The sequence below is a fragment of the Mesocricetus auratus genome, unplaced genomic scaffold, assembly GCF_017639785.1.
Source record: "Mesocricetus auratus isolate SY011 unplaced genomic scaffold, BCM_Maur_2.0 Super-Scaffold_100006, whole genome shotgun sequence".
NCBI classification, from domain to species: Eukaryota; Metazoa; Chordata; class Mammalia; order Rodentia; family Cricetidae; genus Mesocricetus; species Mesocricetus auratus.
Window position 1 is genome coordinate 73090036 of NW_024429190.1, and position 1110727 is coordinate 74200762.

The following is a 1110727-nucleotide window of genomic DNA, read 5'->3' on the forward strand; positions in this document are numbered from 1 at the left end:
ACAAAGGAGACCAGAACTTTAGAGAAATTAAGACATCATGAGAAAAACCAGTATGTTTTTTCTATTGTGTCCTGCAGATGACCTGTGTGCAGGAAAGACAATTCAGAAATCACTTTTTATTTAAAATTAATGTTTGATCCTTATGAAAATTCAATTCTTTTCTTTTTCCAGTCAGTCTCATAGTGAGACAACTAAGAGGAATCAAGCAAGGTAGGAATCTGGCTCATACTGAAGTGAGGAGAGCCCAGAGCAGGGCAAAAGTATTGTATGGCATGGTATAACAGATCCCAAGCAGGGTGAATAGATTGGAATTGTTACAGTTAATTATAATTGTCACGTTGAGAAATTTTTAAAACACCTAGGAAACAAACCTCAGGAATGCATCCACTGGCATGTCCAGAGAGGTCTGTCTGATGAGGAAGTAGCGGGCCCAAGTATATAGGTGGTACCATTCTGTGGTGGGCCGATACCCACCACAAACACACACCAATTGACAGGTGAACTCTATCTGCCTCCCGACTGCAAATGCAATGCAACCTGTTACATCATATACCTGCCACAGTGACTTCTCTTCCAGATAAAGCTCAAACTGTGAGCTGAAATAAACCTTCTGTCCTGAAGGTGCTTTAGTCTATAATTTCATCACAACAGTAAGTACCTAGTATGAGTACTAAATTGGAATTGGATGTGTCCGTGCAATCTCAGATTTCAATGTATGCACCATACACAGAAGACCTAAGACACAGTTTGTACACATACGTGCACATGAGTCTAGCCACTTAGGCAACCTGGAAGCTGCCGCAGTCTAAGTTCCTCAGCAGAATTTTTCACCAAAACAAGCAAGGATCCCCAAGCAGCAAATGACTCTAACAATGAGGCAGAGAGAATACAAGTCGAAACAGGCTTTTCCAGAGAGCAGTTAGTGAGCAAGATTGACTAAAAGGACACACAGATTCCCAAGTGAAGGAATTTCCACTGGGAAAAACGTGAGAGAGCTGAGTGTTTAAATAACAACATCAGTAGGACCAAGTGGGAACCCTAGTGTAAAGCAACCACAGAGGGATGAATTAGAAGTCTGATTAGGAAAAGTGTAGTTGCAGAGGACCCATCCAACGAATACATATGAATTGTTAAAGGGAATAATGGAAACAGGTGACTGATATCAGTTTCAGCCAGTAAGCAAAGAGCATATTATCAATGTATGGGCAAATTCAATTTATCCTCCACTAGCTACGACTTATGTCTGAACCAGTCAGTCAACAGTCACATTTTCAGGTGGATAGTAAGACTGAGATGATGTAATGGAAAGACTGGGCCTACACCCACTTCTAACAGTTCTGCCAACAGGGCATAAACTCAGTCTAATCCGGGCAAAACTTAGAAGGACCAAATCCTGGAAATGTACACAAAAATAACTGCTTATACTATTCAGACATTAAGACCACACGATAAATAAAGTTGAAGCCATCCTTAGCTGCAGGAGACTTGAGACACATCATGTAAATACACTGTAATTCTGGGTTGGATTCTTAGCCTATAAAGGAAGTTGGGGGACAACTGGTGAAAACTGAATGGTTTATACTGAATAAATGGTAGTAAAGTAAAAATGTTTATCTACCGTTTGGGGCCATTATTCATTTATTTATTTCTTTAAACTAAAAACAATTTTATTTTACATACCCATCCCAGTTTCTTTTCCCTCTAGTCCTTCCACTCCCCCCCACCATCTCCCCATCCCACCCCCCATCCACTCCACAGAGAAGATAAGGCCTCCCATGAGGGATTGTCAAAGTCTGTCACATCATTTGGGGAAGAACTGAGGCCCTCCCCCCTTGTATCTAGGCTGAGAGAGTATCCTTCCATAGGGAATGGGCTCCAAAAAGCCAGTTCATGCACTAGGGATAAATACTGGTTCCACTGCCAGAGGCCCCATAGACTGCCCAGCCCCCCCAACTGATACCCAAGTTCAGGGGACTAGTTCAGCCTTACGTAAGTTTTACAGCTGTCAGTCTAGAGTCCGTGAGCTCCCACTTGCTCAGGTCAACTGTCTCTGTGTGTTTCCCCAACATGGTCTTGACATCTTTGCTCATCACTCCTCCCTTTCTACAGCTAGATTTCAGGAGTTAGGCTCAGTGCTTAGCTGTGAATCTCTACTTCTGCTTCCATCAGTTACTGAATGAAGGCTCTATGATGGTATTTAAGGTAGTCATCAATCTCATTATAGGGGAAGGGCATTTAAGGTAGCCTTTCCACTATTGTTTGATTCTCAGTTGGGGTCATCCTTGTAGACTCCTGGGAATCTATTGCCAGGTTTCTAGTTAAGTCCATAATGGCTCCCTCTATCAAGGTATCTCTTTCTTTGCTGTCTTCTGTCCTTCACCCAACTCAGCCTTCTTTTGTGGTTTCATGATACAATACCCTTAATTGTAGGCAATGACACTAAAATATTTATGAGAAACAGGACATTGTGGCAGCTGCTTATTTATAAATAATGCAGAGGAGAGTGTGCTATTCTGGAAACTTCTCTGAGACTGTTTTCTTCCTAAATTCTTTTATTACATTAGTTAACTAATTCTGATGGGACATGTATACCAGAGTATGCTTACACATATCACAGGAAAGTCTGTGGGAACAGTTCTCTCTTTCTACCTCATAGGTTCTACAGACCAAATTTGGACCCTCATACTTGGAAACAAGTGGTTGTAGCTGCTGAACCATTTTTCTGGCCCCTGAAACTCTTCTAAAAAAGTAAGTATTTGATGTATCACATTTACAAATTCAAAACTTATACTTTAATCACAATATATAAATTTATTCTAATTTATTTTATGTATAGATTTGGCTAAGTTTTATAAAACGTTCTATAAAATGTTTAAATTTAATTCCTAAAATTTCATGATATTTGATTTTCTAAGAATTTCAAATCTTTAACAAATGATTCTTCCCATGAAACTAAACAAATATTGCAAATCTCAAAAATCAAAATATATAATAGCTTTCATGCTTTCTCAAATGTTCCAATATATTATCTCATGTCTACCCTGGTGCCACAGACAGACCTGACTGGGGCCCGGAGAAAATTAAGAATCCACAGGCATACAAACAGGAAAGCTGGATTCAGGTGTGTGAACTGAACCTCTGGGCTGGGGTCTCTGGTGGAGAAACCACAGCATCCCTAGAGCCTCATCTTGTCTATCATGTAGAGTTGAACAGAAAGGCAGAGTTATTGCACATCGCTGAACCAGGAGGTATGTGTGTGTAGTGGGGGTGGTTCTTGCATAGGGATAAACAAGGAGGCAAGGTTTGTGTTATACAGCTGCAACAAGAATATAGGCTTAGTTAATCTCAGTAGAAGCAGTCTTGGTAGGGAAAAAGTCTTCAGGTTCTAAACATCCAGGGGAAGAGAACTGTGATATGCGTATTCCATGCTTACTGTCAACACTCACACTAGGTTCCCCAAGGAAGTTTTGCCATGCCTCGCCCCAGGGGATGAAGGCTTCCACAATGTCTTATAGAACTACAAGCTTCTAATTTAAAATTATATGTGCATTCATTATCCAAACATCACATTTTAACAGAAATAGCAAAAGTTTATTGTTGAAATACTCGTCTAATATGCAGGTTTCTTGTAGTTAAAATTACTTCAATGTTTAATGCTATTATTTTAAGATGGTTCCTATGTTTAATTCCAGTGTTTAAAACACTAGAAAAACAATTCTATCATCACCAGTAATTTTCCCATTAATTTCAGAGCTGATCTTACTAAGAATAAATGCTCTCCAGAGGTCTGAGTTGGAGTAAAGGTTGCCATAACAAAGTACTATAAGCTGGGTGACTGAGACAACAGTCTCTTTTCTCACCGTTATGGAAGCCAAGCTCTACCAAGGTGTAAGCTTGCTTGCTTTTCCCGAGGCAGGCCTCACTCTCTGCCTTGCCATCATCACCTGTGCCCTCAATATTCCTCTGGGTGTGCCACATCTGTTACCTCTGGGTGTCCCAGTTGTCTTGTCTATGAGGGCACTGGTCTTATGGAATGAGGATCCACCATAATAGAGCAACACTAATTTCCCTTTTAGAACTCCTATCATCACCATCCATGAGCTTAACAGTTTTCAGTATACAAATTTTTGTAGACACAGTTCATTCCATAACACAGAATGTGAACAAGTTTCCAAGACATTATCTTGAGATTATAGGTTCTTATGTAATGTTAATCCAAGTATAGATCTCTGACAGCATCAAATAATGCCTTGAAAATAGGAATTGTCATGGTTTAAGGGCCCTGCATTCAAGTTCATATTATCTAATTTCCTTGTTACTGCAGAATGACTGATGTTCAGTGAATCTATGTACGGCCTCATTTTATTTCTGAGGTGCTTTGCTATTCTTTATATTTGTAGGTCTGTGCTCATAAATTCTTAATTGTCACCTCATTTTTTTCACAATTCTAAGGTCCTACTATTGGAATCATTGGGACTTAGCAAGTCTCTGTGTGAAAGCCTGTTAAGATGGCTACCACATAAGTTGGGGAGAAAGAAGCTGTTAGGCTTTAGCCCAGTGCAAACTAGAAGGTGAGTTTTAATGAAACTTGTGCTTGGCCCAGGAAACAAGGTAAGAAAACAAGGTATGTGACTTGTAAAAGAAGATCAGGACACAGGATAGCAGGCCAAAGACACAGAACCAAAAGTGAGCTAGCCAACTGAAGGGAAATTAAACAAGAAACTGGGCAGTGCAATAAAGAATAAAGAGAATTAGAAACCAGACTGTTTGGCAAGCTTAAGTTGGTAATTGGCCAAATCACTTTATCTCTCCAGACTTTGGCTCTTGAAGGTGCCTTCAAAATCCAAAACATCCATGGTTTATCCCTGCTGTTTCTCTAGTCTATTTATAGACCAAGCTGAAGGGAAGAGTAACACAAGTTAAGTGTAATTTTCTCCAAGAGATGGTTTAGATGTATTATTGTATATTCTGGATGGATATGTTAGTTCAATTCATATGATAAAAAGATACAAGCATCAGTATCACTTAGTACTAAAATAAAATAAAAAGAAATGTATCTGAACCCAGGAACAGTAATCATCAAACATGAACATGATAAAACATCAAGCTCCACTACCAACTCAACACTGTATCTTTCTGCGTTTTTTTTTTTCAACAGAAAAAGCCTTATGTTCCTCCACACATTTTGCCATGAGAGGCAATGTGCCTTCCATGGTCCTAGAGGAGTCACCTTCTGTTAGTCTGGGTCTCTGTCTTCCTCCCTCTTTCTTCTCTTTCTCTCTTCCTCTCTCCCATTTCTTTCCTCAGAAACCCTGAGAACAGACATTTAATTCAGCACAGTTAGGTTTACAGCCCCCCAAGCCAAATTTAAAACCCAAAAAAATTCCCACCAGATAGAATTTTTATTCCTGTAACTACAGAAACTCTGATAACCTAAGAATCTTCAGAACAGTGAGGAATTCTGGGAGATGAGAGCATATGTGGTTTAGCAGAGTGGGAAGCTGTCCAGGTGACAACAGTGGAATTGTACTGTGTGTAGATTCTGGGGCAGCACAGGAACACAGCCTCTGCATGCTCCGTGAGGCAGACAACTAAGGGACTGGCACTATGAAGCTTCTCCTTCTGTTTCTCATCCCCTAATACAACTGATGAGGACAAGCGTGTGTGTAGTAAACCCTTCCCCAACAAGTGAATGGCTTTTCTATGCTAGTGTGCCTCACAGAATAATATGGATTGGAGCAGTGCATAGCGACTGCTGATCACTTTTGTCTCACTACAAGGGAATATCTACATGATGCACACATACACTTCTCCGACACAAGAAGGGAGAGTGTTCCTCTCAACGAATTCACCAGCTTGGAATAAAATAGCATCTAAGGAATCTTGTTTTTATTGCTCTTGGCTATTGCTGCCACTATTGTGAGTGAATTTTATCCCTCGTCTCAATACATTTGCCAAATGAGTATAGAAAAGCAGGAATACAAGGAGGTTTGAATACTCCTATCAACTTTGTGCTCATTAAGGAAATTTTGATATAAGGCTTTCAGTTGACATCCTGATTTTACAAATACGCAATGTATGCAAACAATACAATCTAGGCTCTTCCTTTCCTCTGGTGCTGCAATTTATACATGATTTTGTTAGTCAAGTCCTTTTTAGACCCGCCTTGAATCGTGGTGATGATGATGGTATAGTGATGAGACCTCTAGGGAAACATCCTCCCAAGGGTAGTTTGTAGAATGCTAGTCTTTTTCCCCCCTAAATCTTAGAATTAAATAAAGATATGAAATCAAATACTGCACTTTATCTGTGATACACAGATTGTTACACATTGGTGGTCTTGGGAAGTTTTGAGTAGGATTCTATAGATCCATTTAATCTTAGTTCCCAAGTTGTCTACCAGTTAACAACCCGTACTCCCTGTTTTCACCTTAAACTACTTTTCTTCAGAATTTTAGTTTCTTTAAAAGCCACATAAAACCTCAAGTCTCATAGAATTAGTCAAAAAAGGGAACGTACACAACACACTTGGGAAGGAAAATTCAGGGGAGCTTATAATTGTATGTGAAGTAACTCCCAACCCAAAGGCTCACATGTTGAAGGCTTTGCTCAGAAGTGGCATTTTGGGGTGCAGATTGTATCATTAGGGCTCTAACCTAGTCTATGGGTTAACTGACTGATGCATTCATAATTTGATTGTATTCTTAGTAGGAGTTTATCACTAGGATATGAACTTGTCCCTTCTCTAATCTTTCTCGGCTTCCTAGCTTCTATGAGGTAAGGAGCCTCCTATCACACATTCCTGCCACCATGATGATATTCCAAACCCCATGTATGTTTAGCAGCAGAACCATACAGCATAGACCCAAACACACCTTCCCCGTTCAGTTAAAACATAGTGATAGGAAGTTGGTTGAAACACAGGAAGGATGGAAGCCTCTCCATCAAACACTGCTGGGGTAAGGCTAAGCTCCACCCCTTTTGCAATTTTTGCCAATCACATATTTTAAATTCTGGAAGATTAATCTGATTGCCCACATGAGGTTCAAGTGTGCATTCATCTTCTGTGCACAGTGGTTAGGATCAGAGGGCAGACAAAGTTCCTACGGATCATCCTTGTTCCTCCTAGATTTCTACTGGCATCTTCAAGTGATTCTTTTGACTTAGAGAGACGTAGAGAGAAGACTTTTCCTTGCCAGCTGCTTTGGTTTTTTTCCCCACAAGTTGCCTGGTCTCTGCCGTGTTGTAGTCCCCAAATAACACACAAGACGCTATATTAATTATGAAGCTGTTGGCCTTGCTTGTTTCTTACTGGCTAGCTCTGACTTAAGTATTTATCCCATAATTGTTAATCTAAGTATTTCTCTTACCGGAAAAGTTTCCAGGCTTCTTACCCCTATGGGGGTCACATCTTGACTCCCTGTGTTTCTCCTTCCCAGAGTCCTCCTTGACTCCTAGTCCCACCTATCTTGCTTCCCTATTGGCCAACAGTGCTTTATTGACATGTACATAGGACTTCCCCATCAGAGAGAGATGCCAAAGATAACAATAATAAAATATCTTTCCATCAGTACACATTTTGTTAAAGTTCAAGGATGATACTGTGCCTCATTTTAATATGAATATTTTAGCTTTATTGGGAAGTATACTGTTCTATTTTTTTTCACACATCAGTGAGATTCTCTGACAGTGTCTTCTTCCAAAAGCAGTTCATTCAAAGAACTGGAATTATTATAAATAAAATTAAGTTCTGCAAAATACTGTTTGAAGGCTGAAAATTACTCCAGGTAAACAAGCTTTAAAACTTAAAAAAATATGTTTCTTAGGATATTTGAGTTTTTTTTTTCAATTTTACGTATGAAAACACTTTATAGACAGAAAGTTTTTCCTCTTTGCCAATAAAAATTTACTTATGAGCCCTAAGTATTGGGTTTGGGCTTTCAATTAATAAAGTAATTTTCAATTAATATTAATCAACTTCACTTAATTTTTAGAGCAATATTGGATTTACAGAAAAAAATAACACCAAGTAAAGGCAACATTCAAATACCTCTTCCTCACTTCTATACATGGATTCCTCTATTGCTAACATCTGATATAAATGTGGCATATTATTTAAAGCTGATAAAAAATATTAAGAAATTATTAACTGATGTTCATAGTTGACAATTGAGACCACTCTGTATATTATTCATTTCTACATGTTTAAGTTAATTCATATCTTGTATTCACAAACATAAACAGCAGTCCATTTCTTTATAATTACTAAGTAATATTTTCTTGAAGAGTATCTTGATGGTTTTCAAGTCTGACAGCTGTGAATAAAACTGATACAAGTATTTGTGTGCAGTGAATTATATGCATAGAAGTTTTCATCTCATCTGGGTAATATCAAGAGGCATGATTTCTGGATAATATGGTACAATTGTGTTTAGTTTTATAAAAGAATGAGAAAGAAAACCATTTCCCAATTCACACCTATAACAGTGAGAGATCCAGTTGCTCATCAACCTGATCAGACCTTGATGTCTGTACTTTAAAATTCAGCCTTTCTAGTAATGGTGTAGTGAAATCCCCCTTTTTGTTCCATTTCAATTCTATGCTAGAAAGTCACTCCCCCTTTTTCAGCTTATTTCTGATATATGTATATTATTTATTTCTGGATCAACACCACGTGTTTTCACTTTTTTTCTTCTTACCACAATTTTTAAAAACATTTTTAATTAAGTTTTTTATTCATTTTGCCTACTAGCCACAGTTCTCTGACCCTCTCCTCCTCCCTTTCCCCCTACCTCTCCACAACCACCCTATCACTCCTCAGAAAGGATAAGGCATCACAAAGCCTGGGACTTCAATTTGAGGCAGGACCAAGACACACACCATCCTCCCCATCACCCCCATGAAGGCTGAACAAGGCATCCCACCACATGGAACAGGCTCATAAAACACCAACTCATGCACCAGGAATAGATCCCAGTCTCACTTTCAGGGGTCCAACAAACAGACAAAGCTATCCAACTGTCACCCACATTCAGAGGGCCTAGTTCCATCCCATGCAGGTTCCCCAGCTGCTGGTCCAGAGTCAGTGAGCTCCCAGGGTTCAGGCCAGCAGTCTCTGTGGACTTGCCACCATCATGCTCCTGACCCCCCCATAATGATTTTTATAATATCCTTAATATCACTTCTTAAATTATGGAATAATATGTGAGGATTAAATAAGAACCAAGAATAATACCTACCTTGTAAGTATTTGATACATTTCTGTTTCCTATATAAAATAGATTTCAAATTAGGTAAAACACCAACATCATGTATACTACTGGGGAATCTGATATGCTTTCTCTTCTCCTTCAATTTCTTTAATTATTTTCTTGAATTATCCACTCAGATAATTATCCACTCAAATATTTTCTTGAATTAGCCACTCAGATTTGTTTCTCAGTTACTGAAAACTGTATGAGCCTCCTCAGGAATCCTAGCAGAGCTCCCTCTACCAAAGAGGACTTAAACTCTGTACATAATGTCAAACACTAAGGAATATCATGAAAATAGTGTTACATTGTGCTTTTATCTAATTTCTTCCTGCCTCTACCTCAGTATTTTGCCCAGAGAATACATAAAATTATAAGAGCCTCTCTTATTGTATAGTTATTATTCTATACCTGTCAGAGAGCAGTACTTCTAAAATATGTGGTACTAATTCTTTGAGAATTCCATATAGTTATCAGTAGCTCCTTGGCTAGGGATGAGGCCAGGAAGCCTTCCCGTCATGCTAAAATGTTAACTGTCCTGACCTTGTGTAGATCTTATACGGGAACCATGATTCTATGCACACATGAAAGTAGAGGTTCTGTCAGGTACAGAAGACACTGTTTTGCACACGTCCTCGCTAGGTTCTACCCTTTCCATCTTTCTTACTGCCTCTTCAGCAATGATGCCCCAGTCTTGAAGAGAGGAGGGTTGACACCAAAGTCCCATTCGTGGCTGAACACTCCACGGGCACACATTCCCTGCTCTTTGTCCAGTAGTTAGTTTCTGTGTTCACCACTGTCCAGAGAACAGTGCTCCTTAAATTGCATTCTTTGAACCCTAGATATGAAGTTATCTCCAAGAGCAATGTCAAGCAGAACTCCAGATGGTCTCACAATCCACAGCAGGTCTTCATTATGTTTCACTTGGATAATTTATGACATTATTATTTTTTTAATTAAAGACCGAGGAGTGGAAAACAAGGCAAAAGTAAGACTCCTGTCTAGCTCTCCAGTTAGCACAGGCTGAGATTCATCAAAGGAAGGAGTGCCGATATTTGGGGCTGGACAATACTTTTGTTAGAGGAGAAAACCATGCATTGCAGACTATTTTCAGTGTTCCCTGTTCCCAGAGAATCACAGCTACTCCTAGCTGCTGACATTGTCACCAGTTGAGAGGAACTAGTATAGCTTGGGTTTCCATATGATGAGACTACAACAGCAGGTCCATTGGGCATTGAGCAGCTCCATGTCCTTTTTCTTGTTGACAAGTTTGCTTCTGATACAAAAACAAATGATGTTTCTCATTAAGTTTTGCCAGACTTGGGAAACTTCTGAAGACTTTTGTTTAGTTTTTTTTTCTTGTTTAAAGAAGTGAGACAAGCTTTGTCAGATCTTCTAATGTGATCACATTTAAAGACTTTGGATTATAAGGTAAGAGAATTAAAATAAAAAATGATAAAAAAAACGAGAAAACAAAAAAAAGATTTTAGTTATTAGTTCAGGATGTCCACAAAATGAGCAAAAAAAGCAAGCAACGCCTCATTGGTGTGTTTTCTCTGTAACAGACCTAACATAAGAAGGAGGTACTGTCAGCTGATGTTACCAAACTTTACACACTTTTACTTAGCTCTATTTGGTCAACCTGGACCCATGATTTTGCCAATATTTTGTTTTCTCTAGTTTTACATTTGGCAAAGGGATCGCTAAATTACACCTGCTTCAGATTTCCCTTTTCCTCTCCCCATTGGTGAGTCTTATTTTAATAGAATCTAATTTTAAAGATAAAACTGTGTATTTCCAAGAAACACTAGTGTTAATTTTAAATGATTCATAATCATAAAAGACAAATATTAGAAAAATTTACATTAAGAAATAATAAAATTGTCAATATGTGGTTCTGACTTCTCTCAGGAAGTAAATATTTGTTGATTGGTTAAGGAATAAGTAATAATTAAAATTAAAAACGAATGCTGATTTTTTTCTTTTCCATTTATTTATTCTATTGCTAACATCAAATCATGCAAAAGCCATGCATTTATTGTGTTATTTATAATTGCTTGTCAATGATTAAAAATGAGTGAATTTTTAAAATTGTGAACCTAATTTTTAGTTTAAATATGTCAATTGTTTTGAAGAATGGCATTTATTTCTACTTGTCCTTTTAAGAAGGATTTTTTAAAAAAATTTTTAGAGAGCTTCATACATGAGTGTCATACTTACATAATCTCTACCTTTTTACTCTCTCCTACCAACTCCTCCCAGGTTCCCTCACTCCCTCTCAAACTCACAACATCTTCTTCTTTAATTATTATAGTTACATGTAGAAGGGAGTTACATAAAAGCTGATAAAAAGCTTCTAAGGTAATATACCTGATAAAACTAGCAATTTTGAATTCACACACCTAAAGGTGCATTGGTCAAATTCCTCTGCAACTCTTAACTGCTCATTGTGACCTCAGTATAATGCAAAGGACTGCACAAGGTAGAATACCATGGTACACTAGGACTTAGTTTTCCACATCATCTCAGAGCCCTCTATCAACTTGAGATCTGATGTGGGAACATGATAGGAGGCAGAATAATTAAATTATCTTACTAAGTGAGGTATTATGGCAGAGCTGTGACATTATTTGAGCACATAGGTAGGTCATGTGTACAGTGATAGTTTGTGTTATGAGGGACTTAGCTCTTCCCTCTTTGGTGAAGTAGTAATCCACTTAATATAATGATGTTATAGTTGGAAGTGTCGCATGTAGATATTTGATGGCCATATTCTAAAAAGTTTGCTTTCTAATCTCTTGTGGCAAGAATAACCTTACATAGTGTTTTTAATCTTATTTGATTATTTCATGTATGATTTTCTGAGCCATGTATGATGCTTTTGCCAATAGAAAACAAAAAAGGCAATTTGGCTGAATTTGCCAGCCAATTTATCCAAAGACTTCTACCAAGTCAATCACATTTTCTTTGATGGAAACAATATACATAATAAATCGACTCCAGGGGACTGAAGGCTGAGTTCAGTTTTGTTATAATGAAATTAAGAATGTGAACACATTCAAATAATGTCAGTCCCAGCAGGGATTGTGAGTCTCATTATTTCTGAGGCATCCATATCTGATGAACACATTCAGAATTGGTTGCGTCTGGATGTGAGTATGTTTTCACTGGCCCCCAAATTGGATAAACCACGGAATATTTATAATACAGTTCTGTTTGTGGACGCATAGTGTGAGAAAGGAATTTGGGAGAGAAGGAGGAAGAACAGATTTAGTACAAGAACAAAAAGGGAAGATGCTATGCTGAAGAGGGAGAAAGGTATCATTTGATTAACTCTATGTAACTCTATATGTGGAAAACACTAACACCTCCTATATCCCAAAGAATAAGTATATTCATTGGGTCATCTCATTGGGTATTTTTATTTCCTTTTTGCTTGTTTTTTCTTTGCTTTGAGATATTTGATACAATTTAGACCCAGATTTTGTAGAAATTGCTGAAGATAATTCAACTGGTTCCTTAGAGGTTAACATGGGGTTACTGCTAAGAAACATTTCTCGCTTCCTCAAGCTCTTGGAGATATACTTATACAAGATATAGTATAAATCAGTGCTGAAGAATAAATCACTAAATGATTGAAAGTATCTACATATCACAAAATAAAGATCTTGGGCATTTCCAAGGACAATGGCACAAAAGGTCAATAAGAGAAGGCAATAGGAATTAAATACAATGAAAAAAGCTAATGGAAGTTGATCCCTTGAGACAACTAACAACACAGATGTGTGCTCAAACCAGAAGGGAATTATCCCAACATCTTTATAAAACAAGTGGTATTTTTAATGCAGCAGGAAAATATACTGTAAAACTATACCATCAGGCAAACTTTGTTGCTCATGAGAAAAGTGTACAGTATGTGTACAGTGCCATCCTCTGCCTTATCTCCATCATCTGCCTTACCTCATGATTGCTAAGTTTAGCTTAGATGGCTAGAATCTATTTAAGATTATGAAATCCTAGATCAAGGTTATTTTTTCAAACTGAAAAGAAACTTCAGAAAGCAAATGTGTTTTACAGGTTCTCAGTCCATTGCACCATTACAATGGAACATTGAGGACAGTTATGTCTTCTATAACTGATTGTCAGTTTCTGAACCAACTGTCATTGTAACCATGATGCTTAATCAAACAACATATATGAAGCAATAATTTTTGAAAAATAAGAGAGCTACATCATCACTATGTGTGCTGCTATTTGAAGTTTTGCTATAGTCTCTGTGGTGGTTTGAATGAGAATGCCCCCATAGACTTACATATTTGAACATTTAGTCACCACGGCATGGAACTTGTTGGGTAGGATTAGTGGGTGTGGTTTTATTGGAGGAGGTGTGGCCTTGTTGGATGAGGTGTGTCACTAGGAGTGGGCTGTAAGATTTCAAAAGCCCACAGAAGGCTTTGTCTTTATCCTTACCCCTTCCTACAGATCAGAATGTAAAGTTCTTAGCAACTTCTCAAAAACCATGCCTGCCTGCCCACTATGATAATAATGGGCTAGCCTTTTAAAACTGTAAGACAGCCCACAATCAAATGCTTTCTTTTATAAGAGTTGCCTTGTTCATGGTGACTCTTCACAGCAGCAGTGCAGTAACTAAGACAGTTTCTAAGAAGCTTGCATAGTGTATTAAATAGCTTATTATTTCTGAGAGACAACAATAAGGATATGGGCAGTTGACCACAGGGTGATGTTCACAGAATTCATTACCTAAATGTCCAGGATATCACAAATGTTTAGTGTAAGAGTAATGTAACTGGGAATTTATTTTTAAAATGCACATTCCCTATAAATGGTCCCAATTCTTCCATCAAAAGACACAGAGTATCAGACCAGATTAAAAGGCATCTATTCATCATCTCCAAAAAGTGTGCTTCACTGCAAAAGACAGGTCTTCTCTCAGGATGAAAACATAGAAAGAAGAATTCTAATCAAAAAGAACTTAGAAGCAAGCAAGAGTCACTGTTTTATTGTGTGATGAAATCAAATTTAAAGTACAGCAAGGTGGAAGAGATAGAAGTCACTTCACATTTATTAAGGGAACAATCCACTCAGAGGATATTAGAATTCTTAGCATCTATTCACCAAGCACAGGTGTACTCAATTTTGTACAACAAATGCTGCCAGATGTAGAGTTCACTGCCCCACTATTGCCAACTGACTCATCAGTCCAGCAAAAGGAGAAAAAAATAATCTGAATTAAATGATACTTTACATCAAATGTACTTAAGAGATACCTGCAGAACATTACATTCAAATGATGCAGATTGTAGTCTTCTCAGTAGTAGATAGGATTTTCTCTAATCAATGACATACTATGACACAAACTAATTCCCAACAAATAAGGAAAGCTGAAACAATCCTTTGTATTATACATGATCACAGTGAAATAAAACATCAGGAACTACAGAGCATTCACAAGTTCATGGATATTAAAGAACAGACTATTGAATGATGAACGAATCATTGAAGCAATCAAGAAGGAAGTTTAAAAGTTCCTAGAATTGAATAAAAGTGGAATCATAGCATACCAAAACGTATACAATACAAAGAAGTAAATCCTAAGAGGGAATTTTATATCTCTAAGTGCATGTATTAAGAAATCAGAGAGGGCCAAGCTCTTGGAGTACAATCAAAATGAGGGAGGATCAATTAATATGAACAAAGGAGTCAAGACCAAGATGGGGAAACCAACAGAATCACCTGACTGGAGCTAGTAAGAGATCACTGACTCTGGTCTGACGAACGAGTAACCTGCATAAGACCAACTAGACTCCCTTAATATATGTGACAATGGTGCTACTGGGACAATATTTGAGGCCACTGGCAGTAGGTTCAAGATCTAACCCTAATGCACATAGTGACTTAGTGGAGCCCATTCTATATGGAGAGATACCTTGCCCAGCCTAGGCACAGGGTGGGGGAGAAGGTGCCTTGGTCCTGCCTCAATTAGATGATTGAAGAGACTTAGTAAACTTCCTAGGGGAGGCCTTACCCTCTCTGAGGAGCAAATGGGAGATGAGGGAGGGAGCAGGAAGAGAGAAGAGGGGGAAGAACTGGGATTGGAATGTAAAATATAAATTAATAAAAAATATTGAAAAAGAAGAATAAAAACGATATAGAGAGATCTCAAATAAATAAATCAGCCATATATCCCAGAGCCTCAGAAAAGCCAGGTCAGGAACTCAAGGCAGGAACGTGGAGGCAGGAAGTGAAGTAGACACCATGGAGAAATACAACTTACTGGCTTGCTCTTCTACTGCTTGCTAAGCCTGCTTTCCTATACAACCTAAGAACACCTGCCCAGGGATGGTACCACTGACCATGATCTTGGTCTTCCCATATTAGTCAAGACAATGCTCTACAGGCTAATCTTAGGTAAGCATTGTCTCAATTAAAGTCCCCTCTTTACAGATATATCTATTTGTGTCAAGTTGACAAAAGCCAACCGGCACACACAAACACATCACTTGATAATCCATAACTTTTTTTGTTGTTCATCCCCCAGTCAATATTACAATATAAAACATTCCAATTTCTAAAAGTCCCAATCCTGAAAATTTTACTTTAAAAGCATCCATAGTCATTTTTGAAGCTCAAAGTCTTTCTAAAATATCTAAATCATCTCTAAAATTCCAAACTCTTTCAAAAACTCCAAAGATTAAACACCAAAGTTTGAAACTCCAAAGTCTCTCAGAAACTGTACATTCTCTTTAAAAGTTCAAGTCTCTAAACTGTGGGCTCCTGTAAAATCAAAATGACAAATTAGATACTTTCCTATTCAAAGATGGGAGAATCAAGACATAGTCATTATCAAAGCAAAGTAAAACCCAAACCCAACAATGTAAAAAGTTCAGTGCTTGATGTCTGGACCCCAATCCAACCCTCTTGGTTCAAAAGGAACATGGGGTAGAAATGAATGAAACAGAGTGGGATCTTTGAAAAAAAACAGTAATATTGACAATCCAGTAGTCAAACCAGCAAAAAAGAATATCCAAGTCACCAAAATTAGTGATTAAAGTAACATTATAGCAAATAAGAATAAAATTTATAAAATCATTTAGGGTGTGCCTTAAATATATATATCCCATTAAAGTGGAAATTTTAAAAGAAATAGATACATTTCTAGATGCAGATGACCCGACAAATTTCAACTCCATCCAAGACACCAGAAAGATAACATATAAATTATAGAATTGGCAGAGCCATCTTGCTGCCTGAACAGTCACCCAAACTTCCTCCGTAATGTTGGGGCATCCATCTTCAGCCTATAGGCTCAGAATGTCTAGCAGATTTTTTGATGAATCAGGAAGCTTGAAGGACCATCCTGCTCTTTGGCAAGTTCACCAGTCACTATTCTTTGTAATCTACTGGTCCAATTTGGACAGCATGCTGTCAAGTAGTGCAGGCAACAGCAGTTTCTTGTCCAAATAACTATCCCTGTCATGTTGAAGGAAAACACCATAACAAGTTTCTTTGATGCCCATCTTCCTCTCTGACATAATTGGTATTACCAGGAGCAGTTGTATCTCACTGTCATGAAAAACCCTAATAAACAATTTTAAATACCATATTCTGTAGATTTTAAAGGTTTTGAAAAATACCTATCCATTTGAGATATACCTCTGCATATTATGGCTATTATAGGTGACTATCTATAATCTGTATTTAATTACACATTACATTTTTTAAAAAGCTGTATAAACACAATACCTAAGCAATAATAGAAATATTCATATAACAAAATTTACCTTAAATTTTGTATCAAAAAATCAAAATCCATCCGTATTAAAGAAAGACACACTGGAACAAGCCATATTGCTTCAAAAATCTTGTTTTCTCTTCACAAGTTGCAGGTCCTACCTCAGTCCCTGTGTGGATGGTTTTGTGTTGACTCCCCTAATCAGAATATACCACTAATAAGTGTTCTAACTAATCACACAAATATCAATGAGTAGACTACACACACACACACACACACACACACACACACACACACACACACACACGGTAGAAACATTTCTAAACAATCCAGCATGTGAAATAAAATTGGTGTCATATGAACTCAAAACTTTTAAGGGGACTCTGAACTCTGGAAAAACAAAACATTTATATGAATTTGATATCTATGCTCTGGTCTGTATAATTTAGTTGTGGAAGAATGTATAAAATTGGTTGAATGCTGCATTTATGATTTTCTGTGCTCTGAAATCACATGGACAGTTTGTAGTTGCAAAGAGGCTTAAGTGGAAATGGAAGGGAGACACTTCAACTTTTTTTCTATGAAGTTCATGCATTTCTTCTGTAAAGAAACCAGTTTTGTCTCTAGGGAACTTTTTTCTTCTCCATTCTCTTATTTAATTACCTAAGGTTTTAATAGAGGCGCTCTTAAAAGCCAGGAAGTGAAATAAGATAGAAATGATGTATCAAGGCTCTTGAGGTACAAATGACCTGAGGCATGATCAAAAACATCAGAACCATTATCATCGTAACAGACTGACACAAGGCTTCTTAATTAGATTAGGGAAGAAGAAATAAACTTTGCACTGCCAAGCACACTCAGTATTATGATATGAAATCACTTTCTAATATGAGTATATCATGAATCATATCTAGTTATATAATTTCAAAGCCCTAGCATAAATAGAGAACAGTCAATAATCATTCCAAAAATAATTCAAATCTCAATAGAGAGGAGCATGTCCTCTATATTGTGTTTGCTATTGTTTCCAGTGAATTTTGTTAGTGAAGTTTCTATGTCCAGCCACTAAAAGAGTTTAATGTGCGTTGCATTTTGGAATGGAGCAAATATAGCTCAGACTAAGACTCCTTAAAGATTTTATTCCTTTTCTGGCAAAATCATTTTGCTTTAAGAGATTCTGTAACTATTGAACACATGTAGACAAAAATCTAGTGATATCCAATCACTCTGAGGCATTATCTTACTCCATAGTTATTTTTGTGTTCAAAACACTAGATTTGTGGGTGCGAAAGATAACCCTGTTCTTGTGGAGAATGCTCATCAACAGGGAATGTTGAATTAACTAAACATAATCTGTACAACTTCAGAAAGGGAAGTACAGAACTGAAGCCACTAACTGTGTCATGGTACCTGAGTACAGACAGGATTCCACAGAACTGATCTTCAGCTTGATATAGGGATCTGTTTCCCCAGCTCAGCAAATTTCTTTCCTCTGTTTTTCCCTCTGGTTCTTATATTCTAGATATTTTTCTATCTATGGTGCCTACTGTCAGTTCCTTTACTACTTTTGCAACTAGAAGCTACACAGAACTTGAGAACAGTCCTCTTTGCAGCTAAGATTCATTTGAACCATGGCCACAGTTGGTTTCTTAAGGCTCATGGGACCCTATTGCACATGGACTGTGTATTGACCTTATAGACATAGATAATAATAATGACTCTAACAATGGTTGTGTTGCTAAGGATTTATGGATGTCACCTATGATGCAAAAATATGTTGTGAGTCTTTCAACAAGATTGCATCTTTACTACAGGATGGGGTCATTCCTCCATGCTTGGAGTCCCTGGGTCATGGATAGGTATGCTCAATCAGGTTCCCATATTATGTAGCCAACATTGTGTTCGAGCCTGGGAGAGGATTTGCCGCCTTGCGGTAAAATTGAGCTTAAAAAGATAAAGAAGTCTATTGTCTGTTATGAAAACTTGGCTAGCTTAAAATTTAATGAAAATATAATTACACCATTTTCCCCTTCCTCTCCTTCATCCTACCCTTTCCATGTTCATGGTCTCCCTCCCAAATTCACCATCCTGCCTTCTTTAACTGGTGTCCATCTACACACACACACACACACACACACACACACACACAAATTATTTTTGTCATTTCCACTTCAATGATGAGGGCAAGGACATTTTCAAAAAGATGCTTTATCAAACATAAGTAAACAGAAGTTTTGGAGACAAGAAATCCCTCTGACTCTTCCTTGAGGAAAGGAAAAAACTGTGCCCCTCAGTCTAAAGCTACTTCCACCTTGTGGAAGGGACCCAGTACTCTGAATTCAACTCAGTGATACAAACTTGAGCCATGAAGTGACACATTGAGGAAGAGTCGGTGAAACCAGAATTTATGGGATTATACAATGCTAAAAATTCTCTGCTCCTTTGTTTTCCTGGCTTCCTAAAAATGGTATGGGCAAACATTTTACCTTTTGACACTGCATCCTTTTCTCTTAGCTAATACAGATCTCAGTATTTCTTACCAAGTGACAAATGCCATGTGTTTTGGAACTATCAGAAGCACACTGCAGTGAGTCAAAATTCCTCGGCATCTGAAAACATGTGAGACTTTAATTAGGTGACCAGGCACTGAGCAGATCGTTTCCAAGTCTAGTGCAGGTATATATATTTTTACTTTCTTAATTTGCCACTGAAGGTTCACAGCAGTGAGGTTTTGTTCTGGAGTGGGAATTCACTGAGTCTCCGGTTCTCAGATAAAGGCACAGAGTCAGCTCCCATGACTGTCTGTGAGGCAGATGGGGGCTCCTCATGCATACCAAGCAACAGTGCTTCAGGAAAGAAAACAAAAATCCAGGTGCAGAATGTATTGGGAAAGTGCAGATGGGCCTTTAAGAGCGTCCACTGTTTACAATAAATAGGGATGGAGGTCTCATCACTAAGTGCGCTCTCTTCCTGGAAATCCCCTTCCCCCCAGCTGGTCTCAAAAAGAGTGCCACCCCAAAGGCACAAACAGCATCTGTGAATGACCTCTGCCCCTTCCCAGGGTGAGGCTGGGTGTGCTCTCACCCCATCAAGATGTGGTCATTACTAATCTCTGCAGCAGTGTTTCCATAGCCTGGCCACCTCCTGGCCACCCTTCCCATCTCTCCCTGAAGCTCTTTCTCAGAAAAAAAGAACTGTTTCCAGCTGCTTCTTTTCAGTTTTCAGATGCTTTCTCCACCCAGTGTTACAGGATCAGCTCCTAGGTGTGTCTGAGGCATTGTGGGAAGGAAAGTCCATCCCAGAAAGAGACTGGGCATAAGCAGAGGCCAATGGAGATCTGTCTGTGCTTGGGTGAGATTACTGCTTCATGGTTCATCTGACCATAGTCATAACTGATTCACTACTGGCAGATGGGGAAACTGAGGTCCAGGAAGGCTATGCTCTTTAAGATTATCTGGGTGGGGTGGGGGCATGGGAAATGATTGGGGGTGAGTATGGGGGTGTATGGTGGCCCAGGCCTTTAATCTGAGCACTCAAGGGAGCAGAGACAGGAGGATCTCTGTTAGAGGTCACCCAAGGCTACATAGCAAGTCTCTGTCCTCAAAACAAAATAACGACTAAACCAAAACCAAATTACTCTCCAATTCCTCCTCGCCCCAAATCAGCTTTTATACTCTTCAACTAATCTTCATAAAATATGACTCTGATTATTCCATACTCCAGCACCCATCCCTTGCCTCATAAATAAAGCACAAACTGTCTCTGTAGATGTGGCCTCAGCTGGACCAGCCAACTCTGCCTCAGGTACTCCGCTGATGTGTTTCTCTCCAGCAAAATCCCAGGTGTCATGCTTTCCTTAATAAAATAAGTCTTTAATGATATATCTATCCTGTTTCTTCTTATCCTTTTCACAGGGTATCCAACCACACTTCACAGGTGAGCACAATGATCATTTCCATCATAAAATCCTTTTTAAACCAAGTAACAATGTAGTAAACTCACTGTAACTCATTAAACTTCTAATACTTACCTATGTGCAGTAAGATAACAAACTGTGTGTTTTCAAATTTAAAATCAGCACCTGTAGTCTCCAAGACAATAGGATCCAAAATTCCAGAACACATAGCAAGACCCTGTTTCAAAACAACAGCACACTCATAATAATAGCCTCCACAGGATGCTGTATTAGATACCATTTAATGGAGAATTCAAGAAACTGCCCTATAGAGGGAAAAACAGAAAAGGCTTGAAGAGCATAGGGAGCTCTTTAAATAAATGGATAAAAAATTAACTGGTTCTAATTTAGAAGCATATATATATATATGAAAATTATAATATGGAACTGAGTTTGTAAGAAAAAATTCTCTTTCATCAAGTAGCATGAGAGTCAAACATTTTCATCAATAAATACTCTGTAGAGATGGCTGAGGTGAGTGAAAAATTAACACTGCTTCCCTACAATTAATCATATATATATAATTTCATTTATATTATATATGAAATAAACTCATAAATGACTAACAATATCTCTCTGAAAAGACTCTGATGTGTAGCATTTGCCAATATACTGTAAATAGTTTCACTACTAAGATTTCAATTTCCAGCTACTCTTGTAGCATCTCTAATAAAAAGTTAGAGGAGATATCCAGTCCTGGCTCCCAATGGCTGGTGACACAACCTTCAAGCACACTATGGTGGAAACCAACTGTTATCCTCTTTAAGTCAATAAGGAGAGTGAGAGCCAGAGCATGGACCAGATCACTCAGGAGACTTGTGGGAAAAGTGTGCTTTCTAGACTGATACCCCACAGAAACTTCATCTCGCAGGAGGTCACTGACTAGACTGTATCAGTAAAGTACTGAAAGGAGGAACACACATATAGGCAACCTCCAATTTTTTGTTTCCACCAGGAGAGAGGGGGAAGCACAAAGGGTTCTATGGGAACCAGGTTCTCAGCACTGAGCCTCACAAGGGGGAAGCCCAGGCAGCACACGCAGTGATGTTCAGAAGCACAAGTGGGAACTGAGCTGACGCCCTTGAGCTTTTACGCACATCTGCCTGAGCCTTTCCCATGAAGAGAAACATTTTGTCTCCTCATCTGTACATAGCGAATTTCTCTCTGCCCCCTCAGTCTACCGTACATTTTTCTTCCTTTTCACCCTGCTATGTTTTACCTTCCTTTCCTTCATGCTTGCTTCTTTCTCTCTGCTAGTGGTACCTTATTATTGTCTTTACTTACCAAGAGTCTAAAGCAATGAGCATATGGTTTCCCAACATTATTCCTTACATGTAATTCAGATTGAATTGTTAGGAAGGCATATCAAAAGGTAACCCCCGAGATTAGGAATGGTGGCACATGCTTTTAATTTTACTTCTCAGGAAGCAGAGGCAAGTAGGTCTCTGGCAGTTTGAGGCCAGCCTGGGCTACACAGTAAGACCCTGTCTTAAGGAAGAAAGAAAGGAAGGGAGAGAGAGGGGGGAAGGGGGAAGTAGGAAGGAAAAGAAAAAGAATAAGAGAAAGAAAAAAGGAAAAAAAGAAAAAGCAAAAGAAATGAGTCCCTAACCAGGATCTATTAATGGACAGTAAAGGAGTCTGTCTTAGATCCCAGAGCATAGAAGTCACATTTGCTGTTTGGAATACAATATCAGTTTCTAAGACATCAAGTGATATTTTAGTTCTTGTAAGTGTACACAGATCAGGGATTCACGTGCTACATAACCATTGTAACATGGAGATGCCTCCCAAGCCCAACGTGCAATTTTGCATGTATACAGCTCTCACATTCCAACATCTTTCTAAACCTCATCATTAGTGTATGACTACGAGTGTGCATGGCACGAGGGTAGGGGTTGGGAACATGCCATGCCATGCCACAGCACATGTGTGGAAGTCAGAAGAGAACTTTGTGGAGTTGCTTGTTCCTTCCTCTTTTATGTGGCTGCCAGCAATCAAATCCAGGTCTCCATGCTTGTCTGGCAAGTACAATGCCCACTAAGCCTCTTGCTGGCCCTTCAGACCCCAGTGTCTTAAAGGAGAAAAGTAAGTGTAATGCGAAATAAACCAAGTACATCTCCTCTTGTTTCCATAAGGAATTCTCCGAGTGTATCATTTAACACTTAATTTCTAACCCAGCTTCAGGCTTCATAACTGAAATGGTTGATGGTTGACCTGCAAATCAAGTGAGATAGAAGGCAGCTCATGACAAAGAAAGAAAAGAGAAGGCTCTTTGCAGAGAAATCCAGTGGGCCTGCTTTTTTAAGTTATATGCTCAAGAGTCCCTTTGCGTGCTCAGCTTTTTGTCTTTTGTATTCCCAAGGGAAGGGCTGGCCCCCTTCCCATCCACCAGCGCCCTCTTCCCCTCTTGGTGTGCCCCATTTGTCAAGCCATTTGTCAGCACACAGCCGCATCCAGCAGGCCTGGACTCTGTCAGGTTCTCATCTGGAAAGGAAAGCAAAGCTGTCTATGGCCACAGCTGTCCCCACACACTGAACAGGACCCAACCTCCACCAACCTGCCACTGCTGAACTGAGCTGCCCTGCAGCCTGCCTCTGAGTAGCTGCAGATCTGCATCCTCAGCACCATTTATAAAACAGTGACAGGGGAGTCAAGAAGCAGGATGGACACCTGGCCCTGAGTGTCTCCAGGGTGGTTTCTTCATTTTCACCCCAGACGAGATCTGAGCCAGATGGTGCTAAGGTCATTTCCAGGTCAAAATCTCTATTGTGCCTTGCCATCTTAACTCTGCACAGTCAGAGATTCAACAAGTGTGGTAACTTTGGGGTCATTTATCCTAAACAAGAGAAAGCGTTGGGATTTCACTTAGTTTAGAGATTCTTAGAGAGAGGGATTATGCAACAGAGATCTTCAAAATGCATGGTGGCTGTTTGTGCAACAGAAAAGGGAGTTGACCTACACCAAGAATGAACTGTGTAGACACAGCAGATAAAATCCCAGAAGGCAGCACCTCCTATGATTGAAGCATGGTGATAAAGCTGGACCTCAAAAATGTTGGCAAAGTTCTATAACACCATATAATTTGGAGACTGGGATTGGTTTTAAACCTTGGTCTGTCAAGTTATAAAGATATTTTTTCATGATAACTAGTGCTTAGTATAGTCCCAGGACTACCTATGAGAGAATCCCCAAGGGTACATGCTTATGTTCATTCTTGGACTTCAGGCATCTCTTTCCCCCCTCTATCTATCTTTCTATCTATCTATCTGTCTATCTATCTATCTATCTATCTATCTATCTGTGTGTGTGTGTGTGTCTGTGTGTGTGTGTCTGTGTGTCTGTGTGTGTATATGTATGTGTCATGGGAGGAAGGGGGAAAACAATGCAAATTTTTAAAGGCTTGGCTGATTGTTGTATATATTCTAATTAGAGGTTCTGCACAATAGCCTTTTTTACCTTTCTAAGTAAAACTGAGGAGTGCTTGGCATGATCCCAACATTCATATAGGAAAAAATTTTCTAAAACATGTAGATACTAGGAACATTGTAACACTCTGTTAGGATGGCCAGTCTTTCACTGCCAACATTGCTTCTCAGTAGGGGCCTAGAGAGTGAAAGAGCAGGTGGAAAGGGCTTTGAATTTACTAAAGAATCCTCCAAACCCATAGGCTGACCTGACAAGGGAACTAGCTTACCCGGAAGACTGTAAGTTGGCCAGGTGTAAGTTAGAGCTGGTAAATATTTTCTCTTTGCTCTGGTTGACCCAAATTATCCACAGGTACACTGTAATCAGTCACAGGGCAGAGTAACATCAACTAGGCTATGGGTCATGTTTCACAATCTGAAGAAACAGCCTTAATGAGTCTGCTTACTTGAAGACCATTGTATTTTGTTTGTAGGTGATATAAATAGCTTAGAGATGCCATGTCCCAGGTGCTCTCCTAAGAGCCTGGCTTGTATTGTCTGTGTGAAATTTACAGCAATGCAGGGAGCACAAAATCACTCTCTTCCCTCACTTCACCGGTGCTGAAATGGAGACCCTGAGAAGTTAGGGAAGTGGGGTTGGGATATGAATACATACAGGTGAGCCTCAGGCCATGCTCTTCCCAGCTCTGCCACAGTGCTTCTAAAACTGTTCCATATGCTTATTTTTGCTGCTTTTAGTCTTTGGTAATGACAAGTCTACCTCTATGTTCAAGTGACATTTTAAAGAATGACTTTGAATTTAACAATTAAAGATCAGCTGGACTCACGGATGTTTTTATTGTATACACCAGACGATGACATTGAAAAACTAAATTGCTTTTACGTATCTGCTTGTCATAGTCCCATCAGCGTACTATCCATTCTAATCCAGTAATGACTATAAAATGACATAATACAAATCCTAAACACTGATGTGACTTGGGAATACTAAATCAACTGAATGAATATAAGATGCAAGCATAGCATTTCTCCCTTGTTGCTTCAACCCCAAGTGACATTTGCCTGTATTTTGTATAATAAATAACTTACAAACCTAAGTTAGCCTTGCTATTTAGTGATACTCCCTTTGCTACATTGCTGCTGAGACTAGAGATGACTTCCAAATAACTTACACATTTCTTTTGTTGTTGTTCTGCTGTCTTATTTGTTGGTCCTTATTGACAAATGAAATATGTACATACTTGTGGCACATGATGTCATGCAAAACTAATTATACTTGCAATATTATCCTTGCTTTTCAAAACTCTATATCAATATAATTATGCCACAGAGATACACTTGTGTTCGTTTATGGAATGCAACTACATTTAACTTATCTTATAAAAAAATCTCTACCAGAATCAGTACACATATCAGTACTTTCAAAAAAAGCAGCAAATGTATACAAGATCCTGCCTCAAATGCTGCTAAAGAAGACAAAAGAAAGCCCTTGAAAAATCTACCTTTGATTTGCCTCAGAAAAATCACACATTGCAATGTAAGCGTTTATAAAGTTGGTGCAGGAAAACCCTGTTACAATGTTCATTTACAAAACTCAGTAACCAATAAGTGAGGAAGAAGGACAGAGGGAGTCAACTTTTAATGTGGAACTGTGAAAGCTACATGAGTTAGGTTGCATGTAGCTTGTGAATCAGCACAAACTAAGATTCAAATCATCTCCTAAATGTGAGATAACGCTCTGATTTCATTTCATCTGCTGAAGTCAGCAAGGAAACTCTGAGGGTCTGATTTTTGCAAAGAAGAAAACTTGGCTTCTGTCAAAACTTTTCAATCTAATGGTATACAGACCAGGTATTCTACTGTAGACTCTCATTGCCTGGTGTGCAATGAGTGTTAATTTGCATAAATAACCACGTATAAAACAATCCTCAGAATTAAGGACCGAATTAAGTACCACTGGTCCTAGAAAGGGCTCTAAAAACTAAAAGGGCTACCCACTGGAAATAGTTTCTTTGGCTTTTTTTTTTGTTTTGGTTTGGTTGTTTTTGTCATATCCTGATTTCTTTAGTTTTTATTTATTTTTATCTTATTATTATTCCTTTGATGCCTGTTTGTTTTCTAAAAGGTGAAAGAAATGGTATGTATCAGATGGGAGAGGAGATGAACAGTAACTGAGAGAAACATGGGGAGAGGAAACTGTAATCAGAATGTATTATATGAAAATAAATCCATTTCAACAAAAGAAAAGAATAAGATTTCCTTTGGAAAAAATAAATAAAATGAACACTAAAACACCCTCTTGGAAGACTGGAGCAAAATATTCACCTATAGATTTGTTTTGTATTCAGCTCCTCATGATTTATTCCTCAATGAAAAAGTAAAACATAGCCTCCAAATAGTAAATAGTTCCAATGCAAATGGAAGAATCTATAACTGAAAATACCTTAGATAACAGTGTGGATAGAGAGTCAAAAGACAAGAGATACTTTTACTTAAGAGTATCTAGGATTAGGCTTGAAATGTATCTACCATTTCAAGTTTGTCACTGTGTACTACATTTTATTTTTAAACCATTCCCTTGATGGTCTACTGAATCTGAAGGTGAGATCTGCAAGCATGACAACAGACCCAATATTAGCTCTGTCTCTCAAGTCAAGTCGTCTTTTGTAATATGACTTCACACTCCAGCCTGAGCTTTCCACACTCTGTGCTCCCTGGTGTTACCCTGGGTGCCTGTGCATCACAGAAACAATGTGATTTGGATTTTCCTAGGCAGTAATTTAGGTTGCTGTGACCTCAGTTAGCATTAGGAACTGGACAGTGTTTCCTTTTGAAATGTTTGCCTTGGTTTAATAAACAAACTAAAGGTGCAAGAACTTCTCTCTTTCCCACCCTCCTATCCCCTGGTGATTTGACTCTGTGTTTGGTTTGTAAATGACAATCCAGGCTATAACATCCCCCCTTTAGGCAAACCTAAACAACTTATGCTAACTGAAAAAGCAAAATGTGCTATAATGTTGCCTCAAGCCTAAGTTAAAGTTGATTGTCCATAAAATGAAAATAATTTTAGACTTTCTCCTCAACCAGATAAACCAGGCAGCTTGTGCATTATCAGAAAATGAGATATTACAGGAAAGAAAAGCAAATGAGAAAAGATTCCATTGTGAGTGAATGACTAGCTGGACACTAACATCCCTTGAAAGAACAAGATTTCCTCCCAGCAGAGTTTCTTGCTCCATGCCACTGTAACGAACTGCTTCAGAGTGGGTAGTTTGTAGATAATAAAACTGATTTCTCATAGGTCTGGAAGCCAAGAGTGCAAGGGTAAAGTGCCAGCAGGTCCAGCGTCTGATGAGGACTCACTCTGCTTCATAAACAGAGCATTCCCTCTTCATATCCTCACAGCCAATGACGTTAGGAAGCTTCCTCCTTTATTAGGAGAACAATGGCACTGGCCACCTTCAGCAGAGTAGACCCCTCATCACTCAGTCACTTCCCCAAAGCCCAGTCTCTTATTACTATTGTATTGGCATTGGATTCTAAAGAAAGCAAATGATATTCAAAATATTCTATTCTGTTCATGACATGAAATTACTCATTGTCTTTCTGTGTTGCTATCAAACTGTATTTTGTTTGGAGAAATATGGTTAGAATAGGATTAATCTATTATTTTTACCATTAGTCAGCCTTCTGAAAATACAGCCTTTCAAAATAATCTGTCATAATTTGTGTTTAAAGCAATTAATCCATGATTCTGAAACATGATTGTTTTCAATCTTACTAGCTATTTGAGTTAGCTAGTAATATATAATTTAATTCAAATTGAAATTATTATTATTATTGAATAGTTTCTACTCCCTTGATCAATAATATATTAATTAATATTATATAAAATAAAATATCATATAAAAATATCATATAATTACTTAATATATACTATTTTTTCAATAGAAAACTTTAAACTATTATATTTAAGCAAAATATTAGGCAGTTTAATAAGCATTAGATGAGTTTTATAAAGAGATATTATCATTTTACTTCAAAAGTGGCTCTCGGGACTTAGGGTATAGTTCTGGCAGACTGTGTGCTTAGCACGTACAAGGTTCTTGTTTCTGTCTCAAATATCAATAAACAGTGGCTCTTTACAATAGAAATATATGTAGTTTGTACTAAAGTTGTGGATTTGTGGATATAATTTAACAAATCCTCAGATTTTTATCCTGTTTCTAGCTTATAATGTATTACTAACATGGTGTTGTATAATGAACTGTGTCATAACATTAAAAAACATATTCTTGGGATTGGAGAGATGGCTCAAAGGTTAAGAGCACCGACTACTCTTCCAGAGGTCCTGAGTTGAATTCCCAGCAACCACATGGTGGCTTACAACCATCTGAATGATATCTGGTGCCCTCTTCTGGAGTGCAGGCAGAACACTGTGTATACAATATATAAATAAACCTTTAAAAAAATCCCTTCTGTGTTCTAGAAAATAATGATACTTTCTTGTCTCAGTAGCTCACTGAAGGAAAATTCTCACATCTTCATCACTATCTCTCTCCACACAAAGTCCAATAAATAGAACTGCCATTTACAACAGGACTGAATAGTTCAAGTGCTTTTCTTGTTTATCTACTATACAACCTAGTACGTTATCTTTTAAATTCATATCTTTATATCTAATAAAAGAGCAGTGAAGTGTCTTGGCATGATTTTTATTGCTATAGATTGTACCTTCTGCCCTTCTATAAACAATCAAAATATATAAAATAATATAAAAACACATTAACAGGAGGGTGTGAGACCAACACATAAAAGTTCATTATATCTTGAAAAATTATATTAGAAAATACAATATTTATAAGGCTCCAGTTCTCACAGAAGCCAGTTTGCATGAGTCCATGAGGGGAAGAGATGATTTACCACGTAAGAACCAACTGTGCAGAGCCAAAGTCCTGTCAACCTGTTAGGAGGGTGGGGACAAAAAGGGTTTGTAAGACATTGCTTGAACAACTTTAAGTCGTATCATCTAACACAGCACAGCCCAGAGAGGCAGTCAATACTAAGCCTTGCTCATAGCTAGAGTTCTGGGTATGACTTCTAGATGAATGAACACATGAGTGAACTAGATTGTGTTCTGTAAGCAGACAAAAACAGCAGAATAACTTGTATGGTATGTGTTTTGTTTATTAGAATGACAACTTTTCTGAACTTCAACTTCTTCATTAGAAAACTCGTTATCAAAATAAAATAATTCTGATTCTTCCTATTCCAAAGTGTTCTGAGATTTTTTCAAAGGAGTTCTCTGAAATACACAAACATACATTATTTTATTTCACTTCCTCAAAAAAAAGACCACTGCTATTTTGCCCATTGTCTCCCATTAAGTCTTCTTGCACATGTCCCCAGATGTGGAATAAGGTTAAGGGTAGAATGGGAAAGGGAGTCGTGGACTCTGGCACACAGGAAGAAGTTGGAGAGTTTTCACTCATTGTTCTCTGAGGTGGCTGAAACTTTCTAGAACAGGTGTGGAGTCAGAAGGAGTCACCATTTCCTTCTGTGGGTCAAGCACTGGATGGCTCACATGGAACAAGGTGTGGGAGAGCAGCTGTCACCCTAAGCTGAAGTACAGTCATCACAAGGTCAAAGTGCATGAAGGGTGCGCACCCTGTTAGGCAGAACTGTTTCCACCTTCACTTGCCCTCATAGCTGGACTGGCCAGGTCTGAAAAACACTGACTTTTTCTGAAAGTAGAGGGATTCTCAGGGGTGGAAAGACATGGAGCAGAACCAGAATTTCCTAAGTTAATTATTCATTACATGTGGATAGCATTTTCTAAACATACCCAGGACTTGCTATTGAAATGCAGATGTGTGTTTTGTGTCACAATTGGATCTTCTTTTTAGAAAGAAAGAAAGAGAGGAAGGAAGGAAGGAAGGAAGAAAGAGAGAGAGAAAGAAAGAAGGAAAGAAGGAAAGAAGGAAAGAAGGAAAGAAAAAGGAAAAAGGAAGAAAGAAAGGATAGCAAGAAAATAGACAATACCAAGAGCTGGAAATTGCCCCCTAGGCCAATGGCAGATGTGAGGCAAGACCACAAACATGAAGGGAAGACATGAAGAAGAGAAGAAAAGGAATAAAAGGACCAAAAAGAAATAGAAAAGGCCAGCAAGCTAATCCCAGGAGACCTAATTAAAAAGTCACAGCTGAGCCTAGCCTTTTCAGTATCCAAGAAAAATTTCTCAAGATACAATGGGCAAAGTGGTTAACAGTGGAGGACTGGGGGGGGGGTCCCTCCTGACAGACAAAAGTGACAGAGCTGATCCTCTGTGAGCCTGGGAAGAGAAAGGTCAGATACTTCCTCATTACATGACACAGTCTTTAAGAAGCTATGTATAGAGAAGAGCAGCATCACTAGGGATACAACAGAAGAGAAATGACTGACTGAGGCAATCCACAGTAGAGGTTGCATACTAACCTTCTCTACCAACTGAATGAGGACAGATGAAGCTGACTAGTAACATGTCTGAAAATAAATGGAGAGAGGGAAATACAGTAGCAACACTGCCCATCCTTCCATCATTTCCACACCCCAGACTTTCTGAAATCTGAGTAAAAACAGCAGTCAAGCAAGTTCATAAATGCAGAAGCATTAATCAACAGGCAACATTGCTGTTTCCTGAAATTCAATATGTAAAGGCAAAATGTTAAAGAATAGATAGATTATAGCTAATAGATGATAGAAGATGATGACGGCAAAGATAGATGATAGATAAATGATATATAGGTATAGAGATGACAGATAATTATGATGATGATGACAAAGATAGATGATAGATAGATGATAGAATGATAGATAGATAGATAGATGATAGATTGGTATATAGATATTATATAGATAGATGACAGATAGATAGATGATAGATTGGTATATAGATATTATATAGATAGATGACACATAGATGATGACAAAGATAGATAGATAAATAGATAGATAGATAAATGATAGATGATAGATAGATAGATAGATAGGTAATGGGTAGGAAACAAAGTGAGAACTAAATGTATGTTATTCTTCCCTGTAGGTACAGTGTCCATGTGAGTCCACATATATTAATATGAAAAATCAGGAAACTAGGTGTTTTACTTATGGATTAAATCTAAGTCAAATAGAAATTTTATAAGTTTTAATCTTTTAAATTGATTTGTTCAACCAAACATCATGCATAACCAATTACTAATGTGTTGTAGGTCAGGTTGAATCCTGAGCTCAGAGCAGTGAGCAAAGATGGACACAGTATCCACTTTGCCACTAGGGCAGAAGAACATGAGTGCTTATGCCCTAACAGGCTGGGTTCCTTTTTCCTTACGGAGATGGACAGTGAAAAACGCTAAATATGACTTTTTCTCAGAGCAGAGTCAGAATCGATTTATATCAGAAAATGATGACTGCATTATCTGCTTATAGCCTGGATGAATGGGAGGGAGGACTGAGAAACTCAAGAGGTTTAGGGACTGTCGTTTAAGGTTGCTGAATTAACCTGGCTTTGGGGACGAAGGAATGGGAACTAGAGTTGTGTTGATGAGTAAATACACCAATAATAATAATAAATACTAATAAGAGGACCAGGTTTTTGTCAAACTGACAAGATTTACAAGCAGCTGGAGCATGGGACAAAACAAAAATGATAGTACAAAATGGAGAGAAAAATTTAGCAGACGTGTCTACATTTTAGGAAATAATTTCTTAGTTTAAATGAACTAACAATTCTATGAAACAGAGAAAGCCAAGAGAGTACATTCATTCGGTCTTTCTATAAACAGTGACTAAAAAGTAGGCTAGGAGGGTCACGGCTCTCCAGCCCCTGAGGCCAAGGGTGGGGTTGGCTCACTACCTGTCTTTGACTACCTGTAAGAGTCTCTCTGTTAACACAGCCTCATTAGCTAAGGTTGTTTCACAGGCAATGCTCCCCTTCATCTTGCCAAAATTATGAGTGAGAAGAAGAAAACACCTCCAAGACCAGTTCCTTATTTATCCCTCAGAACATTCTTCTACAGAGCTCATCTCTTTTTCTAACTTTAGGTATCCAAAATTTGACTTCAGAAGACAAAAAGAAATAGTGAAGCTTAAGGAATGTTAGATTAGGGGGAAAAAAGTGATTATCCCTAAGCCTGCTCTGCTGCCTACTAGTTACATGATGTAAGGAAGAGAGGTACATTGTAGTTAAGTATTCATACTAAGCTGAGACCTCAAACTCATTCATTCTTTCATTCATTCAACTAGAAACTCATAAGCTTCCTGTTTGGGCTAATCAATGTTCACGAACCTGTTGACTCATAATTTATTGTAAGTCAATAACAATGGAACACAATACTCTTAGGCATGTAGACAGCATTACCAGAGAAAGCCAGAAATCTCTTCTGGGCTGTGGAAACTTTCTAGAGAAGGTCAGATCCAATCTTAGGCTCTAGAGTTGTTCAGGAGTCTGTTGTGTTGATATGTTGAGGTTTCCTTTCCCCAGTATAGTGAAAGAACTTGTAACCAGCGAGACCAGTGAAATCTAGGCCGGGATGCTGGAGAGGCGGCACAGTACTTAGGGGAATATGCCTGCTAAATCCTTGCTGTACAGGGAGCTTCTGACCATAATATTTTCACCAAGTAACTTGAGTTTACATGTTTTTCTATAGAAAACCACATAAGACCTTACCTTCTTATCTACCATACACTGTTGATTCAGTACCACTCAACTCAGTCAGCAGCACTGCCTCTCACACTTGAATGTAGTGTATCTGATGCCTTTTTCTGTGTAAGATGCACTGCAGCCGTCTCATGCTCAAAAACATGAGCCAACACTTCAGTATTGTGCCTGGGATCTGTTCTAAACTGCAAAGTACTAGCAAAAGTAACAAAAGAAGAGCATGTTAAAAAGGTCAGCTATTTATAAGACCAGAAGTGAAAAGGAATACAGGGTTGCCTTGGTCATGTTTATGTTGGACAACTCAGTTCTCACTCCCATGTGTGTGCTCAAATGAGTGACTTCAGAAGTGCACCCCCCCATTGATTGAGTGAACACAATTAATTTCAGCCAAGTCAGTAAATTCACAAACATGGAATCTGTGAAAGATTAATATTGTGATTGTAATTATTGTTACTATTTCTGAAGAAATAGAGATTTAGAGAGCATGTGTAGTTTACTTAAGAACGCCCAACTAGGAAGTAATCAATATTAACTCACACTTTGCCTCATCGAAGGTCTTTAACTTTAATCCTCTTGAAAATTGTGTGCTAAAGGACTCACAGCATAGGTTTTGGAATGTGAGTGGCCTTAAAATATCAACTGACTCCTCCAGGCCTGATTATCTCACTGGTAATATGTGGACTCTGAGACTTAGGACATGACTGGCAGGAATGACGTTGAAATAAATAATGCTCTTAGCTACTCAAAGCAATTGTTTGCAAACACAAGTGTTTCCATGAATTTCTCTATAGCCACCATATGTCAAATGATGACTGCTACACAAAGCAGGATCGTAGGATTCTACTTACTTCCTATCAGATTCAGGACAAGGTACAGAGATGGGAGAACCAAGGAAGGTGCTGATCAGAGTACAATGGTACAAGATAAATCTATAGATAAAATACAGTCTATACACAGTGAATAAATCTGAAAGATAACTATATATAAAGATGTGTTGATAACATACTGTGCTTAATACTTAAAGTGACAGAGGATTGATCGGTTCTTAAATATTCTTTTCAAAAGAGAGATGAACTGAGGAAACTTCAAGAGGCAATGATTAAGTCATAGAATATAGGTAGAATATACCCTGGGAAATACCTTCATAGGTGTGTCTTTATCTCAAATTCCTCAGTATAAATAGATCCAATACACGTAGCTTTTTCATGTTGGTGGTAGCATGTACATTTTTGCGTGTACAGATTACATGCATGTATGTAGAAGCCAGAAGTCATCATCAGGTGTCTTCCTTGAGAACTCTCCACCTTTGTTTTAAGACAGGGGCTCTCATTGAAACCAGTGCCCACTGATTGACTAGGCTGGGTGACCTGCAAACTCCTGACACCCTCTTGCCTCCACCTCTCCAGTACTGCGATCACAGGCACTTACTGCTTTGTCTTGCTTTGACATAGTAGCTCATATTCTCACGTTGACACAGTAAGTGCCATACTGACTGAACCAGTTATATCTCTTTCTGTCTTAGTTACAATTTTAAAAAGAATTTGACTAGAGACTGAATGTCAATACCTTTTGTTAATAGAGTCTTTCAAATCACTCTGGGTAGTTCAATGATTTTACATATATATGTATGCATATAGATCCTAGAATATTTATGTATCAATATATATGCATATCCTAGACATTTCAGTCTTACCCAGATTGTCTAAGATGTAGTACCATAATAAGAACTTGAATTAAACTCTTTGACTCCATCAACTTTGTTCTTAATTGCCTCTCTACTCTAACCATTTTTTGGTTTGTCATTTAAGATCCAATATAGAAGATAATTATTTTACATTGATGATATATACAACAAACAAAAAGGCAACTTTCTCCATCTGCCTTGTGCTTTTATACACAGTTTCATGTGAACCAGGCATCATCTAATTGGAAGGCAGCTATTTCAGAACCTGGAATTCACAATTTTAAGTCAAATTTATGAATGCCTCATCTTCATATGTAGTATGCTGAGAGGGACATGGTACATACCTACAGTTTTGTCCGTTTTCTTCTTGAACTATCCTGTTTCCATCATTTTTCTCATGATCATGGTATTGGAGACACCACAAGCTGCAAGAGGCACTAAAGAAATGACTCTGTATAGGTTAATTTTATAACAGATTCTCTAGGTCCTGTTGCCTAATTGTTTTATCAAACTCAAATCTAAACATTGCTATGTTACTTATGTCTGGTAAATAAGATCCACATGTAGACTCAATCGTCTTTCAATAGAGCAGATTACCCTGGAGTCCTAGGTGGATCCCATCTAATCAGTGGTATTATTAGGAGGAAGAGCTGGGGTTTTCTCAGGAAGGAAAGATTTTGTCTCAAACCACAACATACCACTCCTTTTCTAGCTTCTACGCTGCTGGGCTGCTTGCCCCACCAATTTGAGACTTGTCAACCCTACAGAAACATGAGCCAAGTCCTTATAAAAGAGAGAGGAATAGCAAAAAGGAGAGCTAGAGAGAGTGTATTCAAGAGAGAGAACTGTGTGTGTGTAGGTAGACTTGGATTACAGGTGTCCGTATATGAAATACTTGTGAGTAGAGTTTTCTGGGGTTTTGGATTTTGGAGTATTTGTATAGATATCACCAGTTGATTATCCCTAATCCAAAACTGAAACTATAAGAAAGGCAAGATCTGAAAGGTTTTTAAACATCTGTTGGTACTTAAAAAAGTTTTGGATTTTGGAGAATCTTCATATTTTCAAATTAAATATGCTCAGCCCCCCACCTCCATGTGTGCATGTCCCTTTATTTTTTTTCTAATTCTCTAGAAAAACCCTAAAAGCTAACTAATACAGTGAACAACCATCCCAGGTTGTATAAGGCATAGGTTATATGAGACATACCCAGACCAGAATAGTTTGGGCAAACTGGCCATGATCTTCTAATGTAGCGCAATCTGCAGCACATTGCCTAGGGAAAAGGAATAATAATATTATGTAGATTTCCAGATTTCTTCAGATGATCTCTGATACAAGTTATCCAGATAATTACAATTCAAACAATACTAACTTTGGACTACACTAGGGTGTGTGTGTGTGTGTGTGTGTGTGTGTGTGTGTGTGTGTGTGTGTGTGTGCGTGTGTTACACAGAGGACCCATACCTTAGGGTTCTCTGTGTAATTAGAAATAAGTACTCTCTCATTAATCAAGAGATAGTTAATAAGATCACATTTAGACTGGAAGAAATATAAGGCCCAAATCTGATATCTAAGTTTGTTTTCTCATATATAAAACATGCGTACATTAAACCACAAATGCTCATTTCTTTAAAGTGGCAAATTAGAAGGATTAAATAAAATGATGAGTACAAATATGTGAGCTCTGTCATAGAGAGCCAAGGATTAAGTACACAATATGTACCCAGTGATGTATCACACTAAATCAGAAAAATGTCTGAGGAATCAAGTTCTGAAACTGGAGGAATACAAAATAGAGAAAAGAAAGGGGGAATGGATTCAGGTTTTGAAAATATTTATCCATGTATTAAATGACCCTGCTGAACAGCTACTATGTATCAAATGCTTTTCAAAGTTCTGAGACTGCCCTCAGAGTCATAGGGCTTCCACCAGAGGTAAGACTATTCCTAACAAATAGGTTAAATGGACTGAATTTATGGGAAAGTAGAAATGAAAATGAAGCTGACAGAGTGGACTGATAAATGTTCTTGAACTTTGGAATGAGAAGGTTCAAATGTCAGATGTTGGTCCCTGGGGAATCACTATGGATTCTTGAATAAATGTGGAGTGAAAAGTCATCTTAGCTTTTCTAGTTCTATTTTTATGTGCAAAGAGCAAAACAAGCAGTAACTCCAAACCAGCTCAAATATCAGTATGTCACTGTGTTGAAAATTGAGAGAAGTGATAACTATAGAGAAAGAAAAGACAGACTTCTTACTTGTTCACAGAATTGAAAAATAAAAATCCCTACTCAGCCTGACTTTGAGCTGGGCTAGGCTCTGCATTCGGATATTACTCATAGATAAGGAATGCCATAAAACACCTGTGCTGGGTAATAAAAACCCAACCGCATTGCCTTTACACGCGGACCTAATCTATACCCATCAATATTTAGTAGGACTTCTACCATGGCCTCCTAAGAGATACAACTAGACCCACCCCTCTGCAGAGTACAGATAAAATAATTTCACTAAATATCAGCATTCCAGTGCTACCTAATGCTGTTTACAGACCCGTCATAAAGCCAGTAATAATACTTTGTACTTGTGAACAGCCTCACATTGAAAATCTCCAATGTTTTATAGGTCATAAATTCTCCCAACACCCTTCATGAGATAAAAAATAATTATGCCCTCCAATTAACAGGTAAACTAGAAACTAGCTTAGCTGAAGAGCTCACTTGTCCAAGGCCATTGGGGTAAGACAGAGTCCACTTGTTCTGAGACCTTAAGCAAGGCCGATCCTGACTTGACAGCAAGGAGGGCAGCAACCCTTCAAACTGAGCACTGTTCCTACTTCCCCTTTCTTTCTATGCCAACTTTTGGCAGCTCTCCCAAGTTTCCTTTAAGGTGTTAACTGGTACCAGCTGATAATACTCAAGGTGTTAGCCTTCCCCAGGAATATCTCTGTTTTATTAGGGGACTTTTGAAGATTGGATGGATGACAAGAGCCAAAGAAAGGAACTCTTTGGGTCTCTGATGCAAAGATTGACCCTTTCCCTAATGCACAATGTATCCACCAAGGGTCCCTGCAACCCTGCACCTTCCCTTCCTGGAGACCTTCTTCTTTGAGAAACTCCCTCCTGTGTTACAAAGTCTTACCTTATGTTAAGGAAAAGGAGATGCTCTCCTGTGATATTTGGATAATATGATCCTGTCTGTGCCCTCCTTGGAGGGAGGGAAGTTTTCTGACATTTTGTAGATCTGTTCTTTGTACCCTCCTCTTATATGCAAGTGAGTTGTTCCCTGGCATTGCCTGGAAACACAAGACAAATCCTGCTACTGGTGAGATTTCTTTCACCATGCTGCACAGATATTTTTCCATGGTAATTCCAAGCCACCAGGAAAATTCTTAGTTGCCTCGGTCCTTTTATTGTGACTTGTATCTGACATCCTGGAATAATTTCAAATAGGAACTCTCTTACATGTGATTCAAGAGAAAGGGTGGAGCTAAGAACTTCTGGACTGAAGATCGCTTCCATAACTTTGGACCTACATCATGTTGATGATTTAAAGAAGAGTTTTGCATTATAAACAGCCACTTAATTTAGAGAGACAGAAAATGCTGAATGCCGTACTAATTATCATGTCCTTGAAAGGGAAGTTGATTTCTTCTGAAGGAGACATCAAAGGGAATTCATTTCTGCTAAAAGAGAACCAATGTCTACCATCGATATGAGGCACAAAGTTACAACCAGGAGCAAACAGGGAGAAAGACAAGGAAGTTCTCTCTTTTCATCTTCCCTTCCCTTGACATAACAGGAGGAAGTATCACCGACTTTGCCTTGGTGGCCTTTCAGCCACCCTTCAGTAGTGATTTACCAAGCAGTCAAAAAGCTTTCCTGGCACAGGGAGTGACTCGTCCCCTCAGGAAGCTGGTTCCAAGGAGGGATGTGAGTGTGCTCAGATGCCCATTCATGTTTCTGCCCCACGTCCTAACAGTCTGGAGTTGTACAGAAGACCTGCATGAATCAAGGGAAAGCTGAAGTTGTCTGACCAGGACAGGGTTGACAGTTCAGGTTGGATTCTATTCCTGGATCTCCTTCCAGGGAGATTTGCATGAGGGTAGTTAAGACAAGAACAACCAAGACAGGACAGACATTTGTTGGAGTTAATGCTTGCCAGTAAATTTGAAATGACAAATCTGGAGTGTTAAAATTCAAAAATATATAGTGAACTAACGACAAGGGTCAGTAAAGTTCCCTTTATCTGCACTACTTTCAAAACATATAATTCAATAAAAAATGCATTACATGTTGAACTTGGAGAGTGGGGTTATGGAACAGAAGAACAGTCGCCCTTGCTCCTGTGACCTGTGGCGTGCAGAACTTATCAGCTTCTGTTCCGTTGTAATTCCTCTCTGCTCACGGCCCATGGAGCTCCTCCAGCACTGTTCAGAGCTTCTGGCCTGTTTACAGCAATAGTTACCAGGACTGACAACACAGGTACTTGAAATATTTATATAGCGTTTATGCAATCACTCTTCATTGCCCAGTAAAAGAACGTGTTTGCAGGGGCTGGCTCCTTGCCAGAGCTATCTTGATCTTAATTTTACAAGACAAGAATTAACCTCAGAGTTCAAAAATTGAAAAACAGGGTGGAGGAGTTGTTGGTAGATGATCATTTGTGGTCAAGGAAAGCTGTTTGCTTTCCTGTGGGCAGATATCCAGGGCCAGTTTAAAATGACTTCCCTCAAGAAAGAAATGCCAAAGAACACCTGGAAACTCGGAAGCAAAAGTAAAGAATAAAACAGTGTGTAGTGATGGTTTTTATCATTTCAACACTCCCGTCCACCCATGTATCAAAAACCATTGTCATCAGACCTCAGCAATTTTAACTGATCTTCTTAAGGTTTTACATGGGTCATCCCTGAAGTCTAGAGGGTGAAAAGGCAGAGTCCTCTGTGCCAATGAGATCACCTCTCCCAGTGACTCAGCTGCAGTTCTGGAGGGTCAGTACCTTCCTCCATCCACGGCCCCACTGCATTTATAGATGGTGTCGGTAAGGTGAAGAGGAGGAAAACAATAACAACGTGGAGAAGGGTAAAGCTAGGAGCCTAAACATGAGAGCAGGGAGACAGTGAAGGAGAGAGCACCGCGGGACTCATTCCTGCCCGAGTCTTCCAAACACTCCCACCTGAGAGAAACCCCCGTGCAAATAAGACTGGGAATGGGCAGTAAATGATGTGTGTCGCAGTTGCCAGATATAAAGGATGGGTTATGATATTCCTGCTTTGAAACGCGTTTCAGGAAATTATCGCCAAAGGACTGGATGAAAGCAGAGAGAAAGGCTCTAAAAAGGAAGCCATTTTTAAAGAAACTGTTTCTAAAGGTCAACGATCATACTAAAAGAACTACTGTGCAGACAGTGATGTAAAGACAGGGAGAGACAGAGACAGAGACAGACAGAACCACTGCTGAAGGAAGGCCTTTTAGAGACCTTTAAGAATTCAAGGAGAGAGCAGGACTCTTTGGGGGGTACCTGGACCCTGCCCTGAGTGAAATGACAGATTCTAGATATCCCCTATGTGGAAGGAAGTGGCGATAGGGTGGGAGGCTGGGGGGGGTACGGGAAGAGGAGAGGGAGACGGAACTGGGACTGACATGTGAAGCAAGCTATTTAAAATCAAAATAATAAAAAAAAGAAAAAATCTTAAAAAAAAAAAAAAGAATTCAAGGAGAAGCCGGGCAGTGGTGGTGCACGCCTTTAACCCCAGAACTTGGTTGGCAGAAGCAGGCTAATCTCTCTGAGTTCAAGGCCAGCCTAGTCTACAGAGCTACATGGAGAAATTTTAGGAAAAAAAAATGAAGCACCTGAAGAGTCTTCTTGTAGACATTGATGGGGGCCAGTGAGCAGATCCTCAGTGCAGAGCCCACAGACAGAATGGGGAAACTGTGCAAACATCTCCTGAGTTAACCCATCCAGACTCCTCAGTTAATGGAACACCCAAGGAAAGCATTCGAGGTAGGTTCAAGTTATGTGTCTCTCTTAATATTGAGTCAGGCTTGACTGGAAACATTCCACTGATGGGAACAAACAATTAGTGGAAGTCAACTTTTACCTTGTTTTTGATGGATGTTGTGAAAAAATTCTGATAGCACTACTATTAGGAGTAAGACTTAGAAAATGTGGAATTCGGTTACATAAAGAAAAGTACAGTCAAGTATGCTGTTCAGTTATAGAACTTTAGTGTGCATGTTGTTCCAATTTGTTAATTGAGAAGAATAATGAAATAGCATAGAAAGAGGTTTGTTGCCCTCATAATTTCTATTTTTAATTAACTAGAAAAATCAAAATACTATGTGATTATAAAGATATAATCAACATACAGAAATATTCTACACCCTAGGCAAAGAAAAAGTGTGAGTGGAAAGTATGTTCTAAAATGCTAATTTTGGTTTTGTTTGAGTCCTGTGACTATGGGTGATGCAAAAATATATAAAACACAGTTTATGCCCTCAAGGAACTGACTAATTCTTCTTTCTTATTATATTTGTTTAGTCATCTTTAATTTTCATATCATTAAAACTTTAGGGAATGCCTTAATTGAAAACAAGTTGAGTGAATTTTATGAAAGGAGAAAGTAAACAAATGACAAATAATATTATTTTGTTCTATGAAAATATAAAAATTATTTTAACTCAATGGATTTTCTAAGATAAACAAATGTGTTTGGCAGATTTAATGTGACATCCATTCCATATTCAATTGAATTCAGCTCAGCAAATATCCCTGCAGAATTTATAAGTATTACTATAGAAGGCAACTCTATAGAAGGAACCCTATAGAAGGTGACAAGAAGAAAATCTAGATAAATAATCCCTGCCTCTAAAGATCTGGGATTAACAGGAGTAAATGGAAGTGAAGATAAAACCAGTTCTCCCCACACCCAAGGTTGCCTTCCATTTTCCTTGGATGTTTTTCAGAGATTAGATACAAGATGTCTCATTTTTATGCAAATTTTCCAGAAAGCAGGAGATTGTCACTAAATGGTACTTAGCAGGCAATAGTGTAGAATGGTCACTAGAAGATGCCTATCGGGCCATCCTTGGCAATTGCTATGCTTGTTTGGAACACTTTTCTTCCAGAGACTTTTATACCTGCCTTTCAAATCATTCATGTTTTCCTTCCAATGCTGTTCTCAGGAGGCCTTTCTTGACCTCAGTGTCACAGAAATGTGCTCTCCTCCCACACGTGAAGTTCTTTCTTTTTTTTTAATTTGTTAAAACTTCTCCCCATTTTAGGACTCCAGGATCGATATATCTAGAACTGTGTGTGTGTGCTTCATCCATAAGAGGTGCTCAATGAAGGTTTATGAACACATCGAGAGGAATGCCTGCCTCTGCCTCACTGTCTTCCTGTCTTGATTCTCAACTTAAAAACACAGTTTGCTGCCAGCAGCATCACCAGCAGGTAGTGGTGTGTGGTATCTAGTGATACTGCAAAAATGATGAGAAGTCAGATACTGCAAAGAAGGACACGCAAAAGACAGAAAGCCAGATCTGTAGAGATAAATAAGAACATTTGACATTCTTCCAGAAGATCCAAACCCAAGGGAAAATGGATGCTCTCTTATGGCCCTCTCAGGCACCCACACACATGGCACACATTCCCACACACACACCTAAGTCGTATTTTTAAAAGACAGACACCAAGAGGAAAAATGTCCTATAAGACAGATTATATAGTTGCATGTTCCTATCTGGTATGCATGTTAGTTGGTGTTTCTAATTATGTGAAAAGACACCATAAGCACAACAACTTTTATAAAGAAAAGCATTTAATTGGGGCTCACATACAGTTCAGAGATTCAGTTCATCACCATCATGGCGGGACACGCGCTGTGCAGGTAGACATGGTGCTGGAGAGGTCGTTGATAGTTCTATATCTTGCATGGGCAAAGGAAGTGGTCTGAGACACCGGTGACTTGAGTATATATAAAGATCTCAAAGCCTGCCTGCACAGTTACTCACCTCCTCTAGTAAGACCATATCTACTCCAAAATAGCCACACCTCCTAATAGTGCCTCTCCCTTTGGGGGCCATTGTTTCTTCAAACCACCACAATATGTTTATTTCCATGATCCTTTAGCAAATTGTGGTGGCAAGTTCCAATGTCAATGCTGTGACTGAGAGAGGGATGAAGTTCATGTTAAGCTTGGGCCAGAATGAGAGAGAAGAACATAGCATGATACCTCCCCACATTTCTGTGGATAGAGGAGCCAACCAGAAAACAATGGAGCAGATGTAAAGGCAGCCAGCAGTAAGATCCTGATATACCTCACCAGTAGGGAACACGGTATGTTTTATATTACTATTATTATTATTATTATCATCATTATTATTAAAGAAATGGATCTTGCTTTATAAAAGCAAACTAGCAGTGTAAAGAAAGCCTCCTGGGTGCTATAAGACAAGTAATAAGTGCTGTGAAGATGGAAAGGAGTTAAGAAGAGACAGCATGTTGAAATATCCATGGAACAGATTGCAGTTTCAGATGGATGACCTGCCATAGACAAATCAGGGAAAGGAAACCAGCAAGTGGAAAGAGCTGGATGGAACCATCTACTGTGGCTGCTGTGTTGGAAGTGTGTGAGAAAACAGGGAGAAACGCTCAGAAATTGGGTGGAGGGAAAATCTGAAAATTTAGAGTAAAAGCTTAGGTGCTTGATTTATTAATTTTCTTTAATGTAGTTGGTTATGTGCAGCTCCACGTTGCCTTTGGAAGAAAGCTTATAGCAGGAACAGACTGTTTGGAGAGCAAAAACCTACTAGTTAGCTACTTGGATACCACAGTAGTCAGTATTCTAAAATGGCTCCTAGTGACCTTGGGCCTTTAAAGAAGCCCTCCACTTGAATGGGAAGAGGCCACAGGTCTGAGAGTATTTCACTGAAACGGTTAGCTTATAGCATATGCCAAAGTTGACATTAAAAGATGGAGATTATCATTGGAGGGCCTGGCCTCAGGAAAGCTCTTTCAAAGAATAGAGTTTGGGGGGTTTTGGTTTTATGTTTTGTTTTGGGTTTTGTTGTTGTGGGGTTTGATATTTTTGTTTTTATTTTTCTCTTTAGAAAGAGATCAGAAGCACCACAGTAAACACACAGGAAATTCTTCATTGCTAGACAAGCATAGAGGGAGCACATAGCAGAAACACCCAGTGGCTTCCAGGAGCAGACACAAGCCCTGACAAACAGCTAGCTAGATGAGGCCTTAATCCCACACAACTAGTAGAAATGGATGTGCTTGCAAGATGATTTTTTTCTGGAGCCCTCAAATAAAAACACCAAACAGGCCTCAATTTGACTGTGAGACCCTGGGCAGAGAACTCAGCTGAGCCCACCTGTACTTCAGACCTAGGAGATATTAAATGGGCATGGTTTAAGCCTCTAAATTTATAGTGATTGCTTACACAGTAGCAGACATCAAGCAAGGTTACAGAGAAAAGAAAGCTAAGGGCCAAATCAGAGATTATAAAACCAATCTATTTAAAAATAAATCAATAGCTCAATGAAAGAGGTTGCAATTAGAATAAATAAGATGGATGGGAGGGGTAGAACAAAGTGGGTGCACACTAAAGATTCCACGTGATGATCTGAGAAAAATCAAATAAGGACCATGACGTAGGACCTGGGTGACTGAAAGTAATGCGGTCAGTCATAAAAGTTTGCAGGCAAGAATACACTTGGAGGGTGTAACTGATGAGTTTCATTTTCCCACATGCTAAGCTCATGATAGCAACAGTTTATCCAAACTTTTTTTTTTTTTTTTTTTGGTTTTTCAAGACAGGGTTTCTCTGTGGCTTTGGAGGCTCTCCTGGTAGATCTGCCTGCCTCTGCCTCCCGAGTGCTGGGATGAAAGGGGTGTGCCACCAACGCACAGCCATCCACACACTTACTAAAAGCAGATGTTGAAACCCCATAGAGAAGTCAGAGTCAGCCATATCAGTTGTGGATACCGTGACAGCTAAATAGAAGCACACAATAAATGTGACTTAAGTGAGGAAGCAAGTGGTGAGGACACTGAGCACGGGGCAAAGACCTGACTGTAGAAATGGCCTCTCCCACCGCAATGTAGAAATGCTATTCTGAGCATTGACTGCACATTGTGGGGGTAATGTTCCTCTTATGGCTTGAACATGCTGTCTAAAAATCTCCTAGAAAGTCTCCTGCTTAACGTATAAACCATTCAAATGTCACGCCTTCCATGCAGTGTGTCTTCTGTGGTTCACGAAAAAAAAATTACCATCAAAATTACATTAGTATTTCCAAAGTTAATTAATAAGCTATCCCTTGTCCCAAGTAGACTATGTTTGCCTGGGAAGAGACCATATGTTATCAATTTCAAACGCTTGACACTAAATTAAATGTCACAGTTAAAACAGATACAAAATATTGACTGGAGAGATGAAATAAAGATGGAAGAAATAAAAAAAGATGGGAACCGGAACAACAGCTACAAACACAGCATTGCATGACATTAACTTTACATTAATTTTTCCTGGGGCTGTTGGTGCAAGTGTGTATTCATTCACTCCAAGGGACCAATGACAGACCAAAAACAAAACAAAACAAAAACACCATCCAAGTCCAGGTTTATAAACCAAAATGTTTAATTGTGGTTACTTATAGGAGCATGGGTAAGGGACTACCTACAAGAACATGAGCAAATTACCAGTGGCTTCACCACTAAAGAAAATCCTGATGAGCGATGTCATTCTGTAAATATGTCTCTCTCATTGGTTGATGAATAAAACACTGTTGGCCAACAGGGAAGCAAGATAGGCAATATTAGGAGAGAAGAAAGATTCTGGGAAATGTAGTATAGAGTCGCCATATGGTCCCCGGAGGAGACGACACGAGTCTGGCATTCTCTGTAAGATAAGACCTTGTAGAAATACATATTAGTAGTTATGGGTTAATACTTAAGACAGAGCTAGCCAATAAGAAGTCCTAGACATTGGCCAAGAGCATTGTATCTAATAGAGTCTCTGTGTGTTATTTGGGGCCTCTGAAGCAACCACGGGATCCAGGCAGGAATCCCGCAACATTATAACACTGGCAATGAGGGTACTAAGAACTTCCACATAAAAATGTCATGAAAACTTAAAAAGAGATTTTAGAAACAAAAAGAACAGAGGCAAGCACAGCTTCTTGGTAGCAGCATTTTTTTTATGAGTTCTGTTTCCCAGGTGTGGAGAGACATGCCTCGACTCCTTTTAAGAGGAACTTCCTGATTTGTATAAGCCGCCAAAACCTCGGCTGATAGCACATAAGACTCATGTGATTGGAAAAAGAAACAGATTTACAGTAAAGAAAAATATACATAGGTTTGGGAGAGAAAAGAAAAAATAATGAGTAGCTGGGTATATTGACACATGCCTTTAATCCCAGCACTCAAGAGGCAGAGGCAGGTGGATTTCCACAGAGAAACAAACCCTGTATCAGAAGAAAAAAAAGTAAAAGAAATAGAATAATAAGAAGCCAGGTAAGGATGGAAAATACTCAGAGAGTCTGGAAACTATATGCTATAGTATTGTCTTTAAATTGTTTGATTGCCGAGGAAAGAGGTACAGCTGCTAAAATACATTTGATTTTTGGTGGTGCTAAATTAATCCAACTTATATATTTTTAAAATGTTTTGACTTCTAAATTTAAATATAAGGACATGTTACTTGGGAAAAGAGTCACAGAAAATATAAAGCTATGGATTCCTTCTAGACTAATATGGTTTGATGAAGCAAGACCCCCCTGAAACAGTGTCTCGGGTGATCCAACATCTAAAACAGCTGAGACGATGCAGCCTTGCAGACTACACAAACAAGGACCTGGCCAGGTTTCTGTGTTTTGTCATGATCCCCATGGTATGGACAGTGCCCCCCAACCAGCAGGAAGCAATTTGGAATGAACAATGCCCAAATTCCCAAATAATGGTTATAAATTTTTGTTTTCACTTAAATGGTGTTGGTTAAAAGGTTAATGATCACAACCGACCTTTTTTTAAGGTAATAAGGAAGTTATGGTATAGAATGAATACTTTGTATTGGAATTGATGCAAATTTAAGGTCAATTTTGATATATATATATATATACATATATATATACACACACACATATATTTCCTCTTGTTTAGGTATTGTGTTTGTGTAACTCATTTACAAATGTAATGTATAATGCAATACAGATTATAGATTGTTACCTATAATAACCAAAACTTATAGTTAGGTTACTTAGGTTTTCTAGATATATAGAGATATATTTCAATTGGATAGGCATTCTTCAAACCTTTCAAAGACCTACATAATATGGCATTTAAAGTGATTTAGGGTTTTTTTTTTGACACTGAGACAACTGCTCTTGGTACACCAATTGTATCTGAAAGGAGGATGGGCATTGAAGAAACTCAATATGGAGTTTGTCTTCAACATGGCAAGATTAGACATTTGGGCAAGATACTCCTCTTGCCTGGACAGTTTGATAGAGTGGACTTACAAAACCCACAGGAAAGTGACTGCTAACTTTGTCAAAGCAGGACAGTACTGAAGGGTTCCTGATTCATAGAAGAGTTTCCCAGACATGCTACAGGAAATAGAGAAAAATAACTGTCAACCTGCCAATACAGGCAGACAGTTTGAAGTTTCCTAATTTGCCGAGGAGTCTGCCAGACACACTACGGTCTATGGGCTGAAGAAGAAACATTACAGAAGAACTTCTGGTGAGTGGCCAGGAAGTGAGTTGTCTCTGTCAATTCCAGAGTGGTTTTTGAAGGAGTTGAAGACAGATAGTTATGGCTATAGTTTTCCTTAGTTATTATGAAAGATAAGTTACATAGAAGACTTTAGACTCACAAAGATAGGAAAGATGATAGCATATTTTCTTTAAATCTTGCTAAATGTTAATGGACTAAATATTGTAACTATAGTACTTACTTCATAACTGTTTTGTTATATATATAATCTGACTTTTTTAAAGTTAAGCCTTTCTTTTTATTTAGGCAGGAAAGAGGAGATGATGGCAGATGTCATTCTGTAAATGTCTCTCTTATTGATTGATGAATAAAACACTGTTGGTCAATAGGGAAGCAAGATAAGCGATACTATGAGAGAAGGAGGATTCTGGGAAATGTAGTATGGAGTTGCCATGTGGTCCTGGGGGGAGGAGAGGACACATGAGTCTGGCGTTCTCTGTAAGATAAGACCTTGTAGAAGTATATATTGGTAGTTATGGGTTAATATTTAAGACAGAGCTAGCCAATAAGAAGCCCTAGATATTGGCCAGCAACATTGTAACTAATAGAGTCTCTCTGTGTCATTTGGGGGCTCTGAAGCGACCACGGGGATCCATGCTGGAATTTCACAACAAGACCCCTTGCCCAAAAATCATTAACCACTTATGTATCCTCAGGGAGGGCTATGGGATCTCCTGTGCTTCCAAAACTCCTCAAAAGCACTCCTTCCCACCAACAGAGAAGTGTTAGTGGGCCCAGTCTTGTGAAAATCTGTGTAGATTATCACAACTGGACTCATTTTAAAAACACCTGTGATCATGCCATAGTCAATGCATAGTGTTCCACATATGTGAGCATTTCATAAGGAATTTTGATGTGTAAAGAGAAGCCTTCCCACCAGCCTGGTTCCAGAGCCACATCAGTCCCAAATAAACACACAGGAGGCTATATTAATTATGAAGCTGTTGGCCTTGCTTGTTTCTTACTGGCTAGCTCTGACTTAAGTATTTATCCCATAATTATTAATCTAAGTATTTTACTTACCAGAGAAGTTTCCGGGCTTCTTATCCCTATGGCAGTTACATCTTGACTCCCTGTGTTTCTCCTACCCAGAGTCCTCCTGGACTCCTAGTCCCACCTATCTTGTTTCCCTATTGGTCAACAGTGCTTTATTGACATATACATAGGACTTCCCCAAAATTAATGTGACGATTTTATCACATGAATGTACATAGTGCCCAAGAATGCTAAAAGAAAAGTTATACATAGTGCACATACACACATAGAGATCTAGGTTTTTGCAGCCAAAAGTAAAGTTCAACTCAACAGACTCCACTAAAATTCAAATTGTGTTTTGCTGTGGTTTGCAACTTACTAGAAACCCTTTCTTGCATTTAGGAAAGAGAGGAGAACGTGTCCCTGGCTCAGAGGTTGGCTGTAACAGTAACACTAGTACATGTGGAATGTCCTACTATTGAAAATTAAAACAGCTCAATTAATCTGACACAATAGAGAAATCAGACACAAGACATTTGTACCAGTGATGTATTTAGTTCTGAAGTTACTCTTTGTGAGAAGCTGTGAAACCTCCGTAAATCAAGAAATCCTAAATTGGAGGCTAGCCAGAATGAGCAAGCCTATGATCTGCTTATTTATTGTTTGGGGAGAGCAGGCATCAAAAGATACCAACATTCTGAAACAATTTAGATGACCAGATCTGAGATTCTGCGGCCCTGACAACTGAAAACATTGCCCCATTTCTTGAAGTATCCCAGTGGCAACTGCAGGAGTGCTGATGGAGGAACAATTTGCTTTCAAATCAGCTCCTAAGAATTGCTTAGAAGATGGGGACAGGTGTCTGTTTTCTTTGCTAGACACGCTGCTCTTGAATTTCCCGTTTTCCACATTGGGATCCTATGCTAGTCTTGGAGTTACAGCTGAAAGCCACTAACCAGGATCATTTCAGACATTTAACACCATACCTTGTTTTGAATCTAATAAGTGATCACTAAAATACAAGGATGGTTGTGGTCTGATGACTGCTTGCAACAAAAACTGACAGGCAATTCTCCTAGGTATTAGCCAACTCGTCCTAAGCATTTAGTGTGTGCTGGACACCATGCTACTATTTTCTCCTCACCCCCACTCCCCTCCCCATCCCAAATCACCATCATTCATAGCCACTCCCTTCCTTCCTGGTCCCCTCCTTCCCCCCTACTCTGGCAGGGTCTTTCTTAGTCTTGTGATGATGTAGACCAGGGTGGCTTTGAACTCATATATAGCTTTTGCTGGCTTCCAATGTACAATTCCCCCAAGTATTCAGTCTTCTGGGTCCTAGGATTATAGCAGTGTGCTGTTAGGCCCAAAGGAGAAATGCAAGCACAGAGAAATGAAGGCTCATAAAGCGAGGAAGAAGCAAGGGAATGGAAGGTGTGCAGTCATTTCCATAAATTATAAGAAGTGTATAAATTACACAGCAACAAACTGCCGTGGAAATCTGCACCATGCCCTGGAGTTAAAGGCATGAGGGAGCCAGGTCCTTGGAGATACTAAGTGAAAGAGGATGGGCTTCTCACACTGAGGGCTCTGGCTGGATGAGACAGGACCTTAAGTTGCTGACAGGTCAATGACCACCTTAAGGAGGAAGAATCAAGAATTTTCTTCTCAGTTTGGCATTGCTTCAAGGCAGAGCATGAAGACATGAGAACATTTCATACAACTGAAACAGAGCAGGAAGGGGAGGGAATGCAAAGATTCACAGGGGAAATCAAAGAGTAAGTTTCCAGTGCCTATTGAATTTTGCAATTAGGTTTTCATTATTAATCACAAAAGCTATTATGTTTTCAGTGCTGGGCGAAGATCACCCACATGATCTCATTGATGCCTCTCGACTACTCTTGAAGTATGTGTTATTATCTACAGGGTTGTTCCTGGGGTGGCTAAGGGCAAAATCCATACAACAGAACAGTAGATTGAGAAATGGCAGAATGAGGAGAATACAGTCTGCCTTTGGGATAAAGTTTTGATAATTTGGGATGAAAGGGAATAAGTCTCTACTAAAGATTAGTCATATAGGAATTGTTTTTCTACCAAAGACTAGTCGTGTGTCAGTCTCTGAGTAGGAATTGGATCTCTAGTAAAGACAAGTCATGTGACAGTCATTGAGTACTGCTTTCTAACGTTATTCCAACAAAACTCTAAGATGAATTTATTATTACTCACCAATAAAGGAGAAACTGGAATTTGAAGGCTCAGTATGACTTATGAACCTGTTTCGTTTCCAACAAGTCCATGCTCCAGAGACAGGACAGCTATCTGTCAGGGTTACTGAATCATAGTTCTGCTGTTGCCAGGAACTGTGGCAAGGACATTCCCAGGGATTGTTGGTTCAAACCAGTTTAAATGTCGTTTTCATCCTTTAAGCCTGTGGGGACCACAGCCTGTAAGCCAGTCAGGCTCCCTGGGTTTGGAGTTCAGTTCTGGCACCTATTCGGCATCACCTTTCCTTCCAGCCTCATCATCTGCAAAGTGGGCTTTGTGTTGATGACTCTCTGAAAGGAGTACCTACAGCCCACGATGGGGAGTACACACCTGTAATCCAATGCCATGGAGGCCGAAGCAGTAAGAGTGGAATGTAAGTTCAAGGCCAACCGTGACTACACAGTGAAACCCTGTCTGGGGTGGAGGAAGACAGAAACTGCCTCGTATACAGTATCTGCAGCCAGAACTACCAGCCAACAGTTTAATCTCTGTTTTACAAGGGCAGATATGGGAATAGCTGGGACATCAGAACTAGTTACATTCAAGTCAACTCTGCACACCAGGTTCTTTTAGAATCTGGTGACTCGCTCTCACATCAGTATTCCTCAGGGAAACACATCAAGAGAGAGTCTGGTAGGGTGAGAATAGACTTGGACTTTTTTTTTACCTTGGGGTACAATTTCACTTCGTTTTTCTCCTCAGAAGAAGATGAGGATGTGTGTGAAAAAGAAGAGCAGTGATAGGCTAAGGTCCAGGTTGATGGGCAGGTGTCTGAGTCCACAGTCCTCCTAAGGGATCCAGGAGAGGAGCCAAGTGTGCTGTTCACGTACTGGCATTTTATTTTAAATCAGAATACACACAAAACTACAGTAGCAAACACCTCCACAACGAACAGCAGAAAAGGAGGAAACTCTCCTATTTGTTCCTGCCTTTTTGTTAGCAGGAATGTAGCCACCATGTTCAAACGGATTTTTTTTTAAAGTCCCTCCTACTCTTCCTCCAGCTTCCCCTTGCCAGAGCCACCTGCCCCTCCCTGTGCTCCCTTCCCCTTTCTCTCCAGCCTTCTGGTTCTGGTTCCCTTGTTACTTCCCTCCCGGCATCTCTTCTGGAGAGAGTCGTGTCCCAGCTGCCTTGGGAGGGAGAGCTAGAAGCTAGAGGGAGAAAATTGACCATAGGCGGACTGGACAGATTAGATCAGGGGAAGAAGGAACAGAACTAGTCTTTCTCTGTGGCTCTGTCTCTGTGTCTTTCTGTGTCTGCTTCTCTCTGTCTCTGTCTGTCTCTGTGTCTAACACTAACACACACACACACACACACACACACACACACACACACACACACACACACACACACACCACGTCCTCTCTGAGAACTCAGCTGGCTGGGAGCGCCCACACCCCGCCCCAGCGTGCGTCCAGGCCGGTGGAGCGCAGATCCAGATCCCGCTTGGCCGGGTGTTCCCGAGCCTCAGGTGGCGCAGGAGGGAGAGCCCGCGCGTGACAACCCGGCTGTGCACACCGAGACTTTTTTTCAGCCCTCCCGTGCTCGAGGGGAGCGGAGTGGGTGCGTCTGCCACTCAGAGTTCACCTGCCGGTCCTCCAGGGCCGCGCTCCAGCTGTGCCCCGCTCCAGGCGCCTGTTCCGCAGCTGGAGCACCACCGGGGCTCTGCCTACGTCCCTTGCGCCTCTCGAGTGCCCCAGGCGACCCGAAGAATCGTTGCGCGACAGCGGGAGCTAGCAATGGCCAGAGCGTGCCGGTTGCTATGTCTGTGGCTAGGTTGCTTCTACCTGAACCTGGCACAGGGACAGGGTTCGAGCCTTCATCTACCTGAGCTCCGGAGGGCTGGGGCAGGCGACCATGAGACAGGTGGTGACCTGAGCCCGGACCTGCGGCCGCATGACAAGGTGTCCCAGCATATGCTGTGGCTCTACGACAGGTACAGCGGCAGCAGCAGAATTCAGGACACCCGGACACCAGGCTCGCAGCCCCTGGGTCCCCAGCCCCTGCGCGGTGGCAACACAGTCCGCAGCTTCCGAGCCGCAGCCGCAGGTGAGTGTGGGGGTGCCCTTCCCGCCCTGGAGTGCAGAGGGCAGCCCCTCCCGCAGTGACACCCTGCTGTTTCCCAGCCCCAGGAGGTGCTGTCCTGGGACCTTTCTGTCCCCACTGCCCTTTCTGAATTCTCCAGCTGAGTTCGGGATGAGCCTAGTTTGAGCCGGACTGAGACTGGGAAAGTGTGCGAAGATCTGGGAAGGTGGTTGGGGGGTTTTCGAGGTGCAGCCTAGGGACAACACCAAAGCAGACTAGTACTCTCCCGGGCACCCCTACGGAGATCTTAGGCTGGTGATTTAAAAACTGCTCAACGGAAATTCCCTCCGGCAGGCTTTGGCTGCGTTTATACTGAAACGGATGCCATTTTATGCCAACCTAGGGCCCGGGAGAGAAAAGTGCACTCAACAAGCACAGCCACCAGACACAGCACTCTTAACTCCGCGACCTTTGTGTTGCTGTATCTGACACTTCTTGATAGTCCCCTAGTGGCAAACACACAAACAAAACCAGTTGTGTTTAGATTATTTCTAACCCATCTGGGCAAATAAGTCTTGCCTGCTTCAAGCTGGGAAGACCTGGGGATGGAAAGAGGCCGCCCGGAGAATAAAGCTTTTAGTACCAGGGAGGAAAACCTCATCTTCCCGTTTTTTTTTTTTTAACAAAGATCTTTGAGACTGAAATTCAAGGCTTAACGCCGCCACCCCTACCCTAAGCCCAGCAGTCCTAGTGCCGAAGTGAATTATTTACTCCAACAGCTTGAGGGCAAATTTCCTGGACACTCATTGTTTATCTGCTCTGAGGACACATTAGGGGTTGTGTACACTGCCTTCACGATTAAGGAATAGGTGATTGCAAAGTCTGCCTGTCAGGCTGGTGTTGAACAGGCAAGAATGTTCAAGAAAAGAAACTGTGTCTCAATTACTCTGTCAATTCTGTCCAAATTACTGAATGGATTTCTCCCCTACTTCATTAGTTGGGGCTCCTGGCAAAAAGGGGGGTTATCCATCAAGGAAAGCTCTTCTTGTCACTGTGAATTTCGCTCTGCACCTCAGAGGAATGATGGCATCTACAGTAAGTGTGAGTTATGCTTTTAATACAGAGAAGTCTTTAGCTGCCCGCTGAGCTAAGTCAGACTTCACTCTCTTCCCAGACACATGGGCAGAACCTGTAGAGAGCTGTCCTCCACTGAGCACACAGAAACCTATCTTGCCTGGTGCATAGCATCCCAGCCACTTAAAGAGGCTACCCTGACAGCTGAACACAACAGGGACCCCTCTGTTTACATTAATGCATCATGGAGGCCAGAGCTCAGCAAAAAGGTAGTGTGGGGCTACAGCGGTCTGGAAGGAGGCTGGTGGGGGGGCAAAGCAGGTGGCAATAAGGAAGACACCCAGATCTCTCCCACTATGACACTTTTCATTTGAGTCTACTCCCAGAGAAGGGTTGAGATGTCAACAAGTTTTATTTTTAGTGTGTGTCAGCAATGTTTGAAGGTAAAACTTGATTTTTGTCTCATTCACACACATTGTTTAGCTACTGATTTTAGACTGAGTAAATCAGGGGTAAGAACTTAATCACATCTCTGGCTTTCATTCTTTCCACCCATTATAATTCCAGTGTCCATTATCAGCCTCACCATAGTCTTATACCATCAAATAATAAACAACTCCTTTACAGAGGCCAGACACTCCCTTGAAGTGATGGATGGAAGCCTGAAACATGTATACAAGACTGTGTGCCCTGATAAGAAAGTAATCCCTTTACCATCCTACAAACTGTTATAATGACTTAATCATCAAATGTAGACACTGTGTGTGTGTGAGTGTGTGTGTGTGTGTGTGTGTGTGTGTGAGAGAGAGAGAGAGAGAGAGAGAGAGAGAGAGAGAGAGAGAGAGAGAGAGAGAGAGAGAGAGTTTAAATGTCATGTTACCTCTCCTTGGAGACTCCTGGAGAGGTGGTTCATACTGGACTCCTTCCAGGATGTTTGGTTACTCCCATAGTGAAAAGATTTTGTTATAAGACTTCTCTGGCTGTATTGAAGTGGGACTCCAGAAAGGAAGATGCTAAAGTTTTCATAAGTTGCTCTCCCTTCATCAATACCAGTAACCCAACACACCCTTCACTTGGAGACCTGTGTTGATGTAGGCAAAAGACACTGTGTTAATAAATTATATTTGTTTTTCCAGCTCAACATGCTTAAGTTTCACAGCATATGTGCCTCTCTCTCCCTAAGATGTTATAGACCTTATGGACGGCTGGGTGTCTGTGCTCTGTATCTACCAGGCTCTGAAAGTGTTTGCTCAGGCTCAGCCATAGAGAGCCACTTGCTCCTTGGAACATACCTGATTAAAATTATTTATTGTTCTAAACCTGGAATAACTGAAATGTAGCTGCTGCGGTCTCTTCTTGATTACTTCCTACTTAAACTACTACTTGATGGTGGGTGGCATGAATCCTAAACACACTTTGTGCTAACCCCCTTTCTCCTCTCTCAGCTCCAGGCAGTTGGTATGCCAAAACCATGAGCTTGCTGTCTTGTAAGCTTTTCTTTTGATATGTAAAGACAGTTTTTTATCGTTTCCTTTGTAAAATGTGATTCACAAAATTGTGACTCACACAGAAATCCAATCTGCTAAGAAACGCATCATCTGCAGGGATGTGAGATCGGCTTTTATCTTAATCTTGATTTAAGTTTGTCCTCGGCTACTATGGGATAACACAACGCATAATTTTCTCCTGTCCTGATCTGTCACAGGACATAATTTATGCCCTTTATTTCCATAATCACTTGCTCTTATTTGTCTCAGAAATAACTTCTCTAGGAAAATCAATGGAAGCTTAGTTTTCTTATTAAAAAAAATCACTACTTATGACAATCAACTATAAAAAGGTCACATTCCAGTGGATGTGTGTTGCCTTTAAGAAAATTATACTTGCCTTCCTGAATAAAATAAGGAAATGTTGAAGTATTGCAGATTCATAAGTGAATGTTTTGGCTCAGTGAAGAAGGACAGGGAGATTCCTACCTAATATGAACCAAAACCTTTCAATATAAAGAACTGTGATTGTGGCATTTTTCTGAAGTGCAATCCTAACCATAAGGCGGTAGGAAGGTGGATATATGATCCAGATTTGAATAATCATTACTTGACTAGAAACCAGTGCCCTGAAGGACAGATGGATCAGTGGGGAAGGGCCATTTTTTCTGTGTTCCAAAGCAAAAGAATATAATGACGTTATTAAGATACAGTAATCAAGATTCCAGACACCCAGAAACAAGGGTTGAAACTATAGAGTCCTTGGATCATATGATGTTTTTATTTAAGGGACAATAGCACATCTGGAGAAGAAGGCGCTGGGATGCACAGCTGCTTTGAATTATACGAGACTTTGAATACATGATAGCCTCTAATGAAGTTTTACTGTAATAGGCAAGACAGCTTTACAATTCCTGACATTTAAAAATCCATAATACCATGAATTCTTGATTATCCATGCTGGGTGGAAAGAAAAAAAAGAATGAATTACATTTTTTTAAAAAAATTCAAATGTGGTGTAGTTCCACTCACTCAAAGACCCTGAGAGACCACGAAGGTCAATGTGAAAAACTCCTAAGCAGATAATTCACCCAAGAAGAGAATTTACTCAATTTTAGGCTCTAAAAGTACATACATAACAAGGAATTGAGAGGGCTACATACATTACCTGAGCCATGGAAACTCATAAGTGCTTGTTTGATTGGTTCAATATTTTAATTAGATAGAAATATAACAGTCAAATATACTTTTTATTTTGCATTATAAACTTTTGTATATTGGGAAGATAAATTGAAGAAAACAGGTCCTTTAATGGAAACAGAAATGGGCTTCATAATATATTTGCTGGACGAATTTTCAGCATAGTTTCAAACCCCATTCTTTCTAGTAGCCTGATCTTATTTTATGAAGGGAAATTTCACAGAAAGAGGTCACTGGAAGGTTTTACATAAAATGGGGTGTCAAGGTCAAACAAGTTGGAAGGAATGGTGAGTGTGGAACAGCCCTTTAGTTGAAGTGTCCTCTCCGAGGAGCAAATTTTCTCCTTTGTCCGCAAGAGAACTTTCTGAGAGTTGTGGTCCTAGGGCATCTAGTTGGAAAACCATTGGTTCCAAAGCATCCATAAAAGATATGGATAATTCAGCAACTGTCTCACTGCAAATGAGCTGGGCTCTCACTTCTCAGTGGTACACTCTTAGGACATATGATTATACTGTCACTTTGGGGACTTAGGTCCATTTGGCACTGTCCTGTCTTCTTTCCAGGTTGTAAACTTCTCTGAATATCACCATAAAGTCTCTCTGTATTTTATTTTCTCTATTTCTGTAGGATTTGTCTTTAATTGTCTTCTTCCCTGAGTTGATATTTATTGTTTTACAGTAGGCTTAATAGCAGAAAAAGAAAAGTTAATGTTGTTTGTGGGAAAATTCAGTAGTGGAAGTACACACCACTTCACTGGGTCAGCATTCATACCTTGATGAAAGAAACATTTACTCAAGATTTCTATTAGGCCTTGCGTTTATCTCCAGCATTTGCTGTGTTTAACACATATACTGAAGCCATACCTACCAGGAATCCCTGTAACAATTGTTGAGCAGTCTGACAGTCATTGTCTATGATCTAATCAGGTTTCTGAGATGTGTTGTGGGGAAGAACTTTTATTCCCAAATTTTGATGATTTTTCCCATTTGTTGATTTTGCAAATCCTGAAAATTAGTCTCTTCATTATTTTATTGTGGTCATAGTAGAAGAAAGTTTTAGTTCTTACTATTAAGAAGAATGAGGGAGGAGAGAGAGAGAGAGAGAGAGAGAGAGAGAGAGAGAGAGAGAGAGAGAGAGAGAGAGAGAGAGAGAGAGAATGGCATGCGTACCTGGGGGCAGGGGGCCTTAGAAGTCAGATGAGAATGTCAAATCCCTTAGAGCTGGGTTCTGGGAAGACAGACAGCCAACTGCCCTCCAAAGCTGACTGGCCGGTGCTCTCTCTCTCTCTCTCTCTCTCTCTCTCTCTCTCTCTCTCTCTCTCTCTCTCTCTCTCTCTCTCTCTCTCTCTCTCTCTCTCTCTCTCTCTCTCTCCCCTTTTAATAAGCCCATCAGGCCACAAACACTTTTAGGTAAAAAGGACATGAAAATTTCATAAGCTTCCTTTGAGGCCTCCACCATGAAAACAACACCAAATGAGACAAGAAATGGGAAAATACCCACAATTCAGTGAGCCTTTGTCATATTGGGGTCCTGAACACTCTGGGGACACCCTCAGGGCTCACAAGGGCCCACATACCAGGTGAAAGCACAAACTGGAGCCCCATTCCCACAGCTTGCTTCAGAATGTCCCGCGTGTGTCCCTAACAAGCGCTTTGGTGACCTCCATGCCCCACAACATAGACTAACAAGCTTCAAGAAATCTATTAAGAAATTTTGCAACCCTGTTTCACTCAGCCAGCAAGGACAGGGCAGAACTAGTCACCTGTTGAAAGTGGGGTTGGAATAGCATGAATTGTACTGTAAGATGAGTTTTCTATGTTAGTATCAGACATCATTCTGTGATACCCTGTGATTCGCAAACATATGCTTACTCCCAACATTTGAGATGCATTTATGTTTTACGTGAAACCAGAGGGGAAAATGTTTCTGAAAAGTGCTAAGTATAACCCACGTTTCTAAGTTTATATTGTGTTTTACATTGACTTTTTCAATTGAGTTTCACTCTTTGTTCTGTGAGGCAGACTCGAGTTTGGTTTAACCAGTTTCATAGATGATCAATGAAGACTAGCAGTATTAGATGAACTAGCTATATGGCCAAGATTGGAATTTAAATCTAACTCATAGGCTAAGCCAACAGAAAAATAAAACTTCTAACTCTCTCTCTCTCTCTCTCTCTCTCTCTCTCTCTCTCTCTCTCTGAAAATCATTTAGCTTACTGGATAGTGCTGGTGCATGCCTTTAACACAACATGAAGGAGGCAGAAGTAAATGGATCTTTGAGTTCACAGTCAGCCTGATCTACAAAGCAAGGCATCCAGGATTATACACAGAAACACTGTCAGGACAAAAACAAAAACAAAGAAAGAAAGAAAGGAAGGAAATTATAATCATTTAGCTCAATTAATCGCCGAGTTCAGCAGCTACACTCCGTTCAGTCTCCACATTAACTCATGAAACTACGCTAAAAGTTGCTGTGAAAGAAAAACAAACATTATACCACACTGTAGCTGCTTAAAATAAGAGGGATGAACAAAAAGAAAATATTGAAATACTAAATTACTGGCTGCAATTAGTATGTAAAGGAACATTTGCCAGCACCTTTCTTAGTAAAATAAAAAGAAATCGCTGGGACTACTAATACAGTGAGATAATTGTGCCCAACCACTGTAAGTGATAGCATGCCCACTCTAGCCAAGACACTGTGGCTACATAGTAGTGATGATGGCTACTCTTGACAGGTGATGACATACCTGAAAATGAGATAGGTGGCAGGAGGATTCAACAAACGGACCATGGCCCTTCCACTCATGCCCCATATGATGCTGTCTTAGATAAATGAAAAAGAAATCTCTGCCTTTAAAAAGAACCATTTTTGCCCCTGTAGAGCCTTTGAAAGAAGTAGTGTATCAAAATTGTAGGCCCTTTCTCACACTTGGCAAGAGTTTTCAGCATAACGGGTTTGCTCAATTGAGAGAGAAGAGCCCTGGGGTTTCCCTGGCTAGGATTTGGAAGGCAGGGTTTCTCTCACTATGCCCTGACAATCTGGGGGACCTGCCACAGTTGGTCATATGGTTTGAACTCAGCAAAGCTATCGACCTGTCTTTAAACACTATCTTCAAAAATAAATTGGCTTAAAACTAATTTCCAGTTCAGTATGCTATCATCAACATTTCTACTTGACAAAAATAACTGCTTTAATAATTCCTCTTTTCAAATTCACAAGAAGGGAACTGTAGAGGGCCTTCATGTTCCAGAATGGTTTCATTTGGGGAATTTGAAGTTACTTGACACACTTTCCACCTTGGTGTTAAGTAGGAAACACTCTTGAACTTGGTAAATATAATGGTTGCTTATCTAACAAATTGAACAAATGATATTCAGTATGTAGGAGTTCCAGGTTGTAAAATTAAGCATCGGGCATCCAAAGAGTCCCAGCACCTGTCTGTCCCCTGGGAGTTCACAGTCTAGGGATGTCCTTGGGTGGAGGCTCTGTGCACATAAACCATGAGCGAACATTTTCTATTCTAGAAAATCATGCATTATCTCATCCTTGGCTAGTGTTTTGCTCTGGACATAGTGGATAACTGCCTGGGGAACCCACAAAGCTTGATCTTTAGACCAAACAACACAAAATGCGGTGACTTGTGTTCGATCTCAGAGCCTCTGTCTGAAAGTAGAAAGCAGTCTGGAAAAGGGCCACCAGCTAGTGACTTCTGTGTACCACCCCGACCTCCATCGCCACCCCCAGGAACTGGGCCTTTCTAGCAACTCAGCTTCCTCTGGAGAAAGAGACAGAGAGTGGGTGTGGAAACCTGCGCTTAATTACATATTTTCAGTATGATTGAAATATTCCCCCTGCTATCGAGGGATTTAACTAATCATCAGGATTTCATTTAGTCTATTTGCTTTAGAATCAGACTCTGCATAGAAAGATGCCCATTGTGTCTGCTAATTCCCTTTGAAAATGTTCTGTGTGGGTCAGCATGAAGGTGAACTGCCTTTGTCTCGCCCATGTTACCATCTCAGCTAGTCACCGTAGACGGATAAACAGATCAAAGCCAAAATGGTACTGAGACCCCTAAGTTGGAACCTAATAACAAGCCTCCAAACTCGAGTCCACTCCCTAAGCTCAATTTTTGGTTTTGTTTTTCAGATAAAAGCAGGAACACATCTTCCATTTTTATTGAATGATCAAACCCCTTAGAAAGATCAATACAGTTAACAGGTAACCCGTGTTCTCCTCCAAACAGTTGCTGACTAGCCAACTAATTTCTGTGTCCTTTTACTTTGTGATAAGTGAACAAAACTGGTGTATTCATTTGACAAAACAAATTAAAAAGCACTTACTGAGTTCGGCTGGAGGGTCAGGAAAATACAGTGCAAGACAAGGCACTGTCATCAAGAAGCTTGTGGTGTTAGGAAAGAACCATCCTGCAAGGAAGTGATCACAGAGGCAGGGGCCTAGCCAAGGGAGTGAGTGGTCAGAGCAAGCTTACCTCCCAGCCAGAGCTGTTGCTTTCAAGGAAAAAAAATACTGTCAGCACCAAGGAACTAGCTTAGCGGGAGAACTCGCCTAGCTTGCTCAAGACCCTTCAGTCTCCAGCATAGAAAGCCACCTTCCAAAGCACCCTCCAGTTCTCAGATGTGGAGACCTCACAAAGAAGTCAGAACACAAAGTTGCAACTGGAAGCACTGACTCAAGTGCAGCAGACACAGTCTGCAGCAAGGAAAACTGAACTTTTGCCGAGTTGCCACCAAACAGTATGAAAATAGCACCACCTATTGGTAGCTGTAGTTTTCTCATTAAAAAAAAAAGCCACCACTTCCCACTTTGAGAAAAGTTAGAAACAAACCTGCTGTATTTTGCAAGATTTCTAGGAAATATTTGGTTCCTGCATAACTTATGTTACAGTGTGGGGACCCTCCTATAGTGGTATTGACTTACAGCTGCCTCCCTGGGAGCCCCATACATGTTTCTCAGTTAAGTCCTTGTCGTGACTTATATCACCCTGAATCCAGCCCCTTCATCAATGACTTTTAGATTCTAGTATCGTCTTCAGCACTGAAAGGCACACCATGATTGTTCTGAAGCCTTTCACATATGCAAACACAATTCTTGGGGCTGGAGAAATGGCTCAGAGACTAAAAGTGCATCCTGCTCTTGGATGGGATAGGCATTTGCTTCCTAGCACCTGTCCTGCATTAGGGACCTCACAGACACCTGTAGTTATAGGTCCAGGGAGATCTGATGCCTCTTAAAGAAAATGGTCATGACTCCTCACCAAAGAAACGTCTCTACAGCAAGTGGAGACCATTACTGAACCATAACTAGACACAATGCGGAGAACAATGGGGTCATGGAGACTCCAGCCCCACTGGATTCATCTTAGGGCAGCTCCTGCGTCTATTGCTCAGGGAACATTGGGAAAAAGGAGGAAGAAATCTCATATGAGTCAGAATGCCAGGAAGTCTTCTGTAAGGCTGCTCCAATTAGAAGTAGACCACACAAGCAAGATCTAATAACAACAGTATCAATGTATATGTTAACACTGAAGGAGGAACATCCCACAGGGTCCACCCCTAGACAAAGCTATAGGTAACTAACAACTGTGGAAAGAGAGGATTAACATCTACCCTGGACTCAGCAGGTTGTGTGTGTGTGTGTGTGTGTGTGTGTGTGTGTGTGTGTGTGTGTGATCGTGGTCAAAGATTGTCTATCAGTTTGAGAGTTGGTGGTATTTTAGTTTGGGTTACTTCAACAAGGTCACAGGTTCCATTAGGACAACTCCTTTTGGGGACCATTTCCTTTCAAACCACCACATTCCACTCCCTGGCCCTCAAAGATTTTAACCATATCATAATGCAAAGAATGCATTTAGTCCAACTTCAAAAGTCCCTATAGTCTATCACAGTCTCAACAGTGTTGAAGTCCGAAGTTCAAAGTCTCTTCTGATGTTCATGCAATCTCTTAACTGTAAACCCCTATAAAATCAAAATTAAAAAGCAGATCACATACGTCCAATATATAATGGCACAGGATATTCATTACCATTTCAAAGCACAGGGAAGGTAATATGGTGAGGAAATACTGGGCCAAAGCAAGACTGAAATCCAGCTGGGCAAACTCCAAACTCTGCATCTCCATGTCTGATGTCAAAACACACTTCAGATCTCCAATTCCTTTCAGCTTTGTTGAATGCAAAGTGCTTCTTTCTCATGAGCTGGTTCCACTCCTTGATAGCAGGTCTCCCTGTCAGGTATCCCACGACTCTGGCATCTCTAACATCTTGGGGTGTCCAAGGAAATCCAGGCTTCACTTCACAGCTTCACACAATGGTCATCCCTAGGCCTCTTATTCAGGAGCACACCTGACACATGCCTGGCCTCAGTGACTTTCCTTAGACACAAAGGAAAATTGCATTAGGCCCTTCCTTCTATCCTTAACTCCAGAACCACGTGGCCAAAGCTTCCAAGGTCTGCTACTTGCTGTTCAATTACACCTTCATCCATTTTCTGTTTTTGATGGTTAGACCAGGCTGCCCTCATACTCAGACATCTGCCAGCCTCAGCCTCCCCAGTGCTGGTATTAAAGGTGCACCTGGTTTTAAACTTTCCTTTAATTCCTTTTCACATATTGGAAATTTAGCTCCCTGAGGTCACCATTCCCTTTAATTCACTTCTTAATACGTTTATCTCCTTGAACACAGGATTTAGCTCTGTTCCACTTCATGGTGTCCCTTTTCTCAGTCTGTATATTTTGTATTTTTATTTGCTCAGCTGTCTCATTTTCACTATAAATCAGAATCAGATCTAACGCTAATAATCACAGACAGAGTCTACCCTAGGCTGTTTTGAGATTTTTTTCTCTGCCAACAGAATTAATCCAAAACTCTTCACGTGAGCCTCAGGCAGACTACTCAGACAAAGGCAAAAAGTGGCCACATGCTTCACCAAAATATCACATGACCAGTCTCTAGGCCGTATGCTAACATTCTTCTTCTCTCATTCTCAGCACCATTGTCTTCCATGCTCCCACTAGCATGACCCTTTAACCAGTGCTCAACGCATTCCACCGCTTTCCTAACCCAAAGTACCAAAGCCCAAATCCCACCAAACAAAACCATAGTCGGGCCTATCACAGCAGTACCCCAGATCCTGGTACTTAGTTGGTACTTAGTTGGGGTTTCTATTGCTGTGAAAAGACGCCATGACCACAGTAACTTTTGGAAAAGAAAACATTTAATTAGGGTGGCTTGCTTACAGTTTCATAGGTTTTCTTCATTATCTTGGTGAGGATCATGATGACATACAGGCAGACATGGAGCTGGAGAAGGAGCTACTACATGCTGATGTGCAGACAGTAGGAAATAGACTGACTGTCACACTGAGGGAAGCTTGAGCTAAAGAGACCTCAAAGCCCACCCCAATAGTAACACACTTCCTCCTACAAGGCCACACCTACTTCAACAAGGCCATACCTCCTAATACTACCTTTCACAGCACTATTCATCATCAAGGAAGTCAGGACAGGAACTCAAATGGCAGGAAGCTGGAGGCAGAAACTGATGCAGAGGCTATGGACAGGTGCTGCTTACTGGCTTGCTCACCCTGCTTTAGTTTGGAACCCAGGACCGCCAGCCCACCACTGTGGGTGTTGTCAACTCCGCATCAATCACTAAGAAAATTTCCTACAAGCTTACATGCAGCCCGATTTTATGGAGATACTTTCTTAATTAATGTTCCTTCCTTTCAGGTAACACTAGCTTGTTTAAAGTGGACAAAAACTATGTAACACAAGAGGACATTAAAAGAGTTAGAAGGAGGGACACTGAAGGGATTGGAGGAAGGAGGGGAAAGGGGAAGTGATATGACATAATTATATTTTAATATAGCAGGTATTTTAATGGAGAGATGCCTCTGTGGAGGACCTGAGTTGGATTCCCAGCACCCACATGGCAGCTCATAACTGTCTGTAACTTCAGTTTCAGAATATCTGATGCTTTCTTCTGGACTCATGGGTACAAGGCAGGCTCATGGTACATAGGCATACATTAAGACAAAGTATTCATACATATAAAACAAAATTAAATGAATGTTAACCTTTAAAAATTAAAGGAAAGAAAACAATTCTTGTGTAAGTATCAATCCATTTGTTCTTTCTCCAGGTCAAATATTGGACTCAAAGTTATGAAGTAGTTCCCAAACCCTGTCATCCTGGTTACTTTCTTAGTTACTCTTTTCCAAATCAGTAATTAAGATGAGAGTATTGTAATTAAGCACCCTGCTGTATATGTATTTGATGGGCACAGTATGCAGTTAGGTTGGATACTATGCTCACATTCAAATCCATATGTGTCTGCATTCTTCAGAATATAAACAGTGGATATGAAAGCTCTTTTCTCTTGCTTGCCGATATTTAAACTTAGATACCTAAGTATGCAAGCAAAGTTGTACAAAGACTTGTGGATAAAGAGAAACACATGCAAAATTCCCATTTCATTTTCATTATATGAGAAGAATTATTTGAAGGTTAGACAGGGTTGTTTATGCCTGTAACCCTAACATTTCAGAGGCTGATTCAGGATGACTGCTGTGAGTTCAGTGCAAAACTGGCTTAAAGAGAGTTGCAGGCTAAACTGAGATATAACTTGAGAGCCTATTGCAAATAAACTAAAAGAAGAAGAAATTATTTGGAAAGTTAAATTACTTTAAGATCTCAAAGTAGAAAAGGTCTGAAAGTAAATGCTGACAATTGGCATTTATCACACTCTAAAAATCTACTCTTACAGTGTCAAAAATATACAATGAATGTTAGTTATTTTACCCTAAATTACTTGTGTCATCCTCCTTCCTCCTACTGAACCCCTTCTTCTCCCCAGCAAGTCCCCCCTCCCCACTGGTTTCATGTCTTGCTTAGTCTGTTCATGAATTAGAGTTTCTTTCATGACCATGTTGGGAACTTTCTTACCAGTAGTTAGACCACTCTTTTAATTATTGCTCTATACTCATTTGTTCAACTCCACGAAAGGCTTTAGTATATGCATGTAATAAGTTGCATTCTTGTTTATATGATATCTTTGAAAGTCATGAAGTATTATATATTTTCAGTAGGTCTTAGTTAGACACTACCATCCCAGGCAGTGAGCTTCTAGTTAGCTGATGGTTAGTGGGTCTACATGCTGTGTGTTTTACTGGAATTCTTTCAATGAATCCTCACAATAGTTCTGTAGTTGATACCACCAAGTGTGCTTTACAGATGTGGGAACCAGCACTTTGAGAGCTTAGCTATTGTCTACAGTACATATGAGTCTTGGTAATAGGGCTTTAACTTCAAGATGAGAGAAAAAGGAGGAGAAGGCAATGTGAGAGAATTCCCAGTTAATTAACATTGAAGATTGGAGCCGGGGAAGAGGCTAAATGATAGACAGTTGCAAGGCAAGAAGAAATGTGCTTGAAAGAATGAAATATTCAGAGATGAGATGTAGAAGAAAGAATTAAGATGAGTTTACCAAGTGAGACAGTGGCACTCCATCCTTTGTAGATGATCAATTCACCACCAGTGTGTTTGTGGGCAGCCTTTGAATGCCATGGACTTGAAATGGGGTGCCTTCTCTTCCTTGCATTTTAAAATGCCCCCAGTTATGTGGAGGTTGGGTAAAAGTATATGTTGTGGTGACTGGGCTGAATTAAGGGCAGAGCCCCTGAACAGCCCTGATGCCATGGCTCTGTTATAAAGGTCTGTAAGATGTTATCCCAGTGTCATGGATTATATAAATGTGCACAAATGGCAGTTTCCTCCTTTTGCTTCACACAATGTTAAAAATGAGTAAAATATGTTTCCCATTGCACTTACCCCCTTGCTTGGGGATTTGATGAACTCATTTTAAGTTTCCACGTCTTTATAAAAATGTTTTGTTTTTACTGAAACATGTTTTTGATCAAGAACATAATTTCACGATTGCGTGTGCGTATGGAACAAGTGCATGGAGAGGGGCTCACTGGGACAAATTCCAGGATCTGGGTTCTTCAGGTTCAACCTTAGTCTAGCTGGAACTCAGTAGATGATCCTGAGAGAAATGGCTTTTTCCTTTTCTAATCAGTTTCCTGCTCTTTCTATTGCTAATTTCTCAATTAGAAGAGCTAGTAATATGACTTAAAGTTTCAATCATTTTTCTTGAACTATGTAAGTTTAGATTTTGAATTTGTGGAATGCTGAACTTCAGACAAGCTGAACAACAATACCGTGATTTTACATTTTTAAAGGTGTGGTTCATTTATTCAGACACAGTATCCAAATACCAAGATCTTACTTGCAAAGTAGGTAGAAGGAGCCATAATCCTTATAGTAAAGTAAATTCAGGCTCAGATCAGAGCAGTAATTTGCATTTACATTTAAGGAACACTAGAAGTTTTATAAATATTACACATATTTTATTCATTCTGATGATGCAAGAGATAGACATTGTACTCATTTAACCAAGGTGGCAATAACAGAAAGGCGACTGAGATAAGTGAGATGTCTCAGCTCATCTTGAGGGTACTTATGTGAGCTTCAAGTTTACACAGAGGAAGAACTGGGACAGGATACTAAGGGCAGGTCTCATTAAGCAGTCCCAGGCAAATTGTGGTCTGACTGCTCTTTGTCTCAGGTCTGATTCTTCCAGTGACTCCTTATCACTTGAAGGGACAACATAGTCCCCAAGATGATGTTTCCTATTGGGGTATAGTGGCAGCTTCAAATTCTATGGTGACGTAATCATTCCCTTTTAGTGATTACCCCGTCATAAAGTCGACTTTGCCTATAAAGTTTCCCCGTGCCTGGAATTCAAAGCGGCTGAAGACCTGGGATACTGACTGGAGACCTGAAAGCCCTCCTCGGAGGAGGGGTACAGAATGAAGCACTGTAAAAGCTGACTGAAATACCTTATTTGCTCTTGTCTCTGTGCCTTCATCCTAGAAGGGAGACATGACTAGGTACTTTGGGGGCTTAGTCATCCTGCACCACCAGATTTCAGGCAGACATTCCTTTAGCCAGTTACAAGTCTGGTCCAGCTGGGCAGGAATCTGATCCAGAGTGATACGAAATGAATGCAAAGATGCCAGGCTTTCACACTGCTTTTGGTGGCCTTGTGACCCAATGGGGAGGCCATGTTCTTTGTTTTAAAGCAGTTTGGGAGTGCATGTTGTAAGAGTCTTTCTATTTTATGAATGAGAGCATTAGCTCTCCCAGAGTTACAAAGTTAATAAGTGACTGAGTCTGTAATTAAATCCAGGTCAAATTCTCAACTCTCTGCTTGCACCAGAAGGATGGATAAACATTTCACAGGAGCAGCTGTGGTGTGGTGCAGAGTTTGTAGACACGGGGTCTTGGAATTCTCCAGAACTCACACATCACCTGCACTAAGTGTGTTATACACACACTAAATGCACTAGTGTGCTATAATTCCCACAGGTTAATGGTGCTTCAACAAAGAGAAAACTAGTGAAGCTGTAGCCTTCCTTTAAAATTCACTCTGCACAATTTTTATTGTGTTGTTTTCCTCTTTTAAAAAGTTATTTCTTTTGAGACTATAATATAATGACATAATTTGTCTCTTCTCTTTAACTCCCTCCAAACACTCCCACATACCCCTCCTTGCTCTTTTTTCATGAAAGTGAAATTCACATAACATGAAATGAACCATTTTAAAGTGAATGGATGATACAATGACAGTCATATCGTCAGAATGCAGCACTACTGCAAACTCTGACTTGCTTGGCAATATTTCCATCAACTGGAAGTAAAGACCCAGAACTGTTATGGAGTTTCTTCTCATTGCAAGCTGCCTCTAACCCCCAGGGAACCTCTCTGCTCCTATCTCTGGATTTAACTAGTTTAGATAGCCTAATGCAAATGAGATTAAACAGCAAGTGAGCTTTTATATGTGGTTTCTTTGTCTTGTGTAACTTTCCAAGGTTCATTCATGTTTTAACCCAATAGCAGTATTCTGTCTTGTAGATACACTACAAGCTGTTTATCTGTTCACTGGCAGACGATCAACTGGACTATTAATTACTACCTTTGGTTACTGTGAATACACTTGCTTGCCTGTCTTCAGTTTCTGAGAAATTGCTTTATCATATGTTAATTTCCTGGTTCGATTTTTTTTTTAGTAAATGCCAATTATTTTTCCACAGCAACTGAACCTATACATATCTACCCTAATAAACTGAAGGAGTTCCAGTTTCTTCCTGCAAACTTTCTGGTATTTGAGACTTTTTGTTGCTGTTGTCTTTGATAACCACACTACTATAGTATGTGTCACAACATTGAGGTTTTGATTTTTACTTCCCTAGCAACTGACGATTTTCAGCATCTTTTCAGGTCTTATCAGCCTCTTACATATCTTCTTTGGAGATAGATCTGCTCAAGTCCTTTGCTCATATCGGCATCTCTGCTGCTGAACTAAAGCTGTCACTTATATGTTGTGTTCTGTAGATCATCTTTTCATTTTCTTGGTATTTACCTTTGATGCACAAACATTTAACTCTGGTAAAGTCCATTTTGTTTAGAACTTTTATTTATTGATGTATTTTTCCTTTCACTGAATTCGTGTGGTGGCATATGCATGGAGCTGTTACCAACTCTAAAACCACGAGGATTTATCCCTATATTTTCTTCTTCTAAGGATTTTAAGGCTTTGGCTGTTATATTTAGAGCCCTGATTTATTTTAGTCGACTATTGAATAGTGTATAAAATAATGGTAGTTCCTGTTTACTTCAGTTTCTCTTTTTTGTTTTTCTTTCCTAGGAAGTCTTCAAAGACAGGGGTTGCACACTTTTAATCTGACTTCTTTAACTAAGTCTGAGAACATTTTGTCAGCCACACTGTATTTCTGTATTGGAGAATTAGTGAACATCAGCTTGAACTGTCCAGGTTCCCAAAGATGCTCCCATCACACACAGAGACAACACATCCAGATAGACCTCTCTGCATGGATCCTCCAATCCAATCAAAGTCAGCCCCTGGGTCACCTCTCAGTAGATGTGGTCAAATCTTATCGAGACAGCATGTCCTGGCTGTCAAAAGACATCACTCAGCTTTTAAGGAAGGCCAAGCAAAATGAGGAGTTCCTCATAGGATTTAACATCACTTCTAGAGCACATGAGCTGCCCGAGAGGGTACTGCTTTTCCCGGAGCCTTATATCTTGGTATATGCCAACGACGACGCCATTTCTGAGCCAGAAAGTGTGGTATCTAGTTTACAGAGACACAGAGATATCCCGGAAGGAACTGTGCCCAAACTGGATAGTCACATCAGAGCTGCCCTTTCTGTTGAAAGGAGGAAGAAGCGTTCTACTGGAATCTTGTTGCCTCTGCAGAACAACGAGCTACCTGGGGCAGAGTATCAATACAAGGAGGATGGAGTGTGGGAACAGAGAAAGCCTTACAAGACCCTTCAGACTCAGCCCCCCGAAAAGAGCAAAAACAAAAAGAAACAGAGGAAAGGACCTCATCAGAAAGGCCAGACACTGCAGTTTGATGAACAGACCCTGAAGAAGGCAAGGCGAAAGCAATGGATCGAACCTCGAAATTGTGCCAGGAGGTACCTCAAAGTGGACTTTGCTGATATTGGCTGGAGTGAATGGATTATCTCCCCCAAGTCATTTGATGCTTATTATTGCTCCGGAGCCTGCCAGTTCCCCATGCCAAAGGTAGCCACTCTTCTTTACCTTGTGCTTGCTTTGCTTTAGCATGGGGTAGAATAGCACGCTGAGTGTGTGTTTCCATTTAAGAAACTCTATTCAGAACCTTATTTATAACATTCTAAAGTACAGCATAATGGGCAATGTGGTTATGCTTGGGTTTTCTTTGATGCTTTTTAAAAGTAATATGAGGTATGAAGTTTATGAAAACCACATGTACAAAATATGCAATTTTTTTTTGTTTCTAAACATGGTGCATATCCAGCCATGTGGTCACTTGTGAATATACACCTGTCCACAGTCAGCCAGCCCCAGATGGCAGAAGCTGATCTCTGAGTGGTATTAAAGGGATGAATGAATACTGTGGAAGCAAAAAGAAGGAACAACGGGTCTGGTGCCCTGATGTGGATAAAGTTTCTCATGAGGTGAATTGTCCCCATGCTGGTCAAGATCAGGGTTTGGCTAGGTAGGCTGGCCTGAAGCCCAACACGTTTGTTTCATTTGCTTGACTGCTAAACATGAGAGACAGGGTGTGGGGGGCAGCAAAGCAAAACAGGGTGCAATGACAGCGACTTCTCCCAAGGTCCATCTTACCATGTCAGAAATTACCTTTGTTTATTCCCAGAACATTAGCGACTGGGTTTTATCATATAACCGTGCTTTTAGAAGGTTTTCCAACTCCAGTGTCTGTCTCTCCAAGAAGTCCAAATGGCTGTTCTCTTTGCTTTGCACTGGAGTATAAACAGTCTGCGGTGAACATTAGCCATACCCCCAGCATCAGGTTTAGCTTAAGGTGTCACTTCCAGTGTCAGCTCACACAGCTTAAATCTCTGTCACACACTTGAAGGTGACTAAATGGGCAGAGTTCAGAAGAGGAATCGAAACGGATTTTTAATAAAATCTGAAGCATTTGGGGGAGTTGTTTTTTTTTTGTTTCTGGGATTTGGATTTGTTTTGTTTTGTTTGCTCCTGCCTGAAAATAGAGAAAAGTCTTCCTTTGCCTCTTAGCTACACAATTGCAGCTTATGGGTCTCTATATTGCTGTTCTATGTTCTGTAGTCACTGACTGGCCTACCCATCAGAAGGACTGAAGACACAAGATCAGGTCAGCCTCAGGGCCAGCAAGCTATCTGAAATCTTGCTTTTCTTGTTAGTTATTTTAGAAAGATGAACTTGGTACATTTTCCACGAAATTATCTTTCCAGAGGATTTTTGTAAGGGTTATGAATTCGGGGCTGTATCAAGAGCCCTGTCTTATCTTGTGATTCACAAAGGACTTTCACTGCTCGCTCAAGCAAAATGTGTCCATCTGGGGTGACGTTTAGCACCTGGGTGTAGTAAAGATGGTAAATGGAAAAAGCAGAGAAGTGCCCTATTTTACAGTGTGCCTTGCCTTATGACACTGAGAAATGGGGATGTAATTCAAAGTTGATTTTAAGATCAGAGTTACTGATTTTAGGTAGGTCTTAGGGTTTACCCAAATAACCCCTCTCACTCCCATTATCGATAGTTTTTTCTGGGTAGCTTGGAGAAATTTTTCTTCTGATCTTTCATCACTCCAACATTCAGTCTCCAGAAAACATACAAATGTAGATGCTCAATCCATTTGCTTCTCATTCCTGAACTCTAGAGGACTCAGTTTCTACCTCTTCATAGATTTCCCCCACTTGTGCCTCTCAACTTCCTCCTTCTTCCTGTTGCCATTTATAAATCCGGTTTCTTTAAAAGATGTTAGAAGAAACTGAAAATAATCCTACTTTGAAAGTTGCCATGGGATAAGTTAGTGACCACAGAGATAAATTTCAGGAGAAGCATCTACACAATTAAACCACCATATTGGTCATGGCAGGAATTTTAAAGCCTTGGCTTGCCTTTAAACTGCTTGGAATCCTATGCGTACATGGGATCTGATTCAGTGCACACTCGGTGGAGGCCACAGGGGACGATGAGCATCTAACAAGGCCTCCACTGCCGCTGAAGCCGCTGATTCACAAAACGCTTTTTGTGACAGCCGACTTGACAGTTTCCTTGGGCTTGAATTTTGGTCCCACCCACTAAGCAATAATGGCCTTTTGGATAAATCAATAAGGCATTCTATATGCCACCCTTCTTTTTGAAATAGATAAAGTAGAAAATAATAAAAACAACCGGGCCTGCACAACCAACACAATGACAAAACGAAATAGCAGAGCAACCTACATGGAGCAGTGGGTACTCAGTGACTATTTGCTGTCCACCCGACGAGTGACTTTTGAGGAGACTGAACGGAACAGAAGAGGTGTCTAAGGAAATGCTGTGTAGGGGGAGCAAGCATACAAAGGAACGCCACGAGACAGGAAAGGTTCTGTAAATGTTTTGAGTCCTTTTTCAAGCATCACAAAACTGAAAATGGGATCCTCCCTGTGGGTTCAGCAGCTGTGAGCTCTTAACAGTGAGGTTCTTTTCGGGGGAGAATGGAATGAAGAGAGGATCTGTGGCAGTAACTGGACTCATCATAATATTTGTTGAAACTTGTAATGGCCACAGAGCTCCAGGGACACGTAACAGACATCCATGTGGAGGTCTTTTCTCTAGGCTTACTATACCCTTTCGCCAAGTCCAGTGGAAGTTTAGCATCACCTTGCACGGAACTGCTTAACTTTTAACGTGTGGTAGGGTTTCCCTTTAAGTCCTCATGACTGTGTCTTTCAGTCAGCATAGTAAGAAAGGAGGATTGGAAATCCCTGTAAAGAGAAAGGGTCGTTAACATGCACGGCTGTTAGCACAGTGTCTGGCGTGGCATCCAGAATGAGATATTTAAATAAGAATACAGTCCGACCAGCAGAGGAAAATGAAGGTCTCTCATCAAATCAGAACAGCACATGTGGGCCAACTGAAGTGCCAAAGAACTTTCAGACTTTAGATATAGATTTTGCCTCAGAGGAAAGCTCTCCCAGGCCAGACTCCTCTGTTGGGCCTCCTGGTTTTGGCCTCCTGGGTGAAAGCCTGGCCTATATGGCCGAGCTTCGTCTGCAAAAGTTGACAACCTGCTCTCTAATTCAGAACAGCTGTGCTCTGCCTTTCCTGAATTCCAGGGTTTGCCCTTTCACTGATTCCAATTAGATACTTTCTGGGCCATCACACCCATGTGGGCTGGACTGGGAGAGCATGGAGCAAAACCTCATGGCCCAGGTCAGGAATGAAGGTTCTCAGCTGATGACACACTCGCCCCTTCCAATGTGTCTGTAATCAAATTTAACCAGAGGACCTCGTCCCCAGCTTGGCAGGTGCGAGCCTGACCACTGAAGGTTTCATTCACAGACACAACAGTTTGGGTTCTTTTTCTTTTCTTTTTTTAATTCTGATTCCTGGCTCTTTCAGCCAATCTGTTCTCCCAGAGCGAGACTCTTGGAATGGTGCCATATGATGAAAAATACCCAGATAGTCAGAGCCAAGTTCCTGTGCCTCTGCCTCCCTCACCACCTCAGCTGCGATGGAAAACAGAAATCTCCAATGAAAATGATTGAGCCATGGTTCCTGACAGAGATCCAAGAAACCAACAAAGATTAGAGGAATGAAGTTATTTCTGCAAGGAATTGTGCAAAAGCTAGGAATAGCAGAGAGATAGAGTTAGGCAACAAATAATTGAAATACTTTGAATGGAGTGTTACATATAAAGAGATTCACATTTAATTAATCCAAAATGATAGACTTTTAAAGAACTCTCTAGATCTTCTAGCTCTAATCTCAGTCATGAAGATGAACACTATAAACATGAAACCTCGACAAAACTCGGCCGATTCACACCTGAATCGATGTGGAAGGTGCACACCATCATTAAAGAGAGTGATGGATGGGGATGGAACACAGATTCACACTTGTGATTGGCACCAGCTCTAAGCTCAGAAGAGAGTCATGAGAAACATGACCCTAGTTCGAAAACAAAATGTCTTGCTGGCAGCATGCTTCACAGCAGCAAATGACAGCATGGATTATTTGTGCATGATGTGACCATTTCTGGTAATGGTAGCTCCATCAGAGGATTCCATAGCTAGGAAAAATGGGATACTCCCTAGTCATCTGAGAGGTCTGTGATACAAAACATCACCCCAGAATCAAGGGCTTGGGCCTGGTTCTGGCGAGCCCACTGGAGACTACTCATATACTCAGTTTCTGAATGCATCAGTTCTGACTTGGATTAAAAAAAAAAAGACAGGAATTTTCCCTAGGAAACACCCACAAATATTTTCCATATCTACACTAAGTTACTTCTTGCACAGAATTTTTTTTTGTTGATAGCAGTAATTTCTCATAAATGGGTAAAACAAAGGGTATGCTATTTCTTCTAAGTATTTCAGCTATTTAGCAACATTGCTCTAGTGTCTAGATATACATTCTAGGGGCTGGGGGAATCAGTGCATAGCCATGGTAATTGTTCAAGTGTTCTAATTAAGGCCATCCACACTACGAGACATCTGGGCATTAAATATTAACCATAGAGAATGACATCAGAAAACCTGGTTTTAACTGCCTCTGAAGCTTTAACAACAAGCTGTTCGACAGGCTGAGTGTTCCACACAGCTTTCAGTCAATAATAGAAAAAGTGGATTGTGGCAAAGGTTGCCTGTAAAAATCAGTAACAGTAATGCAGGAGTTGTTTACTGCTGTGTTACAACATTGATGGCAGTTCCAATAAACTTCACAGACTTGTGGAGGTCTTTTGTTTCTATTTGCAAATATTAATTATATAGACTCATGGCAGCCATTGTGCCATTTCCATATACACTTGCATCCTCTTTTGATCACTATAGTTTTCTAATAATTTTCATTCAGTAAACACATTTTAATATAGAGCTAACAACATGTAAATTATCAGCACTGGGACTTTTTAAAACTTATAGTGAGAATACCTTGTTCTGTAATCAATCAGAGCTTATTGACCATTTAATTAACTAATTAAAACTATATTTTTAAAAATATTCTTCAAATCAGTAGGAAGCAAGAGTAAACACAGTACTGTGTTATTGATAGTAGTTTTTTAAAATATTTTTTCACAAAAATTGGAGTGTAGTGTATGAATTACTCTTGTTGAAATGAAAAGATGGAATGATTCAGATAACATCTCCTTTCCTCTGCCAGCACACATCTTTCTTTGACTTGTTTTAATCTTTCTTACAGTACATCCGCTTTCTGCATTACTTCTCCTCTGCCCTGGGTGCGTCTTTGGCCTTCTAACTGTTCATGCTTTTCCATTGTGGTGTTCTTAACAGGTCAGGAAGCCTCTGAGTGGAAAGAAATATGGGGTTTTAGTTGAAATAATATTGTTCATCTTCTGGAAATGATCCTCCTTTTTGTTGTTGTTGTTTGCTTTGCTTTTGGTTTGGTTTTCGCTTGCCGTTGATATGGTGTCTCAGGTGACCCTGGGGTGACCTTCAGCTGCCTGTGTAGTTGAGGCTGTCCTCGAACTGAACTCCTTATCTCTCTGCCTTCAACAGTCAGGGCTGCAAGTATGCAGCACCATGCTCAGTTGTTTGTTTGTTGTCTCTGTCTTATTGAGGGGTAGCTGAGGATCAAGCCATCACATGGTGGGCAGATAGTCTATTGAGCCACAACCTGAGTTCTCAGATTTCTGTTTGTAAATGTGTTTAAAGCAAAATTAATTTCATCCACCTAAGAAAAAACACTAGGAGAGTCGAAAAGTCACCAGGCACTGTGGCTTATCTTTTGGCATCTTTCTGACCATTCTGAGCTTGAGATTGTGACTCGTTTCCACACGTCCATGTACAGTGGAGCTGTATGCAGCTTTCTAAGAAAAATGCCTTCTGTTTTCTCAGGGAAGAGATTTAACCAAGGCTTTCTTGATCAAACTCCTGACACCCATGTGAAAACCTTAGACCCCATACCTTACTCCCAGAGGACATGGTCCACCTTAGACCACCAAGTCACCCAGTTTATGCTGCCTATGGAGCAACAGTGACCCCCAGTGGTCAACCCCAACCTCTAGTCTGAACTGAATAATTGTGTAATATAAATGTAATAGTAACCAAAGACTCATCCTTTTGCTGCCTACAAAATAAATAAGTAGCCTTCTATCCCACCTAGCTTCATTTTAATAAGTGAATAAACTTTGCTTTATAGTTGGCGATATTTATCTCTGTTGATGTGTTTATTAGAGTTCTTTAAAGGCTCATAGAGGGTCAGGGACAAATTTTTGTCATTGTAATAAAAAAAACATGAAGAATATATTAATCCCATGGTTTGGGGTTAAGTTGTTTCTAATTAAATGATTCCTGCTAACAGAACCGAGTTCAAAGTTTCACTCTACCATTCGCCAGCTGTTTGGCTTCAGACATGTCATTTAACTTCCTGAGTCTCTGCAAAAATGTAGCCAATTTGTTGTGAAGATTAAAGGCACCACCTACAAAATTCCTGGAGCATAGCAGGCACTTTATAGATGATCCATCCTTGGAGGTAGAGGAGTTTAGGCTGAATACTCAATGATGGAGGGCTTTTTTAGATCTGTTCAAGCAAATCCATTTTATGTGATGAGGTCTGGGGGAAAAGCAATTTCACCTAACATGTTGCTCTTATTTCTCGTTCCAGTCTTTGAAGCCATCAAATCATGCGACCATTCAGAGTATAGTGAGAGCAGTGGGGGTCGTCTCTGGAATTCCTGAGCCTTGCTGTGTGCCAGAAAAGATGTCCTCACTCAGCATCTTATTCTTTGATGAAAACAAGAATGTAGTGCTTAAGGTGTACCCCAACATGACAGTGGACTCCTGTGCTTGTAGATAACCCAGCAGAGAACAAACTCAAATGCTCGACCCAATCATTAGTTGGGTTTTATGGACTATTTTTTCTTCCTTTCTTTCATTTTTATTTTTATTTTTTGCAGTGCCAATTCATTTTGCCCCAAAGGAACAAATAGAGTGAATATTTCCACCAAGCAAAACTGAACTATATTTTCTTCTAAATGTAACTGAAAGTAAGATTTTAGTATATGTGGACATGTATTTCTTTTTTTATCGCACAAGGAAAACTATTACTCAATCTGTTTCTAGGAGTGTTGGAGAACACGTTGACTTATTTTTGTATTGGGCTTTAAAGCTCAATGGGAAATAACAGCAATAACATCATTTGTCTCTACTTATCTAGTGACTAAAGGGACCTAGATAGGAATCTTGTGGTTTTATTAGATTTCTTGCCTTAGATTCTCAAGCAACCCAGCCTACTAAACATCCAGCTGGACTTGATGTGCATCGAAAACGTTCCCGAGACCTGTTTACCTTGATTTTTCTTCACAATTATGGTATGAGTTGAGTTAGTGTATGCTAAGTGCTAGTGTGTGTATACGTGTGCCAGGTACCTGTACCTTTGTTAATTTTTTTCTTAATGTGGTTCTATGGCTCTATATTCATGGGATTCTTTTTTTAATATCATATTCTGATGAGACCCATCCACTGATGATCCAACAGTATGTCAAGAGCAATGCTTCATCCAGCCATCTGATTGGATGCTCTTATTTCATTGAATTCCAGAAAAAGAGAATCAGGAATTCCATTTTTGAAAGCCCGGAGTGCTCTTGTACCTCATTTTCAAACATGTATTTTTATCTGCTCTAAGTGAATTTTGCAAGTACTTCCTGAAGTTATTAGCTCTCTAGTCCTCTTGCTATTATAATCTTCAAGTGATGTTGTCCATAAATTGACTAATTAGTATTTCATTTTTAATTAGTAGCTTCCATTGAGCTTTGACATTTTCTTAGCAATGGGAATGGAGGTCTGAACAGCTGCTAGCCATCATGGCAACATGCACTAAGTTGGGAGTACACTATGGTATACATGGAAAAAACTGCTAAAATATTTTAGTAGTGGGGGTTAAAGTAAATTGACACTTTAATTAATAAAGCCTCATTTAATGGAATATTTAAAAAGTGTCTATTTTGCAATGAGTTAGGTATAAGTTACCTTACAGTGCCCCATAAGATTTTAAGAACTCTCCTATACAATATTGGGATTGATGGGGAAAGCATTGCGATTTAAAATGCTATTTCCCAGATAAAACCTGCTTGTCCCATCTCTATTCTCTCTCCCTTCTCAACCTCATTCTTCCTCTCTTCCTTCTCAAAAACTGCCCCAGCCAGTCTTACACACATACACACAGAGAAAGAGAGCAGCAGAGACAGACAGAGAGAGAGAGAGAGATTAAAAAAAAGAAAGCAATTGTTTCTTTTAAACAAAATGTCTACAAAAATACGCAGGGTTATTCTTGTGTTGACCATTTATTCCTGGGCTCAGGGCCTACCTTGGAGAGTGGTTAATATACCCAGTGACACCCCATTGGAGAAAACTAATTTTCTCTTTTCAAGAGAGCATCATTTGCAGACAGTTTCTTAGTTAGGGGTAGAAACCTATTTCTACCACCCCCTCTTAGAGCTGGGATCCCATCTGGCTTGAATCTATGCATTCTTTTCTGATAACTGTTTTCTGGAATTCCAGTTAAGAGATTACCTATATCCATCCAGTATTTTAAGATTTCTTCTTTGTAACCTGTGTAAATATTATGTAATTCTCAGAATCTGATGCTATAGAAGGAGACTGGAAGATTGAATCTCTTAGACCTCAGGATTGCAGTGTTCCAGATTAGATTTTACACACACCTAGCTCTGTATGAACTCACGATCATTTATTCATTAATATAGTATTCTACTATTTCTGTATAAAAGTCTTATTACCCATTTAATATTTCATATACAGCTATGAGTAATACTATCATCAGTCTGACTTATACAATGTTTATGTAACTACGTTATTCAGTTAATCTCGAAGCTTTAAATTTTCTCTGTGCTACCAAGTAACAAATGTCTGGACATGTTGAATCAAGGTTGGGTTAGAGAATAGCTACGCATACCTGATATGTAAGATGAATAAGCAGCTAAGTAAGAAATATTGGGTAAGTCTGATTTCTCAGTATTTTAATGTATCTTACAAGGGATAAAATTATCCCCCTTTTCTAAAAATGAAGCTTTCTCTTCAACTCTTCACACTAATTTCTGTAAATGTTTTAGTTGAAAGTTTAATGCTTGTACAGTCAATAGCAATTTAAATATATATTATATGTATATGGAAAAAGTTTAAAGATGCTTTTAATTTATTTAATGACTGTTGCCTTTCTATATTAGTAATTATTTTCTTCCTTACAAGGTGAGAAAAACATCTTTAAAAAAATAAAACTATAGTTCCTAGATGGGACATGACATTTGGTTCTTGTCAAGTCCATTTCAAGGGTGTCGCAGTGTAACTGTGAAGGACACTTCACTACTGATGTATTAAGCTTTGCTGATCTTGTATCATCTTTCTCCAGTAACGAAGAACTTTTATTCTTTATTAAAAAATAAAAACAGCTTAATTGAACATGTCCCCATTCTATTCTCTTTCCTGGTGAGGGTGCTCTTTCAAAAACATTTCTCACTATGCTACATCTGAAAAGAGCAAAGAGGCTGAGACAAAAAGTTAAATCTTTCAAAACAATGCAAGTTTTCACAATGAACAGATCATCCCAAACTTCTGATCAACAAAATACCATCCACCTCTTAGATCATCACAGAAGCTCACGCAGAGGGTGTACCTCCAGCCTTTGCAAGTAGCAACCCTTTCCTTGACTCATTTAATGTTTTCTTCCCTCTATAAACCGCAAACTCTACATTTTGTGATGGAGAGATTTAGGTTTTAATTTTTTCCCCTATATGTCTGGCTTCCTAACTCAATGATAACTTCACTTCAGCAGCCAAGATTACCACATAGTGTCCATGTTAGAGTGTTAAGATCTAAATGTAATTATTTTTATCTTTGAGATGATGTTTGAATTGCAAATTTTTCTTCAAGGGGAAAAAAAGACCCAAGGTTGTGAAATAAAATACACTCTCCTGCTCTTCCCACCTGTTGCAGCCATCTGTAGCAGCCCCATGTTGTGGACCAATCTGTATTAACCTGTGTTCATGCCTGAGAGGGGAAGTGTGGATTGAGAAAGGGCAGGTAAAGACGCTAAGAAAAAGACAAAGACACAGGATAAAATCGGGAGGACAATCCAGTGAATACTGGACACCCAAAGTTTATTCTTCAACATTCTTAAGTACCCCAATCAAAAAGGGGACATGGCAAAATATGTCTTTATCATGTATAAGGAACAAGCAGACTTTCTTTCCTTAATCCTCCAAACATTTGGTCACCACACCTTAGACTCAATTTCCCCTTATTTGGTGTTGAGGGTCAAGACCATGTCTGTTGTTGTTTAGATAAGACATCCTCTACCAAGATCAAAACATCCTACAGTAGCCATACCTTAGACCTCTAGGTCTTACGACTTACTAAGGACAGTTTTGAACTCTTTGACCTTGAGCCATGTTTGTGGGCCCAGAGACCCACCCTTCAGTCTGAGCCTATTCAACTGTGGTGGAGTGAAAGCCAGGGCAGCTGAAACTAGAGGTATTGACTGATCATCCTGGGCATGTTCCTTGACCTTACACAGTCTCATTGATCTTACGTATAAATGAGTTACTGAAACTCCTGCCTCTTCACCAGCCATACTTATGGTGGAAGGTTATTACCAAGATTGTCCAAAGTACTTGAAAAATGAAACACCGAGGGAAAAAAACAATTAAGAAACAGAATAAAGAATTAAACAGAGAGTTCTCAAAGGATGAAATACAAATGGCTGAGCAATATTTTTTCAAAGTTTTATTGAAGTTACACTATCAGAGAAATGCAAATTAAAACTACCTTAACCAGAATAGAAATAACTTTTTAAAAAAGGACAAAAAATAGCAGTGTAAAGGTAGAGTAAGAGGAAACCCAATTCTCTGCTGGTGGTATTGCAAACTGGTGAAGTCACTATGAAAATCAGTGTGTAGGTTCCTCAGATGGCTAGAAATGGGTATACCACAGGATCTAACTGTAACTCTGTTGGGCATACACCCAAGGGACACTATATCCTTCTTGAATACTTGCTCATCCATGTTCATTGCTGCTCTGTTAACAGTATGCATAATGGAAACACTCTAGATGTCCATCAACTGATTAATAGATAATGAAAACACGATATACCCTCACAAGAAAATATTATTCATCTGTTAGGAAAATTAATTTTTAAGGCAAATGGATGGAGCTGGAAACAGTCTTCCTGAGTAAAGTAACTCAGATACACAAAGACAAATCGTGTTGTCTTTCATATGTGGATGCTAGCTTTGAATCTTTAGACAGGTGTCTTTTTATTTGAAAAACCCATAAATGTCAGCAAACTAGGAAGATAATATTAGAAAGGAAGATAGAATGCATGGATATAAAGGGAGAAAGTGGAACATTAGAACACAAAACATTAAATGGAATGGGAAATGAGAGGCCAGAGTAGAAGAGGGAGTATGCAGAAAGGAAACTAACTCTAAATATCCTTTTAAAAAATTCACATGAAAGTCTACTACTGTAGAAGCATACTAAATTATAAAATAGACAATAAAAAGAGTTTAAATAGAGTTACACAATAACAGGGGCATGATTCCCCCACCAGAAACCCTCGCTAGCAAGTAGAAAGCCTGGTGACAAAAATACATTACCTCTTTTGGTAACAAATGTTAGCCACTGGGGACTGATATGTGCCCCTAAATTACATTGCCACTGCTCTTGGTTGCCCTCCAGAACTTGATGGTAAGATTCTGTCACTGAGGACACCAAATACTTGAGTATTTGGAGCAATCAGGCTGGTACTAAGCGGGAAGGTTTGTCCCAAGTGAGTAGCTTTCATAGTGCTGGGAGGCACTATACATTCATCTAGGAGAAAACAAGTACTCATCAGTCTTATCCATCTCTGTACCCTGTGAAGTACAACAATAATGATTAGCCAGGCAAAATACATCACTTTCGCAATAGTGGCATGAATATTCTGGAAGTAACCAAACACTTTATGATTAGATTGGAGGCCTGACCCACAAGGGAGAATATTTACAGGGCACCATTATTGGGCCAAGAACCTGAGGCAAGATAGATTATGGGTTCTAGGGAAGAAGCTAATACTATTATTCTGCTAAATGAACATACTATGAACCCAACATCCTCGTAACTTATTGCTATACACATAAAACAGTGCCTCTCTCAAACCTCAGCAAAAAAGTCAGAGAAGTTTCATTTTGCAGCAGTTAGCGATTAACACAAGAGACCCATAGCTGTGCACAGAGTAAGATGATTTAGTGTGCTCGGCCCTAAATGGGACATCTGTATCTACCCTTTCTATCAGGGATCAGCACAGAAGATGGGGAAGAAAGATTATAAGAGAGAGCAGCAGTGGGTGACTACGGTGAAACTGTTTTCAGGACATAACACGGCAACTGTAATATAGCATGTTCAAGACCCATAAAACCTAGAGTCAGAACAAACCCCAGCATGAACTTGGGGCAGAGTAAGCATGAAGTTCCATCCCTAGCTGAGGAGCTATTGGCAACTGATAGCTTCTGGAAGAGACAGTTAAGTGTGGCTCCTGTTTGGTTGATCATGCATCGGTGACTGAAGTGAGTAGGTAAGAAGGTGTGGGTCAATCTGTGAGGAGATGATGGGAGATAGAAAGTGACTGTGATCAAATATATTGTATTAAATTCTCAAAGAATTAAGTAAAATGTTATTTTAAATTCCCACCTCATGTTTTTAATGAGATTTAATGTGATAATGTGTATAAATGACTTAATCAGCTATCTAAGACAGAATAAAGAATTGGTTAACATCAGTTTTCATTATTATTTATCTTATCCAAATCCTTCTTGCATGAGCTTTTGAACATTTGGTTTGACTTACATTGCTTCTACTGTGGTTTTTGCTGCATCTATGGACTCAAGCCCTGGCAATACTGTGTTCTGGCCTTGCGCATCTTGCTGGGCTCCTTCAGCTCCAAATCCTCACTTGGATGACATTCAAATTCCTTTCTTGTTCTGGTATACCTGATTCTCACTCAAACTTCTAATTTATGCCACAACTAAGAAGCATTTTCTTCCTAACCATGTTTTAGAGGAAAAACAACAGTAACACAAGCCATGATGAAGAGAAAAAATGAATGAGGATAGGGAGAATGGATGACCCTCCCCTCACCTGAGGTCAGGGTCATTTTCATTGCTACTGTATGGTGAGGTCTGTGAGACTCTCTACCTTGTATGTCTATGCTTAACTTTAATCTTTCATCCTGTCATCTTAATAGTAAAATCTAGTTTTTCAAAACATAAATTTCACATATTATTAATTAGAAAGAGAATATATTATGGTAGTTGGGCTCTCAGGCATGGATCCAAATAATTTGTTCTGGAATTCCAATTATGTCACTTAATAGATGCGTGACCTTGAAAAATCATTAACCCTGTCTCCTTCCCCTTCCTATTGTGTAAAATGAGAACAAAACACATTATCTACTCAACAGTGTTGTAAGGATTACCTGAGTCACTACACATGGAGCACATTAGTTCAGCACAAAGTAAATGTGTACAACTAGCTTTTTGATCCATCAACTGTGTTTATATTTTTGAAGTTGTGTCTTCATTCAGTCTGGAGGAATGAACACATGTGAACACATGAACATACACAGTTTTTAAATGAGTTAAGTCTTTGTGATTTCATTAAGCTATCTTATTGTTACAAATGAAAGAAGTTAATGGCACATTATCCACATGCTGGCAATTGTGACAGTCATGTAGACTGAGGATGGGAAGGCACTGGAACCCATATGCTGCTGTCACAGTTGTGTGGAGGAAAGTGTAGAACTGTTGCAGTCTTTTGTGTGGATGCAGAGGCAGATGGCATCCCTGGGTAGGGCTTACTAAGTGTGTCTGCATCAAGGCACGAGGCAGCCCTCCAAGCTGTGTCCTACACTTTGGTCTGAAGCTCAGCTTCTAAGATACTGAGGCCATGTGCACAGGCAGGATGCAGGCCTCAGGCTGGGTCGAGAGCTCCTTGTGGTTTCTGTTTCCCCTAATGTCACCATCAGCTCTCATTTCCTTCAGCAGAATGTAAGAGCTTTCTTTAAGTCTATTCCACTCCAGTAGAATCTAGCTGGAGATCTAAAACGGATATGGAGAATACATCCTCACATGAGACATTTTTGTCATGTGGCAGAAAGGTGTTTCTTTTGAACAACATAACATACACATTGGAAGATTATTTTCTGCTAGAGAACAAAGGAAGATAATTTAAACATAAGTGTATGCATTGATTTAAATCTAAATTAATATTTCAATATAAAATCTTAGAGGAATTTTGTCTTTGTTATTCTTTCTCTTATAAATTTATGGAATGAGTTAGAGATAAGACTCCACTGGTCACGAATACAATTAAATGCTCTGTTGTAGGAGTGGATGGTGGAATAAACCACTCATTTCATGAGCAGGAGGCAGAAGCCACAGACAGAATAGAACCAGGTCGTTTTGAAGGCCAGCCCTCAATGATCTAAGAACTTACCGTTAAACACTTTCTGGGATTTTCACTTTCTTCCTACAGCAGCACTATGTAGACTAATTCTTTAATACATTTATCTTTGAGGACCACTCATCACTCATGCAAACCACAGTACCACTGAAGATTCAGTTATGGAAAGGAACTTTCAGTGAATTGAGTTTATGGGAAAGTGACATAAGCACACCCCAAACTTTCATAATCAATTAAAACAAATACTTTTGGCTGTGAAGTTTCTTAATCAAAGAAAGAAAATAGAAATATCTGCTTTGAGTCACTGAGCATTTGAAGAGGGTTACCATGATAGCCACCAGAGATCGGGAGAGTGATTCATTCAAAACTGGACAGAACAGCAGTGGCTGAGAGGGAAGGATGCAAACAAGTGGCCCACTGGTTTAAGGTACAGTCTACTATTAGTTCTGATGGAGGCACACAAGTGGCCCATTGTGTGACCCACTGGTTTAAGGTACAGTATACTATTAGTTCTAATGGAGGGGGTAGACATCAGGCATCTGGAGATGTCAACTCAGGAAAACTCTCATTAGACCAAACAGTCTGTATCATAGCCATTTAAATTTAAGATGGAATAAAATAAAGTTTCAGTTCCTCAGTTCAACTAGCCATATCCGAGTTCTTCCTAGCTCCATGTTACTAACAGCTTCCTTTTGCCTTGCACAAACTATCTCAATTTCCATGGAGTCTGTGATAGTACTGATCTAAGGGATAAGCCAAAAGTAGCCTTTCTTCAGCTGTAAGAACAGAGGTCTTTTGTCTAATCAAAGCCTTTGAAAAATGATTAAAGTCATAGCATCGAAAGACAGTTACAAAAGAATAAGCCACACAGTTTTAAGATCATGTGTTATCACTCTGATGGATATGCTGTCTTGGATAATTTCTCCTGGTTCTGTTTAATTGCAGTGCTTAACGCAGGTGTTAATTGACACAGACAGCTGTGCTATGCGTTCTAACATTATATGAGCAAGAAAGTTCCCAACAAGGCTTTACTCTGATTCTAATAGCTTCTTAAATGGCATTGGATCTGGCAGAAGTCATTCCTAACTTAATTAGTCACATCTGCTTAGGCAAGAAGCTGTTCTTTACACCTTAGGAAAGTTCAGAACATTGGTAGGTTGCAGGCATGTCTTCACATACCTGTGATCTCAGGGTTAGGGGGCTGAGGCCAGCAGAGTGCTATGAGTTCAAGGCCAGCCTTGTCTACAATCCAAGCCACAATATATGGCCTGTGTCGAAACAGCAACAACAATAAATGTAACAATAGCAAAGTAATATGCATAACTTAGTTGTGGTGGCCAGACTCTGTAACCTTAGCTCTCTATAGGTAGAAATAGACAGTTCTAGATCATACTTCACTATAGAGTATGAGGCTGCCTGGGCTGCATAAAATGCTTTCTTTAAAATGATATTTGCAGATAAAGATTGTTAAGTAAACCTCATTAAATTGCTTTTCTATGATGTTCATCAGCAGTGATTTCAATTCAGTTTTGATACTATCTCAGCTTAATTAGTTGTCCACACAAATGACTGGATGAATCAAAGGTGTTAGTCACAACCATGTAAAATGTTGTGTGAGAAAACCATTTTATATACATATGTGTGTGTGTAAAATATTACATAAAGCACATTTTCAGTAAATATTTTACAAAACTGAGAACTCTTCCCCAAATTTTCATCAATTCTACTTCTTTGGAGATATCAAAACATGTAATAAACATTTAGAAATAGTTTGGTCAGGAAGGTAGCTATTTTCAAGGCTGAAATAGAACATCGTGGGTCTAAACTAAACTAAGACAGTTCATTTTAGACTCCCCAGCTGGTTCTCCATGCGAGGCTGAATGTTTGCTCAGAAAACCACAGACTTACAAGGGAAGTCTTCAGCTCCAGGTACCCAGAAAGAGTTGCTTTGTGATTTTTTGAAGACTTGTGTTCCTCTATAACCTTAAAAACAAACAAACAAACAAACAAACAAACAAACATAAAAACAAACAAGCCCCTCCCTTTTGTTTAACCTGTTTAAGGAACAAAAATCCAAGACAGCTCACTGGAATTGTTAGTGCATCCTACACTTATAATGAAACTCACAGGGACTAGTAGACCATGGCATAGTTCTTAGTTGTTTTTCACAGTATGTAGAATACAGAAGGATTTATTTATCAGTATTCCCTGTAGAGTTTTGAGTGGAATTTTAGTAACAGAAATAAGATGTTTAAAAATGGAAATCTTGAGCAAGGAATGTAACTCTATAGATTTATAAAATGTCATAGTTTAGAAGTGTTCATAAAGTGTGCTTGAGAAGGCAGGGGAGGTGCTGGAAAGGCATTGCTGCTGCTTGTTTGACTCTTTGTCATTCTGATTGGTCAGTTAATCAGTCTCTCCTCCATCTCCTGGTGGTGTTGGATGTTTCCTGGTTTGCTGTGCTGGGCCTGATTGGATTTTCTTCCCTGTTCTCCTTTATTTGTCCATGGCTCTAGTGAAGTGTGTTCTCCTGTCTTCTTGTGTGTTGGACTGTCATACTTCTTTCGTGTGGGTAGGGTTTCTCCTATGCATTTTCTGAGATCATGGCTCAGTTATCATGAATTTCCTCAACTGTGTGTTCGTCTTGAAACATTCTAATGTCTCCATCTATTTTAATAGGTAACTTAGTTGGGTACATTAGTCTTAGTTGACAATTTCAAATCTTTAAATATATCATTCCTGGCCTTCAGTGGTTGTTTTTGTTTTTTTGTTTTTCGAAATAGGGTTTCTCTGTGGCTTTGGAGGCTGTCCTGTCCTGGAACTTGCTCTGTTGATCAGACTAGCCTCAAACTCACAGAGAACCACCTGCCTCTGCCTCCCGAGTGCTGGGATTAAAGGCGTGCATCACCAATGCCCGGCTTTCCTGGCCTTCAGTGTTGCTCATGACAACTTAGTATTATTTTGGAATTTATGATACTGTTGGTTTTTTTGTGTTTTGTTTTTAGCTTATAGCTTTAAATATTTAGACTTCTCTATTATGGTATGATATAGGGATATTTTCAAGTCATATTTATTTGGCATCTAAAGGCTTCCCGTGTTTAAGTATCTATTTCTTTCTCTATGTTTAGTTAGGTTGTTTAAGACTTTTGATTTTTATCTCAGCTCACTCTTATATCCCATGGATTCTGAGGTTTGTTCTCAAACTATCCTACAGAGCCAAAGTGACAAACTGTACTGACACAGAAAGAGATGTGTACAACAACAGAATACTGTAGAAAACCCAAACATAATCCAACATATCTATGGACGCTCTTGTTTCTAGACCTGAATGAAAATAAATTTTGAGTAATTAAAAGATCCCTTAATTTGAGACCTATAATGGTGAAAGTACTGAAGCCCCAGAAATTGACAAATGGTATTATATGATATTTAAAAACTTTCTGGACAGCAAAAGAGACTATCAACAAATTAGCAAGCCTACAGAGTGAGAGACGCTCTTTCCAAGCTGTATAACCACGATTTAACATCTAGAATATGTAAGGAACTGGAAAAATTAAACAGAAAAGAAACTGCCAATAAATAAATTCACTGGTGAACTTATTTCAAAAGAATAACTACAAATAACCACAAGTACTTTTAATTATTTAAATTCCCTAGCAGTTGGAGAAATTTGAATTGAAACTATTCCAGGACTTCAACTTACTCCCATCAAAATGAATATCATTAAGAAAATAAATTACCTGTGCTGGCTGGGATGTGGGGCACACTTATTCACAGTAGGCTAGAGCTGGAGTATACGCTGGTATGACTGAACTTTTACCTCCTGAAAAGGCCAATTTGGATGCCAAAATTTTGGTGCAATTATTGTTTTATGTATCCCTGTGTCTGCCAAACTCTCAATTCCAATGCCATCTATCCATATTTTTAATGTTGGTCTTTGATTATTTATAGAAATTTTCTAAAATATTTGCTTTGTTGTTTCTCCTGAAATTTTTTTTCATCTTTTAAAGATGTTCTGTCATCCATAGTAGTATGGTTTTCAAAAGAAGCATTAGATTTTTTAATTGCTCTTTGGAGGAGTTGTGCTGTCACCCAGTGCTGACAGGGAATGACTGAACCAAATTTAACACAGAGGCCTGTGAGACACCCAAGGTTTATCCCTTGTTGATCTGCATTCATTAGTCCAGTGTTGGATTTTGCCACACCTTCTACATACTCCAGAAGACTGGGGCCTTCTGTTTGGATTATCTCTAAAAAATATTTCTAGGAACACCTTGCCTACAATACCTTTTTATACAACCTTATTTACCAGAATTAAAGCAGCTGACATTTTAATTTTCTTATAGTTTTTGGAAATTAACTCTCCTATCCAAGTATAATCAGGAGTATGTGATTCAGAATCGACTATATTTTGGATCCATTCATCTATAAGTGCTGATCTTGCCTTTAAAGGCCTTAATACCCTTTTGCTTTGTGAATTAGCATTTTCAAAAGTCAAAGATTCAATTAATATTTGTGTAATTTCTGGATCTGATATCAGTCTATTCACAGCTAAAGTCAATCTTTGTAAAAAAATTCACTGAAGGCTTCTTTTGGGCCTTGACCTGCCAGGGTCTGGCCTCTATCAGAACCATGCTGCAGGGGCCATCTATTCTGGACTGATGTCTTTGGGGCTGAGATTGAAACCAGCCAAACAGTCCTAGGTCAGACCCTGAGTCGGGGAGTGTGGATGAAGGAAGGTCTAGCTATCCAATAACATTAAAGACGAGACAGAGGCATCTGGTCATAAGCAGGAGGACTCCCAGTCAATACTGAAGGCCACAGTTTATTGAAGCATCTTCTAAAATAACTATTAAAAATGGGGGTAATGGCAGAAGACATCTATTATTCTGTATAAAGGGCTGAATAGGAAATATTTCATCTAATCTTAGAGACACTCTTAAGCAGTAGGTAATCAAGTCCTAAGCAGCAGCACTCAAGTCCTCAGACACTCCATAGTAGCACATCTCACTAGCTTTCAGGGTGGGTGTAGACTTGTCCAGGCCCAGGCATTTTGTTATACAAAATAGGACCCATTCCCCACTGAGGCCAGACCATCAGGAGGTAATCAGCCCATATCTAAAAGACAATACAAGTTCTGAGCTCTTAGAATTTGTGGCTGGACAGAGCATCTTTCTCAAATTTTACACATGGGCCCCAGCACTACAATTTTACTAAATGACCCAGTCCTCTTTCTGGCTTCTTCAATCCTGTCCCAAGCATTCAATGCATATAACCAAGGTGTGTTCATCATATATAGACTGTCTTTGTACATCAGCACAATTGTCCTCACTGAGAAATTGATGCTGGGAAATTTCAATACCTCTAGCCCTACTTTATTGTTCAATGACCCTAGCCTAATCTTTCCACAAAGTCTTCCATTGTAACTGAGGACCAGCTTCTAATACTGCTGTAACCAAATATTTGCAGTCTTGTGGAATAATCCTGTTACTAGTTGCCCATGAATTTAACATGTACCTCACAAAAGGTGAATGCATACCTTTATTGCTATCTTAAAACTCCTCAAATCTAACATTTCAACAGGATTCCAGTAAGCACTTCTATAACCTTGGGGATGCTTGCCATTTGGTGGTTGTTCTTGTATGGTGGGTGACTTGCCAGATTAAAGTTGGTTTTCTGATAACCTTGGACCACTCCTCTTCATTTTCATAATGTAACAGTGGGGGTATGTTCTGTTCTAAATTCCTCTGTCTACGTCTGAATATTTTTATTAGTAAGTTTTTCCAAGGCTTGCATTTTATCAGTCAAATTTTTATTATTTTCATTAGTAAGTATTTGTAAGGGTTGTATGTCATCAGTAGTAACCTTTTCTAAGGCTGATGTTTTGTGAGTAGTAAATTCTTCTAAAGTTTGTATTTTATCAGTCAATTTTTCATACTTGGTACAGTTATCAAACCATTCTTTAAGGGTAAAATATGAATTGTCAAACTGATAATAATTATGACTGACATTTACTCGATCTCAGACAAGTTGTTTATCCACTCATTTATCTTTTCTATTTATATCCCACCCATAGTAGCCATAAACAGGGCCCTAATTCCCTGCATTGGGATGTTTCCAATTTTTAACATGAGAAATATTTTAAGATTGTCCTTACCCCTTCTTCTTTTTATTTTATTTAATTCATTTATATTTAATTAATTTATTATTATTTAATAGCCTAGATTGCTGTTTAAAAATTCCCAATTGTCTTACTAGTTCTGACACCAATGCTGGAAGGATTGAGTTACAAAAAGATATTCAGATGTAGTGACCGAGCTAGACCAGCAGGCAATAAGGCAGGCAGGAGAGGCCAGCTAGGAACAAATGCACTCAGGCCCAAGCATTGACAGCAAGGGGGAAGAGTGGCCAGGAAGCCAGACTAGTTTCTGCACTGCCACTTGTGAGCACCAGGAAGAATTGGCTTGAGAGGGGCGCTGGGCTCCTGCTGTGTTCAACTGGGTGGCTGTGGTTTAATAACACCCATATGGGTGCCAGATATTGTGATATCTTTTTACCGTTTATTAAACAATAAAAATCGTAGACAAATATTAAAGATAAAAGCCTGAGATGTTCACAACTGACCATGAAACACACCACTACTACTGCTTGTCTTCCCCACTGGAAAGGGCCAGTGCAACCCTCCAGCCCTGCCTCCTCTCCCTAGGGCCTTCTTTCTCTCCTTCCAAGTCTGCCAATGGTCCAGTCAGCTGAATGTGAACCACACCTCTGGAACCAAACACTGTCTTCAATTGGACATCAAACCACAGCATAAACAAAATTCCTGTAACGGTGATATGGACACTTACTCTATTATCAATGCATATGTCTTGCAATGATGACCTACATGCAGGAAAATGTTTTATTACTTGTCTTCCTCATATTGCTATGAGATTGAGACCCAAAGGAGAGTGAATTTTCTAAATTTGTGTGCCAAACTACAACGTGCCTCCAATTTCATGACTGCTTATTTTAAAATTCTTTCATTTTCACTATTTTTTAATCTTGCCAGTGTTTATTGAGCTCTGTGCTGTGCGCTTTCAGATGGCTGGGGTTATAAACACAAAGGAGATGCTCCTGATGCTTGCCCTAAAGTGGCTCAGAGTTTAGTATATTCAACGTGTGACTCAATAGGCAAATAGAGTCTGCAGAATGCCAAGAAAGCCAAGTGTTTTTCTCTGACTTCGTCAGAAGGTAGAAAATAGCAATCAGCAACTTCTTTTCTTGATATCTTGACAGTAGAGATGATCGGTGCTGTCTTAGAGTAACTATTCAAGTACACTTGCCTCCTTGATTTCCTGACAGCTGAGACTGATAGTTTGGTGACATCTGGACATGAATTCACTAAACATTTATTGAGCATGTACAATATTGTAGGCACCAGGGATATAAATGACATTCCATGTAGGGATGTCTTTACACAAACAATAATGATGTGGTCTGACAAACACACACTCAGAGAATCATCAGGGTCTCCCAATCCATTGTCCCTGAGTAAACTATCCACATTCAACACTGACCTTAAAGCACCAGCCATTGCAAATATATTACAATTGGAGGTATTATATTAATAATCTTCTGACCATCAAGACTATCTTAGCTTTCCCAAAGCCTGTTCCAGATTCCATTTGTGCCTTGGCATAACTAAAGCAACATGCTTTCACTGTCAAAAATGATCTCATTTGTTTAATAAATTATGCAGCCAGCCAACTTCTGATTTATAGAGGCTAATTCCTGCTTTGCTTTAATACAGAGAATGGTTTAGTTTTCATTTCTGAACCACTAGCTGTGTGCTAGGTATTACACATCAGTCCCCGTGTCCTTCACAAGCATAACATGTTCTATAGAAATTTAAAGAGTTCACTTATTTCTTAAGTAAAATGACATAATACCATAATGCTAATTAGATTTGAAAGCAATTCTGCCTAGGTCCATTACAGTAATAGAGTAGCTTTAGTCACAATATTGAGACCAGAGAAGTCTATCCTTAGAGACACTGAGGTTTAGTATGATAATTGGGCAGGCAGAATGTAAGGATGTAATCTGTCGTAGTTAGAGTTTCTATTCCTATAAAGAAAGACCAGGACCATGATCTTTTTTTTTCCTTTGGTTTTTGGAGACAAGGTTTCTCTGTGGTTTGGAGCCTGTCCTGAAACTCACTCTGTAGACCAGGTTGGCCTCGAACTCACAGATATCCCCTTGCATCTGCCTCTCTAGTGCTGGATTAAAGGCTTTTGCCACCAACGTCCAGTGACCACAGTAAATCTTATAAAGGGAAACATTAAATTGAGGTGGTGGCTTACACTTTCAGAAGTTTAGTCTGTTATCATCAAGATGAGAAGCATGGTGGCTAGAAATACGGCAGCATGCAGGCAGACATGGTGCTGGAGAATTCTACATCTTGATCCAAAGGCAATAGGAAGTGGCCTGTCTCATTGGGTGTGGCTTGAGCATATATGAGACCTCAAAGCCAGCCTGCACAGTGACACACTTCCTCCAAAAAGACCACACCTACTCCAATAATGCCATACCTCCTGATAGTGCCACTTCCTTTGAGGTCATTTTTTTTCAAACCACTGCATAATCAGAAAGACTACAAGTGTGGAGACAGGAGGTCCATGGATTTCTTGGCCATCTCCACCTTCAGCTTGTGTGGGGGCAATCCTTAGCCATTTTCCCAGCTTTTGCACTTGAATCTGAGTAGCACCAGGCCCTAGGGATCCTATAAATACATGTTTAGAATGTAGACAGTGGGCATATGATGTCAACATGGGAGATGTGTTGGTATGCTCTTTCTGAGTGAGACTTTGTATCCTTGCATGTTTTACCTCATAAGGTATGGAGCCTTACTGTAGTGCCTAGGGGATCTTAAAAGATAATTTTTCACTAGTAAACTATATCTTTTGTGGTCTGAAAATACTGAACCCCTTTCTTACTTCCTTTTATTTACCTCAGCATTATGATAAAGTGAAGCAGGAAATTACACATGTGGGTTAGGAAGCCTCATGGAAAATGTAGTTAGAGATTTCTATGGGATTTCTACCAATCACTTAGGCTTTCTCACCCTCCATAAAAATTGCTTAATTGGTTTATATGCTAATAAAAGTGATTTGTCATAACTGTGGGGGACTATATACAACAGAGAGAAGTAAAAATGAAAGCAAAAGCTTCTGTAATCTCAGTCCTACTGGAAATGCTCCCAGGCTAATTTGTATGAGCATACAGTCTATTCTCTGAATAGAATTATCATATATTGTAATATTCTTTTGTAAGTTATTTTGCCTTTGAAATTAATATTCTTTATGGTAATTTTATAAATGTAGACCATATGGAATTTCTTCCAGTGCAATGCTCTGTGTTTGTCTCCAATCATTTTGGCCACTACAACATGACAACACACTTAGGACTGGTTGGTTTTGCTGCTTTGTCTGTGACACCAAATGGTACCTTGGAGATTAGTATACAAACAGTTTATATAATCACTAATCCCATTGTTTCTTGTTTCCCAGATTAAAAAGTATTGTTTTTCTAAATTTCATACACAATTACACTATATTTACATCATTTCCATCACTCTCTTTTGCCCCTCAACCTTTTTCCTCATTTCTTCCCCAACTGTTTCTCAAGTTCATGACGTCTACCTCTATAATTATAATTGTTTCATACATGTCTACACTTATCTACAACCTATTGAGTCTAATCATTGCTTTCCTTATGTTATTAATGTTTGGGACTGACTGAGAAAATTGTTTCTCTCTCCTTTATCAGCCAATACCTGCCTGCAGCTCTTCATCTAGGGGCGGGGCCTTGTGAGTATCTCCTGGTTCACATTAGCATGTCACCTGGTGTGGTCATTGTTCAGCCAACCCAATTGCCATGATTTCATGAGTGCAACATCCCTGTCAAGTCTAAAACGTGCCACTTTGCATCAGGTAGCAGCTTGTTTCTTTCAAATTCCAAAACTTTCAAGTCTTTCTTATTCTGACTCATATCATTTGGCTTTCTTCCAAGCATACCCTCCCAATCATCCATGTGGTATAATTACCAGTGAGTCTTGATCTTTTTAAATTTTGCTGATTGAACATCATCATTATCAACAGCAGTTAGATTTAGTTAAGTGGATAGTTAAAAAGTAACTAAAGATAGTTTATCTAAGTAATAGTTGATTTCTGTGATTTCCAGTAAACCAACATGCATTTGCTATATATTATTCATTCTTTTGTTCCTCTGTTGTCAGTAAGGAATTGGCATCTTTTTGTTTTCATACAGAATAATTTTTATTCATTAGACCTATGAAATATTTAATGGTTGTTCATGTTACAACTATCATTTTTCCCAAGTGGCCAGATTTTTTATAGACATTGGCTCTTCTTTTATTGACTATATGTGTATACGGATATATGTGTGTACACAGATAAATGTATAAACACAGAGAATGCTACGAATAGACAGATTACAACTGCAGATCAATATGTGTGATACCTCCTCATCCTACCACCCACAAGTAGTTACTTCATCCTCAGTGCTCTCGATGTAACTCTCTTGTGGCCTTCTGCCTACAAAATTAAGCACTTCCTTTAATGTATTTTAGATATTTACATTGAAATTTTATCTCTTCCCTCGAATTAGAACCCTCCCTGGTGCCTCACAACAACCCATAACAGCCCTTGGCAGTTATTAAGTGATGGAGAGGAAGAAAGCTTTGTGCTTTCCCTGCTCAGTTCGGACAGCAGGGACCTGTCCCACACAGTCGACATTCCATGGACCTGCCTGGAGTCAAATAGTAGGCATTTCTCCCGAAATTCAGCTGTACTCATTCTTTTATTCTTTCTGGATTCAAACAATAAAGTCCCCTCACAACAATCGTCCCTATGGGACAGGCTTACGGGTGCAAAACCAGTCCAATTCATCAGGTCCTCAGCTACGTCCTTCCTTACAAAGAGAACCGTCAGAGAACCTCATATATATGGACGTTCAAAATTCTGTTGTTTTATTTTATCTTTCTCAGACCCCACAACATCAGCAAAAGCCACCTCTTAAAAACCAACCATTCTGTTTCCTTTGGTCTAAAGTCTCTGAATCCAAGCAGCCAGACCTTAGCTTCTTATTCCTACCACTAGAGGGAGTCCACTTATTAGACTCGAGAGACAAGACCATGGGCTTATTGCATCCTAGCTTTTGCATGAAGCAGTAAGTAGTGCCAGATCTGGTTCAGCTGAAATGTGACCCTACTGCTTGGAGGCACAGTGGTCAGGAAGACCTGGGGTTACAGGGTTGGCTCTCTGTGTCTCTCTTCATTGTGAGATAATTAATCTATGGTGAAGGTCTTCAGTAGAGTTTTGAAGCTAGACTCAGACGCTGACAAAATAAGTTCCTCTCTGCTTTTATTTTGTGTTGACTGTTCTCAGAAAACTCATGCAACAAACCTAATCACAAGTGAAATGAGACAGTAGGACAGAGAGAACAAAAACATCACTTCCGACTCTGAGCAGTCACTTCTACAAAAGTGAATTGCTTAGGCTTCAAGAGCTTTACTATAGGTCAAGTTACCCCAGTTCTCCTATTTATGACTTACAATTGAAGAAAATACTATTTTTACAGATTAGGTTTCAAATACTATGTCTAAATGGTACTTGAGCCAAATAACTCAACTTCAAAACGAGTGTTACAGGGACCTCTGATTTCATGTTTACATGAATTACTTTTAGAATAATTAAGAGATTAAAGAAAGGCTTGGCAAGGAACCAAGTCATTTAATACATTAATAGCACAGTAGCTTATGGGTGGCCTTCGAAATAGAGTCAGCTCCAGGGTGGAATTCCTCTGGGATATTTTAAAGTGTGTAACAATTCTGACAACTTCTATAAGTTTCTTTCACAGGGCTCACATGGAAGTCATGTAGTATCATTGCCTTTTCCCTCCCATCTATTCTCTTCAAGGCTGCTGATATGTATATATCCATTGGCAGTCAGATATGATGCAGGGTGTTAAGTTATTTTTTTGTATCTGTTGACACTTGCTTTGTGTACAAGAATGTGGTCAATTTTATTCAGCATTTGTCTGTTTAGTTTTTGTTTGGTTGGCCTGTTTATTGGCAAAAGTGGGGTATCGAAGTCAACCATATCACTGTGTGAGGGCCAATATGTGCTTTTAGCTGTAGTAGTGCTTCTTTTATAAACTTGGGTGCCCTTGTGCTTTGGGCACAGATGTTAAGAATTGCTTGAAATATTTTCTTGATGAATTTTCCTTTGATGAGAAAGAATGTTAGTGTCCTTCCCCATTTCTTCTGATTAGTTTGGTTTTGAAATGCATTAGCCAGACATTTAAATGGATACACTGGCTTCCTTTGGGGTTCATTTGCTTGGAAAATCTTTTTCCATTCTTTTGCCTTAAGTTGTAGGTGGACTTATCTGTTCTGCCAGCCCCTCCCTAATAACCACACTGAGACTTAGTGTTAATTGTAAATGCCCAGATGTTAGCTTAAGATTGTCTCCAGCCAGCTCTTATAACTTAAATTAACCCATTTCTATTAACCTGAGTGCTGCCTCGAGGCTCATTTACCTCATCTATGAGTTTCCCATGTTATTTCTTCCACATCTGGCTCATGATCCTCAGACTTCACTTGTCTTCCTCCCAGCATTCTCTCTGCCCAGAAAATCCTGCCTAACTATTGAACAATCAGCTTTTTTTAGGTTATATTTTCCATTTATTTACTTCTATTTCTTTTTTTTTATTTTATTTTCCAGTTTAAATTTAGATAAGAAACGAGGTTGCTTCACAAGTCAGTTCCAGGTCCCTCTCCCATTTCTTCCCCTCCTCCCGTGCCCTTCCCCCAACCCCCCCCCGTTATCCCCTCATTCCCCCAGGGAGGGTGAGACCCTCCATGGGGGTGTCCATAGTCTGTCATTTCATATAGGGCAGGGCCTAGACCCTTCCCCAAGAGTTCAGGGTGAGAGTGCACCTCACATTGTTCTATGGAAGTCCAAAGTCCGTGTGTATACTTGGGATGGGTACTGATCTGCTGCCCAAGGCTCAATAGATTCCCTAGGAACAATCAGCTTTTTATTAACAATAAGAACAACACATTTTCACAGTGTGCAGAAGGGTTATTCCACAGCATTAAAGCATTGTCAATACTTGATGTTGAGGTGTGTTTCTTGGATTTAGGGAAAGAATGATTCTTGTTTTTTTAATCCTATCTGGTAGCATTTGTTTTTTTTTTTTTAATTGGGGAATTAGGAGCACTGATAGTATAAAATCTCAATGAGCAGTGTTTGTTGATTACTGTTATTTTGTTGTTCTGGCATGGGTTCCTCCCCCTTTTGATTTGTTCTTTGTGATTAACCTCTTCGGGTTGAGGTTTTCCTTCTAGTGCATTGTATAGAGCTAGCTTTATAGATATATACTAATTGTGTTTGGCTTTATCATGAAATGTTTTTATGTGTGGTTATTGAAATTTTTATTGGATATAGCAGTCTGGGCTGGCATCTGTGGTCTTTTAGAATTTGCAGAACATGAGTTCAGGCCCTTTTGGCTTTTAAAATCTCCATTGAGAAAGTGGTTACTATTCTAATGGGTTTACTTATATACGTTATATGGTCTTATTCCCTTGAAGTTATTAATATTCTTTCTTTGTTCTCTGTGTGTAATGTTTTGATTGTTATATGCCAAGGGAATTTCTTTACTGATCCAGTGTTTTCGTTTTTCTGTATGCTTCTTGTACTATAGTAGACACCTCCTTCTTTAGATTAGGGACTTTTCTATTATTTTACTGAAAATATTTCTGTACTTTTGATGTTGGTTTCTTCTCTTTCCTTTATTTCTATTATTTGTAGGTTTGGCCTTTTTATAGTGTGCCAGACTTCCTGAATGTTTTGTACTTGGATTTTTTTTTTAGATTTAACACTTTCTTTGACTGAGGTATTCATTTCTTCTATCTTGTCTCCTATTGGTGAGGCTTGCCTCTGAGATGTTTCTTTGGCTTCCTAAATTCTTCATTTCTGATTTCATCTGAGTTTGGGTTTTCCTTAGCTATTCTGTTTCTGCTCTCATGTTCTGAAGTGTTTTCATCATTTCATCCCACTATTTGTTTGTGTTTTCACAGACATTATTAATGGATTTATTTACAACCTCTGAGATTCTTAAGTGCATTCATTATATGTAATTTGTAGTCCTCATCTTGTGCTTCAGCTATATCGTATTTCTCAGGGCCTACTGAGTTCTGATAGTGGCATAATGTCTTGGATGTTAACAACTGCATTTTTAAGCTAGTGTCTAGACATCTGGGTTTGGGATGATTATGATTCTAGGTAATGATAGCTGGTCTTGTCTTCATTTGATTCCTTGGTTTATGTTGCATTTTCTGGATCTTAGGAACATGTGATGGGTGTGAGTTTCCTGTTAGGGAGTATATCTGAGTCATTGCTGGGTGTTTCTAGGTATTGGGATCTGACACAAAAGAATGGGGTTACACTAGAATTGAGGTGTGTGTGAAAGGGTTCACAGGAAGGAGGAGAGCCAGGTCTGCCATGAGGTTTGGCAGTATCCGCAGGGAGTGGAGTCAGAGAGGGAGGACAATCTCCTGCAAGTGCTCGGCTACAGGGCTGGGCATGAGACTGGGGTATTCGAAATGGAGGGCTGGACAGATAATAAAGATTGACTATGCAGCAATGACTTTAATGCCATGATTGTATAACTAGAATCTTCATTGAATGTGCTTGTTAGTTACACATCAGTCCTTGCTTGATGCTACAAAGGGTTTTCTGAATACACAGTCATGTCATCTGCACAGGTAAACAACTTTACTTCTTTTCTAATTTGGATGTCTTCTTTGTCTTTTCCTGCCTAATAGCTGTGGCTAAGGCTTCCACTAATATTGGAATTAGAAGTGGCATGCCAAATAAGAATTTTCACCTAGTCCCTGGTCTTAGAGAAAAACCTTCTAGGCTTTGCCATTGAGTCTGATGGGCTGCATGCCCATCATATGTAGCTTTTTTGATGCCAGTTCCGGCTATCATTATTATTTTTTCTTTTTTGTTTATAGTGAAGAAATCACAGGCTGTAAAGCCTTTACCGCATTTATTGAGATAATCATGTGGCTTTTAGCCTTCATTCTGTTGACATGGTCATTCATATTAACTGATTTACATATGTTGAATCTGGATTTGGTTTGCTAAATTTGCAATGGATTTTTCAATCTGTATTCATCAAGGATATTGGCCTCTAGCTGTCTTTTCTTGTGTGGTTGGCTATGTTATTACGGTAATACTTGACTTATGACATGATTTTGGAAGCATTCTTTGTCTTTATTATCAATTTTTTGGAACAATCTCAATAAAGATTCATCTTAAGTATTTTTTAAATGCCTGGTAGAATCACTAGAAATCTATTTGATTCTTGGCTTTCCTTATTGAAAGGCTTTTATTATTAATTCAATCTCCCTGTATTAGTTTGCTTTCTGTTTGCTGTGATAAAAACACCTACCAAAAACAACTTGGGGAAGAAAGGGTTTATTTTAGCTTGTGGATTATACTCAACATTTGAAGGCAGACAAGGCAGAATCTTGAGGCAGAAACCAATAGAAGAATGCTCATTACTGGCTTGCTTCCTCTGAACTAGCCAGCTATGTTTCCTGCACATCCCAGACCAACTTGCCCAGGGATTGCACTACCCACAAAGTGGCAGACCCTCCTGCACTAATCAGCAACCAATTAAATGCCCCACAGACAGATCCGCAGGTCAATCTGATAGACCATTCCTCAATAGAGTTCCTCTTCCCACACATGAATAAGTTTGTGTTGAGCTGATGAAAACTAACACTCCCTTCAATTTTTATTTGTTCAGATTTTCTTTTCTTTCATGATTCAGTCTAGAACAGATACATGGCTCTAGGAATCATCTGTTTCTTCTGTGATATCCAGATTGCTGGTACAGAATTGTTCATAATTGGCACAGTTCTGTGGCATCAGTTCCAGTGTCTCTGCTTTCACTTCTGAATTTGAATATTTGAGTCATGTCACTTAGTAGAAAAGAACAAAACAAACAAACAAAAATCAGGGACCCAATTAAAAAGTGGACAAAAGGAATTAAATAGATGATTTCTCCCAAAGAGAACTAAGATATGGTTACAGGTGAGTAAAAGGATGTTCAAATTTACAGGTCGTGAGGGTTGTGCTCATCATACCACAGTGAGATAGCCCCTAAGATGAGTTAGAAAGTTAGATTGATGGTTACCAATAAAATGGAATGGAACAAGGCTCAACGAGAATAACTTTTATTTTTCTTTCTCCAAGAGTTATATAATGATTGCTTTTACATTATATTTAAAGTTCCTACATAATATAAAAAGTATACCCAGCTGGGTGTTGGTGGCACTTGCCTTTAATTTCAGCACTTGGGAGGCAGAGGCAGACAGATCTCTGTGAGTTTGAGACCAGCCTGGTCTACAAGAGCTAGTTCCAGGACAGCCTCCAAAGCCACAGAGAAACCCTGTCTCAAACCCCCCCCCAAAAGTATACTGAATTAAGGCCAATTTATCAGGATTCAGTACAAAATATTAGATCTCGGGGGGGGGGGGCAATTCAACATGTAAACAATCTGTGGAGTTCAATCTCAATTGCTGTGTGAATCGTTGTGTGTTTAACACTCAAAACTGATAAAGAATGCCAATAAATGTTGGATTTCAGTGCCAGAAATTTTTATTATGGTAGAATTTAAAACTGGCACTGTCATTTGTAAGTTAAATGCCCTCAGCCCTGTTTTGTACCAATGAAGACTTAAAAGGTAGTAGAAATTGAATATGCCATATAGAGAATTACATGAGTTTAAGACACTCCCATGCTTGTAGGTTTGGAAACTTGGTCTTCAGCTGGTGAACCTGTCCAGGAGGCCGATGGAATCCTTAGAAGGTAGAGTCTTGCTAAAGAAAGTCTGTCCCTAGGCATGGGCTTTGCAGCTTGGACCATATCTTCTGTTCTCTTTTGTTTGCTTCCTGTTGGAAGAGGCACTGTGCTCAGCCAGCCTCCTGCTTCTGCTGCCTTCTGTAAAGCTGACAAACCCTCTCTCCTGCCAGAAAGGCCTCCCTGCCTGTGGATTGGTCCCATGAGTTCAACGTCTGAGGACATGTTTACCCCAAAGTGCAGAACTTTGTTTAAACTGAAGAGGGGGAGAATATTCCCTCGAAGACCCTTGAACCCCAGCCTTCAAGTAGAGGCCAAGCTTCAGCTTCCCAAGCGCCAGAGGTTTTGTTTTTCCCCTATGCCTTGGAGTGTGTGTATTTCCTCCCCCCAACAAAAATCTTTCTTTACTGGCTAATGCTACTGGCTTCTGTATGCTATGTCTGAGACAACTCCCGTCCCCCCATCACTCCATCCCCACTGACATCTCTGAACAAGAATTCCTGGATAGAAGCTGTGTCTGCAAACACTGATTAGAACTATAATACTGAGAAGAGATTGGAATGTTGTGGGTCTAGAGGCTAATGACTTTATCTTGGACTAGTTTTAAGAGGCTCCTCCCACAGCCATTCCTTACCTACCTTTGTGTCAGAACTAACATCTAGTGACTAATAGATTAAACACTTTTTGAAATCTATTAACTTAATGAGGTACTAACTACCACTGACTCCACAGCTTAGACTGTCATCAGATAGCATCTTAAGCCTATAAAAAAGTTGTACCCATGTTACTGTAACCATAGCTCTGATGTACCTCCCAATGTATTTTGAAGTTGCCTTGACTTATGGCATTCTTTGTTCTGTGAGACAGTGGAACTGTTTCAGTGTTGGAACATAGAATTTGGGGTAATCTAAATCTGTGTTCCTGGACCCTGATCACTCAAAGTATTTCCAAGAATAAACTATCTTTTGCTCCCTTTAAGATGAGATCTGTTTTTCCCCCATTGGCATGCCTGTTATGTTCAAGAATTTTTCTACCTTTTAAAATCAAGAAACAAAATCAAGACCCCTAGATAGTAACATCACTTACACAGTAATATAAAAGTAACTGACACAGAAATGGGTACCAGGGAAGTGGAGTTGTCGCTGTGATGAACTTGATCGTATTGGTTTTTGGAGGATGTGGAAGGCTTTGGGACTTTGGGTAGGAAAGCCATTGAACCCAATGGGTAGAGCTAGAAAGGCTGCTCTTGTGGGAGCTTGTAAGACAGGAGTGCTGAGATTAATGAAGAAAGTGGAAGCTCATTGCAGGAGATATGGAAGAACAGGGAAATCTACCAGCAATGTGTGAGACCAATTATGTGATAATGTAATAGAGAACCTGCATTCTGACCTTGTTCTTGGGATTTGAATGTGGCTGAATTTTAAAAAGAAACAGATGAGCTTCTGTGGGGAAGAAAATTTCAAGACCTCATAACATTAAACCTGTGACATGGTTATCACGAAGTTATCACCTCCCATGTAGGTCTACAGGAAAACATAGCAACAGATGTAATGTTAAATGCTTTTTATTCTTTTTGTTCTTTTGTCTTTTTTGGTGGGGCACTACCCAGCTCCCAAGTAAATCATACACAGATATTTATTCTTAGTTATGAATGCCTGGCATTAGCTTGGCTTGTTTCTAGACAACTTTTCTTTATTTAGAAGCAAACATTTTACATATCAATACCCCCTTTCCTCTCCCTTCCATCCTCCCATGGCCCCTACCAACACCACCAACCCACCCCCACCTGCTCCCCAAGGATAGTGAGGCCCTCCATGGGGGATCATCAAATTCTATCACATCACTTGGGGGAGAGACTAGGCCCTCCTCCATGTATCTGGGGTGAAATAGTATCCCTCCATAAGGAATGGGCTCCCAAGATTCATTTGTGTGCTAGGATAAATACTGGTACCACTGTTACAGGTTCCATAGCCTGTCCAGGTCTCCTAACTGACACCCACATTCAAAGGCCTTGGTTCAGTCCAATGATGGCTCCCTAGCTTTTCGACTCTCATTAGGTCATGTCAGCTGTTTCTGTAAGTTTCTCCAGCATGGTCTTGACTCCTTTGCTTGCCCATCCTCCCTCTCTACAACTGGATTCCAGGAGTATGGCTCAGTGCTTAGCTGTGCGTGCCGGCTTCTGCTTCCATCAGCTACTGGATGGAGGCCCTAGGATGGCAATTAAGGTCGTCATCTGCTACACCCACAGCGGTGACCCCTGTGTAACTGTAGCAGAATGCCGCTCTACTGGGGGGAACTGCCTGAAGGGATGGGGTCAGAGCTTCTCGAAGCGGAGCCCCAGGCAGTCTCCTGGAGAGAAGCCCGATCCATGAGAGCCTCCAGAAGATCCCTGCGCTGGCGAGCAATATGTTCTGTTTTCTTTATGCTTTTCTGCGTAATCTGTTTAATCACTTTGCTATCTGTTTCCCAAGCACAGGCTAACCCAGATTCTAAAAAGGAAGCTGGCAATGCCACCAGCCCTGAGATGAATAACCCACTGCTCGAGGCACCTCCATTTATCCAGGCTGTTTATACAGAAGCTGGATACAATAAGACTAGTAATCAAACTCTGGGAGATTTTCTTAATGTTGTGAAACGAAGGGAACTCCTTATAGAACACTTCCCGGAGGATATACTCAGTATCTGATTAAGGGGAGATGGTGGACGGCGCCACGATGGGTGCCGGAGCAAGGAAACTATTTAGAGCCCCTATTATATACGGGAGGCTATGATGAGCGGGGTTACAGATGGGTCAACCATAAAGGCAAGAGAGTTCTTTGGAATTCATTAAACTTCATGGAATGGTTACGTAGAAGCAGGAGACCATGGTGTATTTATAATGAAAAGGAGAGACGAGCCATTTTAGAAAATATGATGACAGTCTTAAGATACTGGCATGCTTGCTTATGCAAGCAGTTGTGGGAAGCCTTGTATCGCAGATATGATTCCTTTAAAGAACACATTGCTAAGTACATCAGAGGGGAGCTAAAACTATCCATGTAGAAAGAGGAAGTTGACACTTGTCTCTAAAGATATGCTAGACATGATTCATCGAGCAGCCAGTTCATGACCAACCGCAAAGCCACAAATAATTGTATTAATAGATAAACTTATGCTATGTCTGTGTATTAATAGATAAACTTATGCTATGTCTGATTTGGGGCTGGAAACTTTTCGCTGAGATGTTCAAATTCTAAAAAATCATGATTCAGCTGTAACATGAATTGTATTTTTTCTATCCTTGTTCCTTGTTTCTATCACTATATAAGAGAAGTTTAAACTTCAGTAAAATTACAGCAGTTCACTAAGACTCTTGGTGTCTGTCTGTCATTTCCTGCGCCGTATCCTGACCTCTCCTGATACCTTCGACCCTGAGCTCCCGCGGTCTGATACTCTCCGCCAGAGCGGTCCGCGGCAGCTGGCGCCCGAACAGGGACTTGAAGGACAGGTAATCTTTCTTTTCTTTCCTTTTTAGTGGTCAAGGAACGGATCTCACCAGGGAGCTGCAGTCCCGCCGGTAAAGGCTGACCGGTTAAGCGTGAGTAATCTTGAAAAACAGGAAATAATCATGGGGCATACGCTGACTAAAAATGAGAGCATGCTGGTTACCATGTTACATAGAATGTTGCTCAATTCAGGACTTCATACTTCTAAGAAAGATTTAGAGCACTTTGCTATGTTTATTCAAAAGATAAGCCCTTGGTTCTTGAATGAGGGGTCCTTGACCTTAGGAGAATGGAAAAAACTTGGTCGAGAAATGCGAAAATATGTACAGGAAAATGGAGAAAAGACCCTGCCTCCTCAAGCCTTCCCTTTATGGTTGCATATTAGAGAAATATTGACTGAAGGCACCCCTTTTCAGGGCCTTTGTCGAGAAACAGCTTCTGAGACTGAGGAACCGGTATATGCTGAGGTGGCTTTCGAGGAAGGTACCTCGGAAGAATTAAAACCATTACAAACGGGAAAACACTGCAGACGTAAAGAATCGTCTCCTGAGAATGATGATGATGATGTCTATTTAGATGATGAGATGGCAAAGGAGGATTGGGAAGATGATTTTAGAGATCATACTGACCCTCCTCCCTCCTATATTACAATGGTAAAAGAGAAAAAACCAGTCCCAAAGCCTCGAAAATACCCTCCCTTGGTCCCTATGGGATTTCAAGGGGCTATGGCTGAAGCAAGGAGAACCGGAGATACTACCTTTGGTATATTCCCGGTCACAGAAGTTTGGGACGAGGAACCTATGTGGGAACCTTTGCCCCTTAAAACTCTTAAAGAGCTGCAACAGGCTGTAAAGATGTCTGGACCATCTGCACCTTTTACCTTGCAGATCGTAGAAATGGTGGCCAGTTCTTGGCTAACTCCCTATGACTGGCTACAGACTGCTAAGGCCACACTCTCTCCTGGAGATTATATTCTCTGGAGAACTGAATATGAGGACAGATGCAAAGAGACCATTGTAGACTCCATCAAAAAACGAGGCCCCAAGCCCACAATGGCCATGCTTATGGGCACAGGAGAATATGCCACCCCTCAGTCTCAGACTAAAATACCTCGAGATATTTTGCAAATAATAACTACTAATGCTGTTCAAGCATGGAGGCGGATTCCTCCTTCAGGAACCAAGGGAGGAGCATTGGCTAATATAAAGCAGGGAACAGAAGAAACTTATCAGGAGTTTATAGCCCGGTTAGAGGAGGCTATTAATAGAATGATGCCTCCTTCTGAGGGCACTGATATTCTCCTCAAACAATTAGCTTGGGAAAATGCCAATGCTCTATGTCAGGATTTAATTAGACCAATCAGAAAAACTGGTAACCTGCAAGATTATATAAAAGCATGTCAGGACGCCTCACCAGCAGTAGTGCAAGGAATGGCCTATGCTGCAGCCATGAAAGGACAAAAGTTCAGCTCATATGTGAAACAGACATATGGAGGGGGTAAAAGACCTTCCTCCCCACTTACTTGCTTTTCCTGTGGAATGGAAGGACATATCCAGAAAAATTGTCCAAAGAATGATAGGCATAAAGGACAAAAAGGAACCCCAGGTTTGTGTCCTAGATGTAGGAAAGGAAAACATTGGAAAAGTGAGTGCAAATCTAAGTTCCGGAAAGATGGAACCCCTCTTAGCGAGGAAGAAGAAAAAGAGACAAAAAACTGGTAGAGGGGCGATCTCCTAGCCCCACAGCAAAGGGAGAGGAGGAATTTAAAGAAAGCTCTCTTAACCCTGATGCTCCAGAATTTACAATACATGATTTGCCTAGAGCTACTCCAGGAAGTGCAGGGCTGGACCTCATCTGTAAGGAAGATATAATTCTGTCCAGATGGGATGGAGTTTCTATAATAAATACCCATACTAAAGGGACTCTACTGCCTCAAACGACAGGATTAATACTGGGTAGAAGTTCTAACATCAAGAAAAACTTTGAAGTAATTCCTGGAGTAATAGACTCTGACACAGAGAATACTATTAAGGTGATGGTGAAACCATTGTCTGAAACAATTCAGTTGCATAAAGGACAGAGAATAGCTCAGTTATTATTGATACCTTATATTCATTTACCAAATCCGGTCCTCCAGGAAGGGAGAGGACAAGGACAGTTTGGTTCCAGTGAGGGAGCATTCATGATTCAAGACCTAAGTCAAAGACCCTTTAAGACGATTACTATAGAAGGGAAAGCCTTCAGGGGTCTTATGGACACTGGGGCAGACAGAACATGTATCTGTGCCTCAGATTGGCCTAATGCTTGGCCAATCAAGAAAACAGGTTCATCCCTTTTAGGATTAGGATCTGCCTCTGGTGTAATGCAAAGCACTAGACAATTGAAATGGACTCATGAAGGAAAGAAGGGGATAATTCAGCCCTATGTTTTGCCCTCACTCCCATTTACGTTGTGGGGAAGAGATTTATTAGATTCTATGGATCTAAAATTGGTATCTGCAGAGGAATTAAGGTACCAGCATTTTTCATAGGGGTCACTGAAGAAAATCTTTGTGCAGATAAAATACAATGGCTGACTCAAGACCCCCTATGGGTAAGTCAGTGGCCCCTAACAGAAGAAAAAGTGCAAGCTCTTGAGCAGCTAGTTCAGGATCAATTAGAAAAAGGGCACTTAGTGGAGTCCAATAGCCCTTGGAACACACCAGTGTTTGTTATAAAAAAGAAATCAGGGAAATGGAGGCTATTGCAGGACCTTAGAGCAGTAAATGCTGTTATGAAGGATATGGGAGCACTGCAACCAGGATTGCCATCTCCAGTTGCAGTACCTAATGGCTGGCCTACTTATGTGATAGATCTACAAGATTGTTTCTTCACTATAAAGTTGCACCCAGAAGATAGTGAATATTTTGCTTTTAGTGTGCCATCAGTAAATTTTAAAAGGCCTTTTAAAAGATATCAATGGGTCACTTTGCCTCAAGGAATGAAAAATTCTCCTACCTTATGTCAAAAATTTGTAGCAAGAGCCTTAGAAACAGTTAGAAAAGTATATAAGGAGGCATATATTATACATTATATGGATGATATTCTGTTGGCTTATCCAAAAGGGGAAGTTTTGGAATTCTTATTAAAAGATATGATCCAAGCATTAACTAGTAATGGACTTGTAATTGCTCCTGATAAAATACAGAAAAATAAACCACTCAATTACCTGGGACAGGTAATTCATGAAGATTTTATAGTTTCACAAAAAATATCCCTAAGGAAAGATAGGCTAAAAACTCTAAATGATTTCCAAAAATTATTAGGGGACATTAATTGGCTACGCCCTTATTTAAAAATAACCACAGGAACCTTGAGTCCGTTATATTCTATTTTGCATGGGGATTCTAATCCGAAATCAATACGAACATTAACTCCTGAAGCTCTTGCAGCTTTACAAATTGTTGAACAGGCCTTGTCTAATGCAAGAGTTAAACAGCTAGATTATAATAAAATCTGGAAATTATTGATCTTTTCCACTAGTTATACACCCACCGCTTGCTTATGGCAAGATGGGATATTAGAATGGTTGCATTTACCGCATACACAAACAAAGATGGTTGCTGATTATCCATATATGTGCTCTTTATTAATCATTAAAGGTAGGAATAGATCCAAAGAATTGTTTGGGTCAGAACCTATGGAAATTGTTACTCCTTATAACAAAGGACAAGTAGATTTCTTAATACAAAATAATGAGGATTGGGTTTTGGCTCTTCAAGGATATATTGGACAAATAAAATATCATTACCCCAGGCATCCTCTCATTGAATTTTCAAAAAATGTGGAATTTATTTTCCCCACTTGTTTTTCTCATGAGCCTCTGATTACGGCCCCAAATGTTTTTACAGATGGTTCCTCCACGGGAAGGGCTGCGGTCTATGCCCCAGATTATGGTTATTGGGTGCAAGACGGGCTACGCGGTTCTGCACAGCAGGCAGAAATTAGGGCAGTAATTTTAGCTCTGACTAAGATTTCCCAATCTTTTAATTTATACTCAGATTCCAAATATGTGGTTAATCTCTTTCCTGCTATAGAGACTGCCACCTTGTCCGGGAAATCCCCCATTTTAATTTTATTGCAAAATTTGCAAGAACTTCTTCAAAAAAGAATGCATAAAATATTTGTGGGACATATAAGAGGACATACTAAGCTGCCTGGTCCCTTGTCACATGGGAATCATATGGCAGATTTATTGACTATGACCTTAACACCTCAGGTCTGGAACATTACTGAAGCACAAGAAAATCATGCTCTTCATCATCAGAATGCTAACGCACTTAGAAAAATGTTTCATTTAAGTAGAGAACAGGCCAGACAAATAGTGAAATCTTGCGGCCAATGTCCTGCACCCCATTCAGTACCAAAAATGGGGGTAAACCCCCGGGGACTTAAGCCAAATGTAATATGGCAGATGGATGTAACTCATGTAACCTCTTTTGGAAAATTGTCCTTTCTTCATGTAACTGTAGATACCTTTTCTCACTTTACTCATGCCTCAGCTAGAACTGGGGAAGCAGTTAAAGATGTTGTGCAACATTTGTCTCAATGTTTTCATATAATGGGATTTCCTTCACAAGTTAAAACGGACAACGGCCCTGCATACACCTCTAAGGCTTTTGCTTCCTTTTGCCAACAATGGGGCATTAAACATGTTACAGGAATTCCCTACAATCCTCAAGGACAGGCAATTATAGAAAGGACTCATCAGGTTCTTAAAATTCAAATAGAAAGGTTGCAGAGATCCAGCAATGTGTATTTTACTCCTCATCATGTTTTGTCACATTCCCTGTTTGTCATTAATCATTTGAATTTAAATAGCCAAGGAATTTCTGCTGCCCTATCCCATTGGGATAGAGAAATTATTAAAAGCCCATTGCCCAAAGTATTATGGAAAGATCTTTTAACCGGGACCTGGAAAGGGCCAGATATACTCATAACGGCGGGACGAGGGTATGCTTGTATCTTTCCCCAGGATGCCGAGTCCCCCATTTGGGTTCCGGACCGACTCATCAGACCTGCCCCGAAAGAAAAGGAAGCAGAAGCGGAGGCAACGGAAGCAGCAGAAGCAGCTGATTCTGCAAATGAAGAGACTGAGAGTCAGCCGGGGAAAGCCAATGACCTGGACTCAAGTTCGCTCGCTGACGCGACATGCTAAAGAACTTTTAATTGAATTGGGGAAACCCCCGACGCCTGCATGTTATTTCTTGGCCTTTCTTTCTCTCCTCTCTGCTACCCCTCTACCCACAGAGGGGGTTTCCTATTGGGCTTATGTTCCAGATCCTCCCATCATCCAGCCCGTAGGCTGGATGGACCCACAACACATTAAAGTGTTAACAAATGATTCACTAAGAATAGGCGGTGCTCAGAATTCAGAGCTCCGCCCCAGCACATCCTCCTTTATAAATTTTGAGGGCAGAGCAGATTCGTTACCGGTCTGCCTGACTCTTCAGGGAAAGGCTCCTCATGGCTGCTTTACTACGCGCTATAGGACCTTTCTTACAGATTCTCCTGATAGGGCACAACTCGGTGATTCCTCAGGTAAAAGATGGATATGGGAGGTTCAGATGCAGACTTTGGGTGATCCTTTATATAAAGAAGTCTTTGTAAATAGGCAAACAAGTCCTGAAGTACAGTGTATTGAAAAATACAGGGATAAGGATAAGTTTTGGGATGCAGCATTAACCAATAATCCAACATGGTTACAATGTGCCTTTCCTCATGCGGCTACTTGGTATGCTCCAGTTAATTTGACTGATGAAAATTTATTAGTATGGGATTATTCTAATTCTAATAATGGCTCCAATAAGATTTATGAAAATTATATTACACAAAATAAGGAAAAATTTCATAATTATACTTATGATGGCCTTGGAGAGCCTCTTAGAAGTTGGTTTTCACCTGGGATAGTAGAACCTACCTGGTTCATCGAACAAGGAAATATCACAAGGCGGCAGTCTGACCTATTTCGGTTAGTGGCCGCAGCCAATATGTTCTTGGAAAAGAAACCTGGTGAAAAGAAGTCTTTAGCTTATGGTTTGCGTGCATGTTTATCCTATCCCTATGCCATGCTTCTTGCGCAGCAGGCTTCTGTTAATATTTCCCAAGAGCCCGGAAATTCTTACTCGGTTACTTGCCATTCCTGTAAATTGACTAATTGCATTTCTTCAGCGGAATCAAAGGATTTGGATACAGTTATAATCGTTCGACGCCCTTCTTATGTTTTGTTGCCAGTAGAGCTTGGTGAAGAGCCTTGGTATGATAATGCTGCTTTACAAGTTTTAGAGGACTTTAATGCCCTTATTAGGCCAAAACGTTTTGTTGCTGCTCTTGTTCTTGGCATTGCTGCTTTAATATCAATTTTAACTACTTTTACTGTTGCCACCACGGCATTGGTTGAGACAATTCAAACTGCACAGTTTGTTAATAACCTCAATCGCAATGTTTCTCTTGCTTTAATTCAGCAGGAATTAATTGATAAGAAATTGGAATCAAAATTAAATGCTTTGGAGGAAGTGGTGGTTGCACTTGGTCAGGAAATGAGCAATCTTAAAAATACGCTTTCAGTTCGCTGTCATGGCAATTTTAAGTCTATTTGTGTCACACCTCTGCCTTACAATACCTCTGAACCTTGGGAAAAAGTGAAAGCACATCTGCAGGGAGTTTGGACAAGCAGTAGCATTTCCCATGATATTGACTCATTACAAAAGGATATCTCAGCCATGAGTCAGTCGCATCTACAGTTAGGGGGGCTTCAACAACTAGCCTCCAGCCTACAGTCTAATGTAAAGGCTCTTAATCCTTTAGATTGGCTACAATACTTTATATTTCTTGGCATCCTTGTCTTGCTTTTCCTTATAGTAATTTTTCTGTTTCCTCCTCTTATCTCATGTCTTTTCAAGTCGCTCAAAACAGTGCAACAGGATATCTTCGAGCTCCGTTTTAAAAATAAAAAAGGAGGAACTGCTACACCCACAGCGGTGACCCCTGTGTAACTGTAGCAGAATGCCGCTCTACTGGGGGGAACTGCCTGAAGGGATGGGGTCAGAGCTTCTCGAAGCGGAGCCCCAGGCAGTCTCCTGGAGAGAAGCCCGATCCATGAGAGCCTCCAGAAGATCCCTGCGCTGGCGAGCAATATGTTCTGTTTTCTTTATGCTTTTCTGCGTAATCTGTTTAATCACTTTGCTATCTGTTTCCCAAGCACAGGCTAACCCAGATTCTAAAAAGGAAGCTGGCAATGCCACCAGCCCTGAGATGAATAACCCACTGCTCGAGGCACCTCCATTTATCCAGGCTGTTTATACAGAAGCTGGATACAATAAGACTAGTAATCAAACTCTGGGAGATTTTCTTAATGTTGTGAAACGAAGGGAACTCCTTATAGAACACTTCCCGGAGGATATACTCAGTATCTGATTAAGGGGAGATGGTGGACGGCGCCACGATGGGTGCCGGAGCAAGGAAACTATTTAGAGCCCCTATTATATACGGGAGGCTATGATGAGCGGGGTTACAGATGGGTCAACCATAAAGGCAAGAGAGTTCTTTGGAATTCATTAAACTTCATGGAATGGTTACGTAGAAGCAGGAGACCATGGTGTATTTATAATGAAAAGGAGAGACGAGCCATTTTAGAAAATATGATGACAGTCTTAAGATACTGGCATGCTTGCTTATGCAAGCAGTTGTGGGAAGCCTTGTATCGCAGATATGATTCCTTTAAAGAACACATTGCTAAGTACATCAGAGGGGAGCTAAAACTATCCATGTAGAAAGAGGAAGTTGACACTTGTCTCTAAAGATATGCTAGACATGATTCATCGAGCAGCCAGTTCATGACCAACCGCAAAGCCACAAATAATTGTATTAATAGATAAACTTATGCTATGTCTGTGTATTAATAGATAAACTTATGCTATGTCTGATTTGGGGCTGGAAACTTTTCGCTGAGATGTTCAAATTCTAAAAAATCATGATTCAGCTGTAACATGAATTGTATTTTTTCTATCCTTGTTCCTTGTTTCTATCACTATATAAGAGAAGTTTAAACTTCAGTAAAATTACAGCAGTTCACTAAGACTCTTGGTGTCTGTCTGTCATTTCCTGCGCCGTATCCTGACCTCTCCTGATACCTTCGACCCTGAGCTCCCGCGGTCTGATACTCTCCGCCAGAGCGGTCCGCGGCAGTCATCAATCTCTTTAATGGGGAAGGGCATCAATGGTGCCTGTCCACTACTGCCTAGATTCTTAGTTGGGATCATCTTTGTGGATCTCTGAACATTTCCATAGTGCCAGATTTCTCTTTAAACCTATAGTGGCTCCCTCTACCAACGTATCTCTTCTCTTATTCTCCTCTATTCATCCCCTGACTCAGTCTTCCTGACCCCTCTTGTTCTTCCCCCTCCTCTTCTTCCCTTCTTTTTTTCCTACCTCCCTCTTTTCTCCCCTCATGCTCCCAATTTGCTCAGGAGTTCTTGTCCCTTTTCCCGTTTTGGGGGGGACCATGTATTTCTCTTGTAGGATCCTTCTTGTTTTCTAGTTTACCTGGTGGTGTGGATTTTATGCTGGCATTCCTAATATCCATATGTGAGTGATTACATAGTTATGCCTTCAGTCTTTTGCCTCTGGACTTTTCTTGTTCATTTACTTCTATAAATCTTACTCATTCTCCATGGATTGCTGTGTGGCTGGCTGGATGACTGATTGGCTGGCTGGATAACTGGCTGGCTGGCCCCTGATGTCCTCCTCTCCTTGTTCTCTTGCTGCTCTTCCTCTTTGTGTCTCATTTTTATTTATACACCCTGCCTGCCAGCCCCACCTATCCTTGCTCCTGCCTCACTATTGGCTGCTCAGATCTTTATTAGGGCCACCAGGTATTTTAGATAGGCACAGTAACACAGCTTCACAGAGTTAAACAAATGCTGCATAAACAAAAGTCACACATGTTAAAATAATATTCTACCACAAACAGGTGAAAGAGAACTAAAAAGAAATGACAAATATGCAATTTGGAGAGGTTTTCCAAAAGACAGTAAGAAGCTTAAGGTTACAGTTAAGTCATGTGCTGAAAAAGAGGCTGCAAGATTATCATCACTATAGGGAAACTCCCTGTTCTGCACTGAAAGAAGTGAATGCCCTTGAGGAAACACACACACACACACACACACACACACACACACACACACACACACACACACACAAATTCATGCTCCATGACAGTCTGAGGATCTTCTTGAATTTTAATAGTAGGTGTGCAGTTGTTTCCCAGTCAATGGGTGTTCTTGAAGGCTCAATTTTCTTCCATTCACCTACAGAGGAAGCCCCATCAAACTGCAGGACTGGAGACCAGCCAGTGTTCTTCCTTAACCACAACACGCTTCCTTCTGATTTTAACTCCTATTTAGGGTTGTCTATTTCCACTCCCCACCAAAGAGGTTTACACATTTCATATTACTTTCCTTTGTATAATTTTAAATTAGTCAAACAACAATTAAATAAAAGATCTTGATTTTTTTGCCTACTAAAATTTAAAATGCCATAGCTGAAATTCAATTCTGGGTTTGTATGACAGTCACCTGAGTCAAACTATTATTGTTGTTTCATACTGAAATGTGAGACCCATGTCCCGAACACATGTTGATGAATATTAAATAGAAAGAAAAAAAGGAGAAACTTCATTAGCTAAAAATGCAAACTAAACAAGCTATATAAGGACAATCATATATTATGTATTTTATTAATTTCAAAAATAAGCTACTGTGCCCTCTGTCAACTAAGACAGACAGAAGTGTGTTCCTGGACAGCCTTTCTCAATTTTGCTCTGATCTGGATCTTTCTATATGGTAATTTTGCATGAGAATGTTGATCTGTAAAGCAGATGTGGGACCCAGGCCAACAGGTACTCTTGGAGTGTGCTTAAGTGCAACAATGCTGCAGAGCCTGCACACTGCCTGTGACCAGAGGACTCACCTTGGGAGAAGCAGCAGCCAGAACTGGGGTTTCTCTGGTCCAGACAGATTGCTTCCTCAGTGTCTTTAAATCCCAGACAAGGAAGATGTGAAGGGTTTGAGGGTAAGCTGCAGTTTGCCTAACATGACAAGACTGGTCTTCGTGAAAGCCAGATGCAGGCTCCAGTGGTCATAGCTTGTGTTCTGCCTTAACAAATGTCAGCTTTCCCTCAAAGATTCAATGTCCTTGCTTTGCTTCTGCTTGATTATTGTTTCTGCTGTCTGGTTATTAGTAGGAAGTTGTCAGTTTTGAGCAACTCTACAGAAGAGGGAATTTTTAGTTGGTGGTTTGTTTTAGTTCCAGATTTTGAGACAAAGTATCATGAAACCTTGGTTGATCTTGAACTCGTGATGTAGCCAAGGGTGATCTTGAACTCCTGATCCTCTTATATCCACCTCTCCAGTGTTGGAATTCCAGGGGTGTGTACTATCACATGTCTTCAAGAGGAGAGGATCACAAAAGGCAGTCATAAAAGAAGCAGCTCTGAGGGTGTTTCTAAAGCTGCTTGCTACAGTCTTGAAAGTAGACTTTTAAAATGCCTCACATGTGTGAGATTCAGTCCTTCTTGACAACAGCCTGTGTCTAATAGAGTAGGCTGTCAATTCACGCATGGCAAGTAACTGAAGAACCATTCCCATGCAGCCACATCAATGCCAGAGCAGAGAATAGTACCACAAGCCAGGCCCAGATTTCAGGGTTAGTGTATTCAGGAGTATCCCACCTTTTGACACCGGGTGACGACATTGTTCTGTACAAGTGAGTTGGGCCAGATTCACAGCTGTCCTGAGATGCATGCAGCCCACGGGCCACAGGCTGGATATACCTCTTAGAGTCTATCTGTGCCTACACTGTCCCCCATCACCTAAAGCAAATATTTGTTGCAGTTACCCATCGATCGTTTCACCATTCAATGCTATGGTGAATGATGACTTATTTAGTTTTCTCAGAGGCTTTCAGACCTGAAAGAATATTCTCAAGGACTGAGGACTGCCCCCAGGGGCTCCATCTGCACCTGAGTAGGATTTAGATGACAACATCCCAGATGCTAGGCCTGAGCCTGATGATATTTTTATGGAAGCTCTTGGGAGGGAATGAATTTGTTTTGCATATGGGAATAATGCAGTATGTGACCAGAAAGTGAACTGTGACAGTTTTAAGACTTACTGCATAAGTTTTGAAACTTTCTTCATTAAGAAGTCACATCTATGTACCCTTTCTTCATATCTGGGCAGGCTTACGTTTCCATCAATGAAATATATCACAAGGGATGTTAGGTCACTTCCAGGAATAACTCATATGAAGTACACTGCTTCCTCATTGGCGCGCTCTCTCTCTCTCTCTCTCTCTCTCTCTCTCTCTCTCTCTCTCTCTCTCTCTCTCTCTCTCTCTCTCTCTCTCTCTCTCTCTCAGAGTCCAGTGCTGCTGTCAAGGTATCTGGCCAGTTTAAGGACACCACAGTGTAAAGATTCCAAACTGTTGAAACAACAAGCATAGGTTAACTGGTGAAATTTTAGCCACTAAACAGTCCCAGCTCAGGCACCAAATATGTGTGAGAGAGAGAGACTCCTGACCATTCTAGCTCTCAGCCTTGGTGTTGTGGGCAGACAGATCATCTTGGCCACCTGTCTAGATTTCTGGTCTGTAGGATCTGAGGATGACAAAATGGTGATTCTCGGTGAGTGTTCTAAGTTTAGAGATAACTTACTGGACATGTACAACAATGGGCACCAGTCCAGGCAAAACATTACAACTAAATTGGGAATGAAATATGGATGTAAGGCCAATATGGGACTTCGGGAACAGTCAACAGTTGGTGCTCAATATAAGTTTAGAGTCTTATGTGAAGGAAATAGCGGATGTTAGTGCTCCTACCATGATGTCTGGAAGTAAAGAACAGGATGTATTATTATTTTTTTTTGGTTCTTACGAGACAGGGTTTCTCTGTATTGTTTCGGAGGCTATCGGTCCTGCCCGGCCTCGAACTCACAGAGATCCGCCTGCCTCTGTCTCCCGAGTGCTGGGATTAAAGGCGTGCGCCACCACCGCCCGGCCAGGGTGTATTATTATGTCAAAAGAAACACATGCACATATTTCTAAGTGATTATTCTTTGTGATCTTCTAGTGCCAATATTTAGGTCCACCGTTTCAAAACTGTAAACATCTATTTTGAAATTACAGAGGAAAAAGGATCTGATTTATTGTTAAAGTCATGCAAATCCAGAACCTCATTCCTTTCTTTTCTACAAACTTCATTTTCCATCCTCCAAGACATTTTAATACTTACATAAAAATTAATAAACTATAATGATGAAAATTTGACCTCATATGGAAAAACCTAATGAATGAAAAATTAGTATTATATCATATAAAAGAGAAGTTAGAAATGATTTAATGGTTTAAAATATGATAGTTTTTCACATAGAGGAATGTTTTCATTTGTGTGTGTGTGTGTGTGCATGTATGCATATCCATGTATCTTTAGTTCATAAAATTTGAATTTGGTTAGTCCCATAGAGCATTTCATTTTGGTGATGGTTAACATTTCTTGTAATCTGAAGTTTGATCAAATGTACTTACTGCAGAGACTTGATTTAACTCAATTCTGCATACAGACACCACTGACACACGATTCAGAACTAATTGTTTAATAAGGCCTCTTTAATTTCAACAGAGATAGTAACAGTACCTCCCATCTATGCATCAAGGATCATTTAATAGAAACCAGGCAAGGATCTGTCTATAGATATCACCTTACCTCACCTCTGTTCTACAAGTGAGACTGGTTCCAAAAGGCAAATCATTTTCTCAAGATCACTGAGTTAGAAATCAGGCTGAGATTAAGTGATAATTCAGTCTTACATATCTTCATTTTATAAAGGAAACACAAGAAACTCATATGTGAGAATTACATATGATATGACCACTGACAGGAAAATTAACCTCTAGATTAGGTTTTAACTCTATACATTTAGTATTACTCTTTTCAATTATAATAATGGAACACTTTTGAGAATACCATTGTTATCATAACTGTACAGTCCTAATGTCCATTCAATATATCCATTTTCTACCTGTATATGTTGGTAATTATAAAATATATACATGGAAAAACATATAGTACATACAAACCAAAGGCAAATAAAATATTTTTAAACTTTAGAAATTCTTAAAGCATATTATATCAATCCTATTAAAAACAGCTTTTCTATATACAATACATAATCTTTAAAAATCTCCCCGAAGAAACAAAACTCTTTGGTTCAGTAAAAGGACTCTATGTAAATATAATTTATTAATGATGCACTTTCTTATTCTGGGCTCTTGACTCTTCAGGAAATAGATTGACAACTTTCTCTCAAGAATGAAAATATATGTGTGGAGATTGGTGAACTTTGCTTTTCACAGAGAATATTATCATATGAAAATACAATCAGCAGCTTGAATGATAAAGGAATTAGGAATGATACAAGCTGTTGTTTCTACCCTGCCAGATTAAAACGATAGTGAAAAATCTCATCATTTTGGGAGGAAGGCAGGAAGCGATTGTGGTCAATACCTACAAACACTCACTGGTAAAATTCTCAGGGACTGGTGTCCAGTGCATTGAAACTCTCCGATTCATTATTTGGAAGACCGACAAGAGAAAAGAGAAAGAGACCAGATTCTGAATGTTCCTTTGTTTCTAAAATTCTATCACATCCCCAATAGCTTGTGTTAAAATTATAAATGACTCAAATGATTTTCAGCAAAGTCACTAACTCTACAGAGATTACATATACCAACATCTGCCAATGGGCTTCTCAAAAAAATAAAGGTGGTCATTCTATTCTTTGTGTTTATTAATAGCAGGAATAATAGGATTGAAGAATATATCTTAAATCTTGAAAGAATCAGCAATTTTAGCTATCAGAGTTCATGAGCTTTGTCTCTGTTAAGAAGGAAATATCCTATTTATTCCACCATGTTTTCTACTTTGATAGTGGAAATATTTTTTAATATAAGGTGAAACATTCCCAAAAGGCCCAATAATTAACCATAGTTTCTAAATGATTTAATGAAGTTTTTAAAAGTTCTCTGAAGTATCACAACCAGGCAAAGGAAAAATAAAATTTTTGTTTATTTTTTTCTAAGTTATTAAAAATAATGTAATTATCTGCTTTGATTAACTGACCTCCTTTAGTAATTGGTATCACTAGCTAATTTTCAAATGTTTTCTTTTTCCTACATGGCATCAGAAAAATATTTTAGTGTATATTTAGGTTAGAAGAAAATGAAACCCTTCATTTTCTTGACTACCTAAGACGTCTGGAAACCATCATTTGAAGACATCACAATATATCCTTGGTGTCTGTTGAGCTCTGGAGAGATTCTTCTAAAGTTGTTCATCCTCGTATTCTTCCTTCTATCTGCACGACTTAGGTGCTCAAGAAGAAAATGTTCATTTTTTCCCCTTAGGATTCTAGGCAGGAGAGTATGAGCTGGAGGTAGCAGCAGATTTCAGAGAAAACTATGCTATGCCAACAAAACTAGGTGTGATGGTATAAAGGGAAGGGTACAGCCTTTGACATCTGGGACAAGTACAATGGAATACAGGAATAATCCACAGCATCTAAAGGAGACACTCTCATTCAGAACCACATCAAGCCACTCTCCTTCTGTGATCCAGCCAGGGTTTTCTTCTCCCTAGCGATCTTCCAAGAGATCTTCCAATGCTCTGAAGAAAGGAATAGTCAGCACTGTATCATTGACCCTCACAGTCCTCTTCTGTGATGTGCCATCACTTTTCTTGTGTCAGAAGTCTTTATCCCAGCCTGACATCTCATCCGGAGGCACCCCCCTTTCAGGAGGGTACTTGTCAAAGTAGCTGTGATCTATCGGGCCACTGAGCTAATGGAAAAAGGATAGAGCAAAGGTGAGGACAAGGGTGACCAGTACATCCAGATTGCTTGCTGTACCTGAGTGCTGACATCACACCAGAGCCTCCTATATATTACATGTGAGAACAGATGGCCAATTGATTGTCTTACCTCACAATCTCAGCCCCACGAGATCGCCCAGTTTAAAGCAAATGATTTTGTTGTTGGGTACATTCATCAGGAGCTACCAAACATGAGGAAATATTTTCTAAAGAAAAGTTGAAATAAGTACTATCTGCCTTCTTTTATCAGACAATATTTCCAAAATAAATATTTTTTAAAAAATCAAAATTTATCAAGAGTTCCTCTTACATTTAGGTTTCTCACCAATATTGAACAATCAATTAATCCCTATAAAGTATGCAAAATAGTAAGCAAATGGACAATCCAAAATCTTAGTGACACTGAAATGTCACTAAGAAAATAAAGGATTCTGGTTAAGTCTTTACTGAAAACAAATTACATAGTACCTACCTAATTAAACCATTAAATGATACTATTGTGGTTTTTTGTGGTGTGTTGGGGACTTGGGGGCCACTCCTGGGATTGTCACCACTATGCATAGTGACTATCATACAGGACAGGGTATGTTAAGAGAAAGTGAAACATCACATGACTTGGGAGAAATGTGTCAAGAACAATAGGTCAACGTTCTACCAAATTTATGTGAGTGATATCTGAAAGAATCATGGAATCTGTGTTTTCTATTGCACACCCCTTCATCAATAGCTCTGAGTGCTCACAAAAGTTAATAGCAGTAGAGAACAAAACTTACATTATGACACATTCACATAATATAAAATGTGATCTTACCTAATTTCTTGGACTACACTTACTATAATTTAAATACTGTAGGAGGAGATTTGATCATTTAAAGCATACTTACACCAACATTACAACACTCCCTAGTCTTCCTTTTTCATTCTGTTCTACCTAGAAAACTCTTCTTTAAAAAAGCAGGAAGGTAAGTGCTAATCTTATTGCATGAAATTGAATTTTGACCTTAAAATTTTAATAAGTTTTATATTATGCTCAACTTAGTTATTAAATTTTTATTGTTAAGATAAAATTTAGAAAGTTAAAATTCTCCTTTTAATGGAAGATAGTTTTATGATGGACCATCATTCTTGCTCATTCTTTATATACCTTATATTTTAGGTTTTTTCCTATTTTATATAATGATATAACTATTTGTTTTAGATATAGTTATAACTGCATTTTAGTAGCATGTGTTATCAAAGGACAAATAAATAAAATTCTTACTGTAACTAATAATAAACTACTTTTTACCTATGTATCTGAGCAACTCTGATGACTTTGAGATTTAAGAGACACTGGCATGAAATTAATTTCTGAGAGGTGACCTTAGTGCTCACCAAATAGGCAATACTATTATTCTTACATGTAAGTATTCATGGAGCATGCCTATGCTTGTTTGGTATGTGTGTAGGGGTATTGCACATTACACATGGTGTACATGCCTGTGCATGTCAGAGACTGAGGCTAATTACTTTCTACTTTATGTTTTGAGACTGTGTCTCTTTCTGGACCTGGAACTCATCAACTTTGTAAGAATAGCTCACTGGTGAGTTCCAAGGATCCTCCTACCTCTGCCTCCCCAACCTCAGTGTGTGTAGGATGCACTATAATGCACAGCTTCTCATGCAGGTATGGGGGCTTCACAAACTGAGTCTGATCTCTAACCCCAGAAATACAATTCTAGTTCCTATATCACAATTACTAGGAGAATCACCTAATAAGAAATAGTTTTTAAAAAGCACCTAAATTCTCTTGTGTATGTGCTACCTCTCTCCTGCTCCCTTCCCTTTCTCTCCTTCTCCCTCTCTCAAAATCTACTTTTAAAAACGAGTTTCTAGACACTGATCAAGGGAGTGTCATAGCAAAGACCATACCTCTCTTCGTAAAGGTGATGGAAGGTTCCGTGCTTTCAGCCCCTCCCAGTTAAAACCATTTAACCACCTAAAATGAGAAAAATATGGAGGATATTACTTTCATAATAAATGAACAGCATCACTTAATAAATGACTAGCATGTCAGAGTATATCTATTAATCCATTTGTCACTCCCTATCTCCAGAAGTGCTGTTGCAGGCAGCTGGAAGTTAACGGGGAAGGAGTTGGTTTGATAAATTTCATGTTAAACCCATGCTCACAGGGCCCAGCAATCATCCTAGGTATTTCCCTGTCATACTTAGATTCACAACTTATAGTTTATACCCTCTCTAGACTTTCAGAACTTTACTCTCATCTTTATGATATCCTCATTTCTTTTTGCTATTTTTATTTTTAGATTTACTTGTTTTATTTTATGTATACAAGTTTTTTTGTCTGCATGCATGTATGTGCATATCTAGAGGTCATAAGAGGGTGTCAAATTTCCTTGAACTGGGCTTATATATAGTGGTGAGCTGCCATGTAGTGTAAGCCCCTTGGGTCAAACATACTCCAGCCTGCTTCTACAAAGAGTAGTTCGGAAGCACAAATTGGTGTTGAAGGGTTTAAAAGAACGAAGAAGAAAACTCAAAGCTGGGTGGGTAGAGTTGAGAGTGGAGAGGGGGGGTTTGATAGCAGTGAAGCAGTGAATATGATCAAAATTCATTGTATGAAGTTCTCAAAGAATTAATAAAAACATGGTTAAAAATAAAAAGTAAATCTTAAAAACAAAAATGACTGAAGATGTCGAAGAAACCACAAAATGCCAGCTCAGATCACTGCCAGATCACACTCAGGCGCTTTGTTGGAATTTAGGGCACCGTAATTTTGGATTACATTACATTACAAAATGTAGAGGAAACAACACAATCTGGTTCTCAAAAGGTAACTGTGGTCATCTAGAGAATGACCACAGGGGCCCAGCGGTGCAGTGGTGGCGACTAAAGATAGGAGACCTTTAAGCATCTGTCACTGTCCCCTTTTAGCCACACCAGAAGTTAAGCCTTCCCTCCTTTCACGGGCTCACCTCACTTCTGAGTTTTAGTTTAGTCCTTGACTGGATTTCCCAATACAAAGCTGAGTTTGGCAATGGATTGGGAACTAGTGTGTTCCACCTTAGCTGTCATTTTGGTAGAAGCTCCTCCAACTCTAGTGAAAAAGCAGGAGGTAGACAACAATGTTAGCTCATGTCTGCTTATCCTCTGTCCCTGCGTGAAGCTGTACGATTTTCCCCAGGACACACCTATCAGTCTAGGCACTGTGTTGGGCTCCCGCTTCAGACATTGCTGGGCACACGTTTCTGCAGGATCTTCTTTTGTCACCAAATACAGGAACTACTCCTAGCATATCTTACAAAGCTCTTTATCCAAGGAACCCCAGAAATATTAATGCAAGCCATCACTGTTGTTCCACTGAAGAAAATAGCCTTACATTTCTTAGTCTACTTGCTGCAATTTGGCCAATGAGGACAATTACTTAGCATAAGTGGCCTTTCGTTTAATCCTGGCCTTTGAGATTGGCTGCATTTTATGCAATGCAAGTGTAAGCACACATCCATATGTGAGTAACATTCAGCAAAGAAACACTGACAGCAACGGCAGAGAAACTGCTTGTTTCCAGGAGATATGTAGAAGCTATTCTCAAAAGTAATGGTAAAGTACGTGACATCTCTTCCTGCCAGGAAATGTGTAATTATATGCAGCCAGCTTTACTTATCTCCCTTCAAAATGGGTGTTGGGAGTAAAAAAATAATGCCTCATTTCTAGATTAGCTAATAAGCAAGGGGGCAAAGATGATTTAATAAAGAATGCATAGATTGTACAAATCCCTATAATAGGTTCCATGCTTTGGGATACTTTTTTAAAAATACAAAACTAGAATGAAAACTTTTCTTTTAAAAATTAATTTTGGACAGAGCACAGAAATCTAATACAACCATTAAAAAGAATTTTTAAGCCGGGGCAGTGGTGGCGCATGTCTTCAATTCCAGCATTAGGGAGGCAGAGGTAGGAAAATCTCTGTGAGTTCGAGACTATCCTGGTCTACAAGAGCTAGTTCCAGGCCAGCCTCCAAAAAAAAAAAAAAAAAAAAGTAAAAGTCATAGAGAAACCCTGTCTCGAAAAACAAAAACAAAACAAAAAGAACTTTTAAAGATGTACTTTACTATTTTTAATAAAAGATTGTGTATTCATGTGTGCCCCACATGCGTGTGTACATAGACTTCAATACACATGTCCAATGAGGAAGCAAGAAAAGGGTGTCAGATCTCCTGGGGCAGAACTTAGAGGAAGTTGTAGGCTGCTGGCAAAGGTGTTGAGAACTGAACACATGTGCTCTTCAAGAACAGTATTCATTCTTTACCACCGAGCCATCCCTCTAGCCTCTACAAGAATGTTGCTATTGCTGAATTTTAAGAATATCCTGGATAGTAAAAAAAGATGTAGACTTGGGGGATTTGTATGAAGTTTAAAGACCCCCTTATCTAGAGAGATACACATAGACTTCCCCACAGACACCCTGAATGTATCCCCTAGCTTGATAGCTTAGAAAAAGAGACAGAAGAATAGAATGAAATTCTGATTTTTAGTCCAGAGAGCAGCACACAATCTGTTGTCTCTTGTCAACTGTCCCCTGAATTCTGACTCTGAAGCTCTATCTGTGTGGCAGCAATTCTGCCAGTTACAGAGAATGTACAAATCAAGCCTCACAGGGAAGAAAAATCAAATAACAACATCCATTTGCAAGCACACCCTGCCACAATCTGACTGCTACACATGAATGAACCTCAGGTAAATAAGAACTATCTAAAGCAGAGCTTCTCCACAATTAGATCCCTTCTGTTTTCCAACCACCCCAAAGCAAAGCATGATGACTCCTTAATGAGAAAGAGGGGGCATGATGGTAAGAATCACTTTAATTGGTGGGACACCTGTCATTATGAATGGTGTGTTTGTATGTCATTGTATAATAAGAAAAGAAGCTGTGGTAACAATATGAGGTGCAAAGAGAAGATGAATTGGATTTTCAGGCCAACAGTGAGCTTTGCAGTTGAAGGCCATCCAGAGAATGACACAGAATAAAGTATTGCAAGCAAGTTAATGTCTGCAGAGTTCCAGATGAGTCGGTCTTATGTCTCCCTCTCTCCCCTTCCTCTCCCTCCCTCCTTTTCTTTCTAATTCATCCTGTGTGGAGCTTGGTTTCACAATGGTAAACACGTGGCTTGATGGCAAAAGAGGGAATTATGACTTCAGACAGCAGGACTGGCTGCTTAGGATCTATTTAGTTATTTATTGATTTGCTCATTTTGCACCTACTGTTAAGGAAAACAAACAGCAGCCACAAGCCCCTTTTTGTGCTCATGCTGCTAAAGTCCCCCTGCTTTATCAGTGAAAAATACCACTGGAGGGAGGGTGTGTGTGTGCACGTGTCCGTGTGTGTGGCTTGGGAATTCATGTGCTTAGCATACATGGGACACTAGATTTCATCCTAATCCCCAGCACACACACACACACACACACACACACACACACACACACACACACACACACATACACACACACACATGCACGCATGCACACAGAAATACCACCCCTCAATCTGAGAGGAAGAAAGGATTGCAGTTGTTTTTATTTTGGAAAGTGAACAACATATCAGCATAGTCAAAGGCTTGCAATAATGAAATCTCCACTTACTTACATGTGGGACAATTAAAGTAGAGTTACAAAGGAGAGTTTCTGTCTGCAAAGTATAAGCAAAACTGAAAGCATCCTGAAAATTCCTGGTCTTGCCAAGGATTGTTTAAAAAGCATAAATCTTAAAGACTCAAAGTGCCACATTTGAATATTTACTGAAATTAGAGGGGATGTCATGGAAGTTATGGGGGGGAGTGTCTAGTAGCCATTAAAGGGAAGTGCGAGATCACCCAAGAGAACAACTCATTATTGTGGGTCAGTTCAAATCAATGGACATTTGTAAATGAGGTTACAGAACTTAAAGAAACATTCAAAGGACATTATATTTTAAATGAATATGCAATATTAGTTAAAACAGAAATAGAATACAGGTGACTTATGATAAGTCATGTACTGACAAAAATTAATGTCATTTGAAAATATATAAAAAAGTTTTAACAACCTGAACTACGGGACATTGTAACGTAGTCACCTACTCTCCCGGCCGTGGATGCTGTGGTTCACAGTCACAGCCTGACATCGTAAGAGAGGACATCACTCATAACTCGCTGCAGAAAGGATTCTAAGATGTCAGGATATGGTTCCTGTAGGGAGCTATTTAGTCAAGCCAAGGACTGGAGATGCAGGACTTCAGTTATTTTTAAATGGCCTGAGTCATTTCTCTGGCCCTGGAGATGTGACCTCCTGAACTGCTCAGAAAGCCATTAATATTATCTACAACAGGATGCAAAACCCCAAACCTTGTAAGACTGCAGTCTAGCAGAAGCTTTGAAAAATCATTGCCCCTCCTGTAAGAGTGAACCCCAAGCAAGGTTGTCAATGTGCGCAGGAAATCGGCCCTCGGGAAAGGTGTCTGTTCCCGGGCTAATGGATAATTGTAAAACCTAACTAAACATATGAGCCAAAACAATGGTCCTGCTGGCCTTGTCTACTGTCACCATGGCATGAGAGGGCTCTGCTCTGCAATGGTCCCTTTGGCCACTGCACACCCTTATCCTATACAAACCCACGTTATTCTGTAATAAAATTTCCCCTGTCCTTTATGCTACACTTGTCTCTTATGAATTCATTTAATGGAGTTGTGATGGTTGAAGACATAGATGAGGTCAGAGAAAAATCCCACCATACTTCCTACTAAATGCATTGCTTTCACAATACCATAAAGCAAAAGTTCACTAGTTGGTGTTGTTTAGCAGTGGGTCAAGCTATATCATTATCTTCTGCATCTCTTTGAGAATTATAGCCTACTTTATTTTACAAATTCATTGCCAAAATTTAGATTTAATTCCTTTACACAAGCTGGCTAATAATAATAAAAATGCCAGTGGATAAAAACGGTTTCTATGGACCACCCCGAATGCCCATTCCTGATAATGAACTTGATGTCTATAAACATCCTGGAGCCTTCATCCAGTGACTGATAGAAGCAGAGACAAACACCCACAGTTAAACACTGAACTGAACCCAAGGAACCCAGTGACAGAGAGAGAGGAGCAATGAGCAAATTGGCAAAGAATGGGCTGGCAAAACCAGCAGAGACAGCTGATCCGAACAGGGGGAGAACTCTTGGACCCCAGACTGACAGCTGGGAGGCCAGCATGGGACTGATCCAGACCCCCTGAATGTGAAGGTCAGTGAGGAGGCCTGAGCAACCTATGGGGTCCTGAGCAGTGGATCAGTGTTTATCCCTCGAATACTAACAGACATCGTGTGTCCATAACACAAAGAGGGATGCTCTCTCAGCCTAGACTCTTAGGGGAGTGCCTGGACCCTACCCTGAGTGAAATGACAGACTCTAGATATCCCCTATGTGGAAGGAATTGGCAATAGGGTGGGAGGAGGGGGGATGGCGGGGGGGGGGTGTGGGAGAAGGGGAGGGAGAGGGAACTGGGATTGACATGTAAAACAAGCTATTTAAAATTAAATAATAAAAAAGAGAAAAAACACACAAATAAAAAACGGTTTCTATGACCGAAAGTTGTGATTTTATAACTTTTAAAATAACTTCACTCATTCTTGATATGAATGTCCAACATTAGAGAAATCATATTGAGACTGATTTGGGTAACTACAACTAGCTAACAACAAAGTAAAACTGAATGCTAAAACATCCAAAGGTTGAAAGCCTGCAGAGACCTCTCATGATCACCTCATGTGAGTTTGATACTGGATAGGGTCATTTGGGAAGAGGGACCCTCAACTGAGAAAATGCTTCTAGCAGAATGGCCTGCGGGCAAGTCAGTAAGCAACACCCCTCTATGGCCTCTTCATCAGTTCTTGCCTTGACTTCCCTGGATAATGGTCTACAAGCTGTCAGATGAAATAAGCCCTTTCCTCCCCAGGTAACTTTTGGCCATGGTATTCATCACAGCAATAGAAACCTTAAGACACCTGGGAATTCTATATATTTCTGTGTTTATCTTGGCAACAAAGGAAGTCAGTACCTGTGTTTCTTAATGTCGTTGATCCCATTCTTCAAATTCCCCAGCCTTTCTGTTGGGTTTTGCCTGAAATAATTTACGAAAGAAGTTTATAATAACAATATTTGAGTGGTTTTATACAGGGGAGCAACATTTGTTTTTAAATTTCTTCACTCAATAACTTTCATCAGACCCTACAGTGTGGGTCAGTCACTTGAATACAGGAAGAGAACAAAGTCCCGGCCCTTCCACAGAGGAGCTGCAGCTGCCTGTTGGTGTATCTATCAGTTCATTATGTTGATGATGCTGAATAAATACTATCTTTCAATCTCGGCTAAGAGAATTCTGGGAGATGCTTTAGAGTTTCATCTACATCCACGCTGCAATCTTAGCAGTCTGTTCAACACTAGGCTTGATGATTTTACTAACTTTTAAATCCTTCAATTTTTTTTCAAAGATGGAGCAGGGGGCACCACAGTACATTGCAGTTTAAGCAAAACAGAAAGCTCTGGAAGTCTCTAATAATTTTTTTCTGGAAAAAAATGGTAGTTTCTGTAGTAAGTACAAGACTGGAATATTTTAAAAGAAAATTGCAGAAATGCAATTTTTTAAAGACTACTGGGGGATGGAGAGAGCACTCACTGGCTGTTCTTCCAGAGGACATTCGAGTCCTAGCCCCCACCTGGCAGCTCATAAGCTGTTACTCTAGCCCCATGAGGCACAACACCTTCTTCTTACCTCTGTGGCCCCCAGACATGCACGTGGTACACAGACTTGCATGCAAGTAAAATACCCATACACATAAAATAAAAATAAATAAATCTTTCATAAAAGTTATTTTTAAAAAACAGAAAGAAAATGAATATTAGGGAGCTGGAGAGATGGCACAGTGGTTAAGAAAATTTGCGCTCTTCCAGAGGACCTGGGTTTGGTCCTCAGCACCCATGCAACAGCTCACAACAGTCTGTAACTCCAGTTCCAGATCTGAGGACACCTTCTAGCATCTGAGGGCACCAGGTATGCACCTGTTTCTCTGTGCCTTTGGAGGCTGTCCTGGAACTCACTTGGTAGTCCAGGCTGGTCTCGAACTCACAGAGATCCGCCTGCCTCTGCCTCCCAAGTGCTGGGATTAAAGGTGTGCACCACCAATGCCAGGCTAGGAGCTTGGATCTTGGTATACATGGTGTGTCAATTTGAAGTATGGGCTTCAACTGGAGTCTAATGAAGGAGGTTTGAATACTTACTCTGTTACACAAATATGGTGGCAATAGATATGGATCCTGTATGTTTGGGTATCTTTAGGATGCATAATCTCAAGTGTGAAAAAGGATAAAGATTGGTTCATATGTTCATTCTAGAGGACGAGGGAAAAGGCTCACGAGTTTGAGGCTAGCCCAGAACACTGTAAGTCAAGACTAGCCTAGACTAGGTAAATCGTAAGTTGATGACTCAACAAAATAAAACTAAAGCTTTGATTGAAGGAGGACTTCCATTTTGGCAATTAGGAGACTTTACCTGTTAACACCATGATTACTGCTAGGTTAATATCTATGGAAAGATTTTATATTTGTACCATGATAAGCCAATACCTATTTGACTAGTTTAAGTAAAATAAAACACCAACTTTAAAAAAAAAACATATGCTTAGTCAACCCGCATACAAAATTTTCAATTTTTTTAATTTAAAAAGTTCCTTCAGTTATAGCATCAGCATATAAAGTTCAAGCAGTGAACACAGAAACCTAACTGTGAAGCATCTATACACTCCACAGTAGGTGAGTGAAAGCCTTCACACGTCCTCCAATGCTAGGTCATTCTCACCTGCAAAGCCTCCGGATCAAATCCTCAGGTCGCCTTGTTATCTTCCTAGGGAAGTCCATTTTTTCAATTCCTTTGAGAATCAAATTGTAGGTCATCATTTGGTCTATCCCAGAAAAGGGTGGGCTGGAGAAGATGCAAATGAAGACACACTTCAATGAGTGTCTGAGGGAACTTGCCTTTTCTTACTTCTCTTCCTACTTCTTCCTGACGCTCTAATACCCTCCTCCCTTGTTAGCTACTTTACAACAGGTATGGATATATTCTGGAAAAGCCTTTCACATCACTTAAATGACACACACAGTTAACAAGTCAAGTGGTGATAATGACTAAAAAGAAAGTCATGGAGACAGAGAGGGAGGGGGGGTGTGACTTTTTTTTTTTTAAAGACAATGATGGAGACCAGGGACCAGCTGTTCCAGCAGGACCAGGTAAAACAGGTCCTGCATCCAGGCCTGTGTCCCAGTGCCTGGGGATTGCCTGCGAAGTGCACAGAGCTTCCAATCCCGGCCGGAGCCAAGCACCTCAGATTCCAGGTCTTCTCTCCCACAAACAAGACCTGGAAACTAGCAGATCCAGCAGATCCAGGGAGGCCAGGTGACAGCTGTTCTGGCAGGACCAGGTACAACAGGCCCTGAATCCAGGCCTGTGTTCCAGTGCCTGGGGATCTGGGAACTGCATGGAGCTTCCAATCCCGGCATGAGCCAAGCACCTCAGATTCCAGGTCTTTTCTCCCACCAATGAGACCAGGAAACCAGCAGATCCAGCAAAGGGACCAGGGGACCAGGTGGGAGGCTAAGCACCCCAGATTCCTGGTTTTCTTCTTCACCCACGGGAACAGACCGAGGACGAGGAATAGAAGAACTACCACATTATTGGACTTGCTAGCACCCACCAGAAGGGAACTCTGGTCCCATAACCACCATACCAGTAAGGGGCTCTCTCTGCACCTACCAGAAGAAGAGATGGGAAAGAGACAATACAAAAACACACTCAGCAACAGAAAAACAAATATGATACCACCAGATTCTAGAGACTCCACACCAGCAAGACTCCAACATTTGAATGCAAATGAAGCAAAAGAGAATGACCTTAAAACCATCTTCATGAAAATGATAGAGGCCCTAAAAGAGGATATAGGAAAATCCCTCAAAGAAATGGATGAAAAAAAACAAAAAATGCAAGACATGAAAGAAAAAACAAGCCAAAAAATGCAAGAAATGGAAGAAGAAACAAACCAAAAAAGGCAGGAAATGGAAGAAGAAACAAAGAAAAAATGCAAGAAATGGAAGAAGAAACAAACCCAAAAAGGTAGGAAATGGAAGCAGAAACAAACAAAAAAATGCAAGAAATGGAAGAAGAAATGAAACAAAAAAGGCAGGAAATGGAAGAAAAAACAACCAAAAAAATACAAGAACTGGAAGAAAAAGCAAATGAAAAAAATGCAAGAAATGGAAGAAAAAGCAAAACAAAAAAATGCAAGAAATGGAAGAAAAAACAAACCCAAAAATGCAAGAAATGGAGAACAAACCAAAAAAATCATAAAATGCAACAAGTGGATGAAGAGATAAACTGCAAGAAACAATGCCAACAGTGCAAGGGTTGAAAACTGAAATAGAGACAATAAAAAGACACGATCTGATGAAAGGCTGGAAATAGAAAAGCTGGGCAAATGATCAGGTACTACAGATACAAGCATTACCAACAGAATAGAATAGATGGAAGAGAGAATTTCAAATGTTGAAGATACACTAGGAGAAATGGATTCATCAACCAAAGAAAACCTTAAGTCCAACAAATCCTTAACACAAAACATTCAGGAAATATGGCACACCATGAAAAGACCAAACCTAAGAATAATAGGTATAGAAGAAGGAGAAGAAAACCACCTCAAAGGGGCAGAAAACATATTCAACAAAATCATAGAAGAAACTTTCCCAACCTTAAGAAAGACATGCCAATGAAGGTATAAGAAGCTTACAGAACACCAAATAGAGTGGACCACAAAAAAGTCCCCTTGCCACATAATAATCAAGACCCCAAATATACAGAATAAAGAAAGACTATTAAAAGCAGCTAAGGAAAAAGGTCAAGTAACATATAAAGGCAGACCTATCAGAATTACACCTGAATTCTCCATGGAAACTCTGAAAGCCAGAAGGTCCTGCATAGATATTCTACCAACACTAAGAGACCATAGATACCAGCCCAGACTACTATACCCAGCAAAGCTCTCAATCACTATAGATGGAGAAAACAAGATATTCCATGACAAAACTAGATTCAAGCAATACATATCCACTAACCCAGCCCTACATAAAATTTTGGAAGGAAAACTCCAACCCAAGGAAGCTAACTACAACCAGAAAAACATAGGCATTAGAGAATCCCTCTCTACCAACAGCCAAAAGAACAAAGGGGTGAAATTCCACACATAATCCCACCAACAACAACCATTGCAAATCGAAGAAGGATGAGCAATCAATGGTCATTAATATCACTCAACATTAATGCCCTTAATTACCCATAAAAAGACACAGGCTAGCAGAATGGATTCAAAGACAGAACCTTTCCTTCTGCTGCATACAAGAAACACACCTCACCCTCAAAGATAGAGATTACTTGAGAGTTAAAGGTTGGGAAAATTTTTTTCAATCAAATGGACCCAAGAAACAAGCAGGGGTAGCAATCCTAATATCTAACAAACTAGACTTTAAAATAAAATCAATCAAAAGAGATGAAGAAGGTCATTACATACTCATCACAGGTGAAATCCATCAAGATGAAGTGTCTATCCTGAACATCTATGCCCCAAATACAAAGGCATCCACATTCGTAAAAGAAACATTATTAGAACTTAAATCACATCTAAGGCCCCACACAGTTATAGTGGGAGATTTCAACATACCACTCTCACCACCAGACAGGAATACCAGACAGAAACTCAACAAAGAAGCAAAGGGTCTAATAGAAGTAATGACCCAACTGGGATTAACAGACATCTATAGAACATTTCAACCACATAAAAAAGAATATACCTTCTTCTCACCACCACATGGAACCTTCTCAAAAATCGACCACATACTTGGCAACATATCAAATCTCAGCAGCTACAAAAAAAATTGGAATAACTACTTGCATCTTATCAGACCACCATGCTTTAAAATTAGAATTCAACAACAACACAAATTGCAGAAAACCTACAAACTCATGGAAATTGAATAATGCTCAACTGCACCATTCCTGGGTCAAAGAAAAAATAAAAAAGAAATTAAAGACTTCATCGAATTTAATGTGAATGAAGACACAACATACACAATCCTATGGGACACTTTGAAAGCAGTGCTATGGGGGAAGTTCATAGCTCTAAGTGCCCACATGAAGAAACTGGAGAACAGTTATACTAGAGAATTAACAGCACTGCTGAAAGCTCTAGAACACAAAGAAGCAAACTCCCCCAGGAGGAGTAGATGCCAGGAAATAATCAAGTTGAAGGCTGAAATCAATAAAGTAGAAACTAGGAAAATAATACAAAGAATCAATACAACGAAGAGTTGGTTCTTTGAGAAAATCAACAAGATAGACAAACCTTTGTCCAAACTTACCAAACAGCAGAAAGTGAACAAATTAACAAAATCAGAAATGAAAAGGGGGACATAAAAACGGACTCTGAGGAAATCCAGAGAATCATCAGGTCATACTTTGAAAATCTGTACTCCACAAAATTCAAAAATTTAAAGGAAATGGACGACTTCCTGGATAGGTATCACTTGCCAAAACTAAATCAAGAACAGATAAGCAATTTAAATAGACCTATAACCCCTATGGAAATAGAAGCAGTTATCAAAAGTCTCCCAACCAAAAAAAAGTTCAGGTCCAGATGGCCTCAGTGCAGAATTCTACCAGAAATTCAAAGAACAGCTTATACCAATTCTTCTCAAAGTATTCCGCACAATAGAAGCAGAAGGGTCTTTGCCAAACTCTTTCTATGAGGCTTCAATAACCTTGATCCCCAAGCCACACAAAGATACAACTAAGAAAGAGAACTTCAGACCAATATCCCTCATGAACATTGATGCAAAAATACTCAATAAAATACTGGCAAATCGAATCCAAGAATACATCAAAACAATCATCCACCACGATCAAGTAGGTTTCATCCCAGGGATGCAGGGATGTTTCAACATATGAAAATCCATCAACGTAATCCACCATATAAACAAGCTGAAAAACAAAAATCACATGATCATCTCACTAGATGCTGAAAAAGCCTTTGACAAAATCCAACACCCCTTCATGATAAAGGTCTTGGAGAGATCTGGGATAACAGGGACATACTTAAACATAATAAAAGCTATATACAGTAAACCAACAGCCAACATCAAACTAAATGGACAGAAACTCAACGCAATTCCTCTAAAATCAGGAACAAAACGAGGCTGTCCGCTCTCTCCATACCTTTTCAACATGGTACTTGAAGTTCTAGCCATTGCCATATGACAACAAAGGGGGATCAAGGGGATACAAGTTGGGAAGGAAGAGGTCAAACTTTCACTATTTGCAGATGATATGATAGTTTACATCAATGACCCAAAGAACCCTACCAGGGAACTCTTACAGCTGATTAACACCTTCAGCAAAGTGGCAGGCTACAAGATCAACTCAAGAAAATCAGTATCCCTACTATATAAAGATGATAAAAGGGCTGAAAAAGAAATCAGAGAAACATCACCCTTTACAATTGCCACAAACAACATAAAATACCTTGGGGTAACACTAAACCAAACAAGTGAAAGACCTGTATTGCAAGAAGTTTGAATCTTTAAAGAAAGAAATTAAAGAAGCCCTCAGAAAATGGAAAGATCTCCCATGCTCTTGGATAGGTAGGATCAATGTAGTAAAAATGGCAATCCTGCCAAAAGCAATCTACAGATTCAATACAATCCCCATTAAAATCCCAGCACAATTCTTCACAGACCTTGAAAGAACAATAATCAATTTTGTATGGAGAAACAAAAGACCCAGGATAGCCAAAACAACCCTGTTCAACAAGGCAACGTCCGGAGGCATTACCATCCCTGACCTCAAGCTCTATTATAGAGCTATAGTCCTGAGAACAGCTTGGTATTGGCACAAAAATAGACAGGTAGACCAATGGAATCTAATTGAAAACCCGGATATTAATCCACACACGTTTGAACATCTGATCTTTGACAAAGAAGCTAAAAATATACAATGGAATAAAGAAAGCATCTTCAACAAATGGTGCTGGCATAACTGGAGGCTGGCATGTAGAAGAATGCAGATCCATCCATGTCTATGGCCTTGCACAAAACTGAAGTCCAAATGGATCAAAGACCTCAACATAAATCCAGCCACACTGAACCTCTTAGAAGAGAAAGTGGGTGGTAACCTTGAACGAATTGGTACAGAAGACAGCTTCCTGAACATAACACCAGTAGCACAGACAGTGAGATCAACAATTAATAAATGGGACCTCCTGAAACTGAGAAGCTTCTGTAAGGCAAAGGACACAGTCAGCAAGACAAAAAGGCAGCCCACAGAATGGGAAAAAATATTCACTAATCCCACATCTGACAGAGGGTTGATCTCCAAAATTTACAAAGAACTCAAGAAGCAAGTCTCCAAAACACCAAAGGACCCAATTAAAAAGTGGGCTGCAGAACTAAATAGAGAATTTTCAATAGAGGAGTCTAAAATGGCTGAGAGGCACTTGAGAAAGTGCTCAACATCCTTAGCCATCTGGGAAATGCAAATCAAAACAACTCTGAGATACCATCTCACTCCCATCAGAATGGCTAAAATCAAAAACACCAATGACAATTTATGCTGGAGAGGATGTGGTGAAAGGGAGACACCCCTCCATTGCTGGTGGGAGTACCAACTGGTTGAGCCACTTTGGAAATCAGTGTGGAGATTCCTCAGAAAAATGGGAATATACCTACCACAAGATCCAGCAACTCCACTCTTAGGCATATATCCAAAAGATGCCCATTCATACAACAAGGATGTCTGTTCCACTATGTTCATAGCAGCATTATTTGTAATAGCCAGAACTTGGAAGCAACCTAGATGTCCCTCAGCCAAAGAGTTGATAGAGAAAATGTGGTACATTTACACAATGTAGTACTATTCAGCAGAAAAAAACAATGGAATCCTGAGATTTGCAGGCAAATGGATGACACTAGAAGAAACCATCCTGAGTGAGGTAATCCAGTCACAAAAAGAGAAACATGACATGTACTCTCTCATATATGGATTTTAGACATAGATCTGGGGAGTGCCAGCCTACAATCCCATGGCCAGAGAGTCTGGGAAACAGAAACTTCATTCAGTGGCTGATGGAAGAAGAGGCAGACTCCCTCGGTTAAGTACTGAGCTGAACTCAAGAAAGCCAGTAACAGAAAGGGAGGATTGATGACCAAAGGCATTAAGACTGGGCTGGTTTAACCCCCAGAAACAGCTGACCTGACAAAGGTTAACTCTTGAATCCCAGGCATCAGCCTGGGAATCCAACATGGGACTGATCAAGACCCCCTGAATGTGGATGTCAGTGAGGAGGCCTAGGTAATCTATTGAGCCTTGGGCAGCAGATCAGTGCCCATCCCGAGTATACACACGGACTTTAGACTCCCATCCAACAATGTGAGGTGCACTCTCACCCAGAACTCTTGGGGGAGGGTCTAGGCCCTGCCCTGTATGAAATGACAGACTATGGACACCCGCATGGAGGGCCTCACCCTCCCTGGGGGAATGAGGGGATAAAGGAGGGGTTGGGGGGAAGTCATGGGAAGAGGCGATGGAAAGGGAGAGGGACCTGGAACTGACTTGTGAAGCAACCTTGTTTCTTATCTAAATTTAAACTGAAAAATAAATTTAAAAAAATTAAAAATAATTTTTTTAATAAAAAATGACAATGAGTAGGAAAAGCCTCTTCTTTGAGTTGACAAAAGAGAAGAAGCCTGACTAAACTTGTTTGTGGGCACTGAGTTCTGAGACAGGAAGTGCGAAGAATGTGTTGTAGTGGGCAGCAGTGGGCAGCATAGATGGTGGAGTGAGTAAGCTATGAAGGGTGTGAGAAATTATAACAGCATCATATGTATTTAGTGGGCTACAGTAAGAACCTGGGTATGGATTCTGAGTCAGCAATATTACTTATAGAAACTCCAGTCATCTGTTTTAAAACAAGAAATAAAGTACCGTGTGGGGTGGAGAGCCTGGTAGGCTGGCTGTGGGAAGTAGTGTTGAAGGTGGTGAAATAGTCATGGCTCTATCTAGACTGGGAAATGTACTAGCTATGTCCATTTGTTAAACTGAACATTGAAATCATAATCTTGAAAGGATGGTACCTGGGAGCTAAGGAAGCTAATTAGGTTCAGACTGGGTCATCAATGTATAGGTTTAGTGACCTGAGACAGAATGCTGGCTTTCCATTTTGTTCCCAGTAAGGATCCTGTAAGAAATCAGAGGTCTACAACCACAAGAGAGGCATCACTATTACTCAGCTCTTTGCTGAGGCTTCCATCTTCCCAAATTTCAAGAATTAAAATGACTAAAGAAAAGTCACTCAGCTTACTGTATTTTGTTCTAGAGCCTGAGCTAAGGTTGATGATAGAGCTAATAGGATTTGCTAATGTAGTAGATGCAAAGTGAAAGTCAGAAAAGCAATTCAAGAACAATGTTTGGCAGGAGTGCCCACAGAACAGAATTACTGTCACTAAGGGAAGCAAACTAGAATAGATGCAAAATGTGTCATTGGGAGGTGGGCTATCTCCAGAGGCCTGGTCCCCAAGCTGTCTCACAGTGGGAAAGCGATGGGACCTTTGAGAATGAGGCATACTTGAAGAAAGTTATACCACTAGGGAGATGACCTTGATTGGGATATTGGGATGCTCATCCCCTCCTCAATATGTTCTGGCCCCCACACAGTAAACAGAACCCCTTTGCCCCATCCTCCAAATCTACAGACTCAACAAGACATAGAATTATACTAAGAACTAGAATAAATCTTTTCTTACTCATAAATGATATCGGGTGTTTGGCAGGAGCAATGGAAAGTCAACTGACCCAACAGTGGTGCAGCAAGTTAACAGGGGAAGTGAATCAGGATTGTTTTCCAGAACCGCATGGAACTGCTGGGCAGGCAGCTAGATTTATGAGCCTAGAACTGAGGAAAGTCACTAAGGAATTATGACTTGGGTCATCTCATATGGTTTATGGCCATAGGACTTGAGGATATTACCCTATGAGTGTTAGATGGAAACGAGTTCACGGACTGACTGGCCCAATGCTAATCTATCAGGAAAATGAGAAAATTCTGGAATGGAGACAATGTAGGAGCTATCAGTGTAGGTTAAGGAGGCTTGGGAAACCAAAAGGGAGAGTATTTCAAGGAATGCTGGGTAAAACTTGTTGAGATGTAGCCACCAAAGTTGGGTAAAATTTCATTCACATACCACGTTGATTTATAAAACACTTTCTTGTCTGGTCTAGCATGCCAATTAAATTTTGAAAATTGAAGATGATCTAACTAATCTGTTTATCTTAACCATGCTTGCACCCTATGGAAACCAATAGTATTCACCCTTGATACAAAAAAGCAAAGGCAAAGAATCAATTTTACAATAACCTATGCTTCATGTGTGAAGAAAATGGAGGAAACAAAACTATTGATATGACATCTTCAGTACACACAGATAGATACATGCACATGCATATTGATAACTGTGTTACTTCCTTTCTTTAGTTTTTTGTTTCTTCATTTTCTCTTACCTCCTTAAACACCAGATCAAGCAATTAAAAATGGACTTTCTGCCCTATACTTAAAATGTTTGGCAAAATATCTTTCTAACTCCTTTATGACAGTTCAAGGCCACCTTAGCAATTCCAGGCTACAGTGCTTTCCCTCCTTTATTTCCCCAATTACTTTGCTACTCTACATGACACATTTCCAGCTGACAAGGACTGGCAAGTATATTCTCCAGCAGCTCCAAGAGCCACTATGCCACTACCTCTCCCCTAGAAGTTTCTAAGATGAGGAAGAAAAATATTGAAAACAACCCAGGGTTAGCCACACCTTAACAAACTTATCTTTCTCTATAACTACCTGGAAATTTTCCATTCTTCCATTCACATCTTAAATGATGAATATTTAAACATGGTTATAGACAAAGACTAGTGATAAAATGCAGATTTTCATTTCCCCAGTGTAGGTGGACAAAGATGTGAACCATGGTGTAGGTAATTTAACACCAAGTTAAATACTTAAGTTTAAGAAGATCATAGCTCAGTGGTAGAATATTTCTTTAGAGTGTGTAATGCCCTGTTTAGGTCCTTACTGTTGCAAAAAGAAGAAAGTTAGAGAAGAGTCTATGAAATTCTGTTTTGTTGTGCATGTTGATATTTACACTAACAGATGCATTTCAGTATTTCTTAGAAAATTCCAAGTGCAAGTCTCTCTGCAACTAATGTTGAGCACAATTGCCTATAAAGGTCATAAAGCATGTGTGTGTCATGGAAAGTACGTCACAGAGAGGGACAGAAGACCAGATTACTATAGCAGGCAGATAGCTTTGTGGCCTAGTTGTCTAAGTTATATAATTTAAACCATAAAATAATCACAAACATGTGAATCATAAAATAATAAAATTCCTACCTTATCTAATTCACACAAGTGTATGAAAACTAAAGTAGATTCTATGCATATGTGCTTCATAAACAGTGAAGTATTTTACACATGTGGAGAAGGCTGTGTTGTCTGTGCACGTGTGTGTACATGTGCATGCATTTGTGGTTGAACATGCACACACTGCAATGTGTTAAATATTTAGAACCACAGCAGATTCATTAATCCCATCTTTTCATCTGTTTGGGAATGACAATCTACTCTTAACTACTAAAACCCATGCTGTGTCTTGACTGTTCATTAGCACCTTGGAAAGGAGTTGGCAGGGTATTTAAAATTTAAATTCAGCATTGTAGCTTTCGGTTAGCATTTCTGGTTAATGACATGTGGAGAAGAATATGGCTAAATTTAGTTTGATTGATCAATGAATTTTACTGAACTAGGAAAACAGCTTTCATCATTAATTTAAAAAGAAGGAAATTCTACCAAATCCAAAACTTCCATTGTTTCTGTTCCTGGATTATAAAACCTTCACCAAGTGAATGCCTCATCTGTGACAATGCAACTTGCCATTTTAGGTAAACTGTAACAATTCTATACACCTTTGCTTTAGCTTTCTGAATCCTTTATCTATATTTTAAACTCCTTATCCAGGCTCGTGTTTGAAGACATGTACAGAGAAGAAAAGCAAAATCTTTAAAAACCATTTTCAGATAGTTAAATTTTGAATTTTACATTTTTATCATTAGTGAATTATTTTGTGCTGCTCTGAAGACAAGGCTGGGCAAGATTGAACACAGTGCATGCTCCCACTTACTTGCCGGTTAGAAGCTCATATACTAGAATCCCCAGGGACCAGAAGTCCACACTGAAGTCATGTCCTTTGTTGAGAATGACCTCAGGGGCCACATACTCTGGAGTCCCACAGAATGTCCATGTTTTCTGCCCAGAGCCAATCTTCTTAGCAAATCCAAAGTCAACCTGGGACAGGATGCCAAATAAAAATATAAAGCATATTCTGATTTTAAGTTTTCTGCTAACTCTGAGTTTTCATACAACCCAAACTTTCCTTCAAAACACACACACACACACACACACACACACAGAGAGAGAGAGAGACAGAGACAGAGACAGAGACAGAGAGACAGAGAGATAGATAGAGACAGAGAGAGATTCCTTTGTAAGTCATATGTCAATCAAGTTGCTAAGAGAAAGTTTCATTACATATACCTCATTACCCTTGAAGACAATTCAAATTCATTCTTATGCTCCCAGAAAACAAGTCTAAAGTTTATTTTAATGTGCTGTTTATCCAATGGGTTGAATACAGAAGGGGAAAATGACAGAAACATGTGCCTTTACCCCACCAGGGATTAAAATAATTGCAAAGTTGAGAGTTTGGGAAAGAGTCTACTGCTAGGAAGGGAACTGTAAACCTCTACCTAGCACTGTTCACAATGTATATCCTCTGTATATCTCTCAGGTCTGAAGCAAAGTCAACAGCATCTTTCCGAGTTTGCTCTGAGCTCCAAACACTTCTGGTCCCCATTAGCGAGGTGGGCGGTAGCTAGTACCAACATTAACTTGCTTATTCTGGAAATGTAGGGTCAGCGCCCACTCTGACTTAGACTTTCTTCTATGCTTATCATACTGAGTTAACCATGAGAAGCCGGGTGCTGGGGAAATTTATGCACACATGGTTAACACAGCACTTTATGATACACAACAGGGAAGAAGGCATTAAACTCAGAGTGAAGAGGTAAAAAAAGAACTAACATCCAGAACTTTAGGAAGATAGGGCTAAAAGAGGGTGGGTGTCATCAAGAGGTGATACCTTTGGCTGTCCCTGACTAGGGATCACGAACTCTCCCCTGGTAAGGAGTCCCCACTCCCCTCCTCTGCCTTGTGGAATATATCTCTCACTTCTCCAAGCTTTTACCCAATGAACTCTGCAGAACAAATAAGAAAGGAGGCCAGAGCTTCAGCAGCTCCTTCCTGAAGGAAGCAGTGTGTCTGAGAGCCAGCCCTGCAAAACAACAATGGGCTTCTACACAGGGGAGATGAACAGTACTCACTCATCTCTAGTGTGCACTGATTCTGCCTCAACTTACTTCTACCTCCCTCGGGTAACAGGCATAGAAAGTGTTTCTAGGCTCACTGTGCCCTTTTTATTGGCTTCTTTGCAAGTGGTTAATTCCAATAACATGACAATAATTCATGCTTAAAAATGGAGAAAGTTAACATCGGAATCAGTCCTCACTTTGAAAATCGGGGTCCAGAAACAAAAGCATCTAACACCTTAGTTTGTTCAAATGTTCGTGTTTAAAGCTTTTGTTTTTCCTTAAAGAGGTCCCATAGAAACTCTCTCCTTTCTGAGATTATTCATACCTGTCACGTAGTAGCAAAGATTTCTTTATTAAAAAAAAAGAATTCAAACAACCTACTCCAAAGTGGGCTTCTCCTGTTTGCCTTCAACAACTACACAGCATGACTCACAAAGATTAAATCTGAGGGATGGCTTGGAATATTATAAGATAAAACTGTGTAACCAGCTGAAATGAGGACATCTACATAGTCCTCAGAAAAGAAAAAAAAACAATAATGAAAGCCCTACCTCATTATATAAAGCCTGAAATTTAAGAGGTGAAAACAAGGCACTTATAGAAATAGGGCATTTTGTTGGTTTACAACAGCCTCTAGACTGTTTCCTAATTGTATTTAATTTCCCTTTTAAGAATTACTAGAAGTTCATTGGCTATTTAGGAGAACTATTTTAATTTTTAAAATAATATATTTTAACTTGAATTGCCGGCATGCTCCCACAATATTTGCATATTGGCTCAATGTGGTGGTAATAATTATATTAGCATTCCAAAATTTGCAAAATTGTATCACTTTCTTTGGCTACTTGGGTCATGCCAACTTTGATCAAATACATTTGGCCAGAATAAATTGGCATTCAGAGCTATCCAAAGCTGTGTCACTAATGTAGAAGATGCCAGATCTCCTATGCCAAGTTCTGTGTATTTTCTGTAAGGATCAAGCTCCCCTATCTCATCTCAGCACCATGGCTACACCATGGAGCCTGCTCTTTGTCCTCTAGGCAGCAGAAAGCTAAGTTCCTCTTTCCTTTATTCTGTGACACCCAGTGAGCCTCATCCTATGGCAAGGACCGGGACACACACAAAGATCTAGTTCTCAAGAAGCTTATACCAGAAAGAGGAGAAAAATAATGAGCATGGAAATGTACCATAAAAATGATACGATAAGGCATGCATTCAGAAGACTTAGACACAGAGAAAAAGACAAACTGCTCTTGAAATAAGGGGGCAAGGAAAACACACTTCAATAAGGTAGCATTTGAGCAGTTTTGAGCAGAAATATGAATGAAATCAGAGAGACTTCTGTAAATATCTGAGGAACAGGGTCCTTCCAGGAAGAAGAGACAGCACAGAGGCCTAAGAAGCAGATGCTGGTGTTCAGTTCAAGGCCTGTCAAAGTCAATGTGACTGTGCCATGGTTCTTAGAGACAGAAAGGGCATGAGGATCCAACATGGATTTGTAAACCACTGGAAGACCTTGGGAAGAAAGCATATGGCGATTCATGTCCTCAAGGGATCATGAAGAAAAGAAAGCTGACACCCTCTCCCTTTATTTTCAAATTATGCTTGAAGGATAAAAAAGAAACAGGCTGTGGAGATCTCAAGAAAAGCTATACACCGGTTTTTAAGTCAACATTAAATTTCCACTACTAAGGATGGTTTACATTGAGCCAAGAGCTTTCAAACATGTTTCTAATGGCTAAAATAAACTAGAAGGATTTGAGATACTTCCAAACCTGGAGCTGTGGCTGCATCATTCAGAAACAGAAAGCTCAGCACGTGGCTTCTTAAAGCTGTGTCCAGCAGCAATGATCTTTGTCTTTATTCAGAAGTTTTTCTCTGGGGTAGCAAATTTCTTAGCTATTGGTTCATTCGCATAAGAAATGGGCACAAAATGACTAGTCTAATTAAAGCATATGACTCATGGAGTCATAACATTCCAAAAAAGTACTTTTGTGGTATTTCTAGGGCACCTTCTCTACCTCAGGCTAGACAGGGGAAAATGGAATCTCTGTCTTTCTGGCAACTCCCACTGTTGATTAACATCCTTCTCTAGTGGACAGCAATGGCCATTTTCCCTCAGTGGCAGGGGGACAGGCAGAGGAGCCTCTTATGAAATAGCCCCTTCTAGATGGGATGGAGTGATTCCCTGGAATACTTGGAGCACTGAGCTGGGTAGGACAAAGTGAAGAATACTATTCACAAAGGCAAACTAGGGAAATCCTTCGAGGCTCCTCTCACCATCTCCTTGAAGGCTTCCCCAAATCACAGAACCTATTCCTCTCTCCTTCCGGGGTCCTTACCACCATTTCACATGCCTTTGGGTAGCAGGTTCTAACTAGATCACCAAACCTAGCCCATTGAGAAGAGTTCTCACATATCCATTTTGTAGTCAACTGTTTTTGGAATGTGGTGGGTACTCAACCTGTGATTGTTATATGGGAAAAAGTGATTAAGTGTTAAAGTCCATTTAAATAAGATATACTGTAGCCAGAAAAGCCACCATGCACACTTGCATGATGCAAGACCCCATCCAGCATTCAAAGATAAGTTTCTTGTATCAGGTGCATTGAGGCGGAAGATATTTAAAGGAGAAGCAGCCTCATGTGGCAGACGCAATGATGGCACAAGGTCAACTCTCACCTAGTAAGTGAGTAGCAACGCTGCATCTATAGAAAATAGTTGAGGCCAGGGGTTATTTTCATGTTTCACATTAGGACATTCCTGATACATTAAAGAAATGCGGCACAAATGCATGAGAAGCAGAAGGTCTGGTGCCGCACCAGCTCAGGCACTAGAGAACTGAGATGTAAGTCCCGCCCTGTGTGTTCTGGCCCATGGCCAAGCCACCACCCACACTCTAATGCATACATTTATCAAATCTTTCCATTCATTTCTAACTTTACCACACACCCACTATCACAAATACGATACAACTTCTAGTTTTTAATCTTTAGATCAATCTTATTATACCAATTTTGGGCAACTTGATTTTTCTCACTGAAACCCAAACCCACTGAATTTGCCAAACAATGAAATCTACTTATGATGAATTGTACCACCATTTAATTAACACCCTTTTACTATCTGTAAGGATAAAACCACTACACCTCCAAATTGCCCTTCTTCTGCTGGTGAGCAGTTGAGCTATAATCAGCTCACAAAACTGAGGAGACACTTTCTTTCTACCTGGGTTTCCTTATTTGGCCTCACAAACACCTTGGCTATTCTGGACACTTGGGTATTTGAACCTAAATTCCTAGCATCAAATTTAGGTATTTGAACCTAAATTCCATGAACAGCGCTATGGAAATTTCATTAGAAGCATATCAGAACTGCAGATCAGCTTATTGAGTACTTCTTCGAGGATGAGGACTGACTCTTCCTGTTTTTAAACACGATGTTTCGGTCTGAGTTGGGATAAGTAATGCTAGCTACTACAAAAATAGAACCAGGAGGATATTAAAGTCTTAACTGTACATTAATTAATTCTTACTGATGGATTTCCCTGGATGTAAGTGGCTCTTGAAGCAATGATTCAGGAGGACAAACTTCAAATTTGATAGTTCTGCCAACTCAAATGTCTGTGTTTGTTGACAACAAGCTAGAAAGCATACAGAGACCCACTTCACAAAGCATTTGTAGGCCAGACTTCTGAGGGGTGAGCCGCTTTGCTATCATTTCATGAGCTACAACTATGTTACTTGGTCACAATAACCAAGAACGAGGGCTACGATAAGTTGTCTAGCTCCACTGAGAAGACAGAATGAGCCACATCATCTATTAATTAATTTAGATCTCTTGATAGCTTTCTATAAAACTTTGCAAGTGTCACAATAAAGCTGTTAAACATTTTATTATATTTGGCCCTAGATACATTATATTTTCACATTTTATAAATGAATTTGTATCCCTATTTACTCTGTTTCTGGTTACCTGAAAAAATATTATGTATCGAGACTCTTACATCCTATGACCACACTGGAAATTCTCCCTTTAGCTGTAAAGTCTGATTTTATAAAATTTGCATTTTTTATACAATGAATCATCCCACCTGGTAAGTTCTTTTTCTTTAAAATGCATCTTTTTAATACATTTGCATCTTATTGCATTGGGTAGAACATACAGTAAAATAACAAGTAGAAGTGTGCACAGTAATGCTCTTAAAGTTTTTTTAAAAAGTTTTCTTCACATGACATACTTTGATTACATCCTTTCCACTCCCCCAATTCTTCCCAGATGCCCCCACCTCCCCACCATTCAACCTATTCTCTCTCTCCAAAACAAAACAAAGTAGAAAGAAAGAAAACAGAAAAGATAAAAAAATAAAAATCTGAATCATGCACAAATAAATAAGATGTCTGTTTTGAAGTAGCCAAGTACTCCTGACACAGGGCCCTGGAGTGTGCCTGGTGACGCTGTGGTATCCCATTGGAGAAAACCGGGGAATCACTTGCAAATGACTTTTAGGTTAGGGGTGGGACTTTGTGTTCACTTCACCTTCTTAGTGCTGGGATTTTGTCTGGTTTGAACATGTGTGGGTTTTGTGTGTGCTGACACAGTCTCTGTGAGTTCACAAGTTATAAGTTCCTAAGATAATACTGTTAGTGCTTTATCAATTATATATAATTTTCTCTAGGTTATGTTAGGTGCCTTTTACTAGATTGAAAATGAATTTTTTTTCTAGTTTCCCAGGAGATTTTTAGCACAAGTGTTAAAAATGGAGAAATCTATTTATGTAGTCTGTTTCTGCTGGAACTTCTGAGTTCATTATAGAATAGTTTCTATCTAAAATTGCTGAGTATGATTTTTAATATGTATTTTCCTTTATTTTAAGCCATTATTGTCTTGTGGATCAGCCAGTGAGACTGAAAGGGATGCCACCGAGTTTTCTTATCCACTTCCTGTTGCAGTCACACTCAGCCCCTCACTGTCAACTTCCCACACCAGAACAGGGCACTTTTTACAACTGATGAACCCATATGGACACACCAACCTCCCCAAGTGTCACTACTTTGCATTAAGACTCACAATCGTTGTACAATTTATAATCTTGGAAAATTAAATAATTCCATGTTTCTACCATATGCAATACCGGGTAATTTTACTGTCCTAAAACTAGCCATCTGCACACCTCTCCCACATCCTGCCTCTTAACAATTACTAATGCTTTTCACTGTCTCCAGCAGTTTTTCCCTTTACAAAATGTCTTACAGCCTGCAACATCTCTAGAATGGCTTTATTCTGTTTACCAACAGCATTTAAAGTTTCTACCAGGTTCTTTCATGATTTGAGAACTCACTTGTTTTTAGCACTGAATAATTTTCCATTACACATTTACCACAGTTTATCCACTGTTCAGTTCTGTGATAAACCCATAAACGCACTGAACAACATTTTGGTTGCCTCCAAGATTTACCGATTATGGTAAAGCTATGAACATGTATGTCCAGGTCTCTAAGTAATGGTAGCTCCCAGCTCTTTTCAGTAAGCTCAAAGGATATAATTGCGTGGTTGGTCAATGTATGCTCAGTTGGTTAAGAAACTAGCACACTGCCTTCCAAAGCAGCCGGGCCACTCGCATTATCCCAGGCTAAATGGGAACTCCTGACAACCCACATTCTTCAGCACTTGGTGCTGTCCACGTTCCAGACTTTAACCACTCTAACATGCATGTGGTGGTGGAGTGCTGTTTTAGTGTTTAGCCCTGCAATGATCTATGGTTTTGTATTTCTCACAGGCCTCTTTCCCATCCTTAAATTGCCTGCAATAAGCCATCCATAGATGTCATTAGTCTGTGTTTAATCAAGCTGCTTATTGTTTTGATTTAAATATTTTGCACATCTTTTTTCAATTGTCCATTATCAGATATGTCTCTTAAAAAATGTTTTTCTCTGGACTTTTGGCCTGTCTTTAGCAGATGGGTTCCTTTCAATTTCAATGAAGTCTAGCTAGTCTATTATCTTTCCCATATGTATCTAAAAAGTCATCACCATTCTCGAGGTCATCCAGGTGCTCCCCTGTATTATTTTCTAGGAGTCCTAGGAGCTATTATGTAATATTTACGCTGTGATTCATTTTGACCTAGTTTTATGTAAGTTCTCTGTGTGGGTTCTTTGGGGTGGGTCATTGATGCCATTATCCTAGTACCAGGCTCTACTTTTTTGGTGCTGTTGTTGATTGGTTTGTTGGGCTTAAGATTATCTTTGCCAGATAGATCACCTTTGATCCTTTATCAGATGTGAGCTTATTTATGTTTTATTTCTTCCCGTGTAACATTTGGAAGATAATGCCTTTCAGAGAATTTGCCCATTTCATCTCAGTTATTGGCCCTGTGGGCTATTCACAGTTACTCTATCAGCATCTCAGTGTTCATAACACATATAGTGACATCTTCTCCCACGTTTATAATACTAATAATCTGTGAGCCCTCTCTTCTTTTCTTACTAAGCTTGGTTTTTATCGATTGTAATGATCATTCCAAAGCATCAGTTTTTTTTAACTGATTTTCTCTACGGATTTTTTTTCAATTGTAATGATTTCTGTACTGATAAGTTTTGATTATATTAAGTCACTTTGAATGTAATGTTTTGCTTGAGTTTTTGTTTGGTATTCCCTTAGTCAGAAATACATATGTTTGGATTGTTTTTCCGCCATTTCTTGCAATTCTTGTATTTTTTGGTTTTTTTTCTTCCATGTCTTTAAAGGATTTTCTCATATCTTCTTTGAGGTCCTCTATCATTTTCATGAAGTGGTTTTTAAGGCCTTTCTCATCTGCTTCTTCTGCAATGGACTGTTCAGGTCTTGCGGATGAAAGAGTCTCTAGTTTCTGGTAGTGTTATATTGGGTTTTCGGTTGGTGGGTGTGTTTTTGTATTGTCTCCTTCCCATCATTTCTTACTTTGGGTGCAGAAGGAGTCTCTTCCTCCCCTGGTGGGTATGTGACCTCTTTCCAGTGGGTGAGAGCAGGTCCAATACCCTGGTGGCTTTATGGAAGGTTCTCTCAGCCGGGACTCTTGGGGGAGGGCCTAGGCCCTGCCCAGGATGAAATGACAGTTACTGGAGATCCACCATGGTGTGCCTTACCCTCCTTGGTGATCAGAGTGGAGATTGGGTCAGGGACTGGGGGACCTGGTGAGGAGGGTGGGGGAGGAGGGGACTAGGAGAGGGAGCTGGGATTGACATGTGAAACAAGATTGTTTCTAACCTAAATAAAAAATAATAATAAAAAAGAAGGGAAACAAAAAAAGAAATACATATGTTTTATTTTTTTATACTTCTTTTATAATATGAGTGTTCAATGCTTTATGCTTCTCTATAAACACTGCTTTGGGGAACATTACATAATTACAATATGCTGGGCTTTTATTTTTATTTGAATCGAAGTATTTAAAAATATATTGTGAGACCTCTTTATTGACCCATTGTGATGGTTAGTTTTCTTAGCTTGATGTGATTTCAAATCACTTGGGATATGGGCCGCTGGGTATGCCCGTGGGGATGATCTTGGCTGCAGACATGACTGTGGAAAGATTTGTCTCTTGCGGGTGGCATCATTCCCTAGTAGAGAACCTGGACTGTACAAGTGGAGAAAGGAACTCAGTGCCGACATGTGTTTTTGGCCTCTACTTCCCAGTTGTGGATATGATGTGGTCTTCTTTTTCAAGTTGTTTATCTTTACTTCCCCAACATGATCAACTACAGCCTAAAGACTGTGAAGTTGTTTTTGTCAGAGTATTTTATCACAGCAACAAGGAAAAAACAAACATGGATAACCAAATATTATATATAAGTATGTTGTTTACACTGAATGAGTTGTCTTTCTGCTGCTGACTTCTAGTTTAATTCCATGTGGTCTGAGAGCAGGCACTATAATGCCTTCATGCAAACACTCAAATGGCACAGTGCCATCCACAAATATAACAAGATAGTTCCAAAAGTGACATCATTATTGTCATTCCATTTTACTCATGTGCACACACTGACCGCTCCAGGCTTTCTGAATCTGTGAGTTTGTAGCTGACAGAAATCTGGAGAGATTCTTTGCCATTGCAGCCTCCAGCGTTGCTTCTATCCCCTTTGATCCTCCTCATCCCATGCTACTCTGCTTATGTTAGGTACATCTTTCATAACAATTCCACGGTCTGTTTTTGGTTTGGTTTGCTTGTTTTTCAGTCTTTAGTCTCTTTCCTAATGAGTACTCCCTGTTATGCAGGTTTATAATGAAAAAGGGTAAGTAAGGAGAAAAGAAATACAAACTGTACTATTTGAAGCCTCATATGAAGTAGAATAAAGTGTGTGTGTGTGTGTGTGTGTGTGTGTGAGTGAGAAAGACAGAGAGAGAGACAGGAAGAGACAGAGAGACAGAGAGAGAGAAGTGGGGGGGGGCAGGGTCTTCAGTCAAGGCCCCCATCAGCTAAGATTTCACTTGTAAAGTAACAGTGAAGGAAAACTTCTGCGAGTGTGCTTCCATGGAGCCAGGCTCCACTGCAACTGGGTACCCAAATTTAGAAGTGCTGTCTGTGTAGTTCCAGCTTTAGGGTCATGAAAGATACACAAGTAAAGGGGGTGTAGAAGCTTCCTCTGTGGTTACAGAGAGACACTGAGGACAGGTGTGTGGCAGAGGAATCCCTGCACGGAGGCCCTGAGCAGTCATAGTGTAAAGCTGTGAAAGTGAAGCCTAGATTGCATTGGAGACTCCAAGATGTTGGAGATGCCAGAGCCATTTGCCCAGGAAGTGGAACCAGCTCAAGACAGTGGAGGATATCACGGTTGGCAAAGCTGAAATGGAAGAGGCATCTCAGCCCTCTGACGCTGTTACAGACTTGCTTTGGTTCAGTATTTCTTCACTTAGCCCCCATTCTTCTCTTTTATAATGGTAATGTATATTCTGTGCCATTGTATGTGTATGTAATTTCCTTTTTTTATATTTCAGGGGTCTACAGTTGAGAAATTGCCTTGAGTCTCAGAAGAGACTTTGGACTTTTAAACTGTGATGACATTGAAAGACTATGTAGACTTTGGAAGTTAGACTAAATGCATTTTGTGTTATCATATGGCTACAAGCCTATGGGTTTGAATAAGAATGGCTTTCTTAGACTCATATATTTAATGCTTGGTCCCCCAGCTGATAGAGCTGTTTGAGAAGGATGAAGGAGATGGCCTTGTTGGAGGAGGTGAATCTCTGAACTGAAGTTTCAAAAGATTCACACCACTCTCCGTCTCTCTTCTCTCTGCCTCCACCTTGTAAATCAACATGGAAGTTCTCCACTGTTCTTGCCACCATGCCTCTGTTCTGCATTCATGGACTCTAACCCTCTGAAACTGTAAGCCTCCAAATTAAATGCTTTCTTTTGTAAGTTACCTTGGATACAGTGTTTTATAACATCAATAGAAAATTACATGACAACAGTAGTAGTACAGATCTGTTAATTTTATCAACATGTTCAAATAATGAACTTTAGCTATGTATATCCTTTTATTCAATAAAAATTTATGCACATTCCCCCTTTTAATTTCATTGTATTTTTTGAAGTTGCTTTCCATCATTTAAACTTCTAAAGTTGGATGCTGATTCACTGGTACTTTTTTATTTTCTTATTTACTTTTTAGTCCTTCTAGTTATTTCTCATTTTTTCTTCACATGTACTGTTTGTAGTATATTCTCTCTCCTGCTTTCAAGCATTAACAATTTTTCTCCACTGACTGATAAGTTAGTTTAGCATCTTTAAAATCCCACTCAGATGACTTGTTGATTTCTACTTTAAATATGTCAGGGTTGATGAACAAAAACAGTATATTGAGTTTGAGAAAGAAGTTGCTGTATTAGCCTTGTAGTTGTTTGTTGTTCAGGTATTTTGAGACAAGCCTGGAAATCTCTACATGGAAAAAGTTGGCCTAGGCCTTAGGAAAAGTCTAACAATACTATATCTGTTTCTTTCATCCATCCATCCATCCATCTATCCATCCATCTATCCATCCATCCATTCATTTTAAACACCATACTGGGTGTAACAGTGAATACACTGGTATGCTTGTTATTACAAGCTGCCTCAGAGTAAAAAAAGCTTATGGATAAAAAAACAGCAACAATGTCAACATTGAGCACATTTTGCATTTTCTTATGTAAGACTCTTAAAGTAAAATTAAGCTACTCTTTTGACACAATGGTGCAAAATCCAGGCTGACAGAATGTTTGGCTCAGGTGTACTTCTCAGGTGTTAACTCCATAAGTCATACAGAATACTTACTGATGAGTGACAGCTGAGAGCTACTGGATCACAACTACATTTCTCCTGAGCAGTCTCAAGCAGAGAGCTATCAGATGACCTCTGTTTACTCTAAGAACAGTTTTTCTTAAACTGTACATAGCACACAACACATTTCAAAACTTGTTTGAGTTATTCATCCATGAGAACCAGACAAGAGTTTCTTAGCACTGTTGCTTTCATTGGCTAGGAAGGTGCCACAATATTTAAGAAATTACGGCATGGTCAGGGGAGAGATATGGGTGAGAATATTAATGATCCTTTGGCTCTTCAATTTGTACTCAGAGTGTTTCCTGGTGAAGACAACTTGGACCCAGGTAGAATCCGACTTGGAACAAATCAATAAAACAAACAAAACCGAGAAGACTGAAAGGTCCTTTCACTCATGGCTGAAGAAGAAGAACAGAATGAGGTCTTCATTCTTCACCATAGACACAAGATCTGTAGTTACCAGCCAGGGGCACATTTTCATGACCCTCTAAGATACACAGCCCAAAATCTAAACTTAGCTATTACTTAGATTAATTTTCCCCAGAATTTCTGTATTATTTCCTAATGAAAACTTTTTTCCTACTTGCCTTCATTAGATGTCTAACTTCCCATGACCATTTCAGGGGATGAAGGAAAACTACATGCATACATACATACATAACACACAATACACATACATAAATACACATACACACATACATACACACACATACATACATACATACATACATACATACATACATACATACATGTTACAGGGCCCTTGTGATCCCTGCTGTGCTGCTACCAGGTACTCCCACCCTTTCTGGTCCTTCCAACCATCCCAGGATCCCTCAGTCAAAGTAATTTTGGGGGGCTTCCTGCCAACAGCCCAAACCCTAAATTCTTCTCTGCTAAAGCTTGCTTACTAAAATTTTGCTCATGGACTTTATACGCCTTTTGGGAACAATGTTCCACAAGCCTATTAGATCAAGTTTATTAACTGTGTTGTACACATCTTCTAATGCTTTAGCAATCTGTGATCCAAATGTTTTATCAATTTCTGAGTGATGTATTAAAATGTCTGTAACTATTCATGCCTCCCAATTTCCAGCCTGTGGCTTATTTTTGAAGCATCTTAGAAGGAATTTTTTAAAAGGCTTTTCCTATGACCTTGAGGAACTGTGCACCTTCTCATCATATGGTCTGTCCTTATCTTCAGGAATACTTCTCTGATAGTAACACGGAGAACCCTGCTTTTGAACTGACTCAATATTTCCCAGACATATCCCTTTTCTTCCTTAGTTTCAGCTTCCTGCACCCTATAGTTTAAGTCTTTCTGTTGCAAACACCGTGTAGCTGGTTTTTATTTTATACGTTTATTTGACAATACTTTTTTCTCAATGTGGAGACTTAAATTCAATTACCTATCTTGGATCTCTGTCTATGTTCTTAGTTCATGCTCTTTCCCCACCCTCTGGCTTTCCTACTTCTTCCTGCTGCCTTCTTTGAAGATTTCATCCCCCATTTCTATTTACTGGCTCCTACTTTAAGTGTCTATGCCGCTGCTGCTGAGTTAGTTAGCAATTCTCATTTTAATGTGATGTGTTACAGTGACGTCTTATTTACACTGTAATTTTTAATGAGTTGGCAGATTTACCACTATCCTGTGGTCACCATTCCTTGCAGTTTCCCACTCTCTGGAGGGCAGGAGTTCATTTTTTTTTTCACTTTCCACAGTCGTAGCCTTTTTGTGTAAGAAGCAACTCTCATCTTTGTCTAAGTATGTCATTGCACCCTTCCTGGAAGCTAGTTTCACTTATTCCTGCTCAGCGTTTTTAGCATGATATTCCACTGCAGTCTGGCTTCTTTTGTAGCTGGTAAGATATAAACTAAAAATCCCGTCCTCCTTGACATTTACTCCCTTTATATCTTTCCATTTACACCTACCTGCCTTTTTTTCTTTTCAGGTTTTCTTTGTTTGAATTCTTAATTCCCTACAACAAAAGCCAACATCCAAGGAGCTCTGATGATCCACTTGCCCTGGAATTTAGAGGTTCCCCTCCCACAGACTACCGGGGCTGGGTCCGTGTGATCAAATAAATACAGTGTAGTGCTCACTAGTGGCATCAAGGAGCAGGTCTTACAAGGTCAAGTAGCTTGTCCAAAGCTACCTGGATGACACACTGTTGGAAACTGTATACCATGTCACAGAGACATTCAATCAGTCCTCTGAATTGATTCATGTGGAGAAAGAAGACCTCCAACAACCAACACCAATTTGTGAGCCATGATAGATCAGATCCTCTACACTATCCAGTCTGCAACTCTTTAAGTGACCATTGCCTCAGCTAACGTCTGACTAGAACTGCACGAGTGATACTGAATCATGTCATGGTTACTACTGATTGTCAGCCTGATGAGACAGAGTTACCCAGGAGGCAGGCCTCTGAGCACTCCTGTCAGGGATTATTTAGGTTGGGTTAGCATCTGAACAGGTTTGTGAGGTTTACCTTGATTGGGTTAACTAATATGGGAAAATCCATCATAAATGGTGGAGACAGGGAGCTGGTCAAGAGTGGTCACTGTTCTTTGCTTCCTAACTGTGGTGTAACGTGACCAGATGCCTCACGCCCCCACTTCCAGAGTTTCCCATCGTGGTAGATGGTTCCCTCTAACTGTGCGTGGAAATAATCTTTTCCCCCTCCCATTGCTTTTGTCAGATGCTTGTTACTACAAAAATGAAAACAGCTAATACTCTAACAAATCCACTTCCAAACACAGAGCCTCTGAGGTCACAAATAATTATTATTATTTTAAACTCATTTTCGATTGACATGCAAAAAATAGGAGATCAAACAAGTACAATTTGTCCTAGCATAGTTAGTTGGTGTTTCTTTACCTCATAATCAGTTTGCATGTATGTGCATGTGTGTGATACAGTTATTTGTGTATGTTATATATGTGTATGAATATGTGGGTGGAATTTTTTCACCTATTATTTCTTTAAAAGAATTTAAAAATTACATTTATTTATTCTCTGTGTCTCTTTGTCATTTCTCTCTGCTCCTGCACACGTGTGTGTGTGTGTGTGTATGTATGTATATGCATACATGTATGTGTACAACTATACACATGTGTATCATGGTATGCATGTAAATGTCAGAGGGTAGCTTGCAGGAGTCAGTTCTCTCATTTCACGGTGTGAGTCCTGGAGATCAGACTCAGGTCTGTCACCAGGCTTGGCACCAGCAGCCTTTTACCCAGTCGTTAGTGTTTGGTTTGGTGTCTTTATTGTTTGTTTGTTTGCTTGTATAATCCTTCTTTTAGCACCACTCTCTATATTATATTTGTATTGAACACTAACCAAACACTTTTCTTGCTGTATTCTCTAAATTTCTCCATTTTTATTTTTTTGTTCCAGTTTTCAAGTCTCTTCCATTCTCTGTAATTAGCCAATTTTCTTTAAGTTCCTGATTTCTCTTTTGTTGACAATTTTCTATTTAGCATTCCAAATAAGTTTTCTAGCAGACAAATAATTTACAGGTGATAAAACACACACTGCTCTTTGGTGTGCAATTCACTGGATTTGATGTAGATTAAACTACTACACCAGAAATGTGTAGGAATGTCCTCACCAACACTTGAATTTTTATTTTTTGTCAATGTATCAATTGTAGTGACTATGGAATGGCATTTCTTTGTGGCTTTACATTGAATTTTCTCTTGATGACTGAATAGAACAAAATCATCCTTCCCATGCCTGCGTCAATAATGTATTTTCAAGGTTTTTGACTATTTAAAAAGTAGTTGCTATTATTATTATTATTATTATTATTATTATTATTATTTTGGTTTTTTGGGACAGGGTTTCTCTGTATTGTTTTGGAGGCTGCCCTGAAACTCGCTCTGTAGACCAGGCTGGCCTCAAACTCACAGGGATCCTCCTCTGCCTCCCAAGTGCTGGGATTAAAGGCGTATGCCACCAATGCCCGGCTGCTCTTTTTTATTATTGATGAGTTGTGGGAGTTTTTTTCTGTTTTGTATATTCTAGACACAAGCTCACTGTTATACCAATAAAGTATAAATATTTTTCCTGTTTTACATCATGCCTATGTGCTTTCTTGGCAGACTATACCAATAATATTTATGACATGTATAAGTCTAATGAAGCCTTTTCCCTTTTCATATTAATACTATTTGCTTTCTAAAAAGTCTGTGCCTATCTCAGCCACAGTTGAATACAGTATGAGGTAGGAATCAGGTTTTTAATTTTTTCACAGGTGGCTATTCTCCAGGTGTTCCATTGGTGTCTTTAGGAAAGGACAGCCTTATTCTCTCACTAATGTGCATGTCTGTCTGTGAACTTAAGGTCATGAGTCTGTCCTTACACCAATGTCACATCACTATGATGACTGTAGCTCTGTAATAAGGCTTTGACACTGGAAAGTGTAATGTTTCGTGTGTTGCTCTTCTTTTACAAAGTAGTTACTAATTCTTTTTAACATGCATATAAACATTAGAAAACCATTCTCCATTTCTAAAACGTGTCTGCTCAGATTTTGAATGCACTGAAAATGAATCTATAAACCAACTTGGAAAATATAGACATCTTTAGACAATTTTGCTTTATAAGCTATTACTTTCTACAAATCATGAGCATAGTATACAGTGCCATATAATTATTTGTATTCTATGATTTTCAGCGAATAGCTATTATACATCTTTATACAATTTATTTCATTATTTATTCACAATGGTGATACTATTTTAACATGATATTTTATAATTTCAATGTTGTTATTTTATTTCATTTATGAGTTTTTATCATTACTCCATGAAAAAGAGAATTATACTTATTTATTAATTTATTTTTTTTTGCCCTCAGTGGCTAACTCACCTATTCTAAGTACTTCTTTGATGGATTCTTTAGACTTCTCTAAGTAAGATGAAAGAAATAATAAAAATAAAATAATAAATAAAATTTCACAATGTATTCAAATAAAAAGAAGAGACTCATTTGATTTTCTGATTGGGTCCTTTCTTGGTTTATTTCATTTCCTGAAACCTATTACAAGGCTAATATTCTAAGATGGGATCATCTCCTCTTGCTCTCCATCTAATGTCCAGTACCAGTCATTAGGTGTGATGTTAACGAAAGGTTTAATCCTAACTCCCTATCCACTAAGGCATGTCCTCAGTAAACACCTATGCAGAAGTTTTCAAATGTGGGTCTCACCTAGCAGGATGCCCTTTATCAAGGCTTAGATATTGATTTATTTGTATTGCTCCCCAGTGCCTTCAGGCTTTATACATAAATTAACTACATCAGGATGGACCAATACAAGCCACTCTGTCATTAATTTAAAACGTCCATTGGATATTTAATTATTACAGTCTTATTTTCTCAGTAGATGCCTCATCTGTTAGGTATTTCTCCAGACATCTTAGATCTCTTTTTGAAAGCCCCATGGCACTTATACATCTACTTTGCCTCTATTCTTTTGGCAATGAGTGCCCATGGTAGTTAGTATGTTTTGTTCCCATACATTTATTATTAATATATTTTTAACATTAGCTTGTCTTTCCTGGAATTTCACCTCCAGAAGTTCTTTGTGTCCTGACTTGACAGCCTATTATTTTAAAAAGTATATGTAGTGATGCTTAGGAACATGGGCGTAGTTCCAGCATGGATCCATTTTCATTTCAATTTTTGCTTCAATTTTTCCAGTAAGAGCAGCTTGTGGCCAAGAATTCTTAGAGGAGGCTTCTTCCATCCCTCTGCCATGAGCTAGCGATGAGAGAAGCATATCTGCTTGCATATACCATCTTTGTAAGTCTGAAATTTATTTAACCTATGTGGTCTCTGCCACAATAGGGAGTTCTCTAGCTTCCTTTCCCACAATGTCCAGATCTGAGTTATGTCTCCTATTCCTCAATGACACAGCTACTAAATGAAACTTCTAGGTCATTTAGAGTTGCTGGTCCATGCCAGTCAGCAGCTTCAATGTTGGCGCTGAAGACTTAACCTGGGGCTTTGCCCATGTGCGGCAACTGTTGTACATCTTGAGCCCTTCAGTATTCGGTCAGCATCCACCACTGAGCATCATCTGCACAGGCCCACGGAAACTCCTGTGTTGTCTAATGAACACATTTACACATCACTAACACTTTCTCATGTCTCATCTGGCATTTTTGAACATTTTGCAGCAACAGTAATTTCACGATATCTCAGTCTTAAATGTAATTGGCAATTGAAAATTCAACATTGACATTTTAAGCAACTAAAATCACTAGATGCTTGTTTTGTTGGCTGATAAATAAATGAGGAGGCTAGATAATTATGGCAAATATGGGAGTCTCTGCCATCTATCCCTATAAATATTAGATATACTATCTGAGGTTTTAGAAAAAACAGCTATGAAATGTAAGAGATAAATTTAATAAACAGTATGCAGCCCTCACAAGAGATTTTCTTCCTTCTAGAGTGTTCCAGAGTGTTTCCCTGAAGGGCTGTGGGAGGCACAATCAATGTAGGAATTGTGAGAATTGTGAGTAAGAGAAGTGATTGAAGCCTGGTGTTCACACCGCACCAGTTCTGAAAGCTGTCTTTCATGGACAAAATAAAGCTTGAATGGACCAAAATGTTTCTTGGAAATGAGCCAGGCTTCACATGAAAAGGTTCTTATTTTACTTCATAGGAAAAGATCCCTTAGAAATTAAACCTAACAAATGTAATCACTTGGGCTAAATTTCACGATTATGCCAATTAAATCTATCTTATTCACTATTGAATAGAGTCACTGTGAAAGTTTTAACAAAGCATTTGCATATGGTAATTGACCAGTAAATAATGGAATTTTCTTACATCCTAACACTGAGGTAACAATGTCTTTGTAAGTGTCAAATTCAGATATAGCCTGATAACTCTTCAAGGAGGTATGCAAATGGACCTTGGGAAGCCACCTTGCTTCCCAACCTGTAAATTTCCCCCTGAGGTCCAAAGTGCCTTGATTTTCCCTCAGGATGAGAATCAAGTTCTACTAGTTTCCCACTGGAAGAAGTTTATGTGGTATCTTTTGATGTTTTTGTGTGATGTCCAATGGATTCCTATTGGGAATTAATGGACTCCAGACACAGATATGAAGGAAATCTGATCCTCATTGAGTCTATAGTCTCATAGATTCGCTGCCTGTTAGAACAACTAGAAAGATTTCTCAAATGCTACAAATGGTCCCATGTTTCCTTCTCTCCCTACTTAGAAAGTGGATACCTGGAGACAGAGATCACACTAACTTCTTTATTCTTCACAAGGCAGTTAAAATGATTAAACAATACTAACAAATCTAAAGGCATTTTATGCTTTGACTCTTCAGCTACTGGAGAAACTGCTCAAAGGTTAAGAGCACTGGCTGATATTGCTGAAGATCTGGGTCAGCTCCAAGCACCTACATGGTAGCTCACACCTATAACTGCACGTCCAGCGTATTCGATGCCCTCTTCTGGCTCTGCAGGCACAAGGTGTGAAGGCAGTGTGCGCACGAGCACACACACACACACACACACACACACACACACACACACACACATGCAGGCACTCCACCCATACACATAAATGCACCAAAATAAGAAGAGATTGCAATTATAGCACAACTTTGTTGTGGAAATATTCCACATGATACTTCGAGTAAGAAAACTTGCCTTACCAACTTAAGGTAGCCGTCGGCATCCAGAATTAAGTTTTCTGGCTTCAGGTCTCTGTAGATAATGCCTAGTCGATGCAGATAATCAAACGCTTCTGTCACACAGGCGACACAGAATTTGGAGGTGGGTTCATCAAAGCTGCCTCTGCAATGACATTGCTTCTTAATACTCTGAATGTGTCTTTGGTGCTTTTCTAGGCATCTATACTGCTTTATAACATTTATATGGTATGTGCATGTGCATGTGTCAGTGTCGGTGCATGTGCATCATGGTGCACTTGTGGAAATCAGGCGTCAATGCTTGACATACCGCTTATTGGATTAAGGGTTTTGTTTTGTTTATTGATACTGTATACATCATGCTAGCCACCAAGCTTCCAGGAATTACCCACCAGAATCTCACAGGAGGAACACTAGGGTTACAGATGCATGTTACATGCTCAGCTTTACATGGTTATGGGGACTCAAATTCCTGTCCTGATTCATGTGTAGTAGTAGTTTGCCTCCTGAGTCATCTCCCAGCCTATATAGCAATGTTTTTTTTATATCATCAACATTAATAATATTTTATTTGTTGATGTCTATGTACAAATCATAAAGAAATTCATGGGAACACTTTATAAAAACTACAACAATTTCACTAAAACAAGTCTATATTTATGCAATTCTTTCTGGTTATCACACGTGAACATACAACACAGGAAGACTTAGACACCTGTGGCATATCCTAGAGATATGCAACTATTTCGATGAAAATATTGACCAAATCTTATATAATTTATCACTTGACTAAAAGTAGTTCCAGTGGATCTTGTCTATGTAGCATAAACCAATAACCCAAGAGAAAGTCAGCCATAGCACTTCCCTATTGGGCTCTACTTGAACTTTTATTAGAGTTACTATATATAAAGTTACTATCTAATTTTATACACTGATATTTTTAAAATGTGGAAGTGATTCCTCATGTTCCATAATCAAAAGGTGTGATTTTGGAGAGAAAACTCAGTTTGATTCCTGAAAACTCAGCATCCTTCACTCTCCGTATCCTATGGTAAGTTTTCCAAGCTTCCAAAGCCTGGAGAGTCATGGCTCAAAGATGGGTGTGCTACTACTTACCAGGGATGCCCTTTTGATAAGCACAGTGCCTACCAGGCGGCACAAACACTCTTTTCTAAGGATACAGATTTCTAAGCAGAATTAGCTACTAAAGCAAAGATGCACTGTGTTAACAATTCTTCGGAAATCCTGAATGTCTCCTTCATTTTCATGGTTCTTCCCATTCGAATCCCATACACTCTTAACACAACATTCATTTACATACATGCCTACCTCAGTGGGTCTCAGTCATAAGTGCACTGAGAAGTATTTGAACAACTTATTTACTGGACCCCACTGCAATGAAATGAATCACAAGTGGTGTCAGAACACAACACTTTTGGTTTGCAAAAGCTCCCCATGTAGTTGTGTCATGCAGCCAAGGTTGAGGGCCACGGTGTCAAAGAACAATGTCCAAAGGCTTGCCTGTCACTAACTCCCTTGCTCTAGCATGGTATGCCCTCCCGTTCCTCGTTTGGTGCCTTGGTCTTCTGCCTTCCTGCTGTTCTTGGTCCACAGCTGTCTTTCCTCACCTCTTTGCCCTTCCCAGTCTTTGTCATTATAGAGTGTCCCCCCAATTCACCACTTCCTTACAAATATGCAGCTTCTCTGTAATTACTTAGTTTTCATATTAGTGGAATATTTTAACATCATCCATCTTCTTCAGATAAACTCTAAACATGTGTTTCTAAAGTTTATACTTTTATTACCTTTTACATAGAAAATTCTATATCATTTATGAAACATCTGAACTTACACCATTGTGCCTTCTACATAAAAACTGCTTAGTGGCCATCTGTGCTTATGACTATATCAACACCATTTCTTTAACAACAGCAAACATCTGTGGACATCCAACTCTGCTCTGTTTGAGGGAGGACCCAGTCACTCTCCATCAAGGTCTATTTTAGGATCTTGAATCTGAGTTACACACAGGGTCTGCTTTCTACAATACATGCTGTACACCTGAAACCTTCAGCCCATATACTAGAAAGGTAGTAGACTTTATAAGTCCTCTATGATAGTTCTGTAGCATTAGCTAGCAAAATACACCCATAATCATGCCCTAGAACCATCCTCATAGCCCAGCATAGACGTGAGTTGATAAGAGCTGTTGCTTACAGATATCTTTTCATTACCTGTCCCTTAATATGCTCCACAGCTCCCCACCTAAGCAGGCCTCCAGAAGCATGTATACATATTTATTGTCCTTGAAAGTGCGATATAATCTGTGGAGACAGACAAAAACATATGATTAGGCATGTAGGTTCTAACCTCTTTAAGTTGGTTAAGTTACTTAAGCAACATTTGAAAAAAAAATGCCTCCCATTTCCATACAGATATCCAACAGCTGCACAGAGCTTCTCCCAAACCCTCTTTGATCATTCCCATTGCCTTGGGTCTCCGGTCTTATCCTGTACTTAGCACAGACTGGACATCTGTGTCTCCATTTCACTGTCAAAGTGTTGCGATCCTTGAAAGCACCAAAGCCATCTTCTTCATAAAGTGGTTCATTATCCCATTACCAAATAGGGCCTCTCCTTCCTCCCCAAAGCCACAGGCCTGTGAATGTATCACTTTAATACATTCCTTACATAACAGTTTGTTATAGTCATGTTGTATGTCCTCTGACTGATTAGCTAGTCTTGGAAATAGACTCAGGGACAAAGACCTGTAAGTAGTCATCCTGGTGGGGGATGACTTGGCAAGGACACCTAGAGGTGGGGAATAGCCTGGGTGAGGGGGCTAGATGCTGTATGATCTAGTGTCAACAAAGGTCCACATCTAAGGAGTTCTGCTGCCCTGGGTGACCCTGGAAAGTAGATGGGGAGTAAAGTGGTTCAGATCATTAAAAATGATGCCTGAGAAGGACAGAGTTATTGTGCTTTACAGGCCTCCATACTCAAAGCTGGGGTAAGAGAGCCCCAGACCTCAAGGAATATGCTTGAGCAGTGTACCACATTCAACACTTGGGTGAAAACATTTTCTGGTACTTCAAATTCAAGAAGAACCTGTGTGTGGGGGCATGGAGAGATGGCTCGGCAATTGCAGCACTTACTGCTCTCACAGAAGACCTAGGTTCGGTTCCCATCACCCACATGGCAGCTCATAGTCATTTACACTGCCAGCTCCAGGGTACCCATCACTCTTTTTGGCCTTCATGGCCATCCCTTATGCACGTGGTATACATCCATACATGCTGGCAAACACTCACACGAATAGAATAAAAATAAGTAAGAAGAATAAGAGGAGAGAGAAATGGGGAAGGAATGAGAGGAGGGGGAGGGGGAAAACAAGAAGTAATGGTTCCCTTACTACTGACACCATACCCATATGGAAGCAGCCAGGAGAGCTACCAGATAACCCACAAGAACAGAAACTCCAGGAAGGGGTCCCTCTAGAAGTTGAGCATAGTGGCAACATTTATAATCCTAGCTCTCAGGAGCAGGAAGATGTCCGTGAGTTCAGAGTTATCCTGGACCACATAGCTAGCTCCAGGTCAATAAGAAAATAAAAGAGTTTGAGAGTGTAGGCTCCATAGCTATAGCCAGGGCTGAATGTCACGCGGGACACCTATTTTCCCAACAGTTATACAACTGCACCTTCTCATTTTACATATAAATTAATCAGATTATATATTGATTATACGTTATTTATATATTACTGTTGATAAGCACTTACTGGAAAATACACATGTACATTTCTGACTTGCTTCCTCATAAAGGACCAGTGATGTAAACATGGTCATCTCACCACCATCCCTGTCTAAATCTGTATATCTCACAGCATAGTAAATGTCTCCCTTGACTGCTATCCTGTATGTCAGGAACTTTGCAAAGAGCTGGTGTTGTGAAAACGAATACAACCCTTAAGCTGCCCATCACAGTTCATTAGTGGCTATTAATTTTACAAGGTAATTCTGTAAAAATATAAACATAATTGAATGAATACTATCATCATTGCCTGGCATCAGTCTTATTTTTTTAACCATGAAAACTGAGCCTGAGAGTATGGATATGTAGGAAGATTTTCTCAAGGCATCTGGTATTTCCTGTAGGCTGCACATCACCAGACATCACTGAAACTGCACTTAGGAATCATTAAAAAGGAAATGAAAAATTGAAACTGGCTTATATCAGTAGCTCGGGATACACAAGGGAAGAGGGTGATAGTCTAGACAGTATCTCTTCCACACTGATAACAAGTACAGAGTAAAAAACTAATAACTATCAGGAGATGGGCACTTTGTAACTTTGCACTCTGGCAACTGTGTGTACCCAAATGCCCCTCCCTGAAGGAGTTTAACATCCACCCACACTGAGCAGCAGCTTGTGGGCTCCGGCCTTCCTTCTTCCCTAATTCTACATCAGCTTTGGATGAAATAATTAGTACCAACTATTCCATGATAGGCCCCTATGCATGCATGTGTACTTGTGCCAGCACACACACACACACACACACACACACACACACACACACACCACATTAGCATGGTTTCCCTAGAATAAAAGCAATTGGAAACTCCTGCCCAAGATCTCATAGGAGAATTCAGAGTAATGCTTCCTGGAATGCCAACTGCTCACTTACTTCACGATGAATGGGGAACACAGCTCCTCCAGGATCCTCTTCTCTGAGTAGACATGTTCCTGCTGCTTAGTGTCGACAATGTGCTTTTTCCTTATACACTTCATCGCAAAAGCGACATTCTCATTTTTAACTTTAACCTAGGTGAGAAATGAAAGACTCATAATTAATGCATTACAACCATTTGCAATATGGACTACAACATGTTAAGTAATGAGAGTTAAAGTGTTTTGTATTTAAAGATTCTATAAGCTTTTAACCGCTTATCCCTCTAGAACTGATTTCTATAGAAGTTTATACACTGACAATCATTTTCACAATGCTTCATGCAACTTGTTTCTAAAATCTTTGCACTGAAGTAAGAAAAATATCTGGTTAAATTTCACTGAGAGAAATTTTTAGTTTTGATTGTGCAACATGGACAGCATTAATAAGAATTGCCAATGTCTCTTATTTCTTGATGTTTGCCTCTAATTTTCAAAGAAACTCATATCAAATTCTGTATCTGTGAGCAGCCTACTAATCACATAGGTCATTTAAATTTAATGATTAAAAGTAGAAATTTATCTCTTTGATTGTATCAGGCATATTTCCAAAGCTCAAAGGGCACATCGGGTAATAGAAGCTTAGTGATATATGTCCATCATGGTAGAAATTGCTCTGGGACACTAAAAGGGTGCTCCTCTGTGTGCAAAAGTCACAACTTCTTCTCAAAAGAAAATCAAGGTTGAACCAACTAGACTTTTTCTGACAGTTATAAAAGTGCATAAGCAGACAATACTGGTTAGTAAATGGAGATGACTGCATCCCATATTTTGTTCATGTTTACCATTGGTGTTGTCTATAGATTTTATTTAAGTGCAGAAATTACTGCTTCAGTATTTAGTATCTAGGAAAGATCTTAGTATTGTTAATTCAATCTATTAGCTGTGCTTGTGGTAGAAAACACCAGTACAGAGCAATGTCTACATTGAACATAGAACATTGCAAACATTTTTTCACTCTGTTAGAAAGTGTTTTCCCTTCACCCATCAGACATGAAGTCTAGAATTTGTTTGAACTATCCTTGCGGGGCCCGTGGTAGCATTTCACAGCTGTTCATGCCCAGCCTTCCTACAAACAAACAAAGGCATCAACATAGCTCCTGGAGGTCATTGTACAGTGAATTATTAAAAATTGGCTAGGTCAAGAAGGGCTTGGTAATTGCCACGGGCTCAGAGCCATCTGCACCCAGCAAAAGCACAGATTTCTAGTGAGCACTTTCCTCAGAACACTTGATCTGACGCAGGACTTCTGCGATGTCTTGGGAGCTGATTATTAAGCACAAACAGGTGATGCGGAAGATAACTGAAATCAGGCTGCAGCTCCCAGCTGTCTTGTTGAGTGCTACAGACGGCCACTCTTCAAGCATCCTTCTTTCCTTTGTCTCTGATGGAAAGTTTTACACAACCCAAAAATAGGGTAATGGAGACAAACACAGACAGACAGGTGGGGTTGCTTAAGGAATATGACTAGAAAATTGAGGATTCCATCTACGGTATTTCTGGGGCCATGTTCTCCTTTTCTTTAATCTAGAGAGATAATGTGTTATAATTGCACACATCTACGTACATGTAATTTGTCGCTAGGAAATACATCTTTTACATTTCATAATCTTTCAGAATGTTCTCTTGGTAAATTCTCCAATAATTACTATCAAAATACATTCATCACAGGATGCAATGTCTGAAGTCTGGCAGAGCATCTAATTACTATTTGCAAGCACAACCAGACTGAAACATTTACTTCCTTCAGTTCAGAACTCTTTAACGGAGCAATGATAACTCATATATTCTTCCAACATAAGCTGAGTACAAAATAAAACAACAAAAAATCAGAATGCTTCACTCAGATGCTTGAAACGTAAACCCCTTACAAGCTCCACTCGTCCGAACCCACCAACGCCCAGTGTTGCGATAATCTCAAGGTTCTGGAATGGGGAGGTTGAAGAGAATCTGGCCACCTTCTCTTTCAGTTGAATCATCTCCAGAGAAAGGGCTTTGGATAACTTCCAGTTAGACATAGAGCGCCTGAAGAGAGAGGTGAGATGTCACACACACACTGAATCATACCGCCACCCTGCCATTCACAAATTCTATTCTCCCAGGGCACATTTCTGCCCAGAACACTGTCTGCCAGTGCAAGGAGACTGTCCTAACCTTGACAGAGATGTTTTGTCCACATCTGGGACGAAAAGCAATGGGATCAAGGATGCATCACACATAAGGACTAGACAAAATTCAAACACATTCAATGGGAAGTAAAATGGGGGAAATTTGTAGCATTTGAAACACATCTCAAAAGAGCTGTTAACAAATAACCCAGAAAGGGAGGCAGTGGAGGAGAATGAAACCAGTCACTTTCTTTGTCATTCATGGAAGGCCACACTAAGAATTGATGCTGCTTGTCAACAAGGCTATTCATTTCTCATGCAGAATAACTGCTTTATGAAATATGAGCATACACTTTACATCTAAGTATTGCTGTTTATAAAACACATATTTTGTCTTTGAATTAAAACTTACTTACATATGGATAAACTACTACTATAAGAAGCCACAGGTACAAAAAATTATGAATGGATATATTGAAGAAAAATATTGATTGGACACTAACTCAAAATTTAGTCTTTCTAGAAATTTATAGTGTAACTCTCTAGAAGCCCGTTTCATGAACATAAACTTCAGCTTTCGCTTGTGAGGTCTTACGGTCTGGGTTTAGCAGAGTGGAGAATATTCACCAGTCTCAGCACAGAAATACTACCAATAAAATTTACATGTTTTTTCAAGTAATTGTAATTTAACAAAAGTTCTCTGTTAAATTACTAGATTTGGAGTGATCTACTCAACCACCTCCTACTCACAAACACATTCTTGGAAATTTTCAAAAACTTCAAGCTTCTCTTCATCTGTAACCATGTACTTTTGAAGGAAGTCAGTACTCAACAGTATTCCCTTTACCAGGAAAATTGTCCCTCAAATTCATACACAACACTCAATGTTTTTACTTATAGCCTTAAAAACTCTCCACTCTTGAGTTGAACTGGTGTCCCTAGAATGCTCTAGCCAGGGCTCACTGAAAGCCACTCTTCAGGGGATCACAACCTATAGTTGTTGCTGTTGACAGAGAAAACCAGCTCACTTACTTTGCATGTCTCTTTTCATCATCACGGGTCAGGTTGGCCACATACCCCTCAAGGTATTTTTGGAGTTCTTCAAAGGTCCCAACAGTTTGGTTGAATGTTCTAAATAAAATAAAATGAATGCTCGGTTGTGAAGTTATCAAGGCAGTTTAACACTCTTTGCTCCCGTTTCTCTGTTTCTATGTCTACACAGGGGAATATACATGTGTGTGTGGTGGCCATTGCCTTGAGTGTTTTTACTCAGGAGATGTCCATCCACCATTTCTTAGGGCAAGGTCTCACATGGGCTTGGAGCCTGCCAATTAGACTAGGGTATCTGGCTAGCAAGCCCCAGACACATGACTCTCTCTCTACTTCCCTCCCTCCTTTATTAATTACCTAATAGTCATTTCACATGTTTCCTCAAAATTTCAAAGTAAGAAACATAACAACTATGCTCTTCCTGCACTATAATCAAAAGAGTTTGTTTAAGATTATGAAATAGGGAGGAAGAAATAAGAATCTATAGATTTTTCTGTCACTCTATTTTAGTGTAAGTACAGTAACCTTTGTCAAGCTACCATCTGGTGAGTGTTTCTCATTTGCCAAGGACTATGCCAGATGCTGGCTCTGCAGTCACAATGTACAAATGATATGTTTATGTGTCCCTGAGGCTAATAGTAGGTTGATAGGACAGGTGCTAAATAAAATAAACTGTAAGTATCAATTTAATCATACAGTGTCATGAATTGCTGTAGGATCTTAAGCTGTTCTATAAGTTATAATTGCAGTCATCATTTCATTTATAATTAATACTGGAATAATTTCCAGAGTGAAATGAGATGTTGGTCACAGATACATAGCCCAGTGGTCCCAGAAATCTAGGTCATAGGCCAACCTACTTGAACCTGATAGGACATTTTTCTCACCCCAATTCATATAATGTTTCATCTTTCATTGTGGCAGATAGATATTCTCAACCCAATATGCATGTAAATTAAAATTCTGAAATTATAAACCTATACATTGTAAAGTACATAAAATTATTGTATTTTTTTCATGGATTCTGAGTGACGTTATCTGATCTATGCGATTATGGGTGAAGCCCATTCTTCTCTTCTCATATATTTTCTCCTGGCTTCTGGAACAATTATACCACAGCTGTTACTCAGAACACACATATATTTTTAAGAAACTCACAAAAAATAAGATTTACTCATGGGACTCTATTGAACTACTATGTTTTCCATCCAACAGCCATCACCAAGGATGCCTTTTTCTAAACACATTTTGCATTTCCTCAGCCCTGGGCCCTTGCAGTTTTACTTCCCCTAGAGTGACTTCTACAGTTTATCCTTGCTTAGAAAAGCCCAATTTTAGGAACATTCCATCAATTAGAAATAAAAAGAAGCCTTTTTCCACCTCACAGAACCACGGTTGCTTCTTTCTGAACATGTGCTGTGGGAGCCTGGTGGCAGGGTTGGCAGAATGAGTCGGGAAACCTGGGCAGTAGGCCCTGTCCCTTCACAGATGCCATTGCTGGGAGGAGATATTTAAACCACCTGGGTTCACTTGTTTTATCTGTGGGAAAGAATTAGAATAGCTTGGAGGGATATTAAAATTACCTTCTAGATATGTTAATTTTTAGATATGCTAACATTAGGATTGTGTGGTTTACACATTGTACTTGGCTTTTGGAGAAATTATAGAAATCTATAGACAAAATAATTGTGTATTTTAAATTTCCATGAAAGTACTATAAATATGGCATGGGTCCATGGAGCGGGTTGGAGATTAGAAATGCATTGATGACTAATGAACATGCATTGTGAAGTTTACGATGTTGTTCTATTTTTCAGTGTTTGAAAATTTCCATGACAAAAATTCTTTTTGCAGTATTCTAATATTCTTTCCAATGTTTCACATCTATGATTCAGTCAATACTACAATCATCCACTGACTATATTCCACTGTTATACTATCCTGCATTTTACTGATTTTGTTAATATTTCATAGGAGCGTGTCTTGTTTCTTTGGTGGCACCATCACTTCACATAGGCAATGTCTCAGTTTTGGTTTACGTGAATCGTATTCCTTAGACTGATTACACAACCAGTGAATATTTAACTGATTAATGAAGGGTTGAAGGACCCAGGTTAAAATGGGCTTTGAAATAATGAGGGAAAACAAAGTGAGTCTTATTTTTTAAAGTATCGTAAGAATGATATCAATATTGATGCATATCATTAAAAATTACTACAGATGGTCATGCCTTCTAGAATGATAACCAGTTAACATCTTCACAGGAAGATTCTGGGCTGGGAATATGGCTCAACAGTTAGCAGCACTTGCTGCTCTTGAAGAGGACCCATATTGGGTGCCCAGAACCTATGTCCAGTGGATCACAACATCCCCTAACCCCAGCTCCAGGGGTCTGGAGCTCTCTTATGGTCTCCTTGGATACTCACACTCATAGCATAACCACAAACACATAAATAAACCCACAGAAGCACTAACAAACTGATTTCCCTGAAAGACACAGAATTTGAAGCAGCCGATCACTGAAAATTACTATCAACTTTTGCACACAAAATATTTAGCCTGCCTGCATCTGCCACAGTGGAGACAGAGTCTGATCAGGAGGCCCAGATCCTGCTCATGAATTTTAATAGGATGCACTTGCAGCTGAGCATGACCAGCATTTCCAAGTGGTGATGAACAGAGAGAGATCTGAGTCATAGAAGCCAAGTCTTCCAAGTAGCAGGTGCCTGCGTTCTCCAACACCAGGATACTCACTCTCTGTCTATCACGAGGCACGCAACATCATTTTCTTCAGCAATTATATTAGCTGATCTGACGTCATCACTGTAGAAGAAAGAGAGAAGTCATCTTTCACCACAATTAGAAACTAGAAATCTGTTTTGTTAGGGAACCCAGGACTTTATGTGAATTCATACCCACACCTAAGCCATCCAAAGACTACAGTGTCTTTAAATTATGTCCTACTTTGTATTTAATCCTTTAGAAATGGACTTGAAATGTGTCCCAATTAAGGTTATGTGCACAAAGAATTCAGGGGAGGGAACTGTGCTTGGAGCACAGAAGAATCACCAACTTCCATGTGGAATCTCATTGTGTGTTTTGTCACAGCCAGAATAGAATAGTTCCCTCCCATCAAAGGAAAATTACTAATAAACAAGGAGCCAGTGCAGAAACCAAATGACCAGAGAAATGTGCTGGGAAATGACCAAGTGAGTATCATACAGTGATGAGGGAAGTCCTGTGTATATGTCAATAAAGCACTGTTGGCCAATAGGGAAGCAAGATAGGTGGGACTAGGAGTCAAAGAGGACTCTGGGAAGGACAAACATAGGGAGTCAAGACGTAACTGCCATAGGGGTAAGAAGCCCGGAAACTTTTCTCTGGTAAGAGAAATACTTAGATTAACAATTATGGGATAAATACTTAAGTCAGAGCTAGCCAGTAAGAAACAAGCAAGGCCAACAGCTTCATAATTAATACAGCGTCTTGTGTGTTATTTGGGGACTACAACGCGGCAGAGCCCAGGCGACTGGTAGGGAAAAACCAAGTGGCTGGCAAGGAAAAGGCTTCACTCTATAATACAGGAAATCAGTTTAAATGGAATCCAGGCATGTGTTTACAGGGCCATATCAATGAATTAACTGACTATTGAAACACTTTCATGGTCATGTAAATTGGATATTTTTTCTCAGTAAAATCTCTGAAATTAGTATCTGTGTTACAGTTGATGATGAATCATAGCATATCATTGTAAACTTCCTTATACATAAAGGAGTAGATACTCTTACTATGGATGTCTGAGATACAATGAATCATTATGCTTGAGTTGAAGGCTGTGTAATTGTCAATAGAGATGGGTGAAGCATCAGGCATTTCCTCAGAGCCCTTGACTTACACGTTAGTTTTTTCTCTCTAGTAGTTATACATGAGACACTAAACAAGGATGCATACATATAGCATCCAGGACTCAGAGATTCACTTAGAGTAATCCAGGAGTACCAACAAAATGCAGTCATCACGATGACAGCTCTGGACAATTTCATCAGCAATAGTGATCATGTAGGTTCCTTCACATTTCCTTAGTGCTAGGAGGGTCCATCTCTTGCCTGCCCTAGAAACCCCCTTTCTTTCTAAATAATGTCCAAAGACCATCTTATGCAGTTTACAGTCTGTCCTTAGCTTATAGGATTCCTGTGAGGGGTGTCAGTGAAAATAACCAAACCTTGGGGTCTTTTAGTCAGAGGTGGGAGAGCTTTGGATCAGTTTACACATGCAAGAGATCCAGAACATAAAAAACAGAGCCATCAGTGGGGGTGAAGGTGTGGGCAGATGTGGGGGTGGAGGTATGGAGGTATGAGCAAAGGCAAAAATTGGGGAGAAAGCCAAACATAGACATAGACACGGACACGACCTTGGGTTGTAAGTTCAGAGCAAAGGAATAGTTAAGGTTTTCACCTTACATGTCCACCTTACGATTTTCATGAAGACCATTTTCTGCACACCCCATAACAACCTCAGTTTGCCACGTGTGCTTTCAGAGTAACTGTGCATTAAGTGCCATGGATTTATCTTCATAAATAAAATTCTGAAAGAACCCCTGAGACTATTTAATGTTATTTTGAAAACATGTAAAAGAAGTAAGACTGAGCTACAGTCAGCAGCCCTAAAAATTAGAATCATAAAAATGTGCAAAAAAATATAGAAACATTTGTATCAACAGTCCCTTCCAATTCGTTTTAGCTTTGTGCGTTCAGATGCTTTGGGGAGCTGATTGTCTATGTTAGACATAAATTTTCATATTTCCTTTAGGAAAAAAATTATACTTGGCTAACTGCAACAGACAACACAGATTACTTCAGGTCCAGCAAAACCAGATTGCAGCTCTCAAGAGCTGCTTAATATCTACACAGTATTATAGAGTCCTGTGAATCTTCAAGGTTTGTCTGTTTTGCTTGAAAGTGAGTAGAAAATAACCTGGAAATATTAAGAACAAATACGTTGAAGCCTTGGATAATTATAATAGTGTTAAAAAGATAATTTCATCATTATCAAAGTGAGTTCATTACCAGCTAGGCAATAAAAAAGAAAAACTCAGCTTGTCTTTAAATTCTACTTTGAAATTTCTTACATAATAGCTAGAGCCCAATGTATTATGTTTTAGTACTTGTGCATTCTTTGAAAATAAAAGATGATGAATTTTAGATAATCTAATATGTCTGGGTAATTTTGGAGCACTTTCTCTTTGTGCTGTAATTATGTAGCCTGTCATACAGGAGCTTCATACGTAAGTTAAGAAAATGATAAAATAGCTTTTTCTTTCCCCTCTTTTTCTTTCTTTCTTTCTTTTTTTATTTTTTTGGTTTTGGTTTTTCGAGACAAGATTTCTCTGTATAGTTTTGTAGACCAGGCTGTTCTGGAACTCATAGAGATCCACCTGCCTCTGCCTCCAAAGTGCTGAGATTAAAGGCATTCGCCACCACTGCCCAGCAGAAATAGCTTTTTCTTCATGAACTGTTTTCTTCAAACATAAACTTGACATAAAACCATTTGATAGTAATATAAAATCCAAGTGATTTCCTAAATAACTCCAAATTATTCACTTGAAAACATATGTAACTCCAAAAATGTATCTCTTTCTGAACTAAATTTGCTGTTTTATGAAACTATTTCTATTTAGGAAAATGTATTTCTTTGGATATGGGGTTTGTTTGTTTGTTTGTTTGTTTAAGGAAGTACAAAGTATTCCTTAAGCCACTTATCAGCTTTTAAAATTATATTTCTATGACTCAAGTCAATATTAAACCAACTTACACATCAAAAGATAGAAGGGTCACATAGAAATTTCAAATGCATTATTTTGAGCCGTTCCTAAAACTTGTAAATTGAGCTCACAATTTTTTTGTTTGTTTTCTGAGACAAGGTTTCTCTGTGTACTTTGTAGATCAGGCTGGCCTCGAACTCATAGAGATCTGCCTGTCTGTCTCTGCCTCCCGAGAGCTGGGATGAAAGGCGTATGCCACCACTGCCCAACAAAAATTTCTTAAAAATAGATTATTTTTGACGTGTTTTAAAGATACACGGAGTATGAAAAGTTGTGTGATTTCTAAATTTTATTACAGTTATTTATTTATTCTGTTTATGTATGGTGTGTGTGTGTGTGTGTGTGTGTATGTATGTGTGTGTGTGTGTTCGCATGTCCTGATGCACATGTGGAGGCCAGAGGACAATCTGGGGGAGTCTATTCTCTCCCTCTACCATGTGAGTCCTGGGGATCAAACTCAGGTTATTGGATTTGGTTCCAGGTGCCTCCACCTACTGACACATCTTGCCAGCACTCTTCACATTTTAATTACAAAGAAAAATTTTGAGTAGGATAATGTTGCAAACTACAGCAACATAAAACCTTGCCCCAATTTAATAATTTCTTCATGCTATGTTCTTTTGCTAACATTTTAAGCTAAAATCCAATCTTGTTTTTACTGACAGAAGACTTTCCCATTATTTCCTGGGCTAAATTAGTGTTTGGCTCATGAGTAGTCTTGAGATAGAAAACAGTCCAAGCCTGTTTTCTGAGCACCGTGCGATCCATGGACTCACCTGATCAGAGCTTTTTCTCCAAAGTACTCCCCTTTCTGCAGGATTTTGATCAACTGTGGCTGCTCGTGGTCTTCTGTGCTCTGTGTGACTTTCACCTAAACAAAGTGAAGAAATTCAAAAGAGAGATCAGAGTAAACGAGGGATCTGAACACACACCCTTCTAACTCAGCACACCCATCTGAAGGAGGGAGAAAAGGAGGCTGCATAACCATTATAGTCATTACACTGTTAGAGTCCTTATACCTCTATAGTCCTTACACCGTTACAGTTACAGTCCTTCCACTGTTCCAGTCATCACACTGTTACATTCATTCATCATTATAATTATTACACTGTTACAGTCCTTATACCTCTACAGTCCTTACACCATTACAGTTACAGTCCTTACCCTGTTACAGCCATCACACTGTTACAGCCATCACACTACTACAGAGTCCTTACACAATTATAGTCATTACACTGTTACAGTCCTTATACCTCTACAGTCCTTACACCGTTACAGTTACAGTCCTTCCACTGCTACAGTCGTCACACTGTTACAGCCATCACACTGTTACAGCCATCACACTGTTACAGCCATCACACTACTACAGAGTCCTTACACAATTATAGTCATTACACTGTTACATTCATTGCATCATTATAGTCATTACACTGTTAGAGTCCTTATACCTCTACAGTCCTTACACCATTACAGTTACAGTCCTTCCACTGTTACAGTCATCACACTGTTACATTCATTCATCATTATAATTATTACACTGTTACAGTCCTTACACCATTACAGTTACAGTCCTTAAACTGGTACAGTCACTACATGGTTATAGTCCTTACACTGTTAGTCATTTTATTGTTATATTCACTACACCACTACAGTCCTTACACTGCACAATCATCACACTGTTACAGTCATCACACCATTAGAGTCATTATACCATTACAGTAGTCACACCCTTACAGCCTTACCCTGTTAGTGCTCACACTGTTACACTCCTTACACTGTTACTGTAATACACTGCTGCACCACACTGCTCTTGTAATCCACTACACTTTTGCTCATGTTAAGGCAGGTATTAGACAACCCTCTGGAACAGGAGAATTCTCCATCAAATCACCTCCCAAAGGTCAGGGTTTTTTTTTTTTTGTTGTTGTTGTTTTGTTTTGTTTTTGATGGTTTCCTGGAGTGTCCTTGGCTGTCCTGGAACTTGCTCTTTAGACCAGGCTGGCCCCAAACTAGAGATCTGCTTCTGTCTCCTAAGTGCTGGAATTAAAGGGGTGCACTACCACATCTGGCTCCAATGTCAGTTTTTAAAATGTAAATCCAGAGTTTCCTTTTGAGAGATCCTCAAAGCAGGTAATATGAGTCCCATGGAGACCTACCTCTGTTGCTTCAAAAAGTCAAGAATAATTTGAGTATCAGTTTGAAGTCTCTCCATAGGTAGACTACATCTCATGCACCTCCAAAACAATTCATAATGGTGTCTGCGAAAGGACTTACTTGGTGACCATTTCAAAGTGAAGCACAGGTTAGAAGGATACAGCATAGAAACTGAAACTTACAATATTACCTATTTCAGCTAGAATTATTATAGCTAAATATGTTAATGGGTGCTGGTTCACAATGGCTAGAGTTTTTTATTGATATTTATGAATGTCACAATGAGTTAATATTTTCAAATGATGATACAAATGCAATTTCTTTATTAGCCAGAATTCTTTCAAAGAATGGAATTTTATTTGCTAAATTCATTCTTCTGCTGGTCATACCTGTTATATCAAAACATTATTCCATATCAAGACTGAGCAAGACATCCCACCATATGGAATGGGCTCCAAAAAGCCAGCTCTCAACTTAATATGCCAGGCTTTGTTGACTCACCATGAGAAACCTTACCCTTTCTGAGAAATGGTTGGGGGGGGGTTGGAAGAGGCGGAGGAGAGGAGGAAAGGGAGGCAGAACTGTGGTTGGTATGTAAAATTAATTAAAGAAACATTATTCCAGCCCTGTTCTTGAACCATTGAGCTGATAGAAATCATATACTCATTCCTTAAAAGGGTCTTTAGAAATAAATCAGCCATTACAGACATCACACACAGAAAGACTTCCACAAAAGGCAAAGGAACCTGTGTGCAGTTACTGACAAGGTTCTATGTCTGCTATGGTCCATCAGATGTGTTCTGTGCCCTCATCCCCAAACCCAGTCATCTTCATAGAGAACCCCAGAGACTGTCAGAGATACTTTATCACTCTTTCAGCCAGGCATCTTCTTCCATGGCAATGCAGGACACTGTTACACTGATCACAGCTAAAGTCTTCATGGGGTAAGGAAGCTTTACTTAGCACTTACCTTTCCTTTTGCCAAAATGAAAAAGGTGCTTCCTTCTTCTCCTTCTCTGATGATGTAATCGCCTTTGTCGTAGTATTCCTATTGGGATGAGAAACAAGCAGAACACCAAGGAGAGGTGTATGACGGGAGAAATAGAACATTTTGTGTCTTTAAATGGGCATGGATTGCATGTAAGCTGTCTTTTCCTGCCATTAATACTGTGGTAAAAGTAAAGAGAGTTGCTTTATTGATCAGTAAAATTTGTGTTTGTTCTGTTCACTGAGAAACTTCAATTATTCAATATTCAATTTCAGTTATGGAGGGCAGAGATTTACATGATGACTTGAAAATAGTCCCAATGGGTAATGGGAGGACAGCATCCTCCATTTCTAACTCTTTGTGGAACAACAACACCTACAGGAGTCTGCACACAGAGCAGGCAGCTCTGGCTGGTGTGTTACTTTTAAAGAAACCTCAACACAAAAGGCCCCAGAGACATCAGACCTACATGTGCAAATTCTGGGCTTAGTGTTGACTTATCCTTATGAAACTGAAAATGATCATTGGGTTTCTTTCTTGGATTAATTTTTCTGTCTCTCATACCTAGTTGTGTGATCTGATAATCCCTGAACAGGCAGAAGTAATATATCCACTCATCAGAGCCAAGGAGCAAGCCGGTACTTTAGAACACCCAGACAGATATTACCCTGTATCACCTTAATTTGTTGTTGTCTCAAGTCAGAGAACTAAAACGATTTTCTTAGTTATTTATGCTAGTAAAATGGGTTTGTTTAATTTCTTAAAATGGCAAAATTGACAACATAATTTCACACATTTGTTTCTCTTAGACTGGAAAATCAACGTAAACTAAACTACTTTAATTTGCCTTTCAATACCTTCCTCATCATTTAGGCAAAATGAGCAAAGATAATAGAATAAATATTTAGGGACTGAATATTACTACTCATATCAATGAATACTCATTATATCTTCCTAATATTGTATATGCTTAATGAGACATTTCAATGTCTCTTAGAAAGAAACATGAAACCAAAAGAGCCAGGTTCAAAGTCTAGCTCCACATGGAATTTCTCTGTGAATACATCAACTAAGAAAGTTGACCCTCAAAGCCAGAGAAATTTATTAGTTTTCTGTAGATACTAAAACAAACAAGCACAAATCTAGTGGCTTTAAGCAACACCCTTTGACTAGCTTCCTGTTTCTATGAATGAAAGCTCAAGGACAGAATAGTCAGGTTTTCTCTACTTGAGATCTTTTCAAGACAGAGTTTGAGGCATTAGAGGGAGCTGTATTCCATTCTGAAACCTCAAGATAGGGGAATCTGCTTCAAGTTCATTGTGCTGACTAGCTGAATTCCTTTATGGAACAAGATGTCATTTCCATTTTGACTGTCAGTGGAGAGTCAGCTGGGGTTTCTCTGAGCTTTTGAAGGCCTCTGCCTGCTGCAGTACCCCTGACATCTTAGAATCAGCCATGGCATGTAGGATTCCTATGCATGGAGTCTCATTGGCTTCCACTTCCAATACCACATAGAATAGTTCGCTCCTATCAAAGGCTTCTCTGTAAGTGCATTTGGCCCATCTAACCAGTCAGTTGTTGGGGTATGGGCATTCGGAGGTACAATTCTGTATGTCTCCATAAGACAATGTTTTCTGACAAACTGGGAAACACCTTAAGCATAGCAAATGTTTAGTTAATTATTGATACATTAAGGAAAAGGACCGTGGTATGTTTCATTGTCACATCTCTGACCCTCAATTGCCTCTTCATCAAAGTAAGGCTGTACATCTACTTCACCAATTAATCAGTGTCTGAGGATGAAGCAGAAGTGCTCGTGAAACACATAGTAGAACTTCTGGTACACAACAGGCACCTGGTGACTGTTAATTCCTATGAAGAGACTACAAAATGGCTCTCAGAGTCTTCCACAGGCATATTTGGCTACCCAAGGAAGTGATACTTGATACTTCTGCAGTTGGTTTCAGCCATATAGTTAGTTCATATCCTAAAGAACCAGGCAAAGGTAGTTCATCGCACTTCTGAGCCAGGCCCACAAACCATTTCATGTGTGTATCCCATCCTTAATTGCATTGCCTAGAGGCAGCTTGAAAAACATTTGCTAAATGAAAATAACAAAGCAGCCATCAGTTGAATTATATTCCTGAATGACTGGGTGCATCTAACTGAGAACACTGCCCTTGGACTACCTTGTTAGCAAGAGACAATTGTATTTTATATACATAATAAGGTTTACAATCACTTCACTTAGCCCAGCTCTTCATTTTTCTCACTTCATGTTTTTCAGAAGTCTTCACTGTAGTGAAACTCTTTTATACAATGGCAATGACTGTCCGTGACCCTTAACGATGGCCATAACCCTACAACCCAAGATGTCTTCCTTCTGTACAACACCAATCTCTTCATTAAAGTTACAGTGATCTTTCAGATAGCCCAAGACTGAGTATCTGTTCTCTGGGTCTCTTGTCCCCACTCCAATCTCAGCAGCCATCACCCACATGGAGCAGAAATGACACGGAAAGTTTCTTAAGTGCTATCAGACTGTTCTTCAACTATTACAGAACCTCTTATATTTGTGCAGAGGTGTGGCTTTAATTCCTGCCAACCAGTTAAGTTCAAAGGGGACAAATTTTAAAAGGGAACATTGAAAAAGAGCCTTACTATTTCTTAAAGGGTGGCTTCCCAGTGAAACCATCCCAGGGGTGATTCTTTGTCACCCAAAACCATGGAAGGAAGGCAAACAATACCTCCCAGTGTGTCCACAGTAACTCATAGATGAGGAAAAGCTGTGGAAATAGGTCAGACCAAAAATACATGGTGGTGAGTACTGGCTATGATGCTAGACTGCCCGGTATTTGTCAACTGGGGAATGCAGGCAGTCAGGCCAGGGCAGCCACCGCAACCAAAAAGAGAAGTGCAAACAGTGCGGGGACTGTTCTGTGGTTACATTGCCATGGGGTCCCTCAGAAGATGAAGAAGCCATAGACTATATCCTGTAGAGAGATGGTTCACTTTACATGTATACTTGACATACCCATAAAGATATACACACATAGATACTTATATAAAATTGAAACAGTCTTTGAAATCATGCCTACACTTTGATTTTAACTGATTCACTAGATTGGTTTCATGAACTACTAATGACCTACTACTACCCATGGCCCAAAAAGGAATTTTTAAAGGATGACATCTGGAAGCCTGGAGAAAGATATAGTATATGTGAAAAAATACATAAATAAACTAAGGAAATCATTTCAGAACAGAATAAGAAAGATCAGCAAATGGACAGCAGCCCCTAAAGATATTTTTTCACTGTTAGGAAGATATTCCCTTTGTGCTGATGAAGCAAAAGCCAATAAATTGAGTTCCTACACAGAAAACACAAGAACCAGGAAGAAACTCCAGAGTGACAGAGCAAAATCAAAGATAATCCCAGTCTTTCTCACAACCCAGAAATTGTGCTACATATTTTCATTGCAAAAGAAGTGTTGATGACTGACAAAACATAGCACATACACATGCACATACATCCATATACGAACACATGTATAGCTCATCTGCAACTACAGATGCCAGCTTATTGTTTAAAAACATGTTCCTAGAGCTGGGGAGGTAGTGCAGTCTGTAAGGTGATTTTCTTACAGCCAGGAGTCCCGGAGTTTGATCCTAGAGTCTGTATTTTTGAGAGCACTTGCTTGTAATTCTAGCACCAGGGAGGCAGAGATGAGTGGATTGGTAGGGCCCAGGGGCCAGCCAGCTTAGTCTAATCAGTAAATTCTGAGACTATGTTTGAAAGAAAAGGGGATGGTGCCTGAGGAATGACACCAACCAATTGCCCTCTGATCCATACATATCTACAACTCACCTGAACTACATATTACATGCATAGAGAGACCAGATTTTTCAAGTCATGATTTAAAGTGGCATTCTGTGGAGTGAAGAGGCAGACCATGACATACTCTACAAAACAGTCTTTCAGGCCCTTTACACACACACACACACAACACACACACACACACACACACACACACACATACCCCAGAACTTCTCAAACTGCACAGAGCTTAAGAATCCCATTGGTGACATCTTAAGACTGTGGAACTGGGGTTTTCTACCAGTTTCTAATTCAGTGAGCAGGGGACAGGACCTGGGACTCTGCCTTTCTATTGGTACCCAGATCTGAAGAAGGAAAAAGACATTCACATCACCGTGCCTCTCACAGCCCCACCATGACTGAAGCTCTGTGAAAGGTGCAAGCATGGACATCAGGGTGGAAGTACTGAGAAACACTGGGCCAGGTTGCAGAGCTCTGCCCCAACCAGGTAACTTCCTGCTTAATCTCTGTGTTTGCAACCAAGAACACAAATTCCACGCTTTCTACTCTTGCCTGCGTGGAAACAGACACTCTTGTGTCACCTGTCTTCTCCCTTCATGATTGCCCAGGGCCACGTTAGAATTTTCATTATCATCCATTGTTGCCACCACTCCAAACCTGCATCCTGCCCTATGGCTGTCATTATTAGCTAAATCCTAAAACATGGCAGTGACTGTGTGCTATCACCACCACTCATGTTCTGGTCAGAGCATGAGCAGAGGCTTCCAGAAGATGCTGCCTTGCAAACTGAATACTCTGGGAGACTTGCGTTCAAGAAATGGATGGAAAACTGAACTGTCAGAGACACATTCTCGGTAGAGGAATTCAGCAGTCTGTGCCTTAAACACACAGGATCTGACTGAAAAAGAAGGGCATGACTACTCCATGGTGTGCAGGCTGAGGAGAAGGGTTTTATTGTAGATGTGCGGGAGAGAACAGTCAGGCATTTGTAGAGTCCAGAGCAGGGAGAGAAAGAAGTAGACTAAACCTGAACAGCAGACTGGACAGGCCCATGAGGAGTGACAGGAAGAGAAGATAGAGGGGCAAGGGGGAGTGCGGGTCAGGAGCCAAGAGCAGAGGAGAAGGAGAGAGAGAAGAGAAAGAGAGTGAACACCAAGCCAGCCAGTTGCTGAAATGCCAGGGTTATACAGCAACAGGAAGCTGGGGGAAGGGAAGCCCAGCCTCTGGGCTACAGAGTTTAGTGTAGGGAGCAGGGTGAGAAGAGCAGGGAGGAGCCTTAGCGTGGTGGCCAGTGCGCTTTGGTATGCTTAACAGGCAGCATAGTTAGCTGTTTGTCTTGAGTTTCTTTGGAACCTGACCGGATCCACTGCCTAGAGTGTGTGTGGGAGTGGTGGTGATGGACTGACAGACAGACAGACACGATGACGATTAACCCTTCTCCCCATACACAAAAGAAAGCAGGCGTCTACCCGCCTCTGAGCTTCATTTCAGACACCTTCAGCTTTCTCAAAGATGGTGGGTCTCCTGGGGACAACATGCTCTGTCATACCTCCCTGCACTGGCCTGGGGCCGACTGTGGTGAGGACCCCATTGATGGGTCAGGAGTCAGCATGGGTAAATTATAAGCTTTTCTTAGAATTAAACAGATCCCATGACTCCATTGCTAATCACTTCCACATCCGGGAATTTTTACACATTACAGAGACATGTTTGTTTGCCAGGTAGGATAAAGAGCCCTTTGTAGATGGTGCCGCTGTCTGCAGATGCTGAGATGTAGTCATGCTCTCCCAGGGAATCTTAAAAGACGAAGCTTACAAACTTGAATTGTGTGCTAATTAATAACCCAGTTAATAATTCGAGAGATCATCTATGTATTGGGCAGCTGTTGCCTATGGCCACTATAAATGTGTCTAAGTGGCCATTTGTTTTTAACATCAAGACCACATATTTGCTGTCAGCAGGTGATTTCCTTCTGATGAATCCCGTCTATTAACAGCCTATTAGGAACAGATTTCTCTGGTTAACAAGACCAAAATATGCATATATAGGGCTTCCCTGTCCTGAAAAGAGAAACACCCTGAGAAATTGGGATGAATTTTTAATTTGTAACATCTGTGATTGGCTTATGTTACATTGGGAAAATCCCAAAGGGATACAGACCATGACACGGGCTTGTTGAAGCAGACTTCATATCCAAAGTCCCCAGGGGACAGGAGGCAAGGCATGGTGTCCCCATAGCCTGTCTTTGATAAACTACTGGATGTTCTATGACTATTTAAACATGTCACTTAGGTTTAGGAAAAAATGGCTGCTGTTTCCTTCTCAGGAAACAGGAGTTTGCATTGGTTGTCATGATTGGCAGAACATGAATCTATCCACAATCAGACGATCAGGGCTTTTACTTTGTTCCCCCTGGGAGCAGCTCTATACAAAGCACCACATCCAGTTATGATGTTGTCACCAACCCCTACCTCCTCTTAACTTCAGTAAAGTCATTTTGGCTTCAGAGAAACAGACCCCCAGGAAAGGGGGAAAGGCTATTTGCTCTGAATTGTAATTTCCAGATCTGAAGAGGTTTTCATAAACCGAGGACCATTGAGAGCAAGGTACGTTATAAAAGCATTATCCCCAATAAAGCTTGACAAGTCTTAAACTAAAACCAGCCATCTGGGGATGCCAGGAATAAGCTTTTGAACACTTTCCAATCTGCCACTTGCCTCTAGATATTGAAATAGGTAAAGTGCTCCCGTGCAATCTCTTCAAATGTGTTTCCATGGCTGAATATAGAAGGCTGCATGGTCTGGCTCCAGACACCTCCCCCACAGCCCCAGCATACCCTTTCTGTACCCTGTTTCCTAATTATGCCTCACTGATTCCTTTATATTGTGAAAACTCTGCAAGGGATTGTGATGTTAATTGGAGAAAATCAAATGCCTCTTGAGTAAGGCAGATTAGTTGTATAAAATGTACTAAAAAGATTAAAATATGTAAATCAAATTTCACTTTACACATGCAAATCCAATTTCTTTTTGCAAGTTCCAAAGCTATCTAACCCTGTCTGGTCCCTTAATTCGGTGTGAGTTGACCTAAAATCTCGCACAAACACAGCTCTTGGTCTCTGCAGTTTAGCATCCTACCATCTTTTCCTCTTCATTTATTTACAGTACTAATATGACTAGATTCTAAAATCTTCTAAGGATATTTATTTTTTACTTCAAAATTTCTTACCACTTCCAAACAGTCAATGATCTTCGTTAGCTTATCTTCAGGTAAGTTCTTCAGCAAGGAAACACTTCAAAATTAAAAAGACATCTTAAATTAATTAAATAATTAAATTAATAAAATAATTTTAATTAAAAATTATTTTGAGACACAGTCTCACTATGTAGGCCAGGTTATCCCCAAACTCATGAGCCTCCTGCCTTAGCCTTCAAAGCCCTGGGATTATAGACATGCAACACCACAAGCAGCTTTTACTTAATTATATTTTGAAAAAAAAACATATTCCACACAGACACTAAAGTCTTAGGTTCACTTACTATTATAATGCAGTGAACTTCAGTTTTTCCAAAGTAAGCATTTAAAAGACTGAGAACACAAAAATAACAGAATTTCTTGACAACTGGAAATCGTACATATGTACTATACTATCCCAGGCGTTTGTCACACGTGCAAAAACGAGGTACCAAGATCCTCGAAAGGGGGCAGTCCCATCCTGTCTGCTTGAGGGGGCACCCACTGCACATTGCGGTTGGATTTGGAAGTGTTCTCTCCACTTCTCAATGTCTCTTATAGCCTGGGTGAGTTGCTCTATTCAAAGTGAACGATCAGATTTTCATCTAAATCCTTGTAATTAAGTAATGATTGAACCTATGGGGACATGGAAACTACCAGTGGCATACTCTTTGATTATCAATCTTACTGTACTGTCTTTTTAAATCAGTGTTTTAGAGGTAGGTCATGGAAACATTTCTGCTGAGAGTGAAATAGAATACTGAAACCCATTATTTAACAAAATCAGAAGTTTCTCTCAGTGTGATTAGCTAATCAATATGACTAAATTGTTTCATTAAAGCAATTTCTATTTTATACATCTTTGAGATTATTGATATAATTTCTATAAAAGAAATATTTCTTCTTTACCATCTATCATTTGACACCCTTACAGGAAAAATTATGCCATTCCCAAATGCATGACTAGATCTTGTGAAGGCAGGAAGCTCCAGGCAGATTCCTACACACAGGTAGCCTGCAGTACAAGTCTGGGAGACAGCTGTAAGAATGACTGCACAGGGGCATTGAATTGCAAAATAACAAAATGAGCCCCAGCTGTAGAACAGTTGAATGCAGGGTGACAGGCAAAGAACTAATGGGCTGCAAAAATAATACCATTCTTATCAAGTTCAAAATGAGGTAAGTCAAGTCATAAGCAAAATTACAAAGAATACCAAAGGACTAATTAATCACTGCACCTGAAAGGAGGAGGGACAGAAGTTGTGATGATGTCAGAGACCACAGGTATTTTGGGGACATCCCTAACTTCATGGATACCTATTATTATTTGTTAGTTTAAATTTATTTTAACTGTAATATGTACATAAATTGGTACTTTATGATGTTTCTATGCATGTATATATTTTGCAATGTTTAAATGTGTTAAACACACATATCTCAGAAAATTTATCGTAAAACATTCATGATTCTTCCTCTAAGCTTTCAAAAATATATATTACATTGTTATTATGTATAATCACCTTACAGTGCAATATCATGACTTCTTACTCCTGTCCACCTCTAATTTAGAACCAACTGGTCAACCTTTATTCATCCCTTCCTCCTTACTGTCTTAGGCATCTTGGAAGTACCATTCTACTGTCAACTTTTATGCAATGGACTTTCTCAGAGTCTACATATGAGTGAGATTACACAGTATTTGTCTGTCTACGCCTACCCTGTTTCACTAAACACAATAGTTTCCGCTTTGAGTCAGGTCACCCCAAATTACAAGTTTTAACCTTTTCTGTGTTTAAATGTTGTTCCATCATACATGTACCAAATTTTTCTTATCCATTCATGAGTTGATGGTCAATTAGATTGTATCCATTTCCTGGCAATTCTGGATGGTGCTGCAAAGAACATGGAGACACAGATGTCTCACCCAACATGCTGATCTCATTTATTTTTAATGTATTCCTAGTAATGGGGTTGTTGACGCTATAAGGTTTTGTGATTTACACATATGCTACATGCCGTATTTAAAAACTGTAGATATAAGAAGAGTTTATTATATACGATGACACAAAGCAAACTGCATTTCTCTAGAGTAGTACCTCCCTGTTGAGAAGGCAAAGGCAACTAGAACTCAGTTTCCATATACTTATGAAAATTTTCCTTCTGGTCCAAACTGGAAGCTATGAATAGAAAGCCTACCACCTTTGGAATTGGTGGGTAAACAGATGAGGAGAAATTTTAGTTCATCTCTGCTCTGTGAGGAGAGTGGTCAGGTTTATCTTGTTCACCACTGAATCCACAATGTTTGGTGTCTAGAAGTAAATATTTGTTGAACAAATGAATGAATGAAATAACAAAAAGAAGTATGGGGAAAAAGAGTATTTCCTAGTAGATTGCCTGGGCTCCTTCAACTCCAGCAGAGGAGAGTGAGCTGGGTGCAAATTATTGCTCTACAGAGTGATTCACAATCAGCTACATCCTGTAGCCACTGGTTTATTCATGTGTCCCTTTTCTAAAAGCTCCTGCATAAGCATGGCTTATTTACTTCAAATTCTGACCTGTGACAATCAGCTGTACAACTTTAAAATCATCTATATTTAGGTAGATCCTACCACATGAGAGCTAAGATACATGCTACTAGAGATAAGACAACTACTTGTTATTATGACTCATTGTCAGGAGTCATAGGAGTCTAGGAGGGTGTGGCAGAGAGATGTTCTATAAGAACCTGCATGTTGACTGTGTCCTGTTGATTTTCTATGTGCTCCTGCAGTACTTCCGAGACCCTACTAAACACTAAGTCATGGACAGCCCTAACATAGCTGGATGTCCAGGTTGGCTATGGAAGGTCAGATTACTAGAGTATACTTAAAAAGTTGAAGTTTACTTTTGTAAGTCACAGGATACATAATTATTGTTATCACTTATCCTAAGTACATTTCATCACATGATGTGTTCAAATTCAGAGGCTATCAAAACTCTCACATATGATACAAAACTAGTATACATGAAGAATGGGCATTCTCAAAAAGAAACATCTCTTCCAGCTCTCTTTTGAAGTTATGCAGACATTTGGTTCCCTATAAATGTACTCACTCATGATGTCGAGGTACAGAACATTTTTCAAAAATGATCTGTCCTGGTATCCATGTCATTATGACAAGTATAGTAACGTTTTCTGTCAAGTTAAGCTGCTACAAATAATGGTTACTTGGAAGGCAGTGTGGTTATGCAAATGAGAAAAGAAATGTCACCCATAAAGCAAGGATAGTAAAATGAATTCATCTTAATGTCCCAGTGGGCCTCATGAGATGGCTCAGGGTGAAAAGAATGCTTGAACCAGGGCTGGCCACCTGAGCTTGATCTCCTGGAAGCAACTCCAAGAATTTGTCCTCTGACTTCTACACATGTGATGTGGCTCACCTGTGAGCCTGTGTGTGCTTACATGCACACAAGCACATGAACACACACACACACACACACACACAAATAAATAAAAATCAATAATAATAACTAAAATTAATATTACAAGATCACCTTTCTGCTGTACTTTCTAAGATCACAAATGTTATTCGAAGCCCAGTGATCAAAATCAGGAAATTTTTTCAGGTGTTTTGCATATTTTTATGCTATAGCACCTTCAATAGAAGTAAAAGGAATAGCAAAAGAGATAGTCCAGCACATAATCTAATAGGAAGCAAATATAATTTTTGGCAACTGCTGCCACTTACGGCAAGGGAATTGTTTTGCTCTTTGCTTTCATAATATAGGAACTGCTTGGATTGGGGACACTGTTAGAGAAATCACTACTCTGTCCACACAATGGTTGAACTACCCCCATATGGTTACTCTTACCTTCTGAGGAAGTTTCTGTACTGCTCATCCCTGGCTTGGGCTGTTCTCCTCATAATGTTCTGGAAAACTTCTCTGTCCAGTGCCCAAGTTTTAACATTGGTAATAGCTTTAGAAAATTTGAGAAAATAATACAACAGTGTTTAGCACTAGAAAAAGAAAACACTCCAAAAATGTTAGCCAGCGACTACACGTTTATGGGAATGTATTATTTAAACCTGTGAATGAAAGGAAATAATGGAAGAGTGGGTAATTTTTAACATCACTTCAGCTTTGAAATCTACCAGGATTTGAAAGAGGGAACCTGGATTATGTTTTGGGTAGGACGATATTCAAATAGTTTGCAATTTCCAGTTATACACCTCATCCACAGGGAATGTCCCCAAGTCATGAGCCAATCCAGACACTAAAGGATTTGTAATTGGAAGTTAAAAGTGCTGTGTGCACAAGGATGCAGATGTACATCTTTTGATGATGTTTAGACACTGCTAACCCAGTGCCAGATCCCAGCCTAGAGAAAGTTCATCTTAATTTTAATTATTCCTGTCAAAGCTCACATACAAATCTTTGTATCGCAATTGCATTCTTATGAACAAGAGTGTATGGGGCAAAATGGCACTAGCTTTGCTAAGGAGCCAACCTTAGATGCAGTAGAGATTGGGAGCAGTTTTTCTCATCTTACCTTTCACAGAAGCGGTCCGTGTACAGTTGTACAAAATGGCTAGTTCCCCAAATGTGGTCCACATCGGGATGGGTGATAGCATTTTCTCTCCTTGGAACACCTCTAGTCTACCCTCTGTGAAGCAGAATTTAAGAAAAACACAAATCATCAGAATCTACCTGTTTTCCATAGAGAAAAAAAAACCAGAAATCATACAAACGATTCAGTTAGGCTACTTAGGAATCTGATTTTATTGGGGTGGTTAAAAGACCCAGCCTGAAACCAGACCTGCGATTTACTCGTGTCATGGATGATGGGAAGAATCACCTATATTTCATGCACTTATCATGAGAATTAAATGTCAATTCAGGTAGGGAATATAAAACATTAGACAGCACAGGCTAAATGCTATATGAATATTAACAATATTCATTCTGCCTACAAAAAAAATGTAACCATTTCCCTCTTACAAGGAGCCCAATAATCACTGTGTCTTGAAAACACTGCACAGCTGTTGCAGTGGGGGAAGGAAAACCTAGCAGAGCCTTGATACCATGGCTATCAAGTCAAGCTACCTAGTTCTACATGTGGGTTGCACTGTGTAGTTATTGACTGTGTAACCTTGGATACGTTACTGTATGGTCCTCTTCTGCTTGCTGAACCTCCTATTCTGGCTCATGTTTATAGCTACACAAAGCTGGAGCAGAGAAAACAGAGCATTGAACAAGCTTCCTACAGTTGCTTTGCCCTGGAAACACTCTTCTCTTTCCTCTTCCATCAGAACTTTGTCTTAAAAAATTGTAAGCAAAATTATCTAAACTGTTTTAAGGAAGAAAAATGGGGAAGTAATGTCAGTCTTTCTTTCTCCTGTTCCCAAACAGCTTGGGTCACTATGTCATCCACTCAATTCAGCAAATCTGATATGAGAATTGACATTGTTCCAGGAGCCATTATAAGTGCCAGGCAAGAGAAACAAAGATGTTTACTAGGATAGAACTATATTTTAGCAAGAAAAAATCTTTTCTTTTGGTTCTAAATTCCACAGATTAAATATGCAGTTTAGTAATTTTTTATTACAGCTAATTCTAACTGCATCAAAAACCACTTAGTGGTGCTATCTCGTTGATATCCTGAATCTTAGTGCATGTCAAGGTTCTTTTCTTAATTGGTTATGGCTCATAGGATTTGAGTAATACTGAAGAATCATATGGAATATCAATGGTTTAAGCGAACTATGCTGTACTATTTAATATTCATGCTATATTTTATAAAGGAGAGAATTTTAATTATCAAATTAATTTGCTCAGGCAGATAATTAAGCCCGGCAATTCAGTCCTTAGATGCTACCATAATTAATTGAAATAAGAAGTCATCCAATTTTCACTTCCATGTGGGTTGGATGCCTGATATCAATGGCTGCAGCAATGTTTCTCCCAAGCCTTACATCAGAATTACTGGAAAAGAACAAGATGGGATGGCGTGAGATTCTTGTCCTCTCTTAGCAGGTTCCATAAATATTTGTTGACTTAATGACTTATCTTCTCCTGTCAGAATGCTCTTGAGTTGCTAAAACAGATGTGAAGCAGCCAAGAAAAAAATTGTAAGAAGAAATGATCATTGTGGATCACCTATCCCTGTAAAAATCGAAGGCTGTCTAGATTAAGACTATACCTCACTACAAGAATAGTATAATTGCTTGGGAATGACAGACTCATTTTTAAGTTGCCTTTAAAGATTATATGACACATAATACATAAATAATTACAAAAACTTATGGACTTCTAACTTCTAGAACAAAATACAAAGGAACAATCTTCGGTTTATTACAAACAGGAAAAAGCAAGTCCTTTAACTTTCTTATATAATCAAGCAATGTTGCTTGATTGCTTCATGATGGGGAAGCCTCTGATATGTAGAAGGTCACAGTATCTATCAGGCTGCCACACCACCTGGGTAAGGAAGTGTAATTTTCTTTCCAAACCAAAACATTGAGGCAATTCAGAATTTTACACGAAATTCAATAATTTCAAACCCTATGCAAGTAATTCTTGCTTCTTTATATTTAAAAATTAGCAACTATTTTAAAATCCCTAGAAAAGTCTGCTACTGTCTCCCAACCATGATTGTTTAAATGATTATAGAGGATGGAAACTAACTGGCTCTAAAAACACCTGTTTAATTAACATGGCATTTCCTTTGATTTGTTTGTTAGAGAGAACCCTAAATTATCCTTTGAAATCACTGGTCTACAATCAAGGTGCTTTTAAAAACCACAAAAACAAATTCTCTTTGTACCAATGTCAGAAGTGTCAACATAAGCAGTCACACTTGGAACAAAACTTTTTAGTTACCAGCATTGTGACTAAAAGCATGGAGTTGGGTTTCCTGTCTGTGCTTTACATTCACCACTTGTGAGTAGTGAGACCTCAGATACACGATTTAACCTCTGTGAGGCATTGATAACATTGAGAGATCTGTGCTAGTTCTGATTAGATAGGTGAGAAATGAAATGAGATCTCTCTGTCAAGTGCTCAATAGGATATTGATACATACACCATACTACATAAACATCAACTGCTGTCATGATCACATTACCAATGTCCTCAATGCATGAAGTCAGTGTGATTATTTTATACAAACAGAGCAACTTTGTTTGGGGTTTATAATGTTTGCAAAAATGCCAAAATAGAACATTGATGCAAAATACTCAATAAAATACTGCCAAACCAAATCCAAGTATCATTATCAAAAAGATCATCCACCATGATCAAGTGGGCTGCATGCCAGAGATGCAGGGATGGTTCAACATACGAAAATCTCTCAATGTGATCCACTATGAAAACAAATTGAAAGAAAAACAAACTCATGATAATCTCATTAGATGTTGTAAAACCTTCAGCAAATCCAACACCCCTTCATGATAAACATATTGGAAAAATCAAAGATACAAGGAACATACCTAAATGTAATAAAATCAATATACAGCAAGCCAACATCAAATTAAGTGGAGAGAAACTCAAAGAGATTCCACTAAAAACAAGAAAAACCAGGCTGTCCACTTTCTCCATATCTATTCAATAAAGTACTCAAAGTTCTAGCTAGAGCAATAAAACAACAAAAGGAGATCAAGGGGATACAAATTGGAAAAAAATCCAAAGTGTTACTATTTGCAGATGATATGATAGTATACATAAGTAACCTGAAAAATTTTACAATACAACTCCTACAGCTGATAAACACCTTTAGCAAAGTGGCTGGCTACAAGATAAATCCCACCTACCCCCCAAATTCAGGGAAACTAAGAAAGAAATCAGGGAAACAACATCCTTTATAATAGCCACAATCAATATAAGATATCTTGAGGTAACTCTAACCAACCAAGTAAGAGACCTGTATGACAAGAATATGAAGTCTGTGAAGAAAGAAATTTTAGAATATATCAGAAGATGGAAAGATCTCACATGCTAATGGATCAGTTGGGTTAATATAAAATAGTAAAAACTGCCATTATACCAAAAGCAATCTACCAATTGAATGCAATCCCCATCAAAATCCCAACACAATTATTTACAGACATTGAAAGAACAATACCTAACTTCATATCGAAAAACAAACAAGGAAACAAACAAACAAAAAACCCAGGCTAGCTAAAATAATCCTGTACAATAAAAGAACTGCTGGAGGTATCACCATCCCTGATCTCAAGCTCTACTAAAGAGTTATAGTAATAAAAACAACATGGCATTGACATAAAAACAAATATATTGATCAATGAAATTGAATGATATACCCTGACATAAATACACACACCTATCTATGGACACTTGATTTTTCACAAAGAAGCCAAAATCATATATTTCAACAAATGGTACTGGTATAACTGGATGTCAACATATAGAAGAATGCAAATACTACAAGATCAGCAATTCCATTTTTAGGCATATACCCAAAAGATGCACATTCATACAACAAGGACATCTGTTCAACTATGTTCATAGCAGCATTATTTGTAATATCCAGAACCTGAAAACAACCTAGACGCCCCTCAGCTGAAGAGTGGAAAGAGAAAATGTGGTACATTTACACAATAGAGTACTACTCAGTGGAAAACAAAACAAAACAGTGAAATCTTGAAATTTGCAGGCAAATGGATGACACTAGAAGAAACCATCCTGAGTGAGGTAGCCTAGTCACAAAAAGAAAAAATTGGTATATACTCACTCATATATGGATTTTAGACAAGGCGCCGGGGATTGACAGCCTACAATCCACACCACAAGAGGGGCTAGGAAACAGTGAGGACCCTAAGAGAGACATGCATGGTACCCTGGAGAAGGAGTAGGGGACAGGATCTTCTGAGTGGATTGAGAGCATGGGTGGTGGGGAGAGGGAGCTGGGAGAAAGAGAGGGATAGAAGAGGAGGGGAAAGAAGGAAATGGGGGAGCAGGAAGTTTGAGTATGGGCAAGAATACAGAGAACAGGATGAAAGATACCATAATTGAGGGAGCCATTATAGGTATGAAGAGAGATCTGGAACTAGGGAAATTTCCAGAGAGCTACAATGATGTCATCAACCTGTAATCTAAGCAATAGTGGAGAGGCTACTTTAAATGCCCTTTCTCTATAATGAGATTGATGACTACCTTATATGCCATCCTAGAGCCTTCATCCAGTAACTGTTGGTAGCAGAGACAGACACCCACAGCTAAACAGTGAACTGAACTCCTGGAACCCAGTTGCAGATAGGGAGGAGTGATGAGCATAGGGATCAAGACAGAGCTGGTGAAGCCCACAGAAACAATTGACCTGAACAAGGTGGAGCTCATGGACCCCAGACTGATGGCAGGGAGGCCAGCATGGAATTGATCCAGACCCCCTGAAAGTGGATGTCAATGAGGAGGCCTCAGCAATCTTTGGGGCTTCTGGTAGTAGGTCAGTATTTATCCCTGGTGTACAAATGGACTTTGGAAGCCCATTCTATGTGGAGGGATGCTCTCTCAGCCTGGATACATGGGGGAAGGCCGAGGCCCTGCCCTGGATGATATGACAGACTTTGGGGATCCCCCATGGAGGGCCTCACCCTCCCTGGAGAGCAGAGGGGAGATGGGGTGGGAGGGTGTGGGGGAAAGAAGGGGAGGGAGAAGGAGCTGAGATTGACATATGAAGCAGGTTTGTTTCTAATTTAAATTTTTTTTAAAAAATGGGAAAAAAGAAGAATGCAAACAGATCCATATCTGTCACCCTGAACAAAACTCAAGTCCAAATGGATAAAAGACCTCAACATAAATACAGTTATACTGAACCTGTTGGAAGAGAAAGTAGGGAATAGCCTTCAACACATTGGCACAGGAGACCACTTCCTGAGTAGAGCACCACTAGGACAGACACTAAGATTAATTAATAAATGGGACCTCCTGAAACTGAAAAGCTTCTGTAAGGCAAAGGATACTGTCAATAGGACAATGCAGCAGCCTATAGAATGAGAAAAGACCTTCACCAACCCTACATCTGACAGAGGGCTGATCTCCAAGATATATAAAGAACTCAAGAAATTAGATAGCAAAACCCCCAAAATATCCAATTAAAAAATGGGGTGCAGACCTAAAAAGAGAATGCTCAACTGAAGAATCTCAAATGGGAAAGAAACACATAAATAAATGTTCACCATTCTTAGCCATCAGGGAAATGCAAATCAAATGTACCCTGAGATTCCATCTTACACCTTTCAGAATGGCTAAGATTAAAAACACCAATGACAGCTTATACTGGAGAGGATGTGGAGCAAAGGGAACACTCCTCCACTGCTGGTGGGACTGAAAACTTGTACAGCCACTTTGAAAATCAATATGGTAATTTCTCAGAAAATTGAAAATCAGTCTATCTCAAGACCCTGTGATATCACTCTTGAGCATATAGCTAAAGGATGCTCAATCATACCACAAGGACATTTGCTCAACTATGTTCATAGCAGCTTTATTTGTAATATCCAGAACCTGGAAGCAACCCAGATGCCCCTCAACTGAAGAATGGATAAAGAAAATATGCTACAGTTACACAATGAAATATTGCTCAGCTGTCAAACATAATGACATCAGAAAATTTGAAAGCAAATGAATGAAAACATAAAAAAGATCATCCTGAGTGAGATAACCCAGACCCAGAAAGACTTGCCCAGCCTTAATACAAGGGGAGGTGCGTAGTCCTTCCTCAACTTGATATGCCATGCTTTGTTAATACCCATGGGAGGCCTGCCCCTTTCTGAACAAAAACGGGGAGGAGTGGATTGAGGGGTGGGAGGTGAGAGGGCAGCAGCAGAGAGAATGGGAGTCGAGGAGGGAGTGGAAACTGCTGTCAGCATGTAAAATAAATATATTAATTAAATTTTTAAAAAAGCCAAAATAGGCAAAATCATTTCATAAGAGAACTCAAAAAATGTGTGAAACTCACCTGCCAGCACAAAGATATGGTTGCCTGGTTCTCCTTGCTTAATGATGTAACTTCCCTGTGGATAGTTTCTCCCATACATGCATTCCACCATGTCTTTGATCTGCTGTGGGTCCAACCTCTTCAGAAACTGGTTCTTATTGAGGGCATCTGTGATGAGCTTTTTCTCACTTTATGGAATAACAGAAAATAAATGGTCATTACAACTAATGAAAAGCATGAATGATTCGCTTCTTTCTGGGTTTTGACATTATGATCTACATGCTCATATTTTACTTTATTTTTTGCAGAGACATATGTGTTCCCTGGTCTCATCAAAAACTGCACCTATAGAATTACCATATATTATGTGTCAAACCCTTACAAAATATCTCGAATATTTTTCTGGTAGTTATTATGATATCAATTTAATCATCATGCATAATCCCATCTCTCAGTGGAAAATTCCCATGCCATGCAGTTGTCACATGGAAGCAGATCTGGAAAATGGGAAGACATTGCATTTCTGAGATTAAAGGCGATATCCCTTCATGGGTGCACTTACACATCCCTTTTTGATGCACACATACATGTACAGTGCCAGTGGGAGTGTACTTCCACATCTTATTTAATCCTATATCCTACACAATAGTTACTATTCCCGTGTTTTATGAAGGAGTAGAATGAGAGATAGAAAGAAATTTACTCCTCGGAGTCTTCAAGTCCGAGCCTGTGAATCCGCCATCCATGACACTTCCATCCCACTACCTCTTCCAAGGGCAAAGGCAACCGCCTTAGGTTTGATTGACGTGGGGTGGGGTGAAAGTCTGGGCTTGCTTGAATTTTTTTTCCTAGGCATGTCTAGTCTGGACAGAAACTATGCTTCCAGTGCCACACCCCTATTCACTGCTCAAATGCAAGTCTTACTTATTGACAGTCTTAGAATCCTCTGCCTTCTGTTGGAAAAGCAGCTGCTCAAAATAGTTACTCAATTTTGTTTCAAATGATTTAATTAGCTTACTTGGTCTAAGAGGATGTGAAGTTTGAGCTAGAGGAAAAGATGCTCCATGAGCTGCCAAAATTTTTACATAATCCATTTACTGTCAGTGTGGTTTTTTTAACAGCTTTTTTCTGCATCATTCATTCAAATGCCCTTTACCAGTAGTTCAGTTTTGTTTTGTCTTCCTATTTGGAAACAAGTAAACCCCTCCTATACAAATGGTTTCCAAACACAAGCTAAGTCTTTCTGAAATTAGTAACTTCTCTCATGACTCCATCAAATCATTAGTCCATTGTAAGAAAGCAGATGAACTCCTATGGAGGAATCCCCACTTTTAGAGCATCTCCCCCATCCTCAGAGTCATCCAAACCCAGAAGCCATCCTGACAACAACCTGCTCTTTCATCTCAACCATCATAGCTTGTATTTGTCACAAATAAAAGTATCCTGAAGCTACAGTTAGATCTTATCTACAGTTAGAAGGTCCTTGCTGAGGACCAGGATCTTCACTTACAGTTCCACTCCTTCAGTATAAATTACATTTTTATGCATTTATTCACCATGAAAACCATGTTAGAATTGAAACTAGAAAAACAATTAGCTCTATAACCTCTTCCTTAGGTCATGTGTCCTTTATAGGCATCCCCTTCTTCCTCGTCACCTAGTACAACCCTTTCTAGTTCTTCTCTTTTAAGTGCCTCATTGTAGCCACACATAGTTTGTTTACATTTATACAAGCATACATTATAGGCTGATCCATGAATGAGGGAGAATATGCAAGTTATTTTTCTTTGGGTGATAGGGTGAACTTGCCTAATATTATATATCATGTTCTTCCATTTCCTGTAAATTTGTGATTTCATCTTTCTTTAAGGCTGAAGAATAATCTAATAGATATAATCATTATATATTTTAACATAATTCTCATTATCCATTCATCTATTGATGGGCATCTAGATATGTTGATTCCTGTCAAAAGAACCACTGTTGTCCTTTTTATTTTCAATTGGCAATGATGTCACCAGAGTCTGAGAACAAATTACAGCTATGGACAAAGTTACCAGCTTCTCTTCTGAGATTTCAGCTTCTTGGGACCTTTCCTTGCAGCTCATCATGTACTACATTATGAAACCAATCTTTCTAGAAAAGAAAAATGACTGACTGTTTCACTCTGGTCTGAACTCTTCTTTGTCCACTAAAATACAAATTCTCTCAGCTGATATATGCTGCAGCACACTTTTTCTAGGCATCCTTTTCAGCTCAAGTACTAGATATGAACAATATCCAAAGGGCACAAGCATCAGTGAACTTTCAATGCTCATGTAGTAATCCCACTGTTGTTCCCTCAGTGCCCACATACCCAAGTTTCCAAAGATATATTCTTCAAACAACACGTGTAAAAGCTCACCAAGTTCAGGAAAATTTGGAAGCTCACAAACCAAACCTTAAACGTTCATGAAAGCCTAGTGGTAAGCAAATGTGTTTAAACCAGTATTTCAATTTTTTTATTTATATGTCTGTATATTTATTTCTGTTTACATCTATAGAAGTGCTATGAAATGCCCTTTGTCTATAGGGGAAATCAATATTCTAAAATGTACTATTCATTGTTTTTTACAACATAGGTCTTTTCTTGAACAAATCCTTTAATGAAATGGGCCACTATTATAATCTTCTACTATTGTCAACTTTACCTTAAAGAGAGGAATATGTTTTCTCCTCCAGCATAGCTTACTTTCTTCTCACCTCAAGCTACTCACATCATATTCATCAACCAAAAAACAAACAAACAAAACCCCGCAGGGTTCACACAAAGCTTCCTTTCTACTCTCAGGATACTTGGATTCATGCCAATTGCACTGGACAATATCTTTTTCACACACTTCTACAGGACACATATAACAGCCATCAAGAATATAAACATAATGGAGAGGTAGCTCAGTTGGTAAATGGTTTACCATGCAAAGCATACAGACTTGAGTTCAGATCCTACCAACCAGGTAAAAACCAGCTGGGGTAGCATGAGTTCTTAACCACAGTGCTGGAGTTGGGGGAGATAGTAGATCCCTGTAGCTCAATGGTCAGCCAACCTAGATAATTTGATAAGCCCCAGGTTCAGAATAGAACCCATCTCTAAATAAATAAAATAATAAAAGTGGAGAGTAACTAAGGAAGATACCTAATACTAACTTTTGACCTCTACTTGTATATGTGCACACAAATACAAACATCACATACACTCATGAATATGAACTTTTCACTTCAATGTACAAATATGATAGACCAGCTAAATATCAGCACAACTTTCTCTGGTCCCACAAAGCAACAACAAAAGATGATAGGTAATTAGTAGACAGACATACAAATAGACAAATAGATGACAGAAGATAGACTCAGCTGTTGAGAATAGTAGAGACATGTTAATGTAACAGTGAATCTACAGGAAGAGTCTTTCTGAACTATGCTCTATGCTTCCTGTTTACCAAGAGATGGAAAAACTTTTTACCCCAGGTAGTTTTGTCATAGACATGAAAACTCAATATATTCTTTAGAGTTTCTATTGGTGTCATAAAACACCATGACCAAACTCAACTTGGAAAGGGAAGGACTTATTTTATCTTTAGCTTGTAGCCCGCTATACAAGGAAGTCAGGGCAGGAACTCAAGGCAGGAACCTGAAGGCAGAAACTGTTGCACTGAATATGGAAGAATGCTGCTTATAGGCTTTTCTGCTCCACCTGCTTTCTCATACAACCCAGGACTACCCACCCAGTGCTGACACTGTTCGCAGTGAGATAGGACCTCCAGTACCCAGTCACTAATCAAGAAAACACACCACAAGCTTACCTACAACTAATCCGGTGGGAGCATTTTCTCAATTGAGGTTCCCTCTTCCCAATGACTTTAGCATGTGTCTAAGCAACATAAAACCAGCCAGCATACTCAACTACAACAATCATATTTAATACTGTCATTAAATCAATTAAAAGACATCAAGCCACAGAAAAGATGCACTATAAACTACAGACCAAATACAATTAACATTGTGTCTAGGGTATTAGATGGATGGTTCAGTATATAAAATTACTGAGTCTAATTCCAGAAACCCAAGGTGGAAACTGAGCCCTGAGCCCTGAAAGTTGTCTTCTGACCTTTATACCCATGCTACACCCACATTCACAGACATCACAGACACACACACAATCACATCTCACACATACACACTGAGGGATCACAGGACACACACACACACACATCTCTCTCACACACCAACATCACACACATATACATATACACACAATACCAATAATAATAACTAAAATTTTAAAAATGAAATTATATCTAAGAGCACCAAAGTTAAAATGCTGAAAACAAAATGCAAACAGAAGAATGAATAAAGCAGCAAGACATGAGACACATAACCTTCAAATGACCAAGAACATGACTAATTTACTCTTCAGCAGAAATAATGGAAGCCAGAGCACAATAGGAAATCTCCAAAGTGCTCCACAGAGCCCACTTCAATATCTTTACCCTGAAAACAGCCTACAAAAGCTAAATGAACACATTTTCAAAATATTTTTCCATTGGCAACAGACTCATAATAGCTGGTAGCTCCAAACACAAAGGATGTGGTCCCAGATGAGAACCAGCAAATATTAGAAGAAAAAAAAGAGCCACAGAGGAAGCAAATGTGTGGGTGACTAAAGTAAGGGTATCTTTTTAAAAGAGTGGTACCTTGTGGAGCTTAAAATACATAATAAATAAATAAATATGTGAAACAGGCAAGACATGAAGGAGACGGGGAACAAATGGAGTTAACATAAAAAGAGGTCCAGAAATTGGTAAAAGTCTAATGTGAAACATTCATAAGTTAATGAGGTGTAATATAATTTAGAGCACTTCCTACAAGATTAAGCAAGAGTGTTTAAATAAAATACTAAAATAATACAATAAAATATATGCTTAATTAGTGCAAGACAATGACAAAATGAGATAGCAAGTTAGTTAATATATTAGGTTTAAAGCAACTCCTGTATATTGACATTATGTACCAGTGTAGCAAAAATTCCATTGAGAAGCCAAGATTGTCAAACTGATACCAAAGCAAAAACATCAGGCATGCCATGCATAAAACAAATGCTTAAAGACAGTGGGATAAGAAATAGAAAAGTGGGTGATGTGTCAGTACTAGTTAAAGAGAACTGGTGCTGATTCCTGATGATCAGGAAACAGTCAACATGCTAACGAGGCATGCACTAGGAAGACTCTATCAAAGTCTATAAAATGACACCAAAATTCAGAACAGAAGTTGACAAAACTTCCGTGATAACATTAAGATATTTTAACACATCTCTCTACATAACAAAGCAAGTAGCCACAGTAGTTACAAGCCATGTCTAAACTACTGATCCCCAAAGCTTACTTAAGCTCTAGATTCAAGTGATACTTAAAATTCTTCACTCAGTAAGTTCAAAATACACACTCTTTTAAGTGTACACCAACCTTCCTGAAAACTGATCACATACCAAACTATGGAAAAACCTCTGAGCTTCAAAAAAAACGGATACCTCAGTCTAAGAAAATGTTAAATCTAAAAAAACATCCTAACACAAAACATTCAGGAAATATGGAACGCTATGGGAAGACCAAATCTATATATAATAGGAAAAGAGGATGGAGAAGAAACCCAGGTCAAAGGCCTAGAAAATATTTTTTAACAAAATCACAGAAGAAAACTTTCTCAACTTAAAGAAGGAGATGACTATCAATGTACAAGAAGTATACAGGCACCAAAGAGACTGGACCAGAATAGAAATTCCCTTGCACATAATTATCAAAATGTTACCCATACATAACAAATAAAGAAACTGAAGATATCAAAAGATGGAAATATCTCCAGTCCTCATGAATCAGTAAGATCAATATAGTAAAAATGGCCATCCTACCAAAAGCAATCTACAGATTCACTGCAATCCCTATCAAAATTCTAAAACACACACTACACATATCTTGAAAGGACAATTTTCAGCTTCATATAGAGACACAAAACCACACAATAGCTAAAATAATCCTGAATAATAAAGGAGCTTCTGGCGATGTCCTCATTCCTGACCTCAAGTTGTACTACAGAGAAATAACAAAAAAAACCCATCATGATATTGTCAAAAAAACAGATGCATTTATCAATGGAATCTAATTGAAGACCTAGACATAAATCCACACACCTGTGGACGCTTGTTTTCATACACACACACACACACACACACATCAGAAGTGCACAATGGAAAAAAGAGAGAATCTTCAGCAAATGGTGCTGGTCAAAATGGATGGCTGCATGTAGAAGAATCCAAATAGATCCCCTTGCATAAAACTCAGTTCCAAATAGATCAAAGCCTCAATATAAGTCCAGATACACTGAACCTGATAGACAAAGAAGTGGGGAAGAGTCTTGAACCACTGACACAAGACAAGACTTTCTGAACAGAACATGGTTAGCACAAGCTCTAAGATCAACCATGAAGAAATGGGTCCTCATGTCCTTACATTAACAAAAGAAATGGGCCCTCATGAAACTGAGAAGCTTCTGAACAGCAAAGGACACCGTCATGCAGACAAAGCAGCAGCCTGAAGAGTGAGAAAAGATTTTTACCAGCTACACATCCAATAGAGAGTTAATATCCAAAATATATGAAGAACTCAAAAATGGTTATAAAAATCCAAATAACCCTATTAAAATATGGATATGAATATAAAAAGAGAAACCTCAAAGGAGGAAACTCAAAGGCTGAGAAACACATAAAGAAATGATCTGCATCCTTAGTCATCAGGTAAATGCAAATCAAAACTGATTTGAGGTTTCATCTTATACCACTCATAACCTCTAAGACTAATAACACAATGACAGCTCATGGTAGCAAGGAAGAGGACCTAGGGGAGCACTCCTGCATCTCTTGTGGAAAAACAGGTACAGCCACTAGATGGAAAACGGTCTACCTTAAGATGCAACCATACTACTCCTGGGCATATACCCAAAGGACACTTCATCCTGCCACAAAGGCTTTGCTCAACCATGTTCATTGCTGTTCGATTCATTATAGCCAGAAATTGGAAACAACCTAGATGTCCCTCAGCAGAGCAACATGGATAAAAAATGTACATTTACACAATGGAGTATTATTCAGCAATTAAAAACAAAAATGGCATCATGAAATTTGCCAACAAATGGATGGAACTAGAAAAAAAATCCCGAGTGAGGTATCCCAGACCTAGAAAGACAAAAATGGCATGTATTTGCTTACATGTGGATATTAGCTGTTAAAGCAATAATAAACAAGCTATAATACATAGAGCGACAAAGGGTAGGTGTAAATAAGTACGTTAGACAAGTAGATATCCCTAGGGAAGGGAAAGGGATTCGATAACTATGGAGGATGGGGGCCAGGAGGACTGGAATGGAAGAATTCAGTGGAGGGGGGAAGAGAGAAGGGATTATGGAAAGAGACAACTAAATTTAAGGGCCATTTGAGGAGTAGTATATAAATCTAATATAGTAGCAGTTTCCTAAATGTACACATATATGAAATCAGTCTAAATGAAATCACCAAATAATGAGGGGGACAGAGCCCAACTGGATATTTCTTACCACAAAATGAAGCTTCCAGTACTAGAAATAGGTTACATATAATTTTTTGGCCAAAGGGGTCCTATAGGGACCTCCAAACAACCCAGGCTATAGAGGGAGTAGAAGGAGGAGAAATCATAATTAGTATCTATTATATGAGAAAAAAATCTATTTTTAATAAAGGAAAAACATAAAAAGTAACTATCAGTGAGACTGAAATTGAAATTATAAAACTACAAATTATATATATGTGTGTGTGTATTTGTGTGCATGTATATATATACATATACACAAAACATACAGCATTTATTACATTATGCAATGTAAGATATGTACACGATAAAGGAAAATGATATCTAATGGTTTTATTCTACTCCCTCTGAGAGGGTTTTGGGCTTGAAAGTTAAGAAAGTAAATAAAGACCTGATTTAAAAACTTTTTTAAAAAATTAGAATTTACCATTGGAATTGAGGACTGCCTGGTGGGTCCTAGAAGTGGGGGGAAGCAATATTTCCCATGGCCTGGAGAAGCACTCTTAATATTTGTCTTGCATGCTGATTTTGATGCATGTTATCAAAGATTTCATAATGTTCGTAAACACAAAGTCTGTTATAATTTCTTGCTTTTTCCAATAAACTCCAGAGAAGATGCTGCTCTTTCAAATAAAGAGAAACAAGTGAGGGAGGGAGGAGGGAGAGAAAATATAATAACAGGAACATACTGTGGTAATTGATTTAGAAATTGAATTTTAAATGTTATTTTATCTAGTGTATATGTGTGCATGATGTCTATGGTGTAAATGCACACATATGTCCCCGTATCACTCATGTGGAGGTCAGAGGACAGTTCTATAGAATTGGTTCTCTCCTACCTTTATGTGGGTTTCAGGGGTCAAATTCAAGCCACCAGGCATTAGAGCAAGTGTGTTTATTTTCTAATGATGTCAAGTATACTCTAATTGATAAAATTCTAATCAAAATGTTTTATGTTAGCTGACCAGTGGTGGCACACGCCTTAATCCCAGCACTCAGAGGCAGAGGCAGAGGCAGTCAGATCTCTGTGACTTCCAGGCCAGCCTGATCTACAAAGCTACACAGAGAAACCCTGTCTCAAAAAACAAACAAACAAAAAAGTTTTATGTTTGAAAACCGAGAAGCTGATTCTAAAATTCATATAAAAAGACCAAACAATAGTATCAGAAAATTCAAGAAAAATGAACATTATATTAAGAATTACTGAAGTCAAGATAACGAATAATATGTTAGTGCTGTGAGGATGGACAAAAAGAACTTTAGTATAGAATTCGAAGTTCAGAAACCAACCTAGATGTGTGGACACACAAGACAAAGACAGTAGTTGTGATTCAGTGCTATGGTGGGCAGAAACAGACACTAGTGGAAAGTGTTTAAGAAAATGCTCACCGGTTTCAATTGAGAATGAGCAGCACACTAAAGCCACAATGGAACATTATGACATATTCACCAGCATGGGTAAGATGAAAACTGCTAATGTTACCAAATACTTTGGAGAACTTGAAGAAGGGCAATACACTTACATTGCTGGGGGAATATCAGTTTGTTCAGCCACTTTGGAAAATCAGCAGTCTATGCTAAATTTCAATTTAGAAATATTGTACTTCCATGCTATTCATTTCTCAGTTCATATCTATCAGATGTCACACATACATGCACCAAAAGACGTAGCATATTAATTAAAACCAGAAAAACCCAAACATGCAGTATAGAGGTGGTCAGTTATATAGGGCACTGCAATAAACATCACTTAACAATGATAATTCTTATGTCACCACTACATATAACATAAATGAGTTTTGCTATATATAGAAAAAAGTGAGAACCTGTACAGTTGTGATCTATAGCTTCATTAAATTAAGTTATTAAATATGTGAAAATCAATTTGTGGTAATAGTAGTACAGAGAATAACTTTGAAGTGGATAATGGATAAAAATTGGGAGATGCAAAGGGAGCTTCGAGGTAATGTTCTATTCTGAAGCCATGGTTGATGATTATATGGATGTATTCACTTTAGTATTTGTGTGCTTCAGTGAGAAACCAGTCTGTGTATATGGTGAGTATGCACACACATGTGGAGGCCAGGGATAAACTTTGAATGTCTTCTTTCACCATTTGCCACACTATTTTGTTCTGAGGCAAAGTCTCTCACTAAACCTAGAGCCCCCCAGTTAGCGAAACTGCCTGGCAGGGAAGATCCTGGGGGGTCTTCCAGTCTCCACCTCCCAGTATTGGGACTAGGGGTGCACATTACCACACCTGGCTTATCATGTGGGTACTAGGGATCTCAACTTGGGGCCCCATGCTTGCCTGGAAAGACCTTAAACCATTGACCAGTCTCTCCGGAACCACAACTGATCCCAATTTGTTTTAAAAGGTATATGGCCCAGGAACTAGAAAATTCTAGCTTCAAATCTCAGCTCTGCGAAGTCCTAGCTTCACAACCCTGGGCCAGTTACTTGGCCTTCTGAATTGTGGGTATCTCAGCTGTGATTAGGGCATGGCACCCACACCTGCCCCATAGGCATCCACTGAATACTAACTCTGATAGCATGACAGCAAATCCTACATGCATGGCCACATCAGCAGTTGGCAATACGAGTAATTAGAGCATGCTTTTCTGGAGACCAATGGAAAACAGAGGTCCTGGAAACCACAGAGCAACAAAGGCTTTTCCAAGACAACTCTGCTCCATTCAAAGTTCCTCTCGTGGGCAGGATCTCAAATTCATCCCCTTCTGAGGCAACAACACAACCTCTCATAGTCCTTTTATAGTACCAATCTGTATAATCAACATTCTTCAAAGCAATAAATTCCCATCTTCCAAGCTGGCTCAGGAAATTCCATTTGTCAAAGTTCACCTACATTCTTCACTGCTGGGCTCTCAGTCCAACTTCTGGGTCCTGGAGAGCGACACCTGGTCTCATGCTTGGTCATAGTCCCCTGTCACCATGCTATCTGGTAAGCTTCTTCACCCAAGGTTTGGCCAATCTTTGCCTTCTCTTACTACCAAGGCTTTCTAACAAATATCTCTTCTATGCCCGCATCATATGTTATATGGCATTTTATTTCAAAGATTAATTATATAGTAGGATAAGAACATATAGGACACTCTTGCTGTGAACACATGACCTTGACCTGGGATGTCAGAGTTTAATTCTCAGGTCTCCCATTTGCTACCTATGTAACCCTGGACATGTCACCTAACTTCTCAGATTTGCCAAGCTGTAAAACAACAATAACACAGTCCACAGGTCATAAGATTTCTATGAGAACTAAATTAGTTAACAGCATAATGTACTTAGGACAATACCTGGGACATAAAATATACTGCTCCAGAGTGAGCTATTACCATGATGAGTCAGTCACTCACCACCAATTTACAAACTGAGAACCTGAAAACTATACTTTTTGTATGTTCCATACGTTGGTAAAACTTCTCATGGTTTAACCCCGCTGCCTGTCAAGTCTCCTCACATTTCAGGGTCTCCACACCCACTGAACTACCTACTGAACCCAAATGTGCCACTCCACTTTGTCTCCCAACAGTCCATGTCTCCCTCAATACCCAACTTGAGATTTCCTAAGACTGGGCGTGGTGGGACACACCTTTCATTCCAGCACTCTGGAAGTAGAAACAGAATTACCCAGTTCAAGGTCACCCTGTTCTGTATAGTAAGTCCCAGGCCAGCCAGGGCAACATAGTGAGACAGTTTTTTAAAAAATAAACAAAATACCTAACTAGGTAAAAAAAATTCCTTATTTCCTTACACCCATTTCTTACAGAAAAGCATTCATCATCCATGACAGAAATCATTTTAATTTCCCTACAGAGACCAAGAGCATCAAGACCAAGGTTATGCTTCCTTCCCCAACCCATTACTTAGCCTCTCAAACCATACGTGGCACGTAGGAGGAATTTAATGAAATTGAGAAATCTGGAAAGCATTCAAAGTCCTTCTCTTTGTTTAAACATTATGGACATGGGGGTAAGAGTGTGTGTAAGTAATATCAGTCACCTGATAGATAGACAGAACTGATAAACAGAATACATACGTATCTCTTTGTTTCCTATCCCCACACCCTAAATTTTGATAGAAAAAATAGCAGAAAGACACCTAGTAAGTTCATGGATTTATAAACTGACAAAACAGCGTGGACAGGGATGCTGTCATTCTGTGGTAATCAGAGAACAGGCATGGCTTTCTCCTGTCTATTCTCATACCTGCTGTCCATGTAATCAAGCATGGTTCTAATTTAATCATGTTGCTGTTACTTCCTGCTTACAGCAGACACTTCTTAGTCTGTTTCTCGGGTTTCAGCAGATGGTTGCTTCCCCATGAGCTTTAAGGAACAGAGATTAATAACGAAATGCTGAAAATAACCCAAATGTACAAGGTGGTTAGCCTGACACACTTGATGATATGCACGCACTTGATGGTATGGCATGGTAATTCGGTATAAATGGTAAACAGTTCTAAGTATCTAATTAGCACCGATCTTCGATCAGTCAACTGATTATTTTGGAAGTCTTAGTGTAGAGAGGGGCACACACCCTTATAACACAAGGGTTCTAAGTGCCAGCAATGAGCAGTGTTTATAAATGTATATGATAAGCCTGGGCTCTCACCTCAAACCAATTTAAGCAGCCTCTCCCAGGACTGGAACCAGATACCTTTAAAAAAATCACCCAGAAGACTACAGAATATACTTAAGATTAATAATTATAGCTGTGGGACAATGGCATGGCTCAGTGGATTGCATATATGTGTGTATACATACATCAAATGAATAAAAAAATGTAAAACTCATCTACTGAAGTACTGTAGTTGTAAGAAGGGGATGCCATCATTCTCTCTATAGTCCTGCAACACTGGAAGGAATGGAAAGATAGATAAAACAACAAAAATGTATCTAATAAATGCATGTGTTTTCAAGCAATCAACTAACAGTGAGTAATTAATAGCTGATTAATAATCAATGTTTACTATAGCAATTTGATATAGCATATTCTCTTTCACAGTGTAACAAATGGATTCAAAAATGAGAACAGCATTATTCCCTTCTCCCCTTCTCCTTCCTCTCAGCCCTCACATCTGGAACTTGAAGCATGGCCTGGCATTTGGGAGCACATTGCCAATCAGTCCTAGGACTCTGATGTTTTTAGGCTGTGATTAAATATGTGTTATATAAAATGTGCCATTTAACTACCTTTGAATACATTGTTCAGTAATATTAGGAATATTCCCATTGTCTGGAACCATCACTCACCTGCTTCCAGCTCCGCCCCAGTCCCACAATCTATCTCTCTGTCCATCTGTCCAGGCCACCTCCACTCTGCTTTATGCCTCTATGTGTTTGACTACGTTGGATATCTCATATAAGTGGAACGATACAACATTTTTCCTGTTTGAGCCTGGTCTATTTCACTTCATATGATGTCTTAATAGTTCATTTATACTGTAGCATGAGATGTAACATCTTGTTAAGGTTGCATAATATCCTAGAGGTGTGCATTCTACATACTGCATTCTGTTTCTATATTCATTCACTGGAAAACACTGGGTGGTTCACATCATTTGCCTTTGATGATTAATATCGCCAAGAACATAGAAGTATGACTCTGAACATTTTACATGTGTGCCTTACATGCCCACTCGGTCATTTTTCATCAGAGAGACTCACCTCAAAAAAAGAAAAGAGTTTGGTATGGCTTCTACTTTACATCCTTATGTAACACATTGCCATAGAGTGTGGACAGATCCATATCTAAGCCAACTATAAAGAGAGTCCCCAACTGCCACAAAGAAGTGCCCTGTGGTAAGGAGGCCTGAGAGAGGCACACACAGCAGGGGATTCTCAGGAGGTCTAAGATGGCTGAGGTCAGCCTTCAGCTGAAACCAGGAGGAAATATCAGGACTCACTCCTGAACCCACAATGCACTTCATTCTATGAATAGTTACGTGACTAGGTAGAGAACCTTCCTATAGAAGGTACTAGAAAAGAGCAAAGCCAGCTGATCTCTTCATTGCAGCCTTGTGACCTACCTACATAAACGTCACTGGCCTCCAAATGGGAACACTCTGAGGTAGCACAAACAAGATGTTCACACTGCTAATCGAGCAACAAGTTATTACTGGTTTTCTCTGAGTTCTTAGTCTCAAGACATTTCCAACAGTGACCATCTCTAGTCTTTCCTTATCTCCCCATTCCTCTTCTCATGGTGAGGGGGTGGGGTATTGGGAGCTCCAGAGATTTCTTTCCTTCCTACTCCCAGAGCTTCTGAAAAAACTGTAAAAACTGCTGCTACACACACACCTGAGCTGGTGCAGCAAAACATAACCCTGGGATGCTTAAATGGACATAGAGTTCCCTGATCACTCATACTTTGATATAAATTATATATATGTAAGATATCCTCCAGCTATTGCTAGTTATAGCTTTAAAGAAAAAAAGACACCTGTCAGTTAAGATAGCACTGGAAGATTTACAACTAAAAAATACTTCGAAGATAGATTATTTTATGAGAGTTGTTGTCACAGTACCTTGCTGAAGTACCTTGCAAAGAAGGTACTTCTATAAAATCTAGACACCGGAGAGGTTGACCTTGTCTCTGCTCTTCTTGCCTGGGCACTGTATTGCTATTTAAATCTTAGGAGTCAGGCAGGGAGCAGTGTTGGCTTACAGAGACTCGGGTGTTTGTGAGACCGAAATTTGGGTAATGCTACTTTCTGACCTAACAAGTATAGAAAGCAAGATACTGTCTTTTCAACTGCATCTACTGCTGTCTTCTGTGGGTATATAGCAAGGAAAACACACAGTGTCTGCAATATAATGATTATAAGTAAGAGAGAAACTGTATCAGTAAGGCACACCCTCTTTCAGAGGACACTGAGAGGATGTCAATAAGGGAAGCTAGAAGCTCTCACTTCAGGCCTCCAAGACAGGTTCAAAGCTAGCCCAAACAATTCCAAACCCATATGACCAAGGAGCTACAAATTCCTGAGTAGCCAGAAAGCAAAATAAAATCCATGTCAAAGTTGCTGGGATTAAGTTCAGATGTCTTACCATCTAGATGTGGTGACACATACTTTGGATTCTGGAAGGTGCTGTGCAGGTTACTGAGGGAAAATAAGTTAAGTCTTACCCAGCTGTGAATCCCCTGTACTGTAATAGTGACCCATGTGTCAAGATATGCCCGTGGGTGCAATAGTGTCATGAACGTTATAGAGTTACCCAACTGCTTTTCAGTTGGATTTAAAGTCCACTCCACAGGAGGAAACACATACCTAGTATTGCAAATCTAGCCAAGAAACCATGGTTGGGGAGCTCACAAGCCCCAGTGGTGACTGTACTGTTATTTTACTAAATGTACATAGAACCAAACTGCTTTCTAATTGTGTGCCGCTCTACCCATGGAATTGTGCAAGTCTCAGACATGATCAGTTTAATTACCTTACGCAATGATAGTGGTTAATGTAGAAGCTCACAACTGTTCAAGTCTCAGAGAATAAGCTTCAGTGGAGTGCTCCTTCGCAAATGGAACCTCTATAATACACCATGCCCCCAACGCTCAGGGGCCATCTCAAAAGGGAGGAAGATTCTAAGAGCCAGAGACTGAGGAAAATCACAGCAAAACCTTGTCTTCTGGACATAATGGGACTGCTGTGCTCTTGAACTCACCTAAGATATGGTTGCCTGCCTGCACAAGACCAAGGCAGCCAATATTCTTGCATGGAGTGGGAATGATTCATGAACCCCACTCCCAGCTGAGGCATTAAGGACAGCTGATGGCTTCTGGAGGACAGAGGAGTCTGATTTCTTTAGGAATGTGACTCTTGGTAAGCTGGAAACACTACAGTGATGGCCCCATACTCATGAGTATATGGACAGACAAACTGGAGTCTTTGAGTTATTGAAAGACAGTAAAAAATGGCACACATTTTGAAGGATACGGATGTAGGGGGTATATAGAGGTAGTTCTGGGGGGAATGGGAGATAGATCTGGGAGGGAAGAAGGGAGAGGTGGACCTGGGAGGGGAAGGTGGATCTGGGAGGTATTGAAGAGAATATGTTCAAACTACATTATGTGAAATTCTCAAAGAATAGCAATGTTTTTTAAAAAAGCTGCAGATGATGATTATGAACTAGGCAGCTTGCTAAGCCTCAGGTACTAGCACTATGTGGGTTTACAATGACTACAGTGGCTTAACTATATTTAAAAATTGAACATCATTGATTGCCTATTCAGTAAATAAGCATTGATTTCAATTTGTTATTGTGCAGGGCCATCCACTGCTTGCTTATAACCTGAAGCTATTGGTTAGAATCGATATTCTGTGAAGCATGAAAATATCACAGCTTCCTCCTGAGAATGTAGTCCAGGGGGTAGCGTCCTTGGGTTGGTATCACAGCATTTAGAGGAAGTACTTGAACTTAAGACTACTAGAAATAGCCAGACTTTAATTCCTGAGTATTTTCTGAAGCTTCATTAAACCTTTTCCTAAAATCTGGCTGATGATAGCTGGAAGTCGGGGTTGCATTAGGAAGGGATAAAAGGTAGAAAAGAATGAAGCAGAGAATTCGAGAGTTGAGAGAGAGAGCAAGCAAGAGAGAGACAGAGAGGCAGAGAGACAGAAAGACAGAGAAAGAGACAGAAAAGCTGAGTGTATAGAGCTCAGAACTCTGTATTCCTAGAGAGAGGAAAGAGGCAGAGGCCAGAAGTGAGAGGGGACAAATGCCAACACTAAGGAGGACATTAATTCATTTAACTGCTTCTGGATGACAAGACAGCTGCACTTAATTCTAGACACTTTTAAATCTCCCCCGATTTAACCTCTCTTTTTCTTTAAAGCCTAAGTGTATCCCTCACCCACCCAGGCCCCCTAAAATTTCCTAAGCCTGCTTATACAACCTTAAGGGAAGCCATTCATATACATTAGACATCAGATGGACTCAAGCTGCTTCAACAATCTATCAACACGACAAGCCTGAGTCACGCGATCAATTACCCTGAGCTTTAATTTCACCTTTGGTACAATGGAGAAATGGCACAGATCTGATTAGGCAGGTCCAACACGTCCAAGAGATAATGTATGGAAAACCACCAGCAGCTAATAGTTAAATGATAACTGTGTTTCCTCACCCCATCCCTCAGCAGCTAGCTTGGATCTGGGTGTCGGTGTGAGCATTACTATTATACATCATAACCTTTGTTTCCAAACACCGTGACAACTTCCTGAACACATGGCACTTGGCAAGCATCACCCATAGCTTCTAGCACTCCAATCAAGCAGTTGAATTTCTGTTTTCCCAGGCCTTCATTGGACTGAGTGCTTTAGGGTTTGCTTTTATGAATAGGGAGGTTAAGCTAGCAGATTTTTAACCACATGCACCAACTTTTTAACTACCAGACTTGATAAGTAAAGTCTACAGCTCGTTCTGAACATTTTTAATTGTCTATTAAAAGCTCTCAGACAGCCATATACAAGTCACTAACTTGGCCCCTGTGCCCCATCCCCCATGCAACTCCCTGGTACTACCAATTCACTTCAGAGAAGCCCTTTCTGAACGTTTAAGTTTTCATGGAGAATCAACAAAAGCAGAGAGGGATTTTCTTGTGGTGTTGTATTTGTTTGTTTTGCTAATGGTAGCATTTCAATTATCTAGTTATAATTATCTAACAGTTTACCACAAGGTTTTTCAACCAAAATAAGAGAAATACTATTCTAATTCCTGTTAGGGAGGAAAAAAATCATGGATATCAGAGGTTAGAACTGCATCTATGTCTTTGAATTCTGGTTCAGAAATGAAGAGCTTTGCGCCCTTAAATAAGTGATGTCATCCCTCAGGTCCCAGTTTTCTCATATGGAAAATGGGATATGATGATCTGATGTAAGCATTATACCTCTCCACATCTATGCAGTATTTAGAACCGGTGACTAGCATACACACAGTTGCTGGTGTGTGTGTGTGTGTGTGTGTGTGTGTGTGTGTGTGTGTGTGTGTGTAATATAGTGGGGAGGGAGGATCTACAGAATGGCTGGATTACATATCTCCATGTTTGTGAAGCTTCAGACTGATGACTAGCACACATCTACTAATACATCAACATTATTTCTTCCCACAGGAAGTTTCCTTTGAGTAAAGGAACCATGGGTTTCTGATGCACACTTACTGCTCCATCCCGCTTCAGAGAGGAGGCACAAGTAATAACAGCATACCCTTCCTCACTCCTTCCCCACATCTCGTTTCAGTGTGTGACTCACCGACATGTTTCCACGTTCACCTATCCAGCTCCTGGGGTGGGAGTGACAAATAAAACTAATTGCCCTTCCTAAAACTGGAGTCAACATCTGAAGTCTATGGCAAGTCTTTGTTTTATCGTTCCTTTTCACAGAGGAACAATAGTTTCAAATGATAGTTTAGGCGTCTTAGCACAAGGCGCTCGTACCAGCCACTTACCAGATGTCTCTGATAAATTTGCCTGTGTTTCCACCAGACATTTAGCATGAGCTTGTTAGTTTGCTCTGTCAGTGCTTGGAGTTTGGTAAACAATGTCTATAGAAACAGAACACTTGATTCCAGTAACTGGTCTGATCTTTGGAGGCATGGCAAACTTAGTGCTCAAGCCAAATCTGATATGGACAGAAATATGAACCCTTTCCATGTTACAGCCTTGAGAGGTATGGGATTCATTCAGATAACCGTATTTGATCTGTCATGAGCAGCACAGCTTGGGCCGAATCCATTCTGCATACCCTTTACTCAGAGGCCTTGGCATAGGACTCAGCTCATGCTAGCCATCAGTGTAACATGCAGCTCCTACTCAGCTCCACGTGGAAGAAGAAGGAAGCACCAGCAACCCTAACCCACAGACTATGTTATTATAAAACTTCTTGGGAGTTGAACTGAGGTCTGTGGGCAGATCTACAATATCAGAGGTCTCTAAATCAAATCTTAAGTGGTATATTTTGTAATGGCCATGTGTGCCTTTCCACACTCTGGCAGAAGAGAGTAGCATGAAATTATCCCTAAGCTTCATCTAGCTCTGAGATCTTCTGATATTATTCATCTATATTACATTTAAATCAGAGATCAAAACACTTAATAGAGCATAGTGACTCTCCCGTGAGCTAGAGCACTCCGATAAACCTGGTGCTTGTCATAGAAGCAGATTGCATGCCTACTCAGCTGTCTTCTTTTGAAGATCTAAACTGGTCCATAGGCTCAATGCCAAGTGACTACAAAGAGACATGAAAGTCCAGGGCCACTTCGCTGCAATCTGCTTTGTGCCCACCCCACTCTGTTAGGATCGTCTATATTTTCTGTGTCTCTACCTATACTGGCGTTACTTTGTCTATAAAGTGTTCCCAAAGGACCCACAGAGATCACAGTTTTATCATTGGCAGTAGTAGATACAGGAGACACATATTCTAGAATAGTAATAACAAATAGTATTTAGACATATAACCATAATTAACTGAATTTGAAAATTCATTTACTTACAGACACCACCCACATTTCAACCACTCAATGGCCACATTTGACTACTAGCTACCACAGTGGACAGCATGGGTTACAGAGCTTTTTAGTCATTGCACAAAGTTCTACTAGACAAAACTGAACTATTCCTGAGCCTAATCCTTAAGAGAAAACCCTTGAACTGTATCAGAAGCAATGTCTAGACCTCCACAGTCCCCTGCCATGCCATTACAAGTTACCTTACTTCAAACACACAGGTGCAGTGGTGCAGATTGCCTCTTCAGACTCTAAAATTACACTTGTGGAGTCCAGGTCAACAAAGCTGACATGAGCTGAAGCTGCTTAAGATAAATGAGGGGCAATCAGAAGTCACAGCATATCTAAGGGAAGGTCTCAAAAGTCACTGGCAAGGGTGCTGTGAATGACAGTTCCTCATAGATTATTAAAACAGAACTTTGATGTTCTTGATTTGTCATCTCATCAAATTTTATCCTCTTATTTCTCCTAATGGTTCATAGCTCCCTAAGACTGTTGATTTTAAGAGAGCTGTGAACCTTTACAAAAAAAATGTATCACAGTGATAATCAGTGGCTTTCTGAATAGGCGTGGAGAGCAGAAGTTATCCAAAGTGTATCCGGTACATATATATTAGGTATAAATTTAGATTTCAGTTCATTCAGGAAACATTACAGAAGCTCCATGAATAAATTATGAGAACTTAGGAGTCAACAGAACAGCCATTTTCACTCAGTGCATTCTTACATCTCTATCAGGTTCTGCTTGGAAAGTGGCCAAATCAATGGGCAGTGTCTATCCAGCCTAACTCGGGACCAGCACCCCGTATTCCTAATGCTCTGACTTCCGGAACATCATTTAATATAAAAAAATTTCATAAACTTCATTAGAAATAGTCAAGATTTATTTGGTCTTTTTCTCCAAAACTAGAAGTGTTTAGAAAGAGGAAAATGAATTGTTAATGGTAACTACTTCTAAAACTCTGAAAAAAAATATATCTTTGTTAGCTGTGGTCAACCAGTTATTTCAGACTGAAGGAGAAATGTATTTGTATTTTATCAAGGGAAGTTGAAGCTCAAGCCAGTCAATGAGTGGGCAATGGGTTCATGTTCTACTTAAACATTTCTCCCATGACCTCAAGGCTCTGCAAAAGCAGATGAGAATTATTAGGGCATGAATGATCGGCTGCCCTGTTTAGGACCAATCATTAAAAAAAATCACTTTTCTTTTGATCTCCAGTACTGTAAAAAAATCAATTTGTTCCTTTCTTCCTCCTGACCTACACATACACATGAGGATGTCTGATTTGTCGTGGGGGTGAGGGGGCTCACTGCTAATCCTTGCTCAGAGGCGCACTGCCTGTCCAGCCATACCTTCACAGAAGAACAATGATGGGGGTTAAGTATATACACAATAATTTTCTTTGCCACATAAATAACTAAGCCAACCAACCAATTCAAAGGGATGTGTTTGTCTCATATTATTTAGCTCTGGGAGAGCAGTGTTTTGACTGGAGATGAGTGAAGGCATTTGGACAAAGCAACTGAACAAATCCTTGGTTTCAAGAGGATGGAGAGTGGCTTATGTGGCTAGAAAGTCAAAGTTGGTAGTACTTAGTTTCCTCATACACTGTCCCATATATACAACCAGATTCAATTTGGGAAGATTTGGGGATGACAGTAAACAATCTACTACATATGCTCACATATGTACGTATTTGGGTATGTATAATGACATAATGCATGATATATAACTATACATCCATATATCAAAATATATAGCCTATCAAAAAGAACAGGGGATAATTTTAAGTTCTGAAAGAGATGCATGCTTATAATGTCTATAATTTATAAATCCATACCACTAAAATAATTATTATTTTGAAAGAAATAAATACAAAAGACTTTTCTAAACCAACTAATAAAAATATTCTGGGCCTCAAAAAAACACACTGTCTAATACTAATCAGAGTTATCTCACCTACAGAATAGTGTGATTAATAACCCAGTGTGCTGATTTTTCCTTTCAATTATTTATTGATCATTCACTATTTCAACTGCTGTCAACAAAGTGAAGAATTAGACTCCCTTCATAATTTTGTTGTCAAGATTAATCAGCTATTTGTTTAAGTTGGATGTTTTGTCGTGATTTATGTTCCATGTGCCTGTGAGTAAATTAAAATCTGATTTAATTTCATAGAGCTTGCACAGAGATGCAGACTCAGCCAAGACATTACCAAGGCGAAGACCTCACATCAATTAAAAACACTTACTCATTGAAAGACAATGCAGAAAGGAGACCGTAACTCATCTTTCTAATCACTCTCTCCTAACCAGGAAATCAAACTTTAGTCAGAAGTATATGCACATATACACACTGACATACACTTAAGAAACAAACAGAGGTAATATTTTCTTTCAAAAATTCAAAATTTTATCTCCAACATGGACACATGATAAGAACACAGGAACCCTAAATTCCCCCATTTGATCAGTGCACTTTGTATACTATGTTTAAATACCACACTGCACGTATAAATGTGTACAGTTACCACATGTTAATTTGCAACATTTAAATGGAAATCAATCAAATTTTAAACATTAATTATAACTTTTAATTTGTTCCCTCTGCCTGAAATGCTCTTTTCCCCTAATTTCCGCTCGGGGTTTGTCCTTCACGTCTGTGCTGAAAGGTCACCTCATCCATCAGCCAGGCCTTCATGACAATTGCCTTCTTTCACTTTTCCCTACCACTCCCTGGACACTACCTATCACACTGCTTCTAGTCACTCTGTCATTTATCCCAATTAATAATTGCACATTCCTCATTTGTCTCTCTGTGTGTGCTGTCTCCCCACACAAGAAGGTGAGATCTGTGTCTGTTTAGTTTAAGCAGTGAATGGATGCTGTCATCCTCCTTTGCATCTCCATTATGGTCCTTTCTCAGAACTCTTGCAGACCAGCGGCTAGGAAGCTTGCTTTGCTGTGCATGGTCAATCCCACCGTGCTTTGAGTACATTGTTAAGTCTGCTTACTTTGGAAGACAAGTGCACACTGTCTGAATGGTCTTCCCTCCTCTGGGAGTGACAACCGAACAGAGATGGTGTCTACTAAATCTGGCCCCTCGGTTGTACCCGTCTCTGAAACTAGACACCTCAACATCCAGGTAAAGCACAATTTCAGATTTGAAAGAGCTGGATGCTAAGAGACACATTTCCCAGACAAACCCATTCTACAAAGTTCTCCATACCCACAGCCGAGGTTCCCATGCTCTTGACCTTTGAGAAGCTGCATGATTACCTCTGGTCCTTCCTATTGTGAAGGTCACTTTAATGAACGAAGCACAGAAGCCACTTACCTGGAGTCCTTCCTGACTCTTGCTTTCTCAAAGGAAAACTCAGGGGGTTTGTTGAGGTCATAGGTGCGGGTTGTGGGCTCTGCAGACACTCCAGCCTTCGCCCCCCTCCTGCTGTGGAGAGACACCAGCCCTGATGTCTTGCGGTGAACCTCCAGAGGCACTTTGTCCGGAGAGGCCTGCGGTGGGCTTCCTCCCTGCACGTGAACCACGTCCTGCAGCTTGTTGAGTTGGATACACTTGCTCTGCAGCTCCTCCGTGAGCTCCGCGATGGCCACGGTCTGCTTGGACAGCTGCTCCCGCAGCTCCTTCAGGTGGTACTCCCGTTCCTGGAGCTCTGCATCCTTCCTCCTCAACTCCCTCTCCAGCTCTGCCACCTTGCTCCGCAGAGCATCCGTGCTGAGGTTCCCTGACTGGCCATCTGGGTGCTTCGCGTGTTTGGGTTTCACCGAACCATTTCCCATGTTGCTTGGGAATCTAAGGGCGGGAGCATAACTGGGAATGAGTAAGTGGAGGTCCACCTTCTAACAGCCCTCCCCTTTGCAGTCCGCTTCATAAACAGACACACAGCAGTCATCACCCTTTGATGAGAAATGAATTCCTCCATCGGCACAGAGGACACTCATGATGGAGTCCTTTATCCCTCCATATAGAGCAGTTGGCATTTGGGTTCCTTCTTCCCTGTTCTTTCACCAATACAAAGCATCACACCTGAGCCTTTTCTACAACTGCCCTGAGTCACCTGCTGTTCTCTTTGGTTGTTCTCTCTGGACAATTGTCAAAAGCATCCAAAAGACTGTGGTTTGGATGTCAGAACAGCGGAGATTAGATGCAAGGGAGCAGGCACAGCGACAGAGGCTTGGAAATGTCACAACTCCCTCCCACCACTCCCAGCAGCTCTAGGAAAGAGCACCCCTTAGTTTAGAAATAACACGCCTGCATTTCTCAGAGGGTTAGAGGCAGATTTGGTACCACATTGTTAGCAGTTTGTTCCTGCCTGGCACCCTCGTAAGTGTTGCCTCTCTAACAATGCTGGTTGTTCAAAACTTTTAAACTGTGACCCAGGAGAAGAAAACCCCTGTATGAAGCTTCTTGTATATCCTTCACTTTAGGTCCCAGAGTCAAGTTGCAGAAAAAGTGATGGTTCATGCTTTGAGAGACTATTCTTTTAAAAGAAAATCTTCAGGGCCTGGAAGATAGCTCAGTGGGTCAAGCACTTGTCACACAAGTGTGATGAACTTTGTTAGCACCCACATGAATGCTGGGCAGGCCTATCAGCCTTCCTGCATTCCTAGTGCCCAGAAGAAAGAGACGAGAGTCACCTGAAACAAGTTGTGTAACTGGACCAGCCAAACTGGTGAGCTCTAGGTTCTGGCAAGAGACCATGCTTCAATATACAAGGTAGAAATAAATTTACAATTACACCTAACTTCAACTTCTGGCCTGCACAGATACATGAGCACACACACACACACACACACACACACAGAGAGAGAGAGAGAGAGAGAGAGAGAGAGAGAGAGAGAGAGAACATGCATAAATGGGTGAAAACTACATACATTTGCAAAAAGGGGAGTCTCTTCACAGGGGGGCTGTGGGGATAGTTCAGTTGGTAAAATGCTGGGCAAACAAGCATGAATGATAGAAGTCTATCCCCAGTCAGGCTTATAATCAATCCTGGGATACAGATAGGAAGATCCCTGGTGTTGGGTGGCCAGCCAGTCTAGCCTAATTCGACAGTCCTGGATCCCAGTGAGAGACTCTGTCTCAGAAACACAAGGTGGGTGGCTGCTTAAGAATGATCCCTGTGACCGTTATCTTCCAAGCGCATTCTGAAGAGGGTTACACACACACATGTAGTCTCACGGAGACCCCCAAAGTTATCACTAATCCAATGGGTCTCATGTTGCTAGAAGAAGATTAGAGATTAGAAGGGATCATTTTAGTTGAATTGTCTTTGTTTTTAAGTCCAAAGCTATGTGTTTATGTTAACATTTATTACAAATTCAAAAGGCTGGCACCAAAATATTTTGTTTCATTGATATTACTACTTCAATGGAAATTAAGTTGCATGTTCAGGTTTACTGAAACAATTCCACATAAATAATAGTAAATTCTTAAAACTTAAGTGGGGGCTGGAGAGATGGCTTAGCATGTAATAGTGTCAACTGCCTACAACCTTCTGTAACTCCAGCTCTCAGGCATCTAATTCTTCCTTCTAGTCACCATAAGCATTGCACTCACAGGCACCTATGCATAATTAAAACTTTAAAAAAACTTTTTTTAAGTAAATCACCTGCAGGTCATGAGCTTCTTGAGTAAACTTGCACCGCTGAAGTACAGCAGGTGCTGCCCTAGCTGCTCTTCACACACCACATATGGCAGTAGTGGATGGCATAGTCTGGGATCAACTGCAAAAAATCATCTGAAATACCCCTGATTTCATAAAATCAGAACAGAGCATCTAAACAGGTTTATAAACACGCATTTCCCCACCCCATCCTCCTCCAGGTTTCAAACTCAGGGAGAAACAAAGATCCTGACGTGATTTCCTTGCTTCTATCAGATTAACTGTGGCCTCCACAAAGACTGGCTATATGCAAAAATGTAACAACATACTCTCCAGATTTTAAACAGATGCTACCAGCCAATGGAGGCTGCCCAAGACCAAGGCAGAAACAAGAAAGGGATATTTTTCAACACTGAGCCACTCCTCCCAGGATTCTCCCTGGGAGCTGCAATTAATAAACATAAGCCCATGTAGAGATGCCTTCACAGGCTGCAGACGTAGAGCAAGCATAACCTTTCCTTTAAGCTGCCATCCAGCCAGAAGCATTTATTATTCTCACGCATCAGCATCACACAGAAAGACGGAGGACAGTAGAATTTAAAGAAGTGAGCCTAGACAGACTTGTATCCAGAATAAGCCATTCTGAAGACATTAGATGGAGACTTGGGAATTCACTGGAATGCTATTCTGGAAGGCACTCCCAAAGGTCTCTGAAATGAACAGGTGCACACCTTTCTATCATGCAGCCCTAAGCCACCTTCTAGACAGACTTTGTTTGTGAACCAGGAGAGACAAGGAGGAAAAGGGTTTGTCTTACAGAGAACTCAACAAGCAAAATCCGATTTAAATGTAACATTAAACTAATGACTCATTCTGCAGAAAGAAAACAATTGCTTACTAAGCTCCAAGTGCCATGTACTCTATCAAGGCACAGCATCTCACGGATTAGAAGTTGGATTTGACAGAGAAGAGCTCTAACATCCTAAATATGAAAAGGTCTAGAATCAGTTCTGCTCTTTGGATAGAGCAAAATCAACCTAATCGTCTTACAAACCTAAAGCACAATTAAGTAGAGAGTGTCAAATCACCCCAAACACCACCCTCTTTTCCTGAAGTTGCCTTAGAAGCTGGATGAATCTTTCGAGCTATTTAGAATTCCTAGAATGGGAAGAAATGAGAGCAGTGAACTTACCTTTCAAGTCACGGAATGACAGAAGTTTCTAAATCGTGCAAGACGAATGTGAGCTCTTAACCTCACCTTGTTAAGCACTGCTGCCCCCAGAAAGGTTTCAAGTTTCTGGCCACCTAAAACCTGATTGGATTCATGTTGCATGCTTCTTTGCTGTCACTAAGGCAAGTGATTTCTCACATATGGATTGCTTGCCACAAGAGAACTGAGCTGCAGGATGTTGCTTCATCAATCCAGCAGCTACAGGTTATTAAAATCATTTGTACATTAAAAGGACAGTGCATGATGTAATAAATTACTTTAGAGATTAAAAACCCAATTTAACAGGAGCAATAGATTCAGGCTACGCAAGGGAAGGAGTAGCCTGCTCTCTCAACCTCCTATAAGTCACATGGCATCTCCGATTTCAGGTTTGTATCTATAAAATGGAGTATTTATCTCCATGACATAAGGTTATGACAGAGATTGTAAAGCACCCTGTTCAATGCATAACATGTAGGAGTCATCAGGTACATAGGGGTCTCTTTTAGCAATATGGGACTAGAGATGGGTTCATATATCTCAGTAGGGGAAAACACAGTTTCATTTCTACATGAGGTAGAAGTCTGAGCAATTGGACACCTTGAAAACAAGAGGTCTTTAAAGATACAAATATTCCCTTGTGGGTCGGAGACCTTACTCTTTCTGGATCTTATATTGTATTGAGAAAAGAAACCATTGTGAAATATATATACATATATATATACACAAAAATAAATAAATAAATAAAACAAAACAAGGAAACAAGCCCCACCAAAAAACTGGAGGTGAGAAAACAGTTTGAATGATGACATAAAATCATAAACAGAATTTCCAGGTCTCCTTAAGTTTGGTAGCTTCTTAGTATAGTTTCTATTATCCTCACATGCTGAAGTGAAATTCTTAAATCAAAAAGGCTCACTGAGTTATCTCTAAAGGTACAACATTACTCATTGGAGAAGGGATACACTTCACAGTCAGGGAGGAGAGAGAGGTGATTGAATCATGGCATTTAGCAAGAGAAGAAGGTAATATCATAGTTTCCTTTATTATATTAACTCTCTTTGTGCAGAAGAAGCTACTCACAGAAGGGCAAAGAAACTGAGAAGAAATTGCAGGCTGGCTCACACCTTGCAGTCAGAACAGCAAACATACAAACAATAAAAGCTGGTTTTTCCTTCAGCCATAGAATAGTTTTAAAATAAAATATTGGCTCTGATATAGATACTATTTGTTGTGCTCCTTACCCACTTAGAGTCTAATAGAAATGCATCCTCATGAACAGACACCAAAAACACAGACACACACAGAAAGACAGAGGGAGGGAGGGAAGATTGGGTAGTTGCAAGCATATCTTGCATGGAGATATGTTGCGAGATGGTGATACAGTGCTGACTGAGGCTGCAGAGCCACAGTTCCCGTCCCAGTGCTTTTGATCAGTTTTTCTGTGTCCCCAGAACAACTAGTAGGCTTCAGTGATAAGAACAGAAAAGACAGCTTGCCACACAATTAGAAAGACAAGCAGATGAAACTACTTGCATATTATTTAGTATTCTTGAAGGTCATAAGGCATAGACAATGATAGGAATTTAGCACTGTTCCTTGTGCATAACATTATGACTGAATAAATACTAAATAGCTACTGTTAATGTGATTTACCCAAGGAAATGACTTATCCCAATCAAAACAATGTACTGATCAAAACTTATATCAAATTAAGCAAACTGTTGAAGGAGAGCAGTCAGAGCCCTGACTCTACCCCACATTGTGCTCACTACAAAGCTACAAACACTGCAAGTGTATGAAGAGGTAAGTAGCAGCTATGAGGGCCCTAGCAAAATCATAGTTATGCCCCTGTGCAGGGAAAGAATGAAATCACCTGAGCGTAGACTTCACAGTGTTTACAAAATTTAACTCCAGGGTAGATCACAGGCCTAAACATAAGACACAAAACTATAAAACACAGAAGAAAGTCTAGATGATCTTGGATTTGGTGGTAACTTTTAAAATAAAGGACTACAAAGGAGAAATTGTTAAGTTTATTCTTTGCAGCCAGGCGTTGGTGGCGCACGCCTTTAATCCCAGCACTCGGGAGGCAGAGGCAGGCGGATCTCTGTGAGTTCAAGGCCAGCCTGGTCTACAAAGTGAGTTCCAGGACAGCCTCCAAAGCTACAGAGAAACCCTGTCTCGAAAAAACCAAAAAAAAAAGTTTATTCTTTGCTAAAACCCTGCCAAAGAAGAGAGTGAAATTGTCTGGGAGAAGGCAAATAAAGGAGGTGTTCTCCACATACAACATTTTAAACAAACCTCGAAAATGGGTAAAAGACCTAAAAGGATACCTCACCCAAGCTTTACAGATGGCAAAGAAGACAGTCGTCTGTGGGTAGACAACTTCAAACTAATCCAACAGGGAGATACCAAGACAGTGATGACAATTCACAGCAAAGAGAGCACAAGAGCTCACAGGATAGAGACTGACAGGAAGGTTGGTGTCACCAGAGGACATGTAAGGTGATACAGAGCCTCAGAAGACAGAGTGGGTGTTTGTCACTAAGTTAATCATGCTTCCCTTGTTTAATCAATGATTCACATGGTTTCCTCAGAATCTTTGGCATTATTCATAAAGGCTGCAACTTTGAGGCAACCATGTCCTTCTGCTGGTTAACAAAGAAACTGCAGTTCATCTATTTAACAGAATATTGTTCAAGAATAAGACGTAGGATTAACCAATGAGAAGACATAGAGGAACTCTAAATACATATTACTACATGAAGAAGTCAACTGGAAGAACCTACATACTGTACGAGTCCAACTGTACAGTATAATGGGAAATAGGAGAAGTATAGGCAGTGAAGATAAGTGTCTGCCAAGAGTTTTGGAGAGCAGGGGAGAAAGGAATAAATGAGTGAAACACAGAGAGTGTTGGTGACATTGAGACCATTCTGTATGATAGTACAATAAAAGATTTATGTTATTGTACTTGTCCCAACCCATGGGATATACATTACAAAGGAGAAACCCATCTTTAACTGATAGGCTTTAATTAGTCACATGTCGATATGAACTCATCAAGCAGCTAGCATATCACTCTGCTGCAGGCCCCTAAGAACACATACTAGAGAGCTGGCTCAGACATTGACAGACCTGGCTACAAATCCTAAAGACCAGACTTCAGTTCCCACCACCCACATAGGGCAACTCACAACTGGCTGTGACTCAAAGTCCAGAGGCTCGGATGCCCTCTTCTGGCCTGTGTGGGCACCACACACATATGACACATGCACTCAGATATATACACACATAAATAAAAATAAATGTTAAAAATAAAAAGAAACCTGTTTTAGAAGTTGTTAGGAACAAAGGAAACCGATGGGGGTGGTGCATAATTAACTATACTTTTCTATGAACCTAAATCTGCTGCTGGAAAGTAGAGAGCCTATTAATTAGAAAACAGAGCACTTACTATGAAGTAGATGCAAGAAAACCTAAAGCCTATCTCACCAAAGAAATGGGCTCTATGTATGAAGGGTGGAAAGAAAGTAATGAGTAATAAGGTTTAAAAATGTAATATACTGGAGTAAGAACCCAAAAACACACATGCCTTATTATGGTATCTGGGTTTTAATGCAAGCCAAGTTCTTTTTCAAGCTGCATAGTCATATCTGTCCTTTAGAAGATAATGCTCCTGGAATAACTATGAAACCAAATGAAGAAATCTTAGGGGAAGTAAAACAAAGACAATTGCACCAATCCAAGTAAGATGTGCTTATGAGATTAAAGTCAGCCTGGAGTCTCAAACCTATTCTAATGACTCAAACTTCTTGAACTAGAGAAAATACAGACTATCTCCATGGTAACTAGAGGAGGAAAACATTACTATAGAGGATTTCACAGAAGTGATGGCTACAGGTAACTGCAATTTCTTTTCCTTCGATAAATCATGAAAATCAGAGAAGGGCTTTTATTTTTTTATCATCTTGGCTGTTTAGCTTGAAATTGGAGGAAGGGATTGTACTGGCTTCCTTGGATAAAATTTTAAGATTATATGAAACTTGCGCATGTCTGTATGGCTACCATTTACTGGTCTCTCCAGAGCTCTTTTAGAAAATAATTAACCATCACTAAATACCTAAATCCCTGCTTCATCTTCCTGAAGCAACCCAAACAGAACTGACCCTGTGAGAAACAGCTAAATCTCCTGTCAGTGACACAATTAAAAGTCCATTTCCGCCCACCCTGTGACAGTGGACAACAGGCTCAGTTTAGAATCTGCTGCTGTTTTATCTATCCACAGCATCTTGATTTTGAGAATGATTTCCTCTCAACTTACAACCTTATGAACTTGTCATACCAAACTTCCAGTCACTACCAGCTTTCTGTGGATGAACCCACCCCCAGTAGAATTCACACCATGAATTTTTTGACTAATATGGTTTCTAGATTCTAAAAGGTTCATTCCATTCAGCTCTCTTGGTGGGGTAGGCATGCTACCCAAGCATATAAAAAGCAAACACAGAAATGCGAGCTGGTATGCCTAGGTCAGAACATTGTAGCCAATGGAATTTGAGTGATGGAAATAGAATCATACTTCATGTTCACCTTGTGGCAACTGGATGAGAGCTGGTGCTGTTAGTCAAAATGAGGAGCAGATTTGGGAGACACCAGTACCAGTGTAAGTTTGGACACACTTAAGATGAGAGACTTGTGTAAATTTCAAGCCCAAGAGTGTAGTAAGCAGCAATAAGCAAGGGACTAGAAAACCAAATGAAAGGGAGAAACAAAGATCTGTAGCTGGCGTTGACATTAAATGGAAACTGAAAAAGTTCCTAGGGATGTGTGGTCACATAAGGAACAGCAGCATTGAAATCTAAGTATTAGACTGGAAAGAAAAGCAGGGCTATGTGTTAAAGTGATGAGGGACACGCACACAGAAAACTACAGGCAACTGAGGAGAGCTGGGAGATGGAGAGGTGGCCCTCCGCAGGGAAGAGCACACCAATTCGTTGTCCACTGTCAAGTGGCCAGCCCTGAAAACATGCATACAAGTAAACACACACACGGGCAACATTATATGGACTGAACAAGACATATATCCATCTATCTCTACCTATCTATATGTATATCATATAATAACAATGAAAAATGAGGTCATAAATTTGAAGGAGAGCAAGAGGGATACGTGGAAGATTTTGGAGAAAGGGAAGGGAAGGAAGAAATGTGATGACCTCAGAAAAAGTAGAGGTGATTGAAAGTCAGATTTGGGGTAGAATCTCTAATTGCACAGGAGACAATGGGGCAAGTCAGTTCCTTCCAATGTTTTCACCTTGGACATGTTGGAGAAAAGTGGTCCTTCCATTCTGTGTCACTCATTCACCCATGGAGCACCATCGACAGTGATCCCCTTGACTCAGACAGGAGAGAGAAGTCATGCAGAAGGAGTCTTATGGAGACAGAAGATGTACTAGATGCCCATGGACCAGCAAGATAGGAATGCCTAAGCAAGATGCAAAGAAGGAAGAACTCAGGTCAGTTCTACAGAGGTAAGACTTAAGTTCACATGAGGAGATGAGATCACTGACAAAGAGAAGAAAGAAATACCTACACTGTCGAGTGCAGACATACATCATACCCACGAAAATATAATTTGTGGGAGAAGAGAAAGAGAAGCAACACCTTTCGGGTTTGATAAGGAAAACTTGTAGGAATATGAAGTCTGATAGACACCATGGAGATAAAAATTTCAAGTGGCAAGCAGGCAGCAGCTCAGCTCCCAGAAGCATCAAAAGAAATGAGATGAGAGAGGAAAGCACAGCCGTTAGCCATTTCAGAAGAGCGACGCTAGAACCTCATTTAAATGGTCCCAGGGAAGAGCTGGTGCCAAGAGTTGGGACTTCAGGATGCTATTATTGGAGCATGCTAAGAATTTTTACAATAGTAGAATAAGAGTTCTCATAAGCCCAGAATAATGAGAGAGAAAACGCAAACAAGGGGAGAGAGTGGATAACTGGAAAATAGCACGGAGGAATGAGACAATACGAGAAGACGGGGCTTGGGCAACAGTCGGGCAGCACATGTCTTCTTTCCCTGTGCGGTGAATTCTCATCTGTCTCCTGTGAATTTGGAGGCCCGGAGTCAAGCACTGCTACTAAAGGTGGGTTCACAGGCATCATCTTTGCAAGTTGTTTATTCTTAGTTATGCTGTGGTGTTGCAAGGAGGAGAACAATCTAATTCCCTAAAGAGATTCCTCACCCCATCACCTCATTACCCTGGTGTGAGAAACACAACAGGAGCATGAGCAACAGCTGTTGTATATTCCGTGGGATGATCGCCTTCTCCATGAGCTAAATAGAAACTTGCAGAGATGAGGAATGGTTTCTAAGGCTTTTTTGTGTGTATGGGGGTGTGGCAGGGAGCAGGTGGATGCTGCACTCTCTTTAAGAAAAATTGTTCCTGTCCTACAGTACTTTGGAAATAAGATGAAGACGCAGAAAGCAGAGGCGACATCCTTTCTAAGGTGGAGCTGCTTCTGTTCTCGGCCCCTACCTGCTCTGCCTATGAGCTCAATTCTCACCCTTGAGCTAGAACCCATTTCTTTTTCTCTCATCTCCAAAGTGGCTGATTTCTTGGCATTTGTTTGTTCACTTCCCTTCTTCACCAGGATATGCAAAACAGTGAAAGCGCCTCAGGGTGCTGAGTGACAGGACAGGACAGCCAAACAAGTTTGTAAAAAGTCCTTGCTGGAGTCTTGTGTGCCCAATTAGCTATCCAGACCTTGGAGAACAAAGCCTGGATGACACACCATGACAGCAACCTTGAGCCCCCAGCCCCAGCAGAACTCAAGGATGTTGCAGTCCCACTGCGTCCTGAAGGCAACCGCTGAATGGACCCACCGGCACCACAGGGAGAGAAAGCAAGGTGTCTACATGTCCACATGCAAACAGCAAACAGCATGAGAGACCCGCTGGGTGTGGAGAAGTGCACGCCGCGCAATACACGCCCAGCAGCACCCTCGTGTCGCCATGCCATCCCTCTCGGGGCGTCCCCCGGGTCCCCGAGCCCCCAGCCTCACCAGGCCGCCGCGTAACTTTCCAGGTGCGCAACTCGTCCCCTCTGAGCGGTCACAGAGTCTCGGCGTCCTCGGCCACACCGTCCTCCTGCGGCCCCAGCCGGGCTCAGCTCAGCTCTGCCCCTCCGCACCGTGCGCACCGAGCGGGGTCCGGGCTGCCGGAGGCGCCGCTCGTGCTGAGTGGGAGCCGGGGACGCGGCGGGCGCGCTGCGGGCAGGAGCTGCGGCGACGTGGGTGCTGCCGCCTCGCTGGTCTGCGGGGGCCGCTGCGAGAAGGAGGCGCGCCGGAGGGAGGAGGGAGCTCGGTGGAGAGGAGGGACGGAGGAGGGCGGGGGTCAGCTCGGCGTGGCGTGGGAGAGCCCGGAGCCCGCTTCCTTGAAGGTGGGGTCACCGGCGCCGGCGCGAACCTGTACTCCGGAGCCAGCCTGCAGCAAAGGCGACAGTCTGCACTTTATACCCCGAACCTCCGGAGTGAGGCAACTTAAGTAGGGCGATAACATCGTGGATGCGAGCGGGTGGTTGGTTGTGTTATTATTTCTATTTCAAGTGTGTGGGCCGAGGGAGAGGAAAGTTGGGGGGGGGGTTCATCATCACCTTCCTCTCCACTGCCTCTAGCCCGCTTCACTGCAGGCTCTTAGTCTTGTTCACTGGCTCTCTCTAGTCTGCCTTCCATTCCAGAGCGCAAATCTGCGCGCATACAGCCTGGACATGGTCCCTGGTGTCACAGTGGTGCCCTTCTAGAAGACACGTGACCCGGGGGTTGCTTGGCCGCTCTCTCTTCCAGAACTCTGGAGCCTTAACTCGCTTCTAGTCTGCCCATTGCCACGTGATGCATGCCGGAGACTGACTGAACCGAGTTTCAAGGGACAGAGATTTGAGCTCCTAAAATCCATAAGGCTTTATTAGCGCGGAGCTTTCTTGGTTATTCAAGCAAGTAATTTAATACTGTCCTGTGGTCTTTTCGGACAGTATCCTGAGGCGTGCATTCTGGTTTTCTAAATATAAAAGGACATACTCACCCACCACAGTAGTCTGTGTTCTGTTGTTGTGAGATCCCACCATAGCGAGTCCCCCTTCCTTCCTTCTCCCAGAGAAATGTCCTGGCAGATTCACAAGGACAAGAGCGATCTCTCTGTGGAGAGGACAGTACAATGAGAGTCTAGTATTCGATTTGTATCTAGAGAACATTGGAATCCTGCTCCCTGGGGCTGTCAACCACCCGGAGGCTGAGTTTCCTGTAACTCCAGCATGCACTATTGCATACATAAATCCACATAGAATGAGGCCCGTGTACTTGTTGAATGGGGCCATTGAGTTTCAGGGGATGAAGTACAGTTGTTTGTTTTTTCTGCTAACTGGGGAAAAACTAAGCCCAGATATTTTTTTCACATGTCTGTACATTTTATGCTGGCCTCCAATGCCGCCTATCCAGAAAAGATGGGGGTGAAGAATTCCAAAGGAAAGGGGAAATCCATCGAAAAAAATAAAGTCATGAGTAAGCTTATGGTAAGAAAGGATTTTAAGTCAGACTTGACACATTGGGCCAAAATTATCATATTTAAAGAATGCAAAAAGCACAGTTTCATGAAATCTCTTGATCCAGTATATGTGCACTAGGTCATCTATGTAGCAGGTATGTTCTGTTCATTGAGGTAAAAGCTTGAAAACCAGCATTGGGGTCCAGAGAGGGGCATAAAACTAGAAATAAAGAGGAACTTGGGTGCCCTCCTAGGAAGCAGGTAGCATTCTTTCAGGTCAGCTTCACTGACAGCAGAGAAACAGGAGAAAAGCAAACAATTCAGGAGAAGGGGGGAGGGGAGCAAGAAACATCCAGCAATGAAGAAGAGGAGGAAGGGATGAAGGACAGAAGTGCACTATAGTTTAGGAATGTGAGGCTTTCACACAGCCTTTCTTGGAGAATTCAAGTTGACCCTGACTCACTCTCACTGTTTACTCCTGGAAATTCAATGATGAACAAGATTCAACTATCCTGTCAACTTAGAGTCTACAATCCAGTGGGAGACACAATCATTAAACAAGTAAATATACACGTGATAAATAGTGAGAAAGAACAGGATGGGAATATGAGACCGTCATGGGAATCTGCCACTATTAATAAATAACCCAAGTAAAATGTCTGAAATGATAAGGGCATTTATTGTTTCATGCAGCAAGAAGTCCCAAGGTCAAGAGTGTCTAGTTAGTCAATTCACCCACTGAGTAATTCCAGAGAGGATTGTGAACCATTTCCGTTATGCTGTCTGCTATCCCTAGCATGCCAGCTTTATCCCCAGAACTGCCCCACCCAGTCTTCTGGACTGGAGACTCTCTAGTTATGCAATTCTGGCCCTTCCAGAAGTCAACACAGTGTCTCTTTCAAGAACAGGACAGTCTCTCTCAGAAACTTCCAATGAGACTACTCATCTTCCGCTTCTCAAAACAGGGTTATGTGCGCAGCTCCAGAAACAGGGAATAGTGGCGTGTTCCTCTAGTTGTTTGACTTGGGCTCTTCAGGATTAGCCCATGAAATCTTCAGGACTGCAGTCTCCAACTGGAAGACTGAACAAAAGAGGACAAGGTGACAATGATTGTGAGTAGGCAGTGTCAGGTCTGAAAGAGGGACCCAGAGACATTTCACTCAGGAAAAACAATGTCATTCAAACTGAATGTGAGTAAGAATCAATTGGAGGTGGGGGGCACCTACCAGCAGAGGAACATGTAAAGTCTGTCCTTAGGGGTGCAGTAACAGCTTGATTTTTTTGCACTCACACCATTGACCTCACTAGGAAAGAGGTCCTCAAGAAGCAGCTCAATGAGTTGAATAACTCTTTTCACTGAGTTGACAAAGCTAATAATCTTGATTTCTTCAGTCTCATCACAGAATGAATGTCATTATCTACACTGCCTTTTCTCTGCCTTTGTCAGAGGAACGCACCTTACCTCTAAGTTCCTTCTGAGGTGTTTCTTTGGTCTTTGGGAACAAAAAAAAAAAAAAGAAATAGCTGTTAATGCATAAACCTCTTCCCCTTGGATGTGATTCTGCTACTCTTGACTGCTCATAAATATTGTCACAAGAGAAAGGTATTGTCATGATATCAAAACTCAAGTGTAGGAACAAAAGGAACCCCTTCTCCTCACTTTACACACAATTATAGAAGTTCCAGTGCAGCCACCGAGCCTTACAAAAGTCTCAGTGTATCATGCTACAGAGAACCATATCAGAAGCTGATCTGGGAACAGGCTCTAGAAGTGCTTTCAGACTCCCAAGCACCTAGATGACTAAATTCCTGTACAATGTCTTTCCACTGGAGTTCTTTTCCTGGAGGGGCATCTGAGACATTACACACAGACTTGCTACTCTCCTTCCCCCTCCACAAGAACAATCAGAAGAGGTCTGTGCTGCCATCATCAAAGTCCACCTTAGAGCCCTCAACACTCGGGCTAAGCCCTATTGTAGGTGTCAGTAGATATGGTACTTGAAAAGAACAAAACTAGTATCCTGGTGGTTCACATTGTGTCCTCTCACTTGCCAAATTTCTCTCCATCTCCTGTGATGGCTTCCTTTCCTACTTTCTTCATTCACTTGTTTCCAAATGAGTTTGAAACTTGACCTCTGGAACAGCCATTCCAACTGTTTTGACCACTGTGTCTTCCTGCCTTTGGCTTTGCCAAATCCTAATTTAGGACTGTTTCCAATGTCATGCAATCTTCCAAGCCCAACACTGGGATCATTGCTTCTTTACAGCCTAACATTACCAAGGGTCAGTTACTTCTCACTTGCTTAGTTTTCCTCTCTGATCCCAGGGAGAAGAGGATGAGCTTCAGGGGCATGAATGACAGACACATTTGGTCGTTTTTACTGCCTCTCTAGGCAGCAGCTGGACCTCCCTGCGTCCCCTGCCTTAATTGACCTTTGTCTCGACCATGTTCATCTCCTCCTTTTGCTACCTCAACTTCTATCCCATCTGAAAGATCCCAGGACTCTGTTCCTAACCCTGCCCCCTTCCTGTCATCAATTGTTGCCTATAGACATCTGGTCCCCTGTTAGAAGCCCCAACACCATATTTCATCTCAGCCCTTTTCATGCCATTTATCATTTTCTGCTTTCTAATGCCACTGTCAATCCATGTTTGTACTTCTCCCATAGAATGTAAGCACCTAAGGACATGACTACCATTTGCTTCACTCTCCTAACACATGCAGTCATGAATCACACAGGACAGTTGGACTAATGCTTCAGAGGGTCTATAGAATGTGAGGAATGATCTTGATTCTCCTTATGAAGCAACGACAATGTATTGGAATGATAATTACTTCCTTTAAAAAGTTAGCACTCTGCCCAACCAGGAAGCAAGAGATAGTGAGTTCTCCTACAACGTACCAAAATATGAATTAATCTAGGTGTCTGGTTTTGTCTGCATTGATTTTTATTAAAGAATGATTTTTTTCTTAATTGTGAGTGCTCATTAAATAATACAGCTGTTTGGATATGATTGGCTGTAGACTAATGGCGCTATTTGGAGAGGTTTTAGGAACTTCAGAAGATCGAACCTAAATTGAAAAAGTAGATGGCTGAAGGTGGGTCCTTGGGGGTTGGGTACCTTGTCCCTGGATCCTTCTTACCGGTCCTTAATACCCATTCAGGAAGTGAAGAACCGACTTCACCATGGCTTCCCACCACAGTGATTTCTAACCATGCACATGGAGCACCCAAACAACTCCACCCAAGCTGAGCCAAAAGAAATCATTCCCCTAGTTCAAGCAGTTTCCTTCAGATATTTTAGACACAGCAACCAAAAAGTAGCTAACATGCCCATGCTTACCCTCTGCACCAGGCCCATAGTGTTTGATGACCCACCAGTCTGCATTGTTTCAGGAGGCAACACATTGGACTCTAAACTCTTCAGTTTACTCATAACTGACCTCATACCTAATATCCATTTCACTCAGCTTCAGTCATCACTTCTGCAGCCATACTTGGTTTATTTCTGTAATGACTGGTTCTGATAGCATATATGCACCCCATAGCTGCATGGACCCACCTCCCTCCAGGATCATGACCTTTGGCTCTGCTTCTCAGCCACAAGAGCACTAGCTGTGGCTCATGCTATCTTCACAGTTATAATGCTGAGGCTAATGTCGCCATTTAATTCAACCTCCCTGGGACTGCGGAGCTCACTAACACAGCTTCTGTAACACTCATTGTTGAGGAATCCTCAGTAACTCCAGCCCCATGGACTGACCTGTCTGAACTCACAGTTGACTGCCCTCAATACTAGCTGGAGGGGACCAGAATACAGCCTAGGAATACAGTGGAGTCCATGCCTTGTGGAGTTGACCTTGACCACCGAGAGGAAGGAGACAGGATGAAGACAACACATAAATTGTTAGCCTGTCTGCCCACCCAAGAGCTGTGCTAAGACCTCTGACAAGTCTTCGGTGACTCAGCAACCAACTTTGTTGCAGAGAGTCTGCACTGTGGTCAAACTGGTAATTACTACCCTGTGTCTGCTTTTTACCTTCTCACTTCCAATTTCTCATCTCTCCTGCTGCCCTGGAGTAATCCCCTAAATAAAGTCTCAGCAGAAAATATGGACTCTACAGTTCTACTTTATAAGGAACACAAACCAAGGGACTATTCCATTCCATAACTACAACCTTTCATCTGCCACGCCTATTCACTCAGTTACTTTCTCTCTGTATATTCCTTGAACCCATACTTGCTTTCTGTACCTATTCAGTTTCTAAACAGTGAACAAGCAGTACATTATTTGGACTCTTGATAATTAGCCACAACCTTATTCATCCTGGAGGAAGTCTACTTCTCGCATTCTCTTTATTTTTAAACAATAGAGGACTAGCCAAAGAATGTAGATATAGAACCCTTCTTACATCCCTAAATTCCTAGCTGGTGAGAGATTAGACTGGTGAAAACCATTTTAGAGAGCTAGAATTCACTCAAATTAGAATGTGCACAGTCTGTTGCCAGTTCTTCTTCTAGATATTCTGTGTATCCTAGGGAACATCTCACGTGGGCCCACCAGGGGTCAACACAGAGTTGTCCGCTATTACAACTTCTTTCGTTGTTTCTGTTAGAAGAATAGGGAGTCTCAGTGTCTACCTCCAGGAAGATAAGTATGTACACCCTTCATAAATATATGCCACTTATAAATAACAGAAAAGGCAAAGATGGTTGAAAATTGGAACCATGAGATGTGTGTATGTTTGCGTGTTTTTTGTGTGTGATGAGGTATGTATACAAAGCCCAATAGCTTTTATATGACATAAAGTAACTGTGCACAAAATACTCATTTTGCAAAACCATATACAAACAAAAGGCACAAAATACTCGAATAAGAATGTTCAACTAGCCGGGCGGTGGTGGCGCACACCTTTAATCCCAGCATTCGGGAGGCAGAGGCAGGCGGATCTCTGTGAGTTTGAGGCCGGGCTGGACCGATAACCTCCGAAACAATACAGAGAAACCCTGTCTCGTAAAAACCAAAAAAAGAAAAAAAGAAAAAAAAGAATGTTCAACTATGCAGGAGACAGAATGCGAGTGATGTGTTGGAAGAAAAGAAACAGTAGTGGAGATAGAACACAGATATGCAAATATGAGACACGTTTTCTAATTTGAATGAGTGTTATGAAGACTGTAGGTGAGAGTGGTGTAGGGTGCATGTGAAGGGCTGCTCCCAGCTCTCAGAGGGCCTCTCTGAAGGGGCAGCATTTGACTGAGACAGAGTGTTGAAGCAAAACCATCACAGTGTGACCTGGTGGGGATTGCTGAGCAAAAGATAAAGAAAAGAATGAGTGCAGTAGCCAGAGGGAGCTTGGTGAGTTCCAGGAACAGCAAGAAGTCCATGGATGCCGCAGATGGGAGTGAGTGTGGTACAAGCTGCTGAGAAATGGGAGGCTTGGAGCAGGACTGCAGTTCCAGTAGGTAAAATTCTTGTACCACTCTCATTTAGGTACTAAATATTCCATGACAACCCTACTGAATTTACTGGTCAGGTTTCTTTCTCTCAACTATAAAGGAAACAGCTCAACTTTTTTCATCTTTTCATTTTCAAATATTGTTTCATCATATGGCAATTGGCTTCTTTAAATTTTCACAGTGAAAATTACAGTAACTATTATGGCTTGAATTATTCTCCCAAAATTAATATGAATTATGCCAACTAGAAATTCAAATGCATGTTATTACATACATAGGTACGTGCATAAGTAAATACATGTGTTTATACATATGTGTGTATAATTGTATACACACAAACATGGGTAATCAATTTTAGATCAGGAATTAAAAGGAATATTTTAGCCATATCAAAAACTGTTCTTTCATTATAAATGCATTCCATTTTTTTCTATAAAGAAATACATGACTATTTTGACTGGACTACCAATATATGTTAATGTGTTTCACATGTTATAGAGATGAAACCTCTGCAAGTTAGAATGCATAAGGCCCAGAATGTTCTTTTTAAGTTTTATGTGTATAGGTGTTCTGTAGACATGTATGTCTGTGCGTCATGTGCATGTCTGGTGTCCACATAGGCCAGAAGAGGGTGTCAGGCCCCTGGAACTGGAGTTACAGACAGTTGTGGGTCACCATGTGGCTCTGGGAATCCAACACCAGTCCGCTGGAAGAGCTGGCAGTGCTGTTAACCACTGAGCCATCTCTCCAAGCTCCCCCACCCCCCCAAAAGCTCTTAAAATAGTTCTGCCACCATCTGCTTCATGGCATCAATGTTTCAATAGCAAATCTTTGACAGGGCTTTCTAGCATGTGAGAGCTGCAAGTGTAACTTGCCTAGGAAAGTCTGCATATGAGAGGAACACACTAGTGCCCTAGGAGGACTCAGACCAAAGTTTCTGACTTTCATATGAATGTGCTTCCCAGGGAGGGTGTGAAAATGCAGTTCCGGTCCATCAAGGTCCTGTCTGAGATCCTGTATAGCACTGTTTACAGGCTCCCTACTCCACTGTGGCTGGTCCAGGGACCACATTTTTGTGTGACAAGCCCCTTCATCCTGTTTCTGGTGGGCATCCCAGTAATAAGACCTCCGTGGGATCTAATTTGGCCTCGATATTCAGGGACTGGGAGATGATAATAACCTTGTAGTACGTTTATCTGAAGAGATGACTGAGGATTAGAAGCTAGAGGTCATGACCTCTCTGCATGCAGGATTAAAGTCAAACATTAGTGGTGAGTAGCAGAAGAAACAAATATACACTTACGCCAGACACTTTTCTCACAGAATCAGGCATGCCTCAGAGCCTGTTTTAATGATGTTCGACCCTGGCAGAGTCTTTGCCTTTATGACAGCTTCCATCAAAGCTTTTGTAATCCAGATGCTCATGGACCTGGTAGGATTATGGTAAACTCCTAAGAGGCCAATCCAACCTTCCCTTTCATGGAAATCAGAGAAGTTCTGTGGGAAAAAATAGTATTAAAACTCTATTCAGTCATGACTTCCATTCAGAATGCAACATGGTTTGAGAATGTATACCCTTGGGAGCAGTGACGAGATGAGCTAGCTGTTTGGAATCCCAGCTGCCATGCGCTCCAACACATAGGAATGGCATATCTCTCCTCCGAGCTATAAATAGCACTCCCAACTGTCAATTTTAAAAGAACACCCATCCCTACCTGAAAATCAGTAGGGCAACATGGTTTATATTTACTACTGACTAGGTTTTGGATTTTTATTTGTTTCATATGCTGTTTATGTTGTCATTACACACTAATTTGCATTATCAGCAATGCCAATTTAATGCCAAAATAAGGTAGATAAAATAATTTAAATGTTATTATTTGGTTTTCATTGGCTTTTCTTCAGTATAATACTACATGGAAATTGACTGTTATTTTCCTGTCTTGGTAGTCAAATAGCAGAACTGTAGCGTAAAAATGCAGTATATGTGTCTCTTCATATAACCATCCAAGAGAAGCTAAATCCATTAAGACCTTGTTGGAGATATAAAGTAGTCTCATTTCCCAAATTCAAAATGTCTGTAAATGATCTTTCCAGAAAACCCTTGAAGACACCGAAAGTTTCATTTAATCAGTAAGCAATAATATTTCCCTGAAATAAGGATACTTGAGGATCTTGCTTAGAGGCAGTCCTTCATTTGGTCAATTTGTTTTTCAGGTCTTTCTCAGTCTATGTAAACAGTGCACCATTAAATGAACTCATTTGATGCCATAATGCCAGGCAGAACCATCTGCTTAGAGACAGCAAATCATGAATAAACTCCAGACCTTGGGTGTAGCCAGCATGGTGCACTGGAAGGCTCTAAGATGCAACCCAGCTTCTTCCTTGACACATTGTCAAATGCCACTAATTCCAGTTCATGGCTTTGGGTCATCAGCAAACATTCTTGAGTGGGTATGTGAATATAGCTAGGGTTGTTAGCTGTAAGATCCACAGTGAATGACTTTTTTTCCTTCTACTTTTGTTTAAATTTAATAAAAATGAAAGAGGCATGCATTGATTTTTTTAATTGTAGCTTTTTATGGTTAACAGTTGTCCCACTTCCCTCCATGACTGATGGCTTCTTTACTGAGAGGACATTTCAAAAATGGCATCATTAGTTAGTATCCCTCCTGCAAGAGTGGATTGCAGTGGTGTGCCCTGAGATTTTGTGTCGGAACTCAAGTTCATCAGCATCAAGGGAGGAACAGTTCAGAAGGTCTGCAGCAGGGATAATGGACACAAAAATTTAGCATGGGGCCAGAGGTAAAATATTATTTGGTTCTGGATGCAGGTTCCTGGGAAGGACAGGAACTGCTTTGTGGAGGGAGTGGGTTAGAGAAATATAGTGGCAGATGAGGCAAATGCAGGTTCCTGTCAGCTTTGCACCCAACTTCTGCACCAGCAGGAACAAGGCCGCCTGGACGCAATGCTCTCTGGGTGGACAGTGGGTTCGGAAACTTCTTGTGAGTCCATATTTATCTAGCTCAGAGGTTGTGAATATTTGGTCTTAGGAGACTTTTATAGTCTCAAAATTATTAAGGACTCTCACATATTTTTGTTTATGTGGGTTATGTCTATCAATATTTATCATATTCAAAATTAAAGCTAAGAAATTTTATAAACATTTGTTCATTTTTAGATAACTATTATTAATAACTGTTACCTGTGGACTTAAAAATAGCTGTTTTCCAAAAAAATAATGGATGAAAAGAAGAACTTTTTTCTTTAATTCTGGCCTGATAGAAGAGGCCAAAGTCTAGATTTGTATATTGATATCTATATTCGATGTAGTGTTTATTTTCTTTCACAAGGTGTGTGAGAAACCCCACTAAGAATGAAAGAAGTAAGTTCTCAGTGCTGTCCAGATAGCCATTCTGACCCAGGATCCTGTCTTCGTGACTTCTTTCAATGCTATGACCTGGTGGAAGGTGAACAGGCTGATTTGGACTCACCATTTGAGAGAATGCAGTCCAGTGTTGTGGGGGGAACATGACAGCAGATGTGTGAGGGAACTTGTCTTCCATCAGGAATCAGAAAGATGAAGGCTGCTGCTTGCTAAGCCCCCCACCACGATCCAGTCCGACTTCAGCCACAGATGATACTACCAGCACTAAAGGTAGAAATATCCTCACAGATGAGCACAGAGTATCTCCTGGAGAGTCTGTAACCTAGTTGAGTTGACAATGAAGGTTATCCATCACAGATGCCTTGATGCCAAGGTCTCAGGGGCCCGCATGGTTCCTAGGCCACACCACACTCTGAGAATCTGAGAAGAGATCCATACTATGAGTCCACATTACTCCTGTGTCACAAATGTTCCTTAAGCTAATTACCACCCCGGTTGTCTCTGAACTTCAGCCAGTGGCAGAATTAGCTTGTCCAAGCTCCACCTTCTGACAGGTAATAACATAAAATAAGATAAAATAAAGAAAGTGTGTGAGAATCACTCGGCTATGGGAAGCATTCTCAATTCCCAAGAGCAAGTGAGTAAGACAACATAATAAAGAAATAAAATGTATTTCCTTAGTTGTGATACTTACATCTTCTTGATTTTAGAATTAGATTATAATCCTTATTATGAAGTTGAATGGGCTTCACTCTGAAAAGCAATGAAGCCAATTGCAGGCCCCTTTGTATTATCACTAAAATCCTAGAAAATACAGGGGAAAATTTAACCAGCTTTTAACAGCTGAAACTGTCCATTCATGTATTGACCATACCATTAATTCAACAACCAGAACTGTAATATAAGGAGTCAAAATAGAAAAAAAAACAAAACAAAGCAAAAACAACAACAAAGAAGAGTTCCTTGTTTTCTAGGAGTTTAGAGTAAAACAGAAAATCCTGATGTTGCCTTATGCCAATCCTCTCAGAAAGATTAGTTCCATGCATGGACCTTTACTGAAACACAGACAACAAAGAAATATTTATCTTGGAACTCCACTTAGTGGGTTACAAACTCAGATAAATAATTAAAACAAAGCATGCTAAATAAAATTAAAATTAAGTGCAAAGCTCATAGGAACTTTGAAAAGAAAAAGTATTTAGTGAAGGTTGAAAGTTAAGTTTTTTTGTCTTGGCAAGATGTCAAGAGATGGGGGCCATTGATTCTGTCATCAGGAAGAGTAGGGTTCCAATGCCACTGCCACCACTTTCTAACCTTACTAAGCCTACTTGTGGAGACAAATGAAACCATCTCTATATGACCGCTAGCACATGTTATCTGTCAAATTAAATAATCTGTAGCATTTTACTGATGGAGATGAATGGATTGGCATTCAAGGTAAAGGAAACTGTACTTGTGATATCGAGGACATCTAAAATAATACAGAATTCAAGAAATAAACTTGATAAATACAGTCAAACACCATACAGTAGTTATTGAGATAAAGTCAGAATTTCATAACTTATGTACAAGAATCTTTTCCTTACAATGCCTACAGAGTAAATTAAAATAAAATATAAAGCCTTTGATAGAACACATTACAGGTCTGGGAAATAAAAGACAAAGAGGTTCAGTGTGCAAGCATAGATTAGGTAGCACCTCACAGCCTTTATCAATAGTGATGTTGCACAGAAATGGACTTTGTGATGAGCTGGAAGCCTACATGATTCAGCTACTTGAGCGTGTGATGGACTTTCACTCCTTCATGAACTGGCTTGGTCAACAATGAATCTCCGAGAAGCATAGTGCTTGTAAATATTCTCCTCAAAAGCCCCTAGATTGTAAATTCTTCAAGGATGCTGCAGTAAACTCACACATTAAAACACACACACACACACACACACACACACACACAGAGAGAGAGAGAGAGAGAGAGAGAGAGAGAGAGAGAGAGAGAGAGAGAGAGAGAGAGACAGGCAGGTGGCCCTGGGAGAAGTCTATATCCTGCTTACTATACTGTTTACTATCCCAAGAAATGTGCTTTCTGAATTAATTTTCTAGGACTACTGTAACATCATGCTATACTCTGATAGCATAAAACAGTAAGCATATGTTGCCTCACATCTAAAAACTAGATGTCTAAAAATGTTAGCAATTCACCCTCCCTCTGGCTGGAACCTATAAAAAATTGACCTCATCTGAGTTTCCAGTGGTAGTGACCCTTATCTTCTCTCTATAGAATTTCAGCCTCTGCCTCTGTCATCCTACAACAGTCTCCTTATGTTAAATATTCCCTTTTCCTTAACAATAGCTGTACTGGATTAGGACCACCTTACAGGTTCCTCTTATGATGTCTTCAAAAACTCATTTTCAAATAAGAACACATCTACAAGAACCAGGGGTCAGAGCTTCAGCCCACCTTTTGGGGTGACACAGTCCACCCATACCAGTGTCCTTAGTTAGTTTTGAACTAAATCTGTGTACAATGATGGGGGAAGTCCAAAGTAGTTCAAAGACCCTCTCTCTACTCACCAGAGACTGCTTGAAATAATGCATTCTGAGAAGTCTGGGTCTGAGTATCTTTGCGTCATTCAAGAATGACACAGCAGGTATCTGTGCTAGAGAGAGGAACTGAAACAAACCTGAAAACGAAGGGGTCTTTACACAACGGTTTTAGCACCGAGGGTCTACTGATGTTTCCTAGTGACAAAGCGATGTGATCAGCTGTGTTTCACAAGTAGGATGCTCCAGTGGTAGTCTGAATGATAAAGATGAAGGGGAAAGATTAGAGATAGCAATTAAACAAACTGATGAGAAATGCTTGAGAAACTCTGTGGAAGTCTGAGGGTATGGGGGTAGGGGACTTACTGGGTCAAGCTGTGACCATAACAGGAGAGGAATGAAAGGGGTGAACAAGATTCTGGGACACTGGTAAGAAAGGAGGCCTAATCTTGACTTGGAAGCGATGAACTCAATTAAGTAGGTGGGGATGTGTTAGCATACATTGGGTTAGAAACCACAGCAGGAAATACAGGGTCTCCAAGGGATAGAGAGAAGACATTTTGTTAAGATTCCTAACATGGGCCCCAAAGGATTGAGGTTTATTGAAACCACTTTTGGGAAACCCCTGCACCCAGGGAATTTTATAGGTACACTGTTCCATGGCTTTTTTTTTTCTCGAAAAGTATGCAGTCACTCCACACTCAAAGTGCCTCCAAGAGCTGTTTCTCTCTCTCTCTGCCGTCAGTCTGCTCCATTGCCCCACAGCAGTCCTGTATCTTCTCTCATGGTAACACTATCATTTTCCTGTCTCATAAGCCATAAATCTCAAACCTTCTACAAGGCCCACCACTTAACACACTCTCTCATCTAGTCATCAAGTCTTAAACTTTCCAGTGTTTGAGTCCCTTAAATTGGCCCAGTCACTCTCTTTTTGGCTTCTGCTTTACTTGGGGTCCTAAATGTCTCTGCTCCGTCATGTTACAGGGAGGGCTAAACAAGGCTACCCTCAGGTGTGTTAGACCTCACTCTCACAGATCAGACAAGTTACTCTTTGCAGAATGTGAAGTCTGACCATGTTGACTTCTGATAAGATCTTTCCCTACCTGCCCCCATCCCACTGCACACAAAATAAAGTCCAAACTCCATGCTGGCAGCCTTGTAGGATTCTGTTTCTGCTCACCTTTGGGCCCCATCTCTTCCTCAATACATCGAGCAGAGCTGAGGACTGGAAACTAAATGCCCAGAATAAATCTTGCTTCCCCCTCCCAGTGTTTCCTCTACCTCACCTCACCTTCTCCGTCTTCTCTCCGAAATCGCCCGCTTTTGTCATCTAACTAGGCTTCATTCCCTCTCCTACATCTATATTGGCATGCTTCTGCCTTACCCTTAAACACTGGGTGTCATTTTTAATGCAGTTTACCGCCCCCCACCAAGTTTCCTGCAACCTTCCTTAGGACATGCCCATGATAGGAAGATGAATGGGTTACTCATCTCAGGTTTATAAAACTCACAGAATAGAGGATTGGTCAGTTCAGATACAGGAAGAGAGCTTACAGCTAATAAGAAAGTCAGGAAAAATGGGGATATAAAAAGAAAAAAATAAGTTGGTATAATCAAAACTGAATTATTGTAGGCAATATCAGAATTTAATGTGTTTGGTTAAAAGCTTTTATAAGGCCAGAGTTTCTGCTATATTATCTCTACAGCAAACCACATAGATCAAGTCAGAACAAAGTGAGAATTTCCAAATATAAAAATGATGTCATTTTTGTAGGTCTTTCAAAAAAGGAGCCAGCAGACCGATATATTGCTTTTGACATTTTATTCACACCAGACAAAGTAACTCTCCACGCTACCTCTCTCCAGTCAAACTAGAGACACGGTATAAAAATACATTTATTTGGGGGGGAAAAAAGAGTAGAGAAGCTATTCATTTTTTTGATTAGAATTGACCCCCAATGATATCTGACCTGGCTTCTGACTACAAACGTGCCTGCCTTGCCCTAATGCTTCTCTCCCATACACCCAGACCTTGAACGTGGCTACAGCATTCTGGTCTAAGCAGGCGCCCTGCTCTCCTCTTGCTCTCTGCTACACCACCACCGTTCTTTCTTGGCTCCTAAGATACTGTCTAATCCTTACCTTACTTTGCAGATTGGTGTGTAAGTCTCCCTAGACTACTACCCCTGGTCTGGGATGCAGCCTGATTTCTATTTGAAACACTCCACTTACCTTTGAAGGGGCGTTGCTAAAGTGCATTTGAACAATCAACAGCACATCTTGAAATAATTTCACAATTCACAGGTAAAATCATGTAGAGTCGTAAGGCAGGAAATGGAATCCTGGGAACTTTTTTCTCTATTTGGCTGTTGAGAACTACTTCATGTTGAGGTATCTGGGGGAAGTGACACAATGGCCTCTTCAGAACTTGCTTAAATCTTAGCTCAGCCTTCCTTTTGCAGTTGAATGAAAGCGTCCTGCTTGACTGCTGTCCTCACTTGAAGCCGAACTTCTTATCCTACAGCATGGTTTCCACCTCTGTTGTCCTCTGCCCAGGGGCCCTGCTCTAGGCTACCATCTCTTTGTAAGTGGACTACGGCAGCAACTTCACACTTGCTTTCCTCGTCACCATCCCTCATCTTCTCAGTCTATTCTGCACATACTCTATAATAGGCCATGTCACTTTCTACTTGAAATCACTTAGGGCTTCCCATTCGTCAGAATGAATCCAGTCCTCAGCGTGCCCAGCTTGGTCTGGCTCATGCTCTACCCAGTTCATGCCCTACAGCAGTAACTAGCCACTGGCCTCCCATTAAAAAACTCTTGCTCCATCACTTATGAGTTTACACTCACTGAGGCTTTGCTCTTCCTGTCTACCTCTCCTTGCAATGATAATTTGTTTCATCTTTAGTTCTTGGCTCAGTGTTACCTTCACTGGGCCCTGTCAGATCCCTGCCAGTAAAGACTTTGTCCTGTTTCATGTCCATATACTTCCTTCATAGGAATATGTGTACTTACCACAAGAACCAATGGTCATCATGCTTTCTTCTTAATTAACTTATTAGTCCTTTTATCTGTCTCCTATGCTACAATGGGGGAGAGCTAATGTTTTCAGCTACTAATGAATCACTCAGTGTTTGCTTATTGAGCAAATAATCTTTTATTGTATGTCTGATGGTAAGTTTAAAGGAACTTCTTTTTTTTTACGAGACAGGGTTTCTCTGTATTGTTTTGGAGGCTATCGGTCCAGCCCGGCCTCGAACTCACAGAGATCCGCCTGCCTCTGCCTCCGGAGTGCTGGGATTAAAGGTGTGCGCCACCACCGCCTGGCCGTGGTCATTGCTTTATTCTGGGAATTTTGCAAGTGATAAGGCCCTTCCTTGTCCTATATTTTTATTCAATTTTTGTTGGGGGAAGTCCTGTGTATATGTCAATAAATTACTGCTGGCCAATAGAAATCTAGATAGGTGGGGCTAGGAGTCCAGGAGGATTCTGGGAAGGAGAAAGACAAGAGAGTCAACATGTGCCGCCATGGGAGTAGGACGCCGGGAACTATTCTCCGGTAAGAAACATACTTAGATTAACAATTATGGGGTAATTACTTAAGGCAGAGCTAGCCAGTAAGAGACGAACAAGGCCAACAGCTTCATAATTAATATAGCCTCCTGTGTGTTTATTTGGGACTCATGCGGATCTAGAACCAGGCTGGCGCGGCAGAGCCCAGGCGACTGGCGGGGGATATACCAAATCGGCAAGCAAGGAAAAAGCTTCTCTTAACAAAATGGTGTCAGAAGTGAAGTCATTACCTCATTTAGCCTGTTTCTGTGGCCACTAGCCTCAAGTGGCCAAGGTTTTACTGACTGTGATACCTCTAAGACACAATCCAAGAGTCATAGTGACCTACTCTTCACATAGCTCTAGCTGTCCATCCATTTACTAAACAGTACGCAGCTCACCTGTATCTGCAGTGAGGATGAATGACACAGATTCCAGTGAAAGATCTCTGTCACCTGCCCACCTGAAGGAGGTGGGTCTGCTGGGGAAATTACATAACCCTGTCTCCTGGCCCAGAAGTGCTCTAGCTGATGGTGGATGCTGAGTTTTTCCATACGATTCATCAGATTGAAGTTATGCTGTTCTGTGCTCCCGGAACTCAAGGTAGCTGTGTGCTAAGAAATCATGAAGTTGGAGGCATGAGTAGTAATGCTTTCCAAGTCGTTTCAGCAAGGGACCATAGAGCTGTGGAAGAAGGGTTGACAGTTCCCTGTAGAGGGAGTTTCTCTAATGCTGGAAGTTTTAGACTGCTCATCATTACTGCCACTCTTCAGTCAGCCATTTCAGACCTACTTGCTAGATGAGTCATAAATACTGCACCAGAAGTAGGTTCATGCCCAGTATGACTGAGAAAGCACATTTTAAAAAAATTTAATGTGGATAAGCATTTTCCCTGTATGTGTGTATTTGCACCAACTGTATGCAATATGCTTGGAGGCCAGAACCAGAGTTATTGGAATTGCTGCTGATGCAAGTTACCATGTGGATATTAGGAACTGAACCCAGGTCTTCTTCAAAAGCAGCAAGTGTTCTTATAAGCTGAGTTATCTCTCTAGCCCTGCAAAACATTATTTTAATTAAGAATTGATATACTTAAGATCACCCATGATGTTCAACAGCCTAGTCCTAAATGTTGGAGAGTAACTTGTGTGTATTTTTGACTCAAAATATTTTCAGAATTTATGTTGGAGTAAAAATCTCATCACACATTCCTCTTCTAGGGAACATGTACAGTGAGGTAATGTCAAATAGTCATTGGGCAAGAGGATAGGAGCCATAATAGCCCATGTCTCCTCTTTGTTATAGGTAGAGTCTATTTGCTATTGTATCTAACTGGTCCAAGGACTTGTTCTTATCAGTAAAATCCAGCGATGTATTTTAATTTAATAATACTATCACAGCTCTGAGTCTTCCAAGATCTTAGAGTACTTGTTCTTGTTTTCAGTGCCATGTGAACGAGCATGGCTGGAAGGGCCAAACATGCAGAAAGAGGCCCCAAGTCCTCCACACATCTCAACTGAAGTCTAACAACCAGCAGGCTGGCCAAACACCAGCTGCCTGAAGAGTCATGAGAGAACTATGTTACTCATGTGCCGATGCCCCCATGACAGACACTGTAGAATCATGGACTGGATTAAGTAAAGTTCGTTTTATTACTCTGTGGGGGACTAGAAGACCAAAACAAAGGTGTTAGCCAAGTTTACTTTTTTTTCTGTTTTCTTTTTATTCTTTTCAAGACAAGATCTCAAAATGTAGTTTGGATTGTCCTGAAACTTGAAATGCAGATCAGGTTGGCTTTGAACTCATAGAAACGCGCCTCCAAGTGCTAGCTTTTAAAGACCTATGCCATCACACCCATCTGGTTGGTTCTTTCTGTGGTGTAAGCGAGAAAGGTTTACCCCAGGCATATTCCCTTGACTTATAGACTGTGCCTCTCGTTCACAGGGTGTCTTGTCTGTGTCTCCATATTATCTTTCTCTGTTCAAATCTATGTCCCACTTTCTACTTCTTGTAGACACTAGCCCGTACGGGAAAAGGTGCTATCCCAGTGACTTTATTTTAACTAAGTTGCTCATGAAAACACCTTGCCCCCAAATGCCTCAATCCGAGGTCCTAGGGTTTAGAAGTTAAACCTAATTGTTGTGATTGTGGGTGGGGCATAATCCAGCCTATAACACTGCTAAAGACCAGCAAAGATAAGAGAACTGATTAGCCTAACCCCAACTTCTGACCTATGAAATCATGAGTCAGACAACCAGCTGTTGTTCTGAGTTACTAAAACATGCCACTACCCTGCTGAAGAGCTGTAATTAATTGAACTTTGGCATGCCTGCTGCTTGGTTTTCAGAGGGCACACTTGTAGATAAGCACTGAGTTCCAAGAACTGTTCTCGCTATACAGAAACCTGCTGAGACCAGCATCCCCTGAAAACATACTGACACCCTAAGATAGGCTGTCTGTGACTAAGCACAACTGTTTTATTACTTCCTTCAGGTTTTCATTATGAAGTCAGAAGCCTTGTCTCCGTCGTCACTTCAAACAGGCCTTCTTTTTCAATCGGTGTGGCGGCCTAAAGTATATGTCTCAAAATTTATTCTTGTCCAAGTTTAACATGACCTATTTTATAGTAATGCTAGAATGATCAACGTTACCTCCTAACATCCTCACGTCAACAGAAAACATAGTTTATTTATTTTTATGCCAATGCTACATTTCCAAGTTCGAGTATTTTCGCCAGAATACACTTAGTCCTGTGAAGTTACATTCCATGGATGTCAGAGGTGTTTCCCCAACTGGGTAAATATTGAAAGGGCCAATTCAACTTTTGACAGAAAGTGCTAAATGTGTTTGGTTGTCAGGTTTGACTGAATATTCCAAAGGGTATCCAGATGTTTCTGGCAGTGTCTCAAAGCCCCAGTGAGTCTCCAGCAGGCTGTGACTTTGATGAGCAGTCTCTTCTCCTGAAAAGATTTTCTAGTTAATTCACCTTTATTTACAGTTGCACATTCTCTGCTTTCATTGTGTGTGTGTGTGGGGGGGAGAGTAATGTGTAAGCACAGTTAACAATTATGACCAAGAAATGCTTTACAGACTTCTAACTGGTTAAGTAACCTTACTGATCTCATACTGGGAAATAAGTTTGTGATTCTAGTTCTAAGTGGATTAAGCTCCTTCAAAAGTCTACCATGTATCTCATTGCCCATCTTCATAGAGAATTTAACACATGTTAGTGAAAGCCACTTTACTTCTAAAGGAGTGTTACTAATATGCTAAAAATATATTTTATATATCAATGTTTTATGTAATTCACTTTTCTCCTTGGAGGGAAAAATGGTACGAAAATTGAGGTTTGTCAGGATGCTCCAGAAAAACTCTTGGATATTTCTTACTCTCAAAGATGTCTTGACAGTTGGGCATGTAAATCAGTGGTGGAATACTTGCCTAGCGTGTAATAGACCCTTGTTCCATGCCAAGAATAGGAAAAATAAAAACCTAACCATGTCTCTCTCACTACCACACCACCACCATTTGTAACTGTGCTGAGGGCCTGCTGCTGTGTGCTTCACGGTATCAGCAGTTTCCCCTTGTGGTTGTCTGAGGAGATGGACAGGTTTGCCTTATTTGATCTTCACACTGCCTTCTTTGTGTTGGCTTTAACTGAGTTTCTGCCATCTTTCTATGTTCCAGGAAGTCTTCAGGGTTTACATGACTCCAATTTAGTTCACAAATATACAGAGTTTATCTGGTTTAGAAACACAGATTAAGCCCTAGATAATTTCATCTATGTTTGCAAATTGGCCATCCCAGATAACAACCTTACTCTCAACTTTAAGTCATTTAGATTTTTCTTTGTGCTTTTATCTCTTATTCTAACACTCCCTAGCTGGAGAAAGTTCAGTCCACAAATACTCATCACTTCTCTGGCTGGGGACCTTTTTCTTTCTTTAATCTTTAGCAGTAAAACAGTACCTCTTCACTTTTCTTTCTTGTTTTAAATTCTACTTTTATCTTTGCAGGTTGGATAGCTTGAGAATTCTCTAATTTTGCTTTGGATTCCTCCTGACCCTGGCAAAGCTCTTCTCCTGCAGGATCTGTTTCATAATCTAATTTCTTTGATTTTTCCAGAATCAACAAGGAAGTGAATTCTCGTTATAGTCTCTCTAAATAGAGTCAGTGTGACAGGAAGTATTAGATAGCTTTCTCCCCAAACTTTCAAAATTGAAAAGCCCTTTATGAAAAGTCTTGCAAAAATCACCTTTGGAGTCTGGCTTCTTGAGTCCCCCTCAGCCTTCTCTCTTTAAGAAACTATACTCACACTCAACAGAATTTTCTGCAGGACTGGACATAATGTTTCCTTGGAAATGAATGAAAAGAAGCATCCAATAAAAGCAGCCAGAAAATTTCCTTTACATGCCCTGGCTTTTATATTTGGGGGGGCTGACTTGGCAATCACTGTGACTCCAGCAAAGCAGGGCATAGACCATTAATCCAAATAAAGTATCTTAACAGTTTTAATGACAAATGTAACTCATGTCAGCTAAAGTAGTCCATTATTGAAATGGTCAAAGTAATCTTAAGATAGGTTATCGTGAAGCCAGACTTTGAGCCATGAAACCATATCTATACACCACCTGTATAGTAGGTCATCATGTACAGATGACAATCTACATGTCCTGAAAAACCTTTATGGACTTAATATAGTCCAAGAAATTAGGATGAATTGATGTTTTAGGGTTTTTTATTTTTAGTGTATTGTTTGAGTGATTAGCTGGCTAGAATGCATCCCAATGGAAGACAAAATGGAAGGAGTTGATGTTCATTAGACCTCTACTGTAAGGAAGATACTATCAATAATCATCTCATTATTTTTCACAATAACCCTCTAAGTAAGTACTCTATATCTAAATTATAAGTGAGAAAGCTAGAATTAAAGACATATATTAACAACAGCCCTATGCTCTGGCTACCACAATGGTTGAAGAAAAGTCCTCTACAAAGGCCATGACCATTCCCCTCTACTCACCCGTATTCCTAAACAAGCTGAAATAGTGAGAAAATACAAGGATATGGAATTCATTCATCTTCATGGCATTCCATACATGAAGTATTCTGAGGGTTTAGACAAGATGATGCAGAGGTTGTGTGAGATGCATATTATGCACATGGAGACAACATGTAAACTCTTTCTACTGAGGATTGGTAAGTATTAACATATATTGTCTAGACTGAAGTACTTTGTGGATGTGTTTTCACAAACCAAGAAGGACAGTGCTGTGGGCCTCTTGGAATAGAACATACATATCAGTTCCTCTTACTCCCTCCCAAGCTGCATACTGCGACAATTTACTCAGTTTTTTATTTTATGCAACTGTTTCTTTGTTTGTGAGATAAGGATGGTTTTAAAGTACACCTTACTTTCATGGATGAAAACAATTAACTGGAAAGCATACAAGAGTAAATGAAAGCTACATAACATACAATAAGCAGGTAAAGGGTGCTTCCTATCATTATGTTATACTCAGACTCTTGAAACTTCCATAAATCTCTGTTGCAAACATAAGCCATCAGAAGAAATGGTAATATCACTACCATGTCTTGGATGTTCCAAAGAAAAATTGTGGAATTTGGGAAAACATAATCTCTTTTGTAGATAAATAAATGTGAAGGTCCATCACAGAGTGATGCTTTAGATTAGGATGTGACTCTTAATTCTACTGTCTTCTAGAAGTATAGGCAAGACCAGCTGGCTGAACATTTTTACCTTCTGAAATGGAAAAACAATAGTGAATTCCCAAGAGCACAGTGGGGATCAGTCAAGTTGTATTTGACAGAGCACATAAGGGAAATGAGGAAGTTATATGTAGGTATCCAAAACTTGGGAATCCCAGAACCAGAAATTCATGTGCTAAATGTTTTTGTTTTCTTGAGTCATCTAACCCCAGTGTTATGACAGTGGTCTGTTAAATCCTTGTGGCATGCTAAAGCTTATCTGATGTCTGGAACCTCTTATCTCAGTCACTCCACAAAATAGCTTTGTAAGATAGGTTTAATTGTGTTTAAGCTACAGGAAAAGGCAGAAAGATTTACCCAAGAGCATACAATTGACACATGATGAGAACTAGAATTTGAGTTAGGACTTTTGAACTGGGTTCCCCTGTCTTCCTGCTTCTGAATGCCCTCAGGAAAACTATTAGAGATGACAGGAGGATGGGCATGCTACAGGTCCCTATCATACATTTTACCCTGAAACAGAAAGGGCTGGAGGAACCTTTTTTAAAAGTAAGAATATAATTTCAAAGCACAAAAAATAATTTTAAAAAATGAGTGGAAGTTCATCTTTTGTATATGTCTTTCATTTGCCGTTCTAAAGTCATGAAAATCATTCTACTGAGGAGGGGACAGAGTTCCTATTGAGATTTGGGAATTCAAGGAGGTGGGAGAACAGGCAAGAAAACAAACTAAGCAGGAACACAACCAAAGTTTTTATGTTTCATGGCTTCATTTTCTAATGTTCCCTTTTCACACTCACAAATAGTATTGAAACCCCATTTAGAGGCTAGTGGGAATATTATTAAATTATGAGGAAAATATTGTTGATAGGAATGTGTAGATAATTACTATGATTTTTTTCTCTAATCCACTGTCAATAACTTACTCTTGTGGTGTAAGCTGACATTTACTTTCTTACTTTTTTTAAACTCGTAGGTTTCGGCTGAAGTTCAGTTTCCAGGAACTCTCTCCCTTTGGGGTCACCATGCACCACAGCCTCAAGTTCCTCTCACATCCCTTGCCCATGTACACAGTCATACAACTCATTGCCTGTTCAAGCTGGCTTGGTAGACAGTGCCCATGTGACAAAATTATATCCCTTGGAAAGGACCTGGAAAGAGAGAGAACAGATATTGCCCTCTCATGGATCCGACTTGGTGTGGGAGGCCATGGAGCCTGCTACCACAAGTGTATGCTTTGCCTTCGGGCTGGGATTTCTCCCCTTTGGTGACTGGAGTCTGTCACACTCCTTAAAAAAAGAGTGCTGAGATGTGAAAAATATAAAACTTAGCCCTTTCACAGAGCAAGGCAGCCCGGCTTATTTCACACAGAGGTATGCAGTCAGGATATTATGATAAGTGCTTTGTGGTAAGGGCAGAGAGGGAGCTATAGGTCAAGTATAAATATCTTGGCAAGCCTAAAAGGAATGGGGTTGTGAACAAAACTATACTAAGAATGACTTTGGGGTAACAAAGCTAACACGATTCGTTACACTTTTCCTCCCAGTCATTCATTTACGTGCCTGACCATTTCCCAGCTCATCCAGTAGCATCCGCCACCCTGAGATTGCCCTGTAACACGGAAGATCACTGAAACACCAAAATCACTAAGACAGTTTTGTTTGTTTGTCAGCTATACACTGCAATGCCTTAGGTGGGCTGGGACCACAAGTGAGTATGTGGTGTAGAGAGGACTCACCATGCAATTTAACAGATCCCAAAAAAGGAACAAAAATCCTGAGAGAAGACATTCATGACAGTAAAAATTATGGTTGGTGAAAGTTGGCTGAATTAGCTGGGGAATTCATGTGTCTGAAAGGATTTGCCTAATATATTGGGGTTAAATTCAGTCATGAAAGGACCTATTTGAAATCATGTTGTTCTTGCAGCTGGGTGAGGGCATACCACCCCAAATTAACCAGACACAAATGCTATTTTTAATCTTTCACCATTTGATTAAGTCAAGGGTTCACATCCTTCAAGCCGAGTGCTTTATAATCACAGTATAGACCGTAAAAATTAGGATGCTTATGATATTCTGATTAATGAGGTGAATTTTCTACTTATGCAAGATGTTCTCCTTAATCAGGGTTTACTTCAATTCTTATTAAGTCATGGCATTATGTATTGGACTCCTTTTCTGCTGTGAAAGCCGGTGTGCTGCATATACACAAATTACTTATTTTTGTTTTGTTTGGTTTCGTTTGGTTGATTTTTTGAGATAGGGTCTCTCTGTGTAGCTCTGGCTGGCCTACAACTCACTCTGTAGACTAGGTTGGCCACAAACTCACAGAAATTCATCTGCCTCTACCTCCCAAGTGCTGGGATTAAAGGAGTAAGCCACCACCACCCGTCTACTTTTTGAGTGTGGCAAGATCCTAGATACCTTTAAAAAATTGGATCCTGGTCTTAAGCACTGTGATTCCAAGGCCCGGGGGACAGATTATAATAAAATACAGAGCTATCTCAAAATGGACTCTTGCCTCCAAATACATCTGCTTGACTATTTTTAACATGTTGATCTTTTCAGATTAACATCATAACTATTAAATCTCCATCTTACTTAGTTTACTTTCATGGTATACTGTTCCAAATAGCTAGGAGATGGTAGCAACTCAGGAATTCATTGATGGAGGAGAGGATAAATGACATTCTCAGACCTCCTGGATCCGTTAATCTGATTCTGTCTCACTCAACCTTATCATTTCTAGTACTCTAGGGCTTTATATATACAACTGGGACTTTGTTCATACGTAGAACTAACTTTAGGAAGCTGATTTTAAGGGTGGCGGGAAATTCAAAATGCTAGGTAAGAGGTCTGAACTAAGTCAAGACTTAAGAGTCAGCCTGACCATATCAACTGAGAAGTGACCGAGAAATGGCAAAGTCATTTCTCATGACTTAAGAGGCCAGCACACCAAATACAAAACAAGGTTTTCAGCTAAAGGCACGAAGAAACTCAGTGCTGGACCAGGAGTGGAGACAAAATAGGATCACAAGCACATATACTCCCAACTATTATGTCTGTTCTCAGGGTGGGGCCTTAAAATAGAAAGTTCCCATGGAATAACTGCTATTTTTAGATTCTACAGTCAATAGTTCCAAAACATTTCTCAACTTTATCGCAGTCTGTGTTCCTGCCATCCATCTTTGTTATGACCCTGTGTCTTCAGGTATCTATGATTTTTATTTATATTACTGTCAGGTTAGATACAGGTCTATTGTTTGGAAGCTGGTCTGTGGATGAACATGTTCTCTGAATAGCCCAGGAAATACTAGCCACTAGCGGGTGGAATTACCTATAAGATTTTGCTTCTAATTGTTCCTGTCTTTAACTACAGGGGACTCTCCTGAAACTCCTGGAACAATTGTAAAAGCAGGGCCAGAGCTTGGAGGGCCTGGGAGTTCATGGCTTGCCTGACCCCAGCCCAGTGTCAGGACAACCCTTAAATCTTGCTTTATGAGTATGAGTATCCAGCTCTCCTGGCACAGGCCAGCTTTGATAGATGCCAAATTCCAGGTTCCCATACAGCATACAACTGAAGCTACCCTCTGCCTAGTGTTGCCTGGGCCCTCATTCTGTACTTGCTTTCATTTGAGTTGGCCTGTGTTTTTCCCCTCCCTGTTTCCCTACCTCCTCACTAGTTTCTCCCTAGAGCACTTCCTTAGTAAAGCTTGCGCAGATAAAATCTCATGTCAAAATCCGTGTCTAGGGGTTTTCAGGGCAAACTAAAATACTGGTTCCACTGTGACACTTTACCCAGACCTAGTCAGATTTTATCCCAAATTGATCTAAGCAACAATGGTATTTTATTTATATCTTTATTGCAGCACCAATTAAATAAATAGGTCCTTATATTAGAGATTTGGTCCCCGCCTTACCAAATTCCATTTTAGTGCTCCAATGTGTCTGTATTTGAAGATAGCATCAGAAGGAGGCAACTTAAATTCATTGGGGTTAAAAAAAATGGTTCCTAAGCCAATAATACTAACGACCTTCCACCTCAAGGAAAAGATTTCAGGGATCCCTTTCCCAGAATGCACAGAGCAAAGGTCTTTTAAGGACACAATAAGAGGGCAGTCATCTACAAGTTAGGAGGTCTTTGGGGAAGCTGAGTCTGCAGGCAGCGTGAAGAAATCATTTCTTCCTTTATGCCCAGACCATGCTGCTACAGCAGCCCTGACCATCACGCACAGCTCCCAGGTGGGACATGGGTGCATCTAACTAGGAATCATTTCATGCTCCTTTTGTTTGGATCTGTACATCTTAATTCTGTCAAGTAATATGTTAAAACAGATTTCTTTGGTGGTGCTCCATGTTGGTCTATAGTAAACATACACAATTTTGGCAGGGGAGGGGTTTTCTATGTCCATCTTACCAGCTCCATGTATCCTAACAGTCAACAGGACTCATCAAGCAACTAGGCTTATGGGCAGAGAAATAACAATGGAGTCAGACAGTTTGCTCATTCTGCTGTCAAGTTCCACTCAGTCATCTTAAAATCTAGCTAAGAGGAAGAGCTCTCTCCAGGCCACATTGCTGCAGGCATGGGCATAGTGCCTGAGGATGCTTTGCATGTTACAATTAAGAGGAAACTGTCTCTAACTCAATGTGTAACAGAGAAATTGACTCCTGTAACTTACGTCTATGAGGCAGGCACATCTAAGCAATGGATTAGGGTAACGATGTAATCAAGTACAGTCTTCATGTTTGATCCAATTCTTTCTTACATACTCTCACCAAAACCATGCCCTTATAACAAAATGTATTAATTTGATCACTCACTATCAATTCAAGTTCATCCTCATGACCTTGATTGGCGACATGAGAAGTTTTCAAAAGGACTGGGGTATTATGCTTGATTCCATTGTGTAATTGTTTTTAAATGGACTAAAATGAAATCACTTAGGACATCCTTACTTTCCAAACTTCTTGGATATTTCAAGAAAATGCCCAAGCATTGCTTGTTTGAAACTTGGTTTTAGTTAAGCTGCATAGTAGACCCTTGTGTGATTTCCTTCATGATAAATAAAAACGTAAGAACAATTTAAAAACTGTGCTTGATTAAAGTATGGCAGAAATGCATTTCAGAGTCTTCATCTCACTTCCATGTATTAATATGCATGTACACTAGCATAAGAAAATGTTCAGACACACATGAGCTTTTATTTATTGACAATCTAAAGCTATACTCAGGCCTCACCAAGGCAAGCTATAAGAAGAAGAGAATTATCCAGCTTGGCCCATTCATATAAGTATAAGTTTAAGTGCCTGATGGATGGTTTGCACACAAGAAATCAAGAGGAAGAATATTTTTCTCCTACCTGGAAAAAGTGTTGAGTGCCCTGATAACTTGAGAATCCCTCCCATCCCCACACTCCATCCCATGGATGGCAGGTTCACTTCATCCCATGTGTAGTATGTGAGTGACAAGAAGCTGCTCACATTGCCACTCAGATTGCTCTGGCCTCATCCATCCATCTGGGTGGTCTTCAGAGAAAACCCACAGAGGAACACAGATTAAAAGCAGACTCACGATGCTACCCACATCATTTCCAGGGTTAGAACCCAGACAGCCAAAGCGTATTGGTTATCCTAAAATAATAAAAACAAATTAATGGAATTTCCCCAAGGGAAATCAAGTTCCACTTACAGGCAGAGTGGCAGAAACAGCTGTTAAAACTCAGTTGAAATCCCATAGTAGCTTCTTGAGGATGTTTTTCAAAGGCTTTGAGTCTCTATTATGAAAAACTCAATTAAATATTAGTCACTAGAACAAATTTCAGTGGAGGACAGGGGGAGCATGTGAAATCTGTATAACAGGTAAAATTGTGGCTGGACCATTTGCAACATTTATCCAGTGGACTTTGATAGACAGGCCAAGTTCCATTTTAGTTTTAAATTTTAAGAGAAGGGAATTATTGAAACCCTAAGAAACCTTTCCCTTGACAACTCAAAACCCCAAAGCCTTTCCATTTAGAATTTAAAACCCCAGGAGCTTTTTAAATAGATTCCTAGGTGACTTCTAAGTGTTTTTCTATCTGGCTACAATTCCTATAATAAAAGTCCTACCCAACAATGACAGGAATAACTTAAAACCTATGCTACTGGTGATAGAGAGGACTTGGTATCTTGCTGCCAATCCTCGTGACCTAAGTTAAATTCCTACATGTTAGGAGGAGATAAGTGACTCCTGAAAACTGTTCTCCAACCTCTATGTGCACACCATGACACAAGCACACACAAATAACTCGATTGCAAAAGTCGTGACACAAACACACACAAATAATTCGTTTGCAAAAGTAAGCTTTTGAAACTATATTACCTTAAATTTTAAAATAAAATCAATTGTCTCCATTCTTTTCTCCAAGAATTTTTCTATTTTGTTGAAGGCTTTTACAGTTATATAAATGTTTCTAGAAGAATCCCTGTAATGTTAGTAACACAGGAGTGCCTCTGATGAGAAGAGAAATGACCGTAGAGACTGTTTCACATTTTTCACTCTTTTTTAAAAAAAGGTTAACTTGCCTTAGATGTTGCCTGAGGCCTCCTTTGCCTTTTGAGCTCTAAAACCTAAAATATTAACAGTTACTCACATTGGTAAACAGCAGAGTTAGTGCTTTTGAAGCAGGTAGGATGCTGACAGAAAGAGCAGAAAGCCTGGTTGAGAGGGCCTCTTCAGCAGCAGAACTCAGTTCTCCTACCTGCAGGTAAATAAGATGTCCTTATAAAGCTACGATGGGGCTCGCAGACCCAAAGGGAGACCTACAGAATCTGAGACGATAAGCAACAGGAATTAGCACTCTGGGGGATGCAAGAGGCCAGTCTTCAAGACATTGTTTTGGAACCAACTGATTTTACCCATTTTTCTTCTACCCATCAGACTTAAGATTCAAAGCCTAGGGGAGCATTCCATTACTCACATGATAGATTGATGATCAATTCTCATTCTGCCCCCATGTCAGTATCCCTTCAACCATTGTGAAGAATAAAATATCTAAAAATTATATTCCTACAAATTCTAAAATTTATTTCTTGTAAATGATAAAAATTACAGCTCAGTCTTCTTTAAAAATCAGCATTCCAGAACACACCTAATCTTTAGCTAACCCCATGTGTCTGTGTGAAAAGTTGGCATGGAGTGGAGGCATGTTTGTGCTTCTTCTGCAATGTCCCATCACTTAACAGGTATTGAGAGCATTAACGGCAGGGATCACTCATATCCTATGCACCTTTCATGGCTCTGGAGCCAATGATTCTGGCTATGGTTTCTGATCTCCTAGTAACAGCCTAGGCAGCACATTCTCAGAACCAATGACTGCAAGAAGAATTAGAAGTTGGCATTGTAGTTCCCAACTCCTCCTCTTCCTGGCCATTAACTCCTGAAACTCCAGGTGTCTATTAATAAAACCTATTCTGCTTAAATATAGAGTTGAAGTTCCATGTCAGCCAATATACCCTTGTTTATGTACCTCAACTAATGGGAGAGAATACATGCTAATTGGGAACCCTACCACAAACCACATGCCCAGAGATGATAATGCTATGAGAAAATGATGTGCAGGAGGGAGCTGTACTGTGCCTTAAACAATCAGCCAGGACACATCCTGTCAAGGAACACAAAGGTAAACAAATCAAAGCCAATTCAAGAGGGGTTTGCACAGGCTTCAGTTTCTGAAGTCCTGAACTAATCTGAAAGTTTCACTACTCTCTGGGAGGAGCTTAACTACCCACTGATAGGAGCTCAACCACCCCCTGGGAGGAGCTTAATAATTGCCTGGGAGGAGTCAGAAGTTTCCAAGAATAACATTCAATTCAGTACTTTTAACTCAAGTAAATATGAAGAATTTTCTGTGGAATGAGACATCAGTGACTGAATCTACACTCCATCTGTGTGCTTGTACCCATGTAAAGTATTTGAGTACACTGAGAAGTCAAAGAGAAGTTTAATTTTGAACTTCTCCTAAATGGAGTAAATTTCATATCTACAAGAAAACACTGCAGAGAAATGCAAATACTCAACACCCTATAGACTCGTATTCATTAGCTGGAGAGTTTGGACCTCTGCACTTTTGATCCTTGCCCAGAGTGCAACAGAAACAGCCACCTTCCCAAGTCCTGTTAGTTGCATTCTGCGCATCCTGACCTCCTCAGATAGAACTGAATTTAATTCCTGAACACATTCCAAATGCTAAAGCTCATTATCCCTGGATTCCCACAGCACCTACTTGTTTTTATGACATCTCAGCATTCTTCCCCAGGCTTAATTTGCCTCTCCTGGTCATGCTCACTAGCTCAGGGATTGGTCCCTTAGGATACCAACTTAGGGCTGACAGTTGCTCTTGCTTTCCCAAATGCTAGACTGCTATTATTTCCTTTTCCAGTCCAAGCAAGAGCTGTGGTTTTTATTTCTATCCTGACCTGTGACTCTGCTGTTTTTCTCACTTAGTCGTTTCACACATTGAGTTCATCTTTTACCCACATTGGAAGTGCTACTGGGACAATACTGTCACGATGATGCTTTGACCCAGGCTTGCTTTATGTGTTTTATGTGCCACCTGGTAGTACCATCAGGAGCAGGAAGGGAAGGAAAGCAAACACTAACTGAATTCCCATTATGTGTCAGGTATACCTAAAGACCCGCACCATGTGTTACTCAGCTCATATCATTAACTCGGGGTTTGCTTCCCAGAGCCACATCCTTCAGAATCTGTCAGTACTTTGCAGGACTACACTAAGTGTGGCTCAATTAGCCACCTCTCTCCCAGATGAGCCCTTCATCTCACTTCCCCTTGTTTTCAATCACTTCCATCCTAAGAACCCACCTCAGGTCAACCTCCCAGCTTTCACATTCTTTCTATGGGGAAGCTCTGACCAAATCCCAGCTAATTCTAAGGGAAATGAATGCACATATATCTCTCAGATGCTAAAGCTGACCTCACAGAGGAAAATACTACAATAGCAAGCAGCTTTATAGCATACCTCCTATTTCTCTGAAGATGGGCCCACCCATTTTGAATCAGGTGCACACTGGAAGTGAATGGAATTCTCCCAACCGGACAAAAGTGAATGGATGTTACTTAAACACACAATATGATATCTCAAAGCTTTTCTGCTCTTCTTGGCCTTCCATGTGCCCTTTTTGAGCTACTAGAGGATTACTAAAAGATAAGCTTCCAAGATATGATGAAGTGTTCCTCAAGAGATAATGGGATAACTGTGAGACAAGTGAAAAGTAGCATCAGCAGCTCAAAGGAGATCTCCCTGATCAGCTAAGCAGAGTCTGGGTCTCTGTGCGCATGATTTCACACACACAAACTCACAGAAGAGTTCTCCTCACACGCCACTGTAAAATTTCAATGTCTACGGTGCTGCACTGCCTTCCCCCTCTCTGAATCCTGAAGCATAAAAACTGTTAAAGAAAAAAAAAGAAATAAATCTATTTTTGCAACAGGACTCCTAGTATTAAGTGCTTTGTAAAAACAGGTTTGGCCCTGGCTAAGAAAATAAAAGTGTTAAGTTCCTAAAAGAACTGTGAGAATTTGGATTCAGAACACCTCTCTGGGGCTTGAGGTGTTAGTACAAGGCATTTCTATGCTCCCTCTTTTCAACCACCCCAACACTTAAAATGAGAAACAAGAACTAGAAAACACTCATCTTTCAGGGAAGTGCTGGACTCTTGCTTTTAATAAAAACCATACTGCTCTCTGGAGCGCCTCCTGCTGGAAAGATGAACATTTCTTCCCTGAATCCCAAAGAGGACAGCTGTACAGAAACTGTGGTTTAAGACTCGACAACCCAGTCAGTGTAAGAAAACAAAGGGGCAGGCAACGCAACACTTGCAATTTGCAAAGGTACAGTGGACTCATGAGGTAGGTTGATGTTTCAATTCTTTGTTATATATCCACCACAGAGCCTGGATGAATGATCTTCTCATTGCTTCTCAAGAGAGAAACAAAAGACACTAGGGTAAACCAGTGCAGTGAAGAAGCCTTGCAGAGATAGCCAGGGCACTTCATATACCTATCTACCAGAACCAAGCCCCTAAGAGGTAAATGATGGTAGGATTCAGAAAAGGCAAGCCTGAGCCTGTAGCCATGCATTGCACCACGACAACATGGGGAAATGGTGAACTCAACACAGAAATGACTAGACTATGTCACCAACTAGATACCATATGACAAGTGTGAAGATGGTTTAACATATATGTCTTAGTATGTATTCAGGCTGTAAATACCTGGGTGCAAGACTTAAAAACTGGGTGCAAGAAGAGACTTCAAAACTGACTTGAATGGTGACAACTAACAGTAACAACTGCATCATTTTCCAAATTTAAAAAAGACACACACACACACTTTAATATACCTTCTTCATTGTAGCTGTTCAGAGGAATCTCTCCCAGCACTTCTGGACAGTCTACCCAGATCATCACCTAACTGATGGGAGCAGGATCCTCAGCCATGATGATTTTCAATGGCAGATTCTCATGATTAACTTTCCCCTATTTTTTAACTGACAGCAGTCACATGGTGACAACAATTTAACAACAGAGTCTCCTGAGAGGAATAACACACCTGTTTTGTGTGCTTGCCAGCGTCTATGCTGTAAACACTAACTATGGCTAATCTCAAGCTACCAATATGATACCAAAAAAAGTGGAATTAGCAAAAGACTGGTACAATTGCTTCCCAGGAACCACAGCAAGTCATCTGTAACAGCTCACTGAATGGAAATGTGATGCGAAAATCTTAACCATTGCTTAACTTTATGAGGTTGTTAGATTATATCTTTGTCATGTGTGTTGTGTGTCCTCTTCAAAAAATTCCAAATGGTAGGAATAGATCAAGCAGAGAATGCTCATGAGAATCAGAATGGGGAGGACATAAAATGAAAGGAGTCCATTTCATCAAGAGAAGTCTTGATGGAAGAAATTAATTATGCATAGTATAGCAGGTAATTAGCACATTTTTTTTTTTCCTTTGGGATGAGTGAATATTTTTTTTATTATATTAATATTTTTTTTATTTTCCATTTTAAATTTAGATAAGAAACAAGGTTGCTTCACAAGTCAGTACGAGGTCCCTCTCCCTTTCCCTCCCCTCCTCCTGTGCCCTCCCCCCATCCCCCCCCCGTTATCCCCTCATTCCCCCAGGGAGGGTGAGGCCCTCCATGGGGGTGTCCATAGTCTGTCATTTCATATAGGGCAGGGCCTAGACCCTTCCCCAAGAGTTCAGGGTGAGAGTGCACCTCACATTGTTCTATGGGAGTCCAGAGACCGTGTGTATACTTGGGATGGGTACTGATCTGCTGTCCAAGGCTCAATAGATTACCTAGGCCTCCTCACTGACACCCAGATTCAGGGGGTCTTGATCAGTCCCATGCTGGATTCCCAGGCTGATGCCTGGGATTCAAGAGTTAACCTTTGTCTGGTCAGCTGTTGGAGATAAAACAATGGTCCCACTAGCTTTAGATATCCCTACTGCAACACATCTTAAACCCAAGGACTTTGGAGTAGATTTACTGGTGGTGACTTGCAAAGAAACTTGAAGGACAATAGGCAACAGTGCTAGTCATGTAACTCTGAAAACCTGAGTTCAAGCCCCGGAACTCACTGTGAAAGGAGAGAACTGACTCCTGAAATTTGTTCTCTCTCTCTCTCTCTCTCTCTCTCTCTCTCTCTCTCTCTCTCTCTCTCTCTCTCTCTCTCTCTCTCTCTCTCTCATTCTCACATACACACACACACACACCCTAATTAAAAGGAAAAGAAAGTACCTTTATTGCATAGGGTAACAATTGGACATTCTCTGCCTCTGAACTAAATGGCCTTATCAGTTGCTTATGGGAGTACAGTTGTTTACAGCACAACACTGAAAATTAGATAAAACCAGAATAACAACAAAAGATGATAGAGCTCTTATACTAAAGAAAAGGTGCCATGTTCCCCAAGATAGTGCAGGGTATATTTGTGACAAATCTCGGATGCGCAGAGATCTAGTAGTAGCTGTTTCCAAACTAAATTCATATGGCAGTCTCTGTGTACATTCGGGTCTTCGATAGTAGTCCAAGAGGAGAGGAAAATGACCAGAGTGCAATTAAGGTGCTTTGTCGGGGAATGTAATAAAAAGATTGTATCTATCACTGCTATTTCTTGGAGGAAACTACCAGAAAGTCATACTGTTTTCAATCAAAAGCAACAACAGAGAAGGATTCGACAGCATGACCTCAATTTCACATCTATATTAACAATTCAAGAAGAACAATTTTGAAATCATTTCTGAGTAGAAGAGTCTATCACTGGTCCAATTCAATTACATGTTGAACTAAGGCCAAGTCAATTTAAAAAAGCCCAGCAAAGACTGTATTTTTGCACAGAACTTAAATAGAAGTCTACTTTGCTTTTGATGTGCTATGTGTACGCAGTGATTATGTCCTTATGAAGTTCAGTGAACAGCATGAGGTCCAGCCAATTAAATGAAAACATGAAGTCCTTTCTGCACTGGCTAATCCGCTTCTCTCTAGCTGCAAACTTCCTATTCCATGATGACCAGAACCACAGTTTGGTGCGAAGATTTAAAAGTCTCACTCCGTTATACTAAAAAGAAGAGTTTGTTGCCAAGGTTTCACTTCAAGTCCTTTATAGGTACATGTAATATGATCTCACATCTCTAAAATGAAAAGTCAGAGTTATGTTATTATAGTTACTCACAATTGTTCTTTGGTCATAATTCAATCTTCTCTTCTTCATAGACAAACAGGCAGATGATGAATGGCTAGAGAGTGACAAGTAATAGGTAACAAGTAATAGGTAGATGGGATCAAAATATACTAAGTTTCTCCACAGGACTCTGCCCACATTTAAAGACTTTCTTCTGTAACCAAGAGATAGAAATTATCTTGGTTAAATTTTTTTCAACCCAATATTTCCCAGATTTTCAGGGGAGAAAGCCTAACCAGGAAAATTAGCTTTGTGAGATAACATAGGCAGAATGTAGACTCAAAGCTTAATGCCCAACTCTGACTATGTCATGAGTTTGTACCTACCACAGAATTCACAGCTAGCTCAAGTAGTTCCAGCAATGTTCCCTGTAAACTTATTAAACAGGATAGGGCCAACAAGGGACTCCAACAGTAAAGTGACATTCATCTTGGCATGGCTTTATGGATATGGTCCCATTTGGGAAACAGATGACCACCAGGTACTCAAGGAACTTTCATAATTGTGACTAAAAGTAGGGCAGCTGCAGGCAGGATGGAGCAAGAGGACTATTTTAAGGATCCCCTGAAGCTCGGCTTCAGATGAGAAGACCCAGCTTTGTCACACTGGCCTGATGGGGGTGTGCTTTTAAAGACCTTAGGTTAACTCACGATCTCAGGGCAGCAAAAGTCTTGTATTCTGCAAATAGCAGCTGAAACCATGCTTGCGCGAGCAGCAGAATGGGTCCTTCTAGCCACACTTATTTAAACTATGAGGCTCTGTCACTGTCATCTTAGAGTTGGAAGTCAACACTGCTGACCTAGATAAATAAATCCATTTGGAACATATGTAGCAGGTGACAAGTCAGTACCAGAAGAACTGTTACAGATTTGAAATGCAGAACTACAGTAGTTGAAAAACATATAAAAAAGAAGTCAACTCAAATGTAACAAAAGACATCAGGTATCAATTTTATCTATTTGATACTCGTTCAATGCTAATATCCAATGTTCAGAGAATAACATGGAAACAGAAACACAAAATATATATATATATATTTGTTTATTAAGTATGCATCTAATAGATGCCATACACTGAACATAAATAAATGTTAGAAATGTGGTAATGAAACATCTTTGTTGATGTATGAACAGATGATTGCTAGATAGACAGACAGATAGATAGATGATAAGTAAATAAGTAGATAGGATCAAACTAAAAAAACAACTTTGCTTCATCAGTCTTATACTTTTAAGAGGAATTAATAAATGATTAAAACAATGTTATGCATTCATGTTCCTATATAAAGTCCAATGGGCATCTTCATAAGCAATGACAGAGGAAATGTCCATATCAGGTAAGTGGAGCAAGACCTCTCAAAGACATGATATTTGAGAGGTGATGGCAGTGTGAGAGCATTTCTGGTTTCAAAAATGTGCAAAGGGAATGATATGTCTAAAAGTATTCCACTGTGGAGTTGACTGCACTCTATCTTATAATCATAGGAAATTAGAAACAGCATAAAAGGTTATTCTTTGCTTGGATCAATTTCTTTGCAGGAAACAGCTGCCATGTTGTGAGTAGTCCTATGTAGAGGCCCAAATGGTAAACAGTGGAGATGCCATATGAATCCACTTGGAAGGCATCCTTGAGTATGGTCAGGCCTTCTGATATTGGTAGTGACCTTTATCCACCTACATACATAAGCTTTGCTAAAGTTCTTGAGTTACAGAAAACTATAGCTCATAAGCACTTGTCTAATCTGTCCCAAATGTTCTTTGACATTTGAAACTATGTGTTTTAGACTTGGAAGACAGTCTCTCAGTTTTCTACTGACCCCACTGCTCCCAGATATCTCATGCCCATCTCTGACTTCCAACAGTGACATCTGTGAAGATAATAGCTTTGTATAATAAAAGTTGTGTAATTTAAACACTTGTACAAAGCCAAATGTTTTCATAGTGTGTTACGGGATTCCTGCCTGGGTCCCGTCACTCTTTGTTCCCCAAACTACACGCGAGACACTATATTAATTTTAATCTGTTGGCCAGTGACTAGGATTTCTTATTGGCTATCTCTGTCTTAAGTATTAACCCATAACTACTAATATATGTATTTCTACAAGGTCTTATCTTACTAAGAATGCCAGACTCATGTGTCCTCTCCTCCCAGAATCACATGGTGACTTTATATTACATTTCCCAGAATCCTCCTTCACTCCTAGTCCCATATATCTTGCTTCCGTATTGGTCAACAGTATTTTATTCATCAACCAATAAGAGAAACATATTTACAGAATGACATCTCCCATTAATATTGCAAAACCAAAAATGCACACTTACATGTATGAGGTTTTATAATTAAAAACTATTTGAGAAGGGCATGTGATGTCCAAGTTTCACTTGAGGACTCATTGTGAATTGGCATCTTGAAGACTTTAGGACATCCTTCAGGAAGGAATTTTGTTGACTTTAATGTTTTCCAAAATTAGCCAGTTATCTGTTCTATTTTCTATAATTTTATTATTTAGAACATGCACAGCAGATATGGCTGTACTATGCTAATTTCAGTTAAAACAACAACTGAAATTGTGAGGTTTATGATATCACCATCACTGTTGAACTAACAGACAGATGAGTTGGAACCACAAGCATTCTATACATTTCAATAAAGAGAGCCTTGCCTCACCTGATGTCTTAGAAATTTTCTTTTCTCAGAATCAATATTGTAAAAACAGTTTACCAAAAAGTGTCCTACAAATCGAACGCAATCCCCATTAATATTACAATGGTATTATTCACAGAACTGGAAAAATATTCTAAACATTTACATGAAAACATAAAATACCCTGAAAAGTCAGATCAGTCATAAGCAGAAGGAACAATTTTGGTGATAGCATGCCACAGATTATCCCAGCCAGGTAGGGGAGTCCCTGGGATTGGGGTTCTTGAAGACTAGGTGAGTAAGGATTCGGTGGTGACAGAGACACAGAGGCAATTTGAATCTGTGTGTATTTGGCAGCTTTCAAGCAGGGCCTTTTATAATAAAACAAATATCTTCTCAGAGTTTATGTTCAGCGAAGCAGGCAAATGACATCATCGTTACTACGCATAGTAACACACAACTTATACAAGGTTAATCAAAACAATAAACCAAAAATCATTCAAAGCTAACCACAGCTAACTGCCTATTTCTAAGATCAGGTTAATAAATTTTTATGGTCAGTTATTGGTTCACATAAGTTACCTAGTTCACAATTGTTTGATACCTGTTGTCTAGTTTTTGTCGTCTTTAAAATATTGAACTATTTTGACTTTCTTATCAAAAGGCTTTCTTATGAAAAAATTTTTTACCAATCATTTAAACCCACTCTTGATTACACATGTACAGCCATGTGATTTTTTTGTTGTTGGGAAAGGTTTTATTAATACTTATTTGTACTTATGTGAAATGATGTGAACGATTTGAAAAGGGCTGGTTTCCTGGAGACAAGGTCATGGTCAATGATCACATCTCATGGGAGGGGTTAGTTTCTCATTTATGGAGCAGGAGACTGAGTAAGGGGAAGAATAGAGGAGAGAAAGAGAAGAGATACCATAACAGAGGGGACTATTATAGATTTAAAGAGAAATCTGGCACTAGGGAAATGTTCAGAGATCTATAAGGATGACCCCAACTAACAATCTAAGCAATAGTGGAGAGGCTGCCTTAAATACCCTTCTCCTATAATGAGATTGATGGCTACCTTATATGCCATTCTATAGCCTTCATCCAGTAGCTGACGGAAGCAGAAGCAGACACCCACAGCTAAACACTAAGCTGAACTCCTGGAATCTAGATGCAGAGAGGGAGGAGTGATGAGCAAAGGCTGGAGAAACCCACAGAGACAGCTGACCTGAACAAGGGGGAGCTCATGGATCCCAGACTGATTGCTGGGAAACCAGCATAGGACTGATTTAGACCTCTGGAACATGGTTGTCAGTTAGGAGGACTGGGCAATCTATGGGCCTCTGGTAGTGGATCAGTATTTATCCCTAGTGCACAAATGGACTTTGGGAGCCCATTCCACATAGAGGGATGCTCTCTCAGTCTAGACACATGGGGGAGGGCCTATGCCCTGCTCCAAATGATATGACAGACTTTGAAGATGCCCCATGGAAGGCCTCACCCTCCCTGGGGATCAGAAAGGGGATAGGATAGGTAGGGTGCTAGTGGGGGACAGGGGAGGAGTATAGGGACAGGGAACTGGGATTGACATGTAAAACAAGCTTGTTTCTAATTTAAATAAAAAAATCACACACACAAAAAACAAGAATAATAAAAATCAGTGTAGGCTTTCAGGAACATTTCATTAATATGAGAAAAGAATAGAAGAACAAAGATTGCCATGAGAACTATGGCTCAATCTTTTTCTGGCTGAGAGTTCCACAACCACTTCCCTCTTTTGAAGTTATCACCTCAGTCTGTGGAACTTATCACACAAAATCTACTGGATTTGCTGTGGCAATAGCACAATACCAGGGCTTAAATTATACTATAAAGCTACAGTAACATAAGCAGCATGGCATTGGTTCAAAAGCAGACATGTATACTGATGAATAGAGGATGGAGAATAAACTCACGAGCTATAGCCACTTCATTTTTTTTTTTGACAAAGATGTCTGATTATGAAAAAAATCTTCAACAAGTGGTTTTGGGAGAATCAGATATCCATATCTTTCATCCTGCACAAAAATCAGTTTGAAGTGTGTCAAGGGCCTGAATGTCTGAACCACTAGTGGGAAACAAAGGCAAAATACTTAAGAATAGCAAAGATGTTTTGTCAAGAATTCTAGTAGTAGAAGGAATGATTCCAAGTATTCACACTAGATTACATAAAATTAAGAAGTTTCTGCATGGCAAGAAAAAAATCTTTCCTAGCTATCAACAGACTGGGGGTTAATATCTAGAACATAAAGAACTGCAAACTATATCAACAAGTAAAACCAAATTTTCCAATCTATTAAAGGGATGGGCATATTTTAGGTGGGCTATTGAAATTCATAGAACATGAAAGCAGAAAAAGGACTCTTGCAAGGAGGAGGGGCTGCTGAAGTGGAGCCCTGAGTCAATAAAGAGCAGTAGGGAAGGGGTCAAAAAGAACAAAGTGCATGTGAAAATGCCGCAATAAACCCAAGGCTTTGTATGCTGTCTAGACGCTAACTAGAAATGAAAAGGATATTTGCCTTTCTTCCTTCTGTTTTATAATCCATTGCCAAACACGGGTGTTTAGGGAAGTCAGTCATCAGTAGCAACTGCTACCACAACTTTAAGTGTTTGCCAAGCTTCCCCCTGCTATCTAGCTAGCCTCCAAATCAAAAAGTGTGACTATTTAGATATTAACTTCTAGAAAGCAGAAAAAAATCAGAACAAGAATAAGAAGTGGACATACACTTAACATTGTGATTGTTAACTCCTTAGATATTAAAAACCCAGTTCTTGTTGGAATAAAGACTATCACAAATTTTCTGAAAGTAGTTGGTTGGGAGGAGACTGTTAGAATTACCAAGAATCTAACAAATGTGAATGTCACTTTCTATATTAAATAAACCCCATCTATTAGAATCTACTGGCCACAGTTTAGAGTTCTTAAGTGTTGGCCTGGCATTGGGTTGAAGAAACCAGGACAGGTAAACCTGGAGGAGGGGAACCCTGCAAAGCCACCTGGTAATACGGCTGGCTCTTGGTTAGAGAGGATTCTGTTCAAAGAGTAAACCCCGAAATGCATATGTGAAGCAGGACTAATTATCCCCACATACCATGACCTAAGGTATGTATATGGAACTCCAACCAAGCAGCCGGCATTTAAAGCAATGGAGCTTAGTGTTTTGCTGTTCAAACTGTGGCCTCTAGATTGGCCTGACAGCACCAACACCTCCAGGGAATTTGTTTAAAAAATCAGAATTTTGAACCATTTGTAGATGCTATGTGAGCTAGCCTGCTTAAAAAGAAAAAGAAAATATTGTAATCTGTAAAGATCACTAAATTAGGAAATATTTAAACACATGCCTGTAATAAGCTAGCTATAACTAACTACCCAAAGTGATTGACAGGTTCTTTGCAATCAAAGTCTAGCATGGTTCCATTGGAATTTTCCACTGAAACAAAAGAAAAAAAAACCCTCTAAAATTCATATGGAGTCATGAGAGATCAGAGGAGATAAAACATTATTTCAAAAAAGGAGCAAATATAGATGCATGGAATTTCTGGTTCAGTAGAGTAAAACTAGATACGAGACCAACAAGCAGACCGGTGCATCCAGAAGCAAATTTGTATGTGATGGAACAATCTTCACAAATCAATTTTGTTGGAAAACACAGAAACAGACAAAATTGGATCCTTATCTTACACTACACACAGAAAACTGAAAATGAATGAATGACAAGTGTGAAATCTGAAACCATAAAAGCACACATTGGGAAAAATCTCCTTGACATCAATTGGCTCCAGCAACATGGCTTTGAATTTGACCCCGAAAGCACAGACAACAAAAGGAAAAAAGTAATTGGGACAGGATCAGACCAGAAAACTTCTGTAGGACAACCAAAGTAAAGTAAAAAGTAAAAAACTTCCCATTGCCATGGCAATCCCTGAGCTAAATCGGCTTAAGTGGATTCTCAGATCACAGGAGCAGTTTCAAGCCATAGTTTCTTGGGCCTTTTGGGCCTATGGAGAGGCAGAATGCTACTATAGTGGAAATGTCTCGTAGAGGAAACCTACCGGTTCATGGCTGGTGTTACAAAGGGCAGCCTCTACCCTTCCTTTTAACCCCATCAGTGTGAGCCAGTGACCCTTTAATACAGTTCCTCATGTTGTGGTGACCTCCCAGTTATAAAGTTATTTTTGTTTCTACTTCATGACTATAATTGGTTATTGTTACAGATCATATTGTAAATATCTGTATTTTCAGATGGTCTTGGATGACCCCTGTGACAGGGTTATTAGACATCTTAAAGGGGCTGCGACCCCCAGGTTGAGAATCACTGTACAAAGGTTTCACCCCTCATCTCTGCAGCCAAACAAATGGACATATAGGCCTGGTTAGTCCCTTTGCTATCCCCATGGTAATTTCAGAGAAATATTAACCAATGGAAAGAAACCAAAAGGCTTCAGGTGATTTATTGCTTTATTCCACTGGCTCATTTAAGAAAGAGGGAAGAAAGAAAAAACAATGGAAAAAACCCAACTCCTGCGTTACTCCCGCACTTAATGAAGCAGCCTCAGAGACCTGAAAACAGGTGCTTTTGCACAATTGCTTAGATCTGTCTGGAAATGTTTGTGGCTGTTTTCTGTATTTAAGAGTATTTGTTTCAAAAAAAATCTTGAAAAGTAAGCTCCCCGAGTGCCTTATTTGCATCTTAAAATAAAAACATTTAAAAAGATTTAGAACAGTTACTCATGATGTACATCAATTAGGAAAAAAAAATCTCATCACAATGTAGCATAATGATCTAAATGCTGCCTCTGAAGGGACCTGCCAGCCCCAAGAGCAGTTTGCATGAGGAGACAAACTCACAGACTGCAGAACACAAATGCAGTTGTCGTCATGCGGGCTAGGCTGGGAGGAAGGAATCACATAGACGTCAGGAAATGAAAACTCCAACAAATGATGTTACCTCGTTTATCCCTCCATCATTAGATTTGGAAAGTGATTCAACTCTTACCTCCTTCAAACAAGCAGGAAGCCTTGACTAAATGACTGGTCCAGTGGGGTCTATTAAGCTTGCTCACATTCCTGGAGTTTTTTTTTTTTGAAATTGCGAGTAGTGTGTTTAATCAATGTGGTATTTCTCACTCTGCTTCTCAGAGCTTAAAAGTCAGAAAATACACAGTTATTGGAAATAGCATAAAAAATGCCTTCTGTCCTCACCCATCCTTAGCTCCCCTCTGACACTTTCTGGTTCAGGCCAAGCTGGTTTGAACCTTGTTGCCTACATGAAGCAGGGCAGGGTACCTTACTCGAGTCTTGTGACTGACTGCGTACGATGGTGAGTTTAACTGTTGGCTTAATACATTTAAAATCTCCATGGAAGGGATTTCTCATGAGGAATTGTCTATGTTAGGCTGGTCTGTGTGACACTGCCTTGATTATGTTGCTTGATGTTAGAAGGCCCAACCTAAGAGTGACACCCTTCCCTGGGCATAGAGCTTAGTGAGCTGGGTACAAGCGTGCTTGCTCTTTGCTATTGACGGTGGACATAGTATGATTACGTGCTCCAGGCTCCTGGCGCTTTGACCTCCCCTGGGTGGTGGTATATAACCTGCAACTATGATATAAAATAGAGCCCTCCTTCCCAACGTTCCTTTGATCACTGCAACAGAAATGAAAAAGGAAACCAGCTCACACACAATCATTTCCTCAGACATCAGTAAGGAGGTGGGACAGGAATGAGATCCTTCCAGTCTGGTTCCAGAGCTTTAGCTGGGACATCCTAAGGGCTCTGCTTAGCTGAACCCATCAGCAACCCTTGAGATCTCTGGTTAGGGAAGCAAACCACACTTGGCTTTGCTTGCTCTGGGTGATGGTTTTGCCTAGTGTTTGTGGACACTGACTTCAGAGCTCTCTTCTGCTCTCAAGTCCCCTGACTCTGATCACCCTCTGACCAATGCTGTTGAAATGTCAAATGCTTACCTCCCCTACTCTTTCTCCTTTTATTGCTATCATAGAATTTTAGTGTCCTTATTTCAACATACTAGGTTATACATAGTTATACATGAATATTAATTTATGTGATGGTTATATATATATATGAGTCTATATATTTTATTTATAAACATTTACATTTCTGTTATTAACATAATCTTTATTGACTCTTTTGGAATTTCACATCATGCACCCCAACCCCACTCATTTTCCAATCCTTCCCTGTCCACCTTCCACCCTGTAACCTCCCCGAAAAAAATAGAAATAATAAAAAAAAACCACACCACTTGTTCATCTTTTCCACCTCCCCATCACGCACTCATTTGTCATAGTGGCCTTGAGAGTTGTGGTGTGTCACGCAGCACACCCTTTTGCACAAATAGTTTATTTGCAAATGTTCATTGCAGTGAGTTATTTGTCTGATTCAAGGTCTCTGGCTTCTGGTACACCATCAACCCTGGGCCCTCTCTGAGACTCCTCCCAGATGTCCTACTGTTGCCCTGAGTCACGGAGATCCTGCAGCTATGGTTCCACAGCTCCTGTCTCTTCACATGCCCTAGCAGGTCACAGATGTCGGGGTGGGCAAATGCAAAGTCCTGGATGTGGGCCCAGGTAGTAGCTGAGTTGCTCAGTCCAGGCCTCCATCAGACTGCCCTCCTCAGGCTAGGATCAGGGTCATTTCTCTGGAGTCTACACCGTCTGGGTCATCTCAGTTGTGCATGGTGTGGGGGGAGGCAGTTCTCCCATGTGCAGGGCCAGCTATCCCATTACCATGGCTGGCAAGGGGGAGGGGCAGTTCTCCCAGGGCCATTGAAGGACAGGGCCAGCTTTATGGTGCCCAGGCCACCAGGGCCAGCTCTCCCATGGTTCACATGCAGCACAGACGTCAGCACAGACCCCAGCATGGGTAAGACCACACGGCAGTTCAGTCCAGATATCACCATGGCCCTGGGTGGCAGGCCACTCAGATCAGTATGGCCCCAGTGACAGTGTGGCCCTTGAACACCAACATGGCCTCAGGTGCAGCCCAGACCCCAGCATCTGGATGGCCTTTGGTGGTAACACAGGCCATGAACATAATCACAGACCCTGGCTTCAGTAGAGTCACAGACCCAGACAATGGCTCTTGGCTGTAGTTCAGGACCAGATGTCACCATGTCCTCAGGTAGCAGCAAAGGCCACTTAGAACATTTACATTTTAATTCAACGCAATAGCACAGTGCTTTAAGTTTACTATTCTAGGTAAGAAGATCCAGTCATCTATAACTGTGGAGACTCCAGGGGACTGAACCCGGCCCTCTGTATGTGAGAGACAGTAGTGAAGCATGGACCAGCTGAGGGGCCCTTGGCGGTAGGATCACAATACAATCCCCGTACATGAGCTGGCTTGGTGGAGCCCACTCCCCATGGTGGGGTACCACGCTCAACCTTAAAGCATGGGAGAGGGTCCTGACCCTGCTCTACCTATTGTGCCAGACTATGTTGACTCCCCATAGGAGCCCTAACCTGTGAGGAGTGGACTGGGGATGGGCTAAGGGGGAAGGGAGGGAGTGGAAGGTGGTGAGAGAGGGCAGAAGGAGGGGAGGGAGAACTGTGGTTGAAATGTAAAATAAAATAAAAATAAATAAAAAATAATGGAGAAAAAAGAAAATCCAGTAATTTCTCATGTTCAAATTTGACCACACAGCCACAGAAATATAACAATGCTCTCAACATATCACATATCAAAAAGCATTCAAAGTCTCCTAAGTCCTCATGCTGTTTATCATACCAAACATGAGATGCCTTTCATGTGCACGTGTTTTCTAATATATCTATCCTACTTGGGGAACATTTAGCTGTCTCACATCATATGCCACTTAGAAGTAGAAAATTATTACATACGACTTTTAAAGTATATGTAAGTATATTTTATTTCTATATCCTTCAGAAACAAATGGTAATGGTAGCGATACTGGCTAAAGACCCATGCATGCTACATGCATGGATTTCTAACACGCACTAACCATAGTGCCTGGCCAACAGGAGGGGACTGTTTAGAGCTTGAGGAAAGAAGGAAGTGTAGCTTCCTTAATCAAGAGAGGAATGTCAGGGGAAACAGTTGAGATGGAAGAATGGATCTCATTATGAAAACTTAACATACTCCTGCAGGAAAATTCTTTCATCTTAAAATACATGCATCATTTTGTGACTACAAATTTCTAGGGGAAAAATGTACAATAGCCATTCTAGGTGCCATGCTCATGTGGTCTGTAGGATCTCACAGAGCTATGTCTCAGTCTTTTACAAGCAAATATTTCCATGGATTTGAAAAGCTTTTGTCAAAACAAGTCCATGACCTCACCTGGTTAGCAATGGCTTGTGGTAAAGAAAACATGGTGGTGTAATTTGGAAACCACCCAAACTGAAAATGCAATGATGTCAGCATGAAGATTCAATCGAAGACCTCAATCCAGATTCTGGTTCTGAATCTACTGGCCCACTGTTATTTCCTTCCCTTTAATTACAGAGATGTTGTAAATTAGCTTGGAGCATCATTGGACAACATGTGTTCAATAAAATAAATTAGAATGCCCGATACTGGCACTCTCTCCTGTATAGCTTTAGCAGTCGGATGGATTTGTCTCATCAGTTAAGAACTTTCTCAGTTGTTAACAGATTTCCTGGTGGTACAAAGACAATAGCAGTCCTTCTCCCAAAGCTAGTTTTAAACATCTGTTTTCACCATTAAAATTATCGTTCATTTCATCTTAAAATAGAAATAACATAGCACTAAGCTATTCCAGAAATAATAGACCTATCACTCCTAAATAATTACTAGTAAGAACATCATTCCACAGATAAATTAAATTTATATTCAATAATTTAATAAATAGATCTTAGTCATAAGACAAATCACAAAATAGACTAGGATGTGGCATTATTCCCCATCCTGCCCCCCAAATCACTTCATAGGCTGAAGCCCGACTGTGGCTGCTGGATTTGGATAGGGAATCTTTATTTAAAAATTTCAGAATAAATGAAGTCATAGAGTAATTTCTGAGCCCATGATGTGGGTGCAGAGCTGATAGGCTTGGCATAATTCATATGAGGAAGAAATGAGACTAGAAGATGTGTGATTGTGGTGGCATGTTATTTATTATTGATTAAAGCTTGCCTGAGGATTCAGAAAGTAAAGTCAGACTCAAAATATAGAGATCAGGCAGCGGTGGACACACCTTTAATCCCAGGACTCAGGATTAAGAGGCAGACAGATCTCTGTTAGTTTAGGCCACCATGGCCTATACAGGAGTGAAGAGTAACAGAGTTCATGCCTTTTATCTCAGCACTTAGAATCACATGCCTTTAATCTCAGAATTATGGAGGTATATAAGACAGGTCTCAGAGCTGGCCTTCTGTTTCAGGGTTCTCCAGCAATGTTGAAGAGAGCATAGCAGTCTGGAATTGCAGTCTGAGGTTTGGTGGAACCAGGATCACCTTTCAGTCTGAGCTACAGGTAAGACCTAGTGGCCGGCTGCTTTGCTTTTCAGATCTTCAGCTTGAAACTTGAATCCAAATATCTGTCTCTGGGTCTTTTAGTTTTCATGCAATGCATGCTCCTTTATCCTCACTCTGCTTCCCCTATGCCCCACCCCAACTCTTTCCTTAAACACACACAGGAAGCAAGAGCCATCGCATGCCATGAAGAGGGCCTACACCCGTGAGCAAACTGACCAGTAGTACCTGGTTTATGGGATTCATACCTCCAAAAGTTTAAGTAATGCATTTCTGTTGGCTAAACAACCCAGCCAATGGTATTCCACTGTGTAGGACTGAGTAGAGCTCTATAGATTCTGTGTATGGGGAAGAAATGGAGGAAATAATAGGAAAAGGAAGATGTGGTATTTAGTAATGAATGTAGATACCCTACAGCATCTTCTTGAAATCGTTGTTCACTGGTTTGTCTCTCAGATTTGTAGATCTCTATTATACTCCATAAGTAAGTAAATATTTAATCAAAGGCAACATGCTAAAGGGTAGCTGGCATACAGTACTTGACAAGATTTTTGTAGTTTTCAGGAACTTGCCCTGAGTATCTGACCCCTAGATTAGTAGGAAGTCTATGCCTCACGGTTCCAGCTTTGATTACTGTCCACATTTGCTTGTTATAGTTAGAAGTGCCGCACAATCTGACTGCTCCATTAGACTCCGTGAAGGAGTTAAGAATGCTACAAATGCGCAGGTAACATGAGATTTGCAAAGAGAGCAAAAATATGTCCACGAGAACAGATATTGGCTGAGGCCTCTGATGTCAGATTCATTTTTATCTGACAATGTGGGAGTACAATAAAAATGTTCTAGGAAAAAAAATAGTGTTTGTTTCTTCTCATAGGAGTCATAGCAGACGAAATAGCTCAGGGGGTGAGCGCTGAAAGAGTCATTGCAGAATTACAAAGACAGAAATAGATTAAGTAACAAATGTGTACTGGGAGCACTCAGGGGAAGTAGAGCCTGATTCCAACATCATGTACAGTGATCTCAAGAAAGCACACAGCATGTTGATCAAGTCATGTTTAGTCCTGTCCAGCTATGCTCAGTATATCATACTTGGTGCATACATGTATATCTCCCTTTATGGATTTATTGAGCTTCAAGTCAGATTCAGTCCTGTCCAACTATGCTCAGTACATCATACTTGGAGCATACATGCATATATCCCTTTATGGATTATTGAGCTTCACTGATACTTCAGGTTCTACTGATTTCAGATTTCTGACAATCCTTCTGCATCACACAAGCCTATACCAGTTCATTTGCTGTGTGTCTCTGCATCATGTTTTTGCAGTTGGTACAATATTTCAAACTTTTTCATCATTATTATGTCTTTTTGTCTTTTTGACAATTTTCTGACCAATGATTTCTTTTCAGTGATTTTTCATGTTACTATAGTAAATTTTTGGTGGCTGTCATGAGCCATTCTCATAGACGATGATGAATTTAATTGATAACTGCCAATTATGCTTCAAATTCCCTACCACTGACTGTTTCTTTGACTCTGCCTCTCCTCGGAATTCTACATTCCCTAAAACACAACAATAATGAAACTAAACTAATTAGTATCATAGGTTCTAAGAGTTAAGTGGAAACAAAAGTCACACATCCCTCATTTTAAATTACAAGTAAAGGATTATAAATGTTACTGAAGTATTCGTGCCAGATGCCATGATGGGCATGGGGAGAGAGTTCAGATGGTAAAATGCAGTACAACGACCTGAGTTCAAGCCACTGGGGCCACATGAGAAGCTGTGTGTGTTGACACATGCTTGTAATCCCAGCACTGGAAGACACAGAAAGGCACATCCTTAGGGCTTTCTAGACAGTCAGATTAGCTTACTTGGCAAACTCTAGGCCAGTGAGAGATCCTATGTCAAAAATGAAATGTGGACAGTGCATGAGGAATGAAACCCAAGATTGTTCCTCACCTTCACAAGTGTGTACCCACACTTGCCTCCACGTACATGCACCAACAAAGTCATAACACACAAAAATATTTTTAAAAAGACATGGTAGGCTGAAAACAGGACCTCTTGGTCCTGGCAGTCAACTTGTGAGCACAAAGAATAATAAGGTCATGAAATAAACTCTAAGTGTTACTTCAGAGAACACATGAAAACATATGAAGGATTTTAAATCGCTGATTTGCCTTGTTTCCTGATGAGGAGAAAACTTGAGAAGTCTTGATGAACTATCAAGCCAGATATAGCATAACCTTAAACCAAAGATGAATCTGGAGCAAACCCCAAATTCTACTTACACCTACAAATGTTGGGAGGAGGAAACTGTAAAAGACAAGCTTGATGCTACAATAGGTTGATTCTTGAGGCTGAGAGCAAGATGTAATTTTTATGGGATGGTAAAACAGTAAATGCTGGCTCAGATGCTGCAACAAGCAGACCTAGCCAAGATCATTGGTGAAGCTGGACACACACACCAGGTTTTCAGTGTAGACAAACAGCCTTAAATTGGGGAAAATGCCATCTAGCACTTCCATAGATAGAAAGAAGTCAAGGGCAGGCTTGCTTGCCAGGGAACAATAGATCTTGCAAATTTAAGTAAAAACCATTGCACATTTAACATCCTGAAAATTATGGGATTATGAGAATGCTTCTTCTGCTATGCTTGCATTCTGTAAATGGAATACCCAAGTCTGAATACAAACACAGGTTTACATAGTTCACTGATTCTTTTGCTTCTGTTTTTGTTTTCGAGACAGGGTTTCTCTGTGTAGCCTTGGCTGTCCTGGAACTCATTCTGCAGACTAGACTGGCCTTGAATTCACAGGGATCTGCCTGCCTCTGCCTCCTGAGTGCTGGGGTTAAAGGCATGCACCACCACCACCCAGCCGTTCACTGATTCTTTTAAGACACATATGAAGACCCACTTCTCAGGAACAAAGAGACCCTTTTAAAATACTTTTGCTTGCACTCCCACCAGCAATGCACGAGTGTTCCCCCTTTCTCCAATCCTCTCCAGCATAAACTGTCTTTGTAACTTGTACAGCCACTTTGAAAATCAGTATGGAGATTCCTCAGGAAAATGGGAATCAGTCTATCACAAGACCCAGCAATTCTACTCTTATGCATATACCCAATAGATGCACATTCTCACGACAAGGATGTCTGTTCCACTATGTTCTTAGCAGCATTATATGGAATAGCTAGATCCTGGAAGCAACCTAGATGCCCCACAACTGAAGAGTGGATAGAGAAAATGTGGTACATTTACACAATGGAGTACTACTCAGCAGAAAAAAAAACAATGGAATCTTGAAATTTGCAGACAAATGGATGGCACTAGAAGAAACCATCCTGAGTGAGGTAACCCAGCCACAAAAAGACAAACATTGTATGTACTCACTCATATATGGATTTTAGACATAGATTAGGGGAGTGTCAGCCTACAATCCTACTGCCAGTGAGTCTGGGAAACAGGGAGGTTCCCAAGAGATATATGCATGATACCCCAGAGAAGTGGAATGAGCCAAGATCTCCTGAGCAGATTGGGAACAATGAGGAAGGAGAGAGGGAATCAAGAAAAAGAGAGGGGGTTAAGAGGAGGGCAGAAGAAGACATGGGGAGCAGGAAGTTTGAGTCAAGGTAAGAATAGAGAATAGAATGAGAGACACCATTATAGATGGAGTCATTAAAGGTTTGAGGAGAGAGCTGACAGTAGTGAGATTTCCAGAGATCAACAAGGATAACACCAACTGGCAAACTAGGCAATAGTGGAGAGACTACATTAATAGCCTCTCCTTGATAAGGTTGATGACTACCTCATATGCTATCCTAGAACCTTCATCTAGTGACTGATGGAAGCAGAGACAGATACCCACAGCTAAACACTGAACTGAACTCCTGGAAACCAGTGACAGAGGTGGAGGAGTGATGAGCAAAGGGGTCAAGACCATGCTGGTGAAACCCTCAAAGATAGCTGACCGGACAAGGGCTGAAAGGCCAACAGGGGACTGATCCAGATACCATGAATGTAGTGTCAGTGAAATGGCCTCAGAAATCTCTGGGGCCTTGGGTAGTACATCAGTGTTCACCATGCCATACGAATGAACTTTGGGAGCTCATTCCACATAGAGGGATGCTCTCTCAGCCTGGACACATGGGAAAGGGCCTAGACCCTGCCCTGGATGAAATGACAGACTCTGGAGATCCCCCCAAGGAGGGCCTCACCCTCCCTGGGGAATGATATGGGGATTGGGTGGGGGACTGAAAGGGGGCTGGTGGAGGGACAAGGGAGGAAGGGTGGGAGAAGGAGCTGGGATTGACATGTGAAGCATTCATGTTTCTAATTTAAATATAAATATATATTGAGGAAAAAATAAAAAATATTGTTGCTTATAAACAATGTACCTTGTCATCCGGAGCTCTGATAGAAATGCACAGAGAGCAATGGTGTCTTCATTCTTCATGCCTTTTAAGTTGACTTCCCCTCCTGCAGTCTGGGGATTGATGAAAGATTTTTAACCCAGTGACAGTTTAACATCCCAGAGATGAGTTACTGTACCATGAACATGAAAGACAAGTAATTGTTAGCCTCCTGGAAAGGACTCCTCCATCTAGAAGTCATTAAGAACATTTATGAGCCATGGAAGGAGATCAAAATAGCAACCTTAACAGGTATTGGAACAAGTTGATTCCAAACCTCAAGACTTTGAAGAGCTCAAGACTTGAGTGGAGGAAGTAACTGCAGCTGTGGTAGAAGCAGGAGAACTAGAATTAGAAGCGGAGTCTGCGGGTACAGCTGAATTGCTGCAATCTTGCCAGAAAAACTGGAATAGCTGAGGAATCACTTCTGGATGGACAGGGAAAGTCATTTCTTGAGGTGAAATATACTCCCAGTGATGATGCTGTGGGTCTTGAAATGACAGCAGAGAATTTTAGAATGTTACATAAACTTAGTTAATAAAGCAGTATCAGGTTTAAGATAACTCCGATTGCCAACAAAATTGCTTTGACAGTAAAATGTACCCATCAGCATGGTATTCCCCAAAGAAGTCTTGTGAAAAATGGGGTCAATTGATGAGGTGAATGTCACTGTTGTCTTGTCTCAGGGAATTATCACAGTTAACCAAACCATCATCAACCGGCAATGAGAGCAGTCTGCAGTTGTCTATACCAAGACGAGGTGCTCCACTGGCAAAAATATTATAATGTGCTAAGGGCTCAGGTGGTTGTTAGCATCCATTGAATTAAGTTACATATATACATGTGTGTATGTTAGATATGATATTGTTTCACACTTAATAGAAAACAATATAGCATAAATATAACTTTTGTGTGTGCTGGAAAGCCTGCCAATTATGTGATTCTTTTTACTGTGACATTTGCCTTATTTCAATGACCTAGTGCTGTGCCCACACTATCTCCTGGGAATACCTACACTCTGTTACCCTATATACAAGGAAATAATCCAGGCAAAGAGAGTCTATGTATGCATGGATGGGTGGTATTAGAAAACAATAGGTGAATGTCTGACATATCACCAGTTTAATGTGCATAAAGTACAGCTCTGTTAGTTTGTTGGGTGAATATCCATTGCCAGCGATTGCTTTGTAGTTCTTTGAAGTCCTGGTTGTAACACAAAGATGGTAGTTGGCATGGGAACAACAAAGAGGGGAGGGTTCTACAGGTTTCACCAATGATCAACTTGAAGCAGTTTGGGATAGAGTGGCTCCATCCCAGTGGTCAACCTGGGGCTGAGAACTGGCTTTCTATGTACGTGGCTTCAAGAAGGATCATCTAGCAATTATTTCCAACAATAAACCTGAGGGTATGACAAAGTACATGGTGGAGTGCTCATCTCTGCATATACAATTTCCAGAAGAGACAAATTCACAGAGGAATACCACATTTGCCAAGTGCCACACAAGCAGAGTTCATGAAGTCAACACATCCATCACTATTATGTGTGTCAGTAGGCATCTTTTTCAGGAAACCCTTGAGCACTGAGGGCATTTCTTTCCTTTGGTAGCCTTCCCCCAACTTCCAACGCTTTTGTCATGATCATGCATTCCCTTCAGGCTGCAGCAGCAAAATCCCTCCCAATCCTTCCCCAGACACATTTGCTTATCACTTCCAACTTTATCTAAAATGTGGAATGTATTTTCTTCTTACAAGATGAGGCCCTCTTCTCTGCAACCTGTTTCAGTGAACCACAGAGGAAAATTGTTTCCCTTCACACTACCAGATGTGAATGAGGTTTTTGTTTTCTTCAGGAATTGACCGACATATCCCCCCTCTGATTTTGCTTTGTCTTCTTCAAATTTCTTACAGTGAGACAAAATGTCAAGAGCAAAGTAAATACCTAGGACTTGGTAATTGAATTTACTTGAAACCAGCATCTTTAAACTGTAATACACATTTTCATTTAAAATAAACAGTACTGAAGTCCATTCCATTTTCCTTTATTTGGGGAGTTTTTCTCCCTTTACTTAAACACAGCCAAGTTATCCATTTCCTTTCCTGCACTTTGTACTAGGAATAACATAGGTGTAAATGGAGAGAGTGTCTTAAGCGGAGGCCAACTCTGAAAGAGGGAAGCTTAAGAGTGAGTTACACACAAAACAGTAATAATAAAGCATGTTGGGATAGTGTCTTCCCTGCTAACAGTGTTCTGACTTACTATTCCTTTACCTCTCACCTAACATCGTCTGCTGGTTTTGTTATTTTGCAACAATGCTGCAGCATGGTCCCTTACACCAAAAATAAAAACCTGTGACCCTCTTTTGGAGTCAGTGTCAAAGAGGATAACTTCATTTGGAAAGAAAGGATTGTTACCCATCTTCAAACACCCAGAAAATTCCCAAACCACCCCAACTTTTGAAGTAGACAGCACACTAATAACAACAAATGAAAACATCAGAAAGAACAAGTTGGCTGTCAAATGGGGCACTAGGCCATGTCTTGAGCACTTAGGGATGGAAGAGCCAGGAAAAGGGCAAAGTATGCAGCAGCAGCAGCAGCAAGCCCCATGGATGTGAGAGACACAGAGGCTCCAGTTAGCTGAGGTCGCAGTAATGAGTATGTGTGTGCTTTACATATATACTGTGTTGAAACAAGGTCTCACCATGCTGGCTGGCTTTGCACACTCAACTCTCCTGACTCAGCCTTCTGGGTAGCTGAAATCACAAGCTGACTCCTACCAACCTCTGAGATGCAACTACTAAAGGCCCTTCTTTGATGCTAAAGACGAAACAATGAGGTTGATCTTTCAGGATTCAGCTTAGGAAATTTCTCTCAATAAGACATGAGTGTGTATGTATGGGGCGGGGGGGTAGTGAGTTTTCATTTGACTTTGAGAGTAACTTGGGTCAGTTTATCTTTAAAAGTCTCTCGGTTCTTGACTTAGCCTCACACATTTCCTAATGTCTTGCGAGTTCTGCACATCTTCAAGCTGATGGATGAACACACAAATAAGCCCTGCGATCTCTCTCCCACCCCTGCGATGCTTGCTTTCAGAGGTGGTATTCAGAATGATCCTTGTCACTGGGTTAGTATTATTGGCAGAGAAACAAAATCACTGTTCCATGCAGTACAGCACTGATGCAGACTTGGCTTTAGTTCAAGGACAAATGCCGCAGGAAGGTACATGAAGTTATATGCTGGGATCCTTTAAGAATCAGAAGCACTAAACAAGCGCCACTGTGGCATTCTGGATCCTCAGGCCCTCTGCTGTTGCTTTACCAAACTTCTGTCTTTAAAACGCAGTGATTTCCCACCTTCTTCAGTCTCTTCTCCGGTACATTAAGAAATGCCCAGAGGTCTCCAGAGACAAAGACGTTACCCAACTAGCTAGATTTCTATCCCTAGAACTCTGCCCCTACCCAGTACTACAGCACAGAATCTTCCAGCACTCCCTGGCTTTGTGTTTTGGTTGCATCCTATGTAGACATTACATTAGGTGGTGAGGCTGAGGCTTGTCTAAAGGGAGAGCAGACCTAGCCTTATGTTGGTTCTTTCCTTCTTCCTTTCCCACTCCTCCCAGCACTTTAGCCTGTGTAGATTTTGAGTGAATTGCTCAAAAATTGTTTTATGGCTAGAGCTAGCTTCCTTTGTAGATAAAAATGCCTTCAGGCAAACTGGTTCTCTAACTTTATAAGCTTGTATTTTAACTTCCTGGGCAAATTAACGAGAAAAGGCATCACATAACCAACATTTCTCCCAGGGAGCAATTTAAAAACAAATCTGAGTGGGTAGGACTCCTTCTAGTAAGCTGCAGGAAATGTCATCATCGGGACGCTTCTCATAACGCACTGCTAAGAATCAGTAGCTCATTTTCCACTTCAAGTTACTTAGTACCCAGACCTATCATTGAGAAAACACCGTTTTAAATTAACCAGTAACCATTCATTGTAAAAGCTGTAGAGTGACTCAATTCTTTGTAAAAATCGGTACGTAAGACACAAGAAGGAGATGTCGTGAATGTCTTCCTGAGATTGTCCTCAGTACAAGAGAACAGCCTGGGACTTGTCCTGACATTGCAAACCCTTTGTCTCCTCATCTGACACTTACAAGTCAAGTTGAGAGACCTGCAGCATGAAAAGGCACAACCTGTGGGTGGCTGGCCCTTATCACAACTAGGCTCTCTTGGGCTAGGGAAGTGTTTCATCTTTCCATCCCTCAAGAAAGCCAGTGTTCTGCCTCAGGAACAAGCTTGCTGTGAGGCATTTGGAGAGGCAAGAAAGTAGAGCCACCCTGTGCTTTTCAGAAGTCCTGACCAGGCTCCAAAGTCCACCTTTCTGAGATTAGATGGAGATAAATTCCGATCCGCTGTCACAAACATTCGGGCAGTCAGGAAGTAGAAATATCTACTGATAATAAGCTTGATGCAGTTTCAAGCAAGGCCCCACACTGCCAACAGCCACTCAGACTCAGACCAATCATGCTCTTGTGGTCACTACTGTGCTCTTTCTCTGATTGTACCCATAGTTAGAAGCCTTTGGCATCAGAGTGCTGAGAAATTCTCAAAGCCCTTCTCCACTCCATACACACAGTCTTTTCTATCACCTACCACACACACCCTCTACACTTCCCCTTCTCTTAGAAGGCAGTCTTGGAACTAATATTTTGAAGCACATCTTTACTTTATGAAGAACATTTTTTGTTGCATTGATGATTATCCTATAATATGTCGCTCTAGATGCCTCAGTGTTTTGTTGATATAATTATATGCAGCAAATGCAATATCCAAAAGAAGTGTAAAACATTGATTAAAATCCCTGGTGATAAGTTGCACCCCATGAAAGTTTCTCCAACAGACATAAGAAGCTTCACTGACTGAATAACGTGCATTGATCCTTGACTCGAGCACACTGCTATATGAGCTGACCTTGAGTAAACATCAATCCTTGGCTCAAGCACCTGGCCATATGGGCTAGCCTCAGGTAAGCACACGCCATACAGCTGATACTGTGCCAGCAGAGTTCTATTTTATTTAACTCAGCCAGCAGTCTTAGGATTTATGCATGACTCTCACTTATTTTCCAACGAAGAGTAGAATTTCAAAAACACTATGCAAGCCACCGATAACAACACGGATACAGTCTCCAGTCTCCTGAATCCAATTCTAGAACTCTCTCCCCCCATATCAAAATGCTTCTGTGCCTTTTAATTTCCTGAGTTTGTTTTAAAACTACTGACAGCTTCTAGTGTTACTAGGAGATCCAAATGTGAGCTGAACAAGGATATGGTAGCAATGGACATGCCAACCTGCATGGGGAAAACCCCAAGAGTCCTCAACCCTACACAGAGAACTACAGGCAACCAAGTAAAGCTAGGAGCAGGAGAGGTGGCGTTCCCCGGGGAAGAACAGAATCATTGGTTGTCCAGTGCTAACCCATCAGTCTGAAAACATACAAACAAGAAAGATTATACTGACTGAGCAGGCTATGTTTAGGAATATATATGCAGATACATATATACATACAATAAGAATGTGGGCTTGAAAGAGAATGGGCAGGAGTGTATGGGAGAGTTTGGAAGGAGGAAAGGGTTGGGAGAAATTTTGTAACTATATTTATAAATCAAACACACACGCATGCACACGCACGCTCGCGTGCACACACACACTCTATCAGCGATTTCAAAGTTAGAAACCACTCACAAAAGGAAGAGTCTTATTAGAGAAAATAAAATAGATTTGCTTCATCAGTTTAAATCCCACTGTGTGGGTCTGGGAAGGCTGCTTAGCTGGGAAAGTACTGGTAGCATAAAATGTTCTCCACAAACTGAAAGCATGGTTAGGGGTGGAGTTTTCTGTCTTAAGCCGTGAGTTCAAAGTTCAGTGACAGGTTCTGTCTCAAAAAGCACTGTGGAGAGTGACTGAAAAGATGCCCCACATTGACCTCTGACCTCCCTAGACACATATACACACAGGCACAAGTGCACACACAAGAACAAACACAGACACATAAACACCACATACGATACATCAGTAAGTCTCCCTATGATCTCTTTGCTCAGAGCTACAGTTTGTTGCAGCATATTCAAGCTGTACACTTAAAATACAACAGTGTTCACTGTGCATCAAGTGTGTACTTTATCCTCTCAGAGATCCGCAGAGGGCATCAGATTCCCTAGAACTGGAGTTGCATATAGTTGTGAGCCAACATGTGGGTGCTGAGAATCAAACAAATGCTCTTTGTGGCTAAGCTGTCTCTCCAATCTGACCTTTGATGGTTCTTAAGAAGTAAATTAATAAAGTAATTTCACTTTGAGGGCAGCAGGAGATGCTCTGCTCATTTCCTGCCCCTGCTTCTAGGCTGTTTCCTGTGACTGACAGGGAGGTCAGGAAAGAAGGGAATTGCTTGCATCCTACACAAATATCAAGGTCAGATGAAGGATCCAGGAGCCGCTAAGTCAGAAGCCTGAAACTGAGAACCCAAAGGAAAGAATTAGGGTCCCGTGCAGTTCTCCCAGAAAGCCCCAATCCCTCTGCCTCTGGAGGGCAAGGGTTACTTATTAAGTCATTTGCTTTATTCTCAGGCTTTAATCTTTTACTAATAAGAGCACTGGACAAAGTTCATCAAGATTTATTGCCATGTTAAAATGCTTAGCTAACAGGTCATATGACGTTAGAGCCTTCCCCTGTAGTCTGTTTCCACAGATAAAGATAATGAAAATGTATGACTCTGCATGTTTTTAGCAAAGGGAAATTGAGTTGCATCTTCATATCTAAACAAAACCACTGCTACATAATTAAATAAAGTAACGTGACAGTTAATTATTTTGTTATGACTATTTATTGTTACTTAAGTATCATCTTCTTAGAGTTATTTGTTTTATTGAAACAGATCAGCTTATCTTACTTATAGATTCAATTTCTGGAAAGTCTGATTTCCCCATATCCTCTGAAAGCCAGACTCCAGATACCAGCATTTGATCCAAGAAAACACATGAGGTTGCTAAGAAGTGATCAGTGTGTGTTCAAAAGGAAACCAAAAGGAGATAAACAGCCTCAATGAACAGCAAACTCCATAAGGCTTGCTGAGCAATAGTCTCCTGCTTTGGGGATAATGGTAAAGTGCAGAAAACTCCATTTATATCTGTGATGGCAAACTTTGACACCTACACTGACCCCTTAGAGCAGTGGTTCTCAACCTTTCTAATTCTTTGACCCTTTAATACAGTTCTTCATGCTGCAGTGACCCCCCCCAGCCATAAAATGATTTTTTGTTTCTATTTCATAACTGTCATTTTGTGACTGTTATGAATTATAAAACAAATATTTGATATGCAGGATATCTGATATGTGACCCCCTATGAAAGGGTCATTTAACTACCAAAGGGGTCATGATCCACAGGTTGAGAACCACTCTGAGGGTTTGTTTGTAGCTTGTCTATCTTGTCTTCACACCCTTGGCTGTTCAGACTCAGTAGAAAACCTACAGTCTTGGTTTTTATTTCTGACACTCTTTGTGCCCTTCCTGGTTCTTTTATTAACCTGTAACACCATCGAAGATACAGACTAAGTAAGTTGTAAAATATGCTTTGTCTCTGTCAGTATCCTCCCATCAGCGTTCCTTACCTGTCAAAGACGGAAGGTAGTCATGGTGACTGGCTCCTTCAGTCTATTTAGAACCAAAGGGTGCTCCCACTAATTATAATAAACTGTTTTCCAAGCCTGTCTCAGGCTATTGATGATCAAATTGGCACACACATAATTACCATTTAGTGCCCTGCTGACTTCCCTGATCCACCTCCTTAACCAACCAGAGCATATCCAGTGTCAGTCAGAGCAAGAAAGACAGTGAGAACTTTGTCAAAAGCTGAGATGTGTTGTGTGCTTCCATCTACCCATAAAGGGAGGGGAAAATAAGACATGAACAATGATGGAATTTTCTAGATCAGTCATGTAGTGAAACTTTCTGGAGAGTGACAAGTGTCAATGAACTTTCCTGTTTAAAAAGTATAATAAATCCTATAGCAATACAAGTTTGGATCTGCTAAAAGTCAGATCAGATTTGTGGTATATCTCTGCTTTCTAAACAGCTGGACTTGCAAACCTGATTCATCACTTTGCAGCATTTCTATAATTTGAATATACTAAATGTGAGTTACTTGGTTATCATAGTCAATGCTAGAATATAGTAAAATACTTCAGAAATATTTCATGTTGACTTTTGTTTTAGCAAAGGTCTTGGAGGCTTGTGTAGTTTAATCTTTAAATGGCTATGTTTAAAACATAAAATTTCAGGAAATCAGCAATCATTGCTCTCAGGTCATAGATGAGTCAGAGCTTCGATGCATGACTGACAACTGACATCAACATGCCTGACACATACATGTGAAGGGGGTAAATAATGGATGGAAGAATGCCTGGACTGGGAGGAGCAGAGAAAGCCTTGAGTGAATGTGTAAAGAGCAGAGGAAATCCTGAGTGGACATGCATTGGTTGACATGGGCACAGCCATTCAAGGACCAAGGTCTCAGACACATGGGAAACTGGCAAACCCTTTCTCCTGGAGCAAGCTCAGAATGGCAAGCTCTTCCTCTGGTCCCACCATGAGTGTTTACAGATGTTTGACTAGTGTGTGCAAAAATAGTAACTGCAGCTATCTCCTCAGGGATACTTAGAGCTTGAAACTGCTTACCTACAGACACTGCCTACCAAGACTAGCTAAGGAGCACACTGAGGTTTCAGGGTATACAGTAGTTGGTGTGTCCCCAGATGAGCATACACAGGCCATATATCCCCAGTTATTCTGTATGTGTCTGTCCTTTCTTTGTTCCCTCACTATCCCAGTCAGTTTCCAAAGACTAAGCCATGCTGGAAAGATTAATGGACGGTTAATTGTAACTAAAGGGGAATAGTTACAATTCTTACGTCTAAGCATCTTCCTCTGAGATTAGTAATTAGAAATTTAGGTTTGTGGGGAGGTTTGTTATTGTACAGTTGGTTGGTTTTTGTTTTTATGGTGTTGCTATTGCCTTTAAACATTTCATTATGAAGTGTGGGATGACTTCAAATTCACTATGTAGTTCAGGCTTGCTTTGAATTCTTAGTGATCCTCCTGCCTCAGGCTCCAGAGTTCTGGGGTTACAGATGTGTATCACCATGCTTGGCTCAACGCTGAAATCTGAAGACAGTATGCCTGATATTTGACTATTGCTGTATATCTGAACATGCAGGACCCGCAGGAAAGTGACTGCTAAACTTGATGGGACAGTCCTAAAGGGATCTGCCAGACATCTACAAAACACAAAAAAAGAAAATAAAATACTTTCTTTAAATCTTACTAATGCTAATGAAATAAATATTGTAACTATAGTTCTTACTTGATAACTGTTCTGTTATGTATAATTTAACTATGTTAAAGTTAAAACATTTCTTTTTATTTAGGCAGAAAAGAGGAGATGATGGGGGAAGTCTTCTGTGTATATGTGGTCCTACTGGTTGATTAATAAAGCACTGTTGACCAATAGGGAAGCAAGATAGGTGGAACTAGGTGTTGAAGAGGATTCTGGGAAATGTAGTCAAGAGTAGAGAGTCGCCATGTGATCACAGGAAGAGAGGGTACATGAGGCTGCATCCTCGGTAAGATAAGACCTTACAAAAATATATATTAGTAATAATTGGTTAATAATTAAGTCAGAGACAGCCATTAAGAAACCATTGCAAACAGCCAGCCATTTCATAATTAATATAGCATCCTGTGTGTTCATTTGGGACTGACATCACTCTGGGACCAGCCTGGTGGGAAGAATACATGTTGCAGTATGCCCACAATGACAATCATTCTGTGTAATGGCTATAGTCAAAAGCCAGTGTGTGACCCTTTTTAAAAGTCACCAGTGTTTGTTGCTGCTGTTATGATTGTTGTTTTCATGATGGTTTTGAACACACAAAAGCACTTATTGGAATGTTTTATAAAGTAACATCATTTTCCAATCTAAAGAAATCACCAATAACTTTTAGTGCCCATAAATCCAACCCTAAGGTTGTATTTACATAATTGTCTGCTGAGGTTCTTCTGGAAGAACTAAGTTCTTCAATCAAATTGTTAGTATTTGAAGGCAGATAATGTGGCCAGCTTTTCCCCTTTTTTCTTTTTGTTGTGTATTACTGTGTATTGTGTGTGTGTATGTGTGTGTGTGTGTGTTGTAGATGTGTAGTACATGCATAAGACTACATGCATGCACAACCCTGTAGAGCAAAGGACAGAACATGGCCTTTCTTCTTTAGCTGCTCCTCAGATTATAGCCTTGAGGCAGGGTCCCTCAAGGAACTTGTTGTTTGGTTTAGACTGGCTGACCAGTGAGTTCTTGGGATCTGCCTGTCTCCACCACTCAATGAGTGGGTTTCAGGCACAAGCAGCCTTGACTGACATTTTCCAGGAGATGCTAGGGATTTGAACTGAGGGCTTCTAGTTTGTAGAGAAAAAGCTTCTACTGGACTATCTCTACAGTCCCCATTTTATTATTTTCTAATCTTCATAACTTTGCCAACCACCCATGTTTTCCCCTCTAATGAACTGTGTTCCCCTTGAATGTAAAGTTCCATCTTGTCCACATTTTATGCCAGTGTCTGCTTCCTATTAACCCTTTACTTAACATTAGCCCACTTAGAGTGAAGCACTATCTGATGCACATTTATTGAATTAAATTAATTAGATTGAATCTGAATTTAATTTGATGTCGTGGTAGGCAAACTCCTAAGACAGCTATCAAATGTGCAAAACTTTGGATCATTAGGCAATATAATGTCCACAAGCTGGGTTCAAATGTCGGCTGCCTCTCTCTTAGGAGTTCTGGAACTTCACTAAGAAAATAATCTCCATGCATCTTGGTTTTCCTATCATAAGAAGCAAATGATATACAGTAGTTGGTAGTAATAAATCCATATGAAGTATTTAGCATAATACCTGCTCTGTAAGTTCTTACCATATAAATTATTGCCCTTTATGTTATAGGGAAATCTGAGTTGCAGTTACTGTTAGGATCAACCTGAAGGGACATTTAAGTCTACAAAACAATGAAACATTTTCCTATCAGTCACATGCTTTTCACAGAACCAGACTTTACAGTAGCTTCAGATTGCCATAGCATCCCCTTTACAGGTAAACTGTGACTGTTGAATGTTGGTCTCTGTCTTACCTGACCTGCCTTGCTGATTTGGTATGTCAGAAAAGCAATATGTTATTCTTCACATTCTCTCCTTGGATCTTCCTGCCAACCATTAAGTTGACAAATTTCATTTGTTCCTCAAAGGAAAAATGATTCATGAGGTGAAAATCTCAAGCATAAGAAGCAGTACATTAACTCTTTACTCATTTACCATGCAAAACCTTTCCAATTGCCAAGAGTGGCCTCTTTCAGGTCCATTGAACTCTCATCTCACTTCTTTTGATCAGGATTTCTTTCTTGAGGGGTGATGCCTAGGAAAAAACATCTTCACGTCTGCATTCTTGACCTTTACTTGATAAGGTATATTTGTACAGTAAGAACATTATTAAATGCCTTTCATTTGGGGTGTATGTCCTCTTTTCCTAGAGAATCAATGATCTTATAGCTTCTTCAATTCATAGAATATGATGAAAACCACTGGCCCTTCTGTGGCTATCATTAATGCCCTCCTCCATTCATTGTAGCACTCTCTATTATGAATTAAAATATCAGGAGAAAACCTTGGCCATGCAACATCACATAGACTCACTGGTCAACAGTTCCAACTGAAGCCAAACTTGACTCATCATAGCCCATATGTGAGTGGAGGATACTCCATAGGATACAATGTGCAACTCAAGAGCCCAATACCATCCAAAAGGAGTTGCTTCAAACTTAAAAACACAGCACGTATAAAAGATGCCTGGGTTGATTTTTTAATGCATTTGATTCTAACCAAAGGATAAAAATTACCAGTCAACCAAGAAATACCCAATACCCCAAAACAGATTTCTCATGAAAACTTGACAGAGTGAGGGTGTTCTATACAACAAAATTATTTAGATCTCACTTTGTTTTGTGAGAATGTCATTTTATTATAGTGTCTTAAAGAAACCTTTTCAAAGCCCATTAAATAGACAACATTCCATCTAGGTGGAACAATCTTTGAACACAGCAACATCTTTGAATACACTGACATGGTAGAGGAACACATACATCTTAATGACTTTGTCCAGTTGTTGTCAGCTCAGGCTTTCCAGAAAGCAGCTTGGGCTTCTGGTCATAAACATCCATGATTTCACCAGAAAAGGAGTAGGAGAGCCTTGACTTCAAAGAAGGTAAGTCCTGATTCTACACCCAGGGCTCAAGAGCAGAACAGAACAGTGCAACCATGCAGAATATTGCACATGAATTACAGGGAAAGGGAAATCAGAACCTTCTGAGGCTAAGCAAGAATTTCTAGCTATTGGTCACCCTTACTGGGTCCCATAGATTCTTCCCCAAAGCTATGGGTGTCCTATCTTTTAACTGCCTGGTATTTCATGAAGATGCTCCCAGTAGTCCTTACTGCTAAAGCATTCGTCAGAACAGGAGATGGAATTTGGCTGTCTTTTTAGTACTGGAAAATGTTGTCACTTTCTTCCTAATTCTCTACTTCTGTGGTTTTTGTCTGTTCTCTCAAGCTATGCTCAGCACCCCCAAAATATAGACTCCAGCAATTTCCGTGATTAACTGTATGTGAGATACAGCTGTGTACAGGAATAAATGTTTTCAAATCTAAAAAGCAAAAAATCACTCCTACTGGGCAAGGAAGAAAAAGATGGTTTTGGAAGATTTGGGGGGGGAGGAGGGCACAATGAAATCAAGTGTTAATTGAGTACCTGTTATATGATAAATACTATTCATCATACTTGGGACACATTGGAGAATAAAACATGGAGCCCTGCCCTAGTGGAATACACAGTCTATAATGTATTCCCAATTCACCTATGGACTCCCTGTGACCTTGGGCAAGTCAATGCACTTCTCTGCCCAATGGAGGAACAAGAAGGCTGGGCTCAGTGGACACTGAGCCTGTTATAGTGTAGATGATAAACATCAGCCCTAACTCACCACAAAGACAGCAGAGGGGGCTCAAGACTGGTATTTATTTATTTTTAATTAATTTGTATTTAAATTAAAAACAATCTTATTTTACATAGCAATCCCAATTCCCTATCCCTCCCATCCTCCTATTCCCCCTCCCACCATCTCCCCATCCTACCCCCATCCACTCCTCAGGGAGGGTGAGGCCTCCCGTGGGGGATCATCAAAATCTGTCACATCATTTGGGGAAGGACCTAGGCCCTCCCCCATGTATCTAAGCTGAGAGAGTATCCCTCTACAGAGAATATAGTCCCAAAGCCAAGACTGGTTTTTAATAAGTACAGTGGAGAGAAGGAGGAGGAAGCTGAGCCACACTGGCTAGCTGGCTCCATGACCTTCTGCTGATATTGCTTGGTGGCGACCTTGCTGACCAGGCCTTTGCCCTTTAACATCTATGGATGTCTCAACAAGTGCTTTGGAAGAGGCCTCATCTTGTAGTTTGGCCAAGATGTATTTGAAGCCCTTCATTGTCTTGGTCACATTGCTTCTGAAGCAGGCAAGACAAAATTCCTGGGCACCTATGGAGATGCTAAATAAGTTAAAGGAGACCCAGGCTTGCTGACAGACTTCGGCAGCAGCTGTTGTCAGAGTTCACATAGTAAATACATTGTTCCTCTTCGACAATCAGAGGGGTGTGTTTGCTGTTGCAGATGAAGATGGTCATGGTCTGAGACTATGAGTCTTCAATAGAGTCTTCCACGATGTGGTCCAAGTGAGCAACGTTGACAGAAAACAGTCTCTGTGTCCAACATGGCATCTATGGTGGTCTTGTTGGTCTTGGTCAGAAGTCTCTGGAACAGAGGTTTCTGGTCAGTTGGCTTCACTTAATACATGTTTGCTATAGTGAATCAGGTACCATTGCCAGAAGGCATCAAAGAGATGGTTCCAGGAATTTCGGAGTATTCTGTGGCCCAGGAAATACTTCATCATAATTTAGGCCAGGTGGGTTCGATGTTCACACAGCTTCTGGGTACAAAGCCTGGAGGGTATGTGGCTCACTAGACTCACAGCTTAGTCACCAATATGCCCTGCCAAGGTGACTATTGCCACCATGAGGGGCTATTAATCTTTTTCCCCAAAGATTATTTAACACTATTTTTAACTAAACTATGAGATATGGAAGAATAAGAAAAATCAAAAACTATAAATATCAGACATAAAGATACCATTTTAATTCATATCATCCAAATTGTATGATCCCTACAATTTCTTTGACATTTGCTAGTGGTGCTGCTATCTCCTATCTGACACAAATTATGGGATAAAATATTAAGACTTGGCTACATGACATACTTCATATTCATAACACTCCAACTAATGCCATCAATTAAAAAGTAAGATCTCATCATTCATGGCTTTGAAATAAATGGCTCACACAAATGTAAATGCAAAAACAATGAACACATTTCAGTGAAAAAGAAAGGTCACTGGGAAAGGTCTTCATAATGACCCATAGTTGTTCAGAGGTGTTATTTGATGTTGATATTTAACATGATGATGAAACAGTTGTAATTCTGTAATAAAAGAATGTTCACTCATTGGAGACCTACAGGAATTTTGCAAATTTCATACATTTCATGATTTTGCTGGCAAAGAAGTAAATAGACTGAATGATACCTTACTGGTGAAAACCAGAGTGAAACAGAGGATCATAACATGACCAGAGTATGTATGACAGGGTGACAGATGACAATTGGTCATCCTTCCACATGGCCTCACTGAATCCTGAAAACAAATTTGTCAGCCAGCCTATTTTTTTAAATAAATGATCACCAGCTCATAGTAGCTGAACAAACTTACCCAAGAAAAGACTCTGAAATACTCCCACCTATCACAACTTCACCATAAATGACTTGTAAATCTGGGAGAAAGATGAAGAAAGCATCACTTGGGAACACATTTAAGAAAAAAGATAAGATTTTTCTTTCTTAAGAACAACAGGAAAGTAAAATATACAAATATATTTGGGTAGCAAAGTGAACATCTGTTCAGAACAAGGAAATTAGCATAAATTACAAACACACACAGGCCAAAAAAATAAAAATTCTAACATTACAAAGTTATAGAAAGTTTTTTTAAAAGTATCTTAGGGTTGATGAGATGGCTTGGTAGTTAGAGACTCTTGCTATCAAACCCAAAGATTGTTATTGTTTTATCTATACGTTGAATTGCATATTTCTTTATTTTATTTTCAAATGAGAAAGCTTTTTATACTATAGAACATTCCAAGAAGGCATTTTTATAGCAACTTGATAAAAGCTACAGTCATCTAGAAAGTAAGAACTTTCGTCAAGAAAATGATTCCCTAAGATTGGCCTATAAGCAAATCAAAAGGACATTTTCTTGATTGATGATTGATGTGGGAAGGTCCAACACTTTGCAGATGTGCCCCTGCCACTCCTGGACAGTAGCCCCGGATGCTATAAGAAAGCAGGCTGAACGAGTCATGAAGAGCAAGTCAGTAAGCAGCACCCTCTACAGCCCCTACTTCAGTTCCTGTCTCCACATCCCTGCCTGGAGTCCCTGCCCTCACTTCCCACAGTAAAGGAGCATGGCCTGAAATTGCAAGCTGAAATTAACCCTGCCCTCCCAAAGCTGCTTTTGGGCATGGTGTTTAATAACAGTAATATAAATCCCTACTAAGACAATAAGTGACTAAATCTGACTTATCTGTTTCTTTCCATAACTGGAAAGATTTAAACATAATGCCTCACACAGACATCTTGTTTCTGCTTTTAAAACTTATAAAAATTTTTCTCCTACCACATATAGCCCTGATAACTAAATCTTGACAGCTCCTATCAACTGTAGAGTGAGATGATTTGTACATATGCTCCATTACTGAGTGTTCCCAATATGAAATAAATAAACTGAATAGGAACCAACAGGATCTAAATTCTCTACTTGTGGTTGTACACTTTCAATGTTTGAATTTGTTTTCACAAGCAAAAATGGAGAAACAAGGTCATGTATTTCACCATGATACAATCAACTAACAATGGATCAAATATTTAAATATAAACCTAAAACTCAGAAACTGCTAGAAGAAAACAGACAAAACATGTCAGGAGATTGGCAAAAGGGTTTTGGGTTTTTTTTCATAATTCCCCTAAAACACAGGCAATAAAATCAAAAATAGACAAAGGGGATTATTGGCAAACTAAAAACTTTCTTCTCAGCAAAGGAAATATCAATAGCATGAAAAGGTAACCTACAAAATAAGAATAAACATTTGGAATTATTCATATGAAGAGAACAAATGCCCAGAATCACTACAGAACAACGATTCTAATAGCTAAAACAAAAAGAAGAAAAGATAATGTGGTTTTAAAGTAGACTATTGATATCAATAATCATTTATCAAAAGAAATTAAACAAATGACCAAGGTATACATGGAAAATTGTTCAACACTAATATTCATGGAGTGAACAGTACCGAAAACCACCATGAGATATCATCTCTGGCTACTATCAAGACAGCACACAAAGCCCACCACATTCTGCTGAGGATGTGAAAATGTGGAGAAAGGGAGCCCTCATGTACTGCTGGTAGCAAAATAATCCACACAGCCATTATGGGCATCCCTCAAACTGAAGAACTATAAACAGAATTACCTATGGTCCCGTGGTTTGGCCATGAGCATATGCACAAAAGAAATAGCATATTGAAGAGATACCTACATTCCATGTCCACTGAAGCATTATTACCAACTGTGTGGCATCAGAGCGTGTTTCCATCAAAAGATTAATGGATAAAGAAGATAGGAAATATTTGATACATTCATGAAAAAGACTGAAGTTTTTCATCTTGCAGCAACATAGACCAGTTCATGTTGGTAAAATAAGTCATGGAGAGAAAGGCAGGTCCAACATGTTCTCAACTCTGTGGGCAAACTACCAGGCTTCATACAAATCCAGAATAATAGCTACTAAAGGATGGAAAAGATGAAGAGACACGGTCAATGGGCACAAAGATACTGCTGAATAGGAGGAATAGCACCGAATGCCTTATAACAGGAAAAGACAATTATAGGTGAAGCAATTCACTCTGTGTGTCAAAATAGCCAGCATAGATGATTTTGGATGTTCCTCATGTGGAAAAAAATGACAAGTGTTTGAGGTTTTGGACATGCCAATGACCTGATCTTGTCATTGTGAGTTGTATGTGTGTCTGTGAGTGTCATACTATATCCTCCATATATCTATGATTGTGGGCCAGTTAAATTTTGATATAATGTTTTAGTTATTAGGAATTCAAAACCTTCCATTATTTCCTTGACTTAAATTTGAACACTTAATACCATATCAAAATCCCAATTATCCAAGGATCCTGTCAAGTACCACTTCTGTACTAATGAGCTTTATGCTGGGCTTTAAAGGAGCAAAAGGAGGCTCTGGGAGTTTTCAAATAAGTTAAGATTCAAAGGCACTTCATCTAGATCAATTAAAACACACTGTTGGCTAGCTTCATTTGCATATTTCTATTAGCTCTCCACCTCACCAACGACTGCATTCAATTACAGCACATGGCCTCATCTATCAGTCATAAGTGATGCTGACAGCAAACAAGCATTAATTGCCTGTGGTACAAAGTGCACAGACATTCAGAAAGAGGATGAGCCGCAGGGGCAGGAGGTCCAGGATCCCAGACAGCAGTGCAAGCAGTGCTTTCTGGGTGCTGGAGGATTTGCAAATACAAACCCTGCTCACTTTTGTAATTTTTGCATAATTGCATGAAGCAGCATGGACGTTGACAGTCTAGAAGTGGAAATGCTATCTATTCCAAAAAGGAGAAAAATTATTTAAAAAAAAAATATATATATAAAATCAAAGACCTCAGCAACAACTTTTAATAAGATGTTAACGGAGATTATTATTTTATCAAGTAAGAATTCCACAGTTGCCAACTCGGTATAATCATGTTTGGTTTCTGGATACTAAACACAATTCCACCTGACAAAGAAAAGTTTTCTCTAGGCCTGCAGAGACGGCTCAGTAGGTAAATTGCTGTCTGTGTAAGCACCATGAGGACCAGAGTTCAATCCCCAGTGCAGCCTGGGGACAGGGCAGAGATGAGATGATTTCAGGAGTTTGCTGGCCAGCCATTCTAGGTAATCAGTGAGCTATCAGTTCATTCCAAGTTCATTCAACATTCCTTCACAGTCCTGCCTCAAAAGAAAAGATGGAGAGCAACTGAAGAAAACCCCAATATCAAACTCTGGCTCATGAGCATACAAAAGCAGCCTACTCATTCCTGAATGCATTGCTATTAATTCAGAATCTTTTTTTATTGCTGGGTTTGTAACTCAGGAAGACTTTCAAATCTTCTCTCGGGGTTCTCCCTATTCTGCTGTCATTACCCACCGACCCCTGACAAGACCACAATGCCCGTGGATGGTAAAGGACATGGAGATGAAGCCACTCGGTAGACAGTTTCAGGGAACATCATTGCTTTATTGCATGTGAACAACAGCTTATACAGTGGCAGCCTATCAACTGTGATTGGTTAGCACATTACCTGGGATTGAACAGTGAGTGCTCACACCACTGGGGTCTCTAGGTAGAAGAAGCACAGAAAAAGTGATGTGGAGAGTTAAGTCTCCTCAGCAGGCCAGCTACCAGCTACTCAAGCTACTTCAGAATTCAGTGTTCTGACTTCTGGGAATTCTCAGCAGCATGGTGTGCCATGATTCTTACTTAGAAGTACAGTGTGCCTGCATTTACCCCACCCACACTCTTCCTTTGTCCTGTGGCTGATTCTAAGCTCTGAGAGGGAGGTGGGCAGCTTTTGAGTTTGCTATGCCTATACCTCTTACAAGCTGCCCATCCCCTCAGCTACAGAGAATCTTCCAAATGGATACAGGACACTGCCTCTCCTCCAAAGGCAACCTCGGTGACCTCCATGAGCTATATGGAGTGGTAGTACTGTCTCTGGAGTCCAGGAGACGCCTACACCAACCTCAGTTGCAAGGGGCCCACGGTCCAGAGAGACAGCACCAATTGCTAACTCAATTACTTCAGCATTACATGCTTTCTTTCAGTTTGTGTTTGCAACTAGTCATCAAAACAAATTATGTTGCTCCTAGGAATTATGATTAGTCCTCTATTCCTAGAGGTAAAAACTTGGGTATTAGGAAGGAAGGAGAAACATCCAAACATAAGAAACTACAGACTCTAACAGAGATGGTCCTGTCTCTTCATCTTCCTCTCTCCTTCCTTCCCTCTCTTCCTCCCTTCCTCTTCTCATTACTTCCTCTCTCCCACTTCTTCTAGCCTCCTCTCCTAATATCCCTCCCCCTTCCTCCTTCTTTATTTCCCTTCTGCTTATTTTGATTGCATAGAATGAGAATTCGAGATAAAATAAAGCTTAATTTTAAAATAATAGCATCCTGTTTGACTCTACTAAGCTATAGGCTGGCCTATAAAATTCATTACCTAATAAGCACACTAGTGTCTCTAAGGTTTTTAGTAAAGGTAATGTTTGCTATCAGAAGCCCACATGAATTTACAAACAATAAGTTCTATTAAACTAACGAATACTTTCTTAGAAAAAAAGATCTGGGAAATTTTGAGAAAAAGAAGAAACATGAAATCTTGGAAAACTATAGACAAACACCTAAATTAAAGAAAATCGCATGTTTTACATAACAGTTCAGAACCAGAATGATACAGAAGAAGGACAACTTCAAATTCCATCCATTCAAGTGTGGAAATGAGGTTGAGGGTTCAAGTAGCATCCTCAAGGACAAACTGTCAAGCAGTCTCAACAACTGAACTTGAGGTCTGGACTCTTGTCTCTTGAGCTTCTCTCCAGATGTGATGCTGCAGTAGAAACCAAGGGCTGGAAAGCCATGATGACAGTCCTGGCTTTGGGCAACACTAAAAGCTAAATTGGGGCCATAAGATGATCCCGGGCTAGCTCTACCCTCTAAGCCTGTGGGAGTTCTTGTCACTTTTCCTCATCTAGGTGTGCAAGAGCAGGCTCTTGGTCAGCTCACAGGGCCATTGTTCCATCCTTGAAGTTTCGTTCCAGGGGCATCATGTTAATGTCATGAATTTGCCAATGGTAGGAATATCCACAGGAGTAATTCTGCAAGCACTGTGAAATAGGGCTTTCCCCAACTCTAAACACATTTTATACACATAACTACACATCACTGCTGAGGGACAGTCTTGCTTTCTGCTCTTCTTTTTGCTGCTACCATCTTCTCTAGTCCTACAAGACTAGAGTACAAAGGTCTTTAGAGTACAAAGGGTCTTCTTAAATTTTTCTATGATACATGATGCCTATAAGTATGTCCATATCATTTTAAAGAAACTGAGACCACTATGATGGTAAATAAGACTCAGTTCAGGACAGCAGAAAGTTAAAAAGACTCCTGGGGCTTCCCCTGTCTTTTTCACCTTGACCTTGCCCTTTCTCCTAGCTCCCTAAGTTCATGAATACACAGGATGCATATATCCTATACTTCTTGACACACATGATGGCATGCAGTAAGACTTCACTGACTGTGGAACTAATGAATGCAGGCACTGTTGGTATTATGTCTTGAGCCATTATGATCTGGGGCTGGGATATAGGCTTGAGTATCCTATGCTAAATACTCCAAATCTGATACTTTGGGAGAAATAGTGTGTGACATAGGATGAAACTTAGTTTCACATACAAATTTATTAAAATGTAATATAACCATCTTTAGTAAGGATGTGAAGGAAAACCAGTTCATGTGAATTGCAAAGAATGGGAAATTGGAAGGAAATTAGTGTAACAATTATATAAGTCAGTATGAAGTTTCCATAAAACAATGGGAACAAAGGAAGCATGTGGTAGGCAATCCCCTTCTGTATATACTAGAAATGAAATCAAAGAGTCAATGAGATATCTGTACTTCATTCTCCATGCAGCAAAGCCACAACTAAAATTTACAAACCTGAGGTTCCACTGATAGATGAGTGGGTAAAGGAAAGCAGTGTGTATACCAAGAATAATCCTGTCAGATAGACAGAGAATTTGGGGTTTTGGAATTTTGGATTAGTGATACTCAACCTGTATTCCAGCACCTTCTCAATAAGGATTGATTATCTTTTACATACATGTATATGTAGTTTATCATGATATATACCTCAAAGCACACAACAAAATAAAATAAAAATTTTAATGAAGTAAGAATACTATACAGGTTAGGATATGGGCAGTGGTGATGGAGGAGAAACTGAAGCTGTCAAATTCTTATGCCTGCTAGTGCTAGAGGCTGGACCCCTCTTGAAATTACAGTTTCATAAGCCTTCCATTGTTTAGGCTTAGGCAATTCCTCAAGCCTTTTCCTTTCACAGGTTTAATTCCTTTCATAGGATTAATATGGATTTCATAGGGTGTTGTCTTGGCCTAAGATTACCACTCTCTTTATTCAATTTAGCATCAGTCTTTTCTTTAAACCTCTCATCACCTTGAACACAGGACTTGCCCCTAGCATTACATTTCCTGGCACTCCTTTTCTCCTAAAACTTTACATTTTGTATTTCTCCTTGCCCTTTTTTATTGCTCCTTTTGATTGTAGACCTACATAAGAGTGACCACTAGTAATCATATGACACAGTCAATACTGGGTTTTCTTGAAATCTCCTCTGCCAATGATAGTAGTCAAAGCTCTTCAATTTAGTCTCCAGCAGATTTTCTGAACAAGAACAGAAAGAAACCACATTCCTTTCCAAAATATCTCAAAACTAGCCTCCAAAACACTTAGTAATATTCTTCCCCTCTGAAACCTCTTGAGTAGGGTCTATATAGTCCATATCACCTTCAACACGACTGTCTTCCATGCTCCTAGTAGGATGGCCCAGTACACCCTCCTTAAAGCATTCAACTACGTTCCTAGTCCAGTCTCAAAGTCTTCCATATTCCTCCAAACAACAGCACAGTCAGTCCTGTCACAGCAATACTTCAATCCCTGGTACTGACTTCTGTCTTCGTCACTGTTCTATTACTGTGCAAAGACTTCATAACCTAGGCAACTCACTTAAAAATGTATTTAATTGAGGGATTGCTTGCAGTTTTAGAGAGTTAGTTCATGATCATTAAAGCAGGAAAAAACAGATACAGTACTGAAGCAGTAGCTGAGAGCTTTACATCATGATCTCCAGATAGCAGTCAGAGAGAGCGAGAGACGGGGCCTAGCATGGGCTTTTGAAACCCCAAAGCCCATCCCCTAGTGACACATCTCCTCCAAGAAGGCCACACTTCCTTCAAGGGTCCACACTTAATGCTTCGCAAACAGTCCCACTAACTGGAAACTAGGCATTCACTCTATGAGCCTGTGGGTGCCAGTCCCACTAACTGGAAACTAGGCATTCACTCTATGAGCCTGTGGGTGCCATTCTCATTTGAACCACCAGGGGGACCTTGCAGGAAATGCTGTGCCGTGTGGAAATGGCCCCCAAGAACCCAGTACCAGGGGAAAGTCTCTCTGCCTGTTCACCTACCTGGGACCACAGCTAAATGGACATGTAAAACTTTCCTGGCTTTTAGTTCATTCTTTTGCAAGTTGTAAGACACAGTGGATACAGCAGAGCCGACTGAGAATTTCCTTTTCTCTGGCCTTGGTCAAAAATGACCTTCATAACAAATGCATACACACATGTACACACAAATAAATGAGTATACCACACATACATAAAGAGAAGAAAATATATCCATTCAATAGAATAAAAATATCAAAGTTAATTTTTAAGTATACTATTTTTGTTAAATCAGAAGAAGATTTTAAAAATGGTACCTCTTGAAACTGAGAAGCTTCTGCAGGACAAAGGACACAGTCAACAAGACAAAACAACAGCCCACAGAATGGGAAAAGATATTCACCAACCCCACATCTAACAGAGGGCTGGTCTCCAAAATTTACAAAGAACTCAAGAAGCAAGTCTCCAGAACACCAAAGGATCCAATTAAAAAGTGGGGTACAGAACTAAATAGAGAATTCTCAATAGAGGAGTCTAAAATGGTCAAGAGACACTTGAGAAAGCGCTCAACATCCTTAGTCATCAGGGAAATGCAAATTAAAACAACTCTGAGATACCATCTCACTCCCGTCAGAATGGCTAAAATCAAAAGCACTAATGACAGTTTATGCTGGAGAGGATGTAGGAAAAGGGAAACACTCCTCCATTGCTGGTGGGAGTGCCAACTTGTGCAGCCACTTTGGGAATTGGTATGGATTCCTCAGGAAAATGGAAATCAGTCTACCACAAGATCCAGAAAGTCCAAAAGATGTACCCTCATACAATAAGGACATCTGCTCAACTATGTTCATAGCAGCATTATTTGTAATATCCAGAACCTGGAAGCAACTTAGATGTCCCTCAACTGAAGACTGGATAGAGAAAATGTGGCACATTTACACAATGGAGTACTATTCAGCAGAAAAAAGAAAATGGAATCATGAAATTTTCAGGCAAATGGATGGCACTAGAAGAAACCATCCTGAGTGAGGTAACCCAGTCACAAAAAGACAAAAATGGTATGTACTCACTCATATATGGATTTTATACATAGAGCAGGGCATTGCCAGCCTACAATCCCGCCTCCAGAGTCTGGGGTGCAGGGAGGACCCTAAGAGAGATATGCATGGTAACCCAGAGAAGGATTATGGGACAAGATCTCCTAATTGGATTGGGGTAGGGAAGAAGGGGGAGGGCAGAGGAGATGGGAAAAAGATAGGGGTAAAGATGAGGGGAGAGGAGGACATGGGAGAGCAGGAAGGTTGAGCCAGGGTAAGAATAGGGTAGAGAAGGATGGGAGATACCATAAAAGAGGGAGCCATTATAAGTTGGAGGAGAGATCTGGCACTAGTGAGATTGCGGTGCCACCCTTCTTTATATATAAATTATCACCTATCTCAGGTGACAAAGTTGACCTTAAATTTGTGTCAACCCTGTATAGACGCAAACAAACATTTATAAACAATATTTGGGAGTTTGGGTGTTGTTCTTTCCAAACTACTTCCTGCTGTTAAGAGGCGCTGAAATACCAGGGGATCATGACAAAAAACAGAACCCTTGTTTTTGTATTCTGTAAGGCTGCATCATTTCAGCTGTTTTAAATGTTGGATCATCTTGGCCACTGCTTCAGGTAGTCTTGCTTTATCAAACCATACTAGTCTGGAAGAAACCCACAGCTTTTTATTTTCTGTGGAAACAAAAATAGAAATTCTTTTCCCAAGTAACCTGTCCTTATATTTAAATTTAGAAGTCAAGGCATTTTCAAAATATATTAGTTGGATTAATTTAGCAGCATTGATAATCAAATGTCTTTTAGCAGTTTTTGTTCCTTTCTTAGCAATTAAACAATTCAAACACAACACAACAGCACACAGTATCCAGAATCTCCATGTATTTTCCATTCCATATACTTTTATCTTTTCCTTTTCTTTCACTTAATAGGAGTATCTCGTTTACTAAGTGTTGCCAATTTTCAATTCACCCATTTTCAATCCATCCTCCAACCAATAACAATCCCTCAGGCAAAAGCCTGAAGATTTACTCAATCCACCATCCAACTGAGGGGGATCCCTCAGGTTCCCCTTTCTTTCCCAACCTTGGTGTCAGGCGAAGGCCTGGAGATTTAATCTGGTACCCCTAACTTGGCACCCCTTTCCAATACACCCTCATAGCCTTACTTGCTGGCCAGCCTTTGAGGGCAATCTCTCAGTTCCCCTTTACTTTCCTGACCTCAGTGGATCAGGCAAAAGGCTGGAGATTAATTCAATACACATTCTCCTTAGAAGGTGATCTCTCAGGCAAAAGTCTGGAGATTTGACCATTCAATTTTATTGTTAAAAATTGAGGTACCCATTTTCAAATCTTTGCTTTCTCAAGTCTCTCCTCTCCTGAGTCTTCTTTCTTTCCAAGTCTCTCTGGATCTCTGTGGGACCTCCAATTGCAGTGCCCGTGCCACAAGCAAGTCCAAGGAAAAGAAAGACAAGCTGTTTGTACTAAGAGAATACATGTGCTGCCTTTATTGCCAGGAGAGAGAGAGAGAGAGAGAGAGAGAGAGAGAGAGAGAGAGAGAGAGAGAGAATGTGTGTGTGTTTGTTTGTGTGTGTGTGTGTGTGTTTATTGCAAGTGCTAAGAGGTCCCTTTCTTGTAAGAGGGAGCAGCTTGATATACAGGCTTACAGCACAGTGGGAAAACCTCCAAGTGGAAGAGAACATGTTTTCCTCCTGCTGGATGTTGATGTCAGAGGGTCAAGGCCAGGGAAGGAAGCCAGGACTAGAAAACAGGATGCACTTAGACTAGAAAACAGGATGCACTTAGACTGGAAAACAGGATGGACTTAGACTGGAAAACAGGATGGACTTGTTGACTGACCAGTGACTAACAGAGACCCGTGGGGGCTAGGGGTCCAACATGAGTTCTTCACAGATCTAGAAGAATGACACCAACTGGCACTAAGCCTACCTTAAATGCCCTCCCATGATAATGAGAATGATAGCTACTTTATATTCCATCCTAGAACTCTCATCCAGTGGCTGATAGAGCCAGAGGCAGGCCCCAAAGCTGGGAACTGAATTGAACTCCTGGAACCCAGTTGCAAAGATGAGCAAAGGAATCAAGATCAGGCTGGAGAAACCCATAGAGGCAGCTGACCTAAACAAGGGGCAACACATGGACCTCAGACTGATGACTGGGGGGCCAGCATGGGACTGATTCAGACACACACACACACACACACACACACACACCTAACCTGGGTGTCAGAGAGGAGGCCTTGGCAATCTGTGATAGACTCTGGGAACCCATACCACATAGAGGGATGCTCTGTTAGCCTGGACAGATGAGAGAGGACCTAGGCTCTGCCTGGGGTGATGTGACAGACTCTGAAAATCCATCATGGAAGCCCTTGCTCTCCCTGGGGAGCAGAGGGGAGATGGAGTGGGGGTGAGGGGTTTGGAGGATTGGGGGTCAGGGAGGAGGAAAGGGAGAGGGAACTGAGAGTGACATGTATAAAAAGTTAAATAAAAATAAATAAATAAATTTAATATTTCAAAAACAAGAAGATTAAAATGAATGCATGTACATTGCAATGCCTTCTCTAGGAACAAAACAGTAAGTTGTTCCATTTATACTGTTCCCAAATAGGCAGCTGAGGGAAACTACAATTTTTAACACAGACAAATGTCTGAGAGTTACTCTCACAGATGCTCAGCTCATCCGAAGCAGACCTGACCTTTGAACTATCCAGTGGCTTCTCTAACAGTTGTAATAGCAGGCTTTGATCATTCCTGGGGTCTAAGAACACTTCCTTCTTAGGCCAAGGTCACTGGTCACTTGCCCATGATGCGACTGGTGAAGTTCCCCTGTGTGTACTTGAGAATGAAAGAAGGGAATGTCTTTAAACTGAATACAGAGACCTTTCCCTTTCTTCAGGGTACATAGCACTGCTATTCCAATGGATATCTTAAATCTTAGTTAGTACAAAGCTCTACTCATGCATGTTTTCCTGTGTATATATGATAAAGTTTAAGCTATAAGTAAGTACAATGAGATATAAACAATAACAGAATAAGGCACAACTCTAACAATATACTGAAATAAAAGTAACATGAATACGGGCTCTCTTCCCTCTCTCTCCCTCTCAATATCTTACTGTACACTCACCATTTCATTTACAGAAGCCAATTCATGGCTTCCCTTCAACATGACTGACATTCTCATCTGAGTTGCCAACATCACTGTACTTATACTTCAGGCTATTCATTAAAATAATGGTTGCTCAAAGGCAAACACAGTGACAGCAGTACAGTTATTATGACAACCAAGATGTCTAGGAAGAAATGCCCATCAAGCAATGTGTGCAATGTGAATGCTCTGGGTAGAGGGATGAACCAGGTTCCAGGCAGTCTGTTTCTAAGTCGGACTTATCAGGACACTCATACTAGAAATTCTACTTAGAAGTTGTGAATTGTTTCTTTCTGAAATTTTCCATCTACTGTTCTTAGATCATGGTTAACTGTAGGTACCTGAAACTCTAGAAAGCAAAACTGTAAACCAGGAAAACCATCACATTTATTTACAGCACCGGCATTGACCTTGACACTGTGTGGTAGCCATTGCTTCCAGAGAAGAGAATGAAGAAAGAACCTCCATAAAATATTCTGGGGGAAAATAATTCCCACTGAAAAGGTGGAATCTACTTGTATATTGAACCTAAGGATTTGAAGGCAAGAAGGAGAAAGATTGGCACCTGGCCATATTAAGAGTACAATGAGAGAAACTGAAGGGACTAGTAGCTTGATGAGGCTACTAGCAAGGAAGAGCATCAGAGATTCTGTGTAGTTCAAGGGAAATCAGTTTTGGAACCTTTATTCTCTAGAAAGCCTTGGGAACTGGGGTTCCTTCACTGGGTGTTCCTAAAGCCAGATTATCTGTGTAACTTAATCCAGTGGCTGTGCTTCAAGTGGTAGCTACTGTACAAGGGTGAATTGTTTCTTCTGAGGTGAGCATTGGCCTATGACTCTATCCAGAGGACATCAGTGAGTCCCGGACAGCCAGCCTTTCACCAGCCCACAGCAGTGTGAGGTTGCCCCAGCCGCATAGCATGCATCTCCTCAGATGTCCTCCTCTATATTATTTATATCCAAAGCTAATCACATCCCCTTTCAAGCCCCATGGTTGTTGCACAACTGACATGAAGGTAAAGATATTAGCAGATGGACGAGGGGACCCTCATTCAAAAGGACAGAGTTCTCTGAAGTTACTTGTAAAAACGCAAGAGGCACAACCATAGATAACTTCAGATTTGTGGTACAAGTAGGAAGAGTTACTCAGTCTCAGAAGTTACACAGCAATCATAGTGAGAGTTGGCCAGCCAGCCCTAAATTTCAGTTAAAGCCAGGAATAAATGAAGGGAGATGATTCACAAAGCTCATTAATCCAGCTCTGTTAGAAACAAGCAGGCAGAGTGTATAGCACTGCAAGTGTTAATTCAAGTATCCTGTTCTAAGGTCCAAAGTACCTTTCCACCAGCATCAAAAGCATGAGGAAGCATCTCAGAGAAGACAGTATCTAGCAATACTATTATCCGGTGGCTAAGAATCACTCAAATTGGTGATTACTAAAATTATAAACATATTGTGCACTTATTTCTCTGATAAAAATCTTGTAAAACTGCCACGAAATACAATATTCAACAATCTTGAGTTGTTTTTTTTAAGTCTTCCAGTTTGTGCCAAAAGTGAAAGAAGTAAATGAAAACTTCATCTCCCATTATTTTGTATTTATGTATTCATCTATTCTTTCTGTGATTTTTGTTGCTCACTTAACGCACCAGCCACATCATGGTTATTTGCTATGCCCTAGAAATGCAACAACATGAAAAACATGTCCCTAATCTCTACAGATGAACATTTACAGCAGAGCAAGGGACAGACACATGATATATGACAGGGTGCTAAAGATCATATGGCACAGTGGACCAGTGTTTCCTGGAGCCTAGGGAGCAGATAGAGGGAGGAACTGGCGGCTGGGGTGGCCCGGGTTATCAGGCTTGGCACTCACATATCACAGTGCAATTGACCTCATTTCTGGGGGAAGGTGGCAGTTTTCAACCTCACATTCCCAGACTCAGGTCAAGAGCCAGTCAACCTGGTAAACAGAAGAGTGTCCAGGCCTGTTGTTGTGTTAACTCTTCTGTTACACATACACCAATTAAACAACCTGTGGTTCAATGGCTGCAGCATGACATACGCAGGCTTTGAGTTGTTCTGCGTGCCCTGTGGCTGCCCTGGTTTTAATCACTGCCCTGCCAGTTTTCAGTTCAGACACCAGCTCTCAGTTCAGCAGAGTGAGGTTCCTATCCTGAGCTCTCACAAGTAGCTGGCCTTTGACTGGTCTGCCCAGCCCTAAGAAGAATTCAGTCATGGATATAAATCAGCCGTAAGTGATTTGTCCCGAATATGCAAGGCCCTGGCATTCATCCTTGGTACCAAAAATAAATGAGAGATCAGTTAATTAAACACAATAATGACTCCGGTTTCTTTGGTTGGGTTAATTGCGCACTGGCTAAACTGATGTCTCTTTTTCAATAACCTCCACACGGAAGTTCTGAGCTCAGTTCAATCCCAAACCAACTATGTGTTGCCTTCGCCTGGTCTTGGTGTCTGTCAGTGTGTGGCATACCTCCTGTCTTGACTTCAGTCCCCTCCTTATGCTGACTGCTTCAACTGCCGGGTCTCCCACTCTTGTGCCTTGCTGACTGGCTGCTTGGGCTGACTTCCTGCCGTCCCACCTGCTTCCCATCACAGAAAGGTCTTCTTCCGCGCACACCTGCTGCGGGTGCTGGGAAGAGCATGCTCTCACTCCTGTCTCCCCATCTCCGAAGGCATGTTATCTCTGTTCAAACACACTTCAGACTTTCAGACGTGGGGGCCCCGTACCTTGCCAGTGGATTGGGTGTTTACAACCGTGAACTTTGTCCTAACTTCATTCTTCATCCCTCAGTCCTCCGGAGAGGGGTAATCTTGGAGTCTTGGAGTGAAGCCAGGGTCCACAGTCGTATTCTGTTGGGCTGCTTCCATGCTCTGGGAGGGTTGGGGGAGGGGTGGCAGCCGGATCTCAGGCAGCTGCTGTATGGCAAACTGATGAGGCAAGCTGATGCGGATAATCGCAAACTGGGAGGGAAGAGGAAATGCATTAAGGATTCTCTGTAGTGCATCTCCAAGAACGCAAAAAAAAAAAAAAAACTGATGCAATTAGGAAACTCTGGCTGACAAGCAGCTATCAGGGCCTCAGCTTCCCTGCATAGACTCAGGCATTGAACTAACTAGGAAATGGTGGCATGGACCAAAATGCCCATTGGGTAGCTGTGACCAGCAGTAATTAAGCACATTTCCTATATGCCCAATTTAGCAAGGACTATCAGGTCATTGAGAGTATTTTGGGCTACATGTTTATCTAGGTTTCAATGTGTCTTTTAACCAGGGATGTTGTCTGTATCTTCCCCCAAGCCCCCCTTTTTAGGATATACGTAAGTAGAGCCATCAGGCATTCTTAACCCCGATTAAAAGGACTTCAGCAACCACAAGAAACATCAGTAAGCCGGACTGTTTGTTGAGTTACAGAGCAGAGGGTAAACAGGATAACAGTTAGGAGTTCGGTACAGTGTGACTAAAAAAGATCTAGGCTTAGATTCAAACCTGAAGTCATATGAGAATTTGTTTTCGGGTCTATAAAATGGAGAGGAAGTACCTCACACATTCTTTCAAAATTACATGAAATAACAGCCTTCTCGTTATAGACAGTCTAAATGCAACCCATTCCCTACTCTGCCTTTGATATCCTGAGGGAAAACCGACAGATGCAGCGGGGAGGAGTGGGGAGGGGCTCAGCCTTGCCTTCCACTGGGCACTCGGGCCTTGCTTTCTAGCTAATGACTTGCCCGTGATGTGTTCTATACGGATTTTATACTTTAGCTTATAAGGAGAACTTATAGAATGTTCACATTTGTGGCGTACTTTTTTTTAGAACAACGAATTTCATGTCATATTTCCCAAGCTTGTATCAGAGAGGAGCGCCCACAGGCAAGGCTCCACAGGCTTCCTCTATGGCAGCGGCCTTAAACTGGAACACTTTAAACACTTGTCTTCCATAAGGTTTTTCAAAACATAAGGGAATTTTTTTCAACCTATTCTGTGGTTTGGATTTATAGCTCAAAAACCATTTTTCTATCTTATTGTTGTTCAGAGAATGTTTGGGCAAAAAGCAACAGTATCTGTACATGCTGGTCCTATTAACACAGCTAGCTCTCGGGCTTAGTCAGTGGGGAATTAGAAATTCGTATACAATGTAAGAACAGTGCCCTGTCCATATCAGAACTAGTTTCTGAAAATAGCACAGGGAATAGGAAACATTTTGAAGATGATGGTTTAGGTGCTCCCCAGACAATCTTGGGTTCAATGGCTCCCTTAGAGAATTATTATAGCCAAAAATACAGAGAAAAATCAATGCAGCAAATCTGTTGTGGTTTGAAAGAAAATGGCAAACAAAAGGCTCGTAGGGAGTCATACTGTTATTAGGTGTGGCCTTGTTGGAGTAGGTGTGGCATTGTGAGGATGTGTGTCTAGGTTGCTTTCTTTTGCCTAGTGAACAAGATGTAGAACTCTCAGTTCCTTTTCTAGTATCATGTCAACCTGTATGCTGCCATGACAATAATGGACTAAGCTTCTGAAATTGTAAGCTAGCCCCTGTTCGGGGGAAGTCCTGTGCATTTGTCAATAAAGCACTGCTGGCCAATAGGAATCTAGATAGGTGGGACTAGGAGTCCAGGAGGACTCTGGGAAGGAGAAACACAGAGAGTCGAGATGTAACACCATGGAGTAGGAAGCCCGGAAACTTCTCCGGTAAGAGACATATTTAGATTAACAATTATGGGGTAATTACTTAAGTCAGAGCTAGCCAGTAAGAAACAAGCAAGGCCAACAGCTTCATAATTAATATAGCCTCCTGTGTGTTTATTTGGGACTGATGTGGCACTAGAACCAGGCTAGCGGGAAGGCTTCTCTTAAAGAAAAAGCTTCTCTTAACAAGCCCCAATTAAATGTTTTCCTTTATAACAGCTGCCTGGTCATGGTGTCTCTTCACAGCAATAGAAACCCTAACTAAGACAACTGTTCATGGGGCAAAGTATAGAAGAATATGCAGCAGGCTACCCATAATTTCAGCCCAGTGGAGACACACAAGACATTCTTAATTTTTTCAGCAAGGATTTATGTTAGTGAACATAAAACACTGTCTACCAGAAATGCTCGCTGAGACTAGAGGTCCAGAATTATTATGTTTTTAAAGAACAGTCACACTGCTTCCTTTCCCTGGACCTTACTAACCTGCTAGGATTCCAGAATGAAGGAAGGCCTTTAGAGTAGGCAAAATAATTTGCACAAGATACCTAAGAGCCACTTTTATCAGTTAGAACAACACAGATTTTCTCAAAATATGAGTGTCTAGAATCTACCTATGGGCCACCTCTGCACACAAGACAACAGTTGGGCCTTCTGTGTCAACTCCTCTCTAATAAAATACCCTTAAAACAACTTGAAAGTCAATGATATAAGTACCATGAAAATATCAGGGCATGAATGAGTTGTAATCTTTTGTTTTACAAAATCCATCTGCAATAATCTATGCAACTATGGTCACTTTTCTAAGAGAAAAGACTCAAGGCAAGGGATTCTAACCAAGTGAAATACTACAAAGTGGTAATAGCTGATGCTATTGAATGTGAACCTTGTAAGTGACAATGGCTAGCAGTCTCTTAAAATAAACAGGAAGTTCAGGACCATTGTATGGACTGAGTATAATCATGACTCTAAGGTTGTAGTTTACCACCCTATTCTACAAGTAAGGAAATGGAAACTGTGAAGTATGATTTGACCACTCCAAGATCACACTGCTGGTGATGGACCCAATAGGGAATATGCTATAATGTGAATAAGGTTTCTCCCTCTCAAAGTCATACAGGGACAAGGGCTTCATCCTTAATGTGACAGATGACAAAGTAGGGAGGCTGTGCTTTTAAATGGCAATTAGACCAGTGAGGGAGCTTAACACTTATTGTTCAAAATTGCTAAGAAACCAGAGCAGGTTGAAACCATACACGCTTGGATTCCTTGATTCAACTTTGACCTATCTATCTTCATGTTATATCTTTTGTACAAGAGGTTGGCTGCTCTCACAGACATCCCTACTACCTGATGCCATCTGCCATCGTTATGCAGACAGAAAACCCTCACCAGACAGAAGACACTGCTGAGAGGAATCTTTCAACCTCCCAAACTAGGCTACATGAACTTCCTTTCTTCATAGAATACTCAACCCCAGGCATTTGGTTACAACAATACAAAACAACTAAGATATAGTGGAACCTGGTTGTCCTGCTTGCAGCAGCATGCTTTCTTCCTTCATTCCATCACCATGCTTTGAAGTCTGCATGGAAAGCAATCCCTACATTTGTCTTAGAGGGTCTTAGAAGGTGTTAGATCATTTAGATCATAGAAGAAGCAATAATGATAGCCATAATATTAATGAACCATAAACCCAAAATATTAAAAAGTTATGCTAAAGATATTAAATAATAAGCTCCGATGCCACCTTCAGACATAGAATGTGAGTGTCGTTATGACAATGATGCTGAAAGGACAGCTGGGCACAAGACTGGTAACAACATGTTAGATGGATCTCTCATATTTTTCTCCATATATTAATAAACTCTGACTATAGACTAATCTATATGATTTTCTGCAATCCCACATTCTATACCAATGTTCACAGAGTTATTAGTGGATTTCAGTCTCTCATCTATGAATTGACTAATCAACTAGTCAATGCAGAATGTCACTAAAAGTTAGCTGAGGGACAAAGCAGGAGGTCTATAGTGGAGGAGTTAGAGCCAGCTTGGGGCGGGCCTCTAGATAAACCCTGTACTTGCTCTTTGCATTCTTTGGTTTAGCAACCAGGCCACATGATAGGGTTTGAAGAGATAGTACCTAAACTCTTCATCTGCTCCTTGCTCTCCTCTCAAAAGCTCCAACTCCCATGGGAGCAGGAATGGGAGAATTGTGCAGCAGGCAACTTCTGTGTAAGAAGTTAAGAGCTATAAAAATTCCAATTAAACTTGGGGAGAGGAGCTCTAAAGATGGCCCTGATGGTCTACTGCTCTTGCTGAGGATGTAAGTTTGGTCCCCAGCACCCAGTGACAGCTCGCAGCCCTCTGTACACCAGCTCCAGGAATCAATGTCTTCTTCTGCATGCCTTAGAGTCATGCACTCACATATGCGTATGTAGTCATTCAGACATACATTTACATAAAATTAATAGAAAACAAATCTTAAAAGGAAATCAAAACTCAGGAGAGAAAACAAGACCTTGTCAGGAACAGGACTCCTGGCCTTGGGTTGGATGATACATTCCCCTCAAGTTTCTCTGTCAAAAAAAATGGTGATTCCTAGAGAAAGACCAAATGTGAGCGTGGAAAGAATCAGAGTCTGGGATAGAGGAAAGAATAAACTGGAATTCCCCCCTTCATCCACCATGCATTATTTTATCCCCCTGCTTGACATGACCATGCAATATCAATGGGGTGGGGTGGGGGTAGCAGGGAGAGGTTTAGACATGGGTGAAAGTCTTCTTTTCCCAAAAATAGAGGCGGTAGATACTGCAAAGCATTTGTCTTGAAATTTAATCTTAGAGAAAATAGTCGTGGAAACTTGTGCTATCAGCCTTCTGGGGTCAGCTACTCTTATGCCTCTGGTGACCCTCTGAGATAGTGCTCACATGTGACTCCTGTGAGATCTCATCTCTTTTGAATGGGCTCAAGACTTTGTTTCAAGAGCACATGTCTCTGTTATAGGGAATTCTGGTCAGGGCATGTCCCCACCACCACAGAGCAGAGTGAACGTGGAGAGAAATATGCTTCCCTCTAAATGTTGGAAATGTTACTGAAACCTTCCTCTATGCTCTGAGTATGGTCCATTCTCTGAGAGGTAAACATAAATCAGATCAAGTTCCCAACTTTGGACAATTGATGTCTCAGCCAGTCCCTCCCTGTCTTCACTTATGAGACCTAGAGGGTGAGACTGGCCTCCACTACTCACAGAAGTTACTAGCTTTTCCTCCAACCCAAGCCTAGGGATCAGACATTCCACATCTTTAAATGTCAACAAAGGGTGATTCCAATTCCAGGACTTATCTGTGAGAAACTGTGTAGATCTCTGTTTATTCTGAACACCAGATTACTGAATTCACCCTCTTCCTCTGGGCCCACATCATTCCCAGTTCAGCACTGCACCTTTGTAAGAATATTTTATCTTTATTTTTCATTGGAGGATGCGCCTGAGTGAAGTATCCTGGAGGCCAGAGAAGAGCATCAGACCCCCATGGAGCTGGAGTTACAGGCATCGTGAGCCACATGATATGAGCACTTAGGTCTATTCCTGAGTAAAACAAGGTTTGTGTGAGAACTCTTGGTAGCTAGATCTGTTCCCCACATAAGCCTTTGCTTTTCATTGTCATTTGCAATTCTGATAGCCCAGCTCCATTCTCTCAGTCACATGCTGGTTACAACATTCTATGGACACAACTAGAGACACAAACCTCCCCTTCGTGAACAGTTCTGTATCCTGCACCACCAAAGACATTGTTGATCAGATTTTGGACTAGAACAGCCCTTGTCCCTTTGTTCCCTTCCTATCTGTAATCTGGTATGGGTAACAAACTAGACTAGGGTCTTTGTACTTTCTTCTCCCTCCCTCTGTCTCTCCCTCTCCCTCTTTCTGTCTCTCTCTAGCTGAACGAGACTTGCAAAACTAGGCAGATGGCAAAATTTTTTATTTTAGTGTAATTAATCACTTTGTGTGGGGGATTTACTTGATTTAACATTTTAATCTATAAATACGGAAGAGCAAGGAAGTAGGTGGGTCTCTGTGTAAATGGATCTATGTATAAGCATGAAAGAACAGGAGATAGGAGAGTGAGAAAAGCATTTCTCTGGTTTCGCTCAGCTGGAAATGATGCTATTTTAGTAGTTATCATATATGAATATTAAAAGGACTGATTAAAAGGCATGCTGAAAACACAACTGACTTGGTGGTGGTTTGGTTCCTTTAAGGAAAGAACAAGATATTAATCAGAGTCAGGCTCAGGAGTTTAACAGAACTAACTTTCAATGCTGACTCCCGTGCCTGCCCTTCATGTGACTTCATAACTTTAACCTTTGGCGAATACACGTGACAGTACTCTCTTAGAAAAGGAGGGACCGTTCTAGTATTGACTAGTTTTCTTTTTGTTCTTTACCTAAGCTCCCATCATTTAAGTTCTATCTCATTTGCTCTCTCACATGTCAATCCTCTCTGGAAACGCCCCTGCAGATATACACAGAACTGTGTCCTGGGCACATGACAATACAATCCAGTTAACAACTGAGACTCCCTTCTTTTTGGTGCTGCCTCTTGGAAGCCACGTCCTCACTTTATTCTTTGCCTCATGAGGAAGGCTGAGGGTAAACATTAAATAAGGAAAAAAAACTGATGTTGTTCCATAACTGCGTGATTGTAAACTCACATCCTAAATCTATTGTCAATGTACTGGATCAGGCCCATTTGGGCATGTCCAGACTGAGGACAGAGATGGTCCACTGCCAACTTTGTTACTCCCTTTCTTTGCTCTTGGGAGAATGAAAGAAGCCAATATTAACTCTACCATTGTAACTCTAATTACCTTGTTAAATTAGTATTCAAACTACCTTTACAAGTGCCATGATTTTCTGCAGTGATGGGTATGATTGTGCCTCATTTGGGCAAGGTCTCCAACCAGTCTGGTGGTACAGGGATAACCACTGCAGTTAGCAAAGGGTTGAGTTGTCTCATGGCCTTGTGTCACAGACAGGACATCTACATGACTTATAGGGTTCTGTGCAAAGGAAAATGCAGGCCCCTTGTTCAAAAGCTATTCCAAATCGCTGACTGTGACAGTGGAGCATTAAGCCAAGCTTAGGACCTTTATGAGCACAGGGCTGTGAGCATCTGGAAATCTCACACATGAAGGCATCTGGCTATGAAACCAATGCAGGAGAGAGAATGACAAGACTTCCAGAAATAAACTGAGCTTCTGACTGCAGGAAACAGTGGGGACAGTGAAGTCCAGAGCCAGGAAGATGAAAAGAGACCATCAGATGTGAGAGGCTGGAGGATTCCCAGAATCAAACTTCAGGAATACATATATTTGAACAATTAGTCACCAGTGAGAGGAATTCTGAAGGGATTAGAAAGCTTAAGAGGTTTGGTGTTGCTGAAGGAGTTATGGTCCCATCACTGGGGGTCCAAGCCAGTCCCAGTCTCTCTCTGTCTACTACCTGCAGATCAGGATGCAGCTTCCAGCTACGACTCCAGCACCTGCCTGCATGCTGACATGATCCCCGCCACAATGATAATGGGCTAAGCCTTCAAAGTTGTAACCAAGTGTCCAGTCGTTTTCTTTTATCAGAGTTGCCATGGTCATGGACTAAGACATACTATCACCAGAGAAGCCTCTTCTTGCAGTAAATAGGAACTAACACTGAGAACCACAACAAGACAATGTGCAGAGGGGGGGACTTGGAGCACTGAATACTAATGGGGTGTCTTCATCAAACTTCTCCCCTTAAGAATCAGAGATCTGTGTGGAAGAGAAGGAGGAAAGATTTTAAGAGCCAGGGGTGGTGGATGACTCCAAGGAGACTGACACAACAGGGCTGACGCACATGAACTCACAGAGGCTGTAACAGCAAGCACAAGACTGGGCAAGTTCAAGCAAGACAAAATCCCAGCATGGAGAAAGAAAAGCAGGCAGGATGTCCCATCCCTAGCCGAGAAGCTAGCCACAGCTGACAGTTACTGAAACAGGGTGGTGGTGGGGGATCAGTTTCAAGAAATTGAAGCTAACTGGAAAAGGTTATCATAACCTGCCCTTGGTTTATTTCAAAGTTACCCTTGAGCTTTGTTCTTAAATACAGCATTTGTCTATTTACATTTAACTCATTTGAAGGAGATCGTTTCCCAAAAATAAGAGTTGAGCCTTCGATTAAGAGCTTAGGACTGTTTGCATTCCGTAACCACCCTCAGACTTCACATGAACAGACCACCAATACTTCGACATTTAATTCTGATGAGTAAATACAGCTGTACCTACATATAAACCTAAGTACTGAGCAGCCATAAACATCAAATGGCATAAATACGTATGCACACAAAGGCCAGTGTTTATCCTCTCACTTTTCCTTCCAGTATTGAAGTGAAGGGGGCTCGTTTTCCTTTGCTGTACCTACCATTTTCCTTGATGGATGAGTTACATGATTAGAAAGTGTTCAGAGTGTATGAAGAAGCGCTATGGAAGGAAAATCATTTCCTAATAAAATCAGCACAATTTCTTATAGCACATTACTGACTATGGCAAATGTTACTCATAAAATACCTGTCAACGGACTAGGAAGGAAATCTAATTGTGTAATAGGTAGAAGCATCATGCATCTTGTTTTGTTTACAGAAACTATGTTATGTTCAGTGGAATTTTAAAGCTTCCATATAAATCAGAGTGCTATTGTATATGGATTATGCAGAAAATATTTAAAATGAGGCGCTGTCTCTTATACAAATCTATAGGCAACTTTTTGTACTCTATTGGTTTTTTTAAAAGTACATAATATTATCATGGTCTTTTCATTTCTAAACAACAAATAGGAAAGGACCTAAAATATAGTCTTCAATGGAAACTCTTTGCTGATACATAGACAGACAGACTCTATCATGAACATATATCTTGGAATATACATAAATCACATATATTTGCAACAAAGAAACAATAAACACTGCTGGTCACAAGATTGTTGAAATTTTTAATTCGTTTCTGTGTTTATGTCCTTGTTAGCCTTTTCTATCCTTCTTTACTGTTTCTACTTTTCTTATGTCTGTCACACACATGTGCATTCTATCACTATGTGAAGCCCCTGGTGCTGAAGCCTCTGGAGCTGTTATTTCTCTTGTACTTTATACCAAAGTGAAAGTGAGTGTCAGTCAGGTTTTCTCCTCCTCTAAAAGGATACATCATTAGCAAAAGCAAAAGCAATGAGTATCATAAATTGAATCTCACAGAAATATACAGCTTTCATATTGCAGAGGATAACATCGAGGGTATAAAAATAAGGACATACAGGGTGAGAGAAAGGTTTTTCAAATTGTGTGTCTGATGAGAGACTCATACCTTGAATACATAAGGAATACTTAGAACTCAATAACAAAAAGACAACATAATCTTAAAATTGACTAAGAGTTTAAACAGACATTGCTCTAAGAAAACATACAAATGATGCCAAATAAGTCTATAAAAATATGATCAACATTTTTAGTTGTCTGGGAAGCATAAACAAATCCTAAGGTAAAACTTTATACCCACCAAGATAACTGTGGATAAAATGTGGAGAAACTGGTACTCACACATGGTTGGTGGGAATATAAAATTAAGTATGATTGTCCCAAAGTGCCTGGGAACTCCTCAGAAGGCCAAAAAAAGACAAGTTTTAGTAATTCTACACACACACACACACACAAAAGTACGTGTTCACATAAGCACTTGTATGTGAGTGTTCATAGCAGCACTAATCACAAAATGTTTAAAAAGTGGAAATTGCACTGGAGATGTGGCTCAATAGTTACGAGTAAACACTGCTGTCCTAGCCCACCCAAGTTCAATTCTTGGCACCCACACTGAGGGTAATTCCAGCTACAGGGAAACCAAGACACTCTTCTGGACTCCATGGGCACATGCTCTTATGCATGCATGGGTACACACATACATACATTTAAAAATTTTAAATACCTAAATGCGGTATATCTGTACAGTGGAATATTACTTGGCAATGAAGAGGCAGTAAGTACTCACATATGATACATGAATAAACCTTGGGACCATTTTATTTCAACAAAGAACTTGGTGTTTCATTTAAATGGAACATCAAGAATAAGCAAATCTATAGTGTCAGAAAGTAGGTAAGTGGTTATTTAGGTACTTGGGAGGTTGGAGTGATGTTGAAATAATCTGAAAGAATCCTCTCCCATCCCATCCCCATGACAGTGATAAAGCACACATTGATAAACTCAGCCTCATGGAAGCCTGCATGTTTACCTATTCCTTCATAGTGGAGAAACCCTGAGTTTTATCTCCATTTTTAGTTGTATGACTTTAAGAAATTTATTTCACGTTTCAGAGTCTCATAAGATAGAGATCATAAAACCTACCTCACAGATACTGTGAGAACCAAATAGTGTGGCACAGCTAAGAATGGTTGGAGGCTGTCAATGAATACACATGTTAGTGGTAACTGATATCAGTTCTATAGACCCAGGACCTGGAAAATCATGCCTCAAAAACTTGATCTGCAAGACCCAAGTTCCCCAAATGCAAATACTGAGATCTGAACTTTCCCTGAAGAAATCTCACCACCAAGCAGGTGGGAGAGATACGTCACCCTGTCCATTCATCTCCTTTCCAAGACAGGAGTCTACTGGTGAAACTCAATTGTCACTTGCAAGTTGCAAAGAGAATCTGTATGAGGGGTAGGAGAAGACTTGACTGTCTTGGAAGCATTACCATGATGACACGGCAATCCAATAACCACCATCCTTCTAGGATTTGCCAAGCAAACTGAAAGCCATCCTCTTCAGCCAAAGGCTGTGCACAGGTACATGTTTACACTGCTGTTTTTCCAGGCTCCCATCTGGACATTTAGAACTGCCTCAGGATCATCACTCCTTTGTTTTTCACACATTGCTGTTCCCATCTCTGTGACAGAAGGACAAATGAACGAGAAGGAGAGGTCCGCTTGGACTCAGTGTCATAGGACACAATCCACCCTGGTGGAGAGGGATGGAAGTTGAGCGATCCACCTGTAGCAGCAGGAGGGTGAGGCAATGGCTTTTGCATATACTAGACCAAAACCGCAGGCAGCTGTAACATTCAGTCCTTGTCTTACTTCCTCCAGCTAGCCCCACTCCCTAACAGCTCTATAGCCTCCAGAAACGCACTCAAGCACATTAGCCAGTAAGGAACCTTCAGACACAAGCTGAAACATAAAACAACCACGAAGAAATCGAAACTCATCTCCATGGAATGGCTTCTTTTCTGGTACAGCTGTCTTCCAGACAATTTATCTGTGACCACAGGCACTGTACAAATATGAGCTATTATGATCACTGCAAAGATGATCATAATATCTTGTCTATATCAACCTATAGACAAGGCAAGATCAGAGGCCTTGTCTATAGGTTGTCTATAGCAGCATGAATTGTCCTCCTCAGAAACAGAGCCCTAGCCTCTAACTCACCCACCTTCCTAGCATATGCACATGCCTACTTTTCAAAATATTAGCCCTTCCCTAAACAATTTCTACAGTAGAAAAATGAAAACCATCAAGCCTCATGACCACAGCATTTGTTTTTGCTCTCATGGAGAGGCTTTTACCGCAGAATAAATGAAAACATAATGGTTAGCCAGTGTGTGGGTCTTCCCAGAAATACAGCCATAGTTAGGAACACTCTACGGCACAACAGTGGAGAGAATATGGATTTTCAAGTCGAAAAGTTTGTTCAGTGTTCTAGTGTGACCTCATCTGAGTAGTACATCTTGCTCTGGGTACTTAAGAACTTTGAACTGGCTGTTATCCGTTACAATTGTCTTTACTAAGTTTGGCCTACATGTTGGCTACTTGTCTCATTGTGAGCAAACACCTACAGAATTGCCTTAAGGTCATAGGGTTTGGTTTGGCTCACTGTTTCAGAGCATACAGTCACTTGTGACAGGGAACTTCTGGTGGCTAGGGTAGGGTGGCTTTGTCTTGGAGCCTTGAGTGCAGCCTCTTTATGTCTGGCTGGATCAGGAAGCAGAAATTATCAAGGCTTGTCTGTTAGCCTACATTGTCAGCTCCTGTCACTTCCATAAAGTTCCATAATCTCCCCAAACAGTGCCACCGGGTAGGGAACAAGTCTGCAAACACACAAGTCTTTAGAGGACTTCTCACACTGGCTGCTTAACATCTTGTAACAGTGAAAAGCCGTAGGAAACTACATGCTTCAGGCATACCATAAAGGAGAACTACAGTTACTAGGACCTTCACATTCTTTAACAAGACCTCTGCCATCCTAAGTTTAAATTCAGCATAGGCCTTGGCCTGCTATGATGTGTCCTTCCAAAAATATGGCTTTCTAGTCATTATTTCTAAAGCGAAGGGTCAATGTCAGTTTCCATGTTTGACAGGAATAACAGCGTGTCTTAATTTTTTTCTCAGCACACTGAATTTTTTTTGCCTATGTATTCTCAGAAATGGGCTTGGTGCAGTATAGAAGCTGAGTCAGGTTTATGGGGCAAGCTCTTGAGAAATTACCTCCTATGTAGGGAACACAAACAGTATCTGTACAAATCCTCTTGTCTGATCTCATATGCTATTTTAGGAGGGTGAGAGAGGGAGAGAAACAGATCACAGCATCCCAGGCATCTGACTTCAAAGCCTCTTCAATTCAAACTGCTGTTTGACTTGGAAAAACCATGGTCAGATGTCTGGGCTTTAAAAAAAAATCAAACAGCACGTAAAGCCCCAGAAACTGCATACCCTGGGTTTTCAAACCACGTCTTTTCCAGAAAGGAAAGGACGAGCAATCAGAGGAGTACTGTGTATGGGACATTTATAGCAAGTCAAGTTCTTTGCTATGTCAGGATGTCTCAGTGCTAATGAAATTGGCACCCCTCCTTTCTCCTAAATAAACAGATGCAGGAAACGGGAACCCCAAAATGAAAGATGTGTGGTAGTAACATCAAATATCATGCAGTGTTAAAGAGACTTGGGATCAAGCTTCCCTGTTCTTCTCCCTAAGGGCATGTGTTCTGGATCCTTTTTCTCTTGGGGTAGACTCCAGATTTCAGGAACCTGTGTTGCCTCTGACACTCAAGGAAGTTGAGCTCTTACTTCCCATGGACCTCTTAAACTAGTTGTTTGTGACTGCCATAACAAAATATCATTATCTGGGTGACTTGATTAAAAGAATTTTTTCACAGTTCTGAAGGCAAGCAGTCATCGTTATTGTACCAGTGCAGACTTCTGGTAAGAGTCCTCTTCCCATAAGGCAGAAGGACTTTAAAAACCATTGGAGATGGAAGGAGGACACCATGGAGACAAGGCCTTCTAGACAGGAGTGATGCATATATGAACTCACAGATATTGGCAGCATGCCCAGGACCTTTCATGATGCAGACCAGATCCCAAGAGTTGTAGAGAGAAGCCGTTTTTTTGTTGTTGTTGTTGTTGTTTTTTGTTTTTTTTTTTGGCCTGCCGCTTAAGTTTCTTCCCTACCAGTCACCTGGGCTCTGCCACGTTGTAGTCCCCAAATAACACACAAGACACTGTATTAATTATGAAGCTGTTGGCCTTGCTTGTTTCTTACTGGCTAGTTCTGACTTAAGTATTTATCCCATAATTGTTAATCTAAGTATTTCTCTTATTGGCGAAAAGTTCTGGACATCTTACTTCTATGAAGCTACATTGTCACTCCCTGTGTTTCTCCTTCCCAGAGTACTCCTCGACTCCTAGTCCCACCTATCTTGCTTCCCTATTGGCCAACAGTGCTTTATTAACATATACATGAGACTTCCCCATCATCTCCTCTTTTCTGTCTAAACAAAAAGAAAGGTCTTAACTTTAACATAGTCAAATTATATATAAAAGAACAGTTATCAAGTAAGAACACAGTTACAATATTTTGTCTATCAACATTTAGCAAGATTTAAAGAAAATATCATCCATCCCATCCTTGTGAGTCCAAAGTTCTGTATGTAGCTTATCTTTTATCATAAATGAGGAAAACTGTAATTATAACTCTCTGCCTTCAACTCTATCAAAGACCACAGAAGGACACTATATAAACACTAGGATTGACAGAGACATCTCGCTTCCTGGGCAGTCACCCAAAGTTTCTCAGTAATGTTGGGGCATCCATCTTCAGCCCATAGGCCACAGTGTATCTGGAAGACTTTTCAGCAAAGCAAGAAATTTCAAACTGTCCGTCTGCATTGGCAGTCCATCAGTCATTTTCTGTGTCCTGCAGGAAAGTCTTGTAGACTCTTCCATGAATCAGGAACCCTGAAGGACAGTTTGAGTTCAGTTGTCACTTTCCTGTGGGTACTGCATATCCAGATTATACAGCAACAGTCAAACAGTGTAGGCAAGAGCAGTTTCTTGCCCAAATGGCTAATCTTGCCATGTTGAAAGCAAACTCCATAAGGAGTTTCTTCGATGCACATCTTCCTCTCAGACATAATTGGTGCTGCCAAGAGCAGACATTTCTCATTGTCAAGAAAAACCCTAAGCCATTTTAAATACCATTTTCTGAAGGTCTTTGAAAGGTTTGAAGACTATCTATATATCTCAAATATATCTGTGTATATCTAGAAAACCTCCTAACTTACCTAACTATAAGTTCTGACTATTATAAGTAACTATCTAAAATCTGTATTTAATTATGCATTGTCTTAAAAGATTAGTATAAACACAATACTTAATCAAGAGGAGAAATATACACATCACAAAATTGACCTTGAATTTGTATCAATAAATGAAAAACCATACCAATACAAAGTACTCATTTCCATACCATAATTCCATTTTTCCTTTAAAATGAGATTGGTTGTGATCATTAACCAATTATAAGCAACCCAATTCAAATGAAAACAAAGATTTATAAACAATATGGGAATTTGGACGTCGCTCATTCCAACCTGCTTCATGCTGGAAGGGGACGCTGTTCATACCATGGGGATCATGACAGAAACTCAGAAACCTGTTTAAGTCCTTAGTTTCAGGGTCTGTAAGACTGCATCATCTTAGCTGCTTTAGATGTTGAATCACTTGGGCCATTGCTTCCGGGGGTCTTGGTTCATCAAACCACAGAAGCCTGAAAGGAATCCTCAGCTTTTCATTTTCTGTGGAAACATAAACAAAAACTCTTTTCCAAAGTTACATATCCTTATACTTAAATTTTGAAGTCAAGGCATTTTTAAAAGATATAAGTTGAATTAATTCAGCAGCATTTATAATCAAATGTACTTTAGCAGTGTTCCTTCCTTAGCAATGAAAAAACAGAAAAACACAATAGCATACAGTATCCAGACTTTCTGTGTATTTTCCATCTTTACGTAGCTTATTTATCTATTATTATTACTCTATTTTTTTACTTTTATTTATTTTTCTCTGAGACAGGGTTTCTCTTTGGAAATCTGCCTGCCTCTGCAGCAAATCCTACCAGAGTACGCCTACATATATTTTTAACACACTGTAAACCTTTGGAGGTTTTTCTTCATCCAAGTCCAACTTTACTATGAATCTTTATGTTTTTCTGGCCACGTGTCTTATCTGTTAAACCCGTGGCTGTTTAAACTGCAGTTTTTCCAAGATGGCGGGCATAAGTGTGATTCCAGCTCACTATCTCAGTCTGTGCTGACATCCAGCAAAAGCTGCCGGCTTGGAGATGTGGTCACTGCCACTTCCACCTGTACGTACACACCTTTAAATTGTTAGCAGAGCCCCTTAAAATACCTTGCTTTTTTTTTTTTATTCTGTGTCAGGAAGACTCCCTTAAGTGAGCCGTGTGAGTCTCTGCTTGTCGCTAGCAAAACAGAGCCCACCTGAGAAAAATGCTGCTACCAAGAACCCATGCTTTTCTCCATTCTATTGTTTCTAAAATTCCTTTAAAACTTTTGTCATTCTCTGTGGAAATTCATGATCCACTCCTGATCACCATTTGTAGAGAGAAGCCTTTTTTTTTATCTGCTGCTTAAGTTTTTTTCCCCACCAGTCACCTGGGCTCTGCCGCATTGTAGTCCCCAAATAACACACAAGACACTGTATTAATTATGAAGCTGTTAACCTTGCTTGTTTCTTACTGGCTAGTTCTGACTTAAGTATTTATCCCATAATTGTTAATCTAAGTATTTATCTTACCGGTGAAAAGTTCCGGACATCTTACTTCTATGGCAGCTACATCATGACTCCCTGTGTTTCTCCTTCCCAGAGTACTACTCGACTCTTAGTCCCACCTACCTTGCTTCCCTATTGGCCAACAGTGCTTTGTTGACATAGACACAGAACTTCCCCGTCAAAGGGTCCCCAAGAAGAGAAGGAAACTGTACACAAGTCTCCATCTCTAACCCAGAAGTTACCTCCAATTAGCCACTAACAAAAGAAAATTTAGTTTTTCCTTATGGGGTCTCATGGGGTATGCAAACCACACTTAGGGGAGGCCCCACACTCAGCAGTAGATAGTCAACAACAACTACAAAAAAAAAGAACTCCATGGTAATTTTGGAGATTTTTTTCAAGTTCAAATGGGTCAAAGACCCCAACATAAAAGGAAATATGCTGAACTGAGAAAGTGGAGAATAACCTTGGATATATTGGCACAGGAAAAGATTTTCTGAACAGACCACTGATAGCACAGGCATGAAAACCAACATTTAATAAATGGGACATCATGAAACTGTAAAGTTTCTGCACAGAAAAGGACATCATCATTCAGATGAAGCAGCAGCCAACCAAATGGGAAAAGATTTTTACTAGCTCTACATTCAATAGAAGACTGATATCTATAATAAATAAAGAACCCAAAAAAACCTTGGTTATCAAGAAAACAAATAACTCAATTAAAAATGGTATACTGATCTAAACAGAGAATTCTCAAAAGAGGAAAATGAAAGGACTGAGAAACATTTAAGGAAATGTTTGACATTGTTATTCAACAGAGAAATGCAAATCAAAACTACACCAGTCAGAATGGCTAAGATCAATAAAACAAGAGATAACTCATTGACGAGGATTTGGAATAAGAACACTTCTCTACTGCTGGTGGAAGTAAAAACTTGTACAACCACTATAGAAGTCAGTGTGGCACTTCCTCAGGAAGATGGAAATCAAACTACCTTAATATCCAACTATACCACTCTTTGCAATTTATCCAAAGGATTCTTCATTCTACCACAAAGACCATGTGCAACCAAGTTCATTGCTGCTCTATTCATAATAGCCAGAAATTGGAAACAACACAGGAACATGAATAAAGAAAATGTGATGCACAATGGAATATTATACACCTGTAAAAGAAAAAAATGGCATCATGAAATGCACAAGTAAATGGATGGAACAAAAGAAAAATAATTCTGAGTGAGGCAACCCAGACCCAGACAGAAAACTATGATATGTATTCACTCATATGTGGATGCTGGCTGCTTAGTCAATGTTAACCCTGCTACAATCCCTAGAACAGAGGCTAGGTATAGAGTAAGAGATGGGGGTGAGGACACGGGGAGGACAGTCGGGTAGATCTCCCTAGGAAAGGGAAATACAATATATTTATATGAGCTAGACAGTGGTGGTACACACCTTTGATTCCAGCATTTGGGAGGCAGAGATGGGTGTATTTTTGAGTTAGAGATCAGCCTGTTCTACAGAGTGAGTTTCAGGACAGCCAGGGTTACACTGAGAAACCATGTCTCAAAAAAAAAGAATATATAGTTATGGATAGATGGGGGAGCTGGACAAGGGAGACCAAGCAGCAAGGAGGGAAGAAAAAGAAAGCTCCATGTAAGCAAGAATCCAAACAACAGATTATTTGCACAATTAAAATATTCATTGTCACATGTAAAAAAAAAGCCTGATATATCCAGCCTCACTGTGAAAATGGCAAAAACCAAAGAGACCCAGAGAATCAAGTTTTACTGGGAAGACTTCATCTTTCCCAGCATAGACCTGCTCAGTGTTTCTGATTCCTATACTCAGGTGGTGACTAATACCATAGACACTGGAACTCTCCTGTGGTGCTCTAGCTAGAAGCTATGGCACCTCTTTAGTGGAGACATTTCAAGGTGATGTCAGAGCCAGCTTCCAGGGTCAGGTGGTCTGATTAAGTTCTCTGACTTCTGTTTCTTGATTTGTGATCTTGAGGACTTCACAAAAGATGCCCTAAGCATTCTTTCTCTTCAATGTAATAGGTGGGTAATAAGCCCATGTTGTCTGTACAAATGTTGTGTGGATTATGTAGGTCACACTGTTAACACATTAGCCTCTGCAAATACCAACCAAATCTTATGGGCTGTTCTGCAAGAATTTCCAGAGTTCTGCTTAATCCAACCTAATGTTAGCTCAACTCTCATTTGTGGTATTTCCTGCAACTGCAGCTTTGTCTCATACTCCTGGGACAGGGCCCCACTGTACTAATGGTAGGGACAAATGATTTAACTCTTCTAGAGTGACTTCTGGTTCTTTTGTCCACCAAGAGAGGACTTCTGAAGATAACATACTGACTGATTGGGGTGTCCTTCTGCATATATGTTTCTCTTATTGGTTGATGAATAAAACCAATAAAGGCAGGAAGATAAGCCAGCCTAGAAGACAAGGAGAATTCTGGGAAAGGTAGGCAGAGGGGTGCTATGTAGCCAAGGAAGGAGTAACAGGTCCAGGTATTCTCTGGTAAGCCAAGATCACGGGGAAATATATAGATTTATAGAAATGGCTTAATAATTAAGACAGAGTTAGCCAATAAGAAGCCCAGTCATTGAGTAATAGTTTTATAACTAATATAGCATCTGTGTGTTTATTTTGGGGCAAGGTGACAGGTCCTGGCAGGCAGAAACCCACCAGCAACAACTGACCACTTCTGTAAGCCAAGAGTTGGACATTCAGACCATAAGAGACAGCATCAGGGAAGACAGTTTATACAAAAGCTTAAAGATCACAGAGAACACAGCTGAGGGAAAGCCAAGACTGTACTGCTACATATGACCATGTGAATTTACCAAAACAACTGTGACTGCTTTTCCTTTATCTTGTACTTCATTGTACAAGTTAATATATTATGTACTTAAGGAAACTCTGCTGGCTTGTTCAGTAATGTTTGCTTGCTTTTATTTATAATTTAGTACCTAAATATTGATCTCTAATTACTTCCACCTGCACTTGACTCTTACATGGATAAGACAGATTACTTAACTTCATCTTCATTTAGTCTTTAACTTTGGTATCTGTCAATTCTTGTCCACATTCAGGCATTTTTTTTGTTATTTCACTCTATGCAATATCTTTTTCCATTCCACTTTTGATAATTTTTATTGTTCCAAGATTGTCCATTTTAAATAATGCTTCCAGGACTTGAGAGATAGATAAGCAGTTAAAAGTATTGGCTGTTCTTCCAGAGGACCTAGGTTCAATTCCCAGCACCTATATATTGGCTCACTATTATCTGAATTCCACTTATAGGGGATCTGATGCCCTCTTCTGGGATTTTCAGACACCAAGCATGCACATGTTACACAAACAAGAAAAATGGTCATACATAAAACAAATTAAAATTTCCAGCCTGGTGTGGTTGAACATGCCTTTAACCATAGCACTTGGGAGGCAGAGGCAAGTGGATCCCTGCGTGTTTGAGGCTAGCCTGATCTACATAGAGAGCCCTATCTCAAAATAACAAAATTTCTTTGAAAGTTCTTGTCTATATATTTGGGTAAAAAGGGATACTCAAATAAGCATTCTGAAATTGAAAAAACTCACACATGTCCTTGGTTTAATTACAAATGGGCACAATAAGAGACAATACTCATTAACCAAAAGACAGGTAAGTACGAGGGATTCAGCTGAAGCCCAGAGAGAAAAGACTGGGAAGTTACATGAATAAACAGGTTGGCAGAGCTCCAGTGTTAGTTTCTTCCACCTCATCCAACCCTAGCTTGGAGGATGCTAACAGTTGCTTAGTCCCAGGGAGGATGATAGCTGTTGCTTAGTCCCAGGGATTCAGATCAGGGCAATTAGTGCTGACCTTAGAGCCGGGACTTAGACCACCTGTAAGAGAAGCTGCCCTACCTCCTGGCCTGAACCCATCCAGGAAGGTTAACCTAAAGCTTCTGAGTCAAGTAGCACCAAGAGAAGAGAATAGCAGAGTCTTGAGTCTCTGCAAAAAGCAACAATATCCCTGTCCTGGACTGCTCAGTTGTTTGATAGATATTTCTCCTCTGGCTTTAGAGGGTTTCAAAGTAGCTGCTTTGTTTACTCACTTGCAATGGGAACCCTAACTATAAATACTCCAAATACTCCTTTACCCTTACGTCCTTCCCAAATGCCTTAATTGCCTTTCAAAAGAAAAAAAGTCTATCTCAACATCGGTGTCTATCTCAACATTCGTGTGCATGTGTGTGTGTATGTGTGTGTGTGTAAAACAAGGAAGGAGACAGACAGAGAGAGAGAGAGAGAGAGAGAGAGAGAGAGAGAGAGAGAGAGAGAGAGAGAGAGAGAGAGGGTGCCATTTTGGGACTTTCCCCAGAAAAGCCTAAGGCATAGAAGTGGGATCCTGGCTGGGAGCTCACAGGACATCTGGGCTGCACTCCTCTGCATCAGATCCCAACTGACCCATATTCATTTAGCAAGCCTCTGCATTCCTCTGTCCTTGGCTCGTTTCATGGGCTCCTAAGTTTAATATATGGTTTTAATTAACACTAAAAGCTCAACTCTTGGAGAACAGTGACTTTTTCTGAGTGAAAGGGTCTGTGATTCCTTGAGGAATGGTATCATATTCAAAGGGAAGGGAAGCCCTGTTGACTTCGACACTTCTGCTTTGGAGCTGAGAAAGAAGCTGATGTTCATTGCTGCCATCCAGACAGGCAGAAAGCCTGCTTGCTCACCTCCCTGTAACGTGCCAGACTGCGTTTCTCAGTGTCATCTCCTGTTGAGTTCTTCCTTCCCTTGCCTTTTCACCTCTGGTGCTCCCAGCCCTCAGTGCCGAGCTGTGCAGTGTTTATTGAATGCTGGTTGTTGCACACAAAGAAATGGTCTTCATTCGAAGCTCTTTCTTCAACGTCAGTACTGTTCCTAATCTGTGCTTCTTTACTGAGATTGTGGTTTTTAAGGGTGATAATATGGCTTTTTATCCTTTGTTCCGATTTACTGTGTGTGTGTCCCTTTCCTGCATAATCGACACATACATAAATCTGAAGTCTAACAGGCAGAATGTCTGGTCCAAGGATATGCTCAATTTTGCTTTTGCAATACGTCTTTAAATAATGCCTTTGCTGCTTGCAGTTGATACCAAGGGTTGTTACATGACAACTCTCACTCCAATTCTCTCGAAAACACAGATTATCTGTCACTCGTGGCAACAGTTAGGTAAAGCAAGGGAATCACTGTTGCTTTCCATAAGCCTGGTCCACATCACTCATTTCCTCATCTCCTCTTACACTGTGAGTTCCAGGAAGATAGTGCCATACAGAGTACAAAGAGACTCCAGGTACAACAAAGAGCCTTCAACAGCCTATGGCATCTTGCTGTGTTGTCTTAAGCACAGCCAGAAGTATTTCAAAATACCAGACTTAAAGGGGTCTAGAACTCCTATACAGTAGTCTACGGATGAGCATGCAACCAAGGAAACTTCAGTACCAGCCACCAGGTAAACTGAGGAAGGACAGTGATCACAAACCCCTGGTCCTCAGCACTCAAAGAAATGGAATCCTAGAGAAAAAAGAGGAGCTGTGATATCAGGGTTGTAGGTTAATTCTCCTCCGGAGCTGGTTACGTGGCGTGAAGAGCACCCTCTCTGCATTGCCAAGGTTGTTCACCAGTCCCCCAGTAAATCAGGATGGTCATCTTTTATAGGTTATTGATGGAAGCCTCATAATAAAATAATATTCCTCTGCATCTTGTTGTAGGCCATGTTATTTTATTAGGTGTTTTTTAACTCTCAAAAACTTTTGCATAATCTCCTGACATATCTGATTACCAGAGTATTTGTCAAAATGTATAGCCATATATTTAATGACCTTGACAGGTTGTCTTGTTTATTATTGATATCAACAAATAACTAATAAAACAGCAACTGCCATTCCTAGGGGACACTTAAGATCCAAACTTTGGCTATACTTATTGAAAGCAGAAAAATTGGGGTTTCATCATATATCTTAGTATTTCCAAAGCATTGTGGTGAGAGTCTACTCTTAGTGTACACCCCCACCTCCATTTTTCTAAGGTAGAGCAAAATTTGATTTTCATGCTGTAACGTTTAGTCTTCCTGCCTGCTGCCTGGTTCCTGTTGCTTCTTTCAGCCCCCAAATAACACAGAGGACACTAATAATTATGAAGCTGTTGGACGTTTGCTTGGTTTCTTATTGGCTAGAACTTACCTTTTTGAGGACGTACTCCTGAGCACCCGTTGCTCCCGGATATCACGTGGCGAGAGCTCTCCTCACTACAATTCCTAGAATCCTTCTAGACTCCTAGTCCCACCTATCTTGTTTCCCTATTGACCAACCATGCTTTGTTCAAACCAATCAGACACATATTTACAGAATGGCGTATCCCAACAGCGTGCCACCTCAACATTCTGTGTTATCATAAATGCCTCCCCTGTAGTTCCTCATCCAAGAGCACTGTGTGGTACCCACAATCACCTGTTCATTTGATGGCGAGGAAAGGGCTAAACAATTCATGCTGAACTTGAATTTCTCCTACACCACAGAGCAAAGTGAAAGACATGTGGAAGGTGTGGTTTGGGGTCTAATCCGCCAATCATAGTGGATATGCATCCTGCACTGGACATGTCTCATAGGCAATGGCACCTAGTCTTTGTGCAGGACTTCTCTGGTGTGCTTCACTTCCCCACACATGTTCAGCTTGGGAATTTATTTCAGTGGGAATATGCATTAGTTGAGTTTCTCCAGAAGCAGACCCTGAGATGAATATTGAGCACTTGCAGTTAATTCCAGAAGTTGGGGTGGAGGGAGGTGGATGAGAATATTAAGGGCAGTCAGTAGGGTTAGGATGTTGAGCCTGCTGTCTCTGTGGGGAACTGGAACTTCCTCTGAGTGGGAAACTCTGGAAAAGGCATGAAGAGCACATCAGAGCTATTCTGCCACTGTGTACTGGGCTGGGGTGTTTATACTCTCACCCTCCTGAAATATAAGGTTGCTCCAGGAAGGAAGTATTTAATTTGTTCAGTATTCAATAGCTGAGACGCAGGTGTTGTCCATTGTTAATAGGAACCAAATACAGAAGAGTGGTTCTAGATTTTTAAAGACACTAGAACAGACCTGCAATGTGTCATAACTCCCACCATGCTCTAGCTTCATCTAGACTTCCAAACTGGCTCCTTCCAAACCCTTTGTGCTGTTGTTTTAGATCACACACAGAACCTCCTTTCTCTTGCAGGTGGAGGCTGACTGAGAAATGCATTCCCTTTTATCTTTCATTGATGAAAACAGCTTCTTATTGACGGAGGAATTGACTTGTGAAGCATCTGTGATGTAATATCCAGATGTGAGCCATACAGAACACACCACACCACTGTAAGAGAGCAAAGATGCAAAAACTGGGGAGACACCTTTGCTCCCATGAAAGACCATGACTTTGTGGATTGTTTTGATGTCAACTCTCCTGGCTTTATTGCATGATATTTTAGTTTACAAGCAAGGGAAACATCTGGGCAATTTCTTTCTGCTGGCTGCTCTCTTTGCATTTGGGATTGTTTTTTGGAAAAGGCCAGTATTCAACTTTGCCAGTGGTAACACATGCTCTGGCTTTATTTCCTAATGTCCTTAACATTGCCTCAACAAGTATCCAAGCCAGGCTGGTGCTGACCAGATGACCCTTGGCTACTAGCTTTCATATTTACTCTCATCAGAAGGCTAGGAAATTGCAAGACAGCTAATGAGCTTACTTGGATGACAGTGTTCTGTGTCTAATCATTACCCAAGCAGGACAGGGCCGTTGGGGAGGGAGTTAGTCCGGTTAGTTTTCTTTGATCTGTAAATCTGTCCTGCTTACTAAGTGCATAGCATTTTCCTCTACAACTGAGACCTACTTTGGTTTTTAGGTTGTTGCTATTTAAGGCTATGGTGTAGAGATTTGTATCTGGAAAGATCTTTGATACAACAGCAGGCATGGGGTGAGACTCCTTGTGTAGGCTTCACACGGGACACTGCGCATGCCCATTAATTTGCTTGTCTATTATCTGTTCTTCCTTAGTTTACCTTGGTTGCCTTGCCCTGTGAATTAAAGCCCTTTAGGTTCACTAGGCACTCAACAGGTAAAAGATGCTTTGGAGTATATTTTCATGGATAAAGATTGTCACATTAAACTTTATTGTCACAAACCAGAAGATAGAAACTGGATTGTCATGTCAAATCAACATTACGCTAAATCAGAAGATGAAAACTAGATTTTACTGAATTTTATTACTCTAAATAAGAAGAAAGTAGAAACTTGTTGACCAAATTTAGTATATGTACAAATTTAAATCTATAGACATAGACCAATATAAAAATATATTCAAGATTTTAATATATAACCAGGATATACAATATAGATATAAATGCTTTGATTCTGAAAAATCTGAAGTATCTACTAGATATCAAAACTCTTTATTAATATTAAATATACTGACTTGGGGGGTGTGCAGTTGCATGTATGTATGGGGCTTGGTGTGCATGAACTTTTGTGTGTACATACATGTAGAATCACAGGTCAGCCTCAAATGTCCTATCTCACAAGCAATCCATCTCTTCCAATACAGGTTCTGCCACCAGTACCTCAGACTTGTTTACTAGGTCCAGCTAGTTGGCCAGCAAGGTGGTAACCTTAGTCCTAGGATTATAAACACCTGCCACTCACCCAACTTTTTAGGTGGGTACCAGGGATCAATCTCAGGTCTTTCACAGCAAGTACGTTACCAAACAAGCTATCTCCTCAGCCCCTAAACTAATTCTTTAAAGACAGTGTTTGGATAAAGTTACTTCTCATTTACTCCCCATGGAAACATTAAACATTTGACCTGTTTTAAAATGCCATATCTCATTTGCCAATATAGTTTTCTTTCCCTACTTCTTTCGAAAAGTTAAACATTCGGCATCCCAGACCCTCATCATGCCCAGTGACCGTGTGCTACAGCAAGAAAGCACTGCCCCTGCAGGAGGGAAAAAGCCTGTCCACTTCACTTCAGACCTTGCCACTTGCTGTTGGCTGTCTCTATGGAGACCCAATGCCTGCTACCAATGTTTCTGAGAAACACTGCTCTAAGTTTTTGTATGGGATTTGAGACTGCAGTTCTGGAGAAATGGAAAGTGAACTCACTTACCATTGTTCTTGAGTACTCACAATCTTCATGAATGAGTGCAGGCTTATGGGTAAAGGAAAGTGTGTTCCTATCTTAGTTTTCATCATGGAAGACATTTGGCTATAAGAACAGTAGAACATTCTTCAGTACCTTTGCATAAGCTGTATGGGCATGTGACTTGGACCAGAGTCAACAGCACAGGGAGAAGTCAGAGCTGGAGTGATCAAAATGACGAAAGTTCATTGACAGAGACTCTGGCACTTTCCTCTACCAGGTCACAAAATACTTAAGAGGAGTAAGGGACCTACTGACTCTCATTTTACAAAATGCAGCCGCCTGAGATAACAGTGTATCATTTGATGCCCACATGTTAGAAAAGTGGAATTTCTCCCCTCTACTCTTCTCATGACCTTTTGCTATTAATGCTGTCCATAATGGTGACTATTTGGTTCAATTTAGCTTTGTATAAATAAATACCACTGATATTGTGAAATGTCTTGATTTATCCAGAGGTGTTTGCTTTAACTTATTTTCTTGTGCTTGAAAGAAACCACAGGAGTATACCATAATCAGATAAATCCATTAATCAGGGCTTCCACCTGACCCAGATGCATTTAGAGTGTTCCTACCCCAATGACCAACTGAGGGACAGAGAAGACACCCATCCATGCCAGACTCCTGTCTCCCTCGAGTGTCAATTGTGGCAAGGAAAAACAGGAGTCTAATTCATAACAGAGTAGAAGCATAAGCTGTGAACCAGAAAGAAAGCACTCAGGATACCATCTATGATGTTGTATGAAAAAAACAATTTCCAGAGTGAAAAAATGTGCTTATTCTTCTGTTTCTTTAGCAACAGATTCATTCTTTTCCCCAAGTTGATGAGCCAGTTTTCTTCCTGTGGGCTTTGGCTCTGCTCTGCAAGGGCTAAGAACCTTTTTCACTAGCCTGGAATGCTGTGATCGGCACTCAGATGGCTTACAGTCACCCTGCAATCTTGACTCTAACAACCTCCCCAGAGATGCCTCCCTCCACCACCCCATCTTAAAGTACCCCAACTCCCATCTTTTCTCACAAGTTGACACTATCAGACGTTATCTAATTTATTCCCTCATACGTTGTCCATTTTCTCTACTTGGCAATGTGTTTCAGGTCCTGACTTCCATGCATCGTTGGGTTCCAAATACATGCCACAGCAGCAAGCTGTTGGATGGAGGGATATATAAAAGAGACGCTTACAGGCTTGTACGTTGAGAAGCAGGGTTTTAAATCCAGGAGGCAGCTCTCCTGGGCTGCCTGCTCCCTGTGGATGCAGCTTCCATCTCAGCCCAGCACTTGAAAGGGAAAGGGAGACACAGGAACCAGCTGCTACTGTTCCCTTGAGCCTCACTGTACACCTCTACACCACTCTCTCATCCTGTCTTTTGTGTGTGAGGAGCCAGGCCGGCATAGCCCACCAGCTGGAACAGCCTTTGTCTTGCCTGCGAGGTCACCTTGTTTCAGCCCCAGGGGAGGGAGGACAGCATGTTAGCCACAGTACATAGTACATAGTCATTTCCCACTTCCTCCTCTTTCTCCAGCTGGGACCATTGATTCCTTGTACCCATCTCTCGATTGGGAGTTTGACTCTAGGAATTAAAAGGCTTTGAAGGCAAGGTTTATCCCCAATGCTGAGCCCTATGGTTAAACTCACATTTACTGAGGTACTGAGCAACTGAGGCCAAGTTCCAAGATACCTCATCTTTTTGTAACCTCACACTATCTTGATGGCACTGATCATTGCCACATATCTTAGATCACAAACCAGAGTTCAGAGACTTAACACTGCTGGTGCCACAAAGCAGTGTGGACCAAAAGTGATATATAAGTCTAGGTCAGACTAGTTCTAACTGCTTCTCAGGGTTCATTACCACCAAATATACACCTAGTTTTATTTTGGTCTTTGGCACTTGCTCCCACTTTAACTGACTAACTGGTTCCTGTTCTCTTTCATTAGTGTATGGAAGATAAATATCTAAGTATATTAATTTAATTTTCTGCAGCTAGTCACCATGAAATCCAAGATAACAAGGTGATCTCTGTGCATGTTTAACTTTTATCAAGGGAATTAGGAAAATGAATACATTTTTGCCTGTCTGCTTTGTAAAACTCTCTCCTTGCCTGCTCCAGGCCCCCCACCCCACCATCCAATCAAACAAAGGCCTTTCTAGACCCTGTAAAGCAAGAAGTGCTGCTAGCTTGTCTACACTTTCTATACTGTGCTGCTCCCTAGTGGTGAATGTAAACTCGGCCTCCCCTTGTATATTCCAAAACTGCAGCTGTTGAAAGGATCCAGATACATTAATTGGCTACTTTAAAATAATTAACCTGCACTTACTGAAGGACACAGATTCTCTCTGCCCAACAATTCAGGACTGCGATGTGATTCAAAACTACTCTGAGGTATTTCCAAATGGAGCAGGCGTCATTCCACCTGCCATTGTCTTCTCATAGACCAGAAATAAAGCAATGACCGCAAAGTGTGAAGAAAGGCTGAGACCATGGCATGTGCTGTGTGGGCCACAGGCAGTGGCCACAGGCAGAGCCTACCATCTCCCATATCACAGGGAGTGAACCACACTCTTGCTGCTGCAGAGTTAGAACTGCACCGCAATCCCTTCTTAGGAATCCTAGACTTTTTTTTGTATTTGTTTTAATTCAAAGGAGAAGGTAGGGACTTCAGAGGAAAAGGGGAGAGGCTAGCAATGACTCTCTGGAAAGCGTCTTGGCTACAAGTATAGGTCACACAGTTGTGAGGGGTCACATGTTTATTGTAGCTCATTTTGGAACTTGTTTGTGAGGAAGCCTGCAAGCTCAGAAGTCTTTTTTTTTCTGCTTTTGAGGAATTTGTATTATATATATATATACATATATATATAACATAAATTTAAATTAGAAACAAGGTTGCTTCACAAATCAATTCCTGGTCCCTCTCCATTTCCCTCCCTTCCTCCCGTGCCCTCCCACCAACCCCCCCAATATCCCCTCATTTCCCCAGGAAGGGTGAGGCCCTCCATGGGGGTGTCCATAGTCTGTCAATTCATCCAGGGCAGGGCCTAGACCCTCCCCCAAGAGTTCAGGGTGAGAGTACATCTCTCACTGTTGGATGGGCACCCAAAGTCCATTTGTATACCTGGGATAAATACTGATCTGCTACCCAAGGCTCAATAGAGTACCTAGGCCTCCTCACTGACACCCAGATTCAGGGGGTCTTGATCAGTCCCATGCTGGATTCCCAGGCATCAGTCTGGGATTCAAGAGCTAACCCTTTTCAAGTCAGCTGTTTCTGGGGATTAAACCATCCCAGTCTTAATGCCTTTGGTCATCAGTCCTCCCTCTCTGTTACTGGATTTCTTGAGTTCAGCCCAGTGCTTAGCCGTGAGAGTCTGCCTCTTCTTCCATCAGCCACTGAATGAAGGTTCTGTTTCCCAGACTCTCTGACCATGGGATTGTAGGCTGGCACTCTTCAGATCTATGTCTAAAATCCATATATGAGAGAGTATGTGCCATGTTTCTCTTTTTATGACTGGGTTACCTTTCTCAGGATGGTTTCTTCTAGTGCCATCCATTTGCCTGTGAATCTCATGATTCCATTATTTTTTTCTGCTGAATAGTACTCCATTGTATAAATGTACCACATTTTCTCTATCCAGTCTTCAGTTGAGGGGCATCTAGGTTGCTTCCAAGTTCTGGCTATTACAAATAATGCTGCTATGAACATAGTGGAACAGACATCCTTGTTGTATGAATGGGCATCTTTTGGATATATGCCTAAGAGTGGAGTTGCTGGGTCTTGTGGTAGGTTTATTCCCATTTTTCTGAGGAATCTCCATACTGATTTCCAAAGTGGCTGAACAAGTTGGCACTCTCATCAGCAATGGAGGAGTGTCCCCCTTTTACCACATCCTCTCCAGCATAAATTGTCATTGGTGTTTTTGATTTTAGCCATTCTGACAGGAGTGAGATGGTATCTCAGAGTTGTTTTGATTTGCATTTCCCGGATGGCTAAGGATGTTGAGCACTTTCTCAATGCCCTAACTTTGTCTTGGTACCCAGACTTCTTGCCACAGCATTCAGTTCTCAGGGCATCATCTGAGGAATGATAAAGGCCATTGTGAAGCCATCAGTCTACCCTACCAATAGCACCTCATCTCAGGTTTGGACATAAGCTCTTAAAGAGATGGTTCAAGGTGAACATTTGAAAGAACAGCACAGCAACAGAGCAGTACAGTACAGGCTGGGTTTGTGTTATTTCAGCAAGAAAGTGTCTGGGTGACGTGGAAAGCAAGCTACTCCCGTCATAAAACACACATAACTGTATGCAGCACCTACAATCACAACTACAGGCCATAATTGTGTCTTTCATCATTGTGGGTTTTTATTTTCTGTTCCATGGTTATTTCTACTACATAAAGCAAAAACAGTTGTAAAAAGCACTGTATAGTCCCCTATCACATCCACAAAATCGCACAGGGCTCACTAAGCCCAAAACCAAAGGTTTTATGTACCATGGGAAGTTGGTTCCTTAGTCTGTGACTTAACACCTTCCTGCCCTTATATTTGAGAGGCTGATGGAGTTGAATCCAAGGTAAAGAAGGTGCTTAATTATTGAGGGAAAGTATGTAACCTCAGCATCAGAAACAAAAATCTAAGCACAGGGAGAGACTGCTTAAGACTGACACTTAGGAACCTTGCTTTCTTTCTAGAAAGCTGTTTGTTTGTTTGTTTGTTTGTTTTTAGAGGCAGGGTTTCTCTGTGTAGCCCTGAATATCCTAGAACTCACTCTGTTAACTAGGCTGGCCTCAAATTCACATAGATTCACCTGTCTCTGCCTCCTGAGTACTGGGACTAACGGCATGTGCCATGTGAAAACATTTCTCATGGTGTGTTGGAGAAATGATTAAGTCAAAAAGTGTCACACAAGTATGCTGAATGACTGTTTCCATTTGAGGTCTGTGCTTGGGAAACACAGGGTAAACAGCCACATGCTTTGGACAATGCCAGTGAGCCTTGGGGCTTACACAGTTTGGTGGGCTGAGTGGCCTCATCCTCCCTCTTACCTCCCTCTTACCTTCTCTTCATAGGAATTAGGGCAATTCCCTAATCAAGTCTCCTACAACTGTGTATTCCATGGTCACAAGTAAAACTTTGTCACAAAAAAAAATCTCAAAGGAATTTCATATTCACAATTAAGAATAAAGACCAATCTATGAATTACATTTTTACATCTATGTTTATTTTAATAAAAATATTTTAAGAGAAATATGTGAAGTCAAAGATGTAGATATTTGAGAAATTCATTTCTGTTAAAAATATCATCTTTGTCTATCCAAATCTTCTCTAATTAAGTCAAATTCACTGGGGTCCATGTGCCCCTGGTGTACAGTTTCAATGTGTTTTCTTCACCTGCCCTGAGGATCGCCACACTGGGGAAGTGTTGAGGTTATATTTTTTTATTCCATGCCTGGGAATCACATTGTACTAAACACTCTAGAGAAATAAATCTGTAATTTATTCTTGTTCAGATACCACCTGCAAAATGAAAAACAGCACAGTCCCACAGCCCCGTCCATGGCTCCTTCCTGGGTTTTAGCACAGTCAATGACTTGGGGGCCCAAGGAGCCCTGATTTGTGGCATATAAACATGTGACCTAATCACAGTAACCAAAGGAACTCTTAACACATGTAATGATCAGAAGGGTTATAAGGTATCCCGGTTACGCTTCACATGAAGTAATACATTTATTTGTGAGTCCCAAAGTACAACTTCAGACATCAGTCCTGTGCCCTGTTTCCTCTTTACACTTACAAAGCCATCACATTTGACCCTGAATATAAGTGTAAATGTTTGTTCATATGCAGCCAAGGGTTGTTATATGGCATCAGAGATGTATGCTTAAGTAATTGCCAGAGATGTGTGTTTAACGCTAACCAGTAGCTATAGGCCCATAGAAAACTAGTGTAGCCATGGACTAGCCAATATCTCTCCAAGTGAATTCCATCCCCCTCAGAGCAAGTAAACAAGGTCCTGTGCCTTTGCAGGCAGGGCATCTTCACCAAGAAGTAGCTCCCTAAATTATTCTTACCTATACCATGGTTTGTGAGTAATGAGGTGTGATCATCTCTTCACTCACTCATTCATTTGTCCAGAAAACATTTCCTTAGCTTCTGTTAGATGCTGGATGGCACAAAACAACGTGATAATTATAGTCCTTGTCTTCAGAAAACTTAGAAGCCCCACCTTTGCTGAACTGTGTTGTGTTGTGTCCTCTGTGTCCTCTGAGACCTTACAAAATGTTGAACAACTCATTCTGCTGAATAAAAGGAAAGCCATCAATAACCTGAAAGCTAAGGAATTTAGACAAGAGGAGCAACTGGAGACCGGGTTTTCATGATCTCTAGGGCTTGGTAAGTGAAAGTCAAACCATCACCTCTACCAAGACTAACTCTATTTTCCCCGCAGAACAAGAAAGGGTGGGACAGGAGAAGGAGGAGCCATACATTGAAATCTTTGACCGGAAGTGGATAGGGCAATATCTCAGGGCTCCTGGTGAATAGAAAGGTGGCTTGTGCACCACAAATATGAAGTCAGAAAAAGGTATTAGTTGTGACTCTTAGAAAAGGCATGGCTAAGGCTGGGGAGATGGCCCAGCAGATAAAATGCAAGAGTGGGGACTTGGACAAAAAGACAGTATGGTATAGTGGCAAGAGGTTAGACTCCCATGTGAAACTTTACAGGTTCAAATCCTACCTATGTAAAATGTACCAGCTGATTAAAAAGTGGGGACTTGGATTTGGATCCCCAGAACCCACAGAAGTTTGTGTCTCTGACTTCACACCTTAGGCCTTGGGAAACAGGTGGGTCCTGGGAGGTCACTGACCAGCCTCCTACTGAGTCAGTGAGCCACAAGTTGTGCTCCTATCATGTCTTGAAAATAAGGTGAAGAGAAAGACATCAGTCTTAACTTCTGTCCTAGATACATATACACACAGAGATGTGTGTGCACACATGCACATAATACAGCCAGACACACAGGCACACTGGCATGCCTTAAGAGGGAGATTTAATTCTTTAATGCCTTCTTTCCCCTTTCCTTCCTCCTTCTCCTTTCTCTTCTCTTATTTTTCCTTCTCCTGTCCTCCTCCTCCTTCGCTCCTCCTCCCCTCATCTTTTGGAAGGTAGGAGCAATTTTGAAATCAGGTCTCACTATGTAGCCCAGGCTGGCCTAGTGCTCAGAATGCTTCTTCTGCCTCGGCCTGTCAAGTGCTAGACTACAGATGTGAGATACCACACCCACCTTACTTCCCATTTCATGTGCCTGTTCCTACAAGGGGCTTACTGGTCTACCAGGCCTAAGAGAGCTAGCAGGGGTAAAGAGGAGAGGAGTGACAGCTGGTACTACACACAGTGGCTGATGTATTTGAGACATTGTAACAGTCTCAGAAAAAGGAGGCTAAGAACAGCTAACCCTGGAGTCCCCAGAGATAAGGGGCTGGAATTTATCACGATGCAGAAACTGAAAAAATTTAGACAAGGCCAGCTTAGAAGCTCAGTGAGGCATGGTGGGGTGAAGATCTGTCATCCAGGAAAAATGAATGAGGGCTCGATGAGAGCCTTGGCCTCCAGATGACTGTTTCGATGGATCACAGGTGAGCCTCCCCAGCAGACAAGTAGCTCCCCTAAACCACATACAACACACAATAGCTATTTGCATTCCCATTAATTCTCTAAAGGAGGGTATTTGGTCTTTGTGAAATGGAGTCTACAAGTAGAAAGAGATGAAAAGAGAAGGGTTAAGGCCCCCTCTCTCCTTTGAACATCTGTCCTGGGGGGTGGCAGTAGTATATCATACTACATTTGAAAAGAAAGCTACTTTTTAACTGGATTTGACCACACTTGAGTGATTAAAAAACTACAGTATGTAGTTTTCATACCCTTATGAAAAAAGTGTGTGACTAAAGGTAGGGACTGACACAAATTAAACATGTCATGATTATCCTAAACTAACTTCACCACACACACAGGTAGTCTGCGATTAAATTGTGTTCTTTCCTTGAATAAGATTGGTATTCAAGTGAACTACACACAACACGCCGTTATGTTGAAAAGACAGTGACAAGCAATATACTGAAGACTGGGGAGTTCTGTGGGAAGGGCTTGTATGCTGTATTCAACTTGGCAATTCTTTATCCTGTTGTGTATGTGTTGTGTGTGAGTGTGTGTGTGTGTGTGTGTGTGTGTGTGTGTGCCTTTGTGTCTGTGTGTTTGTGGTGTGGGTGTCTTGTTATCTCTTGCAGGATACTAACATTCCACAGAAAAGTAAGTGCTAGGAAAAATGCTACTTTGCATATTATAAGATAGAGTTCCATGAGGTCATAGATCAGAAAGATTACCTGTAATATTAGACCTTAATATTTTATTATATTATCATTGTAGTCAGTAAAAGTAACTTTGAAAGGATGTCATTCATAAAGAAACAGTGACAAATCTTTTTTATGTTACTATATGTCTTCTGGAGACTTCTATAAGAGTTTCGCAGATCTTAACACATTTAATCTTCCATGGAGCCTTCCAGAGCAGGTACCGTTTATCTTCCCATATCACAGCTGAAAAGATAGAAGCCTGGATCACTAGTGAAGACCCTTAAGCCCATGACTGTCAGAGTCCAGCTCTGCCCTGGGCCACTGGGATATGTTGTTCTGTGTTCACATTTTTCTCTGAGCTCATATGGGAAATTAGCCAGACTGTGATTCTAATGTTACCCATGGCCACACTGGGTAATCAGTCATAGTTGTGAGTCTCATAGCAATTAAAATGACCATGCTTTCTCTAACCTGCTTTTGCAGGTTAAATAACAATGTAAGCATCTGGGGGCAATGAGGGTCCTAATGACTTGAAATCGATATGAACTATGAGAGAAAGGCCACAGGGAGGGTGAGCAGCTGGAGGCTGTGGAAATGTTAAGGTTCCTCTGGGTGGCATTTTAGATGAGTCTCTAGAGTGTTTGTGGGGTTGCAGGGGCGGGGGTAGGGACAGGAGAATACTTATCTTCACTATACCCCGAGTATGAGAAAATTGGTCGCAGATGGCTCACAGCTGTAAGGAATATGTTTGTTTCATTTGAAACTTGGTATAAATCTCTTCTTTAAACTACCTGCTCCAATGACTTGTAATTTAGAGGCTGTTGGATAAGTCCCCATATATGACCCCCATATATCATCATAAAAGTGGTGGGGTGGCTTGGGCCCCAAACCCCTGGCAAGTCCCTAGATTTATTGAAAGGCAGGGTTGCTTCAGGTAATTTGGGACGCTTGAGTAAAGGATTTTATTGATTATCAACATTGTAAGAAGAAATCAATTTTTACAAGCAGATGGTTTAAGAGAAACAAACCCCCTTTGGCTTACTTTTTATCTAAAGAGTGCTATGTTAGAATTAGTGGGTTCTATTTTGTCAATGTTTTGGGGAAATGGAAATATTACTCTTTAAGTTGGGCTTAAATTAAAAAGTCAGTTCAAATTAAGGCATGTCATCTTCAGAAAGAAACATTTTCTGTAACTGTGTATTTGTTCTGTGCAACTTTTCACTAATTTCTACAAAGTAACTTTATATTATTTAAAGAACTGTTCTTAAACATTGAAAGTTACACCAACTTCAGTCTCACTGTTTTTCTTTCTCATTATTGAAGGCTAAAACTTCACCTAACTCAGGTCTCTGAAAGGTGAGTGCTCAGTACTTGGCACTGTCCCCTCTAACTCCCTGGAAGTCCCGAAGGACATTTGTGGGTAGACATGCTGCATAGATACGCTTTAGGGAATGTTCAGTTGTACTAGGCCAGGTTGCTGACAGAGCCTGCTCTGACATCACTGCGGGTTCCAGGAGCCCTCTGCAGGTCTGCAAGACACAGCGGATGAAGAGCTAAGGAAGACCCAAGGGGAAGTGGTTAGTTGTCTTAGTTAGGGTTTCTATTGCTGTGAAGAGACACCATGACCGCAGCAACTCTTATAAACATTTAACTGAGGGGGCTCGCTTACTCTTTCAGAGGATGAGTCCATTATGGTCACGATGGGGAGCATGGCAGTGTGTAGGCAGATGTGGCACTGGAGCTGAGAGTGCTGTATCTTGTAGGCAACAGGAAGTCAACTGCCTGTCACACTGAGGGAAGCTTGAGAAAACTAAGCCTCAAGGCCCACCCCACATAACACTCTTCCCCCAAAATGGCAACGCCTCCTAACAGTGCCACTCCTTTCAAACCACCACACTAGTTAAATGTGAAGGGGGGGAGGGCTTGTATGCCTTTAGGATTCAACTATTCGTGTGTGTGTGTGTGTGTGTGTGTGTGTGTGTATTAGCTTTTGCTAGACAGCTGATATTCCACAAGATGCTAGGCATATGATCTCAATAAGTTCTCATCAAAAGTCTCCCAACCAAAAAAAGTCCAGGTCCAGATGGCCTCAGTGCAGAATTCTACCAGAAATTCAAAGAACAGCTTATACCAATTCTTCTCAAAGTGTTCCACACAATAGAAGCAGAAGGGTCTTTGCCAAACTCTTTCTATGAGGCTTCAATAACCTTGATCCCCAAGCCACACAAAGATACAACTAAGAAAGAGAACTTCAGACCAATATCCCTCATGAACATTGATGCAAAAATACTCATTAAAATACTGGCAAATCGGATCCAAGAACACATCAAAACAATCATTCGCCACGATCAAGTAGGTTTCATCCCAGGGATGCAGGGATGGTTCAACATATGAAAATCCATCAACGTAATCCACCATATAAACAAGCTGAAAAACAAAAATCACATGATCATCTCACTAGATGCTGAAAAAGCCTTTGACAAAATCCAACACCCCTTCATGATAAAGGTCTTGGAGAGATCTGGGATAACAGGGACATACTTAAACATAATAAAAGCTATATACAGTAAACCAACAGGCAACATCAAACTAAATGGACAGAAACTCAACGCAATTCCTCTAAAATCAGGAACAAAACAAGGCTGTCCACTCTCTCCATACCTTTTCAACATGGTACTTGAAGTTCGAGCTATTGCCATATGACAACAAAGGGGGATCAAGGGGATACAAATTGGGAAGGAAGAGGTCAAACTTTCACTGTTTGCAGACGATATGATAGTTTACATCAATGACCCAAAGAACTCTACCAGGGAACTCTTACAGCTGATTAACACCTTCAGCAAAGTGGCAGGCTACAAGATCAACTCAAGAAAATCAGTAGCCCTACTATATACAGATGATAAAAGGGCTGAAAGAGAAATCAGAGAAACATCACCCTTTACAATTGCCACAAACAACATAAAATACCTTGGGGTAACGCTAACCAAACAAGTGAAAGACCTGTATCGTAAGAACTTTGAATCTTTAAAGAAAGAAATTAAAGAAGCCCTCAGAAAATGGAAAGATCTCCCATGCTCTTGGATAGGTAGGATCAATGTAGTAAAAATGGCAATCCTGCCAAAAGCAATCTACAGATTCAATGCAATCCCCATTAAAATCCCAGGACAATTCTTCACAGACCTTGAAAGAACAATAATCAATTTTGTATGGAAAAACAAAAGACCCAGGATAGCCAAAACAACCCTGTTCAACAAGGCAACGTCCGGAGGCATCACCATCCCTGACCTCAAGCTCTATTACAGAGCTATAGTCCTGAAAACAGCTTGGTATTGGCACAAAAATAGACAGGTAGACCAATGGAATCGAATTGAAAACCCGGGTATTAACCCACACACGTACGAACATCTGATCTTTGACAAAGAAGCTAAAAATATACAATGGAATAAAGAAAGCATCTTCAACAAATGGTGCTGGCATAATTGGAGACTGGCATGTAGAAGAATGCGGATCGATCCATGTTTATCACCATGCACAAAACTTAAGTCCAAATGGATCAAAGACCTCAACATAAATCCAGCCACACTGAACCTCTTAGAAGAGAAAGTGGGTGGTACCCTTGAACGAATTGGTACAGGAGCCAGCTTCCTGAACATAACACCAGTAGCACAGACAGTGAGATCAACAATTAATAAATGGGACCTACTGAAACTGAGAAGCTTCTGTAAGGCAAAGGACACAGTCAGCAAGACAAAAAGGCAGCCCACAGAATGGGAAAAAATATTCACTAATCCCACATCTGACAGAGGGTTGATCTCCAAAATTTACAAAGAACTCAAGAAGCAAGTCTCCAAAACACCAAAGGACCCTATTAAAAAGTGGGCTGCAGAACTAAATAGAGAGTTTTCAATAGAGGAGTCTAAAATGGCTGAGAGGCACTTGAGAAAGTGCACAACATCCTTAGCCATCCAGGAAATGCAAATCAAAACAACTCTGAGATACTATCTCACTCCTGTCAGAATGGCTAAAATCATAAACACCAATGACAATTTATGCTGGAGAGGATGTGGCGAAAGGGGGACACTCCTCCATTGCTGGTGGGAGTGCCAACTGGTTCAGCCACTTTGGAAATCAGTATGGAGATTCCTCAGAAAAATGGGAATAAACCTACCACAAGACCCAGCAACTCCACTCTTAGGCATATATCCAAAAGATGCCCATTCATACAACAAAGATGTCTGTTCCACTATGTTCATAGCAGCTCTATTTGTAATAGCCAGAACTTGGAAGCAACCTAGATGTCCCTCACCCGAAGAGTGGATAGAGAAAATGTGGTACATCTACACAATGGAGTACTATTCAGCAGAAAAAAATAATGGAATCATGAGATTCGCAGGCAAATGGATGACACTAGAAGAAACCATCCTGAGTGAGGTAACCCAGTCACAAAAAGAGAAACATGGCATGTACTCTCTCATATATGGATTTTAGACATAGATCTGGGGAGTGCCAGCCTACAATCCTATGGCCAGAGAGTCTGGGAAACAGAAACTTCATTTAGTGGCTGATCGAAGAAGAGGCAGACTCCCTTGGTTAAGTACTGAGCTGAACTCAAGAAAGCCAGTAACAGAGAGGGAGGACTGATGATCAAAGGGATTAAGACTGGGCTGATTTAACCCCAGAAACAGCTGACCAGACAAAGGTTAACTCTTGAATCCCAGGCATCAGCCTGGGAATCCAGCATGGGACTGATCAAGACCCCCTGAATCTGGGTGTCAGTGAGGAGGCCTAGGGAATCTATTGAGCCTTGGGCAGCAGATCAGTACCCATCGCAAGTTTACACATGGACTTTGGACTCCCATAGAACAATGTGAGGTGCACTCTCACCCTGAACTCTTGGGCAAGGGTCTAGGCCCTGCCCTATATGAAATGACAGACTATGGACACCCCCATGGAGGGCCTCACCCTCCCTGGGGGAATGAGGGGATAACGGGGGGGGGGGTTGGGGGGAGGGCACGGGAGGAGGGGAGGGAATGGGAGAGGGACCTGGAACTGACTTGTGAAGCAACCTCGTTTCTTATCTAAATTTAAACTGGAAAATAAAATATATAAAAAAAAATGAGCCACACCACCTGAAGACCTGCAACTTCCTTTCAGCAGTTGACCTCTGTTGCTCTTTGTTGTTGGGCTTGGGATGGGTGTTTTGCATTATTGTTTTGCTTTTCTTGACTCCTGGGCCTTCCACTCACTAAGGGGACAATGAAGATGCTTAACTAATAGGTGCCAGTTGAGAACTCCCAGATCACACAGCTGGAATCTGCACTTTGTAGAAACTCTGTGCCTGATTTGCTGCCTACTTGGTTTATGGGGTTGATGAGGGGTCTGGAGAACCAAATGCCAAGGTGTCAGAGGAAGACTCATCAATATAAATGTAGAGACACCTCAGGACAGGCTAGGAACTTAGTCGGGCCCTATAGAAACTTGTCCAACAACACCAGCACACTCACAAACAGCTTTATGCAAACTCCAATTAAATGAGCACAAATGATGACCACGTGTAATCTTTACAATGAAGCTAACACATTTGTTACAAGGGATGGAGATGAAAACATTGAAAAGATAAAACTAGAACTTGGGATACAGATTGCCTATGAGGCAAGAGGAAAAAATAGTTGCAAGGTCCCTCTATGAAAAATTTAGTAAATAAGAGGGAACATGTGTCACATAAGGAGGTCTTTGTTACTGGAGTACCAAAAACCTACTGATAACTCCTGTTTATGTGAAAGACAGAAAAACCTTGGGGGGATGTGATCCCTAGTTGAGGCCATATGCATTTCTGTTATTCTGTTTGGGCTTTAGGGGGACTGAAATGTGTGCACACTACCAAGATAATCTCAGGAGATGCTTCACTCTGTTAGGTAACACAGAGCAGTTCTGTATCCTCTAGGGATAAAGTTGTATTTTGTTGTTAAACTTAGACAAGGAAAAGCCTGGACTGACATCATATCATTGACTCTGCATGTGTGTTCACAGGTACAGTTGCACACTCAGGTTGAGTCAGTCTCTTAGAACACACAATGGATACTCCAGGAGTATTTCCCATTCTGTGAAACAGGGACTCTGCCCCCACCCTGGAGACAAATCCCAAGGAAGCATTCTTCTGCCTTCCTCTGATTCCTAATAAGGAATAGCAATCCTTCCATTGAGACTCCCTGAATACCACACAAGTACTCCACCTCCTTTGCCCATGCCTACCTGTAGCATGCTTCTAGAGCAAATTGTGTCTTCGAATGAGGAGAGCTGGGTAACAGGTCTCAGGCTTCAGCATCTGAGTGACCCATCTTGATGTCATGGCTTTGTGATCTACTGGAAGTCATTCTAAACCAAAATGCTAAACACTAGTTCTGTGGAGTGAAGTGTGGATGTAATTCCTGCCCCACAGGTTTGACAACACACTAAATGTCTTAAATGTAACAGTTCCTGCACCACCCTGACCTTTTTATCTACACAGAAGAACAAACAGAATTAAAGTCAACACCACAATTGTACTGTGTGACATTAGCCCCATGTCCCACTCTGGACAGAAAGTCCCTGATCTAAGGAAGTCTTTCCACAATCTTGGCTGAGACCTCAGAAATAGCAATTAGTCAAGGCTAGTTGATGAACTATTTGATGAAGAATGTTAGTAGTGATCTAGGGGCATGACTCAGTTGATAGAGAGCTGACCTAACACGTAAAAGCCTTGGGGTTCAACTGCAAGCACCCTCAGGCCTGTCATCCCAGAACTTGGACAATGGAGGTAGGAGACCAGAAGTTCAAGGTCACCTTTAGTTGTATAACAAGTGGAAGCCAGACTGCTAGGGTAGAGGAGAGCCTATCTCAAAGAGAAATAAAAGGAAAAACAAAACAAAACACCACAATATGGGTATTTGAATGGGGTCTGCATGCCAAGAAGCTAACAGTTACCTAAGGGTGAAGGAAAGGAGCAGAGATAGGCACCACATAGTTCCTCCTCCTCATGTTATTTAACTAACCCCTCTAGTTCACTAACCTTACACAAAATTCAACATATGCATGAGCTAGTTGGAAATGAATATTTTTCTGCTAAGTAAAACCATGTCCTACTGTCCTAGAGATAGATCATACTAAACTGATAGGAAGAAGCCCTTCATAGCATTTAATGAATTGTAACGTCACTGGACATTTTTGAAAGAAGACTCCTAAGAAATTCTAAGGAACAGATTTGTCATTTTTATATGTACCAGACAGGCCTGTCAAAGCAACTGATGGAGCTATTTCTTTCAGGTGATAAAAATAAATAAGATAATAAAAGCAAACTTACAATAGATGTTGACTCACCTAACTTGGGATTTAGCCCCATTTTGTACTTCAGATTCATAGTTAGTTTAGCCTAACAGTGTGATAACAAATGAAGACAAAGTCATATGAAGAAAAATTATTATTTGAGATGGGATCTCTCTGGATAGGCCTGAACTGACCTAGAACTCATTGTGTACATACAACAAGCTAGCCTTGAACTCAAAGGGGTCTGCCTGCCTTTGCCTCCAAAGTGCTTGGACCAAAGACACCCACACCCAGTCCGAAATAATTTTTCATCTATGCATTATAAGCACTTTTCAAAGTGCAGGTGATTATGAGACATTTACAAACACATGCATGTTCTACTCAAACACACTAGCTATTACCTAAATCTGTGGAAGAGTTCTACAAGCAATGTAAGAAGAGAACTTAGTAGGTGATGAGGAAGGAATGGAAAGCAGATCAGGTGGACAGTATGGCTCACTTGACTGAGTCGTGGAGTGCCCAAACTGGACATTATTTCTAGTGTATTTCAGCAAGGGAGTTTCAAGTGAGGTTAGCATCGAATCACTGAACTTCGGAAACGAGATTGCCCTCTTGGATGAGTATAGACATCATTCATTCTGCTGAGGTCTTGGACTGGCCAAGGAAGGAGAGATGTGTTCCTTCTAACTTACTGTTAGAGCTGGGACATCTCACCACATCTTTTCTCCAAAAATGGAGTTTGTATTCATAGCTCTATTGATTCTCAAGGCTTCAGAATCATACTGAATGATGTCATTGACTCCTCTGGGTCCTATGCCTTCAGATAGCAGATCATAGAACTTCTCAGTCTCTGATGATCATACAAGACAGTCCCACTAGGCTAGATAGTTATGTAAATTTGACACAGATGTAGCCATCTGAGAGAAGGAGAACTCAGTTAAGAAAATGACTCCATAAGATCTGGCTGTAGGCAAGATTGATGGAAGAGTGTCTAGCCCATTGTGGGTGGTACCATCCATGGACTGGGGTCTTAGGTTCTATAAAGAAGCAGGATGAGCAAGCCCGTAAGAAGCACTCCTCCTTGGCCTCTGCATCATCAGCTCCTGTCTCCAAGTTCCTGCCCTGCTTGGGTTCCTGTCCTGACTGCCTTCAATGATGGACTATTATGTGCAAGTGTAAGCCAAATAACCCCTGCTTTTTGGTCATGGTGTTTCATCACAGCAACATTAACCCTAAGACAACTTCATTGCAAATATGTCACTTGAGTGAGTATAAGAAAAGATACCCAAGTCTTCACCCTCAAAGTTATTATAAGTTAATGGGAGTAATAATATGAGAAAACAAATAAACTATGTCTGGAATGTTTATGAAATTATAATGTGAGAGACATGCCAAGGTCTACAGTAGAAGATGGCAGAAGGCTGTGATATTTGATTGAGGGTACAAGGAAATTTAAAGCCAAACAGCATTTTAGAGCAGTGGTTCTCAACCTGTGGGTCATCACCCCTCTGGGGGTTGAATATCAGATATCTAGCATATCAGATATTTACATTAAGATTCAAAACAGTGGCAAAATTACAGCTATGAAGTAGCAATGAAAATAACTTTATTTTTGGGGATCACCACAATATGAGTATTAAAGTGTCGAAGAGTTAGGAAGGTTGAGAATCACTGGATAAGAGGACCGAACAAGAGAAGTGGGCTTTGCTTGGGATGCCTGTCTCCTTTTCTGAAATGCCCTAGTCCAGCCCTTTCCATTTCACCAGCTTCCATTTTAAGACTTGCCTCCTGTGTCTCTTTCCTTCCATTCCATTTGAGATCAATCACCTCTGCTGGGTACAGTTGCTAGTGTTGACTATGTGTTGTTTCTTTAAAAAGACTCCATTTGACAGAGTTTAAGCAGAGGGGTTTTATTGAGAAAAATGGCACAAAAAAAGGAAGGGGGAGAGACCAACCTCCAGGGTCCAGGAGCAGCTGGAGAAAGGGAAGAAAGGCAGAGAGAGAGAGAGAGAGAGAGAGAGAGAGAGAGAGAGAGAGAGAGAGAGAGAGAGAGAGAGAGAGGCGGAGAAAGAGACAGAGAGGGATGGGAGGTGGGCAGGGCCCTTTTAAAAGGGAACACAGTGAATGTGCACAGGTGGTGCTCTTAGTGGCAGCAGCTGGGGGCGTATCCTGTCAGAACCCCAAAGGCAGGCCAGTACAAATGCCTACATACTAACATTCCATGCTTCCCCATCACCATGACTATATGCCAGTGATCATTTATTCATGAATGCCTTACTAGACAACACTTCATTTTATCATTTAGTATTAGTCATTGGAAGGCACGTGTGCAGCTGTGCATGTGTGTATGTACCAACATGTGTGTGAATGAGCATGTGTGTATATGGCTGTTTGTGTGTGTATGTATATATATCGCCATGTGTATGTGAATGTACGTGTATAACATCCTGTGTGTACAACACTGTGTGTGTATGTGTGTGTGTGTGTGTGTGTGTGTGTGTGTGTGTAGGTCAGGAGACAATTTTGAGTGGTCAGTTCTCTCTCTCTCTCTCTCTCTCTCTCTCTCTCTCTCTCTCTCTCTCTCTCTCTCTCTCTCTCTCTCTCTCTCTCTCTCTGCCTGCATGTGTCTTCCAGGCCTTCACAGCAAATATCTTTACCCACTGAGACATCTTGCAGGCCCCTAGACAGCATATCTCAACATATTGTTATAGATGGATTATTTCTCAGATGCATCACAAATTTACTGCTACTAATCATTTAAACAATAAACCTCTTGTGTGTCAGTTAGAGAATGTGCAAGGTGTTCTACTCATCACTTACATTTACTTGGCTGAAAGAAATGATGTGCCTGTCTGAGAAGTCGGGCCATTGCTCCAGTTCCCACTTTCACAAGGGCTCTTAAGTCATTAATATCATGATGCCATCATTCTCAATTTGGGTTCAGTGATACCATGGTAACTACCAGGCATTTCTGGATGAGTTAGAAGACAGGGATGCTTGTGTTAGAATGTAAAGTGTGTTAAGTCTGGATATTTAGGAGCCTACGAGATCTTGCCAGTGACCAGTCAAAATAAACTCTACTGGGGCAAATTCCCAGAGAGTCTTACTTTTTGTACTCTGTCACAATTGGGGATATTAAGTGCTGCTGTTCCCTAAGCCCCCAAAAGACTACTTTAGGAAGCGGGATCGTGCTGTAGGAAACCATTTGCTAGAGCCAGGTCTTTGGGGTTATCTTGCCCTTGGCCTCTTATGTTTTTGCATCCTGTTCACCATGTAGTGAGCTTCTACACCATCACTTCCAGACCACGGTGCACTATGAACCTTCTGAAACCAAGAGCTAAGTAATTCCAGCCCTTCTCCTGCTTTCCTAGAGTATTTGATCACAGGGACACAAAGTAACTAATCTGCATCTCTCAGCTGTGCAATGAGAACCTTCGTTTGCTACAAAGAGAAGCCTCAAATGTTTCAGGGAGAAAGGGAGAAGCCAGGCTCTCCAGGGCCCCAGAAGATGCTTACCAAATCAGAGAAGTTAATATTTGTCTTGTAAGACAGTAACATTTCAAGACATTTTGCAACTAGACAAAGCATACTGTTGCACACCCAGCAATAGCAATATTGCCAACTGGAAAGGAGAACCAGAGCAATTAGTGCTGAGAAAAGGAAACATCCAGTTTTGCATGTGCTGAAACCTGGAAAGGGTTCCTAACTGTGCTCCACACCAAGATACGACCAGGAAACCCTTTCCAGCTGCCCCCAGCGGAAACAGTCCCTGCTGTCGAGAATGACTGAGATGAATTGTACACATTGCATTCCTTCTGCATTTCTCGGTGCATTAGCAGACTGTCAATCATAAAGGAACTCTTGAGCTTTGTGTAGCCGCACTGCTTCTACTAAACACCTTTCCCCAGGGGATCTCTGACATTTAAGGTTTTTGGTTTTATGTAGCTCTCATAACAACAGTTTGAGGAACACCATGGAAATTATCCTCCACGCTTAGACATGCCAGGTTTGTGAGATATGAATATATCTCAGCATTGATACATGCCCTGCAGCATGAGGATCCAGAAGAATATAAGATGTTACACTCCCAGGTTCAGGAGTTTTAGGAACTCGCTTGATAGTAAGACCAAGTAAAGCACTCAAACAACTTCTGTAAATTTCAAAAAGAAAAAAATCTCTTTTGGTTTTGTTTCTGGTTTTGCACTGGAGATCGAGTCCAGTACCTTATGCATGGCAGGCAAGAATTCTACTACTGAAGCAGTCCCACTCCTAAGAAAGTAAACATCTTTGAGACACTGTCTTTGTAATTTATCATCTTTGCTCATGTAGTATAGACGTAGCCATATATGTCTTATGAATGGATGAATGTGCCTCTTCTTCAATAAAATGTATTTTACAAAAATGGGCAATGACAAGATTATTCTTGTGGGTTGTAGTTTGCTAAAACTTGATCTAAGCAAAACAAAAATTAAAAACTAACCACTCCATGTCTTGTGAAAACAAAAACAACCAAGAAAAAAATACTAGACCCCAGAAATAAATTAACTGGAAAGTGTAAATTAATAGAAATAAATAAATGGGATCCTGTCACTATCCAAATCTATAAAAAGAAACAGAACTGGGACAGAGAAGAAAAGAAAATTCCAAACAGCAATGGAAAAGTTGTAGCAGGAGTACAGGAGGAGGGACTTTCCGCTGAGTGCCCAAGACATTTAAAATTAGCCTTGCTTCAGCTACTGCCTTGAGACATCTGGGGACTAAAAGCCTAATGACAATTGTTTGGCTGAGGATCAAGTAACTGTCACTTCGGTGACCCTGCTTCTCGCTACTATTTTTATTTGATAAGCAGAACCTTCTACTTGGGCCCAGATTTGAGGCAAGATCATCAATGATTCATGGTTTGGGGACCAGAGGCCCCCATCTCCACATTGGCTTGCGTTTGGGATTCCTTAGCTTGAGTAGTGTAGATGTTTTCAATTAGGTGAAAAGTGAAACCTCAAGAGAGTATGGCTTTAGCCCAAATAAAACCTCCCTTGAATAGATTTTTCTCTCTCTCCCTCTGACCATGGAGTGTGTATGTGTGTGTAAATGGTTGAGACAGCTGCATTACATAGGTGGCATCCTAAGCAGTAAATAATACAGGTTTTATAGATGGTTTGAGACACACGGTCTCAAAACAATTAATTTTACCACTACACATTCGACCTAAGAGCACTTTTTATCACAGAAGGAATCCCTTATCAAATTCTCAGGTGCAGGTGCCCCATAAACACTTTGGAGTCATGGCGGAGGTGGCTAGTAACTTGAGAAAAGGGAAGAAGTGGCTTGGAAGAAAGAGAAATATGAAGCACTAGCCCCAGATTGAAAAGGCAACCCTGCAAAGAAGCAGAAATACAAAACATGGACCCTCACTCCAAAAAGCAAACCCAAATGCTCAGACCTTCCCTTGTTGAGGTGTTTGCATGTCAGTCAACCTTAGGAGGGGCTGGGAAATCCAAGGAACTCAGAAGTCATCAATCCAGATGAGGTGTTGTTTTGTAATAATGAAGCATGCATACTCGTAGAGTTATAAGAATATTATTGCATTTAGAAAGCATTGACAAAAATAACCAAATGGAGAACAGAGGAGTGAGCCTGCTTACAAATCAGGGCAATGGCATACCATCCAGAGGTAACTGTCCAACAAGAATATTTCAGAGGGAAAAATACACAGTACAGAAAGATATATATATATTCAAATGTACTTTAAATTTATATGCACATACACATATAAGTAACATCTCCCTATGATGCTAGAGACAGTTTTATTCATTCATAATTTATTTAGCTACTGAAAATTACTTGTCCAACTGTGTCCACTTGATTAAACAAGGATTTGTTCTACAGATTCAGGCAAGGAGTGAGGGAGCTATTACAGTTGTTTTTGAGGTCCTTCAACATCCTGACTTTGCCTCCAGTTCAACACATATGTTTGCAGACTAGCAGGCTGGAGTGACAGTTGGGTGTACAAATCACCATAGCTACAGGGAGCATGCATTCGAAGAGCATCCATTTGTTTCTATCCACCAGACTCCCCTGAGACACACCTACCACACCCTAGAACATATCAGGGGCACTGGAAAAGTAGGAGCTCAGTAAAGAAAAGCCTAGCTCTTAGTGTCAGTTTTGTGTGGAACCATAAACTTAAAGACTTAAAATTCCTGTATTGCATATGGAACGTTGCATTTTGCTTCTTGGCATCTCCTTCTTAAACTCATGTTTTATTACATCTCTTATTCCCAGTCCACTGTCAAAATAAAATTCCTCTGGTGTCTTCCTAGCCACAAGATTCTGATGCTTGATGACTGGGACCTAATCTCCTGGAAGCCCTGATTGACAAGGGACACACATAACACAAACACATAACCAATTAGAAACCAATAAAATTCCCAAAGCACTCTGTGAACCAGGTCTTTCCAGGAAAAACACACTAATTTGTTTAAGCCTGAAATGTCTGCTTCAAGAACTATTTTATTATTTTCCTCAAATGTCCGAAATGTCTAACACCTTGTAAGTCTCAAGTGGTTCCCACTCTTTCAAAAGGAAAACTGTAACACATTCTATGTTAAGAAAAAAGTGTTAGTAAGACAAGAATAACAGGATATTTGTTCTTTGGATCTAACTGTATTTGTGCGTGCGTGTGTGTGTGTGTGTGTGTGTGTGTGTGTGTGTGTGTGTGTATGTTCAATAGAATCATTAGTATGAGAATCTTCTAATTTATTTTATAAAAATTCAAAAATAGTTCCCTGTCCACCATGGGAAGAGAGTCATGGAACACCCTTAAACATAGATTTACAGTTCAAATCTATAGAGGTTAGTTGGAGGGAAAAAAACCCACTCTCCATTGAACTGTGAAGTCACAAGAGCATCTTATAATTCTCTTGAATTTAAAAATTAGAGAATGGTGGGACTATAGTCCCATGTGCACTAGGATGGTGGGAGCACAGCCCTGTATACAGTATGATGGTGGGAACGTAGCCCTGGGTGCACTAGACTTGTAAAGATGGGAAACTGAAGACAGTTGAAGAACCAGGCTAAAGAAGATGTCTCCCTTCAACACAACTCCATCCACAGACCCCAGGATACATCAAAGCCTCTGCCCCTTGCCACCTGCTCTCTGTTTTCCTCACATTCTTTTGTGTTTCAAGATTGAAAGGACTCTGGCAAGCCTTGCCCATACTCCATACCCTCTTCCTTACTAAAATAAAATAAATACAATGGTTAGATGGCATTCCTGAAGCTAGCCACAAAGTCTATTCCCTTATTTGGCCACTTTGTCCTCCTGAGGCTGACTACCAAGGTCCAGCATTCAGAAGCCTCCTTTGGATCACCTCATTAACATGCCTATGGGCCACGTGGGTCTCCTCTCTATCCAGAGGCAGTCTTTTGTCCTTCTGGGACAAGTATCCTTTTCCCCTCTCTCCTGTTCCCTTCCCCTTCTCCCTGGTCCTCTGTCTCCTGTCTTTGTCTCTTATTACCCACCCTTTTTGTTCCTCTGAGGCAAATAAATCCCCTTGGTGCTGAGAACTTGGTCTTGGGGAGTCTTGTGACGATACCAGTCCTTTGAAATGCCCGTCTTTGTTTCAAGATCCTTCTAGAATACAGAATCTAGATATTCTCAGACACTTCGCCACATGTTCCCAAGTGTGCTGGACCCAGATTTCATCTCTCCAGGGAACTGGATTCTGCATTTTCTCTCTTTCACCTTCAGTGATTCATCAGTGCCTTGAATCTGTTGGTCATGATGGAAACTGGAAAGTGCTACAGACCAGGCCCTTCATTGTTCCTGAAGGTCTCTCCAGTGGTTCATCACAGCATGCTACCATCTTAGAGAATCTCCCTCTTCTCCCTCCTGTGTGCTGTATCCAATTCTACCATCAGATACCCACACAACTGAGAACCTCCAGCAAACTGCTGTAGGTGTGACCAAAGAGAAAATATAATTGTCAGCAGCAGAAAGGAAAAGAGGGAAACCAGTGTTATCCATTCTATGATCAATAGCCTTTTATATTTTTGAAAATACACTATGCTTCATGAACAATGATACAACTTACATGTAAAATGATAGTGTGAGAACAATTAGATACAGTCTTAAACAAAAGGATAAATTTCAAGTTACAAAACCCATCCCCCCAAAAACAACTTTTTCTGTTTAAAACTACATCAAATCATCCTATCCTAGTGTTTATTTAACAAGTAATATATACTACTATGTAAAATAAGATACGGTTTTAAAATATATATGAGAAAAAAGCTTTAAAAATAGTCATTGAGTGAAAATGATCATATTCCTTTCAAACTTTTTGTCACCACGATGCATTGAATCTAAGTTACTACTGATAAAAATATGTACCATTGTAGCATGCTGTTATCTAACAGTTTCCTCCTAGATTAAAACACTTCATCCATCAGAAAGCTCCTTAAGCAGGAAAGTAAACAACTCAAAATAGCTTCAGTAAGTCCCTGAAACTGATCAGATTCACAAGGCCTCTTCTTCTCATAAGTAAACAAGACAAGCTACTTGGTCACTCTCAGATAAGCCACCCTATAAAGAAGACTAAGAGTAGACCAGCTGCCTGGAAGAAGCAAGAACATGCTGTGCTACCTAGGAGAAGCTTACATCAACTGAGTCACCTGGAAAGGTCATTCTCCAACCATTTGAGCTGCTTGCAGTCTGCACAATATGCTCCAGGTTCCCAGCTTTGTGAGCTGTCACCCATGCTGGGGTGGGCTTTGGAGATACAGCTGTCTTTGAGTCATTTGTGCTCCTATAAGTAACCCTTCACCTATATTCTTTGTAAGAGTAACCCCCACCCCCTACAAAAAAATAATGGTTTCACCAAGTAGGACTTTGGTGACTATCTGTACTTGGTCTATCATGGGTTCTCCCATGTGGGGTGAGTAGAGACAGGTGTTGTGTCTCCCTGGGGAGAAGTCTTATCATACAACACATGCCTGGATGTAGGGAGAGGTCTATGTACCTGTAATGCTGACCATGCCCGTTTGGGTGTGTTCACAGGTACATAGAACGTAATGGGGATAAAAAGAGCTGGGGGAGGAGACTCTTTCTCTTTAGGTTCCAGTTGCAGCCTGGAGAGCAGAGTGTGGACCTTTGGTTCTTGGCTTTCTTGGCTTTTCAAGTAAGTGATTTCTCTCTCAATAAAATATCATAGGACATTCCTATTTTGTGTATCTTAATATTTCTGCATTACCTAGGGGCCTGCATAATCAGGAGGCAGAGGTAGGAGGATCTCTTGAGGGCAGGAGTTTCAAGCTGGCCTGGACAGCATAGTGAGACCTTGTCCTTTAAGAGACAAAGCGGACTGGGAGTATAGCTCAGCGGCTGAGCGCTTGTCTAGCACGTATGAGGCTTGAAGTCAAATCTCCAGCATCACAGAAATGAAGTAAATAAATACATAACCATAAGCTATGCCATTATATTATACACTATTAGGGATGCAGACAGTGTTGACCACTAAATTATGATACTTAGCTTTCCTCCTAGACCTGTTTTCTATTTTTTGCAAGAGTTCCTTTTGATTTAGGTAGATGCCTGCACATGTGCTGCTTCTGTGCAATATTGCGCCTGATGAGTTCCTCCAAGCTGCTGCCTGAGCACAGACTTGCCACGCCTTCATTCTAGAGAAGTGTCAATTCCCTAGAGATGAGAGGAGGACAAGGAGTCAATCCTGAAATCAGTGAACTATGGCTCTGATCTCTCATGTTTGTTTCCAGACTTCGGCTCCCGGGTTCAGGTCTCGAGTGGACAGCCCCTCTCATGTGTTTGCCTTGTCTTCATATGCAAGCAAAGATAAACTGCATAATAGCATTACATAAAGACTTTACCTTGCTTAAATTAGACTTTCTTTATTAAAAATAATCCTCCAAAGCCGGACTGTGGTGGCCCACACCTTTAATCCCAATATTCTATGAGCTCAAGGCCACCCTCTTCTATGAAGTGAGTTCCAGGACACATAGGGATACCCAGAGAAAATAATAACAACAATAATCTTCCAGGAGAGCATCAGGTGTAGGTAATAAACTACATCTTGTGAAGCCTCATTTCTTCTAGTGAATCTTTTTATAAGATATCTATCAAATGGTTGATGTTGCCCACTCTTACTCTAAACTGAAACATCTAGGACTTGCCTGTCACTCAATAATTAGGGTAGAAATAAAATTGTATCTGTCTTTTCAACCATTTTTAAAGTTCAGAATCTCATTCTATCTGTTATATACTCCTGGTTCACCTTGATTATTTTTGTGCTCACTGCCATAGACATTAGTTAATATTTCTAAAATTAATAATTCTTTGTCTTTTAAGTGCTGTTCAGTTGAAATGTCTTAAACACATTTGAACATCTTATTTTGATGAGAACTTGTAATTTACACATGGCATAATTTTGTATGTGTAAGCTAATGCCATAAGAATATCATTAAAATCTCTCCATCCTGAGACCAAGAGAAATTTTTTTTCTGAGATCAAATTTTATCCTGGTATGTTGGCAATAACACAGTTGATTGGTGACAATGACTTTAATGATGCCAATGACTTTAATGACAACTTTTTTCCTCTAGATGGGACATCCACTCATCATTCTGTCAGTAAGTTAGCCCATAAATACCCTAAGCACAGTTTTCCAAAATCCATTTTTCCCTTCATTTTTTCTTCCCTCCTTGACAGAACCTGGCCTCTACCTACTTCTAGCACCAGCCTCCAACACGAGTGACTCTCTCAGGGCTGTTGTTAGTGGAACTGGATGGAATAGGAGGCCTGATTGCAGCAAAGGAAGGGACCAAAGGGCAACTTTGAAAGCAAAGTTTCTCAGCCTCCCTGCTCCAGGGGTGGCAAGGATGCATGCAGCCCTGACTATCCTTGGCCAATCTGCAATCAGGAGGGACCAACTGGGACCTGACTCAATACAGAGCTGAGCAGAGTTTATATCACCATGACACAAACCTGGGCCCTGAGGGCACCACTGATTTCAGGTTACCGGAGCTGGTAAGTTCCCTTTTAAGCCAGCCTGTCTCTCTGCCACCCGTTCTGTTTGCTTCTTCTCATGTTTCTGAGCTCTGTTTTGGATTGGGTGCTGGTGGGCCAGGCTAGTAGGGATAGGGTAAAAATTTTAGTAATGTCTGCTTCTTGAATTTGAGAACATTTAACGGCTTAGGTAGGAAAGAAAGTGGGTGGGGAGGAGGAGGGACTGGGACGACATGACACTTAAAGCTGTAGCAAGGCCAGTTGGGCCCTATGACTTCTATTCTCTGACTATGCCAATTAGTCATTTAGAACCCCCACCCCCACACCCTCCGCTGAAGGACATGTTTATTATTATTACCTGAAAGCGCCAAACCAGCTATCCACAAATTCCTTCTGTAAAGAGTCAGATAATGAATATTTTATACTTGGCAGACCACACTGTCTCTATCACAATTATAAAACTTGGCCATTATGGTACAAAGTAGTCATTGGCAATATGAGTATAGCTATTCCAGGAATGGCTTGTTTACAAAAATAGACAGCAGACTGAATTTTGTTTGTGGTTTAAAATACCTGCATTAGATTATAGGGAGGCTGTAACCTGACACCAAACGAATCCTGACCGACCGAGGACAGCACCATCATTCATGGGTCTTTTGTTGCAACTTTTGACAGTGAGGGGTCCCACACACACACCGGGCAAGTAATGCACCACTGGGATGTGTCCCCTGACCTCTCTCTTAAAGATTTTTAAATTTTATTTTATGTGTGTGGGTGTTTTGCCTGCATGTCTCTCTGTGTACCCGGTGTGTACAGTTTCCACAGAGGCCAGAAGTCATCTGATCCCTTGGGACTGGAGATGCAGGCATCTGTACACAGTTTGGTGGGGGCTGGGAACTGAACCCAGGTCATCTGGAAGAGCAATCAATGCTCTGAATGGCTGAGCCATCTCTCCAACCCCCTTCCCCAAGTCCTCTTTTTACTTTTTATTCTTTGAGACAGTTGCACGAAGTTTAGCTGACTTGGAACACCCTCTGTAGCCCAGGTGGATCTTAAACTTGTGATTTCTTGCCCTGTGCAGTAGCTGGAATTCCAGGACTGCACCCCCATGCCTGCCTCTATAAAGCAGTTTTGTACTAATTCACCCACCAAAACCATTGAACTTCATGTAATTAAAACTACAATTCACTAGGCAATGGTGGAACATGCCTTTAATCTCAACCCTTAGGAGGCAAAGGCAGGCACATCTCTGTGAGTTTGAGGCCAGCATGATCTACAAAACTATACAGAGAAACCCTGACTTAGAAAAACAAAAACAAAGCAAACAAAAAAACTAAAACTCAGTTAACAGAGGGAAAAAAAGGAAATATGCTAAGTATTACAATGAGAAAACACACAAGATGAATTCAGAACTTTGGGCATTCATAATGGGCAAGTACCTGCCCCAATTAAAAGGAATAATCAAATACGGTGCGTGGGTTTTATTTGAACCCTAAGAGCTAACCTTTAAAACACAGAATTATAACTATATGGGCACATCTTCACTGAAGCCTCATAATAATGCAGTAGATATTTGTGAAGCACTTATGAAATTTCAAATGTTATGGAAAATCCTGATGCTCAAGTCACTGAGGTTGTGGTGTAGATAAGAAAAAATTATGACCACATAGTCACTGTGGAAGAATCACACCAAGATGAGGAGAAGGGACATGAATGAGATTTGTCACAGAAGAGAGCAAGGTGAGAGGTCTCACAACAGTGGCTGTTTAGCCAGGCAGAAAGAAAGAGGAGTGTTCCCAGACAGCAAAGCCAACAGGTGTCTTTCAGGGACGTCTGAGGAACTCTTTGGTGACAAGAGAAAACACAGAGTAGACTAAGGCCATCTTATAGAAGGTTCTGGATTCTATAATGAGTTTGGACTTTAGACAGCAGGCAAGAGGCTTTAAAACTGGAATGACTGGAATAGGCAACTGTATCCGAGGACCAGCCCCATCTTTATTGTTAATTCCTGTAAGCAGGTTCTGCCCACCAATAAATCTCATTCATTCAGCATTCTCAGAATGCCCCGTTCACTTTCTCCCTTTTCCAGTTTTGTTTACTTTTTATTACCATTACCTGAAATAAGTTCTCAATTTCCTGTCTAACTGAAGTCTACCTTTCTAAGCCTAAACCAATTCCTCTCCTGTCCAAAGGTCTGCCCAACACCTCCCTTGATACCTTGGGAAGACTACGGGCAGCTGCTCTTCCATTGTGTGCTGTAGGTCAGCCTGCCTCCTCCCTAGCCTAGCTCAAAGCTACCATCAGCAGAGACTGAGATTCAGGTCGTGGAAGAAGGGGGAACAGTGAAACTCTAAAATCTCTCCTTGCTGTAAATGCATAGAATGCATTGCGGATTTCAGTTCCCTCTTAGCTTGAGGTCCTGCAACTTAGATACTGACAGTTCCTACACAGAGAAGACGATAATTGTTGACTGCGTAATGAATGGAATTCTCTCTCAGGAAAATACTACATCGATGAATTCGTTTCTCAATTCTAATTCTGCTGTCAGTTTCTTTTTGAACTGGGAGATTTACCCAAGAAGTAATTTTCACAAGTTTTGAATGGTTTATTTTACTAGTTGGGACTCAAAGGAAGGGGACGCGGTGAATCAGGATGGAGGCCCTATGTAGTCGACCTGCTGGTAGGGTCTTCATCCTCCTGTGACTAAGTTGGTAACCCTTCACTTTCTAGTTGGCCAAAGGCATATGCAGAACACAGGCAGCATGCAAATTGCCCCCTAATAACCATGCTCCCTCCTATTGATTCTGTTTTCTTTCATCTGTATGCAACATAAACCTATCAGAACTTGGTACTGTGTGAGTCACTCACTTGTGAGCTTGTTTAATGGAGTAAGTGATAGCAACTCATGACTCTAGACTGATCTTGACAATGTCTAAAACATATTCAAATTATCATATCACTAGTATGTTACTTATGGTTTCAACTGCTGCCACAAAACACCATGACCAAAAAGCAAGTTAGGGAAGAAGGGGTTTGTTTGGCTTACACTTCCACATCACTGTTCATCACTGAAGGAAGTCAGGACAGGAAATCAAACAGGGTAGGATCCCTGAGGGAAGAAGCCATGGGGGGTGTTGCTTATGGGCTTGCATCCCATGACTTGTTATGCATACTTTCTTATAGAACCCAGGACCAAGAGCCCAGGGATGGCCCCACCCACCATGTACTGGACCCTCCTCCACTGGTCACTAATTGAGAAAATGCCTTACAGCTGGATCTCATGGAGGCATTTCCTCAGCTGAGGCTCCTTCCTCTCTGATGACTCACTCTAGCTTGTGTCAAGTTGAGACACAAAACCAGCCAGTACAACTGACCCCTGCCAACTTGACACACTAACATCACTAGTAAACCACATCCTTTCTTACTCATCCCCAAGATCTCACATTAAAAACATAAGTTTAAAAGTCCCACAGTCTTTACAATTCCCAACACATTAAAATTTTAGTCTTAGCACTGGGGAGGCAGAAGCAAGCAGATCTCTGTGAGTTCGAGGCCAGCCTGGTCTACCAAGGGAGTTGCAGCACAGCCTCCAAAACAATACAGAGAAACCCAGTCTCAAGAAACAAACAAAAAAATTCAGTCTCAAAATATCCAATCCATTTTAAAAGTTCAAGTCTTTCAACTGTGGGCACCTTTAAAAATCATAATTAAATTAAATACCTTCAAAAGGGAGGAACTAAAGCACTGTCACAATCTGAACCAGGCAAAACCAAACTCCACCTGTGTAAATAAATGTCCAACTACCTGGGGTTCACTCACCTACTGGGCTCCTCCAAGGGGCCCGGGTCACTTCTCCAGCTCTGCCCTCAGCAGCGCACACAGCTGCTGTCTTCTAGGCTCAGGCTGGCTCCACTCCACTGCTGCTGCTGTCCTTGGTGGTCATTCCATGGCACTGGCATCTCCAAAATGCTGGGGTCCCTTCTGCAACTGGGCTGCACCTTCACCGGTACCCACCCTCTCATAGGCTCTCCCCATGTCTCCAAGCCTCAACCTCTTTGCATGACCCCTTCAACTGCCATGGAGGCTGCACCTCCACCAATGGCTTCTCCTGGCCTCTCACAGTGCCAAGCCCCAGCTGCTCTCCACGACTCCTTTGTGCCTTCAAAACCAGCACGACCTGGGTGACTCTAACACATTACCAACTCCAGCTGACAGCACGAGGTACAGCCCTGGTTGCCTCTGGACCACAGCTTCTCTGTGCTCCCAGGAAACACTTCGCAGCAGATTTCACCTCAGTGATGCTAGTCTCTTCTTAATCACCACTAATTCCTCAGCTCCAGCTGGCCAGCATCAATCATCCTAGCGAAAGTTTTGCTTTAGTAGTTCTGGTATCTTCTTAATAACTGATTCCTGAGGTCCAGCTAACCAAAACCACAATGGTCCTGATGGAGTCTTTAAACTTCCCTCTGAAATGTCACAAGCCAGGCCTCCATCCTCTGCACTGCTCAACACTCTTATCTTCCAAGTTCCCACAGAACATCCCCCAGAGTTCTCAACACGCAGTGGCTCTTCCAAAGTCCTTCTAAAATCCTCCCCAAAATATGGTCAGTCTGTTACATCACTAGACCACTGTATTGGTACCAAATGTCTTAGTTAGGGTTTCTATTGCTGTGACAAAACACCATGACCAAAAAGCAAGTTGGGGAGGAAAGGGTTTATTTTACTTACACTCCACATTGCTATTAATCACTGAAGGGAGTCAGGACAGGAACCAGATGATGCAGAGGCCATGGAGGGTGCTGCTTACTGGCCTCCTTCCTATAGCTTTCTCAACCTGCTTTCTTACAAAACCTAGGACCATCAGCCCAGGGATGACACCACCCACCATGGAATGGGCCCTCCCCCATTGGTCACTAATTGAAATTGCCTTATAGCTGGATCTCATGGAGGCATTTCCTCAACCGGGGCTCCTTCTTCTCTGATGACTCTAGCTTGTGTCAAGTTGACACACAAAACCAGGCAGTACAACTAGTGTGCACTTAAAAAACAAAACCCAAATCATCACAAAGAACCATTGGTACATATCACTATTAGTTTCAAAACAGATATTTCCATTTATTAGCTTCCATGATGTGACGCTATCCACTAAGGATCTGTGTAGCCATTGCTTTTATTATTTCACCTAATCGTTGTGTCATTTCTCTAATGATTTGCCACAAGGAAAACTAAAGTGAGGTAAAGGCTTTTCCAGAGCTATCTTTCCAGAGCTGTCTGTCCTGAACATCTGCAATGTTTTCTCTTTAGGATGCTCACATCTAGCAAATGGGCTGAGGAGACTGAAACTTGGACTCGGGCATCTGAGAGTCCCTGTGACCTCTCAGCCTCATGGAAGTCATTCGATTTCTTAGAGGAGTTGGGAATCAGTTATTTTTATCTCCCTCTGCTTCACCTTTCCAGATGATGCTACCAACCATTTTTCTGGAAGACATTAAATTCCAAGCATGGGATTTCTTGATCCTAAACATCAACATTGTTTGTATATTGAAGGATATAGGATTTGGGAGAAAAGCCAGGTGCATCCTCATCTGTTTCCTTCTTGTGGTTCAGTTTCTCCAGCCATTTCCATTTTCCTGACCTAAAACAACCCAAGAGCAGCACATGTATTCCTAGACTCATCTAGAATTACTCCCTGGACTCCCTTAAAGGTGGTAAATTCCTCCTTTAGCAGTCTAACTGAAATACAATGAGAATGGGTATAAAAGAATTTTACTACAAACAAGAGTGTGGAAACTAATGATAAGACAGGAAGTCCCAAAGCCAAGAAGCGCATGAGTTCACAGGCACATGTTCCAATGCCGTTTGGAGTCTTTAATGCCCCCCAAGGCCTCTGTCTTAAAGGCTTCATCACCAGCAAGTGAACAGGTAAAAGGTGGTAGAGCCTTTAGGGGGTGGGGACCAGTGGGCAGAAATTAGGTTATTGGGGTGTCCTGGAAAGTGTTTTATATCTTCCTCCCTCTTGCTTGATGCCATGAGGTAAGCAACTTCCTATGCCCTACCGCACACTCTGCATATGGTACTCTGCCTCCTCATAGACTCAAAGCAATAGGACGGAAACATCTGGAACTATGAGGCAACCCTGGTGTAATTTCTAGCCCAGATGTCTTGTCAAGTTCGTATTCTGATTCCTTCCTCCAATCTGATCAGAAACAGGTCTGGGATATGCTCTTCAGCCTCTGTGATGTATATTTGGGACCAGTGCTAGGCAGGATCTTGCTGGTTTTCAAATCATTCAGAAATCTGCTTTCTCTGGGTTAGCTCTGAAATCAGAAATGAGGTTGGGAGGTGTGGTGGTTTGAATAGGAATGGCTCCCATAGACTCATGTCTTTGAATGCTTGTTCCATAGGGAATGGCACTATCAGGAGGCGTGGCCTTGTTGGAGTAGGTGTGGACATGTTGGAGGAAGTGTGTCACTGTAGGGGTGGGCTTTGAAGCCTCCTATTCTCAAGCTATACTCAGTGTCACTGCCTCTACTTCTGCTTCATGGGTATCAACATGAAGGACTCTCAGCTCCTTCTCCAGCACCATGTCTGCCTGCATCAGCCGTGTCCCTCCATGAGGATAATGGAATAAAGCCTGAAACTGTAAGCCAGCCCCAACTAAATGTTTTCTTTTATAAGAGTTGCTGTGGTCGTGGTGTCTCCTCACAGCAATAGAAGCCCGCACTAAGACGGGAGGATAAGGAGACAGGAAAATGCATTACCCAAAGTGGACCCTCTCCAGCAGTTCCTTCTGGGGAAGTACAAGGACATAGCTATTCTTAACCAATGCTTAGAAAGTCATTAGAGCCATAAAGTAAGACCTGAGAGCAGAGGGAGTCAACAGGTGGCGCCATTTTTACTGCACATCCGTCAAGCCAGCAGGCCTGCTTTTCCTGTGGTTGGGCCTCAGGACACCACGAGCTTGGCTTCTGCACATTCAGTCTGCTGACCTCTTGGCAGCTCTCCCTTTATCTCCAGGTTGATCTCACCCACCATGGTTCTCTGGAATTTCCTTTGAAGCCACCTTCTTTATCCTTCAGGGTAGATCTGAAACTGACCTGCACTTCTCGAAGAACATGAATCTCTTTCCCATGGAAGCCAGTTACCCACGATGACTGGTCTAGTTTCCCAGAAAAGCTTATCTTTATCCAATCTAAGTGAGCATGACTCTATCCACAACCAATACTGACTGGCTTCAGAATAAAATTCCTGGATGCACCATATCTCGTGAGGGATAGGGGACCAGTCAATTGGTTCCATAATGCAGGAGACACTGTAGTGGATGAACCAGCAGGAGCCAGTGTGGCTGGAAGGAAAGGATCAATGCTGTGGAGGACCAACCGACCTTGGTCACTCCTCACATAATGACTGAGGACTGGGTGAAATCGTAACACAACAGAATAGCGCCTGTTACAAACGTGTACACAGCAAACATTATCTATTAATCTAATAACTCACCGGGAGTGGAGTCTACCTCTGTGGTTGAATAGTGATCTTTATTATTGGCTAAGTTCCATTATTCAATCCAGGAGTGATGCCCCTATCTCTTAAAGAATCGTAAAATATGAACCTTCTTAATGCCGTACCTATCACAAATGACAAAATTGGTTAACAAAGAGAGACAGGTTCAAGAGACAATCTGATGTAATCAAGTAGCATTTGGAAAACTATACCTGCTCAGCACACAGGGTGGTTCACATTAGTGATGACCTCCTTATCTATGGTTTAAAGTCACACACCAGTCCCTGTCACCTTTGGCCAGTCACTCAGCTCTTGTTACTTATTGTCACTATAATTCAGGGATGGATTTTCCCCTCCCTTCATGAGTTTTTGTCATTTTCTCAGGCAGTCAACATTTTCTAAGGAAGTAAAGAAGAATTCTAGGTAGCTGGGCCATGAGCTGCTAGACTTCCAATAACCTTACATTATCACCGAGGAAAATGGAAACCGTGGCCTGTGTCCAGGAGCAGATTTCTCTGCATGTCTGACTTCCCAAGTCTCTGTCTGTTTAGTCAATATTTACCTGCCAGCTCAGAGCATGCTGCTGTCAAGCCCGGAGGGATTAAATCCATCCACTTTTCTTCTGCCTTAGTGGACCTTTTCTTAGCTGCAGTGTTTTGTGGACTGGGTATTTTTAAGTGACAGACATACAAAAAACACTTCATAACACAGGACAAAAGGACCAGAGGCACATGCGATTCAGAGGCACGTGACCACTACACCGTTATTATCCAGAGCTTCAGAAACTCCAAAAACACAATCAGATCAAGAGGGTGAACCCACATGATCAGTAGTCATGAGAACTGTTCTCTATGGCCCAGAATGTAATACTTTAAAAACATTTGGGCCTCTTAAGCACTATATACACAAGTTTTATTGTTTTGGATGCATGGGTTTTCCCTATAGGAAATCATTCTATCATGGAGGCCTTAACACAGCTTTCTCAAGCAGTCTGTCTATGCTAACTCCGGTGTGCTGGAGCTGAGGCAGTCTTTCTGTGCTAACTCCAGTGTGTTAGGGCTGAGGCAGTCTGTCTGTGCTAACTCTGCTGTGTTGGACTGAAGCAGTCTGTCTAGGCTAACTCCAGTGTTGGGACTGAGGCAGTCTGTCTGTGGTAACTCCAGTGAGTTGGGGCTGAGGCAGTCTGTCTATGCTAACTCCAGTGTTCTGGGGCTGAGGCAGTCTGTCTATGCTAACTCCAGTGTGTTGGGACTGAGGCAGTCTGTCTATGCTAACTCCGGTGTTCTGGGGCTGAGGCAGTCTGTCTAGGCTAACTCCAGTGTTCTGGGGCTGAGGCAGTCTGTCTGTGCTAACTCCAGTGTGCTGAGGCTGAGACAGTCTGTCTGTGCTAATTCCAGTGTTGAGACTGAAGCAGTCTGTCTGTGCTAACTCCAGTGTGTTGGGGCTGAGGCAGTCTGTCTGTGCTAACTCCAGTGTTGGGACTGAGGCAGTCTGTCTGTGCTAACTCCAGTGTTGGGGCTGAGGCAGTCTGTCTGTGCTAACTCCAGTGTTGGGACTGAGGCAGTCTGTCTATGCTAACTCCAGTGTTGGGACTGAGGCAGTCTGTCTATGCTAACTCCAGTGTGTTGGGGCTGAGGCAGTCTGTCTGTGCTAACTCCAGTGAGTTGGGGCTGAGGCAGTCTGTCTGTGGTAACTCCAGTGTTGGGACTGAGGCAGTCTGTCTGTGGTAACTCCAGTGTTGGGGCTGAGGCAGTCTGTCTGTGGTAACTCCAGTGTTGGGACTGAGGCAGTCTGTCTATGCTAACTCCAGTGAATTGGGGCTGAGGCAGTCTGTCTGTGGTAACTCCAGCGTGTTGGACTGAGGCAGTCTGTCTAGGCTAACTCCAGTGTGTTGGGGCTTTCACTTCAGCCTTACTTCCTTCTGGATCTACATGCTCTCTCCCACTTACCCATTTGTCTTCTTCTCCTTCCTACACCCATATGGTGGCTGTTTGGAGAACAGAATGGAGTCAAACATGCAGGCATCTTCTAGATCCTCCCCAATCTATGTCCTGGTGAGGCTCAAAGGTAGTCCCATCCCACCATCTAACTAAAGCATTTTAAGACACAATAGACTGCCCTGAAATATCTCAGCAGGAAGTCAGAGACATGACCACAGTGAGATAGAACCATTTCTAATAAACACAGTTCAAGAAACAAAAACAACAGAGTTTTTAAGTGGGAGGAGTCTACTGAGTACACCAAGGGCAGTAAACAGCCTTACCATTTATTTTCCTTTTGCTGAGATAATCATCAAAAACATTTTGCAGTGAGGTCCTCCAGATGGTTTTGCCTGGGTTTTGATTGGTTAGCGAGGCCTGACTTGGGGAACAGACTGTGAACCTCAATTTTTTATAACAGTACAAGCATTATAGGAAACAGTATGCAGAGTTCTCAAAAATAAAATTACCATATGATCCATCAATCTCATTAATAGGAACGGAGCACTGGAAACGCAATCAGCATGCCCAAGGGATAGCCTCACCCCCATGTCTATAGCAGCACTATTCATAATAGCCAGGACACAAGCCACATATCCACCAAAATGACGGTGACTAGGTAAAGTGGTTCATATATACAAGTAAACATTAGTCAACCAAAAATAAGAATAAAAGAATAAGAGAAAATGAAATCCTGTTATGGTGACACCATGGATGGAATTAGAAATCACTGTGTTCTGTGAAATAGGACAGCAGGAGGCAGGTGTTGCTTGATCACATCTCCATGGCAACCTAAAAAGATTGGCTTCACAGGATATGAGACAAGGATGCTGTCTCTAAAGGCTTCAGAGAGAAGCAGACGAGGGGGAGGGCTGGAGAAGCGCTGACCAGTGAGCACACGAGGGGGAGGGCTGGAGAAGCGCTGACCAGTGAGCACTAAGTTAGACCTGAACCAGAAGTTCTACTCTGCATCTACACTCTGCAGATCTGCCGAACAATGTGTATTCCAGAAAGCTGCAAGAAAAGAGTTTAAATGTGTCACCACAAAGAAATCTGAGGGGGAGGCAAATTTAATCTGACTTAATAATTATACAACGTATAGAGACATAACCTGGTTCCCCATAAATACGCACAAGTTTTATATTCTTACGTTTACATTTTACAAATGAATGAAGTTTAAATGTAAAAATAAGAAAGTATTCACTTCACAGACCACAGTCAGGGCTCAAAGTTTCCTGGCACAAGTTTGAAGCACTGGTTTTGCCATGTTTGCGAAATCAGTTTCAAGCTGCCTTCTCCCCAAAGGAATGTCAGAGAAAGGCCATGTGTCTAGGCCACACTTGAAGGCTAAGAGAGGGTCCTGCCGCCCTCCAGGGCCTCTTGCTCACTGTGATTACGCCGCATCCACGAAGTCTCATGCGCTCAACTGAACAAAGGAAATAGTTTTCTAATGAAAATTAATCAAGCCGTTATTGGTGTTCGTGACTTCACCTGCTTCCATGTACGTGATAGGTTTTTCACCTTTATGTTGAAGGTCTGTGTTCCCAAAACTTACCCACTTGGGAAAGTTCTAGGCCATGGTGCATGGTTACAGACACAGCTGTGCAGCAACTTAGACTGTTTTGCACACTCAGTTGGCTCTGGGTGGTAGGAAAGCTGTTTCCACTTTGCTCCTTGAGTAGATTAAGTCTGGAAGAATGTGATGCGGGCCAGGGGGTCCCTTCCCTCCACACGGCTAGATTTCATCCCTGAAATGCAGCAGTTTGGCAGCGTCTACACCCTCAACAAGTGCTTCTTAATCGCCTGTGGGGGACCACAGGTGTTTCTCCCTGCGCAGCCCTCCAGGCAGCTAAGACTCGGCGGTTCTGAACCTGGGAGTGACTTTGGAGTCTGGCAGCCGCAGTGGTCGCTAGACCGCACACTGAGCATGGGATGCCGCGGCCAAAAGTTACAAGTGAATACGTGTAACACAGCTATAAATTGCTTTGTTTTTGTTGGGCGAGAGCCTGTCTCTGAATGAAGTAATGATCTTTCACCGAGCTTCAGAGACATTGTCGAATCTGGCATCTGGCCTGGGGCTTAATATTTGCTGGGCGTAATCCTTTGGTTCCTTCAAACACTGCAATGGGACTTCTGAAAGTCCTCCGTTCCCACAGCTGGAAAGTGTCCCCTTGCCCTTAGGTGGCGCCTGCAGTACGGCCTTGAGGGGACACAGGTGCCACAAGTGGGCTCTGGACCACAGAGGAGCTAAATCTCGGTAGGTGGGGGGCGGGCAGAAGTGAGGGGTTAGGCCAATGCCCATTCCTCACAGCTGTGGGAAAGATCGGTTTCCCGAATATCTTTGACACCTGTGTGTGCTGTCATCTTAATTCAGAAAACTGAGAGAGGTTCAAGCTGTAACCGTGGTAACAGCATCACCAATAACAAAGGCCCAAACATAAGAAACATTCTCCTACTTTGGTCAGGGACGCAGAATTTGCAGACTATTCTTTAAGTTGAAGTTGCTGTACCCATACTGTCACCTGTCCTGGCTGAAAACTCCTGAAACGGAGAAATCAGTTTCCAATCGCTCTCATAGCAGACTTGAAATAATGAGGACGTAGCCTTTGGAGTCAAACTGGCCTGCTTTGAATGCCAGACTTTCATAGATTCCTGGCCTTATAAGGTTATTTAGCTCCCCTAGCCTCAGCTTACACATCTGCTAAATGGGCATAATGGCTTCAGCACCAACTTCTCTGTCCTTCACGTGACAGTGAAGTGCCAACTAGAGTGAGTGGTTTGCATGCACACAGGAGATATTTGAACAAATGTTCTAAAAATAAGCAGCTAACGTTCTCAAAAATGGAAAGAAATATACTGTACGACAATCCTACGATATGAGCAAGACAAAGAATTAAGGAAACCCTGCTGGCTGTCCACTGTCCTCAGGCTGGAGAGATTGCTCAGAGGTAAGGAGCATTTGTTTCTCTTACAGAGGACCTGAGTTCAAGTCCCAGCACCCACTCAATGGTTATAATCATCTACAACTCCAGCTCCAGGCGATCTGATGCTCTGTCAGCACCAAGCATGCGAGTGGTGCACAACCACATGCAGACAGAATGCATAGAATAAAATAAATAAATCTGACTTTAAAAGAACTTTAAGAAAACAGCAGGACCCCTGAATTTTAGATGAATTCTTAAAGGTGGTCCTAGGGTCTGAAAATGTCTGGTTTCCTGGTTCACAGTGGTCCATCAAGAAACAGAACAGAGCAGGTAGATATCCTGGGGGTGAGGAGGGCATCTGAGCTAATGTAATTCCTACATGCACCTCGTACCAGCTTTGCGGCCTCAACCGAAGGCATCAAAACAGAGTCAGGCCCAAGACTGTCTGAGAGGCTGATGGTCTTGGCTAGAGAGATGACATTCACGGTGTGGTAACACCTCTACTCCACTCAGCTCCTCCCACCTCCCTCCCAGATGGATCCACCCACTCTCTGTCTTTGTTAGAGGACAAATCAGATTCTAAGGAATAATAATATAATATGATACGATAAAACTAAAACTAGCACACTGGAATGGGACAAAACAAAGTGAAAAGAACCCAAGAAAAAACACAAGAAACATATACAGGTGTAAGACTTACTCATTTGCGCAGTCAAGGATCCCATAAAAGCACAAGCCTAGAAGCCATAATAGATATGCAAAGGACCTGTGGAGTTAAAAGGGGGAGGCAACTGACTAACCAAATAAGAAATCAAATATGTAATAAATATATTGTTTATTATAAAGACAAAAGGTAATATAAAGAATACATAAATAAAATACAGATTTAAAAAGATAAAGGGGAGAAAAAAAGCCCTGACATGGCATTATGAGGTAAGGTACCTCCAAAGATGCCACTGATTTTGTTTTCTGTTGGTGATCTACTGCTGGAGAGATGAACCTTGCACCATGAGACTCCCTTGGAGAAAACTGAATTTTCATTTGCAGGTGTGTATCCGTTGGAGATATTTTCTGGGTGAGGGGTGGGGGCCGCGTCCACTTCTTTCAGCTCTAGGGCCCCATCTGGTGGAGACCCTGCCACAGTTTTGCTGTGTTCCTTTGCCGTTGATCCTGCTGAACCAGAACACCTTGTTTCCTTGGTGTCCTCTTACACTGTTTCTCTCTCCTCTTCCACTGGATCCCCCCAGCCCGGAGAGGAGGGATTTGATGGAGACAGCCCATTTAGGATGAGTGCTCCAAGGTCACTCACTGTATATATTGTCTGGCTGTGGGTCTCCCTCTGTATCTGTTCCTATCTGCAGCAGGAGGAAACTTCTCTGATGACGGCTGAGCAAGGCACAGACCTATGAGAACAGCAGAATGTCATTACAATTCATTTTACTGCTGCAGGTATTTTATTTGTTTGTTTTTCCTGACAGGGTTTCTGTTGCACTCTGTAAACCAGGCTGGCCTAGAACTAAAAGATCTATCTCCCTGCCTCTGCCTCCCAAGCGCTGGAAGTTTGACAACGCTGTTCAGCAAAAATTGTTGGGTTTTTTTCTGGTTTTTTGGGACAGGGTATCTCTGTGCAGCCTTGGCTCTCCTGGAACTCGATCTGTAGACAAGGCTAGTTTCAAACTCACAGAGATCCACCTGCCTCTTCCTCCCCAGTGCCGGGATTAATGGTGTGTGGCACCACCCAGCTGCTTTGTTCTTTTAGTAAAATGATAGTAACTGGTTGTACTAGACGTCTCTGGACTATCTAACCCCAGGCTCTTGGTCACCCAAGCAGTGGTTTCATCTCACGTAGTGGCCCGGAAATCCACTCAGATACATGATGGTGTTACCACTGCACTCGGTGTCTTACAAGCAGATCACCATTGCAGATCAGAGTTTGTAGCTGGGCTGGTGTTTATCTTTCTCCTTTGGTAGAGTGCAGTCTCAGTTAGGGTTTCTATTGCTGTGATGTAAGTTTGGGGAGCAAAGGGTTCATTTGGCTTACACTTTCACAGTTAATCTATCAGGACAGGAACTCAAATTCTAGGAACCTGGAAGTAGGAGCTGATGCAGAGGCCGTAGAGGGGTGCTGCTGACTGGCTTGCTTATCATGTCTTGTTCAGCCTGCTTTCTTATAAAATCCAGGACCACTAGACCAGGAACAGTGTCGGGGCCATGAGAAATTATAGACAGGAGCAACTGGTTTCCACAGTCAGTAACTCCACGGCCTTTTCAGGTGGGGCTCCCTGTCACAGAATCACCCATTTGGTAGGTCTGCCTATTTCACCTTCTGGGCTGGGTACCACCCATCAATCACTAATTTAAAAAATTCCCTACAGCTAGATTTTATGGAGACATTTTCTCAGTCCTTTCAAATGACTCTAGCTTATGTCAAGTTGACATAAAAAACTAGCCAGAACAAGTGCAGAGTACCCTCCTGTACCAAAGATGCTAGCACATAAGGGTGAAAGCTCTGTATAGGTACCAGCTAGAATTCTCTATGCTCTTGAGTTGTGTAGGTGTTATCTTTAGCAATGAAGTCTTTCTTTCAGTTTGTGGAAAGCATACTATAGTCTGGGCAACAGCCTAGGTTGTTTGGCCAACAACTCATTAGATGTAAACCACCCCCAGTACTGGAAGTTTTGTTTGGTAACAAGAGATGTTCAGTTGGGCCTCTATCACCCCCCTTATTTGGCAACTTCATTTAGATTGCCTTTATATATGTATACAATTTAGGAGGCTTCTATTGTATTGGATTTCCATACTATCCCTCAAATGGCCCTTGCCTTTAGCCATCTCTCCCCCACATTCCCTCCCTCATCCCATCTTCACTCTCCCTCCCTACTTAATCTTCCTTTCCAGTGTCTCCACTCCATCCATCTGCAATTATCTACTCTACTTTCCTTTCCTAAGGAGATCATCTGCCCCATCAACCTCAGTTCCTTACTCTATGCCTAACCTCTATGGTTCTACAAATTGTAGCTTGGTTATGATTGCCTTGACAGCTGATGCCCACAATAAGTGACTACATGCCATATTTGTTTTTCTGGGTCTAGTATACCATATTCAGGATGATTTTTCTCTAGTTTCATCCATTTACCTGAAAATTTCCTTATTTTGTTTTGTTAGCCTCCCAGTAATACTCCACTGTGTAAATGTACATTTTCTTTATCCATTCATCTGTTGATACTAATTTCTGGCTATTATGAATAGAGCAGCAATGGACATTGTTGAGCAAGTGTCTCTGTGGTGGGATGTAGTGGCTTTAGGTACATACCCAAGAGTGGTATATACCTGGATCTTGGAGTAGATTGACTTCCAGTCTGAGGAACAGCCATATTGATTCCTAAGACAACTTGGTCTTGTTCCTGATTTTATTGGAATTACTTTGAGTTTCTTTCCATTTAAGTTAATGTTGGCTATGGCCTTGCTGTGACAGTACAAGTTTGCACTCCACAAGCAATGGAGGAGTGTCCCCCTTACTCCACATCCTCTGTAGCTTGGACTGTCATTTGTTTTATTGGCTTTAGCTATTCTGAACAGTGTAAGATGAAATGTCAGAATAGTTTTGATTTATATATCCCTGATGGCTAATGATGTTGAACATTTCTTTAAGTGTTTCTCAGACATTTGAGATTCCTCTGTTGAGAATTCTGGTTAGATCTGTACCCCCATTTTATTGGGTTATTTGTTTTCTTGCTGTCCATTTTTTTATTTTGCTGTATATTTTTTATATTAGCTCTCTATCTGATGTGTAGTTGGTAAAAATCCTTTCCTATTATAGGCTTTCACTTTGTCCAGATGATGGTGTCCTTTGACACACAGAAGCTTTACAGTTTCATGAGGTCCCATTTATTAATTGTGGAAACAATGCCTGCATTAAAAGTGTTCTGTTCAGAATTTTTTCTGTGCCAATGAGTTCAAGGCTCTTCCCCACCTTCTTTTCTGTCAGGTTCATTGCATATGGTTTTATTTGAGGTCTTTGGTCTATTTAGAGTTGAGTTTTGTGGAAGGTGAAATATGGATCCATTTGCACTCTTCCGCATGCAGTCCTCCAGTTTGGCTGGCACCATTTGTTAAAGATGCTGTCTTCTTTCCAGTGTATATTCCTGGCTTCCTTATAAAAAAAATCTTGTGTCCATAGATGTATAGATTTGATACTATTTCTCTATTTAATCCAATATCATGCTGTTTTCATTACTATAACTCTATAGTATAATTTGAGGTCAGGGATGGTGATACCTCCAGAAGCTCTTTGATTATTCAGGATTGTTTTGGCTATCCTTTGTTTTTACTGTTTCCATGTGAAATTGAGAATTGTCCCTTCCAGATCTGTGAAGAATTGTGTTGGGATTTTGATGGGAATTACATATAATCTGTAGATTGCTTTTGGTAGAATGTACATTTTAACTATGTTAATCCTACTGGTCCATGAGCATGGGAGATTGTTCCATCTTCTGACATCTTCTTCAATTTTTTCTTCAAAAACTTGAAGTTCTTATCATATGGGCCTTTTACTTGCTTGTTAGTTTTACCCCAAGATAATTTATATTGTTTGAGGCTATTGTGAAGGGTGTTGTTTCCCATATTCTTTTCTCAGGCTGTTTATCATAGAAGAGTTGGGTTTTTTTTTCAGTGTATTTTGTATCCAGCTATTTAGCTGATGGTGTTTATCAGCTGTAGATGTTTCATGGTAGAATTTTAGAGTCACTCATATCATTTACAAATGAAGATATTTTTACTTCTTCCTTTCCAATTTGTATCCCCTTGATCTCCTTCAGTTGCCTTATTGTTCCAGCTAAGACTTCAAGGGCTGTATTAAATAAATATGGAGTGAGTGGACAATTCTGTCTTGTTCTTGATCTTAATGGAATTGCTTTGAGTTTCTCTCCATTTAAGTTGATATTGGCTTTGGCCTTGCTGTAAACTGCCTTTGATACATCTTGATGTGCTGTTTGTAACCCTAATCTCTCCAGGGCTTTTATCATGAAGGGGTGTTGATTTTGTCAAAGGCATTTCTGCATCTAATGAGACAATCATTTGGTTTTTGTCTTTCAGTTTGCTTATATGGGGGGTTATGTTTATAAATTTATATATGTTGAATAATTCCTGAATCTCCGGGGTGACGATCTTATTGATGTGTCCTTGGATTTGGTTTGCCAGGATTTTATAGAAAATTTTTGCACCTATGTTCATAAGGAAAACTTGTCTGTAATTCTCTTTCTTTGTTGAGTCTTTATGTAGTTTGGGTACCAGGATAATTGTAGCCCCAAAAGACAAATTGGACAATATCCCTTCTGTTCTATTTTATGTGATAATTTGAGAAGGGTTGGCACTAACTCTTCTTTGAAAGTCTGATATAATTCTGTGCTAAAACCATTTGGTGCTGGGTTTGTTATTGTTGTTGTTGTTGTAGACTTTTAGTTTCTCTAGGGCTTATAGGCTTCTCAGTTGCATCTGATCTTGATCTAACTTTGGTAACTTGTCTATATTGAGAAAAGTATCCATTTCTTTTGGAGTTTCCAATTTGGTAGAGTGTGTCTTTATGGTTCTCTGGGTTTTCTTAGTGTCTGTTGTTATGTTCCTCTTTTTCAGCTATAATTTTTTATTTGATTCTTCTGTCTCCACCTCCTACTTAATTTGGAGAAGGGTTTGTGAATGTCATTGATTTCTCAAAGAACTAACCTTTGTTTCACTGATTATTTTTAATTTTGGTTTGTTTCTATCTTATTGATTTCAACCCTGAGATTATTACTTACCAAATACTCCTTTTGGTGTTATTTATACTTTTTGTTCTATAGCTTTCAGGTATGCTATTAAGATATTATTCTGAAATTCAGAACCACCTTTATTGTGTCCCATAAGTTTTGCTATGTCGTGTTTTCATTTTCATTCAATTCTAGAAAGTCTTTAATTTCTATCTTGTTTCTGTTTTGGCCCATTTTTCATTTAGCAGTGATTTGTTCAGTTTCCATGAGTTTGGGAGCTTTCTCTTGTTTCTGATGTTGTTCATATCCGGCTCTAACCTGTTGTGGTCACATAGGATACAGGGTGTTATTTCAGTTTAACTGTATCTGTTGAGACTTGCTTTGTGTTGGAGTACGTGGTCAATTTCAGAGAAAGTTTCATAAGATCCTTAGAAAAGGCTACATTCTTGTGTGTTTTGTTGAAATTTCTGTAAGGTGCATTTAGTTTATAAAGTCAGCCCACTTCAGCATTCCTCTGTTTAGTTTTTGTCTGGATGACCTGCCTATTGGTGAGAGTTAGGTATTGCAATCTCTCACTAGGAGTGTGTGAGAGTCAACACGTGATTTAATCTGTATTAGCGTTAGTGTGTGTTTGTGCGTGTATGTGTGTGTGTGTATGTGTGTGTGTATGTGTGTGTGTGATATTGATTTATTTTGCTGATGTGGATGAAGCTGAAAATTTTATGCATTCACACAGAAGTGGCAAGACTAAAATTAAAAAGTCACATATTCCCTTTCTCTACAAAAGGAAGATGCCAGTGTCCAAAAACTGGAGTCACAGTTTTGCCTAAGGATGAATTTTGACTTCAAGGGTCTAAGCATCTCACATGCCTGGAAATGCCACAGTTCTCATAATTCCCACAAGATGGCAGCATTTCACCAAAGATGTCCATCTCATGGACTATAAGAGAGAAGTAGAAATCAGGTTGAGAATTCACAAAAATAGAAAGAGTTCAAAAGAGTTCCAAACCCTGATTGCCTCCACTTAAATGAAGGTCTTTAACCTGAGTGGTGGCTTTCAAATATAATAATGGCTTCCAGCCTCCTACAACATAGAACAAGCCTCATTTGATTCCTTCCATGCTGTCCTGTGTTCACCACGTGAGGGAAGTAAAGGCCCTTTCACATCAGAGTCATTTTGTTTGTAGAGAGTTGATGTTTGTGAATCCATCCCGTCCAAGATGCTTTGGGTTCTTCTGAAAGGATGTACAGTCATCTCTTGGAGCTGCTACATGCCCCCGAGCTGTCCCTGTCACCATGGGAACAAGGGCAGACTCACACTTTCTCCATGATCAGCCTAATTTGACAATCTGCCTGCTGTCCCTACCACTCCACACTGTCTAACTTCTTGCACTCCTCTTCCAGCATCTCCTGAGCTCCCGGCTCAGCCCTATTTGATTCTATGTTCTCTCCTGAGAAGAGGGACTATGCTCAGTCTCTGCAGTGAGCATACCACATACCCTGGGGATCCATGAAGATGGATTCAGAGTCACACTGGAGACAGTGAGAACCTGGGGAGAGTCATAAAAGACCACACAGAGCCATCTTCACTCTCTCAGATGGTATGCCTCCAGTATCAACAGCAGCTGTAAGTACAACATCAGGGCTGCTGTGGATCCCTCTCATCCCGCCCAACCCCATCCAGCGTGTGTTAGTCGGCTTACACACTTACTAGGTAACATGCTCTTGTTTTGGCTCTGACAGTCACTACTTAGGCAAACATTGCTGGAAAGAAACAACAACAGAGAATTCAGGAAGGCCATTCACAGACAAAGGAAGGAGAGAAAAAAGGCTTTTGTGAGGAGCTTAAAGTTTATTGGGAAAAAGGAATAGTTGGGTGGATGGGTGGACAGATTGGCACATGTTGTCCTCGGAAAGGAAGTAGACTTTGTGAAATGACTTCAGTCTCTATTCCCCGCGCCTGGAATCAGGATGCTCCGTCTGCTACTGCTCAGATTGTATCTGCGCTGAGTGAGGCAATGCCTTGTTGGCACTCCTACCATACACGAGTGGTGTTTGTAGACAGTTATCATGTCATTAGTCACTGCCTAGCAAGTTCTGCTTTCATGTTTTCACGTAGATGAGCTCCTCCCACCCCCTCAGCCATGTCTGCCCTATTCTCTGATCTCCTTCCAACGCGTCCCTCTTCCTCAGGCCCCAGAGCTCCTCACTGACAACTGATTGCCTCAGGTAAAAGATCAAAGTTATCAGGGGTGGGTGGAGGGGTTCTGTGTAGTCTGGAGGAGAAGTAGCAACTTCAATACCATTCTAAAGCCAGAACCAGAGTCAGAAAAGAAGACTCCATTATTGGCCACCTCATAATGTATTGAATGCCCCGAATTAGAGAAAATCTACTACAGACACCATAAACTTTTGTAGAGCAAAGAATAGGACCCAAGGCGAGAGGGATGGGACCACTGGGAGAGGCCTCAGCCTTGAGCCGGGAGAGTCTGCGCCCTCTAAAGCCTCAGCGAGCAGTTATGCCGGGTACAGCCTGAACCACTTGGAAAAGAGGATGGGAAGGAGGTGCCGGAAGATGGAAGTTGAGTTGACTTATGTCTGCTGGCCTGATTATCTTGATGAATCAGGGGGTGAGAGTGAATGGGCATGAGGTAGTTCTGAAGAAAATCAGACCAGCGCAGCCTGAAAAACGTGTAAGCCTCCGCAGAAAGTGGACATCCCCACGCTGCTGGGCTTTTTATCTGAGAGTTCAGTGCCCCCCACCCAACAGGCCAGTAATATGATCAGTACTTGCTCATTCTGACTGTCCCCGCTCTCGGTTCTGTACTCTTCCCCATTCTCCCAGTGCAGGTCCATTGCTGGTCTCACCATCTGCAGAGTCACACAGTCAATCTTCCTCCTCTGTACCCCACCCCGGCCGCACAGGCCTCTCGCAAACTCCACCATATGGCTCCATAGCTATAAAACCTTAGTGACTTCCTGGACTGCGAGGCAGAGAAGTCAAGTTCCTTTCTTTGATATGTAAGACTTGATAAATTGAAAAAACGGCAACAAAATTTCTAAGACAGTCTTCTCACACAGTCATGGAAAATGGATACAGGGATTTTCTTCAGAAGGTTCCTGGTGAGTTTATCCCAGCCAGTCAGCACCTGGACCATGGCCATTTCTCTCCTTCATCCTCATTGCATCTTGTACCATATTACTCTGCACTCCTCAGGGTAGACATTGTGGTCAGGCACCTGCCTCAGACTTTCCAGCAAGTCAAGAAACATATATTTGGGATGCAGAATCTCTGCGAGCCCATATGTTGAGTTACAGGTCAGCCAGGGCTACATTACATACTGAAATGACGAAATGAGACAGAGAGAGAGAGAGAGAGAGAGAGAGAGAGAGAGACAGACAGACAGACAGACAGACAGACAGACAGAGTGACAGACAGAGACTGAGAGACAGAATTAGATCAGCCAGATTCTTGGCCTTGAAATTTAAACAAGGAAATGTAAAGTAACAACCCATTACGTTCTGCCTGTGAAATGCCCAGATCATCAGGATTCCCAATTGCATTCCAGGACCTGCCTCCCGGAAGAATCATCGTGCTGTCTTATCCCGAACCAGATGTCCATGAGAGTGCTGCCTCCCTTGAGCTGGCTCGCTAGGGGGGTTTGTCCTCCACCATTTAGCTCTTGGCCTTCTTCCTGCTTCTGTTCTGTTCTTCCATTGTGTTCCTGTGAATTGTGGCTGTCCCACTAAATATGCATTGTCTCTGTACCTTTGCTTAGTTAGTTCTTTTGATGGAAGACTCTCTTTTGTGTCAATTATGAAAGATGTTGCCGATGCTCCTACTTGAAGACATCATGACCTTCTATGTCATGTACCCATCCTCCAAAGCTCTTTCTGTATGCCTTGATGCCAATGGCTAATACCCTATACATATACTCTCCAGAGAATTTCAGCTGATATGCTAGAAGTTTTCCATCTTCAGCCTCCCTCCATCAAGGTAAGCTCATAACCAACTAACGGGGGGGGGGGGGGGGAGGTGTTAAGGTACAAAAGCCAAGCAAATTCTAGGGTGAACCACATGGTCCAGTGTTCCCTTGGGAATTGAGCTACATCTGGAACTTTACTTAAAATACCTCCTTGCTTGGCTTCTTCACATTTTTATATGATGCTCTTAGCTCGTTTCTGGTTCCCTTTAGAGGCCATTTTGTAGCATTTATTCCCTAGAGACATTCTTACTATGTTTGTAAATTATACTTAAATATCCTTTCTATCAAGTGGCCTAACCACCTTGAAAAAGAATTAATCACCCTTTCCTCTGGGCCACTACTGATGTCCTTTCATAGCAGTGTCAATGATTACAATCAAGCAAATCAACATCTATAATTGAACAAATCCATGGGTCAATGACTATTAGAGGAGAAGGGTGTGGTTGTTGCTATCTACTGGTATGCATTCTGTAATCACTAGGGATAAAGAATATGTTTGTCCCCTAGGAAACTTTTGGCATTGACTTAAAAATTGCCTCTTTCTAATTTTCTTACTGGTACCAGTTCTTGCCTTTTCACACAGAAGAGTTAATTTCCCACCAAGTTGTGAGTCTCAACAGTTCTGCAACCAGAGAGCCTTCCACATGCTTTTGAGTCACATGATTTAGCATCTACTTGCTACTCCAAAGTCTGACAGTATCCTCTCAGAGTCTAATAATCAAAACTGAAACAAGAGGTCAGCTGACCTCTTCTTCAAGCATAATCAGGTTTGGTTTGTTTGTTTTCTTTACTGAGACTACAGTGTTTGCTGAAAACACTGGTGTGGTGTCACCCTAAGGGGTCCACATGAAGCAACCAATCAGTTAAAACCACCAGGTTCCCATACATGGAGATTTGGAGCCTGGTTTTTCTCCTCTTGAATTAAAGACACAGAGTTTTGAACCTAAACTGAAGGTTTAACTTCAATCTATCAGGTTTAAGCTCTTAATCTTGTTTTATTCATTATTGTCACAAAAGGAAACTTTTTCCCAATATTGATCTATCAGTTTGTGACCTGTCCAATCATTTTGCAGATTAATAAGAGAAAGTGAAAAATGAGAGCAAGACAAGGGCAGAGTCAGAAGCTGCCACCTCATTATACATCAGTGTCCAGGAGAACACTAACTCATTAGTCTCCACCGTGTGAGGACTGTCGCCCAGGAGGCTTACAACTTTCCTAACAGCTATGATGCCATCGTAATTTATTTGTTCACAGAGTGATGTGAATAGTTATTTTTAAAATTGCCAAAATCAATTTTAATGTGCTCTTGAAATGTTCTTAATGGAGGGAAAATTATATAGCAAGCAAGATCATGATTTCAAGGGTCAGGGTCAGATAAATCTGAGATCTGCCACTTGCTAGTTTTGTGACCTTAAGCAAATATTAATATAGCGAAGCCATAGCTTCCTTATTTCTTAAGTAAGAATAATTATGGTTTCCATTTCATAGGAAAGCTGAAGTAAGTGAAATTAATCAGGAATTTAAGAGCTATGAAACCAGTCTAGCTATCCATCCATAAATCAAAGGATAAAGAAAGTATTGTATATACATAATGAAATGTTTTCTGTAATGAAAAATTAAATTTTTAGAAAAATAGAACTAGAAATCATTATGTTAAAATAAGCCAGACTTAGAAAAAATAATTTGTTCTTTCAGTAAAGAATCTATATTTAAATCTGTACAGATGTAGACATGTAAATGCATGCTGTATAGACTTATACATGACATGAAAACAGAAAGATGGTTATGAGGTCTAGTGGGGAGGGGAGGGGAGAGAGAGAGAAGAGAGAGATCTAATGGGGAGGAAAGGAAGAGAAGGGAGATCCAATGGGAAGGGGAGGAAAGAGAGACCGGAGAGATTTAATAGAGAGGGGAAGGCGAGATCTAATGGGGAGGGGAGTAATGATGCTCTGTGTCATGCAGAGGAGAAGTGGGACTATTTATGAGGGAGAAGGGTTCCAGAAAGGGGACAAGATGGGGCAGGAGGGACAGCAGTCGGGAGGCTAATAATCACACATTATAATTACACATGTGTATGCAAATATCACAAGGAAGCACATTTCTTTGCAGTTTAACCCAAAATAATAATTTCTAAAGTCCCCTCATTAAAAGGAATTTAGTAGAGAACTTAATCATGCAGTAGTAATATTTTGTCTTCCTACTATAAAGCAACACAGATGCTGAGGAGAGATTAGCCGATGGCGAAGGGATCAGAAAACTGCATGGAGCAGACTTTCAGGGAGAGGGCTAATGGCAAAAGGAAAACAAGGCAAGATGTTGTCCAGGGAGGAATGTCGTAAGCTCAGGAAGGGGAGAGCTCAGCCCGAGTGACAGGATCTAGGATATGAATGATCATGAGAGGGGACCACAAGGGAAGAGATGAGCCTGGGGTGGCAGCCAGCGTGATCTCATTTGACCGTGTAGCTCACTCTGGAGGATGACAAACCATCACCAGATGTGAGCAGTGGTACCAGCAATGTAAATGAGTCCTGCTCTGAGGAACACCCTCACTATTATGTGGTCAGCAGATCACAAGAAGTCAAAGTCTGGGTGATTGCTGTGGGAATCCAACAGAAGATGGTGGTGTCTTGACCTGGTGAGAGTTGTGGATGTGGTGAGCAGTGAGGTCAGTTTCTAGGCAGAGTTGATGATGCATTCTTCAGGACTGGTGATGAAAAATGAATCAAGGATAACTTTGTGATTTGGCAGAGCAACTCAGACCTGAGTTCAATTCCCAGCAACCATATGGTGGCTCACAAACACTTGTAATGAGATCTGGCTCCCTCTTCTGGCCTTCAGGAATACATGCAGGCAGAACACTGATGACAGGCTTCAGTACTGGTCCTTTCACGGATTTGCTAGATCACAAGCTCAGGGTCACATAAACCCTCTGGACCTCAGTATGCCTGTCTTCAAAACAAAGGAGGTACCATTTGCTTTGCATCACTTGGAGTTCATCCTGAGGTGGGTTGGTCATCAAGAATAGATCGTGTTTCATAGAAGAGTATTTAACCATATTCATTGATTTGAGAATATACTTCAAATTTCCACTCATTTTACCTTAAGATATGATACAACTGAAGGTGATAATAAATAAATAATAATAAATCAGACTTTTAAAAAAGAGATGTTTGGCAGTTGTGTTGGTTGTCAACCTGACACAAATTAGAGTTGTCTGGGAAGAAGGAGCTTCAATTAGGTTAGCCTGTGGGCGTGTCTGAGGGTATTGTCTTGGTTGTCAACTGATGTGGGAGGGCCCTTCCCACTGTGGGCAGCACCATCCCTAGGCAAGTGGTCCTGGGATTTACAAGAAACTTTGCTGGGGAGCAAGACACTAAGCAGCATCCTCCATGGCCTCTGCTTCAGTTCCTACCTCTGGGTCCCTGCCCTGAGTTCCTGCCTTGGTTTCCCTCAGTGGTGGAGTGTAACCTATAAGCCAAGTGAACCCTTTCCTTCCCAAGTTATTTTTGGCCATGGAGTTTTATTACAGCAATAGAAAGCAAAGTAAGACACAAAGCAAAGGCCTTGGGTGGGAATGGTATGGAACTGCAATGCAGGATGCTCAGGCTATAGTGGACCGTTCGTGTGGGTTGGAGCAAAGGGGACAACAAAAAAGAGGAAGGGGCAATGGGATGTATGTCTTGTTTCTCCGTGGTCACAAGCCGTTGGTAGGCAAAAGTTCTGTTCTTCACTAAAGGAATTTGACTTTAACTTTTAATTCTGATCTCTGAATCTTGCTGTGGTGTCCCTAACAGCTAGTTATTATATTTCAGTAAGTCTTTTTATAGTTTCATTTCCCCACAGGTAACAATAAATCAAGTTTAGAACATTGACAGTATTGTCTGAAAATAATGAGATAATTGAAGAGCTTTCTGCATGTAATGAACTCTCTAAATATAGGTATTCTGTGAGGAGGAATAGTTTGGTGACAGGGCTACACACTTCATTATAAAACTTATGGGCAGAGCTAAAATATCACATTTATTCCACTCTGTAGCTGGCCATCACGGCAGGACTGGATTAATCTGTGTGACTAATTGTGTAGGAATACCCTAGCTAGAGTGCCCAGCTTGTTGACATTGCAACACGATGTCATTGTCATCTATTATTAAGTTTACTTTTGGAAACTGCAGAAACAAATTGCAAAAAATAGAAAAACATTAGGCTGAGGTGATGGACTAGTCAGAAACTTCTTTGTCCTGTAAGCACAGGGACCTGTGTGTGATCTTTATTGAGAAGCCATGTTTAAAAAACAGGCATGATGTCCCACAATTATAATCCCAGTGCTAGGGAGGTGGAGAAGGAAAATCTCTGGGTGTTTCTTGCAGGCTGAGGGACTCCAATCCAGTGACAGATCTTGCTCCGAAAATCAATATTATATGGGTGGTGCCTAAGGAACGACAGCCAAGGTTGTCCTCTGGCGTTTATAAGCGCACACACCACCACTGCCACCACCACCGCCACCACCACAACCAGTGAATCTGTACATATCTTATATCTCCCAATGGTACAAGTTTGTGCCGGGCCACATTCATAGCTACCTGTAGTCACATCGGGCTTGTCAATTGCATGCTGGACATGCCGGGAGGAGAGAAAACATTTTCTAGTCTGGAACTTTAGAGGCTGCTACAGTGGCATTAAAGCCTAAGGGAGACACAAGCCTCCCAGCCTAAAGGCCGGGGTTTACCTCTAGACAAGACATGCCATTGTCTTCCTCCCTTGAGGTTTAATCGGTTGTGCTGGCCATCATCTATCCAAGGGACCACCTTTCAGGAAGGTGAATTTACCGTACACCATGCTAAAGAGACCAAAGAAGTAATGAGCCCTTTATGAGGCAATGTACTGTTCTTCCCCAGAACCCCTGCCTGTGAGCACAGTCCCCAGGAGCCTCCCTGAGGTACTGACAAGAGCCAAAGGATGCTTTTGCTTATTCTCTGAAGCTCCCGTTCCCACCAAACGGCTGCTGGTCCACCACATGGCTCAAAGTCCATCCTAAAATATCATGGTGGCTCTTTCTCCCTCTTAGGCACCCACCTACAAATCCGTAAGAAACTTTTAACTCACCTTCTGTGGTCTGTGGATTTCAACCTTTGTTTGAGTTCATGAGACAAGAACCAGAAAGTCGTGAGTTTGGGTGGCCAGTTTCCAGGACCTTAGCACCCCAGAAAGGTGTTCTCAAAGGCATCCCCACATTTCATACAAACGGGAGAGGTTGAGAATTGCCTGGGCTATTATTCTGTTCCCAGCTCCCCTTTGCCCTTCACAATGGCCTTGTTAGCTTTTGGATGGGTAGAGAATGGTTGCTGATACCTATTTTCTAGTATTTTACAGCATCCGTGGGGTCAGTTCAGTAAGTTACCATAACTGAAAATAAGCTTCTTCGTCATCTAGTTCTTGTCACTTACCTAATACCTGATTTAATAGCAAATAGTTTGTGAGTTCCCAGGAGAACCGGTTTCTTGGCTTCATTGTTTTCTCATTAGGTCTTAGGCGAGTTTGACTATTTCAGATGCTCAGATATACTTCAATGCCTCGCCTCCTCACAAGTGCTCTCACTCACCCAAAGCTATTTACATATTTACATAGCCCTTGCCATCACTGGCCCATCTGGGGGACTGTATCTGTCTTTTCCCACCTTTGATCTATTCTCTTCTCCTGAGCCCTAGCTAGTTTACAATTTGCTGAGTGGCTGAGTGCTTACCCACAAGGGCAGGTACATCATCCAGGGATGATGTATTTGTTCCCTCTCTGCCTTCCTCAGGTAACAGGACTCTTGGTTAGCACATGTGTCTTATTCAACAGCCCACCTCCAGCTGGACAGCCTTCAAAGGAGGACATTTTGTGTCCCCCAAAGGATGGTGACAATTGCAGGACAGGACTGGGATCACCACTTCTCTAGCTCTTGGTAATGACTAGGTGTGAACAGGCACTTTAGGGTTTTTACCTACATAGCTATATTATGGAGCACAGTTCCAACAGCTGCTGTGACAAAGATGCATTCCATGCAACAGAGACATTCGTATAGTCCTTGTGCTTTCTCAGTCTAGCACCTTGAAATTATAGAACGGGTCTTGCCTAAGCCTGGTTTCAATCTCTGGGCTGGGCAACAACCACTCTTTTCTATGAAGAACTCTGTCCTGTTTTGTGGCGTGCAGCTGGAGGGTGAACAGGGCTTTGTCTGCTGCCAGTAGCAGCAATAACCTCTCCTCCTTCCCCTCTACAAACACAATTCAACAAAACACAAAGGAGTCCGCAGAAGGGAAGGTGGCGATGTGCAAACAGGATGCTGCGTTTACTTGCTAATTCACCTTTGAACCCAGCAAACACCGAAGAGCTTCAGACCCTCACCATCCATTCTGCTTCAGTCAGTCCCGAACCATTCTCACAAAGAAGATCTTGAGGTTCAGTGGAAGGAAACCGTCCCCATAGTCCCTGGAAACTGCCTCGAGTGAGGTTCACTAACTACTCCTCAGTCCTGCCCCAGCGTTTTCCTAGAAGGTGTTTCCCATTTGCCCTCATCCCTAAACCATGTCAGTCACTGCTGGGTTTTTACAGTATTGTTAAGGCTGGACTTAAAGTCATGTACTAGTAGCTACAGTGGAGTATTAACAACTTAATCATTTACACACACACACACACACACACACACACACACACACACACTTTGATTTTCTTTACTAGTCTTTGTATGGGCAGTGCCACCCACGATAGCTACGTTAGAATCACTTAGATTTATTTTCCCTACCCTAGATATGTTAATTATTTAACTAAAGCAAATGAAATCTGTGACTCCTCAGTGGTAACCAGACTAATCATTGTCTTGCCCATGTGGATGTTTACCAAGCACACATTATCTCCCTATCACCACCCATCTGCCTTGAGGGTTCATAATCACCTGAGAAAAAACAAAACACAATGCCTGTCCACCAACCACCTTGTCTCAACAGAATTGACAACATCTTCTGCTAAACTTACTTTCCCACCATTACTCATCAGGAGACAATGACTACACACTTTCTTTTCCCCAAGCAGTGTAGGCGGGAAGAGAAAGGAAGCAAACTCTGCTTAGGGAGAAGGCAAGGAAGGAAGAAGTAAATAATCTCCTAAAATGCCTTGGTTCTTAGTGCAGAACTGGAGGGTTGCTCTATTTTACATAGAGTTAGTCTGCAGTTTTGAATGACAGTTCCTAAACCATGAGACTTGAAGACGTAAAAATCTTCAACTCAAACATCTGTCAGCACTGAGTACAGTCAAGTGACCTTGACTACATAAAGCAGAGAGCTGAGGCAATCTTCAGCCATCTAATCACACACACACACACACACACACACACACACACACACACACACACACACACACAACCAGTAACAATGATAAAGCCACCACCACCACCAAACAAAAAAAATCCCTTTGGCGTGAAGTATCCACAAAGGGCTCACTTTTCCACTCATCTCTAGATGCCAAACTCGGGTCAAAGCTTTGTCTTTCCAGCTTCTGAAGGGTAGATAAAGCCCAAGGACTCACCACAGTCATATCTTTGAGTTTTGTGTGTAGTTTCCAGGTCAGTGACCACATTCTTGTTCAGGAAATACATTCAGGAATTCCTTCGAACCCTTAGCTATAGCAGAAAATTGACCTAACCTGCTTTACTCTCAGTCTGGCATTCTCTTTCCCTTAGGATAGATAGCGAAGGTGTTTTGGAGCACAGGCAAGAGTTGCTTTGTATCGAGAGCCACAGGGGAATCAAAAAGCACTGTGAGTGGTGGAGGCCACTCATAGTTTACAGCTCGATATACAGTTGAGCAGCTGAATTTCTAACCATGGAGACCTCACACAAGCAGTAGGGGGCAGCAGTGAGAACCAGAAGAGTGCGAGGGGAGAGGTAGACTTGGAAACAGCAGAGGTTCCGGCTCCCTTAAAGGGAAGGTGAACTTGCAAACCCTTCCAAGACAAAGGTGCTAAAAGGTTATTAATTGTGATATCTTTGTTAGATATGGAAAACAGGCCATCCCCTAGTGAACTGGGCTGTGTCCTCAAAAGCAAAGGGTCATTTCAAGTGGTGACATACACGTTCCTGTTATCTGCGGACATCCATCTTCCCCCAGACCCCAGCAGGGCCCCAGCTCAAAGCCCCATAGGCTTGGAATGTGTGGCGGGCATGCCTCAACAGAGCCGTTGACACTGCCTGGCACTGTTTATGCTTGCCTTTTCCGCGGGCTTGCAGCCAACCATACAACTTGTAAATGTATCTACTAAACCGCTGTGAAGGCCATATACACAAGGGGCACCAAGGGAGAGACAGTGGATTCCATAGAGGGAGGCTCTCTCAGCCTGGACACACGGGGAAGGGCCTAGGTCCTGCCCAGGATGAAATGACAGACTTTAGAGATCCCCCCAAAGAGGGTCTCACCCTCCCTGGGGAATGATGTGGGGATTGGGTGGGGGACTGAAGGAGGTCTGGTGCAGGGACAAGGGAGGAGGGGTGGGAGAGGGAGCTGGGACTGACATGTGAAACATTCACGTTTCTAATTTAAATGAAAACATATATTGAGAAAAATAAAGTTCCCACATGGTTTGAACCTCTGGCTCACCTGGATGGAAAGTCTTCTCTTTAAGCCACCTTAGAATCACATTTCTAGACCTAATGTCACTTTAGAAAAAAATCAGTAGCCATATTTAGGTAACTAATGTCACAAGGGTAGTAGTTTTCAAAACTTTAACAAAAAGAACTGCTTAGGTCAGGTAAGCTTTCCATAGAAGGACAAAGTGTAGATATGTGACTTTGGGGTTATATGGTCTCTGCTACCACTTTAACACTGTGATTGCAGCAGAAAAAGGCCACAGTCCCTATATGGCTAGCATGGCCACAGTCCCTTAAATCTATATTTATGGTCACTGAAATTTGAAGTTAACATCATTTCTATATGGCATAAAATATAATTACTCTTTTGAGTTTTTCAACCTATTGCCTGTAGGTCACAGAAAACAAGAAACTGGCTAGATCTGACCACCCCTGACCATAAACAGAAGAAAGAAATATAAGCTGCTATCAATTACAGTTATGGAGGGCAGGGGTAGACAGCTCAAAAAGAGTGGGACAGTTTTGTACAGCTGTGATCATCACATTTTAAATTCTTCTGTAAGACGTTTTAATATCTTAAGGATCTGGCTGGCTGGTGAGAGGCAGACGCTCCCAAGGCTAGACAGGCCTGCAGGGAGGGAAGGTGAAGGGGACACCTGTCACAGTCACCAGCCAACCCCTAGTCTGTGTCACTGACCTTCTCCATCATCTAAATCCCACACAGCATTTCTCCTGTCTTAATCATCCCTGGGAACCTAAGGACCACCCCCAGTCCCCAGGAATTAGTGACTGACATTTTCCTTACCATGTTTTTCCTAAAGAAGCCTCCCTCTGGGGCAGGGCCTCTGTTTCTCTTCCATTTCTGCCTTCTGTACGTAGTGATTCCCATCTGGTCCCATGGGTGTGTTCTGTCCCCTTCTCTCAAGAAATGTAAGATCTCTTCCAATGGTGTTGGCTCTCCTATGTCATTACTCAGTCACTTCCGCCAACGTAAGTCTACAGGTACACATGAGACAAGGAAGCGTAGAGTCTACGCTGGATCCAGGACCTTGGCATTACAGGGGTCCCACTCCAGTCTTGTAGGTTGAAAAGCTTCAGGGAAACAAGATTCCCCAGGCTATCTGCAAGGGTACAAAGCTTGGGATGCTCTGGGAGTTTAAAGCCTGGGCTCTGGGTTAAAAGGCCTATTTTAACCCTGTGCTTCTCATTAGTTCTGTGGTCTTTGACAAATTATCATCAGGCTATACCCATTTCCTGTTGTGTACCTAAGGGTGGGAATGACAATGGCAGAATCTGTGCTTAAACTTGTTTTTGTTTTTGTTGTTTTGTTTTTCGAGACAGGGTTTCTCTGTATTGTTTTGGAGCCTGTCCTGGAACTCGCTTTGTAGACCAGGCTGGTCTCGAACTCACAGAGATCTGCCTGCCTCTGCCTCCCAGGTGCTGGGATTAAAGGCGTGCGCCACCAACGCCCAGCTTGCTTAAACATCTTACAAAGTGTCTGGGAAATGCTTGCTTGCTAGGATTTCTCTTTAGAACACAAATGCCCATCCATGCCCTACGACCACTCCTTCAGGAGTACACACATTTTGAACCAGTCAAATGACATATAGCAAAAGCCCACCCACCCAGACTCCACCTGCAAAAGCAAAGAAAGACGCCACAACTCTTGGCTGCAGAGTGTAAAATGTATTGACGTTGTAAAGGGACGACGTGGAGACCGCTGAGGCCTGTTCAGACGATGCACACCAAAGACATGCTGCTTCTCAAGGCGGGGCCGGAAAGGTCAAGGGACATGGCTGGGGCTGGGACTTGGCATTGTGCATTTTCATCAGCTGGGCTCGCTACTCTAAAGTTTCTCCTAGAGTACACAGAATGGCTGCTTGCAGAGCAACTACAGGCCTATTTAGATGGTAACAAGGCAAACTAGTTCACAATTAGATTGATCATAGATTAACAGCATCCTGCTTTTCGTTTGGTTTGTTCACTGCTTTGGGGGAAGAGGCAGCTTTTCCAATTTTACTCCTTGTTTACATGTTTTAGTCACCAACAGACTCCAGAAAACAATGAAAAATAAGTTAGTTAAACAAAACAATTGTGGTTATGTCGTGGATTTTTCCCCCAAGACCCTTAATATCAGATCATTTACATTTATGGGGGTGGGGGTGACAGCACGGCTTTTGCCATGGGGCATTATGGGAAACTAAGTAACAACAGAAACAAAAACTACTGAAAAATGCATCTATAGAACACAGTGGTCAGTTGTAAATGGCTCAGAAGGGCCAAGAAAACACCGTCCTTCCAGCAGGATGGGCAGTCCAACAGCGCCAAACTCTGCTTTGTTTTTTTGCTTTTTTTTTTTCCTAGTGGCTTTTTTCCTACCACAGTGTTGCGCTTCATTATTATATTAAATAACTTATATGGGCAAGGAGGAGTGTGCCAACCAGCAGCCAACTCAGATCCTCGGAGGAAGAGGAAGAGGAAGAGGAGATGCTCAGCGCTGCACACGCTAGGGGAAGAGCATCTGCAGCAGGTATCCACCCAGTCTCGGCCCTCACCGGAACAGTGCTCAAGCAGACGGCTGGGATCCAAACTGTGTGTATGTCGGGGGAGTGTCCCCTCCCTCCTCTCCCCTTTTCATTTAAATTAACAAAGAAACATGGGCTTCCATAGAGCCAGCACTCAGCTGGGTAAGTTCCATTAGCAGCAAATGTTCAAGCAAAAAAACGAAAAAATAAACCACACACACAGACAAAAGAAAACTCCATCCAGGTGCACAGCTGTGATTCACGTGGAAATTCCAGGAGATGAATCATGTGCCGGGCCGGGACTTTCAGAGGCTTCTTTCTTTCTCAAGTGTCTTCAGTGAACATTTCAGTCTCAAAAATCCATCTGTCAGCTGTAGGAAATGGGTTTTCCATCTGCTCTGCAGTTGGGCTTGCTTAAAGGGTCTGCCCGATTGTTCTTAGTACTAGATCCCAGAAAACAAGGGCCACGCCCTCCAGGGGCTGTTTGATGCAGCAGCAGCAACAGAAGCAGTAGCAGCAGCTCCCATAGGTTAAACTCTGCCCAACAAGCTGGACCTGCAAGGCAGAAGGCAGAGGACCACTCGCATTGACTACATTGTCTTGGTTCATGCTCATCTCTCCTCTATTTTAAATGTATTTTTACACAGTTGAAACGACAGGGTGGGAATCATGGACTGGAGTCTTAGTAGTTTGCTAGCCCCTTAGAGAGTTGTTAATGGAGACAGCCAAGCATTGCTTGAGCAGTTTTATGTTAAAATAAAAAACAAACAACTTCAATGACAAGTGCCATACACAGGTTTATGTCTTAGGTAGGGCTTTGGTTGCTGTGATAAGACACGATGATGATGAGCAGTTTGGGGGGAAAGGGTTTATTAATGGCTGCCACTTCCACATCACAGGCCATCATCAAAGGGAGACAGGGCAAGCACCTGGAGGTCAGACTTTGCTCCGGAGGAAACAGAAGAGGGCTGCTTACTGGCTTATTCCTCATGGTTTGCCCAGCCTACTTTCTTATAGCATGCAGGACCATCTGCCCAGGGCTGGCCCGGCCCACACAGCCCCTCTCATATCAATCACCAATCGAGAAAACTCATCACGGGCCAATCAGGTGGGGGCATTTTCTCGATTAGGTTTCTGCTTCCAAAATTATTCTAATTTGTGTCAAGTTGACTTAAAACTTCCCAGCACAGTTTACTTAGCAGATACAGGCAACTTTTACAATGTTCTATGACACCTGAAGGTAAACAGTAGGTGATAAGAAAGGTGCCTGTCCTCGGATGTGGACTCTCATCTGCACTGATGTGTCTGAATCCGGGAACAGTGGGAAAAGCGTCCATGGACAAGCAGCTCGAAGCTTCAAAGCAAACATGCAGATGAGTTTCCAGGCAGGAACTGTCATTCTAAAGTTTTCTGTCATGGTTTTATAGGAACCCAATTTCTTGTTTTTATCCTTTTTATGGTTTCCAGGCTGTGGCCAGCGCCTGCAATGTCCTGACATCATTCAACCATAACAAGGGCTGAGGAGCAATGGAGTTCAAGTGTCTAGGGCAGGAGCAGCCATGGGAGCGTGCCCTTAGCTCACTCTCAGGTGGACTATACAGTAGCTGTGAAAGAAGCACACACACACACACACACACACACACCAACATGCGGCTGGTGACAAGAGAGTTAAGAGTGTCTGAGAAGTGTGTGTTCAAGAGCAGTTTCTGCCTAGGGAAGGGGCAGTGGAGCGAAGCCATGATGCCAGTTCTGGGAAAGGCAGAGCCGATGGTTGAGATATGAAGAGGAAACTGTTCTTGGGCTTCCTCAGAAGACAGTTTTAACACAGAAACCAGTCTTAAACCAAAGAACGCCTCCCACAGCAACTGAGGGCCATAGCAGCAGTGGCGCCTGTACTATTGTTATTCTGGTGGCGGGGTCATGCCTGATAGCCCAGGCTGGCCTCAGACTCACTCTGTAGGTCAGGCTAGCCTCAATCTTGTGATTCTTTTACCTCAGCCTCCCAAGAGCTAAGATTCTAGGGGTGTGGCAACACTCCTGGCTTGCAATCCTCAAATGCACCCTGACCAGACAAATACTATTACTGAACATTTTTGAGCTGATATGACTGTGAACAGATTCCTGCAGCCATGTCTGAATTCAGTTAGCACATCACGTTTCTAATTCCGCCACTAAACTCTTTGGCTGTATTAACTCTTTTGAGTACCATATACTGTGTGTATAGTATACAGAGTGATGTGGAGAGACTATGCAATTCAGACTTTCTTGTCAGGCCTTCGATTTATAGCCCAACTACTGCTTGCAACAGAGCAGGACAACTGTAAAAGAATTATGGGGAGGCTTGGGTTTTTAAAGTATATCTGGATTCCACATGTAATTTAGATACTGAATATCTTGCAGAATTGAAATGATCTCTTTAAATTTACAAAAAAAAAGTTATTGCAGCAAGGTTTTAGACATTTGGAGTCTAACCAAAGGCCATGTTTGCTCAAAAAAATAAAAATAAAAGAGGGTGACTACAAACAAGAAACATGGAAGGCAAAGTTCACCCTAACATATAAATTAAAGCAATAATTCGCAACTTTTCCTTTGATCTTCTGAGATAGCATGGAGCCCTTGCTGCCCCTAACTCTCGGTTCCCCTTGCTTCAGCCTCCTGAGGACCGAGGTGGTGATATTCCACAGATTTTTATCTACTTCCCTGGGTGCCCTGAACACTCTCTGGTCATCCTGGATCCCATTATGTTCTGGCTGGTTTTACCTTACATGCTGAAAATAAGGGCGCTAGTAAATATGTTTGAAAGTAGAATAGCAAAAGTTTTATTTTGCTTTGTTTCTTTAAAAACAGATAACTCAACTGATTATATTTTAAATCCAGATTCTCTCTCTCTCTATTAAACGGGGGTGAGGGTGGGGTGGGAGGGCTGATATCTGATTGTTAAGTGATAACCCACCTTTAAGTGACCTTAATTTCAACAAGTATTTTTGTTGGTGCCACACCCAAATAGAATTTTAAGATTAGAATTATTCAACAATAAAGTCTGAACTCTTAAACCAAGGAAAATAAGTTTTTAAAAATGTGTTTTACTGTACCACGGGGTAATCTCAATTCCATATTCTATTACATAGTAGGGGAAGAACTGCAGGCATGGCATTATCTGCTAGTGTAAAATAAATAAATAAAAAGCAATAAAACTAGATGATTGCATAAGAATCCCAAGTTACAAAACTGAAGATAAGACTCTGCCAACTTGAGTGGGTAGGCAGGGCCCTCCCACGCAAGTCACATATATGGCTTTCTTGAGCTGAAACCGACATTTCTGACTCACCTTAAAGACTTCCATCTGTCCTTCTCTATATTATTTTCAGGGCCTTCACTCTCGTATGAAGCCAAGTAGAGAGCTACAATCAACCAAAGGAAAGAATGTGTTATGAGTGGAGCCTTCTCCTCATACCTTAACCCCACAGGTAGGAAGAGCTGCTCGACTTGAGCCTACCCTCCAGCACACCCTTCAGATACTGGGTGAGGAGTCATGAAAAACACAGGACTGCACTTTGCTTCTGATGGGCCATCTCAACAAAACCCCAGGGCTCTACGCTGAGAAGGCACTCAATTAACCAAGAATTCAGGAGGCAAAAAGCTTTCAATGCAAACCATACAGTGCTGTTGAAGCATTCAGATTTATATTCTTTACAAAGGAAAGGGTCATGGCTCTTTCTTGGCACCCTCCACACTTTAATAAAACTCAGGTGTGGGTTGTTTAAACGAGAAAGAAAACCATCTTAAAATTGTAAAAGTTGTTGGTAATCTTATTTATAGAGACGGGAACAGTCAAGTACCCTCACCCCCCACCCCAACACACTATGAGTATATAGCAATTCAGTAGAGTAAGATTCCAGGTCTCCTACAAACTCTACTGGTAAATTTTCCTGTGCAGAACCAATCATTTTTCCTGCCTCCATTGCCCGGTGCTCTGACAGTCAAGACTTTTCACAACTCTCTGAAATACTCTTCAATAGCTTTCCACTTATGCTCATCACTTTGCACAATAGGCATTGGGAGGGATGCTCAAATGTACTGTGTTTGGCTGATTAAAACATTTCAGGGGTAAATCATGAGACTTTCCATGCAACAGAGAAAAAAGGGTGGATCAGCTCAAAGGTCTGGCTTCATCCATGAGAGGCAACCAAGTACAGCATTTATACACAGGATTTGGGGATATTCGGGGCAGGTTTGAGCTGAAGGACTTACCGTCTTCACTGAACACAGGCACTGAGAGCAGGTACTGTATGACCTTCCGGTCGCGCTCAAATGGACACTCCACCTGTTTCCATGTCATAAACTCACTCACTTGTTTGGCCAGTTCCCAAAATTTCTGGAAGAAAGAGAATTAAAGAGTTTTAGGGCAATTGTTAAGAATGAACGGGCTTGCAAGATAATAATTCCATTGAAGTGCACCCAGTTTTGGAACTCCAGAATCATCGTCTCTTCTTTATTTAACAAATACAGTATTTGCTAGCTAGGGAGGTTCAGATTTACTCGCAGTCCCTCAAGTGACAGTGCTGATAGGGCTGGCATGGCTACTATGCTACTCAGTGGTGTTCATTCAAGAAGAACCTGTATCAAATTGATACTTACAGGGAACCCAGGACTTTATGTGAATTCATACCCACACCTAAACCATCCAAAGACTACAGTGTCTTTAAATTATGTCCTACTTTGTATTTAACCCTTTAGAAATGGACTTGAAATGTGTCCCAGTTAAGGTTATGTGCACAAAGAATTCAGGGGAGGGAACTGTGCTTGGAGCACAGGAGAATCACCAACTTCCATGTGGAATCTCATTGTGTGTTTTGTCACAGCCAGAATAGAATAGTTCCCTCCCATCAAAGGAAATGAAAATTGAAACTGGCTTATATCAGTAGCTCGGGATACACAAGGGAAGAGGGTGATAGTCTAGACAGTATCTCTTCCACACTGATAACAAGTACAGAGAAAAAAACTAATAACTATCAGGAGATGGGCACTTTGTAAGTTTGCACTCTGGTAACTGTGTATACCCAAATGCCCCTCCCTGAAGGAGTTTAACATCCACCCACACTGAGCAGTAGCTTGTGGGCTCCGGCCTTCCTTCTTCCCTAATTCTACATCAGCTTTGGATGAAATAATTAGTTTCAACTATTCCATAATAGGCCCCTATGCATGCATTGTACGTGTGCCAGCACACACACACACACACACACATACACACACACACACACACACACACACACACACATACACACACACATTAGCATGGTTTCCCTAGAATAAAAGCAATTGGAAACTCCTGCCCAAGATCTCATAGGAGAATTCAGAGTAATGCTTCCTGGAATGCCAACTGCTCACTTACTTCACGATGAATGGGGAACACAGCAGTAGGGGAAGAGCAAGCTTGTTCCGAGCCATGAGTCTGCCTTGCTGCTGGCCGGGCCACTGAGGAACAACCCTCTCCCACTCCTCTGTGCCTGCTCCTCTTTCAGTTTTGTAGTTTGTGAGACAGGCTCTCACTATGTCACACTGGCTGCTCTGAAATCCACTATGAAGATCAAACTGGCCTCAAACTTGAGGTGATCCTCCTGCCTCTGCCTCATAAGTGCTGAGATTATGGGCCTGTGCCACCGTCCCCGATTCTTCCTCTAGATACTGTACCCTACTTTATTACACTTACCTCAAAGTTGACGTGGCCATTTGGAAGACGGTTGGCACAACCCTCGTTGAGAAAATAAATATCTTTGATTAAGAGGCTGAAGAATGGTATCACAATCTAGGAAGAAAAAGATTCAGGGTTGTCTGGGTAAATAACACATTTAACCTCTTGTTACACATAGAAGCAATTAATGAACAATGTTAGCTTGGATTATGTGGAAGGCCACAATGAATGAGGGCACATTGTTTTGTACACTCTACACTACAACACTTGCTACCTTACACAGCTTAGTCCATGATACAAATGTCATCAATATCCAAACAGAGTAGGAACTAACAGTATTGTCACATGGATGGGTGGATGGATACTTTCCGTACAGTTTTTCCTATTTTCTTCAATATTTAACTTGATAAAATTTAAAGGTTCTTGCCAACATGAAAATACATGAAAGAACTCCATTCATTTTTGTGACCCCAAATTATGGTAAAGTCTTAAAGGCAGGCACCCATCCCCTAGCTTGCTCCCTTTGTCATCATTTAGACATCTACATTTTAGTTGAAGTTTGTTGTTTTCTTTCTTCTTTTTGTTTTTGTAGTTGTTCTTGTTTTGTATTTTATCCTTGAAGCCATTGCTCAAGATAACTTGACAACTGAAGGTTTTAAGCAACAGTTGCTACAATTTCCTGTTGAAGAAGCCTGGCTGTGTGAGAGAACAAGTCAGTACCTGCTGTCCTGGAAAAGCCCCTTGGGAGGACTTGGCACCACCATCTGATGCAAGACAGATGCACCATAGGTAAGGGAGGGGTAGAATGTGTGAATTAAAATTAAAGACTGTTCAAAAAGCAGTACGCTTCTCTAATGATACTTTCTTGGCCTTGATCCCTCGGTTTGAAGGGGTGGTACTTAGCTAGTTTAACCTAAAGGAGTTAAACTTTAGAAGTATCCTAAGTCTGACCATGCCCATCACAAACTGAGATCAAAGTTCAGACACAGTAATTTTTTTCTCAAATGCAATGTACTTGAATCAAAAAAGTTCTGCAAGATAAATAATACATCAAACAGATTTTGGGGAAATTCTGAAAAGCCCAAGATCAGGTCTTTGAAGTCTCCTAAGCTTATGACTCATGAATGTGAAAACAAACGTTTTGGCTCACAAACAAACAGTAGGCATTAACTCACTTCTAGGGAGAAATTCTGATTTTCCCCCTGAAGGCATCTTCAAAAGGCCAAAACACCTTTCAAATTTTTTTGTTTCATTGATCTCTGAGAATAATCAAATTTATCTTCAGGTTCTTAGCACCCCCAACTATCTTTTATTTGCTCTTGTCTGTGAAGGCCCTAAAGCAGGATTAGTAGTGTGTGTGTGTGTGTGTGTGTGTGTGTGTGTGTGTGTGAGAGAGAGAGAGAGAGAGAGAGAGAGAGTGTGTGTGTGTGTGTGTGTGTGTGTGTATGTGTACTTCCTTCTCCCTCTGATGTTACGAGCTATCATTGCACAGTGCTAGAACTAAGAGCAAGACAGATTTGAACACTGCCTCTTCCAAGGAAGTCTTATGGCTGGGAAGTGCTGCCTTATAAACTCCATCAGACATTTGAAAAACTGAATCTACAGATGGCTAGTAATAAAAGCTAGGGGTTGGCTGAAGGTAAGGGTTTTGTTTATGGGTTTTGTTTTGTCTTAAATATATGTGTTGTTATTTTTGGTATGGTCTAGGAGACACATACCTTACATTTTTAAGTGGCTGGGAGAGGGCATCAAAATAATGACTTCAGGGTACATAAAAAAATCCTATGAAATTTAAATGACGGTGGCCACGGAGTTTCACAGGAGCATGGCCATGCTCATCCATCTAGACACTGGCTGGGTCTGCTTTCTGCCACTACCCAAGTTGAGTGTGCTCTTAGAAGGCAATAAACACACATCACTCTCTCACAGCCCCAGGCAAAAGGAGACATAACGAAAATCAAGAAGTAGTAGTTTACAGTGCAGCAGCTTTTAAGCAAGAAATTTCTGTGCAGCTCCAGTCCTTGGGGCTGGGCTGTGAGTCTCATGTACCATCTTGGATTGGTACTTAGACTAACTTCTCAGTTCTTGTCATGGCCTATAAACCATGGGAGGCAGAATGGTTCCTTCTGTGAAGTTTGCACTCAGTGTGCCTACAAAATGCTCTGCCTCCAGGAACATGACAACACAGCCAGCCTCTCTCGGGACACTTGGCTGCTCTGTTTCTCACACTAATGAAAGCTCCCACCAGCTTTGCACAATGAATTGAAGTGAAGAGGAGAAGAAAATAGGAACTCCAGATTGTTGTGAGGTAAATAAAGAGAGTAAGTCTTGATTCTGTTAGGTCTTGACACTATCATTAATGGGAAAACTTCTCACGTAGCCATGTATAAAATAGCATATATAAGGCAGGATCATAAATTTCTGAGCTGCCCTCAAGCTTACTATGTAGTCAAGGATAACCTCAAACTTCTCTAATTCTCCTGAGTGCTGGGATTTCAGGCATGCACCACCTCGTGTGGGTTTATGTAGTGCTGGGGACTAAGCTCCACTATTTTTGTGCATCCCAGCCAAGGACTCTACCAAATCTACATCATAAATTTCCCCTTCAAAAATATTCTGAATTCTGGGGCTAGAGAGATGGCTCAGCAGTTAAGAACACTGGCTGATCTTCTAGGGGTCCTGAGTTCAATTCCCAGCACCCACATGGTGGCTCACAACCATCTATAATGGGATCTGATGCCCTCCTCTGTCATGTAGGCATACATATAAACAGAGCAACTCATGTACATATGCATGGAATACACATATATATTCTGAATTCATTTGGGTCCGGTAATCTCAGCTACTAGGGAGGTTAAGGTTGGAGGATTACAAGCTGAAGGCCTGCCTGAGCTACTTAGTGAGATTCTTTCTCCAAAACAAAACAAAACAAAACAAAACAGATAAACTATCTGTGGGTATAGTATAGTTGAATGGTAGAGAGCTCGCCTGGTAGGCATAAAGCCCAGGTCCATTCCCTGGTCCTGTAAAAGTCAAATACTCATGATTCAGAGTCACTTAAGAACTCCTGTGTGAAAGAAAGACTTGATTTTCTCCATAGGTACCTGGAAATGTGCCGTTCTGACCACACAAACTTGAGATTTGAGAAAGATCAAAGGCCATTACTCAACATGTGCTGCCAAGAAGACTACAAAGGGGGACATTGCTTTGCAGTACGGTACTCTCTCGGCTCAAAAGAAGGAAAATCATCTCATTTTTTAATAAAAGATAGATTTGAGCAGACATGTTTTTATTTTTTATCTTCTGAGCCCAATTATGAGAAAACAAAGCAGTGTACTTCTTCAAACGGTTGTGGTAGTGCTAGTTTTATCGGCTACAGGGTACAGTCTATATACATTTACATACAACTGGCTTTTAAAGAATTTACTGGGTGATATAAAGTGTAAATATCTAGGTTTGTTTTCTTTTCTGGGAACAGCTGGTGAAGTTGCACAAGTGACATCTCTTGGTGGGTGATGACAGAGCAGCAGCCCTTTAACACGCAGGACTCCATACCCTGCCTCCCTACCTCACTGAGGGCCATGTGGTGAGATGTAACTTGGTCTCACAGCCGCCAGGCATCCTTCATTTCAGGATGCTGGGGTCCTCCCACACATCTGCTCCTCTCCGGAAACCTAACCCACTTCAGATTAGCTCTTTCCAGCAAAATATAAAAACTTAAAAAATTCTCAGGCAACTGGAAATTTCATCATTTAAAGATCAAAGTTAATACATTGGGCAGTGCTTCTCAGACCTCATCAGAGCCAATATTTCAGTTATGGCAGAAGAACTATCGCAAGTTTAGGAGTGTTCACCTTAGTTCCTTAAGCCTGGTGATACGGTGGGGATATGACTTAGAAGCTGGGGAATATTTTAATCCTGTTTTCCCAAACTGGTTGATAATCCTGTTTAACACGGGGACAGAATTCAAACAGACGATAGCTGTCACTAAGAAATCAGCATTAGCTGTTTATCATAACCGAACATTTACTTCTCAAACAGCAAGGTGGACAATGTGTCCTTCCTCTGTGAGGAACTGAGACAGAAATGAGCCAATGGGACCCTCAGAGTCCAGAACTCTGCAGATCCAGGGTGGTGCTAATGAGTAGGAGACAGGAAAGGATCATTCATTTTTTAGAAATTGCCCCTGTATTTTTCATGCCACCTACATATCCAATTAGTAACAGCAGGCCTAATGTTATAGCAACTAACCTACTTTCTGAGAATAAATGACTTAACTGTGGGAGGTAAGCTAATTCATTTGAAAGAAAAGGTTACATTAAGCTACTTTATGCAGAACTTAAATGTCTTTTCCCCATTAAACCAAATTACACTCTAATGCTATTAGTCACCTTATCATGTGACTTAGTTTTATGGCCTAAAATACAACTAAGACACACTACAGAACACATCAAAAATATAATGATGCAAGTAATATAGTAATATGCAATTGCAAAATTTGCATTCCACGTCTCTTCTCTTTGTCCACAGCTCAACATTGCTCTATGTTCCCCTTCCTCGTGTGCCAAGGGATGTTTATAAACACCTCTCTTAGATCTGAGCTGGTAAAAACAGCCCCAGGGAGTAGTTCACATCAAGTCAGTGTAAAACATGGCAAGTCTATAACAAGTAGTATACACTTTTCACAGCCTACCTTCTCTCTGCTACTGTGTGCAGTTAGGGACCTTTGTGCTGCCCCTCGGAGAGCTGTTCTGTAGTTGTAGAAATTGCTTGAAGGGTCCATCTGATGCTGTAGAAAGACAATGTTATTAACCACTCAATTCTCTACTGCCGACATTTACAAGATCATGCCTTTAACTCTACACACACACACACACACACACACACACACACACACACACAAAAACAACCCTAGTGTTACAGGGGAAGGGCTGTTCGAGTTAACTAAATTTGCTCAAAGAGTGGTGAATGAATATTTTAAGGCAATGAGGATACTGTAGAGAAGCGCACAAGGCCAACTGGGATGTAGACCTCTCTACTGTTCAGAACTCTGGGTCTACTCTGACATACAAAATTACTCGACTGTGAAGCCGGCGTCTTCCATCAATCACTCCCAAATGACCACCTCTGTTCCTAAAAGAACCAACATTAGGCCCAGTGTATGTTGCCCTACTCCAGTTAGAATCCCTCTCCTACCTCTGAATCTCAACACCTTTTCCTTTTATGGTACTATCTGATCAAGAAGCAGCATCACATAGTGGAATCCCATCTGGGTGCCTTGCTATCCTGCCTAGGCTGCCCTAAAACTCATAATCCTCCTGCCTCAGCCTCCTAAGTGCTGAGATCACAGGCATGCTCTCTCCATTCAACTCTAAAACATTACTTCCACATACCTCAAGAATGTCAAACTTGGCAGTCTTCACTTTGGCCCAAGTTTTTTTTAGTCTCGAGACCGGGCTCATATTCATACCAGCTTCCCGTTTAAAAATGGACATGAAAAGAAGAAAATGGAAATAGGGATGTAAGCATCAATAATTGAGTTCTGCAACTAGCGGTAACAGCCTCAAGTTTTACAACATTTCCTTGCAAGCTTTCCTCAGCTTAGCAGCGGCAGAGCCGTGAACAGGGCTGAGCGCATTTCTTGGGGAAGACAGCAAACATTTTAGGGTGAACAGGCCATATGTGGACCACATGAGCAATCGTGGTAAATACAAAAACAAATGGCCATGGCTGCAACCCATCAGCACTTTATGTGTAGATGCTACGTCTTATGCTTTGTTTGTTTGGTGTTAGTTTGCTGAGGCGAGGCCTCATGGGGTTCTGACTGGATTTACTTGGCTCTGTGGTCAAGACATAGATTGTAGAACCTCCTCCTTCATATTCTACGCGTTAATGTGAAAGGCAGGAGACTCTATACTTGACTAGATGCCAAAGACTGAATTTATGTATTATTCGTATGTTAGAAATTCTTTTTATTTTCATTTTTCTCAATCATTTTAACATATTAGATCTCTAGTTAGCTCATTGGTCATTAAATAAACAAGACAGTGGGTGACTCGGCCACAGGTTGTCATTGAGGACCTGTTTTCTGTCACCTAACATACCATCCATGTTTTGCATATATCTTCTCCCATACCCACTAGACATTGCTGTAATAATAAGCTAAGTTCCAGGGTTGTGGAATTTTCTCAATGCCATCTGCCTGCTCCAGTAACAGATATCATACACTGCCTCTCCCAAGGAGAACATACAAACTACAGCTACTTGGTAAGACACTACAGTGGAAAGGGGTTCACATGAACCTAAATGAGTATACAAATTCATTTCATGACATCAGTGTTTCTGTGTTTAATAGCAAGAAGAGATTTCTAACTGAGGAAAAACACAGGCACGTACACAGATCTTAAATGTACAACCAGGTAAGTTTTATAGGTGTACAAGGTTATATACCTCCACTCCAATCAAGTTATGACAGAACATCCTATCATCCATAAAGCTCGACTGGACCTCTTCTGGTCAGTTTCCACCCACTCCCCGCCCAGAGAATTCACAACTATGGACAAGGGTCAGACATTCCCTGGCTTTGTCTGTTCTAGAACTTGGCATGAGTGGACTCACACTGCACATACTCTTCTCCCGCCTGCCCTGATGAAGGCTCAGCACAAGGATTGTGAAATTTATCCAGGTTATATATGTTTCAGTGATTCACTGTTATTGCTCAAAAGCATATATTGTATAACAGTCTCTTCAGTCATTTACTTGCAAATGGGCATTTGGGCTCTTTCCAAGCCGGGGCTATTAGGATTAAAGCTTCACTTAGCACAAATCTTTCTGTAGATGTACTCACTTTTGATGGGGGCAAAAATACCAGTGTTGGAATTTCTGGATTACAGGGTAGGTTTAGGATTAGCTTTATAAGAAACTTTCAGTTATTAAAGCAGTAGAACTATCTAAAACTCCCACTGTCCCTGTACATGCATTTATTCCAGGTGCTCCTTACTCTGAACAATATTTGGTACAACTAATTTTGATTATTTTAAGTTATTTTCCTGTATAAGATGTCCCTTCACTATGACTTCATTTCATTTCTGGTGATACACTTAATATCCCCAGCTATTTATCTTGTGTGGCTACGTGGTTCTGTTTAGATTATGGATATATGTAATTAGTACTTTCTCCAATACTATGGTTTTTTGTGGCATTTTCAGATTGATGGGCAAAGAAAACTAAGCAATCCTCTGTCACTGAGGCTATCTGCTTTCTAACCCTGGACTTAGATGGTCACTGTCCACTATCTCCTTTCCTTTTCTTTCTTTCCTTCCTTCTTTCTTTCCTTCTCTGTTTATTTCTTCATTCCTTCCTTCCTTTCTTTCTCTACTTTTTTTATGTACACTGGGTTTTGCCTGAATGTATGTCTATATGAGGGTGACCAATCGCTGGAGTTACAGACAGTGTGATCTGCCATGTGGGTGCTGGGAATTGAACCCTGGTCCTTTAGAAGAGCAACCAGTGCTCTTAACTGCTGAGTCATCCCTCCAGCCCCTCTGTCCTCTGTTGATGGAGTCAAACATAGTGTTTTTATAGGGGAAGACAAAAAGGTGGGTGATGCAGAGACAAAATGGAATAAGGGATTAGTGAAAAGATTTATCAGGAGAAATATTAATAAACCAAATTAGGAAGATTCTCTAGCTTCAAAATGACCAACTCTTCCTTTTCTTTTAAGCAAATATGTACTGAGCACCTAAAGCATGGAAGATGGCCATCAAGTTTTAAGACAGAGTCACAAAGATTTGCCATTGTCTATGTTAAAAAAATGAGTAGAGAGAACCATGCTGTTGGTCATTACGATCCCCGAGATCCACTGGAGAGTCCTGGTAGACTTCAAGTGTGAGAGCTGCAGCTGTTTGCAGAAGCATGAGCAGTTGGAAACATTTGGTTTCTTAGGTCATCCCTCAGGCTAATGCTGACAAAATGATAGCATTTAATCTCAGGCCCCATAATGCTTGGTATGCAAGCTGTCAAAATACCTCTAGAAATCCTTTATTTAGACAACTATGTCACTCATCAGTTTTGTTTTGTTTTCCTGTGTAGCCCTGACTGTCCTGGAACTTCTGCTGTAGACCAGGTTGGCCTAGAACTCGCAGAGATCCGCCTGCCTCTGCCTCCTGAGTGCTAGGATTAAAGGTGTGCACCACCACAGCCAGGCTCATTCATTAGCTTTTACAGATGGATGTTTAAGGGAGGATAAATGACATGAGGTATTCAATGATCAGGCTTACTAAGGAAAGGGGATACTCATTTGCACCAGTTCGGCTCCTTAAAGCATTCTGAATGCTCTGAATTAACTCTAGAGTAGAAAGAACACGGTTTTCACAAAAGATTTTCCACTGATACATTTCGCAAGCCCCCTAAAGTAGTGTTCTCACAAAAACACTCACAGATTATTGCCATCAAGGAATTGAAGTTCCCAATGTTGAAACACTCTCGAGCCACATCGATGAAATATTCAATCATCCTTGCTCTGTGTTTCTTCTTCACTGGCTGCAAGGAAAAAAGGAAAATGATCAGGCAGGCAGCAACCCAGCACATGGGACCAACAGAGAGACAGTAAGCAGGAAAGATCGATTTGCAGGGGGCAAAATGCATTGTCTCACCATGCAGATTTCTGTAGCAACCAAGTAGCTTAGGCGATTGAACCACTCTACATAGGCTTCTAGATTTCTCGTTTTCTTCCGTTCACTGTAGCAAGTCTACAGAGAAAGCAATGTGGACAGATGAGGTCTGGGAATACACGCTGATGCACTCACGGAAGTACCCTTCCCTCCCTTCCAAAAAACTACATTACTCTTGGGTGGCATGTGCCCTCAGACCCTCAATTCCAAAGAAGGATTGGCTGGTGAGTTTTAACTGTCACTTGTCACAGGCTAGAATCACATGGGAAGACAGTCTTAGTGGGGAATTATCTAAATCGGGTTGGTCCGTGAGCAAGTTTGTGGGAGACTGTCTTGATTGTTAATGGATGGAGGAAAGCCCTGCCCACTGAGGGTGGCACTCGTTTCCCTAGGCAACAGTCTGAGGAGTGAAAGCTGACTGCAACATAGCAAAGGAAGGGAGTAATTAAACTGGCCTGGCTGCACTTAACTTCATTCTACTCCATGTTTTCTTTTTCCTTTAAAGATAAAAGTTTTATTTTTGAGGAACATGTTGCTGTACATTTTTTTTAGAGAAAGCAACATAAGAAAGCCTTCATCCTAGGAATAAATAAGGGCATAAGACATCTCCTTAAATGATGGTGTGTTTTTCTTTCTGCTCTTGACTGTGTGGTGTGACTGGCTGCTTGGATCTCAACCTTGACTTTCCCTCAATGGTATTCTGGAATCTGGAAGTGTGAGACAAACAAGCCCCTTCTCCCTCAGTGACTTATGCCTGGGTATTATATCACAGCAATGTAAATGTAACTAGACAGGGGCCGCATGCTCAAAGAGGATGCAAATACCAATTGCTACCAACGCGGCGAGGGGAGCCTGAGAGCACGGGGCTGGAAACGTCACGCTGTCATTAAGACAGGAGACGAAACGCTGGAGCCCATTTACCCGAAGAGAAATGAAAGTCTTACTCTCTTGAATAGGATGACTGACACACTATTCAAAGGCAGAAATTGATCTTATCCTGGAGCTCAAGGCCATGCTTGAAGACGTTCATTAACCCCTCTTTCCTTCCTTTCAGAAGACATAAACAAAGAAGTCCACTAGCTTCCTACTGAAAAACAGACTCTTCACTTCCCATACTGAGTGTAACTAGTCTAAGGCCGGAAACAGCTGTTGCCTCGTCTCCCCGAGGGACTTATCAGTAGGTGAAGGAGCCACAGAGAGCCTAACAATTCAAAATGCTTCGAGAGGTCACTCTAGAAGGAAGAAAAAAAACCTGTGCATGTGTTCACGAAATGTATAATGTAGGTCCAGTACCATGTCCTTTTTGTGTGCTTTGCCATGATGACGTCATAAGGGACTAACTTATGGCAAGGGACCAGGTCAGCCAGAGCTCAGTTGGGCAAGCTGGAAGTACATCCTGTCTCCCCTTCCCCTGTGGTTGCTGCTCAACCACAGGCAAGCTGTTCTCTTTGATTTTCTTTCTGGCTTAACCTGCTAAAACCATTATGCTTTTATCATCTACCTTCATCGCCACAAACACTTATATCTTGCCAGGAAGGGCTTATTAAAATCCCCAATGAGGAGGAAGTGATGGAATAAGACTATTGTACAGGCACTCAGAGACCCAGCCCAAGAAAACTGCAATGAATCACACACAGCTAATGAAAAACACAAAACAAACAACTTGACCCCAATTACCTTATCGTTGTCCAAAGGGTCCTTCTGCACGAACGCCTGAACAAATTCTTCTGGCCCAATGTAATTGAGTCTCTCCTGAAATAAAAGCCAGCAATATTAAAGAAAATGAGAAGAAGCAGATGGTCACTTCCTCCCATCAATTTTGGCAGCAGCCCCAAGCAGTTAGCCCTAAATACTTTCTTCATCTTCAGAATGTGAAAGGAGGCAATGTTTCATAAGACAGATGAAGAATGAAGAGTTACAGGAAAATAATGAGAGGCAGAAGACAGAGAAGGTCAACAAACTCTGCCTTTCTGTCTTGTTTAGTATGTGCTTATGAGTAAATTCCCAGGATATCATAAACATCCATATTCAAATGCCCAAACAAACATGCTTCAGCTGTTTTGTGGACTGTTTCCCTTTTGAGTTATTCTGACCTCTATCAGCAAGCACAGTCTCGTTGCCAAAGCAAACTAATCTGTGGCCGCCGAGGGCAAAGGCGATAGGGCCTTACCAGCTCAATGTGAGTCAGCTGCTGGGCCAACGTGTAAGGGTCACTGCAGACCGTCATGATGTCCCGCTGTATGGACTGTGGCTTGGTCTTCAGAACGGTGAGCCGGTCTGTGGCTGTGGAGCTGAGTTTTGCCAGGACTTCCTCATACTGGCTGAGGGCGGCGAGCTTTCGGATGAGGCACTGCATCATCTGCTGGACATTCTTCCGGTATGTCTGCTAGGAAGTAAATGAAGAATGACACTCCTGCCCTGCATATTGTTTTCCAGCATCGTGTGACCTCAGACACACCGTCTTCAAACGCTTTGAGCTCTATCCGCTTCGAGGAGACCCATACGCAGCAAGTGTTTGAAACCCTACGTTTACTGGATTGCTCTCGTAGGATGCTTTGGAAAATATAATTCAGGCTGGGCCTTGAAAACACCTCAGAAACGTCAGGTTAGCTGTGGCGGGCAATCATTGTGATGGATGCTCCACACAATGCAGTGAGACTGTACCAGTTTGTACCTGTTTGCTTCCGCTAGGCTAAACCACAGGGGTCTCACAGCAGATCCCTTTATAGCCACCGGCATGGCTCCTCCATTCCGACCATTTCCAGCCTCATTCTGCTAGGTGCATGAAGGTGCATGACGAGAATGCGCCATTACGTTCCACTCCCCTTCCTGACTTTCACATCTAAAGTGGGACTGTACATTCACTTTTGTTTTCTGACCTTGATTTGTGCCCACTTTCCCCCCATTTCGTGAGTCGACATCGATGCTCACAGTCACTGTCACCTGGTGGTTCTCGCCACAATGTTACTATCAGATGCCACCTTGTTAATGATTTCATCATGCTATGCTCATGACACTTACAAAAAGTTGATTTCAGAAGTATTTCCTGTGTCGTGGGTAAGAATCAACTCCTTGCATTCTAAAATGCTTGTTAAGGCAAGGAATGACATCCTAGTCCGTCCATCCATCCATCCATCCATCCATCCATCCATCCATCCATCATCCATCCATCCCTACCCCCTTCCTCGATCCTTCCTTTGGGTATACTTATTTGATATGGCATTGTTGCTCTTGTCTTCCTTTTCTGGCCCCAAACTACTAACAGCAACTGTCCTTCTAGGTAAATTACGAATGCTCGTGTTAACAGGAGGAATGCAGGCTGACTCAATGCCAGCTGGGCACTTAAGCTGGCAATCCCAAGGAGACTACTCATGCAGCAGGTCTGTACTTATGCCTCACAGACTTTTTTTAAAGGTGCCAGTACCATCTGCCAAGACTAGCAATTTGAACATTGTAAATCTAAAAAGTATAAAAATTAACTATTGTTCTAATTTGGCTTAAAGGCTTAGAGTATGTTTAAAACACACACACACACACACACACACACACAGTAAGGAAATTACAGGTCTGAAAATGGCTAATTCTCAAGTCGGCAGGGGTTAAAAGCAATCCCACCTTCTCCATCTTTTTTCCTCTCTACATGGCAATGATAGTCAAACAGGCTCTTATATATGCCCATTATATAACCTTTGTTTTTCTCTACACTCACAGAATAAGAAGAGCATGAGGACTGGGAGTTCAAAGCCATCCTCAGCTCTGTAGTGTTTGGAACCAGTCCCCACCCACCCAATCCCCACAAAAATCTCTAGGACTCACGTTAGTGTTGGTAATCTACTTATCACTCAAAGAAAATGTGTCCTCCTTTGGTACCCAAACCAGTCATGGCTAAGTAATGTGCTACTTCATTCCCACCCCAGCCTCTTCCTTAGGAACACCGAGATACAGTAAAACTAACTTCAGTCTTCTCTACCAAATGTCCTCATAAAAGCCCACATGAGTGTTCCCACTGCTTCTTAACACTATGCAAATTGTTCCCAACATATCACTCTTCTGGAGACACTTCAGCTACCTCACGTACCATCCTGAGTAGAAAACACGTTACAAGGTTGCATTTTTACATTCACTAAAGCCTTTTTGCAAGAGTAGCCCACAACTGGCATGACTAAAATATGAAGCACAGTGTGGTGTGGGTAAGGGACATATTGGTCAATTTATTTTTTTTTCTAAGAAGAATCCAAAGGTTTCTAAGAAAAACTTAAATTTTCCACCATTTCTATGGGTGTGTGTACCCATACAAGGATGTACATAGATACATACATGCCAAGGAGGCATTCTGGGAGGATATTCACAAAACTGACAACACCTGTCGATGTTTAAAGAAGTAGGATTGCTATTTTTACTTTGATTGCTACACTACTTGATTGATTGCAAATAAAGTGAAAGCCTACCCAGTGGTACTTCTTGGATACCATATGTATGAGGCATGTGTAGGAAATTTCTCTTTCACTTGGGAAAGCAGAAACTCATCTTTAAAATGCCCACTATTTTACGTCCTGCATGAGCCATTTCTACATCTCACACCTCACCTCTTCCTTCTCTGGGTCTCTGACACAAGAGACTTCGGTAGAAATGGCCACTTTTCTTCAGGTCACCACCTGAAGGTCCCAGCAGGGTAGCAGCGGGCAAAAGAAAGGGCTGAGTAGGGACAGCCTGCAGTCTTGGTCCCCCATGGAGGATGTCCGACTGCGCAGGAGTGAGGACAGCCTGGGCAGCACGCTGAGAGTGAACCTCAGGTGATTCCAACAGGCAGCAATGGGTAGGAAGCAGAGCTCGCCTTCAGGTCTATCAGGTGAAAGATCAGTGTTCTCCACTACAAAATATTCTTTTCAGGGAGGGGTGGAGGAATTGTCACTAGTCACTAGCGAGCAAAAGCAATAGCAAGACATTATTCGAGAAAGGACACCATGGGGCATATTGATATTGGTGTGTGGAGAGAGAAAGATGGAGGGAGGGGGTACTGTGACCCTTTTCAAAGGCTCCTGCCTTCATCTGATTCCATTTGAGAAACCAGGTTCTGTGTAGTTAAGCATGCTTCCTCACTGAGTCATGCATTGCTAAATATGTACTTATTCTTTTTTATAACTTCAGTTGCCAGAGACAGTAATTACCTGGCAAATAAAGACAGAAGTTCTTATTATAGAGACCAGCCCCTTAAGGAAGAGAAAATTGCATTCTATCCTCTCCAGTCATTTGTCATGCAATTCAATCATTAGTTTCATTTCATGTTTCTTCCAGGCGAGTCCTAATAAACCACTTTATTTGGGGCAAATCCCCCAGGGGAGAAGCATATTAAGCCAAATTATGCGCAATTGTCCTAGCAGATTCTGAAGAACCCGACCAAGTCATATACAGGGCACACCTGGGTTCATCTGGTGCCAAAAACACTTCCCTGAAGTCAGAGGCAAGAAGCAACAGGCCTCAGTTCAAACCCAGACTCCTTCCACTGGGAGGAATAATGGCTCCCCATTCTCGTAATTGACTCCTTTGTTCATTCGTTCACTTCTTCTTTCCTTCGTTCATCCGTTCAAATGCTATGAGAACCAAATACCAGCCAGACATTCAGATGGGAGCTAAAGATGCCAGGGTGAACGAAGTGGGGATAACCTAAAGTTCAGCGGAGCAGCCAACGACTAAGTGTAGATCCTAGAGTCTAATGAAACAGAAGGCACAAAAGTCAAGGATGGGAGGAGCTGTGGCTAGAGTTGCGGGAGTTCTCTCTGAGAAGAGAGGTGTAACACGATAGGAAGGAGACAGCCAAGACAACAAATGCAGCAGGAGCCTCCACCACATTAACACAAGGCAGTTAGTGTCATGATTTACGGTGATGGGAAGGGAGTTAGGAATTTCATGGATAAGCCAGAGCACACTCGCTGCAAGCAACTGTCATGTGTGGACCCAATTCCTAAATTCTGTTTTGTTTTGTTTTTGTTGTTTTTGTCAAGACAGGGTTTCTCTGTATTGTTTTGGAGGCTGTCCTGGAACTCGCTTGTAGACCAAGCCTGGCCTCGAACTCACATAAATCTACTGCCTCCCGAGTGCTGGGGTTAAAGGCTTGCACCACCACCACCCCGGCTCCAGTTCCTAGATTCTGGATAAAAGGCAGCTTCCTGTGAAGCTCTGGCCAATCACGACAGGCATAGCTTCCACGTACCCAACCAAGTTCAGTGTATTCCTAGGTAAATCTTATTTCCCTAGTAACACTTTCATGCCCTATCATCCTCAAAGTCAGCTGACCTTCCCATGGTGTGGAAAGAATAGTTTATTAACCCAAGGCTGTCTGACCAGAAGGCTTGACCTTGTTTAGAAAGAGCAGATCTCAACTGGCAAACAAATAGAATGGATCACCATCTTTGATTTCCATGAAAAGAAAGACCAAAAGCCATCAATACAGCATTTTCAAATCACTGTATTTTATCTTAAGAAAGAAAGAAAGAAAAAAAAAACTCAAGTGTTCTTTTTGGGAAGAAACAAGTCATGGCTTCTAACTTCTACCTCTAAAAAAGCAACAGAGAAAAATTAGCCAGCAGTATCAACAGCTCCCTATAATATAATTGAACTAAAATGAAAAGTTGATTGTGACTCAGGTCCTGGCCTTCAGATAAGAAACAGCCCCAGGATGGTACTCCTCCTTTGACCAGTTTGTCACAAACCAAAGCCAGCGAGTCAGCACTGACCCTGCCAAGCAGCCCGTCCCAGTCATCCACAATAGAGTGAGTACAGCTCGGTGGCAGTGGTGGACTCTCACCTCTGTGGGTGCTCCTTCCCAGGGGAAGCAGCTAAGACAGGCTGATGGACAAGAAGACTGTACACTTACAACCGGCAGGGGCTCCACACGATGTCACAAAGCCACAGCGAAAGCCTTAACTCCTGAGTTGAATGCCACCCAAGACAGCTGCGAGCCGGGTGTTCCTAATTTCACTGATCTCAGCTTAGGAAGATGACAGTGTGAGTGTTCACATGACTCAGGACAGGAGTCTTGAGCTCTTACCCCTGCAGCACCAAGCTGAGAGAACCCTTTTTTGGGAGCTGTCATGGAGGGACGGAACAGTGTGACAAAGGGAAGGACAGCCCTGCACTGCCAGGTACTTCGGCTACCTTTCACCCGGTGACAGTGTTACATGGTGCCACATTTGTTCCCAAACACTTATCTGCCACAAAGAAACTACAAACATGTCCTTGTCCAGCAAGCCTCAACATACCAAGTTAGCCCTCTGGGCCTGCTTCAGATAACCTCGAACGTGTTGGAGCTGATTAACGACTGTCATCAAAGGCTCGGTTGACAGAAGTGATATTTATGGAGGATGACCTAAGAGACCTGCTTTAAATCCCCACTGGTTCTAGGTGCTGGCCTTGAATCAACTTCCAGCACCACTTGGATTGTTCCCTTCCTGCATGCCACCCCCAAGCCCAGACACCCCAGCCGCGAGAATTACCTTTGCTTAGCAAGGAGTGTTCACTGTAAACACTATAAAAGAGCAAGCTAAGCCTCCTTTGTGAAATCCCTCCTAAGAAGGCTTTGTCTTCTGTGGATTTTGTTGTATCCATCATGACCCTGCCTTATGTATGCCCGGCAAATGTTCTACCAGCCCCAAGTGCCTAAGTTTTTCATCTAATGCCTGGAATCCCTAGTATGCCTTTTCCCTCCCCTGAAAATGACGTGATCAACTGTGTTTCCCTTTAATCTGGGATGGACCAATCACAGCAGACCTTTCCTGCTGCTATCGCTCTCAACACTGGCATATGTGTTTCCCCTCCACCGTCTGGACTGTCTATCTCTACTTACGAGTTTTTAATATACTATTTAGTTATATCTACTATAAGTGTAGGCAGACACGCAGAGAGAAGAGTTAATATGTGAGCTGGGTCAAACCTTTGTAGAAGAGAGACTGACGTGAAATAACATCAAGATGCACCACCTAGCATCATGAGTCAACATGAACACAGCCAGAAACAACAACATAAAACTCGAGATCCCACTCATTTGAAGTGGGATGGAATAATCCTTCCCCACGTGACACACTAATATTAATATATGCTATGTAGAGGCTGTCCGAAGGCAAAACAAGAAGGCAGCACTGAGTTTGGGGGCAGCTCAGCCCCACTTTCCACCCAAGCTCCGTCGGGAAACTCCCCTGACTTTACGAAGCTCCCGTGACCAACCTCCTCGCCGCTGGCCATCCTGTGCGCCAGGTCTTTCAGATTTCTCATCATTCTCTCATCCCGGAAGTCATAAGGAAATGTTTCCGTCCACTCTGTCAGGAGTTGCAGAATTTTAGGTGTAATTTTTCTCATCTGGTTCTAGGGAGAAAAAGAAATCTAAGTCAGATATCCACCACCACGGTCTACATTAAACCAATAACCACATAACCGTGCCGCGGACTAAGTTGCAGTGCTGCGCATTCTCTGCATAGGAGCAACAGCTGCAGCTACCTCCGCATCAACACCAGGCGCAGTTAGCAATGGCAGGACGGAGGGGCCTTCTGTGACTGCTACGCTGCGCTTTGGTTTATTTTACTTTGCGGTGCCGGGGACCTTACACATTGCAGGCAAGCATTCCATCACTGAACCATTGCAGTAGCCCTATAGCAGTCCCAATGCCATATGCGTGGCCATTATGCCATTTAGGCACATCAGCCTGGGGCTAAGCTAGGGACCCTTGGAAATCAGCATCACAAAATCTAGGCCAGAGCTAGCAGACCTAGTAATAATAATAATAATAATAATAATAATAAAACAACCTTAAACTCAAGCGTTGCATTACCTTGTCACTATCCCCTTCACTCAGCCGCTGGTGCTCAACACACAAGTGGCAGACTTTGGCCATTAGCTCGTAAGGATGCATGAATAACCGAGAGCTGAGCAGGAAGGTGAATATGTATGTTCTCTGCAGAAAGAGAAAGCAAGTCGTCACGGTTACACTCTCTCTGAATCTGTACCATCCCTGCATGTCATCCAAGTTAAGAGGCATAAGATAATTCTCCTTCATCGTCACTGTATCTTTCCCCTTAAAACATACTAAAAATAACAGGATAAATTCCACTCTTGAAATGATCCAGAGGACATTTTCTAATCTGTCTGTCATCAAGGAGCCAGGACATACTCATTTTTCAGTGTAATCAAGAAGAATGAAATTCAGGTCAGAGAAGCAAGAATGGCTTAAATATGTTCTGTGTCCACACATACTACTGTAACTGATTAAAAAAACAAACAAACAACTAAGAAACAAAAACCCACCCACCTCCCCTGCCCACATTCATTCAAGAATTGCCCAGTGTGCGCCTGCTCTGTGTAGCATACCCTGTGTTTATGCCACAACATTTGAAGGCTGTTAGCTAACCTACTGCTTGCTCAAGACTAAGCAATTTGACAAAGCACAACGTCTCACTACATACTTTTCTGTAAGCACATTGTCTCCCAAGAAGCCAGTAATGAAGCAGTGCTTATTCGTTTTAACAGTTTCAGGGCTCTCAGTGAAAAGAGGAATTCCACGGATTGTTTGCTTCCCCCAGCCCTCCTTAGGCACCTTTAGTGGTTCATAAACACTTACAGTACTGAACAAGGGGTTCCTTTAACTTTTGATAGCGAGTTTTCCCTGTGTGGGAACATATTTGAAAATGCTATGCACTGAATCACACAGAGATAACTCAGTAAGGAGCATGATGGTGAATTACCGTTGGCAAGCACACGCTCTCCTCTGCACAACAAGGTTATTATTGTATTTATAAAAACTAATAAATGTGGTCTCTAGGTAGTTCCATGAACTCTCTATTAATAAACAGCTGCCCACTAAACTCAACCTGCTTGTCCTTCTAAATTCAGCTCAGCAGACCCAAGAGGGGAGGGGGACTCACTTGGCCCAGAAAGGAAACCTGGTTTGGCTGCTGAAACTAAAAGAAACCAATGAGTAAATACGTGGCATTGAATTTCCATTGTCTCCCCTCTCCCCTCTGGGAACAGCGAGGACTGAGATAACATGCAGCACCTTCCCAGGTCTGAAAACGCCATTTGTGCGAATGTAGGCTATCATGGGAAAACAGAAGCGAAGCCAGCACCACCCGATGTCCAGTCTACATATGACTGCATCTGTGTGTCACTTATCTCACTCATGTACTTTCCCTAGCTATATTGATGCTATATGATAGGAGCATCCAATGTTCTCTCTGACTGCATCTTCATTTATGGAACAAGCCTACAGATACCTCTTCATTCAGGCTGCCTAACGTGTGGTGGACAACCCAAAAGAAATCAGATGTGATGACCCGGCCACAATCTGACCCATCCCCAGGTTCAGTTTTGGTCTCAGAACTTTCAATCATGACTATATAATTTCTCCTTGGGAAAAAAATTCTTAGCAACCAAGGTAATTCCACAGCAAGCCTAGTCTCCCTACATAACGTACTACAATTGCTAATCCATACCAAAAATGGGTTTCAGAGGGACACTGATACCTACATCTGGATAGTATTCCACGTTGGGTACTAAGTGCTGAATAAGTGCCTCCAGAGATCCAGAAAGGAGGTTGTTGTCATGGTAACACAAGCCTCCGCAGCTGTCCTCTGCAGACTGGTAGAGGTTTCGGTTGTAACCACTGCTGTCAAACATTGCTGAAAAGGGAGGTGTCTGAGGCATACTTTCCTAAAAGAAATTAAAAAAACAAAAAACGAGAAAACACAGTCATCAGTGACATGTGACATGCAAAGTAGGATGTCATCAGTAATTCTTAACAAAAGTGGGAGACAGGCAACTTATGAGAATAGTCATGACATACTGTCAGAACAGGAAAAGCCAAACAGCTCTGAGTTCACGTGTATACGTGCATCCAGCCAAATATCACAAAATGCTTGGATGCGGTCTGGACTGTAATCCACAGTGTCCTTTTCACAGTACTCCTTTACAGTCACTTGTGAACAGGTGTGCAGGAACCTGGCTCCAGTTGCTTAACCTCATCGAGTCAAGGATTTTCAAGTCAAGACGTCACTGGGATGAATTAGATAAGCCTTAAGGAAACTCTGACAGCCACTGGAACAGCACCAAAGCTAAAGTCTAAAAGATCATCATTTGCGAGAGACCTGAAATACAGTGCACAGTTTGTGCCTTTGCCTGTGTGTCTGGCATGTGTGTTCACGTCATGATGGCTCCCTAGCCTGTTATTTGATCTTTGCTCCTCTCATCAAATCTTAGGTTGGGATGCTGTGTGTGTACCCTGTGCAAAGCCCACAGGCAGGCTGAGAAGGCACTTGATATTTAGGAACAAGGAGTACTGACTGCCTCAGCCTCGGTAAGTTGCTCTTGTCCATCTGTGTGTTCTGCCACTCAAAAAGCCCCTGACAGACGATGTTCAGTGCAGGCCAGAGGCCATTAGGTTATTACGTGAACTCCTGGAGATCTGGGGCAGGGTCCTGAGAGTGGACTCAGATTTCTCACTGGGTGTTTGGACATTGGAGGCAGCGAGGACTTATGGAGTCTGGGGGTTCCGAGCTATGGGAAAGTCAAAAGCAATGCCCAGGACTGACCTGGAGTGAAACACTACACACTATGCCCAGGACTGACAGGGAGGGAGAGGCTGTGGAGGTTGCAGGAGGACACAACCTGGGCTAATCCTTCTTTTCAAGATGCTGAAAGGAACTTGCCTCTAAATGAGGGGGTTGATCTCAGCTCTCCAGCAGCATCTGCTCCACCTAAAGGGATGGGGTGGGGTGGGGCTAATAACCTCATAACAAGGTGGTGTGCATGACTTTGGAAGGAGGTATCCAGGGATAGGGTGTCAGAACAAAGAATCTATAATGCCAACGTGGCAAATGAAAACAGCATTCAGGAATAAAGTATCAAGAAAGATGGTGGCAGACGCCTTTAATCTCAGCACTCTGGAGGCAGAGGCAGGCGGATCTCCATGACTTCAATACTAGCCTGGTCTACATAGTGAGTTCCAGGATATCCAGGGCTGTGTAGAGACCTCGTCTCAAAAAGAAAGAAATAGAGAAAAACAACTTCATATTGTGACCTCTTTCCAACCAAAAATCAGTGCAGAGAGAGAATTTCAAAAAGTTCCATAAAAGAACAAAACTTCTAGAAATGGGAAGAAAGTGTTCCTTTGGGAACTGCTTCACTGGGATTTTCAGCACCTGGACCCCTGAGCATTTATGCCTCGGTTACAAGGGACATGTAACATGCAAAGGTCACAGACTAGACCATCAAGTGACTAGATGGGTGGTTAAAATAATCAGACAACCACTTAGATGACCTGACATGTAGAAACAGTAAGTAAACTAAAAGCAAAACAAAAACAAAAATTACTGTGTTATTGTCTTTTATGGTGTAGACAGAAGTGAATCTCCTTTTCAAATTGCCACTTTTCATGAATATAATTCAAGTATGATTCACTTGTTACAAATTGTTGGTCCCTGATGAGACCAACAATTGTTCTCAGAAGCCAGGACCAACCTAACACTCAGACCAGGGCCTGAGATGCCAGGCTCTCATCTGAGCTACTTCTTACAGCCCCAAAGGAAAAGGAACCCTGTCTAGATTTGGTTGTCGGGATCTTAGAACAGCTTTTAGTGGTGGTGGCCACACAGCATCCTTCACAGCTGGAATGAAGAATGAGATGACTCCCAGAGATTGGAAGATTCTCCACCCAGAACCATGAATTTTCCTTGACATCACTACTCAATTGTCACTGAACTCAATCTACTCAAGTGTCTTTGGGAGATGGTTGGCCAGGACTCGAGAACTCAAGATAGATAGATGATGGATGGATGGATGGATGGATGGATGGATGGATGGATGGATAGATAGATACACATAGATGATAAACATCCAAAAAGGCCACAGAAACTGTTTCACGAGGTAGAAACTAGATTCCATTACAAACTACAATCAATTAGAAGTAATAGGTCAAGAGGACCAAGGATGGCCTGGAGGACTAGAGGGACTGGAACTCAGTGGTAAAGTTTGTCCTGAGTGATTAGGACTGACTGAAATGAGCCTTAAAACATGGGCCATTTGCCCTCATAGTCAGATCCAAACTCCTCTTTCTATAAATGTGGGACCTGGGGTTCAGGAAAGTAACTGGGGTGACCAGGCTAATGTAAGCACAGCAATGTGACTGCAGTACAAAGTGGATCTCTGAGGATCTTATACCCCAGTGTCTGGGGCCTGTCAGCAGCAAACAGCTTACTGGATAGTCACAGATCACCCCAGTTCCCTTTCAAGGGCTCATCCCCAAAGCTACAAGTATTTGTCACTCTTATTTATTCTCCTGTAAAGTGAATAAGTACTTGGATTCCACCCTCACTCCCTGTCCCCCAGATTCAGACTCGGTGCTTTGGCTCAGCAAAGAACTCACTGTTCTTGCACAGGACCTGGGTTCAGTTCATAGCACCCACATGGCGGCTCACAATAGTCTGTAACTCCAGTTAAGGGGAACCCCAAAACGTACTTCTGCCCTCTGTAAACTCCTGTAAGTATGTGCTGCACTCATGCAGGTACACACACATACACACACACACACATACACACACACACACACACACACACACACACACATACAATTTGTCTGTATTTATATCCTGTCTGCTTGGCAAAGTTCTTAGAACACTATTTGTAGAGTGTAGAAAAAGTGTTTTGGGATCATATCAACTCTCTCTGATCACAACAACAGCACTCATAAAATGCCCCCCCCAGGCTCCTCAAGAAAATCTTGTAACTAGAGATGACACCCTCACTGAGGTAAGTAAATCGGTACTGTAGCTTATTACACCTAAAACATTAATTGAAAGACAGTGTGGCACTGGTGGTTACTTGTCTTCAAACTGATCCAAAGACCCGTTGCTAACACACTCAGCAGTCAACTGCTGAGAGTCAATCAGCAACGGGCAGATGTCTTCCTCGACTTGTGCCCAGAACCGCACCTCTGCTGTCTACAAGTCCCATGCTCCTCATGAGTTGCCCTTCTTCTCACTATGGTCTCTCAGATACTACGTTCCACAGACTTCATTTTCCAAATTCGCCACCAAGTTGTCTCTCTGGAGACCACAGTGTTCTGGGCTCTGAGAACCCCACTGGCTTCTCTTGCTCTACTTTCTGACCACAGATGCCTTTCTGGATTACCATGCAGTAATTCTTGTCATTCTTCTTTATCCACTTGTTTTGTCTCCCCCTCCCCATGCCTGGGATTACAGATAAAGTGACAGGCAGAGTAGGACTTCAAAATTAGGTATCCAGACCCCAGGTACAAATTTTATTATATTACTTATATTATGTTGAAAATGGTCTTTGAACTTCTAATATTTAACCATAAGATGAAAATCCCAACATTTTGTCCTAAATTGTATGCTATAAGAATGGTTTACATGGTATACATGTTCTGTATAGATTCTTATTGCTAATTAATTAATATTAAAACCACGAGTTACTCTTATTAAAAAAACCTCACTGTCAATGGTAATAGCTAAGTTACTGACTTTAATACTGAACACATAGTTACATCTGAACAGAAGGTTCAGATGTTCTAATATGTGCTTCAGAAAGCACGCTCTCTTTACAACTGAGAGGCATAGGAACCAGAATAAAGAGGTTCCGCTGACGGTTAAGCGGCATACGAAATAACACAGCATTGTACAGTAGATCGCTCAATCCGTATCCAGGGCTCAGTGAAATGCAGAGGTATTTTCTTGTATTTACTTACAGATTACCAGCAGAGGAAAATTTTAATGAGCCAAATGACAACAGGAAGATTAAGGGACATGGTGTCCATCACTCATCCTAGACAATCTCTGGCTAGCAGCCAGTCTGGGAGGTTTCTGCAGTTAGGATTTGTTCAGTAGCACTCAAAGTCCACGTCAAGGTCTTTCTCTCTACTAGATTTAGTTCTAGTAGAATTGGAAAGTGAGGCCCAGAAGATGAAATAGGACAGTAAATTGTTAACAAAGTAAACTCAATATCAAACGTACTAGACACAAGTCAGAACCTTACTAAACCCTGGGCTCCACTATCTCCAGGAACTGTTTGCCGATGATTCCTCAAGGGAGGCCCAGGCAAGAAGCTGCTCTTACCCCCTAGTACCCATCCATCTTTGCACCTCATTGTAGTTCTGATGCCTTCACTGTACAGTTCTCATGACTAATAAATAGGTTCTGGCATCGGGGTCCCTGTACTTTTAATTTGCTCCTTCCCATACTTTCCAAAGTAAAACGTGCCCCTCCACTGACCACCCTTTTTCTCTTAAGCAACATCTGTCCTGTCCAGTAAACCAACAAGTGGGGACCTGCTAAACAAACACCTTGTTTAGGAAACTGATGGCAGTCAGTTAAATCCTGGCTTGATTTATACGTAATAAACATAAAAATAGTTAATTCCCTTGAAAAAGAGATGTGGATGAGATACATGAAAAACCTGTTGACTATTCAAATTACTACTCAACATACATTGCAGACTGTAAAATAATTCTCACCTTGAAGAGCTTCATTTCTAAATTGTTTGCTTGAAATTCAAGGTACATTTGAGTCAGCACAGATCTTTTTTTTTAATTATTTATTTATTACATACACAGTATTTTGCTGGCATGTCAGAAGAGGGAACCAGATTTCATTATAGATGGTTGCAAGCCACCATGTGGTTGCTGGAATTTGAACTCAGGACCTTTGGAAGAGCAAGCAGTGCTCTTAACCACTGAGCCATCTCTCCAGACCCCAGCACAGATCTTTTTAAAGGAATTTCCCACCTCTGCCACTGTGCCCACATAAATACATTGACATGTCTGCACACACATTACTGGAGTTACTGTCCAGTACAGGGAGCTGGCCTAGCACAGAACCTAGATGTCGTGTCTACTCCAAAGCAAGAGAGTAGGGTGGATCCACAGAGAGCCTTCCTCCAAGATATTCAGGATTCAGGACAAGTTCCTTATAAAGCAAGTGTGTGTGTGTGTGTGTGTGTGTGTGTGTGTGTGTGTGGTGTTAAAAACACAAGAATGATAGGTCTTTTTTTGTTTGTTTTGCTTTGTTTTTCAAGATGAGGTTTCTCTGTGTAACAGTCCTGGTAGTCCTGGAACTCCCTCTGTAGACCAGGCTGGCCTCGAACTCACAAAGACCTTGCCTGCCTCTGCCTCCCAAGTGCTGGGATTAAAGGTGTGCAGGACCACCACCCCAGCCAAGAATGACAGGTCTTAAAGTTTCTAAAATAGGCTCTCTGCTCCCAGTGGGGCATTGCTCTGAGTAGAAGGCATAGTAGGACAACAGGAAATAGATTTTTATTTTATAAAACAACAAACTAGGGTAAAGGAAAAATATCTTTTCAGATACCAAAATTACCCCCACAGGTTATAAATTATGCTGGAAATTTTTCCAATAGGAGAAAGACACACCCAATCTAAGCAGAGAAGATGAATATTCCCTCTTAAAATTGACTTGGAAAGCGAAGTCAGTTGACAGACAGACATCTTATAGGGGCTGCTAATTTGGGCACAAACATAGATCATGTTCTTCCAAAGACCCTGAAGAAGTCCAGCCTGACACTGATCCCGAGGCAAGGGGACAGGCTGCCGTTGATTTACAGGATGAATGGCTCTGAAAGGCATGCCTAATGGCTTCAGAGCGACCAAAGCTCCAGATGAAAAGCCGCCTTTCCCTCAAGAGCAGATTGTGTCTGAATTAGCGGCCACTTCTGCAGGGTTATTTATGATGAAGCAGGTGCATTGGGGAGGAGGTGGCTTCAGGTGATAACTCAAACTGGGAAAGAGCTTGGGGTGCGGGTGGGTGAGGAACTGCATCAAAAGCCATCCCTCCCTTCTGTGGCAGACACTCTGTCAACCTATACTTGAACAGCGGGTCAGAGCCTCCTTCATTCTCCAAAGAAAATAGAAATGCACAGGTCAGAGAACCCCCCCATTCTATGTCACAACAGGGCACAGTGTTTATAAACCCAATGGCTCTACACTAATTACAGTGTTTTAGCATCATTTAAATACTAGACAAGTGTCCCATTAAAAAAAATAATAATGAGTAGGCAAAGATCTCCTTATCTCAGCTGAACCTTGAAAGGTATTGGTTGAGTGGGATGAGCTTTTGTTTAGAACCTGGAATTTGACCTTTCTCAGCTCCTGTCAAGACTCTGAAGGAACTTCGCCCTTCAGGATATGCACAACAAACAACTCTTCCTTTGCTCAGCTGACACTGCAGACAGGTAAAAGTTCCTAAGCATCCTTCTAGCTGATGCCCTAGACTGACTGCTGACTTTGAGTGACACCAGAGTCACTGAAGGCCCAGGTGACCAGAGGTCTGAGCCCAGGTGAAATGCCAAAATGAGTCTCTGCCACTATCTGAAGGTGGCTGATTCTAAGCTCAGCAATGCTGAGATGATTACCTTCTCATTTCCTCCTCAGACTGGGGAGCCCTTTTAGCAGAGAGAAACCTCAGAGAGCATCTGTGAAACCTGGGACATTGCATCCCCACTAAAGAAGGTGCCCAGCTGATAGAAAGTTAAGATGGTACCCAGACAGGGGTAGAAAGCCAGAATACATGTAATCAATTCCACAATGTGCAGCGTTTAGAACTGAATCCAAATGCTTGCAGGCTTCCTAGTTAAGCGAGAAAAAGGATCACTTATTTAAATTTTTGCTTTTATTAATATGTATATGGGGGTGGTACTTGAAGAGGCCAGAAGAGGGCATCAAATCCCCTAGAACTGGAATTCTAGGTGTCTGTGTGTCAACATGGGTGCTGGGAACTGAACCTATATTCCCTCTGCAAATATGTTGCTTGTTTTCCAGATTTAAGTTGTTATGTGGCACCCCCTACACAAATCAATTTACATTCTGCTGTATCAGTCTTGTACTAACTAGAAATTTGTGTTACTAACCCCTAATTGGTGAAGGAGAAGAATTCTGACTCAACTAGTTACGATTTGTGATCTTTTGTCTGGGGCAGTGGCAGCAGCTTAGTAAAGCACAAAAGGAAATTTTGAAACATGGCAACTATGAATAGATCTGGAGTGTCACTGAAAATGTGTGCGTGTGTGCGTGCGTGCGTGCATGCGTGCGTGCGTGCGTGCGTGCGTGTGTGTGTGTGTGTGTGTGTGTGTGTATGTAGGAAGGAAAGCTAGGCCATGCTGACATTCTTCGTTTAAAAGCCTTTATCATCTACAGCATCCTTGCAGTTCTCAATCGTAGCAGTAGGTGGCGCCTGGTTCCCTCTCTTTGAGAGAGCAAATGCTTTCCAGCACTAAAAGCTGGCGCTGGTTTAGAAAAAGAAGAGAAGGGCAGCTACATTACTGGGGGGAATGTGGAGATCTTAGCATATTATTGAGCTCGGGGAGGGGCACTGCCCATGCTGTGCAAGTGAGACATAAACTAGCTGACAGTGCCCAATAGCTCTATTTCCTGATGTCTCAGATGCTCATCCACAATGAGAATCAGTTATTTCCATAGTCCTAGAACAATAAAACTCATCCCCCTAATCATCAACACCTAATCAACACTATGGTTTTCTTTCAATTCCTGTCCTTTAGATAAATAGAAAAAGTCTATAAAGTACTTTTATTTTTATACGACTAAATTTTTTGTGCCAAATTTTCATATTAGGGTTCCCTAACACAATTTAAATCAATTGGATCATTTCTGGGTATATCTTTACCTTAAGAGAAAAAAATAAATACATAAACCTATGAAAATTCACCAGTAAAAGAGAAATTGACATTGAGTTGACAAGAATGATGACTTAGTAAGCCAATAAAATTTTTCTGGCCCTTTATTGATGATTAGTGATCTTTAGTGTTCTCACAATAAAGAAGAAAAAAGGAAAAGGCAATCAAGAAAATTCTAAATTTTAACTAAATTAATCAAATGGTGAATGTTCCTCATCCCTTTTCAATTCCATGTGCTCAGAAAACACCTGCACATCTAACAGACTGCCTTCATCCCAGCCCGGACCACTCTAACACAGATGAAGGACACAGCATCAAAATAAACCAGCTGCGACAGAGACACAAAGGCACCACAAGCCATCCCCTCTGGCTTCCTATGTCCATTCCACAAATATTACAGCAACAGAAAGAAGGTGTGGGTCTTGTAGGGCTCCCCATCTGCCCAAACCCATCTCCAGGGCAGAGATCTGCTAAGCTACAACTGCCATTTTAGAATAAGCAATGCTTGTACAGGTCTAATTTGTATAGGGTTAACTGATGAACCAATAAAAAGATAGGACAGCTGTCCACAGTTTGTTACATAGTTCTGGAAAAATGAAAGGAGCAGAGACAGATAAACTTAAATTTAATTACTAAAATCCTCAAGCCCTCAATATTCCAATTAGCCAGTTTTAAGAATTCAAAAAACCTTCTTAAAACTTCCTTGTTTATTTTCTAATTATATCCATCCTCAGAATTAAGACTCCCTTTAACACTTGCTTGGGATTCCTGATTCTCCCAGGCATGGCCTAGAAGCTTTCTTTCCCTATCTCCTTTCCAAGTGTTCTCCTTGGAGGTCATCCAGATATCCCAAGTTCAGTCTTCTGGGTAGCCTTTGGGACTGAACAGGCTGGTCCCGTGGTTTTCTGTACTATACGGGGCATCCCACCTAGTCTGTGTAGTTCCTCTTGGCCTACATCTTCCTCTCTGTTTTCTTGCCCATTCTCTTTCCTTTAGATGAATGGTATTTAACTGGTTCAGTTTGGCCTGTTGTACCTATTAAAATGGTGAGGTTAATGTTAGATTGTAAGAATGAGATGGTAGTAACAGTATAAAGAACACTTAGCAATATTTAGTTACATATACCTAAAATAGATTAGATTAGATGCTAAGGTTAGGAAAAAGACAAGTCAGATACATTCTGATGATTTTCTTTTGCACCAGGCCAGGCACAAAGTGTGGTAGCACACACATGCTAAGGAGCAAAGCTGAAATCAATTCTAAGAACCGAATGTGCCCCAAGTCCAAGACCAGTATTCTTAGTAGCCAGAAGAGCTGGCACCTCTAGGAAAACAAAGGATTGACTGACACAGGATGAGGTTATCTGTCACACTTGCCAGCAAATCTGCTTGAAAGGGATAAAGCAGCCAGCACTGTTTGTAAACGCTGACTTCTGTCAAAAAGTGCCTGGGTCCTCGGTCACTCAAATACTGCTCCCTGCCCCAAATAAAACTGTCACTAATGAATAATAGTATTTAACTGGCTGCCATTTTTCTTCTATACATCAACAGCCAAAAAAAATTTTATTCCTTAAAAACAAAACAACAACAACAAAAACACAATTCTCCTTGTGCTCTGAATGTCACATTACCAGTTAATTCCTCCCAAATCTTCAAATCAGCTACACACTATCTTGGTTTTTAAACCCCCTTGTTTAATCTCCTTTGCACAGGCTTAAGCACGCTGGTCACAACTATGCTTAGATTAAGGCATGATCATCACGGTCATCGCATGCCAGGTTCCAGTTACTGTGCTCACAAGGGAAGAGAAATTATTCACCCATCTAAGTCTGACTGTGCCAGACATCAGCCAAGAGCTCCATACCCCATCCCTAGACTCTTCTCCCTTTATCCTCCCTGTGAGACACCATCAGGGCTAAATATAGATCTACGCACACCAGCAGTTCCTGACCATTGTCACATGGCACTGCTGACGAAGGACTCCTAGGAGACGCGTTCACCCAAACATACATACACAAGTATGTGTGCATATTTGTTCATATGCACCAGACCCCGCGAATTCATCTGCAAAGTGGAACATTTACATGCACAGGAGAAAACTGCAGCCTAGGTGCTGTTCCGGCGCTATTTACCGCACAGTTCCACCCCCCTCTCCCCGCACTGTCAGTGGGCTTTACCTGAACTGCACCAATTTGGATGGGGTAAGGTGGAAAGCAATAGTCAAATCACACACACACACACACACACACACACACACACACACACACACACACACACACACACACACATACACAGGCGCGCACACCTCTGTTTCCCATTTGCCCTTCTCTCCTGTACAGTCCAGAAGTTGTTCTCGGGGCTCTCCAGTAGAGAGGAGCCTCCGTCACGCTGTCAGCCCAGGAAGCTTCCAGGTAACCCAAGCCATGTTAGTATCACCCGGACTGGTGTCCGAAGGCAAACTCACCTGGATCCAAAAGCAAAACAAAACAAAATAAAAACCAGGCTACTTGTTCAAGTTTGCCTAAGAGCCAGGGAAACACAAGACTACTTTTTCCCTAAGAGTCAGATTGCAACAAAAATAAACAACAGCGGATACACTCACAAACACCCCAGGGAACTAGCCAGAAAGTATATGGGAACAACCTAGGTGTGCACAGGACGGTTAAGAAGGAAAGCAAAAAGAATGAATGTGACTCCAATTCACACAAACGCTCAAGATCTAACAAGATCTCCAAATAGAAGGCCTGGCTGGGCACTGGGGCGAGACGCAGCGTTGCATCCAAGGATCTCCGCGTCCCCGGCGCTCAGCCCCGCACCTGTTGGGACCACGGCAGCCCCTAGCACAAGCGGGCGCGGGAACTCCTAGGTCCCGGGTTCCGTGGGCTTTCGATAGCTGGGGACCTCGAGCCACGCCGGGACGCACTGGGCAGCTGGCTCAGTCCTGGAGCAGCATCCACTCTGACCCGGGGCTCCGTGCTGCTCGCTCCCTCCATCCCGCCCCGGAGCACCTACCCGCACACGGCTCCGGGCCTTCGCCTCCTGGCTTCTGTACCGCGGCGCCCCCAAAGGCGAGCTCAGGACCAGGAAGCAGCGAACGCAGGAAGAAAGGAAAAAACCCGCCGATCCAGTCGGGGTCCTTGTTTATACTGAAACTCCCGGCCGGAGCAGCGCACACCCCCTAGCTCCTGAGTGCCCGCCTCCTGCCGCCTCCGGCCACGGCCCCGCCTCTGGCCACGCCCATCCAGGCTGTCCAATCGTGGCGCGGCTCTCCGCCCACGCCGCCCTGCGGCGGGCGCTCGGGGACTTGCCGGGGCCCCCGCGGGTTGGGACTCCCGTGACGACGCTGTGGCCGTACCCGCCCACGCCGCAGAGGCTGGCTTGCTGGCGCAGCGGGTCTCAGCAGCCGGGGCTGGGCCCACTCCGGCGTGCGTTTCCTCCTTCGTGCCGCTGCCCGCGGCTGTTTGTGCAGTCATGTGTCCCCGAGTGAGTGTGTATTCATTTGCCTGTGTGCTTTACCTGTAAATACCGGCTCGACTCGTTGTACAGTATCTATTATCATAATTATGAGCTGAAGGTTACTGTCCGTGTAACTTTTGGAGGAGATCCGGGAGGAACCACCAAGAACTTGCTGAGAGCTGGGTATTGTGCAAATCGCTGGGGGCACCCTGGTGGCCTCCACCTGCTGGTCCCAGATCGGTGAGGCTTAGTGGCTACTGATGGGCAAACGCTAAGGAAACTGTCACTCACTCGAAATGCAAAATTACATGTTGTGAACTTTAGCGAAGGAAAGGAATCTCGAGGCCAGTTTTCGGTGAAGGTTGTGCTATCATTGTAACTACATACTTAATGCTGCCATTGGATACCTGAATAACTGTTTTAGAAAAAAGGGGTGGGGGAGTAAGAAGTCAGAACTTCCCTTGTACACATAATAGAAACGTAAGGGAAGAAGTGGAAAAAGGAGACCCATGAGGGAAGGGAGTTGTATAATACCTGGAGACTTGACAGCCTGTAACCCTTGCTAAGAAAAGAAGGCTTTGTGAGCTTCAGTTCATACATAAACGCTGTTGGACCAGCAACCTATGGGGCTGTAATTGACATTATTACGACGGAGAAACACTGTTTGTCCTTTCTTAAGGTCCCTTCCTCTCTCCTTCCTGGGGTGGGAGGAGTCACCTTGACCCAATGTTCATCAGTTGTCCTTTGACTGGAGAATCATTAGCAGACTCCCTGTCACTCATGCCTCCTAGTTCTTTCTCTATCCTACACACTCCTTCTATACCCAGATGTCCCTGGAACAGCAATTTATTCTCAAAAATCTGAGCCGTTTTTACTTAACTCTGCTGTCTCTGCGCTGTGAAGAATGGGTTCAAACAAACGAGCAATATTTCAGACCCTATAATCGTGGCTGAGCTTTCCATCCTGTGTTTGTTACCAAGCAGACCATAGGACACAGGGCAAATTACACTCTTCCTGGTTCTATTTCAAGACACTTAGAGGGCTGGGATAAGCTAGGATTTCTTAATGGCACTACCAGATAAACCCTTTGTAACCCCTGAATACTCTCGCAAGCCTAGAAGAAGACTGCCTTTTTACTTTCTGAAGTCTCGTCCACTAAACAAAAGATAAAGTTCACTTTAGATTCTAAAAATGTAAAGAGGGTGCCACTATGATATTGATTGTTTTGTTTCCTAAGCCAATGGGTGGGTGGATGGCCGGCCGGCTGGCTGGATGGATGGATGGATGGATGGATGGATGGATGGATGGATGGATGGATGGATTGGTGTCTAGCACATGGTAAGAACACAGCATGTAATTCTGTACCAGTTGTGTCTTCCTGGTCTTTTGACTCATTGCATCAACTTGTATCCTCATGAAGAATGTCGGAGGGCTGGAGAGATGACTCAGAAGGTAAAGGTGTTTGCTACCAAACCTGACCACCTGAATTTGATCCCCAGGACTCACATGGTGAAAGGAGAGGACTGACTCCTTCAACTTTACACCACACACACACATACACACACACACACAATTAATATATAATAAAATTGTAAATACTAGTAAACTCAACAATAGAAGTCAAGCTGATACAAATAAAGCCCTGTATAGTAGGATTTCATCTAGTCTGGCAGCCTGTGTTACATTTCCACTCCACAGAGACTATATAGCTATGTAGGAAAGGGTTGCTTTTCCTAGGCCTCCTATACCTAAGGCACACAGAAGAAAGGCAAGTATCATCATGAACGGTGAAGTCCAACTTCCTTGCTTTTTGTCACTTTCATTTCAAGAAAAATCCCAACTTACATCATACTGTATTAGGTATATTTTCAACCCACCTCTTGTGAACAATGATGTTATTGCTGTACTAATCACATGAGTATATTGACCTGTCATTGTGCAATCTCTTTCATTGTTCTTTTCTGCTCACCTTGTGTTTTCTTAAATAATTCACTTCATTTTGTTTATTGCATGTGTGTGTGTGTGTGTGTGTGTGTGTAAGCCAGTGTGTGTTTGTCACAGCATGGGTGTGGACGCCTGAGAACAGCCTTTGGAAGTCAGTTCTGTTCTTCCGCTCCGGATTCCAGGAATGGATCTCAAGTGTCAGGTTCCATAGCAAGTGCTTTCCATGCTGGGCCATCACACTGACCCAAACATACAGGTTTTTAGCTTGCTTCCTTTCTTTCTTCCTTTCTCTCTTTCTTTCTCTTTTCCTTCTTTCTTTCTGTTTGTTTTTGTTCTATTTTTGGGAATTTCACACATAAGTACACTTATATTATTTCCACTCATTCCTCTTCCTCTGCCAACTCCCCCTCTCCCTCTATCCCGCATTCATGATCCTTTCTTCTTTAGTTATTATTGATATGTACACACACAAACACCAAAGAGAGAGAGCGCATGCAACCTGCTGGGTCCAGTTGGTGCCCTTATGTATTCCTGTGTTTACTGTTGACCTGTACGGATTGGGAGGCCTAATTAGAAGCTTTGTCCTTGAAGAAAATGGTTTCTTCCTCCCTCAGCACCCATGGACTTCCCATAGCTTTTCTTCTGGACTGGAGCCTTTGAAATATTCCCCATCCACGATAACACAGCCATTTGCATGGTCTTGTTTGAGTGACCACATTGTTGAGAGGGCATGGCTGTGGCATCCCTGTCATGTCTAGAAGATGCTGTCTCACGGCATTCATCCAGGTCCTCTGTCACTTACAATTTTTCTGTCCCCTCCTCCGCTATCTTCCCTGAGTCTTAGGTGTAAGGATTGTCTTGTACATGTTCCATTTGGGTCTGGGAATCTCATGATCACTTGTTCCTGTATTTTGATCAGTTGAAGAATTCTACAATAGCATTCATATACTGAAAAAAATTCTCTGATGAATGGTGAGAACTTGTAATTATCTATGGGTGTAAGGGTGAGTACTAAGCCTATAGCTGGAAGCAATATTAATTTAGCAAAATGATTGTAATGCAATCTCCTCTAAAGTCTATGGCCTCTCCATAAAAAGGTTCATGGCTGGGTTTACAGCACCAGGCATAAGTCCCTTACTATTGAGAAGCCCTTAAGTCCAATTAAATAACTGCTGGTTACACTCATATCTTAAGTGCCACCATTGCAGAACTGGGCTATCTTTACTGTGGTTCACAGACTTTATGACTGGGTAGTTTTGTGAACAACTTTTTCCCCCTGGTAGCTTCCACAGCACCTTCTGAGGCTATGAGTTGTTACAGTTCTTTAAGGGCTTCGTGTAATTCCTCGGAGTGTTTTTCCATTTTCTCACTAATGTGTTCTCCCAATAAGGTGTGAAACCTGAGCTCCAGCTTGTAAATGAATAGAAACAAAGGCAAAGGTCACATTACTAGTCACCAGTTTAGCCTGGACACTGCCTGTCCTTCCAACTTTTAAACCAAAGAAGGTAAACCCACTCTTTGGAAGGATGTTTTATATGACCTCGCTTATGTGTTGACAAAAGATGATGAGAATTTTGTACACCAAAGCCATGAAGAACCAGCAGATAAAGTGTTGATAAACTGCATCTAATAGTTTCTGAATATTTCTTTGTAGCTTGTGAACCTGAAGTATATCCAAAAATAGTTTCTTGGTGACATACAAATACAATAATTTTGCTTCAACAGGTAAAAAAGAAAAAGAAAAAAACTCTCTGATACCTAAAGTATTTAACAGATGAACCACTCACTCCCTCGTAAAGAAAGAAAAGTCCTTCCCATTTCACAACAAAATGATTTTAAAGAAAGGAAGAGAGTGTAACACCAGCACCTGCACACACCGGAGGAAGAAAGACTGCAATTGTATGGCCAAGATAGTGCCCAGCACCAGGTTCACCTCCTGGTGCCCTTTGACCCTTAACTCTCACTCTCATTGGGTTGCAATGGAAAGATGAGTTACTGTGCCAAGGTCATAGGATAATGAGAGTAGCTTGGCTCCAGGCTTTAGAGAAAATCCATTATTTCCTCCTAGCTTTTTAGAGTTGCTTTCCATCACTTCCCTTTCCTTATTGTCTGAGGACCCACAGCTGAAGGGGAAGGAGGGTGCTTGGCGTGCTTTGGTTCCCTGCCCTCTTCCTGCTTTGACCCAAGGAAAGTCTGCCCATGACCAGTCTAGCTTAGAACATGGCCATGTTGGAATTCCATGGAAATACAATGGTGCATGGTGGTCAGGGGGTCCAAATATTCATATCCCTGGACCACGGAAAGGAGGACAAGGAAGGGGGGATCCGAAACAGTATTTATTTGTGACTCTGACTCCTTGCCCAGTGCCCTCAGTTCTTTGATGACTATAAGATAAGCCTTGTTGTTTGGGAGGCATTTCTGTGATGAGACACATGACCAGATAAGCCTTGGAATGAACCTTTCAACAATTGCCAACATGTGTCAACTTACAAAATTCTTTTCCATCTAATAATTGTTTTAGGGGGAATACTGACTGTGTCTGTGCAAGTCATCCAGTCTAACTGCAGCCATGATAGAAGCTACACAATTTTATTTTCTGGCATCAGTGAGAAGGTCATATCCAGCCTACTAAGACTTCACTCCTAAGTGGGAGGACTTGAAAACAGAAGATAACTCCTGGGAGTTTCTTTCACATATCTTGTTCTATGCTGTTAACACTGCCACTCTTTGTCCAACAGAACTGAAAGTTCCAGGAAGAATGTAACAACTGCATGGGAAATTCTGACATACCCAGCATAGCTTTTCAATTCCTTTAAGGGTGTGTAAAAATTCTAACAATTGCTTTAATGAACATTATTATTTGACTTACTTACCAGCTCATATTTATTCTTAGAAAGTAGTTATGTGTGACACAGATGGTCTTTCTCCTGATATGATAACCAATATAACTTGACATGATCATAAGGTCATGGAGCAATGCATCCCTGTTGATAATGTGATATACAACAGAATACTTTTCTGCACTAACAAAAGAAGTGCCTAATAAATATGGGTCATTTGATGAAAGTATAGCACCATTTTGAACAGGTGTATAACTGTGCATGGATTTGTATAAATAGTCTTCACTGTCTAAATCCTTATAGTGAACAGCAGTTGTACTTCTTTATTTGTGATTTCTGTGTTGGCATGATTTGTCTGTTTTCTTATGAATGAGCTGATTTTTAAATGAATTAAGAATAGGTTGGTTTTCTATTGTTTTATTTTGAGACAGGGTCTGATGTATCATGGACTGCATCAAACTCTCTATTTGGCCAAGAATGACAAGAGAATTTTATATCTGAGATACTTAGCTTTTTATATTAAGCTTTCTTATTTTTCTAGAAGGTCCCTTCAGTTTTAACTTATTATCACTCTATGTCCTAGAACATTGAGGAAGAAGGAAGAAGGGAGAAAATGAATAATAGAATAAGACAATTTTAGAGCTGGGAGGAATATTAATTTTCATCTCTTCTAATCTTTCCTATCCTCATGCTACCAATCAAAGCATCTCTGAGATGAAGAAATTGAGTCCCAGAGAGAATAAATGATCTCTCTAAGGCTAACAAGATAATAGCCAAGTTACACTTGTCCAAGACCCGGAAATAACTCAGGACTTCAAACAGTACCTGATTTGACTTGCTGATTATTATCCCTGTAGGGGCAACTCTGTAGGGCTACCTTTACCTTATAGAAGAATTTGTTATTGACTACTGAGGACAGATAGTCTATACAAAGGACTCCTGATGAAATGACAAAGTAGAATTCTCTAGATCCTGCTAACACAGTGAGATTCTCCAAATGTTGACAGTTCTGGTAATTTCTGATCTTACATAATGTTTAAGGCAATGAAAGAACAAGTTCTTTAGTACCTTTACCAGTAAAGTAATTGTTTTCAGTTAATCTATTAGTCAGTACTCACAAAACTATAGTGGTCAAAAGGCTTCTTCAACTAGCATTTGTTGTTGTTATTATGAAATCACATACCTAAAGAATCATCTCTTTCATAGTCAGATAACCAATCAGAAGATTACACCATTTTAAAATCAATTAGACCAGTGGTTCGAAACCTGGGTGTCAAACAACCCTTTCACAGGGGTCAAATATCAGATATTTACATTCTGATTCATACAAGTAGAAAAATTACAGTTGTTAAATAGCAATGAAAATAATTTCATGGTTGGGGGGTCACCTCAATGTGAAGAATTATATTAAATGGTCACAGCACTAGGAAGGTTGAGAACCACTGGATTAGATAATTGGTGTAAAGCAATGACTTCTAGGTGATTCTGTGAAGTTAAGTCAGTGAAAATACCCAAATATTCATTTGCCATGTGGATAAACATTAGTTTAACTGTATAACCAGTATTCCAACACAATAGATCTAGACACATACACACACTCACACACACATTCATTCACATACACACACATTCACACACATTTACTCACAAACACATTCATATTTACCCACATTCACACACACATTTACACACTCACACACATGCACTTACACGAACAGTTCCTAGACATCACCTGTATTTTACTAGATGGCTGAGGGAATCTCTGTCTCCAGGCCAGCTGAAACTGGACATGGGAGGCCAATGGGGCATTAACTTAATCTATAGCATTCCATTCTTCTCTTTCAGAATGACCTAGCAGGTAAGTAAATACTTAGCATTTTTATTTTGTGACGTCCTTAAAAATGGAAGGATCTATAATAAAAATTGGATTTTCCCCATACAGCTATGTTATATAAACTTAAACTTCTATATTTACTTAAACACAATTTACACTGATGACGTTAAAAATTCCTCTTAACTTTTTTTACTTATGGGTTGATCACATTTATAAAGTTTAAGAACCTATCGGTAGTTCAGGTAATACTATCGGGTCCCACTATGCAAAATGATAATTCATGTGGTATAAGTTTATTAAAGAATATGATGGCCTTCACTTGTTTAGTCCATGAGTCATCTCCCGTGTTTTGGTGTGACTGTGTGGGTTCCACTCTGTGATGGGCACTGTGACACACAGTTAGCACAGGAATGAGCTTGGCTTCTTGACTGAAATCTGCTTCAAAGTCAAGTCTCTCACAATAGCACCATTAACATATGATTAATGCTTCCAAGGCCTGGAATTAACTCGTGATAATTTTAGAATCTGCAATTACCCACACAATTGTCCCTAATTAGCTGTCTCTAAAAGAGTGGTCAAGAATGGGAAGAAAATGGAGGCGACTGTGAATCTGTCTCCCCCAGGGTCCAACAGTGCGTTTTCTTGAGATCTGTTCCAAGAGTGAAAAAGAGGTGTTGGGTGGGAAATGGGATCAACAGACACGGCTGTCCACAGACATAGAGCTTGGAAAGAACTAGAAGAAAGGAGAAGGCAAACAGTTTAAACCAGGCCATGGATGGCTTGTTGATTTACGAGATCATCCAAGGGTTAAAGGAACGAAATCTATGGGAGCCCAAGGCCTTCTCTACAGAGGTATGAATTTAACACCTCTCACAGCAAGAAGTCCATGGCGAGGACAAAACAAAATGTCCCAGTCTAGACAAAAGTCCCACAGAAAAAGAAAACACTTGCCTTATGTCCTGTTTGTTATTTTATAAAAAATCACAACAAATTCCTTTCCTAAATACCCTAGTTAAAAAGTCAAACACCAGCTGGTACAAGTCATAAACCCAAATTTTTCTGATGTCCAAAATACTAACAAGTGCCATTTTCCTCCAAAATACTTGGACTAGGACACAGTGTTTTGAAAACATCTCCAAATAGATGTTTGGTTAGCCCTCGCCCCTCTCACTTTAATGCTAGTCATAACCTTTTGATTCAGAGTACATAACAAAATCAAAATGAACATGAATTTTGATCTTTCTCTGGATGAGACAAAATACTATCAAAGTCAACCCTGTAATACGTGTCACCGTGCAACAAACTTGAGGGAAGAAAGCCTAAAGGTCAAGGGGCCTGTTTGGATTCATGAACATTACAGGAAAGTTCTCTCCCTCCGTGTATGTGTGTGTGTGTGTGTGTGTGTGTGTCTGTGTCTGTGTCTGTGTGTCTGTGTCTCGGCTAAAGAGATGGCTAGGTTGGTAAAGTGCTTGTCTCACAAGCACAAGGACCTGAGTTTGGATCCCCAGAACACTTGAGATGCCTGCCATGGTAACTCACATCTGTAACAACATTGCTCCAATGGAGACATGGGAAGTGAGATGACTCTCAGGTCAGCTGACCTAGTGTACTCGGACAAATAATAGACCCTGTCTCAAACAAGGTGCAAGGTAAGAACCTACACCTAAGATTGTGTACCTTGGTACCTCTCTCTCTCTCTCTCTCTCTCTCTCTCTCTCTCTCTCTCTCTCTCATACACACACACACACACACACACACACAAACAATGAAAACTTTTTAACCCAAATCTAAGAGCAGTCACCATGTCTCAATGAACAGCGAGTGTCTGCCTGCTAAACAGTCGTGCTTTGTGGGAAAAACAGCATGGCAGTGCCTGTTCACCCAAAGGCTAGCCTGATTTGTTCTAGAGAGCTCTAGAGGGAAGCACCAGAAACCAGGAGGACTGGCAGAGCAAAGCAGGCAGCGGTGTCCCACCTGGAGAACCTTTGGCAGGATTTCAAAAGGACTCCGGTCAGATGAGAACAAAACACAACCAGTGGCCTTAGAGAACCTATTATTTCAGATTCTCAGAGTTCTACATGAAGACTGCAGCTTCCTGCCAAGACTGGCTTTTTGTTTGTTTGTTTGTTTTTCTTTATTTGCTTGCATTTTATTTTGAGACCGGCCTCATATAGACCTGAATTCACTACACAGCCTTATGGTGAACACCTGATCCTCCTGCCTCCACCTCCCCAGTGCTTGGATTGAGGTGTGTGTGCCACCATGCCAAGTCCATGAGCCAGAGGTTCTAAACACACTGAGTACTCTGCCAATGGAGCTATGCACATCGCCACTCAAAAACCATGTTTAATCCATAGTTGTTAGACTAAGAATATGAGATCTGCAACAAACAACTGAGTGGCTTGGCAAGACCCAGGAGTGACAGACTTACTCCAGCCCCACTGGTGGCAGAGCAAAGGACACAAGCTTTGCTCAGAGCCCATGCATCATGACACTGGTGTTCGTGGTACTCTTCATTTGTCTCTAGGAATCTGCTTTCCCTTTTCCTTCAGACCCCGACAATGCAAAACAACAAATGGCAAAAACAAAACCACAGCTCTCACCTCAGAACATTTGATAGTTTATCTTTGAGCCAAATATGCACCACAATAGCCCAGGAACATAAATTTAGATTATCCCAAATACCATGTTCCAATGTGGTAACAGTTCAGTAAAGTTTTTATAGTATCTGAACAAAGTCAATCATAAAACAAAACAACTTTTGAAGACACTGGGGAAGGGAAATGCTGCTATAGGCCTCAGGGCTATCTGATGACACTTAACTTTTGAGTTGCTGGAAGCTAGGAGTCTATCCAACATGACTTACCTAATAGTGACAAGGGCATGGGTCACACACAGAGAATGGCAACAAAGAGCCATTTAGGAACTAAAATAAGCCATGGTAATTTGGCTGTGGACCTGCAACATTCCTACTCTCCACATTAATAATGTTCTTGTTAGTTAAGTAGCCTTGTAAAATGCTTGACAGAGGTGGGGCATTTTGGGGGATGTTAGTAAGAGCTCAGATCTACATGACAGTCAGTGACTAGAACTCAGGGTATATACTAAGGCACGGTAACATCCCTGCTTTAGTCTGGTTAAAACAGGCCTAAAGAGTCAACTTCTGTGATAGACAGTGTTCTGTGACATCAATCCTTTATTAAATGCATTTGAATGCCAGTCAGGTAACCAAATGTCCTGCTTGGCTTGGGACCAGCCAGGTTTAGTACTGACTTTCATATCTTGAAACAAAACAAAAGCATGTTTTCTTTATTTTTCTATATGGGGTGGTGAGGCACCCATGTGACATGGTTCTCACGCAGACATCACGGGACAGTGTGTCACGGCTGGTTCTTTCCTTTCGCCATCTGAGCTCTGGGGATCATCCTGGGGTTGCTAGACTTGAAGCAGGTGCTTTACCTACTGAGCCAGCTCCCTGGCTCTAATTCCAAGTATCTGACAGCTAATCTTCAGAAATGGGCTAAAAGGGGGTGGCTGATTGCCTAAATGCCAGACATCACTAAGAACTTTCAGGCCAGCCCCTAGAGAAGGAATTAACAAAAATAACTGTGGGGGAAAAAAAAAAACAGAGAAGGTGACTGCCATCATGAAGTGACCACCCAGGCAGGCGAGACAGACAGCAGGTGAGGTCTAAACAAGCAGTCCTTACAGAGGTGTCCATGCCTGGAAAAGAGGTGTGTTTTCCACGGGGGGTGTACTTGGAGGGGTCTAGGAAGACTGCTTGTCTTTCAGCCCTGAATGATGAGAAGGAGTTAGTGGGTTTTGTCAGGATAGCGCCATCCTACTTCATTTTTTAAGTATGGAAATCACTTCAGGATCTCTGGGGGATATTAATGCTTGCTCTAAGATTATATGTCTATTTTTGTATCTTCTATTAGAAAGAGACTGAGTAAAAGTCCTGGGGTGCAGATGTGGTCTTGTTGGCAGAGGACTTGCCCAGCATGGAGAAAGCCCTGAATTTCATCCCCAGGGCTCACAAACTGGAGGATCAGAAGTTCAAGGACACACTTGTACATAGAGAAAACAACTCAAGGCTAGCCTGGGATAAAGGAGAGAGGGGAGGAGGCAGAGAAAGGAAGGGAGGGAGAGAGAGGGAGGGAGGGATGCAGGAAGGGAGGGAGGCAAGGAGAGGAGGAAAGAGCAGGAGGGAGGGAGGGAGAGAGAGAGAGAGAGAGAGAGAGAGAGAGAGAGAGAGAGAATTTCAACAGAATAATTAGAAAAGGTACAAACTAACAACAACCTTGTCTGTATCCTGCCCTGATAACAAAACAATTCTTGGCAGACAGTAAGTATCCAATGCCTAATTAGTAAATACATTCCTGAATATATTGCTGATTTTTGTGTATTATGCTCAGGCCTTAAATTCACTTTCCGTGAATACTTCTTCTCTGTTCACCAGCCTATCCATAGCCTGATGTAATTATAGATCAAATGGACCATGGATCACCGTGGGCTTCAGGCTAGAGGTATCCAGGGCCAGACTACACCTGCTGGTTCAAAGACAGACTTCGTAAGCATTTGCCTTTGCTCTGTGGCCACGTGGTAAGTGCTCTGCTACCTAAGCCGAGGTGAGATCTGTTCTGTTTCAAGCCCCGTGTGTTATCATCTGACTCTAAAGAGGGGTTGTGGGATGGCCAATGTTAAGAAGACACAGAATTGCAGTCTGGTAATTTCACTGTTTACGTTAGGGAATTTCTCCCCTCCTCCTGTCACTACCTCCTATCCCTTTCTCCCTTCTGACCACGCCCCCTTTGTCAACTGGGCTTGAAAGCTCTGGGTCTTCTTGACCCTCAGTGTCTGCATGAGGATGGAGGCTTGTCCTCTTTGTTTTACTCAGGACAGCCTCCCTGTTTCCCTTGCAGGTTCTGGTCCCTCTGCATTCTGAGAAGAGAGAAATGTCAACCCACTTGGTGACTACCTGCCCCTACCAACAGACACGCATATTTAATTCAAGGTCAGAGTCTCTCATGTCTGGTATGATAGGAAAAGGCGTTGTTCCTTTGCTTCACAATGAACAATGGTTTGCTATGTTTAACAGTCTGGATCCTCAAGTTTATCTAATATTATACTTTTCTATACATACTAACCCAAATGGTGGATTATTTTCCTGTGGAGGAAAGAACCAGCCTACATTTTTCCTTTCCCAGTGGTTTTCCTCATACAAGTCTATGCATACAGGATGAACTTTCAGAGCCCCCAGATAGGTTATTAATAATTGCTGTTTCTGTCTTTTATTTTTATTGTATTTTTTTGTTTATGTGTATGTGTGTGCAGGTACCATCAGATGAGAAAGGAGAGTGTCAGATCCCTGGAGCTGGAGTCACAGGCAGTGGGAATCACTATGTGGGTGCTGGGAATTGGGTTCAGGTCCTCTGTGAGAGCATCCAATAGTCTTAACTTCGGGGCTATTTCTTTGCCTGACTTTGTAAATCTACTGACAACACCTTAATCTTCAGTTCCTACATAAAATCTTTAAATAGCTGGTGTAGACTAATAAATCACAGCAGTTAACACCACCAAACACAGCTGCTGTACACTAGTTCTATAGCAGAGTTTAGGGATTCGATGTCATAATGCCTGGTGCCGAGTTGACAGCCATGGACAGGTTTGCAGGACCCAGCATTTCGATCACTTGAACATAAAGGGTTTTTTTTCCTGTATAAACTAGAGTTCTTTGGGGACATCCAAGTTAAATTTAAGAAAGGTGGGGGACAGAGATAACATTTATGAACATTTTTGTTCTATAGTTTCCTAATATATATTCTTAATTTTATAACAATCATATACAGCACTCAGTATTATCTCCACCATCATTGAAGTGGAAACTGAAGAGGGGAGTAGTTTTACTTATGGACCTAGTGGGTCTTACACCAGAGAGTGTGCATCTTGTATCACAAGCGGCGTTTGTAGAACAGACACATAAACATTGGCTGACTTTCAAATAAATGCTGCAACTAAAGCGAAACAAAGGACTCTGTCATTTCCACTACCTACCCACGGTTATGGAGTTTGGGGCAGACAAGGTTGCACAACAATCAAGATCACCTACCGTGGAAAGAGGAAGACCCTTAGTAAAACCCCAGTTCAGAGCAGACTCAACAGACTCTCGGTCACTATCAGCTTCATGTCTAAGACTTGCCCCACGTCTAAGACTAACCTAATACTTGTTTTGAAAATGAAGCTAAATGATGCATCCAGTCATTAGCACAACCTCTGGAAACGGGAACTCAATAAATGGCAGTCAATTAAACATAACTATCGCAGCTATTCAGCAGCCTCCTTCCTGCCTCACACCTCAGCTTCTCCCTGGCTCCTTTCAGGTCAGGTGATGCCAGCACTCAAGAGGAGGGTACAGGGGGATTGGGAGTTCAAGGCTAACCTGGGTTACATAAAAAGTTCAAGATTACACTAAACAACTGAGATATCTCAAAAAGTAAGACAGACAGACAGACACACACACACACACACACACCTCCTTTAAAATATGTGATCATGCACACTTATAACCTCAGCCTTTGGGAGGCTGAGGTACCAAGGCAAGAGATTATTGTGAGTTCAATAATAGAAAAGAGTAGAAAAGAAAACCAAGTAAGACTGTGTATCTTCTTATTCTGTGTGAGTTCACTTTGTGTTGCTGAAGAACTATTTAAGTATTATAAACACCCTCAAAATACATTTGTTTGTATCTCCTAAAATAAGGATATTATTGTATACAGACTATAGTATTGTATCCCCGAACAATATCCAATAATGTTCCCTATCATCTAATTTCTACTACATATTTAAACTTCCTAAATGAGTCTAAAAATTATCCCCAAGAATATTTTAAGCCTCTTTAAGAAAGTAGACAATTTGTCTTATAGAGAAAATATCATTTTATGTATTTGCTTGATATTTTTCTGTAAGTGATATTTAATTGTCCATCCAACCTCTATATTCCCTATAAATCTGAATGTCAGTCTTTGATTTTATTACTTTTAACTTGAACACTGTGGTGAGGATGCTTCAAAGTCAGTATTACGTAGTACATACTAGACCTTATCAAACTTTCCGTGACCACTTCCTCTTCCAAACACACTGTGGCTTCCTAGCTTTCTCTAAGGTATGGCCAGACCAGTGGCTTTCAACTGTGGCTTCACTTAGAACTATTTACCAAGTTTTAAAAAATAGTTGTTCCTGAATAAAACTTCTAGGCTTGAATAAAGGGATTGTGAATTTTCCCAGATCATTCTCACATGTAACTGAAGGCAGTGAGTGGTCTGGACTCTACAAAATCAAGGGTATATTTTTCTTATATACTTGTATGCACTCTCATGTTAAGCAGAATGACAGACTCATAATAACGACTTCTCAGCAAGACATGTGGATTTCAGCATATAGATGGCTTCAACTTTCGTTTAGGTTCTGGCTTTTCCTTTTTTACCAAATAGGGTGCTAAGAAGCCAATGGACCCAAGGGGAAGATAAAACAGGGTTTGCCTTAGTTGTAGTTGTTTACTTCAATCATGCTGAGCGATTTACAACCATCGAGAGGAAAGCAGCCAGGACGCCGGATGGCTGCCCTTCTACGTGTTCAAACTACAAGAAAATAAACACCACATGTATAATTTGTCAATGCTTGCCACACAAGCAAACACAAATCAATTCAAATAAGATAAGGATAGCCATCCTCCCCTAAAGAAGCCCATGTCAAGATTAATTCACGAAGAAGCCAACACACTTGCTTACAAAATGAAAGTCATCAATGACCCAACAGGAAATCTATAAAACACAAAAACTACCCTTTGTTTTTGATTGGCTTTCACACAGAAGAAAAATGCTCACTCTTGTTCATAACAGCAAAATAGCAAATCGAAAACATATTGTTTACTCCCCAGATTGACAGAAATCTAGCTATTCTACTATGAAAGGGTGTAAAGACCCCCCCCCATCTTTTTTGTTTTGCTTGTTTGTTTTTTCAGACAGGAATTCACAATAGAGTTCAAACTGGTCTGCAACTTACTTTGTAAGTCAGGTTGACCTGTAACTCTTGACCATCCTGCCCTAGCCTCCCAGCATTGGAACTACGGGTTTGAGGCACCATGCCTGACTGAGGCACACGTCTCTTAAGAAACCCATCTAAGGAATAAGATCCCACAGATGTGTTCCCCTTGTCCTGTGAAATGACACTCGAACAAACTTATCCATTCTCTAAGTGCAAAAGATAAATGCCCTTTAGCATGGAACTAACTGATCAATACCCTCTGAGATGTTTAGCAATAGATACCTTTCAGGTATGGTGTAGGCTCAGCACAACACATCGGGATGGTAGTCCATAATAGGCATGAGAAAAAAAACCAGAAGGACCAGTGTCTGCACTGGATTTTTTTTATATGTAGAAAGCCCCTTGAGTAGGTAAACAAGGAAGTGGTAATTGGTTGTCCAGAGGAGAAAGGCTGTAAGAGGAAGAGAGACAGAGGGGAAATTTTCACAGGATGCTTTTTCATAGTTTTTCCTGTTTGAACTGTGTAAATGCAGCACAGATTCAATTTTTAAAATATTTTTAAAAGTTTTATTGGATGCTCTTGGAAATGTATTTTATTTTTTACATAAAAAGTATTCCAGATAGTCTTACACCACTTATTCCTGTTGTAGGGTCCCAGAAATTATATTCCTCTATGGTTTCACTACAAATGAAAGTGAAACTTTGCATATTTCTTATACTCAGTCCTAAAAATGGCTCCGAAGAAAACTTCTCATGATCATTTCTAGCCTTGAGTTGGGTTGTTCAGCAATACAACATCGGGTGGATGAGATTAACCTAGTTTTCGTTTTCCATACTGAGAATGCTTCTGCAAAATGACTGGATCCAACACATGTACACAGCAGTCTAATGATGGGGGATGTCCTTCTGTTTGCTGTTAGTATATGTTTCTCTCATTGGTTGATGAATAAAACACTGATTGGCCAGTAGCCAGACAGAAAAGTATAGGTGGGGCAACCAGATGAGGAAAATTCTGGGGAGAGGACACAGAGAATGAGCCACAAGAGGGATGCCAAGTAGCCACGGAAGGAATAGCAGGTCTGAACATTGTCCAAAAACCACATGGAGATATATGGATTAATAGAAATGGGTTAATAATTAAGAGAGAGCTAGCCAATAAAAAGTCTAATCCACCAACCAAACATTTATAACTAATATGCCTCTCTGTTTATTTGTGTCCAAATGGCTGCAGGAATGGGCGGACAGAAACTTCCTTCTACAGTCTAAATCTCATGCAGTATTCTGAGAGACCTAATGAACAGGCTGTAAATCCTCCCAACTGTCCGAGGTGAATTTTACTGTTAGCTCCATCTTGCAGACAAAAAACCTGAGACACGGAGAGGTTAAGTAACATGTTCAAACAGATACAAGTGACGTGGCTGGGTTTCAAACAGATACAAGTGATGTGACTGGGTTTCAAACTCAGGCAGCTTGGGTGGAACATCTCTGCATTGGGTGCCGCACAGCACTTCTCAGTTCCTCTCACACAGGGATCAATTTCAAAAGCAATTTTGCCACCTGACCTAAAACTCCGAAATTCTAGAGACAGACAGATAAGGGTATTAAGTCATTCCATTACTCACATATCAATTATGTATTATACCCCTGTTATGTAACATCTTAATATTAGCAAAAATAGACATCATTTCTGGGATCCTGGAGGTGACATGCTTAAACTATAACACAAGTAAACATAGCATCACACGTGCTCATAAGCACTTGAAAGAGAGATACAAGATGATACAGCGGCAGGGGGGAATGGAGTGATGGCTCAGCGGTTAAGAACACTGGTTCCAGAAGACCCAGGTTTAATTCTCAGCCCCTATACGATGGGTCACAACCATCTGTAACTCCACTTCCAAAGGACCAGGTGCCCTTTTGGCCTATGTGGGAACCATGTATACAAGTGATGCACAAACACACAAGCAGGCAAAACACTCATCTATGTAAAATAAAAACTGAAATTCAAAGGATGCTACAATGTAAGATGTTAAATATAAATAGGCGCATGATCTAGTAGAGAGTCATAAATCCTGAAATAAGGACTTTGGACTGGGATTATTCATCCAGGAGCCTCTTAAATTCTTTAGTACTCCAAAATCTCAATTCCCTACCTGAAAAAAAGGGCTGAGTCATCGTGAAGGTGATAAATGCTAGAAGGCATTCTAGGATTCCAGCACTAAAGCAGTGATAGCTAATGACTGTTTGCCCCACTGCTGCTGGCCTGTTACCAGCAGAAAACTAGGTAAAAGATTTAGAATGACAACAACCAGACATTAGGAATGGGGAAAATATGGAAAGTATTTTAGAAATACTATGGATTTTTACTGATTTTTATGTATTTTGATGGATTTTTATCCTTTTAATGGAGAAATCCAGTAAAAGGAATAGCATATCGTAAGTAAACAATCTGGAAAATAATTGCATATGGGGAATCTAATGCCTTGTTAACGTTTCACTTACATCTCCCTGCTTCTGTCATGTTATTGTCAACTGTTGCATGGTCTTTCTGCTCTTTTTATCATTTCTCCCAGCACAAGTGTTGGGGACCACTTTTCTACCTAGAATTTAATATGGAAGTGCAGTGGGTGAAGACCAGTGAGGGGGACTGTACCTGGGTGTTCAAGGGCAGTGAGGGAGCCATGAGGAACTTACAGCTGTAGAGACAAGAGACACTTGACAGCCACTTCCAGGATTTCAACTTGAGTGCTTGCAGCTTCAGCTTAGTGAGAAAGAGCGGGCGGGCAGCCTGGGGAGTCTGTCCTCACAGAAATGGAGTTTTTCTTGAGCCACGAGGGTCTCAGGAGGGATCTGTCTGGGAGGGATAGGTAGTGCTGTATTTTCCTGGCAGAAATGTGTTTATGTGCCCTTCGGGAGAGCACTTCAAAGCATGGAAGGCTACTTCAAAAGCTCCACAGCAGCCTCCATCCATGACTGGAGCTAAACCCATTGAGGGCTGGGCTCTGGAAACCTTGCAGACACGGGCAGACCAGCAGGTAGGCCATGTGGGGGGCTGGGGGTGGGGGTGGGCTGCATAGTGTGAGACTCTCTGAAATCTGGGAAGCTGCCTCTTTGTCTTGTCAAGTCCAGACTTTAGCTCCAGGTTTGTTTCCCTGGCACCAAGCCAGTCCAGCAGCATCTTCCAGGAATTTTGTAAACAATTGTCCTGCTCCCCCCCCCCCCCGCCCCTCTGACTGGTCCACATCTAGTTCTTTTCTTTGACTAGTTAAAAAAGAAAGTGTCCAACTCCCTCTGTCTGATTCCTTCTAGGAGAAATTCTAAAATATGAAAGGGAGCTACATTATAGCTGGAGGGAGATGTGGAACATTTTGAGTGCCTACAGCTCCTGGAAGCCGAAGCCGGTGTTAACCACACCCATGCCATCCACATTCCCTCCAAATGCAGTTGGTTTTGTTGGTAGCGTGTTTTTTGTTGTTGTTGTTTTTGCTTTTGTTTTTCTCTCATCAAAAGAGATAAACAGCAGATCTCAGGTTTCCACAGGGATTCTTCAGGGCTCAGCCTTTCATCTAGATGCCCATTTATTTGCTGTAGCTGGCTGTTGACTAATGATGACAGTGGTGTAGGCCCTCCCTCTTCCATGCACACAAATACTGCATACACTGGAGGAATGGATATGGTTATGCAGACCAGTAAAGGAATGTGATAGGCTAAGTATGGAGGCACGAGCCTAGAACTCTAACGTTCAAGAGATTCAGTCAAAAAGGTTGTGGTTTAAGGCTAGCATAGGCCATAAAAGAAGACTTTGTGTCCAAAAACCAGCCCAACACATAAAGAAGGGAGGAAGAGGCTTGAGAAATGGAGGGGGTGAAGGGAGGTAAGGAGAGAGACCCGAGACAAGAGACAACAGTGGGGGTTGGGGGAGGAGACACAGTTACTCAGCAGGCCTAAAAACCCAGGGAAGAGCATGAACACGGGAAATCAGAATTGAGAAGATTCTAACTGCAGTTCAGCTTCAAAAGCATCGTCTCCAGTAGTCCATACCATACAGGCAAGGAAGGACAGAAGCCTGTAGTTACACAGATGACATGCCCTTCGGTCAAACTTAACCTTAAACCTGTGCAGCAAACAGGAAGTCGTTTCCTCCCTCTGGCATACCCAAATGCTCTTTAAAACGATGGATGCCCAGTGCACCTCATCAATAAAGCTTTTCACCACTCCTAGAATATAGTAGCTATGGGAAGCCGCTATTGAATAAAACAGATAAACTATGGAAAAACCAATGTGTTCAGGGAAACCAATGCCTGCTTCTTCCTCAGAAAAGCAACTTAGATTGACAGATGTCAGGAAACAAAAGGCCCCTTGCTGCCCTGTTCTCCTCTGTCAGAGATAGAAAACACCTTCTTGCTTACTATGTGACTTGTGACTGCGGTACCTAGAATTTAGCTCTAGAAATAAAAAGGAGAGAAAAATGTCTCCAAACAGTTTTCTGAGAAGGGCCCCTCCCCCAGGGCTGTTTGCTGTCATCTCCTTTTCTTCTCTGCTTCCTCCCTTCAGCTTGACATCTTCTCAAACGCTACCTGACAGACTGCCGCAGTAACCCGTGAATGTAAGTAATTTCCTTATTGACAGCCCCCCATTCTCTCTGACATCTGCCAGCACTCTCTGACACTTGAATAAGCATTAAGACATTAACAGTCTGGCGCAGGTTTAAGGGCTGCAATGGTAAAGCCTGGCAGGCCCACTGCATGGAGACACAGGCAAAGGGACCCCCACCCATTCAGACTCCGCTGTCCTTCTGCTGGGAAAACGCAGCAGAGCCCGTGGTAAATGCCGATTACTCGCTTCACTGCGCTGGCGTTTTGGTGTCTCCTTAGACAGGCCAGATTGGACGTTAAAGGAGGAGAAAAGAGAAACAGGAAAATGCCTGCCTCTGAGGCGATGTGAAGAGCCTGTGTGATGACGAGGCAGGGGTTGTTGTTTTGTGAGATGAGTTAATATTTCAAAGGGGTTGATTTGGAAAATCAAGTTCCCCTAACTTCCACATCGAACGGCTGCATCAGAATTTCTTCCGATAATATTACATCCATCCCACACTCTCAAGCTGGCAAATGCCATCTTCACACCAAGGATTTTTGAAAGCAAATTTGTCAGATTGAGGATGTTCAGAGAAAAAAAACGATTGGGAAACAACGCCCTGGCAGCCTTTATTGTTAGAATCTGTTCCCCCACAAGTGGTGAAGGTATTCATACTCATGGCATTAAACCATTAAGTGAGTCATGGAGCTGCCTCAATTCTATTCTAAAGAGGGTTTATTGGGGACCTGTAATCCACCCAGGTCATGCTAAAATTAACATCAAAATACAAAGGCAGAGCCCTGCCTGAGTGGGACACTTTCTTGAGTCAAAAATGAATCAAGGTGACTGCAGGAGAATTTAAATGGGTTTTATAGAAACACAAGGTAGTCTGTAACCAATGGGTCCATAGGATTCTGAGTCCCTCACTCCTCCACTTAGCACCGTGAAGATAGGATAGTTACAGCTGCATACAATACACTAGCATTCCTTTTGCAAGCCACCTTTGTGTTCTTGTGTGGGCCTGGGGTCACTGTGTCAGGATTGCAAATGAGGAAGAGAAAGTAGCTCAAAAGGGACACACACTTTCCCCCATCACACAGGTAATTAGGGGCTGTGTCATAATTTGAACCAGTATCTTAACTTCCATGTTGGTATGTTTCAGTTACATCAAGTTCCAGCCCCAGGGAGCTGGAACTGAATTGCCAACAACAAGGTTTAGTAAACCTGGAAGGGAATAGTCATCTTCCTGGGGCTGTAGGAGTTGTCTGTGGCCTTGATAGGGCTGGTGGAAGCCTACTGTTGAAGCAAGCACTCCAACCTGCTAAGGGCTCTGAACTGCTGGATGGGACAATACTGTCCTTTCAGAGATAACTCTATCAGGACCAGCAGTCGGTGGGTGTGGGGTATCCACAGGTGGTAAGTCGGGGGCTAGTATGCTGAACTAAATCAGGTCAGTTAGAGTTGTATCTGGGTCAAGGGAACTGCTTAGGCTGGGCTGTTTAACTCTTGGTCTTCTCATTTATAAAGCAGTATAGCTTTATCCTCTTTACTGACTCATGGTCTCTGAAGCTGAGCCTTCATTAAGTGAAGACTTAGCAAATGCCTAGTGTGCTAAATGCTAGCACAGAAATAAATGGCAACCTACTCTTGGTATTCATCCATACAGGAGCTTGTGCAAAGCTCCTCTCCTGCACTGTCTACTTAACCACTTCCTTTGGACACCCTGTGGGTAAGATGCCATTAGTGCCTATGGGGCTCATCTGAGGCTCCTTCTGTGAGATTTAAAACCACTCTTTAGATGTTTTGCTTCATATGCATACTCGAAACCAGTTCACTGTTCACATGCCCTAATCATGACAATAAAAAAGCTATCAACTGTCGAGCCAGTCTTCTGGGCTTATTGTCCCACTTATACTTAAGTTTGGGCTGGTTACTTTTACTGATGGGGTCATTAAAGCTCTGAGAGAGTAAACAACCCCTCAGAAGCTTCCCAGTTGTTTAGTGTCACTTGATGGTAGGGTCACTTGATGCCACAGCCTGTTTGGGCTAAATTCCTTATCTAACGCCTGCCCTTACCAGAGACAAGGCTGCCCCTTGTCTCTTCTCCCAGGATCTCCAGTGCACACAACAGGGGATTCCTCTCCTGCCAGCCTGCACATCTGTTGCAAGATAATCTTTTTGTACACTGTGAAGACGTGTCTCTGCTTATGTATCTTCTGATTGGTTTACTAAAGAGCAGAATGGCCAATAGCTTCGCAGGAGAGAATAGGTGGGACTTCCTGAGAGAGATAGGAACTGGGGACGAATTTGAGGTGTGGTACGCATGCATGCATGCAGGATTAATCCAGCCAAACACAGAGGGAGACGCACACACAGAATGGAGGAGAGGTAAAAAGCCACAAGGCAGAAAGTAGATTAATAGAAACAGGTTGGTTTAAGTTATGAGAGCTAGTTAGGAACAAGCCTAAGCTAAGGCCAAACATTCATAATTAATAATATTTCTCCATGTCATTATTTGGGGACTGGTGGTACAAAGAAAGTCTGATGAAACACATGGAATCTGTGAATTTGGCTGTTCTGGTTTAGGGTCATTTTCGTATGTACAGAACCTTTCCTTCTGGGTGTCTTTTCCTCTTTTTCCCATTCTTTCCCTACTTCCACATCCTCTTCCCTTCCTGCCTTTCCCCTTTCTCCCATCCCTTCCTTTTTCTATTGGAAATAGTGTTGACACACAGCTTAGGCTAGCCTTGAATTTACAGCATAGCCCAGGATGGCTTTGAATTTGTGATCTTTCTGCCTCAGCCTCCCAGATGCTGGAATCACCAACACGTATTGCGACAATAATCTGGGGCATCCCTCCTTGTGCCCAGCACCCTTTCTAGTTCATCTTGTCTCCCATTGTACATCCAGATCAAGTTCTGCACTGTATGTTTTCACCATGCCCTGAAGAAACCTTCCATGACTCCCAGTGTGCTGAGGACAAAGGCTGTGGTCAGCCTTAGTGGGGAGTGAGATCTGCTTCCTTCTGTGGTTGCTTGGTAGAATGCGGATTCCAGATGGCCATAAATTTACACCCCTTGATCACTGAGATATCCCCACTCATAGACTGATACCCTGTTTATCGTAAGTGTTCACTAAATATTGGTTAAGTTAGCAAATGAGGTTATTTTCCCAGCTAATGTGATTATACCCTTCTGTGTTACTTCTACCAGGATACATTGAAAGACATAAAATCTGCTGTTAGGTTTTTTTTAAGGTATTTTTTTCAGATAAAGAAACTCTGAATAAGGATTCTTATACTTTATGTAGTTATTTGTGTATTTATTTGTTGTATTGAGGGTAGAGCCTGTGGTCTTGAGCTTGCTAGGCAAATTCTTTTCCACAGAGCAACATCCTCAGGCCCAAAATGTGTTACATTTTGAGAGTTAACATCTGTCAAGTTGGCGCTTCAAATGTTTATGAAGCAATGAATTTAATTGTGTTATTCCAAGATAGTGGTAGTATTTATATAAAAATTTACTCTTAGTATTGAAACACCAACTGAAAACAGGGTAACAAACGACTCCTTGCTCTGGCCAGTAGATGCCTAGTTGAGACAGGAGTTTCTGATGCATGGAACCCTGGGCTGAGGCTCTGTTGTCCACTGCGTGCTGTGGGACCCTATCTACTTGTATTCCCTCCCTCCCTATCTAGGTTTTAACTATATGCCCAACCCCCTCCCTCAAAGATTAACCCAGTCCTCCCCTCCCATGCTTTCATAGAACTCCCCAGACACAAAGCTTCTCATTGCTGCAGCTTCCCCTCCGCAATTTAATGTGCGAATGCGGTTCATCCTATGGAGTTTTGGTGTACTGGGCTTCACTAGTTTATGAGAACAGGGTCCATCACCCTTCTCTTTGCCACTCAGCCTCCTGCTTTGTGTCACAGAATGCCCACAGGTATTCAAGATGTACTTTGAATAAATAAACAGCTCTGTCAATGCAGGTAGACATGGCAGATGGCCTATGTGTTGGTATGGGCATCAGATGACTGGCCCAGCTAGTGAGGGGAGGGGAGAGGGTTATCAGAAGAAGGCAGCAAGCACAGAGACAGGCAGGTCCAGGGATTAAGGGGCATGAGCACATCGCTGGGGCGTAAAGCAAATCTGCCTCTTGTTTTTCATGGGAACTTTAGACATCCATAGGCCTTTTCCCCCATATCACAGATTGGTATTAGGACCAAATGAGAAATGATTCGTATTGTAGACAGCAATATTCCACATCCTCTGTCTCTGTTAATGTTGCCATGCACATTCATACACACATAAACCTGCCTTAGAAACATGACAAGTTATAAACTGGGAAACTTAAACAACATACCTTTATTCCTCACATTTCCAAGGCTGGAACTCTCAGTCTACGATGTGGACACAGCTGAGCTCTCAGGGGGATTTGAATAAGAGCACTAATCCATTTGATAGGAGCTCCACCTCATGTCCTTACCACCTCCCAATGGCTTTACTTACCAACATTATCACATTGAAGGGTAACATCCAGTCGCTGTGCCGTTTCTGGCTGTTGTCACACGATCTGTTACATTCTTTTCATCGATACTGAACTTGCTGATGTCACTTCCCATTTAATGTAAGTGGCATGCCATGACTGGGCAAAATATTCCAATGGGTACATTTTTTTCTGCTGTAGTAATGTTGTGTCTCACACAGGTCTTCCCATTCACATTGGATCTGGTACTCAGGAGCCAGGTGGAGCAGACCTAGTTCATCCCAACACCTATGCACCTGTGGCTATAGACCACTTAGATCTGGGGGTGTCACTGTGACACAGACTGGTGAAAGGTGACCCCTACTCCAGCGACTGTCAGTGCTCAGTCCCCATAAAGTCCTACAGAAGTGCCTGGATTGTGACGAAGGCTCAGTGGTGATCATCAGGGCAAGTGTATTCTGACTTAGGACATAACTTTCTCCTTTGCATTGTCTTAATAGGAAAGGCCATATCCCTGGACTCATTGAGGTAGTCTTTCAGATGGGAGCCTCAGACTATGGCTGGGAAGCAAAAGTTCCAATTAAAATCTTCCCTGTGATCAATTTTTCTGGAGTTATTTCTTTTTAGGTAATTGTCGAAATTCCTTTCAGTTTAAAGAAGTTTCTGTGTCTATAGTAAGCAACTGCTGGAATCTTCCTTATAAGTGAGCGTCAGCAACACCACTTGTAAAACTGGGCCATGGTGGTGGTGGTGGGCTCATCTTTTTGGTTCTTTGCTGCCTCCTCAGGGCATAGGTTAACCCTTAGTTGTGGTCAGCTTTCTAGGTAGTGGCATTTTTATAGGTCCCAGAAAAAGTAACACTTTAAAATTATTTCATTTCCTCTAACTAAAGGTCACAAAGCTCTTGGACAGAGTGGGGGGAAATGTCATTTCCCAGGAAAGGAGAAACCATGCTGGTTCGTGGGACGTGAAAGCCCCTTTGGCTGTCAGGTATGCCTCTGACTCCAAGGGCTTAAAATAAAGAACAGGTACCAACTGAAGGGAGCCTGCTACAGTAAGCAGAGCTCAGGCCAAGAACCAAAACCCCAGCAGACTTCCAGCTGGGTGACCTTGTCACTCATTTCCCTCTGTTGGATTTTCCCATGTATGACAATAAAGGATCTGCAAATTCCTGTTCAGTGCCCACTAATGTCTTATCACTATGATTCCATCAAAGCTAAATGACAAGGCTGTTTATTGCAGGCTTTAAATGGCAGGTCTCTTAGTTTGTAGACTAGGGCCTTAAGGGAGGGAGACTTTTACAGTGAAAGCCAGGTCCGCACAAATCTTCTGAATTGCTAAAATGCTCTGATCCCAGAGGAAGAACGAAAGAGCCTGGTTTATAATCATTTAACAAACAAACCATATTCACAGTGCTACAACAGCTGGACAAGTATTCCTCCCTGCTCACGCTGGAGGTCCTAGGATGAAGGATTTAAGCTCTGGCACATTCCTCCAGGCCAGCAGAAGAAGTCTGGCAGCCAGGCCAGCATGGTATGGCATGCATCCTCAGAGTCTCAGCTAGAGAGCTATCAAGTACTAAATCTGGTCCACAGATTAGCATAGGGCTAGTTTCAGGACCCAGTGCCTGTGCCATCACCTAGGCTGGAAGATGGCTGCTGTTCAGATGCCCTTGACCTCAGCAGAGGTGACAGGTTTCTATGCTGCCTCTCCTTGGGTTCCCATGGCCACTCTCACTGATAACCAGACTTGGTTCCAAGACATGTGTTCCTATATACAGTCTAAGCATGAACATGTGCTTTAAGATATGCTTCCCCATCTTCAAAAAATATCATCCTTCCTACGCAGAGACTGTGTGATTACAAAAGCCATTGGAAACTCACTCTCACCTCAGCCTCAGGAGTCAGCAGGGCATGTCAGAGTGCAGATCTCTGATCAGCTCTGTTGCTTGGGAGCCTCTATGGAGGACAGAGCAGATGGAATGTCTGTAGCTCATGGTCTTGGGAGCCTCTATGGAGGACAGAGAAGATGGAATGTCTGTAGCTCATGGTCTTGGGAGCCTCTATGGAGGACAGAGAAGATGGAATGTCTGTAGCTCATGGTCTTCAAACTCTAGCAGTGTTCACTTCTGCCTCTCTTCAGGGGCTACTGAAAGCTTATGGCTAGAGTCTCTCTCTTTCTGTGTGTGTGTGTATGTGTGTGTGTGTGTGTGTGTGTGTGTGTGTGTGTGTGTTCAACAGCTGGACCACACCTGCCTAAAGAGGATTCCTCTGATGGACACGTTTGTTTCAGTGTCTCTCCAAGGTGGCCAACATTTTCTCGGTACATTTTCTACCGGAAGCAATTCCTACCTAGCCCTTCCTCTCTCCTTTCCTCAGAGAGGCCTGTGCCACCACACTGAGACAAGCAGGAACCTGCAGCACGTGGAGCTGAAGGAAGTCGGCTCAGCTAATGGTTCCCTTGCACTCTGACTGGCATACTGTTCTTTCTTGCTTCCCTTACTTGCATTTTCACAGCTTTCCATCTAGAACGAGCAAGATTACCTTCTCTTATGGACTCCCTCACTTGGGTGAGCTTTAAGTCAACTTTCTTACCACACTGACCTTCTTGGCGTGAGGGCCTGACGCTGGTTTTCACTTCTGAGAAAATTCCTCTAAAAGCGGGACTCTGGAGATCCCTCAGTAAATGAAGATAGACTTGGTGAGGAAATTCCAACCCTACAAGCAGATAATTAAGAGAGATTTCCTAAGCCTAGGGGGAAATCAAAGACCATTATGTATGTATGGTTTGTGCTAAACCACTTTTATTACAAATTGAGCCCCCGTACAGCTGTGCAGCCATGGAGAGGGGGAGAACACACAGCACAGCCAAGGCAACAATTAAAAGCCATGTGGAAGCGGCATTCCAGGAGCTAACAGGAGCAATCCATTCTGTGTTCTGGCTTGTTGTGAGCAATTTCAAAACCGCGAGTAAGTAATTCCACTGCATCTCTGAGAAGGGAATGCTGAGGGGACAGCGAAGGATAATAATGCACAATTTCCCCCTCCCTCCCTACTCCACTCAATTCTTCCCTCCCTTGACAGAGATGTGCTAAGAGGGCTATGATTTGTGGCAAGTCACCTGAAGTCTTGGGAGGCTTAGAGGGAAAATCTAGAAGCAGGCAGGCTCAGAAATGCAATTCAGTTCTGCCCCTAAGAGCTGTGTGGTCTTGGCAGTACTCGGGCCTCCTCTTGTTGCTCACCTTCCCCTGCCTGATGGAGCTGTTGTGATCAGTGCAGGAGGAGGATGGGAAGATTACTTGGCACATGCCAGCTATCCACTGATAGATGTCTGTGTCCTTTGGAAGTTACCAAGAAACTTGCTTTCCCTCTCATGATTGCTGGAGAAAGTGATGCTGTCAAAAGGCTCTGTCACGATCAAAGGTCACAAACCAAACGTTTTGCTAAGCTTTCCTTGTGTTATTTGAGCGGACGGTAAGGAAGGCAAAGGGAAGAGCCTTGTCCTATCTAAGGAAAGCATCCAGTGTGCGGGAGGGCCTGCCACACAAGCTAGAAGACATACGCTGAATCAGCAGAGCCCAGGTTTAAAAGGAAACCTGGGTGCCTTTGTCAGGACTTTTCGTCTCAACCCTGGGGAAGAGGAGGAAGGAGGGTCCGTACGGCTTGCTCGTTAGCCACTCTGGACTATTCTGAGTCCCAGTTCAAGACCAGGGTTGATCTGAAGAGATAGATGTTCAGTGGTGAAGTCCTCTTTCTATACAGACCCCAGCAGGTACATAACAACGATGCCTGGAACTCCAACTCCAATGAATGTGCGGATGGAGGGCATCCTGGCTTCCAGCCTAGAAGGGAAAACTGAGCCCCAAGTTCAGACAAAGATCCTTCTGCAAAGGAATTGGCTGAGAGTTTTTGAAGAGGACGCTTGTCACTCTTTTCTGGCCTACACACAAATACAAACAAACAAATCTTATAAAGCAACAAAATCAACGTACACCCATGCATGAGATATACTCATATACCCCCACATGCATGGACATATACAAAAACAAAGAGAGATGGCAACTAAAGAATTTATATCTGATTTAAGAGGATCTATATCCCTTCTAAAGTTAGTGGTGAGCTTGAGCCTTATGGGTGTGGTGTGAACCCAGTGTTAGCGGGAAATTTCACAGAGAATGGCTCTTAACCTAGTAAGTGCACAGAGCTAAAAAGCACACCTGTAGATTGGCTATATGACCTGAGGACTGCAGTGTGACTTCTAGAAGGTGAGCAGTCTTTGATTACTCTGTGTAGCAAACTGTTTTTGTTGTGTACAATTCTTCAGATAATTCCATTCTGTGCAAATAAACCAGGGTACTAAATGCTTCCTGCATATGTCTGTTTCCAGGAGGTGAAGACCCAAAAATAACCTTAAAAAGATGTGGAGTCAGCTGACTGCTCCGAGCATGGGTAGGCAAGGGGAGTTCAGCTGTGCTGACTGTGATAGTTTAAAACCGTGTGCCTACCAAGTACTGTGTCTCCAACACTTGTCTACTATGTATGGTACTCCACAACAGTTTTCAGAACATCATCAAGGCATGAGGATATTAACCAGAAGTGTGAACATTAGTCCACAAAATTGTCTCCTTCAAATCTTAGAACAAAAGTGGACAGAGCTTGGAAGAAATCACTTTGTCTTTTAGGGTTTTCTAGGAGCCCCAACTGAGCTTCCCAGTCACAATGAATGCCCCAGAGAAGAGCTGGTTGAGAGCCACCTCAGGCTGAATGTATTAAGCCTCCAGTCTTTTAATTAACTTGCTCCACTCCATTTCCGAGCCAACCACAGAGGGAAAAGAGAAATCTTAGTTCGATATCAAAAGTCAAATAAAATGTTAAATTTCAGTTTTGATTGACAGTCTCCCACACAGTCACATACCCTAAAACTAGCAGCTATAAATTCAGATCATTTGTAAAACCCAAGGGGTTTCCAGAGTCTGAGACAATCCAGATATATGTACCTCATCCCAAAGAAGCTCTCTCCTGTGGAGAAAATGTACCAGTGATATCCATCTGGATGGAAATAGACATGTTAAGAGAGGAGGAACCTCAGTTGCAATTATGATAGCAGGAACATGGAGTTCTCCTAATGATATATGGGTTTGTTCAGAATTGGTCCAAGGAGTCAAGTTACTAATAACATCTCCAACCATATCGCTGTGTCCTGCAGCCATGCCGTCATCCAAGAGTTGCTCAATGCATAACTGTCCACACAGTATTGTGCAAGTAATCCTGTCTGAGGCCAGACCCACTTGATAGACTGACAACCTTGATGACATGCTGTGTAAGTCACTCAGGTATTCTTTTTATTGTTTTTCTATGTTCCAGTGCTAAAGAATGAAGGAATTCCACAAAGAAAACAAGCCCTAAAAGATGTCTAAATTCCTATCCACTCCAGGACTTCTTTCTGTCTCAAAATGCTACTATGTCAAGAAACACCAATAAGGATCTACAGAAAGGGAAAAACATTATTCTACCAAAATGAGGTTTCAGGGATCGGCAATAAAATTGCTCTCCTATTACCAGGAAACATCATACAATGCAAGTTATAAAATGTAGAGCCCGAGACGTTCACAGCCAAGGGTGTTCTGGTGGAGCACATTGAGGTCTTTGAGAAGCAGACATCAAAACAAAGCTTCATTTCTGGGAAGCAAACTATCAAACGGGACTTTTATTTGAAGCGCTCATCTCCAGTTACTTTCCTTATTTCCTACTTTCTTCCTTTCTCATGACCCCACGGCAACCCTCCATCTCAAACATTACAGTTGGTAAATAAATATATTTTATCTTGGGGATCTACTCATTTTAAAGGTAAATATATTTCCATCACAGCACTGGGAGTGTCTTCATTTGAGAAAACTGCTCAGTCAAATTTAAGAATGCATAAACCGGCAAGCTGGTCTTTTGTAATCATCCATGTTCCCTGGGATTATCATGTTCTGAGGGTATTTCATCATCCCTACTAGAGTCAGCTTGAATGGCCGAAGTCCAAAGCACACTGTTCGGGTATTTTGTGATGATGAGGTTGTGACTTCCCTTGAAAATGTCACGTCACAATGGAATCTCCAGTGGCATTTACTTAGCCATTCATTCACTCATTTATCCATTCACTTTGTTATTTTCACTTTATTTAAAAGGGTGGTGAATATACTGGTTTGCAAGGTTGTAGAGGTCTGCTAGGCTGCTTGTGTAGGAGACAGGACATGAACTTTAATTCAGATAATGGCAATATTTCAATGCAGAGTACTGATTTCTGTTCAAATTACTTCCGTCATTCCTATTAGAATCAATGGTTGTCTTTCTTACCAATTCCCTCAAATGTTTAGGTTGCTGCTACCTGCTAGGAATGTATTAGATTTTCGTAATAAAGACAGATCTATCACAGCAGTGGGCTAAGTGGTACAGTGAATAGTTAATTCCTGCTTCATTAAGCCAAACCAAATAATTCTCGTTAAATGAAGGAACTCATCCTGCTTCCCGGTAAATATTTGGTATCGAAGCAGCAATGAGAACCCATGCTATGTAAACCTTACTTCTCTTTAGGGGCTCCTGGGGGCATTTCTGCTGGTACCCCACTGAGAATGACAAACATTCAAAATAAAATGCTGATCTAGATAAATGAGAAAAATAAGCTTTGGGAAATTGACTCCCAGAGTTTGCATTTTTAAAATGTGTGCACCCTCTCTCTCATTTAGTCTTGAAAATGTTGTCATTCTCTAAGTGTTTCCCAGTCTTGTGATGAATTAGAAAGTTCTCCTGGATCCCCTCTGCACAACATCTTGTGGAAGAGTCCGGTGTTCCGACAAATAGCATATCATATGCATAAATCATTATCATTTCAGGGTGTATTCACAAAGTGCTTGTAATCCTAGGTATGTGTATGTGCCTGTGGCCACTGATTAACTGTTTCAAATTAATAGCTTAAAATTAAAACAAGCCTGGGGTTAAACTACAGGGGAATGGTTTTCTCCCTAAGAAAAAGCTCCAGCACTTTAGGAAAGCCCCTCACCATTTTCCCTTCCTCAGCTTCCAGGGCTGTGAGAAATAAATTTTCACTCTAAATAAATTCTCCAGCCTATGGTATTTCATCATAATGGCCCAAATGGACCAACACAATATCCTTGACTCCTGCTCAGTCATGCCTGCTCTGTGGGAAGCACTATGAGAAATGATTAAAACACACACAAACACAGAGAGAGAGAGAGAGAGAGAGAGAGACAGACAGACAGACAGACAGACAGATACACACAGACACAGAGACACAGACACACACATACACACACACACACACACACACACAGAGAGGGGGGGAGAGAAAACCCTAGAAACCTAATGTATTTCCTAGAACATTCCATTTGAAATTACAAGATGTTTCAATAAAATGCAACTGGAAAGTAATTATGGCACTATAGACAAGTTATTATATATGTTAGTATAAACAGCAGGTGCTAAGAAAGATTATGGGACAGAAAAGAGTTTCATTTCAGTTTTCTTGATGTGTAGAGCTCTAACTGGCACAAGCAAAGCAAAGCATTTTTAGAACAAATAAACCAGGGCACTTAACTAATGAGGCTCAAGGTTTGAAAGCAGAACTGAAGAAACATGTTTGTTAACAATGGTTTAATGAATAAATATTTGGGAAAGAGTTGATAAAGAGCCTTGGCTATTTTTCTAATTAGCAGTCTGACATCTGAGCTCTTTAGAAAGGCAGTGAAAGTAGAATTTTGGAAAGGCCATTGCTGTGGAAGATGGACTGGGAAACCCCAGTGGATCTGAACCAGGGGTTAGAATGAGTTGTCCTTGTCCCTTCCCTGGGGTCTTGCTTTAAGCCCTAGGCTCATCATCTACAGCACACAGCTTGATCCAACCATTTACATGGAGATTTGAGCCATGCTCACTAGAGTAAAGAGAGACTTACTCGAATAGTAAATATAACTGGCTTAATAATTTAGAAAGTTATATGTGATTATTAAAAGGGTCAGCATGTTTTGTATTTATCCTGTTCTATTAATAGCAACACTGGTCTGTAGGATTAAGTCAGAATAAGCAAGTTTATTGGTTTTTCATCAGTTCATCAGGCATTCGCTGAAGTGTGCTTCAGTATTAGGTAGTAGGCTATTAGGAGAGAAACTGTACAGTGATGATTAGACTGAATCCGGCTTAGTGATGTTGGAGATGAAGAAGCAGGCATCAGGAGGTGTGCAAGGTGGGGAGACAGACTCTGGACACAGACTATGCATTTTCTAGGAAGGAATATAGATCTGTTTCTTTCTTTAACCACAAGCCACTGAAGTGTTTTTATAAATTAAAAACATATGTTTTAACTTTTAAACATCTTATTGTTTAATTCAGTGCAGCACCGGTAAATGCTTAGTACTGTATCTAGTAGAGAATATGTGTCATTTTGTAAACAGTGCAACAGAATGCTGTTTGACGTATGAGGTGAGCCACAGCCTGAAGCATAAAACTATTCATAGGAGTTATTTGCACAGACAAAGAAGCTGGGATTGTTGTATTTTTTTAAATTCAAGAACAGATTAAATCTTAAATGGAGAGAGAAAAAATGGGATAGAATAAAATCAATATGGGAGTTGCAATAACAGTGAGTGAAGGGCACACGAGCCAGTTAAAGATGGCGCCGAGGGGAAGTCAGGAGGGTGAGTCCTGAGATGTTTACAAAAAATGGGTGATTGACTGCCAAGATGGAAACAGATGAGGTCACTACATGAATGGCTCATGTTCACTAGGGAAGGTATAGGGCACGTAGGCACATGATAAACTGACTTTTAAAACCACTGGCTGGCTGTTTTCCACACTGTGCGGGATTTTGCTTTAAAAGATGCTTGCTGTGAGACAAAACCTGAGTTCCTGCTTGACTAGAATTCCCACTGTGTCTGATTGTCTCCCCGGGATCCTGGGAGGCTGGAGAACAGGTGAGCCGGTGCACTTACCCTTCCTCGGACCCAGCTCAGCCTTCTGTGGTTGGGCTAGGACACTGCAAGTGAGTAGACTTGTCTACCAGAGAAAGCTCAGAGGCAGGATTAATCATTTACAAACTGAAAACCAAAACATCCTGACAAACATACACAGTTCCTACCCCCTGACCACATATGCCTGGGACTCCCACCACAGCCTTCTTTGATAACCATTTTATCAATTATTGTTATACTCTTCCCACTTTTTTGGTTTTACATCGCGCACGTAATGTTTTAGTAAATGTAAAATTTAATTAGAGATAAGAGGAAGGAAAAAGGCCAACCGCTATGGGGGAACCATTACAGGGCAGACACTGGTGTTTTCTCCTCAGTTAAGTCACCAGTTCCTTAGAACCTTTCTGGAAGTTGACCTTTCATCTGCCATATAGTGAGACTTCATGTCAGGTGGGCAGAAAACCAGCCCTTAGCATGGTGTGCTCCAGACACTCCTGTTTCTGGAGGCCCTCTGGTCACATCCCTGATCTCCTCATTTCATCTCACAGCATCACCTTCCCAACAGCTTTAAAATAAGCATTGTTTTGAGGACAGAGTCTTGAGGGAGTCTGAGGCATCTAGGCAGTGTTCTTTAAATAGAAGCTGCTATCACTTTAATGCCTCTGGGAAGAACTTCCTTTATGAGCCCAAACTCATTCAAACATGTGGTGATTTCTGTTTAGCTTGTGGAGATGGTCCCTTTCTGGATTTAGTCCATTCTGATGCCAACCTTGCCCATGAGTGAGTTAGAAACCACTGTCATCTCTTTATATAAATAGAAATGAATTCAGGAAGTAGGTGAATAGACCCTCTCTTGGATGACTAAACTGAAAGCCTTGAACTAAGAGTCACCATAGTCATCCTTTACTTATGGTCATAGAACTTCTATAAAGAATCAGATAGGAATATTTTGGACTTTGTAGGTCACGATAGGAACTACTCCCTGTTCCTCACTATCATGAGCAAATAAATAAGGAAGGCCAGAGGTCCTTTTGGAAGGGATGATTGTAAAACCCAAGGAGCTGCAGTTTTACTTCTTTCAACAGCAACTTAGGGTTGTGCGAAGACCAGTTAATGATTTATTTTCTAACCTAAACATAGAAATGAGTTAAGTTGATATCAATAAGACCTTGATATTGTCCAGTGGCTAGGAAATCAAGCAGTCACAGAGTCTGAATATGTGTCATTCATGCATTTGAAATGGAACCTTCAGAAGTTAAGTTTTGTTTGCTCATTTGGCAGGTCTCACTCTGCAGCTCACACTGGCCTTGAATACACTCCTCCTACCCTAGCTTCCAAAGCACTGGGGTTATAGCCATGCACTGCCACTCTTTAAGGTTTTCTTCTACCTTGCTGCTTGTGCCCTGTGAAGGCAGGAGCTCTGTCACACTGTCCAGTTTGTACTAATACTGAGACTGACCTCCCTGGGTTTTCTGCATTGGCTGGCAGCCTTGAGTGAGACCTGGTGACACATACAGGCACTGCCATCTCTGTGGAATAGTGTGCAGTGGCCTCTGCCCACTCTGGAGACCTCTGCAGTGTCATCATGTCTTCCTTCCAACCATCTTCATCTGTCCACCACTGTGCTTCTCCTACAGTTGCAGACCTCTAGAAACAAAGGTCAGAGAACATAGTGTACGTGGAAACCCTGTGTTTTCATTTACACACCCTTCCCCTAGGCAAAAGAACTCAAATGCTTCTTTTACTACTTAGAAATGGGCATGAAATTTTTATTTTAATTATTCCACAAATTATAGTAGGACATAATTATTTCTCTATTACCTGGATGCCAATCCTTCTAAAGGAGCTAATAATCAGGTCCCAGCTACTCAGAAAACATCCATCTGCTCTTATTTGTTTTTTTAGAGCCACAGACTCTTAGACTCATGACCTGGAATGCTGGAGACATCAGCAAATGTGTTCAGAATTGATTTAGTATCTTAATTGCTAGTACAGAAATGGATACATTCCTATGGTTGAAAAAGTATACATGTTGGAATTTTGAAGAAACAGTATTTCAGCTGGAGCTGAAAAATTACTTGTGGGAATTGGGGGAGCTATGGTGATGTCTCAGTCAGATATAAAGTGCTAACTTTATAAGCCTGAAGACCTAAGTGTGAAACCCTACACCCATATAATAGCCAGACACAGCAGCATTCCTGTAATCCCAGAGCCCGGGAGGTCGAAACAGGAGGATCCCTGGGGCTTGATGACCAGCCAGGCTAGATGAATCAGAGAGCTCCAGGTCCAACAAGAGACCTTATCTAAAAAAATAAGGTGGAGATCCATGGAGAAAGACACCTGATAGCCATCTCCAGCCTCCCCATGCACGTACATATATATGCACAGGCACACACAGGAACACGTACACACATTTACACACAAAGTAAAAATTTAAACAAACAAATTCTAACCCACAAAAGCTTAGTAGGGAGCAGGGGATGAACCCGAGCATAGGGAAATGGAGGCATAAGGTGGTTCTAAGTGCAGGAAAGCAATGACCTGTGTCTCTCTATGATGCTCTTAACCACTAGCCTGCTGATGAGTAGCCAGATCTGTGAATATTTGTCTAGTGAATGTATGTGTGCACATATGCAGGGAGGAGTGGAAGGCACCTAAAATCACAGGCTCGGTGGGTTAATTCTCAGTGGAAAAACAGAATTTACTCCCAGACAAGCCAAGAGCAGAGTCCCCAATGAAAGGATACCTTCTACAGGTAGAATGGGGCTAAGAAAGGAAATAGGCATTAGCCTGCTTTTAGCACCGAGGCATCAGCCATATGGGACCAATGCCAACTCCCAGTATGAAAGGGGCAGGAGTTCATCCAGAGCAGTTAATACTGGACTGGCAATTTGGGCCCATTATTTATGCCCAACTAGAAGCCAGAGACCATGAGAACAAGAACTTTTAGCAAGTGGCTCAGCCAGGGCTGAATCTGGGCCTGGAGACAAACAGTCACCAGCTCAGAGGCTCAGCAGAAATGGAAATCTGGATTGAAAATAAATTATATCTTCATATCCCTGCTCTTTCATTCCTTCCTTTCTCCCCAAAGGACACCCAAGGCCCAATTACCTCATGCCGATTGGATTCATCAGCAACTAGCTGTTGAAGATGGTAAGTGAAAAAGTAGGATAATATACAGCTCCGGAAAGCATTACCCATGCTCAAATTCCAAGTCTGTCATTCCTTATCACTGAACTGAGTTAGTCACTTCAGATTTCGACACCTCAGTTTTCTTATCTGTAGAACTGAGCAGAGTGTAGTTGCTACCTCACAGCTTTATTATGAAGATCACCTGAGATGGTCTAAATAAGGTTCTCTGGCCTGACAGTACGGCTTTAAAATGATTGTCTTGGACATTGGCTTTAGAACATTTGTCCTTGAGAAGTGACAGCAAGGTATAAAAGGAAGGGAGCTAGAAAGGAACAAGGTGGGCTCAGACAGATGGGGAGAGGAGGAAGGGAGAGAACCAACAGGAACAAACTGTGTTTGGAAATGCCGCACTGCAACCTAGTATGTGCGTGCTATTTAAGATTAAAATCAATTAAAACAAATTGTCAGGCTGGAGGAATGGCGTGGAGGTTAAAACACTGGCTGTTTTTCCTCTGGACTTAGGTTTGTGTCCCAGCACCCACACGGAGGCTCACAACTGTCTGAAACTCCAGCTCCAGGGGGGTCCAGTGCTCTCTTCTGACCTCCTAGGGCACCAGGCCTGCACATAGTTCACAGACTTAGATGCAGTAAAACTATCCATACACATAAAAAATAGCAATAATGACAACAATAATAACAAAGGTGTCTTAATACTGAAGGATTTGTTTTCCAGTCTGTTAGAGCAAGGTCCTTGTGACTTGACTGTTATAAGGAGGACGAGCGTTTCTGGTGGCTCTGAGGACCATGCACTGGAGTTCCATTTTGTGTCTATAGGCTGAGAAGTTCTCTCCCTCAGGCATTGGCTTTTCCTACTGAAGGATGGCAGGATGCCGCAGAGGCTTTGGGTAACACCAGCAAACCCCACCTACCTGTCATCTCAGCACATAGCTGAGAGCTGGTCACCTAGTCACCGGTGCACTCTCATAAATTGCTTCCTCAGCATTTCAGCATTTTATTTGAAAAAGGTAACTGAAGCAGAAAGAAAATCAAGCAACAAGAGAGTCTCATTTTTAAACTCATTAGTTGGGAAGCTGAACAATTTGCTTAGATCAGCAAGGTTTTGAATGCAAGAATAGGTGTCTGAGAGGCAAGTGTGCAGCTACATTCTAAGAGCCGTTCCTCAGCCTGCTTCCTCAGTTTCATCACAAGTTCCATGTGCTCCATCGGCAGAGCAACCCAAGTGCTCTTGTCAGCATCAGAACTGAAACAGACAGACACTCCACGGAAAGCCTGGGTCTATTTATGAGTTTTACTCCCCCCTTAATTTCCATTTTTAATAAAAACAAATACTGTACTGAGTTCTCAAATCATTTCAGAAATTTCTAAAACTATCAGCCGTATTTACAGTCGCAACATACTGAATTAACAGGCACCAGTAAAACTAGAGGGTTATGTTATCATTTTGATACCTGAGAGTTGCTACTGATTCTTCCTGATGATTCTTCAGTTTTTTTTCATGATCCTAATATATGCTTCATAGAAATAAATGACTTCCAAACAACACTTTTCCTGCAAGTCGGGCATTTGTCAGTGTACTTAGAATTCTGTTCAGATCCTTTAGGCTGGGAAACCCTTCAGCAGTGATTTTTGTGAACTTCCCCTGTCATTATTTGACACCATTAAGGCCTCTAGATAGCCTCAAATCATACATTAAATATATATTATATAATATATAATGTAGTATATATACTATATTTATATAAGCTGTGATATTTAATCAACAAAGCATGCTGCATAGAAATATTAAATTAATCTAGCTTGGGACACAGGGATGACACAAAAGTTTACCTACAGAGGAAGTCTGTCCTTGGACCCTCTTTTACACCCTTCTTTTAGAATGCATATCAGGGACCGTGGGGACAGGCCCAGGTTTGGATTCGACTCCTGGCTCCATCACTTACTGCTACATGACAACTACACCATCTCTTTTATGCCTCAGTGCGATTACCTGTAATGGCAACTCCTGCCTCCTGGGACTGTTGCGAGAGTCTATGAGTGAGCTAATGCATGCAGGAGATCATGTGGAATAAATACACGGAGCTGGTGTGTTGTTATTTAATTGCTCATGATTCTATCTTTTCCTATAGACTGTGATCTCCTGGAGGAAGTGCTCTGCATCTCCGGACCCTAATATCATATCTGGCAAGTAAGGGATGTGCCATGAAGAGCTGTGTATGAATTCCGCATGGCAAAGCCGTGTAGAAAGTCACAGATTGTGAGTAGTGACCCAGTTCTCATTGTCCACTCTCTTGTCTGTAATCTTCCCTTATTTTAATCTTCATTTCTGTTCAAAGCCCACCAGCATGGCTCAGTTACTAACAAATGAGTCAGCTGATTATGACATTATACAGACCCCATGGGAGAGGACCACTGGACCCATGTGGTGGTGTGTGCTTGCAACCCCAGCACTCAAGAGGCTGAGGCTGAAGATGACTGCTCTGAGACCAGCCTGGGCTACATAAAGATTTCCAGGCTATCCTGCACTGTGTAGAATAGCTTTCCCAAAAAGCAACAACGAATAAGAGAAAGACATGCATAAGGAGGAGAAGGGAGAGGAGGGGAAAGCAGAGGAGGGGAGCAGTGACTTTACAATTTCAAGCTTGTTAACATTAGGAGCCTCAATGGGCTTCTGGTTCTTATGTGGCCATAGGAACTAGGTCACATCGACATCACAAGCTCAGTAGAGTCAAAAGGCATCTTGTCCAAGTAGGAAGTGGAGGTTCATAAACCAGTCAGTGCCCTGCTTGACACCACTCTCCTCCCCGGCAGCTATGGCCTGAAGCTATGAGGCAGGGTTGCACTGGATCCCTCGCTCATTTCTGGGAAAAGGGCAGCGCATGTATAAATGACTGGATGATGACATCGTAAGAATGAATTTGTTCCAAACATCCTTCTAACTTCATTCTCCTCTATGTTAAAAACATGTTTAAAAGCAAAACACATTTAATCTTTTCGCTTTAAAAAAAAGATTTTATTTACTAAGTATACAGTGTTCTGTCTTCATGTGTGTCTGCCTGTCAGAAGAGGGCTTCAGATCTCATTATAGATAGTTGTGAGCTACCATATGGTTGCTGGGAATTGAACTCAGGACCTTTGGAAGAGCTGTCAGTGCTCTTAACCTTCGAGCCATCTCTCCAGCCCTATATTTAATCTTTTCAAACATTTCTGCATATATGGTATCTGTGTGTATGCTGAATGTGGAGGTGTGTACAGATGTGTGCACCAGCACCTGACATACCTACACATTCATGTAGAAGCCAGAGGTGGGTGAGGAGTATTTAGCATCTGTTACTGAAACTCATTTAACCCCAATTCTTATTTTCTTGCTCATGTAGAGACTTTACTTGAAAAATATTGAACAAACTCACTGCTATACATCTGTATGCTGACTTATGAAGATACACGTTATCCATACTCTTTTGTAAGATAAGGTTGCCAGAAAGAATGAGGCCTTAGGATTTGGCACAGTGGTAGTGTTTGCCTAGCATGGATGAAGCCCTTGAACCCACTCAAAGCATTTGAGAAACAGGAGTGGTGAAATCACCCTGGGAGGGGACCTTCAAAGGGCCATACCCCAACTCTCTAACTGCCCTTTATTAACCCATTATAGTTCATTACTTAATTAAATGAACCATCAAAATGCCCAGGGGATGAGTGGGAGAAACAGATTGGTAGAATTAACAGGTACCTAGTAAATATGGTGCAGTGGAGGGGACTCAGTGGAGGTTAGGGAAGCCAGTAATCACTCACACTGAGCAGTACCGGAAAGTGTCTAATAAGTTACACAGTGATTTTACGTAAACATGGGTGGATGAGACGGGAGAGAATTTGCCGCTGGTCTGCCTGGCAGGAATGACTATGTTCTAAAGAGATAATTGTGTTCCCTTCTCTGGCTATCGCACTTTTAGAAGAATGGATCTCAAGAAATTAGAAGCTGCTGGGTGTTGGTGGTACACATCATTAATCCTAGCACTCGGGAGGCAGAGGCAGGTGGATCTCTAAGAGTTCGAGGCTAGCCTGGTCTACAGAATGAGTTCCAGGACAGCCAGGGCTATTACACAGAGAGACCTTATCTGGAAAAAAGGAATGAAAAAGAAGGAAGGGATGGATGGAGGGAGGGAGGGATGAACTAGAATCTACCCAGAGATGTCCTATGCAGGGAGGAAATGGCTGACACCTGGGGGCAGCCAGAGGAGGAATTTGTCTTCTAGGAAAAAAGTCAGAAGTTGACAGATAATCTTGAAGGACAGACATGTTGTGGAGACCAGGTGGACAAGGGACCACTCTTGATGGACTGCTTAATTATGCACATCTCTCACCTTCTAGTTCAATCCTACCTCATGTCAGGATCCCCAAAAATGGCATCGGGGGAGTGGCTGGAATACTTTATCCTTTTTCCCATTGTGACCATATTGAATAAATCTTCTGCTTCTGCTTTTCATTAATAATTTGACTCCCCCTTTAACTGGCTAATTGAGGATGAGTGGTCCAACCTGGCTTTTTAGGGCACAGATGGTTACCCCTAGTTAGGTCTGGTGACAATACAATGGCCATGAAGGGACAAAAAAGGAACATTTTAGGGATATTTGTTGCCTGCAGCATGTTGACAGTGGACAGACAGGGAAGCTGAGAGTGGCCAGCAGCAGGTAGAGTCATTTCATTGCAGGGACATTGCCTGTCTTTTTTCCTCTACCTGTTAAGAATAGTAAAACAAGCATTGGGTTTTGTTTGGGATTCCAGAGAAAGTCTTCACCCTAGTGAGTTTTTCCCCTATCAACGCACCAGGTACTTTGTTTTTATGCTATTTTGATTATTCTTTTGAACCATTTGGGATGTTTTCCATTTGTTGATTGGCCTTGACTTTAAGGGCTCCTTCTGTTGAGCTCTTTGGAGCTATTGAGAAGAGAAACAGTGGCTACAGCAAGGGAAGAGAGAGAAGCACTCAGAGGCACTGGGAGTCTGAGCATCATTTAGGAGCTGGGGAGACACTGTTCCTCTCCTGTAGGCAGGAGCTTCAGGAGGGGAGACAGGGTGAGGTCCTTCATCTTGGGTTTGCATTCCCCTGCAGAGTGTGTTTCTTCATCCTCACAGCAGGGTCCTGTCAGCTCTAGAAGGGAACAGGGCTTTGTTTCATTAGGTTATAAAGTCTGACTTTACAGACTGATTCAAAGGACAGCCTCATAATCTAACAGTATTGTCACTGGTAGGCCTGGTCAGTTTGAAAGCTCTCATGAGCAAATTTACAGTTCTGTTGAACTATTTGTAGCAATTGCCATGCGACAGGAAAAGCTGCGGGCTCTTTCGAGTCGTTGGGGGTTCTGATGACTTATTTCAGATAGAGAAAAAGGGGGTGCCAAGATCTCTACTGGGATTTTGTTTTGTCAATGTTGAGATGGGATAATTTTGCTTTGGGATAATTGCTGAGACATAATGCATTATGTTGTCAATAATGTTACAGAGTTTTGTATTTTAATATCTAAATTCATTACTGGAGGAATCATGGTTTCTTTATGTTCTGGGTTCTTAGTCTTGTTGTGGAAGATTTAGAAGCAGACCACAACATCTGAAAGACAGGCCGAGTGGGTAGCCTCAGGAGTGTCAATCTGCACAAAGCTATGTAGATGAACAGGGGTCTTCAAGGGCAGAATAAAAATGTCCAGTGGCAGGACAGGTATGTTTGGGATCTTGGTTGGTATATGAAGACATGGAAGGGAAGTAATTTGTGTATTGGAGATGTGAAAAGCAGGCATGAATCTATTCTTTTGACAAGGGATAGTAATTTTCTATGAATGGGCCTTGATGAAGGCTGATAGCTCTACCCTCTTTCCTTTCACGTGGTACTTCCTACTCCGTGTGTGTGACACTGAAAATGTGAGATGGGACCCAAAGCTGACTATTGACCTCCATGCCTGCTAATGGCTGTCTCCCGCCTATGTTAACAGTATAGCATAAATGTGCAAATTATTAAGATAAAATTGACATTGTTCACAAGTGGCAAATTAGGGTTTTTGTTCATTGAATTCTATTAAACTTGATGTGTATGTTTGTAGATAAGATATTCTTCTGATATACACAAAGTGCTATGTAATTCTGGCAGATGAAGAACACGCTTCTAGACAAGCATGTTCAGACACATTTTAAGTGAAACACGGTGGGTATACATGTGTGTTTTCAAGGTACCAGCAGCGTGTGTAGAGTCAGAGCATCAGAAACCCACTTGGGAGCTTGCTTCTGCTCTGGCTTCTGATAAACCCCTATTTCCTTCCAGCAATGCAGAGTGAACTTTCCTCTCTTAGTAACCTGAAACGCATCTGTCATCTGGTACCGACCATTTTGTACATTTATAAATGAGCTGTTTTGTCTTTGGTTGTTGATGCACTATACGTAAACTCTACCCAAAAAGGATATTTTTAAATATTTTTATTTTAAATATTTAATATCTTAAAAGGATAATACTAACCCACAAAAGAGTGTTTATCTTCATTATTCAGTGTCTGTTCAGTTTAATTTAAAGTCGTCAGTTTTCCTTTTAAAACGGAGCAAAGGGTAGACCTAGAAATGGCTGTAGGCTCTGCTTCTCCTTCTGCCTCAATCTTATTGAAGAGAAATGCCTTCTGGCAACTGGAAATGATGGTTCACATATGATGTTCTTAGGATTATGTTTGTTGAAGAAGGAAAAACAATAGTTGTTTTTTAATTAGTTTGTTGTCGGTTCAAGCTTTTGGTCTTTGTAAAAGTCTTAAAATACTTCTGAACTAAAAATAAACATATCCGTGTCAGCATTTTAGAGTACAGACATACAGGAGACATATCTTTACACTTCCCCCCTCAGCAGCCCAAGGGGCCCCCTAGAGTTTTAGGGCCTCAATTCAGGACTAACCAGGAATGGACAGATGGTTTTTTACACTGAAGACAATTTCAGAACTAGCTGGTGTAGTAAATCAGAGGTGGAGAGACATTTTAATATAGGCCTAAGCTTGTTTGAGATTGCCAGGCAATGCCAGGGAAAAAGAATGAGGCACTGCTCACCACCAAACACAGGCAGGCTTTAAACCCTACTCCTGGCTCTTCTAGAATAACATATCTGTATGTGGAAGGCGCATTACCTCTCCGTGGGAAAACTTTTTCTGGCAAATGTTGTTAATTGTGCTGGAATTCTTGCTTCTCAGCTAGTAAAAAGCTCTAATAAGACTCTAAGATGGTGGCTCTTTTCTCATTCATGGCCTCCTAATTCCTCTGCCTTTCTCTCATGTCACAATCAACCACTCAAAAATTGAAGTACAAGTCAAATTAGAAGCTTTTGTTCTAGTTACTCACAGACTATTGACAATGGAGAGTCATCAGTATGCTGAGGAGAGAGGTGGCTGTGGTCATGAGGATGCTGAGGACAGAGGTGGCTGTAGAGTCATGAGGATGCTGAGGACAGAGGTGGCTGTAGAGTCATGAGGATGCTGAGGACAGAGGTGGCTGTAGAGTCATGAGGATGCTGAGGAGAGAGGTAGCTGTAGAGTCATGAGGATGCTGAGGAGAGAGGTGGCTGTAGAGTCATGAGGATGCTGAGGAGAGATGTGGCTGTGGTCATGAGGATGCTGAGGAGAGAGGTGGCTGTGGTCATGAGGACACTGAGGAGAGAGGTGGCTGTAGAGTCATGAGGACGCTGAGGAGAGAGGTGGCTGTGGTCATGAGGATGCTGAGGAGAGAGGTGGCTGTGGTCATGAGGATGCTGAGGAGAGAGGTGGCTGTGGTCATGAGGATGCTGAGGAGAGAGGTGGCTGTAGAGCCATGAGGATGCTGAGGAGAGAGGTGGCTGTGGTCATGAGGACGCTGAGGAGAGAGGTGGCTGTAGAGTCATGAGGACACTGAGGAGAGATGTGGCTGTAGAGCTATGAGGATGCTGAGGAGAGATGTGTCTGTGGTCATGAGGATGCTGAGGAGAGAGGTGGCTGTAGAGTCATGAGGACACTGAGGAGAGATGTGGCTGTGGTCATGAGGACGCTGAGGAGAGAGGTGGCTGTAGAGTCATGAGGACACTGAGGAGAGAGGTGGCTGTAGAGCCATGAGGATGCTGAGGAGAGAGGTGGCTCTGGTCATGAGGATGCTGAGGAGAGAGGTGGCTGTGGTCATGAGGATGCTGAGGACAGAGGTGGCTGTGGTCATGAGGATTCTGAGGAGAGAGGTGGCTGTGGTCATGAGGACACTGAGGAGAGAGGTGGCTGTAGAGTCATGAGGACGCTGAGGAGAGAGGTGGCTGTAGAGTCATGAGGACGCTGAGGAGAGAGGTGGCTGTAGAGTCATGAGGATTCTGAGGAGAGAGGTGGCTGTAGAGTCATGAGGACGCTGAGGAGAGGGTTGGCTGTGGTCATGAGGATGCTGAGGAGAGAGGTGGCTGTGGTCATGAGGATGCTGAGGAGAGAGGTGGCTGTAGAGCTATGAGGATGCTGAGGAGAGAGGTGGCTGTGGTCATGAGGATGCTGAGGAGAGAGGTGGCTGTAGAGTTATGAGGATGCTGAGGAGAGAGGTGGCTGTAGAGTCATGAGGATTCTGAGGAGAGAGATGGCTGTAGAGTCATGAGGACGCTGAGGAGAGGGTTGGCTGTGGTCATGAGGATGCTGAGGAGAGAGGTGGCTGTGGTCATGAGGATTCTGAGGAGAGAGGTGGCTGTAGAGTCATGAGGACGCTGAGGAGAGGGTTGGCTGTGGTCATGAGGATGCTGAGAAGAGAGGTGGCTGTGGTCATGAGGACACTGAGGAGAGAGGTGGCTGTGGTCATGAGGATGCTGAGGAGAGAGGTGGCTGTAGAGCCATGCAGATGCTGAGGAGAGAGGTGGCTGTAGAGCCATGAGGATGCTGAGAGGCAGCTGAACTGTTGCTTGGCTCTCAACATGTAAAATGTACAAGGATGGATGGTTGTTTACGAACTAATTAGTGTGCTTTGTATAGTATTTGTCTGTTGGAGGCCTGGAAAAATATAAATCAGTCCATATCATTAAATAGCTGCCTGTCACCTTCTGACATTTTGAAACTTAGATATTAATAACTAGCATGTTGGATCTTGCTGTGGTTATTTGGAGAATGGGGTCTGTCTTTAAAACAAAACTGAGAAAAAGAATGTAGGAGAGAAATGAGTATGTCCCTCCTAGCTATAAAATTCTCCAGGTTGGGAATGAATGAAATAAGATGCATCTATTTAAAAACTGATAATGTTCTAATATAAAGATGTCAGTATAACTAGAAGCTTATTCTGGTGTCTAAAGCAATGAGACATGTGTAGGGATATTGTTCTGCTTTTAATAATGTTCTATAATTGACTTGGAAGACATAATTTTATGTTTTAATTTTTATGGTTATATTTCAGGCTTTTTCCCCTATGGACAGGGTTTCTCTGTGTAGCCATGGCTGTCCTGAAACTCACTCTGTAGACCAGGCTGGCCTCAAACTTACAGAGATCCATCTGCCTGTGCCTCCCAAGTGCTTGGATTAAAGATGTGTGTCCAGCAGCTTTTGCCTTCTTAGGAAAATCACTGGTGTCTGGGGAGCCAGTCTCCAGCAGGACAGGGTTTTGAAAGGAATCCATGCAGTCAGTATAAACTAAGACTTTCCTATCTGAGGGAGTTTAGGGAAAGAGACACTCACACACTCTCTTTAGTCTCTGTTCTTCTCAAGTTCTTTATGTGTTATTTTTCTGTTGTATACTTTTTTCCTACAGCTTGTATACCCCAACAAATTTTTTTCAGGCAACATAGGAATTACAATGTGGTTAAATCTATTATATCTATTATTCAAGTAAGTGATTATAATGAATAAAGGTAAAACACATTTTTCATCTCCCTTACATGATTAAACCTTTTACATATTATAGGTGAAAAACAAATTATCCCAAGAACCCACACAACTTATGCCCAAGCAACTTGTTATAGATTAACTGTGTGGACAAGTAAAGTATTTTTCTCAGTTAAGTCTTTTACTGGCAGGCTACATTTTGCAGTTACAAAGAAAGAGTCAATTATTTTACTACTTATCTTGAAAGGTAATCTTATAAGAAATCTTAAAGGAATCACAAACCTAAATTTTTATATATGAAAAAGAATCAGCCAGCTCTACTTTAAATCTTTAGGGTACATACCCACTCATTAATAGTTTTTTATGTCAGGAGATTGAGGGCACAAATAGGTATAAGGAATTAAACATCACCTTTGGTCATCAACAAATTCTAGCAAGAAGGTCCATCAGTTAATGATAATTGGGCTGCTTTATTCTTGTTCCCTGACCTTAGTGAGTTCTTAATTCAACTGTGTGCCTTTCTAAAAGTTTAGATTGCCTTCTTGGGGTTTTCACCTCAAAGCTATTTAACAAAAACATCTTAGTATAACCTTGTTATTTTCAAAGCTTTGTTTCAACTGTGATGCACTCCAAAACCTGTGAACACATCTCCTAATATTAAGGTTAGGAATTTAAACTAGCTGGACTACTGGGACTCAATTGTTAATCATTAACTTGAACTACAGCCTATACAGTTCCTTAGTTGAAACTCACAGGCCCTTGTTGTAAAACATATCCTTGTATTTATTTTTATTCATCAAAACCCTGTATAGGCTATCATTACTATCACTTTAGATAGCACAGTTTAGGGAGAGGTCATCTTCATGACAATCCACAGTAGAATGCCCAGTAGAATGAAATGTTCCCAAGAGATTAACATACTATATTACAGACAGTGGAGATCTCCCCACATCCACTCAAACAATGCTAGATACCATAGGAATATTTCAGTAACAAGCATGCCAAGGAATAGCAGAAGCAAAAGCCTTGCCTAACTGAGATTCACCCACCAGAGAGTCGCCTCCTGATGGGACAACACCATAAACTTCAATTGCCACCTGCTGCTCCTCTGACATGGCCCCTGGCAGAAAATGTTTTAACAAAGTTAAGATCGTTTGTGTTGTTGAAGTATTTTAAATGACACTTTGTAGGCAACTATTTTAAGATGATTTTAGTACTTATAAAGTCCCATGTGTCTAGGACTAGAAATAGACATAGCAGGGTGTCCACACTTTACATATTCTGAAAACCTTGCAGGGTGAAAGATAAGTCTAATCTTTGCAAGGCTGTTGCTTTGAGCATGGCTTTCTCAGCAGCCAGGTCTGACAAGAGCCTTGGCCATGGGCACCAAAGGCCATAGCAATGTCTTGCTTCCCTCAGTGCCCTGGGTCAGACCTAACACTTTGTGTTAATCCTAGCGAACACGGAGAAATGCAAGGCAGCACCATGACAGCAGCCAGCATGAGAAAGGAAAACTAATGGAGACTGTGGATTATGGGAAATGGGGTGTAACAAGGAAACTCTTCCCATCCACACAGAGGTTCTTGGAGCGTTTAAAGGAACAACTGATACGAATGACATTTTCCTGTGTTGAACTGGTCCGCGGTGACATTTTCTCTTTGGTTCCCTTAGTCACTGACTCCACAAACCACCCGGCACCTGCTTAAACTCCTGACCACCCTCTATTAAAAAGGCTCATTACACATGTGGTATAGTGCTGACCTCTTAATGTCCTACAGACTGAAAAAGACATCTGGGGAATTGGCCATCTGGACACTTTTGGAGACCTGGTATATATGTGTTTGCCTTGACAAAACAAGTACTGTTATTGTAGGTGTGACATACACTTGTGCATAATCTGCTTGTAGTAACTAATAGTGTTTTTGAATTAGTGTGATATCTAAATTTGGCACTATAGACTTGCCTTACTAAACCGAAGTAGAAACTAACAATATATACTAGGCTTCTACTTAGTTATGTGTAAGGAGGGTAATTATTGCCAGCTTTTTTATACATGCAGATGTCTATGGTACTATGTAAGCCTTCAAAAGGTTGATAGGTATAGGATATTTATAAATCTCTGTGTAATTACTTGACTTTCAAATTAGTTTTACCCTTGTTGACTGTTTTTGGAAATGTAACTAAGCATTAACATTCTTCAGAAGTCAAGCTTCTGACACAGGGACCTGGAAGATATTGTTGAAATGCTGGGACACTGTCCAGAGGGCAAGTAGACGGATTTAAGATGTGCCTGATGCAAGGGCCTTTCCTTCTGTATCTCCAACTTGCTTACAGTTGGGCCAGTGGAGTTTTTATTGGTAGTAACGCCTTGGCATGTGTGGCTTACCTCCCCTCAACATGGAATAAAATCAGACCAGTGGGGACAAAATCTGATCCTGGCTACAAGGGACAATGGAGAACAAACTGTCAGATCTTAGTCATGATGTCTTCAGAAAATATTACTCAGGCATAAAGCAGGGAGTTGTCAGAATTGAATTGAAGTCAATGCCTGGCATGAAAGCATTTGGCTGTAATCCCAGCACTTGGAAACCTGAAGAAAGGAGTTTGAAGCTGGCCTAGCTAGGCTTCATGATGAGACCCTGCCTCAAACCAATACAATTAAGTGACTTGTGCCGGTCCTTCCAAAGTAACTAAAAACCAAGAGGTGATGTAGAAACGGTTCATGAGCACGGGAATCAGGCACTGTCTGAATGTGCTCTAACCTGGCTCCCTACGTGTATTCTATTTATATTTGTTACACACACACACACACACACACGCACACACATGCACACACGCGCGTGCACACACACACACACACACACACCCTATTTTGAGGACAGGTGGTCAACCCCGGCTTGCTGGGACACAGTCTGTGACACCTACTGCTTGGGTAGGAAGGTTTCACTAATACTTAGGGTCTGGGCTTTAGGCTGCAAAATTGCTTTGTTACCTGAGATAATGAAACCATGAAGACTACAGTGATGCCTAGAATTGTAAAACAGGGCCCTCACTCTCCATCTTTGACATCTTTATTTCTGGTATAATGTGGGAAAACAATCTCTCTGTGATTTTTCTCAGTTTTCACCTAGAAAGTGGCACTAGGAGATGGGGTTTAGAGGGTTTTCTTTATCCCCAAGGCTGCCCAGGCTCACGGACATGGGAAATCCAGATTCCACAGAGGCATGGCTCAGGGGAAAATATGACCAAAAGCCCCCATAGCCTGGGACCCCGAGTAAACAGTTTCTAAGCCCTGGCTCTTGACAGGCGCTGCCTGAGTGTGCCTAGCAGAGCAGTGGGGAAGACCCCAGGGCAACCTACTCTGGCAGCTTTCGAGTTTAACCCACAGGCTCAGCCAGGCCCAGTCCTGTGTTCTGCAGGGTCTGTGCCTAGGGGAAACACAGGAGAAGGATTCTGGGAGTTCGTAGGCAAACCTCCCCAGGCAGGAGGCTCTTTGCAGCATTTTCCTTGTGATTTTTCTTGGCTTTGTTTCTCCAGTGATGCATTTAGCTACAACATGCAGAGAGAAGCCCCTTTCAGTAGAGCCGGAGTTATTATCTACACACAAAAGACCATTTAGGGAGAGAACAGCTCTGTGACTTAAGCTGCGGCTGCCAGAGTCCAGATCCATTAGAAAAAGGTTAGCTGTTTAAGTGGGAATATGAAACAAATGCAATAATTAGGGCTAACTGGGCACCCTCCCCCCGCCCTGCAACAAAGCTGCCTGGGATCATAAACTCATTTCCCTGAAAGTTCTAAGCTTAGGGAAAAGCAAATCATGGGCTCTAAATGACAGTTCCGTCGTTAACCTTAACCCTAGTGGCTAGGTAACTTTAGAAATTTATGATATGACTGAAGAAAAGAGAAAAGACGGGAATATTTTTTACAACAAAGGAACATTATATACTTAAAGTTTTTTTTACAGTGTTGATTCTGTCTGAGCACTATTTCTTATTATATCTTATTATGTAAAACCATTTTAAAAATTTGAACATATTTAGATCATATTCTTCCCCTCTCCCAAGTCCTTTCAGATCCTCTCTCCATCCCTAACCACTCAACTTTATATTCTTCCTCAAAAAACGAAAACCCAATACAACAACCACCCCAACCAAGTAAACACAATAAATAAAAAACACCCAAAAAGAAAAAAAACATAAAAGTCCACCAAACTATAACCAAATAGAAAAACAAAAACTGTAGATTCTATTATCTGTTGTCAATATCCTGAACATGAGGCCTCCCCCGGAGAGGTTGATATACCCAGCGTCAATCCAATAAACTGGTTTTCCTTCTTTCAGCAGGTAGAAATGACAGTTCCACTGTTAAATGTTTACCCTGATGGCTAGGTTTGCATTCATTCACTTTCAGAAAACCTTTGGGGTATGATTTCTATTAGATGTTAACTTTTATAGGGTTGGCTATTCTTCTTTCTCGTCCAACATTATTGATATTTCATATCACTCTGTATGAGGTCTGTGTAAAACTACATCACTTTTTAAATTGACAATGCTTCATTTTAGTAATGAAATGTGGGGAAGCATTGGAAATGATCCCCCTCATCCCCAGACCTAAATGTCTTTTATTAAACACAGTGTAAAAAGCGAGCAAAGAGGATGTGGGTTTTTCACATAAAACTTCCAGTCTGCCTCAGCTAAAGGAACTATAAACAAGCTAAGTTTCCCTATGAATAGTCATAAGAAGAACAAATCAGAGTGAGACAGTGTTCTGCAGGTGTGGGGACTCCCAGGAATGACAACCAGGCCTCAATGCCATCTACATCACCACATTTTCAGATGCCATCATTGTTACTAAGATAGCCAAGCATCTACCATATCCATGGGTCCAGTGTCCTGCTTAAAAAATAGTGTGAAGTCAGCTATGCTCCATAGTGCTGGGCTAGCCATGTTCCAAACGTTTTCCGTGGCTCCCTGGATTGGGATGTTTCGATTACTAAAGACCAACCCTATAGTAAGGGCATGGATAAACAGTGGTTGATAAATATGGATCTCAAATGTTACTTATAATGTTGAATAATTTGAGAATGAGCCTTGACTAGTCATTTTGCATCTAAATAATGAAAATAACACAGAAAGGCCAAAGTGTGAGTTCACGAGATATCCTTTCTCTTAGATTACATGATGAAATTAACTGCTTGGCAACTGGAGATTAATAGTTTACTCTCACTCTTATGGACAGTCATTATTATTACCTACCCACATTATTATTACTCTCATAAGAAAATATTGCCAGGTAGTGGATGCCGTGTGTCTTTAATCCCAGCACTCAGGAAGCAGTAACAGGCAGATCTCTGTGAGTTCAAGACCAGCCTGGTCTTCAAGAGCTAGTTCCAGGACAGTCTCCAAAGCCACAGAGAAATCCTCTCAAAAAAACAAAACAAAACAAAAAAATTTTAAAAAGAAAATATTTGCTAAGTCCTAGGCATTTAATCCCAAATTGATACTGCCTGTGTTCATGTCATTTAATTAAGAATTTAAGAAGTATCTATAAAAGGACATTGCCTTCAAGGTTCATGAAATTCTCTTAACATTTTGACATCAAAAGTTTTATTTGGGACCAGTGAGATGGCTTAGTGGATACTTGCCGACAAGCCTGAAGACCTGAGTTGAGTCAAATTCCTAGGATCCACATAGAGGGGGGACAGAACCAACTTCTGTAGGTGTCTTCTAGCCTCCATACACGTCATGACACACACACACAAACATGAAATTATTTTTAAAATGTTTTATCCAGATAGGTAAAAGGACAAGCAAGAGAAACTTAGACTCTTTCGGTTTGTAGGAAAACACCTGAAGCTGATGAAGGGGTACAGCCTAATCCAGGGTTGAGAAAAGGATGCTGGTTTACTTCCTTTGAGAAACTGTCTAAATGCTTGCTGTATACTAGGCACTAGTGTGAGCACATGTGTACAGAGGTTTTAGAGAGAGACAGTAGAGTAACTCAGAAAACAATGATGGATTGCGAGGTCCCTGAAAAGAGGGGAAGGAATAGAGGGTTTGGCTTAGGCTTCACCAAGAAAATATTTGAGAAAAATCTTGAAGAAGGTGAAGAATTCAGGTACATGGATATTGGGGAGGAGAGGTGTTCTAAGCTACAAACAGGCATACTGGAAAAGGGAAATTATTTGTTAAAGACCCTGTCTGCAAAAAAAAAAAGTAATTTGCCCAAAATGTAATTAGCATATATGACACTACCCTACAAAATAATAGGTAAATACTGTCAACACCAGATTACATTTACAGCTATTGTAATTTATAGTTAAGGACTAACAAATTAAGTGTCATAGATGTTCTAACCTTCACATGTACCATGCTCCCTGTGAGGGACTGGTATGATGTTACATTCATAATTAAGCAGCTAGCTTCATCCTTGTTATATCACAAAAGGCATGGAGGAGAATTAAGCAGACTTAGGAGGGCACGCTGCAGTCACTCGGTCTGTTTGGGGAGGCGGGAGACCTTCAATGAGAACTGAGATTTGAGCTAAGGCTTTAAGGGTGAGTAACACTATGTAGACAGAGGTAGAAGGAAATGTGGAGTACTAGAAAAACACCAAGACTAGCTCAAGGAGAGAGATGTCCAGGATCCCAGCTGAAAATAGAGAGCATGCTCGGGCCATCTGAGGACAGCATAATTAAAGGGCCCTTTATTGTGGTGTATAAATGGTTAAGGGTAATCAACAAGGGATGTACAGTACACCAAGAATGAAAAGCGACAGCTGTGCCTGGGTACCAAAGAGGAAGGCAGGGATGCCTATGAGAAGATAGTTAAAGGAATAGTTTACTTCATAGTAATTGTGGCCTTCTGTAAGGACTTGTCAGTCAGAGGCTCCATAGTGGGAGAGATCCAGGGAAAATTATATAGAATAATACCCAGCCTCTTCCCATGGCACTGATCAGGGTGGAGAAGGATGGAGTGGATCTTCAGGGTGATGCAAAATATCCTGCATGGTAGGAAGCAGATTCCACTGGCCAAGTGCAAGATTGTGGTATCAGTTTTTCTAAAAGTGATAGATGGTGAGGGATGGTGGGACCAGATTCTTGTTTTTCAAAGGAAGTTGCTCTTGCAGGCTGGAGCCATGAATGACGATGTAGGAAGCTCGGTTGTTTGTAATATGTTGGCCAGAGAAAAGAAAGCAGGTGATTGTAGCGTGGGGGAGGGGACTTAGAAGGCCAGGGGTTTGAGTGGAGCTGGAAATGGGAAGTGGGGAGGAGGAAACGAGAGAAGTCTATACTTTTGTTTTGTATAATGAGATGATGGTGTCATCTTCCCTGCAGGTGAATTCCCTGGGCTTGGGGATGGAAAAGGCCATAGACTTGACTTTAGATAACAGTTAGAGTCTTCCAGGAACCCGACAGTAAACATCAAATCAGTACCCACGCAGAAGCAGGGAATTAACAGGATGCCTTTTCTTGAATCCTAAGGAGATGAAGAGCTGGGCATTTTGTGTGAAACATTTTCTCCAGTCTTCAGCATATAAATGCAGCCTCCCCACCTCCCCATTTTATGAGTGGAAAAAAATCCCGAGGTGCTGAGAGGTTAAAGTCCTTGCTCACTTTAGAGCTGGAGTCCACACGTCAGACCTAGCTGAGCTTACCTCCATCTACTGCTGTGTGTTCAGATCACAGTGGGTCAGGGAAGCCTGTGGACGTTGTCAAGAAAAAGCGAAAAACCTGATGTGAAGTCTCAGTTCATCTGGGGAAACACATGGACCTTGTCTCTTTGGACTCTAGAGTGAGCTGCCATGAGGTTTTGTTTTGCTTTGTTTTTATACTACTGGTGCTCATACCCAGAGCCTACGTGTGTCAAGCAAGTAGTTTAGCTCTGAACTGCGCACCTCCATCCTTTGGTTAGTTAACACAGGACCTTGCTGTGTAGCCCAAGATAGCCTTAAATTCGTAGTGTAGCCCAGGCTGCCCTAGAAATTAGCATCATTCTATCTTACCTCCTAAATATTGAGATTATAGGTTCAGGCCATCACTGACTGCTAATATGGCTTTCAACTGATCATTCAGTCAATATTCACTTAACAGACATCATAGCCTTAGGGGTTTTCTGGTCTCCATGCAAAGGCTTTGAGTAGCACGTTCTCTGCTATGATTCATGGGCTTAAAATTAGTCATGGAAGCAAATGAATGCAAGAAATACTCTTACATGTGAAAATGTTCTTTGAAATGACAAACTGCACCAAGCTTATGGCTTGAGAAAGTGGCAGAGTGTATCCTAAGTTGTACTGAAGGAACTGGATCAATGAAAATAGCACTGTTGGTCATTGGTGGCCTACTGTGGGATAATACTTCTGTATGCTGTGAATATGTGATGTTATCATTGGTTGATAACAAAAGTTGCTTTGGTCTATAGCAAGGCAGATTATAGCTAGGTGGGAAAACCAAACTGAATACAGGGGGAAAGAAGGACAGAGTCAGGGAGAGACGCCAACCAGGAGCCCAAGTAACAAGATACCTGCAGACACAGACCGGTAAAAAGCCACTACCACGTGGGAATACTTAGATTAATAGAAATTGATTAATTTAAATGTAAGAGCTAGTTAGTAATAAGCCTGGACTATAGACCAAACAGTTTGTTATTCATGTTAAGCCTCTGAGTGATTATTTAGAAGCAGCTGTGGGACGGCTCGGAACAGAGAAACCTCCATTTACAATAGCCTCAGATGCTTTGGAATCTAAGGATTCGTTAGCAAAGGGAATGTCCCCTTCCCAGGAACTTTCATAAGTGTGTAATTAGGTATACTTAGCTAAAGAAAGTGCATATCAAATAGACTTAAAATAGAAGTTCTGAACTTATTTTATTTAACATTTATTTTTGAAATTCCAGTAACCAAGAGTGGTTTGCTTCTTTGATAAACAAGAAAAAAATCTATTTACATTTTTTGCTGAAGGAGATGCTGAAATTGCAAATGTGATATGATCTCAATCATTATCTCTTTCATGAAAAATGCCATCAGTGAGCTTTGGTCACTGATCTTTGAGGCTCCATAAATCACACTGTGTGTGGAAACATCTCAAATCCACTTTCAATAGAAAGATAAGACACTTCAAATAATGGTACCTAGGAAAACTTTTCTTAGTAGAGTGTGTTACAATGGCTAATATTCTAAGAGCATCTTTGTGTGATGTGCCCATGTACTGCATCCCAATGGCCAACTATGGAAACTTATTTGGAATGTTATATTGGGAATGTAGTCTCCCAAGCAGGAAAACAGATATTGCTTTAATTATATTTATATTTAATTATATATATACATACATGCATACATACATACATATATGGTCTTAGAGACCTAAGCAATATGAAGGATGCCATGTGTTGTTATTTAGTAAAACATTGCAGTAATATAGAAAAGACAAACGTTACAAGAACATGTACAAGAACTAAAATGAACTCAAGCCTTGGCTCAACATCTGGTTCTAGTATATGTGTTTATATATGCTAATTTGCTTAATGTTACTCATGTCTATATATTATGTAGATGAGGGTTCTGAGGGACAAGTATTTGAGGAACTTGCTCTAACAACTTACACGAGAAGTTAACAGAAGTGCTGGGTTCTGAACTCAAGCAGATTGACTCTAGGATTTTCATCTTTTTTAATCTACACAGGCTCAGGTTGGTTTTAAACTCCATGATGCTGCCTCAGCATCCTTACCACACAGATTACAGATGTATGCCATCACTGAGTTCTTGCTCTTAACTCCCAAAGGCTTTACAAAATAATCATTTTTCTTCATGAACACATCCTCAAGCAAAATTATACAACAGCCAATACTTTGTGAACATAAATAAAAAATTTGAAAGCAAGGCCATTTTCTGAATAAGAATTTAAACTACTTAATAAATTCATGTATAGAAGATAAAAGATAACCAAAACAAAGATCTCTTGGGAGAATTAGAAGTGGAAAATTTTCTACATTTAAAAAAAATCTAGTTTTTGAAGAAGAACTGGAGGCTAAGTGGGAAGAGGTTAATTTATGCCCTAAGGCTGACCCAGTGCTCTTGTAATTATAAAAATATGGGCTTCATTCTTCCTAAAACATTTCCTGCTTCACTGGGAAGGGAAACTAGAAGTTCTGTCTTAAAATAATTCTATTCCTAAGCAAGAGAGGAAGGTTCTAGAGTCCCTGTCTCAACCCTCTGCCTCCTCCAAAGTTTAATTTGTGGATTTATTATTTTTTTATGGTGCTGGAGAAAGTTCAGCTTTTTATTGGAAAAAAGTGATCCTTGGAAGGGTAAAAAAGCAACTGCCTGCAGTTTCCCCTCCTTATAAAATCAGACTGTTCACATGTATATAGATAACTCAGAAAAGCAGACAACAGTTGCACTGGAAATCCTACTTTCTCCAGGTAAGAAAGTCCATGCCCAAGTCAAAGGAGGCCTGTATCCTAACTTTATTGGAAAGTATCTTTTTAATTTTTTATTTTTTTCCTTTTTTATTTAGAAACAATCATTTTACATAACAAGCCCTCTTCTCTCTCCCTCCTATCCTCCAATGTCCCCTACCAACCTCCCCCAACCCATCCCCTACCCACTTCCCAAGGACAGTGAGGCCTTCTATGGGGGATCAGCAAAGTCTGTCACATCATTTGAGGGAGGGACTAGGCCCTCTTCCATGTATCTGGGCTGAGAGTATCTACATAGGGAATGGGCTTCCAAAGTCCATTTGTGTACTAGGGATAAACACTGGTTCTACTGTTAGAGAACCCATAGACTTCCCAGGCCTCCTAACTAGCATTCATATTCAGAGGGTTTGGTTTGGTCCAGTTCGCCAGCTTTATGAATGGGGTCCATATGTTCTCACTAGGTTAGGTCAGCTGGTTCTGTAGGTTTCCCCAGCATGATCTTGACTCCTTTGCTCATCCCTCCTCCCTCTCTACAACTGGATTCCAGGAATGTGGCTCATTGCTTAGCTGTGGGTGCCTACTTCTGCTTCCATTAGCTACTGGATGAAGGCTCTAGGATGACAATTAAGGTAGTCATCAATCTCATTATAGGGGAAGGACATCAAAGGCAGCCTCTCCACTACTGCCTCGATTCTTAGTTGGGGTCATCCTTGTGGATCTCTTAATATTTCCCTAGTGCCAGATTTCTCTTTAAACCTATACTGGCTCCCTCTATTAAGATATCTCTTGGTATCTCTTTTCTTGCTCTGCTCTGTTCCTCCCCTGACTCAGTTTTCCTCATCTGTCATGTCCTCATCTCTCCTCCTCTTTTCCCCTTCTCTTTTTCCTACCCTCCTTCTCCGGTGCTCCCAATTTGCTCGGGAGTTCTTGTTCCTTTCCCCTTCTTTGGGGGACCATGGATTTCTCTTTTAGGTCCTCCTTGTTTCCTAGTTTCTCTGAAGGTGTAGCTTGCAGGCTGGTAATCCTTTGCTCTATGTCTAATATCCATATATGAGTGAGTACATATCATGCTTGTCTTTCTGTGACTGGGTTACCTCATTCAGGATGGTTTCTTCCAGTTCCATCCATTTGCCTGTGAATTTCAAGATTTCATTGCCCCCTCCCCTCCGAGTAATGCTCCATTGTGTAAATGTACCACATTTTCTCCATCCATTCTTCAGCTGAGGAGCATCTAGGTTGCTTCCATGTTCTGTCTATTACAAACAACACTGCTATGAACATAGTTGAACATATGTCCTTGTTATATGAATGTGTATCCTTTGGGTATATGCCTAAGAGTGGAATTGCTGGATCTTGAGGTGGATTGATTCCCATTTTCCTGAGAAACTGATTTCCAAAGTGACTGTTTGCACTCCCACCAGCAACAGAGGAGTGTTCCTCTCTCCACATCCTCTCCAGCACAGACTATCATCAGTGTTTTGTATTTTAGTCATTCTGGCTAGGAAAGTCTCTTTTTTTGTAACGCAAACTGTCTTTAACAGTGGAGATTGCATTTGGAATGGAGGATAAGAACCTCTCCTGGTCTCCCACCACATACCTCCACATCTAGAGCCTCCTCCTGAGCAGGGCTATCCAGCTAACCAAGGAAAACCCCAGGGTACTCATCTCCTGGGGCTCTATCCTGGGGAGCTGTTGTGAGAGTGGGTAAGCTATGTAGAGGTGGATCTTTCAGAGGGGACCAACAAGGAGGACTTCAAAGATAGGTAAGGCCAGAGTGAACAAGAGTTGAGGGTCCACATGTTAGTACCAATCAAAGGACACTTTTCAGGAGGGCTCAAGAACAAGGTACATTTTTATATTTGTCTGCCAAACTGTTCAAGATACCTTGGGAAGGAAAGCTAAGAACCAGCACTTAGTTTGTCCTTCTTGCTTTTGTTCATTTTAATGAGAGTAAAATTCTAGGTTCCTAAATCTAGAGGTGTCAGATAACCCAAGACTATGGTCCTAACCTACAGGCCAATGGGACATTGGCAGTGTCAGGCTGAGATTGGGAGAGGGTTTAGGGTGGGGCGTAGTAGAATCTCACAGAGAAGACCTGTGATGGCGGGAAGATACTGTATTGTTACATTATACTATTTGTCACCATAGAAGAGAAAAACGTTTCTGTAGTTCATTGAGATGATAGGGCTATGTCAGTTAGAAAATAGCAGTGCCATCCCTGAGTTGTGACACAGTGGTTCTTTTGCATTTGTGAAAAAAAAACATTTCCATAAAGTGAGCTTGCCAATTCCACTCCCTGGATGCAAGGGCCAGGCACATTAAATCAAGAACTGAATAAATGTTAATGCAACCCTTCGCACGCAAAGGTTGACATTAATGGGGAAAGAAAGAGCTAACTAAATCTAGGTTGAACTGGACAAAATCTTGCAATTTCTAGAATACCTACCAAGACCCGAAAGGTTTTAGAAACGTGTAGAGAAATAACATTTTAAGAAAAATTCACCCTTATCTTTAGCTTTGGGCCAGTTCTCCAGGCTCCTGTTTGGAGCTATCACTGGAGTCATCTTTTTTTTCCCCTTAGCTTCCCCTGTTTAATACTAGGGTTGGGAATTCCCAGGGTTTGGAGCTGTGTAAAGGGATGAGCAGTAGCAATAGTGACAACAAGAGCTGTCATTGTTTTCTGAAGTAGGAAAGGGAACGCAGAAACTTGGCTCATGTACCTCGACATGCTCTGAAAGCCAAAGGTAATAGGGAAATAATGGCCAACAGAGAAGTTGCACAACTCTGTGTGCTTCTTTACAAACTTGACATTAATTATTAATTGAAAGAGCCCTATAAAGAGGAAGAGTAAGTTGTATAAGAATAAAAGGAAAGACACACCAGTTTACTAGGTTGTGCTACAGAAGGACACGTCTATCATCAGATCAGGACTGTACCACATCTTAAACATGCTGCCCTCCAAGATGAAGGTGTGGGAAATTGTTTTGCAAAAGATCCAAAAATAGCAAGCTACTGTCATAGTCAATCTAGAACTTGACAGTCATCAGTATTTCTTAGCCTCAAATTCATCAACTAGCCATAAATCAGGACTCCCAAAGTCTTTCTTCATTTAATCAAGTGTGGACGGGTCAGTTCACTTATTCATTCCTGAAATATTTACTAAGCTGCTCGTGTGAGCTTTGGTGAAGGGTGCAATGATAGATCAGCTAGAAGCCTCACTTTTCTTGGGAGCCTTGTGTCCAAAGGTGAAGTCATAAATAATTAGCATACAAGGGTAAGTGCAATATAATTAGGGAAGACAAATCAGGGAAGACCAGATATGAAATTTCTCCTAAAAGGGAAGGGACATGTTGGGTTGGGAACTAGCCAGGGGTTAGGCAAGAGTTACAATCCAGGTGGAAGGGAAGGCCCATTAAGGATATGGTTTGAGAAACAGAAGAGCTGGTCACTACAGAAAGGTCTGAATGAATCCTTCCTGGAATACAATGAGGACTGTCGAAGAGCTAGGTTGGACAATCAGATCTCAGTCCCAGACAGCATGCTATTCTCCCTATACTCACACCATCAGCCACTGATACACCTGTATGGGGAATCAGAGGGTTAGTTCGTGCACAGGGAAGCCTTAGAAAATTATAAAATAATATGTAACATTTTTATTATTAAACAAAAGTAATTTATTCTTTTATCTACCTGAAACCTGCATAGACTTTGTTCTTAATGGAAATTTATAAAGGAAAAAAACACATAATTATTGTCAAATGAGCATGTAAAGGAGTGCATTGTGGGTAGAGAGGTGGGTGCATACAGAAACATTGACATGCAGAAGAGGTGTGGAGGGCTAGAGGTGACTGGATAAGAGCATTGACTGGCAAGTGGATAGCCAGGTGAGGGGATGAGGTGAGGAGTGCTAGGGGCTGGTTTCTTGGCTAAAGCAGTGGGGTAGTTTTTTTTTATGTGATACTATGATTGTATGCACAAAATCATTATGCCAATAATATAAATCTTAATTACCAGTAAAATTTTAGTTCATTTATAGGAGTCAACTATTATTTGTAGTGTGTATTTGGAATGAACACAATTCACTACAGAGTAGAATAGAGCTGAAAAGAAACCTATCTGTCTCTTTATTCCTAAAATTATTCACCAAGTCCTGAACTAGATAGAATAGGATTAAAAAATTTCCCACGCATAATCTGAGTGAAATAAGGCAAAGCCACCAAAGGGGTAAAAGCAGGTTTTAACTTGTAAATGTAGAATCATTTTTAAAATTGACATAGGATATTATATTAATTGCAAGGATTCAACTATAACTTTTAAGAATACTAACAAAAACTGATGGTTTTACATGAAGCTTTTCGAGACAGTATAAACTGATTTGAGAGATTTAGACATAATATGATAACAGTGGAAGTCCTCTAAAAACAAACAACCACCACCACTAGCCTACAATTACAATTCTTGAAGAATTAACTGTATGTAATTATGCTTTTAAGGAACTGCTATTCAAAGTGTGGTCCTTGGGACAACAAGCTCAGCATCGTCACCCGTGAGCCTGTAAGAAATGCAGAATCACAGGTCCCTTCCAGAGCTATGAAGGAGACTGAGAAATAGGCTGCACACTCTTCCAGGAATTCAAAATATGCAGCGCTGCTATAGTTTAATTTTGCATAATCCCATGTGCATCAACACTGTTTTTAATCATGAATTATTATTTTTTTCAGTGTAAGCACTTACCTTTGCACAGAAATTGTAGAACATAGTTTGAATGGTACTGCCGTCAGTGGAAACTAAAGTCTTCTCAAATGAAGCATTCCACAAGTTAGTGAATGTGTATATATGTACATTTGTATATTTTAGAATGCCATGTTAAGTTCCCTCACTGGTTGGTGGGGTGGGGGTGTGGTTTTATGAAACTAGACCAGCTCAAACAAGAGGTGTGTGTCTACTGAGGCATATGTGAGTCTAGGTGGGATTCCCTTAACACTCCAAGGCCTTTGACAGTATACATGTTATTCATTGATGAGGGGTAATCTTATATGCTTTCTCCTACATGTTTCCATTCAAATATTTGTTCCTAGAAACCACGTTGTTTTGAAGGCTGTCAAAATTTTCATAACCTTTTAACAACATTATTAAGTTTACATTAAGTTTCCTTGGGTCAGTACAAGCTGATATGAAAGAATTGGACTTAATTTGACATCATTGAATGTCACCTATAAATGAACAGTATTTTCTAATATAGCTGAATGGTTTAGTTTTTAAATTATATTTATTGGGCTAGGGGTATATTTGGGACTCAGTTCTTTCCTTCAACTATCAGGGTCCCTGAGACCAAGTCAAGTGATAAAACTTGGTGACCAGTGTCTTTACCCACTGAAACATCCCTTTTGCCTAGTTCCAATATTTGGAACATAAAATTTGACTCTATTTCCTTTCCTATCCTCTTATGAACTCAAACCCATGTCCCCAAGGCTTCCATAGGTGATAGATCTAGGACGGTGGCTCCTTTTTCATCAAAGAGACTAAACTTGAAGCTAGAAATGTTTGTCACTGCATATCTCACTTCATTCTAAGAGTTTTGAGAAGGCATAGGAACATGGGTAAGGCTAGGATAAGAATTTAAAATGAGGTGACTCTTACCACATGATTTATCCCACCCTTTACAGATGGAAAGCAGAACAAAAGAAACTTCCTCACTATTCAGATTTCTATTGTCTTGATCTCCCCATCTGTGAACCACTACTCAGTTAATTAACCTTTGAGGAAGACATCTAGCTCTGAAGACCTGTGACATTCTGTCACAAGGATAAATGACAAACAAATGCAATTATAGAGGTAGCTGGGCTTCCAGGGAGAGATGCTTTATGGGGTATTGAAACTGACCGATTTCCATTCCTAACATGTTACAGATAGCCAGCAATTTTGTCTCACTTATGCCTAGCACACAAACGCAGTTCCCATTTCACATAGAGATAGCAAGGTCTAGTGGGTTGCAGTAACTTACACAAGGACTGCATGATTAGTCGGGGCCAGCGCTGAGCTTTGAGGCCAAGTCTCTCTCCAGTCCTTAACAGCATCATGGTAAACCCTAACCCCATTGCCACAGCACCATGGCTGGTGCCTCTGAGGTAAAGATGCTAGGGCAGAATCTTTTTTTTATTTTAATTTTAAATAGCTTGTTTTACATGTCAATCCCAGTTCCCTCTTCCTCCCCTCCTCCCGCACTCCCCCACCATCCCCCCCATCCTCCCACCCTATTGCCAATTCCTTCCGCATAGAGGCCAGCATGGGACCAATACAGAACCCCTGAATGTAAGAGTCAATGAGGAGGCCTGGGCTACCTATGGGGTCCTGAGCAGTGGATCAGTGTTTATCCCTCGAATACTAACAGACATCGTGTGTCCATAACACAAAGAGGGTTGCTCTCTCTGCCTGGAATCTTAGGGAAGTGCCTGGACCCTACCCTGAGTGAAATGATAGACTCTAGGACAGAATCTTTTTATTTGCTAATTTGTTAACGTGGCTGCAAAAGCATTCTAAGGATTGCCTAACCAGCTAGAACAGTGAGAACTGAGAACAACAGGTTATTTTGTAACCAGTTCCGAAATCCATGGAATAGATAAATGATGGAAAAGTTCACTGAACTTACTTTAGATACTAGCCAGTGGAAAATTCCAAATTATAATATTCTGTTCTAGGCAATAGCCAGTAGCCACTTAAATATTGTTCCGTTGTGTGTGTGTGTGTGTGTGTGTGTGTGTGTGTGTGTGTGAGAGAGAGAGAGAGAGAGAGAGAGAGAGAGAGAGAGAGCGAGAGAGAGAGAGAGAGAGAGAGAGAGAGAGGGAGAAGGAGAACCCGTGTGTGTGTGATGTGTGTGTGTGTGTGCGTGCGCGCGTGTGCACGCGTGACTGATTGTGACTGAGGATGTGCTTGCCCTTGCAGGCATTTGTGGAGTTCAGAGGTCACCTTCAGGTATTTTCCTCTGTAGCTCTCCACTTAATTTTTCTGATACAGGGTCCCTCGCTGAACGTGAACCTGGAGCTTGACATCTTGGCTAGATTGGTTAGCTAGTAAGCTGAGGAAGCTGGAGCATCTGTGTCCCCAGGTACTTCCCCCAGTGCTGGGGTTACTTCTCCAGCAGGTAGTGCTGTGTTTGTGCTTCACCAATCCGTCAGGTCTACCAGGCTTGCTGTGGGGGCACATGTCGCTCTGCCACTGCCATGCTGAACACTTCTCACTGCTCTCAGTACCTCTGCAGTGTCATAGAAGTGCCTTCCTGTATGGAACATGAGCTATGATGTTAGAGTCTGAACGACTCCAGCAGTTCATAAAGACTCAAGGAACTGAAAGCCAATGGATGGCCACTTATAGGGTTAATCAGATGCACTAGCTAGCTGGCCAAGTGCCCAAAGGCCTCACAAACTATGGTAAGTATGAACTAGAGATGTAAATAGAACCATATGCCTAAATGTAGCATACTATCCCCATTGATGTTTGGGACACGGGGCTATCTGTAGCCTGGCATGGAGAAGGAGAATCAGAGATAAAGGGACTTTCGAGCAAGGTCATCTCTCAGTCAGGTACAAGGGAAATCACAAGTCTATCTCACCAGCACTTCTCCTGGCTGGCCAGAATGCAAAGGTCACCTCACTGCTTCTATGATTCATCACAATGACACAAAGAAAACTGCAGAATGTGGGTTCCAGTGTTGGGCATAAAGAACAAGAGATATGGGCAGGAGCAACCTTGTCTGTCCAAGCTGCTCCTTCAGGCTTCACGGGGGAGTAGGTAGGCTGTTGACAAAGATGCTGGGAGCTTCCATCAAAAGCCACTGCTCTGAGGGAAGATGGTCAGAAATCCCATGGGGACATCGCATTTCTTCTCCCAGGACTCTGAAGTTAGATGGGTTAAAGTACTGTGAGGCAGGTGTAGGTGGCCACTCAACCCAGCTACATTCTATGTTCCACAGGAGGGTCCCCAACGTTCTCTACCCCACACCTCCATGTCAGACAGTATTTAGGAATGCTTTGCCTTCCGTGGGTCTAGTAGGGCTGGCAGAATAGACCCAGTGGTCATGATTGTCCATGGAATCTCCTTTGGGACCATAGTAAAGAAGACATTCTTGGCATGATTTGTCATACTGGACTATTTTTCCTTTGCAATTAACTTTCTCAGAAGACATCAGAGTTCCCTTCTTCCTAAAAAAATCCCTGCAGCAGAGCCAAGAATTTTCCAAACATATTGGTGTAGGTCAAATTCCAATAGAAGATAGAAGAGCCTTTTTTAGTTTATTAATTGGTCAAACTAATGAGTTTCATTACACTGCTTTCATACATGCATATGACACACTTTGAGCACACTCGCCTCCTCCTAAGTCTCAATTACCAATCTCCGCCATCATCACAATTCCTTCTCCTCCCCCAATAGACTCCCCTCTATCTATGTCTTCTCCCAACAGGTTTTTATTTGTTTGTTTGCGTTTTTGTTTCTTTCACAAGTTTATCTGGGGAATTCAACAGACATCACCAACTATGTCTGTGTTTCAAGTTGCCATCCCTGCCACTCTCTTCATGAGTCATAACCAAATTCTACAAGCAGATATACACGTAGGGGCTGGTTAATGCAAAACTGAACTCAGGCACACTTAACACAGGAACCTAACAAAGATGGTAGCTTTGGGAAGTCATAAGTAGAAGAATCTGTTTTGTTTTAATCTTTGCTTCACTCAGTACTTAGCAGGTGACAAACACAGTGTCTAGGGATAGAAAGATAAATGTGCCTTAGTCTGTCCTAATGGAGCTCAGAGTCTAGGTGTAAAGGCAGACATGAAAATACACCAGTGCCAACTGTCACAAATCCTCCACCAGAAGGTAGGCATGGGACATTTTATGAAAATGTAACACAAAGTCTGTAACAGTCAGATGAATATTGTGAAGCACAGGGAAACAGCTAGGCTTTAATATAATCTCTAGGCTGTCCCTGCACTGGAAGGATCTGTGAACTAAAAGATGATATGCTTCATGTTTGGATTCACGACGATTCCAAGCTTGGATTTCTATTACAGTATTCACTCAATGTGCTTCTGTTTTGATTTATTTATGGCGCACTCGTGATATCAGTGACAGGCAATGGCCTCTGGTTTATGGAAATATATCTCAATAAAGCAAACTCATTTACTAGGAAACCATTGGAACATCTTGGTCTGGTGGAAAAACACAGTTATGTGTTTACTGATAATTTATTTCCTGCTTATATAACTGACCTGCCATGCTGAAGATTATTCAAGCAACGTTTCCAAAAAAATTGAGCAAAGTTATTCTCCAAAACTGAGCAAATGTTTTTTATCAAAGATGGAATAAATTCCAATTAAAGTTATTTGTTTTTAATGGATTTATTTATACAAGACAAAAATATAAAAGTCATAAAAATTTCTTTGGGCTTGGAATTTTTTAATCACTGCACTTGGAAATCAGGGTAGCTTACTACATTAAAAGCTTCTGTGTGTATATGCGGGCACATGTATTCATGTACTCAGCAGTTTGCTTTCTGTTGCTATGATGAACATGCCTAGAAGCAAGTTGGGGAGGAAAGTTTTGCCATCAGACCACAACCCATCGGGAAGGGCAGAAACTTAGCCAGTAATTCAGTGGCATCAGTACCACAGTACCTGTTTCTTCCTTCATTTCACACTTTGCTGTCTAGTATTTGCAACAATATTCCATTCTTTGAAATGGTAGCAGAAATCACTGGAAGTAATGGAAACAAGGACACTGCATTCTGGTTCACTTCTAGAATCATGTTCAGTTACTTCTCTTATATGGCCAAAGCTTACCTGCCTAGGGATGGTACTGTCTGTGGTTATATTTTGCTCGTACAAATAAAACCTGTCTGGGGGGGGGGATCAGCGAATGGAGCTTGACACTAGCTAACCATAGAGGTCTGGAGGTCTGTACAGACAGACAGGAAATGAGGTAGCAGAAACAGGATATAAGCAGGGAGAAACAGGACTTGTGTCCTTGTCTGCTGAGATGCTAAGGAGGTAAGTTGAGCTGTGGCTTACTCCTTCTCTCTGATCTTTCGGCATTTCCCTCTATATCTGACTCCAGCTTTTTATTAACTAGACCAATTAAGAACTCCTTTTACAACTGCCTGTAGTGCGCTGGACTCTCCTACATTAACTAGCAATCAAGGTCTCTTATGGACATGATTACAGGCCAGTCTGATCTGAACAATTCCTCAACTGAGGTTCCCTCTTCCAAGATGTGTCAACAACCAAGCTTAGTCATCACAATGTGTATTTGGTGTGTGTGTATGTGTGTGCAGGTGCACTTGCTTGTTCCTGTGCACACACACAGGCCAGAAGAGAATGTCCAGGTCCTCTCTGTCACTCTATACCTATTCTTTGAGATATGGTCTCTGCTGAACCTAGAGCCATGCAAGTCTCAGGCATCTTCCTGTATACTTGCCCTATGATGCTGGGGTTCCAGATGAGCACACCGCCATGCCTCAGTTTTTATGTGGATGCTGGGATCTGAACCCAGGTCCTTATGCTTGTGCAGGAAGCACTCTTACAGAGTGAGCATCTCTTTAGCATCTCCTCCCACTCTTACACTAGTCACTTGATTGTTTTTAATGTTTTTGTGATGGTGAGACATCTATATACCTGGTGACAGACAGCTTCAAACTATCAGTTGAAGGATTTGGGAGTGAATGCTACTGATTCCACCATCTATCTTCTTATTTTCTTTAGTTTTTTTTAACAGTGCTTTCTTTTTCCCACCTTACATTTTGACACTAATCTCCTTAAACCAGTCTCTTCTTTTTTGCATTGCATTTTCCTGCATTGGACTTTTCAGTGGTACACAAATATTGCTCAGGTCTTTGAAGGGCATTAGTTTCCTTAGAGGGATCCTATTTTGTTTACCTCAAATAAGGTAGTATAGATCTTTCCTTGTAAAATATAGTTTAGTTGCATTTGGTACAAAGTAAAAATTTATGCTAACCAAGAAGTCATCAGATTAGCGCTCTTGGGAGCTCTTGCAGTTTAACACAATTGATGGTTCCATATATTATAGAATTCTTTTGTCTATATCTTCTGCCGTTAGCATCCCTGTTGCTTCTTAGAGATTCATCCATCCCTAACTTAGTCTACAATATCAGAGAGCTACTGAGAATTAGTGTGTCACTGATCCCACAGGGCTGGCAATGGAAAGTGGACACGTGACTTATGAATGGCTAACCAGAGTCAGCAGGAAATAATGAGATAAGGTTCCTGTTTCCATGACAGTAAATTTGAAGTTGCTAGAAGCTGTCTTCTGCCCAAGAATGACATTCCAAACACAGAGAAGCTGAGAGATGGAGGAAGAAACGGACACTGTTTTAGTGATGTGATTGCCTGATCCACAGACCGACTATGCCCTGGGATGAGTATAAATGTTTATGTTTTACAAAAATGAAGCTGATGGATTGCTAAGTTTATGACAGTATTTTCCTATTGCTTAAAGTTCACATTGACCATATTAATGTCTTATTACCTCTTGTCTGTGTCCCCCAGTAGATGTTAAATTTTATTTTTGCCTATTTGTATGGATATTTTGGCTGCATTTATATCTGTATAACGCATTCATGACTGGTGCCTTTGAAGGTACGAAGAAGGCCTAGTGCCTATGGGGACCAGACTGGGCATCAGATTCCCAGGTACTGGATTGGTTAGGAACTGCTATGTGGGTGTCAGGAGTCAAACCTGGTCCTCTGGAAGAGCAGCCAGTGCTCTCAACTGCTGAGCCAGCTCTCCAGCTTCTTCCTCTCACAGAAGATCTTCGGTGCTTTGAGATCACAATGCCCCATTAGCTGGCAATGATGGATGCTTAATAAATGTGTGTCAGGGTCTAAAACCTATCCTTAAAAATCATACAACAAAATATTTATATATTACTAATAAAGTTTTTTGTTTTGATTTTTTGAGACAGGACTTCTCTGTGTAGCCTTGTAGACCAGGCTGGCCTTGAACTCACAGAGATTCACCTGCCTCTGCCTTCTGACTACTAGGATTAAAGGTATGTGCCACCACCAGCCGGCAAGTAATAAACATTTTTATAAGAGGTTAAAATTTTAAAACAGAAAAGATACATTCATTTTATACTCAATGTATGGAAATATTAAGACAACATGAGTCCGGGTTTCCTAATGAGCAAATATCAATATTTGCGAACAGGAAATTGGAAACTACTTTATTTAAAAATATCTAAAAGAGACTGCACCAATAAGCTTTCTGCTGATAGAATTGCAAAAATAAGGACATATAAAGGCAAACAGAACCTTCTACTTGAATTGGAGTTACTGGCATTTTAAATACCGATTACCAAGAAACCTACATGAAGACCCACAATTTAGATTCTACTATGCCCACTGTGGTGGTTTGAAAGAAAATGGCCCCCAAAGGGAGTGGAACTATTAGGCCTTGTTGGAGTAGGTGTGGTCTAGCTGGAGGAGGTATGCCACTGTGGAGATAGGCTTTGAGTTCTCATATATGCTCAAGCCACACCCAACGAGACAGACTGCTTCCTGTTGCCTGCAAATCAAGATGGAGGACACTCTGCTACTACTGCAGCACCATGTCTACCTGCATGCCACCATGTCATACCAGGATGAATGATAATGGACTAAACCTCTGAATATGTAAGCCACACCAATGACATTTTTTTCCTTTATGAAAGTTGCAGTGGTTGTGGTTTCTCTTCACAGCAATAGAAACCCTAAGACATCTACTCTAAAATTAATAGAAAAATTATGTATAAATATTTAATAATCTATTATACCACTTCACTGTCCTGGTCTAATTTCTGTTGCTATGATAAAAATACCCCGACTAAAAAAGATTTAGAGGAAAAGGATTTATTTTCACTCTCAATAACAGGCTGCAGTCTGTCACAGCATGGAAGTTAAGGCATCAGGAATGTAAAATGTCGCCTCACATTGAGAGTCCAGCTGAGAGAAATGAAGGCACATGCCTGCATGCTTCCTGCTCAGGTAGCTTTCTCCACGCTTACACAATTCAGGACCCAAACCTAGGAAATAATATCACACACTTTTAGCTTGGGTCTTCTCACATCAATTAACACATTCATGACAATCCCCCACAGACAAGCCCACCAGAAAGCCCCCACTGAGCCTTTCCCCAGCTGATTCTAGATTGTGTCATGCTGACAAGACAGTTGCATTCACTTTCTTTTCCTTAATTCCACTAACAAGGTGCTCCTATCACAGTAACTAATCTTTCCTTTAACTAAAGGTAGACCTCATAACTTGGAGATTTCCTTTAGGTCCCACCTATGAAAACTCTATAAATGGAGCAGTATAATCTGGACCAACTATCATTGTTTGGGTTGCTTATTAGTGGAGGTCTGTTTATTTATGGATCTCTGGATGAAAAGAAATGGAATTAGAGAGATTAATGACTCACAGAAAATGTAACCTGTAATTCAAGACAAATATTGTTTGGAGAAGCAGGGAAAGGTACAGTGCCTAATCACAGAACTTCATTAGCAAAGAACTATATAATTAATCTGCAATCTACTTCCTGTGTCATGAAATGCTGATACCTGAAGGCAACAGCATATAAAAATGAGCAAGTCACTATTCTATCTGTGACCCTGACACACCCATGTCAGTCAACACAGCCTTTCTCCTGGAGCCCCTTGCTCTCAGTCACCAGCAGCCTTTAATCCACATGGGGTGTGGCCCACCCACTAAGAGGGACAGGGTTATTGGACCTGGCGCCTCTTTCTCTGACTTGCAGTATTGTTTAACAGAGATCTAACCACAAGTCCAATGTCCGTGGGCTTCTGGCCAACAGAGTTCACCTTCCAGATTGCTTGGCTTCAGTTTGGGAAAGATGTTTCTTATCCTGCCACTAGGAACCTGAAAGTTTAAAACACAGAGCCCTCATTATTATTACATTACAGGCTTTGTCCTCTTGCTCTTGGAAGAGGTACGGTTCTCTAAGATTCTGTGGTGGTGAACAATTATTTAGGAAGCTGTTATGTTCAAGATTTGAGCTTCAGGGGTACCACATGTTTGCCTTTTAGTAAAAGTATCTGCTTCCTACAGTAAATCTTTTTTTCTGTGATGTTATAGTTAATTTTCTGCATGTGTGGTTTTCCTTGGGCATCTGGGTTTAGAGGCTCTCCAAACTTCTCCCTGACAGGAGAGCCAGCTGTTTGCCATGAGACTGCCAAGGCACACACCCTGCAGAGGCAAGCAGGTGAGAGGCTTCTATGAATATGTGATGCTATTATTAAGTAGTGCAGGATGTGTGTGGGTCTCAGTAATTTGGTCAAAAAACATCAACAATAGTCTGTGAGAGATGCCCTCATAGAGATGAAGAGAAAATAGTGTTATTCTCCTAGGCATGGATTCTCTCTCTCTCTCTCTCTCTCTCTCTCTCTCTCTCTCTCTCTCTCTCTCTCTCTCTCTCTCTCTCTCCATACATCTCATACACTTTATAAGGGCCTCCCCACCTAGACTGTGTCACTATAATCTTCTTCTGACTTCACAGTTTCATCAGTAGCCAAGATGACCTGACACTTGTTGTCAAGAACTGCCATAAAAGTTCCCGAAATCCTTCCTCCTCTGCCTCTCTCCACCTTGTTTGTTTTGGGGACAGGGTCTCTCACTGGCCTGGAGATGGCCAATTGGTCTAGGCTGGCTGATCAGTGAGCCCCAGGGATCCATCTCTCTGCTTTTTTAGTGCTGGGATTCCAAGTGTGCACCGAGCCTAGTTGTGTTTTGTTTTCTTTAGTGTGGGTTTGGGGGCTTGAACTCAGTCAGGTTCCTGTGCTCAGAACATTACTGAGTGAGCTACCACCCCACCTTCTTTTTTTAAAATGTGACTCTCACTTCACAACGAATGTGTGTATCTGTTTTTAAATTAGAAATAATCATACAAAAAGAAAACTTACCACTCCTTGTTTGATATTTGTATATCTACATTTTCTTCATTTTATAATCTATTCATGTGAATTGTAGACAACTTTCCAAAACACTTACAAAACCGGTCCAAATTTGATTCTAGAACATAGCCTGTGATAACCCTCAGGAATTATGGAGGCATTATTACACATTTTTGAAAAGTAAGCTCCTCTTATGTTAGCTGTCTTGATAAGAGCTCTTCTCTTTATATCATGAGCAAGATAATTTAGAAACTGCTTCTCAGTTTTTATGACTTGTGTTCTGAGTCACATTCCCAGCTCTAATTAATTTACTCATGTCCTGGACAAATGGCTCAGTGGATGGTATACAGTTGTGAGGACTAGAATTCATTCAGATCCTTAGCACCCATGTAAATGCAGTTGCCTATAGCCCTATTACTCAGGAGGCAGAGACTGGGATCCTGGGTCAACCTGACTAGCTAGACTAATTAAATCAGTGATCTCTGTGACACCCTGCCTCAAGTCAGTGAAGTCGATAGTGATAGAGTAAGTCACCTTTATACCAACCTCTGGCACACATAGGTGCACAGATACAGACATATTCATACACACACATGCACACACACACACATGCTCAGTCAAGATGAGACACCAGCAAGTTTTATGAAGGGTCCCACAAAGAGTTTTCTAAAATGCCCATAATGGCTCTCTGGATACATGTGTGAATTAACTTTGCAATAATACTTGTGCTTGCTTCAGGACAAGACATCGGTAAATACTGAATGAAAATCAATGAGATAAAATTAGGTCTATAAGAAACCCCAGTTTTACCATGTTGATCCTGGTGCTGGAGCCCGGGCTGTGTTTTCAGATGTAAATCTTGGAATAATGTGAGATACCAATGACAGTTACTTAATATTTAATAATTCTAGGAAACAGATTACAAGTGACAATACTAATAAAAGCCAACATTCTGAAGCACTTCACATGTACCTGATGATAAATAGTACAAGGCTTTTCACATGACTTTCACAGTCACATTTCCCAAGAACCCTATGAGGCAAGCGTTCTACAACTCATTTCACAGATGTGGTAATTGAGGCACAGAGCTAAAGTAAACCACTTGACCTGGTCCAGGCAGCAAACAGGAGGGAGGCAAATCAAGCCTATGACTCAGATGCCCCTTTCGTCATCTGTGTAATGGGCCAGCAGCACTCCATAGAGGTTTTTAGGTCTCCAGAGTCCACTCTGTTTTTTCCAGGCTGTACTTCTTACACTCCAGCAGCAGTCTCTAGGGAAATCCTGCTGTGTGCTCCAAGGTAATAGGAATGCCTTTCAGGTTATGAATACCTGAATGGAAAGGAAATAGCAGCCCTGAAAAGGGCCCTGGAAAAGACATCTCAATTGCCTTCCCATTCCTTAAGAGAGTCTCTCCCTATCATTGGATGGGGAGTAGCAATAATAAGGGATCAGAAGAAGTTGATTACAGCTGATGCATTTGTAGTATATTTGAGAAAATAAAGAAAACCAGAATTCCTGAAAAACGAGCAAAACGAAGTTATACGACATATTTAACCTAGACAATATGATAGAAGGCACAAAACCTTTGTGATATTCACATGCAGCAGCCTTTCCACAGGCCCAGTCCGGCTTTGAGTCACAGCCCAGGTGACTCTGACCCTTTGGGAGATGAGATTTTCTCCAAGATCCCACTAACAAACGTACATGACTTATTCCCCAGTCAAAGGTGAACTCCAAAGGGTATCCTTCCTCTACAAATAACTTCTAGCATGCACAAGGAATAACTTCTCTGTGTGTTTATCCTCAGTGGAAGATGAGGCTTTTTTTCTTGTTTTTATTTCCCGTTTGTGTTTCATGGGACAGTAAGAACTGAACCCAACTGCAATTATACCACTGCAGGAGCCAAAGGTCCTTTGGTACCTTGGTGCTTCCCAGGCTATGGGACACGGGGAAGTGTGAGCAGCAGCAGCCAATGAGCATACCAGAATGGGGAGGATGGGCCAAGGACTCTCTGCACTCCAGGATTGCTCAGTGGAGAGGAGTGTGGACAGGGCAGGGACAAGAAGTGACTTCTTAGGAGACATCTCAGACAGGAATGAAGAAGGCAGGTAAAGAAGGTCTTGAAGGCTGGACTAGGCAGAGGAGGCTGCAAAGAGATGTCTAGTATGTGACTGACTATCTTTGAATAATCTATAATGGTTAAAACTGCTAACTGTTAAGATGCGGTGAGTGTTAAGATGGTCAGTCCCTAAAGCCAATGTCCTTCAGCTCTTTCTGGAATGACGAACCAAGCTTCATGAAGGAACAGTAATAGCTTTGATGTTCTCATGTTCTTTCTTACATTTCAGTGGTGACTATGTGTATGTGTGTGTGTGTGTATCTGTGAGTGTGTGTATACGTTATTGAGTGAGTGTGTGTTTCTTTGTCTTGTGTGTGTGTATGTGTGTCTGTATCTATGAGTGTATATATGTCTGTGTGTGTCTTGTGTGTGTTTGTGAGTGTGTGTGTCTGTGAGTGTGTGTCTATGAGTGAGTATGTGTCTATGAGTATGTCTGTGAGTGTGTCTGTGTCTTATGTGTGTGTGTGTGTCTGTGTCTTGAGTGTGAGTGTATGTCTGTGAGTGTGTGTGTATGTGTCTATGAGTGAGTGTGTGAATGTGTCTGGGTGTATGTGTCTGGGTGAGTTGTGTGTCTGTGTCTTGTGTGTGTGAGAGTGTGTCTATGAGTATGTTTGTGAGTGTGTCTATGTCTTGTGTGTGTATGTGTGTGTGCGCGTGTGCACATGTGTCCTTGAGTATTTCTTTCTCCTAAGTAGTTATTTCTAGGGAAGAATCACAAGATCCAGAGGATATGCCATATTGAACACTGCCCTTGAGCCTTAGGTGGAGTGACAAGCTTACATTGTATAATTGTTGAGATCAGTTATAAAGCATCTTTCAAATAAATTGCTGAATTGCAAAGAAAAGAACATAGCATATGTTTGAAGAGTTAATGGGTCACAAGACAATAATTTAAGGATGTTAACCAGAAACCGCAAATGTTGGATTTAAACAGGGAGTTGGCAAAGAGAAGCTGCAGTCAGCAGTAAGAGGGAGGGCTGGCATCAGAGGTAGATGTTAGATACCCTTACACCGTAAATTAGGGCACTAAGGCCAAGGGGAATGAGGACAATATTCCGGCCTTAAGTAGGAAAAGCTAGTCCAACTGTAACCCTTAAAGGAAGTGTGCGACACAGATTACCATAGACAAACAAGTAGGATGACACTGGAAGATCCTGGTCACCTGAAAGAAATTGCTTTTAGCCAAATTCAATCCCAAGTTCTTGAGAAGGGAGACATACTGCGATGGAAATGATGACAATTTCTGACAGGAACTTACGCTTCTCCACAGAACAGAGACACTGAACTCAAAGGCCAAGAGGGACAATATCTCTCACCTGCTTCTTGGCCTCATTTTTATATGACCAATTCAACATTGAGGAGAAAATGACCCAGACCAAAGGCTTTTGTTTGAGCCTTCATTTCCCTGGCTACTTTTTTCCTTTCCCAGTCTAACAATTTGATCTCTCCTTTTCTAACTTCTTTTGTGTCTCTACTTGTGTATGTTGTCGGGGCGAGTTACATTACACCCTAGCTATCAGATCTTTCTACTGTAACATAAGGAGGTACAATCTAGATTGTCACTGAGGATGCCTTTCAAATTTAGGATCTATGAAATGCCATCAAATTAATGAAACACACTCCTTGATAATTTTCTCCATGAATGAAGTAAATCTAAGGGTCTCATCAAGGACAGTATTGGGGGACCTAGAAGGTGATGTTATCACCTGTGTGAATCACTAACTCAGGTTGATAACTTATTTTCTTCATATTTTAACAATTCTGTTAAATGTGTTAAAAACCATGAACTTTACAATCATAAGCTTTTCTTTTTCTTAGCAACTCATAAAGTGACCATGTGCTGTACACTTGAATTCTCTCCCAGCTTCCAAATCTGGCTAAGGCCAGAGTATATCTAGCAACAGAGCTGTCAATCATCCAACCCAACACTATAAACTGGGAGCTCAGGTGGATGACAAATGGCCTCTGGAGTAACTACTTTGTTTCTTTAAATGCCATCCCAAGACACTCTCAGGCAGTCCCTTCACATCTATTCTAGCCTTTTCTAAGGCAAATTGATTCTTCATTGTTACTATTAATCCCAGCTAATGTTTCCCAACTATATATAGACTGAAAGCTATTTGTAGATCCAACAGTCAATACAGTGTGTCAATGTACCTTTTGTTTGTTTTGAGACAGAGTCTCTCGAAGTAGCCCACGCTGAGGTTATACTCTGGATCCTCCTGCCCCTGCCTCTTAGCATTACAATTGTGTCCTACCATGCCCCATTTTAAAATTCTTATTTATATTGACGTAAGAAATTTAGGGGTTTTTCTCTCCCTCCCTTTCCTCCTCCATCCTATTTCCTGTTTCTTTAGTGCTGAAGGTTGAACTCAGGGCCTTGTATATGCTAAGCAACCACTCTATTCTTGAATATACCCTCAGTCTCACACCATGCTATTTTAACAAATAAAGCAACACAATAAAAAATGAACACCTCAGACCACATTAAATATGGTGAATATATAATTTTGAGACTTTCTGCTGTATTTACATACATATATGTATATAAGCATTTATATATTCACATATAATAGTCCTGGCACATGGTTTAAAATGTATTTCTACTGAACATTGAGGTAAACAAAGAAAGATATAAAAATGCTATTCCAGACTAGGCATCAGGTGTGGCTATTCTAATAGCTCAATCCCTGTGCAGCCATCCAGAGAGGTGCTGAGTCATGAGCGATGGCTTTGGCCCTCAGGAGCAGTATGTGCATTACCTAAGTAAAGTAAGTGACCTGGGTTTAACAACCTTAACCCCAAATGCCAAGGTGTAAATATTAAAAACCCAAAGCTGTTTGAGTGTTGAAATGATAACTCAAATGGAACACTCCATAGTTAACCTCATGTGATAGGTCTCAGGGAAAACAGACATGCTAAAAGTATCATTTAAAACTACCTTCATGCTCTGAGTATTAGGTGCATATGAGACATATGTGAATTTTGTACTCAGATTTGGGCTCCATCCTTAAGATACTTTGTTCATATGTTTTTTGTTTGTTTGTTTCTTGGTTTTTTTTTAATCCCAATGTGTCTGTTGCCAAACATCTTTTGTATGGGATACTCAGCCTGTACCCTGGGTGGGCTTGAAGTAGCCACCCAGAAATAAATCTGTGGTAGATTTATTTTCTTAATAAACCATCTCTACCACAAGCCAAGGTCAATAACTTGTCCGTGTGACTCTGACTACTTTGTTGGATGAAGAAATTGGTGGCAATTTTTAACAAAAATTCCAATTGACATTCTGAATAGTCGGTGACTACACTCTTTTGTTTTGTAAAGAAAACTCCCAGGGAAGTTCTGCTTTGGAATTTGGTCCTGAATGTTTAAAACAGAGCATTCACTTGAGGAAGGTCTCATGTGAGGAAATGGATATTGCTAAATACCTTTCCTCCCATATGACTCAGTATGGTAACGAACCGGAGGCCTTGGCAGGCATGCAGGTTCATTTTTGGTTTCCTATAGGGCCTGGGGTTTCTGCTTTTGCTTCTATTTCGAGCATCCTTCCTGTACGTCAGAGAAGGGGGGTTCCTTCAAAGGAGGAAACAAAACCCATGGTTGTGACCAAGAAAGTGAGAAGGAATCCCACCCCTCCTCCTCCTCCTACACACACACACACACACACACACACACACACACACACACACACACACACACACACACAGTAGGTTTGGGGAGTCATCTTCTACTACAATGGGTACTTATAACCTTAGCTCTTCAGTCCATTTTATGATCTTTCAGAGTTCAGCCAGGGGTAGCAGCCCATGACTCTCCAAGATGTCTTCCTCTAACCATTTCATATTTTCAGTGAAGGAACTAAGGTTTAAAGAAAGCAATCAAAAAACCTGTTACCTGCAGACATGTCAACATGTCCCACAGATTATGTTAGCTTAACCTACTACATTTAGAGTCTTTCTCAAGGATACCTTGAGTCCATGAACACTGTAATACTTAGGTATTTTGAACCTGCAACTGCTTTTCCAAACCTAAATTTGTTTTCCCCTCTTGGCAGGAATGTATAGCGCACACTTAAGCTATTAAATTCTAATAAATTTGACAAGTGATACAATTGCATTTTTAAATTTTTTAATTAGATTTCCCTTGCTGTGTGTCTCATGAAGTTTAGAAGCAGGGGCATGAAAACTTGTCATTTTTTCTCAATATGTTTGTGAAGAAGAGCCATGCTAAGCAGATCTCACTCTTCCTAGACATTCAAAATGTAGTAAGTTTCTCAACTCATTTGGACACTGAAAGGGAACACCATTGTTGGCTAGGAAAGATTATGAAACAATACACCTGCTTTGGTGGAGTTGCCACTCCTTCAAATGGAGACTAAGGATTTTATTCATTTTATTTTATTTAAATCAGGAAATATGGGTGATTGAGAAAAAGAGTAACCTTTTAAAAATCACTTTTGGTTGTCTTTATTTTTTAAAATTTTGTAAATCAGGTGGGGTAGAATGTCTCATGCCTTTAATCCCAGCACTTGGGAGGTAGAGGCAAGGAGATTCCAAGTTGAAGGTCAGCCTAGGCTACAAAAGTATACACTATGTTAAAATAAATGTGTAAGATAAACATAAGTTAGTAATAAATGTGCTTTGATGCGGGAGGAAAAATCTACCCTTCCTTTCTGTAACTATTTTTGCTACCAAGTTTGTGTTAATGAAGTCACAACAATTGTCCAGGATTTCCTCAATTATGCTGAAAGTATTTCATTATTCCTGAATGTACCTAGGAGTCATAGTTAATAATATCAGAGATAAGAATATAAATAAAACAAAATCAGCTTTTAGCATCCAGATGACCATGCAAAATTCATATACTAAAAACCAGACTGCCAGGCAGGACAGCTGCAGTTCCTGTCTCCAGACAGACCTGAAGGCTGCAGTTCCAGTCCCCAGACTAACAGACCTGAAGACTGAAGTTCAGGTGTCTTTTTCTTTTCTTTATTTTTTTTAAGCCAATCCATTTCCTGTATTCAATATATGTTTTTACTTAAATTAGAAACATGAATGTTTCACATGTCAGTCCCAGCTCCCTCTCCCACCCCTCCTCCCTTGTCCCTGCACCAGACCTCCTTCAGCCCCCCACCCAATCCCCACATCATTCCCCAGGGAGGGTGGGGCCCTCCTTGGGGGGATCTCTACAGTCTGTCATTTCATCCTGGGCAGGACCTAGGCCCTTCCCCATGTGTCCAGGCTGAGAGAGCATCCCTCTATTTGGAAAGGGCTCCCAAAGCTCATTCATAAACCATGGTAAACACTGATATACTACTCAAGACTCCAGTGATTTCTGTGACCTCATCCCTGGTACTACATTGATGGAGTCTGGATCAGTCCCCTTTTGGCCTCTCAGCCATCAGTCTGGGATTCAAGAGCTCCCCCTTATCTGGTCAGCTGTCTTTGTGGGTTTCACCAGCATGGTCTTGACACCTTTGCTCATCACTCCTCCATCTCTGTCACTGGGTTCCAGGAGTTCAGTTCAGTGTTTAGCTGTGGGTATCTGTCTCTGCTTCCATCGGTCCCTGTATGAAGATTCTAGGATGGCATATAAGGTAGTCATCAACCCTATCATCAAGGAGGGGCTATTAGTGTAGTCTCTCCACTATTGGATCAGAACCTATTCCTGTAGCCTTGCCCATGGCTTTTTATGCACAGATATTTACCACAGCTAATCCTTAGTGGATTAGAGAATGTAAAGCAATGCAACACGGGCTGGCAGCATGACGACAAGGAAAGGAACAGAAGGGCATAAAGTACAACTCAAGGGGAAAACCCTTAAGCCAGTGGTTCTCAACCTGTGGGTCACAGCCCCTTTCGGGAGAGGGATTGAACAGCCCTTTCACAGGGATCACATAAGACCATCAGAAAACACAGATGATACTTACATTACGATTCATAACAGAAGCAAAACTACAGTTATGAAGCAGCAACGAAATAACTTTATGGTTGGGGGGGTCACCACAACATGAGGAACTGTATTCAAGAGTGGCAGCATTAGGAAGGTTGGGAGCCACTGCTTTAAGCACCTAGGTGATGAAGGAAGGGTACACACCTACAAGCAAGCTCATGTCCATCAACAGAGCCCAGACTATCACTATAGGTGTGCAGAAGACAAGCTCAGTTTGAACAAGACTTAACACTGAGTAGCAAAAGAAAGGTAAAAGTATGATCCAAGTATACTTAAAAAAATCAAAGAATGCTAATAAAATTTTTTATAGAAAACACTGGAAATACAGCACTTCAAAAGACAAACAGTTGTTAAGTGATTCATACAAGAAGTTTCAGGATATTTATTTATTTTATTTAAATTAGAAACAAGTTTGCTTCACATGTCAATTCCAGCTCCCTCTCCCTCTCCTCCTCCCCTGTCCCGTCCAACCCCTCAACCCCCCACCCAATCCCCATTTTGTTCCCCAGGGAGGGTGAGGCCTACCATGGGGGATCTCCAAAGTCTGTCATATTATCTGGGGCAGTGCCTATGTTGTCCCCCATATGTCCAGGCTGAGAGAGCATCCCTCCATGTGGAATGGGTTTCCAAAGTCCATTCATATGCCAGGGATAAATACTGACCTACTACCCTAGGCCCCATAGATTGCCAAGGACTTCTCACTGACACTCAAATTTAGGGAGTCTGGATCAGTCCCATACTGGCCTCTCAGCCATCAGTCTGAGGTCCATGAGCTCCCCCTTGTTCAGGTCAGCTGTTTCTCTGGGTTTCACCAGCCCAGTCTTGACCCATTTGTTCATCACTCCTCCCTCTCTGCAACTGGGTTCCAGGAGTTCAGTTCAGTGTTTAGCTGTAGGTGTCTGCCTTAGCTTCCAACGACCACTGGATGAAGGCTAATGTTTGTCTTTTTGTGATTGGGTTACCTCACTCAGGATGGTTTCTTCTAGTGTCATCCAATTACCTGCCAATTTCAAGATTCTATTGTTTATTTCTACTGAATAGTACTCCATTGTGTAAATGTACTACATTTTCTCTATCCACTCTTCAGTTGATGGGCATCTAGGTTGCTTTCAGGTTCTGGCTATTACAAATACTGCTGCTATGAACATAATGGAACAGACATCCTAGTTGTATGAGTGCACATCTTTTAGGTATATGTCTAAGAGTAGAATTGCTGGATCTTGTGGTAGACTGAGTCCCGTTTTCCTGAGGAATCTCTATACTGATTTCTAAAGTGGCTGTACAAGTTGGCACTCCCACCAGCCATGGAGGAGTGTTTCCCTTTCTCCACATCCTATCCAGCATAAACTGTCCTTGGTGTTTGTGATTTTAGCCATTCTGATAGGAGTAAGATGTATCGCAGAGTTGTTTTAATTTGCATTTCCCTGATGGCTAAAAATGTTGAGTACTTTCTTAAGTGTATCTCAGCCATTTTAGACTCCTCTAGGTAGAATTCTCTATTTAGTTCTGCACCCCACTTTTTAATTGGATGCTTTGGTGTTTGGAGACATGCTTCTTGAGTTCTTTGTAAATTCTGGATATCAGCCCTCTGTCAGATGTGGGGTCAGGATAATATTTTTAATTGTCATTTTTTTGTCATTCTTTTGTTCATTTTTCTATCACTTGAGAAGAGTTTCTTTTTTGGCAAGTAGTGAGCCAGCGTCAGGGCCGGTCCATTCATAACTCCTCCATAGATGGATACCATATAGATGAAAGGTGACTGCAGCTAAGGGCAAGATTGTCAGTAAATTGTCCCATTTTTGTTTTCTAGGGATGTTGGTCACAGTATCCACCATAGGCTACTTAGTGTCTTACACTAGCAAGTCAGGAAATTACGCCTGGAAAGCCAGCTCCGCTGCTGCCTCATGGGATATGCGGGTGCCCTTTGTGTAACACCCGCAGATCCGTGGTTGGGCACCATCTGATTACCAGAGTCCAAGTGAAAACATAAAATTTGGGGGTGGATCTCCCTTCAGGAGATGCTGACGACATTTACAAACTGCTAACACAGATGCCCCAGATTTCCTGTCATCACAAGATAAACTGCATTCCTCAAATAGAATGACAAGAGGATCCCGAAGTTAAGACCCAGTCGGGTGTGTTCTGACTGCCTGTCTCAGTGCTCGCTCCTCTTCCTTCCCCTGTTCCTCAAATGTGCTGCTGTAGTTTGTCTCCCATGAGTTTCGCTTTTGCTAACGCCTGCTTTACTCTGCTCTCAGATTTTCCATTTCCCCTGTGAGTCTGGAGGTCATTCTGCCTACTCCCTGCCTCCTACAGCTGCTTGGCCACAGTCCGGTGGGTGGGGTGCCTCAGGTCAAGGACTGTCTGGGTCAGAAGTGGAGGGGCCGATGCTCAGCTGGAGAGGCAGACGCTATGTCTCCAGCTGCACGGCCAAGAGATAAAGGCCTCTTTCTCTTCCTCACTGGATAAGGGAACCATAGACGCTTCTTTCTCCATTTCTGCCCCTTGTTCGCTAGCTCGCCCATGAAAATTCTATACTCCCAGGTTTCTGGACGTAAGATGTGTACAGAAAGTTAAGGACAAGTGTCACTGACGCCACTGAACTACCCAGAAAATGTTACCTATGTAAAAAACCTCAACACTGTCAAAACGTTCTTGTTATCTTCTTTTCAATGTGTCATGTCCCACTTAATTCTGAACTTTATAGAATTTCTGTTGCCAGATTTCCATTCCTGTCTCCCTTGGAGCCAAAGTCAGCAATCCCTCTGTGACTTCCTGAGGACACAATTCTCCCCAAATCAGCTGGCTTTTTGCTTCCAGCCCATTTCCTCTTGTTCCAGTTTCTAATTTTCTTTCCCCCTTCCCTCATCCTTAGCATCCTGTTCCAGAATCTGTACCAATTTCTCTACCCCCAGTCTCCTTCCCACATTCTCCCCCTTTCCCATATACCCCTACACAGTCACTCATGCCCCCCATTTGAATCTTTTCTCATGTTCTTTTTGGCATGTTCTGTTCATGATCCTTGGCTTTTCTGTCTGTCGCTCGTGTTCTGTTTATCTTTCTTTTCTTTCAGAACCAAATGCAGGAAGGAGGGAAGAGAGAGAGATGACTTTGCCTGCCTGTCAAGTTTTGTCCCTTCCACTTTAACAAAGATAATGACTGCCAGTAAGATTGCTTAATATTTACAATAAGATAAATGTTTGCAAAAGGATAGGAAGCAGGACAAAAAGTACTTCTCTGCTGAGCCTGGGGTTAAAATCTGACACTGGGCTGCAGAAGAGATAGCCCCTTTACGGAAAGGAGCCAGAGTTGGATAGCTCAGCCCTACTCTTCTGAGGGTCTGTTCTAGTTAAACTGTTCACCTCATGTGGGCTACTTTATCACTTCTTTGTATGAGTTTTTGCTTTTAAAAATTATTACATGTTTAAGATTGGGCATGGCAGGGCATGCCTTTGATCCCAGGACTCCAGATGCAGAGGCAGGGGGATCTCTGTGAGTTTGAGGCCAGTCTGGTCTACATAGTAAATACCAGCCCAGTCAGAGCTATACAGTGAGATCCTGTGTCAAAACAAACAATAAATTAAACAGATTATTACATAGTTTTCATAATAGTCTAAGTCCTTTGTAGAAAAAATTAAAATACATTAAGATGCAACATAGAAAGTTATTCTGTAATCTACCCCAATTATGGACTTTTTTAAAAATGTAAACATCCTTATTCATAATTTAGCTATATATTTATATATAACAATATGTTAATAATGGCTACATATGTGTATTTTATATATATTCATATATATATCTTGATATGGTCTTAACCTCTCCTTTGTAAACAAATGAGAGCACATTGTACACATTATAATGAAACTTGTTCCATTCACATAGCAATATATAGCATACCCGATTCCTAATAAGCACCTATAAACCCACTTAAGTTTTCTCCCCTGCTATAGAACTCTGTTCTAGTCATATACTGTGTATGAGTAACTCTGAGGAATCACTTTGGAAACTTGATACTCTGAAAATTGCCAAAGACGGCCAACAACACAGTTTAGTGGTAAAGGGTTACCTTGTAAGCCCAATGACCTAAGTTTCATTCCCATAACCCCTGGGGGGCAATCTTGTGACCTTCCTATGCATGCCCTGGTACTCAGGCACCCAGACTCACCCATTCATATCCCATACATACACATACAAGTGTATACATACTCATACACACAATAATAAATAAAATTTAAAATTAACAAAGACCTTGGAGAGTTCTCACTAATATGTCAATGTAAATGCCTAATTATTAGAAACTAACCTGGATAAATTTTATAAGTGTGTTAATGAAGTGAGCTATAATTATATTTTAAATTAACAAAAAATACTTTGTGAAAATCAAAATTAACCATGTTTTCCACAATAAAAATGATTTAGTAAAGAAAAGTGTCATTGCTTTATAGAATTTATAAATCTCTTTGACTTTTGGCCTAATTAAAAACATTGGAACTCTTGTATTGGCTTTTGCATTCAATCTGTTACAAATATTGTTTTAGTAAATTATACCAGGAAAATCTGGTTCCATACAGATCTGTTGTTAGTAGGGGCAGAGTGTCAGACAGTGATGAAGCAGCCTTTAATCCCAGCACACAGGAGGCAGAGGTGGGTGGATCCTGAGTTTGAGACCAGCCTGAGTGAGTTCTAGGACAACCAGGGCTACACAGAGAAACCCTGTCTTGAAAACAGCAACAACAAAGACCTTTCTGGATCACTGTGATTATTCTTCTCTGACCAGACTAAAATGCAATATATTAGCAATTTCCTAGGTTCATTTGCAATAGAAAATCTAAAAACTTCTACTTTATTACACTGAAACCTGCTGTTCTATCTTACACTTTTGAACGAATCATTTCCCCATGCTTGACTTTGCTAATCATTCTGAAAACAAGTTCATGCTAGGCATATTTACTAAATGTTGATATATTTTACTATGTTGTAACATAAAACTACATCCACATATCACTATCATTTTCCGAGTTTTCAGAGAGAGTCTTGTAAAGTTTGTGGGGTAAATGTAAGGTTTCCAAAATTCTAAATTTCCCTCGAAAGCTCAGATTTTACCATTGTCAATAATTATGGCCTATTGTAGTATTGTTTTCCTTGAAGTGATGCAATTCAGTTTACCTGTTTTTGTATATCTGGCAAATAACCAAGTCCTAAGAAATACAGTTTGCGGGTCAGTTATTTCTTCTTCATGAAGAATGCCCCTCTATTACAGTTGTACTTGCAACTAAACACAACAGGCTAAGCGCTCTCTCTGGAGGTAGCAGCAACCCACACACAGGGGGATGCTTCTCGTTGTCTCTCAGAATAGGAAAAGACAAGAACTCAAGGGTCAGGACTAAATGAGACTTGTCATGTATACCGCTTCAGCATGGACAGTCTTAAGTAAAACCTGCCTTTTAAAATCAGTATTAGAACCTTCATTCCTCTGACAGTCCTACCCATCACCCCCTGTGCACTATCCGCACAAATGCCAACACAACAAAAACTGAACAATGCCTCAGTGCTTCTAAGAGAATAGCATTGATCTTTCAATCAACCTAAGGGCTACAAGGACTGCATTTGGAGAATCACTCTACTATATGTTTAAACAGGTCCACTTCCAACACATAGATTATCTCCTTCTCCTTCTCCTTCTCCTTCTCCTTCTCCTTCTCTTCCTCCTCCTCCTCCTCCTTCTTCTTCTTCTTCGCAAAAAAAGGAAACCTCCATTATAAATATCGTTAAGCTACTGTTCCTTGATATTTCATTTTCTGTGTGTTCAATTGTTGTAGTTTCGATAAAATAAAAAAAAAGCTACAAATCTCTTGACGCACTCTCTTATCATGCCTGCTAAGTATTTGTTGACAGCAAGGATGAAGATCTGTGGAAAGCAAACACAAACCTACACTCAGGCAGTGTCAACAGCATCTGTGGGTAAATGAAGGATTCAGGTGACCTGCATTCAGAGATTCACAGAAGGGGGAAAAAAAGAATTTGGACAGGACTGTGATCCTCATCATTTTGATATTTTTTAGACCTTTTGGAAAATGGAAATTATTGACTTAGAATACATTTTTAGTTGTGAATAATTGAATTAGTGTAAAAGTGAATATTTTCTGAGCAACCTAGAACATTCCACACATGGAACTAATACTAGGTATTGAGGAGACAGTAAAACAATGAAGGCAGGTGCTGGTTGCAACAAGCTCACTAGCAATTACATTAAAGTTTTCTCAAAGTAAACTACAAAGTTTCTTTTTTTTCTTTTAACTTAGGATCATGAAGAGTATTTATGCAGCACAAACACATTGAGGTTATTATTTTTTTATCTTACTAGTAATTAAGGTGTTTTTATAACCCGGGTTTATATGGGACACCAGTATAATTATCAACAATAACTCTTTCACTTAAAAGTTTCCCAGTTTTGAAGAATGGCTATAGAAAATGTGGTACATTTACACAATGGAGCAAAAGACTATCAGCCTACAATCCAGACTTCCAGAGAACAAGGAAACAATGAGGAACCTAAGAGAAACATACATGGTCCACCAGAGAAGAGGAAAGGAACAAGATCTCCTGAACAAATTTGGAACATGGGGGCTGGGGAGAAGGAGTTGAAAGAAAGAAAAGGGGAGAGGAGGAGGTGAAAGGAGGACATGAGGGAGCAGGAAGATTGAGTCAGGGGTGGGGCGGGGGGAGAATAGAGGAGAGCAAGAAAAGAGATACCATAATAAAGAGAGCCATTATAGGCTTAAAGAGAAATCTGACACTAGGTAAGTGTCCAGAAATCTACAAGGATGACCACAACTAGGAATCTAAGCAATAGTGGAGAGGCTACCTTAAATGCCCTTCACTGATAATGAGACTGATGACAGGGTTGATGACGACCTTATATGCCATCCTAGAGTCTTCATCCAGTAGCTGATGGAAGCAGAGGCAAAGACCCACAGCTAAACACTGAGCTGAACTCCTGGAATCCAGTTACAGAGAGGGAGGAGTGATGAGAAAAGGGGTCAAGACCAGGCTGGAGAAACCCACAGAAACAGCTGACCTGAACAGGGGGGAGCTCATGGACCCCAGACTGATAGCTGGGGAAGCAGCATAGGACCAAGCCAGACCCCCTAGGTGTCAGTTAGGATGTCTGAGAAATCTATGGGTCCTCTGGTAGTGGAACAGTATTTATCCCTATTATATGAATGAACTTGGGTGTCCATTCCACACAGAGGGATACTCTCTCAGCCTAGACACACAGGGGAGGGCTGAGGCCCTGCTCCAAATGACATGAGACTTTGAAAATCCTCCTTGGAAGGCCTCACCCTCCCTGGGGAGCAAAAAGGAATGGGGGCTGGTGGGGGAGGGAGAAGGGATTGAGATTGACATGTAAAACAAGATTGTTTCTAATTTAAATTAAAAAAAATTCCCAGTTTTAGTAACAAACATTCATGTCTTGATAGTGGACTGCGAGCCACCTCCAAGTCTCATTTTTAGATTCTTGATAAAATCCCCCAAGAGGCTTTACCCAAAACTACCATTTATTGACCATGCACTACACATTCTGTGTCCTTTCTTCATGGATTTAATTCTGTGCAGAAGTGTATGAGAGTAACATGAGCAATTCTATCCTCATTTTACAGAGGAAGCAGACCTAGAATGTGCAATAACTTGCCAAATGCAACCAACAAGTAAAAGGTTAAATTAGGATATGAGTTCTATTTTTTAGGCCCATGTACTTTCCTCCGTTTTTCAAATCATGTTTCATGGAGTTGGCATCAAAACCATCTGGTTACTTACTGTGGAAATAGGTTACAGCATTTCACCCCAAACACACTAAGTCACAATATCTTTTGTGGCAGGCCTGGGTGCTGGCCCCACAATCAACTCTTCAGATAATGCCCACATATTGGAACACAGACCATTGTGCTAAACCATGTCCCCTCCAGAAATCAATCACTAGTTGTTTCTTCAAGTAGAACATGCTTTTCTGATATTGAAATGAAAGAGTCAATACAATTTCTCCTAGGGCACTCTGATTTTCTTAGGTAGTCCTGAGGTACATACATCTGAATACAGCTTTTGACAGCTGGTCTCATGGATGAGGACAGATTAACTCTCTTGTGACCTGATGCCCATTCTGAGAGATGACGTGAAAGTGGACGCTTTTCTAAGAGACACCTATTGTGTATGTTGACATTGCAGTCTCCACAATAGCAATTGTGGTTACACACTCATACAGCTTTAGCCCAGGTCCTTGGAAGAGATTATTTTTTGTGACTCTTGATAAAATAAAACTGGAAGTAACTGTTTTTGCTGCTAAATGTGGTAGAATAATAGCTACTACTGAAACTAAGCGTCTGTGGCTCTCTGCCAATTACGTGCATCTTATTTGAACATTAGCAGGGTAATAAAGACCCTCTTATTCCACAGAGTGTGACGTGTATAGTACGTTCTTGGGTTACAATATAACAAATGTGGAAGAGCACATTTTCTCAAGTTTACCTCAGACTGAATAGTTGCAGTCAATTCTACAGCCTGTCACCCGTAAGACTGCCTGTAATGCCTAGATTGCTGGTGATCTTGCAAAGCCCACATTGCCTTTGTATCATGACAAGCATTACCAGGTCTCACATAGGAGACAAATGTTCAAGTCATGAAAGCTTTTGCCTGGGAGAAAGGATCTGGTAAGTCCAAGTTGGACCCACAGGAAAGCTCACTGGCCATCAGGAAGATGTAGCTGGAGCAAACCAGTGTTCCAGATGTTGGCAGAGACCCCATTCCAATCTGGACAAGATGCAGCTGTCAAAAAATTAAAGGACAGATGTGAGGTGCAATGTGCCATCGTCTCATCTGGATTTAGGTATTTGGTGTCCTTAAGCCATGACAAGAGTATCCTGGTAACCCCAGAAATCTAGTTCAATGGAAAATGACACAACGAAACTGAGACAGGAAGTCACCTGGGTGAACTGTGAGTGGAGGCAGTGAGGCACCAGGGACCTAGAAGAGTCAAACAAATGGAGTTGAGATGCTTAGCAAGGTGGGGGCCTCAGCCAAGGCCCCTCCTGGCACTAGACTAGGCTCTTGCTTGGTCAGAACCACAGGAAACTTGACTGATGGGGAACATCTATAATGCAAAGTCCACTTGTCTCTCACTGGCCTGTGGCATTAGCTGGTCTAAGTTCAGAGCTAACACCATAGTTAATTATCTTTCACCAATTGGTTGGCGCTTTTAAAGGCTGTGCGTTATCAATGTTCTACTTCTATTCCTTGTTGGGTATGCTGGGCAGATGCCTGTTGTTGGAGGTTATTGATGCTGGGGGAGCTAGTCCACTCAATACTGTCACTCTGAACACTTTGTAAAGCTGAATTTTAGTTTACTATGTGCTGGTTCCAGGCTTCCTTCTGATGATTGGAAGCCCTTAATCATATTGTTACTTTAATGAAAATGTACATTTCATTTGTAAGTATGCAGAGGGATCCATGACAAACAGCTACGAGAACAGTCAGAGCTGCTCAAATGAGCACACATCCTACCCTAGAACTCACCACTTATGAGGAACACATTTATTTTGATGACTGTGGGATGATTTTATTTCCTCATGCATTCATATTTTATTTTGGCCAAACTATACAAAGGACATCTAAAAACTGTTGATGAAAGGAAAAGTTTTAACATAACTGATGTCTTATCATGAGGAATGCAGCTTGAGAAAAACCGAAAAGCGCAGCGATGGTCAAGCCATAGAAGTGATTAAGAACCTGTATCCAGGCAGCTGAACTGATCTCACAGGTATCTGAGACATCCTTCCCCATGATGTGAATCACTGTTTCTCCCTCCATCCCTGACTTAATACTCACAATCTGGTACATGTGCAAGCTGTGTTTTGGGGCTCTGGCAACGGGGCTCATGGTTCTCTTGGTTGACTTTCAGAAACTGGTAACACAGAGACTTGAGTGACAGTACACTGTATGATTAAGCATGCAGGAAGGTCAATGCTGTAAGTCACAGTTTTTGTAGCTGCATGAGATTGATGACCACCTTTCTTCTCTAGCATCATACAAAGCATCTTCCAGTACCATGAAGGCTGATCAGTAGTATCACCCCTCCTAGTTAGGTATCAGTTTGATTTCTCCATGCTTGATGACATAAATAAGTGATGTCTCAGTGCTGAGAAGAGGAAGTGGACATGGTTAGGGGCCCCACTCCTAACCAAGAATGTGTCTGCAATTGATAGATGCTGGCAAATGGAAAATCACTTTTCTCCAATAGACTGTCATTGGGTGTATCAATCATACTCCAGGGCATCCTCCACAGCCAGGAGTAGTTGGTCAACACAAAATGACCAACTTTTTGCTTTTTGTTTCTTTTTGCTTCGTTCAGGCATTTTTGTCTTCTTGGTTTTATTTTTTCCATGGTTTGTTTTTGTTTTTGTTTCTTGTTTTTTTGTTTTTATTTCTTATATTTTGTTTTTCTTTGAGAAAAAGAGCTAATACATGAAGTTGAGTGGGTAGAGAGGTGAGGAGGAACTGGGATGAATTGTGGGAGGGTAAAACTTGATCAAAATGTATTGTAAGGAAAATATTGGAAATAAAAGAAAAAAAGTTGGGGTTTCCAAGATAGCTCAGCAGGTAAATGTGTTTGCTGCCAACCCTGATGTCCTGAGTTCAATCCTTGGGGACCATGTGGTGGAAAGAAAGATTAACTCCCACAAATAATTGTTCTGTGACCTTCATATACGCATATGTACACACACACACACACAAGTGTAATAAAAAATAAAACTTCTCAAACAGCAACTAGTTATGATTTAATTATGTATGTTCTGATGTAAGGCAGCTTACACTCTCCTAGGCTATCCTACCTGTGATGGTAGTGAGCATAGAGAAATGTGGTTGTGAATCTTTCTTAAGAATGTGACTTCCTTACTCAGGGAGTTCTGAGAATACAGATTCTTTAGACAGCCCCTCTCTGAGCCACAAACAACAGGAAGATGTGGCTGGCTTTCTGGGAAGCCTGGCTGTGCTCCACGGGGCATGGTGGAGGAATTAACATGTGTATCTTTCTTTTGAGAAGGGACCACATTTCATATCCTAAAGTGGCTACTCCACTCCAGCTCCACCCAGGGACCTCCACACACAGACAGCATTGTGGAGCATTTAGCGAGCTGAACACAGCTTTCCTAGTTGATCTGTAATTATTTTTTTATTTCATTATTTTTGGTAACAATTTGATGTAATTTATTAAAGAAAAATACCCCCAAAAAGCAGCTAATTTTATAGAAGACAAGGAAAATTCAGCCCTGGAACCTAATTTGTTAGTTGCTCCATGTCAAAGCAGAAGTCCCAAGAGCCAGCCATATACTGTTGACGCTTTTTGAAAACTTAACCTCTTACTTAACTATTTTTTTAAATCATTGTGTGCAATGCAGCGAACATCTGCTCAGGCACTAACTGTGAAATGCTCTAGATCAAAGGGCCTGTGATTATCTGAGATGCCTTCAGAACTTCAATTTCATCAGCTCGACTAATGAGATAAAGAGAGATCATTGGTATAGGTACTGAATAACCAACCCCTTAGGTGTACAAAGCATAGAGGAAGATGTTTCTAACACACACACACACACCCTCCCCCCCCACTTGTTTCTACTAGCCTCAAAAAGAATGTGATAAACCATTTTGTTCTTAGCTGACAACATAAAAGGGTTTCACATGGAAGTTACTAAAACATTAGAGACAGCTCAAACACACACTTGACTTTCATCTAATGATATCAAAGCATCCTTAGAAAATAGGGAATATAAAATGAAGATTTAGGTTTATTTTAGCCTTAAGAATATATAACCCTGCATATATAACTGAATCATATCTTTCATGGTTTTTTTGGGGGGGTGGCAGTGACAGTGCCTGCTTAGCACATGGCAGATGCTCCACACATGTTTCCCACAAATAGGTAAGTTTTAAAGGTCTGATGGCATCGCCACAAGTGTAAGTGATCGGCTTCCTTAAGGGCTGTGCTGCAGCTGACCCAGGGGATGCACTCCTATAATCCTACCACTTGACAGGCTGAGGCAGAAGGACTGTACATTCCCTGTGTTCGTCTCAGTTTTGGGATGAGGTTTTAAGTTCTCACTGAAGACTTGAGGCATTTTGAGAGATTTAATGGCATACCTGTTCTTCAGCACTAAAATAAACACTAACTAAGCCTAGAGATCAAGTCAGAGGATGTCTGAGTCCTGTTTATAGCTTCCAGGAGGCTCCATGCACAGTTTACACACCACAAGTGCCCTGGATCAGTGTGTGTTTTCGTACCTACAAATGACTAGCCTCCCCAACCCCTTTCATTTCCTCCAGGTTAAACAAGGCAGTATTAAAAGTATACAGGGTTTTTTCCCTGCCAGGGAGGGGCTTTCATTTCTATTTGAGCCTGGTGTTTGGATGAAATCTTCAGTCTTTGAAGCTGTCTTTCCTTATCTTCCATAACGTAGATCTGATTTTATGCTCCTTCCATCCTCAACTTAACCTAAAGGATGTCTTCTCTTCTTAAGAGCATGCTTCTCCATCAAGGGAAACACACCAGAGGCAAAGAGGCAAAAGCTCCCAGATAGAGATGCAACGCTAGATTGAAAGAGTCTGGACTCCAGGTCTGGAGATCCCACACTCCGTGGCATCTCTACAGTCTACATAAAACGAAGCGGAGCCAACAATCTTCAGCGTGTAAGCAAAAACCCTTCATAAAGTGTAATTCATAGCAAAATGATGGTTTAATGGAACCTGGGGAATTTCTGTGTCAAGCCAACAGGGTATGATTTTAACAAGTTCCCAAGTCTGAAGGCTTTACAGCAATTTGCAGTTAGACTGAACATTCCATGATCTGCAATCAACAGGCTCTGACTTGCAATTGGAGGCCTTTATGTGGTTCAGGCAAGGTACCATCCCTGAAGGCTGCAATTGTTCTGGAACTAGAGCTGGGGGAAACATTGTGGCCACCATCTTACTCTGAATTTCAGCCAGCATCCAACTTTATAAATCAAGTTGGTGCTGAGTTACAAGGTCATTTGGCCTCAATACTGTCATTTCTTTTTCTCTTTCAGTGCTGGGGACCAAGGCTAAAGTTCTATGCATGCTGGACAAGCATTGAGCTACATTCCCCAGCCCTAACACTGCCATTCTTTAAAACAAACAAACAAACAAAAGTTTTCAATGTACATTATGCTTTTGATATAAGCTATATATGTGCCCACATCAGGCTGAAGAGACAGTCTAGTGGTTAAGACTATGACTTTGGCTTTGAGAGGATCTAACAGCGTGCCTTGTGGGCACCTCCATACACATTCATACAGCCTTACACAGGCATGCACACAGACACAAAATAAATAGCAGTAATTGAAAAATGTGTCCAATGAAGAGACACCCTGACCACGGTAACTCTTGCAACGGAAAACATTTAATTAGGGCTTGGAGGTTCAGAGATTTACTTCATTACCTCATAGTGGCAGCAGGCAGACATGGTGTTGGAGAGGTAGCTGAGGTTTCTACACCTGAATAGGCAGGCAGCAGGAAGAGAGAGACACCGGACCTGGCTTAAGCATTTAAAATCTCAAAGTCCACCCTCAGTGACACACTCCTAATAGTGCCACTTCCTTGTGACCAAGCGTTCAAATGCCTATGGGTGGGGCATTCCTAGTCAAACCACCAGGATGAAATAAAATAAAATTTTATAACATCATCAGCCAAAGACAACTGCAGCAAATGTTTTGCAAATTTTCCTAATTATGTCTATTCATACCCATTTCTATACAGCATTTGAGTATTAGACACACAGTTCCTTGTGCATAGGCACATACCCTGGACCCATCTGACTTGACCTCTCTGGCCACTGGAACTCAGGAGTAGCTCATTCTTAAGCTAATTGGGAACCCTCAACTTGTGAGCTCACTCAAAAAACTGAGCCTAGCAGTTTAGGAATTTAGAACAGGGAAACCAAAAGATGCAATCAGCTAGCGGTGAAGCTGAATGGACGGATGGGAGATGAACTATCAGCCTAAGGAAAGCAGACCCACAGTAGGATGAAGATAGCAAGGTGGCAAAATCTGTTGCGTGGAAAGAGCTCAGAGTGGCAGTGAAAGCGAGTGGAGCAGACACACGGCAGAAGGTTCCAGAAGCGTGAAACAGGACCCCTATGCTCCAGAAGTTTCCAAATTAAACTGATTTCTGAGATTCAATTATCAACAGACTTCTGATACACACATCAGAAGTCTAGGATCGTCAATGCTATTGGCCGCCAAAAAAAACTGATACCCTCAAACTTAAATGTCACCATTCTGTCATCTGCAACAGTCCCATAAACCATATGCCATAAATCCATACTTTTGGAGGGCTAAATCCTTTCCTACAGTATGCACACATTATTTAAGGTAAGTCATGATATAGTTGTTTACCATAATGTTAAAATTATTCTCTAGGTACTAAGACAAGTAAGACCTGTGGTAGCCCAAATAATTATTTTAAGAATACATTTTTAGAATAATTTCTCCTATTAGAAGTAGCAACACACACAGGGATGGAAAGGTGGCTCAGCCGTTAAGAGTACTGACTGCTCTTCCAGAAGACCCCAGTTCAAGTCCTAGAACCCACATGGCAGCTCATAACTGTCTATGACTCCAGTTCCAGGGGATCTGATGCCTTCACACCAATGAACATAAAATAAATTTAAATAAGCTTAAAAAAAACTAGAAACAGAGACACAGGGCAGGGGCGGAAGTGGGGGATAAATTTAGCATGGAAAAAACACCAATAGAAAAATCTTCCTGGGATACTGTTTTCTAAACTGTGCCCACATTTTTATCTGAGTGTTTTCCAGTTCTTTCATGTATTATAATTCACACTAGAGCCAGCACAACCCCACTCTAACCTGATCTCCATGGCAAGGCCAAGATTATCTGGGGTAGTCATTGTGAAATATAGTGACCCGATTAGGACCCCAGGAACAATGCAAGCACTTTACCCCAAATCTCCATTTTCTATCTAACAGAAAGCTTGAACAAGTATAAAATCTGTTCTAAGTATTGTTTATAAGAACAGGAGAAACTGTACCAACTCAGGTTGGTACCAATGCTTGGTGACATCCCGAGCAAGCTGTGAGGAATATTGGCTTCTTTCTGTTTCAAAAATACAATACCAAATGCTTGGAAATAAAGTTTGCCACCTTCTCTGTCACAAAATATATCTATAACATCACTTGAAAATTCTTCTGCTGTTCTTCATTCTCCCAGCATAATAAAACCAATTTTCTTTCTTCTCTGTATTCCTCCGTGACCCCTGAAACGACATATTTCCTCTGTGACGTAGCTAAACGACCTATGAGGGGAGGTGTCTCAGATTTTAGTCTTCACTTTGTATTATTCAAGAACAATAATGACTGTTCTCAGGGGACTTAGCTCACCGGTACAGCATTTGCCTAGCATGCCCAAGGGCCCGGGTTCAATCCCCAGCACAAAAGAAAAAAAGCACCATGGATCTACAGAACTCAAAATTTAATTCTGAAAAATGCAAGATGTGTGTACAGTGTTCTCTCAAGTGTCAAGCTATTTACAAATGTCTTTCTTTTGCTTGGTGGTCCAGTAGACAACAAGATGTAGCGAACAGACAAACAGGAAGATAACAGACTTTGGCTCAGATGTCATTATCTCTTTGATATTGGTCAAGTTCCTCATCCCTAAAGTTTTAGTTTCCTCATCTAGAATACTGTATTCTTGATGTAGTAGATATTTAGTCAGGTAAGATATCTATTCTGTGTTAATGATAATGAGACTAAGAGACATCCTGTATGTGTAGAACATGGTCTCCATAGACATCTTTGTCTTGTTACAGAGATCAACAGAAATGCCTCTTATATCCCATGGTTAGCAATGAGCTAGTTATTGCTTTTTACTATTATAAAATTTTCCTTGAGGAGCCCATACTCATACCTGGCTGTGTCTAACTTTGTTCTGAGTATTTTAAATCATCTTTAATAAAATCTCCAATTCTACTTCACAAAAATTTTCCTTGATAATCTTCCAATCAAAACATAAGACTTTTATCTTCCATCTTTTATTTTCAATTATAGAGAATGTGCACCTCTGTTTAGAAGACCCCCGCCCCCCACCCCTGTGTAGAGGCAGAGATACGCACATGTGGACACTTATTAGATGACAAACAGTGCTGTAATACCATTGCTGTGAGGGCACTGACAACTTCCAACCAGCGGTGACAGGAGCAGCCTGCTCCCTAGGTGCTCAGGCCTCACTGTGCTGGTCTAATTTACATGTTGTATGTGGTTAAAGAAAGCAGCTTTCCCATGTATAAGGGTTCTACTTATAAACCTAACTTTGTAAGTTGCTATATTTGTTGCCTACAAGCAAATTCTGTTGCTAATTGATATAAAAGAAAATCTATTTTAAAAATCTCAACCAATTAATCTTTTATGCCAGGTTAGAAACATTTGATGTTAATTCTTTTCTTCCCTCCCTCCCTCCCTCCCTCCCTCCCTCCCTCCCTCCCTCCCTCCCTCCTCCTCCCTCCCTCCCTCCCTTCCTCCTTTCTTCCTCGTCTTTTCCTTCCTACCTGAGAGTCTCACTATGTAACCCAGGCTGGCCTTGAACTTATTATGCCACCCAGGATGCCCTTGACCCTCTCATTTTCCTCCCCCCCAAGTACCAAAGTGCTGTTTATTCACAAAACTTTATAAAATTCTATGAATGCCTTAAAACATTAGATGCCAATAGAAAAAATGTGACAATATTATAATTATTATGTATTATTCAAGGCCCAGATCCACATGACAGGATGAAAAACACAACAGTATACAGTCATCTCTGACAACCACATGTACAGTGTGATATAGACATGTCCAAACAATACACAAAGGGAGACGGACTGTGGGGGAGGAGGTGGGAAGGGATAGGGAGGGAGTAGGAGGGTGGCCGTACAAAAAGAAAAACAAGGAAAAGTAGAGAAAGGAGAAAAGGGAAGCATTGTACAACCCAACAGCTAAATATAAGCTTTGTTTTGTATTTCTCCTGCATCGCTGTCAAATTTTCTAAGAAAATGTTTAACATAGAGTTGCTGAGATTCAAATAGAAAAATGGACTGAGGATATAAACATATACAAAAGAAAAGCAGAAATACAAAAAACACAACTGGCAACCAAAGAAAAAACCAGTACTACTGATGAACACATAATATAAATAAAAACACTGGAACAAAATTAAATAGGTGACGTTTGATGCTGATGGTGATTCCACCAGATTGGCACCCTTACAAGTTGTGAGTAAGCATACTGTCAGAACAATCTCTTTGAAATATAATTTAGGCTTTGTATGAAATGCTGATGCTAACCTTTGCCATCCACTCTCAGTGGTGATCACACAAACGCAGCTCTATATACAAGTGTTTCATTACTTATTCTTAAGCACTGCTTATAATGATAAAAGTCAGAAATAGAAAAAAATGTTCAGAATTAATCATTATTAAAATAGCTAAGCTATAGTAATATGCTCACACAGTAGTAATTAAAACATGAATTTGAAATTCATTTAATGACATTTTTAAATAGTCACACTGGGAAGGAAAATGCATATGTTGAAAAATATGTTATGAAACACAAATGTATACATAAGTAGGAAGAAACATGTCAAAATAGTCACTGTGGTTATTTTTGTGGAAATTTTTATTTCCTTCTTGAGTGTCCCTAAGATTTTCAAGTTTTCACAATGAGGAAGAATGGTACTATTACTTCCATAACCAGACAAAGACTGATTCTTTTATAAGCCAAAAAAGAAATTCCAAATTTGGTTGCAAATAACCACATGTTCTTCCCATTTGTCAGTAATCAGTATTTTGAGCTCACAGATAAAACCTAAAAACTAAATCTTGTATTCTTAAAAGAGTCAAAGATATTTTTCTTGAAAATATAATACTCTTGGCCAAGAGTGATGGGATACTACACACCTTTAATTCCAGTATTTGGGAATTAGAGACAGGTGGATCTCTATGAGTTCAAGACCAGCCTGGTCTACATATTGAATTTCCAGGCAGCTAGGGCTGTTTAGGAATACCCTGTCTCAAAACAAAACAAAAATCCAAACAAACATAAAAATATAACACTCTAGTTCCAAGTGATTTAATAAAGTTGGAGGAAATTAGAGAAAGAAGTCGGGACATGGAACTATAGAATTTAAGGCAGATTGCGTGAGTTCAGGGAAAGGTATTTGTTATAAATGATAAAGATTAGAACTGGGTGTCTTCCCTCTTGCCTTTAATCCCAGCTGTCCAGAGGCAGAGGCAGGTTAATCTTTGTGTTTGAGGTTAGCTTGGACTGGGTAGTGAGTTTTAGGCAAAAAAGGGGGTGGGTGCTACATAATGAGACCTGTCTCAGAGAGAGAGGTGGGAAGGAGGGAAGGAGGGAGTCAGACAGACAATTCACTGTATCACATCTTTCTTTGACATTTGAGACATTTCTTTGTAATTGTTTACCTTTACTTAACAACCTGATGCAGTTGGTACTAACAACAGGACTTTGTCTGGAGTACTATAGCTGTGTAAGATACAAACTTTCTGGACTCATCAATTACAAACTGCCACCAGGACCACAAGCTGGAAGTTAGCATTGGAGCACAAGTTTGGATGAGTTCTTAAGACAGGAGCTTAAGGAAACCAGGAATTCCCGTATTCCTGGCTCCATCCTCACTAGGTAGGAAGACAGGAATAATTAGGAATAAATTCTTAGACAGGCATCTGGGAGCCAGCCTAGTCTTAGAAAGTCTGGAAAGAAGTATATGTGTTGTATATGTAGGGTTTTTCTGGCCATCAAAAATATTCCATGTGGATTGTACTTAAGAAAGCAAAAGAGAACCTTTCAGGGAGTCCTGGGCTTCCCGTGGATATTCTGCTCTTAGGATTGTTCTAGAACAGAGCACTTCCTCACCAGCCAATGCCCTGGGGAACTCCAACAGCAGGCTTGATTTGAGGTTTTCTTCCCTTGGAAAGCTTCTCTGTCAACTCCACAACCTACTCCTGGCTTGAATTATTTCACAATAGCCAGTTATGGACAGGTTTTCATCATTTCTAATCCCTGCCATTATAAATGACACCGAATAAATATTGAAACACTTAAAAGCAGGACAGCGTGCCATTTCAGTTATGACTTCCTTATTCCTAGAAATAGATGGCAAATGTTAGGAGTCTAAAGTTTTATAAAATGTGCGGCCTAGCTGTGTTTCAGGAAAGTTTTTACAAACTGTTTCTCTATGTGCAGCATGAGAGTCAGTTTCATTGAACACGCCATGGTAAGTCACAATGATTTCCCCTGGAATTGCTCTGGAGCCTGGGGACCAACCACCCAAAGGAAATCAAGACAGACATACCACCATACTTGGAGGTTAAAAAAAAAAAGAAACCAACATTTTTCTCCTCATAAAATATATTCACTAGAAAGAGATAAAATTTATAAGCACTAAGAAGTGGCTATAAAGAGACAGCCATATGGCTATCAACCCAATTAAGAACACTGTCAACACCCTGGAAACGCCCACGCTCCCTGAGTTCAACTGACACACGCCTTCAGCCTCGGCCGAGAATCTTCAACAGGATTTTATCAGCCTGGAGAAGTGTCAGAAACTTTTTCCAAAAATAATCCTTACTGTATACCACATGGCATTTCGTAGGTATTTAATTCAAAGGCTGCTACTGTTTAAAAGGATTTTTCTACTGATCACAAAAAATAGTTATTTTCCAGAACATAAAAGGCATGTGCATTCTAGAGGAGAGGTTGATATTGGAGTTTCAAATAACTCACCTTGCTTTTTGCAACTATTTCTGAAAGAATGCTTCAAGTATTTTACATTTGCCCCTTTGAATTATATATTTGTATTTTTTAGTTATGGCTTTCAGCATTTTTCCTATCAACTTGAATGAGTATATATACAAAACTGGGATTTAGCTCTTTATAAATATGTGTATTTATAACTAGTATCTTGCCCAATCAGAAAATCTTTAAAAGGGCCTCTTTAAAGAAGTTTATTCCTGACAGGAACTATGTTGCCCAGGCTGGCCTCAAGCTCCTCATCCCTTTGGTGCCTCTCGAGGGCTATGATTGCAAGCTTATGCAATTATGACAGGTTCCCGAGTATCTCCTTCCAGTAGCATTTCTTCCTCCATATAGAGTTCTTGAAGAACCTCAAGCTTTAACGAAGGCTTAGAAGTTCTTAGTGAAATAGACTATACTGCCTTCTACTTTGTTGTGTTTTTCTCAGTGACCTTCAAATAATTTAAATGGATATTTCCATATGTAGAAAACATGCACGGTGTGTACAAAATATACACGACGTACACAAAATATTGAAACTACTATAATATGAACCCAGACATTCTTACTGAGTCTAATTATCAACATTCTGCAATTCTTTTTTCGGCAGTTTTTATTTTCCAGTTCCTAGGATCTAACCTAGGGCTTCATACTGGGCAAGCGCTCCCCCACGGACCAGCATTCCACCCCATTCTGCAAGTTTTGCTGATTCTGTCTCCTTTTCCCATTGTTCTTTTGCCAAAGCATTTTCAATCTCTAACAGAATTGTCATGGCACAAATAAATTCTTCATAATACATCGCCAGCTGACAAGAGACTCTCAAACCATAATCAGCACATCTACTACATTAGCAACAATGCGTCCAGGGAAATACCCACTGCTGCTCAGGGTTTGCTTGGTTTGTTTTTGTTTGTTTGTTTTTGGTTTTTGGTTTTGGTTTTTTATTTTTAAAGACAGGGTTTCTCAGTGTAGATCTGGTTGCCCTGCTACTCACTCTGTAGACCAGGGTGGTCTCAGAATCCCAGGGATCCACCTGCCTCTGCCTCCCAAGTGCTGGGATTTAAGGCGATGCCACTACCATTCAGCTAGTTTTGCTTTGTTTTGCGTGTGAGGTATGTGTGAGTGCATATGGACCACATGTGTGAGGGGAACTCCGTTATCTTACTGCCCCATTCCGTGTCTTCCAGGGACCAAACACAGGTCATCAGGCTTTCACCGCAAGAACTCCACCCACTGAGTCATCTCGGGGGCCTCTTTTTGATAATTTTGTTTGTTTTTAATGATATTTCAGAACTGAGGGTTACTTTTTCTAACATTTAAAATGGGGCCAACATGCAGAATTGAACTGATATGCCCTTTTCGTTCCTTCACTCTTTCCTGTTCTAGGTCATTGATGATGCTGTTGTTGAAGACATTAGGTGATTCTTCTCAAAGAATATCCTACTTCTTGGATTTGGCTGATGGTTTTGGTTATTTCCAGTTACAATTAGCCATTACAAAGTTCTAAAACACAACAGTTTGGGCTCTCCTTTCATCCTCTCTGTATACACACACACACACACACACACACACACACACACACACACCTGCTCACAAAGTATAAAATATCTACATTCATGTTTTTAAACTATTTTTGTGGGGCTTGAGGAACCCAGGGATTTGTGTATTTTGATCAAGTTTTCCGGTTCTACCACCTGCTCTGAGCCAATGGTTTTAACAGTTATTGATAATTATTTGCTACATCCATTACTACAGTGGCTTTCTAACACTTCACAGGTAATCATTCGGCAATTTCCCAGCTATCCTTGGCATTCTGTGTAGGGCTAGAGACTGGAGAGAGACTTCCTCATGTGCAGACAGCACTTAGGACTCTGAGCAAAGGGTGACTTCTGTGTCTCTGTGACAAGCAGCACATCCACACCAAGGCTTGCTTTTGTGATTACTCAGGATTTAGTTAAATTGACCCATTCTGAAAATCATGACAATGTCAGCTTTTTATTTCTGCAAACCATCTTTTTTGCCACTGAGGGGAATAACCTTGAGAAGTCTGCACACGTGATACAACGGCTCAAGTTTAAGCAGAAGTCTTTACATTTCCTGTTTCTCTTCAAGGAAACACCATGCCCACCTCTTTCCAAATGTCTGCTGCCTGTGTTCCTTACAGTAGCAGAAATGAAACTTCCTGGCTGGGTAATTATTTAGGTCATTAGACATTTGGTTTGATTAAGAAAATAGACTGGATGGCTTGTTGGGAATGTTTCTTCAACTCCAAACATGCCTTCTTCCAGTTAATTTGAGGCTAGCCTTGCAGCAATTTAATCATTTAAAACAAAAAACAAACATACAAACACACACACACACACACACACACACAAGAAGCATCAATAGTTTCTTATTGCCTAAAAACACAGGTCCAAATTTAAGCTGTTCTCCTCTTCTTCCTCCTCCTGTTCTCTTTCTCCTCCTTCCTGATTTGAGATTGTCTCTCTATGTATGCCAGTCTTACCTAAAACTCCTATTCCTCCTACCTCAGGATCCCAAGGGCTGGGGTTGCAGACATGCATCACCAAAGGTAGTTCAAGTTATATATACACATTCCACACACCTTTATTTCTTTCACATATTTATCAGAGTTAATATATTTTGCATTTTGTCACCTGCCTGCTTTGAGCCACACTCATCTCTGGCATCCTTTCTCACTCCTTTCTCCCAATAGCTAGTTTAACTGTCTGAGTTTTTTGTTTTTTGTTTTTTTTTTTCTGCCAAACTCAAACACAATTCCTATGTAAGCGGGCTTGTACTGGTGATCCCCACAAACCTTTCTGCTCGTTAATCTAAGAAGAATGTCATCACTTGTCATGTGTTTTTTCTTTTTATTTCTTGCATTGAATCTGTTTTGGCTTGTCTTATCTGAACTACAGGCACAAACCTGGAGGACTGTATAGGCCTTTATTTTTAGAGCTTTCTCAGCTGAAATTCCTATGACATATTTAAGGTTTAATTTCAATGGCATGACAAATGATGTGATCTTATGAGTGTAGTTGACTTTTCATATCTTCTGATATGTAGAACATTTTAAATGACTTTAAGATCTTACCAGGAGACGAGTCTGCTTCCAGCTTCAGCATTTGTCAACTTTGCTTAACTAAACACGGAGCAAAGGGCGATGTACCTGCTCTGTGCTTAGCACTCATGGTTTTTTTTCTGGACTCCTTCTATATAAGACCCATCCTCTGCTATGTAATGAAGTCCACACCAGCTCCCTGAAGGCTCAGAGACTAGCCATCTCAACTGAGAGCCTTCTGACCTGGAAGCTGACCCACACACATTCACAAGAACCATGGAGATGACCCAACCCAGCTGACATATCACAGAATTAGAAGCAAAATGTTTATTAAATCAACTAAATTTGGGGTAGATTAAGGGTAAACACTTTTGTATATGAAGGGAATCTGAAGAACGTTAACAGTGAATGGTGTTTGAAAAGGGAGTTCAGCACCCTAGAGAAGCAAACCATGCTGTGTAGATAAACTATAGCTGTATTACATGAAAAGTTCTAAAGTCCAGTAAAAAATCCAGTTGGGTGACTATAGGATGGCAGAACTAGAATTCATTAACAAACAGAGTGGCTGTGATTTGACCACAAGGGTATGACTAAAACTTTATGTTTCCACACTGCCATCAAAGCTAATTTTACATAAAATGTAACTTTATCATGTGCTGATCATATAAGAGCCCAAAATAGAATTTGTCAGAGAACAGAGTGGGATGCTGAAAGTCACATGGAAAGACATAAGGTGATGCAACTGTAAATTCCATAGAAACACTGCAGGGGAAGAGAGTTACATTAGCTGATGTCCATATTATGAAAAAGATTAGACACATCCCATGTCAGACATACATTCTGGTAACTGAGCTCAGGGCCTTAGTGAGAGCAGTATTCACTCTGAACTGAGGGCCCATGATATCAACCTTGGAAAGAAGGTGATTTAGAGAGAACACATCATCTGTGTTGCTTAAGATTAAGACCATGAAGTTAAAGTTATGTCCTCTACTTTGTATGAGACATTTATCACACGATTGTATGATACTGAGCCAGTTGCTTAACACTGCCAAGCCTCAGTTTCCTCATCTGTAGAATGCAAATAACAACAGGACATTTTGAAAACTTGGTTACTATTAACTAGGACTTTTAAAGACAAAAAGTTCATGGAGTGGCGCAGATTTTTACATTTTATTTACCATCAATAGTGAGAGCATTAGAATTATGGAATGAGTTACATAGAAGATAGAAAGCTCTCTCTCCCTCCCTCCCTCCCTCTCTCTCTCCCTGGATATATTCACAGGAAGTGTGGCAGATATTTGTAGCATACAATTGATCATCAGATGGGAAGTAGCATTTCAATTAACTATGCACACAGAGTAATTCTTTCTACAAACCTTAAGACCTGAATAACTTTGTGTTTTTCAAAATACCCAGGGCTATCAACCAAGTAATAGTCATCTACTTCATTTAATAAAACTTAACTTTATTACAGTAGTTTATACATTCCCCATCCTACGAATTATTTCACGGTGAGATAAATAAAGATGTGTGAAAATTTTTTAAAGATTTGTATTAGTTATAATTACATGCATATCTGCATGTGGGTTGGCTATGCTTATGTGAATACAGATACCTGTGGAGAGCTGAAGTATTGGACCCTCCTGGGACTGGAGTTACAGGCAAGTGTTAACTGCCAGACATACATTCTGGTAACTGAGCTCAGGGCCTTAGTGAGATCAGTATTCACTCTGAACTGATGAGCCATCTCCCCAGTCCCATCAGATATTCCTTTTAATACGAAGAAATTAAAGCTTGCTTTTATAATCTAGGTGTTAACTCAAACTAAAGAGTGCAGTTTTCATTCCTTAAATTCTTCTCTATGCCATGTTTCAATTGTTATGTGAGAAACTCTTTTCTGTTCACACTTACCCTTGCTGAGCAGAAGACCTGGATTTCCTAGGTACAAGAAGCTGAACTTTCTTTTTTGATTGATCTCAAATCAAAAATCTTGGCTTGTAGTCACCCACCATTTTTCATCTCTTTATATGTCCTGCACCTGCCAGGGCTATCCACAATTATCCTCTCCTGCTAATGGCACAGCAGGTAGTTCTAACTCCCACTGCAATTCCATTTAATAAAACAGACCTGGTATAATCACCTAAACTGGATAATATGCCTATCTTCCTCAATTATTTCATTGTCATGAGGCAATAGAGAGGAATTCACATTGGTCAAGGCATCTGTCTTTGTGGCCTGTAACTGATAATCATCTTGCCTTTTCCTTTTTCCTTTTTTTTTACAATGAGTTCCAGCATAATAATCGGTATTAATAGACATTAATCATCTACATAGAAAAGAAGTACTTTAATTAAGGTTGAGGGTCTTGTACTATAGTGGAGAGGATACTAGAATGCATCAGTGACAGGAGGAGATTTGGATTCTAAGTCTGAATGTGCTCTGGGTTCTGAGCATAGAGTGAAATGAATGGACAGACACAATGCATAGGCACAAGAGAGGTCCTTGGAGATTTGTTGCCTACTGTGCAGTGCATGTTCACCACACACAATATTGTTCTACGCCCAGAGGATGCAGCAAGTTAGACCAAGCAACCATGGAAATGCGAAGTACAGATTCAACTGGGAAGAGCGATTGTAGTAGAGAAGAAAAAAAAAAAAACAGAAGTAGACCAGAAGTCAAATTTTGAAAAGAACAAAGAACCAAGCAAGATTGAGTGAGAGGAGCAGCCCAAGCAGGGCACACTGAGTGGGTGGGAGCACATCCATGTAAGGTCAGTAGTCAGAGGGAAGCCACTCCCCTTCTGAGTCAAGTAAACCGCTAACATTTATACTTTGCATCCAGTATCCAAATGAGATACGGTCCAGGCCCCAATCAGAGCCCAGCACTGAAGGAGAGGATGAGGTGCTAAGGATTTAGAATTGTCTGACCATAGTGGCTAGCAGAGGAGATGTCCAGGAGGGAGGAATTATGGATGCTGACCAAGTGTCTGTCTTGAATTCTTGGGTACAGGGGAGGGACTTTAACCATAGGGAGGCAGAAAGAAAAGAGAACTAACTAGTTTGGTTTGGACGTGTCAGTAGAATAAACAAATCTGCTCGGAGAAGGAAAGTTGATGGTCTTAAAACGGAGTGCCAAGGTGACACAGGAAGACCCAGAGTTACACGTGCTGTGTAGGTTCTTCAAGACACGCTGAGACAGCTGGACGGCAAGTGGAGGGATCTGAGCTCTTAAAAGCCAAGGAGGGAAGAGCTTTCACATGGGGGCCAACTGAGTCAGGTCCTGAGGGAATCTAGGAAGTGAGGGATCAGACTGTACGATCTTTGTCTCGGTCAACTTAGGGTTTCCTTATGATTCTGGCAAGATGTTCTGGTGCAGCAAAGAAAACATTTATGTTAGTGAAAACAACCCATTCTCTCTTTTCTCTCTTTCTCTCCCCTTGTTTGAATCTCAACATAATGACTCTTATTCCCTATTGCTTTTTAAAAAGTCCTTAGTGGAGAAATGGAGGCTTCTGACTTTTGCCAATGAGTGAGCATTCAGTCAGCAGTTGCCTATTCTGAGAGTTGCGTTATTCAGTGACAAGTTCCTTACAGGGATGTGGAAGGCATAGAATGAAACTCGTCCTAGGCTCGGGGAGTCAGAAAACATAGAGCACAGAGTCAGCAATGTGAGAATCCTTCTTCTACCACTCCCTCTTATTAACAAGCAGCTACTGTCTGGATAGCACTGCATTTAGTGCTTTGGGAACATAAATAAGAAATAAGGTACAATTCTCTATCCCAGCCCAGCCCATAGCAAAGGATATTATGAGCCAGCGAAAGAGACAGACATACAATCAGCCAACCTTAAAATAAGGTGGGTTGAAAGAAATGCTCATAATGGTACAAACCACGTTTTATGGGGACCAAAAGTAATTCTCCATCTCTCATGAAGTGCAGGAAATGACCTTTAAAAACAGACACAATTGGGGAGTTCATTGCACCCTAATTACCTGCCTGCTTTCCAGACCATAAACTTTTATGCGAGATCTGTTCTCTGCTCACTTCATTCATACTCATTTATTTTAACAGGCATCCAAATGACCTATATGCAAAACTTAACAAGCGTTAGTGGTGAGTGGAGATCTCAACTCCACCCTTAGCTTTGTTTTGATTCCTTCATTAGACTGAACTTTAATGATCTTTAATAATACCACTTTGACTCTTTTTCCTTGGGAATGTCAATATCCTTAACATCAAAAGCAAAGCCTCATGACTTACTGTGAGCATCAAGCCTCCTTCTCCCCCAGCACATAAACTGGGACATCTAAATATATGGAATAGCTCCTGAGGAATACTTCTGATTATTTCGATCTTAGTAACCTCATAGTGACAGTACTGCTCAAATTCCCTTTAAAGTTCTTTGCAAAGCAGTTGCCTTTAGAGGATCTGCCTACCACTGCATGCTCACAGAGATTTCCTATAGGTGAGGCCTTATTATTTATAACCAGGGCCATTTGGTAAAATAAAATCTAAGGTAGGTTAACTGCAGCCAGAATGAACTACAATATAAGACAGGTCACATTCTTTTTTTTCTTTTTATTTTTTAATCCTCTTAGGAAACTTCAGTTATATTTCAACAGGGAATAGGTTGTCTAAACGTTAGAGCAACATCTTCAGGCACAGTCTGAAGTCAGCATGCTTGGGTCTCGATGCCATCTCTACTACCATTTATTAGTTTTGTAACCTTGAAGCAGTTGTTTATCCTCAAGGCTTCATCTGTAAAATAATTAAGTGACATACTGCCTGTAAAAACTTATGATAGTGTATGGCTTAGAGTCCTCAAACAGTGGTTGTCATTAGAGCAATTATTATTGCTGTTATCATTTGGGACCAAACTGCCTTGCAATTCTGTTTAAAGCACGCTGCATCACATGGGGTGGGTAACATTAAATGTAAGTTTCCCCTTCTCTCAGTAACATTTAGGCCAGTCTACTGAGCAAAAGTTGCACTTGGTATTTTCCAGCTGGATTCTGAGAAACGATCTGGGGCAGTGCTAATGGAGAGTACTGGTGCATCGAGATAAGGGAAGAGTAAACAGCATCTGTGCAGGACAAGTGTGACGTGTACCCTGTGATGATGGAGCATTCCACAACAACGAGGGTCTGGGGATTGTTGTGTAAGTGTGTGCACACTTCGCCCATGTATGTTGTATTCTATAGTTTAACCTTTAGAGACCAGGAGAAATACAAGAACAGAGGAGATGTATTTGTCTTTCTTATATTTCCCATTTTTACTGTGCATAGACATCAACATACTTGTGGAAGTAAGGAATTTTATTAATAACTTAATAGTTCCAATAAATTACAGGTATCAACTGTTCATATTTCTTTTATTTTCTGTAACTTCTTAGAGTTAGGACTGGGCTTTTCCAGGCTTAAAGGAAGATAAAAATTGTATTGTCATTGATTATGCATTCTTGTTAAATTTTAAAAAATCCTTCTGAATTCTTCCTGAGGCTGTTGTCAGAACTGTCTTGCCCGTGAGGAATGATGGGAGGTCAGGCTCCTTGGCCTGCTCTCTCAGACTATGCTTTACAACACAGATAATCTCCTGAGGATGTTACAAACCTTAGCTCCAGCTGTCTTTCAGGTGCTGTTGAGAATCCAGGTATATACATTTCAGGATTATATATCCCCACTCTTGATTATTTATTATTTATAAGACAGTGATATTTGCATTCATTTAAAAAATACCCTGTCTTTAGTAGGCCTACAACAGAGAAAATAAAACTTAAAAATATCATTATAAATGGAGGTAACATAGAGACAACCAGCTGGAGAGCAAACAGCTTCATTCATCGAGCCACCAGCAAACAGGCACCAACACTAGCCACAACATAGTACCAAGGTCTCTGAGCAAAGGCCCAGTGGGGAAAAAAAAACTAACAACATGGGCTCCAATGGATAATAGTGGTAACAGCTGACCTTTTAGAAACTTAAATTATGAAGGTAAAATGGAAAGTGTTCCTTAATGTTAAAGAAACATAATTCTAGACTGAGATATGAGGGAACAGTTCATTTTCCCATAAAACCTTGAATTATGGAGTGAAAACAAATGCTATGGTTCAGTGTGTTTGCTCCATGGAGTCAAGCCTGTTGTAGGAAATGTAGAGTTGAAGATAACACCGTATCCTTAAAGTACTGACAGCCACTTACAGATGTTGGGACTCAATAGAAAGATTATGTGGTGGACAATAGCTCTACTCTGCTTATAGTCCTTGCTGGTGCATTTTCTGTCTTTACTTTGCAGGTATTACTCATGTAATGACCAAATTATCCTTTTCTGAACTCAAAGTAGTTGCCCATTGAAAAACTGAATAACTAACAATGGTGTGGTATACATATTTAAATTTTCCAAATTTTACAAAATGGAACACATCCTTCTGCCAGATTTCATTCTTTTGAGTACCCTTTGGGTTACTTCCTGCAGATAATGGAGTTTGCTTGTACAAAGAACAAGAAGAGGCATTTCCTTATAATTCCCTTGGCTTGTTCCCATGTAATAGAAAAGTCTCTTTTCAAATCTCTGCTATTGATATGGTGCTTTTATGAAACTCTGAAGCCTTCAGCACATTTCCTATCAATAGTTGGTCAATTTCATCATTACGTTGTACAAATATAAGCATTCAAAACATCAAATACATCTACTTGCTCATTCTGTGCTTATGCATTCACATGCCTGCACATGTGGTACACATTTGAAGGTCACAGGACACATTGCAAAGGTTAGTTCTCTCTTGCCTTCCACCGTGTAGTTCCTGGGGATCAAACCCAGGCCCTCAGGCTTGATGGCATGTGCCTTTATCCATGGAATCATTGCATTAGCTCTTAACTGTCAGTATTTAGAACACAGCTAGACCCTATGCCCCTTTACCTACTACAGTTCTTGAATATTTTCAAGTAAATTTGATTGCCTTCAGTTCTGGAAGTTTCTTTGAATCCAGATAGCCAGTTTTATTCCCTTTAGCGCTTAAAGACAAGGTCTTACTCATCACCCTTCCTCAGAGGTGAGTGTTAGCTTCTCTACCTCTCTGTCCCCAGGGTGGATTTAGGTGGTAGATACTCACCGCTCTGTTTCCTCATTACTTCACCTACTAGGTATTGTACTTGCTGAACCTGCACTGGACTCTGAATGCCTCCATGGTGCAGGCGGCTCCTCTTTCCCCTGCTCTAGGTAGCTGCTGACTTGGATGCCACACCACTGTAGCAACAATACCAGCACCCAAAGAGCAGAGGTGCAAATGAGATGGAAGATAATGTCTGCCTTAAGCTAGTATAAGAAGCCATGGACTCCACAGAGCCAGAGACCCTAAGTCTTACGCGTGACTCCTCCGCTATCCTGTGTTAGTCCATACAGCATTTCTATCTTTGGTTGCCACATCCACATGGCACACCCAGCAAAAGGGACAGAATTTGCAAACATCATTTTCATTCACTTCCCACTGGTTGTAATCTAGACACAGCCATGTGGAGATGCTAAAGAGGCTAAACATGTATCTTATTTTAGACATATGCCCAACTAAAACCTTCATTATTTTAGAAGCAGAAGAACCGGTAACTTGAAGATTTCCTTCTTGTCATGGGAACTCCCAGAAGACAAATATTTGGCTTAATTCATTGTGTCTAAATGGCCAAGAGTCAGAAGAGAAGCAACTAAATCAGGTGATCTAATACTGAAAAGTTAGGATCCTCTATAACTACAACTACAGCTATGCAATGACCGCTTCCCTAAGAACTACCTAGTGTTGTTCCCACGCCATTAGGTGGTTTCTGTTGAAGCATAGACGGTTGGCATCTCCATCTATTTGGGTCATTGAAAACCCTGAGTAGTAAAGTTCTGTGGCACTTAAAAAATGGTGTTGTTCACTCAGACTCTGGCCACATATCATGATTAGGAAAGGGCTGTGCCATAGAAGACCACACCCCTCATTTATGGGGCTAAATGTTGTTTAGGAAGAACAATATTATCTTTCCGAAGGACACCCCTATTCTTTCTTCCCGCAGATGCCGCTAAGCTTTGACATGAAGCAGCACTGTTGACTCTGCAGTCCCTGGCCCTCTCTTTTCATCTGATGTTTATCCAGTCACTTCCCCCGGGCTCCTTCAGTTTCCCCTTCACTCACCCATAAGTACAAAGGGTTCAGGGATCATGTTTACTTTCTTATCCGCCCTTCCATTTAATAACACCGATCTCCTCTTGGCGCTTTATCTCTTTTTGTCCTCTCTCCCAGTCAAATCATGGCTTCAAGTTATGTCTCTCTGAAGCCAAGACCCGTCATCTGAATTCCTTTGAGAAAGGCAAGTTGGCCTCACCATGGTCACTGTCTGCTTCCATATCCCAAGGACTGTGAGAGTTGTGGGGACTCAAGCATTTGCACAATGCCTTCTAGAAGCACAAGTAGGAATTTCACAGCTCTGGGGAGTGGAGTTTCATGCCACCCCTTAATGCTACCTATATCCCTGCATCCTTGGGTCTCTGCCATCCCTGCCTAACTCTTCTTCAACTGTCCAACTTTGATCTCTAACTAGTTTATTTAGAGCCAGAAATCTTTTCTTTTTTGCATTTGTATAATCTGTGCAATCTCTAAAGAATAGCATGTTTCCCATGAGATATTCTTAAGTACATTGGCCTGATTCACCCTCCAGAGAGCATCTCCTACAGGCTACATGAGAAGGCCCTCTAGTTGTAATTCCATGGGACTGGCCCTGCTAAGTTCTCCATCTTTCACAATGGGATCTTAGGCAGCTGCAAAGAGAATGAAAACAAGGCTGCCAGGCTAGTCCCAGGAAATGCCAAGATGCCTATTTTTAAGATTTGCATTCTCATATCCATGAATTCGTGTGTTCCACCCAAAGGCACTGACTCCAATTATGCATAAATAAAACACCCAATCTCCTTTGTCTCCAGGTGGACGCTAAACATGCTCGCAGCTTGCTTACCTGCTTGCCACCAGTGATTTCTCTGGCTTCTCTTTCTCAGTTAGGACCCAAAGGTGTCCTTGCTTTGCTCCAACCACAGGCATTAAAGAAAAGAGTCATCCTTTAGCTGTTTCATTAGAGTTGGCTCTCAAATGTTCTTTTTTTTTCTATTATGAACTCACACTGGACTTGTCTGTCCAGGTCCTGAATTCGATTGGGACCGCTTCAATGGGGTGGTTGAACTCCCATCTCAGTCTACTTTTCAGTCATCTACCCACAGGAAAGCTTTTTTGTAGTGAGGAAGGCAGGCTGGATTCTGAGCAGATTAGCTGTCAGTGCCAACAACCCACATTAAATGTCTTCTGTTGGCTCCTGTACCTGAACGATGAACTCTGCCTATGCTTTCACGGACACATGTCCCCCCCCCCCCTGCACTCCCATCAGGGGCATGGGTGTGTCAGAGTGACAGAGAAGTAAATTCACTAGAGTAGTTTATACCAACTATATTAAGCCCAGAAGCCAGGGCCATGGGAAAAGAGACAACAAAAATGTTCTTTCTGGTCTATCTCAACCCAACAGTTGCAGAAAAAACACAGAAATCTACCTGCTAACTGAATAGCAGGTAAGGAAAACCTGAGGACCACCCAGAGAAATCATGTCACTGAATCCAAGGTGGTCATACTGGGTTTGATTCCCTTCCAGTTGGTCAAGAAAGACCTCTGTGAGGCACACGAACTTCTGGCCTCATCCTTGGTGGATAGCCTAGCTCCCACTCCTCAGGCAAAGTGGTGGTTTATGAAGAGTCTATGGACTGGAGAAGCATCGTCTGAGTGAAGCAATGAATGCCTCACACATTTGCCAACACATTTTGTGACATCCGAGCAGTGTTTTGTTGGTTGGTTGGTTTCATCTTTGGGACAAGCGAAACTCCTTTCACTGAACTGAAGTTAGCAGAGGGTAAGTACAGACCTCACTGAACGCTGAGCAAACACTGTTTCAGGAAGCTTGACATGTTCCCTGCCACTGTCTGCTGGCAAAGCAGGCAGAGGCAGGATTCCTCATCGGGATTTCACACTACAGACAACTGCATGGGAGGATGCAGATCTGGGGCAAAGTCACTGGGAGCTAGGCAGGGACAGAGACCTATTCTGTTATTAAAATTGTAAGAACTGCTTCTGCCCATATGCATCTATGGAAGAACCATTTGAAGAGTTTTTATGTATTTAGTTTTCTTTTTTCGGAGACTTTGCTTCATCTTGGGCATTGGATTGTGTGTAAATGCATCTCAACTGTTAAAGACAAAAAGGCTTGCTTTGTGGATTTGCATAAAAGTATTTCACCTTTGTGACAGCCCCACAAAGAAGGCCGGGTATATGATGTATCTTTTAACAGGAACTTGCTCAAAATCTAGAGCTAGTGGAGGCCAGATCGTGGGTGTGAACCCAACCAGTCCAACTCTAGAAAGCCCCCCAACTCTTCTGGGGCCCCTGCCCCTGGATGGATCTGATTCCAAGTCTAGAACAGCAGCTTATGACATACACAACTTTTAGAGGCAACATCTTTATGCTGTAAGATGGCTTAGTGACACATATTTTAAAACAAAGACTTGTGTCTGAACACCAAACCAAGATGCTGTGACTGTACATGTACACTCTCCCTTCTATGAAGGACTGGGAGGCTCAGGAGCCTGGGGTGGGAGGTTTCACTGTGATGTAAGGGGAGGCAGATGCCCAGGCCAGGGGTACTCCCAGCAATGCTTGTCAGCCTCAACACTTTGCCAAGGTCAAGCCCCTCTAGTAACAACCAAAGGTTCAAGTTCAGGAATTTTAACACCTACTCTTATGAGATGGATTGGATCAATTCCCCTGATCCTCAAGACAAAAAGAAATAAAGGCCATTTTGCTCCAGTTACACCATTCAACAAGACAAGAAAGCAGTCTTACTTTCCCTGCTGGCTTCTCAATCAGAGGGCTTGTGAGGCATGAGGCAGCAAGGCTGCAGTATACAGGTTTCCATTGCTGTTCCTGCAACATAGAAGACACACATTTCAGGCTGTGGAGGCTTTCCCACAGTGAGGAGCCCTTTCCCTCCCTCAAAACTGCCTCCAGCACTAATGCAATGGGTGTCGTTGAAATACCTGAGCCAGCATTTTCACAGGGTTGCTTCAGGCTGCAGCCTGTGCAAACTCATTTAACCTTGCACAGGGACACATTACAAAACCACTTAGCACATGTCCAAAGAATTCACAGATACATGTTGACAGAAAGTCAGAATATTTCTGCTTTATCTCTTAAGGGATCTTTCTAGGACTTAGGCCAGAGTGTAAGACTCCAATCCCGTTGCCTAGGAAAAAAACATGAGGAACTCTCTGGTTTTTTATTCCAGTGTGGCAAAATTTCCAAAGTTCCTGTCTCACCGCTCACAGAAGAGACCCCACTGACTTTTTAGCCTCAACACCAACTCTCTCCAACAATTATCTTAAGCCTCAAGCCATATTTCCATGTGACTGTCACAAGACCCCAATGTCATTGTGGGACCCCTGGTTCTTGGCACCTTTCCTTCAATATCTGCCCGGGAATTCCCACGCATCCCGTAAAGGCCAGGTCAGATTCCCGAGGAAGGATCTGACTGCTTCACAGTAGAGTGGGATATATTTCTTCCTGCTGCAGGTCCCATTATACCATATTGCTAGAGAACACAGCACGTTACTGTGTGCCACTGAGAATGTGGGCTGCTGAGGATGGGACTTGAGTCTTGCTTTTCTTGTGTGCTTCACCACCTAGCACGGTCTTCCACAGTGTACGCCAGCGGTTCTCAGCCTGTGGGTTGCAACCCCTTGTGGGGTCAAATGCCCCTATCCCTTGGGGGTCAAATATCACATATCCTACATATCAGATACCTATTTACATAATGGACCATAACAAATTTTATACCAAAATTACAGTTACAAAGTAGCAACAAAATAATCTTATGGTTGGATGCCACCACAACATGAGTATTAAAGGGTTGCAGCATTAGGAAGGCTGAGAAGCCCCTGGTGTAGGCTCTTTCTCCCCCAGGTAAACTTTCCTTCAGTCAACTGAAACTTTGCGTGTCTTTACAAATTTCCACAATATGCTGGTAGATCTAGCTGTCTCCAATCCAAACTCATGTTTCTCATGACACATACTTATCACCTTTCTCTTGGTTGGATAGAGAAGGGACATCAAGAGACTCGTTAATAAAAAAAGAACTAAACATATCTGCACATCCTATAAAATAAAAATGAACTTTAATAATAAAACAGCAAATATTGACACATCCCTACTCCCTGCTGTTCCTTAATTGACTGTGTTTCTTGAGGTAAAGGAAGATTTTTTCCTCAGTGGTTTGGAATCTCCCTTCCTGCTGCCACTAATTACCTTCCCATCACCCCACTAGGGCAGATAACATGCTCTCTACCAGGGTGGCCCTGCCTACAAATACGGCTTGTGTTATTTACACACATCTCACAGAGTATTTTGAGACAAACTGTAGCGTACCTGTGGCCCAGAAGAGCAAAGTATAATTGCTTGGAAGGAGGCTCTGCAATTTCCCCTCAAGAGAAATTATGCCAAACTCTGACTTCAGAGGATAGAAAGGGGGGGGAGCTATGCTCAGATTCTAAGGGGGGTAGCTTGCTGTCCATTAGGAGTTAAACGGAGACCAGCAACTCATTTCACAGGTCATGTTCCAGCCATCAAAGTGTAATTACCATCAAACCCCACTGGCACAAGTCCCAACCATATTATTGGTGAATGCATGAATGAAAGTTCTGTAGGATTCTAAAGGATCCCATTACAACTTCTGCCTTCTAGAGATAAAAAGACACTGAACAGCACTAGGGAAAAGGCCTAAATGTATTGACCTGACACTGAAACCAAGTTTTTGTTGTTGTTGTTATTGTTTGTTTGTTTTTTAAATAAAAATAACGCTTGCAGCATTGATGATGGAGAAACATGATTCAGTTTGGAAGAAGTCTATCTGTAGGAAGCAGTAGATGAATTTGACAACTCTGCCCTTCAGTCTGAGGTTGGTCCGGTTGCTATAGCAACGTGGAACCAGCTTTCTTGGGGGGGTGAGCAGCCTGGTTTTCTGCGGGCCAAACATTCCCTTGATACCCTTGCACTGGGTACACTTGAAACTAAGGCAACAGAGCATTTGCAAGACATAGATTTCTTATCTATAAATTGTTTGTATTGTTGGGAAGATACTATTCTGAGCTACATGGGTTCATATGCAAAATGTGGACTGGTGTTGGGCAATGACGAAAGGCTTCCCCTCCTTTTTTTCGTTCCTGGCTCTCATTTCAGGTTCTTCTCACAGATTTTGTTCCCTTTCCGGTGTCAAAGTGCTTCCATGGCTGGCTGGTTGTTTCCCCCCACTTCCCACTTGCTGAACGAGAGGAATGTGAGCTCAGGATAGATGTGGGATAAAGAGAGGAACAGAGAGATGTTGAGCCGCTTCCCTGAGAGCAAATTAACCATCCTCCCAGACCCCGGCAAAGTGAAAGCATTTACCACTTTTTATCTTCCCAAGATAAATTCAGAGTGCTCCCAAGGAACTGTAAAAATAAAGTAGGGGTCCCCAAGGGTAGTGGTGGTGATATAAATGTCAGTGGTCCCCAAGCAGGGTGGTGGTGAGGGGAGCTCCCTGCTGTAACTTTCTGACTAGACTTCTCAAGGCTAGGAAGGCATCAAAGAGCTTCAGATGGAATTACAATCTTTAGCGTTTGTCCTGCAGTATGAATTATGAGAGGCGCTTTGCACGAAAAGACAGAAGTAACCAAGGCTTTGAAGGAGGGCATCGATCGTCTTCGTCTTCTCAGCTTACTGGGCAGGGGGATCTGTTCCCACACATCTGCTTAAGGGTTGTCACTGGGCAGTTAAGGGATCTAAACAAACTTTCCATCTGAGGCCTTGTTTTAGTACTCTGAATAAGATATGGCCATGTAAACCCATCTACTCTCCCATCCTCATCTCCATACCTCCAGGCTAGCTCAGAGCATTACAGCCTATTTTGCCACCAAAGCAGATTCTACCAAGGATTACCACCATTCTTCCAGCTAACCTCCCCCTGACACCTTTTTTTTCTTTTTTAAGCCAGAGCAAGCATAATGAGTGGTATCTTATGTAGGTAGTGTCACAGTTCCTACAGAACTGCTAACAGAACGCTGTGGTTGCTCTTCATACTGCTTCAGAACCACACACACTTCCTGGTACCTAAGAGGGAGCTGGGACATTTCAAACACCCCGTGGAAAAGGAGCAGCGAGACAGTACCCAAATCTAACTGCCACTGCCCAGGCCCCCGCTCTATCTGCCTCTCCACCAACCTGGCTGCCGAGGGGGCTAATGTCACTCTGTGCTTACCACACCCATGCCAGCTACAGTCCCTTCCTTGGAAGGGTCAAACACACAGACACAGAGTGAGGTGTCCTTGGGAGAGGAGGAGGGTGGGTGGAGGGAAGCTACGTGTTGAGTCACAGCGCTTGACTAGACTGCTTCCCTTTTGCCCTGCGTGAGTCCAGTCTGGCTGAACTTGAACTTGAGTGAACTGTGATAGCTGCCACACTCACCTCCTCCCTCGCTGGTTATTATTATCGCAGGCTTCTGCGAAAGATGGTGGGGAGGGGGTCAGCGTGGAGAGCACCCCGACTTATAGCTTTCCCAAACATGAACATGATAAACCTGTTTATGCATTTTTCTGTATCTCCTTCAGTCCTTATCCCTCCCATCCCCTGGGAATGGAAAGCTACAATTTTTTTTTTGCATATGAATTTCCATTTCCTGGGTGTTTTACACCGTCCCTTATTCTTCCACCATGCTATGTCAACTTCCTTAAGGCCTGAACATACCACAAAGCTGCCTTCATGTAGAACATCAATATAGGCACCGTTTGAAAAGGGCTTCACTGCGAGGTCTTCCTCCTGTGTGTGAGCTTCCTGCCAGCCTCGATCCAAACATACGAGTGTTTAACTAGCACAATGCACTGTAGCAGACCCTGAACAGTCTTCCCATCATGTGTTGCATATTCCCAGCATTCTTATGTAGTCAGCATTGTTAGTATGTACTAAAAATACAATGTCCCATCAATAATGCAAACTGTGACACATTTGAGACATTGGGTTATATTTTTACTATTTCCCCCCTTGTAATTAAAACTACGATTTTCTATTCATGTTTTGAATCATTTCTTTAGGCTATGTTTCTGAAAATAGAACTCCTGAGTCAAAGACATAAACATATTTGTAGCTCTTGTTATTTGCTGTTACCTTACAACTTTATAAAGGGCTTGATTGACTTACAGAGCCCTCTCTCATATATAGTATATATGATGGGTGTGTGTAAATAGTTATTACAACATACATTTACCACCTCTTTTTGTAAACAGCAAACCCACACAAAAATACCATAATCAAACTCACACTTACAGTTGAGAATATTAAGGGCCACAGAGGTTAAGTAACTCAGTGTCAGATGACCAATGTCCTTTTTATGGCTTCATTGTTTCAAGTGTTTGCTGTATTCTGTCTGTCCCTGGTTTTAATGAGTAACTGCTGACTATGTCTCTAGCCTGTAATTTCCTTAGCGTGTGCCACAGTGGAAACCATGAGCATGGAGTCACAAACATAGGGCCAAGCTCTAACATATTAGTAAGTCCAATAATGAGTGAATGACCGAATCTTGGTAAGCCTCAGTTTCCCCAAAGTAAAAGAGTATGCACATTACTGTCTTATTTGGAGGGTTTAAAGCAAAACTCAGTTTATTGAATAAACCAACACTCAAATAAATGTGCTACTGTCTCTCATACTAAAGAGAGATATTTTGTTGTAATTCACTCGTGGAGCCTTTTTGGAGTAAAATAGCAACTATTTATGGGTCTCCATTATAACTTAATACATCACTTTCCTCTCTTGCTGTCAATCATCAAATGATTCTCTAGGTACTGTAACTTACTTCTGTGCTAAGTTTAGTGAGAATTTTTACATATCTATTTATAAGCTGTATAATATAGCAGTTTCTTAAAATAGTTGAACATAATTTACAAAGATAATAAAATTATGAAAGGTACAGATTATTTAGAAGTATACTAATATTTTAAGTAGGTATGTTTACTTCAAATTTTTAAAATATTCAATACTCACTGATCACAATTTTAAATATAAATCTATCAGAGCATATACAGTTTATATAATAAATATTTAAAATATTTTGTAGAAGTAATAAAACATGAGTTAATCAGTAATTACCATCTTAAAAGAGTCAACCCTTATAGAATAGTATGTCCATCCCTAAGGGCCTGGCAAGTGAGAGCCTATGACACAGTGAAAAGCAGACTGCCCTTAAAACTAGCTTTGACTCTTGGTTGATACAAAACCTCTTTGGGATTTCATTGTGTATAGTTTTTTAGAAGGTCCAATATGGAAATATGCCTAAAGCAGTAAACAGTCTCTGAAATATACCTAAAGAGAGGCACACAAATTGTCCAAATAAAGCATATGTTAGTTAAATCACAGTCCACTTATTTCTAAGGTATGAACCTAAATTCTCTAGAAGTTAGGAAAAGCAAAACCAGAAATGAAAATAGGAAGTCATCTACTGAAGCATGAGCAAACAGCACATGGGAAGAAATGGTTCTCTCTAGTTCCCATGGGTCTCTGGCATCCAGCTTCATCCTCAACAAGATGATGAGGCTAGGAAGTGCCATGCAACAGTCTGTGTACACTGTAAATATGCGTTGCTCTCATTGCTAATAAAAAAGTTGACTGGCCAATGGCTGGGCAGGAAGAGATTGGACAAGACAGCCTGACACAGAGAGAATGCTGGGAGGAAGAAGGGTGGAGTCTAGAGTCTCGAGCAGACACTGAGGGAGCAGGAGTAGAATGTTCCATGCTAATAAAGGTCCCAAGACATGGCAGAGCATAAATAAGGAATATGGGTTAATTTAATATTTAAGAGCTAGCTAGTACCAAGTCTGAGCTATCATAAATACTAATAAGGAATCTTGTCTCCATGTTGGCTATTTGGGAGTGGGAAATCGGGACAGGGAAACTCCCCTTACAAGGAAGTCCTGGTCTAACTTGCTCATGATGCTTCCGAGGAGGAAGAAGAGAGAGGGAGGCAAGGATGCAGGATGCTGTCACCTGCACCTTTAGGTGGGAACAACTTGGAGAAACGTGGATAATTGGGGAAGATTATAGATGGGAAAAAGACACGTTGTCAATGAGCTGTGGCACCCCCAAATTCCTATGCTTAAGTCCTAAAATTGCCTCGTTTCTATGTTTGGAAGCTGGGGCATTTTTTTAAAGATGGGATTTCTCTGTGTAGCCCTGACTGTCCTAGAACTCACTCTGTAAACCATGTTGGCCTCAATCTCACAGAAATCTGCCTGCCTCTGCCTCCCCGGTGCTGGGATTAAAGGTGCTTGACACTAAGCCTGTCTGGGAGCTGGGAACTTTAACGACTTAACTAAGGTAAATGAAGTCATTGGGCAAATTCTAATCCAATTTGACTGTGAAAACACATTTCAATACACATATGGGTAGAGAGGAGGCTGTAAAACATCAGGGGAAAGACAACTGGGTACTAGCCAAGGAGGGACCCCTCAGGAGCAAGCAACCCCATCCATAACCATGGCTAGTCAGACCATTAGCGTTGTCAGAGTGCACACAGGGGTTGGGGGGCAGTTGGTAGGGATGACCATGGACAGGTTTTTATGTGCTCAGGCAGTAGAGGAAGCAGGATGAACCTGGGACAGGACTAAAAGAGAAGGGGAGCCGGGCGGTGGTGGCGCACGCCTTTAATCCCAGCACTCGGGAGGCAGAGGCAGGCAGATCTCTGTGAGTTCGAGGCCGGGCTGGACTGACCGCCTCCAAAACAATATAGAGAAACCCTGTCTCGTAAAACCAAATAATAATAATAATAATAATGATGATGATGATGATGAAGAGAAGGGGAACACCCAGAAAGAGTAGTCAGGTGCAGAGGGATGCTCTGTTTGGGGAGAGACAAAGAGCACCAAATGGCACAAAGAGCATCCACATCTACTTTAAATGTACCATTTTTATATGTAAATGTGCCGCATTTGGGTGAATTTACCCCACTATCCTCTCCCAACCTTCTGCTACAGCCAAAATTTCCTGTTGTCTCTCGCACACACATTATGCTTATTTATAATTTACTTAGTCCTGGTCCCTTCTTCCCCTTATCACCCCGTGACTCCATCATCCCCTGTGTGAAGGGATTTAACACATATGGCTACACATTTCCAGGCCTTACACTTCCTCATGCTTAAAGTGGAGGTGATGCTACTGCCCATGGGACAAGGTGGATCAAATAGGGCAGGGCAGGTCCTGAAAGAATACAGGGGAAAGGAGCCCTAACCACGAAAGCTTCGGAGAAGTGGCGGCCTCCACCCCAGCAGCCTGCACTCTTACACATCTCTTCCTTGATTTGCAGAAGACTGCACTGTAGCTCTGTGCAAATCTGTTCTCCACAGCACGCCTGGTCTTTTTAAAAATAAAGTGAGTTGTGATCCTCCCACGATGGTGTTCTATTTTCTTCCTGCTGAAACCACACACTTCAGAAGTTTCCCAGTCGCCCCCATGCAGAATAAAGCTTCGTCTTGGCCTATAGGCCCTTCTTGCTTGGGCTACTATCACTCCAGACTCTTGAGGCACCATTTTCCTCCTTCTTCAAGTGTCCTTCCACGGAATCTTTGCTTGCGCTCTTCACTAATCTCCAGACCAAACCAATCCAACCTTCCCTAACCTCCCAGCATCCACTCCTCACTTCCCTTTCTAAGCTGACCAAATTTCCATTCAGGATGTAACACGACTGTAGTTTCCACCTGAGGCAACTCATTCATGTCCTTCTGTGTTCTCATCCCGCAGAGCATCCCTCCTTTGGGATCTCTGTGATACTACTCCCTCTTGTCTGGGACACTTGTTCTTGCAAATGTATTTGCATATGCACAATGCTAAAATAATGAGAAGTGAAAATAGCCACGAATCTTTTCTACACCAATACAACTTTTACCAAAGGGAAGAAGTCTAATGGCGACCCCATTTTCAGGGTGTCCTCTGTTTCCAAAGTTGGTAATTTTGGCCGTTATTCACATCCTCTTTACTTGGACCCTTGGATGCAGGAAGTGGAGTGGGGAAGGACAAACAGCTCTGGACATGAAAGATGGACACCTTAATCTCCCTCCTTTGTGTTAGTAAAATCCTGTTCAGGATTGCTATGCAATTTCTTAGAAATTCAACACTTAGCATCGGTTCCACACAACACAAGCCTTATCTAGCCTGCCTAAAAAGTTCCCGTGTAACTAGGATTAAGTGGGTGCAGCTGACTGATGACATGCCAAATGGAGTCACAATGAACAGACACAATCCTGCCAATCCTGTGTGAAAGGTCATGACTGTTGCCTGCTGCTTGGACACCTTTTCCTCTTCCAGGGTAGGGTGACTCTGGGAGATAGTACTTTGCAATCATACTAGCAGCTAAGACATTTGGAACAAAGCTAATCTCTTTTATCAGTGCTTAACAATAAATCAACAGAATCTGAATTTGGATACATCCTTAAGATGCAATCAGAAATAATGACGACTCTGGTAAAAAATTTCCCAAGTAGGGATTACAACAATATTCAAAATTTTTACCCTGCAGATAAGTATATTTTATGTGTCCCCCCCTCCCCCGCCCCATACACTCTGATTTGCTCTGGAAAGGAGCTTTTAAAGAGGGGGGATAGAGTGTTATCTTTAGCTACCAGGACAGAATGCCTTTGATCTCACACATCCTACTTCTGTGGACACAGTAGCCATGCTTCCTGGGAGGTGAGGACCATCAGTCCTGCCCTCAAACGGCATCCATAGATGTCATCTGTTGCATCTCAGCATCCGTTGCATCCACAGCATCCACTGCATCTGCAGCATCCACTACATCTGTTGCATGCTGCTTTGAATGAGCCAGGGATACTCAGCCCTTTGCAGCATGAGGAAGCCCCCAAGGCTGGACTTTACCTCCACTCCAGTAATAACAGAATGATTTTTACACTGTGTCGTTTGAATTAATTTTGACTACACACTGGTTTGGAGAGGAATTGTTTAGTAGACACTGGTACTTTCTAGACTTGACAGTTAATGGTTGTAAAGTGCATGCTTTATTCAGGTTTTACCCAGTTAGGAGATTTTTATGTAGCCAGTGATAGTTTTTTTAAATATGACTTTTGTTCTGAATGAAATGTTGCCCTTTCAACTCCACCTTCTTGCTGTCTTAAGTTCATTACCGAGTTTAATGGCACTCTTACCAGACATTTACTGAGTAAAATGCAGGACTTTTTGTCTTTGTTTTTCACAGCTTCACACTGAAGCTGAGATCTACCACAAGCAGGTTGCGTGACCGGCCTGTTGTACATAAAGCTATTGTAGAATCTTAGGAACCAGAAAGCTTTAGGAGTTTGTTGTCTTTGCATATTAACAGATCAGGTTGTGTTGGGTTAACGTGAGAACTGCATTATTGCTCTTCCTGGGTCACGTTTTAATACAATTGTGTGCCTCACATCTCCCTTGGGTTATTACGGATATTAGAAGGGATCAATAAATCATTTTCACTTTACACTTTTACACAATCAGTTGATATGAAATATAACCTGACGTCCAATTTTCCCTGTTTCAGAGGATGTAGTGATTTTAGTGAAATAAACATTTTGGTATTAAAAGAGGTTGAATAGCTAATTTACTTTAAAAACAAAGAAGGGTATTTAGGTAGGAGACACAACCACACGACTTCATCTGAGAAGGGGACACTTTGGCACCCCATCTTGAATCTGGCTCAAGCTGGGGTCTTGGCCTTTCCCAATTATCTGCTACACACCACAGTGATGGTGAGGCTAAGGAGAGCTCCCTCATTTTACTACCAAGTATAATAGGACAAAAATAATACTTGCCCCAATACTGCCTACTTTGAAGACTTTACCCATTTATAACACTGCAAGTATGTAATTTTGATCCCATTTGTATGGTCAGAAACAGGATTTGTGTCTCATAGAAGTGGTTGAATCCTGATAAAGATGAGCTTTCTAGCCAAGGGAAGATGCCCTGAATGGAACCTAGAACACAGAAGAGAGGTGACAACACTGTGGGAGCCCTAAAGAGGCATCTGCTGAAGAGGGTCCGGATACCTCACAGGTGTTCCCTTTAGTTTTCAATTGATACCCCAGCTGGTCCATTTTACTTATTAGAAAGTGTTACCCATCTTTCAAACAAACTGTATTCAGAAGAGTACATTATCTATATATGTATCTATCTATGTGTCTGTCTGTCTGTCTACCTATTGATCGTAAAGACAGAGTCTCAGTTTGCAGTCCTGGCTGGCTTGGAATTTGCTGTATAGACCAGGATGGCCTCAAAATCATAAAGATCCTCCTGCCTCTGCCTCCAAAGTAGCCACAGATAATTTCAATTAATTGTTCTTACTGGTTAATTTTACAACAGTTTTATTAGGCTAAAAGCAATGAAGTATATACGATGAACATTTACTGAGATTTACAAAATTGGTATTTAAAAAATTGGTGTAAATTGGGTAAGATCAACTATAAATGATTACAAAACAGGATTATAAATGGTCTGATTCCAAAGACCACACTGCTTACCAACAATGACACGGACTCTTTAAAATGGAGAAAATAATAGATTAATTTATTATAAAGCATTTGAAACAGATCTTGTTAACTCTAAATAAGAACAAATGGCACTAACCACATTTAGAGTTCTGTATTTTTTCTAGTGTCTGTGTAGAGTATTCCAGGCAATGTGGCAGTTGTGTCACTAGCAAGAAAGAACATCCCAGAGACTGGAGCTTACGAAGAATTGTAAATGTCGAGTTTACTGGAAGCTACGGATGTGCATTCCAAATGAGGTTAGGAAGAAAAAGTCTTAGGGAATAGTGGCAACTCATACCCATAAAAATAGTTTGTGTCCCTAGGTCATTACCAAGTCAGAATGCCTCTAGAACTCGGACTAACACTTCTTTGTGATCAACATTCAGGTTTCTTCCTGAAAGTTCAAGTTTTTCATTGTGTGCACCCACACAGAGAAAATACAGTTTGGTTTGCTGTTGATTTTTGTCTTATTTCTGATTTAGACCTGAATTTGAGTTTCCCTATCCAGATACTATCTTTATTGAGCCTGCAAGAGCATTGCGGAATCTAAGATTGATGTGTTTAGATGAGGGTTGGTTGGCGAGCACAGAGGCTGCTTTTGACTTGCTTTGTGTTGCTAGTGACTTCAGTATTTCACTGGCATCAAGTGTCCCTGACCTAGCACCCGTGGTAAATGCTCCAGGGTCACTCTATTCACGTGGAGAGGAGTCCTTCCCTGGATGGCATTTCTCTCCATTCTTAAGTTTCTATGGTTCCAAAACGCATGAGGCAAGAAGGTTTGACAAGATTTGCTCCTGGGAGGTTATTTTTCGTGTCATGTCACATCAAAAGACAGCACTGGAATCCACTTCCACATCAGTAGTTAGGGTCAGGTCAATCCCCCAAGAAAAGGCTTTTCTGAGCTTGGTAGGAAATGCGGAACAGAGCAATAAGGAGAGAAAAACTGTTTTCCCTTTCTAGCTTATTTAATTATATTTCACAAACCAGCCCTTCTCTAAAAATCACTATTGTGCAAACGCTTCCAGCATCATTTGCTGCCTGCTGCTTACAATTTAGCATAAATTCACCATATGCAAATCCTGTAATTAATCAGCCTTGAGGTGACGTGATAGCTGCATCCTTCAACCAGAGCAAAGCCAGCACTCCATGCTGGTGTGGTCATGTCTGCAGCTTGTGCTGCTGAGAGTGTTTCGGGGCCACATGCAGACCAGTTGCTGGTCCCGGGAGTTCACTCCAGCCTTCAGAATGTGGACAGCTGAGTTCTTGACAAATTCCGGCAGGAGGAGCTGAGCATCTCCATGAACTTCACACTCTGTTCTGGCTACAGGCAGGAAACACTGGAAGACAGCTTGTAGGACACCAGGAGGCACAACCCCAACCCGTGTCTTATTCAAAAGTCTCTAATCTGCTGTATTCTGGACTGACAGTCAGCAGGCCTTCAGTGTCCCTGAATATCATGAAAGGTCTTTTTATTTTTTAAATGACTTTTAGATTTTATGTTGCATTGGTATTTTGCCTACAAGTATGTCTATATGAGAATCCCCTGGAACTGGATTACAGACAGTTTTGAGCTACTGTGTGGGTGCTGGGAATTGAACTCATGACCGTTGGAAGAAAAGCCAGTGCTTTTAACCACCAAACCATCTCTCCAGCCCCAATAATTAATAATCTTAACAATGATCTCTACACCCAGAACTGTCTGTCAAGGACTGAAGTAGAACTGTGCTCTTGATGGAAGACAACAATTGAGGCTCAGAAAGCTTGGCCCCACCCCCACCCCCAAGTCAGCTATGAAACTCAGAAAATGAGCCAAGCTGTGTCTGATTCTAAGCCTGGTACTTAGGTGCCTTTTTCTGCCAAGGGTATCTCTAGCCTAAGGACCTGCTCCTCACTGTGTCATTTCAATGGCTTTCCAGGGTCAGTTAAAAAAAAAAAAGCAAACAAGAAGCTGTTTCTCTTAGCTTCTCTTTCTGACTTTGGGGTGTTATATTACTGCTGCAAATAAACAGGAGAAAGAAGAAAAAGGTGAGAGCCAATCCACCACAATTTTCATAACATCTACTGGACACTGCTTGACCTGGCCTGAAAACAAGAATTTCGAGTACCAGCCAGGTGCAGCAGGTGCGGCAGGAAGCATGTGGGCAGGACTCAAAGGCGGAAGAGCTCTTCCTGACCTTTCACCAGGAAACGCCCTCCACTTTTTGACTGACAGCTTTGAGCTTCAGCCTAGGAAGCCTATTTGTTTTGGCAGAAATTTAGAATCCGGTTAATGGCAGTTTCCTCACCAGCTAAGAATTCAGCTTTACCTGTAAACGTGTAATGGGCTGAACGGATTCACTTCCTTGGTGACTTTCAGGATTTGCTGCCTGCACACTAGAAGGGGGCAGGGATTGTGTGCTGTACACATCGATGTGGTCTATTAGCTTTCTGTAATCTGTACGTCTATATGCTGACTGTGAGTCCAGTGATGTGTCCTGACCTGGAAGGACTGTGATTTGGAAACGGGCTACACCCAGAGCAGCTGCAAACTCTGCTCATTTGCTCCAGTCTCCTAAGCTAAATATGTGGGTGGGGTGGGGGTGTGTAAATAAAGTGACTGGGAAGATTTTGGCTTAACACTTAAGTGTTCAGCAGAGATTATCTCTGAGTGCTTCTCTGTGGGGACAGAATTCCCGCCTTCTGGTTCATCCCTGGCATCCCCCACTCTGCCTTGCATAGGCCAGGCAAGGATGAATACATTTGTCAGGGCTTGCTGAGTTGCATGGTATGCATTTTTCATATTTTATAAAGTTATTTGACGATGAGCGTATACTTTCACAGTGGAAGCTAATATGTTGGCAATGCCTCATATTCTATTCCTATCATTTGCATGAATCAGCCTATCAACTAGTCCATCCAGAAATGGAAATCTTCCACATTTGGGAGGAACAGAACATGTTCAATTGCAGTGACTGTTTACACATTTCCTAGGTGGATCAGGGTGATTTACTAACACTGGACCTGGCTACATTCAACGCCTCCTGCCAAATCTGAGTGTTTGAGGTTAGTGACTGAGCTGATACAATGGCATTACCTTCACACTAGGATAGGAAAACCACAATCTACGGTCTTTGAAGGCAGCAAGTCTACCCTTCTCTGCTTAATGGCAACTGAGGGGTCAGCTCCAGGCAGACATTTCTGCTCGAAGAGGTGGATTCTGCTGGAGTGGCTTCACTTTTAAAGAGGGGAAGCAGACTGAGCATGGAGAGGTGCTGGCACAGGTAACAGATTTCACAGCAGGCCAAAGTCCCCATTGAATCACTCAAATGGGCCAGTGACCACACCCAGCCTACCACCATTTTTCCCTCTAATTTACTGAAAAGCAAAATAACACTTTGTTACACACACACACACACACACAATAAGAGTCATGTAATTTTCATTATTCAGTTCTAAGTCTATTGCAAGCTTTGCTAAATCCAACTTAACCTAAGAAGTCACACTTGCATTCCCGAGGGGCTCTCTGCTCTGTGGACCAATGCTGACACCACAGCATCCATCGCTGGCTGTGAGAGCGGCAAGTGTGCTTACTACAGTGGCTTTTCCTTTCCTTGCTGATACACTGGAGGACTTCTCAGCCTCCCTTAACATCATAGTGACCTTGGCAAAGAGGCTCGAAGGAAACTGGTGATCACTGTGGTTAGCATCGCATCTTTTCTTACGGCAGCCTCAGACTCTGAAGTGTCATGCCGAGTCAGTGATGTCAGAGGAGGATGGCAACACCGCTGGGTTAGGCTTCTGAGTGACTGTGTTCCCTGCCAAGTTGAGGCACTTACATTTTAGGGGATCACAAGTTAACGAGGCCCAGTGCAGCCTGTCCTGACTAACATATTGGTAAACATGCTGAAAATATGACATACTTACTACAAATAAAAGGAGGCAAATCAGAATTCCAGAGACACACTTATGCCCCAAGAGAGAGTTCAGGGAATTCTCATTTAGGATTTAGGAATGTGATCTTTCTTCCTTCCTGTGCAAATAACATATGAGTGACAGAGTTCATTTATTCAGTGTCCTAGTCAAGGTGACTATTGTTGTGATGAAACACCATGATTGAAGGCAAGGTGGGGAGGAAAGGGCTTACCTGTCTTAACACTTCCACATCACTGTTCATCATTGAAGGAAGTCAGAACAGCAACTCAAACAGGGTGGGAACCTGGAGGCAGGAGCCGATGCAGAGGCCATGGAGGGTGCTGCTTACTGACTAGCTCACCATAGCTTGCTCATGGGTTCTATAGAACCCAGGATCACAATGCCCAGGGATGGCATCACCCACAATGGTCTGGGATTGCCCCCATCAATCACTAAATAAGAAAATGCTCTACAGACTTGCCTATGCCTGTTCTTAGGGGGGCTTTTCCTTAATTGAGGGTCCCTCCCCTCCAGTGACTCTATCTTGTGTTAGGTTACACAACACTGACCACAACTTTCCATCAGTAGTCATGGAGCAAGGTATTTTCTAGATGTTGCAAACTCAGCACTGGATAAAACCAAGACAGAAGATCTCTGTACTTATGGACCATAGTTTCCATGGATCCTGGATAAAGTAAAAACCAAACAGGTAAGGTAGGAAAGAGGTAGGATTTCAGAAAATGAAAAGTGCACAGGGCATGATGGTTTGTGCCTTTAATCCTAGGACTTGGGAAGCAGAGGCAGATGGATCACTGTTCGAGGCTAGCCTCGTCTACAGAGTGAGTTGTAGGATAGCCAGGGCTACATGGAAAGACCCTGTGTCAAAACAAACAACAAACAACAAACAAACAAAAAAAACGAACGAACCAACCAAACAAATAAACAAAAGCCCCAAACACACAGAAATTAAAAAGTGCTATGTGTAGGGGGGGGGGAGTAATAGGATGGAGATAAGAGGTTCTCAGAGGGGGATGGGAGGCTGCATTCCCACCATGAATGGCATTGCCTGGCACCTAGTGAGCCTTCAGTGACAAAGGATCAGGTCACCAGAGCACACTATCATCCCGTAAGTGCTCAGCTCCCCTTCAGTTTTATCTCAGCACTGTCTAATATACCTTTCTGTATGTGTGTGGCTCTGAGACTTTGCCCAAGAAAGTAGGAATGGCAGGAACTGACATCTGTGAAGAGATAGCTCGGTCTCCATTAGAAATATCCCTTATGACTTTCCCAATTGCCCACTGCCTTCTCCTGTTCCAATCTGCCCTTTGCTGGCTCCCGAACGCTGGTTCCATTTTCCCCTCACAAGCTGCTCTTGATTGTTGGTGATTAACGCTGGCTGGTATTTAAGCTTCTCGGGTTACTGTCAATCCTTGTCAATGACACATCTCATTCCCCAAATCAGAGATGTCAGCTAGTGTCTGCTCCCCACTTCATTATATTGGTCCACATTCACCCCTGCCATTTGGATAGCTACATTGTAGACCTGAAATCCCTTTTCTTTTCTGCCCTCCTCTTGGCTTTAGGTCATTAAGCTAATGGTAGACAACTGAGCCACACTAATCCTTTAGTTTATGGGTACTCAAAAAAAAAAGAGCTGGGAAAGCTAAGTTTTCTCTCTTGAATGTGAATTTAGTCCTGCAGACAGAGCATACGAGTTAATGGTATGAACTGAACTGAAAAGCCACCACATAGCAGTGTTCTTAGATGCCAGGCAAAGCAAAGTTTTGAGGCAGTAGAAACTATGAGTAAGCAGAAAAAGCTACATAGAAAAGTAAGAAAAGAAAAGCAGACATCAGAGGGGGCCCAGGAGGAGAAAAGGTCAGAGAAGACAAATGAGAGTTGTTTATTGTTCCATGGAGAGCTTCGTGGTTTTCACCCTGTTAAGTCAACCCAAATCTCCAGAAGAAACATGCTCTTCAAGTGACCTGGACAATCTCCCTCCTCTGTATAACCAGAAAAGTCCCGTCAAAGTTCAGGTCATATTGCTTCTGTTTTCTTTCAGGAATTTTGCCTGTTTGGTTCCTGGACCATGCCAGAAGACGTGAATTCGTTCCCAACTTTAAAAAGTCAGAAGCCAGTACTGTAAGGCATGATTTCCAAGGAAACAAGGAAATGACAATACATTCATGAGAATGACAACCCAAGTAGCAGCCAGAGCTGGGGATGTGCCAAGGCTGTGCGTGTCTCTAAGAGTGTACTCATCGGTGTATGCAGGCTATCCCAAAAGCTATGCTTCTATAGTTTCAGGTTCCCTGTTTGGGGCTTAGGGGTTCACTGGAGGCATAGTGCCTGACATGAAACCTGTCTGTTCTCCTGGTCCTTGGTACTCAGCTTTGCTTGGCAGAGAACCTACCCAGGAACCGAACCTTCATGGCCATTTTTCTGCCTCCTCGATTGCCAATGAATAGCACTCATCCCAGAATAATCCAAATGTTTCTGTGAGATGGGGCAAACATTAACTAAGCATCAAGGGATTTCCTACCACAGGGCCTTTGTGACTCCTGGGGTTTTGCCTATAGAGCTTTGTTGCCGCTCATCCAGCCGCTCATCCATCAGGCTGGAATGGGGACAAAAGGAACAGCAAGGGCAATGACCTTTTTTGTAGTTTACTCCCTCCCTCCCTTCACATCTCTCCTCAGCTGTCCATCACAGATGTCCGATGGGTTCATGGCATACAGAAGGACAATTGTATCATGATTTCACTTCACTTTATCCTTCATCACAGCACTATTATAATCCAAAAGATCTTAGAATTATCCCTGGGATTGCCTGTCCTCCCAGTGGAAGAAAAGCTCAGGAATGGAAGGAGAGGGGGCTAGGGAGAAGGGGAAGAAGGAAGGAAAGACGGATGGAGGGAGAGGGATGGGGATTGCTGTATCTCTTGCAGTGCCTGGAGCGTAGCAAGTGCTCAATAAATGTTTGTTGTGAATCTAGGGAAGTCCACCTAGAGGAGAGGAAATTTGTCCTGGCTCAGCAAGAGTTTTTTCATGAGTATATATAGCAAAGGCATTCCCAGCACAAAGACGGCCATTAGCTAAAGGTCAGGGGGAAAAAGGTCTGCAGTGTACAAAGTCACAAATGTATGAATGGCGTGTGGTCACTGTAATGTAGCTGAGTAAGTTGCATGGCCCAGAGCAAGTGAAGGCAGGTGTGGACAGATGAGTGGATTGAGGAGAGTCTCAAACACCAGGATAAGGAGCATGGGTGTCATTCAGCAGGAGGAATGAGACTCCTTTGAAAAGCTTTAAGCATGTATTTTTTGACTCTGTAGGCAAAGTCTAAGGTGGTGTCCTAGAGTCCCAGATTGCTGAATGGATGAATGAACACATAGGTGCACACATTATATGCATGCACACGGATACACACAGATACAGACACACACATACACACTCCCAGCTATTAAACTAATTTGTTAATTTACTTCTTCTGAGAATGAACTGTTGTGGATGTAATAAGCTTTCCAGGTAGGATGATTTTAAGCAGGGGAGATTGTCTTTAGTGAGAACCAGGTCAGACTTTGAAAGGACCTAGTGCAGGGATGGGGAGAAGGGATGGTGATATAGGGAGAGAGAGAGAGAGAGAGAGAGAGAGAGAGAGAGAGAGAGAGAGAGAGAGAGAGAGAGAGAGAGAGAGAGAGAGAGAGAGAGAGAGAGAGAGAGAGAGAGAGAGACTTTGAGATAAGTATGCGAGGGTCTACGGCCATACCACCCTGAACGCACCCGATCTCGTCTGATCTCGGAAGCTAAGCAGGGTCGGGCCTGGTTAGTACTTGGATGGGAGATAAGTATGCAAGGAAGATTCTCTGTAAGTGGGGTTGGATGGTGGGTTGGGATGGTGTGTGTGAAAATTCTGAGAGTGTCCCCTGACTGCTAACCAGCCAGAAAACAGGAACTTGAGTCTTATATAAAGGGAAGGGGCTGCTAGCCACCTGGATGAACCTGGAACAGACCCCAGGTTCTAGATAAGAACTCAGCCAGCTGATCCCAAGATCTCAGCCTAGTGAGACGCTGAGCTGAGAGTCCACAGGAAAGTGAGCTGGTACTTGATGGTATTTCTTGCCACCTTTGTGATAACTTGTTATTGTTGTAGAAAATGAGTTCAGGCAGCTGCTAGACTACAGAAAAAACATCTTGCAGAAGGTTAAAACCATAGACAGCAGACAGGGACATTGCAGTAGCCATCTAGACAAGAACCCAGAATCCCAAGATCTCACACATCTGAAATCACATGCCCTTCCCCAGCAGAGGGGAGAGCTCCTTTGCCTTTGAACTCTACGCTTTAAAGTACACAGGACCTTGTGACAGAGGAACTGCTTCCCTTACAGGGAGACAACAGGAAGCTGGGTCTACCCAATATCCAGTGGGTCTACTTCCAGGTCTAGTATCTTCTTTTCATCATGGGTTCTAGATAGAGCAGCAGATTTTCTATCCATTCTCCTTGAGTTGGGGAGATCAGTTGTAAAATTCTCCAATGACTTCCTTTTACTTACACAAAAACAGAAATAGTTCTCAGTCTTTGTGGCCCATAACAACAGCTTTGGAACATTGGATTTGCAGCCTAGCCCCTCAGCAGTTATCATCTACCTAGCTCTCAGTGGTGCCCTTGTTTGCGTTTTTCAGTATTTTAGTGAATTTATGTACAGTCATGCTTAAATTTAGCACAGCATTAATTCAAAGCTATAGGACTTGAGAAGTAACAAAATACTTCTCTAACCCGTCTTTTCATTGCATGACAGAACTGACATTTTCTATTTTTCTTCTTTTAATTACTAATACAGAAATCATCAACATCATCATAAAGTCATTTGCAAACATTTTTATGTAACGTTTCAGGTGATTGGTAAGGAAACTCCAGCTCAAATAGATACATGATAGATAGATAGATAGATAGATAGATAGATAGATAGATAGATAGAAGACTAAATGAACTTCATTATATCAGTCAGGACTGGTGAAATCTAAGTTCAAATATTTTACATTCCAAATCCTGGGGTCCCCCAACTAACTCCATTCTATAGGAATCTACGATCCACACACTTCTCTAAATGGGACATTATCTGATACTGTGCTATTTCCAGATATTGTGAAGGATATTTCCGATCTCATTTTACCTGCACATTGATATTATATGGTAAGAATAAACATCTTCATGGTGATAAAACAGGTCTACAGTGAATGGAGATCCAGCTCAGTTGGCAGACAACAGTAAAGGATGGATTAGAGTCTATATACCAATCTTCTGGGTCCACCTCCAGTGCTCCCAACTGTAGGCTCTGGATTATCAAGACAGAAGACTCAGGCAAGAGCAAAACAGCCTTGGAAGGAATGTTTTAAAGCCCAAATAAAGTAATAAAAGCTATTGACACTACTTCTTCAAATTTCTCCCCCACCACTTGAGTTGTTTACATGAACACTACACAACTAAAATCTCCATTGCCATTTGAGTGAGTCACACAGGCTACATTATGAGAGAAAGCTTGCCGATAGCTGCAGTGCAGCACCTCCAAAAGCAGTGATTCTAATCTGATACTGTTCCTCAGAGAGTGTGAAGATACACATTCTCACAAGTGTGAATAAGTAAGAAGCCAGTCATGCTCTACTGTGAATTCAGTATGCACCATGCCATCACAGCTCAACTGTGAATCACAGCAATACAATGCTGCATTGTGACGTCATAGCTCCACGGTGACTCTACAATACAGCAGAGCGACATCACAGCTCTCTTTCTTACCCTCACAACGCTGCAAGTGACATCAGTACTCCATCATGGTTTCCCATTGCACCAAGCCAGTGCTGCCTGGTGACATCGCAGCTGCCTGTGCCAATGAGATGCTGTATTATGACATCACAGACTCACTGTGGCATCACTAAGCTCCATTGTGCCATCAGTGTTCCAGTTTACTTAGCAGTGTCCAACTGTGTGGTCACGATGACACACTGTGGCCTTACAGCTTTGTTGTGCCATCACAGTGTTCCACTGTCACAACACAGTGCCTCATTGTGCCAACATGAGACTGTACTGTGACATCACAAATACAATATGACATCACAGTGCTCCACTGTGGTATCACAATGCTGCATTATTCAGACAATAATGCTGAACAGCTCAACTCCATTGTATCATCCCAGAGCTCCAAAGTGATGGCATAATGATACATGTTATTTAAAAAATGGCTTCCGTGGTGTCACAATAGAACAGTGTATCTGCACAGTAGAGTATCGTGAGGTGTGACATCACAATGAATCATGTGACCACACTCACAGTGCTCCATTTTAAGATATATACCTCAAAAGGCTGACCATTACCATTCTGGGAGACCAGTGACTTTGTATCACCTATCTCCCCCTTTCTTCCCTATCTCTCTCTCCAAATACTCTGTAACAAACTTCACAACTAAGAAAAACTCAAATGATGATTGAAAACAGCAGTGTATGAAATTCCCTTTTCTTCCATTACCTACTCTACTGTTACATGTTGGCAACAAAAGTTGGTGGTTTTTATTAAGCCTAAATAAACACTCTCCTAACTATCATAATATTCTGTCATTTGTGATTACAGTTTTATTGATAGTCTATAAATGATAAAATTACTGGATGGATCCTCATACAACTTAGGTATTAAGTGCCAGGAGTGGGGGGAGCCCTTCATTCTCTACTTTGCATCCTGAGAAACATCTTCATGGTCTCACTTATCACTTGTCATTAGCTTCAAAACACCTGAGGCTGGCATTTACATCAAGGAAAGTCACACTAGTTGTAGGAAGCCACACATGAAATTGTGGGAAGAAATGTAGCAAGCATCCATAGTGGAAGGCTATATTTTACTATTGTAAGCTACACATAGGCTATCCTGAGTTATTTATTGTTCAAACTCTTGGGAATCAGAAGGGGTAGCAATACTAGTTATCCTAGGATGATGGACAGAGGCCCCAACCCTTCCAAGAAAATTGGGGCATAGGCACCCATATAAGGAATTAAAGAAAGAATTGGGAATTCCCATTCAGACAGTAATTACCCAGGCCTCTCACTTTCAGTGTTTGATGCCTGAAGCAAATTCCCTGTATCACTGACCCATTCCACAAAGACCACTGGGTTTCCCACATGCTCTCAGGGCCTTGTGAGACTCCAGTTCCTCACTTGCAGACATTCCTGCCTGGGAACTTGGGATTTGTTCTTCCTGGTCCTTTGTATCTAGAGTCCTGCTCTGGAAGGGCAGTTGCCAGGCCTCTGTGAGCTCCCCTAATGGGACTGCAGAATCAGGCCAGCCACAGTCTGCAAAAACAAAGGCAAAGGGCCCTTGGAGCTGGGTGTTGACTAAAGAGCATAGACTCCAGCTTTGCCCCTAGTAAGTATTCCTTCCCGTGGCTTTGGAACATGATCTGTGGGTGTAATGAGGAAGCCTTGTATTGTTCACAACACACAGACTCAACCCAGTGCAGAGTTTCACTTGGCAGATGAAAACACATGCATATTTCCTTCACCAGTGAAATATTAAACATGACAGGTGCAACCTGTCACCCCAGGGGTCTTCCCCACCTCACTCTCTCTGCTGGGTGGACTCTAAGATATACTAATCTTCATGCAGCTCCATGGAGGAATTCAACACCAAAAGTTATGGCCAGTGGTATCCTTGGGCAGATAATTTAAAGGCTTTTGACTTTAAATTAAGACTCCATTAAGATAATAAAACGTTTTCTTCAAGTTCATTGTTATTCTGCCTAAGGGGTCTATGGGGAACACAGGATAAAAACTATAGAGGGAAAAATCCCCTTCACTATGGAAACAGATTCATTTATTTTTATGGGCTGATTTCTAATTCCTCTCCCTGGGCAAAGCCCCCACTAACTTCTTATATTGGGAGAATGTTCACTTATAGCATAGTTTGCTACCTGAGGTGGAGGGGCAGCTCCCAACAGAGGCAAGATGTATAATAGGCACCCATAGCGGTTTGACAGAATGCCTGACCAACTGGAGTAAGGAGACCATACTCAGTTGACTATGAGCAAGGGATAAAATAGCCTTGTGATAGTCACAAAATTCAAAGACAGCTTGGTGTGATAGTGTATGCCTGCAAACCCAGCATTCAGGAAGTAGGGGTAGGAGGCTCACTGCAAGCTTGAGGCCAGCCATGGCCACCTAGCGAGACCTCATCATGGAAACAAAATTCAATAGCAGACACAAAAACAACAGTGCAGGAAGGCCAGGGTCCAAGAGGCACGATCTCAATGTAGCGCCAGCTGGTGGCTTGTCTGCAACCTACTGCTGCATCAATGCCGCACACAGATAAGCATCACAAAAGGGATGGAAATCTTCTCTGTCAACTCCTTTTTGCGTTTAAGTTAGGATACACTTAACTTTTAAAATATAATATTTTTATTAATTCTTCAAAAATTTCATTCAGTGTATTTTGGTCATATTCCTCCCCCCACTGTTTCCTCAACACCCCCCAGATCCACCTCTTACCACCCCACCCCTCCCAACTTTGAGTCCAAATAACCTGTTGAGTCCAGTTTGTGCTGCCCATATGCTCATAGGTGTGAGGCCTCTGTGGATACCTGGTCAACCTACCGGAGGTCACACAACCTTAAAGCAACCAGAAGTAGTTAATAGTCAGTAGCTCCTCAGTTAGGGATGGCTGTGGGTAGACACAGGAAATTACAGACACTTGTGATTTTGTGAGTGCAGTGGTCACATGGTGCTCCCATGGTGTCCAGACAACACTAATTTGCTGCTGTCCTCTGTGATATCTGCATTACATTTCCTTATGATATTTTCAAACATAACTTGTTTTGTTGATCCTTCCTCGACTCTCTGCCATTTAACCGGTCTCCTACTTGAGCCCTTCTGCCCACAGAAGCCTCCTTTGGCTTTCATGTCCCATGTGCTCCATTATCCTCTCCTCCTTACTTAAACTGCCTCCCCTCTATAGCACTCCCCTTTCTGGTTTCATGTCCTATAAGCACATTCATGGCCATAGATGGATGGATAGATAGATAGATAGATAGATAGATAGATAGATAGATAGATAGATAGATAGGCAGATGATAGACAGACAGAACATGCTACATTTGTCTTTCTGAATCTGGATTACTTCACTTAATATAAATTCCAGATCCACCTCTTTTCCTGGAAATTTCTTGATTTCCTTTGTAGCTCCATAAAATTCTACTGTGTATGCACTATACTTTTATTATAATTATTTTAATTACTCAGTCATTATTATCAACAGAGTTTAGCAGAAAACAAAATTCTCCCTCTGACAAGCAGTGTTTTTATGGATTAGCAAATGATCCACGTTTCCATTACTAAAGCAGCAAGAGAGGGGTATGGCAACTTTAAGAAACAACAGAAGGTTGTGACTGATACTTGCTAGTATGATGTTTCTGGGATACAAATAGCATCTTGATGACTTAACTAGACCTGTTTTAAGGCATCCTGTGCTGCTGCTTCTCTGCATGTCAGTGACATCATGGCTGGTTGCACAATCTGATAAACCATGGCTAGCCAGTGGCAGATGTGGGCTCAGGATTGGTCAGGGCTCTGGAATGCAGCATGGAGCAGTGAGTGCATAGAGAATTGACAGAAACACTGGTGGAGCAATCTATCCATCAAGTCTGGCTGGACATCGGCCACTCCTCTTTCAGGAGACTCAGGCATTAGCCATCAGTCTTTTTTAAATGGCTGGGTCAGAGCCAGAGAACTCATGAGTCAGCAGGCTGAGGCTCACATGAAGGACGATGTAGTATGTTCACGCACACGTGTGTAGTGGGGTCATGGAGGAGGCTGCAGGTGTGTTGAAAGGTCTGAGGATGGCAGAAGCTTTCCTAGAGTGGGCACCCCATTCAATCACTAACACAGCCAAACTTCTCAAGACCATGTTTCATATTTCCAAATGGCATACAGGAGATATTAGTTCTCTGACTACCTTCATCATTATGTTTGCTACAATGTTATTTTTAGCTTCTTTAAATGTGATATGAATGAATATCTGGGTCTGTTCATTCCTATTGGCATACTTCCTGTCAGAAGATTAAGAATGATACCAGAGCTGGATGAAATACACATAGAAAACTGATGATGGAGCCGGGACTATGACAGTATATGACATTCCAAGGACAAGTTTTCCAGAGAACCAGAGGAGAGTTTGTGTGTGAGGCGAGGGTTTGGGGAAGGCCTTTGTTATATCTGTGAGTTAGAAGAAAGATTCACGAGATGTCCAGGTTATAAGAACGTGAAACAATCACACTAAAATAGTCATGTCAAGTCAGTAACTGTATGCTGCGAGAGGTGTCCAAGTGAACAGGGAACAACATAAACACAGTCCCTGCCCTCGATGACTTTACAGGCTAGAGGATACAGACCTGAACACGATGAATCATCAAAAGAAAGAGGGAGGGACAAGTCTGTGACACTGGCATTCTTAACTGAGTAAGCAGAAAGAAATAGGGGAGGGTTAGCAATGAAATGTATTTCATGTGTTACTAAGGTAACACGTGCTCACTCTCCACACCACTGCCCATCCTTCCCTGTGTCCAGTTGAGTACACAAACACAGGTAGAGTTAGTTACTACTAAATATACTAATTTGCAAGGTGCTTTTTTTTTAACTTCAAAATATGACATGGGGCACTTCTTTCATATCAAAGAGCTACATAATGGCTATGTTTGCCAACTACTATGTTCCCACAGGGACATTTATATCACAAGTTTCTAACCAGCACAAACGAAAAATGTCATCTACACATGACCTTATAGAAATATACTGGGATTTTAATGAGATGAAGCCCAACAGTGGACTTCACTACAGTGGGAAATAAACCAATAGAGAATACTCATGAAGAGTCTTACTTAGCTTAGAGTCATGAAGGTTCACACCCCGAATGACATACTGCAGGCCCTTCAGGACATTCACTGGCTGTGTTGCCTCCTGGTGGCTGGAATGTAGTGGATGATGGATGGCAACTGTGTGACTCCATGAAGAGAAGCGAGCTGTGTGGGGACCAATTGGTTCCCTTTATAACAGCCTTCTCAAAAGACCTTCTGAAGGCTGGAGGAAAAAAGACCTACTGAAGGGTGGCACAGAACATCTCAGCTCCAGTGGTTAGGGACGCTGCCATGAGCACCCTTCCCAAAGCTTTCATCGCATTCCTGTGGAACCACCCAAGGACTCAACCCTCCAACCGTAACGGACCCGTGGGAGACACTCAGACCATACTCAGATCATGGCAGAGAGCATATATATTTTATAACCAAACCTATCAAATGCAGACCTCTTTCCAATGAATATATGCCACCAACAGAATTCTTTATAACAATAGCAACTGTGACAACGGAGAGCTTAGATGGAGCAGCGGGAATAAGAAACAATATTTAGCTGCATTTTTAATTAATTAAATCTATGATGCCTGGTAGGCATCTATGTGTTAATACCCAGCAGGCTGTGGGCTGTACAGGGAAAAATGACTCTAACATCTAAGTGAATGGGGATAGCTTTGGTGAAGAGAACAGTGGGACAGAGAAAGGTAACTGCCCACCCTGAGTACCACCCCCATCATGGGCCTGCAGGCAGAACCTAGGAATTAGCCAAGGAGGCTAAGGGTGTGTCAGAGAGCTAGGAGGAAATCAAAACAACAGAAAAAGCAGACTAGGTGAAGAAGAGACAGTTGGGCTTCAAAGGCAGGGTATGGAGGTGTCATCGGTGGGGTGGCCTGGACCCTGTATTACTTCTGGATAGAGCACACACATTTGAGTTCCAATCTCACACTCTGAAAAGTGCATCTGTGTCAACTCTAAGAGTGTGATAGCAATGCGTTAAATATACCTTTCTGTAAAAGCCAGCCCAAGGCGTTGCAGCTATGAGTGTGAAACTTCCTGCTCCACAGCAAAGCTGCCAGCGAGCTTGCTACCCTCTCCTGCTCTCCATGCCATAGAAGTGTTAGCAATCACGAAATAAAGGGACATAAATCATTCAATGACAGAAAAAAAATCTACCCTAGAAGTGATCAAATGCTGATTTAATCAGTGCTGACAAACAGGGCCCGGATGCCCTATTTCCCACTCTTATCGGCACTCTGGACAATGGAAACAGAGTCCTTACCCGCCTGTCATCAGGAGTCCCCTTGATGATGACTCTGAATAGGCCTCTGCAGCTCACCATGTAATTATCAACATCACCCACCTCGTGACATCGCGTTCCGTTTGCAGAAGGGATCCAGGACAGGAAATGCCTTTGTCACAGACGGGCCCACTTTTGTACACCTACAACACTGACGCACCCCAGGGGACACTGACAGCACCCTCCCCTACCTACCTATTTAGTGATGACCCCCTCCCACTGCCGAGCATGAAAGCAACACTTCCGAGGAAAAGGGCAGCGGCTTTGTGGCCTGGGTAGGATAGTGGGAGTCACAGCTCTGACCTTGTGGAGCCGGGAACTGCACAGTATTAGTGCTGCTCCCTAGATAGGTGTCTGAAAGGGTGGTGTTTGCACAACAACGATAAAGGCTACCATGGGAATTGCAAATTCTATTTGACTTCCAGCAGTCACGCTTGCCTCTGGAGACTGAGCTGCCAAGAAGCGGGGGTTGGGAGCAGGAGGATCCATCCCACTCTTTGCATTGCCTGAAAATTAGTATGGATTGACAAAATGAGATAGCACAGTCGTCTGGCAGATAGACGATAATTGCAGTCAGGCCACCGGGGCTGGTCTAGCCCAGAGGAGGAAATTATCATTTTGATTATGTTCAGGGGGATCTATTTATGAGTACAACGTTCTTAGTTGAGCTAGATGGAATATTTTTCTGGATATTAAAAAACAAAATTTGGATATGAAAAAGTAAAAGTAGGCTTGTTCTTTGACCCAGAGCATTTCTCGCCATCTCTGCTTGGTGAGCAACATATCGATAAAGAAACAGAAAGGCTGCCGTCTGTCTGGCAGTGTTTTCTCCTCCTGCTTTGACAAAGAAAGGCCAGGCAAGTATCCTTTGCACTGCCACCCTGTCACAAATGAGCCTCCCTTTCCTCATGCTTTCCACAGCCCAGCTGGCTCACTAAGGGACAAAGAATGAGGAAGCGAGAGGGCCATGCAGAGGAGGTGCTGGCCCATAACAAGGCAGTGACACATTGAAAAGAGACACCCGGTTACACTGGACTCAGGGTTCAGACTGGTCTGAGTTCAAATTCTACCTGGGCCAAGGAGGAGACCCACAGCCTCCGGTGAGTTACATAACTTCTGCTTCCTGATGCACAAGATGAAGGGGGTGGACCATTCCTTAGGATTTCAGTAAGAGCTGGAGGGAACAACACCTAAGCAAGCAAAAAGACCTAACTATGTGTGTTTGCTCCTGGAACCTTGTAGGCACCATCAGAATGCAATAATCATTGGAGGATGTATCAAGGCCTAGAGATATGTGTGCTGGCTCTGAAGTCATAAATTAGTTCTTTCTGATGTTTAATTAAGAACAGTATTCAAGGAATGAATATTTCGGTTTTTTTCTAAGATAATAAAAAAATCCACAACTTATCTATCAAGTAGGCTGAGAAGTCTTGGGTTTAGGGGCCCCACCGGGCTCAGGTTGGAGTCTAGAGTAATTACCCTGAGGTTGGGGAAATTAATCTATCTTATGTGGCCTGTGAGTCCACCTTCCCTATCACAGTTTGTCAGTCCCATAGGTCCCCACATGCTTTCTCATGAAGCTCCTGTCTCCATCCTCTACCGCTGCTGGTCTCCCCACCTGGCTCCATGAAAGTCCTCACCTACAGCCAGATGTAGTGGCCCAAGTTTGTAATCTCATCTCTCTAGAAGCTGCAATAGAAGCATCATGAATTCAAAGTTAATTTGGCCCACATACTGAAACTGTCTCCAAACAATCAAGCAAGGAAACGGGCAAAGCCCTGGGTTACATCTTCTCTCTCTCTCTCTCTCTCTCTCTCTCTCTCTCTCTCTCTCTCTCTCTCTCTCTCTCTCTCTCTCTCTCTCTTTCTGTGTGTGTGTGTGTGTGTGTGTTACTAGGAGAGACAGAGAGAGAGAGAGAGAGAAAGAGAGAGAGAGAGAGAGAGAGAGAGAGAGAGAGAGAGAGAGTTAGTGGGTCCAGAAGGCTGAGGCTAGGGAAATCACACATAGAACACTTCTGGAAAGGAAAGAGCCAGAGGGAGAAGCAAACGCTGTCTCCATTTCTAACAGGTATCTGTGCAGGTGCAGAGCATGGCCCTGAGGATGCAATACTCAAAATGTCACAGCCCCTAAAAGTCCAATAAGGGGCACAGACATAAAACATTGTCATTATTGCTTGTGATCAAGGAAATAAGGCTGCAGAGATGGGAGCCCCTCTAACCAAGACGGGTTCTCCAAGGAAGTGATACTGAAGTTGCAGCAGGAGTTAGGCAGGCCAAAAAGATGTTGAGATAAAGATGATGAGGGAAGATGAGGAGGCGAAGGAATAGCAGCATGGCAAGCAGACTGGCAGGAGAGACAAGGAAGAGTCCACTGGCCCGGGGAAGGCAGTCCATGCTGCCTGGTAGATCTCTGGTAGTGCTGAGCTGGAGAGAGCTGTGGTAACAGGGCCTTCCAAACTTTCTCAGCACCCCTCCCCCAGTTTGGTCATCAGCATGTTTTTAAGCTTCCTCAAAACCTCATTTTACCCCCCATAAAGGTCATTCTAAGGTCCCCTTTGAAACAAAATGAAATAACATATAAGAATCATCTAGCATCTTCCGTGCTACCAAGTACTCGGCAAATGTGGGCTATTATTGGTATTAATGGGTAAAACAAGATGAAGGTCAAGTTTAGCCAACAGGAATGAAGCTGTAGAAGGAAGACACTTCCTAGGGTTGGAGCCTGGCTGAATGTGGATCACAGGGAAAGCAGAAAGGGAAATGAACACCATGCACTAAGCTGATGTGTGAGGCCTCCCTGACTCCTCCCACTGTTTATCAGAATATGTACACAAGTAAGGACCAGTCCACTAACTCAGAGTTGAGGACGGACTGAGGTCAGTGCATGTGTGTTCACTGCAGGGATTCCATTCACATTCTGGGTGGGGAAATTATATATATCTCTTGTGCATTTCTATCTCATATTCACCCTCCGGGCAGAATCAATACCAAGAAGGTGAGGTCTCATCTCTGGCACAGGAACGGTGCCAGTTGCCATCTCTGGAGAAGGGAGCAGAAGTTGGTGCGAATTATGTAAATGGCATAATTATAGGCGTCTCATGGAACTGTCAGCAGATTAATTTCTAGGGCCATCTTGCTGAGTTCTCCAGGCAGTAGTGTCAGGGAAAACGGACCCACAGTTAAGATTTTACCACATTGTGCAAAAATGATCCAAGTAGACCAGACTTTGTCTCCTCAGGGCTCCCACTGAGTCACTGAAACTGCATCTCTCCTATTTCCACCTCCCCCCCCCCGCCAAACCCATCCCTGCATCCGGGAGATGCCACGACATATCGCATCACAGAGTGCCTCGGGGCCTGGGGAGGGGGTCAGTGGACCCAAGTTCCAGGCCAGAATCCCTTTCTCCTTCCCTCTTTGTGTCCAAATTGAGACCAGAACCAGGCCAGAGGTGGAAATCTCAGAGATTGCAGGTTTAGCCCACATGAGGCCAGTGAGGTGACTCAGTAGACAAAGCATTTGCTATCTATCCAAGACTGAAGGTCCACACCAAGCCTCTTCCTAGTCACTGTCTATCATGAGGTTTATGGGCAGAGAGCCCTGTGTTGATAGGCAGCTTCCAAGGCTGTCCTGCCTTTCAACACACAGCATCCCCAGCTGGCCAACCATCAGGCTCTTTTCAACTTATGCTCCTAATGTGTAGCTAACCAAAGTGGCCAGGATGGGTAGGGGACCATTCAACCCTCTGCTCCTGATCTCTGATCCCTGCGCAGCGTTAGGAAGGGCAGCTGTTTGAATTTCATAGCAATGGAAGGATGTGCATTTTGAAAAGGATTTTGAGTTAGTCAGAATGGGCCAGACTCCTGGAATTCTACCAAAACCCAGTGATAAGTATAGAGAACTGTGGTAAAATGACTGAGCCACAAAACCCGGTGTCAGCCCCGCAGGGTTGTGTGCTAAAGAAACCGTGCGGGTGTTTGCAGAAAGACTGACCGTAGACAGTAAACTGACAGTAGACACTTCTGTCTGCAATACTGGGGTCACAGGTGTGCACTGCCACACCTGGCTCAAAATGCTGTAAGGATATAAATATGATAAGAAGCAGTAGCAACACGTCCCATGAGATTACCAACCTTCCCTGCTTTCTCATTCAAAACACAAGCAACCCACAGTGTGACACAGAAATTCTTGAGAAAAAAAAAGGTTTCCAAAAAAATTGCACAAATCCCCAAAGAATAAAGTTGGTTCCCCTTTCTGAGGCCTGAGCATAAGCACTAAAACCTAAGTGACAGAAGGTACAGGAATAAGTTTCTGTGACCTTGGACTGAGCAGTCTTCTTAGATATCACACCCCAAGAACAAGAAACAAAAATAATCAATAAACTGTACTTCATAAAAAATAGCAAATTCTCTATTCAAAGCATGCAATCAGCAAAGTGAGAAGACGGGGCAGTGAGTTTCTCAGCAGGTAGAGAGCGCTTGCCTCCCAAGTAAGAGGACCTGAGTTCAACCCCCAAGTTCACAACGTTGTTCTCTGACCTCTACATGGGCTCCCTCTGTGCACCCCCATGCATTGTGTGGACACAAACACATTTTAAAGAAGGCAGAAAGAAAGAATAGAATGGCCAAGACATCTACAGATTAAATAACTCACAGATTTGCATTTAGAACCTAAAAAGAACTCACATGCCTTAGTAATAAAGTGGCAGATAACTCAGTTAAAATAATGATGTTGGGATTTGAACAGACACTTTTGCAAAGACCGTTAATAAATACATGAAAAGATGCTTCATTTTACCAATGAGTACAAGACACACAGTAAGTTATCACGTAACACATACTGGTATCTCTAAGGTACCACACAACATATCTGGTTCTGTAAGGTACCACGTAACACACTGGTGTCTATAAGGAAAATCAGACAATACAAGTTTGCAAAGATGTGGAAAACTGGGCCCCTTGTACACTTATGGTAAGAATATAAAGTAGTACAGAAGCCTTAGAAAACAGGACTTCAAACAGATATCTTATTACCCTGGAATTCTACGCCTATGAATACAAAAAAACATATGTTCACAAAACCACCCTCCAATGTGGTGAGAAAATCATTCATTTTTAAAATTACCTAACTGTTAACAGACATACACAAATGTTCATTGTAGTATTATTTGTAACACTCTCCACATTGGAAATGCCCCCAGTTTCTATCAGCTGAGAAAGGGATTGGAATTTATGATGTATTTATTGACTAGAAAACTATTCAACCATAAAAAAACAGATGAAGCACTGACTTATACCACAGATGGATGAACTTTGAAAAAAATTATGTTGAAAGTGCAAGACATCAGACACAAATTATCACATATTGTATCATTCTATCGGCATGAAACTGGAAGAACAGGAAACTCTACAGGGTTAGAAAGTGGATTCCCAAGGCTGAAGTGAGGGGAGACCTGTGGCTATGACAATTGACTGCAGTGGGCACAGACTCTTAACTTGAAGACATATGTATTTACTTTGAGTATATCCATTGTAACTTCATACAACATGTATGGATTAACCCACAGGGTGGTTATATACAGGGAATGTCAAACCAGCTGCAAATGTCTCCCTGTGCCCATTCCCTACCCAGCTGCCCATCTCTGCCCTTTTTATATGCCTGGCATTGGGCATACATGCAGGGATCAGGATCAGGCATCTGTATTCAGGAATCTCAGGTCAGGGTATGGTGACCACCATTCTGATGAGCGGCCCCGTGGCGTGTTTGGTGGAAGACAGTGGAAAGAGTGAGTGACTGGGAGCCTGGGGTGGAAGATGGGGAGGCAGGAGGGCAAGCAAGTGTCTCCTTTTCCAGGACCCAGGTACTCTATATTCTGGCCTAGACGATTCAATCTCTTAGCGTCTCCTGTCATTGTGGGTAGACACAGAACCCTTTTAACAAGGGAAGTTTGACCTCTCACTCTCAGCCACAATCCCCTGTCAGGGTATAGACTGTTGTTTGGACGGGTATCTGGTAGGAAGGGATTCTAACAGTTGGTGGCTACCTGTGCAGTGTGCACTTGTCCTACATTTCCATGCCAAGATATCATGGCGGAAACAGCAACAATAAAACTGCTGTGAGAGAGAGCACATTGAAGAGAGAAGAATGTTTTCAACATTTGAAGATCTTACTACCTTCACTGGCCCCTTCCCCTATTCCTCAAATATAGGGCCTTGAATTTTTCTCTCAGGATGCCAGAAATGTTGGTGTGGATGGGATCTAGAGCTTCACAGTGGAAACCTGAAGAACCATATGTAACAGCCTTGCTGTAGTGACTCTTGTCTTGGGTTAACTCCAGGGGAGTCTTGGTTCTCTAGGGGACTTCCAGCTTGAAGACTTGGGAATCTGAAAACTTCTTCAATTTATAAGGACAATTTTAGGGGGAACTTACATGCTCTAAAGGGAAACAGAGGACCAATCATGGAAGACCTTGGCAGAGAATGATGCAGACGTGTCCTGAAGGATGATGAAGTCTCCCCTCCATGCTCAGCCTATCCCCAGTCCCCCCATGTCCATCCCTAGGTCTCCATATTATATCAGTTTCTCCTGGCCTCTCTTTTGTTCCCCAAGCACCATCATCATGGCTATGAAGTGAGTGAGTAACGTATGTAGTGCCTATGATGAGCTAAGTGCTATGTGTACATGTTGTTCAAAAGCAGCTCAGTTCAGAAGCCAAACAGCCTAGGCCCACCTCAGACCAGCTGTGACTTTCAGAAAACGATGGCACTTGGTTTCTTTCTCTATAAAATGGAAGGAGTTTGAGCACAACGCAAATGGACTTGAGACTATCCAGTGAGTTAATATATGTAAAACACAAAATGCCAACATGCAAGTAGACACTTTATAATTATTTTCTATTGTGAGTTTTTAAAAAGCTTTTTTTGTGTGGCTTAATTTTATTTTTGAATACAAAAACTAATTTGTGTGTCTCTTAAGTTGCATCTCACTAATGCTTACCTTTAAGACTAGTCTCTTCAGACTTAACTTTTCCCGACTGCAGCCTACCTGCAGGAGCCCCTAACCCCACTTACCTCCATTCCCTGGGAACACCGCTTCCAGGTGCAGAACCAGAGTTCCCCTAGCTGTTTCCTGCCACCAATTCTAGTCTTCCCTTCTACTCCTCCTCACTCCTTTGTGTCAGCTGGCTGTGTGCAGAAACAGTTTTATCAGGGGCCTCACAGGTCACCCTGGGCTGGGACTCAGACTTTTCTCTATTCCTTGGTGTCAGCTGTGACCCTCAGAATCATTCTCTGTCAGAGAACGCACAGTCACCATACTTGGCTAGGATCAAGAGTGGGCAGCAGCAACCAAAGAACAGAATACCCATCCAACAAAGACAAGGCCAGATACGTATGCCAAGAAACACCTCAAATATCAAAACTCCAGATGCCTGAATGCCAGCACAAAAATGTAAACATGAACCACTAGGACAACGTGTCTCCTCCAGCAGACAGTAACTCTATTAAAATAGGCTCCAGGAAATCCAATTTAGCTGAAGAACAAGACAAGGACTTCAAAGTAGCAATTAGGAGTATGTTCAAGAACCTTCAAGAGGACGTGAGCAAATACTTTAATGAAGACCCTGATAACACAAAGAGTTGAATGAAATAATGAAAACACTTCGAGCCATTAGAGTAGAAATAAAATCATTAACAAAATCTGAACTGGAAATGAGACTCCTAGGAGGATAAACAGTAATCTCATCAATAGATCACAAGACATGGAAGAAACAAGGCAGAGGAAACAGATCGCTTAAAGAAATGTTAAATCCAAGGACAAAATTGCAGGAATTCTGGGAGTATGAAAAGACCAAACCCAGGAATAACAGGGATAGAGGAAGGAGAAGAAACCTAGTTCAAAGGTACAAAAAATATTTTTAACAACATCATAGAAAACTTCCCCAATCAAAAGAAGTGGTTATCTAGGAACAAGAAGCACACAGGACATCAAATAGACTAGATCAGAAAAGAAATTGCTCATAACACATACTAACCAAGACATTAAATGTACTGAACAAAGAATGGATGTTAAACGCTGCAAGGGAAAAAGACTGTGTAACATATTAAACCAGGCCCATTAGAATAACATCTGACAAAGTAGCTCACATTTTATGGAAATAACCACTTTCTGATGTGATTTAAGGCCAACTCCACGGGATAGAACCCATACCTGACACTAGTGTCTAAGGATCTGAGACTAGATAGGTCACAGTCCCAGGGGAAAACTTACTATTGTTATTGTGCTAGCAACACAGCAATAAATGACTCCCAAGACACACTATGATAGCCATAGATCTATTTGTCACTCAGTCCTCATCATAAGCCTCCTCTCACAATAGATGGGATTTAACCCAGAGACTCATAACTGGACCGTGTGCAGAGAGTGAGAGACTTTGGAGCACTGGGGCCTAAATGGGATTTCCTCATCCAACGTCTTCCCTCAGGGCTCAGAGATCTAAGCAGAAGAAGAGGTGGCAAGATCAAAAGAGCCAGAGGTTATGGATGATTCCAAGCAAACAGCGTCTTCCAGACACAACAGGACTGATGCACACATGAACTTGCAGCGTGCAGGTCCCATGCCCAGGAGTGGTTGGCCACCACCAAATGAACTCTGTGGTATTTTTGTGAACTTTCTGTTTCATTTTTCTCTGTATTGGCATTTATTTATTTTTCACCTTGTTGGTCTTTTGCTGGCTTGTTTTTAGTTTATCTTTTTGTGTGTGTGATTTTGTGGGGGCTCTCAATTCTTGTTTAGTTTTCTTTCTCTTGGTTGGCTTTTGAAAGAGAGTAAAGAGAAAAGTTGGTTGGGAAGGGAAGTAAGGAGGGTCTGGGAGGGATTGGAGGAGGAGAAACATAATCAAAAGATATGAAAAAATTCCAATTAAGAAAAGAAAGAAAAGGTCTAGCAATGTGTTGTAGTTCATTAATTAAGGGACTCAAATGATTATGGCAGGAATGCAGAAGATTTCAGTAAGGATGTCTGGAGATGTTGCCTAAGCAATTTAATACGGCGACCCATCATTTTGTGTCTAAGACAGGATTTCATGGTGTACCCACACTAACATTGAACCTTGTCCCTCTTGCCTCATCTAGGATTAGAGATTCTTGCCACCATGCCCTAGAGTTAAAATCAAAACAATTTATGAACCATTTAAATACCAAAACAACATCCCAGGCATCCCACAAGGTAAGAAATATCGCTTCCGATCCATGAGGTCCTGCTTGGTTTGGTCCTGGAAACCTGACTGCAGTGGCAAGGGAATGAAGAAAAGACAGACACAGAGACGTGTAGAAAAGCTGGGGTTAGGTGGGCCATGCACACTCTGATGGAGTAGCACCGTCTATGCAAAGCCTGGAGGCTCAGTATGCTTTTCATGTTCAGCACAGGGGAAGGAGTTATCTGGTCCCTACAGGCAGGAAGTCTCAGGCTGTAAACATCCAGGAGAAGGAAGCTGTCATTGCTAGTTTTACATCCACACTTGATCTGCTGAAGGCCTCGCCATCCCTCTGAGCTTTGTCCAGTGGCAGGAGCTTTGCCAGTTCCCATGAGTCTGAGGCATTGGGTTCTTAACATGACTGTGCCCATGTCAAACAATGCACACTTACTTAAGGATCATCTGCCCCTCAAGGGTGGGAAAATTTACATTTTGAGAGTATATGTGTTTTATTAACAGGCTGTTCTAGTTTAGGTCATGGCTCTGTCTCTGAAGCGGAAGTTCTGGATTTGGCAACATATTTCCTGCAGGAATCGTAACAGAGATGGTTTCTGTCCCATACATGCTCCATGCCAGTGCCAGCGACTTTTCCTACAAGACCTCTCTTGTCACCACTACACCTTTGCAAGACCGATTCTTATCTTGGTTTATTGGAAGACTTACAAGGCTTGCCCAGCTCAATCACCGGGAAGTGGGCAGGGCTGGAATGTTGAGCCCAGGTCTCCCTGATATCAGGAACTTTCTTTCCTGTGAATGTATAGATGAAAATGAAGTGCCAGAGTATGAACACCCATGTGGCAGCTTTGACTGAGTGGAGAAGGAGTTGAAGAAAAGGAGACAGAATTGATTGTGGAGATTGACTCTACCTACTATGGACAGACAATGAAACAGGCTCTTTTGTTAAGATTTATTTATTTACTATGTATACAGCTTTCTGCCTGCATCCACTCAAGTCCTATGAGGGTATTGCTCTCATTATGGATGGTTGTGAGCCACCATGTGGTTGCTGGGAATTGAACTCAGAACCTCTGGAAGAGCAGTCAGTGCTCTTAACCTCTGAGCCAACTCTCCAGCCCTCTTATCAGGTAGTTAAAGTGGTCTGAGGTCTGCTAAGCTTTGTTACTGAATATAATTTTCACTGGTTTATATTCATCTAATAAGGTAGTGAGTTATATAAGGTCATTTTCATACAAATGGTTAGTGTACTTTGAGCTCATTTCCCCACTGTAACTTCCATTTTCTTCTTCCATTAGTCCTGTTTGTTCCCCTGGATGGTTTCATTTCTGCTTTCATGGCATCATACATACAAATTTGATTATATGTGTCTCTACAAAATGAGAGAAAACATGCAATATTTGGCTTTCTGAGGCTGACTTACTTTGCTTAATACGATTATCTGCAGTCGCATCCATTTTCCTGCAAACAACATAATTTTGTTCTTCTTTATGGCTAAAAAAGAAAGTCCATTGTGTACATATACCACACTTTTTTCTAGAAAATGATGCTTTTTAAAGAAATTGCTTCTCTGTGGCTTGAGGATATTTCCCAGTGTAAGATACTGATCAGTGGCCTGCTTGTCCTTGGAGACATCCTGCATGACCTTGCACCTGGTGGTTTTTGCTTTCTCTTTTTTTTTGTGATAAGAGGATAAGGGACAGGCACATTCCATATGTTGTTGACAAGGAAGGATGAAACTCAGGCTGGATAACAGGTTTTGTGGAACAAGGGGCATGAAGGGCCACCTCTTGTACCCTAATTCTATTTCACATCCTACTCCATATCCCCTTCTTTTCACTAATTCTTGCTATCACTGTCACCAGGCTCTGATTCTCTTATGCCTCCCTGGGAATTTCCCTCTTCTTCCCTTTCTCAAAAACACAATGTCAGCCTGTTAATTCTGCCATGATTTCTGTATGGACTTCCATTCAGACCCATTTGCATGGCCACTACTCTTTCCCCAATCTCCTCTCAGTTGGTAGCTTCCTCTCTTCCTAAGAGACTACTTCTATTCTACTTCCCCATTTCTGTAGGAACATGCAATGCTTTGAGAACCAAATCCAAATTTCTAACTTGGGATATTTTAATCTTTAGAATCATCTGCCCTGTGCTATGGGTCAGAGTATGCATCGAGAGTGTACTATGTACCCAAGAAGGCTGTATAAGGATGAGGTGAATCCTTTAAGGGGTGGGCCGAGTGTGAGTTCCTTAGATCATGAAGAGCATGTTCTGAAAAATCACTGTGACCCCCCTTTTACTGCCCTCTAAAAATGTGTGCTAAACAAACTTTTTCTGCGTGAGGAACTTTCATTAGAGTAATGATAATCTGTCTAGTTCATTCTCTACATCTGATTACAGACTTGAATCACTTGGTGAGCTTCAAAAATTCCTCTTGTAATTCTCAGCCTGACTTGAACCAGACAAAGGCTGCTTTTAGCCTCGAACACAGGAAGCCTCTCCTTGCATTGAGCAGAGGTAAATGCATAGAGCCATGGCCGCGTGAGATGCTGAAAGAAAAAGAATGCTTGAGGATTCAAGCCTAGTCACTTATGCCAGCCTCTTTAAGGCTCAGGGAACGCTCCAGAAGAGGAGGGTGAAAAGGGCCATGGCCGCGTGAGATGCTGAAAGAAAAAAAATGCTTGAGGATTCAAGCCTAGTCACTTATGCCAGCCTCTTTAAGGCTCAGGGAACACTCCAGAAGAGGAGAGTGGAAAGAAAGTAAGAAGTAAAAGATGGGATGGGGAGAAGGGCTACAAAACACCATCATCTAAATATGGCATGGCCATGGCAACCGCAAAATGACAGCAGCTATGTCCACTGGCACTGGGTGTCTCTGAACACTCAGCTCTGGAAAGAAAAGGGACTCACCAAAGCCTACCATGTACTGCTGAACATATCTGGAGAAAGGGGGAAGGTTGTATCCAGTTGCATACCTACTAGCAAGCCTACCAGGTTCTCATAGTTAGCTCCAAACACACACTCACAAGCACAGCCTTTGTTTGAGGAACACTCACCAGAGCAACAACTGCTATAAAGGAGAGAGATGTGTGAGGAAGGGGAGGACCAGAGGAGGTAAGAGGGGAAAAAGAAGGGGGTGGGCAGAGAGAGGGACCCAAACATAGAGTGTGCATGTATGAAACTTTGGAAGAACAAAATTTGCTATTAGTAAAAAATCTTATTGCAAGGACGACACTCCAGGTTACTTGAGCCCGTCCCTAGGGGTGGGATCCAGGCTGAGCCCTTTAAGTCTCTCTGTGAACCCTGTGTACGCTCAAGATTGAGAAAATGCTAAAATAAACCGCCGCCCCCCCCCAGGCAAGCATCAACTCCTTCCTAATTACTGGGCTAATCTTTCTATTGCCCTTTGCCTCTCCACCTCTGCCCACAGCTGTAATCTCGCTGCTGAGATTCTGTTCTGGGAAAATGCTTTCTTCTTTCCACTGCTAATTTGAGTCTCCTAACCTGTCAGACCTTGCCCCACCGCAGTCCATTCCAGAAAGACTTCTTGAATGTGCTGACCTCCGAACAAACCTGCATCTAAATATGCACCTACAGCTCGACACTCAAGCACATGATAACGCATTTCGTGTCCTGCTGCTTTCTAAGCTTCGGTCTATAGTCTCTCTGATGGTGTGAAATTCTGCTGCCCTGTGTGCCCGGTTCTACCCACATCCCCGTTTCTGATTTCTCAGTGGCGTTCATTCTCTCATAGCTGATTGTGCATCTGTCTCTCTTTTCTCGGTCTTGTCTACTCGCTCTTGTCCTAGTGCCACTGATTTCCGACATACACTGTGTTTCTTCAACAGACCCTGCATTTTTTTTTCGCGCATGCTCTCGCTGTTGCCCTGGATTCCATACTCGTTAACCTGGCAGACATCTACTTCACTCACCTTTTGGAGCCCTCTTCTCTCCCAGTCTGTCTGGGATACTTCTCTTGGGAGACAGAACTAGTGGAGCTTCCGTCACCTTCCCTCTGCATTTGGTTTATCCCAGTCATTCAGAGTTTGTGACCATGTAGCAGAGTTCATGGTCTCTGCGCATCTTAAATAATAGATAGCACGGTAAGGGCCCAGGGATAACTCAGCATGAAGTGAGATTTTCAGCACTCTTTTAGGAGGATATTAAAACTAAGAGCTGCTGATAGGACAGACAAGTCTCCAATGACGAAGAATGTGTGCACTAACGGAGAGAGAGTTCAACTGCCATAGGGTGAACATGAGGGCAGGCAGTGGACACAACTCCTAGCAGAGATGAGATGTGTGTTTGTTTTGGAAAATGGGTATACTTTGCATAGGTGGATAGGAAGGGAGTCACAGGCAACAGCTTGGGGTGGGTAGGGAGGAATCTGTTACTGTAGATTAGAATAATTGGTTAGCCACTAGCATGTGTTGAATTGTATCTTCTCTCCAGATTCATAGTGGAGCAGTAACCCTCAGTACTCACAATCTTACTTAGATTCGTAACTTTTAAAAGGGTGATTAGGTTGAGACAGGGCCATTAGGATGGGCTCTGGATGAAGAGTGTCCCTCAAAGAAGGTGTTAGGGGTCTGTGCACACCAAGGAGAGCTCCGTGAAAGACAGCAAGGTGAGACTGTCTGCGGGAAGAACGGAGACCCTAGAAGCAGCCAGTGATGCTCAAACCTTGATTGTGAACTTCGAGCCTTCAGAAGGCTGCAAAACCTATTGTTGCTGATCAAGACACTCAGTCTGTGTTGTTTTTCTATGGCAGCCCCAATAAATGAGTATGGCTGCCAAACAATCATTGCTATGTTCCCTTTCCCTGCCTAGCAGAGCCCACTTTCCACCACGAAACTCTCAATTGCCTATGCAGCTGAGCAGAGACAACTTTCAACATAGAAAAGGATTTTTCCTTCTTTCTTTCTTTTTTCCTTCCTTCCTTCCTTCCTCCCTCTCTTCCTCTCTTCCTCTCTCTTTCTTCCTTCTGCTCCCTCTCCTTTCCTTCCTTCTTTTGTCTTCTACCACCACTGTCTGTTGGGATAATTTATATTAAAAACCTTGATATGACAACAAAAAAATGGTACTAGAAACAATTGTTCCATGATTATCTGACAGGCTTTCTGGTAAGACATTTTGTGTATTATCTCTTTTAATTTTAATTCTCAATTAGTAGGGAACTTTAATTTTAACTCATGTTCTCTTTTAATTCACAATACTAGGAAATTTTAAAAGATTTTATTTTAATTACATATATGCAGGTGCTCACAAGAGGTCAGAGGCATCAGATCCTTTGCAGTTGGCATTACAGGCAATTGGGAATCACCCAAGGTGGGTGTTAGGAACCAAACTTGGTTTTCTGCAAGAGAAGTATAGACTCTTAACCACTGAGACATGTCTCTATCCCCTGAAGTAGGAAATTTTGTTCATTCTGTTCTACAGATGAGGAAACTGGGACACAAAGAAGTCAAAAGTGGCTCAAGGTCACATGACTGTTCCAGAAAACGGAGCCTGAGTCTATGCTACTGAATGCTGTGCTCTAGACTGTACAGAAGTCCTGTTAGTGGATATGAGTGCATGCAGGAGAGAGGGGCGGGGAGGAGAGGATGAGGCTGTTTCTACGCCAGGGCTCAATCCTTCCAGGGTTCTGAGGAATCTGAGAATGAAAATCCTCTAATCTAGTTTCCAGGGCAATGGCTTGCTAAGGGAGGAGGGCAGCAGAGAGCGCATCCAGACAGGCCTTGGGGAGCTAAGGGAAGGATGCGATATTACAAACAAAGCAGCATTTAGTTACAATTGTTTTGACTTCTATTTAATTATTCTTGAGTTTATTGAATTGAATTGTCATAAATATGTTAATGATCATGCTGTACATACATGAACTAGCATGGGTGATAAAACAAAATGAGAAACACTGACTGAGCAGATTTTCCAATGTGTGAATCATAACATTCCTGGTTGTGATATACACTTATTTATTCCCTGCTCGTGTTCAGCAATCTCTGTTCCACTTCCAAACTTTAGACAATTCGGCAAGTCACACGTCCTAATTAGTAACAGTCGGGAAGATGGACACTCACATGCATGTCGATCAACGGCTCCCAGTGGGGCGTAATCCTCTTTGTGTGCATGCACACAAGCATGTACATTCCTGATTTCACCCTCATAGAGCTCTTGTCACACACTGGGTAGCACCTTGCCTCTTCAAAGGGCTTTTCTGAGCTTGCAGCTGGAGAGAAGTGGCTGTCCTGAGACCTTGTACTGTACTGGTGCATCGTTAACAGAACTCACATCTTTCACAACATCTCATTTTATTCACTGATGCCTCTGTGAATACAGGGTTTGAGCCTGGCAGGACAGGACTCAGCATGCGGCAGATACTCTGTGGATATTTGTTCAAAGCTCACTCTACTTGGTTACTTTCCAATGCAAAATCTGGAAAATGTGTGTATCTTCCCAGCTTTCCAGGAAGATTCTGGGGAGGGAGACTCATCTTCTGACTTTTAGAAAGTTATCCGACAAGAAAGCCCCATGAGGATCGGACCTCAGCCCTTGTGTGATGCTTAGTGATGAGACCCTGGAATGAGATCCTTGGTTTTTCAGCCATTTAACCCTTCCCAGAATTCTCTCCTTCCAGCTATTAAAGCCACCATGAGATTCTCTTTTCGAAGTATTCCTTAATATCAGTGGACATTTTGAAATCGATAAAACCCAGTCTCTGACTTTGGAGCTGACTCTAAAGAAGCAGATTTCCAGAGTAAATGCAGAGCACCAGGCCAATACAGAGCTTTAGAGAAAACAAAAGTGATTCACACAAAGCTGGACCTGCTCAGGAGTTGGATGTAGTTTCATTTAAACAAACAGAAACAAACAAACAAACAAACAAAAAACCCTAGTGACTTTTCTGAAACTCAGCTTTAACTGCGTGTGCTCCATTGGTGTTTGCTCAACTCTCAGGGGACTGAGAGTAACAAACACCTTTTGAAAGCAGCCGAAAGGACTCTTGACTTAGCAAACAAACCCCTCCCAGGATGAGATAACAGCAGTAATAACAGCTTGGGTCCTGGAGGCCTGCACAGTTTTCAGAGAGAACTAGCAGACATTACTCAATCCCCAAACATTTGCAGGCTTCCACCTGTAAATAGCTCTTCATTCTAACAAGCTATCTGACCCAAGCAGGCAGGGTAGGGCTTGAGACCCAAACTCCTCTGCTACATGGATCCTTACAAGGTAAAACTTGAACACAGACCCACATTATCACAGAGTTTATGGAAAATCATAGAGTACTTGGGTGAGGGATAGACATTCCTTACAATGGCCCAGGCAACATTGGTGCTTCCTAGTCCTGGGGCAACCTGTGCTGGAAGTGACTGCTTTACGTTTCAATAAGGTATGTTTGCTTTTTGTTTTTCCTAGCAAGACCAAAAAAAAAAAAAACCAACAAACACCTACCTTCTTAGAAAAAAAACAAAGCAAAACATAAAAACTTAGGTGGTATGTTAAATTGGGCTTTGCAGTACTGGTTGTACAGGAAAAAAATTGAAAAACTGAAAAATAAAAATAGAAAAAAATAGAAACATTCTAAGGGTTCACTTATGGAGGATGGATATACAAAAGCAGCTGTCACTTTTGATATTAATTGTAAAGATAAGTAACCAAGTCCTGTGAGTCTCTGAGTTGTATCATTTGGAGTCAGCAATTAAATGAATACACATAGAAACAGTTTAGAATGAACATGTCACTTTGTACTCTTAGAACTCCCTTGTCACTGTATTCTTTTGAACACACTGGTTTTTCACTCATAGTTGCAGATGCTACACAATGAAATGGAGTTTTTCAATAGTGTGGGGAATACAGAAGCATGTGTTGTGTAGGTGTCTGTGAGCATTCTCAAGGTGCATGAAGAGTTCTGGACAGGCTGCTGGGAACTTATGGGTCCCAGTACTTTCATCTCTAAGTCCAGCTTTCTTCAGGTCTTGAAAGCTGGCTCTAGAAGAAAAGTCAGAGAACGACTGTCCTCATCCAGGGTGGGTGGCACCTCACCCTTTTCTTTTTTCCTTCCTTATCGTCCCACGGTGACCACCTAACAGCCAGAAAGACAGGCTAGAACCCAGGAGAAGCAGCCCATGGGAGAGCAGTCGTGTGTGGCCGCCAAACCACAAGCAGCAGGCGTGAGGGAGGAGGGCGGTATGTGAAGAAAAGACAGAGAGCTAGCTACTCATCTGCCAAGCCTCTGACTGGTAATTTCACTGTCTACATAAACAGTGGCCGAGAACACTAAAAACAAACACAATTCTACTACTACTTGGTTCATATTCTCAGGGTATTCCTGCATGCATGAGTCCTAGAAACCATTTGGGATCCTCCAAGACTCTGTAGCCGCCCTCAGACCTGCAACCAAGGGGAATTCCAGATCCTCATTTCATTCTCAGCTAGATTTTACCCCACTACCTCTCATCTGCTTAGATGGTTTCTCTAGTTACGTGAGAATGAAGAGCAACTGTTTGGTTTCCGTTTTTACTTTCGCAAACATGAATGGTGGCGAAAGCTACAAAGGAAACTCCAGGTCTCATCTAGAAAATCAGTTTCTGTTAGCATCTCTTGCTGTTTCGCTCGGGTCTTCGCAGTTTGTTTTTATGGCTTATCCGGTCAGCTGTCTTTGTGGGTTTCATCATCATGGTCTTGACCCTTTTTTTCATCACTCCTCCATCTCTGTCACTAGGTTCCAGGAGTTCAGTTCAGTGTTTAGCTGTGGGTATCTGTCTCTGCTTCCATCAATCCCTGGATGAAGGTTCTAGGATGGCATATAAGGTAGTCATCAACCCTATCATCAAGGAGGGGCTATTAGTGTAGTCTCTCCACTATTGTTTAGTTTGCCAGTTGGTGTTATCCTTGTAGATCTCTGGAGATCTCACTACTTTCAGCTCTCTCCTCAAGCCTATAATGACTCGATCTATTATGGTATCTCTCATCCTGCTCTTCTCTACTCTTACCTCGACTCAACCTTTCTGTTCCCCCATGCCTTCTTATATGACTCTTTTCATTTCATTTGTAAATGTTTTACATGCATACCATGCATTATTAAACAAAATACAGTGTTATTTTGTACACATAAATAATTCATGCTGGGAACTTTGTTCGCCTCCTGCTTGGATGCAATATACCATTCTTGAATTCTAACCATCTCTTTTAGGTGGTTGCTTCTAACTGTTCATTTCATTTACCTATTCCTCTACAAATGGATACTACGATAGTTTCTAATTATTCTTGAGATCAAGGCTGCAGTGTTTTTCTCAGCTACATGCATACAAGAAGTAGAATTTCTAAGACCTAGGTATCATCTGAGGTAGGAAAGATGGGGTTTGAGACCTAAACTCTTCCTGTACCTGGATCTTTAGTTTTGTTTTTTGTTTGTTTGATTTTTGAGACAGGGTTTCTCTATGTAGTTCTGGCTATCCTGAAACTCACTTTGTAGACCAGGCTAGCCTTGAACCTACAGAGATCCTCCTGCCTCTACCTCCCGAGTGCTGGGATTAAAGGTGTGCACCATACCATATCTGGGTCTTTAAAGATGAAACTTTAACACAGACTCAAATAATGCGCAGCATGTATGAAAATCAAAGAATGCTGACTAGCAGAGCCAATACTTACTATGCCCCACTTCTGCTGATCCATAGACCCTAGGAGCCCAGGGTCTTCTAGATAGCCTTCTGTGTTCTCTCAGAATACTTGCTGAGTGAAGGAATGTTCTGTGTACCATGTTCTGTGGACAACTGCACATTGCAGAAAAACCCGCATCTAATCTCAGATCCTCAACATCTCTCTACTGTCGTGAGGGGGGAGACACCAGAAAATCATCCTATTTGCCAGATGCTAATGACATGGGTTAATTCATAGAATTGACCCATTGCATTAACAACTGTCACTTGAATGTGCATGTCACAAAAATAACTGTTCCTAGCTGTGGTTGTGTTTATAAATTGATTGTTGATTTTGGTAGGAAAAGAAAAAAATCAAGACTATTATGTGGAAAGAGAATATACACAGAGAAAGAATAAACAGGAAGAAAAAATGAATTATTAAGACCTAGTTATTACATTTGAATATTATTAAATGATACCAAAACATTGCAAAAGCATGCCAAATTGCATTCCCAAGAGTTGCACAGGTGCTATTTCACTCAAACTGAACATCCATGCACTTTTGGAAGCAGGCCTTCTCTCCGCCTTATCCCAGTGCCACACTTAGGACACACTCCCAAAGACGCCACTTCACTTGAAAGGAGGGTGACTCATGGGACCGCATGTTTTGTCCCTGACATTGCCTGCATCTGGTTTGGGCCCTCTCTGTCTTGGATCAAAGCTCTCAGCATTTCCTTTCCTCTGTGTTCACAGTTACAACTTGTTGAGGAGATCAGCGGTTCTTCTCTCAGAGGCAGGCCACTCAGTGACATCTTCAAGCCACACAGGAATTCACTATGGCAGATCTGGGTGTGACACAATGTTCAGAGATGCCTGGCAGGGAAGAAAAAAGTGCAAGCATTTCTGAGAGCTTGCCAGGTTCCGGTTCCCTAAAGGGACAGGTATCGGTAGATAACCTCAAAAAGTGTTAGTGAGGTGAGGCCCCAAGAGCTGAGTAGGAATAATGACAGAGCCATGAGAGAATGTCACTCAGGGAGTGTCGTGTTTCTCTAGGATAATTTAATAAAAAGGACACTAAGTCTCTTTAAGCATAAGAATGTTAAAACTTGCTCCTGTTTTAATGTAGAAATATGTCATTGTTTCTGGTTTAAAGATATACCAGTGAGTAGTCTTTTCCATAGTTAGAGAAGGTGACAATGGGGCCAGACTTCTCAGTCCCAAAAGGTATGCGACTCAGTGCAGTGAGCTTCAGGTGGCAGCTGCTCAGAGCGGGTGATGATCTCTTCTGGAGCAAGGGATAGAAGTCGTGCTGTCTATCCTAGGCTGACGGCCAAACTCGTCTCTCATCTAGCCTTCAGAACTACTGCTCCTTCTTCAGTTCATCTCTAAGAGGTCCAGACTGAAGAGGGCTCTGTGCACAATTGTTGTTTGAGCCTGCAGACACCCTGTGTCTGGGAGAACTTACAATGTACAAGGACTTTGGGATCTGAACTGCCTGTGAGTAGAGTCTCCATAGTTCAAAGAGCTGAATCCACCTGCAATAAACTTGCATATGAAGATATCTTAAATTTTATTTATTTATCATATGTGTGAGAGCATATGTGTAAAGAGGTCATAGGACAGCTGGCAGGAGTCAGTTCTCAACTTTACCATGTAAGTTCTGGGGACTGAACTCAGGTCATCAGCCTCTGTGGTCTTATGCTCTGAATAATCTTGCCAACTCTCTGAAGGTATTTTAAGCTTATAATTCAGATTAATTTGCACTAGATTCATGAAAAAATTTTCCTATGAACTAAATAGTATGTGATGATTATTTTCTGGTCTACTTAAAGTTCTTGCTCTTGGAAACAGGAAGTGGGAAAACAAATAGGAAAATATAAAAGTTCAAATTCAGGGCAAAATCTGCAAGTTATAGAATGCTGGCACAATATATTTCCTAATCTTGACATTACAAATATTAGACTCACAATAGTTTTGGCAGAAGGAGTAAAGACCAGGAGTTTTAAAAAACGTCTGTATGGGAAAAACAATACAATTTGAATTGTCACTGGGATCTTTTCTACGTGAGCTAGTGTTGGGGAAGACATCAGGAGTGAGTGACTCTTGATCCTCTGACAGTTTGAGTCTTACTTCACACAACTCAAAAGCCTCAGGCCCCACACCCAAGGTTCAGTCTTCCCCAGCCGCTGTCTGCTTCTCCCTTCATCCCACGGCAATGATAGGGGTGTGAGTGCACACACGCACACACGTGTGAAGATACACATCTCTCTTAAAGTCTCCTTGTAATTCCATAAAGCTCAAATGTAATGACAAGCCTTCGTGGACTATTAACTTCTGTTTCCCCTCCCACATTCCATGCCCCTGCTTGCTCTATGCCATTTGCAAAGATGCAGTCACAGCCAAGCATCATTTCTGAATGTCCTTTGTGTCCCAGATATTGCATTTAGTACTTTTTCACCCAAGTCACTTAATGGTCAACATAGCTTTGTTGTATAAAACAGCCACCCCCTAGACAGCTAAGAAAAGCTCTCCCCAAGAGTAACACAAATAGAAGTCTTTGGGTTTGAGCTTCATACTTGAGATGAACTGACTCTACATTGTTTTTCTGTACGTGACACCTTCAGATACAGATACCAGGCCCAAAGGACATTGGATTTGCAGCACATTTCTCTACTTTCTGCACCAAAGCATGTCTAGTGTCAGAGAAGAGTGAATGCATGTAAATGCATGTGTGAGAAGAAGGAAAGTATGTGGATGTGGGTGTGAGAGGAGGGAGCGTATGTGGATGTATGTGTGAGAAAGGGGAATGTATGTGATTGCATGTGTGAGAGGAATGAGTGTATGTGAGCAGAGCATATGCACACACTGGAAGGGATGGGCACAAACGAGACTGAGAACGTCAGTCTGTAGCATCTGGTTGCATGCGTGTAATTTCTGTGAGGTCTTCTATTTTTGGTAATATTCTATTCCAAGACTACACACCACTGCTTCATGTTTGTGCTTGTTGCAATGGTTTTGTTTGTTTCCTTTATTTTCTTTTGGTCTTTTTGAGACAAGGTGTCTCTACCATGCAGCTCTGGCTGCCTTGGAACTCACTACACAGACTAGATGACTTCAGACTTGCCATATAGCTTGACCACTCTAGGAACCCTTGGTGACTGTCTAATGGACTGCAGACACAGAATATAGGCTTGGGGTCTGGGTAGACCTGGGTGTGAACCTCTGCACTGGGAGACTGGCAGGTACACTGACAGCATTCAATGAGAACACATCTAAAACCATGCCTACTATCACGGTGCCATGGCATGGCTGTCACACAGCAGCAAAGGTCATTATTTTGGTGGTGTTTGTTCTATAACCAAGCTGGTTTCAAGCACTTCTGCTGAGGCTGCGGCTGCACTGGAAGTTCAAATGTCTGGGACTCTGTCAGATCCTGCTGTCACATTCTCTTGATACCTTGTCATTTTCCTTCAAAGTGTTTACTGCAAAGTGTAACCGGGTGCTTCTGTGTTTCTAAGATAATAATCTTACTTAATATAGCTTTCCTCACAGTGCTATACACATCGTAAAAACAGACTCCTTCTAGCTTAGTGCCTGAAACAAAGTAAGTGCCCAATGCTATTTCAGGAAAAATGATTGATTGATTGATTGATTGAGTGAATGAATGAATGAATGAATGAAATGGTATAAGACATTTGTGTCTTTATATCATGTAACCTACAGACATTATGAGGAGAAATGTGCATATTAGTTAGGACTGAGGAGTCTTTTGTTTCATCTGACTGTTCCACAACAGTTATTGTTGCAGATGGTGTATAGTGTTTCATTGTAGATCAGCCTCATTGTCAAGGCTATCAATTAGGATTATCCAAACTTCTACCATCACAGCCCAGGATCTGTCATACATACTGACCTAGATGGCTGTCCAATAATGTGTTTCAGTCACCTCACAGCAGCCACGGGGAAAGCTCCATTTCGATCGTGTTTAAAGGTGATTACTGTGCATTGCTTTTTTTTTTTTTACATTCTGAATTGTGGCTATTAGTATCATGTAAAAACTTGTTTAATATGTAGACTCCTGGGGCCCCTTCCCCACTCTTGATTTAAAACACCAAGTGTGAAACCCCAGAACTAGCATAGGAAGCAAGTTCTCTCAATGAGACACAGGAAGACAGATTCACTCCTTAGGAAACTATTGAAAACAATTACCATAGCAGTTCTTAATGCCTTTCATGCAGATTAAACTGAACCATGATTCCTGGGATTTTAGTAGACATGATATGCAAGAATGTATGTAAATCCTTGAGACCCTTTCACCGGAATCTTGATGGACTGACAAAGCTCTGTGTTAAGTAAAATGAGAGGTGGAGTTAATAAGTTTTGATCCTTTAAACAATCAAATACAAAAGAAATCTTTTAGAACCTCAAGATTACAAACTCCTAGTGCTTACAAATTGCCGTTTAACTGAACAAAGAGAGAAAAACGAAACACCACGGACACACTCAGGCCTCCAAAATGGCTGTTTCTAATGGGGAGCATGATGATGACTGGTGGTGCCAGCTGCTCACATTATTCTGAAAGTCTTTGAGTCCCAAGGGTAGAGGATGCTGGAGACTCTCACACTTGGAAGGGGGCAAGCAGAAAAAGTGCAGCTAAGGCCAGGTCCACTCACCCATGCCACGTGAAGTCAGAGTCACACCTAAGTGGCTGGGAGAGGACCAGGGAGAAAACCCATTCCAGGTGTAGTAGCTCGGAGGGAAGAAAGCTTTGACAATTCAAAGTGCAACGTACACCTCCCGATTAAAAATCATGCATGTGGTACGTCTCCCAACCACAACCACCCAGTTCACAGATGCCGAAGCCATTTCTCTCCCAAGTATCGCCTATGCACCTGAGAATAAATTATCAAGCTCCGCAATGGAATTCTACCTCTAATTTAGAACCTGAATTTCATGTCTTCAGAGGTGTACAAAAGGCTTTTGTCAACCTCTTGCTTACTGTAAAGGCAGCAATTTAGGTTATCACCAGACACCTGTCTAACCTGTAATTTTTCCTTACTCCATTTTTATTTTGTCACCATGAATATGTAAATAGCAGCGTTTGCCAGAGTGCTGAGGCACAGTACAAAGGAGTGAGCAGTTAACTACCAGGGTGGAGGAGAAGGGAGGAGAGAAGGATGCTAAGAGGTAGTGAGTCTCTGTCCTTCACTTTATCCAACATAATTACTCATGACCTATTGTATTTGATGCAGTAAACAAGAGGTTGCTGAAGGCAATTAGGGAAAGGATGATGGGAGAATAACAGACTGGCATGAAAAAGAGCAACATGAGGTCAGATCATGAAAAGAAGGTTCTCCAATGACTTTGTTATGTCTATTTATTTGTCAGTAAAGTCAGCATTACCATTGGTGGTAAAGGCACCAATGATAATGTTACTGCATGTATTTAACAATGGAAAACCTCTCAGGTTCCTTTGAGCTCTGTCTCCAATGCAGGCATTGATTCATTTACCCAACTCATTCAGAAAACACACACTGAGCACCAATTATACACTTGCTCTTGGCACAGAGGATGGACAAAATGAGACTCATCTCTACTCATTTTCAACGAGTTTAACTCTACTGGGAGATACAACATCAACTCGGTGTGTCTTCCAGCTAAAACTTGAGTGTTAAGGCAAGGCTCCTAGTAATGATACTTGAGCTGTCTTTCCAGAGTGCCAGACAGTTGGAAGAGACAGGGTAAGCAGTGGTGCAAGAAATGGATGACTAGACTTCCAGGTAAATGCTTGGTAAAAGATAGAGATCCTATCGTCAACAGGATGTGGAGAGTGGAGAGGAAGGGCATGTGGTGATTAGCAGCAAGTTTGGGAGAAGAAGAAAGAACTCTGTGCCGTCTTATTCTACAGTTGCCAGACACAGAAAATGCATACTCCTTTCCGGCACCCTAAGCTAATCTAGCCAGCAGCCGAGCTTTGAAGATTGACTGATGGTGGTCTCAGATCCATTCACTTATAGCCAAGATAAATACATACTATGGTTGCTTAATCTCCCTACATACATCAGACCCTAGGGCTCTGTTTCCTTTTGACTTTGACTCTTTACTTCCTCCATTTCCTGTACAATGAACAATGATACCTTCAGTGCTGCTGTCCCAGACAGGTTTAATGCTATCTTCCAGTGTTTAGACTGTCTAGATTAAACTCACTTTGTAAAAATGTCTCTCTCTAAATTCTTCTGATTTTATGTTCAGTTGTGTTTATTTTATTTTCAAACATTTATAGTGTCTTCTTGATGTTTTTAGGAGTGGCCTATCCAGCAGGCCTAATCTCCTTGCTCTTGCTGTCGATATAATCTATGAGTTAAATGTACAAATGTGAGGGCTTTGTTAGATGGGCACATCCCTGTACTTTCATCTACCTGGGGTGGGAGCTCAGAAACACATCTCCATGCCCCATTCTTTGAGCATTACTGGAGATTCAGTAAAATGTACTCAGAATACCTTAGGAAATGGTAATATTAAACGTGTTTATACCAGCTCACAGAAACAGACTGCTAAATTTTCAGATATTGTATGACACAACTGTTAAATGGTATTTAAAATCAAATGATACAACACACAAAAAAAGTGATGTGTGGGTAGCATATACTCATTGCTTCATGATTATTCTAGTATTAGTATTCTTTAGTTTATTGTCTATTGCTTCTGTGGAATATTGTGTAACATACCATGGTATATTACTGTGTGTCTCTTCTCACTCCCGTATTTAATGATGTCACGCTGATAACTAGAAAAAGACCATGGCAGATGTATTCACTTACAAAAGGAATTGGTAAATCCAGGACAGTGAAATGGCTCATCAAGTAAAGTGTTTGCCATGTAGGACTGATGACCTGAGTTCCATGCCCAGAATCCATGAGAAGGTAGAAGGAGAAAACCAACTCCACAAAGTTGTCCTTAGACCTCTGTAGGTGCACATACTCACTGTAGCATACCCTCCATATCACACAATACATTAGTAATAATTAATAACTTCAACTGACAAACTATAAACCAGGGCTCTTATTTTGATTCATAAGTCTAGTTAAAGCCTGACTTACATATACTTTGCTGCTCATATGAATACTAAAATAGAGAATCTCACTGATAGAAAATAAATATATCATCAACCAGTTCTAATAACAGCAGAGTCCAGTAAAAAGCACGGTCTAGGAGCAGAACAATGGGAGTAAAAATCATTTTCTCTCAGAATACATATACATCTGGCTTCCAGAATTCACAGACTTTTGGGACAGTGAGGCCAGGCTGTGGAGCTCTTGTTAGTTGTAATGATTTGAAGTATTAAACAAGAAACTGTAAAAGTCTGAAGAGTGTAAAGCCTACTTGGGCAATCCACCCACACTCCTTGGCCCAGCTAACAGCATTTGTTGTGCGAATCTCCCAGACAATGTGAGAAATCCTAAGGCAGAAGAACTTGTTTGTGGGTTAAGTATTAGTGTATTAGTATTTCCCATGCCAGGTTATTTCTTCTCAGTCCCTTCAGTTCTTGGGTGCTCTAGATGAGAATACAAGGTTTCAATAACATGAGAACGTAAGGTAGGACACATCCAAGATTTCAACAATGATGATGCAAGTGGATTTTGTCAGAAGGGCTTAAAAGGCCACTTGAACTTCTCCAAGATTCTCAACGATATTCTTGAGGTATGCTCAAGGAGAAAAAGCAAACATTCCTTAGAGAGGAATGGATACGCTGTGGTTAGATGCTTAGAGAGGAGTGGATATACTGTTGCTTAGAGAGGAATGGATACTGTGGTTAGATGCTTAGAGAGGAGTGGACATACTGTTGCTTAGAGAGGAATGGATACACTGTGCTTAGATAGCAGTGCATACAATACACTGTTGCTTAGAGAGAGGTGGATACACTGTTGCTTAGAGATTAGTGGATACACTGTGTTTCAACTGCTTTCCCAAATTTAAGGATAGAGACAGTTTAAGGAAACAGACAAGAATCTTCAAACCTACTTTTCACCAGATGGTCATGAATGGTGGTTCTAAACATCAACTTCAAGCAAATTACTCTCAGGGATACACACAAATCCCTGAGGTTCTAGGAAAACCTTTACTGGACAGGCAAAGACACAGATTTGTATATCTAAAGTTCTCCAGGGTACTTGCCCTGAGACCCAGGCAGAGAAGTCAATATTACCATTATACAGCAAACCTTTTCCTTAAAATAGCAGAAGCTTGAACAATTTTATGATTTCTGCCTGATTCGGAGGCTCTCCAGAGCTGACTCAGTAAATAAAAAATATAACTTAGTTCTTAGTCCACAGCTCACTGACCACATCATCCTAAAAAGTGTTGACTGGTAAATTCAGAAAATCTCCCAGGTCTTGTCTCATCAGAGCAAGGAACAAAAAGAGGGTATTTCACCCATCTCAAATATGGTGTACCATCTATCTGATCTTTAATCCCAATTTCTTTACTTCCAGTTGTGTGTGTATATGTGTGTATGTGTACATATGTGTGTGTGCATGTCCATGTGTGTGCCAGAGTGTACATGTAAAAGTCAGAGATGGCTTGTGGGAGTCAGTTCTGTCCTTCCTCTGTGTGGGTCCCAGTGATAGAACTCTGGTCACCAGGCTTGACAGAAGGCACATGTTTATCCACTGAGCTATTTTACTGCTCACTAACTGGTTGTTAATCACTGGAAGGAGTATATAAGAGTCTGGGCCAAGACACTTGGAAGACTCATGTCTCTAAACAACTTTCTTTTTTTTTTAATCTTTTTGAAAATTGCAAGTAACTCTCATGCTTCTTCATGGAAATATGATAAAATGTGTTTTAGAGAGCTTTCCCAGCTGGGGTTAACACAAAGGAAGCACTCACATTATTACCTGCCCAGGACAGATGTTGCTAATCAATGAGAATGAGCCTTGATGTGATCCATCGAGAGATCAATGAGGTTCCTTATTCCCCAGTGTGGGATGCAGTTTATAATCTGCCTTCCCACTCCTCAGTGCATGGCCACAAATGCATCTAAACTGGACTTGCCCAAATTTGAACCAACAGTTTTACTTAATTGAAAATCAGGGCAACACCAAAATGTGAAACCAGATTTGCAGTGTTTTTTTTTTTTCATTGTGATGCACTGCACTAGTTTTTAAGTAAACCCCAAAGGGTTTGGTCTATGGACTGATGCAATCAGAATTCCCACCCACAGATTTAAGGATCAGTTGATGGATAAGAAAGACCAGGGCTGGCATTGCCTTTGTTTGACAGACATCAGGTAGATGAAACTGGCAGTGAGCTGTACACACACAGACACTGACAGACAGACATATCAATAGACATAAAGACAGACAGACACACACACACACCATATAAGATTCTTTTCATAAATGAATTTTCAATGTTTATGAATTAAGGACAAGTGAAGAAATTAACTGGGTCAAAGTTACAGCTTCAGGATTAAGGAGGTCTACAATTACTTACTAGTATGCTTACTTACAAAGAACTATGAGTTGAATTATGAGTAAGCAAAGCATTTCAGTCTTACAGGGCCTCATCTTTGCCTTACAAATTGTGGAGACATGGGCAGACATGTGAGGGATTTGGAAGAAAAATTACATCTGATGTAAATTTAGAAAGAGGTGAGACTTGGGATTGTTTTCCTTGATAGCTGATTAGAAGGAACTCGTCTTATGTGCCTTGCAAGCCTAAGAGCAATTAACTAATTTTTAAGCATCATGCAGCTCTCAGACATATGAAGCCGTGTGCTTGGGGCATGGGATGGGAAGGCTACTGCCAGCACGTCACATTCTACCGCCTCTCAGAGCAGCCCTAGATCAGAGTTGCCACACAACCTGACTGACACCCTGACCTGGCCTTGGGAGACACTGGCATGCTTTCTACCTCCACCCTTGGCAATTGGCCTCTTTGGGATGTGCCACTTTGGTTAGAATCTTGCCTAAGTGTGCAAGTATGACTCAGAGATTTTGTATTTCCAAAGCCTTGATAAAGTTCAGATATTTAGAAGAAGGAAACTCCAGAAGTATCAGGGTTTCTGCATTTCCTTGGCATGCTTACAGGTGCTGTCCTTTCTAACCAGCAGAAAACTCAAAACATCTCCCTGGTACAAATAAGAGTCTGAGCTATGAATATAGACAGCATTGCTTCGTCATCCTGCATTGGTTTCTCTTAAGAACACAATTCTATCAAAGGAAGTATTAGAAATTCAATAAAGTGGTAATGGCAATAATAATGCTAACCATTGCTATCTTATGGAATTTTATCCTATTAAAATATCCAAATCTAATGTAGAGAATATCTTTGTAAATGTGAACTATTCTCACTGGCCTCTTAAGAGGTTGACATTCCAATAACATCGTGACTTCCGCCGCACGTAAAGAGCTCTTGGGGCTGCTCCAGCAACCGAGCCTCCGGCAGACAGTGCTTACACTGTCACCTCCTTGTCTCCTTGGATCTTGGATTTTTAGATTCTGTCCAAATTATTCATATTATTTTGCAACACATGAGAGAGAGAGAGAGCAAGGTGTGTGTGTGTGTGTGTGTGTGTGTGTATTATAGAGAGAGAAAGAAAGAGAGAGAAAGCAGGAAGAGGAGGAGGAGGAAGAGGGGGAAGGAGAAGAAGCAAATGGGTAATGAGTGTCCTAAACTAATAGGTAGACCATGCTTCAGACTAATAAATGGCTTCAGACTTTGAGCTTGCATTTCTCCAGGTCTGATGCTGCCCAGTGTGTCTAGAGACACCCGTGGAGAGTGCGGAAGTCACACCTAAGAACACTTGGAGATGATTCTTCCTGTATCACTGAACATCATTTTAGCTCAGGAGATAATGAGAGGACCAGGGAGGTCCACATTTGTTTTCTACATTTGAGGCAAAATATTTATGAAAGATAAAAAAAAGGTGAATTTGTTTTATTTTTGACTTGCAAGCTTCTCACAAGATTTGCTTTTTTTTTTTACTGATAATTGGCCCATTCTTGCTCACATAGTGTCCCATAAGATGGCATGCCCTCCACCCCCCAGAACCATTTCACCGCTTCTGTACTTAGTTACTGTTTCTAGTTCCGGAACAGAAATCAGAGAGCTCACAGCCAAAAACACCAAAAGAAAATCAATCAAAAGGATCACACCATGAGTCTGAGACCAGTTCCTCAAGGACCACAGGCAGTGGTGAGGTGCTAAGCAGGAATCCAGTCCAATCAGTGTGCTCTTCCCTGGGGAAGGCTGGCCTTCTGCTCTCAGCCTTCCTTGGTTGCCTATATTTCTCTGTGTAGAACTGAGACTTCATCGGCCTCATGCCTACTGTTGTGGTCCTGGTTCAGTTCATGTTTAGACATTCCTGTTGGTGAGATTTCCTATGTGTAGCTTCTGACATTGCTAAGAGACACTATCTCACAGCAAAGTCCCTGATCCTCTGACTCTTATACGATCTTTCTGCCCTTCTTCTGCAATGATTCCTGAGCCTTAGGTTCAGGAGCTGTTTTATAAATGTATCAGGGTGTATTTGTGTATTTAGAGATATATGTGTATATAATATACATATCTGTGTAATAACAATTAGTTAGAAAAAGATCGAGGAGGGGCATATGTAAATGTTTGGGGGAAGAAAAGGGAAGGGAGAAAGGATATAGTTATTCTAATCATAAAAGATGAAAGAAATAGTTTCTTTTAATAGGGGTCAAACCAGGCATGGTGGCACACAAATTTAATGCCAACACTCAGGAGGCAGAGACAAGTAGATCTCTGTGAGTCTGAGGTCAGCCTGGTCTACATAAGGAGCCCTAGAGAAGTCAGGAGAAGTCAGGGATGTACAGAGAAACTCATACCCACATGTGAGTGAATGAATTCACCAACACACATGCATGCCTGCATGTACACACCATACACATATGAAAATGGAAGAAAATAAGAATGTCGAGAATACAGAAGACATAGAAGTCCTTCCCAACCGCATCAGAGCCGCTGGGAGCAGAGCAGATGGAACAAAGAGACGTGAGACACTGGGGGTACTTCCACAGGCATTTCTACAACCTTGGTCTCATCCGTGAACCCAGCCCCTTGGCCTCATCCGTTAACCCAGCCCCATGTCAGGGGTGTGTTCCTGACTGCTGCCTTCAACCCCAACAACGATGCACCTACTTTAAGGCTTTTGAAAGTTCACATGCATGCCACTCCTACATAATATTCTTTTTTTAAGTAAGTACAGGTATTTTAGGCTTTTAGATGTATTCCTTTTCTGTTGGGAAAGCCATCCTGAATTATATCTGAGCAGGAAACTCATATTTTTAGATGCTATTTCTTGGGAAAACCCTGCGTTTCTCAAAGTGCCCTGATTGTTAAGGAAGCAAGCCCTAAAGTAGCAGAAGAGTCCATGGACAAATGTAACAAAACAAAAAATAAAACCCAAACCATGAGCAGTCTTTGAATGGCAGTTTGGGGGAAAGTGAGCTGGTCTGCTGATCTGCTGATGTCCCTCGCACAGCAGTGATACTCTTCAAGAGTGACTCCATCTTGCCTAAGACAGAACCACACACCCACAAGGTCATGTTACAAAGGTGAAAGACAGGAGCACCAAAGAGCCCCGAAACCAATCCTTCCCACGGAACTCCCACTGTATTTAAATATTTCCTGAGGTTTGTTTTGTTTTGTTTTTAATTTTCAGCAGAGCCTATGAGTCGCAAACAGAGCTGACTTTTGGAGGTGAATTAGGGACCGGAATTTCAGGAAAGGAACATTCTATTCCAAGCAGAGAAAATGGTGAAGATGCCTGGCAACAATGCCACAGCAGACATGTCCCAAAGCAAGCAAGCAAGCAAGCACGGGGCTCTTTCCTCTCTTCTTCCTGGCTCGGGGCCACGTGAGCCACCGGAGCTTACACAGCAGACCTTGCCGCCCCACACCCTTAGTTTCTAGCTAGAGAAACACTAGTTTCACAGTTCCTTCCAGATTCTCTTATCTTAAAGGCGTCACTCCTAAAAAGACTGCGATCACTCAATGACAGTGTTAAAAAGAACAGAAATACTTTCCAGGTTACAAGAGACCAGCCGGTGGGGGGGGGGGGGGGGGGGAGGGAGAGGGAGCGAAAAAAATTGGGCTTACGCATGGTGCTCTCTGACCTCACACTTCAGAATGTGTCGGGGCAGGATTCTTATTGCTGTGTTTTATATATAAAGATATTCTAGTAATTCATTCTGCAGTCATCCATTCCTTCATTTCCCTGATTCCGGGGATAAAATTAAAACACTGTCTCGCTTTGAATCAGCCCTTTAAAGGGTGTTGCTTTACTGCTGCCATTGTTGGCTTCAAGAACACGGGATTTATTTAACTTGATATATCTGTGTAAACCCAAGAGTTAGGTCTCACATGCCCACGTTGGCCTCATGAGCTGATAATCCAAGAATCATAAAAAGGAGGAAGTGAAGGTTGGAAATTCTGAGGAGAGCGATATTAAACACAGGCGTACAGGTGTAAGACACTCCCTTGAAAGCGTGGGTTGGACTCACAACAGTGACAAGATATCAGACAATACCTTTACCCAGCATCCTTTGGGATACTTTTCATGTCTTTGGAGGCATCTAGCCTGACACCCTAATTGGCTGAAGCAGAGGAATAGCAATGGACCTAATTCTCTTATGCGGTTCATCACTTCCTCCCAAAGTAACCGCTGGGATACAGGCAGGAGGCACTGAGCCAAGGGTAGGGCTGCCATAAACAGCATTGCCAGGTACAAAGTACAGAGGCCGGGCTCTGTGGAGCATGGCTTCATCAAAGAGGAGGGGAGTAGAGAAGACAGTCATTGTGTAACTACTGAGTCAAGCACAGTATTAAGTAACGTGCACATCGCAACTTATTGGGAACTGACAACCAGCGTGCTGTGTATAAATGAGGGACATGCTAATTATCTTGCTGAAAGTCAATGAGTGTCAGATCAGAAGCTTCTCCAGCTCTCGAGAGTGACTTTGTTTGCAGGCTGGTATTTTTTTTGGAGGGGGGGCAGGCATTTACTGAATGCTTCCCAGGTCTCAGATATCATACTTAATATTTATAAATCATATTTAAGCAACTCTTCACAAGTGTCCTATTATGTGGGTACTGTTCTTTGTGAGATGTGATAGATGAAGAAACTGAGGCCAAAAGAAAAGGTAAGTTGCAAGTTACTTTCTAGAAGGCAGAAGTTACACAGTCAATGCACAGAGCATCATACCCTTGAACCCAGACAGCTGGCTTGTGGGACCCAGACTGTATTGTATATATATACTACCATATTGCATGATTATGTCTGACTCTAAAATGTTTGTGGATGACACAAAGATGGAAACCATTCTGAGAACTATGTTAAGTGCCCCTTTCATATACACTGAGTCTGACCCGAGTTATGGTAGTGTTTGCATTTACCAGATAGTAATTGGCTGCAGCATGAGATAGCCAGGGAATACCACTGCCCTTGTAAAGTGACTTGATAAAGTAACATAGTTCATCTGATAGAATAAAACCTAATAGTACACTAGAATGTCTTAAGTTGGTAAGCCCCAGTATAATGAATTCACAGATCAAATAAATAAGTAAAATACGAGTGACTGTCTTATACTTACTAGTTTTGATTTTTACTAAAATTAAAATGACAATTTCCAACTTTTCTTGAGATAATTTACTTTAAAAACATTATGTAAGGTTAAATTTGTGAAAGATGTCTTCACTGTGATTATTTTACAGTGATCACAACAGCTCACAAGCTGGTACTAAGCAACCATCATTCTAGTTGTGAAATAAATAGTTGGTATTTAATGAACATCTACTATTTTCTAGGGGATTATTGTGAATCCTTAGAATAACTTTACAAAGTAGATATTACTCTACCCTTTTAAGATACTTGAGCTCAGCAGTGGTGCCACACACCTTTAACTCCAACACTTGGGAGGCAGAGGCAGGAGGATCTCTGTGAGTTCAAGGCCAGACTGGTCTACAGACCAAGTTCCAGGACAGCCAGGGCTACACAGAGAAACCCTGTCTCAAAAAAAAAATTTGAAGTCTGAGTTAGTAAGGATCACTGCATTAACAAATCTAAATTCAAAGCTCATATTATTGCATATGTTTTCTTAAAATTTTTAGCAGAGTCACTCCCCTATGCCAGCAGTTGGCTTGTAACTTTCTGATAACTGGAACATTTTACATTCTGTATTATCCTAGTCATACATTAGGAAATTTCAAAAGCAAAAGAAAATATTGACTATGCTATTCACAGAGAGCCTCAGACCCTCTTCTGAGGCCACAGCATGGTAGGGAAAACAGGGACCTTTGTTCAGCAATCACCACCCATCTGTCAGGCCTCCTGCCTGGGGGCTGAGCTGGTATCTGACATAAGCCATGCCTCTGCCGGAGAGGAGGCACCGGAAACGTAGACACGGAATACTTGACTGTGCTGAGAGCAAAGCTGAGACTCACTGAGACATCTGAATCCTGGCCAAGGCTTTCTTTTGGGAAACTATTCTCTCAGAGAATGTAGGATTCTGTCGTGAGGTGGAAGGGAACCGAGAGCCTCGTCAACGTCAAGTTCAGTGCTCTGGCATTTCACAGAGCAAAAGTGGAGACCCCTCCCCTCCTGTCAGTCAGCACAGAATCAGGATTAGAGCACACTGACAGGGCAAGGAAGTAGGGTCCTTGCATAAGGCCTGCTCTGGGAAACTTATTTATGATAAAAGAAAGGATTGTTGTGAAAGACAGGATTCCTAGAGACTGGTGAAGGAAAAAGTGTTTAAAACACACTATTTGTACCATAGTCTCCAACTCAAGGAAACTACCCTTGGGAAAATGAACCCCCTTCAAGCAGCTAACATTAGGGTAAGATGCACAGAATTATTAGGCTACCAGACTTCTTATGCATTTAAGGTTACTTGGAAATTAACTTTCAAGATGATATTATAAACATGAAAATGCTAATTAGTATAACTTAATTACTCTTTTATGACTTAAAAGTTTGGGAGCTCATCATTTAATTTAATCACTTTAATGAAGTCATCATTAAAACACCAGTTATAGATCCATTAAAAACACACAGAGGTCCTAGTTAATGAAGTTTGGCTAGCAATTGAATGCATGCTGACAATAACCTAATTATTGTCTGTGTCCTGTCTGGTCTATAGGTGAAGGCATTACTGAAATACCTGGAACACTATGAACAATTCAACAGATTTGTGTTTATCTCGTCCCTCTGCAAGGGGTGCTTACAGGGGGTATACACATAGCTGTTGTCAACATGGGTGGTACTGTGCATGCGTACATATGTGTATGTATGTTGTTGGAGAATTAATGATGTAGCTGTCCTAAGAGCTCAGTCCTAAAAGGACAGCATTAGTGATGGTAGTAAAATAGTTGCCAGAATATGATGCTGTCCTGTTCTACTAGGTGAAGAAACACGACTTCCCACCCACATAAGAGTCTTGGTTCTGACCAGAGCTAAGAGGGACCTTGGAGTCAGTAGAGTGGAATAAATGGCTTTCTCTAGAGCTGGGATTCTGCTAGTGGGAAGTGCCACTCCAATTATCTTGGTGGTGATGCATCTCAGACTTACTAGACAGGTGGATTCCCTAAGGACCTTGTGAAGAGATGGGTATTGATTCTAGACCTAAGTTTTGGCCAATTTGTCAGGAAGGTGGCCTTGGTCTGGGCCTAGGCCCAGACCAGTAGCATCTCCTCGATAGCAGGCTGCTCATAGTCTCACCCACTTCAGGAACTAGGTTCTCATATCCTCAAACTTCCCTCTGTGGTTCATTGGCAGAACAAGACACTATGGGGAGGGTTATAACTGGGGGAAAATGTAGCAAAGTAGAAAGTGACTGAGTTTGTAGTCACTATTTTTTTTTTACAAGTTTGGGAAAAATTGCTGAAACTGTGGACAGTGAACCTCTGTTTCTGCTTTTGAAAAGTATAGATGGTTCTGGGTGTGGTAGCTCATGACTTTAGTCCCAGAACTCAGAAGGCAGAAATAGGGAGGTATCTGTGAATTCAAGGCCAACCTGGTCTACATAGCAAGTTCCAAGCAGGGTTACATAGAGAGACTTATATGAAAACAAAACAAAATAAAAAGCAAACAATCATGCTCCATCTTACAAGTTCTAAATAAGGCAATAAAAGAAACCATGCATGATCTGTTTACCAGAAAACAAACGCCAATAGAGGCTAATGTTCATACTTTTGTTGTGCAAAAGAAGAGTGTGATTGTTTTTCAAAAGTCTGGTTAGCAGCAGTGAAAAGTAACAATTCTGCTAATATTCTGAGTCATCAGCATTATTAACTTGTCATGGAAGGCTGTATTTCACTGAGAACTCTTTAAGTTCTACAATTCACAACATGATCATCCTGAAGTTGCCAGGACCTACTGTGAGCAGAGGACAGCATTGTTTTAAGGACATCGTTGCCATGCTTTAAGTTCCAGAAGATTTGGGAGGAAGAGGGAGAAAAGTTAGCATTAGCAATTTTGGCTCTTACCAGCAGCCTACAGTTAAGGGGGAAAAACACATCTCTATTTAAGAAATATGAGCATTAATGATGCTGCCCAACCCCAGTTGAACACACACTGTGACTATTGAGATATTAGTGTTGGGGATAACAACCTTTTGCTACACCACTAACTGCCTACCCACACCCCCCAAACACCACGGCTACTCACTTTGAACTTCCCAGAGAATTTCTCACACAGGCAATTCTGACTTTTAGGCCATCTGGATGTCATCAGAAACGAAGACCAGAAGGAATAATTTACTGACTGAACAGACAGGGAAACAGCCAGTGTGGTAGATGACAAGAAGCCCATGTTTTTGTTTTTTTAAAAAAACATTTTTGTCATTTGGCTCATATGTGTTTCACATTTTGAAATATTTTGGGGCAAGCATTTAAACTGTGAGATTGAATTTCATCGGCATGGAGAAAGCCAGGAACCTCATGGAAGCTATCTCCTTCTCACTCAGACAGCTGACCCGTCTTCCAGCTTGCAGTTGCCTCAGAATGGAGACTGAGGTCAAAAAACACCAGTGCAGAACGAGGGCTACACACAAACCAAGCGGCAACCCTGCCAGACAGCCTACACTTGCTGGGTTGATTTGTCTGGCTCTGCTATGCTCCCATGACGCTTTGGGCAGTTCTTTTGCTTTCTAGATCTTTCTCAATCTTTTCAGTAATCAAATAGAAGGAGAAATAGTTTTAGCCGCTTGATTTCTTAGCAGGCCAAGCTGATTAGAAGTAGGGAGGAAGTAACCAATGAAGATTTGTAAATGGCCCACACAACCTGGGTCACAAGCAAGTTCTCACCCAATCTGTTGATGAAGGTGGAGAGGGAAACAGGCCACGACTCTGATGTCCCAGTGAAAGACTAGGAATCCCTAGTTCAGAGGGCAGCAAGTCCGAAGGGATGAACTCAGCCTTTGGGTGGAAGGAAAGCCTGCCGAAGGGTTGATGTGGGTTGCACTGCCATGTATCCATGCTGTGATAGAAACAGTCCTGGATCACGATCACAAGCAGATGAGGGAATGTCTTGGAAATAGCAAAACAAAAATCCCAAGCTTTGCTCTCCCTCTCTCCCTCCTGTACTTATATCCTAGTCGGTGGCCACTTCACTCCAGAAGTTCAATTTTCTTCAAGAGAAGGCAGAAGAAATCTATATCTAACCATTAAATGTAAGAAAATATGATTTACTATTATTTTTATTTCAGACAGTTTCGTTGTGCTGCCCTGACTGACCTTCGTCATGTGGAACAGGCTAGTCTTGGACTCACAGAGATCACCTGCCTCTGCCTCTGGCTCCCAAGTGCTGGGATTAAAGACGTGCACCACCACATCCAGTCTTAAAATTAGATTTTAAGTTAGCAGACAAAGCAATGTTTTTCATCATGCCATCTTCATCCACGTATGCCATTATACTCTGTCCTCATTCGTAACCTTTCACCATGGCCCTCCCCATGCCATCCAATTAAGTTTCTTCACAAACGTCTTCTGAAGGGGACCTTACAATTCACATATGTACATGAGATTCTGAGGAGTGAAAACAAGGCCCCAGTCATCCCTGTCCAAGAGTGAATCTTGTTTTTAGTAAGCTGACCCCATACAAGGGACACAAGGCAATGGGAACACACAATGATAATCTGTTGCTCTCAACCTTGCCTGCTGCGATCTCCATATCAGAGGCCTGAATATGATCCTGACACTGAACGGTTGCATTCGTTCTTTGTTTTGCTTTGCTTTGTTTGAGGGCTTATTTTAAATCCCCACAGATGCGAGTTACAGATTTGACTTGTTGGCAGCAAAATCAAAACGACGTCTGTTCAAATTTGGATTCAGTCACTAATTATGTGACCATCTTTGTCACACTGCTGTTCCTTGTGAGATGTGTGTTTCTCGATCTCTCTAAATATGGAACTGCACCGTATGTGTCACGGCAGCACATCACAGAGACTAAGGGGTTAAGTCTGGGATCAACACATAATATACATTGAACAAACCATTATCTCTCATTTTCATCATTGTTTCTTTTCAAGGCTAAGTTTTATTATTTTTAATTGTGGATAGGTATGTGTGTCTACATGTGGGTACAGACTGAAGCCATCAGTGTTTATCTCCTGAAGTCAGAGTTACAACAATTGTGAACTACCAGACTCGGTGCTAGGGACGGGACTGGATCCTCTGGAAGAGCAACAAATGCTCTAAACTGCTGAGTTTAGCTTGGGCCCATTGCTAGTTTTCTGGCTATGGTCTAAACAGGTACATAAACACTTCTAGATGGTTGCCACAGGCAGCATCACGGCTGCACAGCACCTCGCCTGCTCTGTTGACCACATGCTGGAGGCCCATGCAATGAATGGCAAGCTGCCTGCCTGCCAGATGCCTCTGCACTTCCCATAGCGGGCCTGGTTTCCCAGTGTGAGTGGGATTGCGAAGTCCTAAGGCACGTGAAGCTTGTATTTTAATGCATGTTATCAAATGACTCACCAGAAACTCAAAGTGACAGCTAACAGGGATTTTTTTTTCAATTAAACACGTACTATGTGGCAGGCATTATGCTGTGTGTCATTTAAATCATAGTGTGATTTTTTTCAAATGGATTTTTGTCTTCGTTATGTCAAACGATGAAAATGAGGCATAGGTAAATCAGGTCAGGTGCATGAGTCACACAAGCAGAAGGTGGTAGAGAAAGATTCAATTCAGATCTGAGTCAAAATAGACCAGATGCTTTCCAGCACCTCCAGAATTAAAATTACCCACATATATAGTTAGATTTAGAAGTGACTGAATATACTATACCTACATTTTCTTACTTGCCTATCACAACTTAAGAAACATCTGAGGGGGAGGAAGTGAGCATGGGCCTGTTTCTGGCCTGCCTTCATGTGCCCTGCTGGAAGCCTCCTAAGGCCTGGGGACTGTGCTATCAGGGGAGCCTGTTCTGGACCAGGACATGTAGAGTCTACCAGTGTCCCGCCTCCACCCACAGGAAGAGGAGAGCCATGGGAGTGTTGGACCTGCTTGTACTAGCTGGAAGAGAACCTTGGACCCCTACCCACCAGGAGAGGGAGAGGTCCTATTGGCACTCACTGGAAGAAGGGATGGAAAGACAAGAGTATAAGGACACGTTCAACAACCGAAAGATCAATATGATACCACGGGAGTCTAGAGACTCCACACCAGCAAGATCTGAACATCCCAACATAGATAAAGCAGAAGAAAACTTTATGAAGAGGATAGAGACCCTCAAAGAGGAAATGAGAAAATCTCTTAAAAGAATACTGTACTTGAAGTTCTAGATAGAGCAAAAAGACAACAAAAGGAGATCAAGGTGATACAAATTGGAAAGGAAGAAGTCAAACGTTCACTATTTGCAGGTGACATGATAGTTTACACAAGTGACCTGAAAAACTCTACCAGGGAACTCCTACAGCTGATAAACATCTTCAGCAAAGTGGCAGGATAGAAGATTAACTCAAAACAATCAGTATCCCTACTATATACAGATGATAAATGGACTGAGAAAGAAATCAGATAATTATCAACCTGTAAAATAGCCATAAACAACATAAAATATCATGGCATGACACTAACCAAACAAGTGAAATACCTGTATAGCAAGAACTGTGAGTCTTAACAGAAAGAAATTAAAGATACCATAAAATGGAAAGATCTCCCATACTCTTGGATAGGTAGGATCAACACAGTAAAAATGGCAATCTTGCCAAAAGCAATCTACAGATTCAATGCTATCCCCATTAAAATACCAGCACATTTCTTCACAGACCTTGAAAGAACACTGCTCAACTTTGTATGGAAAAATAAAAAACCCAGGATAGCCATAACAACCCTGTACAATACAGGAACTTCTGGAGGCATCATCATCCCTGACTTAAAGCTCTATTATAGAGCTATAGTCCTGAAAACAGCTTGGTATCAGCACAAAAATAGACAGGTAGATTAATGGAATTGACTTGAAGACCTTGATATTAACCAGACACCTACAAACACCTGATTTTTGACATAGAAGCTAAAATTATACAATGGAAAAAAGAAAGCATTTTCAACAAACGGTGCTGGCATAACTGGATGCTGGCATGTAGAAGACTTCAGATAGATCCATGTCTATAGCCAGGCACAAAACTTAAGTTCAAATGGATCAAAGACCTCAACATAAACCCTGCCACCCTGAAACTCTTGGAAGAGAAAGTGAGAGGTACCCTTGAATGAACTGGTTCAGGAGACTGCTTCCTGAACATAACACCAGTAGCACAGACATTGAGATGGACAATTAACAACTGGGACCTCCTGAAACTGAGAAACTTCTGTAAGGCAAAGGACACTGTCAACAAGACAAAAAAGCAGCCCACACAATGGGAAAAATATTCACTAACCCCACATCTGACAGAAGACTGATTTCCAAAATATACAAAGAATTGAAGAAAACAGTGACCCAAACACCAAATAATCCAATTAAAAATTGGATACAGAACTAAATAGAGAATTCTTAATAGAGGAGTCTAAAATGACTGAAAGACATTTAAGAAAGTGCTCAACATCCTTAGCTATTAGGGAAATGCAAATCAAAACAACTCTGAGATACCATCTTGCCTCTATCAGAATGGCTAAAATAAAAAACACCAATGACAGTTTATGCTGGAGAGGATGCAGAGAAAAGGGAACACTCCTCCACTGCTGGTGGGAGTGCCAACTTGTACAGCCACTTTGTAAATAAGTATGGAGATTCCTCAGGAAAATGGGAATAAGCCTACCTTATGATTCAGCAATTCCACTGTTAGGCATATACCCAAATGATGCCCATTCATACAAGAAGAACGTCTGTTCCTGATAATGAGATTGATGACTACCTCATGTGACATCATAGAACCTTCATCCAGTAGCTGATGGAAGCAGAGGCAGAGACCCACAGCTAAACATTGAGCTGAACTCCTGGGATCCAGTTGCAGAGAGGGAGAAACTCCTGGAATCCAGTTGCAGAGAGGGAGACCAGACTGGAGAAACCCACAGAAACAGCTGACCTGAAGAAGGGGTTGTTCATGGACCCCAGATTGATAGCTGGGAAACCAGCATAGAACCCATCCAAAGCCCCTGAATGTGGGTGTCAGTTAGGAAGCCTGGGCAGTATATGGGGCCTCTGATAGTGGATCAGTATTTATCCCTAGAGCATGAATGGACTTTGGGAGCCCATTCCACATAGAGGAATACTCTCTCAGCCTAGACACAAGGGAGAGGACCTAGACCCTGGTCCAAATGATGTGACATACTTTGAAGATTCCCCATGGAAGGCCTCACCCTCCCTGGAGAGCAGAAAGGGGATGGGATAGGGGTTCATTGGGGGGCAGGGGAAGAGGGAAGGGAGAGGGAACTGGGATTGACATTTAAAGAAGCTTGTTTTTAATTTAAATGTAAAAGAAGGGAAACAAAGAAACATCTGAGGTTTCTGTACTCTTTGGCATTGGTCCTGAGGGAGGCTGGGATGTCTGCATACAAGTGGTTTGGGATGGTGAGTGTGTTCCTTCTCCATATTTGCAGATATCAGATTAAGGAATGGACTCCAGGTGAAAACAGAGCTTTTAGCTGAGTTGAAAGACGCTCACCTAAGATTATACCACTGCTTCAGATAAAACCCGGATATATTAATGGGTTCTGTCTTTAGAAATGTCCAGTGGGAAGAGACTATTAGCAGGCATATGTGGATTGAGTATAAAATTGGAGAAGTTCAGGGCTTAGCCTTTAGCATTATGGTTCTACAGATCATGCCATACAGGAGGCTCAAGATCGTTACAAGGAGAGCACTCACAGGAGCCATGGAAACTGTAATTCCCCACATCACACATACCTGTTCTGTTCCCAAATCTGTAGTGAATGGGCCCAAGGATGATAATTTTCACACATTGTTCCTTGTTGCAAACATGGCTCACTAACGTTCCTCTTAGCAAAGGTTTCAATTCACTGGGTTTCTGATAGCAACAGCATTCTGGACTTGTTCTAAAACCCCCAGGTGATTCTAAATGGAGGGGTTCCTGGGCTCCCTTTGAGAAACAAACACCACACCTGGCTGATGAGGCAGAGGAGGGGAGAGAGGTTTCATCTCTTACCTTGCGAATGGCCTTGCAGATGTTCAATTATGGAGCAGAAGAAAAACGGCTAAGAGGTTAGGATAGGCAGACTAGGAAAGGCATTTCCTTTGGGTGCATTTTTCTCTTGCATGTAATTACTGATGTTATCAAAGCCTATATACATTGTATTCTGTTGTCACTGTTATTGAAATTATACCGTGAAGTTAAGCCCTATTTATTGATATCAAAATAAATCCAGGGAAATTGGTAAGAATAAATACCACCATAAAACCTTTATAATCTGCTTTGAAGGACTTGTTTTACAAACATTGGCGATTTCCTTTGCTGACTTCACTGTTTGAAAATATTATTTCAGTATCCCTGAAAAGATAAAATTTGTCCCCTGTTCCTGTGGAGATACAAATGGCCTAAGCCTCTCCTATAGAACTATGTGACTCAGGGGAGTGAGAAACGTTTATTGAGTGCTTAGCAATACATAGTTGAGTAAACAGTAGGTAAGCATCAAGCTCTCACGAAGTGTATGGACTAGTAGAGCAAAGGGCTTTTAGTTCACCATCTATGTGTGAACAGTGTCTTAAGTACAAGGTGCTGTGAGGGTAGCCAGTTGAGGAACACACACCATTTATGGCATGGAATCATGGGATTGTGCTGTCCTCTGGAAATACATTACGTGGAAGGCCTAAGTAATTAGTAAGAGCTCGCTGTGGGAGGGGAGGATACAGAGCAAACCAAGGCCACAGCCACTCAAGGACCAAAAAGGCCTTTGTGATAGAATCAAGAAAGAAGGGCTACTTCTTAGGGTCAGGGTTATGGACTTCACCCTAAAGTAATGTGGATCAAAAAAGGGATCAAAGCAGAAACAGAAATGATCTGATGTGCTTTTTCAAAAGAGGACCACATTTAACTGTGACATGGCAATAGGACTTCTAAGTCCAAACGTGGGTGGCAGGAGACAGTTTGAAGGCTTCTGTAGAGGTTCAGGTGGGTGATACCCCCAGGATGCACTATGACTGTGCAGTGAGACGGAGACAAACGCTGAGCGGGTGGGATACATGGAAGGTGGAACGAACAGGAATGTTGGGTTGGTGGAGCATGAGGGGAACAAGCGGTCAGGTACACTCACGCTCTAAGAGCCACTGTGAACCACCCGTGAGATGGGACAGGTGGGAAAGACCAAAGTGAGGACAGGAGTCACAGATTTAGACACAAGGGCTTCGTGGCAGTTCAAGAGCATGTGCAATGCACTTACAGTGAGTATCCAGGTGAGATCAGTGGAAACAACACCCCAGTCATTTCACCCCAGCCCTCACCACCTTCAAAGCATCGCTTTGCATCAGGTTTCTTGATCTAGGATCCAGTGTGTGGGAAATTCCAAGGCAGTTTTCTGCCCAAGCTCCACTTTGGTAGAATTCTGAACTTAAAGTCAACAAGTTTCTAACTGCAACCACTGAATGAGACTGTTTAAATCCTTCATATTGAATGTCCAACTAGCATTAGAGGTTTCTCTAATGAGATGTGCTCATGTTTCACATTTAATTATTTACTTAACTTTTAAACATATATTCTTAAAACCCAAACTAAAATTCTAGTAGAGCCAGACTCCCATTTGGCAGAGTCAGGTGGAATTGGAGTGGGTGGAGTAGTCAGATAGTGAATTCTGGGGTTGGGAATGACACTCAGGACTTCCTGAAGCCCTCCCCCTTTCCACTTCTCCAAGCTTCCTCTTAAAACACAACAACCAATACAGCCAAGAGACATTTAAGGACTTACAAGGGTAAGGGTGTGCATGTGTGTGTGTGTGCTTGCGCCTAAGCGTGCATGTGTGTGTGTGTGTGTGTGTGTGTGTGTGTGTGTGGTTGCTCCCTTCTCCTGTAACTGGGAAACCATTTTCCTTCACTTTATAAGAAGCATGAATAACACCTTGCAAATCCTTGGTACCCATCACCCACTGTCTTGATGTCTTCATGGTAATGTATGTGAAATGAATGCCTTTGATATATTTCAAGAAAATTGAAGAACAATGTGTTCAACAACATAACATTAAAATAATATTTAAATCACTGCAAGCTAGAAACAACCCAGTTATTCATGAAGAGTAGAATAAAATTATGGCATATTCGAACAATTGAATACAGTTGAGTAAGTATGAATTGACTATGACAGACAACCTGGCTGAGTTTCCCAGGCACTATGCTCAATGAAAGCAGAAAGACACAAGTAAGCACCTTGAGCACGACTCAGAAAAAAAAAAGCCTCTAGAATACAAGATCTGGGGGAAATCCCATGCTGTTAGGATTCAGGCTATTGGTTCTTTTGGGAGGGCTATGACCAAAAGCAAACAGAGTCAAGGGGCTCTGGGTGAACAGAAATCACTTTCAAATACCCAACAAAGTAGCTAGTTGGAGGCCAATCAAGGCTACACGGAACACTTCCTAAAAAGAAAAACAAAAAGAAAATGAGAGGAGAGGAGGAAAGGAGAAGAAAGGAGAGGAGAAGGGAGAAAAAAAAGACATGAACCCTCAGATATTTAAAATACTTGAATGAAAATATTTAAAAATTCCCTTCTATTTTTAAGTCCTAACCTAACATTCATAGCAGACAATCAAAGAACACACAAAGGCACAGATTAAAAATAACCTTAAACGTAACATGGAATGCTGATACCAAGTTATTGAAAATATTTTTCACAAAGGTTTTTAATACATCTAAAAGACTCTCCAAATGAAGAGTAAGACCTCAGAGAGACTTCGGCTATGAAAGCTTAAATGATAATTCCCACTGCTGTCGTGGATAAATTAATAAACTCCTCAGCTCTGTGCTACCACATGGAAGGGCAGGATAACTCCCACACTCCTCCCAGAGTGCTGTGCTGCTTAATTAATGTTTGTAAAATACTTTCCATTCCCCGGGTGAAAGGTACCACTAAAGAGTAAAGCATAATTATGTTTTAATTGCGGGACTAATTTTGAAGATGCCAAAAAAAGTGCCTGTGAATTATTACAGATCGCTCCACTAGAGCTACAGCAAGGAATTATGTCTGGTACACAGAAATATCACCTATTATACTAAGAGAATGGACTTTCGGGAGCTCTGGCTTGGCTTGCCACCTGCAGAGTGGGATGACTTTCTTTCTGTGGTCTCCGAGGATCCCTTTGCTGGTTGCAGAATCCTTCAGTGATCCTTGGATGAAAGATCAGAAGAGAGGCAGCCTCCCACTGCCCAAGGTGAATGGAATTGCTCCTCTCAGGGGGGAGACCCAAGTGTCAGCTGCAGGAAGCCAGGATGCTGGGTAGCTGCTTTAGGTGGGGGGGGGGGTTATTTGTTGACATCAAGGGTTGTTTTATCCTCATTTCTCAAAGGGGCAGTGGATTCCATGGTCCCTTTTTATTGAGGCCATCTTTATTCCCGCTTAATACAAATGGTTTCTATTTATACAAAACCAGTCATTAGAAATCTGTGTATACCTTGGACTCTGGCCTTTCAAGAATCAAGAGATGAACAAGCAGCCTGAGGGTGGTCTAGATTTCCCAGCTCTGAAACTGGGTCTTTCTTGGATACTGACTTGGGCAGTTCAAATAACTGACTTCCTGTACACTTCATGTTTTACAAGAGAAACTATTTATAAGAAGAAATTCTAGTAATATTTTTCATTTCATATTTTAATAGACCAAATAAAACATAAAGAGATTCACAGAAAGGTATTTGATTCCTTGGTGACAATTTTCCAACATTATATATTAACATTTTGGGTGTGAGCTTCTCTTAACTCGTGGAACTTCTATGTCTTCTATTTAACTAATATGCACACAAACATTCTTTGTCAGCCTTCTTCAATAAAAGAAAACACATGTGCAATCAGATCAAGTTACTCCCATCTGCAGATCACATATTTTGGAAATATACTTCCCTAAAGCAAAAAGGTTTTAAACAAATAATCTTTCTTCTACAAGAAGAAATAATAGGGAGGTATTTTAACGTTTTTTAGCAAGCATTCTAAATTTTAATGATATTTCAGTCAACAAAATTTTCTCAAAAGACTAAAATCTCTTTGAGTATTTCTGAGCAATACCAATGAGACACTCTAAGCTAGTGTGCATCATGATCACAAGGGAGGTGTGTGTGTGGAGGGATGTTGTATGTGTGTGGGGTGTGTGTGTGTTGTATGTTTGTGTGTGGAACATGTGTGTGGTATGTGTGTGCATGTGTGTGTGTGTGTGTGGTATGTGTACATGTGTGTGTGTGCATGGTCACTCACATTTGTGCACATGTGTGTGAATGCACTGTCACTTCTGTTTCTCTCAAGAACCTAATAGAGCTGTCAGTATGTCCAGTTATGTGACTGTCAATTATTACTTTCTGAAGCTCATTTTCAGGTGGTCTTCTTAAATCCTTCTGTAGAACAAGTTAATTAAGAGATTCCAGAGATTTATGCCATAGTACTTAGTACCAACCATCAAAGGTTTTCTATATTTTTCTTGAGTAATTTTTTTCTTTATTGGTGCACATTCATTGGGCCTGGTACTGACTTTCGTAATGACATTTTCATACAGGTACACTTTCTTCCAAGTCCTCCTATCCTCTCCTTTCCCCTTCCCCCTTTAGACTCCTTTATGCCCTTGTATATGTTAGATATATAATGTGACTTTAGGTGCCCATATGAAATCTAAGATCTACAAACATGAAAAACATATTTGTCTTTCTGAAACTGACTTAATTTTTTCAATATGATATTCTGTGGCTGAATTCATTTTCCTGCAAATCATATATATATATACATATATATATTCTTCTTTTATCCGTTATTTATTGACAAATGGCTAGTTGGCTCTATAACTCAGCTATTGTGAGCAGCGCTGCAACTCGGTGACTAGGGGCATGGTATGAAAGAGAACCCTGTAGTGAAGCATGATCATGTGATCTGCTTTAGTCAAGGAAGTAAGCAGAAATATGCTTACATAGTTCCAAGGTAGAAGTTTGAAGAGCCAGTGAGCTCTCTTTCCCTCTGCTGCAGCTACTGGCAACGGTCCAGGTGGCATACCCTTTGTTAGCTGAGGTGCTGGGGGTAGGGGTAAGGACAGGACGTTCACACAGTTCACACAGCATACATGGCTGTACTGTAAAGAAGAAATGAAACTTGGTCCCTTAAAACACTAGGCTTTGAGCCTGTTCATTCCCATCACATACCCAAGCTACTAGCCAACTTAGTCATTCATTAGTATAGACTTCCTTAGAACCTCTGGGGGATGACTGGAGAGGAGACAGCTCCTCACCCAGACTGTAAAACCCATTTCTCTGTACTTCTGTTCCTCCTACGAGGCTCTCAGCACTACTCTCCCAATGTCCCCACCTCAAGTGGCCACACCTCAAGTAACTACAGGCAAAGGCAGGTGGCCTCAATACATATGCACACTGACACTTTCATGGCACACAGTAGCTAACTCTCCACCTCTCCCCAGCAAACTCCCTTTCCTGAACTCACCTTCCTCGTAATATGATGTGCCCATCACTTCACTTTGTATTTGAAGGACAGTTTAAGTAGGAAAGCAAATCACAGCCACTACTCTGCTTCTGTTGGGGAAATATCAGGAAACAACAGCAACCACAAGTCACTTCTGCTTTGTACAGAAATGAAGAGTTTTACTCCAAATCTCCCAAATGTTCTTCAACCACTACCCATGTCTAAGAAGATGCCTTTGTAGAGACAACTGTTGCTCACTTTTAAGAAGTAAAGCCATGCCCAAGGCAAGAAGAACCACACATCTCACTGTGAGTTGGAGATTCTGATGGCCATTCATCCAGTGGCTCACAGAGCATTTGGGTGGAGGAAGAGGGACACATCTCACTGTGAGCTGGAGATCAGACAGACATCCATCCAGTGACCCACATAGCATTTGGGTAGAGTTTGTGGGTGGCTTTTCTCCAGCATAAGCTGGAAGGCCCGACTGAGCATAGACTCTGGCTTCTATATGAAGACAGGCTGCTGGAGAGCCACGCTCTATAATTCTGGGCAGAAGAGTTTAATTCTGGAGGGAAATTAATAGGAAGCCTAGTTGTTACCCTAAACCAAGCTGCTTTCTCTAACCCACCATAACCAGCAACGTAGATAGCACATCCTAATTATTATATGTTGTTATAAAAAGCTCTTTTGATGGCTGGATAAGACCAAGGAGAAGGTTCACTTGCTATTGGTGACATTAAATAAATAATTTAGTATTAATCACCAATTAGGTCATCCTGATTATATCTTTGTTTTTGTTTTTGAGACAGGGATCTTGCTATATAACCCTGGCTGTCTTGAACCTCACTATGTAGATCAGGCTGGGCTCCACCTCACAGAAATCTACCTGCCTCTGTCTCCTGAGTGCTGGCTTTGTCCTTATTATTTTTGATAATAGATTTTATTTTCTAGAGATGGCCACAATATTACTTCTAATTCCACATATACCATATATCATGTGAGGGTACCATTTCCTCATCAAGTGATGGAGTTGATTCTCCTTCAATGTATTAACCAATATGATATAGTAGTTATCATACTCTTTGATGATGGAGGCTAGGTAGTAAAAATACACAATGCAGCATCTTCTCTGTTCATTGGAGTGTCTGGGCTTGGTACACTGACCTAACAGGTTAGAGAAGTCTGACTCCCCTGCAGTAGAGAAGTCTACAACCCCTGAGTAGGTGTTCCACATAGCATTACTGAGCCAGCCCTGCCTATATTCGAGGTATGTGAGTATAGGAATGAGAGCCATCAAGTCATTCCAAGTCTGCCTGACTTTTCATCCAGGGCTCGGGATATGTGGAACAAGAATAAACCATCCATGCGATACCATGCTGGAATTTCTGATGCATCGAATACATAACAAGAAAATGGCTACTGTTCTGAATTCTGAACTTACTTATTATGCAAATTGCTAGCTGGAATAATGCCTACCTTGTAGATTTGCATCTCACTTTCATAACCATCTCTGAGTATCTCCTACTCACTGGGCAATAACCTGGGCCTGGAAGGTTCATGGGTGAGTCAGACACAATCCTTTCCCTTAAAGGTATCTGTGGGACAGAGTTGGCCTTAGAAAGGGTGAGCTTGGCTGAGCTGGAGTGAGGAGACTGGAGTTCTTGCTCTGCCCAGGTCAGCTGGGTTAAGACTGGTGGCAGACATAGCAGCACTGGTCTGACATGCAGATGATGCCTCTGTCTCTTCCACAGCCAATGTTACAATTGTTTGCTCACACGGGGAACTGAAATTAGCACTGGTTTTTAAAATGTAGTGAGTTCCTGTAGCGCTGTCATTTGAATTACAATCTAGGGTGAAAATAAAAACAAAATGTGTAACCTAAAAATAGATCCCTACACTAAGCTAAACTCTGTCCCTCCAGCACCCAAACATTGAAGTCCTAAGCTCAACACCTCAGAGTGTGAGTATATTCATAAACAAAGCCTTTTGACTCTATTCTTAAAGTCTTTAAGGAAATACTTAAGGTAGAATTGGGTCTGTGTATAGCTCCAAATACAGCCTGACTGGTGCATTTATAAAATGGACACTGATATGCTCAGACAGGTGACCATAGAGAAGACAAATATCTCTCAGCCAAGGAGGGAGACGGTGAGACAGCAACCATGCCCACACCTTTGTGTCAGATTGCCAGCTTCCTCCCGACCGAGACCACCTACGTCTGCTGTTTATGCCACCCAGACTGTGGTGTTTGTTACGGGAGCCCCGTCAAACCAATGCAGTCAGCGTGGGCGACCCTCCTGCCCCACAGAAGTGGCAAAGGGGCTGGGTGGCAGTGCAAGAATGGCCCTGGTTGTTCCTACTGTGCTGCCATCTGTCCTTGGACAACAGTTAAGCTAGAGCCCAAACTAGAGTGAACTTACATAATGCTACCAGCCTCCATAACACACGCTATAGCCTTCTTTGCCCATGCATAATTCATGAGTCTATATTATCACTGTGAATCTGTGTCATTGATATAAGTAACTACTTATACTTTAGCCCTGAGAAGAATAGTCAAAAATGTTAGAAAAGGAATCTTTTTCGTAAACAGAGGGGAAAATCCAGAAACAGATCCCTATCACCCAGACAATTATTTGTGGATAGAGGTAGTTAATAATTGAATGGCTGAATGAATGAATGATGTTTCCATTAGGACTCAGGGAGCATGTGAATAAATATTTATATATGTAGGGCTTTGGGGCCACATGGCCAGGTGTCTCTGTCACAGTCTCTCTCACATGGCACCACAGTAGCCAGTCCCTGTACATATGAATGGGGAAGGCTGCATTTCAGAAAAAAAATCACAATAATCCCATGTATCACTTTGCTAAACCTGGGTCTAAAGAATGACTTCCCCTGATCAAAAATCTTTCCTCACACTCCAGTCTCTCCAATTTTTTGGACAAGCTATCTATTAGATCCAATATTCTCCACAGCGTGAGCCTGACGCCTGTGTTCTCCTTCTTACCGTACAGATACAGCCTCCATTCCAAGAAGCTGGACAGTCATTTCCACAGTCCAGGCTCCCACATCTCTCCTCTGCACATGAAGTTCCCCTCTCCCCTAGAACGCTGCTCATCCTCAATGCTGTCCTCATCCTACATTGTACAACCCTTGGCCCTGTCTTATCAGACGAGTGTTTTCTCTACTCAAAACCCCAAGCTGGCGTTGTCCCAGTTGCTTCATGTTCTTACATGTTAGTCATTTCTGTGACTTCTTACAACCTTCCATAAGATTCCAGACTTCCTAAGAGCAGGCCTTGTATTCCCTTCAGTTCCGACTGTCTGACAATACAGATACGCTACAAGCTCAATGAATATTTCATAGACTTGCTGTGTTGTGCCATTTTGAATTTGATATCCCAGTACAGTTCTAAATGAACCCCAATACTTGCTGTCTCTGGAATATTAGTACAGGCTGCTTTCAGTGTTATCAGTCTGATAGAAATGGAATAACCTTGTCTACAGTCTCTAAAAAGTGCATTGAGAACCTAGAATACTTGGAGCTGACTGTCTTTTTAACTAACTCTGGCCTGGGAGCCAACTTTTTAACTAACTCTGGCCTCCTCGGGTGCTCAGCATCCAAAGGAGTAAACAGGAATAAAAGTTCTACCTGCTGTATTCCTGAGGCCTTGCTTATAGCTAGGTTCTTCATGGCTGCAAGCAAGGAGTGATTGTCAATTCAGTCATGCCCTGAGAGCTTGCCCACACTGCAGAGAGTACCATGTGAGTGGAAAGATAAATAAGACATGAGCTGCCCTGCTATCTGGAAGTTAACAGTCTAGTCAGGGAGACAGACACGGATCCAAGGTCTAAAATATAAAGTGGGCAGCGGGAAGGGACGCAAAAGAACATATGGTGGGATGCTGCCACCGAAGGACAAATTAATTTTGATAGAGGCAAGGTAGTCTGACCCAAGAGGCCTTGTGGAAGGGATGGAATTTAAACAGGAAGTTGTTACAAAATGATAATCTGTGGCTGAAGCTGAGATATTTTGACATTTCAGTGACCTCTGACCCACTCGATAGGTGAGGAAGAAGGGGAGACTGAGGCAGGAAGTGAGAGCTAGCTAATGTCAGGTGACCCACTTGTCCCCTTTGTCATCAGCTATGTGTGACTCCAAATTCACTTGAGAGGAAGGAAAGGGATCTGAGACGACAGTGTCTTCATTCCTAAGCATTTGTGATGACTATCAGAAGCAGTGATTAGTAGTCTGACCACACAACCACAACAAGGCCAGGGTGGCCCCTGGTGGAAGCCATTGTCATTGGTGGTTATCAAGGGACCAGATTTAGCTGCTAGCAAAATTGCACCTGCGTCCTGTAACTGAAGAGGATGCAGCCCACACAGGCAGCCATGGAACAAAGGCTTGCAGGGAACTGAAGGACAGATCAGAGTGAGCTTTCAACTCTGGGAAAGGAATCTTCTAGAAAAGCTCAACTTTGCTTCAAAGAACAGGTCTGAAATGTAGTCAAAAGGATGGTGATTTGCTCTAGAATTACAGGCTGGGATCTCTGGCAGGGAAAGGCATGGGTTTACCTTCTGGGGGTGTATACCTCCCTGATTGAATCTCAGGGAACACACAGGTGTCTCAGTTCTTTCTCTGCATGCCTGTATAGCTCTCTCACACTCTGAAAACAACTCCTGTCAGGGACAATGTGAGCCTTATGATTGGGCTGATGCCAACCCAGAAAGTAAACCTCCTTGGGTGAGGCAGAGAAGTAGCTGAGAGAAAAAAAATCATCGTGACAGTTTAATTTAAATAGACTATTCAACTCCCTTCATTCTCATCACTGAATAATTAAATAAGTCTTTATTTATTTATTTTACATTCACAGGCACAGCTGTGTCTCCCCTGCCCCTAAAAGAAACTGACTTTATCAAGATCCCCTTTGCTAGGACCCCTGTCCCCTATCCCTGCAACTGTCCAACGTAACCTCCTGTCTTACCACGAACATACTCTGTGGTCATGCTTGCCTGTTTTTGTTTTGTTTTATTTTATTTTAAGACAAAGGCATCTTTTTCATTAAAATTAAGAAAAGTTGTCTCCAGATAGCAGTTGTAGTAAAACTCCAAGCTTTCTTTCTTTTTGATGAAGCTGACACTTATTTTCTGCATATAAAACCTCTCCGAGTTACAGGAGGGCTCCATGATTTGTTCATGGAGTTTCTTTATGGAGGAAAGCATACTTTTGAATAAACTATAACGTACCTCTCACTAGTGCTCCAGTTAGCTTTCTATCGATGTGGTAAGAATCATAACCAACTCGGGGGAAGGAGAGCGTTTACTTTGCTTGCTCTTCCATGACATCATTGGGGGAAGCTTGGGACAGGAACTCAAGGCAGGGACCAAAGCAGAAGTTCCTGGGGGAACACTGCTCACTGGCTTGCTAGACTGATCTATTATACAAGGAAGACCACCTTCCCCGGGGATGGCACCATCCACAGTGGGCAGGTCTATCCCACATCAATCATCAATCAAGAAAGTGCCCTACAGATTTGCCTACAGGGCAGCCTGAGGAAGGCATTTTCTCAAGTGAGGTTGCCTCTTCTGGGATGACACTGGCTTAGGTCAAGTTGAGAAAAAAAAAAAAAAGCTAACCCTCACAGGTGGTATTACCCGTTTCATCTAGTTTACTGAACGTTAGTGGCATAGGGGTTGCCTTGTTTTCTCTAGCAAAAGTTAAATATGAAATACAATACCAGAAGGTTGGGCCCCAGACAAAATTAACCCTGAGCCCAGTAGTTTACAGATGAGAGGCCAGGGAGGTACGGAGGGACTGAGCTGATTGTTTAAATTCAGTCAGGATAAGGCTCACAGGTCTGAGAAAGCCACTCTTCACTGTGTCCTGCCTCTATGTCCTCAGCACTAGTTCTGAGCTGGCTCTCTTCCCTACCTCCCCATGTAGAGAGCAGAGCCAGGGCACAGGAAATATTCCTAGTAACCAAGAGGAGGCACCCTTGGAGGAGGAGAACAAAAGAGCTATCAGCACCTCTGCCACAGACACTGCAAGGTCATTGGCTGAACTCCTTTATTCATTTCAGATCAAAGACTTGGCACCTGGAAGCTACTGATTACAGCTATTGGTTCAACTATGGGTTTCATCTCCTCAAAGGTCAAAAGGACTGAAAAACTCCTATTAAAATTCCCGCCTCACACTCAGAGACTTGTGTAAATTAAACAGGCAGTTTAAACTTTTGATTCTTCTGTGTCCCTGAAAGATACCCAATCTAGCTTTCTCTCAATTCTTCACCCAGACATAAAATATGAATACATTCCATTTCTTGCATTACAAGGGAGGGATAAGCAGATATCACAGTGGGTGAGATCACTTTGGAACTTTGTTCAGGAAATGCCCTTGATGATTCAACGTTTGGTGAGCTGTTCTGTAGGAACTTGGAAGGTAAGAATGTTGAGGGCAGTGCAGAAGAAAGAGGCCTGACTTGTGACATTTCAGAGGGATGTTTAAAGACTATTAGGGCCATTTGTTATTCGAGTTAAGATTCTGGGGATTCTGTTTAGCTGAGATGCCAGGAGGGACCACTGTTGAAGGTGCAGCCTCAGTGGCAGCTGAAGACCCAGGCTTGGAGGGGTCATGTAAAGAAGTTGAGGTTTTGCGCCATGAAAGAGCCCAAGAAAGGCTATCAGTGAAACTGCAGCCCAGTGCAGCAGAAGATGTCAGCATTTTTGGAGATGCCCGTGCCATGGAATGACCATCAAGGACACCAGCAGCAGTGGAGTGGAGCCAGTCAGAGCCTAGGAGACAGCTGTGTGTGCTGCTGAGGGCAGAGCTGGAGAAGTGACCCGGGCCCCTTGGGGGAGCGCAGAAGATTGCAGTGGACCCCAGGCACTGGGCATTGTGTTGCTTACACAGTTGGGAGTTTGGCTTTGCTTTGATTTGACTGTGACTGTGCCCTCATTTTCCCTCTTGAAGTAAGAAAGTGCTTATTTTTTATTTTACTGGAGCCTACAGTTGAGAGGCTTTGAATTTTAAAAGACTTTGGATTTTAAAAGAGATTGGCTATTTAAAAGGGACTAAAATTTTAACGTGTCTGAATTTGTAAAAGGCTATGGAACTTTTAAAGTTATTAATATTTTTAACATGAGATCTTGAGGACTAATAATGAAAGAAAGAGTTGTGGCTTAATAGTAATGTGTTTGCCTATCAAGTTGACAGGGGTCAGGTGTACTGACTAGTCTTACATCAACTTGACACAAGCTGTCTGAAAGGAGGGAAACTCAATTGAGAAGATGCCTCCATAAGGTCCAGCTGTCAGCATTTCCTTAATTAGAGATTGATGGGGTGGGCCCAGTCCATTGTGAGCTGGTGGTCCTGGGTTCTATAAGAAAGCAGGATGAGCAAACTATGAAGAGCAAGCCATGAGGAGCATGCCAGTAAGCAGCTCTCCTCCATGGCCTCTTGATCAACCCCTGCCTTCAGGTTCCTGCCCCGTTTGAGTTCCTGTCCTGACTTCCTTCAGTGATGCACTATAATGGGGAAGGGTAAGCCCAATAAATCATTTCCTCCCCAACTTGCTTTTTGGTTATGGTGTTTCATTTGCAGCAATAGAAAGCCTAAGGCACTTGAACCTTTGAAACATTACTTTGCTAAAATAATCTTGCAAAATATTCCAATGCAGACTAGAACTTCCTCTCTAAGCCATGGACTCATGATGTTTTTGGGTGTCTATGCTCCCCATGTTCCAGCTCTAGAATTTTCTCTTTATCTAATGTCTCTGTAGTTTCTTTCCCTGGACAATATACCAGTGCGCAGTTTTTCTGGAGCTCATGTAAGAATAAAGTATTTGCAATTTCTTTCTAAATTGTTAGTCTTATGTCAAAGCCTAAGCTTATACCTCATTTGGCCCCTTGCTATTTCCCAGTAAAACTATTTTATTTATTTTTGTGTATGTGTAATAATCTGTGTGAGTATGTACATGTAGACATGTATGTCATGTGTACTTATGGATGACTTTCCACCTGATTTTTGAGACACCAATTGTCTACACAGGCTGGCAAACACATTCAAGGCATCTGCCTGGCTCCACCTGCATAGTGCAATGTGCAGTGCTATGCTTGGCTTTTAGACGGGAGCTGGGGATCTGAACTCATGCTTTACTGACTGAGCCTGCCCTCCCAACCCTCCCTATCCCACTAAGACAAATGTACTATGGCTGAGATTGCCTCTCAATCAAACCTAACTACTGCCTATTTGGAAATACCTTCATTTTATCAGAAGTCACCTAAGATTTTGTTTGCTTCCAAACGGAACTCTCCGGTGGAATGAAATTCTCCCAGCAACCTGTGATTCTCAAAGACCTGGAGGAATAGATAATAAGTCTACCCTTGTCACTTGCTCCAGCTGAATGCCTGGGAGAGTGAGTGCAGTGTCAGCCTTTGCAGCAGCCGACTTTCTTATTAAGGGAAAACAGAATACATGGTGATTAGTGAGAAGCATCTGTGAGGTGCTAGAAATAGACTGGGAAACATTTGCCACAAATAGAAACTTTCTACTCTGGGGATGTTGAAATTATGGTTTCCCAAATAGTGGCTAGAAACCCAAATCTTACAGTTTGCAGTTTTTGAGCTGATGAGGGCAGAAGCTAGAGAGAGAGAGAGAGAGAGAGAACCAAATATGAAAGGGGAACTCCCAGTGAGCAAAGCATTCTGGTCTACAGGAAGCAGAGACTTCCACGACTTTCCCTGGATCCTTTTCACGGTTTCCTAGTTCCTGCTTCACCTAGAATACAGTGTGTGTGTGTGTGTGTGTGTGTGTGTGTCTTTGTGTGTCTGTGTGTGTGTGCCCTCAGTAAAATTCTATCGCAGTTCTTCATTAAAAAATATGAATAATTTATAGTTATCCAATCTCTGTAAGGTCTTCCTCACCAAGCACAAGGCCTCTTGCTTTTCTATTCTATTACACCCAAGACATTTCTACATGACCCCAGGTATATAGGTTTATGGGATAGGTGTATAAATCAAATATTTGCTGATGTTAAAGAGACAAATATTTCAAAACAATGCTTTAGTACACATAAAGTTATTATTTATTAAGGATTAAACTAAATTTACATACTAAGGAGATGGGTGTGCTTATTTACTTTTATGGGCAGAAGTCCTGGCTGAATAGTTGATACTGCCAGACAGACAGCATCTTCAATGTTTACAGTGGCCAATGCTGAGAATAACAGTTTGTATGAATACATAGAACCAATGGCAAAAGAACAGTTATTGTCATCTCAGAAATTGTTAGAAATGCTGTCCTGAACTCAACCCAAAATTCACTGAATGGCTGATTCTGTTAATGAAATGTAGGAGCAACTCAAAGAGAGATTTTTTTAAAATCAAATATAAACATAGCTTAAAACCAAAAGATATGCTAATATGGCACTGATGTGCTGATGAATTATAGTAGAAAATATTATCTTTGTTTTCTTTAACCATGGTGCTCCTATAGGAGCAAGAGTCATTTTATATACAGTAAAAAATACTGCAACTCATAACATTATAATCTGAAATCTGAGTAGGCATTTTTCAGGCAGCATTCAGAAAGAATTTCATGGCATGACAGGCAGGGTTCACTGGCATTGTATCATGTGACAGGCAGGGCTCACTGACATTTTGTGGCACGACAGGCAGTGTTCACTGGCGTTGTATGGCATGGCAGACAGCATTCACTGGCATTGTATGGCATGGCAGATAGTGTTCACTGGCATTGCGTGGCATAACAGGCAGCCTCCACTGGCATTGGATAACATAACAGGCAGCCTTCACTGGCATTGGATGGTATGACAGGCAGCATTCACTAGCATTGCCTGGCACTACACTATGCTCATGTGAAGGATATCAGCCATGGCTACAGCAAAGTTGTGAGATGCAACTCGGGCAAGCAATGACAGAAATGCCACAGATTCATTATATATTTGGTTTGTGATGAATTTCAGCTAATGTGTATTCAGAAACCTTTTACTGTTGCCAAATACTTTGTAACTTATCCTACGCTTTATGATGTGGCCCTATTTGGGGTCACAACCCTCAGCTTAAGAAGCTGTAGTCCAGGCCGGGCGGTGGTGGCACACGCCTTTAATCCCAGCACTCGGGAGGCAGAGGCAGAGGCAGAGGCAGGCGGTTCTCTGTGAGTTCGAGGCTGGGCTGGACCGATAGCCTCCAAAACAATACAGAGAAACCAAAAAAAAAAAAAGAAGCTGTAGCCCAGACTCCCCAGTGTGTAACCCCTAATCAAGTATCCTCTTTCCCTTTCTCCATGAATTCTTCTGTTGCCATCTTTCTAAATGGATACCATCTCTCTTACACAAAACCAGCATGCCCCATATTATCTATAAGTGTTCACTTTTAAAGCCCTGCTTTATACCTTGCCAATGGGAATAACAATCAATGTACTAGTAGTGGCTTTACTAGAAATGTCCACCACAGGCTCACATGCTCAAACACTTGATTCGTAGAGCTTTCTGGGGGTGAAGGTTCTCTAGAGAAAGTGGGTTAGTGCAACCATGCCTTGAGGATTGAGAGCCTGGCTCCACTCTCTGTCCATGCTCAGCTTTCTTTCCACGAAGCTGTGAGAGGAGAAGTCCTGCCACCATTAGCTGCCCACTGCCACACATATTATATCTCACAAATGAAAATTATAACCCCATCCCTTGTCACGGGACAGAAGGAGAGATTAGTGATTTACAAAAGCATGTTTCCTGTCACGGCTGATGGAGTCCCGAAGGAAATTGAGCTAATTAGTTTGCTTCTGAGCCAAACAGTGTAAGCCTATTGGGTAAGAATTCTTCCCACCCTCCTGTTCCTTAAAACTTTAGCACAAAGTGTGCAATAGAAACTGACTTCTGTATTTCTTTGGCTGATCATCAAAAATGTTTAAGGGAAAGAGGCTGAATATCACCAGAGAAAGTATACTATGAAGAAATAAAAATGACAATAAACAATGTATCAGATGGTGGGGATTTAAGATGAAAACAATAGTTTATTCAATTAATTTCCAAATTCAACTCCCACAAAGACTCCATTCTTCATCCTTGGCAAACCATACTGATGGATTCCGTGTGAAGAAAATACGATACCTGGTGAAACATTTTTATGAATAACTCCCAATTAACATATTTTATGTTATACTAAATGATTGACATTTTCCAGTGTTAACAGACATTACATCAGCACGCTATTTTTAAGTTCATCTGGGGGCCCAAAGCTATAGCAATGGGAGCTTATTAATACTGAAAAGAACTTCATCTATTATAGATCATTACATGGTGACCAAGCTAGGACAGAAAAAGAAAGCTGGAATTATAAATGACTTTTAATCATTTTTTTAATTTCTACTTCCAATTTTGCTTCAAATTTTCTAGTAAGAACAAGGGCTCTTTCAATTTAGAAGATTTTTAAATTCATTTTGTAGTGTTGGAGAAGCAACCCAAGCCCTCACAAATGGTTAGCAAATGCTCTACCCAGAGTTATACCCACAGCCCCTATGAGTTATTTTTATCAACAATTGAGTTCTTAGCAACAAAACTTTAAGTACCTTTTTCCTTTACATATTGGTAAGTTATTAAGTATTACTTTTTGTAAGATAAGATGATGGAGACATGGCCCGTATCTGAGAAAGAAGTGCTGGTGTTCAAGAGGTGTGGATGCACTGTGTTTACGATATGAGGACGTCCAGAGCGTAACACAGAATGAGAAAAGGAAGTCTTGGTTCAGCTGGACACAAGGAAGAGGAGCAGAAGCCTCATGCAAGGAACAGTCAAGCTAAGCTCAGGAGACATGAAGGGTAAAGATAGGAGGAGAGCCTCCGAGCATAGGGCAAAGAGGAAACACGATCACACTGGAGTCCATAAAATTATCATGGTAACCCAGAAAAACAAGATGAAGGCAAGACCCAGTGGAGAATAGAGGGAATGACAGGGCAAGGTAAAACTATAGGACTTGGTGACCTGGGTGGCTGCACAGGCTGAGGAAAGGGAGGAGGAGTGAACCCAACCATTGTAGACAGCTCAACACTCCAGTGCTGGAATTCCTGTGACCATCAACTCAGTAGACTGCATTAGAAGCATCAACTTTGGGGAGACAGAAAATAGAAGATGGAAACTTATTCGGGTCATGGAGCGTTTGATCTGCCTCCCAGTTGGGTCTGAAGCGGTGTTTGAAACACAGAAAGAAGTATGATGCTAGAACCTGGATGGAGCTCAAAGCAAGAGGTGGACACCTGGGTGGAGAGGTCATCACCCAGCAGCTGCTAAGAGGGAGGACAGGAGCGGCCTCATGTGCACACTGCTTGGATCACATGACTATTCCCCACTCCCGTCTGGCCCCCTTCCCCAAGTTGAAGCTCCACTAGAGACTTTAAAATTTAATGCCCTTACTTAGAGACCTTTAGAGTATCCAAACCCACTGGAGGTCAGACAAATGCCAACTGAAAAGACAATGGAATTCTATTTTTGCCTACCAGGTTGGGAAAAATTAAAGATTGATAATATCCATTTGCGGGAAGGCACACAGGGAAATGAGCGCGGCTATATTTCTGGCATGAGAGCAAATTGCTATGATATTTTGGGATATCTATTATCCATTCAAACCCTTATGACTTCTGATCCAGCAACTACAGTCTTAGGAATTTATATTTCAGAAACCAAAGCAACAGTCTAAAGGACACATTTACAAAGTCTTCATTTCTACATCACTTAAAGAAAAAAAATGACAACTAAAAATGTAACGTTCAGAAAACTAAAATCTATATTAAGCAGTATTATGTAACTGTCATATGTGTTTGGATATGAATCTACAAAGATGTGTTTAATAGGGGGGTACCGAAGAGCTAAATTCTCTATTGTCTTATTAAGAGAAAGCAGAGGGGGAAGGTCTATCTTTTTAAAGGTTTGTGTTTTTATTTTTTATTAGTGTGTGTATACCATGTGTTTGTGCATATATGCATGTGTACACTTGGAGGCCAGAAGCAACGATCAGATATTCTGGGGCTACCATTACAAGCGATTGTGAGCCACTAAACATGGATTCTGGGAACCAAACTTGAGTCCTCTACAAGAACAGGAAGCCTCGAACCTGCTCATCTGTCTCTCCAGCCCTCAAGTGATCTCCTATAATAGCCATGTTAACAATAACTGATACAAGCACAGCAGTGACTTTGCTAACAAGTATTGTGTTAAGTGTTGTATGGGCTGTGCATCTACTATAAAAATCTCACAAAGTACAAATAAAGCACTATAACGATACTCGATACTATATAGGGAAAACAATATATTTATTTACCAGAGAGAGAGTCGCACAAGCTGGGAGTCAGAAGCGTGGCTGGCTTCCAGCAGAAAAAAAAGGAAGGTCCTTTTCCTTTCACTTCCTTTTATCTCTACCTTGACCCCGCCCTGTTGGGCGGGTAGCTTTGTGGCTTGACTCCTACAAAGCACCATCACCATTCTCATGAACAGAATGGGGCTAAGTAACCCAAGGCAGGTCACACAGGTAGCAAATGGCAAATGGGATTTACTCCTTGTAGCTGGGCTTAGGATTTGTATATTGAGCCTCTGGACTATTAGGAAATTGTTATTTTTTTCATATCACTATATTATCAGACTTGTTAAAAATATGCCACTAATTTTTAATAACCTTAAGAAACATATGAGAGGGACTCAAATGGGTCACCATTGTCCTTAGGAATTCACAATTGGTAACTGGGGTCTATGGGTACCATCTTTCCAAGTACCTGTAGTGAAATGGAGGATCTAGCCAGCTAGTGGCTGGTGTTTAGCTGCTCTAGGTTTAGAACTTCGTTTTATTCAAGATACTGTCCATCCCTATTCACAAAAGTCTCTAAGAGACTTCCAAGGATGCTTTCTTCTCAGGAGGAAGCTGAAAAGAGCAGGGCTGAACTCAACAATTCACTGATGTTTTAGCATCTGAGAGCTCAGAGAAGAAATCTGTTATCAGAGAACACAAAGGAACCACATTGCCAGCCTGATCAGGAGCAAATCACATGGAGCACAGCCCTGGTTCCTCATTCATGTGGCAGCTCACAGCTGTCCAGGATGGGCCTCCCATCACCCCTTATGGCTTTGGTCACCTACAAACCTGGGATGCAAGCAAGGATAGGCACAAAGTGAATACCCACAATGCACTCCCTCCTGTCAACTCACAGAACCCTGTGTCCATCATTCAGAACAAGGCTTAGTTCCTGTTGTGTTTTGTATGTTCTGGAGAATGATCCACAGGGGCCACAATATCAGCCTCAGATGAGTGGGTTTATTAAGCAAACATCAAGAAAAATACTAAAGAATTCATATCTAGTAGCAAATAGCTAGAAACAGCAGATAGGAGGATATCACCAAGTAGAAAACTTGCAACAACCAGAAGGGACAACTAGAGAAGCCTGATGGAGAGAAAGCAAAAGAGGGGAGCATTCTCAACGGGGGACTCAGAACATCCAGCAGGAATGGGCTGGGGAAGCAGTAACAAGGCAGCTTCCAACTGGGGGTGGCTCCCCTGAAGAGCTTCAGATTCCCCTCCCTGATACAGGCATTTGTATCCCACGGGACAGACACTAGCCTCACTCTGAAACGGCCACCTTCTAATTGCTCTTAAGAGTGCGATATTTTTAATACCTTCCACTGTTGACTTCCCTTTCTTCCCCCTGCAACAGAATTAGGGGGCCAGTCTACCCCAGAACATGGAGTTTTGAAGGAAAGGTGGATATTTTGTAGGTGTCCTGGACAAGAAAGGACGTCCCTGTTTCAGAGTCCAATTTTTAAGAAACTTACACAGCTCCTAGAAATTTACCAATATAATGCATATTACACTTTATCAGACAACTTCCTCAATGGAAACGAGAAAACTCACACATTCCCTTCCCTAACTAGTATTATTCTTCCCCAGAGCACCTACTTCTACCTGACATGACACTGTAGTTTGGATGTGGAGTGTTCCCTGGAGTCCCACTTATTAAAAACTTTGGGCGGCAGGAGAAGTGTAGTGGAAGTTATGTTATTGAAAATCTGTATCTCTGTCTCTCTGTCCCTCTCTGTCTCTGTCTGTCTCTGTCTTTCTCTCTGTCTCTCTCTGTCTCTCTCTCTGTCTGTCTCTGTCTCTGTGTCTCTCTGTCTGTCTCTGTCTCTCTGTCTGTCTCTCTCTGTGTCTCTGTCTCTCTGTCCCTCTCTGTCTCTGTCTCTTTCTGTCTGTCTCTCTGTCTCTCTCTGTATGTCTCTCTGTCTCTCTCTGTATGTCTCTCTGTCTCTCTCTCTGTCTCTCTCTCTGTGTCTCTGTCTCTATGTCTCTCTGTCTCTCTGTCTGTCTCTGTCTCTCTCTGTGTCTCTGTTTCTCTGTGTCTCTGTCCCTCTCTGTCTCTGTCTCTCTGTCTCTGTCTGTCTCTCTGTCTCTCTCTCTGTGTCTCTATCTCTGTCTCTCTCTGTCTCTCTGTGTGTCTCTGTGTCTCTGTCTGTCTGTCTCTCTCTCTCTCTCTCTCCCTCCTTCTTTCCCATCCCTCCTTTGCAGCCACCATGAGATAAGCAGCTTTGTCCCACACACTCTTTCTCATGGCATTCTACCTCACCACAAGCCCGAAAGTAATGAAGTCAACTGACTATGGGTTCATATCTATGAATTAGAGAACAACGAGACCTTCTTCTCTCTCCCCTCTAAAAATGAATACGCACATTAATACTGAGTCATTAGTCAAGATTTTACTATCGATAGAGAATAGACTAGGAAGGAGTCTAATGCAACAAATTGAGAAAATTGCTAACTGCTTGCAAGAAATTATCCATTTTTTGTCAGTGGTGACTCTCGTTCCTCAGATCTTCTTGATTCAAAGGGAATAGAATGAATAGTTTCTTGGTGATCATTTTTAAAGACAGAAAGTCTTTAGGCACCTGTCACCTGTTTATTCAGAAATCTGCAGACCCCACTCTCCTTTTTAATGATTTAGTGATTTTCTGATCAGTAATGTCCCATGAGTTATGGTACTGTCCCCTCATCCTCAATCCCCTCTGCAAGGGCAGAGACAAAGACTTTGTGAGTTCACAGGAAAGTACTTCTATCCAGGAAGCCAGCACTAAGCAAACTAGTCATCACCTAGGGTCTCCATAAACCAGGTTCCATGAAGCGCTTTTAACAAAGATCAGAGAATAGGAGCATACATTCTCTGAGCTGGGGCTGGAGAGGGTGTACTTGTACTTGAGGGATCTCTTTCATTAAAAACTCAAGAGCAATTTCCAATTGGGAACATATGCATGTAGGGTGCCCCTACCCACCAAAAGGGGACAAAGAACTACACAAGCATGGAGATAATTATCTTCCTTAATATAAAATCAATTTTTTCAAGGAGATTTATTTAATACATAAGCCCTGGAACATTCTTTCTACAGACCTGTAAAACTGTCAGCAGCATCTCTCTTCACTCTTGATATCACTATCAGGCAGCTCCTTTGGTTGGCATCTGATGCCAATGAGACCAAGGCCATGCATTTGATGTCTATATACATCAATTCCATACATGATGTATACCAATAACATTAGCGATGGTGCCACAAATGCAGGGTGGAAAACTATTGATAGAAAACCTATCATATGTACACAGCATGCATGCCTCAAAGTTTGGACTATTTTGAAGTCATTTTGTTTGTACATTTACTATTCCCTACTTCTTGTCATTCTCTAATTGCTGCCATAGTGGTTTCCTAAGCTTGTCCTTAAATAGGGACATTTGGTGCTGCTCAGGTCCTATGCTTAGGGAATAGAGTATGGAAAGGATGAGTCACCAAAGCTCTATCTTTCTACTCTCTTCTCTGTGGAATTAAAGTTCAGTTTTAACATCTGAGTTAAACTGTCCAATGAGACCCATAAATTATGGTGACAACATGGTCTTGGTTCAGGTACAATTTCATTGGGCAATGTTGCACTGATGAATTTAACTTCTTTCTGCAACCCTGCATTTCTGAGGCTATTACACACTAAATATTCAACTAATTAAAGACAGAACCTGCATGGTTTGTGTTTGTACATCCAGGAGATAGCTTAATACCTGGCATGCAGTGAGTTTCAGAAGATGTTGTCAAATGGCAAGCTAGATACACTATTGTGTAGGTCCAAACCTCCACTGGTATTGATGCTAAAAAGCAAGGCAAAGCTGAAGGGTGAAAATAAAGCCAGACATAGGCAGGTTCCAACCTTCCACAGTTCTGTGTAGCAGTCACTATTCTCTTTCCTGCAACAATTAATCTGGCTGTGGCAAATTATGGTAGAACAGCTGAAGCTGCTGGTCCATGGCAGCAGGGGCTTGTAGGATAGCTTGTTCAAATTTCTGTGGGCAGAGATTAAGACCTAGGGTGCAAGTGAGACTTGGTCCACTCCAGTGACCCACTCTGCTGGCCATGTTTCCTAAAACAGGGCCACCATCCAAGGACCAAATGGTCAAACATTAGCCTGTGAAGAATATTTCACATTTAAACCATAACATTTGGTTATCCATACACTTATTTGCAAGATCAGCATAGAAGTAGTGCCTAGATTTGAAACACAACAGGCAATGCCACTCTATCTGTAGTCAATATTAAAACCAAGAATACAAGAGGTCACTTTGTTAGCCTAGCAGAAGTTTAGAGGGGCAGCCAGAAGATCTGCCTATCCAACCAATAATTACAGAACACTTGCTGTGCAACTGACATTGTTCATATGGGGCCCAGGTCTTCAAAGAGGTGTCAATTTGCCCCTATGGAAGGTGTGGATTAAGGGGTCCACTACAGTTACACACAGTACAACAGAGTTGGGAAATTGATTCCTTGGGTAAAGGAATTAGTTTTCTTTGAATGGAATTTTCCATTCTTATTCCTTTTTGAGAGAGACATAATATGTCTCCTTCAGCTTATGTAATGCTTCATACTCAAACAGCCCATTTCCTCTTTTCAGGCTCACAAAGACACTCATCTTTCTTGAGCACCATGACTACATAATTAAGAAAAATGGAGTGTCAGATGCCGCAGAGGAAGTATCCATCTTTGAGAGGAAGCTGACTTGCTTTCTGTGCTGAAAAAGAATTGGATGTTGGAGGCAATAAAGCTTCAGTGATTGTCCTAGCTCCTAAACTGTCATTGGCTTGTGTGACCTTTGGTAGATTAAGTGTCTCGTCTGGGTCTCAGTTCATTCTCCCTAATAGGTAATTGATAGTCCCACCCTAGGGCCACTAAAACAAGAGGCCACCTGTCTGGCTATTCTGATTGCTGATCGCCTACATCAGAGAGGATTCAAAGGCTTGACCCAGAAATGCCTTGAAGTTTGAAAGAACCTAAGGACTCTAAGGGGACAGTTACTCTTTAAAGAGCTCTTGTTTTTCTGTGAAGGGATGACTCCCCTGGCCTGCATGTGCCTCGATAGACTTAAATTGTAAGGATTTTATTTAAAATAGTCATAGTACCCTTCCTAACACACACACACACACACACACTCACTAATTGCTCAGGATAGTACTTTTATTTTATTGAAAACAGAGTTTTCTCTTGTACCATATGTCCAAACCATGTTTCCCCTCTCTTCACTCCTCCTAGCTCCCCCGCCACCTCTCCTCTCCCCCAGATTCAACTTCCACCTATTTCCTCTTCAGAAAAGAGCAGACCCCCAAGAGACTACAGTCAAACAAGACAAAACAAGATCCAATAAGGCAAGGCAAAAGCCCTCATATTGAGGTTGGACAAGGCAACCCACAATAGAAGGAAAAGAGCCTCGAGAGCAAGAAAAAGAGTTAGAGGCATACCTACTCCCACAGTTAAGAGTTCCACAAAACCACAAGCTAACAGCCTCAAAATGTATGCTGAGGACCCGGTACATCCCACACAGGCCCCGTGCTTGCCACTTCAGTCTCTGTGAGCCCATGCTTAGATGATTTGGTGGACCACGTTCTCCTAGTGTCCTTCATCTCCTCTGAGTCCTACATTCCCACCCCCAACCTTCTGATGTATTCCCTGATCTCCGAGGGGAGGGACCTAATAGAGACCTCCAAATTATTCTCTGTATAATGTCTGACTGTGGGTCTCTGCACCCACTCCCATCTGATGCCAGAGGAAGCCTCTCTGATGATGACTGGATAGGACAATACTTCTTAATCATTTTCTCAGTGTCAACCCTTGAAGAACGATCCAGATATCCCCCAATATATACATATGTATTTTCCCCAAATACATACATATACATATATATATATATCATGTTTATTATATGTAGGTCTACATATTATACATAAAAGAATTAAGATTTTTTTTTCATTTGCTATGGAAGGAATTTTCACGTCCATGGAAGTGATATAGGCCTCCAAGAATATGTGGCCTAGAGTAGACAGTCAATATTTTTAAATCAATGCTTATTTTCCTAAAGATCTTACTTTAATCTTAACCCTACTTAGAGCAAAGCTGTATTAGCAGCAGTGCACACTTACGATGGGTGAGGCTGGGCTATAGAATCAAGGGAAATCACAGTCCTAGCAACAAAAAAGGACATTCATAGATGCCCTCAGCAGTGACTGCTGCCTCAGCCAAGGTCATACTCCTCCCCCCAAGCAGCACCCTTGGAGACTATAAAATTTCACCCTCTGCTAGCCTCACATTGGGAAACTCTCATGAGCTACCACAGTTGTGGAGGACTTCATGTAGTTGGCTGGGGTCAATTAACTAACTCCCGATGTATCCCTTCACTCCAAGATTTGATAGAGGGTGCTTGCAGCAAAGTAGTTTGATGTGAATCTTTATTTGCTTATGGGGGAAACTCAATCAAGGCTTTTGCATAACCACTTCTGGTTTTTTCTGCACTGATACCCACAACTTCCATCTTTCATTCTTCATTCTACCCTTGAGTGTCCCTTAGAGCCTGCCTTTCTGTCATGCCTTGATAATTCCACCCAGTTCCCTACAATCTATGAGAAGCCTCTTCTCAGTTTAAAGCTGTAGTTTCTGAAGCACTCCAAATCCCAGGAAATTTGAAAACCATCCACCAGTGTATGGGAGGAAAATATTAGAATTTTAATTTCATTTATGTTTGATCCAATTACTAAAGAACAAATTAAACAACTAATATTCCATGGACAAGTAACAAGGATGCAGTGACAACAAGGTGGCCTTAGGACCCCAGAATCTCCAGGCTCAGCGGAGTTGACAAAGCAATAGGAGCCACTAGCAGATTTACAACCTGACTCAATAATTTTGTCCTGAATGCTAAAATCTTCCTAGTAGTGCTTTGTAGTGGGATGCTGGAAACCATGAAGCTCCTGGTGCATAGAGGTCCCCCGATCTCCCCTGGATACTGAAGAGCTGTCAAATGTTGAAATGATTCTCAGAAAGCAATACTCAAGTCCATTAGGCACAATTTCCAAAGCTTTTTGTAATATAAGAGATTATCAACAGTATCTAGAGAATATTTCTCAATATTTGACAACCAATGACTTTTATAATTTTTATTTTATGTTTATCTCTTCTTATATAGGAGTGTTTTAAAAATGAATTAAAAAATCACTTTAAAAAGAGAACATTTTGGAAGCAGATGTCTGGTACTATTTCCATAATCACATGGTCTTGTTGCCTGAAAACAGTATGTCTCGCTTAAAATATTTCTTTATCTGCTCTCTTTGGAGACTTGCTCTATTTTTAAGTCTTCTAAATAAAGATATCTGGGTGGGGCTTGAACTTATTTGTTGAAAGCACAGGGACTTGATATCATCTAGTTAGTTCATAAGAGCAACTGATTGACAAAGTGATGAAGGTGAAAATGCATTGTGGGATGTGACAAGAGATGATTTGCATAATTAGTAAATGGGATTGGAAAATGAAAGGATAAGCATTGTAGCAAGCACAGTCACAGATGTATCTCTTTCTTTTGGATCTGCATATCTTAGTGAGCCATCCTTTCTAGCTGCAATAGCCATTTGAATAATATATTCAAAGAAACTAAACTTTGAACCTAATCTTTAACAAAGTATTTACAAAGATCATTAGCAAGCTGTTAAATCAAAATTTCCTTCTTCATTTGCATTGCTTTCATTAAAACAGGAACTTCTGTGGTGAAAGTAGAGATCTTTTGTTCCATCAGTAGCAAAAAACAAAATTCCCTTATATCACTTATTAGTACATTATTTTAAATTCCTATTCCATGTGTCTTAGATGAGATAATGGCATTTTGTTATATGTAAAAACTACCAATAAGTATATTTTAGATGATGTGCTCCAAATATTTTACTCCTAAATGAAAAATATCTGAAGAATGCTCTTTGAATTAATTTCCTGTGAGTACTCTAACAAATGAGTAGAACCTTAGTGACATAAAAGAAGAAACTGGGGCAGGGAATTGGTACAGTAGGTGAAGCAATTGGGCCTTCAATCATTAAGATCAGAATTGAGGTCCATGGAACCCATACCTAACAGCCAGGTAGGCGTGGCAGCCCATCTATAATCCCAGTACTCAGAAGGTAGAGACAGAGATCCCTGGGGCAAAATTGCAAGCTACAGTAGCCCAGTTGGTGAGCTCTGGTTTCAGCAAGAGACCATCCCTCAATAGGGAAGCAGAGTGACAGAGGAAGGAACCTAACATCAACTTCTAGCTTCCACACATGCCTGCACACACTTGCTCCTGCACCACCACACTCAGGTACCTCCACATGTGCGAACGCATGTGCACAAAGAAAAAGACATTTATACCCTTATATTGTTCTGGAGGCTGTCCCCAGCGTGTCTGATGTCCCCAGCCATTTGCATGTTCACCACTTTCCCACGCCTTGATGAAGCACCTGGCCCTGAGGTCACATTATGAGAAGCACTGAAGAGGAAACTTATTGAGGCCCTAGTATGTTAGAACAAAGAGCTAGGTGCTAGATGTGTGATCTGTATCCAGCATGTCTGGATACAGGAGCTGGCTCAAGGAGCCAATGGAAAAGGGACCCTAATGGACAAAAATGACACACGGCACCTGACAGTTGAGCATACAGCCTGATGAACCAGTGTCCATCAATCCAGGAGCCTCAGTAGTCAAATACTTCAACTTAGTATTTTGTATTAAAGACTACTTAGACTTTAACCTTAGTCAAAGATAGAGTCCTGGTGTCTCACACTCTTGAGAGTTATTGCAAGCAGTTTTCAGGGTCAGTTTCCTCATTTGAATGAGTACACGTGCCAGGAGCCCAGAAATCCTTGAAGAAATAGAGAAGAAAACTGAGTAAGCTGGCAGCTCACCAACCATCACTTACACAACAACATGGTCCAGTCTTATGATCCACGTATTACTTCATGCCAGAAATAACAGCTATTCCCTAAATGGAATAATTTCCTCAGAAACAGACATGTTTGAGATGATTAAAAGGCCCCAACACACCCTCCTACATGTTTCACTTCTCTGTCAGATGCTCCTGAGTGGACTCTGGATGAAGAAACAGAAGACACACCCATGAGCATACATAGGAACATGCATTCAGTCATTCAACAAACACTGTTCTATGGTGTTCTGTTCTTGCAACCAAAGCTCTGCGAGAACATGCAGCTTTTAAACATACATTAAAGTGTGGTTCTAGGGCCAAATTCTATACCACAAAATTAAGTGCATTAGTGTAAAATTGTCTCTGCTTGACTCATCAATGCATTTAAAGTATAACGTCACCACCTGAGTGGACAAAACAATAGCATTTGAACAAGAGAAAAGCCATAAGACCGAAAGTGTCCAAGCCTTCCATCAGCTGGATGAAACAGCTCATCTTATGTCCAGCTGATTGAGAATAAAGCTACATTTTGTTACATTTCTGGAATGGGGTGACTGTTTCATACAGTAGTTAGCCTGCCTGGATAATGAGGATTAATTATCATTACTATTAATAGAGCCACATAGAGAAAGGGTGGAATTTGAATAACAAATATGCTCATTTTAAGTTTCAAATGGGTGAAGAGACTTGCTGACCCATGAGGATACTGTTTAAGATCTGAAAACTCTGGCATGGCTTTTTGTGATCTATCACAGAACACTATGAGGACAGCAGAGAAGGAAAACCATGATGTTATCACAACTCTCGAGTAATGCTCACTTCAAACATAATTCACTTGATTAACTTGATCTCAGCCAAAGGGCTAAGAAGTGATACTTTTAAAAGAAATGTAATATATGGCAAAGCATGTATTAGTCAAGCCCAAGGAAATTCTAGCTGTTGAGACCAGGAAAATCCCGATTCTGATGTCTCCAGTCCCTTGGTCATGGGCCATGCTCACATGAGCGCCATGCACAGAAGGAAATAATGCACTTCTGAGATGTTTGTTTAGACAGACCAAACCCATCACGCTGCAGAACATGTCTCTTTGATTCACTCCATCTGACCCTTCCCTCTGTGAAACTAGAGAACTCAGTAAGGGCCACAAAGCAACTGTCACTATGGCCGACACAGAGCAACACTGCTCTGCCACACGCAGAGACAAAGTGCCCAGCTTACATGTCTACATTATCAGCAAGCTTTAGAAGTTGTCAAGACCCTGACACCACACAATGATTCTTTACAGCTCTTCAGGGTACTGGCAAAGGGGGCAAAATCAATGTCCAGGGCTTTGAGTCATCATCCAGGATCAAGGCCTAGTGCATTCTTCATGTACAAGTCCCTTGTTGACGGTTCATCAGGAGTTACACACCCTAGACTGTTTCTGGGATGGAAAATCAATACCCTTGTCATTGAGCTGCTTCTCCGGCCAGAGCTGGCAAACATGCTATTCCCACATCTTCTCATAGTCTCTTTGCCCCTGGCTTTCCCAACACCCACACAACTCTCTTTGTCTATGGCCAAGAGAGAAGTCGCTTCTTAAATTTCAGCTTCTATTATGTGAACATCTGTGAGCAAATCAACTGTGAGTGTGGTTTCCATGTCGTCCCCTGCTTGGGACCCCACATTTCATTTCCAACCCATTGAGACCCAATGCACCTGGCAGAATAATCAATGCTCAGTGGGTGGCTCTAAATCTATAAATAATTCAAAGACAATAAACAAAACAGGGACTCCATTCCTTTCATTGTGAGAGGAGACTGAATTTAGAAGATTATCACCTTGGGCTACAATTTAGGAAATTACAATTCAATTTCAAAAGAACTGACCATATAGCCATAAAATAAAATTTCCCTGAACACTGTTAGACAAATCCCTGCCATTTTCCATTACAACAACATTGGTCACCATGAACACAGTGCTTCGGGAACCCAACCAAAATGCAATTCTGGGTAATCTAGCAGGCATCAGGAATGTAAATTAATTAAACATTGCAAACAAAGTATAGCCTCTTAGAAGACATGTTTCAAATCATCAATATAACATGGCTGTTTTGGAGGAGTCCTGTTCATGGTGTGATGGTGTTGATGCATAAACTGAGGCAAGAGAACAGGCAGAGCCCAAAAAAATATTAAAAATTTGTGAAGCTGATTAGAACCACTGTTTTACCTCTCAGGAAACCAAGACATCAGGGTTGCACAAGCGTAGGTGCAAGAAGTCTGTTTCTGAAGGAAGCAGACTCCAGGAGGGAGTGATGATATTATTAGGTGACATGCTCTTGAGGATATGGACATCCCAACCATTCACACTCATTTCTAGTCAAGCTTCTACGAGAAGACGACTTTCTATATAAACATCTATTAATAACAATCTCCCAAGACGAGAAACAAGAATCTCTCAAATTCATTTGTACTCAGACAGACCCAAGGCACTCTGGCTTGGAAAAGACTCAAGACTTGACAGGAGAAGCCTAGGCAGTTTGAATTTGAGTACCAGGGCACATGGACAGAGTTGAGAATATCAGACATAGACTCTGTCCTCAGCCATAGTTCTCCTAAGAGTTGGCTTCCTCGGTGTTGTGTGGTTGGTGTATTCTAAGGAAGAAAGGCCATACTATACACCAGAGTGAGCCCCAGGGCTGCAAACCACTGGCTGGCTCTATATAATTCCTATTGGACAATGACCATAAAAAAATCCAGAGACTGGGAAAATGATTCAGTGAGGAATGTTTGCTACAAAACCATGAGTATTTAAGTTCATATCCCGAGAATGCACATAAAAAGTCTGCTCTGGGGGAGCAGAGACAGGAGGATTTTGAGCTTGTTGACCAGAAGCCCACTTGGAAAAAATTGCAAACTACAGGATCCATGAGATATCCAGTCTCAAGGGAATAAGGCAGAGAGCAAGAAGCCACCCAAAGTGTTTTCCACACCACACAAAGAAAAATCTGTGTTGCTCACTGGCCATCCTGGTTTCATTATTCAGGCTGTATAAGTGAATTACAGGTAAGCGTACCAGTGTATGCTGAAGATATGGTTGTGAATGGACCCTGAGGATCCTATCCTCATGATGCCTACATTCAGGTAGAATAGGAAAAGACACCCTAAATCACTGGAGAACTTTTTTTACCACCTTAAGCCACAGAAATGGACTGAACTGGATTCAGAAGTAGAAAGAGACTGGGGAGAGTCACATCTGACAGTGTGCTCAGGAAAAAGTCTTCCTGACATTAAAGATGGCATTTCAGACTTGGGGCATGAGAAGGAGCTTGCCATGAGGAAGGCAGAAGAACATTCTTGACAGGTAGATGAACAAGTTCCAAGGCTCCTAAGCCTTGGTAGAGACCAGGGCACAGAGCAAATGGCAACAGACTGAGAGCAAGGCTGAAATCAGACAGGAGCCACAACCTCTAGAAGCTGGGAGCCCTAGGCAGGCATGCACAATTGATTTTAAGCCACCAGGAAGACTTTGAAAGGTTTTAAGCAGGAGACTGACACAATCCAATTTATGCTTCCAAATCTCTTTTTGACTGCTCTGTGGAAAATAGGCTGGGCAGAGTGGAAGGATAGTTTGCTAAGATTTGGAATAAGTTAAAGCATGCTCCATGCAACCTAGGATATTAGCCTGCAATGAGGCAGAGAATGATATGGCCATTATGTAGTTTCCATGATACAATCAATAGAGTACATATGCCCTGGGTACCACAGCATTATGAAGAAAGGGCATTTGGGTCTCATTTCCTGTCACCTACCAAATTAAGTCATATCAAAGTAAATTCAGATGGATGTAGATGGTATTTCTTAGCATATCATGTGTATCTTCATGTAAAAAGTAGTATAACTTGAAAACTATTCCAGATTTTCCCTGAAGCTGAAGACTCCATTGTAACATGTAGTTTTTCACCTGCTGCTTGGGTCCCGTTGTCTATTTGGCCCCCAAATAACATACAGGACACTATATTAATTATGAAGCTGTTGGTCATTTGCTATTGTTTCTCATTGGCTAGCTCTGACTTAAGTATTGACCCACAATTACTTATATATATTTTTATAAGGTCTTATCTTACTGAGAACACAGACTTGTGTTCTCTCCTCTGGGATCACATCGCAATGCCTCTCTTCACTACATTTCCCAGAATACTCCTAGACTCCTAGTCCCACCTATCTTGCTTCCCTATTGACCAACAGTGCTTTATTTATACCAATCAAACATATACACAGAAGGACTTCCCCCATCACTCCATCTATGCAAGAGGGAGGCTTTTGATATTGGTTACCACATTATACATCACAGCTTACTCCAGTTGGAATTCTTGACCTTCAAAGAATCTATTCCCTGAAAAATTCCACCATCAAGCTTTTCTGGGTCTGGTGACTGTGACTGTGTAGTGGTGACAATTCCTGATGCAAGAGTCCTTGGTCTGCTTCTGTGACCCATCAAGCTATGGAGCTTCGTGCGGATCAGCAAAGTGGCCTTCTACCTCAGGGGCTCAGCAGCAACAAGCCCCTCTCAGATCTACGTGAACAGTGGGGATGTGTGTGTGATGATGATGAGCAGAGGTCGCAGGCCAGAGGTGTGTGTGGCTGGATGGCCATAATGACCCAGAATTGGCAGTAAAGACATGAGGACATCCCCTCCTCTTTCCCCTGGGGCGAAGAGGCTGGTTCTGGATGTGACAAAAGAGTCTAGCAGCAGGGAAGGAAGAGTCTGAGGCCAGGGCTGAGAGATGAGGGTTCCCTTTCTTTCCCCCAACCACCCTCCCTAGTGCTGGAGACATGGTGGCTAGCAGAACGCCACATGGAAACCACCACTCTGGACATCACTGCGTAAAGCAAGCTCTGTTACTTGCCCTTCTCTCGGGTTACTGTTTCGCTTGAGCTCTAGTTTCCTGGACACAATGTGACGATGAGACTCCCACTTAGGACTTGCTGAAGGTCCAACAGGAGGAGAGCTTGTTCTGTGTATCCCCGACACCCCAGCATTCTTCTCCTTAGCCCCCTTGAAAACATGCACTGATTTCTCTTGCCAGGAGATGTGGCCTCACAGACAGAGCACATGTGTATGGGAGGGGTGGGAGTGATGGTCGGAGGAAGAGAGGCTGTAGGTGTGTTCCCTGCTGGAGAGACAGCAATGACAGGAAAGAAGGAAGTAGAATTAAGAGGTTGCTCCTAAGTCAAAAATGGGTACGACACTCCAAGTCCACAAAGACACAGCCCAAACTCTCCCCTCGCTGTTTGGACACTTGCATGTTAGCTCCGTTGTCTTCCACAGCAACTGATGTGCTCTAGCCATCTCAACCCTGGCAGAGGATGTGCAGACAGTCAAACCTCTGCAGTGTCCTCTCACCCCGCCCTGACTCTTTATTAATTGTTTCTGTGATGGCCATCAATGTAGACCCCACTGGCTTCTATGTTCCTTTGATTAACAGCCCTTCCTTCATTTCGTTAGGCTAGCATCTGCTGCGTTAACACAGAAACAGCCCGCGGTGGGCCCTGGAAGTGATTAGCTGGAGGTGATTCCTACCTCTCCTAAAATAGGCACACAGCTTGCTGAGTTTATTAGGGACCTTAAGGTTTTCCAGCAGCCTGTTACTCTTGGCTTCCTGGATGTATCATCTTCAGAAACTTCTAAATGTCTTACAGTCTTGTTCTAGTCTGAAGATGGCCCAGGCCAAATGCTTATCCCCTACTATCCATTGGCTGTGAGACTAGTGGAATGACTACAAAGGGGTTGGGGGCAAGCCACATGTCCGGAGTTTGAATCTCAGTGTCACCACTCACAAATGACCTTAGTCATGTTGCTAACGCATTAAAGTGGAAAAAAAGCAAGCCCCTGTCCTAGAGTGGTTATCAGGAATTAGACATTAGTAGTGTGAATGTCAGGGATAGTTACCTGGGCACATAATAAGCTATTGTGAAATACAAGGAAACTCTCCATCGGTCCTCTGTCTTCCCACTAGGAGAAAAAAGATCTAAAATAGGAATTGGTATTTATCTTAATGCCTCATTCAGTACAAATTTAAGTGCAAGTATCCAGCAAAGTCAGCCTTCCTCTGTCAGCACTGGCCTGTCTTGGGGCTCCCACCTTGTGCCCTGGTACAAAAGAGAATGGCAGGCCAAGGTGTCCTGGGACTGCTCCCTCCCTCAGTGACAGCTGGTGCTGTCAAGAGTCGTTACTGCTGCTGAGCACAGAGCTTCTGGCAAAGGCGGGCAGCACAGAGGCGCCGCCGCCTCCCTGCCCACCTGTCAGCCTCGTCCAGGAACAGCACAGATATTTGCTCTTTTTCTTTCCCCGGCGATCAGCAAGCCCCAGTGCCTTCATTACTGCTGGCCTCTTCGGTCCCAGGCTGCCTTTCTCTCCCTCCCGGAATACAAACTCTCCAACCTATTCTTCCAAGAAGGGGATTAGGCCCAATTAATCTCTGGACAAATGTCAAGGAGTCTGGGGGAGGGGCCACCTTTCAAGTGCCGCGCCCCAAAGAGCAAATCAAGCCAGACGTGTGTGCCAGGCCGCCCTGCACCAGGGCGAGCTACAGCAGCTGCCAACACAATCAGCCAGGCCCTCTTAATCTCAGGCTTAGCTTCCGAGGGGGGCTGGCTTTCTTGCCAGCCTGTCCCGACAGACGACAGACACCCGGAGCTGGAGCTCCTCTGCTCTTGCCGTCTGTGGGGCCGGGGACCCGGACAGCAATGACACTGGGAGCAGCGTCTCTCTCCTGTAGCTCTGTCTCCTCTTGGCTCCCTGGCTGACCCTCCTCAGTCCCAGCCCACCCTCAAAGAGCTGGTACTCGTTTCCAAAGCAGTCAGCATCCAAAGAGAAGAGACCTAAGAGGCAAAGGAGCGAGCCAGACAACCAGGCTGTGGTGCAAGTGAAAGGAATTCTCATATTGACATAAACTTATCTGACACCACAAAGATTCCATTGACCTGACAGACAGAATCCCGGGAAAACCCTGGCAATGTTTCTTTTCTTTGCTATGATTCCCAGAAAGACTCCAATCCATATGGGAGCTATTGATCGTCCTTGCAATACTCCTTGAATGGGGCTTCTCAAACGCTGCCTAAAATCACTCCAGCTTTTTGATTTACATGCCATTTCTAATAAATTAATATGCTTTTTATTTTCCCTCTGTGTCTTCTCTCTCTCTCTGTCTCTCTCTCTCTGGCTTAACCAGCAGGTTATGAAACAACATCACCTGTTTCAGTCCAATGATTCAGTAATTAATTTTTCATAATGGTAATCTGGAAGGATTTCTAGAGCCCTTACAAGATCCAAGAATTCTCTCCACCCTCCTGGCTATCCTGATGGTTATGCATATGCTTGGGGGGAGGGGTGAGAGACAGTCAGGTGTCCAGGCCTGGTGCTAACCATACTAGCTGTGTGACCTTGGGTAAATTAACCTTTCTGCCACTGTCTAATCTGCACTATGAGGATACAAAGTTTATTAAGAAAGATAATAGCCCATCCTGTAGCTATGGACGGTGTCCCATGAACCAAACACTGCCAGGCGATTCACCAGAAACATCTCATTTAACTCTCACAAAGGCTGGGTCCATATTCAGTGCATTTCATTATGGGCTATCGTCTCCAGCATCACCCCCATACTACGGCACCTGCAGCCAGCGCTAACAAGAGTACCTGGTTGTTGTAAACACCTTCCTCCTGTTGGACGGCACAAGCAGCATGTGGTAGAGTTACAATCATTGCCTAGAATGCATCTGTGCCTTTCAGTTCCTCAGACAGTGGCTTAGAGAACTAGTACAGCACACCTGCCTGAGGTCTTTGAACTAATCATGTAAACATTTCTGCAGCGACGCATGTGACTGTCCTCCCTGACAGGACAAGAAAGAGCAGCAAGGCATCTCAGAGTAGGTTTTGTTCCCCAAGCAGCTCAGCCCAGGTGGAACTGACACAAGCAGCATCTGGTCTACACCCAGAAGAATCCACAACCACTGGATGATTCGAACTAACCCTAGCCCTAACAATCACAAATTGCAATATCTGCTTACATAAATCAAAACCTTCAGATAGGCAGAAGCATTGGTGGAGGAAACTCTTCTTAGGAGCTATAGAGACTGTACGGCAAGAGAAAGATGAAAGACATTAAAGTACAAACAAACCACACTGAACCTTGAACCTTTTGCGTAACAATTTAACTAAAAATCCTCTAAGTAAGAAACTTTAGCTAGAAATCCTGAAACCAAACAAGCTACCTAGGAACAATTTTATGAACTAAGGAGGGAGGTGGCAGGGATGGGGTGAGATTGAGGGTTGTGTGGGTTTAAGGATCTCATGAGCCTTGCTGGGCTTCTAGTTCTGGTTTTGACAGGAATTACTGCGAGATCTTAGAAAACCAGGAGACTATAGTAACCTGAGATTTGTCAACAAAACCGGTCACCAGTCCTGTCCTTTGCAATAGCTGTGAAGATCAAATAGTGTAGGATTCATCACTGCTTGTATGAGTCAAGTGTTCAGCAAATTCAAGTTGTTTATTACCTTTTCAAGTTATTTCCAAGATGAGTATAGCTTTAATTACACACTGTTTCTTGCTTGAAGGGCATAGTGTTGCTTGCATGGGACAAGATCCCCAATTAAATCTCTCTCATGTATGTATCACTGTTGTTCTTTCTTGAACATCAATGAAGACCAGCGCTGGTGAGATGACTGTGCTGCTGGACTATTTCTCTGACTTATCTAGAGTTGCCCTTTGGAGACAATGACAGGCTGCTGTGTCAAAACACACAGGTACTGAATGCCTGATGGACCTTTGTGCTTTGAAGAAACAAGCTTTCCAAGTATCAGATTGATGCTACCCTCACTGCACAACTTCCTGAAGCTCTGCTTGGGTCTCTTTGAATGTCTCATGACTCACTTGCTCGTCCTGTCTAGTCTCAGCTGGTCTCCATGCCCCAGGCCAAGAAACAGCATCTCTCGGGTGAACTCGCCAATTCATATAGGCTGGTTGGATGGCAAAAGATGATCTGCTGTTGATATCTAGAGATCTTAAAGGAAGACATTCCTTCTCACTGTACTCAAAGCCTGGTTGCCCCTGGCTTAATGGTGGCACTAATGCCAGCCTCATGCTGCCTCTGTCAACCCAGACAAGATAGCTGAAGCCACAAGCATTAGCAGAGTGAGTCATCTCTGCCTGCATAACAGGGACACACACTCCCCACAGCAGCCATAGGAAACTTTGTGGCCTACTTCCCTTTGTATCTCTGCTTCCCTTCAGTTTGGGAAGTCTCAGTGGCTGAGGGAATCTGTGCCTTTAGCCACAGCTCCATAGAATTAACCACCAGTGTTCTCTTGCATCAGTGTTATCTGCCTGCCAAGGACAACTGGCCTTGTTCTTTAGATGCTAACATCTGCTAACAGATGGTTCCTGGGCAACTGACCCATAAAAAAAGGAAACGCCCCAGGGGCTGGATGTGTAGCTCAGTAGTGAAAAGTATGCTTAGCATGCACAGGACCTTTGCTTCAAGCCCAGAATGGAAGGGAGGAAGGGAGGAAAGAAGGAAGGGAAGGAGGGAAAAGGGAAGGAGGAAGGAAGAAGGAAGATGGGAGGGAGGGGGGGAGGGAGGGAGGGATGGAGGGGGGGAGTGAGGAAAGAAGACAGGAGGGAGGGAGGGAGGGAGGGAGGGAGGGAAGGAGGGATAGTTCTAAATATTCCCTTCCACAGATGAAAGAACCCACCAAGCCACCTTGGCTGTGTAATAAACCTAGCAGTTACCCTCTATGGCTAAGGACCATCATGAGTGTTACCATCCTGAGCCCCAGAGTAGGCACGGACATGGCAGTCAGTGTACAGCATGAAGCAGCAATGGGCTTGGAGACCAGACTTTCTTTTCTTCAGAGGCTATGGCACAGAGGAGGCAAACACACAAGGAAACCTCTGCATCATTTTATTTCTGACATAAGATAAAGTACAGAACTGTAACAAGAAGCCTATAGGTTACCATCAAAGCCAGAACTCCACTTAGCCTGTCCTAAGGTGAGGTCTCTAGATCTCAGTCACCAGTGTGTGTGTGTGTGTGTGTGTGTTGAGATTTAAATTGTTGATGTCAGCACTTAAGGTGAAAAGGTTAACATGGAGGCTGAGGTTGCCCTGACCTTTTGGAACAACAAATAATAGTTATTGAGCCACCACCTGCTGTCCTCTGCCACTGATAGAGAAGCTGAAGTTCTTGAGGCAGAGAACACCTTACCCAAACACTAAACCGGAAATCTCTTGGTCTGTGCTCTCCTACAGCATTACTCTGAGACATACCAGAAACTGAAGATGGAGAGATATGGGTTCTTCTACTCGTCCACAACTTTTAACAAATGTACTCACACAGCTCAAAAGTTTTGCCGACAGACCCCCACCACTCCATTGGGGGCTACGAGCTCAGTATTCTCTGGTCTAGAAGTAATGTCTCCATATTTAGAACCTGTACCATATGCTCATAGGCTTGGTGACGATTCAGTCGCTAAATAAGGATGGATAAAGTAACCCAAGTACAGAAGACAGTAAGGGAAGTCAAGGGCCCAGATTTCATGTGAAGTCAACTATTCACAAGTATTTCCCCTGTTACAGGTATTATGGAGGATAACCAAGATTAGGAGGCTGCTCTTCCCTCAAAGGCTTTGAGACAAGACTAACTCAGGTGGAAAGATTATAGGTTAACCAACTTTAATATATGAGGAAATAAAAAGTATATAAAAGTTGGACATGGTGGCCTGTGCTTATGGTCCAAGAAATCTGGAGGCTGGGGCAGAAGGATCATGAAGGCTGGGCAGTACTGTGAGTTTCTTTCAAGAAAGACATGGGGGAAGGTGGATGGTGTAACACTTCAAAAGGTGGTCAAGCAGCAGGAGGCAGGCAGTGTGAGTGCTAAAAGATGTGGAGGTTGGAAGAGAAAGCAGGCAGAACAGCTCAGGACAAGTAAGAAACTTCCAGAGGCCAAAGACACTAGGGGAAGAGTGTTAATCTGCCCGTAGGGACTGTAGGGGAATACTAGGAATGAAAGTCACCCTAAAAGGCTTACCTGTGACCCAAGGTGAACAGAGGTAGACAGTTACCTCATCTGTACTCTTACCCTGCATCCTTACAAGGTAAGGGTGCTTAGGGATGTAAAAGGTGAAACCTTTGTCTAGATGGAGTCCCTCACAGTATCATAAGTAGTGCAAGGTCCCTAGACACTCCACAGGCCCTGGTTTCAGGATATGGTCAGTAACGCTAAAGACTAAGATTCTGTTTCTTGCTTTCAGTCTTGGGTGGGAATGAGCCCTCAGCTCTTCACTTTTAAAGGGAAGAATGCACACCAATTAGTTTCCCTAGGATTTTAAATCTCACAACAGGGAGAAAGTTACGTGGGTTGAATACAATGGGAGAAAATCAAGTCTTAACGGTTTCAGATCTCAGAATCATCCTTAATTTATCTCCCTTTCTTCATCTGTGATGCCAATCAGAATCAAATCCTGTCAATCCCACCCCAACACCATTCAAGCTCCCAGTAACTCCCATTCCAATGTCACTCAATTCAACCATTTGCTACTTTGCAAAGATACAGAATTGTGTTATTATAAAGATACTCAGACTTTCCCTCTGTGGGTCATCAGTTCAGTCTGTCAAACAAAAAGAGACATATTTATAGGAACATACTCCTTTATTGAGACAGTCATGCACATGGGAGCCCAATATGAAACTCCAAGGTCTTCCAGATAACTGAGGCTTTGGTGTCCTCTTCACAAAGGAGCATGGAGTGGAGACTACAGACAACCTTAGATGGGGAGGAAATGAGTTTTAGGGGAGAACAGGGGCTTGTGGTAGAGTTTTCTGTACTCTGTGTTCTGCAGTTTCTTTGTAAATGCCACGGTTTTACCTTCCCTGACTCAGGACATTTCAGGAAGACAGGCAGTAATTGTGTTCCTTGGTAGCAGATCACATCTGGAGAAATGTTAGATGACTTTATATAAAGTCCTCCCATGCTTCCCTGGGACTCTCAGCTTGAAGGCAAAGTGGCACACTTAGTATTTGCATTCTCTGAACATAGGTGTCACATATTATCTACATGCAATACACAACAGTATTATAATCACATCTTAAGCTTAACCAATATAACTTAAATTACTTTATCAAATTCATGGTTAACTCAGTTACTGCTCTGATGGCTAAGTACTTTTCTAGCACACAGGGGCATGTGCATGTACATGAGCGTGCACGCACGCGCACACACACACACACACAAGCTTAAATATAGATTATGTTGTTTTCTATCACTTGGTCCTATCTACTATCATTATTCAACTGAAGAAGAGAAATCAGAAAGCAGACAATTGCTGGTTTAATGTTTTCGTCCTCTTTAGACTCCTACCATCATCACAAGAGGAGCTACTACAAGTAAATTAAAGCCATTTACAATTCCATCAGTATTTTCAAAACAATAACTCTACCCTATGATTTATTCCCATGCAAGGAATTTAAAATCAAGCCTAAAATTATGATAATGTCTGAAATAACTCATCATGTAATGGACTCAACTATAACTTAAGGGTGTCACCAGTCTGATTCTGAATAAACTCTGTTCAAGTTGAGGTAAATAAAAATTCATCATTTGTCCCAGGTGAGTGGTCAGTTCTGGGCAGCTCTACAGATTTTTGGGAGGGCTCCCCCAGGACTGAACTTTAATGTTTTGACCTCCCAAGAATTCACAAGTTAGAGGCTTGGTCTTCTGTGTGGCCATCCTGGAAAACGGTGAAACATTTAGAAGTAGCACCTAGTGGGAGGTGATGAGTCATGGGGGCCATAACCTTTGAAGGGATAAAGTTGGTCTCATGGGACCCCGAGTAGTTGCCTTTAGAGTGGGCTGCTGTAGAAGAACAAACTATCTTCCTTCTTGTTCTCATGCTTCTCCTACATGTGATGGTTCCCTCCTACACACCTTTTGGCCATTATGCCATCCATGATGAAGCAATTACTAGAGACCAAAGAGTTGGAGCCACACCATCTTTCAGCCTCTAAGACTGGAAATGCAATGAACCCCTTTTCTTTATGCAGTACCCAACTGTGGGCATCTCTTAAGTCAGTAGAAAGTGACTAATACAGAGATGATACAAAAGGGTATCTTTAAGACCTAGTGCCCAAGGGCATCATGCTTCTTTCTCTAAAGATGCTACATGTTGACTCACCCTGAAGGAGGAGACCACAATGTATATGACTAGAACATTGGTAGGCTTGGGATATTTGGCTCAGTGGTATAATATTTAGTCTGCATGGTTCACACTTTCTTCATCTGTTAAAAAGTTAATTAGTAATTATGTGGTAGTATGACAATTGGGGGCTAAACAAGAACACATACATTACTTCAAATATTTTTAAAAGTTTGCTTATTTTTCACATATGTGTATATGTGTGAGCCCGTGTCATATGCAAGAGGCTGCAGAGAGCGGAAGAGGGTATCCATGCCCTGGACTGGGGTTACAGTCTCTTTTGAGCCACTATGTGGAGACTGAGAATGGAGCCCAGGTCCTCTGCGAGAGCAGTAAACATTCTTAACTGTCAATTCATTTCTCCTGCCCCTTCAAGTGTTTTTGATAGAGAGGGTACATGCAGAGAAGTGGTTATTTGGGTGTATTGACTATGGAACCAACTAGATAATGGACCCAGGCAGTACTGAATCACAGAAGGAAGCACCACCATCCTTGACTGGAGAAAACAGGGGAGGAAGAAACGTAATTAGAATCTAAGGTGGAGCCACCAAGTGGAAGCTAAAGCCAAGCTTGCCAGGCTCATGGGAGGCGGGACCACAGAGAAGATGCAACACAAGACAGAGGGGCAGGGTGGGGGTGGGGATTGAATAACATGGCTTTCTTCTAACCCACTCCTATATCACCCCAGGACCTTTGAATGCCCAGACCCTGGCCAGAGTCAGCCACCAGAAGGGGTTGCTACCTTTCCTACAACACAAAACAGAACAGAGTAGGGGTGAGATGGGACCCAAAGGCCAGCAGCTCAAGACCTGCCCAGGACTCCGCATAGTTACCGTGAGGGTTAATGAAGCATCATATACAAAGTGTCCATCACAAGGCCTCATGCCTACTTAGCTTTCAATAAAGGTTTATTTGTTTAATAATATAGCGCAGTCCACAGGGAGGGTGGGGTGACTCACAATGTTACCGACCTCCTGCTACAAAGCAGAGACGCTTATTACTTTAATTTTTTTTGGAAAGAGTTAAAAAAATACTTCTGCAAAAATGCATTACCAGCATCCAAACAAGAAGCTGCAGATGGTATCTGTGGTTTTCACAGAAGTGTCTCAGTTAAATTAATTGCTTGTCTGTTAATTTTTAAGCTGGCAGCTCGTTTTTCCCTCCCCAACCTGAAGGGGTATCCTTCAATCAGTTTATGCGGAAACCAGCAGCCAATTAAATGAGAACAAATGACTGGCTAATATCTAAGGTTGCTCCTGGCTCTAGCTCCCTAGGAGTGCCCGGTTGTATCAGTGATAAAGTGATAAAAGGACCTGGGGTTAGTTCTTCTCTTAGCCAGGCCCAAGGATCGCCTGAATCCATGTTGACAAAGCACTCCCTGGCAAAAATCTCGAACACCAAGTGGTCAAAACAAAGCATTTTAGTCTCTCGGCTTTGAAATAGAACTTCTCTAAGATAATTGACTTGAAGAGCGTGTTCCATCTTATTAAAGGACATTGAAGTTACCGTGTCCTCTTTGGGTTTTATCTGCTCATAATGCAAACATTTATATAGCCTGGATGCAATGGAATTGTGTTTTTAAGTTCATGAACAGATTGAGAAACATCTAATAAGTAGCAATGTTTCCCATATAGGATGACAACAATAGCAGCAGCAACAACAATAATAATAAATTATATTTATATGGTGCTTATCATCGGTGCCTGGCTTTGTCCCCAGGACTTCATAGCTATGAACATATTTGATTTTCTGACAAGTATGAAGTAGGTGTTGGTGGATTTCCATTTTATGCAGAAAGCCATGGAAGCCCAGAGAGATTCAGTATTGTGCTTATGCTTCTGTGTTAGCTACTTTTCTGTGTATGAAAAATACCATGACCAAAGGCAACTTTCAGACAAAGGTGTTTATTCTTGTTCATAGTTCCAGAAGGGTAAGACTTCATCCTGACAGGGAGGCAAGAGTCCCTCACAGCAGGGAGGCAAGGGCAGTAAGTGGCAGGCTTGGTGGCAGGAAGCTGAGAGCTCACAACTTCTACAGAAATACAAAGCAGAGAGAAAACAGAAAGCTCCAAGCCCTTGTCTAGCTGTGTACTTCCTCCAGCCAGGCTCCACCTCCTAAAGGTCCTATAGCCTCCCCAGAGTGGTTTCCATCAGAACTAACCCCGCCCCCATATCCGGGGCATTTGAACACTTAGTCCCTAGTTGATGGCACTGTTTGGGGAGGTTTAGGCCATAGAGCCTTGGCAGAGGATTTAACAGGGGGTGTACTTTGAGATTATAAAAAGCCTCCACAATTCTAGCTTGGTCCCTCCACTTTGTGCTGGTGGTTCAAGACCTGAGCTCTCAACCTCCTCTTCCTGCTGCCACGCCTTCCATCCGATGCATGCTGTGCTATATCTCTGCCACTATGGACTGTAACCCTCTGAAATCATAAGCCAAAACAATTCTTTCTTCTATAAGTTGCCTTGGTTATGGTATTTTATCATACCTACAGAAAAGTAACTAATGCATTCCCCAAACAGCACCATCAACTTGGGACCAAGTGTTCAAACATATGAGTCTCTGGAGGACACTTCTCATTTAAACTACCACAGTAGCTTGTAAGTGGGAGAACTAGGCTCCCTCGGTAGTGGGGGTCCAGAACCCAACCGCTTTATTAAAGTGGTTGCTGAGAAGGCCAATGGAGGATGTGTACATCCTACAGGGAAAATGGCATTATCCCCCGACATCATGATACTCCCTTTATGACCTGCTCCTGCTGCACCCCACAGTAACTTGTCTACCACCCTCTTTCCCTACCCCAGCTACAAACAGCTTTCATCCACACTCATTCTCACTAAGATTCTTCCCTCTATAGGGCTTTGCACAGGCTGGCCCATCCCTCCAACCCCCTACTTGAATACACGTCCCAGCCCTGTATCTGGGAGTAAAATGCCTAACATAATGTGATACCTGATGGGGAAGTCTACAAACAGACAGGGTTTGTCATGTCAGTTCAGGCCTTCACTGGGACACTTCCTGTACCCCTTTCTATACAGCAGCCTCTGATTCTTTTCTCTTCCAGAAAAACAACTCCAGCATGGCCACAAGACAGAGATGTCACCACTATCCCAGCCTCCCCTCCCATCTTAAAGGCTCACTATCCCCCTTTAGACTCCCTCTCATCCCCACATCAGAGCTCAGGAACCACATCAACACAGTTACACTCACGTCCTCTAACTGCACAGTCTCATCTCCTTCCCTCATCCCTTGCCTCTCTCTCGTCTGCCTATAACTACACATATGTCTCTAACAAATTAAATTCTGGAGAAAAGAAAAGCAATCTGTAGAAAACGTTTAACATCCCCAGACAACCTCTGATATGTAACTTAGTGAAGAGAACGGTAAGTCTCCCTCCATCTTTGATCATCCATGGGATGGTTCTCCATGGCTTCGGACTATCACCATGTTCCTAGCCCATAGCCATCCACCCATCCACTGCCACTGGCCCAAACTACACCAACTGTGCTGGTAAAATGATCAAAAGCATCTCTCCCCTTCCACTCATAGGACAGCTCCCCCACCCACTGTACCCCAGTGCCATTAGCAGCAGGGGGGCTGACCTGGTCACTCTGGGTTAGAAAGCATCTGCAGTCACTGACCTAAGAAAAAGAAGAGGCTGGGAGTTCTGGTATTCCAAGTGGAAAGGTTGCTGACCTCTGGCCTGGAAAGCATGTGGCCACAGTGACCCCAGCCTGAGGCAATCCTCAAGGCAGGTTTTTGTCATCTCCCCCCCCCCCCTCTCTCTCTCTCTCTCTCTCTCTTTCTCTCTCTCTCAGCAAACACTGACTTGAAAATATACACATATGATTTTATGTCTAATAATTTTACAGAAGAAACAGGAGATTAAGAAGGGAGAGAAGGAAGGAGAGGAGGGGAATGCTTTAAACAAACTGAACACAAATAGTACACACAGCACATGATCTGATTTGTATGCTTCCCCTCTGAAACCCATATCAAACTTTAAACTCCATTTAGCGATATGAAGATACAGGACCCACAGTTGATTATTAGGTCTCTGCCTTGCTGGACAGATAACTTCATTCAGTAACTGATGGCTTTGGGTTACTTGGTCAGGTCTGGAGCAGCCAGTTTTACCAGTTCTATTGCACGTAGGCCCCCCCTATCTCCCAATATGAGGTACTCTGTACAGCTTCAGGGCGTGTGTCAGCACTGCGATCCCTTGAGTTTGGAGGACTGGAACCACGAACCCAAGTAATTCTGTTATATTTGTAATTCGCCCAGTCTGTAGACTTGAGCAATTACATCAGAAGATGGACAGGGACAATGTAACTCCCCTTAGATGGATTAGCTGAAGTGGTCCACCCCAGATAGGTGGAAAGCACAAAGTTCATGTTGCATACATCTACCACAACAAAAGGAAAGACAAAAGCAGTCACTTGCAGTCTGGCCATTTAACATTATTTTAACCCTTCCCTAGCCCCAGACAATCACAAGGTTAAAGCAAAAAGTTAAAGATCAGTTCTTTTGCTTTGGAACAACTTCCTTTTAACACTTCTGTATGTTATACAGGGGTCTTAAGCAAATTACTTTTTGATCAAAAAGACTATGTTAATAATCGCAATAGCTCCCATATTTTGTAACTTCAAATAGGAACACATTTCTTGGTGTTTCTAGAAGTGCCTGTGGATCATTAAGGAGAAGTCATTCGGGACCTGGTTGATGGAGAAGCATGTGCCATGCTAGCAAGAAAAGGAAGTGTAACAAAACAGAAGCTGCCCTTACTGTGGCTGCCCAGGAAGGCACACTTCAGTGGTTAAAGCAGGCATGGGGAATGGCAGGGAAATGTGATCCTGCTGTGTTGCTCATGTGGAAAAGAGAACCTTTGGGACTGCTGCAAACTTGCTGCTCATGCTAGGGTTTGCAAATATTTCTGCACCAATCCCAAACCTCACTTCAGTTACAATTTGTAATTAAATAAAGATATGATGATATAAATTACAGTGTATAATGACAAGGAAGGAAAACCCAGTCCCTTCATCAAAGGACGTGGCATTCTGCCATGTGCATCTTGCCATAGCACAAGGGCAATGACTGCACCTGCTGGTGTGCCAAGAGCAACATCTCCTTTCCTCTTCCCAGGACCTCTGGATGCCCTTCTGTCTAAGGGTGGAAATCAGAGGAGCCGCAGGCACAGAAGGACACCATGCTGTGTGCTTTTCTTGAGGGGGTAAAACACTCTTGGCCACAGCAGAGTAACACCTTTAAAAGGAAATGAATGCTTCAAGGACATTATTTACACTGGGCTTTTTGACCTCGGAAGATGCAGAAGTGGCAACATGCTTTCAGAGGTGCCAGAGAATCCTTAAATCCACAGGGACAACATGGCAAGTTCAAGCTGGAGCCCAAAGAAAGGATCACTGGCCGTTCTATAATGTCCGGATAAACTTCTATGCCAGGGAACAGCCTCCACATCTGGCCCTGTGAACAATGGAGCAAGCATAGGTATGGTGAAGCCCACACCATGCACCCAGCATGCACCTGCAGGGCCTGCAGGACTGTGGAGGTAGAGACACACATTGAGCCAGTGAACATGCCAGATAATGGCTACTGAAAGACGTGCCGTGGGAATGGCTACCAACACATTCAAACACAAATGAGGAAACCATCAGCTGCCCTCTTGTCCTGGCAACTTTGCATTGCTTGGTAGGAAAACAGTCAAGGTCAAGAAAGCTCACGCCTTCTTTTGCCCACATCTCCATCTATGATATATCCATGTGGTGATGGACACAGATGTCCAGGCCTGTTACCCATAAATGATAGCATTGGAATGTTTTCAAATATCTCTTGCAAAATGAGTAAATGTTTGTTGCTGGAGTTACTTTGCCCCACTACCCTTCTCAGCCCCAAATAAACACACGGATGCTTTATTAATTATGGAAGTGTTGGCCGATGGCTAGGGATTCTTATTGGCTTGCTCTGTCTTAAATATTGACCCATTTCTATTAATATAAGTATTTCCACATGGTCTCTTCTTACCAGAGAAGGGTCTAGACCTGTTAGTCCTTTCTCTGCTACATGGCATCTGTCTTAACAGATTCCCTCTGCCTACCTTTCCCAGAATTCTCATCATCTCCTAGCCCTGCCTATCTTCCTGCCTCACTGGCCAATCAGTGTTTTATTCACCGTCCAATAAGAGAAACATATATATAAAAGGACATCCCCCATCAAATGCTATAACAATTATTGTTCGAAACAGACACGAAAGATTATGATGTACAAAACTGAGCCTTTCGTGCAGAGAAAACAACAGTGCCAGTGGATAGAGCCAACACAAGAAAGCATGCAGAACTCCACGAGCTTGTTCTTTACCAATGCTACTTCCTTCTGGGATTACTCACATTGTATAAAGATGTACTCCAGTCTTTGACTCCTGTTTGACCTTCACCTATGCACTGGCAAACTCTTAGAGATAGATACAATTTTAAATGACAAATCAGAACTACTAGGTTCTGATTCTAAGGGAGAATGAACCAAGGGACAGAAAAGCGAATGGGTTTTATTCAGGAAGTCTCCACATCAAATACGGTAACTGAGTGTTAAGAGCATTGACCTTGAATTCCCATATCTAGCTATAAATCCTTGCTCTGCCATTTGCCAACAGCGAGATGGCTAAGCATGTCTGCACAACCACACCAGGTCTCAACTCCTTTGCCTGCAACAGAAGGAAAACAGCATCTACCTTATAGAGCTGGAGTGAGGATTAGATGAGATGAAAAGTCCCAATTTAGATTCCCCAGGACACAGCAAGGCTCACAAAGCCTCTGTGTCACTGATTATATTTACAGGGTAGGGAATTACTGAGCCAAACCCAGTCAGTTCTTGACAGTGGCTTGCTCTTCCCAATATGCAGAGATCATGTGACTCTGGCTGACATCCTTTTCTCCAGTGTCCCAATTTTCTGGCAACACCCCAGAGACCAAGGGTGACAAAATCAAGTGCTTGGCTTTTGTGTCCATCTTGACATGCACTGCAAGGGGTGGGTTTTGTTTGTTGAGATTACTCTGTTGTTTGGTCTCCAGGGATAATAATGGACACGTTGCCAGTAATAAAGCTGTAGTTTCTGCCTAGGGCTTCCTGAGCTCCCATATGTATCTGAGTTTAAGAGACAATGCCCATATAGTCCCTCATGCAAAACAATTAATGACAGGGACAAAACTGGAAGAGATCAAATGGATACTGTGGTTTCTTCTACCAGAATGGCCTGTATTTATTTGTGGTGTCTTCTCCTTGAAGCGATGTCATCAGACCAATGACACGATAGCCCAAGGAGACTCCTAAGTTCTACGTTAGGAAGGATCTCTAAACCTTTGATCTGTGTCTTTGTCTGTGAATTAGAACCATCGATGAGCAGGCTACACCCAGACCAACTTAACCTGCCTCGCTGCCCTGTTACTCATGACTCATGGGAAGAACACACATCCGGAGGTTTGAGAGCTCTCTCCAGAAGGAGAGAGGGCAGCTACACCGAGCAGCATGGTTACAGCTGTCATCACATCTTACAACACATGGAGAACACCAGCCCAGCTGGAGGCCGTTGATAGCCTAGCAAAACAGATGCTGCTGCAGTGACAATGCCCAGGTCCGTGGTGCTCACACACACCGCTGCCCCCATCCTGACACCCCGCCTGCCTCAGGTTGCTGTGATTTCCTGCTAGGTGACAAATGTCTGTCATTGTTCCTCTAAAGCAATGTACTGTCGGCATCTGTCTGCACTGCCTCATCCCGTGATGGTGACCTCCTAGATAGAGACAGGAAAGAATGTGTCCCTCTTCAGGTAGGCAGAATGGACAGGAACTGGGCAGTCTCGAGGTCACACTGGAGTAGAGCGATGAGCAGGAGAGCCCAGCCCCTTCCCCACTTCCTGTGTGAAAGACTCTAATAGTGAGTGGCAGCAGGTAGTTAATACGGGCAGGGAGGGTGGCGTTGAATCTGAAGCTGCATTTGGGAACTCAGGCTCCCGGTTTGAAGTGTCTGCATTTTATTCTGCAGTTTTTGGCCTCATTTGGTTACTAGGTAGCCTCAATCACTTCAAGCCCCTCCTTTCAAGCCCCTACTACCTTTCAGCTACCCACTGCCACAGCCAGGCCGTCTGCTGTAGTTCAGAAGGGAAGACCACAATTGCCTCCCCTCTCCCTTCGAACCAGTCTGCTTTCTGATTTTAGCTTCTTGGCAGACCTTGTGTTTTCCCTGGGTTCACCTGCAGCATCTGAGAGCAGGAATAGGAACAGAAAACTTTTACCTGGGGCATGAACCCAGGGGAGGGAGGACCTTCTCTCTGGGAGCAGTGATGGGGTCAGAAGAGAGTATGGGGGAGGGGGGAAAGTAGGAACAAGATGGGCAAGGGGTGGCCTTGGCTCTGGCTGGCTCACTGTGCCTGTGTATGTATAAGGAAAAAGCAGCTCCCCCAGGACACAGGGGATCAATTTGAGCATATGTGTAACAATACACTGCTGTGCCAGGGGGAGGGAGCCTGCTTAATTTCTCCCCAAGGACCCACAAAAGATGTGAGACTTTGCAGGGTTGGGAGCCAATGCCCTGAGGGTTTATGGGCCATGACAGATGGCCACACCACACTGCTCTGCTCTGTGGCCTGGGCCTCCTGCAAGTCCTTGGCTGCCCCTGCCCCCGCCCCCACCCTGCCCCCTCTCTCTGATTCTTTACTATTCTAAGACTTTCTCAAGGATGAAGATCATCAGGCATCAGGCTGAGGACTTGAGGATGCTGGGCAAGAACATTTTAACTCAAGATGCGTAGGGTGTGTCCCGGTAGCAATTAAATACTGGCCTGATTTTACAGGCTTTAAGTCCATGTCATAACAATTTTGCTTTCTTTTGTGACTATCCTGTCTTTCCTCCTTAAAGGACTTATCCTTGGTAGCCTATTCATCACTCATTCCTCCTGCCTGTACCATTTACCTCTGTCTCCAGCTGTGAGCTGCTACAGCCAGCAGGATGGTTTGGGCAACATAGGACCAACTTTTGTGTCCATTATGTGTCAGAAACTTTTCTTAGTTTTGTGCACATCGGTTCCCTGCCTATGGCTCAGCCTCCACATCTGTAGAATGGTGGTGATGATGTCTCTCGACTACTGTACAGGTATAAGGATAGCACACCAGGTCCTATATGCTGTGAGTCTAGAAGTATTTGCTGCTGCTGCTGCTGCTGTTGCGATTTTGTTGTCTTGGGAATGTGAGGTCACAAGTTACTAGAGTAGGAATAAAGACAGAATGAAGTAACTGATTGAATCAATACCTTTTAACATAAAACTCAAAATGATTCTTACATGAATAAGTTATATGGCAAGTTTAAAATCCAAAGCATAGCCCTTTGGATTACCTTGTCATTGGTCCATAAAAAACACTGTGCTCTCCCAGGTTAGCAGGTTTTCATCCTCTGTATCTACAATGGCGAGACTTGCCTGTGAGTTCCATTCAACTGAGGTGTTAGCATTCTCAAGTCATGCAGCCCACCCAGTAAGTGGCCCTACGTGGTTAATGCTGGCCCACCAGCCTCAGAACCACCACTTGATTTTGAGTGGGCTGTCCATCTCTGCTTATTCAAAACAGCTTTCCTGGGGCCCTGTGCCTTCCAAAATAGGACTTCTTTTTTTAATTCCCCCACAAAATCGACCTGTCAACAGCCTCTGCTACACTGGGAGCTGTCCTGTGACCTCTCTTGGGCTCACTATACATACTTTTGTCAAGATGCTCTCCCCATCTCTGTCATGACCAGCTGCCCTCCACCAGTTGGCCTCTCCAAACACCTGGCTGTTTTAAACTGCCAAACATATTTTTTTCCAGGACCTGTAATAAGGCTTGGAAAAAAACCCAGTGGTCAAATGTTCCTTCTCATTTTCTCTACTCAGTGGCTAGGCCAGCTGCATCAATTGTCCTTTAGGAAAATCCCACCCCAGAAAGAAGCATATTCAACCCCAAGAGAGCACACTGCCGTCTAGAGTCTGCTTGCATGAAACATAAGTGACCTTGAAGCAGTCTCTTCTGTGATCTCCCCTTAAATGAATGACACATTTTTCCTGGCAGTCGAGTGTCTAGCAATTCTTCCAATCTCTAGAGACCACCACCTCCCTCACGGGGTTGTTGAAATGTCTGATATGGATGAACTGAAGAGACAGTACAGGCACTTCTTAGACAATCAGAAATGGTAAAATCCCATGAGTTTGCCATCATTACAATGTGTGGTAGTGTGTACACTTACCAGGCAACACCTTGCATCGCACACGGCATGCAATTCGAAGTGAGGGGGATTAAACTCAGCTGCCAGAAAGAGTGTCTTTGCCGACTTGCTGCTTGTTATTAATAACTTTTTGGCTGAGCGACGTCTTTGTTTCTTTGTAAAGTAAAACAATGTCCATCGTGTGAGAAAGATAAAGGCATGTCCCTTTCAATTGAAGATATGGCTTGGCTGGAAGCCAGTCAGCTGTACAAACATTTTACTTGGGATGTTGGGAGAGACATATTCCCTTTAGATGCCAATGTTTGATGATATTTTACAAATCACACTTTATTATTTTATAATCCTTATAACAAACAGGAAAGCTTCAGCTCAGCTAAAGTGGAAGCTAATTTCAGGCCAGATGACATGATATGAGAAAGGATACATTGGTGTGTTCCACACCACCTTCACGGTGCCTCCTTTTAGATATGGGTTTCTTTTACAAAATAAGACAGACATTTTCTACTCTTGGAATTATTGTGAAGATTTAATGATATTAGTCTAAGGATGCATGTAGCATACAAATGGCATTAAGTTATAGCTCAGTAAGTACTAACATTTACTATATTATAGTGCTGCTTAGGACATAAAGGCATGCTTCTTAAGGTTCACACCTTGGAACTTATACTGGTTAACAGCTAACTAACTACAGATAACATGGCATGGATTGTTCATGTTCATTAATGGATAAGACAACCTCAACCAAAGAAATAAAATGGTTCAGGTCTTCTTCCATCTACAATGTGGCTCAATAACAGAAAACACTGTTAGTGAGTGCTTGGGTCATTTACATAGTACAGAAATACAGATGCTGAAATAATGTGTTTGAATTATGGAAAGTGAGAACTTTCAGAAGCATTTGTCCTCGTGACAGCCCATGAGGCATAATACCGTAGTTAGAAATGACCTTTGACATTCCATGTATTCCCAATAAAAAGTTCTCATGAAAATCAAGGACTGAAGAGATGGCTCAGCTGTTAAGAGCACTTGCTACTCTTGCTGAGGATCCAAATTGGATTCTCAGCACCAACACAGTCTCTTACAAATGTGAGTAATTCCAGTTCCAGGAGATCTGATGCCCTCTTCTGTTCTTCACGGACACATATGTGATGTGCATATATACATGTAGACAAACACTCATACACATAAAAATATAAATACAACTTTAAGAAAAGAAAATCAATAACCCTTGCCATTCATAATGGACACTGCTGAGATTTCCTTCTGAGAAATGGTCTCTCTGCCAAGCCTTAAAATGATCAGTTAGAGCCGTTAATCTTAACTACAAGAATATTACCCAGAGAAAAAGGCCTATTTTGACAGATGGACAGACAGACAGACAGACAGAGAGTGAGACAGAGAGTGAGACAGGGATAGAGACAAGGGAGGGATTTTCATACTAAGCTTGACCCCACTTCACTAAGAAAACGAAGTTGTTGGTACTCTACTCTGTAAATTTCTTACCATGACCCCATGAACCTGTCTACTTCAAGCCCATCTCCACCAGGTTCTCCTCCACTTTTAGAAGACTCCTTCATGCACCTTGATCTCTTCTCTTCAAGCTGGAACTTGCCCGCTTACCTTCTTTCTCCTCCCCTGTTTCAGAATCCTGACCAGGCCAGATCTATCCTGTGACATCTGAGTGATGAATCATCTCACTCCTGTGAAAACATCCCTTGACTCAAGCTGACTTCTGCCACTTTTCCCATATATGCCTGCTCCTCTAGTCCAGGGTTTCAGTCTTTACCAGTCAACCACATATGCTTCAGTTGTCTGATGCTGACACCAGTGAAGGCATCTGGGCAAAAGTACCACTGATCATTTTGTGTTAGTCCAAAATTCCATACCCATTTTGAATGTCTGTTCTTGATGAGTATTTGAAAATTTTTGACACCACTGACTATGTCTACTGTCCCTTCCATGCTTCCCTCTCTGTGCACTATTCCTGTTTCTCAGGTCTTCCTTTGAAAATTCTCCCTCTGACCCTTCTTTCACAATGCATTCAACAATTAGTTAGAGAGCAACCGTTAGTGTCAACCATGTGCTAGGCTTGTGCTGAAAGATTACACAACACACAGACATGACCATGGGCACCAAAGAGCAAAGGGGCAGACAGCACATATGTGGACACATGCACATTTGTGAATGTACACATTGGGCCCGAGACCAACCTTGAGTGTCATCCTAGGTGTTCTCCGCCTTGCTTTTCCAAACAAGGTCTCTCACTGAGTCTGAAACTCTGAGATTTTTAGTGCTTTTAATTTTATGTGCTGTCACTTTAAATTTTAAAATTAGGAATTAAGAATCCTAGTGGTAAATATCTAAGACATTGCCCTGTATATTTTAAGAGAAAGCAGAAAATCCTTTCTAATAATAATAATATCCATAATGGTGATATTCTGTCCCAGCGTTTCTCAAAGAAGCTTAGCTCTTGGAGATGTTCCAGAAAAAATAAATGGGCAAATAATTTTGGAAACCATGTACCACAAAGCCTGTCGTCTCCTTGGAGAATCAAAAATCACTCATGTGAAGGACTTCTTCAGATTCTTCAAAGTGGGCTTGAAAAAAGCTAGGCATATTCCTTGAGTGTTCCAGTGCATTATACTTCAGAACCTTAACAAAAAAAAACTAAGTGAATGAAAAAAAGAAAAATACAAAGGAAAGGAAAGGAAAAATAAATTATACTTCAGAAGCTTAACAACAAAAACTAAGTGAATGATAAAAATAGGAGAGAAATAAAAAGGAAAGAAAAGGATGTGACTGCTCCTAGTATGGAGGAGGAGAAGTTTATTATAGATACATGGGAGAGCATAGCCAGAAGCAGGCACAGGGACATCTGGGGGAGTCCAGAATGGACATGACCAGACTGAACTGGGCCATATTCAGGGAAGGGGAGGGAATCAGGTGCAGCAGCTAGGAGGCCAGAGATACAAAAAGGGTCGGGTAATCAAAACGTCTGGAGTACATAGGGAGGAGTCTTTGGAAGAAGACCAGCCCAGGCCCTGGGTGGAGGAAGCGGTATGCCAGTCATACCCTATAACAAGTAGGGACTGAGGGATGCTGGGAGAACGGCCGGGTCTGCTTTGATATGTTAAATAGGTACCTCAGCCATATGTCCCAAAGTTCGAGATTTAACACTAAGGCCTTGTGGAGAACACACCCTGGAACACGTATTCTAGCAATGGTTCTTCGACTCAAAACAAATGGCCCAAAGCACAGAGCCAGTATTCTTTGCCCTTTGATCCGAGCCTGCAATAGCATGGGCTCCATAGCCGTGGGATGTTCATTGAGCTCCGTGAGCTACTTTTCCCATTTTACCTGCAACCCCCACCTTTTAAATTCTTTATTGCTTCTTCAGAGTACAGAGAATTTTTATTGAGTTAGCATACAAATCACAAAAGGATGCACCATCCTTGTGAAGGGATTAGTGTCAAAAAGTTAAAGTAGACAACCTATAATAAAGTGTGCGTGTGTGTGTGTGTGTGTGTGTGTAAGAGAAAAGAGTAAAGTTAGCATTTCCCTTTTTTAGAACTATGCATCAAATCTAGCTCCCACTTTCTAAGGGTTAAGCAAAGGGGGGAAACCCAATGCATCATGTCCATAAGAGCAAGAAACCAACAACAATATGGTTGTTCCTGATACAGAGGGCTCCATCAAATCTCCTACAGGGTGTTACAATGAAATCATTATGATGTGTGTGAGCAAGACCTTCATACACATCCCACAGAAAAATCGACAGAGTACTCAGCTGTTGACTAACAGCAGAGCTGCTCAGGACAATATTCCCATCTCTGGAGGAGTGGCTGGCCTTTTATGTCTGCCAGTGCACCTTCGTGACTGATTTCATGGAACCAGACCCTTGACTAGGACAGGAAACTGGGCGCTAATGGGCAGTTCGCTCCTCAGAGGGCTTGGCGGAGACACTTCACACTGACGGGGCCCCCACAATGTGCTAAGAATAATAACCAACTGTAGGAAATACTGTGCAGCTCTCTTCTCTCTGGCTGCTATAACAAACGCAGTAACTCACAAATCAATGGATTCCAAAGAAAAAGTTATGTCTCCCAGTTCTGGAAGCTGGGTGTCCAAGAACGAGGTGCTACGTGATTCAGTGCCTGGCTGAGGGCTCATTTCTTGTCACCTCATTCTTTCTGATCATGACTCTTCTTCACTAGACCTGGAAGAGGCACCTTCAAGCCTGGAATCTTACCCAGAAGCCGGCCCTCCTCTGGCCAGTGCCCGGAAAGCAGGGTCCACACGTACTGTCTCAGTGTTTTCTCCTTCGCTTAGAACAGTTTGGGACTTTCCCTGCGGGTCAGCTAAGGCCCTCTTTATGCAATCCAGGAACATTCCTCTGTCCCAGAATCATCACTCTCACTGTGGGGAGGGTCCCAGTCATCTGTTCCTCCTTCCTTCTTGAGCGCTCCCTGGAGTCTGCTGGTAAAGCATTCTTCTGGCTGTTAGTTACCAAGCCTGTTTCTTTCATTGCTCTGGCTAGATGGACTGGGTGGGGAAGATTCATTATAATCATATTTCTTTTACATTTGCAGTGAGAGAAGACTTGGCTTCAATTTTTTAGTCTACAGTGTAATGCTGTCAACTAAATTGGTAATATGTAGAGCTGGGCACTAGGACCGGACGTTTCCAATCTCCTCTCTTTTCCTGAGACATGTCCTGTCCTCATTTGCATTAGTCACAATTATTCCTGAAGAACACAGTTTCAATCAGCCAGGAACTAAATCTGTGCCCTTATTTTAACACTGTACAATGTTCTAAAATTCAAAAATAGCATGGAGTGTTTTGTGCATTTACCAGAAAATAAAAACGGATTGTGTGGATGTCATTTTCTAAGCAATTTGAATAATGAATTAATGTTACATGTGAATGTATCAAAAGACTTAAGAGTGTGTGTCATCTATTCATCCCGTGATTTAGCTCAAGGGAAGAATCGCCAGAAAACATCCATTCAGAACCTGGGGCCGCAGACTCCTTGCTTTGTGCATTGAGCCTAGCCCTCTGTCACCACCAGGCCTTCTGCCAACACAATGATGGATTCACAGCTCTTCTAGCCTGGCTGAGAACCCCCAGCCTCTACAGCATGAACCCACTTTACTCTTTGAGCAGGCTGTTTGGGGGCAGTCCCCTGCTGGCTGGCACCAAAACAGCAGTTGGCGAACTGCAGCCTCAAGCCGCCCTTTCCCTGCCCCTGTGGTCCACTTGGCACTGAGCCCAGGTAGCACCTGCTCCATTTAGAAGACTTCGGTGACCTCTACAGACACACACGTGCACACACACAAACATGCACGTACATGTGTGCACACACCGCTTAGCATAAGGAAGGACACCATCTTACTCTCCATGCAGAGTCTCTGGGACTCTAAAAACATCTCCCAGCTCACTTCTATATAGTCAGCTGAGACACATAGCCAGTGTTTTCAGTAACACACTGCCTGCTTCTCTAATTGTTTAAGGGTCCTGGTACAAAAGTGAGAGGGCTGGCCGAAGGTTGCACTCCCAGAATCCTCTAGGCAATGGTAAGAGTCAAAGAGTTTGGCAAGCCATGAGCTCCCTTCCCAAGTCAGGTTTCCAAACTGCCCAGGGCTGCTCACCTCAGTTTTGGCCTCCTAGCTCCACAAGGGGGACCGCTCTTTAGGAGGAAATCTCTCCAAACACATAGGAAGAAGGGAGAGGGAGGTTTGCCTATATTTTCTATGTAAGATTATCCCAAAAAAGCATTCTCCAGAGAATAACTGGGTAAACAAAGGATCAAAAAATAGTTTATTCCCATATGGTACCTTTATTTTATCCAGAAACTATTAGGCAAGAGAGTGTCTATCAGCAACCTGAAAGTGTGGCATGACCAGAGACTGAAATGTGTAAAGTTGGCTTTTGGAATGTCTGTGAACCCTATCGCTGGCTGCGTGTCTTCATTTCTCCTTTTACATCCACTTGTCCTTACTATGAACTTGAAAAATAATTGGAATTTTTCGTGGCTGCTTTAACAACTATATTTAGCATCACAAGAACAGAAACACACAGACACATTGTGTGTATACATATATCTATTTTAGTGCACGTTCCCTCCCACTTTGAGACACGTGGCGCAGGAACTCATTCTTGAGGCCCGGATGGTGAGAGCCATCAATCTTATGCCATGTCAGTTCGGCTAACACAGCATTCTAAAACATGAGAGATACTCAACCTTCAATATACTAATTTGCATAAACAGGAAATGTGCATCAAGAGGAAGCTGTTTGTTTCTTGTCGGAGCAGAGGTACAGAAGCTCAGGTGTGTGACAGGGCAGCCTCCTCAAGGGACACCTTCTATCCCAAATATAGAAGTTTTCTTCAAAGGTATTTTCCAACACTGAGATCAGGGAACACATACAGCAGGTTACCCGGAAGCTCAGCCCAGGGACAGTGGCATTGAGTGGACCTTAATTGAGCAGTGTCTAACACAGGAGGTGATAAAAGATGCATCCAGGACATGTATGAATGGCCACAGTCACCCATGTGCCACAGGAGAACAAAGGTTGTCAGCCAGAGAAGAAGAGGTGTTTAACAGAGCTCTTACTATTTTTAGTCTCACAGAAAAAAAATATTTACTGTGTTCAATCACCAAGTCTATTGAATGCAATTTAGGGCATTAAAAACAAAATGATCATTTAAAATTGTAATGAGAAATGTCACAACTATGAACGCAGATGTGACTGAATAGAAATCTGCCAGATCTGGAACAATCCCCAAGGGCCAGGCTTTATCCTGGGAATCGCCCCACTGTGTATAGCTGCACAGAGCATTTATTCTACACCCTGGAGCAGACACCAGCCTGCTGGTCAGCTCTAAACAAGAACTTCAGTAGACACAGCTTTGTGGTATGTCTTCAGTAGACACAGCTTTGTGGTTTGTCCTGATGCTGGCCATCTGAGTATAGTTGGGGGGGGGAGACAAAGCACACTTTGCACCACATACCATACACTCATCACTCATTGATTGTTGTACACTCTGGGTACTCTAGATTTAGGTCCCTGGTGATGATGTTTTTATGCAGAGGAATAGATATAAGCAATTAAAACTTAACTTATGTATGACGAAAAGGCCTGGGCATTCCACACAGACCCTTCACAGATCATTTTCCGAATCCCCTAGAACTGGAGGTATAGACAGTTGTGAGCTGCCATGTAGGAGCTAGAAAGGAGACGTCTGGAAAAGCAGCCAGTGTTCTTAACCACTGGGCCATCTCTCCAACTCCCAGCAGATCATTTTTTAATACCTCCACATGATCCCAAAATCTGGGATTGGTTCTGTTTTTCCAGCTAACATTACTTGGGTAACAGTAGACTCTACTGTAAGGAAATGTGAAGGAGATACCCAGTTATTAGTCTGAAAATCACAGAAATATGTAATTAAGACAGTGTCTCAACTTCAACACTATTAAGAGTTGGAGCCTGAATGTTGTTTTCTTCTGTCTGCAAATATTTGTCCTCCTCTGACACATAAACTCTTGATTGTGGTCATTCATATATATCCTGGCTGTGGCTTTTATCACTCTTGTGTTAGATAGTACCTGTCACGGTCCACTCAAATGCCACTGCCCCTTGGCTGAGCTTCCTTGGGACCTGCTGTATGTGTTCCTTGGTCCATGTCTGCATTACTCCTGGTCTCCACCAACTAGATGCCAATAGTGTCCATACTTCCCCAAGCTGTGACAATTCAGAATATTTCCAGATGTCCCCTCCTGAAGTGAACACCTCTATTTGAACCAGTAGTTTAGGAGAACTGATGGCCCATTACAAAACTAAACATGGAAGTCTTTCTGCCAGGCTTCACATCTAACCCGTAGTTTCAAAGAGAGATGCAACTCCCTTAACTTCCTCTATGCAACTGGACCCCTGGCTGACATATGCCAGTTAACCTTTCCTTTTTACATTTGCTTAACATTTTCCCACAGATATGCCATTCCATTTAAGCTCTGTGAATACAAAATTAATAAAACCTAATCCCTTCGCTGAAGGAGTTCGGAATTTTAAGAAGGAAACAGAATTTTAAGAAAAAAGGTCAGGGACCTGTGAGGTAAATGTGTTTGCTGTGAAGCCTGACCGTCCAAGTTCAGATCCTCAGGACTTACATGGCAGAAGGAGAGAACCAACTCCTGTAAGTCATCCTCTGACCTCCACAAACCCTCACTGATACTTACACACACACACACACACACACACACACACACACACACACACAGCGAAAAAAGTTATCAAAAAAAAAGCGATCGAAGAAAGCCCAAACACCTGCAGACCTGATCAGCTTCACGTTTTCCCACATTTTTTCCCTTTTAGCTGCATTTCATCTCCACAATATCTGGTTGCATCACACCCAGGGCTTGGTTAAGGAGATTTTGAAGGATGAGTATTCTAATATTCTATCCACCACTCATCCATCCAGGGTTCTATTCCTGAGCACGACAGGATTTGGATGTGGGTGGACATCCATTCCAGATCCCTATGCCTGGAAGAGATTTGGGACTGCCATGTACAGACTCAGTATGAAGTACTGAAGAGGTTAAAGTAATCAGGTTTTAATATTTTCATATTCATGTTGCTTTTCCCAAGCTTGTGGCATGCTAAATAATTGTCATTGAGGTATGTGTGATAGGGGCCTTTCACCTATATAAGATGACATGCTATGGGAAATTGCCAATTGTCAATCATGATTAGTAATAAAGAAAGAACTATGTACTCTACCTAGATCCTGCCCTCCTTCCAGGGATGGTAACACACCAGCATCTGGATTCTGTGCTTGGACTTAGTACGTTGTATTCAGCTGTAGCCCAGAATGAATGTTTGGCAGTGCAGCTGCTTTACTGTATTCTGGAAGATGCATATTCAGTTTCAGCAACGTTTCCCCCCAGCCCCTGACACGTCTTTCTTTTGCTCTTGCCATGTGACATTGCTGTTTCCTTATCCCCTTACTCTCCACTCCTTTCTAGCTCTCTGTCTCTCAGGAGCAAGAAAGAGTTTCTTTGGGAGAAGTCTCCAACAAGCCTTTGCTCACACTCGAACATCCAGACAGGCCCATCCAGTTTCTGCATTGACAATGAGACAGAGAACTATCTCTCTATATCTCTCTGTCTCTCTCTGTCTCTGTCTCTGTCTCTCTCTCGCGCTCTCTCTCTCATGTGTGTGTGTGTGTGTGTGTGTGTGCGCGCGTACTTGCATGCATATGTATCCTTGCATTTCTCTCTGTGTCTGTCTGTTTTCCTTTATGTCTCTGTCTCTCCCTCCCTCTCACATATGGGTGAGGAAGACTATAGTTCTGATTTAAGCTATGCAGAATCCCACTGAAGAATTCAGAATGAATTGGTAAAACATTAACAAAGAAAAGGAATTCGCTCGTCTTTGAAGCCCTCATTGAAGTGTTGAAGGAATCAATCCGGAAGTCTGTATCTAGGATGCTTCCTATATGCAATAACAAATCTCTCACTATTAAGCTAGTTTCACTTTGGCTTCCTGTTATATAAAAGAGGAAATGTTCTTATCAATGGTATCACATACATGTTTCCTGAGTTTCGAAAATTACTACAGCAACCTTGGGTAAGACAAAGTTAATGTGACCGTTTTCTACCAGTGAAATGAATTAATAATAGTATCTACTCCTCATAGACGTGAGACAACAACTAGAATAGTTCTTGAAAAGGCCTAAGAACAAGGTCTGGCATATAATGAATGTTGTGTAAGCTTGACATGTTGAAATGGATAAAATACATCAAATCTACCTCTGCCTGTTTTTTTTAAATTAAGGTTTTATTGAATCATTGTCATATTGATTCATTTATATTTTGTCTATGACTGGTTTTATTCTATAACTATATATATATACATATTTAACTCTATAATTATAGAGTTGACTAGTTGAAACACAAAGGCAGTTAAACCCCAAACTTAAAATATACACTACATGTAACTTTACAAAAAGAAGTTTGCAAACCACTATTTTATATTATGTCCCAGAAATTTACATAAATGTGTATAAATATAGCAATGATGACTCTTTATAGTTATGCTGGCTGAATTACAAAAAAAGAGTCACCTACGGCCCTCAGAATCAGGGAACTTGGTTTTCTCTCTTGGACCCCAAGTTATCCAATGCTATGTAAAGACAAGTGGCAAAGCTGGAGAACCCTATCCTGGAGAACCAATCAGGGAGTGGAGCACCAATGGTGGCTGCTGCTAACTTCCTGATTAATCCCTTTACATCAGCAAACAGAACATCAGTGATTACTAACAGTCCCCTGGTACAGCACCCTTAGAAGGAGCATTGACAACAATCTTTTGTGCCTGCAAAGGAAATTGCTTTGCAGAAACCAGGTACTCAGAGCTTCCATGGGTCAGCAAGATGACTCAGTAGGTAAAAGCACCTACCTCCAAGCCTGATGACCTGAGTCCAATCCCTGGGGTCATACTGAAAATATGCCACTAGATGACACTTTACAGAAGTGCAAACTCCCACAAGTTGTTCCCTGATTGCCACACAGCGACCGTGTCTTATATAAAGAATTATTCAGATTGTATTTGTATACCTACACATACATACACAAGTGTATTTTCTTTCAAAGCCTTCAGTGTTGGTTCTGGGCTAGGCCCTCAATTTCTTGTGTCACACACTGTAGGCTGACTCATATACAAACCACACAATTTCAGCCTTCTATGCTCACTTCTACCTTAGAGATTGGAAAATAAAACATGTGGCAGCTCCTCCTTCGGTGAAAGACAATTACATGTCACAGTGCTGGACAAGATACGAGCACAAAGCTGTTGGAACCACCTTTCTAGTTTCTGTCCTTTGTCTTGAACACAGACTTGCTGCGTTAGTTGTCAAAATTACTGCAATCACCAGGGAACAGGGACACCAATTCAAGCCCCTTGGAGCCTTTAATCTGAATCACCATCGGCAAAGCCTACCTGTGCTCTGACAGAGGCATGAGTCATTCTTCCTAACAGCCACAGCTGCTGTCTTTCCCGTCACTTCTAACAAAATCCTTCCTAAATGTCCCAAACAGAGGAACTAATATAAGCAACACGGTATGAGAGAGCCCATCAGGGGTAAGATGAGACTTTGACCCTCTGCTGTATTAACAGTACTAACTAGGGGACTTAACGTCTTGAAGCTCATCTGTCTGTTCTGTAATCCCAACTCTCAATAACAGAAAGAAATGAATCACTATATGCTGGCACTCCATTCACTTCCACAACCTTTTTTTTCAGTCTAAGATCCAAGCCTAAGGAATGGTGTTGCCCATAGTAGGCTGGGCCTTTCCATGTCAATCAGCACACTCAGTACAGTCCCGTGCAGACATGCCTGAAAGATAGCCTGATCTAGATATTCTCTCACTGAGACTTTTCTCCCAGAGAAGTCTAGATTGTCAAGGTTTATTAATATATGTGTCGATGGACATTTTTCAGAGTAGGTTTGGAAGGTTTGTCTGATCGTTTCAGCTACCCTATCATTTAGAAGCTTTTAATATCCCCACAAAATGTAGCTTACTAGTATCTCCTAAGTAATAATTTCAAGAGTGTAGTCTGAAAATTAATATTTTTGACAATTCTAACTCAATTGGTGATTTGAAATCACTCTTTGAGTTGGGTGTCATTTATTCCTGTTGAACATTCTGGCTGAAAGTAGAAGTTCTGCCATGTATATGAGGAGAAGATAGCAAAGCTCTAAGAAAGGCAATAAGAGCCTCTGCATTTGTTTTCTCTGGTTTAACATTATTACTATTTTTAAGCTAAAGTTATTTTTATTATAATTAAATATATTGAAAATCTTTCTACTATCTCATACTTCATAAAATGAAGACAAATGAGCAATTTATAGCTCAGAAAGCTAAAAATAAACCTGTGTATTAGGTTTGGAGACAATATGAGTTTAGCCTTCTGTTTCTTTGGGTGGGGAGTGGAAGTAGTTAGGTCTCACTGTATAACCCCTGTTGGTCTAGAATTCACTATGTAGGCCAGGCTGGCCTGGAACTTGCAGCCATTCTCTTGCCTCTGTTTCCCAAGTGCTGAGATTGCCAGCACATGACATCACACTCAGCTTTGGACTTCTGCTTCTTTTTCCAGGGATTTTGAATGCTTGAGTGAAATTTGAAGGTTAAATTCTTTGTTCCCAAGCAATGATGAGATAAGCTTCTGAAATAGGCCTGTGACATCTCAGGTGACATCAAAAGAAGCCAACTGCTTTTTCTAAGACCACAGTCACCATGTCAATAAAAAGTCCTCCTTGGGATTTCACTGAGTCTTTTTGTAATTTATCAAATATAATGGTGTTATATTAATTTTTCCCTTCCAGATAGATTATATTTTTTTAACTAGCAGTTAATAATTACTGGGTACCTTTTTCCTGGGCAATGTTAGACCAGTGACTTGTACTGTAACTTCTCATGGCCCTTGAATCTTAAAGTAGCAGAGAGGTATGCTCTAGGCTGCACTCTAACTTGATGAGAAAGTAGACTTCATGCTTTGCTGAAACATTATTGTACAATATGGCCTCAAGGAGTTTGAAGGAGCCTGTGGGCTCTGCAACCAATCTTAACAATGAAGAAAACAGTAATGACATCTATGACCACGTTTGGATGACACAAAACAAAAGCTATAGGTAAAGTCTCACAGGGAGGCCATTTTGGTGAATGAAGCAAATAGAGCCTTGCTCGTATCCTAAGAAAGCCATGAAAATATACAGGAAATGAGCCCTTCTGTGTTATACTGATTCTCACTTGTGATTGACAGCTACAAGTACCGTCATCTGAGAAATTAGTTACTAGATGGTTGAAGGGAGCTTCCAGTGTTTCCAGTGTGAGGTACTTTGAATGGCATTTTTGGAAAACTGCATGTGTGGGTGAACTAAAGGCAGCAAGTTTTAAATGTCTAACAAATGAAGTGGGATAATTTGATTACATGTATGACATTAGTCCATGCCAAAATGTTCAAAGATGGCTTGATTACAATATACTTTCTTTTTTCTTTCTTTCTTTCCCCTCCTTTCATTCCTTCTCAGTGCCAGGGACCAAACCCAGAGTCTTATACATACTGGGCTAGAACTCTATTAAGCTACATATTAGCCTTTTGACCTTTGCACTTACTCAAAGTTGGAGGATAATTAGCCTGTACAATTTAATAGTTAGCATCTGCTTATTTTTTTCCCTTTGGCTCCAATTAACAGACACTTGATTACAACACAGACACTTCTAGACAACAATCTAGTCACCTCCAACCACTGGAACAAACTTTCTAAAGCAACAAGGGAGCATCGTGGACACTACGACAAACAGATTCAACTCAGTAACATCTGTGGGTCAGTCCGTGAAGATGGCAGGTAGGTGTCTCTAATGACCTTCCTGAGTATTGTTGTGTCAAGGTTACCTGATGACTTCAGCTTTGACAGTGGGGGATGATGGAGAGGGAGGGGGAGGGACAAAATAGAAAGGCAGAAGTGAGGTAATTATATTTAAATTAAAATGTATTGAAAATAAAATTATATATATTAAAAATAAAATTACAGAAAAAATGAAAGAATGGGAGAGTGGGTATCCTAGCATTTTCTTAGCTTATCAGATAGTTTTTAATATCAGTAACCTTAAAAACAAATCACAGGATCGAAGCACAAAGCCTCCTTGGCCTTTGGTAAGCCATCCAGCAAAGGTCACCTTTGTCCCTTCCTCTGAGATATGAGATAACCACTGTCAGAACAAAGCTGACTGTAGGTGACTTTTCTCCATCGTGCCAGAGAGATGACTTGCAGAATTAACTGACTCTACTTTAAGAAAAGAAATGCCAAGAACACGTGATTCCTGGAATAACATCACCCTTTCCATTTTCCACTAAGGTTAAAATGAGGAGGTTCTCAAGTCTCAGGAATTGCAGACTTCCACTGAGAAGTTCTTTTAGATTTTTTTCTATTTACTTTAGAACAAAAAAGTGCATAGGTTTTTAAATAAATATATATGTATATGAATAATGTTCAATAGTACAGTGTCTGCTAGAATGAAAATAACATTCCTATTTAGCATAGAAGAAAATCTATATATCCTCACAAGTGTCTGTTAATTGAAGCCAAAGGGAAAAAATAAGCAGATGTTAACTATTAAATTGTACAGGCTAATTATCCTCCAACTTTGAGTAAGTGCAAAGGTCAAAAGGCTAATATGTAGCTTAATCAGAAAATTATGTAAATTAGCCCAAATCAAGTATATTGCATAACCCATAATCAGTGAAATATGTGATTTGCTGGGAAATCAAGTGAAACTTCCAGTACTTTAACCAGTAAATGAAAAGAAGGAAAGCCCAAACCAGGTAATGCAGTGTCTTCAGGAAGTTGATTTTAATCACATGAAAGCATGGCATTGAGAAAGGGGAATAGACTCCAGCAATCCACATGAGTGGCTTCAGCAGAGTCACTACCATGTAAACACCAGGAAGTTTGAGTCTGTCCATTTGTCCCTACTATCCAGCACGTAGCAGGTCTTCAACAAGTCTTCTTGAAAGGATAGTTAAGGAATTATCAGAACAAAAACTTAAGCAAACATGGCAAGGTAAATTCAACAAATACAGCTATATGTCACAACATACATCTTTTTTCCTGAAGTAATTTCATATCCATGACACTAATAGCCCTCCCCTCTAGAGCAAATAGAAACAAAAAGAGCACTGAAGCAGAATTAATTTTCTAAACCCAACAACAATACATTCTTTGTGTCTACATGATTTTCTATAGTGATGCCAACTTGCTCTTAACTCTACATATTAAATATTCCTAAATATTTGGAGCTGTCTTGTATGTCAACATATTCAAATAAGGAAGCACCTGGAAGGAGAAGCATGCCTTTTTGCCTAAAAGTCCACATGAACAATGAAGCTAAAATTATACAATGGAAAAAAGAAAGCATCTTCAACAAATGGTGCTGGCATAACTGGATTCTGACATGTAGAAGACTTCAGATAGATACATATCTATCACCACGCACAAAACTTAAGTCTAGATGGATCAAAGACCTCAACATAAATCCAGCCACACTAAACCTCTTAGAAGAGAATCTGGGAAGTACCCTTGAACAACTTGGTACAGGAGACTACTTCCTGAACATAACATCAGTAGCACAGACACTGAGATCAACAATTAATAAATGAGACCTCCTGAAATTGAGAAGTTTCTGTAAGGTAAAGGACATAGTCAACAAGACAAAATGGCAGCCCACAGAATGGGAAAAGATATTCACCAACCACACATCTGACAGAGGACTGATTTCCAAAATATACAAAGAACTCAAGAAGCTAGTCACCAAAACACCAAATAATTCAATTAAAGAGTGGGGTTCAGAACTAAATAGAGAATTCTCAATAGAGGAATCTAAAATGGCTGAAAGACAATTAAGAAAATGCTCACTATCTTTAACCATCAGGAAAATGCAAATCAAAACAACTCTGAGATACCATCTTGCTCCTGTCAGAATGGCTAAAATCAAAAACACCAATGACAGTTTATGCTGGAGAGGATGTGGAGAAAGGGAAAACTCTTCAAATGCTGGTGGGAGTGCCGACTTGTGCAGCCACTTTGGAAATTAGTATTGTGGTTAATCAGGAAATTGGCCATCAGTCTACCTCAAGATATAGCAATACCACTCTTAGGCATATACCTAAAGGATGCACATTCATACAACAAGGACATCTGTTCAACTATGTTCATAGCACCATCATTTGTGATAGCCAGAACCTGGAAGCAACCCAGATGACCCTCAGCTGAAGAATGGATAAAGAAAATGTGGTACATTTACACAATGGAGTATTACTTGGTGAGAAAAAAACAATGGAATCTTGAAATTCACAGGCAAATGGATGGAACTGGAAGAAACCATACTGAGTGAGGTAACCTAGTCACAGAAAGACAAGTATGGTATGTACTCACTCATATATGAATATTAGACATAGAGCAAAGGATTACCAGCCTACAATCTACACCTAGGAAACATGGAGGACCCTAAGAGAGACATACATGGTCCCGGGAGAAGGGGCAAAGGACAAGATCTCCTGAGCAAATTGGGAGCACAGGGAGAGGGAAGAAGGAGTTAGGAGAAAGAGAAGGGGAGAAGAGGAGGGGGAAAGAAGACATGAGGGACCAGGAAGATTGAGCCAGAGGAAGAATAGAGGAGAGCAAGAAAAGAGATACCTTAATAAAGGGAACCATAATAGAGTTAAAGAGAAATCAGGCAATAGGGAAATGTTCAGGGATATACTAGGATGACCCCAACTAAGAATCTAAGCAATAAAGGAGAGGCTATCTTAAATGCCCTTCTCCTATAATGAGATTGATAACTACCTTATATACCATCATAGAGCCTTCATCCAGTATCTGATGGAAACAGAAGCAGAGAACCAAAGCTAAACGCTGAGCCAAATTCCTGGAATCCAGTTGAAGAGAAGGAGGAGTGATAAACAAAGGGGTCAAGACCATGCTGGGGAAACCCACAAAAACAACTGACCTGAACAAGAAGGAGCTCATGGACCCCAGACTGACAGCTTGGAATCCAGCACAGGACAGAACCAGGCCCCTTGTCAGTGAGGAGGCCTGGACAGTCTATAGAGCCTCTGGTAGTGGAACATCATTTATCCCAAGTGTACGAATGGACACTGGGAGCCCATTCCACATAGAGGGATACTCTCTCAGCCTAGACACACGAGGGAGGGCCTAGGCCCTGCCCCAAATGATATGACAGACTTTGATGAACCCCCCTAGAAGGCCTCACCCTTTCTATGGAGCAGAAGAGGGATGGGATGGGTGTTGGTGGGGGGAAGGGGAGAATGGGAGGGAGAGGGAACTGGGATTGATATATAAAATAAGACTGGTTCTAATTTAAATTACAGAAGAGTCCACATGAAGTAAAACTGACTTGCAGGGTAACATATGTTTGAACATCCTTTAACACCATTCTAAAATGGCTTCTTTGTACCTGTACACAGAAAAAGCTTTGCCATTTTCCCTTATTGCTCAAACCTCACCCATACCTTTAAAAATGTCTCCTTCGAGTCAGATGTGTTGCCATACACCATTAATGCCAGCACTCAGGATTCAAGGGCAGTGTGGATCTCTGTGAATTCAAGGCCAGCTCACTTTAATACACCAGGTAAGTCAGGTCTACAGAGTAAGACCTGTCTCTCAAAGAAATTTTGTTTCCTCAAATGTTACCAAGTAGGAACATGACATATTTAGTAATTTTTAAATTAGAATTAAATTTAATTGTATTAGAATCACTCACCATATTCTAGAACTAATTCAAAGCAACTTACAAAATAATGAGAAAAACAGCACACTATTTATAAACCATATACTATTTAAGAGGCTGTAGATATAGTTCAGTGGGTAGAGTGATTGCTTAGCATGCATGAGGCCCTGCTTTTGACCCTTATAGCACTGCGCTAACAAAACACGGTGATGCACCCTGGAGAGATGAAGGCGGGGGATCAGAAGTCCAAGGTTATCTTCATTTTATAGAGAGACTGGACCTACCTGTGCCAGATCACCTCCTCTAACATAAACCAAATAATAATAATAATAATAGAAAAGTGATAGGCAAGCCATTGGTGGCATACACCTTTAATCTGTCACTCCAGAGGCAGAAACAGGTGGATCTCTTAGTTCAAGACCAGCCTGGTCTCCAGAGTGAGTGCCAGGACAGACAGGGCTTACACACACACACACACACACACACACACACACACACACACACACACACACACACACACACGAAATGCAAACTATGATGACTTTACACATTTTGTAACAAGCCACATATTTCCAAGTATCCTTGGGACCAAGACAAAAAAGGCACAATCACATGATCCTAACTCTAAAAAGCAAACAAATTAAACTGGCTAGGAAAGCAGCCATTCTTGGTACTGAGAACAAGGAGGAAGTCCATTGTGTTTCTGACAGTGGCTATTGCCATAAAGAATACTCTCACAACATCTTTCCAGTTAGCAGCCACGAGTGCCTCACAGGCTTTTAAGGTGGCCCTCACTACCAGGGAATTCAAAAGGGCAATGGGCGATGGGGAGTGAAAGACTCTGATCAGGCCCAGGTGCTATCAGAACTCGTCTGACTTAATCCATAAATTGATTTTTGGCGTGATTAGAGGCATAGAAAAGCCACACATCCTGCAGTCAGTCCCCACAGATGCTGCTCATTAGCATTTGATAAGAGCTGAAAGGTGTGTGTTCAAAAGTCTATTTCTTCAAAAAACATACTTGTTGCTGTTAGTTCCAAATAAACACAGAATTGTATATAGGACCAGCTTTGCAACTCCCAGGGCTGCACTTAAATAACACTGTGAAGCCATTTGTGCAAGCTATTGATAATTGTAACACAGGCCAGTGTGTGTGTGTGTGTGTGTATGTGTGTGTAAGAGAGAGAAAGAGAGATTATATGTGTACAACAGTATATTGTGCTTGTGTGTATATATGTGTGTGGTGTGTATATGGGGTGTGTGTATATGCGTGTGAGTGTGTATGTTTATGAGTGTATGTTAGTATACTATGCTTGTGTAAATACATGTGTGAGTGTGTCTATGTGTTTATATGTATCTGAGAGTGTATTATGCCTAGGTGTGTGTATGTTTATGTGTGTATATGAGTGTATTGCATGCGTACATGTATGTGTGAATGTGTCTGTGTGTCTTACAATGGGTGACTCACAGATGATCCACCTATGATAGGGCTCCTGGTCAGGCTTTACCAGCCAGGCAGCCATTGTTTTAGGTGCTTTAGGGCTGGAAAGATGACCTCTTTCTCATGAAGAAAAGTCAGACTGTCCCAGTGTAACACGCAGGCAAGAGCTCATGGAGCCAGCGCTCAGTCCCAGACATACATACCAGGAACCCTAACAGTTACAGAAACAGCTATCACCAAATTCTCACTTTCACAGTGAAGATAAACAAGAAACTAAATCCGGGACTGCTGATCGAAGTCTATCAAATTAATAAAGCTCTCCCAACAGTGTCTATTCTCAGAATCAAGACCTGAGAGATCAGCCATGAGAGAGAGAGAGAGATTATAACACAATATAACAGCTATGCTCAGTCCAGAACCCAATGTGGTATAAAACAAAAAGTGTAGTTCAAAGGCATTAAGCAAAATAAATTTAAAAATGAGTGTCATTATCCCTAACATAAGAAATCTACTCCTAAAACTACTCTCTGAGGTGAAAAGAAGTCTCACGAAACAGGTTGCAACTTGAAAGCAGAAAGAGCCATCCCTGGTGTGGCTCAGGCTCTTCTGAAGCAGTGGTGTCTATGAATAAAATATCCATGATTAATACTGCATTGCCTTTCCTCACATAATGAAATAAAAGGACTCTTGCTGCCCCAAACAACCATAGGGAGGGAAACATAACAGTAGTTGAGGACAGTAAATTGACTTAAGTAAAATCTTGAAGTGCAGTTCAAAACATCACAGAAGGGCGGGGGAGGGGGCAGCAATTCTTAAGATATATTCTCCCTGTCCTTGAGAGCACAGAGAGAGAAGGAACAACAGATACTAAAGGAAATCTGAGGTAGCTGTTGTAGAAAAGTTACCCCAGTGATGAACTGAACAAACAACCCATTAGACTACATAGTAACAGGGGTGGGAGGGACCAGGCCTTACATCGAAATAGCATTTCTTTCCTATCAGAACTAACAGCATTGTACTTAGATTTCATTGTATTTACATGGGAAGCAGCACTGATACCATTAGGCCCACCCAGTGTCAGGGGTGGCGTTCCCTGACAGAACACAAGCTTACTAACGATGACAGGATTTGATTTTGTCATATTGTCCCCAATGCACTGGAAATTGCTGTTGAACAAACACGGGAAGGAACACAGTGAAAAGACTAGTCAGATGAAGTGGCTAGCAGATACTCAAAATAAACAGGTGTGAACTTCTGAATAAAAATCAGTAAGACACTACTTGAGTGATACAGTTTTCTGCATTAACTTCTGCTTAAATTAATAAATAAAATACCTCTGTATACAGTTCACCTCTTTCCTCCAAATGATATGAGGAAGGGTGGAAGATAAACTAAATCAACAAAATACATTTTTAATGGGAAGTTTTGATGGGAGGAGAAAAATAAATAGTCAAAACACAATGAGTCAGGTCATGTGACTTTGAGCGAATGAAAAGGCCAGCTACAATCATGCTGATAAATGAGGGGAAAGTATGATAAGCCTCATAGCTCACTTGGCTATGAGAAGAGGAAACCCATAGCTTTCCCAAGGAGATAAAGCCAGACCTAGAACCAAACTCAGGAATTTCCCATGTGAGGAAGACGGTCACTGGAGAGATAGGAGACACACCTTACAGTTCCAGAGCAAAGGTAAAAACATTTGACATGGTGGCACCAGAGAGCAATAAGCAGCCCTTGAAGAAGAGACACACCTCAAACAAAGACACAAAGCCACTCCTAAAAACCCTGATCCTAGGACAGAACCTCCATTCCAGTTTGCTTTCTGTTACTGTGATAAAACACTGACCAAAACCAACTTGGGGCAGGAAGGCATTTATTTACCTTATACTTCTAGGTCACAGTTAATCTTTAAAGAAAATAAGGCAGGAATTAAAGCAGAAAAATGGCAGGAATGCTGCCTCTCAGTTTGCTTGTGGGCTCCCTTTCAGGGCTACCTGCCCAGGACTGGTACTCCCCACAGTAGACTGGCCCCTCACACATCAATCCATGACTAAGAAGGCATGCCCACAGGACAATCTGATGGGGGCGGTCCCTCAACCGAAGTTCCTTCTTTCTGGAGACTCCAGTTCATGTCATGCCATAAAAAAATAAGCTGTACAACCTGGATCTAGAAATAAGCATACAGAATTAGATGTTGACAGAGGAGATAATCTGATCCTGTATGGATTTTGACAAGCTATTCCTGTCTGCTGTAGAAAGAATACTGTAATGTTTAAAGTAAGGACCACAATTTGAACAAACAAATATTTATAAATACTCGCTGTATATCTAATTCTGGGATGGGTCCTTTATAAATACTGTGCAATTCACATTTACAGCAATGCTATCTAATACGCAGAGCCTGAAGTGACCAAGAAAGCAGACTCAGGAAGGCATGAAACTCTCTGGGAAACTTACCACAGCAAAGGTGATAAACCTTACTGCCATCTTAGCTGCCGCACCTGTCCACCTCCTGACTCACTTCCCTTTTTCTGTGACTCCATGGACCCACGGACTCAGATACACTGCTCAGCAGAAAGGTGGGAGAAGGTCTTGATAGCACGCTTAGAATATTGATGGTTCCCAGCCTTAATATTCTACTAATTCCCTAAGTGACACTCAGAAGCCATCTGGATGATGTCATTCCTGAAGAGTTACTTGGAAAAAAAAAAACAAAAGGGGATATCCTGGATCAGTTTCCACATTGGACTGAGCCATGAAATAATTCTAGAAGTTAGAGAATTTCACCAAGAGTTTAGGGGGGAATTAGCTGCATTGCAATAAATTGATTAAAAAGTCCTGTTCAGAATGGATTTTGGGTCTGTCTGAGGCTTCTATTGCTGTGAAAAGATACCATGCAACTCTATTATAAAGAAAAATACTAAATTGGGGCTGGCTTACAGACTCAGAGGTTTAGTTCATTGTCATCCTGGCAAGAAGCATGGGGGCAGGCAGGCAGTCATGGTGCTAGAGAAGGAACCAGGAGTTCTACATCTAAATTGGCAGGCACCAGGAAGAGACAACGACACTTGAGCTTCTGAAACATCCAGGCCTACCCCCAGTGACACACTTCCTTCATCAAGACCACACCTACTTTCAACCAAGCCACACCTCCTAATGGTTCGATTTCCTATGAGCCTGTAGGCCATTTTCATTCAAACCATTACAGAGGCTAATGTTTCAATAAATTCTCAGATTTAAAAAAAATAGAATTCTTATATGTCCCCCACTCTGCTGTGACTAACACTATACCATAGCATGATGGGAAGCTGTTGCTCTTAACAATGAAATATTCTACCTGAACTGGACCTACTTAGATGTAGTTTCTCTTATCTTCCTAAAATAAAATTTAAAAAATCATACACTTAGAAGAAAACATAAAAACCCTATCTATATTCATGATTAACTTCTAGTTTTTTGTGGCTTATCATATAATTCATTAAACCTAATTTTGTTTAGTATTGTTGTCTCAATAATCTTTATTGATTTGGAGATTAAGAGAACAAAGATGTTTCCTTTAAAATACAAGTGGATGGTACAGGATAGGTATGGATTTTCAGATTCTCAGTAATATAAAATATAGAGGAAGGCTTAGAGGTTAAGAGCACTGGATGATCTTCCAGAGGACTTGGGTTCAATTCCCCGCACTCACACGACAACTCACAACTGTCTGTAAACTCCAGTCCCAGGGGCTCCAATGTTCTTTTCTGGCTTCTGCAGGCATTAGGCAGGCACATGATACACAGTACCTATGAGGGCAAAACACTCATAAACATAAAAAAGTAAATAGCCAGGCGGTGGTGGCACACGCCTTTAATCCCAGCACTCAGGAGGCAGAGGCAGGCGGATCTCTGTGAGTTCGAGGCCAGGCTGGACCGACAGCCTCCAAAACAATACAGAGAAACCCTGTCTTGTAAAAACCAAAAAAAAAAAAGTAAATAAATGGTTAAATACAGAAGAAATTTCTCAGAGGAGAAACTGGATTTAAGAATGTCTTTTACTAACAAAATATACCTGAGAACATGGATCCAGCTTACATATGGATGTAAGCAGGGCAGGCGGCACTTCATCTATGGCAGGCCTGAGGAGGAGAAGATGACTTCTGATACCTCCTGGAATTGCAGCTGTCTAATACTTTCTCATCATTCTTATTCTAATTTTTTGAGAGAGCATTATTGGACTGCCAGCTCTGCTATCCCATAATATTACAGTCTTAACTACATAGGAAGAAAGATTATTCAAACCAGGCCAATCACACACCACATACATAGAGAACCAGAGGCTGACCACAAAACTGGAAAAATGACCTCAAGAGGACAACAGGACTCTCTTTGGATCATGCTGAGAGTAGACATTGGGAAAAGACTGCCCTTATTCTAACAGATTGGAGATCAGCTTCACCCCCACCCCTGCTACAAAGTAAAAGGCTATGGTGGACAGTTACATCAGCCTTCAGAGTGGAACAGAAACCAGAAGACAATGAGACAAGGTGCCAGGAGCTTTGCTTGTATAGCAACTGCAGCATTTCCAGAAAATGGAATCAATATTTTCTCTCCATTTCATGGAAGTGGATCTGGGATTAGTCTCTCTCACAGTATTGATCCCATGGATGAACCAAAAGTGGACTGGCTCCAGAGTTACCTAATTACCATGCCCCTAAGTTAGGAGCATCAGTAATCTTACCCCGACTTTGTCTCACAATATGATTGCAAACAAATGTTTACCTATTGGTTTAAAGCTCTGCTTATGTGCCTACTCCAGACATACTGTGCACACAAGAAAACTAGGAATTCAAATGTCCCAGATGAGCCATCTGATCCTGACTTGGATGCTGGCCTCTACCTCCCTCCTCTTCCTCACCGTACACTCTCCTGCAGGAATTTTCTGTTGCTATGTAACTACTGTCTCCTCTGTGTGAAACACATCACAGTCTATAAGTCTGGGCTCCTGTGATTATAGGATTTTAAGTCAACTAGAAAGTGTAAACCCTGAACTTTAAGCCTTGATATTTTCTATTACCAGACTGCTGGGTATTGTCGCTGTTCAACTCTGAGCACTACTGGGATATGAAATTACACCCAGTGACTGTGTAGATCAAACACACTGCTCTGGGAATGCAGACAACATGAGGGTGGAGATGGCTGGGGGGCTTGGATGATACCATATCTACTTGTGCTATTATTAACTGTAGAACAAAAAGAGAAAAACCTTTCTTGTTCTGTAAAGCTAAAATGGCTGCCAACTGCCACCATGATATAGTAAACAGATATTGTTTAATAACATACTTGATGTTTTCAAATACTAACAACAGAAACTCTACTTCCTAAATGAGTTTGGTAAATAATAAAATTATTATCATATTAATTCCATGTAATCCATAGATGTTAAAATAGGTATACAAGTTCTCCAACTCTATTTTCTGTCTCCAAATTTAACTAATAGTTTTGTTATGCCTCATAAATATATATATATATATAGACAGAGTATAAAATATAGATAGTTTTTTTTTTTTGGTTTTACGAGACAGGCTTTCTCTGTATTGTTTTGGAGGCTGTCAGTTCAGCCTGGCCTCGAACTCACAGAGATCTGCCTGCCTCTGCCTCCTGCGTGCTGGGATTAAAGACGTGTGCCACCACTGCCCGGCAAAATATAGATAGATTTTAAAAGATACATAGATGATACATTATAAGATTAGATAGATGGTTGGTATAGAAGATAGATAGATAGATAGATAGATAGATAGATAGATAGATAAGGTAAGATATACATGATAGATGCTAGACATGTAGATGATAACTGGTCTATATCACAAATATAAATTTATTATATTTCTCCTTCCACCAAATATTGCCTCTGATTCTTATTCACATACAAACTACAAGGACGAGCAAGGCCACTAGCGGTCCTTGCATGAAAGTGATTTTCCGATTTGCAGTGCAAAGAGTCACTGTTAATTTCTTATCCCTATAAAGTTAACACTTCCTTTTAAATCATGCAGAGTTGCCACTTAGTCTTGTTCTGGAGAGTGAAGTACAATGAGCCCTTCCCTAGGCTTTGCCTGTGTTCTTGGATTTCATGATCAGTTTTTCAGGCTTCCCTATTTTTCAGGAAGATTTAACCATAAAAGCAAAACAGTACTTTGTCCATTCAAAAATGGAAACAAATAGCATCTTGTGGTTTAAAAATGAATGAGGGGAATGATGGATCGGTTTCAGATTTTTTAATCAAGGTGTCTAGCCTACTGAGAAAGCAGCATTCTCTCTACGAGGCCACACTTGTCTATAAATCGTGTTCATGTATGCATACTCACCTCAGTATACATAGAGTGCACGGCTTGTTTTCTCATGAATATGATTCTTGACTTTTTTTTTTTAAGCAATCAGGTCACTTTATAATCACCAAAATCACACTTGTAAGGGTGAGGAAACACTCTGCTTAGCACAGATTGTGCCTCTGCATCTGTGCTCAGGAGCCTCACCCCGCTCCCCCCCCCCCCAACCTTCCAACAGTTAAAGCAGCCTTGAGAGTGAACTCGAAAAGCTGTTAAGTAGATGCCATTTACTGGTAAGCATCTCACAGTGCATTCATTATGACACGCGACATAGTGCATTCCCGGCAAGTAATGAAAACAGAAGATACACAACTTTTCTCACCAAGGAAACACTGCGCACACCTCCTAAGGACTTTTCCTCCCTCACACAGTTCATGGTTACCATGGGTTACCATCTTCCTGGATGCATTTATCTTCGGGGAAGAATGTAGACACCAAGGAAGGCATCCATCAGTGGGCACACTGACTACAATTGTTTTTGTTGTTTCTGTGCATGTACACTGGCTGGAGGAGAATAATGAATGCAAATAGATTCTGCTATGACGTCATTTTTAACCATAGCCCAGACCCCAAACTAGCATGCTGTTTCCTTGGCTTATTTCTTGAGGCAGTGTTCCTTCTGCAGTCTTAGTTGTTTTACTAGAAACATCTTTTAACTGAGTCTTTTAAATAATTCATCTAATCTATAATTCCTGAGATTATTAAATTCTAGGACTTTCTTGATTTGTTTTGTTTTCTATTTTGGAATTCTAAGCCTTGCAATTGCTAAGAAAAAGTTTACATTCCCATCCCAAGGACTTTCAACATGAAATGAATTACTTCTAGAAAGAGAAGTTAAAAACTCTTAAATTACATTTTTTGTTATGAGTCCTGACCTGTCCTTCTGATGCTGTAGACTTTGAGTCTGTGTCAATTACCAAGGAAACAGAATCATTTGTTTAAAAGGAATATAGAATGACTTAAAACCCAGGATCAAGTCAACTCGAGGTAAACTTGAAAAGGTTCCAAGTCTACAAAGAAAATACAGGATGCAGATTCACACACAAGGGGCTTAACCTTTTCACACCTTACCACCACCACTAAAAAGGCTCTTGAAGGACCACCACATAGTAATGACCTAGGAGTAAAACTCCATGCCCTCACTCAAGCTTGTGTAAACTGGTATATTTATGTTTTAGTTTTGGTTTCAAGAGGGCTAGGGTTCAAACCCAAGGCCTTGGCCATCCTAGGCAAGGACTCTCCAACTGACCTATATCCCCAGCTACGTATCTGTGTTGTTATCTGGTCCTTATGAAGGTCATACAGCATCAGCAGAGAAAACCTAAAGTTAGGAGAACTTTTGGTTGTTAAAAATCCTGGGGAGTAAATGCTGTCAGTATCATCACATCTGTATTATTCAGTGACTGAAACTGATATGAATCTTTCAAACTCTTAGTAATATATCTAAGTTTTCCTTTAAGAAGCTCGGTGTCCAAGAACGATGACAGGTACCACAGAGATCTTCACATTAAAACTTTACAAAACCTTTTATTTTGCCCAAACACTGGTATCTAATTGAGAAGTCAGCAAACATTATCCTTATTGAGCCAGAGACTATGTTTATGACCCCATGGCATTTCATTGTATGGGGAAGAACCTAAAAACCCTATCATTTCACATCAGGCAGACATATACAATTAAGAACAAAATTGGACATAGCTGTGTTATAAAGAAACTTTATTTACAAAAGAATAGGTAAGTTGTCACATTTGATCCATGAGTCATAGCTCACCTACCCCTCACAAGATTCTATGTAGTCTTATGACTATTCATTTTATTTAGCTTTATTTTATGTAGCAGTGAAATGGACTGAACCCCAAGTTTGCATGTTCAAAGCACAGTGGTATGACTTCAAAAGACCAATCATAATAATGCTTAGGAATATTTGATTAGCAGTGTTTATGTTTTTTAACTGACATACTATATACATATATATATGTTTACATATATATGTATATATATATAACACGGGTAACACGGGGTCACTCACAGAACGAGAGAGAGAGAGAGAGAGAGAGAGAGAGAGAGAGAGAGAGAGAGAGAGAGAGAGGAGTCAAAATTGACAATACAGAGACTCTAACCTCAGCGAAAGCCCACAGAGCATTTTTAAGCTTGTGAAGTTTGTCCTTGATTATTGCCTTATTTGATTGTTTTCCAGCAGTGGGAGGGAATTATGATTCTGTGAGTTTCAAAACCAAGCTTAGTGCACTGTCTGTGAGACTGGAGTTCGGAGGTCCTGTGTGACCTGCAGAGTGCCTGGAGAAGTCAGCACTGAAGACCTCCCTGATACACAGCACACCAGCAAGGCAAAATGCCTTGGCTCTGCCTCGCAGGTACACTGCTTTCTCTTTAAGATCCGAAGATCCCATGGGCAGGAACGAGCTGGCGATCAGTAACGTAAGAGAATAATCTTGTATTCTAGTCTGCTAAGGTCTATTTTGTGCCAGAATTTTCCCTGTGGCACTGAGCCAGGAGGGATGATGCTACTATAAATGTCTAGGCAAACGCCTAAAAAATAAATTCACAAGAAAGGAAATATATAATTATAGAACTAGTGAACTAAAGTTGAAATTACAGTCAGTCACAATACTCTCAGCCTTCCCCTGTAAGGTTTTAAAGCAGTGGCAAGAGATGCAGGCGAGCAAATAACAAATGAGAACTACATTTCTTTTTTTTTTTCCTTCAAAGAGGGGCGTCAGCGAAGGTGCTGAGCATGGAAAGAAAGAGCTTGGGAGAGAAGAGAGGCCTGAAATTTGTCCTATGCTACAGAGGTGGTCACAAGAAACATCCTGCTGTCCTTTCATTTCCTCCCAAAACTAGAAGAAATGTGTCCAAAGGAAATATGATTAGAAATGTCTTCTCTTTATTGAATCACATGGAATTCCCAGCATAAATTAAATGTCTAGAGTACTAGGTTTTCCTTTGGCATGTTCATACATACATGTATTCTCTGATCGGAGGGTCAGGTTCTGCTCATGCATCCAGAGCATGTTCTGGAAGACATTGCTGCCAGTCCACTCCTTGGCTGGAAGGTAACTTTCCTTTCACCTCTGTGAAGGGCCTGGCTGGTATCTGATGGCCATATCATTTCCTACTTAATCCCTACTGCTCTCCAGCTCTTGAGGCAAGTCCTTAAGAAGTCCCTAACAGACGCTTCCCCCGCATTTCCCACACAGTCTAAATTTAGCTTTCTGTGTAACATGCCTCATGGATGTTTTGGCGTTGCCTTTCCAATGAAGGCATCGTGCAAATGAGGGAACATTCTAAGCAACTGGATCTTGTGGTCCACACTCCCAGCTCTGCTTTATGCAGATGCCTGTGTTTTCAAAGAATCCGCCTCTGTAAGAACAAGGTCAGCACTGTTTGGAAAGAACAGAACTAACTAACCCGGAGACGCTGAGGCCATTCCCCAGGGTATACAAGGGACTGCTTAGATTCCTTGATCCCCAATTGCAAACGAAGCCTTGGCAATGTTCACAGACTCCTTCTACCTAAGCAGATGATGGTCCAGTGTTAAACGAATCCATAAAATGGGAGAATTTGTTGGGAAGAGGAGGATAAATGCAAGCAAAGCTGACATTTCATCTGTTAGTGGCAAGCAACAGGAGACAGAATATAAATTCAGGCCCTTCCATTAAGTTATGTAAGTCTCAAAAAGTAAATTCAGCTATATGGATTGCATCTTCTCTACCATAAATATGAGAACAATGATGTGTGCCATCATGTTCGCACATGAGTGAAAGGAAAGGGAGTTTCCTAAGCTGAAAAGTGATCCCCATAGGACCTTTTGATCGTTTGCTCAGTTGTGGACAGTGCCCTACTGAGAATCCCTGGCTTACTTATCAACATTTCATCTCCAGGTACAGTGGATGTTAAACTGCATTTCAGTAGCTGGGCTGCAAATCTCTGCAAGAACAGTGTGCTATGAGAGGGGATATGCTAAGGGCAGGGAGACTATGTTTATGACCCCATGGCATTTCATTGTATGGAGAAGAACCTAAAAATGATCTTTCCCACTCACGACTTCAGAATGAGCCGTGGAAAATTGCCTTCTTAAAAATTAAGTCAGACACTCTTAAATATTGGCAGCCTCACATGGCTCAACCTTGCCAGAGACTGAACCAGAACTCATAGTTAGTGCTTGTTAAAACTCGTTGCGTATAATGTATTTCATTGCAGGTTTTCCTCCAGTTTACTATGTTCTTGCTTAACTGAAGCACTGTTAAAATGATTATAAACGTGTTCATTCAAAGCACAGTTTCTTGGAGGAGGTAACACGGTAAGTACCTTTAGATAAAATAAGAGGAGCTAACCGCACCCCTTTTATCCTCCAGCACTGGACCAACCCTAGGTCTTTGCATTCTCTTAGGGAGCCACAGATTTTACTTTAGCATCCCTTCTCTTCTTCTGTTTAAGTCATGGGACTCCAATACTAGGATTCTTAAAGGAATCACAGCCAAAAGAAGATGAGGGGACTTATTTTAAGGATTGGCTAATATTGTCATGTAAGCTAGGAACTACAAAATTCCAAAGGCTTGCTGTGGAGGGCATTCTCCCTGTCTCAGAAAAGCTGTCTCTCTGTTCTGTCCAGGCAAGGCCTATGGCTAACTGACAGAGGCCCACAAATATAATGGATAGCAATCTACTTTAAGTATTAATCTTACCTACTGTTAAACTCACACAACACCACAGAAACATCCAGAATACATATTAACAAATATAGTGGTACTTGATACTCTTGCAGAAGACCTGGGTTTAGTGCCCAGTGCCCACAAGGCTACTCACAACTGCCTTTACTGCATTTCCAAAGGCATTTCCTGTCCTCTGCAGGCACCAGGCATGTATGTGATACACAGCCACCCATGCAGGCAGAACACCCACACACATGATAAATAAGTTTAAAGAAATAAAAACACCGCATCTCCTATTCCTGTTAAATCCACATTTTATATTCACTTTGTCATAATAAAGATTTCCCCAAAAGGTCCCTTTTTGAATGCAACGATCACTGGTAGGGCTCCCTTTCCTCTAGTATTTTTGAGGAAGACACCACCCCATTTCCCCAAAAGCATGATGTGACATCTTACCTTGAAAACTCAAAGTCAGTTTCTAACTTTATCAAATTATCTTGAGATGAGTCTTACTTACATAACCAACCTTGAAAATCACCAGTACAATGAGAACAAAACCACACGGCTTCTTCCTGTTGAGAAAACTGATAAAAATTTTTGCTGCCTTGAACTGCTTAGGAAAGACAGAGAAAATGGGCCAAGACGCACTGAATCACTTTTTAAGCCATCAATCATCTTCCCTCACAAACCCCTAAACTCATTCACTTAGATGTTATTTGCTCAACTGTTCTTCACAGAGTCCACTGAGAGACAAACAACATAGAGTAACTAAGAAAACTCACTTTCAATGTCACTTCCATCCACCCAGAAGATCCCGAGGGCTTGCTTTAAGGGTACCCAGGTATATATGCTCTGAGAGCTGCAAAGACCTCTGGGAACAGCGAGCAGGGCAGTGTTGAAGGCAAAATTAACCTTCTAGCAATATTCCACTTTGAGGACTCAAATCAGAGTTTAATCTCATTGGGATTTTTTTCACTATTGGCTTTATAAAATTAAATTTGTCAAAAACAATCTACCTAATCTTATATATAGTATTCTTATTAGGGCATTATATGACTATTACAAGGACTAATGTTTAGGAAAATAGAGTAATTACCATCACTTATAGGTCCATGGAGAAATAGTGCAGCAAGATAAATCTAATATATGCGATTGGGAAACCTACTGGATGTGCTCAGAAATACCTCAGTGGGCACATTCACGTTCTTCCCAACATGCATTTCCCAGTGTCTATTCAGTTCCCAGGGGCCCCTCTCTTCCTTCCCTGGAGAAGAAGGGGGCACATTCAATGTGAGTCTTTTCCTTGGCATTCTTAGACGGCTGGCTTAGCAGATACACAAGGAACCAGGGAGCTTGGGTCCCAAGTATTTTTCTCATCAAGATCATCATGAAATTACATGTGCCATGTTAGTATACACATCAGACTATTCTCCTGGCAGTCTTATCTCTGGCCTTTCATTTTACTTTCCCAACAGATGAGAAGTCTTCTGTCTCAAGATCCTTTTGCTCTGCTTCATCTGGGTTCCCAGCTAAACACATGGGAGGGAGTAACTGAAGAAGTATTATCTGCTTTTATTATTCTTCTTCACTTTTTTTAATTCTCGGGGTAAACAGATTGGAGTGAAACAGGGAAGGAAAAGGTAACCGTTTAATTCAGTATGTCATTGTGATTGCCTGCCAAAGTGGGAAAACAAACTAATCATATGTATGTCCTGTTATTTCCTAAAGACTGCAAGGGCAATCCTAGAGGTCAGAACAAAGAAAAGAAGAAAGACAGAAATCAAATTTTTCACAAGTTGGGGTCAGAGAGGTGGCTCAGGCAAGGTTCCTAGAACTAACATGGAGGCTCACAGCTGTCTATAATTCCAGCTCTATGTGATTATATGCCATGTTCTGTCTTCTGTGTGCACTGGACGCACAGATGGTACACATATAGCATACAATCACATACACATGCAATAAGAGTAAATACATCTTTAAAAAGGAAGATTATCATAAGTAAGACTAGAGGTATATGGTATGCCAATCCTGTCCTTTCTCTTCAAGTGTGATTCTGTGGAATAAACTAATTAGTCCACAATACACCTTTCCACTGTGAATATCAAAGCCCTTCTTTTCCTGGACTTGGGCCTAAGCTGGCTGACTAGGCCAAATACTTCAACCAAAACATCTAACTAGGCTTTAAACCAGGAGTTTCTCTCTAAAGGACAGCACTAATAACTTTAGGACCAATATTCCATGATTTAGCAGACAGTCTACCACACGTTTTAGTCCCAAAGAAAACAGAGCTATTGAACAGAAATCAGAGAAATATATATGCCTATGGCTATTCCCAGTCCCTTTCTGAAGCTAGACTACATCCCTGATTCTAGGATCCGTTCCTGCATTCTGAGAAACAAATCTCAACTGTGAATCAAACCTCTGTGAATCAAAACTCTGCCCCCTTTAGCCCATCCCCCACATTAATACTCTGGGCAGGGGGCTTATTTTGGCCGTGGGATCGATAAGGAGCCACCATGCAGCCTTTCTGGGTGGTTCCCTTCATAATAGAAATAATCTTTCCACTGGCACCTCCTGGGATGACTCTGGCATCTGGCACGTCAGTTCTATTCAACCATCATTGTCACCTTCTCCTAGTGCGTGAGGGAAGAGCACATGAGTGATGGCGTACTGCTTGACGTGGGGCAGCCATGCCAAGGATCAAGGCCTCAGACCCGAGGGAAACTGGCAAAGCCCTTTCCTGAGGTGTTCCTTGGTCCAAGCATGAGTGTTTACAAGAGACTGACCAAGGTGTGCTAAAGTAGCAACTGCAGGGTCCTCCAGGTGTGCTGTAAGCAACAGACACTGAGGTCCTCAGTTACTAAGGTGGTTGCACCACTCCATCAGAGTGCACCCTGCCCGCCTATCCTTGTGTCTGTCCTTTCTTCGAGGCTCTTAGAGTCCCAGGACCAAGCTGTGCAATGAGCTATCTTCTGAGTACCGAAAGCTGAAATACAGTAATCCTGAAAGTTAGGAGAAAACATGCAGAAAGAATTCTCTCTCCCAGAGCCTAGCAGATGCACAACTGGCCTCTGAGACGTGTAGTTTTTAATAGGTCATAAAAGGAGATCATCCCCATTGAGGGAATCACATATACCCTGGGGGGAGGAGCCCCACATCATGAATATGTAAGACGAAAAACTAGCATAAGAAATGTTTCTCTCTCATGCTTGCTGACTTTTTAATTTCTTTTTTATTCCCATTTTCCTTTTTAATCTTTCATGCATAACAAAAATCCTCACTGGTTCATTATCTAGTTCTACATCTTTAACACAAGTTCATTTCCATTTTGTCTGCCAGTCCCATGGCTCTTCGTGCATCTCCCGTTGCATCCATACATATGTCTATAATATTACGCTCTAAACACATCATTTGGTGCACATTTTTACCTCTCTCCTGTGATCACCAGGCTGTTTTGAAAGAGGGTAGGAATTACTACTATGGCCCAAGCATCTAAATCATGAAGCCAGGTCCACACAGCAAATCTCTTAATATCCATGGCCTGCTTCTGTTCCCTTGATTAGCTATGACTGATGCAGAAACTAATAGACAACATGTAGAATGAAACCTGATATTCGGGGCCAAATTTTATTGTCTTCAACATTCATTTCCTACCCTTTCTGTTCAGTGATTTTACAAATGGCTGCGCCGACTCATGGTAACTCCCGAACCTTTCCTCACATTTGACCAACACTTCAAGATTTTGCAAGTACTTCAAGAAAAACTGTGGTTTTCTAGATCAAATGAAAGTATACTTTCAATTCAAACCTCCATTCTGTTATCTTTTCCCTTTGCAATGTTTTGGGACTTCCCTCTAAATCATGTGTTTTCTTTTATGCTACATAACAACACTTTGAGACATGGCACTGGTTAATCTAGCCAATAACTTTAGTCATTACTGACAATAAAACCTGTTATAGTAACTTTAAGAAGGCAGTATCCAATGTCTAATACCTTTTAAAAATTGTTTTCACCCTATTTGACACAGTTTCCCCATATAGTTTCCCAAAGCTTTATTTGAGTGCCAGGGGTGTGTGGGGGGGGGGGATGATGGGTAGAGGAAAAGTATGTGATTTGTGTGTACAGGTCCTGGGTTCAAACCTCAGGACCAAAACAAGACATTTCATTCTGCAGTCCATCGCTCTGTAATGTTGGCTGCTCTCAGGAACTGTCTGTGCTCTTCACTTCCCAAGCCACGCCTGCTCTTAGGATATTTTGTTGCCTTGCCTTTCAGCATTTGGTTTGTCAGCCCTCTCTTCCTTGTCTCTTACTCTTCCTGCCCAGGAGTCAGCTCCACAACGAAATTTTCCACCTTCAAAACTTCTGTCCTGGACTTGACTGTAATTTTATTCATAAGCCGACAGCCCCTTCTCTTTTGTGTGTGTAGGGGGGGTGGTGATGGGTAGAGGTCAGAGGTCAGAAGAGTGTCTTCTATGACTTCTCACCTTATTTTTTCAGGCAGAGTTTCTCAGTGAACCTGGAACTCAGTGATTTAGCCAGTCTGGCTGGACAGCAGACCCGGTGCCTGTGCCTTCCCAGCTCTGAGACTGCAGGCATGATCACCACACTTGGCTTTCTATGTGGTGCTGGAGTCTGAACTTAGATCTGCATGCTTTGTTGTTTAAATGGGATTTCAAATTCTTCACATTTATCACCTGTTCTGTTCTACCAGCTTCTCAGGGGGGAAAAGAATCCATCTGTTGCTATAGCTGACGTTTCAGGGGTATTTATTCACTCCTGTGTCACTTCCATTGTTATTGTTGTGGAACACAGTTATCGCTGACGTCATTAATCAGCTTTTACATTTCATAGTCACACTGTCAAGCATGTTGAAATGCTGAGCTTTGATCTCAGATTCTGGTCTGTTTATTCTAAGGCTTTAGACATCACCATTCTTTTCTCATGATATCAACTATATTCCTCCCCAGACTGTCATTCTCATAATCCTGAAAGCTGTGTATTCTTAGATAGATTTTTCATCATAAGTATGTTTTGAAGAGGATGAGAATTTATGAATCTTCTTTTTCTTTTTTACCAACTATGCCTTCCAATTGGGATTCCATGCAAGAATGTACATAGGCTGCTTGCCTATAAACTCTGTGTTCTGAGATACCCTATAGATTCATAAATGACAGACCTGCAAACAGTGTTTCCAAAGTCCTGGAGAGTTAATTTAGCTCTCAACTAGATTTAGCTTCTCTTTGGACACAAAACTATTGCCACTGCATGACTGCTATATGGTTTCTGATGGGGCCTTCAAGGTGAGCCAAAATCAGGCAGAATCCAGGCATCATTTAAGAACAGAAGCTCGCTCACTGGTATCTTACATAATGGTCTGCAGTGAATGTTTGAGGTTGGCTGGCAGCTGTGTGCCAGGATGGCATTCAGAGCCCTGGAGTGACAACAGCTTTGCCCTCTCAGCATGTGGCTTCCAACACTGCTCTGATCAGCCAGGAGGAAGGGTGCATAGCGATGATGAAGGCTGTTTCTATCTTCAGGACCCCAGACCAGCAGCAAAAATCACCTCTGTGTGCTTTCACTAATAAGAACTTAATCTCATAGACTACAACCAACTGTAATAAGGTCAGGAAACTGATTTCTATCTTGGTAGCTATATGCTCATTGTGACCTAAGACTATGGAAAAATTAGATAAATGGGTTTGATAGTTAGCCTAACAGTTGCCATCATAAACAGATACAAGCAGTGAGTCTCATACTAGTATGCCCCCCCCATCAATACACCTCAGGTTGGTTTCAGTTCATTCATCCATGGCTGTGATGATTAAAGTTTAACCCAGAAGAATCAGCTGGGAACTTTTCCTAACATTATATGCACAAATTATATCTTGATGAGTCAGCCTCAATCAAGGGTATACATATGGACATTTTTATTTAGACAGACGTCTGTCTCTTGACAGCTTGGTGCATGAAAACACAGGCACAGCACACACACACACAAAAGCCAAGACCTACTCAGTAAATGTCTAGATAGGGAACATTCAGTTGTCAGTTTCAGAAAGCAGACAACGCCAGCTCAATGATTTAAACCTTGCAAGGAGGAGAGCTGAGATATGATAGTCAGGTTCAAGCAATAGCAGACAGTAACAGCACCGGAGACACTGGAGGGGATGCCAAACAAGCCAATAAGGGGGGGTGCCACAGTTCTCCAGCTGCCCCACAGTGGAACAGCATCCTCCAGTGAGGGGAGATGAGATTGAGGGAGGCACACATAACCGTTGACAGTGCTAGAATTACACCACACACGTCTCAAGTCTCCGGGGTTTATTTATCTAAACTGTCTCCTCTATATAAACTAGTCAGTAAATCCTGCCCCCTGCCCCCCCCCCCGCCCCTGCCTCTTTCCCAGCAAGTCACCGTCCACAGCACATCTACACCTTTCTTCCTCTGGGTTCTTATTCACAAACATTATTTCCTCTATTGGACTATAAGCCCCTAAGGGAAAATCACTGTCTTATTAGTGTTTTTGTTCATGTGGCTTGACACACGATGGCATGCCATAAGTATATATATGAACGGAGCATTTTAAAAAGCATGTCTAATATGCTTGGGAACAAAGAGCAGGATGCAGCCTGGGGGGGTTGGGGAAGGTTCTTCCACAGTGGTGGCTTATTTTAGGGTCCTAATGAAGGGTTTTATGGCAGAACAGGAGAAGCAGCATGATAAAGTCAGACACAGGTGGGTAAGAAAGGTAGGAAGAAACAAACCAAATGCCTGGCATTCTTTCTCCTCTATCCCAAACCCCTAGAGTAAGACAGGTTTTGGTATATGCAGCCAGCTCTTATTACAGATATGCGATCCTGAAGGGGTTACCCAGGAAATTCAACCTTTCCCATTCTTCACCGGTAAAACTCATTTCCTAACTGAATAGTCTCTAGTCATGACTGCATCCTGCTTATAGAATGCATATGTGGGACTATTAAGACCAGAAAGGCTCCTCTGTTTTTAAACAAGAACACACATGCCTCTAGGCTACTTCATTCCCCCATGCCTTAGCCTAACCCCACCTGTGAAGATACCACACTTTCTCCCATTTTGTTTTTCCTAGAAGCTAACATTCTAGTGAGCATAACTGAAGGATACAAGGTTCTAGGAGTCCTGATCAAGTTTAATACATTCATTCGACACCAGCAGAATCAGAGCACCAACACTGTATGCAGTTTGAGTCATTCATTCAGATATCAGCAGAATCAGAGCACCAATAGTGTATGCAGTTTGACTCAGTCATTCATTCATTCATTCATTCATTCAGACACCAGCAGAATCAGAGTACCAACACTGTATGAGGAGACAATTCTTTAAAGTTTAACTTTTTCTTTAAATAACTTATCAACATATCTCCCAGTACTTCCACAGATCTGCCTAATTTCCCAGGGTCCACTGCTCGCTTCCAGTGCACACTGTGTGGCACTCATTTGTCTCTGCCCTTGTGGTTTCCCAAATCATCTTATTTTCTGAAGGCGGAAAGCAAAGATTCTTCTGTGGTTTGGAAGTCCTTCAACTGTGTTTACATCGTCACTTCCTACAGTACGTGAACAAACAAGCAGCTGCCACAAGGCTTACACAGGGTCTACCTGCTATTTCACGGTGCCGTGCGCCTTCAACGGCTCTGCGCCCACCTACGAGTGTGCTTTATGGTCTGAAAAGTCACCTAATTGGAAAGTCGTCAGATGGGAGCTGCGCATTCACCTAGTCATTCATGGAGACGTGGGCATACATCCATCTGAGATTGCTTCGTATCCTCAAGAGGATACACTCATTATCTGTGTACCGCTTTATGGGCATTTGGAACAGACATGCCGTGTTCCGGGGGTTAGTTTGGATGTGCCGTCACGGCAGAAGTACCAGTGCTGTTCCTGCTCCTGAGAAGCTAATGGTGCACAGGGTTTCTCACAGTGCATTCAGGGTGATGCCCAGCTGCCACCATTAGAAAGGGATGAAAGACCATAACCAGCTTTCCCTCCACTGCTATGGCCTCCATCCTTCCTTCACAGAAACTGCTGGGTTCTTCGTGTCTTACCCTTCTGCATCATGGGTGCCACCGAGAGGCCTTCCATCCGATCCGTCTTTTTTTCCTCCCTTCTCTGCCCTCAGGCAAGGAAACAGAGTAGTGGGGGCAAACTGTCCACACAACATCCTGTACTGGCCTAAGATCTTTGGTAACCATTGATCAGCAAAGAAATACAGGTCCTTTCTTATAGTCACAGAATATTGGTTTCAATGTCTGAAGACAGACCAAACTCTGAGGATGGGGAAGTCCCTTATATAAAATACCATAATGCTTGCGTGTAACCCAGGAACATCTTCCCATATGCCTTAAATAACACCTATACTGCTTCTAAGAACAATACATCATAGGAGGCATACACACATTTATTATACCACACTGTTGAGAAAGGGAAGAACTCTATGCACATTCATTTACATACAACTTTACAAAAAAATTTTCCAACTGCAATATATTGAGTCCACAGATATGGAATCAACAGACACAGAGGGTTGAATGGACTTCTGAAATTAAGATACTTCCTCCAAACTACATAAATCCATAATGAAACCAGACCCAACGGCTGTCTTTTTATTATGTCATAGTGACTTGAACACAGTCACCCCAATTTAGTCATAACAGTTTTCTGGGTGTTTATAGTTATGAGTAGCTATTTTTCATAAAATCAATCTAATTTTAGTTTTCCTTTATTCCTGGATTTGTGACCATTCCTTCATGCAACATCGTTTTCCTCTTTAATTCATAGTTTGAAATAGCAATAAAATGATAATAAGTTCAAGATAAGATTGCAGGTTCTCATGACCAGGTCATGGGTTTCCTCAGTACTCACTGACCTCTCTGGACTTTATCTGAAGACCAAAGGCATCTTTACAATGCTGACATAGCACGTGTGGTTCCAAAAGGATTTGGATGGGTTATTCAATAAGTGACCTGGTTTGCTTTTTATGAATGGGGTCAAGATAAGAATTGACGCACACTCTGGCTCTGTCAACTCTTTCAATCTGGGTACTGCTGAAATGGGAAACCTTAGAGATAAAAAACACAGAAACACAGACCCAGATTTCTTCTAGAAACTGACTAATAAGTGCCTGGAGGAACATAAAGATCAACATTTTTTTTTTCAAATTTATTGTCACACTTTCCTAAAACTGGATTTCTGAGCTCAGACTTCAGGCTAATTACTAGCTGGGAGGTACAGTTACCATGACATCCTGGCCAGCCAGGATTATGATTCTAAGGTTCTCTGCTCATAGCCAAGAACACCTGAACATCTGAGCATATGAACTAAGTTACCTAGGAGTCACTTTTGGATGGAAGGGAGGGTAAATTTGATGCAAGGGTATTCTGGAGAAAAGGGCTGGAGTTAAGGAGGAGACAGAGAAGCATAATGGAGGATGGTGCTGAGGCAGGTTTCCTGTTAGGCTGGGAGGAGTTGTTGGGGATCCATGGCAACAGCATTAAGAACAGAGGCCAAAGGCATTATGCACAGGAGACCATGCAAGTCTGAGCATAAGCTGTACTGGTTCAAGGCTAAAGGACCCATATTCTTAGCAGAAGCAGGAGAGAGAGGGTGTTCCCCATTTCATCACCATAGCACAGCAGCACTTCTCGGGGTTGTAGACCAGAGCTGTGTCGTGATGATGCCCAGGCAGGAAAGTGGGGTGTTTATGGAAAACTACCAGCCAAAGCAGCCATCATTTCCCTCAGGTAACTGTTTCATAAATTCCCATATGGAGTCCTGAGATGCCCATGTGAAAAATTCTTGCAGACTCCTTGGAAAATCATGGTAGGAGAAACCTGCCCAGAAACTAATGTCTTTGATTGTGGATGAAAGCAGGGAACCCACACAATGCTACCTATATTCAGTTTTGATGTCTCTACTCCAAACCTGGTGACACATGTGATAGTCCAGTCAGATACACCAGTCAGACAGGCAGTTCGACAACTGACTCTTCTTGCACTTAGCAGGAGTTGCAACCCAAACAAAAGAACTCAGCCAAATGGAAAGAAGTTCAAGGTCGAGAAGACCGGGGTCTGAGCCACTCCCCTGCAAGCCAGCCCAGGAGGAACAACCGTCATTCTGATCAGTGTGCTCAGACATTTGTGTCCACCTCTCCTTTTGCCTTTAAGTCACACCAACCAATCTCACCACACACTGGAGGTGCATGTTTCAAAAGCCCACTTCTAGGTCAGTGAGTAACCAGCACACCATTTTCCTTCTCTTATCTAATCCATTCCCAGGACTCCATCCCTGAAGCATGAGCCAGGCCAGACTCCCACACAGGATTTCCTGAACTCTCTGACCTTGGAACTAAAAGTTGATCCATACAGTGCTTAATGACAATCAACTGGGGTAAATGTGTGTGTGTGCCTGCATGTGAGTGTGTCGGGGGTGGAGTGCTCTAATAGTTTCTTTACATGCATAAGGCAGGGTCCCTATCACTGTCCCCTAGCACAAAGTCGGTTGGATTCTCTGGAACCACCAGGAAACAAACTGCCAAGAGGAGAGAATGCTGTCATTCCCTTCCCTCAGACTCTGGTTCACTGGGAGACTCACACGAACAGTATCTATGAGATTCAAAGAGAACTGGTTGTCCTTTGGTTACTGAGACACGAAGACTTCTGAGAAGGTAGGACTCAGTCAAACCCCTAAAGAAGAATCCCAGAGAGTGAACACACCTCCTAGAAGCCCAGGCAGACACTGCTTCGCACTCCCAGAGCAGACAGCAATATACAAAGAGGGGAGCTGGGGTTTGTCATAAGGGACGATGAGCAAACATTCTTCATTTGGGTTCTATGAACATCGTTGGAGAAAACATAAAAGCATCATCATTTTTGTTGTTATTGTGAACTTGTAACCTCTTTGAACTTTGGTTTATAGTGATTTATCCCCTTCATACTACAAGCAACAGTACCAGACTACTTTAGAAAAGACTGGTGTATTTTTAGATCTGAGATGCTGTTGCAGGCTCAGGTGTTGGGGGTTTGATGGCCAGTGGGATTTGCTGATGTCATGGGATCCAGGGGGCTCTAACTTCATCAGAAGATCAATCTTTTGATAAACTCATATGACAGCATTTGGGGGACATGGTGCAGAGCAGAAAGTGGGGCTGAGTTGGAGGAAATACATCACTGATGTCATACCCTAAAAAGACATAGTCCCTTCCCCCAAGCTTCTCTCTCCCCCTCCCCACTGTGTAAGGTGACATCTCTGCTCCACTCCTTCATCTGTGGTGTACTGCATCACCACAGGTCAGGAGCAACTGAACTGCCTCCCTTTGGAAACGGTCCCCTGAGAACTAACACAGCGAGGGTATCTACTGAAGCTAGGCCCAAATGTATGTGCCCTCTGATGTAGAAATTCCACTCCTAAATATATGTCAAGATGAAAGGGAGGTTGGGGGCATCAAGAAATAGGTACAAGATCAATCATTGTGTTATTTATGGTAGCTAAAGCCACAAGCAACTAAAAAGTGCACCAATATTGGGGCTTTTGGGGGGAGATGGTTCAGTCCATAAAGTGCTGGCCACAAGCAAGAATCAGGTGCAGTTTCTATTCCCTGCAATGGGTGAAGAGAGTTGGGGAGGGAGCACAAAAGGTGAACAGTACCCGAGGACCCACACCCAGGGGTGTCCTCTGACTTCCACATACACGTGTGCACCGACATACACACATGTGCACCCACTCATGCACACACATGTACACCCATATACACACATTTGCACCCACATACACACATGTGCACCCCCAACACACATGGGCACCCACACACACATGTGCACCAACATACACACATGTCACTGACATACACACACGTGTGCACCCACTCATGTACACATACATGTGTACCCATATACACTTATATGAACCCCACACACACACATGTGCACTCCTCACACACACATGTAGCTGCATACAGACATGCAACCCCCTACATACACGTGTACCCACATACATACATGTGTACCCACACACACACATGTGCACACACACACACACATGTGCACACACACACACACATGCACCCACATACACATGCACCCACCTGCACATACATGCGCCCACCCCACACACACGTGCACCCACGTACATACATGGGCACCCACTCTCACACACACATGAACAAATACACGTGCACAGACAGTTGATTTGATTAACAAGCATTCACTTAGAATACTGAAAAGCACTGGAAAGAGAAGGAATTATTGGCCTATGCAGTTCCACAAGTGACTCTCACAGACTTAACATTAAACAAGACAAGGCAAAGACAACAGACATGACACAACTCCATTTATATAAGATTCAAAGCCAGACAAACTGACAGTGGCACAAGTCTGAGAGTAGCTGTCTTACTTGGCAGCCAAGAGGAGTCAACTATAGAGCTTCGGGTTTGTATCTCAACACACGCAGAGGGTACACAGGAATACATACAGAGCACTGAGCTTCAGTATTTAACATCTGAACCTTCTCTGTATGAAGTTATACCTCAATAAAAAAAAGTCCTATGGCTGGGCGGTGGTGGCGCACACCTTTAATCCCAGCACTCGGGAGGCAGAGGCAGGCGGATCTCTGGGAGTTCGAGGCTGGGCTGGACCGATAGCCTCTGAAACAATACAGAGAAACCTTGTCTCGTAAAAACCAAAAAAAAAAAAGTCCTATGAATTTAAGTGAACAAACTATGGGTATATTATTAGTACGTGACAACTCAGCTCTAGAGCCACCTGGAAGCTACAAATGAACTGGAAATTGTACCACCTGATGTCTCAGATATAAATAGCACAGAGCCTGTGTTCACCGGTAAATCCACAACTAAAAACTCTACTTGAGATGGGGAAGCACATTATCATGCTCTTCGGAAGTTTAAAACATTAAAAGCTTTAGAAAAGTCAGGAGGGGTACTTTAATGGGTATAATAAAGAATTTCCAGGGCTGCGGAGATGGTGTAGGCAGCAAAGTGCTTACGGCATAGCATAAGATCTCCAGTTTAGATGCCTAGCACCCACACAAAACACACGCAGAGGACACCTGTACTCCTGGCAGTGGGGCAGGGTGGGTGGGGGACAGGAGGATCCCTGGGGCTTGGTAACCAGCTAGTCCAGTGAGATTATTGAATTCCAGGTTCTGTGGGAGGCCCTGTCTCAAAAATAAGATGGAGAACAATTCAAAAAACCACATCTGATATCCACCTCTGACCTCCACACACATGCATATGCATGTGTTTCCACACCCACATGTACATGTGACATATGCAAACATGTGCAAACTCTCCCCCTCCCCTCTCTCTCTCTCTCACACACACACACATACACACACACACATACACACACACACACACACACATGTTTCTATGCTACTGTGAAGAGTTACTGAGAACTAAAACTAAAAGGAGCAGGTGTCCCAGGGTGAATCAGGAACAAAGGCTGTACAGTCATTCCTCATTCCTGCTCGGGGCGTCCCTGGAAGGGAGAGAGCACATTTCGAAGGGTATCCTTTGTAGCATCCTGGGCAAGAGGTGGTATGTGGGAGTACTTGGCACGCAAAACATCTACGAAGTGCAGGAGGCTTCCTCCCTGACACCTGGCAGCACTGCTCTTCATAGCTGAGTCCCAGATCACTTTAGGAAGTGACAGAGGGATGGCCTCTCAAGATGCCACATCACCCTGATAAAGCCAGAGGGCCTCCAGATCTCCTTGGAGTTTCCTGAGCAATGTGGAATGACAAGGTCAAGGTCAGGCAGGGCTGCAGCCTTTCATCAGATGTGTTTCGCCTGTTCCGGATGCCAACTTTCCTGGCTTGTAATTGAAAAAGAAAACAGCACTTGCCCTTTCCTTCCTACCTCGTCTCTAAAACTGCAAGAAAGTCTATTCCTGGACCCGCTCCCCAAAGAATGTCTCGTGAAAGATCCTCACCAGGAGGACACGGCACCTGTCTCTCTCACCCAGACAGGTGGACGCTGGCAGTGACTTTTGGGGAAGCACCAGGTTGCTGGCACAGGCTCTCTGACATTCTTTTCATAGGCTACCATGTCCAGGTGTTTTGTGGCAAGCTGCCAGCTCAAGCACTAATTAATTAAAGGACTTTCCTTGCTGAGAATATTGGCCATTTTGACATCTCGGTTGGATGCTTGAGCTCATGGAGGCTTGGGAAGAGCAGCCCTGCCTTCGTCCCATTTGATCTCCCCAGTGGGAGAAACCAAGTGCCCAGCGTTGCAATAATCATATTAAGTACCAGTTTCCTTTGCCAAAACACAGCACACTCTTTTCTTTATCCTTCCCTTGGGGAAAACTCCCACTGAGTCATTTACTGGGTTCTCTGCTTATCTTGCAATTCCACACCGACAGTATCATTTTTTTTTTCAACCTACACAGGCAGTTACCCAGGCTGCATGGTTTGTGGTTTTAAAGGAGATCATTACATTCAGGCTCAACCTCAAACAGAGCAGGACAGGGCTTATGATCCTTTGTGATAGCATTCACAAGGTGAGTTCCCCTGTGATGTAGGCAGGAGTGACCTCCAGTCCCTGAGTCAGAACAGAAATGGCCTTTGGATACCAGGCAGACAAAATCTATTCAGAAGTCCAGAGTTGCACTTAGGCAGATGAGTTGGTGGCTCCCCCCAAAGAGGGGCACCCACAATCTGCTCTCTGTGAGCAAAACATTCTGCTTATGCGTGTTATAAAATTTACCCTTCTGTGATTTCCTTACCCACACACAGTTTTATCTTTCCCCTACTGAGTCATGAGCTAACTTGTAACAGGACTTAGTTTGACTTTGGCTTTCTCCTGAGACCTTTAATACGTAATGGAGTCTAGGTGAATCAAGCCATCTTCTCTGCCGGAGTCTAAAGAGAGGGAGGAAGGTTATAGGTCTGTGGCAGGCTGGGAAGATGGAAAACATTTAAGATCAATACCTTGTTACCTTACATATTAGGTAGACATGGGGAAGGAGAAGAAAGGATGAAACCATGGAGGTAAAAACAGAAAGACAAACAGAGAAGTTTTTCAGAAGGAAGACAGAAGAACAAAGAAAAAGTTCTCTTCACAGGCTAGAGATCACGGTTGGAAAGGCGCCTGATGGGCGGTTATATCTATTTAAAAGGCTAAAATGGACTATCTACCCAACACAATGACTGTTTTGTGTTCCATGCCACAGTAATAATGGAATGCTAGGGGACTAAATCTTTTTGTTAATCCTTGAAATAAATGTATTCAAGCAGCTATAATCCCCACCAATATAAGCAGGTTTCAGGTGCCAAGCCAAAGCTGCCTAATCTGACACTTAACTCTGCTCGAGCTGAGTAGTAAATTGTCAAAATGGATCACATGAAAATATGGCAATCAATCCAGAGTGATCCCTTATCCAAAAGGGAGGTAGAGTTTAAGATACCTACGTTTTTGTCCATTTTTACTGAAATATTCTAATTAGCAATATCCCTGTGATGTCAGAGTACAATGTCAGGAGATTTAGCTGCTATGATGCTGCTGTTATTGTTATTGGCAGGATTCAGACAGTATTAAACTAACCCACTGGGCCTCATTTTCTGCAGATACTAATATGTCAATCCCTTAGTCTCAAAGAGTCATTAATTGCCCATTACCTAATTCATTATCATTATTTGAAAGCCCATGACAGCAAGACAATGTATAGTAAATATTTTTATATACTCTTATAAAACAAAGGCATATTCTCTGAGAGGTCTGAAAGGTGTTGTCCTGAAATGGCACACAGAGCTCTATAAAATCCTTTAGCTTTTATTCAAAAATTATTTTGTCTCTTCTTTTCAATATGCCCTATAAGTGTTCCCCATACCTATAAATTCCTGCCTTGCAAAGTAAAAGAAGAAAAACTAAGAAATTTAGAGGAAAATTTAAGAGTTCAGAGACAAAGGACATGAAAACTAGGAAAGAAATAGGAGAGGCAAGCTGCAGTGGAGGGTGGGGACCCTGGACAGCTTGCTTAGCTCCTGTCCATCTTCTGTGACCTTTCTCTGGAGAACAGCTCTCAGGATTCAGAAGTTTGGGTGACCCTAATCAGTGCCCAGGTCTGCTCAGTCAACATATTCAGGTCTCCAGACACTGTAATTTATTCATGGGTGGCTACTAAACCACACTGGGTCAGCAAGGGTCGATTCTAGGGATTTCCTTTGAATTTAGATAAAGACAAGTTCTTTTTACAAGTTGGCCAGTCAGGTGACAGTTTCCAATTTCATGGGAGGATCCTGTTGTAGGATAAAACCAAAGCTGCTGAAAATGTGAGCAGATGAAAGGACAAACAGAGAGAAATTCACAATGGTATCACTTAGGCATCTGAATGTGCTCATGCCTGGAATCAACTATCCTTGGCCTTTGTCCAATTACATTTGGCATTTTCCTTAATCCAACTGGAGTTGGTTTATGGCACTTATAACAATGTGACACAGAGTTCAAATTACTGGCGTATTATATATATTTGCTAATGAATTAATAAGTGATAGTAACAAGACTAATGCTCACAAATGAGGTGATTTAATAAATGATGAAAAGCTCTCACAGTGACCTAGGATGAAGTGAGAAGCACTTCAAAATCCACTTATGCTCTTTCTGAGTGGTTAAGGAAACAACTTGAACCCTGGCAACAGACAGCCTGGATATCAGTCTGTGTCTTACTATGGGGTGACCTTAGACACGTTAATTAACTCCTCTTCACCTCCATTTCTTCATCTGGAAAAAGAGATGGTAGCCGCACTCCATGAGTCCACTGTGAGGACTAAATGGATTAATCCCTACACAGAGTTAATAGAGTCACTGGCACATAACAAACCTGCAATAGCTGTTTTGTTTATTTAATACTCAGTAAGTGCTGCTCTGTTCCATTCATCCAGCCAGACACATTAGCCTCTTCACTACTCATCATATGCTCCAGGTACACTCTGGCCTAGGTGTCACACTGCCTGTTCCCTGTACCTGGAATGTTTTCTCCCAAAAGTCTGTGCAACTAACTCCTTCAATGCCTTCTTTAAGCAAATAAAACCCAAATGGCCACAGATCAGGAATCTCCGTATACTTTATATCTATATAGTCTATATCTCTAACAGAGAGAATAAATTTTGAAATAGTAGAGATAATTTTATCTACTGTATTCATTGACTCTGAACTGGTACTAGAATAAATTACTTGTGCTCCTGCAACCACCATCACTATTTTCTGTCACAGCATAGACTAGAAACACAGAGTTGGTGAGCTGACAATGACCATGGAGATCATCTCTAGGACATCCCTTAGGCAAGGGATGAAAAGGCCATTCCCCCAACATCCATGCCTTGTTGCTGCCTCTCTTCCCTGGACCTGCAGGGGGAACTCATGGATCCACACCATGCAGCCACTGGCTCTTTCTCTCAATAGCTCTAAGGTCATCGTGCACAGCTGCCATTTTTGTGGTTGACTCGAGCAATGATTTAGGAGATTATGGCAATCACGAAAGGGTAGAATTAAAGTAAAGAAAAACAATCAACATAGGAAGAAAGAGGAGGGGGAGATTGCTTTTGCCTATACAGTGTGGATCATTTACAAAAACAAAAGGAAAAGCACAGAGCAAAGAGCCAAATCAGAGGTTGCAATTAGCTCAATTGTAGAGTAACTTGTTCCCATCCTGAGCAACAATAGCCAGAGCAATCATTCTTAATTGAGGTAAATTAAGTATTCTGACTGCACCACTCTTATCAAAAGACTTACAAGCCAGTAAAGAGATCCAATTTACACACTCTTCCCCATTCTTCAGGCTGATTCATTACTCCATCTTTTCTGTTTCTTTTCACACTTAGTGTACTTTGCTGTAGACTAGAAAAACAAGATAAAATGTCCGTATGAGTGCCTACCCTCCAAAGTGCATCATGTAGAATTAAGTGTGTGGTGTGTATGTGTGTGTGTGTGCGCGCGCATGGGCACACACACCAAAATAACTCAAGTCCTGTTTTAGTTATGAGAGATTTTGGAAAATCCAAAAGGAAAATAATGAAGGATGGATGGAGGGAAGGAGCGCGAGAGAGAGAGAGAGAGAGAGAGAGAGAGAGAGAGAGAGAGAGAGAGAGTTGCACTAGTACTCTTGAGGTTCAATAATATAGCAACCTAGAAGAAAAACTCTGCCTCAACAAAGGTAATGCAATTTTCAGCCAAAAGGTCACCATAATATCTTTAGTGCCTGATAAAGAAACACATGACATCGAGCTAGCAAATTATTCAACTAAACAGAGTACAGTTTGTAGCAGCCATCTATGAAAAAAAAAGGTAGCACAAGCATTGAACACCCCATTCACATCCAGTTTGTAAGCTTCGTCAACGTGTCATCACTGCTGCCACTGTGAAGTCATTTTGGCAGTTGGGAATTGCTGCAACAAAAACTCCTATTTCCTTGTAGCAGGTGTCAGTGTGAGTATGGGGGGTGGGCGTGCTGCTAATTACTACTGTTTACACATAGGCTAAAATATGTGTTACACAGGCAGCTATGTCTGAAGCACAGGCTGTGGTAGTCATCTTCTTGCAACTTGTTTCTATGCAGCTGCAGTACAATCATTACAGCTTAAAGGGGACATGGTTCATGGCATTTGCCTTTAACCGCCATCCTCCTATTAGCAGCATTGCCGTTGCCGATGGAGAACATATCGGAGAATTCTCAGGCTAAACTTGCTGCTTATCCAGATGACAACAGTTGCTGGGAGAGAGCAATGGCTGTCCTCCAGCACTGACAGTGAGTGCTGAGCAGTGAGGCCTTGTTCAAGAAAACGCTCACACCCCAAATGCAGCAGGTGACTTGGGTCTGATGACACCAAGTAAAACTTGCTCTCATGAAAAGACACTCACGCTCAGCTTACTCTTTGATTCTTCCTTGGGGTTGGAAATGTTTAGAGACACCTGATGCTCTTCTTTACATCATGAAACTATTTTGGCTAAGTCATTTAATCCCATAAACTACTGACTCGCACATGTGAACTCTTCCTTTCAAAAATTTCATCATCAGAAGCTAAAGTATAAAGTGTTCTTAGCATGAGGATGCAGTACTAAACACTGTGGGAAAGTCACTGGTGTCCACCCCAGGCAATTATCTACACGACTACTGCATTGGAAGTGTATGCTCTCATTAGTATCTTACATTATCAGGCTAGCTCATGAGAAGAGGCCATGCCAGACCATAGTACTGACTCTACATAACCAAGACCACAGTAACATGCAATAGATCAATATTTATTTGAGGCAGAAAGTTGTTTGGTAATTGATTCCATCTCCCTAAGCAGGTAAGACTACCTTGAGAATGTTCTAGGTTCTTTTCCAGTCCTATTTCTACCAGTCTTTGGAGCAATCAAGTTATGCTATAGCTATGAATTAGCAAGTGTTTAAATGCCTGCTGTGTGCTTAGAAGTGTAACCAGTGCTGAAGAGATAGAAAAGCACACTCCTTCTACCACTAAGAAGCTTTTATGCATCATTTGTTAATAAACGCTTTGCATCTGCAGAGCTGAACTGCAAAGAACAAAACTGAACTTGAGCATATTCTGATTATCAGGAATTCGAACACCTAAGAGCTATCTGCCGGTCCGAGAGCTTCTCCAGTGCCACTCTACTTAGCTTTATTTCCAATGCTGATGTTGCCCCAAGTCTGGTGTTGGCACTTTCACTGGTGTTGTTGATCTTCTAGAGCATCCAGAAACAAACAAGACACCAGACCTGATAGGACACATGGGATCCAGAATCAGTTTTCTTATCCCAGACACTGCTAGGAGCATCTTCCTGCTGAGAAGGGGCCAGGAAGGAGAAAGAGAAAGGATTATGTAGTGGCTGCCCTCTGTTCAGCAGCGATGGAACATCCTTCCCATAAACTGGGGACCTGTGTTCCCATGTGCGAACGGGATGAGAACTTTGAAAGTGTACATGTGGCATCCTGCTCCCAGCAGAGCGTCCTACAGAAACTCCGCAACGCCAGTGTTCTGAGCCTTTGTTGCTTCCCAAAACACTATTTTAAAAAGGAAACAGCATTTAAGTGTACCCGAAATGACGTCCTTTGCTGTGACTGCCCCAGAACATGGTACTGTGTCATTCCAAAAGGGAACTGAGGAATTTCTAAGATGCTGATGGGGATGACTTCATCTCTATGCCCTCTTCTCGGGGCATGGGAAGAAGTCATCGTGACCTAGGAGCCTGAGATTTCTGCCAAGAGGCCGAGAGTCGTGAGAACCTATCCAGCTAGCTCTGGACTCCAACGGATGCCAGCTAGACACTGTATCTATGCCAGAAAGACACTGCCGTGCCAAGCTGGTCAGTGTTGAGATCTGTAAGCATCATAGCTATGACTGCTTCCCTCCTTTGGAAGTCTGCATGGCACCTACAGGTACTGTGAAAATTACGACTCAGAGAACAGGCATTCAGGTCAGTTCCAGCTCAAAGTTCTCTGGGCAGTTTCTGCAGTGCATGGTGTCTTCAGCAACAGGGACTCACTTCTTCCTCTGGGGGCAAACTAAGGGTGACAGCAATGGGCTGTATGTTATGGGAGTCTCTTGGACTACTGAAGAAAAGCCTTCTCATATCTGGTATTGAGGGTTTTGTTAGGTGGTCTTTTGCTCTTAGGGGGAGCACTGTCAGCCCAGATAAGAAAAGTTCATTAAAACTGTTTATGAGTGTTTATAGAGAAAGTTGTGTGTATTATAGAGTTAGGGTTTTTTAGGTAGTTGATAGCATGATTCCTTATAGCTTTATCAGACATCCTTATTGTTATTTAACCCTCCTTCTGAATTTACACGCCCTCTCCCTCCCTGAGGAGCCCCTCCCTTTCCTATCCCTGATCACATCACTTATATCTTGCTGTCCCTTCTCTGTTGCTCCCAACAACATTTACATTCCCCCTTCTGCAATGTTAGGTATGAATTAGGTACCAACATGTTTTAGAGATGTGTCCTTTGAGACTGGGTCCACAACTTTGCACTTGATTGGCTGTGGTTTTCTATAGTGGTCTCACCTTCTGCTTCAAAGAGAAGATTCTTTAGTGAAGGCTAGACTTATCTATGTGCATAAAGACAAATGTTTAAATTGTTTTTTAAGGATTATATCGATTTAGTAAAATATTGGTTTGGGTTCTCCTATAACATGGCTTTTCTGGCACTGAATAGTTAGCTGGGTTTCCCTCTTATTGTCAAAAGATGAAGGAATTTTCTGTGATACTGTGTCTCCCATAAAGTCCCACTGACATGACATGACTGCTAAAACATAAGCTGAACAAGGAAGACACTAATAGACATGCCAAAGTAGCCAGAGGAAAGCCCACACAACTAAAGGGCTTAGAAATGCTAAGAGTGGGAGCAATTGTATTCCCCCGTGAAGAGCACGCCAAATGGTTATCTGGTACCAACAGTCAGTCCTGAAAACATATGCACAGCCAACATACAGACTGAGCAGGTTATATTTAGGAATATGTATATATATATGTATGTATGTATGTATGTATGTATGTATGTACAGCTATGCATACAATAACAATGAAAAAGGAGGCCATGAATTTGAAAGAGAGCAAGGAAGGAACATGGAAGAGTTTGGAGGGAGGAAAAGGAAAAGAGAAATGTTAATTATATTATAATCTCAAAAATTTAAAAGGACAGATGCAATACAGTGTCAAAGGGTTAGAGAATCAAGCATGGATAAATACCTTGGCCATCAATACTGCTGTCTTGACTTGTCTTTCCCTAGGAACCCATTCATCATGGTTGATGGAAAGCCTGAGCTCCCACTAGCCCATCACATGTCACCACCCTAAGTCACCTCCTGAAGGAAAATCATCCATGTGGTGAAGCATCAACACTGTGCATTAAAGGTGAAAGCTTCACCCGCTGATCTTAGAGACCATCTGGGCACATTCTCTGAACACTTCCATGCCCTTAAAGATAGTAGAAGGGCTTCAAGTCAAAGTGTGGCATTGGAAGGGACAGATGATCAAAGCCATAAATATCTCACAAAATTACCACGACCAAGCAGTATGTTTCCTTTATATTATCATGTATGACAAAGACAATACTCTTTGGGGTTTCATTTTTGTTGTTTTATTTTGTTTTTTGTTTGTGTTTTAAGACACAGTATCACTGCACAGCCCTGGCTGGCCTGGAGCTCACCTTGCAGATGAAGCCAGCCTTGAACTCACAGAGATATACCTGTCTCTGCCTTCTAAGCCCTGGGATTAAAGGGATGTGTAACCGCTCAATCCCAAAACACATACTGTTTTACATAACTGTTTTCTAAATTATCTATTGAACTAGTTTTTTATACCAAGTTTTTCTAGGCTATCTTTTAAAAATGATCATTTCCATAGGTTAAACTGCCAGGAATATAGATGCATACACTATAGAGACATGCAAAGGAGGAGAAAAAAGAAGCAGTCCCCCCCCATATATGTCCAAAGGACATATAATAATCAATGCTTTCTGGATTTTCTTTTATTTTTAAAGATTTTATTTATTTGTTTGTTTGTTTGTTTGATGAGTATGGGTGCTCTGCTTGTATGTGTGTCTGTGAACCACATGTGTTCAGTGCCCATAGAGGCCAGAGGGCGTGTCGATCCCCTACAATTACAGCCCCCTGTGAGCTGCGGTTACAGGTGGTTGTGAGCAGTTATGTGGGGGCTAAGAAGCGAGTCTGGGTCCTCTGAAAGAGCAGCCTGTGCTCTTAACCACTGAGCCATCTCTCTAGTCCCACTTTCTGAATTTTAAAAGCAAACTTTCAACCTGAGAATCCTAGTGGTATGCTCTAGGTAAGGATTCCAGACTGGCCTCTAGGTTATCCCTAGAAGGAGAAACAAGAGCAGGATAAAGCAACATCACTGTTTCTCATTTCCAGGAGACTTGTGAAACAAATATCTCCATAACTCAACCTACACTGGGATTCATCTATCCCTGACCTTTGTTTGTCTTGTCGGTCACCCGTACCTGTCCATCATTTCTAGCCTTCTATGATCTGTGCCCCAGGGTGAGAGCCTCGGGGGACAGAATGAGCCTGAGAATGGTGGTAAGTCTATCTTCTTTGTGCATTTGTTCAAACTCAACTGCTGTAAGTTAAATAGCACTGGGTCACAATGTCCCATCTCACAAAAAGGGCTGAGTGAAGGTCATAGTATCCATATAACTTTCACTGAGAGGTATGAAAATATAAAGACACAAATATATAATAAAAACCAGGCAGCACAAGATGCCAAGAGCCAGCCTGAGGACCATTCTCTGGCACATATCAACCCAACAAGCTCCCATAGATGTCAACATTGATTAAAAAGCATGGCGTGGAGATGCTGTCAAGGGAAAACACACTTGGGTATGAGTTAGGCCTGTCCTGCAATCTGAGTTGAACTTGAGATGTACCCTGGAATGAGTCATTTCATATGATAGCACATTTTTTTCTTCAAACATCAGCAATAAAAAGTACCAAAAAGTAGGAAGCACTCGATAAATAATCCACAATAAATGGACAAATACACATACTCCCTGGAGAGGTTTCTAGGTTTTCTGAATTAACAGTTAAGAAAACAAAGGTTCTTACAACTCCATAACATGGTGATGGAGGGGCAGACTTTGGGGAACTTTCCAATTTTGACCACCTAAGTATATCAGTCTCCCTAGCTGCAGGTTAACACCTTATTTTAGTGCAAAAACAAAAACCAAAAAGACATAGTCTTAACAAATAAATCTTGAATATACATATTCTGTTTCAACTCCAGTAAAAAGGGAGAGAACAGTTTGCTTTAGAACTGCACAGTCTGAGAATGGTGTCACATTCCTTGGCAGGCATGTGCATGGTGACTCCATCTGCTAAAGAAACTCTCCTGAGCCCTCACTACCTGCCAAGCATTATTTCACTGTTCCTAACAGAACCGGCGTTGTTCCTTCTCTCCAGGAGCTAATAGCACAGGGGTGCTGGGTCCCATTAAAAAGTCCTTAAAAGCCGGGGGGAGGAAGAAGTAGTAAAACACCAAGAGCCACACTGTGCAGGCGCCAGACTGCTGGATCCGGGCTCCGACACCTACTACTGGAAGAATTTCATGCAGGCTCCTCTGTGCCTCTGGCCCCAGTTTGTATGTCTATAAACAGGAATAGTATACTCTTCAAAGAGCAGCTACAATAATCAAGTGAGATAATCACATAATACACAAAGCTCTCAGAGGAAAGCGAGGGGCATGGGGAAGCATTTGACGGGCTCTGTGTTGGTAAGTATGACAAAGTTTCAGTATCTCTAGTCTCAAAACCTGCAGTCCAGAAACATTTGGAAGACTGGTGTGATGATCAGAAGGCAAATTCCATATGTGACCTCATGTGACACAGTTAAAACTCTCTTCAGGCTATGTGTATAGGATATATATGAAAATAAAATGATTTTATATTTTTATTTAATCTTGCATTCCATCCCCAAGATACGCATGCATCATGTATGTGTAAATATTACAAACATTTTTAGAAGCCAAAACACTTATTCAACCTATGTTAAGACCAATGTAAAATGTTAAATACCCAAGTGGCAAATCCTCCAGCCTTCCCTGCTGCCCTACTTTTCTTTCACTCTTGCTATGATAAAACCCTCTGACCAAAACCAACTTGTGGAGGAAGGGATTTATTTGACTTATACTTCCAGGTCATAGACCATCACTTAGGGAGGGCAGGGCAGGAACTGAAGCAGAAACCATGCAGGAATACCTCTTGCTCACTCACCAGCTCGTGTTAAACTAGCTTTCTTATATAGACAGATCCGCATGCCCAGGGATGTACAGACAGATCCACATGCCTAGGGATGTACAGACAGACAGATTCACATGCCTAAGGATGGTGCTGCCCACAGTGGTCTAGGCCTTCTCATATGGATAATCAGTTAAGACAATCTCTTACAGACACGGCCACTGGCCAGTCTGATTTGGGCACTTACTCAACTGAGGGTCCCTCTTCCCAGATGACTCTAGGCCATGTCAAACTGGCAATAAAACCAAACAGCTCACCTGGATAAATCAAGAATACCAAGTCATGAGAGTCATGGAATGAGGGATCTTGTCCATGGAGGAGCAAAGTTTCTGAGAAAGATACGAGGGAGGAGACTACTCAGGAAGAGGGAAGTCAGGGATCTCAGAGTCCACATCAGGAACAGCATGCTCCAGGCCTCCACACTCAAGCCGTCATCTCATGGGCACAGTGAAGGGAAATGGGGGAAATGTGAGTAACTTCAAACAATGGAAACAGGATTGACTTCTTGGGGTGGGGGTGGATTTTATACTGAGTACCACTGAAATCTGTTAGATTGCTTAAACGTTTTTCATTCTTATGTCTTTGCTAGCATTTATTAATTATGCATGATAATAGATTTCATTATGTCACGTAGGTGCTTTTAAGTAAGGGCTTGATATGAGCTGGTACATTTGTTGTTTGTTATTTTGGAACAAGCTCTAATAGCAAATTGAAAAGTAGAGCAGAGAAGGGAAAACTTGGCACAAAGAAAGCTCAAGGAGAGAGTTGTTACAATCCTTCCAAGGAAGAATAGTGAATGGAGGGAGACGATAGAGAGAGTCCAGGGACATTTCAATGTGGGATTTATAGGCTTTGACAGCTTGCTGGGTGTGAGAAGTAAAAGCAGAAATCAGGTATGATAATGGGCTTGCTACTTGGTATGGTGAAGTCATTAAATGGAAATGTACCAGTAAAGCAAGGAGTATTCAGGGGGAAATTAACAATAGAAGTGAGGAGAAAACTGGACACCACAAAGGCTAGGAATCACAAGAAAAAGTGTTGCTTCAGAAGTCAACTCAGAAAGTTCTACTGCTGCTGGGAAGTAAAATAACCACTGTACTGTGTCCATTGGCTTTATTAATGCCACAGGCCATTGATGGATTTATTGAAATGAAAAAGAGGCCCATAAAATCTGACTGTGGTAGGTGTAAGATTGAGAGGGATGAGAAAACAGAAAGAGTAATGTAGCCTTTAAAGGAATCTGTTACAAAAAGGACAGAGATGAACTGTCAGACAGGATGGGGATATTCAATTCAACACACTCCCAGGATGATCTCCTGTTTTCCCATTCTTTCACTCATTCTCTGTGTGCCTATTGCTCCACATCCAGAGATCACACCCCAGCCCAGGATGCTTTCTTTCCTAAGTTATAGGTCATCATGCCCAGTTGTCTGCTGGTCCTGAGGAAGACACAGCTGGCAAGACAAAACTGGCACGGATATGCACCGCATTTCCCAAAGGTGGCCCTGTGCTGATGTAACAGTTCAGAGAAGATCCCACAAGTATCTCATCTGACATGTGCTCAGTGACCAACTGTTAACTGAGATGGTTGGGAGTCACAGAAATGACCACCACGCAGATTTCTGCATACTATAGAAACAGGAGAATTGATAAATAAACCAAGTAACATTATAAAATATGCTTGATTAATCGCCATTTTAAATGAACAGGATTATATAAAACAGGCTACATTTACACCAAAATAATCATTTACATAAATGTAAAAATTAATCAATCATGCTGGACATCTTAGATGAAAATGTCTGGAGTGTTAGCACCACACTCAAAAAAGCCAGCTAGCTCACTGCCTGCTGCTTTGTCTTGGTAACAAGTCGCACCAACCAGAAGACCAAAGAGGAAACAGAAACCAAGGAACAAAACACCCATCCAACAAAGACAAACCCAAGAAAGCCTACTGCGAGTCTTTACGTTATATCCCAGGCCCTTCATTGTGTCTGGTATATAAACAAAGCATGCTGAATGGAGAATGAGAAGTTCCTTAATGCTTCAGGCCAGTTGTGCCACATCTAGAGAATGACAAATAATTCTACACATTGATAACAAAGACAATGCAAAAAAAGATAACTTGCTATAAAACCAATGACTGCAATAGCTAATACAAAATCTAGTATGTGCTGGGTATTTTGTAAGTACTTCATGTGTATCACTTCATATACTATAGCAAATTAGTACAATTACGATTCTCATTTTGCAGATTACGAAAGTGAGGCACCAATAGATATATAACCAACCCATGTAAGTAGTAAGTAATAGACCCATATTTCAAAAGCAGATCTCCACATGCCATGCTCACAGGAATCAATCATATCAATGGCCTATTAGAAATAAGGAATGTATTACCTGGGGAATGCAATTGGAGGAGATTCAGAAGAAAGCATACAAACTGGCCAACACTTAATAAGCAGGTAGGAATCACAGGAGGCAGGTGCTGGCTAGGTTAGGTTAATTCTTTGACTTGTCTCTCTAGGGAAGAACCAGGCTCATAGAGTTGGCTGTCAGTAGAGGACAGAGATCCATCTATAAATAATATCAAAGCCAGTCCCACCCTGGGAAAAAGTGAACCTAGTGATCCCCTAAAGTCTCTTTGTTCACTGAGATCTGGGGTTCTAAAAATAATACACGGTCCTCATCTCTAACAGCTCGTAACTTCCTGTAGAGAATAAGGCAAACACAGCAGAACTCAGGAAAGGTAGTCATTTAGCAACATGTATCAAAGTAATAAAATGGAGCCGGTCCTCACACTCCCCTTAAAGACAAATACCTCTGCCTACTTCCTTATCAAGCAACATTAGAGATGGAGACCACACAGCACATAATGCCACACTATAAAACCCTATGAAATGCCAGTAACATTAAGCGTAAGTCATCTTGATGCACCTGTTTTTATCATATCAATGATGGTGTCAGAGAATTTGAGTTGTCTGACTGTGAAATCACTTCTCCTCTTCTACCAGAAGGACAGGTTCTCGTTAAAGCTGAGATTAAAGAGGCGGATCAAAGTGACCCCTGGCCCTCAAAGCCAGGAATTAGCCACGCCACGGTTGCGGGTACTGCAAACATGATCTATCAGATGTGGGTGAAGCGAATCCTTTTGCAAAGCATGACAGTGTCCGCAAACCTGACTGTGGTGAATCCAAACCAGATTTTTATGCTATATGAGCAGCTTCCAAAATCCAAAGTCATTTTGCTAGCACGTTGAGCTTACATTTTACAAGCTTTGTATTTCCAACCAGAGATATAGAAGACTGCAGTGCAGTCTGCGAGACGGGCCTGAACTCCCCTGGTGCTCATCTTGTACAATAAAATTATCAGATAACAATGATATGGAAATATATGAAGTCAGCGTTTCTCTGTAACAAAATGCTGTGAACCAACAAAGGACTTTCCCACATCCTTAAAACAAACCTAATATTTCACACCCAGAAAAGCTGTTCACAACATGCCATCGGGCCATCCTCAGAGAGCACAGCTTTTCAGTTAAGCATTAGCAATCCGGAAGCAGTCAGTCCTCTGACATGGTACCACGGTTCTCACACACCCACTTCTTACCTGTTTGTAATCAGATGAGGACTTCTCACCAGCCAGCGTGCTGAAAATGGTGCCCTACAAGACAAGAGAGGCAGGGACACATTAGAGAGGCAGGCGTCACCTGGACTTTTGCATCTGGTCTAAGTGCGCTTGACATCCCATAGCCTCCGATTTTCCTGCATTAAAATGTGTCTGTCTCTCAGCATCCCCACGGCCACTATCCCCAGGCTAGACCATTTGTTTCAGGCACATGAGGAAATGGCTGTCACCTTTATCTCACAGACAGAAAGTCAAATGATAATGTCTTTCAAAGGGCTCGTGTTGTGAGCCTAAGCTCTGGAACAGGGCGTTTTCCTAAGAGACGGCCAGGGCCTGGGGGCTCCCACTTGCTTTAGCACGCTTACTCCCCCTGTGGCTGACTTCTTGCCTACACCTGTTTGCACATGTATTTTCCTGGCGTGATGAGCCACTTTCTAGCATCCAGTGCTGTGTGGGGATTCAACACACAGGTTGTTCCCCTTGAACCATCCCACGAACACACTCATAGCCATTGCTAGCCACATGAATGGCTCAAGGTTATAGTCTTCTCTACACTTTATGTACAAAACAAATGCACATTTTTAACCACTGAATCTCCTTTATGGACCAATCTCCAATTCTTCTGAGGCAGCCAATAGTGCAAAGAAAGGACCCAATGAATATGCATAAGAGAGATGCAAGATTGTAACAGAAGAGAAGCCGTGGGCCTTCCCCCACAGCACCTTCTGGAGGTCTCTGTGGGAAGGCAGACTCTCACGTAACAACACTATAAAATGAAAGTCAGGGAGAGGGAGACGGGTGAACGACTCCTACATAAAGATAAAACATCTTTATTTAGCACGTAGGCCCTGACTTCTGCCCATTTACGTGGCCAAGTCAGGGTTTCCCACATCAGGTCTTTGGACATCCAGGAGCAGATATTTCTTGTTGCAGACAGGAGATGGCCGTGTTGTTACCCATCACGGGATACCCTGCTGCACATTTGAATTCTGTCTACCCGGGGTCAACATCATCTCTCTAGCCACTTCAATTATAACACAAACCTGTCTTGAGACATTACTAAATATATCTTAGGGATAAAATTGTCCCCAGCTGGTAGCAACTTGTTAAACCTCTAACAGGACTTGTAGAAATGGCCCTGAATCCCATTTGTGCAACTACATTTTCTCAGGAAACAGAAGTCTGGTGGCAGAATTTCTCTGCCCACCACTGAATTCATGTGTCATTTTCTATTCTAACTAGGAGTCAGAATCCAGGGAAGACCTAATTTTGGCTACCAAAAACTCTGGCTGGGGGAGTCTCACGGGTCATGTGCATCTTTAACTAAGTTTAAGATATCCCAGCAGGTCTGGCCAGGTAGCTCTGTGGGCAAAGGAGCCTATTGCACCAACCTGACCAGGTAAGGAGTGAATTTCCAGATCCCACAACAGAAGGAGAGAACTGACTTCTGGGAGTTGTCCTCTGACCTCTACACATGAGCTGTGGCAGGCTTATGTCCATACTCACACCCACTCTTTCATATCCATACATGCATGCGTGTGCACACACATGTATACACACACGTGTGTGTACACACACATATGTATACACACATTCTGGGGAGAACAAATTATGTCTTTTTATGTGTGGAGGGTGTACATGTTTGGGTGTGTGTGCGCACAAAGGTCTATGTGCATCCAGAGGTCAGAGGTCAGGTGCTTCCTTGATTGGTCACCATGTTTTTTTGTTTTTGTTTCTGTTTTTTTGAGATGAGGTCCCTCTAAACTTGGAGATCATCAATTTAGCTAGGCTGGTTGGACAATGAGCTACAGAGATCTGCCTAGTTCAGTCCCGCCAGCGGCTGGGTTTACTGACTTACATGGGTACTGGCAATTCAAACTCGAGTTCTTCGTCCTGGCTTTATGAGCAAACACGTTACAAACTGAGCCATCCCCAAAACCCCAGGAGTATCTGAAACTTCAGATGCTAGTGCTGTAGCCCCAGGAGAAATGACCCACAAAATTAAACAATACCCTTCCATTTCTTTAGAAGAGTCCCAGATGATTTAAGAAATGCATTCTGAGGTGAGAAAAGAGTAAAAGTGGGAAAACGCAGCTTCACACACACACACACACACACACACACACACAATGGATGTGACCAATTGTAAATGCTGTATTTGCAGAAACAACTTAAGCCAAAGGACAAGGCATGGTAAAGCCTTAATACTTGGAATGAGTATAAAAGAGGAATGGCATGGATCTATGATAGTCCATAGCCTTAATTTAGCTATTTGCTAAGGAGATTTTACTTATACGCTTGGTCAATTTCACTTCATTCCCTTCAAAAGACTTTAACTTGCATCCAGCTTCCTAATTGCAACTATTGTGAGTGGCTTTCAGTGTGCTTTCCAAGCCTTACCATGACTTAATTACTGAAAACGGAAGATTCCAAGGACAGTGACCTCCTCACGCCGTGACCTTCTTGACTATTGTATCAATATTTCTCTAGGAAAGGAGAAACTCCTAATGAGTCACCCCCACCAAAGTTTGCATGACGCTGTGTGTGTCACATTACACAAGTGCAGCAAAGCACAGTGTCTTTTTAAAATCCTGGCCTCAGACCTTATTAGTGCGATGACCTGCACGGGGTGGGCAGCATCATACATCAACAATTAAAGCAATTTCCCCAAACGCACTTAGGAAGTAAAGCCCCGCTCTTGTATGTTTGTATGCTGATGCCAGAAATTCCTCTTACAGGATTTCTGTTTTAAGGATCAGGGCTTTGACTCATAACAGGCAACTCATGGGGGATGCTTACATGCAGGGTCACTACAGGAAAGGACTGGAAATATCATGCTTGTACTTCATTAGTCTCTTATATCTTAAAGGAAATAACTTTATCAGGTCCACCCCCCAAAACAGACTTTTTTTTGGTGCCCCTTTTAAAAAATAAACTCAAAAGCAGATTTGATTGGGGAAAAGTAGAGAGACTTGGGTCATGAGGGCACTGGACCCTCATGGTGAAGGAAAAGGATCTGAAGACACAGGTCACAGGTTAAATCCCCTACCAAGCAAGCTGTGACATGGAAATGACATGCAAGGGGGTATTCTTAGTATGTGTAGCAGGGGAAGGTCACAGATTGGAGCAGAGGATGACAGTGAGCTGCCATGCGGGCTCAACAAAGGTCTTAGCTGACCACACAGGAAACTCTGGAAACAGCCAATATTCAGGGCAAACATGGGGGCATGAAGCACCATCCTAGAAAGGGAACGTGTTTTGCTGAACCACCTGACTCTTTCCATCCCAGGGCTGAGAGCACCTAACTGGCAGTGTCAGGGAGGTCATGTGGAACATGGTGGAGCCTACTACATTATGCTGTTTTACCATGCTTTATCTAAGACAGACCTTGCTTGTAGTCTATTGACTATAGTTAAGAATGACTTCTTATAGATTAATGTTTGCTGGTCTTTGATGATGTCTTGGAGAGAAAAATCAAGTGGGCCACCCACGCTCAGAGGAGTCTCAGCCCTAACCCTTCTAACAGATCATTTAGCAGCTTAAAACGGATCCTTGATCTTGGGGCCTTCAATTCACCACTCTGAAACAAGAAAGCCTATATCTTCTTCCTTTAGGGTCGTGAGATCCTTTACTAATCTGAAGAAAAGGACTGATTTTATTGGGCACAGTATTTGAAAATCCATAATAATTATTACAGATAGCTACTTCTTTCTTCTATACACTAACACAAGAACACTTGACAGAATGGCATGGTCAGCTCATCATCATCTTCTTAGGCACAAAGAATCCTTATAGACATGTTAGTTCTCCAAAGAGCCACCGACGGGCTACATTGAAACCTAGAGGGGGAGACACTGTGCAGTTTGACTCCTTCCAATAGGAAGGGTAAGAAGGGCCACAAGATGCTGTCTTCAGGCCAGAGCGCCAAGCACCTGGGGAAGCCAAAGGTGTAACTCAGCCAAAGAGAAGGGCTGAGAACTATGGAGCCCAAGGTGTAGTAACTACTACTATTCTGAGGTCAAAGGCTATGACCCCTAAGAACCTTGGAAAGAAGAGAGGGTCTTAGTATAAATTTTAGATTCCAAAGAAACAAGAACCAGGAGCTTCTATGCCTGAAAAGAGAAAAATGTGGATGGCCCAGATGAAAGAGGGAGAGGGACATAAAGAGAGAGAGGGAGGGAGGGAGGAAGGGAGGGAGGGTCGGAGGGAAGGAGGGAGGGTCGGAGGGAAGGAGGGAGGGAAGGAGGGAGGGAGAGCACACTCTTCCTCACCTTTTTGTTCTATTCAAGCCCTCAGTGGATTGTATTATGCTGATTACGTCAGTGAAGAGAGATGATCTCAGTCTTCTGATTTGCAAACTAATCCTTGCAGATAATACCACACGAAAAAAATGTTCTGTCACTTGTCAGGACAGTCATTTGCCCAGTCAAGTTAACTAGCAATGTTAACCATCACAACAGATAGACCATAAAGAGAACAATTATAGAACAGCTTTTTGTCTGACTCTGAAACACATTAACAAGGGAATTAAAGACCAGAGTGTACAACTTTGTCTCTCAAGTTAATATGTATAATCATTCGTAGAAATGACTATATAGGCAGAAGTCACAGAGACCCAGAAGAAAAGTAAATTGATATTTAAAAAGGATGAGCCTAGCTAGTCTTTGGGTAGAGACCACTGATGGAATCCGAGTTGTTAATAGGCATCCTGTCCAGCATGAACAAAGAGAGCCATGAAAGATGAATGGAACACCTGTTCTTACTACCTGGAATGTTCTGCAGTGGCCGAACACCTACAAGAGACATATGGCTACCATTTCCTTTTAAGTGACAGTTTAAGTCTGAGAATTATCACACTGTTGTCTCCATTAAATTAGGTTTGGTAAAAGAAACTGGAAAATAGTCTTCTGCCACCACTGAAATATTTCTGCCATCCAATGTCCATAACTTTAAAAAAAACAGCAAGCATCTAATACTTACTTGATTAAATTGGAACAGCTCAACAATTGGGTTATAAGATTTAGAGCATTTAGTTGGGCGGTGGTGGCACATGCCTTTAATCCCAGCACTTGGGAGACAAGAGGCAGGTAGATCTCTGTGAGTTTGAGACCAGCCTGGTCTACAGATAGAGTTCCAGGATGGGCTCCAAAGCCACAGAGAAACCCTGTCTCGAAAAACAAAAACAAAACAAAACAAACAAACACAAAAAAGAATTAAAGTATTCAAAGCCCAGATTGCTGAAATGGCAGCATTATGGAATTCCATTCCCAGCCTGTGGATGTGTGTCTGTGAGCAGGTGTAGCCTTTACTCTTAGCTAGATACCATCAGAGAGGGGCCAGTGGGTTTTGATGAATGATCAAATATAATCAAAAGCTAAGGTCCTTTTAAGGGAATGATAACCGAATGAAACACATCCATTTGAGGGCTCCAATCTGCTCTGCAAAGGCATGCTGAGTGATTTCTCACTTGTTGGTGGATGTCAGGCCTGAGCCCACTCCTCTGACTAACAATTTGAAGTCTTTTACATATAAACTGGTGGGTCCCCAGAGTACATACCATTTGGATGCTTTATTAGTGAGCTGATCCTTGGGCCTCTGCTGAAATACACATTTCTATTATGTTTTCATGCTCTATACTAACACTGATACATATATGTTTTAAAAAGTAGCAGATCCTTCAGGCAAAGTTCAGCATTCACATTTATTTTTTAACTGCATAATTATAAACATCAACCAAAGGGAAAAAATATACTCCCAAATAAATGATAAAATTACAGTGTTCTCTTGTAGTCCATGAATACCGAAAATTTCAATTAGCCAAGTGAAAAGCCATTGAATATGCCAGCAGGATTTATATACCAGACTAATGACCGTCATCTGCATCCTATTTAGCTAATGAAGGCTTGGAACACTTGTGGATAATTAAGGGAAAGCTGATGGGAGGAAATTCGAACCATGGAAAGATCAAATCTATTTATGTCTGCATTTAAAACTAAACATACTTAATAGGTCATTCAATCAAAGCATAATGTCCATTCATCTGGGATAAGATAGATGCACATGAGTTATGTAGCCAGCATAGTCCCCAAACCCAAAAGTCATTCTTTCTTCATTCATTCAATAAATATCTAACACCCCCATGTGCCTGTGACCTTGTGGATTAACACGACAGCACCACAGTTCCCTTAGTGTTTCTCTTTTCACTTTTCTTCTCTACCATAATTAAATGTATAACTCTGGTTTTCTGTTTATATGGAAACTACCACCTGGGTATCATGACAAACACAGCATGGCTGCAGTCTGGGGACTGATAGGTGAAGTACAAATGTGCAGTGGCCATCTGGACTCTTCTCAGTCCTGGAAGAACCCCTCAGAGGCAGGCACCAGGCTTATGAATAGATGGTGTCCATGAGGGATGTTGGAATGAAGACAAAACCCTGATACCAGGGAGCTGCCAGAACAGGACTCATGACCCACTGAGTTCCACTCATTTCCCTAGCAGAGTCCTGGCCATCTCATTCAACTTTTAATGACCCAGTTAAGTAGGGAGCACGTCAAAGCTTACTCTCAGGATGTTATCATCACCCCTAATAAGTCTGTACTTAGCAGAGGTGATAGATGCCTCAAGAACCTGCAACCTTAGGATTCTAAGCTGAAAAATAGGACGCACATTGTTTGTAGGTCATACTTCAAAGATAGTGATACAGTTTACATATACTAAATAACACTATGATAGTAATTTGAAATTGTTATAAACAGAAATAGTGAAAAAATTTCAGGTTACAAAACCTCTTTCCCCAAAACAAATCTTATAAAAGGGGAGACCTTTTTCTTGTGTGACAAGTGTATTCAATGACTAGTCATGTTTATTCCTGTGAACTAGAAAGAAAGGCCAACCTTCAAATCACAGCATCACAAAACAAAGATTTATTTGAGCTACAAAGGTAGTTCTTGCTATCAAAATACCCAGGAAGCCAAATTCACTTATTTATTTAGAAAAATCAAAAACAAAAGACAATAAAAAGAAAAAACTATAGTGGAGTTAAAACTAAAAAAATAGCTATAACCTTTTCATGACACCCGTGTCTTTTTGCCTACACCCCACCCTTCCTTATTCCTATAATTACCCTCTCTTAGTCTCTCTCTAAATTTAACCTATACCCACCCACACTTGCACTCATTACATGTAGACAGACATGTACACTATAAGCTATGATCTGATTATGAAGAAGAACATGTAGTTTTCCCTTTCTGAGTTTGGGTCACTCTACTAAATAGTATACTTTCCAGGTCCACTCATTTTCCTGCAAATTTCAGTCTTTCACTTTTCTTTAGAGCTGGGTGGTAGTAGTCCCTATGTATATCCACTCACCTGCTGATGGATATCTGGGCTGGTCTATTCTTCCTGTCACAAATAGAACAGCAGTAAACAAGGATGTGCAACTATCTCTGTGATAGGCTATTGGACGCTTTGAACATATGCCTGGGAGTGCAACAGTTGGGTGGGTCACATGGTAATTATATCTTGAGGAACCTCTAATTGATTTCCATAATGACTTTATCAATTTGTATTCTCACCAGAAGCAAACAAGGATTCCTTATTACCCACAACCGTTTCACCTGTTTTGTCAGATTTCCTGATGATAGCCATTCTGGTTGGAGTGAGGGTATCTCACAGTAGTTTTGTTTTTGTATAACCTTGAAACTAGGGATGTTGGACACTTGTTAAGTTGGCTATTTATGTTTCCTTATTTGAAAACTATCTCTCCATTTCATTAGCACATTTTTTGGTGGGCAGTTTTGTTTCCTTGATGTTTAATTTTTGCATTCCTTTGTAAATTCCAGATATTGGCCCCTAAGCCTGTGACCATCATTAAATGGAGACAAACTGAAAACATTTCCTCTAAAATCAGAAATGAGGCAAGGATGCCTACCGATCTTTCTTCAATACAGTGCTCAGAGCCTTAGCTAAGCAATTAGGCAAGAAAGGCACAAATGGATAAATATAGGGAAGGATAAAGTCAAACTATTCTTATTTGCAGACAGTGTGATTCTACACTCAAAAGACGATAGAATTTACTATAAAACTTTTAGATACACAACTTACAGTACAGTTGTAGGATACCAAATCAACCTTACAAAACAGTAGCCTTTGTATAAAAAAAACAACAATGGACTCTCACAGAAAGAAACTGAGGGGAAAATCTCATTCACAGTAACTCCAAATAAATGCCCAGGAATAAACCTAAGCAAGAAGAGAAAGACTTTTATGTTTAAGGCATTGAGAAAGAAAGTCAAAGACTTGATGGAAGGAAAGACCCATGCTCCTGATTGAAGGAATTAATAGCATGAAAACAAATGGCTGCCTTCCAAATTTAATCTACAGATTCAATGCAATACTCATCAAAATTCCACTTTATACCTCACTTATCTAGAAAGAGCAACGTAAGAGTGCTTATGGAAACACAAATGATAGGTAACAAACAAACAAAAGCCTTAAGAAGAGCACAGCTCGAGTTATCACAATACCTGGTACTGAACTACAGAACAATAGTGGCAAAGGCAGCCTGATAATGGCATAACAAAAAGACCCCTTAGCTCATCACTCCTCCCTCTCTGTCACTGGGTTCCAGGAGTTCAGTTCAGTGTTTAGCTGTGGTTGTCTGCCTCTGCTTCTGTCTGTCACTGGATGGCATATAAGGTAGTCGTCAAAATCATTATCAGGGAGGGTCGTTTAAAGTAGTCTCTCCACTATTTCTTAGTTTGCCAGTAGATCTCTGGAAATCTCACTTGTGCCAGATCTCCCCTCAAACCTAGATTGTCTCCCTCTATTGTGGTATCTCCCATCCAGCTCTCCTCTAGTCTTCCCCCAACTCAACCTTCCTGCTCCCCCATATCCTCCTCTACCCTCCTCCCCTTCTCTTTTTCCTGGCTCCATCTCCTCTCTCCCCCATGCTCCCTATCTGCTCAGGAGATCTTGCCTCATTCCACCCTCTCTGGGATACCATGTATATCTCTCTTAGGGTCCTTCCTGTTTCCCAGACTCTCTGGCAGTGGGGTTGTAGGCTGGCACTCCCCTGATTCATGCCTAAAATCCATATATGAGTGAGTACATACCATGTTTCTCTTTTTGTGACTGGGTCACCTCACTCAGGATGGTTTCTTCTAGTGCCATCCATTTGCCTGCAAATTTCAAGATTCCATTGTGTTTTTCTGATGGGTAGTGCTCCATTGTGTAAGTATACCACATTTTCTCTATCCACTCTTTAGTTGTGGGGCATCTAGGTTGCTTCCAGGTTCTGGCTATTACAAATAATGCTCCTATGAATATAGTGGAACAGACATCCTTGTTGTATGAATGTGTATCTTTGGGGTATATGCCTAAGAGTGGAATTGCCGGGTCTTGTGGTAGACTGATTCCCATTTTCCTGAGGAATCTCCATATTGATTTCCATAGTGGCTGTAGGAGTTGGCACTCCCCCCAGCAGTGGAGGAGTGTTCCCCTTTCTCCACATCCTCTTCAATACAAACTGTCATTGGTGAGCAAAGAGGTCAAGACTGGGCTGGTGAAACCCAGAGAAATAGCTGACCTGAATAAGGGGAGATCTTGGACACCAGACTGATGGCTGAGAGGCCAGCATGGGGCTGATTCAGACCCCCTGAATGTGGGTGTCAGTGAGGAGACCTAGGCAATCTATGGGACTTTGGGTAGTAGATCAATATTATCCCTGGCACACAAATGGACAATGAGGGATGCTCTCTCAATCTGGACACTTTGAGGGGGGGCTGGGCCCTCCCTGGAACAAAATGACAGACTCTAGATAGAGATCCCCCATGAAGGACCTTACCCTCCCTGGGGAATGGAGTGGGCATTGGGTGGGAGCTGGGGGAGCTGGGAGGGAGTGGGCGTGGAGAGGAGGGAGAGGCAGCTGGGACTGACATGGGAAGCAAGCTTGTTTCTAATTTAAATATATAATAAAAAAGTGTTTCAAAAAAAAGACAGAGCAAAGAAACAGAACACAGATTCCAGAAAAAAACCAACAAGGCTATGGCTACCTAATTTTTGATAAAGATGACAAAAACATGCAGTGAAAAAAAGATAACTGATTTAATAAATGGTGCTAGCAACACAAAAAATCTACACTGAGAAGAGTGAAGTTGGACCAGACCATTCACCTTGTACAAAGGTCAATGCAAAGTTTATCAAAGGCCTTAATTTAAAACCCCAAAAGATGAAATGCTAGAAGAAAACACAGTTTTCAACATATTTGGTTAGAAAGAACTTTATGAACAGAATTCCAAGGGCTCCGGAACTGGTCTCAAAAATCACCAGATAGAGTGACATGAAATTTAAATTTCTGCACAACAAAAGCAACTATTAGCAGAGAAAACACAACCCACGGAATGGGAAGAAAAAAGAGTGTCGTTACCAGCTGTGCTCAGGGCAGGCTAGTACTAAAATTCCCTTACCTAATGAATGTGCAATCCACAGCCTAGAACAGTGACTGCACCTGCATTTCTGGGGTAGAGTCTCTGATGAGACCCGCACTCTGCGATCACTGGGGCATGATGGGATATCCACTTAAAACAAGTAAAAAGTGGGGCTGGCAAGATGGCTCAGTGGGGAAAGTGCTTGCTACCTGAGCCTGAGGGCTGGAGGAGTTCAGATCCCCTGCTCTGTGTCACCAGCCATTGTCCTTCAAGCTCAGAGGATAAAGGGAAACGGGATTGGAAGAATGGAGACAAAAGCATAAGCAGAGGATAGATATAAAGAATAGTGTAGAGAATCTATTCTCAAACAGTATGCATAATTCAACCTATACTCTTTTGTTAACCACATCAATGATTTTAAGGGATTATTGCCCAACATTTGGGGATTTAAATCCTTTCTACCCAACTGTACTTAGACAAACTCCTTCAGCAGAACTTAAGGTAGCTGACTTATCTTCTGTACTGGATTGTAAGCTTGCGGACCCCAGGAGCAGATTCTTAATAGTCTTCTCTGTTCTCCAGGTGAATACAGTTATGGGGATACAGAGTTGAAAACCGGGGGAGACTTCATAAATGTCAAGTGTACAGTGCATACAGGAAGAAATAGAAGTCGACAGGAGAGAAAGGAGCATCAAGAGAGACAGGCGGGGGAAGAGGAAAAGTAATGGGAATTGAAGGAAAATACTTACTCCACAGTGAGACACAGTCTTATGAATCAAATTCCAACACCCCATCCCAAAGAGACACTGACATCCTAGCCCAGGCAACTGTACTTGAAAACAGTCTTTGTAAGGAGCGCATTAGGACGAGGCTATGAGCTAGAGAGATGACTCAGTGGTTAAGAGTACTTGCTGCTCTTCCAGAGACTCTGGGGTCAATTACCAGCCCCCAGATGGCAGCTCACAACTATCTGTAACTTCAGGGGTCTGACACCCTCATACAGACGTATATGCAGGCGAAATACCGATATACATGAAATAAAAATAAATAAGTCATTAAAAGGAAGCTATGGGAGTTGGTTCTAATCTAATATGATCAGTGACCTCATAAAGATGGGGATATTGCACACAGGCAGAGAGAGGGAAAAAAGAGATGAAAACAGCCGTGAGGTTGTAAGACAAGCATGGTACAGCCACAAAGGAACACTGAGTCACGATCAGAAGTCAGGGAAGGAAGACTTTTACCAGAGGTTTCAGAGGGAATGTCAACACTTTGATTTTAGACTTCTAAACTCTAGAACTATTGAATTTCTGTTGGTTTAAGTCCCTCCAATTTGTGGCACATTTTACTGCAGAGCCATCAACCTAATATGGGGACTATGAACCAGGGACATTTTGTTTTAGTGGTTGGTGATTTTCCTGTGTGAAGGACAAGATAGTAAATTTTCCAGGCTTTGAAGCCGGTGAGGTTTCTGTCACATTCACTTAGCTATGCCACTATATCTTGAAAGAACGTATATACTACATGCAAATAAGAAAGCTTGGCTTTATTCTAATATAGTTTTCATAAGGTATGAAATAATATTCCTTTTACCTTTCTTTTCTCAAATTATTTAAAAATGTCAAAATCACACTTGCCTCATAGCCCATAAAAATAGACATGAGGCATATGTTTGTCCACCTTGTATTTAGATCTGGGAATCAAAAAACCTGGGTCCAGGCATCCTCCCATCAAGGATTTCTGTAACCTGCCTTAAATCAGTTTGTTCCTACTTCCTTGGAGCCCAGCATTTTCCTGGCACCTGGAGGGCTAATGGATGGGTGATCACATACCTTCAAATAAGTTGTCTATAGTAATAGTGCATGCCTTGACACCATTAGCTGTGTCTCCTGTGCACAGATATAAGTGTGCTCAGAAAGGCCAGCGTGAGGGTTAGCTAAGTCACAGAATCAGAGTGAGGTGGAAAGAAATGTATGAGCCCTTCACCATCTACACCTCCAGTGAAAAGGACAGAGCTGTGAGTGGTCAGAGGACATTCTGAGGTAAACAGTAAATATTAGTCAGTTAGGGTTACATTTGACTCCAGACTGTTGCTGCTGAATCGAGAACTTTTATTTCTAGGGAATGCTGTACATTAGGACAAGTCTGCTGCTAGGGGGCTGCACTGCGGCTCCCTAACTCATCCTGACACGCATTCTTCACCCGCTAATACTCCACTCCCTTGGCCATCTCCAGCTCTTTTCTGCGGTGCCAACAACTGACAAATCCATAAATATTCCAGTGCACGCAGACACACCCTCACACTCATCGCCAGAAGGAGTTGGAACCCTGCCACTGTGCTGCGGAGGAGCTGGACAAGAGTTGACAGCTACAGACGTTCAGGTCTGGCACAAGGTTAAAGCCAAAGGGAAAAGAAAGAGAAGAAGAAGAACGAAGAATAAAGAAACAGTTCACATGGGGAAATGTCAGCTGCTAACACGGCACGGGACTGCAGACCTCCCGAGAACTGACGCAAATCCCCTGGAAAACAGTGTGGATCTTTCCAATTATCACCAAAGTCACCAGTCCCTAAGATGTAGGGTCTTAAGCACGTCTTTCCACGCATGGCTAAGACTGTGCTGTGGAGAAGGGCTGTCTCTGACTCCTCATACTGGAGCTGCCAATCTCCCCTCGTTCCTTCTCCATCCTGTACATCATCAACACCAACTTTCAAATAGCAGAGAAACACGAGGCTCCCGAATGACCATCCAGAAGCAACTTCCTGGCCTTCTTTTAAAAGATATTTACAAGAAAGCATGGCGAGGCCCAAAGGATTCCTTTCCGAGAACAGAGTAGCTCAGTGGAAGGTAGTGGACTCAAATCCCAGCTCTACCTCTGGCCATGGGACCCAGGCTCAAACTTCTCTGAACCTGGACTCCCTGGCTGTAAAATCACAGATATATCATCCCAAGGGGTTTCTAGGACTTAACAGGATGCATTCTCGGTAACAACTGCTACTGTGATGATTTCTGAGAACCCTAGACATCTTATCTAACTCTGTCTCCAAGCACATGTTCCACAGAAGTTGCAGGCGGTGGTTTACGGGAATAGATCTATATGCCAGAGCACATAATGGAGGTTGTGGAGATAAAGGGAAAGCTACACTTTAGTTGAGACCAGAGTGACAGAAGAGCAAATGACTAAGATCAGAGAGGAGGCATGGCTCTCTTCCTCAAACGGCCTTTGGATTATTATATACTGGTAATGTTTATGCTCCTGGGTAAGGTGCACAGAGAATGACTGATACTATAAATACCTGAGAAGAGTCGCAGATGGTCATCCCAGCATACACATGCACACACTCATACTCACACATACATACACGCACATTCACACACTCACTCACACTCGCACACAAACACACTCACTCACACACACGCACACACAGTCACGGTGCTCAAAAGTCTGAAACATTTATAAAAAGCATTAAAGGGCTTCTATAATTCTCTCTACAAAAGCATAGTCTTTTCTGCAGCAAGAGATAAAATTCAGAAAAATAACTTTCAAGTTAAAAAAAATCTAAAAGTCAGTCAGATAAAATGACTAAATACTTGATGCCATAGCATTTAGAGCTGGGAGGTGGGGGTCAAAGTACTGTAGTCTCCAGCCTGGATGCATGTGCTTGATGAAAAAAATACTCGGGAGAGATAGAGATAAAACCACTGATGGCCTTGGGCAAGGAAGCTGAAGGTGCTGAGCCCTGGGAAGACTCTTTGTATTGGAGCATATGTAAGAGGCAGGGATACATCATCAGAAGTTTTATAACCCAATGTCCTTTTGTTTTCATGGTAATTCTGTGTCCCACTACACACCTAAACAAGTCCATTCATAAAGGGGGGAGGCAGCTGTTCATTTGCAATTCAAGTCACAAAATACTGTGTGCATTGGGTAGATGAGGACAAGGAGGAGGAGAAGGTCAAGAGAGAAAGACATTTTCATATAATTACTGGGTATTACAAAATGTTAAATGGACATACAGCAAGAACACCGGGTGTGAGCCCCAACAGGATGGATTCCCATTTAAAAGCCTAGCTCTATCCTTAGCAAGTGAATGGTGACGTGCTATTATCTCAGGCTCTCTTAGTGATGGTTTGACAGGAAATCAATAGCTATATAATTTTCCTGAACACCAGAAATATAAATAAAAAGGCCTGCCTTGCCATAAGCACATTTCATAATTACTGCTCTGACAGATTTAGTCCTCATCCTGCATAAACTGCTGCATCTACAGTTCTTTCAAGTTTATTTTGAGTTCCACCTGCACAGGATCTTCAAGAGAAAGGCAACAGCCAATGAGTAATGGTTCTCTAGGGTCTGGGGAAAATCCCTGTTGTTACTGCTGCTGCTGCTGCTGCTGATGATGATGATGATGATGATGGTGGTGGTGGTGGTGCTGCTGCTGCTGCTGCTGCTGCTGATGATGGTGGTGGTGCTGCTGCTGCTGCTGCTGCTGATGATGATGATGATGGTGGTGGTGGTGGTGCTGCTGCTGCTGATGATGATGATGATGATGATGGTGGTGGTGTTGCTGCTGCTGCTGCTGCTGCTGCTGATGATGATGATGATGATGGTGGTGGTGTTGCTGCTGCTGCTGCTGCTGCTGATGATGATGATGATGATGATGGTGGTGGTGGTGGTGGTGGTGGTGGTGGTGATGGTATCGATGAGGATGCTGTTTTCCTTTTTTTCCTCCTTCATCCTCCTCCTGCTACTGCATTCTTTTCTAACTACTCCAGGCCCGTTTATTCAACCAACCACCCAATAAGTACACTTGAGGACCAGGCTGGATTCTGCTGTGCACTAAGAGATGAAGTACCTGATTGGGAGCTATGATGGCTATAGTTGGTTGTCACCTTGACTAGATCTGAAACCAAAACTCAAACATGGAAGGCACACCCGTGAGGGATTTTTGCTTGATTTGAAGCAGGAAGAACCCCTTCTAATAGAGATCTTTTAGGTAGAAAAACATGTCTTTAATTAGGATTTTTAATCCAGATTTAATCTGGGTCATGCCTTCAGCTGGAAGCCTATGTGACAGCAGTTCACAGAAGCCTATATGACAGCAGTTCTCAACCTGTGAATTGCTCATGGAGGTCACCTAAGACCATTAGAAATATCAGATATTTATATTGTGATTCTTAACAGTAGCAAAATTACAGTTATGAAATGGTCTTAGGAACCCCCAACCATAAATTTATTTTCGTCGCTACTTCATAACTGTAATTTTGCTACCGAGCAGTGTATCTGTTCCTAAGACCATCGGAAATAGTGTGCTCTAAAGAGCCCTTGCCAATCCAGGTACCTTCAAGAGATGGCAGGTGAATCTAGGAAGTGCCCTGTGTTCTTCGAAGAAGTTCTACGAAGTCCTCTCCTTGGTGTCTTCTCTTCCACATCACCCACCATCCCGTGTGTCCTTGTTATTCTTCGTGGCAGCTCTGTGTCTCATGCACACTCTATGACAACCTCATCCATACTGGCTCATCTCTCTTAGATTGTGTTGCTTCTCCCATCGAGGCCTGCAGAAGCCACACCACACCACAGTCTTGTTCCTGTTCTAAATGGATCAGCAGCCTTAGCCATTCTTCAAGATCTTAAAGTAGTAACTGATTTTTAAAACTGTGTTGAATAGGAACACCACCCACAAGTCTCCATAGCTTCCACCACTAGTCATGTAAAATTGAGCATGAACACCACCCACATGCTCCACCATAGCATCCACCACTAGCCATGTAAGAACCGTTTTAAGTGCGTTTGGTCAACCCCTTCAAGTTTCAAATTCATTGTTCCCAACTGACAGTTAAGCACACCCACTAGAATGTTCCATGGGCATGTATGGCTTATCCAGAACCAAGCACACCGTATTTTCCTCTCCCAGTTTTTGCTTGTATCTTGGTTGAGAGTGGATTCATTTATTCACTCTTTCAACCATAGTATCCTCTTTGACTCTTCTCTCCTCTTCCATCACATGCTAGGGATCCCATTACAGAAAAAAAGCTGCTCTTAATTATGAAGACACTTTCTTATTACCACATTTTTAGTTCAAATACTTTTCATTCCTTATTTTTCTGTCTTATTTTCATGCTGAACACTGACACATGAATACCCACCTAAAACAAATTTGATTTTGCCCTTTGCCAATTTGAAGACTGCTGGCTGGCTGGCTTGCTGGTGTCATGAATGTGGTGTCCCCAATAAAAATGCCCTGCTTCCAACTGTTGACACTCAGACCATGCATAATTTTGTCAGGCATTTCCCCCATTTCCTGTACAAAACCACACCAAACTTGGATTTCTGGACAGGCCATGGATACGTGCAAGTCCTTGAATGTACACTATCAGGTTCTCTCTGCCTACAAGCCTCTTCTTTTCCCTCCTGGACAATTCTGACTTCCTTCTACAAAGATTTTCCTGACTTTCCCCAAGTGTTAGCAGTTTCCCCCTCCCTAACCTTAGTCCTAAAGCCCACATTTTCACATATTCATATTATTTCGTGATTCACAAAAAATTCTGAAAACTTTGCTAGCTAGGCTGAAAACTCACTGACAAAAGTGATAGAGACATGGCCTCGTACATGGTAACTTGTCACTGACTGATAAAATAATGAGTCACTAATAGTCTAAGGTTACTACAGATATGTCAGCGTCACCTGTATATGGCAGGTGAAGGCATGGTTATGATTGAGAATACCTAGGGAAATATATAATTATGAGAAATTATAGGATGCAGCAACCCGTGGCAAGCACTGATAAAAGTGAGAAGAGCAAGCTAAGGGAATTGAGAGACAGCAGACAGTGGAGTGGGAGAAGAGGCGGGTGAGAGCGTAGTCACACAAGCTGGCCTACAGAAATGTGCACGGATGAAATCCTTTCCTTCTGGCCTGCGGCGTTGGTCCTCAGGACACCTGTGATCCGTGATGGGAAACTATAAACTTCATAAACTAGCCTTCTTAGACTTGAAGTGTGTGTGTGTGTGTGTGTGTGTGTGTGTGTACGTGTACATGCACGTGTTAGGGGTTGTTTTTGTTTTCTTTATTTTACCTTTTCTTTTCTCTTTAAGTTCAGGACATTTGGAGAACTGTTTCCCAATGTGCCCATTCTGTCTCTTGCCCAGCACTGCTTTCTCTCCAGGGTAAATACACCTCTTGGAGACTTCAAGACCCACTCCAGCCTTTTCATCACAAAGATTGAGGCTGGAGTTCAGAACAATTGTCATTATGATGTTTAACCAAAGAATTCAACATTTTTAATGGCCATGAAACTGCTCAACATTGTTCAAAGAGGGGTGAGTTACACACGTTAGAAAAATCTCACGTGTAAAAGACATAATGAGTCCTAAAATATGCATGCAAATTACTAAAAAGATGCAGTTAATCAGAAGCACAATATTCTGCTTCAAATGATTTCACACAAGCTGCTGAACCTCTGGTCCTCTGTTTTTGTGACTGAGAAATGGAAACAGCTTACTTCTCAAGGTGTGGATCGTCAATACAATGGTTGATGCAATGCACACAGTGCAAGACTGCGCTCTCTCTCTCTCTCTCTCTCTCTCTCTGTGTGTGTATGTGTGTGTGTGTGTCTGTCTGTCTGTCTGTCTGTCCTCTCTCCCTCCCTCCACCCCCCCTCGGTTTTTCCAGATAGGGTTTCCCTGTATAGTTCTGGCTGTCCTTATACTCACTCTGTCAGGCTGGCCTCAGACTCAGAGATCTGCCTGCTTCTGCCTCCTAAGTACCGAGATTAGGTTCATGCACCACCACCACCTGGCCTGGAGTTTCATAAGAAAACTAGACTTCAGAGGGAAGTCCATCTGCCAAATAATATTCACAACGGCTCAGATGAATTACGCCTCTAATAAATTAAGGTGGATATACCACATCTGATGCAAATACTGTACTCTATCAATGACACCGCTGCTCACAGACAATTGTGTTTTGCCATGAAAACATGCAAGGAATACGAAAATATGTGCATATTTTCACTAAATTGAGAAAATACGGTGTCTAGAATTTTAGATACAAACAAAGAAACTATTTCTTCTGGCACCTTAACTGACTTTTTTGAGAGAGGAAAAGTTGGGAATATGTGAGCCAGATGAGCTAAGCAGTTGCTCCTTTGGGGTTGCCTTCAAATCTGGCTTATCTAGTTCCTGCCAGTAACATCTACTGGAAAACACCAGAAGAGAGGATATCAGAAAAAAGAGAAGGGGAAAGCATCCGAGGAAATGGGGGTTATTTGAGGTTTCACCTCTTTCTTTTAAGAACCACCCCCAATTTCCATCTCACCCTGTGTTTGAAGTCTGAGTGCATACTTCTATATGTAACATAAATTTAGTCAATAGTTCTGACCTGTCAGGTGAAAAGGTCCTGAGAGAGTTTGCCTCACCTCTTACATATGTGACCTATAGCGACACTTAGTGGTAGTTCTCTAAACTACAACCAGGTGTCCTGAAAGGGTAAGACCACTGCTGAGGAGGGAATATTAGCCAAATTCTCCCTCATTCCATCGAGAGGTGACACCATAATCTCACTGGACATGTTACTCCAGGGGCCTCTTGAGGTGGTGGTGAAAGCAGTTAATATTGTTGCAATCATATCTTTTCATCTTTTGGTATTTTCTGTGTATCTTTGACTTCACAATAGAATTGTATTGCTGGAAGAAACCCTATGGATTATCCAATCAGTTCTTTCATTTAGGGTTATGAAACGATGACTCAATATGCCAGCAGGTTTGGTGGAGTCTTAGGCAGAGTCTGCAATATACTGCTTTCTCAAGCTAAGTGATTCTGTTGTTCATAAAACACAGTATGGAGGCATGTTCCTGTTATCCCTGATCTCTCCAGGACCTTTATCATGAAGGGGTATTGGATTTTGTCAAAGGCTTTTTCCACATCAAGTGAGATGATCATGTGATTTTTCTTTTGCAGTTTGTTTATATGGAGGATCACACTGATAGATTTTAGTATGTTGAACCATCCCTGCATCCCTGGGAAGAAGCCTACTGGATCATGGTGGATGATTTTTCTGATGTGTTCTTGGATTCGATTTGCGCATATTTTATTGACTATTTTTTGCATCAATATTCATGAGGGAGATTGGTCTGTAGTTCTCATTCTTAGTTGTGTCTTTGTGTGGCTTGAGTGTCAAGGTAATTGTGGCTTCATTTGGCAACAATCCTCCTGCTTCTATTGTGTAGAACACTTTGAGGAGTATTGGAATTAGCTCTTCTTTAAATTTCTGGTAGAATCCTCACTGAAGCCATCTGGACTTTGGGAGCCCATTCCACGTAGAGGAATGCTGTCTCCGCCTGGACACATGGGGGAGGACCTAGACCCTGCCCCAGATCATATGACAGACTTTCTAGATACCCCAAGAAGGCCCTCACCCTCCTTGGAGAGTGGAGTGGGGATTGGGGAAGGGATTGGGAGAGAGTTGAAGGGGGGCAGGAGAGGAGGGGAAGGAGAGGGAGCTAGGATTGACATGTGAAGCAAACTTGTTTCTAATTTAAATTAAATTTTTTAAAAAACACAGTATGGAGTATTGGTTCTCCATGTTTCCACCATGTTCACTGCTCACTTAATAAGAAACTAAACTTATCGAGGAACTACTTGGAGTTCTGAAGAAGGTTTGAGATGAATTAGGGAGTGATACGCAAAAGTCAAATTAAATGAAAATTAAAAATCCCCACCTGCCCAGCTAGGATGACTCTATGGCAGACACAGTTGACCCCTCTCAGTCAAAGAAGCTGGGGCAGAGAGAGTTCCTGATTTAAAAAAAAAAAAAAGCAAACAGAACTAAAACCTGGAAAGACACACAGGAAAGTAAGTGCAACCGCCAACCGTGAGTCACCCTCAGTAAGCTGGGCTCAATAGCAAGCTGTAATGCTAGAACATTGGAAGACAGCGGGAGAAATGGGTATTCAAAAATGACCCAAGGGAGAAAGGACCAGAAGACAAGAGAAACCGAGCTTCCGTAGCAGGTATCGGGAGAAAACCAAAAAGAGAATAGAAAAGCAACCCAAGTGTGGAGATGGTTACGCAGAAGCAAATCCAGGACACTCGGAGGGAGGACCTGGAGCAGGAGTCCGTGCGGACCAGGCACCACTGGGAAGGGTAGAAGCACCCCTGCTGTTTTGGGTTATGAGGTCTGTAGAACAATTCAATGCCCTTAAATGTGTGCATCTGTAATGTGACTAAGTGTAAAAGCAGATTTAAGTACTACAACATACAATAAAAGCAAATTACTTGAAAGTATTACTTTCCAATTATATGCAGAAGACACAGGCATGTTTTATAAGCATCTCTGAATTAACAGTCTACTTCACATAATGGTCTATGCATCCCATTTGTATAGGACACAAATCACCAAATACAGGACTGCACTAAAATAATGGTCTTGTACGTATAATTAAAAGATTGACCAGTAAATACACATTCATATATTTATACTGAAATGAAAAGTATTGGGGGCTATATTCATCATTCTGTGTGTGTTTCCTCTCTTTGGCTGAGTTTTTGCGTTCACCAGCCAGCATCATGGTGTGTTGGCGCAGTATTGCTGCTATGATAACGGACCATGTCCCATCTTCAGGACTCAGGCCAGTCACTCCTCCCACATCCAGGAATGTTGGCAGGTAATGGAGATCTGATAAATCACTCCCTAGTAATTACCTTCAAGCAAATAGAGAAGTCTAGTGCAAGGCTAGCAGCCATTTTCTCTAGAACTCAAGATGTAAACAAACTTTGAGGCCTATTGTCTCAACATGGAGCAAGTCCACATACTGTATACCAACTTCGAACAACACCCGAGGAATAGCCAAGGCCTGTGTGGAAACAGCCTGCTCTGTTTACACCTGTCTCTGTCTAGGTGTTGGTCCTGCCTAGGTCAGGAGAAGATAACCCAAAGACAGAGCACTTGAGTGGGTTGCAGTTTAAGCTGAAGGAGGCTAGATAAACCATAGAGGCAGGAAAACCCTCCTTTTCAGATTTTGTACTTCATTAAAGGCTTCCATGTGACAGGAAAGAAGAAATGTCACACAGACACAATCAGAAGAGCCTGAACAAACAGGCCTTGTCACGTTCCCCTCTTCCCTCAGCTTACTCCCTTAGGTCACACCCCTTTGTCATATCACCCTTCTGTATGAGCGTCCGTCACAGAGTAGTTTTTCCTGGGTCTTCACTCATTATGTCTATGCTGCCTTGGTCATAAGAACTTGCCATGTATTCTCTCCTTGTGTCTTTTGTTATAGGGGTCTCAACCATGGGCCTTGTGATGAGTGAGGACATAATATTACTCTTTTCCTGATACCTTTCTTGAGAGTGTTCCCAGAAAACCTCGCGTAACTTAATCCCCATCAAAATGAGTCAAGTTACATTTATGCTAGGTATAATACCATCATCATTTGGTCGGAGGCTTTGAGGACAAAGTTCTGTGACTCTTCTGCCTTCCTTTATTCAACTCCCCTTTTAAAGAACTTGCAAATGAAGCATGCACACCCACACCAAACGATTCTGTGGATCGCAATGCAACTTATCTTCCAGACTACTCAAATTTGTCTGAGCTTCTGTTGTATGTACAGGAAAGGGAGGAGGAAAACGCTCAGTGAGGGAAGCAACACACAGTGGGTTCTTTATTCCTCAATCAGTGTAGGATGTGGCAGAAGAAACAAAGGGTATGCCAATTGCTTGGCAAACTAGAAAGCAACAGAGGAGTTGAAGATGCTGTAGAAGAGCAGAAATAATCAACCTGTTTGGCGTGAAGACCAAGGGCTCTTTAAAGTTCCTCTTTAGCCTAGATCTGCTCACGTTCCAACGTTAGGTATGAGGTCGGCAAGGCTATTCCACATGGATGTCATGGACAAAAGTAAAGGCATAGAGGAGGAAGGGTAGCAATGCTGTGGTAGCAGCTGCTAACATTAGGGCGTTAAAGGACTGATGAGAAACAGCAACGAAGAAAGGAAATGTTAGGCCTGTAAAGATGCCCAGAAATACATCTTTATACGTGTCTAAAAGTATGTAGAGCTGTGATTATTTTAAAAATTGACAAGAATTAAAAAAAACCCACCTGGATTACTGGGGTTGGACCATAGCCACTAATTATCAAGAAAGAAAATGGCTTAAATTCTTTTCTGTTTTTGTTTTCACTATGTGGTCTTGGTTGACCCATATCTCACAGAATTCTGTTAGTAAAGTCTTGTTCCATCACACCCATTACCCCTTTACTTTTTAAACAAAGTATGGAACATGGTTTTGTGGCAGTCTGTGAACTTAGGCTGAATTCAGTATAAACATAAAATAAAGAACAACATTTCCTTTCTTTGTTGCTGTTTCTCATCAGTCCCTTAACGCTCTAGGGTAGCAGCTGGTACCACAGCATTGCTCACACTTGTGTAGAGACAAGTTCAAAATATAACTTTTCTGTCCTAACATTGACTTTTGATCAAAAAAACTTTGTACTCTTTCATTTTTAACAAAAAATGAGAGCAAAAAAATCACTTCACATTGTTAAATTAATGAATTTGCTGTGAAATACATGTCTCATAAAAATCTTGATGCAAAAGGGAAAGAAAGAAGTGTATTCCTAGCTGTCTCCAAAGTGGCAAATTCTAACTCTCAATCAAAACATTGCGGGACTTAATCTTGTTAATCTCTACTCAATGGGAAAGGAGAACTGTATAAAATGGGGTAAATATGCCAGTGAAGAGAGCGTCTAAGAGGCGCAATCATGATTTTAGTATATTTTAGCTCTCTGGCACTTGGCCTCCCTCCTACCCCATGGCACCCTGAATATTCCAAGCCCATTAATCATTTCCCATGTTTTAAGTTTTTGTGCACATCTTCAAAGAGTGAATTATGTTTAGAAAATAGTTAACAACACTAAACCAAGATGATTCCCCTTCATCCCAGTGGTACAGTAAGGTTTAAAGATGGTTACAATTTATATGACTATACCTACATCACAATGCTGATAGCTAGTTACTGAACAATAAAAGCTGTCATTATCTGAAATTTTAACAGAAATCAATATCTGGAACAGGGGAGAGAATTTAGTACTGGAAAAAATTAAGACACCTATCATTCATATATCTAAGCAATGACGGAATTCTTTGCAAACATGAACTAAGACAAAAAAAAAAAAGAAACCTAGAAAGAGGAAAGTCAAAGTCAAGCTGAGAGTAAATCTTTTAAATATGTGAGCACTCAAGAAGGGTACTGATCCGTACAACACGAGAAGCAACAGCAGGCAGCTTGGACAAAAATTAATCTGGGAGATGGAACTGTCCTGCTTCCACGTTACAGCTAATGGTGGACTCTACTTGAGCCTCATAATGGAGCTATCCAGCCTCCATGCTCCAGCTAACTAGGACTAGGTTTGCTCTTCATGATGGAGCTATCCAGCTTCCAAGCTCCAGTTTAACCTTGAACTAGGTTAGTCCTTCATGATGGAGCTGTCCAGCTTCCAAGCTCCAGTTTAACCTTGAACTAGGTTAGTCCTTCATGATGGAGCTGTCCAGCTTCCATGCTCCAGTTTAACCTTGGACTAGATTTGCTCTTGGTGATGGAGCTGTCCAGCTTCCATGCTCCAGCTAACTTTATAGAATTTGCTTTCTGGCTGGAATTCCCCCATTTTCCAAAAGGGAGGAACCCCAAACCTTTCAAACATTTTTAACTGAAAAGAAAAATAGTCCCATTTCAAGCTTTCTGGTTTTATCAAGAGGTTCACCAAGAGGATTATTAGTTTTATTTGCATTTTACCTGTTTTTTTCCTAAACTGGACACTTTTCTACTAGTGCTTAGGAGGAAGCTTCTAAACCCTTCTCTTAGGAGTTTGCAGAACTTCCCCATGGTCTAAAACAAAGTCTGTCTTCTTAAGGTTAATGAAAAATAGGGGGACCATGCTACTGATTCTCTAGAGAAATGACTGATAATTGCCTTTTTAAAAATATTTTCTTACATAGTTTTTTTTGCATATAGGACAAGAAACACTGAAACTGAAGGTGAATGACTGATAATTTCATTTGGAAAGAATTTACAGAAGAGTAAACTGGCTGAACTTAAATGATGTCAACAATATCACTTCATAAGGATAAAATAGTATTCAATTATAGATAGGTGATAGATAGATAGATAGATAGATAGATAGATAGATGATAGATAGATAACTAGAGGACATGAAGAGTTGAGTAGAAATAGGATGTTAACATCTGCCAAAAGATGTAGCCTACAATTAGATTTGGATTATTGACAACTTGCAGTATCAGACTCTGGCCAGTTTGTCCATGGGAGCTGGCCATGAGGGCCTTCTCTCATGCCAAGCTTCTTGAGCCAATGTCAGTGTGGAGACACCCTTATGGTTTGGGTATCTCTAGATAATTCACCAGCAGTCTAGAAACTCCATGTTCAGTTATAATGTCTCATCTCTGTTCATACCAACACAGAACCTATATCTCCTATCTTCAGGCAGGTTCTCACTGTAAAAGTCTATGAGTGACCATCACCTCCACCTCCAAGGGTCCCATGATCAAGCAAAGGTTTGGGTTTATTCCACCAATGAGCATATGTCTATCTGATTACACAGTGGTACCAAAATCTTGCCAAATAACCTGGCAGTATGCACCCTGGCTTTCGGAAGACTAATAATCATAGAGACAGTTTTAGCAACCTGCCAAGACAAGTTGGTTTGTCTCCCAAACAATTTTTTAAACTCAGATTGAAAACAGACTTGGATAACTCCCCAGTCTTTGATAATTCAGCATAGTGTGTTAATAAGTACTTAACAAACAAATGGAGGGGAGCAAAAACCTTTCTCATCTCCCAGGTAGATGCACAGAAGCTACCCATCCACATGCGGTGTAGCAGTTGTTCCTAAAGTAGATTAGATGCATCAGAGTGGTTCCATGTGACTTATTTCATTTTGATTCCAGAACCTATATGAATAATGCCATATCTTTCCTCATAGTGTATAGAATGACACTTGCACAGGTGAGTAGTCAAAAAAATATTTATGTGTTGAATGACAAACAATTATTAACTTCTGGAAGGAGCCCCATGCTCTCCCCCCTCCGACTTTTAAGAAGAGCATGCCATGGGGACAGTGGTGGCAAGGACATCATTGGGTGGGGTTTGGAGTGTGATAAAGGTTAAAGGTCTACACTCTGGGGGGGGGGACATAACATTCCCCCTGGTTTCATCATTGGAATCTTGACTTGTTTTAATCTTTTGTCAGCATGCCTGCCCTCTAACTCTGTTATTCTTCTGTTTTCTCCTCTCCTTCATTGCCTCCACATTTCCTCCTTAGCATGCAATGGAGACCAGGCTTAGATATGATAAATGAGGCCTGTGCGAGCTGCCTTCCTCCATCTGTATTAAGCTGGTCAGAGACATAACTACCATTTCTTTAAATCATCTGTCTTGTTCTCTCTGGCCACCAGGAAGGACACACAGTGTAGAGTGACACTCAGGGAAATAAACTGTGAAGCTGTAGTCTGAGTCTTCAGTCTGTCACTCAGACCTGCTTTGTATAAAATATTTCCTGTTTCTTATCCAGAAAACCTTTGTTTAGAAAGTGGCTTGCAACCCAAAATCCAAAGCAATAGCAAAGAGACTGTACTTTTTGACCTTGTCATCTATATGAGTATCTCTTTATAGTTCCTCAATTTTAGTTAGATGGCTGGTTGAAGGTTTACAGGGCTGGAGAGATGGCTCAGTTGGTGAAATGACTTGCAAAGCAAGCACAAAGACCAGAGTTTGAGCCCCAGCACCCATGTAAAAGCTGAGTGCACTGACACATATCTGTAAGTCCTCAGCTGGGGAGGTGGAGTAAGATAGAGTCTGGGGTTTGACTGGATAACCAGTCTAGCTAAGATGATGAGTTCTGTGTTCAATGAGAGAGCCTATCTCAAAATCTAGGGTAAAGAGCAATAACAAAAATACATGATATTAATCTCTGGCCTCCACAGCCACTAATGAACAAGTACACACACACACACACACACACACACACACACACACACACACACACACACACACCACAGGAGGGGGTAGATGGAGAGAGGGAAGAGCAATTTAAAATGCTTAATCATGGACAAACTCCTCTTGACACGACTAACACATAAACATATAAATCAATAAGAACTGCTTTCAATAAACTTGATGATCTCATACATCTAAAGGCATGAGAGTGGTGACAGACTATACCATCTGTAGATCATAACGGTAAAGCCATGTCGTGAAGGAGGAGAGAAGGTCAGCCGCTTCCTCTCAGGGATCTCAGAAGGCCACAGCACACAGTCTCTGAACAAACAACAGCTTTAAAGCTTATGTGCACCCTCGATGGATGTGACTATCCCATGACTACCATCTGATAATCATGCACTTAGCATCACTTACATCCCAAGAGAGCTTACCATAAACAGTAACAAAACCTGTATACACTGTCCTCAGAGAGCCCAACCTCATCATGGGTAGAGCCACTGTTACACATGCCTTACAGTATTGTTATCATTCTTGCTATATTCATCAGTTGCTGGAATATAATACAATGACTGATATAATGAAGTTATAAAGAAAGGGTTAGTTTGGGTTCACAGTTCTGGAAGTTCAAGCCCAAGATCAGGCAAACCTATTGCTCTGGACCTCTGGTAGTTTCACATGGTGATAACAGCAGAGAGAAAGGGAGTAGAGAAACACTTCATCTCATAGCCAGGAAGCCAGTGAGTGAGGAAAAGCCAAGGTCCCTTCCACACTACTTTCCAAGGATATAACCCCAATGTGGCAAACGCTTTACCAATAACCCATCTCCTCAGTTCTAGAGTATTTCCTAACATTTTTAGTCCTAGAGCCATTCCTAACATTTTAAAGTACAGATTATTTTCAGATTCATTCCTCTATTTCCTTTTCTGGTATCAAGTTAAAAATGAATAAGTGAGGACCTCAAATAACAATAGCAGCCGATTTTCTTTAACTTTGATCTTGGTTCTAAAAATGAATTCACCCAGCTTGTCTTGGTTTCAACAACAAACTCTCTAATGTGGATACATTTTGCTGTCTTGTTAAGGAACAGAGAGCTCACAAAACAGCACAAGCTTACCTAATCAGTGAGCAGTAGAACTACAGGCAGTATGTATCGAGTGCCCATGTAATAATGACTTGTGCTATTAAAATAATTAAAAACAGAAGCCATTTATGATCAGATGAACCTAAGTATGTCAAGTCTTCTGTACTTCATTCGGCGTACATACATTCAAAAGTCTAGAATAACACACAGAGCCATTCTTGAACCAACTCATCGTTCCGCATTGTGCATCATGCATGCACAGATAAAAAGAAACCTCTAGTCAGTAAATTGAAGGTTGCCTTCCATACAACTGCAGGTGTTATAAACTATGGAGCAAGTAAAGGTTATCAGGGACCCAGCTCAGTCTTTTCAAGCAGGAAACAGAGCCTCAAAATGCTAGTGAGAAAGACACAAAGATTAAAGAAAAATGTGTTCCTTTTTTGACACTAAATTCTGCAAATCATATGCAAAGTATGCAAATCTGTGTGAAGATAAAGGAGAAAAATGTGTTCATTTTTTTCTCTGTTTAGGCCTTTATATAAATAATTTCTGAAATGAACAGTGAGGGTATTGAGTGTGAATTTCACAGGGAATCATTTTCTAGGTACAGTGAAATCCCATCCATAGGAAACTGAATTAACCACATATCAAAAAAATTGTAGGTAGTATAGGAAATTTTGTAACCCTTTTATCATCATGGTAATTCAAAATTGGTTTTCAGGTACCTTCGGGGTCTCTCTTTCTACTTCTAGGTCTCCAGCCTTCGTACAGTACATCATCCGTCTTTTGCATTATGTGAAAAGTGGGATACCACTGACATAAAAAGCCAAGTATGTTACATCAAATTTGGTATCAGAAAAGCTAACAGTTCAGTCTGACCATGAGGATATCTATTATATTTATTAATCCTAATTTATTATTTCTAGCCTACTAATTAGTACCAAGTATTTCATTATATGCTAATAAACTGGATTATAGCAGAATCTATTGAATGGGATAAAAATTTCCATGTATTTGATTCTAATGAGGAACAGTCTTTTGAAGCTGTATTATTCATTCTGACTTTATCTGGAAAGGCCTGCCCTTCAGACAATCCTAGAGACTTCAACATGTACTTCAGTGCTTTTTCTATAACATCTATAAGTCTTGAGATAAATGAAAAAATTCTCAAGGTAGGAATAAATAGAAACCTAGATGACTAGAAACCATGAAGTGCATAAAGAAAGCCAATTAAAAGCAGCCTAAAAATACGGCTGCCAGTTACTTCTTCAGAAAGAAAATCCATAAAGGACAGCAGAGACACAGATAAGTGATGTCTGTCTTTAGTTGTCTCAAAAGTTAATTAAACTAAATTTAAGTTAAATCAAGTTCAAACTCAAGACACAACATCTCAGATCCATCAAAGTGTCATGTCAGAAGAGTCCCATAAAGAAACCAGGCAATTCAAACTATGAAACTACCCTATCTCTAAAGAACATAACCTGTCTTGTCCTATCTGGGAGAAGATGACAAGAAAATAACACCTTGTTTGCCATGGCCACAAAATATTAGCAATGTTCAGAGCTGCAGGCAACTTTCTTAATAGTCTCCTAAACCACAGAAACCATGCAGAGGGTTCAAAAGTCTGTTCATCATCCAGTTAATTATTGATGGAGGGCCACAGCCTGGCAAACTATTTGCTACCTCTCATTATGCCCAATAGTTCTCACCTGAGGGTTCAATTATCTACACTTTCCTCCACTGAACTTGAAAAGAACTGGCTGCTGACTATGAATTCTCTTATAGTTAAGAAGTAATACTGCTTGTGTATTGCTCCCAGAGCAATCTTTCTAAAACTTATGTCCATCATGTCACCTCTCTGCTTTAAAATGCCCCTTCCCAAAGGATAAAGTCTATCACCGGTAGAACACAAGTTCATTCACGACTATGGTTTCAAGCTAGGCCTCACAGATTTCCTGCCTCATGGCCCCTGTTACCTTGCTTTGCATAGGCCCTTGGCCTGTTTGGGTTCCTGGAAGAACTCTGACTCATCCCTTAAAACTCATCAGTCTCTTGAACTGGGGAGACAGCTTCGCCGATGCAGTGCCTGCCATACAAGGTATGGCTCTGGAAATGGAATCAGAAGGATTCCTGGGGCTTGGAGCTAGCCAGTCTAACATAATCAACCAGCCCCAGGTCCAGTGAGAGCCCATCTCAAAAATTAAAGGCAGAGGAGGTTGAGAAAGACACATGACATCAATTTCTGGCCTCTGTATAAACACGTGTCACACAAATATAAATCTCTTTTCTAATGACTATTTATTTAAACTTTCCAGGTGAAATTACCTATTCCTCCTTCATCCCTGTTGTTGGGCTAACTCCATGCTTAGCTAAGTCAGTTTCTCTTTTAGTGTGTGATTCCTCTCAAGGGTATGCATACACCCCTTGCATCGCGTGTGTGTGTGTGTGTATGTGTGTGTATGTGTGTGTGTGCAGTGTGTGTACTGTGTGTGTGTGTGCAGGTGCATGTGTGTGTGCAACTGCATGTATTGTGTGTGCAGTGTGTGTGTGCAGGTGTGTATGTGTGCAAGTGCATGTGTGTGTGCAGGTACATGTGTGTGTGCCAGATGCATGTGTTTATGCGTGTGTGTGTGTGTGTATGTGCATGTGTATGTGCAGGTGCAGGTGTGTGTGCAGATGTGTGTGTGTGTGCAGGTGTGTGTGTGTGCAGATGCATGTGTGTGTGTGCAGATGTGTGTGTGTGTTTGTGCAATTGCACTCAGAAACTGGAAGACAATCTCTGTGTCATTCCTTAGACACTCACTGTTTACCTTGGCCATTGAGCCAGGCTCTCTGAGGGGCCTGGATTCATAGTAAACTAGGCTAGGCTGGTTGACAGAGCTTTGGTGACTCGACTGCCTCCACCTCCCCATCCCTGGAAATACAAGCATGTGCCACCAAGCCCATCTCTTATCCATGTGTTCTGAAGATTGAACCCAGGTCCTCACACTTGCACAGAAAACACTTTACCAACTGTACCGTCTCCCCTTTCTTCTTTACATTCTGACTTTGAGAAATACTTAATGAATATGTATTGTGTTAAATGAATGGATAGAAGCTCACATTGGTGGAATTACTTCTGACTGTTTATATCAGAGAGCTCAAGTTCAAAATATGGTTGACAGCTGCCAAAAGAAACGTGGAAGTTGAAGATAAATGCAATCATTATTGCTACAAATTTGCAAGAAAAAGTACTTAAAGCCAGATTTTAAGGGTGGGGTGTGACCCAGAAAACAGCCCACACACAATGTACTTTGATTCAAGCAGGTTTTTTCAAAGAAAGGCTCTGTTGAAACAGGTGACCTTTATTACCACTTTGCTTTAATTGCAAATTCTTTTAGTACCTGATGCCTATTAATTTGTCAGCCATGCCAGAAGCAGAGCCAAGAAACCACAACAAAAGAACAATAAACCTTTTAATACAGGCCATAAAAGAGCTGACTCTGGGTAACAATTACCCTGAGTAATGCAGAAGCAGTTAAGTAGCCAGTGTAGTGCGCTAAATAAATTTCATTCTTAATTATGGAAAATAAGGAGGACCAAATAAAAATGTCATCATTCATTGTAATTTGTAGGTGTCCAATGGGATGTCTGGATTGCTTCGTTTTGTTTTATGGAGCAGAACCACTCAGATTTGCTGGGCAGTCACACCTGCAGAAAGGGCCTTTGACTCCATGTTCAGAGCAATCTATGCCACCTAAGAGAAGAAGGCCCAGACACAACTGACCACTCCACAGAGTCTATGCCAGTGGTAAGTCAGTGGAACTGAGGAAATATTTAGCTGCTGTCTAATTGTCTCTGGAAATTGATTGAATATTTCAAAGCTTAGAATCAATAAACTATTTGGAATGCCCATAATGATTGATGCTACACTATAAGCAGGAAACGAATATTGTAATCATGAAACTGCTTTCCTAGAAAGCAAAAACTTGTAAATTCCCAACTTTGGAGATATCAAATTCTTTGATCGTGCAAGGGATCAAACAACTCCCCACCAAGCTATGGGTTCCAAAGTAGATGGAGGAGGCAGTGCTCAGTTCCACCTGTGTTGGTGGTTTAGACTGCCTCATCCAACTAACTTAGACTGAATAATTTCTAAACAATATAAATTCTTCTGGGAAGTTCAAGATTAAGGAGCTGGCAGATTTAGTATCTAGTAAGGTAATGTCACCTTAAATGCTGCATCCTTACAAGACAGAGATGGGAAGGCAGGAAGGGGCCCTTCTCTCCATCCCTGTTACAAGTCATTGGTTCTATCTATGAGGATGGAGTTTGTGGCCTGATACCTTAACAGTTCGGCCTATGCTTAAGACCATTTGCACCAGGGATTAAATCATAGTGCAAATTTCAGAGGAGTCCCAAACATTCAAATTGTAGGCAGCCCAATTAAATAGCCCAGGCATGAAACAGGAGGCTCCCTATAGAAAACCCTAAGCTAATAACAAAATAAGAGAATGGGGAACAGGCAAGAGATAGGTTAAAAAAGAGGGATGTACTTTTATAGCATACAACAACGAAGAACTGATGAAGGACAAGAAACAAAGATGTAAGGATGTGCCTAAGTACTTCCAGTGTGCAGAGATTAAAGATTCATCCCATGAGTGTCTGGAGAACACAACTAAGACCAACTAACTGGAAGCATCTTAAAGAGCCAGTTCCAATGTAATAACGAAACTTATCACAGAAATGTATTTGAAAAAGAAGGTCGGGGCAGCAGAGACAGCTCAACAGCTGAGAGCACTCCCAGCTCTTGTAGAGGACTCGGGTTTAATTCCCAGCACCCACAGTGGCTCACAGCCACCTGTAACTCCTGTTCTAGGGAATATGATGCCTTCTTCTGGCCACTGAAGACACCAGGCATGCACATGGTACATGCACAAACATGCAGCAATACACGCATAGACATAAAACAAAAATGAGTAAATCTGTTCATAAAATGGAAGCCCTAAGTGGACTACACCTGGCCAAAAAGGATAAGCAAAGACTCTTCTTCTAGCATCCCTGCCTTGGACCAACATTGGCCACTTCAGAAGAGGCTCTCCTAGCCTGTCACCTCCTCTTCCCTTACATGCTTTTACCTGCCCTTCCATGTGTGGAGAGGAAACCCCTTACACTGCTTAATCAAGGATCTTAAGACCTGCCCCTGAAGCTCATTGTCCACACACAGATTACATCTATCCCATTCACTCCAGCCTCCTCTCTAAAGGAATACTCACAAGCCTGGTCTGCTCCCCTGGAAAGGGGAATTACCAGTTGTACAGTTCTCATCTGGGTGGGTAAGCTCAATCCAGATGATGAGAGAGTGGGAGTCCACTTTGAACACAGAATTCCCAATCCATGTTGCCTACACTAGAACCATTCCATGCTTAGGAATCCCTGTGTGTTTGAACAAAGATGTTTAGAATTGTCCCCTGCAGTCTGTGATGTATGTGCTATAAGACCACAAAGCAAATTGACCAAAAGTCAGTAATTATTGGCATGTGGGTAGTTCTCTGAAAGCTTTTTAAAACCACACATTCTGTTTATTCCCTCACCTATTTAGTGTGTGGGGGGGTGTTTTGTCTGCACATATGTCTGTGTATCACCTGTGTGCTTGAGGCCTGAATTGGATGCTCTGGCACTGGGGTTACAGAGGGTTGGGAGCTGCCATGTGGGGTGCTGGGAATCAAACCTGGATGCTCTAGAAGAGCAGCTCTTAACCACTGAGCCATCCCTCCAGCCCCAGTCTGAGACTTCTGACTGATGACAGAATGTTAGAACATCAGTCTGCTTCTTGTACTGTGATGCAATAGACTGTTGGGGAATATTATTTTAAGGTGTGTTACTTTTGTTTATGTTGCATTTGTTTAACTCTGTGAAGCTGTAAACAGCTGAATGGCCAATAGTGAGGCAGAAGAGAGGAATAGGCGGCGCTGGCAAGCAGAAAGGAGAAATATGAGGAGAAATTTGGTAGAAAAAAAAGGATTTGGGAACAAAAGAGAAAGGAGCAGGACTTCAGGGGCCAGTCACCCAGACATAGAGTAAGATGAAAAGAAAAGGTATACAGAAATAGAGAAAGATAAAAGCCCTGAGGCCAAAGATAGATGGCATAATTTAAGAGACAGCAGCAAGAAACAAGCCAAGATAAGCCTGGGCAGTCATAACTAAGAATAAGCCTCCACATGTGATTTATTTGGAGCTGAGTGGTGCCCCGCCGCCAAATCTAAAAGAACAAAACATGGCACTGCAGCAGACTGCTTCCGGATGCATGTTCTAATGGAGTCACCATCCTAGAAGCAGAAAATTTGATTCCTGCCTCACAAAATAGCCATGCAGCATGCGTCAAGTTAATGCCTATGCCCCAGTTTTGTTTCCATGAAATAAAGTAAAAATAATAGTGTTTTTACAATAATGTTGGAAATCAAGACTATATAAAGGATTCTTTTTAAAACCAGATATGTCTATGCTTTCATAGAGCTCTCTCTCTGTCTCTGTCTCTGTGTGTGTGTGTGTGTGTATGTGTATACCTACATGTGTGAAAGGGATATTACACTTGCATAGGGACCCCAGGGATTGACCTCATTAATACCTACTAAGATGGCAGAAGAGAAAAAGAATAATGCCACTAAATGGTAAGAGAGACACAGTGGAACTGAGGCTAGCATAAACTGTGAACAAGAGTATAAAGTACAAGTGTGCAGAGCCTGCTCATGGTGCCCCTATAGTCACTGCACAGGATCTGTCCACGGTGCCCCTCAAGGGTACACTGCACAGGATCTGTCCACGGTGCCCCCCAAGGGTACACTGCACAGGATCTGTCCACGGTGCCCCTCAAGGGTATGCTGCACAGGATCTGTCCACGGTGCCCCCCAAGGGTACGCTGCACAGGATCTGTCCATGGTGCCCCTATAGTCACTGCACAGGATCTGTCCATGGTACCCCTATAGTCACTGCACAGGCCCTGCTCATGGGGCCCCCCAAAGGTACACTGCACAGGATCTGTCCACGGTGTCTCCCAAGGGTACACTGCACAGGATCTTTCCATGGTGCCCCTATAGTCACTGCACAGGCCCTGCTCATGGGGCCCCCCAAGGGTACATTGCACAGGCCCCCCCAAGGATACATTGTGCCTGTTTCCCATTTCAGCAGTCAGTGGTGTCACAGCAATAGCTTGTAATTGGCCATGTTATGCACATGGAATCAGCAACTTAGCACTTTACTGGTGATGTGACAGTCTGTCTACTCTCCTCCATTCTCCTTTTCCTCCCCCCTTCAACTTTTCAGGAAAAACAGTTTAAAAGTATGTACCATCAAGACCAATTAAAGTCATTTCTTATAAAAAATAAATGCATATTTACTGATTCATGTATTTACAAAAAAAAAAAGTAGTAGGAACGCTTGTTCATGACAGCTGTATTCCTAGTAGTCTAAATTAGCCAAGAGCCTATCAACAGGAGAATGGCAAAACACATTGTGGTCCAGTCATACATGGAACAGTTCTCTGCAATGAAAATAAGTCCATTTCTGAACACCCACGAATAGGGATGGATGGCCTGGGTGCCATCAACAGTTGGATAGACAGGGAAAATCATGGCACATATACACAATGAAGTAACTGTCTGCCGTTAGTGAATGAAGCCATGCTGTTTGCAAGAAAAGTGATGGAACTGGAGGTTGTACTAAGCAAAATTGCTGGATTCAGAAAAACAAACGCATATTTTCTCTCTCATATGGAATCTAGATTTAAAAGGTGGTGGAGGGGTGAAAACTTAGGGGAAATGAAGAGGGATGAGAGGAAGGGAACAGAAGAGAATCCTGGGGGTAAATTGGATGGAGATGCATTATGTTTGTGTTTGAAAAGGTCACAATGAAACTTAGTTTATACAATTAACAAACACTAATTTTGGAAACTAAGCCTTACACAGTACTGTGAGATACATGGTTACTTTTACATATATAGTAATCTAATAGGACAATTGAGGGTCAAACCAGAGAACTTTCTGGAGTAATTATAGCATTCTCTTCTGTGATAACAAAGGACTATACCTGTGACATGTAACTCCAAAATTTACACTGAACTCTAACCCCATGTGATGGTATTTGGAGGCGGCAGGCTCCTGCGGGTGGAACTCGCCAGGGTAAGACCAGTGCCTTAATAGGAAGAGACTACCTGATTCTCTCTCTTTACATCAAGAGCAGACTGCACTGAGAATCTGTGATCTGCAACCAGGAAGACCATCTTGACCTTGAGCTTGTAGGCCTCATAGCTATGACATACATATTCATGTATCAGAATCAGCCACTTTAGCTCTCATAACTCCTCTGAATTCAAGGTTAGAAAAATCCTCATTTTACCGGGAACTAAACAGTCATTTGCCTCAAGTCTACAGCACATCAAGGAGGAATAACCTCATCTCAAAAAAAAAGTCCTGTGCATTAACAGGGGGTTGAGGAGAGCCAAGAGGGAAGAGCCAACAACGAGACAGAAGTGTCAACTGGTCAGTCTCTAACTCACACGTCTTTACGATTGTTGGCTTCTAGCACTGACTCTGTAGTTCACAAGGTTTGGTGATTTGGTGACAACCCAGTGTGTGTGTCCCTTGTCCAAAATCTACCAAGAATGTCAAGACACCAGCAGAGCATTAAACAAAGGGTCAGTTCCTTCTGAGAGCCATTTCTGTGTTACTAATAAGTCGCACAGCCCTAGAAATAGTCCTGAGTAGAAGGCTTGTTGTGATTGTGATTACTACAAATTTCTTGAAACATCACACAATCATTCCTGTGATTGCTTTTTTTCGGTCTTTGCGTCTTTTAGAGTTCGTGGTATTGCACCCAAGGAGCAAAGAGAAGCAAGCACAAACCCTGGGCGGCCACAGTATCTCTCCTAAGCTGTAGCGAGGCTCTGTGAAAAACTGCTTATGCTTTCCCCAAATCGAGACACGTTTATTATGAAGGCTCTTGTCTTCCTCCCAAACCGGCCATCACCGATGCAGCCAGGAAACGCTGATGAATCTTCCAGCGCAGTAAACAGGTTCCAAAGGGGCAGGCTTCGTCACCATCAGACTGAAGTAATTATCCATCACTGCACTCCAAGCCCGAAGCCCACCAGACAGCCGAGGAGCGGCTCCTCCCGTTCATATCACTGCTTCTACCCCTCAGGATTCCTAACTGAAGGGCTCATTTATACTGGAGAAAATGGAGACCACAGCACCAATTGAAAGTGCTTAAAGAATAAAACTCCCATCCATTTCCAGGCCATGACAATGCAGCTGCAGCTTAGCTGCTTCCTGCCTGCACCTTGGCTGCAATCAGTAATTCCCAGGCAAACATAAAACACAGTAGTTTTGCTATGGATAATGGGCTGTCTGTCCACCTCAAAGACGTCTATTTTTTTTTCATGTACAGTACAAAATGCTTCATTTCGACTGGAATCGAGATGACAAATCATTTTAGAGTTCTGCTGCCTGTGTCTTAGGAAAGAACGAAATACTGTCACTTACAGAATTGTATAAAGTCCAGGCCAGAAGAAAGCACCAGAAACAGGTTTGCCACCCCCACCCCTTGTTTCATTTTGCACCGGACCCTGTAATCATTCAGATTTAAATGATTTCTCCATCAGCCTTGATAGCTTCACATTCAAAAGTGATGCCCCAAACTATTGGGAGGTAAGATCCCTCTGTAAGAGAGGCCGTGGGTAGGTGCTACAACTATAGGCCAGAATGTCTTTCATTTTAGAGAGAAGCCACCAGTTGAACTGGGAATAGGGGAAAGCCACTCAATTTGTTGACTCCTGCAATCACTAGGACTGCCTCATTAAAGGGTACAAAAAAATTTTGTGTATATGAAATGCAGAAGCCAGCATGCTTCCACAGTGCCCGAGAGGCCTTCTGTTTGGGACTCATAAAAAAAAATCACTGTGCAATTTTTTATGTAGAAAGAGATTCTTCTCTGCTACAGACTTTCAACAACCCTGGAATTAAGTCAAGAAACCTGGCCTCATCAGGAAGGTAGACTCTGCCTATTTGGATCAAGGACCCTCGAGTCCTGGTAAGAACCTAGACTACAAACAGGGAGAATAAGCATGGGTTTTTTTTTATTTGGAGGATTCTCACATTCAGCAGATCATGGAATACAGACAGGTGGGGCTCCTGCTGAGTGTGTGTGCTACAGATCAGCACACAACGGTGTGGAGGGATGCCAGGGCAGTAGCTGAAGGCTTCCATGTGTGTATTTATAGCCTCACCTGCCTCTAAGCGAAGCCAAGCCTTTCCTGAAATAAAGTGAGCACGTGGCTCTCCCACCAGGACTGGGCATGCAATGGATGGCATGCCTCACCACAGGGGAACCAGCTTTTTGTCACTCCTGGTTTCTTAGAGTGCCATTGATATCTTTGGAAACCATTTACTATAATCAACTAGTTTGAACCCGGAGGCAGCGATACCAGCATCATTTTAAATAAGATGGGGAAATCTGCTTGAAAAAAGTAAATACATTGACACAGACTCCCTACTTCTAATAATCTTAAAATATCACCATTTGTACCTCCCCGTTTTTGTCTCCATTTGCTAAACTGGGAAGAAGATAAAGTTGGGAGGCAGGTAAATCTAGTGGAAACTTGCTTCTGTGGATTCATAATTAAACTGTCCCAGGCAGAGCAAGTACCTAGCCCTAAACCTCCTGTAAAGTAGAGGAAATAATAGCTCCTGGTCTGTGTGCTAGAAGGGTGGGATAAGATAATACATGTAAAACACCCAGCCCTGGAAGAGCACAGAACACGTGTGTGCGCACACATGGGGCTCTGACTCCAAGCTCTGCCATTTCCCTTCACCAAGTCACTGGAATTACTGCTTACTGTTGCCTTCTTTGCATGCATGCTAATGATTTCCTGAGGGTGGTTTGAGTGCAATTTTAACAGTCTCGTGCCATTCTACTTGTTAGTATTACAGTGAATAATAAATGCAACTTATTAATCATTCCAGATAGTTTTTGCAGCAGAGCACGGCACTGGCAGCTTTCAGTATCAAAAGGCTAAAAGATGAGTCTCAAAAGGAACGAAGCTTGATCGCACAGCTCAAGTTTACATATAGCATGGTTTGCTCCTCAAATGAGACCCACTGATGTGCACACAGCTGCCTGTATTTCATTCGTATTTCTCCCTAATAGGTGTTAAAAATTGCAAGCTCCTTTCTCCAAATCCATGAAGCACTTACGTCCTAGGACAGACAGACACCCAGGCTGGAATGCCAGCTTCCCCTCCCCCTGGTAGCTGGTCAGCTCGACAGGTGCCCTCCACTTGGGTTTCACCAGGCTGTCCTAAGGACTAAACTTATGGTATCGCTCTATGCAGGAACAGGGTGAGAGCTCAGACAACTGTTCTCAATTCAACTAACACATCAGCTGAGATGCTCTCAGCTGACCAAAGCAAGGGATTTCTCCTTTCAACTAGAATGTTGTATCTTCAACTAGAATGTCACTGTTTTCCTGGGAAGGTCAATTTTTTCCATCAGTGACTCCACCCTCTCTGTAGAGAAACAGGTTCATGAATGTCCTGAACCAGGGCTACAAAAGGGCAAGAGAGAAGAAGTCTTTAAACACAAGAATGGCAACTCCAGCAGTTAAGCAATTGCTGAGGCACTTTGCAGTTTGGAAAGTGAAATGTTTTACTCAACTGGTCAGTGGAAGTTCTCTATGAAAAGCATCCCTCCTGATGGTTATGCATGACTAAATGCATACCCAGCCAAATGGACACCTGGAATACTTTTAGCACATACAGCAGAGTCTGATCCTCTAACATCAGTCCTGATAAACATAAAATCAGTCCCCTAATGGGCATTCAGATGCTCACAATAGTTAGACCACATATTTATCACTCCTAAAATTTACTTTCTCCTAGAAGGCCCCAGTGTCAACACAGGTGCATCACAAGTCACAAGGCTGCACGCAATACTGTTCTCATTCTTCTATCCTCTACGTCAGTGTTCCCAACCTCCTTAATGCTGTGACCCTTTAATACAGTTCCTCATGCTGTTATGACCCCAACCATAACATTACTTCATTGCTACTTCCTAACTATAATGTTGCCACTGTTATGAATCATAATGTAAATATTTTTTGGAGACAGAGGTTTGCCGATGGGATCATGACCCACAGGTTGAGAACCACCACTCTACAGGGACTGCCCTGCTCGAGAAGGGGTGAGATAGGTAATAGAGAGTGAACAGCCAGGGAACACTATGTCAACCACTGCCCATGGTTGTAGTCAAGCTCTGTGTATCACCTCAATCACAAGGACCCTGAACATGGTTTCACGACTGGACTCAGACATTCTCCATGGCTTTTTCCTCTCTCACAGGTATCTCTTCTTTAAAATTGTCAACAATTCCTTCTCTATACAATAGGGAATAAATATAGAAATAGAAATAAAACCCAGTTCCTTTTCCTGACCTCAACAACCTTCTTAACCTCAAATATGCCGATGCAGCCACACTGGATATTTCAGGCTCTTCCAAAACACACACACATTTTCCCCCAGAGTATATCTGAATTGACATGTATTGAGTCCTGAACTCTTTGCAAGATTTTCCCCACATCTGGAGAGCTTCCAAAACATCTCCTTGCTGCACTGAAGCATCTGTTTTAATGTCCCTCTTCAGAGGGGCTGACTCTATTCTCTTCCTGCCTCCCTGTTCCTCCCAGCTTATCATTAACCAGACATTATGAGGCATTCACTTAACACCCATCTCCCTAGTAGACTGTAGCTGAATGTGGTTCTCTTAACATATACATAGGATCCAGGAAAAACAAGTATACATTAGGTTCTGGGTAAGTATCTGCTGAATAATGACTTATTTAATACAAGATGAATATGTGGATAAAACTTAATTCCCTCATGTATGTTAAAATAGTTATAGTGGTTTTCCATGTTGCTTACAAAAACAGTAGAAATAGATGCCTGTTCATTTTCCAAGCACCTACTTTACTCATAAATGATACATTTTTCAAGTTAAATGAACAAGAAAAACATAGTACAGACATTGGTACATAAATGACAGTACTAAGGGCAAGAGCAGAGAATAGTGCAGAAATAGTTCCCACAGGAACAGGGTGAAGACAGGTAAGCCTACATGACAGAATTAGTGAGCCAAGTGGGGTGATGACAACAGGGACCAGACAAATAAAATCCCTGGTTGCCATGTTTTCTCCAAGTTGCATAAATGACTAAGAGGAGTAATCAACAGAAGTGACATGAATGATAATTCAGTGAAGTTTCCCCATGAATCTTCTAACTGCTATTCCTGGTATGAGAGATGCCATGGGCTCCATCAGCAGAACTTTAATGATAAAATTACTTCACTATACCCACAGACTTTAAACTTTTACTTTTCCCACATAATAATTCCACCTGTTTATGGGATACAGTGTGATAACTAGATACATGTGCACAGTGTATAACGATCCACTCAGGGTGATTAGCATATCTAGTGCTTGAAGTGTTTATCATTTCTTTGTACTTGTAGCCTGCAAACCCCTTTCTTGGAGTTATTTATAAATGGGTAAGTTGTCAAAAACTGCAGGCACCCTGCCATTTTTTAAATTTTAGACAAAAAAAGGAGATATGTGGTGATATCTTTCTTGCACAAATAAAACCTCTCTGGGGGTTAGATAGCCACTAGCTAACCATAGAGGTCTACAGGTCTGTACAGACAGACAGGAAGTGATATAGCTGGGCAGAAACAGGATATAAGCAGGGAGAAACAGGAAATCACTCTCTTCTCTGCTGATATGCTAAGTAGGTAAGATGTGGCTGTGGCTTGCTCCTTCTCTCTGATCTCTCAGCATTTTCCTCTATATCTGACTATGGCTTTATTATCTAGACTAATTAGAACTCCATTTATATTTTGGGATCCGATGTGGAGTCTCATGCTCCTCTGACTAAACTAGCAGGGTTAGATACAAGACTTTGACTTATCAAGAGAGAATAGATAAGGAAGTATTTTCTTGGAATTTGTCATATGCTTATGGACTAGACATTGCTAATGTACTTATTGCCATGTATATATTGTATATAGTTATTATACTTATTACACATAGTTTTTTCATAGTAGTTATATTTTTTAACATTCCCTGCCATATTCCTACCCTTCCTAGCCTCTGGAGTCTACTACTCTCTTCTATAAGATCAACTAGTTTATCCCCCAAAATGAATGGGAATATGTGGTATTTGTATTTCTATGTATGCTTTGATTTAACATAGTATCTTCTGGCTCCATCCATGTTGCTACAAATGGCACATTCCATTCTTTTTATTTCAGTAATATTCTATTATTCATATACAGTAGAATATCCATCCACCAGTGCACACTTCAGTTGATTTTTTTTACTGTTGTTAATAGTGTCCCAGTAAACACAGGAGTGCAGGTATTCTTTTTATGTTATGCTCTGTTAATAGTGTCCCAGTAAACACAGGAGTGCAGGTATTCTTTTTATGTTATGCTCAAATGCTTAAAGTCTCTGTTACTCTGTATATGGTCAATAATTCAGTTGTTGTGGATTAAATAACAAGATTCTGGTCAACATATACAGGTGTTTTTTTGGTTTTTTTTTAAGCAAAGTAAAGGTCTGGATGTTGCAGTTACCATATTTATTGCCCAGTTTACTACATTAGTAAAAAAAAAACAAGACAAAAGACCGTAGCCCAGAACTAATATACAAAACAAAGGGCATTGCTTTTTGAAGATTTACCATTTATTAGTGATTGAATCCCTGTGGGCGGGGCCATACAAAAGAGGCATCAGCTTCTTAGTAGTCTGTGGAGTGACAAAGAGACTCCCTGGAATGTGCATCCGCCGGAGGCTTAGTGTTTGTGTCCATTATAATCCATGAAAACTTATATGTATTTCAAAGATGTAAATTTAACTTTTAGTCATACTTCACTGTGCTCTGTATTTAAACACTACCACAGTTACTAGGGAACTCACAGAAATCCATATGTGAATTAGTCTATTGTCTATTGCTCCAACAAAACACCTAGTGCCAAGTAATAATTTTTAAAGGCTTATTTCATAGTTTGGGAGCTTGTGCATGCACATACGTACATGTACACACACACCTCCACTGCCACCAATGCCCCATCTAGTCATCAGCAGCTGAGGACCTTATAGTATTATAACAGCTGTCATGCTTCTAGATGAGATCACACAGAGAGACAGAAAGCCAGGGAGCAGGAAGAAACCAATCTTGTCCTTCAGTGAGAACTCACCCCATCTCTGCAGAGGGCAGCACCCCAGTGGCCTGGACACCTTGAATCAAGCCTCTCCCTCTTAAAGATCCCATCATTCCAACAAGACCACATTGGGACCAAGCTTCTAACACAAGTGTCTTTGGGAAATGAACTACATCCAAATTATAGTTGGATGTTTTCCTCATTAGTGCAGTCTCTGGGTCTGCCTATTTAGAGCCAGTGAAGTTGGCTTTACCTTCAAAAGGCCTCTTAATGCTAGAAACTTTATGTTCCTGTAGTTCAGCCCAGGAGACTGCACTCAGTTTCCTGCCTGGCCTCATGAGCCACCTCATTTGCATAGAGTCCTGTTCCTCCTCCCTTTCAAGCCCAGCAAAGCCCCCCCATCCCCCTCCTGTCTTGTTAGGGCATGCTACTGGCTTGGGCCCAGCCACAGACAATAGACACAAGAGGAGCCGCTTTAAGCAAACACTATTTTATTGATGGGTATTGGGTGATTCACATAATCACTAAAGGAAATGGATGAATATGCAAACGACAATGAACCTTCCCTTCAGCACATTAGAGTGACAGTTACAAGAAAATGATAGAAGATGGCTCCCTGAGGAGCTATCTCAAGATACCATCTACACCCAGGATTGTCACTAAGGAAGGGCATAACCCAAGACACTCTTTTCAGCTTAGCAACAAAGACAGTGCTGTTACCACTGGATTCTCATTAGCACCTCTACCTTCAGAACTTTATTTGACCTGGGCCTGAGAAGCACAAAAATATTTATTATGAGGGTAAAGTGCAATCTTGTAGAGAACGCATGGCATCTCAAGCGGGTTAAGTGTCAGAGATGTGCTTAGTGACCCACTGAGCACCTCTCTCCCCAGGATAGTTATGGAGGCTCCGCCCTGGAATTTCCCTGCTAACCATCAGCTCCACAAACTGCTGGCTCAAGTTCCAGTCATTCTGAGTGTCCCCCAGATATCACAGGAATAAATCAGAGCTTCAGGAGATGCTAAAACCCCAGATGAAAAAGGCAGATACAGTTGTGATATTTTTGGAATGCCAGTGGCATGTAATGCTGTAGGAAAGTTAGCCATGATACTTCACTTACTTCTAGAGATAACCCTGGGTCAAATCCATTCCCAAAGTCCCCCACCAGTTCTAACAGCAGAGGAGTTGTCACTGTCCCCAGCAAAAGAAAGTCTACTTCCTAGACATTGTGTATGAGCCTAGCCAAATGTCAGCATGGAGCCCAGAACTCTGATATGTTGTGGCTTTCACTGTGACAACTGCATTTCCAAGCCCATGATCTGATTGCAGGCGAGACAACATTTGTAATTGTCTTGTTGGCTCAGGGTAAAACAAATACACATTTAGATCACAACAGATACATGCTCTCTCTGAATTAATCACCCCTGGGAGGCCTGAAAACACACTCCTATCAGGGAAATTGAATCTCAAGAGTAGTAAATACACCCACGAGCAAACTGGAACTTCTTGAACTAGAAGGGAACTTTAGAATGTCAGCCATATCCTTCGAGCTTTTGTTACAAACACAAGCCTACAAATGGCAACAGAGAGCCAGCAGAGAAGACTTGGAGGTAAATGGCAGGCTCAGGGGTCGTGGTTCCAAAGAGTTCCCCCTGCTCCAGCTGGGGTGGCCACCTATGCCCTACAGACATAGTACAATTTGTATTCACATGTGCTCTTGCATGCTCAGTGTGAACTTGGCATTAGCACTCATGAACCCTATCTGCACGTCCCACCAGCTATAGCAATCTTGCTGAGAGTACCTTGCCCTGTAGAAGCCATTGGGCTTTCACCTGTGATCCCAATATATCAGTGTTCTGTTAGACATGCATATATGTTGTTCTGCTCAGAGTAGAACTAGGTAAGTTAGACAGTACTTGGAAAGAATGGGGAGAAAGCAGGCCTTATAACCGAGCAGACTGTATACGGAGTTACTGTTGCTGTCCCAGTACCAGCCCTTCCTGATAGAAGGTGAGTAGAACAGACCATCGCTAGACAAACGCCCTGTTAGGATGGCAAACACGCCAAGGGAGCCCGCCATGATACATGACCAGCCCGCCATGAGACATGACCTGTGGGAAATCTAAGCCTCAGTGGGCCTGATAGCTGGCCTAGAGCATGCACAGTAGATATCTCCTGACACCTGGCCTAGGCTGACAGTAAGAGCATGTGCAGTAGATATTTCTTGACAGTCAGCCTGGGTCTGCCAGAGGGCCTTGACAGCAGTAGACGAGAGATGACGAGGACCAATAGACAGTGACCATGTCACCTCAGCAGATGCCAGCTCGGTGGATTTCCTCCCTGGGGCAGGGTTAGGGGAGTATATAAGGTTTACCCCTTCCTGGAATAAACTGAGCTTGTTGTTTCTACTTGTTCCCAATGCCTGTGTCACTGGTGTAGGGCCTACTTTCCCCCACCCCCAAGGGACACCCGTCTGGATTCTGCAACAATAACCAGACCACCATGATACATAACCGGCTCTTTGCTTCTAGGTGGGGTTGTATTCTCTGACCACACTGACTTTTCCTGGGAGCAGTCAGGAAGGGGGTCTTTCCATATGGATGCCACTGAAATGGCCTTCCAGAGGGAAGACTCCTTTCCTGGGCTCCCCCATTCCTTTGAATCCCTTTGTTTCCCCTCTCTTCTCTCCCCTCTTGTCTCCATCCCCACAGGTTCAGTTCTCCAGGAAACAGACTGAGGTAAAGTGCTCACCTTCAGAAACTCTGTGGTGTAGAGTCAAAGGAATGGCAGCTTATGCTGATCTAGCATTTTAAAGAAGTTGTTCAACCGGGAACCACATGTTCCAGTAACTAAAGGAAAAAATGTGTGTTTTCTTCTGAAGACAGAGTTTCTTTCCCACCTGGCCCCAAATAAATACACAGAGACATATTAATTATTAAACTGTTGACTGATGGCTCAGGCTTCTTACTGGATAGCTCTCTCTTAATAACACATTTCTATTAATCTAAGTATTCCCACGTGCTCTTGGCTTACCCAGTAATGCCCTGGCATGTTACTCCTTTTGCCTTTACATGGCATCTCTCCCTGGTGGCCCCTCTCTGCCTTCCTCTCCCCAGCCTTCTCCTGGTCTGGTAGCCCCGCCTATGCTTCCTGACTGGCTATTGGCCAATCAGTGCTTTATTCATCAACCAATAAGAAAAACATATATACAGAAGGACACGCCCCATCATCCTTCCACTTAAGTGTATGAGCCTTGTGCATCCTTTCATGTTCTCCTATCCATCTGCCGTATTGAGTAGACTGTGAAAACCTAGTGGGAAGCACAAGTGGCTGACAGAAGGAGCCATGTCCCTGAACCACCATGCACAAGACAGCTGCTGTCAGCCATGGGTACCACATTACACCATTTTATGAGAGATAACTAAATAGTAAAATTGAATTTCTGTTTTTACAGCATTTTTTTCCTACTTGGCTGAATGCTGTTTGAGTGACCTTAACTAGTTAAGTGCACACCCAATACTTGGGATGTAAAAATATGTGCAGCAAAGCCTTTTCCACCTAGAGCCTCTGAGCATACTAAAGAAGATAGGTTACATGAATAAGGTCATGGATGGCACCTGTTCTCATTTACACCTGTTCTCATTTACAGCCCCCTTCCCTGTGGAGACACTGTAATTCATGTGATAATCTATTTTACTTATCTTAGACTAAACTTATTACACTAACACACACTCTTCCCATGTGGCTTATCCAATATACGGAGACTTGTGAGGGGGGATCCCCAAAATCAATTCTTGTGAGGAGGATGGCTAGAATTCAAAGGCAATGGATTCAGTAATTACTAGTTAAATCACCTAAAAATAACATTGTAGAGGTGAGCACCATCCTCAGTCTTCAAAAAATGTTTGATAAGATGGATAGGTTCAGAAATCCAACAAGTCAAGGCATAAGGAAATTAAATAATGTTTTCCTTCTTCTTAGTCTAAATGTTACCAGGGAAATCAAGGATCCCTTTTTTTGGTTCCTAATCTCATTAACAAAATAAATTTCCAAAGGGGCTCAGAAGGAAGGTTTCAGAGTTTGAGAAAAAGCAAACAGAGCAAGCAAGCTGTAATCCCTGGAGGCTGCCAAAATGAAGGTCAGAGAGGAGGAAGTAGCTGTGTCTTTAGCTGTTGGGGTCCAAGAAAGCAGGCAGGCTCTACTGTGGTGACCTGGAGGCCAGCACAGCTGCAGGACAAGGGTGGGAGGGGGCTCAGAATGAGGGGCACTAGGGGCTTCACTGTAGTCCAGTAGCCAAAGGGAAATGTTATGCTTTCCTGATTTAAGGAGGACAGCAGACAAGTGAGGGGGCGGGTTGCTGCCTGATGGTCACACTGCAAGTGGCTACCACAGGGATGGGCTTCAGAGGCGGCTCTGTGGATGTCTTTGAGGGGATATTACACCTCTCATTTCAAGGGGTCTCTAAGTTAGCCAGCTTCCTGGAAGGGTGCCCCCCGGCTAGGTTACTGACAGGTCAGGCTAGATTAACTGTAAAGGAAGCAAAAAGGATGTGGTGTTTTCACCTTTGGAGTGATTCAGAATGTCATGTATCCACCCAGGGTCAAAGGTAGCCTACTGTTTGGACCTGGGGGTCTAAGGAGGAACAAAACTGACATATACCTTTCTACTGTTACAAAGGAAACAAGAGGTAGGGTCCACAGCTGAGTGTGAGGGAGAGGTTACTTCTCAATGCCTTCTGTGGCTTCTGGGTAACTACTTGAGAGTTGAGATCCCAAATCATTAGGAGATGAGCTGAATTTGGGGGAATAGACATAGCCATTCTTACCATGAAAATCCAGAGATTTCGTTCCAAAGCTGCTGGCCAGAAGGGATGAGAGTCTGCACTAGAACCCCATCACAAACTCACATGTAGCCTTCTGGCATTCCTGGCCTCTGGTCAGGACAGAACCAAGGGCAAGAATCTTTCAAAGTCCCTACCCTTAGCTGCCCAGCTGGTCCTGTCCTTACTGTGATGTAAACTGTGTTCTTGTGAATAGGACTGTTGTGCCCAGACTCTGAACCCCCCAGAACCACCAAGAGACCAGATGCAACGCAAAAACAAAGAATCTTTAAATTTACAAGTTAACTCAGGTTCCACTGTCCATCCCACACAGCTGGTGAAGCAGGAGGGACCCCGAGGAGCAGCAGTGAGGCAGGGAATATATTGGGGTAAAGCAAGGGGAATGTCTGGGGGGGTTGATAATTGCACAGCAACAGTCTCAGGATTGGTGCACCTCCAGACTTGGGCAACCTGTCCTGAGTTGATTGGTCAGCTGCAGCTGCAGGAAGGTTTCTACGCCTGGAGGCCCTCCCAGGGCAGTTGCTAGCTCTATATTCCACGATTATCAGTAAAGCACTTCCAGAGCCAGCCAGCTAACTTCTGATTGGTTCCTTTCCGCAGGGAGGCTATTTGGCTTCCTAGTGATTAGGGCAAAGTTGGGCAAGGTAGGGAGCTCAGCACATCCTGCTGAGTCAGAGGCCTACCTCTTGCCTGGTCTTTTCTGCAGCCTGTCATGGCTGCCAAAGCAGGGGGCTGGGTGAGGGTCTGGGCCCTTCAGGACAAACCAAGTGGAGCAAACAATATGGCAGGGGGATGCTCTCTCAGCCTGGACACATGGAAAGGGCCTAGGCCCTGCCCTGATGATATGACAGACTTTGGAGATCCCCCATGAAGGGTCTCACCCTCCCTGGGGAGCAGAGAGGGAATGGGGTAGGGGATTGAGGGAATTGTGGGGAGTGGGGGAGGAGAGGAGGGAGAGGGAGCTGGGATTGACATGTGAAGCAAGCTTGTTTCTAATACAAATAAAAATAAACAAACAAACAAGATGGCAGGACCATGAACCTTGTGGACACACTCAGCCTCACTCCCTACCCCACTTCATCAGCATTGTTGCAAACTTGGAAGGTGGCTCGGAACATTTCCTTTCTTGTTCCAATCTTATGCTTCAAGTGGAAGGAAACCAGTTATTAGCTCTTTCATCCACCTCTCCCCTCCCTCTCACCCATTTCTCCACTCAATCATCTTCATTCACTTATAATGCCAGCAATACGACTGCTTTTAAAATAAGAAAGTCTTGCTGTAATTAACACCATGTTTTGTTCATATGTGTGTCTCTTGACATGACTGTAAATCTAGACAAAAATGAACAAGATAAATTTTAAAGGTGAGCATGCTGCTCTGTCTTCTGTGTCCCAGGAAAATGGTCTTAGCACACATAATCAGAAGGGACACACCCAATGAGCTACAGCTAGTGTCACCCTTCCTGGGTGATTTAGATGGGGCCGTGTGACAAACCACATGAGAAGGGGCTGAGGACGTGGTACAGCCAGGAAAGAGCCTATCATGCAAGCCTGAGGACCCAAGTTTGGACTCTAAACACTTGCACAAAAGTCGGTCACAGACTTCACCTCAGGGTCTGCAAAGACAAGCAGGTCCCCTGAGCTCCTTGTCTGACTGGTTGATGAGTTCCAGGGCAAGTGAGAGACCTTGTCCCCAGAAATAATGTAAAGAGCACTCAAGGAAGACACTAAATTCTGACCTCTGACTCGACAAGCACAAGCACCCGACACGCAAGTGTGTACACACATAAACATGTACAAACACATACACATCATATACACAAACATGTACACACACATGTACACATACACTCACCTACAGATACTATACAGACAAACATGTACACATACATACTCACATATACATACTACACAAACACCACACACACAAACATACACAGATACAACACACAAACATGTATGCATATGCTCACCTACAGACAAAATACAAACATGTACACATACATACTCACACACACATACTACACAAACATGTACATAGATACCAAACATGCACACAGATAGCACACACAAACGTACACATACGCACACACCACACACAAGCATGTAAACATACACACCCATAAATACCACACACACACACACACACACACACACACACACACGAGGAAACTTTAGAAACTTTTACAGATGGTCAACATAGCATGATCCTGAAGGAAAGGTCCAAGACCCAGAGCAGACAAACACAGTCCCTGCCTTTCAACTGCTTGAGGGTTTAGCATTTCCATCTCTCAGCTCAGTGCCTTCCTCCTTTCCTTTAAAGAGATTATCACTTCCTTAGAAAAAAAAAGTGAAGAGAAGCCTTTAAAATGCTTTTCTGTTGAAGTGATTTCTTTCTGCAGTGAATTAATGGGTAATAGAAGATGTTCTTGTTAGAAGCAATTTGATCAGGTGCCTTAAGAATGACGAAGGAGGATTACCCCTCAGAAGAGAATGGTGCACACCCTTTAGATTCACTATTTCCCCAAAGCAAGTGACCAAACATCCTGAGGACAGGCTGTACTAACTCAATGCTCTTTGCTCTTGCAGCCTTGTTCAACAGCCGAAGAGCACTTCTCCCTTTAGAGCCGAGAAGGGCAAAAGCAGACTGTCTGCTCCCAAGCTCAAGCCCTGCACAATATGGAAAGGTGTCTCCTGTCGTGGCAGTACTAATTAACTGTCCATATAAGGCAAGTCGAGGGGAGAAAGCTCCTCTTCTAAGTTTCTGTATGCAAGCCCCAAACAGGGAGGCAGGAGAGCCCAGCAGGGGCCTCCAGCTCTTCAGTCAACCAGCTCCGGGCTTCCCTGGGAGCCCGGGCTCCCTCAGAGAGCTTTATTATTCTGCCAGCTGTGGCTCCCTCTGCTCCCTGGCTCTCATTAATGCATGTCCTGGGGTCCTCTCTTCAGAAGCTGAGACAGCATTCTCCAAGACGGCTCTCCTAATTGATAGAGCAGTGCTGGGAGGCACACATTCAGGCCGAAGCAAATGTTTACACTGTCCTTTCCTCCCCCAGACCCCTGGGGCACAGTTTACTGGAATGTGTGGCCGGCCTCCCTGGTTCTACCCGTCCATCTGCATAGGCTCTGCATCACTGAAGAAAAGGCTAGAAGCAGAGTTTCCCAAGTCACACTGCCAGAAACTGAACCCTGGACTGCACAGACGTGAGTAGCTCACCTCACCTACTGCTGCCAAACCTGTGAAGGAAACAGTGATTTCACAAGGAATAAATGATGCAGATATGTAAATCGCGTTCAGGCACCGTCCCTGACACAGAGTAGGCATGGGTGTCAATCACACCTACCCTCTTCTCTGACCTCCTGTAATCTGGTTCCTGCTGGTGTCAACCCCCCAAAGCCACCATCTGTCAGAGAGGAGCAGAACCCTCCCCTCACCTTACCCTAGGCACCAGAGCTCCTGTTACTGTTTCTTTTCACCAGGACGCATCCGTTTGGATGATGAGCCTTTTCACCTGGGGTCACAGCTGCACCCAGGGTTCCTGTGCAGAAAAGCTAAGCACACAGAGCAGCTGGGGGATGCACAATTACTTCCTATTGTATTCTGGGCCTGATAAGATCAGAAGGCATGATTTTTCTGTTGTTGAGAAGGAAGAACTCCCCACTCTACCAATGAGAGAGGAAAAGCTCTGTAAGGCAATTTCCAGGCATAATCAATCACTCCCATTGTTTCGTTACTTGCACTTACAAATTTGAGAAAGGGTATGTCTTGGTAAGATCTGTGTGTTGTCAGCTTTTAGCAAGAAATTTGAGAGACAGTCAGAGAGAGAGAAAGAGAAGTCTTTTCACACCGCAACTTATTCAGGCATACCTGATAATGCCCCATTGTAATTAAAGTGATGATTGCTGGATTGTCAGTTTCAAGATAGCAGATATTGCCAACCTCTCTCTTTTTGGAATAAAAACCACTTTAGTACTAAGGGAATGGAGAGTCAGCATCATTAAATGGCTAGAGAAATGGAGGAGGAGGAGATGGTACCCCAGGGAGGAGGAAGGACACAGCAAAGTGTCTGCAGAAGATGCTGATGTGAATTGAATTGGAGCTGCCCAGTACTGAGACCATCTCCACAGTTGGAGGGAGGGCTGGGCTTGGCTGTTTCTCCCTTATCCCTGGAGGAAAGGGAGATGGTACAGGTACACAGAAGGGAGCATGCAGGTGAGACTGTACACCAAGACAGGCAGATGGAGTGCAGGAAGAGATTCCTGGAGCTAATGGAAGGGGATGTCTCCAGGCAACTGAACCACCTGCAGACAGGAGTACTACAGGCTCTAGTATCTGAGGTCCCTGGTGAAGAGCAGCATTATACTGTCGTCTTCCAGTGAAGCCCAACAATGGGAAGCTCATTGGCTGGACACAGAGCTTCAAATGGGCTTTCTAAAGACCCGCCTTTAAACACAAAGGGACGGCCAAGGATGCCGGTACTTGAGGAAAGTGTGCAAGACTAACGATGATCAAATAATTGAGAGAACAAAAGGAATTCATGCCAAATAGACATGAGGCAGTAAGATGTAAATGGAGTTCTTACTTGGTCTGAATAATAAAAACCCAGAGTCAGATATAGAAGAAAATCCTGAGAGATCAGAGAGAAGCCAAGGCCACCTTTACTTCTTTAGCTTCCCTGCAGAAAAGGGAGCAAGTTCCTGCCCCTCTCACTCCTGTTTCTGCCCAGCTGTCTCACTTCCTGTCTGTACAGACCTCCAGATCTCTATAGTTAGCTAGCAGCAAACTCTTCAGACAGGCTTTATTTGTACAAGCAAGACATCACCACAGTAAGGAAAAAAAAAAAAAGGAAAATTTCCAAGATATCACAATCAATCTCAGGAAGTCTAAAGTGTTCTCAGTTAATACAGATGCCCCCAACTGGCCCAGGTGCTGAGCTTGGCCCTGTGTGGGACATGGACCCCACTCCTCTGAGGCCCATCTCCTCTGAGGAAACCACTCCTCTGAGGCCCAAGACACATCTCAGGAGCAGAGCAGTAAATGATGGGGAAGCCAAACGATGGAAACATGTAACAAAAAGTCATCTTCTGGATATGACATGGCTGTTCTACTCATGAACCCAGTGCAGCTCTATGGTGACCTACACAAGACCCAGGTCTATCTTTTCCCACATTCTTTGAAAATATTTGTTTTCTTTCTGAAATTCTGACTGGCTGGATCAAACCTTATTTCCTCAAGTTTTCTGTGCTATTTCCATCTCCTTGACATTTTGCTGCACTTTCTGGGTTACTTTCTACTCTTCTCACCCTTCCTTTTCTGTTTACTGTATTTAAGTGTTAGTACTATTTAAATAAAATTATGAGTTCTTTCTCTGAATTTCTTGCAGAGATTTGATAACACCCTCCCCTCCCCCAGCTTTTTTTTTGTTTTTTTCTTTTTTCTTTTTTCTTTTTTTTTTTTTTTTTTTTTTTTTTTGTCCAATCAGACTAGTTTATGTGGCCCGGGTTTTGCTGGAAAAAGTAAAAATTATTAAATGTTTGGGTTTTTTATTTATTTATGTTATAGCAAAATAATATGTTGGGGCCTAGGCCCCACAGGGTCTCTGAGTTGTTTATCAGCTGATAGCCACAGGTGCACCCTGTTTTCTAGTCCTGGCTTACTGCCCCTGCATTGCTCCAATGACATCAACATCTAGCAGGAGGAAAACACGCTCTCTTCCACCTGGGGTTTTTCTACTGCGTTTTAAGACTATATATAAGACTACTTCCTACAAGAGAGAGACCTCTTAGCACTTGCAAAATAAAGACACATCTTAGTACAAACAGCTGGACATCTGGTCTTTCTTTTCCTGATACCTCAGAGTTGCTTGTGGCGCAGGCGCCACAATAATATATTTCATTAAAATAAAAATTAATGAAAAGTAGCCCATGTTGAGATGATATTGTAAAAATATACGAATGTCAGAGATACAAAGATCTTGAAGTTTGTTTCTTGGCAAATCAAGATCCAAAAGTGTTCTTTCACCTTCTGAAGCCACACTGCAAGACAGAGGTCAGCAGAACAGCTTTCAATTCCAATGAAAAGCATTTACAACCAAGGATTCCGGATGTAGCAAGGTTATCAATCAACAGAAAGATTATCAAAAATAAGTCAGACCTCAGAAAACTGACTTCTCCTGCCCTTTGAGCAAGGTGAATAAACAAACCAGGAGAGAAAGCAGCTTGTGATCCTGCACGGAGACACTGAAGCCAAGTCTGGCATGGGTCATTTTGCCCATGGCTGCAGAAGGAAAGCTGGATGGCAAGGGACTCCGTGGCTTAACTATCAGAACTATTTCAAGACATGTCCTTCAAATGGAAGGTTTGGGCTGGAGATGTGAAAGGAATGAAAAATCAAATCAATGAGTGAGGTAGTTAATTCCAGACAGGGGAGAAGATCATTAAACAAAACTAAAGTAACCTCAGGCTGATCTTTGGATCAGCAGTAAACAATACTTACCTAATTAAAAAAAAAACAATATGGTTACATCAAAAATGAAATACACTGAAAAAAAGATAAAAATTCTGACTTCAAAATCCAGAAAGTCATAGAAGAAAATAAAATGCTAAGCTGTCCATTGTCCCCGCACAGTGGTTACCTTGCAGTGATGCAGCTACTTCTAAAAATATTCATTCTAGCACTCTTTAAACAGTTGTATTTTAATGATTGATTTTTTATGTTCAGTGGTGTTTTGCCTGCATGTCTGTCTGTGTGAGGGTATAGATCCCCCAGAAATGGAGCTACAGACAGTTGTGAGCTGTCATGTAGGTGCTGGGATTTGAACCCCAGTCTTCTGGAAGAGCAGTCAGTGCTTTTAACCACTGAGCCATCTCTCCAGCCCTTATTCTAGCACTTTACATTTTTGAGCTGTATTTGTTTACCTATTTATTTATTTATTTATTTGGTTGTTAAGTGTGGAAAGAAGAAGTACATGAACGCTACAGCACACACATGGAGAAGGGGTACATGCATGCTACAGTGCACACATGGAGAAGGGGTACATGCATGCTACAGTGCACACATGGAGAAGGGGTACATGCATGCTGCAGCGCACACATGGAGAAGGGGTACATGCATGCTGCAGCACACATGGAGAAGGGGTACATGCACGCTACAGTGCACACATAGAGAATGGGTACATGCATGCTACAGTGCACACATGGAGAAGGGGTACATGCATGCTACAGTGCACACATGGAGAAGGGGTACATGCATGCTGCAGCACACATGGAGAAGGGGTACATGCATGCTACAGTGCACACATGGAGAAGGGGTACATGCATGCTGCAGCGCACACATGGAGAAGGGGTACATGCATGCTGCAGCACACATGGAGAAGGGGTACATGCATGCTGCAGCACACACATGGAGAAGGGGTACATGCATGCTACAGTGTACACATAGAGAAGGGGTACATGCATGCTGCAGCACACACATGGAGAAGGGGTACATGCACGCTACAGCACACACATGGAGAAGGGGTACATGCATGCTACAGTGCACACATGGAGATAAAGGGGCAGGTTTCTGGAGTCCATTCTCCCCGTACATCACATATATCCCAGGAATCAAGCTCAGGTCACCAGCCGTGGAGGCCAGTGCCTTTACCCACTGACCCCTCTCTCTTCCAGCACTTTGTGACTTTTAGACACTCAAGTAAAAAGTTGAATTAATGAACAGCTTAAGAGAGAAGAATTGGATGAAATGATAATACTATCATGTCTGCCTTTTTCTGTCACTTAAATACTTCTAAACTGAACAGAGAAAATAAAAAATTGTTGCTTGCCGGGGCAGAGGCTAACACCTTTAATCCCAACACTTGGGAGGCAGGCAGATCTCCGTGAGTTGGAGGCCAGCTTGGTCTACTGAAATTCCAGGACAGCCTGAGCTGTTTCCTAGAGAAACCCTGTCTGGAAAAACAAAACAAAATATGTATATGTATACACACACACATCCCCTCCTAGTGACACTAAGCTATGCATTTGTGCTGAGCTATTTCATTTTAACGATTTGTTATATCAGTCCTTCCTTTCATGCATCCTGCTGACCCACAAACTGTCAGAGGACAGAGCGCTCTGGAGCCATCATTTTTCCTTCATATAATTATCACCCACTCATAACTGTGGGTGTTTCAAAGTGACTCCAAATACCGGGAGTGTTTTTATGGCAGAGGAGGACAACAAATACACAGGAAGTGCCCTCCTTTTGCTTCATTTGTCATAGCAAAAGCAATGTCAACACCAGAACAATCTACCCTATAAGCTTACAACTTGCTTCAGTGACATTTATTTTACACATGCTACCACTAATCAGGATTCATAAATCCTAAGTGATTCAAATAAATAAATGGTGGGAGTGAGTTTGCAGAGTGTCATAACTAATCTGGAATTAGAAAAGATTCATCCCAGCTTTCAGTATACAAGAAGAAGCAGAGGCTAAAACACTCTGGACCCTTTGCTCTCAACACGCCTAAGAGGAAGGGTGTTCAAAGCCCACAAGCCACCCCCTGCTCGCCCCAGGAGGGTATATTAGCATCTCCACTGGTACAGACAGACAGACAGAGACAGAGGAGTAGCTTGCAAAGAAACTTCAGTTAATTCTAGCAGATCTCCATGTGGCCTCACTCTACCCAGTAATATCTCCCCTCTAACTCACCTCCACTCTCATTCTGCTGCTTTCAACCCATCGACCTCACTAGTTTAGGGACCAAATTAAGGAAGGAAGAAGTGGTGGATTGGAGGAGTAGGAAGAGGAAAGAAGGGGGCAGAAAGGGCAAGAGGATGGGAGGAAGAGGAGGAGGTGTGGAGGAGGAAGTAGAGAGGGAGTTGGTGGTGGAGGTGGAGGAGGAGATGACCTTGGTGGAGGAGGTGGAGAAGTTGGTAGCAGAGGAGGCGGCGGTGGTGGTGGTGGTGGAAGAGGGGGTGGTTTCAGCGGAGGAAGAGGCGGCAGTTATCAGTGCAGAAGACAAGAGCCCCGTGCCTCCACCACTTCTGGCTCCGTGAATTATGCTGTATCTATCTCCACACTAACATGAAACTGGGAGGACTTCAGAGAGTGACTGTTCACCGAGGAGCCGCCTTCTGCAGGTTTCCCATAGTCACCGTCGGGAACTCTCATTCCCTCTAAGGCCATCTAAACAGGGACCCAATACGCTCTCACCCTGCTCCTCCGGTACCCTTCCTGCATCCACACTGCCTTGGTCGATGATGGGATAGTGATCATAGCCCACATTAAAGCAACCTACCATTTTATAAAGCAAGATTCACAGAGGGCATTTGAAATGCTGCCCACATCATTTATATGGCTGAAGAACGCAAGTATTTGGGGAAAGCATCTCATACCCTTGCATGGGTCTGTGTTCTAGCATGAGATGAACTGTACACAATTGCAATCAACTCTGGGTTTTCGCTTGGTAAACAAGGTGTGGCTGTCTTCACATGGCTCCCCACATTTATCCCATCAGATTCCTTTTATTCCCCAGTGCTTCAGTTAGAACCAACCTCACCTTACCAGAGCATATGGGGAGCCAGCACTGAGCTCACTTGAATCGTATTTGACAGTTTGGGCGAGATTCCTTCGAACTGAGTCATCTTAACCAGAGGTGCCATGGCCCAGGTTCTGAGAGCTTCATTCCCACACAGCCTCGTCTCTTCCCTCACACCCAGGCTGACTATTCCATTATGATGACATCAGGATCTGTGTGAGAGATGCCCACTGGTCCAGACTGCTTAGCAATCCCCACAGAGGGCCCTTCTGACTCCTGCTGTTCCCATTTGCATGTCTTCAATTGATCAATCTGTGTTTTGAAAACTCATATATTACTCCCTCCTTTCTGAATACTTTTAAGATTTCTTTAGGCAGTATTAACCAATACCTTTCCAGGTTCTCTTTATGACAATCATCCCCTTTAAAAAATATTTACTGCAATAGGTGGCAAGTTCCCAGAGGACAGAAATATACTCATATCTAAATCTCTCATGTGGAACTTGACACGTAACCACTACCACTGTGTGTCTTGATTGACTATGTGAACAGAAAATCTAAGAGTACACAGCCTACGCACTTCCTTGGCACAGCACCCAAGCCAACATCATAGGTATTGAAGCACACAAAAACTCTATGGTGGCAGCTGTATCAGACACTCTCAGGTTAGGTTCTAACCAACCTTCTCTCATCTTATGTCTGATTTCAGGAAGGATAGGGTGGACATTTGTATGAATTAAATGTGCTCTGTGGCAACCACCTCTTCATGCGAGACTATTCAACAGTGGATGAGCCTAGAGTCCACTGCTATTGTCTATATCATCACTCAAAGGTACCAACCACAGGATGAAAATGTTGACATTGGCTCAGAAACTTCAGTATCCCACAACACTTCTCCTTTAATAGGTCAGCTTGTGTCATGATATCTCTATGTCTATAGATGTTGTTACTGGGAGCTTATAGCTGGACTTTTATCCAGAGAATTATCTCTGGGGACAAAAACATACATGGGTTATTTATATCTCCCTAGGGATGGCCCACAGTGAACGATAGACATTTACACTGGTACAAAGCATTTACCTCTAGGCGGGGCTTCTCTGAGGCACCCAATCACACTCCAGAGTCCTCCACCAATCAGTGAGCTGCAGCGTATCATTGACATCTTGGTTCCTGCTTTGCCTGGCTCCCTCACTTCCTTTCAGGTGTTCCTCTTAACAAATCTCTCACACATCTACCTCTGGGGACTCCAACTTCAGGTAAGACCCATGTTTTATGATTCTGAGTCCAGTGGTCCCTTCACTACGGAATTCTGCCTGGCCAAAGAAATGCACACAACACTTGATTCTAGCCCTCCCTGCTCCAGAACTCATCACAGTGATGACATGAAGAGACAGGATCTCTGGGGGATAATTACATCATGAACTCTCTGCCCTCAAGATGAATTTATGCCATCATAGGGGAGTTATCAAAAGAATGAGTGTGGCCCAATACCCTCTGTCTCAGGCATGCCCGCTTGCCCTTCTGACATGTTGGGGCAAGCCTCGAAGGTTCCCAAGATGCTAGAATCACAATCTGACTTCCCAACCTTCAAAACCATTAGCCACATTAGTGTATGTGATTTCCCTAATTTGTGGTATTGTTAGAATAGCAGTAAACAGATTAACACAGATTCCCTTACCTGTCATGCTGCTGTGACACATGGGAGACCATTTTCCTGACACAGAAAAACCCTGTGAACTCATTTGCCACCCTATCTAAATATGTCTGCCTCAAATAAGGACAGAGCTGTTATGCAATTATGTATATATGTTTAAGTATTTCAATTAATGCATTTTAGTGCCATTGCTTTATACTACATTGGATCCCTCTCTAATTACAAATGTTATAAATCTGAGGTAGACAATAAAGAGTATCATTGGTCCATGTAATTGACATGTCTTGCTTTAAAGCAGGATATAAGGTAATTTATCAACTTATTGATATGCTGGTGATACCATTACAAAATGATAGCTATCATTTTCTCTTCTGCAAGGTTGTAACGTGGTAAATTTTCTGAAGTTTTACTTTACAAACTTACTTTCCAAAATTTTTCAAGAAGAGACCTGTTCAGCCAGCTGGAGAGCGCCCCCCCCCCAGGAAACAATATCTATACTGGTCCAGGTTTAATTAGAATGCCAGGAACCACTTCTTACAGTTAAAACTGAGACTTTATAACATGGAGTCTGTGGCAGAGGAGGAGCTGCTGAGGTGCTGAACAGAAACCAAGGCTGGCCAGCCAGAGAACAGCATTAGTGGAAAGCCACTAATGTTATGGCTAATACACGTTAGGGTTAAAACAGCAAGGCCCAGAACACCAAGGAAAGTCAGTAAGAGAGCTTGAAGCTGGGTATGAGACAGCCAAGCTATATACCAGGTAACAGAAAGAATAGTGCTGTGCAGAAACCAACAAAATGAGTCTTAGTAGGCTCTGACACCCATTCAGCATTCCCCTGTGAATGTACATGAGGCTCTGTTGGCCTTATACACTCTTTTGACACACCAAATTATAGCAGATTTGATTGTGGTTAATGATGGTGCCTACAAAAGCTTCCACCTGTCCAGTAGGGGGTCCACCCCAGACACCCTGTAGACAAGAAGCTAGATGAGGGTGGGGGATAACCAAGAAAAAAAAACCGTAGCTACATCTTGGTGGCCTTGCCCACTGATGTCAGAGTGTCCCTGCATGCTTAAAGATCTTTGAAGCTGCGGTTATGGAATAGTCCCCACTATACCATAAGTGGAGTCACAAGAGCTCCCTACACATGTGCTCGAAACTCAGGGTCAGCACTCTCACAAGACCTGGTGTCATCACTATACCATTGCATGGTGGCCTTGACATCCCTTGACAAGCTATGCCCTAAAAGGAGATCCAGTCAATCCTATCCCCAAAGGGATGAGGAAGGAAACATCTTCCATCCTTCCAGTACTAACTAGTAACCAGTGCTAGAAACCAACCTAGCAGTCGATCTACCCTACAAGGTTCCAGCCCCACTGCCACAGAGAGCAGGAAAGAGGAGGTAAGGGAGGTGCCTACAGGCAAACAGCATCAGCACCAGCAGGGAGACAGCACAGCTCCATTTGAAGATCCTCAGACACAATCAAAGCCCCACCCGAGAAGCATCCTGCAGAGATCATTGCCCAGAATCTTAATGCCGGAGAAGAAAACAAAGGGCAAACTGGCCTTTGATTTTGCAGCTAATGAAATTATAAATCAAAACCATGGAGAAAACCTTTGCACCCAGGCTTGCAACTGGGCTCACACAGTCACAGAACCTACGCCAAATCATTACAGTTGGCTTTAGGAACCCTGTTAGCAGCTTTGCCTAAAGGAATACAGGTATTTCCCAACACGTAGACAAAAACTGCACCCTGTTTTTGTTGCTGCTGTTTCTTGTAGTCTTCCAACCTCCAAGCATTTCTGTCAAATGTAAATTCTGCTATCCAACTTCTGGGGTAGGCTGAATTATAGATTACTAAATTAAGAAAAAGTGTTTACATTCTTGGCATAAGAATTACAATGGGAACCCTGGGTGTTATAATTAATGCTTGCAATGATATCCTCATTAAAACAAGTTGGATTCAAACATAAATCTTCGGAGTGAAAAACTAAGCTTAAATGAGAAAACTATTGTGCAAACTGAACATACACTCAGTGTACTAAGTCCAATGATTTCTGCAAGTTATTCATTTTTAACATGTTACAGAGATAATGTGATCAGAAACTGAAGTGTGATTAGAAACAGTGAAATGTATTGTTAGGATTTTCAAAGAGCAGAGAAGTTGGGATTTTTTTTTAACTCATGGTCCTGCTAGCATATTTATGTTCTAGTCATAAATCATTTATTTTGAGGCCCAAACAGGTGAAGTCCTGTGCTGGAAAATGAACTATGGCAATATGATGATAGCCCTAAATCAAGATCACAGATCTGAGCCTGGGAGCCCAGGAAAAATTCCCTCGCCTTGCAGTTACGTGGAATCAGGATCCAAAGAAAGCCACATCTTAGGATGTCACATACTATAACCTACTGTCTGGGTTCCTAATAGGGTTTCCTGGCCCCAATTAGAACCATATTTCACAGGCTCCATAAATGGCCTCAGAGAGGAGGTCCCTGCAGAGCAAGGACTAAGAATCTTTCAAGAACACTTCCTTATCATCTCCTTCAGGTCTATGATAATATACTTCAGGTTTCAGTCAAGCAAAACAAGCCTTCTGATTGCAGAAGGTGCAATCCCAAAGTAGTTTCCCAAGACCAGGAACTTATGTCACATAATTTAGAACCCATAATTCTATATTGTTCTGCTATCTGATATACATGTCTAATAGTTTTCTGTATCCAGAGGGACTAGAATTAGATAAACACCATCTTATATTCCCCATTATCAAATAGATAAACACCATCTTATACCCCCCATTATCAAACACTCTGCTTCCACCAAGCACCTCATCCATGCTCAGTATCTTTACATGATCAGCTTTGGTTTAAAAATAAAATTCAAGTTATAATGAAATTTTCAGGGGCTGGAGAGATGACTCAGTGGTTAAGAGCACTGGCTGCTCTTCCAGAGGTCCTTAGTTCGATTCTCAGCAATCACATGGTGGCTCACAAACATCTCTAGTAGGATCTGATGCCCTCTTCTGGCATAAAGGCATAATGCAGATAAAGTACACATACACATAAAATCTTGTTTAAAAATTGCAGGGTAGGTTCTGGAACAAACTTTGCCTTGTATTCATCTAGGCAAAGTATTTCTACTGAGGTCTAGGTTCTTACCTCTCTCCTTCTTCCTCTCATACTTCCCCCCCCACACACACATACACATACGCATGTAGGGAGTTGTGCTTGCACACATGTGGATTCCTAACCCCAGAACCCTTGCTCCTCATGACACATATTAAATGAGACATGTTAAATAAAGCCAAGTAAATGTGTGAATGAATGAAAACACATATTTAAAAATTCAAAATCAAGGAAAGGGAGCCTAAAATACCATTAAAATGTCTTTTAAAAAAAGAAAAAATTTTAAGTCAAAGCCAGCAACTAGAGGCTGGAGGTCACTTTAGGCTGAAGGGAAAACCTGTTCCTACTGCCATAATGTGAACTCTGGCTCCTTAAGGTAGGAAGCCACACTTGTATAAGGACATGGAAAGAAGCAAACCAAAGGCAGAGCCGCGTCACGGGTGTCACTGGCAAGGAGAAATCACACAAGTTGAAGCAGGTAAGAGCAGAGGAGAGGGTACAGGAAGTCAGAGGGTCTGCAAGTGAATTTCTGGTCACCTGAGTTCCAAGCTCTGCTTTATTTATGATCACAAAGTATATCTGCACTTTAACTGCAGCGAATTGTCCAGAAAGGGAGGATCACAGTCATTTTATAAAGATTAGACTTGAAGAGTTTAGAATCTTCCAAGAGTTACTCACTGTAGCCATCCATCCCAGTCTGGTATTGCAAACAGTAACCATAAACAACTGTAGCTTAAAACACACATTCATCATTTCACTACCCTAGAAGTCAGGCTCTTGACAGAGGCTGTTTTTCCAGAGTTTGTGGGGCAAACCCCCTTTCCTTGTCCTTTCCAGCTCCCAGAGGCTGATTGGTATTCACTGACTCAATTCATGACCCATGTCACTCCAAACTCTGTCCCTGTGGTCACATCTCCTTCCCTGACTCTGACTCTTGCCAACATCTTTTGGGGACCTTTTGCATCTGGTCATATGAATAATCCTACACAATCACTTCACCTCAAGATCCCCAATTGAGTCATGTCTGAAGAAAAATCCATTTGCTGTCTCAGGTTCTAAGGGTTGGGGTCTGGGCATTTTTGGACATGCCATTAATCTGCTTACCACGGTCACCATTTGGGAATCACACCACTTACTACAGCACTCTTGTCTGCTTATGACTAATATAAGCCACCGTATCAGACTGCATCCTCCAAAGTCCCAGCTCTCCAACATTCTATTTTAGAAAGACACAAATACACGATAACTTTGCATGTCTATAGCAAGTCTTGCCCGTTCCTTTTATCTCTCCGTCGCACGGGGAATGTTTGGATTCCATGTAAATGGGTGATATTCATGCTAGTGGCAAAGGGTTCATCATTACAAAATGTTTGTCAGAGCAGGATGTTATGGATCATGCAGCTGACCACAATACTTGGGACCTAAAAGTTAGCCTCAGCTATCCAGGGAATTCAAGGCTAAACCCGAACTATTATCAAAACATATTGATTATTTTTAGTGAGTCAACCATGCTGGAAAACCTACCTACCGCACCAATTAAATCTGGTTCTAGGAACTGTAGCAAGTTGACTATCTATAAAATCCCCCAGCGAAGCAGGCAGACACGCTTGTGGCGTCTGATACCATGTGAACCCCTGTCTTCCCCTCTGCCCTTGCTCCTCTCAGCTCCTTACCCCCTGGTTCCCACCCTGCGGGCATGGAGGGACTGACAGGTAATGAAGCCCTTGGACAGTCCACTGAGGAATTCCAGACAACAGGGCTCCTTACAGTTTCATGAAGCATCGCACAGGGGAAAATGCGGCTGTCACTGATGAAAACTGTGCATTAAAGCGTAATGATGACTGCAGAGGCAGAGTGGCCAGGGAGAGAGGGGAAGGTGTGAGTGGAAAGAAAAGGAAGATCTATCAACTCAGATAGCAGCAAAGAGGGAATCCGGGAACGAGGCCCCACTGGGCTTGCTTAGGTTGCAGCAAACACCTCGGGCTGCCTCTATTAAGATAAAGCTGTCAATTAAAGCTCACTGTGCGTTCTGTTAAAAGCTATGGGCATTGAGGTAAGAGTAGGGGTGCACACTGAGCCAGGGAGCTAGAAAAGCAGGCTGGAGCTCCCTCCACACACTCATTTCAGCTCAGCGCCCGCAGGCACAGGCTTGCTCTTGCTCCCATTTGGGGCTTGAGTTTCTGATGAAGCAAGCTCACTCTCACTGATCTTACCACATTTGTTCAGGGTCCTCAGGACTCTATCTTTGGTACCTAGGAACTCTGGTTCTCACTCCCTGCTTCTCCTTCCATGCTTCATTCCTCTCTGTGACATCTGATTGGACAAAAGCATCTAATATAAGAAAATTAACAGGCAACACTTCCCACTAAAGATTCAATACCCTCAAGTCATTCTATGCATATGGCTGTTCTAGGGTCCTGAACTACTCTTACCCCAGCAAGCACCAACAGGAAGTACTAGGGGCTACAGAGCCCATTCTGGGCCCAAGCGTGAATTCTAGAAAAATAGTAGAACTTGCATTCAGCCTAAGATTCACTGTTGTAAGCCTGTAGAGATGACCTCCTGAAATGAATTCTGAATTCATTTCCCTGTTTTTGTCACTGTTAATTCCAGTGACATCTTCCAGAAAGCCACTGGGCATCTTTCACAGGCTGTGGGAAAATAACGCAGACTAAAGATAACACCATAGACTCCACTCTAGGGAGTGTGATTCCCTTTCCATCTCCTGTCAAAACTTCAAGGAGAATTGTCACTCCCCTGAAGCAGCAACTTTTCATTTCCCTTAAGCTAGAATCTGTCCTCAGGCCCTTGAAATGACACAAAAGGCCCAAATTACTCCTTCTGAAGTCCGCAACACTGACTGACAGGGTGGGAATTAACTCTTCCAGCTGTAAACACCTCTTTTGGTTTTTCACTTCTTGACTGTCTAAACATGGCCACTAAATTAACAAACTCAAAAATACTAACTACCCTGTATGTATATTTAATTATTGTCACTTAACCAAAGTTATGTGGTGTTTTGTTCTTTTACACTTCCAAGCAGAATATAAACCATCCTTGAGGTTTAATTCAGGAACCAGACGGCGGAGACCAAGGAAGCAATGTGTGAGGAACAGTGTTTGAGCATTATATTTGAAGAAAATAGAAACATGGAAAATAGAGAACAGGTTCTGAATCAATTGTGGGAAATAATAAAGTTTAAAAACACAAGAAAGGAAAGTTGGCACAGTGATTGTGCCCAAATGAGTTGAAAACTGTAGTGAGACAGCCTCCCTGCCCATACCTGTTGCACTGATCACAACATAGATCTACACAAAAACCTGTATGTGGATGTTTCTAGAAACATTATTCACAATTACCAAAGCCTTTAGACTCAAGATATTCTTCCAAGCCAATAAATAGTGATGTTACAGATAGTAGATTAAGATAATAGAAAAATATAAGGCAGGAGTGATATCAGCAAAACTAGAGGAGTCTGTCATACTCCTACCATACACAAAGAAGGACCGAACAAAGGCGGACTAGCAGGGACATCACTGTAGTGATATAGGGACAGATATAGGGACAGTAGGGACATGGCAAGTGGAAGAAACGTTACAGACACAGAGATCAGGATGGCCTTTTATAGAAGGACATGAACACACTGCCCCATCTCTTGTGATCAATTGTCAACTAAGATGGGCGTGGCTGGGCAATGAAAGGTAACAGGAGGCCCATAGCAGTTCCTTCCTGTGTCCTACAACTGAAACATTTACTGCTAGAAAAGTCCATAGCCCATCAAGGCCTGGCCCCTTTCGGGGAGTTGGCACATTACCACAACACTGTGTTTCCCTGGAGAAAGCGTCTTGTCCATGTTGTACCCTCCTCTACCCATGTTCCTGCTACACAGGACCGTCTTCAGAATCTAGTCATCTGGAGCCTTGTGCTGCAGACTAATGAATAGCACTGTCAAGTCATGAAAAGACAAGAAATTCAGTGCACGTTGCTAAAGGAAAGAGGCCAGCTGGGAGCCTCAGGATTCCATCTTCATGGCACTATACTGACTGGCATGCAGACAGTCAAGTCAGTCATTACCACGTGTGGTGGTTTAAGTGGGAACAACTCCCATAGGCTCATATGCTTGGTTCTCAGTTTGTGGAACTGTTTGGGAAGGGTTAGGAGGTGTGGCCTTCTTGAAATAGGTTCGACCGCATTGGAAGAGGTGTGTCACTGAGGGTAGTTCTAGGCTTTGAGGTTTCAAAAGCCCACACTAGGCCCAATATCTCTGTCTGCTGCCTATAGATCGTTATGTAGAGCTCTCAGCTATTGCTTTAGTGCCTGCCTGCACGCAAGTCCCCGATTAAATGCACCCTTTTTATTATTGCTTTTTGAGAAAGGGTTTCTCTATCTAGCCCTGCCTATCCTGGAACTCACTCTGTAGACCAGATTGGCCTTGAGCTCCAAAGATCTGCCTGCCTCTGCCTTTAGTGCCAAGATTGAAGGAATGTGCCGCCACATACAGCTGAATGCTTTCTTTTCCAAAGTTACCTTGGTTCATGGTGTCTCTTCACAGCAATAGAGCAGGGGAGGGAGAGTAATGGACAGAGAACAAGATATATTAGTCTATTCCACGTGATACATGTGACACATGGTATGTGAATGGGCATACGATGCATGTATCAAACACGCGCACATTTATCTACATTTATCAGAACCCAGAATGTCCAATGCCAAGAATAAACCCAGATGGTATGAACTGTGGTAGAAAATGAGTCCTTAACATAGGTTCATTGTGTGTAATAAATGTGTTCCTCTGGTGTAGGATGTTGAGAGCTGCGAGGCTGTGCAGGTTGCAGCAAGAACAAACTTAATGGAGTGATCAGAAAGGCAAGAGAATAGTGATGGTGCTGGAGAGGTGACAGGCAGTTTAAGAACTCATCATTCTGACCTTTCAAAAGACTCTAGTTTGCTTCCCAGAACCCACATAGAGCAACTCAAAACCACCTGCAATTGCAGGCCCAGAGGATGTAATGCCTCTGGCTTTTGTGGGTATCTGTGCTCATGTATGCAACCCATATTCAGACACAGACACAGACACAGACACACACACACACACACACACACAGACACACACACAAAATTAAAACAATAAAAAATAAATCTGTTTAAAAAGAAAAGCCTTCTTTTACCAATGACAACAACAACAACAAAAAATTGTGCCCTGTTTACTAATGCCAGAATTCTACCTCTGCAATTCAATTTTATTGGCTTCTCCTACTTGTTAAAATGCAAATGCCCCTGGGAGAGATTAGAGCTGAAGCCACATAATTCAAGTGTTACTTACTGGAATTTGCTCAATTTGGAAAGATGAATCTGATAGAAGAAAGTATGTAGTAAACTCAAGATCCCTGAAAAACAAATGTGAATGGAAAAGTGGGGATGTCTAAACACTCTATTAACTTTTGAAAAGTAATTTTTCTTACTGATAAAATAGGATGAAACTACCAAAGGCTTTAATCCAGGAAAGAAAGATTTGATGCAGTGTATGCAGGTATTTGCAAACATATTTTATGAGAGACTGAATAAATCAAACAAGATGGCCAACAATCAAACTAAAAACTTGGCCAAAGGCTTTAACAAACATCACACACACACACACACACACACACACACACACACACACACACACACACACAGAAGATACATACATGACAAAGAAGCATGTGAGAAGATGTTCCACATTGTATTACACCAGGGAAACAAAAATTAAAACAAGATACCACACCCATTAAAACAATCAAAATCCAGTAGGGAGAATGTGGAGGAACAGATGCGCCCCCTGCTGTTGGGAATGCAGAATATACAACCACTGTGGAGGAGAGTCCCCAATCTCACTACAAAGGCACAGTTGGGAAAGCACCTGCTGTACCTGTGTCCTGTATGAGTTTGGATCCCTGACACCAACATAAATGCTGGGTATGGCAACCCACCTCCTTGGTAGTGGAGGGAATAGGCAGATCCCCAGAGCTCACCAGCCATCTACTCTAGCTCACCCATTAACTCCAGGCCCTGGGAAAAACACTGGCTCAAAAAAGGGGGGGGGGACATAAGCCATCCCGTCCAGTGTTGACCTGAAATGCATGTGCACACACACACACACACACACACCATGTACACACACATGCACATTCATGCCACACACAAATATATACACAGATAATATACACACAAAACCCACTAAATCCATTTTAACATGTGACCCAGGAGTCATATACCTTGGTCATTGACCAGAAGATGTGTTCTTCCTAATTGCCAACATTTACATGTAATCAGATGTTATTGCATAGTAAATGAATGAATACATTGCAATATGTCCCAACAGTGGGATATTACTCAATACTAAAAAGGAATGAACTGTTAAAGCTATGAAGGACTCATGAAGAAAACTTAAGTACATGTTTTCAAGTCAAAGAGGCCAGTATGGAAATGTCACATACTGTATGATCTCAACTAGGTGACATCATGTAAATGGGAACCCAGTGAAGGCTAGGTGACATCATGTAAATGGGAACCCAGGGAAGAATCAGTGGCAGCCTGGAGCAGAGAGAGGAGTCAAAGACAAACTGGGGGGATTTTAAGACAGTGAAAGCAATCAGTTTGATTGTATAATGGTAGACATACCTTGTTGTGGGTTACCCTGCTCAGACATGCCTTGGGGGAGGGGGTGAGAAGACGCAGCATCAATGACTCAGTGAGTAGCAGAGCCTGCTGCAGACTCACTTATTAAGAAAGTTAGACCTGCTTCTATTTCCCATCCCAAGGTCCTGTTGGCTCAAGCAGCTGACTGTGCTGCATTGTCCTTTCCTCATTGGTGTCTGTGGGTCAGGTGTCTCTTTGTCAGAGTCTCTGGGCATAGAGGCTTGGCTCAGGAAGAAAGCACCTGTGGAGCATGCTCATGGGGGCTGGCCTGGGCACCTGGGCAGGACGATTGCAGCTTGGGTAGGCTGGCCTAAGTTTCTCCTACAACACCTCACAACACATTTGTCCAAACCTTCTGGATCTCCAACACCTAGGGATAGCCCTGAAGAAAGCTCTGGACTTCTGGGTGATCATGATGTCTCAGCATGACTGGTCAATAGTAGATGTATGACTAGTGAGATGTTGGTAGTGGAGAAGACTATGCCTGTGGGGGGTGGGCAGAAGGTATTATGGAAAATCTCTACATCTGTTCAATCATTTCGTGTTTAAAACTGCTATAAAAAGTCAAGTATGATCTTTAAAAAAACATTAAATGGAACAAAAAGTGTGCAACCACTTAACATTTACAAAGCAAAAAAGAATACTGATTCCATGTCAACTTCTTGTCTTGTTTTCCTTTGGGTTTCTTGGAACAGGACCTAACACTGTCCTGGCTGACTGTGAACTTACTATGTAAGCCCAAAATGCCCTTAAACTCTGGATGCTTCCTGCCTCCACCTCGAAGGTGCCTCTGTCTATATCTGCCTCTGTATGTTTACTACTACTATTCTTATTAAATGTTAGATACTTAGGGAATAGTAAGTGTCTTTTATAGGGAGATCAAAGATTCTTTGACTTATCTCTGCCTCTCCCACTGACATACTACACCAAGATAACAGAACTTCCCATATCTGTCCTCCATGCATTTCTCTTCAGAGTCCCTGGTATCAATGGGATCAAGGACATGTATGTGAAATCCTTATGTTCTAGAGACTATGGCTCTATCTATTTCAGTCTTTAACATTCACCAAAATTACCAGTGAGATCAACCACATCTAGAATGACCTTGACAATGTGACCATGAGGCCCGGAAGCAACCTCAGGAGCATCAGGCACCAACTCTGTGACCTTGTGGTTAAACACTCTTGAGGCTGCCAAATATCAGCCTTTTATACTGGCTTCCAAGACAGCCTCTGATTAAAGCTCCAGCCAAGATAAAGAAAGCCCTTCCTTTACTTCTCTTAGGATTACTAGAGCTGTTGGCACTTTCAGGCAAAACAAAGGAAGGCGTCAAAGCTGTGCAGTTACACACCCTGCTTCTGCCTTGAAGTGCGACTCTGGGGCTGGAGGCTCTGACTAGATTGCTCTCCAGGCAACTGCATTGGAGCCTCCTCTTCCTATGGACACAGGTTCAGTTTCTATTTTGCCTATATAGCAGTCCTGAACTTTCACAGGTGCGCCCCCGCACATGCATACACACACACTATGCCTGTCAAGAACAAGAGGACAGTGTGGTAAAACGGTCCAAGAATGGATTCGTGTGGGGAGAATACTGAGTGTTTGTGGGAAAACAAGACAAGAGTCTTGTGACCTCAGTTTCTTTAAAATAAAAGGAAAACAAGGAATTGCTTTTGGAATGTGTTTTTGTGCCCCTCCCAGGTGTAGTGGATAGGACAGACTTCACACTATTCATTACAGCAGGCTATTGTTATTTGTTTATATCCTGCTATGGAAAAAAATGTTTTTGCCTTGTATGGCTTGTCCTTGTGATTGTACACTTTACTCAGGTACAGTCTTAGCCCTCGGAGTATAAACTGTCCGATGCTCTGAATAAAGTTGGCTGTTGCATGAGGCTTTAGTCCACCTCACGTATCAGCTCCATTCTGCTAGGTCCCACCACTGCAAGAGCAGTAAACAGCGGAAAGGAAGCACCAGTGGCATCATGCTACTACACTAAATCATAAAATTATACAGGAGGGTGGGGTCCACACACCAGTGTCGGTGTTAACTCTGACAACCTCCACACCATCTGACATAATTAGATGCCCTATAAATAATGAGTAGATGGGTAAACGCACTGGTTTTTCCTGCGGATTGAGAGCTGAAGAGAAACACTAACTCCAGGTTCAGACACGGCCCCTGATAAATTCTGGTTTTCAGGACCCCATTCATCAAACCTCAGCTTTAACTTCTCTCCTCCATTCACATTCCAACACAGAGAACTTTAAAATATGCTAAGTGAGAGAGATAAGCACCTACACAAACAACCCAGTGCAGAGGATGCTGTTCCAAGGCAAATGCAGTGTTTTCAAAGCTACACGTTGTCACCAAGGCAAAAGGGGGGTTTCCATGCTCCAAATAGGAAACATGTCACCAGCTAGCCTGAGCCAGTGTTTACTAAACACCAACAATGTGCCAAGAGTGTGACAGACACCTCATGTACACACTTCAGCCGGTCCTTATGTCTTAGTTAGGGTGACTACGACACTGATGAGAATATCCATGACCAAAACAACTTGGGGAAGATGAACGGTTCATCACCAAAAGCTGTGAGGACAGGAACTCAAACAGTGAAGGAACCTGGAGTCAGGAGCTGATGCAGAGGCATAGACTTGTTCCCCCTGGCTTGCCCAGTCTACTTTCTTATACCAGGACCACCAGCCTAGGGATGGCACCACACACAATGGTCTGGGCCCTCCCTGTAATGTCCCACTGGCTTGCCTGTAGCCTGATCTTAAGGAGGCATTTTCTCAATTGAGACTGCCACATCTCAGATGAATTTATCCTGTGTCAAGTTGACATAAAACCATCCAACACACCTTAAAACCCCACAAGCTAAACATTATCATCTTCATTCTTTAGATTTTGGAAATGGCTCTCAGAGAATTGCTTTTGTCTGTGACTATGGAATCCCACACATTAAATCCCAACTCCTTCCTAGTCGTGTAGCTCTGGGCCAGCAAAGCTTGACACATCAGTTCACTGGTTCCCTCAGATGTCAAATGCAGTCTCTCGCTCATCTCTAAGCTCCCCTTCCTGTCACCTGCTTTATGTTGCTGGGGTTGAGACTACAAAGCGGGCTTCTTGGTATATCAGACCCTCCAGTGAGGGGCAGGCCTAGAGCAAGGCTGCAGAGCTAGGAGGAGAGCAAGTGGTTTCTCTTCCTGAGCACTTGAAGACCTCAGAGGCACCGACATCTTTTCTCTCCTCAAAGCCACCAAATGCAGCTTGCAGTTTTCCTATTACAGACTCAGTAGCTTCACTGTGTGCACTTTAAAGACACTGGTATTCATAAGCTGGGACCCTGGTCACCAAGACATGAATTTCTGTTCTGAGGGACTGGTCCTCAACATACCCGGGAGTTTCCCCACTCTTGATTGGGTTTCCTCTACTCTAAGGCAGTAGTTGCTTTCTGATCAGGAACTGGGATGCCTTACAGTTCTCCTTTTACTCTGCCTTTCCATTACCTAGTTAATTGCCTCACACGTGGCCAATGGCTCTTCCTATTATGTTCAAGTGTTTGGTGTGGTGGCATCCTACTGATTGACCCAGAGGAAAGCAAGAACATCTACCTCGGAAGGTGGAGTGTATTAGATGAGTCAATCGTTGCAAAGTACTCCTTCTGTGCCTAGGCCACAGGGCTAGCTCTATGGGTATTAGATGTTACAATTCCCTACTGAAAACAGCAACTATCTGCAGCCGTTGGGCTCAGTGCATCCACGATCATCCCTCCCTAACCTTCCCAAGCACCTCTAACCTCTGCAACCTTGTTCTGCTTTCTCTCTGACACTGAAATCAGGAAGGGAAAAGTATTGCAGGGATTCCAGCCAGTGGCAATTTCTACACTGGAAGAATAACTTTTTAATATTGATTCCTTCAGAACTGAACATAAACTTCTCCAACTCTAAAGGAACCTGTGTATACTATTCCCCCAAGTATCCACAAGGGATTAACACACTGTGTTATGTTCAGTTCTGATGCATGTCCAAAGATTGAATTGTAGAATTTCAAGTTCATGTTCTTTATTTATCTTGGATGTCTGTGTGGTTTTGTGGGTTCCAGATAAGGGGTCAGATCCCTTGGAGCTGAAGTTACAGATACTTGTAAGCTGCCCATTGTGAATGCTGGGGTCAGAAATGTGATCTTTTGCAAGAGCAGCCAAGAGCTTTCAACTGCTGCACCCTGTTATATAATATTAGTTTAAGATGTATATTTGTCTATGCTGTGGAATATTTGTTTAATGATGAAAAGATGTGTTGCAGCCTTTTCTGTTGCATTTGTTTAACTCTGTAAAGCTGTGTTACTTTGCCTGCCTAAAGCACCTGATTGGTCTAATAAAGAGCTGAGCGGCCAATGGCTAGGTGGGACAGAGAAATAGGTGGGGCTGGCAGGCAGAAAGAATAAATATGAGCAGCAAGAAAAGGAGAAGAGGAGGACACCAGGGACAGGTCACACAGCCGGCCACTGAGTAAGAAGTAAAATATATAGAATAAAGAAAGGTAAAAAGCCCAGAGACAAAACGTAAAGAGAAACGGGATAATTTATGTTAGAAAAGCTGGCTAGAAACAAATCAAGCTAAGACTGGGCATTCATAAGTAAGAATATGTCTCTGTGTATTTATTTGGGAGCTAAGCAGTGAGTCTTCAAAGGTGGGGGGAACAGTCACCGAGTCCTCTCTCCAGTCATTCTTCTATTTTCTAAACTATCGATGAAATATAGAATTTTAAAAATTATCAAGTGCTTATTTGTGCTAGGCACTGAACTGTGTTTCCACCCATCATCTCATGTTTGCCTCAAGGCAGACTACACCAGCAGGTAGAATCCTCTTTGTACAGATATGTCCAAGGTCACACAATGAAACCGCAGAGTCAAGAACTGAAACCGATTCTCTGGGACTCACAGAGCTTATGTTTTACAAGTCCGCTGCAGGCCACAGGTGAAGGTCACCCTCTACAGCTGAGAAAATAAATTTGAATAAAGTAGAAACCGGGATAGGCACACATTCCTTCGCTAGGAAGGACATGGAGAAACAGAAGTGGAACCAAGGAGGTGTCCTCTGGCCTCGAATGCAGAATTCGTTTATGGCATGAGGAGACGCCAAAGCTGTCCCTGGACTTAATGTCTCTCTAGTTCCGTTTCATTTCAAGGCTCTCACCCCCCACTTCAGTTTTATTGTTGTAAAAGCAAAGCAAAGAAAAATTAAAAGGGATGATTTTATCTCTAGGTACATCTTGGCCTTTCAAAAACAAATTGTCCTGCTGGGGGAGGGGATACACCAACAAAAATAGTTATCTGTGAAATGGATAAAGTACAAGAACAAAAGAAACATACCTTTTGCTTTGTGCTTGATTTCAGGCCAACTTGGGAATGGCTTTTCGACTAGAGGAAAAATGAGAAAGAAGTCCATGAAAATGCAGCATGATTGTAGAATTTATGCTAAAGCCGTTTCTTCTAGAAGGCGAAAGTTTTCCTTAACTTTCCATTACGGCCTCCAGAAATCTCAGCAACACAGCCTAGACGCCAGTGCCGGGTTTTCCCCACTGAATGGGAGTCTTTGTAAGCCGGGCAAAGCCTGAACTTGTCAATGCCTTGTTCACAGTTACCAGTTCCGTATATTTTCCTAGAGGACACCACAGAAACCTCCAACTGCAGCGCGTGAAGAAACACTCGCTGCTGTGAGGACGAGGCAAACGGGAAGAAGGGGGGTGGATATAAGCAGAGGCAAGGAGCAAGGCAGGGGAAGGAAACAAAGGCTCTGAAAACCGGAAGGAGAGAGAGCAGACACAATGAAGAGACCAGCCAGTGTGCGGCCAAGCTCCCAAGTACATTTCTAGAGGGCAGATGTTAACCTGTGCTCCTCAAAATGCGTCTGCCAGAGATGGAAACAAAGTTCTCCGGAATATAGGCTTGTATTTAGGGGCCTTTTCTTTGAGGTTGTTCATGAGGCTTTATATTGCTGAGGGACTAGTTAAGGAAAAGTAGACATTAAGCTGCTAAAGAATTATTTTCACACGAGAAAAAAGCAGAAGTCAAACTTGCTGTATTTAGTATTGAGATTATATATATATATATATATATATATATATATATATATATAGCCTTAAGTGTATGATGAAATCAGTTAATTCTAAACCAAAGACTACAGCATAACTAGGGAAATGTCTTCCTAAGTCAACAATTGCAACATTTTTGAACTTGGGTCATAGAGGCCTTCTGTATCTATATTTATTATTTTTAGCAACTGGGACTAAGAATTTTTCACTATGTATTTATTAGTTTTAAAATCTATAACAGCCCATTATACATTACCTAGAATACATTTTTTATAGATTCTGTGTGTGTGTGGTAAATATTGACGAGAAAGCAGCACTTATGTTTTGCAAATACTTTTTGATATTTGGTGTCAATAGAGAGTAACTAGGTTATTATATTCGCTTTTGCACTTAACCTACTCTGTTTGCAGCAGATAAACCAAGTTTTTTCTTACCTAGATATGCAGCTGGAAAAAGAAAGTATTTAAAATAATCATTTCAGACAATTGCAGTTACTCCTTCTGGTAATGAGTGTCATTCTCAGAAGAAAGGAGAGCAGCATCCATACATGGAAGACAGATGCATGAGGACCAGAGTGTATCTACAGCCCAGGAACAAGTCATCCTAACAAACCAACCCTGCTAACAGCCTGATATTGGATTTCTGATCTACAGAACTGTCAGAAAATAAACTTCTGTTGCTTATGTCATCTGGCTCTTGCATCTTCTAGGGAAGCTCCAGCATACTAACGTATAACACTGAAGGCAGAGACAACAAAGCAAGAGCTAAAGCAAGGGTGCACTACCATCACTTCCAATACCAGCCCTGTGCATACCACAACAGCAAGCTTGGGTCAGTGATGCTTAACCTCCATACTTTTCACAGATATCTTTCAGGGGAGCAGCTAGTCATACAATCTTCCCAAACCCAAGTCCAGAAACTCCAAATCAAGACACATTAGCAACTGAAAGCATGTGTGCTTAGCCACCTAACAGGAGGGAAGGGTGACTGTGGCTCAAGGTTTTAGCTGTGGTTGCCGAGAGACAGAGGAGGGAGGGTGTAGAGAGAGGAGGGAGGGAGAGATAAGTGAGGGAGGGAGAGAGGAGAGAAGGAGGGAGGGAAGGAGAGAGAGGAGGGAAAGGGAGAGGAGGGAGGGAGAGACAGAGGAGGGGAGGAGGGAGGGAAGGAGGGAGGGAGAGAGAGGAGGGAGAGAGAGAGAGGAGGGAGAGAGAGAGGAGGGAGAGAGAGAGGAGGGAGAGAGAGAGGAGGGAGAGAGAGAGAGGAGGGAGGGAGAGAGAAAGGAGGGAGGGAGAGAGAGAGGAGGGAGGGAGAGAGAGAGGAGGGAGGGAGAGAGAGAGGAGGGAGAGAGAGAGGAGGGAGGGAGAGAGGAGGGAGGGAGAGAGAGTCACAAAGTACACACTTAAAGCACACCTGAAGCAACTACATCCTCCAACTAGGCTCCACATCTCATAAAGTTTGTGCCGTGTCCCAACGGCTGTTAAACTATAAGAATCCAGGAGCGGGAGAATCATTGATAAAGGAACAACCCTCCTATTCCAATCATTTCCCAGAGGCCTCACCTCTGAACACTGCTATTAGCCACCAAGCCTTCCCACATGAGCTTTTGAGGAACATGTAAGGCATTTGAGATGGAGTACAGCATTTTGATAAGTTCAGTTGATGTATGGCCTTCATCATAATCTTCAAACCACTTGTCTAAGGACGACAGTAGCCGAGAATGACAAGTAGGAAAATACTGGGAGCTAATGCTGACACCCTCCCCTCCACTATGAAGAACACAAATGACCTCTTCTCTCTCCCCAGTAAATGCCATTGACTGGACCCTGTGGGTGACCAGGGAGGGCTGAACCAGGCTCAAGGTTAGCAGATGACTCAAACTCGTCTAACACACACCTGCAACCCTTTCTTAGCAGTGCTAACCTACAAGCATAAGCACACAAATCCTACTTTTGTTATTTTTAGGCATTTCATTGTGCTGTGTTATCATATTAAATACTACAAGCCTATGAATAAGATCTTTGTGTACAAGTCAACATCACAATAGTTACGTCACAACATGACTTCAAGAAAAAGTTTTTCATTGATAAAAAGGATTAAAAGCCAAGCTACTTCTAGGGGGAAAAATCACTTGATATTAAAACATTTCATTTGGGTCTCTCGTGGTAAAGGTCTGATCTGGCTATAATGATGTTGGGCTTAGTTACAGATCACCTGGGCCACATACGTTGGGCTACACAGTTCCCTCGTAGTGAGATGGTAGCCTTTGAAAATTTTCTTCCATAAGTTAGACATTATAGTTGTTTTTTCTGTAAGAAGTTTTATAGGCTATACTACAAAGGCCCATTTACTGTCAAATAAAACTGAAATGCTATGAAATTACCAAAAAGTAAACTATCACAATATTAACAATTAAAGTAGAAAACAATAAAATTATTCCAGAAATTATCATGATTTTTCATACATGGGATCTCTAACAATAGCATCTTCAAAAAGGCATATTTAATTTGAAGAGTCTATGGTGGAAATTCTGGCATTCTGGATTCCAAGGTATTGGACTTGTTGTTGATATGTCTCTCACCTTTCTCACATGAATGCCTTTGCTTTCTGCCTTCAAGGACATCTCCAGATCACTGTGAAGGGGACAGCACAAAGCCATGGAGCTGTTCCCAGATACTCACCCCCCAGACTCTCTCACTGGGCCCCGACTGCCTTCTACTGTCACCCGGCCTGTCTTAGTTAGGGTCACCATTGCTGTGAGGAAACACCATGACCAAAGCAAGCTGGGGAGGAAAGGGTTAACTTGGTTTTCCCGTTGTACTCCATCTCTGAAGGAAGTCAGGACAGGAACTCAATCAGGGCAGGAACCTGCAGGCAGGAGCTGGTGCAGAAGCCACAGGAGGGTGCCTCTAACTGGCTTGCTCCCCCTGGCTCTCTCAGCCTGCTTTCTTATGGAACCCAGGACCACCAGCCCAGGGATGACACCACCCACAATGGGCTGGGCTCTCCCCCATCAGTCACAAATTAACGAAACGCTTTACAGGCTTGCCTGCAGCCTGATTTTTTTTTTTTTTGTTTTTGTTTTTTGAGACAGGGTTTCTCTGTGGCTTTGGAGGCTGTCCTGGAACTCACTTGGTAGTCCAGGCTGGTCTCGAACTCTCAGAGATCCACCTGCCTCTGCCTCCCGCGTGCTGGGATTAAAGGCGTGCGCCACCAACGCCCGGCCGCAGCCTGATCTTAAGGAGGCATTTTCTCAATTGGGATTCCTTCATGGCAAATGCCTTTAACGTGTCTCAGATTAACATAAAATTAGCCAGCATACTGCCTGTGGTTAAAAAAAAAATAGAAAGGAAGGAAAAATCAAAAGAAAAAGATGTGTTTTTTGTAAACAGTTGAGTACAAATTAGAAATGAGGGGACAGGAAAGGAAGATGTTTAACAAGGTTACTACACGGTCCCACAGATTCTACTGCATGTAACCTTCATCCATGGCTAAGAAGCAGGGTAATTGCTTTACTCTGCTGGCTTTATGGATAAGAAAGCCGAAGCGTAAGAAGCTCAGCAATTTACACAAACCCACACTGCCAAGAAATGTGAGAACCAGATTCCAGCCAGCCCGAGTCCTTAAAACACTGTTATTTTTCTTTTTTAATTGTTTGCCTTTTAAGTTATGGCTATCCTATTCAGCAATTAGAACCCCAGTGGCTAGGCACCGACTCTTTAAAGCTTCTAAGGAAACCTATTTACATCTCTGTTCCATTAAGAACTCAAGATTCAAAGGTTGAGGCAGAATCCAGCTTCCCAGAGAGGCTGAGTAGCAAGCAGCTACTTAATCAAAAACATCTTTGCATCAATAAACAAATGTTCCAGAGCATAAACAAACGTAATACACCTTAAGATAATATCCTACAACAAAACACCATACCAATTATCTGAGAAAAGGAGTTAGCTGAGCCCAGAGAATAATAAGAAAGTGTCTGAGAAGAGATAATAGATTAGAACCTCACCAACAGATTAGTTGAGGAAGACTTTAGCCGGCGTCAGTGGCCAGAACTCTGAAATTCAGTTTCCTCTACAGTGAAGGTGTGAATAGCTGCAGAGAAAGGAGACCAGGGTGGCTTGGGATGCAGCAGATGAAGGGAATTATCACACATGAACCACATACAGCACAATGTTCCGATGCAGCAGACGAAGGGAATCATCACCCGTGAACCACATACAGCACAATGTTCCTAAGGCAGGTGTGGTTAATTCAAACCTCACCTAGAAATGATTTCTTTGTAGGCTTCAAGGCATTTAAATAAAAACAGCCCACCTTTTAAGACTAACCCTGAACACATGCACTCGCGCGTGCACACACACACACACATCAATAGAGAGGCAGCAGAAAAAAAGTTATAAAAGAAACCAATGGTTTTCTTCAACAATGAAATTATACCAAACACGGTTGCAAGATTCTGAAACTGACTCTCACTGAGAAGTGTTAATTAAAGCAGTGTATTCTCTATTTCAATCTTCCAAACAGCAAGGAGTGAATATGATTATGTTTCCCAAACTTACTTATGGAAATGAGTGTTCTGACACCTACTTCTCCAATTAGGGTCAAGATCACCGCATGTGTGACTTTAATGGGAACCAAAGGGATATTTAAGTGACTTCTTTAGGCAAATACCACTGGATTTCCCTGCCAAGGATTCTGACCACATCGCTAAAGGGACCTGAGCTCGTGACTCCTCTGCTTTTTTTTTTTTTTTAGCAGAATTAGGTAATGTTATAGTTTACTCTACCGACATTAGAGAATCCAATTTAAACCCCAAGATGAAACTGACAAAGGAGCGTTCTTAAATGCAAGTTCTGGTCTAAGTTCCCTTAATTGAAATCTGCAGAGCAACGCAATAGGGTCACCCTGCAAATACTATGATTACCAAATCATGGACATAGAAGACTTCTCATTTATCAAGATATACTTTGAAGTGTCACCCTGTGTTCAGGGACTGAACCAAAGACACCTCAGCTGATAGGAGCTTAAGAACCCTCCCATTATAGTGGTCTTCCGTTGCTGGCTTTCTAAAATAACACAAACAGAAATGGCTGAATGAAAAGTTCTAGAAATAAGTGTTGGCTGCCTGATGACTTGTGGGTGGCTAACAGTGCAGTCAACCTTGTAGAGCATCAGAAGAACATATTCCCTGACTCCTGGTTCCCCTCACACACCCAATCTCATTTCTTTCCAAGAAATCACAAAAGCAATTGAATCCAAAGGATCAATGTTGTTTTGAACTAAGATTATTTCGTGATGCAAGACCACCCCCTGCTTGCTCAAAGGGAGACAGAAAGTAGATACTTAAGAAGCCCTGTACCCTCCCTTTCAGAGCGGTATCTGTATAAATGACTTGGACAAACTTCTCCGTGGTCTCCCTGGGTGGCTGTCAGGCCCTTCTCAATTCCCTTGCTCAATTCTATTCTCCTCTACGCCTTTGGTCACAAGCCATCTCAGAGCCCGGCTCTGTCAGCAGGTGGTGGCTAACGCTAACCTGGTGAGCAGCAGTGGCCCCATTTCCACTGCCGACAGACACCTGTTATTCACAGCTCTGTGCCCAGCATCTTCTCTCTGGCACTTGTGTTGTATTCTCCCATCAGTCAGGGTACAGAGATGTAGAGGGAGAATTCAGTAAAATGATGGCTGCCCTAGGATATAGATAGGATTAAGGAAAACCAGTAAAGGATGGAAGGGCAGTCTAGGAAAACAACGATGGGAAGGTTTCCCACGGCCAGTGAGAACTGCGGTGCAGATGTGGGCAGCTGTCAGAAGCACAGTCGTAGTCAGAACGCATCCCAGCAGGCAAGCAGTCAAAGCAGACTGCCGCTTTTTTCCTGCCCATCACCTACTGCCACTGTCCGTCATCCAGAGCGCTCTGGCAGGCAGAGGCCTAGTGACTGAGTCACCGTCCGTCATCATCTGAACAGCTTTCGGTGTACGTCAGTTTAACCTTGTCTTTTCCTGTTCTAACTGGTGAGTTATAACCTGTTGCCCACCGTTTATTTTGAAGGTGAGCTGTCGCGGATGTGGCCAGTGAGAGGCCCTCGGACTATTTTTAGGTCCCTTTCGCTGGACCCTGTCTTTCTTCTGCCCATTTCTTACTTCTCTGCATGGCCTTTCCAGCTCATTGTGTAACTACTCAACCCCGGCCCTTCTTCACTCAACCATTTCTCCAAGGCTCCTGGGTTCCCTTGAGTCAAGAATGGTATCTAAGAACATCCGTCACGAGAAGGCAGTCTCTACCAGGAAGGCATTCATTCGTGTTCACATTTCTTTATCCATCTACTCACTTCCCGCCCACCTAGAAAGTCACGAATTCATATCAATACCTCCACTCCCAATCCAGTACCACAAGGTCGATTTAAATTTCCTCTTCCACATCTGTAACCACTTTCTCTTACTGTGAAAAACATGCCTTCCCTCATCCTTAAAATATGTACTCATACAACAAATCTCCATCCCGACTCTCTGCAGACCCTGCCTGGTTGACACCTCCCACAGAACTTCCCCATCATGTGGACGCAGCCTCCTCATCCTCCCCAGGCTGAAACTCCACGACCACTTTCACAGACCCTCTTCACCTCACTTGGGCTCACATGCTATGTGCCAGCCCACTCATCTCCATGGACATTTTCCTCACCCTTCATGGTCTCCTATAACCCACACTGGGCTGCCATTCTGATACGGTGCACTTTCCTCTGAGATTGAAACATTCCATCCTGCAGAGAAGCTCATTAAGACTGGAAGTAAACAATTCAAAATAGCTTCAGGAAGTCCCTGAAACTGACCAGATTCACCGGTCCCCTTTCCCTCCCCAAGAGTATATAATCAGAAATGGCTGCTGAGAGTCACTCTCGAGGGAGCTGACCTGCGAAGAAAAGTCAGACAGGTCCAGCTGCCTGGAAAAAGCAGAGACCAGCAGAATTGCCTAAAGAAAAAACAAAGACCTGCTGGGCTGTCTGAAAGGCTCAGGTCAACTGAGTCGCCTGGAAAGGACACTCTGCCACCTGTTAAGCTGCGTGCAAGCTGTGCAGTGTGCCCCATGTTTTGAGCCTTTGTGAACTGTCACCCATGCTCTGATGGAGGGGCTTTGGTGATGCAGCTGTCTCTGAGTCATTTCTATCCCTGTGACCCCTCACCCAAGTTCATGTATAATCCCAACAAAACTCATTGGTATACTTATTTGAACTTTCGAAGTCTTCATACTTTGATCTGTTGAGACATTAGTTGCTGGGTTGAGAAGGTAGGTGTGTGTGTGTGTGTGTGTGTGTGTGTGTGTGTGTGTGTGTGTGTGTCCAGGAGAAGTCTGTCCTAGACACCTTCGGGTGGACACTGTCCCTCCTCATCTCCCGTGGCACAGCCCTTCTATGGATGCCCTGCTTATCCCGCCTGTTGTTCTGACACTCTGCATCAGACCACCTCACTCAGTGATGCCTGCCTCGCCCACGTAGACTGTAACACCTTGTGCTGGGCCATCCTCCCCTCAGTGGGAGCCTTCCTCCAATGCACTCCTAGCTTGCTCAGCTCCACACACTGCGTTTTGGGTGGTATCGTTCAGGCAGCGGACAAAAGAACAAAGGAAAGGAATTGAAAGGTCCCATGCAGGAATGCAGACCTGATGGGATATAAACTGGAGGTCATCTGCCTCATGGTACCTCTGCCATGAGGATCTGAACAAAACTGATGCCAATACAGCTGAATGCGGACTTCAAGAGCTGCTGGAGACAGTTCGTGTGTCATTTGAAAACTGTCATCCAGGTCTGCCAAGGCAGACACCTATTATGTAAAGCTATGATGAAGTTTTGCGCTCAAGCCAGTTGCACCTGGGATTTCTGACACTGACACTTGGCACAGTCTTAATGGGCTCTCTCTAGTCATTAGCGTGATTCTCACCCCGTGCCACAATGCTAACAATTGGATTGACTGCAACATACCTAATACTAAGAACCTACCATGTATTCCAAATCAAATAATGGGATTTTCACCTTGATGATGAAACTGTCAGCACACGGCTTACAGTCGTTGTTTCTGTGGTTCTCGAAACAGCACCTGGCACCTGTGTGTGCTGTCTTTGGTGACTTTGCCATGAAGTCACACCCTGTTCTCTGGAGCCCCCACTAAGAACTGAGGTCAAGTTGTTCCATAAGAACTAGTGGCTGGGACCCTGGGCTGAGACTTAAGAGTAACCAAAGGCACCCTGCCTTCCTGTTACATCTTCTCCTGACGATGGTGAAAAAACAGCAACACATCTTTCTAGTCCCCTAGAAAGAAAAGCTCAGCTGAGAGATGGCCCTGGCTCACCTGAAAACATACATGCTGTCAGTATCTTTGCCTGGGTTTGAATTTAGCTATCTTGTCTTCAAAGATGGCCAATCACCAGTTTTTTTTTTTTACTTTAGATAATCTCTGATTTAAAAATAACAATAATTCTAGTGAAATACATAAAACATGAAAGCTAGCATCTGGACCACTTTAAGTGTACAGTGTGTTCACATGGCTGCACAGACGCCAAAGCCTCCCCCTCTTCCATTGAGACTCCAGAGTTAATTAACCCTCTATATACCCTCCCTTCAGTCTCTGATGCCCTTCTTGCTACTTGCTATCTCTGCTCTGGGAAGTTTATGTAAGTGGAATCCTGTAGCATTTGCCATTTTATAACTGGCTTATACCATTAATCATAATGTCCTCAGGGTTTTTCTGTAGTGTGCCATTTGTCAAAACACCCTTTCCTGCCTTGGTGGGTCCCCCAGGTGAGCATCGTTGCCTGCTAGATTCTCCTCCTTTCTAAGCAGAATATCCCACCGCACGCACAGTCTGGCCATGAGCACAGGAGTCGCTTCCGGAAGTCGCCCCTCTTCGCTTCCGGAAGTCGCCCCTCTTCACCACCACCTCAAGCATCTTCCATTTGCTGCTGCCTGATCTCTGCAGCCACACCCTCTTCCGCCTGGACTGCTGGGGCCTCGTTTGGAACTGTGGCCTGCCTGCCTGCCTTTTACCTCTTTCCAGCAGCAGCTGTCCCTTCTTCCCACATGGTGGGGAGGGCGAGCCTGAGAGCTGGTCTCCAGTGTCTCATCATCTACTCCTCCACAGCAACCGTATCACAAACCATGTCGGCTACAAAGAGAAGAGTTTTGAAGGAGTGATCCTCCCAGCATACAAATTACTGGGGAGAAGAATCCTTCCTATCTCTTTAGAACATCCCCCTCAGCCACGTGGCTGACTGGAGCTAGGAAGCTCTCGTTGCTATTAATAGCTCTATAGTGCAGAGGGGAAGAAGGCATGCTCAAAATAAGACAATGATGAACTCGGCTCACGAATAAGGCCAAGACAAATGACTATAATGTATTCTGCATTCTTGTTTCTCTAAGGTTAATTCATGTGTGGAAATTGCATACTGAGCATTCTATGAAAACAGTGTAACAGCTAAAATGTTAATAGAAACCAGATATTCTCACCTGATAATTTCTAAATCAAGGGTTATGCCTTAGAATTCATCCTGAAGATGTGTAACATGCATTTATTAATCCTTCCAACAAATGATTTTAAAGTTCTACTCTAAAATAGATACGTGCTGCATGTAAGGGGTATCATGGTGAACCAGGCAGACCCAACCCAGAAACAGGAAGCCACCTGAGCCAGACACCACTACAATGCTTGAGTCCACCAATCCCTGTAGGAGGCAGAAGGAAATGAGTGAAACCCCAAATGGAAGGAAGGGCTGCTTTCCTAGCTTGTGGCTGCGGTCTGTTAACATTCTAGCTAGAGAAAGGGCATGAAGTATGGGAAGCAACCATCCTACGTGCCACCACAAAAAGACGTTGGTGACTGCTTAAGGATCACTTAGCACACTCTCAGCCTATGTCCTTGAAAGGGCTTCATTATGTTTGCTTTCCAGTGATACATGGAACACAGGCCTGAAGTGTAAAAGAGATGCTCAATGGTCTTCAAGGCGTTTGTAGCTCCTCAACCCAGGGTTCAAAGGAAGGCAGAGCATACACATGCCCAGAGTCTCCCAGCCCAGCAGACTAAAGGGTACACATATGCACTCGAGCACCTGCATCTGCTACCCAGTCGGGACAGGCCCACTGTGTATCAGACACTGTGAGCACACGGTGCCAGACAGGACCGGCAAGATTGCTGCCAATGATCGTGTGTGCCAAAGCTGGGCATCAATCCTCTTTCAGACCCCAAGCACACAGAAGTCTCCCTCCTCTAGGATCTGATAAAACTTCAGGTCAGGTCCCTCGTGGTTCAGTTTTTATATTTAATTAAGTAATCCATTTGGTGTTGATTTTGCTAGCTGGTGTAAATGGATTTTCCTCCCAAATCGCTAACTAGTCCTTCCTACAGAATTGATAGCAGCAGCGGCCCTTTGCCACCGCTGCACATTCTCTCTGGGATCCCGTAATTAACTTTTTATGCGAGGTGCCATTGTTCTTTTAAAAATATTTCCTAGCGCCTTCTCTTTCAGGCTAATCTGGTTTCTTTCCCTACCGTCCTTGGGAGGGGGAGGGAAGGATATATTAAGACCTTTTAGACTCAGCTGCAGTGAAGACTGCAAGTAAGACGAGACCGTCACAAATATTTGTAGCATTTATATTATAGCACAGTAGGAAACATGTACAGGTACCTGAAACAATAAATGAATTGCATATTTTCCAATTTATGGCTGAGCACTGAAACATTTTAACTATCACAGTTTTTCACAGTTTAAGATCTAATAGGGAGAGCATCTCACAACACGGCTTTCAGAATTGCCTTAGCAAATGCTGCCTATTCCTGCAGATTGACTACTTGTCCAACCAGATTGTAATTACTACTGTATTAGTTCTATGAATCAGTGTGGAGGAAATCTGTACATATCTAATCGTCCCATCTGGGAGTCACTCACTTTCGGTGAATTTGGATAATTATGCTTCCCAAGGTCACCCTTCAATTCCTGAACTCCAGTCTGACTTACTCTGTGAGCAGACTTACCCCATGAAAAATACACGTAGCAGAAGCTGGAATGAAGTCTACAAGAGGAGTTGGGAACGGCTTCTGCTGTGTGTATGTGTGTGTGTGTGTGTGTGTGTGTGTGTGTGTGAGAGAGAGAGAGAGAGAGAGAGAGAGAGAGAGAATACCTGTGTGTGAGTATGTATGCATGTGTGTGAATGCTTATGTGGGAATGTGGGAGTATGTGTGCATGAGTGTTTGTGTGTGTGAGTGTATGTGTGTGTGAGTGTGTGAGTGTGAATGTTTGTCTGTATGAGTGTGAGTGTATGTGAGTGTGTTTGGGTGTGTATGAATGTCTGTGTGTATATGTGTATGTGTGTATGTGTATGAATGTGTATGAGAGCACCTGCATGTAATTATGTATGCATGTGTGTGAGAGTGTGTGTGTGTGTGTGTGTGTGTGTGTGTGTCTGCTACCATAAGGAGTAATGTGGATATTACTCTACAACTTCACCATAAAGACACATATCCGCCAGGCAGTGGTGGTGCACACCTCTAATACCAGACCTTGGGAGGCAGGGGTAGGTAGGTAGATCTTTGTGAGTCTACAGGTATAGTTCTAGGACAGACTCCAAAGCTACAGAGAAACCCTGTCTTGAAAAACAAACAAAGACATATATCCTTCGAGTCATTAGCCAACATCAAGGCTCTTGCCACAATATGGGAGGCTCTCTCAGCCCGGACTCTTGGGGGAGGGCCTAGGCCCTGCCCTGGATGAAATGACAGTTACTGGAGATCCACCTTGGAGGACCTCACCCTCCTTGGTGATCAGAGTGGAGATTGGGTGGGAGACTGGGGGACCTGATGGGGAGAGCAGAGGAGGAGGGGAGGGAGAGGGAGCTGGGATTGACATGTGAAACAAGATTGTTTCTAACCTAAATTAAAAAATTGAAAAAAAGAAGAAAAAAAAGAGCTTAACAATTTAGTTCTATAAAGTAACTCTACTGTCGTAATTTTTTCTATTGCTGTGATAAGCACTATGACCAAAGCCACATGGGGAGGAAAGGGTGTACTTGGTTTATACATCCCTATCACAGTCAGTCATTGAGGGAAATCAGGGGAGGAACTCAAGCTGAAGCAGAGATAGGAACCATGGAGGAACACTGCTTACTGACTTGCTCAGCTTGGATTTTCCTACAAGCCAGGACTACCTGCCCAGGGTCAGTAGAACACAGAGTAAAAAGACCCACCCCCATGTTGATCATTAATCAAGAAAATTCCCCCACAGACTTGTCTATAAGCCAATCTGATGGAAGCTTTGGCTTGTGTCATCAAAAAAACAAACAAACAAAAAAAAACAACCAAAATATCCATTTAAACACTACAATAACATAGTAAGTCTCCACATGGCTTTTGCAACATCCTTAATGTTAGTCATCACTATCCCCTACCCCTTCTCTTTCCTACCCTCCATACCCCTCCCTGTGATCCTCCCAAAAGTCACATATTGACCAAAAAGAACCCCAGTATCAAGTGTAAGATACCTACACTCAAGTTGCTGGTAAGATGGTCTCAGATACTCTTCAAGGCAAAGCAGGGTATCACTGTTGCTCTTTATTGCCCACCAGAACTTGATGGTAAGACCCTGTTGCCGAGGACACTACACACTTTTGTCACAGGACTTGGAGAAGTCAAGTTGGTACTGATCAGGAAGCTTCCTACTTGTTACTTAGCTCTCATGGTGCCAGAACATACTATGTGGGCTGTCAGGAGAGAAAAGCCATCAACCTTATCCAGCCGTCTAGCAAGATATGGCCATGGCGCAATAGTGACGGCAACATTACTGATGCTTTCTGATTGGATTCAAGGTCTGTTCCACAGGGCACTCATGCCTGGTACTGTAAAACCTAGCAGAGAGCCCATGTCTGGAGTTTTCATAGGACTTAGGTGTTTACCTACGCCTATTATTTACTGAATGGTCATAGTATCAAAGGCCCTTCTCCATTCACATCTTTGTATCTGTAGATAGTATTGGAGATGTCACTCAGTAGTGAAGTGCTTGCTTAGCAAGTGTGAGGCTCTAGATTCAAGCCCAGTCCCCAAAATATGTAAAAAGCATGTACTTGAGTTGAGTGAATACTAAACAGACAAGGAGAGTGTGCAGAGGGCCCAGGATATAGTGAGAGGAAACGGAGCCTATGGTGTTCTTGGGATACAAGAAGTTGACCAATTTCAAACTGGTGAAGGCTCACCTAAATTGTGTTCTAATGTTCACAGCTACCAGGGGTTTTGTGATTATCAAATCCATTCCCAGGAGCAGTTGCTGAGCATCTATATATTCCCTGTTTGGTATGCACTGGAAGTAAAAATAAGTGAGACATTCTCTCTGTACTCAAGTCAGACACAGAGGCAGGTGGTAGTCAGTGAGCAGTTACACACAGGGTAGGAGGATGGGCAATCCCAGGATGAGATAGTGAAAAGACGTAGCAGACATGAGTCTAGAGCTGACGTGCTCAAGTGTGCAGGGAAGCAAGTGCTGGGGTGGGCACATGTGAGCAGAGTAGTGTGGGAGCCAGGCTGCAACTCACAGGGGTCTGGGCCTCACACCCTTGGAAGGAGGAGATGCGCTGGAGTCTTTCATGTGGAAGGAATGACAGAGCCAATAGAGGAGCTAGGGCAGCAGATGGGGTTTTCCTGGCTCTTTTATTGCTAGCATGAGCACTCACATGGATTTCATCCTACAAGTGCCTAAACCTGTACTTTCCCAACCACCGATAGACACCAAGAGAGACACACGTTGGACAAGTCATTCCTCTGGTGTAGCCGTCGCTTCCCTCGCTGTAAAATGGAGACACTGTACTAGATGCTCTGTCTGTGAGCAACTCTTCAGGCCCTCTCACTCATCTCCCAAGGAAGACAGGGTAGATTGAGGGTGGCTGCGGCTCAGCCTCCACATCCAGAGACGGGAAACCAATTTAAATGAGCAGGTTTTCAGGGCATTTCATCAACGTTCTATCTGCATTCTGAGAATGTTTGTAATTCCCTGAAAGCCTGAACTTTCTGCACCACCCATGTCTCCTAGCCTTTAAATTAAAGTGCATTTACGAAGCCCCTGTGAGCTCTTTGGATTAAATACTAAATTTCAGTTCTAAAAACTCTCGTCAGCGCAGAGTGTACCCAGAGGAACATTCGCGATCTCTGGTTGCTTATGCTGCCTCCTAGTCCTGGCTCGGCCCAGTTTCATTAAGATTTCTATTAGTGTGGTTCAGTCATGATTAAATATTCTTCATACTTTTTAAAGGAGGACAGGGTGCAGCTAACTCTTGATGGCCAGTGTCAACCGGGAATGTAGACCACGAGGACAAGTTAAATCCACAAGCAATCCAGATCCTTCATATAACATGTATTCCGCTTGCCCGGAGACCCCTTTGGAAAGGGTCAGCTGTGGGTGGTGGGAGATGGCCTTGTCTTTGTTCTGTATCCTACTCATAGACACTTCTTAGCCTATCACAGTTTTCCTTTTATTCAGCCATTTTGTAGGTCCCGACCCTACTGTTTTCTGAATGTCTGCCCTTGGCCTCCATCTTTGCAATTCCTGAGTCTTCTCTACTTTTCTAATAGTACTGTTTTTGACTATCATTTCTTCTCCATTCTTAAACGGAACATGTTTTTTTAAAAGAAAACTTAAGATAGTCTTGACTACTGCTGGTACATGGCTATAATCACAACTGTTTGGAAGGCTGAAGCAGGAAGATTGTTAAGTTCAAGACCACATCTTGGGCTACAGAGTGAGTTCAAGGCCAGCCTAGGTAACTTAGTAAGATCCTGTCTCAGACTTACCAGGAGAAAAGAGGGCTGGTGACAGAGCCCAGAGGCAGAGATTCAATCCTGATCACTGCAAAAATAAACAAAAGCCACCAGGTAGGAGAAAAGTGGCACACAGCATTGCACAGACCCCAGGTAAGCATCCCTGGTAAGCTACACCCATGAGGCATTTTATAAAACAAATCTGCCTTTTCACTTGAATCACATTTTAACCCTCAAGAAGTTTATCTCTATTTCCAACTGATGTTCCATTGATAGTAGCTCCTAACTCTCTGCCTTTAGTCATTTTGAAATAATTAAATCTATATAAATGTGCACTTTGTTTTAATGTCCAAGTAATAACCCTATTTAAAAAATTCTGTAGTGGGGGGCTGTATGATGGCTCTGTGGCAAAATTTCTGCTGTGTAAGCATGATGATCTGAGTTCACAACCCCAGAGCCCACATAAAACGCCAGCACATCCGTAACCCTAGTGCTGGAGGCAGGGTGTGGAGTCAGGTAGATCTTGGGATTCACTAGCTGGCCAGTCTAGCTGGTCTGGTGAGCTCCAGATTAATGCAAGTGTCAAAAAAAAAAAATAGAGACCCAATTGAGGACAACACCCTGACATCAACCTCTGGTCTCCACATGCACCTGACAGAGAACATATACATACTCATGTCATGCATGCACACATACTGGAGCCATACGCATGCATGCACTCACTTAAATACACACACACACACACACACACACACACACACACACACACACACAATTCTATACTGAATCATTTCTTTTAAATACAGTATCTTTTGAAGTATAGATATTGATCTTCTAATTTTCCCATTTAATTAGTTGGAGAATGCCTCTGTTTGATCGACACAGAGCAATTATTGTCTGCTGCTAAGGCTTCCATTACAGATGCAAGAAAGGCATCCTTGTGCTTCTTCTGTCTGTCTGACTGCGGCAGCCAAGAGTGAAGGGCAAACACAGGGGAAAACGAGGAGCAGTTTCGTAACTCAGATGTGAGCTTGTCAAAAGAAGAATCTAGAATTTCCATCTAAAAGCCAAACCGGAGAATCTAATTACCAAATAACCAACCTACATCTTCTAAAATGGCTGATGACATAAACATTTAAAACGTTAGCTCCCACCGTTTTCCCTCAAAATAATGAAAAGCTATGCACAGAAAGTCCAGACAATGTCGGGGTCAAGTAAGAGCCTTTAAAATTCCTCCTGAAGGGTTCTCTTCTAAATGAGAGGAGCCTCATTACTAAGCAGGTAGAGTTCAAAGTCATATAGAGTAAGCCCTGTCCCCAACCATGCTGCCTGCTCTGTCACAGGGCTTCTGCTTGATTTCCAACCCTGCCTTACTGTCCGAAGTCCTTCACACCCATCTACCTCTCCCAGCCAGTCCTGGGCTGCGCTGGCCCCACCACCACGCAAAGATGATTCTGCTTCCCCAGGTTCCAAGGCACTCGTCGTGGCTTCAGGACGACAGCTGTCCACCCACCCGTTCCCATCTGGTAACCCATTCTTTAATAAACTCACAGGGGAGTTTTAGCCACTAACAGGAGAGCTCCCAAATATATTTCAAAGCTCCCCTTCCCCCACCTGGTGCTTCTGTGGTACCACTAAAAGCATGCCATGAGTCTCGGATCCCTGGTGACAAGCCAAGCTGGTGGGTGACTTTCACTTCCAGGTTTCCTGGGGCTAGCACCACACACAATCCCTTGGGTGATTAAACTGAAGTTTTCATTAACATATTTTGCTGAGTCAGAGAGCTCCTTCTTCAAGCCTGAGCTCTGTCACATTTCTATTCGAATGTCATTGGCTCCATTATTCAAGGTTCCTAGCCCTTAGCTTCGTCTACAAATAGGATAACTAATAACCATTTCAGCCAGGCCCAGTGGCGCATTCATAGGGTTGCTATAAGATTAAATGGGGAAAGTCCATAAACCACTTAGCACAGTTTCTGGCCTGGTACACCAGACAGGAAGTGCTAGCAATTATAGGGGTGCCATTGACTGTGGAGGCCACCTATGGTGTCCTCTTAACGTAGTGTTTCCTTGGCTATTTCCCAATGCAGTGTTCTGTCTGCATGTATGCCTGCATGCCTAAGAGGGCATCAAATTTCTTTATAGATACTTGTTAGCCACCACGTGGTTGCTGAGAATTGAACTCAGGACCTGTGGAAGAGCAGTCAATGCTTTTAACCTCTGGGCCATCTCTCCAGCCCTACAATTCTCAAATAACTCATCCCAGGATAGGTTTATCTAAGAACACATCACAATATAGCATAGTGCTCTGGTATGATTCAATAGCTGCCCTTATGTGGGCTGTGTCCTAAAGGGAGGATGCTGACCAGGGCCTTGGTCTTTTCTGAAGATGTCTTACTACGTCTTTCTCCATTCTTTGTTTGCTCTCTCTCATCCTTCTCCAACTATCAGCCCACTTCCCAAATAAACATAAGCACTTAAATGGAAATCTTGACAGTTTCAAATGACTTGAACCCACACAAGTAGAGTGCAAGGTTCCACTGTTCGGCAATCCTTGGACTGACACTCTCTCTGGCTATGAAAAGGAAGGGGTCTGGCCAGGAGCAGTGGGGTACAGGAACAACACACGTGCCCATGAGGAAGGCACAGATATATTTCTTACCTCCAGCATTAGAAACAGAGGGTCTTGGACAATTGTTTTTGTAATATGTGCACAGCCTGGCATATTTCCAAAAATATCCAAATTAATTGGAAGCAAAAATGAACCCTCAAGGGAAATTTTTATCACTTTCTGAGGGAGAATTTACTATGTTGAACAGGTAGCTGTGGTTTATTAAGATGATATGTATCTAGAAGCTGTATCCTGTTTGCAGATTTATATGACACTGTATATTTATTTACTTATTGATTCAGCTGCGGATCTACCTAAAGATCTTGCTATAAGTTTCTCCATGTGGTACCAAACTTTCAATAGCTGGAACTTTTAATAGCTGTTTGTCAATCCTAGAGGGGTATTCTGAATAGAACCAGGTCACCACATAACCATTAATGACTAATACTATATCTATGCAGGAAGAAAAAAACTGCCAATTTTCAGCTACAATTGACAGGCTTTTGCCGGGCGGTGGTGCGCATGCCTTTAACCCCAGCATGCAGGAGGCAGAGGCAGGCAGATCTCTGTGAGTTCGAGGCCAGGCTGGACTGATAGCCTCCAAAACAATACAGAGAAACCCTGTCTCGTAAAACAAACAAAAAAAAATTGGCAGGCTTTTAAAACCAAAACCAAAACCGATCAGGAACATCTCACATGGGTGAGCTGGTACCTGCTGGCACCAAGAGCCCCTCAACCTCCATCGGCCCACTCTGAGAAACTTAATTCCAAGGAAGGAAACCTGGACCCATGACAGGGCTTAAGGACAACATTGCTCAGGGAGGTTGTCTTTGGTCAGGGTTTTCTTTTATTTATGCAGTCTCTGCTGCCCCTTACCAGTGAATGGGTTTTAACCCTCTAGGCGCCAGGCTGCTTTCCCTCGGGGGTGGGTCTCCTTTCTGTTGCTTTCCTCTCAGGCACAGGCTTCCAGGAAAATCCTCCTTTGTTCTCTTCTCCCCCTGGATGCTCTAGCTCTGATTCACAGCTGAGTCAGACAACATCAGGAACAGACAGTGGTTTGAAACACGGCTGGCGGGCATATACCCTTGGCCTCTGGAGGCAAATGTGTGATTTTCTAGAAGAATTCTACGTTTAAAGCTGTGCCAGCTGTCCTGTTTCTTTAACAACAGGACACGAAAAAGATCTAGGCAGCAAATGAAGAAAACAAAAATGGAATGGCAGGGCTAGTAGCCCCATTTCTGGTCTCTGGCTCTCCACATTTAGCATGGTATCTAAGCCCTGGCTTCTCAACTTCTGGCTAGAGATTAGACCACAGACTCTAATCGCAGCCTGTTTGTTTGGTTTTGTTCTTTTGTTTGTTCGGTTTTGCCACAGTGTTCAAAGGAGGGGTCTCCAGAGTTTAAAGTGCCACCATTCAGTCTCTGATTTTTCAAACAAACTGAAAAATAACCATCAAGCAACTGTCAGGAAAACTTGGAACTTTAAGAATAGAAATGTCCACTTCAAACACTTATGTGTACACATGATCCCTCAAGGATCAACAGAAATCCGCAATGATTATACTCTCTGATAGGAACAATCTATCCTTCAGTGAAGGCTACAGAAAGGCCCCATGAGAGACGATAATGTGAACTGAGACACACACACACACACATTAAAAATAAAATAACATTTTAAAGAAGAACACTGAACACTGTTGGAAAACCTCACCTCACTAACCCTGAATTATTCTACAGCCATCTTGGCTGGGTCCTAACCAAGTTTCTGCATTGAACATCCACCATAAACCAAACTTCCCATTCTTGATAAAATCCAGCTTTGCCATCTCGATTCCGAGGGTTGGCCGAGTCATATGGACGGGTGTTCGCAGCTGCTACATTCAGCCACACATACACACACAGTTCTGTCTTGTCAGTTGGGTGGGTTGGTGCCACCATGAGTTAACATTAGACATGAGATCCAAACTAGGATCAGAAACTTGTTTGGAATCTTATACTGCCACACACTAGCCAGCAAACTAAACACTGAAGTTTGAACATTGAGTTTCCTTGTTTGTATATTCATTATCAAAAACACAAAACAAATTCCCCAGGCATGGAATACGTGCTGCATATGTGCACCAGAGCTCTTTGGAAGTATTAAACCTGTATAGAAACATTTTTTCTTGCTACTGTTCATCAGACTGTCTGTCCTCAGGGCTTCTGCTAGCTGCTCTCAGCTGTGTGACTAACACGCACATCCCGTGACTACAAGTCGATGCTTAGTTAACCCAGTATTTCCTGCAAAGGAAAGACAATGAGGATCAAGATATCATTTCAATAGTATTCTGCTTTAATTTAAAAAATCCTTAATAAGTTATTTCAAAACTAAGAAACTAGATGACTATAGCTAAAAGCCTTAATGGTTTTGCAAATTTTATTATACAGTGATTGAAATTGAGAGTGAGGACCAGTGAGATGGCTCAGCAGTCATGAGCCTGATGGCCTGAGACTGAGCTTCATAACCTACACAGTGGACAGAGAGAATCAAGTCCCATAGTATCCTCCTGTGCTCCACACTGACACCACAGTGCATACACGTGCATGCATGTATGCACTCACACGTGTGCGCACACACACACTAAACAAATGTTAAAATTTGTAAAATTAATCTCTAAGGCATTCCACATCAGTGATTTTTGAAAGAAATTTCTGAAGTACTTGAACAAGCAGAGAGGAGTTTACTACATAATGTCATATATAATTCAGACAGACTTTGGGAAACACCACTGTATAATTAGCACTCATGAATCAGGTATCCACGGAAATAACCACATTTCAATACAAAACAGGCCATCATTTATTCATTGCTGTGCCTGTACACAAAGAGGAACATTTTCCTCCCAGCGTTTTGACTCCTTGACACATGTGCTAGAAGGCAATTTTCTTGTCCTTTTTGGAAACAGCTACATTTTTTGACACTGCAAAATACCTTCAAATCTACCTGGCTTAAAGAGCATTTAAAGATAAGAATTCATCTATTCTAACTACAATAATTACTAGAAACGTGTCTGCAAAATGGAAAGAACATTCCATACAGGGCTGATAAAATAACACATCACTGAGAGCCAGAGACGACCCTGAACCTTTTGGAAACAGATGAAACGTCCCTTCAGAATTATAGAGTATGAGGAATGGTGCTCATCAAAGTGTTAAATGGGTACTAAGTAATGAATAAATGGTATCTGGGGCTGCTGAGACATTTAAACTGGATCCATGTGCATCCTAGATTCTAAGTAATACTGAAGCTACCATCCACGAAGCTATAGGTAGTGAGGTCAAGGAATACCGGCAACCCCATGTTTGTCCCCAAGCACTGCCAGCTGCTAGCTTTCAAAACCCGGAGAGGTGGCTCTGGGTTTCACTCCTCTAGCTTCTCCACGGCTATGCCCCATTTCACACTGTGCCTTAGGAAGCTGAGCCACACTGTATGCATCAGTGGCACCTTGGACCCCTGGCTTTCAGTGGGATTTGGTCAACAGAAAGCACCAGCAAGCTATCCAGGGATCTAAGATATTAGGATGAACATTCTCCCAGCTCCCTTCAGTATCTCCTCCACAAGCCACGGATCCCTGTCATGTGGTCCTATCTATACAGCTTTGAATCCTGGAACTGCAAATTCCTCTGATCCAGGAATAGGAATGGTTCACAATACTGCTAACTCTTTGTTGTTTCCCAAATCCCTGCAGCACCCTTGTACGTAATTCCTTTAACAAACTCTCCTCCAAACTGAAGGGTGGTGTTACATGCCTGTAACCCCAGCACTCAGAGGGTGAAATCGGGAGAACCCCAAAGTCAAGACCAGTCCGGGCTATTTAGTAAGATGTTGTCTCAAAACAAACCCTTAGAAAACACCTCTCCTCTAGTACTTAATCTGAATGTGGCCCTCACCAGGACCTTAGCTGGTCTGCTTAGGTAAGCCATCTCATTTCTCGGGACTCCAGGGTAAGCAGCCATAAAATCTGTCAAGTAAGAGGGCTTTGGCTACTGGGCACACAGGAAGCATCTGACTCCTGTCAACTCCATGTGTATTACACCTCCTGTCATCATTCAAGTAGAGCAGATGCTTTGCCTGAATCAAAAACGAAACTTGCTTTTCAAGCTGCTTTGCAAAAGGCCCACAGTCTTCCTGTCCTTTGACACCCAAGTCCTTAATGCCCACAGACCGCTCTCCATTAGCCCCTTAGTGATCAGCTCCAGATTTCTGATTTAGCAGTAAATAAACCTGCCTTCCTAGTTCAAAACAAAACATCAACAGGAAGCAAGATGAAAAAAAAAATCAAAACAAGGGTCACCATTAAATAATCGATCTCTTAAAAAGGCTGTGGGGAGACAGAAATAGATTTTAACAATGCCTAAACATGTTTCCTGAGGGACACACATCTGCCCATTAGAAAGGTTTTATTGGCATTGTGAAAGTTTCATGCATGAAAAATAATGATTGCTAGCTTTTCCATGACAACTGTATTCGCTTACATTATCCATCATGTTCCTGGGGTCCATGGCTTCTTCACAATTCCGATCCCCTGGTAGAAGACATTAGTATGTATTGACGGTATTTTAATTGTTTCTCACATAAACTCCATTGCTGCTTGTCACAAGTAAAAATCATTGTTGAACTTTTGGGAGCTCGGCATGGAAGAGGCAATGCTGAACTTGCCCTGTAATTTTAGACAAGGTTATTGAAGTGGAAGCCTAGGCAATTTGGTCTGATTAATGAGGTCAACTGAGTGAGAACTCAGATCATATTCAATTTTTTCATGTGGTAGATAGACCTCTACTAAAATGTCTGCAAAGAAAATCAAAATAAAATAAGGGCAGGTCATGGAGTACCCATTGGACATGAACAGCCAAAAACATTTTTCCTTCTATTACATGTTCTTAGTTAACCAAAGATAATCAATTTCAAAGTCAAAGTAAGGACTATTTGGGGAACCTGGGATAGTTACTAATGATGATAACAGTGAACTTCTATTTCAATCATTTCCAACATTTAAAATTGACCTATGAGTGTCACTCTTAGTCTCAGACTCTAACTTTTGAGAACAACAACAACAAAAAAAAACACTTCACTTTGCATATCCCAGCACAGCATTCTAGTCTAGCTAATTAATACACCTCTCAGGTAAAAGTATGTATCAATTTGCTTCTGTTCTACACACACACACACACACACACACACACACCATGCAAGGCAATAGTGCAATTAAAAAACACCTTAATATTAACTTGTTTCAAGTTGGCACAATCTGGTAACATGACATGAATTTTTAACTTTAGCAACTTGCATATCATGATACATACATGCACATGGTGAGCGTGGTGAGATGGTACATCTTAGACTCCGTGGCATCTTAGATTGTGTGCATGTCTTACTCCTATTCCTGTGGCCCATTTTCCTCTTAGCTGTGCTAGCTTCTCACCATTGAAGAAATCTTTACATTTATTTATTAACTGTGCAGTGTGCATGCCCCATGTGTGTATGTGGGACTCAGACAATTTGCAGGAGTCAGTTCCTCCTTTGTTCGTGTGGGTTCCAGGAATCAAACATGTTACAGGGCTTGGTGGCAATTACTCTTACCTGCTGAGTCATCCTGCTGGCCTGCTTTGCTTTGGTTTGGTTTGGTTTTAGTTTTCATTTTTGTTTTTTGTTTGTTTGTTTGTTTTTGGTTCTCGGAATCACAGTTTTACAAACTGAATAAAGGAATGTCTTGTGAAAACAAAACAAGCAAATTCAGTAATAGAATGCCTTACCCACCCTCACCACCATACAGAAATCAAATGTTAAGCTTTCAATTTGAACAGGATGCAGTGTAACCAAGCCTTAGGAACAAAGCTCTGAGAGGAAATGCAGCCAATGTACCATATCATCTCTGTAGTAGAAAATAATGGCCCGTGAAACTAACCAAAGATTATCGGGCTCAGACTTCCTGGGTGCATTATCGTACTTACAAATGATTAAAATGATTTCTCAATGCATGGATGCATAGAACTAAATTTTGAATAACATTAACACACATGGGAAGTGCCTACTTCAACATCCAAGCTATTAAAACCGAAAATGCCCACATTAACTTCATCTTCATCAGTGGTCCCAGGCCACCTCATTAATCACTTTCCATTTCCTGTATTTGAGCTTTTAGAGTATGCCATTATTTTGATTTAACCTTCTCTTCCTTCCCTTTTAGTCAAGTTAGAGTATACTGAAGGCAAAGATACAATTTTCAGAATTATTTCTTCTTATCACTATTTCTGAGCATTTTTCAAACAATCTTTGATTTGATAAGAAAATTCGACTCAAAGCTTTCAAAAGGGGGCTGGAATGTAGCTCAGGGGTAGAGACTGACCACATTGTGTCCTGGTGCAACCATCTACAGGGCACCAGTAGGAAAGGAAAGGACAAACACGGACCCAGAATCCTTGCCTCTTGAAAACACCATTTCATCCCCATCCTAGCAGTGAGTGTGTTATATGAACACGCTTCAAGAAGGCTCTGGGAGATCTAGCCCTGCTGGGTAGCTTCTAATCAGTAGTGAGCAAACTCTATAGAAAGGGGGGCATGGAACTAGAGGTACAACTGACTGCCTCTGCCACACTTTTCACTATCACAGTGACCACGTGCCTATAGGACATTCTTCCCCAAGGCCCTGATGGGTAGGACAATAGGCGATTCCCCCAGATCTTCTCAACCACTGATGGCTGTGAGACTAGAGAGGGACACACAGACAAACCACCGTTTCCTAAACTCACTGGGAAAGGTAAGACCAACCTGAAATGGTCAAGCTCCCTCCCAAGTCATTAAGATGCGCTAAGCTGAATGAAGACTAAGTTTCTGCTCATTAAAACCAGCACCTCTCCTAAGTGACTTTCAGAAGAGCGGACGAAAGGCTCTGTATACTCCATGGTGGTGTGCTTCTGCCTGTATTTTCTAAAAGTGTGATTCTTATGGAAACTCAGGCTGGATGTATGGCCAGCCAGCATAAAGAAGAGCCCTGACCTAGAAAATGTATTTCAGTGAGACAGAGAAAAAGGAAGCAACTTCAAATACTCATTTTGCCCCCACAAAGGATTCTCATTACTATCCTCTAAGAGCACTGCAAGGTAGACTGAGAACGAACGCATGGTGACTTCTTTTCTAGCCTAGTGAATGGATTTTCAAAGTTACATTTAAATGTCAAGCACACGGGACTCTAGACCCTTCACCACCTTATTTCTACCATTAGATGATAAAAATTCCAATTGCATTAAATGCTCCAAGCTTTGGCTAGATGGCAAGTGCATACCTTCAAGCAAATCAGAATTCTGCTGAGTAGATGCATATATTTCAGAGGAGAAACTGTAATGAAGAGAGAGACTGGAAATATCCATCACACATACATTTTAAACTCAGTATTGATGTCATTCATATAAAGTTGCACACTGAGAAACATGTAGTGTCTTGGTCAGCAGCATCCCCCGTGATTGCAAAGACTCTGTATTCGCCTGAACTGTCTCTGTTTAGAGAAAGTGAGAATGCCTGTGGGTGGGAATACAGCCTCCACGCCTGCTCTGCCTCCTACAATTGCGTGAAGAGCCTTCCAAAATGGTCCTTCTCTGCTTAAGTTAACGACAGCTAGTTTCTGTCGATGGTATTTGAAAATTTTGGGCAGAAATACCCCCTTTGCACTGGAGGACACAGGCTCAAGACATTTCTGTGAGATGGCAAAGACTGAACATTCACTGGTAAGCCAGCAAAGAGTAGTGGGCAATGCGGTGGTGCTGTTTTGCTTTCCTGTGTGGAGGAACTTCCAAGAATTATCCAGTACAGATACACTTCTTTTTTTAAGGCACCTGCTCTGAGCTGGGATTTTTTCATGGAGGGTGCTGTGTTCACTTCATCTCCTTGCTCTTCACGGCTTATAGCGGTGACTGTGATACCCCAAGTCTTAGCACTCCCCTGATGACAGACATGAGTCCAAACGCCAACCTGTGCCATCCTTGAGCTGAATATTAGCAGAATCTAGGTTGATCAGACAATGGCACGTTATTATTACATCTTGATAAGTATCCAACCATGACTGAGAAGTGAATCAGTTTAGAAACATCGTAAGTAAAAGCCACCACTGGCTCTTTCTGAATGAAAAGTTTGCCAACTCTACGCTCATCTGGCACTCACAGCTTCAAGACACAATAGCACAGGGCAGAGCTATGCAACGGGAGTTGCCACAGACAGCGTTGCTTCTGGGAGTCGTGTGCCACCACAGCTTTATCTTGAAGATGGGAAGAGGCCCGACCCTTCCCATCCTCCTGGTTCTTCCTCAGTAGAGATGAACACCGTTTATAGAAATCTATCCCTACACATGTATGCCTGGTGAGCAAGGAATTAAGAGATAAGCTAGGAAGCAAAGCAATAGAGTGGCTTCCCAAGTGGACTCATTTCCTTATCACAAAGGCTTCTTTTCCTTCAAGCAAGCCAAAGAAAAGAGTGCCACAGCCAGTAAGGGAAAACCTACTTTGAATCTCCAAGAGGCTTCCAAGAAAACTGTCTTCTCTAAAGTAAGGCTCAAACAAAGCTTTATTTGACTCCCTGGGAAATTGTTTCTCTGCAGAGGGATTCTCATAAGCTGCAAGCCACTTCTCTGAAAATGCTATTGTCTGTGACCTCCACGAGTAACCAGTTACACTGCAAAGAAACACCTTGAGCCCCATAGGCTAAGAAGCCATCCGGGGAGAGTCATTGCTCGCCTGAATCCATGCTTCTGGACTTGGGGACATGCCGTGAAAATGGCATCTGCATGGGCAAATGTCTTCTTGGCTCATAAAGTTGTGCTTCCACAGAACTATGAGAAAATTTTACCTCCTATACAACTTAATTTCATCACAAAAATTTTCAGATCTCTAAACTCAACGAACTGCATGCATAAAATGTGATTTTGTATCAGCTGCACCTCTGCAAAACTGTTTTAAAAGTCAACTGTAAGAGAAAGTCCTCACATCAACTCCTCCTTTCTACTCCACAGCTTGCTCCATGCCACCTGGCTCAGCTGGGTAGTAATCACTTAAATCACACTCCTCAAATCCCTTCTTATCCTCTGGGATCACTCAAAAATAGCTTAAATCACATAAATAAACATAAAGTAGCAAAGGATCTTTCTATCTTAAAGACACAATAAACCTCCAAGAGATACCAAGATGCGTGTCTCCACCCTGAAAGACCCTGAACCGAAATCTTTCTTCTTAGGACCCCTGGGAACTTAAAAAGCTAGAATAGGGCATGACTAAAATATTCTATTTCTATTCCTTGCTCTTCTGCTATCTGTTCCTCAACAGTAAATTCATAACCTATCTCATTCAGTTCTAGGTGTACTCAAACACTAATAGTACATGAATAATTTACCTGCCCTTTCGTTCCCGTGGATTTTACCTGCAGTCATTGATACCATGCCATGCTAAGTTCAGTTCTCTAAAGGCTTTCTTCTCACTGGCCCTCAGACACACCCATCTCCATGTGCTTAGCCTACCCTTCAGCTTGGCTCCAAGTCACTTGCACTTCCTTTCCAGCCATTCTTCTTGGAGTTTAACTTATGTGGTTGGAATAGGAAACACATTCACACAATACAAAAGGCAATAGGAGAATAAACCACAAGCAAAAGAGCTCCCCGCCTTAACGGGGCCAGCCAGTATTAGGAGAGCTTTATTACACCATTCTGCAGTTTATTTGTAGCATTTGGTTACTCTGCAAAGACAGAGCACCCACGGCGTGCACGGCACTAAGAACTGGATACGAATAGTCAAACAATTAACTATAACCAGGCAGTAAGCACTGGTGAACATGTTTTATATGCATATCTCTGTTGGTCACCAGGATACCATGATGAGCTGGGTTTACATACACTAATTTAGTAAAAAAGTAATGTGAAGGTAACTAAGTTGACCAGGATGTCTTAAAATAGCCATCAGTAACCTGGGCAAGATAGTTAAACAGGTACTTCAGAAAATAGAACATTCAAGTGGCCAGTATCTAGGTGAAAGCCATTTGACTTCCTTAGTCATCGGGAAAATTAAAACCACGAGGACTTGTCATTATACAACTACAGGAAGATAAGGACATGTGTTTGTCTACACTGTTCAACATGAGGGACCTAAATCAGCACTTAACTTTGGAGATCTGCAATACCTACTGACCTTGAACGTTGCAATTCTACAGTCAGAAATATTTCAATACACAGACATACATTAGAATATTCTTAATAATTATTACCCATAATTCTTATTAGTGGTTGAAAGGATAAGTATTTTATATACCTGCAATAAAATGCAGTGAATAATCCACACCACCCAGAATGACAGATGTTGATGGAAGGAAACTCGACACAACAAAATTTATACTGCATTACTCTATTTGCAGAAATAAAAGGGAGGCAATTTATTTTTAGGTTGTTAAGACATCAGAAAATGGTTCCCCTCAGGGATATGGGGTGGCAGGAAGAGGACCTGGCAGAGACTTCTTGGACGCTGGTAACGACCAAGGTATTCAGTTCATGAAAATTCATCAAGCTCTACACTTAGGATGTATGCTGTGTGCAGGTTTACTTTCAACAAGTTTAACTCGTGTTCTCATGAGGTTTGCATTCTAGTACAACAGGGATATAGGCTGTGACTACAGCAAAGGGCAAATGTCTCCTTTCTTAGCCATAAATTTCTGGGACCACTACACAGCAATGGTTTTTTCACTGTGGAGAAGCAGTCTCCATGTTTTTACCCTGTCTTCCCCTCACTGTGTGTATGTGTGTGTGTGTGCAGGTATATGTGTGTGCATGTGCAGGTGTGTGTGTGTGTGCAGGTGCGTGTGTGTGTATGCAGGTGTATGTGTGCGTGTGTGCAGGTGTGTGTAGGTGTGTGTGTGCATGTGCAGGTGCATGTGTGTGTGTGCAGGTGCATGTGTGTGTATGTGCAGGTACATGTGTGTGTGTGCAGGTGCATGTGTGAGTGTGCAGGTGTATGTGTGTGTGCAGGTGTATGTGTGTGCATGTGCAGGTGCATGTGTGTGTGCAGGTGCATGTGTGTGCAGGTGCATGTGTGAGTGTGCAGGTGTATGTGTGTGCATGTGCAGGTGCATGTGTGTGTGTGCAGGTGCATGTGTGTGTGCAGGTGCATGTGTACAGCTATATGTGAGTATATGTGCAGGTGTATGTGTGTATATGTGCAGGAATATGCATGTATATATGCAGATGTATGTGTGTGTATGTTCAGGTGCATGTGTGTGCATGTGCAGGTGTATGTGTGTATATGTGCAGGTATGTGTGTGTGCAGGCATGCGTGTGTGTATGTGCAGGTACATGTGTGTGTGTAGGCTTATGTGTGTATATGTGCAGGTGCATGTGTGTGTGCAGGTGTATGTGCATGTATGTGCAGGTGCATGTGTGTGTGCAGGTGTATGTGTGTATATGTGCAGGTGTATGTGTGTGTACAGGTGTATGTGTGCATATGTGCAGGTGCATGTGTGTGTGCACAGGTGTATATGTGTATATGTGCAGGTGCATGTGTGTGTGTGCAGGTGTATGTGTATATATGTGCAGGCGCATGTGTGTGTGCAGGTGTATGTGTGCATATGTGCAGGTGCATGTGTGTGTGTGCAGGTGTATGTGTATATGTGCAGGTGCATGCGTGTGCATGCAGGCACATGTGCATGTATGTGCATGTGCTTGTGTGTGTGTGTTCAGGTGCATGTGTATGTGTGCATGCCTGTTGTTCCTCAGGCTAGCCATTAGACTTGTCTCTCACTGGGACCTGGAACTCACTGATGAGGCTCTGCTAACTAACCAAGGAGCCCTAGGAACCTCATGTCTCTACCTTCCCAGCACTGGAATTACAGTTACACATCATAATGCCCAGTGTCTTACATGGTGCTGATGCTCAAACATGGGTCTGATGCTTGCAGGGCAATTGTTTCACTGACTGAGCCATCTCTCCTGGTAAAGCACATATCTCTAACACAAAGTTTTCAAACCTCCAAGGAGCTGTTGGGCAGAATTCAAGAGTCCATGAAATTAGATGGGAGAAATACTAGCTTTGTTTATGAAGCACTTTCTGAGATTTACTCTTTTCTTCAACTAGGAATGTAGGCAATGATGCGTAGTAGTCATGGAGGTACCTAAGACTAATCCCCAGTAAAAGCATTATAGATAGTTTCATGAATCCAGTAACAGTATCTTGAAATGCCATTTATACAAACAATAATGGAAATTTTGGCCAAGTTGAATCTGCCATTCAATTTTGTAGTTTCATACGTTAATAAAGAGATGTGTGTGTGCTGTATATATTACTGTATCATAATTGTGTATTTTAAATATTTTGATGACTGTTTTTCAGCAGTTGCAATCTTCTGTGTTTAGTTTTGGGAACATTACCCTGAAATCGGAGTCTGCAGTTTTCTAGACTCCCCAAGGGCTCACAGGATAAGAAGAACGTTTACAAGCTGCCTGTTTTCCATTTGCCCCTCACATCACCTTGCAGACCCACCCACAGGCTCTGACCCTTCAGTCATCCCCTGCCTTCCTGCTTCCTGGAAGTAGTCATGCCACTAACTCGAGAGCCTCCCCACGGCCCCAGCTCTGGGGAAGCGCAGCAATGGAGAATGGGAGGTACTGGGAGTGGAGGATATCGGCTTCTCCACTCTGTTACCTCAAGGCATGGCTGTCCTGTCCCTGTGCCTTTGCCATACCTGCTGTCACTCACCTGTGGGTATTTTAAGCCTTTATTGGTCCTTTAACTGACCCAGACAGCGAGAAAACATCCCATTATTAAAGTCTCCCCAGCTCATGTATTTTGAGAAAAACATCTGCTCCTTGCCAGCCTGGTTCCACTTACAAACTGGGCTTACCTGGTAAGCCAATGACACCAGCAAGGATATAACTGCATTCATTCTCTTTGGGGGTAGCAAGTGGAAAGTAAGTGTGTGTGTGTGTGTGTGTGTGTGTGTGTGTGTGTGTGTGTGTGTGTGGGCATACACACAGAGAGAGACCAGAAAAAGATTCCAGGGTCAGTACCAAGAGACCCCCTGAACAGCAGCCGTTCCTCCAGCTTTTCAACTCCCTGAAAAACCTCGGCCTGGTGTATGATGTAAAACCAGGCAGGGAACATTGAAAAAAGGTCATGCCTGAACTGAGTATGTAAATAATCAGCAGGAACTGGCCAGGGGACATCAGGGACAAGGTGCAAACAGAGGCAGCAGCATTATCCTAGGCACAAAGGTGAGAGGACTGACTGCTGCCCACGGTCCTCCTGCAGCTGTCACATGCTAGCATCACTTGGTAGTCCAAGCAACAGAAAGAAACAAGCAAGTCTTTCTCTGAGAACACGGAAGGTGAGAGCCTGGAGTAGAGCCTCCACCAAGTGAGGCGTGGCACAGCGTTCCCTACACATGCCGCAGCCTCTTCTAGGGACCTCTGACTTGCTAAGGCGCAACAGACAGCAGGCAAAGAAACTGATAAAGTTCTGCCTGTGAGGAAGATCATTTCTCCTACAATATTTCTAGGCTCTTCCCCTCCCCTCTAATTCCCCTGGACAATGCTGGCTGACAGCCCTGTGATATGGAAGAGTGAGCGGAGACTGGCCGGCCAGGGAAGGAAGAACGGAAGGAAGCCTGCCAAGAGCACACTTCCATATATCAGTATGAGCTCAAGATAAATAATCCCAGTCAGCCCGTGCAGCTATCAAACCAAAGGGCATGTTGCAGGTAGCAAGATAAATCGTTCCTGTCAAGGATGTCTTTGTTTGTCCCCGACAGCCTCTTACTATATCTCCCTCTCCTGACAAAGCGACTCCAGGAACAGGATTCTAACATGCATTGCCCCCAGGAAATGATAGTGCTAAAGGGGGAGAAAAATGAGCCTGAGATCCTGGGTCCATAAGCCAGTATAATACGCTAGGCGGTAAGCCTACTCACTAAACACAGGTTAGAAGCAAAATCCATCAGAAACAATAGCTGTGTGTTATTTTCACCAAGACTCATCCCGGCTAGCCAGGCTAGCAAATGTGAATTGCTAGTGATTCGTCGACGGGCTCATATTGTGAATCTTGTCCATGTTGACCCTAGTGAAATACCTCCCAACCCATCACAGGTGCTGTGGCCATGAGGAAAACGGTACAACAGGAGGGCTGCCCTAATAGAAGGCAGTGGTCAGGCTCTTCATCTAAACGTAGAAAACAGTCCCGATAGTGTTCCAGGGGTGCCAGAAAGAGACAAATCTTTACTTTTGCCAATAATTACAGCTGCATCTGCTCCAGCTTTTCATAGCTCAGTACTACAGCACTTGCCTAGCATGTACCAGACCCTGGGTTTGTTCCCAAAACTACGTGAATGTGCACACATATGTATGCTTGCACGTGTGTGTGTGCACAAGCACATACACATACACGTGCACACACACACACACACACACACACACACACACCTTTATAAATATGCCCATTAAACTTTTGTCAGGTAACCAGGGGAAGGAAGCCTGGAGTTACCGCCTTATGGTCTCTCCTGCCCAGCACAACTGCAGAGATTATTTGAGGATTCTAAATGTGCTGGAAGCAACAAAAGGGTTTTAGCAGCAGGCGAGATATGCCCGTCCTCCTTCTGCTCATTCCTGCTTCTCACACACAGCACCAAGTCATAAGAGGTCAAGATGAACCCCCATTACTCTTCATTACGAACGAATGCGGCTGTGTTATACTGTCGTGATATGAGGTGATGTGTGTCTTGGTAGACACCTCTGTGCCCTGGTATAAAAACACCCCCCTGTGAGAGCTCAGGCGCTCCTGCGCCTTCCTTCCTGGAAAGAGTGGATTCTGGTCTTCTCTTTTGCTCACTGTGATAGCTGTCCTTGGTTGCCAACTTGACTGCATCTGAAAACGCCAAACTGCTGGGTACACCTGTGAGGGATTTTCGTGATCATTGGAGATGGGAACCCAGACTAATACACTCATCAACATGGTTAGCGTGGGAAAACGGTTAAGGATTTCAGTTTATGCCCTGGTCTATCACTTACCACATAACCTTGACAATTATTTTGCTTTTAATTTTCATTCCCCATCATCAACAATGCAAATGGTAGCTTTGTCAAGATGATATACTAGCCCTCTTCTGGCATGCAGGCAAGCATGCAGATGGACCACTGTTTACATAATAAAATAAATCTATAAAAAAGATGATATACTTACACAGGACACAGAGTGGCACTGTTCAAGTTTGTTGCTCTGTTTCTTTCAGCTTATAGTTAACAGTCCACCATGGAGGGCAGTCAGGGCAGGGACTCTAGGCTTGGGAACCGAAGCAGAGGGCATGGGGAACACTGCTCACAGGCTAGGTCCTCATGCTTTCTCAGCCTGCTGTTTTATACAACCCAGGATCACCTGCCTAGGGGTGGCACTGCCCACAGTGGCCTGGGTCATGGCCCAGTACCCATGAGCAAATCTGGTGGAAGCATTTTCTCAACTGAGGTTCCCACTTTCTAGGTGACTCCAGTTCATGTCAAGTGGACAACAGAAAGACTAACCGGCACAAAGTAATGAGGGCTGCTGTTTCTGAAATAAACAAAACTCAGTCGAGCACTCTCTCACCGCACATCCAGCTGTGGCCTGGCATTGCCAGGGCTTGTTATTCAGGAGTCTCTCTGTGCCCCCGGCTGTGCCCATCTCAGCCACTTTCACTGGGCCCTGTGAGGAGGACCTGGGGATACTGTACTGTTGGAATCCGAGACTCAGACAGTTCTTTTCTTGAGAACCAATATCTACTCATCCTTAAGGGCCCCTCTCAGGTCTCTCTTCCTCCTGGAGGCATCTCTGAACAATCATATCTCCCTCTTCCACACTCCCACAGTCCGGTGCATTTACTCTCCTCATAATATGCTAATTTCAACAAAAATGGCCTTTCAGAAGCTTGAATACTTTGTCCCTGGTGGGTGGAACTGTTTGGAAAGGATTAGGAGGTGTGGCCTTGTTGGAGGAGGTGTGTCACTGGGGTCAGACTTTGAGGTTTCAAAAGACTCTGTTCCCAGTGTGCCCTCTCAGCCTCCTGCTTGTGGGTTAAGATGAGAGTTCTCAGATGCTCTTGCCAAGAACATTTGCTCCACAGTCATGTACTCCAAACCCCTGGAATTGGAAGCCTAATTAAACACTTTCCTTTACAAGTCATCTTGGTCATGAACATCTTGTCACAGCAGGAGAAAAATAACTAATACACATTCTGTTTTAAGCAATTTAAGAGGATTTACTCTTTTATGTATGAATACTTTTCCTGCACGTATGTATATGTAACACATATGTAACATGTAAGTGTCTGATGTCCATGGAGGTCAGAAGAAAGCACTGGAACTGGAATTATAATGGGAGGACTCTGGGGCACTCTGCATAGGTCCAGCCATGGGCCAGGGACAATGGTGAGCTATCATTTGTATCCTGGGAATCGAACCTGGTCCTCTGAAAGAACAGCAAGTGCTAGAGACCATTGAGGCATCCCTCCAGCACCTCCATCCTCTCCAGCTCATCCGGTCAACACAAAAGTTATCATGGGAAGTTCTGTGCTGGATGCTGGACCTGGGCATTCTGAAGAGGCCATGATGTGTGACAGTAATAATGAATGACTCGTCCATGCTTCTGATCCAAGAACAGAGCAGAAACTTTGAAGATTAATAAATAATTCCAAATGCAGTCTGTGCAAAGAGATAGAAGGGGTTAACCTGCCTCCCTCTGGATCCACTGACTAGAGTCTCCTTTAAGCTGCTTAGCCATCTGCAGCCAGCATACACACAGAGGACACGGCACCGTTGACCCTCACGCATGGCTGGACCCGTCCAGAATGCCACAGAGTCCTTCCCAGAATTCAGTAAGGAGGACCGTGGCCCAGACAGAGAAAAGCCAAGGTTAAAAGAAAAGATCAACAAAATAGAGTAAGTTTTCTGTTTCATGGAGAAACGTTACCACACTGACTCTTCTGTCACCAGCAACCGTGCAGCTTGGCAAATGTCCAATCATTAGTTGAAGCATGGCAGTGCTCAGACGCGATGGTGCCTCGGGTCTTTCCCACAGATGCAGTGACACCAGCACTGATTCATCTTCCTCTGAAGATGGTCGATTTCAAGATCCTCAGCACAAGCCCTGGGGATGAGTCAATGTGGCTGACATCTGATTTGTTAAGAGATGCAGCATGCGGGATGCTGAGTTTGTAGAACCATAGATTTAAAGCAGGGCAATTTAAATATAAAGGAAAAACTTTCATTTGCCTTTAATTCTGTAAAGGAAGCAGGACAGAAGCAGAGCTGAAGGACGCAGGCAGAGGTGTTTGCGTTGCTGTTGTGTTTGACCAGAACCAAGAGGAGGGAAAGCACTAAGATGGGCAGAAGCAAGCCAGGGAACAACGGGGTATTACCATGGAGAAGTCAACGGGTGTCAAATCAGATGGTCTGGATTTTAGTCCTATTTCTTTTACTTATCCAAGTGACTTTAAGGGCCATTTTTCCTCAGTTTCCAACAACAACAGATGGGAATAATCTTAATTCCTGCTTGAGATATATCTCAGGTTTGACATGATCAAATCAGTTACAGACATGTAAGTCCTTGGTAGTGGACCTGGTGAACAGTGAGATGGGATAAATGTTTTGTTCGTACTGTTCAAGTCAGAACAAAGTAAGTCACTAACCCCTTGATTGGCTTACAGTTTTTGATGTGAGCTTTGATAAACTATGCCAGTATGAGATTTTTCTGTCACTTTTAAAAACAATAATCATGAGGATAGCTTTTACAGTGAGCATTTATACTACAGAAGTCAAGCCCTGCATGTATTATCTACATGTTCATCCTCTGCATTTTTCTTTTCTTTAAAGTTTTAATCTGTTTTAAATTTTTTGAAAATTTCATACACAAGTTCATATATTTACATTTTCAACTCTCGTTTTCTTCCCTATGACTCCTCCCATGTCATCATACCTCCACTTGGATTTATGACCTCTTTCATAATTATTGCTGCTACACATGTATATATATGTGTGTGTGTGTGTTGTATATAATCTACAGCTTCCAATTAGTGCTGAGCATATATATACATATATATCTGTAAAGAGAAGCTTTTTCCTTGAGAGAAGCCTTCCCGCCAGCCTGATTCTAGAGCCGCATCAGTCCCAAATAAACACACAGTAGGCTATATTCATTATGAAGCTGTTGGCCTTGCTTGTTTCTTACTGGCTAGCTCTGATTTAAGTAATTACCCCATAATTGTTAATCTAAGTATGTTTCTTCCGGGCTCCTACCCCATGGCGTTACATCTTGACTCTCCTATGTTTCTCCTACCCAGAGTCCTTCTGGACTCCTAGTCCCTCCTATCTAGATTCTCTATTGGCCAGACAGTGCTTTATTGACAAATAACAGGACTTCCCCAACATATATACATATACATTTATACACACATATGTGTATACATACACACACACACACACACACACACACACACACACACACGGCTTAGGGTAACTAGGAGGAAAGACCAGAACACAAGAATTAAAGTGACACAATTTAGAGTGAGACAAAAAGAAGCAGACAGAACCAAAAGCCATTATCCAGGACTCAGAGACAGACTCATTCCAGTGTGGCCAGGATGAGCATACAAGTGGGCTGCATACTCACACAACCCACTACTGTCCCCAAGGACTGCATGAAGCTCCTGCTAAAGACACAGGAAAGGGTATCTGCAGCATGCTCAAGGGAGATTCTACTGAGATACACGCTACAGAAGACTTAGAAGTTGGTCAACATAAATTTACACATGCTACAAAGATACTGAGGTCACTGTTGTAGTTTTTCCCAGCTATGATTCTGGAGGAGGGCTGCTATGGATCACCAACCGTCCTCAGCAACAATGACATAATCTCCTCCAAGAGGCAGAACCATGGGTCACCAAGTTCTTGAGGGGAGATGGGAGCCATAGGTGTCCATCAGAAGGGCCCCCCTTTCTCAGCCAGACCTTTCTCCTGCCACAATTGAGAACACCTCCCACCTCCTCCTCAAACTCATGTCATGAAGTCTCTTGTTCCAGTGCCTCTGAGGAAGAAACATCTCAGAAATGAATCTGGAGAATACTACGAAGGTCAAGCATGTGGCTAAGCCCTACAGGCTGTCCTACATGTGACAAAATACCAAGCAGCAAATAGAATTACTTTTGGCATATGACATCGGTGGTACATTGCAAACGTCTTGTCTGTGAATGCTTCTAACACAGAGAACTTTACAGATGCAGCCTTTCTAGCCAGGGAACCTGCTGGTAAATGTAGTTTATAAAATGTAGGTCCATAAAGGATCCGGAATCTGAACAATTAAACCTCTCTCTGCCTCTGGGGACATCCCACTTTATGTCAACAAATGTTATGTCATCTCTAACCATGCTAATTTCCATTTAAGAGCTTCCAATTATTCATGTGACTGGGGGGTGAATTCCCATTTTCTGGCTGATGGTTTCATTACCTCGTCCCTTGACTCTCTTCTTCCATCCCCACACCCCACCCAGCCCCAAGGAAAAGACACTGTGGCCTTTTCTGTTAGCAGAAAAGAATCTTACCCAAACCATGCCAACTTTTAGAACTGCAAAGCCCGGTGCTGTTTTCCATGGCTCCGAATGGCCTCTTCAGCACCACAAGAAAGAAACATACTTTGTTTTCAAACACATCCTTGCTTCCCTGAAGGTACTGAAAAGTATTTTTAGTTGGTCACCTGTTTTGCTGTGTGGCTGCAGATTTTTCCTTAGTGTCCCAGCCTTGGACAGGGAGAAGGGGGAAGACAGTGAGGTGTATAGAAGGTAATTAAAGGAAGTTGAAAGATGGAGTCTACTCTGTGATCTCACGGGTCACTACTGTAGGTGGACTCTGAGATTGTTGGCGTCCTGCATTACAAAGAGGCTGCTATGTCAATTTGAGAATTAAACAGATTATGCAGCTCGCTTCCCAGGCACCCGATGTGCATCTGTTAACATCTCGTTCCCTGAGGTCCACGCAGTAGCTTGGCCTCTCCGGGAAGGATGTGTTAGCAGTCTTCTCTAGCATTCTCCACTTCTTTGTGATCTCAGCCTTTCACCACACACATATTTGCGCTTCAGAACTGAGTACATCTGACAGCAGCGGGCATTTGGTTGGGGGGTTCCTTCACGTCTGTCTATCGGGCACCAATTAACGGACAAGAAAACCAGTGCTTGCATGGTAGACTTCAGAGCATCAGAAGCCATAGACTGTCCAGTTACCAGTCTTCCTCACCCCGAGGGAATGTTAATAGTTTTCTGAGTAAATTGTGCATGTCAGTGCACAGTGCCCTTGGTTCGAAGGCAGGATCAATCTTGAGTCCATCTGTCTCATTCCTCTGAAACAGCTTCCTTTGTTTGGTTTGATTCTTTACCTAACACCATCCATGGCCAAGACCCTGTCTGTTTCTGAAAGCTTGTCATCTTATTACTGGTTTGTCCTGGAAGGAGTCTACAGAGGTGCTTGATGGAGAAGGGAGGGAATTGCAGCAAGGGAGGACTTTCCATAGGAACCCTCATGGGTCCATCTTTACCTTCTTTTCTCAAGGACTTTCCACATATGGAAACAGCCTGAGTAGTGTCACCATGCCACTGCAACAAACTCCGTGCTGTGTTCTCCCAGAGGTTAAAGTAGAGCAGGGGGGAGAGGGAGAAAGGGGGAAAGTGTGTGTTTGGTGCAAAATGTTTTCCTTTTATGGAAGAGTAGGGAGAGGAAGAGTTCAAATAATTCTTACTGTGCTTCTGGCTGATCAAAAATGATAGATTATGAGAAATTAATTTCTAAACAAAAGAAGGCTTTGTGCCTTTTCTTTTAGTAAGACTGAGATGGGGTAAAATAATAGGTAGAAAAGAGAACCACTGTTTTTCCAGCATGGAGTAATACTAGATAAATATTCTATGGCATTGGCTGGGACATGCCCACCCGTTTAGCAAATATACATTCATTTAGCCATTGCTTTGTCTTGGGCACTGAAGGAGGAGTGTATTTAGTGGTGTGAAGAAGGGGTCTGCCTGAAGCTGCCACTCAGGGTGATCAGCCACATGCAGATAAAGAAGAGGGAGCCAAGATGCTGGGAAGAAGAGACTGATTTAAGAAACGGGGAGTGGGGACACGAGGGGGCACGGCCAGGAAGCAATGACAACAGGAAGCGATGACAAGTGAAGAGCTGTTGAAGTGGTCAGGTTGCTTCTGTTTGGCCCTTAACACAGGACACATAGGTGGGCGCAGGGAGGAGGCCGAGTTGGGTTTCACTGGAGATAAGACCCCTGGAGCCATTATTACCAAAGCCTTCACACCGACTTTTTCTCATCACAGCAAGTATTCAAGAAGAACTGAACAGTGCTGTCATGCACGTTAAAGTGCAAATTCATATAATGCAAAAGAGCTGAGTAAGTGAAATTCTCTGTGGTTCTCCTTGTGCGTTTCCTTCTCCATCAAACATTAAACCTGCTAGTTCTAACAGTTAAGCATGCAAATTGTTTGCCTTTTGCTGTACCCTAACATTTGTGTTAGGGCCTTCTGTTTATTTCATTTTTTAAATAAGAAAGCTGATAACATTTTGAATTAAATAAAACAAGAATTAAAGAAGGGTTCATTGTCTAATAATGTCTCATTTCCTCCATGTGAACATAGATACTCAGTGCATCCGTCCATCTATCTATCTAATTGGAAGGCAGCAATGAAATTACAAAAAGAAAAATATTAAAATTAGAATGCCTACGCCCTGCTCTTTCTACTTCAGATCTCAAACTTATGTCAAATAATAAAAACAACCGTAACCTAAGAATTTTTCATTTGGCCTCTGGATTATGTTTAACCACCTGAATATTATACAGTTGCAACTTAAACTAGCATCAGGGGAAGCACACTTTTCAGTGTCCGTCTCTTGCCTACTTTACCATGTCCATTCTCCAAGCCACTCTGAGTAGTAACAATTGAAAGCAAACAACAGCCAAGTTTCAAATATAATCAAGTTGTCCTCTGTCATTGTCTTGTCCCTTGAAGACTCACCCAACCCCCTTCAGTGCCCATGTGCACTCGCAGAGATGTGTGGAAACGCTTACATTCCTCTGGAAAATTCACTGCCCAGTGTCCACTGGTATTGAGCCCTGGCAAGTTACATAGCACAGGGAAATCTCTATCTATTGCAGCCACTATGAAAAAGAACGTCCCCTGGAATTTGGTGAGATGACCACCCAGAATCAGAATACCACATATTCAAGACATTTAAAACCTACCAGACAAAGCTCCCGAGGTTGTGATGTAAAGATCAATTCTCCTCCAGCAAAGAAATGGGCTGAGTGATTTAATGTGCCTTTCCCATGGCTAATTTCTATGATCTGGAGATTAATTTAAATGCAGATATAATTTATTTGAATAATGTCTCAAGGAAAGAACTTGGTTGTTATTTCAATAGGTGCCAGGGTGTGAAAAATTATTGTCATAATTATGGTAACTGGAATTGAGCTTGTAAAAATATTTTTGCAGAATATTAAACAGTTCCATGGTGACTAGGACCACACATACGTGTGCCCGTGCACGTGCACACACACACACACACACACACACACCATAATAAGGCCTTATTTATCAATCACATATGGTCTTCCTTGACTAAAAAAATGTGTACAGGATGCTGTTGGGTTATAATAATAATTATTATAGAATAGAATAATTCAGCCCCCCAAAAAGAAGAATTCATCCCGATTATCATAGCTAAAGAAGAAATGGGACAGATACAACCTTTCTGTGTTAGTCAGCTGTCTGACAAAATACCGGAGAAAACAACTTAAAGCAGGAATTATTATTTGGATTAATGATTTCCAAGGGTTCACAGCTCCATTGTTACCAGTCTGAGATGAGACAGATCATGGCAGCAGGAGATTATTCACCACAAACAGGAAGATATGAGGAATGAGATACACCCTTCGAGAACACACCCCAGTCACTCCCTCTCCCGGTCAATCCCTAGCTTCCTTAGTGTTCACTCCCTTCTATCAAAACACTCCATCATGAATCCATGCGTAGATTTACCCACTTACTAAGTCAATACCCTTATGATTCAATCAGCCCTAAAAGGCCCAGTTGTGAGAATTGCATTGAGAACAAAACTTTCAACGCACACCCTATTGTGGGGACACCTCAAAAATACAGACATGGGTTTCACAGACATGGGTTTGCATCATATTCAGCAACGATTGATTTCTTGATAGTTGGGATAAAATATTCTAGTTCCCATAAACACGCGATTTCCTGTGCACATGTTGCCACAGTGGCGCAAAAATGGCAACACAGCCAGTAAGTAGAGATGCAACATCGCCATGCGGCATAGTAACTTCATATTTTATTCATTGCTTTCTTCATAAAGGAAGTCATAGCAAAATGAGTCTATACCCTAGCTTCCAAACACCAATGAAAAATGTAGTAACCCATGCGCACTTGGCTGTGCTTCTGCTATTTCTTCTGCATTTTATGAGCACTGCATAAAATCCTTATTAAAATGTATAGCAGAGTCATAACCTTCGTGTTAGAGATGAAGAAACTTGGAGTCGGGGAGGCTTGTTATCTTCACCAAATAATGAGTCGAGAGAATAAAAAAAGTACCGCTTAACTTCAAAGCCCAGGCTATTTCATCCGTATGTCTCGGGATCCATGCGGACGTCTGCAGGAAAACTACCCCTATTGAGAAATTGCAGATGAGTCTGTCTTTTTCAGGTTTAGGCTTCCGATTGGACAGTTTTTCTCTCAACTCATTTTGCAATTCCAAGCTTAATGTAACAGCTGTAGGAAAGAGTGTGGCGGCACGCCCTGGACTCTTGACGTCCAGGCTGGAGGGGCTGTAAATCTTCACAGCTATTGGCCCAGAGTCTTCCTTGCTTAGGTGTCCCAGCTGGAGAGCCCCTTGTAAGTAGATTCTACCTACCCACTTCTGAGGTATTCAAGTCACAGTCTCCCTATTGTTGTCAGCCTGTCCAAGAACTACAACAGACCTCAGAGCAGGGGTAGTTGGATCTGCTTTGGGACGCAAACCCCAGAAACCTCCCAAAGCACCCAGTACCAACTCCCAGATGCAAACCAAGCACCTACAGCAGGTGAGGCCTGACGAAAGAACAGAGCAGTCAGGTGGGGCCTTGCCTGGAGACCCTACACGTCCAGTTGAGGATTTTAAAAAACAAGTAAGAGTCTCACAAGTGACAAGTGGCAGCACTGGCCTGGGTCCAGCCCAGGAACAAATCTTCTCCTAGGCAGAAGTGATGATAGAATCTGCTCTGAAATGAGATAGCAGTCCTTGGCACACGGTGCATACACAATGACAATCATTTTCCTTCTTTCCCTCTCTGGCCCGTGACTCTAGGGAACCACAGGAAGCCGTCCTTGAAGCTTCACCTGGAGAAGACGCCTTTTGTATCTTCTTGAACACAGTATCCATGGACAGCCTGGCTCCATATTGATAACCCGTCCACAACCCATTGCCTTAACAACCGAGTGTTTCAGCTCCGTGCCTTGTTTTTGTTTGCCATGCTCCAAATAGCAAGTGTTACAGTCCAGTAAGTGGCTAGGAGCCTGCTGTACTGATGGGCTTGGCCTGGTTACTGCTTTTCAAATAAAGCCTTCTCCATGATGGCGTACTATACACTTAGATTTATCTATCTGCTCTTTGAGTTAACCAAACAGATCACAAGGATCAACTCACTGATGCATATCATCCACCTAGAGTAACCGTGGCTAAGAAGCCCAAAACCATGTCCAGGTTCTAGGAAACATATGACATGAGCAGCCGGTGATGGCGGCCATCTTTGGGACAGAAGGCAGCCTGATGCCAGGAGAGCTGTATCCTTCTAAGCCCGTCTCATGCCCTGTTATCTTGTACTTATCTTCCTCCCTGGATCCTGTGCTGACTTGCCACGGTTACCAGCTTCCCAGCACGTACACTTACATCTATCCCTCTGATTCCCACACCAAGACCAGGGATGGATTCCAATTCAAATCTGAATCTGGTTTCAATGTTGTATTGAAGAAAGCCCAGGCTTATCACAATCAAAACTGCAGTTCAGAAGGGAACATTCAGGGAACTAGCAATAAGACAACAGGAAAATACCCGGTGCATGCTGGGAGAAACCCATTCAAAGAGGTGGCACCCTGGAACTATAGAAAGTGCAAGAATAAGCCGCCCGCCGTGAGTGACAGAGCCCATCATGGCAGTCTGCTTCCACAGGGTGCATCAGAACTTAATGACTGTTCTCTAGGGTCGATAAAATCCTTAGCTCCTATCTAGCTCCTCCAAAGGAACTGGATATAAGACTTTTACTACTGCGTTATTGGCAATCTTTATTAACAATACTGATTTGCCATCTAAGTTAGGCAATATAAAAATTCAGGTGTACTTGCAGCCCCTCGTTTGCAGACCTCTTATTCCCGTGTTTTCTCATTGCCCTTAGCTAATTAAGAACTGTCATTTCCATACATATTTTATTCTACAGGGTAGTAAGGAAGGTTAATTGTCTACTCTTTTTATTTAGCTTTTCTGCCTTAATGAAACAAGACGTCAAGGTGCTGTGAGGTTTGTTTGGTCTGTAGACAGACAGCGTTTACCACTGAAAATCTATAGGAACTGTAAAACAAAGAACTACTTAGACGTTTCTGGAATTTTCTGTTCTGCATTTTTCTAGCCTTCCCTTTCCTTTATTTTTAGGGAAACAAAGTTTACATACCAGAAAACCAGTATCCCTCCATTTAGACAGTCCTGAAGTTTAACCCATCCCAATGACCCCAAGATATATCCCTATTTAACCAGCTTGTCTCCACTCAGGCCAGATTCCTGGGGTGTGTACTTCTGCTGTCTGGAAGTCTGTGCTGCACAGAGGAGGAAGCTACCTTGTCTCTGTATTGTAAGAGACACTTGAGTAGAAGAGAATAAATCTGTCCTATGGCTAGAAATAACATTCAATCTCACTTTCTTTGGGGAGTGGATAGGGGCTAAGATGGGGGGGTCAATGGGGAGCATGGGAGGATGGAAGGGAGAGGAAACTGGGATTGATATGTAAAATAAGATTGTTTCTAATTTAAATTATATATAAGAACATTAAAAAATTTAAAATTTGAGGGGCAAGTATTTCCCCCAAAGCTATTTTGTTCATTCATAACATTATAAAGCTGTTAGAATAAACTAGAACCTAACTGCTAGTCATAATTGGGTATTTGTGGTCCAGGGTAGGAAGCCATCATATATTTGGAAGTAGTTTCTACAAAATTTTAATTGTTTTTTGATCCATAACTAATGCTAGAAGTTTGTCACCATTGGTGGAAGTAAGGTGTTCAATTGGCAGATGGGGATGCATCCCTTCCTGTTTATGGAAACAGTATAACAGTATAATGAACCATGCCACTGTGGCCTTGTCTCTAAGCAAATATCCTGAGGCCACCAAGTGAGTCAGCAGCTTCCTTTTTAAAAATGATTTTATTTTAGCTGTGTGGACATGTGGATATGTGTGGGTGTGTGTACACAAGTGCAGGGGCAGAGGCAACAGATCTCTCTAGAGCTGGAGTTACAGGTGGTTTTGAATCCTGAGACATGGGTTCTGGGACTCACATTCAAGTCCTCTGCAAGAGCAGTAGGTGCCCTTCACCGCTGAGCCATCTCTCCAGCCTGTCAGGGGCTTCTCGATTTCACAGGAATTTCACAGGGCTTTCTCAACACTGGAACACAGCCATACTGCCTCAAACGGGTCATTCTGATAAGGCACTGGGGGCAGGGGAGGGGGTCTAGTGATGGGGGATGCCCTTCTGTACATAATGCTTCTCTTATTGGTTGATGGATAAAACAGTGATTGGTCAGTATCAGTCAGGAAGCATAGGTGGGGCTACCAGACCAGGAGAAGGCTGGGGAGAAAAAGAAGGCAGAGAGGAGCCACCAGAGAGTTGCCATGTTGAGGTAGAAGGCGTAACATGCCGGGGCATTTCAGGGTAAGCCAAGAGCATGTGGGAATACCCAGGTTAATAGTAATGGGTTAATAATTAAGAGAGAGCTAGCCAGTAAGAAGCCTTAGTCATAGGCCAGTTTATAAATTAATATAAGTCTTTGTGTGTTTATTTGGGGCTAATTGGCTACAGGACCAGGTGGAACAGAAAGTTTCATCTACAGTTCAGAGAAGTTCTATCCACTCACAGAACAAGCTGTGTAATTGTGTTTGCCAAAAAGCATCATATAAGCAGATGCGTTAGTTCATGACCTACTGTCATTACAACCTGGAACCACAGGTGTGGGCTTGGGGGTCAGTCCTCAGTCATCACACCCAGAGTCTGGGGGATGGGTACTGGGATCTACCCAGAAGCATGTCCAGGTAGGTCAGGCCTGTTCACAAAAGGTACCATTCTACAAAGCCTACCCTATGCTAGTGGGGTTGATTTATGGAGCAAAATCAATACTCAGGAGTTATAAAGAACATACTGAACATACGGGCTAAATGAGCAGTGTGGTTGGACAACAATGCTAAGGAATGATTTTATGTGTTATATCATCACTATTTAATCTGCAGCTAAACTGAGAAAACACTAGACTTACAACTGTCCATCCAATAAAAAAAGTAAAAGCAGAGCTGGAAAAATGACTCAGCCAGCAAGCCGTTCACTACATAAATATGAGAACCTGAGTTCAGATTGCCCACACTCATGTAAAAGCCCCAGGACTAGGAAGGCAGAGACAACAGGATTCCCGGAGCACACTGGTCAGCCAGTCCAGCCAAATCAATTAACTCCAGTTCTAATGAGGGATCCTGCCTCAAAAAGAAAGGTAGGGAGTGATGGACAAAGATATGCGGTGTTTACCTGTACTCTTAGTGTTGGCTGGTTTTGCACTGGGGTCCCGGTTGGTGGTATACACAGCGGTGTGTGCCTCCTGCCTCCACACACACTGTGTCTTAGTCCTTTGCAGTGAGTGGATAAGAAAGGTGGAGGCCCATGTTTGCCACAGCACATTGGCGGCCCTTTCCAATTGCAGAGACGGAAGTGTGGAATGGTCAGCGGGCAGTGAGTGGAGAGCCCATGAGATGGGAGAACATCAAGACATACCTCGACGCAGTAAAGAATTGAGAAGCGCGAGACGAAAGAAAGTTCCTGAGGGCCGGAGTTCACTGGGAGACCTGAGGATTCTTGTGACTGGAAGTACTAAGATAAACAGCCAACTGAGGTTACAAATGGTGGAGCGGAAGGTAGGCCCTGTGTTCATCTACTGGAATCTACTCCAGAATCTCACAGAATTGAGTGCCTACATCAGAGAAATGGTTCCCCGACTAAGGTCACTTATTTCTCTACGTACAGTTTTATACTCAGAGGACAAGACTAAAATGTCAAGGATCTTCAGGAGGAGCTACCAAAGCACCATGTGATCTTTCCTCAAGCTCAAGGTTCAAATTATGGAGCCACCCCACTTAAAACACGCCAAGTCCAAGCCACCCAGGATCTCACTGGCAAAGGTGTAGGCAGGTAGATGCCCTCCCAACTGAAGATGTCCATGTGACTGTTCCAGCCTGATGCTGGCTCACAAACTCCAGACTTTTGGTTCACAGCTGGGGGTCTGGGCTATCACTGCCTGCTGAAACCTATTATCCTTGCCACACACCATCCAATCTATCTCCCATCCTCCTAGGCCAACACTCTATCTTGAGGCGGTTTTCACTTGCTCTGAAGAGTTATTTTCCTAACCAAATACTATTTTAGCCCCCATCTAGTGTCCCCTCAGAGCCATTACCTTAAGTGACTTGAATTTACATGAAGTCAATTGAAATTATATAAGTACAAATATACAGATTAGTATAATTTATACCCCTTAATTTTCACATGGAAGAGCCTCACATTCATAAGCAACATTCCTACCAAACTTCTCAACTGGATTAAACTGTTTTGGAAGCTGGAGATAACAGACCAGGTGAGAGTGTTTACACCACAGAAACTGGTAAGTGCTACAAACTGTAGTCTTTAGTACAAAGGCCAGTCAACAGTGAGCACTCAAGAAATGTGAGCTATTAATAGAAACGGTAGATAAATGAGGCCAGAGGCATGGCTGGGCAGTTAAGAGCACTGATTGATCTTCCAGAGGACCTGGGGTTCAATTCCTGGCACTCACATAGCAATTCATGACCATTACTCTAGTTCCAAGGGATCCTCTTGTGACCTCTGAGGGCACAAGGCATATAAGTGTTCAGACATACATGCAGGAAAGCATTGAAACACATAAAACAAAATGAATCTTTAAAAAAACAAAAGGTAAAGAGAAGGACCTCTAGCTAGTTAAAAGATTTCCCCCATAATAAAAGCAAAAACAAAGAAACAAAAGGCCAACGTTCTAATTACACTGAGAAAAGTGAAAGTCAAACTATTTTTTAGTGTCAAGTGAGTTTAAATTACACATACACCAAAATTCTCTGCCTACAGCAAGCTTTAACAATTTACATGCTCTTAGCTAGAAGCATCTTGCATGTTTAAACCTATGACCAGACAGGCATCTCATAGAAAATACATCACACATTTCTCCTTTTGGGTTTGCTCAAAGGTCCTGTCAAACTCAAGGACATGTGAGCTACATGTTTCTCTTGAAGTCTGCAAATGAGTACATGCTTGGGAATCAGTTCAAGGACCAAACAAATAGTCTGAAACGCAAATATCTCAAGGATATAATTGTAAAGAGGTGGCTGATGAACTCCTTCCTCCCCCAGTCAAGGAAGAAATCAATGCACTGGATTCTCCTGTGCATCTAGTTTTGTCTGTAAAGCAGATGGATGCAGAGCGAGAGAAATCAATCAAACATGGTTTTCCCTTTCATTTTCACACTTACTGATAGAATTTAAAATCAAGTCAAGTTTCCTGCAGGTCTCACTGTGGCATCTCCTTAGACAGGGTGAAAATGGAGAAAATGATTTTCACTGTCCAATTTTATATATTCTACATTTCAGTATTAGTAGATTAGAAAGGATTGAAAAAGGTCCAATTAAAATTACCAAAGATGAATGAATAAATGAATGAATCAAAGACCCAGAGATATGGCTGTGTGTTGTGGGAAATCCTAAGTACTTCTGAAGCACTGTAGCAATGCTCTAAAACTTCCTTTTGCAATCCATCCTCGAAGATGTGACTCAGGTCCACGTCATGTAACAAGACAATGAACCACTAGGTTCTTCAAGTCTCTGCACAGTCATCCAACCCAGAGGCCTTAGGCTTATCTATACATCTATTCCAGGTGTTTGTTGCTTCTATATTATCATTAAAATTCAAAAGAAATAAAATTTAGCCACTGTTAACATACTAGCACCCTACCTCTCCTTGGCACAAAAAGAGTATGTCTCAGCATAGGGCATGGTTGACCTGGTGACTTTTCCGAGTGCTTTACTTTGAGTGGGACTGAATAACGACACACCTTACTGTTTTAATCAGTAGTTTGGGGGTAGATCCAGCTAGGTTTGCAGCATTATGCACCAGGATGAAAGTGAAGGAATTGTGCTGCCCCAAAGATAAGGTTAATCAGGGAACCTGGTAGCCACAGAAGTAGGTGTATGAGGACACAGTTGCCTACTCACTGAGAGAAAACAAGAACACGCACATCCTTTTCTAGTCCCTCCACTCACAGCCAAAATAAACAAAAACAAACAAGCAAACAAAGGCTTCTGGACCACAGAGCTGTGGGAGTTCTTACCAATGGGGCTTGTCATGAGATCCACTCCTGCACCCTCTAGGTAGGGCAGAGGAGTGTGAAGAGATGTCCCAGAAAATGTATTTACTCTTATATCTCAAGGCTCCCACCAAAAAGCAAACCAAGCCTTTCCAAGTCCATGTCCCATGGCATTTAGACACAGGAGAGTGAGTGAGCCCAGCAGCCTTGAGCTTCTCTCCCAGCTGACTAGAGCATGTGTTGGCTAGAAGGACAGGCACCTACGTCAGCAGATCGGGTCCTGGTCTTCCTGCCTGCTTTCTTGGCAGAGTGCTCAATGCCCAGCCATGCTTATCCCTGCCCCTCTCCCATTCTGTGTGCCCTACTTGCTTTACAGCATGGTAGCTGCATCGCACTTCTGCTTTATGCCTATTCTTGCAAACTTCCAAGACTGCCAAGAAATGGCTCTTGAGGTCAGTGGATTGTCTCCGAATCCCAGAACAGACAGGCTTTAGGGGTGAAGAGACAAAGTGGCGACCCTGTTTTCACTATTTACTGTCTCTCTCTGAGAAACAGTTGGTGCATCTAAAAGTGAGGATAAATCCTTTCTCTGTGTCTGCAGTTCAAACAGGAAGATGGATATACATACGGTGACTAGCAGATATATACGGTGACTGGAGGATGCATCTACGGTAATTGGCACACAAGAAGCTTCAATCCCACTGAGGAGCATTAGATATAGGATTCCTTACAACTAACTTTAGATAAGCTGAGAGGAACTCAAGAGGTCTGAAACCAGGAGAAGGAGTCAAGTAGCTGAGGAGATACAACAGGAGAAGAGGGACAAGGGAAGTCCCAGGGCTGTCCTGAATCCAACACATCTTCAGTCTGCAGGATGGCTGAGTGTAGAGCCGGGGTGAAACTGCAGAGCATATCCAGTAAAGATGTTAAACACTTCACAGCAACACAAGTCTGCTCTTGTATGTGGAGGAAGCATGCTTAATGGCACAGCTACGGTGGCCGGGAGGGTATGCACCAGAGGAACCTGCATGACAGGCTCTTCTCACAGGATTTATCTGACATGTATCTGCCTCCCACCATTCACTGTTCTTAAGAGACTCATGGGCCTTCCTTCATTGTAAGAAGTTTCTCCTCTTCTTTGAGTACGTTTTAGAAATTGGGGTTCTAAACCCCTTCTTGAAGAATTTGGTTCCCCAAATGTCTCCCGTGCAGGTATCAGGCGTGCATGTCTCCCATAAATGTATAAGTTCTACATGTTTCCCATGTATGTATGAGGTCTACATGTCTCCCATTTATGTATGAGGCATATCATGTCTCCCATGCATGTATGAGGAATAAACAGAACACATTTAGCTCAGCTGTTAGCTCACCGCAGTCCCATGCACAATCCACAGAAAACCAGCCTTCATCCAGTTCAGCCAATGGCTGCGAAGCAAATCTGATTAACTACATCCTTTAACGGAGCCCCTTGGAGCAGCAGAAGACAGAATTCTGAACTCTTCTGTACTTTAGTCTCATTTTATTTGTTAAAGGCAGAGTCTCTTCATGTGACCCAGGCTAGTTTCAAATTCATAATCCTCCTGCCTCAGACCCTCGAGGGCTAGGATTTTGGTGTGGACCGCAATGCGGGGCTTTACTGTTGCTTTAAGTCTTAGCTTCCTAAACTTGCATGCAGCATAATTGTGTTATTTATTCTCTCCTTCAAAGACTCCATTTTGTCTAGCAGGTATGTGTGGATTCTGGAAGACTAATACAAAGATGGAAAACTCAAACCAATCTAACTATATCAAAGTAATACTAATTGCACTGATTGGCAGAAAATAACACTATGACTAAGTCCTACACACAGGGACTAGCACAAACATCATTAGTGTGGACCATCTTGGTTGTCCTCGATAAACGTCTAGGTTTGAAACACTAAATGCATTTTACTGTACTTCTTCTGTTCCTCTAGAATGAAAATAATACAAAATAGAAAAGAAAGGGGTATTAATAACCACTCCAGTGGATACAGCTTCAGCAACTTGGTTTAACCTTGGTTTTTGTCAAGACCTACACATGTGGGACTTCCTGCTCTGACCTCAAGGATGTGGTCTTGGTACTTAAGTTAATTTCATTTGCACTGAGGGATCTGTACCTTCCACCCTGGAGAGGTGGCTATTTAGAGAGAAAACAGTTCAAATGTGAAGTTCATCAACAGCAGAAGCTCTCTGGATGACCCAGAGGGCCCACTTTGGGAAGAGAAAATAGGATTTTAATTGACAGGTTCGATCCCAAGTCCCTCTCTAGGGCCTCGACATAGAGGTCATGAACTGTGGTGCCGCGTGACTTCAAACCACTTTTGATGCAATTCACACTTGACCTCCGTGGAATGCACTCCACGCTTCAAAGTCATCCCATGTCCAGTCCCAATCTCTCTGCCTCCCTGCGCTATGACCTTAACTGGAGAAGCACAGACTGTGCGATCTTCCTGATCTGTGAGGAGCCGCCCTCACTATCGCTATCGCCATTAGAAGATGGCGCTGACATCCGCTGTCAGTTGGAGTTTACCGTTTAAGCTGTGCCTCTCCCGTGGCGTCATCTGGGGTGATGAGCAAACCACCAATCTCGGCTCTACACGTCTCACTCGGAGCTCCTAGGCTTATATAAGGGGCTGGGTTTCTTAGCTTGGGGTCTCCCTCTCAGAAGCTGATCATCTATCTCTCAAGATGTATTAAAGCTTTACTGCAGAAGGATCCGAGTGTCCTGCGTCGTTCTTGCTGGCGAGACGGTAGCGCGGGACATCTGGTGCCGAAACCCCGGAACTCTTCAACATCGCCGGCGCCGCGGGAGACCCCTCGGAAGATGGGGCGGATTCAGAACTGCAGGGACGTAAGGTCAGAGAGGTATGCTTTATCCTGAACACCCCTTTTCTCGACTTTGGCCTTAGTTTGTCATCACCGTGGGACGGGTCAGTGGAGGCTTTGGTGCTAGTCCTGTTTGTCCTTCTTCATTGTGGCTGGTGCTGACAGAACGGTGCTGTCAGTCTGGTAAAGGAGTTGAGCGCCGTTTTTTAGATAAGCCGCTAGCGCGATGGGGTTGTCACAGTCAGTGGTTACTGCCCTACAGACTGTGCTAAAACAAAGAGATCTCAAAATTGCACCACGAACACTTCAAAATTTTGTGAAGGAGGTAGATAGAGTGGCACCATGGTATGCTTGTTCCGGGTCCCTCACTGTGGCCTCATGGAACAAGCTAGGTAAAGAACTAGACAGGAAGCATGCAGAAGGAGATCTCCACTTAGGTACCAAAGCCATTTGGAAGCTAGTTAAAAACTGCTTGGAGGATGAGGCCTGTCACCCTGCTATAGTAGAAAGTCAGGGAACCTTAGAGGAAGTTCAGGATAGCATGTCAGAAACTGAACGGAGTGAGAGAATGGGAGCTCGCAAAAGGAAAGACATGTCTAAGAAAAAAGGCCCTCCCCAAGAAGTTAAGAAAGGGGGAGAGAAAGAAGGGAGTGATCATTCACCCCCTAACAAATCTAAGAAAAAGAAAAAGCCAGAATCTAGCCTATACCCTACGGTAGAGCTAGAAGCCTTGGAGCTAGATAATTCCGATTCTGACACTCTGGATTCTAGCGAAGAAGGTGGTCTAGAGGAGGAGGTGGCACGGTATGAGGAAGAAAGATATCACCCTGATAGACACCGGCTGCTGAAAACAAAAATGAATGTGAGGCCACCACCTATAAATCCAGCGGGCTCACGCCCCTCGGCGCCTCCGCAGTATGAGCTTCGGCTGAATACTGGTACTGACTCCTTTTTACCTTTAGAGGAACGGAGAAAAATACAAATGGCTTTTCCAGTATTCGAGAATGTGGAAGGCGGAAGAGTACATACTCCCGTAGATTACAATCAAATCAAAGAATTGGCCAAATCCGTTCGTAATTATGGGGTCAATGCTAACTTTACCACAATACAGGTGGAAAGGCTTGCTAATTTTGCCATGACTCCCACTGACTGGCAGACGACAGTGAAAGCAGTGCTTCCCAACATGGGACAATACATGGAATGGAAGGCTCTCTGGTATGATGCAGCCCAGGCGCAAGCTAGAGTTAATGCCACAGCTGAAGATGAGAATCAGAGGCAGTGGACATTTGAAATGCTGACAGGTCAGGGTCAACATGCCCTTAATCAAACCAACTACATCTGGGGCGTCTATGGTCAGGTGTCGGCCGCCGCTATTAAAGCATGGAAGGCCCTCACAAAAAGGGGAGAATCCAGTGGACACCTTACAAAGATTGTCCAAGGACCCCAAGAGCCATTTTCAGACTTTGTGGCCAGAATGACCGAGGCTGCCGGTCACATCTTTGGTGATTCAGAACAAGCTATGCCCCTGATTGAGCAACTTGTCTATGAACAAGCAACCCAGGAATGTCGAGCGGCTATCGCCCCTCGCAAAAGCAAAGGTTTACAAGATTGGCTCAGAGTGTGCAGGGAGCTGGGGGGACCCCTAACCAATGCAGGACTAGCTGCCGCCATTTTACAAACGCACAGGCGTAGAGATTTATCTAGTCGAAAAGCTTGTTTTAATTGTGGGAAAATGGGGCACCTTAAGAAAGATTGTCAATCCCCTGAAAGAACAAGAGAACTGAAGCTTTGCCATCGTTGTGGTAAAGGTTATCATAGGGCTAATGAATGCAGGTCAGTCCGGGATATGAAAGGGAGGCTTCTGCCCCCTATTGAAGAACCCAAGGTACCCCAATCAAAAAACGGGTCACGGGGCCCATGGTCCCAGGGCCCTCAGAAATATGGGAACCGATTTCAGAAAAGCAATCAAGAGGAAGTAGAGGCTTCCGAGGAACCCCCGGAATGGACTTGCGTGCCGCTTCCGACTTCTTACTCATGCCCCAAATGAATGTTCAACCAGTCCCAGTCCATTCCCCTGGACCTTTGCCCCCTGCCACCATTGGGCTTATTCTGGGCCGTGGCTCCTTAACTTTACAGGGACTCATTATATATCCTGAGATTGTTGACCCGTATCATAAAGAGGAGATTCAAGTTCTCTGTTCTAGCCCTCGGGGTGTATTTTCTATAAAGCAGGGAGATAGAATTGCACAACTGGTGTTGCTGCCCTCCCTCGGGGATGGAGAAACCTACACTTTACAAAAAAGGGCTATGGGATCTTCTGGAAGTGATTCAGCCTATCTGGCTATACCCCTAAATGAGAGACCTACAATAAAATTGTTAATTAATGGAAAAGAATTTGAAGGGATAATGGATACGGGAGCAGACAAAAGCATTATTTCACTCCATTGGTGGCCGAAGTCTTGGCCCACTGTTGTTTCATCTCATTCTCTACAAGGTCTTGGATACCAGTCCTCTCCTGCCATCAGTGCCTCAGCCTTAACCTGGCGGAACGCTGAGGGCAAACAGGGATGTTTTACCCCCTATGTGTTGCCACTCCCTGTAAATTTATGGGGACGGGATGTGTTACAAGCCATGGGCATGACCCTAACTAATGAATACTCCCCCCAGGCATCAGCCATTATGGCAAAGATGGGGTATACAAAGGGTAGAGGCTTGGGTAGGCAAGAACAAGGCAGAATAAAACCCATTACACAACATGGAAATCGGGGTAGAAAAGGACTGGGTTTTATTTAGGGGCCGTTGAGGCTTCACGACCCATACCGTGGAAAACAGAGGAGCCATTATGGGTCTCTCAATGGCCTCTATCCTCTGAAAAATTAGAGGCTGTCACAAGATTAGTGCAAGAACAGGAACGGCTGGGGCATCTAGAGCCTTCTACCTCCCCATGGAATACACCAATTTTTGTTATTAAGAAGAAATCTGGGAAGTGGAGATTACTCCATGACCTGCGGGCCATTAACAATCAGATGCATCTTTTTGGCCCTGTTCAAAGAGGACTTCCTTTGCTTTCTGCACTCCCTCAAGATTGGAAGCTTATTATTATAGATATTAAGGATTGTTTCTTCTCTATTCCACTTTACCCACGGGATAGACCAAGGTTTGCCTTCACTATCCCTTCTCTTAATCATATGGAACCAGACAAGAGATTTCAGTGGAAGGTACTGCCGCAAGGCATGGCCAATAGCCCAACAATATGTCAGCTGTATGTGCAGGAGGCTTTGGAGCCAATTAGGAAGCAATTTACATCTTTAATCATGATCCATTATATGGACGATATTCTTATTTGTCACAAAGAGTTAGATGTTTTACAAAAGGCTTTTCCCATGCTGGTGGCTGAATTAAAACAGTGGGGATTAGAGATTGCCTCAGAAAAGGTTCAAATTGCAGATACAGGGCTCTTTTTGGGCTCAATGATTACTCCCAAAAATATAGTTCCTCAGAAAATAGAAATTCGCAAAGACCACTTACAAACATTAAATGATTTTCAGAAACTTCTGGGAGATATAAATTGGTTGAGGCCCTTTTTAAAAATTCCATCTGCTGATCTAAAACCCCTCTTTCATCTCCTGGAGGGTGAGCCTCATATCTCCTCACCCAGAAAATTTACCCCTGCCGCCCACCGAGCCTTACAGATGGTGGAAGAGGCCTTACAGGAAGCACAATTACAACGTATTGAGGAGTCACTACCTTTTAATCTGTGTGTTTTTAAGACAGCTCAATTGCCAACTGCAGTCCTGTGGCAACATGGACCATTACTTTGGATTCATCCAAATGCTTCCCCTGCTAAGATTATTGACTGGTACCCTGATGCTGTTGCACAGCTCGCGCTTCGTGGAATAAAAGCAGCTGTTACGCATTTTGGCAGGGATCCTGATTCCTTGATTGTGCCTTATACTGCTGCACAAGTTCAGACCTTGGCAGCCACATCTAGTGATTGGGCAGTTTTAGTTACTTCCTTTTCAGGACAAATTGATAATCATTTTCCAAAGCATCCAATTTTACAGTTTGCCCTAAACCAGGCTATAGTGTTTCCACAAGTGACAGCTAAAGACCCACTCCCAGATGGGACTGTGGTGTACACTGATGGATCGAAAACTGGTATGGGAGCTTATGTGGTCAAGGATAGGGTTATATCTAAACAATATAATGAAACTTCACCTCAAGTTGTAGAATGTCTGATAGTACTGGAGGTTCTTGAGGCTTTTCCAGGACCCCTCAATATTGTATCAGATTCCTCTTATGTGGTTAATGCAGTTAATCTCCTTGAGATAGCTGGAATAATAAGATCCTCCAGCAGAGTTGCTAACATCTTTCAGAAGATACAAGCTGCCTTGTTAAATAGGAGATTTCCTGTTTTCATTACCCATGTCCGAGCACATTCTGGACTCCCAGGTCCCATGTCCTTAGGGAATGACTTAGCGGACAAGGCTACAAAGCTGGTGGCCGCTGCCTTGTCTACCCACACACAAGCAGCAAAAGAGTTCCATCAGCGCTTTCATGTGACGGCTGAGACCTTGCGCCGTCGTTTTGCTCTATCCAGGAAAGAGGCTAGGGAAATTGTTACTCAATGCCAGAATTGCTGCGAATTCTTACCTGCTCCCCACGTGGGAATAAACCCACGTGGCATTAGACCATTGCAGATGTGGCAGATGGATGTTACTCATATTCCCTCTTTTGGAAGGCTTCAATATGTTCATGTTTCTGTTGACACCTGTTCTGGCGTAATGTTTGCCACACCCCTAACAGGGGAAAAGGCCTCATATGTGATTCAACATTGCCTTGAGGCCTGGAGTGCTTGGGGAAAACCCAGAATTTTAAAAACAGACAATGGACCAGCATATACCTCTCAAAAATTCCGACAGTTTTGTCGGCAAATGGATGTTACCCATCTAACTGGCCTACCTTATAACCCTCAAGGACAGGGCATTGTGGAACGTGCCCATCGTACACTCAAATCATATCTGATTAAACAAAAGGGGAGTATTGAGGATGTTCTACCCTCGGTACCAAGAGTTGCTGTGTCCATGGCACTTTTTACCCTTAATTTCTTGAACTCTGATGCCCAAGGCCACACTGCGGCCGATCGCCACAGTTTAGAGCCTGATAGGCCAAAAGAATTTGTAAAATGGAAAGATGTGCTAACTAATGAATGGAAAGGCCCGGATCCTATTCTAATAAGATCCAGGGGAGCTGTGTGTGTTTTTCCACAGGAGGAAGAAAACCCCCTGTGGATCCCTGAAAGACTCACTCGAAGAGCTCCTTCACAACTCCAGAATAAGAAGGATGGAGGCCAAGTGGGTGATGAAGACTCTCCTACTCGGGATGATGGTTCCTAGTATGATGGGAGAGTTACGGTGGGCCATCATGTCTACCTTCCCCTACCGATGCCAGTGATGCATAATGCCCAGGAGTTCCCTAGATTTTTCACAACTAATAGAGAGTTGGGGCTTGCCTTTTTGCCTTTAGATCCTCAGATACAGAGTTTTCAGGATGAGAGAACCTTGTCATTGGTAGGAAGCTTGTGCTTTACTGTGATTTCTTCATTAAAGGATAATTTTATTCATATGGATCCAGAAAGATCTAATGCTAATCCTTTTGAATTAATGGAAGCTGTACTGATCTTTCTCCTATGGCAATGATTGCTGGAGGATATAGTGAGAAGGGACAGATTACTTTTGATTGGAAAGGGGCATTAGGCAACAGTCTGAGTGAGGGACAGAGCTCTGGATCATCTGATTGGTCCTCCTCCAATGTTAAGTATACCCCTTTTAAGAGAACTAATTATTCAGCTGCTCCAATTTGTGTTTGGCTGCCCTTTATTTGGGTTGTGAGTAATGATACCTTAGGTAAGAATCAGAAAGAAATAAATTGCTCTGCTTAGAATTGTTTTTATGCATTATGCTGGGATGCTATTAAGCACCCTTTTGCTTTGGTAATGCGCATGCCTCGATTTGTTCCAGTTCCTGTTGAGGTGCCAAGTAGTTTGAGTTTGTTTAGGGAAAAGCGAGATTTTTGGGATCTCTGCTATTATTGTGGGCCTGATAGCCGCCGCCGCGGTTACTGCTTCGGTTACCGCCTCGGCCCTTGCACTTTCCGCCACTGTGCAGACAACTCAAACCATTAATGAACTATCGGCCACTGTGACCATGGCCCTAGATAAACAGGTCACTGCCAATTCTCAGATACAAGGAGGCCTGATGTTGGTAAACCAACAGATTAATTTGGTTCAGGAACAATTGGATATATTGTGGCAGATGGCCCAATTGGGATGTGAACAAAAGTTGCCTGGCCTTTGTGTTCACTTCAGTACATTATGAGAATTTTACAAGAGCAGCTAACCTGTCAAAAGCTCTGTCTCAACATTTATTACAGAATTGGACTTTTGAGTTTGAGCAGACACTCCGTGAGTTGAGAGTGGCGATCCTGCAAGTGAATTCCACGCGTCTGGATCTGTCTCTGATGGAAGGCCTCTCCTCCTGGATTTCATCTGCATTTTCTTATTTTAAGGAATGGGTGGGGGTGGGATCATTTAGCCTAGTTCTCTGCTGTGGAATAGTGTTGATGCTTTGGATGGTGTGTAAGCTCAGAGCCCAAACAAAAGAGACAAAGTGATGGTGGCACAAGCACTTGCTGCCTTAGAACACGGAGCCTCCCCTGACATTTGGTTAACCATGTTAAAGCAATAGGTCACTGGCCTCCCGGCTCTTGCACCCCACGAGGCTAGTCTCATTGCACGGGATAGAGTGGGTAGGCTTCAGCAGCCCAAGGAGTTGCAAGGCTAAGCACTGCACAGGAGAGGTCTGCGGTATAACGACTTTCTCCTGGGAGATAAGTCATCTTGCATGAAGGTTCTATGTCATGATCTCCTTCCCCCAGAAAAACGACATCGGGACTGGTCAGGGCTCCCTCTGGGGATAAGACCCTGGAGAGGAGCTTTGTACATGTTCCAAATTTGCACATGGGGATTTGACCTCTATCTCCACTCCAAAGTTGTGGGTGTCCTATGGCTTCAAAAATAAATGAATAGGGGGAGATGTGAGGAGCCGCCCTCACTATCGCTATCGCCATTAGAAGATGGCGCTGACATCCGCTGTCAGTTGGAGTTCACCGTTTAAGCTGTGCCTCTCCCGTGGCATCATCTGGGGTGATGAGCAAACCACCAATCCCGGCTCTACACGTCTCACTCGGAGCTCCTAGGCTTATATAAGGGGCTGGGTTTCTTAGCTTGGGGTCTCCCTCTCAGAAGCTGATCATCTATCTCTCAAGATGTATTAAAGCTTTACTGCAGAAGGATCCAAGTGTCCTGCGTCGTTCTTGCTGGCGAGACGGTAGCGCGGGACACTGATCTCCAGACCTTCCTAAATGCATCTGCTCTGTGACCAACGTTGGTGCTTCTGAGCAGTTCTCCCACTCCTCATGAACAGACACAAAGACCATTACAGTCAGACTGGGACCACAACTAGGATTTATCCTCGAACCCAAATGAGGATGCTGCAAGTTTGGGGGCTCTGCTCAGAAGTAAAGCCCTTAGCTTTGTTTGCTCAATCTCTCATGCTCATATGAGCAGTTAGCGTCAAAGTATGAGAAATATTTGCAAATCCCTGCTCTGAAATTAACAGGGAATTCTCCACAGATTTTAGAGATGATGATGATGGTGGTTAAAGGGCCCTGGTTATAAAGTGATATAAAATCACCGTGACTCCAGCTCTGCTAGATTAGCCACTCAGGAGAGCATCAGCGGCACCCAGATGAGCTGAGATGATTTTGTATTTACTGTGTTTGACTGCTGAGAATAATCCACTCCCTGATACCACCTGTGTTCTGTGGTCACTCTGAATTTTATCAGGCACATGCCTGAGCCAGAAATGAACTTTAATGAATGAGGGAGGTCAGCACCTTGCTTTCCTCTAGCTTCTGTGATTGGCTCAGAGATAATCCAAGACACTCTAAAGCCATTCAATATAAAGAGCAGCTTCCTTGTGTTTTAAAGGAATTGTTCTTTGTGTTTCATTGTCTGCTGCTTAGAGTCATGCCCCGCCCCCAACCTTCACCCCTGCAAGACAGAAACCTGGAAACTGCCAGCAGCTATCTTGTGACTATGAGAAAAGATATCCCTAGAGGAAAGCAGACCCAACAGAAACAGAAGAGACAGGCAGAGATAAGCACCAGCATCAATGAGCCACTGGCCACCTGACCTACCTCTGTGACTTCTCAGTTGCCTGAGCTAATAAAGACCTTACTGTTTTAGCGAACCTCACATCTGGCTTTGGTTACAGTCACATGACTAAAGCCAAACTCACTGAACTGAGCAAGGCAACTTTGAGTACGTTGCAAGTGACTTCCGCAGAAAGCAGGGGAGAACACAAAGCCACCTTTGGGCCATTGGGTCACCTCTGGCCATTTCAGCCTCCCTGAGTTCATTCTGTCATTGACCCTCATTCACTAATTATGTTCATGCCTGGGCCCATATATAAGGTATACATATCTCCTCACGTAGACCTCATGTATGAGGAGACATGTAAGCCTCATACATGCATGGGAGATATATATACCTCATACATGCATGGGGGACATGTTTGCCTCATACATGCATGGGAAACATTCAGGGTACCATATTCTTTAAGAAGGAGCTTAGAACCCCAACTTATAAAACATACTCAAAGAAGAAGAGAAAATTCTTAGAAATGAAGGAAGGCCCATGAGTCTCTTAAGAACAGTGAATTGTGGGAGGCAGATACATGTCAGATACAAATCCCGTGAGGAGGTCCTGTCATTCAGGTGCCATCTCCAGACTGATTAAGGTCCACAGCTGACTTTGGGTCTTAGTCTGTATCCTCCTGGTGAAGAGGAGGATGACACCTTAGTCTATGTGTATCCTGGCTGTAGGCAAAAATGAGGGAAGAAGAGTGAGCCTTACCAGGGCCATGACCTTCCTTCTGACCCTCAGCTGCACAACCTAGTTTTGGGACAAGAAGCACATTTAACGTATTCCAGTTTTCTTCTGTAGGTGAAAGCTGGATAAAAGGAGCTGATTCGGGGAGACCTCTGTGACGTGGTATTAAAATTCAACTCCTTGGGAACATAGGCATCTGCCCAAGATGACAGAAATTTGTTCAGACCAGAAAGTTAATATCCTAGCTCTCTGCTGATCTCTCTCAGTCTGTAATGCTATTTCCAAATGAGAGACCTATGGACCCCACACTCGGAACCACTCCACAGTTTTGGTTCTCCCTCATGACTGCACCCAAGCCAGATCTCTTGAGCGAGTTCAGCTTCTAGTAGAGTGGTATTCATACGAAACGACATAAACAGATTGATCTGTGTTCATTTTGCCTCGAGAATAACCGGTCCTGCACATGTAACGTGGGCCACTTCTCAGGAGGTGGATACATTCTTAAAACCGCTTCCTTTGGGGTTCGATTCTGATCTGCATATCAAGGCTTTACTCTTTCACCCGGTGACCCATTTGTCTGAGGGAGGCATTCAATTAGACTGCCGGAGAAAATTGATTCAGTATCGACCAGGAAATGCTTCTCACTTGACAGACGGTTGTGCAGGGGTGGGACAGTTGCTGGAAGAGTCGGTCCTCCAAGAGAAAGGGCCCGGATGCTGTGGGAGTGTGAGATACGGGAGTGTGAGATGTTGGCTGGGCTCTGGGGTCCAAGGAAAGACCCCACTTCCTGTTACAGAATTGACAGGATTGTGGGGGGGGGGAGAAAGATGCTTAAAAACGAGTTTCAGTGAAGTCAGGATCTGACTCCCATCCTCCTCGGGCAGGAATGGGAGAAGACAATAAGGCAACAGTTTCTTTGCTTCAGGAGCCAACACTGGGTTGGGAACCACAGTAACTCCCTCTCTGAAGGTCAACGCTCTTTCTGATCCTCTCCCAAGGTCAACGCCCCTTCTGAGGCCCCACTCCACCAATGTTTAGCATGGGCCGGCTTCTCCTTCCTCTCTGGACCACAGAAACAGAACCCGAGGCTGCCAAATTCCTTAAAGCTCTGATTTTACCCTCTCACACATTATGCTTATCTTTACAAACAAGAGATAACGCTCAGTTATTTTATGTAAGAGACTGAGTCCCTATACCTCGAGTATCAAAAGTACTCCAGTAAGCCTGAAAAAGAACTACTCAGAGACAAGTGAGCTATATTTAATTTACAAGTAGTATTTAGACCAACAGGCAGGAAGGTCACAAGCTTGTGGCGTAGAGCACTAGCTTCTCATTGTGGCTACTTATGAACTATTGCTTTGATGTGTTGATTGTTTGCCACCTTCGATATCTGACAGAGTAAATTAAATCCTTCATAGCAGCCTTCCCTGGGTCACCCCAAGTACTCACTATAGGTAAGATTGTCCTTTATATCCAGCCTGAAAAAAATCATAAAATTGATTCCATTAAAATAATTAAGACACACACACACCTTCACTTTAGGTTTAGCTGCTAAGCAATAATATGGCTATGCTTTTGTTTATATGGTCATACTGTTGGGACAGGGAGACATTTATGTGGCACACATATCATCTTGACATGCAGCCTCCAAACGTCCCTGGTGAGAGCTGAAATTCATTATCCATTACAGAAATGGGGCCAGTCATGCTCCTCACTTGAAAGAAGAATTAAGAGATTTAAGTTCAAATCTGCACAGAACCAGGCAGATGGGAGCGAAACTGTCATCGATGATATGCAAGCCATGGGGAAGAGCTGTGTGCATTACAAAGCGGGCTGCCTGGACGCACAGAACCCAGGGAGATGCTTAGGCAAGCGCACACAGTGCCATGAGCCAGACCAGAGCACCAATAGCACTTGCAAGGTGCTTGGTGAAGTCCCCCAGACACAGACGCACACAAGTCTACAGTAAGCAGAGATCAGCTGTGGTTCCTTCTGCCTTTGTGTGGAATGAACATCAGATAAAACTTAGAACTCTACCTCTAATGCTATCTTAAAGAGGTTCTCCTCAGAAAACACTTCTCTTGTTCATTATTGCTTTCCAAATATTACTCAAGTGTCCAGATGAGACTCTATTCTGAGTATCATATAAAAGGTAGAAACATAATAAGAAAATAAGTGAACACGCATCCAAGGGAGAGAAAAGTTACCTGTAGGCTCTAGAATTAGAAAGAAGTTATTTTCTCTAAGAAAATATGAGCATAGGGAACTAGAATATTTCTTCCCTGGATATGTCTCTGTGGCATGAGGAATATTTTAAGATGTTATTTTGAGAAACTACATACATGGGGATAGTTGTGAAGACTTGTGCTTTTGTAAAAAGAAGTTTGTCTGCAAAGGAAAGTTCTGCTTGCAGTGATCTGTGAGGGCTTCTCTCTGTCTCTGGGATAAATGACACCGGGCCATGGAGAAAACAATGGTATTTCAGCCTGAGTCTGAGACACCACTCTGCAGGCTGCTTCAGGTTTCTTTTGGGTTATCTTCCTCTTATACAGATAGCATACATGCTAGTAAATGCCCATTTGTTTTTCTCTTCTTAATCTGTTTTTGCATTATAGGAGTCTATCCCAGCTAAGAACTATGGAGACAATTATTCCCCCTACCCAACCACTCAAAACTGGATCCCAAGTATTTTTCTAGGGGAAATTTTTTTTCATTTTTCCCCCAAATACTGAATCCATAAGTTCAATGCTAGCAAAACAGTACCACAATAAATGTTTGGTCCATCTGTAACTCAGTACTTGCTCATTATGAAAGTCTTCAACGGGTAAAGACCATCCCAGCTTAAATATGAGAGAAGCCAATGAGTATGCCAGGCAGAGTTGTGGCCACTAAGATTCCCCAAGAGTCGTTTCATAGCACTGCTACCAAAACCACATTAGCAGACAAGGCCATGCCCAAAGCCCTTTGGGAGGATACTGAAGTGATCAGTAGGTAGGACTCATCCCTTCCTTGACACATCTTTCAGCGCCAGCCATATGAGGTCAATGTGGCTTCCCCCCTCCACATCAATGGTCAAACTCAGACCAGCCACATCTCCGAGTCCTAGAGAAGAGATGTGATGCTAGGGCTGTTAGCATCTGAATATCTGTGAGTAAATATGGTGGACTAGAGGTGCCCAGTGAACTTAGTACCCAAACAAAGGACCAAAAGAATTTTAAAACAATAGCTGTAGGATAAGAGCATTTAAGACACAATGTCAGCAATTAGTGTGGAAGGAGAAGATCATGAAAGAGATACCCAATGACCTTATGGAGAAGGGAACTAAACCTATAGCACATACTGTCAGCCTCTGAGATCAACTGTGAATGGAGATGAACTTGATTTAGAAAGAAAAGGATAGCAGGAAAGAGCAAAACATTTCTTAGACACTCCAGCCACTACAGATGCAGTTTATGTAAATGGTGGACATGACCAGACAGACCCCAGAATTATTCTTGGCTCTACAAAAAGCGTCATCTGTGTTTTCTTCTATTATCCTTAAAGGAAGGCAGGAAATGCATCATAGATGCAGAACAAGAGAACTTGTAGACTGCACCAGGCAGGAAATGAATCATAGATGCAGAACAGGAGAAGTTGTAGACTGCACCAGGCAGGAAATGCATCATAGATGCAGAACAGGAGAAGTTGTAGACTGCACCAGGCAGGAACTCACCCAGCTCCTGCATCTTTACTCCTGCACTTTCTTTACACTGCTTACTCCCCCTCACACCCTCAGTAGCTTTCATATTCCTCCCTCCAGGCTTGGTGTCTGAATACTTCACCCCCTTTTATTGGTTCTGAGTATTAGGGAGACTTTGCTCTGTCTGAGCTAGTCTGAAATACCCTAACTCATGAGTCCTTGGTCCACAGTGTGAGACTGAACTCTCTGTAGAACAAGACTACAAGGCCTTGACTCAGCTCACGTGGGATAAACTCCTCAGGTATGCTGCTTCACCCAGGTCAGTAACTTTTCCCTGCTTAAATTACAGCTCAGAAAGTACTTTCAGAATGTGCGGAATTGGATTTAAAACTCTCAGTCAGGGCCATATCTCTGGGGTAATTAGTAGTTAGAATCAATATGGACCTCTACTGGTAGGTAGCTACCTGGGAATCCCCAGTGGTAATCAAGTGAGGTAGATGAGATACTTTTTCACTTACACAATTTATCCTCTATTATGAATTCTTTTCCTTTCATTGGGTTTATTTAAAAATACTTCTGCTTTCCATCCTTTAATAAGTGACGAGGAAGCACGGCTTATCTATTTACACAGAAAGTCAATATTCTCATCACCATTTATTAACACTGAGATTTGGGGGAAAGAGTCTTGTGTGTTAAAGTGAATTAAATTTCTTATTGCCTGTGTGGAAAGCAGAAGGTGATTACATAATATCTTAAGTTTTTGTTCTAAAACATTTGCCTTTGCCTCAGGTCAAACATGAGGCTCGATTACTTCCCAATATTCTTCTGTTGGGAAAGGCCATTTTAAAAGCACAAGACTTAAAATGTTGGAAGATGTAAGCATAAAACAGTCAAGGAATTCTGATTTTATATACCTTAAACCAGCATGGAGGAAAAATGGACATAATTTGTTCAGATTCATGAAGATGCTCAATAATTATTCTGTACCTCCAAGAGAATGGAAAATTGGACAATGTTGAAAACTAGGGAGGTGCCTATATGTTAGGTCTCTAAATAGCAACTCTGCTACTCCAGCCCAACCAGACACATAATCACAAACCTACAGGACCTATGGATTCACTTTCTAGTCAACAGAAGATGCTCAGAGCTGGGAATACCTGGGGCAGAAAGAGTAAAGGATACCACGTCCATAATAGACTGATTGCATGAAACCAAAGGCTGGAAGGCAATGTCTCAGAGCTCACTCCTCCTTGTCTCGAGAGCTCATACTGCTAGCCTTATATGAATACCTCTGTAAACAAATGAGAGGTTGGGGCATTTCTCTTTGGAGAAAAAACTTAATGAGACTCACAGAAAAGAGCCACTGGCATCAACACAGCTACATTAAGAGACAATGGGAAGAAATGGCTTCGCCGATCATCGCACACTAAGCCTCACCAGTTACCAAAGCACACATAGAACTTGCACACAGTATAGTATTGCCCTATTAAATATGAAAAATAGGGAGAAAACAAGGAAACACATCTCTAAACTTGTCCAAACATGTAGGGAAAGGTCTTCAAAAATCACTGTGACTGGCTATCCATTACTATGATCAGATGTCTACAATAACTGGTCTAAAGAGCAAGGTTTGTTGACTCATAGTTCTGGACACTACTGTATAAAGTCTCCAGCAGGAGTGCTGGAAGGGAATGGCAGATTGCTGTGACAGAACAAACTGCTCACTCCAAGGTCGGGAGGCAAAAAGCAGAGTCCTCCCACTAGGCCCCACCACTTAAAGGTTCTACCACCCTCTGGAGGCCAGGTGTTTAACAAAAGGACCTCTGGGGATGATTTACATCAAACCATTGCAGGCAAAGACCCCCTGGTTGCTAACAGGAGACCCTGAACTGGATGAGGAAAAGATGGGGAAGAAGCATTCTCCAGGAGAAATTGCACCAGACAAGTTAAACAGGCAAGAAAACCCTGACTCGCAACTATGGCAATAGGAGAGATTGACTTCAACTCTGAATACAATAAGGATGCCAGTGGGTAGGGTGAGGGAGTTAGGATGGAGAATTACTAGAGGAACTCTCTAGGTACTAAGTTTAAGGATAGTGAGGTCACAAATGATTTGATTGGATGTTAAGGGTGAGCGTGTTCTCTCTAATTGGCTGAGCAGGTTCCTAGCCAGAAACTGCTCAGCAGACCAAGGTCTAGAAAAGGAAAGTTCATCAAAACTGGATTCAGTTCACCCACAGAGGGAGTCCTTGTCAGCATCTAAAATCGAAACTGAGTTCCTGGGAAGGAAGAGTAGGGTACCAAACACACAAAGTGTGGGACCTGGAAGGTGTTGAAATTAACAGGGCAATAGGAAACAGAAAAGATTTCAAACTAGAGGAGACCAAAAGGCATGATGGGACATGATGGGGGTGTCTTTCTGTATGCATGTTTCTCTTATTGGTTGATGAATAAAGCACTTTTGGCCAATAAGACAGGAATATAGGCGGGACTAGGAAACGAGGAGAATTCTGGGAAAGGTAGGCATGGAGAACCTGCCACAGAGTCACCATGTAGTTGCCAAAGGAGTAGCAGGTCTGGACCTTTCTCCAATAAGACAAGACCATGTGGAAATACATAGATTAATAGAAATGGGTTAATAATTAAGACAGAGCTATCAAATAAGAAAGAAGTCCTAGTAATCAGCCAGCAGCTTTATAATTAATATAAGTCTCTATGTTTATTTGCAGCTAAGAAAGGCAGCAGGTCAAAGTCAGACAAGAGAACCACCTATAACAGGGAAGAAGTGTTTCCAAGGAAAGGAAGAAACATTAGCAACCCAAACCAAAAAAAGACCACAAAATACCTGATAAAATGAAGGGGAAAGGCTGGTAGTACCCTGTATGTTTATGAATTTCAGAATACAGGAACTTTCGGGAGAAATAAGATCTGTACGTTCAAAAAATTAAAATTTACAAATTTACAAAAAACATTGTTTCATGTATCAAATTCAAGTTTTTAAACAAGCAAATTAGTAGAATACAGTAATTTATAGAAGATCTCATATTTTTTGCCCATATATTCCTTCTCCTTTTAAAGTAATTATGAGAAAATATATTCTGCCACCCAAGAGAATAAATTAGTAAATATGAGCTTGTGGCAATTAGCACAGGAGATTTCCTACAGGAAATGAGCAACAGGCAAATGTGATCATGAAGGAAGTCCTCAGAATGACAGTGTCCATCAGGCCTTGAGAACAGCAGTGGAATTACAGCGTTTACACCAGGTGATAAAGAAGCTGGCTGAGTGTCCTGGGTGTGTAAAAATGGACTACTGGGAAATCATAGCTCTGCCACAGTCCAGGGATTAACTCATAGTGGGTTACAGAAACACCACACACACACACACACACACACACACACACACACACACACACACCATAGACATATACACATCATACACACATACATCATAAATATACCATACACATACCACACACATACACACACCATACACAGATACACACACACGTGCACACACACCACATACACATACCATACACACATACATACATACATACAGCATACACACACGTCATACACATACCACACACATACACACACCATACACATATACACACACATATACCACATACACACACCATACACATATGCACATACAGCACACATACACATACCACACATATACACACACTACACACACAGACTATGCACATACACACATATAACATCATACATACACATACACATACCACACATATATATATACACCGTATACATACATACACATACACACACACCATACACATATACACACACCATACACATAATCACACAGACACACCAAAAAAGTTAACTTAGAAAAACTCAAAATAATTTCAAGAAAATGTTATAGTAAATCTCACCCACAGCTAGTGATAACATCTGTACAGTCCAAAGAAGAAATATTAAATATTGATTTAACAACAAAAAAATAGAGCCATACTAGGGGGAGAGAAAGTTGCTGGAAGAATGGTATACAGTACTCACTTTCCATTTCCCGTGATAGCAGGTCAATAAATAATATGGAAAAGAAGAAAGACAATCTCATCTTCAAGCAACTCACCCCTCATTCCCTGGAGTCACCCATGCCTCAATCACTTCTATTCCTCAAGACTGTGCTCTGGCCTCCATGAGACCACCAGAGCATTTCATACAAAGACCGTTTCCACCCGAGTCTGCATCAGCTCAGACCTTCCCTTTCAAAGACGACAGCATCGGACTAAAGTAACATAAAACCATGCCCTCCCAGAATAAACTGACAATGGAAGAAAGACAACAGGTCAAAGTTATTGGCGTGTTTTCGTTGCTTGCATCAAAATTTTAAGCTAAAAAAAATAATGCCTTGAAATTTGTTTGTTCATTGGTCTCAGACACCAAAACTTTCACATATCGCCTATTAAGTATATAGAAAGTTGGCGGGCTTTCAAAGTGAACCATGTCCACTCCCACAACCAGGAGCAAGTGGATGGTTTCCTGCACGTCACATCTTTCTTCATGGGTGTGAGCACCATCCTGAATTCAGGCCAGCCTCCTACTGCTCCCGCTGCCACGGAGCCGAGGGAGTCAATATCCTAACATCTTCTCTTCCCTTCTTCCTGCCTTCTCCTTATCTCCCAGCTGACCAAACTCAGCCGTTGGACTTGGATGATTCAGAACAGGGAGACCTTTTCTCCCCTGACCTCACTTCTTTGCCCTGGTACAGTTCAACCGCTCGTCTCTGGAGTCTTCCACTGTGTGGTACCCAGCAATGACTCTTTAATTCCAGATTCTCCCCTTTCAACTCTGTTTAGTGCCACCAACAGAGCCTCCCACATCAGCTCCATTAGTAATAGTTGCCCCCAGTCCTCTGAGACAAGGTCTGCACTGTTGATTCTCTTGGGGTCCATTATTTAATCCAGGCTGGTTTGAGCCACAGCGAGCCTTCTGTCTAAGTCTGCTGAGAACAGGGACTATAAGCACGATAATCCCTGCTAGTCTCCTCCTTTTGCCTCCCCAGTTGCCTTCTAGTCCTTCTTTCCGCTGTACCACGGGGCAGAATTCTCTCAGTGTGTGGCCATTCGTTTTGAACAGTAACGCTCTTTAGGACATTTCACAGAGCTTTCGGTCAAACCGAGCTTCCAATAAGAGGTTAGTAACTTCTATCTTACACTTCAATGTGGGGAATCAGATAGGTCATACATTACATTGTGCATTCATTTTAGGTTTTGAGTATCTTAGCATAAAAAAACATTCTATGAAAAGAAAAGGAGGGTGAGTTTAGATGATGGGACTTTATACTAAAAGGCGGTATTTGCATTCAATCTCTTGAGCATAGGGGGGAGCAATAACTGCACAACTGTTTTTGAGCATCACTGTGTGCCAGGCATCTGCCCTCACAGGATTGAGGATTAGATTATTCCTATACTAATGTTATAGGTGCTGAGAGAAGCTGAGTAGTTTGCCGGGACTACCAGGCAACAGATGGCAGAAGTGTGATTTCATTGTACATAATCCCAATTTAGAACTGACGTTCTAAGTGGTTCCATGTAGCAAGATCTACAGCTTACAAAATGGGCGCTATCTGAATCTTTGAAAACTGAATAAAATCATCACTGTGAGAGGATCTGTAGATGATCACAGACAGCCACTATTAAAGGTCAGCTGTGTCTGGGGAGCTGGCTCCTCAGGTAACACGGCTTGCTATTCTACCTTGAGGACCTGAATTAATATCTCCATGCCCACATAAAAGCTTGGCATGGCCACATGTGCCCGACACCCCACTGTGGGGGGGTATGGACAGTGGATCCTTGGAGCTCACCAGGCAGACAGCCTAGTTGAAACAGTGTGCTTCAAGTCAATAACAGAAACAGTGTGCTTCAAGTCAAGGGACAGGGTAGCAAGCAATAGAGGAAGACTCCCAAGATCTGCATGCACACACACACACACACACACAACCCACATATATATATGTATGTATATGTATGTATGTATGTATGTATGTATGTATAGTTTTTAAATAAATAATAAAGTTCAGCTATCAGAATAGGAAAAAAGTAAGAATTCATTACATCTCCCTAGATTATTATATGTGGGGATTGCTGCTTTCTTCCCCTAACATCAGGTAGAATTATTACAAGGCCCACCTTTCATGGCAAGCTCCAACAACGCACCCACCATAATGACTCTGTAAGAAACGCCCCCACAATGTGCTGTGTTGCACAGGGTGGGGTGGGTGCAGATGAAGTCTCCTCCACTCATTTCTCACTTACCCCAGACCGCGCCTAGCACTACCTCTAACCAGTCTTAAAGAGGAACCAAAACCTGTAAGATTTGAAATGGCCAGGTGACGTGTTTAGCTCTGCAGTTATTAATTTCCTCAAAGAAAGGAAAAATATACAAAACAAATTGGATTGGTCTAATTGTCCTTCTCTAGTTTTAAAACCAATGAAAACCCAAAAAGGTTTTTTTCGATCTTGAATGAATTTTAAGACCAGTAAAAGCAAGAGATCAAAGGAAAACTTAGAGATGGAGCATGTGACCTAACCCCCCAAAAAAGTAAAACTAAGAATTAGAAATAAAAATCCAGTTGTGTTATCTACGTGCTCAGTGGCCTGCCTTCCAAAGAGAAACGAGTCCTTCCCCTCCCGCACCCTTGCCAGAAGCCATGGAGGGTCCTACTTCAGCTTCCCCATCACACTTTACAAGAGTTCTCTTCTGGCTTTCTGTCTAGACTGTCCCCTTTTACTGGGGGATGCAGGCTGAGGTAGGTAAGGGCTGTGATAGAAGCCTTCCATGCCCCTCCCTCTCAACTGTTCCTCTGCAGTCATTGATACCACAGCAAAGTTAGATTCCGTGCTCTTCAAAGTCAGCTGAAGCATGGACCATGGGCCTCTCTGTGGTTTCTGGTGACAGCACAGACCACAAACAGAACCCCTGGCCGCAGTAGGACCAGGGACTCAGACAAGGTCCTTGGAGGCAGACCTGATTACAGACCTCATCATGGCCTCAGGTGTCAGCACAGCCCACAGATATCAACATGAGTTCAGGCTGCATCATAAACCAAAAAAATCCTCATGGCCTGCTGGGGCCATCACAGGCCACAGACATCCACACAGACCCAGATGATCCTTCTAGAGGTCTGATCCAGAAACTGAACAATTCCCCATCTCAGGCCTCCACTGTCGCTCAGAGCCAGGGTGATCCCAGTGGCGTGCTGGGGTGGCAGGGAGGCTGGCATAAGCTCCAGGCTGCTACACATCACCCTGACGGCCCTACTGGGCCAACACATCTTGCGCTGTGGACCGCAGACCTCTCACCTGTCGCCTCTCTCCAGTTCTGCGTCTCTCCACAGTGCACAAACTGCTCTGTTTTTCTCTTTCCCACCTCTGCATCACATATCCATTCATGGTAGCGGTGCCTGCCTGGTGAGGTGCGCATAGCCTCAAAATACAAGGTTTTATGTCATCCTTCTGTATGTAAGGTTACCGAGCAGGAATTGAATTATTTAAAATGCATACAATGATATGAGGCCATGATATCTGAAAAATTAAGTAATAAGGAGATAATGTATCCTGAGTCACAGACAGACACATTTGGAAAAATCAAATGTCCACATTAAAAGAATCTCACTAGCAAGCCACCTCTGGCTAGGCTAGTTTTTATCACAATCTAGTTTCCATTTCATTAACCTTTGGGTCACAGCTTCCAGAGACTGTAGACCATGTCTCAGATGAAGTGATAAGTGTGGAAAGTAGGGCTGATCAAGGGGAACCTCTGGGGAGATGACAGAGGCTGCCATGTAGTTTGTAGATCTCCACATGCCCCCATGAGAACACACAGAACAATTAGAACACCAAAGTCATGAGCAATGCTGACATCAAATGGTAGCAATTAGCTGATGGGAACCTTTTCCCAGGAACTTGAACATACAGCTACATAATCCACCAGCCATTGCACGACACTCTCTGCTGCCACAGAAGAGGAAATGGAGGTTGAGGTGTCTACTAGACCTCAGAATGAGAAACCTTAAAATTGTCAACAAGAGCTCAGTGGAAAGTACACCAGGCCAATGTGAGACCTGTGGCTGGAATTCAGATGAGCCCTGCATATTCCTGTTTGCGGTACAAGAGATTCTCAGTAAGGGACCCGGGAGCTCGGTTCCCTTAACTCTGTGAATTAACCATCCAAAGTTTCCAAGATTAAAACCCACAGAGAATGAACTGGGAGGGGCAGATGTGAGCTTGAGCAGGTCAAAGAGAGAGAGAAGATCCAGATAAAAGTCAAGGAGCAAAGACACACACATTCAGGTCGCCCAGCTTAAGTTTGTCTGATCAGTTCTGTGGGAGCGTTAAGTCCTCTGATCTAATGTTTCATTTTGCTTTCGGTTTTTATCCAGTTGTTTGGCATTCTGTGGGGAAAAACCTGACAGCACTAAATAAAATGGAGCCTAAGGATGAAAGAAGGATCACACTTGAATATGGCTTTTCACTATACTAGTCTATGAGAAAAACAAGATGGTAGACTAAAGACCACAAACATTTACTTTTTGATGTATTTTTTATTTCTCATTTATGTGTCTGTGTGTTATGTGGGTGTACATGCATACATGCGTTCGGTGTGCATGTGTGTCTGTGTGTATGAAACTGTGCCACATGTGAACCAGTGCCTGCAGAGGCCAGAAGGAAGAGTTGGGTCATTTGGCTAGATTCACAGGCAGCAATGAGTCATATAGCCAGTGTTCTGGGAATAGAAGTAAGGTCCTCTGGAAGAACTAGAAATGCCTAACTGCTGAGCCAGTCTCCCCCACACAGAAAAATCCAACACACTTGCCGCTTCACTTTCATAATATAATATACAATAGCAGCCGGCAGCTTCTGAAGTGTTGAGCTGCACAAGGTTCTACATCAAGTACTTTCTATGACTGACAGTATTTTCTCATAACAACTATTACTCCTCCCAATGGTTTCGTTTTATTCTGTTCTCTTTTTGAGACAGGGCCTCACTATGTAGCCCAGGATAGCCTCAACATCGCAGTCCTTCTATGACACTTATTGTTCCTTTCTAAAGGCAGGTGTGCTAGCTGCTGACACACCTTTGTGACAAAACAGCTGCCATGAACACTGTAAGGGAGGGAGGATCTGTCTTCAGAGGTGTTGGCCCATAGTCCTTTGCTCTATTGATTCTGTGCCCATGATAAGGCAAAACTGCACAGTGGCGTGAACATATGGCAGAGGCTACTCACCTCAGGACGGAAAAGAAGCAAAGGGCAGGACTGGGAAAAGATATAGCCCCTAACAACACACCCTTGCTGACCTAGTTACTCAAACCAGCACTATCAATTGGGAACTGTGGTAGTTTGAATGTAATTGGCCCCCATAGGCTTATAAGGAGTGGTGCTATTAAAAGGTATGGTTTTATTGGAGTAGGTATGGCCTTACTGGAGGAAGTGTAGGGCTGGGCTTTGAGGTTTACTGCGCTGAGGATACCACCCAGTGTCTCAGTCGATTTCCCGCTGCCTTCTGATCAAGATGTAGCCAGCATCATGTCTGTCTGCATGCCACCTCGTCCCCCCGCCCCCCCACATGATGATAATACTGAACCTCTGAAACTGTAAGTGATCCACCCCAACTTTTTCCTTTGTAAGGGTTGCCATGGTCATGGTGTCTCTTCACAGAAATAGAAACCCTAACTAAGCTAGAAACCAAGCCTTCTATACATGGCCTGCTCCTGGGGACATTCATATCCAAACTGTAGCAATGAAGAAATAAATAAGCCAAAGGAATTATCTAGTCTACAGCAACACAGCCAATAAAGGGAAAAAAACACTGAAATCCATGTAATTCTAAATTTCATTTACTTGTTATTTGAAATAAAAAACAATATAGTAAAATAACTATGTCAAAAATTAAACTAAATTTTAAATTAAAATAAAGCATACTTTATGGCTAATCTCTATATTTTACTTTATCTTTTCAAAGTTTTAATCTAAAATATTTGACTAAGCAAAAATAGAATATTTGTGAGGTTAATACATAGATTGATCTCTTAGAATATTTAATAGCAAAGGCCTTCTTCATTCATGCCTCTGTGGAGGGGAGGGGAGCTGTTTCTTATTGTAGAAATACGGTCATCCCGTTTATAACCAGACACACTTAGCATTCAAATCTCAGTCATTCCCATCTTCCATGCATCTTTCTCCTGTCATTTGAGAAATGACTTTCTAATTTCTACAGCTGTAGTCATTGTATTTAGCGCATGGTTTCATATATAATTATTCCCCAATTATAATTAGAGCGTTTGCAGTAACAGAAACCCAATTTAGCCTACTTGCTGAAACTACAAAAAGATCACACAAAATATGTGAAGCAATTGTTTTGCAACAAATGGATAACAGGGATGGGAGATCAGGCAAAAGCCCTGAAGGATAAGACACAAGTAAGGTACGAGTTTACCATCCTGAGAAAGTTTCCAGGCTGTGATGTGGGAAGAGGGGACTTGGGGAGAACCCTGAGTCCAGAAGACAAACCTGAGAGCATGGAGAGACCGAGGCAGCTAAAATTTACACAACCAAACACATAACAAGAGAGGGTGTCACAGAGTGAGTGCTCTGCTCTGTTGCTCTTTCTGAAAACTTGAGCAGGCACTGATGTGTACACAAATGTTTTCAGTGGGCTTAGAGAGCTAAGTTCAGAGACTCCACAGACAACAAAATTGTGAAACAGAGAAAGGAGATTTGGTGGTGGAGAAGGGGTCATCCTTACAACAAACAGCCTTGGGTATGAGCATTTAATTAACAATGAAGGGAACTTTGGTCCATACCTCACATACAACTCAAAGTAGATTACTGGCATAACTGAAAATGTGAACCTAGAAAATATCTACAATAAATAAGAATCTATTAGGTTTAACACCAAATGCATGGCCTATGAAAGAAGGCAAAAACAATTCATAATACTTCATCAAAATTTAAAGTCTACTTAACAAAGTCTGTTAACAAGATGCAAAGACAAACCATGGGCTGGAACAAAAAAACTTTCAACTCTGAGGAAAATACTTGCATTTTAGAAGTGATGACACTTTTCTGAGGTACATGGATGACTGATGAGGTGTTACAAGATGTTCAACATTTGAGGTAGAATTAAGTCTATAAACCTGAGGCTCACTTTGGGAACATGGTGGGAAAAAATGAGAAGACTGAGCAAGATAACAAGAACACCTAAGAACCAAAGCACTCATATCCTAGTTCAGGGAATGTAAAATGAGTCAACCACTCTGAAAAACTTTCAACTGCAGACGGACGTTTCTGTCCCACCCAGTCCTGCAGCCATTTAGTCCCAAATAAACATACAGAGATTTATATTAATTATTAAACTGTTTGGCTAATGGCTCAGGCTCCTTACTGGCTAGCTCTCTCTTAATTATTAACCCATTTCTATTAATTTATATATCTCCACTTGGTCTTGACTTACCAAAGAATGGCTGGCCATCCTACCATCCTGGTAGTTACATGACATCGCCCTTGTGACTCACTTTCTGCATTCCTCTTTCCAGAATTCTCCTAGATTGGTATCCCTGACTATACTTCCTGCCTGGCTACATCCTGGATGTCCATTGGCCAGAACAGTTTTATTCATCAACTAATAAGAGAAACACATATTCACAGCCTACAGAAGGACATCCTCTATCATCTCACCAATTTCTTCAAATAGTAAACACAGGCCTATACCACATGGCATGGTCATTCCGTTCCCAGACATGACCCAAGAGAAATGAAAATATGTGTGCATTTGCACATGTATATTTATAGCAACTGTATTTGTAAGTTGCAAAATCTGTACATAATCCAAATGCCAACCAACAGATGAATATATAAGACCAACTGTGGCATATTGTACAAATGATTATCTCAGCAAAATAAAGAATGAAATGTTGGCATATAGCACAATGTGGGTGGATCATAAAACAAAGGACAGAAGCAGATAAAAGTTAATCAAAATTTAACTGTCTACAGTATGAAACTGCAAAAATAAATGCAAAGTAACAGAGAAAAAAAATAAGTGTCTTCCTTGGAATAAGATTAGAACATGTAGAAACATTGTAAAACATGACAAGGAAACTCAAGAATGCTGCATATGTTCATTATCTTGACTGTGGTGAGAATTTCACATGTGATCACCCATGTCAAATAGATCAAGGACTTTTGTACTTTTATGGCAACTTATAATAACATTCCCATTATGCCACAGTAAGGCTTCTTAAATAGTGTTTGTTTTATGTAAACTAAATCATAAGATTTTTTAAAAAGATAAAACAGGAGTTTCATGAACAAATTAACTTTCTTCTAATAGAGCTAAGAGGAAATACTATGTACAAAGTTGATGTAATAAATAAACAGCTTTAAGTTAAATGGAATCTTCGTATTTTTCCCATAGACAACATTGTGAAGACACAACATATACATTTTCCAAAAGACAATCAAACCAGGACAAAAACAATGAGAAAAATAAAAAATAACTATCTAATTTGCAAGAACTAGCTAAATGGTGTCTAAAAAATACTGAATAGAAATAAACCTTACCAGACAGGATTCTGCTGTGCATAATATTGGAAGGGTAGCTTATATTTTTCTGAGATCTTAACTAGTAGTTTTGTTATTTGTCTGAATTCTGTTCTGGTTCCAAGTAGATACTGAATTTAAATAGCTGCTTTAACATAATAGCTCATATTTGTGAAGTTCCTCTAAGTCAGTAGGAACTTGCAAATGGCCTTAAAGATATTCAAATTTGTTTCAAACGCAAGTTACATCAGTCCAAATAGTGTTATTACAGATTTATTAATATTATCAGTGTACCCAATGAGGCAAGAAATGTAATTATATTTCTTTGTGCTCAACAGATTCTCGGAAAGTTATCACACAGTGACCACTTTCTGAAGTCTAAAATTTTGTGTATTTACCTAGAGTCCTCCAAGTTTGAAGGCAAGTTGGCTGATGAAGCAGAGAAGTCTAATGGATTCTTACATGGACTGGCCATAAGCTGCGTCAAAGTAAGCAGATATTTTCAGCAGTCCAGCACCCTTCGCTGAAAATGGGGGTCACACTAAAAATGTTCCTGCGCTGCCTTTACTTTATGACCATGTCTAAAAAGGGGCACCATGATTTCAGCACCATGGACAGACACGATGTCCCTGGACATGTGACAATTGAGTTGTTTATAATGTTTTTGTAGCAAACTTTAATAGACTGCTTTAATAGGCCAAATTAATCTGGTGTTTCTGGTAATAAAGGAATTTTATCCATTTTCATTTTCTGTAGTGCTTTTGAAAATGATGAGTAACTCAGAATAGAGCAAAAAACTGTTTGTGATGAGAAGGGAGTTGCTATTTTTTTAATCCAAATGCTCTAACTAATAGATTGAAAATTTATACAGAAAAGGCAGCAAGATGCAAATGACAGAAAAAAAGTTAGACAAAAAGGAAACCAAAAGTAATTTAATGACATGTTTCTGGGCCTTTCAATCGGGTGATACTAGTAAGTCACCAAGGATACAGTTCCCATCCAGCCAACTTTAAAAGTCAGCTAGAAGCACTTCTGTCCATTTAAACAGTGCTAGATGTTCTAGAATGATGTGTATTCACATTTGTATCAGGGCCATTTTCTCCCAAAGGAAGACAAATCACATTAGCGAAGCAAACATCCCTTCTCGTCCACCTTTAATATTGGAAAACAAATGTAATCAAATTAATCAAAGAACGTGTCTTTGTACATAAACAGTCAATGGGACAACATCCAGGTGTCCTTCTTGGTGTAGGGGAGACAACAGAAGAAGGAAGTCTGCTGGAGAGGGGAAGGTGTGCCTCTGTGCATTTATTCATCCATATACTAAAACCTATATTGTTTGGAAGCACTGCTAATGGTGGGGGCTCCAACCGTGATGAATAATCATCAATAATAATGGCAGGGGCTTCAACAGTGACTGAAATTCTTGCTATGTTAATAGATTCCCATCTCTCATGCCCTACAAGAACAATGGATCTAGAGATAGCAAGAAGCTTCCTGAAATAGCCAGCTCTGAAAACATACAAGTAACATTGTGTGGACTCAACAGATTATATTTAGGAACATATATGTATATGCGTACAATAACAAAGAACGGAAAAAGAGGCCATGAATTTGAAGGAGAGTGGTGAAGTTTCTGTGAAAGGCTATGGAGGGAGGGAAGGGAAAGGAGAAGAGTAATTAAAATACAATCTCAAAGATAAAGAACAAGGAAGCTTGCAGAGCCTCTTCAGAACCGCTTTCTACCATGACAAAGTCAGGGCAGGCAGTGCTGTAATTTTGCAAGTGGGAGTTTCCCTGATGCTTACAAATTTAAAAGAAAAGAACAAGAGTCGGACCGAGGTATAAATTCACTAACTATTCACTGATGTGTCCCAACCTGAGCCCTTCCATGGCCCATCAGATTCGCACACCTAGAGGTCAAATATGGAAGAGAGATGGTTTGATAAAAATGACTAACAAAGAGGCACAGAGCACGCCATGTAGAGGACAATTGTGGAACTTTCCTGTTACATCTGAGTAAACATATTTCTCCAGTCTTTTCAGCAGATTCATCTCTCAGGAAGATTTACAATCTGAAAGATAATCAAGTCAGTCTTGATTCAGAAAAAGACAAGGAACCATCCATTTATATTGTCTGAAAGGGAATGGACTATATTTGCATTACACAGTTGCAAACTGGGTAGTTTCAAATTCTGACATATGTCCATGAGTAAGTAATGATCAGCATCACCCAGAAAGACAAATAGAGAAGTTGTCAGTGCATTACAACTATATGAAGACAGTCAGCGTGGATAGCTGATATGAACAGTGTGTAAAGTCCATAGCCAGTGCATAGCTCCTGTTTGTCGTTTGTCAAGGTTTTACGTCCAAGAAAAGTGATGCTCCATAGCAAATTTATTTGAGCAGAGTGGTTTACCTAATGGTTTCACTTTTTGTTTATTTAAAATATAATATTGGGACCAGTGAGATAACTTGACAGGTAAAGGCACTTGCTGCCAAGCCTGTTCAATTCCCAGGTCTGAGTTCAATTCTCAATTTCTTCACACATGAACTGTGACACAGTTGTGTCCACACACACACATGCACACTTAATAATAAATGAATATTTAAATTATTTTAAACAAAATGAGATAACTTTGAATTGATAATCTGAGTTTTGATGTGCATGCTGAAATAGAAAGGAATTCTCTTTCTCTCCTTGTATGCTCTGTAGAAAGTAGTATTCCCAGTGCATAAGATGTCTAGCTTAGCAACTATTAACAACAAATCCCCTCATCACACCAACACCTATTCTTGATGCATAACACCAACACCTATTGTGGCTTCGTTTCCTTGTCAATCATTTTTTTTCTAGTAATTGCCATTTTCCCTGTGTTGCATGAAAGGGAATAAAAAGAAACTAAGACAGAAAGGCAAGTTTTTGTCCTTGACATCAAGGTTTGCATTGTAATAGATATCATTACCCAGAAGGGCCTCCTAGCCACTGACATGCAGAAAATTGTATCATTTTCGGTTTGGATATAATCTCTATCTTATGTCCTTTGCATTAGGCTGCTTTCATTGTAAGGGGAGACATTGAAAGTTCCACTGTAACTGATACTCCAGTTCTCGGGGGTATATCCTGAAATTCAAGTGACCCTGATGTAACACTGAGAAGTTCCCTAGAAACCTCAAATCATAGAATATATTCAGGGACTAGCATTTTTTGTGGGTGTTTTTATAATCCATCCTGTCAACACAAGTATAAATTATATTTTCTAAAACCCAAACCGCTGTAACAGAAAGTCTCTTCTTAAAAATGCATGTTTAAAGACAGTAGTAACATCTTTAGACAAGAGTAAGTGGGTGTGACAGGTGATTTACTCTGAAGTGAAATTTATCACTTCAGGTTAATTTCTTTTAAAAATGAATCAAACTTACTACCCTCAAGCACATCTCCACAATGAACTTCTGACTACCACTGAAAGTCCAAATACATGTATTTCTCTAATGGGAACTTAATCTAACCTCATTCCATGGTTTGGAGGATTAAAAACAAAACACTAGTATTAGAGTCATAGAACATAGTTAAGATTCAGCCTTGCCCCAGACAAGTTGCTGTGGTCTGAATGCTTGAACCTGTCCCAGATCACTAAACCCTTACTATTAATGGGGCAACATTAGTGGGGCTTTTGGGATGATTTGCTCATGGGTCAGAGCCTGGAGTTAGTGCTCCTACAAGGGTGAATGAAGAGAGAGCCTGCATGCTTGCATCAGGCATGGGACTGAGTCCTGCTTGGGGTTAGTGTGCCTACAACGGTGAATGAAGAGAGAGCCTTCATGAGTGCATCAGATGAGGTCAGCATGGAGGACGCTTGCTTTGAGGAGGACATCAGGTGAGAATCTCGTGAGTTCACACACATAATAAAGCAAATAGCACTTTCATGAAGTAGAAAAAGCTAGCATGAGCCACCAATTCAAGTGATCATTCTGATCTTTCAATAAGTTGCTACGTTGTGAGCACTCAGGATGCCAAAGCAAGAAGATAACCACAAGGTGAAGGCCAGCTTGGGCTATATAGTGAGCTCAAGGCCATCCTCAACTACATAGACAGACAAAGGAAACAAAGGGTCGCTTTTCTCCTCTATCATTTAAAGTTCTGTCCAAAGCATGTGCCATATTCAAGTTTTTTAAATACTTGATGGTTTATAAAGATGGAATTAAGGAAGGGTACAGGAAAGTCGCCAGGCATGATGCAATATCTTGGAGAACACACCAGGTTGCCACTCCTCAAGTATCAAAGCTAGAATCATAAGTAGATAGAGGCAGAGGGCTAAGTGGAAAGATCCATGTCACAGGAGCTATAATCTTAGGTAGAGGGACAGGGACAGGCCAAAGAGACTCCACCAAGACATCTGAGGTAGCAAATGTCTTTTCTTCACAGCTTCTTTTCCCTCTGGCCAATGATTTCTTTGAACAAAAGAAATATAGACAATGAATCAAGAGAGTCCTGTTAATGCCCAGCATGAAGTTGGCTACCTGGGGCTTAGAACAGATGAAGGCCAAGAGCTGGCAAGAGAAATCAATTCTCTTCCCTTGCTGTGAAGCAGGATAGCTCTTCCATGGTGCCCTCTGCCCAAAGCTTCTTAGTGATGTCACAGGCACAAGCTGCTCATCTGGGGAGCCTGTGTGCTGTGCAGAAATCCTTCCAAATTCTGTCCACAGATTCAGTGTTTAAATAATATCCATACTGACACCAAGAGCCAATTAGAACCTTGCAATGTACTCATCTGGAATAATCTTAGACCTCCACAGGATTCCACAAAGAATGTAAGCAAATCAATTGCTTGAGTTAGATGAAATGTCAATGTTAGTAAAGATTGATTTTCTATACTCTCTCTCTCTAATTAGTTGCTTTGGACATCAATGGCTTGAGCACACGTACACACACACACACACACACACACACACACAAATAATGATTTTTTTTTAATTTAGGAGCACCAGCAAACCAGAAAGACTAAAGCACAGCCTTATTGACCTTTTGATGAACTATGCATGTGGAATCATGCCACACTATAGACAGTGGCTCAGGGTAAAGGAGGAAACAAGTAGAATGGGGGCGTCAAAAGAAATGACTGGTTTACACCCCTAGTGGAGAAAGGACAAGGAATGTGTCCATCACCGTGGAAAGGAAAATATTACTAATTAGATACTCACTGCCAGCACTATGACATCCTACCTCACTTAGCCTGCACAAAATTCGAGCAGGACACTGTCATTTAAAACATGTTATATAATTTAACAAAAAGTTAATTAGGACATTTGAGAGACACAGGCTAAAATGGAAATCAAGACCAACTGCAAAATATTTAAAAAAGACAACCTCTAATGCTAACTGTACACATACATCACACTTAACACTATATAATGTTTTCCTATTTAATTCTCATAACTAGCACTGTCCATCTACACTTTGCATATAAATACCCCAAAGAATCACAACATTAGTAACCTGCCTATCGTCACATAAATCACAAACTCCAGAGAGCAATCAGTCTCAGGCAGTAGAAATAGGAAGCCAGGCTTTCATGGGATGCTGAAGCCATCTTTGAGATAAGTGGCATGTCTGGGTCTCGACTATCTCCTTACACTGGTGGGAGCATCACAATTGCCCAGGAGAAAAGTGTGGGAGGACTAGGACTGGAGTCCCAGCTCCAGCACTTCTTGTCTGGTTATACCACGAGGTCTGCTTCCCCTCTTTGACCCAGCCTCAAAATCCTTCAAATGGAAATGATAATCTTTCAAAGGCTATTAAGAGGATTTGGTCAAAGTGCTTCAAAATCTATAAATTACTGAGCTATAAACTGTTTTGATTATTCTTTCCCACTATAATATCCTCAGCCTCCTGCAAGACAAAAAGCTGCACAACATATAGGATCCTAAGGAGTCATCCTGATCTGATACACCATAGGAGTTATTTTCTCGAGAGAAAAAACATTACTATTCTTTACAGTTCACGGCTTGGATGCCCTGCACCGTGATGACAGAGAGTCCAAGAGATGTGGTGGCTCGAACGAAGGGCATGATTTATGCTAATGGCATAGCACAAAGCCTTGGGATAATTCTGGAAGCATGTCATAGGCACTGCTGCCATTTCTTAACTTATTTATCTTGCATGTACAGAAATGGGAGGGTCCTTAAGAATGTTTTCATTAATACGTTTTTCTACTCCTTAGTCACACCCTCTGCTGGTGGCAGGTGTTTTAAACTGCTGGGCTGGTCCACATTCTTTCAAAGACTATCATATTAGGGTTCTTTCTATTGGGGTGTTCTTTATATTTTGACTCTATTACTTATACTCAAGGTTTATAACATTATGATATATACAGTAAAAGTTAATGCACCCACCATTATCATAATTGCATGTTGTTACCCTTTTTTGTATATGTGTTGAGAACACACTTTATCTTTGGCCAATAAACTCCCTATTTCCTAGCAGCACCCCCAACACACACACACACACACACACACACACACACACACACACATACACACACACACACACCTGGTAACCACTACCCTTATTAAGAAAAAGAAATGTTTGGTTTTGGAAGGTAGGAAATTATGTTTATCTGAAAAACTGGCTGGACAATTTTAGATCCAATTATTTTTTGTTTTGTTTTGTTGTTGCTTTTTCCAGTAACTATTATTTTCTAATTATCTGCGTCTTGGTCTTTTTTCCAACTGCAATGAGGTAAAATAGCTCCCTACTGTTGTAATTTTTAAAAAGTAGCACGCAAGAGAAAGATGCCATGGGACAGAACACGGGTGGAGGGATTTTTATTGGGGGAAAGAGAATGGGAAAAGGGGGTAGGGGAGAAGGGAGACCAGTCTCTGGGGACAGGAGCGGCAGAAGAGGAGAAAGGGGCAGGTAGGGAGGAGAAGAGACAGAGCAGCCAGAGAAGCAGGGAGAGCAAGAAAGAAAGATGGGGTGGGCAGGACCATTTTAAAAAGGAACATAGTGAATGTACACAGGTGGTGCTCTTAGTGACTGCAGCTGAGGTGCATTCTGTCAGAACCCCAAGGACAGGTCAGTACAGATGCCTGAATACTAACAACTACAGTCTTCTGTTTCTAACAAAATAATGCAAAGTGCCTTTGTAAATTCTAAAGAATTATTATTATAATTTATTGCTCATCAACCTGCTAAGTGTGAACCTATTTTTATTCACCCCAGCCCACAACAATTCAAAACCAAAGGTGCAAGTCAAGGCGAGGACAGACAAACCCTCATGTTTATTCTGGAAGCATTTACACATGAGGGAAGCCCACCCAGTGAACAGAAAGAGGTGTCTGCATTATCCAGGAGCTCCAGAGGGTCCGCCCAGCTACTTGGACATTCAAAGCCGGCACCAAGCAAATAGACCTCTAAAAAATCACAGTCATCAGGAGACGCACCCAGCCATCTGACAGACTCCCAGCATCTGGGCATGAAATATTTTATTTCCCAAATCCATCTTGGCTGCTCCCCCTCTCCAGTCACACGTACAAACAATCTGGACAGTCCATAAGGCAGAGGATAATTTTAGGGCTTTCCCCAGGGCCTGGCTGGAAGCTTTCCAATCGTTTCTTTCTGTGATATCAGATGCACTGTTTCTTTATACATGTAAAAAGATGAAATCAGTCTCTATTCTACTCTATTCTATTCTATTTGCAGAACGAGAAGGAAAAACATGGAAGTCTCACGCAGCCATGGTGCAGATTCTTAGAAAGGAAACTGCCTACACTGGAGGAGGAAAACTCAAAAGGAGAGCAAGGATGATTCGCTGACCCTGAGAAGCCCCCATGTGCGTGGCCTCCCATACACAAGCACACACGAGGCTAGAGAGCAAAGCCGAGAAATAAAACCACTGTAATCTCTGGATTCGTTTTAACTGCTGGCCATGACATGGTGTGGTCCTCACGGCCATTCCATCTGCCTGTGTATTTCTCTGTCTAGGTATGTCCCTGTGTATGTCTGATCTCTCTCCCATCCATCCTAGTTTTTCCTAAAAGATAGGTAAGACTTTTCATAACCTTATTTTTATCGGTGTTCACAAACTGTACAAAAGAATGGCTTTCATTGTGACATCTTTCATGTATATGTGTATGTGTATATAATGTATATAGTGTACTTGGATCACATGCATCTCTCTCATTAACATTTCCTGTCCCTCCTCCTCCTGGCCATGTTACACTTTACAAATCATCATCCTTGTATCTTAATGGGGTTTTAACAGTCTAGAATACACATATAAGAAAACATGATGTTTGCTTTTGAAATTTGGCTTATTTTGTGTAACATAGTGACCTCTAGTTCTATCCATTTTCCAACAAATAGCATGATCTTAGTTCTTCTGTGTGGCTAAAAACACTCTCTGGCATACACACACAGAAACACACACACATGCCATGTTTTCTTTATTCCCTCATCCATTAATAGGCTGATTCCATACCATGGTTACAGTGAATAGTACCATAGTAAATATTGATCTGCTGTTATGTCTCTGGTATGGGAGCTTTGAATCCCTGTGGTATATACCAAGAATTCTATAGCTGGGTCATATGCATATTTACACAGTGCCTACACTAAATTACATCCTACCCACAGGATATAAGGGTTTCTGTTGTTCCACAAAATCTTGGACGTGTTTGTTGTCATTTATTCCCTTCATACTAACTAGTCTTTGTGACTGGAGTGGGAGAGATGCTCTGGAGTTTGTACCTACATCTCCCTGACAGCTGAGATGCTGAGCATTTTTTTCATGTTTATATTGAATGGCTGGCCTCTTTTGAGACTTGTCTCTTGCCGGTCTTTATTGGGTTATTCTTTCAGTATTCAGTTTTTTTAGTTCTTTACATATAATGGCTATGAATCCCTTATTGAATGAAGAGCTAACACCAAGATTCTCTGCTGTCCTTAGACAACACATATTAATATGTATGGTTTAAACGAACATTGAGAGTAGGTTCATTGGGCAAAAATAATGACTTGGGGGGGTATACTTCACAAAAGCCCTCCTAAAGCCCCACTGAAAGAACAGAACAACAAGGAAGAAAGTCAACAGAATTTCATAGACCAGTTGTGTGCATATGATTGCAAAAAAAAAGTTACTTCCTCACACCCATGCTCCACTACTACCTCGTGTCCCACACCCCGACTCCCACCCATTCCATCTTGGCGACATCAAAAACCAGGTACCCCGATGTATCCTCTGCGAAAACTGGATCATGTGACTTCCCAAGTCAACCCTAGCAGGCCAGGGGCAACAAGGGCTACTTTGTAGCTGAGACTATAAACTGGTGTAGCCCCTCTCACCATGACCATTTTCTCCTTTCCTGATACACAGTGGAATTCTATTCAGCTGTAAAGGCGAACGAAATTTTCAAGTAAATAAGTGGAATTAGAGAATTTACACTACACGGAGTGAGGCAACCCAGACACAGAAAGACAGAGATACATTCTATCTTACATATGGATCCTAGTTCCAAATCTTTAGATTTGTGTATCCAACTTGAAGGACCCACTTCTAAAAGAAAAATGGAGTATTGGCTGCCCTGACTGTCTGTGAGATAGTGAGGTAAGCTATTACCTCCCCTGCTTGTGTTCCTCACCGAGCTTGCCCACATAGAATAGGCTGGATAGAGTATAACATCAAACATAGTAAGAAACTAAAAAGAAATGAAGCACTTTCTCCTGGCGAAGGCAAGATTTAAACTCCAGTGACTGTTAGGAGCCCATTCAAGCCTGCAGCCTGCCCAGGAGATCTGAATCGTGGTGGATGAATTTATAATCATTCCGAACTGAGTAGCATCGTTCTGGAAAAAGATAACTCCATAAGACAAAGCCATGCGATCTCAAGGCAGCCTGGATTTCCAGCTGTCAGCACAATTAAATCACATCGAGGCACTGCCTCAGAAATACGATAGTGTAGTTAGCCACCTGCCCGCTGGATTCACAAGTAAGTCCTGGCTCCAGCTGTAAAGGGTAACCTCTCCATCTTTCCCTGTCTGCCTCTCAAACAGAAGCATCCTTATTCTTTCCAATTCATGCCACGACTAACAGTCCTTCATCAGCAAGTCCCTGCAAGCCCTGACAGCCAGTAGGGGCCTTGGGTGTCTGCTCTCTTCATTACAATATCAGGAATAGCAATCCACATTTGCATGCCGCTTGACATGTCATCACAGACTTTCACATGTATTACCTCACTGGGGCCTGACATCACTTCATGTGAGTGAAGCAAATCCAACACTGACTCTTTCAAGTCCAGGTCATGGAAATGGACAGAGGAGAGGGCATTTCCTCCAGCGGGCAGGTGAGTTGCTCCTGGAATCACAGCTTGGCACTCCTGCTGCCTGTTCTCTGCAGTTCAAAGCTCTGTCGCTCTTGTAGTCAGCCCCGTGATCCTCACCACAGGCACCCTCACTTGACTTCTAGTCAAGTTCAGATACTGGCAGTGAAAGCAAACCCCCATGCATCCTGGCACCACACAGAGTTTCCAGGGAAGCCGGGCATCATTGCTGCCTCTGCCCCGCTGGGGACAGCAAGTGCTCTTTGGAGTAAGTAAATTACTTCTGGAGTTACCTAATCTGACTTCTGATCAGAACTCTTCATCAACAGCATGGACAATAAGAGTCTAACGAATAAAACCTTGACTTTACCGCATGGGTTTGCTCCACTTGACCTACATTGAGAGTACATGTTTGCAAAGCAACTGAAAAATAAAAGCACTCTAGATTTAATTATATTGCAATCCATGGCTGAATTTCGCTTAAGTGGCATTTATAATTGGCACATTTTTCAAGTTCCTTTTCTGTCACAGTCATGTGTAAAAAGTACATTATCATCATTTATACATCCACAGCCTAAATTAGGTGCAGTATGTGCCCCATATATTGGAGGGCAAGTCAGTAAAAGATGTGCCTTTCACATTTCCATGAAGTAAAATTAAATGTATCTTGAAGTAAATTAGTTTCTAGATCCTGATCAGACAGCATATGGTAGGTTGTCAAAATTAAATAAGCATTGGTAGAACACCTCTATTTGCTGAGCACCATGGAGGATTCAGAAAAAAATTATACTGCACTCTAGAACAACCAAAGCAGAGAGGTGACTTAGGCCATGGATAGGCCAAGATAAAGGTTTATAATACTTTAATTAATTAATCCTCGTAACAACTCCATGAGACAGACATTATTGCTACCCCATGGTTATAGGAAACAAAACCGAGACACAAAGCGAAGACATATTTAATTAAGGTAACTTAGATAAGATGTGAGAGCCTGTGTGTTCAGAGCCTCTCTGCTGTACATGGGATAGGCTTGGTAAAGGCTGACTCCTTGCTGTGGCTCTGAAGGTTAACCAGGGCTCAATTAGGAAGAGAGGAAGAATGACACAGATAGATCAGAGGGTAGCAGATCCCATAAACCAAGGCTCAGAAGCAGGAAGTTATACCCGGCATGTGAGGACACGAAGAAAACAAGAATGGGAAATGAACCAGCCTAGAAGACCTTAGAAACCACCTTACTGAATTACAGGCATCTGGAGAAAGAGGCCCAGCCTACCTTTAAAATACACCAAAGACAAGAAGCACAGTCCTTATTCATCACAAATTCAAAAAAATAATTCAAGCTGTCATTTTGTAGATAAGCTACCTCTAAAGGCAACTATGTGTAGACAAGAGTTTCCTAATGTGAATGTCACTCACTACCGGCCCTGTTACATTTGATCAAAGATGAGTATAGGAAGACTCCCAAACTGAAAGGCTAAACAAAAGGATGCCTTAAGAGTTAAGCTCCCAGTTCATGCTCCTGGGGACTTGCAGCCAGCACTGGTCATTTGGCAGCTATGAAACGCTAGCCTTTCCTTATCAAAATACAAAGAAGAGAGAGAAAAAAAACATCTAGCAGTTTCTCAGCAAGAAGCCATTAGACAGATGTAATCATAATGGGAGCAAACATTCCTATAAATAAAATGTGCACATTTAGGACCGCGTGCAGTGTTTAAAAGCAGCTAACACAAAGGTAAGGAGAGTTGCCCCTGCTACACAATGGCTCAGATGTGGTAGCAATTCAGTTGGCCTGCAGATAAAAACTGTGAATTTATGGGACAAATCCAGTATCCATTAGCTTAGAATTCAAATGAGCCTTGTGGAAAGCCCAGCTGTGGCAACGGGAGCTTTTCTTCTCAGAGTAAATTCCTCCTCTCCCATGACCAGTCAACCCCAGCCAATCCGCCAATTGTACAACCTACAGCCAGGCTTGTTGAAGTTACTTGTTTTAAAAACAGCCTGGCCAAATAGTTCTTTTTGAGATGCTTGAAGCCCAGTAGAAAGACCAAGTAGATCACATGGCACAGGGGATCTTTTTGTTTGTTTGTTTTTTGTTTTGTTTTTTTTCAAGACAGGGTTTCTCTGTATTGTTTTGGAGGCTATCCTGGAACTTGCTCTGTAGAGCAGGCTGGCCTCGAACGCACAGAGATCTGCCTGCCTCTGCCTCCCGAGTGCTGGGATTAAAGGTGTGTGCCACCAATGCCCAGCTGGCACAGGGGTCTTTTAACAGACAAAAAGAGTTCAATTATCCATTATAATGCACAAATTAATCAAATAGAAATGAGAGGGAGAAGGAGCTAGAAGAGTTGACAGTAGAACTTTCTTTGAGAAGGGATAGAGTTGACAAAAAACACAAAACTGGAAAAAGATTCACAAAATGTTGCCTTGCAATGAACACATGCTAGGAGGGAAATAAATGGAAATTCAGGCCCATTGATTAAAATATATACAAAAACATGTCATGAAATATGCACAGGGTAAGATGTGAAAGCTTCTACCCAAATACTTGGCAATTTGGAAAGCAGGATATATCCAGTGTAGTTTGCTGGGGTGATTATTTGAAGCTCTGGAAACAGGTTTTCCTCAAGAATAATGTTGCTTGTGGTGACTGGCTCCCCAGGATAGAACATTAGAAACTCCTATTGATAGTATAATAATGCATACATGTAGTGCCAGGACAATGGGGTAATACAAATTGTTTTGTAAAAATAGAATCTTATTATTCATTATCCTATATAGAAATCCTTTTCAAATTATGAGTTACAACCCATGAAATCAATTTAGTCAGTCTTTACCAGTTTGTCTTTTCATGGGAATAGAAGAAATGGGACACAGAGGAAGGAACTGTGAAGATCAGAGTGTGTCTCACGGTGTGAGGAAAGCCATTGTTCTTGCAACTTAATTTCAGGGATATAGCTATAAAAAAACCTGCAAAGCAAAACTGATTTCTTACTGTGAGTTACAGTCAAAACAGCATTGAGTGTCTCTTTGAAGGGCTCCTGTGAGTTCTTGGAACAATGATAGTATTCAATAATGCTGAATAAATGATTGGTTGAATGAACTGATAGACACATGGAAAATGAATACTAGGATACTCATCATTGACCTATCAGCCACAACCCTGATGCTTGCAATGGGAAATTTACTGTCTCTAGGAATGTTATATGGAGACAGTGATGTTGGAGAGCTAGCCAGCTGCAGTTCCCCGTGTGTCGGTCTCGGGCCTGGGATGCGATCTCTGGTAAGGTAGAGGCTGTAAAGATGGGGACAGGACCAAGTGCTCCCCAAAGTGTGTGGGTTCTGGGGTGAAGAGGGGCACAGAAAGATACCACTGCCTGATATTTTATATGAAGACGCACAACAACCTCTGAATGATCACATGAAGATACATATGAACTCTGAATTTCATATGAACTTGAACAAATACTTTACTGGCAAAGAAAATTATGACCCCACAAGGTTGGAAGGTCAATTTAAGCAGACACTTATTTGATGCAAAAGTATGTGCAAAACATTATGCTAAATTCAATGGAAGGGAAAAGTACATCATTCCTGATATTGAAGAGACACACCACAATATCAATAAATTAGCATGTATTGAGCACTATCTTAAGTACTTTATGGGAATTAATTCATTTAACCTTCAGTTCCCTGCATTAAGCACAGTCATTTCCATTGAAGACTAACTGAAGTGGTTCAAAATTGTCCACAGTATCAGAAACACGCACGCATGCACACACACACCCATACACTCACGGTTCAACAGACCTGAATATTGTCCAGGGAGTAGATCTGGGGATGATATTGGGGTGGGATGTTAAAGACAGATGAAACTTCAATAATGAATGTTAGAGGATGAAAATCTCATGTGTCAAAAGAGTATAAACGTGTCAGGACATGGGCAGGAAGAGGAAGTACATTAAAACTGCTAGAGTACAAAGAGCACAGCAGAATGAAGGGGAGACTGGCCAAGGACACCAAACTGTAATTATCGTATGGAGACAATCCATGTGCCTTACTGAATCTGCATATAGTGGTATCACAAAGGAATTTATGACAATTAAGTGACCCCCATTTCAAGTTGGGCTATTAGAAACATGATTTGGTACATAACACAAAAGACAGAGGTGGACAAGAGAAACATCAGAGGCTAAGGAACCATGTAAGTCAATGCAAGTATCTGCCATGCACTGTGGCAAAAAAAGCCAAGGATTTTTCCTAGATTACATCTTTAGTAGGTTGATGACCCTGGACAATACATAGACTCACTCTGAGCCTTGGCTTTCTTGTTTGTAGAACATCAATAAGCATACCACTTATTTCATAGCATCATTGAGGAAATAAGGATGGTCATTATTTTGTACAGTGAATGCAAGCTAATGAACCCTCCCCCAAATGGAGAAAATAGTACACTGGAAAATGCTCTACAAATAACAACTCCCTTACAGGATCACCACAATTGAACCTGAATCTTTCCCAAAACGACTTCTCAAAGTTCAGCCTGCCTTTGAACATCTCCGTGAGTAAGTGAAGCTCATGTAATACTGATGGTGACATGGTGAAGACAATGAGAGAAACTCTTCTCTTTTGACAACTGTATCTGGGGATGAAGGGAGACAACAAAAGCCCAAACTGTGAGTTACTCTTCTCACTACTGTGACTAAATATCCAACAAAGGCAGCTTTGGGGGAGGGCTTATTTTGTCCCACGACTTGAGGGAGCAGACCATCATGCTGGGACAGTCACAGCAGCAGGAGCATGAAGCAGCTGCTCACACAGCATCAGGGAAGCAGAGAGCTGAGGGAAGCTGCTGCTCAGCTTCTCTTCTTCTTACTCACTCTGGGGCCCCAGCCTGGGGACTGGCGCTGCCCACAATCAAGATGGCTATTCCTACCTCCCTTAATTCAATCTAGAAAAATCCCTCACAGCCCCCATATGCCCAGAGCTGCCCTAGGTGCAGCTAGACCCTGTCAAGTTGGCAGTTGATATGAACCATCACATAAACCAACTCCAATAACCAAGTAGCCAGAGTTGGATGAGATGAAGTGAACTTTGAGAATTTTAAGTGGGGTTATCATGCCTACTCTAGCACGCACTATGGCAGTGACCTTAAGGAAATTATTTATACCTTCTAAGATCTTGATATTCTCATCTATAAAATGGGATTGATGACATCCCTGTCATGAGACTATTAGCACAGCTGACATCATGTATGTATAATGTGATGATAACAGATAGCTACTACAGATTATGCATAAATGAAAATCAAGCTGTACTACTGGTAGAGACACAGATCAGAGACATCTAGATATACTATCTGACACTTGGCAGTTCTAGAGACCACACCCAGGAAGGAACTGAGTGCTCCTTTTGATTGGAGCCATATGTGTTCTCCCATCATAGCTGACTCCTTACAGATCGTCCATTGGGTTAGCTAAGGACGACAGGAACTAAGAGTGCAGCTACACTGTGCCATGGGGGAGGGCAACATGGGAGGAGGAAAAGCAGTCAACTGGATGAATTGTTCTCCCACCATGGCTTAGAATATGGACTCCATGAACATGGGCACAACGGAAGCAAGACTTGGCTACGCGAAGGGGGCACAGTCACAACATGTCATAAATCAAAGGAGACGGAAAGAACGCCAGGAAAGAACACACGTACACACTCTCTTCTGCCCTCTTAGGACTGGAAACGCCTGTATGTATGCTTCTGGGCCTACCTTCCCAGATATCAGAATGCAGAGAAAACAAGCTGTCTCTGTAAATGGTCTGCCTGAGTGTGGCACAAGCAAATCCAAGACAGCCGGTGCTCAGGCCACTGTCATGGTCCTGAAGTCCTTCACTTTTTTAGAAATTTTTAAATTGTTTCCAAAAATTTAGGTTTGGTTTTGTTTTTACAAATATCCATATTTTACTAAGACCACAAAAGGGTTACAAAATGGGCATTAAGACACTGTGGTTGCAATGTGCAAGTATCTTCTGTCCTTAGCCTCTGGAGGTGGCGCAGCAGGCAGGCATACACTGGAGCTGTTTTACAGTCACAGTGATGTTTTTCCCCACTTTTTTTGTTTTTTAGTAACCAGAACCTGTCACTTTTCCTTTGTCAAACTGCACATGCATGAGAGGTCCTGGGTTTCATACTCAGGCAGAAGAGTCTCTCTTGCAAACCTACATGGCCACATTCTCACTGAAATGAGACCAAAAGCTATCCATTCACTATGACAGTGCCCACCTCTTTTTCTGATTTCCCTGGAACTAAAGGGAACTTCTAGGGTTAGCATATTTGATATCTGCTGCCCTCACTCTTTCAATACTTTGGCACTTTCAAGAAATGAATAGTCAGAGAGGCTGGTTTCTTCCACATTTCTCCCCATCCTCGATGGAGGAAGCTGGACCACACCCTTCCATTTAGGAGCAACAGTGTTCATCTGAAAAGCATCCACAAAGCACATTCCTGTTTTGGCTCTTCTTCTCCTGGAGTACAAACATTCCCTAGGGTTGGAACTCTCTCCAGTGGCACTGATGAAACTTGCTGCCTGATCGCCATTTTAGGTTGATTCAGCTGACAACAACTCAGCCATTTGTAGAGAGATGGTGAGAGGAGATGATGAAAGTAGCCCTTCCTCTAGATGGGTGGGAGACACCACAAGATTGAGGAGTTACCAAGGACTTGGGGATGTCTCTTTCCCTGGAAGCAGCAGTCGTCTAAGCGTGCCTGCGACTAGTTTTGGAGTAACTGGGAACCCATCGTTCTGAAAAGTCAAGGTGAGGCACCTGTTGACTGGAGGAAGGCATAGGCAGAAGCATGTACCCAAAAGGTGATGCATACACTGAAACCTCTTGGTGGAGGCTTTGGGAATTTTATTTTTAAAATCCCAGCCTATGTGAAGAAAAAAAGAGAGAACAGCAGATCCTGGAATGGCCTCCTAGCCATCTGGCTGCAGAACATGCCATGGAGAAGATGCTGGGGGGGCGGGGAGTGTAGCCACTGTGTGTCTGGAAAACCTTCCTCTCTGGGCTCTTCATCCTTTAGATTTCAACTTTCATCTGTGTGGGCATTTCCACCTTCCTTCCCTAAGCACCTCCCTACACTCACCGTTGGGATCTCCCTGTCACAAAGCAGAGTATGGATAGATTGGACAGATTGAGCTCTAAAATCACAGGGAATGGTTCCACATGATCTCAGAAGAAAACTTAAAATCACAAAGGTGAAAGGGGACCAACAAGCAGCTGAGGACCTTTGGAACTAGAAGGAGTTCCCGGCTGAAGGACACACTAAGTGCCTAAGAGAAGAAACTGAAGTCTGTTTCTCCATCATTCTGGAAACTGCGGACATGGAGGGCCCAGGCAGCTCAGGGAAGGCAGAAGCTTCCTGGAGGGTTTGAGACTGCGAGGAGGAGCGGCAAGGCTAGTTGACCTGGCCTGCTTGTCAAGCAGTCTGCAGGAGAGGACAGGAGCGACAGAGACAAAAGGCACTCTAGTGTGTGCCCAGGTGGGTCTCATATAAGACCACTACACCATTTCCTCAGGAGGATGAGCAGGCCAGCCATCCAACTCCTAGCAAGGATGCTTGCAGCAGGGTCACTGCCATTAGGTGTAGCTGCCTTCAGAAGGTGCTATTTCTCTGATTCCATTTAATCCCTGTCCCCATCCTCAGTGTCTCTCACACCAGAGGAAATGAGTTAACTTACAAGGAGTTTACACCTCGCTGGAGGTTGGGGGGAGGGGGTGGTTAAAGGAAGCAGGAAAGTGGAAGCGTTTTTGAAATGAAAGATTGCTTTCCGTTAATAATTTAGAAAAGTCAAGATAGGCAACCGAAGGGTGTCCAAGAGACAGCTCGTTTTTGAATGTGCCTGGTATGTTAGGCAAGGGGGCAACTCGCAAAATACATGGTTCACAAACGTGTTCACCTGTCAACTAGGGAAGGGAAAAACAAACATGCAGGAAGGGCTGGGGAGGCAGGAATTCAGACTCAGAGGCTTCCATCTCCCCCTCACCACCGTCCCCAGCCCCGCCCCAGAAGTCCTTCAGGTGAGACGCACTTGCCAAGTGGTGAAGACCCTAGTTGTGGGTCAAGGGTGCTCACCACCACTGAGGGCAGCCCCTGCAGGACACACCCTCTACCTACCTCCAGCATGGGAGAGGCGCCCTTGCTCGGCAGCGTGCAGCCCAGGAGCACCGCGAGAAACTTTGCCATATACGAGCAGGGAGGCCGGGTCCCCTGGTGCTCGCCTTCGTCCTCGCCCTGCGCCTGAGCTGGGATGGGCAGGGCGGACCAAAGCTCAAGCTGGTGGACCCGGGCGGGGGCGGGGATCCGCCCGCCAAGACTGTCCCATCGGGGGTCTCCGGACCTGCAGGGGTGCTCTCCGCTGCCTCCCGGGAGCTGTCCTGGCGAGAGGAGCAGACAGCCGCGGGCGCCCCAGCCTCTACGCCACCGGAGCCCTGCTGCGCTAGCCGGTCCCGCTGAATGTCACCAGAGCCGTAGTAAAGGGAAGGGCCCCGCCGAGGGGGAGGCGGGAGGGCCAACGGCGCACGACCTGCAGCGATGCCCGGGCAAGGGCGGCGGGCACAGCACAGCGACGCAGAGACAGGCGGTCCCGCCCCTGGGCAGTGATGCTGGCGATGCCTGGAGCTCCGCTGAGAGCGAGCGTGTGGCAAAGGTAGAGGGTCTGTTCACTGGGGTCGCCTGGGTGACCCACTTCCCTAGTTTCTGCCTGATTGTGACAATGCAGGTGGGAGAGGAGGGGGTCCAGGTCCGCTGACACTTGGCCAGTTACCAGGACAAAAAAAAAAAACGCAAGCATTTCACAAGGACTGTCCACTGGCCAGCGCCAGCCAGCCCCACCCTTTCTATGGGAAAGCAGAAGCTCCAACCTTGGAAAGAAGAACCCCACTCCTGTCACATGTGAGCCGGAGGCACAACTAAGCCCCAAAGGGGAGTAGGTGAGTTTGTGGTTGATCTCTCTCCTGGCCTACCTTCCAGCCCACAAGGCACCAGGATGAGCACGTATATAACCTGGACAGTGCTACACACAGGTGTGGCCTGTTCCTCTAAGAACCACTCTGGAAGGTTTCTCTTGGAGATTCAAGACTCAGAGCCAGCATGACACTTGAATTTTACTGCCAGTGGCTGTACTCCCACTTAGAATACTACGGATGACCAGCGGAGCTTGTCCGGGGCTGCAGTTAAGTCTGGGGAATCCTCAGATCTGATGCTTTATACTCTCAGAAACCCCTGCAGGTGGTGTCAGGCAGTAGTTTGAAAAACCCTGCCCAACTGTGCCAAAGCCTTGAGGTTCAGGAAACGACAGCAGGGCCCCTAGAAAAAGTGTTAAATCCCCCCAATTTTATATACAAAATATGAGAGCAGAAAGCCTCCAGTACTCAAGACACTTGGGGCGCACTGTGTATGCAACCACAAAGGCTATAAATGCTTGTGGGGGATAGAAAATGGGTGCTTGGATGGGTGATGGTGAAATGTGATACCAGATTTCCCATAACTCACTGGTGCAGCAAACACGACTTCAGGGAGTGTCTTGGTAGAGTTTTCATTGCTGTGAGGAGACAGCATGACCATAGCAACTCTTATAAAGGAAAACATTTGGGGGGGCTCACTTACATTTTCAAAGGTTCAGTCCGTTATGTTCATGATGGGGAGCATGGCAGCGTGCAGGCAGATGTGGTGTTGAGTGCTGAGAGTCATACATCTTTCAGGCAACAAGGAAGTCGACTGACTGTCACACTGAGGGAAGCTTGGGCAAAAGAACCTCAAAGCCTACACTCACAGACACATACATCCTAATAGTGCCACTCCCGTTGTGGTCCATTTTCTTTCAAACCACCACATTCCATTCCCTGGCCTCCAAGTACCCGTGGCCATATCATAATGCAAGAAATGTATTTAGTGCAACTTCAAAAGTCCCCAGAGTCTATCACAGTCTCAAACTTGTTTTAAAGTCCAAAGTCTCTTCTGAGACACATGACAATCTCTTAACTGTAACCACCTGTAAAAAATCACATACTTCCAACATATAATGGCACAGGATATACATTATCATTCCAAAACACAGGCAAGGGAGCATGGTGAGGAAATGCTGGACATGGTGAGGAAAGACTGAAAACCCGATGGGCAAACTCCAAACTGCATCTCCATGTCTGATGTTAAAACACTCTTCAGAGTTCCAGCTCTGTTCAGCTTTGTTGACTGCAACACGCTTCTTCCTCTTGAGCTGGTTCTACTCCCTGATAGTAGCATTCTTTGTCAGGTGTCCCACAGTTCTGGGATCTCTAACATCTTGGATTCTCCAAGGCAATCCAGGCTTCATACAACGGCCTCTCTACTAGGCCTCCATGCAGGGACACCCCTCACACATGCCAGACCTCAGCGGCTTTATTCCATAACTCCTTTCTTCTGTCCTTAACTCCAAATCCAGAAACACAAGACCAATGATGTCAAGCTCTGCTGCTTACTGGGGCTGGAATATGGTCCCCTCACTCAATTATATCTTCACCAGCTTTCTGTGTTTATTACCTTCATTGTCTAAGCCTGGATGTCCAGAAACTTGCTCAGTAGACCAGGCTGGCCTCAGACTCAGAGACTGCCAGCCTCTACCTTCCCAGTGCTGAGATTAAACAACACTAACTCTAAACTTTCCTCTAGTTACTTTTTACAAGTTGAAAACTTAGCTGGGTGGGATCTTGCCCAGAGGGCACCACTCCCTATATTCCATTTCTTAATGCCTTTATCTTCTTGAACACAGGATTTAGCTCCATTCTACTTCCCAGTGCTTTTTCTCCTCAAAAATTTACTTTTTATAACTTGTGCTGCTCAGCTTGTTCCTTGTCACTATAAATCTGCATTAGAGCTACCACTAATATCCATATAACAGAGTCTATACTGGGCTGCTTTGAGATTTCCTCTGCCAACATAATTAATCCAACGCTCTTCACTTTAGCCTCAGGCGGACTCTTTAGACAGTGGCAAAAGGCAGATAATTTCTTCACTAAAATATCACAAGAATGACCTCTAGGTACCATACTAAAATTCTCCCCTGAAACCCCTGAGTAAGCCCCAACAGCTCGAATAACTCTTAGCACCTCTGTCTTCCATGCTCCTACTAGTATGGCCCAGCAGTGCTTAAAGCATTCCACTGCTACCCAAAGTCCCAAAGACCATATCCCTCCAAGCAAAAGCATGGTCGGACCTATCACAGCAATAATCCCAGTCCCTGGCACCAACTTCTGCCTTGGTTAGGATTTTATTGCTGTGAAGAGACACCATGACCATGGCAGCTTTTATAAAGAAAACATTTAATTGGGGCTCGCTTACAGTTTCAGAGGCTTAGTCCATTATCATCATGGTGGGGAGCATGGTGACATGCAGACAGACATGGTGCTGGAGCTGAGAGTCCTACATCTTGACCTAGAAGCAACAGGAAATCGAATGATTCACTGGGCGATATCCTGAGCATAGGAAACCTCAAAGCCACCCCTACAGTGACATAGTCCCTCAAACAAGACCATACCCACTCCAACAAAGTCACTCCCTGTGAGTTTATGGGAGGCAATTACATTTAAACCACCACAAGGAGAAATGAGAGGTGTCATTCTAATACTATGCCACTGCTTCTCAAACCTTTTCTGTCAAGTACCTTTCACCATAAAAAAACTGATCAACGTTTATTTTAAACCTAGTTTATTTTATAGTTTTCTTATAAATATATATAGTTGTAAAATCTATGACATATCCAGGCTGCCTATGCTTCTTCTTATCACTTCCTCCATCTTCCAGCAGCAACTGCACTAAGTCCTTCCAAGATTCAAAGCTGTTGGGCTTCGTCTTTTGCCAACAGCCAGAGAAAATGTTTGCATTTAAGGGGACTGTACAGTTATGTCAATCCTGGAACCTTCCTATCTTGTGGCCAGCCCATTAGACGTCATCACTACATCTCATTCAATGTTAACCTCAGAAATAACACCAGAGGTGAACGATCACAAGAAGTGTACAGACCCCTCTTACCAGAGGCTCATTTTTATGAAAAAAGATAGACGATATAGCTAACATTGCTTTATTTTGTCATACCCATAAAAAGAACTTAAAGGTTGGCTATTGGTTTTTTGTTTTGTTTTGTTTTTAGTTTTTTCTACACATGGTCCCTTCAACACTGCTACAATTTATTTTATGAAAGTGAGAAACAGATCATCAAAAAGACTGTTCAAGACCACAAAGAAGGTTAATATCAAAGTTGGTAATACATCTAGGATAGCTGCAATCATGGGTATTTGGCCATTACTCCATATTGCACCATTGAAATCTGGGCGCCAGGACAGAGGACAGATAAAAGTCATTTGGAAGAGTGAGACCTGAGACAGAAGGTGGCAATAAGCAGACAGAATATCACAGTAGCTTGCTGTACACTATTAGTTGACAGTTGGGACAGAGTACTAAATCCCACCGGCCTTGGTGGCTTCTCCACCTATATGTCCCCTTGTGACCTAGACTCATTCTTCCCAGGAGCTCTCTTCCTTGTATCCTCTCCTCCTTGCCACCTTACATCTGCAGCATCAGGAAGAAATAAACACATCTGGAAGCCGGCTATAGGCTGACCCAGCCTGGATATCAGGAGCATTATACAGGGCCATGCCCTGGTTAGGATCACCACTGTGTCTATTTCCTGCTATCACTGGTAGAGCAAGGACAGGGACCCAGGACAAAAGGAAACAGGATAAGAGTTAAGGTAGAAAGGGAGGGAGGGAGGGAGGGAGGGAGGGAGGGAGGGAGGGAGGGAGGGAGGGAGGGAAGAGGGGAAGGAGGGAGGGAGGGATGCAGGAGAATTCCCTGGAGAGTTGATCTTATTTTAATTCAGTGTTTCACTTTTTAGCATTGATCCTAAGGGGAGCAATCAAAGAACTACTCTAAGAGTGTATTTGAAAGTGTTTCCCACACATGTAGGGTCAAGTGAATCTTGTCTACTGTGTAGTGCACACCAGAAAAAGGGGTGGACCTAGAGTAGCATGTGAACTCTGCTGTTACCAGTGAGGCCTCTCCAGGAAGGCCAAAATTCCACTTCCTCACCTAAATAGAGCTGCTAACAATACATGCCTCATAAGAACTCAACTCGTTAATGCTATTATGTTACATTAATTTATTATACTGACTATTGAATTCATACAGTTTTCATACCAGTATCCACCAAGTACTCGGACTTGAGTAATAGGAATAAATGTTATCTACTAGATGGATTATGCTTACCTTCTGGATCTGAGTCAGACACACAATACTCAATAAGCACTGATTATTAAATGGACCAATGGATAAACAAAGACCCTTGTCACAGCATTATAAACCAAATCGCTCAAGCCATCTGAAATCCAACCATGAGATATTGGTTTGATGTGTTATGGTTCAAATGTTTAAAACCAACTGTGCTTGAAACGCACATTTAATGGTCTAGAAAATGTCTTTATGATGTGAGCAAGTGACAACAAGCACTGTAGGCAGTGTATCCTAAAACCACAGCAAGGTTGCGTGTACATATGGTAAAATGGAGAAAATATAGCAAATGGCAGTCATAATTTCCTGGAGTTAGGGATTACTTTTATTTTTTCATGTGTTCCTGAATTTTTTTTAGATTTCCTGCAGTGTACCTGAACATAATCCCAGTTCAAATGCTCCCTTCTGGTCCTGTGAAATAAGAACTCAGGTGTTTAAAAAGAGATCACAAGTTAATCCTAACTTAAGATCTCATCACTTCAATGAAACATCTAGAATGTGGCAAGTAACACCACTAAACTTGCCCCAACAGTGTCTGGAAGGAATTGTGTGTAACCTCCTGTCAAAATGATCTGTCAACCAGGCAACGTGGCACAGGTGTTATCCCAGCACTCAAGAGGCAGAGGCAAGAAGATGCAGAGTCCAAGATCATCCTTAACCACACAGTGAGTTTGAGGCCAACCTGGGTTATGTGATACCCTTTCTCAAAAACCAAAAATTAAAAAAATACACAAAACTGGCCTTACTTCTTCTTGTTTGGTTGTTGTTATTGTTCATTTTATATGAGTGGGTGTTTCATCCACGTGTATCACATTTGCCTGGTTCCCTTGGATGCCAGGAGAGGATGTTAGATCTCCTGGAACTGGAGTCACAGACAGTTAGTTGATGGTTGTCGTACGGATGCTGGGAACTGAACCGGAATCCTCTGGAAGAGCAGCCAATGCTCTTAGCCATCTCTCCAGTCTCCATCTGCTTTGTTTAGTTCCACTGAGTAACCCCTGGAAAGCAGCATTGGTCCAAGTGAGAAATTTCAGGTGCTGCAAGCCTCCTGCATCACCCTGAGAACCCCAACCCAGATGCTGGCATTCCTCTGCAGTCCTCACTGCCACCACTGTAAACTGATCTTCACTATGGTCAGGGATGGAGCATCACCTCATCGGCCCTCCCAGCTAATGACCATCACTTGAATTAGCAACACTTGATTTACCACTTTGCAGAAAACGAAGCAAATTTCCTCTGAAAGGCCACAGAAACTTCCAGGTGTTGTTATCCTTTGATGAACTAGAAGGCATCTCAGTCTCTTGGGTATCAGGTTCATCGGCAGGAAAGACATCTGTGCTGCTGGGAGAGTGGGTGAATGGGGAGGCTGGTTTGTAGCTGAGGAGAGTGAGAGCAAGCCAGGTTTCCTGTTTAGAAGGTTGGACCAATGCCTACTGAGCACCTCCTCGGGACAGAAGCCCTTGTCTGTGTGAGATGTTACAATTACTAGTCCAGGAAAGTAAAACAATGAGGTTCTAGTTTGCAACAAAGAAAATTAGATTACAAATTATCCTCCAGTCTTCCCTCCTCCCAGTTAAGATCATCCACTATCCAGCACTATACTGAGTTACAAAGGTGCCAGTTACAACATCGGCTCATGCAACATCATTTCACTGGGTGTTTCTTTGGCTGTTGATGATCTGAAAAGGTTTCATACCAAATAGCAGCTACTGGCAGCGACCAAAACAATTTTGGAGAAAAAGTTTCATCTTCTGAATTCGGATGACGTTACTGATTTAAACTTAATGTTTGCCACATTTTCTTTCTTTGCACATGAGCCAACATGGGACCTCTTTCTGGATCCCCACTGTGTCTTTACAAGAGGGTAGGTGACAGACAAAGCTGAGTGTAGACAAGACATTTTTCCACGTCTTAGCTACAAGACACCAATTTCTATCATAGAAAACACATTTTTAAGATCATTTAAATGAACTCAAAACAAGCACATGTACACCACACACACACACACACACACACACACACACACACACGGGAGTGGGGAGAGGTGGAATGGAGAGAGAGACTAAAGACTCAAAACATAGCCCAAGAACTTGAGGCAGGCACCAACTATGTTTGTACTTCACTGTTCCACATCCCTTTCAAATGGCATGGCCTTCATCTTTGGGAGTCCACATGCAAGACAGAGAGCTGGGGTCGATGAAAGGATGGGCTCTTGGCTCTGTCCTGGCCCACCTCATCCCATCAAAAGTTGCCCCAGATAGATTTCTCCACAGAGGTCCTGATACGCAGTAAGATTGGAGAGTTACGGACAAGGCTACCTCCTCAGCTTCACCCGTCTCCCAAAAAATATTATCAAAGCCTGACACCTTAGAGTGTTGTGGAGAGGACAAGGTGACTCCCACCCAGCTGCACACCTCCACAAGTTCTGTAGCATCCATAGAGTTTAAGGAATGTCTTAAGAAAGATATATATTTTCTGTTTTCTTTATTCCTTCACCTGACATGCCTCTCAAATGTTGGTGCCAGCTGGGACCTCAGTGTTCAATATGTGAGTCTGTATCATTGTGCTTCATCAATCCATTTAGGTAATCCTAACATTACCACTTCATAGGTCAGGAAACATGTACCACATTCCCTGAGTCATGTAGCTTGTAGCTACAGAGAGATAGCACCAGGACAGACACCCAAGACACCTCATCCACCATCCTATCAACACTGGATGAGGACAGCACCAGGGGAATGGGCTGCCTCAGCCTCATTTGCTCGAAGACGTGAATAGGAAGTAAGCAGAAAGAAGACACGGTCATTAATTGTATGTTACCTAATACAATGGGACGCACATTTGACTGACAGAATAAATATCAGCAAGACTATTGAATCTGTATCCCTATTTCCTGGCTCATGTACAGGAGAGTATTCTCTTTCTGTTAGTACCCATCCCAGCTCGGAATAATTCCAGCTGTTCCCACTCAACTCTCATATGAATTAAATAGCTTTACAAACTCTCTTGCCAAATTTTCTAACTTATGTGAGATTTCATGAACTCCACTGGACTGACTTGACTTCTTTTATCTTTAAGAATTCACACTTCTTCTATGTCAATTACTTTTAAAGAATAAGTGGCACCTCATTTTAAGGCAAAGATCAAACACTGATGTACATTTTGTTTGTCTCTCAGTGAGCTACAGTTACTAGGAGCAACTCATTGGTAATGAGATTGTTCTCAAAGGAGTAAAAACAAGTCCAAGTCACATCTCTCACAAAAACTGCACCAAATTCAGCCATCAATGGTCTAACCTGCACCCACTTGGAATCACCATGAATTTGTCATATACATACCAGCTTCACTATGCCATAGATGCCAGACAGGTCCTTGTGAGACCTGAACCCTCAGACAATCACCCTCACAATGCAAGAGCTTGTTGACATTTACTTGAAGTATGCTGTCTGTAGGAGACTGATGGATATCAGGAAAATGGAAAATAGTCATTTAAATATGCCAGAGGCATCAGAAAATAAAACAAAAGTAAATATAATTGCAGAAAGGGTAACCCTGATAACCCACTCCACAGACTAAGAAAACATAAATGATCTACATTAAACACTTTGGGGTGGGGGGAAGAAAAATAAAGAGGGAAACGGGCTCTTTGTGTTTGATTCTGAAAACATAAATTATGCTCACACTGAGAGCTGGCGGGCAGATGGTTGCAGCTCATACAAGGAATATTAAATCTGTTCCGAACCCTCTTGCCCTCCTGATACAGCACAGAAGATGCCTAGAGGGCAAGGCAGTGGGCTCACAAATGCCTCCAAATCACTCAGAATCTGTCACTAACTGGGAAATCCTCGCAGCATCCATGAGCACAGGGAGTTTGAATATTTGGCCCCATCCATCACAGCAGGGCAGTTGGGGGTCTCTCTCTCTCTCTCTCTCTCTCTCTCTCTCTCTCTCTCTCTCTCTCTCTCTCTCTCTCACACACACACACACACACACACACACACACACACACCCTGCTTTGTATCCATACTGATTTCTGCCATTCAAGCCAGTTATAAAATGAAATGACATATGAAAAGGCATCAGAACCCACCCTATTCACAGGTTTCAGGGAGCATTAGCAATCCTTCTGAGGGACAGAAACTAACCAGAGGATATTTTAAAGGCCAGGAGAAATGAAGAGTCAGCACACTTTACCTTGCCCAGCTGTCCTTTGCTTGATAAATTCTCCAAAGAGCTCGCATTCAACAACACAGTAAAGGTGACATGTTCCAACAATTTCACCTGGAAATGACAAATTTGGGATAAAAAGAAGTCATCCGAAAGAAAAGAAAATGTCATGTCCCGCTTCCTGGTTTAGGTGCCCAAATTTTAGTGACTTGTGAATACTTAAAATGCAAGGTGTTCTTTAGTCCAGCTACTTATGGGACAGTTCACAAACCAAGATCATTGGTGCTACCAGAGCTGCTTAAAAATGCAAAATCCTGAAACAATCTCAGGCCTCCTGCATTTGGATATGCTTTCAGAAAAGCTCCTAGGTGAGCTTGCTCTCTCCTGGGAATACTTCAGAGCAGTAACTCCGAGGCGTGGCCTGTGCAAGCTACAAAAAGAAAACTCTCCACTCTTATTCAGACCTTTTAAAAAAATATTTGTTTATTTATTCTATTATGAACTCAAAGGAGAAAGGAACTGAGCTTCTCAACAATTTGGCATTTACTTTGATAGGGGTACATGTATGAACCTCTACATATGCTGAGAGGCCACCTCTCCTGGATAAGCATTGGTGTAGGCAAGCCATCTCTAATGACACACTCCTCCAACAAGTCCTCACCTCCTAATCTTCATTGAGCAGTGCTACTCCTGGAAGACCGTGCATTCAAATTTATGAGCCTACAGGGGTCTCTCTTATTCAAACCACATTGGGTAAAAATAACCTGCTGTGCAGGCCTGACCAGCTGAGGTTGATCCTCAAGGCCCAGCTGAAGTGGCTCCTATCAGAAATCCCAGCACTTCTGCTCCAGGACAGGAGGCAGAGATGTCTAGACATGTATGCAGTGAGGACAGTCTCCTACAACACGGTGTGGACTTAAATTATTCAAAGACTTCACACTGTCTGTCCTGACGGCAGAAATATGAACACAGGCTGGGTCATCTGGAGAAAGCCTAATGCCTTTGAAAGATAAAAAGGATTTATCTATGCAGAGACAAGGGGGAGGTAAGGGAAAGACTTAGGCAGAGGTAGAGAGAGTGACCACCACGTGTGGTGTGGAGTAGCAGGGTGGTTACCACACTGTCTGATTGAAGAAGTAAATTGATGGACTTCAGTGTGGTTCAGATCCAATGCTCAGCATGACATTTGTGCATATGCACATGTACACACGTGTGTGTGCATAGAAAAGCCAAAGGACAACATCTGTAGTCTTCTGTAATTGCTTTCCAGCCTATTTTTAGAGACAAATTTCCTGACTGAACCGGAAGCTCACCCATTCAGCTAGATTGGCTGCCTAGCACGTCCCTGGGGTCCCCTTGGCTCTGCCTCCTCAGGGCTGGGATTACAAACATTCTATGCTGTGCCAGGTTTTGATGCAGGTGCTGGGGGTCTGAACTCAGGTCTGCATTCATCTTTACTATACATCCAGATGACAGGGATAAAGGAACGTGCTGCCTATGATCGTTCAGTGACTCTCCAATGTGCTTGGGTCTTTGTGACCCATGTCTCAATAGATGATCATTTTTCTGATGTTCATGATGCGGTGTCATGAAGGAAAGCACAAGAGGATCATGGGAAGTCTGGAGAGTCAAGGAAAACCTCCACAGGAGAGGGGTGCCTGACTGGAGACCTCATGGATGACCATGACAGGCTACTCAGGCAGAAGCAACCCATGCAAATGCCCTGAGTACAGAAGAAATTGGAAACAGATTAGATTCTAAATGGTGAGTGGTACGGCTAGCTGCTGGGGGTCAGCAGAGGATAACAGGAGGGAGTGGAGCTAGTGGAACAGATAGGGTTGTAAGTATAGGTTACGTATTTTGCATTTCATCATATAACACCCATGAGCCTGAGGTGATGTCCTAATTTGGATTCATTCTAAAGAAGATCCTGAAACAAAGACAGCAAAGAAAGGGTTTATTTGAGAAACAAAGTAAGAATCAGGGCAAATGTTAAAGAAGTAAAATAACAAAGCCAGTGTGAGGGCCATTAAGGGATCCTGTGGACTGAATTCTTGAAAGGGCCCCATGAAACAAGTTTCAGAACACCCCCACTGGGAATAGAAGAAACAGAACACATGTCCAGTCAGTTCCTGCTCTTCACTGTTAACAGATGATCCTGGTGTGCAGGAAATGGTTAATAAAACAACCTAGTCACTGTTCTGTTGCTGTGAAGAGACACCATGACCATGACAACTCTTGTAAAAGAAAGCATTTAATTGGGCTTGCTTACTGTTTCAGAGGCTTGGTCCATTATCATCATGGTGGAGAGTGTGGTGGCATGTGTGCAGGCAGACACGGTGCTGGAGAAGTAGCTGAGAGTTCCATATCCAGATACACAGGCAGCAGGAAGAGAAACACCGAGCCGGGCTTGAGCTTTTTAAAATCTCAAAGCCTACCTCCAATGACACACTCCTCCAACAAGTCCTCACCTCCTAATCCTCCTTGAGCAATGCCACTCCCGGATGACCGTGCATTCAAATTTGTGACCCTATGGGAGTCGCTCTTATTCAAACCACACTGGGTAAAAATAACTTGCTGAGCAGGCCTGACCAGTTGAGGTTGATCCTAAAGCCCCACTGAGGTGGCTCCTATCAGAAATCCCAGGACTTCTCCTTCATTACAGGAGGCAGAAACAGGAGAACTGATGGAAGTTCACATAGGCAGCATAGTGGCAGAAACAAGAGAAACTCTGACTCAGAACAAGGTAGAAGAAGGAAACAAACCTCCCAGAAGTTGTCCTCTGATTGCTATACCATGACATGTGTATGCCCACACTCACACATACACAGGCACATACAAAATAAATAAATAATTTTAAAATATGTGCTGCTTTTGGGACTCCTGACATTGGACATGAGGATGTCTCTGACTTTTTGGCCTGTTCTTGGGACCCTTTTCCTCCTTCTGGGTTGCCTTTTTCAACTTTGACACAAGGGTTTGTGCCTAGTCTTACTGCATCTCGTTATGCCCTGTTTGGTTGACCTACTGGGAGACCTGAAGGAAAATGGAGGAGCAGTGGATCTGGAGGAGAGGGCAGGTAGGGAGACTGAGAGGAGTGGGGGGAGGAGGAGAGCTGTGGTTGGGATGTATTACATGAAAGAAAAATAAATTAAAAAAATAATGCTCCTACAACATTAAATCCCAACATGTATAGAAGATGAAGAAAAACCTGTGATCAAAGGGGTCCCTGAACCTATCTTTGCCTCCATGTACAGCATTCCAGTTTGCACAGGAATGCCCTAGCTCTAACTCTGACCCCAAAGTCTCAGGTATCTTGGGTGACTGTCACTCTACTGTAGCAACCATTTCTGATGGCCTTAGAAGAGCATATGGTGGCACATATGTGGGTAGCATCTACACAAATGTCACTGAAAGGTCTGACAGCTACATCCTACCTAGAACCTGAGATAATGCATTTGGTCACCATGAAGATAGAAGAAGCGGTGTGTCTCAGTGATGGCTGCATGAACCTGAATAGTAGGAAGCTCAGAATGCAGTGCTTGTCATTGCCTGCGATGACATCTGTGTTAGCTTCCCCACATGGTGCTGTGACAACTTGGCACAAGCTAACTGGCTTAAAATGCCACAGACGTCTCATCATGTATATGGAGTTCTAGAGGTCAGAAATCAGAAATCAGCTCAGCAAGACTGTGCATTTCAGTAAGTTGTATGTGAAGATCCATTGCTGTTAGAGAAGATTGATTGCTGCTGCTGGCTCCTAGCAACTGGCAGTCCTTGGCTTGCAGCCCCACATCATTTGGATTTCTGTTTCCATCACTGTATCTCCAAACCCTGGCCTTCCTATCACTCACCCTTTGAAGTCCCTTGAGCTTACATTTCTGTGTTACAATCCGAATAAGCCAAGATAAACTCTATTTTGATACCCAAGGATCAAGCATGCCTTTTGTCATGAAAATTAATATATTTACTCGTTTTTACAATGCTGGAATCTTGTGAAGAGGTACAATTCTATCACAATTCTTCATTATAAAACATAACCTGAGTAAACCTGCCCCAGCAGCCCAGACTCTGGAATTTGCCAGCATAGCAATCTTGGCCGCCTTATGCCCTCCAGTTGAGTTTGAGCTTGAGCTTGAATCTTGCCCCACCCCCATGCTCTCTGCATGGAAAGGCTGGACCATCCAGAGTTCCCAACATCCAAGTCTTGGCCCATCTACACTCACCAGGAGACAAGAGGAGAGGTAGAGACCCAATCTGCACCCACTGGAAGAAGGGATGGGAAGACAACAATATAAGAACACATTCAACAACAGAAAGACTGATATGACACCACCAGAATCTAGGGACTCTATACCAGCAAGACCTGAATATCCTGACACAGATGAAGCAGAAGAGAAGGACCTTAAAAACTTTATGAAGATGTTAGAGACCCTCAAAGAGAAAACAAGAAAATTCCTTATAGAAATGGGAGCAAAAACAAACAAAAACACAGGAAATGGAGTAAAACACAAACCAAAGATTCAAGAAATAAACAAAACTCTTAAAGAAGCAAGGAAAGCCAAAAAAAAAAAAAACAACCAAAAAGGTTAAGAAAACAATTCAAACAGTTCAAGGCTTGAAAACTGAAATAGAAACAATAAAGAAATCACATAATGAGGGAATGCTGGAAATAGAAAAGTTGGGTAGATGATCAGAAACTACAGATGTAAGTATAACCAATAGAATACAAGGATGGAAGAGAGACTCTGAGGTATTGAAGATTGATTAGAGGACATACAGTCATCAACCAAAGAAAATCTCAAGTCCAACAAATCCCTAACACAAAATACCCAATAAATATAGTACACTGTAAAAAGGCCAAATCTAAGAATAATAGGTATAGAAGAAAGCAAAGAAATACAGCACAAGGGTACAGAAAACATTCAACAAAATCATAGAAGAAGACTTTCCCAACCTAAAGAAGGACATGCCTATGAAAGTACAAGAAGCTTACAGAACAACAAATAGACTGGACCACAAAAAAGTCCCCTCACCACATAATAATCACAACATTAAACTTACGAAATAAAGAAAAAATATTGGGAGCGGCAAAGGAAAAAGGCAGACCTTTCATAATACCCCTGACTTATAGATGGAAACTCTGAAAACCAGAAGGTCCAATACTAAAAGACTACAGAGGCCAGCACAGACTACTATACACAGAAAAGCTTTCAATCACTGTAGATGGAGAAAACAATATATTCCATGACAAACCTAGATTTAAACAATACATATCCACAAATCCAGCCCTACAGAAAGTTCTAGAAGGAAATCTCCAACCCAAGGAAGTTAACTACATTCACAAAAACATAGGCAATAAATAATCCCACTTTATCAAACACCAAAAGAAAAAAGGGGGTCCACAAATAATAACACCACCACCACCAAATCCAAACCAAACAAGAATTAGCAATCGATGGTCGTTAGTGTCCCTGAATATCAATGGTCTTAACTCACCTATAAAAAGACACAGGCTAACAGAATGGATACAAAGACAGAATCCATCCTGCTGCATACAAGAAACACACCTCAGCTTCAAAGACAGACATTACCTCAGAGTAAAAGGTTGGAAAAGATTTTCCAATCAAATGGCCCTAAGAAGCAAGGTGGTGTAGCTATCCTAATAGCAACAAATTAGACTTCAAACTAAAATTAATCAAAAAAGATGAAGAAGGTCATTTCATATTCTTCAAAGGAAAAGTCCATCAAGATGAAGTGTCAATTCTGAACATCTATGCCCCAAATATAAAGGCACCTACATTCATAAAAGAAACATTACTAAAACTCAAATCACACATAAAACCCCACACACTTATAGTGGGAGACTTCAACACCCCACTCTCACCACTCCACAGGACAACAAGACAGAAACTTAACAAAGAAACAAAGGAGCTAACAGAAGTTATCACCCAATTGGATTTAACAGATATTTATAGACCATTCCATCCAAACACAAAAGAATATACCTTCTCAGCACCACATGGAACCTTCTCTAAAATGGACCACATACTTGACAACACAGCAAACTTCAAGAGATACAAGAAAAATAGGAATAACCCTTTGCATCTTATCAAACCACCATGCTTGAAAGTTAGAATTCAACAACAGCACAAATTGCAGAAACCATATAAACTCATGAAAACTGAACAATGCACAATTGCACCATTCCTGGGTCAATAAAGAAATAACAAAGAAATTAAAGATTTCCTAGAATTCAACGAGAATGAAAACATAACATACCCAAACTTATGAGATACTTTGAAAGCAGTGCTAAGAGGAAAGTTCATAGCACTAAATGCCCACATGAAGAACCTTGATAATAGTCACACTAGAGAATTAACAGCACAACTGAAAGCTCTAGAACAAAAGAATCAATATAACAGAGTTGTTTCAACCAAACTGAACCTCATGATCCAGCAATTCCACTCTTGGACACATACCCAAAGGATGCACATTCATGACACAAGGACATGTGTTCAACTGTGTTCATAGCAGTGTTGTTTGTAATAGCCAGAACCTGGAAGCAACCTAGAAGTTCCTCAACTGAAGAATGGATAGAAAAAATGTGGTACATTTACACAATGGAGTATTACTGGGGGGGGGGGACACAAAACAATGAAATCTTGAAATTCTCAGATACCATCCTGAGTGAGGTAACCCAGTCACAGAAAGACAAGCATGGTATGTACTCACTCATATATGGATATTAAACATAGGACAAAGGACTGCCAGACTATAATCCACACCACCAGAGAAACTAGCAAACAAGGAGAACCCTAAGAGAAAAATGCATGGTCCCCCAAAGAAGGGGAAAGGCACAAGAACTCCTGAGCAAATTGGGAGCATGGGGGGAAAAGAAGGGGATGGAAAATGAGAAGGGAGAAGAGGAGGGGGGAGGAGAGCAAGAGGGATCAGGAAGACTGACTCAGGAGAGGAATAGAGGAGAGCAAGAAAAGAGATACCTCAATAGAGGGAGCCAATATAGGTTTAAAGAGAAATATGACTCTAGAGAAATGTTCAGAAATCCACAAAGATGACTCCAACTAAGAATCTAAGCAGTAGTGCAGAGGTCACCTTTGATTCCTCTCCCCTGTAATGAGATTGATGACTACCTCAAATGCCATCCTAGAGCCTTCATCCAGTAGCTGATGGAAGCAGAAGCAGAGACCCACAGCTAAGCACTGAGTCATACTCCTGGAATCCAGTTGTTGAGAGGGAGGAGTGATGAACAAAGGGCTCAAGATAGTGCTGGAGAAACCTACAGAACCAGCTGACCCAACCTAGTGAGAGCACAGGGACCCCAGTTGTAAAGCTGGGGAACCAACATTAGACTGAACCGAACCCTCTGAATAGGAGACCTGGGCAGTCTATGGGACCTCTAACAGTGGAACCAGTATTTATCCTAGTGCACAAATGAACTTCAGGAGCCCATTCCCTATGGAGTGATACTATTTCAGCCCAGATACAGGAAGAAGGGCCTAGGCCTCCCCCAAATGATGTGATAGACTTTGATGATCCCCCATGGAAGACCTCACTATCCTTGAGGAGTGGGTGGGGGATGTTTTGCAGGGTTGGTAGGGCGTATGGGAAAATGGGAGGGAAGGGGGGTTGATATATAAAGTGATTGTTTCTAAATTTAAAAGACTGTGACCTAAGAACGAATTCATTCTAAAGTATATGTATTTACTTTATATATATATATATATATATATATATATATATATTTAAAATCTCTATCACATCCTAGACTTGACAGGGAGGTATATAGTAGCAAAGAGCACAGTCTGTGTCCTCATGGCCTTGGCATTCTGGTAGAATGAGCAGTAAACCACTCCTGGGAGCGCCGTGGAGAGGAGGCTGAGAGGCCACAGGGAAGCCTGGGGAGCAGTGTGTTATCCAAGACAGGCTCAGGCCCTGGATCGCCAAGCAGGAAGAACCCTGCCCCAGGGACCAACCGTCATCAGTCCTCAGTCATCAGTCCAGCTCTGAAGGGAATGCTTGTTGAGTAACATAACCTATAAACAGTAAAGAACAATCTTGATTCTCTTTCTCAAAGTCATGTGGAAGAGTTGGAAGAGCAAGAAGAGGAACAGGGTTCAGTGTGAGAGATTCGTCTGGAAAAAAAGAAAAGAAAAGAAAAACCCTTCATCATAAGCTACAACATTGCTCCCAGTTTGAACTTGTATTTCATTCGGTGCTGAGTTGTGCTGAGTCAGTCCCAAAGGGGACATAATGCTCTCTGCTTCTCTCCTTATTACCTTCAAAATTAACTCAGTTATTTTAATCATGCAACTGGACTTTTGTTGTTTTTAGTTTATACTTTCATATTACAGTCCAGCATTTCCACTCCCTGGCTCCTGAAACATCCTCCACACACCCTTCTGGGCCTTTGCCCCTAAAACATCCTTCACACAACCCTCCAGGGACTTTCACCAGAAAACCAAAGCTATGGTGAACAGGTGACCTCTGCCCCTGCTGTGGGCCAAGGACCAAGACAATGTCTGCTGATTAAAATCCCATCAAAGGCTCAGTCCTTCTCAAGAGAAAGGGGAAAGCCATTTGGAAAGTCCCCAGCACCCTTTTGACAGCTACAAATTGCCAATTATTAATGGCTCCCAATTCAACAGCCAGACTAAAACCAGGACTCGATTTGTTAGGGAAATGCCAGAGACAAGCAATTTAGCATAGAAAAGGGCAAACACACCCGCCTAAAGGCTCTCCTCCAAGCAGTTCAAAGGTTCCAAATCCTACCGCTAAAGAGGAAAAAACTCGAAGGCAACTCATTAATGATGGAAGGACCATGCTTCAAGCTGCGGCTCATGACTAAATCATACAATGGAACACCTTCCCATTGACCTTGATTTATGCATTCAAACAATGTGTCCCTGGCATTCAAGTTGCAATCAGGGTAGACACGATTAATGGGAACATTTCTCAGAGGTGTGTAGGAAATAGAAATACAGTCTGAGGGAGGAGGGTCTCTTGTGGGTTTTTTTGTGTGTGTGAAAGCATTTTAAAGATTGGTTACAGCCTTCCTGTGATTCTGAAGGGTTGTTGAACAAGACAGGAGGATGACAAATATACTCCAGTAACTTAACTGTTACGGATATTTTGCCTAGACTACTAGCTTCCTAAATTAATTTAATTAGTCCACTCTAGTCATTACAATCATGTTAACATTATACTGTTCCACATAACAAAAGTATCTTAGCCCCAGCCCTATGGGGAACACCAAGAATCAGGACATTTATAATTGTATTTGACATGAACCTGAAACTGTAACCAAGAAGCCAGGAGATTTTCCAACCGCCCAGGCTAGGCTAAGCTGAATACTTTACAAGGCATAAATCACAGGTTTGTTGGACAACCTTACAGGTTAAATGATGCAAGCAATCTTAGTGCGGGTCTGTGTGATGCCTGCTGAAATGAAACGGGAACCGATACCTGCAGGGAGATGTTCAGGCTGATCCATGAAGATTTAACCGTAAGTCACTCATTAGAGTTAACGGAGCATGGCTCTGAAATTCCAGATCACGCCTCAGAATTTTACTGCCCTTGGAAAGGTAGATCAAGGCAGCCACAGCAGCTGCGACCTGGGGAAATTAGAGGCAGATAAAATGTTTTCACCTGTTCAAGTTAGAGAAGGACCAAAGGTGTAATCTCTATTCTTTCTCGACTGTCAATGCAGGGCAGTTTATCCAGGGGCTCGTGTAGCATTCATCACCAAAACCTGCCTTCTGCTGGAACAGTCTGCAATGCCTTTGCTATAAAAATGGTGTTAGAGGAGACAGATGTGCTTAATCTGATTTGAGTGTTACTTAGCGCATTCATGTATTGCAACATCATGCAGCATATATAGGATGTTTATGGTTTTGTATATTAGTTTAAAATAATTTAAAGAAACCTACCTTGGTGACTGGGGAAAGGACTCAACCTGTAAAGTGCTTGCCACATGAGGCAGAGAATCTGAGCTAGGATTCCCGGCATGAGTGTGAAAAGCCAGGCACAGTGACATGTGCCTGTCATCCCAGCATTAGGAAGGCAGAGACAGGAGGAATCCAGGGCTTCCTGGCCAGCCAGACTAACTGAACCAGTGATGTCCAGGTTAAGTGACAGACTTTGTCTCAAAACTGATGTGGAGAACAAAAGACAAAGACAATTAGCATCATCCTCTGGTTTCCACGTTCATTCACATGTATGCATGCACACACAAGAATACACAGAGACATACAAACACACACAAAAATAACTACTTTATACTACATCTGTTCCATCATCTATACATGTAACAAAACTGCCCAAGCAGACATGGAAGGGGGTGATGTTGCCTTATATCTTTCAATCTCTCTAACTTGAGCTTAATGTTTTGCTCATAACTGCTCAGGAAGTAACTCCTTATGAGTGAAAAGTAAAAGGAAGAGGCAGAAAACATGTGTACTCAAGTACAATCTTGAAACAGAAAAATAATCAGACCAGACACAATTCCCAAATGAAGGAACAATTTTAAACAGTTCTCCTCTTATGATTTCAACAGAGTAAGCATGTCCACCCTCACGCCCTCTAAAGCGAAGACTAGCGTTGGAAGCCCCCATCTTGTCATTTAAAAATTACCTTTCTTCAGCCTGGAAAGAGGACTTCTTGTGTCCTGCTTGGGTGAGAGGGAGCTGACATGAGAATCTGATTGTTGTCATTTTAAAAAGCAGCATGAGGAAGAAAGATGACATGTGACAAAGTTCAAACAGAGGGGTGTTTAATTAGGGGGAAAGGATCAAAAAAGGGAGACAGGCAGGGGAGAGACACCCTCTGGGACAGGAGCAGCAGGAAAGGTGGGAGAGAGAGAGAGACAGAGACAGAAAGAGAGGGGAGAGAGAGGGAGAGAGAGAGGGAGGGAGAGAGGGGAGAGAGGGGGACAAAGGGGGAGGGAGGGAGAGAGAGAGAGAGAAACAGTCAGAAGGAGAGAAAGAGCAAGAGAGGGTGGGAGATGGCCAGGGCCCTTTTAAAAGGGAGCATATTGAATAGGCACAGGTGGTACTCTTAGTGGCAGCAGCTGAGGGTGTATCCTATCAGAACTCCAAAGGCAGGGGGTACAGCTCAGTGGTAGAGCATTTGACTGCAGAACTCCAAAGGCAGGTCAGTAAACTGCCTAAATAGCAGCACCGATCACCTTCAGAACTTCCCTCATCTCTGACTTGGCACTTCAAAGTGTTACTGCTATTGATAATGCAGCAAGTCGCGGGCGCTCTTCTCAAAGTTGGATTACATTCAAAAAGTGGGGTTGAGCTCAGAAAGGACCCAAATAGCATTCGGAAAGAACTATCCAAAACATTAACTTATAAGACAAAGAGTCGAACAGAGGATGGGTTTCTTAAAATTAGTTTTAGGTAAACAAAATCACTTTATTGTAATAAATTCACAAATAAAACATCACACAGCTGGACTCAGATACTGACCCGCTATCCATGTCCGTGAACTTGTACACAGTTAGAGAAGCCCTTCTGAAGCCCAGGGTTTTACGCTTTCAGGGTCAATCATATTTTTACTCACTTGTCCTCAAAAGACCATGATGGAGCTGAAACTAAGGAAATAAATATATTTAGCTTTATTTCCTTTCTCAAATCATGTGTGGTCCTTTACCTACATCTGTTCTTCCTCCCAAATGATGAGAATAAGTTGAGGCTTTGAAAGAAAAATTGTGTCTATGGAACATTGCTCCTCCCACCACATCAGCTAATGCCTCCTGTCAAGACTGTCCTTTTAACTTACAAAATGTTCCTGCCTGAAATTTACAGATGTGGAAAAGAGAGAAAGACACAGACCAACCTCAGGCCAGAGCCCAGAGGGAAGCCAACATTGGGGAGTGACTTCCTTCTTATTGTATATCCTCTTGGTGGTTTCGATTTTGTTGAGTTGACATTGAAAGCACAGCTTTTCTTCTCAAAGTGACTTGGGGAAAAATAAACATACAAGCAACTTAGTTTGAATCCTAGAATATTGACAAAAAACAGACGTTTTTCAGAATCTCTTTTGAACTCAGAACCCATTGCCATAGGGCGCTGAGGCAAGGGAAAGTGTGTTTGTTCAAGTATCACCGCTGTAGGATTCCTGCAGGGTCCCTGTGTCACACAACTACACACATTTCCCCAGTGACAGGAAACCCCAATGAGGACTGCAGAATTCCACAACGTAAGAAGTAAACAAAAAGGAAATTAAAAATTGTGAGGAAAAAGGACATTAAACAGACTTAGCTCATTTGTTTTAATTAGCATAGCTGAATTTTAATTATTGCAATTCTTCACCAGACAGCAGTAAATGTGCTGAAACCATCTTGTAAAATTAACAGAGCTTTAACATGACAAGACCTTGTTTAATTTCTATTCTTCATTTGTTAAAAAAAAAACAGTAATTTAAGCAAGAAAAGAGGGTGGAGATATTTGGAGCAGACAACTAGAACAGAATGAATGAAGTAATTCATTTGTCCGTGATCCCCATGAAAGCAGAGACGCCTCTGTCCTATTTATTAGATATTGCTTCTAGTATAGTTTACGATTGGTACCTGGATGACTATAGTCATCAGCAAACAGTACTTCCTCTTGTTTCCTCAAAAGGACTATAAAGTTCACAAAGGCAGAGATCATAACTTTTACTTCTTTTTCATACACCTCTGTCAGCAGAAGGTTGAGTCACTGGAAGTCAGTCAACGGGTCTTCCTCAGCAAGCATGCTTTCCAGGGAGGAACATCCTTCACCATCTCCCTCTGCAAAGGTCCTGACTGTCTAGACACCAGAGGTCAAATCAGTGCGATCCCAGGGGAATCGGACTCTGCTGCTTCTACCCCCAGTCCCACAGGATAAACAACACAGTCAAATAAATACATCTTAAAACAGAACAGTTGTCCCTAGATTGACAGAGAATGACCGCTTACTCTCTTTGTCAACACATTCATGAGACTAGCACAGGGTATAAATGCAGTGAGGTCAGGGCCTATACTCCTCAATCCTCAGTAGGTAGTTCCATGTAGCTCATTCCTATGTTCAGGGCTCTTTCTATCACCAGAGAGTCTATGGAAGTCTGGAAAATGAGACAGCACTGTGCCATGTGACCCCTGAATGGTCCCTCTCAGTTCTCACTGATCTGGATGGAGCTACCTGACTTCATCTTTGATTTTGTCTTCGCTAGACCATTGGTAGATTCACTGATTCAGACCATTGATTGGCTGATGTGGGACAGAGTAACTCTGACGGGAATAAAAGTGCCACACCTCATCCTCACTAGCATTTCCTCAACCGACTAACTCCAGCCAAGGTTGAGGTGGGATCCTGAGCGCATGGGCATTGCCTTTGCTGTTTGTTCCCTTCAACCACCTCTCACAGAGAACCACAGCGACACATGAGCTTCTGCACAGAAACAGGTCTGTATCCCTGGAAGGTGAAGGCCAATGATAGGAACGTAACACACTTACATGCAGTTTGACAATGCAGCACTGATGTAGAAAACCACTAACTACACAGGAAGTGCAGCTCTTTCACAGTCTTACTCCCCAGGAGCAGCCACGAGAATCATCTCACCGTGATCACTCACAAAGCCCTTCCAGGTCAACACCTCAGTCGTGACAGAGGAATGTAGTTTACAGTCATCCATCAGGTTGGATTGAGAGTCATGGAGGAAGAGACCACAGTGTTACATGCACGCAACTCGGTTAATAAACAGCTTTTGGCACTGATTGTAGAGTAAATCAATTGCCTTTACTGAGCAAAGTCAGGGGCTGTCTGTCCCATCCACATCTGTTTGTCACTCCGCTTAGACTTCACATGTGTTTTTAGAATGTTTCCAGATGGCATACAAAGAATACAGAGAGGCATAAAAGCGATTCGGAACAATGGTCCAAACGGATTTTGTTTCCTTTCAGTAAGTGGTCTCGTCTCCCTGAGCTCTGCTTATAACGCTGAAGATTTGATTCCTCTACACCCACTTGCATTTGGGCAATGGGTTTCGTAAGTAAAGCGCTCTATTGACTTTTAACTTTACAAAATATAGCTGCATCTGAAGTCAGGTTTCCTTCTACTACACAGATTTCAGGGCCTCTCTCTACATGCTTACATTTCATAAACAAAGTCAAACTTTCCACATGTGAGTGATTAGCCTTAATCGCTGGAAGAGTTAGATACAACGGTAGTTATAGATATTTCTGTGTGTATACAGGCACATATTTGTATTTATATTTCTAAGCAAAGACAAAACCTTATTAGGTTAATACTTAACAGTGAAAAGAAAAGAACAGCAAGACTTGATAATGAGTATAGGAATTGTTTCTTGCTAGTCTGAAATAGCCTTCACGTGGGGTGTGTTATGTTTATCATTATGAACTATGCATAACATTCAGAGAAATGAATTCTACATCTAAAATCGATGCATGCTAAAAAGGTTTGGAGTAGGATCCACTCAGCATCCCCCACTCCTCCAGGGAATCACTACGGGGCATAAACCAAGAGCACAGCACCAGGCTATTTTGGATTTCTCTTTCAGGAACTAAATTTGCATTCTCCTTCTACCATATGTTCAGGTAGCTTCCAATGGTACCTCATGCAGCTGTGTCATTGAGTTCCCCCAGTCTTAATGAATAAACTAATTACAGCCTGAGATGAAATCTTGCAGACTAGCTATCTCCTGTTGTAGATCAAGGAGCGAACTTTATTCTCACAGCTATCTACTAATTTGCATTAGCCATAAAAGTGCACCATGCAGCCTTCTCTATTCTAGCCTGGCAACAGGGATGCACCCTCAGAATACAGTGTCACCACTGTATCCTCACAAGTCAAGCGGCCCCACAAGTATACTACCACAGCGATTTCCAAGTACAAGTGCAACTAGGCCACTCTTGATTCACTTTAGTCTGGTGGCAGGCTGGTATAATTGTAAGCTTCACTTCACTGAATTTGACAATTAAGTGATATAATTCCTTCGAGTCCTGAAGTTCTGTTTGTTTACAAATGATTTCCAACAAGGCCAAAATAAAGCTTTGTCCATTTGAAGCCTTTTATTAAACAGCATGAATTTATCAAGTACAAATATAGCTGAGTCAACTGGAAAAAAAATAAGACAGACACCAGATGTAAAGCAGACTTCATGCTCTGCTCCGAGGCTTCAAATATAAAGTCTACCAAACCTGCTCCTTATAACACTGGGTTGGATTCCAGCAACACAGTTCTCAGAGGGAAATAACCTTGCAATAGCTTCATTACCAGATAAACTCCGTCTTGCCAGCATCAAGACTCATAATTTCAGGACACAAAATGCAAACAGTCATGAGCTTTTGCTCTTCCTCCCTTCTTGATGTGCCTGCAGTTTTCTCAATGGATTTGTAGAATTTCAAAGAGTGACAGTGGTGACAACCAATAGAAAAAGGGGAGAATTGGCTTAGAGTCCACTTGTGGTTACATCTGGATTACAGTTGGAGTTTTAAACACTGTCAGTTCTAGGATTCAGATTTCTTTATCCACAGAGTTTTGTGTAGTTAAGCTCCACAGAAAGTAGAAATATGAGAGTAAATACATCTAATGATAGACACCAGTAGAAACACTTTACATGGTCCTTTCTATCTAGATCAGCCCTCCTGCTGCCCAGTCTATTCATAGTACATTTAATCCTCCCAGAACTTTCTATTGTTATCATCATCATGGGAGTAGGGTATTTGTACTTCAGACTTTCTTGCCAGTGCAGTATCTTACTTACCCCATGAAAATATTCATTTCTAAGATGATACTTGTCTCAGTTATGGCTTCTGTTGCTGTGATGAAACACTATAACCAAAAGCAACAGGGGGACGAAAGGGTTTATTTGCATTACACTTCCAAATCATTGGAGGAAGTCAGGACAGAAATTCAAACAGGTTATAAACTTGCTTATAAAGTAGGTCAGGAGATCATAAGGTCCTTGCAGAAAATGAGATTAATCTTAAATCAGCTCAATTTAAAAACTGACTCTCTAGCTGGGTTAGACAGAATGTACAAATGATGACAGAATTGTGGGAAAATATAGGCACTAGTATAATAGCTCCCATTTTATATGAGATGTTCTAGTTTGCAAATGTTTCGCATATAGTTGCTTCCTACTCAATGTGTATGTTATATAATCTCTATATTTTAGTGTTGTCCGGGCTACTTTTATGTCAACTTGACACAAGCTATAGACATCTGAAAGAAGAGAGCCTCATTTGAGTAAAGGCCTCCATAAGACTGAGCTTTGGCAAGCCTGTAGAGCATTTTCTTAATTAGTGATGGATGCAGGAGCGCTCAGCCCATTGTGGGCAGGACTGTCCCTGGGCTGGTGGTCCTGCATGCTTGTAATCAAACAGACTGAGCAAGCCATGGTGAGCAGGCCAGTAAGCAGCACTCTCCATGGCTTCTGCATCAGCTCCTACCCCAAAGTTCCGGCTCTGTTTGAGTTCCTGTCCTGACTTCCTTCAGTGATGAATAGTAATGTGGAAATGTAAGCCAGATAAGCCCTTTCCTACCCAAGTTGCTTTACATTGTGGTGTTTCAAGGAAGCAAGAGTAACTCTAAGACAAGTATCACGTGAGGAAATAAATGTTTTCATATATGGACCTTTGTACTGTTCATAATCTAAATCCATGCCTTTGCCTTCTGTACTGTGTTGTTAGTCAGCTTTCTGTTACTGTGACAGATTGCCTAAGACAAGTATCTAATAGGAAGAAAAGGTTTGTTTGGGGCTCACGGTTTCAGAAGTTTCAGTGCGTAGTGTCTTGACCCTACTACCTTTGGACTCTTGCCAGGAGAACTCATCAGGTTGGGGAATATGTGGCCAGCAAGCCACTCACCTCATGGCAACTCGGAAGCAAAGATGGAGAAAGAGGAGGCACAGCCCCAGTGACCTGACTTCCTCCAGCCAGGCTCCCACAGTTGTTCCACTCTCCTTGACCTCATTCTTTACAAAGAAACAAAAACAAACCCTTCATTCATACGAATGGCCTGCATCTCCTGCCCTCAGTTCTCCCTTCCAAATGGGTGACCGTATCTTTTTCCTCACCAACCTATCTGCTTTGTTCCCATCAGCTGTCTCTTGGAAGCACATCTGATAATATGATCCCTCTGAGAATTTCTTCAGTCTCAGTTGTCCAGGATGCAGATAACAGATGTAGCACTGAAGCTCTTGACATCAAAGCCAGAGCCTCTTGTTTGTGTCATGAGTGTGTAAAAACATGCATGGACCTTTAGTTAGGAAAAGTATTTCATCGTGAGCTTTCCTCAGCCTTTTTCTTCTCCCACAGTGCTGCTCTCCTCCCCATGGTGGCTTTATTTGATAACCTTTTATTTACCTATCAAAGCCTAAAGTCAACATTCCCCAAGACTCCCAGGGAGAGTTCACACTCAGGATTTGTAGCAATGGTACACCAACTGACTACATCACTGGGCCTCCCACACTCACATGCTATACTTCAGCAAAACCATTATTATACTGTGATATAATTAGGTTTTTAAATATCAAGTCAAAATTTATACTAGATTGTGTTGTGTTATGTGCCTTGGCTGAATTGAATGTACATGTTCTCTAACTTACATATTTTCACTATCATAGACAGGAAGTCAGACCTCTTGAAAAGAAGAATCTCTTTGCAAATAGATATTTGGGTAGATTAAGAAAGGAACTGGTCTAAGATGTACAGCCAACAGCAATCAGTTAAGGTTGGGTTTTAGGCAGAATTAGCATAAATGGGCTCTAAAGTCAGACAGCCTAAGTCTAAGGTTGCCAGATGCCATCCAAGGCATGCATTTAAATTTTAGTTTCACATAAATAATGAAGTGTAGTATATGCCAAAATACCACAGAAAAGAGTAAGTATTGCAAAGATATCTTGTGTATGTCTCTCTCTCTCTCTCTCTCTCTCTCTCTCTCTCTCTGTGTGTGTGTGTGTGTGTGTGTGTGTGTGTGTGTGTGTGTGTGTGTGTGTGTGTGTGTGTGTGTTTCCCTGTTCTGGCAACTCTACATACAATCAAATCTTAGCTCTGCCCTTTCTTGGCTGGGCAACCTCAGGTGTGTGAATTGAGATCTCTGTAGTTAGACCCGTCCTTCTAACATGTGGCTAATAGAAGCACATGCCTTATAGAACTGGGACAATTTAGGAGTCCAGTGTCATCCTTACAACACATTGCCAACTTTTTCAAGTCTATAAAATGAACTCAAAACTAACAAGAAATGCAACCGTATGTAATCAAGCTTCAACTTTTGGTGATGGGGAACAAAATAAATGGTGTGAGGGACCATCTTCTCACGTCTCTTCAGTCACAAAAACAGGAAAGACCTTAACGTTAGTAGTTTTTACCCATTTACACATTGCTGTCAGTTCTGTTACGATATCACATTAGGGATATTAGACTGGTCTTTAAACCCACTCTATAGCAAATACTAAAGCCTGTGTCATAGGGCAACAGGCAAACGTGACAGGGCCCAGATTTTTAGAGCATTCGTGTACTACCATAGCACCATCACTGTCTGATCATTGCCTATGCAGTCAAACATCGTTAAAGCAACTGGACTAGGAAAACACAGTCAAGGGACCAGTGTGATAGCTGAGCAGGAAAAGGTGCTTGCCACCAAGCCTAAAGACCTGGATTTGATCCCCAGTACCCACCTGGTGAAAGGAGAGAGTGGACTCCTGCAGGCTGTCCTCTGACTGTCATACCTGTCCTGTGCCACATACATGCACACACAGGAAACAGATAAATGATAGATAGGTAGGTAGGTAGATAGATAGATAGATGGATAGATAGATGTAATAAAACCTATCCAAGTGAAGAGAGAAATGTGTCATATAAGAAACAACTCTGAACGCTTATATTAATATGCTCTAGTGGGAAATACTGTCTCTGGCATTAATATTAGAAACACACATACACACACACACACACACACACACACACACACACACACACACACACACACACCTCTCAAAGCAATAAAGGGCCTGCAGAGAAGAAAAGCAAAATACGCTTGCTGAGCAATCATTACCGAGCAGGGGGAAGCCTGAAGTCAACAAAGGACCAGTCATGAGAAATTTATAAGTTAATATCGGTCACACCTGCAAATTACTACAGTGAGACCCCTGACCAAATCCAGAACACCATTTAAATGGATTTGCTGAGATATTTATATACCCTTGGAGTCACTGAAATGCTATGAATCTAAATTTGTTTGTTAACCCAATTAAAGGCAAAGGAAGTGACGCCTGTCTCAGTGAGGATGAGGCAAGTTTCACAGTATCACGCAGAACTCCTAGGGAGGAGAATCTGCAATGCATTTACTCACATACCTTGTCATTCAGGATGCAAATGTATCGTTGTACATAATTCTTTTAAATGCTTACTTCTTACAAGTGGCAAGACTCTTAAATGTCTTAAAAAGCCTCCAACAGGAAACATTCTGGTGATATCGTTAGTCATTTCACCAAAGTATGTGTTTTCAGTTGTTGGCCAAAATAATCCATTTCAGCAACAATTTGCACACATGTCACATCTCTTCATCTCCCTTGTTATCAAGGAAAAGGTCAAAGCCATCAAGTCGACATGCTTAGCCAGAGTTGGAGAGAGGTGTCGTTTCAGGGCCATGAAGTGGAACTCACAGCAAATGAGCCTAATCACTCAGCAACTAGGAGGAAAAGAGATTATGTGATCATCATTTTCTCACCAATTGAGAATCAGTGTGCATAAAAATAGAAATTACTGGAGGAAAATCCAGACTACTTAGCAAGGAAATAAGAGCACTAAATAAAAACATCTCTCAGCTGAGACTTGACTTTCCATTGCAGGCAAAACAGAGCACTCACTGATATTTGAAAGGAATAACAGCAAGGAAGAAAACGCCTCCTAAAAACAATTCAGTCCTTTCTTTATTCTCCAAATACGATTTGTGGCAGACACCTCAGTAGCCTGGAAGATGCCACTCACCTGGTGTGATTGAATAGAAAGCAGTTCTGTTTCTGTGTATTGGCTGCAAATATAAATGGTGTTGTCCCAAACACGCTTGCAAGAGTGCTCTTGCGAGCCGTGAGGCTGACTAGAAGAAAGGGACCTACAGCTGCCTGGGGAAGCCTTCTACACTCTCTGCTTAACTTGCTTCACGTGAGCATCCAGCAGCAAAAGGATTCTCGGACGATGCAAAGACAAAAGAGCCCTTCTCAGCAGTTACGCTTCGAGGGATGCCTAGATACAATTAATTTTTCCATGGAAGAAATATACAATAAATGTTAGGGAAATGCTTGTGTTACAAGGGTGATAGAGTCTGTTAAAGAAAATCCTAGACGGGCCTCTTGTTGGGTCAAGAAGCACCTTGGTTGATGTTGGAAGGGTAAAGGCTGGGGGATGGGAAGAAGCTGGTGTCCCTGAGAGTGAGCCTGGAGAGGGGGTGAGAAAAAGAAGTCCAAGGAGCCAGGAAGTGGGGAAGCCCAACAAGATGTGGTGTGTTGACCTGTGGGAATCCCTGGATTGGGCCGGCCAAAAACACCAACAAGGTAAGCAGTGGTGCATGCACACCAAGCTGTGCTCTGTGTAGTGTGGTGGGATGCAGTATCCCTCTCCTCTATGGTTCTGCAGTCCTCCACAAAGATTCCAATCACTAAGGCACTATCTATAGAGTACAGTTCTTTAGTGTCCCCAAAGGCCTCAGCTTGTTGTTCCAGAGAATGGGTACACTCTTCTTGTTTGTTTGAAATTTTAATATTAAAATTGCATGAACTTTGAAGATATGGATTTACACTACTAGTGGCTCTCCCCTTTTCCTAGAGCTATATGCATAGTTATCCAATTATTGCCTTTTTTTTAAACCAATCCTTTTTATTTTACATATCAATTGCAGTTCCCCTTCCCTTGCCTCCTCTCACTCCCCCACCTACCCCCCACCCCAGCCCTCCATTCACTCCACACAGAGAGTGAGGCCTCCCATGGGGCATCAACAAAGTCTGTCTAGTTGAGGCAGGACCAAGGCCCTCCCCCCTGTATTAGGCTGAGAGAGTACCCCTCCATAGGGAATGGGCTCCAAAAAGCCATTTCATGCACTAGGAATAAATCCTGGTCCCACTGCCAGAAGTCCCAAAAACTGCCCAAACCACACAACTATCACCCACATTCAGAAGGACTAATTCAGTCCTATGCAGGTTCCCCGGCTGTCAGTCCAGAGTTAGTGAGCTCCCACTAGATTGGGTCAGCTGTTTCTGTAGGTTTACCCAACACGGTCTTGACCTCTTTGCTCATATTATCACTCCTCCCTCTCTTCAACTGGACTTGGGGAGCTCAGCCCTGTGTTTAGTTATGTATGGATCCATCTGCTTCCACCAGTTGCCAGAGTCCAGCCTGTATCAGTCCTGTGTGGCAGGGGCCATCTATTCCAGACTGATGTTTTTGCAGCTGTGTTTGGAACCAGCTAAACATCCCCGGGTCCGACTGTGAGTGGGGGGGGGGTGTGGATTAGGGAAGTCCTAGCTACCCAGTGGCATTAATAATGAGACAGAGACATCTTGTCATCTCAGGAGGGCTTTCAGTTAATACTGGAGACCATGGTTTATTCAAGCATCCTCTTAAATAGTTTTCCAAAAGCAGGGGTACTGGCAGAAGACATCTATTATCATGCGTAGAGTGGACATCAATTATTTCCTTTAATCCTTGAGACACCCCTAAAACTGCACATCCACAGGAGCCTTCAGGCATGTCCCCCCTTACCCTCAGGTTGGGTGTGGATTCACCCAGGGCCTAGGTCTTATTGTTACACAAACTAGAAGCCATTCTCTACCATGGCCAGGCCATCCAGAGGTAACCAGCTGACATCTAAAAGACAAGAGGAGAACTAAGCTCCTGGAATTGAACTGAGGCCTATTTCCAAAAATACTATGTTCAGGGCCCAACAGTCAGTTGCTGGATGAAGGTTCTATGATGACAATTAAAGCAGTCATCAATCTGATTACAGGTGCACCTTCTCTCCTATTGCTTAGAGTCTTAGCTGGGGTCATCCTTGTGGATTCCTGGGAATTCCCCTAGTGCCTGGTTTCTCCATAACACCATAATGGCTCCCTCTATCAAGATATCCCTTTCCTTGCTCTCCCTCTGTGTCCTTCCCACAGCTCGACCATCAGGAATGGCTAGAATCTTAAGAAATACGATCTAGGCTGGATGTGGCGGCATGCACTGAGAAGCTGAGGCAGATGGATCTCCTTAGTTCAAGTCCAGCTTGGTTTTCATAGTGAATGCCCCGCCTTCATTCCGTCTCTCGCTCCCATTCCACCCACGAAAGGAGGAGTCTTCCTCCTGCATAACCTTCCACCAGAATACGCCACTGCAGCAGTTGTGAAACCCAACCCTGCATAACACAGTAATGGAAGGCCCCGAAACACAAACTCCTCATGGCTGGAAGGCAAGGCACTGCCCCACAAGAAGAGAGGTGATGGGGCATCACAGGAGACAGACCGGAAGGTCAGCAAGCATAGTCTCTAGGCATGCGAAAACTGCAGAAGACAAAGAATGATGGGTTGAGCTGTTTTCTCTAGGCTCCAGGGGGCACTTAGTCCAGTTGACTTCCAGATCAAATGGTTTGATTATTCTTGCAGCTTTATCTTGTAGCTGAATGCCCACTCAAGATTTTAATTCTGGCAGGGATTTTCTTTTCTTTGTGAAGTCCCCACTCCATTACCGAGAATTTGATTAACCCAAATGCCCTGGGTGGCATCTACTTACTGGTCGTTAATCTATACTTTTAAAATGTGCTTGTTGTCCAGATCGCTGACTTCACACTTGGGCAAGACCTGTGGACCCATACATGCAATTACAAAGGCACACTTTGAGGCCAGTTGGTTAGGGCAGGTATGCATTTTCACCATAAAAGAGATAGTATAAATTAGATGCTTTCAAACATTCATACATGTATGAATAACACAGAAGGCTTACTAAAAACAGATCCCCAGGTCCTCCTTCCAGAGATTCTGATTCTAAGTGGGATCCAACAAGCAGCATTTTAATTAAACACTCAGGTGATTTTGTGATATATACACACACTTTGAAAATATTAGTGATTGTAGTTACTGGATTTTCTTTATACCTATCTGTACAAGACCTAGTTTACCATGTTGTAACTGTGGTGGCTTGAATGAAAATGGCCTCATATGTTTGGATGCTTGATCCCCATGTGGTGGAACTGCTTGGGAAGGATTAGGAGGTGTGGCCCTATTGGAGGAGGTTTGTCACTGGGCTGGGCTTTGAATTTCCAAAAGCCCTCACATTCTCAGCTCTCTCTGCCTCTTTCTCTCTGCCTCATGCTTGTGGATTAAGATGTAAGCTTTCTGCTACTGCCCTAGCATCATGCCTGCATGCCTGCTGTCATGCTCCTCCCTTGCCATCATAGCCATGGACTCTAACCCTTTGGAGCCATGAACCCCAAATTAAATGCCTTCTTCTATACATTTCCTTGGTCCTGATGTTTTGCCATGGCAACAGAAAAGTAAGTAGGACAGTAATTAAAATAGTAGTGATGATAACTTTCAACCTGAATATCCTGTCTCCATCTTCAGACCCTCAGGATAAAAGCCAGACAGCTCTAAATGTGAAGAGAGCTACCCAGAGGTCTTACAGATTAGGGGTTCCCCATCCATGAGGCTGAGTGAGCAACACAGGAGGGGAGCAACTACCTGTGTCAGGATGGCCCCTTCAATTGGCTTTGTCGACTTGAACTTGTCATTGATAATTCTAACTAAAAATTTCTGGCTTAAAAGAACTAAGATAAGCCAGGCGGTAGTGGCGCACGCCTTTAATCCCAGCACTCGGGAGGCAGAGGCAGGCGGATCTCTGTGAGTTCGAGGCTGGGCTGGACCGATAGCCTCCAAAACAATACCGAGAAACCCTGTCTCGTAAAAACCAAAAAAAAGAGAACTAAGATAGCTCTCCAGCTGACTTTATTTACAGCCTATAGATGAAATGAAGAAAATCTATCTCCATTCCTTTCTGTGTGGTGATCATGTTTCCAAAAGAGCACAGCTCACCTTGGAATCATTTTGTCCTCATGGAAATCAATTATATGTATTAAGTAAATATCAGCCCAAACAAAGATCAAGTTGAATATTGTGAATTGTGAATAAATACCAAGGAAAACCATGCCCAAGACTTAAGGTTGAGGTGTTCTCAATAGCACAGTGAGATGAATTTGTGGGGTGTGTGTGTGTGTGTGTGTGTGTGTGTGTGCTATAGAAGTACCTCAGTTGGTAAGGCAGCTTAGAGCTCCTGTGTGTGATAACCAGCCAGGACCTCAGTCTGGCAAAGGTTAATAAAAGACATGAAACACAAAGCATGAAAACAGACTGGGCAATTTTAAACTTTTTAAAACTCATCAAGTTTATAGCAGAGAAACTCTTAGACCTTGAATGACACACACCACAATTTTATTGACTGACCTTTCAAAAGAGAGATCTAACTAGATGTTCTGATACGCAAGCTCTGAATTACAAGGAACAAGCAGGGGGTCCCCAATTCCCCTACCTTCACAACCAGTCATCCGGGTAATCTAACTAATTAAAATTCTCGGCAATGCTACCTCAAAGTGGAAGTCCCCCTCTAGCCCACACTGTGCCTGCTACTCTGGGTTGCCGCCCCCTCCCTGAATGCTACCTGCTGTGTTGTTTCCCACCACAGAGATTCTGGGTATGACAACTACAGTGTATTTACTTGGGTGTCTAGAGACGGAATCACTTCAGGTGGGTAATCATTAGAATGAGGAAATTCAGGAAATCACTGTAATACCTACCTTACTGTGCAAAATAAATTCCACTTAGATTAAAGGCTTAAAGCCAAAATCCAACCCCGCAAAAGACCGGGGCAAGTGAGCAGGTTTGTCGCAGTGTTTATAATAGTAAAACCTGACTAAAACATTAATTTCATCCTTCACCATGGGGTAACACACAGATATACATTGTAGTATTATACAGTGGAATAATATGCAGCCACTAATTACCCTTTAAAGGAAGGGGTGTCAGCTGGAAGGATTGCTCAATTTTTGGGTAGTGCCCATCCCTTATACCTACATCACAGAAGGAAAAAACAAGTCCCCTAAGCTGTCTTCTGACCTCCAAACATGGCATGAACACACACACACACACACACACACACACACACACACACACACACACACACACTTGGACTTTGCACAGAAAAAAAATGTGACTTTGACACATGGAAACAAGAACAGAAGCTGAGTGTTAAAGACCTGGTGCACCCAGGATGGAGACCTCTGGGGACCAGCAATCTCTTGATGCCACACTGTATGCCTTTTAGTACAGTTCTATACCTATGATAAAAGAAGGTACACTGCATTAACATCACAAAAAAAACATTAAACTTGTGAGAGTCCACTCATCCCAGAGGGAAAGGTGACGGTCTTTTAAACAGGCTGATCCTGGTTAGGAGATCAGAGTCACGAGGAGCTAAACCAAGGGACTGTATGGAGTCCCATACCTACCCATGCAGCAGCCACTTGCACTCTTGGTGACCATTTGCTTTCCACACACTGAGCATAGAAACATGTCCTGGTGTTGTAATAATAAATTATAAGCGCTAATACTTGTAAGTGTTCCAAAAAACCAATGAGTGTTGATTTTCTTGTTTAGTGCATTAAAGGGTGGACAAATCACCATTTTCATTTGTGGCTTCAGTTTTCATGCTTTTCATGGCATGAACATGTTTCTGGGTTCCATGGGATTATGGGATTTAAAGATTTTTGATAATATGTGGATCCTAAACATGAGTCAATGGCTTTTAGCAGTCAGCCAAATAAACAGTCCTTTGCTTTGACAACTGTGTGCAGGGTGCTATTTTTACTGAACAATAATGCAGAAAAATATTCACTGTGACACTTGTAAATATGGCCATTCATACCTAGTTTATGTGAAAGTTAAAGGAATTTCTTTATGGGAACTTTGTCTATTTTCCATTCTTTTTCTTTACACATTGACCTCAGACCTTAGTCACAATAGAGGATGGGCTCCTTCTTAGAATCTAAATAATTGTCAAATTCCCCATGCTTTGCATATGTCAGATACAATAATTACAAGGAGTCCTAGAGTTTCTGTTTGCCTGGTTTGACCTCTTTTCAGGATAATTTCTCTTGTAAACTCTTATACCACAAAGGGTTCTGACTTTTTCTGTCCTGAATTATTTTGCAGCTGGCTTGATGATGGATGGAAGCAATTCCTGGGGAGCAAAACCCACACAATTATAGCCTCTAGAAGTCAGGACACCATAGGATATCTGGTCCTGGCAGCTCTGTGGCCTGAAGGCCTCTTGGGCTCAGCTGTGACTGGCACCAATCACAGAGGTTCAAGTTTAGTACAGCATCCAGTGGGCACGTAAAAGGCACACTCAGGACAAGCAGCCAGAAGAGGTTTGCCACCACGGAGATGCTCAGGGTGCCACAGAACAGCAGCCTAGGAAATGCCATGAGATAAAGGACAGAACCCTAGTAATGGTGTGTTTTAAGGTGTGGGGAGAGAGGTTCAACTTGAAATCTACCTTGTATTCCCACTGGAATTCCAGGTGCAATTCAGGGTAAAATGTAAGATTTGGTACTGGGTGTGTATCGAGAACTGAACATATTCTCAATGCACTCTATACTGAAACAGTACAGAGAATTCTGAACCTAGCTCAGGGTTCACTTCAGACATAGGGAAAATGTTCACTGTATGCAGAATTGCATGCCACAGAGGTGTCCACCAATCCAAGGGTCATGAATGTCCCCCAAAGACTCCTCAATGATACCAAGGATCCATTCAGCTCAGAGTGCCTTGACATTCAGTATATGATCACCAAATAACAGTTAGGCAGGAATTATAAAACTATCCAGAAAATATTCCAAAAGAACATTCCTTGATTATTTCAGGGAGAAGCCAGAGAAGGAAGTGTCTGGCCAAGGTGGGCTGGGAGACTCAAAAGCACCTCAGTCCCATGGATGGTCAGCTGATCGAGAACAGTCGTGAACTTCGGTGGACCTAGTCCTCAGTCCTAAACCTCAGCCTCATCCTTCCTCCAGACCCTCCAGAGTCTGTGTGGAGAGACCTCTACACGGGTATGCCTCATGTTTTTGAATTTTGAATTTTATTGAAGGGAGAAAGAACAGGGTGGTAGAAGAAAATGTTATTAGGAATATCCATTTACTATAGCTGATGGATCAGGCTCTGGAGTAGGTTTATTAGTTACTGTCTTAGCTACTTTTCAACAGCTGTGATAAAAAAAAAAACCCACTATGGCCAAGGCTACTTACTCAAAGCCCAGCACTAGTGACACAGCTCCAACAAGGTCATACCTCATAATTCTTCCCAAACAATTCTACCAACAGGGGGCCAATCATTCAAACATGTGGCCTGTGGGGGCCACTTTCAGCCAAGCCCCCGCAGTAGGGTATGGAAGGCAGGCTCCTCCTGGATTGACTGGTTTCACTGCCACTGCAGATGGACTTGGTACTCTGGCAGGGGCCACTATGGAAGGAAAACCATGGGGTCAGTGGACAAGGATCTGGGGTCTCTTTATCAGCACAGACAAACACTAGCTTCTTTATCTAATATTATGGTCCTGTGTCTGGCATGTTCTACAGTCCCTTTATCATGTGACAAATGTATATCCTAAAAGGTTGACTCAGCCCTCTTCTGGAACTTGTGTAAACCAGGCTGGGCTCTAACTTCCATCTACCCTCCCACCTCAGCCATCTAAACGCTGGGATTACAGGTGTGCAACTAAATGTTATCACACTGTACCATGTGTGTGCATCTAGGGAGGATCTGATAACAAAACCCCACTAAGGGACAGCTGCCTCTTTTTCATCTATGGGTCTCCAGCTGGGAACCATGGTGACCCCGCCCAGTACCTGACCCAAAACAGACTTTTTTTTTTTTTTGGTTTTTACAAGACAGGGTTTCTCTGTATTGTTTTGGAGGCTGTCGGTCCAGCCTGGCCTCGAACTCACAGAGATCCGCCTGCCTCTGCCTCCCGAGTGCTGGGATTAAAGGCGTGCGCCACCACCGCCCGGCTCCAAAACAGACTGTTAAATAAATTGTACTTTACAGAGATTTTCCTAAGTCGGAGAAACCCAGGTCTGCAAACCCATTGGGTGAAAGCTTTCTACATTTCCCAAACATTCCTTTTGATTTAGAGAATTTTCCTAGTCGTGTTTTAAATTTAACCACAGGTATAAGTCATCTTAATGGGGCATGTTACACAATAAGCAAGTTCTATTAGATACCAAAGCAAATCAGAAGGGTCATTTGCTACAGTCTGTGCGCCCATGGAACTGCTGGAGTTATTTAGCCCACCTTTCTTACTGAACACCCCGCCAGTTTCAAAGCATTTAAAATAATCAATTCACTAATCCCCAAAATACCTCAAAGGGTTTAGCAAACGGTCTCATAACATTTTAGAGATAGGTTTTTAAAGGACAGGAGAAAAAATAGTGAGCCTGAAAGGCAGGTGGAATACCCAGTGACACAGACCACCTGAGCAGCCTGCAGCCGAAGCTGAGGGCTAAGATCCAAACAAAAGAGTTTTCCTCATCAGGGACTCCTGCTTCTATCTTTCACTGTTTGAAGAAGATTCGTCTGAAAATCCAGAGTTAATGTTAGATTTCCAGAACAACCATGACCAGCCACCCACAGCAATAAAACTACCATTTAGATAAGCAAAAATCTGTGGAGCATGGGAGCATCCCCCACATTTGAAACACAAGGATCAGCACCACAGGAGGAAGAGGAACTAAAGGTGACTACTTTGTAACTGATGCGGACTTACAAATGGGAAGTGGTTTCTTTGTAACTGATGGGGACTTAGTGTGAATGGGAAACTAAGACAGTGGGGGGGGCTCACACATATTCTTGCAACAATGTCATAGTGTTGGGTAATGGGATAGGTGGAATTATCACCGTTCTCAATCTGAAAACCTGAGGCCCCAACTTTGTTAAGTGGTCTCTACTCCCACTTAGCAAGTGACAACCATGTCTTCAAACCTAGATCAGTCCTCTTCCAAATGGAAGACGATCAATGAATGGACTAACCTGCCCTGTGACGTAAGAATTCAGGAAATAACCATTATCAGCTGGATCTCTGAAATAAACAGCTAGCAAATGCAACTGAGTAACTTGAGGAAAGCTGCATCAGGGATTTCTCTATGGTGATATGGAAAGCTGATCTAAGTTATGGGGATTGGTAGAGTGAGGAACTAGACTTAGAAGACCACTTTTCATGTTTTCTAGTGACTAGGGGGCTTAAAGGTCCGGACCCTTTGGGAGAGAAGCAAAATAACAAGAACTATAGGTAAGGAAAACAAGTAGAATACATCAAAATATGAACAGATAAGGGATTTTCCCCATTGGAACATCAGCCGAGGGATCTATACACCCCAAGAATGTAGCCGATGGCTACTGCACGGTGAATGGATGGCTGCACTTATCAATTCTTTCAATTTTCACTCTGCTAAATCTCTGTGCAATGAGGAGTGACTGTATCATTAAAGACTAAATGGACACTGAAAGGAAAGACTATTATGAAACAATATTTAAATTAAGATGGAGTGCAGACATCAGTGGCGGCCCCATTATTCCCCCTAAAACAACGCACAGTATTCTAAGAGGTTTTGTTGCCTTGGACAAATTATGCAACCTGCTGAGAGAGCACAGCTGGTTTTAAAGAGATGACAGTGTACTACACATCATGTTGGGGATTTTTCCCATTATTTTTGTTGTTCTGATCAATGGCTGCATAAAAACTCAGAGAAAGACACTGAATCCCCCAGATTTCCCTCACTGGTAAACTTGGCTAAAGAACGTTTGACCTATAGCCAGGTCTTGACATTCTCACCGCACACAGCATGGTAGAAAGGGTGCTAGCTGGATCAGGCTACCAAAAGAGGAATGTAAACACCAACTCAGTTACAAGACCACTGACCTACAATCTGCCCTGCCTGCAAAATATGCGGGGGCAATGGTGGCACAGAACTTGCTTCATTTGACTTAAGGTCCACACCGCAAGATGGAACCAACACCTGACACTGTTTGGGTGATCAAGAACCAGAGACTAGACAGCTTAGACACCTAGAGTAAAACCGAACACTATTGGTCTAAAAACAAAAAAGTACCAATAAATTAGTTCCTAATGATTTTCTGTGATACTCATAGAACAGTACCCTATTCAGTCATCATCAGAGAGGCTTCCTCCAGCAGCAGATGTAGAAACCCACAGTGAGACATTATGTGGAGAGTCTAAACAGGATGTCTCCAACAAATCCTTCCCCTCTGAGCTCAGGGAGCCTTGTGGAAGACAAGGCAGGAAGAGTGTAGAGCCAGAGGGGATGAAGGCCACCAGGAGAGCAAGGCTTTCTGAATCAACTGAGAGGCACAGGTGAACTCACAGAGACTGAAGCAGCAAGCACAGGGCTGACACCGTTCTGCGCCAGGTCCTCTGTGTATATAAAATAAAAGTGTCTTAATGGGCACCCAGAATGTATAAGCAGGCCCTTGCTGGTGAAAACAGTGTGCTCCAGACCATGCCTTGGTCAACATAGTTCTCATATCCCCTAAGTCCGTGTGAACACAGCAGAACTTACAGAAGCCTATATGCTTAGAAGTGAGGCTTCACACAGCATGCCTGCCCACCCCCCAGGAACAGAATGCAAGCAGATCAAGCAAGGGAACTGACAGGGACAGGCAAACTCAGCACAGCACACAGGGGACACACTGCTTTGCTTTGAGTAGTAGAAGCTCTTGCACACATCACTGTCGATTTTTAAATTTATTCATTCACCTATTTGACAATAACAGCTACCATGTGAAGCATTGTATCTTAAAAACATATGCGCATATCCACTACAATGTGGGCAAATCTAGAAAATTACCATATCTAACTGTCAATTTTTAAGGTCGTGAAATACTACATAAAGTGGCCATTGGTTATCATAAAGCTTACTGCATTCTGAGAATAACAGTTTAAAGGGGAGTGTGTGATTAGCATCCCATTACTCCTGCTCAACATGACATCACCATGCCTGGTCACAGTACAAGGTCACAACACACGGTGTCCCATGTGAGTTGTTGCCTTGCTCTCTGCACTGCACGGGATAATTCACCTTAAGTGACCAGATCCATCCAACGCTAGTTTTCATGTGGTAGCATGCAGTAGAACTCTGATGTTAAATATGTACCCTGTGGTGCTTCTATATTATATTTTCAAAAGCTATCTATCTATCTCCTGGGATTCTTAAAAATTATTCCCACTTAAATCACTTTTAAGTTTTATAAAACCTCCCACTTTAAACAATAGGAAGGGTTTTGTCTGATACTTTACCTCAAATATCTCCATGAATTATTTTTAATATAACATATTTTCTATTCAGACAGTATGTCCATTTTTCATAAAATCTCCAGCTAATTGCATTTCTAAGCTCTGTACTGAGTAACGAAGAAGAAGACAACATTACAAATCACTGGGCAATAACATTGGCAACCGTTGGGGCCTCCCACAATATTAAATGCCACAGACGAAGGAGCCAATCATACAAAGCCAGTGAGGGTCGTTTTGCATACTGAAATGAAACTGCTGCATTAGAAAGATAGGCGACTCTGACCCAGATTTGTACAGTAGGCTAGCTGCCCTAGATGTCTGTCAAGATTGTGCATCGGAGTGTATTCTTAATCAGTGAGCAATCAAAACAAATATTTCACTTCACTTCATAAAGCTATGCCGTGTGATTGCATCTGACACATCTAGGGGAAGATAATCCCTTACAGTTCACTTCTTCCTGTTCCAAATGGGGGCTGGGCTGCCTGAAGCCAGAGTCTCCACTCTGTCATGTAGTAAAAAGAAAGACACTGGGCATTTCAGAGGATCTAGTGAAGTCATAATTTCTTCCTGGAAATAAGAATTACAGTAACAGTGACCCTTTGCCTAAATAGAACTTCCAAAGTCAGTTGGGAATCTCCCAAATCAGAGATGGTAGGAAATTAAGGTGAGATTCTCTTCAACAGAAACAAAGGTATCAGTACGGCCATTTCCATCTTTTTGGCAGTCACAGGTAAAAGGGGAGAGGAAATCACTTCAATCACTTGTTAGTTTGGAAATAGTTGAAAATTTTTTCATCCATTTACTCATGGAGTCATGCTCTGTACAGCCAGGCTTCTCAAGGTTTCTCTTTCTACCACTTCCTAAGCTGGGAGACTCACAAATTACTGATTTATCTGAGCCTCCATTGTCTCAAATGGCTGGAGAAATGAAAGAGAAGAGAAAATAAACATGTGACTACTTAAAGCCAGAGCTACCTAGCCTTGGACCTGGCACTAGAAACCAGAACAGGGTTGGGAAGGAAGAAAGACTGTTGGAGGCCAGGCCTGACTAGGCCCCTCTCTCCCACCTGCTCTTTGTCTCATGACTATCAGCTCCTAGAAATCTTTGGCTGTGTGGGTAACTTCAGCTGTGTTGGTGGCCACAGGTGATTCATTAGTGGATGGTTCTGTATCGGAAGGCATGTGCTCCTGGATGTGTGAGTAAGGATTATGAATTTTTACTGCAAAAGCTTAAGCAATGGAGGTTTCCCTCCCCTTTACACTATAACTCCAGTGTGGATCAGCACAGCTCCATGCTGGACCTCATGGAGGACCAAGTGGAAGGAAGGCCCCAGCCTCCATCTGGAACAGAGATGAACGCATGGCAGAGGGAAAGAGAGTGGAGAGCTACATGTTGCCTGTTAACGTTTTGTCTTCGCCAGAGAAAGGCATGTGAGTGTGTCTGCACTCTACAGTGTGTGCTATGTGAGTGTGTCTGCACTCTACAGTGTCTGCTATGTGAGTGTGTCTGCACTCTACAGTGTGTGTCTGCACTCTACAGTGTGTGCTATGTGAGTGTGTCTGCACTCTACAGTGTGTGCCATGTGAGTGTGTCTGCACTCTACAGTGTGTGTCTGCACTCTACAGTGTGTGCTTGTGAGTGTTCTGCACTCTACAGTGTGTGCCATGTGAGTGTGTCTGCACTCTACAGTGTCTGCTATGTGAGTGTGTCTGCACTCTACAGTGTGTGTCTGCACTCTACAATGTGTGCCATGTGAGTGTGTCTGCACTCTACAGTGTGTGTCTGCACTCTACAATGTGTGCTTGTGAGTGTGTCTGCACTCTACAATGTGTGCTTGTGAGTGTGTCTGCACTCAACAGTGTGTGCCATGTCAGTGTGTCTGCACTCTACAATGTGTGTTTCATGAGTGTGTCTGCACTCTACAGTGTGTGCTTGTGAATGTGTCTGCACTCAACAGTGTGTGTTTCATGAGTGTGTCTGCACTCTACAGTGTGTGCTAGTGAGTGTGTCTGCATGCTACAATGTGTGCTTGTGAGTGTGTCTGCACTCAACAGTGTGTGCTTGTGAGTGTGTCTGCACTCTACAGTGTGTGCTTGTGAGTGTGTCTGCACTCTACAATGTGTGTTTCATGAGTGTGTCTGCACTCAACAGTGTGTGTTTCATGAGTGTGTCTGCACTCTACAGTGTGTGCTAGTGAGTGTGTCTGCATGCTACAATATGTGCTTGTGAGTGTGTCTGCACTCAACAGTGTGTGCTTGTGAGTGTGTCTGCACTCTACAGTGTGTGCTATGTGAGTGTGTCTGCACTCTACAGTGTGTGTCATGTGAGTGTGTCTGCACTCAACCGTGTGTGCTATGTGAGTGTGTCTGCACTCTAAAGTGTGTGCTATGTGAGCGTGCCTACACTCAACAGTGTGTGTTTCCTTCCATCATGGAAGGTTCCAGTGTGTGTGGGAACGAGGCAGTCAACCCCACTTCTTCTCCAGTGTGCTTCACTCTTCACACAGCTTCGCCCTTTGCTTCTTCTCCAGTGTGCTTCCCTCTTCACACAGCTTCTCCCTTTGCTTCTTCTCCAGTGTGCTTCCCTCTTCACACAGCTTCTCCCTTTGCTTCATCTCCAGTGTGCTTCCCTCTTCACACAGCTTCTCCCTTTGCTTCTTCTCCAGTGTGCTTCCCTCTTCACACAGCTTCTCCCTTTGCTTCTTCTCCAGTGTGCTTCCTTCTTCACACAGCTTCTCCCTTTGCTTCTTCTCCAGTGTGCTTCCCTCTTCACACAGCTTCTCCCTTTGCTTCATCTCCAGTGTGCTTCCCTCTTCACACAGCTTCTCCCTTTGCTCCTTGAGCACTGGCCACAGCCCCCTGCTGAATCCCTTGAGCTGGATGCATTTCAGAATTCTGAAGTCTGTTACTACACATTAGGTAATCGTCTAAGTGAGATTTGGGTAGCACCTGTATTAAATACTTCTGCAGCAAAGCAGAAATAGCCAGATGAAATGAGACAAAACCATAGATCTCCTCATTCCCACTAAACAAATTTACATCATGCTTGAAAAAAAAAAGGATTTTCAGAGCTTTGTGAAATTGAGGTTGTAAATATTATGGAGCGTTAGCTATTGAGGAAATCGACTTTCAAGTCACTTCTTCCAGCAGAAATGAAACAAAACTCAACATATCGAGAACCTTAAAAAAGGAAGTAACATTTTCAGCCGATCCCTCTACTTGCCATGTACATAAAATTATATCAAAATTTAAACTCAACCACCCAAGTATAAAGCATCAAAGATGGGAAGAGTGGGGAAGGAATGAAACCAGATTTGAGCATGCTTCAGATCTCTCACATTTTAGCTTTGACCTATATTCACATAAAGATAATTGTTCATTTCAATAATCTCTAGGTAACTAAAACTTCAATACGCATTCAGGAGTTTGGCCAAATAAAAGGGGATATGTTAGAGAAATCATCTTGAACAAATATCAGAACAAGACAAAAGTGCATGGGATGTAAATATGCTGTATTAACTCCTGTTACCAGGCAATTCAAAGCAAGAACATTGGTTGATGAGTTCTTAACTTCAGAAGGGCTGTGGCAGCCACCGTTCCAGGAAGGGGCTGTGGAAAGAAACATGTGTTGTGGTTAAAAGACCTGAGTGTCATCGTACTATCTGCCACGTGCTTGCTGTGTGACAATTAGCAACATGGCGCATTCATCTCTTCTATGTGAGATGGCTAGGAATCTTACGTCTGCATCATTAGATTGCTGAGACTCAGGTAAGAAAGAAAACCCTTCCTTCCGTGCTCACAGCTGTGTACAGGTGTCAGTGCTTCTGACGTGGCTGCTCCTTTACCCCCAAGCAACCCAGACTCCAGATCTTCTCTCCCACCAACGAGACCAGGAAAATAGAGGAGCCAGGGAGACCAGGGGAGTAGCTGTTCCGGATCAGGTACAACAGGACCCAGCATAGGGTCCAGGGGACCAGGTAGGAGGCTAAGCGCCCCAGATTCCTGTTCTTCTTCTCCACCCACGGACCACCATTTGGACAAGGTATAGAAGAACCAACAGATTATTGGACTTGCTAGCACCCATCAAAAGGGACCTCTGGTCCCCAGACCAGTAAGGGGCTCTTTCTGCACCCACTAGAAGAAGAGATGGGAAAGAGACAATACAAAAACACAGTCAGCAACAGAAAAACAAATATGACACCGCCAGATTCTAGAGACTCCACACCAGCAAGACCCCAACATTCCAATGCGAAGGAAGCAGAAGAGAACGACCTTAAAAGCACTTTCATGAAAATGATAGAGGCCCTAAAAGAGGATATTGGAAAATCCCTCAAAGAAATGGAAGACAAAACAAACCAAAAAATGCAAGAAATGGAAGAAAAAACAAACCAAAAAATGCAAGAAATGGAAGAAAAAACAAACCAAAAAAGGCACAAAATGGAAGAAGAAATGAAGCAAAAAATGCAAGCAATGGAAGAAAAAACAAAGCAAAAAATGCAAGAATTAGAAGAAGAAACATACCAAAAAAGGCAGGAAATGGAAGAAGAAACAAAGCAAAAAATGCAGGAAATGGTAGAAAAAACAAAGCAAAAAATGAAAAAAATGGAAGAAGAAACAAACCAAAAAAGGCAGGAAATGGAAGAAGAAACAAAGCACAAAATCCAAGAAATGGAACATAAAGCAAACCAAAAAATGCAAGAAATGGAAGAAAGAACAAACCAAAAAGTTCATAAAAGGCAACAAACAGACGAACAGATAAACAGAAAATTGCAAGAAGCAATGCAAACGCTGCAAGGGTTGAAAACTGAAATAGAGACATTAAAAAAAACACAATCTGAAGAAAGGCAGAAAATAGAAAAGCTGGACAAACAGTCAGGCACTACCAATACAAGCATTACCAACAGAATAGAAGAGATGGAAGAGAGAATCTCAAGTGTTGAAGATACACTAGGAGAAATGGATTTATCAACCAAAGAAAACCTTAAATCCAACAAATCCTTAACACAAAACATCCAGGAAATATGGGACACCATGAAAAGACCAAACCTAAGAATAATAGGTATAGAAGAAGGAGAAGAAATCCACCTCAAAGGGGCAGAAGGCATATTCAACAAAATCATAGAAGAAAACTTTCCCAACCTTAAGAAAGACATGCCAATGAAGGTACAAGAAGCCTACAGAACACCAAATAGAGTGGACCACAAAAAAATCCCCTCGCCACATAATAATCAAGACCCCAAACATACAGAATAAAGAAAGAATATTAAGAGCAGCTAAGGAAAAAGGTCAAGTAACATATAAAGGCAGACCTATCAGAATTACACCTGAATTCTCCATGGAAACTCTGAAAGCCAGAAGGTCCTGCATAGATATTCTACCAACACTAAGAGACCATAGATACCAGCCCAGACTACTATACCCAGCAAAGCTCTCAATCACTATAGATGGAGAAAACAAGATATTCCATGACAAAACTAGATTCAAGCAATACGTATCCACTAACCCAGCCCTACATAAAATTTTGGAAGGAAAACTCCAACCCAAGGAAGCTAACTACAACCAGAAAAACATAGGCATTAGAGAATCCCTCTCTACCAACAGCCAAAAGAACAAAGGGGTGAAATTCCACACATAATTCCACCAACAACAACTATTGCAAATCGAAGAAGGATGAGCAATCAATGGTCATTAATATCACTCAACATTAATGCCCTTAATTACCCATAAAAAGACACAGGCTAGCAGAATGGATTCAAAGACAGAACCTTTCCTTCTGCTGCATACAAGAAACACACCTCACCCTCAAAGATAGAGATTACTTGAGAGTTAAAGGTTGGGAAAAATTTTTTCAATCAAATGGACCCAAGAAACAAGCAGGAGTAGCAATCCTAATATCTAACAAACTAGACTTTAAAATAAAATCAATCAAAAGAGATGAAGAAGGTCATTACATACTCATCACAGGTGAAATCCATCAAGATGAAGTGTCTATCCTGAACATCTATGCCCCAAATACAAAGGCATCCACATTCGTAAAAGAAACATTATTAGAACTTAAATCACATCTAAGGCCCCACACAGTTATAGTGGGAGATTTCAACATACCACTCTCACCACCAGACAGGAATACCAGACAGAAACTCAACAAAGAAGCAAAGGGTCTAATAGAAGTAATGACCCAACTGGGATTAACAGACGTCTATAGAACATTTCATCCACATAAAAAAGAATATACCTTCTTCTCACCACCACATGGAACCTTCTCAAAAATCGACCGCATACTTGGCAACATATCAAACCTCAGCAGCTACAAAAAAATTGGAATAAATGCATCTTATCAGACCACCATGCCTTAAAATTAGAATTCAACAACAACACAAATTGCAGAAAACCTACAAACTCATGGAAATTGAATAATGCTCAACTGCACCATCCCTGGGTCAAAGAGGAAATTAAAAAAGAAATTAAAGACTTCCTCGAATTCAATGAGAATGAAGACACAACATACCCAAACCTATGGGACACCTTGAAAGCAGTGCTACGGGGGAAGTTCATAGCACTAAGTGCTCACATGAAGAAACAGGAAAACAGTTATACTAGAGAGTTAACATCACAGCTAAAAGCTCTAGAACACAAAGAAGCAAACTCCCCCAGGAGGAGTAGACGCCAGGAAATAATCAAATTGAGGGCTGAAATCAACAAAGTAGAAACCAGGAAAACAATACAAAGAATCAATGCAACGAAGAGTTGGTTCTTTGAGAAAATCAACAAGATAGTCAAACCTTTGTCCAAACTTACCAAACAGCAGAGAGTGAACATGCAAATTAACAAAATCAGAAATGAAAAGGGGGACATAACAACAGACTCTGAGGAAATCCAGAGAATCATTAGGTCATACTTTGAAAACCTGTACTCCATAAAATTCGAATATTTAAAGGAAATGGATGACTTCCTGGACAGCTATCATTTGCCAAAACTAAATCAAGAACAGATAAGCAATTTAAATAGACCTATAACCCCTATGGAAATAGAAGCTGTCATCAAAAGTCTCCCAACCAAAAAAAGTCCAGGTCCAGATGGCCTCAGTGCAGAATTCTACCACAAATTCAAAGAACAGCTTATACCAATTCTTCTCAAAGTGTTCCACACAATAGAAGCAGAAGGGTCTTTGCCAAACTCTTTCTATGAGGCTTCAATAACCTTGATCCCCAAGCCACACAAAAATACAACCAAGAAAGAGAACTTCAGACCAATATCCCTCATGAACATTGATGCAAAAATACTCAATAAAATACTGGCAAATCGGATCCAAGAACACATCAAAACAATCATTCACCACGATCAAGTAGGTTTCATCCCAGGGATGCAGGGATGGTTCAACATACGAAAATCCATCAACGTAATCCACCATATAAACAAGCTGAAAAACAAAAACCACATGATCATCTCACTAGATGCTGAAAAAGCCTTTGACAAAATCCAACACCCCTTCATGATAAAGGTCTTGGAGAGATCTGGGATAACAGGGACATACTTAAACATAATAAAAGCCATATACAGTAAACCAACAGCCAACATCAAACTAAATGGACAGAAACTCAACGCAATTCCTCTAAAATCAGGAACAAAACAAGGCTGTACACTCTCTCCATACCTTTTCAACATGGTACTTGAAGTTCTAGCTATTGCCATACGACAACAAAGGGGGATTAAGGGGATACAAATTGGGAAGGAAGAGGTCAAACTTTCACTGTTTGCAGACGATATGATAGTTTACATCAATGACCCAAAGAACTCTACCAGGGAACTCTTACAGCTGATTAACACCTTCAGCAAAGTGGCAGGCTACAAGATCAACTCAAGAAAGTCAGTAACCCTATTATATACAGATGATAAAAGGGCTGAAAGAGAAATCAGAGAAACATCACCCTTTACAATTGCCACAAACAACATAAAATACCTTGGGGTAACGCTAACCAAACAAGTGAAAGACCTGTATCGTAAGAACTTTGAATCTTTAAAGAAAGAAATTAAAGAAGCCCTCAGAAAATGGAAAGATCTCCCATGCTCTTGGATAGGTAGGATCAATGTAGTAAAAATGGCAATCCTGCCAAAAGCAATCTACAGATTCAATGCAGTCCCCATTAAAATCCCAGCACAATTCTTCACAGACCTTGAAAGAACAATAATCAATTTTGTATGGAAAAACAAAAGACCCAGGATAGCCAAAACAACCCTGTTCAACAAGGCAACGTCCAGAGGCATCACCATCCCTGACCTCAAGCTCTATTATAGAGCTTTAGTCCTGAAAACAGCTTGGTATTGGCACAAAAATAGACAGGTAGACCAATGGAATCGAATTGAAAATCTGGGTATTAACCCACACACGTACGAACATCTGATCTTTGACAAAGAAGCTAAAAATATACAATGGAATAAAGAAAGCATCTTCAACAAATGGTGCTGGCATAATTGGAGACTGGCATGTAGAAGAATGTGGATCGATCCATGTTTATCGCCATGCACAAAACTTAAGTCCAAATGGATCAAAGACCTCAACATAAATCCAGCCACACTGAACCTCATAGAAGAGAAAGTGGGTGGTACCCTTGAACGAATTGGTACAGGAGCCAGCTTCCTGAACATAACACCAGTAGCACAGACAGTGAGATCAACAATTAATAAATGGGACCTACTGAAACTGAGAAGCTTCTGTAAGGCAAAGGACACAGTCAACAAGACAAAAAGGCAGCCCACAGAATGGGAAAAATATTCACTAATCCCACATCTGACAGAGGGTTGATCTCCAAAATTTACAAAGAACTCAAGAAGCAAGTCTCCAAAACAGCAAAGGACCCAATTAAAAAGTGGGCTGCAGAACTAAATAGAGAGTTTTCAATAGAGGAGTCTAAAATGGCTGAGAGGCACTTGAGAAAGTGCTCAACATCCTTAGCCATCCGGGAAATGCAAATCAAAACAACTCTGAGATACCATCTCACTCCTGTCAGAATGGCTAAAATCAAAAACACCAATGACAATTTATGCTGGAGAGGATGTGGTGAAAGGGGGACACTCCTCCATTGCTGGTGGGAGGGCCAACAGGTTCAGCCACTTTGGAAATCAGTATGGAGATTCCTCAGAAAAATGGGAATAAACCTACCACAAGACCCAGCAACTCCACTCTTAGGCATATATCCAAAAGATGCCCATTCATACAACAAAGATGTCTGTTCCACTATGTTCATAGCAGCTTTATTTGTAATAGCCAGAACTTGGAAGCAACCTAGATGTCCCTCACCCGAAGAGTGGATAGAGAAAATGTGGTACATCTACACAATGGAGTACTATTCAGCAGAAAAAAAATGGAATCATGAGATTCGCAGGCAAATGGATGACACTAGAAGAAACCATCCTGAGTGAGGTAACCCAGTCACAAAAAGAGAAACATGGCATGTACTCTCTCATATATGGATTTTAGACATAGATCTGGGGAGTGCCAGCCTACAATCCTATGGCCAGACAGTCTGGGAAACAGAAACTACATTTAGTGGCTGGTTAAGTACTGAGCTGAACTCAAGAAAGCCAGTATCAGAGAGGGAGGACTGATGATCAAAGGGATTAAGAATGGGCTGGTTTAACCCCCAGAAACAGCTGACCAGACAAAGGTTAACTCTTGAATCCCAGGCATCAGCCTGGGAATCCAGCATGGGACTGATCAAGACCCCCTGAATCTGGGTGTCAGTGAGGAGGCCTAGGTAATCTATTGAGCCTTGGGCAGTAGATCAGTACCCATCCCAAGTATACACACGGACTTTGGACTCCCATAGAACAATGTGAGGTGCACTCTCACCCTGAACTCTTGGGGAAGGGTCTAGGCCCTGCCCTATATGAAATGACAGACTATGCACACCCCCATGGAGGGCCTCACCCTCCCTGGGGGAATGAGGGGATAACGGGGGGGGGGGGATGGGGGGAGGGCACGGGAGGAGGGGAGGGAAAGGGAGAGGGACCTGGAACTGACTTGTGAAGCAACCTTGTTTCTTATCTAAGTTTTAAAAAAAGAATAAAAAAATCATTATTTGATTAAAAAAATAAATAAAACAAGCTGATAGTGTTCTGTTAAGCAGGACATCTGTGCATGCAAAAATGAATTCGACCTTCTCACCCCTTCCTTCATCTAATGGAACCTGACACAGAAACAACTTGTTCCTTCACCATCGGCTTTATAAACTGTTTAACGTGAGCTTTCAGCAGCCCTTTCTGTGCCTCTTTACATTATGGCTTGAGCACAACTTCTTTTCAATGCAGTGCATCAGAAGTTTTGCTAACCTTTTTTGTTGTGATTAAGAATCATGGATTTATTTTTTCTAACTCTCTGAATATTGTTCTTTTAATCCTGAAATCATTATGTGTGTCAACCTGCTCAATCATGATGGGTGGTTATGAAATGCCAGTCTTCTAAAATAAATGTTTTGGACTTAAAAAGTAAAAAAAAAAAAACCCAAGATAAAAAAAAAGCTTAAAAGAGGATGATGGGTTTCTGTTCATGGTTTCAATGATTTCCATCCACAGTCGTGTGGTTTTTATAAGTGTGTAGCAGGGGATGACCACTCATTCCATGGTGGGCAGGAATTAGAGACGGGGGAGAAGAGATAAGGATTCCAGTGTCTCTTACAAAGGAACTTCCTCTGTAGTCTCAATTCTTTTTACTAGGTTTCACCTCCCAAATGCTGCACGCCTCCCCATAGTACCATAGGCTGGTGACCCCTTAGGACACGGTCTTTGTGGGACATTTCATATGTAAACCGTAGCAATAGGCAATATTTCTGGATAATTACAGGAATTACTGTGAACTATAACAGAAGGAACACAGATTTTATGCTTTCATCCTAACCATTTTTCCCCTCTAAGTTTAAATAGAAAGGGTATACAACTTTTTAAGTGAACACAGCTTCATTCCTTGTTTATCCAGAATTTGCTGAACCCCTGTTGCATAAGAAACACAGGTGTGAGCAAATCAGTGTATTGACTTCCCACACAGGGCTATGCTTAAGTAAGTTCTAGACTCTGGTAGATGCAAGGGGAGTCAGTACTAAAGGTTAGCCTTACCAGATGGGCTCTGACAAGGTACTTCCAGCAACTGAGGTGAAGGCTCCTGAGCAAAGCTGCATGAAGCTATCAGTCTTCTAAAAGGTACACCCCCAGAGAGGTCAGAGAAGGCTGGAGGCAGGGGTGCCTCTGTCTAGGTTTGACAATGCTAGACAGACATGATGCACAGCCCAGCGTTATCAGGGAGACTTGGTAAAATATTCAGGAATTAACAGACAGTGCCCTCAGAGACCCTCAGCTTTTATCCTCCACCCAGCTGAGTATGAACAGTACTGCCAGAGCCGGTAGAGATGTATAAAAGCACTCGGCCCTGGGGTCAGCAGGAAGTGCCAGCCTGATGCAGAGCAGAGCTGCTGGGCTCTCTGTGAGATCAGGGTGGCAGATGTTCGAGTCCCCTTGGCCTTGTAGCCAGAAAGGAAAACCTAGAAGTGGGAACAAATGAGCCACAAGCACCTGGGTCTGCTCACAAGTACCATGGACAGGGCAACGGAGCCCAGCAGCTCTGGGAATGAATGATGCTCGCATATGCTCGCGTATCCCCAGTGCCAGAGCAACAGGAGAAGTTATTGGGATGAACCCATTGTGTTTCCCCAAGACGTCCTGTAGGTATACCACAGACAGTTAAGCCTCTATTAAATAAAGTAGAGGATACAGTGTCAGCAGTATGCTTTATCAGCAGTTACTTGCTGGGGGTTGTAATATGCTTAGATATGTCTGAGAATGCCACCGTGTGGGCGGGAAGGCGGGAAGAGAGAGCCTGGTACGGGTTTTCACTTGGTGCGCTGAGATTCGGGGGTCAGCTGCATACGCACTTGGCACCACCATTTTACTGCAGGCCTGCTCCGCCTCGCTGGCAGAAGGGCTGGCTAGTGGAAAGCCCAGGAGCCCTACAGAACAGCACATGAGTCTGGCTGGAGTTCAGACATGGTCCACTGTCTAGAAAACAGCCAAGTCCCCTGTGTAGCCTTGTTCAAGGTCAGTCTTGCACTCTAAAAGCCCTCCCATATAAGAGTCAGGAAGACAATTCCTTTGTGACAAGACCCTCTGCTGCTTCAGCCACCCCTCATTTCTTCCCAAGTGAGCTGTTTTCACACACCAAGGAGCCCTCACCCACCATCAAACTCCTTGAAGCTCACCATCTTTCTGACACAAATGATACCACATTGACAACTTCTGACAGCAAACTACACCTTCCATTCCCCATCACAGAGTTAAAAAGGATGCTTCATCCCTTCAGTCCACCATATTATGATTCTAGCTGGTACTGTCATAATGCCTGCTCAGAAGGGTCAGAGTGGGTGTATCTTGGAAAATGTGCACTGCAGGGCCCAAGGGCCCACTCTCTGGTGTTCCCGTCTTGGAGACAAGAAGTAGAGTCCATGAATCTATATTAAAACAAGCACCTAAGATTATTCCACCACAGGTCCAAAAATATCCCATGAAAATCAGCAAATAGAGAGTACGGAGTGATACTCTGGTGTCTGACATTTACTTAGCACAGAAAATGCAAAATCAGCATTCAAAACCACGGAAAACACCCATGTGAGCTCGTGCTAAGCCTGGCTGGGCAACCTGTGCTATAAATGCAGTTCTGTATTCACTTGAACTTCTCAAATTAGTCACAAGAAGCTCTAAATATTTTATGCGAAATCTGATTCACAAATGACAGAACAACTCAACAACCTTATGCATGATTGACAAGGAGTAGCCTTATGTCATGCCTAACCCTACATGTTTTCCTGTTGGGGTTTGCACCTCATTATCTTGGACTTGCACTTGTATCTGGGCATCACTTATGTAGCAGATTCATGCACCTGGCAATGTGCCCTGTATAATGCCATGCAAGATTTACAGTTGATTTTAAAGTTGGTGATGCCGAACTTAATGCATGGGCCACTTCTGCTGTCTCTGTAACTTCAGTCCCTCTTTTGAGCCCGAGTTTATTTTTGCACATCCACAGATGCTTTCTACAGCACATCTTATAAGGTTATTAGGGACATAAAATGAAATCTCTTTGCAAAGACTAAAGGCAAAAGGCAGACGGTGAAGGTAAAAAAGAAAAGGGGGCATGTGGCAAGCCACGGGACACTGTTCTGCTTGCAGTCTCTCCCACGAAGGACTTGCTACTGCCCTCGTGCACCCCCGCATCGCTCGGCAGTGCCTTGTTCCATCCACTGGCTCCAGCTTTCCCTTTCGCTTGCCCAGGGACACGAAGAACACACCAGTCCTCCCGACCCCAAGGGTCAGCCCTGTACATACACAAGCAGAGCCGTAAGGACTCGGCTCCCGGGTACTCTACGAGTGCTCTCAAGCATGCATGGCACCCATCCTCCACCTCCTAGGAGAGGAGACCACCAGGAGGCAGAAAGCCTGCTACCTCTTGCTGGGGCCACCCCAGCCCAAGTCACTGCTTAGCTCTGGCCTCATCACCCCACCCCCACCCCCAGCGGGGGAATGACTAGGGTTCGGTGTCTTTTCTAGCTGCCTCACTTGGCAGCTGGGAACATTATAAGTGGTACTGACGGAGGTACTAGTGATGCAGAAATGCAGAGTCCAATAGAACTGGGAATGAACAGTGGACAGGATGGGACAGACAGAAAAACAGTCCAGCCAGAAGAGCTGATGGAAGGTTTCCTGAAAGAAGTCACCAGTAGTCTTGAAGTGCAAGCCGAGTTTCCCGAACTGAAAGAGGGAACAAGGAAGGAGATGGCAAAGAAGGATAATCAGGGGCAGCATGGCTGGCATCTGGGGCACTGATGGACTGTGCAGAACCAACCTGGAAAGGGATTATATGAAGTCCAAGGCCAAGCAGAGGTCAAGGTGTAAAGGGTATAGGTTGATTTTGTGAGTGAGGAGCTGCCAAGGACAGCTGTTTTAAGGGAACACTAGGCCAATTTGCATCTGTTTAATTATTGTTCTTATTATATTTCAGTACCAGGGACAGAGTCCGGGGCCTTGCACAGGCTAGGCAAGCACTCTACAGCTGACTCGTGGCTGCAACTAGATTTGCATATTTTGAACCTCCTTGGTCAAAGTAAGGATGACTGGTATGGGGTGATCAGGGTAGGGTTAAAGGTGTCAAGAACAGCTATGAGATTTCTGCAGTTGTCAAACCCAAAACATGAAGATGCTCCAATAAGGACAGAAGTGATCATGAGGAAGAGACGGATCTGAACAATTATTGAAGGAATTCTACCAATTGGGTGTACGTAGGTGGAGTTTTTCTGTCCCAGAAGCTGCTTCCAAATTATCACACAGAGGCTTACATTGCTTGTAAATGCTCAGCCAATAGCTCAGGCTTGTTACTAGCTCTTATACTTAAATTAATCCATGTTTCTTATGTAAGCTTTGCCATGCGGTCGGGTACCTTTTCTCAGAACTGTGTGTCCACCCTGCTCTCTCTGTATCTGCCAGCGACTCCCTTACTCTGTCCTCCTTCCCATCATTCTCTGTTTATCTTTCCCACCTAACCTCCCACCTGGCTACTGGCCTGTCAGCTTTTTATTAACCAATGAGAGTGTACACATTCACAGTACACAGAAGAGTTATTCCACAGCAGCTGTGTCCAATAAGGGAAACTTAGAGCAATCATTTCACTGGAGCAGGAAACCTGAGCTGTAAGAATGAGGCTTTTTGTGAGGTCATCATGAACCCCCACTCCCTGCTCACAAGACAAGGACTCCAAGTGCTTGAAGACTTTTAAGATGTTACTTACCGTGCTTTCCCTGAAGGGTTTGTTCTCAGAAGTTTCTCTGTCTGTAAGTCAGTATGTTCTTTCCTGACTCCATTATTGGGAATGTCCAAATACATGAGCAAGTGTCTACTCTCTGCACTTAGCTTGGCACTCTGATGGAAGGAGACTACATAGTAACGCCTGTACTGGGGGTTGGCCCATACGCACACCCCATTAGTGCTTCTAGTGTTACAGATTGATGGTGAGCTTCCCAGAGGCTCAGACAGGAACTGAGTGGGGAGAGTTCTGTGATGGCTTCAGGAGAAAAGCTTAAGAACCAAGTCTATAGTAGCTTGTTTTGTATTTTGGAAAAGTTAAAAAACGATCACTTATTAACGAAAAATACTTCCAAGTAAGAGATGCATGGATGTTTGATATTCCCTAGATTTCATTTTACTTGCAGTCCTCAAGCTTAATTCCTAAAGAACCACAAGTGTATTCCATCATCTTATTCATACCAATTACCCCTCTCTCCTTACCAAACACAAAACTCAGGAAATTCTCTTTCTCCTTAATAATGGTTGAATTCAATGGATGAGGAAAGAAAGCAAAAAAGCTAATAAACAACCTTTTCAAATTATCTCAATTAAAGTCCTTACTAGGATGCTGCAAAACTACCGGAAACATATGCAAGTATGCATGATTTCCCACGATATTCCTTGTAAATAACAATGCATATTTGTGAGAGTATTCAAACTTGAGCTAGCAGAACCACTCTGAATACCTATTTACACTAAGAAAATAAAGAATATGAATGAATAGCACATCAGTTCAAAATTCCTGGTGCAATCTTTTTTGAAAGCCCTAAAACTGATCCCCTGAAGTTGTGTCTGTGCCCAGTTCAGCTCCTGGAGAACAGATTGGGATGAAATTTGTACACAAGACATTGGCTAGGAAGAACTCTCCGTATCAACATCTGCAGGGAAGATAGGAAACATCGGTGGTTAGGGGGAAGCTGGACCACAGCATAGTGACAGCAGACATCGGCTGATTGTAAAGACCCTTTGGGCTTCAGCATAAACTGATCTCAGGATGGGAAGAGGGCCTTGGGTAAAAGCCAACAAGTTTAGTGAGAGTTGGCAGCCAAGGGGTTTGACTGGGTGTTATGCGCAGTCAGCAGTCCTTGAGTAAAGGTCACAGCTACCTGCCCTGAAGACAGGGCTCTGATACACACAGCACACCGAGTCCTGCTTGTACATTTGAGGAAAGGGAGCAAGGTGCCAGTACGTTTGTTTGAATCAATGAAAACACAGAGACCTTAAACAACACTGTAGACTCAAGATCCTTATGTGTCAAATGGGGGCAAGATACATATTTCTCAACTGTCTTCAGTCTTGCAAGTCTATATGTGGGGCGAAGAGATGGCTCAGTGGTCAAGAGCTCTTGTAAGGACCTGGGTTTGGTTTCCAATACTCACCTGGTGACTCACAAATCATCTGTAACTCCAGTTCCAGGGAATAAGACACACATTCTTCTAGTGCCACAGGCACCAAGCACATACATGGCACACAAACGTACATGTGAGCAAACAACTCCTGCACATAAAATAAAGATTAATGAATCCTTTTGGTATGAGGGTTGAGACAAGGTTTCTCTGCATAGCCCTGGCTGTCCTAGAACTTGATGTAGACCAGGCTGGCCCCGAACTCACAGAGATCTGCCTGCCTCTGCCTCCCGAGTGCTGGGATTAAAGGCGTGCACCGCCACAGCTGGCTAATGAATCCTTTTTTTAAAGTCTAGATGTGAGCCAAATTTACTACACTATACAAGTAGGATTTTATATCTTTTACATGTGTGGCTTTGTGTGCTGGGGTGTATGCTGGGCATCAAATCCAGGACTATGTACACACTAAGCAAGTGCTACACCCCTGAGCTAAAACCAGGATCTCAATTAACATTTTCAATGTACATTTGGAGTCTTTTGAATAAACAGTACTTGCCATACATTCACGTTCACTTTCTACCACCTGGACTGGTGGAACTATGAGGAAACACTTGAGAAAGTAATAGGAAGGTATGTCTTTGTTCTGATGATAATTTACCAAACTTACGATTTATTGTAAACCAGTTGGAAGGAACATGTACATTTTCAACTTCGGTATTATTCTCACAGGAAAATACCTTGGCTTGAGACCCAGTCACCCGGAATGTGCTGTATGGGCAGGAAGAAAGAGGCATGTCTGCAGTACATCAGCAGCAGACCAGATGCAACCAGAATCACAATGAGAGTAACATGACACGATGTCCCTTCTCAGGTGAGATGAAAGAAGCGCCTCGAGCCCAGATCCACAGGCTATTTCAGGGAAGGACCGCTAAGGTCCGCCTGGCTGTCATTAAACTGAAGGTCGACGGCAGAGATCTCCACCCAGAGCTATGGCTGCTGAGCCGGAAGGTCAGAGGCATTTCCAAGTTTCTGCAACTCAAAGACATAAACAGAAGAGATGGGGGGTGCTTTGTAAGTGTCTCGAACTGTGGGTGTCAGAGTAACACAGCACAGAGACAAGGAGGCGGTCTCTCTCTCTGTCTCTCTCTCTCTGTCTCTCAATGTCTCTCTCTGTCTCTCTGTCTGTCTCTCTGTCTCATTAGCTCACATCCCTGTCTTGATTGCCTCTCTCTCTCTCTCTCTCTCTCTCTCTCTCTCTCTCTCTCTCTCTCTCTCTCATTAGCACACATCCCTGTCAGGATTGCCTGCATCCCAATGGTGGCCAGGAGGGCTGTCACTTTCTTCAATGGCAAAGCCACTGGTAGGTTGCCCACAGTCTGAGAAACAGCCTGGAACCCGTGCTCATGCAGGCATGCCTAGTTAGATTCAGTGGGACACACTCGAGCTATAGGAGGAGGCATCTGGGGAAGATGAAATGTCTCAGCAAGAAGACCGGAGAAAGTAAGAGGGGTGTGGAGGACTGAAGTTAAATATATCCATGTCTGAGACTGTCAAAGAGTGAAAAATAAGTTAACGTAAAAAATTCTGTCTGAGATGAAGACACTTCTGGGGTTTGGGGTTTGTTTTTTCCAGGATAGAAATGTAACGCTAAACTTTACACCTAAAATAGGTGACACAGAGCTGGAGAGATGGCTCAGTGGCTGGGAGCACATTCTACTCTTGCAGAGGGCCCGGGGTTCAATTCCTAGCACCCCCATGGTGGTTCACAGGCATCTGTAACTCTAGTTCCAGGGGATTCGATGCCCTCTGCTGGTGTTCATGAGCACCAGACACGTATGCAGGGAACACACCCATACCCATAAAATAAAGTAAAAATAACGTATAAAAACTGGATAACTTGGTAAATTCTAGGTTAAAGTGATTTCTATGTGAAGAAAGAAATGTCAGCTGATTAGGAGCTGGTTACATCTCGCCTCATTTCTCCTGGAGTCCGTGGATGGGAGTCATATGACATCCAGCCTCCAGAAAATGTGTACAGATCAGCGGGAAGCCAGCAGAGCTGCTGCCAGCTGGAGACAGGCGGTGAGCCTGGTGATAAAGGTCTTAGCTGATGGGGTTAGACAGTCACCACCATCCCAGCTCCACCATCGGTGCATTGGCATGGCTCTGAGCGAGTTACTCGGCCAGAACTGCATCCTAATTGTGGAATGAGGACAGAGCAGCTATTCCACATTGGGTCGCTATGGGGATTAAGTGAAGAAGATGCACAAAATGCAGAACAATGTGTGATGCGATGTTACTAGGCTGTGAAATGGGGAAGGTGTTGGAGGGACACTGATATTTGTACGCATGTGGGGAGCCTCTGGGAGGCTTTGCAAGCATGAGTGACAGTGATTGTAACTTTGTGGGATGGTGACAGTGATGGAAAGAAGGAAAAACCTCTTTCATAATGTTTTTAACTTTTGAGCCACACACACATGCTATCTACTAATATTAACAACCACCACATCAAAAACAACACACAGTGTGGGTCATTCTATATGGAACAATTATCAATGGTGGTAGTTATCACTACAGCTGTCAGCCTCACCCCTGAGTTACCAAGCCAGTCAGCACTCCTTAAAAAGTCAAGGCCTTGAGAAAAACCATAGAATCTTGCCAAGGTCTTTAAGATTCGAGACTCCCCACGACTGTTCCAGAATTCCTAAGGCACTGCCCAGATCTAAAATTCTGTAATACTTAGTTCAGAGTTTCTATTGTATGACTCTACTACTCTCAAAGCTGAAGTTTAAGGAAAATAAAATTAGCACCAACCAAATGAGAATCCCAACCCCAAGAACATAAACACAGGAAAAGATCGGGATAGGGACAAGGAAAGGGCAGGACAGGAAATATTCCTAAATATAAGCATAAGTACGACTCCCCCATCTCCCTTTGCTCCCACAAAACACATCCATAGTCCCTCCCCTCAAACTGTTTTATGTGGCTAAACCTGTATTTTTTCAGTTTAAACAGCAAAAAACCTGGACCCGAATAGGCTAATAGTCAACTGTCTGCGCATCAGGCCAAACCGCCTGCTTTGGATCTGTGGGTCCACAGACACACAGAGGCAGCTCTAGCCTGTTTCCCCAGCCTCAGGACCCCAGCGAAGCTGAAGTGCAGGTTCCTATGGGCATACAGGACAACTCCCTAAGGTTAGAGGAGGTGGCAGTGTACACTTCCCCCAAGCCTCCCAAGAACACAGCAGTCTGATTTCAGGTTCTCTCTGCATGGCTTTGGCTTTCACGTCTTGCTGGCACCCATTCTGGGCTCTCAGTGCCACAGCCCGCACAGAAAGGCACAAAGGTCACTGAATAGCATCACAGTCAGCATTGCCAGACGGCTGCCGTCGGCACACTCTCGTGTACTACGCACACGACCTCGTTTGCACAGTATGTTATTTAAACAAATCTTCATTTTTATATCCTACCCTGTACAAAAACAACTGGGTCCACTTGGGTGCACAGGAGCACAGGGAAAAAAGAAGGAGCACATTGTGGTGCTAATATTGGAGCCTGAAGATCACTGGAAAGAGATCAATAGAGACTCCATTGGCTGCAAAGGTGTTTGCTCACAGCCAACTTGACGTACGTGATGCTTTTCAGTCCATTCACCATGGTAATCTACTGCTAATTCTCAAAGATTTATTTAATTATGAAGGATCAAGCCTTTCAAAAATAATTAATTGTAAAAGCTACTTACTATTCAGAGGTGTCATGCAAGCAGAGAGCTGGCATTCTCTGTTTGTGGTTTAATTAGACAAGACGATGCGCAAAGCTGTCACTTGAGGGTGGGCGGCGGCGGAGAGGAAACCCTGGGCAGCACCGCCAGTTGGCCATCTGCAGCAGACACAAAAGCATGGCTCTTCAGCTGGCCTCCCTTCCAGAAAGTCTCTCCCATTCACAGTCTTACCCCTCGGCAATTCTGATCTGTGACACACGGCTGGAGACAGAAGGTAGGTGTGAACTGTAATCTCAAAGTTGACGCCTCATGGTTTCGGGAAGGTCAGGGAAAACAAATAACCACTTAGTGCCTCAGTTTCTCCACCCGAAAAACATGACTTGTAAATGCCACCCATCTGCCTCCTGAAACAGCAGCTGTTGAGTATTTTCTTTACAAATGGCCAGAAATATGCCAAGTAACAAAACTGCCCCCTCCCCGTGATATGATAAGCTGTCGAGATACAGCATGGTGGGTTTTATACTGAAGATTGCTTCCTGGTATTGCAGAGATGGATTTTAAGTCTGTGGCTTCTCCGAACCATTCCCTGACCTTGTTTTTAAAGATTCAACGTTTTGCATACACTGTCTGTATTATTATCTTTTCTGCAGTGTCCTTAGACAAGCGATAATACTGCCCGGGACTACTATAAGTCATTGAAACTGTGTTCACATTTTTTTTGCCGTTTTTTTTTTAATTTTTAATTTCATTTTACATTCCAACCACAGTTCTCCCTCCCTCACCTCCTCCTGCCCCTCTCCTCACCTCTTCTCACCCACTTCCTCACCTCTTCCCCAGAGAGGCCTGGCCCTGCCCCAATCTTCTGAGTTCACATTGAAGCCCACAACTCATTGAGCTCACTGTTGTTGTCGTTACTATTTCTATTCTAAAGGTGAAGAAACTGAAGTTTAGAGTGTGTAGGTGATGAGATCAGTGGCCCAAAATTAAGTGGCAAAATTGGGATTCAAATTCACATCACATTGACTCCAGGCCCCTTAGGATTACCTCTTCTGGTCTGGTTCCGAAGAGAGAAGCAGGGATTCATCTCCCTCCACACGCAGAGCAGCCAGGATGTGTGCTGTTTACCAGCCACTGGAAAACACAGGGGCAACGGAAACTGCCTTATGAAATGTGGTCAGTGTGAAGTCAGGCTCCCAGACAGAAAAAAAAGAGGAGTCTCGCCAAGCAATTCTGGACCAGTGAATACTACCACGCTTCTAAGTTGAAAAGTTAGCAATATATTGCAAAATTTGATAAAATTCAAATCAAAAGTAGGTTTGAATGGCTAACTGAAGTTTGCTGAAAGTCAATTAAAGTTTACCTTAAAAGTTAGAAATTATTTCTTTTTTAAAATTTAAATTAGGAACAAGCTTGCTTCACATGTCAATCCCAGTTCCCTCTCCCTCCCCTCCTCCCCCACCCCTATCAACCACCTCCAACCCGCCACCCAAACCCCACTCAACTCTCCAGGGAGGATGAGGCCCTCCATGGAGGATCTCCAAAATCTGTCATATCATCCAGAGCAAGGCCTGGGTCCTCCCCCATGTGTCCAGGATGAGAGACCATCCCTCCATGTGGAATGGGCTCCCAAAGTCCATTTGTATGCCAGGGATAAATACTGATCTACTACACGAGGCCTCCTCACTGACACCCACATTCAGGGGGTCTGGATCAGTCCCATGCTGACCTCTCAGCTATCAGTCTGGGGTCCATGAGCTCCCCCTTGTTCAGGTCAGCTGTTTCTGAGGGTTTCACCAACTCAGTCTTGACTCCTTTGCTCTTCACTCCCCCCCTCTCTGTCACTGAGTTCCAGGAGTTCAGTTCAGTGTTTAGCTGTAGGTGTCTGCCTCTGCTTCTATCAGTCACTGGATGAAGGTTTTAGGATGGCGTATAAGGTAGTTGTCAATCTCATCATTAGGGAAGGGCATTTAAGGTAGCCTCTCCACTATTACTTAGATTGCCATTTGGTGTCATCCTTGTAGAACTCTGGAAACCTCATTAGTGCCAGATCTCTTCTCAAACCTATAATGACTCACTCTATTATGGTACCTCTCTCATCCTGTTCTCCTCTGTACTTACTCTGACTCAACCTTTCTGTTCCCCCATGTGCTCCTCTCCCCTTCTCTTCTCCCACTCACTTTTCCCCAGCTCCCGGTCTCCTTCTCCCAGGCTCCCAGTCCACGCAGGAGATCCTGTCCCATCCCCCTTCTTCAGGGTACCATGCATATCTCTCTTAGGGTCCTCCCTGTTTCCCAGATTCTCTGGCAGTGGGATTGTAGGCTGGCACTACACTGCTTCATATCTAAAATCCATATATGAGTGAGTATACACCATGTTTGTCTTTTTGTGACTGGGTGGTTTCTTCTAGTGCCATCCATTTGCCTGCAAATTTCAAGATTCCATTGTTTTTTCCCCCACTGAGTAATACTCCATTGTGTAAATGTACCACATTTTCTCTATCCATTCCAGTTAAGGGGCATGTAGGTTGCTTCCAAGTTCTGGCTATTACAAATAATGCTGCTATGAACATAGTGGAACGGATGTCCTTGCTGTATGAATGGGCATCTTTTGGGTATATGCCTAAGAGTGGAATTGCTGGATCTTGTGGTAGACTGATTCCCATATTCCTGAGGAATCTCCATACTGATTTCCAAAGTGGCTGTACTAGTTGGCACTCCTACCAGCAGTGGAGGAGTGTTCCCCTTTCTCCACATCCTCTCCTGCATAAACTGTCATTGGGGTTTTTGATTTTAGCCATTCTGACAGGAGTAAGATGGTATCTCAGAGTTGTCCTGATTTGCCTTTCCCTGATGGCTAAGGATGCTGAGAAATTTCTTAAGTGTCCCTCAGTCATTTTAGCCTCCTCTTTTGAGAATTCTCTATTTAGCCCTGTACCCCACTTTTTAATTGGATCCTTTGGTGTTTTGGAGACTTGCTTCTTGAGTTCTTTGTAAATTTTGGAGATCAGCCCTCTGTCAGATGTGGGGTTAGTGAATATCTTTTCCCATTCTGTCGGCTGCTGTTTTGTCTTGTTGACTGTGTCCTTTGCCTTACAGAAGTTTCTCAGCTTCAAGAGGTCCCATGTATTAATTGTTGATCTCAGTGTCTGTGCTACTGGAGTTATGTTCAGGAAGCAGTCTCCTATACCAATTCATTCAGGGGCACCTCCCACTTTCTCTTCTAAGAGGTTCAGTGTGGTTGAATTTATGCTGAGGTCTTTGATCCATTTGGACTTAAGTTTCGTGCATGGTGATAGACATGGATCTATCTGCAGTCTTCTACATGCCAGCATCCAGTTATGCCAGGACCATTTGTTGAAGATGATGTTAATTTCATATGATACCTAACTCACAATGTTTTCTTTTGAGAATTACTTAAATTTCTTTCTTTACTCTGTTGTGTGTGTGTGTGTGTGTGTGTGTGTGTGTGTGTGTATACAAGAGTCAAACTCAGGTTGTCTGACTTAGTAGAAATTACCTTTACCCACTGAGTCATATCATCAGACACATAAACCTTTTCTTGATGGTGCTATTGTGAAAAAAATGATTTCTGTGTATTTTCACAGGTAAGGATTCATTAACAAAAAAATCAGCTTGTACATTAACTTTTCAGATTTGGTGTAAAAATGTTAATAATTTTGATTCTGTTTTAAATTACCAGATATTGGATTTCTTGTTGGGGAAGTCCTGTGTATATGTTAATAAATTACTGCTGGCCAATAGGAATCTAGATAGGTGGGGCTAGGAGTCCAGGAGGATTCTGGGAAGGAGAAACACAGAGAGTCAACATGTAACGCCATGGGGGTAGGAAGCCTGGAACTATTCTCCGGTAAGAAACATACTTAGATTAACAATTATGGGGTAATTACTTAAGTCAGAGCTAGCTAGTAAGAAACAAGCAAGACCAACAGCTTCATAATTAATAGAGCATCTTGTGTGTTTATTTGGGGACTACAAAGTGGCAGAGCCCAGGCAACTGGCGGGAGATAAACCAAAGCTGCTAGCAAAGGAAAAGCTTCCCCCTTAACAAAATGGTGTCAGGAGTGGGATCATGAATTTCCACACAAAATAACAAAAGCTTTAAAGGAATTTTAGAAACAGAAGAACGGAGAGAAGCACAGATTTTTGGTAGCAGCATTTTTCTCAGGTGTGCTCTGTTTTGCTAGCCACAAGCCGAGATTCACGCGGCTCGCTTACTGGAGTCTTCCTGACTCGGCATAAAAAGAAAAAAAAGAAAGAAAAACCCAACAAGGTTCTTTTAAGAGATTCTGCTAACGATTGATAGGTGTGTACCGGTAAGCTGGAGTCACGCTTATGCCCGCCATCTTGAAACGGCAGTTTAAAACAGCCGTGGTTTTACAGATAAGACACGTGGCCAGAAAAACGTAAAGATTTACAGTAAAGTCAGACTTGGATGAAGAAACTCTCTGAAGGTTTACAGTGTGTTTAAAAATATACGTGAGATTGAGAGAGAAAATGAAACAGCAAAGTGGTAAATAAATACAAAAGCCGGCGTTGTGGTGGCGCACGCCGGTAGGATTTACTTCAGAGGCAGAGGCAGGCGGATTTCCAAAGAGAAACCCTGTCTCAGAGAAAAAGAAATAAAAGTAAAAGAAATAAAGTAATAATAGATAAATAAATAAGCCACGTAAAGATGGAAAATACACAGAGAGTCTGGATACTGCACGCTATTGTGTTTTTCAGTTTTTTGCTTGCTCAGGAAGGAACTGCTACTAAAGTACACTTGATTATAAATGCTGCTAAATTAATCCAACGTCTATCTTTTAAAAATGCCTTGACTTCAAAATTTAAGTATAAGGATATGTTACTCGGAAAAGGAGATTTTATTTATGTTTCTACAGAAAATGAAAAGCTGAGGATTCCTTCCAAACTTCTGTGGTTTGACGAACCAAGACCCCCAGAAGCAGTGGACCAGGTGTTCCAACTATTGAGACAGCTAAGATGATGCAGCTTTACAGACCCCGAAAATACGGACTTATACAGGTTTCTGAGTTTTGTCATGATCCCCATGGTATGAACAGCGCCCCCTTCCAGCAGGAAGCAGTTTGGAATGAGCGACGTCCCAATTCCCATCTTGTTTATAAATCTTTGTTTTCATTTAAATGAGATTGTTTATAATTGGTTAATGATCACAACCAATCTCCTTTTAATGGTAAAAAAGGGAATTATAGTATGGGTATTGTTTTTCATTTATTGACACAAATTCAGGGTCAATTTTGTGATATGTATATTTCTCCTCTTGATTAAGTATTGTGCTTATACTGATCTTTTAAAATGTAATGCATAATTGAATACAGACTATAGATAGTTACTTATAACAGAATTTATAGTTAGGTAAGTTAGGTTTTCTAGATATATAGAGATGTATTTGAGACAGATAAATAGTCTTCAAACCTTTCAAAGACCTTCAGAAAATGGCATTTAAAATGGTTTAGGGTTTTTCTTGACAATGAGAAATGTCTGCTCCTGGCAGCACCAATTATGAGAGGAAAATGGGCATTGAAGAAACTCGTTATGGAGTTTGCTTTCAACATGGCAAGATTAGCCATTTGGGCAAGAAACTGCTCTTGCCTAGACTGACTGTTGCTGTATAAACTGGGCATGCAGGACCCACAGGAAAGTGAATGCTGAACTCAGTCTTACAGGGTTCCTGCTTCATGGAAGAGTCTACGAGACTTTCTGCAGGACAAAGAAAAATGACTGACAGACTGCCAACGCAGATGGACAGTTTGAAATTTCCTGCTTTGCTGAGAAATCTTCTGGATACATTGTGGCCTATGGGCTGAAGATGGATGCTCCAACATTACAGAGGAACTTCGGGTGACTGTCCAGGCAATAAGATACCTCTGTCAATCCTAGTGTTTTTATATTATCCTTCTGTGGTCTTTGATGGAGTTGAAGACAGATAGTTATAATTATAGTTTTCCTTAGTTATGATAAAAGATAAGCTACATATAGGACTTTGGACTCACAAGGATGGGATGGATGATATTTTCTTTAGATCTTGCTAAATGTTAATAGACAAAATGTTGTAACTGTGCTCTTACTTGATAACTGTTCTGTCATATACAATTTGACTATGTTAAAGTTAAGACCTTTCTTTTTGTTTAAACAGAAAAGAGGAGAAGTCCTCTTTTGGGGAAGTCCTCTTTTGGGGAAGTCCTGTGTATATGTTAATAAATTACTGCTGGCCAATAGGAATCTAAATAGGTGGGGCTAGGAGTCCAGGAGGATTCTGGGAAGAAGAAATACAGAGAGTCAACATGTAACGCCATGGGGGTAGGAAGCCTGGAACTATTCTCCGGTAAGAAACATACTTAGATTAACAATTATGGGGTAATTACTTAAGTCAGAGCTAGCCAGTAAGAAACAAGCAAGGCCAACAGCTTCATAATTAATACAGCGTCTTGTGTGTTTATTTGGGGACTACAAAGCTGCAGAGCCCAGGCAACTGGCGGGAGATAAACCAAAGCGGCTAGCAAAGGAAAAGCTTCCCCTTAACATTTCTAATTATCTTCTTTAGTCAAATTTGTTTAATATATTGCATAGATTTTTAAATATTACTGAACAAATTTGTTGCAACTAAAATTGGCTCTTTTTTCACATGAATATCTGTTTTATTTATTTTTTGTTTTTACATCCCAACCACAGTTTCCCCTCCCTCCTCTCCTCGAAGTCCCTCCCACATACCTTTCCTTTTCCCACCTGCCATCCACTCTCTCTTCAGAAAATGCCGAGCCTCCTATGGATATCAACCAGCCCTGGTATATAAAGTTATAGTAGACACCTCCTCTCCTATTAAGACTGGATGAAGCAATCTGGCAGGAGGAAAGGGTCCCAAAACAGGCATCAGAGTCAGAGACATCCAGCTCTCTCACTGTTAGGAGTCCCACAAGAAGTCCTACACAACTGTCACATGTGTGCAAAGGGCCTAGGCCAGTCCCGTGCAGGCTCCCTGGTTGTCAGTTCAGTCTCTGTGAGCCCCTATGAGCCCAGGTTAGTTACTTCTGTGAGCTTGCTTGTGGCACCCTTGAACTGAGTGGATCCTACAAAAATTTTTAAATTATCTATTTATTTTATGCTCAATGGTGTTTTGCCTTCATGTTTGTCTGTGGAAGAGTGTCAGATCCTCTGGAACCAGAATTGCAGACAGTTGTAAGCCGCATGTGGATTCTGGGAATTAAACCCTGGTCCTCTTAACCACTGAGCCATCTCTCCAGTCTTGTTGATATTATGTTAATTGATTCACATCACATGAAAAAGAAATTGAGGAAAGATAACAAAAATCTGTATAAACACATTCTTTAAAATTATGACAGGAAGACTCATGACACTTAAAATATTCATTTCTGCACCTGGTCATGTGGTCTTAGCTGGTATTTATAACTACATTCCCCTACTACCCATTCTGTATTTCCTCCACCTCTAAAATTGGCTCTTATTAATGGTTTTTTAATTATAAAATTAACTTCTAGTAAAAAAATATGACACAGCTTCAAAGCTACATACTTTTTCAATTTTCTTGTTTTTGGTCTGGTTTTTGTTTTTTTTGTTTGTTTGTTTGTTTGTTTAGTTTTGTTTTTTGTTTTTTATTTTTGTTTTTTTGAGACAGGATTTATCTGCATAGCCCTGACTGTCTTGGAACTCGCTCTGTAAACCAGGCTAGCCTCAAACTCCCAGAGATCTGCCTGCCTCTGCCTCCAGAGTGCTGGGATTAAAGGTGTAGTTTTCAAATTTTCAAAGGAAAAGCAGACAGCAAAATAAAAAGCAATCATGTGAAACTACAAATCCATTAAATAATAATAGTTAAAGTGTTTCTGGTACATCAATAGCATTTTTCTTTTTCCTTTATTGAATTTCTAGTCTGAATTTTCATACAGCTATCTAGTGAATACCCTTAAGTGGCTTCCACTTACACTGTACCCTCAAATAAGCACTGTTAATTTTGTTTTGACAAGGGACTTAAATCAAACTTAAATGAACTGAAATAAAGCAAGGGAAGAACCATCTAACGCCTCAGAACACTGAAATAAAACAAACCCACATTATCAATTTTCTTCCTGTCTCACAAGCCCTGTTAAAGTGTACATGAATGAAACAAAGAGCAACGATAACCAAACAGTAGCAGCACCAGGCCTCACTGACACCTTCACATGATGTACGGGAAGAAAGCAGCTCAGCAAAATAAGACCCTGGATGGGGAGGTCTAAATAGTAACTAAAGACACAGACTGCGGAGCGCCCCACTGGTGCTGTATGAGGCCCATTTGGTGTTCTGGGTTCCCAGGATGACTTCAGAAGAAGAAACTCAAAGGAAATGTGGGCGCAGACGCAGGGGAGGGAGGACGGTGAAGACTTGAGAAGGGAAAACGGTAACACCTTGGGCTGTGAGAAAAAGAACTTGCCTATGGCACTTTGTCACACCAGCGTAGCAAGCTCAGACAGAAGCGTGCCGTGTCCATTTCAGATTCCATACACCTGGTCAGAAAAAAGAAAAATGGGCAGGAAATTCTCAATATTCCACTCTCATTTTGACTTTCATACACAAGACCATAAATATTAAACACTAGAAATGTCCACCTGCTCAAATAACCCACTCACGGAAAGAATGAAGAGTATAAAATTATTTTTGCTAAAATCATTCAAGAACGAGTGGGGAGCCAGTGTGTAGACTGTGAACTGGCCTCTTGCAGACATGCCTCCTTCCCTTCTCTCTTCACAGCTTCTGAGCACTTCCAAAAGGACTTTGTGTCTTAAATCCTATTTATTTTTAAACAGAACAATGTGGTGTTCTTCCAGTTTTTTATTCTTTTATTTAAAATACATTTTAGGCAATATATTCTAGTTACAGCTTCCCCTCTCTCAACTTCTCCTAGTTCCTCCCAACCTCCCCTCCCTCCAGATCCGTCCCCTTCCTGCTTGTCCTTAGAAAACAAATGGGCACAAAGGATAACTAAAACAGTATATTAAAAAAAAGTTGAACTATAATAAACCAAACAGAAGAAAAATAGCCAACAAAATGTACAATAAATACATATGGACACAAAACACATGACTTTCACAGAAACACAAAACTTAACCTGCAAAGGACCTGTAAACTGAGAAAATAGCAACAAAAAAAGCCTGACATGGCATTATGAGACATGGAACTTCCAAAGATGCTGCTGAGTGTAGTGGCATCTTGCCTTCCCAGTGAACTTGTAGTGGTGCCACAGCCTTTGGGTGTGGTTTCAGGTGCAGATGTGACCCCTTATAAGGTAGAGGAGGGGCTGGCTGGTGCTCTCTTGGGTTGTGGAGAGCATTGGAAGGGCAGAGACTGCATCCTCGGGAGCAGAAAACTGCAGCAGTTATTTACTCTTATCTGTGTAAGTGCTTCCCTAATAAATACCTATTTATTGTTTAAAAAAAAAGCCAAGGAGTGGTGGTGCACGCCTTTAATCCCAGCACTTGAGAGGCAGAGGCAGGTAGATCTCTAGGAGTTCAAGACCAGCCTGATCTACAGAACAAGTTCCAAGACAGCCAGAGCTGTTACACAGAAAAACCCTGTCTTTAAAAAAACCAATCAATCAGATATCCCCCATCAGTTGAGTTTGTTTTCTATTGGCCATCGGCTACTGAGCACGTAGCCTACCCTTAAGAACGGTTTGTTTCCCCAGTGACACGCCCTTGTTTGCATGAGATTATCAATTGGAGGCAGCATCTCAGATGGGGACATGTATCCACTTCTCTGAGCTCTAGGACACTATCTGGCACATAAAAAACATTCCATTGTGTAACTGCATCACATTCTTTCTCTATTCATATGTTGATGGACATCTAGATTGTTTCCAATTTCCTGCTATTATGAATACAGCATCATTGAACATGGCTGAGCAAGTGTCTCTTGTAGTAGGATGGAGCATCCTTTGGGTATATACCCAAGAATGGTATGGCTGGATCTTATTGGATCTTGAAGTAGATCTCTTCCCAGCTTCCTGAAGAACTACCACACTGATTTCCACAGTGACTGTAAAAGGGTGCACTCCCACCAACAATGAACGAGTGTTCCCCTTACCCTACATCCTCGCCAGCATGACCACTATTTGTTTTATTGATCTTGGCCACTTTAGCATTGTAAGATGAAATCTCAAAATAGTTTTGATTTTCATTTCCCTGATGATTAAGGATGTTGAACACTTTTTTTAGTACTTTTAAGTCTTTTGTGTTTCATCTTTTAGAACTACGTTTGGATCTGAACCCCTATTTTTCAATTGCCTCATTTGTTTTCTTGATGTCCAGTTTTTTTTTAGCCTTCTATCAGATGTGTAATTGGTAAAGATCTTTTCCCATTCTGTAACCTGTGGCTTTGACCAAATGATGGTATCCTATATCACATAGGAGTCTTCCAGTTCCAGAGGTCCCATTTATTAACTGTTGGATGTAGTGACTGCCTATCAGTAGTCTATTCTGAAAGCCTTTTCCTGTGCCATGAGCTCAAATCTATTCCCCACTTTCTTTTCTATCAGATTCAGAATATATGACCTTATGTGGAGGTCCTTGATCCATCTGGAGTTGAGTTTTGTGCTGGGAGATAGATATGAATCTATTTGTAGTCTTCTGCCACCCAATTTGACCAACACCATTTCTTGAAGGTAGCAAGTTTCTTAAGTAGGATAAGAGTCAATGTTGAGAAGAGTTCTGAAAACAAGGACCATTCACAGCTGCCAGGATATTAAGAATATCCTAATCCTAACAGAAATCAATTAATAGGTATGTGCCTTTTAAATCCTCTAAAGGTACATTTTAAGCACTAACATCCACTTTTAGGAATTTACTCAAGGACATTGCTTACTATAGAATGCCAATCTAAAGCACAGCCATCAGCACTCTCTATCTGCTAGATTTATATTGACAGACTCCAACAACTAAAGGTGGAAAATAACTGCATCCACAAAAATTGCACCTATACTGAGTATGCAGACCTCTTTCCCCTTACTATTCTAACACAAACATTTTTCTAATGTTGTGCCAGTTTCACGGAGCCCAAGAGACAAACCCAAAGAGCAGACACTTCTGATGCAAAAGCCAAAGGTTTCTTTTTATTGTTCAAGCTGGCCAGCTTGGATCTCACTCCACGGTGGGGAAATGAGATGCCAACCAACCAAAAAGACCTTATGGGCAGACCATAAGGTTGAAGGCCACAAATTTCAGATTCCATGGTTACTTAAGGTCATACAAAGTAAAGTAGTAGCTATATATTTTAAGCAAGATACATTTGAGTGAGATAAGACAGTACATAAGGTTACAGAGTCACAGGGTCTGTCAGTTATCTCCTAGGCTGGGTATCTTTACAACCTGATTACCAGAAATTAGCAGGCAGGAATGTGGACCCAAGTGGTGGACAATTACCTCTCCTTCCTTGAGAGCCGGGTTCAGGTGCCAGCCTCAGCACTCCCAGTCATTAGAAGTTCCCTTTTTCAGGGCCTAGGTTTATAAACTTCTATTAATTTTAATTTTTGGTCCTTCACTAGGTATGAGAGGTAGCCTAACAATGACTAAAATATAGGGAAGTTTAACTTAAGTTATATACTCAGCCAAAAGCACCCCTGTATATTAGAGATTGGAACATCAATGGGTTTTGATACTTAAGAGGTCCTACGAGCAATTTCTCCCATGGGATGACTGTTTTTATAACAGTATTGTCAGTCAAACCCAAAATAAAAAAAACTTCAACCAACTAAAAACAATAAGGAGCACGTTAAGCAAATATATGTTTACTTATTTGAATATATACGAGTCTATCTGTCCTCTGAATTGAAATATTCCCTCCTGTGGGGCATAGAAGGAGGCTGCTAGGATTGAGGAAGTAAATAAAACTTACAGGACTGGTGAGGCTGATGAAATGTAGGCATATTTGCAATGTTCCTCCCCAGGGTTATATGAGAGAGAGAGAGAGAGAGAGAGAGAGAGAGAGAGAGAGAGAGAGAGAGAGAGAGAGAGAGAGAGAGAGAGAGAGAGAGAGAGAGAGAGAGAGAGAGAGAGAGAGAGAGAGAGAGAGCTTCCTGCAGACTAGCCAGCTTACAGGGCTTGCAGGGAGCTCCAGAGATGTAGCTTTCAAGAGTTACCCCCTGAGCTGAAACTTTTTGAATCACTAGCTGTGGTAGTTTGAATGGCTCTATTTGAAAGGGCCTGCTGCCTTGTTGCAGGAGGAAGTGTGTCACTGGAGGTGGGCTTTGGGGTTTCAGAAGCCCAATCCAGAGCCAGTCTCTCTCTCTCTCTCTCTCTCTCTCTCTCTCTCTCTCTCTCTCTCTCTCTCTCTCTCTCTCTCTCTCTCTCTCTCTCTCTCTCTCCTGCTGCCTGCAGTGGAGACCTCTCAAGGGACTTCTCCAGCATCTGAGCGCTGCCACGCTTCCCACAGTGAGGACAATGATCCGGACCTCGGGACTGTAAGCTAGTCACCGTAAGATGTTTCCTTTGTAAGAGTTGCTGTGGTCATGGTGTCTCTTCACAGCAACAGAACACACAGGTCAAGACACCAACACTGCTAAGAGACCCTGCTAAACTCACCAGTTCAGTACAGTTGGGTAGAATCCTTTGACCTGTCACTGGTGCCTTATCTGAAGCAAGTAGATGTGTGTCCACATCTCCCCAAGGGAACAAAATCACACAGCAGTATCTTTTCCCATTTTTACACACTGTACACATATTAATCGGGTATATGTTTTAATTTGTGGGACTAAAATTCAAAACTTCATTAAGTCTATTTTTCTAGTGGTAAAAGTCTTTCCAAATAAGGCTTAAAGCAGGAAGAGAATCTAATTACTGGAAGCAAGGTTCTTGTGAACTAAGGCTTTACTATAAATAAAGATACAATCAATAAGTCATTAATATCTGTCAAGCAAAATCAAAGACGGAAACTGCAAACACAGTTGTGACTTCACAGCTCAGGGGCTCAGTAATGAGCTGTGGAGACCTCTAGATCCCCGAGAACCCACGAGTCCACCCAGGCTGATTTGACTGAGAAGACACAGATACACCTGGGCAGCAATGCATACTTTACCTGCCAGTTGAGTCCTGTTGACCCAGGAACGGTTTACAGCTCACAGTGTGACTGCACCCTTGCAAGGTTTACCGAGAGGAGACAGACCTCCTTCCCCCGCCTCTGCGAGTCCTGAATGTGGGAGTTTCCCAAATGCAGTGACCACCGAGTTTCCCTGTCATTTCAGCCCCAGCCTGAGAGCAGCTTTGAAGACCCTGGCCACATTCTCTACAGGTCCCCGAGTCTTCATGGCTGCAGTCGGGGACCTTCCTATGACAGTGAACCTGAGCCCGGTGCAGTCTCTGTGCTTTTCATATTCCTGATCATCTTTCCCATGCTTTTTCAAGCCACCCAACCCACAGGATCCCCAAACATCAAGTTGATTTGCTCTCCTGACTGAGCTGGGCGTGACTCTCAGCTCTGCACCAATAGCGGCCACTGCAGTCTTGAAAAGATGGAGGAAGTCCTGGTTTTCGCTAAAGCATCTGTAGTAAACATTTGGAAAGAGGCTTCCTCATGATTCTCTCTTGGAGAGGATCTGGAATCAAGATGCTCCTAGGAAGGCACTTACCGAGAAGGACAGAGGCTCAGAAGCATGGACACAACAGACTTTTCAGCCACTTCACGCATACGTGCTGCACGCTTGCCTGCCTGGAAGAGGCCCTTAAAGAATCTAAGGAGTAACATGGAATCAGAGTGAAGGCTTCCTTTCCAGGCTGACTGTGGGAAACGCTCCTCACAGACTTCCTGCGTCAGTCTCACGCCCTGCACAGCCTTCCAACATCGGCCTCACAGTCTTCCTCTGCTTCCTAGGTAGCTTCCCAACAATTCACACATGCTCAGTCGCTTGAGACCCTGGTTTTTCTGTGTGTTCGTTTTCTACCCAGTCACCCCCATCTCTTCGAGTAAATTTAAATGTTCTCAATGCCACAGGGATTGAACATAACCCAAATCCCATTCATCCTTATAGAGAAAGCACATGTGCTACGTACACCAATTTACTAAAGAACCACAAAAACCATGATTTAAATTCCAGCCAGAAACTATACTAAGCCCTCTGTGTGTGTGTGTGTGTGTGTGTGTGTGTGTGTGTGTGTGTGTGTGTGTGTGTGTGTGATGTATACCCCAGGCTAGTTGGCCCTCTGGCCATTCACTGCCGTGTACTCTGGGCTGACTGGCCCTTGAGTTTCCTACGATTCTACTGTTTCCATGTCTCATAGTGTGTACTAGCATTACAGATGCCTGTGCCACCATGTCCGTCCAGGCTTCTGTATTGGTCCTGTGGATCTGAACTCTGGCCATCAGACTTGGACAGCAAGCACTTTGCCCAGGGTGCCCTCACTCCAGCTTCCTCTCTTAATTCTTAAGGGGAAAAAACAATTAAGATAGCACTATGTAATTACAACAGCAGGTGACTGGCTCTCAGAAGGCCTAATTTTGAGTTTGAAACCTACCTGCTCTGTGAAATTGACAACATAAATCAACTCCCCTGAAACCCTATGAAAACTACAGACAACAGTAATGCAATAGGTCACACACACACACACACACACACACACACACACAGCAGGGCAACAAATTCCAAGAACACCTAAGAAATGAAGGATGGAACCCTGTCCTGAGTCAGAAACTCAAAAGGCAGGGAAGCAGCAAGCTGTCATGGTCCAGGGATCCTGGGAGAGGCTGTCATCAGGAACTTACATACTATAAAAAATTGGGAGGGGGGGACCAGCAGCATTTGGACACCAATGCTTTGCTATTCAATGCTTACAGCTGCCCTGTGGTTATTACTTCTAAACTAAATGTCACTAGACCACCAAACTAGAAGGGACTGAAAGGAGAATTCCAAAAGTTTTGTCCCTCCCTCCACAGTCAGAACCTCCCCTACCCCCTGCCCCACCCCCCTACCCCCCATCAGCCTCTTCCCCCACTGTCAGCCCCAGCCACCCCACCTCACTTCAGCTGTCCCACCACTGCCAGCTGTCATTTCTCATTGTGGCAGAGGTCCCTCTGCTCTGTCTGCCGTGTTATACACAGTTCAGAGCAACAGCCTGAGGCTAGTTCCTTCTTCTCTACAGAACAAAGTTGTGAGCAGGACAGCATCAGGCATCTTTGTCTTTTGCTAACTTGTGTTCTGAACAAGCAAGGGTGCCACCAGCCTGACCTCCGCATGAAGTAGTTTTATAGGATAGAAATGTGTCTTTTATACAAAAATATTTGTACATCTGATTTACAATGCTTGGTGGCAAATACTGCAATCCCATTGCTCCAGAGACAAGAGGTCAGAAATTACCTTCCTCTGTTACTTGTGAGTTTGAATTCAAGGCCAGTCTCAGCTATGAGACCCTGACTGGGGAAAGGAAAAGGAGGGGAAGCTGGGGAGGGGAAGGGAGAGGAGGGGAGAATGTCTATACGCCTAAAATCTACAACCTCAAAGTGATGCCAGTTACCCAGTGGAAGTACAAGAACTTTGGCTGAATAAATGAACATGTGTGTCTCCCAGAAAGATGCACACATATCAGTAGACAGTACAGTTTTCCTCTTACACCTCAAACATTTATAGGTCATGTCAAGGCCTAAGTCTATAAACACTGCATGAGAAATGACGCCAGGGCTGAAGAGACACCGTTGTTGTGGGGAAAGTGCAGCTCGTGGAGGACACAGCACTCTGTGTGTGACACTTTCTAGCTAACTTGAAGTGCAGATCCCCACCACCTCCTCCTCGGTCAAAGACAGGGTCCCCTTAAGACCTTGCTTACCAGATGTCCTGCTCTGCCCTATGGAATGGTGGTCCCACACTGTGCATTCTCTTAGTGTATCCTGCCTGATGCTGGCTTAAATTCAGTCCAACCATCGCTCCTTTTCCATGCCCCGTGAGGGCCTTTGCCTGCATGGCTTTTGCCTCTTTTTGCTCTGCTGCCGATAACACCAAACGTCATGCCCTGCTGTCCTTACTTCATGCTTGCTCCCTGCCTCAGTTTCCCTGTGGTAAACCTCGCCCCGGCATTGCAGCTGAGCATTACCAAGCCCACCTTCTCTGAATCTCTACACTGAGAAGTCAGCGAGGCCGCTATCCCTAGAGCACAACCAAGAGAACTAGACCAGCACTTAATTTTGGGTGTTCACTTCATGCTGATGTCTGTGTGAAATCTTAAATGTTGAGAACACTGATTCTCAACTAAAACCAGGACTGGCTGGGCAAAAGGAAGTCAACCTTGTCCTGGAATAGTGATGCAATCAGCAAAAATTTCTACTACATCCATCAAAAGGGCTCATAGCACGTAGTCACTGGACCAAGTAAAGTGACCTTCACACCCCCTCCCACTCCTGCCCCACTCCATATTCTTGTTAGCTTCAGTTGATTGATGGCTTCCAGAAAAAGACGATCCACCACTGTTCAGAGGAGCAAAGCTTCTGCCAGGGCGTGTAGGTCACTTCAGCATTTTGTACAAGTGAGACAAAATATGAAGTCCAAAAAAAGTGCCAACTCATGGGAAATAAGGGAGAAAGCTCAACAGAGTACGGTGTTGCCAGGTACCAGAGAGATTAATGCAGGAGGAAGATGGATAGACCTGCTTTTGAAAATAAAGCATATGTAGTGTAGAAAATGTTCATGTTACAAACACATTTTAAGGCCTGGGGAGTGATTTCAAATCCACACACTCTCAGAATAGCAAGTGGGAAAAGTCGGTGCCTAAGATGAGCGAGCGCCAGCCATCACTCAGACTACGTTCTGGAAATGCCGGACTCTGTGCAAGCTCCCTCTCCTGTGCTGTCCAACCCAAGCCTTATTTCACTGAAGGTAAAAGTATAGGGTTGGGTGCTGTGGGGTTTTTTTGGGGGGGGGGGAGATTTCTTGGTTTTGTTTTGTTTTGTGTTTGTTTGTTTGTTTGTTTGTTTCTGAAAATGAGAACTCCTCCGTGGTCATGCACAGAGATGGCAAATGTGAAAACGAGATCTAGGTCAGAGGTTGAGTCTAATGCCCACACATTACCAAGCTGTATGCACAGCTCACTTGTTCCCCAACTTTCAGGATGGGGAAATAGGTTTAACTAAAAATGGTTATGAAAATAAAAATATGCATCTTAAAACATGTATCGTAGTTGTATCTATAGGTTGAGGGGGCAGCATTACTCTTTACAATGATGCTCAGAATGCCTAGACACAGAGAAACAGATAGGCAAAGAAATAGGCAAAAAAATAGAAATAGTCTTGGATGTTTATAGCAGCACAGCATGTTTTGAATGAGAAAATAATCAGAAAATTGTCAGTTCTTCCTAAGAGATTTCATGAATTTTGCATAATTTCAATAAAATATATATATCATTTTTCTCAAAGCCAGACAAGTTAATTATATATTTTATTTGAAAAAACAAATAAGAGTAACCATGGAAACACTAAAACAGTAAAGAAGGGAGACTGTCCCCTCTGGATATTAAACTGTGTTATAAAGCTGTCACTCTGAGCTGGCCAGCTAACAGATGGACTAAGAGATAGAAAAAATAAAGCCCCCAAACACACCAGACTGAGCATGGCAGTTTAGGATGCCATAAAGGCTGCATATCTCAAATCAGAAGAGGAAAAATGGACTAACGGACAGTTGGTTAGTAATACAAAGAGATCACACTAAAACTACTACTTACACTGTACACTAGAATTAATGCTAAATGGATCTGAATGTTTTTTTGTTTTTATTTTATTTTCCAGTTTAAATTTAGATAAGAAACAAGGTTGCTTCACAAGTCAGTTCCAGGTCCCTCTCCCTTTCCCTCCCCTCCTCCCGTACCCTCCCCCAACCCCGCCCCCGTTATCCCCTCATTCTCCCAGGGAGGGTGAGGCCCTCCATGGGGGTGTCCATAGTCTGTCATTTCATATAGGGCAGGGCCTAGACCCTTCCCCAAGAGTTCAGGGTGAGAGTGCACCTCACATTGTTGGATGGGAGTCCAAAGTCCGTGTGTATACTCGGGATGGGTACTGATCTGCTGCCCAAGGCTCAATAGATTACCTAGGCCTCCTCACTGACACCCAGATTCAGGGGGTCTTGATCAGTCCCATGCTGGATTCCCAGGCTGATGCCTGGGATTCAAGAGTTAACCTTTGTCTGGTCAGCTGTTTCTGGGGGTTAAACCAGCTCAGTCTTAATCTCTTTGATCATCAGTCCTCCCTCTCTGTTACTGGCTTTCTTGAGTTCAGCTCAGTACTTAACCAAGGGAGTCTGCCTCTTCGTCGATCAGCCACTAAATGAAGTTTCTGTTTCCCAGACTCTCTGGCCATAGGATTGTAGGCTGGCACTCCCCAGATCTATGTCTAAAATCCATATATGAGAGAGTACATGCCATGTTTCTCTTTTTGTGACTGGGTTACCTCACTCAGGATGGTTTCTTCTAGTGTCATCCATTTGCCTGCGAATCTCATGATTCCATTATTTTTTTCTGCTGAATAGTACTCCATTGTGTAGATGTACCACATTTTCTCTATCCACTCTTCGGGTGAGGGACATCTAGGTTGCTTCCAAGTTCTGGCTATTACAAATAAAGCTGCTATGAACATAGTGGAACAGACATCTTTGTTGTGTGAATGGGCATCTTTTGGATATATGCCTAAGAGTGGAGTTGCTGGGTCTTGTGGTAGGTTTATTCCCATTTTTCTGGGAATCTCCATACTGATTTCCAAAGTGGCTGAACCAGTTGGCACTCCCACCAGCAATGGAGGAGTGTCCCCCTTTCACCACATCCTCTCCAGCATAAATTGTCATTGGTGTTTTTGATTTTAGCCATTCTGACAGGAGTGAGATGGTATCTCAGAGTTGTTTTGATTTGCATTTCCCGGATGGCTAAGGATGTTGAGCACTTTCTCAAGTGCCTCTCAGCCATTTTAGACTCCTCTATTGAAAACTCTCTATTTAGTGCTGCAGCCCACTTTTTAATTGGGTCCTTTGATGTTTTGGAGACTTGCTTCTTGAGTTCTTTGTAAGTTTTGGAGATCAACCCTCTGTCAGATGTGGGATTAGTGAATATTTTTTCCCATTCTGTGGGCTGCCTTTTTGTCTTGCTGACTGTGTCCTTTGCCTTACAGAAGCTTCTCAGTTTCAGTAGGTCCCATTTATTAATTGTTGATCTCACTGTCTGTGCTACTGGTGTTATGTTCCTGTACCAATTCGTTCAAGGGTACCACCCACTTTCTCTTCTAAGAGGTTCAGTGTGGCTGGATTTATGTTGAGGTCTTTGATCCATTTGGACTTAAGTTTTGTGCATGGCGATAAACATGGATCAATCCGCATTCTTCTACATGCCAGTCTCCAGTTATGCCAGCACCATTTGTTGAAGATGCTTTCTTTATTCCATTGTATATTTTTAGCTTCTTTGTCAAAGATCAGATGTTCATACATGTGTGGGTTAATATCCGGGTTTTCAATTCGATTCCATTGGTCTACCTGTCTATTTTTGTGCCAATACCAAGCTGTTTTCAGGACTATAGCTTTATAATAGAGCTTGAGGTCAGGGATGGTGATGCCTCCGGATGTTGCCTTGTTGAACAGGGTTGTTTTGGCTATCCTGGGTCTTTTGTTTTTCCATACGAAATTGATTATTGTTCTTTCAAGGTCTGTGAAGAATTGTGCTGGGATTTTAATGGGGACTGCATTGAATCTGTAGATTGCTTTTGGCAGGATTGCCATTTTTACTACATTGATCCTACCTATCTAAGAGCATGGGAGATCTTTCCATTTTCTGAGGGCTTCTTTAATTTCTTTCTTTAAAGATTCAAAGTTCTTACGATACAGGTCTTTCACTTGTTTGGTTAGCGTTACCCCAAGGTATTTTATGTTGTTTGTGGCAATTGTAAAGGGTGATGTTTCTCTGATTTCTTTTTCAGCCCTTTTATCATCTGTATATAGTAGGGCTACTGATTTTCTTGAGTTGATCTTGTAGCCTGCCACTTTGCTGAAGGTGTTAATCAGCTGTAAGAGTTCCCTGGTAGAGTTCTTTGGGTCATTGATGTAAACTATCATATCGTCTGCAAACAGTGAAAGTTTGACCTCTTCCTTCCCAATTTGTATCCCCTTGATCCCCCTTTGTTGTCGTATGGCAATAGCTAGAACTTCAAGTACCATGTTGAAAAGGTATGGAGAGAGTGTACAGCCTTGTTTTGTTCCTGATTTTAGAGGAATTGCGTTGAGTTTCTGTCCATTTAGTTTGATGTTGGCTGTTGGTTTACTGTGTATAGCTTTTATTATGTTTAAGTATGTCCCTGTTATCCCAGATCTCTCCAAGACCTTTATCATGAAGGGGTGTTGGATTTTGTCAAAGGCTTTTTCAGCATCTAGTGAGATGATCATGTGATTTTATGCATCTGAATGTTAACTAAACAAACTGCAAAAATACTAGGGAGAAGTCAGCCACTCCCTTTCTGTGACTTAAAATCCAGAAGTAATAAAGGAAAAGAGATCGATTTGATCACATAAAAATTAAATTATTTACATAAAAATAACATTAACAAAATCAAATAATAAACAGGGATTATGGTAGATTTATCAACTAAGCCACATGTATTATGTTCCCATCCCTAATAAATAGAGAACTCTCAAAGACTATGAAAATACAGTAGAAAAAAATGAGCAGATGATACTATTCACATAAAAAGAAAAACAAACATCTTGTAAAAACACAGACAAAATTACAAATATGTATCAATGTACTCTATATTAAGGCTTGGGGAAAACACGCCCCTTGTGCCTTACAATGGGAAACTCAAGTTAGCCTAGTCCCAAGGTGTTAGGGTTCATAAAAATGACTTCGCTTCATTTTGGCTTAAGGTCAGAGAATTCAAAACTGTCATTACTCTTCCAAGGTTAAAGGCATAAAACCTAAAGGCCCTAGACATGGCTACTGTAGGATGTTTGGTATCAGGTGTGGTCACTCTTACCCCTTAATGCCAGATAATGAAAGATTTAGTCAAAGGCGTGACTACTAAATGTTTGGAGAATTAAGGAAGAAAGTCTGTTTCTTCCTTACATCATGATAAAGAAGTCTTTTGCCATTTCCCCCTTTTTGGTTGTGCTATTTAAGAATGTTGAAGAATAAACTTAGCACGTTCAGTACTCACTGGATTGCCCTCCCAACTCTATACTGTGTCTATATCTTTTCCTTAGTATCTCTACCTCAATCCACACTCCCCCTCTCAGGTACAAACCGGGGAAGTCGGGTGAATCTGACTGAAGTCCCACAAAGATGGGTTCCCACGATGGCACCTCAGTGTGGGGCACAAACAAACATGGGCTTCTACAGATTGGTACCGCTACGTGGGGCTACTGTAGATGGACAGTACACCAAGGAGGGGGTCTAGGTTAGATCTAGGATGAGGTTTGTACCTTGCCCAGTGTCCCAAAATCCCTCTTCTAGGAATGTTCTCAAAGGCACAGCAGAGAACTTTTAAATGGTGTAAAGATAAGGACATTTGCTGTAGCACTTTTTGTAACAGCAGAAGATCAGACAGAGCCCCGTGGCCACCAGCAGGGTGCAGCACAGATGAACTCCATGCTTTCACAACACAGAGTGCAATGTCCCATTAATGGAAAACATAGATTGACATTCTTCAGTCTCAGAAACAAACCGTAAAATAAAGAACGCTTCTGAGAGAAACAGTGAAAGGTATTATCAAGAATAGTCACAGAGTGTTCAGGTTGTACATAAGCAGTGCACAACAGCTGCTGGTCTTTCAACAGCTGTTGGCCCTACCTTTAAAATGGCTAACCCACAAGCTTATGCGGGTGGAACAATGGCCTTTGACGTCATAAAAGTTACAGGCACTGGAACAGCTGGTGCAGGAGCAACTAAATGCTTAACGTATTGAAGAACATACCAGTCCTTAGTATTCTACTGTATTTGCCATTTAAAAGAAATCTGGAAAATGAAGAATGGTAACAGATCTGAGAGCTAGTATGGGCTCTCTATAGCCTGGAATTCCCTTGTCTTCTTTATTGCCAAATGGATGGTCTATTATAATGGTTGATTTTAAGGACTGTGTTTTTTTTTAACTATACCTTTACAATAACAGGATAGAGAAAAAATTGCCTTCATAGTGCCCACTTATAATAATTCTCAACCTGTTAGAAGATACCAGCGGGGGATTTTGCCACAAGGAATGTTAAACAGTTCCACTTTGTGTCAATATTTTGTACGGTGGCCATTAGAAATAATTCATAAATACTTTCCTCAATCTATAATTTGTCATTATATGTATGATATTTTTCTGGCCGATTAAGACTCAGATACCTTAGAAAAATGTTTGATGAAGTAAAGAGAATTTTGCCTTGTTGGAGATTACAAATTGCTCTTGAAAAAAACACAAAGAGGAGATTCTTTTTATTTAGGATATAAGATAGATTTGCAGAAAATTCAGCCACAAAAAGTACAAATCAGGAAAGATCATTTATAAACACTTAATGATTTTCAAAAATTGCTGAGAGATAGTAACTGGCTAAGACCCACAATTGGATTAATTACTCAAGAGCTAAATAATTTATTTCAAACCCTACAAAGTGATAAGGGCTTAAATGGTCCAAGAAAATTGTAAGCTGAGGCTGAGAGAGAATTGGCTCTGGTAGAAAAGAAATTACAGGATGCGTGTGAATCCAGAGCTTGATTGTATCCTGGTCATTCTACCTTATACTCATTCTCTCACAAAAATTCTTGTGCAGAGAGAAGATAATATCTTAGAGTAGATGTTTTTACCACACAAACAGAGCAAAAGTTAAAGACCTATGTAGAAAGGTTTCTGAATTGATTCTGAAAGGAAAATTAAGATTTCATCAATTAGCAGGAATAGATCCATCAGAAATTGTGGTACCTTTCACTAATGCAGAAGTTGCTTTACTGTGGATAGAAAACAAACATTTGCAATAATTTTGGGGGAGAGATTCACAGCAAATATCTCCAAAGCAAGAGATTTCAGTTTATAAAAAGAACTAATTGGATTCTTCCCCATATAGTAAAGGAAACATCAATAATTTCTGAAGCTCCACTGATGCAAATAAATCAGGAAAGGCAGGTTATAAGTCAGGAAAAACAAGTAAAGGGGCTCAAAGCCCTTATGATTCAGTTCAAAACTCAGAATTATATGCTATTTTCATAGTATTATTAGATTTTCCAGAACCTCTTAATATAGTTCTGATTCTCAATACTCAGAAAGAGTTGTTTTACATATAAAAACTGCTGAACTTACTCCAATTTATTTGGAATTAACTTTGCTATTTATTCAGTTACAACAAATAAAACACATATCAGATCCCATATAAATCTACCAGGTCCTCTAGCACAAGGTAATGATGAAATTGATCAGCTATTGGTAGGAAATGTAATAGAAGCCTCAGAATTCCATAAGGAACACCATGCTAATACCAAAGGATTAAATAAAGGTTTTTCCATCACTTGGCAACAAGCAAAGGAAATAATAAGGAAATGCCCTACTTGTTCTTTGTAAAACCAAACTCCATTACCTACAGGAAGTAACCCAAAGGGTACTTAAAAGAAATGAAATTTGACAAATGAATGTGTTTCATTTTATAGGATTTGGAAAATTAAAATACTGCACCCTGCCATAGATACATATTCAGCATTTGAATGGGTAATTCTTTGATGCCTATAGAGATGAAGACTGAGAATGCTCCAGGATATGTCTCTAGTAAAATGAAAGTTTTTGCATATTATAATATAAAGTATACCACATAATTCTATAGGATAAGCAGATATAGAAAGATATAATTGTGAGGATGGAGAGATGACTCAGAGGTTGAGCACTAGCTGCTCTTCCAGAGGTCCTGAGTTCAATTCCCAGCAACCACATGGTGGCTCACAACTATCTATAATGAGATCTGGTGCAAGCATACATGCAGGCAGAACCCTGTATACATATTAAATGACAGTTTATGCTGGAGAGGATGTGGAGAAAGGGAAACACTCCTCTATTGCTGGTGGGAGTGCCAACTCATACAGCCACTTTGGAAATCAGTATGGAGATTCCTCAGGAAAATGGGACTCAGTCTCCCACAAGACCCAGCAATTCCACTCTTAGGCATATACCCAAAAGATGCCCATTCACACAACATGGATGTCTGTTCCACTATGTTCATAGCAGCACTATTTGTAATAGCTAGATCCTGGAAGCAACCTAGATGCCCCACAACTGAAGAGTGGATAGAGAAAATGGGGTACATTTACACAATGTAGTATTACTCAATGGAAAAAAACAATGGCATCTTTAAATTTGCAGGCAAATGGATGGCACTAGAAGAAACCATCCTGAGTGAGGTAACCCAGTCACAAAAAGACAAACATGATATGTACTCACTCATATATGGATGTTAGACATGGATCAGGAGAGTACCACCCTACAATCCCATTGCCAGTGAGTCAGAAACAGGGAGATTCCCAAGAGAGATATGCAAGATACCCCAAAGAAGGGAAATGAAACAAGATCTCATGAGCAGATTGGGAGCTTGGAGGGAGGGGAGAGGGGACTGGGAAAAAGAGAGGAGGAGAAGAGGAGAGGAGAGGAAGATATGGGGGAGCAGTAAGGTTGAGTCCGGGGAAGAATGGAGGAGAGCAGGATGAGAGATACTGTAATAGAGGGAGTCATTCTAGGTTTGAGGAGAGAACTAACACTAGTGGGATTTCCAGAGATCTACAAGGATGACACCAACTGGCAAACTAAGCAATAGTGGAGAGATTACCTTAATTTCCTCCTCCCTGATAATGAGATTGATAACTACCTTATACTCCATCCTAGAACCTTCATCCAGTAACTGATGGAAGCAGAGGCAAACACCCACAGCTAAACACTGAACTGAACTCCTGAAACCCAGGGACAGAGAGGGAGGAGAGATGAGCAAAGGGGTCAAGATGGTGCTAGTGAAACCCACAGAGACATCTGACCTGACAAGAGGGAGCTCTTGGACCCAAGACTTATAGCTGAGAGGCCAGCAGGGCACTGATCCAGACCCCCTGAATGTGGTGTCAGTGAGGAGGCCTCAGAAATCTCTGGGGTCTAGGGTAGTAGATCAGTGTTTACTATGGCATACGAATAAACTTTGGGAGCCTGTTCCATATGGAGAGAACCTCTCTCAGCCTGGGCACATGGGGGAGGGCCTAGGCCCTGCCCCAGATGAAGTGACAGACTCTGGAGATCCCCCATGGAGGGCCTCATCCTCCATGGGCAATGGTGGGGGGATTGGGTGGGGGGTTGGAGGGAGCTGTTAGAGGGGCAAGAGTGGAGGGGAGGGAGAGAGCTGGGATGAACACATGAAGCAAGCATGTTTCTAATTTAAATTGAAAAATATATTGAGAGAGAAAAAAGAAAGAAACAAGCTTCGTGGAACCACAGATCCAATCAGGAATTTCTTTTGGATAGTGTTTGTCAGCTTAGTGGTGTTACCACAATCCAGGTGGATTTGTTGTTGCAGGGCCCCATCAACTTCAAAGCTGTTAGCTAAGATGATTCAGCCTCATAGACTACTCCAGCTAAGACTTCATATAAGCCTTACACTTTCCCATCACACAGATGCTGGGCAACAAATGATACAGTTAGCTCTCCCAAGACTTGACCATTATCCCAATTTTCTTACGCTCCCTTTAAAATACTGTCACCCCAAGACAACAGGAAGTAATTTTTTAAAAAATGCCCACATTCCCAAGAGGTGTGGTGGGTGGGTTTTAGCCATTCAGTGGGTTATGGATGTTTGTCATTGTTTAGGGGTATTAGTTGCAAGTTGTTATCGGTCAGGGTCAGGGAGGAAACTAAACAAAGGAGGTTGGATTAAGAGATTTCTTTCTTTTTTCTTTCTTCTATCCTCCTTTATCTCCTATCTAGTGAAAAAAGGGGGTATAAGAATGATAGGATTAAAATTTAGATTATTGACTACTAAAAAGCAACTACTAGTCTCAAATATGTTTCAATGGTATGGATTTTTGTATATTGGTACAAATTTACTGTGTCTCAGGTATTGTACCTATGCAGCTCATTTAAAATGTAATGTAAAGTTCTAATCCTTCAAAGCTATTATTACAAACTGTTCAGGATAATTAAGAAATGCAGGTTAGTAGTAAGTAATCTAGAACCAACTTGTAGTCATGTTAGGTATGTTTTCAAGGTCGATCAGAATTACATTTTAGAGACACAGATGGTCTTCTAACACTTCAGAGATCTACAGAATAAGACATTTAAGATGTTTTATAATATAAGGCGTTTAACGACAGTGAGATACACTGTACCAATCTACTTCACAGAAGATGATGGGCATCAAAGAACCTCCATGTGGAGTTTGCTTTAAATGTGGCAAAGCTAGCAATTGGACAAGAAACTGCCCTTGCTGGCTGGAGAGATGTCTCACAAGTTAAGAGCACTGACTGCTCTTTCAGAGGTCCTGAGTTCAATTCCCAGCAACCACATGGTGACTCACAACCACCTATGAGATCTGGTGCCCTCTTCTGACCTACAGGGAAACATGCAGGCAGAAAGTTGTATACATAATAAATAAATAAATAAATAAATAAATAAATAAATAAATACTTTCAAAAAAGAAAAGAAAAAAGAAACTGCCCTTGCCTCAACTGCTGACAGTATGCTGTTCAAGTTGAATAAGCAGGACACAAAAGAAGGCAACTGCCAAACTTTACCAAGATGAGGTATGCCGGTCCTTTGAAGTTCTTGCTCCAAAGAAAAGGCAGTCAGCTAATCTAGGCATGTAGTCCAAAGATGGATATTCTAATGTCACAGAGGAACCTTGGGTGAGCGTCCAAGCAGCCAGCTGTTTCTGTCATTTAGATAGTTTGGGAAGTTGCTTGTTCTGCACTTACTAATTACTCAAGTAATATATCCTTCTTGGGTCCTTAAAGGGGGTTGAAGACTACTTAGTTATGACATTTTCTTTGTTACCAAATTCAGAAAAGAAACTTACAAAAAAAATGTAATGTTTATAAGGTCGAGAGACATAAAAGCTTAAGTTGTTTATCTAAGAAAATATCTTAAGGTCTAAAAAGATACTTTTAGGTTGGTAATACAAGTTATGATAGAAAGTGGTTTAAGTATAAAACTCTCCAAGATAGGATAGATAATAGAGTATTTTCTCTGAATTTGCCAAATACAAATAGACTGGACACTGAATGTAATTCTTACCTAAAATTGTTCTTATTGTATATAGCTTTACTGTGTTAGAGTTAAAACCTTTCCTTTCTATTTAGACAATAGACCTCCTGTTCTTCATTTTCAAAGGTATATATCCTAAGAATAAAAATAACTATAGCAAAATTTTATACTCAATCCAATAACTACATTGTTAACAAAAATAATGATATTATTTTTGAAACTGTTATTGATGTTATAAGATAAAATAATTAGGAATCGTTATGTCACTAGACATAAAATGCTCAGTGTAAGAGAAATGAAATTAAATGACATGTAAATAAGGAAACTCAATAAAAATACTCATTGTGAGTTTAATATACTTTATGATAAAAGCCCCAAAGAAGTTAAGAACATATCTCAACATAATAAAGGCTATATGTGACAACACCATAGCCAAGATTATCTAAATGGAAAAACTGAGAAAATTTCCTATAAAATTTCAAAATGACACAGAGTGTCTACTCTCTCCATTCATTCATTACAGTGCCTGGAGTCTTAGCTAGAGCAACAGGACAAGAGAGAGAGATAAAGGGAACACAGAAAGGAAAGCATGAGGTAGAATTATCCCTATTCACAGAAGACATGATTTTATAGCCAAAAGAACACACAAACTCCACCAAAAAAGTTTTAGAACTTATGAGCACTTTGAGTAAAGTCATATAGTAGAAAATCAACATAAAATTCAATAACTTTTCCATGTATCAATAAAAATGGGGTGAGCAAGAAATTAGAGAAATAATCCCACTTATGCTGGCTCCAGAAAAAAAGCATACCTGGGACTACAATGGGAATGAAAATATGATATCAACTATAAAATATTCTTGCCAAAAATAATTAAACATGAATGGGAGCAACCAATTACATCAGTATCTAAATGAGGCAATTTTGTCCCCAGAGCACATTAGGCAATGCCTGGAGATACTTTTAGTTGTCATGTTGTGGGAAAATGCTAACACCCAATAGGTAGAAACCAGGGCTACTGTTAATACACAGGACACTCACAACAAAAACTACCCATCTGAATTGTTAATGGCACCAGGGTTGAATCTCTACTCTGGGTCTACCAGTCTGTAGGAAATATAGGACCAAAGATGCACACTATCAAATGCAATATTGCTTGAATTCTTGTTTGGACCTTGCTTGAGTCTTGAATAAACTTGCTTTTAGATGAAGTACTTCCTAGGGTAGTGGGGAAATCCTTATCTATACTTAGAACCATACACTGAAAACTTTACAGATCAAATGGCATGGTATCTAGATGTTACAATTTGGATATCGAGTATTGATGACATCTGGTTCATTGAGAAGTGATTAAATTATGAGGTATCTGAACTAATCAGTCCATTGATTAATTCACAACTGAAAAGATTATTAGGAGATATGGCCTCATTGAAGGGAGTGAATTACTGAGGTTCTGAGCTTGAGGAGGATATCTTATCCTCTGGCCCCTCTCACTACCTCCCTGCTTCCCAGACACAGTGAAATGAGCAACCCTGCCCTACCAGGTAACACCTGTCACATGAATTCTGTCACACCACATACCCAAAAGAATGGACCCAAGTGGCCTCAGACTGAAATTTCAGAAATCACGAGACAAGATAAATCTTTTTTCCTTCCCAGTGTTTCAGATAGTTGTCACCACGGTGGGAGACTAACACACTAGGATTTACTTTAAAACAATGTATGCAGAATAAAAAACAGGAAGGGAGGTGGCAAGGAGAGGTAGAGTTGGTCATGAGCTAGTTGTCACTGAACTTGGGTGGTGAGCCAAACCTCTACTTCTGCGTACATTTGAAACTAAAAAATTAAAAATAATAATAATACAATATCTTATATATTATGCTTCATATGATATATATAAAAAGCTTTTGTAGGTACATAAACATACATGGCACTTGTAAATGATTACCTGTGAGCTAGGGTACTTTCCAATGTTCTGGGTTATTTCTAGAAGCAATAAAGCCACAACACATAATCCTTTAGCTTCTAATTTCCCATACTGTGATGGTTGCTCTTCCGATTTTTTCACCAATGAACTCTTAAATCCAGGCTGGTGTTTGGACTTTCTCCTCCATCTTTACTAAGTTTTAACTGAAAATTCCATATGCTTACAGGATGCAGTGTGATGTTTTGAAGTATGTATACATTGAAATTGTTGAGTCAGGCTAATTAGCATATTCAATACCTTGTATATCTTTTTATGACAAGAGAACCGGATCTACTCTCAGCAATTTTCGGTATGCAACATATGCTTATTGATTATTGTCGCCCTGCTGTACAAGAGATCCTAGGAACTCATTTTTCCTTTGTAACTGGGACTTTGTGTGGCCTGCATTCTTCTACGTCAATATTCTTCAGCACAGGCAGTGTATGTCAATTCCAGTCACGATCTCCGAACAAGATGCTATTCTAATGAGAAGCTCGTAGCAGAGGGATGAGTCACAAGACAAGACTAAATGGTCCTGAGCCACTGTTTCTTTCTTTCAGTGACAAAGATTTCTTGAACATTGTATTATTAATGGGTTTTTATTGGTGGAATTAGTATGTTCTTTAGAAAACAAGACTCTCATGGGGGAAAACGAGTATCAGTGGAAAGTGGAAGCTGGGTAAGATCTTTCCAGCTACTCATCAGGCTTGCCAGAACCAGGTACGGTGCTCTACTGAGCACTGGAACCTTCCTTCTTAGGGACAGACAGTGCTCTGAATGTACATTGAAGTTATGTGACTGTTTTGTGCCTGAATGTAGGAATGATACTTTATATGAGTAGCAGAATTTGGTTTGAGATTTACTTTTCTACACCTGGTGCAGGCATTGATCTTTGCTGGCTATCACTACATTCAGCTGTGAGAAACTCTAAAGACCCAAAAACGAACCTAATAGCTGAGGATTAAGCTGGTTCTCAACAACAGGAAAAGGAAATTTCTTAACCAGAACAAGTTAGACCTGGCCTACCACGAGACAAAATGATCCCAAGAGTGATCTCACCTTTAAAGTCAGCACACATCTGTCAGATTGCTTTCATAAGTGGCCCATAGTGAGCTACGTGTGCAGCCTTCAACTCTCTCCACATTGACTCTGGACCAGGCCATGTGCCTTCTTTGGGGCAAGAAAAATTCCCAACTATGGCACTGGCAGGAGCCTCATATGCACTGTCACAACAGGCCTTCGCACAAATGCCTTCTCTTGGTCTTTGGAGCCACACTGTAAAATGGTTCTGGGACCCAGGTGGAAATGCTCTGTGGAAAGAAAAAAGTGCCTGACCAACCTACCAACTTTCACATCCCCTGGAGTTGAGGCATCAAGCCTGTGAGTAAAGAAGTTCCAGAAATATTCCATCTCTGGCAGTCACCAGGCACCCCCTCTAGTCCTCATCTAAATGGTAGAAATTTCTGAAACAATAGCTCGATCCTGAGACACTACATCAGTTTATCTTGTGGTTTTATACATCCCATGGAACAATGCTAAACATCTTCCCTCTAAAACCGATCACTTCCAACACCATAGACAGGAATGGACAAAGATCTACTAGTGAGTATAGAATGTAGATCCTCTCCAGTTGGGGCCCTGGTTACTCAGGAACCATCACAGGTATCAAATTCAGGACAAGGATTCAGAGAGCAGAGAGTTAGCTAAACTAGGAGTCCCCTCACATGCTCTCTCTGATTTCTGAACAACTAGATTCCTTCCATCTTATGGTAGTACCCAAGAAACATGGGTATCTTAGAGGCAGCCTGGAAAAGCAAGTGTGAGTAACCCGCCAGCCTGGTCCCACAGCTGTGTCAGCCCCAAATGAACAAACACTACAGTAGTTAGAAATCTGTTGGCTGATGACTAGGGCTTCTTATTTGTCTAACTCTGTCTTAACTTCTGACCCATAACTACTAATATATGTATTTCTACATGGTCTTATCTTACCGGAGAATGCCTGACTCACATCCTCTCTGGCTATACTTCCCAGAATTCTCCACATCTCCTAGACCTGCCTATCTTGCTGCCCTATTGGCCACAGTGTTTTATTCATCAACCAATAAAAGAAACACATGTACAGAACACAACCCCATCAAGTGTGAGCATTTGTAAAAGGTGGTCAAAAGAAGACAGTGTTCCAATGTTGGGAGCAATCAGCACATATGTAAACTATCATCTTGGCAGGGCACTCTGCATGCTAAAACACATATACCCTCAAAGCACAACTTTTCCTGCACTCAAATATTGTTCCAAGCTCAACAGACACAGAACTACATCTGCACCAGCAATCCTGTGCCCACTTCCTTGGGAGTCAAAGCCCACCCCCAGCACCAGCAAAATTGCGCCCACCTCCTAGGGAGTCAAAGTCCACCCCTAGAAAGCCCACTGTCTTAGTTACTTTGTACTATGATGAAAATGCCCTGACAAAAGCAACTTCAGGGTGGATGGCTTTATTTCAACTCACAGTTCAAAGTATAACCCATCATGGCAAAGAAGGCAAGGTAGCAGCAGCTTGAAGCAGCTGGTCATTCATCTATAGTCAGAAGACAGCAAAGATTACCTGTATTGACTTCATACTCTCCATCCTTGACAGTCCAGAAGCAATACCCAGGGAATGGCTCCACCCACAGTGATCAGGTCTTCACACCTTGATTAACACACCCAAGACAATCCCTCACAGGCATGCCCAGAGGCTAGCCTTCATCTAGATAATCCCTCACAGATGTGTCTAGCAATTTATCTCTTAGCTGATTCTGAATTCAGTCAAATTGACAATCAAGGTTATCCATTATAATCAACTTGTCCAGAACTGATTAAAGGTTAATTTAGAAATTAGAAGGACTAAACCTATAGAACCTACAAGTTAGGGCATCACTCCTGTGGTCTGAAGAAAGGGTTCAGCAGTTAAAAGTATTTCCAGCTCCCCAACAAGACCCACATTTGGTTCTCAGCACCCACACCAAGGAACTCACAACCACCTAAAACTCCAGGTCCAAAGGATCCACCACCCTCCTCTGACCTCTGAAAACACCTGCACATACATGGGATTCACTCATAGACACATGTGTATGCATAAGGCATCACTCCTTAGATTGTTATGGGCTAAAAACATGGAGGTGGGCAGACCTACAGCCAAATCCCAGCAGATGCACCTGGAAGAGAACAACATCAGATGCTAGAGTCAGATATCTTCAAACATTTAAATCAAAATCTAATTCAAAATAAAACATTCTTTGTAATTCAGTTGGAGAATGGTTCTCTGGCATTTCCAGCTGTCACATGAAAAATCAGCCAAAATTTCTAAATTAAGATAGTTGTTTATCCCTTAGGATTTGAGAATTGTTTTATGTGGTATGGTCTAAATAAGTAACTTTCCAGATAATCAAGACATCTGGAAAGTTCTATCTTTTGTATATTTCACTCACCTGAAAGTAAAGCAAGAAAATTCAGCTTAAACCTCAAGAACGCCAGACTGACCAAGCAGACAGAATCTCACCCAGGAGAGCTCCAGGACCCAAGGGTCAGTCATAGTTTCTAGAAATACTGTGCAATACATGTTGTGCTCATTTGAATGTAATTGACCCCATAACTTCACAGGGAGTTGTTATGAGGTATGGCTTTGTTGGAGGGCTTTGAGGTCTCGTATATGCTCAAGCCATGCCCAGTAACTCAGACTACTTCCTGTTGCCTGCAGGTCAAGATAGAGGATTCTCAGTTCCTTCTGTAGTACCAGGTCTGCCTGCATGCCACCATGTCACACCATGAAGATAATGGACTAAACTTCTGAAAATATAAGCCACCCCAATTGAATGTTTTTCCATTGTAAGAATTGCCATGGTCATGGTGTCTCTTCACAGCAATAGAAACCCCAAGACACATGATAACAGAATTCAGAATCCATTAAAGAATGGAAAGTTATGTAAAACGTGCCATGTAGGAATGCATACTCACATAGCAAAGTGACAAACAGACTCTGCATTCATTTCAATACATAGCCTTCCTGACTGACCAGTAATGGTTGACCTTCCTAATGCTGTGACCCTTTAATTCATCTCCTCATGTTGTGGTGACCCCCAACCATAAAATTATTTTCATTGCTACTTCGTAACTGAAATTTTGCTATTGTTATGAATTAGAATGTAAATATTTTTGGAGACAGAGATTTGTCAAAGGGGTTGCTACCCATTGGTTGAGAAAAACTGATGCAGCCCCACTAGAGAAAGTGAGATTATTCTTCTACGTTAAGTGCTCTATTTTCTTCTTTGAAATCTTGTTACCATTTAGAGTATTATCCTACTGAAGAATAAATTTCTTATTAGCACCAGACAACAAAGGTCGTTAAAGCCATTAAGATATAATAAAATGATAATATCAACAGTCTTTATGTTGCTGAAATTATACACAAGTGAATATGCGTCCCCCTAAAAGCAAATTTGCAAGAAAATACATAATGATAGAAGCATGGATAGAGGCCAAATAATATCTCATCTGATGGGATATTTGTTGCTGGCAAATGATATTCTGACAGAATTCTAACAGACAAGATCACACAAAAAACATATTCCAATAATAATCTAGAAAATAATCTAAGGCAGCATGGAATGTAGTAGGTAGCATGTTCTCGTACCCTGAGACAGCTAAAAATGTGTATAGTCTAACAGGTAAGTAGACTGTAATGCTAACACATAGGAACCAGAATGTATGGAAATATAGTAACGCCCCATGCTTTTCCAATATTGAGCATGTGATGGGTAAATCACTCCTTAGAGTGAAAGAAAGAAAACAGTGACTTGTTTGGCAAGCACAGCAAACTCCTGTGAATTCCCAGAGGTCTGAACTGACATGAAAATAGCATGGCTTTCACACAATGATCTTTCCCATAAGTAAATAAACGAATTGAGAAGGCAGACAGGACAGTGACAGTCTACCCAAGGTTGCATGTCATCAACTCTATGTTTATCTAGAAGCTGAGCCTATATTCTAATTATGTGTCTGAAGAAAATGCTAAATGGTCATTTCTAGTTATCTTTTCAAATAAAAATGCAAGCTATTGTGTTCATTTTTTCCAAGAGTATTATAGTGGGCTTACATATTCAACTGAATTAATTTTGATCTTCTGCCAATGAGCTTAGAAACCAAAGGAATAAATAAGCAAACTTTACAGTAAATATAGAAGAGATAATGAGCAAAGGGAGAATGTGTGACATGAGCAGGTAAAGTTAGGTTCATATGTTATTAAAGATAGATTGCAGGCAGGTGGATAGATGGATGGATGGATAGATAGACAGACAGACAGAGACCAGAAACCATATTCACTCTCAAAGATATGATTATAAAGTGAAAATATGAGCAATATCTGTCATTTTATTTTCCAAAATCATTAAAGCTGAATTGAATTGCTATGGATTTTTCAGAGGCAGATCTAGACTCCAGCTAGAGCTTCCATCTAAACCATCGGTGATTGGAAACATACAAGTACATCTTGCCTGAGACAGTGTCTGCTCACTCATCATAGCAGTGAGCATTCATTGTTATACTTGAGCCTTTACACTACATCAGAGAGCTCAGAGATAAGAGCTGTACTGCTTGTTTTCTCTCATTTTTAACTCACTATAAATCCTTTGTCTCCACGTGTTTCTTTTCGTTTGTACTATCACGTGGTTTGTGCACTCGCTTGTGTGTGGCCCTATTGTTTGTGATTTCTGGCAATGGAAACACCAAGGCAATGGTCACACCGACTAACAATCTGGATGATCCACTGTGGTGTGGACATCATCTTTGAGACATACAGGCCCCATCGATACCAGTTTCCAACACAGATATTCATAGGAAACCTTGACTGACTGGGTCACAGACCTCCCAACCACAACTAATCCTCACACTGGCACTTGGCTAGAAGCACCTTGCTTATGCAATGCTCAGCTTCTTCACAATATGATAAATAATTTTCAGGAATATTTTCAGTGTTTACACTTGTTCATGACAATTTCATATATATAAATATATATATAACATATTATTCCATTTACTCTCTCCCCTTACCCTCTTTCATCTCCCTTCCATCCCTATCATCATCATCCTCCCCACAAGTTCCTTTCCCACATTACACCTTTTAGTTTCGTCTTGGGAGCCACTGATTTTAATCAGGGCCATCTTTGTGGTCACAGGTTTAGAAGTCTCTACTGGAGCCTAGTGAGCTCCCCCATTTGATACACAACTAAAGGCAATAACTCTCCCTCTCCCATAAACCATCAGTTGCCAACAGTTCAGTAGGGAGAGCTAGGACCCCCTGAGCCACTTCCCAGCCTATTATTAGCAGTTTGTTACCAGTCCAGTCTTGTGCAGGCCCACTGCAGGCAACCATGGCTGCTGTGACATGTTCGCCTTGGCTGTGCCTTGCCCTAAAGCTATAATACTGTAGTCCCGCTTTGTTTTCTAACACTTAAATTCCCTCTCCCTCTTCTGCAATGTTCCTCAAGCCTTAGAAGGGGTGGTATTGATGTTCTGTTGAAGGCTAAGCTTCTTGTGCAGCCGTCTGTCTGCATTCACCACTGTTCTCTGCAAGGAGCGTCTTGATTAAGGACGAGAATAGCACTTGTCTTTGGACATTGTTTAGACTGTGGTTTGGTGCTGGTCCTGTCTCAGTTCAGCTAAAGAATGATACTAAGTTCCCTCCTAGGGACTAGAACCTCAGCCATGGGATTTTTACCAAGTTCACAGTACTGGCTCTTGTGGAGTGGGCGTCAAAGACAATCAGAGAGCAGCTGTTGCCCCCCAAGCAGATTTGCCACAACTGCAGCAGCAGGCACCACTGGCTTGGCAGGTTGGCATTATCGTTTTGCAGGGCTCACATCTGGGTAAGACTGTGGAGAGCAGAGCCCCTCACAGACCTGTGAAGGGAGGAAGCTCCAGGTCAGCTCCAGCGCATCTGCAACCAATGTGTGTGGTGTCTGCGGTGATGGGGCCTTATCCTTCAGGCAGCCAAGAATGGCCATACCCTGTATTGTTCGGAATACCTGGGATATTCCTGACCATAGTGTTTGAAGGCTTGGCCAGAGCAATTCAACAAGAAGATGGAAAAAAAGAAAGAAAGAAAGGAAGGAAGGAAGGAAGGAATGAAGGAAGGAAGGAAGGAAGGAAGGAGAAAAGAAATTAAGTATCCTTAGATTCCATGCATCAAACACCTTAATGACTACATCAGGACACTCTTAGATCTGATAAACACTTTTTTTTTTGGTTTTTCGAGACAGGGTTTCTCTGTGGCTTTGGAGGCTGTCCTGGAACTAGCTCTTGTAGACCAGGCTGGCCTCAAACTCACAGAGATCCGCCTGCCCCTGCCTCCCAAGTGCTGGGATTAAAGGCGTGCGCCACCAACGCCCGGCCTGATAAACACTTTTAGCAAAGTGGCAGCATACAGCAGCATGAAAATGATCTGTCTTCCTAGATGCCAGTGACACATGGAGAAAGAAATGGGAGAGTGAGGCAGAGGGCAAGGAAGTGAAAGACCTTTAAAATAAGACTTTAAAGCACTAAAGAAAGGAATATAGGAAATGAAAAGATGAAGATGAAAAGGCCTCCCACACTCCTGGATGGGCAAAATTAATATTGTAAAAAATTGCCAATTTACCAAAAACAATCTACAGACTTGTAGCAATCCCAATCAAAACTGCAACTTCACCCTCCACATAAACATTTTAGATACCAAAAGGGTTATATGGGAAAACAATAGACACCACATAGCTAACACAACTAATAATAATAACACTGCTAACCCAGTGGTTCTCAACCTTCCTAACACTGTAACCTTTTAATACAGGCCCTCATGTTGTGGTGGCCCCAACCATAAAACTATTTTGTTGCTACTTCATAACTGTAATTTTGATATTGTTATGAATAATATAAATATCTGATACGTGATACCATCAGTCTAGTATGTAATTGCAAAAATGCTTTATTAATATCTCAGCATGTTGGGGTGGGACCTGTCGACAGTCCAAGAGGGCTGAGGCCTTCACCTCCAGGGCTGGGCAGCTGCTGGGTTCTTCTCCTTTCAAGCATTAAGATAACCTCCCTCCCTCCGTCCCTCCGTCCCTCTGTCCCTCCCTCCCTCCGTCCCTCCGTCCCTCTGTCCTTCCCTCCCTCCCTCCCTCTCTCTCTCTCTCTCTCTCTCTCTCTCTCTCTCTCTCTCTCTCTCTCTCTCTCTCTCTCTCTCTCTCTCTCTCTCTCTCTCTCTGTTCATTTCCTCTAGAGACCCTGTCCAATAGACTTCCCAGGTTAACTCTCCCATATCCCTACTGGACTTTTTGAGAACACCTCCACGATTTTGCCTCTGAGGAGTACTTGTGTTCTGGGGAAATATAATCCAGGGGAAGAGGAGATGAAGTGTTGAATGTATGCAGCTTAACTTATACCACATGATGGGGACATGATTCGCTGACACGTTGGAAGATGAGACCTGAGAGAAAAGATTACCTTTGCTTCTAAGCAGCAGAGTCACTGTCAGACCCTCAACAGCAGAAACAAGGCAGACTGACGAGTGGTCCAGACTGTAAGGGGGGGAGAGGGAGTGGGGGAAGTCAGTCCTGTTTCTAGTGTTTGAAAGTAAAATGCTCATTCCTAATCATCTGGTTGGGTTTGGATTTTCACTGCCGAAGCAAAACATTGATTTTCCTTCACAGCCTTTTGATACAAATGTTGGTCACACTGTAGGACTTTTGTGCCCTTGTATTCTTACCATAAGACACTATGTCAACTGCCTCAGTTCAAGACCACAAAACGGACTGGATACTGAGACGTTGTCTCCCAGAGGGATTATCAATAACATTTCATGGACATGGTGGGGATGCGTGGCACATTCCTTTGGAGCTCTACAGAATAAAATGCCACTCCTTATACAGCAGGGCAGGGACTCTCACCCCCGGGGACAAGACATATCCAGACCCTTAATTCATATTCTGTAAAAGTAACAGTGTCAACTTCCCTTGTCAACAAAGTGTGGAACCTGTCTCTGCTGCCCGTCCTGCTCTCATCAGAGGGGAAAAACAACCAGTCAGAAGCGTATCGTGATGACCCCAAAGACTAACCAGACACTGAACCGTATCCATTTCCAAATACCTGTCAAAATTTTGCTTATGTTCACACAAATGTGCTTCCTCTTTATTCCTTATGGAACTACAACTACACTCCTCTTCCACAGGGAGGCCTTCCTTCTCACGCTCTGTGGCTGTCACGGTCCAAGGAACCTAAACCAGACTCTGTGCAGAGTCCGCACAGTTAGGAGCCACTTGGGCTTAAAGGGGACCTATTTCTATGTCAGGAAGGACAAATTTTGCAACAAGAAACAGTCACCTTATTTAACAAACAATTTAGAAAATTCATTAACTCGCATCTCAAAAAGCAGTGATGGAGTTCAGGCTCATTTCTCTTCAATTCTCTGTCCATGTGTCTACTCTGTGCTAGCTGTGGCAGTTTTGGGTCTAACATCATAAACGTATCAAGAAGAACAGGTGTCTATCCTGTGGCCCCCTGAGAGGAGAAATGATTCTACCCCAAGTTCCTAGCAAGCATCTGTGGAAATGACCCATACCTGTCCTTCAATCACTGGTCTAAAAGGGACTGGACTGCTGTACACAACAGACACATTCTCAGAAACTCCGGGTTTGGGGGGAACACACCCTATCTTTCCCTGGAGCTCAAGCACTGTGTCACAAATGCTGAACCCTGCATCTTAAAAGAGGATGCTTGGAGGAGGAGGAGGAGTTGGATGCCAGGAGAAATGGCAGTGTCCGAACTTCTTGAAGTAGCTCTGTGCTCATTGGCCTTATCTTTGGACTATCCATATTCTGAAGGCCAGAAAGCAAGACAGTAGCACAGCAACAAGGCAGCCTTGAAATTCAGAGTGGGGTCTAGGCTGTGGGCCTGGCCTATGTAGTTTAAATAGAATTGGAAGGCCTTGGAACCATTTCATCTTCTCCAGGGATATGCCCAACTGTCAATTCTGTATTCTGACAGAGTCCTTTAAAAGCCCTGTTCAAGTCTTTATAATTGAGGATTCTAAGTGATACCAGTAATGAATTCATATCTTTACAATGCCTATCTTTATTCTTCATTGTCATTAAATGGAAAATTCAGCTATTCAATATGATGATCACTTCCAGCCTTTGATAAGATTTTTCCCATTTTCTTTTTTTTAATGCTTCTAAATTGTAATAAAGCTTTAAAGACTAAGGTACCCACAGCTTCATTCATCTATCTCTCAAGTATAATGAATGTATACAGGCAAGGAAGAAAAGGGATACAGGATTTGGTGTAATCCTATAGCCTCCCTCAACCTAATGCCAATGAGTTATTGTCTCATCAGCACTAAAGAAAAATTCAATACAGTGTGCAGGCATAAACTACAAGATGGAAATAGCTCACATATGAAGTGTCATCAGCAACCAGTGTAACCAGAAGCAGTGTGTGGATCCAGATGTATGTCACAGAATACTGAAAACACTTCTCAGAACACAGAACACAAATACCACAAAAGGAAAATATTGAAAACGTACTACATTTCTCAGTCACACAGAACAAGAAATCATCTGGCTTAACTATATAAACAATGCTGACAACATACCTAAAGTTGGGACTAAATTTCTTCTACAGGAATCTGCTTCTTTTTTATTTTTATTGCTTAGAATCCCAGTTGAGGTCATCCTTGTGGACCTCTGTACAATTCCCTAGTGTCAGATTTCTCATTAAACCTATAGTGGCTCCCACTATTGATGTGTCTCTTTTCCTACTCTCCTCTATTCCTCTCCCCACTCAATCTTCCTGATCCCTCATGTTCTCCTCCCCCCTCTTTGCCCCTCCTGTTTCTACTACCTCCCTCCCCCCTTTCACCATGTTCCGAATTTGTTCAGGGCTCAAGTCCCTTTCTGCTTCACTGGGAGACTATGTATGTCTCTCTTATGGTCCTCCTTGTTTCCTAGCTTCTCTGGAGGTGTGGATTGTAGGGTGGTAGTCCTTTGCTCTATGTCTAATATCCACATATGAGTGAGTACATACCATGTTTGTCTTTCTGTAACGGGTTATCACACTTAGGATGGTTTCTTCTAATACCACTCATTTGCCTGCAAATTTCAGGATTCCATTGTTTTTTATCCACTGTGTAGTAATCCATTGTGTAACTGTACCACATTTTCTCTAATCATTCTTTGGTTGAGAGGCATCTATGTTGCTTACAGGTTCTGGTTATTACAAATAATACTGCTATGAGCATAGTTGAACAGATGTACTTGTTATATGAATGTGCATCCTTTCGGTATATGCCTAAGAGTGGAATTTCTGGATTTTGAGGGAGACTGGTTCCCACTTTCCAGAGAAACCACCATAATGACTTCCAAAGTGGTTGTAACAATTTTGCACTATCACCAGCAATGGAGAAGCGTTCCCCTTTCTCCACGTCCTCTCCAGCATAAACTGTCATTGGTGTTTTTGATTTTAGCCATTCTGACAGGAATAAGATGGTATCTCAGAGTTGTTTCGATTTGCCTTTCCCTAATGGCTAAAGATGTTGAGCAATTTCTTAAGTGTCTCTTAGCCATTATAAATTCTTCTGTTAAGAATTCTCTTTTTTGTTCTGTACCCCCACTTTTTAATTAAATTGTTCAGTGTTTTGATGACTAGTTTCTTGAGTTCTTTGTATATTTTGGAAATCAGTCCTCTGTCAGATGTGGGGTTGGTGAAGATCTTTTCCCATTCTGTGGCTGCCTTTTTGTCTTGTTAACTGTGTCCTTTGACTTACAGAAGCATCTCAGTTTCAGGAGGTCCCATGTATTAATTGTCGGTCTCAGTGTTTGTGTTACTGGCATTATATTCAGGAAGTGGTCTCCTCTGCCAATTCATTCAAGGATACCTCCCACAATCTCTTCTAAGAGGTTCAGTGTGGCCAGATTTATGTTGAGGTCTTTGATCCATTTGGACTTAAGTTTTGTGCATAGTGATAGATATGGATCTATCTGCAATCTTCTATATGTCTGCGTCCAGTTATGCCAGTACCATTTGTTGAAGATGCTTTATTTTTTCCATTGTATAGTTTTAGCTTCTTTGTCAAAAATCAGGTGTTCATAGGTGTATGGGTTAATATCAGGGTGTTCAGTTCGATTCCATTGATCTACCTGTCTGTTTTTGTGCCAATACAAAGCTATTTTCATTACTGTAGCTCTATAGCAGAGCTTGAAGTCAGGGACTGTGATGCCTCCAGAAGTTCCTTTATTGTGCAGGGTTGTTTTGGCTATCCTAGGTTTTTTGTTTTTCATATAAAGGTGAGTATTGTTCTTTTAAGGTCTATGAAGAATTGTGCTGGGGATTTTGATGAGGATTGCATTGCATCTGTAGAAAGCTTTTGGTAAGATTGCCATCTTTACTATGTTGATCCTGCCTGTCCAAGAGCATGGGAGAACTTTCCATTTTCTTGTATCTTCTTTAATGACTCAAAGTTCTTGTCATACCAGTCTTTCACCTGCTTGGTTAGAGTTACTCCAAGATATGAGCTGTGCCTACTAAGTAAAAGAGCTTCATGAAAATGCTATCTTCAGAATAATGGAACAGAAAGTAAGCTCTGGAATGAAATTTTCCAAAGATGAAGAAGAAATGCAGGAAACCTGATTCCATGTCAAGTCCCCTGAAGTTCATGGAGACACTCTTTCATCTTTAACATTTGGTTCAAATGCAGATATTACTAAAATCAATCTCATTTAAGCCCAGACCAGAACGGATTTCCAAGTGGGGTGTTCTACAGTTTTAATGGGAGATGTCCCTATAGGCTCAGCTGTCGGAACACTTAGTCTCTAGTCAGTGGCACTGTTTTGAGAAGTGGAGACTAGATGGAGGAAGTAGGTTGATGGGAACAGGACTGGAGGTTTACAGCCCAGTTCAACCCATTTGTTCCCTACTTCCTGACAGTCAATACGATGCCTTACACTCCTGCCACTGTGACTTTCTTACCCCAGTGGACTGGGTCCCTGATTTGTAAACCTGATAAAACCTTTCCTTCCTTACATGTTTCCATGACAAGAAAAGTTAATAAGACAGAAAGCTGGTGACAGAACTGGTTTGCAGAGAGACTGTTGAAGCGTTTGGAGGTGTGGCCTAGAGAGGGGGTCATAAAATGATATTAAAAGACCAGAATGCCAACACAAATGTTTACAGTAGAGGCTGTGATCGTGAGGTTTCATAGCAGGCCTCTTGGAACAAGGCTAGAGGTCATTTGTGTAATAGACTGGCAAAGAATGTGGTTATGTTTGCCCATGTCCTGAAAATGTGGCCTAAGCTAAATCCACTAAGTTGTTTGGTGGGGGAAATTTCAAGATGGAATAATATCTAGGTTCTATGGTGATTATTACTTCCATCCAGACTTACAAAAAGCAAGATCAGAAAGTTAAAAAAAGAAAAACAAGGTTGGGAAAGAATGGGAGGTTTCAGCCAGTTAACACTGCGAATAGGCAAATGAAGTAGCTAGAACTGATGGCATGATTAGCATCATTAAGAAGAACACTCAGGATTCACTATGGGACAATAAAGAAGATACAGTAAGGGCAAGACTGAGCCCATGGAGAGGTCCAAGATGGAACAACGCAAATTAATTTGAAAAGTGATCACTTAAATAGGGAGCCTCCATGGTGCCCTCCTACAGTATGCTCAAAGGTTCAGCTGAAGGCACACAGAGGCTACTGAATCTCTCATCCCAGGGGACTGAACTGTATCTCAGGATAGCAGCAGAACTTGGCATCATCCATGTGGTACTAGTTTTGAGGGCATGAAAAATGCAGGAGTAAGGGGGTCTTAGAGGCTTGCACCAAGGTTCAAGAAAGCTTCAGGAGCTACATTGGGTTCCCTGAATTGATTTCTAGAGACAATGTCTAGATTGTAATGGAGATCCCCGAGTGCTTGCTATTCCAAAGATATGGCACCATCGGAAGCTCCTGATGCCAGGCATGGAGCTACAGCTTAGGGTTTGCCTTGCCGGGTTTTGATCTTGTTTTGGTTTGTCCATTCCTTGTTATACTCAAGTTCTTCCTTTTTTGTTTTTATTTTGTTTGTTTATACCCATTTTGAGACTTGATTGGTGCTAGGAGATGGGAAGGGGACTTTGAGGAGTGTGTGGGTCTAATGTATCCGAGGTATAAAGAGAGCAAGTGTTAAGGCCTGACCACTTTCGGGCCACTGAATGCCCAGGGGATGAGTAGCTGCTGGTGCTCCAAGAGCAGCATAATACTGTGCAGGGAGACTTGATCCTGCTGACGCATCAGCAGCTCCCAGTCCTCTGGCTTCACAGTCTTATGGCCAGCATGAGCAGCAAATACCACCAGGTCATACGGGTGCTGGAAATACTTGTTTAGGCACTTCTCCACCACCTCAAGACCACCACCTCAAGAGCCTTCTCCACGGGTTCTTAGTACAGAGATAAAGAGCTTCAGATAGTGGCTTCCTCCCACCTTGTAGAGGTAGCGGTGCCTAGGACTTGAGTTTGGGTCCTAACTGGTAGCCTGGCTGGCTCAGACTCCAGATGCTATGAAGGTAAGACTTTAACTCCAGCTCATGGGGGCAGCTCAAGAAACTGATGTGTCTGCTCTGCCTGGAGTAAGTTGCAGGTGCTGGAGGCTAATTCTGGACTTGCTGGCCTGCCAGAAATACCCTCACACCCTGAAGATCCTTTTCCTTCCTTGGCCTCAACAGCCTTCCGAGATCACGCAGCGTCTCTTAGTTCTGGAGGCTGAGGCTGTAGTCTGAAAAGGTTAAAGGAGCAGTACCAAAGCTAGTTCTGCTTCTGTGGTTCTGCAGCCCAGTCCCAGAAGTCATGTCCTGTGACTGGACTCTTTGAGCTCCCTCAACCCCAGTGTGAGAAGGGCTGGCCAGAGAGTGATATGCACTAAGGGAGCGGTCAGCCGAGGGCTGTGAGAAAGGCTGCGTGTATTCCACACTACATCCATGGCAGGGTTGCAATAAGGGTCGTACGGTTGTCACCTGGAAGAGCTAAGACCAAGGAATCGTCCTCCAGACCCTACAATCCTCCAATACCTACATCCACAGATCGATGCATGGGACATCTGCGAGCTAGGCCAGGTCTCCTTGCTGGCTGAAGAGGTGGAGCAAGGCTAAGGTGGGAGGAGCTGGCCAAGGATGAAACATCAGCATTCCCAGGTGGCATTGGGAGAGAGGCAACCCCTGGTTTACTTCCAGCTGAAATACCGGCAATCTCAGCCTCTGCTTTCTTTTGCCAGTGGCTACTGGACCTAGAGACAGGGTTGCGGTAGGCTCCAGTTCAGGAAGTTGCTGCTCCAGGCTTCCGGGGCTGCTCTCCCATCTGCAGGACCCAACCATCTCTAGTACTTGTCCTGGCTTCCGCACTGAGTCTGGCATCATGAGTCTGGGGCAGTTAGTAGGATGTTCTCCAGCAGAGTCCGGGGTGTCTGTTCCTCCAGGTGTCCATGGGTTTGAACATGAGCCAATCTGCCAACTGACCTAGGGCCGAGAGAATGCCTTCTGGCAGGTGTGGTTTCCTTCCTTCCTTCCTGTTTTTCTTTCTGTCTTTCTTTCTTCTTGTAGGGGCCAGGTATCCTGCCTCTTGGAGGAAGCTGTTTGAAGTAGAGTTCTCTGTGCATTAGTCTAAGCAGCCCAGCATCACCTGAGGGTGCCGGAACCCACTACATCCAGCATACACTGCAAGAGCATGCATGTTGTCTGATCCAGGTCAGAACGATAGCAGTTTGCCACGGTAAGGGTCCATCCCTCCTCGTTCTTCCCTTTTGTAATAGGAATGTTTATCCTGTACCACTGCATGTTGGAAGTATGTAACTTTTTTTGTTTTGTTTTGCTTTGGAATTTACAGTTAAGCAGTTGCTTTGAACTACTGAACACTATTGGAACGGAATGTATTTGCATCAAGAGGTGGAGATTAGCCTATGGGGATCAGGGCAGAAATGTTAGGGTTTGGATGTGAAATGCCCCACATCCCATGAGGATATGTGTTTAAACAACGCATATCCAACTGATGATACTGTTTGGTAGATACTGCAGGAAGTAGGTCACTGGGAACAGCCAGGCTTTCCCTGCCATGGGTGACTGTACCACCAAATTATGAGGAAGAGTGAATACTTCGTTAAATCATTTCTTCAGGTATTTGATCATAGAAGAAAACATCAACAAATACATGATGAAAGGCTACAAGGAGCCTTAGAAAGACTTGACTTTATGATGTGTAATGTGTAGATCCCAGCTAGCGTATACATTTGGTTTCAAAGTCTCATCTAAAATCCTATCTCTGATATATTAAAAGACTAGAGAGAGGCCAGAAAACTTTCACATCTGATAAATACTTCCATCAAAATGTCAACATACAGGGACTGGAGAGATGACTCAGCTGTTAAGAGCACTGGCTGCTCTTCTATAGGACTTGGGTTCAATTCCCAGCATCCCCGCTTGTCAGCTTACATCTGTCTGTTACTCCAGGTAATCTGACATCCTCACACAGACATACATTCAGGCAAAGCACCAATGAAATTAAACTAAATTTAAAAGATCAACATACAATAGCAAGTAAGTTATTTTAGAAATTAATAATGAACATGCTGAGAAAGATTTCAGTAAAATAATCCTATTTACAAAAGCCTCAAAAAACTAAAATAATCAAAAATAAACTTAAACAAAGACCTCTGCTGTGAAAACTACACAACACTGAAGAAAAGATCCAAAAAAAGATACCAGAAGATGGAAAGAATTCCCATGCTCATGAATCCTAGAATTAGTAGTGTAAAAAAAGGGCCTATTACCAGAATCATGCAAAGATTCAATGTGATCCTCACCCAAATTCCATTCTTCACCAAAATTGAATAAAAATACAAGTGTAATCACAAAAGGCCCCAAACAACAAAAGTGTCTGAGCAGAGAGAGAGAGCAGTGCCATAGAAACCACAGTGACTGATCTCAAACTGCATTACAGAGCCATAGTGACAAAAACATGGGCCTGCACAAAATCAGCTATGTATTTCTATACATCTGTATATGTCTATATAGACCGATGAAGTAGAAAAGACACAGAAATAACCTGTGAGCTATAGCCCCTGATTTCTGACAAAGGTGGAAAACATACATGGAATAAGGCAGTCTCTTCAAAAAGCAGTCCTTGAGTCCCTGGAATTGCTAGAAGAAAGCAGAGGCAACACTTTTTAAGACATAGGCATAGGCAAGAATTTTCTGAACAAAACTCCAATAGCTCCAGAAGCAATTCCAAGAAGTGACAAACTAGATGGCATGAAATTAAAAGCCTTTGCTCAGAAAAGAAAATAATGTGTACATCTTATACGAAGTGAGTTTCTAGAATTTATAAAGAATGCAAAATATTAAATAACAAAATAACAATTATTCAGTCAATAAAGCAGCAAATGAGTTAGAGTATTGAAAAAAGATGTAAAAATATTCAATGTCCTTAGCCATCATAGAAATTCTTATCAAAACTATCTTGAGATTCCATCATACTCTAATCTGAATGCTTACCATCAAACAATGGACAATAAATGCTTATAGGGATACAGCCTATGGGAATTCTTATAATCTGTGGATGGGATGAAAAACAGTAAAATAAATAACAACCAGAGTTACCACATGATCCTGCTATGCTAGTTTGGAATATACTCTTAAAAGTATAAGTCAAATGCCACAGGTACAACTACATATCCAAGTTTGTTGAAGCATTATTTACAACATGGAACTTAATTCTCGATATGGAACCAGTCTAGAAGCCCATCAACTGATGAGTGAGTGGGGGAAAGTGTGGTGTCCACACACAATGCAGTTTCATCCAGTCATATGGAAGAATTGGATTTGCAGGGACATAGAACTTCAGATTGTCTTGCTAAGCCAAACTCATAAAGACGACAAGGAAAAGGAGTCTGGATGAGACGGGAATTGACTTGAACACTGACTGCCTGAGCAAAAGGGACAGGAATGGAAGGAATGGTGGGACTTAACCCAGTGTGACCACAGAAACCAGAACTGTGGCTGTCATGGGCACCGTGAGACACCACCCAGACGCACATTCAGGATAAAAGAACTGAAGCCCAACTGCTAGAAACATTACCTACCCATAGTCTGTCCTCAGCTGATAGTCCTTTCTAGAGAATGCAGACAGTAAAATCTAAACGCCAAACGATCGTGAACAGTTTGCAATAACTTATCTTTTTCTTCATTTTCCTTCTTATACAAATATAATAAACAGCAATCAACAAAAAGAAGGAACAAGCATGTGGGAAATAAAAGTAGTAAAGCAAAACTTCTTTTAAAAAATACCGTAATTAGCTTTGTTGTTGGGGGAGGGGCGCTCAGCTTCCTTTTGCAGTGAGAACAGGTTCCTGAACACATTCCTGACCACACTTGCTATTAATGTGACTGAGTGATAATAAAACAAGTTCCCCTTTACACTTGTTTTCCCTGTCGGCGTCTGTGATGTGAAATGAACATGAAGCTGTCAAAAAAAGAGTAAACTGAGGCATGCTAAACTAATTTGCCACTGGTGATGTCATTACAACAATGCGAATGTGGTCCCACGCCAGTGGCATTTAAATAACATGTCAAAAAGCCACCGTGTCCTAAAGTCTGCATGGGGAGCTGGGGTAGATGTGGATAAACAAGGGCATAGCGAGTGAAGTCGACAGAGATACCCTCGATCCCGACACCAGATCGGAAGAGCTTCGCCCTCCTCTTCTCCTCCTTCAAATGTCTCCCAGTCAGCCTCTGTGAGCCCTCTCCTTCCTCAAGACACCAAAAATACTGCTCAGGGTCTTTAGGAACTTTTTACTTTACAGAGCCAGATAAAGGCAAAATTATTAAATATAATGAGCTTGTCTTTCATTTTAAAAATGGGAGTAGCCATTGCTGATGAAGACCTCATTAAGTTTATGTACACTCTCAAAAGTGCTGAAGGGTATGTGAAGTGCTATTGCAAATACAATCAATTACCTCCCATTTCTGAGAATATATTCTAGTGTAATAATCCTAAAAATAGAATTATGCTACTGTTGATTTTAACAAGAAAACCTGAGGGGAGAGTAAATATTATGCAATATGGGTATAGATTTTTTTAACATGATGTGGGACACAAGGAGACACTATGCACTGTCTTAAATGTCAAGGGCTTTAATGATGTCTGGAAAGTCTTATGTTGGGTGGGGTGTGGCTCAGTGCTAAGTCACCTAGCATTTGTGGTGCCCAGGGCTGGTCCCTAGCACTGAAAAACGAACGTTATCAAGTTAAGCAAAAATAGCAGATTATAAAACTATGTGCATAATAACATTCTCAATTATGTTCAAACATTTGAAAACACAGTCCTAGGTCTTCTCATTTGTTTTTTGTTGCTGTGCTAAACACAATGACCAAAAGCAACTTAAGGGAGGAAAGGCTTTGTTTCAGCTTGTGGGTCAGTCATGTAAAACAGCCAGAGCAGGAGCTCAAAGCAGAACCCAGAGGCCGTGAGGAGCAGGGCTTACTGCTTCCCTGCGGGTATTCAACCCGCTTCCTTGTACGCCCAAGGACCACCTGTCCAAGGGTGGTACCACTCAGAGTAGGATGACCCTTTCACAACTCATCATAAATCAAGGCAGTGCCCTACAACAGACATGCCCACAGGCCAGTCTAGTAGAAGCAATCCCTTGATTAATGTTCTGTCTTCCCAGATGTCCCTAATTTGTGTAAATTTAACAAAAACTAATGGGCACACTGGTCAAAGATTGCCAGAACAATTTGGGGAATGATAAAGAAGGAGGAAGACTGTCCTCCTTCCATGTATCATCTTACTGCTATTGAACTATTAGTGTGTGAGAAACAGGGCTGAAGCAGACAAACAGACCAAAGGGCTAGAATAGATACCGCATGTATGATAAAATATGATTATATGTATGTCTACTTATCTATATAAGCAAATAAAATACTATTAACTAACATTGAAACAATGAGCTACAAATGGAAATTTATAATTTATATATAATATGGTATATACAATTAAGTCGTTCATTCATGCTGTATTTAAAATCTATAATTCATATAACCAACTTAAATATGAAAACTAAGTATTTTGCAGGAAATACACATCATATCATTATGATCTAAGGGTAAGAAAACATTCCTTAATTAAAATATGAAAGGTAGTCTTAAGAAAAACTAACAAATTTACCTACACTAAAATGTAAAACTCCATGCATTACACCCATTACTTCTGCCGCACATCCCTTCTCCTCTGGGGTATGATCTTTCAGGGTACTGTGAGTAGGTTCAGGGCCCTCCTGGGTGTGTCAGGACTGTTGTCACATGCCAGCATCCTTAGGCAGCAAGCTCAGCAGTGGCTCAGTAGCAGCACACTAGCTTACCAGCCACGTCGGGCTTGCTCTCCAGCACAGCTCCTTAGTGCAACTACATCTGCGCGTGGTTGTTGTTTTTCTACTTATAAGGCAGCATTTATAGATTCTAGAAACTAGGATCTGATATGTTTGACAACCGTTACTCAGCCTGTTTATGACTACTTCATTATGAAGGATTCCATTTTCATGTATTTTCCTTTAACTGGCTCCCACTTTGAGCCAGGACAGCCCAGCACACTCATCTACATGATGAGAGGACAGCAGAGACGAGGGCTTTGTCCACATCAGACTCTGTGTGTCCCACCGAGGGAAGCAACATTGTGTTGGGGAGCTGTACCTCACTTCCAGGCAGTGACCAACAGACACGGGCTAAGTGGGGGTCCACGGCATAGCTAAAAACAATAGACAGGCTTGAGACAGTAAAGATCATTTTCCAAGCTCTTAGCCCATGAGGGGCTACAAACAGATTTCACTCTTAAGCAAAACAACCCGGGGAAGGGAGTGCAGATCCTTCTTACCACTGTGTAAGTTTCCCAAATAGCCTAAGAAAGACTCCAAGTCCTAAATGCTCTCCTAATCCTTCGCCCCTTCCCCCCCTCCCAGCCCCCCCCCACACACACACGCTTCTCTTTCTCTATCAAGCTCATATGCACATATGCTATAGCCCCTTACCTCCTGCCAAGAGTTAACTCAAATAAGCCCAGCTAAAATTAGCCCGCATTCCTGCTTCTCTAACTGCCGTCATTATAAGCATCCCTCAGACCTAAAGGGGAAAAAAATAGAAAAGCTTGACTCTACACAATGCACAACCGTGAGAAATGACTGATTGAGATACAGCGCATTGCGTGTGCTGCCAGTGGTGACATTGTTATAGTAAATTCATCATCCTGACACGTTCATAATGCTCCAACACTGCTGTCTGATTACGTCTGTCACTACAGGCTTGCAGCTTATGCTGTGTACCTCGCGGAGACATATGGCGCTGAGAAGAGCGGCCTCACCTAAACCTCTGCTCCACCACATGCCCCGTAAAGATAGGGAAATGCACAAGGGCAAAGGCAAACAGGCTGGCACCGGCCGGCCGACATGGATGCTAAATGAATAGTCTCCACGGGCTTCCCTGGGAAGGCACTTGCAGGCAGTGCCATCGACATCAGCAGTTATCTGGACTGATGAATGGGCTGGTCAGAAAGGACTCTATCTGAAGCCAGGGACATTCTCCTGAATGATGCAATTACTGGTAGACATGAATGACTCCCACCTCTAAACACCAAAGAATTAATAGCCCAAGGTAAGCCAGACTCAAGTGTCAGGAGAAGCCCATACACTCTCTTCCTTTCTCCCCACAGCTCGCTGCCACGTGCATGTGCCTGTACACACAGGCATGCTCACACACACAGCTAATGTTAAACGATCACCACCAAATGTGAAATCCGCTACCTTTGCTTAGGTTTCCTACTGGGTTTTCTTGTCATTCAGTCTCACCACAGATCCTAGTGTGGTCAGTTTGAAAGCACTAATAATAAACTCAGAGTCACTAATAATGAGTTGGTGTCACATTAAGGAAAGAAATTAAGACATATCTGCTTGGAATCATTTAACCAAACGTGAGACCAGTCTATCTATTTCATGTCCTTCTGTCTTCTGTCCTCTTGTCTGTTGCATGAATCTGAATCGGCGCCTGCCTGTAGACTGCCTTATGCTTCTGTTGTTGTGTCTCTGTCTGTCATGTGACCGCACATGTCTGTCCCTAACAAAGGGATTTGCTCTGCATTTACTGAACAGCACAGAAGGCATCACAAGGGGAAGGGACATCTTTAATAGAGTTTTACAAGGAATTAAGTCACAGACTCTGACTCTGATAACAAATGGTGCCACAAACAGCATCATTTATCAAGCAATATCCACATGTTGTCCCCAACATTTCCTGTCGATATTCATTTTATAAGACTGCTTTCAGCTTCTATTTTTGCTACTGTTGATATTCACTTTATAAGACTGCTTCCAGCCTCTATTTTTGCTACTTCCGGCAAATAATTATCAGAACACACATACATATAACTCTGGGGCAGAGGCATGAAAGATAACATAACAAGATTACATCTATGCATTAGTTCAGGTTGCAAAGTTGATTACCCGGGAAATCCACAGCCAGTTAAACAGACGGGTTGAGTGCACAAGAGGATAGCAGTTTAAGTCTTAAGTGACCTCAATGTTATTAGCGGTGTACGGTCCAGCAAATGTTCCAGTCTCTTACGAGGTAAGAGCTACTTTTATCATAATGCATCGTCCCACCCTGTGACTGAAGCACTGTACCCAGTAGGTGACCAGCAAAGGACTAAGGGGAAAGGAAGTAGCCCCTGCCTAAGAAAATGGGTACAATATCAAACCAGCTACCAGGTGGGGGCAGTGGGTGGTCACTAAACCTTAATCCTGTGGGAAACTTTGGGACACAGTAGAAAACACTCATGTACCGAGAACCCTGACAGACAGTCCTGGGGCTAGGTCATTAGTCTTGAGAGTCCATCATTCACTGGTTCAGGATTGTTCCACAGAGGCACTGATTCCTCAATAATTCTACCCAGAACTTCTGACCTGCTTTGGACAAGTCAACTCTTTAGCGCTACTGCAGATGGTATAGCATTGTCCCCTGAGGCTCCCTAAGCACTTTATATAACTTAGCAGAGTAGACAGCCACTAACTTCCTGGCCTAAAGTCAAGCCATGGGAGGAAGGGAACCTGTACACACACACACACACACACACACACACACACACACACACACAAACTGCTAGCACCCACTGTGCACCAGAAGTGGCCACATCCTGTGGTGGTTATACCACAGATCTACACTGCATTCTCTGCACTCTGGACACCGGAAGAACCATAGCCACCTGCATTCATTTTGTTTAAGAGCAACTGTGACAGTATTGTTCCCATGTGATTCAAAGGCCCTGTTTTATGGCTAACCAAATCAGAGACTGACCACAAGGAAGGCTGTGAAGGAGGAGACAGGGTTGGCTTCTTCTATGACCACTCTGGATCTCCTCTCCTCCTAGAACTCCCCTCTCACCAATTCAGCACCAGACAGGCCCTCCCTTCAGAGAATTTTCTAACATAGGTCATTTGTCACAGTTGCGTGACAAAGCTCTTCCTCAAGAGCCACAACACATGTCTACTCACCCAAGATGGGGAACCCACAAGGGACCAAAGTTCAGACACCACCAATGTCTGGCTTGGTGAAGCCATGAATTTTATTGGGGTTACTTGTAAAAATATAGGTGAGGGTTACTTACAGAAGCAGAAATGACTTGAAGACATTTTGACAGGACAGCTCACAGAGCTGGGAACCTAGAGGAAACAGTACATCCTGAAGGCAGCTCGACAGATTGAAGAGTGGCCTTCCAGGTGTTCCAGTTTGTCTAAACCTCTTCCAGGCAGCTCGGCTGGCTCCTGCCTCTTCCAGAAGCTGGTCTGTTCTCAGAGGCTCCTTTGCAGCTTGGCTGGTCTCAGAGGCTCCTGTTGAGCTCAGTTTTGCTTTGTCTGAGAGGGATTCACAGTTTTCATTGCTTACTCTGGCGAGGAAGGGTCTAGTAAATCTGGTCAGTTTCAGGGACTTCCTGAAGCTATTTTGAGTTACTTACCTTCCTTATTTGGGAGCTTCCCTAATGGTGGAGCCGAGGAAATGGTTACACAACAATCACTAATAAAAACGTACATTTTCATTCACTTAACAAATGCCTGGTAAGTGGCCTGTTTTAAACCTGTCACTGTGCCTATGTGGGGACACAGAAATACAACTCAGCCCCTGCCTGTAAGATGCTACAAGTGTCACAATTAAGACACATAGCACAGTAAGAAAGCTTGGAGAATTTACTGCAGGGAAGCAGATCTTCAGTTAGTAAACAAAAGCCTTTGTGCCTTGTTCAATGCATTTCCAGCATCAGTGAGTAGGTTGAAGGGGCTGGGGAATGGAAGGAAGCTTCCTGCCCCCCAAATCCTTAAATTGCCTATTGGAGCTGTGGAGAATTCAGGCATTCAGGCACTTTCGAATTCCACCTACACACAGCGCTGGCCTGTGGCCATGGCCTGCAGAACAAATTGAACATGAGCAGCAAGCAGCAGTGGGAGCATGTGCTCCTGACACCCTGCTGTGCATAAAGGATGGTTTTTAATTTGCTTGCACATTCCAAAAAAAAAGTTCCCTACTTATAGATTAATCCAACATTCTGGTAATAATACTCTCTTGGCTCATTATTCAATGTGGAGATTGCCTCTGCTTCTGCCTACACCTGTTTGGTTCCCGTATTCCTGAATCACGTGTCAGGGAACCCAAGGCAAGCTCTCTGTGAAAAGACTCTGTGCTTTATATTTGTTTCATCTGCAAAAGGAAAGTAACAATACTTCACAGGGAAGTTGAGAGGATTAAGTTAGATAATGGATAGCATCAGTAATTTAGAAAGTTTATTTCTTCCAACAAGCCCCGGGCTTCCCTGAGATATAGCAATAAAGTCTTATGCTGTATTTCATATGAATAGTTATGAATAGTTATCAGATGCTTACAGGATCTCTTCATGAGGAAATAAGTGGGCCCTTGGAAATACGCATGTGCTGCATGGGCGGGTGCCAACCTCACAGTCTAATTGTAAAGGAAACTGTGCAGCATTGCAATTATCTTCTAGACTAAGAGTCAGTAAAGGACCAGACAACAAACATTTCAGGCTTTGCTAGTCAGGAAGTGATGTCCCCAGGGGCAATGGCTGACTGAGTAAGAACACCTGTACTGCAAGCAAGAGGAATGGAGTTTGAATCCCCAGAGCCTGTGCAAAAACCGGGCATAGCCAGCATTGGGGGAAAGAGACAGCTTGATCCTGGGATCTCACCAGTCCCCCACTTCTGCTAGCAAGCTTCAGGGGCAGGGAGAGACCCTGTCTCAAACAAAAATACAGTGGAGAGCAACAGAGACAAACTCCCTATGTGCACATACAGGCATACACACAGGTACACATATGCACACATGCATGTGAACACACGCACCACACAGACACACCAAAAGCCAAATGGTCTCATTCATACATGTTCAAACAGAGAAGCAGGCAAGGTTTTGTTTATTTGTTCTTAAGTTTTACATTTTAAACTGTCAAAAACTTTTACTAGCTCCAGGATTACGTTTGGCCCCAGAGCCTGCACTTCGCCACCAACTCCTGATTAAAAAAAATAAATTAATGTAAAATTAAAATTAGAAAAAAGCAGTTTTCAACCCAAGAACCCCACTAAGTGGATTAAGAGATGCTTAAACATAGGTACTCACAGACATAAGGTCTGTGAATCCTCATATGGCCCCAAGACCCACACCACACCCCATTTTCAGCAGAAGTGAACAACCTGCCACTGTCTAGACACCTCCACTCATTGATCTGTGCCATCTAGATGAGAAGCACATTAAGTCATTAACATGGTGATAATTATATTCCATGGCTTTTTGTTCCCATGGAAATCTTAAACAATACATAAAAAACAAATAAATGAACACCAAAGGAGGGAAAAATAAATGGGTTGTCTTTCACAGAAATTTGCAATGTCTCCTACTTCCAGACTGATTTGGGGGGGGAGGAATTGAGATGGAAAAGTGATGAATTTGTGTGTTTCTCTTATTTTCACTACTAAGAACAGAATAGAACCCTAGTGAGGCATGCAGTAGCCAGAGCCCTAAGCTAAGTCTCACCAGGGTGTGGCCTGGGAGAGTAGTTTAGCCTCACTGACTCTCAACCTCAATAGCGGATAAAAGCAAATTATGTCTAATTTATCCCAGGGTGTTGTAAGAACTGAATTAGATACATCAAAAACATTAGAACTGTGTCTTGGCACCTGAAATAGTCTCAGTAAGTGCTAGCAATAATTGTTATAACAAATGATCAGGGTTTTCAATGCAAAAGAACAAATATAAACTTTGTTTTACATTCCTACTTCCCATCCCTCGAGATTTTGATCCAGAAGGTCTGATGCATACAAACAGAAATGTGTAGTGACCTGGGTGTCAGTGAAACGAGATGATACCACGTTTTGGAACACAGTGTCCTAGAAAACAGATCAACAGTATTAGAGGTTGGGGCAGTTGTGACAGAAGAGAATGTGAATGAGGGTAGTTATTAGGAGGGTGTTCAAGGAGACCACAAGGGAATGTTCTAGGTCTTTGCCCAAGTGTTGGCACCTGAATATGTTCACTGTTCATATTCATATCTTCATATTCATCATGAATGAATATGATTTCACTTATCAAGACACATAAGCTTAACTGATTGAGATTTTCTTTTCTTTTTCCTCTATAAAAAAGGAAAGCTTCAGAACTAGTACTAGAGTGAACAACAAAATAAAAGTTCCCATTAGTGGTTCTTATCCCTGATGAATACTAAACCATCTTGAACAATAGCTAATGAACATCTTGGTCCAGGCCCAGATCTCGCCAATGCTGATTTCATTGGTTTGGACAGGGACTTAGCCATCAGTGACTAGATGCCGACTGAAAATATCATGAGTTGGGGCTGGAGAGATGGCTTGGTGGATGAGAACGCTGACTGCTCTTCCAGAGGACCCTGGTTCAATTCCCAGCACCTACATAGCAGCTCATAACTGTCTGTAACTCCAGTTCTAGGGGACCCTACACCCTCACAAAGACATACATGCAGACAAAACACCAATGCACATAAAATAAAAATTAATTGTTTTTTAAAAAAGTATGGTAAGTCAAAAGAGAGTTAAGGCAAGTGAGTGTCACACATCCATAATATCAACAAAATGGAAGCTGAGACAAGGATTGTGAGAACAAGGCCAATCTGACCTACACAGTGAGATCCTATTTCAAAAAAAATAGATAGATAGATAGATAGATAGATAGATAGATAGATAGATAGATAGATATAAAATGCCAAACAACATAGCACAACTTATTCTACCTGTTTTTGTTTAGGTTAATTTTTATTCTCTCTTCTCTTTTCTAAGTTTTTAATACCAAACTTGTCATGCATGTACATTTTTTGACATATTGCCCACCATTGTCCTCTCTTGTCCCCTACCATTCCTACTGATCCCTTTTCTCTTCTCAACTACTTCTATGCCTTTTTTTTAATCCAATGAACTTAACTAGAGCTGCTTACACAAGTATGGATACAGATATATTTTGGGTGGCTATTTACAGGAGTAGAGGCAACTTACCAGTAGTTACACCACTAGATAAAATATCTCCCCTTCCCCAGCAACCACTGACTGCTTACAGAGGGATCCTCAGGAAAGGATGGAGACTCGCAAGCCTTTCCCCCCAAAGTAGTCATGAACTGCCAATAAAGCCTTAGGGAAAAGTGAGACCTTGCAATCCTCTCACTGCATCAGGGATGGAATATCGTTAGCCAAGAATGCCTGACCATGCCAGGACTAGAAGACAAAAGTCCACAATCCTACCCTGTCCTCTGACTTTTCCGTTCTTTACGCTGTCTCCTCCATGATGTTACTGAGCTTTGGAGGGGATGGTAGAGAGGTCCCATTTAGGGCTGAACATTCAGTGGTCACGAAGTTCACCATTTTGACCAGTTACACTCTCTGCAGTCAACACTGCCCACTGCAGAAGGAAGCTTCTCTAACCAAAGCTGGCACAGTGCTAACTTATGAGCACAACAGAAAGATTTAGAAGGTAATTTTATAGGCACATATGTCAATTTACCAACAAAACAGCCATATCTCTCACACGCACACACACACACACACACACACACACACGAACTCCTCAGCCACACTTACAGTATTAGTTGTGTATTCTCTCCTATGCATCAGGCCTCACATCCAGGAAGAAAGTGGTTAGCTACTCCCTAAGAAGCCACCCTACTACTGCACCAGTGAGCATATCTTACATGGCATACCAGAAATGTAGCATGCCGCAGGACTCACAACTGAGTACTTCACCTATCTTATGCAATCAGCCAACAGTTGAGCAAAATCCTCTACCACAGAGCCTGTTTTGTCATAAAGTGATGGATAACTCATAGCATTTACTGAATACCTGTTTTTAGCTTCCGTCGGCAGACACACCTGTGAGTAGGGAACCTCTATTGAGGGACTGCCTCCATCTGATCCACCCTTGGAGTGTCTGTGAGGAATCTTCTTGATTCCTAATTGATGTGGGAGATCCCAGCCCACTCTGGGCCTAAACTAGAATTTTCGGAAAGGTAGCTGAGCAAGCAAAGGAAGAAGGTCAGGAAGCAGCATTCTTCCATGCTCTCTCCCTTAGTGCCTCCAGGTTCCTGCCTTAAATGCTTGCCTTGGCTTACCTCAATGATGTACAGTAGTACCCTGTAAGCCAAATAAACTCTTTCCTCCGAGAGTTGGTTTCAGTCCATTTTATCACAGCAACAGAAAAACAAACCACAACACATGTATCCTTCCCCTAAAAGAATAGTGATAACACAATATGCTGTAACTGTTCTCCTAGTGATGGCATGACCAACTGAGAAATGTGGTTTGCTGCCACTTCTCAGCATCAAGAAAAAGTAGCTTAAGAAGCAGTCAAAATGAATGTCTTTTTTTCGCCAGAGCTGAGGGCTAATGTCCTGTCTTACTAGACTCCTGGTTAAGGCACCAGTAACCAGGCAGCTCAATGGGTCTGGATCTGTACTTCTGCATCTGGGGGCATGCCAGTGATGTTAATCAACAGAACACAAGCCATCTTTGGAGATGCACTGGCTTTAGTCGGCTTCCTTGTGTGGCTAAGTTAGTGGCATTTAGCCCTCTGTTCTTTGGGCCCCTACCAATAAGAGTTGATGATTCTCACATCTATAATCTGGGAATGACTGAACTATAGCTACAGTTATGGCATGCAGATAGTGTTGGTCATACATTCTGTTGTTTGCATATTCATAGGCTTGGATGGAAAGGGGCTCACAAAGCCCCACCCCAATCTGAGGGACTTTTCTTCAGGGATTTAGTCCTCAGCACGGCCCATGCTCCAGAAGATGATCCTATACCCATGCACATACAGGCAGTACCATACAGATTGGATTCAGGAGGTATTAAAAGAGAAGAAGAAAGAGAACATAAACTTGAGAGAGCAAAGGGAGGGAAGGGATAAGGGAAGAACTGGAGATGAGAGAACAGGGGGTGATATGGATCCAAACACATTGTACATGTGTATGAATATTAAATAAAATTTTTCATTTTAAAAGATAAATCATTATACATATACAAATATATATGTAACAACAATAAAAAGAAAAGAGACAATGAATTTGCAAGAAAGCAAGGTGGGGAAGATTTAGAGAAGGAAATGGAAGGCAGAAATCATGCAATGATATTATAATCTCAAAAAATATTATTGAGAAGATAAATGACAATTTTAAAGTCAAAATAAAGAGTCAGTAACTATTCATGCTTCAGAAACCTGAGTTGATCCCCTGAAGTGCAGCAGACGCTGAGCTGTGTTCACAGCTACTTCCAAGGGCTCAGGCTGGGGTAGTTGGCAAAGATTACACACACGGGAACTGTCACCACAAATCTCTGACCACAAGATGCCTACAGAACTTCCCTTGGTTGGAATTGTTACTACAATTGTTACTACAATTCCAGAACAGATCACTAGAAGCTGGAGGTCCTGGGGAAAGAAGTATGGTATCTAAAAAGGAGACTGCACACATTTTTATGTAGATATAAGAGATGGGGGAATGATTTGGAACAGAGTCTCACTGTGTGAGCCCTACCAGCCCCAAGGTCACAGCAATCCTGCCTCATCTCCCCTGGGTGCCAGGACTCCAGGCAAGCACACCACACTGAGATAAGAGGTTTGTTCTGAATATTGATAGTTGCTCCTGACACATTTGTCCTGGAGGCTGCAGCTAGAACTTTATCGTTTACCAGAACCTGAGAGAAATTCTACTGTGAGAAATCAAATGAGAGTCATAAAGGCCACTTTGCAGTTACGCAGCAGGTAACTCAACGCAGAATAACCCTCAGTGGTACTGTAAGCATAACCTTGGATTATTACTCAAAACTAACTTCTGCTAAGGACTGGGCTCTGCGTGTTTTCATCCCCCTGCCCCTGTTTTGTTTTCATTACTGAAATTCTGTTGGGAAGGAAGGCCTTGATGTTAGATTGTAGATCTCACATAAAATATCTGGGCTATTGGATTTGTCAGCTCTCAAGGAAGGCAGAGTAATTGAAGTCCATATATAACGTGTCCACGGCAGAGCACAAAAGCAGCAATATTACTGACAGCATCAACTGGCAAAGGAGAAAAACTCTCCTGACGTTATATATTCAGTATGAACTTCCCACACTTAAATCCTTAAAAAACAGGAAGCTTGGGTTTAGTGTCGCTCAATGCTATAACAACAAAACAAATCACCCCTTGTCCTATGGCTCCAGCCTCACCTGTAGAGAAGGCACTATTCTGCCTCACACTCCGAATCACACTATATTTCAACAGAACTAACAGTGCCAGCAAGTGTATGTGACCTCCACCCAATGAACAACCGGTCGCTTTAGGAAGAATTAAATCCGACAATATGTAAAAATAAAATAAAATGTCATGAGCCAACTGGGTTTGGTTCAGAAATAAAAGGTTAAACATGGGAAAATCAATCACTACATTAACAGATAAAGAACACTACAGTATGGTCACCTCGGCAAATACAGAAAATTCATTTGATAAAAATAAAAATAAAAATCCATTCATATCTAAAATTCAATTAACAAACTTGAACTAGAACGGGGTTACAGCCGGTATTTTTAAAAAAATTATAGTTGTTATCACTCTTCTAAAATCAAGAACAAGTATACCTCCTTCTACTTTAGTAATAAAAATTGGATTTCTCCCCTAAAATCACGAATAATAATGTCTTCTCTTACCACTCTTTATCAACATTTTGTGAGAAGTTGTGACTCAGAAAAGGGGGAAAAGTGAAAGAAAACGCTTACAGACTAGAAAAGAAAGAGTGAAGTTGGAAATAGAACCTCCAGGGGGGGCTGTGATCTGCCATGTGCATGAGCTTCCTGGGTGTCGGGCACCTCCTTTCCTTCCCAGGAAGGAATGTTTCAGTGATTCAGAAGAAATGCCTACAAACACAGGGCATCTCTGCAATATATAAAATATCTTGGCTTGATTCGGGGGAGGGTCTTACCACTCTAGACTGGCCTTATACTCACTGTAGAGCTGAAAGTGACCTTGAAACCGGGTCCTCCCACTCACTTCCCAGGTGTTGGTATTACAGATATCAACAACATAACTGTTACAACTCATGAAGAAGGTGACCAAAAATCTAGTTAAAATGGACAATCATCATTAAAAAAATACATTAAATCAACCGTGGAACACTATCACGTCTCTACTCAAGTGGCTGAAATTAAAAGCTGGCAGGATTAAGTGTGGGTGAGAATGTAAATACAACACAAGACAGACACTTGGATAAGCTGTTGGATGATGGCTTACAAAGTCCAGCGTCCACTTCCTGCACGTCTAGGGATCCCCCTCCTGAACGCCTCCCTGAGAAGACCACACAAGCTTTCATCTCAAGTTTCTGTTGGTTTGATCTTTGTTGTTTGTTGTTGTTTCTACTGTTGCTGACACAGGGTCTCACTGCATAGTTCTATCGGGTCTGGAAATGCTGTGTAGACCAGGCTGGCCTCCAGCTCACAGAGACCCATCTGCTCCTGCCTCCAGATTTCTGGGATTAACAGTGTGCACCACCACGCCTGGCTTATCAACTTTTAAAGTGCTTTGCACATAGATATTTCTAGTAACTTTATTCGTAACAACAACTTCAAACTGAAAACAACACACATTCAAAAATTTTTTCTAAACTATGGTCCAGGCTAGGGAGGCAGCTGAATCAGTAAAGACAGCTGCACTAGCATGAGCTAGAGTCCCCAATCTCTGGCACCCGCATAAAAGCCAGGTACAGTCACACACTCTAATGACTCCAGTCACAGAGCTGTGTAGGTGGAAATACGTGGATCTCCAGCCTAGTCAATCAATGAGCTTTCCATTCAGTGAAAGATAAAGAGGGCAGCAACAGTGGAAGACTGACATCAACCTCTGGCCTCCACATGAAAATAGCGTGTTCATGTACCTGCATATACATGTACACTCACAAATACACATAAACTACACACGCATACACACAGAGAGAGACATGCAAAAAACAACAAGCAAAACCATATGGTTCTACACAATAACACAGACTGAAACAACACATTTAGGGAAAGGATCCCGTACCAAAGGCTGCCTATTCCATCATTCCATTCATCTGAAATGTAGGAAAGACAAATCTAATCTGTGATGATAGAAATCAGACAAACAGTTGCCTAGGAAGGGTTTGGGAGAAGGACTGATAAGAAGGGATATATGTGGATTATTCAAGGGGACGAAGATATGCCCTTTCTTTTTTATAATTTTTCTTTGAGAATCTCATACATTTATACAATAAAATATGATCATAGTCACCACCCATTTCTCCTCTCCAACTCCCCCAAAATGCCCCACACTAATTTCATAGGTTGTTGATGTTTGTTTGTTTTTCTCACTTTTTGATAACCACTAAATCCAATTGTTGCCCACGTCATTTCCAGAAAACAGAAGTTGTCTTCACTCTTCGTCATCGGCCAGCTTCTTCTGCTTCCTCATCAGAAGCATTCCCTGAGCCCGGATAGAGGTGATAAAGATGCCCCACTTAGGGCTGAGCACTCAACCTCCTCTCAGTGCTTGGACCAATTGTGTGTCTCTATGCTGACTGTTATTCATGAAGAAGAAGAAGAAGAAGAAGAAGAAGAAGAAGAAGAAGAAGAAGAAGAAGAAGAAGAAGAAGGAGAAGGAGAAGGAGAAGGAGAAGGAGAAGGAGAAGGAGAAGGAGAAGGAGAAGGAGAAGGAGAAGGAGAAGGAGAAGGAGAAGGAGAAGGAGAAGGAGAAGGAGAAGGAGAAGGAGAAGGAGAAGGAGAAGGAGAAGAAGGAGGAGGAGGAGGAGGAGGAGGAGGAGGAGGAGGAGGAAAGAGGAGGAAGAGAAGGAGGAGGAGTGTCTCTGACCAAGCCTAAGAATAGAGCAGTATGTGACCTTTTAGCAAAAATTACAATGGCCACAGCCAGACGGTAGTGCTGCACCCCTTTAATCCCAGCACTCGGGAGGCAGAGGCAGGAGGATCTCTGTAAGTTCGAGGCCAGCCTGGTTTACAAAGCTACACAGGGAAATCCTGCCTTGAAAAATCAAAATAATAAACAATAATAATAATAAAATAAAAATTACAATGGCTTCCCAGACATGGTCTTTTGACCAGGATTATGGCATCAGGCATGAAATTGTCTCTGAAACAGGACTCACATGCAATCAGAAAGCAGTTAGTTACCCCATGACACTCATACCAGCATTACACCAGGGAGTATATCTCTCCTGGCAGGACATTTCACAGCATACAGAGTCTATTACCGGATAAGATCACTGCTGTCTTTTCTCCAGCAGCCTGCAGAGCACCTTCTAGCACTGGGAAATCCAGCCAGGAGGAAGGAAGCTTCCTGGTCAGTTTGGGATTGGTTTCTCTAAATCATTCCATCAAAGCACGTGGTGTCTTCAGCAACAGCATCTCACCATGTATTGATGGTGGGTAGTTAAGGGCAATAGCAACAGCCTGTGTTTTGGAGATCTCTGGGCCCTCCTAGACCAATAACTTGGGGTGGGGGAGGGGGTTATCCCATGCCTTTATGCTATCTCCATTGTGAATACATGTGTCAAAATACATAGAAACCAGTGACTGGAGACTTCTACAGAACCTCTCCTTCCGACAGAAGCCTACAGACCTCAGACACCTGGTCTTCTCTTCCACCAACAGGACCAGATGACCAGATAAACCAGGCCCTGTATCCAGGCCTGCCTGCCAGTGCCTGGAAATGCCTGGGGACTGCCACAGAGCCTGCCCTCCTGGCAAGAGCCTATGCAGCTCAGTTTCCTGGTCTTCTTCTACACCCATGGGACCAGGCAATTTGGAGTCTGTTTCTGGGCCCATGCTCCAGTACCTGGAGAATGCCACTGAGTCTCCCCTCCAGGTAGGAGGGGAGACCCCAGATTCCCAATCTTCTTCTCCACCCACTGGACCAGAACTAGGACCAGGAATTGGAGAACTACCAGAGTATTGGACTTGCCTGTACCCACCGAAAGGGAACTCTGGTCCCCTAAACACCAGGCCAGTAAGTGGCTCTTTCTGCACCCACTAGAAGAAGGGATGGGAAGGAGACAATACAAAAACACACTCAGCAACAGAAAAACAAATACGACACCCCAGATTCTAGAGACTCCACACCAGCAAGACTCCAGCACTCCAATGCAAATGAAGCAGAAGAGAATGACCTTGAAAATAACTTCATGAAAATGATAGAGTACCTCAAAGAGGATATAGAAAAATCCCTCAAAGGAATGGAAGAAAAAGCAAACCAAAAAATGCAAGAAGTGGAAGAAAAAACAAACCAAAAAATGCAAGAAATGGAAAAAAAGCAAACTAAAAAATTCAAAAAATGCAACAAATGAACAAAAAGACAAAGCAAAAATTGCAACAAACAATTCAGACAGTGCAAGGGTTGAAAACTGAAATAGAGACAATAAAAAAACACAGTCTGAAGGAAGACTGGAAATAGTAAAGCTGGGCAAATGGTCAGGTACTACAGATGCAAGCATAACCAACAGAATACAAGAGAAGGAAGAGAGAATCTCAGGTGTTGAACGTACACTAGGAGAAATTCATTTATCGGCCAAAGAAAAGCCTAAGTCCAAAAAATCCCTAACACAAAATATCCAGGAAATATGGGACACCATGAAAAGAATAAGCCTAAGAATAGTAGGTATAGAAGAAGGTGAAGAAAACCACCTCAAATGCCAGAAAATATGTTCAACAAAATAATAGAAGAAAACGTTCCCAACCTAAAGAAAGACATGCCAATGAAACTACAAGAAGCTTACAGAACAACAAATAAAATGGACCACAAAAAAAGTCCCCTTGCCACATAATAATCAAGACCCCAAATACACAGAATAAAGAAAGAATATTAAGAGCAGCTAAGGAAAAAGGTCAAGTAACATATAAAGTCAAACCTATCAAAATTACACCTGACTTCTACATGGAAACTCTGAAAGCCAGAAGGTCCTGAATAGATATTCTACCAACACTAAGAGACCATGGATGACAGCCCAGACTAATATACCCAGCAAAGATTTCAATCACTATAGATGGAGAAAACAAGATATTCCATGACAAAACTAGATTCAAACAATACATATCTACTAGCCCAGCCTTACTGAAAGTTCTGAAAGGAAAAATCCAACACAAGGAAGTTAACTACAACCAGAAAAATATAGGCATTAGATAAGAAAAGAGTGGTGGAAATCCACACATAATTACACCAACAACAACCATTCCAAATCAAAGAAAAATGAGCAATCAATGGTCATTAATATCCCTCAATATTAATGGTCTTAATTCTCCCATAAAAAGACACAGGCTAACAGAATGGATTCAAAGACAGAACCCATTCTTCTGTGGCATACAAGAAACACACCTCACCCTCAAAGACAGACATTACCTCAGAGTTAAAGGTTGGGAAAAGATTTTCCAATCAAATGGACCCAAGAAACAAGCAGGGGTGGCAATCCTAATATCTAGCAAATTAGACTTTAAAATAAAATCAATCAAAAGAGATGAAGGAGGTCATTTCATACTCATCACAGGAGAAATCCAACAAGATGAAGTTTCAATTCTGAACATCTATGCCCCAAATACAAAGGCATCCATGTTCGTAAAAGAAACATTACTAAAACTCAAATCACATATAAAGCCCCACACACTTTGGGAGATTTCAACACCCCACTCTCACCACTAGACAGGAATAACAGACAGAAAATTAACAAAGAAGCAAAGGGATTTTTAGAAGTTATGACCCAAATGGGATTAACAGACATCTGTAGAACATTCCATCCAAATAAAAAAGAATATACCTTCTTCTCACCACCACATGGAACCTTCTCAAAATTCGATCACATACTTGGCAATATAGCAAACATCAACAGGTACAAAAAATAGGAATAACTCCATTCATCTTATCAGACCACAATGCGTTAAAATTAGAATTCAACAACAACACAAATTGCAGAAACCCTACAAATTCATGGAAATTGAATAATGCACAATTGCACCATTCCTGGGTCAAAGAAGAAATAAAAAAAGAAATTAAAACTTCCTACAATTCAATGAGAATGAAGACACAACATACCCAAACCTATGGGACACTTTGAAAGCAGTGCTACGAGGGAAGTTCATAGCACTAAGTGCACACATGAAGAAACTGGAGAATAGTTACACTAGATAATTAACAGCACAGCTGAAAGCTCTAGAACACAAAGAATCAAACTCACCCAGGAGGAGTAGACACCAGGAAATAATCAAACTGAGGGCTGAAATCAATAAAGTAGAAACTAGGAAGACAATACAAAGAATCAATGCAACGAAGAGTTGGTTCTTTGAGAAGATCAACAAGATAGACAAACCTTTGTCCAAACTTACCAAACGGCAGGGTGTGAACATGCAAGTCAACAAAATCAGAAACAAAAAGAGGGACATAACAATGGACACTAAGGAAATCCAGAGAACCATCAGTTCATACTTTGAAAACCTGTATTCCACAAAATTCGAAAATTGAAAGAAAATGGACAATTTTCTGGATAGATATCACTTGCAAAAATTAAATAAAGAACAGATAAGCAATTTAAATAGACCTATAACCCCTAAGGAAATAGAAGCAGTCATCAAAAGTCTCCCAACCAAAAAAGTCCAGGTCCAGAAGGACTCAGTGCAGAATTCTACCAGAAATTCAAAGAACAGCTTATACGAATTCTTCTCAAATTATTCCATGCAATATAAGCAGAAGGGTCTTTGCCAAACTCTTTCTATGAGGCTTCAATAACCTTGATACACAAGCCACACAAATACAAACTTCAGACCAATATCCCTCATGGATATTGATGCAAAAATACTCAATAAGATACTAGCAAATAGAGAGGAGCCAGGGAGTCCAGGGAAGCAGCTGTTCCGGCGGCAGCATCAGGTAAACAGGCCGGCTTCTGGGCCTGTGTTCTAGTGCCTGCGGATCGCCTGGGAACTGCACAGAGCTTCCAATCCCAGTGGGAGCCAAACACCCCAGACTCCAGGACTTCTCTCCCACCAACGAGACCAGGAAACCAGAGGAGCCAGGGAGACTAGGGGAGCGGCTGTTCTGGCCACAGGATCAGGTACAACAGGATCCAGCATAGGGTCCAGGGGACCAGGTAGGAGGCTAAGTGCCCCAGATTCCTGGTCTTCTTCTCCACCCACGGGACCAGAACAAGGACAAGTAATAGAAGAACCACCAGATTATTGGACTTGCTAGCACCCACCAAAAGAGAACTCTGGTCCCCTAACCACCAGACCAGTAAGTGGCTCTTTCTGCACCCACTAGAAGAAGAGATGGGAAAGAGACAATACAAAACCACACTCAGCAACAGAAAAACAAATATGACACTACAGACTCTAGAGACTCCACACCAGCAAGACTCCAACATTCCAATGCGAACGAAGCAGAAGAGAACGACCTTAAAACCACTTTCATGAAAATAAAGAGGTGCTAAAAGAGGATATAGGAAAATCCCTCAAAGAAATGGAAGAAAAAACAAACCAAAAAATGCAAGAAATGAAAGAAAAAACAAAGCAAAAAATGCAAGAAATGGACAAAAAACAAACTAAAAAAATGCAAGAAATGGATGAAAGAACAAACCAAAAAATTCATATAAGGCAACAAATGGACAAAAAGATAAACCGAAAATTGCAAAAAGCAATGCAAACACTGCAGGGTTGAAAACTGAAATAGAGACAATAAAAAAAAAACAAAATCTGAAGAAAGGCAAGAGATAGAAAAGCTGGGCAAACAGTCAGGTACTACCAATACAAGCATTACCAACAGAATAGAAGAGATGGAAGAGAGAATCTCAAGTGCTGAAGATACACTAGGAGAAATGGATTCATCAACCAAAGAAAACCTTAAGTCCAACAAATCCTTAACACGAAACATCCAGGAAATATGGGACACCATGAAAAGACCAAACCAAAGAATAATAGGTATAGAAGAAGGAGAAGAAAACCACCTCAAAGGGGCAGAAGACATATTCAACAAAATCATAGAAGAAAACTTTCCCAACCTTAAGAAAGACATACCAATGAAGGTACAAGAAGCTTACAGAACAACAAATAGAGTGGACCACAAAAAAAAATCCCCTTGCCACATAATAATCAAGACCCCAAATATACAGAATAAAGAAAGAATATTAAGAGCAGCTAAGGAAAAAAAGGTCAAGTAACATATAAATGCAGACCTATCAGAATTACACCTGACTTCTCCATGGAAACTCTGAAAGCCAGAAGGTCCTGGATAGATATTCTACCAACACTAAGAGACCATGGATGCCAGCCCAGACAACTATACCCAGCAAATCTCTCAATCACTATAGACGGAGAAAACAAGATATTCCATGACAAAACTAGATTCAAGCAATATGTGTCCACTAACCCAGCCCTACAGAAAATTTTGGAAGGAAAACTCCAACCCAAGGAAGCTAACTACAACCAGAAAAACATAGGCATTAGAGAATCCCTCTCTATCAACAGCCAAAAGAACAAAGGGGTGAAATTCCACACATAATTCCACCAACAACAACCATTGCAAATCGAAGAAGGATGAGCAATCAATGGTCATTAATATTCCTCAATATTAATGGCCTTAACTCACCCATAAAAAGACACAGGCTAGCAGACTGGATTCAAAGACAGAACCCTTCCTTCTGCTGCATACAATAAACACACCTCACCCTCAAAGACAGACATTACCTCAGAGTTAAAGGTTGGGAAAAAATTTTTCAATCAAATGGACCCACGAAACAAGCAGGGGTAGCAATCCTAATATCTAACAAACTAGACTTTAAAATAAAATCAATCAAAAGAGATGAAGGAGGTCATTACATACGCATCACAGGTGAAATCCACCAAGATGAAGTGTCTATCCTGAACATCTATGCCCCAAATACAAAGGCATCCACATTCGTAAAAGAAACATTATTAGAACTTAAATCACATCTAAAGCCCCACACAGTTATAGTGGGAGATTTCAACACACCACTCTCACAACTAGACAGGAATAACAGACAGAAACTCAACAAAGAAGGAAAGGGTCTAATAGAAGTAATGACCCAACTGGCATTAACAGACATCTATAGAACATTTCATCCACATAAAAAAAGAATATACCTTCTTCTCACCACCACATGGAACCCTCTCAAAAATCGACCACATACTTGGCAACATATCAAACCTCAGCAGCTTCAAAAAAATTGGAATAACTCCTTGCATCTTATCAGACCACCATGCTTTAAAATTAGAATTCAACAACAACACAAATTGCAGAAAACCTACAAACTCATGGAAATTGAATAATGCTCAACTGCACCATCCCTGGGTCAAAGAAGAAATAAAAAAAGAAATTAAAGACTTCCTCGAATTCAATGAGAATGAAGACACAACATACCCAAACCTATGGGACACTTTGAAAGCAGTGCTACGGGGTAAGTTCATAGCACTAAGTGCCCACATGAAGAAATTGGAGAACAGTTATACTAGAGAATTAACAGCACAGCTGAAAACTCTAGAACACAAAGAATCAAACTCCACCAGGAGGAGTAGATGCCAGGAAATAATCAAATTGAGGGCTGAAACCAATAAAGTAGAAACTAGGAAGACAATACAAAAAATCAATGCAACGAAGAGTTGGTTCTTTGAGAAAATCAACAAGATAGACAAACCTTTGTCCAAACTTACCAAACAGTGAACATGCAAATTAACAAAATCAGAAATGAAAAGGGGGACATAACAACGGACTCTGAGGAAATCCAGAGAATCATCAGGTCATATTTGAAAACCTGTACTCCACAAAATTCAAAAATTTAAAGGAAATGGACGACTTCCTGGATAGCTATCACTTGCCAAAACTAAATCAAGAACAGATAAGCAATTTAAATAGACCTATAACCCCTAAGGAAATAGAAGAAGTCATCAAAAGTCTCCCAACCAAGGACTGATGATCAAAGGGATTAAGACTGGGCTGGTTTAACCCCCAGAAACAGCTGACCAGACAAAGGTTAACTCTTGAATCCCAGGCATCAGCCTGGGAATCCAGCATGGGACTGATCAAGACCCCCTGAATCTGGGTGTCAGTGAGGAGGCCTAGGTAATCTATTGAGCCTTGGGCAGCAGATCAGTACCCATCCCGAGTATACACACGGACTTTGGACTCCCATCCAACAATGTGAGGTGCACTCTCACCCTGAACTCTTGGGGAAGGGTCTAGGCCCTGCCCTATATGAAATGACAGACTATGGACACCCCCATGGAGGGCCTCACCCTCCCTGGGGAAATGAGGGGGTAACGGGGGGTTGGGGGGAGGGCACGGGAGGAGGGGAGGGAAAGGGAGAGGGCCCTGGAACTGACTTGTGTAGCAACCTTGTTTCTTATCTAAATTTAAACTGAAAAATAAATAAATTAAAAATTAAAAAAATATGCCAAAATGTTATTTTCAACTGGCGGGTGATTATCTGTAGCACAATAAATAAGACCTAGAGACAGATATGGGGGTTCAAGCTTCAAGCTGAAAAATCAGAGAAGCAAAGCAGTCAAACCAGTAGATCTTACCTCTACCTCAGGCTGAAATGACAAATCCTGTCCCCGTGAATCCTCAGAGGCTCTTAATTCTTGTCTCCTCCTCCTTATATTCATTTCTCTACCAACCATATCCTCCTGTCTCCACCTCCCTAGTGTTAGGATTAAAGGCATGTCATCCCAGGTGCTGTGATCACCTTTCTGTGAGCTGTTTCTTTTAGAACTGAATCAATAGCATGTAGTGAGTGTGGCCTTGAACTACCATAGATCCTTCTACCTCTTAATCCTGAGTGCTGGAATTAAAGGTGTGTGTCTGGCTTCTAAAAAAAAAAGAAAAATGGGAATAAACCTACCACAAGACCCAGCAACTCCACTCTTAGGCATATATCCAAAAGATGCCCATTCATACAACAAAGATGTCTGTTCCACTATGTTCATAGCAGCATTATTTGTAATAGCTGGAACTTGGAAGCAACCTAGATGCCCCTCAACTGAAGAATGGATAGAAAAAATGTGGTGTATTTACACAATGGAGTACTATTCAACAGAAAAAAAAACAATGGAATCTTGAAATTTGCAGGCAAATGGATGGCACTAGAAGAAACCATCCTGAGTAAAGTAACCCAGTCACAAAAAGACAAACATGGCATGTACTCTCTCATATATGAATTTTAGACATAGATCTGGGGAGTGCCAGCCTCCAATCCCACTGTCAGAAAGTGTGGGAAACAGAAACTTCATCCAATGGCTAATGGAATCAGAGGCAGACTCCCACAGCTAAACACTGAGCTGAACTCAAGGAACCCAGTGACAGAGAGGGAGGACTGATAAGCAAAGGGGTTAAGACTGAGCTGGTTTAACCCCCAGAAACAGCTAACCTGACAAGGGGTAGCTCTTGAATCCCAGACTGATGGCTAGGAATCCAGATCAATACCCCGTGAATGTGGGTGTCAGTGAGGAGGCCTAGGAAATCTATGAGGCCTTAGGTAGTAGATCAGTATTTATCTCTGGCATACAAATGGTCTTTGGGTGCCCATCTCACATTGAGAGATGCACTCTCACCCTGGACTCTTGGGGGAGGGTCTAGGCCCTACCCTGGATGAAATGGCAGATTGAACACCCCCATGGAGGGCCTCACCCTCCCTGGGGAATGGAGGGGGCATGGAGGGTTGGTGGGAGGGCATGCAAGGAGGGGAGGGAAAGGGAAAGGGACCTGAGATTGACATGTGAAGCAACCTGGTTTCTAATTTAAATTTAAAAATAAAAAATTCATGGAAACATGCTATTGTTGGTTAATTGGTTAAATGATTAACTTTTTGGTAAATGTTGACTTTGACATATCTAACTATGCTATGACACCACTGATGTAATAAAGAGGCAATGACTATGAATCACCGAATGTGACTGTTATTTACTGTATGCTAGAATCTATACTCAGCATTTTAAAAGAAATTTCTCATTTCGTTTACTCACACCGCCAATAGCTGAAGCATTATCCCTAGTCCCACTTTACAGATGAGGAAATGAAGACCTGGAAATTTGGACAGTTAATATGTAGCATAATTGGAGTAAAAAGTCAGGCCTATCCATCTTCAAACTAGCCCAATGCTCTCAGCACTGCTCCGTGCTTTCTCGGGCAGAGGAAGACATTATGCCTGTACTACAGTGAAGCACTCCTAACGAGACGCCAACAAAGGGAAAAATAAGTGGATTTGTCACTTGGGCAGAATAGGAGCATGATAATAAATCATCAGGCTTTTCAGGAACTACTAATGTCAACAGACCATCAAATCTGAACTGATGGAGCAGCAAATGTAATTATTGAACCAGGACAATTCCAGTTTAAGATACTGATTAATCTCAAAGATACAAAGGTCCTTGTTATTATTCACTTGAGAAGGGAAATTAACTTACAAAGAAGAGCAGGCATTGGCAGAGAATAAAAAAAAAAATCCATGCTGTGTTTCTCCTTACACTTGTCTTATTTACCACAATGCCTGTGTTCTCTGCCAACATTTTACAAGTGAATTCCTACACATATTCAATCTCATATTGAATAAGTGGATTTAGCTTCAGAGCACAAAGAAATGGAAACAACCTAATTAATTCTAGGAAAGCAAATACACCCCAAATATGAAGAGTTAACAAAGGCAATACCAAAAAAAAAAAAACCCTGTAAGTGGGAAAGAGAAGAAAGACACAGACAGGCAGAAGGGTACTGTAGAAAATCTTATCTAAGAATAAAACAATTAAATTGCAAATAACAGAACAGGGACATCTGTTCCACTATATTCATAGCAGCATTATTTGTAATAGCCAGAACCTGGAAGCAACCTAGATGGCCCTCATCTGAAGAGTGGATAGAGAAAACGTGGTGCATTTACACAATGGAGTACTACTCCAGGGAAAAAAACAATGGAATCCTGAAATTTGCAGACAAATGTATGACACTAGAAGAAACCATCCTGAGTGAGGTAACCAAGTCAAAAAAAGACAAACATATATGGATTTTAGACATGGAGTAGGCCAGTGCCAGCCTACAATCCCACCATCAGAGAGACTGGGAAACAGGGAGGACCCTAAGAGAGATAGGCTTGGTACCCCAGAGAAGGGGAATGGGACAAGATCTGCTAAGCAGATAGGGAGCATGGGGGAGGGGAGAGGGAGCAGGGAGAAAGAGAGAGGGAGAAAAGGAGGGAAGGGGAAAACATGGGGGAGTAGGAAGGTTGAGTCGGGGGAAGAATAGACAGCAGGATGAAAGATACCATAATAGAGGTTGTCATTATAGGTTTAAGGAGATATCTGGCACTAGTGAGATTTCCAGAGATCTACAAGAATGACACCAACTGGCAATCTAAGCAATAGTGGAGAGGCTAACTTAAATGCCCTTCCCCGATAATGAGATTGACAACTTCCTATATGCCATCCTAGATCCTCCATCCAGTGGCTGATGGAAGCAGAGGCAGACACCTACAGCTAAACATTGAACTGAACTCCTGGAACTCAGTTGTAGAAAGGGAGGAATGATGAGCCAAGGGGTCAAGACCAGGCTGGTGAAACCCACAGAAACAGCTGACCTGCTAACTTGAACAAGGAGGAGCTCGTGGACCCCAGACTGATGGCTGAGAGGCCAGCATGGGACCCATCCAGACCCCCTAAATCTGGGTGTCAGTGAGGAGGCCTCAGCAATCTATGGGGTCTCTTGTAGTAGATCAGTATTTATCCCTGACATGCAAATGAACTTTGGGAACCCATTCCACATGGAGGGATGCTCTCTCAGTCTGAACACATTGGGGGGGGTGTACCTAGGCCCTGCTCCGGATGATATGATAGACTTTGGAGATCCCCCATGGAGGGCCTCACCCTCTCTGGGGAGCAGAATGGAGATTGGGTGGGGGACTGGGGGTAGGCCGGGGAGGAGGGGAGGGAGAGGGAGCTGGGATTGACATGTGAAGCAAGCTCGTTTCTAATTTAAAGAAAAAAGAGACAGAAAAAATGCAAATAACATATTAGTAACTGTGATCATGTAAGGTTAGCAAGCAGAATTAAACAAAGATAGACTAGAACAGTGGTTCTCAACCTTCCTAATGCTATAACCCTCTAATACAATTCCTCATGTTGTGGTGACTCCCAGCCATAAAACTACTTTAGTTGCTACTTCATAACAGTAATGTCCGGTGCTATAAGTATGTCCAAGAGCCCAGGGCTGGGGAGCTCACGGGCCCCAGATGAGTATGCTACTGTCACTTTGCTGACCGGACACAGACTCAGATTGTTCTCCAAATTCTTGCCTCTGTGCCACAAGTTATTACCTCCCAGGCCCCATGTGAAAAGTTTCTTTATACACTAGATGGCAGTTAATAAAGAAACCCACAACTGGCCAAAGTTGCAGAGAATGAGTCTCTGCAGAGCGTTCAGACACAAATGAGCATCTACATCACAGCCCCTACCCCAAGTCTCAGGGACCATCTCAGAAGAGTGCACAGAAAGACTGTAAGAGCCAGAAGCTGTGAAGGGCCGTAATGAAACAGTCTTCTGGACGTGACAGGACTGCTGAACTCATGAACTCTGGGCAGCTATCGCTGCCTACATAAGACCTGCACAAGATCAAGCCAGTTAAAGTTCCAGAATGAAGTAGGGAGGGGCTTATAAGCTACCACCCCTGACTAAGGAGCTTTTATTAGGATCTGAATCAAAGACCCTGAACTGAGAAAAAGAAATAAAAGGCATTGTCATCGTGTTCACAAATGTGTACAAGTCCTTTTTAAATTGAATATTCTGTGTTTATGCATGGGTAATGAGCGGCATGAACTGCATCGGTGAGTTTTTCTCTTAATCGATAAGATAACATGAAGTTGAGAGGAGGTAGGGGTAAGAAATGGATCTGGAAGGAGTTGGGGGAGGTTTGGGGTGGATATGATCAAAATACATTTTATGAAAGTATGACATTTTCAGAAAATTAATAAAAATATTTTTAAAGCTGAATATGTAATTTCAGAACCAAGGAAGTAGAGACAAAAGGACCCCTGGTTTTTTTTTTTTTTTGGCAAGTTTGAAGCCAGTGAGAGATTCCATTTCAACAAAAATACCATCTCAACACGCCTGATGAGGAATACTCAAGGTTGCCTTTTGGCCTCATACGCATGTGCACACATATACACACACACCTGTACCCATGCTCACACACAAATCCATTGTGTCAGAAAACTATGAAGCCTTTATGGAAAGAAGTCACTAAACTAAAAAACAATAATATAAAATTTATTGTATATTATATTGTAGTATATATTATCAGTTGGAAAAGCCCCCAAACTAAAAATTTTAAATTTGCAAACTGTTAACATTTAGTTGGGCCGGGCGGTGGTGGCGCACACCTTAATACCAGCACTCAGGAGGCAGAGGCAGAAGGATCTCTGTAAGTTCAAGACTAGCCTGGTCTACAAGAGCTAGTCCCAGGACAGCCTCCAAAGCCACAGAGAAACTCTGTTTCACAAAACAAAAAGAAAAAAATTTATGCTGATTGTTAACGATTATGTTATTACAGCCTAATCCACCAAAGAAAATACAACCAACAAACACGAAACATGTTCCCACAGAAATTAAAGAAATGCAAACTAAAACACAGTAACTAAAGCACTATTGTGGTGATGAGCCTGGCAAGTGCCTTGCTGGATGGCGTCGTCACATCCCAAGTGTTGACAGCTGGGCGCATTCATATGCCACTGCTGAAAATCAAAGCAATTCTTAAAATGCCTTGGCTTCGTCTGTAGCCTCTGATCCAGTGGCCCTGCTCTGAGAGGCTTCTCAAGACTAACACATCAGCAATGTCTTCTACGGGATGATACTCACTGCAGTGTGGTTTGTAACAGAAAAACTGGACGAAAGTTCTTAAATGTTCAGTCATAATGGAAAAACCTCAGAATAAGCTATGCCAAGTGAGCGGAACAGAAGTAGGTATTTAGAGGGGTGGACAAAAAGAGTTAAACACAATAACTTCTGGGAAGTAAAAATATATAAAGAATTTTCATTATGTACTTAGTGAACTTCAAAGGGGTTGAATGTGCTGCTATCTTTACTGTTGTAATGAGAAAGAAGGCATTACAGTATTTCCATTTTGGAAAACGCATTGAAATGATGGTTATGAGTCTTATGCTAATGGGAAAGCGAGCCAGTTATCCTTTAGGGGGAAACACCTGCGGAGAAATATCCCTAGACAGAGAAGGTGGGTGTGTTCACGGAGACTATAGATAGCTTTTTGTTCTTCTTGTAAACTGCTTTTATTTAACTCAGCAAACATTTGTCCAGATCTCAAAGTTCCTGAACTAGGACAAGATGTAAGAGGAGCTGTCATGGTATTCACAAATATGTATGGATACACTTCTTATATAATACTTTGTGTTTATTCTCTGAGAACTTCATCCATATATACAATGTATTTGATCACATCTAAGCTCACTTCCAGCTCCCCCAGAACACAACCCCCGTGCATCCTCCTCCCAGCCTCATGCCCTCCGCTTTAAAATAAACTCCGCTGAGCTGAATTAGTGCTGCACGTGGATGCAGAGCTCCCCACTGGATCATCGACAACCAGTGGCCACACGCCCAAAGAAAAATGACTCTCCCTCCCCCAGCAGACATCGGCTGCCAATATCCCCTCGACTGTGGGCGAGTCTTTGTGAGCCTTTCCCTCATCCATGCTGGGAAGCTGACTGACTTGGTTGTGCGCAGGTAAACGTAGCTGCTGTGGTGGATTCTTGAGTGTGAACAGCCACATTAGCCCCAGAAGACGGCGGTCCACAGTCCCCTGCCCCAGCGTCAGGGTCTTCTCTCTCTCTCTCTCTGATCCATCTTCCTTTACACCTCCCGACCTTTGACCAGTTTTGAGCCTCTGCACTGAGCAGCCAGGGTTGGGCTCAGAACAAACTCATGGACTAAACTGCTGGTACAGTTGCACAGAATCAAAAGAAGTCATTCTCAGATCCCTCTAAGTGGCCGTTGCTGCCTGGAAGAGTTCCCAGGGACAGCCGTATGACACATCACAAACTTTTCTATCAGGGCTTTACTATCATTTATTTGTTGTTGGTAAAACTGTAAAATCCATTTTCAAACCTGAGTAAGAAAATACCATCACCATTCAACGACTTCAGGTTACTATAAAAACTTCCAGTCATCAAATATATGAAAAAGAGAGAAAGAAATGTCTTTGTTCCCTCATATCTTTAGATACGACAATGAAAATTTTCCAGCAACAGGAAGCTGCTTTTAGTAAATATTTTCTATTAACTTCAAAAATGAGTGTGAGTGCCCAGACCAGAATAATGTCCGGGCACAGAGAGATTTTTTTTCTTTAGTTAAGTGAGTTTGCTACATTAAGTACACATACAGCACTTAAGTACCCAGCATGCCATAAGTGCTACACAAAGCTAAGTATTATTCTGAACGACTTCACAAACATCTCTCAGCAGCTACCATGTGTCTGGCATGATGCTGCACTGTTCAAGCTGAAGGGACAAGGGGATCACCTGAGCTTATGCATAAGAGGCCAGCACAGGCACATCTGTGGCACTGTCACCAAATCACAAAATTAAAATGAACTGGAGAACATTCCTTTTTTGTTTTAGCATGCTTCAGGGCTCACATCAAATCCCCATAATCAATAACAAATAGACACAGCAGCTTACCATTGAAGAGAACAGAGAAATAATGCCTCCTTTGTGTCTACAGAAAAGAAGAGTCTCGGTGGGGTTAGTAATTGGTCACAGCAGGAACGTGGCATAGGCATGAAACAGAAATGTAAAAGCCAAGGGGGTAACAGGCATGGCAACGTGCTTGGAAATGATGTGGGAAGTCACCCTGGCTGAAACATGGGGGGGCAATGACTGAGTTAGTAGTGTGTCTGCACAGACCTCCCTTAAGTCACCTCTTGACCTCCTAAGGGCCTCACTGACACATACTAGTAGCAGAGTGACAGCTCACAGGAGGGACACGGCATTCTCCGAGACACTCAGAAGAAAGGGAGTATGAAGAATCACTTTAAACAGCTACACTGAACAAACAGTGGCTCTGATAACGAAAACTCCATCGAATGTCACACAGGAGCAAGCACAAATCATAATCAGACTCCATTTCCGGGAAGATACCAGAGTCAAATTCAACATTTTGGCTACCAAGATTCAAAGTAGTTGCCACCGTTCTTCCCCCATCTCCTGAAAATCTACTCTGTTTTTTTTTATTTATTTTTCAGTTTAAATTTAGATAAGAAACAAGGTTGCTTCACAAGTCAGTTCCAGGTCCCTCTCCCTTGAAAATCTACTCTTATATAAGGTAAATACAAATGCACTTAGTTGATGAATTAAAACGTAAACACTCTAATTGGCACCACAGGAGGCAGATTTGTATTTTGACAGGTTTAAAAACCACTCTAAACACAGCCGTAGAAACACAGCCTTAACAGTCCTGTTAGCTCTATGCCTCCTTGCCCCATTACTGCCCTGCATGCTGCCCAGGGGGTCATACATGTTCACAGCACCTGCAGACTTTCAGGAATCTTACGTTAATGCGTGTTTTTCTCATCATACCATCTGGTGAGGCCGGGTCAGAGTAGGTGTTGGCTACAGCAATCCTCCACCAGCAGCTTGAAATGTGAGGGAAGCCCAAAGCCTTCAAGGACCTTTCTGTGCCTACATCAGCTGGAATGGGGGTGTATCCTTGCCGGGTAAGCCAAGTAAACACTCTCTGATTCTTCTAACAGATTTCTCAAACACGAGCCTTGCATTTTCTCTAGCTAATATATGAATAAAACAGATCATTATAACCCTGCCTTTTAAAGAAAGAAAAAGAACAATGCTGTTGCAGACAGATCCACACCGGAAAATGCTTTCTTCCCTTTGCTGAGACTTCTCAGAGAATCCTCAGAGTTAAAATGCCTTAACTCTCATGAAAGTCATAGTCAAATATTTGAGTAAGAAAAAGCCAGCTGTTAAGCTGCCAAACACGGTGATGACTTGCATTGACAACCTAGCTCTTGGGGAAGAGGGGGCGGGTGCATATGAGTTTATGTGTGTGAGTGTGTGTATGTGTGCGTGTGCCTGTGTGTGTGAGTCTATGTGTGTGTGCATGCTATGTACTACTAGCTACATCCTAGTGACATGCAGATACGTGTTTTAACAACTTCTTTAAAGACTCCAGCATGGAAGGTCTTCTGCTTCCTACCCGAATCTGGGTACTTGCTGCAGTCAGGCAGTCCACCCCTCAGAAGTTGCCCACAAGGAGCCCACCCTGGTTTCTAGCCACATAGTAAGGAAAACTCTAACTCTTCCCTAACAATCCTAGAGAAAAAAACAGAGAGACTTGTGCTGAATTTACTTATAAATTTGAAGGCTGGCACTGATGCGTTCTATCTATTATTAATAAAGAAATTGCTCATTAGTATGACCCCTCAAGGTGGCATCATTCTTTATGCAGCAGAATCACTGGGTGGTGCCGGCAAGAACCCTCCTTCTGAAGTCACACTGCACTTTGGATCCCTAGGAGAATCTAGCAGCCAGGCATCTGCTGCCAGGGGTGTAAAAAGATGAGCATGCATGCAGAAGTTATTCAGGGTTAGCTTATTCAGATGAGCATGCATGCAGAAGTTATTCAGGGTAAGCTTATTCAGATGAGCATGCATGCAGAAGTTATTCAGGGTAAGCTTATTCAGCAACCACCTCGCCAAGAGGGTGTAACTCACACATCACCCTGCATGTGTTTTAGTCAAAACCCATGCACTGAGGCAGAAAAAGGTTCGCTAATTTAAATTACTACTGTCTTAACCTTCTGGGAAGAGATGACTCAAAAATAAAAGAAACTAAAATAACAGATTACACAGAAAAACTAACCGCAGACTTCAAATGTCTGTTCAACAATTCAAATAATCATTATAGTTCACATGTTGAGTTTTACATCTAACTAGAAATACTAAATGTTTTGCTCTGTATTTCATCTCCACAAAGTCATACTTGATATTAGATTATACTATTCCAGTTAGTAATGTCATGTATCCAGGTAAATGAGTGACTGTTGAGCTTTGGGTATGACAATATGGTCGTAACATATGGAGTACAAAACTCTGGTTTCACCACTCCTCCTGTGTGTTTTCTGAGCTGTCTACAGTGATCATGCTGAGGGGGTGGTCATCCTGTTTTTGAGAGATTGGAATTTGCTCTGTGCTCAGACTGACTCTGACCTCCTAGGTGCAAGGAATCCTCCATTTCACCCTGGGGCAATAGGTGTGCACCACAGTGACTGGCTTTATTTATTTTTTGAAGCAATATATCACTCTGAAACCTAGGCTGGCCTCAACTTCTACCTCTGCCTCCCAAGGCTCATAGGCATGTGCCACCATGCCCCACTGACTTCATGATTTTACAAAATTAGTATGTTTCAACAGCCCAGCTTAACACAAAGGGAAAATAGACTTTTAATATAAACTTCTTTTTAAAAAAAAAGATATTCTTGGAGGGGGATAGGGCACAAAACCCCACCCCTAGCCAAGGAGCTATCAGCATTGGGTTTCTGCTGAGTGGGGGGGAAAGGTAGTTTATGTCAACAGAGTGACTGACAGCAGGCACATCAACCACATTCCAGGGCAAGTCCTACACACAGGAGGAGTAGGCCAATACAAACCGGACTCCGTATTTGTTTGTTTGTTTTTTTGGTAAGAGAAAGAGAGAGCATGAAGTTGGATAGGTAAGGAGGAGGGAGGAGGAGGATCTGGGAGAAGTTGGGGGAGGGAATAATATGATCAAAATATGTTTATGCTATTCTGAATAAATAAAGAGATAAGCCTTAGGAGCATCACAGGTCACCCTGACAACCCTCCATATTTGAGGACTTCCGGTCCATCACAAAACAGACATGGAGCAGCGTCTTACTCAGCGCCTCGCGCAGACAGAACTTGAGGTGCAGTTTGACGTGCTGATGCTTCATTTGGACTCGCAGGCTCACAGTGGTTTAGGTGAAAAGGAAGAAAGATAAAAAGTAAAGATCTGAAGTGAAATTACACGGTATCATGTTCATAAGCACGAAATTCCATACAGTAATCGATAGCATGTCACTCATTCATGTTCACAGACACCAACTTCCTTCTCAAAATAGTGGTGTCATATATGCATAATTAAATCCATACAACCTAACTAGTCCATTATTGTTGCTTGTATGTATACAATTCCAGGGCTGGCCAGTTGGTGTTGGATAGCCAATTAGGGACTCATCCCTAAAGAGACTAATTCTCCATTTCTCGTCGGTCATTAATTGTCTTTAGTTCTTTTTCTAGGGATGGAGCCCTATGAGATTCCCCCTTCCACATTAGCATGTCTATTTCTGTTGCCATTGTTCAGGTCTAATTTGGGCAGCCACATTGTTAGCTTATCATGGTGGCTTCACCTTCATTTCTGGGAGACACAGTCTTACTTACAGCTGACTTCCTGGGCCTCTGACTCTTCCCATCTTTCTAACCCCCTTCCTGGATATTCCATGAGCCTTAGATGCCAGGGTTGTGGTGTTATAGATGTATCTATTGGGGCTGGACACCTCATAAATAGTTATTCAATGAATTTTACTCAGTTGTGGTTTTATCTATCCACTTTTTATTGCAAATAGTATCATAAAACTTTCCTACTGCAAGTGGAATTCAGAAAATTTTGCAGCCCAGCCACACAGCAAAGGAAGAGAATGTTAAAAGACTGTTAGGTAAGCCAACCTAGATAATACACTTTCAGTTCCTATTCCTGAGCAATGACTCAGCATCACCGGCCAGGATTACTTCCTGATGTTTCAGCCCTGTGTCTGGGAGAGCAGTTCTGTGTGACGGACCCAAGGACCACACAATGAAAGTGCTGTAGGGAAAAAGGGCCAACCAAGGAAACACACCCTGAGCAGAGTCAAAGAAACACACTTTGTCCCTGGAATCAGAGCCAGTGAAAGAAATACACCCTGGCCCTAAAATTAGGGCCCAAAGGCTAAAAAGGACCAGTGAAACCAGAAACTAAATCTGACCCTAAACCTGTGCAGAAAACCAACCAATCCCTGAGCACAAGATCTAGTCAGTCTGAATTCAGGGATTGAAATCTGACCAATTCCCATCCTGGAAATCTCCCTGGAAAAAACCCCAGCCCCTAAGAATCCCTATCTAAACCCTGTGTCTGTTTAGCCTGTGACTTTTCAGGCTGCCTGGCTGTCCTCTGCCTCTCTGGCAGAGGGCAGCCACTCTCCTGGATTTTTCCCTCCCAATAAATCTCTTCACCAAGGTTTGGGTGAGACCTTCCTTCACTGGAATAGAGCAGAGGAGAGAAGTAACAACTTTTCACCAGTGCCAGAGCAGAACTAAGCAAGTTGAGCAAGCCACCAAGCAAGGCTGTAACACTTTCACAGGGGAAACCCTCCTCTAGTGAAGTGGAGTTGTTACACTCCTGGGACCTGAGTCGAACAGTAACAACTTCGCCAGGGAATCCTTTCCCTGGAGCAAGGCTGTAAGTTGCTGTACTAACTGTGACCAGTGGTATTCTTTGGCTCCCAAGTGCCAGAATACCTTTCCATCCATCCAAGCTGCTGCAATGTTTACAAGTGCCATGCCCAAAACACTAATCATGACCAAGAAAGGATGAAAACGCACCCTGCTACAATTGTCACAGTTGATGACAAAGGTCAAAATATACCCACAGACACACATGCATGTATGCATACACAAGCATGCATATATACACGCAAACATACATATACACTCACACATACACACATATACCAGGTTGGAAAGGTTGAAAATTCTTTTAGAAAATCACACTATGCACCGGCTTCTCCCATAAGTCAATGGTATGGAGAACAGGATCGCTTCCATCTCTTCACTGCCAGAAATAGTTGAGCAGCGTCAGGGGATAACGCCTTCCCTATTTTCAGTTGTTTACTTTTAGTTTTTTGTCTTTCAACTAACGAATTATTTTAAGATGTATTTTATCAGTTAATTATGTGATGGTGGGGTGTGCATGTGTGTTCAGTACCCTCAAGAGGCCAAAGTCAGTAGATACCCTGGAGCTGGAGTCACAGACACTTGTAAGCTGCCTGACATGGGTGCTGGGAATTGAACTCAGGTCTTCTGCAAGACTAGGAAAGCTCGTAGTTTTAACTGCCGAGTCATCTCTCTAGTCCCAGAGAAAGTAGTAATAAGCCAAATCATATTAAGGGAACAAACAGGACTGATCTAGGTACTTTTTATTATAATCCTACAAATTATTATCATGAGGCAATATTTATTAGAAAGAGAATTGAAGGGAAAGCCTAAATTAAAAGAAATCATGAATAATGAAAACTAATCTTTCCCATTTAATCTTCCCTACATCTGTCTAGACGAAATTACACCTACTAAATATTGACTTTCCTTCTAAGGACCTGAAGGCATGGGACATATTTTATTTGACATAAATCACGACATTTAACCTTCAGATAAGGATGAGGCCAGCACATCTCATTCAGTGACCCGGAAGAAAGTGGTGCTGAATGGAAACTCATGGGATAATTGCCTTAAAGATCCCTCAGCCACCCAGGAGGAGCCTGGGGGACGAGTTGCAGCGACTGCAGTCAGTTCATACTTGCACCCGCACAAAAAAATGGGCTCCTCTTGTAGGGCACTAAGAACTTGGATGGGGAAAAAAATTATCTTTCTTTTGCAAAATTCTAGCTTGTTTTCTTTTAAATGCAAGATACAAAACACAGAGCATTAGTGGCACTTACAGATTTGCCTGCAATTGTGGATTTGTGAACTGTGGTGTTTTTATTCCTGTCATATTGCTACCAACAACTCCTTTCCTAATTATTGTACACATCAAGACTTCATTGCAGCAGTTATCAGGCTTACTGTGTTGTGATAACTGGATTGTCATAAATTGGTTTCTTCATAATCCTATATATTTCATTTTATGTATTCAAAAACATTATTCTAGCAGTTAAAGGGGATTCTAAAGAGGATTTAGAATTCCTGCCCTGAGTATCTCAAGCACTAAGGATCTAAAGGGGCCTCCAAAGAGGACTTTGAGGAGACAGAAAAAGCACTGGTGTTCTGGACCTACCGTGGTCTTCAACCACAAATCATCAGATCCATTGACAAACATTGTGTTCTCCCCATAACCTAACACTATGATAAAACAAGTCTCAGCTCTCCACTCTGGACCTCCCCTTCTTGGGTTCTCTCAGAAGAACCCTTTATACCCAATGCTCTCAGAGTGCACAAGGTCTCACACACTGCCTAGCCACACACAAAGCAACTGCCATTCTCCCAACAGAACCACAGGCTCTGCGGCAATGCACTAGGTCACAGACCACATTCTAAGACATAGTCAATGAGAGCAGAGCTTAAGATAAAGGTTAGAACTATCTGTGTTTTCTCTGTAAGTGTTGAAGCAGTCCTGGCTAGAGAGAAATCTGTATTTCTTCACTGCATACAGATTTTTCCCCCTGGATACTGACATCAGAGTAAGGAGTTTCCCATCTGACTCTTCAGCCTTCCACTATGGGTAACCTCAGGCAGAAAGCATTCCAGAATGTTGGATTTTTCCACCTAACCAACCCTAGGAGGGTTTTGCCTTCGTGGACTCATTAAACAACAAATTCTTCTAGACATTGCTGTCTGTACCAGAGTCCTTTATGAAGTAGGAAGAGAACAGTCTACGGCTTAGAAATAGTCCACTGGAGCCAGGCGTTGGTGGCACACGCCTTTAATCCCAGCACTCGGGAGGCAGAGGCAGGCGGATCTCTGTGAGTTCGAGGCCGGGCTGGACCGACAGCCTCCAAAACAGAGAAACCCTGTCTCATAAAACCAAAAAAAAGAAAGAAAGAAAAGAAATAGTCCACTGGAAGTCTAAGAGCACTATAAAACAAACAGGATTTCACAGCAGCCAGCAGAGTAGCAAGAGATTTCAGGTTGTAGAGGACTTGATGAGAATCATGGCAGGACTGTCATGTGATGATGTCAGACCCAGGCAGCACAAGAACATGGACTGGGCACAATGGAAACAGCATCAGTTGTCAAGACAAAGAGCAGCAAATGAATCCAAGAGTGAGGAAGGTTCTCAGCGCATGAGCAGAAGGAACTGGAGCTGTAAATCTAGAGTCAAGAAGGACTTGAAAGTGAGAAACTAATTCTTTGGCATTTATGCTGATTGCTTATTGAACTAAATAGAGTATATGCTTAGCATTTTCTAAAGTATTCAAGAGTGGCATCAAAACATTCATCCTGTGGATAGCAGCCCCCGTGACCAAGCTGGATGGCAGAGGCAGTCCCATGGAGGAAGGTTGTAAAGAGCACAGCAAATGACCAGGCACCAGAGCTCGCTTCAGAGACAGAAAGGTGGCAGGAAGCTCTCCATCATGTGCTAGTACCCTCCCAACCAAGGTCTCCCTCCTTGCAACTGTCCAAGAACCGATAGGCCTGTGGAGCCAGGGTTTACTGTCTATAGCTTTCAGAGAAGACTTCTGTTAGCCACTAACATTGCCCAGGGATACTGATGTATTGACAATAAACCTACTTCAAGAAGCAATTACTACTTAAAATTTGTACCAAAAAAAATCATGAGAAGTAAAAGATTTGTCATATCTACTAGAACAACTTTGGTGAAGCATATACACGCATGAGTCAGGAGTGCATTTTAGATTAGAGTGCAGTCTGCCCCCAACCAACAGTGACCTCCATCATGATAAGCCAACCTGATTTACCTCATCAATTTCCTAATTATTTTATATCTTTTCTCTGACAGACCCAAGTCAAACTGTCTTTTAAAGTTGGCTAGCCTGTATTTTTCAAAGGAAGTGTGTTTAAGCTACAAAAAGTTTAACTTTCATAAAGAAATAGTTAACCTCAAATCCTACATTGTAACTGTGATATGTAATGCTGGGTGATGGTGTCACTCACCTTTAATCCTAGAACTCAGGAGGCAGAGGCAGGTAGATCTCTGTGAGTTAGAAGCCAGTCTACGGAGTGAGTTTCAGCCAAGACTACACAGAGAAACCCTCTCTCAGAGAGAGACAGAGAGAGACAGAGAGAGAGAGAGAGAGAGAGAGAGAGAGAGAGAGAGAGAGAGAGAGAGGAAGAAAGAAGGAAGGAAGGAAAGAAGGAAGGAAGGAAGGAAGGAAGGAAGGAAGGAGACAAAGAAAGAAACAAACTGTGGTATGCAGAGATGTACAGGTTTATATGCAGTTTCAGAGATTAGGACAGAAAGCCAAGTTTTTCTTTAATGCTATTACATCATTTTAAGGATGAATAAACAGATAATAGATGAAGAGAGAGAAAGGGAAGAAAGAAAGAAGATTGATGGATAATAGGATAGAGATATAGATGATTGATAGAGAGATGAATACAGGATATATAGATGATTCATAGATAGAAGACAGATGATAGATTGATGATTGACAGATAAATAGTAGATGATAGATAGATAGATACTTTAATATAATACCTCCCTTAAATGGGATATTTCTTTCTTTAATTCACCTTGTGTGTGTCTGTGCGAATGTATGCCACATGCTACCTGCAGATACCAGAAGAAAGCTTCAGAATCCCTGTAGCTCCCAACAAACATGCTGGGAGCCAAACTCAGGTCCTCTGGAGGAGCAGCATATAAGTTCATGTAACCCACCTGGGCTCGCTTCTACAAGTTGTGTACCTCTAAGAACCCTAACCTTCCCTCAGATCACATCAAAATAAGAGTGCTAGAATAATAGTTGCTGAAAGCTTTACATTGCCCTGGCCCTTGTTGGGACAATTATATAAGAAATCATTCAAAGAACTAGAAGGGTCCCCTCTTGACCTTCAGAGGGGACCTGGAGCTGACTATCACGCTTGAGAACCCATGACTGACTACCTCTGACTTTCCTTTTAAAAGCACAACAGGAGTCAGTGATGAGCAATAATTATGTTTGCATCTGACAACCATGAGATCCACCCCCACACAGCTCTAAGAACAAGTCCCCTCTTCACCTGGTTCGGGACCCCTAACAAGAAGTGACCTGGAGCAAGAGGCTGGTCTTCCCAAGGGCTGTGGCTCTGGTAGGAATCAGGTGTGGGGATGATGAGAACAGCCTGCCACTCCCTCAGGAAACAGAAGTCCTGCTTGATTAACAGCGGTCCCCAGAGAATCCTTGCCACAGAAAGTAGTGGTTGCAGGGCGAAGATGGAAATTTAAACTCCGGAATGCCACACTGATTTTTCTATTTGCTCTTTTGAAAACAAAAACCATCTGAGAACAGTCCAGTGGGAGCCAACTTGGCAATATTTGTATTTGTAAGTGGAAAATAACAAAATGACTATGGTAAAAACTGTTCTGTTTTAAATATAAAATTGAGGATGTCAAGGCAATTGTATCTGTTGACATTAACTTGTGCTCCCAAGAAAGATACATTTACATCCTAGCCACTGGTACCCATGGAAGTGACCTTCTGGGAAACTGGTTCATTGCAGATGGAATCAAGTTAAAACGAGGTCATGGGGCAAGGGTCCTAACCTAATGTGACAGGCGTCCTCAGAGAAGAAGAACTTAGAAGCTGTGAAGACAGAGGCAGATACTGAATTGATAAGCCCTGAACCAAACTGGAAGGGTTTTCTGCTGGCCACAGAACCTGGAAGTGAAGACAAGGGAGGATTCCTCTACCAGTTTCAGGAGGAGCCAGGTGCTACTAGCATCTTTTTTTGTTTGTTTGTTTTGTTTTGTTTTTACGAGACAGGGTTTCCCTGTATTGTTTTTGGAGGCTATTGGTCCAGCCCGGCCTCGAACTCACAGAGATCTGCCTGCCTCTGCCTCCCGAGTGCTGGGATTAAAGGCGTGTGCCACCACCGCCCAGCGCTACTAGCATCTTAATTTCAGATTTCTAAACTCCAAAACTGTAACAATAAATATCTGTGGTCTTGACACACTCATTGTGTTGTTTTGTTATGGCAGTACTGGGAAACTAACAAAATATTTGTTTGCAGGTGTGGTGTTGTGGGGGGGGTGGTGTGGGGAAGTGTGGTGGAGGGTTAGATGTGTGTGTGTGTGTGGTGTGTGTGCATTGTGTGTGTGGTATGTGCATGGCATGTGCAATGTGTGGGGGTGTGGATGTGGGAGTGTGGGGGTTTGTATGTGTGGTGTGTGGGTGGGTGTGTGTGGTATATGTGTGTGGTGTGTGGGTGGATGTCAATGTGTGGGTGTGTGGTATGGGTACGTGGTCTATGTGTGTAATGTGTAGGTGTGTATGGATGTGGCTTGTGGGGTGTGTGTATGGTTTGATATGTATATGTGTGCTGTGGATGTAGGTGTGTGCAGTGTGTGTATATGTGTGTGTGGTGTATGGGTGTGTGTGGATGTGAGGGCTTGTATGTATGATGTGGTATCTGTATGTATGCTGTGGGGGGGGTTGGTGTGGATGTGTGTGGACATGGACGTGTGGTGTGTGCAGTGTGTGTGTGTGTGTGTGTGTGTGTTTTGGTGTGGATGTGTGTGGACATGGTGTGTGCAGTGTGTGTGCGTGTGCACTATGTGGAGCATGCATATGAACATGCAGTTGCCTGCATCCATGACTACCCGTGTAGAGGCCAGAGCCGGACGGACATCAGATATATTCCTGTATTGCTCTCCACTGTATTGCCTTGAGACAAGGGTCTCAAGATCAGTGAACCAGAAGCCTAGTGGTTTAGGCTAGCTGGCTGGCCGGTAAGTGAGCTCAAGGGGTTCACCGTCTCTGCCCTTCAGTGCTGAAGTTACAGATACTTGAAGGCATGCACAACTTTTTCCATGGATCCAGGGACTCTAGCTCAAATCCTAATGTTTGCAGAACAGGTGCTCTTGCCCACTGAGCCATCTCCAAGACCCCTAATAAAACACTGCTGAGTGGAGTTGGTCACTTCCACATCTAAAAGAGATTCTTGGTGGACTATTCTTTGAAAGTATCTTGTTCATTCCTTCACAGAGTGAAAAAGGAACTGCCTCGTACAGTAGATGCAATGGATGGATTTGGTATTTAGTATGGATTACAAATAGTCTCTCTTGCTAGGTTGGTTGCCAGATCAAACACAGATTGCCTTGCTAAATTTGAATTTCAGATAAATGAATAATTTTTAATACAAGTATGTCTCAAATGATGCATAGGATACAGTTACATTGAAAATTAGTCACTATCTGAAACTCAAATTTAACTAGGTATCCCACATTTTTACTTAAATTTGACAACACTATATCCTGCCTCATAGAGACAAGACCCCCCCTCTTCTGAATATTCAGTTATTTGCTGTTTGTTTCTATCCTTGAGACAATAAACAAAGTATCACATTTTGAATACTATCCAGCCTACTCTTCATCTTCAGTTGCAAGGGCCTCTAGTTAATTTGTGGATGCCATTAACAATTATAGATGGATGCTGGTGGCTGTGGTGAGTTTGCTTTGGGTAAGCACCATGACATCCATATAGCTTTTATAAAATGCTACACAATCAATAAAAAGAAATTAGAGCCATCAATTCTGAGTGTAAAGATGTAATCAGCATTCGGGGGCATGTTTAATTCTTTATTTCAATGTTGTAGCAAGCATAACAATAGAAGAAGAATTTTTCCCCTTTTGCCACCAAATTAATTGATTCTTTATAAAAAATACAATATGCCTCCTCACAGATAGTGCTGTTATTAGGAGACTTTGTAATCTGCAGTTTCAATCTTGTTTCTTATCCTCTCTGGACCACTGCTCCTTCATCTGTAAAATGAAGGGGATAGAAGATGCAATTCCAAGGTGTCAGGATTCTGGAATTAGCTGCAGGCCTCCTCAACCCCTCCCTGACTACTCCCTTTGCCACCCCACAGGTGACCTCCAGCAAATTTCCTCCCTGGGGACGGAAAGGCCTTTCTGAGCATAAAAGAAATGATTACCAAATTGACACTAGTAGTCTGACTACATATATCAATAAATTCTATGAACAATATTGAAAGACAAACAAAAAAACTGGAAGGAAATATCTGCATTTTACAATATAGGAAATTTAAACATGCCAAGAAGAAATGGAAAAGGGACACAGAGAGAGAGAGAGAAGATAATAGATGCAAAAATATTTCTATGTACTAGTGATTAGATATAAATGTTTTCAAGGAAAAACGCTATTTGCCTATCAAACTAATGAAATTCCTTTAGGAAACAATTGTAAGCAAGAAGACAGCACTCTCAGATACAGCCAATGTATGACTGTATGTAAGATAATGGAATAATTTTGGAAACCAATTTACTAATAGCTCCATCTCCTTGGTTTAAAAAAAACCCAGAAAGCTAAGCTACTTAATACTTTCGGCACAACTACAGATTCAACTCAAAGGGAAGTTTTGGTTGCCCAGCAATCAAAACACCACAGTCTGCTGAGGTGCTAATGGGAACAAAGAAGTCAGATTGGGTACTGGCTAGAAGAAGGTAGAAATAGCGACTCCCATCTTATGGTCAGTTGTGTAAATAAGGACATTTTCTTCCTGCTTTTTGATGTATACCTTTAGTAGTCTACCCTTTTCTAGCTTTATATAGGACGAAGACATGGTTAACTTTAAAACACAGTTTTTATTTTACAAAATACCACGCTGAGGCTCTACCTAAATAAAAGATTATCTCTCAGAAGCAAAGATGAGAGTCAATCCTGAACCAAGGAGGTAAGGGTCACAGTAAAAAGTAAGCCTGATCCAAGAGAATGACTGACTCATCCATTCCCCCACAGGTGAATCACTGACTGATCAGATAACAAGTTTCTGTTTTCAGGGGAGAAAGTGTTTCCCTGGACTCAGAGTCAGATGCTATCTTAGTTAGGGCTTATACCTTGGCTATGGCAACTCTTATAAAGGAAAACATTTAATTAGGGCTCACTTACAGTTCAGAGGTTAGGTTCATTATCATCATGGTGGGACATGGCGGTATGAAGGCAGACATGGTGCTGGAGGAGGTGAGAGTTCTTTACATGTTGATATACTGGCAACAGGAAGTAGTCTGAGTTACTGGGAGTGGCTTGAGCATATACAAGGCCTCAAAGCCCGCCTCCACAATGATAAAACTTCCTCCAACCAGGCCTTACCCACTGCAACAAAGCCATACCTCCTAAGCACCACTCCCTTTGGGGTTATGTTTTTTCAAACCACTACGGATGCTGAGGCAGGGATGTGTTGCTGTAGCTATGAAAGTTTAAATATGGGTAGAAGTCTTTAGATGCCAAGTATATAATATTCCATCAAACACAAAAACCACAATGTGCTGTAGGTCATGGAGCTGTATAATATGGGACAATCATTTCAGGTTGGCATTTAAATCATTTCCAGTGCTTATCGTCACAAATTATGAAATAACAACACACTCTGTGTCTTTGTAATAGATTCATAATTCCTAATTTGTAATTCCTAATTTGTAATAGATTCAAGAATGCGGTTGGATATAGTGATTCACACACAGGATCACAGCACTCAGGAGGTAGGTGTGGGAGGATTATGTCTGCTGGGCAAGCCTGGGCTACATGGAAAGACCTTGTCTCCAAAACAGAAAAGAAGAAAAAAATTAAGCAACAAAGCAAAAGTTACATTTATTTGGGATTTGAGGACTGGTTTTCAATTTCCATGGCCCTTTTTCTTCCTGGCACAAAAGCCAACACACAGCCTCAGTGTGGTCACAAAACTCATACAGGGTGTCACAACAGGGGCCCAGCCTCATTAACAGTGCCTCATTAACCCCCCTGCTTGAGGGAGGGAGGAAGGGGGGTCTCCTTCCCATGGGGCCTCCTGCTTTCTATCCATCTGACAAGCACTCACAGGGACCCTGGGACTGTGCCAGCTGCGTCTCTTCTCACAGTGTAAGATTTTACTTTCTTCTAAAATGCATACTGGGCTTTTGTGTTGTGCTTCTATGTAATAACAGCAGCCTTCACTCTGTTTGTCTCATGATTCACCTATTTATTTCATATTTCTTTAATCATGTTGCATGGTGCCTTAAGCCTTTCTAAGAATGGGATTAAAAGTACTGAAACAAGCAGAATACCCAACTTTAAATGGTTTAGATCATGAATATATTCATTATCTCCAGTAGGAGGAAGGATGAAGTCATGCAGAATTGCCCCAGCGATCGGCACCATCTCACAGGACACCAGCTCTCTGCACCTTTTTCTCTGGTCTACTCACCACATTGGATTTTCATCTCTGACTGGTTCCTTCACAGTCATAAGACAACTGCAATTACTTCAGTTATGCTCCCATGCCACAGTGCATAAAAATAGAAAAAAAATGCCCTTTATAAACCTGTTTAACACAGGGAAATCCTCAAAAATATGCAGCTGATTATTTCACATCTCGTCCAAAACTGAGCTGTACATGAATACCATTGACTGTAAACACATTGAGAGGCACACTGGAGAGATGGGGGGGGAGTAAGAGTGCTTGCTCAGCAATCATGAGGATGAGAGTTTGAGTCTCAGGGCCCACAGGACAAGCCAGGCATTCTTACAAAGGTCGGTAACCCCAGCTCCTGGGGACACAAGGATCACTGGGACTTAGAGACATCCCTGCTGCAAAGAAAGAGGTAGAGAATGATAGAGGAGGATACAAGATGTGTCTTATGGCCTCTACACGCATTCATGAGCACACACACACACACACACACACACACACACACAAAATAAATCTATTTCAAAGAAAGTAAGAAATGAACTTTTAGTCAGATGGAAAAGGAGGCATACAGTGTCAGTATGGATAAGATGGAAGGTGGGGCGGCCGAGCGGTGGTGGCGCACGCCTTTAATCCCAGCACTCCGGAGGCAGAGGCAGGCGGATCTCTGTGAGTTCGAGGCCAGGCTGGACCGATAGCCTCCAAAACAATACAGAGAAACCCTGTCTCGTAAAAACCAAAAAAAAAGAAAAAGATTCAAAGATGGAAGGTGGGGCAAAGGACAGGCAGATGCATGGGTACAGACATACTAAATTAAGCTGATGAGCTTTTCCAATTCTATGCCCAAGTTCAAGATGTCTGTCAAATATGTATCCACAAGACACTTAACACATTCTTTCTTTTTTCTCCCTCCTCCCCTCCCCCACCCTGTGTGTGTGTGTGTGTGTCTGTGTGTCTGTGGCTCTGTGTGTGTGTCTATGTCTGTGTGTGTGTGTCTATGTCTCTATGTGTGTGTCTGTGTATGTGTATGTCTCTCTCTGTGTTTCTCTCTGTGTGTATAAGTGTGTGTGCTGTGTATCTGTGTGTGTGTGTGTATATCTATGTCTGTATGTGTGTGTGTCTGTGTGTCTGTGTGTCTCTGTGTGTGTGACTATGTCTCTCTGTGTGTGTCTATGTCTCTGTGTGTGTGTGTGTGTGTGTGTCCCTCAATCACTCTATCTTTTAAAACAGAGTCTTCCCTGAACCTGAAGTTCATTAATTCAACTACACTGCTGGTCTGCAAACTTACTCAAGATCCTTGTGTCTCTGACTCTGGCGCTGGAATATGCGGCCATGTTCAGCTTTCTTATGTGGATTCTGGAAGATCAAACTTAGTTCCTGAAACGTAGGTCCACTTCAGTGCCTAAGCCATCTCCCCAGCCCACCTGGCTCCTTCTTTTACACACAGAAAGCTTCCTGGAATCTTCCTGAAGTAAATTTCCTAATGTATGTGTTTTAGCACTTATCAGTGCAATGCCTAATTGTTCTTTGTTTGACGTGACTGACGTTACCCAGACACATTTAGGGAATTCCATTCTTAGATGTTACACCCTTTCGCTCAATAACTACCAACCTTATCTGCAGATCTCACTATGGATAAGTTGCTCTACGTGACAATAAGAAAAACAAATTCCAACGGGCACCTCCTATTTACTGAAAGAAGTATAAATGTATGCTGATGAACAATGTTCCACCATGGACAACCACACACATATTCATCGTCTTATTTAATCCTTGTGAGGTTAGTACCATCATCAGCATTTTACAGATTAAAAACATTTATAACCATATTAATAATTAATAGTAAGTGGCCTTGGCCAGCCAGAGATAATAAGCCACAGAGTAAGAGTTTGACCTACTCATCAAATGGCATTATACCAGTTTAAGCCCTGTGTGAGGAAGAAGGAACAGCATTTGTCATATTTTATTATGGGATTGTACTTCTAAGAATCATGAACCTGAATAATTCACCATGATGCTTAGTACTTTGTTCTATGAAATAAGAAGCATAGTAGTTCAAAGGTACCCAGAACCAACACAGAGCCAAATCAAGGACAACCTAGGAAATCTCACCAACAATTGGCATCATTGCAATTCCTTCTCCCTCATCCTGACTCACAACTCAGCCTTCTTTGTTCATATATTCCTTTGGGAAATACTTCGGAACCAGGAATTTTCAGGATAAAAAAGACTAAGGAACAAAGTCCTCCCTAAATGCCATCTTCACTGTCAGCAACTCTCCTGCTGCCCAGATTAGATTTTTTTTTATTATTTAAAAAGCTGCATATTTATTTCGCTTTCTGACTCTGTGCTTGTGCCTTCAACACTTTCACAACAGTTTTCTGCTCCTCGATAAGGAGAGCCCGCCTGATCCTGTCAAGGTCACACTTGGCACACATGGAGCCATGGTAGGCCCTGATGACACGCTTCTTTGTCTTAGACAGTCTCATAAGAACTTCCAGTCTGACAGCACGAACCCCTCGAAGTCTGCCTGGACACACACCGCATGCAGATTTAGGTGCTTTCCCAACCTTCTTGGTATAAAGGTAAACAATCCTGTCGCCAGGGGTTCGAGACAGCCTAGTTTTGTTAGAGGCTGTATTGTAGGAAAGTCTACGTCGGTATGTCAGACGCTGGACCATTCTGAGCGCCTCTAAGCACCGTCCCCGGAAGAGCCAGATTAGAAATTTTTACAGAGAGATTTAACGTAGCATGTTTTTTTAGTTTTAAGCTCAGGAAATCAAGTTGATTATAATTATAAACTGGGTGTGGTAACATATGCCTGTAATCCCAACATTCGGGAAAGTGAAGCAGGAGAGCCATGAGTCTGAGGTCAGGCTAGACTCCATAGTGACTGAATTCTAACTCTGTTACAGAGTCAGATCCCTTCTCAAAAGAAAAGGTAATCGCAGGAAAGAGAGATGTGTATCGAGAGGAGAATCAGAGAAAGGAACGACCGAGACAATAAGTAACAGCTGCTTCTCTCCAACATCCTTCAGGTGACAAAGCACTGGAGAGTTTGGTCCAGCAAGAACCAGCACGTTCACAGACCCAAACGCGACCCAGACCATGGCTCCTTATGACTGCATCGGTTTCAGAGCTTGGTGCTCTGACCTCAGCATGGATTACAGGATCCACGGGGGCTCCGGATGCGACCCTGATTTCCCAGTGGCGAAGATGAGTGGTGATGGATGTTAACGCGCAGGAGGGCCATGGTGAAGATTAATGACTTATATTTTGCAAAGTGTTTTTAAATCCCCACTTGAGATCTGCTCATACAGCCGGCTGTTGCACGATTAGCATTTGCTTGCTTCAACTTGGTTGTTCCCGCCATATTTCAAGACCCCCAAAAAGACCTAGATTAAAGAGAATGCCCAGGACCCTGCTGATGGCTTTTAGATTGTGCTTCCCCAGAGGCTGAGGAGCTGACAGAGACAGAGCACCCCTATTCAGCACCTCCCTTTCCGACACACGCTGCGTCCCTGCATTCAGACGTGGGACCGAGAGCATACAAGCCACATTTGAACTGGTATCTGACGTCCCCCTCGAGGCCATGCTGCAGACGGCCACTACACTGTTGTATTTTTGGAACATTTCCAAGCTAATAGAAAATGATGTCTTACAGGACCATCGGAGGGGCAAGACTGAGTGGGGATTTATCTTGCTATTTAGGAAACTAATTGGTAAATAAGTTTGAGTGATAATCACAGAAAACTGCCTTAAAATGTGTAGCTTCTAGTCATCTAAAATGACTTGAAAAGATTATACTTATAACCTGATTATTCTTAGAAATTTTGAAACAAAACTCAGTGTTTAGATTCTATATTACTGTCTCCTTTCAGAGTGGAGTGGGTTTTTATTTTGGTTTGGTTTGGGGTTTTGGGGGGAGGGGTGATTTTTTTTTCTTTTCAAGACAGGCTTTCTCTGTGTAGCTTCGGAGCCTGTCCTAGAACTGACCAGACTGGCCTCAAACTCACCTGCCTCTGCCTCCCAAGTGCTGGGATTAAAGGGGTGTGCCACCACCATCCAGCTCAGAGTGCTTTTTTTAATTGGTTGGCAATTGGAGACATACTTTAAAAGATAAAATACACATTCATCTACCCAATAAAGAGAAATGGCTGGATTGTTTTTCCCCCTTTTAAGGCATTTTTCAAATCCCTTTGAGTTTTGTTAAAGAGCATTAAAATAAGGAAGCTTATTTTGTAGCTTGTTTATAATTATGAGACCTATGCACAGATCACAGAGACTTGCAGAGCACCGCTGGGGCAGCTCTGTACACCAGCTGCAACATGAAGACCAGAGCTACAGAAGTCTGCATTCGGAGAGTCCTGGCAGGGTTGTGAGTCAGGGTTTTCACAAAAATAGACGCGAGTTTAAACCTTCTTCTATAAATAAATCTGATTTTAAATAAGTAGCTCACAAAACATCTGAGATAGGGACATAAATATTATCAAATACTACTGACTATAAGTACCAAATTTATAAATAAAATGGGAAAATGGTGGTTTTATCAAGGCCTATTTTGAATTTTCAATCTTCTTCTTATTTGGTTATGGTAAAGAGTAACAGTAAGTTCTGTAGCCTTGGGTTTCCAGGATATTCTTAGAGATTTTCCTTCAGCCTGTACTGAGAAATAAATGCGTGAAAGCCACCCGTAGGCAACATATCCCTAGCTCCTTAAATTAGTTTCAAAGTGACTAGAAGCAGTACTGAATGGCTTACCCTCAATAGTTTAAGTCAAAGAATACCCTTCCTTTGGCCAACTAAAAAGAAACCAGGGATTTTCCTGCCATTTAGTGACAGTAATTCTTCACCAGTGACAGTTACAAGGCACAGAGAAACAGAGAGGCGGGGTAAAGCTATGCTTGATATCTTCTCTGTTTTGTTCCCAACTTCTACTTAGGAAGTGGGTACCTACATAGTGTCAGTGTCGTAGAAATAACTGGAGAACACAGATCACCCAGGACCTTAATGATATGGCTTCGAAACCCAAAATCTAAGTACCAACCAGCTGAGAAATCTTGGAAAACAGCAAAAGTAACCAATAATAATTATCACCTTGTCTTGCATACCTGACAAATGAAAGTTGCCTGGTGGACATCACTGTTGATGTTTCCAATAACTTTACAACATCAGAATGACTCACCCTATCTTTTTTTGTTGTTGTTGTTGCTGTTTGTTTTTGTTTTTCGAGGCAGGGTTTCTCTGTATTGTTTTGGAGGCTTTCCTGGAACTTGATTTGTAGACCAGGATGGCCTCAAACTCACAGAGATCCGCCTGCCTCTGCCTCCCGAGTGCTGGGATTAAAGGCATGAACCACCAACGCCCGGCTGACTTACCCTATCTTACAAATGAAAAAACCAAATGTCGAGAAACTAAGTCACATGCTCAAGCAAACACATGTAGCTAGTACAGTGCCAAGCTACACACACACACACACACACACACACACACACACACACACACACACACACACACGCAGATAGCCTGATTCTGTGGGACTGGGAACACATCTTTCTGTATGCTCTATATCTTCTTAGATACTCAGGTCCCTGATATGTGTCCCTGTTATGTCTTTTAAACACATGGAAATCATATAAAATGTTGGCTACATTTACATAGTTGCTGTGGGACAAAACTTTTCCTTGAAAGCGGCAACACATGTCACTATTACCCCACATGGGAAACCCACGATAGACCAAAGTACAGATACCACCGAAGCCCAACTTGGTGAACCAATGAATTTTATTGGAATTACTTATAGAAATACAGATGAGGGCTTAGTTACAGAAGAAGAAATGACTCAACTACATCACCAAAACCCACTCTTGCTCCCTGGCAGCTCACAAAGCTGGTAACCTGGAGCACACTGCACAGCCTGCAGGTAGGCAGCTCAGCAGGTTGGAGAGTGATCTTTCCAGGTGACTCAGGTGGTCTAAACCTCTTCCAGGCATCTCGTCTGGTTTCTGCTTCTTCCAGGTGGCTGGTCTGGTCTCAGAGTCTTCTCTGTAGTTCGGCTTGTCTGAGAGGGAGTCTCTCTCAGCCACCTTTACTGTTTACTCTTGGGAGGAAAGAGCCCAGTGAATCTGGTCAGCTTTGAGACTTCCTGGAACTACTTTGAATTGTTCATTTTCCGATTCAAGGAGCTTCCCTGATGGACTATTTCAATCTCAGAGGAATCTGTTGTAGCACTCTGCCCTTTCTGAGGCTCTTACGTTCTTTCCACCCTCTCTTCCACAGTGGTCTCCACGTCTTAGAGGGGTTGCTTTACGTGCCCACATATGGCTGAGAATTGGGCGGTCGCACCATTGCCACAGTCACCTTTTCTCAAGAGTATCGCCAGTGGTGATGAGTTGAGGTTGGCAACAACTGTGAAATGTGGGTGCAAACACACATTTAGAACCATTTTGACAGGTACATCATATCCATGTAGTAAAGCCATAGGAGTTCCTTCTCCATTGGGACGTATGACCTCTCCAGCCACAGATTTTTGTTCAGATCACAGTACCAGATGTGAACTCCCTTTTGTGGAGTGAACCGTAAATCCACTGGAAAGGCTATTGGTCTCACCCATGACAGCCAAGCCACTACAGTGCAAGCAGAGACATCCTGCCTGATATATTGGTACTGTAGCATGCAGGATCCATAGCCAGTCAGGAATGCTGGTGACAGTTCTCCACCAGTAGCCTAGGTAGCCACTTCTGGCACTATGAAAGCCATCCAGTAGGATGGGAGTTACCAGTTCAGTCCTGGCTTAGTTTCTCCATATCCTGCAGTCAAAATGCTCAGTGTCTTCAGCAATAGAATCTCACTGTCCAGTTCTGGCATACAATCAACAGCAGTAGCAACAGCCTTTAACAGTCCATGGGGAGGCTCACTCCTAGCTCTGGGGTTTTTAATTCAGTAACCTTATGGCCTCTGGGAGTATCCCTTTTCACCAGGTAGGGTACATTTTGACTTTTTTCTTTCAATTAACCCTGCGCCAGCAGGGCTGTAAGGTAGGTAGAAGCAGCATTGCACATGTTTATGTCTCCAATGGCTTTCCAAATCTGCAAAGCACTCAAGAGGTTAGCGTGATGCCATCTATGTAACAACTCCTTTTCCAGAAGATGGGCAGGATAAGGCAGCATTGTGAGCCACCATTCCATAGCAAATGGTGGGGTTACAAAGATAACATTGGTGAAGCACTCTAAAATTCTGTTGTCATCTGTTCTCAGCAGGTGTCGGGTGATCCCAGGCATTCACAACTAAGGAAATACTAAAGTCAAACAGAAGCGAGGTCTTAAAAAATAGAGTCCCTGTTTGTATAAGAAAATAAATTCTCAAAAGAATTAAATAAAATACTAAGTACCATGTAAGTTATTTGGTATGCTAAATGGCTGGTATGTTAAATGGCTTGCGTGCTACTTAGTATACAGCATGTAAGTAACAGTATATTAGTGGCTAAAAAATCTACTTATGCTGTTTTCTCCTGCACTTCAAATATACCAACTTAATGTAGCGAACTAATATAAGAACCAGTTATACTGAGGTGTTACATCATGCTAAGTTTTGTGGCTGGTCCTCCTACTGTAAGCAACCTTTCAAAGCAGTTAATAAAATATGGTTGGTTCTTTGAATGACAGGGTGATAGCCCCAGTTGGTAGTGAACACTTGAGAGTCACACTGTGTGAAAGGGACGCGAAGAATGAAGGACACACTGATGCCACCTCTTACTCTGAGGGAGTCGCTGGAACTGTGTAAACTTGAGCCAGGCAATTGTGGAGGCTTCACAGGTCACAGAAAGTAGGAATCGAAGCAACCCCAAGAGATGCAAAGCATAGCTGGCTCCACATGGAGCAGGAATGCCCTCTCCCATTAGAAAAAAATCTGCATGCTGAAGAATGAGGCATTACAAATCTCTGAAGTGAAAATGACCCATTCCACTTTGGGAGCCCATTCCACATGGAGGAATGCTCTCTCAGCCTAGATGCATGGGGGGAGGGCCTAGGCCCTGCCCCCAGATGATATGATAGACTTGAGACTTCCCCCATGGAGGGCCTCACCCTCCCTGGGGAGCGGAGGGAGGATGGGGTGGGGAGTTTGGGGGGACTGGTGGGGGCTGGGGGAGGAGGGAAGGGATAGGGAGCTGGGATTGACATGTGAAGCAAGCTTGTTTCTAATTTAAATTTTCAAAAAAAGAAAATGACCCATTCCAATTATGTGCTAAATAAAAGAAGAAAATATGAACCCTGAAATTTTTGAGTCTTCTACTTGACCCTGTGTAACATGAGGTTTTCAGTCCCGACATCACTTCAGCCCCTATATTAATTATAAAACTGTTGGCCGTTGGCTTGAGTTTCTTATTGGCTAGCTCTGTCTTAGTTATTAACACATCTCTATTAATCTAAGTATTTTCACATGGCCTTGGCTTACCGGGGAATGCCGGAACTGCAATTCCTTTGCCTGCTACATGATGACTGCTCAGTGTCTCCACAGAGAAGAGAACGATGTCCTGCTTGTCCCTGCTTATATCCTGATTCCACCCAGCTACATCACTTCCTGTCTGGTCAATCAGCTATCAGTGTTTCATTCATTGACCAATAAGAGAAACATATATACAGAAGAACATTCCCCATCAGCCCTGGAGTCGCCAAAATTTTTAATGTCTGATCTAAAATATCCATCTTCACTAAGACTTGAAATAGGTCAAGCTGGTTGTAACTGCAGCTGCAAGACACAATGATGAATAATTTGATGTAATCTGCCTTCACCCTGAGCTACCAAGATTGCCAAAATAAATCCCAACAGGCATTCCTGATGAGAACAAAACAGACACCAAATATACATGGAAACAACACATCATCCTAGAAAAGAGGCATGTTGCATAGATGTTTCCTCTGCATTAAGATGCTCCCTCCTGCAGGGGCAGAGGACTTCATGAGTCTGGGAAGCTCAAGCACAGAAAGTTACAGGATTCTCAAGTTTCCTCCTCCCTACAGCTGTGTAAACAATAAGCAATGAGGCACTCTCCCGTGGAGCTGCCTGGAGCTTAGGCAGGCAGCTCCAGCCATGCCACCTTTGCGACTTGTCACCCATGCTGGCATGAGCTGTCTCATGATGGAGCTGCCTTTGAAGCACCCCTATGGCTGGAAGTAACCTCTCACTCGTGCTCCTATAAATGGTCCCATTAAACCAATTGCTTTGGGGAGACACAGTTGCATGGCCACTGCAATGGTGACAAGACACAACCAAGGTTGATCTATGTGAGGGTGGAGTGCCCTTAGGATTGATACCAACAGGACTTCCTTTCCCCTTGTAGTACAGGACAGCGTGCCTCTTTGCTGTAGAGACAACTACTGAAGACAGGCAGCCAACGCCAATCCGCCTGAGAGTAAAACATCTCTAGGTGGGATCTCAAAGTAACCATCTCAGAGTACAGATCATGACTTTGATGAATGGGGTCCAGCTCAGGAATACATGGACACTCCCAAATGGCTAATGGGCCAGAAAATACACTACAACCATAAATGTAAAATTATGGGTGGGGTCATAAGTGGACTATGGCAGCTGTTGAATGATCTCTACTATGGGAAACAGGGTAGGCAACTGAGGGTCAGACATCATCTCAAAAACAGTTTTCCCACCTAAGGAAGGAATTATAAGACAAATGCTCGTGGGTACATGTCCTCGGCACTGATCTCCAGTGGGACAGGGAAGACAGAAAAGAGAAAAAGAGAAGGGGAAACTATGAAAGTTATGGAAAAATCTACACCTGAATTAGCAAAAAAACTGAAACAGATTCTCACAGCCTGCCTCATTAGACCAGTGGTTCTCAACCTGTGGGTCATGACCCCCTTGGCAAACCTGTAGCTCCAAAAATACTTACATTACAATTCATAAAGGTAGTAAAATTGCAGTTATGAAATAGCAACCAAAAAATAATAATTTTACGGTTGGTGGTCACCACAACATGGGGAACTGTATTAACAGATCACAGCTTTAGGAAGGTTAAGAACCACTGCTTTAAACTGTGGGATGCCTGGTCAGAGGGGACCAATCTGAGTGCTATGGAAGCAGAGAAACCAAGTAACGTAACCACTCATCTCTCCCTTAGACAAAGGCTGTATAATATGAGGAAACACAAGGAAAATCAGTCTGGGACACACATGCAGGCTGCTGGAAGAGCTGTCACCAACATCTGTTCAGATGTGGACTCTGTGTGCCATACCCTCGCCATGCCAGGCAAGCTGTGCTCACTAGTGAAGCAGTGGCACAGACCTGTAGGTGCAACCACTGCATTGGGACTAGATTCAAGGCCTGGGACAAAGCTCAGGTCTGGTATGACAAGTCAGTGCAAAGTCTCATAGCTTGAGAGGTCATGAGCCCCATAGGGAAACAAAATATTTTTTTCCTAAATACATACAGTGTGGCTGTCAAATTGCCTCCTAAACATTTGCATTTATGCCTACAGTGTATTCACACTATCAGTCTTGGTCATAGACATAAATTCCCTCTTTTCATGGGGAGGGGGGTTACAGCAGAGACTTAGAACTGCTCAAGACGCTAAAGAGTGACAGTCACTATGGCACAGTAGCCTGATGTCACACTCTCCAAAGCTCAAGGAACATCAGAGAAGAGAGACCGGGAAGAGCATCAGAGGCAGCGGAAGGGTCAGAATGCTGAGCAGCTGTTTGCTCCAAATTAAAACACACCCGCTTACAGGAGGTTGGGGGTTCATGGGACTGAAGAAGATAACAAAATGTACAGTAGTTGGGTCATTGTAAATATAATCAAGTTAAGATGAGGTCATATTGAATCAGGATGGAACACAGTCTATCTTAATGCCCAGAAATGCCATTTGACTACAGAGGCAGAGCCTGGAGTGATACATCTATAAATCAACTCATTTTGTTATAAGTCCAACAAAAACCAGTTCTAACAACTGTCAGAAGAGAAAATAAATCATAGCCTAATGTTTGTACCACAGATGTGAATATCCTAAAGAAACTACAACCAAAATGCTAGGTTAAAAAGAAAGCATCAAGTTGGATTAGCTCCAGCAATGATGCATTGGTTTAACATTAGAAAACTAAAAATATGACTCACTGCATTAAAGAAAAGCAGAACTATATAAGCATCTCAAAGAACCAATGATAAGTATTTGATAAAGCTCATGGTAACAACTCTTAGCAAGCCAGAAATTCTTTTTTATTTATTTATTTATTCTTCTCTCATATATTACATCCCGACTGCAGATCCCCCCCTCCTCTCCTTCTTGTCCCTCCCCAACAACCTCCTCTTGTCCCCAGATCCATCCCTCCTCCACTTACCTTCAGAAAAGAGCAAGTCTCACAGGGATATCAACCAAACATGGCATAACAATAAGGCTAGGCACATACTCTCATATCAAGACTAGATGAGGCAATCCAGTGGGAGGAAAAGGGTTCCAAAAGCAGGCAAAAGAGTCAGAGACACTCCCACTTGCTGCTGTAATTTTCATGTACAACAGGTCCTGCCACCCATAATCCCAAAATAAGCACACAAAGACTACAGTGTTTTATTCATCAACCAATAAGAGAAACATATATACAGAAAGGCATCCCCCATCGCCCACTCCCACTGTTAAGAGTCCCACAAGAACACCAAGCTACACAACCATAACATATGTGCAGAGTGCCTAGGTTAATCCCATACAGGCTCCTTGGTTGTCAGTTCAGTCTCTGGGAGCCCCTATGAGTCCAGGTTAGTTGATTCTGTGGGTTCTCTTGAGATGTCCTTGACCCCTCTGGCTCCAACAATCCTTCTCTGTCTTCCTCAGGATTCCTCAAGCTCTGCCTGATGTTTGGCTGTGGATCACTGCATCTGTTTCCATCAGTTGCTGGATGAAACCTCTCTGATGACAACTGGGCTAGACACCAATCTAATGTATAGCAGAACATCATTAGGAATCATTACATTGATTTTTTTATGGCCAGTCATGTTTGGTTCTATAATAGGTCTCTGGACTATCCAGCCTCTGGTTCCTGGCCCTTCAGGCAGTGTCAGACATGGGCCCACACTCTTGGAGTAGGTCTCACTTGGACTAGTCGTTGGTTGACCACTCCCACAAGTCCTGCACCACCTCTACTCCAGCACATCTTGTAGGCAGGGCAAACTGTAGGTCGAAGGGTTTGGAGCTGGGTTGGTGTCCAAGTACCTCCACTAGAAGACTTGGCTGGTTACAGAAGATGGCCCGTTCAGGTTTTGTATCCCCAATTACTAGGGATCTTCACTAGGATCACTCTCACTGATTTCAGGGAATTTCCACTGCAATAGGTTTCTATCTTATCCTTGAAATGCTCCAAATTCCAGTTGTCTCTCCCAATACTGTCTCCCTCCATCCACATGATGCCTCCTGTTCCCATCCCCACCAGGCCCCAGTCCACCCACAAAATCTATTCCATTTCTCCTTCCCAAAGAGATCTATGTGTCCCTCAGGTCCCTCCTTGTTACTTAGCCTCTTTAGGTCCATGGATTGTAGCATGGTTGTGCTTTACCTTACAGTTAATCTCCACTTATGAGTGAGGACATATCATGCTTGTCTTCCTGGGTCTGGGTTACTTCACTCAGGAAGATTTTTTTCTAGTTCCATCCATTTGCCTACAAATTCCTGATGTTGTTTTTAACAGCTGAGTTATACTTCATTGTGTATACTTCATTTGCTTATTCATTATTTGGTTGAGGGACATCTAGGTTGTTTCCAGGGTCTGGCTATTATGAATAATGCTGCTATGAATATAGTTGAGCAAGTGTCCTTGTAGTATGATTGAGCATCCCTTGGGTATATTCCCAGGAGTGGTATAGCTCAGTCTTGAGGTAGATCAATTCCCAATTTTCTGAGAAACTGCCATATTGATTTCCAAAGTGACTTTACAAGTTTGCACTCCCACCAGCAATGGAGGAGTGTTTGTTCCCTCTTGTTCCATATCCTCACCAGCATGAGCCATCACTTGTGTTCTTGATCTTAGCCACTCTGACAGGTATAAGAGGCCAAAAATCCTTAGTCTAACACAGAATAACCTTGAAAACTTCTAGCAAACATTGTATAAATCATAAAACACTAAAAGAACTATATAAGGACAAGAATGCCTGCCATTTCACCCTTAGTCATCATTGGTTAGATATCCTAATCAGTATAGTAAAGTGCTAGATAGATAATAGACAGACAGACAGACGGACAGCTTAAGAATCCAAAGGAAAAAACAACCTGTTCAAAGATGATATGGATACATTAAGAACAAAAAAAACTGAGCTAAATGCTATGGTACATAGCTTTAGTCCCATCACTCAGGAGGCTGAGGTAGACAGATAGCACTGAGTTCAAAGCCAACCTGGTCTACATAGTGCATTCCAAGCCTTCCAGGACTATATGGTAAGATCTTATCTCAAAAATAAATAAACTAATGAAATTAAATAAACCATTTGATGGGTAAGGGATTCTTAGCAAGGCTAAATAATACTAAATCAAGAATCAACTGCAGTTTTGTTAACTGCCAACAATAGGAAATATTTAATAAGTAAGGTCTGGGGAGATGGCTCATTTAGCAAAGCATGAGGACCTGAGATTGCATTCTCAGCATCCACACAGAATGGAGGGGACAGGCAGGGAGACACAGAACCATGTGCTGGTAATCCCAATGCTGGAGAGGCAGAGACAGGAAGATGCTGGAGCTTGCTGGCCAATTGGTCTAGGCAAACTGATGAGCTGCAGGTTCAATGAGAGATATATAATAAAGGTCATGTAATAATATACACATAAGTTGGGGTGAGTTTAGCTTGGAATGAGGGGATGAGAAGAGTAAGGTGGCCTCGTCACCTCCATGACCTCCAACTCCCACTCTTCTCTTTGGAAAAGCCAAACGTAAGGGTGACAAGTTCATATGCTGAGCTCTCTGGGAGTGAGTAGCCACAATGATTCTCTCTAGTTTACAAATACTAGGCGACACAACATAAACCATCTATAGAACTCAAAGTGTTCATAATATCTCTACAAAGATGTCTAGGGCTAAACATGTTAGTGGCACAATGACATGACATCTTCAAGAACTAGGATCCTCTCTAGCCTTTCACTTATTCTACAATCCTCATTGTATCAACCAGTTTGGACACTCCGATTCAGAAACTCTGGAGTCTTCCAATGTCTGTTGAAATCTAAGAACCATGGCTTAGGTTTAGATCAGTTCTGCTTGGATTGCTTAGGCTGCAGGTAATTTTACATGCCTGAGAACAGAGTGGAAAGGGAAAACCCAAACAAGTGTGGGACTCTTAACAGAAAAAAAAAATCTGCTATCTGATATCCCAAATGTGACCAGTTGGGATGGGAGAGTGTCGCAGATCAGAAAGGACTTTTCAAAAATAGAAAGAAAATGAGAAAAAGAAGTCACAGTAGCCCAAAGCCACTTAACTGATTAGGACTCATTTGTTGCAGATGAAGTAAAAATTCATTTTCCCAAAAGTCAATCTAATAAATATGAAAGACCCCAACTCCTTCTTTTCCAATTACAAATATGCCTACAGGGGGATTGTAATTTTAAAGTATCGTGATGTGAACGGAGCAACTAATTCTCTTGTGATTATTTTTCATACTTAGATTAACTAGTGAGAATCCGTGTTATCCATAACGTAATTCCTCTGTATTGTGGTTATTGCTTTTCTCAAAAAAATAAGTTTGCCAACAGTATCTAAGGTCATAGTTTTAACTGCTGCTTTGGGAGCTTTCCAAGGTGAACAAGAAATGAATACCAAAAGGCAGCAAATAAATAACTTAAAGGTAAGTGACAGACTGTGGGAAATATATGAAGCTCACAGGCTAGAAAAGGAATTAACGTTTATAATAAATAAAGAACTCCTACTAATAAAAAGGAGAAGCAAATCCAGCACAACCAGAAACTGAGCAAAGAATGCAAACAGGCCATTCAGTCACAAAATCACTCATTATTTATAATTTGGTATTGTTTGCATCCCGGCTCCAAGGGTCTCAGTCGTGTGATCTGGAACAACCTGCCTAACTCCTCAATGACACCATTGTTCCCATCAAGCATAAGCAGGCAATGACACTGCCTACTTCACAGGGGCTTTGGAAGTATCAAGGAATGATGTATGAAAAGCACAAGACAGTCCAAAAACGCTAGACACTGCCCAGTAGCCCAGCTGCTCCTTGCCCTGCTAAGTGGTGTCCTGCAGCTTCCCTGACACTCTGGCCATCAAGCCATCTGTCTTCAGCTCTTCCTCTTCCTTCCCACTCAGTGTGTCTGCATCTGAAGGGAGAAGGCTCCAGGACTCTTTCCTGTGTCTACTGCAAGTTGCCACTACCGCCATGGGCCTCCCCATCACCTACCTTCTTCTCCCATCTCCTCAGGAAGGCACAAGCCTGCATTTACAAGACAATATTGTATAGACTGAAATTGGTGGAGAGGGGGAGGGTCACCACTATTCCTACCACCAGCCTTAGTGTAGCAACATCAGAACATTGGTTTCACAGCGTGAAGGTGGTGACCAAGGAAAGCGTAGGTATTTGGATCAGAACACCCAAGAATCTTATTGTTGTGGTACCACTGGGAAAGACTCAGGAAAGAGCTGGTTTACAGATTTGGAGTCTGGAAGATAGCTGCAAATTGCAAGGCTGCTGCTTTTTTCAGACAAGCGGGATTTGTCATATGCTATGGGCCATCAGTGAAATGATAAGCTAGGTTTCGGCCTCTTTGTAATAGAGCATGGGGTGTCCAAGCCACTTGTGCTACACAAGGAAGTAGCTGCTATGACAGAGTCAAATACTTGTCAAGTGAACTTTCAAATGTTAAGTGATACAGGTTATCTAACCACAGATATGTTTGATAGAATCAAAATTAATCTGCCTCTTGGCTATTAAACCATACCTGTTTAGGCAAAATACTAAAACTTTTTTAAATGCTACACTTATTATTTTCTTATACATGATAGCACTCTAGTCAGTACTGTCAGATCTCAAAATAAAAGAAAGAAAGAAAAGAAGACAAAGAACAAAGACTGTGAAACGGGGACTGGGCCATAGCTCAGGGGTGGAGCACCTACCCAGCACGCAAGGCCCCATGCTCAACCCAGCACCACACAAAAGGAAACAACTGTGACACAAGTGGTACCGTCTGACACCAGGATCTCAGCCCTACAGCTTTCCCCGGGGAACTCACGACAGCGTAACAACATGTTTTACAGTGGAAAAGAAATCTGCAAGTATCCTAAACGTTCATCCACGGAGACAGACTAATATAATGTGAAACCTTTATGTTATGGAACACGCATTCACAAGAATAGGACAGAAATGTATAATGAGCTAAAGATAGCTTCAAAATATATAATACTGTCATTTCATCTGTTTGTGTCTTTCAGTACTGGAAGGTGTACACAGGAGCTCACATATACTAAACGAGGACTCTCCTACTGAGCTGTTACCCTAACCCCCCTTCTTCTTTAAAATACAAACAACCTTGGAGATAGTCTCTCACTAAAGGGCCCAGGCTGGTCTTTAACTGCCAATCCCTTGTCCCAACTGACTGGGTAGCCAAAATTACAGGCCTGCACTCCCACCTCCAAATCTAATATGTCTTTCCAATGAACATAATGATTCTTTTATGACCACCTTAAGAGGAGATACAGATACACACACACACACACACACACACACGTATGGCCATCAGTGATATGACATATAAATCAGGTCTTCAGTCTCTTCACAGCAGAGCATAGAGTCTCCAAGCTACTCATGCTACACAAGGAACTGGTCTGTATAAAGGGCTCAAACAGAGATATAGATATAACACATACATGAAAAATTTCTGGAAGAATAGCTCTGTCACTTTGGGACTGGGGATAAAAGGGAGCTGTGTTTGTGTTTTATTAAACATTAAGGTCTGTTTGCGAGTGAGCATGCTTTTCTTGTAGTGGGACGATGGGTTTGCTCTTGTCTTAGTGTTCCTGCTGCTGCTCCTGCTCTTTGGGTTTATTTGCTCATCACTTGAGACAGCATCTCTCTACGTGGTCCACACTCTTAGCTCCGGCTCCTAACCCCATCTCACTTTCCTGCAAAAAAATCTAACCCCTACATTGCATCTTACAACCCACTGTTTAATATTACTGAACACTTATGAACAATCATCATATAAGGATAAATGCGAATGAAAATTCTTTGTAAACATTCAGTTCTTTAACAATTAAAGGCAAACAGGATTATTCAAAGTCTTAGTATCAAAGGACATTCCAGAAAAAAAAATGGCCAGGCCATATGCTATGTGACTGTCCTACAGCATGTTTAACTGCCCCATTCTGTGAGGGAACTGAAATCTGAGGAAGTAGATAATTTACTCCATTCCCAGATTAGAAAGTGGCAGTCACCGCTATCTGGCATCTAAGTGGTAAGAAAATGAATGCATCTGAATGAATCTAGCCAGGAAGGTATTACTCATGAGAGCATATAAACGTGCAGTTCAAATACAAAAGCAGAACCTAGGGATAACTCTCCATCAGCACGTCAAGAAAAAGAAAGGTAACATTCAATTTGGGGATCAGACAACAATTTCAACAAGTTAATCTCAGAACTGAGTGCATGCTCAAGGGGGTCCGGTGGACCTGATGCACATACAGCTAGAGCCGGTCCTGGAGAGAGGGCCACCTGGAAAGGACGAGCTCCTGTTTGCCTCCTCAGTACTCGACAGAGCCAGCCTTGACACCCACTCCCACATCTTCCCTCCAGAAGCAGAATGAAGCCCATGTTAACCTCGGAAGCTTCCTTACTATTTTAAATATGCACAGTGGGGTCTTCAAGCCAAGGGAAAATGTATAGTTACAGTTCTTTCCACGGCTGTTGTTTTAAAAATGAGACTAACCTGGAATATCCTAACTTCTTTGTCATGAAAGCAGTATATTCCCACCCTTATTTCCCTTAACAATTTTTGACATTAACTAGATCGAACATCAATTTTCAAGCCATGCATTGAGTAAGAGCACCCTCATCAGGCCGCAGCTAATATGCTGTCACATTAACAGTTCTAAACTGTTCCTTGCTTTCCACAGTAAGAAAAGTATGCAATAATAAGCAAAAATTGCAGAAGTACATGCCAGTTTTCCAAAAAATAATCTCCAAAGCCATATCACCCAAATTATCATTTAATAAAAGCAAGTTTTGGGCAATGTTTTATGTGAAAATGTAAATTTAATTTTTTTTCCATTTGAACCCCACATCTTCTTCCAGCCCCCTTCTACTCATTTTGAGACTGGATGAGCTTTAGTAAGTCTCCCTTCCCAGAATCAGGTCGTTTCAAAGTTCACTTTTTACTACTGGTGAGGACGGTTGCATACACACCACAGTGTGCATGTGGGGGCCGGAGAAAAACTTGTGGGAATTGATTCTCTCCTTCCACCCTGTGGGTCCTGGGAATTGAACTCAGATCATCAGGCTTGGCAGCAGGTGCCTTTACCCACTGGGCCATTTTTCTGGCCCCTCAAATCATTTTAAAGTGCTTTAAGGTAAAATATAAAGCAGTCATCATATGTTGTAAATATTGTGTCTTGAGATGATGAAGAATCACTTCATTTTGCTCAGACTGTGAGGGTGAAGGTTGAGAAAACAAAGACATCCACTATTTCTGCACAAAAGCCTCATAGTTCTTTATTTTACAATAGAGACAAGACCTCATTTATCCCAGGCAGGCTTCAAATGCACTATAGAGCCAAGGGGTCAGGGCTGAGACATCAAAAGACATGAACCATTTTAAGTTAGCTCTCTTTGCTTCCAGCTTGTGGTTCGAGGTGTAAGCTCTTAGATACTGCTCCTGTCACCATGCCTGCCTGCTACCACTCTTCCAAGCCAGAATGGTGATAGAATCCAATCCTCTGGAACAACAAGCCCAAAATAAACACTCCCTTCTATAAGTTGCCTTGGTCATGGTGTTTTGAAAGCAAGCAATATCAACTCCTAGAAAATGCAAACAAGTATTATGGTACTGTGTATATGAAACCTAGCCAGAAGAATACATCTATACTTCAAGAAAAAAACTGTGAATTAGAACCATGCAGTATTAATAAAGATGGGAATCTATTTGGGGCCAGAGTCTACAAAGGAACAGACTCAGGCTCCAAGAAATGTGCTCAACATCAGAAAACACTTCCCAGAGGTATAGCCAACATTTGTGACCTCATCCACGAAGACAGGACCAGTGTCTGTGACCCAGCCTCATGAAGGAGTAACCCCAGGGTAAGGCTAGCACCTGCAACCCAACATGTGAAGAACCAATGTGCTGACAGGACCATTATCCATGACACAATTTCCCCCAAGAATTGCCCAGAAGGGAGACTAGCATTCCCAGCCTGACACCCAAAGGACTACACAGGAATAACCAGGTTCTGTGATCCAACTCTCAAAGGACTACCCAGGGCTGTGGCGGGCATCTGACAGTCCAGAATGAATGGCAAGAGACTTGAGACTGAACCCAGCTGTGTTCAGGCTGCATTCATACCTACACTTCCACCCAGCCGTCCCCTTCCTGTTTCTTCCTCCCTGATTTAACAGGCTATTCTGTCCTCCCTTCTTATCCTCGTAGCTTTTTTTTCTCCATTCTTTCATTGTTTCTCCCTCCCACCCATCCTACAGTAACTGATATACTAGCACACACAGTGATTTCAGTGTTCCTTTACTTACTAGAACACAAGGTGTGAGTGCTTTTTATTTGACTACTACTTAATGAGTGGAAGGGAGGATGGGCAGACTAATCCTGTTGGTGTTGGCTCCATAGGACAGGAGAAGGAAATGCAGGGGGAGAGTTGGAGGGATGGGAGAAGTTGAGCAACTGTAGCTAACAGATAATGGAAAGAGAACAGTAAAGAAATTGAGGCACAGAGACACCTTGGGCCAGACTAAGTTAGGTTCCTCAGGGGGAAAATGTTTTTGAACATGCTTAAAATTATTCTGTTGGATTATTTGTCTGGAATTTCATCTAATTCATTCTCACCAAAGTCCATTACTGTAGGAGTAGTAAATTTTGAAGTTTAAGTTGCCTTAGGTTTTCATGTGTCTTATGTTTTTTGTGTTGCAGCTTGTACATCTGAAATTAGATAATTGAATTTTTTTTTCAAATTACCTTGTTCTTTAAGTGTAAGTGTTAACAGTGTTCCAGATTAATTATTTAGGTTGTGGTATGATGGAAATATCATTTTCTTTCCTTGGTTGGTGCTCAGGGCACCACACCCAGTCCCTATTACTGTAGAACACTCTCTGAAAAAAACAACCACCATTAAGTGGGCTCAAAAACATCAAAGAAGACACAAGTAAACTCCTGAATGATTCTAAAAGAAAACACCTGATACTGAAATAGAACTAAGAAAAGAGAGAAAGAAATACTAAATAAAAACCAAACTGAAATAGTAAAGATGAAAGATTCATTAAGGCAAATAAAGCTCTCTGTGGAAAGTCTTGCCAAGAGAATGAATCAAAGGGAGACTAGAATACCAAAACAAAGTTAGGGGAACCGGAGCTTTCAGACAATGATAAAGACAAATCGGGCTGGAGGGATAGCTCAGCCGTTAAAGGCTAGGCTCACACCACTAAAATAGCTTTTAAAAATATATCTAGCAAAATCAAGCCATATGCAGAGTGTCAGTGTTCTATAACATCTCACCAAATAGAGGACATTACACAAAATTTGAATTATAAAAATTATAAACTGGATAATTTTGGATCAGGTAGTAACTGATAATGTGACTACTGTGGCATTGGCAGGACATTAATTTTGTCTTTTGATTTTTTGGTCAGGAACAGTGAGGTGGTTGGGCAGGCTCATTGTTTTTCAGGTTTTGAAATACACTGCTTGTAGGTCTAGGCAGGGTTAATCCTCTGCTGGGGACACCACTCCCCTGCACCCATCTTCATGCTGGCATGTGTTCTGAGCATACCCGTTGTTAAATTGTTTAATTATCATTATCAAGTGATGGCTGTATGGGATCTAAGTACTACCAACTGTTAAGAGCGTTACACTGTGGATTCCAGAATACTTTCTTATTTCAGACTCAGATACATGTAAGTAAGTATGACCCTGAGATGCAAGGAAGATGAACATGCATGAGTAGGAGTGGACAGTTAGTGCATTTCAAATAAGAAGCAAATTGGGAAATACCAACCTATGGGTTTAGGTGAGATTAAAGAATATATTATTTTAAGTTTCCATGCTCACTGTACATGTCATCTTAAGGACAGTTTCACATGAACATGTATTTAGGTTAAGCACATTCCACTCACACTTTCTTTTCCCACCTTTCCTCCCTCTCATGGCTTCTTTATTCCACTACCAGACAGCTCCAACCCGTGTGCCATGCGTCATTTGTGGCTTCATGCAGCTGAGGACAGCTATAATAATACAGTCCATTACAAAATTACAAACTTAAAACATGAGACTTTTTGTGCTTTTCTTTTGGAACTCGATTGCATGGCACTTGGGCAGGAATTCTATAGATGACAAGGCCCTGTTGCAATGTCCAAAGGCTGGGGCATGCTTGATTGGCTTCTATTTTCTTGCCATGCATATGGCTTTATATATAATCTAGAAACCAGAAACAAGTGAAAACTCCTAGTATTTGTCTTTTTCAAGATTGACTCAGTTCACTTAATATGATTACCACCAGTTGTAGACATTGGCTGCATATGACACAACTTATCCTTCTTTGTGGCTAAAATCATTTCCTTTGGACAACACTAATTTGGTGTAGTGGGTTATAACTGAAAAGGAAAAAAGGACTCTGGGTAGGAGAAACACAGGTAGTCAAGATGTAACCGCCATAGGGATAAGAAGCCCGGAAACTTCTCCGGTAAGAGAAATACTTAGATTAACAATTATGGGATAAATAATTAAGTCAGAGCTAGCCAGTAAGAAACAAGCAAGGTCAACAGCTTCATAATTAATACAGCGTCTTGTGTGTTATTTGGGGACTACAACGCGGCAGAGCGCAGGCGGCTGGTGGGGAAAACCAAGCTGCTGGCAAGGAAAAGGCTTCTCTTTACAATGGCTGGGTGATTTTGTATGGTTGTGAGTGTGCGTCTTTAAAATTCGACTGTCTAAAACATAACCTTCCCTTCTTGCTTGTGCAGAATCTCAAGCGAACCCAGAGAGGAGAGCTTACCATCGGCTCGGTTCTCTACCTGGCAGACTCACTGCTCATCCACTGCAGCGAGAGAGATATGTTCGAGCTTTTCAGGGCCCTTATAGAGAGGTCTTTCTACAGCTGTCTCTCTTCAGCGTTTGGTTAACTGGTGCTTGCAGCAGTGGTTAACTCAGGCTTCTACAAAGTCAAAATGCTTGCCTCTAACCACTTCGGACAATGGTCTCCTCCCCCTGGGTGAGGCTTGAGTTTCTAGCGTTGCATGAGAAACAGACCAAGCTTATAAAGCATGGTTTGGCTGGATGGCATTGTATCTGATTTGAACTTGAGACGGCCTTGTTATGTCACCTGGGTGGACCTCAAACTTGTAGTCTTCCTGCCTCAGCCTTCTGTGGACTGGGGTGGCGCGTGTGTGACACTGTGCACAGGGAGAAAGAGCGTCAAAGCCATTCTTCATTCACTGGTGGCTGGCAAGCTTCCCTGAAGTACAGACATTGTTTCTAATAATGGCTGGCAGGTAGTGGGAGAGACTAGAACAAGTCAAAATGACACAGAAATTTTTTTCAAGTTTTTTCATTGTTCTTATAGAGGGAGATTTTTCTGTCCCTCCTCATTCTGTCATTTTGCTGGCATTCTTGCACAATTTAAGCTTAAAATAATCTAAGTTTATAGCTAAAAACAAAAGCACTAGAACTCTGCCAATCACTGTTATCACAGAAATGGAAATCTAGGGCCTGTGAAGTACCACGGACACAATAGAGAGACTGTGTCTCTGGCTAAACTGGCCCCTAAGGCCATTCAGAAAGTGCACCGATTCCCAACACCCCTCCACCCGCCTTAATTAAACCTGCCCTTCTTAAACACCAGCACCAAGACAAATGAAAGGAGGCTAACTCAGCCTCATGGATTCCCTACTCTATTCTCTCACGACAGTTACTTATTTAATTACTAGAGATGGTCCTCTGCTATTTTTTACTGCAAATTTGCCTTGACTCAACTACAACATTTTCTTCAGAGAAATTTGCTCTACATTTCAAACCACTGATTCATAAACATCGAAAGTCAACAAAGAGTTGGTTGTACACAGTTAATGGCTGAAAGCAGTAACAGAAGGAAAGGGAGCAGCTGTGTGGCCTGGTGGGTTGCTGCTGACTTTAAAGGAAGTGGCATTTAAACTGGTTGGGAAGGGGATTAGGAGAATGTGGGAAAGATTACACATCCAGATGTCCATCTTGTACTTGGCATAAAATGATCTTGGATACGTCACCAGACTGTAATTGGCTATCATAGTAGTTAATAAAGAGTTAGAAAGATGATGGAGCTTGGAAAGGCAAAGGAAGTCTGAACAACACGCAGGTGTTAATCCCACCCACAGGAGACAGGGTGACAGCTGGTGGGGCTCCTCTGCTATCCCTGAGAGAGGACCCCATTCCTGTAATAGGAGACTCCTTACTCAAGGCAGTAAGACTGTTACCAAGACCCTGAGTTAGGAAAGGATATGAGGAATACGGGGTATTTTGAGAAAGCCCCACTCAAGGCTCACCACTCCAGAAACCTTTTCTACTTCCTCCAATAGCAACAGGAAGCCAAACTCTATCTTAGGAAACACTGCCCTTCGAGGCTGCATGTCATGGACTAGTTGTCAAACTTCCAAACCAGACAACACTTTCCAGCAACGTAAGTCATAGAACCCTCATCCTACAAGGTACCTCCCACCTATTAAAGAGGTTCAGTGTCACCAGTCTGCCCCCCTTTCTATCTGAGATTCACATACACGGTAATTTATTAAAGATCTAAGAATTACCACAGTTAAGAAATCTGTTCCTGCCTGGTACAGTAGTGCACACCTTTATTCCTAGCATTCAGGAGACAGAGGCAGGCAGACGTCTCTGAGTCTACAAGTTTGAGACCAGCTTGGTCTGCATAGTGAGTTCTAGGACAGCTAGGGATATGTAGAGAGACCATGTCTCAAAAAAAAAAAAAAAGAAAGAAAGAAAGGAAGGAAGGAAGAAAGAAAAAGACAAGAAAAAAGAAAGGCAGGCAAGAAAGAAAGGAAGGAAGGAAGGAAGAAAGAAAAAGACAAGAAAAAAAGAAAGGCAGGCAAGAAAGAAAGAAAGAAAGAAAGAAAGAGAGAAAGAAAGAAAGAGAAGACAGAAATCTGCTCCAAAATTTCTACACATTTATGTGATAGCAAATTTACCCCCACATACTACCAATTGACATCCTAGTATTACACTACAAAACAAAGCAGGAACTCTGGAACTCTGGTCCATTTTAGCATCTGCACGTTTGGAGACATCTACTCCCCACAGAGCTTGTCTGTGGAAGACAATGAAGCAGGAGGCAGCAGTCCCTGCAGGCCTGACCCACTCCTGCACATCCTGTCCGGCTCCATCGCCTCTTTAACCCTGAGGTACCAAAGGGCAAGCACAGCCCTCTACACCTCCCTTCAGGGTGCCCAAAGGCTTCACTAGTGGGACAGTGAAGCAAGCCTCCTGGGTTAGTGCATCGCCTTCTGGGACTCTTACAGCATCCATGCCCTCAATCTAAGCCAGGTAACTAGCCGGAGCAGAAGAGAAAACAGCCGAGGGAGCAAGGAGGCTGCCTGACCAGAGGAAAAGGAAGGGCTGCGCGACGCCTGAGAGGAGAGACGAAAGGAAAGATGAGAGCTGTATGGTCTACCGTGGAAGAGAACACAGGCGGTGAGGAGGGAAATGAAGAGTGACCTTCCTCCCAGAGCTCATTTTCTTTCCCGGGTAGAAGCCCTAGTGGCCATCTCGCGTTTTCCTCAGCAGAGCTACGGTTTGCTTCAAAACTGTGCTCTGTGCTCCCCCTGCCGACTCTGACATAGCAGCGGATTTAAAACAACTCCAGTGAGGTGCCGTCGCTGGAGTGGCCTCAAGAATGCTTGCCGCTTCTCTGAAATTTGGCTTTACTAAAGATGGGAGCTCAACCTTTTCCCTATGGTTTTTAAATGGAGTCATAGGAGGATGGTTGATGAATCATTGTACTGCACCCTGCGAAATGCAGCCACCTAAATTATACCCACCATGGTGTGGTGTCCTGAGGACTGAAAAGACTGGAATCCTCGCCTCTGCACTTAGCAGCTTACTAGTTGAAAGGGAGTGGCTGGCATAGAAGACATTCTCAAAAAGCTAGGAAATTTTTATAGCATGCGCCTTAAATGATGACTCAGCTATGATCACTGCATGTATGAAGAAGTCTCTCACATAGCCCAGGACAAGCTTCAGGAAACATTCAACTCATTGGGCAGATTTGGTTGCAGGGCAATATAAAATCCTGATCATAGCAGCCATCCATTCTAATGCCTACAGGAGCAAGTCACAATACATTTACATGTACACGCTTACAATGCTTATACACTCTAGTCTATTTTATGAACCAGGTTCAAGGATAACATTTGGAAAAGTCAAGGCCACACAGCTAGAAAGTAGCAAGGTTGGGATAGAAAGCCAGTGTCAACATGTTTCCTCCACACTGCCCTAAGATCTATTTTCAAGGAGGAGGAGGAGGAGGAGAGCCAGCATTTCCTCTCTATAGAATACACTCTATAGAATACGCTCTATAGAATACACTCTATAGAATACACTCTATAGAATACGCGGTTCAACAGGAGACTGTTCTCGGCAGCTACAGGCCTGGTCAGTTTTGCTGCTTCTTTGTCAAATCCAACTTTATTGCACTGAGTTAAGGTAAACTGAATTCAGGACCTGTCTTTACCTCCTGTTGGTTACCCAGGACCTAGTCCTTTTTAAAAAGCTATGCTAGTGGAATCAAGAGAGGACCCTCACAGAAAGGAACATTGGAGTATGGAGGGGAAGGGAGATGGAGGGGATGGACACTGGATAGTTTTATGTCATCTTGACACAAGCAACAGTCATTCTGGAAAAGGGAACCTCGATGGAGAAAATGCCCCCACCAGACTGGCCTGTGGATGATAGTTGGTATGGGAGGGTCTAGCTCACCATTAGTGGGGTGACCCCCGACTGGTGGTCTTGGATGCTATAAGGGGGCAGGGTGTGAAGGACCAGACTGACTCCATCTTAATATTAGAAGCCATCTTATTACAAGGTCAAAATATGTTTATTCCTGTTTTCTGCAAAACTTGTTTGATCACGTCTTGACCCATCTTCTGGAATTTGACATGTTTCACACCCTATACGCTGACCACACCCTGATAAGATGTTCTGCCAAATAATTTTGTGTTGAGGACCAGGCCACTGTAAATCTCTATTTCTCGCTCCAAGGCACTTCCCAAAACTCAGGTGCCTTCCCATAGATGGCCTGGAGCCATAGAGATAACCCATCACTTAACAATGCTTCCTTAACACCTGCACTCGTGGCGAAATCTCTCGTGGCATATCAAACGCTCCCTGCTCCTAACAGCCCCTGCCCCACTTCTCAGTGTCTGACAACCTCTGCCCCATGGCCAATGCCACATTCCTCTATATAAGCCTGTACAAGAGCCTCAATAAACGCAGCTTGATCAGAAAATCTGTCTTGCTGTCCGTCTGTCTCGCGTCTCTTGTCTCCTTCATTCCAGGTTCCCATGGCCTCGACCCCCGTTGTGCCCTGCTGGTCAGGGCAATGTTCTGCCAAGTTCCTATGTAACCAAAAACCCTTGGAAACCCCCTAGTCTTTCCGATTTTGAGCTATATACACCTCAGTTTCTCCTGCATTTAATGCTATTTGCCCAAACTCTTCTTTAGGGAAATAGCACTGTCTGGCAGAAAATAAAGCTTGCTTAATCTGACCAGTAATTTTGGGTTGGTGGTCTTTACTATCATTTGGTGGGATTAACAGGTAAGCATGCCACAGGAGCAAGCTCCTAAGCAGCACTCCACCAAGGCCTCTCCATCAGTTCTTTCTCCTGGGTTTCTGCCTTCCATTCCTGCTCTGACTTCCCTGGATGATGGACGACAAGCTGTAAGGGAAAATAAACCATTTCCTCCCCTGGTTACTTTGGCCATGGTGTCTCATCACAGCATAAAAACCCTAATATGGAAAGGCTAAGTCAAAGGAAAAGTACATGAAAACCATATGGGAGCCTATCAAACAAGCCAATTTTTTAAAGATTTATTTATTTACTATGTATACAGTGTTCTGCCTGCATGCATGCCTGCAGGCCAGAAAAGGGCACAAGATCTTATTACAGGTGGTTTTGTGCTACCAAGTGGTTGCTGAGAATTGATCTCAGAACCTCTGGAAGAGCAGCCAGTACTCTTAACTGCTGAGCCATCTCTCCAGCCCAACAAACCAATTTTTAAAAATTGGAGTTATAGTAGAACACATACAAATTTTTTTAAAGATTTATTTATTTATTTATCATTCATACACTGTTCTGCTTGGATGCCAGAAGAGGGCACCGGATCTCATTACAGATGGTTGTGAGCCACCATGTGGTTGCTGGGAATTGAACTCAGGTCCTCTGGAAGAGCAGATAGTGCTCTTAACCTCTGAGCCACCTCTCCAGCCCAACACATACAAATTTTTAAAAGAGGGAGGATTACTGGGGAGTTAAAGGAGTAAGCTGGGCTAGGATAGGATAGGATGGGATGGGACAGGACAGGATATAGGGGAGGGGAGGGGAGGGGAGGGGAGGGGAGGGGAGGGGAGGGGAGGATACGAGGAAATGGGTGGATGTCATAGCTTACACTGTCAACTTGCATAGCCTAGAATTTCCTGGAAAAAAAAAAGAGTTTCAATTGATTATCAGATTTGTCTGTAGGAATGTCTATGAGGGGTTTTCTTGATTGACAACTGATGTAGGAAGGTCCAGACCACTGTGGGTGGCACCATTTCCTGGGAAGGAGGTCCAGGGGTATGTAAGAAAGCTGGCTGATGAAGACACCGTGTACTCAGAGCGCAGAGACCCCTGAGCTGGAGCAGACCCGATCCTACTCTCTGAGAACTAGCTTCCGTGGCACCAGAAGGCACTATGAAAGCTTCCAAAGGAGGGAGGCAACCAGTAGTCCTACACAGATATGATGCCTACAAACCACATCAGTGCCCAGAATGGCAAGACAACCCTAAAAGTGCAGTAGTGGCATGCATATCTTGGCAATGTCCAACAGCTGTCTAATTGGAATTAAGACCCACTCAACAAAAGAGAAAATATGTCTGGTGCTGAAACTTTAGCTATCCACTTAGTGCTAGTGAAGTCATGGTTATTGAAGGAGAATCTTCAACCTCTAATTTACTAAATCATCATAATCCCTATAACAATCTACAAGCATTTGTCCTGATACCCATAGGTAAGTGTAGTCTTCACCTCTCACCAAGGAAATGTGTCTTTGTAACAGAGACCAATACAGAAAACCACATCTCTATCCACGCAAGGCAATTCCATTTGAAATATTATATATATATACATATGTATATATACATATTTCATGCTTTCATGAAATTTGACTAATGTATTCACAATGAAAGCACACTATAAAGGCAGGGGGTACTCCTTAGAAATTAGAGGCCAGGGAGGCCCTACAGGGCTCAAATCAACACAAGCTGTTGCCACTGTCCTTGACTATCTACCATCCTACATGGTAAGAGCCTACTGCTGAAAACGCTGCACATTTGGCTGCAGGACATAGAGAAATCAATCACAAACTGACCATGAAACTTCCTCCCTGCTGGCTAGCTCTCACAGAGCTTGAAGGTCCCACATAAGCAGCTACAAGGGCAAAGGCCTCGGATGCTGTAATTTTGGCCTACCAGGTAAGCTTTGCCTACTGCTGCAACAGTGGATGACGGCTATGGGGTAGCTACCCAACTTTTCATTTGCTTAATTCTATCTACAGGTGAGAATTTCATGCCTAGTAGTATAATCCTGTCTAAAGTCCATGTAGGGAAGTCATAGGCTCTAGGATAGAAACTACTATTGTTACTTTACTAAATGGTCATGCTCTAAAAATGCCTTCTAGATGTTTGAGTTCATACCTGTAGACTTGGGCTGTTCTTAACCTTGATCAGAGAATGTTCTCTTTGCAACAGGCAGGAATCAGTGGAGAGATACATAAATGAGAGTAAGAGATGGGAGTGTTCAGCACTAAACCAGACATCTATAGCAATCTCTCTCCAAAGAATATCACAGAGCAGAGAAGGGAGGAAAAGGGAACGTGAGAGCAGAAAGATGGGAGATGTCATGAGTGCTGTCCTCTGGACATGCCATAGCTATTATACTCATGAACTCACAGTGGATAGCATTAGCTGCACAAGATCAAGCCAGCCAAAATTCTGGCATAGATTGGACAGATGGCCTCAAGACGTCCTTTCCCCCTTTACTGGGGAGCTAATGGCAGTAGAGTGTTTCCAGGGAAAGTGAATCCTCCTATTTTATGTATGTAGGCTCCGATAGGACTCAGCCATGCCAGTTTATGGCCCCACACCCATGCACACAAGGGACCACTAGCTGGACTTAGTGCAAAAATAAGAAGTTTGAAGGGGGATGTGTTGAGGGAGATACAGGGAGAGTTTGAGTGAGGAAATGGTCACATTTCATTGGACACATACTGAAATTCTCAAAAATAAAAAAGGAATTATCATTAATGTACATATCACAAGCCAGAATGCTGCAATACAGTATCCAATGTATGCTGGTATGTTTCAACAATGCTTCATTTAAAGTCGCCCCCATTATATAGATTAGGACACTGAGTCTCGGAAAAGTTTTACGCAGTGAAGGAAAGAGTACTCCCACTCACCTTTTCTCTCAGAATTTTCTTTTTCTCTGCCATCTGACAAATATCCATTCCCCAAAACCACTGCCTTTTACAGAGTCCATCCACTTAAACATCCTTTCTTTTCCCACACCTGGGAAAAGACAACACCCTCTATGCCAGTGGATCTCAACCTTCCTAACGCTGCGACCATTTGACATTAATACAGTTCCTTGTGTTATGGTGACCACCCCCCAGCCCCGCCCCCGCCAGAATTTTGCTGTTAAGAATTACAATGCAAATAATTTTAGAGATACAGATTTGTCAGAAGGATCGCAACCCACAGGTTGAGAACCACTGCGTGGAAGTGTTCCCTTCAGTGCCGTGAACGTTTGTGCCACTGCACGCACAGATCGCTGGAGACTAGCAATAATCCAGGATATGATTTTCTGTGAACAGTTCTAGAACAGCTCAGAGACGACCTTCATGCCCCCAAAGGCAGGCTGTACACAAAACGTTCCATCGATGCTTGCTAAATTTAGCAGTGTGTGTAGGGAAAAGGGACCAGTCAAAGAAACACACCCTGAGCAGAGCCAAAGAAACACACTTTGGCCCTGTAACCAGAACTAAAGAAATGTACCCTGACCCTGAAACCAGTGCCAAAGGAACACACTTTGTCCCTGGAATCAGAGTCAGCGAAAGAAATGCACCCTGGCCCTAAAATTGGAGCCAAAAGGCAAAAAGGACCAGAGAAAGAAACACACTTTGGCTTTGAAACCAGAGCCAAATCTGACCCTAATCCTGTGCAGAAAACTACCAATCCCTGAGCAGAGCTCTAGCCAATCTGAGCTCAGCACTAAAATCTGACCAATCCCCATCCTGGAAGCCCCATATAAACCCTGTGTCTGTTCAGCTTATATCTGTTCCCGCTACCCGGCTGTCCTCTGCCGGATTCTTCCCTTCCAATAAACCCCTTCAATGAACTTTGGGTGAAGATCTTTTGTGGCAGCAATGGAGCAGAGGCCACCCTGGGCAGAGCAGAGCAGAGCAGAGGAAACCTTCCCTTGGCAGAGCTCCCTGCTCTCCAGGAGCAGAGCTGAACTGTAGCAACTTCGCTACAGTTCAAACTGCTACACTAGGCAAACATCCCCAGGTAGAAGACCCTGTCCTGCAGGAGCGGAGCTGATACACCGGGGGAAGCCTTTCTCTGAGGCAAGGCTGTAAGCTGCTAAGCTTACGGCAACCTGTGGTGGTCCTTGGCTTCAGAGCTCCAGGATACCTTTCCATCTGAGCTGTTTAACACTCAGTATCCTTGGCTCCCGAGTGTCAGAATACCTGACTCCTGTTCCTCCTACCCCGACCCATCCTAAATGCTTACATTTGGTGCCGAACCCGGGAAATGCTGGCACTAGCATGCGTGGCGGGGGGGAGGGGAGGGGGGGGACACACGGACAGAGAGATTTACATTCACATGTTGAGACATCTTCAAGGTGGTTCTCCACATTTTTTGATACCAAGACTCACTGGCCCTGAAGCTTATCAATTCATGTAGGCTAACGAATTTCAAAGATCCACCTGTTTCCTGCACTCCCACTCTTACAAGGGGATGCACGCTCCAGCCGCCATGCCTTTTTCTTTTCTTTTCTTTTTCTTTTTTTCTTATATATTTTAACGTGGGTTCTAGGGATCCCAACTCAGATCTCCGTGGAAGATTCCCAGCTCCGTAGCCAGAGTTAAATGAAGCCAGGCTTCATTCCCCGCGTCCTAGATTGTGCCCGGGCAGTTAAACAGCTCTTAGATGGTTTTACGGGCCACCACGGGGTCAGAGACCTCTGTAACCCACAGCAGTTTCTCTGACCTCGCTTGCCCGCTCACAGGCTCGCCCGGACCCACAGGTGGTCCCGCCTCCTCCCCTGCCAATCAATCGCTCCTCGCGCCTGCGCAGAGCCGTGCTCAGGCTGCGGCGAGCGGTTGGAAGAGGCGAGCCCCTTCTCTCACTGGCCGCCGGCTATGACGATCACCTACAGCTGCGTTGCTAATGGCCGAGCGGTCCTGGCCGAGCTGGCCCTGACCGGCGGCTCCTATCAGGTACCTGCGGGTTCGGCTCCTCGAGGCTGTCGCCCCCCGGGGCTCCCCTCCCCGAAGGGCTCTGCGCTCGGGAGGCCCCGCCCCGGCCAGAAGCGCGTGCCGGTCGGCGGGAGCCGCGTGTGCGGGGCCACCGCTATCCCCTCCGTGGGGGGTTAGGACTGGTACTGCTCCCGGGCCGCTGCCTCCAACCTGGTTTTCTCCGCCCAGAAATAACCCTCAGTCTCCGCAGTCCACTTGCTGAACACGTAGTAGATGCAGAACCCCAGAGTAAAGAAAGCGAGGGCCACCCTGACAGCAGCTTGGGATCCCAGCACTCGGGGATGGGAGGACCATGAATTTCAGGTCAGAGTGGACTTCAGAGACAGGCTCGGGCTCAAAAAAAGGGAGAGCGCAGAGTGTAGCGCAGTGTTAGAGCTCTTACCTAGACTATGTCCCCAGCACGCCCGGGTGCGCGCGCACGCACACACACACCTCGCCTAAAACTTTCAGATGTCATCTAATATTGTATCTGGCCCTGAGATCCAAACAGCTGTCCGGGAGGATTAAGTGTTTCGCTGGACATAGGCTGTAATGCCCCTGTACCGAGAACTACTCCTAGCCTAATACAGGAAAGGGGTTAAAGATGCCCCAGGGACGGCAGTGCGTGTTTGGAGAGTTCCAAGAACCTCATTGTGGCTAGGGCACAAAGTCTTCGTAGTGGCTAGAGGTGAGACCGGAAAGCTGGCAGAGGAAAATAAAGGCGTGTGCATGTGTGTGCGCGTGCGTGCGTGGGTTGGAAGAGAAACAGCCCATTTAAATGACATGGTTATAGTTTATAAATAAACTCTAAGGCTCTGAGCTAAGGCAACCTTGGTACTTGGTGTAAAAGAACAAGCAGATCCAGAAGAAACTTGGTAAACGCCCTCTAGCGTTGACATCTGGTAGACTCTAGAACGAGGGGTATAACTGCATAGGACGATTCTCACAATGCTTTTCTTTGGTGGCATTAAACACTAGAGAATATATATATATAAGAATAGGATTTAGGGGACTCAAAGGGAATACAGATGGAAGGCTACATTGCAGTTTGGAACATGGTGAATTGTGATGCTTGTTAAAATTTCAACACCTTGTTTATTTTTCTGCCTTATTTCTGCATGTTTCCGATCTTGTTGAGTTTCCCTAATGAGACACTCCGGGTGGGAATTGGGAGCCACCCTCCGTCTTCTCTCATTTTTACCTTCACAACTGTCACCTCTATGGCCTATCTCTCTCTGAACCATGTTTTTTTTTAATTATTTTTTTATTTAGGTTAGAAACAATCTTGTTTCACATGTCATTCCAGCTCCCTCTCTCTCTCCCTCCCCTCCTACCCCCCTCCCCACCAGGTGCCCCAGCCCCCCACCCAATCTCCACTCCAATCCCCAGGGAGGGTGAGGCCCTCCATGGTAGATCTCCAGTGACTGTCATTTCATCCAGGGCAGGGCCTAGGCCCTCCCACAAGAGTTCAGGCTGAGAGAGCCTCCCATATTGTGGCATAGGCACTCAAAGTCTATTTGCACACCAGGGAAAAATACTACCCAAGGCCCCATAGATTACCTAGGCCTCCTCACTGACACACACATTCAGGGGGCCTGGGTCAGTCCCATGCTTTCCACACAGCCATCAATCTGGGGTCCAAGAGCTCCCCTTTGTTCAGGTCAGCTGTTTCTGTGGGTTAAACCAGCCCAGTCTTAACTCCTTTGCCCATCAGTTCTCTCTTTCTGACACTGGATTCCAGGAGTTCAGTTCAGTGTGTGTTTGCTCTGCCTCTGCTTTCATCAGTCGCTGGATGAAGGTTCTGTTTCCTAGACTCTCTGGCAGTGGGATTGTATGCTGGCACTCCCCTGGTTGCAGGATACAAGATTAACTCAAGAAAATCAGTAGCCCTACTATATACAGATGATAAAAGGGCTGAGAGAGAAATCAGAGAAACATCACCCTTTATGATAGCCACAAACAACATAAAATACCTTGGGGTAATGCTAACCAAACAAGTGAAAGACCTGTATAGCAAGAACTTTGAGTCTTTAAAGAAAGAAATTAGCCGGGTGTTGGTGGCGCATGCCTTTAATCCCAGCACTCAGGAGGCAGAGGCAGGCGGATCTCTGTGAGTTCGAGGCCAGCCTGGTCTACAGAGCTAGTTCCAGGACAGCCTCCAAAGCTACACAGGGAAACCCTGTCTCGAAAAACCAAAAAAAAAAAAAAAAAAAAAAAGAAAGAAAGAAAGAAAGAAATTAAAGAAGACACCAGAAGGTGGAAAGATCTCCCATGTTCTTGGATAGGTAGGATCAACACAGTAAAAATGGCAATCTTACTGAAAGCAATATACAGTTTAACGCAGTCCCTATTAAAATCCCAGCACAATTCTTCACAGACCTTGAAAGAACAATAATCAACTTTGTATGGAAAAACAAAAGACCCAGGATAGACAAAACAACCCTGTTCAACAAGGCAACGTCTGGAGGCATCACCATCCCTGACTTCAAGCTCTATTATAGAGCTGTAGTCCTGAAAACAGCTAGGTATTGGCACAAAAATAGACAGGTAGACCAATGGAATCAAATTGAACACCCTAATATTAACCCATACATGTATGAACATCTGATCTTTGACAAAGAAGCTAAAAATATACAATGGAAAAAAGAAAGCATCTTCAATAAATGGTGCTGGCATAACTGGAGGCTGGCATGTAGAAGAATGTGGATATATCCATGTCTATCGCCATGCACAAAACTTAAGTCCAAAAGAATCAAAGACCTCAACATAAATCCAGCCACACTGAAACTGTTAGAAGAGAAAGTGGGAGGCACCCTTGAATGAATTGGTACAGGAGACTGCTTCCTGAACATAACTCCAGTAGCACAGACACTAAGATTGACAATTAATAAATGGGACCTCCTGAAACTGAGAAGCTTCTGTAAGGCAAAGGACACAGTCAGCAAGACAAAAAGGCAACCCACAGATTGGGAAAAGATATTCACTAACCCCACATCTGACAGAGGGCTGATCTCCAAAATTTACAAAGAACACAAGAAGCAAGTCTCCAAAACACCAAAGGATACAATCAAAAAGTGGGGTACTGTTAAGAGAAGCTTTCCTTGAGAAGAGCCTTCCCACCCGCCTGGTTCTAGATCCGCATCAGTCCCAAATAAACACACAGGAGGCTATATTAATTATGAAGCTGTTGGCCTTGCTTGTCTCTTACTGGCTAGCTCTGCTTTAAGTAATTACCCCATAATTGTTAATCTAAGTATGTCTCTTACCGGAGAATAGTTCCGGGCTCCTACCCCATGGTGGTTACATGTTGACTCTCCTGTGTTTCTCCTTCCCAGAATCCTCCTGGATTCCTAGCCCTACCTATCTAGATTCCTATTGGCCAGCAGTGCTTTATTGACATATACACAGGACTTCCCCAACAGGGTACAGAACTAAATAGAGAATTCTCAATAGAGGAGGCTAAAATGGCCAAGAGACCAAATCAAAACAACTCTGAGATACCATCTCACTCCTATCAGAATGGCTAAAATAAAAAACTCCAGCGACAGTTTATGCTGGAGAGGATGTGGAGAAAGGGAACACACCTCCACTGCTGGTAGGAGTGCTGACTTGTACAGCCACTTTAGAAATCAGTATGGAGATTCTTCAAGAAAATGGGACTCAGTCTACAACAAGACCCAGCAATTCCACTCTTAGGCATATACCAAAAAGATGCACATTCATACAACAAGGATGTGTGCTCAACTATGTTCGTAGCAGCATTATTTGTAATAGCCAGAATTTGGAAGCAACCTAGATGCCCCTCAATTGAAGAGTAGATAGAGAAAATGTGGTACATTTACACAATGGAGTACTACTCAGCAGAAAAAAAGCAATGGAATCTTGAAATTTGCAGGCAAGTGGATGGCACTAGAAGAAACCATCCTGAGTGAGGTAACCCAGTCACAAAAAGACAAACATGGTATGTCCTCACTCATTTATGGATTTTGAACCATGTTTTCATGCCAGCCCTAATTACTTCTCACCACACTTACAGAAATGCCTGTTGACTTGTCTTCCTCCAAGGCTGCTTCCATACTGCTACTCACATGGTCATTCCCCAAAATCCCTACAGAGGTGCCACTCTCCTGCTTACCGTGTTTGGTGGCCACTGAATACATTCAGAATAAAGCAAGCGCTCCTCCACTTGGCAGTCAGCCCCCTCCCTGAGTGGATGAGCTTTTCCATGGCTCCTCCTTCCTGCCGTGGCCACTGCTACCCTGAACTCCATGCTACTCTCTCACCACGACCTCCCAGGTCGCCTCTGTACTTCTTCCCCTCTGCCTGGAGACCACTTTTCTGCACTTTGAGGCAGTAGACTCTCATTTGTACTTTGAGAGTTTCCTCACTTTTTCTATGCCTAGGCTAACTGGCATCTCTCTACCAAACAACTTAACCCAGTTGAACTGGAATCTTCTTTCCCTTGCTGTCTCTACCGTCAGATTTCAGGGCAGGGAATGCTTCATCTCTGTCTCCCCAGTCAAATCCAAAGCCTAGCACGGTAAGTCCTCAGCAAGCCTTATCAGGACTAGAGAGCAGTGAGAGGTGTCACCCACCAGTCAAGTGGCCTCTCTTTTGATGCACACAGGAGGTAAAAACACAGAAGAGGGGGCAGCCCGCAATCCAGGAGTAAATTACAGGTGCGGAATGCCTGCTGTGCAAAGAGCCTGCCAGAGAAGGCAAAATACAGCACAGGGCTTCAAGGGACGGTGAGGATTTAGAAGGAAAGAAATGATATCATGGCTTCCCTTGGCACTCTCCCTCTCTCCCCCTTTCTCTCTCTCTCCCTCCCCCTCTCCACTCCCTCCCTCTCTCTATCTATCTATCTCTCTTCCCCCCTTCTCTCTCACACACACTATTAATTTGGAAAAAAAAATAGTACCAAACTTAATACCAGGAGCCAAGCAACTGCTGTTACAGGGTTCCAAGGTTAGGCCAAACTCTGGAAGTCATGTAGTCACTGTCATCATTCTTCCCAAAAGGAAACAGACCCAGGCAAATCAGCGACTCTGCAGCATACCAACTTCCAAACACAAGAGCCCACTTTGTCACATACTCGGTCTCATGTTGTTATTTGTTTTCAGTCTTGCTGTGATATCATAGTTTATATTACACAAAAGAAACATTTAAGGGGGGAGCTATCGAAGTGTGTCTCGTTACTATTAGGAAAGCAACAGAAGATGTTATAGTCCTTTAATTTTTCAAGTGTCTTAGGAAATTCTGTCCTAGAAAATGTCACCTTGACATCTCAGGCAGTAGCAATTACTTTCTACCATTAATAGGGTTTACCCATCCATAACAGTTTCTATTTTAAGTGTTAGTTTGTGAAAAACAGAAAAAGTTCATTAGGAGTATGACTATCTAGGGCTTCTTAGGCAACTTTCAGATTCCTTTCATGCTTCTAAAGTAAAATAATGGGGTTCCACTTAATGAACTATAAGTGTTGTGCATAATTATAGCACCTTAGATCTCCCCCCAAGGAACCACCCTTGTAAGAAATAGGCAGCTACAAGAGTTCTTGGCAAATACTAGTTTTTAAAGAGAGATGAGGAGGACTGGGGAGATGGCTCAGTGGGTAATGGCACTTGCCATCAAGCCCAATGACCTGAATTAGATCCCTGGAACCCACCTAAAAGCAAAAGGAGAGAACCAACTCGTAAAAGTTGCCCACTGAACTCAGCATGAGAGTCACTCAGAGTAACTGGATGCACCCCACAGATGCACCCAGATAGTAAATAATTGTTAAGTATCAAGGGGACAATCATGAATAGATGTTTGCTAAATGTATTCAGAGAATAAGACATGAATGCTCGTAATCCATTAACAGTTTATTTATAGTATGGGACAGAGACGATGTCTCGGTAGATAAAAGCACTTGCTATGTAAATGCAAAACTCCAGGTTCAAATCCCCTAAACTCAAGTAAAAGTCATACACACAGCTTGAGAAACATTTATAATCATGGTACATCTCTGCATAGATGGGAGACAGAGGCAGGAGAATTCCCAGAAGCTCATGTGTGTCTCTGACACACATGCTGTGGTAGTCACATACACACAAGTGTATTCATACACATATAGCCTAAGAGTATGTATGTGTGTACAAATGTATGTATGAGAGATGTATGCTCACATGTGTGTGGGGGGCCAGAGGAAGACCTCAGGTGTCCTATCACTGCACCATATTCCTTTTGAGGCAGGGTCTCTCCCGGAACTTGGAGTTTGCATTTTTTTTTTTTTTTGGTTTTTACGAGACAGGGTTTCTCTGTATTGTTTTGGAGGCTATCGGTCCAGCCCAGCCTCAAACTCACAGAGATCCACCTGCCTCTGCCTCCCGAGTGCTGGGATTAAAGGCGTGCGCCACCACCGCCCAGCGGAGTTTGCATTTTTCAGCCAGGTTGGCAGCCAGCAAGCCATAGGGGTCCCCTTTTCTCCCCCCAACACCCATATTATAGCATATTAACAAAGGACCCAGAGACAGATACTGGGGTTCAAGCTCAAGTTGAAGACCAGAGAAGCAAAGCAGTCCAAAGGGCGATCCTCAGACTGCTCCCAATTGCACTGCTCCTCAGACTCACTCAGACTGCTATGCTCTCCTTAACATGGCTGGAGACTATCTCTCAGACTGATGCCAGCTCTGAGTCCCTGCTCCTGTCTTATATACCTCCCTAGTGCTGGGATTAAAGGCGTGTGATTCCAAGTACTGAGATCATCTTTGTGTGAGCTGTTTCCCTTTAGGACTGAATCAATTTTGTGTAGTTAGTGTGGCCTTGAGCTAACAGATCTGTGTACCTCTTAATCATGAGTCCTGGGATTAAAGGTGTGCACCACCATCTCCTAGCTTCTAAAGCTAACTGGTGTGGCTACTTTACTATTTTGATCTCCAGTGACTTTAATAAATCGTAAACAATATATCACCACACATATGGACATACCTGAGCTCATTCCTTGCTTCTTACATGAACACTGGGATCTGAACTATGATCTTCTTGCTTTAACAATTGAGCCATCTCTCCAGTCCCAAAACATTTGACATACAGTTTTTATCAGCTGACATTGGAAAGATACTTGAAAGGTTGGAGATTTAGTTCAGTGGTAGTACTTGCCTAGGCCTTGGGTTCAGTCCTCAGCTCTAGGGGGACAAAAAGCTGATACTTGATTGGCTACTGCTTCCCAGCCTTAAAACCCAACATTAGATCTGCCTATAAAGATAAGATTATCTAACACAGCCTATATTTGTATACTTACATGTGTACATGTTTTTTCCTTTAATTCCTGCAAACTTTTTAATTCATACAAATATTTTATAGCATCTTGCCTCTTATCACTCATGACTCATACCAATTACTTCTCTTAGGAAAGGGGTTTTTCTTAATAAGCCAGTAAGAGCATTGGTAATCTTAAGAGGCAAATACTGAAGACACTAAAGTCTTCCTCAAAATAAATGCTGCCTTTTTTCCTAGGAAGCAGCAGCAAAGGTGCTTAGGCAGGTGCTTCTGAAAGCAGAACCAGTGACCATAATCCAAATAGGAAGGTAAGGTGTACTCTGTCATGGGTCTTCTCTTAATAATTATGATTCCAGCCAATGCTTCTGTGATGGTATGAGGAGAGTAACAGTCATTGTACACACTACTGCCTGGCCTCACAGGAAGCAGGAAAATATAACATCATGAATGGAAATGATAGGGGCCCAAGTCGGCGCAATGGCTACGTGTGCAGAGGAGAGGGAGGAGCATGCGGCTGAAGAAGGGTGTGTAGGGGACATCACTGTATCGGCAGTGGGACTAAAAGAGGGTCCTCCTGTTCTCCATGTGTTTCTGGGATACCTAAAACACTTCATTCATCAGAAAAAAACTTCTGCTTTAAAGCATATTTAGTAATATCAGTAAGAATAGCTATTACTGCCATTAAATTTTACTTGGGATATTACATATTTTCTAAACCAGTCTTGAAACACTAGTTAAGAAACAGGTGGGTGAATCAAGGGCATTTATTTTAGGTGGTTGTTGTTGTTTTTGTTGTTGTTGTTGTTGTTGTTGTTTGAGACAGGGTAACCCAGGCTAGCCTTGAACTCAAGGCAGTTGTCATGCCTCAGCCTCTCGAGTGCTGGAAACTTGAAAAACTAAAAAACCACTTTCTTTCCAGGTGCAACAGTACATGCCTGTAACCCAAGCGCTCCAGAGGCAGCACTGTCAAAAATTTGAGGCCAACATAGGCTGCACAAGTAAAAAGTCAGCCTGGGCTACACAGTGAAACAGAAAGTCAGCCTGGGCTACACAGTGAAACAGAAAGTCAGCCTGGGCTACACAGTGAAACAGAAAGTCAGCCTGGGATACACAGTGAAACAGAAAGTCAGCCTGGGCTACACAGTGAAACAGAAAGTCAGCCTGGGATACACAGTGAAACAGAAAGTCAGCCTGGGATACACAGTGAAACAGAAAGTCAGCCTGGGATACACAGTGAAACAGAAAGTCAGCCTGGGATACACAGTGAAACAGAAAGTCAGCCTGGACTATATAGTGAAGCCCTATCCCAAAAACAAAAGCTACATATAAATTATGTATATAGTTTTTATACCAGGGTGACTGCTTGTATAAAATAGATGCATTCTTTTCAAAGCTACGTCTACCATACGCTCTTTATTGGCGGAATCACATATTTATGTGCTACAGACAATGGCTTGGATACCTTGGCACCATCTGCATTTCTTAAAAAAGTAAGTAACTGTTGACAGTGCTGTGCTGACATTAAGCTGCTGAAGTTATGAGGTCTCTGTCCTATGGCTCATTAGTAATAGTGTCCAAACCAGAAACAGGTCACTCATCTCCTGCTGGTTTACAGAGTCCTTGTTGATGTCAGAGTCTTACCCCATGTTTGTCTCCTAGTTCCTCAAAGCCCTCAAATCAAAAATAAGGTCGACAAAGATCATCCACTGAGATCTACTAGAACCTCTCCTTATACTCATTTTCTTTTTAAATGTAAGAACTCAAACTACAGGGGTTAGAGATATGGCTCAGAGGTTAAGAGCACTGGCTGCTCTTCCAGAGGTCCTGAGTTCAATTCCCAGCACCCACAGGGTGGCTCACAACTGTGTGGAAGAGATCTAGTGCCCTCTTCTGGCTTGTCGATATACCTGCATCAGAACACTGTATGCATAATAAATAAATGAATAAATAAATAAATCTTCTTTAAAAAATTAAACTACAATAGCACATATAATTCACAAATTACTATATAGAGAGGGATATAGGTGACAAAAAAATTTTAGAACAATATTCTAGAGATACTTCTGTTATAGTATATAAAACAATTATAGAGCTAAATGGAAGCAAATATTAATTTGGGTGTTTTTATTTCATACTTACATGCAGTGTATTTCAATCATATTCATTTCTTACCCTTCCCAGCCACTCCTAGATCCCCCAAAACATTACCCACAAGAAATATTGTTTTTAAATAAAGATATGTTACCACTAGTAAAATTTTTAACAGAATTGCCAGGATATATAAACTGTATAGAGTGAAACTTTACACATTTCTAAGAGACTAGTTACCATAGATATCACCTGTTGCTCCATGTCTGAGCTCAGTCAATAGGAAACTCCAGAAAAGGCAGTCTACAGACATAGCTAAGCCCACTGTCCTGGAGATTTCTATGGGAGCCTCTTGTTTTTATTTTTTATTTATTTTTTTATGTGTGTCTGTCTTTTGCCTGCTTGTATATAAGTGTAACAGGATTCCCACCTGGATCCTGTCACCGCTTAGCCCCCAAATAACACACGAGACACTCTATTAATTAGGAAGCTATTGGCTGTTTGCTATGGTTTCTAATCAGCTAGCTTTGACTTAATTATTAACCCATAATTACTAACATTTTTTTTTGGTTTTACGAGACAGGGTTTCTCTGTATTGTTTTGGAGGCTGTCGGTCCAGCCTGGTCTCAAACTCACAGAGATCCACCTGCCTCTGCCTCCCGAGTGCTGGGATTAAAGGCGTGCGCCACCACCGCCCGGCCTAATATATATTTTTATAAAGACTTATCTTTCTGAGGACGCCATCCTGACACGTCCTGCCCTCCTACAATCACATGGCAACTCTCTACTCTTTACTACATTTCCCAGAATCCTCCTCGACTCCTAGTCCCACCTATCTTGCTTCCCTATTGGCCAACAGTGCTTTATTTACGTATATACAGAAGGACGTCCTCTTTTCTGTCTAAATAAAAAGGTATTAACTTTAGCATAGTCAAATTACATATGACAGAACAGTTATCAAGAACTATAGTTACAATATTTAGTCCATTAAAGTAAGATTTAAAGAAAGCATTTTATCTTCTATCCTATCTGTGTGAGTCTAAAGTCTTATATATAACTTATCTTTTATTATAACTAAGGAAAACTATAATTATAACTAGCTGTCTTCAACTCCATCAAAGACCACAGAATGATAATATATAAACTCTAGAATTGACAGCAACATCTCGCTACCTGGACAGTTACCCAAAGTATAAGTACACCACATGTGTGCCACCCCCTTGGATGTCAGAAGATGGAACCAGATCCCTGGAACTGCCATTACAGATGGTTGTGAACCATCATGTGGGTGCTAGGAACTAAACCTGGGTCCTCTGCAAGTACTCTTAAGTGCTGAGCCATCTCTCTTATCCCTGGTTCTATTTTTAAAAGTAAATGTTCCTAATCTTCAACTTTATATATTGCAAATATATATAAACAAGATAAATACTTTAATGAAAACACTGACTCCATAAGCTCTACTATAGTTACTAGTAGTTCATACATTTGTGAATCCTGCACATATTTCATCTGTTCAGAGCACATGTAACATTGACACAGCTTCCATTGTTACCGTGTATAAAGTTGGAGGGTACTTCTCTCTGCATCGACAACTGTTAAAATTCAGAGAGCAATTTTACTGAATATACCCTAATGTTTTTTTCTCTCTGTCCTTTACAATGAAACTTCCCAATTTTGCCACCCTTCTGAAAACCAAGTGACACAAAACTGCTAACCAGGTCATTTTTACCAGCACTTCTGAGAGATGTAATATTAAATACAGACAATTGTCTGGGTTCTTCTTTGAGGCATTGAAACTTCTTATAACTAACATTTGATACAAAGGCGTGGCACTTGGCATTGTTTTATGATTTCTGAGTCAATTTTGAAGACAAGGGCAGAAGAGATTTGGGAAATGTCACAGGTCTCCCCTTCCCGTGCCCTTGTATACACCAATGGAAGAAGGGAATAGCTACAGACAAACTATACAAGTCTCTGGTCTGTACTAGAATTCTAGGTAAGCCTGTGCTACACACAGTACCACACATGGTGTTCACAATTAACATGTCTTAAAATGGAAAGGATGATCTGCCATCAAAAAGCCCCAGTTTTTCAAGTTTCTACCATGTTTTGCTTCAAATAACATTTACTCTGGTTTTTTTTTCCACTTGGAATTAGCCATTCAGGTTACATATTTCCATTAATTTTCCCCAGGTTAGTGATATTTTTACAAGAAATCCTCTGATGTCACAAGACCATTTTTTCCCTTCAAATGCACTTGCTACAGATTTTCAGCAAATACTAGCAGAACACATGGTATGTACCTCAACTTGTATCCTAACTTCACCGATGTAAGAGTGGGAGGCAAGGGTGAGAACTGTCTGTAGGGTGCAAAGATTCATTCTGGGGGTATCTGCAGAGCAACAGAAACACAAGTGTCATGCTGTCAGGTCATTCACCATTCTCATATGCAGCCATTTCAGAAAGAGGGGATAAATACAAATACATGTATTTGCTTATTTTAGTTTAAAAGTAAAAGGATAAACTAAAAATGCTTAAATGGATGCCTGGATGGGATTGGGGGAAGAAAGAAGGGTTGAGCTGTCAGAGAAAAAAACTAGGCCTCTCTGTATGAAACCTGAGCTGAGGGCTGGAGAGATGGTTCAAGAACACTGGCTGCTCTTCCACAGGTCCCAAGCTCAATTCCCAGCAACCACGTGGTGGCTCACAACCATCTACAGTGGGACCTGATGCCCTCTTCTGGCATAAAGTTGTACGTGCAGATAGAGCACTCATACATAAAATACATACATCTTTAAAAAAACAAAATCTGTGTGAAAACTACTTTTTAACCATTTGAATGTTTTGGATAATTATAAAATACTATTAAATTAAAATTTTAAATGTTTCCTTATTGGGCGAAATAAGATGTCACTAAAGGGCAAATACTCTATAATTCCATTTACATGAAATACCAATAATAATAAAATTGCTTGAGATGGAAAGTGAAATAACCGCAAAGGATGGAGAAAAGGGAGACTGGGCAGTTGATGTTGATTTCTATGTTTGTATGTTCAGTTCAGGGAAAATGAGAAATCTACACATGGATGGTGACGCCCATTACCTAACAGTAAAAGGTACCAGTGCCACCAAAGTGCACACTTGAAATAGTAACACAACAGAGGAGGAAGAGGGGGAGGAGGAGGAGGAGGAGGAGGAGGAGGAGGAGGAGGAGGAGGAGGAGGAGGAGGAGGAGGAGGAGGAGGAGGAGGAGGAGGAGAGGGAAAGAAGGCAGAGGAGGCAGAGGAAGAGCAGCAACCAATAAAGTCACCAGAGGAATTAGTAAACATCTCTCAGTAATAATCTTAAATGTGAATTGCCTCTGCTTAGACTGCCAGTCTAGATTTAAAAACTAGGTCCAGTTTTCTGTGGTCTCCAGGAAACAACGTGCACTGGTAACGATACTCATAGACTCAGAGGCAATGGGCAGAAAGCAATCAGTCAAGCAAATGGAAATTGAAAACAACCTGGCATGGCTGTTCTGTTAAAGCAGACTTCAGACCAAAATTAACCAGAAGAGATAAGACACTTTGTATTAATGAAGAGATCAATTCACCATCATAAGATATAAGAATTAAATATGCACCAAATGTTAGGAGTCCCAATTTTATGAAGTAAATACTAATAGACATAATACTAGTGACTGTGTTGCCCACTTTTGTCTCTAGATGTGTCATTCAACTAAATATTGACAAAGACACCTCAGACATCATTGCACCACGGGTCAAATAGACTTAATAGGAATGTACAGAACATTCCCATCCAACAAACACAGCACACGTTCACCACAAGGAACCTTCTCTAAAACACACCATCTTCTAGACTACAGCCAAGTCTTAACAAATACAAAGGAAGGAATCTCACATCTTTACAGATCACAGTGACGTCTGGGAATCAGTAACAAGAAAAAAACTACAGAAACAACACAAAGACATGGATATTGAACAATATCCTCTTGAATCATCATTGAGGAAATCATAAAGGAAGTTTTAAAATTCTTAGAAAAAAATCAAAATATAAGCATAATTACCAGAACCTTTGGGATATAGCTAAGACAGTTTTTAAATTTTATGTCTTGTGCATGCTAAGCAAGTGAATCAAACTCTAAGGCAATTCTAAGAGGAGCTTCGTTTTTATTCTTTATTCTTTTTAAATTTTATTTGAATAACATTTTTCTTCATTTATTTTACATACTGACTGCAGTTTTCCCAGCCCTGCTTCCCATCTACTGCCCCCCCCACTCCTCCTCTGTCTCCACTCAGAAAGGGGCAGGCCTCCCGTGGGCTTGAGTAAGATATGGCACATCAAGTTGAGGCAGGACCCAGCCCCTCCCCTTACATCAAGGCTGGGCCAGGTAATTCAGCATGGGGAACAGATTCCCAAAAGTCAGCTAAGCTCCAGGGACAAGTCCTGATCTCACAGCTAGGAGCTCTACAAAAAGAATAAGTTACACAACTGTCACACACATGCAGACGGCCTAGGTCGGTCCGGTGGAGACTAAGAGGACTGGTGATAGCTCTGTGTGCTTTCACTGGAAAAGCAGATCTCAGTGAGACGGCTCAGCAGATAAAGGTACCTGCCGGCAAGTCTGGTAAAGCCACGTCCAATCCCCAGAACTCACAGTGGAAGGAGAAAGCCAACTCCTGCACGTTTTCCTTTGACCTCCACGTGTGCTATAGTACATGCTCTCACATTTAGAAAATGTAGTTTAAAACTTGAAAAATTGTCTCAAAGAAGTGACCTATTTACATGCATGTATTTGTAGGCCATGACTCTAGAAAGGGGACTATAAAGGGAGGAAATGTCTTAAAGGAAAAGGGTGTAGAAAGGGTAATTACATCCATACAATAATAGGAAAGTAAATGAGGTAGTAAACGGGAGATGAGAGGCTGACGGGGGGGAGAAGTAAAAAATAAGAGAATATGACACGCCGGGCGGTGGTGGTGCACGCCTTTAATCCCAGCACTCGGGAGGCAGAGGCAGGTGGATCTCTGTGAGTTCAAGACCAAGCCTGGTCTACCGAGCGAGTTCCAGGACAGCCTCCAAAACAATACAGAGAAACCCTGTCTCAAAAAACCGAGAGAGAGAGAGAGAGAGAGAGAGAGAGAGAGAGAGAGAGAGAGAGAGAGAGAGAGAGAGAGAGAGAGAGAGAGAGAGAGAGAGAGAGAGGAGAGAGAGAGAGAGAGAGAGAGAGAGAGAGAGAGAGAGAGAGAGAGAGAGAGAGAGAGAGAGAGAGAGAGAGAGAGAGAATGACACATATTATGAAGATGTTATAATGAAGTCAACTTTGTATGTTGTCCCAACAGTGGTGAGTCAGCCTCATCAGCAGGTCAGGTAATGCTGGCAGCGGTGACATCTATGTTGGGACAGGAGTCATTCTGCCTGTCTGTCCTGAGGGCAAAGGGAGTGACAGCCAATGCACTGGCGGGAAGAAAGTTATGAAACAGCAGGAAAGATGGGAACCCAGCAGTCAGACAGAGGAGGGCGTGGGGTTGGATTGTTGATGTAGGTGTTCCCTGTCAAAGAAGCTGGGGCATTTGGGTTACATGAAGATCAAGGACAATAAGGAAGCTATGAGATGACACATTAGTTCCATACTTGTCTGTTCAAACCTCTTTCCGATGCAGAGGCCACAATCTTTCTCTGAAGTCTTGTCTCGGAATAGTCAGTGTGGCCAGAGTTATTTGAAAATGTCAGGTTAAAAACCACGTAAGTTGCTTTTCAGGGAGATAGGATAAAAGAAATGGCATGGAAGAACTTAAAATACGTATTAGTAAATGAAAGAAGCCAATGTGAAAAGGCTGCATTCTCTACTGTTCAAATTATGTGGCACTCCAGAAATCACTGTGCACAACAGAGTGAGTACCCATGGTTTCCAGGACGGTGGGAACCAAGTGAAAACAGGTAGGAGGTCGCAGGGTTTCACTGACCATAAAGCTGTCCTGTATGTCACTTTAATAATAGATGTCCTGGGGCTAGAGAGATAGCCCAACAGTGAAAGAGCACCTGATAGCCTTGCAGAGGACTCAGGTTCAGTTCCTGCACCCACATGACAGCTCACAACTGCCCATAACTCCACTTCCAGGGATCCAGTGCTCTCTTCTGGTCTCCAAGGATACCAGACACACACACACACACACACACACACACACACACACACACACACACACACACACACACACACACACACACACACGCAGACAAAACACCCATTCATATAAAATGAAATAATAATTGTTTTAAATAACGGTTACATGTTTATTCAAACCCATTAGATGTAACCACTGAGGATAAACTAATTGGTATGGATGAAGGGGCTGTATGTCACTGAGACTTTCTTGCCTCAGGGGAACATAACTGGGGATACCAGGGTCTGAGGTGATCAACAGCCACCAAAGCCACCCCAGGCTAGTGTCCTTCTGGTCCTTTGTCTCCCAACCCCGAAGAGTGAATTTAATGTGCAATAGGAGGGTAAGTGTTAGAAAGGAGTTTGTTACAAGTTGATAGTGAGAGAAGGAAAAGGTGACGTCTATAGGAAGGAAGCAGTGTTCCTGGACAGCAGAGATTGAACCCAAAAAAGGAGTTGCTGCTGACAGTGGCTGCCTAGGGTTTATTAAAGCCTTCTTATTTATTTATTATCTTGAGCCATGTGGGGTGAGCCGGTCAGTCTAGCTGACCCACCCACAAGGTGTCTGTGTGCTTCTCCATCCTAGGTACCTGAGGTAGAGTTTCGCTCATACCCTCACATACACCTTCCAGGCATCTGGGCAAAAGGAGAAAGAGAACAAGAAACCAGAGGAGGAATTAGAGTCCACAGCAATAAGGCAATGTCCTCCAGCCAGATAAGAGGGCATTTCCAGTTTCTGTCCCTGGACAAGAAGTGAGGTCCCTGTGCCTGAAACTGCCCAACACGTCCTACCCCCTACTCATGCCATCAGCTGTAGCCAATGTTCTGCTCCATGTAGGATGTTGGGAGCAGAAGATGCTGTGCCCTGTAGCAGCCAGGGAGAAGCCAGAAAGCTGGATTTTACAGTGAACATGTAATGTCTCTTAAAGTCTATTTCTTAAAATGATTAAATAAACCATTTAAAGAAAATCACCCACACCTCACTGAATGCATCGGTGTGACTCCCCCACCCCGCTTGCATGTTTGGGATGATGGAGTTTCTGTCCCGCCTGGTCCTACATAGTTGATTCCTTGTAAAAGTAAGATGTGCCCTTGACGATAACGTGTTTCACTAATACAAATTAAGTCTGTATTCTATTTCACATCTATGTAGATGGAGTACAATAAAAATCAAAGTTACAACACAGTAACTACAATGAAAAGCCAAGTGACTGATGTAAAAAACATTATGCTGAGAAACATGGACACAGTTTTAGAAAGAGAAACAGAGACAGTGAGCATCATCCCTAAAGGAACAGATGACCCCCAAGAAATAGTAAGTAATTTGCATGAATGTTGATCTCCAGGGCGAAAAAACCAGTGTTACTGCCCTGGGAACAGCCTACTCAAGACAAAGACACATAAGGCTAATGTGAGACAATACTTTGTAATCAAAAAGAAAGGAAATTGCCCTATAGAAACATTAAAGAATAATTTCAGGACTGCAAGCTGGCTTACCGGTAAAGGTACTTGCCACCAAGTCCAATCACTGGAGTTCTGTCTCCACAACAAAAAGAGCAGAGGTAAAAATGCTGAGTCCAGCTGGGTGTTGGTGGTGCACACCTTTAATCCCAGCACTCAGAAGGCAGAGGCAGGCAGATCTCTGTGAATTCGAGACTAGCCTGGTCTACAAGAGCGAGTTCCAGGACAGGATCCAAAGCCACAGAGAAACCCTGTCTCGAAAAGTCAAAAAACAAAACAAAACAAAACAAAAAGCTGAGTACAGAAAGCTGTCTTAACCCCGACCCTGACCTATGCCACACGGGTGAACACATACATGTACATGCCTATACATGAAACAAATAACCTTTTAAAAAGAATAATTGGATAGTAAACGACATTCAGGGATTCTTATTAACTTTTAGACATGATAAAGATACTGTACTTATGGTTTTTAAAGTCATTTAGAAATGTTCATACTAAAATGTTGTGACTAAAATTAGATAATATCTGAGCATTTGTTCCAGGATAACTGGAAAAAGCAAAACTTATCATATGTTGATAACTACTAACACTGCTGCTGTCAACTTTTGCATGTCTCCCAAATTTTTCAGTAGTTTGGAAACTAATCTGGACAGTTCCCTTCCAGCATCTTCAAACTAATGTTTACTCATCTTTTCTGGAATATTGCCACCATGAAAAACACAGTTCGCAAACACTGAGTTCTATTAACTCCAGTTTTTTCCCTTCATCTCATTTTGCTCACATTAGAATGTTTTAACTTTTTATTTATTAGTTGGGGGTGATGGTGAGTATGAGAATTACACATGTGTGTGGTGGTCAGGGACAACACGCCAGCATGTCTCCGTGCCCCACTGCTAGTGTTGAAGACAGTGCTAGCCACCACACCCAGCTCTGACTGGGTGCTAGGAATCTGAACTCACCCCCTGCTGCTTGTTCAACAGTCACCCCATTGCTGAGCCATCTCCCTAGACCCATATTCGACCTTTTAACAAGAAGTAGGCTAATAAATGGTCAGTTTTCCTACAAATAAATATAAAACATATATTTTTGGGTAGGTTACATGTATACTTCCAGGTATTACCTCAAACTCCAATATAAAATAATAACTTGAACACATATAAACCACTAGGATAAAAAAAAGTAGGTAAGAATCAACATCACTTTTAGAACCAAGAAATGAATGAGTAAAGGAGACCTCAGTAAAGGAGAACAAGTTGAAATGCAAGCCTATTATAGCAAAAGAAGAGATTAACACAGAGTGATCCAGGCAATAGAACCATAGGAAAGACCTTAAGATGGTACTTCTCAAAACAGCACACAAAACAGGAAGGACTGTAAATATGGTACTTCTAAACGCAGATGAGTGACTGAGTATGGCCTTTAAAAGAAACATCTAGAATACCTTCCTTATGTTATCCAGCCAACTGCTTCCCCAACAGAGGAGGGTAAGAAACTAGCTCTAAAGATGGCAGGTACCAAGTGTGGTTGCAGCAGAGTGAGTGCAGTTCTATCCAGGCAGGGGGCAAAAGAATCACTCTCTGAGAACTGATTAGACAAGGGAAAACCAGGCAAGCACCACTAACAACATGACCAGACCCACCCCACGTCATCCTTGAGCGAATTCCACTAAATGACAGACATCATCCTCTCATACTGACTTTCCAGTCTTCACTTCACCAAGCCAGTAACCCAAATCATGAGCTATTAGAAGTGGTGCATGCTTCTAATCCTAGCCCTTGGCAGGGGAGGAAAGGAAAAAAAAAGAATTTAAAGGACTTTAAGGGTCAAAAAGAAGCAAAAGCCCAAGACAGTAACTAGAATGTTATCATGTTTTCAGTAGTAATACTGAAAGTTAGAAAACTGGAGTATGCTTTCAAAATTCTGATAGAAAGTGATTTCCAAACTCAGTTCTATACTGACCAACTCAATCTAAAGGTATTTCTAGAAGTTGTCAGAAACCTACCCCATCACTCTTTGTACCAGAGTTTTGGGGATAGTTTCTGCTGGTAAGAAGGGATAAATGAAGAGAAAGACAAAGATGAAGCAAATAAAAGGCCTGGCCCAAGAGAGGAGTAATCCCAGGACACTGGTGAAGTTAAGAGTTCAAGATTGAAGTCACATGTAGTCACACCTTTTAATCTCAGCACTGGGCCTACATTGTGAGGTCCAGGCCAGTCAGAGTTACAGGAGGGAGGTGGGGAGAGAATCAAATTAGCCAAACCAAGCAGATTGGGGCAGGCCAAAAGATGTGAATCGGTCAGTGAGATGACCTAGTCACTAGTGAAGACACGCCAGCACTCATGACAACCCATACGTGGAAGGAGAGTATACATGCACATGTGAGATCATGCATACAAATAAATAAGAAGGGAAACAAATAATTAAAGCTAAGGGCTTACTGAAGATAAAGCAAAAGAGCCAACACATGAATGAGAAAAGGGAAATGGCTATTTCTTTGGAGACCCTGGACATGGATTAATGGAAAACAGGTAAAAAACTAAAAAAACAAAAATTTAATGTTAGGTACAGTGTTATCTTTAGAGAAACCAAAGTATCACTAATCAAATTGACAAGGGTTTAATTAGCTCCAAAACCAAAGACCTTAAAGTCAGTGCAGTCAGTGGTCCTGGAAACACTGACAAAGTTCTGCTTGTCTAGAAAGACAGACTACATACAGGAAGGAAATACGGCACTGACTTCCTTATGTTTGACAACAGAAATAAGGACACATGCTTTATAGAAAAACAAGCTCCAGGAGAAAATGACCAACTGAATTGGGTCATTCTACAACTCTACCATGATGATTGCATGGCAGACACAGTTCTAGGCTGTGATCCCACAACCCCAGGAGATTGGGCTGAATCTCTGTTCAGGGGGCTTGCACCATTAAGACTTTTACCAGCACCCCTGGCTTCCCCATGGTAGAAGTTGCTCTCATTCCCTCTAGTTGTGACAATTCAAAAATGTTTCCCGGAGGGCAAAAACTGCCTTCTAGTTGAGAACCATATTTTATATATGACGGATATGGCATCATACAAAACAAATGAAAATAGCTACAAGACTTCAACAAAACTGAGCTGGGCAGTGGTGGCACATGCCTTTAATCCCAGCATTTGGGAGGCAGAGGCAGGCAGATCTCTGAGTTCAAGGCCAGCCTGGTCTACATAGTGAGTTCCAGGACGGGGCTACACAGAGAAACCCTGTCTTGGGGGGTGAGATATTACACACACACACACACACACACACACACACACACACACACACACACACACACACACACACACACACACACCACACACAAAGTTACTGACTTCTGAGAGGCCCGAGGATGAGAAAGGGCCTGCCAGGCTGCCTTTACTTGTGTGTGGTGTAGAATCCATGTTTCAAACCATACACACTCATTCCATGAATTAGAAAACAAAATTACCTAACAGAATGCAGAGTCTAGTTATATCCTAGTACATTTTTCTAACTTGTAAATCCTACAGTTCTATATTTGAATTCTAGCCCCATCACTTACTATAAAATCTTAAGTAACTAAAATCTCTGCCTCATTTTCTTTACCACTATAACATACAAATATGAGAGATTACTAAATAATGCTTATTAGTACAAAAACACATATGAAGCACATTGTGTGCCTTATATCTTAGCACCCAGTAAATTCTCATATACTGAAAACTGTACTGGTCTCCTTGTTTCCTCATAGCAGATCCTTGGAAATAACTAATAGTATCATGGATACATAAACCTGGCCTCTCATAATTGTTCTTATATTAGAAATATGGGGTTGTGGAGGGAGCAATGGTTCAGTGACTCAGAGTATTTGTTGCTCTTGCAGAAAAACTGGGTTTGATTCCATGCAGCAGCTCAGAACCATCTGTAAGGTCATTTCTAGGGCATCTGCCATCTTCTGACCTCTGAGGACTCCAGGCACAGGTGTTGCACATATATATGTACATACAGACAAAGGATGCACATGCACATACATAAAATAAATCTAAAAGAAAAAAGTTTAAACAACAATAACTAAAAAGCAGTGTGAGACCAGAGCTAGTCAAGAACACAGCTGCTCTTCAGTAGGACCTGGAGTTTAGTTCTCAGCACCAACGTAGCAGCTTTCAACCATTTGTACCTCCAGTTTAAGGGACCCAATGCTGTAAATGGAGTTCTTAATTGGTCTAGATAATAAAAAGTTGGAGAAAGATATAGTGCTGAGAGATCAGAGAGGTGCAAGCCACAGCACACCTTACCTCCTAAGCATCTCAGCAGAGAAGAGAGTGATTTCCTGTGTCTCCCTGCTTATATCCTGTTTCTGCCCAGCTATGTCACTTCCTGACTGTCTGTACAGACCTCCAGGCGTCTACGGTTAGCTAGTGACAAGCTCCATTCTCGGACCCCCAAACAGGCTTTACTTGTGCAAGAAAGATATCACCACATATCCCCCATTTTTGCCTAAAATTTTTAAAATGTTATGAGAAAAACTATGTACAATATATATGACAATAAGTACATTAACAGTCTAGTCCATAAGCATATGACAAATTCCAAGAAAATACTCCATTATCTATTCTTTCTTGATAAGTCCAAAGTCTTGTACCTAATTTACTTTCTATTCTAATTTGCATATCAAATTATCTTTTAATATCTTTTTTAAACCTATTACACTGAATACATCTATAGTGAGTTTCTTTACTGATTCTGGTAAACAGGAAAAACTGTAATTAAACAATTTAGTCTTCAACTCCCTCAGAGACCCAAGAAGGAATTATTAACTGAGTAAAAAGAAAGTATGAGCAAGTGACTTCCAAAAAATGTGAGAAATGACAGAAAGAGCTGGCTGCCTAGACAGTCACCCAAGGTTGCTCTGCAATGTTGGGGCATCCATCTTCGGCCTATAGACCTAGCATATCTGACAGGCATTTCTGTGAACCAGAATAATCTGAAGGAATGCCTTGTCTTGGCAAGGTTTACAGTCACTCCTTTTGGTGTCCTGTTTGTCCAATTTGGACAACAAACTGTCAGCAGTTGAAGCAAGGGCACTTTCTTGCCCAGTGGCTTACCTTTACCACAAAGAACTCAAACCCCATGTGGAGTTTCTTCTGTGTCCATCATCGTCTCTGATGTAGATTGGTGCTGCAGGAACAGACATGTCTCATTGTCATAACAAAAGAACCTATGCCATTAAAGCATGTTAACTGCCATATTCTGTAGATCTCTGAAGTCAGTAGAGCATGAAACTCTTAATCTCAGGGTCATGGGTTTGTGCCCCACATTGAACGCCAATATGTGAAGGGGGGTTCTTAATTAGTCTAGATAATAAAAAGCTGGAGTCACATATAGAGAGAAGTGCTGAGAGATCAATGAGAAGGAGAAAGTCACAACACATCTTTTCCTCTTCTAGCTTCCACAGGCACTGTATTTACATGGTACATGGACATGTAGGCAAAACACTCACCCATATTAAATAAATAAATAGACCTATAACCTCTAAGGAAATAGAAGCAGTCATTAAGTCTCCCAACCAAGAAAAGCCCAAGGCCACTGAGAATTCTCAACAGAAGATCTCAAATGGCAGAGAAACACATAAAGAAATGTTCATCATCCTTAGCCATCAGGGAAATGCAAATCAAAGGGACTCTGAGATTCCATCTTACACCTGTCCGAATGTCTAAGATCAAAAAAGCAAATTATAGCTTATGCTGGAGAGGATGTGGAGAAAGGGGAACACTCCCCCATTGCTGGTAGGAGTGCAAACGTGTGGAAATCAGTATGGTGGTTTCTCAAAAAAATTGGGAATCAATCTACCTCAAGACCCAGCAATAGTACCCAAGGATGCTCAATCATACCACAAGAACGAACAATTGCTCAACTATGTACATAGCAACTTTATTTGTAATAGCTAGAACCTGGAAACAACCTAGATGTCCCTCAACTGAAGAATGGATAAACAAAATGTGGTACATTTACACAATGGAGTACTACTCAGCTGTTAAAAAACAATGACATTAGGAAATCTGAAGGCAAATGGGTAAACCTAGAAAAAAAAAAACATCCTGAGGTAACCCAGACCCAGAAAAACAAACATGGTATGTACTCACTCATAAGTGGATAATAACTATAAAATAAGGGATAACTATGCTACAATCTACCGACCCAGAGAGGCTAGGTAACAAAGGGCCCAAGTGGGGAGGAATGGATCTCCTTGGGAAGGGGAAATAGAGAACTTCTGGGTGGACTGGGAGCAGATGGAAGGGAAGAGCACTAAGAGATGACTGCAAAGGGGACTTTTCAGGGTCGGGTAGAAGCCTGATGCAAGGGAAACTGAGTGCAGTTGTTTTTTTCTTTTGTTTTTTAACTCTTTTGGAGACCTGGCACCCATCCCCCAAATAAATACACAATGGAGAATTATTCTTACTTATCAGTGTCCAGCTTTAGCTTGTTTCTAGTCTGCTTTTCTAATTTAAATTAACTCATTTCTTCTGTGTTTTGCCTCTGGGCTTTTTTTTTTTAATTCTATGTCTTTCTTTCCTTCTTACTCTGTGGCTGGTTATGTTGCTGGTCCCTGATGTCCACCTCTCCTCTCGTTCCTAGCTCTCTCCTCTCCTCCTCTAGGTTTCTCCTATTTAGTCTCTCCTTCTGGTAGCCCCGCCTATTCCTCTCTCCTGACTAGCTATTAGCTCTTTATTAGATCAATCTAGGTGTTTCAGGCAGGCAAAGTAACACAGCTTTACAGAGTTAAACAAATGCAACATAAAAGAATGACACACCTCTGCATCATTAAACTAATATTCCATAACACACGAGTCTACAAGGATGGCCCCAGCTAAGACTTCGGGCAGAAGCCTGAACTGGCCATCCCCTGTGACTGGATTGGTGACTACCCCGATTGTCACTGGGCTGAGCTCTGGGAGTTCTACTGAGGAGGAGGGATTATAAGGAGCCAGAGAGGTCAAGGATATCACAGGAAAACCCACAGAAACAGTTAGCCTGACTCATGGGAACTCAAGAGTCTGAACCAAAACCTGGGGAGCCTGTATGGGACAGACCTAGGCTCTCTGCATAAATGACAGTTGTGTAGCTTGGTCTATTTGTGGGACTGCTGACAATAGGAACAGGGGCTGTCCCTGGTGCTTTGACTAGCTCTTGACAACCTAGTCCTCATGCTGGATTGCCTTGCCCAGCCTGAGTACAGGGGGAGGTGCTTGGTCTTGTGACAGGCAGCTCAATATGCCATGCTTTGCCGATGCCGGTGGGAGGCCTGGCCTTTCTGAACGGATAGAAGGGTAGATTGGGAGGGGGCAGAGGGAAAAGGGTAGGGAATGGGAGGAGGGAGGAGAGGCTGTGGTCAGAATGTAAAATAAATAAATGCATTTTTAAAAGTCACACTTCTTTAATAAAGCACTGACCATATTCACATCTGTATTTCTGCATCTCTGTGACCACATTACCTGAAAATACAAAAAGTTTTGTTTGGGCTCACAGCTTCCGAGGGTTTCCATCCAGGAACACACGGTGGCGCAGTGGAGTTCAGGTGATGTCTGCCAGTAGACTGGGAAAGAGAGCCAGCAGCGGGAGGCTAGGCTCACCTTTAACAACCTTCCAATAGCTAGAGCTGCCTCACAAAGACAAGACAGACACAAACACAGATAGACACACACACACCCCAGTTTCCAAAGTAGCTCTACTAGCTGAGGAACAACCGCTCAAACCATGAGTGTGTGGAGGTACTGCACATGAAAATCCTAACAGTATCTAATTATCTAAGAAAACTGCTAATAAATAACAAGATTCTCATAAGGCAGTCATCTTAGATGTGTCATGTTCACTTCCTCAGTTAGTCCTCAGTCTGTGGCACTACACAGCAGGTGTTATTTTCCCCATTTAAATTGTCATTACTCCAGTAAATATTTAGTCAACTGTATCCCAGACATTGTCCCACACTGAGAATGCAGCAAAATAGGCAAGGTTGCATCATAATTTTCTCATATCTAGTACCATAGGACATTTACTTACTGATTAATCAGAAAATAGAGAATAATAAGGGAGCTGGAGAGATGGCTCAGCAGTAAAGACAGCTTGTGGTTGGCTCTTCTGGTGGATTTCCAGCACCTGTAACTTCAGCTCCAGGAATTCAGTGCCACACACAGACAAATGAGTCTTTAAACCAATTGAGAGCAAAGTATGTAGAACAAAAACATGGTAGAACTTTAAATCAGGTTATAAGGAACCCTTTCAGGAAAACCACAAGGAAAATGAAAATGAGAAAACTTGCCCAATGTCTCAGTGTTAATAAAGTCACAGCTCAACACAGGTTCCTAGAACCATGGTGTTGCACTTTACATATCCACCGGGGCATAATGACTGCTTTTGGAATTAGTTAAAACTGGAATAGTCAGCCGGGCGTTGGTGGCGCACGCCTTTAATCCCAGCACTCGGGAGGCAGAGGCAGGCGGATCTCTGTGAGTTCGAGGCCAACCTGGTCTACAGAGCGAGTTCCAGGACAACCTCCAAAGCCACAGAGAAACCCTGTCTCTAAAAAACAAAAAAACAAAACAAAAAAAAAAAAAACTGGAATAGTCTTCCTAAGTATTCAGAAGTGCACAGAAGGTTTTAAGTTTGTGTTTATTTTCATTTCAGGCTGAAAACTCTGAGAAAGCAAGGAAGATCCCCAAGAGGGTATGGTGGAAACCCTTCAAGATCGTAATTACCGTCCTTACAATCCTCCTCTCAATCATTGTCATTCTCTTAAGTACACACACAATACCTACCTGACCCTTCCTCCCCTCAATGCCAATAAACGGTTCTGTGGAATTAGAGTTGTGCACCCAGTGATTCTGAACTCACTCACACGGTGGTAGAGAACTGGAGGAAGAAAGGATGACTGTGTCCCAGCCCTGCCTTCCCATCTTCTGACTCTGTGCCTGTTTCCTTAACAAGGCTTTGCCACTGTTGCACCTGCTCCTTGGTCTCCCTCACCCTGAAGCCAAAGTGATGCTGAACACCTTTAGCCCCAACACTTGGGGGCTGAGGTGGGCAGATCTGAGATTGAGGCCAGCTCAAACGAGACAAACAGCATAGTGACTTATGCTTGTAATCCCAACACTCAGAAGGCTGAAGCAGGACTGCTGAGTTCAAGGCTACCCTAAGTGTGAGAAGTTACACAGTGTGAGAACTTGTTTCAAAAAGTAAAACTTAGAGAAGCACAAACCCTGGTTATACTACTGAAGCTCACCTCAGCTCTGTCACATGATCACCTGTGTCTCAGGGGCAAGTTACACTACATCCTGTTCCCCACCTGGGGGCTGATACTGGCTGAATACAGAGTAAATGTCATCTGTTAATAGTGGGTTACTGAACTAATGCTATTAATTACTGACAATCATACTGAAAACCATAACCCACCTTAAAATACCCTTAGAAAAAATAATTTTAACATGAGCATACAGTCTTGTCTCCCATGTTTCATCTGAAATGAAAAGTCAAACCATTGTTTTGAGGCAACTCCTTATATAGGGATCAAAAAATGCTAATGCCATATTCTAACTGTCACAGGCCATGCCTATCATAGCACCTGATGACCCTCTGTCGTTGCTTTACAATGTAACTCATGCAGCAACCTCAAAGCACCAAGACTTCTGACACAGCTTCCAGCTCTGCTCTGCAGAACAAGAGGGTTTTCCCTTTACCACTATTCACATGTATCTGTGCACGTCTGCATATGTCAGCATGCCTATGGAGGTCAAGAAACAGCTAGCTCTCGGAGAGCCAGATCTCTCCTACCACTACAACATTCCAGGATCGAACTCAGGTCAAACTTGGCAACAAGCAGTTTTCCCCACTGTGCCATCTAACTCAAGTTCTTCAACTTTAAAAACCATTTAGCTTCAATCCTGTAAGTACATCTCTTGGAAGTCTTAGGCAGATTTGTTATTTCAGGTCAGCCTAGGCTACACAGTGTCTCAAAGAAAAACAGAATAGTAAGCCAGAATGATGCTTCAAAGAGCTGTAGTAATGTCCAGTAGCCAGCACTGCCAACTGTCACCTTGCTTGTTTAACCCTTTAACTAGAAGAGCACATTCCAATCACAAGGTCATCCTTGGTGGTTTACACACCCAGAGAAAGATGTTGTGGCTCAATATGCCTCTCATGTAACATACTAATGGGCTGGGGGTGGTATGACAATGAATTGTACTGTGAGACTAAGAAAATCTGAGTGTTTTAGTGTAAGGTGAAGTTTATAGGTCACTGAAAGGCACCAAAAAACCTACTGTGGGTATTTTTATTTTAGAAAAGAAAAAAAGCCAACCTAAATAAAGACAGTATCGACGCATTTCAGTTATTTACTGATCAAGTACTCACTGATAATACAGCCACCAAACCCAACAGAACTTTGAGTGTTTTGTCTGACCCCTTAATTGTGGCTCACACAGGACAATCAGCAGTTTTGTTGCCTCACGTTGATTTTAGGTGAATCTGAACAGTAAGAAAAACTGTCACATATTTCACTGACACTATTTATGAAAGCATACAAAACTGTCCTAACAGCTTAGTGGTTATATAATTCTACATATAAAACACATGTGTCCTAAGAGTACATATTAGCACAATTACTAGAAAGTTAAGCACCTGAACATCACCTAATCTAGTTACCTCATTTTACATAATAGGAAGCCAAGAACCAAAACCCTCAAAGAATGGTGAGTCCTTTAAGAAGTAGGAGCTAAGGATCAAACCCAGGACCTTGCACAAACTAGGCAAATGCTATCCCAGTCTACACAGCCCAAGTCTTGAATTTGGAGTTTTTTGAGCTCACCTCCATTAAATAGCACAGTAAATGCACAGGTTGTTGCCCTGGTTCCAGGCTGAAGGAGTTGGAATGCTTCCTTTCCTGCACAACCTTAAGCAGAACTTAAGGGTATTTCAAAAGGATGTGAATGTACAAATTGAAGAAGGCTCCTGGAGGAAGAAAAGTAGTGGTCTCTGCTTAGGCTGAAGAGAGGTAAGTATCAAAGCAATACAGGCATTCTCATCCATTTACTTTCTTCTTCTTCTTTTTTTTTTTTTTTTTTTTTTTTTTTGGTTTTTTGAGACAGGGTTTCTCCCAGTAGCTTTGTAGACCGTAGACCAGGATGGCCTCAAACTCAGAGATCCGCCTGCCTCTGCCTCCTGAGTGCTAGGATTAAAAGCATGGGCCACCACCTAGCTTCATTTAGGATTTCAAAGCAAGCAGTTCACATGGATCACCATGGAGAACTCATGTCAGAAACAGAATGTCTGTATACACAAGTGGCTGTAATCCTACAGAAAGTTAAGGAAAGTCAGAAAAATGATACCAACACTCAAACAGCATCTACACATGTAGTATTATGCACAGCAGAGAATTCAAGGAACGACAAAGACAGAAGTCACTGGAAGATGTCATGAGTTACAAAGTAGTTGGAACCTGGATCCTCCCAGTTCCATTTGTATCAAGTCAGAAGCAGCCAAGTCAGCAGTGACATTTATTCAGCACATGATGCGCTGGTAATTAAATTCTTAATCTTCCCAACGACTGAGATAATTTCTAATATACACCCAAAACGACTGAAGCCCAAGGTATCATATTGAGTCCCTTGAACTTGAAAGGAAGGACATCAGCACTGAATGCTGCTTGAGGTGCAGCAAGCCTTGAAAGCCATTATGCAGACGCTCAGCCTACAGCACAGCCCAATAGTTGGCTCTTGTTATTTCTTACTTCCCAAGGTGCTTTTCTTCACTCCCTATTTCCCTCTCCATCTCTATCCTCTTAAACACCAGTTTTCCACCTCTCAACTGCTACAGCCACCCAGATATTATGCAAACACTTCAAATTTTAGATGACCTAACTCAACTATATTTTCCTTTCTTCACAAACCTCCTTAATTGGACTTTATTTCTCGTTTCAGAACATGGAATTTCAACTCTCCAGTAATCTGAAACCTTAATAATCTTGCACTCTTCCTGTCAGTTCTTCAATCAGCAACATTGCAAGACTCCTTTGTCAAAGTTCTAGGTCAGGGAACCCCAGACCTACATAGAATTCCTTCTGGAAGGCCATGCCACATCATATTCATCTCATCTGCGCCCAGCAAATATTTAACAGTTACTTTCTCATTTATAAACTTCATAGATACAGACAGCAGATACCAAGCTTGGCTTCCAAGCCTCAGGATTAGAATCAGAAATCTTGAGACAGGTTCAAGGCTGGCCTTGAACTCAGGTTATCTGACTCTGCCTCCTGAGGTGGGGTTAAAGGAACATGCCACAAGCAGGCTAGATACCTCTGAAAATACTGTCACATTTACAGCTTCATGAGGCAGAAAGTGCTAACTTGAAGCATTTAAACATGCCTCAATTATGCCCACAGGCGAGGAAGTTACTATAATATCATAGCTGGAAAGATGGGTGTTTGGAGAAGTTAATTTGTCCAGTATCAGTAGGCTAACGGTAGGACTAGCACAAGATTTGTTTGCAATCATCTGTCCCATTCAATGCATTAAACTGCAAACTTGACAATCTACTTAACAGAAAGTACCTTCTATGCAACATGTTCAAAATTCACAAGACTCTTGAGAAACTCACTTTGTGTAAATTATGGCAAAACCCATTAATTCTGCTTTTCTTTTTTAAAGGCTGGTTTCAAACAAGTTGTTAAAACCTGCAATGTGTGCTAGTAAGGTCAACACTAATTATGATGCACATTCCTCTAAAAACAGTGGTTCTTGCTGGGAATGGTGGTGCTCACCTTTAATCACAGCACTTAGGAGGCAGAAGCAGGCAAATCTCTGTGGGTTCAAGGTCATCCTTGTCTACAGAGCAAATTTCAGGACAGCTAGGACTGTTACACAAAGAAACCCTTTCTAGAGGGGCGGGGGAGTGATTCTCAACTTTAATGCTTTGACCATTAGAAAAGTTTATGTTGTGGTGACCTCCAACCATAAAATTTTCTTTGCTACTTCATAGCTAATTTTGCTAGTTATGAATCATTCATAAGATAAATATCTGTGTTTTCCAATGGTCTCAGATGACCCATTACAGGGTTATTCAACACCATCACCCACCCCATCCCCACAAGAGGTAGCAGCCCACAGGTTGAGAGCCACTGCTCTAAAAGAAGTTGGTACAAGACTGCAATCCCAATGCTTGGGGAGCAGTTGAGGCAGGATAGGCTCAAGTTCAGGACATACAGCAACAACCAATCTCAAAAGGACAAAAAGGAAAACAAGACATGAAAGGAAATGGAGTGTCCTTCTGTATCTATCCTGCCAGGAAGACCTTATTCAATTAAATTTACTGTTTTGTTTTAAATAATAGTGGTCTCATTACATCTGACAACGCACAAGCCAAAGAGCAAAAAACTCCATGCAAAATCTCACCAGCCTCATTGAGTGATCTGGGGAAAACTGAACAGCCCTTTTTCTACCACTGATTCTCAACGTGTAATTTTTTACTACTTGTATATAAACACAATTTTCAAATGAGCCATCATGTCAAGTTTTATGTGACATTTAACCATTACAGTTCTCTTACGTTCTCAACTAAAAATAAAGACCTTCATCCAAGAAAAAGCTTAAACTGGAGGGAAAAAAGACAGTGCAAAACATGCATGAGTGCTATCAAAGTTTAATTGTAAGACAAAAGCACTACATTATAAACATTAAGCGATCTTTCAGAAAATAAAATTTAGTGCAAATTAAAACCCCATGAAAGCAAAGCCAAGCTCCATCTGAAGTCTCTACTGAAGCCTCTGCAATGCAAACAGTCCCAATGGAATCTGCCTGGGAAGAATAAGGTCTAAAAATGTTAAACGGTACAGAGAACGTCTTATAGTTTAAAATATGTCAACCAAGTACTAAAAGACATGCTGATAGGTCTTAATACATAAAACTGATTGGCAATAGCATGCTTATAGATCAGTGATTGTAGAAGTAATTTACAAATTTCTGTTTCAAATTTTATTTACTGATTTAGCCGTATCTCTGCTGTAATACTCAAAAGGCCATCTTCTAAAAGTTTTAATACGGATTCCATTTCAGTCTTAAACCAGTTTTATTAAAAAATGTGATTAAGCTCAATATAACCATACCCATTCATACAACAACAACAAAAAAGGCAATTTAATTCCTTTTCTCAAGTATTTATTTAAAGCAGTTTCCATGACATGTTAAATGTCACATTCAAGTACTGGCATTAACAGATCTCTTAAGTTTCTTCCAGTAGTTTTTTTCTAAAAGAAAGTAAAGTCAAGGAAGTAGCCTTGCCTTCAAATTCTAGAGTGCAAACAGAATACAACCAATTCAATTACAAATAGATACAAATTAACTTTGAAGTGTTGTTTCTAACATCAAGTTTTCCAAAATAGAATTCTAAAACCTTTATCAGTGTAGTTAATGAAAATCCCTCCACTTGAAGTTTAAAATAACAAATTTGGACTGCTCTAACACCTTTGCTTTACACAGAATCTAATTCTGAAACACTGTTTAAGTACTTTCTTAAACTGGGGAATGAGCCCAGGGCTTCCCTCCATAGGCACAAACCCAGCCCTAATAAAATTTCCTAAGGTCTTTCCCCTGAACTTACTAGTACACCCTACACCTTCCTAAATCACATAGCTCCGTGGATCCCATGACTCTCTACCTAAGGCCATTTACAATAAGGCCGCCATAACCAGATATCCTTAATACTCCAAGGTGTTCAGGACAACAGAGTAAATACATAACCAGCACAACTCAAGATTTCAGCAGTAAGACAATTTCAGTCAGCCAGTGGTTAATCAATTCATAATGCAATGGATGACTCATGTCACTGGTAAGAAACGGTCAAGGTACACACAATAGGATTTATGCTGCCTGTAGAAAGTTTAAAAACTGCACAAGTCAGTGTACTCCCAACTATGGCCACGTAATACTATCTTCTGAATAGTCTCCTTTCTTGAGCATGGAAAGAAAATATTTATACAGTGTATACCTTTGTCTTTCTTGGAGACAAAACACCCTACAGAACATACTCATTCTATCTTTGAGCAAAATATCTTTAATACATTAGCATAGCTAATGGGAGTTCATATGAACTAAAGAACCACGGCGAACACTGCCTTATAATTCACACACAGTAGACAGCCTCTATGAAGTATATTATAATCAACCTGACCCCCAATTACTATATTACAGGCAACTGAGAGCAAATTTCAATAATAGCAAATTGAATTTGCACAATTGTGTATTTGGCTGGTTAGAATCATTTTACCCTAGGAAATTTTCAGACAAGGGTTCTAAACTATGCTAAACTGTTAACAGCTTTAACGTGGCCAGCAGTAAATAAAAGATAGACCCTTCTTTTTCAGCCTTGCCAACACTGGTTAAAAAAAAAAAAACTAAAATCCACAGCACTGTTAGGAAATTGCTCCAAAATAAATCACCTTCATTATTTCTGTGTTACACATGAACCTAGCGTTTAATAATGCAGATTAAAACAAGCCCCAAACCAAAAAAGGCATTATGTGTATAGATCAACACAAATACTATGCTAGATACTAGGTTCAATCCTTCTGGTTCAATCCTAATACCTCAACATCTGAAACACAGAATACAAAGCAGAAGGTAGTCTTAACTAAAGAAATATTCTAGGTATAAGAGCACACAAACTAAACAAGTTTATAATATATAGAACATAAAACCTAGTAACAAACTTATTCGGGATGTACAGCCATCTCCACAACACACTGAATTCTACCTTGTTAAGCACATACAATGCAGCAATTGTCATCCCAGTACACAAAGGGTAAATATGGTGACAAGGTCTGACTCTGTAATACAACCTAAGTTTAGGGAAAGAATTTTTAAAAAGGAGAAACAGAACTCTAGGAAGAGAAATAAACTCACCCGGTAGTAGATACCCAGTAAACCAAGATACAAAATTGACTCAGGACAGCAACTAGAAAGCTCACTGCTTGAGGATAAGTGGGATTGGTAGCACTTACAGGTCTACCTAGAACTAAAATCAAAGTTACCTAACAGTCTAACAAGAGAGTGTTCCTATAGTAAACTACAATCCTAAAAGGATAATGAGCTGCCAACATTTTAATTCACCTGCTTTAAGCTTTTACCACTAACCACTCTGTACCTATAACACACAGAGACCCCGTTACTTTTCTAAAATTCTACTAAATACCAGCGGCTTTTTTTTTAACAAGGTGGGGTGGTAGGGGGCATAAAACAAGAGGAAATAAACTTTTTAAGAATTTATGAGCAAATGTTAAGAAAATTGAATATTCTCTGTGAGCATAGAGGATTTCAAAATCTCCCTGGCAGAGGATGTGGTGGCCTAAGTGACTTGTAGACATATGAGTAATGAACAAAGGACTTAGCCTGATGACAATGTAAGATTGTCTGATCTTCCAGCAGCCAACCGCCTCTTCCATACTGAAAGAATCTAGAGACTGTGAAGCAACTGCAATGTTTCTGTGAACACATCCATATGCCTTCTTCCCTCTTTGAGATAGGAACACTGCACCCCGGGGGTTTTACCCTTCAGGCAGGGTGGGAAACTCCAACAACCCTGACCAGAGAAAATAAATAAACCTAGAAGTTCATTTTTAAACTGTTAGCCAAGGATCACTTAGCATTTGATGAAAATTTTGTACTAGTAAGAAGTCCAAGCAACAGGATGGATGTAAAGAGCTTTGGTGTTCTAAGCTGGGTTCTTGCCAATGCCCAGGTCATCCTTGAGATGAGCTCAAGTAATCCACTTCAGACTTCCCAGAACTGAGATTACAGGATTATCTTATCAGTAAAAGCCTTAGAGAAGGAAAATAAGATGAAGGGCACACTTAATTAACTTGGAGAAGATATTCTCAGAAAATTCTAAGATGAACTGTTTTTCATTTAAATTGTAGAAACTGGAAAGTAGGAAAAAAATTACCCAGGGCTCATGACCAACAACAAAGAACCAAAGTGGGGGGGGGAGAACATCCCTGCACAATAGAGACCACTGACTGCTCAGACAACTTAGGGACAAGGTAAATCCTACTTCATGTAAGAACTGAATTCAAATTACCAAAGAACTCCCTCACCAAACCTCTCTATCCAGCCTAACTAGGAATCCAACTATGGTGCTGAAGACACCAAAGTCTCAGCGCTATTGGAAGACAGGCATGTGAAACAAGCCAACAATTTGGGAAATAAAGGCCCTAATTGGAACAAAGGGAAATCCTGAAAGCAAATAGCTCTGACTGAAGTTGCAAAACAAAAACAAGCTGACAGTTAAGATTTGTACAAATGACAAAAAGTTCAAGAAATAAAATGTCTAGGTCAATAGTTACTACCTAAAATGGATTTGAGAATAGAATTTTAAATGTGATTTTAACAGAACCAAATAAACTTAAAAACCAGGTTATTTGTCTGTAATTCTTTGAGGAAAGATTTAGATAGCTCAGGAGTGCAATGACTTCCAAAATTTATTAACAAAAACTAATGTCAAGTCTGAGCACAGCAGCTTCCCACCTACCTAGACCTCTCACAGAGTCAAGATTCCCTGATAGCAGCTCATGAACTACCTTGAAACTGCTCAAGCTTTTGATGTGAAACCCTTATATAAAATAAGCATAATGAATGAAGTACTTAACAGTCACCTGACCAAATCAAGTGACTGATTCAGATCCAGGATAACAAAC

The 1110727-nt window shown here is 42.0% G+C and overlaps 7 protein-coding genes, 2 long non-coding RNA genes and 2 pseudogenes across 17 annotated transcripts; 5 read left to right on the forward strand and 6 right to left on the reverse strand.

Moving 5' to 3' along the window:
- Positions 1–51749: 51749 nt before the first annotated feature.
- Bmp3 (bone morphogenetic protein 3) lies at positions 51750–79652 on the forward strand. Its single transcript, XM_040747463.1, has 3 exons — positions 51750–52837; positions 69365–70269; positions 76843–79652. The coding sequence occupies exons 1-3, from the start codon at positions 52528–52530 to the stop codon at positions 77032–77034; spliced, it is 1407 nt and encodes a 468-aa protein (XP_040603397.1). The 5' UTR covers positions 51750–52527; the 3' UTR covers positions 77035–79652.
- Positions 79653–103851: 24199 nt separating this feature from the next.
- Positions 103852–113228, forward strand: LOC121140890 (endogenous retrovirus group K member 25 Env polyprotein-like). Of its 2 annotated transcripts, none has more exons than XM_040747464.1 (2): positions 103852–105113; positions 110125–113228. In XM_040747464.1, exon 2 carries the CDS (start codon positions 110126–110128, stop codon positions 112142–112144), a length of 2019 nt encoding a protein of 672 aa, XP_040603398.1. In that variant the 5' UTR covers positions 103852–105113; position 110125; the 3' UTR covers positions 112145–113228. The 2 variants fall into 2 exon arrangements, with proteins under 2 accessions (XP_040603398.1, XP_040603399.1); XM_040747465.1 differs by lacking the exon at positions 103852–105113 and adding an exon at positions 105139–105203.
- Positions 103902–106832, forward strand: LOC121140988 (endogenous retrovirus group K member 8 Gag polyprotein-like). Its single transcript, XM_040747881.1, has 2 exons — positions 103902–104255; positions 105141–106832. The coding sequence occupies exons 1-2, from the start codon at positions 103902–103904 to the stop codon at positions 106830–106832; spliced, it is 2046 nt and encodes a 681-aa protein (XP_040603815.1).
- Positions 113229–117786: 4558 nt separating the features above from the next.
- Prkg2 (protein kinase cGMP-dependent 2) lies at positions 117787–227707 on the reverse strand. 3 transcript variants are annotated; one of them, XM_040747466.1, is made up of 19 exons: positions 227570–227707; positions 217006–217479; positions 194518–194684; positions 188092–188205; positions 187413–187518; positions 183555–183618; positions 176471–176548; positions 174123–174217; positions 170280–170348; positions 167508–167606; positions 166239–166392; positions 164327–164463; positions 161878–161967; positions 159647–159788; positions 140419–140582; positions 129959–130081; positions 128162–128224; positions 121987–122053; positions 117787–120044 (listed from the first exon to the last, which is right to left on the reverse strand). In XM_040747466.1, exons 2-19 carry the CDS (start codon positions 217464–217466, stop codon positions 119949–119951), a joined length of 2289 nt encoding a protein of 762 aa, XP_040603400.1. In that variant the 5' UTR covers positions 217467–217479; positions 227570–227707; the 3' UTR covers positions 117787–119948. The 3 variants fall into 3 exon arrangements, with proteins under 3 accessions (XP_040603400.1, XP_040603401.1, XP_040603402.1); XM_040747467.1 differs by lacking the exons at positions 174123–174217; positions 176471–176548; positions 183555–183618; ... (3 more) ...; positions 217006–217479; positions 227570–227707 and adding an exon at positions 170490–170595; XM_040747468.1 differs by lacking the exons at positions 167508–167606; positions 170280–170348; positions 174123–174217; ... (5 more) ...; positions 217006–217479; positions 227570–227707 and having other exon boundaries at positions 166262–166392.
- On the forward strand, positions 170659–178914 carry LOC121140891. Its single transcript, XR_005877841.1, has 3 exons — positions 170659–170734; positions 172335–172483; positions 178776–178914. It is a non-coding gene; the product is annotated as an uncharacterized LOC121140891 (long non-coding RNA).
- A 64628-nt stretch (positions 227708–292335) lies between the features above and the next one.
- LOC101827741 lies at positions 292336–293339 on the reverse strand (annotated as a pseudogene).
- Positions 293340–393061: 99722 nt separating this feature from the next.
- Rasgef1b (RasGEF domain family member 1B) lies at positions 393062–891809 on the reverse strand. 4 transcript variants are annotated; one of them, XM_040747470.1, is made up of 17 exons: positions 891373–891809; positions 795996–796043; positions 722038–722091; positions 543360–543440; positions 418792–418974; positions 417101–417223; positions 416500–416637; positions 410450–410665; positions 409957–410031; positions 408262–408357; positions 408046–408148; positions 405001–405080; positions 404301–404396; positions 399626–399721; positions 398167–398290; positions 397244–397316; positions 393062–394470 (listed from the first exon to the last, which is right to left on the reverse strand). In XM_040747470.1, the coding sequence occupies exons 1-17, from the start codon at positions 891439–891441 to the stop codon at positions 394446–394448; spliced, it is 1680 nt and encodes a 559-aa protein (XP_040603404.1). In that variant the 5' UTR covers positions 891442–891809; the 3' UTR covers positions 393062–394445. The 4 variants fall into 4 exon arrangements, with proteins under 4 accessions (XP_040603404.1, XP_040603403.1, XP_040603406.1 ...); XM_040747469.1 differs by lacking the exon at positions 891373–891809 and having other exon boundaries at positions 410450–410662; XM_040747472.1 differs by lacking the exons at positions 543360–543440; positions 891373–891809.
- LOC121140892 lies at positions 686097–689473 on the reverse strand. Its single transcript, XR_005877842.1, has 2 exons — positions 689291–689473; positions 686097–686386 (listed from the first exon to the last, which is right to left on the reverse strand). It is a non-coding gene; the product is annotated as an uncharacterized LOC121140892 (long non-coding RNA).
- Positions 891810–995434: 103625 nt separating the features above from the next.
- Positions 995435–1014281, reverse strand: LOC101827481 (annotated as a pseudogene).
- Positions 1014282–1046358: 32077 nt separating this feature from the next.
- LOC101828626 (60S ribosomal protein L34-like) lies at positions 1046359–1046759 on the reverse strand. Its single transcript, XM_040746616.1, has one exon. It carries the CDS (start codon positions 1046730–1046732, stop codon positions 1046379–1046381), a length of 354 nt encoding a protein of 117 aa, XP_040602550.1. The 5' UTR covers positions 1046733–1046759; the 3' UTR covers positions 1046359–1046378.
- A 29079-nt stretch (positions 1046760–1075838) lies between these two features.
- LOC110340535 (vesicle-associated membrane protein 712-like) lies at positions 1075839–1101849 on the forward strand. Of its 3 annotated transcripts, XM_040747474.1 has the most exons (6): positions 1075840–1075997; positions 1083516–1083586; positions 1084672–1084768; positions 1087560–1087661; positions 1092686–1092847; positions 1101676–1101849. In XM_040747474.1, exons 1-6 carry the CDS (start codon positions 1075920–1075922, stop codon positions 1101808–1101810), a joined length of 645 nt encoding a protein of 214 aa, XP_040603408.1. In that variant the 5' UTR covers positions 1075840–1075919; the 3' UTR covers positions 1101811–1101849. The 3 variants fall into 3 exon arrangements, with proteins under 3 accessions (XP_040603410.1, XP_040603408.1, XP_040603409.1); XM_040747476.1 differs by lacking the exons at positions 1092686–1092847; positions 1101676–1101849 and adding an exon at positions 1092119–1092444 and having other exon boundaries at positions 1075839–1075997; XM_040747475.1 differs by lacking the exon at positions 1087560–1087661.
- Positions 1101850–1110727: the final 8878 nt, after the last annotated feature.

Excerpts from the sequence above, each read along its gene's own strand:
- Prkg2 (XM_040747466.1), bottom strand. The coding sequence starts at position 217,466 with ATGGGAAATGGTTCGGTGAAACCCAAACACGCGAAGCACCCAGATGGC. Across the intron at positions 187,519-188,091 it reads ACGGACCGCTTCTGTGAAAG|CTATTACCAATGTTAAAACT; the intron begins GTAAGATGAGAA and ends AATTTTCTAAAG. Across the intron at positions 140,583-159,646 it reads CCGACGGCTACCTTAAGTTG|GTTGACTTTGGATTTGCTAA; the intron begins GTAAGGCAAGTT and ends ATCCTGTCCCAG.
- LOC110340535 (XM_040747474.1), top strand. The coding sequence starts at position 1,075,920 with ATGACGATCACCTACAGCTGCGTTGCTAATGGCCGAGCGGTCCTGGCC. Across the intron at positions 1,084,769-1,087,559 it reads CATCTGCATTTCTTAAAAAA|GTTAGTGATATTTTTACAAG; the intron begins GTAAGTAACTGT and ends AATTTTCCCCAG. Across the intron at positions 1,092,848-1,101,675 it reads CAGATGACCCCCAAGAAATA|GCTGAAAACTCTGAGAAAGC; the intron begins GTAAGTAATTTG and ends TTTTCATTTCAG.
- LOC121140988 (XM_040747881.1), top strand. The coding sequence starts at position 103,902 with ATGCCGCTCTACTGGGGGGAACTGCCTGAAGGGATGGGGTCAGAGCTT. Across the intron at positions 104,256-105,140 it reads TGGGAGATTTTCTTAATGTT|TGGTCAAGGAACGGATCTCA; the intron begins GTGAAACGAAGG and ends TTTCCTTTTTAG.
- LOC101828626 (XM_040746616.1), bottom strand. The coding sequence starts at position 1,046,732 with ATGGTCCAGCGTCTGACATACCGACGTAGACTTTCCTACAATACAGCC.
- Bmp3 (XM_040747463.1), top strand. The coding sequence starts at position 52,528 with ATGGCCAGAGCGTGCCGGTTGCTATGTCTGTGGCTAGGTTGCTTCTAC. Across the intron at positions 52,838-69,364 it reads CTTCCGAGCCGCAGCCGCAG|GAAGTCTTCAAAGACAGGGG; the intron begins GTGAGTGTGGGG and ends TTTCTTTCCTAG. Across the intron at positions 70,270-76,842 it reads GCCAGTTCCCCATGCCAAAG|TCTTTGAAGCCATCAAATCA; the intron begins GTAGCCACTCTT and ends TTCTCGTTCCAG.
- Rasgef1b (XM_040747470.1), bottom strand. The coding sequence starts at position 891,441 with ATGGCAAAGTTTCTCGCGGTGCTCCTGGGCTGCACGCTGCCGAGCAAG. Across the intron at positions 418,975-543,359 it reads TTGAGAAGCCAGCAGGGAAA|GAAAGTATGCCTCAGACACC; the intron begins GTAAGACTGCTT and ends AATTTCTTTTAG. Across the intron at positions 394,471-397,243 it reads GACAGATGGAAGTCTTTAAG|GTCCAGCTTGTTGGGCAGAG; the intron begins GTGAGTCAGAAA and ends TCTGCCTTGCAG.
- LOC121140890 (XM_040747464.1), top strand. The coding sequence starts at position 110,126 with ATGCCGAGTCCCCCATTTGGGTTCCGGACCGACTCATCAGACCTGCCC.